This window comes from Carica papaya, chromosome 3 (genome assembly GCF_054855325.1).
Source record: "Carica papaya isolate Zhongbai chromosome 3, ASM5485532v1, whole genome shotgun sequence".
Lineage (NCBI taxonomy): Eukaryota > Viridiplantae > Streptophyta > Magnoliopsida > Brassicales > Caricaceae > Carica > Carica papaya.
This window is the reverse complement of record NC_142311.1, coordinates 28,526,359-29,638,581: the sequence shown is the minus strand read 5'-3', so window position 1 is coordinate 29,638,581 and position 1,112,223 is coordinate 28,526,359. Positions and strand designations below refer to the sequence as shown.

The following is a 1,112,223-nucleotide window of genomic DNA, read 5'->3' as shown; positions in this document are numbered from 1 at the left end:
GATCATCAATCCTAGTAGTACTCTCGCCCAAGCACGCTTAACTTCGGAGTTCAAGTGGGATCTGGTGAACTAATGCTAGTAGGATCGCACCTATTCTAGGTTTCGTTGTGCGTTCACCTTACCTCTGCATCAAATTCTAATATCAAACGAAATACCCCGACGCTTCGACTCATACCCATATGAATGGATCGTGCCGCACCTCATTTTTTGTTATTCTACTATTTAAGATACTCGCAAGGACACTCTTATCAGGTGATAGGATTTAATTGAATACGCAAAAAATATTAAGCAAAATGCCACGGCGCCGTGACTCATATTTGAGAATGAACTGGTGGACCGTCGCTCCGGTCTTGAAAAACATTTAATGCCCCGTCTGTAAAAAAAGGATACAACACGAGAACTTCCAAGGAGGTCACCTATCCTAGTACTACTCTTGCCCAAGCACCCTTCACTGTGGAGTTCTGATGGGATCTGGTGAACTACTACTGGTATGACCTCAACCGATCTAATTTACACTGCAAAGACATATATCCCTTTTCTTTCCCTCTCCCCTCCCATCATTTGTTTCGCTGTGCGCGTACCTCACGTCTTATTCTAGTTTTAATATTAAGCGAAATGCCCCAGTACCTCGACTCATGCTAATATGAATGGATCGCCCGCCGCACCTCATTTTTGGTCGTTCTAATATGTAAGGTGCTCTAAATGACAATCTTATCACGTGATGGGCTTTTTAATGCCCCGTCTGCAAAAAGACGACTGCAACAAGAGGACTTCCCAGGAGGTTACCCATCCTAGTACTGCTCTCACCCAAGCACGCTTAACTACAAGTTCGATGGGATCCGATGCATTAGTGCTGGTATGATCGCACCCCTTTCATTCCACGCTGCAAATACATATACCACTTCTCCTTCCCTCTCCCTTCCTATCATTTATTTTGTTGTGCGCGCACACCTTATCTCTGTTTCTAGTTCTAATATCAAGCAAAATGCCCAGGTATCTCGACTCATGCCCAGATGAACAGACCGCCCGCCATAACTCTATTTTTGTTGTTCTACTATGTAAGATACTCGTAATGACATTTTTATCTCGTGATGGACTATAAATGAATGCATGGAAAATATTAAGCAAAATGTCCCAACGCTGCGACTCACACTAGTGGACTGTGGCTCCGGTCACGTATAATATTTACGCCCCATCCATAAAAAGACGGATGAAACACGAGGACTTTGCAGAAGGTCAGCCATCCTAGTACTGCTTTCACCAGAGCACGCTTAACTACGGAGTTCGACAGGATCCGGTGCATTAGTATTGGTATGATCGCACCCCTTCCATTCCGTGCTGTAAATACATATAGCTCTTCTCCTTCCCTCCCCCCTTCCCGTCATTTATTTCGCTTTGCATGCACACTACACCTCTGTTTCTAGTTCCAATATCAAGCGAAATGTCCAGGCACCTCGACTCACGCCTAGATAAATAGACTGCCTATCGTACCTCGTTTTTTGTTATTCTACTATGTAAAATGCTTGTAATGACACTCTTATCATGTGGTGGACTATAAATGAATGCACGAAAAATATTAAGCAAAATATTCTGGTGCAGCGACTCACACCGGTGGACTATGGCTCCTATCGCGCATAATGTTTAACACCCCATCTGCAAAAAGACGGGCGCAACACGAGGACTTCCCAGAAGGTAACCCATCCTGGTACTACTCTCGCCAAACCACGCTCAACTAAGGAGTTCGATGGGATCCGGTGCATCAGTGCTAGTATAATCACATCTCTTCTATTTTGTGCTATAAATACATATACCCCTTCTCCCTCCCTCCCCCCCGTTATTTGTTTCGCTATGCGCGAGCACCGCACCTCTGTTTATAGTTCTAATATAGAGCAAAATGCTTCGATGCCTCGACTCACGCCTAGATGAACGAACTACCCGCTGCATCTCATTTTTTGTTATTCTACTATGTAAGATACTCGTAATGACACTTTTATCACGTGGCGAACTATAAATGAATACACAAAAAATATTAAGCAAAATGTCTTGGTGTCACAACTCACTCCGGGGGACAATGGCTCTGATCGTGCATAATGTTTAACTGCGAAGTTCTGATGCGATCCAGTGAACTAGAACTGGTATGATCGCACCCGTTCTAGTTTGCACAGCAAAGACATATAACCCTTCTCCTTCCCTGTCCCCTTCCATCGTTTGTTTCGCTATGTACGCACCTCACCTCTGCTTCTAGTTCTAATATCAAGCGAAATGCCCGATGCCTCGACTCATGCCCATATGAATGAAAAGCCCACCGCACCTCATTTTTCGTTGTTCTATTATGTAAGATACTCAAAATGACACTCTTATCACGTGATGGCCTTTAATTAAATGCGCAAAAAATATTAAGCAAAATACCCAGGCGTTGTGACTTACGTTTGGGAAAGAACCAGTGAACCGTCGCTCTGGTCCCGCGTAATGTTTAACGCCCCATCTGCAAAAAGAATGGTGCAACATGAGGACTTCCCAGGAGGTCACCCATCTTAGTACTACTCTCGCCTAAGTACGCTTAACTGCAGAGCTCTGATGGGATCTGAAGAAATAGTTCTAGTATGATCGCACACATTCTAGTTTGCGTCGCAAATACATATTCCCCTTCTACTTTCCTCTCCCCTATCGTCATTTGTTTCGCTCTGCGTGCACCTCACCTCTACTTCTAGTTCTAATATCAAGCGAAATGCCCCAGTACCTCGACTCTTGCCCATATTAACGGATAACCCGTCGCACCTCGTTTTTTATTTTTTTACTATGTAAGATACTCGTAATGATACTCTTATCACATGATAGGCTTTAATTTAATGCACAAAAAATATTAAGCAAAATGCCCTGGTGCCATGACTCATGTTTGTGAATGAACAAGTGGACTGTTGCTTCGGTCCCGCATAACATTTAACGCTCCGTCTGCAAAAAGAAGGGTGCAAAACAAGGACTTCCTAGGAGATCAACCATCCTAGTACTACTCTTGCCCAAGCATGCTTAACTGCGAAGTTCTTATGGGATCCAGTGAACTAGTGCTGTTATGATCGCTCCCATTCGAGTTTGTGCCGCAAAGACATATACCCCTTCTTCTTTCCTCCCCCCTCCCATCATTTGTTTCATTTGAGCGCACCTCACCTCTTTTTCTAGTTATAATATCAAGCGAAATACCCCGCACCTCGACTCATGCCCATATGAACAAATCGCCCGCTGCACCTCATTTTTCCTCGTTCTACTATCTAAGATACTCTTAATAGTAGTCTTATCACGTGATAGGCTTTAATTAAATGCGCAAAAAATATTAAGCAAAATGCTCCGGCGTCGTGACTCACGTTTGCGAATCAACAAGTGGACCGTTGCTCCAATCCCGAATAACGTTTAACGCCCCGTCTATAAAAAGAATGGTAAAACATGAGGACTTCCTAACAAGTCACCAATCCCAGAACTACTCTTACTCGAGCATGCTTAACTGCGTAGTTCTGATGGGAACCAGTGAACTAGTACTGGTATGATCTCACCCGTTCTAGTTTGCGCCGCAAATACATATACCTCTTCTCCTTCCCTCTCCCCTCCCATAATTTGATTCGCTGTGCGCGTACCCCACCTCTGCATCTAATTCTAATATCAATCGAAATGCCCTGGTGCCTCGACTCATGTCCATATGAACGGATCGTGTCGCACCTCCCTTTTCGTTGTTCTACTATGTAAGATGCTCGCAAAGACACTCTTATCACATGATGGGCTTTAATTGAATGCGCAAAAAATATTAAGCAAAATGCCCAGGCGCCGTGACTCATGTTTGCGAATGAACCGGCGAACAGTGGTTCAGGTCCTGAAAAACATTTAATGCCCCATCTGCAAATAGAAGGGTACAACACGGGGACTTTCCAGGAGGTCACCAATCCTAGTACTACTATCGCCCAAACACGCTTAACCGCAGAGTTCTGATGGGATCCGGTGAGTTAGTGCTGGTATGATCGCACCCATTCAATTCGGCATCACAAATACATAGACCCCTTTTCCTTCCCTCATCTCACATTTGCTTGTAGTTCTAATATCGAGCGAAATACCTCGGTGCCTTGACTCATGCCCATATGAACAGATCGCCCACCGCACCTCTGTTTTTATTGTTTCACTATGTAAGATACTCGTAATAACACTCTTACCACGTGATGAGATTTAATTGAATGCACCAAAAATATTAAGAAAAATTCCTCGGCACTGTGACTCATGTTTGTAAATAAACCGGCGGACTGTCGCTCCGGTCCCGCATAACGTTTAGCGACTTGTCTACGAAAAGAAGGGTGCAACACGATAATTTCTTAGGAGCTCATCCATCCTAGTACTACTCTCACCCCAAAAATGCTTAACCGCAGAGTTCTAGTGGGATCTAGTGAATTATTGCTGGTATGATCGCACCCATTCCATTTTGCGCTTCAAATACATATACCCCTTCCTGTCTTTTTTTTTGCTATGCGTGCACCCTGCACCTCTTCTTCAAATTCTAATATCAAACAAAATGTCCCGGCGGCTTGGCTCACGCTCAGATTAACGGTCCACCTGCCGCACCTCGTTTTTTGTTGTTCTACTGTGTAAGATGCTGATAATGAGACTCTTATAATGTTGTGGACTATAAATGAATGCACGAAAATTATTTAAGCAAAATTTTTTGACGTCACGAATCATGTTTGCGAATGAACTGACGGACCGTGGTTCTGGTCGCGCGTAATGTTTATTGCCACGTGTGTAAAAAAATAGGTGCAACACGAGGACTTTCTAAGAGGTCAACCATCTTAGTACTACTCTCACTAAGGGACACTTAACTGCTGAGTTCTTATGGGATTCAGTGCATGAGTGCTGGTCTGATCGCACCCGTCCCATTCTGCGTTATAAATGCATGTGCCCCTTCTCCTTCCCTCCCCTCTCCCGTCATTTGTTTCATTGTACGTGCGGACCTCACCTCTGTTTCTTATTCTAATATCAAGCAAAATACCTCTACGCTTCGACTCATGCCCATATGAACAGATGGCACGCTGCATCTCTATTTTCATTGTTTTACTATGTAAGATACTTGTAATAATACTCTTATCACGTGATGGGCTTTAATTTAAAGCATAAAAAATATTAAACAGAATGCCCCCGCGCCGTGACTCACATTTGCGAAAAACTCTTGCAGACCGTCACTCTGGTCCTATATAATATTTAATGCCCCGTCTGACAAAAGAAGGGTGCAACACGAGAACGTCTCATGAGGTCACCCATCCTAGTACAACTCTCGCCCAAGCACGCTTAACTGGGGAGTTCTGATGGGATATGGTGAATTAGTGCTGGTATGATCGCACCCATTTCATTTCGTGCTGCAAATGCATATACCCTTTCTCCTTCCCTCCCGCTCCCATCATTTATTTCGCTGTGCATGCACACCTTACCTCTGCTTCTAGTTCTAATATCAAACGAAATGCTCTGGCGCCTCGACTCATGCCTGTATGAACAAATCGCTCGCCACACTTTTTTTTTCGTTGTTCTACTATGTAAGATACTCATAATAACACTCTTATCACGTGATGGACTTTAATTGAATGCACGAAAAATATTAAGCAAAATGCCCAGTGTCGTGACTCATATTTGCGAATGAACTGGTGGACCGTCGCTCCAGTCCCGTGTAATGTTTAAGGCCCTGTCTACAAAAAAAAGGTGCAACACGAGGACTTCCCAGGAGGTCACCCGTCCTAGTACTACTCTCGCCCAAAAACACTTAACTGCAGAGTTCTGATGGCATCCGGAATATTAGTGCTGGTATGATCGCACCCACTCCATTTCGCACTGTAAATACATATACCCCTTCTCCTTCGCTCCCCCCTATCGTCATTTTTTTCAATGTGCGTGTACCCCATACCTCTGCTTCTAATTCTTATATCAAGCAAAATGTCCCAGCGGCTCGACTCACGCTCAGATGAACGGTTTGCCTGCTTCCCCTTGTGTTTCGTTGTTCTATTATGTAAGATCTTTGTAATGAGACTCTTATAACGTGGTGGATTATAAATGAATGCACAAAAAATATTAAGCAAAATGCATTGACACTGCGACTCACGTTTGCGAATGAACCGACTGACCATGGTTCCAGTCGTGCGTAATGTTTATTTCTTCGTGTGTAAAAAAATAAGTGCAACACAAGGACTTTCCAAGAGGTTAACCATCTTAGTACTACTCTCACGAAAGGACACTTAACTACAGAGTTCTAATGGGATTCGGTGCATTAGAGCTGGTCTGATCACACCCATCCCATTTCGTGCTACAAATGCATGTACCCCTTCTTCTTCCCTCCCTCATTCCGTCATTTTTTTCGTTGTACGCGTAGACCTCATCTCTACTTCTTTTTCTAATATCAACCAAAATGCCCTGCCACCTAGACTCATGCCCATATGAACGGATCGCTCGCCAAACTTATATTTTCGTTGTTCTACTATATAAGATACTCGTAATAATACTCTTATCACGTGATGGGCTTTAATTGAATGCATGAAAAATATTAAGCAAAATACTTCGACGCCGTGACTCACGTTTAAGAATGAACCGACAGACCGTCGCTCTGGTCCCGCGTAACGTTTAACTCCTCGTCTGCAAAAATAAAGGGTGCAACACGAGGACTTCTAAGGAGGTCACCCATCCTAGTACTGCTCTCGTCCAAGCACGCTTAACTGTGGAGTTCTTATGGGATCCGGTGAATTAGTGCTGGTATGATCGCAACCGTTCCAATTTGCGCTGCAAATACATATACCCCTTCTCCTTCCCTCCCCCCTCCTATCATTTGTTTCGCTATGCGCGCACACCTCACCTCTGTTTATAGTTCTAATATCAAGCAAAATACCTTGACGTCTCGACTCATGCCCGTATGAACAGATCGCCCACCGCACCTCTATTTTCGTTGTTCTACTATATAAGATACTCGTAATAACACTCTTATCATGTGAAGGACTTTAATTAAATGCATAAAAAATATTAAACAAAATGTCTCGGTGCCATGACTCATATTTGTGAATTAATCAGCGAACTGTCGCTCCGGTCCCGTGTATCGTTTAACGTCCCGTCTATAAAAAGAAGGGAGCAACACGAGGACTTCCAAAGAGGTCACCCATCCTAGTACTACTCTCGCCCAAAAATGCTTAACTATAGAGTTTTGATGGGATCCGGTGAATTAGTGCTAGTATGATTGCCTCCGTTCTATTTCGCACTGCAAATACATGTACACCTTCTGCTTCCCTCCCCCTTCCCATCATTTTTTTTGTTGTGCACGAACCCGCACCTCTGCTTCTAATTCTAATATCAAGCGAAATGCCCCAGCAGCTCGACTCCCGCCCAGATGAAATGACTGCCCGCCACACCTTTTTTTTTATTGTTCTACAATGTAAGATGCTCATAATGAGACTCTTATAACGTGGTGGAGTATAAATGAATGCACGAAAAATATTAAGTAAAATAACTTGATGCCGCGACTCACATTTGAGAATGAACTGACAGACCATGGTTCCTGTCGTGCGTAACATTTATTGCATCGTGTGTAAAGAAATAGGTACAACACGAGAAATTTTCAAGAGGTCAACCATCTTAGAACTACTGTCACGAAAGGACACTTAACTACAGAGTTCTTATGGGATTCGATTCATTAATGCTGGTTCGATTGCACCCATCACATTCCCCACTACAAATGCATGTGCCCCTTCTCCTTCCCTCCCCCTCCCGTCATTTATTTTGCTGTACGCACACACCTCACCTCTGCTTCTAGTTCTAATATCAAGCAAAATGGCCCAATGCCTATACTCATGCCCACATGAACGGATCGCCCGCCACACCTCTGTGTTCGTCGTTCTACTATGTGAGATACTCATAATAACACTCCTATCACGTGATGAGCTTTAGTTGAATTCATGAAAAATATTAAGCAAAATGCCATAGCACCGTGACTCATGTTTGTGAATGAACCAGCGGACCATCGCACTGGTCTTGCGTAACGTTTAACGCCCCGTCTGCAAAAAAAAAGAGTGTAAGACGAGAAATTCAAAAGAGGTCACCCATCCTACTACTACTCTCGCCCAAAAATACTTAACTGCGGAGTTCTGATGGGATCGGTGAATTAGTGCTTGTATGATCGCATCAGTTCCATTTCGCACTGCAAATACATATACATCTTCTCCTTCCCCCCTCTTCCGTCTTTTATTTCGTTGTCCGCGCACACCTCACTTTTTCTTCTAGCTCTAATATCAAGTGAAATGCCCCGACGTCTCGACTCATGCCCATATAAATGGATCGCCCGCTGCACCTCTATTTTTGTTGTTCTGCTATGTAAGATACTCGTAATAATACTCTTATCACGTGATGGTCTTTAATAAATATACGAAAAACATTAAGCAAAATGCCCCGGTGTAGTGACTCATGTTTGTGAATGAACCGGCTGACCGTCGCTCCGGTCCCGCGTAACATTTAACGCTCTGTCTGTAAAAAAAAAGGGGTGCAACAGGAGGACTTCCCAGGAGGTCACCCGTCCTTGTACTACTCTCACCCAAAAACACTTAACTGTGGAGTTTTGATGGGATCCGGTGAATTAGTCTTGATATGATCGCACCCGTTCCATTTCACACTACAAATACATGTACTCCTTCTCCTTCCCTCCCCCTCCCGTCATTTTTTTTGCTGTGCGCGCACCCCACACCTCTTCTTTTAATTCTAATTTCAAACGAAATGCCCCGACAGCTCGACTCATGCCCAGATGAAATGACCGCCCATCATACCTTGTTTTTCGTTATTCTACTATGTAAAATGCTCATAACGAGACTCTTATAACGTAGTGGACTATAAATGAATGCCTAAAAAGTATTAAGCAAAATGCCCTAACGATGCGACTCATGTTTGCGAATGAACCGACGGACCGTGGTTCCTTTCGCACTTAATGTTTATTGCCTCATGTGCAATGAAATAGGTGCAACACGAGGACTTTCCAAGAGGTCAACCATCTAAGAACTACTCTCACTAAAGGACACTTTACTGTAGAGTTCTTACAGGATTTTGTGCAATAGTGCTGGTGTGATAGCACCCGTCCCATTCTACACTATAAATACTGTGCCTCTTCTCCTTCCCTCCCTCTTCCCGTCATTTGTTAAGCTGTACGCACACACCTCACCTCTTTTTCTAGTTCTAATATCAAAGGAAATGCCCCCATGCCTCGACTCATACCCATATAAATGGATTGCCCGCCACAAATCTGTTTTCGTTGTTCTACTATATAAGATACTCGTAATAACACTCTTATCATGTGATGGGTTTTAATTGAATGCACAAAATATATTAAGCAAAATACCCCGGCGCCGTGACTCATGTTTGCGAATGAACCGACGGACTGTCGCTCTGGTCCCACGTAATGTTTAACGCCCCGTTTGCAAAAAAAAAGGGTGCAACACAAGGACTTCCCAGGAGGTCACCCATCCTAATACTACTCTCGCCAAAGAAAGCTTAACTGCAGAGTTCTGATGGGATCCGGTGAATTAGTGCTGTGTGATCGTAGCCGTTCCAGTTCATGTCGCAAATACATATACTCCTTCTCATCCCCTCCCCTCTACCATCATTTATTTCGCTGTACGCACATGCCTCACCTCTTCTTCTACTTCTAATATCAAGCAAATTGTTCCGGTGCCTCGATTCATGCCCATATGAGCAGATCACCTGCCGCACCTCATTTTTTGTTATTCTACTATGTAAGATACTCGCAATGACACTCTCACCACGTGATGGGCTTTAGCTCAATGCGCAAAAAATATTAAGTAAAATGTCCTGGCGCCATGACTCACATTTGCAAATGAACTGACGAACTGTCACTCCCGTCTCGCGTAACGTTTAGTGCCTCATCTGCAAAAAGAAGGGTGCAACACGAGGACTTCCCAGGAGGTCACCCATCCTAGTACTACTCTCGCCCAAGCACGCTTTACTGCGGACTTCTGATGGGATCCGGTTAACTAGTGCTGGTATGATTGCACCCTTTCTTATTTGTGCCTCAAATATATATGTCGCTTCTCCTTCTCTCTCCCCTCCCATCATTTGTTTTGTTGTGCGCACACCTCTCCTCTGCTTCTATTTCTAATATCAAGCAAATTACCCCGGTGCCTCGACTCATTCCCATATAAACGGATTGCCCGTCGTACCTCATTTTTCGTTGTTCTACTATTTAAGATGCTCGCAATGACACTCTTTTCACATGGTGGGCTTTAATTGAATGCGCAAAAAATATTAAGAAAAATGCCCCGGTGCTGTGATCACATTTACAAATGAACCGGCAGATCATCGCTTTGGTCCCGTGTAACGTTTAACACCCTGTTTGCAAGAAGAAGGGTGCAATACTAGGACTTCCCAAGAGGTCACCCATCCTATTACTACTCACGCCCAAACACGCTTTTCTGTAAAGTTCTGATGGGATCTGGTGAACTAGTGCTGGTATGATTGCACCCTTTCTTGTTTGTGCCGCAAATACATATGCCCCTTTGTTTCACTGTGCACGCACCTCACCTCTTCTTCTAGTTCTAATATCAAGCGAAATGCCCCCCCCCCTCGACTCATGCCTATATGAAAGGATCGACCGCCGCATCTCAATTTTTGTTATTCTACTATGTAAGATACTCGCAAGGACACTCTTATCATGTAATGGGCTTTAATTAAATGCTTGAAAAATATTGAGCAAAATTCCCCAATGCCATGACTCATGTTTGGGAATGAACCGTCGGACCATCACTCAGGTCCCACGTAATGTTTAATGCCCCATCTACAAAAAAAAAAGGTGCAACACAAGGACTTCCAAGGAGGTCACCCATCCTAGTACTACTCTCACCCAAGCACGCTTGACTGCGGAGTTCTGATGGGATCCAATGAACTAGTGCTGGTATGATCGCACCAATTTTAATTTGTATCGCAAGTACATATACCCCTTCTCCTTCCCTCTCCCCTATCATCATTTGTTCCACTGTCCGTGCACCTCACCTCTACTTCTAGTTCTAATATCAAGTAAAACGCCCCGGTGCCTCGACACACCCATATGAACAGATTGCGTCGCATATAATTTTTCGTTATTCTACTATGTAAGATGCTCACAATGAAACTCTTATCATGCAATGGGCTTTAATTGAATGTACAAAAAATATTAAGCAAAATGCCCGGGAAACATGATTGATAATTGCGAATGAACCGGCAAACCGTTGCTTTGGTCCCACGTAACGTTTAATGCCCCATCTGTAAAAAGAAGGGTTCAACACGAGCACTTCCTAAAAGGTCACCCTTCCTAGAACTATTCTCACACAAGCACGCTTAACTGCGGAGTTCTGATTGGATCCGGTGAACTAATGTTAGTATGATTGTAGCTACTCTAGTTCGTGCCCCAAATACCTATACCCCTTCTCCTTTCATCTCCCCTCCTGCCATTTGTTTCGTTGTGTGCGCACTTCAACTCTGTTTCCAATTCTAATATCAAGCGAAATGCCCTGGCACCTCGACTCATGCCCATATGAATGAAACGCCGGTTTCACCTCATTTTTTGTTGTTCTACTATGTAAGATGCTCACAAAAACACTCTTATCACGTGATGGGCTTTAATCCAATGCGCAAAAAATATTAAAAAAATGTGTCGGCGCCGTGACTCACGTTTGTGAATGAACCGGTGGACTGTCGCTTCGGTCCCACGTAATGTTTAACGCCCCATCTGCAAAACGAAGGGTGCAACACGAGGACTTCCCAGGAGGTCACCCATCCTAGTACTACTCTTTCCGAAGCACGCTAAACTACAAAGTTCTGATGGGATCCGGTGAACTAGTACTGGTATGATCGCACACGTTTTGGTTTGTCCCGCAAATACATATACCTCTTCTCCATCCATCTCCCCTCCTGTCATTTGTTTTCTTGTGCGTGCACGTCACCTCTGCTTTTAGTTCTAATATCAAGCGAAATGTCCCGGCACCTCGACTCATGCCCATATGAACGGAACACTCGCCGCACTTAGTATTTTGTTACTCTACTATTTAAGATACTCGCAACAACACTCTTATCACGTGATGGGCTTTAATTGAATACGCGAAAAATATTAAGCAAAATGCCCCGGCGCTGTGACTCATGTTTACGAATGAGCCAGTGGACCGTCGCTCCGGTCCTGTGTAACATTTAACGCCCTGTCTGCAAAAAGAATGGTTCAACAGGAGGACTTCCAAAGAGATCACCCATCCTAGTACTACTCTCGTCCTAAAATATTTAACTGCGGAGTTCTGATGGGATCCGATGAATTAGTGCTGGTATGATCACATCTATTATATTTTGTACTGCAAATACATATACCCCTTCTCCTTCCCTCCACCCTCCCATCATTTTTTTCACTATGCGTGAATCCTGCACCTCTACTTCTAATTCTAATATCAAGCGAAATGCTCCAACGGCTTGACTCACACCCAGATGAATGGACCACCTGCTACACTTAGTTTTTTATTGTTCTACTATGTAAGATTCTCGTAATGAGACTCTTATAACGTGATGGACTATAAATGAAAGCATGAAAAATATTAAGCAAAATGCCCTGACGCCGCGACACACGTTTGTGAAAGAATCGATGGACCGTTGTTACCATCGGGTGTAATGTTTATTGCCTCGTGTGCAAAAAAATAGGTGCAACAAAAGGACTTTCTAAGAGGTCAACCATCTTAGTACTACTCTCACCAAAGGACACTTAATTGCAGAGTTCTTATGGGATTCGGTACATTAGTGCTGGTCTAATCGCACCAGTCCCAATCCGTGCTACAAATGCATGTGCCCCTTCTCCTTCCCTCCCCCCTCCCGTCATTTTTTTTGTTGTACGCACACACCTCACCTCTGCTTCTAGTTCTAATATCAAGTGAAATACCCCGGCACCTCGACTCATGCCCATATGAATGGATTGCCCGCCATACCTCTACTTTCATTGTTCTACTATGTAAGATACTCTTAATAGTAGTCTTATCACGTTATGAGCGTTAATTGAATGCACGTAAAATATTAAGCAAAATGCTCTGACACCGTGACTCACGTTTGCGAATGAATGGGCGAACCATAGCTCTGGTCCTGTGTAACGTTTAACGCCCCATTTGCAAAAAGAAGGGTACAACACGAGGACTTCCAACGAGGTCATCCATCCTAGTACTACTCTCGCCCAAAAATGCTTAATTGCGGAGTTCTGACGGGATCCAGTGAATTAGTGCTGGTATGATCGCATTTGTTCCATTTTACGCTGTAAATACATATACCCATTCTCCTTCCCTCCCCCCTCCCGTCCTTTTTTTCGCTGTGCGTGAACCTCGCACCTCTGATTCTAATTTTAATATCAAGTGAAATTCTCCGATGGCTCGACTCATGCCCAGATGAACAGACCGCTCGCTGCACCTCATTTTTTATTGTTCTACTATGTAAAATGCTCGTAATGAGACTCTTATAACGTGGTGGACTATAAATGAATGTATGAAAAATATTAACTAAAATGCTCTGACACCGCGACTCAAGTTTGCGAATGAACCGACGGACCGTTGTTACCATCGGGCCTAACGTTTATTACCTCGTGTGCAAAAAAATAAGTGCACCAAGAGGACTTTCCAAGAGGTCAACCATCTTAGTACTACTCTCACCAAATGCATGTGCCCCTTCTCCTTCCCTCCCCCCTCCTGTCATTTATTTCGCTTTACGTGCACACCTCACCTCTGTTTCTAGTTCTAATATCCAGCGAAATGCCCCAGCGCCTCGACTCATGCCCAAATGAATGGATTGCCTACCGCACCTCTGCTTTTGTTGTTCTACTATGTAAGATACTCGTGATAACACTCTTATAACGTGATGGGCTTTAATTGGATGCACAAAAAATATTATGTAAAATGCCCCGGAGCCGTGACTGACCTTTGCGAATGAACCGGCGGACCGTTGCTGCGGTCTTGCGTAACGTTTAACGCCTCGTCTATAAAACTAAGGGTGCAACACGAGGACTTTCTAGGAGGTCACCCATCCTAGTACTACTCTCGCCCAAGCACGCTTAACTACGGAGTTCTGATGGGATCTGGTGAATTATTGCTAGTATAATCGAAACTGTTCTAGTTTGTGCTGCAAATACATATATCCCTTCTCCTTCCCTCTCCCCTCCCGCCATTTGTTTCGCTATGCGCGCACACCTCATCTCTGCTTCTAGTTCTAAAATCAAGCGAAATGCCCAGGCGCATCGACTAATGCCCATTTGAACGGATCACCCGCCGCACCTCATTTTTTGTTGTTCTACTTTTTAAGATGCTCGCAATGATACTCTTATCACGTGATGGGCTTTAATTGAATGCTGAAAAAATATTAAACGAAATGCCCTGGTGCTGTGACTCACGTTTGTAAATGAACCGACAGACCGTCGCTCCGGTCCTGTGTAACATTTAACACCCCTCTGCAAAAAGAATGGTGCAACATGAGGACTTCCCAGGAGGTCACCAGTCCTAGTACTACTCTCACCAAGCACCTTTAACTGCGGAGTTCTGATGGGATTCGGTGAACTAGCGCAGGTATGATCGCAACCGTTCTGGTTTGCACCGCAAATACATATACCCGTTCTCCTTCACTCTCCCCTCCCGTCATTTATTACATTGTACCCGCACCTTACCTCTTCTTCTAGTTCTAATATCAATGCTCCGGCACCTCGACTCATGTCCATATGAATGGATTGCCCGCTGTATCTCATTTTTCGTTGTTCTCCTATTTAAGAAGCTCACAATGACACTCTTATCACGTGATAGGCTTTAACTAAATGCTAGAAAAATATTAAGCAAAATGCCCCAGTGCCGTGACTCACGTTTGCTAACGAATCGGGGGACCATTGCTCCGGTCCCGTTGAATGTTTAACACCTCGTCTGTAAAAAGAAGGGTGCAACACGAGGACTTCTCAAGTGATCACCCATTATAGCACTAAAGTCACCCAAGCACGCTTAACTATGGAGTTCTGATGGGATCCGATGAACTAGTGCTTGTATAATTGCACCCATTCTAGTTTGCATCGTAAATACATATACCCTTTCTCCTTCCCTCTCCCCTCCCATTATTTGTTTCGCTGTGCGCGCACCTCATCTCTGCTTCTAGTTCTAATATCAAGCGAAATGCCCCAACGCCTCAACATATACCCATATGAACGGATCGTCACCGACACTTAGTTTTTGTTGTTATAATATTTAAGATACTTGCAATGACACTCTTATCACATGATGGGCTTTAATTGAATGTAAAAAATATTAAGCAAAATGCTCCGACACCGTGACTCACATTTGTGAATGAACCGGAAGACCATCGCTGCGGCCTTGCGTAATATTTAACGCCTTGTCTGCAAAAAAAAGGGTGCAACACGAGGACTTCGTAGGAGGTCACCCATCTTAGACTACTCTCGCCCAAGCACACTTAACTTCGGAGCTCTGATGGGATCCGCTGAACTAATGCTAGTATGATAAGATCTATTCTAGTATGCGCTGCAAATGCCTATACCCCTTCTCCTTCACACTCCCCTCCTGTCATTTGTTTCTTTGTGCATGCACCTCACCTCTACTTCTAGTTATAATATCAAACGAAATGCCCCGGCACCTCGACTCATGCCTATATAAACGGATTGCCCACTGCACCTAATTTTTTGTTATTCTACTATTTAAACTGCTCACAATGACACTCTCATCATGCAATTGACTTAAACTAAATGCACACAAAATATTAAGCAAAATGCACTGGCGTCGTGACTAACGTTTGCGAATGAACCGATGAACCATCGCTCCGGTCCTGAGTAACATTTAACGCCCCGTCTGTAAAAAGAAGGGTGCAACACGAGAACTTCCCAGGAGGTCACCAATCTTAGTATTACACTCGCTCAAGTGCACTTAACTGCGGAGTTATGATGGGATTCGGTGAACTAGTGCTGGCATGATCGCACCCGTTCTGGTTTGCACCGTAAATACATATACCCCTTCTCCTTCACTCTCCCCTCCTGTCATTTTTTCTCTCTGAGCACATACCTCACCTCTGTTTCAAGTTCTAATATCAATCGAAATGCCCCGGTGCCTCGACCCATGCCCATATGAACGGATCGCCTACCGCACCTCATTGTTTGTTGTTCTACTATTTAAGATGCTCGCAATGACACTCTGATCACGTGATCAGTTTTAATTGAATGAGCAAAAAATATTATTCAAAATGCCCTAGCGCCGTGACTCACATTTGCGATCCCACGTAACGTTTAACGCCCTGTCTGTAAAATGAAGGGTGCAACACGAAGACTTCCTAACAGGTCACCCATCCTAGTACTACACTCACCCAATCACGCTTAACTGCGGAGTTCTAATGGGATCCGGTGAACTAGTACTGGTATAATCGCACCCGTTCTGGTTTGCACTGCAAATACATATACCCCTTCTCCTTCACTCTTCCCTCCCATTATTTTTTTCTCTGAGCGCGCACCTCATCTCTGCTTCTAGTTCTAATATCAACCGGAATGCCCTGGCACCTCGACTTATGCCTATATGAATGGATCGCCAGTTGAGGCTCGTGTTTTGTTGTTCTACTATTTAAAATTCTTGCAATGACACTATCATCACGTTATGGACTTTAATTAAATGTGCAAAAAATATTAAGCAAAATGCCCTGGTACTGTGACTCACATTTGTGAATGAACCGATAGACCATCGCTCTAGTCCCACATAACGTTTAACGCTCCATCTTAAAAAAGAAGGTTGTAAGATGAGAACTTCCCAGGAGGTCACCCATCCTAGTACTACTCTCACCCAAGCACGCTTAGCTGCAGAGTTATAATGGATCCGGTGAAATAGTGCTGGTATGATCGCACCCTTTTCTGTTTGCGCCGCAAATAAATATTCGCCTTCTCCTTCCCATTCCCCTCCCGTCATTTGTTTCACTATGCGTGCACCTCACCTCTCCTTCTAGTTCTAATATCTAGCGAAATGCCCCGGCGCCTCGACTCATGCCCATATAAATGGATCGCCCGTCGCACCTCGTTCTTCATTGTTCTTCTATTTAAGATGCTCGCAATGACACTCTTATCATGAGATGGACTTTAATTGAATGCGCAAAAAATATTAAGCAAAATGCCTCGGCACCGTGACTCACGCTTGCGAATGAACCGGCGGACCGTCGCTCAAGTCCCGCGTAACATTTAATGCCCTGTCTGCAAAAAGAAGGGTTTAACACGAAGACTTCCAGGAAGGTCACCCATCTTAGTACTACTCTCACCCAAGCACGTTTGATTCCGGAGTTCTAATGGGATCCGGTGAACTAGTGCTCGTATGATCACACTAGTTCTCGTTTGCACCACAAATACATATGCCCTTTCTACTTCTCTCTCTCCTCCTGTCATTTGTTTCACTTTGCGCGCACCTCGCCTCTGCTTCTAGTTCTAATATCAAGCAAAATGCCCCGACGCCTCGACTCATGCCCATATGAACGGAACGCCCGCTGGACCTTTGTTTTTGTTGTTCTATTATGTAAGATACTCGTAATAACACTCTTATCACGTGATATGCTTTAATTGAATGCACGAAAAATATTAAGCAAAATGCCCTGGTGCCGTGACTCATGTTTGGGAATGAACCGGCAGATCGTCGATCCGGGTCTGCGTAACGTTTAACGCCCCGTCTGTAAAAAGATGGGTGCAACATGAGAACTTTCCAAGAACTTACCCATCTTAGAACTACTCTCGCCCAAGCATGCTTAACTGCAGAGTTCTGATGGGATCTAGTGAATTAGTGCTAGTATTATAGCACCTGTTCTAGTTTGCGCCAAAAATACATGTAACTCTTCTCCTTCCCTCCCCCCTCCTGTCATTTGTTTCGCTGTATGCTCACACCTCACCTCTGCTTCTAATTCTAATATCAAGTGAAATGCTCCAGCACCTTGACTCATACCCATATGAACGGATCGCCCGTCGCACCTCTGTTTTCGTTGTTCTTTAACGTAAGATACTCGTAATAACACTCTTATCAGGTGATGGGCTTAAATTGAAAGCACAAAACAATTAAGCAAAATGCCCTGGCACCATGACTCACATTTGCGAATGAACCGGCGGACCGTCGCTTCAGTCTCGTGTAACGTTTAACGCCCCTTCTGTTAAAATATGGGCGCAACACGAGAACTTTTTAGGAAGTCACCCATCTTAGTACTACTCTTGCCCAAGCACGCTTAGCTGCAGAGTTCTGATGGGATTCGGTGAATTAATGTTGGTATGATCGCACCTGTTCCAGTTCACGCCGCAAATACATATATCCCTTCTCCTTCCTTCCCCCCTCCTGTCATTTGTTTCACTGTGCGTGCACACCTCACCTCTGCTTGTAGTTCTAATATAAAATGAAATGCCTTGGTGTGTCGACTCATGCCCATATGAACGGATCGCCCGTTGCACCTTTGTTTTTGTTGTTATATCAAGCGAAATGCCCCGGTGGCTCAACTCACGCCCAGATGAACGGACTGCCCGTCGCACCTCATTTTTTGTTGTTCTACTATGTAAGATGCTTGTAATAACATTATTATAACGTGGTGGACTATAAATTAATGCACAAAAAATGTTAAGCAAAATGCCCTGACGCTGCGACTCACGTTTGCGAATGAACTGACAGACCGTGGTTCCGGTCGCGCGTAACGTTTATTGCCTCATGTCGAAAAAGAAGGGTGCAACACGAGGACTTTTCAAGAGGTCAACCATCTTAGTACTACTCTCACCCAAAAATGCTTAACTGCGAAGTTCTAATGGGATCCGAAGAATTAGTGTTGGTATGATCGCGCCCATTTCATTTCGCACTACAAATATATATAGCCCTTCTCTTTCCTTCTCCCCCCCCCCCTTCGTGTTTTTTTTGGTTGTGCGAGCACCCCGCACCTCTGCTTCTAATTCTAATATCAAGTAAAATACCCCAGTGGCTCGACTCACACCCAGATGAAATGAATGCACGAAAAATATTAAGCAAAATGCCCAGATGCCGTGACTCACATTTGCGAATGAACCAACAAACCGTGGTTTTAGTCGTGCATAACATTTATTACCTCGTGTGCAAAAAAATAGGTGTAACACGAGGACTTTCCAAGAGGTCAACAATCCTAGTACTACTCTCACTAAATGACACTTAACCGCAGAGTTTTTATGGGATTCGATGCATTAGTGCTGGTCTGATCGCACCCGTCCCATTCCACGCTACAAATGCATGTGCCCCTTCTCATTCCCTCCCCCCTCCCGTCATTTATTTCGTTGTACACGCACACCTCACATCTGCTTCTAGTTCTAATATCAAATGAAATGCTCTGGCACCTTAACTCATGCCCACGTGAATGGATCGCCCGCTGCATATCACTTTTTGTTGTTCTACTATTTAAGCTGCTTGCAATGACACTCTCATCACATGATTGGCTTTAGTTGAATACGCAAAAAATATTAAGCAAAATACTCTGGCGCCGTGACTCATGTTTGCAAATGAACCGGCAGACCCTCGCTCTAGTGTCGCGTAATGTTTAACACTTCGTATGCAAAAATGAGGGTGCAACACGAGGACTTCAAAGGAACCACCCATCCTAGTTCTACTCTTGCCAAAACACACTTAACTGCGGAGTTCTGATTGGATATGGTGAACTAGTGCTAGTATGATCGCACCAATTCTAGTTTGCTACAAATACATATACCCCTTCTCCTTCCCTCTCCCCTCACCTCTGCTTCTAGTTCTAATATCAGGAAAAATGCTTTGGTGCCTCGACACATGCCCATATGAACGGAACGCCCACCGCACCTCGTTTTTCAATTTTTTATTATGTAAGATGCTCGCAATGACATTATCATCACGTGATGGACTTTAATTGAATGCACAAAAAATATTAAGCAAAATGCCCTGGTGCCTTAACTCACGTTTGCGAATGAACCGACAAATTGTCGCTCCGGTCCCGTGTAATGTTTAATATGCCGTTCGCAAAAAAAAGGGTACAACATGAGAGCTTCCCAGGAGGTCAACCATCCTAGTACTACTCTCGCCCAAGCACGCATAACTGCGGAGTTCTGAATGGATCTAATGAATTATTGCTGGTATGATCACAACCTTTCTTATTTGCCCCGCAAATACATATACACCTTCTCCTTCCCTCTCCCACCCCATCATTTGTTTTGCTGTGCGCGCACCTTACCTCTACTTCTAGTTCTAATATCAAGCGAAATGCCCAAGCGCCTGGTCTCATATCCATATGAACGGATCACCCCCCGCACCTCATTTTTCATTGTTATACTATTTAAGATGCTCGCAATGACATTCTTATCACGTGATGGGCTTTAATTGAATGCTTAAAAAATATTAAGCAAAATGCTCCGGTGCCGTGACTCACGTTTGCGAATGAACTGGTGGACCGTCGCTCCTGTCCCGTGTAATGTTTAACATCCCGTCTGTAAAAAGAAGGGTGCAACACGAGAGCTTCCTAGGAGATCACCCATCCTAGAACTACTCTCACGCAAACACGCTTAACTGCAGAGTTCTGATGGGATCTGGTGAATTATTGCTGGTATGATCTCACCCTTTCTTATTTGCGCCGCACCTCGACTCCTTCCATATGAACGAATCACCCGCCGCACCTCATTTTTTATTGTTATACTATTTAAGATGCTCGTAATGACACTATTATTACGTGATGGGCTTTAACTGAATGCGCAAAAAATATTAAACAAAATGCTCCTGCGCTGTGACTCACATTTGCGAATGAACAGGCGAATCGTCGCTCTAGTCTCATGTAACGTTTAACGCCCTATTTGCAAAAAGACTTGTGTAACACATGGACTTCGCAGGAGGTCACCCATGCTAGTACTACTCCCTCCCAAGTACACTTAACTGTGGAGTTTTGATGGGATCTGATGAACTAGTGCTGGTATGATCGCACCCGTTTTGGTTTGCGCCGCAAATACATATACGCCTTCTCCTTCACTCTCCACTCCCGTTATTTGTTTCTCTTTGCGCGCACCTCACCTCTGCTTCTAGTTCTAATATCAAGCGAAATGCCCCTGCACCTCGACTCATGCCCATATGAACGGATCGCCAGCTGCACCTCGTTTTTTGTAAGAAGGGTGCAACATGAGAACTTCACAAGAGGTCAACCATCCTAGTACTACTCTTTCCCAAGCATGCATAACAGCAGAGTTCTGATGGGATCCGATGAATTATTGCTGGTATGATTGCACCCTTTCTTATTTGCGCCGTAAATACATATGCCCCTTCTCCTTTCCTCTCCCCTACCATCATTTGTTTCGCTGTGCGCACACTTCACCTCTCCTTTTAGTTCTAATATCAACTAAAATGCCCCGATGCCTCAACACATGCCTATACGAACGGATCACCCACTGCACCTCATTTTTCATTGTTCTACTTTTTAAGATGCTCGTAATGATTCAATTATCACGTGATGGGCTTCAATTGAATGTTAAAAACATATTAAGCAAAATGTCCCAGTGCCATGACTCACGTTTGCAAATGAACTAGCGGACCGTTGCTCCAGTCTCGTGTAACGTTTAACGCCTCGTCTGCAAAAAGAAGGGTGCAACACGAGGACTTCCCAAGAGATCACCCATCCTATTACTACTCTCGCCCAAACACGTTTAACTGCGGAGTTCTGATGGGATCTAGTTAACTAGTGCTGGTATGATCGCACCCGTTCTTGTTTGCGCTATAAATACATATACCCCTTCTCTTTCACTCTCCCCTCCCGTCATTTATTATGTTGTGCCCGCACTTCACTTCTTCTTCTAGTTCTAATATCAAGTGAAATGTCCTAGCACCTCAACTCATGCCCAATGAACGGATCGCCCGCTGCCTCTCGTTTTTTGTTGTTCTACTATTTAAGATGCTTGCAATGACACTCTTATCACGTGATGGGCTTTAATTGAATGCTGAAAAAATATTAAGTAAAATGCCCCAGTGCCGTGACTCACGTTTGCATATGAACTAGCGGACCATCGCTCCTGTCTAGTTGAATGTTTAACGCCCCATCTGTAAAAATGAGGGTGCAACACGAGAACTTCCTTGGAGATCACCCATCCTAGTACTACTCTCGCCCAAGCACGCTAAACTGCGGAGTTCTGATGGGATCCGGTGAACTACTGCTGGTATGATCGCACCTGTTCTGGTTTGCCCCACAAATACATATACCTCTTCTCCTTCACTCTCCTATCCCATCATTTATTTCTCTATGCACGCACCTCACTTCTGCTTCTAGTTCTAATATCAAGCGAAATGCCCCAGTGCCTCGACTCATGCCCATATGAACGGATTGCCCACCGCACCTCATTTTTCGTAAGAAGGGTGCAACACGAGGGCTTCCTAGGAGGTCACCCATCCTCGTATTACTCTCGCCCAAGCACGCATAACTGCAGAGTTCTGATGGTATCCAGTGAATTATTGCTTCTATGATTGCACCCTTTCTTATTTGCGCCGCAAATACATATGCCCAATCTCCTTCCCTCTCCCCTACCACCATTTATTTTGCTGTGCGTGCACCTCACCTTTGCTTTTAGTTCTAATAGCAAGCAAAATGCTCCGGCACCTCAACTCCTTCTATATGAACAGATCACCCGCCGTACCTCATTTTTTATTATTCTACTATTTAAGATACTCGCAATGAAACTCTTATTACGTGATGGGCTTTAACTGAATGCGTAAAAAATATTAAACAAAATGCTCCGGCGCTGTGACTCACATTTACGAATGAACCGGCGAACCATCGCTCTAGTCTCACATAACATTTAACGCCCCATTTGAAAAAAGACTTGTGCAATATGAGGACTTCGCCGGAAGTCACCCATCCTTGTACTACTCCCTCCCAAATACGCTTAACTGCAGAGTTTGATGGGATCCGGTGAACTAGTGCTGGTATGATCGCACCCGTTCTGGTTTGCCCTGTAAATACATATACCCTTTCTCCTTCAATCTCCTATCCCGTCATTTATTTCTCTGTGCGCGCACCTCACATTTTCTTCTAGTTCTAATATCAAGCGAAATGTCCCAGTTCCTTGACTCATGCCCATATGAACGGATCGCCCACTGCACCTTGTTTTTCGTAAGAAAGGTGAAACACGAGGACTTCCCAGGAGGTCACCCATACTCATACTACTCTCGCCCAAGCACGCATAACTGCAGAGTTCTGATGGGATCCGGTGAATTATTGCTTGTATGATCGCACCCTTTATTATTTGCGCTGCAAATACATATGCCCCTTCTCCTCCCCTCTACCCTACCGTCATTTTTTTCGCTGTGCGCGCACCTCACCTCTCTTTCTAGTTCTAGTATCAATCGAAATGCCCCGACACCTCGACACATGCCTATACGAACGGATCACCCGCCGCACATCATTTTTCGTTGTTCTACCTTTTAAGATGCTCGCAATGATATAATTATTAGGTGATGGGTTTCAATTAAATGTTAAAAAAATATTAAGCAAAACGCCCCGGTGCCGTGACTCACGTTTGCAAATGAACCGGCAAACCGTCACTTTGGTCTCGTGTAACGTTTAACGCCCTGTCTGCAAAAAGAAGGGTGCAACACAAGAACTTCCCAGGAGATCACCCATCCTAGTACTACTCTCGCCCAAACACGTTTAACTGCGAGGTTCTGATGGGATCTGGTTAACTAGTGCTAGTATGATCGCACCCGTTCTTGTTTGGGCCACAAATATATGTATCCCTTCTCCTTCACTCTCCGTTCTCGTCATTTATTACGCTGTGCGCGCACCTCACCTCTTCTTCTAGTTCTAATATCAAGCGAAATACCCCAGCACCTCGACTCATGCCCATATGAACGGATCACCCGCCACCTCTCGTTTTTCGTTGTTCTACTATTTAAGATGCTCGCAATGACACTCTTATCATGTGATGGGCTTTAATTGAATGCTGGAAAAATATTAAGCAAAATGCCCTAGTGCTGTGACTCACGTTTGCAAATGAACCGGCGGACCATCGCTCTGATTCCGTTGAATGTTCAATGCTCTGTCTGTAAAAAAAAGGGTGCAACACGAGAACTTCCCAGGAGATCATCCATCCTAGTACTAATTTTGCCAAAGGACGCTTAACTGCGGAGTTCTGATGGGATCCGGTGAACTAGTGCTGGTATGATCGCACCCATTCTAGTTTGTGCCGCAAGTACATATACCCCTTCTCCTTCCCTCTCCCCTCCCTTCATTTTTTTGGCTGTGCGCACACATCACCTCTGCATCTAATTCTAATATCAAGCAAAATACCCTGGTGCCTTGACTCATGCCCATATGAACAGATAGCGTCATACCTCATTTTTCGTTGTTCTACTATGTAATATTCTTGCAAAGACACTCTTATCATGTGATGGAATTTAATTGAATGCGTGAAAAATATTAAACAAAATGCCTCGGCGACGTGACTCACGTTTGCTAATGAACCGGCGGACCGTCGCTCCGGTCCCGCGTAACGTTTAACATCTAGTCTGTAAAAAAAAGGATGCAACATGAAGGCTTCCCAGGAGGTCACCCATCTTAGTTCTACTTTCGCCCAAGCACACATAACTGTAGAGTTCTAAGGGGATCCGGGGAACTAGTGCTAGTATGATTGCACCCTTTCTTATTTGCACCACAAATACATATGCCCCTCCTGTCATTTGATTCGCTGTGCGCGCACCTCACGTCTTCTTACAGTCTAATATTAAGCAAAATGTCTGGGCACCTCGACTCATGCCGATATGAACGGATCGCCCATCCCACCTCATTTTTCTATTATGTAAGGTGCTCGCAATGACACTCTTATCACGTGATGGGTTTTGATTGAATGCACAAAAAATATTAAGCAAAATGCCCCGGCACCATGATTCACATTTGCGAATGAACCTGCGGACCGTCACTCTAGTCCTGCGTAACATTTAATGCCCCATCTGCAGAAATAAAAGTGCAACACGAGAACTTCCCAAGAGGTCACGCATTTTAGTACTACTCTCGCCCAAGCACGCTTGACTGCGGAGTTCTGATGAGATTCGGTGAACTAGTGAGGGTATGATCGCAACCGTTTTGGTTTACGCCACACTTACATACCGTTTTGGTTTACGCCACACTTACATATACTCCTTCCCCTTTCCTCTCCCTTCCCATCATTTATTTCGTTATGCGCGTAACTCACCTCTGCTTCTAGTTCTAATATCGAGCGAAATTCCCCAGTGCCTCGACTCATGTCTATATGAATGGAATACCTGCCGCACCTCTTTTTTCATTGTTCTACTATGTAAGATGTTCGCAATGACACTCTCAATACGTGATGGGCTTTAATTGAATGCACAAAAAATATTAAGCAAAATGTCCTGGTGCCATGACTCACGTTTGTGAATGGACCTGCGGACCATCGCTCCGGTCCCGCGTAACATTTAACCCCCCGTCTACAAAAAGAAGGGTGCAACATGAGTACTTCCCAAAAGGTCACCCATCCTATACTACTCTCGCCCAAGCACGCTTGACTACGGAGTTCTGATGGGATCTAGTGAACTAGTGCTGGTATGATCGCACCCCTTCTAATTTATGTTGCAAAGACATATACCACTTCTCCTTCCCTCTCCCTTCCCGTCATTTGTTTCGTTGTGTGCGCAACTCACCTCTACTTCTAGTACTAATATCGAGCAAAAAACCCTAACACCTCGACTCATGGCTCTATGAACATATCACCCACCGCAACTTATTTTTTGTTTTTCTACTATTTAAGATGCTCGCAATGACACTCTCATCATGTGATGGGCTTTAATTGAATGAATGAAAAGTATTAAGAAAAATTCTCCGGCGCCGTGACTCACGTTTGCGAACGAACCGACGGACCGTCGCTCCAGTCCCCCTTAACATATAACGCTCCGTCTGCAAAAAGAAGGGTGCAACACGAGTGCTTCCCAAGAGGTCACCCATCGTATTACTACTCACACCCAAGCATGCTTAACTACAGAGTTCTGATGGATCCAGTGAACTAGTGCTGGTATGATCGCACCCCTTTTAATTTATGTCGCAAAGACATATATCCCTTCTCCTTCCCTCTCCCTTCCTGTAATTTGTTTCGTTGTGCGCACAACTCACCTTTGCTTCTAGTTCTAATATCGAGTGAAATACCCCGGTGCCTCGACTCATGTCTATATGAACGGAACACCCGCCGCACCTCCTTTTTCGTTGTTTCACTATGTAAGATGCTCGTAATAATAATCTTATCACGTGGTGGGCTATAATTGAATGCACGAATAATATTAAACAAAATGTCCCGGCACCATGACTCACGTTTGCGAATGAACTGGCGGATTGTCGCTCTAGTCCCGCGTAACATTTAACCCCACATCTGTAAAAAGAAGGGTGTAACATGAGAACTTCCTTAGAGGTCACCCATCCTAGTACTACTCTCGTCCAAGAACGCTTGACTGCGAAGTTCTGATGGATCCAGTGAATTAGTGCTGGTATGATCGCAACTGTTCTTATTTGCACTGCAAATACATATACCCCTTCCCCTTCCTTCTCCCTTCCCATCATTTAATTCGTTGTGCACACAACTCACCTCTACTTCTAGTTCTAAGATCGAGCAAAATGTCTTGGCGCCTCGACTTATGTCCATATGAATGGATCACTCGCCGCACCTCTTTTTTTATTTTTTTACTATGTAAGATGCTCGTAATAACAATCTTATCACGTGGTGGGCTATAATTGAATGCACGAATAATTTAAGCAAAATGCCCCGGCACCATGACTAACATTTGTGAATGAACTGGTGGACCGTCGCTCTGGTCCCATGTAACATTTAACGCCCTGTCTGCAAAAAAAAGGTGCAACATGAGGACTTCCCCGGAGATCACCCATCCTAGTACTACTCTTGCCCAAGAACACTTAGCTGCGGACTTCTAATTTGATCCGGTGAACTAGTGTTGGTATGATAGTACCCTTTCTTGTTTGCGCCGCAAATACATATGCCCATTATCCTTCCCTCTCCCCTCCTGCCATTTGTTTCGCTGTGCGCACAACTCACCTTTACTTCTAGTTCTAATATTAAGCAAAATTCTTCGTCGCTTCGACTCATGCCCATATGAACGGATCGCCCGCCACACCTCGTTTTTCGTTATTCTGCTATTTAAGATGCCTGTAATAATACTATTATCACGTGATGGGCTTTAATTGAATGCATGAAAAATAAAGTAAAATGCTCCAACGCCGAGCGCAATGTTTAATGCCCCGTCTACAAAAAGAAGGGTACAACACGAGGACTTCACAGGAAGTCACCCATCTTAGTACTACTCTCGTCCAAAAATGCTTAACTGCGGAGTTCTAATGGGATTCGAAGAATTAATGCTGGTATGATTGCACCTGTTCCATTTCGCACTGCAAATACATATACCCCTTCTCCTTCCCTCCCCCTTCCCATCATTTTTTTCGCAAGGTGCGGACCTCGTACCTCTTCTTCTAAATCTAATATCAAGCGAAATGCCCCGACGGCTCGACTCATGCCCACCACACCTATATTTTTGTTGTCTTACTATGTAAGATGTGCTCGACTCACGCCCAGATGAATAGACCGCTTGTTCACCTATGTTTTGGTTGTTCTACTTTGTAAGATACTCGTAAAAAAAATCTTATCACGTGGTGGACTATAAATGAATGCACAAAAAATATTAACAAAGATATCCCGATGCCACGACTCACATTTGCGAATGAACCTGCAGACCATGGATCCGGTCCTGCGTAACATTTACTGCCCCATCTGCCAAAAGAGGGGTACAACACAAGGCCTTTCTAGGAGGTCACCCATCCAAGTACTACTCTCGCCTAAGCACGTTTAACTGCGAAGTTCTGATGGGATCTTGTGAATTAATGCCAGTATGATTGCACCACTTCCATTCCACGCTGCAAATATATATACCCCTTCTCCTTCCCTCACCCATCCCGCCATTTATTTTACTGTGCGCGCACACCACACCTCTGCTTCTAGTTCTACTATATAGCAAAATTTCCCAGCGCCTCGACTAACACCCAAATGAACTTACTGCCCACCGCACCTCTATTTTTATTGTCCTACTAAATATTATACTCTTAATAAATGTCCTTGAGTGAGATTAGTACTAAGATGGTTGCCAGGAGATCACCCATCCTAGTACTACTCTCGTCCAAGCACGCTTTACTGTAGAGTTCTGATGGGATCCGGTGAATTTGTACTGGTATGATCGCACCCTTTCTTGTTTGTACTGCAAATACATATGCCCCTTCTCGTTCTCTCTCCCCTCCCGTCATTTTTTTCGCTGTACACGCACCTCACCTCTGCTTCTAGTTCGAATATCAAGCGAAATACCCCGGCGCCTTGACTCATGCCCATATGAACGGAATGCCCCCCACACCTAGTTTTTTGTTATTCTACTATTTAAGATTCTCGCAATGACACTCTTATTACGTGATGGGCTTTAATTGAATGTGCAAAAAATATTAAGCAAAATGCCCCGGCGTCGTGATTCATATTTACGAATGAACTAGCGGACCGTCGCTCCGGTCAGCAAATTGCCCTGACACTACGAGTCACATTTGCGAATGAATCGACAGACCGTTGTTCCCATCGGGCGTAATGTTTATTGCCTCATGTGCAAAAAAATAAGTGCAACAAGAGGACTTTCCAAGAGGTCAACCATCTTAGCACTACTCTCACCAAAGGACACTTAACTGCAGAGTTCTTATGGGATTCGGTGCATTAGTGCTGGTTTGATCGCACCCGTCCCAATCCGTGCTATAAATGCATGTGCCCCTTTTTCTTCTCTCCCCCCTTCCGTCATTTGTTTCGCTGTACGCACACACCTCACCTCTGCTTCTAGTTCTAATATCAAGTGAAATTCTCCAGTGCCTCGATTGATGCCCATATGAATGGATCACTCGCCGCACCTCTGTTTTCGTTGTTCTACTATGTAAGATACTCGTAATATTACTCTTATCACGTTATGAGCTTTAATTGAATGCACAAAAAATATTAAGCAAAATGCTCTGATGCCTTGACTCACGTTTGCGAACGAACCGCTGAACCATCGCTCCAGTCCTGCATAACGTTTAACAACCTGTCTGAAAAAAGAAGAGTGCAACATGAGGACTTCACAAGAGGTCACCCATCCTAGTACTACTCTCGCCCAAAAATTCTTAACTGCGGAGTTCTGATGGAATCTGGTGAATTAGTGCTGGTATGATTGCATTTGTTCAATTTCCAACTGTAAATACATATACCCCTTCTTCTTCCCTCCCCCCTCCCGTCATTTTTTGGGCTATGCGCGAACCCCGCACCTCTGCTTCTAATTCTAATATTAAGCAAAAGGCCCCGACGGCTCAACTCACCCTAGATAAACATACCACTCGTCGTACCTCACTTTTCATTGTTCTACTATGTAAGATGGTCTTAATGAGACTCTTATAACGTGGTGGACTATAAATAAATGCAAGAAAAATATTAACCAAAATGCCCTGACGCCGCGACTCACATTTGCGAATAAACCGACGGACCTTAGTTTCGGTCGCGCGTAACGTTTATGTTTTTGTGTGCAAAAAAACAGGTGCAACATGAAGACTTTCCAAGAGGTCAACCATCTTAGTACTACTCTCACCATAGGACATTTAACTGTAAAGTTCTTATGGGATTTGGTGCATTAGTGCTGGTCTGATCGTACCCGTCCCAATCCGCAATAGAAATGCATGTGCCCCTTCTCCTTCCCTCTCCCCTCCCGTCATTTATTTCGTTTTACGTGCACATCTCACCTCTGTTTCTAGTTCTAATATCAAGCGAAATGGCCCGGCGTCTCGATTCATGCCCATATGAATGAATCGCTTGCGGCACCTCTGTTTTTGTTGTTCTACTATGTAAGATACTCATAATAACAGTCTTCTCATGTGATGGGCTTTAATTGAATGCACAAAAAATATTAAGCAAAATGCCCCGGTACTGTGACTCGTGTTTACGAATGAACTGGCAGACCGTCGCTACGGTCCTACGTAACGTTTAACACCCTGTCTACAAAAATAAGGGTGCAACACGAGGACTTTCTAGGAGGTCACCCATCCTAGTACAACTCTCGCCCAAGCACGCTTAGCTACGAAGTTCTAATGGGATCTGGTGAATTATTGCTGATATGATCGAAAGCATTCTAGTTCGCACCGTGAATACATATACCCCTTCTCCTTCCCTTTTCCCTTCCGCAATTTGATTCACTGTGCACTCACACCTCACCTCTACTTCTAGTTCTAATATCAAGCGAAATGCCCAAGCGTGTCGACTCATGCCCATTTGAATGGATCACCTGCCGCATCTCTGTTTTTGTTGTTCTACTATATAAGATACTCGTAATAGTACTCGTGTTCATGATGGCTTTAATTGAATGCACGAGAAATATTAAGCAAAATGTCCTGGTGCCGTGACTCACGTTTGCGAATGAACCAGCAGATCGACGCTCCAGTCCGGCGTAACGTTTAATGCCCCATCTGCAAAAGGAAGGGTGCAACACGAGGACTTCCCAAGAGGTTACCCATCCTAGTACTACTCTTGTCTAAAAATGCTTAACTGTGGATTTCTGATGGAATCCGGTGAATTAGTGCTGGTATGATCACAACCATTCAATTTCACGCTGCAAATACATATACCCCTTCTCTTTCCCTCCCCCTCCCGTCATTTTTTTCACTGTGCGCACTCCTCGTTCCTCTGCTTATAATTATAATATCAAGCGAAATGTGCTGGCGGCTCGACTCACGCCCAGATGAAATGACCATCGCCGCACCTCATTTTTCGTTGTTCTACAATGTAAGATGCTCGTAATGAGACTTTTATAACATGGTGGACTTTAAATGAATGCACGAAAAATATTAACCAAAATGCCCTGACACTATGATTCATATTTACGAATGAACCGACGGTTGTTGCGCATAACGTTTATTGCCTCATGTGCAAAAAAACAGGTGCAACACGAGGACTTTCCAAGAGGTCAACCATCTTAGAACTACTCTCACCAAAGGACACTTAACTGCAGAATCCCTATGGGATTCGGTGAATTAGTGTTGGTCTTATCGCACCAGTCCCATTCCCCACTACAAATGCATTTGCCCCTTCTCATTCCCTCTCCCCTCCCGTCATTTGTTTCGCTGTATGCGCACACCTCACCTCTACTTCTAGTTCTAATATCAAGCAAAATAGCCCAGCATCTCGACTCATGCCCATATGAATGGATCGCCCACTGCACCTATGTTTTCATTGTTCTACTATGTAAGATACTCGTAATAATACTCTTATCACGTGATAGGCTTTAATTGAATGCACAAAAAATGTTAAGCAAAATGCCCCGATGTCATGACTCACGTTTGCGAATGGACCGGCTGACCGTCGCCCCGGTCTCGTGTAACATTTAACGCCCTGTCAAAAAAAAGAAGGGTGCAACACGAGGACTTTCTAGGAGGTCACCCATCTTTGTACTACTCTTGCAAAAGCACGCTTCACTACATAGTTCTGATGGGATTCAGTGAATTAGTGCTGGTATGATCGTACCAGTTCCATTTTGTGCTGCAAATACATATATCCCTTCTCCTTCCCTCCCCCCTCCCGTCATTTGTTTCGCTGTGCATGCATACGTCACATCTGCTTCTAGTTCTAATATCAAGTGAAATACCCTGGTGCCTCGACTCATGCCCATATGAACGGATTGCCCACCGCACCTTTGTTTTCATTGTTCTACTATGTAAGATACTCGTAATAACACTCTTATAACGTGATGGGCTTTAATTGAACGTGCAAAAAATATTAAGTAAAATGCTCTGGCGTCGTGACTCACATTTACAAATGAACCGATGGACCGTCGCTCTGGTCCTACGTAATGTTTAATGTCCCGTTTGTAAAAAGAAGAGTGCAACACGAGAACTTCCCAAGAGGTCACCCATCCTAGTACTACTCTCGCCCAAAAAGGCTTAACTGTGGAGTTCTAATGGGATCTGGCGAATTAGTGCTGGTATGATCGCACCTGTTCCATTTCACGCTCCAAGTAGATCTACCCCTTCTCTTTCCCTCCCCCCTCCCGTCTTTTTTTCGTTGTGCGTGCACCCCGCACCTCTACTTTTAATTCTAATATCAAGGGAAATGCCCTGGCAGCTCGACTCACGCCTAGATGAATGGATCGCCTGCCGCACCTTGTTTTTCATTGTTCTACTATGTAAGATTCTCATAAAGACACTCTTATCACGTGGTGGACTATAAATGAATGCACAAAACATATTCAACAAAATGCCCTAACGCTGCGACTAATGCTTGCGAATGAACTGACATACCGTTGTTCTGGTCGCATGTAACGTTTATTTTCTGGTGTGCACAAAAATAGGTTCAACACGAGGACTTTCCAAGAGATCAACCATCTTAGTACTACTCTCACCCAAGGACACTTCACTGCACAGTTCTTATGGGAATCGATGCATTAGTGCTGGTATTATTGAACGTACCATTTTGCACTACAAGTGCATGTGCCCCTTCTCCTTCCCTCCCCCCTCCCATCATTTGTTTCGCTGTGCGCGCACACCTCACCTCTACTTCTAGTTCTAATATCAAGCGAAATGCTCTAGTGTCTCGACTCCTGTCCATATGAATGGATCGCCCACCACACCTCTATTTTTGTTGTTTTACTATGTACGATACTCGTAATAACACTCTTATCATGTGATGAAATTTAATAGAATGCACGAAAAATATCAAGTAAAATGTCCCAACACTGTGACTCACATTTACAAATGAACTAGCGAATCGTCACTCCAGTCCTGCGTAATATTTAATGCCCCGTTTGCAAAAAGAAGGGCGCAACATGAGGACTTCCTAGGAGGTCACCCATTCTAGTACTACTTTCGCCCAAAAATGCTTAACTGCGAAGTTCTGATCGGATCTGGTGAACTAATGCTAATATGATCGCACTCGTTCCATTTCGCCCTATAAACAGAGGTACCCCTTCTCCTTCCCTCCCCCCTCCCGTCATTTGTTTTGTTGTGCGCGCACCTCACATCTGCTTCTAATTCTAATATAAAGCAAAATGCTCTGGTGGCTCGACTCACGCCTAGATGAATGGACCGTCTGCTGCACCTCATTTTTTTATTCTATTATCTAAGCTACTCGTAATGAATGCACGAAAAATATTAAGCAAAATGCCATGGCGCCAAGACTCACGCCGATGAATGACCTGGCGGACCGTTGATTCAGTCCCGCGTAATGTTTAAAGCCTCATCTGCATAAAGAAGAGTGCAACACAAGAACTTCTCAATAGGTCACCCATCCTAGTACTACTCTCGTACAAGCACGATTAACTGCAAAGTTTTTATGGGATCCAAGAAACTATTGCTGGTGTTTTCGCACATGTTCTAGTTTGCGCTGCAAATACATAGAGACCTTCATCTTCCCTCTCTCCTCTTGTTATTTATTTCACTTTGTGCGCACCTCACCTCCGCTTCTAGTTCTAATATCAAGTGAAATGCCCACGCGCCTCGACTCATGCCCATATGAACTGATCACCTGCTGCACCTCATTTTTTGTTGTTCTCCTATCTAAGATACTCGTAATTACACTCTTATTACATGATATGCTTTAATTAAATGCACAAAAAATATTAAGCAAAATGCCACGACGTCGTGTCTCACATTTTTGAATGAATCAGCAGACCCTTGCTTCGATCCTGCATAATGTTTAATGCCACGTCAGCAAAAAGAATGGTGCAACATAAGAACTTCCCAGCAGGTCATCAATCCTAGTACTACTCTCGCCCGAGCACGCTTAACTGCTAAGTTCTGATGGAATTCGGTGAACTAATGCTAGTATGATCGCACCCATTCTAGTTTGCGCTGCAAGTACATATGCCCCTTCTCCTTCCCTCTCCCCTCCCTTCATTTGTTTCGCTGTGCATGCACCTCACCTCTACATCAAATTCTAATATCAAGCAAAATGCCCAGACGCCTCGACTCATGCCCATATGAACGGATCGTGCCGCACCTCATTTTTTGTTGTTCTACTATTTAAGATGCTCGCAAGGACACTCTTATAGGAGATGGACTTTAATTGAATACGCAAAAAATATTAAGCAAAATGCCACGGCGTCGTGACTCATGTTGCAAATGAACCGGCAGACTGTCGCTCCAGTCCTGAAAAATGTTTAACGCCCCATCTGTAAAAAGAAAGGTGCAACACGAGAACTTCCAAGGAGGTCACCCATCCTAGTACTACTCTCGCCCAAGCACGATTAACTGCAGAGTTCTGATAGAAGCCAGTAAACTACTACTGGTATTATCTCAACAAATCTAATTTAAGCTACAAAGACATATATCCCTTCTCCTTCCCTCTCCCCTCCCGTCATTTGTTTTGCTATGCGCGTACCTCACCTCTTATTCTAGTTCTAATATCAAGTGAAATGTGCCGATACCTCGACTCATGCCTATATGAACGGATTGCCCGCGGCACCTCGTTTTTCATTGTTCTATTATGTAAGGTGCTCTAAATGACACTCTTATCACGTGAAGGACTTTAATTGAATGTAAAAGAAATATTAAGCAAAATCTCCCGGCACCATGACTCATGTTTGTGAATGAACCGGCAGACCGTCGCTCCAGTCCCGCATAACGTTTAACGCCTCGTCTGTAAAAAGAATGGTGTGACATGAGAACTTCCCAAGAGGTCACCCATTTTAGTACTACTCTCGCGAAAGCACGCTTAATTGCGGAGTTCTGATGGGATCCGGTGAACTAGCGCTGGTATGATCGCTCCCGTTCTGTTTTGCACGCAAATACATATACCCCTTCTCCTTCACTCTCCCCTCTTGTCATTTGTTTCTTTGTCCGCGCACCTAACCTCTGCTTCTAGTTCTAATATCAAGCGAAACGCCTCAATGCCTCGACTCATGCCCATATGAACGGATCGCTCACTGCACCTCATTTTTTGTTGTTCTACTATTTATGCTGCTCTCAATGACACTCTCATCACATGATTAGATTTAGTTGAAAGCACAAAAAATATTAAGTAAAATGCTTTGGCACCGTGATCACGTTTGCAAATGAACTGGCAGACCGTCACTCTGGTCCAACGTAGCGTTTAACGCTCTGCCTGCAAAAACAAAGGTGCAACATGAGGAAATTTGAGGAACCACCCATCCTAGTTCTACTTTTGCCAAACACACTTAATTGTAGAGTTCTGATGGGATCCGACGAACTAGTGCTGGTATGATCGCACCAATTCTGGTTTGTGCCGCAAATACATATACCCCTTCTCATTCTCTCTCCCCTCACCTCTACTTCTAGTTCTAATATCAAATGAAATGTCCCGACGCCTCGACAAATGCCCATATAAATAGAATGCCCGCCGCACCTCGTTTTTTATTTTTTTACTATGTAAGATGCTCGCAATGACACTCTCATCACGTGATGGACTTTAATTGAATGCGCAAAAAATATTAAGCAAAATGCCCCGGCACCTTAACTCACGTTTGCGAATGAACCGCCGAACCGTTGCTCCGGTCCCGTGTAATGTTTAATGTCGTGTTCGCAAAAAGAAGGGTGCAACATGAGGACTTCCCAAGAGGTCAACTATCCTAGTACTACTCTCACCCAAGCACGCATAACTGCAGAGTTCTGAATGGATCAGGAGAATTATTGCTTGTATGATCGTAACCTTTCTTATTTGCGCTGCAAATACATATGCCCCTTCTCCTTTCCTCTCCCCTCCCATCATTTGTTTAATTGTGCGCGCACCTCACCTCTATTTCTAGTTCTAATATCAAAGAAAATGCTCCGGCGCCTCGTCTCATGCCGATATGAACAGATCGCGTGCCGTACCTCGTTTTTTGTTATTCTACTATTTAAGATGCTCGCAATGACACTCTTATCACGTGATGAGCTTTAATTGAATGCAGAAAAAATATTAAGCAAAATGTCCCGGTCCCGCGTAACATTTAACGCCTTGTCTGCAAAAAGAAGGGTGCAACACGAGGACTTCCCAGGAGGTCACCCATCCTAGACTACTCTTGTCCGAGCACGCTTAACTCCGGAGTTCTGATGGGATCTGGTGAACTAGTGCTGGTATGATCGGATCTTTTCTAGTATGCGCCGAAAATACCTATATCCCTTCTTTTTCACTTTCCTGTCCTGTCATTTGTTTCTTTGCACACGCACCTCACCTCTGCTTCTAGTTATAATATCAAGCGAAATGTCCCAGCGCCTCGACTCATGCCCATATGAATGGATCGCCCGTTGCACCTCGTTTTTCATTATTCTACTATTTAAGCTGCTCACAATGACACTATCATCACGTGATTGACTTTAACTAAATGCTAAAAAAATAATAAGAAAAATGCACCGACGTCGTGACTCACGTTTGCAAATGAACCAGCGAACCATCACTTCGGTCTCGCACAATGTTTAACGCCCCATCTACAAAAAGAAGGGTGCAACACGAGGACTTCCCAGGTGGTCACCCATACTAGTACTAGTCTCGCCCAAGCACGCTTAACTGCGGAGTTCTAATTGGATCCAGTGAATTAATGCTGGTATGATCGCACCTTTTCTAGTTTGCGATGCAAATAGATATACCCCTTCCCCTTCACTCTTCCCCCCGTCATTTGTTTCTCTGTGCGCACACCTCACCTCTGCTTCTAGTTCTAATATCAAGCGAAATGCTCCAGCGCCTCGACTAATGCCTATATGAACGGATTGCCCACCGCACTTCATTTTTCGTTTTTCTATTATTTAAGATGCTCGCAATGACACTCTGATCACGTGATGGGCTTTAATTGAATGTGCAAAAAATATTAAGCAAAATGCCTCGGCCCCGTTTCTCATGTTTGCAATCGAACCGGTGGACCGTCGCTCTTGTCCCGCATAACGTTTAAAGCCCCGTCTGTAAAATGAAGGGTGCAACACGAAGACTTCCTAGGAGGTCACCCATTCTAGTACTACACTCGCCCAAGCATGCTTAACTGCGGAGTTCTGTAGGGATCCGGTGAACTAGTGTTGGTATGATCCCACCCATTTTAGTTTGCACCGCAAATACATATACCCCTTCTCCTTCAGTCTCCCCTCCCGTCATTTATTTCTCTGAACGCGCACCTCACCTCTGCCTCTAGTTCCAATATTAAGAGAAATGCCCCGGTGCCTCGACTCATGCCCATACGGACGGATCGCCCGCCGCACCTTATTTTTCGTTGTTATACTATTTAAGATGCTCGCAATGACACTCTGATTACATGATGGGCTTTAACTGTATGCGCAAAAAATATTATGCAAAATGCCCTGGCGCCGTGACTTACGTTTACGATTGAACCGGTGGACCGTCGCTCAAGTCCCGCGTAACGTTTAACACTCCATCTGCAAAATGAAGGGTGCAACACGAAGACTTCCTAAGAGGTGACCCATCCTAGTACTACACTCGCCTAAGCACACTTAACTGCAGAGTTCTGATGCGATCCGGTGAAATATTACTAGTATTATCGCACTCGTTCTGGTTTGCGCCGCAAATACATATACCCCTTCTCCTTCACTCTCCCCTCCCATCATATTTTTTTCTCTGAGCCCGCACCTAACCCTCTTCTTCTAGTTCTAATGTCAAGCGAAATGCCCTAGCGCCTCAACTCATGCCCATATGAATGGATCTCCAGTTGTGCCTTGTTTTTCATTGTTCTAACTATTTAAAATTCTCACAGTGACACTCTCATCACGTGATGGATTTAATTAATACACAAAAAATATTAAGTAAAATGCTCCGGTGCCATGACTCACGTTTGTGAATGAACCGACGGACCATCGCTCCAGTTGCGCATAACGTTTAACGCTCCGTTTGCAAAAAGAAGGTTGCAAGATCAGAACTTCCCAGGAGGTCACCCATCCTAGTACTACTCTCGCCCAAGCACACTTAAGTGCGGAGTTTTAATGGCATCCGGTGAAGTAGTGCTGGTATGATTGCACCCTTTTCTGTTTGCACCTCAAATAAATATTCGCCTTCTCCTTCCCATTCCCCTCTCGTCATTTGTTTTGCTGTGCGCGCACCTTACCTCTGCTTCTAGTTCTAATATCAAGTGAAATGCCCCAGCGCCTCGACTCATGCCCATATGAACGGATCGCACACCGCACCTCATTTTTTGTTGTTATTCTATTTAAGATGCTCGCAATGAAACTCTTATCACGAGATGGACTTTAATTGAATGCACACAAAAATTAAGCAAAATGCCCCGACGTCGTGACTCACGTTTGTGAATGAACTGGTAGACCGTCGCTCCAGTCCCGCATAATGTTTAATGCCCCTTCTGCAAAAAAAATGGTGCAACGAGACTTCCCATGAGGTCACCCATCCTAGTACTACTCTCGCCCAAGTACGCTTGACTGTGGAGTTCTGATGGGATTCGGTGAACTAGTGCTCATATGATAACACTCGTTCTAGTTTGCATCACAAATACATATACCCCTTCTACTTCTCTCTCCCCTCCTATCATTTGTTTCTCTTTACACGCACCTCACCTCTGCTTCTAGTTCTAATATCAAGTGAAATGTCCCAGCACGTTGATTCATGCCCTTATGAACGAAACACTCGCCGCACCTTTGTTTTTGTTGTTCTATTATGTAAGATACTCATAAAAATACTCTTATCATGTGATGTGTTTTAATTGAATGCATGAAAAACATTAAGCAAAAATGCCCCAACGACGTGACTCACGTTTGCAAATGAACTGGCGGACAGTCGCTCCAGTCCCGTGTGACGTTTAACACCCTGTCTGCAAAAAGATTAGTACAACACTAGGACTTTCCAGGAGGTCACCCATCCTAGTACTACTATCACCCAAGCACGTTAAACTGCGTAGTTCTAATGGGATCTGCTGAACAAGTGCTGGTATGATCGCACAAGATTCTAGTTTGCGCTGCAAATATATATACCCCTTCTCCTTCCCTCCCTCCTCCCGTCATTTGTTTTGCTGTACGCACACACCTCACCTCTGCTTCTAGTTCTAATATCAAAGGAAATGCCCCGACGACCCGACTCATACCTATATAGACGGATTACCCACCGTAACTCTATTTTCGTTGTTCTACTATGTAAGATACTCGTAATAACACTCTTATCACGTGATGGACTTTAATTGAATCCAAAAAAATTTTAAGCAAAAATGCCCCAGCGTCGTGACTTAAGTTTGCGAATGAACCGGCGAACTGTTGGTCTGGTGCCGCATAACGTTTAACGCACCGTCTGCAAAAAGAAGGGTGCAACACAAAGACTTCCTGAGAGGTCACCCATCCTAATGCTACTCGCACCAAAAAATGCTTAACTGTGGAGTTCTGATGGGATCCGATGAATTAGTGCTGGTATGATCGCATCAATTCCATTTCTTGCTGCAAATACATATACCTCTTCCCCTTCCCGTCATTTTTTTCGCTGTGCATGTACCCCGCATCGCTGCTTCTATTTCTAATATTAAGAAAAATGCCCTGGTGGCTCGACTCACGCCCAGATGAAATGACCGCCCCCCGCACCTCGTTTTCGTTGTTATATTATGTAAGATGCACGTAATAAGACTCTTATAACGTGGTGGACAATAAATGAATGCACAAAAAATGTTAAGTAAAATGTCCTGACGCCGTGACTCACGTTTGCGAATGAACTGATGGACCGTGGTTCTTGTCGCACGTAACCTTTAATTCCTCGTGTACAAAGAAACGGGTACAACACAAGGACTTTCCAAGAGGTCAACCATCTTAGTACTACTCTCACCAATACTTAACTGCAGAGTTCTTATGGGATTCGGTACATTAGTGCTTGCCTGATCGCACTCGTCCAAATCCACGCTACAAATACATGTGCCCCTTCTCCTTCCCTCCTCCCTCCCGTCATTCATTTCGTTGTACGTGCACACCTCACCTCTACTTCTAGTTTTAATATCAAACAAAATTCCCCAGCACCTCGACTCATGTCCATATTGACGGATCGCCCGCTGCACTTTTGTTTTTGTTATTCTACTATATAAGATACTCGTAATAAGACTCTTATCACGTGATGAGCTTTAATTGAATGCACGAAAAATATTAAGCAAAATGCCCTGGTGCCGTGACTCACGTTTGCGAATGAACCGGCGGACCATTGATCCGGTCCCGCATAACGTTTAACGCCCCGTCTGTAAAAAGATGGGTGCAACACGAGAACTTCTCAAGAAGTCACCAACCTTAGAAGTACTCTCGCCCAAGCACACTTAACTGTAGAGTTCTTATGGGATCCAGGGAATTAGTGCTGGTATTATCGCACCAGTTCTAATTTGCGCTGGAAATACATATAACTCTTCTCCTTCCCTCCCCCCTTCCGTCATTTGTTTTGCTGTGCGCGCACACCTCACCTCTGTTCCTAGTTCTAATATCAAGCAAAATGCTCCGACACCTCTACTCATGCCCATATGAACTAATCACCCGCAGCACTTCTATTTTCGTTGTTCTATAATGTAAGATACTCGTAATAACACTCTTATCACGTGATGGGCTTTAATTGAAAGTACGAAAAATATTAAGCAAAATGCCTTGGAGCCGTGACTAACGTTTGCGAATGAACTAGTGGACTGTCGCTCTGGTCCCACGTAACGTTTAATGCCTCGTCTATAAAAAAATGGTGCAACACGAGAACTTCCCACGAAGTCACCCATCTTAGTACTACTCTCCCCCAAACACGCTTAGCTTTGGAGTTCTGATGGGATTCAATGAATTAGTGCTGGTATGATCGCACCCGTTCCAGTTCGCGCTACAAATACATATATCCCTTCTCCTTCCTTCCCCCTTCTCGTCATTTATTTCGCTGTGCGCACAAACCTCACCTATCCTTGTAGTTCTAATATCAAACCAAATGCCCCGGCTCGTTGACTTGTGTCCATATGAACGGATCGCCCGGCGCACCTCTGTTTTTGTTGTTCTACTATGTAAGATACTCGTAATAATATTCTTATCACGTGATGGGTTTTAATTGAATGCATAAACAACATTAAGCAAAATACCTCGACGCCGAGTGCAATGTTTAACGTCTATAAAAAGAAGGGTACAACACAAGAACTTCCCAGGAAGTCACCCATCCTAGTGCTACTCTTTCCCAAAAATGCTTAACTGCGGAGTTCTGATGGGATTCGGTGAATTAGTACTGGTATAATCGCACCTATTTCATTTCGCGCTGCAAGTACATATACCCCTTCTCCGTCCCTCCCCCTTGCTATCTTTTTTTTTGTTATGCGCGCACCCCGCACCTCTTCTTATAATTTTAATATCAAACGAAATGCTCCAGCGGCTCGACTCACGCCCATATGAATGGACCGCCTGTCATACCTCGTTTTTCATTGTTCTACTATGTAAGATGCTTGTAATAACACTATTATAATGTGGTCGACTATAAATTAATGCATGAAAAATATTAAGCAAAATGCCCTGACACTACAACTCACATTTGCGAATAAACTGATGAACTGTGGTTCCGGTCACGCATAACCTTTATTGCCTCCTGTGGAAAAAGAAGGGTGCAACACGAGGACTTTCCAAGAGGTCAGCCATCTTAGTACTACTCTTGCCCAAAATGCTTAACTGCGGAGTTCTGATGGGATTCGGTGAATTAGTGTTGGTATGATCACACACGTTCCATTTCGCACTACAAATATATATACCCCTTCTCCTTCCCTCCCCCCCGTTATTTTTTTCATTGTGCGTGCACCCCGCACCTCTGCTTCTAATTCTAATATCAAGCAAAATGCCCTGATGGCTCAACTCACGCTTAGATGAAATGAATGCACGAAAAATATTAAGTAAAATGCCCAGATGCCCCGACTTACGTTTGCAAATGAACCGAAGAACTGTGGTTTTAATCGCACATAACGTTTATTGCCTCGTGTGCAAAAAAAATAGGTGTAACACGAGGACTTTCCAAGAGGTCAACAATCCTAGTACTAATCTCACCAAAAGACATTTAACCTAGAGTTCTTATGGGATTCGGTGCCTTAGTGCTGGTCTGATCGCACTCGTCCCATTCCGTGCTGCAAATGCATGTGCCCCTTCTCCTTCCCTCCCTCCTCCCATCATTTGTTTCGCTGTATGCGCACACCTCATCTCTGCTTCTAGTTCTAATATCAAGCGAAATGTCCCGGTGCCTCGACTCATGCCCATATGAATGGATCGTTCGCCGCACTTCTATTTTTGTTGTTCTACTATGTAAGATGCTCGCAATGACACTCTCATCACATGATGGACTTTAATTGAATGCGCAAAAAATATTAAGCAAACTGCTCTGATGCCGCGACTCACATTTGCGAATGAACTGATAGACTATGGTTCTAGTCGCGTGTAACGTTTATTTCCTCATTTGCACAAAAATAGGTGCAACACGAGGACTTTTCAAGAGGTCGACCATCTTAGTACTACTCTCACCCAAAGACACTTAACTACATAGTTCTTATGGGATTCGGTGCATTAGTGCTGGTATTATCGCACCCGTCCCATTTGTGCTACAAGTGCATGTGCCCCTTCTCTTTCCCTTCCCCTTCCCGTCATTTGTTTCACTGTGCGCACACACCTCACCACTACTTCTAGTTCTAATATCAAGCGAAATGCCCTGGCGCCTCAACTCATGCCCATATGAATGGATCGCCCGTCGCACCTCTGTTTTCATTGTTCTATTATGTAAAATACTCGTGATAACATTCTTATCATGTGATGGGTTTTAATAAAATGCAAGAAAAATATTAAGCAAAATGCCTCGGCGCTGTGACTCACGTTTGTGAATGAACTGGCGAATCATCACTTCGGTCCTGTGTAATGTTTAACACTCCGTCTACAAAAAGAAAGGTGCAACACGAGAACTTCCGAGGAGGTCACCCATCCTAGTATTACTCTCGTCCAAAAAACACTCATGCCCGTGAATGAACCGGTGGACCGCATCTCCGGTCGCGCGTAATGTTTAACGCTCCATCTGAAAAAAGATGGGTGCAATACGAGGATTCTGTGGGATTCCAAGGACACTTAACTGCAGAGTTTGTATGGGATTCAGTGCATTAGTGCTGGACTGATCGCATCCGTCCCATTCCCCACTACAAATGCATGTGCCACTTCGACTTCCCTTCCCCCTTTGATTATTTGTATTACTGTACATGCACACCTCACCTCTGTTTTTAGTTTTAGTATCAAGCAAAATGCCTTGACGCCTTGACTCACGCCCAGATGAACGGATCGCTTATCGCGCCTCTATTTTTGTTGTTCTACTATGTGAGATACTCGTAATAACACTCTTATCATGTGGTGGACTCTAATTGAATACATGAATAATATTAAGCAAAATGTCCCGGTGCCATGACTCACGTTTGCGAACAAATCAGTAGGCTGTCACTCTGGGCCCACGTAACGTTTAACGCCCTGTCTGCGAAAAGAAGGGTGCAACACGAGGACTTCGTAAGAAGTCACCCATCCTAGTACTACTCTTGCCTAAGCATGCTTAACTGTGGAGTTTTGATGCGATCTAGTGAATTAGTGCTGGTATGATCAAACATATTCTAATTCGTGCTTTAAATATATATATCCCTTTTCCTTCCCTCCCTCCCTCTTATCATTTATTTTGTTGTGCACGCACACCGCACTTTTGTTTCTTGTTCTAATATCAAGTGAAATGCACATGCGCCTCGACTCATGCCCGTATAAACAGATCGTCTGCAATACCTCTATTTTTGTTGTTCTATTATGTAAGATACTCGTAATAACACTTTTATTAAGTGATGTATTTTAATTGAATACATGAAAAAACTTAAGCAAAATGCCTCGACGCCGTGACTCACGTTTACGAATGAATAGGCGAACTGTCGCTCCAGTCCTACATAACACTTAACGCCCCGCCTGCAAAAAGATGGATGCAACACGAGAACTTCCCAATAGGTCACCCATCCGAATATTACTCTTGCGCAAGCACGGTTAACTATAGAATTCTGATGGGATCCGGTGGACTAGTGTTGGTATAATTGCACCCATTCTAAATTGAGCCACAAATACATATACCCGTTCTCCTTCTTTTTCCCCTCCCGTCATTTGTTTCACTGTGCACGCAACTCAACTCTGTTTCTAGTTCTAATATCAAGCAAAATGCCACAACGCCTCAACTCATGCCCGTATGAAGGGATCACCCGCAGCACCTCGTTTTTCATTGTTCTACTACGTATGACAGTCGCAATGATACTCTTATCACGTTATGGGCTTTAATTGAATGCACAAAAATATTAAGCAAAATGCCCCGACACCGTGACTCTCATTTGCGAATGAATCGGCAGACCGTCGCTCTGGTCCCTCGAAATGTTTTACGGCCCGTGTTAAAAAAGAAGGGTGCAACACGAGGACTTCTAGGGAGGTCACCCATCTTAGTACTACTATCGTCCAAGCACGCTTAACTGCAAAGTTCTAATGGGTTCGGGTGAAATAGAGCTGGTTTGATCACACCAGTTCTAGTTTGCACTACAAAGACATATATCCCTTCTCCTTCCATCTCCCATCCCATCATTTGTTTCACTGTGCGCACGCCTCACCTGTGCTTCTAGGTCTAATATCAAGTGAAATATCGGTGCCTCGATTCATGCCCATATGAACGGACAGCCCGCCGCACCTCATTTTACATTGTTCTACCATGTAAAATACTCGAAATGACATTTTTATCACGTGATGGGCTTTAATTGAATGCATGAAAAATATTAAGCAAAATAACCCGGCACCGTGACTCACGTTTGCAAATGAACCGGCAGACTGTCGCTTCAGTGCCGCGTAACGTTTAATTTCTCGTCTATAAAAAGAATAGTGCAACACGAAGATTTCCCAGGAGATCACCCATCTTAGTACTAATCTCGATCAAGCACACTTTATTGCAGAGCTCTGACTGGATCCGAGGAAATAGTGCTGGGATGATCGCACACGTTCTAGTTTGCGCTGCAAATACATATTCCCCTCTCCTTCCCTTTCTCCTCCCGTCATTTGTTTCGCTGTACGCGCACCTCACCTCTGCTTCTACTTCCACTATCAAGTGAAATGTCCTAGTTCCTTGACTCATGCCCATATGAATGGATCGCCCGTCGTACCTCGTTTTTTATTTTTCTACTATGTAAGATACTCGTAATGACACTCTTATCACGTGATAGACATTAATTGAATACGCAAAAAATATTAAGCAAAATACCTTGACGTCGTGACTCACATTTGCGAATGAACCGACAGACTGTCACTCCGGTCCCGTGTAACGTTTAACGCCCAGTCTGCAAAAAGAAGGGTGTAACACGAGGACTTCCTAGGAGGTCAACCATCCTAGTACTACTCTCGCCCAAGCACGCTTAACTGAAGTCCTGATGGGATCTTGTGAACTAGTGCTGGTATGATCGCTCCCATTCTAGTTTACGCTGCAAAGACATATATCCCTTCTCCATCCCTCATCCCTCTCATCATTTGTTTTACTGTGTGCGCACCTCACCTCTTCTTCTAGTTCTAATATCAAGTGAAATGCCCCGCGCCTCGACTCATGCGCATATGAATAGATCATGCCGCAGCTCGTTTTTCATTTTTTTACTATGTAAGATGCTCGCGAGGATACTCTCATCACGTTGTGGACTATAAATAATTGCAAAAAAAATATTAAGCAAAATGGCCTGACACCGTGACTAACGTTTGCGAATTAACCAACAGACCGTGATTCCAGTCGCACGTAGCAGTTCATTGCCTCGTGTGCAAAAAAATAGGCACAACACGAGGACTTTCCAAGGGGTCAACCATCTTAGTACTACTCTCACCAAAGGACACTTAACTGCAGAGTTCTTATGGGATTCAGTGCACTAGTGCTTATTTGATCGGACCCGTCCCATTCTTTGCTACAAATGCATGTGCCCCTTCTCATTCCCTCCTCCCTCTTGTCATTTGTTTCGCTGTACGCGCACACCTTACCTCTGCTTCTCTTTCTAATATCAAGTGAAATGCCCCGGCGCCTAGACTCATGCCCATATTAACGGATTGCCTGCCGTACCTGTTCTACTATGTAAGATACTCGCAATAACACTCTTATCATGTGATGGGCACTAACTGAATGCACGAAAAATATTAAGCAAAATGGCCCGGCGCTGTGACTCACGTTTGCGAATAAACCAGCGGGCCGTCGCTCCAGTCCTACGTAACATTTGCCTCATCTTCAAAAAGAATGGTGTAACACGAGAACTTCGGAAGAGATCACCCATCCTAGTACTACTCTCCCCCAAAAATGCTTAACTGCGGAGTTCTGATAGGATTCGGCTACTAGTGCTGGCATGATCACATCCATTCTAGTTTGTGCCGTAAATACATATACCCCTTCTCCTTCCCTCTCCCCTCCCATCATTTGTTTTGCTGTGCGCGCACCTTACCTCTGTTTCTAATTCTAATATCAAGCGAAATGTCCCGGCACCTCGACTCATGCCCATATGAATAGATTGCCCGCCGTACCTCGTTTTTCATTGTTCTATTATTTAAGATACTCACAATGACATTCTTATCACGTGATGGGCTTTAATTGAATGCACAAAAAATATTAAGCAAAATACTCCGGTGATGTGACTCATATTTGCAAATGAACAGGTGAACCGTCGCTCTAGTCCCACGTAATGTTTAACGGCCCGTTTGTAATTCTAATATCAAGCGAAATGTCCCGGCACCTCAACTCATGCCCATATGAATAGATTGCCCGCCGTACCTCGTTTTTCATTGTTCTACTATTTAAGATACTCACAATGACACTCTTATCACGTGATGGGCTTTAATTGAATGCACAAAAAATATTAAGCAAAATACTCCGGTGATGTGACTCATATTTGCAAATGAACAGGCGAACCGTCGCTCTAGTCCCACGTAATGTTTAACACCCTGTTTGTAAAAAGACTTGTGCAACACGAGGACTTCCCAGGAAGTCACCCATCCTAGTACTACTTTCTCCTAAGCACGCTTAACTATGGAGTTCTGATGGGATCTGGTGAACTAGTGCTAGTATGATCGCACCCCTTCTGGTTTGTGCCATAAATACATATATCCCTTCTCTTTCACTCACCACTCTCGTCATTTGTTTCTCTGTGCGCGCACCTTAGCTCTGCTTCTAGTTCTACTATCAAGCGAAATGCTCCAGCGTCTCGACTCATGCCCATATGAACGGATCGCCTATCGCACCTCGTTTTTCTTAAGAAGGGTGCAACACGAGGACTTTTCAGGAGGTCACCCATCTTAGTACTACTCTCGCCCAAGCACGCATAACTGTAAAGTTCTTATGGGAACCAGTGAATTATTGCTGTTATGATCGAATCCTTTCTTATTTGTGCCACAAATACATATGCCCCTTCTCCTTCCCTCTCCCCTACCATCATTTGTTTTGCTGTGTGTGCACCTCATCTCTCCTTCTAGTTCTAATATCAAGAAAAATGCCCCGATGCCTTGACACATGCCTATACGAACGGATTGCCCGCTGCACTTAGATGCTCGCAATGATACAATTATCCCATGATGGGCTTCAATTGAATGTTGAAAAAATATTAAGAAAAAATACCCTGGTGCCGTGACTCACGTTTGCAAATGAACCGGTGGACTGTCACTCCGGTCTCATGTAACGTCTAACGCCCTGTTTATAAAAAGAAGGGTGCAACACGAGGACTTCCCATGAGATCACCATCCTAGTACTACTCTCGCCCAAGCACGTTTAACTGCAGAGTTCTGATGAGATCTGGTTAACTAGTGCTAGTATAATCGCATACGTTATTGTTTGCGTCGGAAATACATATACCCCTTCTCCTTCACTCTCCCCTCCCGTCATTTATTACGCTGTTCGCGTACCTCACCTCTTCTTCTAGTTCTAATATCAAACGAAATGCCCTGGCACCTTGACTCATGCCCATATGAATGGATCACCCACCGCCTCTCGTTTCTCGTTGTTCTACTATTTAAGATGCTCGCAATGACACTCTTATCACGTGATGGACTTTAATTGAATGCTGGAAAAATATTAAGCAAAATGCCCCGGTCCCGTGACTCACGTTTGCAAATGAACTGGCGAACCATCGCTCCGGTCCTGTTGAATGTTTAACGCCCCGTCTGCAAAAAGAAAGGCGCAACACGAGAACTTCCCAGGAGATCACCCATCCTAGTACTACTCTTGCCCAAGCACGCTTAACCGCAAAGTTCTAATGGGATCCGGTGAACAAGTGCTGGTATGATCGCACCCATTCTAATTTATGCAGTAAGTACATATACCCCTTCTCCTTCCCTCTCCCCTCCCCTCATTTGTTTCGCTGTGCGCGCACTTCATCTCTGCATCTAATTCTAGTATCAAGTAAAATACCCCGGCGCCTCGACTCATGCCCATATGAACGGATAACGCCGCACCTCGTTTTTCGTTGTTCTTCTCTGTAATATGCTCGTAAAGAAACTCTTATCACGTGATGGGCTTTAATTGAATGTGCTTGCGCCGCAAATACATATACCCCTTCTCCTTCACTCTCCCCTCCCGTTATTTGTTACTCTGTCGCGCACCTCACCTCTACCTCTAGTTCTACTATCAAGTGAAATGCCCCATTGCCTCGACTCAAATTTATGAATAAACCAGCGGACCATTGTTCGAGTCCCGCGTAACGTCGAACACCCCATCTGCAAAAAAATGGATGCAACACGAGAACTTCCCTAGAGGTCACCCATCCTAGTACTACTCTCACCCAAACACACTTAACTGCAAAGTTTTGATGGTATCCGGTGCATTAGTGCTGGTATGATCGCAACCATTTTATTACGCGCTACAAATACAGACACTCCTTCTCCTTCTCTCCTCTTCTCGTCATTTGTTTCCTTGTGCATGCACACTGCACCTTTGCTACTTGTTCTAATATCAAGTAAAATGCCCCGACATCTTGAGTCACATTTACGAATAAACAAGCGGACCATAATTCCAGTCACGTGTAACATCAAACGCCCTTCTGCAAAAGAATGGATGCAACACGAGGACTTCCCAGGAGGTTACCCATCCTAGTACTACTCTCGCCCAAGCACCCTTAACTGCGGAGTTCTGATGGGATCCAGTGCATTAGTGCTGGTATGATCGCCCTCGTTTCATTCCGCGCTGCAAATACATACACTCCTCCTTCCCTCCCCCCTCCTGTCATTTGTTTTCTTGTGCGTGCACATTGCACCTCTGCTTCTCGTTCTAATAATAGGTAAAATGCCCCGGCGCGTTGACTCATATTTACGAATAAACCAACGGACCATAGTTCCAGTCGTGCGTAACATCGAACGCCCTATTTGCAAAAAAATGGGTGCAACATGAGGAATTCCCAGGAGGTCACCCAATCCCAGTACTACTCTCACCTAAGCACACTTAACTGCGGAGTTATGATGGGATCCGACGCACTTGTGCTGGTATGATCCCACCCATTTCATTTCGCACTGCAAATACATACACTCCTTCTCCTCCCCCCCTCCCGTCATTTGTTTCCTTGTGCGTGCACACTGCACCTCTGCTTCTCATTCTAATAACAAGTAAAATGCCCCGATGCCTTTACCAACATTTGTGAATAAACCAGCGAACCATAGTTTTAGTCGCACGTAATGTCGAACGCCCTATCTGCAAAAAAAATGGATGCAACACGAGGACTTCCCAGGAGATCACCCATTCTAGTACTACTCTCGCCCAAGCACACTTAACTACGAAGTTCTGGTAGGATTCGATGCATTAGTGCTTATATGATCGCACTTGTTTCATTCCGCGCTGTAAATACATACGCTCCTCCTTCCCTCCCCCCTCCCGTCATCTGTTTCCTTGTGCGTGCACACTGCACCTCTGCTTCTCGTTCTAATAATAAGTAAAATGCCCTGGTATCTTGACTCACAATTGCGAATAAACCAGCGGACCATAGTTTCAGTCGCATGTAATGTCGAACGCTCCATCTGTAAAAAAATGGGTTCAACACAAAGACTTCCCAAGAGGTCACCTATCCTAGTACTACTCTCGCCCAAGCACACTTAACTGCAGAGTTTTGATGGAATCCGGTGCATTAGTGCTGGTATGATCGCACCGTTTTATTATGCGCTTCAAATAGATAAACTCCTTCTCCTCTCCCTCGCCCCCTCCCGTCATTTGTTTCTTTATCCGTGCACACTACACCTCTGCTTTTTGTTCTAATAACAAGTAAAATGCCTCAGAACCTTGACTCACATTTGTGAATAAACTAGTGGACCATAATTCCAGTCGCACGTAATGTCGAACGCCCCATCTGCAAAAAAATGGGTGACACACGCGGACTTCCCAGGAGGTCACCCATCCTAGTACAGCTCTCGCCCAAGAACACTTAATTGCGGAGTTCTGATGGGATCCGGTGCATTAGTGTTGGTATGATAGCACCCATTTCATTCTGAGCTTCAAATAAATACACTCCTTCTCCTTCCCTCCCTACTCCCGTCATTTGTTTCCTTGTACATGCACAATGCACCTCTGTTTCTAGTTCTAATAATAAGTAAAATGCCCCGATGCCTTGACTCACATTTGCGAATAAATCAGCAGGCCATAGTTCCAGCCGCGCGTAACGTCGAATGCTCCATCTGTAAAAAAATGGGTCCAACACGAGGACTTCCTAGGAGGTCACCCAATCTTAGTGCTACTCTCGCCCAAGCACACTTAACTGCAGAGTTTTGATGGGATCCGGTGCATTAGTGCTGGTATGATTCCATCCATTTCATTCTGCGCTGCAAATACAAACACTCCTTCTCCTCCCCCCCTCCCGTCATTTGTTTCCTTGTGCGTGCACACTACACCTCTGCTTCTCATTCTAATAAAAAGTAAAATGCCCCGGTGCCTTAACTCACATTTACGAATAAACTAGCAGACCATGGTTCAAGTTGCGCGCAACGTCGAACGCCCAATATGCAAAAAAAATGGGTACAACCCGAGGACTTCCCAGGAGGTCACCCATCCTAGTACTGTTCTCGCCCAAGCACACTTAATTGTGGAGTTCTGATGGGATCCGGTGCATTAGTGCTGGTATGATCGCCCCCAGTTCATTCTGTGCTGCAAATACATACACTACTCATTCCCTCCCACCTCCTATCATTTGTTTCCTTGTGCGTGCACACTGCACCTCTGCTTCTCATTCTAATATCAAGTAAAATGCACCAGAGCCTTAGCTCACATTTGCGAATAAACCAGCGGACCATAATTCTAGTCGGTCGCAACGTCAAACGCCCCATCTGCAAAAAAATAGGTGAACCATTAGGACTTCCTAGGAGGTCACCCATCTTAGTGCTACTCTTGCCCAAACACATTTAACAGTGGAGTTCTGATGAGATTCGGTGTATTAGTGCCGGTATGATCGCACCCACTTCATTCTACGCTGCAAATACATACACTCCTCTTTCCCACCCCCCTCCCGTCATTTGTTTCCTTGTGCGTACACACTGCATCTCTGCTTCTTATTCTAATAAAAAATAAAATGCCCCAGCACCTTGACTCACATTTGCGAATAAACCAGCAGACCATAGTTTTAGTCGCGCGTAACGTCGAACACCCCATCTACAAAAAAATGGGTGCAACACAAGAACTTCCCAAGAGGTCACCCAATCCTAGTATTACTCTCGCCCAAGCACACTTAACTGCGGAATTCTGATGGGATCCAGTGCATTAGTGCTGGTATGATCCCACCCATTTCATTTCACGCTGCAAATACATACACTCCTTCTCCTTCCCCCAGCTTCCGTCATTATTTTCCTTGTGCATGCACACTATACCTCTACTTCTCATTCTAATAATAAGTAAAATGCGTCGGTGCCTTGACTCACATTTGTGAATAAACTAGTGGACCATGGTTCAAGTCGCGCGTAACGTCGAACACTTCATCTGCAAAAAACTGAGTCCAACATGAGCACTTCCCAGGAGGTCACCCATCCTAGTACTGTTCTCGCTCAAGCACACTTTACTGCGGAGTTCTGATGGATCTGGTGAATTAGTGCTGGTATGATCGCACTCATTCCATTTCACGCTGCAAATAGATATACCCCTTCTCTTTCCCTCTTCGCTCCCATCATTTTTTTTCCTGTGCGTACACATTGCACGTCTGCTTCTAATTCTAATTTTAAGAGAAATGCTCCAGCAGCTCGACTCGCGCCCAGATGAATGGACCGTCCGCCGCACCTCATTTTTTATTATTCTACTATATAAGCTGCTCGTAATGACACTCTTATTATGTGATGGAGTATAAATGAATGCACAAAAAATATTAAGTAAAATGCCATGGTGCAAAGACTCACGCCGGCAAATGAACCGGTGGACCACGTCTTCGGTCGTGCGTAGTGTATAACACTCTATCCAAAAAAAGACAAGTTTAACACGAGGATTCAATGGGATTCCAAGGACACTTAACTGCAAAGTTCTTATGGCATTCAGTGCATTAGTTCTGGATTGATCGCGCTCGTCCCATTCCCTACTACAAATGCATGTGCCACTTCGGCTTTCCTCCCCCCTCCGATCATTTGTATCACTGTACACTCACATCTCACCTCTGTTTCTAGTTTTAATATCAAGACAAATGCCTCGATGCCTTGACTCATGCCCAGATAGACGGATCGCCCGTTACACCTCTATTTTCATTGTTCTACTATATAAGATACTCGTAATAACACTATTATCACGTTGTGGGCTATAATTGAATGCACGAATAATATTAAGCAAAATGCTTGGCGTCGTGACTCATGTTTGCGAATGAATCGGCAAACTGTCGCTCCGGTCCCATGTAACATTTAATGCCCTGTCTGCGAAAAAAAGGGTGCAACACGAGGACTTCCCAAGAGTTCACCCATCCTAGTATTACTCCCGCCGAAGCACGTTTAACTGCAGAGTTTTGATGGGATCCAGTGAATTAGTGCTGGTATGATCAAACCTATTCTAATTTGCACTTTAAATATATATATCCCTTCTCCTTCCCTCCCCCCTCCCGTCATTTGTTTCGTTATACGAGCACACTGCACGTTTGCTTCTAGTTCTAATATCAAGCGAAATGCCGACGCCTCGCCTAATGCCCATATGAACGGATTGTCTGTCTCACCTCTGTTTCATTGTTCTATTATATGAAATACTCGTAATAACACTCTTATCACATGATGGATTTTAATTGAATACATACAAAATTTTAAACAAAATGTCCCGATGCCGTGAGTCACGTTCGCAAATGAACCGGCGAACTGTCGCTCTGGTCCCGCATAACATTTAATGCCTCATCTGCAAAAAGAAGCGTGCAACACAAGTACTTCCAGCAGGTCACCGATCTTAGTACTACTCTCGCCCAAACACGCTTAACTACAGAGTTCTTATGGGATCTAGTGAACTAGTGCTGGTATGATCGCACTCGTTCTTATTTGTATCGCAAATACATATATCACTTTTCCTTCCCTCTCCCCTCCCATCATTTTTTTTGCTGTGGATGCACTTAATCTCTGCTTCTAGTTCTAATATAAAACAAAATGCCCATGCACCTCAACTCATGCCAATATGAACGGATCGCCCACCATACCTCGTTTTTTGTTATTTTACTATGTATGATACTCGCAATGATACACTTATCACGTTATGGAATTTAATTGAATGCGCGAAAAATATTAAGCAAAATGCCCCAGTGCCGTGACTCTCGTTTGCGAATGGACCGGCGGACTATTGCTCTGGTCCCGGGTAACATTTAATGCCCCGTCTGCAAAATGAAGGGTGTAATACAAGGACTTCCTCAGAGGTCCCTAATCCTATTACTACTCTCACCCAGGCACGCTTAACTGCGAAGTTCTAATGGGATCCGGTGAACTAGAGCTGGTGCGATCGCACCCGTTCTAGTTTGTGCCGCAAAGACGTATACCCCTTCTTCTTCCCTCTGCCCTCCCATCATTTGTTTCGCTGTGGGTGCATACCTCACCTCTGCTACTAGTTCTAATATCAAGCGAAATGCCCGGCACCTTGACTCATGCCCATATGAACGAACAGCTTGCCGCACCTCATTTTTTGTTGTTCTATTATGTAAGATACTCGAAATGACACTCTTATCACGTGATGGGCTTTAATTAAATTCGTAAAAAATACTCGACTCATGCCCATATGAACGGATCGTCTGCTGCACCTCTGTTTTCATTGTTCTACTATGTAAGATACTCATAATAATACTCTTATCATGTGATGGGCTTTTATTGAATGTACGAAAAATATTAAGCAAAATGCCTTGGCGCTGTGACTCACGTTTGCGAATAAATAGGCTGACTGTTGCTTCTGTCCCGCATAACTTTTAACGGCCCATCTGCAAAAAGAAGGGTGCAACACGACGACTTTCCAGGAGGTCATCCATCCTTGTACTACTCTCACCAAAGCACGCTTAACTATGAAATTATGATGGGATCTAGTGAATTAGTGCTGGTATGATCGAACCAGTTCCATTTTATGATGTAAATACATATATCCCTACTCTTTTCCTCCCCCCTCCCGTCATTTGTTTCGCTGTGCACGCATACCTCACCTCTACTTCTAGTTCTAATATCAAACGAAATGCCCCAGTGCCTTGACTTATGCCCATATGAACGGATCACCCGCCGTACCTTTGTTTACGTTGTTCTACTATATAAGATACTCGTAATAACACCCTTATAACGTGATGGGCTTTAATTGAATGCGCAAAAAATATTAAGCAATATGCTTCAGCATCGTGACTCACATTTGCGAATGAACCGGCGAACCGTCACTCCGGTCCTGCGTAACGTTTAATACCCCGTCTGCAAAAAGAAGGGTGCAACATGAGAACTTTTCAGGAGGTCACCCATCCTAGTACTACTCTCGCCAAAAAATGCTTAACTGTGGAGTTCTGATGGGATCCGGTAGATTAGTGCTGGTATGATAGCACCTGTTCCATTTCGCACTGCAAATAGACATACCACTTCTCTTTCCCTCCCCCCTCCCGTCATTTTTTTCATTGTGCGTGCACCTCGCACCTTTGCTTCTAATTTTTAATATCAAGCGAAATGCCCCAGCGGCTCGACTCACGCTTAGTTGAACAGACCACCTGCCACACCTCGTTTTTCATTGTTCTACTATGTAAGATGCTCATAAAGACACTCTTATCACGTGGTAGACTATAAATGAATGCACAAAAAATATTTAGCAAAATGCTCTGATGCCGCGACTCAGCTTGCGAATGAGCCGACAGACCATGGTTCTAGTCACGTCTAACATTTTTTTTCTCGTGTGCACAAAAATAGGTGACACACGAGGACTTTTCAAGATGTCAACTATCTTAGTACTACTCTCACCCAAGGACACTTAAGTGTAGAGTTCTTATGGGAATCGGTGCATTAGTGCTGGTATTATCACACCCATACATTTTACGCTACAAGTGCATGTGCCCCTTCTCCTTTCCTCCCCCCTCCCATCATTTGTTTCGTTGTGCGTGCACACCTCACCTCTACTTCTAGTTCTAATATCAAGCGAAATGTCTCGATGTCTCAACTCCTACCCATATGAACGGATCGCCCGCACACATCTATTTTTGTTGTTCTACTATGTAAGATACTCTTAATAACACTCTTATCACGTGATGGGATTTAATAGAATGCATAAAAAATATTAAGCAAAATGTCCCGGCGTCATTACTCACGTTTACGAATGAACTGACGGATCATCGCTCTGGTCCCGCGTAACATTTAATACCCCGTCTGCAAAAAGAAGGGTGCAACACGAGGACTTCCAAAATGGTCACCCATCCTAATACTACTCTCGCCCAAAAATTCTTAACTGCGGAGTTCTGATGGGATCTGGTGAATTAGTGCTGGTATGATCGCATTCGTTTCATTTTGTGTTGGAAATAGATATACCCCTTCTCCTTCCCTCCCCCTCCCATGATTTGTTTCGCTGTGCGTGCACCTCACCTCTGTTTCTAGTTCTAATATCAAGAGAAATGCCCCAGCACCTCGACTCATGCCCATATGAACGAATTGCCTGCCACACCTCATTTTTTGTTGTTCTACTATCTAAGATACTCATAATTACACTTTTATTACGTGATAGGCTTCAAAATGCGCAAAAAATATTAAGCAAAATACCTCGGCGCCGTGACTCACATTTTTGAATGACCCGGCAGACTGTCGCTCTGATCACGCATAATGTTTAACACCCCGTCTGCAAAACAAATGGTGCAACACGAGGACTTCTCAGTAGGTCATCAATCCTAGTACTACTCTCGCCCGAGCACACTTAACTGCGGAGTTCTGATGGGATCCGGTGAATTAGAACTGGTATAATCGCACCCATTCTAGTTTTCGCTGCAAATACATATACCCCTTCTCCTTCCCTCTCCCCTCCCGTCATTTGTTTCGCTGTGCGCGCACCTCACCTCTGCATCAAATTCTAATATCAAATGAAATACCCCGACACCTTGACTCATGCCCATATGAACGGATTGTGCCGCACCTCATTTTTCGTTGTTCAACTATTTAAGATGCTTGCAAGGACACTCTTATATGGTGATGGGATTTAATTAAATAAGCAAAAAATATTAAATAAAATGCCATGGCACCGTGACTCACGTTTGCGAATGAACCGGTGGACCATCGCTCTGGTCCTAAAAAATCGTTTAACGCCCTGTCTACAAAAAGAAGGGTGCAACACGAGAACTTCCAAGGAGGTCACCTATCCTAGTACTACTCTCGCCTAAGCAAGCTTAACTGCGGAGTTCTGATGGGATTTGGTGAACTAGTGCTAGTATGATCTCAACCAATCTAGTATATGCCACAAAGACATATACCCTTTCTCCTTCCCTCTCCCCTCCCGTCATTTGTTTCGCTATACGCGTACCTCACCTCTTATTATAGTTCTAATATCAAGCGAAATGCCCCGGCACCTCGACTCATGCCCATATGAATGGATTGCCCGCCGCACCTCATTTTTTGTTGTTCTATTATGTAAGGTGCTCTAAATGACACTCTTATCACGTGATGGGCTTTAATTGAATCCAGAAAAAAATGTAAAGCAAAATGTCCTAGCGCTATGACTCACGTTTGCGAATGAACCGGCAGGCCGTCGCTCCGGTCCTGCATAACGTTTAACGCCCCGTCTGTAAAAAGAATGGTGCAACACGAGGACTTCCCAAGAGGTCACCCATCCTAATACTACTCTTGTCAAAGCACGCTTAATTGCGGAGTTCTGATGGGATTCGGTGAACTAGTGCTGGTATGATCGCACCCGTTCTGGTTTGCACCGCAAATACATATACCCTTTCTTCTTAACTCTCCCCTCCCGTCATTTATTACACTGTGCCCCCACCTCATCTCTTCTTCTAGTTCTAATATCAAGCGAAATGCTCCGGCACCTCGACTCATGCTAATATGAACGGATCGCCCGCCACATCTCATTTTCGTTGTTCTACAATTTAAGATGCTTGCAATGACACTCTTATCACGTGATGGGCTTTAATTGAATGCTAGAAAAATATTAAGCAAAATGCCCCGGTGCCGTGTCTCACATTTGCAAATGAATCAGTGGACCATCGCTACTGTCTCGTTGAATGTCTAATGCCCCGTCTGCAAAAAGAAGGGTGCAACACGAGGGACATATGTATTTACGGCACAAATAAGAGAGGCTGCGATCATAACAACAATAATTCACCGGATCCCATTAGAACTCTGCAGTTATGCGTGCTTGGGCGAGAGTAGTAGTAAGATGGGTGACCTCTTGGGAAGTACTCGTGTTTTATCCTTCTTACGAAAAATGAGGTTCGACAGGCGATCCGTTCATATGGGCATGAGTCGAGGAGTTGAGGCATTTCGCTTGATATTAAAACTAGAAGCAGAGGTGAGGTGCGCGTACAGAGAAACAAATGACGAGAAGGGAGAGTGAAGGAGATGGGGTATATGTATTTACGACGCAAACCAGAAGGGGTGAGATCATACCAGCACTAGTTCACTAGATCCCATCAGAACTCCGCAGTCAAGCGTGCTTGGAAAAGATTAGTACTAGGATGGGTGACCTCCTGGGAAGTCCTCGTGTTGCACAAGTATTTTTGCAAATGGGGAGTTAAACCTTATGTGGGACTAGAGCGACGGTTCGCCGGTTCATTCGCAAATGTGAGTCACAGCGCCGGAGCATTTTTCTTAATATTTTTTGCGCATTCAATTAAATCCCGTCACGTGATATGAGTGTTATTACGAGCATCTTAAATAGTAAAACGATGAAAAATGAGGTGCGGAGGGTGATCCGTTCATATGGGCATGAGTTGAGGTGTTGGGGCATTTCACTTGATATTAGAACTAAAAGCAGAAGTGAGGTGTGCGCACAGCGAAACAAATGATGGGAGGGGAGAGTGAAAAAGAAGGGGTATATGTATTTACGGTGCAAACCAGAACAGGTGCGATAATACCAACACTAATTCACTGGATCCCATCAGAACTTTGCAGTTTAGTGTGCTTGAGCGACCTCCTACAAAGTTCTCGTGTTGCACCCATCTTTTTATAGATGGGGCGTTAAACATTACGCAGGACTGGATCAACGGTCCGCCGGTTTATTTCCAAACGTGAGTCACGGCGCCAGGTAATTTTGCTTAATATTTTTCATGCATTCAATTAAAACCCATCACGTGATAAGAGTGTTACTACAAGTATCTTACATAGTAGAACAATAAAAATAGAGGTGCGGCGGGTGATCCGTTAATATGGACATGAATCGAGGTGCTGGGGTATTTTGCTTGATAGTAGAACTAGAAGAAGAGGTGAGGTGTGCATGTACAACAAAACAAATGACGGGAGGGGGCAGGGAAGGAGAAGGGGCACATGCATTTGTAGCAACAAATTTGGACAAGTGCGATCAGACCAGCACTAATGCACCGAATCCCATAAGAACTCTGCAGTTAAGTTTTCTTTGGTGAGAGTAGTACTAAGATGATTGACCTCTTAAAAAGTCCTCGTGTTGCACCTGTTTCTTTGCACACGAGGAATTAAACGTTACGCGCGACAAGAACCATAGTCCGTAGGTTCATTCACAAACGTGAGCCTCGGCGTCAGGGTATTTTACTTAATATTTTTCGTGCATTCATTTATAGTCAACCACGTTATAAGAGTCTCATTACGAGTATCTTACATAGTATAACAACGAAAAATGAGGTGCGGCAGGTGGTCATTTCATTTGGGCATGGGTCAAGCCGCCAGGGCATTTTACTTGATATTAGAAATAGAAGCATAGATGCGGGGTGCACGCACAATGAAAAAAATGACGAGAAGGGGGAGGGAAGGGGAAGAGGTATATGTATTTGCAGCAAGAAATGGAATAGGTGCGATCATACTAGCACAAATTCACCAGATCCTGTCAGAACTCCACAGTTAAGCATTTTTGGGTGAGAGTAGTACGAGAATGGGTGATCTCTTGGAAAGTCCTCGTGTTGCACCTGTTTCTTTGCACACGAGGCAATAAACGTTACGCGCAACAATCGTCGGTTCATTCGTAAATATGAGTTGCGATGTCAGGCATTTTGGTTAATATTTTTCGTGCATTCATTTAAAGTCCACTACATTATAAGAGTATCATTACAAGTATCTTACATTGTAGAACAATGAAAAACGAGGTGCAGCAGACGATCATTTCATCTGGGCGTGAGTCGAGCTGCTGGCGCATTTCGCTTGATGTTAGAATTATAAGCAGAGGTGCGGGGTACATGCACAATGAAAAAAATGATGGGAGGGTGGAGGGAAAGAGAAGGGGTATGTGTATTGGAAGCGTAAAATGGAACTGGTGCGATCATACCAGCACTAATTCATCGGATTCCATCAGAACTCCGCTATTAAGCATTTTTGGGTAAGAGTGGTACTAGGATGGGTGACCTCTTGGGAAGTCCTCGTGTTGCATCCTACTTTTTGCAGACGGGGCATTAAACGTTACATGGGACCGGAGTGACAGTTCGCCGGTTCATTTACAAATGTGAGTCACGACGCCGTGGCATTTTTTTTAATATTTCTCGTGCATTCAATTAAAACCCATCACGAACACGAGTACTATTACGAGTATCTTACATAGTAAAACAACGAAAATAGAGGTGCGACTAGCAATTCGTTCAAATGGGCATGAGTCGATGCGCCATGGTATTTCACTTGATATTAGAACTAGAAGCAGAGGTGAGGTGTGCACGCACAGCGAAACAAATGGCGGGAGGGGAGAGGGAAGGAGAAGGGGTATATATATTCGCGGTGCGAACTAGAACAATTTTGATCATACCAGCAATAATTCACTGGATCCCATCAAAACTCCATAGTTAAGCGTGCTTTGGCGAGAGTAGTACTAGGATGGGTGACCTCCTAGACAGTCCTCGTGTTGCACCCTTATTTTTGTAGACGGGGCATTAAACATTATGCTAGATTACAGCGATAGTCCGCCGGTTCATTTGCAAACGTGAGTCACGGCACCAGAGCATTTTGCTTAATATTTTTTGTTCATTCAATTAAAGCCTATCACATAGTAAGAGTGTTATTACTAGTATCTTACATAGTAGAACAACGAAAATAGAGGTGCGGCGGGTGATCCATTCATATGGGCATTAGTCGAGGTGCCGAGGCATTTTGCTTGATATTATAACTAAAAACAGAGGTGAGGTTTGTGCCTAAAGCGAAACAAATGACGGGAGAGGGTAGAGAAGGAGAAGGAGCACATGTATTTGTAGCGCAGAATGGGACGGGTGCGATCAGACCAGTACTAATGCACCAAATCCCATAAGAACTTTACAGTTAAGTGTCCTTGGTGAGAATAGTACTAAGATGGTTGACCTCTTGGAAAGTGTTCATGTTGCACCTATTTTTTGCACACAAGGAAATAAACGTTACACGCGACCGGAACTAAGGTCTGTTGGTTCATTCGCAAACGTGAGTCGCGACGTTAGGGCATTTTGGTTAATATTTTTTGTGCATTCATTTATAGTCCACCACTTTATAAGAGTCTCATTAAGAGCATCTTACATAGTAGAACACCAAAAAACAAGGTGCGATGAGTGGTCTATTCATCTGGGCGTGAGTTGAGTCGTCAAGGCATTTCGCTTGATATTAGAATTAGAAGCAGTGGTGTGAGGTTCGCGCACAGCCAAAAAAATGACGGGAGGGGGGAGGGGAGGAGAAGGGGTACATGTATTTGCAGCGTGAAATGGAACAAATGCGATCATACCAGCACTAATTCACCGAATCCCATCAGAACTCCGCAATTAAGCATTTTTGGGTGAGATTAGTACTAGGATGGGTGACCTCTTTGGAAGTCCTCATGTTGCACTCTTCTTTTTACAGACATGGCGTTAAACGTTACGCAGGACCAGAGCAATGGTTCATCGGTTCATTCACAAATGTGAGTCACGACGTTGGAGCATTTTGTTTTATATTTTTCATGCATTCGATTAAAGCTCATAACTTGATAAGAGTACTATTACGAGTATCTTACATACTAGAACAAAAAAAATAGAGGTGCGGTGGGCGATCCATTCATATGAGCATGAGTCGAGGCAATGGGACATTTTGCTTGATATTAGAACTAGAAGCAGAGGTGAGGTGTGTGCGTACAACGAAACAAATGACGGGAGGGGGAAGGAAGGAGAAGGGGCATGTGCATTTATAGCGCGGATTGGGACGAGTGCGATCAGACCAGCACTAATGCACCGAATTCCATAAGAACTCTGCAATTAAGTGTTCTTTGGTGAGAGTAGTACTAAGATGGTTGACCTCTTGAAAAGTTCTCTTGTTGCACCTATTTTTTTGCACACGAGGCAATAAAGTTAACCCTGTTGGGAACAACGGTCCGTTGGTTCATTTGCAAATGTGAGTCGCGGCGTCAATGCATTTTGCTTAATATTTTTCGTGCATTCATTTATAGTCCACCACATTATAAGAGTCTCATTACGAGAATCTTACATTATAGAACAACAAAAAATGAGGTACGGCAGGCGGAACGTTCATCTGGGTGTGATTCGAGCCGCAGGGGCATTTCGCTTGATATTAGAATTAGAAGCAGAGGTGCGGGGTTCGCACACAGTGAAAAAAATGATGGGAGGGGAAAGGGAAAGAGAATGGGTATATGTATTTGCAGTGCGTAATGGAACAGATGTAATCATACCAGCACTAATTTACCAAATCCCATAAGAACTCCGCAGTTAAGCATTTTTGGGCGAGAGTAGTACTAGGATGGGAGATCTCTTTGAAAGTCCTCATGTTGCACCATTATTTTTACAGACGGAGCATTAAACGTTACACGGGACCGGAACGACGGTCCGTCGGTTCATTAGTAAATATGAGTCACGGCGCCGGGGTATTTTGTTTAATATTTTCACACATTCAATTAAAACAAATCATGTGATAAGAGTGTCGTTGCGAGTATCTTCAACAGTAGAATAACGAAAAACTAGGTGCGATGGGCGTTCCGTTCATATGGGCATCAGTCGAGGTGCTGGGGCATTTCGTTTGATATTAGAATTAAAAGCAGAGGTGAGGTGCGCGCACAACGAAATAAATGACTGGAGGAGAGAGGGATAGAGAAGAGGTATATGTATTTGTGACATAAACTAAAACTTGTTCGATCATACCAGTACTAGTTCATTGGATCCCATCAGAACTACGCAGTTTAGTGTGCTTCAGTGAGAGTAGTACTAGGATGGGTGGCCTCTTGGGAAGTCCTCGTGTTGCACCCTTCTTTTTGCAGACAGGGCGTTAAACATTATACGGGACCGAAGTGACGGTCCACCAATTCATTCATAAACGTGAGTCACAGCGCTGAGGCATTTTTCTTAATATTTTTTACGCATTCGATTAAACTCCATCACGTGATAACACTGTCTTTATGAACATCCTATATAGTAGAACAACGAAAAATGAGGTACGACCGGCGTTTCATTCATATGGGCATGAGCCGAGGCATCAAGGCATTTCGCTTGTATTAGAATTAGAAGCAGAGGTGAAGTGTGCACACAGCGAAACAAATGACAGGAGGGAAGAGGGAAGGAGAAGGGGTATAGGTATTTGGGGCACGAAATAGAGTGGCTGCGATCATACTAGCATTAGTTCACCAAATAATATCAGAACTCCACAGTTAAGCGTGCTTGTGTGAGAGTAGTTCTAGGATGGGTGACCTTTTGGGAAGTGCTCGTGTTGAACCCTTCTTTTTGCAGAAGGGGTGTTAAACGTTACGCGGGACCAGAGCAACGGTCTGTCGGTTCACTCGCAAATGTGAGTCACGGTGCCGGGATATTTTACTTAAATTTTTTTGTTCATTCAATTAAAGCCCATCACGTGATAAGAGTGTCATTGTGAGGATCTTACATAGTAGAACAACGAAAAAGGAGATGCGGCGCGATCCATTCATATGGGCGTGAGTCAAGGCATCGGGGCATTTTACTTGATATTAGAACTAGAAACAGATGTGAGGTGCGCGGACAGCGAAACAAATGATGAAAGGGGAGAGGGAAGAAGAAGCGGCATAAGTATTTGAGGTAAAAACAAGAAAGGGTGCTTCGGAGTGAGTAGTAATAGGATGGGTGACCTCCTGGGAAGTCCTCGTGTTGCACCTTTCTTTTTGCAGATGAAGCGTTAAATGTTACGCGAGATCGAAATGACGATCTGTCGGTTCATTCGCAAACGTGATCACAGCACCAGGGCATTTTGCATGATCATTGTGAGCATCTTAAATAGTAAAATAACAAAAAATGAGGTGCGGCGGGCGATCCATTTATACAAGCATGAGTTGAGGTGCTAGGCTAATTCGTTTGATATCAGAAATAGAAGCAGACGAGTGGTGCGCACATAGTGAAACAAATGATGGGAGGGGAGAGAGAAGGAAAAGGGGCATAAGTATTTGAGGTGCAAACAAGAAAGGGTGCAATCATACTAGCATTAATTCACCGAATCCAATCAGAACTCTGCAGTAAAGCATGCTTGGACGAGAGTAGTAGTAGGATGGGTGACCTCCTAGGAAGTCCTCGTGTTGCACCCTTCTTTTTGCAGACGAGGCATTAAACATTACGCAGGACTAGAGCGACGGTCTGCCGGTTCATTAACAAACGTGAGCCACGGCGCCGGGGCATTTTGATTACAATTTTTTGCGTATTCAACTAAAGCCCCTCAAGTGATGAGAGTGTCATTGCGAGCATCTTAAATAGTAAAACAACAAAAAATGAGGTTCGGCAGGCGATCCCTTCATATGGGCATGGGTTGAGGCACTAGGGCATGGATCGAGGCGCTAGGGCATGGGTCGAGGCGCCATAGCATTTTGCTTGATATTGGAACTAGAAGTAGAGGTGAGATGCGCGCACAACGAAACAAACGATGGGAAAAGAGAGGGAAGGAGAAGGGGCATATGTATTTGCTGCGCAAAATAGAAAGGGTGCGATCATACCAGCACTAATTCATCATATCCCGTCAAAACTCTGCAATTATGTGTTCTTCGGCGAGAGTAGTACTAGGATGGGTTACCTCCTGGGAAGTTCTCATGTTGCACCCTTCTTTTTGCAGATGGGGTGTTAAACATTACATGTGACCGGAGTAACGGTCTGCCGGTTCATTCACAAACATGAGTTACGGTGCTAGGGCATTTTGCTTAATATTTTTTACGCATTCAACTAAAGTCCATCACGTGATGAGAGTGTCATTGCGAGCATCTTAAATAGTAGAACTACGAAAAATGAGGTACGATGGGCGATCCATTCATATGGGGATAAGTCGAGGTGCCGGAGTATTTCGTTTGGTATTAGAACTAGAGGCAGAGGTGAGGTGCGCGTACAGCGAAACAAATGACGGGAAGCGAGAGGGAAGGAGAAGCGATATATGTATTTGCAGCATAAACAATAAAGGGTGCGATCATACCAGCACTAGTTCTCTGGATCCCATCAGAACTTCGCAGTTAAGCGTGCTCAAGCGAGAGTAGTACTAGGATTGATGACCTCCTGGGAAATCCTCGTATTACACCATTCTTTTTATAGACGAGGCGTTAAACGTTATGCAGGACCGGAGCAACGGTCTGCTGGTTCATTCGCAAATGTGAGTCACGATGCTAGGGTATTTTGCTTAATATTTTTCATGCATTAAACTAAAGCCTATCACGTGATAAGAGTGTTATTACAAGTATCTTACATAGTAGAACAACGAAAACAGAGGTGCAGCGGGTGCAGGGGGGGTAGGAGCAGGGGTATATGTATTTGCGACATGAACTAGAATGGCTGCGGTCACACCAACACTAATTCACCGGATCCCATCAAAACTCCGTAGTTAAGCGTTCTTTGGCGAGAGTAGTATTAGGATGGGTGACCTCTTGGGAGTCCTCGTGTTGCACCCTTTTTTTTTTGCAGACGTAGCGTTGAGCGTTACGCATGACCAGAGCGACAGTCCGTCGGAGCATTTTACTTAATATTTTTCGTGCAATCAATTAAAGCCCATCACATGATAAAAGTGTTATTACGAGTATCTTACATAGTAGAACAACAAAAACAGAGTTGCGGTGGGCAATTAGTTTATATGGGCATGAGTCGAGGCGTCAGGGCATTTTTCTTGATATTAAAACTAGAAGCAAAGGTTAGGTGTGCGCGTACAGCAAAATAAATGATGGGAGGAGGGAGGGAAGGAGAAGGGACACATGTATTTGTAGTGTAGAATGGGACGGGTGCTATCACACCAGCACTATTTCATTGAATCCCGTAAGAACTCTATAGTTAAGTGTCTTTTGGTGAGAGTAGTTCTTAGATGGTTGACCTCTTGTAAAGTCCTCGTGTTGTACCTGTTTCATTGCACACGAGGTAATAAACGTTATGCGTAAAAGGAACCACGATTCGTCGGTTCATTCGTAGACGTGAGTCGCGGTGTTAGGGCATTTTGCTTAATACTTTTCATTCATTCATTTATAGTCCATTACGTTATAAGAGTCTCGTTACGAGCATTTTACATAGTAGAACAACGAAAAAGGAGGTGCGGTGGGAGATCATTTCTTCTAGGCGTGAGTCGAGCTGCCGGGGCATTTCGCTTGAAATTAGAATTAGAAGAAGAGGTGCGGGGTGCGCGCACAGTGAAACAAATGATGAGAGGGGGGAGGGAAGGTGAAAGGGTACATATATTTGCAATGTAAAATGGAACGGGTCCGATCATACCAGCACTAATTAATCGTATCCCATCAGAACTCCGTTGTTAAGCATGTTTGGGCGAGAATAGTATTAGGATGGGTGACCTCTTGGGAAGTCCTCGTGTTGCACCTTTCTTTTTGCAGATGGGGCATTAAACATTACGTAGGACAAGAGCGACAGTCCACCGGTTCATTTGCAAATGTGAGTCACGGCGCCAGGGCACTTTGCTTAATATTTTTCGTGCATTTAATTAAAGCCCATCACGTGATAAAAGTCTTATTATGAGTATGTTACATAGTAGAACAACAAAAAAATAGGTGCAGCAGGTGATCTGTTTATATGGGCATGAGTCAAGGCGTCGGGACATTTCCCATGATATTAGAACTAGAAGCAGAGATGAGGTGTGCGCGTACAGCAAAACAAATGACGGGAGGGGGGAGGGAAGGAGAAGAGGCACATACCTTTGTAGTGTAGAAAGGGATGAGTGTTATCAGACCAGCACTATTAATCTAAATCCCGTAAGAACTCTACAGTTAAGCGTCCTTTGGTGAGAGTAGTTCTAAGATGGTTGACCTCTTGAAAAGTCCTCGTGTTGCACCTATTTCTTTGCACACAAGGCAATAAACGTTACGCGCGAAAATAACCACAGTCCGTCGGTTCATTCGCAAACGTGAGTCACAGCGTAAGGGCATTTTGTTTAATATTTTTCGTGCATTCATTTAAGTCCACCACATTATAAGAGTCTCATTACGAGCATCTTACATAGTAGAATGACAAAAAATGAGGTGCGGTGGGTGGTTATTTCATCTGGGTGTGAGTCGAGCTGCCGGGGCATTTTGCTTGAAATTAAAATTAGAAGAAGAGGTGCGGGGTGTGCGTACAACGAAAAAATGATGGGAGGGGGGAGGGAAGGAGAAGGAGTACATATATTTACAGCACAAAATGGAACGAGTGCGATCATAATAGCACTAATTCACTAGATCCCATCATAACTCTGTTAAGCGTGCTAGAGCGAGAGCAGTACTAGGATGGGTGTCCTCCTTAGAAGTCCTCGTTTTGCACCCTTCTTTTTTCAGACGGGGCGTTAAACGTTACGGGAGATCAGAGCGATGGTCCAGCGGTTCATTCTTAAACGTGAGTCACGGCACCGGGGCATTTTACTTAATATTTTTCATGCATTTAATTAAAGTCCATCACGTGATAAAAGTGTTATTACGAGTATCTTATATAGTAGAACAACCAAAACATAGGTAGTGATCCGTTCATACGGACATGAGTCTAGGTGCCGGGGCATTTCGTTTGATATTACAACAAGAAGTAGAGGTGAGGTCTGCGTGTATAGCGAAACAAATGACAGAAAGGGGGAGGGAAGGAGAAGGGGTACATGCATTTGTAGTGCGGAATGGGACAGGTGCTATCAAACCAGCTCTAATGCTCCGAATTCGATAAGAACTCTGCTGTTAAGTGTCCTTTAGTGAGAATAGTACAAATATGGTTAAACTCTTATAAAGTCCTCGTGTTGTACCTATTTTTTTGCACACGAGGCAATAAATGTTACGCGCTACTGGAACCATGGTTCGTCGGTTCATTCGCGAACATGAGTCGCAGTGTGAAGGCATTTTGCTTAATATTTTTCGTGCATTCATTTATAATCCACCATATTATAAGAGTCTCATTACAAAGATCTTACATAATAGAACAACGAAAAACAAGGTGCAGTAGGCGGACCTTTCATCTTAGTGTGAGTCGAGCCACCGAGGCATTTTGCTTGATATTAGAATTAGAAGCAGAGGTATGGGGTACACGCACATCGAAAAAATGACAATAGGGGGGAGCGAACGAAAAGGGGTATATGTATTTGTAGCACGAAATGGAATGGGTGCGATTATACCAGCAGTAATTCGTCGGATCCCATCAGAACTCCGCAATTAAGCATTTTTGGGCGAGAGTTGTACTTGGACGGGTGACCTCCTAGGAAGTCCTCGTGTTACACCCTTCTTTTTACAGACAGGGCCTTAAACGTTGCGTGGGACCGGAGCGACTGTCCACCAGTTCATTCGCAAATGTGAGTCATGGCACCAGGGCATTTTACTTAATATTTTTCGTGCATTCAATTAAAACCCATCACATGATAAGAGTGTTATTATGAGTATCTTACATAGTATAACAACAAAAACAGAGGTGCAGCGAGCGATTCGTTCATACGGGCATGAGTCGAGGTGTCAGGGCATTTCATTTGATATTAGAACTAGAAGCAGAGATAAGGTGTGCGCGCACAGCAAAACAAATGACGGGAGGGGGGAGGGAAGGAAAAGGGGTATATGCATTTGCATCATGAAATGAAATGGGTGCAATCATACCAGCACCAATTCACCAGATCCCATCAGAACGTCCCAGTTAAGCGTGCTTGGGCGAGAGTAGTACTATTGAAGATACGCAGGACCGGAGCGACGGTCTGCCAGTTCGTTCGCAAATGTGAGTCACAGCGCCGGGGCATTTTGTTTAATATTTTTTGTTCCTTCAATTAAAGCCCATCACATGATAAGAGTGTTATTACGAGTATCTTACACAGTAAAACAATGAAAACAGAGATGTAGCGGGCGATCGGTTCATATGGGCATGAGTCGAAGCGCTGGGGCATTTGGCTTGATATTAGAACAAGAAATAGAGGTGAGGTCTGCGCGTAAAGCAAAACAAATGACGGGAGGGGGAGGGAAGGAGAAGGGGCACGTGCATTTGTAATGCGAAATTGGACGGGTGCAATCAGACCAGCACTAATGCACCGAATCCCATAAGAACTCCGCAGTTAAGTGTCCCTTGGTGAGAGTAGTACTAAGATGGTTGACCTCTTGGAAAGTCCTCGTGTTGCACCTATTTTTTTTTTCATACGTGGCAATAAACTTTACGCGCGATTGGAACCACGGTCCGTTAGTTCATTCGTAAACGTGAGTCGCGGCGTTAAGAAATTTTGCTTAAATAATTTTTGTGCATTCATTTATAGTCCACCAAGTTATAAGAGTTTCATTATGAGCATCTTACATAGTAGAACAACAAAAAATGAGGTGCGGCAGGCGGATCGTTAATCTGAGCATGAGTCAAACCATCAGGGTATTAAAATTGATATTAAAATTAGAAGAAGAGGTGCGGTGTGCACGCACAGCGAAAAAAATGACAGGAAAGGGAGGGAAGGAGAATGGTTATATGTATTTGCAACGCGAAATGGAATGGGTGCGATCATACCAACACTAATTCACTGGATCCCACAAGAACTCCGCAGTTAAGCATTTTTGGGCAAGAGTAGTACTAGGATGGATGACCTCCTAGGAAATTATCGTGTTTCACCCTTCTTTTTGCAGACAAGACGCTAAATATTATGTCGGACCGGAGCGACGGTTCACCGGTTTATTTACAAATGTAAGCCACGGTGCCGGGGCATTTTTCTTAATATTTTTCATGCATTCAATTAAAGCTCATCACATGATAAGAGTGTTATTACGAGTATCTTACATAGTAAAACAATAAAAACAGAGGTGCGGTGGGCAATCTGTTCATATGGGCATGAGTTGAGGCACCGGAGCATGAGTCTCGATATTAGAACTACAAGCAGAGGTGAGGTGTGCGTGCAAAGCGAAACAAATGGTGGGAGGGAGGAGGGAAGGAAAAAGGGTATATGTATTTGTGGCGTGGAATTGAATGGGTGTGATCATACCAGCACTAATTCACCGGATCCCATCAGAATTCCAAGGTTGAGCGTGTTTGGGCAAGAGTAGTACTAGAATGGGTGACCTCCAAGGAAGTCCCCATGTTGCACCCTTCTTTTTGCAGATGGGGCATTAAATATTTTTCAGGACCAGAGTGACGGTCTATCGGTTCATTCGTAAACATGAGTCACGGCACCTGGGCATTTTGTTTAATATTTTTTGTGCATTCAATTAAAACCCATCATGTTATAAGAGTGTCCTTGTGAGCATCTTACATAGTAGAATAACAAAAAAGGAGGTGCGGCACGATCCGTTCATATGGGCATGAGTCGAGGCACCGGGGCATTTCGCTTGATATTAGAATTAGATGCAGAGGTGAGGTGTGCTCACAGCGAATCAAATGATGGGAGGGCAGAGAGAATGAGAAGAGGTATATGTATTTGCAACGCAAACTATAACGGGTAAGATCATACCAGCACTAACTCACCAGATCCCATCAAAACCTCCCAGTTAAGCATGCTCTGCTGGGATTGGTGAGCTGCTGGGAAGTCCTCATGTTTTGCCATTCTTTTTACAGTTAGGGCATTAAATGTTATGCAGGATCAGAGCAACGGTCCTCCGGTTCATTTACAAACATGAGTCATGGCGCCAGAGCATTTTACTTAATATTTTTCGCGGATTTAATTAAAGCCCATCACGTGATAAGATTGTCATTAAGAATATCTTAGATAGTAAAATAGCGAAAATAGAAGTTCGGTGGGTGATCCGTTCATATGGGCATTAGTCGAGTCGCCAGAGCATTTCGCTTGATATTAGAACAAGAAGCAAAGGTGAAGTGTGCACGTACAACGAAATAAATTACGGGAGGGGGGAGGGAAAGAGAAGTGGCACATGCATTTGTAGCGCTGAATGGGACAGGAGCGATCAGACCAGCACTAATGCCGAATCCCATGAGAACTATGCAGTTAAGTGTCCTTTGGTGAGACTAGTACTAAGATGCCTGACCTCTTAGAAAGTCCTTGTGTTACACCTATTTTTTTTGCACACGAGACAATAAACGTTACACGCGACTGGAACTATAGTCTGTTGGTTTATTCACAAATGTGAACTAAGGCGCTGGGGCATTTTACTTGATATTAGAACGAGAAGCAGAGGTTCAGTGGTATGTAGTAACAACATAATGTAATGGGTGCGATCATACAAGCACTAATGCACCAGATCCTTTTAGAACTCTGTAGTTAAGTGCGTTTGGGTGAGAGTAGTACTCGGATGGGTGAACTCCTAGGAAGTCCTCGTGTTGCACCCATTTTTTTGTAGATTGGACATTCGACGTTACGTGCGACTGGAACTATAGTACGCTAGTTTATTCGAAAATGTGAGTCAAGTCACTGTGGCATTTTAGTTGATATTAGAACGAGAAGTAGAGGTGTAGTGTGCACGCACAAGGAAACAAATGACGGGAGGGGGGGAAGGAGAAGGAGTGTAGGTATTGGTAGCACAAAATTAAAAGGGTGCCATCATACCAGCACTAATGCAACGGATCCCATCAAAACTCCACAGTTAAGTGTACTTGGGTGAGAGTAGTACTAGGATGGGAGACCTCATGGGAAGTCCTCGTGTTGCATCCATTTTTTTGCAAATGGAGCGTTTGACATTACGCACGACTGGAACTTTGGTCTGTTGGTTTATTCGCAAATGTGAGTCAAGGCACCGGGGTATTTTACTTGATATTAGAACGAGAAGGAGAGGTGCAGAATGTACGCACAAGGAAAAATATGACGGGAGGGGGGAGGAAAGTAGGAGTGTATGTATTTACAGCGCATAATGTAATGGGTGCGATCATACCAGCACTAATGCACCAGATCCCATCAGAACTCTGCAGTTAAGTGTGCTTGGGGGAGAGTAGTACTAGGATGGGTGACTTCTTGGGAAGTTCTCGTGTTGCACACATTTTTTTACAGATAGGGCGTTCGACATTACGCGTGACTAGAACTTTGGTCCACTGGTTTATTTAAAAATGTGAATGATGGACCGAGGCTTTTTACTTGATATTAGAACGAGAAGCAGAGGTGCAGTGTGCATGCACAAGGAAACAAATGACGGGAGGGAGGGGAAGGAGAAGGAGTGTATATAGTTGTAGCGCAAAATAAAAGGGGTACGATCATATCAGCACTAATGCACCAAATCCCATCAGAACTCTGCAGTTAAGTGTTCTTGGGCGAGAGTAGTACTAGGATTGGTGATCTCTTGTGAAGTTCTCGTGTTGCACCCATTTTTTTGCAGATGGGGCATTCGACGTTACGCGCAACTGAAACTATGGTCCACTGGTTTATTCATAAATGTGAGTCAAGACACCAGAGTATTTTACTTGATATTAGAACGAGAAGCAGATGTGCAGTGTGCACGCACAAGGAAACAAATGACGGGAGGGCGGAGGAAAGTAAGAGTGTATATATTTACAGCACGGAATGAAATGGGTGCGATCATACCAGCACCTATGCACTTGATCCCATCAGAACTCCGCAGCTAAACGTGCTTGGGCAAGAGCAGTGCAAGGATGGGTGACCTCTTGGGAAGTTCTCGTATTGCACCCATTTTTTTGAAGATGGGACGTTCAACGTTACGCGCGACTGGAAATTTGGTCTGCTGGTTTATTTGCAAATGTGAGTCAAGTTGTAGAGGCATTTTACTTGATATTAGAACGAGAAGCAGAGGTGCAGTGTGCACTCACAAGGAGACAAGTGACAGTAGGAGGAGGGAAGGAGGAGTGTATGTATTTTTAGCACATAATGAAACAGGTGCGATCATACTAGCACTAATCCACCAGATCCCATCAGAACTCTGTAGTTAACTGTGCTTGGGCGAGAGTAGTACTAGGATGGCTGACCTCCTGTGAAGTTCTCGCGTTGCACCCATTTTTTTACAGATTGGGCGTTCGATGTTACACGCGACTGGAACTATGGTCCCCTTATTTATTTGCATATGTAAGTCAAGGCGTAGGGGCATTTTACTTGATATTAAAATGAGAAGCAGAGGTGCAGTGTGCACGCACAAGGAAACAAGTGAAGGGAGGGGGTGGGAAGGAGGAGTGTTTGTATTTGCAGCGCGTAATGAAACGAGTGCGATCATATCAGCACTAATGCACCAGATCCTATCAGAACTCTACAGTTAACTGTGCTTGGGCGAGAGTAGTACTAGGACTAGGGACCTCCTGGGAAGTTCTCGTATTGCACCCATTTTTTTGCAGATGGGGCGTTCGACGTTACGCGCGACTGGAACTTTGGTCCGCTGGTTTATTCGAAAATGTGAGTCAAGGTGCTGGGACATTTTACTTGATATTAGAATGAGAAGCAAAGGTGCAGTGTGCACGCACAAGGAAACAAACGACGGAAGGGGGGAGGGAAGGAGAAGGACTGTATGTATTTGCAGTGCGGAATGAAATGGGTGCGATCATACAAGCACTAATGCACCGGATCCTATCAGAACTTTGCAGTTAACTGTGCTTGGGCGAGAGTAATACTAGGATGGGTGACCTCTTGGGAAGTCCTTGTGTTGCACCCATTTTTTTGAAGATATGGCGTTCGATGTTACGCGCGACTAGAACTATGGTCCGCTTGTTTATTCCCAAATGTGAGTCAAGGCACCGAGGTATTTTACTTGATATTAGAACAAGTAGAGGTGCAGTGTGCACGGGCAAGGAAACAAATGACGGGAACGGGAGGGAAGGAGAAGGATTGTATGTATTTGCAGCACAGAATAGAACGGGTGCGATCATGCCAGCACTAATGCATCAGTTCCCATCAGAACTCCACAGTTAACTGTGTTTGGGCGAGAGTAGTACTTGGATGGATGACCTCCTGGGAAGTCCTCGTGTTGCACCCATTTTTTTAGAGATGGGGCATTCGACGTTACACGGGACTAGAATTATGGTTCACTGGTTTATTCGTAAATGTGAGTCAAGGTGCCGGGGCATTTTACTTGATATTAGAATGAGAAGCAGAGGTGCAATGTGCACGCATAAGGAAACAAATGACGAGAGAAGGGAGGGAAGGAGAAGAAGTGTATGTATTTGTAGCGCAGAATGAAATGGGTGCGATCATACCAGCACTTATGCACCGGATCCCATCAGAACTACGCAGTTAAGTGTGTTTACACTAGAGTAGTACTACAATGGGTGACCTCCTAAGAAGTCCTCGTGCTGCACCCATTTTTTTGCAGATGAAACGTTCGACGTTATGCGTGACTGGAACTATTGTCCGCTGGTTTATTCGCAAATATGAGTCAACACACCGGGACATTTTACTTGATATTAGAACAAGAAATAGAGGTGCAACGTGCATGAACAAGGAAGCGAATGACGGAAGGGGGGAGGGAAGGAGAAGAAGTGTATGTATTTACAACGCGATATGAAACGAGTGTGATCATATTAATATTAATGCGTCAAGACATTTTGCTTAATATTTTTCGTGCATTCATTTATATTTCATTACAAGATAAGAGTATTATTACGAGTATCTTACTTAGTAGAACAACAAAAATAGAGGTATGGCGGGCAGTACGTTCATCTAGGTGTTAGCGAGGCGCTGGGGCATTTCGTTATATATTAGAACTAAAAGTAGAGGTGTGGTGTGCGTGCACAGTAAAACAAATGACGGTAGGGGTGAAGGAAGGAGAAGGGGTATATGTATTTCTAGCGCGGAATGGAAGTGGTGCAATCATACCAGCACTAATTCACAAGATCCCATCAGAAGTTTGCAGTTAAGTGTACTTGGATGGGTGATCTCCTAAAAAGGCCTCGTGTTGTACCCGTATTTTTGCAGACAGGACAATAAACGTTACGCAGGACCGATCCATGGTCTGCAGGTTCATTCGCAAACGTGAGAAGTGGCACTGAGATATCTTTGTTAATATTTTTGTGTATTCATTTATTGTCCACCACGTGATAAGATAATTTTTACGAGTATCTTACAAAGTAGAACAATGAAAACAGAGGTGTAGTGAGTGGTCCATTCATCTGGGCGTGATCGAGCACATCTTACATAGTAAGACAATAAAAATACAAGTGCGACGGACAATTCGTTCATCTAGGCGTCAATCAAGGCACCGGGTCATTTCCGTTGATATTAGAACTAAAAATAGAGGGGTGGTGGGCAACACAGCAAAACAAATGACGGGAGGGAAGAGGGATGGAGAAGGGGTATATGTATTTGAATCGCAGAATAAAACTGGTGCGATCATACTAGCACTAATGCACCAAATCCCATTAGAACTCCACTGTTAGGGGTGCTTGGGCGAGAGTAGTACTAGGATTGGTGACTGCCTTGAAAGTCCTTGTATTGCACCTGTTTTTTTATAGATATAGCGTTAAACATTACGCGCGATAGGGAGCCATGGTTTACCGATTCATTCACCAGCATGAGTCGTGGTGAGAAGGCATTTTGTTTAATATTTTTAGTGCATTCATTTATAGTCCACCACATGATAAGATGATCATTACGAGCATCTTAATTAGTAGAACAACGAAAATAGAGGTATGACGGGCGGTCCATTCATCTGGGCATCTGTCAAGAAATTTCGCTCGATATTAGAACTAGAAGCAGAGGTGCGGTGCGCGCGCAGTGAAATAAATTATGAGAGGGGAGAGGGAAGGAGAAGGGGAATATGTATTTGCGGCACAAAAAAGAAATGATGTGATCATACCAGCATTAGTTCACCGGATCCCATCAGAACTCTGAAGTTATGCGTGCTTGGGCGAGAGTAGTACTAGGATGGGTGACCTCCTAGGAGGTCCTCGTGTTGCATCCTTCTATTTGCAGACGGGCTGTTAAATGTTACACGGAACCAGAGTGACTATCCGGCAGTTCATTTGCAAACATAAGTCACGGTACCAGGACATTTTGTTTAAAATTTTTTGCACATTCAATTAAAGCCCATCACGTGATAAGATTATCATTACGAGTATCTTAAATTGTAGAACAACAAAAAATGAGGTGCCGCGAGCGATCCATTAATATGGGCATGAGTTAAGGCGCGGGGCATTTCACTGGATATTAGAACCAGAAGCAGAGGTGAGGTGCGTGCACAACGAAACAAATAACGGGCGGGGAGAGGGAAGGAGAAGGGGCATATATATTTGCAGTGAAAATAAAAAATGGTGCGATCATACCAACAGTAGTTCACTGGATCCCATCAGAACTCTGCAGTTAAGCGTGCTTGGGAGAGAGTAGTAATAGGATGGGTGACCTTCTTAGAAGTTCTCATGTTGCACCCTTCTTTTTGTAGATAGGGTGTTAAATGTTACAAGGGATCGGAGTGACGATCTGACAGTTCATTCGCAAATGTGAGTCCTGGTGCTAGGGCATTTTGCTTAATATTTTTTACCCATTCAACTAAAGCTCATCATGTGATGAGAGTGTCATTGCGAGCATCTTATATAGTAGAACAATGAAAAACATGGTACGGTGGGCGTTCCGTTCATATGGGCATGAGTCGAGGCGCCAGGACATTTTGCTTGATATTAGAACTAGAAACAGAGGTAAGGTGTGCGCACAGCGAAAAAAATTATAGGAGGGGAGAGTAAAGTAGAAGGGGTATACAAACTAAAATTGGTGTGATCATACCAGCACTAATTCACTGGATCCCATCAAAACTCCATAGTTAAGCGTGCTTGGGCGGGAGTAGTACTAGGATTGGTGACCTCTTGGGAAGTCCTCGTGTTGCATCTTTCTTTTTGCAGACGGGGCGTTAAACGTTACAGCACCAGAGCATTTTGCTTAATATTATTCGTGCATTCAATTATATCCCACCACGTGATAAGAGTGTTATTACAAGTATCTTACATAGTAGAACAATGAAAACAGAGGTGCGGCAGTCGATCCGTTCATCTGGGCATGGCCAGGGCATTTTGCTTGATATTAAAACTAGAAACAGAGATGAGGTATGCATGTATAGTGATACAAATGATCGGAGGGGGGAGGGAAGGCGAAGGGGCACATGCATTTATATCGGGGAATGGGACGAGCGCGATCAGTCCAGCAATAATGCACTAAATACCTTAAGAACTCTACAGTTAAGTGTCCTTTGAATCCCACTGAATCCTTGTGTTGCACCTATCTTTTTTCAAATGGAGCATTAAGCATTACGCACAACCGGAGACGCAGTCCACTGGTTCATTTGCTGGCGTGAGTCTTGGCACAATTCATTTATAGTCCACCACGTGATAAGAATGTCATTACGACTAGGTTACATAGTAGAATAATAAAAAATGAGATGCAGCAGATGGTCTGTTCATTTGGGCATGAGTCGAGCCGCTAGGGCCTTTCGCTTGATATTAAAATTAGAAGCAGAGGTACGAGGTGCGCGCACAGCAAAAAAAATGACGGGAGGGGGGAGGGAAGGAGAAGGGGTATATGTATTTGCAGCACGAAATGGAATAGGTGCGATCATACCAACACTAATTCACCGAATCCCATCAGAACTCCGCAATTAAGCATTTTTGGGTGAGAGTAGTACTAAGATGGTTCACCTCTTGGAAAGTCCTCGTGTTGCACCCCTTTTTTTCACATGAGGCAATAAACGTTACGCGCCACCGGAACCACAGTTCGTCGGTTAATTTACAAACGTAAGTGGCGGTGTTAGGGCATTTTGCTTAATATTTTTTGTGCATTCATTTATAGTCCACCACGTTATAAGAGTCTCATTACAAGCATTTTACATAATAGAACAACGAAAAATGAGGTGCGGTGGGCGGTCCGTTCATCTGGGCATGAGTCGAGCCGTCGGGGAATTTCACTTGATATTAGATTTAGAAGAAGAGGTACAGGGTGCACGCACAGTGAAAAAAATGATGGGAAGGGGGAGGGAAGGAGAAGGGGTATATGTATTTGCAGTGTGAAATGGAACTGGTGAGATCATACCACACTAATTCTCCGAACCCCATCAGAACTCTGTAGTTAAGCTTTTTTGGGTGAGAGTAGCACTAGGATGGGTGACTTCCTGGGAAGTTCTCGTGTTGTACCCTTCTTTTTATAGACGGGGCATTAAACGTTGCACTCGGCGTCAGGGCATTTTTATTAATATTTTTCGTGCATTCAGTTAAAGCCCAGCACGTGATAAGACTATTATTACTAGCATCTTAAATAGTAGAACAACGAAAAACGAGGTGCGACGGGCGATCCGTTCATATGGGCATGAGTCGAGGTACCGGGGCATTTTGCTTGACTTAGAACTAGAAGAAGAGGTGAGGTGCGCGCACAGTATAATAAATGACGGGAGGGGAGAGTGAAGAAGAAGGAGTATATGTATTTGCGGTGCAAACAAGAATGGGTGCGATCATACCAGCACTAGTTAACCAGATCCCATTAGAACTCCGCAGTTAAACATATTTGGGTGAGAGTAGTACTAGGATGGGTGATCTCCTGGGAAGTCCTCGTGTTGCATTCTTCTTTTTGCAGATGAGGTATTAAACGTTATATGAGACCGGAGCAACGGTCCGTCGGTTCATTTGCAAACATGAGTCAGGGCACTGGGGTATTTTGCTTAATATTTTTTCAGCACTCATTTAAAGCCCATCACGTGATAATTGTATCATTACGAGCATCTTTAAAAGTAGAACAACAAAAATAAGGTGTGGTGGGCGATCCATTTGTATGGGCATGTGTCGAGGCATCGGGGCATTTCGATTGATATTAGAACTAGAAGGAGAGGTGAGGTGCGTGCACAGCGAAATAAATGACGGTAGGGGAGAGGGGAGTGAAGGGGCATATGTATTTGCGGCTCAAATAAAAAAGGGTGTGATCATACCAGTAATAATTCACCAGATCCCATCAGAACTCTGCCGTTATGCGTGCTTGGGCGAGAGTAGTACTAGGATGGGTGACCTCCTAGGAAGTCCTTGTGTTGAACCCTTCTTACGAAAAATGAGGTGCGACGGGCGATCCGTTTATATGGGTATGAGTCGAGGTGCCTAGGCATTTCGCTTGATATTAGAACTAAAAGCAGAGGTGAGGTGCGCGCACAGAGAAATAAATGATACGAGGGGAGAGTGAAGGAGAAGGGATATATGTATTTGCGGCGGAAACTAGAATGGGTGCGATCATACCATCACTAGTTCATCAGATCCCATCAGGACTCTGCAATTAAGCGTGCTTCGGAGAGAGTAGTATTAGGATGGGTGACCTCCTCGAAAGTCCTCATGTTGCACAAGTCTTTTTGTAAATGGGGCGTTAAACGTTACATGGGACTAGAGCGATGGTTCACCGGTTCATTCACAAATGTGAGTCACAGCGTCGGAGCATTTTGCTCAATATTTTTTGCGCATTCAATTAAAACCCATCACGTGATAAGAGTTTCATTGCGAGCACCTTACATAATAGAATAACGAAAAACGAGGTGCGGTGGGCGATTCGTTCATATGGGCATGAGTCGAGGTGCCGGAGAATTTCGCTTAATATTAGAACTAGAAGAAGAGGTGAGGTGTGCGCACAGCGAATAAATGACGGGAGGGGAGAGGGAAGGAGAAAGGGCATATGTATTTGTGGCGCAAACGAGAAAGGTGCGATCATACCAGTACTAGTTCACCGAATTCCGTCAGAACTCTACAATTATGCGTGTTTGGGCGAGAGTAGTACTAGGATTGGTGATCTCCTTAGAAGCCCTCGTGTTGCATCCTTCTTTTTGTAGACTGGGCGTTAAACATTACGCGGGACCGGAGCGATGGTCAGCCAGTTCATTCGCAAACGTGAGTCATGACGATGGAACATTTTGTTTAATATTTTTTACGCATTCAATTAAAGTCCATCATGTGATAAGAGTGTCTTTGCGAGCATATTACATAGTACAACAACGAAAAATAAGGTACGGTACTATCCGTTCATATTGGTATGAGTCGAGGCACCGGGATATTTCACTTGATATTAGAATTAGATGCAGAGGTGAGGTGCGCGCATAGCGAAACAAACGACGGGAGAGGAGAGGGAAGGATAAGGGGTATATGTACTTGCAGCGCAAGCTAGAACGGGTGAGATCATAACAACACTAGTTCACCAGATCCTATCAGAACTCTGCAGTTAAGGGTGCTTGGGCGAGAGTAGTACTAGGATGGGTAATCTCCTGGAAAGTTCTCTTGTTCATTCGCAAACGTGAGTCAAGGTGCTAGGGCATTTTGCTTAATATTTTTTATGCATTCAATTAGTGGCCATCACGTGATAAGAGTGTTATTGCCAGTATCTTACATAGTAGAACAACAAAAACAAAGGTGCGGCAAGCGATCCTTTCATATGGGCATGAGTCGAGGCATTGGGGCATTTTGTTTGATATTAAAACTAGAAGCAAAGGTGAGGTGTGCAAGTACAGCGAAACAAATGACGGGAGGGGGGAGGGAAGGAGAAGAGGCACATGTATTTGTAGTGGGGAATGGGACTAGTGCGACAAGACCAGCACTAATGCACCGAATCCCATAGGAACTCTGCAGTTAAATGTCATTTGGTGAGAGTAGTACTAAGATGATTGACCTCTTGAAAATTTCTCGTGTTGTACCTATTTTTTTGCACACGAGGCAATGAACCATTATGCGCGACCGGAACCACGGTCCGTCGGTTCATTCGCAAATGTTAGTCATAGTGTCAGACCATTTTGCTAAATATTTTTTGTACATTCATTTATAGTTCACCACATGATAAGAGTATCCTTGCAAGCATCTTACATAATAGGAAAATGAAAAACGAGCTATGGCACGATCTGTTCATATGGGCATGAGTCGAGGCGCGGGGCATTTTGCTTGATATTAGAACTAGAAGAAGAGGTGAGGTGTGTGCACAGTAAAACCATTGACGGGAGAGGAGAGGGAAGGAGAAGGGGTATATGTCTTTACGGGGTAAACTAAAATGAGAGCGATCATACCAACACTAGTTCACCAGATCCCATCAGAACTCCACAGTTAAGCATGCTTGGGCAAGAGTAGTACTAGGATGGTTGACCTTCTAGGAAGTCCTCATGTTGCACCCTTCTTTTTGCAGACAGGGCGCTAAACGTTACGCGGGACCGGAGCGACAGTCTACCAGTTCATTCACAAACGTGAGTCATGGCGCCAAGGCATTTTGGTTAATATTTTTTGTACATTCAATTAAAGTCGATCACGTGATAAGAGTGTCATTACGAGTATCTTATATAGTAAAAAAATAGAAAATGAGGTACGACGAGCGATCTGTTCATATGGGCATGAGTCGAGGCACTAGGGCATTTCACTTGATAGTAGAACTATAAGCAGAAGTGAGGTGCGCGCCCAGCAAAACAAATGTCAGAAGGGGAAAGGGAAGGAGAAGGGGAATATGTATTTGCAGCGCAAAGTAGAATGGTGCGATCATACCAGCACTATTTCCTCGGATTCCGTCAGAGCTCCGTAGTTAAGCGTGCTTGATCGAGAGTAGTACTAAGATGGGTGACCTCCTGGGAAGTCTTCGTGTTGCACTATTCTTTTTATAGATAGGGCATTAAACGTTACGCGGGACCGGAGCGACAGTCTGTCGGTTCATTCGCAAGTTGAGTCACGGAACCGAAGCATTTTTTCAAATATTTTTCACGCATTCAATTAAAGCCCATCACGTGATAAGAATGTCATTTCGAGTATCTAACGTAGTAGAACAATGAAAAACGAGGTGCAACGGGTTGTCCGTTCATATGGGCATGAGTCAAAGCATTGGCATTTCACTTGATATTAAACCTAGAAGCACAGGTGAGGCGTGCGCACAACGAAGCAGATAATGGGAGGGGAGAGGGAAGGAGAAAAGGTATATGTCTTTGCGGCGTAAACTAGAACGGGTGCGATCATACCAGCTCTAGTTCACCGGATCCCATCAGAACTTCGCAGTTAAGTGTGCTTGGGTGAGAGTAGTACTAAGATGGGTGACCTCCCTGGAAGTCCTCGTGTTGCACCCTTCTTTTTGAACACGGTCCGTTAAATGTTACGCATGACCGGAGCGACGGTCCGCCGGTTCATTCACAAATGAGAGTCACGCCGTCAGGGCATTTTGCTTAATTTTTTTTGCTCATTCAATTAAAGCCCATAACGTGATAAGAGTATCATTGCGAGTATCATACATAGTAGAATAATGAAAAATGAGGTGCTGCGGGCGATCCGTTCATATGGGCATGAGTCAAGGCGCTTGGGCATTTTGCTTGATATTAGAACTAGAAGCAGAGGTGAGTTGCTCGTACAGCGAAGCAAATGACGGGAGGGGAAAGGGAAGGAGAAGGGGTATATGTATTTGCTGTGCAAATTAGAACGGGTGCGATCATACCAGCACTCGTTCACCAGATCCCATCAGAGCTCTATAGTTAAGCATGTTTGGGCGAGAGTAATATTCAAATGAGTGACCTGCTGGGAAGTTTTCGTGTTGCACCCTTCTTTTTGCAGACAGGCCATTAAATGTTATGCAGGACCGAAGCGATGGTTCGCCGATTCATTCGAAAACGTGAGTCACTGCGTCGGGGTATTTTGCTTAAATTTTTATATGTATTCAATTAAAATCCATCATGTAATAAGAGTGTTATTACGATTATCTTACATAATAGAACAACGAAAACAGACGTGCCCCAGATGATCCGTTCATACGGGCATGAGTTGAGGCGGCAGCACGTTTCACTTGATATTAAAACTAGAAACAAATGTGCGGTGTGCGTGCATAGTGAAACAAATGACAAGAGAGGGGAGGGAAGGAGAAGGGATAAATATATTTAAAGCACGAATTAGAATATGTTTGATCATACCAGCACTAATTCACTAGGTCTCATCAAAACTCCGCAGTTAAGAGTGCTTGGGCGGGAGTAGTACTAGGATGGGTGACCTCTGAGGAAGTCCTCGTGTTTCACCCCTCTTTTCGCAGACAGGGCGTTAAACGTTACGTGAGACCAGAGCGATAGTCCACCGGTTCATTCGCAAACGTGAGTCATGGCGTTGGGGCATTTTGCTTAATATTATTTGTGCATTCAATTATAATCCACCATCTGATAAGAGTGTTATTACAAGTATCTCACATAGTAGAACAATGAAAATAGAGGTGCAGCGGGCGATCTGTTCATCTGGGCGTGAGTCAAGGCGCTGGGGCATTTTTCTTGATATTAAAACTAGAAACAGAGGTGAGGTGTGCGTGTACAATAATACAAATAAACGGAGGGGGGAGGGATGCCGAAGTGGCACATGCATTTGTAGCGGGAAATGGGACGAGTGTGATCAGTCCAGCACTAATGCACTGAATCCCATAAGAACTCTACAGTTAAGTGTCCTTGGAATCCCACTCCCGTCTCTTTTCGAATGGAGCGTTAAGCATTACGTGCGACCGGAGACACGATCCACCAATTTATTTGCCGGATTTGAGTCTTAGCACCATGGCATTTTGCTTCATATTTTTTGTGCATTCATTTATAGTGCACCACGTGATAACAGTGTCATTACAAGCAGCTTAGATAGCAGAATAAAATAAAAAATGAGGTGTGGCGGACGGTTTATTTATATAGGCGCGAGTCGAGCCGCTAGAGCATTTCCCTTGATATTAGAATTAGAAGCAAAGGTGGGGGGTGTCCGCACAACGAAAAAAATGACGGGAGGGGAGAGGGAAAGAGAAGGGGTATATCTATTTGCAGCGCGAAATGGAACGATGTGATCATACCAGCACTAATTCACAAGATCTCATCATAACTCCGTAGCTAAGCACTTTTTGGGCGAGAGTAGTACTAGGATGGGTGACCTCCTAGAAAGTCCTCGTGTTGCACCCTTCTTTTTTCAGACAGGGTGTTAAAGGTTACACAGGACCGAAGTGACAATCCGCCAGTTCATTTGCAAACGTGAGTCACGGCACTGGGGCATTTTACTTAATATTTTTCGTGCATTCTATTAAAGCCCATCACATGATAAGAATGTTATCACGAGTATCTTACATAATAGAACAACAAAAATAGAGGTGCGGCAGGCGATCCGTTCATATGGACATGAGTTGAGGTGCCGAGGCATTTCGCTTGATACTAGAACTAGAAGCAGAGGTGAGGTGTGCGCGCACAGTGAAACAAATGACTGGAGGGGGGAGGGAAAGAGAAGGGGCACATGCATTTATAGCGCAAATGGGACGGGAGCAATAATACCAACACTAATGCACCAAATTCCATAAGAACTCTACAGTTAAGTGTCCTTAGGTGAGAGTAGTACTAAGATGGTCGACCTCTTGGAAAGTACTTGTGTTACACCTATTTTTGTGCAAACGAGAAAATAAAAATTACTCGCGACAAGAACCACAGTCTATTAGTTCATTCGCAAATGTGAGTCGCGACATCAGAGCATTTTGCTTAATATTTTTTGTGCATTCAATTAAAGTCCATCACGTGATAAGAGTGTTATTACGAGTAGCTTACATAGTAGAACAACGAAAATAGAAGTGCAGCGAGCGATCCATCCATATGGGCATGAGTCGAGGCCTGGGGGCATTTCGCTTGATATTAGAACTAGAAGCAGAGGTGAGGTGTACACGTACAGCGAAACAAATGACGGGAGGGGGCAGGGAAGGAGAAGGGGCACATGGATTTGTATCGCAGAATGGGATGGGTGCAATCAGATTAGCACTAATGCACCGGGGCATTTTGCTTGATATTAGAATTAGAAGCAAAGGTGTGGGGTGCGCGCACAGTGAAAAAAATGACGGGGGGGAGGGAAGGAGAAAGGGTATATATTTATAGTGTGAAATAGAACGGGTGCGATCATACCAGCACTAATTTACCGGATCCCATCAGAACTCTGCAGTTAAGCGTTTATGGGCCAAAGTAGTACTAAAATGGTTGACTTCTTGGAAAGTCCTCGTGTTGCACCATTCTCTTTCTACACGAGGCAATAAAGGTTACGCGCGATCGGAACCACGGTCCGTCAGTTCATTCACAAACGTGAGTTGCAGTGTCAGGGCATTTTGCTTAACATTTTTCGTGCATTAATTTATAGTCCACCACATTATAAGAGTGTTATTACAAGCATCTTGCATAGTAGAACAACGAAAAATGAGGTGCGACAAGCAGTCCGTTCATCTGGGCATGAGTCGGGTCCCGAGGGCATTTTGCTTGATATTAGAATTAGAAGAAGAGATGCGGGATGCGCGCACAGTGAAAAAAATGATGGCAAGGTGGAGGGAAGGAAAAGGGGTATATGTATTTGCAGTGCAAAATGGAACAGGTGCGATCATACCAGCACTAATTCACCGAATCCCATAAGAACTCCACAGTTAAGTATTTTTGGGCGAGAGTAGCACTAGGATGGGTGACTTCCTAGGAAGTCCTCGTGTTACACCGTTCTTTTTACAGACAGAGCGTTAAACGTTGCGCTCGGCGTCGGGGTATTTTGCTTAATACTTTTTGTGCATTTAATTAAAATCATCACGTGATGAGAATATTATTACGAGTAACTTACATAGTAGAACAACAAAAATAGAGGTGTGGCGGGTAATCCGTTCATATGGGCATGAGTTGACGCGCCATGGCATTTCGTTTGATATTAGAACTAAAAGCAGAGGTGAGGTGTGCGCGCACAGCGAAACAAATGACATGAGGGGGTAAGGAAGGAGAAGGGATATATGTATTTGCGGCGCAAACTGTAACCGGTGCAATCATACCAGCACTAATTCACCGAATCCCATCAGAACTCCGCAATTAAGCGTGCTTGGGCAAGAGTAGTACTAAGATGGGTGACTTTTTGGGAAGTTCTCATATTGCATCAATCTTTTTACAGACGGGGTATTAAACATTATGCGGGACCAGAGCAACAGTCTGCCGGTTCATTAACAAACGTGAGTCACGGCGCCATGGCATTTTGCTTAATATTTTTCATGCTTTCAATTAAAGCCCATCACGTGATAAGAATGTTATTACGAGTATCTTACATTGTAGAACAACAAAAACAGAGGTGTGGCAGGTGATCCATTCATATGGGCATGAGTTGAGGCATCGGAGCATTTCACTTGATATTAGAACTAGAAGTAGAGGTGAGGTGTGTGCGCACAGTGAAATAAATGATGGGAGAGGGGAGGGAAGGAGAAGAGGTATATGTATTTCTGGCACAAACTAGAATAGGTGCGATAATATCAGCACCAATTCATCGGATCCTATCAGAACTCTGCAATTAAGTGTGCTTGGGAGAGAGTAGTTCTAAGATGGGTGACTTCTTGGGAAGTTCTCGTGTTGCACCCATCTTTTTACAGACGGGGCGTTAAACATTACGCGGGACCGGAGCGACGGTCCGCCGGTTCATTTGCAAACATGAGTCACGGCACCAGGACATTTGCTTAATATTTTTCGTGCATTCAATTAAAACCCATCACGTGATAAGAGTATTATTACAAGTATCGTACATAGTAGAACAACGAAAATAGAGGTGCGACGGGCGATTCGTTAATACGGACATGAGTCGAGGCGCTGGGGAATTTTGTTTGATATTAGAACTAGAAGCAGAGGTGAGGTGTGCACGTACAAGGAAACAAAAGATGCGAGGGGGGAGGGAAGGAGAAAGGGCACATGCATTTGTAGAGCAGATTTGGACGGGTGCGATCAGACCATCACTAATGCACCGAATCCCATAAGAACTCTGCAGTTAAGTGTCCTTTGGTGAGAGTAGTACTAAGATGGTTGACCTCTTGGAAAGTCCTCGTGTTGCACCTGTTTTTTTACACACGAGGAATTAAACATTACGCGCGACAGGAACTACGTTTTGTCAGTTCATTCGCAAACATGAGTCTCGGTGTCAGGGCATTTTACTTAATATTTTTCGTGCATTCATTTAAAGTCCACCACGTTATAAGAGTCTCATTGCGAGCATCTTACATAGTATAACAACGAAAAATGAGGTACAGGGGGCGATCATTTTGTCTCGGCGTGAGTCGAGCCGCTTGGGCATTTTGCTTGATATTAGAAATAGAAGCGAAGGTGCGGGGTGCGCACACAGCGAAAAAAATGATAGGAAGATGGAGGGAAGGAAAAGGGGTCTATGTATTTGCAGTAAGAAATGGAACTGGTGCGATCATACCAGCACTAATTCACCGAATCCCATCAAAACTCCACAGTTAAGCGCTTTTGGGCGAGAGTAGTACTAGGATGGGTGACCTCTTAGGAAGTCCTCGTGTTGCATCCTTCTTTTTACAGACAGAGCGTTAAATGTTATGCGGGACTGAAGCAACGGTCCGCCGGTTCATTCGCAAACGTGAGTAACAACACCGGGGCATTTTTGCTAAATATTTTTTGTGCATTCAATTAAAGTCCATCACATTATAAGAGTGTTATTATGAGTATCTTACATAGTAAAACAACGAAAAAGGAAGTACGACGGGCAAACCATTCATACGAGCATGAATCGAGGAGCTGAGGCATTTCGCTTGATATTAGAACTAGAAGCAGAGGTGAGGTGTGCGCACAGCGAAACAGATGATGAGAGGTGAGGGGCAAGGATAAGGGGCATTTATTTTTGCAGCACAAACCAGAACGTGTGCGATCATACCAGCACTAGTTCACTGGATCCTATCAGAACTACGCAGTTTAGCGTGCTTGGGCGAGAGTAGTACTAGGATGGGTGACCTCTTGGGAAGTCCTCGTGTTGCACCAATCTTTTTACAGATAGGGCGTTAAACGTTACAAGGGACCAGAGCAATGGTCCACCGATTCATTCGCAAATGTGGGTCACGGCGCCGAAAAATTTTTGCTTAATATTTTTCGTGCATTCAATTAAAACCCATCACGTGATAAGAGTGTTATTGCGAGTATTTTACATAATAGAACAACGAAAATAAAGGTGCGGCGGGTGTTCCGTTCATATGGGCATGAGTCGAGGCGTCGGGTTATTTCGCTTGATATTAGAGCTAGAAGTAGAAGTGAGGTGCGCACAAAGAGAAACAAATGATAGGAGGGGAGAGAGAAGTAGAAGGGGTATATGTATTTGTGGCGCAAACTAGAATGAGTGTGATCATACGAGCACTAGTTCACCGGATCCAATTAGAGCTCTGCAGTCAAGCGTGCCTGGGCAAGAATAGTAATAGGATGGGTGACCTCTTAGGAAGTGTTCATGTTGTACCCTTCATTTTACAGACGGGGTGTTAAACGTTACGCAGGACCGGAGCGATGGTCCACCGGTTCATTCACAAATGTGAGTCACGGCGCAGGGACATTTTACTTAATATTTTTTGCACATTCAATTAAGATCTATCTGGTGATAAGAGTGTCATTGCGAGCATCTTAAATAAAAGAACATCGAAAAATGAGGTGCTGCAGGCGATCCGTTCATATGGGCATGAGTCAAGGCACCGGGAAATTTTGCTTGACATTAAAACTAGAAGTAGAGGTGAGGTGCGCTCACAGTGAAACAAATGATGTGAGGGGAATGGGAAGGAGAAGGTGAATATTTATTTGCGGCACAAATAGAAAAGGGTGCGATAATACCATCACTACTTCACCAGATTCTATGAGAACTCCGCTACTAAGTGTGCTTGGGCGAGAGTAGTACTAAGATGGGTGACCTCCTAGGAAGTTCTTATCTTGCAACCTTCTTTTTACAGATGGAGCGGTAAACATTACGTGGGACCAGAGCGACGGTATGCCAGTTCATTCACAAACGTGAATCACGGCACTAGAGCATTTTGCTTAATATTTTTCGCGCATTCAATTGAAGTTCATCATGTGATGAGAGTGTCACTGCGGGAATTTTAAATAATAGAACAACGAAAAAATGGGGCGTAGCTGGCGATCTGTTCATATTGCATGAGTCGAGGTGCCGGGGCATTTCGATTGATATTAGAACTAGAAGCAGAGGTGAGGTGCGCGCTCAGAGAAAAAAATGATCGGAGGGGAGAGTGAAGGAGAAGGTGTATATGAATTTATGGCGTGAACCAGAACGGGTGTGATCATTCCAGCACTAGTTCACAGGATCCCATCAAAACTCCACAATTAAGCATGCTTGGGAAAATGTAGTACTAGGATGGGTGACCTCTTAGGAAGTCTTCGTGTTACACCCTTCATTTTACAGATGGGGCATCAAACGTTACGCGGGATCAGAGTGACGATCCACCGGTTCAATCGCAAACGTGAGTCACAGAGCCAGGGCCTTTTACATAATATTTTTTGCGCATTCAATTAAAACCCATCACGTGATCAGAGTGTCATTACGAGCATCTTAAATAGTAGAACAATAAAAAACAAGGTGCGGCGGGTGATCCGCTCATATGGGCATGAGTTGAGACACCGGGAATTTCTCTTAATATTAGAACTAGAAGCAGAGGTGAGGTGCACGGTCAGAGAAACAAATGACGGGAGGGGAGAGTGAAGGAGAAGGGGTATATGTACTTGCAGCGCAAACTAGAATGGGTGCGATCATACCAGCACTAGTTCACCAGATTCCATCAGAACTTCGCAGTTAAGCGTGCTTGGGAGAGTGTAGTACTAGGATGGGTGACCTCCTAGGAAGTCTTCGTGTTGCACCCTTCATTTTTCAGATGGGGCATTAAACGTTATGTGGGATCGGATCAATGGTCCACCTATTCAATCGCAAACGTGAGTAACGGCACCTGGACATTTTGTTTAATATTTTTGCGCATTCAATTAAAACCCATCACGTGATCAGAGTATCATTGGGGTCATCTTAAATAGTAGAACAATGAAAAATGAGGTACGACGGGCGATCCGTTCATATGGGCATGAGTCGAGGTCCCGGGTATTTCACTTGATATTTGAACTAGAAGCAGAGGTGAGGTGTGCACATAGAGAAACAAATGATGGGAGGAGAGAGTGAAGGGGAAGGGGTATATCTATTTGCGGGGCAAACTAGAAAAGGTGTGATCATACCAGTACTAGTTCACTGAATCCAATCAAAACTCCGCAGTTAAGCGTACTTGGACAAGACTAGTACTAGGATTGGTGACCACCTAGAAAGTCCTCGTGTTCCACCATTTTCTTTGCAGATGGGGCATTAAATGTTACGGGGGACCGGAGCGATGTTTCACCGGTTCATTCGCAAATGTGAGTCACGGTGCCGAGGCATTTTGCTTAAATTTTTTTGCACATTCAGCTAAAGTCAATCACGTGATGAGAGTGTCATTGCGAGTAGCTTAAATAGTAGAATAACAAAAAACGAGGTGCGGTAGGCAATCCGTTCATATGGGCATGAGTCAAAGCGCCGGGGCATTTCGTTTGATATTATAACTAGAAGCAGAGGTGAGGTGTGTGCACAAAGAAACAAATGACAGGAGGGGAGAGTGAAGGAGAAGGAGTATAGGTATTTGCGCCGCATACTAGAACAAATCCAATCATACCAGCATTAGTTCATCGGATCCCATCAGGACTCCAGAGTTAAGCGTGCTTGGGCGAGAGCCATCTAGGATGGGTGACCTCCTGGGAAGTCCTCGTGTTGCACCATTCTTTTTGTAGACAAGGCGTTAAATGTTACACAGGGCCGAAGCGATGGTCTGTCAGTTCATTCACAAACGTGAGTCATAGTGCCGGGGCATTTTGCTTAATATTTTTTACGCATTCAATTAAATTCCATCACGTGATAAGAGTGTTATTGTGAGTATCTTAAATAGCAGAACAACAAAAAATGAGTTACGGTGGGCGATCCGTTCATATGGGCATATGTCGAGGTGCTGGGGCATTTCACTTGATATTAGAACTAAAAGCAGAGATAAGGTGCGCACACAGCGAAACAAATAATGGGAGGGGAGAGGGAAGGGGAAGGGGTATATGTATTTGCGACGCAAACTAGAATGAGTGTGATCATACAAGCACTAGTTCACCGGATCCCATCAGAACTCCGCAGTTAAGCGTGCTTGGACGAGTTTAGTACTATAATGGGTGACCTCTTGAGAAGTCCTCGTGTTGCACCGTTCTTTTTGCAGACGAGGTGTTAAATATTATGCGGGACCGGAGTGATGTCTGCTGGTTCATTTGTAAACGTGAGTCACGGTGCCGGGGCATTTTGCTTAATTTTTTTGTGCATTCAATTAAAGCCCCCACGTAATAAGAGTGTCATTGCGAGCATCTTAAATAGTAGAACAACAAAAAGTGAGGTGCGGTGGGCGATCCGTTCATATGGGCATAAGTCAAAACTCTGGGACATTTCACTTGATATTAGAACTAGAAGCAGAGGTGAGGTGCGAGCACAACGAAACAAATGATGGGAGGGGATAGTAAAGGAGAAGGAGTATATGTATTTATGGCACAAACTTGAACGGGTGCGACCATACTAGCACTAGTTCACCGGATCCCATTAGAACTCTACAGTTAAACATGCTTGGGTAAGAGTAGTACTAGGTTAGGTGATCTCCTAGGAAGTTCTCGTGTTGCAGATGGGGCGTTAAACATTCAACGAGATTGGAGCAATGGTCCGTTGGTTCATTTACAAATGTGAGTCATGGCACCGGGGTATTTTGCTTAATATTTTTCTAGCATTTAATTAAAACCCATCACATGATAAGAGTGTCATTGCGAGCATCTTAAATAGTAGAACATTGAAAAATGAGATGTGGCTAGCGATCTGTTCATATGGTTATGAGGCGAGGTACCGGAGCATTTCGCTTCCTAATAAAACTAGAAGAAGAGTTGAGTTGCGGGCACAGCGTAATAAATGACGGTAGGGAAGAGTGAAGGAGAAGGGGTATATGTATTTGCGGCGTAAACCAGAACGGTTGCGATCATACCAACACTAGTTCACCGGATCCCATCAGAACTCTGCAGTTAAATGTGCTTGGACGAGAGTAGTCTAGGATGGGTGACCTCTTGGGAAGTTCTCGTGTTGCACCCTTCTTTTTGCAGATGGGACGTTAAACATTACGCGGGATAGGAGAGAGGGTCCACCTGTTCATTCACAAACGTGAGTCATGCCACCGGGGCACTTTGCTTAATATTTTTTCAGCATTCAATTAAAACCCATAATGTGATAAGAGTATCATTGCGAGCATCTTAAATAGTAGAATAATAAAAAACGAGGTGCGGCGGGCGATCCTTTCATATGGGCATGAGACGATGCACTGGGGCATTTATCTTGATATTAGAACTAGAAGCAGAGGTGAGGTATGCACATAGCGAAACAAATTACTGGAGGGGAGAGGGAAGGAGAAGGGGCATATGTATTTGCGGCGCAAATAAGAAAGGTTGCGATCATACTAGCAATAATCACCGGATCCATTTAGAACTCTGTAGTTATGCGTGCTTGGGCGAGAGTAGTACTAGGATGGTTGACCTCCTGGGAAGTCCTCATGTTGCGCCCTTCTTTTTACGAACGGGGCATTAAACATTACACGGGACTGGAGCGATGGTCCGTCGGTTCATTCGTAAATGTGAGTCAAGGTGCCGGGGCATTTTGCTTAATATTTTTTGCGCATTCAATTAAAGTCCATCACGTGATGAGCATTTCATTACGAGCATCTTACATAGTAAAAAAATGAAAAATGAGGTACGGCGGGCGTTTCATTCATATGGACATGTGTCGAGGCACCGGAATATTTCGCTTGATATTAGAACCAGAAGCAGATGTGAGGGGAGAGGAAAGGAGAAGGGGTACATGTATTTGCAGTGGAAACCAGAATTGGTGCGATCATACTAGCACTAATTCACCGGATCTCTTCAGAACTCCGCAGTTAATCATGTTTGGGCAAGAGTAGAACTAGGATGGGTGGTTCCTCAGAAGTCCTCGTGTTGTACCCTTGTTTTTACAGACGGAGCGTTAAATGTTATGCGGGACTGGAGCGACAGTCCACCAGTTCATTCGCAAACGTGAGTCACAACGCCTGGACATTTTGCTTAATATTTTTTCCGCATTCAATTAAAGCCCATCACGTGATAAAAGTGTTATTTAGAGCACCTTACATAATAAAACAACGAAAAACAAAGTGTGGCTAGCAATCTGTTCATATGGGCATGAGTCAAGGTATGGGGGCATTTCGCTTGTTATTAGAACTATAATAAGAGGTGAGGTATGTGAACATCATAACAAATGACGAGAGGGGAGAAGAAAGGAGAAGGGGTATATGTCTTTGCGGCGTAAATTAGATTGGTTGAGATCATACCAGCAGTAGTTCACCGGATCCCATCAGAACTCCACAGTTAAGCATGCTTGGGTGAGAGTAGTACTAAGATAGGTGACCTCCTTGGAAGTTCTTGTGTTGCACCCTTCTTTTTATAGAACGGGTGTTAAACATTTTTTAGGACCGGAGCGACCGTCTGTCAGTTCATTCGCAAACGTGAGTCACGGCACCGTGGCTGCTTAATATTTTTTTGCGTATTCAACTAAAGTCCATCACCTGATAAGAGTGTCCTTACGAGCATCTTAAATAGTAGAACAACAAAAAATAAGGTGCGGCACGATCCGTTCATGTGGGCATGAGTCGAGGCGTTGGGGCATTTCGCTTGATATTAGAATTTGATGTAGAGGTGAGGTGCGTGCACAGCGAAACAAATGACGGGAGGGGAGAGGGAAGGAGAAGGGGTATATGTATTTGCAGCGCAAACTAGAATGGGTGCAATCATACCAGCACTAGTTCACTGGATCCCATCGGAACTCCAGTCAAGCGTGCTCGGGCAAGAGTAGAAGTAGGATTGATGACCTGCTGGGAAGTCCTCGTGTTGCACCATTCTTTTTACAAACAGGGCGTTAAACATTATGCGGAATCAGAGTGACGGTCTGCTGGTTCATTTGAAAACGTGAGTCACAGCGCCAGGGCATTTTGCTTAATATTTTTGGCATTTTTAATTAAAGTCTATCACGTAATAAGAGTGTAATTATGAGTATCTTAGATAGTAGAACAACGAAAAATGAGGTGCGGCGGGCGATCCGTTCATATGAGTATGAGTTGAGGCGCCGAGGCATTTCGCTTGATATTAGAACTAGAAGAAGAGGTGAGGTGCGCGCACAATGAAACAAATGGCAAGAGGGGAGAGGGAAGGCGAAGGGCTATATGTATTTATGTCACAAACTAGAACATGTGCGATCACACCAGCACTAGTTCTCTGGATCCCATCAGAACTCCGCAGTTAATTGTGCTTATGCGAGAGTAATACTAGGATGGGTAATCTCTTGGGAAATTCTCGTGTTGCACCCTTCTTTTTGTAGACGGGGTGTTAAACGTTACGTGGGACTAGAGCGACGGTCCGCCAGGCCATTCGCCGACATGTGTCTTGGCACCATGGCATTTTGCTTAATATTTTTCTGCATTCATTTACAGTCCACCACGTGAGAAGAGTGTAATTACGAGCAACTTAGATAGTAGAATAAAAAAAATGAGGTGCGGTGGACAGTCCATTCATCTAGGCGCGAGTCGAGCAGCCGGAGCATTTCGCTTGATATTAGAATTAGAAACAAAGGTGAGGTGCGTGCACAGTGAAACAAATGGTGGGAGGGGGGAGGGAAGGAGAAAGAGTATATCTATTTGCAACGTGAAATGAAACGAGTGCAATCATACTAGCACTAATTCACCGGATCCCATCAGAACTCCACAGTTAAGCATTTTTGGGTGAGAGTAGTTCTAGGATGGGTGACCTCCTAGGAAGTCCTCATGTTGCACCCTTCTTTTTACAAACGGGGCATTAAATGCTACGTGGGATCGGAGTGACGATCCGCCAATTCATTCGCAAACATGAGTCACGGTGCTGGGACATTTTGCTTAATATTTTTAATGTATTCTATTAAATCCTATCACGTGATAAGAGTGTTATTACGAGTATCTTACATAGTAAAACAACAAAAACAGAGGTGTGGTGGGTGATCTGTTCATATGGGTAGGAGTCGAGACGCCGGGGCATTTCACTTGATATTAGAACTAGAAGGAGAGGTGAGGTGTGCGTGCACAACGAAACAAATGATGGGAGGGGGGAGGGAAGGAGAAGGGGCACATGCACTTGTAGTGCAAAATGGTACGGGTTTGATAATACCACCACTAATGCACCGATTCCCATAAGAACTCTACAGTTAAGTGTCCTTGGGTTAGAGTAGTACTAAGATGGTTGACCTCTTGAAAAGTCCTCGTGTTGCACCTATTGTTGTGCACACGAGAAAATAGATATTACACACGACCAGAACCACGGTATGTTGGTTGATTCACAAGCGTGAGTCGCGGCGTCAGGACATTTTGTTGAATATTTTTTTACATTCATTTATAATCTACCACGTGATAAGAGTGTCTTTACGAGCATCTTACATAGTAGAACAATGAAAAATGAGGTGCGGTAGGCAGTCCGTTCATCTAGGCGTGAGTTGAGCTGCCGGGAGGGGGGAGGAAAGGAGAAGGGGTAGATCTACTTGCAGCGCGAAATAGAATAGGTGCGATAATACCAGCACTAATTCGCTGGATCCCATCAGAACTCTATAGTTAAGCATTTTTTGGGCGAGAGTAGTACTAAGATGGGTGACCTCCAGGGAAGTTCTCGTGTTACACCCTTCTTTTGTTAGATGGGGCATTAAGCATTACGTAGGACCGGAGCGACAGTCCGCTGGAGCATTTTGCTTAATATTTTTTGCGCGATCAATTAAAGCCCATCACGTTATAAGAGTTTTATTACAAGTATCTTACATAGTAGAACAATGAAAATAAAGGTGCGGCAGGAGATCTGTTCATATGGGCATAAGTCGAGGCACTGGGGCATTTCGCTTGATATTAGAACTAGAAGCAGAGGTGAGGTATGTGCACACAACGAAACAAATGATGGGAGGGGGGAGGAAATGAGAAGGGATATATGTATTTGAATCGCAAAATAGAACTGGTGCGATCATACCAACACTAATTCACTGGATCCCATTAGAACTTCGTAGTTAAGTGTCCTTTAATGAGAGTAGTACAAGGATAATTGACCTATTGGGAAGTCCTCGTGTTACACCCTTCTTTTTGCAGATGGGGCGTTAAATGTTACATGGGACCAAAGCAACGGTCAGCCGGTTCATTTGCAAACATGAGTCACGGTACCGGGGCATTTTGCTTAGTGCTTTTCGTGCATTCAATTAAAGCCCATCACATAATAGGAGTATTATTAAAGTATCTTACATAGTAGAACAACGAAAACAGAGGTGCAGCGGGCGATCCGTTCATATGGGCATGAGTCGAGGCGCCGATGTATTTTGCTTGATATTAGAACTAGAAGCAGAGGTGAGGTGTGCGAGTACAGCGAAATAAATGATGGGAGGGGGGAGGGAAGGAGAAGGGGCACATGTATTTGCAGTAGGGAATGGGACGGGTGCGATAAGACCAGCACTAATGCACCGAATCCCATAGGAACTCTACAGTTAAGTGTCCTTTGGTGAGAGTAGTTCTAAGATGATTGACCTCTTGGAAAGTCCTCGTGTTGCACCAGTTTCTTTGCGCATGAGGCAATAAACGTTACGCGCGACAACTGTCGGTTCATTTGTAAACGTGAGTCGCGGTGTTAGGGCATTTTGGTTAATATTTTTTGTGCATTCATTTAAACTCCACCACGTTATAAAACTCTCATTAGGAGCTTCTTACGTTGTAGAACAACGAAAACTAAGGTGCGACGGATGGTTATTTCATCTGGCCGTGAGTTGAGCCACTGGTGCATTTTGCTTGATATTAAAATTATAAGCAGAGGTGTGGTGTGCGCGCACAGTGAAAAAAATTACGGGAGGGTGGAGGGAAAGAGAAGGGGTATATGTATTTGCAGCGCGAAATTTAACGAGTGCGATCATACCAGCACTAGTTCACCGGATTTCATTAGAACTCCGCAGTTAAGCATTTTTAGGCAAGAGTAGTACTAGGATGGGTGACCTCTTGGGAAGTCCTTGTGTTACACTTTTCTTTTTGCAGGCGGTCCATTAAACGTTATGCGGGACTGGAGCGATGGTCTGCTGGTTCATTCACAAATATGAGTCACAGCACCGAAGCATTTTGCTTAATATTTTTCGTGCATTTAATTAAAGCCCATCACAAACACGAGTACTATTACGAGTATCTTACATAATAGAACAACGAAAACAGAGGTGCGGCAGACGATCTGTTCAAATAGGAATGAGTCGACGCGCCTTGGCATGTTGCTTGATATTAGAACTAGAAGCAGAGGTGAGGTGTGCGCGCATAGCAAAACAAATGGTGGGAGGGGAGAGGGAAGGAGAAGGGGTATATGTATTCGTGGCGCGGACTAGAACGGTTTCGATCATACCAGCAATAATTCACCAGATCCCATCAGAACTCCGTAGTTAAGCGTGTTTGGGCGAGAGTAGTACTAGAATGGGTGACCTCCTAGAAAGTCCTCGTGTTGCACCCTTATTTTTGTAAACGTTAAACATTACGCAGGATTGCAGCGACAGTCTGCCAATTGATTCGTAAACGTGAGTCACAACATCGGGGCATTTTGGTTAATATATTTTATGCATTCAATTAAAATCCATCACGTGATAAGAGTGTTATTACGAATATCTTACATAGTTAAACAACAAAATAGAGGTGCGGCGGGCGATCCATTCATATGAGCATGAGTCGAGGCGTCGGGGCATTTCCCTTGATATTAGAACTAGAAATAGAGGTGAGGTTTATGCGTAAAACAAAATAAATGACGGGAGGGGAGAGGGAAGGAAGTCACATGCATTTGCAGCAGAATGGGACCGGTGCAATCAGACCAGTATTAATGCACCGAATTGTTGCACCTGTCTTTTTATAGACATAGCATTAAATGTTACGAGCAATAGGGAGCCGTGGTCTATCGATTAATTCGCCAGCATGAGTCATGGTACGAAGACATTTTGTTTAATATTTTTAGTGCATTCATTTATAGTCCACCACATGATAAGAGTATCATTACGAGCATCTTAACTAGTAGAACAACAAAAATAGAGGTACGACGGGCGGTCCATTCCTCTGGGCATCTGCCGAGAAATTTTGTTTGATATTAGAACTAGAGGCAGATGTGCAGTGCGTGCTCAGCAAAACAAATGACGGGAGGGGAGAGGGAAGGATAAGGAGCATATGTACTTGCGGCACAAACAAGAAAGGGTGTGATCATACCAGCACCAGTTCACCGGATCCCATCAGAACTCCAAAGTTATGCGTGCTTGGGCGAGAGTAGTACTAGGATGGGTGACCTCCTGGGAGGTCCTAGTGATGCATCATTCTTTTTGTAGACGGGGTGTTAAATGTTATGCGGGACCTAAGCGACGGTCCGACGGTTCATTCGCAAACGTGAGTCAAGGCGCCAGGACATTTTTTTAAAAATTTTTTGCACATTAAATTAAAGCCCATCACGTGATAAGATTGTTATTGCGAGTATCTTAAATTTTAGAACAACAAAAAATGACGTGGAGTGGGCGATCCATTAATATGGCCATGAGTCGAGGCACCAGGGCATTTTGCTGGATATTAGAACCAGAAGTAGAGGTGAGGTGCGTGCACAGCGAAACAAATGATGGAAGGGGAGAGGGAAGAAGATGAGGCATATATATTTGCGGCGAAAATAAAAAATAGTGCGATCATACCAGCACTAGTTCACCGGATCCCATCAAAACTCCGCAGTTAAGCGCGCTTAGGCGAGAGTAGTAATAGGATGGGTGACCTTCTAGGAAGTCCTCGTGTTGCACCATTCTTTCTGTAGATGGGGTGTTAAACATTACGCGAGATTGGAGCGACGGTCTGCCGATTCATTCGCAAACGTGGGTCACGGTGCTGGGGCATTTTGCTTAATATTTTTTGCCCATTCAAGTAAAGGCCATCATGTGATGAGAGTGTCATTGCGAGCATCTTACATAGTAGAACAACAAAAAACATGGTGCGGCGGGAGTTCTGTTCATATGGGCATGAGTCGAAGTGCCGGGGTATTTCGCTTGATATTAGAACTAGAAACAGAGGTGAGGTGCCGGCGCAGCAAAAAAAATAATGGGAGAAGAGAGTAAAGTAGAAAGGGTATCCAAACTAAAAGTAGTGTGATCATACCAGCACTAATTCATTGGATCCCATCAAAACTCCACTGTTAAGGGTGCTTGGGCGAGAGTAGTACTAGGATTGGTGACCTCCTTGGAAGTCCCTGTGTTGCACCTGTCTTTTTATAGACATAGCATTAAATGTTACGAGCAATAGGGAGCCGTGGTCTATCGATTAATTCGCCAGCATGAGTCATGGTACGAAGACATTTTGTTTAATATTTTTAGTGCATTCATTTATAGTCCACCACATGATAAGAGTATCATTACGAGCATCTTAACTAGTAGAACAACAAAAATAGAGGTACGACGGGCGGTCCATTCCTCTGGGCATCTGCCGAGAAATTTTGTTTGATATTAGAACTAGAGGCATATGTGCAGTGCGCGCTCAGCAAAACAAATGACGGGAGGGGAGAGGGAAGGATAAGGAGCATATGTACTTGTGGCACAAACAAGAAAGGGTGTGATCATACCAGCACTAGTTCACTGGATCCCATCAGAACTCCAAAGTTATGCGTGCTTGGGCGAGAGTAGTACTAGGATGGGTGACCTCCTGGGAGGTCCTAGTGATGCATCCTTATTTTTTGCCCATTCAAGTAAAGGCCATCATGTGATGAGAGTGTCATTGCGAGAATCTTACATAATAGAACAACAAAAAACATGGTGCGGCGGGAGTTCTGTTCATATGGGCATGAGTCGAAGTGCCGGGGTATTTCGCTTGATATTAGAACTAGAAACAGAGGTGAGGTGCCGGTGTAGCAAAAAAAATAATGGGAGAAGAGAGTAAAGTATAAAGGGTATCCAAACTAAAAGTAGTGTGATCATACCAGCACTAATTCACTATATCCCATCAAAACTCCACTGTTAAGGGTGCTTGGGTGAAAGTAGTACTAGGATGGGTGACCTCTTCAGAAGTCTTCGTGTTGTATCCTTCTTTTTACAGATGGGTCGTTAAACGTTACACGGGACCAGAGCGACAGTATGCCAATTTGTTTGTAAACGTGAGTCACGGTGCCAGAGCATTTTGCTTAATATTATTCGTGCATTCAATTATATCCCACCACGTGATAAAAGTGTTATTACGAGTATCTTACGTAGTAGAACAATGAAAACAGAGGTGCGGTAGGCGATCCGTTCATCTGGGCATGGCAGTGCATTTTGCTTGATATTAAAACTAAAAACAAAGATGAGGTGTGTATGTACAGTGATACAAATGATCGGAGGGGGAAGGGAAGGCGAAGAGGCACATGCATTTGTAGCGGGGAATGGGACGGACACGATCAGTCTAGCACTAATGCATTGAATCCCATAAGAACTCTACAGTTAAGTGTCCTTTGAATCCCACTAAATCCTCCTGTTGCACCTGTCTTTTGTCAGATGGAGCATTAAGCATTACGCATAACCGAAGACGTAGTCCACTTATTCATTCGCTGGCGTAAGTCTTGGCACCATTCATTTATAGTCCACCATGTGATAAGAATGTCATTATGAGCAGGTTACATAGTAGAATAATAAAAAATGAGGTGTGGCGGACAGTCTATTCATCTGTGCATGAGTTGAGCCACCGGGGTTTTTCGCTTGATATTAGAATTAGAAGAAGAGGTGCAAGGTGTACGCACAGCAAAAAAATGATAGGAGGGGGGAGGGAAGGAGAAGGGGTATATGTATTTACAGCGCGAAATGGAATATGTGCGATCATATCAATACTAATTCACCGAATCCCATCAAAACTCCGCAGTTAAGCATTTTCGGGCGAGAGTAGTACTAGGATGGGTGACTTCCGGGGAAGTCCTCATGTTGCACCATTCTTTTTGCAGACAAGGCATTAAACGTTGCGCGGGACCGGAGCGACGGTCTGCCAGTTCATTCACAAACGTGAGTCATGGCCCTAGTGCATTTTGCCTAATATTTTTTGTGCATTCAATTAAAGCCCATCATGTGATAAGAGTGTTATTACGAGTATCTTATATAGTACAACAACGAAAATAGAAGTGCGGCGGGCGATCTATTTATATGGGCATGAGTCAAGGCACTAGGACATTTCGCTTGATATTAGAACTTGAAGCAGAGGTGACGGGTGCACGTACAGCGAAACAATTGCCGAAAGGGGGGAGGGAAGGAGAAGGGGCACATGCATTTGTAGTGCAGAATGTGACAGGTGCGATCATACCAGCACGAGAAGGGGCACATGCATTTGTAGCGCGGAATGGGACTGGTGCGATCAAACCAGCACTCATGCACCGAATCCCATAAGAACTCTGCAGTTAAATGTCCTTTGGTGAGAGTAGTACTAAGATTGTTGACCTCTTGAAAAGTCCTCGTGTTACACCTGTTTTTTTGCACACAAGGCATTAAACATTACGCGTCATCAGAACCACGGTCAATCGATTCATTCGCAAACGTGAGTCGCGGCGTCATGGCATTTTACTTAATTTTTTGTGTGCATTCATTTCATCTGAGCATGAGTTGAGTCACCGGGGCATTTTGTTTTATATTAGAATTAGAAGAAGAGGTGCGGGGTGCGCGCACAGCGAGAAAAATGGCAGGAGTGGGGAGGGAAGGATAAGGGGTACATATATTTGCAGCGTGACATGGAATGGGTGCGATCATACCAACACTAATTTACCGGATCCAATCAGAACTCCGTAGTTAAGCGTCTTTGAGTGAGAGTAGTATTAAGATGGTTGACTTTTTGGAGAGTCCTCGTGTTGCCACCTTCTTTTTGCACACAAGGCAATAAACGTTATGTGCCACCGGAACCACGGTCCGTCGGTTAATTTGCAAACGTGAGCCGCAGCGTCTGGGCATTTTGCTTAATATTTTTCGTGCATTCATTTATACTCCACCACGTTATAAGAGTCTCATTACGAGCATTTTACATAGTAGAAGAATAAAAAACGAGGTACAGTGGGCAGTCCGTTCATCTGGGCATGAGTCGAGCCGTCAGGGCATTTCACTTGATATTAGATTTAGAAGAAGAGGTGCGGGGTGCACGCAAAGTGAAGAAAATGATGGGAAGGAAGACGGAAGGAGAAGGGTACATGTATTTGTAGCGTGAAATAGAACAGGTGCAATCATACCAGTACTAATTCTCTGAATCCCATCAGAACTCTGTAGTTAAGCATTTTTTGGCGAGAGTAGTACTAGGATGGGTGACTTCCTGGAAAGTCCTTGTGTTGTACCCTTCTTTTTGCAGATGGGGTGTTAAATGTTGCGCTTGGCGTCAGGGCATTTTGCTTAATATTTTTCATGCATTCAATTAAAGACGATCATGTGATAAGAGTATTATGACAAGAATCTTAAATAGTAGAACAATGAAAAATGAGGTGTGGCAGGCGATCCGTTCATATGGGCATGAGTCGAAGCGACGGGGCATTTTGCTTAATATTAGAACTAGAAGCAGAGGTTAAGTGCGCGCACAACAAAACAAATGACGGGAGGGAAGAGGGAAGGAGAATGGGTATATGTATTTGCGACGAAAACAAGAAAGGGTGCTATCATACCAACACTAGTTCACCGGATCAAATCAGAACTCCGCAACTAAGTGTGCTTGGGCGAGAGTAGTACTAGGATGAGTGACATCCTGGGAAGTCCTCGTGTTGCACCTTTTTTTTGCAGACAGGGCGTTAAACGTTATGTGGGACTAGAGCGACGGTCTACCAGTTCATTCGCAAACATGAGTCACAGCGCCGTGGCATTTTGCTTAATATTATTCGTGCATTCAATTATAGCCCACCACGTGATAAGATTGTTATTACGAACATCTTGCATAGTAGGACAATAAAAAAAGAGGTGCGGCGGGTCTTCCGTTCATATGGACATGAGTCGAGGTGCTAAGACATTTCGCTCAATATTAAAACTAGAAACAGAGGTGAGTTGTGCGCATAATGAAATAAATGATGGGAAGGGAGAGGGAAGGGGAAAGGGTATATGTATTTGCTGCGCAAACAAGAACGGTTGCGATCATACCAGCACTAGCTTAACGGATCCCATCAGAATTCCGCAGTCAAGTGTGCTTTGGCGAGAGTAGTACAAGGATGGGTGACCTCTTGGAAAGTTCTCATGTTGTACCCTTCTTTTTTCAAATGGGGCATTAAATGTTACGCGGGAATGGAGTGATATTTTGTTGGTTCATTCACAAACTTGAGTCACGGTGCCAGAAAATTTTGCTTAATATTATTTGTGCATTCAATTATAGCCCACCACGTGATAAGATTATTATTACAAACATCTTACATAGTAGAACAACGAAAAAGGAGGTGCGGCGGGTGTTCCGTTCATCTAGACATGAGTCGAGGCACCGGGGCATTTCACTCGATATTAAAACTAAAAGCATAGGTGAGTTGCGCGCACAATGAAACAAACGACAGGAAGGGAGAGGGAAGGAGAAGGGATATATGTCTTTGCGGCGCAAATTAGAAGGGGTGTGATCATACCAGCACTAGTTCACTGGATCCATAAGGACTCTGCAGTTAAGCGTGCTTGGGCGAGAGCAGTACTACAATGGGTGACCTCTTGGGAAGCACTCGTGTTGCACCCTTCTTTTTGCAGACGAGGCGTTAAATGTTACGCGGAACTGGAGCGACGTACGTCCGTTCATTCGCAAACATGAGTACAGCGCCGGGGCATTTTGTTTAATATTTTTTGTGCATCCAATTAAATCTCATCACGTGATGAGAGTTTCATTGTGAGTATCTTAAATAGTAGAACAACAAAAAATGAGGTGCGGCGGGCGATCCGTTCATATGGGCATGAGTCGAGGTGCTAGGGTATTTCGCTCGATATTAGAACTAGAAGTAGAGGTAAGTTCCACGCACAGCGAAACAAATGATGGGAAGGGAGAGGGAAAGAGAAATTGTATATGTCTTTGCGGCGCAAATTAGAAAGGGTGCGATCATACCAGCACTAGTTCACTAAATCCCATCAGAACTCCGCAGTCGAGCGTGCTTGGGCGAGAGTAGCACTAGGATGGTTGACCTCTTGAGAAGTACTCGTGTTGCACCCTTTTTTTGGTAGAAGGGGCATTAAATGTTACTCGAGATTGGAGCGACGGTTCGTTGGTTCATTCGCAAATGTGACTCACGACGCCGGGACATTTTGCTTAATATTTTTCATGCATTCAATTAAAGCCCATCACGTGTTGAGAGTGTCATTGCGAGCATCTTATATAGTAGAACAACGAAAAAGGAGGTGTGGCTGGTGTTCTATTCATATAAACATGAATCGAGGTGTCGGGGCATTTCGCTCGATATTAGAACTAGAAGCAGAGGTGAGTTACGTGCATAGCGAAATAAATGATGGGAAGGGAGAGGGAAGGGGAAGGGGTATATGTATTTGCAATGCAAACCAGAACGGTTGCGATCATTCCAGCACTAGTTCACCAGATCCCATCAGAACTACGCAGTTAAGCGTGCTTGGGCGAGAGTACTACTAGGATGTGTGACCTCCTGCGAAGTTCTCGTGTTGCACCATTCTTTCTGCAGATGGGGTGTTAAATGTTACGCGGGACCGGAGCGACGGTCCGCCGGTTTATTCGCAAATGTGAGTCTCGACGTCAGGGTATTTTACTTAATATTTTTTGTGCATTCATTTATAATCCACCACATTATAAGAGTCTCATTACGAACATTTTATATAGTATAACAACAAAAAACGAGGTGCGGCGGGCATTTCGTTCATATGGGCATGAGTCAAAGCACCGAGGCATTTCACTTAATATTAAAATTAGAAGTAGAGGCGAGGTGCGTGCAAAGAGAAATAAATGACAGGAGGGGAGAGAGTAGTAGAAGGGGTATATGTATTTGTGGCGCAAACTAGAACGAGTGCAGATAAGCGTTCTTTGGCGAGAGTAGTATTAGGATGGGTGACCTCCTGGGAAGTCCTTGTGTTGCACCCTTTTTTTTGCAGACGGGTCGTTAAACGTTACGCGGGAGCAAAGCGACAGTCTGCCGGTTCATTTGCAAATGCGAGTCATGGTACTGGGGCATTTTGCTTAATATTTTTTGTGCATTTAATTAAAGCCCATCATGTGATAAGAGTGTTATTACGAGTATCTTACATAGTAGAACAACGAAAATAGAGTTGTGGAGGGAAATCCGTTTATATAGGTATGAGTCGAGGCGTCGGGACATTTTCCTTGATATTAGAACTAGAAGCAGAGGTGAGGGGAGAGGGGAGGAGAAGGGGTATATGTATTTGCGGCGTAAACCAGAATTGGTGCCATCATACCATCACTAGTTCACCGGATCCCATCAGAACTCCGTAGTTAAGTGTGTTTGGGCAAGAGTAGAACAAGGATGGGTGGTTCCTTGGAAGTCCTCATGTTGCACCCTTATTTTTGCAGATGGAGCGTTAAACGTTGCGCGGGACTGGAGCGACGGTCTGTCAGTTCATTTGCAAACGTGAGTCACAGAGTCGGAGCATTTTGCTTAATATTTTTTGCGCATTCAACTAAAGCCAATCATGTGATGAGAGTGTCATTGAGATCAGCTTAAATAGTAAAACAAAGAAAAATCAGGTACGGGGGGCAATCCGTTCATATTGGCATGAGTCGAGGCGCCATGGCATTTCGCTCGATATTAGAACTAGAACCAGAGGTAAGGTGCACACACAAAGAAACAAATGATGGAAGGGGAGAGTGAAGGAGAAGGGGTATATGTATTTGCGGCACAAAATAGAAGGGGTGCGATCATACCAACACTAGTTCACTGAATCCCATCAGAACTCCGCAGTTAAGCCTGCTTTGGTGAGAGTAGTACAAGGATGGGTGACCTCTTGAGAAGTCCTCGTGTTGCACCATTCTTTTTGCAGACGGGGCGTTAAACATTACACGGGACCAAAGCGACGGTCCACCGATTCATTCGCAAACGTGAGTCACGGCACCAGGACATTTTGCTTAATATTTTTTTCGCATTCATAAAGCCATCACGTGATAAGAGTGTCATTTAGAGCACCTTCCATAATGGAACAATGAAAAATGAAGTGCGGCAGGCAATCCGTTCGTATAGGCATGAGTTGAGGTGTCGAGGCATTTCTCTTGATATTAGAACAAGAATAAGAGGTGAAGTACGCGCACAACGAAACAAATGACCAGAGGGGAGAGAGAAGGAGAAGGGATGTATGTCTTTGCAGCGTAAATTAGATTGGTTGAGATCATACCAGCAGTAGTTTACCAGATCCCATCAGAACTCTGCATTTAAGCGTGCTTGGGTGAGAGTAGTACTAGGATGGGTGACCTTTTTGAAAGTTCTGGTGTTGCACCCTTCTTTTTGCAGATGGAGTGTTAAACATTTTTTAGGACCAGAGTGATGGTCCGTCAGTTCATTTGCAAACGTGAGTCACGGTGCCATGGCATTTTGCTTAATATCTTTTTCGTATTCAATTAAAGTCCATCACTTGATAAGAGTGTCCTTGCGAGCATCTTAAATAGTAGAACAATAAAAAATGAGGTGCGGCACGATCCATTTATATGAGCATGAGTCAAGGCGTCTTGGCATTTCGCTCGATATTAAAATTTGATGCAGAGGTGAGTTGCGCGCACAACAAAACAAATGACGGGAGGGGAGAGGGAAGGAGAAGGGGCATATGTATTTGCAACGCAAACTAGAATGGGTGCGATCATACTAGCACTAGTTCACTGGATTCCATCAGAACTTCGCAGTTAAGCGTGCTTGGGCGAGAGTAGTACTAGGATTGATGACCTGTTGGGAAGTCCTCGTGTTGCACCATTCTTTTTGCTGATGGGGCGTTAAACATTATGCGAGATCGGAGCGACAGTCTGCTGGTTCATTAAAAAATGTGAGTCACGATAGCGAACATTTTGCTTAATATTTTTTACATATTTAATTAAAGCTTATCACGTATAAGAGTGTAATTACGAGTATCTTAGATAGTAGAACAATAAAAAATGAGGTGCGGCAGGCGATCAGTTCATATGGGCATGAGTCGAGGCACCGGGGCATTTCGCTTGATATTAGAACTAGAAGCAGAGGTGAGGTGCGAGCATAGTGAAATAAATGATAGGAGGGGAGAGGGAAGACGAAGGGCTCTATGTATTTGCGGTGCAAACTAAAACATGTGCGAAAACACTAGCACCAGTTCCTTGGATCCCAACAGAACTCTGCAGTTAATCGTGCTTGTGCGAGAGTAGTACTAGGATGGGTTCCCTCTTGGGAAGTTCTTGTGTTGCACCCTTCTTTGTGCAGATGGGGCATTAAACATTATGTGGGACCAGAGCGACGGTCCACCGGGTCATTCGCCAGCGTGAGTCTTGGCGCCATGGCATTTTGCTTAATATTTTTCGTGCATTCATTTATAGTCCACAACGTGATAAGAGTGTCATTACGAGCAGCTTAGATAATAGAATAAAAAAAATGAGGTGCAGCGAATGGTCCATTCATCTGGGCGTGAGTCAAGCTGCCAGAGCATTTCGCTTGATATTAGAATTAGAAACAGAGGTGAGGTGCGCGCACATCGAAACAAATGACGAGACTGGGGAGGGAATGAGAAGGGGTATCTCTATTTACAACGCGAAATGGAATGAGTGCGATCATACTAGCATTAGTTCACCGGATCCCATCAGAACTCCACAGTTAAGCATTTTTGGGCGAGAGTAGTACTAGGATGGGTGACCTCTTAGGAAGTCCTAATGTTGCACCCTTCTTTTTGCAGACGGGAAATTAAATATTACGCGGGACCGGAGCGACGATCTGCCAGTTCATTCGTAAACGTGAGTCACGGCGCCGGGACATTTTGCTTAATATTTTTCGTGCATTCTATTAAATCTCATCACGTGATAAGTGTGTTTTTATGAGTATCGTACATAATAGAACAACAAAAATAGAGGTGTGATGGGCAATCCGTTCATATGGGCAGGAGTCGAGATGCTAGGGCATTTTGTTTGATATTAGAACTAGAAGTAGAGGTGAGGTGTGCGCTCACAACAAAACAAATGATGGGAGGGTGGAGGAAAGGAGAAGGGGCACATGTACTTGTAGTGCAAAATGGTACGGTTCGATAATACCAGCACCAATGCACCAATTCCCATAAGAACTCTATAGTTAAGTGTCATTGGGTGAGAGTAGTACTAAGATGGTTGACCTCTTGGAAAGTCCTCATGTTGAACCTATTTTTGTGCACACAAGAAAATAAACGTTATACGCGACCAAAACCACGGTCTGTCGGTTCATTCGCAAGTGTGAGTCGCGGTGTCAAGGCATTTGTTGAATAGTGCAGAATGAAACAGGTGCGATCATACCAGCACTAATGCATCGGATCCCATTAGAACTCCGTAGTCAAGTGTTCTTGGGCGATAGTAGTACTAGGATGGGTGACCTCCTGGGAAGTTCTCGTGTTGCACCCACGACGTTACGCGCGACTGGAACTATGGTCCCCTGGTTTATTCGCAAATGTGAATCATGATGCCAATGCATTTTACATGATACTAGAACGAGAAGGAGATGTGCAGTGTGCATGCACAAGAAAACAAATGACGAGATGGGAGAGGGAAGGAGAGGGAGTGTATGTATTTGTAGCGTACAATAAAAAAGGTGCGATCATATCAGCACTAATGCACTGAATCCCTTTAGAACTCCGCAATTAAGTGTGCTTTGGCGAGAGTAGTACTAGGATGGGTGATCTCCTTGGAAGTCCCCGTGTTGCACCCATTTTTTTTGTAGATGGGTCATTCGACGTTACGCGTGACTTGAACTATTGTCTACTGGTTTATTCGCAAATATGAGTCACGGCACCAGGGCATTTTACTTGATATTAGAACGAGAATGAGAGGTGCAGTGTGCACGCACAAGGAAACAAATGACGGGAGGGGGGAGGGAAGGAGAAGGAGTGTATGTATTTGCAGCGCAGAATGAGATTGGTGTGATCATACCAGCACTAATGCACTGAATCCCTTCAGAACTCCGTAGTTAAGTGTGCTTGGGCGAGAGTAGTACTAGGATGGGTGATCTCCTGGGAAGTACTCGTGTTGCACCCTTTTTTTTCAGATGGGTCGTTTGACGTTACGCACGATTGGAACTATAGTCCGCTGATTTATACGCAAATGTTAATCATGGCGTCGAGGCATTTCAATTGATATTAAAATGAAAAGTAGAGGTGCAGTGTGCACGCACAAGGAAACAAATGACGGAAGGGAGGAGGGAAGAAGGAGTGTATATATTTGCAACGCAGAATGAATTAGGTGCGATCATAGCAGCACTAATACACTGGATTTAATCAAAACTCCGTAGTTAAGTGTGCTTGGGTGAGAGTAGTACGCGGATGGGCTACCTCCCAGGAAGTCCTAATGCACTAAATCCCTTCGACGTTACGCGCGACTGGAACTATACTCCGTTGGTTTATTCGTAAATTTGAGTCACGGCGTTGGGTCATTTTACTTGATATTAGAAGTAGAAGGAGAGCTGCAATATGCACGCACAATGAAACAAATGGGGGGGGAGGGAAGGAGAAGAAGTGTATGTATTTACAGTGCGGAAAGAAGCAGGTGCCATTATACCATCACTACTGCACCAGATCCCATTAGAACTCCATAGTTAATTGTGGTTGGGGGAGAGCAGAACTAGGATGGGTGACCTCTTGGGAAGTACTCGTGTTGCACCCATTTTTTGTAGATGGGTCGTTCGACGTTACGCGCGACTGGAACTATGGTCCGCTGGTTTATTCGCAAATGTGAGTCATGGTGCCGAGGCATTTTACTTGATATTAGAATGAGAAGGAGAGGTGCAGTGTGCACGCACAAAGAAACAAATGACGGGAGGGGGAGGGAAGGAGAGGGAGTGTATGTATTTGCAGCGCACAATAAAACAGGTGCGATCATACCAGCACTAATGCACTGAATCCCTTTAGAACTCCGCAGTTAAGTGTGCTTTGGTGAGAGTAGTACTAGGATGGGTGACCTCCTTGGAAGTGGTTGTGTTACACCCATTTTTTTGTAGATGGGTAGTTTGACATTACGCGCGACTGGAACTATAGTCCGTTCGTTTATTCGCAAATGTGAGTAACGCTGCCAATGCATTTTACTTGATATTAGAACGAGAAAGAGAGGTGCAGTGTGCACACATAAGGAAATAAATGACGCGAGGGGGGAGGGAAGGAGGAGTGTATGTGTTTGCAGTGCGGAATGAAAGATGTGTGATCATACCAACACTAATGCACCAGATCCCATCATAACTACGCAGTTATGTTTGTTTGGGCGAGAGTAGTACTAGGATGGGTGACCTCTTAGGAAGTTCTCGTGTTGCACCCATTTTTTTGCAGATGAGTCGTTCGACGTTACGCACGACTGGAACTATGGTCCACTTGTTTATTTGCAAATGTGAGTCACAGTGCCGGGGCATTTTACTTGATATTAGAATGAGAAGGAAAGGTACAATATGCACGTAAAACTAAATAAATGACGGGAGGGGGGAGGGAAGGAGAAAGAGTGTATGTATTTGCATCTCGAAATGAAACAAGTGTGATCATACCAGCACTAATACACCAGATCCCATCAGAACTCCACCATTTAAGTGTGCTTGGGCGAGAGTAGTACTAGGATGGGTGATCTCTTGGGAAGTACTCGTGTTGCACCTATTATTTTGTAGATGGGTTGTTTGACGTTACGTGCGACTGAAACTATGGTCCGCTTGTTTATTCGCAAATGTGAGTCATGGCGCCGGGGCATTTTACTTGATATTAGAACGAGAAGGAAAGGTGCAGTGTGCACGCACAAGAAAACAAATAACGGGAGGGGAGAGGGAAGGAGAAGTAGTGTATGTATTTGCAGCGCGAAATGAAATAGGTACGATCATACCAGCACTAGTGCACCAGATCCCATTAGAGCTCTGCAGTTAAATGTGCTTAGGCGAGAATAGTACTAGGATGTGTGACCTCTTGGGAAGTCTTCATGTTGCACCCATTTTTTTACAGATTTTTCGTTCGACGTTACGTGCGACTTAAACTATGGTCCACTGGTTTATTCGCAAATGTGAGTCACGGCGCCGCGACATTTTACTTGATATTAGAATGAGAAGGAGAGGGGCAGTATGCACGCACAAGGAAACAAATGATGGGAGGGGGGAGGGAAGGAGAAGGAGTGTATGTATTTCTAGCACGGAATGAAATAGGTGCGATCATACCAGCACTAATGCACGGGATCCCATCAGAATCCTCATTTAAGTGTGCTTGGACGAGAGTAGTACTAGGATGGGTGACCTCCTGTGAAGTACTCGTGTTGAACCCGTCTTTTTCTTAATATTTTTTGTTCATCCATTTATAATCCTCCACGTGATAAGAGTGTCATTACAAGCATCGTAAATAATAGAACAAGCAAAAGGGAGGTGTGGCAGGCGGTCTGTTCATTTGGGCATGAGTCTAGGCAATGGGGCATTTTGCTTGATATTAAAACTAGAAGTAGAGGTGCGGTGTCCACACAGAGCGAAACAAATGATGGGACGGGGGAGGGAAAGAAAAGGGGTATATGTATTTAAAGTGGGGAATAGGATGGGTGGGATCATACTAGCACTAATGCATCGTATCCCATCATAATCTTCAGTTAAGTGTGTTTGGCCGAGAGTAGTACTAGGATGAGTGACCTCCTGGGAAGTGCTTGTGTTGCACTCGTCTTTTTACGAACATGGCATCAAATGTTATGCGCGACCGGAGCCATATTCCACTGGTTCATTTGTCGACGTGAGTCGCCACGCCGAGGCATTTTGCTTACTTTTTTTGTGCACTCATTCATAGTCCACCACGTGATAAGAGAGTCATTACGAGCATCTTACATAGTAGAATAATAAAAAAAAGGTGTGGTAGGTGGTCCTTTAATCTGGGCATAGGTCGAGGCGCTGAGGCATTTTGCTTGATATTAGAACTAGAAACAAAGATAGAGTGAACGCGCATAGCGAAAAAAATGATAGGAGAGGGGAGGAAAGGAGAAGGAGTATATGTATTTGCAATATGGAAAGGAAGGGGTGCGATCATACCAGCACTAATGCACCGGATCCCATCGAACTATGCAGTTAAACATGCTTGGGCGAGAGTAGTACTAGGATCGGTAACCTCCTAAGAAGTTCTCATGTTGCACTGTCTTTTTACAAACGGGGCCTAAAATGATACATATGATCGGAGCCACAATCCGCTGGCGTGAGTCGCGTCGCCAAAAAATTTTGCTTACTATTTTTTCGTGCATTCATTTATAGTCTACCATGTGATAAGAGTGTCATTACGAGCATCTTATATAGTAGAATAAAGAAAAATGAGGTACGGCAGGCGGTCCTTTCTTCTGGCGTGAGTCGAGGTGTTGGGGCATTTCACTTGATATTAGAACTATAAACAGAGGTGCGGTGTGCGCGCACAGTGAAAAAAATGATGGGTGGGGGGAGGGAAGGAGAAGGGGTATATGTATTTGCAACGCGAAATGGAAGGGGTGCAATCATACTAGCATTAATACACCGGATATCATCGAACTCCATAGTTAAGTGTGCTTGGGCGAGAGTAGTACCAGGATGGGTGACCTCCTGGGAAGTTCTCTTGTTGCACCCGTCTTTTTGCAGACTGGGTGTCAAACGTTATGCGTGATCGGAGCCACAGTTCGCCGACATGAGTAGCGACGTTGAAACATTTTGCTTAATATTTTACGTGCACTTATTTGTAGTCCACCACGTGATAAGAGTCTCATTACGAGAGTCTTACATAGTAGAACAACGAAAAAAGAGGCGCAACGGGCCTCCGTTCTTCTGGGCGTGAGTCGAAGCGACATGGCATTTTGCTCTATATTAAAACTAGAAGCAGAGATGCGATATGCCCGCACAGCGAAATAAATAATGGGAGGGGGGAGGGAAGGAGAAGGGCTATATGTATTTGCGGTGGGGAATGGGACAGTTGTGATCATACAAACACTAATGCACACGATCCCATCAGAACTCTGTAGTCAAGCGTGCTTGGGCGAGATTAGTTCTAGGATGGGTGACCTCCTGGAAAGTCCTCGTGTTGAATTCATCTTTTTGTAGATGTGATGTTAAATGTTAAGTGCGATCGGAGCCACAGCCTGCCGGTGTGAGTTGCGGGGCCTGAAAATTTTGCTTAATATTTTTCGTGCATTCATTTATAGTCCACCACGTGATAAGAGTGTCATTACGAGTATCTTACATAGTATAACAATGAAAAATGAGGTACGGCAGGTGATCCAATCATCTGGGCGTGAGTCGAGGTGTCGGGCTATTTCACTTGATATTAGAACTAGAAATAAAGGTGTGGTGTGTGCGTACAACGAAACAAATGACGGGAGGGCGGAGGGAAGGAGAAGGGGTATATGTACTTGCAGCGTGGAATGGAAGGGGTGTGCGATCATACCTGCACTAATGCATTGGATCCCATCGAATTTCGTAGTTAAGTGTGCTTGGGCGGAAGTAGTACTAGGATGGGTGACCTCCTGAAAAGTTCTCATGTTCCACTCGTTTTTTTGCTGACGGGACATTAAACATTATGAGCGATCAATGCCATTGTCCCTTGGAGTGAGTCGCAACACCAAGACATTTTTTTAATATTTTTTGTGCATTCATTTATAGTTCGCCACGTGATAAGAGTGTCATTACGAGCATCTTACATAGTAGAATGACGAAAAAGGAGGTGCAGGGGGTAATCCGTTCATCTGGGCATGAGTCGAGGCGCTGGAGCATTTTGCTCTATATTAGAACTATAAGTAGAGGTGCGGTGTTCGTGAATAGCGAAACAAATAATAGGGGGAGAGGGAGGGAGAAGGGGTATATGTATTTGTAGCGCAAAATAGAAGAGGTGCGATCATACTAGCACTAATGCACCGAATCCCATCGAACTCCGTAGTTGAGCATGCTTTTGCGATAGTACTAGGATGGGTGATCTTTTGGGAAGTCCTCGTGTTGCACCCGTCTTTTTACGGATGGGGTGTTAAATGTTATGCGCAATAGGAGCCATAGTCCGTCGACATGAGTCGTGGCACCAAAATATTTTGCTTAATATTTTTCGTGCATTCATTTTTAGTCCACCACATGATAAGAGTGTCATTACGAGCATCTTACATAGTAGAATAATGAAAAATGAGGTACGACAGGCGGTCTATTTATCTAGGCGTGAGTCGAGGTGCCTGGACATTTCACTTGATATTAGAACTAGAAACAGAGGTGTAATGTGTATGCACAACGAAACAAATAATGGGAGGGGGGAGGGAAGGAGAAGGGGTATATGTATTTGCAGCACGAAATGGAAGGGGTGCGATCATACCAACACTAATGCATCGGATCCTGTCGAACTCTGCAGTTAAGTGTGCTCTGGTAAAAGCAATATTAGGATGGGTGACCTCCTGCGAAGTCCTCGTGTTCCATACGTATTTTTATGGACGGGGAATTAAATGTTACGCATGACCGAAGCGACAGGCCGCCAGTGTGAGTCGCGGCATTAGGACATTTTGCTTAATATTTTTCATGCATTCATTTATAGTCCATCATGAGATAAGAATGTCATTACGATTATCTTACAGAGTAAAATAATGAAAATAGAGTTGTGGCCGGCAGTCTGTTCATCTGTGCATGAGTCGAGATGCCTTGGCATTTCGCTTGATATTAGAACTAGAAACAGAGGTGCGGTGTGCGCGCACAACAAAATAAATAACGAGAGGGGAGAGGGAAGAAGAAGTGGTATATGTATTTGCAGTGCTGAATGGAAGGGGTGCGATCATACCAGAACTAATGTCTCAGATCCCATCGAACTACGTACTTAATCGTGCTTGGGCGAGAGTAGTACTAGGATGGTGATCTCTTAGGAAGTTCTCATGTTGCACCCTTCTTTTTGTAGATTGGGCATTAAATGTTACGCGGGACTAGTGCGATAGTCGCCAGTTAATTCGCAAACGTGAGTCACGGCACTGGAGCATTTTATTTAATATTATTCGTGCATTCAATTATAGCCCACCACGTGATAAGATTATTATTACGAGCATCTTACATAGTAGAACAATAAAAAAGGAGGTGCGGCGGGTGTTCCATCCATATAGACATGAGTCGAGGCGCCGGGGCATTTCGCTCGATATTAGAACTAGAAGCAGTGGTGCGTTGCGCGCACAGCGAAACAAATGACGGGAAGGGAGAGAGAAGGAGAAGGGATATATGTCTTTGCGGCGCAAATTAAAAGGGGTGCGATCATACCAGCACTAGTTCACGGGATCCATCAGAACTCTGCAGTTAAGCGTGCTTGGGCGAGAGTAGTTCTACGATGGGTGACCTCTTGGGAAGCACTCGTGTTGCACCCTTTTTTTTTGCAGACCGTTAAATGTTACGCTAGACTAGAGCGATAGTCCGCCTGTTCATTCGCAAACGTGAGTCACGGTGCCAGGGCATTTTGCTTAATATTTTTCGTGCATTCAATTAAAGCCCACCACATGATGAGAGTGTGATTACGAGCATCTTAAATAGTAGAACAACGAAAAATGAGGTGCGGCAGGCGATCCGTTCATATGGGCATGAGTCGAGGTGTCAGAGCATTTCGCTTGATATTAGAACTAGAAGCAGAGGTGAGTTGCAAGCACAATGAAACAAATGATGGGAAGGAAGAGGGAAGGATAAGTGGTATATGTGTTTACGGCGCAAATTAGAAGGGGTGCGATCATACGAGCAATAGTTCACCATATCCCATCAGAACTCCGCAGTCAAGCGTGCTTGGGCGAGAGTAGTACTACAATGGGTGACCTCTTGGGAAGTACTCGTGTTGCACCCTTCTTTTTGTAGGCGGGGCATTAAATGTTATGTGGGATAAGAGCGACAGTCCGACGGTTCATTCACAAACGTGAGTCACGGCGGCGGGACATTTTGCTTAATATTTTTTGTGCATTCAATTAAAGCCCATCACATGTTGAGAGTGTCATTGCGAGCATCTTACATAGTAGAATAATGAAAAAGGAGGTGCGGCGAGTGTTTCATATAGGCATGAGTCGAGGCGCCAGGGCATTTCGCTCGATATTAGAACTAGAAGCAGAGGTGAGTTGCGCGTACAACGAAATAAATGATGGGAAGGGAGAGGGAAGGGGAAGGGGTATATGTATTTACGGCGCAAACCAAAACGATTGTGATCATACCAGGACTAGTTCACCGGATCCCATCAGAACTCCGCAGTCAAGCATTCTTGGGCGAGAGTAGTATTAGGATGTGTGACCTTTTGGGAAGTTCTCGTGTTGCACCCTTCTTTCTATAGATGGGGTGTTAAATTTTACGCGAGACTAGAGCGACGGTCCACTGGGGCATTTTGCTTAATATTTTTTGCACATTCAATTAAAACTAATCACGTGATAAGAGTGTCATTGCGAGCACCTTACATAATATAACAACAAAAAATGAGGTGCGGTGTGCGATCCGTTCATATGGGCATGAGTCGAGGCGCCGGGGCATTTCGCTTAATATTAGAACCAGAAGAAGAGGTGAGGTGCGCGCACAGTGAATCAAATGACGAGAGGGGAAAGGGAAGGAGAAGGGGCACATGTATTTGCGGCGCAAACAAGAAAGGGTGCGATCATACCAACACTAGTTCACCGGATCCCATCAGAACTCTGCAGTTATGCGTGCTTGGGCGAGAGTAGTACTAGGATGGGTTACCTCCTGGGAATCTCTCGGCTCTCGTGTTGCATCCTTCTTTTTTTAGACTTGGCGTTAAACGTTACGTGGGACTGGAGCGACGATCCACCGGTTCATTCGTAAATGTAAGTCACGGTGCCGGGGCATTTTGTTTAATATTTTTCGCGCATTAAATAAAAACCCATCACGTGATAAGAGTGTCTGCGAGCATATTACATAGTAGAACAACAAAAAACGGGGTGCGGTGTTATCCATTCATATAGGCATGAGTTGAGGCCCCGCAGTATTTCGCTTGATATTAGAATTAGATGCAAAGGTGAGGTGCGCACACAGCGAAACAAATGACGGAAGGAGAGAGGGAAGGAGAAGGGATATATGTACTTGCGGCACAAACTAGAACGGGTGCGATCATACCAGCACTAGTTCACTTGATCGCATTTAAACTCATAGTTAAGCGTGCTTGGGCGAGAGTAGTACTAGGATGGATGATCTCCTTAGAAGTTTTCATGTTGCACGCTTCTTTTTGTAGACAAGGCGTTAAACATTCAACTAGACCGGAACGATTATCCATCGGTTCATTTGTAAACGTGAGTCATGGCACCGAAGAATTTTTATTAATATTTTTTTAGCATTCAATTAAAGCCCATCGCGTGATGAGAGTGTTATTTTGAGCATCTTAAATAGTAGAACAACAAAAAATGAGAGGTGGCGGGCGATCGGTTTATATGGGCATATGTCGAGATGGGTCGTTCGATGTTACGCACGACTGAAACTATGATCCGCTGTTTTATTTGCAAATGTGAGTCACGGCGCCAAGGCATTTTACTTGAAACTAGAACGAGAAGGAGAGGTGCATTGTGCACACACAAGGAAATAAATGACGGGAGAGGGGAGGAAAGGAGGAGTGTATGTATACGCAGTGTAAAAAGAAACAGGTGCCATTATACCATCACTAATTCACCAGATCCAATCAGAACTCCGCAGTTAAATATGCTTGGGCGAGTGTAGTACTAGGATGGGTGACCACCTGGGAAGCCCTTTTTTTGTAGATGGGTCGTTCGACGTTACGCGTGACTAGAACTATGGTTCGCTGGTTTATTCACAAATATGAGTCACGGCACCAGGGCATTTTACTTGATATTAGAACTAGAAGAGGAGGTGCAGTGTGCACGCACAAGGAAACAAATGACGGGAGGGGGGAGAGAAGGAGAAGGAGTGTATGTATTTACAATGCAGAATGAAAGAGGTGCGATCATACCAGCACTAATGCACCGGATCACATTAGAACTCCGCAGTTAAGTGTGCTTGGGTGAGAGTAGTACTAGAATGGGTGACCTCTTGTGAAGTCCTCGTGTTGCACCCATTTTTTTGCAGATGGGTCGTTCGACGTTACGTGCGACTGGAACCATGATCCGCTGGTTTATTTACAAATGTGAGTCATGGCACCGAGGCATTTTACTTGATATTAGAATGAGAAGAAGAGGTGCAGTGTGCACGCACAAGGAAACAAATGACGGGAGGGGGGAGGGAAGGAGAAGGAATGTATGTATTTGCTGCGCAAAATTAAATAAGTGCAATCATACCAGCACTAATGCACTGGATCCTATTAGAACTCCGCAGTTATGTATGTTTGGGTGAGAGTAGTACTAGGATGGGTGACCTTCTAGGAACTCTTCGTGTTGCACCCATTTTTTGCAAATGGGTCGTTCGATGTTACACGCGACTGGAACCATGATCTGCTGGTTTATTCGTAAATGTGAGTCACTGTGCCCGGGTATTTTACTTGATATTCGAACGAGAATGAGAGGTACAGTGTGCACGCACAAAGAAACAAATGACGGGAGAGGGAGGCAAGAAGAAGGATTGTATGTATTTGCAGTGCGGAATGAAATAGGTGCCATAATTCCATCACTAATTCACCAGATCCCATCAGAACTCCACAATTAAATGTGCTTGGGCGAGTGTAGTACTAGGAGTGCTGACCTCCTGGGAAGTCCTCGTGTTGCACCCATTTTTTTGCAGTTGGGTCGTTCGACGTTACGCGCGACTGGAACTATGGTCCGCTGGTTTATTCACAAATATGAGTCACGGCACTGAGGCATTTTACTTGATGTCAGAACGAGAAGGAGAGGTGCAGTGTGCACGCATAAGGAAACAAATGACGAGAGGGGGGAGGGAAGGAGAAGGAGTATATGTATTTGCACTGCGGAATGAAAGCGGTGTGATCATACCAGGACTAATGCACCGGATCCCATCAGAACTCCGTAGTTAAGTGTGCTTGGGCGAGAGTAGTACTAGTATGGGTGACCTCCTTGTAAGTACTCATGCTGCACAAATTTTTTTTCAGATGGGTCATTCGACGTTGCGCACGACTGGAACTATGGTCCGCTGGTTTATTCGCAAATGTGAGTCATGGCGCCTAGGCATTTTACTTGATATTAGAACGAGAAGGAGAGGTGCAGTGGGCACGCACAAGGAAACAAATGATGGGAGGGGGGAGAAGGAGAAAGAGTGTATGTATTTACAGCGTAAAATGAAATAGGTGCCATCATACCAGCACTAATGTACTGGATCCTATTAGAACTCTGCAGTTAAGTGTACTTGGGAGAGAGTAGTAGTAGGATGGGTGACCTCCTGGGAAGTCCTCGTGTTGCACCCATTCTTTTGCAGATGGGTCTTTCGACTGGAACCATAGTCCGCTGGTTTATTCGCAAATGTGAGTCACGGCGCCAGGGTATTTTACTTGATATTAGAAGTAGTAGGAGATGTGCAGTGTGCACGCACAAGGAAACAAATGACAGGAGGCAGGAGGGAAGGAGAAGGAGTGTATGTATTTGTAGCGCGGAATGGAATAGGTGACATTATACCATCACTAATTCACTGGATCCCATCAGAACTCCGCAGTTTAATGTGCTTGGGTGAGTGTAGTACTAGGAGTGGTGACCTCCTGGGAAGTCCTCGTGTTGCACCTATTTTTTTCAGATGGGGCGTTCACCGTTACGCGTGACTAGAATTATGATCTGCTTGTTTATTCTCAAATATGAGTCAAGGCCCTGGGGTGTTTTTCTTTATATTAGTTCGAGAAGTAGAGGTGCAGTGTGCACGCGCAAGGAAACAAATGACGGGAGGGGGGAGGGAAGGAGGAGTATATGTATTTGTTGTGTAAAATGAAATGGGTGCGATCATACCAGCACTAATGTACAGGTTCCCATTAGAACTCCGTAGTTAAGTGTGCTTGGGCGAGAGTAGTTTTAGGATGGGTGACCTCTTGGGAATTTCTCGTGTTGCACCCATTTTTTTGAGGATAGGTCGTTCGATGTTACGAGCGACTAGAACTATGGTCCGCTGGTTTATTCGCAAATATGAGTCACGACGTCAGGACATTTTACTTGATATTAGAACGAGAAGGAGAGGTGCACACGCACATGGAAACAAATGACGAGAAGGAGGAGGGAAGGAAAAGGATTATATGTATTTGCATCGCAAAATGAAATTAGTACGATCCTAACAGCACTAATGCACTGGATCCCATCAAAACTCCGTAGTTAAGTGTGTTTGGGCGAGAGTAGTAATAGGATGGGTGACCTCCTGGGAAGTCCTCGTGTTGCACTAATTTTTTTGCAGATGAGTCATTCGACGTTATGCGCGACTAACACTATGGTCCGCTGGTTTATTTGCAAAAGTGAGTCACAGCGCCGGGGCATTTTACTTGATATTAGAACGAGAAGGGGATGTGTAGTGTGCAGGCACAAGGAAACAAATGACGGGAGGGGGGAGGGAAGAAGAAGGAGTGTATGTGTTTGCAGCACGGAATAAAACAGGTGCGATCAAACCATCACTAATGCACCGGATCCCATAAGAACTCCGCATTTAAGTGTGCTTGGGCGAGAGTAGTACTAGGATGGGTGATCGCTTGGGAAGTTCTCATGTTGCACCCTTCTTTTTACAAACGGGGCGTTAAACATTATGCGAGACTGAAGCGACAGTCGGTTAAGTCATTCACTGGCGTGAGTCTTGGCGTCATGGCATTTTGTTTACGTGCATTCATTTATAGTCCACAACGTGATAAGAGTGTCATTACGAGCAGCTTAGATAGTAGAATAAAAAAAAATGAGATGCGGCGGACAGTCTATTCATCTGGGCGCGAATCGAGCCGCTGGAGCATTTTGCTTGATATTAGAATTAGAAACAGAGGTGAGGTGCGCGCACAGCGAAACAAATGACGGGATGGGGGAGGAAAGCATAAGGGGTATCTCTATTTGCAGCACAAAATGGAATGAGTGCGACCATACCAGCACTAATTTACTGGATCCCATCAGAACTCTGCCGTTAAGCATTTTTGGGCGAGAGTAGTACTAGGATGGGTGACCTCCTAGGAAGTCCTCATGTTGCACACTTCTTTTTGCAGACGGGGCATTAAATATTACGCGGGACCGGAGCGACGATCTGCCAGTTCATTCTCAAACGTGAGTCACGCGCCGGGATATTGTTTTAATATTTTTTGTGCATTCTATTAAATCCCATCATGTGATAAGAGTATTATTACGAGTATCTTACATAGTAGAACAAAAAAAATAGAGGTGTGGCGAACAATCTGTTCATATGGGAAGGAGTCAAGACGACGGGACATTTCGCTTGATATCAGAACTAGAAGTAGAGGTGAGGTGTGCGTGCACAGCGAAGCAAATGATGGGAGGGGGGAGGGACAGAGAAGGGCCACATGCCCTTGTAGTGCAAAATGGCACGAGTTTGATAATACCAGCACTAATGCACCGATTCCCATAAGAACCTTGCAATTAAGTGTCCTTGGGTGAGAGTAGTACTAAAATGGTTGACCTCTTGGAAAGTTCTCGTGTCGCACCTATTTTTGTGCACATGAGAAAATAAATGTTACACGCGACCAGAACCACGGTCTGTCAGTTCATCGCAAGCATGAGTCGCGGCGTCAGGGCATTTTGCTTAATATTTTTTGTGCATTCATTTATAGTCCACAACATGATAAAGTGCCATTACGAGCAGCTTAAATAGTAGAATAAAAAAAAAAAGTGGTGCGGCAGACGATCCATTCATCTGGGCGTGAGTCGAGCCGCCATAGTATTTCATTTGATATTAGATTTAAAAGTAGAGGTGAGGTGCACGCATAGCAAAGCCAATGACGGGAGGGGGGAGGGAAGAAGAAGGGGTATCTCTATTTGCAGCGTGAATGGAACGAGTGTGAACATACCACCACTAATTCACCAGATCCCATCAGAACTCCGCAGTTAAGTATTTTTGGGCGAGAGTAGTACTAGGATGGGTGACCTCCTAGGAAGTCCTCATGTTGCACCCTTCTTTTTGCAGATGGGGCATTAAATGTTACATCGGACTGGAGCGACGATCTGCCAGTTCATTCGCAAATATGAGTCACAACACCAGGACATTTTGCTTAATATTTTTCGTGCATTCTATTAAATCCCATCACGTGATAAAAGTGTTATTACGAGTATCGTACATAATAGAACAACAAAAATAGAGGTGAGGTGTGTGCGCACAGCGAAACAAATGATGGGAGGGGGGAGGGAAGAAGAAGGGGCAGCACATGCACTTGTAGTGCAAAATGGTACGGGTGCGATAATACCAGCACTAACGCACCGATTCCCATAAGAACTCTGCAGTTAAGTGTCATTGGGTGAGAGTAGTACTAAGATTGTTGACCTCTTTGAAAGTCCTCGTGTTGCACCTATTTTTGTGCACACGAGAAAATAAATGTTACACACGACTAGAACCATGGTCTGTCGGTTCATTCGCAAGTGTGAGTTGTGGCGTCAGGGCATTTTGTTAAATATTTTTTGTGCATTCATTTATAGTCCACCACGTGATAAGAGTGTCTTTACGAGCATCTTACATAGTAGAATAATAAAAAATGAGGTACGGCAGGTGGTCCATTCATCTAGGCGTGAGTCGAGCCGCCGAGGCATTTCACTTGATATTAGAATTAGAAGCAGAGGTGCGGGATGCACATACAACGAAAAAAATTATGGGATGGGGGAGGGAAAGAGAAGGGGTAGAGCTTTTTGCAGCGCGAAATGGAATAGGTGCGATCATACCAGCACTAATTTGCCAGATCCCATAAGAACTCTGCAGTTAAGTGTCCCTTGGTGAGAGTAGTACTAAGATGGTTGACCTCTTGGAAAGTCCTCGTGTTGCACCTGTTTTTTTGCACACGTGGTAATAAACATTACACATGACCAGAACCATGGTCTGTCAGTTCATTCGCAAATGTGAGTCGTGGTGTCAAGAAATTTTGCTTAAAAAATTTTTGTGCATTCATTTATAGTCCACTGCGTTATAAGAGTCTCATTATGAGCATCTTACATAATAGAATAATGAAAAATGAGGTGCGGTAGGCGGACCATTAATCTGAGCGTGAGTCAAACTGTCAGGGCATTTCACTTGATATTAGAAGTAGAAAAAGAGGTGCGAGGATCACGCACAGCGAAAAAAAATGATGGGAAGGGGGAGGGAAGGAGAAGGGGTATATGTATTTGCAGCGCGAAATTGAATGGGTGCGATCATACCAGCACTAATTCACTGGATCCCACCAAAACTCAACAATTAAGCATTTTTGGGCGAGAGTAGTTCTAGGATAGATGACCTCCTGGAAAATTATCATGTTGCACCCTTCTTTTTCCAGATAAGACGCTAAACGTTATGCGGGACTGGAGCGACGGTTCACTGGTTTATTTGCAAACGTGAGTCACGGTGCCGGGATATTTTTCTTAATATTTTTCAAGCATTCAATTAAAACACATCACGCGATAAGAGTGTTGTTATGAGTATCTTACATAGTAAAATAATGAAAACAGAGGTGCGGTGGGCAATCTGTTCATATGGGCATGAGTCGAGGCGCCGGGGTATTTCGCTCGATATTAGAACTACAAGCAAAGGTGAGGTGTGCGCACAAAGCGAAACAAATGACGGGAAGGGGGAGGGAAGGAAAAGGGGTATATGTATTTACGGCGCGAAATTGAATGGATGCGATCATACCAGCACTAATTCACCGAATCTCATCAAAACTCCGCGGTTAAGCGTGCTTGGGCGAGAGTAGTACTAGGATGGGTGACCTCCTAGGAAGTCCCCATGTTGCACCCTTCTTTTTGCAGATGGGGTGTTAAATGTTTTTCAGGACTAAAGCAACGGTCCGCCGGTTCATTTGCAAACATGAGTCACGGTGCCTGGGCATTTTACTTAATATTTTTCGTGCATTCATTTAAAGCCCATCACATAATAAGGGTGTCCTTGCGAGCATCTTACATAGTAGAACAACGAAAAAATGAGGTGCGGTACGATCTGTTCATATGGGCATAAGTCGTGGTGCCGGGGCATTTCACTTGATATTAGAATTAGATACAGAGGTGAGGTGCACGCACAACAAATCAAATGATAGGAGGGGAGAGGGAAGGAGAAGAGGTATATATATTTACGGCGCAAACTTGAATGGGTGCGATCATACCAGCACTAAGATCCCATCAGAACTTCGCAGTTAAGCGTGCTCGAGCAAGAGTAGTGTTGGGATTGGTGACCTGCTGGGAAGTCCTCGTGTTTCACCATTCTTTTTGTAGACGGGGCGTTAAACTTTATGTGGGATTGGAGCGCGATTGGCCAGTTTATTCGCAAACATGAGTCACGGTGCCAGAGCATTTTGCTTAATATTTTTCGTGCATTTAATTAAAGCCCATCACGTGATAAGACTATCATTAAGTGTATCTTAGATAGTAGAACAACAAAAAATGAGGTATAGTGGGCGATCCATTCATATGGGCATGAGTCGAGGTACGGGACATTTCACTAGATATTAGAACAAGAAGAAGAGGTGAGATGCAAGCACATCGAAACAAATGACGGGAAGGGAGAGGGAAGAAGAAGGGGTATATGTCTTTGCAGCGTAAACTAGAATGGGAGTGATCATAACAGCACTAGTCCACTGGATCTCATAAGAACTCTACAGTTAAGCATGCTTGGGTGAGAGTAGTACTAAGATGGTTGATCTCCTAGGAAGTCCTCATGTTGCACCCTTCTTTTTGCAGATGGAGCGTTAAACATTACGTGGGACCAAAGGTGCGGGGTGCGCGCACAACGAAAAAAATGATGGGAGGGGGGAGGGAAGGAGAAGGGGTACATGTATTTGCAGTGCGAAATAGAACGGGTGCGATCATACCAGCATTAATTCACCAGATCCCATCAGAACTTCGCAGTTAAGTGTTTTTGGGTGAGAGTAGTACTAGGATGGGTGACCTCTTAGGAAGTCCTCATGTTGCACCCTTCTTTTTGCAGATGGGTGTTAAACGTTATGCGAGATCAGAGCGACGGTCCGTCAGTTCATCCGTAAACGTGAGTCACGACGTTGGGCCATTTTACTTTAAAATTTTTTGTGGATTCAATTAAAGCCCATCACATGATAAGAGTACTATTATGAGTATCGTACATAGTACAACAACGAAAATAGAGGTGCAATGGGTGATCCGTTCAGATGGGCATGAGTCGAGGCATCGGGGCATTTCGCTTGATATTAGAACTAGAAGAAGAGGTGACACACAGCGAAACAAATGACGGAAAGGGAGACAGAAGGAGAAAGGAATTAATCTATTTCTATTTTGCACTAACCAATTTTTTTAGGCGTAAAAATTACCATTCCAATCGCAAGCATGCAAGCCGGGGTGACTGAAAGGAGGCGACTAGGAGCTAAGTCCAGGCCAAATCGTCTATGCCAAAAGGTAAAACCGTTATGTTTTTATGTATTGGTGGTGGTTGAGCGGTGATTGGGCAGGGCTAGTGTTGGGTTGTCTATGCGGGCCCGTCGGGCTAATCACCCGTGCAAAAACTAAGGAGGTTTCCTCAGGAATGGGGAAAGCCGACCCATTCAGGAAGCCAACCCATTCCTTCGCAAAGGATCGATAGGCCACGCTTTCACGGTTCGTATTCGTACTGGAAATCAGAATCAAACGAGCTTTTACCCTTTTGTTCCACACTAGATTTCTGTTCTCGTTGAGCTCATCTTAGGACACCTGCATTACCTTTTAACAGATGTGCCGCCCCAGCCAAACTCCCCACCTGACAATGTCTTCCGCCCGGATCGGCCCGCGCAGGCCAAATCGTCTATGCCAAAAGGTAAAACCGTTATGTTTTTGTGTATTGGTGGTGGTTGAGTGATCATACCAGAACTAGTTCTCTATATCCCATTAGAACTTCGCAGCTAAGCATGCTCAGGCGAGAGTAGTACTAAGATTGGTGACCTGCTGAGAAGTCCTCGTGTTGCACCATTCTTTTTATAGTGTTGCACGACGTTAGGGCATTTTGCTTAATATTTTTCGTGCATTTAACTAAAGCCCATCACGTGATAAGAGTGTTATTACGAGTATCTTACATAGTAGAACAGCGAAAACAGAGGTGCGGCGGGTGATCCGTTCGTATGGGCATGAGTCGAGGCACCGAAATAATTCGCTTGATATTAGAAGTAGAAGAAGAGGTGAGGCGTGTGCGTACAGTGAAATAAATGACGGGAGGGGGGAGGGGAGGAGAAAGGGTATATGTATTTGCGACGTGAACTGGAATAGCTGTCATCACACCAGCACTAATTCACCAGATCCCATCAGAACTCTGCAATTAAACATTCTTTGGCGAGAGTAGTATTAAGACGGGTGACCTCCTGGGAAGTCCTCATGTTATACCCTTTTTTTTGCAGATGAGGTGTTAAACGTTGCACGGGACTAGAGCGATAGTCTGTCGGTTCATTCGCAAATGTGAGTCATGGTTCCGGGGCATTTTGCTTAATATTTTTTGTGCATTCAATTAAAGCCCATCACGTTATAAGAGTGTTATTACGAGTATCGTACATAGTAAAACAACAAAAACAGAGGTTCAGTGGGTGATCCGTTCATATGGGCATGAGTCAAGGTGTCTGAGTATTTCACTTGATATTAGAACTAGAAGAAGAGGTGAGGTTTGCGCACACAGCGAAACAAATAATGAGAGGGCGAGGGAAGGAGAAGGGGTATATGTATTTACAGCGCGAAATGGAACTGATGCGATCATACAAGTACTAATTCACTAATCCCATCAGAACTCCACAGTTAAGTATTTTTGGGCATAGGATGGGTGACCTCTTTAGAAGTCCTCGTGCTGCACCCTTCTTTTTGCAGACGGGGCATTAAACATTACGCGGGACCAGAGCGATGGTCCACTGGTTCATTCACAAACGTGAGTGGCCATTTTGCTCAATATTTTTTGTGCATTCAATTAAAGTCGATCACGTGATAGGAGTGTTATTATGAGTATCATATATAGTAGAACAATAAAAACAGAGGTGTGTTTGGGGATCCGTTCATATGGGCATGAGTCGAGGCGCTGGGGCATTTTGCTTGATCTTAGAACTAGAAGTAGAGGTAAAGTGTGTGCGTACAGCGAAACAAATGACGGGAGGTGGGAGGGAAGGAGAAGGAGCACATGCATTTGTAGCAGGGAATGTGACGGGTGCGATCAGACCAGCACTAATGCACCAAATCCCATAAGAACTCTGCAGTTAAGTGTCCTTTAGTGAGAGTAGTACTAAGATGGTTGACATGTTTGAAAGTCCTCTTGTTCCACCTGTTTTTTTGCACATGAGATAATAAATGTTATGCCCGACTGGAACCTCGGTCCATCGGTTCATTCACAAACATGAGTCACGGCGTCAAGATATTTTGCTAAATATTTTTCATGTATTCATTTATAATCCACCACGTTATAAGAGTCTCATTACGAGCATCTTACATTGTAGAACAACGAAAAACATGGTGCGGCGGGCCGTCATTTCATTTGAGCAGGAGTCGAGCTGCCGGGGCATTTCGCTTGATATTAGAATTAGAAGCAGAGGTGCGAGTTAGCGCACAAAAAAAAATGATAGGAGGGGGGAGCAAAGGAGAAGAGGTATATGTATTTACAGTGCAAAATGGAACATATGCGATCATACTAGCACTAATTCACTGGATCCCATCAGAATTCTATAGTTACGCATTTTTGGGCGATAGTAGTACTAGGAGGAGTGACCTCTTTGGAAGTCCTCGTGTTGCACCCTTATTTTACAGACGAGACGTTAAACGATACGCGGGACCGGAGCAACAGTCCGTCGGTTAATTCGCAAATGTGAGTCATGACGTCGGGACATTTGCTTAATGTTTTTTATGCATTTAATTAAAGTCCTTCACATGAAAAGAGTGTTATTATGAGTATCTTATATAATAGAACAACAGAAACAGAGGTGCGGTGAGCGATCTGTTTATACGGGCATGAGTCGAGACGCTGGGGTATTTTGCTTGATATTAGAACTAGAAGACGAGGTGCGGGGTGCGCGCACAATGAAACAAATGATGGGAGGGGGGAGGGAAGTAGAAGGGGTACATGTATTTGACGTGCGAATTGGAACAAGTGCGATCATACCAGCACTAATTCACCAGATCCCATCAAAACTCCGCAGTTATGCGTGCTTGAGCGAGAGGAGTACTAGAATGGGTGACCTCCTTAGAAGTTCTTGTGTTGTACCCTTCTTTTTGCAGATGAGGCATTAAAAGTTACACGGGACCGGAGCAATGATTCGTCGGTTTGTTGGTTCATTCTTAAACGTAAGTCACAGCACTAGAGTATTTTGCTTAATATTTTTTGTGCATTCAATTAAAGCCCATCATGTTATAAGAGTGTTATTACGAGTACCTTATATGGTAGAACAATGAAAACATAGGTGTGTCAGGGGATCCGTTCATATGGGCATGAGTCTAGGTGCCGGGGCATTTCGCTTGATATTAGAACAAGAAATAGAAGTGAGGACTACGCATACAGCGAAACAAATGACAGAAGGGGGGAGAGAAGGAGAAGGGGTACATGCATTTGTAGCGCGAAATGAGACGGGTGCGATCAGACCAGCTCTAATGCACCAAATCCCATAAGAACTCTGTAGTTAAGTGTCCTTTGGTAAGAGTAGTACGAAGATGGTTAACCTTTCAGAAAGTCCTCGTGTTGCACCTATTTTTTTGCACACGAGGTAATAAACATTACGCGCGACCGGAACCATGGTCTGCAGCTCATTCGCAAATGTGAGTTTTGGTGTCAAGGCATTTTGCTTAATATTTTTCATGCATTCATTTATAATCCACCACGTTATAAGAGTCTCATTACAAAGATCTTACATAATAAAACAACGAAAAATAATGTGCGGTAGGCAGACCATTCATCTTAGCATGGGTCAAGCCGTCGGGGCATTTTGCTTGATATTAGATTAAAAGTAGTGGTATGGGGCACATCCATATAAAAAAAAATGACGATAGGGGGGAGCGAAGGAGAAGGGGTATATGTATTTGCAGCGTGAAATAGAATGGGTGCGATCATACCAGCACTAATTCGCTGGATCCCATTAGAACTCCGTAGTTAAGCATTTTTGGGCGAGAGTAGTACTAGGACGGGTGACCTCCTGGGAAGTCTTCGTGTTGCACCCCTCTTTTTGCAGACGGAGCCTTAAATGTTATGTAGAACCGGAGCAACGGTCTGCCGGTTCATTTGCAAACGTGAGTCACGGCACCGGGGCATTTTGCTTAATATTTTTCATGCATTCAATTAAAGCCCATCACGTGATAAGAGTATTATTATGAGTATCTTACATAGTAAAACAATGAAAATAGAGGTGCGGCGAGCTACGGGCATGAGTCAAGACACCAGGGCATTTCTTTTGATATTAGAACTAGAAGCAGAGGTAAGGTGTGCGCGCACAGCGAAACAAATGATAGGAGGGGGGAGGGAAGGAGAAGGGGTATATACATTTGCAGCACGAAATGAAATGGGTGCGATCATACCAGCACTAATTCACCAGATCCCATCAAAACTCCCCAGTTAAGCGTGCTTGGGCGAGAGTAGTACTAGGATGGGTGACCTCATGAGAAGTTCTCGTGTTGCACCCTTCTTTTGTGAGACGGGATGTTAAACATTACGCAGGACCAGAGCGACGGTCTTCCAGCTCGTTCGCAAATTAAGTCACGGCGTCAGGGTATTTTTTTTAATATTTTTGTGCCTTCAATTAAAGCCCATCACATGATAAGAGTGTTATTACGAGTATCTTACATAGTAAAACAATAAAAATAGATATGCGGCGGGTGATCCATTCATATGGGCATGAGTCGAAGCGCTGGGGTATTTCACTTGATATTAGAACAAGAAACAGAGGTGAGGTCTGCGCGTACAGCAAAACGAATGACGGGAAGGGGGAGGGAAGGAGAAGGGGCACATGCATTTATAATACGAAATGGGACGAGTGCGATCAGACGAGCACTAATGCACTGAATCCCATAAGAACTCTGTAGTTAAGTGTCCCTTGGTGAGAGTAGTACTAAGATGGTTGACCTCTTAGAAAGTCCTCGTGTTGCACCTTTTTTTTGCATACGTGACAATAAACATTACATGCAACCAGAACCACGGTCCGTCAGTTCATTCGCAAACATGAGTCGCGGTGTCAAAAAATTTTGCTTAAATAATTTTCATGCATTCATTTATAGTCCACCACGTTATAAGAGTCTCATTATGAGCATCATACATAGTAGAACAATGAAAAACAAGAAGCGGCAGACGGATCATTAATCTGAGCGTGAGTCGAGCCGCCGGGGCATTTCGTTTGATATTAAAATTAGAAGAAGAGGTGCAGGGTGCAGGCACAATGAAAAAAATGACAGGAAAGGGGAGGGAAGGAGATGGGGTATATGTATTTGCAGCGCGAAATGGAATGGGTGCGATCATTCCAGCACTAATTCACTGGATCCCACCAGAACTCCGCAGTTAAGCATTTTTGGGCGAGAGTAGTACTAAGATGGATGACCTCCTGGAAAATTATCGTGTTGCACCCTTCTTTTTACAGAAAAGATGTTAAACACTACGCAGGACCGGAGCGACGGTCCGTTGGTTTATTTGCATACGTGAGTCAAGGTGTCGGGGACTTTTTCTTAATATTTTTCATTCATTCAATTAAAGCTCATCACGTGACAAGAGTGTTATTACGAGTATCTTACATAGTAAAATAATAAAAATAGAGGTGCGGTGTGCGATCAGTTCATATGGGCATGAGTCGAAGCGCTAGGGTATTTCGCTCGATATTAGAACTATAAGCAGAGGTGAAGTGTGCGCACAAAGCGAAACAAATGACGGGAGGGGGGAGGGAAGGAAAAGAGGTATATGTATTTATGGTGCGGAATTGAATGAGTGCGATCATACCAGCACTAATTCACCGGATCTTATCAGAACTGCAAGGTTATGCGTGCTTGGGCGAGAGTAGTACTAGGATGGGTGACCTCCTGGGAGGTCCCTGTGTTGCACCATTCTTTTTACAGATGGGGCATTAAATATTTTTAAGGACCAGAGCGACGGTCCGCTGGTTCATTCACAAACGTGAGTCACGGTGCCTGGGCATTTGGCTTAATATTTATCATGCATTCAATTAAAGTCCATCACGTGATAAGAGTGTCGTTGCGAGCATGTTACATAGTAGAATAACGAAAAAAGAGGTGCGGCACGATCCGTTCATATGGGCATGAGTCGAGGTACTGGGGCATTTCACTTGATATTAGAATTAGATGCAGAGCTGAGGTGCACGCACAGCGAATCAAATGACGGGAGGGGAGAGGGAAGGAGAAGAGGTATATGTATTTATGGCGCAAACTAGAACGAGTGCGATCATACCAGCACTAGTTCACCAGATCCCATCAGAACTCCGTAGTTAAGCGTGCTCGAGCAAGAGTAGTGCTGGGATTGGTGACTTGCTGGGAAGTCCTCATTTTTCACTATTCTTTTTGTAGACGGGGAGTTAAACGTTATGCAGGATTGAAGCGATGGTCTACTGGTTCATTAGCAAATAAGAATCATGGCGCTGGAGCATCTTGCTTAATATTTTTCTAGCATTTAATTAAAGCCCATCATGTGATAAAACTGTCATTAAGAGTATCTTAGATAGTAGAATAACGAAAAATGAGGTGCAGCGAGCGATCCGTTCATATGGGCATGAGTCGAGGTGCAGGGCATTTCACTTGATATTAGAACTAGAAGAAGAGGTGAGGTGCATGCATAGTGAAACAAATGACGGGAGGGGGGAGGGACGAAGAAGGGGTATATGTCTTTGCTGCACAAACTAGAATTGGAGCGATCATAACAGCACTAGCTCACTGGATCCCATAAGAACTCCGCAGTTAAGCGTGCTTGGGTGAGAGTAGTAATAGGATGGTTGATCTCCTAGGAAGTCCTCATATTGCACCATTCTTTTTGTAGACGGGGCGTTAAATGTTACGCGGGACCGGAGCGACAATCCACTGGTTCATTCATAAACATGAGTCACAGCGCTAGGTCATTTTGCTTAATATTTTTTTGCGCATTCAATTAAAGCCTATCACATGATAAGAGTATCATTACGAGTATATTACATAGTAGAAAAATGAAAAATGAGGTGCGGCGAGCAATCTGTTCATATGGGCAAGAGTCGAGGTACCGGGGCATTTTGCTTGATATTAGAACTAGAAGCAGAGGTGAGGTGCGTGCACAGCGAAACAAATAACGGGAAAGGAGAGGGAAGTAGAAGGGGAATATGTATTTGCGGCACAAACTAGAATGTGTGTGATCATACTATTGCTATTTCTCCAGATGCCATCAGAGCTCTGCAGTCAAGCGTGCTTGGGCGAGAGTAGTACTAAGATGGGTGACCTCTTGGGAAGTCCTTGTGTTGCACCAATTTTTTTGTAGATGGGGTGTTAAACGTTACGCAGGACTGGAGCGACGGTCTACTGGTTCATTCGCAAACGTAAGTCACGGCGCCTGGGCATTTTGCTTAATATTTTTTACACATTTAATTAAAGTCCATCACGTGATAAGAGTGTCATTTCTAGTATCTTACATAATAGAACAACAAAAAATGAGGTACAATGGGCCATTCGTTCATATGGGCATGAGTCGAGGCGCCGGCCATTTCGCTTGATATTAGAACTAGAAATAGAGGTCAGGTGTGTGCATAGTGAAACAAATGATGGGAGGGGAGAGGGAAGGAGAAGGGGTATATGTCTTTGCGGCGCAAACTAGAACGGATGCGATCATACCAGCTCTAGTTCATTGGATCCCATTATAACTTTGCTGTTAAGCGTGCTTGGGTGATAGTAGTATTAGGATTGGTGACCTCCTAGGAAGTCCTTGTGTTGCACCCTTCTTTCTGCAGATGGGGTGTTAAGTGTTACGCGAGATCGGAGCGACGGTCTGCCGATCCATTCGCAAATAAGAGTCACGGCGTCAGGACATTTTGCTTAATATTTTTTATGCATTCAATTAAACCCCATAACGTGATAAGAGTATCATTGCGAGTATTATACATAGTAAAATAACAAAAAATAAGGTACGGCGGGCAATCCATTCATATTGGCATAAGTCGAGGCATCGGGGCATTTTCCTTGATATTAGAACTAGAAGCAGAGGTTAAGTGCACGCACAGTGAAATAAATGATGGGAGGGGAGAGGGAAGGAGAAGGGGTATATGTATTTGCAGCACAAATAAGAACGAGTGCGATCATACCAGTAATAGTTTATCATATCCCATCAGAACTCTGTAGTTAAGCGTGCTTGGGCAAGAATAGTACTAAGATTTGTTACCTGCTGTAAGTACTTGTGTTGCACCCTTCTTTTTGCAGATGGGGCGTTAAACGTTATGCAGGACCAGAGCAACGATTCACTGGATCATTCGCAAATGTGAGTCACGGCGTTGGGATATTTTGCTTAAAATTTTTTGTGTATTCAATTAAAATCCATCATGTAATAAGAGTGTTATTACGAGTATCTTACATAATATAACAACGAAAACAGAGGTGAGGCAGACGATTCGTTCATATGGGTATTAGTCGAGGCACTGGCGCATTTTTCTTGATATTAGAAATAAAAGTAAACATGCGGTGAGCGCGCACAATAAAATAAATGACGGGAGTAGGGAGGGAAGGAGAAGGGATATATATATTTAAAGCGCGAATTAGAATAGGTTTGATCATACCAGCACTAATTCATTGGATCCCATCAAAACTCTGCAGTTAATTGTGCTTCGGCAGGAGTAGTACTAGGATGGGTGAACTCTTGGGAAGTCCTCATGTTGCACCCTTTTTTCGCAGACAGGGCGTTAAATGTTATGTGGGACCAGAGTGACAGTCTGCCAGTTCGTTCACAAACATGAATCACTGCGCCAAGTATTTTGCTTAATATTATTTGTGCATTCAATTATAGCCCACCACGTGATAAGAGTGTTATTACAAGTATCTTACATAGTAGAACAACGAAAAGAGAGGTGCGGCGGGTGATCCGTTCATCTAGGTGTGAGTTAAGGTGCCAGGGCATTTGTGTTGATATTAAAACTATAAACATAGGTGAGGTGTGAGTGTACAGTGATACAAATGATCGGAGGGGGGAGGGAAGCCAAAGTGGCACATGCATCTGTAGCGGGGAATGGGATGAGGTCGATAAGTCCAGCACTAATGCACTGAATCCCATAAGAACTCTATAGTTAAGTGTCCTTGGAATCCCACTGAATCCTCGTGTTGCACCCGTCTTTTATTTTATAGAGCATTAAACACTACGTGCGACCGGAGACGCAGTCCACCGGTTCATTCGCCTGCATGAGTCTTGGCGCCATGGCATTTTGCTTAATATTTTTCGTGCATTCATTTATAGTCCACCATGTAATAAGAGTGTCATTACGAGTAGCTTACATAGTAGAATAATAAAAAATGAGGTGCGGCGGACGGTCCATTCATCTAGGCACGAATTGAGCTGCCGGAGTATTTCGCTTGATATTAGAATTAGAAGCAGAGGTACGGGGTGTGCGCACAGCGAAAAAAAATGACAGGAGAGGGGAGGGAAAGAGAAGGGGTATATCTATTTGTAGCGCGAAATGGAACAAGTGCGATCATACCTGCACTAATTCACCTGATCCTATCAGAACTTCGCAGTTAAGTGTTTTTGGGCGAGAGTAGTACTAAGATGGGTGACCTCCTGAGAAGTCCTTGTATTGCACCTTTGTTTTTATAGACGGGGCGTTAAACGTTACGTGGGACCAGAGTGACGATCTGCCAGTTCATTCGCAAACGTGAGCCACGGCGCCAGGGTATTTTGCTTAATATTTTTTTTGCATTCAATTAAAGCCCATCACGTGGTAAGAGTGTTATTACGAGTATCTTACATAATAGAACAACGAAAACAAAGGTGCAGCGGGTGATCCGTTCATATGGTCATGGTTTGAGGCGCCAGGGTATTTCGCTTGATATTAAAACTAGAAGCAGAGGTGAGGTGTGCGTATACAGCGAAACAAATGACGGGAGCGGAGAGGGAAGGAGAAGGGGCATATGCACTTGTAGCACAAAATAGGATGGGTGCGATAATAACAGCATTAATGCACCGAATCCCATAAGAACTCTGCAGTTAAGTGTCCTTGGGTTAAAGTAGTACTAAGAGGGTTGACCTCTTAGAAAGTCCTCGTGTTGCACCTATTTTTGTTCAAACGAGGAAATAAACGTTACGTGCAATCAAAACCACAGTCTGTCGGTTCATTCGCAAACGTGAGTTGCGGTATCAGGGCATTTTGCTTAACATTTTTGTGCATTCATTTATAGTCCACACGTGATAAGAGTGTCATTACGAGCATCTTACATAGTAGAACAACGAAAAATGAGGTACATCGGGCGGTCAGTTCATCTGGACGTGAGTCGAGCTGCCAGGGCATTTTGATTGATATTAGAATTAGAAGCAGAGGTGCAGAGTGTGCACACAGGAAAAAAAATTACAGGAGGGGGGAGGGAAGGAGAAGGAGTATATCTATTTGCAGCGTGAAGTGGAACGGGTGCGATCACACCAGCACTAATTCACCGATCCCATCAGAACTCTGCAGTTAAGCATTTTTAAGCGAGAGTAGTACTAGGACGGGTGACCTCCTGAGAAATTCTCGGGTTGCACCCTTCTTTTTGCAGATCGGGCATTGAACATTACGCGGGACAAGAACGACGGTTTGTCGGTTCGTAAACGTGAGTCACGGCGCCAGGACATTTTACTTAATTTTTTGTGTGCATTCAATTAAAGCCAATCACGTGATAAAAGTGTTATTATGAGTATCCTACATAGTAGAACAACGAAAAAAGAAGTGTGGTGGGCGATCCGTTCATATGAGCATGAGTTGAGGCGTCAGAGCATTTTGCTTGATATTAGAACTAGAAGCAGAGGTGAAGTGTGCGCGTACAACGAAACAAATGATAGGAAGGGGGAGGGAAGGAGAAGGGGCACATGCATTTGTATTGCAGAATGGGACAGGTGCGATAAGACCAGCACTAATGTACCGAATCCCATAAGAACTATGGAGTTAAGTGTCCTTTGGTGAAAGTAGTATTAAGATGGTTGACCTCTTGGAAAGTCCTCATGTTACACCTCTTGTTTTTGCACACGAGACAATAAATGTTACGCGCGACTGGAACTATGGTTCCCTTATTTATTCGCAAATGTGAGTTAAGGCACCGAGGTATTTTACTTGATATTAGAACGCAAAAAAGAGGTGCAGAGTGCACACACAAGGAAACAAATGACAGAAGGGGAGAGGGAAGGAGAAGGAGTGGATCTATTTGCAGTGCAGAATGAAATGGTTACAATCATACCAGCACTAATGCACCGGATCCCATAAGAACTTTGTAGTTAACTCTGCTTGGGCGAGAGTAGTACTAGGATTGGTGACTTCCTGGGAAGTCCTCGTGTTGTACCCATTTTTTTGTAGTTGGGGCGTTCGACATTACGCGGGACTAGAACTATGGTCCGCTGGTTTATTCGCAAATGTGACTCAAGGCGCGGGAAAAGTTTACTTGATATTAGTAGGAGAAGCAGAGGTGCAGTGTACACGCACAAGGAAACAAATGACGGGAGGGAGGAAGGAAGGAGAAGGAGTGTATGTATTTGCAGCGCGGAATGAAACGGGTGCGATCATAGCAGCACTAATGCACCAGATCCAATAAGAACTTTGCAGTTAACTATGCTTGGGCGAGAGTAGTACTAGGGTTGTTGACCTCCTGGGAAGTCCTCATGTTGTACCCATTTTTTTGTAGATGGGGCGTTCGACGTTACACGCGACTGCAACTATAGTCTGCTGATTTATTCGCAAATGAGAGTCAATGCATCGAGGCATTTTACTTGATATTAGAACGAGAAACAGAGGTGCAGTGTGCACGCAAAAAGAAACAAATGACGAGAGGGGGGAGGAAAGGAGAAGGAGTGTATGTATTTGCAGCGCAAAAGGAAATGGGTGCGATCATACCAATACTAATGCACCTGATCTCATCAGAACTCCGCAGTTAAGTGTGCTTGGGTGAGAGTAGTACTAGGATGGGTGACCTCTTAGGAAGTTTTTGTGTTGCATCTATTTTTTTTCAGATGGGGCGTTCGATGTCACGCGTGACTAGAACTATAGCCCGCTGGTTTATTCGCAAATGCAAATCAAGGCGCCGAGCATTTTACTTGATATTAGAACGAGAAGTAGAGGTGCAGTGTGCACGCACAAGGAAACAAATTACGGGAGGGGGAGGGAAGGAGAAGGAGTGTATGTATTTGCAGTGCGAAATGAAATGAGTGCGATCATACCAGCACTAATGCACTTAATCCCATCAGAACTCCGCAGCTAACTGTGCTTGAGCAATAGTAGTACTAGGATGGTTGACCTACGGGGAAGTCCTCGTGTTGAACCAATTTTTTTGCAGATGGGGCATTCGACTCTACGTGCAACTTAAACTATGGTTCACTGGTTTATTTGCAAATGTGAGTTAAGGCATCGAGGGATTTTACTTGATATTAGAACGAGAAGCAAAGGTGTAGTGTGCATGCATAAGGAAATAAATGACGGAAGAGGGGAGAGAAGTAGAAGGAGTGTATGTATTTGCAGCGCGTAATGAAATGGTTGCGATCATACCAGCACTAATGCACCGGATCACATCAGAACTCTGAGGTTAAGTATGTTTGGGCGAGAGTAGTACTAGGATAAGTGACCTTTCGGGAAGTTCTTGTGTTGAATCTATTTTTTACAAATGATGCATTCAACATTACATGCGACTGGAACTATGGTTTGTTGGTTATTCGCAAATGTGAATCAAGGCGCCATGGCCTTTTACTTAATATTAGAATCAGAAGCAGAGGTGCCATGTGCACACAAAAGGAAACAAATGACGCAAGGGGGGAGGGAAGGAGAAGGAGTGTATGTATTTGCAGCACGAAATGAAACGGGTGCGATCATATCAGCACTAATGCATCGGATCCCATCAGAACTCCGCAATTAACTGTGCTTGAGCAAGAGTAGTACTAGGATGGCTGACCTCCGGGAAAGTCCTCATGTTGCGCCTATTTTTTTTACAGATGGAGCGTTCGACGTTACGCGCAACTGCAATTATGGTCCGCTAGTTTATTCGTAGATATGAATAAAGAGGCCAGGGGATTTTACTTGATATTAGAACGAGAAACAGAGGTGTAGTGCACGTATAAGGAAACAAATGATGGGAGGAGGAGGGAAGGAAAAGGAGTGTATGTATTTACAGCGTGGAATAAAACGGTTGCGATCATAGCAGCATTAATGCACCGGATGCCTTCAGAACTCCGCAGTTAAGTATTCTTGGGTGAGAGTAGTACTAGGGTGGGTGAGATCCTGGGAAGTCCTCTTATTGCACCCATTTTTTCTAGATGGAGCGTTCCACGTTACACGCCACTGGAACTATGGTCCGCTGGTTTATTCGCAAATGAAAGTCAAGGCGCTAGGGCATTTTACTTAATATTAGAACGAGAATCATATGTGCAGTGTGCACGCACAAGGAAACAAATGATGGGAGGGGGGAGGGAAGGAGAAGGAGTGTATCTATTTGCAGCGCGTGATGAAACAGGTACGATCATACCAGCACTAATGCACCGGATCCCATCAAAACTCTGCAGTTAAGTGTGCTTTGGCAAAAGTATTACTAGGATGGCTAACCTCCTTGGAAGTCCTCGTGTTGCACCAATTTTTTTACAGATTGGGCATTCGACGTTGTGCACGACTGAAACTATGGTTGGTTATTCACAAATGTGAGTCAAGGCGCCGGAACATTTTACTTGATATTAGAACGAGAAAAAGGGGTGCAGTGTGCACGCATAAGGAAATAAATGATGTAAGGGGGTAGGAAGAAGAAAGAGTGTATGTATTTGAAGCACGAAATAAAACGGGTGCGATCATACCAGCACTAATGCACCGGATCCCATCAGAACTCCGTAGTTAAGTGTGCTCTGGCGAGAGTAGTACTAGGATGGGTTACCTCTAAGGAAGTTCTCGTGTTGTATCAATTTTTTTGCATATAGGGCATTCGACATTATGCGCAACTGGAACTATGGTCCTCTGGTTTATTTGTAAATGTGATTTAAGGCACCTGGGCATTTTACTTGATATTAGAACGAGAAGAAGAGGTGTAGTGTGTACGCACAAGGAAACAAATGACGGGAGGGGGGGAAGGAGAAGGAATGTATGTATTTGCAGTGCAAAATTAAAGAGGTGCGATTATACTAGCACCAATGTACCGAATCCCATCAGAAATCCGTAGTTAAGTATGCTTGGACGAGAGTAGTACCAGAATGCATGACCTCCTGAGAAGTCCTCGTGTTGCACCTATTTTTTTGCAGATGGGGCGTTCGACGTTACGTGTGACTGGAATTATGATCTGCTGGTTTATTCGCAAATGTGCGTCAAGGCGCCGGAGCTTTTTACTTGAATTAGAACGGGAAACAGTGGTGCAATTTGCATGCACAAGGAAACAAATGACGGGAAGGGGGAGTGAAGGAGAAGGAGTGTATGTATTTGTTGCACAAAATGAAACGGGTGCGATCATACCAGTACTAATGCACCGGATCCCATCAAAACTCCACAGTTAAGTGTGATTGGGCGAGAGTAGTACTAGGATGGGTGACCTCCTTGAAAGTCCTCGTGTTGTACCCATTTTTTTGCAGATGGGTCGTTCGACGTTACCCGCGATTGGAACTATGGTCCACTGGTTTATTCATAAATGTAAGTAAAGGCGTCGGAGCATTTTACTTAATATTAGAACGAGAAGCAGAGATGCAGTGTGCACGCACAAGGAAACAAATGACCGGGGGGGGAGGAGAAGGAGTGTATGTATTTGTATTGCGGAATGAAATGGGTGGGATCATACGAGCACTAATGCACTGGATTGCATCATAACTCCGCAGTTAAGTCTGCTTGTGCAAGAGTAGTACTATAATGGGTGACTTCCTGGGAAGTCCTCGTGTTGCACTAATTTTTTTGCAGATGGGGCATTCGACGTTGCGCACGACTAAAACTATGGTAATCTGGTTTATTCCCAAATGTGAGTCAAGGCACTGGAGTATTTTACTTGATATTAAAACGAGAAAGAGAGGTGCAATGTGCATGCACAAGGAAACAAATGACAGAAGGGGGGAGGAAAGGAAAAGGACTGTATATATTTGTAGCGCGGAATGAAACGGGTTCGATCATACCAGCACTAATGCACTGTATCCCATCAGAACTCCGCAGTTAAGTGTGTTTGGGCGAGTGTAGTAATTGGAGTGGTGACCTCTTGGGAAGTCCTCGTGTTGCACTGATATTTTTGCAGATGGGGCGTTCGACGTTACACTCTGCTGGTTTATTCGCGAATGTGAGTTAATGCACCGAGGTATTTTATTTGATATTAGAATGATAAGCAGAGGTGCAGTGTGCATGCACAAGGAAACAAATGACGGGAGGGGGGAGGGAAGGAGAATGAGTAAATTTATTTGCAATGCATGATGAAACGGGTGCGATCATACCAGCACTAATGAAACTGATCCCATCAGAACTCCACAGTTAAGTGTGTTTGGGCGAGAATAGTACTAGGATGTGTGGTCTCCTGGGAAGCCGTCGTGTTACATCAATTTTTTTGCAGATGGGGTGTTCGATGTTACACGCGACTAGAATTATGGTCCGCTGGTTTATTCGCAAATGCAATTCAAGGCGCTTGCGCATTTTACTTGATATTCGAACGAGAAGCAAAGTTGCAATGTGCACGCACAAGGAAACAAATGACGGGAGGGGGGAGGGAAGGAGAAGGAGTGCATCTATTTGCAGTGCAAAATGAAACATTTTCAATCATACCAGCATTAATGCACCGTATTCCATCAGAACTCTCCAGTTAATTGTGCTTGGGAGAGAGTAATACTAGGATGAGTGACCTCCTGGGAAGTCCTCGTGTTGCACCCATATTTTGGCAGATAAGGCGTTTGACGTTACGCGCAACTGGAACTATGGTGGGATGATTTTTTCATAAATGTGAGTCAAGGCACTGGGACATTTTACTTGATATTAGAACAAGAAACGGAGGTGCTGTGTGCATGCACAAGGAAACAAATGACGAGAGGGGGGAGGGAAGGACAAGGAATGTATGTATTTGCATAGCAAAATAAAATAGGTGCGATCATACTAGCACTAATATACCGAATCCCATGAGAAATCTACAATTAAGTGTGCTTGGGCGAGAGTAATACTAGGATGGGTGACCTCTTGGGAAGTCCTAGTGTTGTACCCATTTTTTTTTTGCAAATGGGGCGTTCGACGTTACGCACGACTGGAGTTATGATATGCTGATTTATTCGCAAATGTGAGTCAAGGCGCCAGGGCTTTTTACTTGATATTAGAATGAAAAACCGTGGTGCAGTTTGCACGCACAAGGAAACAAATGATGGGAGGGGTGAGGGAAGGTGAAGGAGTGTATGTATTTACCGTGCAAAATGAAACGAGTGCAATCATACCAACACTAATGAACTGAATCCCATCAAAACTTCGAAGTTAAGTGTGCTTGGGCGAGAGTAGTACTAGGATGGGTGACCTCTTGGGAAATCCTCGTGTTGCACCTATTTTTTTACAAATGAGGTGACGTTACGTGCGATTGGAACTATGGTCCGCTGGGTTATTTACAAATATGAGTCAAGGCATCAGAGAATTTTACTTGATATTAGAACGAAAAACGGAGGTGCAGTGTGCACACAAAAGGAAATAAATGACGGGAGGGGGAGGGAAGGAAAAGGAGTGTATGTATTTGCAGCATGGAATGAAACAGTTGCAATCATATCAGCACTAATGCACCTATTTTTTTACAAATGAGGCATTCGACGTTATGCGAGACTGGAACTATGGTCCGCTGGGTTATTTGTAAATATGAGTGAAGGTGTCGGAGAATTTTACTTGATATTAAAACGAGAAGCAGAGGTGCAGTGTGCACACACAAGGAAATAAATGACAGGAGGGGGAGGGAAGGAGAAGGAGTGTTTGTGTTTGCAGCCCAGAATGAAACAGTTGCAATCATATCAGCATTAATGCACCGGATCCCATCAGAACTCCGTAGTTAAGTGTTCTTGGGCGACAATAGTACTAGGATGGGTGACCTCCTTGGAAGTACTTGTGTTGCACCTATTTTTTCACAAATAGGGCGTTCGATGTTATGCGCGATTGGAACTATAATCCACTGGTTTATTAACAAATGTGAGTCAAGGTGCCGGGTTTACTTGATATTAAAACGAGAAGCAGAGGTGCAGTGTGCACATATAAGGAAACAAATGACGAGAGGGGGGAGGGAAAGAGAAAGAGTGTATTTATTTGCAGCGCGTAATGAAACGGCTGCGATCATACAAGCACTATTGCACCGGATCCCATCAGAACTCTGCAGTTAAGTGTTCTTGGGGGACAATAGTACTAAGATGGGTGTCATCCTTTGAAGTTCTCGTGTTGCATCCATTTCTTTTGCATATGGGACATTCGACGTTACACGCAACTGGAACTATGGTCTGCTGGTTTATTCGCAAATGTGAGTCAAGACGCTAGGGCATTTTACTAGATATTAGAACGATAAGCAGAGGTGCAGTGTTCACGCACAAGGAAACAAATGACGAGAGGGGAGAGGGAAGGAGAAGGAGTATATGTATTTGCAGCGCGAAATGAAACGGATGCGATCATACTAGCACTAATGCACCGGATCCCATTAGAACTCCGCAGTTAAGTGTGTTTGGGTAAGAGTAGTACTAGGATAGGTGACCTCCTGGGTAGTCCTCGTGTTGTACCTATTTTTTTACAAATGAGTCGTTTGTCATTACGCGCGACTGGAACTATAGTCCACTGGGTTATTCGCAAATGTGAGTCAAGACGTTAGAGCATTTTACTTGATATTAGAACGAGAAGCAGAGGTGCAGTGTACGCGCACAATGAAACAAATAATGGGAGGGGGGTGGCAAGAAGAATGAGTGTATGTATTTGAAGCGCAAAATGAAACGGGTGCAATCATACCAGCACTAATGATCGGATCCCATCATAACTCCGTAGTTAAATATGCTTGGCCGAGAGTAGTACTAAGATGGGTGACCTCTAGGGAAGTCCTCGTGTTGTATCTATTTTTTTGCAAATAGGGCGTTCAATATTACGCGGGACTGGAATTATGGTTCGCTGGTTTATTCGCAAGTGTGAGTCGAGGCACCGGAGCATTTCACTTGATAGTTGAACTAGAAACAGAGGTAAGGTGTGTGCACAGAGAAACAAATGACGAGAGGGGAGAGTGAAGGAGAAGGGGTATATGTATTTGTGGCGCAAACCACATGGGGTGTGATCATACTAGCACTAGTTCACTGGATTCCATCATAACTACGCAGTTAAGCATGCTTGGGAGAGAGTAGTACTAGGATGGGAGACCTCCTGGGAAGTTCTCATGTTGCACAAGTCTTTTTACAAACAGGGCGTTAAACATTATGTGGAACTAGAGCGACGGTTCACTGGTTCATTCGCAGATGTGAGTCATAGCGCCATAGCATTTTGCTTAATATTTTTTGCGCATTCAATTAAAACCCATCACGTGATAAGAGTGGCATTTCGCTTGATATTAGAACTAGAAGCAGAGGTGAGGTGCGCGCACAGCGAAACAAACGATGGGAGGGGAGAGGGAAGGAGAATGGGTATATGTATTTGTGGTGCAAACTAGAATAGATGCGATCATACTAGCACTAGTTCACTGGGTTCCATCAGAACTTTGTAGTTAAGCATTGTTGGGGAAGAGTAGCATTAGGATGGGTGACCTCTTGGGAAGTCCTCGTGTTGTATCCTTCTTTTCGAAGATGGGGCAAACGTTACGTAGGACTGGAGCGACGGTCCGCTGGTTCATTCATAAACATGAGTCACAACGCTAGGGCATTTTGCTCAATATTTTTCATGCATTCAATTAAAGCCCATCACGTGATAGGAGTGTTATTATGAGTATCTTACATAGTAGAACAACGAAAACAGAGGTGCGTCTGGGGATCCGTTCATATGGGCATGAGTCAAGGCGCTGCGGTATTTCGCTTGATATTAGAACTAGAAGCAGAGGTAAGGTGTGTGCGTACAGCGAAACAAATGATAGGAGGTGGGAGGGAAGGAGAATGAGCACATGCATTTGTAGCAGGGAATGTGGCGCGTTCGATCAGAACAGCACTAATGCACCAAATCCCATAAGAACTCTACAGTTAAGTATCTTTAGTGGGAGTAGTACTAAGATGGTTGACATGTTCGAAAGTCCTCTTGTTGCACCTGTTTTTTTGCACATGAGGTAATAAACGTTACGCCCGACCAGAACCTCGGTCCATCAGTTCATTCGTAAACGTGAGTCACGGCGTCAAGGTATTTTGCTTAATATTTTTCATGTATTCATTTATAGTCCACCACGTTATAAGAGTCTCATTATGAGCATCTTAAATTGTAGAACAATGAAAAACAAGGTGCGACAGGCCATCATTTCATCTGATCGGGAGTTAAGCCGCCAAGGCATTTCGCTTGATATTAGAATTAGAAGCAGAGGTGCGGGTTCGCGCATAGAAAAAAAAATGATAGGAGGGGGGAGGGAAGCAGAAGAGGTATATGTATTTGCAGTACAAAATGGAACATATGCGATCATACTAGCACTAATTCACCGGATCCCATCAGAACTCTATAGTTAAGAATTTTTGGGCGATAGTAGTACTAAGATGGGTGACCTCTTTAGAAGTTCTTGTGTTGCACCCTTCTTTTTGCAGACAGGACGTTAAATGATACGCGCGATCAGAGCAACAGTCCGTCGGTTAATTTGCAAATGTGAGTCACGATGTCGAGACATTTTGCTTAATATTTTTTATGCATTTAATTAAAGTCCTTCACATGAAAAGAGTGTTATTAGGAGTATCATATATAGTAGAACAACAAAAATAGAGGTGTGGTGGGCGATCTGTTCATACGGGCATGAGTTGAGACGCCGGGGTATTTTACTTGATATTAGAACTAGAAGAAGACATGAGGTGTGCGCACACAATGAAATAAATGATGGGAGGGGAGAGGGAAAGAGAAGGGGTACATGTATTTGAAGCGCGAATTGGAACGGGTGCGATCATACCAGCATTAATTCACTAGATCCCATCAAAACTCCATAGTTAAGCGTGCTTGAGCGAGAGCAGTACTAGGATGGGTGACCTCCTTAGAAGTCCTCGTGTTGCACCCTTCTTTTTGCATACGGGGCATTAAAAGTTACACGGGACTGGAGCGACAGTTTGTCAGTTCATTCTTAAACGTAAGTCATGGCACTGGAGTATTTTGCTTAATATTTTTCGTGCATTAAATTAAAGTCCATCACGTGATAAGAGTATTATTGCGAGTATCTTACATAGTAGAACAACGAAAATAGAGGTGCGGCAGGCGATCCATTCAGATGGGCATGAGTCGAGGCACCCGGGCATTTTGCTTGATATTAAAACTAGAAGCATAAGTGAGGTGTACGCGTACAGCGAAACAAATGATGGGAGGGAGGAGGGAAGGAGAAAGGGTATATGTCTTTACGGCGCAAACTTGAATGGGAGCAATCATACCAGCACTAGTTCACTGGATCCCATCAGAACTCTGCAGTTAAGCGTTCTTGGGCGAGAGTAATACTAGGATTGTTGACCTCCTAGGAAGTCCTCGTGTTGCACCCTTCTTTTTGTAGACGGGGCGTTAAATGATACGTGTGACCAGAGCAACAGTCTACTGGTTCATTCGCAAAAGAGAGTCACGACGCTAGGGCATTTTGCTTAATATTTTGCATGCATTCAATTAAAGTCTATCATGTAATAAGAGTGTCAATACGAGTATCTTACATAGTAGAAAAATAAAAAATAAGACACGGCGGATGATCCGTTCATATGGACATGAGTCGAGGCACCGGGACATTTCACTTGATAGTAAAACTAGAAGTAAATGTGAGGTGCATGCACAGCAAAACAAATGACGGGGGGGGGGGGAAAGGGAAGGAGAAGGGGAATATATATTTACAGCACAAACTAGAACGTGTGCAATCATACAAGCAATATTTTTCTGGATCCCGTCAGAGCTCCGCAATTAAGCGTGCTTGGCTGAGAGTAGTACTAAGATGGGTGACCTCCTAGGAAGTTCTTGTATTGCATCATTCTTTTTATAGACGGGGCATTAAACATTACGTGGGACCGGAGAGATAGTCTGTCGGTTCATTTGCAAGCGTGAGTCACGGCGCCGAGGCATTTTTCTTAATATTTTTCACGCATTCAATTAAAGCTCATCACGTGATAAGAATGTCATTTTGAGTATCTTATATAGTAGAACAACAAAAAATGACGTTTGACGGGCTGTCTGTTCATATGGGCATGAGTTGAGGCACCGGTATTTCGCTTGATATTAGACTTAGAAGCATAGGTGAGGCGTATGCACAGCGAAACAAATGATGGGAGGGATATATGTCTTTGTGGCTCAAACTAGAACGAGTGCGATCATACCAGCTCTAGTTCACCCGATCCCATCAGAACTCGCAGTTAAGCGTGCCTGGGCGAGAGTAGTACTAAGATGGGTGACCTCCCTGAAAGTCCTCGTGTTACACCTTTTTTTTTAACACGGGCCATTAAATGTTACATGGGACCGGAGCAACGGTCCGCTAATTCATTCGCAAATGAGAGTCACGACGCCGGGGTATTTTGCTTAATATTTTTTGCACATTCAATTAGAGCCCATAATGTGATAAGAGTATCATTGCGAGTATCATACATAGTAAAACAACGAAAAGCGAGGTACTACGGGCGATCCGTTCATATGGGCATGGGTGGAGGCATTGGGGCATTTTGCTTGATATTAGAATTAGAAATAGAGGTGAGTTGCGCACACAGTGAAACAAATGACTGGAGGAAAAAGGGAAGGAGAAGGGGTATATGTATTTGTGGCGCAAATTAGAACAGGTTCGATCATACCAGCTCTAGTTCACTTGATTCCATTAGGACTTTATAGTTAACCATGCTTGGCCGAGAGTGATATTCAGATGGGTGACCTGCTGGGAAGTTCTCGTGTTGCACCCTTTTTTTTGCTGACGGGGCATTAAACATTATGCAGGACTGGAGCGACAGTTCACCGATTCATTTGCAAACGAGAGTCACGGCATCGGGGCATTTTGCTTAAATTTTTTTATGTATTCAATTAAAATTCATCACGTAATAAGAGTATTATTACGAGCATCTTACATAATAGAACAACAAAAATAGAGGTGCGGCAGACAATCCATTCATACGGGCATGAGTTGAGGCGCCGGTGCATTTCGCTTGATATTAGAACAAAAAACAAACGTACGGTGTGCGTGCACAGCAAAACAAGTGACAAGAGGGGGGAGGGAAGGAGAATGGATATATATTTAAAGCACAAATTAGAATATGTTTGATCATACCAGCACTAATTCACCGGATCTCATCAAAACTCTGCAGTTAAGCGTGCTTGGGTGGGAGTAGTACTAGGATGGGTGACCTCTTGGAAAGTCCTTGTGTTGCACCCTTCTTTTCATAGACAGAGCATTAAACGTTATGTGGGACCGGAGCGACAGTCTGCCAATTCGTTCGCAAATGTGTGTCACGTCGTCGGGGCATTTTGCTTAATATTATTCGTGCATTCAATTATAGCCCACCACGTAATAAGAGTGTTATTACGATTATCTCACATAGTAGAACAACGAAAACAGAGGTGCAGTGAGCAATCCGTTCATCTTGGCATGAGTCAAGACGCTAGGGCATTTTGTTTGATGTGTGCATGTACAATAATATAAATGATCGGAGGGGGGGAGAGAAGCCGAAGTGGCACATGCATTTGTAGTGGGGAATGGGACGGGCGCGATCAGTCCAACACTAATGCACTGAATTCCATAAGAACTCTCCAATTATGTGTCCTTGGAATCCCACTGAATCCTCATGTTGCACTCGTCTTTTTTCAAATGGAGCGTTAAACATTACGCACGACCGGAGACGCGGTCCACTGGTTCATTCACCGGCGTCAGTCTTGGCGCCATGGCATTTTGCTTCATATTTTTCGTGCATTCATTTATAGTCCACTTTGTGATAAGAGTGTTATTACGAGCAGCTTAGATAGTATAATAAAAAAAAATGAGGTGCGACAGACGATCCATTTATCTGGGTGGGAGTCGAGCCGTCAGAGCATTTCCCTTGATATTAGAATTAGAAGTAAAGGTGCAGGGTGTGCGCACAAAGAAAAAAATGATAAGAAGGGAGAGGGAAAAAGAATGGGTATATCTATTTGCAGTGTGAAATGGAACGAGTGTGATCATACCAGCACTAATTCATAAGATCTCATCAGAACTCCGTAGCTAAGCATTTTTGGACGAGAGTAGTACTAGGATGGGTGACCTCCTGGGAAATCCTTGTGTTGCACCCTTCTTTTTGTAGACGGGGCGTTAAACGTTACGCAGGACCGAAGTGACGATCTGCCAGTTCATTCGCAAATGTTATTCACGGCATCGGGGCATTTTCCTTAATATTTTTCGTGCATTCTATTAAAGCCCATCACATGATAAGAATTTTATCACAAGTATCTTACATAATAGAACAAAAAAATAGAGGTGCGGCGGGTGATTTGTTCATATGGGTATGAGTCGAGGCGTCAGGGCGTTACGGTTGATATTAAAACTAGAAGCAGACGTGAGGTGTGCGCGCACAGCGAAACAAATGACAGGAGGGGGAGGGAAGGAGAAGGGGCACATGCACTTGTAGCACAAATGGGACAGGTGCGATAATACCAGCACTAATGCACCAAATCCCATAAGAACTCTGCAGTTAAGTGTCCTTGGGTGAGAGTAGTACTAAGATGGTCGACCTCTTGGAAAGTCCTCGTGTTGCACCTATTTTTGTGCAAACGAGGAAATAAACATTACGCGCGACCGGAACCATGGTCTGTCGGTTCATTCGCAAATATGAGTCGCGGCTTCAGAGAATTTTGCTTAATATTTTTTGTGCATTCAATTAAAGCCCATCACGTGATAAGAGTGTTATTACGAGTATTTAATATAGTAGAAGAACAAAAATAGAAGTGCGGTGGGCGATCCATTCATATGGGCATAAGTCGAGGCACCGTGGTATTTTGCTTGATATTAAAACTAGAAGCAGAGATGAGGTGTGCACGTACAACAAAACAAATGACGAAAGGGGGAGGGAAGGAGAAGGGGCACATGCATTGTAGCGCGGAATGGGACGGGTGCGATCAGACCAGTAATAATGCACTGAATCCCATAAGAACTCTACGGTTAAGTGTCCTTTGGTGAGAGTAGTGCTAGGATTGTTGACCTCTTGGAAAGTCCTTGTGTTACACCTATTGTTTTGCACACGAGGCAATAAATGTTACGTGCGACTAAAACCATGGTTTGCGGGTTCATTTGCAAACTTGAGTCATGGCATCTAGGCATTTTGCTTAATATTTTTCGTGCATTCATTTGATAGAGCAAATGTGGCATTTTGTTTGATATTAGAATTAGAAGCAGAGGTGCAAGGTGCGCGAACAATGAAAAAAATGACAGGGGGAGGGAAGGAGAAGGGGTATATATATTTGCAGCGCGAAATGGAACGGGTACGATAATACCAGCACTAATTCACTGGATCCCGTCAGAACTTCGCAGTTAAGCATTTTTGGGCGAGAGTAGTACTAAGATGGTTGACCTCTTGGAAAGTCCTCGTGTTGCACCTTTCTTTTTCTACACGAGGCAATAAACGTTACGCTCGACCGGAACCACGGTTCGTCAGTTCATTTTGCTTAACATTTTTCGTGCATTAATTTATAGTCCATCATGTTATAAAAGTGTTATTACGAGCATTTGACATAGTAGAACAACAAAAAATGAGGTGCGGTGGGCGGTCCGTTCATCTAGGTGTGAGTTGAGTCGCTGATGTATTTCGCTTGATATTAGAATTAGAAGAAGAGGTGCGGGGTGCGCGCACAGCGAAAAAAATGATAGCAAGGGGGAGAAAATGATAAGGGGTATTTGTATTTGCAGTGTGAAATGGAATAGGTGCGATCATATCAGCACTAATTCACCGAATCTGATCAAAACTCTGCAGTTAAGCATTTATGGGTGAGAATAGCACTAGGATGGGTGACTTCCTGGGAAGTCCTCGTGTTGTACCCTTTTTTTTACAGACGGGGAGTTAAACGTTGTGCTCGGCATCGGGGTATTTTGCTTAATATTTTCTGTGTGTTCGATTAAAATCTATCACGTGATAAGAATATTATTACGAGTATCTTACACAGTAGAACAACAAAACAGAGGTGCGGTGGGTGATCCGTTCATATGGGCACGAGCCGACGCACTGGGGCATTTCGTTTGATATTAAAACTACAAGCAGAGGTGAGGTATGCACGCACAACAAAATAAATGACGGGAGGGGGGAAGGAAGGAGAAGGGATATATGTATTTGTGGCGCGAACTGGAACCGGTGCGATCATACCAGCACTAATTCACCGAATCCCATCAGAACTCCATAGTCAAGCGTGTTTAGTCGAGAGTAGAACTAAAATGGGTGACTTCTTGGGAAGTTATCGTGTTGCACCATCTTTTTACAGACGGGGTATTAAACGTTACGCGAGACTGGAGAACCGATCCACTGGTTCATTTGCAAACGTGAGTCATGGCGACAGGGCATTTTGCTTAATATTTTTCGTGTATTCAATTAAAGCCCATCACGTTATAAGAGTGTTATTACGAGTATCTTACATAGTAGAACAACAAAAATAGAGGTCCGGAGGGCGATCTATTCATATGGACATGAGTCGAGGCACTGGGGCATTTTACTTGATATTAGAACTAGAAGTAGAGGTGAGGTGTGCACGTACAACGAAATAGATGACAGGAGGGGGAGGAAAGGAGAAGGGGCACATGCATTTGTAGCACGGATTTAGAGGGGTGCGATCAGACCAGCACGAATGCACCGAATCCCATAAGAACTTAGCAATTAAGTTTTCTTTGGTGAGAGTAGTACTAAAATGGTTGACCTCTTGGAAAGTCCTCGTGTTGCACCTGTTTCTTTGGACATGAGGAATTAAACGTTACGAGCGAAAAGAACCATAGTCCATCGATTTATTTCCAAACGTGAGTCTTGGAGTCAAAGCATTTTACTTAATATTTTTTGTGCATTCATTTATAGTGCACCATGTTATAAGAGTCTTATTACAAGCATCTTACATAGTATAACAACGAAAAATGAGGTGCAGCGAGCAATCATTTCATCTGGGTATAAGTCGAGCCGCCAGGACATTTTGCTTGATATTAAAAATAAAAACAGAGGTGCGGGGTGCACGCACAACGAAAAAAATAATGGGAAGGGAGAGGGAAGGGGAAGGGGTATATGTATTTACAGCAAGAAATGGAACTGGTGCGATCATACCAGCACAAATTCATCGGATCCCATCAGAACTCCATAGTTAAGCGTTTTTGGGCGAGAGTAGTACTAGGATCGGTGACCTCTTGAGAAGTCCTCATGTTGCACCCTTCTTTTTGCATATGGAGCATTAAACGGTACTTGGGACCGGCGCGACGGTCCACCGGTTCATTCGCAAATGTGAGTCATGGGACTGGGGAATTTTTGCTTAATATCATTTGTGCATTCAATTAAAGCCCATCATGTAATAAGAGTGTTATTACGAGCATCTTACATAGTAGAACAACAAAAAAAGAAGTGTTGGGGGCAATCTATTCATATGGGCATGAGTCGAGGCGCTGGGGCATTTCGCTTGATATTTGAACTAGATGTAGAGGTGAGGTGCGCGCACAGCGAAACAAATGACGAGAGGGGAGAGGAAATGAGAAGGGGTATATATATTTGCAGCACAAACCAGAACATGTGCGATCATACCAGCACTAGTTCATCGGATCCCATCAGAACTACGTAGTTTAGCGTGTTTGGGTGAGAGTAGTACTAGGATGGGTGAACTCCTAGAAAGTCCTCGTGTTGAACCAATCTTTTTGTAGACAAGGCATTAAACGTTACATGAGATCGGAGCGAGAGTCTATAGGTTTATTTGCAAACGTTAGTCACAGCGCCAGGACATTTTTGCTTAATATTTTTTGTGCATTCAATTAAATCCCATCACGTGGTAAGAGTGTTACTACGAGTATCTTACATAATAGAACAACGAAAACAAAGGTGCGGCAGGTGTTACGTTAATATGGGCATGAGTCGAGGCACCGGGGCATTTCACTTGATATTAGAACTAGAAGCAGAGGCGAGGTGCACGCAAAGAGAAACCAATGAGAGGAGGGGAGAGAGAAGTAGAAGGGGTATATGTATTTGTGGCGCAAACTAGAACGAGTGTTATCATGAACTCCTGGGAAGTCCTCATGTTTCACCCTTCTTTTTGCGAACAAGGCGTTAAACATTACACGGGACTAGAGCGACGGTTCACCGGTTCATTCGCAAATGTGAGTCATGGTGCCGGAGCATTTTGCTTAATATTTTTTATGCATTCAATTAAAGTCCATCACGTGATGAGAGTGTCATTGCGAGCATCTTACATAGTAGAAAAATGAAAAACGAGGTACGGCGGGCGTTCCGTTCATATGGGCATGTGTCAAGGTGCCGGGGCATTTGGCTTGATATTATAACTAGAAGTAGAGGTGAGGGGAGAGGGAAGGGGCAGGGGTATATGTATTTACGGGGTAAACTAGAATTGGTGCGATCATATCAGTACTAGTTCACCAGATCCCATCAGAACTCTGCAGTTAAGAGTGTTTGGGCAAGAGTAGAACTAGGATGGATGGTTCCTTAGAAGTTCTCGTGTTGCACCCTTGTTTTTACAGACGGAGCGTTAAACATTATGCGGGATTAGAGCGACGGTCTTCCGGTTCATTTGCAAACGTGAGTCACGGTGCCAGAGCATTTTGCTTGATATTTTTCACGCATTCAACTAAAGCCAACCATGTGATGAGAGTGTCATTTCAAGAAACTTAAATAGTATAACAACGAAAAATGAGGTGTGTCGTGCGATCCGTTCATATGGGCATGAGTCTAGGCGCCTGGGCATTTCGTTTGATATTAGAACAAGAAGCAGAGATTAAGTGCGCGCACAAAGAAATAAATGACGGGAGGGGAGAGTGAAGGAGAAGGGGTATATGTATTTGCGGCGCAAAACAGAACAAGTGCGATCATACCAGCACTAGTTCACCAGATCCCATCAGAACTCCGTAATTCAGCGTGCTCTTGCGAGAGTAGTACTAGGATGGGTGACCTCTTAGGAAGTCCTCGTGTTGCACCATTCTTTTTGCAGATGGAGCGTTAAACGTTATGCGGGAACAGAGCGACGGTCCGCCGATTCATTCATAAATGTGAGTCACGACGTCAGGACATTTTGCTTAATATTTTTCTGCATTCAATTAAAGTCCATCACGTTATAAAAGTGTCATTTAGAGCACCTTACATAATAGAACAACAAAAAATGAGGTGTGGCAGGCAATCCATTTGTATGGGCATGAGTTGAGGTGTCGGGACATTTCGCTTGATATTAGAACTAGAATAAGAGGTGAGGTATGCACACAGTGAAACAAATGACGGGAGGAGAGAGGGAAGAAAAAGGGATATATGTCTTTGCGGTGCAAATTATAAGGGATGCGATCATACTAGCACTAGTTCACTGGATCCATCAGAACTCTGCAGTTAAGCGTGCTTGGGCGAGAGTAGTACTACGATGGGTGACCTCTTGGGAAGCATTCGTATTGCACCCTTCTTTTTGCAGACGGGGCGTTAAATATTACACGGGACTGGAGCAACGGTTCGCCAGTTCATTCGCAAACGTGAGTCACGGCACCGAGGTATTTTGTTTAATATTTTTCGTGCATTCAATTAAAGCTCATCACGTGATGAGAGTGTCATTGCGAGCATCTTAAATAGTACAACAACAAAAAATGAGGTACAGTGGGCGATCCGTTCATATGGGCATGAGTCGAGGTGCTAGGGCATTTCGCTCGATATTAGAACTGGAAGCAGAGGTGAGTTGCACGCACAATAGAATAAATGATGGGAAGAGAGAGGGAAAGAGAAATGGTATATGTCTTTGCGGCGCAAATTAGAAGGGGTGCGATGATGCTAGCACTAGTTCACTGGATCCCATCGGAACTCTGCAGTTGAGCGTGCTTGGGTGAGAGTAGTACTAGGATAGGTGACCTCTTGGGAAGTAATCATGTTGCACCCTTCTTTTTTTAGAAGAGGCGTTAAATGTTATGTGGGATCGGAGCGTCGGTCTGTCGGTTAATTCGCAAACGTGAGTCACGGTGCCGGGACATTTGGCTTAATATTTTTCGTACATTCAATTAAAGCCCATCGCGTGTTGTGAGTGTCATTGCAAGCACCTTACATAGTAGAACAACAAAAAAGGAGGTGCGGCTGGTGTTTCGTTCATATAGACATGAGTCGAGGCGCAGGAGCATCTCGCTTAATATTAGAACTAAAAACAGAGGTGAGTTGCATGCACAGCAAAATAAATGATGCGAAGGGAGATGGAAGGGGAAGGGGTATATGGATTTGCGGTGCAAACTAAAACGGTTGCGATCATACCAGCACTAGTTCACCGAATTCTATCAGAACTCCGCAATCAAGCGTGCTTGTGCTAGAGTAGTACTAGGATGCGTGACCTCCTGGGAAGTCCTCGTGTTGCACCAATCTTTTTGCAGATAGGACCTTAAACGTTACACAGGACTGGAGCGACGGTCCGTCGGTTCATTTGCAAACGTGAGTCATGGCACCAGAAAATTTTCGCTTAATATTTTTTGTGCATTCAATTAAAACTCATAACGTGATAAGAGTGTTATTATGAATATCTTACATAATAGAACAACAAAAATAAAGGTGCAGCGGGCATTCCGTTCATATGGGCATGTGTCGAGGTGTCGGGGCATTTTACTTAATATTAGAACTAGAAGCAGTGGCGAGGTGCGCACAAAGAGAAACAAATGACAGGATGGGAGAGAGAAGTAGAAGGGGTATATGTATTTGTGGCGCAAACTAGAACAAGTGCGATCATACGAGCAACTAGTTCACCGGATCCCATCAGAACTTCGCAGTTAAGCGTGCTTAGGTGAGAGTAGTTCTAGGATGGGTTACCTCCTGGGAAGTCTTCGTGTTGCACCCTTCTTTTTGTAGACAGGGCGTTAAACATTACGCGGGACTAGAGCGACGATCCGTTAGTTCATTTGCAAATGTGAGTCACGACGCCGGGGCATTTTGCTTAATATTTTTGTGCATTCAATTAAAGTCCATCTCGTGATAAGAGTGTCATTACGAGCATCTTAAATAGAAGAACAATGAAAAATGAGGTGCGGCAGGCGATCCATTCATATGGGCATGAGTCGAGGCGCTGGGGCATTTTTCTTCATATTAGAACTAGAAGCATAAGTGAGGTGCGCGCACAACAAAATAAATGACGGGATGGGGGAGGAAAAAAGAAGGAGACTATGTCTTTGCGGCACAAACTAGAATGGGAGCGATCATAATAGCATTAGTTTACTGGATCCTATAAAAACTTTGCAGTTAAGCATGCTTAGGCGAGAGTAGTACTAGGATGGATGATCTCCTAGGAAGTCCTCGTGTTGCACCCTTCTTTTTGCAAATGGGGTGTTAAACATTACGCAGGACCAGAGCGACAGTCTGCCGGTTCATTCACAAATATGAGTCACGGTGTCAGGGCATTTTGCTTAATATTTTTTGCACATTTAATTAAAGTCTATCACGTGATAAGAGTATCATTACGAGTATCTTACATAGTAGAAAAACAAAAAATGAGGTGCGGTGAACGATCCGTTCATATGAGCAAGAGTCGAGGTACCAGAGCATTTCGCTTGATATTAGAACTAGAAGCAGAGGCGAGGTGCGCGCACAACAAAACAAATGATGGGTGGGGAGAGGGAAGTAGAAGGGGAATATGTATTTGCAGTGCAAACTAGAATGTGTGCGATCATACTAGAACTATTTCTCCAGATACCATCAGAGCTCCACAGTTAAGCGTGCTTGGTAAAGAGTAGTACTAAGATGGGTGACCTCTTAGGAAGTCCTCGTGTTGCACCATTCTTTTTACAGATGGGGCGCTAAACGTTATGTTGGACCAAAGCGACGGTCCGCTGGTTCATTCACAAATGTAAGTCACAGCGCCTAGGCATTTTGCTTAATATTTTTTACACATTTAATTAAATCCCATCACGTGATAAGAGTGTCATTTCGTGTATCTTACATAATAGAACAATAAAAAATGAGGTACGGTAGGCTGTTCGCTCATATGGGCACGAGTCGAGGCGTCAGGCATTTCGTTTGATATTAGAACTAAAAGCAGAGGTGAGGTGCACACACAGCGAAACAAATGATGGGAGGGGAGAGGGAAGGAGAAGGGGTATATGTCTTTGCGGCACAAACTAGAACGGGTGCAATCATACTAGCTCTAGTTCACTGGATCGCATCAGAACTTCGCAGTTAAGCGTGCTTGGGCGATAGTAGTACTAGGATGGGTGACCTCCTAGGAAGTCCTCTTGTTGCATCCTTCTTTTTGTAGCGCTGGTCTATTCGCAAATGTGAGCTAAGGCTCTGGGGCATTTTATTTGATATTAAAACGAGAAGCAAATGTGCAGTGTGCACGCACAAGGAAACAAATGACGGGAGGGGGGAGGGAAGGAGGAGTGTATGTATTTGCAGCGCAGAATGAAACGGGTATGATCATACAAGTATTAATGCACCGGATCCCATTAGATCTTTGCAGTTAAGTGTGCTTGGGGGAGAGCAGTACTAGGATGGGTGATCTCCTGCGAAGTCCTTGTGTTGCATCTATTTTTTTACAAATGGGGCGTTCGACGTTACGCGCGATTGGCACTATGGTCCACTGAGTTATTCACAAATGTGACTCAAGGCGTCGGGGCATTTTACTTGACATTAGAACGAGAAGTAGAGGTGCAGTGTGCACGCACAAGGAAACAAATGATGGGATGGAGGAGGGAAGGAAGAGGAGTTTATGTATTTCCAGTGCGGAATGAAACAGGTGCGATCATACCAGCACTGATGCACCGGATCCCATCAGAACTCCGCAGTTAAGTGTGCTTGGGTGAGAGTAGTACTAGGAGTGGTGACCTCCTGGGAAGTCCTCGTGTTGCACCCATTTTATTTCAGATGGGTTGCTCGACGGTATGCGCGACTGGAACTATAGTTCGCTAGCTTATTCGTAAATGTGAGCCACGGCGCAAGGCCATTTTTCTTGATATTAGAACGAGAAGGAGAGGTGTAGTGTGCACGTACATGAAAACAAATGACGGGAGGGGGGAAGGAAGGAGAAGGAGTGTATGTATTTGCAGCGCGTAATAAAATAGGTGCGATGATACCAGCTGTAATGCACCGGGTCCCATCAAAACTCTGTAATTAAGTGTGCTTGGGCGAAAGTAGTACTAGGATGGGTGACCTCTTGGGAAGTCCTTGTGTTGCACCCATTTTTTTGCAAATCGGGCATTTGACATTACGCACGACTGGAACCATGGTCCGCTGATTTATTCGCAAATATGATTCAAGGCACTGAGGCATTTTACTTTTTATAAGAACGAAAAGAAGAGGTGCAGTGTGCACGCACAAAGAAACAAATGATGGAAGGGGGGGGGGAGGAGAAAGAGTGTATGTATTTGTAGCACGGAATGAAATGGGTGAGATCATACCAGCACTAATGCACCGAATCCCATCAGAACTCCGTAGCTAAGTGTGTTTGGGCGAGAGTAGTACTAGAATTGGTTGACCTCCCAGAAAGTCCTCGTGTTGCACCCATTTTTTGGCATATGGGGCGTTCAACGTTACTCGCGACTAAAACTATGGTCCGCTGGTTTATTGACAAATGTGAGTCAAGGCACTGGAGCATTTTACTTATTATTAGAACGAAAAGTAGAGGTGCAATGTGCACGCACAAGAAAACAAATGACGGGAGGGTGGACAGAAGGAGGAGTGTATGTATTTACAGCCCGGAATGAAATGGGTGCAATCATACCAGCACTAATGCATCGGATCCCATCAGAACTCCGCAGTTTAGTATGCTTGGGCGAGAGTAGTACTAGGATAGAACTATGGTTCGTTGGTTTATTCGCAAATGTGAGTCAAGGTGCCGTGGCATTTTACTTGTTATTAGAACGAGAAAAAGAGCTGCAGTGTGCATGGACAAGGAAACAAATGACGGAAGGGGGGGAGGGAGAGGAGAAGGAGTGTATCTATTTGCAGCGCGTAACGAAATGGGTGCGATCATACCAGCACTAATGCCCCGGATCCCATCAGAACTCTGCAGTTAAGTGTGCTTGGGTGAGAGTAGTACTAGGATAGGTGACCTCTTGGGAATTCCTTGTGTTGAACCCATTTTTTGCAGATGGGGTGTTCGACGTTACACGCGACTAGAACTATGGTCCACTGGTTTATTCGCAAATGTGAGTCAAGGCGCTGGAGCATTTTACTTATTATTAGAACGAGAAGCAAAGGTGCAGTGTGCACACACAAGGAAACAAATGATGGGAAGGGGCAGGAAAAGAGGAGTGTATGTATTTGCAACGCAGAATGAAATGGGTGCGATCATACCAGCACTAATGCACTGGATCCCATCAAATCTCCGCAGTTAAGTGTTCTTGGGCGAGAGTAGTACTAGGATGGGTGACCTCCTAGGAAGTCCTCGTGTTGCATTCATTTTCTTACAGATGGGGCTTTCGACGTTACGTACGACTGGAATTATGGTCCACTTGTCTATTCACAAATGTTATTCAAGGCATTGAGGCATTTTACTTGACATTAGAACAAGAAGTAGAGGTGCATTGTGCATGCACAAGGAAACAAATGACAGGGGGGGGGGGGGAGGGAAGGAGGAGTGTATGTATTTACAGTGTGGAATGAAACGGGTGTGGTCATACCAGCACTAATGCACTGGATCCCATTAGAACTCTGCAGTTTAGTATGCTTGGCCGAGAGTAGTACTAGGATAGGTGACTTCCTAGGAAGTCCTCGTGTTTCACCCAGTTTTTTACAGATTGGAAGTTCGACGTTACATGTGACTAAAACATTATTATGCTGGTTTATTCACAAATGTGAGTCAAGGCGCCGGGGTATTTTACTTGATATTAGAACGAGAAGCAGAGGTGAAGTGTGCACGCACAAGGAAACAATTGACGGGAGGGGGAGGGAAGGAAGAGTCTATATACTTGCAGCGAGAAATGAAATGGGTGCGATCATACCAGCACTGATACACCGGATCCCATCAGAACTCTGCAGTTAAGTGTGCTTGGGCGAGAGTAGTACTAGGATTGGATGGCCTCCCTGGAAGTCCTCATCTTTCACTCATTTTTTATCAAATGTGGCGTTCGACGTTACGCGCGACTGAAACATTGTTCCGCTGGTTTATTCACAAATGTGAGTTAAGGCGTCGGGGCATTTTACCTGATATTAGAACGAAAAGTGGAGGTGAAGTGTGTAAGCACAAGAAAACAACTGACGGGAGGGGGAGGAAAGGAGGAGTGTGTGTACTTGCAGCGAGAAATGAAACGGGTGCGATCATACCAGCACTAATGCACCGAATCCCATCAAAACTCTGTAGTTAAGTGTGCTTGGGCGAGAGTAGTACTAGGATGGGTGACCTCCTAGGAAGTCCTCGTGTTTCACCCAGTTTTTTGCAGATGTGGAGTTCGACGTTACTCGCTAATGGAACTATGGTCCGCTGGTTTATTCGAAAATGTGAGGCAAGGCATCGAGGCATTTTACTTGTTATTAGAACAAAAAGCTGAGGTGTAGTGTGCACGGAGAAGGAAAAAAATGACGGGAGGTGGGGAGGGAGAGGAGAAGGAGTGTATGTATTTGTAGCGCGTAATGAAATTAGTGGGATCATACCAGCACTAATGCACCAGATCCCATCAGAACTCTACAGTTAAGTGTGCTTGGGCGAGAGTAGCACTAGGATTGGGTGACCTCCTGGGAAGTACTCGTCTTTCACCCATTTTTTATCAGATGGGGCGTTTGACATTACGCGCGACTGGAACTATGGTCCACTGGTTTATTCGCAAATGTGAGTTAAGGTGTCGAGATATTTTTCTTATTATTAAAACGAGAAGTAGAGGTGTAGTGTACACGCACAAGGAAACAAATGACGGGGGGGGGGAGGGAGGGAAGGAAGAGAGTATGTATTTGCAGCACAGAATGAAACGAGGACGATCATACAAGCGCTAATGCACCGGATCCCATCAGAACTCCACAGTTAAGTGTGCTTGGGCGAGAGTAATACTAGGATGGGTGACCTCCTAGGAAGTTCTCGTGCTGCATCCAGTTTTTTGCAGATATTGAGTTCGACGTTACTCGCGAATGGAACTATGGTCTGCTGGTTTATTCGCAAATGTGAGTCAAGGCACCGAGACATTTTACTTGTTATTAGAATGAGAAGCAGAGGTGCAGTGTGCACAAAGAAGGAAATAAATGACAAGAGGGGGAGAGGGAGAAGAGAAGGAGTGTATGTATTTGCAGCGCGTAATGAAATTGGTGGGATCATACCAGCACTAATGCACTGGATCCCATCAGAACTCTGCCGTTAAGTGTGCTTGGGCGAGAGTTGTACTAGGATTGGATGACCTCCTGGGAATTCCTCGTGTTTCACCCCTTTTTTTACAGATGGGGCGTTCCACGTTACGTGTGACTGGAACTATGGTCCGCTGGGTTATTTGCAAATGTGAGTTAAGACGTCAGGACATTTTTCTTATTATTAGAACGAGAAGCAGAGATGCAATGTGCACGCACAAGGAAACAAATGACGGGATGGAGGAGGGAAGGAGGAGAGTATGTATTTTCAGCGCGGAATGAAATGGGGACGATCATACCAGCACTAGTTATCCGGATCCCATCAGAACTTCGCAGTCAAGCGTGCTTCAAAGATAGTAGTACTTGGATGGGTGACCTCCTAGGAAGTCCTCGTGTTGCACAAGTCTTTTTGCAAATGGGGCATTAAACGTTACGTGGGATTAGAGCGACGATTCACTAGTTCATTCGCAAATGTGAGTCACAGTGCCAGAGTATTTTGCTTAATATTTTTTGCGCATTCAATTAAAGCCCATCACGTTACAAAAGTGTCATTGCGAGCAGCTAAAATAATAGAACAACGAAAAATGAGGTACGGCGGGCGATCCGTTCATATGGGCATGAGTTGAGGTGCTGAGACATTTCGCTTGATATTAAAACTAGAAGCAGAGGTGAGGTGCGCGCACAGCAAAACAAATGATGGGAGGGGAGAGGGAAGGAGAAGGGGTATATGTATTTGCGGAGAAAACTAGAATGGATGCGATCATACCAGCACTAGTTCACCGGATCCCATTTGAACTTCGCAATTAAGCATTTTTGGGGGAGAGTAGTACTAGGATGGGTGATTTCTTGGGAAGTCCTCGTGTTGGACCCTTCTTTTTGAAGATGGGGTAAACATTATGTGGGACTGGAGTGACGGTCCACTAATTCATTCGCAAACGTGAGTCACGATGCCGGGGCAGTTTACTTAATATTTTTCGTGCATTTAATTAGTACCCATCACGTGATAAGAGTGTTATTACGAGTACTTTACATAGTAGAACAACAAAAACAGAGGTATGGCAGGCGATCTGTTCATATGGACATGAGTCAAGGTGCCGGGACATTTCACTTGATATTAGAACTAGAAGCAGAGGTGAGGTGTGCTCATACAACGAAACAAATGACAGGAGGGAGGAGGGAAGGAGAAGGGGCACATGCATTTATAGCGAGGAATGGGACGGGAGCGATCAGACCAGCACTAATGCACCGAATCCCATAAGAACTCTGTAGTTAAGTGTCCTTCGGTGAGAGTAGTACTAAGATGGTTGACCTCTTGGAAAGTCCTCGTGTTGCACCTGTTTATTTGCACACGAGGCAATAAATTGTTACACGCGACTGGAACCATGATCCGTCAGTTCATTCACGAACGTTAGTCACAGTGTTAGGCCATTTCGCTTAATATTTTTCGAGTATTTATTTATAGTCCACCACGTTATAACAGTATCCTTGCAAGCATCTTACATAGTTAAAAAATGAAAAATGAGCTGTGTCACGATCCGTTCATATGGGCATGAGTCGAGGCGCGGGGCATTTCGCTTAATATTAGAATTAGAAGAAGAGGTGAGGTGCACACACAGTAAAACAAATGACGAAAGGGGGGAGGGGAGGAAAAAGGGTATATGTCTTTACGGTGTAAACTAGAATGGGAGCGATCGTATCAACACTAGTTCACCGAATCCTGTAAGAACTCTACAGTTAAGCGTGCTTGGGCGAGAGTAGTATTAGGATGGTTGACCTCCTAGGTAGTCCTCGTGTTGCACCCTTATTTTTTCAAACAGGGTGTTAAACGTTACGCGGGACCGAAGCAACAATCTGCTTGTTCATTCACAAACGTGAGTCACGGTACCGGGACATTTTGCTTAATGTTTTTTACGCATTCAATTAAAATCTATCACGTGATGAGAGTGTCACTACAAGAATTTTAAATAGTAGAACAACAAAAAAACGAGATGCGGTTGGTGATCCGTTCATATGGGCATGAGTCGAGGCACCGGGGCATTTTGGTTGATATTAGAACAAGAAAAAGAGGTGAGGTGCGCACTCAGAGAAAAAAATGAAGAGAGGGGAGAGTGAAGGAGAAGGGGTATATGTATTTACGGCACAAACCAGAACGGGTGTGATCATACCAGCACTAGTTCGCCAGATCCTATCAGAACTCCGCAGTTAAGCATGCTTGGGTGAGTGTAGTACTAGGATGGGTGACCTCTTAGGAAGTCTTCATGTTACACCCCTTATTTTGTAGACGGGGAGTTAAACATTACGCGGGACCGGAGCGACGGTCCACCGGTTCAATCACAAACGTGAGTCATGGCGTCGGGACATTTTACATAATATTTTTTGCGCATTAAATTAAAGCTTATCACATGATCAAAGTGTCATTGCGAGCATCTTAAATAGTAGAACAATAAAAAATAAGGTGCGACGGGCGATCCGTTCATATGGGCATGAGTCGAGGCGCCGGGGCATTTCTCTTCATATTAGAACTAGAAGCAGAGGTGAGGTGCGCACTCAGAGAAACAAATGACAGGAGGGGAGAGTGAAGGAGAAAGGGTATACGTATTTGTGGTGTAAACTAAAATGGGTAGGATCATACCAGTACTAGTTCACCAGATCCCATCAGAACTCTACAGTTAAAGGTGCTTGGGCGACAATAGTACTAGGACTGGTGACCTCCTGGGAAGTCTTCGTGTTGCACCCTTCATTTTGCAGACAGGGCGTTAAACATTATGGGGGACTGGAGCGACGGGCCACCGGTTCAATCGTAAATGTGAGTAACGGCGCCGGGGCATTTTGCTTAATATTTTCTCAGCACTCAATTAAAGCTCGTCACATGATCAAAGTGTCATTGTGAGCATCTTAAATAGTAGAACAACGAAAAATGAGGTACGACGAGCGATTCGTTTTTATGGACATGAGTCAAGGACTCGGAGCATTTCAATTGATATTAGAACTAAAAGTAGAGGTGAGGTGCGCGCACAATGAAATAAATGATGGTAGGGGAGAGGGAAGGAGAATGGGTATATGTATTTGTGGAGCAAATAAGTAAGGGTGCGATCATACCAGCAATAATTCACCGGATTCCATCAAAACTCCGTAGTTAAGCGTGCTTGGGTGAGAGTAGTTCTAGGATAGGTGATCTTTTGGGAAGTTCTCATGTTGCACCCTTTTTTTTGCAGACGGGGCATTAAACGTTGCGTGGGATAGGAGAGATGATCCGCTTGTTCATTCGCAAATGTGAGTCACGGCACCGGGGCATTTTGCTTAATATTTTGCAGCATTCAATTAAAACCCATCACGTGATAAGAGTGTCATTGCGAGCATCTTAAATAGTAGAATAACAAAAAATGAGGTGCGATGGGCAATCCGTTTATATGGGCATGAGACGAGGCGCCGGGGCATTTCGTTTGATATTATAATAAGAAAAAGAGGTGAGGTGCGCACACAACGAAATAAATGACGAGAGGGGATAGGGAAGGAGAAGGAGCATATGTATTTGCGGCGCAAATAAGAAAGGTTACGATCATACCAACAATAATTCACTAGATCCATTCATAACTCCGTAGTTATGCGTTCTTGGGCGAGAGTAGTATTAGGATGGTTGACCTCCTAGAAAGTCCTCATGTTGCATGCTTCCTTTTGCGAACAGGGTGTTAAACATTACATGGGACCGGAGCGACGGTTCGCCGGTTCATTCGCAAACGTGAGTCAAGGTGGTGGGGCATTTTGCTTAATATTTTTTGCGCATTCAATTAAAGTCCATCACGTGATGAGAGTGTCATTGCGAGCATCTTACATAGTAAAAAAATGAAAATGAGGTGCGGTGGGCGTACTGTTCATATGGGCATGTGTCTAGTCGTCGGGATATTTCCTTGATATTAGAACTAGAAGCAGAGGTGAGGGAAGAGGGAAGGAGAAGGGGTATATGTATTTGCGGCACAAACCAGAATTGGTGCGATCATACCAGCACTAATTCACCGGATCCCATCAGAACTCCACAGTTAAACGTGTTTGGGTAAGAGTATAACTAGGATGGGTGGTTCCTCGGAAGTCCTCGTGTTGCACCCTTCTTTTTACAGACGGGGCATTAAATGTTACATGTGACTGGAGCGACGATCTGCCGGTTCATTCATAAACGTGAGTCACAGTGCCGGGATATTTTGCTTAATATTTTTTGTGCATTCAACTAAAGCTCATCACGTAATGAGAGTGTCATTGTGAGAATCTTACATAGTAGAATAACAAAAAATGAGGTACGGTGGGTGATCTGTTCATACGGGCATGAGTCAAGGTGCTGGGGTATTTCTCTTGATATTAGAACTAGAAGAAGAGGTAAGGTGCACGCACAACGAAATAAATGATGGGAGGGGAGAGAGAAGGAGAAGGGGCATATATATTTGCAGTGCAAACAAGAAAGGGTGAGATTAGACCAGCACTAGTTCACCGGATCCAATCAGAAGTCTGCAGAAAAGCATGTTTAGGCGTGAGTAGTACTAGGATGGGTGACCTCCTGGGAAGTCCTCGTGTTGCACCCTTTTTTTTGCAGACGGGACATTAAACGTTACGCGGGACCAGAGCAACGGTCCGATACTTCATTAACAAATGTGAGCCATGGCGTCAGGGCATTTTGCTTAAGATTTTTTGTGTATTCAACTAAAGCCCCTCAAGTGATGAGAGTGTCATTACAAGCATCTTAAATAGTAGAACAACAAAAAATGAGGTACGGTGGGCGATCCCTTCATATGGGCATAGGTCGAGGCGCCAGGGCATTTCGTTTAATATTAGACTAGAAGCAGAGGTGGGGTGCTCGCATAGCGAAACAAATGATGGTAAGTGAGAGGGAAGGAGAAGGGGCATATGTATTTGCGGCGCAAAATAGAAAAGGTGTGATCATACCAGCACTAGTTCACTAGATCCCATCAGAACTCCGCAATTATGCGTTCTTGGACGAGAGTAGTACTAGGATGGGTTACCTCCTGAGAAGTTCTCGTGTTGCACCCTTCTTTTTGCAGACGGGGTGTTAAACATTACGCGGGACTGGAGCAACGGTCTGCCAGTTCATTTACAAATGTGGGTCACGGTGCTGGGGCATATTGCCTAATATTTTTTGCACATTGAACTAAAGCCCATCATGTGATGAGAGTGTCATTGCGAGCATCTTAAATAGTAGAACAATAAAGAATGAGGTGCAACGGGCGATCCATTCATATGGGCATAAGTCGAGGCGCCGGAGTATTTCACTTAATATTAGAACTAGAAGCAGATATGAGGTGCTCGTACAACGAAACAAATGACGGGAAGGGAGAGGGAAGGAGAAGCAGCATATGTATTTGTAGCGCAAACAATAAAGGGTGCAATCATATAGTTCTCTGGATCCCATCAGAACTTTGCAGTTAAAGGTGCTCAGGTGAGAGTAGTATTAGGATTGGTGATTTGCTGGAACCCTCGTGTTGCACCATTCTTTTTACAGACGAGGCGTTAAACATTATGCAAGACTGGAGCGATGGTCAGCCGATCCATTCACAAACGTGAGTCACAACGCCAGGGTATTTTGCTTAATATTTTTCATGCATTCAACTAAAGCCCATCACGTGATAAGAGTGTTATTACGAATATCCTACATAGTAAAACAACAAAAACAGAGCTGCGGCGGGTGATCCGTTCATATGGGCATGAGTCGAGACGCTAGAACAATTCGTTTGATATTAGAAGTAGAAGAAGAGGTGAGGCATGCACGTACAAAGAAACAAATGACGGGAGGGGTAGGGGAGGAGAAGGGGTACATATATTTGCGACGTGAACTGAAACGGTTTCGATTACACCAGTACTAATTCACCAGATCCCATTAGAACTCTGCAGTTAAGCATTTTTTTGGTGAGAATAGTATTAAGATGGGTGACTTCCTAGGAAGTCCTCGTGTTGCACCCTTTTTTTGCAGACGGGACGTTAAACGTTACACAGGACCAAAGCAACAGTCTGCTGGTTCATTCACAAATGTGAGTCATAGTGCCAGGGCATTTTGCTTAATATTTTTCGTGCATTCAATTAAAGCCCATCACGTGATAAGAATATTGTTACGAGTATCTTACATAGTAGAACAACAAAAACAGAATTGCGGCGGGCAATCCGTTTATATGGGCATGAGTCAAGGCGTCGGGACATTTCTCTTGATATTAAAACTAGAAGCAGAGGTGAGGTGTGCGCGTACAGTAAAATAAATGACGGAAAGAGGGAGGGAAAAAGAAGAGGCACATGTATTTGTAGTGAAGAATGGGACGGGTGCTATCACACTAGCACTATTGCACTGAATCCCGTAAGAACTCTGCAGTTAAGTGTCCTTTGGTGAGAGTAGTTATTAGATGGTTGACCTTTTGTAAAGTCCTCGTGTTGCACCTGTTTTTTTGCACACGAGGCAATAAACGTTACGCGGGAAAGGAACCACTGTCCATCGGTTCATTCGCAATTGTGAGTCGCGGTGTTAGGGCATTTTGCTTAATATTTTTCGTGCATTCATTTATAGTCCACCACATTATAAGAGTCTCATTACGAGCATCTTACATAGCAGAACAACGAAAAATGAGGTGCGGTGGGCAGTCATTTCATCTGGGTGTGAGTCGAGCTACCGGGGCATTTTTCTTGAAATTAGAATTAGAAGAAGAGGTGCGAGGTGCGCACAACAAAAAAAATGATGGGAAGGGGGACGGAAGGAGAAGGGGTACATGTATTCACAGTACGAAATGGAACTAGTGCGATTATACCAGCATTAATTCACCGGATCCCATCAGAACTCCGTAGTTAAGTGTTTTTGGGTGAGAGTAGTATTAGGATGGGTGACCTCTTACAAAGTCCTCATGTTGCACCATTCTTTTTGCAGACGTGGTGTTAAACGTTATGCGAGATCAGAGTGACGGTCCACCAGTTCATTCGTAAATGTGAGTCATGGCGTCGGGGCATTTTGCTTAATATTATTTATGGATTCAATTAAAGCCCATAACGTGATAAGAGTGTTATGACGAGTATTTTACATAATAGAACAACGAAAACAAAGGTGCAGTGGGTGATCTGTTCATATAGGCATGAGTCGAGCCATTGGGACATTTCGCTTGATATTAGAACTAGAAGAAAAGGTGAAGTGTGCACGCACAACGAAATAAATGACGGGAGGGGGGAGGGAAGGAGAAGGGGTATATGTATTTGCAGCACGAAATGGAACTGATGCGATCATACAAACACTAATTCACCAATCTCATCAGAACTCCGCAGTTAAATATTTTTATGCGAGAGTAGTACTAGGATGGGTGATCTCTTTGGAAGTCCTAGTGTTGTACCCTTTTTTTGCAGATGGGGCATTAAACGTTACGTAGGACCAGAGCGATGGTCCGCCAGTTCATTCACAAACATGAGTCACGCTGCTGGGGTATTTTGTTTAATATTTTCGTGCATTCAATTAAAGCCCATCACGTGATAGGAGTGTTATTATGAGTATCTTACAAAGTAGAACAACAAAAATAAAGGTGCAGTGGGGGATCTATTCATATGGGCATGAGTCGAGGCGCTGAGGCATTTCTCTTGATATTAGAACTAGAAGCAGAGGTGAGGTGTGTGCGTACCACAAAACAAATGACGGGAGGTGGGAGGGAAGCAGAAGTAGCTCATGCATTTGTAGTGCAGAATATGATGGGTGCGATCAGACTAGCACTAATGCACCAAATTCGATAAGAACTCTGCAGCTAAGTGTCCTTTAGTGAGAGTAGTACTAAGATGGTTGACCTGTTGGAAAGTCCTCTTATTGCACCTGTTTTTTTGCACGCGAGGTAATAAGAATTATGCCCGATCGGAACCTTGGTCCGTCGGTTCATTCGCAAACGTGAGTCGCAGCGTCAAGGTATTTTGCTTAATATTTTACATGCATTCATTTATAGTCCACCACGTTATAAGAGTTTCATTACGAGCATCTTACATTGTAGAACAACGAAAAATAAAGTGCGGCAGGGGGTTATTTCATCTGGGCGGAAGTCAAGTCGCTGGGGCATTTTGCTTGATATTAGAATTAGAAGCAGAGGCGCGGGTTCGCACAAAGCAAAAGAAATGATGGGAGGGGGGAGGGAAGCAGAAGGGGTATATGTATTTGCAGTGCGAAATGGAATAGATGCGATCATACTAGCACTAATTCATCAGATCCCATCAGAACTCTATAGGTAAGCATTTTTGGGAAAGAGTAGTACTAGGATGGGTGACCTCTTTAGAAGTCCTCGTGTTGCACCCTTCTTTTTGCACATGGAGCGTTAAACGGTACGCGGGACCGGAGTGGCAGTCCGTCGGTTAATTAACAAATGTGACTTAGGCGATGGGGCATTTTGCTTAATATTTTTTATGCATTTAATTAAAGTCCTTCACATGATAAAAGTGTTATTACGAGTATCTTATATAGTAGAACAACGAAAACAGAGGTTCGGTGGGCTATCTGTTCATATGGGCATGAGTCGAGACGCTGGGGTATTTTACTTGATATTAGAACTAGAAACAAAGATGAGGTGTGCACAGTGAAACAAGTGATGGGAGGGGGGAGGGAAAGAGAAGGGGTATATGTATTTGCAACACGAATTGGAACGAACGCGATCATACCAGCACTAATTCATCGGATCCCATCACAACTCCGCAGTTAAGCGTGCTTGGGCAAGAGCAGTACTAGAATGGTTGACCTCCTTAGAAGTTCTTGTGTTGCACCCTTCTTTTTACAGAAGTGGCGTTAAACGTTACGCGGGACCAGAGCGATGGTCTGTCAGTTCATTCTTAAACGTGAGTCACGGCGCTGAGACATTTTGCTTAATATTTTTTGTGCATTCAATTAGAGCCCACCACGTGATAAGAGTGTTATTACGAGTATTTTATATAGTAGAACAACAAAAACATAAGTGTGGCGGGTGATCAGTTCATATGGGCATGAGTCTAGGTACTGGGGCATTTCGCTTGATATTAGAACAAGAAGTAGAGGTGAGGTATGCGCGTACAGCGAAACAAATTACAGAAAGGGGGGAGGGAAGGAAAAGGGGTATATGCATTTGTAGCGCGGAATGGGACAGGTGCGATCAGACCAGCTCTAATGCACCGAATCCCATAAGAACTCTGCAGTTAAGTGTCCTTTGGTGAGAGTAGTACTAAGATAGTTAACCTCTTAGAAATTCGTCGTGTTGCACCTATTGTTTTGCACACGAGGCAATAAACGTTACGCGCGACCAGAACCATGGGTTGTTGGTTCATTCGCGAATGTGAGTCGCAGTGTCAAGGCATTTTGCTTAATATTTTTTCGTGCATTCATTTATAATCCACCACGTTATAAGAGTCTCATTACAAAGATCTTACATAATAGAACAACGAAAAACGAGGTGCGGCAGGCGGACCGTTCATTTGAGCATGAGACGGCCGCCAGGGTATTTTGCTTGATATTAGAATTAGAAGCAGAGATATGGGGTACACCCACATAAAAAAAAATGACGATAGGGGGGAGCGAAGGAGAAGGGGTATATGTATTTGCAACACGAAATAGAATAGGTGCGATCATACCAGCACTATTTTGTCGGATCCCATCAGAACTCCACAGTTAAGCATTTTTGGGCAAGAGTAGTACTAGGACAAGTAACCTCCTGGGAAGTCCTTGTGTTGCACCCTTCTTTTTGCAGACGGGGTCTTAAACGTTACGCGGGACCAGAGCGACGGTCCACCGGTTCATTGGTAAACGTGAGTCAAGGCATTGGGCATTTTGCTTAATATTTTTTGTGTATTCAATTAAAGCCCATCACGTGATAAGAGTGTTATTATGAGTATCTTACATAGTAGAACAACGAAAACAGAGGTGCGGCAAGCGATCCATTTATACGGGCATGAGTCAAGGCGCTAGGGCATTTTGTTTGATATTAGAATTAGAAGCAGAGGTAAGGTATGCGCGCACAACGAAAAAAATGACGGGAGGGGGGAGGAAAAGAGAAGAGGTATATGTATTTGCAGCACGAAATGAAATGGGTGCAATAATACCAGCACTAATTCACCAGATCCCATCAGAACTCCCCAGTTAAACATGCTTGGGTGAGAGTAGTGATAGGATGGGTGATCTCATGAGAAGTTCTCGTGTTGCACCCTTCTTTTGTCAGATGGGGCATTAGACATTACACAAAACTGGAGCGACGGTCTGCCGGTTCGTTCACAAATGTGAGTCACAACGCTGGGGTATTTTGTTTAATATTTTTTGTGCCTTCAGTTAAAGCCCATCACGTGATAAGAGTGTTATTACGAGTATCTTACATAGTAAAATAATGAAAATAGAGATGCGGCGGGCGATCCGTTCATATGGGCATGAGTCAAAGCGCCGGGGCATTTCACTTGATATTAGAACAAGAAACAAACGTGAGGTCTGCGTGTACAGCAAAATAAATGACGGGAGGGGGGAAGGAAGGAGAAGGGGCACATGCATTTGTAATGCAGAATGGGACGGGTGCGATCAAATCAGCATTAATGCACCGAATCCCATAAGAACTCTGCAGTTAAGTGTTCCTTGTTGAGAGTAGTACTAAGATGGTTGACTCTTAGAAAGTCCTCGTGTTGCACCTGTTTTTTTGCACATGTGGTAATAAACATTACGCACGATCGGAACCACGGTCCGTTAGTTCATTTGCAAATATGCATCGCAGCGTCAGGGAATTTTGCTTAAATAATTTTTGTGCATTCATTTATAGTCCACCATGTTATAAGAGTCTCATTATGAGCATCTTACATAGTAGAAGAATGAAAAACAATGTGCGGATCATTAATCTGAGCATGAGTCAAGTCGCAGGGGCATTTTACTTGATATTAGAAGTAGAAGAAGAGGTGCAGGGTACACGCACAGCGAAAAAAATGACGAGAAGAGGGATGGAAGGAGAAGGGGTATATGTATTTGCAGTGCGAAATAGAATGGGTGCGATCATATCAGCACGAATTCACTAGATCCCACCAGAACTCCTAGTAAATTATCGTGTTGCAACCTTCTTTTTGCAGACAAGACGCTAAATGTTATGCGGGGCCAGAGTGACAGTCCGCTGGTTTATTTACAAATATGAGTCACGGTGCGGGGGCATTTTTCTTAATATTTTTTGTGCATTCAATTAAAGCTCATCACGTGATAAGAGTGTCTTTGCAATCATATTATATAGTAGAATTAAAAAAATGAGGTACGGCGGGCGGTCCTTTCTTCTGGGCGTGAGTTAAGGCGTCGGGGCATTTCGCTCGATATTAGAACTATAAATAGAGGTGCGGTATACGTGTACAGTGAAATAAATTACAGGTGGGGGAAGGGAAGGAGAAGGGGTATATGTATTTGCAGTGTGAAATGGATGGGGTGCAATCATACTAACACTAATACACCGGATCCCATCCGACTTAGTAGTTTAGCGTGCTTGGATGAGAGCAGTACTAGAATGGGTGACCTCCTGGGAAGTTCTCATGTTGCACCCGTCCTTTTGCAGATGGGGCATCAAACATTACGCGCGATCAGAGCCACAATCCGCGGGCGTGAGTAGCGACGTTGAAACATTTTGCTTAATATTTTACGTGCATTTATTTATAAGAGTCTCATTACAAGAGTCTTACATAGTAGAACAACGAAAAAAGAGGTGCAGCGGGCCTCCGTTCTTCTGTGCATGAGTCGAAGCGACATGACATTTCGCTCTATATTAGAACTAGAAGAAGACATGAGGTATGCCCGCACAATGAAATAAATGATGGGAGGGGGGAGGGAAGGAAAACAGGTATATGTATTTACAGCGAGGAATGAGACAGTTGCGATCATACAAACACTAATCCAAAGAATCCCATTAAAACTCTGTAGTCAAGCGTGCTTGGGCGAGATTAGTTCTAAGATGGGTGACCTCCTGAAAAGTCCTCGTGTTGAACCCGTCTTTTTGTAGACGGGGTGTTAAACGTGAAGTGCAATCAGAGCCACAGTCTGCCAGTGTGAGTCGCGGGGCTTGAAAATTTTGCTTAATATTTTTCATGCATTCATTTATAGTCCACCACGTGATAAGAGTCAAGGTGTCAGGGTCTTTCGCTTGATATTAGAACTAAAAACAGAGGTGTGGTGTGTGCACAATGAAACAAATGATGGGAGGGGGGAGGGAAGGAGAAGAGGTGTATGTTCTTGCAGCGTGGAATGGAAGGGGTGAGATCATACCTGCACTAATGCACTGGATCCCATCGAATTTCGTAATTAAGTGTGCTTGGGTAGAAGTAGTACTAGGATGGGTGACCTCCTTGAAAGTCCTCGTGTTCCACTAGTCTTTTTGCTGACGGGACGTTAAACATTGTGCGCGATCAAAGCCATTGTCCCCCGGAGTGAGTCGCGACGTCAAGACATTTTATCTTAATATTTTTCGTGCATTCATTCATAGTTCGCCATGTGATAAGAGTGTCATTACGAGCATCTTACATTGTAGAATAATGGAAAATGAGGTGCAGCAGGTAGTCTGTTCATCTGGGCGTGAGTCTAGGTGCTGGAGCATTTTGCTCTATATTAAAACTATAAGCAGAGGTGCGGTGTTCGCGCATAGCAAAACAAATAACAGGGGGGAGGGAGGGAGAAGGGGTATATGTATTTGTAGCGCAAAATAGAAGAGATGCGATCATACTAGCACTAATGCACCGAATTCCATCGAACTCTGTAGTTGAGCGTGCTTTGGCGAGAGTAGTACTAGGATGAGTGACTTTCTGGGAAGTCCTCATGTTGTGCCTGTCTTTTTACGGATGGGATGTCCTCATGTTATGCGCGATAGGAGCCATAGTCCGCTAGTGTGAGTCGCAGCGCCATAATATTTTGCTTAATATTTTTCATGCATTCATTTATAGTTCACCACATGATAAGAGTGTCATTACGAGCATCTTACATAGTAGAACAACAAAAAATGAGGTACGACAGGCGGTCTGTTTATCTAGGCGTGAGTCGAGGTGCTCAGACATTTTGTTTGATATTAGAACTAGAAACAGAGGTATAGTGTCCACGCACAACGAAATAAATGACGAGAGGGGGGATGGAAGGAGAAGGGGTATATTTATTTGCAGCACGTAATGGAAAGGGTGCGATCATACTAACAGTAATGCACCAAATCCTGTCGAACCCTACAATTAAGTGTGCTCTAGTGAAAGCAGTACTAGGATGGGTGCCCTCCTGCGAAGTCCTCATGTTTCACCCGTCTTTTTATGGACGGGGGGTTAGATATTACACGTGACCGGAGCCACAGTCCGCTAGTGGAGTCACAGTGTTGGGACATTTTGCTTAATATTTATTTATAGTCCATCATGAGATAAGAAAGTCATTACGAGTATCTTACATAGTAGAACAACGAAAATAGAGTTGTGATGAGCGGTCTGTTCATATGGGCATGAGTCGAGACGCTTGGGCATTTTGCTTGATATTAGAACTAGAAAAAGAGGTGCAGTGTGCGCGTACAACAAAATAAATGACGGGAGGGAAGAGGGAAGGAGAAGTGGTATATGTATTTGCAGCGTGGAATGGAAGGGGTGTGATCATACCAGCACTAATGCATCGGATCCCATCGAACTTCGTAGTTAATCGTGCTTGGACGAGAGTAGTACTAGGATGGGTGACCTCTTGGGAAGTAATCTTGTTGTAGTCATCCTTTTGCAGACAGGGCGTTAAATATTACGCGCGACGGGAGATACGGTCCACTAGTTCATTCGCCTGCATGATTCGCGGCATCGAGCATTTTGCTTAATATTTTTAATGTATTCATTTATATTCCATTATAAGATAAGAATATTATTACAAGTATCTTACTTAGTAGAACAACAAAAATAGAGGTGCGGCAGGCACTATGTTCATCGGGGTGTTAGTCGAAGCGCTGGGGTATTTTGCTAAATATTAGAACTAGAAGCAGAGGTGTGGTGTGCGCGCACAGTAAAACAAATGACGGGAGGGATGAGGGAAGGAGAAGGGGTATATATATTTGCAGTACAGATTAGAAGTGGTGCAATCATAACAGCACTAATTCACAAGATTCCATCAGAACTTCGCAGTTAAGCATTCTTGGGTGAGAGTAGTACTTGGATGGGTGACCTCTTGGAAAGGCCTTGTGTTGTACCTCTATTTTTGCAGACGGGGCAGTAAACGTTACTATGCGCGGGCGATCTCTTCGTATAGGCATTTTGTTTAATATTTTTTGTGCATTCAATTAAAGCCCATCGCGTGATAAGAGTGTCTTTGCAAGCATATTATATAGTAGAACAATGAAAAATGAGGTGCGGTGCTATCCGTTCATATGGGCATGAGTCGAGGCGCCGTGGTATTTCGCTAGATATTAGAATTAGATGTAGAGGTGAGGTGCGCGCACAGCGAAACAAATGAGGGGAAGGGAGAGGGAAGGACAAGGGGTATATGTACTTGCGGTGCAAACTAGAATGGGTGCGATCATACTAGCACTAGTTCACCAGATCCCATCAGAACTTCGCAGTTAAGTGTACTTGGGTGAGAGTAATACTAGAATGGGTGATCTCTTGGGAAGTTCTCGTGTTGCACCCTTGTTTTTGCAGACTGAGCTTTAAACATTCAACGGGACCAGAGCGATGGTCCGCCGGTTCATTTACAAACGTGAGTCATGGCACCGGGGCATTTTGCTTAATATTTTTTCAGCATTCAATTAAAACCCATCACGTGATAAGAGTGTTATTGCGAGCATCTTAAATAGTATAACAACGAAAAATGAGAGGCGACGGACGATCCGTTCATATGGGCATGAGTCGAGGTGCCGAGACATTTCAGTTGATATTAGAACTAGAAGAAGAGGAGAGGAGCACGCACAGCATAATAAATGACGGGAGGGGAGAGTGAAGGAGAAGGAGTATATGTATTTGCTGCGCAAACAAGAACGAGTGCGATCATACCAGCACTAGTTAACCAGATCCCATTAGAACTCCGCAGTTAAATGTGTTTGGGCAAGAGTAGTACTAGGTTGGGTGATCTCCTGGGAAGTCATTGTGTTGCACCCTTCTTTTTGCAGACGGGGTGTTAAACGTTACACGAGACCGGAGTGACGGTCTGCAAGTTCATTTGCAAATGTGAGTCACGGCACCAGGGCATTTTGCTTAATATTTTTTCAACATTCAATGGAAGCCCATCACGTGATAATTGTATCATTGTGAGCATCTTAAAAAGTAGAACAACAAAAAATGAGGTACAACGGGCGATCTATTTGTATAGGCATGTGTCGAGGCATCGGGGCATTTTGGTTGATATTAAAACTAGAAGGAGAGGTGAGGTGCGCGCACAGCCAAACAAATGACGGTAGGGGAGAGGGAAGGAGGAGGGGCATATGTATTTGCGGCACAAATAAGAAAGAGTGCAATCATACTAGCAATAATTCACCGGATCCCATCAGAACTCCACAGTTAAGCGCGCTTGGGTGGGAGTAGTTCTAGGATGGGTGATCTCTTGGGAAGTTCTCGTGTTGCACTCTTTTTTTTTACAGACGGAGTGTTAAACGTTACGTGGGACAGGAGCGACGGTCCACCTTTTCATTCGTAAACGTGAGTCACGGCACTGGGACATTTTGCTTAATATTTTTTAACCATTCAATTGAAGCCCATCACTTGATAAGAGTGTCACTGCGAGCATCTTAAATAGTAGAACAACGAAAAATGAGGTGCGGTGGGTGATCCGTTCATATGGGCATGAGACCAGGCGCCTGGGCATTTCGCTTGATATTAGAACTAGAAGTAGAGGTGAGGTGCGCGCACAACAAAACAAATGACGGGACGGGAGAGAGAAGGAGAAGGGGCATATGTATTTGTGGCGCAAATAAGAAATGTTGTGATCATACCAGTAATAATTCACCGGATCCATTCAGAACTCCGCAATTATGCGTGCTTGGGTGAGAATAGTACTAGGATGGTTGACCTCCTGGGAAGTCCTCATGTTGCACCCTTCTTTTTGTGAATGGGGCGTTTAACATTACACGGGACCAGAGTGACGGTTTGCCGGTTCATTCACAAACGTGAGTCAAGGCGTCGGAGCATTTTGCTTAATATTTTTTGCGCATTCAATTAAAGTCCATCACGTGATGAGAGTGTCATTGCGAGCATCTTACAACGTAGAAAAATGAAAAATGAGGTGCGACAGACGTTCCGTTCATATGGGCATGTGTTAAGACGTTGAGGCATTTTGCTTGATATTAGAACTGGGAGTAGAGGTGAGGGGAGAGGAAAGGAGAAGGGATATATGTGTTTGCGGCGCAAACCAGAATTGGTGCGATCATACCAGCACTAGTTCACCGGATCCCATCAGAATTCCGCAGTTAAGTGTGTTTGGGCAAGAGTAGAACTAGGATGGGTGGTTCCTCTGAAGTCCTCGTGTTGCACCCTTGTTTTATAGACAGAGCGTTAAACGTTACGTGGGACCGGAGCGATAGTTTGTCGGTTCATTTGTAAACGTGAGTTCATGGCACCGAAGCATTTTGCTTAATATTTTTCACGCATTCAACTAAATTCAATCATGTGATGAGAGTGTCATTGCAAACAGCTTAAATAGTGAAACAACAAAAAATGAGGTGCGACAGACGATCCGTTCATATGGGCATGAGTCAAGATGCTGGAGCATTTCTCTTGATATTAGAACTAGAAGCAGAGGTGAGGAGTGCACGTACAGTGAAATAAATGATGGGAAGGGGAGGGAAGGAGAAGGGGTATATGCATTTGTAGAACGGAATGGGACGAGTGCGATCAGACCAGCACTAATGCACTGAATCCAATAAGAACTCTGCGGTTAAGTGTCCTTTGGTGAGAGTAGTATTAGGATTGTTGACCTCTTGGAAAGTCCTCGTGTTACACCTATTTTTTTGTACACAAGGCAATAAACGTTACGCACGACTAAAACCACGGTTTATCGGTTCATTCGCAAACGTGAGTCGCGACATTTGGGCATTTTGCTTAATATTTTTCGTGCATTCATTTCATCTTGGCACGAGTCAAGCCACTAGGGCATTTTGCTTGATATTAGAATTAGAAGCAGAGGCGTGGGGTGCGCGCACAGTGAAAAAAATGACGGGATGGGGGGGGAGAGGGAAGGAGAAGGGGTATATATATTTGCAGCGGAAAATAGAACAGGTGCGATCATACCAGCACTAGTTCACCAGATCCAATCAGAACTCTGTAGTTAAGTATTTTTGGGCGAGAGTAGTACTAAGATGGTTGACCTCTTGGAAAATCCTTGTGTTGCACCCTTCTTTTTCCACACGAGGCAATAAACGTTACGCGCAACCGGAACCATGGTCCGTCAGTTCATTCGCAAACGTGAGTCGCAGCGTCAGAGCATTTTGCTTAACATTTTTCATGCAATAATTTATAGTCCACCACGTTATAAGAGTGTTATCACAAACACCTTACATAGTAGAACAACCAAAAATAAGGTGCGGCGAGCGGTCCGTTCATCTGGGCATGAGTCGAGCCACCGGGGCATTTCACTTGATATTAGAATTAGAAGAAGAGGTGCGGGGTACGCGTATAGCGAAAAAAATGATAGCAAGGGGGAGGGAAGGAGAAGGGGTATATGTATTTGCAGCGTGAAATGAAACAGGAGCGATCATACCAGCACTAATTCACCGAATCCCATCAGAACTTCGCAGTTAAGCATTTTTGACCGAGAGTAGCACTAGGATGGGTGACTTCTTGGGAAGTCCTTGTGTTGCACCCTTCTTTTTACAGACGGGACGGTAAACGTTGTGCTCGATGTCGGGGTATTTTGCTTAATATTTTTTGTACATTCAATTAAAACCCATCACGTGATAAGAATATTATTACGAGTATCTTAGATAGTAGAACAACAAAAACAGAGGTGCGACGGGTGATCCGTTCATATCGGTATGAGTCGACGCGCCGGAGCATTTCGTTTTATATTAGAATTACAAATACAGGTGAGGTGTGCACGCACAGTGAAACAAATGACGGGAGGGGGCAAGGAAGGAGAAGGGATATATGTATTTGTGGCGCGAACTGGAATGGGTGCGATCATAGCAGCACTAATTCACCGAATCCCATTAGAACTCCGCAGTTAAGTGTGCTTGGGTGAGAGTAATACTAAGATGGGTGACTTTTTGGGAAGTTCTCGTGTTGCACCCATCTTTTTATAGACCGGGTGTTAAATGTTACGCGGGACTGGAGCGACGTTCTGCTGGTTCATTCGCAAACGTGAGTCACGGCGCCAGGGCATTTTGCTTAATGTTTTCGTGCTTTCAATTAAAGTCCATCACGTGATAAGAGTGTTATTACGAGTATCTTACATTATAAAACAACGAAAACAGAAGTGCGACGAGCGATCCATTCATATGGGTATGAGTCGAGGCGCTAGAGCATTTCGCTTGATATTAGAACTAGAAGCAGAGGTGAGATGTGCGCACACAGCGAAGCAAATGACGGGAGGGGGAGGGAAGGAAAAGAGGTATAAGTATTTCCAGTGCAAACTAGAACATGTGTAACAATATCTGCACTAATTCACTAGATCCCATCTGAATTCTGCAATTAAGCGTGCTTAGGTGAGAGTAGTTCTAAGATGGGTGACTTCCTGGGAAGTTCTCGTGTTGCACCCATCTTTTCACTAGATCCCAGATCGACGGTTCACTGGTTCATTCGCAAATGTGAGTCACGGCTCCAGGGCATTTTGCTTAATATTTTTTATGCATTCAATTAAAGCCCATCATGTGATAAGAGTGTTATTACGAGTATTTTACATAATAGAACAACAAAAATAAAGGTACGGCGGGCGTTCCGTTCATATGGGCATGAGTCGAGGCATCGAGGTAATTCGCTTGATACTAGAATTGGAAGTAAAGGCGAGGTGCGCGCAAAGTGAAACGAATGACAGAAAGGGAGAAAGAAGTAGAAGGGGTATATGTATTAGTGGTGCAAACTATAACGAGTGTGATCATACGAGCACTAGTTCATCGGATCCCATCAGAACTCCGCAGTCAAGCGTGCTTGAGTGAGAGTAGTACTAAGATGGTTGACCTCTTGGAAAGTCCTCATATTATACCTATTTTTGTGTACACAAGAAAATAAATGTTACACGCGACTAGAACCACGATCTGTCGTTTAATTCGCAAGCGTGAGTCGCAGTGTCAGGGCATTTTGCTAAATAATTTTTGTGCATTCATTTATAGTTCACCACGTGATAAGAGTGTGTTTACGAGCATCTTACATAGTAGAACAATAAAAAATGAGGTGCGGCAGGCAGTCCGTTCATCTAGGCGTGAGTTGAGCCACCGGGCATTTTGCTTGATATTAGAATTAGAAGCAGAGGTGCAGGGTGGCTGCACAGCGAAAAAAATGACAGGAGGTAGGAAGGAGAAGGGGTAAATGTATTTACAATGCGAACTAGAATAGATGCGATCATACCAGCACTAATTGACCGGATCCCATCAGAACTTCATAGTTAAGCATTTTTGGCCGAGAGTAGTACTAGGATGGGTGACCTCCAGGGAAGTTCTCGTGTTGCACCCTTCTTTTTGCAGACAGGGCATTAAACGTTACGCGAGACCAGAGTGATGGTCCAACGGTTCATTCGTAAAGGTTAATCACGGCGCCGGGGCATTTTGCTTAATATTTCTCGTGCATTCAATTAAAGCCCATCAGGAACACGAGTACTATTACGAGTATCTTACATAGTAGAACAACAAAAACAAATGTGCGGTAGGTGATCCGTTTATATGGGCATGAGTCAAGGCACCGGGCATTTCGCTTGATATTAGAATTAGAAGCAGAGGTGAGGTCTGCGCGCATAGTGAAACAAATGACATGAGGGGGGAGGGAAGGAGAAGGGATATATGTATTTGCAGCGCAAAATGGAATTGGTGCGATCATACCAGCACTAATTCACCGGATCCCATCAGAACTCCGCAGTTAAGCGTGCTTTGGCAAGAGTAGTACAAGGATGGGTAACTTCTTGGGAAGTCCTCGTGTTGCACCCTTTTTTTTACAAACGGGGCATTAAATGCTACACAGGACCAGAGCGATGGTCAGTCGATTCATCTGTAAACGTGAGTCACGGCGTCAGGGCATTTTGCTTAATATTTTACGTGCATTTAATTAAAGCCCATCACGTGATAAGAGTATTATGACGAGTATCTTACATAGTAGAACAACAAAAATAGAGGTGCATCGGGCGATCCGTTCATATGGGCATGAATCGAGGTACCGGGGCATTTTGCTTGATATTAGAACTAGAAGTAGAGGTGAGGTGTGAGCTTACAATGAAAAAAATGACTGGAGGGGAGAGGGAAGGAGAAGGGGTACATGCATTTATAGAGGGGAATGGGACGGGTGTGATAAGACCAGCACTAATGCACCGAATCCCATAGGAACTCTGCACTTAAGTGTCCTTTGGTGAGAGTAATTCTAAGATTGTTGACCTCTTGGAAAGTCCTCATGTTGCACCTGTTTCTTTGCACACGAGGCAATAAATGTCACACACGAGAACCGTCGGTTCATTCGTAAACATGAGTCGCAGTGTCAGGGCATTTTGGTTAATATTTTTCGTGCATTCATTTAAAGTCCACCATGTTATAATAGTCACATTACGAGCATCTTACATTATAGAACAATGAAAAACGAGGTGCAACGTACGGTCATTTCATCTGGGCGTGAGTCGAGCCTCCGGTGCATTTCATTTGATATTAAAATTATAAGCAGAGGTGCGAGGTGTGCGCATAGTGAAAACAATGACGAGAGGGTGGAGGAAAAGAGAAAGGGTATATGTATTTGCAGCGTGAAATAGAACGGGTGTGATCATACTAGCACTAATTCATCAGATTCCATCATAACTCCGTTGTCAAGCATTTTTGGGCAAAAGTAGTACTACGATGAGTGACCTCTTGGGAAGTTCTCGTGTTGCACTCTTCTATTTACAGACAGAGCATTAAACATTACCCAGGACCAGAGCGACGGTCCAATGGTTCATTCGCAAACGTAAGTCACAGTGTCGGAGCATTTTGCTTAATATTTCTCGTGCATTCAATTAAAGCCCATCAGGAACACGAGTACTATTACGAATATCTTACATAGTAGAACATGGAAAACAAAGGTGCAGCGGGCGATCCATTCAAATGGGCATGAGTCGATGCGCCTAGGAATTTCGCTTGATATTAGAACTAGAAGCAGAGGAGAGGTATGCGCGCACAACGAAACAAATGGTGAGAGGGGAGAGGGAACGAGAAGGGGTATATGTATTCGCGGTGTGAACTAGAACAGTTTCGATCATACTAGCAATAATTCATCGGATCCCATCAGAACTCCGTAGTTAAGCATGCTCTGGCGAGAGTAGTACTAGGATGGCTGACCTCATAGAAAGTCCTCGTGTTGTACCCTTATTTTTGTAGATGGGGTGTTAAACGTTACATAGGACCACAAAAATGGTCCGCCGGTTCATTCGCAAAGGTGAGTCACGGCATCAGGGCATTTTACTTAATATTTTTTGTGCATTCAATTAAAGCCCATCACATGATAAGGGTGTTATTACGAGTATCTTATATAATAAAACAATAAAAACAGAGATGAGGTGGATGATCTGTTCATATGGGCATTAGTCGAGGCGCCGGCGCTTTTCACTTGATATTAGAACTAGAAGCAAACATGCGATGTGCTCGCACAATGAAACAAATGACGAGAGGGGGGAGGGAAGGAGAAGGGATATATATATATATTTAAAGCGTGAGTTATAATAGGTTTGATCATACCAACACTAATTCACTGGATCCCATCAAAACTCTACAGTTAAGCATGCTTCGGCGGGAGTAGTACTAGGATGGGTGAACTCTTAGAAAGTTCTCATGTTATACCCTTATTTCTCAAACAGGGTGTTAAACATTACGTGGGACCGGAGTGACAGTCTGCCGGTTCATTCGCAAACATGAGTCATGGTGCCAGGCATTTTGTTTAATATTATTCGTGTATTCAATTATAGCCCACCACGTGGTAAGAGTGTTATTACGAGTATCTTATATAGTAGAAAAACAAAAATAGAGGTGCGGTGGGCAATCCTTTCATTTAGGCGTGAGTCAAGGCGCTGAGGCATTTGTCTTGATATTAAAACTAAAAACAGAGGTGAGGTGTGAGTGTGCAGCGATATAAATTATCAGAGGGGGAAGGGAAGCCGAAGTGGCACATGCATTTGTAGTGGGGAATGGGACGGCCGCGATCAGTCCAACACTAATGCACTGAATCCCATAAGAACTCTGCAGTTAAGTGCCTTTGGGATCCCATTGAATTCTCGTGTTGCACTCGTCTTTTTTCGGATAGAGCGTTAAACACTACGCATGACCGGAGATGCGGTCCACTGATTCATTCGCCGGTGTGAGTCTTGGCGCCATGGCATTTTGCTTCATATTTTTCGTGCATTCATTTATATTCCACCATGTAATAAGAGTGTAATTATGAGCAGCTTACATAGTAGAATAATAAAAAATGAGGTGCGGTGGATGGTCTATTCATTTGGCCGCGAGTCGAGCTGCCGGAGCATTTCGCTTAATATTAGAATTAGAAGAAAAGGTGCAGGGTGTGCGCGCAGTGAAAAAAATGATGGGAGGGGGGAGGAAAAGAGAAGGGGTATATCTATTTATTGCGTGAAATGGAATGAGTGCGCTTATACCAGCACTAATTCACCGAATCACAGCAGAACTCCGCAGTTAAGCATTTTTGGGCGAGAGTAGTACTAGGATGGGTGACCTCCTAGGAAGTCCTCGTGTTGCACCCTTTTTTTTGTAGACGGAGCTTTAACGTTACGTAGGACCGGAGTGACGATCCGCCAGTTCATTTGCAAACGTGAGTCACGGTGCCGGGACATTTTGCTTAATATATTTTTCGCATTCAATTAAAGCCCATCACGTGCAAATAGTGTTATTACGAGTATCTTACATAATAGAACAACGAAAATAGAGGTGCAGCGGGTGATCCGTTCATATGGGCATGGGTCGAGGCGCCAAAGCATTTCGCTTGATATTAGAACTAGGTGCAGAAGCGAGGTGTGCGCGCACAACGAAACAAATGATGGGAGGGGGGAGGGAAAGAGAAGGGACACAACTTGTAGCGCGAAATGGGACGGGTGCGATAATACCAGCATTAATGCACCAAATCCCATAAGAACTCTGTAATTAAGTGTCCTTGGGTGAAAGTAGTACTAACATAGTTGACCTCTTAGAAAGTCCTCGTGTTGCACCTATTTTTGTGCAAACAAGGAAATAAACGTTATGCGCGACCAAAACCACGGTCTGTCGGTTCATTCACAAACATGAGTTGCAACGTCTTTTTGTGCATTCATTTATAATCCACCACGTGATAAGAGTGTCATTACGATCTTACATAGTAAAACAAGGAAAAATGAGGTACGGCAGGTAGTCCGTTGATTTGGGCGTGAGTCGAGCCGCTGGGGCATTTTGCTTGATATTAGAATTAGAAGCAGAGGTGCAAAGTGTGCGCACAACAAAAAAAAATGATGGGAGGGGGGAGGGAAGGAGAAGGGGTATATCTATTTGCAGCGTGAAATGGAACGGGTGCGATCATACTAACACTAATTCACCGGATCCCATCAGAACACTGCAGTTAAGCATTTTTGGGTGATAGTAGTACTAGGATGGGTAACCTCTTTGGAAATTCTTGTGTTGCACCCTTCTTTTTGCAGATGGGGCATTAAACGTTATGCGGGACCAGAACGATATTCTGCCGGTTCGCAAACGTGAGTCACGATGCCGGGGCATTTTGCTTAATTTTTTTCGTGCATTCAATTAAAGCAAATCATGTAATAAAAGTGTTATTATGAGTATCTTACATAGTAGAACAACGAAAACAGAGGTGCGACAGGTGATCCTTTCATATGGGCATGGGTCGAGGCGCTGGTGCATTTCCTTTGATATTAGAATTAGAAGCAGATGTGCGGTATTAATGCACAATGAAATATTTGACGGTAGTGGGGTAAGAAGGAGAAGGAATATATATATTTGCAGCACAAATTAGAATAAGTTTAATCATACCAGCATTAATTCACTAGATCCCATCAAAATTTCACAATTAAGCGTGCTTGGGCAGGGCATTAAATATTACGCGGGACCAGAGTGACAATTTGCTGGTTCATTCGCAAATGTGAGTCACGGCACCGGAGCATTTTTTAAAATATTATTCGTGCATTCAATTATAGCCCACCACGTAATAAGAGTGTTATTACGAGTATCTTACATAGTTGAACAATGAAAAGAGAGGTGCGGCAAGCGATCTGTTCATCTGGGCGTGGCCGGGGCATTTTATTTCATATTAAAGCTAGAAACAGATGTGAGGTGTTCGTGTACAGTGATACAAATGATCGGGGGGAGGGGGGGGGAAGGCGAAAGGGCAAATGCATTTGTAGTGGGGAATGGGATGGGTGCGATCAGTCTAGCACTAATGCACTGAATCCCATAAGAACTCTGCAGTTAAGTATCCTTAGAATCCAACTTAATCCTCGTGTTGCACCCATCTTTTTCTGGATGGAGCGTTAAATATTACACATGATCGAAGATGCGGTCCACAGGTTCATTCGTCAGTGTAAGTCTCGACGCCATGGAATTTTTCTTAATATTTTTCGTGCATTCATTTATAGTCTACCACGTGATAAGAGTGTCATTACGAGCAGCTTACATAGTAGAATAATAAAAAACGAGGTGCGACGGACGGTCTGTTCATCTGGGCGTGAGTCGAGCTGCCGGGGTATTACACTTGATATTAGAATTAGAGGTAAAGGTGCAGGGTGCGCGCACAGCGAAAAAAATGACAATAGGGGGGAGGAAAAGAATAGGGGTATATCTATTTGCAGTGCGAAATAGAATGAGTGCAATCATACCCGCACTAATTCACCGTATCCCATCAGAACTCTGCAGTTAAGCATTTTTGGGCGAGACTAGAACTAGGATGGGTGACCTCCTGAAAAGTCCTTATGTTGCACCCTTCTTTTTTCAGATGGGGCGTTAAACATTACGCGAGACCGGAGCGACAGTCCACCAGTTCATTCGCAAACGTGAGTCACGGCGCCGGGGCATTTTGTTTAATATTTTTCGTGAATTTAATTAAAGCCCATCACAGGATAAGAGTGTTATTACCAGTATCTTATATAGTAGAACAACGAAAATCGTGGTGCAGCGGGCGATCCGTTCATATGGGCATGAGTCGAGGAACTGGGGTATTTCGCTTGATATTTGAACTAGAAGCAGAGATGAGGTATGCACGCACAGTGAAACAAATGGCGGGAGGGGGGAGGGAAGGAGAAGGGGTACATGCACTTGTAGCACGGAACTGGACGGGTGCGATAATACCAGCACTAATGCATCGAATCCCATAAGAACTCTGCAGTTAAGTGTCATTGGGTGAGAGTAATATTAAGATGGTTGACTTCTTGGAAAGTCCTTGTGTTGCACCTGTTTCTGTGCACAAGAGGAAATAAACGTTACGCACGACCGAAACAACAATTCGTGAAGTCATTTGCAAATGTGAGTCGTGGCATCAGGGCATTTTGTTTAATATTTTTTGTGCATTCATTATTATTCTACCACGTGATAAGAGTGTCATTACGACCATCTTTCATAGTAGAACTACGAAAAATGGGGTGCGACAGGCGGTTCGTTCATCTGGGCGTGAGTCGAGCCGTCGGACATTTCACTTGATATTAGAATTAGAAGAAGAGGTGCAGGATGCACGCACAATGAGAAAAATTCCAAAAGGGGGCAGGGAATGAGAAGGGGTATATCTATTTGCAGCGCGAAATGGAATGGGTGTGATCATACTAGAACTAGTTTGTCGGATCCCATCAAAACTCTGCAGTTAAGTATTTTTACGCGAGAGTAGTACTAGGATGGGTGACTTCCTGGGAAGTCCTCGTGTTGCACCTTTCTTTTTACAGATAGGGCAATAAACATTCGCGGGATCAGAGCAATGATCTGCCGATTCATTCCCAAACGTGAGCCACAGCATCGGGGCATTTTGCTTAATATTTTTCATGCATTCAATTAAAGCTCTTCACGTTATAAGAGTATTATTACGAGTATCTTACATAGTAGAACAATAAAAATAGAAGTGCGGCGGGCAATCCGTTCATATGGGCATGAGTCGAGGCGCCGGAGCATTTCGCTTGATATTAGAACTAGAAGCAAAGGTGAAGTGTGCATGTACAACGAAGAAAATGACGGGCAAAGGGAGGAAATGAGAAAGGGCACATGCATTTGTAGCACGGAATGGGACGGGTGAGATCAGATCAGCACTAATGCACCGAATCCCATAAGAACTATGCAGTTAAGTGTCCTTTGGTGAGAGTAGTATTAAGATGGCTGACCTCTTGAAAAGTCCTCGTGTTACACTTGTTTTTTTTGCACACAACACAATAAACGTTATGCGCGACTGAAACTATGGTTCGCTGGTTTATTCGCAAATGTTAGTCACGGCGTCGGGATATTTTACTTGATATTAGAACGAGAAGTAGAGGTGCAGTGTACACGCACCTATTTTTTGCACATAAAGAAATAAACGTTACGCACGACCGAAACTAAGGTCCATCAATTCGTTCGCAAATGTGAGTCGTGGCGTCAGGGCATTACGAGCATAAGACTCTCATTACGAGCATCTTACATAGTAGAACAATGAAACATGAGGTGCGACGAGCGGTTCGTTCATCTGGGCATCAGTCGAGTCGCTGGGGCATTTCGCTTGATATTAGAATTAGAAGCAGAGGTGTGGGGTTCGCACACAGCCAAAAAAATAACTGGAGGGGGGAGGGAAGGAGAAGGGGTATATGTATTTGTAGCGCGAAATGGAACAAATGTGATCATACCGGCACTAATTCACTGGATCCCATCAGAACTCCACAATTAAGCATTTTTGGGCGAGAGTAGTACTAGGATGGGTGACCTCTTTGGAAGTTCTCGTGTTGCACCCTTCTTTTTGCAGATAGGGCATTAAACATTACGCAGGACCAGAGCGATGGTTTGCTTGTTCATTCGCAAACATGAGTCACAGCGTCGGAGCATTTTTCTTAATATTTTTCATGCATTCAATTAAAGCTCATAACGTGATAAGATCACTATTACGAGTATCTTACATAGTAGAACAACGAAAACAAAGGTATGGCAGGTAATCCATTCATATGGGCATGAGTTGAGGAGCAGGGTATTTCGCTTGATATTAGAACTAGAAGTTGAGGTGAGGTGTGTGCGTAGAGTGAAACAAATGACAGAAGGGGGGAGGGAAGGAAAAGGGGCACATGCATTTATAGTGCGGATTGAGACAGGTGCGATTAGACCAACACTAATGCACCGAATCCCATAAGAACTCTGTAGTTAAGTGTCCTTTGGTGAGAGTAGTACTAAGATGGTTGACCTCTTGTAAAGTCCTCTTGCTGCCCCTATTTATTTGCACACGAGGAAATAAATGTTATGCCCGATGGGAACAACGGTCTGTCGGTTCATTTGCAAATGTGAGTTGCGACGTCAGGGCATTTTTCTTAATATTTTTAGTGCATTAATTTGTAGTCCACCACGTTATAAGAGTCTCATTACGAGAATCTTACATAGTATAACAATAAAAAATGAGGTGCGGGGAGCGGTCCGTTCATCTAGGCGTGAGTCGAGCCACTGGATCATTTCACTTGATATTAGAATTAGAAGCAGAGGTGCGAGGTTCGTGCAAAGTGAAAAAAATGATGGGGGGGGAGGGAAGGAGAATGGGTATATGTATTTGCAGTGTGAGATGGAACAGATGCGATCATACCAGCACTAATTCACCAGATCCTATCAGAACTCCGCAGTTAAGCTTTTTTGGGCATGGATAGTACTAGCATGGGTGACCTCTTTAGAAGTCCTTGTGTTGCTCCATTCTTTTTACAGACGAGGCATTAAACGTTACACGGGACCAGAGCGACGGTCCACCGGTTCATTCGTAAATATGAGTCACGGCGCCTGGGCATTTTGCTTAATATTTTTCACACATTCAATTAAAGTCCATCACGTGATAAGAGTGTCGTTGCGAGTATCTTAAATTGTAGAATAACAAAAAACTAGGTGTGGCGGGCATTCTGTTCATATGGGCATGAGTCGAGACGCCGGGGCATTTCACTTGATATTAGAACTAGAAGCAGGGTGAGGTGCGAGCACAGTAAAACAAATGATGGGAGGGGAGAGGGACGGAGAAGAGGTATATGTATTTGTGGCACAAAATAAAACATGTGCAATCATACCAGTACTAGTTCACCGGATCCCATCAGAATTACGCAGTTTAGCATGCTTCGGCGAGAGTAGTACTAGGATGGGTGACCTCCTGGGAAGTCCTCGTGTTTCACCCTTATTTTTGCAAACAGGGCGTTAAATATTATGCGGGACCGAAACGACGGTCCATTGGTTCATTCACAAACGTGAGTCACGCTGCCGATGCATTTTTCTTAATATTTTTTTGCACATTTCATTAAAGCCCACCACATGATAAGAGTGTCTTTGTGAGCATCTTACATAGTAGAATAACGAAAAATAAGGTGCGACCGGCGTTTCATTCATATGGGCATGAGTCAGGGCGGCAGAGCATTTCACTTGATATTAGAATTAGAAGCAGAGGTGAAATGCGCGCATAGCGAAACAAATGACAGGAGGGGAGAGGGAAGGAGAAGGGGTATAGGCATTTGGGGCACGAAATAGAGTGGCTGCGATCATACTAGCATTAGTTTACCGAATCCCATCAGAACTCCACAGTTAAGCGTGTTTGTGTGGGAGTAGTTCTAGGATGGGTGACCTTTTGGGAAGTGCTCGTGGTGAACCCTTCTTTTTGCAGACGGGGCGTTAAATGTTACATGGGATGGGAGCAACGGTCTGCCGATTCATTCGCAAATGTGAGTCATGGCGCCGGGACATTTTGCTTAATATTTTTCGTGCATTCAATTAAAACCTATCACAATATAAGAGTGTCATTGCGAGCATCTTACATAGTAGAACAACGAAAAATGAGATGCGGCGCGATCTGTCCATATGGATGTTAGTCGAGGCGTTGGGACATTTTTCTTGATATTAGGTGCACGGACAGCGAAACAACTGACGAAAGGGGAGAGTGAAGGAGAAGGGATATATGTACTTGCACTGCAAATTAGAATAGGTGCGATCAAACCAACACCATTTCATCGGATCCCATTAGAACTACGCAGTTAAGCGTGCTTGGGTAAGAGTAGCACTAGGATGGGTAACCTCCTTGGAAGTCCTCGTGTTGCACCCTTCTTTTTGCAGACAGGGCATTAAAGTTACGTGGGACTAGAGCGACAGTCCGATGGTTCATTTGCAAATGTGAGTCACGGCGCCAGGGCATTTTGCTCAATATTTTTCGCGCATTCAATTAAAGCCCATTAGATGATAAGAGTGTCATTGTGAGTATCTTACATAGTAGAACAACAAAAATTGAGATGTGGCAGGCGATCCTTTTATATGGGCATGAGTCGAGGCGTGGGGCATTTCGTTTGATATTAAAACTAGAAGCAGAGGTGAGGTGCGCGTACAACAAAACAAGTGATGGGAAGGGAGAGGGAAAGATAAGGGGTATATGTATTTGCGACGCAAAATAAAAAAGGTGTGATCATACCAGCACTAGTTCACCGTATCCATCAGAACTCAGCAGTTATGCATTCTTGGGCGAGAGTAGTACTAGGATGGGTTACCTACTAAGAAGTTCTCGTGTTGCACCCTTCTTTTTGCAGACGGGGCATTAAACATTACTCAGGACCAGAGCGATGGTCTGCTAGTTCATTCGCAAATGCGAGTCACGGTGCCGGAGTATTTTGCTTAATATTTTTTGCGCATTTAACTAAAGCCCATCATGTGATGAGAGTGTCATTGTGAGTATCTTAAATAGTAGAACAATAAAAAACGAGGTGCAACAAGCGATCCATTCATATGGGCATAAGTCGAGGCACTGGAGTATTTCGCTTGATATTAGAACAAGAAGCAGAGGTGAGGTTCGCGTACAGCGAAACAAATGACTGAAAGGGAGAGGAAATGAGAAGCATCATATATATTTGCGGTGCAAACAATAAAGGGTGCGATCATACAAGCACAAGTTCTCTAGATCCCATCAGAAATTCGCAATTAAGCGTGCTCAAGTGAGAGTAGTACTAGGGTTGGTGACTTGCTGGAAAGTCCTCATATTGCATCATTCTTTTTACAGACAAGGCATTAAACTTTATGTGGGATCGAAGTGACGGTCTGCCAGTTCATTCGTAAATGTGAGTCACGACTCCAGGGCATTTTGCTTAATATTTTTCGTGCATTCAACTAAAGCCCATCACGTGATATGAGTGTTCTTACGAGTATCTTACATTGTAGAACAACGAAAACAGAGGTATGGCGGGTGATCCGTTCATATGGGTATTAGTCGAAGCACTGGAATAATTCGCTTGATATTAGAAGTAGAAGACGAAATGAAGTGTGTGCGTACAACGAAACAAATTACGGGTGGGGGGAGGGAAGGAGAAGGGGTATATGTATTTGTGACATGAACTAGAACGACTGCGATCACACCAGCACTAATTCATCGGATCCCATCAGAACTCCGCAGTTAAGTGTTCTTTGGCGAGAGTAGTATTAAGATGGGTGACCTACTGGGAAGTCCTCGTGTTGCCCTTTTTTTTGCAGACGGAGCATTAAACATTACGCAAGACCAAAGCGATAGTCCGTCGGTTCATTCGCAAATGTGAGCCACGGTGTCGGGGCATTTTGCTTAGTATTTTTTGTGCATTCAATTAAAGTCCATTACGTGATAAGAGTGTTATTACGAGTATCTTACATAGTAGAACAACAAAAACAGAGTTACGGTGGGTAATTCGTTTATATGGGCATGAGTCGAGGCATCAGGGCATTTCCCTTGATATTAGAACTAGAAGCAGAGGTGAGGCGTGCACGTACAGCAAAATAAATGATGAGAGGAGGGAAGGAAGGAGAAGGGGCACATGTATTTGTAGTGTAGAATGGGACGGGTGCTATCTCACCAGCACTAGTGCACTGAATCCTGTAAGAACTTTGCAGTTAAGTGTCCTTTAGTGAGAGTAGTTCTTAGATGGTTGATCTCTTCAAAAGTCCTCGTGTTGCACCTGTTTCATTGTACACGATGCAATAAACGTTACGGGCGAAAGGAACCACAGTCTGTCGGTTCATTCACAGACGTGAGTCGCGACGTTAGAGCATTTTGCTTAATACTTTTTGTGCATTCATTTATAGTCCATTACATTATAAGAGTCTCGTTATGAGCATTTTAGATAGTAGAATAATGAAAAGATGAGGTGCAGCGGGCGGTCATTTCATTTGGGCGTGAGTTGAGGTGTCGAGGTATTTCGCTTGAAATTAGAATTAGAAGAAGAGGTGTGGGGTGCGTGCACATCGAAAATAATGACGGGAGGGGGGAGGAAAGGAGAAGGGGTACATGTATTTGCAGCAAAAAATGTAAAGGGTGCGATCATACCAGCACTAATTAATCGTATTCCATCAGAACTCCGCAGTTAAACATGTTTGGGTGAGAGTAGTACTAGGATGGGTGACCTCCTTAGAAGTCCTCGTGTTGCACCCTTCTTTTTGCAGATGGGGCATTAAATGTTACGTGGGACCAGAGCGACAGTCCACCAGTTCATTTGCGAATGTGAGTCATGGTGCAGGGGCATTTTGCTTAATATTTTTCGTGCATTGAATTAAAGCTCATCACGTGGTAAGAGTATTATTATTAGTATCTTACATAGTAAAACAACGAAAACAGAGGTGTGGCAGATGATCCGTTTATATGGGCATGAGTCGAGGCGTCGGGGTATTTTTATTGATATTAGAACTAGAAGCAGAGGTGACGTGTGCGCGTATAGCAAAACAAATGATGGGAGGGGGGAGGGAAGGAGAAGGGGCACATGCATTTATAGTGTAGAATGGGACGAGTGCTATCAGACCAGCACTATTCCTCTGAATCCCATAAGAACTCTGCAGTTAAGTATCCTTTGGTGAGAGTAGTTCTTAGATGGTTAACCTCTTGAAAAGTCCTTGTGTTGCACCTGTTTCTTTGCACATGAGGCAATAAAGGTTACGTGCGAAAGGAACCACGGTTCGTTTGTTCATTCGCAAACGTGAGTCGCGGCATTATGGCATTTTGCTTAATATTTTTTGTGCATTCATTTATAGTCCACCACGTTATAAGTGTCTCATTATGAGCATCTTACATAGTAGAACAACGAAAAATGAGCTGCGGTGGGCGGTCACTTCATCTGGCTGTGAGTCAAGTTGCCAGGGCATTTTGCTTGAAATTAAAATTAGAAGAAGAGGTGCGGGGTGCGCGCACAACAAAAAAAATGACGGGAGGGGGGAGGGAAGGAGAAGGGGTACATGTACTTGCAGCACAAAATAGAACGGGTGCGATCATACCAGCACTAATTCACCGGATCCCATCAGAACTCCGCAGTTAAGTGTTTTTAGGTGAGAATAGTACTAGGATGGGTGACCTCTCAGGAAGTCATCGTGTTGCACCCTTCTTTTTGTAGGCGGGGTGTTAAACGTTATGCGAGATCAGAGGAATAGCTTGCCATTTCATTCGCAAACGTGAGTCACAACGTCGGGGCATTTTGCTTAATATTTTTTGTGGATTCAATTAAAGCCCATCACGTGATAAGAGTGTTATTACGAGTATTGTACATAGTAGAACAACGAAAAGAGAGGTGTAGCGGCCAATCCGTTCATATGGGCATGAGTCGAGGCATCGGGGCATTTTGCTTGATATTAGAACTAGAAGAAGAGGTGGGGTGTGCGCGTACAGTGAAACAAATGACGAGAGGGGGTGGGAAGGAGAAGGGGTATATATATTTGTAGTGCGAAATGGAACTGATGCAATCATACAAGCACTAATTCACCGATCCCATCAGAACTCTGCAGTTAAGTATTTTTGGGCGAGAGTAGTACTAAAATGGGTGACCTCTTTTGAAGTCCTCGTGTTGCACCCTTCTTTTTGCAAATGGGGCGTTAAATGTTACACAGGACTAGAGCGATGGTCCACCAGTTCATTCACAAATGTGAGTCACGGTGCTGGGGCATTTTGCTTAATATTTTTAGTGCATTCAATTATCATCATGTGATAAGAGTGTTATTATGAGTATCTTGCAAAGTAGAACAACAAAAATAGAGGTGCGGCTGGGGATCTGTTCATATGGGCATGAGTCGAGGCACTAGGGCATTTTGCTTGATATTAGAACTAGAAGCAGAGGTGAGGTGTGTGCGTACAGTGAAACAAATGAAGGGAGGTGGGAGGGAAGGAGAAGGAGTACATGTATTTGTAGCGGGGAATGTGACGGGTGTAATTAGACCATCACTAATACATCGAATCCCATAAGAACTCTACAGTTAAGTGTCCTTTAGTGAGAGTAGTACTAAGATGGTTGACATGTTGGAAAGTCCTCTTGTTGCACTTATTTTTTTACACATGAGGTAATAAACGATACACCCGACTGGAACCTCGATCCGTTGGTTCATTCGCAAAAGTGAGTGGCGACGTCAAGGTATTTTGCTTAATATTTTTTGTGCATTCATTTATAGTCCACCATGTTATAAGAGTCTCATTACAAGCATCTTACATTTTAGAACAACGAAAAACAAGGTGCGGCGGGTGGTCATTTCATCTGGGTGGGAGTCGAGCTGCCAGAACATTTCACTTGATATTAGAATTCATAGCAAAAAAAATGATGGGAGGGGGGAGGGAAGCAGAAGGGGTATATGTATTTACAGTGCGAAATGGAACGGATTCGATCATACTAGCACTAATTCACCGGATCCAATTAGAACTCTATAATTAAGCATTTTTGGGCGAGAGTAGTACTAGGATGGGTGACCTCTTTGGAAGTCCTTGTGTTGCACCCTTCGTTTTGTAGACGGGGCATTAAACGATACGTGGGACCGGACCGACAGTCTGCCAGTTAATTCGCAAATGTGAGTAACGGCGTCGGGACATTTTGCTTAATATTTTTTATGCATTTAATTAAAGTCCTTCACATGATAAGAATGTTATTACGAGTATCTTATATAGTATAACAATAAAAACAGAGGTGCGGTGGTTGATCTATTCATACAGGCATGAGTCGAGACACCGAGATATTTTCTTTGATATTAGAACTAGAAGCAGAGGTGAGGTGCGCGCACATAGCGAAACAAATGAAGGGAGGGGGGAGGCAAGGAGAAGGTGTATATGTATTTGTAGCGCGAATTGGAACGAGTGCGATCATACCAGCACTAATTCACCAAATCCCATCAGAACTCCACAGTTAAGCGTGTTTGAGCGATAGTAGTACTAGGATGGGTGACCTCCTTAGAAGTCCTCGTGTTGCACCCTTTTTTTTGCAGACAGGGTGTTAAAAGTTACGCGGGACCGGATCGACAGTCCGTCAGTTCAATCTTAAACGTGAGTCACGGCGTCAGGGCATTTTGCTTAATATTTTTCGTGCATTCAATTAAAACCCATCACGTTATAAGAATGTCATTGTGAGCATCTTACACAATAAAACAATGAAAACATAGGTGTGGCGGGCGATCCGTTCATATGGGCATAAATTGAGGTGCCGAGGCATTTTGCTTGATATTAGAACTAGAAGCAGAGATGACGTGCGCGCATAGTGAAATAAATGATGGGAGGGGAGAGAGAAGGAGAAGGGGTATATGTCTTTGCGGCGCAAACTAGAACGGGTGCGATCATACCAACTCTAGTTCACTGGATCCCATTAGAACTTTGCAGTTAAGCGTGCTTGGGTGAGAGTAGTACTAGGATTGGGGACCTCCTAGGATGTCCTCGTATTACATCCTTCTTTTTGCAGACGGGGCATTACACGTTATGCGGGACTAGAGCGATAGTCCTCCAGTCCATTCATAAACGAGAGTCATGATGATGGGGCATTTTGCTTAATATTTTTCGCACATTCAATTAAATCCCATAACGTGATAAGAGTATCATTGCGAGTATCATACATAGTAAAATAACAAAAAATGAGGTGTGATGGGTGATCCATTCATATCGGCATGAGTCGAGGCACCGGGGCATTTTCTTTGATACTAGAACTAGAAGCAGAGGTTAAGTGCACGCAAAGCAAATCAAATGACAGGAGGGGAGAGGGAAGCAGAAGGGGTATATGTATTTGCGGCGCAAATAAGAATGGGTGCGATCATACCAACACTAGTTCACCAGATCCCATCAGAACTCTGTAGTTAAGCGTGCTTGGGCGAGAGTAGTACTAGGATCGGTGACCTACTGGAAGTACTTGTGTTGCACCCTTCTTTTTGCAAATAGGGCATTAAATGTTATGCGAGACCGGAGCGACGGTTCATCTGTTCATTTACAAACGTGACTCACGGCATCGGGACATTTTGCTTAAAATTTTTTGTGTATTCAATTAAAATCTATCATGTGATAAGAGTGTTATTACGATTATCTTACATAATAGAACAACAAAAATAGAGGTAAGGCAAACGATCCATTCATATGGGCATTAGTCGAGGCGCCGGCGCATTTCACTTGATATTAGAACTAGAAGCAAACGTGAATTAGAATAAGTTTGATCATACCAGCACAAATTCACTGGATCGCATCAAAACTATGCAATTAAGCGTGCTTCGGCGAGAGTAGTACTAGGATGGGTGAACTCTTGGAAAGTCCTCGTGTTGCACCATTTTTTTCGCAAACAAGGCGTTAAACATTATGAGGGACCAGAGTGACAGTCTGCCAGTTCGTTCGCAAACGTGAGACATGGCGCCATGCATTTTTCTTAATTTTATTCGCACATTTAATTATAGCCCACCACATGATAAGAGTGTTATTACGAGTATCTTACATCGTAGAACAACGAAAACAGAAGTGCGGCAGGTGATCTGTTCATCTGGGCATGAGTCAAGACACCGGGGCATTTGTCTTGATATTAAAACAAGAAACAGAGGTGAGGTGTGAGTGTACACTGATACAAATGACTGCAAGGGGGAGGGAAGCCGAAGTGGCACATGCATTTATAGCAGGGAATGGGACGGGCATGACCAGTCCAGCACTAATGCACTGAATGGCATAAGAACTTTGCAGTTAAGTGTCCTTGGAATCCCACTGAATCCTTGTGTTGCACCCCTCTTTTTTCGGATGGAGCGTTAAACACTACGTGCGACCGGAGACGCAATCCATCGGTTCATTCGCTAGTGTGAGTCTTGGCTCCATGGTATTTTGCTTAATATTTTTTGTGCATTCATTTATACTCCACCATGTAATAAGAGTATCATTACGAGCAGCTTACATAGTAGAATAATAAAAAATGATGTGCAGCGGACGGTCCATTCATCTAGGTCCGAGTCGAGAAGCCGGAGCATTTTGCTTGATATTAGAATTAGAATCAGAGGTGCGGGGTGTGCGCACAGCAAAACAAATGACGGGAGGGGGGAGGGAAAGAGAAGGGGTATATCTATTTGCAGTGCGAAATGGAATGAGCGCGATTATACTAGCACTAATTCACCGGATCCCATCAGAACTCCGCAGTTAGTACTACTCTCACCAAAGGACACTTAATTATAAAGTTCTTATGGGATTCGGTGCATTAGTGCTGGTCTGATCTCACCCGTCCCATTTTGCGCTATAAATGCATGTGCCCCTTCTCCTTCTCTCCCCCCTCCTATCATTTGTTTCGCTTTATGTGCACACCTCATCTCTATGTTCTACTATGTAAGATACTCGTAATAACACTCTTATCACGTGATGGGCTTTAATTGAATGCACAAAAAATATTAAGCAAAATGCCCCGATGTCGTGACTCACGTTTGCGAATGAACTGGTGGACCGTCGCTGCAGTCTTGCGTAACATTTAACACCCCGTCTACAAAAATAAGGGTGCAACACAAGAACTTTCTAGGAAGTCACCCATCTTAGTACTACTCTTGCCCAAGCACGCTTAACTACGGAGTTCTGATGGGATTCGGTGAATTATTACTAGTATGATCGAAATGTTCTAGTTCGTGCCGAAAATATATATACCCTTCTCCTTCCCTCTCCCCTCCCGCCATTTATTTCGCTTTGCGCGCACACCTCACCTCTACTTCTAGTTCTAATATCAAGCGAAATGCCCAGATGCGTCGACTCATGCCCATTTGAATGGATCGCTCACCGCACCTCTGTTTTTATTGTTCTGCACGAGAAATATTAAGCAAAACGCCCCAGTGCCGTGACTAACGTTTGCGAATGAACCGGTGGACTGTCGCTCCAGTCCTGCGTAACGTTTAATGCATCGTCTGTAAAAAGAAGGTGCAACACGAGAACTTCCCAGGAGGTCACCCATCCTAGTACTACTCTCGCCCAAAAATGCTTAACTGTGGAGTTCTTATGGGATCCGACGAAGTAGTGCTGGTATGATCGCACTTTCGCGCTGCAAGTAGATCTAGCCCTTCTCCTTCCCTCCCACCTCCCGTCATTTTTTCCTTTGTGCGCGCACCCCGCACATCTTCTTCTAATTCTAATATCAAGCGATATGCCCCAGCGGTTCGACTCACGTCTAGATGAACGGACTGCCTGCCGCACCTCATTTTTCATTGTTCTACTATGTAAGATGCTCGTAAAGATACTCTTATCACGTGGTGAACTAAAAATGAATGCACAAAAAATATTCAACAAAATGCCCTGACGCCGCGACTCACGCTTGCGAATGAAGCACGGTCTTAGTACTACTCTCACCCAAGGACACTTAACTGTAGAGTTCTTATGGAAATCGGTGCATTAGTGCTGGTATTATCGAACCCGTACCATTTTACACTACAAGTGCATGTGTCCCTTCTCTTTCCCTCCCCCCTCCCATCATTTGTTTCACTGTGCGCCCACACCTCACCTCTACTTCTAGTTCTAAAATCAAGCGAAATGCCCCGACATCTCGACTCCTGCCCATTTGAACGGATCACCTGCCACACCTCTATTTTGTTGTTCTACTATGTACGATACTCATAATAACATTCTTATCACGTGATGGGATTTAATAGAATGTACGAAAAATATCAAGTAAAATGTCCCGGCGCCGTGACTCACGTTTACAAATGAACTAGCGGATCGTCGCTCCAGTCCCGCATAACATTTAATGCCCTGTCTGCAAGAAGAAGGGTGCAACATGAGGACTTCCTAGGAGGTCACCCATCCTAATACTACTCTCACCTAAAAATACTTAACTGCGGAGTTCTGATAGGATCCGGTGAACTAGTGCTGGTATGATCGCAATCATTCCATTTTGGGCTGCAAATAGAGATACCCCTTCTCCTTCCCTCTCCCCTCCCGTCATTTGTTTCGTTGTGCGCACACCTCACCTCTACTTCTAATTCTAATATCAATCGATGATCCGGTGTCTCAACTTGCGCCCAAATGAATGGATCGTTCGCCGCACCTCATTTTTTTTTATTCTACTATCTAAGCTGCTCGTAGTGACACTCTTATCACGTTGTGGACTATAAATGAATGCACAGAAAATTTTAAGCAAAATGCCATGGCGCCAAGACTCACGGCGGTGAATGACCCGACGGACTATTGCTCCAATCCCGCGTAACGTTTAATGCCCCATCTGAAAAAAGAAGGGTGCAACAAGAGAACTTCCTAAGAGGTCACCCATCCTAGTACTACTCTCGCACAAGCACGATTAACTACGGAGTTCTAATGGGACTAGGGAACTAGTGCTAGTGTTATCGCACATGTTCTAGTTTGCGTCGCAAATACATACAGCCCTTCATCTTCCCTCTCCGCTCCTGTCATTTATTTCGTTGTGCGCACACCTCACCTCTGCTTCTAGTTCTAATATCAAGCGAAATGCCCCGGTGCCTCGACTCATGCCCATATGAATGGATCGCCTACTGCACCTTATTTTTTGTTGTTCTACTATCTGAGATACTCGTAATGACACTCTTATTGCGTGATATGCTTTAATTAAATACCCAAAAAATATTAAGCAAAATGCCCTGGCGCCATGACTCCATTTTTGAATGAACCAGCAGACCGTCGCTCTGATCTCGCATAATGTTTAATGCCCCATCAGCAAAAAGAATGGTGCAACACTAGAACTTCCCAGCAGGTCATCAATCCTAGTACTACTCTCGCCCGAGCACGCTTAACTGCAGAGTTCTGATGGGATCCGGTGAACTAGTGCTGGTATGATCGCACCCATTTTAATTTGCGCTGCAAATACATATGCTCCTTCTCCGTCCCTCTCCCCTCCCGTCATTTGTTTCGCTATGCGCGCACCTCACCTCTGCATCAAATTCTAATATCAAGTGAAATTCCCCGACGCCTCGACTCATGCCCATATGAATAGATCGTGCCGCACCTCATTTTTCGTTGTGTTACTATTTAAGATACTTGCAAGGACACTCTTATCAGGTGATGGACTTTAATAGAATACGCAAAAGATATTAAGCAAAATGCCACGGCGTCATGACTCATTTTTGCGAATGAACCGGCAGACCGTTACTTCTGTCCTGAAAAATATTTAATGCCCTATCTGCAAAAAGAAGGGTTCAACAAGAGATCTTCCAAGGCGGTCACCTATCCACTACTCTTGCCCAAGCACGCTTAACTGCGGAGTCCTCATTAGATCCTGTGAACTATTGCTGGTATGATATCAACCGATCTAGTTTACGCCGCAAAGACATATATCCCTTCTCCTTCCCTCTCCCCTCCCGTCATTTGTTTCACTGTACGCATACCTCACCTCTTATTCTAGTTCTAATATCAAGCGAAATGTCCTTACACTTCGACTCATGCCCATACAAACAGATTACCCACAGCACCTCATTTTTTGTTGTTCTATTATGTAAGGTGCTCTAAATGACACTCTTATCACGTGATGGACTTTAATTGAATGCAAAAAAAATATTAAGCAAAATGTCCCGGCGCCGTGGCTCACGTTTGCAAATGAATGGGTGGACCGTCGCTCTGGTCCCGTGTAACATTTAACACCCAGTCTGCAAAAAGAATGGTGAAACACAAGAACTTCCCAAGAGGTCACCCATCCTAGTACTACTCTCGCCAAAGCACGCTTAATTGCAGAGTTCTGATGGGATCCGGTGAACTAGTGCTGGTATGATCGCACCCCTTCTGTTTTATGTCGCAAATACATATACCCCTTCTCCTTCACTCTACCCTCCCGTCATTTGTTTCTTTGTGTGCGCACCTAACCTCTGCTTCTAGTTTTAATATCAAACGAAATGCCTCAGTGCCTCGACTCATGCCCATATGTGCAAAACAAAACAAAATAGGTGCAACACAAGGACTTTCCAATAGGTCAACCATCTTAGTACTACTCTCACCAAGGGACACTTAATTGCAGAGTTCTTATGGGATTCGGTGCATTAGTACTGGTCTGATCGCATCCGTCCCATTATGCGTTACAAATGCATGTGCCCCTTCTCCTTTCCTCCCCCATCCCGTCATTTGTCTCGCTCTACGCGCAGACCTCACCTCTGTTTCTTGTTCTAATATCAAGCGAAATATCTCAGCGCTTCAACTCATGCCCATATAAACCGATCACCCACTGTATCTCTGTTTTCATTGTTTTACTGTGTAAGATACTAGTAATAACACTCTTATAACGTGATGGGATTTAATTGAAGGAACAAAAAATATTAAACAAAATGCCCTAGCGCCGTGACTCACATTTGCGAACGAACCGATAGACCGTCGCTCCGGTCCTGTGTAATGTTTAATGCCCCGTCTGACAAAAGAATGGTGCAACACGAGAACTTCTCATAAGGTCACCTATCCTAGTACTACTCTCACCCAAACACGCTAAACTGTGAAGTTCTGATGGGATCTGGTGAATTAGTGCTGGTATGGTCGCACCCATTTTATTTCGTGCTGCAAATGCATATACCCCTTCTCCTTCCCTCCCCTCTCCCATCGTTTGTTTCGCTGTGCAAGCACACCTTACCTCTGCTTCTAGTTCTAATATCAAACAAAATGCCCTGGTGCCTCGACTCATGCCCGTATGAACGGATCGCTCACTGCACCTCTGTTTTCGTTGTTCTACTATGTAAGATACTCATAATAACACTCTTATTACGTGATGAGCTTTAACTGAATACACAAAAAATATGAAGCAAAATACCCTAGTGTCGTGACTCATGTTTTTCGAATGTACTGGCGGACCGTCGCTCTGGTCCCGCGTAACATTTAAGGCTTTATCTGCAAAAAGAAAGGTACAACACGAGGACTTCCTAGGAGGTCACCCGTCCTAGTTCAACTCTCGCCTAAAAATGCTTAACTGTGGAGTTCTAATGGGATCTGACGAATTAATGCTGGTATGATCGCACCCATTCTATTTCGCGCTATAAATACATATACCCCTACTCCTTCGCTCCCCCCTACGTCATTTTTTTCGATGTGCGTGTACCCCATACCTCTACTTCTAATTCTAATATCAAGCAAAATGCCTCAATGGTTCGACTCACACTAAGATGAATGGTCCGCCTGCCGCACCTTGTTTTTCATTGTTCTATTATGTAAGATCTTTGTAATGAGACTCTTATAACATGGTGGATTATAAATGAATGGACGAAAAATATTAAGCAAAATGCCTTGATGTCGCGACTCACGTTTGCGAATGATCCGATAGACCATGGTTCCGGTCGCGCGTAACGTTTATTGCCTCGTGTGCAAAAAAATAGGTGCAACATGAGAACTTTCTAAAAGGTTAACCATCTTAGTACTACTCTCACCAAATGACACTTAACTGCAGAGTTCTTATGGGATTCGGTGCATTAGAGCTGGTCTGATCGCACCAGTCCCATTTCGCGCTACAAATGCATGTATTCCTTCTCTTTTCCTCCCCCCTTCCGTCATTTGTTTTGATGTATGTGCAGACCTCACCTCTACTTCTTGTTCTAATATCAAACGAAATGCCCTGGCACCTAGACTCATGCCCGTATGAACAGATCGCCCGCCATATTTATATTTTCATTGTTCTACTATATAAGATACTCGTAATAACACTATTATCACGTGATCGGCTTTAATTAAATGCACGAAAAATATTAAGCAAAATGCCCCGGTGCCGTGACTCACATTTAAGAATGAACCGATGGACAGTCGCTCCAGTCCTGCGTAACATTTAACGCCCCGTCTGAAAAAAGAAGTGTACAACACGAGGACTTCTAAGGAGGTCACCCATCCTAGTGCTGCTCTCACTCAAGCATGCTTAACTGCGGAGTTTTGATGGGATCCGGTAAATTAGTGCTGGTATGATCGTACCCGTTCCATTTCGCGCTACAAATACATGTACCACTTCTCCTTCCCTCCCCCTTCCTGTCATATTTTTCATTGTGCACATACCCCGCACCTCTTTTTCTAATTTTAATTTCAAGCAAAATGCCCCGGTAACTAGACTCACAGCCAGATGAAATGACCGCCCACTGCAGCTCATTTTTCGTTGTTCTACTCTGTAAGATGCTCCTAATGAGACACTTATAACGTGGTGGACTATAAATGAATGTACGAAAAATATTAAGCAAAATGCCCTAACGCCGCGGCTCATGTTTGTGAATGAACCGATAGACCATGGTTCCTTTCGCGCATAACGTTTATTACCTCGTGTGCAAAGAAACAGGCGCAACACGAGGACTTTCCAAGAGGTCAACCATCTTAGAACTACTCTCACCAAAGGACAATTAACTGTACAGTTCTTTCAAGATTAAGAGCAATAGTGCTGGTCTGGTAGTACCCCTCCCATTCTACACTACAAATGCATGTGCCTCTTCTCCTTCCCTCAACTCCTCCTGTCATTTATTTTGCTGTACGCACATACCTCACCTCTGCTTTTAGTTCTAATATAAAGGGAAATGGCCCGGCGCCTCGACTCATGCCCATATAAACGGATCACCCGCCGCACCTTTGTTTTCGTTGTTCTACTATGTAAGATACTCATAATAACACTCTTATCACGTGATGGGCTTTAATTGAATGCACGAAAAATATTAAGCAAAATGCCCTGGCACTGTGACTCACATTTGTGAATGAATTGGTGGACCGTCGCTTTTGTCCCACGTAACGTTTAACACCCCATCTGCAAAAAGAAGGGTGCAACACGAGGACTTCCAAGGAGGTCACCTATCCATGTACTACTATCGCCCAAGCATGCTTAACTGCAGAGTTCTGATGGGATACGATTAATTAGTGCTGGTATGATCACACCCGTTTCATTTCTCGCTACAAATACATGTACCCCTTCTCCTTCCCTCCCCCCTCCAGTCATTTTTTTCGCTGTGCGTGCATCCCACACTTCTTCTTCTAATTTTAATTTCAAGCAAAATACCCCGGCAGCTCGACTCACGCCTAGATGAAATGACCGCCTGTCGCACCTCATTTTTCGTTGTTCTACTACGTAAAATGCTCGTAACGATACTCTTATAACGTAGTGGACTATAAATGAATACACGAAAAGTATTAAGCAAAATATCCTAACGCCGCAACTCAAGTCTGTGAATGAACCAACAGACCGTGGTTCATTTCGTGTGTAACGTTTATTACCTCGTGTGCAATGAAACAGGTGCAAAATTAGAACTTTACAAGAGGTCCACCATCTAAGAACTACTCTCACTAGAGGACACTTAACTGCAGACTTCTTACGGGATTCAGTGCAATAGTGCTGGTGTGATAGCACCCGTCCCATTTTGCACCACAAATACATGTGCCCCTTCTCCTTCCCTCCCTCCTCCCGTCATTTATTTTGTTATACGCGTACACCTCACCTCTGCTTCTAGTTCTAATATCAAGGAAAAGGCCCCGACGCTTCGACTCATGCCCATATAAACAGATTGCCCACCGCAACTCTATTTTCATTGTTCTACTATGTAAGATAGTCGTAATAACACTCTTATCACGTGATTGACTTTAATTTAATGCACAAAAAATATTAACCAAAATGCCCCAGCGCCATGGCTCACGTTTGCGAATGAACCAGCGGACTGTCGTTCTGGTCCCGCATAATGTTTATGCCCCATCTGTAAAAACAAGGGTGCAACATAAGGACTTCTGAGGAGGTCACCCATCCTAATACTACTCTCGCCAAAGAACGCTTAACTACAGAGTTCTAATGAGATTCGGTGAATCAGTGCTGGTGTGATCGCAACCATTCCAGTTCACGTCACAAATACATATACCGTTTCTCCTCCCCTCCCCCCTCCCCGTTATTTGTTTTGCTGTATGCACACGCCTCACCTCCTCTTCAATTTATGATATCTAGCGAATTGTTCTAGTGCCTCGACTCATGCCCATATGAACGAATCGCCCGCCGTACCTCTGTTTTCGTTGTTCTACTATGTTAGATACTCGTAATAACACTCTTATCACGTGATGGGATTTAGTTGAATGCATGAAAAATATTAAGCAAAATACCCTGGCGTCATGACTTACGTTTGCGAATGAACCGGCGGACCATCACTCCGACCCCACATAACATTTAATGCCTCGTCTATAAAAAGAATGGTGCAAAATAAGGACTTCCCAACAGGTCACCAATCCTAGTACTACTCTCGCCTAAGCATGCTTAACTGCGAAGTTCTGATGGGATCCAGAGAACTAGTGCTAGTATGATCGCACTCTTTATTGTTTGCGCCACAAATACATGTGCCACTTTTCCTTCCCTCTCCCTTCCCGCCATTTGTTTCGTTGTACGCGTACCTCATCTCTGCTTCTAGTTCTAATATCAAGCGAAATACTACGGCGCCTCAACTTATGCCCATATGAATGGATCGCCTGTCGCACCTCGTTTTTCATTGTTTTACTATTTAAGATGCTCGCAATGACACTCTCATCATGTGATGGGCTTTAGTTGAATGTGAGAAAAATATTAAGCAAAATGCCCCAGCGCCGTGACTCACATTTGCGAATGAACTGGTGGACTATCGCTTCGGTCCCACGTAACATTTAATGCCCCGTCTGCAAAAAGAATATTGCAACACGAGAACTTCCCAGGAGGAAACCCATCCTAGTACTATTCTTGCCCAAGAATACATAACTACGGAGTTCTGATGGGATCTGGTGAACTAGTGCTGGTATGATCACACTCTTTCTATTTTGCACTGCAAATAAATATGCCCCTTTTCCTTCCCTCTCCCTTCTCGTCATTTGTTTCGCTGTGCGTGCACCTCACTTCTACTTCTAATTCTAATATCAAGAAAAATGCCCTGGCGCCTCAACCCATGCCCATATGAAGGGATCGCCTGCCACACCTCATTTTTTGTTGTTCTACTGTTTAAGATGCTCGCAATGACACTCTCATCACTTGAGGGGCTTTAGTTGAATATGCAAAAAATCTTAAGCAAAATGCCCCCGCGCTGTGGCTCACGTTTGTTAATGAACCAGCGGACCATTGCTCCAGTCCCACGTAACATTTAATGCCCCGTCTCCAAAAAGAAGGGTACAACACGAGGACTTCCCAGGAGGTCACCCATCCTAGTACTACTCACGCCCAAGCACGCTTTTTTGCAGAGTTCTAATGGGATCCGGTAAACTAGTGCTGGTCTAATTGCACCCTTTCTTGTTTGCACCGCAAATACATATGCCTCTTCTTCTCTCTCCCCTCCCGTCATTTATTTCACTGTGCACGCACCTTACCTTTACTTCTAGTTTTAATATCAAGCGAAATGCCCCAGCGCCTCGACTCATGCCCATACGAACAGATCGCCCGCTGCACCTCATTTTTTATTGTTCTACTATATAAGATGCTCGCAATGACATTCTCATCACGTGATGAGCTTTAGTTGAATGCGCAAAAAATATTAAGCAAAATGCCTTGGCACCGTGACTCACGTTTGCAAATAAACCGACAAACCGTCGCTCCAGTCCCACGTAACGTTTAATGCCTCGTATGCAAAAAAATAGTTGCAACACGAGGACTTCCCAAGAGGTCACCCATCCTAGTACTACTCTCGCCCAAGCATGCTTTACTGCAGAGTTCTGATGGGATCCAATGAACTAGTGCAGGTATGATTGCACCCTTTCTTGTTTGCACCTCAAATACATATGCCCTTCTCCTTCTCTATCCTATCCCATCATTTGTTTCTCTATGCGCGCACATCTCCTCTGCTTCTATCTCTAATATCAAGTGAAATGCCCCAGCGCCTCGACTCATGCCCATATGAACGGATCGCTCACCGCACCTCATTTTTCATTGTTCTAGTATTTAAGATGCTCACAATGTCACTCTTATCACATGGTGGGCTTTAATTGAATGCGTGAAAAATATTAAGCAAAATGCCCCGACACTGTGATCACGTTTGCGAATGAACTGACAGATCGTCGCTCCGGTCCCATGTAACATTTAATGCCCCGTCTGCAAAAAGAAGGGTGCAACACGAGGACTTTATAGGAGGTCACCCATCCTATTACTACTCACGCCCAAGCATGCTTTTCTGCATAATTCTGATGGGATCCAGTGAACTAGTGCTGGTATGATTGCACCCTTTCTTGTTTGCGCTGCAAATACATATGCCCTTTCTCCTTCTCTCTCCCTTCCTGTCATTTGTTTCACTGTGCGCGCACCTTACCTCTTCTTTTAGTTCTAATATCAAGCGAAATGTCCGGTGCCTCGACTTATGCCCATATGAACTGATCGCCCGCTGCACCTTATTGTTTATTGTTTTACTATATAAGATGCTCGCAATAACACTCTCATCACGTGATGGGCTTTAGTTAAATGCACAAAAAATATTAAGCAAAATACCCCGATGCCGTGACTCTTATTTTCGAATGAACCGATGGATCGTCACTCCAGTCCCATGTAACGTTTAATGCCTCTTCTGCAAAAAAAAGGGTGCAACATGAGGAATTCCCAGGAGGTCACCCATCCTAGTACTACTCTCGCCTAAGCCCGCTTAACTGCGGAGTTCTACTGGGATCCGGTGAACTAGTGCTGGTATGATCGCATCTGTTTTGGTTCATGCTGCAAAGACATATACCCCTTCACCTTCCCTCTCCCCTCCCATTATTTGTTTCGTTGTGCGCACACCTTACCTCTGCTTCTAGTTCTAATATCAAGCGAAATTTTTCGGCACCTCGACTCATGCCCATATGAACGGATCGTCCGCCGCACCTCGTTTTTTGTTGTTCTACAATGTAAGATGCTCGCAATGACACTCTCATCATGTGAGCGGCTTTAGTTGAATGCATAAAAAATATTAAGCAAAATGCCCCAGCGCCGTGACTCCCGTTTGCGAATAAACCGACAAACCGTCGCTCCAGTCCCGCGTAACGTTTAATGCCTCGTATGCAAAAAAATAGTTGCAACACGAGGACTTCCCAAGAGGTCACCCATCCTAGTACTACTCTCGCCCAAGCATGCTTTACTGCAGAGTTCTGATGGGATCCGGTGAACTAGTGCTGGTATGATTGCACCCTTTCTTGTTTGCGCCTCAAATACATATGCCCCTTCTCCTTCTCTATCCTATCCCATCATTTGTTTCTCTATGCGCGCACATCTCCTCTGCTTCTATCTCTAATATCAAGTGAAATGCCCCAGCGCCTCGACTCATGCCCATATGAACGGATCGCTCACCGCACCTCATTTTTCATTGTTCTAGTATTTAAGATGCTCACAATGTCACTCTTATCACATGGTGGCCTTTAATTGAATGCGTGAAAAATATTAAGCAAAATGCCCCGACACTGTGATCACATTTGTGAATGAACTGACAGATCGTCGCTCCGGTCCCATGTAACATTTAATGCCCCGTCTGCAAAAAGAAGGGTGCAACACGCGAACTTTATAGGAGGTCACCCATCCTATTACTACTCACGCCCAAGCATGCTTTTCTGCATAATTCTGATGGGATCCAGTGAACTAGTGCTGGTATGATTGCACCCTTTCTTGTTTGCGCTGCAAATACATATGCCCCTTCTCCTTCTCTCTCCCTTCCTGTCATTTGTTTCACTGTGCGCGCACCTTACCTCTTCTTTTAGTTCTAATATCAAGCGAAATGTCCGATGCCTCGACTTATGCCCATATGAACTGATCGCCCACTGCACCTTATTTTTTATTGTTTTACTATATAAGATGCTCGCAATAACACTCTCATCACGTGATGGGCTTTAGTTAAATGCGCAAAAAATATTAAGCAAAATACCCCAATGTCGTGACTCTTATTTTTGAATGAACCGATGGACCGTCACTCCAGTCCCACGTAATGTTTAACGCCTCTTCTGCAAAAAAAAAGGGTGCAACATGAGGAATTCCCAGGAGGTCACCCATCCTAGTACTACTCTCGCCTAAGCCCGCTTAACTGCGGAGTTCTACTGGGATCTGGTGAACTAGTGCTGGTATGATCGCATCTGTTTTGGTTCACGCTGCAAAGACATATACCCCTTCACCTTCCCTCTCCCCTCCCATTATTTGTTTTGTTGTGCGCACACCTTACCTCTGCTTCTAGTTCTAATATCAAGCGAAATTTTCCGGTGCCTCGACTCATGCCCATATGAACTGATCGTCCGCCGCACCTCATTTTTTGTTGTTCTACAATGTAAGATGCTCGCAATGACACTCTCATCACGTGATGGGCTTTAGTTGAATGCGCAAAAAATATTAAGCAAAATGCCCCAGCGCCGTGACTCACGTTTGTGAATAAACCGACAAACCGTCGCTCCAGTCCCGCGTAACGTTTAATGCCTCGTCTGCATAAAGAAGGGTACAACACAAGGACTTCCTATGAGGTCACCCATCCTAGTACTACTCTCGTCCAAGCATGCTTTACTGCAGAGTTTTAAGGGGATCTGGTGAACTAGTGCTGGTATAATTGCACCCTTTCTTGTTTGTGCCTCAAATACATATGCCCCTTCTCCTTCCCTCTCCCCTTTCATCATTTTATTGTCGTGCGCGCACTTCTCCTTTGCTTCTATTTCTAATATCAAGTGAATTACCCCGGCGCCTCGACTCATGCCCATATAAACGGATCGCCCGCCATACCTCATTTTTCGTTATTCTACTATTTAAGATGCTCGCAATGACACTCTTATCACGTGATGGGCTTTAATAGAATACGTAAAAAATATTAAGCAAAATGCCCCAGCGCTGTGATCACGTTTGTGAATGAACCAGCAGATCGTCGCTCCAGTCCCGCGTAATGTTTAACGCCCCGTTTGTGAAAAGAAGGGTGCAACGCGAGGACTTCCCAGGAGGTCACCCATTCTATTACTACTCACGCCCAAGCACGATTTTTTTCAGAGTTCTGATGGGATCCGGTGAACTAGTGCTGGTATGATTGCACCCTTTCTTGTTTGTGCCAGAAATACATATGCCCCTTTTCCTTCCTTGCCCCCTCCCGTCATTTGGTTCGTTGTGCACGCACCTCAACTCTTCTTCTAGTTCTAATATAAGCGAAATGCCCCACGCCTCGACTCATGCCCATATAAAAGGATCGCCTGCCGCATCTCAATTTTTGTTGTTCGACTATGTAAGATACTTGCAATGACACTCTTATCATGTAATAGGCTTTGATTGAATGCGCGAAAAATATTGAGAAAAATGCCCCGGTGCCGTGACTCAAGTTTGCGAATGAATCGTCGAACTATTGCTCCGGTTCCACGTAACGTTTAATGCCCCGTCTTCAAAAAGAAGGGTGCAACATGAGGACTTCTAAGGAGGTCACCCATCCTAGTGCTACTCTTGCCCAAGCACGCTTAACTGCGGAGTTCTGATGGGATCCGATGAAGTAGTGCTGGTATGATCGTACCAATTCTAATTTGCGCCGAAAGTACATATACCCCTTCTCCTTCCTTCTCCCCTTTTGTCATTTGTTTCGTTGTCCACACACCTCACCTCCTCTTCTATTTCTAATATCAAGTAAAATGCCCTAGTGCCTCGATTCTCGCCCATATGAACGGATCGTGCCGCTTCTCATTTTTTGTTGATCTACTAAGTAAGATGCTCACAATGACATTCTTATCATGTGATGGGCTTTAATTTACTGCACAAAAAATATTAAGTAAAATGCCCCAGCATCGTGACTCATATTTGCGAATGAACTGGCGGACCGTTGCTCTAGTCCCACGTAACGTTTAACGTCCCGTCTGCAAAAAGAAGGATTCAACACGAGCACTTCCCAAAAGGTCACCCATCCTAGAACTACTCTCACACAAGCACGCTTAATAGCAGAGTTCTAATGGGATCTGGTGAACTAATGCTAGTATGATTGCAGCCACTCAATTTCGTGCCCCAAATACCTATATCCCTTTTCCTTCCCTCTCCCCTCCTGTCATTTATTTCACTGTGTGCGCAGTTCACCGCTGCTCCAAATTCTAATATCAAACGAAATGTCCCGGTGCCTCAACTCATGCCCATATGAACGAAACATTGGTCGCACCTAATTTTTTGTTGTTATATTATGTAAGATGCTCACAAAGACACTCTTATCACGTTATGGGCTTTAATTGAATGCGAGAAAAATATTAAGAAAAATGCCTCGGCACCGTGACTCATATTTGTGAATGAACCAGTGGACCGTCGCTCCGGTCCAGCGTAACATTTAACGCCCTGTCTGCAAAAAGAAGGGTGCAACATGAGGACTTCCCAGGAGGTCACCCATCCTAGTACTACTCTCGTCGAAGTACGCTAAACTGTATAGTTCTCGGTGAACTAGTACTGGTATGATCGCACACGTTTTGATTTATGTCGTAAATACATATACCTCTTCTCCATCCCTCTCCCCTCCCGTCATTTGTTTCACTGTGCGCGCACGTCACCTCTGCTTCTAGTTCTAATATCAAGCAAAATGCCCCAGCGCCTCGACTCATGCTCAGATGAACGGAATGCCCGCCGCACCTAGTTTTTTGTTATTCTACTATTTAAGATACTCGCAACAATACACTTATCACGTGATTGGATTTAATTGAATGTGTGAAAATATTAAGCAAAATACCCTAGCACCGTGACTCATATTTACGAATGAACTGGCAGATCGTCGCTCTGGTCTCGTGTAACGATTAACGCTCTGTCCGCAAAAAGAATGGTGCAACATGAGGACTTTCAAAGAGGTCACCCATCCTAGTACTACTCTCTCTAAAAAATGCTTAACTACGGAGTTCTGATGGGATCCGGTGAATTAGTGCTGGTATGATCGCATCTGTTCCATTACGCACTACAAATACTTATACCCCTTCTCCTTCCCTCCCCCCTCCCATCATTTTTTTCACTATGCGCAAACCCCACACCTCTGCTTCTAATTCTAATATCAAACGAAATGCCCTGGCGGCTCGACTCATGCCCAGATGAAAGTACTGCCCGCCGCACCTCGTTTTTTGTTGTTCTACTATGTAAGATTCTCGTAATGAGACTCTTATAATGTGGTGGACTATAAATGAATGCATAAAAAATATTAAGTAAAATGCCCTAACGTCGTGACTCATATTTGCGAATGAACCAACGGACCATTGTTCCCATCGGGCGTAACATTTATTTTCTTGTGTGCAAAAAAGTAGGTACAATAAGAGGACTTTCCAAGAGGTCAACCATTTTAGTACTACTCTCACCAAAGGACACTTAACTGCAGAGTTCTGATGGGATTTGGTGCATTAGTGCAGGTCTGATCGCACCCGTCCCAATTCGCTCTATAAATGCATGTGCCCTTTCTCCTTCCCTCCCCCCTTCCGTCATTGTTGCACTGTACGCACACACCTCACCTCTGCTTCTCCTTCCCTCCCCCCTCCCGTCATTGTTTTAGTTGTGCGCGAACTCCACACCTCTGCTTCTAATTCTAATATCAAGCAAAATGCCCCAGCGACTCGACTGATGCTCAGATGAACGGACTGCTCGTCGCACCTCATTTTTCGTTGTTCTACTATGTAAGATTCTCGTAATGAGACTCTTATAACATGGTGGACTATAAATGAATGCACAAAAAATATTAAGCAAAATGTCCTGACGCTGCTACTCACATTTGGGAATGAACTGACGGACCGTTGTTCGCATCAGGCGTAACGTTTATTTCCTCGTATGCAAAAAAATAGGTGCAACAAGAGGACTTTCCAAGAGGTCAACCATTTTAGTACTACTCTCACCAAAGGACACTTAACTGTAGAGTTCTGATTGGATTCGGTACATTAGTGCGAGTCTTATCGCAATCGTCCCAATCCGCGCTATAAATGCATGTGCCCCTTCTCCTTCCCTCCTCCCTCCCTCCCGTCATTTGTTTCGCTATACGCACACACCTCACCTCTGCTTCTAGTTCTAATATCAAGCGAAATACCCCGGTGCCTCGACTCATCCCTATATGAATAGATTGCCTGTCGCACCTCTGTTTTCGTTGTCTACTCTGTAAGATACTCGTAATAGTAATCTTATAACATTATGAGCTTTAATTGAATGCATGAAAAATATTAAAAAAAATGCTTTGACGCCGTGACTCACGTTTGTGAATAAACAGGCGAACTATCGCTCTAGTCCTGCATAACGTTTAATGCCCCGTCTGCAAAAGGAAGGGTGCAACACGTGAACGTCCAAAGAGGTCACCCATCCTAGTATTACTATTGCCCAAAAATGCTTAACTGTGGAGTTCTGATGGGATCCGGTGAATTAGTGTTGGTATGATCGCATTTGTTCTATTTCGCGCTACAAATACATATACTCCTTTTCCTTCCCTCCCCCCCCATGTTTTTTGGCTATGTGCGAACCCCACACCTCTCATTCTAATTCTAATATCAAGTGAAATGCCCCGGCGACTCGACTGACACCGAGATGAACGAATCGCTCGTTACACCTCATTTTTCGTTGTTCTACTATGTAAGATTCTCGTAATGAGACTCTTATAACGTGGTGGACTATAAATGAATGCAAAAAAAATATTAAGTAAAATGCCCTGACGTCGCTACTCACATTTGCGAATGAACTGACATACCGTTGTTCCCATCGGGCGTAACATTTATTGCCTCGTGTGCAAAAAAATAAGTGCAACAAGAGGACTTTCCAAGAGGTCAACCATTTTAGTACTACTCTCACCAAAGGACACTTAACTGCAGAGTTCTGATGGAATTTGGTGCATTAGTACTGGTCTGATCGCACTCGTTCCAATCCGCGCTACAAATGCATGTGCCCCTTCTCCTTTCATCCCCCCTCCCGTCATTTGTTTCGCTGTACGCACACACCTCACCTCTATTTCTAGTTCTAATATCAACCGAAATGCCGAGGTGCCTCGACTCATGCCTATATAATTGGATCGCCCGTCGTACCTCTATTTTCGTTGTCTACTATGTAAGATACTCGTAATAGTAATCTTATCACGTTATGAGCTTTAATTGAATGCATGAAAAATATTAAACAAAATGCTCCGACACCGTGACTCACATTTGCGAATGAACAGGCGAACCATCGCTCCGATCTTGCATAATGTTTAATGCCCCGTCTGTAAAAAGAAGGGTGCAACACGAGAACTTCAAAAGAGGTCACCCATCCTAGTACTACTCTCGCCCAAAAATGCTTAACTATGGTGTTCTGATGGGATCTGGTGAATTAGTGCTGGTATGATCGCATTTGTTCCATTTCGCGCTAAAAATACATATACCCCTTCTATTTCCCTCCCCCCTCCCGTCATTTTTTTGGCTGTGCGCAAACCCTACACCTCTACTTCTAATTCTAATATCAAGCGAAATGGCTTGACAGCTCGACTCATGCCTAGATGAACGGACCGCTCGTCGCACCTCGTTTTTCGTTGTTCTACTATGTAAGATGCTCGTAATGAGACTCTTATAACATGGTGGACTATAAATGAATGCACGAAAAATATTAACCAAAATGCCCTGACGCCACGACTCACGTTTGCGAATGAACTGACAGACCTTAGTTCCGGTCACGCGTAACATTTATTTTCTTGTGTGCAAAAAAGCAGGTACAACACGAAGACTTTCCAAGAGGTCAACTATCTTAGTACTACTCTCACCAAAGGACACTTAACTGTAAAATTCTTATGGGATTCGATGCATTAGTGCTGGTCTGATCGCACCCGTCCCATTCCGTGCTACAAATGCATGTGCCTCTTCTCCTTCCCTCCCCCCTCCTGTCATTTGTTTCACTTTACTCGCACACCTCACCTCTGTTTCTAGTTCTAATATCAAGTAAAATGCCCCAATGATCAATTAATGCCAATATGAATGGATCACCCACCGCACCTCTATTTTCGTTGTTCTACTATGTAAGATACTTGTAATAACACTCTTATGACATGATGGGCTTTAATTGAATGCACAAAAAATATTAAGCAAAATGCCCAGGTGCCGTGACTCACGTTTGCGAATGAACTGGCGAATCGTCGCTGCGGTCATGCGTAACGTTTAACGCCCCATCTGCAAAAATAAGGCTGCAACACGAGGACTTTCTAGGAGGTCACCAATCCTAATACTACTCTCGCCCAAGCACGCTTAACTACGGAGTTCTGATGCGATCCGGTGAATTATTGCTAGTATGATCGAAACTGTTCTAGTTCACGTCGCGAATACATATATCCATTCTCCTTCCCTCTCCCCTCCCACCATTTGTTTCGCTATGCGCGTACAACTCATCTCTGTTTCTAGTTCTAATATCAAGTGAAATGCCAAGTGCATCGACTCATGCCCATTTGAACGGATCACCTGCCGCACCTCTGTTTTAGTTATTCTACTATGTAAGATACTCGTAATAGTACTCGTGTTCGCGATGGGCTTTAATTTAATGCACAAGAAATATTAAGAAAAATGCCCTGGCATTGTGACTAACATTTGCGAATGAACAGGTGGACCATCGCTCTGGTCCTGCGTAACATTTAATACCCTGTTTGCAAAAAGAAGGGTGCAACATGAGTACTTTCCAAGAGGTCACCCATCCTAGTACTACTCTTGCCCAAAAATGCTTAACTGCGGAGTTCTGATAGAATCCGGTGAATTAGTACTGGTATGATCGAACCCGTTCCATTTTACGCTACAAATACATAAGCCCCTTCTCTTTCCCTCCACCCTCCTGTCATTTTTTTTCACTGTCCACGTACCCCGCACATCTTCTTCTAATTCTAATATCAAGTGAAATGCGCCAGCGGCTCGACTCACGCCAAGATAAAATGACCGTCCGCCGCACCTCATTTTTCATTGTTCTATAATGTAAGATGCTCGTAATGAGACTCTTATAATGTGGTGGACTTTAAATGAATGCACGAAAAATATTAGCCAAAATGCCCTGACACCACGACTCACATTTACGAATGAACCGGCGGTTGTCGCGCGTAACGTTTATTGCCTCGTGTGCAAAGAAATAAGTGCAACACGAGGACTTTCCAAGAGGTCAACCATCTTAGAACTACTCTCACCAAAAGACACTTAACTGCAGAGTTCCTATGGAATTTGGTGCATTAGTGCTGGTCTTATCGCACCCGTCCCATTCCCCACTACAAATGCATGTGCCCCTTCTCCTTCCCTCCCCCCTCCCATCATTTGTTTTGCTGTACGCGCATACCTCACCTCTACTTCTAGTTTTAATATCAAGCGAAATGCCCTGGCAACTTGACTCATACCCATATGAACGGATCACCCACTGCACCTTTGTTTTTATTGTTCTACTATGTAAGATACTAGTAATAATACTCTTATCACCTGATGGGGTTTAATTGAATGCACCAAAAACATTAAGCAAAATGCTCTGGTGCTGTGACTCACGTTTGCGAATGAACCGGTTAACCGTCGCTTCGGTGCTGCGTAACATTTAACGCCCCATGTGCAAAAAAAAGGGTGCAACACGAGGACTTCCAAAGAGGTCACCCATCCTAGTACTACTCTCGCAAAAGTACGCTTAACTACGGAGTTCTGATGGGATCCGGTGAATTAGAGCTGGTATGATCGCTTCAGTTCCATTTTGTGCTGCAAATACATATATCCCTTCTCTTTCCCTCCCCCTCCCATTATTTGTTTCGCTGTGCGCGCATACCTCACCTATGCTTCTAGTTCTAGTATCAAGCGAAATGCCCCGGTGCCTCGACTCATGCCCATATGAACGGATCGCCCGTCGCACCTTTGTTTTCGTTGTTCTACTATGTAAGATACTCAGAATAACACTCTTATAACGTGATGGGCTTTAATTGAATGCGCAAAAAATATTAAGTAGAATGCTCCGGTGTCGTGACTCACGTTTACGAATGAACCGGTGGACCGTCGCTCCGGTCCTACGTAACGTTTAATGCCCCATCTGCAAAAAAAATGGTGCAACACAAGAACTTCCTAGGAGGTCACCCATCCTAGTACTACTCTCGCCCAAAAATGCTTAACTGTGGCGTTCTGATGCGATCTGGCGAATTAGTGCTGGTATGATCGGACTTGTTCCATTTCACGGTGTAAGTAGATCAACCCCTTCTCCTTCCCTCCCCCCTCTAGTCATTTTTTTTGTTGCGTGCGCACCCCGCACCTCTGCTTCTAATTCTGATATCAAGCAAAATACCCCGGCAGCTTGACTCACGCCTAGATGAGCGGACCGCCCGCCACACATCATTTTTCATTGTTCTACTATGTAAGATGCTCGTAAAGACACTCTTATCACGTGGTGAACTATAAATGAATGCACAAAAAATATTCAACAAAATGCCCTGACGTTGCAACTCACGGTTGCGAATGAACTGACAGACCGTGGTTCTGGTCGTGTATAACATTTATTTTCTCGTGTGCACAAAAATAGGTGCAACACGATGACTTTCCAAGAGGTCAACAATCTTAGTACTACTCTCACCCAAGGACACTTAACTGCAGAGTTCTAATGGGAATCGGTGTATTAATGATGGTATTATTGAACCCGTATCATTTTGCACTACAAGTGCATGTGTACCTTCTCCTTCCCTCCCCCCTCCCATCATTTGTTTCGCTGTGCGCGCATGCCTCACCTCTACTTCTAATTCTAATATCAAGTGAAATGCCCTGACGTCTTGACTCCTACCCATATGAACGGATCACCCGTCGCGTCATGTTTTTCGTTGTTCTACTATTTAAGATGCTCGCAATGACACTATTATCACATGGGCTTTAATTGAATGCTGAAAAAATATTAAGCAAAATGCCCCGGTGCCGTGACTCACGTTTGCGAATGAACGGGCGGACCGTTGCTCCAATCCTGCGTAACATTTAGTGCCCCGTCTGCAAAAAAAAAGGTGCAACATGAGGACTTCCTAGGAGGTCACCCATCCTAGTACTACTCTCGCCCAAAAATGCTTAACTGTGGAGTTGTGATGGGATCCAATGAATTAGTGCTGGTATGATCGCACTCGTTCTATTCTGCACTGCAAATAAAGATACCCCTTCTCCTTCCCTCCTCCCTCCCGTCATTTGTTTCGTTGTACGTGCACCTCACCACTGTTTCTAATTCAAATATCTAGCTGCTCCAGTGGCTCAACTTGTGCCCAGATGAATGGACCGTCTGCCGCACCTCGTTTTTTTTATTCTACTATCTAAGTTGCTAGTAATGACAATTTTTTCACGTTGTGGCCTATAAATGAATGCGTGAAAAATACTAAGCAAAATTTCCTGATGCCGCGACTCACGCTTTCGAATGAACCGACAGACCGTGGTTCTTGTCGCATGTAACATTTATTTTCTCGTGTGCATAAAAATAGGTGCAACACGAGGACTTTCCAAAAGGTCAACCATCTTAGTACTACTCTTACCCAAGGACACTTAACTGCAGAGTTCTTATGGGAATCGATGCATTAGTGCTGGTATTATCGAACCCGTACCATTTTGCACTACAAGTGCATGTGCCCCTTCTCCTTCCCTCCCCCCTCCCATCATTTGTTTCGCTGTGCGCGCACACCTCACCTCTACTTCTAGTTCTAATATTAAGCAAAATGCCCCGAACTGTAGACTCCTGCCCATATGAATGGATCGCCCGCCGCACCTCGTTTTTCATTTTTCTACTATTTAAGATGCTCGCAATGACAATCTTATCACGTGATGGGCTTTAATTGAATGCTGAAAAAATATTAAGCAAAATGCCCCAGTGCCGTGACTCACGTTTGTGAATGATCAGGCAAACCGTCGCTCTTGTCCCATGTAACGTTTAATGCCCCGTTTACAAAAAGAATGGTGCAATACAAGAACTTCGCAGGAGATCACCCATCCTAGAACTACTCTCACCCAAGCACGCTTAACTGCTGAGTTCTGATGGGATCCGGTGAATTATTGCTGGCATGATCGCACCTTTTCTTATTTGTGCTGCAAATACATATGCCCATTCTCCTTCCCTCTCCCCTACCGCCATTTGTTTCGCTGTGAACGCACCTCACCTCTACTTTTAGTTCTAATATCAACCAAAATACCCCGAGGCCTCGACTCATACCCATACGAATGGATCACCTGCCGCACCTCATTTTTTGTTGTTCTACTTTTTAAGATGCTCGCAATGATACTCTTATCACGTGATGGCCTTTAATTGAATACTGAAAAAATATTAGGCAAAATGCCCTGGTTCCGTGACTCATGTTTGCAAATGAACCGGCAGACCGTCGCTCCAGTCCCATGTAACATTTGACACCCTGTCTGCAAAAAGAATGGTGCAACACGAGGACTTCCCAGGAGATCACCAGTCCTAGTACTACTCTCGCTCAAGCACCTTTAACTGTGGAGTTTTGATGGAATCCGGTGAACTAGTGCTGGTATGATTGCAACCGTTCTTGTTTGCACCGCAAATATATATACCCCTTCTCCTTCACTCTCCCCTCCTGTCATTTATTACGATGTGCCCGCACCTCACCCCTTCTTCTAGTTCTAATATCAAGCAAAATGCTTTGGCACCTCGACTCATGCCTATATGAACAGATCGCCCACTACATCTCATTTTTCGTTATTCTACTATTTAAGATAATCATAATGACGTTCTTATCACGTGATGGGCTTTAATTTAATGCTGAAAAAATATTAAGCAAAATACCCGGGTGCCGTGAGTCACTTTTGCAAATGAAACAGAGGACCATCGCTCTGGTCTCGTTGAATGTTTAACGTCCTGTTTACAAAAAGAAGGCTGCAACATGAAAACTTCCCAGGAGATCACCATCCTAGTACTACTCTTGCCCAAGCACGCTTAACTGTGGAGTTCTGATGGGATCCAGTGAACTAGTACTGATATGATCGCACCCGTTCAAGTTTGTGCCGCAAATACATATACCCCTTCTCCTTCACTTGTTTTGTTGTGCACGCATCTCACCTCTGCTTCTAGTTCTAATATCAAGCAAAATGTCCCGAAGGTTCGACTCATGCTCATATGAACGGATTACCCGCCGCACCTCATTTTTTGTGTTCTACTATTTAAGATGCTCGCAATGACACTCTTATTATGTGGTGGACTTTAATTGAATGCGCAAAAAACTTAAGTAAAATGCCCCGGCATCGTGACTCACATTTGCGAATGTACCGGTGGACCATCGCTACGGTCTCGTAAAATATTTAACACCTCATCTGCAAAAAGATGGGTGCAATATGAGGACTTCTCAAGAGGACACCCATTATAGTACTAAACTCGCCCAAGCACGCTTAACTGCGGAATTCAGATGGGATCCGGTGAACTAGTGCTTGTATGATTGCACCCATTCTAGTTTGCACCGCAAATACATATACTCCTCCTTCCCTATCCCATCCCATTATTTGTTTCACTGTGCGCGCACCTCATCTCTGCTTCTAGTTCTAATATCAAGCAAAATTCTCCAGCGCCTCGACATAGGCCCATATGAATGGATCGCCCGCCGCAACACATTTTTCATTGTTCTACTATTCAAGATACTCGCGATGACACTCTTATCACATGAAGGGCTTTAATTGAATGCACAAAAAATATTAAGCAAAATGCCCCGGCACTGTGACTCACGTTTGCGAATGAACCGGCAGACCATTACTCCGGTCCCGCGTAACATTTAACACCTCGTCTGCAAAAAGAAGGGCGCAACACGAGCACTTCCCAGGAGGTCACCCATTCTAGACTACTCTCGCCCAAGCACACTTAACTCTGGAGTTCTGATGGAATCCAGTGAACTAGTGCTGGTATGATCAGATCTTTTCTAGTATGCGCCGCAAATACCTATACCCCTTCTCCTTCACTCTCCCCTCCCGTCATTTGTTTCTTTGTGCACGCACCTGACCTCTGCTTCTAGTTATAATATCAAGTGAAATGCCCCGGCACCTTGACTCATGCCCATATGAACAGATCGCCCGTCGTATCTCGTTTTTCATTATTCTACTATTTAAGCTGCTCGCAATGACACTCTCATCACGTGATTGAATTTCGCTAAATGCGTAAAAAATAATAAGCAAAATGCACTGGCGCTGTGACTCATGTTTACGAATGAACCAGCGAACCATTACTCCAGTCTTGCGTAATATTTAACGTCTACAAAAAGAAGGGTGCAACATGAGGACTTCCTAGGTGGTCACTAATCCTAGTACTACTCTTGCCCAAGCACGCTTAACTACGGAGTTTTAATTGGATCTAGTGAACTAGTGCTAGTATGATCGCACCTTTTCTAGTTTGCGTCGCAAATAGATATACCCCTTCCCTTTCACTCTCCCCTCCCATCATTTGTTTCTCTTTGCGCGCACCTCACCTCTGCTTCTAGTTCTAATATCAAGCGAAATGCCCCGGTGCCTCGATTAATGCCCATATGAACTGATCGCCCGCCGCACCTCATTTTTTATTGTTCTACTATTTAAGATGGTCGTAATTTTGGGCTTAACTGTGGAGTTCTAATTGGATCCGGCGAATTAATGCTGGTATGATCGCACCTGTTCCATTTCGTGCTGCAAGTAGACATACCCTTTCTCCTTCATTCCCCCCTCCCATCATTTTTTCGTGCACCCCGTACCTCTGTTTCTAATTCTAATATCAAGCGAAATGCCCCAATGGCTCGACTCACGCCTAAATGAACAGACTGCCTGACACACCTCATTTTTCATTGTTTTACTATATAAGATGCTCGTAAAGACACTCTTATCACGTGGTAGGCTATAAATGAATGTACAAAAAATATTCAACAAAATGCCCTGATTTCGCGACTCACGCTTGCGAATGAATCAACAGACCGTGGTTCTAGTCACTTGTAACATTTATTTTCTCGTGTGCATAAAAATAGGTGAAACACGAGCACTTTCTAAGAGGTCAACCATCTTAGTACTACTCTCACCCAATGACACTTAACTGCAGAGTTCTTATAGGAATCGGTGCATTAGTGCTTGTATTATTGCACCCATACCATTTTGCACTACAAATGCATGTGCCCCTTCTCCTTCCCTCCACCCTCCCATCATTTGTTTCGCTATGCGCGGACACCTCACCTCTACTTCTAGTTCTAATATCAAGTGAAATGTCCCGGCATCTCGACTCCTGCCCATATGAACGGATCTTCCGCCACACCTCTATTTTTGTTGTTCTACTATATAAGATACTCGTAATAACACTCTTATCACGTGATGGAATTTAATAGAATGCACGAAAAATATTAAGCAAAATGTCCCGGCACTGTGACTCACGTTTACGAATGAACTGGCAGATCATCACTCCAGCCCCACATAACATTTAATACCCCGTCTACAAAAATAACGGTGCAACACGAGGACTTCCAAAGAGGTCACCCATCCTAGTACTACTCTTGCCCAAAAATGCTTAACTGTAGAGTTATGATGGGATCTGGTGAATTAGTGCTGGTATGATCGCACTCGTTCCATTTCGTGCTGCAAATAGATATACCCCTTCTCCTTTCCTCCCCCCTCCTGTCATTTGTTTCACTGTGCGCGCACCTCCCTCTACTTCTAATTCTAATCAAGAGAAATACCCCGGTGCCTTGACTCATGCCCATATAAATGGATCGCCTGCCGCACCTTGTTTTTCGTTGTTCTACTATCTAAGATACTCGTAATTACACTCTTATTACGTGATAGGCTTTAATTAAATGTGCAAAAAATATTAAGCAAAATGCCCCGGCACCATGACTCATGTTTTTGAATGACCCAGCAGACCGTTTCTCCGATCTCGCATAATGTTTAATGCCCCATCTGCAAAAAGAATGGTGCAACACGAGGACTTTCCAGTAGGTCATCAATCTTAGTACTACTCTCGCCCGACCACGTTTAATTGCGGATCCAGTGAACTAGTGCTGGTATGATCGCACCCATGCTAGTTTGCACTGCAAATACATATGCCCCTTCTTCTTCCCTCTCCCATCCCGTCATTTGTTTCGCTGTGCGTGCACCTCACCTCTGCATCAAATTTTAATATCAAGTGAAATGCCCCGACGCCTCGATTCATGCCCATATGAATGGATCGTGCCACACCTCTTTTTTTTTTTGTTCAACTCTTTAAGATGCTCACAAGGACACTCTTATCTTGTGATGGGCTTTAATTAAATACGCAAAAAAATATTAAACAAAATGCCACGGCACCGTGACTCACATTTGTGAATGAACCGGCGGACCGTCACTCCGGTCTGTCAGTTCATTCGCAGACATGAGTTACGGCGTTAGGGCATTTTGCTTAATATTTTTCGTGCATTCATTTATAATCCACTACGTTATAAGAGTCTCGTTACGAGCATATTATATAGTAGAATAACAAAAAATGAGGTGCGGCGGGCGGTCATTTTATCTGGGCGTGAGTTGAGCTACCGAGGCATTTCGCTTGAAATTAGAATTAAAAGAAGAGGTCGGGGTGCACGCACAGCGAAAAAAATGACAGAAGGGGGGAGGGAAGGAGAATGGGTACATGTATTTACAACGCGAAATGGAACGGGTGCGATCATACTAGCACTAATTAATCGTATCCCATCATAACTCTGTAGTTAAGCGTGCTTGTGCGAGAGTAGTATTAGGATGGGTGACCTCCTAGAAAGTCCTCGTGTTGTATCCTTCTTTTTATAGATGGGGCGTTAAACGTTAAATGGGACCAGAACAACAGTCCATCGGTTCATTTGCAAACGTGAGTCACGGGGCTAGGGCATTTTGCTTATATTTTTTCGGAATTTAATTAAAGTCCATCACGTGATAAGAGTGTTATTACAAGTATCTTACATAGTAGAACAATGAAAATAGAGGTGCGGCGGGCGATCCGTTTATATGGGCATGAGTCGAGGCGTCGAGGCATTTCCTTTGATATTAAAACTAGAAGATGAGGTGAGGTGTGCGCCTACAGCAAAACAAATGACAGGAAGGGGGAGGGAAGGAGAAGGGGCACATGCATTTATAGTGTAGAATGGGACAGGTGCTATCACACCAGCACTATTGCTCTGAATCCCGTAAGAACTCTACAGTTAAGTGTCTTTTGGTGAGAGTAATTCGAAGATGGTTGACCTCTTGGAAAGTCCTCGTGTCGCACCTGTTTCTTTGCACACGAGGCAATAAACGTTACGCGTAAAAGGAACCATGGTCCGTCAATTCATTCGCAATCGTGAGTTGCGATGTTAGAGCATTTTACTTAATATTTTTGGTACATTCATTTAAAGTCCACCACGTTATAAGAGTCTCATTACGAGCATTTTATATAGTAGAACAACAAAAAATGAGGTACGGTGGGCGGTCATTTCATCAAGGTGTGAGTCGAGCTGCCGGGGCATTTCACTTGAAATTAGAATATAAGAAACAGTCGAGGTGCGCGCACAGCCAAAAAAATGAAGGGAGGGGGGAGGGAAGGAGAAGGGGTACATGTATTTGCAGCACGAAATGGAACGGGTGCGATCATACAAGCACTAATTCACCGGATCCCATCAGAACTCCGCAGTTAAGTGTTTTTGGGTGAGAGTAGTACTAGGATGAGTGACCTCTTATGAAGTTCTCGTGTTGCACCCTTCTTTTTGTAGATGTGGTGTTCAACATTATGCGAGATTAGATCGAAGGTCTACCAATTCATTCGCAAACGTGAGTCACAGTGTCGGGGCATTTTGCTTAATATTTTTCGTGGATTATATTAAAGCCCATCACATGATAAGAGTGTTATTACGAGTATCTTACATAGTAGAACAACGAAAACAGAGGTACAGTGGGCGATCTGTTCATATGGGCATGAGTCAAGGCGTCGGGACATTTCACTTAATAATAGAATTAGAAGAAGAGGTGAGGTGTGAGCGCACAGCGAAACAAATGATGGGAGAGGGCAAGGAATGAGAAGGGGTATATCTATTTGCAGTGTGAAATGGAGTTGATGCGATCATACAAGTACTAATTCGCCGATCTCATCAGAACTCCGCAATTAAGTATTTTTGTGCGAGAGTAGTACTAGTATGGGTGACCTCTTTAGAAGTCCTATTGTTGCACCCTTCTTTTTGCAGATGGGGTGTTAAACATTACACAGGACCGGAGCGATGGTCCGCCGATTCATTCACAAACATAAGTCACAACGCTGGGGCATTTTACTTAATATTTTTCGTGCATTCAATTAAAGACCATAACGTGATAGGAGTGTTATTATGAGTATCTTACATAGTAGAACAATGAAAACAGAGGTGCGACAGGGGATCCGTTCATGCTGGTTTGATCGCACATGTTTCATTTCGCGCTACAAATACATACACTCCTTCTCCTTCCCTCCCACCTCCTGTCATTTGTTTCCTTGTGCATGCACACTGCACCTCTACTTCTAGTTCTAATATCAAATAAAATACCTCGACGCCTTGACTCACATTTACGAATAAACCAGTGGAACATAGTTCCAGTCGTGAGTAACATTGAACGACCCATCTGCAAAAAAAATAGGTGCAACATGAGAACTTCCTTGTGTTGCACCCGTCTTTTTCTTAATATTTTTCGTGCATCCATTTATAGTCCACCACGTGATAAGAGTGTCATTACGAACATTGTAAATAATAGAACAAGCAAAACAGAGGTGCGACGGGTGGTCCATTCATCTGGACGTGAGTCGAGGCAATGGGGCATTTTATTTGATATTACAACTAGAAATAAAGGTGCGGTGTCCACACAGAGCGAAACAAATGATGGGAGGGGGAAGGGAAAGAGAATGAGTATATGTATTTGAAGTGAGGAATAGGACAGGTGAGATCATACTAGCACTAATGCATCATATCCCATCATAATCTGCAGTTAAGCGTGTTTGAGCGAGAGTAGTACTAGGATGAGTGACCTCTTGGGAAGTGCTTGTGTTGCACCCGTCTTTTTACGGACAGGGCATCAAACATTATGCGCGACTGGAGCCATAATCCGCTGGTTCATTTGCAGGCGTGAGTCGCTGCGCTGGGGCATTTTGCTTACTTTTTTTTGTGCACTCATTTATAGTCCACCACGTGATAAGAGAGTCATTACGAGCATCTTACATAGTAGAACAACGAAAAAAAAAGGTGTGGCGGGTGGTCCTTTAATCTGGGCATAAGTCGAGGCGTTGGGGCATTTTGCTTGATATTAGAACTAGAAACAGAGATGTAGTGTGCACGCACAACGAAAAAAATGATAGGAGAAGGGGTATATGTATTTGCAATGCAGAATGAAAGGGGTGCGATCATACCAACACTAATTCACCGGATCCCATCGAACTATGCAGTTAAGCATGCTTGGGTGAGAGTAATACTAGGATCGGTAACCTCCTGAGAAGTCCTCATGTTACACTGTCTTTTTGCAAACGGGGCATAAAACAATACATGTGATCGGAGCCACAATCCGCTAGCGTGAGTCGCGTCGCCAGAAAATTTTGCTTACTATTTTTTCGTGCATTTATTTATAGTCTACCACGTGATAAGAGTGTCATTACGAGCATCTTACATATTAGAATAAAGAAAAATGAGGTACGGCAGGCAGTCCTTTCATCTGGCGTGAGTCGAGGTGTCGGGGCATTTCGCTTGATATTAGAACTATAAACAGAAGTGCAGTGTGCGCGTATAGTAAAAAAAATGATGGGTGGGGGGAGGAAAGGAGAAGGAGTATATGTATTTACAACGCAGAATGGAAGGGGTGCAATCATACTAGCATTAATACACCGGATCCCATCGAATTTCGTAGTTAAACGTGCTTGGGCGAGAGTAGTACTAGGATGGGTGACCTCCTGGGAAGTTCTCTTGTTGCACCCATCTTTTTGCAGACGGGGTGTCAAATGTTACGTGCGATCGGAGCCACAGTCCACCAGCATGAGTAGCGACGTTGAAACATTTTGCTTAATATTTTACGTGCACTTATTTATAGTCCACCACGTGATAAGAGTCTCATTACAAGAATTTTACATAGTAAAACAACAAAACAAGAGGTGCAAGGGGCCTTCATTCTTCTGGGCGTGAGTCGAAGCGACATGGCATTTTGTTATATATTAGAACTAGAAGTAGAGATGTGGTATGCCCACATAGCGAAATAAATGATTGGAGGGGGGAGGGAAGGAGAAGGGCTATATGTATTTGCAGTTGGGAATGTGATAGTTGTGATCATACAAACACTAATGCACAGGATCCCATCAGAACTCTGTAGTCAAGCGTGCTTGGGCGAGATTAGTTTTAGGATGGGTGACCTCCTGGAAAGTCCTCGTGTTGAACCTGTCTTTTTGTAGACGGGGTGTTAAACGTTAAGTGCGATCGGAGCCACAGTCTGTCGGTCTGAATCGCAACGTCAAGACATTTTTCTTAATATTGTTCGTGCATTCATTTATAGTTCACCACGTGATAAGAGTGTCATTACGAGCATCTTACATAGTAGAATAACGAAAAATGAGGTACAGGGGATAGTTCGTTCATCTGGGCGTCAGTCGAGGCACCAGAGCATTTTGCTCTATATTAGAACTATAAGCAGAGGTGCGGTGTTCACGCATAGTGAAACAAATAACAAGGTGCGATCATACCAGCAATAATTCACTGGATCCCATCAGAACTCTGCAGTTAAGCGTGCTTGGGTGAGAGTAGTTCTAGGATGGGTGATCTCCTGGAAAGTTCTCATGTTGCACCCTTCTTTTTACAGATGAGGCGTTAAACTTTACGTGGGACAGAAGCGACGATCCACTTGTTTATTTGCAAATGTGAGTCACGGCACTAGGACATTTTATTTAATATTTTTTCAGCATTCAATTAAAGCCCATCACGTGATAAGAGTGTCATTGCGAGCATGTTAAATAGCAGAACAACGAAAAACAAGGTGCATCGGGCAATCCGTTCATATGGGCATGAGACGAGGTGCCTAGGCATTTTGCTTGATATTAGAACTAGAAGCAGAAGTGAGCTGCGCGCACAGCGAAACAAATGACGAGAGAGGAGAGGGAAGGAGAAGGGGTATATGTATTTGGGGGGCAAATAAGAAAGGTTGCAATCATACCAGCAATAATTGACCAGATCCATTAAGAACTCTGAAGTTATACATGCTTGGGTAAGAGTAGTACTAGGATGGTTGACCTCCTAGGAAGTCCTCATGTTGTACCCTTCTTTTTGTGAATGGGGGCGTTAAACATTACACGGGACCGGAGTGATGGTTTGCCGGTTCATTCATAAATGTGAGTCAAGGCACCAGGGCATTTTTCTTGATATTTTTTGCGCATTCAATTAAAGTCCATCACGTGATAAGAGTGTCACTACAAGCATCTTGCATGGTAAAAACATGAAAAACGAGGTGCGGCGGGTGTTCCATTCATATGGGTATGTGTCGAGGCGCCGGGGCATTTCTCTTGATATTAGAATTAGAAGCAGAGGTGAGGGGAGAGGAAAGGAGAAGGGGTATATGTATTTGCTGCGCAAACCAGAATTGGTGCGATCATACAAGCACTAGTTCACCGGATCCCATCAGAACTCCGCAGTTAAGCATGTTTGGGCAAGAGTAGAACTAGGATGGGTGGTTCCTCAGAAGTCCTAGTGTTGAACCCTTATTTTTGCAGACGGAGCGTTAAACGTTACGCTGGACCAGAGCGACGGTCTGCCGGTTCATTTGCAAACACGAGTCACGGTGCCGGAGCATTTTTCTTAATATTTTTTGCGCATTCAACTAAAGCCAATCATGTGATGAGAGTGTCATTGCAAGCAGTTTAAATAGTAGAACAAGGAAAAATGAGGTACGGCATGCGATCCGTTCATATGGCCATGAGTCGAGGCGTCGGGGCATTTCGCTTGATATTAGAACTAGAAGCAGAGGTGAGGTGTGCGCATACAGCGAAACAAAGGACAGAAGGGGGGAGGGAAGGAGAAGAGGCACATGCATTTATAGCGCGGAATGGGACAGATGCGATCAGACCAGCACTAATGCACCAAATCCCATAAGAACTCTGCGGTTAAGTGTCCTTTGGTGAGAGTAATACTAGGATTGTTGACCTCTTAGAAAGTTCTCGTGTTACACCTATTTTTTTGCACACGAGGCAATAAACGTTACGCGCTACTAAAACCACAGTTTGTCAGTTCATTCGCAAAAGTTAGACGTAGCATCTGGGCATTTTGCTTAATATTTTTCGTGCATTCATTTCATCTGGGCATGAGTCAAGCCACTGGGGCATTTTAATTGATATTAGAATTAGAAGTAGATGTGCGGGGTGCGCACACAACGAAAAAAATGACCGGGGGGGAGGGAAGGAGAAGGGGTATATATATTTACAGTGTGAAATAGAATGGGTGCGATCATACCCGCACTAATTCACCGGATCCTGTCAGAACTCCGCAGTTAAACATTTTTGGGCGAGAGTAGTACTAAGATAATTGACCTTTTGGAAAGTCCTCATGTTGCACCCTTCTTTTTCTACACGAGGCAATAAATGTTATGCGCAACTAGAACCACGGTCCGTTTGTTCATTCGCAAACATGAGTTGCAGCGTCAGGGAATTTTGCTTAACATTTTTCGTGTATTAATTTATAGTCCACCACGTTATAAGAGTGTTAATACGAGCATCTTACATAGTAGAACAACTAAAAATGAAGTGCGGCGGGCGGTTCGTTCATCTGGGCGTGAGTCGAGCCGCCAAGGTATTTCGCTTAATATTAGAATTAGAAGAAGAGGTGCGGGGTACACGCATAGAAAAATAAATGATAGCAAGGAGGAAGGAAAGAGAAGGGGTATATGTATTTGCAGCGTGAAATGGAACAAGTGCGATCATACCAGCACTAATTCACCGAATCCCATCAGAACTCCGCAGTTAAGCATTTTTGGGCAAGAGTAGCACTAGGATGGGTAACTTCCTGAGAAGTCCTTGTGTTGCACCCTTCTTTTTATAGACGGGGCATTAAACGTTGCGCTCGGCATTGGGGTATTTTGCTTAAATTTTTTGTGCATTCAATTAAAACCCATTACGTGATAAGAATATTATTACGAGTATCTTACATAGTAGAACAACAAAAACAGAGGTACGGCGGGCGATCCGTTCATATGGGCATGAGTCGACGCACTGGGGCATTTCGTTTGATATTAGAACTACAAGCAGAAGTGAGATGTGCGTGCACAGCGAAACAAATGACGAGAGAGGGGAAGGAAGGAGAAAGGATATATATATTTGCGGTGCGAACAGGAACGGTGTGATCATACCAGCACTAATTCACCGAATCCCATCAGAACTCTGCAGTTAAACATGCTTGAACGAGAGTAGTACTAAGATGGGTGACTTTTTGGGAAGTTCTCGTGTTGCACCCATCTTTTTACAAAGGGGGCGTTAAATGTTATGCAGGACCGGAGCGATAGTCCACCGGTTCATTTGCAAACGTGAGTCATGGCGCCAGGGCATTTTGTTTAATATTTTTCATGCTTTTAATTAAAGCCCATAACGTGATAAGAGTGTTATTACGAGTATCTTACATTGTAGAACAATGAAAACAGAGGTGCGATAGGCGATTCGTTCATATGGGCATGAGTCGAGGCACTGGAGCATTTCACTTGATATTAAAACTAGAAGCAGTGGTGAGGTGTGTGCGCACAGCGAAACAAATGACGGGAGGGGGGAGGGAAGGAGAAGAGGTATATGTATTTCTGTCGCAAACTAGAACAGGTGCGATAATACAAGTATTAATTCACTAGATCCCATCAGAACTCTGCAGTTAAGCATGCTTAGACAGGAATAGTTCTAAGATGGGTGACTTCCTTGGAAGTTCTCGTGTTGCAACCTTGTTTTTGCAAACATAGTGTTAAATGTTACGTTATGCAGGACCGGAGTGACAGTCTACCGGTTCATTTGCAAACGTGAGTCACGGCACCGGAGCATTTTGCTTAATATTTTTTGCGCATTCAACTAAAGCCAATCATGTGATGAGAGTGTCATTGCAAGTAGCTTAAATAGTATAACAACAAAAAATGAGGTGCGGCGGGCGATCCGTTCGTATGGGCATGAGTCGAGGCATCGAGATATTTCTCTTGATATTAGAACTAGAAGCTGAGGTTAGGTGCGCGCACAAAGAAACATATGACAGGAGGGGAGAGTGAAGGAGAAGGGGTACAAAAAAGAATGGGTGCAATCATACCAGCACTAGTTCTCCAGATCCCATCATAACTCAAAAATTAACCGTACATTGGCGAGAGTAGCACTAGGATGGGTGACCTCTTGGGAAGTCCTCCTGTTACACCATTCTTTTTACAGACGGGGCGTTAAACGTTAGGTAAGACCAGAGCAACGGTCTGCCAGTTCATTCGAAAACGTGAGTCACGGCACCTAGATATTTTGCTTAATATTTTTTCTGCATTCAATTAAAGTCCATCACGTGATAAGAGTGTCATTTAGAGCACCTTACATAATAAAATAATGAAAAACGAGGTGTCAGGGCATTTCGCTTGATATTAGAACTAGAATAAGAGGTGAGGTACGCACACAACGAAACAAATGACGAAAGGGGAGAGGGAAGGAGAAGGGGTATATGTCTTTGTGGGGTAAATTAGATTGGTTGAGATCATACCAGTAGTAGCTCATCGGATCCCATCAGAACTCTGCAGTTAAGCATGCTTGGGCGAAAGTAGTACTAGGATAGGTGACCTCCTTGGAAGTTCTCGTGTTGCACCCTTCTTTTTCCAGATGGGGTGTTAAACTTTTTTCAGGACAGGAGTGACGGTCCGCTGGTTCATTCACAAATGTGAGTCACGGCGCTGTGACATTTTGCTTAATATTTTTTGTGTATTCCATTAAAGTCCATCACCTGATAAGAATGTCCTTACGAGCATCTTAAATAGTAGAACAACAAAAAAATGAGGCGCAGCACGATCCGTTCATATGGGCATGAGTCGAGGCGTTTGGGCATTTTGCTTGATATTAGAATTTTATGTAGAGGTGAGGTACGCACACAGTGAAACAAATGACGGGATGAGAGAGGGAAGGAGAAGGGGCATATGTATTTGCAGCGCAAACTAGAATGGGTGCGATCATACCAGCACTAGTTCATCGGATCCCATCGGAACTTTATAGTTAAACGTGTTTGGGCAAGAGTAGTACTAAGATTGATGACCTGCTGGGTAGTCCTCGTGTTGCACCATTCTTTTTGCAGACGAGGTGTTAAACATTATGCAAGATCGGAGTGACGGTCTGCTGGTTCATTCGAAAACGTGAGTCACGGTGCCATAGCATTTTTTTTAATATTTTTTGTGCATTTAATTAAAGCCTATCACATAATAACAGTGTAATTATGAGTATCTTAGATAGTAGAACAATGAAAAATAGGTGCGACAGGCGATCCGTTCATATGGGCATGAGTCCAGACGTCTGGGTATTTCGCTCGATATTAGAACTAGAATAAGAGATGAGGTACGCGCACAGCGAAACAAATGACAGGAGGGGAGAGGGAACACGAAGGACTATATGTGTTTGTGGTGCAAACTAGAACATGTACGATCACACCCGCACTAGTTCCCTGGATCCCATCAGAACTCCGTAATTAATCGTGCTTGTACGAGAGTAGTACTAGGATGGGCGACTTATTAAGAAGTTCTCATGTTGCATCCTTCTTTTTACAGACGTGGTGTTAAATGTTATGCGGGACTGGAGCGACGGTCTGTTAGGTCATTCGCTGGCGTGAGTCTTGGCGCCATGGAATTTTGCTTAATATTTTTTGTGCATTCATTTATAGTCAACTACGTGATAAGAGTGTCATTACGAGCAACTTAGATAATAGAATAAAAAAAACAAGGTGCGGTAGATGGTCCATTCATCTGGGTGCGAGTCGAGCCACTGGAGCATTTCACTTGATATTAGAATTATAAGAAGAGGTGAGGTGGACGCACAATTGACGGGAGGGGGGAAGGAAGGAGAAGGGGTATATCTATTTGCAGCGCAAAATGGGACTAGTGCAATCATACCAGCACTAATTCACCGAATCCCATCACAACTCCACAGTTAAGCATTTTTGGGCAAGAGTAGTACTATAATAGGTGACCTCTTGGAAAGTCCTTGTGTTGCACCCTTCTTTTTGTAGACGGAGCGTTAAACATTATGCGGGACCGGAGCGACGGTTTGCCGATTCATTCGCAAACGAGAGCCACGGTGCGGGACATTTTGCTTAATATTTTTTGCTCATTCAATTAAAGCCCATAATGTGATAAAAGTATCATTGCGAGTATCATTCATAGTAGAACAACGAAAAATGAGGTATTGTGGGTGATCCGTTCATATGGGCATGAGTCGAGGTGCTGGGGCATTTTGTTTGATATTAGAACTAGAAGCAGAGGTGAAGTGCACGCACAGCGAAACAAATGATGAGAGGGGAGAGGGAAGGCGAAGGGTTATATATATTTGCGGCGTAAATCAGAACGTGTGCGATTATATCAGCACTAGTTCACCGGATCCCATCAGAACTACACAATTTAGCGTGCTTGGGCGAGAGTAGTACTAGGATGGGTGACCTCCTGAAAAGTCCTCGCGTTGCACCAATCATTTTGCAGACAGGGCATTAAACGTTATGCGGGACCGGAGTGACGGTCTGCCGGTTCATTTGCAAACGTTAGTCACGATGCCGGGGCATTTTTGCTTAATATTTTTCGTGCATTCAATTAAAATCCATCATGTGATAAGAGTATTATTACGAGTATCTTACATAATAGAACAACAAAAACAAAGGTGCGGCGAGTTTTCTGTTCATATGGGCATGAGTTGAAGCACCGGGGCATTTCACTTGATATTAGAACTAGAAATAGAGGTGAGGTGCATGTAAAGAGAAACAAATGACAGGAAGGGAGAGAGAAGTAGAAAGGGTATATGTATTTGTGGCGCAAACTAGAACGAGTGCTACCATGACCTCTTAGGAAGTCCTCATATTGCACCCTTCTTTCTACGAACGGGGCGTTAAACATTACATGGGAACGAAGTGACGGTTCACCGGTTCATTCGCAAACGTGAGTCATGGCGCCGGGGTATTTTGCTTAATATTTTTTACGTATTCAATTAAAGTCCATCACATGATGAGAGCGTCATTGCGAGTATTTTACATAGTAGAAAAACGAAAAACGAGGTACGGCGGGCGTTCCGTTCATATGGGCATGTGTCGAGGCGCCGGGGCATTTCGCTTGATATTAGAACTAGAAGCAGAGGTTAGGGGAGAGGGAAGGAGAAGGGGTATATATATTTGCGGCACAAACCAAAATTGATGCGATCATACCAGCACTAGTTCACTAGATCCCATCAGAACTCCGCAGTCAAGTGTGTTTGGGCAAGAGTAGAACTAGGATGGGTGGTTCCTCAGAAGTTCTCGTGTTGCACCTTGATTTTTGCAGACGGAGCATTAAACATTACGTGGGACTGGAGCGAGTATCTGCCGGTTCATTTGCATACATATGTCACAGCACCGGAGCATTTCTCTTAATATTTTTCACGCATTCAACTAAAGCCAATCATGTGATGAGAGTGTCATTGCAAGCAGCTTAAATAGTAGAATAATGAAAAATGAGGTACGGCGGATGATCCGTTCATATGGGAATGAGTCAAGGCGCTGTGGTGTTTTACTCTATATTAGAACGAGAAGTAGAGGTGCAGAGTGCACGCGCAAGGAAATAAATGATGGGAGGGGGAAGGGAAGGAGAAGGAGTATATGTATTTGTAGCGCGGAATGAAACGGTTGTGATCATACCGGAACTAATGCAACGGATCCCATCAGAACTCTGCAGTTAAGTGTTCTTGGGTGAGAGTAGTACTAGGATGGGTGAGCTCCTGGGAAGTCCTCTTGTTGCACCAATTTATTTGCATATAGGGCATTCGAAGTTATGCGCGACTAGAACTATAGTCTGCTGATTTATTCACTAATGTGAATCAAGGCGCCAGGGTATTTTACTTGATATTAGAACGAGAAGCAGAGGTACAATGTACACGCACAAGGAAACAAATGACGAAAAGGGGGGGAGGAGAAGGAGTGTATGTATTTGCAGCGCGTGATTAAACGGGTGCAATAATACCAGCACTAATACACCGGATTCCATCAGAACTACGAAGTTAAGTATGCTTGGGCGAGAGTAGTACTAGGATGGGTGACCTCCTGGGAAGTCTTCGTGTTGCATCTATTTTTTTGCAGAAGGGGCGTTCGACGTTACGCGGGACTGGAACTATGCTCCGCTAGTTTATTCGTAAATGTGAGTTAAGGCACCGAGAAATTTTACTTGATATTAGAACGAGAAAGAGAGGTGCAGTGTGCATGCACAAGGAAACAAATGACGGAAGGAGGGAGGGAAGGAGAAGGAGTGTATGTATTTGCAACGCGGAATGAAACAGGTGCGATCATACCAGCACTAATGCACCGAATCCCATTAGAACTCTACAGTTAACAGTGGTTGGGCGAGAGTAGTACTAGGATGGGTGACCTCCTGGGAAGTCCTCGTGTCGCACCAATTTTTTTGCTGATGGGGCGTTCGACATTACGCGCAACTGAAATTATGGTCTGCTGGTTTATTAAAAAATGTGAGTCAAGGCGTCGGGGCATTTTACTTGATATTAGAACGAGAAGCAGAGGTGCAATGTGCATGCATAAGGAAACAAATGACGGAAAGGGGGGGGGGAGGAGAAGGAGTGTATGTATTTGTAGCGCGTGATTAAACGGGTGCGATAATACCAGCACTAATGTACCGGATCCCATCATAACTCCGCAGTTAAGTATACTTGGGCGAGAGTAGTACTAGGGTGGGTGACCTCCTGGGAAGTCTTCGTGTTACATCTATTTTTTTGCAGAAGGGGCATTCAATTTTACTCGGGATTGGAACTATGTTCCCTGGTTTAATCGATGATGTAAGTTAAGGCGCTGAGAAATTTTACTTGATATTAGAACGAGAAGGAGAGGTGTAGTGTGCACACATAAGGAAACCAATGACGGAAAGAGGGAGGGAAGGAGAAGGAGTGTATGTATTTACAACGTGAAATGAAACAGGTGTGATCATACCAGCACTAATGCATCGGATCCCATCAGAACTCCGCAGTTAACAGTGCTTGGGCGAGAGTAGTACTAGGATGGGTGACCTCCTAGGAAGTCCTCGCGTTGCACAAATCTTTTTGCTGATGGGGCATTCGACGTTACATGCGATTGGAATTATGATTTGGTGGTTTATTCGCAAATGTGAGTCAAGATGCCGGGGCATTTTACTTGATATTAGAATGAGAAGTAGAGGTGCAGTGTGCACGCACAAGGAAACAAATGACGGGAGGGGGAAGGGAAATGAGGAGTGTATGTATTTGAAGCACAGAATGAAACAGTTACGAGCATACCAGTACTAATGCACCAGATCCAATTCGAACTTCGCAGTTAAGTGTGCTTCAGCGAGAGTAGTATTAGGATGGGTGACCTCCTGGGAAATGCTCGTGTTGCACCTATTTTTTCGCAGATGGGTCGTTCGGTGTTACGTGCGACTGGAATTATTGTCTGCTAGTTTTTCACAAATATAAGTCAAGGCGCCAGGGCATTTTACTTGATTTTAGAATGAGTAACAGAGGTGCAGTGTACACGCATAATGAAATAGATTACGGGATGAGGGAGGGAAGGAGAAGGAGTGTATGTATTTGCAGCGCAAAATAAAATTGTTGCGATCATACCAGCACTAATGCACCGGATCCCATTAAAACTCTGCAGTTAAGTGTGCTTGGGCGAGAGTAATACTAGGATGAGTGACCTCATGGAAAGTTCTTGTGTTGTACTATTTTTTTGCAGATGGGGCATTTCACGTTACGCGTAACTAGAACTATGATCCACTGGTTTATTTGCAAATTTGAGTCAAGATGTCAGGGCATTTGACTTGATATTAGAACAAGAAGTAGAGGTGTAGTGTGAACGCACAAAAAAACAAATAATGGGTGGGGGGAGGGAAGTAGAAGGAGTGTATGTATTTGCAATACGGAATGAAATGGGTCCCATCATTCCAGCATTAATGCACCAGATCCCATCAGAACTCCGCAGTTAAGTGTGCTTGGGCGAGAGTAGTACTAGGATGTGTGACCTCCTAGGAAGTCTTCGTGTTGCACCCATTTTTTTACATATAGGGCGTTCGACGTTACGTGCAACTGGAACAATGGTCTGCTGGTTTATTAGCAAATGTGAGTCAAGGCGCTTAGGCATTTTACTTAATATTAGAACGAGAAGCAGAGCTGCAGTGTGCATGCACAAGGAAACAAATGACGGGAGCGAGGAGGGAAGGAGAAGGAGTGTATGTATTTGCAGCGCAGAATGAAACAGGTGCTATTAAACCAGCAATAATGCACCGGATCCTATTAGAACTCCGAAGTTAAGTGTGTTTGGGCATGAGTAGTACTAGTACTAATGTATCGGATCCCATCAGAACTCTGCAGTTAAGTGTGCTTTTGGCGAGAGTAGTCGTAGGATGGGTGACCTTCTGGGAAGTCTCCGTGTTGCACCCATTTTTTTGCAGATGGAGCGTTCAACGTTACACGTGATTGGAACTATGGTCCGCTGGTTTATTCACAAATGTGAGTCAAGGCACCAGGGCATTTTACTTGATATTAGATTGAGAAGGAGAGGTGCAGTGTGCACACACATGGAAACGACGGGAGGGGGGAGGGAAGGAGAAGGAGTGTATGTATTTACAGCGCAGAATTAAATGGGTGTGATCATACCGGCACTAATGCATCAGATCCCATCAGAACTCCGCAGTTAAGTGTGCTTGGGTGAGTGACCTCCTGAAAAGTCCTCATATTGAACCCATTTTTTTGCAGATGGGGCGTTCAACGTTACGCGCGACTGAAATTATGGTCCGCTGGTTTATTCACAATGCGAGTCAAGGCACCAGAGCATTTTACTTGATATTAGAACGAGAAGCAGAAGTGCAGTGTGCAACACAAGGAAACAAATAAAGGGAGGGGGAAAGGGAAGGAGAATGAGTGTATGTATTTACAGCATAAAATGGAAAGGGTGCGATCATACCAATACTAATGCATCGGATCCTATCGAACTCTGCAGTTAAGCGTGCTCTGGTGAAAGCAGTACTAGGATGGGTGACCTCCTGCGAAGTCCTCGTGTTTCACCTGTCTTTTTATGAACGGGGCGTTAAATGTTACGCGTGACTGGAGTCACAGTCTGCCAGTGTGAGTCGCAGTGTTGGGACATTTTGCTTAATATTTTTCATGCATTCATTTATATTCCATCACGAGATAAGAATGTCATTATGATTATCTTACGTAGTAGAACAATTAAAATAGAGTTATGGCGGGCGGTCTGTTCATCTGGGCATGAGTCAAGACAGTTGAGCATTTTGCTTGATATTAGAACTAGAAACTGAGGTGCGGTGTGTGCGCATAACAAAATAAATGACGGGAGGGGAGAGGGAAGGAAAAGTGGTATATGTATTTGCAACGTGGAATGGAAGGGATGCGATCATACCAGCTCTAATGCATCGGATCCCATCGAACATCGTAGTTAAGCGTGCTTAAGCTAGAGTAGTACTAGGATGGGTGACCCCCTGGGAAGTCCTCTTGTTGCAGTCGTCTTTTTGCATACGGGACGTTAAACATTGCGCGCGAGGGGAGATACGATCCACTAGTTCATTCGCCTACATGTGTCGCAGCGTCGGGGCATTTTGCTTAATAGTTTTTGTATAATATTTATATTCCATTACAAGATAAGATTATTATTACGAATATCTTACTTAGTAGAACAACAAAAATAGAGGTGCGGCAGGCGATACGTTCATCTGGGTGTTAGTCGAGGCTAGGGCATTTCGCTATATATTAGAACTAGAAGCAGAGGTGCGGTGTGCGCACATAGTAAAATAAATTATGGGAGGGGTGAGGGAAGGAGAAGGGGCATATGTATTTGCAGCAGGGAATGGAAGTGGTGCAATCATACTAGCACTAATTCACAAGATCCCATCAGAACTCCGCAGTTAAGCATGCTTGGGAGAGAGTAGTACTTGTATGGGTGACCGCCTGAAAAGCCCTCAAGTTGTACCCGTCTTTTTGTAGACGGGGCAGTAAACGTTACATAGGACCGGATCTATAGTTTGCAGGTTCGTCGGTTAATTTTCAAACGTGACTCACGGCGTCAGGGCATTTTGTTTAATATTTTTCGTGCATTCATTTATAGTCCACCGGTGGGCAGTCCGTTCATCTGGGCGTGAGTCGAGCCGTCGGGGCATTTTGCTTGATATTAGATTTAGAAGAAGAGGTGCGGGGTGCGCGCACAGCAAAAAAAATTATAAGAAGGGGGAGGGAAGGAGAAGGGGTATATGTATTTGCAACGCAAAATAGAATAGGTGTGATCATACCAGCACTAATTCTCCGAATCCCATCAGAACTCAACAGTTAAGCATGTTTGGGCGAGAGTAGTACTAGGATGGGTGACTTCCTGGGAAGTCCTCGTGTTGTACCCTTCTTTTTACAGACAGGGCGTTAAACATTGCGCTCGGCGTCGGGGCATTTTTCTTAATATTTTTCGTGTATTCAATTAAAGCCCATCACGTGATAAGAGTATTATTACAAGCATCTTAAATAGTAAAGCAATGAAAAACGAGGTGTGGTGGATGATCCGTTCATATGGGCATGAGTCGAAGCGACGAGGCATTTTTCGCTTGATATTAGAACTAGAAACAGAGGTTAGGTGCGCGCACAGTGAAACAAATGACGGGAGGGGAAAAGGAAGGAGAATGGGCATATGTATTTGCAGTGCAAACAAGAAAGGGTGCTATCATACCAGCACTAGTTCACTGAATCCATCAGAACTCTGCAGTTAAGCTTGCTTGGGTGAGAGTAGTACTACGATGGGTGATCTCTTGGGAAGCACTCATGTTGCACCCTTCTTTTTGCAGACGAGGCGTTAAATGTTACATGGGATTGGAGCGACAGTACGCTAGTTCATTCGCAAAGAGTCACAGCGTCGGGGCATTTTGGTTAATATTTTTCATGCATTCAATTAAAGCCCATCACGTGATGAGAATGTCATTGCAAGCATCTTGAATAGTAGAACAACAAAAAATGAGGTGCGTCGGGCGATTCGTTCATATGGATATGAGTCGAGGGAGGGAAGGAAAAGAGGTACATGCATTTGTAGCGCGAAATGGGATAAGTGCGATCAGACCAGCTCTAATGCACCGAATCCCATAAGAACTCTGCAGTTAAGTGTCCTTTAGTGACAGTAGTACTAAGATGGTTAACCTCTTGGAAAGTCGTCGTGTTGCACTGATTTTTTTTCACACGAGGCAATAAATGTTACGTGCGACCGAAACCATGGTCTGTTGGTCCATTCGTAAACGTGAGTCGCGGCGTCAAGGCATTTTGCTTAATATTTTTCATGCATTCATTTATAATCCACCACGTTATAAGAGTCTCATTACAAAAATCTTACATAATAGAACAACGAAAAATAAGGTACGGCAGGCGGACCGTTCATCTGAGCATGAGTCGAGTCGCCGGGGCATTTTGCTTGATATTAGAATTAGGAGCAGAGGTATGGGGTACACGCACATAAAAAAAAAATGATGATAGGGGGGAGTGAAGGAGAAGGGGTATATGTATTTGCAGCGGAAAATAGAATGGGTGCGATCATACCAGCACTATTTTATCAGATCCCATCAGAACTCTGCGGTTAAACATTTTTAGGCAAGAGTAGTACTAGGACGGGTGACCTCCTAGGAAGTCCTCGAGTTGCACCCTTCTTTTTTTAGACAGGGCCTTAAATGTTACCCAGGACCGGAGCAACCGTCTATCGGTTCATTTGCAAATGTGAGTCAAGGCATTGGGGCATTTTTCTTAATATTTTTCATGCATTCAATTAAAGCTCATCACATGATTATTATGAGTATCTTACATAGTAGAATAGTGAAAAAAAAGGTGCGGCGAGCAATCTGTTCATACGGGCATGAATTGAGGTGCTAGGGCATTTCGTTTGATATTAGAACTAGAAGTAGAGGTAAGGTGTGCATGCACAGTGAAACAAATGACAGGAGGGGGGAGGGAAAGAGAAGGGGTATATGCATTTACAGCACGAAATGAAATGGGTGCAATTATACCAGCACTAATTCACCAGATCCCATTAGAACTCCCAAGTTAAGCGTGTTTGGGCGAGAGTAGTACTCGGATGGGTGACCTCATGAGAAGTTCTCGTGTTGCACCCTTCATTTGTCATATGGGGCATTGAACATTATGCATGATTGGAGCAACGGTCTGCCGGTTCGTTCACAAATGTGAGTCCCAATGTCGGGGCATTTTGTTTAATATTTTTTGTGCCTTCAATTAAAGTCCATCACATGATAAGAGTGTTATTACGAGTATCTTACACAATAAAACAATAAAAATAGAGATGCGACGGGCGATCCGTTCATATGGGCATGAGTCAAAGCGTTGGGGCATTTCGCTTGATATTAAAACAAGAAAAATAGGTGAGGTCTGCGCATATAGTGAAACAAATGATGGGAGGGGGGAGGGAAGGAGAAGGGGTACATGCATTTGTAACGCATAATGGGACGGGTGCGATCAGACCAAACTAATGCACGGAATCCCATAAGAACTCTGCAGTTAAGTGTCTCTTGGTGAGAGTAGTACTAAGATGGTTGACCTCTTGGAAAGTTCTCGAGTTGCACCTGTTTTTTTGCACACGTGGTAATACACATTACGCGCGACCAGAACCACGATTCATCAGTTCATTCGTAAATGTGCGTCGCAACGTCAGGATATTTTGCTTAAATAATTTTCGTGCATTCATTTATAGTCCCCCACATTATAAGAGTCTCATTATGAGCATCTTACATAGTAGAACAACGAAAAATGAGGTGCGGCGGACGAACCATTAATCTGAGCGTCAGTGAAGCAGCTGGGGCATTTCGCTTGATATTAGAAGTAGAAGAAGAGGTGTGGGGTGCACGCATAGCGGAAAAAAAATGATGGGAAGGGGGAGGGAAGGAGAAGGGGTATATGTATTTGCAGTGCAAAATGGAATGGGTGCGATCATATCCAGCACTAATTCACTGGATCCCATCAAAATTCCACAGTTAAGCGTTTTTGGGCGAGAGTAGTACTAGGATAGATGACCTCCTGAGAAATTATCGTGTTGCACCCTTCTTTTTGCAGACAAGATGCTAAACGTTACGTGAGACTGGAGCGACAGTCCGCCGGTCTATTTGCAAATGTTAGTTACAGTGCTAGGGCATTTTTCTTAATATTTTTCGTGCATTCAATTAAATCTCATCACGTGATAAGAGTGTTATTATGAGTATCTTACATAGTAAAATAAAAAAATAAAGGTGCGATGGGCGATCTATTCATATGGGCATGAGTCGAGGCACCGGGGTATTTCACTCGATATTAGAACTACAAGCAAAGGTGAGGTGTGCGCACAAACCGAAACAAATGACAGGAGGGGGGAGGGAAGGAAAAGGGGTATATGTATTTGCGGTAAGGAATTGAATGGGTGCGATCATACCAGCACTAATTCACCGGATCCCATCAGAAATCTGCGGTTAAGCGTAGTACTTGGATGGGTGACCTCCTGGGAAGTTCCTGTGTTGCACCATTCCTTTTGCAGACGGGGCATTAAATATTTTTCAGGACAAGAGTGATGGTCCACTGGTTCATTCGCAAACGTGAGTTACGGCGTCTGGGCATTTTGCTTAATATTTTTCCCGCATTTAATTAAAGCCTATCACGTGATAACAGTGTTATAACGAGTATCTTACAAAGTAGAACAACAAAAAAGGAGGTGCGGTACGATCCATTCATATGGGCATGAGTCGAGGCACTGGGGTATTTCGCTTGATACTAGAATTAGATGCAGAGGTGAGGTGCGCGCACAGCAAATCAAATGACGAGGGGGGGAGAGGGAAGGAGAAGAGGTATATGTATTTGCGGTGCAAACTAGAACGGGTATGATCATACCGGCACTAGTTCACCAGATCCCATCAGAACTTGGCAGTTAAGCCTACTCGAGCAAGAGTAGTGTTGCGATTGGTGACCTGCTGGGAAGTCCTCGTGTTTCACCATTCTTTTTGCAGACGGGGCATTAAACATTATGTGGGATTGGAGCGACAGTCTGCCGGTTCATTCGCAAACGTGAGTCATGGCGCCAGAGCATTTTACTTAATACTTTTCGCACATTTAATTAAAGCCCATCTTGTGATAAGACTGTCATTAAGAGTATCGTAGATAGTAGAACAACAAAAAATGAGGTGCAGCAGGCAATCCGTTCATATGGGCATGAGTTGAGGTGTGGGGCATTTTGCTAGATATTAGAACTAGAAGAAGAAGTGAGGTGCGCACATCGGAATAAATGACAGGAGGAGGAAGGTAAGAAGAAGGGGTATATGTCTTTGCAGCGCAACTAGAATGGGGGCGATCATAATAGCATTAGTTCACTGGATCCTATAAGAACTCCGCAGTTAAGCGTGCTTGGACGAGAGTAGCACTAGGATGGTTGATCTCCTAGGAAGTCCTTGTGTTGCACCATTCTTTTTGCAGACATAGCGTTAAACGTTACGCGGGACCAGAGCGATAGTCCGCCGGTTCATTCACAAACATGAGTCATGGCGCCAGGGCGTTTTGTTTAATATTTTTCGCGCATTCAATTAAAGCCTATCATGTGATAAGAGTATCATTACGAGTATTTTACATAGTAGAAAAATAAAAAACGAGGTGCGGCGGGCGATCCGTTCATATGGGTAAGAGTCAAGGTGTCGGGGCATTTTACTTGATATTAGAACTAGAAACAGAGCTGAGGTTCGCACACAGCGAAACAAATGATGGGAAGGGAGAGGAAAGTTGAAGGGAATATGTATTTGCAGCGCAAACTAGAATGTGTGCGATCATACTAGAACTATTTCTCCAGTTCCCATCAAAGCTCAGCAGTTAAGTGTGCTTGGGTGAGAGTAGTACTAAGATGGGTGATCTCCTAGGAAGTCCTCGTGTTGCACCGTTCTTTTTGTAAATGGGGCATTAAACGTTACACAGGACCGGAGCGACAGTCCGCCAGTTCATTCGTAAACGTAAGTCATGGTGCCTTGGCATTTTACTTAGTATTTTTTGCGCAATTAATTAAAGCCCATTTCGTGATAAGAGTGTCATTTTGAGTATCTTACATAATAGAACAACGAAAAACGAGGTGCGGCGGGCTGTTCGTTCATATGGGCATGAGTCGAGGCGCCGAACATTTTGTTTGATATTAGAACTAGAAGCAAAGGTGAGGTGCGCACATAGCGAAATAAATGATGGGAGGGGAGAGGAAAAGAGAAGGGTTATATGTCTTTGCGACGCAAACTAGAATGGGTGCGATCATACCAGCTATAATTCACTGGATCGCATCAGAACTTCGCAGTTAAGCATGGTTGGGCAAGAGTAGTACTAGGATGGGTGACCTCCTAGGAAGTCCCCATGTTACACCCTTCTTTTTACAGACGGGGCCTTAAACGTTACGCGAGACCAGAGCAACAATCCACCAGTTCATTCGCAAATAAGAGTCACGGCGTCAAGGCATTTTACTTAATATTTTTCACACATTCAATTAAAACCCATAACATGATAAGAGTATCATTGCGAGTATCATAGATAGTAGAACAAGAAAAAATGAGGTGCGGCAGGCGATCTGTTCATATGGGCATGAGTTGAGGCGCCGAGACATTTTGCTTGTTATTAAAACTAGAAGCAGAGGTTAGGTGCGCACATAGTGAAACAAATGATGGGAGGAGAGAAGGAAGGAGAAGGGGTATATGTCTTTGCGGCGCAAACTAGAACGGGTGCGATCATACTAGCTCTAGTTCACTGGATCCCATTAGAACTTCGTAATTAAGCATGCTTGGGTGAGAGTAGTACTAGGATTGGTGACCTCCTAGGAAGTCTTTATGTTATACCATTCTTTTTGCAGACGCGGCATTAAACGTTACGCGGACCGGAGTGATGGTCTACTAGTCCATTTGCAAGCGAGAGTCATGGCACCGGGGCATTTTGCTTAATATTTTTTACGCATTCAATTAAAGCCCATAACGTGATAAGAGTATTGTACATAGTAAAATAACGAAAAACGAGGTGCGGCAGGCAATTCGTTCATATTGGCATGAGTCGAGGCGCCGGGGCATTTTACTTGATATTAAAACTAGAAGCAGAGATTAAGTGCACGCGTAGCGAAACAAATGACGGGAGGGGAGAAAGAAGGAGAAGGGGTATATGTATTTGCAGCGCAAATAAAAAGGGGTGCAATCATACCAGCACTAGTTCACTAGATCCTATCAGAACTCTGTAGTTAAGTGTGCTTTGGCGAGAGTAGTACTAGGATCAGTGACCAGCTGAAAGTACTTATGTTGCACCCTTATTTTTGCAGACGGGGCGTAAAACATTATGCAGGACTGGAGCGATGGTTCGCTGATTCATTCGCAAACGTGAGTCACGGCATCGGGACATTTTGCTTTAAATTTTTTGTGTATTCAATTAAAATGCATCATGTGATAAGAGTGTTATTACGAGTATCTTACATAATAGAACAACGAAAACATAGGCGAGGCAGACGATCCGTTCATACGGGCATTAGTCGAGGCGCCAGCGCATTTCGCTTGATATTAGAACTAGACACAGAGGTGAGGTGTGCGCGTACAGCAAAACAAATGATGGGAGGGGGGAGGGAAGGAGAAGGGGCACAGAGTAGCACTAGGATGGGTGACTCCTGAGAAGTCCTTGTGTTGCACCCTTCTTTTTTCCAGACGAGGCATTAAACAATATGTGGGGCAAGAGAGACGGTCCACCAATTCATTCACAAATGTTAGTCACGGTGCCGGGGCATTTTGCTTAATATTTTTCGTGCATTCAATTAAAGCCCATCACGTGATAAGAGTGTCATTAGGAGCATCTTACATAGTAGAACAGCAAAAAATGAGGTGCGGCGGACAGTCCGTTCATCTGGGCGCGAGTCATGTCGCTGGGGCATTTTCCTTAATATCTGAATTAGAAGCAGAGGTGCGAGGTGCGTGCACAACAAAAAAAATGACGGGAGGGGGGGCGGAAAGGAGGAGGGGTATATATTTTTATGGCGCGAACTAGAACAAATGCAATCATGCCAATACTAATTAACCGGATCCCATAAGAACTTCGCAGTTAAGCGTACTTGGGCAAGAGCCGTACTAGGATGGGTAACTTTTTGGGAAGTTGTTGTGTTGCACCCTTCTTTTTTATGACGGGATGTTAAACGTTATGTGGGACAAGAACGACGGTTCGCCGGTTCATTCATAAACGTGAGTCACGGCGATAAATTATTTTACTTAAAATTTTTTGTGTATTTAATTAAAGCCCATCACGTGATAAGAGTATTATTTCGAGTATCTTACATAGTAGAACAACAAAAACATAGGCGCGGCGGGCGATCTTTTTATATAGGCATGGGTCAAGGTGCCGGTGCATTTCTTTTGATATTAGAACTAGAAGCAGACATGCGGTGTGCACGCACAACGAAATAAATGATGGGAGAGGGGTGAAAAGGAGAATAAATATATATATTTGCAGCACAAATTAGAATAGGTTTGATCATACCAGTATTAATTCACTAGATCCCATCAAAATTCCACAGTTAAGCGTGCTTGGGAAGGAGTAATACTAAGATGAGTGACCTCCTGGAAAGTCCTCGTGTTGCACCATTCTTTTCACAGACAGGGTGTTAAATATTATGCGGGACCAAAGCGACAGTTTTCCGGTTCGTTCGCAAACGTGAGTCACGGCACAAGGGCATTTTGCTAAATATTATTCATGCATTCAATTATAGCCCACCTTGTGATAAGAGTGTTATCAAGAATATCTTACATAGTTGAACAATGAAAAGAGAGGTGCGGCAGGCGATCCATTCATCTAGGTGTGGCCAAGGCATTTTTCTTGATATTAAAACTAGAAACAAATGTTAGGTGTGCGTGTACAGTGATACAAATGATCGGGGGGAAGGCAAAGGGGCAAATGCATTTGTAGCAGGGAATGGGAGGGGTGCGATCAGTCCAGTACTAATGCACTGAATCCCATAAAAACTCTACAGTTAAGTGTCCTTAGAATCCCACTGAATCCTTGTGTTGCACCCATCTTTTTTCAAATGGAGCGTTAAATATTATGCACGACCAGAGATGCGGTCCACCGGTTCATTTGCCTGTGTAAGTCTCGACACCATGGCATTTTGCTTAATATTTTTCCTGCATGCATTTATAGTCCACCATGTGATAAGAGTGTCATTACGAGCAGCTTACATAGTAGAATAATGAAAAACAAAGTGCGACAGATGGTCCATTAATTTTTGGCGTGAGTCGAGGTGCCGGAGTATTTTGCTTAATATTAGAATTAGAAGTAGAGGTGCAGGGTGTGCACACAATGAAAAAAATGACCGGAGGGGGGAGGAAAAGAACAGGGGTATATCTATTTACAGCGCGAAATGGAATGAGTACGATCATACCAGCACTAATTCACCGGAGTCCATCAGAACTCTGCAGTTAAGCACATCAGAACTCTGCAGTTAAGCATTTTTGGGTGAGAGTAGAACTATGATGGATGATCTCTTGGGAAGTCCATAGGTTGCACCCTTCTCTTTTCAGATTGGGCATTAAACATTACATGGGACCGGAGCAGCGGTCTGCTAGTTCATTCGCAAACGTGAGTCACGGCGCCGGGGCATTTTGCTTAATATTTTTCTTGCATTTAATTAAAGCCCATCACAGGATAAGAGTGTTATTACGAGTATCTTACATAGTAGAACAATGAAAATAGTGGTGCAGCAGGCAATCTGTTCATATGAGCATGAGTCGAGGTGCCGGGACATTTCGCTTAATATTAGAACTAGAAGCAGAGATGAGGTGTGCACGCACAGCGAAACAAATGATAGGAGGGGGGAAGGAAGGAGAAGGGGCACATGCACTTGTAGCGCAGAACTGGACGGGTGTGATAATACCAGCACTAATGCACCGAATCCCATAAGAACTCTGCAGTTAAGTGTCCTTGGGTGAGATTAGTACTAAGATAGTTGACCTCTTGGAAAGTCCTCGTGTTGCACCTGTTTTCGTGCACATAAGGAACTAAATGCTACACGCGACCGAAACGATAGTCTGTCGGGTCATTCGCAAACGTGAGTCGTGGTGTCAAGGCATTTTGCTTAATATTTTTCGTGCATTCATTTATATTCCACCACGTGTCATTATGAGGATCTTACATAGCAGAACTACGAAAATGAGGTGCGACAGGCGGTTTGTTAATTTGGGCGTGAGTCAAGCCACTGGGGCATTTTGCTTGATATTAGAATTAGAAGCAGAGGTGGAGGGTGCACGCACAACGAGAAAAACGATGAGAGGGGTGAGGGAAGGAGAAGGGGTATATCTATTTGAAGTGCGAAAGAGAACGGGTGCGATCATATTAGCACTAATTTGTCGGATCCCATCAGAACTCTGCAATTAAGCGTTTTTGGGCGAGAGTTGTGCTAGGATGGGTGACCTCTTGGGAAGTCCTCGTGTTGCACTCTTCTTTTTGCAGACGGGGCATTAACCATTATGCGGGATCAGAGCGACGGTCTACCAGTTCATTCATAAACATGAGTCACAGCGCTAGAGTATTTTGCTTAATATTTTTCGTGCATTCAATTAAAGCTCATCACGTGATAAAAGTGTTATTACGAGTATCTTATATAGTAGAACAACGAAAATAGAAGTGCAGCGGGTGATCCATTCATATGGGCATGAGTCGAGGTGCTAGAGCAGAGGTGAAGTGTGCGCGTACAACAAAACAAATGATGGGAGGGGGGAGGGAAGGAGAAGGGGCACATGCATTTGTAGCACGGAATGGGACGGGTGCGATCAGACCAGCACTAATGCACCAAATCCCATAAGAACTATGCAGTTAAGTGTCCTCTGGTGAGAGTAGTACTAAGATGGCTGACCTCTTGGAAATTCCTTGTGTTACACCTGTTTTTGTTTTTGCACACGAGACAATAAACGTTACACGCGATTGGAACTATGGTCCACTGGTTTATTCACAAATGTGAGTTAATGCACCGGAGAATTTTACTTGATATTAGAACGAGAAGCAGAGGTGCAGTGTGCACGCACAAGGAAATAAATGACGGGAAGGGGGAGGGAATGAGAAGGAGTGTATGTATTTGCAGCGCGAAATGAAACGGGTGCGATCATACCAGCACTAATGCACCGGATCTAATCAGAACTCTGCAGTTAAGTGTGCTTGGGCGAGAGTAGTACTAAAATGGGTGACCTCCTAGGAAGTCTTCTTGTTGCATTCATATTTTTGTAGATGGGGCGTTCGACGTTATGCGTGACTGTAACTATGGTCCGCTATTTTATTCACAAATGTGAGTCAAGGTGCTGGAGCATTTTAATTGATATTAGAACGAGAAGGAGAGGTGCAGTGTGCACGCACAAGGAAATAAATGACAGGAGCGGGGAGGGAAGGAGAAGATGTGTATGTATTTGCAACGCAAAATGAAATGTGTGCGATCGTACCAGCGACTGGAATTATGGTCCGTTAGTTTATTCGCAAATATGAGTCAAGGCGCCGAGGCATTTTACTTGATATTAAAACGAGAAGCAAAGGTGTAGTGTGCACGAACAAGGAAACAAGCGACGGGAGGGGGGAGGGAAGGTGAAGGAGTGTATATATTTGCAGTGTTGAATGAAATGGGTGGGATTATAACAGTACTAATGCATCGGATTCCATCTGAACTCCGCAGTGAAGTGTGCTTGGGCGAGAGTAGCACTAAGATGGGTGACCTCTTAGAAAGTCCTCGTGTTGCACCTATTTTTTTGCAGATGGGCCGTTCGACGTTACACTCGATTGGAACTATGGTCCGCTGGTTTATTCGCAAATGTGAGTCAAGGCACCAGAGCATTTTACTTTATATTAGAAAGAGAAGTAGAGGTGCAGTGTGCACGCACAAGGAAACAAATGACGGGAGGGGGAGGGAAGGAGATGGAGTGTATGTATTTGCAACGCGTAATGAAACGGGTGTGATCATACCAGCACTAATGCACTGGATCCCATCAAAACTCCACAGTTAAGTGTTTTTAGGCGATAGTACTAGGATGGGTGACCTCTTGGGAAGTCCTCATGTTGTACCTATTTTTTTGCAGATGGGGCGTTCGATGTTACGCACGACTGGAACTATGGTCTGCTTGTTTATTCGCAGATGTAAGTCAAGGCGCCGGGGCATTTTACTTGATATTAGAACGAGAAGCAATGGTGTAGTTTCCACGGACAAGGAAACAAATGACGGGAAGGGTGGAGGGAAGGAGAAGGAATGTATGTATTTGCAGTGCGGAACGAAACAGGTGTGATCATACCAGCACTAATGCACCGGATCCCATCAGAACTCCGAAATTAAGTGTACTTGGGAGAGAGTAGTACTAGGATGGGTGACCTCTTGGGAAGTCTTTGTGTTGCACCCATTTTTTTACCAATGGGGCATTTGACGTTACACGCGACTGGAACTATGGTCCACTGGTTTATTCGCAAATGTGAGTCAAGGTGCCGGGGCATTTTACTTGATATTAGAATGAGATTGCACCCATTTTTTTGAAAATGGGCCAAACATTGCGTGGGACCAGAGCAACGATCCGCAGGTTCATTCACAAACGTGAGTCACGGTGCTAGGGCATTTTGCTTAATATTTTTCGTGCATTCAATTAGTGCCCATCACGTGATAAGAGTGTTATTGCGAGTATCTTACATAGTAGGACAACGAAAACAGAGGTGCGGCAGGCAATCCGTTCATATGGGCATGAGTCGAGGCGCCGGGGCATTTCACTTGATATTAGAACAAGAAGTGGGGGGAGGTGTGCGCGTACAACGAAACAAATGACAGAAGGGTTGAGGGAAGGAGAAGGGGCACATGCATTTGTAGTGGGAAATAGGACGGGTGCGATCAGACCAGCACTAATGCACCAAATTCCATAAGAACTCTGCAGTTAATTGTCCTTTGGTGAGAGTAGTACTAAGATGGTTGACCTCTTAGAAAGTCCTCGTGTTGCACCTATTTTTTTGCACATTAGGCAATAAACCGTTACACGCGACCGGAACCACGGTCCATCGGTTCATTCGCAAACGTTAGTCACGGTGTCAGGCCATTTTACTTAATATTTTTCATGCATTCATTTATAGTACACCACGTGATAAGACTATCCTTGCGAGCATTTTACATAGTAGAAAAACGAAAAAGGAGCTGCAGCGCGATTCGTTCATATGGGCATGAGTTGAGGCGCGGGGCATTTCGCTTGATATTAGAACTAGAAGAAGAGGTGAGGTGCGCACACAGTAAAACAAATGACGGGAGGAGGGAGGGAATGAGAAGGGGTATATGTCTTTGCGGCGTAAACTAGAATGGGAGCGATCATACCAGCACTAGTTCACCGGATCCCATCAGAACTCCGCAGTCAAGCGTGCTTGGGCGAGAGTAGCACTAGGATGGGTGACCTCCTTGGAAGTCCTCGTGTTGCACCATTGTTTTTGCAGCCGGGGCATTAAATGTTACACGAGACCGGAGCGACAGTCCGCCGGTTCATTCACAAATGTGAGTCACGGCGCTAGGGCATTTTGCTTAATATTTTTTACGCATTCAATTAAAGCCCATCACGTCATAAGAATATCATTTTGAGTATTTTACATAGTAGAACAACGAAAAACGAGGTGCAGGGGGCTGTCCGTTCATATGGGCATGAGTCGAGGCACCGACATTTCGCTTGATATTAGACCTAGAAGAACAGGTGAGGCGCACGCACAATGAAACAAATGATGGGAGGGGAGAGGGAAGGAGAAGGGATATATGTCTTTGCAGCGCAAACTAGAACAGGTGCGATCATACCAGCTCTAGTTAACCCGATTCCATCAGAACTTCGCAGTTAAGCGTGCTTGGGCGAGAGTAGTACTAAGATGGGTGACCTCTTTGGAAGTTCTCGTGTTGCACCCTTCTTTTTGAACACGGGTCGTTAAACGTTACACGAGACCGGAGTGATGGTCCGCCGATTCATTCGCAAACGAGGGTCACACCGCCAGGGCATTTTGCTTAATATTTTTTGTGCGTTCAATTAAAACCCAAAACATGATAACAGTATCATTACGAGTATCATACATAATAGAACAATGAAAAACGAGGTGCTGCGGTCAATCCGTTCATATAGGCATGAGTCGAGGCACTGTGGCGTTTTGCTTGATATTAGAACTAGAAGTAGAGGTGAGTTGCGCGCACAGCGAAACAAATGATGGAAGGGGAAAGGGAAGGTGAAGGGGTATATGTATTTGTAGCGCAAATTATAACGGGTGTGATCATACCAGCACTACACCATATTTCATCAGAACTCTGTAATTAATCGTGTTTGGGCGAGAGTAATATTTGGATGGGTGACCTGCCGGGAAGTTTTCATGTTGCACCCTTCTTTTTGCAGACAAGGCGTTAGACGTTATGCAGGAACGGAGCGACGGTTCACCGGTTCATTTGCAAACATGAGTCACGGCATCGGGGCATTTTGATTAAATTGTTTTGTGTATTCAATTAAAATCCATCACGTAATAAGAGTGTTATTACAAATATCTTACATAATAAAACAACGAAAATAGAGGTGCGGCAGACGATCTGTTCATACGGGCATGAGTCGAGGCGTCGGCGCATTTCACTTGATATTAGAACAAGAAACAAACGTGCAGTGTGCGTGCACAGCAAAACAAATGACAAGAGGGGGGAAGGAAGGAGAAGGGATAGATATATTTAAAGCACAAATTAGAATATGTTTGATCGTACCAGCATTAGGATGGGTGACCTCTTGGGCGGGAGTAGTACTAGGATGGGTGACCTCTTAGGCGGGAGTAGTACTAGGATGGGTGACCTCTTGGGAAGTCCTCGTGTTGCACCCTTCTTTTTGCAGACAAGGTGTTAAACATTACGTGGAACTGGAGCGACAGTCTACCGATTCATTCGTAAACGGGAGTCACAGCGCCAGACCATTTTTCTTAATATTATTCATGCATTCAATTATAGCCCACCACGTGATAAGAGTATTATTACGAGTATCTCACATAGTAGAACAATGAAAACAGGGATGGGACGGATGACCCGTTCATCTGGGCGTGAGTCAAGGGGCTGAGGCATTTTGCTTGATATTAAAACTAGAAACAAAGGTGAGGTCTGCATGTACAGTAATACAAATGATCGGAGGGGGAAGGGAAGCTGAAGTGGCACATGCATTTGTAGCGGGGAATGGGACGAGTGCGATTAGTCCAGCACTAATGCACTGAATCCCATAAGAACTCTACAGTTAAGTGTCCTTGGAATCTCACTGAATCCTCGTGTTGCACTCGTCTTTTTTCAGATGGAGTGTTAATCATTACGCACGACCCAAGATGCGGTCCATCGGTTCATTCGCCGGCGTGAGTCTTGGCGCCATGGCATTTTGTTTCATATTTTTCGTGCATTCATTTATAGTCCATTACGTGATAAGAGTTTCATTACGAGCAGCTTAGATAGTACAATAAAAAAAATGAGGTGCTGCAGACAGTCCATTTATCTGGGCGCGAGTCGAGCTGCTGGAGCATTTCGCTTGATATTAGAATTAGAAATAGAGGTGCGGGGTGTGCGCACAACGAAAAAAATGACAGGAGGGGGGAGGGAAAGATAAGAGGTATGTCTATTTGCAATGTAAAATGGAACGAGTGCAATCATACCAGCACTAATTCACTGGATCCCATCAGAACTCCACAGTTAAGCGTTTTTGGGCGAGAGTAGTACTAGGATGGGTGACCTCCTGGGAAGCCCTCGTGTTGCACCCTTCTTTTTGCAGAGGGGGCGTTAAACGTTACGCAAGACCGAAGTGACGATCCACCAGTTCATTCGCAAACATGAGTCACGGCGCTGGGGCATTTTGCTTAATATTTTTTGTGTATTCTATTAAAGCCCATCACATGATAAAAATATTATCACGAGTATCTTACATAATAGAACAATGAAAATAGAGGTGCAGCAGGTGATTCGTTTGTATGGGCATGAGTTGAGACACCGGGGCATTTCGCTTGATATTAGAACTAGAAGCAGACATAAGGTGTGCGCGCACAGTGAAACAAATGACTGGAGGGGGAGGAAAGGAGAAGGCATGCACTTGTAGCACAAATGAGACGGGTGCGATAATACCAGCATTAACGCATCGAATCTCATAAGAACTTTGCAGTTAAGTGTCCTTGGTGAGAGTAGTACTAAGATGGTTGACCTCTTAAAAAGTCCTCATGTTGCACCTATTTTTGTGCAAACGAGGAAATAAACGTTACGCGCGACCAGAACCACGGTCTGTCGGTTCATTCGCAAACGTGAGTCACAGCATCAGAGCATTTTGCTTAATATTTTTCGTGCACTCAATTAAAGCTCATCACGTGATAAGAGTGTTATTACGAGTATCTTACATAGTAGAGCAACAAAAATAGAAGTGCGGCAGGAAATCTGTTCATATGGGCATGAGTCGAGGCGCCGTGGTATTTCCTTTGATATTAGAACTAGAAGCAGAGGGGAGGTGTGCACGTATAGCGAAACAAATGATGAGAGGGGGGAGGGAAGGAGAAGGGGCACATGCATTTGTAGCGCAGAATGGGACAGGTGCGATCAGACTAGCACTAATGCGTCGAATCCCGTAAGAACTCTGCGGTTAAGTGTCCTTTGGTGAGAGTAGTACTAGGATTGTTGACCTCTTGGAAAGTCCTTCTGTTACACCTATTTTTTTGCACACAAGGCAATAAACATTATTGGCGACTAAAACCACAGTTTTTCGGTTCATTCGCAAACGTGAGTCGCGGCATCTAGGCATTTTGCTTAATATTTTTCGTGCATTCATTTCATCTGGGCGTGAGTCAAGCCACCGGGGCATTTTGCTTGATATTAGAACTACTCTTGCCCAAGCACGCTTAACTATAGAGTTCGATGTGATCCGGTGTATTAGTGCTAGTATGATTGCACCCCTTCCATTCTGCACTGCAAATACATATACTCCTTCTCCTTCCCTCCCCCACCAGTCATTGTTTTTACTGTACACGCACACCGCACCTCTGTTTATAGTTCTAATATCAAGTGAAATGCTTCGACGCCTCGACTCACGCCAAGAAGAAAGGATCACCTACCGTACCTCATTTTTCTTTATTCTACTATGTAAGATGCTCGTAATGACACTCTTATCACGTGGTAGACTATAAATGAATGCATGAAAAAATAGTAAGCAAAATTTTCTGGCGACGCGACTCACGCCAGTGGATTGTGGCTCTGATCACGTGTATTTTTTTACGCCCTGTTTGCAAAAAGACAGTGTGGTGTCCACACGAAGACTTCTCACGAGGTTACTGATCCTAGTACTACTCTCGCCCAAGCATACTTAACTGCATAGTTCAATGGGATCCAGTGCATTAGTGCTGGTATGATCGCACCCCTTCCATTTCGCATTGCAGATACATACACCCCTTCTCCTTTCCTCCCCTCTCCCATCATTTTTTTGTCTGTGCGCGCACACTGCATCTTTGTTTCTAGTTCTAATATCAAGTAAAATGCCCCGGCGCCTTGACTCATGCCTAGATTAAAGGACCACCCGCCACACCTTTTTTTTCGTTGTTCTACTATGTAAGATGCTCGTAATGACTCTCTTATCACATGGTGGACTATAAATGAGTGCACAGAAAAAAGTAAGCAAAATGCCCCAGCGCGGCGATTTTTGCCGGCAAATGAACCAGCGGACTATGGCTCCAGTCGCGCGTAATGTTTAATGTCTTGTCCTCAAAAAGACAGGTGCAACACAAGCACTTCCCAGGAGGTCACTCATCCTAGTACTACTCTCACCCAAACATACTTTACTGCAGAGTTATGATGGGATACGATGCGTTAGTGGTAGTATGATCCCACCCATCCCATTTCGCACTTCAAATACATATACCCCTTCTCTTTTCCTCCCCCCTCCCATCATTTATTTCGCTCTGCGTGGACACCACACCTCTACTTCTAGTTGTAATATCAAGAAAAATGCCCCGTTGCCTCGATTCACGCCCAAATGAACGATCCTCTATTTTGGTTGTTCTATTATTTAAGATGCTCGTAATGACACTCTTATCACGTGGTGGACTATAAATGGATGCACGATAAATATTAAGAAAAATGCTCTAATGCCGTGACTCACGACGTTGAATGAACAGGTGGACCGTGTCTCAGGTTACACATAATATTTAACGCTCCGTCTACAAAAAAGACGGGTACAACACGAGAACTTCCCAAGATGTCACCCATCCTAGTACTACTCTCGCCCAAGCACGCATAACTAAAGAGTTCTGATGGGATCCGGTGCATTAGTGCTGGTATTATCGCACCCGTTTCATTCCGCGCTGTAAATACATACACTAATTCTCCTTCCATCCCCCCTTCCGTCATTTGTTTCCTTGTGCGTGAACACTAAACCTCTGCTTCTCGTTCTAATATCAAATAAAATTTCTTGGCACCTTGACTCACATTTGTGAATAAATCAACAGACTATAATTCCAGTCGCGCGTAACGTCGAACGTCTCATCTGTAAAAAAATTGATGCAACACGAGGACTTCTCAAGAGGTCACCCATCCTTGTACTACTCTCGCCAAAGAACACTTAACTGCAGAGTTCTGATGGGATCTAGTGCATTAATGCTAGTATGATCGCACCCATTTCATTATGCGCTGCAAATAGATACATTCCTTCTCCTCCCCCCTCCCTTCATTTGTTTCATTGTGCATGCACACTGCACCTCTGCTTCTCGTTCTAATATCAAGTAAAATGCCTCGGCACCTTGACTCACATTTACGAATAAATCAATGGACTATAGTTTCAGTCACACGTAACGTCGAATGCCCCACCTGTAAAAAAATAAGTGCAACACGAGGATTTCCCAGGAGGTCACCACTCCTAAAACAACACTAGCCTAAGCACACTTAAGTACGGAGTTCTGATGGGATCCAGTGCATTAGTGCTGGTATTATCGCACCCATTTTGTTCTGCACTGCAAATACATACACTCCTTCTCCTTCCCTCCCCCCTCCAGTCAATTGTTTCCTTGTGCGTCCACACTGCACCTCTACTTCTGGTTTTAATATCAAGTAAAATGCCCCAGCACCTTGACTCACATTTGCGAATAAACCAGCGGACTATAATTCCAGTCGCGCATAACGTCAAATGCCCCATCTGTAAAAAAATTGGTGCAACACGAGGACTTCCCAGGATATCACCCATCCTAGTATTACTCTCGCCCAAGCACACTAAACTATGGAGTTTTGATGGGATCTGGTGCATTAGTGCTGGTATGATCGCACCCCTTTCATTCCGCGCTATAAATACATACATTCTTTCTCCTTTCCTCCCCCCTCCCGTCATTTGTTTCCTTGTGCGTTCATACTGCACCTCTATTTCTCCTTCTAATATCAAGTAAAATATCCCGACTTCTTGACTCACGTTTGCGAATAAACCAGCGAACCATAGTTTCAATCACGTGAAACGTCGAATGCTCCATCTGTAAAAAATTAGGTACAACACGAGGACTTCCCAGGAGGTCACCCATAATAATACTACTCTTACCCAAGCACACTTAACTACAGAGTTTTGATGGGATCCGGTGCATTAATGCTGGCATGATCGTACCCTTTTCATTATGCACTGCAAATACATACACTACTTCTCCTTCCTTCCCCCCTTCCCGTTATTTGTTTCCTTGTGCGTGCACACTGCACCTCTACTTCTCGTTCTAATACCAAGTAAAATGCTCGAGTGTCTTGATGCACATTTGCGAATAAACAATCGGACCATAGTTCTCGTCGCGCGTAACGTCGAACGACCCATCAAAAAAAAAAATTAGTGCAACACAAAGGCTTCCTAAGAGGTCACTAATCCTAGTACTACTCTCGCCCAAGCACACTTAACTACGGAGTTCTAATGGGATCCGGTGCATTAGTGTTGGTATGATCGCACCCCTTAATTTTGCGCTGCAAATACGTACACTCCTTCTCCTTTCCTCCCCCCTCCCGTTATTTATTTTCTTATGCGTGCATGCTGCACCTCTACTTCTCGTTCTAATATCAAGTAAAATGCCCCGACACCTTGACTCACATTTGCGAATAAACTAGCGGACTAAAGTTCTATTCGCGCATAACGTCGAATGCCCCATCTGCAAAAAAATTAGTGCAAAACGAGGACTTCCCAGTATGTCACCCATCCTAGTACTATTCTCGCCCAAGCACAGTTAATTACGGAGTTTTGATGGGATTTGGTGCATTAGTGCTGGTATGATCGCACCACTTTCATTCCGTTCTGCAAATACATACACTCCATCTCCTTCCCTCCCCCATCTCGTCATTTGTTTCCTTGTGTGTGCACACTGCACCTCTACTTCTCGTTCTAATATCAAGTAAAATGCCTCGGCGTCTTCACTCACATTTGTGAATAAACTAGCAGATCATAGTTTAAGTTGCACGTAGCGTCGAATGCCTTATCTACAAAATAATGGGTGCAACAGGAGGACTTCCTAGAAAGTCACCCATCATAGTACTACTTTCGCCCAAGCACACTTAACTGCGAAGTTCTGTTGGGATCCGGTGCATTAGTGCTGGTATGATCATACCATTTTCATTATGCGCTGCAAATACATACACTCCTTCTCCTACCCCCGCCCCCCGTCATTTTTTTCCTTGTCCGTGCACACTGCACCTCGACTTCTAGTTCTAATATCAAGTAAAATGCCCCAGTGCCTTGACTCACATTTACGAATAAACCAGCGGACCATAGTTCCAATCGCGCGTAACATCGAATTTCCATCGGCAAAAAAATCGGTGCAACACGAAGACTTCCCAGGAGGTCATTAATCCTAGTACTACTCTCGCCCAAGCACACTTAACTGTGGAGTTCTAATGAGATCCGGTTCATTAGTGATGGTATGATCGCACCCGCTTAATTTCGAGCTGCAAATACCTCCCCCCTCCCGTAATTTATTTCCTTGTGCGTGCACACTGCACCTCTGCTTCTTGTTCTAATACCAAGTAAAATTCCCCGGTGTCTTGACGCACATTAATGAATAAACCAACGGACCACAGTTCCATTCGTGCGTAACGTCGAACGCCCCATCTGCAAAAAAATTACTGCAACAAGAAGACTTTCTAGGAGGTCACTCTCGCCCAAGTACACTTAACTGCGGAGTTCTAGTAGGATCCGGTGCATTTGTGCTGGTATGATCGCACCCGCCTAATTTCGCGCTGCAAATACGTACACTCCTTCTCCTTCCCTCCCCCCTCCCGTCATTTGTTTCCTTGTGCGTGCACACTGCACCTCTACTTCTCGTTCTAATATCAAGTAAAATGTCTCAACGCCTTGACTCACATTTACGAATAAACTAGCGGACCATAGTTCCAGTCGCGCGTAATGTCGAACGCCTCATCTGCAAAAAAATTTATGCAATACGAGGACTTCCCAGGATGTCACCCATCCTAGTACTACTCTCACCTAAGCACAGTTAACTACAGAGTTCTGATGGGATCTGGTGCATTAGTGCTGGTATGATCGTACCTCTTTCATTATGCGCTACAAATACATACACTCTTTCTCCTCTCCTCCCCCCTCCCGTCATTTGTTTCCTTGTGCGTGCACATTGCACCTTGCGTTCTAGTTCTAATATCAAGTAAAATACCCCGGCGCCTTGACTCACATTTGCGAATAAACCAGCGGACCATAGTTCCAGTCTCGCGTAATGTCGAATACCTCATCTGCAAAAAAATACTTGCAACACGAAAACTTCCCAGGAGGTCACCCATCCTAGTATTACTCTGGTCCAAACACAATTAACTTCAGAGTTCTGATGGGATTTGATGCATTAATGCTGGTATGATCGGACCTGTTTTATTTTGCACTGAAGATACATACACTCCTTCTCCTTCCCTCCCCCCTTCCGTCATTTGTTTCTTTGTGCGTGCACACTACACATCGGTTTCTCGTTCTAATATCAAGCAAAATGCTCCGGCACCGTGACTCATGTTTAAGAATGAACCGATGGACCGTCGATCCGGTCACGCGTAATGTTTAACGCCCTGTCTGCAAAAACAAAGGGTGCAACACGAGGACTTCTAAAGAGGTTACCCATCCTAGTACTGCTCTCACCCAAATGCGTTTAACTGCAGAGTTTTGATGGGATTCGGTGAATTAGTGCTGGTATGATTGCACCTGTTCCAATTCACGCTGCAAATACATATACCCCCTTCTCCTTCTCTCCCCCCTCCTGTCATTTGTTTCGATGTGTGCGCACACCTCACCTTTGCTTCTAGTTCCAATATCAAGCAAAATACCTTGGCGTCTCGACTCATGCCTGTATGAACAGATCGCCCACCGCACCTCTATTTTCATTGTTCTACTATATAAGATACTCATAATAATACTCTTATCATGTGAAGGACTTTAATTAAATGCATAAAAAATATTAAGCAAAATATTCGGCGCTGTGACTGACATTTGCGAATTAACCAGCGCACTGTCGCTCCGGTCCCACGTATCGTTTAACGCCCCGTCTACAAAACAGAGGGAGCAACATGAGGACTTCCAAAGAAGTCACCCATCATAGTACTACTCTCACCCAAAAATGCTTAACTATAGAGTTCTGATGGGATCCGGTGAATTAGTACTAATATGATCGCATCTGTTCCATTTCGCACTATAAATACATATACCCCTTCTGTTTCGCTCCCCCCTCCCATCATTTTTTTTGTTGTGCGCGAACCCGCACCTCTTCTTCTAATTCTAATATCAAGCAAAATTCCCCGGCGGCTCGACTCTCGCCCAAATGAAATGACCGCCCGCTGCACCATTTTTTTATTGTTCTACAATGTAAGATGCTCGTAATGAGACTCTTATAACGTGGTGGACTATAAATGAATGCACAAAAAATATTAAGCAAAATACCCCAGCGTCATGACTCATATTTGTGAATGAACAGACGAAAAATTTCTCAAGTTCTGTGTAACATTTAATGCTCTGTCTACAAAAAGAAGGGTGTAACACGAGGACTTCAAAAGAGGTCACCCATCCTACTACCACTCTCGCCCAAAAATACTTAATTGCGGAGTTCTAATGGGATTAGTGAATTAGTGCTTGTATGATCGCATCAGTTCCATTTCGCGCTGCAAATACATATACATCTTCTCCTTCCCCCCCCTCCCGTCATTTGTTTCGCTGTGCGCGCACACCTCACCTCTTCTTGTACTTCTAATATCAAGCGAAATGCTGTGACGCCTCGACTCATACCCATATGAACGAATCACCCGCTGCACCTTTGTTTTTGTTGTTCTTCTATGTAAGATACTCGTGATAATACTCTTATCATGTGATGGGATTTAATTGAATCTACGCAAAATATTAAGCAAAATACCCCGACGCCGTAACTCACGTTTGCGAATGAACCAGCGGACCATCGCTCTGATCTCGCATAACGTTTAACACCCCGTTTGTAAAAAGAAGGGTGCAACACGAGGACTTCTTAAGAGGTCACCCATCCTAGTACTACTCTCACCCAAAAAAACTTAACTTTAGAGTTCTGATGGGATCTGGTGAACTAATGCTGGTATGACCGCACCAGTTCCATTTCACTGCAAATACATGTACCCCTTCTCCTTCCCTCTCACCTCCCGTCATTTTTTTCATTGTGTGCGTACCCCACACCTCTTCTTTTAATTCTAATTTCAAGCAAAATAACCCGACAGCTCGATTCACACCCAGATGAAATGACTGCCCACCACACCTCATTTTTTGTTATTCTACTATGTAAGATGCTCGTAATGAGACTCTTATAACATGGTGGATTATAATGCAAAAAAAATATTAAGCAAAATGCCCTAATGCTGCGACTCACATTTGCGAATGAACCAACAGACCGTGGTTCCTTTTGCTCATAACGTTTATTGCATTGTGTGCAAAGAAACAGGTGCAACACGAGGACTTTCTAAAAGGTCAACCATCTTAGAACTACTCTCACCAAAGGACACTTAATTGCAGAGTTCTTACGAGATTCAGAGCAATAGTGCTGGTGTGATAGCACCTGTCCCATTCTACACTACAAATGCATGTGCCCCTTCTCCTTCCGTCCCCCCTCCTGTCATTTGTTTTGTTGTACAAGCACACCTCACCTCTACTTCTAGTTCTAATATCAAGAAAAATACCGCGCTGCCTCAACTCATGCCCATATAAAAGAATCACTCGCCACACCTCTGTTTTCGTTGTTCTACTATGTAAGATACTCTTAATAACACTCTTATCACGTGATGGACTTTAATTGAATGCATGAAAAATATTAAGCAAAATGCCCCGGCGCCGTGACTCACGTTTGTGAATGAACCGGTGGACCGTCACTCCGGTCCCACGTAACTTTTAACGCCCCATCTGCAAAAAGAAGGATACAACACGAGGAATTCCTAGGAGGTCACCCATCCTAGTACTACTCTCGCCCAAACACGTTTAACTGTGGAGTTCTTATGTGATACGATTAATTAGTGCTTGTATGATCGCACCAGTTCTATTTCGCGCTGCAAATACATGTACCCCTTCTCCTTCCCTCCCCCCTCCCGTCAGTTTTTTCACTGTGCGCGCACCCCGCACCTCTTTTTCTAATTCTAATTTCAAACGAAATGCCCCGGCAGCTCGACTCACGCCCAGATGAAATGACCACCCACCGCACCTCATTTTTCGTTGTTCTACTATGTAAAATGCTTGTAATAAGACTCTTATAACATAGTGGACTATAAAATGAATGCACGAAAAGTATTAAGCAAAATTCCCTAACACCGCGACTCACGTCTATGAATGAACTGACGAACCGTGGTTCCTTTTGTGCTTAACATTTATCGCCTCGTGTGCAATGAAACAGGTGCAACACGAGGACTTTCCAAGAGGTCAACCATCTAATCTCACCAAAGGACACTTTACTACAGAGTTCTTACAAGATTCAATGCAATAGTGCGGGTGTGATACCACCTGTCCCATTCTACACTATAAATACATGTGCCCCTTCTCCTTCCCTCCCTCCTCCCGTCATTTGTTTTGCAGCACACGCACACCTTACCTCTGCTTCTAGTTCTAATATAAAAAAAAATGCCCCGACACCTCGACTAATACCCATATAAACGAAATGCCCACCGCAACTCTATTTTTGTTGTTTTACTATGTAAGACACTCGTAATAAGACTCTTATCACGTGATGGGTTTTAATTAAATGCACGAAAAATATTAAGCAAAATGCCCCGGCGCTATAACTCACATTTACGAATGAACCGGCGAACTATCGCTCTGGTCCCGCATAACGTTTAACACCCTGTCTGTAAAAAAAAAAGGTGCAACACGAGGACTTCGCAGGTGGTCACCCATCCTAATACTACTCTCGCGAAAGAACGCTTAACTGCGGAGTTCTGATGGGATCCGGTGAATTAGTGCTGGTGTGATCACAGCCGTTCCAGTTCACATCGTAAATACATATATCCCTTCTCCTCCCCTCCCCCCTCCCGTCATTTGTTTCGCTATACGCGCACGCCTCACCTCTTCTTCTACTTCTAATATCAAGCAAATTGTTCCGGTACCTCGACTCATGCCCATATGAACGGATCGCCTGCCTCACATCATTTTTCATTTTTCTATTATGTAAGATGCTCGCAATGACACGTGATGGAATTTAGTTGAATGCGCAAAAAATATTAAGCAAAATGTATCGGTGCCATGACTCACATTTGCAAATGAATTGTCAGACCGTCACTCTGATCCAACGTAACGTTTAACATCTCGTCTGCAAAAAGAAGTGTACAACACGAGAACTGCCCAAGAGGTCACCCATCCTAGTACTACTCTCGCCCAAGCAAACTTTACTGCAGACTTCTGATGGGATCCAATGAACTAGTTCTGGTATGATTGCACCCTTTCTTATTTGTGTCTTAAATACATATGTCGTTTCTCCTTCTCTCTCCCCTCCCATCATTTGTTTTGCTATGTGCGCACCTCTCCTATGCTTCTATTTCTAATATCAAGCGAATTACCCCAGCGCCACGACTCATGCCCATATAAACAGATTGCCTGCCGCTCCTAATTTTTTGTTGTTTTATTATTTAAAATCCTCACAATGACACTCTTATCATGTGGTGGGCTCTAATTGAATGTGCAAAAAATACGAAGCAAAATGCCCCGGTGCTGTGATCACGTTTATTGCCTTGTGTGCAAAGAAACAAGTGCAACACAAGGACTTTCTAAGAGGTCAACCATCTTAGAACTACCCTCACCAAAGGACACTTAACTGCAGAGTTCTTACGGGATTCAGAGCAATAGTGCTGGTCTGATAGCACCCGTCCCATTAGACACTACAAATGCATGTGCCCCTTCTCCTTCCCTCTCTCCTCCCGTCATTTGTTTTGTTGTGCTCACATACCTCACCTCTGCTTCTAGTTCTACTATTAAGCGAAATGCCCCGGTGCTTCGACTCATGTCCATATGAATGGATCGCCTGCTGCACCATTGTTTTAGTTGTTCTACTATGTAAGATATTAAGCAAAATGCCCTATCACCGTGACTCACATTTGCGAATGAACCGACTGACCGTCACTTTGGTCCTGTGTAACATTTAACGCCCCGTCTGTAAAAAGAAGGGTGCAACACGAGAACTTCTCAAGAGGTCACCCATCCTTGTACTACTCTCGCCAAAAGACGCTTAGCTGCAGAGTTCTAATGGGATCCGGTGAATTAGTTCTGGTATGATCGCACCTGTTCCATTTTGTGCTGCAAGTAGATCTACCACTTGTCCTTCCCTCCCCCCTCCCGTCTTTTTTTTATTGTCTGCGCACTCCGCACCTCTGCTTCTAATTCTAATATCAAGCGAAGTGCTCTGGCGGCACGACCCATGCCTAGATGAACGGACCACTTGCCGCTCCTCATTTTTTATTGTTCTACTATGTAAGATGCTCTTAAACATACTCTTATCACTTGGTGGACTATAAATGAATGCACAAAAATTATTCAGCAAAATGCCCTGACACCGCAACTAACGTTTGCAAATGAACCAACAGACCGTGGTTCTGGTCACGTGTAACATTTATTTTCTTGTGTGCACAAAAATATGTGCAACACGAGGACTTTCTGAGAGGTCAACCATCTTAGTACTACTCTTACCCAAGGACACTTAACTACAGAGTTCTTATGGGAATCGGTGCATTAGTGCTGGTATTATCGAACCTGTACTATTTTGCACTACAAGTGCATGTGCCCCTTCTCCTTCCCTCCCCCCTCCCATCATTTGTTTCACTATGCGCACAGACCTCACCTCTACTTCTAGTTCTAATATCAAGCGAAATGCCTTGGTGTCTAGACTCCTGCCCATATGAACGGATTGCCCACCATACCTCTATTTTTATTATTCTACTATGTAAGATACTCGTAATAACACTCTTATCATGTGATGGGATTTGATAGAATGCACGAAAAATATTAAGCAAAATGTTCCGACACCGTGACTCACGTTTGTGAATGAACTGGTGGATCGTCGCTCCAGTCCCGTGTAATATTTAATGCACCGTCTGCAAAAAGAAGGGTGCAACATGAGGACTTCTTAGGAGGTCACCCATCCTAGTACTACTCTCGCCCAAAAATGCTTAACTGCGGAGTTCTAATGGGATCTGGTGAATTAGTTCTGGTATGATCGCACTCGTTCCATTTCGCGCTGCAAATGGACAAACCCCTTCTCGTTCCCTCCCCCCTCCCGTTATTTGTTTCGCTGTGCGCGTACCTCACCTCTGCTTGTAATTTTAATATCAAAAAAAATGCTCTGGTTGCTCGACTCACGCCCAGATGAATGGATCGTCCACCACACCTCATTTTTTTATTCTACTATCTAAGCTGCTCGTAATGACACTCTTATCATGTGGTGGACTATAAATGAATGCACGAAAAATATTAAGCAAAATGCCATGGTGCTAAGACTCACGTCGGTGAATGACCTGATGGACCGTCGCTCCAGTCCCATGTAACGTTTAACGCCCCGTCTGGAAAAAGTAGGGTGCAACACGAGAACTCCCAAGAGGTCACCCATCCTAGTACTACTCTCGTAAAAGCACGATTAACTGTGGAGTTCTGATGGGATCCAGGGAACTAGTGCTGGTGTGATCGCACATGTTCTAGTTTGCGCCGCACATACATATAGCCCTTCATCTTCCCTCTCCCCTCATGTCATTTATCTCGTTGTGCGCACACCTCACCTCTTCTTCTAGTTCTAATATCAAGCGAAATGCCCCGACGCCTCGACTCATTCCCATATGAACGGATCGCCTGCCGCACCTTGTTTTTTGTTGTTCCACTATCTAAGATACTCGTAATTACACTCTCATTACGTGATAGGCTTTAATTAAATACAAAAAAAATATTAAGTAAAATGCTCTGGCACCATAACTCATGTTTTCGAATAAACCAGCATACTGCCTCTCCGATTCTGCATAATATTTAACGCCCTGTCTGCAATAAGAAAGGTGCAACATGAGCACTTCCCAGCAGGTCATCAATCCTAGCACTACTCTCGCCCGAGCACGCTTAACTATGGAGTTCCAATGGGATCTGGTGAACTAGTGCTGATATTATCGCACCTATTCTAGTTTGCGCTGTAAATACATATCCCCCTTCTCCTTCCCTCTCCCCTCCCATCATTTGTTTCGTTGTGCTCGCACCTCACCTCTGTATCAAATTCTAATATCAAGTGAAATGCCCCGATACCTCGACTCATGCCCATATGAACGGATCGTGCTGCACCTCATTTTTCGTTGTTCTACTATTTAAGATGCTCGCAAGGACACTCTTATCAGGTGATAGGCTTTAATTGAATATACAAAATATATTAAGCAAAATGCCACAACGCCGTTACTCACGTTTGTAAATGAACCGGCGGATCGTCGCTCCAGTCCTGAAAAATATTTAATGCCCCGTCTACAAAAAGAAGGGTACAACACGAGAACTTCCAAGGAGGTCACCTATCCTAGTATTACTCTCGCCCAAACACGCTTAACTGCGGAGTTCTGATGGGATCCGGTGAACTATTGCTGGTACGATCTCAACCGATCTAATTTACGCTGCAAAGACATATACCCCTTCTCCTTCCCTCTCCCCTCCCGTCATTTGTTTCGTTGTGCGTGTACCTCACCTCTTATTCTAGTTCTAATATCAAGCGAAATGCCCTGGCGCCTTGAATCATGCCCATATGAATGGATCACCCGCCGCACCTTATTTTTCGTTATTCTATTATATAAGGTACTCTATATGACACTCTTATCACGTGATGGGCTTTAATTGAATGCGAAAAAAATATTAAGCAAAATGTCCCAGCGCTGTGACTCACATTTGGAAATGAACCAGCGGACCGTCGCTCTGGTCCCGCGTAATGTTTAACACCCCGTCTGTAAAAAGAAGGGTACAACACGAGAACTTCCTAAGAGATCACCCATCCTAGTACTACTCTCGCCAAAGCACGCTTAATTGTGGAGTTCTGATGGGATTCGGTGAACTAGTGGTGGTATGATCGCACTCGTTCCGTTTTGCGCCGCAAATACATATACCTTTTCTCCTTCACTCTCAAGTCCCGTCATTTGTTTCTTTGTACGTTCACCTAACCTCTGCTTCTAGTTTTAATATCAAGCGAAATGCCCCGGTGCCTCGACTCATGCCCATATGAACGGATCGCCCCCCGCACCTCATTTTTTGTTGTTCTACTATCTAAGCTACTTGCAATGACACTCTCATCACATGATTGGCTTTAGTTGAATGCACGAAAAATATTAAGCAAAATGCTCCAGCACCGTGACTCACATTCGCAAATGAACCGGCATACTGTCGCTCTGGTCCCGCGTAATGTTTAATGCTCCGTTTGTAAAAAGAAGGGTGCAACAAGAAGACTTCTGAGGAACCACCCATCTTAACTTTAGAGTTCTGATGGGATCCGGTGAACTAGTGCTGGTATGATCGCACTAATTCTTATTTGCGCTACAAATACATATACCCCTTCTCCTTCCCTCTCCCTTCACCTCTTCTTCTAGTTCTAATATCAACCGATGCCCTGGTACCTCGACACATGCCCATATGAACGGAACGCCCGCATCACCTTTTTTTAACTTTTCTACTATGTAAGATGCTCGCAATGACACTCTCTTCACGTGATGGACTTTTCTGCAAAAAGAATTGTGCAACACGAGGACTTTTCACGCGGGCACCAGTCCTAGTACTACTCTCGCCCAAGCACCTTTAATTGCGGAGTTCTGATGGGATCCGGTGAACTAGTGCTGGCATGATCGCAACTGTTCTGGTATGCGCCGCAAATACATATACCCCTTCACCTTCACTCTCTCGTCCCATCATTTATTACGTTGTGCCCACACCTCACCTCTTCTTCAAGTTCTAATATCAAGCGTAATGCTCTGGCACCTCGACTCATGCCCATATGAACGGATCGCCCGTCGCATCTCATTTTTTGTTGTTCTCATATTTAAGATGCTCGCAATGACACTCTTATCACGTGATGGGCTTTAATTGAATGCTGAAAAAATATTAAGCAAAATGCCCCGGTGTCGTGACTCATATTTGCAAATGAACCGGCAGACCATCGCTCCAGTCCTGTTGAATGTTTAACCCCCCGTCTATAAAAAGAAGGGTGCAACACGAGAATTTCTTAAGAGATCACCCATCCTAGTACTATTCTCACCCAAGCACGCTTAACTGTGGAGTTTTGATGGGATCTGGTGAACTAGTGCTAGTATGACCGCACCCGTTCAAGTTTGTGCCACATATGCAAATACCCCTTCTTTTTTGTTGTTCTACTATTTAAGATGCTTGCAATGACACTCTTATTTCGTGGTGGGTTTTAATTGAATTCGTAAAAAAATTAAACAAAATGCCCTGGCACCGTGACTCACGTTTGCTAATGAATCGGAGGACCATCGCTCCGGTCCTGTGTAATATTTAACACCTTGTCTACAAAAAGAAGGGTACAACATGAGGACTTCTCAAGTGGTCACCCATTATAACACTAAACTCGCCCAAGCACGCTTAACTGCGGAGTTCTGATGGGATCCGATGAACTAGTGCTTGTATGATCGCACCCATTCTAGTTTGCACCGCAAATACATATATGCCTTCTCCTTCTCTCTCCCCTCCAATTATTTGTTTCGTTGTGCGTGCACCTCATCTCTACTTCTAGTTCTAATATCAAGCGAAATGCCCCAACACCTTGACATATGCCCATATGAACGGATCGCCCCCCGCAACTCATTTTTCATTGTTCTAATATTTAAGATACTCGTGATGACACTCTTATCACATGATGGACTTTAATTGAATTCGTAAAAAATGTTAAGCAAAATGCCCTGGCACCGTGACTCACGTTTGTGAATGAACCGATAAACTATCGCTCCGGTCCTATGTAACATTTAACGCCTTGTCTGCAAAAAGAAAGGTGCAACACGAGGACTTCCCAGGAGGTCACCCATCCTAAAATACTCTAGCCCAAGCACGCTTAACTTCGGAGTTCTAATGGGATTTGGTGAACTAGTGCTGGTATGATTTGATCTATTCTAGTTTGCGCTGCAAATAGATATAGCCCTCCCCCTTCACTCTCCCCTTCCTCATTTATTTCTCTGTGCATGCACCTCATTTTCTAGTTCTAATATAAAGTAAAATGGCCCGGCACCTCGACTCATACCCATATGAACGGATCGCCCGCCGCACCACGTTTTTTGTTATTCTATTATTTAAGCTACTCGCAATGATACTCTCATCACGTGATTAACTTTAACTAAATGCGCAAAAAATATTTAGCAAAATGTACCGGTGCCGTGACTCACATTTGTGAATGAACCGGCGAACCATCGCTCAGGTCCCGCGTAACATTTAACGCCCTGTCTGCAAAAAGAAGGGTGTAACACGAGGACTTCCTAGGAGCTCACCCATCCTAGTACTTGTCTCGTCCAAGCACGCTTAACTGCGGAGTTCTGATTGGATCTAGTGAACTAGTGCTGGTATAATAGCGTCTTTTCTAGTTTGCACCGTAAATAGATATACCCATTCCCTTTCACTCTCCCCTCCCATCATTTGTGTCTCTGTGCGCGCACCTCATTTTCTAGTTCTAATATAAAGCGAAATGTCCCGGCGCCTCGACTCATGCCCATATGAACGGATCACCCATCACACCTCATTTTTCATTGTTCTACTATTTAAGATGCTCGCAATGACATTCTGATCACATGATGGGCTTTAATTGAATGCATAAAAAATATTATACAAAATGTCTCGGCGCTGTGACTCACGTTTGCGATTGAACCGGTGGACCATCGCTCCGGTCCCACGTAACATTTAACGTCCCATCTACAAAATGAAGGGTGCAACATGAAGACTTCCTAAGAGGTCACCCATCTTAGTATTACACTCGCCCAAGCTCGCTTAACTACAGAGTTCTGATGGGATCCGATGAACTAGTGCTGGTATGATTGCACCCATTCTGGTTTGCGCTGTAAATACATATACCCCTTCTCCTACACTCTCTCCTCCTGTCATTTTTTTCTCTGAGCGCGTACCTCAACTCTGCTTCAAGTTCTAATATCAACCGAAATGTCCCGGCGCCTCGACCCATGCCCATATGAACGGATCACCTGCCACACCTCATTTTTCCTTATTCTACTATTTAAGATGCTCGCAATGACACTCTGATCATGTGATGGGTTTTAATTGAATGCACAAAAAATATTATGCTAAATGCCCCGACACCGTGACTCACATTTACGATTGAACCGGTGGACCGTCACTCCGGTCCCACATAACATTTAATGCCCTGTCAGCAAAATGAAGCATGCAACACAAAGACTTCCTAACAAGTCACCCATCCTAGTACTACACTCCCCCAAGCAAGCTTAACTGGGGAGTTTTGATGGGATTTGGTGAACTAGTGCTAGTATGATCGCACCCGTTCTAGTTTGCGCCGCAAATATATATACCCCTTTTCCTTCATTCCCCCCTCTCGTTATTTTTTTCTCTAAGCACGCACCTCACCTCTGTTTCTAGTTCTAATATCAACCGGAATGCCCCGACGCCTCGACTCATGCCCATATGAACGGATCGCCAGTCGTGCCTCATTTTTCATTGTTCTACTATTTAAAATTCTCGCAATGACACTCTGATCACGTGATGGACTTTAATTGAATGCGTAAAAAATATTAAGCAAAATGCCCCGGTACCATGACTCACGTTTGTGAATGAACCGGTGGATTATCGCTCTGGTCCCACGTAACATTTAACGCTCTGTCTGCAAAAAGAAGGTTGCAAGATGAGAACTTTCCAAGAGGTCACCCATCCTAGCACTACTCTCGCCCAAGCACGCTTAGCTGTAGAGTTCTAATGGGATACGGTGAAGTAGTGCTGGTATGATTTCAACCTTTTCTGTTTGCGCCAGAAATAAATATTTGCCTTCTCCTTTCCATTCTCGTCCCGTCATTTGTTTCGTTGTGCGCGCACCTCACCTCTGCTTCTAGTTCTGATATTAAGCGAGATGCTCCGGCACCTCAACTCATGCCCATATGAATAGATCACCCGCTACAGCTCATTTTTCATTGTTCTTCTATTTAAGATGCTCACAATGAACTTTTATCAAGAGATGGACTTTAATTGAATGCGTAAAAAATATTAAGTGAAATGCCTTAGCGCTGTGACTCACATTTGTGAATGAACTGGTGGATCGTCGCTCTAGTCCCGCATAACATTTAACGCCCCGTCTGTAAAAAGAAGGGTGCAACACGAAGACTTCCCAGGAGGTCACCCATCCTAGTACTACTTTCGCTCAAACATGCTTGACTGCGGAGTTCTGATGGGATCCGGTGAACTATTGCTTGTATGATCACACTCGTTCTAATTTGCGCCACAAATACATATGCCCTTCTATTTTTCTCTCCCCTCCTTTCATTTGTTTAACTTTGTGCGCACCTCGCCTCAACTCTAATATAAAAAAAAATGCCTCAACTCCTCGATTCATGCCCATATAAACGGATTATCCACCGTAACTCTATTTTTGTTGTTCTACTATGTAAGATACTTGTAATAATATTCTTATCACGTGATGAGCTTTAATTAAATGCACGAAAAATATTAAGCAAAATGCCTCGGCGCCGTGACTCACATTTACAAATGAACCGGTGGGCTGTCGCTCTTGTCCCGCATAATGTTTAACGCCCCTTCTGCAAAAAAAAAAAGTGGAACACGAGAACTTCACAGGAAGTCACCCATCTTAGAACTACTCTTGCCCAAGTACGCTTAACTGCAGGGTTCTAATGGGATCTAGTGAATTAGTGATGGTATTATCGCACCTGCTCTAGTTTGCGCTGAAAATACATATACCTCTTCTCCTTCCCTCCCCCCTCTCATCATTTGTTTCACTGTGCGCGCACAACTCACCTCTGCTTCTAGTTCTAATATCAAGTGAAATGTTCTAGCGCCACGACTCATGCCCATATGAACGGATCTCCTGTCGCACCTCTATTTTCGTTGTTCTATAATGTAAGATACTCGTAATAACACTCTTATCATATGATGGGCTTTAATTGAAAGCACGAAAAATATTAAGCAAAATGCCTTGGCTCCGTGACTCACGTTTGCGAATGAACCGACAGACTGTCGCTCCAGTCCCACGTAACATTTAATGCCCCGTCTGTAAAAAGATGGGTGCAACATGAGAACTTCCCAGGAAGTCACCCATTTTAGTACCACTCTTTCCCAAACACGCTTAACTGCAGAATTTTGATGGGATTTGGTGAATTAATGCTGGTATGATCGCACTCGTTCTAGTTCGCACCGCAAATACATATACCCCTTCTCCTTCCTTCCACCCTCCCATCATTTGTTTCGCTGTGCGCGCACACCTCACCTCTGCTTGTAGTTCTAATATAAAATGAAATGTCCCGGTGCATCGACTCATGCCCATATGAACGGATCGCCCGCCGCACCTCTGTTTTTGTTGTTCTACTATGTAAGATACTCGTAATAATATTCTTATCACGTGATGGGTTTTAATTGAACACATAAAAAATATTAAGCAAAATACCCCGACGCCGAGCGCAACGTTTAACGCCCCGTCTGTAAAAAGAATGATGCAACATGAGGACTTCCTAGTGCTACTCTTGCCCAAAAATGCTTAACTGCGGAGTTCTGATAGGATTCGGTGAATTAGTGCTGGTATGATCGCACCTGTTCCATTTCACACTGCAAATACACATAACCCTTCTCCTTCCCTCCCCCTTGCTATCATTTTGTTTGCTGTACGTGCACCCCGCACCTCTTCTTCTAATTCTAATATCAAGCGAAATGCCCTGGTGGCTCGGCTCACGCCCAGATGAACAGACCACCCGCCGCACCTAGTTTTTCGTTGTTTTACTATATAAGATGCTCGTAATAACACTCTTATAACGTGATTGACTATAAATTAATGCACGAAAAGTATTAAGAAAATGCCCTGACACTGTGACTCACGTTTGCAAATGAACTGACGAACCGTGGTTCCAGTCACATGTAACGTTTATTGCCTCGTATGGAAAAAGAAGGGTGCAACACGAGAACTTTCCAAGAGGTCAACAATCTTAGTACTACTCTCACCCAAAAATGCTTAACTACGGAGTTCTGATGGGATCTGGTGAATTAGTGTTGGTATGATTGCACCCGTTCTATTTTGCGCTGTAAATATATATACCCCTTATCCTTCCCTCCCCCGCATCATTTTTTTCACTGTGCGTGCACCCCGCACCTCTGCTTCTAATTCTAATATCAAGTAAATGACCCGGTGGCTCAACTCATGCCCAGATGAAATGAATGCACAAAAAATATTAAGCAAAATACCGAGATGCCGTGACTTACGTTTGCGAATGAACCAACAAACTGTGGTTTTAGTCACGCATAACGTTTATTGCCTTGTGTGAAAAAAATAGGTGTAACACGAGGACTTTCCAAGAGGTCAACAATCCTAGTACTACTCGCACCAAAGGACACTTAACCGTAGAGTTCTTATGGGATTCGCTGTATTAGTGCTGGCCTGATCGCACCCATCCCATTCCATGGTACAAATGCATATGCCCCTTCTCCTTCCCTCCCCCCTCCCATCATTTATTTCGTTGTACGCGCACACCTCACCTCTGCTTCTAGTTCTAATATCAAGCGAAATGCTCTGACACCTTGACTCATGCCCATTTGAACTGATCACCCGTCGCACCTCATTTTTCGTTGTTCTACTATTTAAGCTACTTGTAATGACACTCTCATCACATGATTGGCTTTAGTTGAATGCGCAAAAAATATTAAGCAAAATGCTCCGGCGCTGTGACTCACATTTGTAAATGAACCGGCGACCATCGCTCAAGTCCTACGTAACGTTTAACGCTCCGTCTGCAAAAATAAGTGTGTAACACGAGGACTTCAGAGGAACCACCCATCCTAGTTCTACTCTTGCCCAAACATGCTTAGCTGTGGAGTTATGATGGGATCTGGTGAACTAGTGCTGGTATGATCGCACCAATTCTAGTTTGTGCCGCAAATACATATACTCCTTCTCCTTCCCTCTCCCCTCACCTCTGCTTCTAGTTCTAATATCAAGCGAAATGCCCCGGCGCCTCGACACATGCCCATATGAACGGACGCCTGCCGCACCCCATTTTTCATTTTTTTACTATGTAAGATGCTCACAATAACGCTCTCATCACGTGATGGACTTTAATTGAATACGCAAAAAATGTTAAGCAAAATGCCCCGGTGCCTTGACTCACATTTGCGAATGAAGCGGCAAACTGTCGCTTCGGTCTCGTGTAATGTTTAATGCTCTTTTCGTAAAAAGAAGGGTGCAACATGAGGACTTCCCAAGAGATCAACCATCCTAGTACTACTCTCGCCCAAGCACGCATAACTGCGGAGTTCTAAATGGATCCGGTGAATTATTGTTGGTATGATTGCAACCTTTCTTATTTGCACCGCAAATACATACGCCCATTCTCCTTCCCTCTCCCCTTCCGTCATTTGTTTCGCTGTGCGTGCACCTCACTTCTGCTTCTAGTTCTAATATCAAGCGAAATGCCCCGGCGCCTGGTCTCATGCCTATATGAATGGATCGCCCTCCGCACCTTATTTTTCGTTGTTCTACTATTTAAAATTCTTGCAATAGCACTCTTATCACATGATGGGCTTTAGAGTCAATTTATTAGTGAACAAGGAAAAATATTATCTTGGCGGGTGAATAGATTGACTTTAAAACAAGCTCGTATTTTATCTTCGTTACCTTTTCTTAATAATGAGAAACAATTAGAAAGAAGTGAGTCAACCTGAATGCTTAAAAAATATTAAATGAAATGCCCCGGTGCTGTGACTCACGTTTGCGTATGAACAAGCGGACCGTCGCTCCAGTCTCTCGTAATGTTTAATGCCCCGTCTGCAAAAAGAAGGGTGCAACACGAGATTTTCCCAAGAGATCACCCATCCTAGAACTACTCTCACCTAGCACGCTTAACTGCGGAGTTCTGATGGGATCCGGTGAATTATTGCTGGTATGATCTCACCCTTTCTTATTTGCACCGCAAATACATATTCCCATTCTCCTTCCCTCTTCCCTACCATCATTTGTTTCGCTGTGTGCGCACCTCAACTTTGCTCTTAGTTCTAATGTCAAGTAAAATGCCCCGGTACCTCGACTCATGCCCATATAAACGAATCGCCCGCCGCACCTTGTTTTTTGTTTTTCTATTATTTAAGATGCTCGCAATGACACTAGTATTACGTGATGGGCTTTAATTGAATGCCTAAAAAATATTAAGCAAAATGCTCTAACTCTGTGACTCACATTTGCGAATGAACCGGTGAACCTTTGCTCTAGTCCCATGTAACGTTTAATACCCCATTTGTAAAAAGACTTGTGCAACATGAGGACTTCGCCGGAGGTCACCCATCCTAGTACTACTCTCTCCCAAGTACGCTTAACTTTGAAGTTTTGATGGGATCCAGTGAACTAGTGCTAGTATGATCGCACCCATTCTGGTTTGCGCCGCAAATACATATACCCCTTCTCCTTCACTCACCCTTCCCATCATTTGTTTCTCTGTGCGCGCACCTCACCTCTTCTTTTAGTTCTAATATCTAGCGAAATGCCCTGGCACCTCGACTCATGCCCATATAAACGGATCGCCCGCCGCCTCTCATTTTTCGTTGTTCTACTCTTTAAGATGCTCGCAATGACACTATTATCATGTGATGGATTTTAATTGAATGCTGGAAAGATATTATGCAAAATGCCCCAGTGCTGTGACTCACATTTACAAATGAACTAGCAGACCATCGCTCCAGTCTCGTTGAATGTTCAACGCTCCGTCTACAAAAAGAAGGGTGTAACACAAGAACTTCCCAGGAGATCACCCATCCTAGTACTACTCTCGCCCAAGCACACTTAACTGCAGAGTTCTGATGGGATCCGGTAAATTATTGCTGATATGGTCGTAACCTTTCTTATTTGCGCCATAAATACATATGCCCCTTCTCCTTCTCTCTCCCCTATCGTCATTTTTTTTACTGTGCGCACACCTCACCTCTCCTTCTAGTTCTAATATCAACCGAAATGCCCCGATGCCTCGACACATGCCTATACGAACGGATCACCTGCCGTACCTCATTTTTCGTTGTTATACTTTTTAAGATGCTGGCAATGATATAATTATCATGTGATGGGCTTCAATTGAATGTTGAAAAATATTAAGCAAAATACTTCGGTGCTGTGACTAACGTTTTCATATGAACGGGGGACCGTCGCTCCGGTCTCGTATAACGTTTAACATCCCGTCTGCAAAAAGAATGGTGCAACATGAGGACTTCCTAATAGATCACCCATTCTAATATTACTCTCGCCCAAGAACGTTTAATTGCATAGTTCTTATGGGATCTGGTTAACTAGTGCTGGTATGATTGCACCCGTTCTTGTTTGTGCCGCAAATACATATTCCCCTTTTCGTTCACTCTCCCCTCCCGTCGTTTATTACGTTGTGCCCACACCTCACCTCTTCTTCTAGTTTTAATATGATGCAAAATTCCCCAGCACCTCTACTCATGCCCATATGAACGGATCGGCCATCGCCTCTCATTTTTTGTTGTTTTACTATTTAGGATGCTCGCAATTACACTCTTATCATACGATGGGCTTTAATTGAATGCTGAAAAAATACTAAGCAAAATGCCCCGATGCCATGACTCATGTTTGCAAATAAACCGACGGACCATCGCTCCAATCTTGTTGAATGTTTAACGCCCCGTCCGCAAAAAGAAGGGTGCAACACAAGAACTTCCCAGGAGATCACCCATCTTAGTACTACTCTTGCCAAAGCACGCTTAACTGCGGAGTTCTGATGAGATCTGGTGAACTAGTGCTGGTATGATCACACCCGTTCTAGTTTGTGCCGCAAATACATATACCCCTTCTCCTTCCCTCCCCTCATTTGTTTCGCTGTGTGCGCACCTCACATCTGCATCTAATTCTAATATCAAGCGAAATACCATGGCGCCTCGACTCATGCTCATATGAATGGATAGCGTCGTACCTCAATTTTTGTTGTTTTACTATGTAATATGCTTGCAAAGATACTCTTATCACGTGATGGGCTTTAATTGAATGGGCAAAAAATATTAAACAAAATGCCTCAATGCCTTGACTCACATTTATGAATGAACCAGCGGACCATCGCTCTGGTCCCGCGTAATGTTTAAAGCCCAATCTGCAAAAAGAAGGATGCAACACGAGGGCTTCCTAGGAGGTCACCCATCCTAGTACTACTCTTGCCCAAGCACGCATAACTGTAGAGTTCTGAGGCGATCCGGTGAATTAATGCTGGTGTGATCGCACCCTTTCTTGTTTGCTGCAAAAACATATGCCCTTTCTCCTTCCCTCTCCCCTCCCGTCATTTGATTCGCTGTGCGCACACCTCACCTCTTCTTCTAGTTCTAATATTATGCGAAATGCCCCGGTACCTCGACTCATGCCCATATGAACGGATCGCCCACCGCACCTCGTTTTTCGTTGTTCTATTATATAAGGTGCTTGCAATGACACTTTTATCACGTGATCGGTTTTAGTTGAATGCACAAAAAATATTAAGCAAAATGTCCCAACGCCGTGACTCACGTTTACGAATGAACCAGCGGACTGTAGCTCCGGTCCTGCGTAACATTTAACGCCCCATCTGCAAAAAGAAGGGTGCAACACGATAACTTCACAAGAGGTCACGCATCCTAGTACTACTCTCATCCAAGCATGCTTGACTGTGGAGTTCTGATGGGATCCGGTGAACTAATGCTGGTATAATCGTAACCGTTCTGGTTTGCGCCGCAAATACATATACCCTTTCCCCTTTCCTCTCCCTTCCCATCATTTATTTCACTGTGTGCGCAACTCACCTCTGCTTCTAGTTCTAATATCGAGCGAAATGGCCCGGCACCTCGACTCATGTCTATATGAACGGAACACCTGTTGCACCTCCTTTTTTGTTGTTCTACTATGTAAGATGCTTGTAATGACACTCTTAACACGTGATGGGCTTTAATTGAATGCACGAAAAATATTAAGCAAAATGACCCGGCGCCGTGACTCACGTTTGTGAATTAACTGACAGACTATTGCTCCAGTTTCACGTAACATTTAATGCCCCATCTACAAAAGGAAGGGTGCAACACGAGTACTTCCTAAGAGGTCACCCATCCTAGTACTACTCTCGCCCAAGCACGCTTGACTACGGAGTTCTGATGGGATCCAGTGAACTAGTGCCGGTATGATCGCACCCCTTGTAATTTATGTTACAAAGACATATACCACTTCTCCTTCCCTCTCCCTTCCTGTCATTTGTTTCTCTGTGCACGAAACTCACCTCTTCTTCTAGTTCTAATATCAAGTGAAAGTCGCTAGCACCTCGACTCATGCCCATATGAACGGATCGTCTGTCGCACCTTATTTTTTGTTGTTCTACTTTTTAAGATGCTCGCAATGACAGTCCCATCACGTGATGGACTTTAATTGAATGCACAAAAAGTATTAAGCAAAATACCCCAGAGCTGTGACTCACATTTGTGAATGAATCGGCAGACTGTCACTCCAGTCCCGCGTAATATTTAATGCCCTATCTGCAAAAAGAAGGGTGCAACACGAGTGCTTCCAAAGAGGTCACCCATCGTAGTACTACTCTCACTCAAGCACGCTTGTCAGCAGAGTTCTGATGGATCCAGTGAACTAGTGCTGGTATGATCGCACCCCTTCAAATTTTCACCGCAAAGACATATATCCCTTATCCTTCCCTCTCCCTTTCCATCATTTGTTTCGCTGTGTGTGCAACTCACCTCTGCTTTTAGTTCTAACATCGACAAAGATGTCCTGGTACCTCGACTCATGTCTATATGAAACACCCGTCGCACCTCCTTTTTCATTGTTCTACTATGTAAGATGCTCTCAATGACACTCTCAACATGTGATGGGTTTTAATTGAATGCACAAAAAATATTAAGCAAATTGTCCCGGCGCAGTGACTCATGTTTGTGAATTAACCGGCGGACTGTCGCTCCGGTTCTGCGTAATATTTAATGCCCTGTCTATAAAAAGAAGGGTGCAACACGAGTACTTCCCAAGAGGTCACCCATCCTAGTACTACTCTCGCCCTAGCATGCTTGACTGCAGAGTGCTGATGGGATCTAGTGAATTAGTGCCGGTATGATCGCACCCCTTCTAATTTATGTTGCAAAGACATATACCACTTATCCTTCCCTCTCCCTTCCCCTCATTTGTTTCGCTGTGCGCGAAACTCACCTCTGCTTCTAGTTCTAATATCGAGCGAAATGCCCTAGCACCTCGACTCATGCCCATATGAACGGATTGCCTGCCGCACCTTATTTTTTGTTGTTCTACTTTTTAAGATGCTCGCAATGACAGTCTCATCACGTGATGGGCTTTAATTGAATGCACGAAAAGTATTAAGCAAAATGCCCCGGGGTCGTGACTCACATTTATGAATGAACCAGTGGACTGTCGCTCTAGTCCCGCGTAACATTTAACGCCCCATCTGCAAAAAGAAGGGTGCAACACAAGTGCTTCCAAAGAGATCACCCATCGTAGTACTACTCTCGCTCAAGCACACTTATCAGTGGAATTCTGATGGATCCAGTGAACTAGTGCTGATATGATCGCACCCATCCTAGTACTACTCTTGCCAAAGCACGCTCCACTACGGAGTTCAATGGGATCCGGTGCATTAGTGCTTGTATGATCGCATCTCTTCTATTTTGCACTATAAATACATATACCCCTTCTTCCCCCCTCCACCCCGTTATTTGTTTCGCTATGCGTGAACACCGCATCTCTGCATATAGTTCTAATATAGAGCAAAATGCTCCAGTACCTCGACTCATGCCCAGATGAATGGACTACCCACTGCACCTCGTTTTTTATTATTCTACTATAAAAGATACTCATAATGACACTTTTATCACGTGACGAACTATAAATGAATGCACGAAAAATATTAAGCAAAATGTCTCAGCATCGCGACTCACTCCGGGTGACAATGGCTCTGATTGCGCATAATGTTTAATGTCCCATCAGTAAAAAGACGAGTGGAACACGAGAACTTTCCAAGAGGTCACCCATCCTAGTACTACTTCCGCTCAAGTACACTTAACTATGAAATTCGATGGGATCTAGTGCATTAGTGCAGGTATGATCTCACCCCTTCCATTCCACGCTGTAAGTACATATACCCCTTCTCCTTCCTTCCCCCCTCCCATCATTTGTTTCATTGTGCGCACACACCACACCTCTGTTTCTAGTTCTAATATCAAGCAAAATATCCCATCACCTCGACTCACGCCCAGATGAATGGATCGCCCGTCGCACCTCATTTTTTGTTGTTATACTATGTAAGATACTCATAATGACACTCTTATCACGTGGTGGACTATAAATGAATGCACGAAAAATATTAAGTAAAATTTTTAGGCTCCGCGATTCACACTTGCAAACTGTGGCTCCGATCGCACTTAACGTTTAACACCCCGTCTACATAAAGACGAGTTTAACATGAGGACTTTCCAGGAGGTCACCCATCCTAGAACTAATCTCGCCTAAGCACGCTTGACTACAGAGTTTTGATGGGATCTTGTGCATTAATGTTTGTATGATCGCAACTGTCCCATTCCCCGCTACAAATACATATAGTCGTTCTCCTTCCCTCCCCCCTCCCATCATTTATTTCGCTATGCGGGCATACTGCATCTCTGCTTCTAGTTCTAATATAGAGTGAAATGCCATGTCACTTCGACTCATGCTTAGAAGAACGGAGGCCCGCTGCGCCTCTTTTTTCATTGTTCTACTATGTAAGATTCTCGTAATGAAACTCTTATCACGTGGTGGACTATAAATAAATGCACGTAAAACATTAAGTATAATAATTCAACGTCACTACTCATGCCGGCGGACTGTGGCTCCGATCGCACATAATGTTTGATGCCCCCTCTACAAAAAGACGGGTGCAACACGAAGACTTCCCAAGAGGTCACCCAATCAAGCACGCTTAACTACGAAGTTCTATGGGATCTAGTGTATTAGCACTAGTATGATTGCACCCCTTGCATTCCGCACTTCAAATACATATACCCCTTCTCCTTCTCTCCCCCCACCCGTCATTTGTTTTGTTGTGCGCACACACCGCACCTCTGTTTATTAATATCGAGTGAAATGCCCCGATGCCTCAACTCATGCCCAGAAGAAAGGACCGCCCACCGTACCTCATTTTCTTTATTCTACTATGCAAGATGCTTGTAATCACACTCTTATCACGTGGTAGACTATAAATAGATGCACGAAAAAATAGTAAGCAAACTTTTTTGGCGATGCAACTCCCGGTAGCGGATTGTGGCTTTGATCATGTGTATTGTTTTACGCCCCGTTTGTAAAAAGATAGTGCAACACGAGGACTTCTCAGGAGGTTACCGATCCTAGTACTACTCTCACCTAAGCATGCTTAACTACATAGTTCGATGGGATCCAGTGCATTAGTGCTGGTATGATCGCACCCCTTCCATTCTATATTGTAAATACATATATCTCTTCTCCTTTCCTCCCCTCTCCCGTCATTCTTTTCGTTGTGCGTGTACACTGCATCTCTGTTTCTAGTTCTAATATCAAGTAAAATGCCCTTGCACCTCGACTCATGCCTAGATTAAAGGATTACCCGTCACACATTTTTTTTCCATTGTTCTACTATGTAAGATGCTTGTAATGAGTCTCTTATCATGTGGTGGACTATAAAGGAGTGCACAAAAAAAAGTAAGCAAAATGCCCCGGCGAGGCGACTCACGCCGACAAATGAACCAGCAGACTATGGCTTCGATCGCGCGTAATGTTTAACGCCCTGTCCACAAAAAGACAGGTGAAACATGAACACTTCTCAGGAGGTCATTCATCCTAGTACTACTCTCGCCCAAACACGCTTAACTGCAAAGTTATGATGGGATACGATGCATTAGTGCTAGTATGATCTCACCCGTCCCATTTCGCACTTCAAATACATATACCCCTTCTCTTTCCCTCCCCCCTCCCATAATTTGTTTCACTCTGCGTGGACACCACACCTCTACTTCTAGTTGTAATATCAAGAAAAATACCCTGTTGCCTCGACTCACGCCATTCAAATACATATACGCCCGCCTCACCTTTGTTTTGGTTGTTCTATTATTTAAGATGCATGTAATGACACTCTTATCACGTGGTGGACTATAAATGGATGCACAAAAACTATTAACAAAAATGCTCTAATGCCGCGACTCACGACGGCGAATGAACCGGCAGACTGTGTCTCAAGTTACGCGTAATATTAATGCCTCGTCTGCAAAAAAGACAGGTACACCACAAGGACTTCCCAAGAGGTCACCCGTCCTAGTACTACTCTCGCCAAAGCACACTTAACTACGGAGTTCTGATGGGATCCGGTGCATTAGTGCTAGTCTGATACATACACTTCTTCTCCTTCCCTCCCCCATCCCATCATTTATTTCCTTGTGCGTGCACACTACACCTCTGCTTCTCGTTCTAATATCAAGTAAAATTTCCCGGTGCCTTGACTCACATTTGTGAATAAACCAGCGGACCATAGTTCTAGTCACACGTAACATCGAACGCCCCATCTGTAAAAAAAAATGGGTACAACACGTGGACTTCCTAGGAAGTCACCCATCCTAGTACTACTCTCGCACGAGCAGACTTATCTGCGGAGTTCTAATGGGATATGGTGCATTAATGCTGGTATGATCGCACCCGTATCATTACAGCCCACAAATAGATAAATTCCTTCTCCTTCCACCCCCCCTCCCGTCATTTGTTTCTTTGTGCGTGCACACTACACCTCTGCTTCTCATTCTAATATCAAGTAAAATGCCCCGGTGCCTTGACTCACATTTGCTAATAAACCAGCTGACCATAGTTCCAGTCGTGCGTAACGTCGAACGCCCCTTCTGTAAAAAAATGGGTGCAACACGAGGACCTCCTAGGAAGTCACCCATCCTAGTACTAGTCTCACCCAAGCACACTTAACTGCAAAGTTCTAATGGGATCCGGAGCATTAGTGCTGGTATGATGGTACCCATTTCATTACATGCTGCAAATACATACACTCCTTTTCCTTCCCTCCCCCCTCCTGTTGTTTGTTTCCTTGTGCGTGCACACTGCACCTTTACTTCTTGTTCTAATATCAAGTAAAATGCCCCAGTGCCTTGACTCACATTTGTGAATAAACCAGCAGACCATAATTCTAGTCGCGCGTAACGTTGAACGCCCCATTTGTAAAAAAATGGGTGCAACACGAGGACTTCCTAGGAGGTCACCCATCCTAGTACTACTCTCACCCAAATACACTTTACTGCGGAGTTCTTATGGGATCCGATGTATTAGTGCTGATATGATCACACCCGTTTCATTTCGCACTGCAAATACATACACTCCTTCTCCTTCTCCCCCTCCCATCATTTGTTTCCTTGTGTGTGTACATTACACCTCTGCTTCCCGTTCTAATATCAAGCAAAATACCCCGGCGCCTTGACTCACATTTACGAATAAACCAGTGGACTATAGTTCCAGTCGTGCGTAACGTCGAACGGCCCATCTGTAAAAAAATGAGTGCAACATGAGGACTTCCCAGGAGATCACTAATCCTAGTACTACTTTCGCCTAAGCACACTTAACTGCGAAGTTCTGATGGGTTCTGGTGCATTAGTGCTGGTATGATCGCACCCATTTTATTCTGTGCTACAAATACATACAGTCCTTCTCCTTCCCTCCCCCCTCCCGTCATTTATTTATTTGTGCGTGGACACTGCACCTCTTCTTTTGGTTCTAATATCAAGTAAAATGCCCCGGGGCCTTGACTTAAATTTGCAAATAAACTAGTGGACCATAGTTCCAGTCGCGCGTAACGTCGAATGCCCCATCTGTAAAAAAATAGGTGCAACACGAGCACTTCCCAAGAGATCACCCATCTTAGTACTGCTCTCACCAAAGCACACTTAACTGCGGAGTTCTGATGGGATCCGGTGCATTAATGCTAGTATGATCACACCTGTTTCATTGCGCGCTACAAATACATACACTCCATCTCCTTCCCTCCCCCTCTCATCATTTGTTTCCTTGTGGGTGCACACTGCACCTCTGCTTCTCTTTCTAATATTAAGTAAAATGCCCTGGTTCCTTGACTCACATTTATGAATAAACCAACGGACCATAGTTCCAGTCGCGCGTAACGTCGAATGCCCCATCTGCAAAAAAATAGGCGTAACACGAGAACTTCCCAGGAAGTCACCCATCTTAGTGCTACTCTCTCCAAAGTACACTTAACTATGGAGTTCTGATGGAATCTATTAGTGCTGGTATGATTGCATCCGTTTCATTTTGCGTTGTAAGTACATACACTCCTCCTTCCCCCCTCCCATCATTTGTTTTCTTGTGCGTGCACATTGCACATCTACTTCTCGTTCTAATATCAAGTAAAATGCCTCGGCGCCTTGACTCCTATTTATGAATAAACCTGCAGACCATAGTTTCAGTCGCGCGTAACGTTGAACGCTCCATCTGTTAAAAAATGGGTGCAACACGAAGACTTCCTAGGAGGTCACCCATCCTAGTTCTACTCTCGCCCAAGCACACTTAATTGCGGAGTTCTGATGGGATCTGGTGCATTAATGCTAGTATGATTGCACTTGTTTCATTTTGCGCTGCAAGTGTAACACGAGGACTTTAGTACTACTCTCGCTAAAGGACACTTAATTGCATAGTTCTTATGGGATTCGGTGCATTAGTGCTGGTCTGATCGCACCCGTCCCATTCTGCGCTACAAATGCATGTGGCCCTTCTCCTTCCCTTCCCCCTCCCGCCATTTGTTTCATTGTACGCGCATAGTTCACCTCTGTTTCTAGTTCTAATATCAAGTGAAATGCTCCGGCGCCTCGACTCATGCCCATATGAATGGATTGCTGGCCGCACTTCTATTTTCATTGTTCTACTATATAAGATACTCGTAATAACACTCTTATCATATGATAGATTTTAATTGAATGCACAAAAGGTATTAAGTAAAATGCCCAGGCGCCGTGACTCACGTTTGCTAATGAACCGACATACCGTCACTCATCCCGCGTAATGTTTAATGCCCCGTCTCCAAAAAGAAGTGTGCAACACGAGGACTTCGCAGGAGGTTACCCATCCTAGTACTACTCTCGCCCAAAAAGGCTTAACTGCGGAGTTCTGATGGGATCTGAAGAATTAGTGCTAGTATGATCGCACCCGTTCCATTTCGCGCTACAAATAGATATACCCTTTCTCCTTCCCTCCCTCCTCTTGTCATTTTTCTCATTGTGCGTGCACCCTCCACCTCTGCTTCTAATTCTAATATCAAGCAAAATGCCCCCGCGGCTCGACACGTGCACAGATTAACGGACCTCCTGTCACACCTCATTTTTTATAGTTATGCTATGTAAGATGCTCGTAATGACACTCTTATCACGTGGTGGAATATAAATGAATGCACGAAAAATATTAAGCAAAATACCTTGATACCACGACTCATATTTGCGAATGACCCGACGGACTGTTGTTCCGGTCGTGCGTAACGTTTATTTCCTCATGTGGACAAAAACAGGTGCAACACGAGGGCTTTCCAAGAGGTCAACCATCTTAGTACTAATCTCACCCAAGGCACTTAACTGTAGAGTTCTTATGGGATTCGGTGCATTAGTGCTGGTATTATCGCACCTGTCCAGGTCCGCGCTATAAGTGCATGTGCCCTTCTCCTTCCCTCCCCCCTCCCGTCATTTTTTTCGTTATGATCGCACACCTCAACTCTGCTTCTAGTTCTAATATCAAACGAAATGCCCTGGTACCTCGACTCATGCCCATTTGAACGGATCACCCGCTGCACCACTATTTTTGTTGTTCTACTATGTAAGATACTCGTAATAACACTCTTATCCCGTGATGGGATTTAATTAAATGCACGAAAAATATTAAGCAAAATGCCCTAGCACCATGACTCACGTTTGCGAATGAACTGGTAGACCGTCGCTCCGGTCCCGCGTAACGTTTAACGCCCCGTCTGAAAAAAGAATGGTGCAACATAAGGACTTCCAAGGAGATCACCCATCATAGTTCTACTCTCGCCTAAAAACACTTAACTGCAGAGTTCTGATGGGATCCGGTGAATTAGTGCTGGTATGATCGCACTCATTCCGTTTTCTGCTGCAAATAGATATACCCCTGTTGTTTTCCTCCCCCCTCCTGTCATTTTTTTTGCTGTGCGCGCACCTTGCACCTCTACTTCTAATTATAATATCAAGCGAAATACCTCGGTGGCTCGACTCACGCCCAGATGAACGGACCATCCGCCGCATCTCGTTTTTTATTATTCTACTATGTATGTTGCTCGTAATGACAATTTTAGCATGTGGTGGACTATAAATGAATGCACGAAAAATATTAAGCAAAATGCCATGGCGCCAAAACTTACACCAGCGAATGAACCGGTGGACCGCGTCTCCAGTCGTGCGTAATATTTAACGCTCCATTCGGAAAAAAACGGATGCAACATGAGGATTCAGTGTGATTCTAAGGACACTTAACTGCAGAATAATATTTAGCAAAATACCCCGGTGCCATGACTCACGTTTGTGAACGAACTGGCAAACTGTCGCTCTAGTCTCGCGTAATATTTAACGCCCCGTCTGCGAAAGGAATGGTGCACACGAGTACTTTCCAGGAGGTCACCCATCCTATTACTATTCCCGCCCAAGCACGCTTAACTGTGGAGTTTTGATGGGATCCAGTGAATTAATACTGGTATGATCAAACCTATTCTAATTTGCGCTGCAAATATATATATTCATTCTTCTTCTTGCCCCCCTCCCGTCATTTATTTCGTTGTGCATGCACACTGTATGTCTATTTCTAGTTCTAATATCAAAGAAAATGCACCGGTGCCTCGACCCATGCCCATGAAAGGATTGTTTGCCGTGCCTCTATTTTCGTTGTTCTATTATGCAAGATACTCGTAAGAACACTCTTATCACGTGATGGGCTTTAATTAAATACACGAAAAATTTTAAGCAAAATGCCCCATCGCTGTGACTTACATTTGCGAATAAACCGGCAAACCGTCACTCTGGTCTTGCGTAACGTTTAACGTCCCGTCATAAAAAATAAGGGTGCAACATGACGACTTCCCAAGAAGTTACCCATCCTAGTACGGCTCTCACCCAAGTACGCTTAACTGCGGAGTTCTGATGGGATCTGGTCAATTAGTGCTGGTATGATCGCATCTGTTCTAGTTTGCACAGTAAATACATATACCCTTTCTCTTCCCGCCCCACCCCCCCGGTCATTTTTTTTTGCTGTGCACGCACCCCGCACCTCTACTTCTAATTCTAATATCAAGAAAAATGCCCCGGCAGCATGACTCGCACCCAGATGAATGGACTGCCCAGCGTACCTCATTTTTTGTTGTTCTACTATGTAAGATGATCGTAATGACACTCTTATCGCATGATGGGCTTTAATTGAATGCACGAAAAATATTAAACAAAATGCCCCGGCGCCGTGACTCACAGTTGCGAATGAACTGGCGAACCGTCGCTCTTGCGCCGCATAACGTTTAACGCCCCGTTTGGAAAAAGAAGGGTGTAACATGAGGACTTCTTAGGAGTCACCCATCCTAGTGCTACTCTCACCAAAAAACACTTAAATACGGAGTTCTGATGGGATCCGGTGAATTAGTGCTGGTATGATCGCACCTGTTTCAGTTCGTTCTGCAAATACTTATACCCCTTCTCCTCCCCTCCCCCTCCCATCATTTGTTTCGTTGTGCGCTTACACCTCACATCTGCTTGTAGTTTTAATATCGAGTAAAATACTTCGATGCCTCGACTCATGCCCATATGAACGGATCGCCCGCCGCACATTTATTTTCGTTGTTCTACTATGTAAGATACTCATAATAACATTTTTATCAAGTGATTGGCTTTAATTGAATGCACACAAAAAATTAAGCAAAATTCCCTGGCGCCGTGACTCACGTTTGCGAACCAGCGGACCGTCGTTCTGGTCCTGCCTAACGTTTAATGCCCCATTTGCCAAAAGAAGGGTACAACACAAGACTTTTCCAGGAGGTTACCCATCCTAGTACTACTCTCGCCCAAAAATGCTTAATTGCAGAGTTCTGATGAGATTCGATGAATTAATGCTGGTATGATCGCACCTATTCTATTTCATGCTGCAAATAGATATACCTCTTCTCCTTCCCTCTCCCCTCCCGTCATTTTTTTTTTGTGCGTACACTCTGCACCTCTGCTTCTAATTCTAATATCAAGCAAAATACCTCGGCGGCTCGACTCACGCCCAGATGAACGGACCACCTGCCGCACCTTATTTTTCATTGTTCTACTATGTAAGATACTCGTAATGACACTCTTATCACGTGGTGGATTATAAATGAATGCACAAAAAATGTTAAGCAAAATGTCCTGACGCCGCGACTCATGTTTACAAATGAGCTGACAGACCGTCATTCTGGTTGCGTTTAACGTTTATTTCCTCGTTTGCACAAAAATAGGTGCAACACGAGGACTTTCTAAGAGGTCAACCATCTTAGTACTACTTTCACCCAAAGACACTTAACTGCAGAGTTCTAATAGGATTCGGTGCATTAATGCTGGTATTATCGCACCCATCCCATTTCGTACTATAAATGCATGTGCCCTTTCTCCTTCCCTCCCCCACCCTTCATTTGTTTTGCTGTGCGTGCACACCTCACCTCTGCGTCTAGTTCTAATATCAAGTAAAATACCCTGTTGCCTAGACCCATGCCCATATGAACGGATTGCCCGTTGTACCTTTATTTTCGTTGTTCTATTATGTAAGATACTCGTAATAACACCCTTAGCACGTGATGGGCTTTAATTGAATGTAAAAATAATATTAGGTAAAATGCCCCGGCGATGTGACTCTCGTTTGCGAATGAAATGGCGGATCATTGCTCTGGTCCCACGTAATGTTTAACGCCCCATCTACAAAAAGAAGGGTGCAACACGAGGACTTCCCAGGAGGTCACACATCTTAGTATTACTCTCACCCAAAAATGCTTAACTGTGGAGTTCTGATGGGATCCGGTGAATTAGTGCAGGTATGATCGCACTCATTCCATTACGCATTGCAAATAGATGTACCCCTTCTCTTTCCCTTCCCCCTCCTGTCATTTTTTTCGTTGTGTGCACACCCCACACCTCTGCTTCTAATTCTAATATCAAGCGAAATGCTCCAACAGCTCGACTCGCGCCTAGATGAATGGATAGTTTACCGTACCTCGTTTTTTATTATTCTACTATGTAAGCTGCTCGTAATGACACTCTTATTACTTGGTGTACTATAAATGAATGCATAAAAAATATTAAGCAAAATGCCATTGCGCCAATACTCACGCTGGTGAATGAACCGGTTGACTGCGTCTCTGGTTGCGCGTAGTGTTTAACACTCCATCTGAAAAAAGACAGGTGCAATACGAGGATTCATTGGGATTCCAAGGACACTTAACTATAAAGTTCTTATAGGATTCAGTGCATTAGTGCTGGACTGATCGTACCCATCCCATTCCCCGCTACAATTGCATGTGCCACTTCGGCTTCCCTCTCCCCTCTGATCATTTGTATCATTAATGGTACACTCACACCTCACCTCTGTTTCTAGTTTTAATATCAAGACAAAAGCCTCAGTGCCTTGGCTCATGCCTAGATGAATGGATCATCTGCCACACCTCTCTTTTCATTGTACTACTATGTAAGATACTCGTAATAACACTCTTATCACGTGGTAGGTTATAATTGAATGCAAGAATAATATTAAGCAAAATGCCTGGCGCCATGACTTTCATTTGCAAACGAACTGGCAGACTGTCGCTCCAGTCCCACATAACGTTTAATGCCCTGTCTATGAAAAAAAAGGTGCAACACGAGGACTTTCCAAGAGTTCACCCATCCTAGTACTACTCCTACCGAAGCACGCTTAATTGTAGATTTTTTATGGGATCTAGTGAATTAGTGCTGGGATTATCAAACCAATTCTAATTTGTGCTTTAAATATATATATATCCCATCTCCTTCCCTCCCCCCTCCTGTCATTTGTTTCGCTATGTGCGCACACTGCACGTTTGCTTTTAGTTCTAATATCAAACGAAATGCGTCAGCACCTCAACTAATGCCCATATGAATAGATCGTCCGCCTCACCTCTGTTTTTGTTGTTCTATTATGTAAGACACTAGTAATAACACTCTTATCACATGATGGATTTTAATTGAATACACAAAAAATTTTAAGCAAAATGTCCCGACGCTGTGACTCACATTTGCGAATGAACCAGTAAACTATCGCTCCAGTCACGCATAACGTTTAACGCCCCGTCTGCAAAAAGAATGGTGCAACACAAGTACTTCCAATAGGTCACCGATTTTAGTACTACTCTCACCCAAGCACACTTAACTATAGAGTTCTGATGGGATCTGGTGAACTAGTGCTGGTATGATCGCACCTGTTCTTATTTGCGCTACAAATACATATAGCCCTTCTCCTTCCTTCTCCCCTCCCATCATTTGTTTCGCTGTGCGTGTACATAACCTCTGCTTCTAGTTTTAATATCAAGCAAAATGCCCCGGTGCCTTGACTCATGCCAATATGAACGAATTGCCCGCCGTACCTCGTTTTTCATTATTTTACTATGTATGATACTCGCAATGATACTTTTATCCCGTTATAGACTTTAATTGAATGCGCAAAAAATATTAAGCAAAATGCCTCAGTGCCGTGACTCTTGCTTGCAAATGGACCGGCGGACCGTCGCTCTCGTCCCGCGTAACGTTTAACGCCCCATCTGCAAAAAGAAGGGTGCAACACAAGGACTTACTAGGAGGTCACCAATCCTAGTACTACTCTCATCCATGCACGCTTAACTGCGAAGTTCTAATGGGATCCAGTGAACTAGAGCTGGTATGATCGCACCTGTTCAAGTTTGCACTGCAAAGACATATACCCCTTCTCCTTCCCTCTCTCCTCCTATCATTTGTTTCACTATGCGTGCACCTCACCTCTGCTTCTAGTTCTAATATCAAGCAAAATGCCTCGGGGCGGCCTCAACTCATACCCATATGAACGGATCACCCACCGCACCTCATATTTCCTTGTTCTACTATGTATGATACTCGCAATGATACTCTTATCATGTTATGGGCTATAATTGAATGCGCGAAAAATATTAAGCAATGCCCCGGCGCCGTGACTCTTGTTTGCGAATGAATTGGCGGACCGTTGCTCCGGTCTCGTATAATGTTTAAGGTCCCATCTGTAAAAAGAAGGGTGCAATACGAGGACTTCCTAAGAGGTCACTCATCCTAGTACTACTCTCGCCCAAGCACACTTGACTGTGAAGTTCTAATGCGATCCAGTGAGATAAAGCTAGTATGATCGCACCCGTTCTAGTTTGCTGCAAAGACATATAACCCTTCTCCTTCCCTCTCTCCTCCCATCATTTATTTCCCTGTGTGCGCACCTCACCTCTACTTCAAGTACTAATTTCAAGTGAAATGCCTGACGCCTCGACTCATGCCCATATGAACGAATAGCCCGCCGTACCTTGTTTTTTGTTGTTTCATTATGTAAGATACTCGAAATGACACTCTTATCACGAGATGAGCTTTAATTAAATGCACAAAAAATATTAAGCAAAATGCTAAGGTGCCGTGACTTACATTTGCGAATGAACCGGCAGGCCGTCGCTACAGTCCTGTGTAACATTTAACGCCCCATCTGCAAAAAGAATGGTGCAACACGAGAACTTCCCAGGAGGTCACCCTTCTTAGTACTACTCTCGCCTAAATACGCTTAACTGCAGAACTCTGAGGGGAACTGGACAAATAGTTCTAGTATGATCGCACACATTCTAGTTTGCGCCGCAAATACATATTCCCCTTCTACTTCCCTCTCCCCTCCCGTCATTTGTTTTGCTGTGCGCGCACCTCACCTATGCTTCTAGTTCTAATATCAAGCGAAATGCCCCAATACCTCAACTCTTGCCAATATGAACGGGTCGCCTGCCGCACCTCATTTTTCATTTTTTTGCTATGTAAGATACTCGTAATGATACTCTTATCACATGATAGGCTTTAATTGAATGAGCAAAAAATATTAAGCAAAATACCCTGGCGTCGTGACTTATGTTTATGAATGAACCGGTGGACCGGTCCCGCTTAACATTTAACGCCCCATTTGCAAAAAAAGGGGTGCAACACGAGGACTTCCTAGGAGATCAACCATCCTAGTACTACTTTCGCCCAAGCACGCTTAACTGCGGAGTTCTTATGGGATCCAGTGAACTAGTGTTGTTATGATCACTCCCATTTTAGTTTGCACCGCAAAGACATACACCCCTTCTTCTTCCCTCCCCCCTCCCGTCATTTGTTTCGATGTGTGCGCACCTTACCTCTTCTTCTAGTTCTAATATCTAGCGAAATTCCCCGCACCTCGACTCATGACTATATGAACGGATCTCCCGTTGCACTTCATTTTTTGTTGTTCTACTATCTAAGATATCCTTAATGACAGTCTTATCACGTGATGGGCTTTAATTAAATGCGCAAAAAATATTAAGCAAAATGCTCCGGCGCCGTGACTCATATTTGCGAATGAACCAGCAGACCGTCGCTCCAATCCCGCATAACGTTTAATGCCCCGTCTGCAAAAAAAATAGTGAAACACGAGGACTTTTCAGCATATCACCAATCCCAGCACTACTCTTGCTCGAGCACGTTTAACTGAGGAGTTCTGATGGGATCTGGTGAACTAGTGCTGGTATGATCGCACCCGTTCTAATTTGCGCCACAAATACATATACCTTTTCTCCTTCCCTCTCCCCACCCGTCATTTGATTCGCTGTGCGCAACACCTCACCTCTGCATCTAATTCTAATATCAAGCGAAATGCCCTGGCGCCTCGACTCATGCCCATATGAACAGATTGTACCACACCTCTTTTTTCGTTGTTATACTATGTAAGATGCTCGGAAGGACACTCTTATCACGTGATGGACTTTAATTGAATGCGCAAAAAATATTAAGAAAAATACCCAAGCGCCGTGACTCACATTTGCGAATGAACCGACGGACCATCGCTCTTGTCCTGAAAAACATTTAACACCCTGTTTGCAAAAAGAAGGTTGCAACAAGGGGACTTCCCAGGAGGTCACCCATCCTAGTACTACTCTCGTCCAAGCACGCTTAATCGCGGAGTTCTGATGGGATCCGGTGAATTAGTGCCGGTATGATCGCACCCATTCAATTTTGTGGCGCAAATACATATACTCCTTTTCCTTCCCTCCCCCCTCCTGTCAATTGTTTCGCTTTGTGCACACACCTCACCTTTGCTTGTAGTTCTAATATCGAGCGAAATACCCAGGTGCCTCGACTCATGCCCATATGAACATATCGCCCACTGCACCTCTGTTTTCATTATTTTACTATGTAAGATACTCGTAATAACACTCTCATCACGTGATGAGCTTTAATTGTATACACGAAAAATATTAAGAAAAATTCCCTGGCACCGTTACTCACATTTGTAAATAAATTGACGGACTGTCGCCCCGATCCTGCGTAACGTTTAGCATCTTGTTTGCAAAAAGAAGGGTGCAAGACGATAATTCCCTAGGAGGTCATCTATCTTAGTACTATTCTTGCCCAAAAACGCTTAACTGCGGAGTTCTGGTGGGATCTAGTTAATTAGTGCTGGTATGATTGCACCCATTCCATTTTGCACTGCAAATACATATACCCCTTCTCCTTCCCTCCCCCTCCCGTCATTTTTTTCGCAATGCGTGCACCCTGCACCTCTTCTTCTACTTCTAATATCAAGCAAATTGCCCCAGCGGCTTAACTCACAATCAGATTAATGGTCAGCCTGGCGCAACTCGTTTTTCATTGTTCTACTATGTAAGATGCTCATAATGAGACTCTTATAATGTGGTGGACTATAAATGAATGCATGAAAATTATTTAAGAAAAATTTCTTGACGCTGCGATGCACATTTGTGAATGAATTGACGAACCGTGGTTGTGGTCGCACGTAATGTGTATTGCCACGTGTGCAAAAAAACAGGTGCAACTTGAGGACTTTCCAAGAGGTCAACCATCTTAGTACAACTCTCACCAAGGGACACTTAACTGCAGAGTTCTTATGAGATTCGGTGCATTAGTTCTAGACTGATCGCACCCATCCCATTCCGCGTTATAAATGCATGTGCCCTTTCTCCTTCCCTCCCCCCTCCCGTCATTTATTTCGCTGTACACGCAGACCTCACCTCTTTTTCTTGTTTTAATATCAAGTGAAATGCCCCAGCACTTCAACTCATGCCCATATGAATGGATCGCTCGCCGCATCTCTATCTAACCCTCTTATCATGTGATGGGCTTTAATTGAAGACACAAAAAATATTAAACAAAATGCCCCGGCATCGTGACTCACATTTGCGAATGAACCGGCAGACCACCGCTCCAGTCATGCATAATGTTTAACGCCCCGTCTAACAAAAGAAGGGTGCAATATGAGAATTTCTCATGAGGTCACCCATCCAAGTACTACTCTCGCCTAAGCACGCTTAACTGGGGAGTTCTGATGGGATCTGGTGAATTAGTGCTGGTATGATTGCACCCATTTCATTTTGTGCTGCAAATGCATATACCCCTTCTCCTTCCCTCCCCCTTCCCGTCATTTGTTTCGTTGTGCGCGCACACCTTACCTCTTCTTCTTGTTCTAATATCAAACGAAATGTCCTAGCGCCTCAACTCATGCCCGTATAAACGGATCGCTCGCCGCACCTCTGTTCTCGTTGTTCTATTATGTAAGATACTCATAATAACACTCTTATCACGTGATGGGCTTTAATTGAATGCATGAAAAATATTAAGCAAAATGCCCCAATGCCTTGACTCACGTTTACGAATGAACTGACGGACCGTCACTTCGGTCCCGTGTAACGTTTAAGGCCCCGTCTGCAAAAAGAAGTTTGCAACACGAGGACTTCCCAGGAGGTCACCCGTCCTAGTACTACTCTCGCCCAAAAATGCTTAACTACAGAGTTCTGATGGGATCTGACAAAATAATGCTGGTATGATCGCACCCATTCTATTTCGTGCTACAAATACGTATACCCCTTCTCCTTCACTCCCCCTATTGTCATTTTTTTCGACGTGCGTTTCCCCCATACCTATGCTTCTAATTCTAATATCAAGCAAAATGCCCGAGTGGCTCGACTCATGATCAGATGAACGATCTGTCTGCCGTACCTTATTTTTTGTTGTTCTATTATGTAAGATCTTTGTAATGAGACTCTTATAACGTGGTGGATTATAAATGAATGCACGAAAACTATTAAGTAAAATGCCTTGACGCCGCGACTCACGTTTGCGAATGAACCGACGGACCATGGTTCCGAATGCGCATAACATTTATTGCTTTGTGTGCAAAAAAACTGGTGCAACACGATGACTTTCCAAGATGTTAACCATCTTAGTACTACTCTCACCAAAGGACATTTAACTGCAGAGTTCTTATGCAATTCGGTGCATTAGAGCTGGTCTGATCGCACCCGTCCCATTCCGCACTACAAATGCATGTACCCATTCTCCTTTCCTTCCTCCTTCCATCATTTGTTTTGCTGTACGCGCAGACCTCACCTCTACTTCTTGTTCTAATATCAAGCGAAATGCCCAAGCACCTAGACTCATGCCCATATGAACGGATCACCCATCACACCTATGTTTTCGTTGTTCTACTATAAAAGATACTCGTAATAAGACTCTTATCACGTGATGGGCTTTAATTGAATGCACACAAAAAAATTAAGCAAATTGCTCCGGCGCTGTGACTCACGTTTAAGAATGAACCGACAGACCGTCGTTCTGGTCCCACGTAACGTTTAACACCCCGTCTGAAAAAAGAAGGGTGCAACACGAGGACTTCTAAGGAGGTCACCCATTCTAGTACTACTCTCGCCGAAGCACACTTAACTGCGGAGTTTTGATGGGATCCGGTGAATTAGTGCTGGTATGATCGTACTCGTTCTAATTTGCACTGCAAATATATGTACTCCTTCTCCTTCTCTCCCCCCTCCCGTCATTTGTTTCGCTATGCACGCACACCTCACCTCTACTTCTAGTTCTAATACAAGCAAAGTACCCTGGCTTCTCGACTCATGCCCATATGAACAGATCACCCACCGAACCTCTTTTTTCGTTGTTCTACTAGATAAGATACTCGTAATAACACTCTTATCATTTGAAGGACTTTAATTAAATGCATAAAAAATATTAAGCAAAATGCCTCGTCGCCGTAACTCACATTTGTGAATTAACCAACAGACTGCCGCTCCGGTCCCACGTATCGTTTAATGCTCCATCTACAAAAAGAAGGGTGCAACACGAGGACTTCCAAAGAGGTCACCCATTCTAGTACTACTCTTTCCCAAAAATGCTTACCTATAGAGTTCTGATGGGATCCGGTGAATTAGTGCTAGTATGATCGCATCCGTTCCATTTCGCATTGCAAATACATATACCCCTTCTGCTTCCCTCCCCCCTCCCATCATTTTTTTTGCTTTACGTGAACCTGTACCTCTGCTTCTAATTCTAATATCAAGCAAAATGCCCCAGTGGCTTGACTCCCGCCCAGATGAAATGACTCCCTGCCGCACCTTTTTTTCGTTGTTCTACAATGTAAGATGCTCGTAATGAGACTCTTATAACGTGGTGGACTATAAATGAATGCACGAAAAATATTAAGCGAAATACCTTGACACTGCGACTCACGTTTGCGAATGAACCGACGGGCTAAGGTTCCAGTCGAGCGTAATTCTTATTACCTCATGTGCAAAAAAACAAGTGCAATAAGAGGACTTTCCACCATGTCAACCATCTTAGTACTACTCTCACTAAAGGACACTTAACTGCAGAGTTCTTATCGGATTCGTTGCATTAGTGCTGGTATGATCGCACCCGTCACATTCCGCGCTACAAATGCATGAGCTCCTTCTGCTTCCCTCCCACCTCCCGTCATTTGTTTTGTTGTACGCACACACCTCACCTCTGCTCCTAGTTCTAATATCAAGCAAAATGCCTCAACGCCTCGACTCATGCCCATATGAACGGATCCTCCACTGTACCTTTGTTTTTGTTGTTATACTTTGTAAGATACTCATAATAACACTCCTATCACGTGATGGGCTTTAATTGAATGCACGAAAAATATTAAATAAAATGCCCCAGCGCTGTGACTCATATTTGTGAATGAACTGGCGGACCATCGCTTTGGTTCTACGTAATGTTTAGTGCCCCGTCTGCAAAAAAAAGTGTGCAACACTAGGACTTCCAAAGAGGTCACCCATCCTAGTACTACTCTCGCATAAAAATACTTAACTGCGGAGTTCTGATGAGATTGATGAATTAGTGCTTGTATGATGCATCAATTCCATTTCGTGCTGCAAATACATAAACCCCTTCTTCTTCCCTCCTCCCTCCCATCATTTATTTCGCTGTGCGTGCACACTTCACCTCTTCTTCTAGTTCTAATATCAAGTGAAATGTCCCAATGGCTCAACTCATGCCCATATGAACAGATCGCCCGCTGCACCTCTGTTTTTGTTGTTCTACTGTGTAAGATACTCATCATAACACTCTTATCATGTGATGGGCTTTAATTGAATCCATAAAAATTATTAAGCAAAATACCCTGACGCCGTGACTCACGTTTACGAATGAACCGGCAGACCGTCGCTCTGATCTCGCATAATGTTTAACACCACATCTGCAAAAAGAAGGGTGCAACATGAGAACTTTGTAAGAGGTCACCCATCCTAATGCTACTCTCACCCAAAAATACTTAATTATGGAGTTCTGATGGGATCCGGTGAATTAATGCTGGTATGATCGCACCAGTTCCATTTCGTACTGCGAATACATGTACCTCTTCTCCTTCCGTCCCCTCTCCCGTCATTTTTTTTGTTGTGCGCACCCCGCACCTCTTCTTCTAATTCTAATTTCAAGAAAAATGCTCCGGTAGCTCGACTCACACCCAGATGAAATGACTACCCACCGCACCTCATTTTTCGTTGTTCTGCTATGTAAGATGCTCGTAATGAGACTCTTATAACGTGGTGGACTATAAATGAATGCACAAAAAATATTAAGCAAAATGCCCTAACACCGCGACTCACGATTGCGAATGAACTAATGGACAGTGGTTCCTTTCCCGCGTAACGTTTATTGCCTCGTGTGTAAAGAAACAGGTGCGACACGAGGACTTTTTAAGAGGTCAACCATCTTAGAACTACTCCCACCAAAGGACACTTAACTGCAGAGTTCTTATGGGATTTAGAGCCATAGTGCTAGTGTGATAGCACTCGTCCCATTCTACACTACAAATGCATGTGCCCCTTCTCTTTCACTCTCCCCTCTCCTCATTTGTTTTGTAGTATGTGTACACCTCACCTCTTCTTCTAGTTCTAATATCAAGCGAAATGCCCTTACACCTCGACTCATGCCCATATAAACGGATTGCCTATCGTGCCTCTGTTTTTGTTGTTCTACTGTGTAAGATACTTGTTATAACACTTTTATCACGTGATGCGTTTTAATTAAATGCATGAAAAATATTAAGAAAAATGCCCCGACGCCGTGACTCACATCTGTGAAAGAACCGGTTGACTGTCGTTATGGTCCCACGTAATGTTTAACGCCCCATCTGCAAAATGAATGGTACAATACGAGGACTTCCCAGGAGGTCACCCATCCTAATACTACTCTCGCCCAAACACTCTTAACAGCAGAGTTCTGCTGGTATGATCGCACCCGTTTCATTTTGCACTGTAAATACATGTACCCCTTCTCCTTCCCTCCCCCCTCCCGTCATTTTTTTCGTTGTGTGCGCACTTTGACCTCTTCTTCTAATTTTAATTTCAAGCGAAATGCCCCAGCAGCTCGACTCAAGTCCAGATGAAATGACCGCCCGCCGCACCTCATTTTTTGTTGTTTTACTACATAAAATGCTCGTAACGAGACTCTTATAACGTAGTGGATTATAAATGAATGCATAAAAAGTATTAAGCAAAATGCCCTAATGCCGCGACTCACGTTTGCGAATGAACTGACGGACCGTGGTTCCTTTCGCACGTAACATTTATTACCTCGTGTGTAGTGAAACAGGTGCAACATAAGGACTTTCCAAGAGGTCAACCATCTAAGAACTACACTCACCAAAGGACACTTAACTGCAGAGTTCTTATGGGATTTAGTGCAATAGTGCTGGTGTGATAGCACCCGTCCCATTGTACACTACAAATACATGTGTCCCTTCTCCTTCCCTCCCTCCTCCCGTCATTTGTTTTGCTGTACGCGCACACCTCACCTCTACTTCTAGTTCTAATATCAAGGGAAATGCCCCGATGCCTCGACTCATGCCTATATAAATGGATTGCCCGCCGTAACTCTATTTTCGTGGTTCTACAATTTAAGATACTCATAATAACACTCCTATCATGTGATGGGCTTTAATTGAATCCTCGAAAAATATTAAACAAAATGCCCCAACGCCGTCACTCATGTTTGCGAATGAACCGGCAGACTGTCGCTCTGGTCCTGCGTAACGTTTAACGCCCCGTCTACAAAAAAAAAGGTGCAACACAAGGACTTCCCAGGAGGTCACCTATCCTAATACTACTCTCACCAAAGAACATTTAACTACGGAGTTCTGATGGGATCCGATGAATTAGTGTTGTTGTGATCGCAGCCGTTCTAGTTCAGGTCGTAAATACATATACCCCTTCCCCTCCCCTCCCCCCTCCCGTCATTTGTTTCACTGTACGGGCACGCCTCACCTATTCTTCTACTTCTAATATCATGCGAATTGCCCCGGCGCCTCAACTCAAGCCCATATAAATAGATCGCCCGCCGCACCTCTATTTTTGTTGTTCTACTACATAATATACTCGTAATAATACTCTTATCACGTGATGGGCTTTAGTTGAATGCAGAAAAAATATTAAGCAAAATGCCCTAGCATCGTGACACACGTTTGCGAATGAACCGGCGGACCGTCGCTCCGGTCCTGCATAATGTTTAACACCTCATCTGTAAAAAGAATGGTGCAACATGAGGACTTCCCAGTAGGTCACCAATCCTAGTACTACTCTCGCCTAAGCACACTTAACTGCAAAGTTCTGATGGGATCTAGAGAACTAGTGTTGGTATGATCGCACCCTTTCTTGTTCGCGCCGTAACTACATATATCGCTTCTCCTTCCCTCTCCCTTCCCGTCATTTGTTTCGCTGTACGCGCACCTCACCTCTGTTTCTAGTTCTAATATCAAGTGAAATACTTCGGCACCTCGACTCATGCCCATATGATCAGATCGCCCGCTGTACCTCATTTTTCTTTGTTCTACTATGTAAGATGCTCGCAATAGCACTCTCATCACGTGATGGGCTTTAATTGAATGCCCGAAAAATATTAAGCAAAATGTCCCGCCGCTGTAACTCACATTTGTAAATGAACTAGTGAATAGTCGCTCTGGTCCCGCCTAACATTTAATGCCCCATCTACTTCTAGTTTTAATATCAAGTAAAATCTCCCAGCGCCTTGACTCATATATGCGAATAAACTAGTGGACCATAGTTCCAGTCGCGCGTAACGTCAAATGCCCTATTTACAAAAAAATGGGTGCAACACGAGAACTTCTCAAGAGGTCACCCATCCACTACTATTCTCGCCAAAGCACACTTAACTACGGAGTTCTGATGGGATCCGGTGCATTAGTGCTGGTGTGATCGCAACCGTTGCAATTTGCCCCCTCCTGTCATTTATTTCTTTATGCATGCACACTGCACTTCTGCTTCTCGTTCTAATATCAAGTAAAATTCCCCGGCGCCTTGACTCAAATTTATGAATAAATCAGCGGATCATAGTTCTAGTCACGCGTAACGTCGAACATCCCATCTGCAAAAAAATGGGTGCAACACGAGAACTTCTTAGGAAAACACCCATCCTATTACTACTCTCACCCAAGCACACTTAACTTTAGAGTTCTGATGGGATCCAGCACATTAGTGCTAGCATGATCACAACCATTTCATTCCGTGCTATAAATACATACACTCATTCTCCTTCCCTCTCCCCTCCCATCATTTATTTCCTTGTGCGTGCAAACTGCACCTTTGCTTCTCGTTCTAATATCAAGTAAAATACCCTGGTGCCTTAACTCACATTTGTGAATAAACCAACGGACCATAGTTCCAATTACGCGTAATGTCGAATACCCCATCTGTAAAGAAATGGGTGCATCACGAGATTTTCTCAGGAGGTCACCCATCCTATTACTACTCTCGCCCAAGCACACTTAACTTACAGAGTTCTGATGGGATCCAGTGCATTAGTGCTGGTATGATCGCACCTATTTCATTATCTGCTGCAAATATATACACTCCTTCTACTTCCCTCCCCCCTCCCCTCATTTGTTTCCTTGTGCGTGCACACTGCACCTTTGCTTCTCGTTCTAATATCAAGTAAAATCTCCCGGTGTCTTGACTCAAATTTGCGAATAAACCAGCGGACCATAGTTCCAGTCGCGCGTAACGTCGAACGCCCAATTTTGCAAATAAATGGGTGAAACAAGGGGATTTCCCAAGAGCTCACCCATCCTAGTACAACTCTCGCCCAAGAACACTTAACTGCGGAGTTCTGATTGGATCCGGTGCATTAGTGCTGGTATGATCGCAATCGTTTCATTCTGCACTACAAATATATACAATCCTTCTCTGTCCCTCCTACCTCCTGTCATTTGTTTCCTTACACGTGCACACTGTACCTCTGCTTCACATTCTAATATCAAGTAAAATGCCCTAACGACTTGACTCACATTAGCGAATAAACCAGTAGACCATAGTTCAAGTCGCACGCAACGTCGAATGCCCCATCTTCAAAAAAATGGGTGCAACACGAGGACTTCCCAAGAGGTCACCCATCTTAGTACTACTCTCACCAAAGCATGTTTAACTGCTGGGTTCTGATGCGATCTGGTGTATAAATGCTGGTATGATCACACCAATTTCATTATGTGCTACAAATATATACACTCCTTCTCATCCCCCCCCCTCTCCCGTCATTTGTTTCCTTTTGCGTGAACATTGCACCTCTGCTTCTCGTTCTAATATTAAGTAAAATGCACCAGCGCCTTGATTCACATTTGCGAATAAACCAGCAGACCATAGTTCCTATCGCACTTAACGTCGAATGCCCCATCTGCAAAGAAATGGGAGCATCACGAGGACTTTCTAGGAGATTACCCATCCTAGCACTACTCTCGCCCAAGCACAGTTAACTGTGGAGCTCTGATGGGATCCGGTGCATTAGTGCTGGTATGATCGCACCCATTTCATTATGCTACAAATACATACACTTCTTCTACTTCCCTCTCGTCATTTGTTTCCTTGTGCGTGCACACTGTACCTCTGCTTCTCGTTCTAATATCAAGTAAAATATCCCGGAGTCTTGACTCACATTTGCCAATAAACCAGCGGACCATAGTTCCAGTTGCGCGTAACATCGAACGCCCTATGTACAAAAAAATAGGTGAAACACGAGAACTTCCCAGGAGGCCACCCATCCTAGTACTACTCTCGCCCAAGCATACTTAATTGTGAGTTTTGATGAGATCCGGTGCATTAGTGCTGGTATGATCGCACCTATTTCATTATGCGCTGCAAATATATACACTCCTTCTACTTCCCTCCCCCCTCCCGTCATTTGTTTCCTTGTGCGTGCACACTGCACCTTTGCTTCTCGTTCTAATATCAAGTAAAATGCTCCAGCGCCTTGACTTATATTTGCAAATAAACCAGCGGACCATAGTTCCAGTTGCGCATAACGTTTATTGTCTCGTGTGCAAAACAAAATAGGTGTAACACGAAGACTTTTTAAGAGGTCAACCATCTTAGTACTACTCTCACCAAAGGACAATTAACTGTATAGTTCTTATGGGATTTGGTGCATTAGTGCTGGTCTGATCGTATCCGTCCCATTCTGTGCTACAACTGCATGTGCCCCCTCTCCTTCCCTCCACCCTCCCTCATTTGTTTCGTTGTACGCGCACACTTCACCTCTGCTTCTAGTTCTAATATCAAGCGAAATACTCCAGCACCTCGACTCATGCCCATATGAAAAGATCGCCCACCACACTTTTATTTTCATTCTTCTACTATGTAAGATACTCGTAATAACACTCTTATCACGTGATGGGCTTTAATTGAATGCACAAAAAATATTAAGCAAAATGCCCTGGTGCCGTGACTCACGTTTGCGAATGAACCGGCAGACCGTCGTTCTGATCTCGCATATTATTTAATGCCCCGTCTGCAAAAAGAAGTGTGCAACACGAGGACTTTCTAGGAGGTCACCCATCCTAGTACTACTCTCGCCCAAAAATGCTTAACTATGGAGTTCTAATGGGATCCGACGATTTAGTGCTAGTATGATCGCACCAGTTCCATTTCGCGCTACAAATAGATATACCCTTTCTCCTTCCCTCTCCCCTTTCGTCATTTTTCTCACTGTGTGTGCACCCTGCACCTCTACTTCTAATTCTAATACCAAGCGAAATGCTCCGACGGCTTGACTCACGCCCAAATGAATGGACCGCTTGTCGCACCTCATTTTTCGTAGTTCTGTTATGTAAGATGCTCGTAATGACACTTTTATCACGTGGTGAAATATAAATGAATACACGAAAAATATTAAGTAAAATGCCCTGACGCCACGACTCATTTTTGCGAATGACCTGACGAATTGTTGTTCCAGTCACGCATAACATTTATTTCCTCATGTGCACAAAAATAAGTGCAACACGAGGACTTTCCAAGAGGTCAACCATCTTAGTACTACTCTCACCGAAGGACACTTAATTGCAGAGTTCTTATGGGATTCGTTGCAATAGTGCTGGTATTATCGTACCCGTCCAGTTTTGCGCTACAAGTGCAATTACCACTTCTCCTTCACTCCCCCCTCCCGTCATTTGTTTCGCTGTGCGCGCATGCCTCATCTATGCTTCTAGTTCTAATATCAAGTGAAATGCCCCGACGCCTCGACTCATGCCCATATGAACGGATCGCCTGCTGCACCTCTGTTTTCGTTGTTCTAATATGTAAGATACTTGTAATAACACTCTTATCCCATGATGGGCTTTAATTAAATGCACGAAAAATATTTAAAAAAATGTCCCGGACTCACTTTTGCGAATGAACTGGCAGGCCGTCGCTCCAGTCCCATGTAACGTTTAACGCCCCGTCTAAAAAAAGAAGGGTGCAACACAAGGACTTCCCAGGAGGTCACCCATCCTAGTTTTGCTCTCGCCCAAAAATTCTTAACTGCAGAGTTCTGATTGGATTCGATGAATTAGTGCTGGTATGATCGCACTCATTTAATTTCGCGCTGTAAATAAATATACCCCTGTTCTTTTCCTCCCCCTCCCATCATTTTTTTCGTAGTGTGCGCACCCTGAACCTCTGCTTCTAATTCTAATATCAAGCGAAATAACCCAGCGGCTCTACTCACGCCCAGATGAATAGATCGTCTGTCATACCTCATTTTTTATTATTCTACTATGTAAGCTGTTCGTAATGACACTCTTATCACGTGGTAGACTACAAATGAATGCACAAAAAATATTAAGTAAAATTCCATGGCACCAAGACTTACACCGGCGAATGAACTAGTGGACCGCGTCTCCGATCATGTGTAATATTTAATGCTCCATCCGAAAAAAGATGGGTGCAACACAAGGATTCAGTGGGATTCTAAGGACACTTAACTACAGAGTACTTATGGGATTCAATGCATTAGTGCTAGACTGATCGTGCCCGTCCCATTCCCCGCTACAAATGCATTTGCCCATTCGCCTTCTCCCCCCCGATCATTTGTATCACTGTACACGCACACCTCACATCTGTTTCTAGTTTTAATATCAAGGAAAATGCCCCAGCCATGCCCAGATGAACGGATTGCCCACCGTACCTCTCTTTTCATTGTTCAACTATGTAAAATACTCGTAATAACACTCTTATCACACGGTGGGATATAATTGAATGCACGAATAATATTTAGCAAAATGCCCCGGTGCCATGACTCACATTTGCAAATGAACCGGCAAACTGTTGCTCTGGTCCCACGTAATACTTAACGCCCCATCTGCGAAAAAAATTGTGCAACACAAAGACTTCCCAGGAGGTCACCCATCCTAGTACTACTCTTGCCCAAGCAATCTTAACTGTGAAGTTTTGATGGGATCCAGTGAATTAATACTGGTATGATCAAACCTATTTTAATTTGCGCTGCAAGTATGTATATTCCTTCTCCTTCTCGCCCCCTTCCTGTCATTTATTTCGCGTACGTGCACACCGCAAGTCTGCTTCTAGTTCTAATATAAAAGAAAATGCACCGGCGCCTCGACCCATGCCATATGAAAGGATCGCCCGTCGCGCCTCTGTTTTCATTGTTCTACTATATAAGATACTCATAATAACACTCTTATCACGTGATGGGCTTTAATTAAATGCGCAAAAAATATTAAACAAAATGCCTCGGTGTCATGACTCACGTTTGGGAATGAACTGACGGACCGTCGCTCTTGCCTCGCGTAATGTTTAACACCTCATCTGGAAAAAGAAGGGTGCAACACAATGACTTCTCAGGAGTCACCCATCCTAGTGCTATTCTCACCCAAAAATGCTAATGGGACCTGGTGAATTAGTGCCGGTATGATCACACCCGTTCAAGTTCGTGCTGCAAATACATATACCCCTTATCCTTTCTTCCCCCGTCATTTGTTTCGCTGTGCGCGCACACCTCACCTCTGCTTCTAGTTCTAATATCGAGCGAAATGCTCCGGCGCCTCGACTCATGCCCATATGAACGGATCGCCTGCCGCACCTCTATTTTTGTTGTTCTACTATGTATGATACTCATAATAACACTTTTATCACGTGATTGGATTTAATTAAATGCACAAAAATACTTAACCAAAATGCCCTGGCGTCGTGACTCACGTTTGCAAACCGGAGGACTGTCGTTTTGGTCCCGCATAACGTTTAATGGCCTATCTGCAAAACGAAGGGTGCAACATGAGAATTTCCCAGGAGGTCACCCATCCTAGTATTACTCTCGCCCAAAAATGCTTAATTGCGAAGTTCTGATGGGATCTGGTGAATTAATGTTGGTATGATCGCACCCGTTCCATTTCCCACTGCAAATAGATATACGCCTTCTCCTTCCCACCCTCCTCCTATCATTTTTTTTGTTGTGTGCACACTCTGCACCTCTACTTCTAATTCTAATATCAAGCAAAATGCCCCAGTGGCTCGACTCACGCCAAAATGAACGGACCGCCCACCACACCTCATTTTTCATTATTCTATTATGTAAGATGCTCGTAATGACACTCTTATCACGTGGTGGACTATAAATGAATGCACAAAAAATGTTAAGCAAAATGCCCTAACACTGCGACTCACATTTACGAATGAACCGACAAACCGTGATTCTTGTCACGCGTAACGTTTATTTCCTCATTTGCACAAAAATAGGTGCAACACGAGGCCTTTTTAAGAGGTCAACCATCTTAGTAGTATTTTCACCCAGGGACACTTAACAATAGAGTTCTTATGGGATTCGGTGCATTAATGCTAGTACTATCGCACTTGTCCCATTTCGCGCTATAAGTGCATGTGCCCCTTCTCCTTCCCTCCCCCCTCCCATTATTTATTTCGCTGTGCGCGCACACCTCACCTCTGCGTCTAGTTCTAATATCAAGTGAAATGCCCTGGTGCCTTGACCCATGCCCATATGAACGGATCGCTTGTTGCACCTCTGTTTTTGTTGTTCTATTATGTAAGATATTCGTAATAACACTCTTACCACGTGATAGGCTTTAATTGAATGCAAAAAAAAATATTAAGCAAAATATCCCAGCACCGTGACTCATGTTTGCAAAGGAACTGGCAGATCGTCACTCTAGATCCACGTAACGTTTAACGCCCCGTCTACAAAAACAAGGGTGGAACACGAAGTATGTATTTGCAGCGCAAAATGAAACGGGTGCGATCATACCAGCACTAATGCATCGGATCCCATCAGAACTCCATAGTTAAGTGTGCTTGGGCGAGAGTAGTACTAGCATGGGTGACCTCCTGAAAAGTTCGCGTGTTGCACCAATTTTTTTGCAGTTGGGGTGTTCGACGTTACACGCGACTGGAACTATGGTCCGCTGGTTTATTCGCAAATGTGAGTCAAGGCCCCGAGGCATTTTACTTGATATTAGAAAGAGAAGCAGAGGTGCAATGTGCATGCACAAAGAAACAAATGATGGGAGGGGGAGGGAAGGAGAAGGAGTGTACGTATTTGCAGCGCAAAATTAAGCGAGTGCGATCATACCAGCACTAATGCACCGGATCCCATTAGAACTCAGCAGTTAAGTGTGCTTGGGCAAGAGTAGTACTAGGATTAGTGACCTCCTGGTAAGTCTTTGTGTTGCACCAATTTTTTTGTAGATGAGGCGTTCGACGTTACGTGCGACTAGAACTATTGTCCGCTGGTTAATTGGCAAATGTGAGTCAAGACACTGGGACATTTTACTTGATATTAGAAGGATAAATAGAGGTGCAGTGTGTGCGCACAATAAACAAATGACGGGAGGGGGAGGGAAGGAGAAGGAGTGTATGTATTTACAGCGCGTAATGAAATAGGTGCAATCATATCGGCACTAATGCACCAGATCCCATCAGAACTCCATAGTTAAGTGTGCTTGGGTGAGAGTAGTACTAGGATGGATGACCTCCTAGGAAGTCCTCATGTTGCACTCATTTTTTTACAGATGGGGCGTTCGACGTTACGCTCGACTAGAACTATGGTCCGTTGGTTTATTCACAAATGTGAGTCAAGGCACCGGGGCATTGTACTTGATATTAGAATGAGAAGTAGAGGTGCAGTGTGCATGCACAAGGAAACAAATGAATGGCAGGGAGGGGGGGAGGAGAAGGAATATATCTATTTGAAGCGCGTAATGAAACGGGTACGATCATACCAGCACTAATGCACCAGATTCTATCAGAACTCTGCAGTTAAGTGTGCTTTGGAGAGAGTAGTACAAAGACGGGTGACCTCTTGGGAAGTCCTTGTGTTGCACCCATTTTTTTGCAGATGGAGCGTTCGACGTTACGATCGACTAGAACTATGGTCTGCTGGTTTATTCACAAATGTGAGTCAAGGCACTAGGAAATTTTACTTGATATTAGAACGAGAAGCAGAGGTGTAGTGTTCACGCAAAAGGAAACAAATGACGAGAGGGGGGAGGGAAGAAGAAGGAGTGTATGTATTTGCAGCACAAAATGAAATGGGTGCAATCATACCAGCACTAATTCACCGGATCCCATTAGAACTCCTTAGTTAAGTGTGCTTGGGTGAAGTAGTACTAGGATGGGTGACCTCTTAGGAAGTCCTCGTGTTGCACCCATCTTTTTTGCAGACGGGGCATTAAATATTACATGTAACCTAAGACACTGTCTGTCGGTTCATTCGCGGTCATGAGTCGCGGCACTAGAGCATTTTTCTTAATATTTTTTGTGCATCTTAAATAATGGGTCAACCAAAACAGAGGTGCGACGGGCGGTCTGTTCATTTGGGCATAGTCGAGGTAACGGGGCATTTTTCTTAATATTACAACTAGAAGTAAAGGTGCGGTGTCCACGCAGAGTGAAAAAAATGGTAGGAGGGGGGAGGGAAAGGGAAGGGGTATATGTATTTGAAGTGCAGCATGGGATAGGTGGGATCATACTAGCACTAATGCATCATATTCCATCATAACTCTGTAGTTAAGCTTGTTTGGGCAAGAGTAGTACTAGAATGAGTGACCTCTTAGAAAGTGCTCATGTTGCACCTGTCTTTTTGCGGATAGAGTGTTAAATATTACGTGCGACCGGATCCATAGTCCACTGGTTTATTTGCCGGCGTGAGTCGCCGCACCAGGCAATTTTGCTTACTTTTTTGTGTGCACTCATTTATAGTCCACCACGTGATAATAGAGTCATTACGAGCATCTTACATAGTAGAACAACGAAAAAAAAAGTGTGGGGGGTGGTTCTTTAATCTGGGCATTAGTCGAGGTGCCGGGGTATTTTGCTTGATATTAGAACTAGAAACAGAGATGTAGTGTGCGTGCACAGCGAAAAAAATGATGGGAGAGGGGAGGAAAGGAGAAGGGGTATATGTATTTGCAATGCGGAATGGAAGGGGTGCGATCATACCAGCACTAATGCATCAGATCCCATCTAACTATGCAGTTAAGCATGCTTGGGTGAGAGTAGTACTAGGATCGGTAACCTCCTGAGAAGTCTTCGTATTGCACTGTCTTTTTGCAAATGGGGCGTAAAACGATACACATGATCAGAGCCACAATCCACTGGCGTGAGTCGCGTCGCTAGAAAATTTTGCTTACTATTTTTTCATGCATTCATTTATAGTCTACCACGTGATAAGAGTGTCATTATGAGCATCTTACATAGTAGAATAAAGAAAAATGAGGTACGGTGGGCGGTCCTTTCTTCTGGGCATGAGTCGAGGTGTTGGGGCATTTCGCTTGATATTAGAACTATAAATAGAGGTACGTTGTGCATGCACAACGAAAAAATGACGGGTGGGGGGAGAGAAAGAGAAGGGGTATATGTATTTGCAGCGCGGAATGGAAGGGGTACAATCAAACTTGCACTAATACAGCGGATCCCATCGAACTCCGTAGTTAAGTGTGCTTGGGCGAGAGCAGTACTAAGATGGGTGACCTCCTGGGAAGTTCTCGTGTTGCACCTGTCTTTTTGTAGACTAGGCATCAAACATTACGCGCGATCAGAGCCACAGTCTGCCGGCATGAGTAGCAACGTTGAAACATTTTGCTTAATATTTTACGCGCATTTATTTATTTTCCACCACATGATAAAAGTCTCATCACGAGAGTCTTACATAGTAGAACAACGAAAAAAGAGGCGCAGCGGGCCTCCATTCTTCTGGGCGGAGTCGAAACGACATGGCATTTCGCTCTATATTAGAACTAGAAATAGAGATGCGGTATGCCCGCACAGCGAAATAAATGATTGGAGGGGGGAGGGAAGGAGAACGACTATATGTATTTGCAGCGGGGAATGGGATAGTTGCGATCATACAAACACTAATGCACAGGATCCCATCAGAACTCTTTAGTCAAGCGTGCTTGGGCGAGATTAGTTCTAGGATGAGTGACCTCTTGGAAAGTTCTCATGTTGAATCCATTTTTTTGTAGATGGGGTGTTAAACGTTAAGTACGATCGGAGCCACAGACTGCTGGTGTGAGTCGCGGGGCCTGAAAATTTTGCTTAATATTTTTCGTGCATTCATTTATACTCCACCACGTTATAAGAGTTCTATTATGAGTATCTTACATAGTATAACAACAAAAAATGAGGTGCAACGGGCGATCCGTTCATCTGGGCGTGAGTCGAGGCGTCGGGAATTTTGCTTGATATTAGAACTAGAAACAGAGGTGTGGTGTGTGTGCACAACGAAACAAATGACAGGAGGGGAGAGGGAAGGAGAAGGGGTATATGTACTTGCAGCGTGGAATGGAAGGGGTGAGATCATACCTGCACTAATGCACTGGATCCCATCGAATTTTATAGTTAAATGTGCTTGGGGGAAGTAGTACTAGGATGGGTAACCTCCTCGAAAGTCTTCGTGTTCCACTCGTTTTTTTGCTAACGGGACGTTAAACATTATGCGAGATAAGAGCCATTGTCCCTATAGTGAGTCGCGACGTTGAGACATTTTGCTTAATATTTTTCGTGCATTCATTTATAGTTCGCCACGTGATAAAAATGTCATTACAAACATCTTACATAGTAAAATAACGAAAAATGAGGTACAACGGGTAGTCCGTTCATCTAGGCGTGAGTCGAGGTGTTAGAGCATTTTACTCTATATTAGAACTATAAGCAGAGGTGCGGTGTTCGCGCATAGCAAAACAAATAACAGGGGGGAGGGAGGGAGAAGGGGTATATGTATTTGTAGCGCAAAATAGAAGAGATGCGATAATACTAGCACTAATGCACCGGATTCCATCAAACTCCGTAGTTGAGCGTGCTTTGGCGAGAGTAGTACTAGGATGGGTGACCTCATGGAAAGTCCTCGTGTTCCACTCGTCTTTTTGCTGATGGGACGTTAGACATTATGCGCGATCAAAGCCATTATCCCCCAGAGTGAGTTACGATGCCGAGACATTTTGCTTAATATTTTTTGTGCATTCATTTATAGTTCCCCACGTGATAAAAGTGCCATTATGAGCATCTTACATAGTAGAATAACAAAAAATGAGGTGCAGTGGGTAGTCCGTTCATCTGGGCGTGAGTCGAGGCACCGGAGCATTTTTCTCTATATTAGAACTACAAGCAGATGTGCGGTGTTCATGCATAGCGAAACAAATAACAGGGAGGGAGGGAGGGAGAAGGGGTATATGTATTTGTAGCGCAATATAGAAGAGATGCAATCATACTAGCACTAATGCACTAGATTCCATCGAACTCCGTAGTTGAGCGTGCTTTGGCGAGAGTAGTACTAGGATGAGTGACTTTCTGGGAAGTTCTTGTGTTGCACCTGTCTTTTTGCGGACGGGGTGTTAAACGTTATGCATGATAGGAGCCATAGTCCGCCGGCGTGAGTCGCAGCGCCAGAATATTTTGCTTAATATTTTTCGTGCATTCATTTATAGTCCACCACATGATAAGAGTGTCATTACGAGCATATTACATAGTAGAATAACAAAAAACGAGGTATGATAGGCGATCCATTTATCTAGGCGTGAGTCGATGTGCTCGAACATTTTGCTTGATATTAGAACTAGAAACAGAGGTGTAGTGTGCACACACAATGAAACAAATGATGAGAGGGGAGAGGGAAGGAGAAGGGGTATATGTATTTGCAGCACGAAATGGAAGGGGTGCAATCATACCAACACTAAAACACTGGATCCTATCGAACTCCGCAGTTAAGCGTGCTCTGGTGAAAGTAGTACTAGGATGGGTGATCTTCTGCGAAGTCCTCGTGTTTCACCCGTCTTTTTATGGACGGGGTATTAAATATTACGTGTGACCAGAGCCACAGTCTGCCAGTGTGAGTCACGACATTAGGATATTTTGCTTAATATTTTTCATGCATTCATTTATAGTCTAGAAACAGAGATGAGGCGTGCGTTTATAGTGATACAAATGATCGGAGGGGGGAGGGAAGGCGAAGGGCACATGCATTTGTAGCGGGGAATGGGACGGGCGCGATCAGTCTAGCATTAATGCATTGAATCCCATAAGAACTCTACAGTTAAGTGTCCTTTGAATCCCACTGAATCCTTGTGTTGCACCTGTCTTTTTTTCAGATAGAGCATTACGCATTACGCACGATCGGAGACGTAGTCCACTAGTTCATTCACTGGCGTGAGTCTTGGTGCCATTCATTTATAGTCCACCACATGATAAGAATGTCATTACAAGCAGGTTATATAGTAGAATAATAAAAAATGAGGTACGACAGACGGTCCGCAGATAAGCATTTTTGGGTGAGAGTAGTATTAGGATTGTTGACTTCCTAGGAAGTTCTCGTGTTACACCCTTCTTTTCGCAGACGGGGTGTTAAAAGTTGCGCGGGACTGGAGCGACGGTCTGCCGGTTCATTCACAAACGTGAGTCACGGCGCTGGAGCATTTTGCCTAATATTTTTGTGCATTCAATTAAAGCCCATCACGTGATAAGAGTGTTATTACAAGTATCTTACATAGTATAACAACAAAAATAGAAGTGCAACAGGCGATCTGTTCATATGGGGATGAGTCGAGGAGCTGGGGTATTTCGCTTGATATTAGAACTAGAAGCATAGGTGAGGGGTGCGCGTACAGCGAAATAAATGATGGGAGGGGGGAGGGAAGGAGAAAGGGCACATGCATTTGTAACATAGAATGGGAAGGGTGCGATCAGACGAGCATGAGAAGGGGCACTTGCATTTGTATCACAGAATGGGACGGGTGCGATCAGACCAGCACTAATATACCGAATCCCATAAGAACTCTGTAGTTAAGTGTCCTTTGGTGAGAATAGTACTAAGATTGTTGACCTCTTGAAAAGTTCTCGTGTTACACCCATTTTTTTGCACACGAGGTATTAAACGCTACGCGCGACCAGAACCACAGTCCGTTGGTTCATTCGCAATCGTGAGTCAAGCCACTAGGGCTATTTGTTTGATATTAGAATTAGAAGCAGAGGTGTGGGGTGTGCGCACAATGAGAAAAATGATGGGAGTGGGGAGGGAAGGAGAAAAGATATATGTATTTGCAGCGCGACATGGAACGGGTGCGATCATACCAGCACTAATTCACCGGATCCCATCAGAACTCCGCAGTTAAGCGTTTTTGGGTAAGAGTTGTACTAATATGGTTGACCTTTTGGAAAATCCTCATGTTGCACCCTTTTTTTTGCACATGAGGCAATAAATGTTACACGCCACTAGAACCACGGTCCGTCGGTTAATTTGTAAACTTTAGTCACGGTTTCAGGGCATTTTGCTTAATATTTTTCGTGCATTCATTTATAGTTCACCACATTATAAGAGTCTCATTACGAGCATTTTACATAGTAGAACAACGAAAAATGAGGTGCGGTGGGCAGTCCGTTCATTTGGGCGTGAGTCGAGCCATCGGGGCATTTCACTTGATATTAGATTTAGAAGAAGAGGTGCGAGGTGCGCACATAGCGAAAAAAATGATGGGAAGAGGGAGGGAAGGAGAAGGGGTATATGTATTTTGAGCGCAAAATGGAACAGATGCGATCATACCAGCACTAATTCTCTAAATCCCATCAGAACTCCGCAGTTAAGCATTTTTGGGCGAAAGTAGTACTAGGATGGGTGACTTCCTGGGAAGTCCTCGTGTTGTACCATTCTTTTTGCAGATGGGGCGTTAAACGTTGCGCTCGGCATCAGGGCATTTTGCTTAATATTTTTCGTTTATTCAATTAAAACCCATAACGTGATAAGAGTATTATTACAAGAATCTTAAATAGTAGAACAACGAAAAACAAGGTGTGGCGGGTGATCTGTTCATATGGGCATGAGTCGATGCGATGGGGTATTTCGCTTGATATTAGAACTAGAAGCAGAGGTGAGGTGCGTGCAAAGCCAAACAAATGACGGGAGGGGAGAGGGAAGGATAATGGGCATATGTATTTGCGGTGAAAACAAGAAAGGGTGCTACCATACCAGCACTAGTTCACTGGATAAAATCAGAATTCCGCAACTAAGCGTGCTTGGGCGAGAGTAGTACTAGGATGGGTGACCTCCAAGGAAGTCCTTGTGTTACACTTTTTTTTTTTGCAGACGGGGCGTTAAACATTACACAGGACTGGAGCGACGGTCCGCCAGTTCATTCACAAATGTTAGTCACGGCACAATGGCATTTTGCTTAATATTATTCATGCATTCAATTATAGCCCACCATGTGATAAGATTGTTATTACGAGCATCTTACAATCTTATCACAAAAAAAGAGGTGTGGCGAGTGTTCCATTCATATGGACATGAGTCGAGGCACCAAGACATTTTGCTCGATATTAGAACTAGAAGCAGAGGTGAGTTGCGCGCACAACGAAAAAAATGATGGGAAGGGAGAGGGAAGGGAGAGGGAAGGGGAAGGGGTATATGTATTTGCGGCGCAAACAAGAACGGTTGTGATCATACCAGCACTAGTTCACCGAATCCCATCAGAACTCCGCAGTCAAGCGTGTTTGGGCGAGAGTAGTACTAGGATGGGTGACCTCCTGGGAAGTACTCATGTTGCACCCTTCTTTTTGTAGTCTGCCAGTTCATTCGAAAACGTGAGTCACGGTGCCAGGGCATTTTGCTTAATATTATTCGTGTATTCAATTATAGTCCAACACGTGATAAAATTATTATTACGAGTATCTTATATAGTAGAATAATGAAAAAAGAGGTGCGGCCAGTGTTCCGTTCATATAGACATGATTCGAGGCGCCGGGGCATTTCGCTTGATATTAGAACTAGAAGCAGAGGTGAGGTGCGCGCACAGCAAAACAAATGATGGGAAGGGAAAAGGAAGGAGAATGGATATATGTCTTTGCGGCACAAGTTAGAAGGGGTGCGATCATACTAGCACTAGTTCACTGGATCCATCAGAGAGTTAAGCGTGCTTGGGCAAGAGTAGTACTACGATGGGTGACCTCTTGGGAAGCACTCGTGTTGCACCCTTCTTTTTGCAGACGGGGCGTTAAGTGTTATGTGGGACTGAAGCGACGGTCTGCCAGTTCATTCGCAAACGTGAGTCACGGCGCCGGGGCATTTTGCTTAATACTTTTCGTGCATTCAATTATAGCCCATCATGTGATAAGAGTGTTATTGCGAGCATCTTAAATAGTAGAACAACAAAAATTGAGGTGCGGCAGGTGATCCGTTCATATGGGCATGAATCGAGGTGCTAGGCATTTCGCTAGATATTAGAACTAGAAGCATAGGTGAGTTGCGCGCACAGCGAAACAAATGACGGGAAAGGAGAGGGAGGAGAAGTGGTATATGTCTTTGCAACATAAATTAGAAGGGGTGCGATCATACCGGCACTAGTTCATTGGATCCCATCAGAACTCCACAATCAAGCATGCTTGGGTGAGAGTAGTACTAGGATACGTGACCTCTTGGGAAGTTCTCGTATTGCACCCTTCTTTCTGCAGATGGGGCGTTAAATGTTACACAGGACCGGAACAACTGTCCACTGGTTCATTCATAAACGTGAGTCACGGCGCTTGGATATTTTGCTTAATATTTTTCGCGCATTCAATTAAAATCCATTACGTGATAATAGTGTATTACAAGCACCTTACATAATGAGGTGCAGTGGGCGATCCGTTCACATCGGCATGAGTCGAGGCGCTGGGGCATTTCGCTTAATATTAGAATTAGAAAAAGAGGTAAGGTGCGCCATAGCGAATCAAATGATGGGAGGGGAGAGGGAAGGAAAAAGGTCATATGTATTTGCGGTGCAAACAAGAAAGGGTGCGATCATACCAGCACTAGTTCACTGGATCCCATTAGAACTCTGCAGGTATGCATGCTTGACGAAAGTAGTACTAGGATGGGTGACCTCCTAGGAAGCCCTCATATTGTATCCTTCATTTTGCAGACTGGGCGTTAAACGTTACGCAGGATCGGAGCAATGGTCCACCGGTTCATTTGCAAAAGTGAGTCATGGCACCAGGGTATTTTGCTTAATATGTTTCGCGCATTCAATTAAAGCCCATAACGTGATAAAAGTGCCATTTCGAATATCTTAAATAGTAGAATAACAAAAAACTAAGTGCAGCGGGTGTTCCGTTCATATGGGTACAAGTCAAGGCGCCGGGGCATTTTGCTTGATATTAGAACTAGAAGCAGAGGTGAGGTGCGCGCACAGCGAAACAAATGATGGAAGGGGAGACAGACGAAGAAGAGATGTATGTATTTGCGGCACAAACAAAAACGTGTGCGATCATACTAGTGCTAGTCCATCGGATCCCATCGGAACTACGCAGTTTAGCGTGCTTTGGCGAGAGTAGTACTAGGATCGGTGACCTCTTAGGAAGTCCTCGTGTTGCACCCTTGTTTTTGCAGACGGGGCATTAAACGTTATGCAGGACCGAAACGATGGTCCACCAGTTCATTCACAAACGTGAGTCACGGCGTCGACACATTTTTCTTAATATTTTTTGCGCATTCGATTAAAGCCCATCACGTGATAAGAGTGTCTTTGTGAGCATCTTACATAGTAGAATAACGAAAAATGAAGTGCGACTTGCATTTCATTCATATGGGCATGAGTCGAGGCGCCGGGGCATTTCGCTTGATATTAAAATTAAAAGCAGAGGTGAAATGCGCGCACAGCGAAACAAATGGCAGGAGGGAAGAGGGAAAGAGAAAGGGTATAGGTATTTGGGGCATGAACTAGAGCGGTTGCAATTATACTAGCATTAGTTCACCGGATCCCATCAGAACTCCCCAGTTAAGCATGTTTGTGTGAGAATAGTTCTATGATGGGTGACCTTTAGGGAAATGCTCATGTTGAACCCTTCTTTTTACAGACGGGGCATTAAACGTTATGCGGGACCGGAGCAACAGTTTGCTGGTTCATTTGCAAATGTGAGTCACGGCGTCAGGGCATTTTGCTTAATATTTTTCGTGCATTCAATTAAAGCCATCACATGATAAGAGTGCCATTATGAGCATCTTACATAGTAGAACAACGAAAAATGAGATACGGCGCGATCCGTTCATATGGGCGTGAGTTGAGGTACTGAGGCATTTTACTTGATATTAGAACTAGAAACAGATGTGAGGTACGTGGACAGTGAAACAAATGATGAAAGGGGAGAGGGAAGGAAAAGGGGAATATGTACTTGCGGCGCAAATTAAAATTGGTGCTATCATGCCAGCACTAGTTCATCGGATCCCATCAGAACTCCGTAGTTAAGCGTGTGTGAGCGAGAGTAGCACTAGGATGGGTGACCTCCTTGGAAGTCCTCGTGTTGCACCCTTCTTTTTGTAGACGGGGCATTAAATGTTACGTGGGACCGGAGTGACAATCCGATGATTCTTTTGCAAATGTGAGTCACGACGTCGGGGCATTTTCCTCAATATTTTTTGCGCATTCAATTAAAGCCTATTACATTATAAGAGTGTCATTACGAGTATCTTACATAGTAGAACAACAAAAATTGACATGCGGCGGGTGATCTTTTCATATGGGTATGAGTCAAGGGGTGGGGCATTTCGCTTGATATTAGAACTAGAAGAAGAGGTGAGGTGCGTGCACAGCGAAACAAATGACGGGAGGGAGGAGGGAAGGAGAAGGGGCATATGTATTTGCAGCACAAACAAGAAAGGGTGCGATCATGCCAGCACTAGTTCACCGGATCCCATCAGAACTCTGCAAAAAAGCATGCTTGGGTGTGAGTAGTAATAGGATGGGTGACCTCCTGGGAAGTCCTCATGTTGAACCCTTCTTTTTACAGACGGGACGTTAAAAGTTATGCGGGACCAGAGCGACAATCTGCCGGTTCATTCGCAAATGTGATCACAGCGCCAGGGTATTTTGCTTAATATTTTTTGTGCATTCAATTACAGCCCACCACGTGATAAGAGTTTCATTGCGAGCATCTTAAATAGTAGAACAACGAAAAATGAGGTACAGCGGACAATCCGTTTATATGGGCATGAGTCGAGGCACTAGGGTAATTCGCTTGATATTGGAAATAGAAACAGACGAGAGGTGCGCGCACAGCGAAACAAATGATGGGAGGGAAGAGAGAAGGAGAACCGACATATGTATTTGAGGCACAAACAAGAAAGGGTGCAATCATACTAGCACTAGTTCACCGGATCCCATCAAAACTCTGCAGTAAAGCGTGTTAGGGTGAGAGTAGTACTAGGATGGGTGACCTCCTTGGAAGTCCTCATGTTGCACCCTTCTTTTTGCAGATGATGCGTTAAACATTATGCAGGACCGGAGTGATGGTCTGCCGGTTCATTTGCAAACATGAGTCATGGCGCCGGGGCATTTTGCTTAATATTTTTTGCGCATTCAACTAAAACCCATCACGTGATGAGAGTGTCATTGCGAGCATCTTACATAGTAGAATAACAAAAAATGAGGTGCGGTGGGCGATCTGTTCATATGGGCATAAGTCGAGGTGCTAGAACAATTCGCTTGATATTAGAAGTAGAAGAAGAGGTGAGGTGTACGCATATAACAAAACAAATGATGGGAGGGGGGAGGGGAGGAGAAGAGGTATATGAATTTGCAATGTGAACTAGAACGGCTGCGATCACACCAGCACTAATTTACCGAATCCCATCAGAACTTTGCAGTTAAGCGTTCTATAGCGAGAGTAATATTAAGATGGGTGACCTCATGGGAAGTCCTCATGTTGTAACCTTTTTTTTGCAGACCGGGCGTTAAACGTTACGCGAGACCAGAGTGACAGTCCGCCGGTTCATTTGTAAACGTGAGTCACGGCGTCGGGGCATTTTGATTAATAATTTTTGTGTATTCAATTAAAACTCATTACGTGATAAGAGTGTTATTACAAGTATCTTACATAGTATAGCAATGAAAACAGAGTTGCGGCGGGCAATCCATTTATATGAGTATGAGTCGAGGCATCGGGGCATTTCCTTTGATATTAGAACTAGAAGCAGAGGTGAGGTGTGTGCGTACAGCAAACCAAATGATGGGATGAGGGAGGGAAGGAGAAGGGGCATATGAATTTGTAGTGTAGAATGAGACGGGTGTTATCACACCAACACTATTGCACTGAATCCCGTAAGAACTCTGTAGTAAAGTGTCCTTTGGTGAGAGTAGTTCTTAGATGGTTGACCTCTTGGAAAGTCCTCATGTTGCGCCTGTTTCATTGCACATGAGGCAATAAACGTTAAGCCCAAAAGGAACCACGGTCCGTCGGTTCATTCGCAAACATGAGTCGTGACGTTAGGGCATTTTGCTTAATACTTTTCGTGCATTCATTTATAGTCCACTACATTATAAGAGTCTCGTTACGAGTATTTTACATAGTAGAAAAATAAAAAACGAGGTGCGGCGGGCGGTCATTTTATCTGGGTGTGAGTTGAGCTGCCGGGGCATTTCACTTGAAATTAGAATTAGAAGAAGAGGTGCGGGGTGCGCGCATGACAAAAAAAATAATATGATGGGGGAGGGAAGGAGAAGAGGTACATGTATTTGCAGCGTGAAATGGAACTGGTGCGATCATACTAGCACTAATTAATTGCAGACGGGGCGTTAAACATTATGTAGGACCAGAGCGACAGTCCGCTGGTTCATTCGCAAACGTGAGTCACGGCGCTGGGACATTTTGCTTAATAATTTTCATGTATTCAATTAAAATCCATCACGTGATAAGAGTGTTATTACGAGTATCTTACATAGTAAAACAATGAAAATAGAGTTACGAGAGGCAATCCGTTTATATGAGTATGAGTCGAGGCGTCGGGGCATTTCCTTTGATATTAGAACTAGAAGCAGAGGTGAGGTGTGTGCGTACAGCAAAACAAATGATGGGATGAGGGAGGGAAGGAGAAGGGGCACATGTATTTGTAGTGTAGAATGAGACGGGTGTTATCACACCAACACTATTGCACTGAATCCTGTAAGAATTCTGCAGTAAAGTGTCCTTTGGTGAGAGTAGTTCTTAGATGGTTGACCTCTTGAAAAGTCCTCGTGTTGCCCCTGTTTCATTGCACATGAGGCAATAAACGTTAAACGCAAAAGAAACCACGGTCCGTCGGTTCATTCGCAAACATGAGTTGCGACGTGGGGGCATTTTACTTAATACTTTTCGTGCATTCATTTATAGTCCACTACATTATAAGAGTCTCGTTATGAGTATTTTACATAGTAGAAAAACATAAAATGAGGTGCGGTGGGCGGTCATTTTATCTGGGCGTGAGTTGAGCTGCCGGGTCATTTTGCTTGAAATTAGAATTAGAAGAAGAGGTACGAGGTGCGCGCACGGCGAAAAAAATAGCAGGATGGGGGAGGGAAGGAGAAGGGATACATGTATTTGCAGTGCGAAATGGAACTGGTGCGATCATACCAGCACTAATTAATTGCAGATGGGGCATTAAACGTTATGCAGGAACAGAGCGACAGTCCACCGGTTCATTCTCAAATGTGAGTTACGGCGCCGGGACATTTTGTTTAATAATTTTCATGTATTCAATTAAAACCCATCACGTGATAAGAGTGTTATTACGAGTATCTTACATAGTAGAACAATGAAAATAGAGTTGCAGCAGCCAATCCGTTTATATGAGTATGAGTCAAGTAGTCAGGGCATTTTCTTTGATATTAGAAGTAGAAGCATAGGTGAGATGTGTGCGTACAGCAAAACAATTGACGAGAGGAGGGAGAAAAGGAGAAAGGGCACATGTATTTGTAGTGTAGAATGGGATGAGTGTTATCACAGCAACACTATTGCACTAAATCCCGTAAGAACTCTGCAATAAAGTGTCCTTTGGTGAGAGTAGTTCTTAGATGGTTGACCTCTTGGAAAGTCCTCGTGTTGCACCTGTTTCATTGCACATGAGGCAATAAACATTAAGCGCGAAAGGAACCACAGTCTGGTTCATTCGCAAACATAAGTTGCGGTGCTAAGGCCTTTTGCTTAATACTTTTCGTGCATTCATTTATAGTCCACTACGTTATAAGAGTCTTGTTACGAGTATTTTACATAGCAGAAAAATGAAAAATGAGTTGCGGCAGGCAGTCATTTCATCTGGGCGTGAGTCGAGCTGCCGGGGCATTTCTCTTGAAATTAGAATTAGAAGAAAAGGTGCGAGGTGCGCTCACAGAAAGAAAAAATGACGGGAGGGGGGAGGGAAGGAGAAGGGGTGCATATATTTACAGTGCAAAATGGAACTAGTGCGATCATACCAGCACTAATTAATCGTATCCCATCATAACTTCACAGTTAAGCGCGTTTGGATGAGAGTAGTATTAAGATGGTGACCTCTTGGGAAGTTCTCGTGTTGCATCCTTCTTTTTGCAAATGGGGTGTTAAACATTACACGTGACCAGAGCGACAGTCCATCGGTTCATTCACAAACGTGAGTCACAGCGCCGGAGCATTTCGCTTAATATTTTTGTGCATTCAATTAAAGCCCCATCACGTGATAAGAGTGTTATAAATAGTATCTTACATAGTAGAACAACGAAAATAGAGGTGCAGCGGGCGGTCCGTTTATATGGGCATGAGTCGAGGCGTTGGGACATTTTTCTTGTTATTAGAACTCGAAGCAGAGGTGAGGTGCACGCGTACAACAAAATAAATGACGGGAGGGGAGAGGGAAGGAGAAGGAGCACATGAATTTGTAGTGTAGAATGGGACGGGTGCTATCAGACTAGCACTATTGCTATGAATCCTGTAAGAACTCTGCAGTTAAGTGTCCTTTAGTGAGAGTAGTTTTAAGATGGTTGACCTCTTGGAAAGTCCTCGTGTTGTACCTGTTTCTTTGCACACGAGGCAATAAACTTTACGAGCGAAAGGAACCACGGCCTGTTGGTTCATTTGCAAACGTAAGTCGCAGCATTAGAGCATTTTGCTTAATATTTTTTGTGCACCCCCCTCTCCAGTCATTTGTTTCCTTGTGCGTGCACACTGCACCTCTGCTTCTCATTCTAATATCAAGTAAAATGCCCCGTGGCCTTGACTTACATTTGTGAATAAACTAGTGGACCATAGTTCAAGTCACACGTAACGCCCTATTTGCAAAAACATGGGTGCAACATGAGGACTTCTCAGGAGGTCACCCATCCCAGTACCACTCTCGTCCAAGCACATTTAACTACGGAGTTTTGATGGGATCTTGTGCATTAGTGCTGGTATGATCGCACCACTTTCATTCTTCGCTGAAAATACATGCACTCCTTCTCCTTCCCTCCCCGTCCCGTCATTTGTTTCCTTATGCGTGTGCACTGCACCTCTACTTCTCATTCTAATATCAAGTCAAATGTCCTGGTGTCTTGACTCACATTAGCGAATAAACCAACGGACCATAGTTTCAGTCGCGTGTAACGTCGAATGCCCCATCTGTAGAAAAATGAGTGCAACACGAGTACTTCCCAAGAGGTCACCCATAATAGTACTACTCTTGCCCAAGCACACTTAACTGTGGAGTTCTGATGGGATCTGGTGCATTAATGCTGGTATGATCGTACCCTTTTCTTTCTGCGCCGTAAATACATCCACTCCTTATCATTTCGCCCCTTTCCATCATTTGTTTCTTTGTGCATGCACACTACACCTCTTCTTTTCGTTCTAATATCAAGTAAAATGTCCTAGCACTTTGACTCATATTTACGAATAAACCAACGGACCATAGTTCAAGTCTTGCATAAGGTCGAACGCCCCATCTGTAAAAAAAGGGGTGCAACACGAGGACTTCCCAAAAAGTCACCCATAATAGTATTACTCTCGCCCAAGCACACTTAACTGCAGAGTTCTAATGGGATCTGGTGCATTAGTGCTGGTATGATTGCACCTGTTTCATTACGGGCTGCAAATAGATACATTCCTTCTCCTTCCCCCCCGCCTCCCCCATCATTTGTTTCTTTGTGCATGCACACTGCACCTCTGCTTCTCGTTATAATATCAAGTAAAATGCCCCTGTGCTTTTACTCACATTTGTGAATAAACCAACGGACCATAGTTCCAGTCGCACGTAATGTCGAATGCCCCATCTGCAAAATAATAGGTGCAACACAAAGACTTCACAAGAGGTCACCACTCCTAAAACAACACTCGCCCAAGCACACTTAACTACTAAGTTATGATGGGATCCGGTGCATTAGTGCTGGTATGATCGCACCCGTTTAATTATGTGCTGCAAATACATACACTCCTTCTCCTTCCCTCCCCCCTTCCGTCATTTATTTTCTTGTGCGTGCACACTGCACCTCTATTTTTCATTCTAATATAGAGTAAAATGCCTCTGCGCCTTGAGTCACATTTGGAAATAAACCAGCGGACCATAGTTCCAGTCGAGCGTAACGTCGAACGCCCCATCTGTAAAAAATGGGTGCAAGACGAGGAGTTTCCATGAGGTCACCCATTCTAGTACTACTCTCGCCCAAGCACACTTAACTATGGAGTTCTGATGGGATTCAGTGCATTAGTGCTGGTATGATCGCACCCCTTTCATTCTGCGCTGCAAATACATACACTCCTTCTCCTTCCCTCCCCCTCCCGTCATTTGTTTCCTTATGTGTGCGCACTGCACCTCTACTATTCATTCTAATGTTAACTTACATTTGCGAATAAACCATCAGACCATTGTTCCAGTCGCGCATAATGTTTATTGTGTCGTGTGCAAAAAAAATAGGTGTAACACAAGGACTTTCTAACAGGTCAGCCATCTTAGTACTACTCTCACCAAAGAACACTTAACTGCATAGTTCTTATGGGATTCGGTGCATTAGTGCTGGTCTAATCGCACCCGTCCCATTTTGCGCTTCAAATGCATGTGCCCGTTCACCTTTCCTCCCGCCTCCCGTCATTTATTTCATTGTACACGCACACTTCACCTCTACTTCTAGTTCTAATATCAAGCGAAATGCTCCGACGCCTCAACTCATGCCCATATGAACGAATCACCCACTGCACTTCTATTTTCATTATTCTACTATGTAAGATACTCGTAATAACACTCTTATCACATGATGGGTTTTAATTGAATGCATGAAAAATATTAAGCAAAATGCCCCAGTGCTGTGACTCACGTTTGCGAATGAACTGGCTGATTGTCGCTCTGATCCCGTGTAATGTTTAATGCCCCGTCTGCAAAAAGAAGGGTGCAACACGAGGACTTCTTAGGAGGTCACCCATCTTAGTACTATGCTTGCCAAAAAATGCTTAACTACGGAGTTCTGATTGGATCCAATGAATTAGTGCTAGTATGATCGCACCTGTTCCATTTCACGCTAAAAATATATATATATCCCTTCTCATTCCCTCCCCCCTTTCATCATTTTCTCGTTGTGCGTGCACCCTGCACCTTTGTTTCTAATTCTAATATCAAGCGAAATGCCTCAACGGCTCGACTCAGGCCCAGATGAATTGACTGCCTATCGCACCTCATTTTTCGTAGTTCTTCTATGGAAGATGCTCGTAATGACACTCTTATCACGTGGTGAAATATAAATGAATGCACGAAAAATATTAAGCAAAATACCCTGACGCCACGACTCACATTTACGAATGACTTGACGGACTGTTGTTCCGGTCGCGTGTAATGTTTATTTCCTCATGTGCATAGAAACAGGTGCAACACGAGCACTTTCCAAGAGGTCAACCATCTTAGTACTACTCTCACCCAAGGACACTTAACTGCAGAGTTCTTATGGGATTCGGTGCATTAGTGCTGGTATTATCGCACCCGTCCAATTTTGTACTACAAGTGCATGTGCCCCTTCTCCTTCCCTCCCCCCTCCGGTCATTTGTTTTACTGTGCGCGCACACCTCATCTTTGCTTCTAGTTTTAATATCAAGTGAAATGCTCTGCCGCCTCTACTCATGCCCATATGAACGGATCGCCCGCTGCACCATTATTTTCGTTGTTCTACTATGTAAGATACTCATAATAACACTCTTATCTGTGATGGACTTTCATTAAATGCACGAAAAATATTAAGTAAAATGTCCCGGCGCCGTGACTCACGTTTGCAAATGAACTGGCGGACCGTTGCTCCGGTCCCGCATAACGTTTAACGCCCTGTCTGAAAAAAGAAGGGTGCAACACAAGGACTTCTTAGGAGGTCACCAATCCTTGTTCTACTCTCGCCAAAAAATGCTTAACTGCGGAGTTCTGATGAGATCCGATGAATAAGTGCTGGTATGATTGAACTCATTCCAAATCGCGCTATAAATAGATATACCCCTGTTCTTTTCCTCCCCCCTCTCATCATTTTTTTTCGCTTTGCGCGCACCCTGCACCTCTGCTTTTAATTCTAATATCAAGCGAAATACCCTGGCAGTTAGACTCACGCCTAGATAAACGGACCATCCGCCACACCTTGTTTTTTATTATTCTACTATGTAAGCTGCTTGTAATGACACTCTTATCACGTGGTGGACTATAAATGAATGCATAAAAAATATTAAGAAAAATACCATGGCGCCGAGACTTACACCGGCGAATGAACCTGTGGATCGTTTCTCCGATCATGCGTAATATTTAACTCTCCATCCAAAAAAAGACGAGTGCAACACAAGGATTTAGTGGGATTCTAAGGACACTTAACTGTAGAGTTCTTATGGGATTCAGTTCATTAGTGCTGGACTGATCGTGCCCGTCCCATTCCCTGCTACAAATGCATTTACCCCTTCACCTTACCCCCCTCTCCAATCATTTGTATCACTGTACACGCACACCTCACATCTGTTTCTAGTTTTAATATCAAGCAAAATGCCTCGACAATGCACAGATGAACAAATCGCCCCTCGCACCTCTTTTTTTGTTGTTCAACTATGTTAGATACTCGTAATAACACTCTTATGACATGGTGGGCTATAATTGAATGCACAAATAATATTTAGCAAAATGTCCTGGTGCCATGACTCATGTTTGCGAACGAACCGGCGAACTGTCACTCTGGTCCCGCGTAATATTTAACGCCCCGTCTGCGAAAAGAATGGTTCAACATGAGGACTTCCTAGGAGATCACCCATCCTATTAGTACTCCCACCCAAGCACGCTTAATTGTGAAATTTTGATGGGATCCAATCAATTATTGCTGGTATGATCAAACCTATTCTAATTTGCACTGCATATATATATATTCCCTCTCCTTCTCGCCCCCCTCCGGTCATTTATTTCGCTGTGCATGCACACCACAAGTCCACTTTTAGTTCTAATATCAAAGGAAATTCATCGGCGCTCCAGTCCCACATAACGTTTAACTCCCCGTCTATAAAAAGAAGGGTGCAACACGAGAACTTCCCAGGAGGTCACCCATCCTAGTACTACTCTCGCCCAAGCACGTTTAACTACAAAGTTCTGATGGGATCTGGTGAACTAGTGCTGGTATGATCGCACCTGTTCTTATTTACGCCGCAAATACATATATCCCTTCTCCTTCCCTCTCCCATCCCGTCATTTGTTTCACTATGCGGGCACTTAACCTCTGTTTCTAGTTCTAATATCAAGCAAAATGTCCCGGTGCCTCGACTCATGCCAACAGGAATGGATCGCCCGCCGCATCTCGTTTTTCGTTATTTTACTATGTATGATACTCTCAATGATACTATTATCATGTTATGGGCTTTAATTGAATGTGCAAAAAATATTAAGCAAAATGCCCTGACGCTGTGACTCTTGTTTGTGAATGGACCGGCAGACCATCGCTCTGGTCCTGCGTAACGTTTAACGCCCCGCCTGCAAAAAGAAGGGTGCAACACGAGGACTTCTTAGGAGATCAACCATCCTAGTACTACTCTCGCCCAAGCACGATTAACTGCAGAGTTCTTATGGATCCCATCAGAACTCCGCAGTTAAGTGTGCTTGGACAAAAGTAGTATTATTGTGGGTGACCTCCTAGGAAGTTCTCGTATTACACCCATTTTTTTACAGATGGGGCGTTCGACGTTACACACGACTGGAACTATGGTCTGCTGGTTTATTCTCAAATATTAGTCAAGACACTGGGACATTTTACTTAATATTAGAAGGAGAAGTAAAGGTGCAGTGTGCACGCACGAGGAAACAAATGACAGGAGGCGGAGGGAAGGATAAGGAGTATATGTATTTGCAATGCAGAATTAAAGGAGTGCGATCATACCAGCACTAATGCACCAGATCCAATCAGAACTCTGTAATTAAGTGTGCTTTAGCGATAGTAATACTAGGATGGGTGACCTCCTGGGATGTCGTCATGTTGCACCCATTTTTTTACAGATGGGGCATTCGACGTTACGCGCGACTGGAACTATAGTCCGCTGGTTTATTCACAAATGTGACTCAAGACGCCAGGGTATTTTACTTGATATTAGAACGAGAAGTAGAGGTGCATTGTGCACGAACAAGGAAATAAATGACGGGAAGGGGGAGGGAAGGAGAAGGAGTGTATGCATTTGCAGCGCGGAATGAAACAGGTGCGATCATACCAGCACTAATGCACCGGATCCCATAAGAACTCCGTTGTTAAGTTTACTTGGGCAAGTGTTGTTCTAGGAGTGGTGACCTCTTGGGAAGTCCTCGTGTTGCACCTAGTTTTTTACAGATGGGGTGTTCAACGTAACGTGCGACTAGAACTATTGTCCGCTAGTTTATTCGCAAATTTGAGTAAAGGCGCAGGAGAATTTTATTTGATATTAGAACAAGAAGCAGAGGCGCAGTGTGCGTGGATAAGGAAATAAATGATGGGAGAGGGAGGGGGAAGGAGAAGGAATGTATCTATTTGCAGCGCATAATGTAACGGGTGCGATCATACCAGCACTAATGCACCAGATCCCATCAGAACTCCGCAGTTAAGTGTGCTTAGGCGAGAGTAGTACTATTATGGGTGACTTCTAAGGAAGTTCTCGTGTTGCACCCATTTTTTTACAGACAGGGCATTCGACGTTACGCGCAACTTTAACTATGGTCCGCTGGTTTATTCGTAAATGTGAGGTAAGGCACCGGGGTATTTTACTTGATATTAGAACGAGAAGCAGAGATGCAGTGTGCACGTACAAGGAAACAAATGACTGGAGGCAGGGGGCGAAGGATAAGGAGTGTATGTATTTACAGCACATAATGAAAATGGTACGATCATACCAGCATTATTGGGATCCCATCAGAACTCCACAGTTAAGTGTGCTTGGGCGAGAGTAATACTATTATGGGTGACCTCCTGGGAAGTTCTCGTGTTGCACCCATTTTTTTATAGATGGAGCGTTCAACTTTACACGCGACTGAAACTAAGGTCCGCTAGTTTATTCACTAATGTGAGTCAAGACACCGGGACATTTTACTTGATATTAGAAGGAGAAGTAGAGGTGCAGTGTGCACGCACAAGGAAACATGTGACGGGATGGGGAGGGAAGGAGAATGAGTGTATGTATTTGCAGCGCAGAATGAAAGGAGTGTGATCATACCGGCACTATTGCACCGGATCCCATCAGAACTTCGTTGTTAAGTGTGCTTGAGCGAGAGTAGTATTAGGATGGGTGACCTCCTTGGAAGTTCTCGTGTTACACCCATTTTTTTACAGATGGGGCGTTCGACATTATACGCGGCTAGAACTATGGTCTGCTCGTTTATTCACAAATACGAATCAAGTCGCTTGGGCATTTTACTTGATATTAGAACGAGAAGTAGAGGTGCAGTGTGCACACGTACAGCAAAACAAATGATGGGAGGGGGGAGGGAAGGAGAAGGAGCACATGCATTTGTAATGTAGAATGGGACAGGTGCTATCAGACCAGCACTATTGCTCTGAATCCTGTAATAACTCTGCAGTTAAGTGTCCTTTGGTGAGAGTAGTTCTAAGATTGTTGACCTCTTGAAAAGTCCTCGTGTTGTACCTGTTTCTTTGCACTCGAGGCAATAAACGTTACAAGCGAAAGGAACCACGGCCCGTTGGTTCTTTTGCAAACGTAAGTCGCAGCATTAGAGCATTTTGCTTAATATTTTTTGTGCATTCATTTATAGTCCACCATGTTATAAGAGTCTCATTACGAGCATCTTACATAGTAGAACAACGAAAAATGAGGTGCGGTGGGCAGTCATTTCATCTGGGTGTGAGTCGAGTTGCCGGAGCATTTTGCTTGAAATTAGAATTAGAAGAAGAGGTGTGGGGTGTGCGCACAACAAAAAAAATGACAGGAGGTGGGAGGGAAGGAGAAGGGGTACATGTATTTGCAACGCGAAATGGAACGGGTGAGATCATACCAGCACTGATTCACCAGATCCCATTAGAACTCCACAGTTAAGTTTTTTGAGTGAAAGTAGTATTAGGATGGGTGACCTCTTAGGAAGTCCTTGTGTTGCACCCTTCTTTTTGCAGACGGGGTATTAAACGTTATGCGAGATCAGAGCGATGGTCCGCCAGTTCATTCGCAAACGTGAGTCACGGCATCGGGGCATTTTGCTTAATATTTTTGTAGATTCAATTAAAGCCCATCACATGATAAAAGTATTATTATGAGTATCTTATATAGCAGAACAAAAAAAACAGAGGTACAACGGGCGATCCGTTCATATGGGCATGAGTCAAGGCATCGGAGCATTTCGTTTGATATTAGAACTAGAAGAAGAGGTGAAGCGTGCGCGCATAGCAAAACAAATAACGGGAGGTAGGGGGAAGGGATATATGTATTTACAGCACGAAATGGAACTGATGCGATCATACAAGCACTAATTCACCGATCCCATCAGAACTCTGTAGTTAAGTATTTTTTGGCGAGAGTTTTAGTAGGATGGGTGACCTCTTTGGAAGTCCTCGTGTTGCACCATTCGTTTTGCAGACAGGGTGTTAAACATTACACAAGATCATAGCAATGGTCCGCTGGTTCATTTAAAAATGTGAGTCATAGCGCTGGGGCATTTTGCTTAATATTTTTTTATGCATTCAATTAAAGCTCATCACGTGATAGGACTGTCATTATGAGTATCTTTCATAGTAGAACAACAAAAACAGAGATGCGGTCGGGGGATCCATTCATATGGGCATGAGTCGAGGCGCCAGGGCATTTCGCTTGATATTAGAACTAGAAGATGAGGTGAGGTGTGTGCGTACAGCGAAACAAATGATGGGAGGTGGGAGGGAAGGAGAAGGAGCACATGCATTTATAGCGGGGAATGTGACGGGTGTGATCAGACCAGCACTAATGCACTAAATCCCATAAGAACTCTGCAGTTAAGTGTCCTTTAGTGATAGTAGTACTAATATGGTTGGCCTGTTGGAAAGTCCTCTTGTTGCATATGTTTTTTTGCACATGAGCTAATAAATGTTACGCCCGACCGGAACCTTGGTCCGTCGGTTCATTCGCAAATGTGAGTCGCAGCGTCAAGGTATTTTGCTTAATATTTTTTGCACATTCAATTAAAGCCCATAACATAATAATAGTATCATTGAGAGTATCATACATAGTAAAATAACGAAAAATGAGATGCGGCGGGCGATCCGTTCCTGTTGGCATGAGTCGAGGCACCGGGACATTTTGCTTGATATTAGAACTAAAAACAGAGGTTAAGTGCACGCATAGTGAAACAAATGACGGGATGGGAGAGGGAAGGAGAAGGGATATATGTATTTGCGGCGTAAATAAGAACGGGTGCGATCATACCAGCACTAGTTCACCAGATCCCATCAGAACTCTGTAGTTAAACGTGTTTGGGCGAGAGTAGTACTAGGATGGGTGACCTCCTGGGAAGTGCTCCTCTTGCACCATTCTTTTTCCAGATGGGGTGTTAAACATTGTGTGGGACCAGAGCGATGGTCCGTCGGTTCATTCGCAAACGTAAGTCACGGTGCCTGGGCATTTTGTTTAATACATTTTGCGCATTTAATTAAAGCTCATCATGCGATAAGAGTGTCATTTGAGTATCTTACATAATAGAACAACGAAAAATGAGGTGCGGCGGGCTGTTCATTCATATGGGCATGAGTCGAGGCGCCGGGTATTTCGCTTGATATTGGAACTGGAAGTATAGGTGAGGTGCGCACACAGCGAAACAAATGATGGGAGGGGAAAGGGAAGGAGAAGGGTTATATGTCTTTGCGGCGCAAACTAGAACAGGTGCGATAGTACCAGCTCTTGTTCACTGGATCGCATCAGAACTTCGTAGTTAAGCATGCTTGGGTGAGAGTAGTACTAGGATTGGTGACCTCTTAGGAAGTCCTTATGTTGCACCATTCTTTTTGCAGACGGGGCATTAAACGTTACGCATGACCGTAGCGATGGTCCGCTGGTCCATTCGCAAACAAGAGTCACGGCGTCGGGGCATTTTGCTTAATATTTTTCGCTCATTCAATTAAAGCCCATAACATGATAGTAGTATCATTGAGAGTATCATACATAGTAAAAAAAAAAAAACGAGGTGCAGTGGGCGATCCGTTCATATTGGCATGAGTCGAGGCGCCGGGGTAATTTGCTTAATATTAAAACTAGAAGTAGAGATTAAGTGCACGCACAACGAAACAAATGGCGGGAGGGGAGAGGGAAGGATAAGGGGTATATGTATTTGTGGCGCAAATAAGAACAGTTGCGATCATACCAACACTAGTTCACCAGATCCCATCAGAACTCTGTAGTTAAGCGTGCTTGGGCGAGAGTAGTACTAAGATCGGTGACTTGCTGGAAGTACTTGTGTTGTACCCTTCTTTTTGCAGACGAGGCGTTAAACGTTATGCGGGACTGGAGCGACGGTTCGTCGGTTCATTCGCAAACGTGAGTCACAGCGTCAGGACATTTTGCTTAAAAATTTTTTTTGTATTCAATTGAAATCCATTATGTGATAAGAGTGTTATTATGAATATCTTACATAATAGAACAACGAAAACACAGGTGAGGCAGACGATCCATTCATATGGGCATTAGTCGAGGCACCGGCGCATTTCGTTTGATATTAGAACTAGAAGCAAACGTGCGGTGTGCGTGCACAACGAAATAAATGATGGGAGGGGGGAGGAAAGGAAAAGGGATATATATATATATATATTTAAAGCGCGAATTAGAATAGGTTTAATCATACTAGCACTAATTCACTGGATCCCATATAAACTCTGTAGTTAAGCATGTTTTGGCGGGAGTAGTACTAGGATGGGTGAACTCTTGGGAGGTCCTCGTTTTGTACATTTTTTTTGCAGACAAGGCATTAAACGTTACGTGGGACCGGAGCGACAGTCTGCCGGTTCGTTCGCAAACGTGAGTCACAGCACTAGACATTTTGCTTAATATTATTCGTGCATTCAATTATAACCCACCACATGATAATAGTGTTATTACGAGTATCTTACATAGTAAAAAAATGAATATAGAGATGCGGGGGGCGATCCGTTCATCTAGGCGTGAGTCAAGGTGCCAGGGCGTTTGTCTTGATATTAAAACTAGAAACAGAGGTGAGGTGTGAGTGTACAGTGATACAAATGATCGGTGGGGGAGGAAAGCCGAAGTGGCAGATGCATTTGAAGTAGGGAATGGGACAGGCGCGATCAGTCCAACATTAATGCACTGAATCCCATAAGAATGCCGCAGTTAAGTGTCCTTAGAATCCCACTGAATCCTCGTGTTGCACTCGTCTTTTTTCGGATGGAGTGTTAACACTACGCGCGACTGCAGACGCGGTCCACCGGTTTATTCGCCGTCGTGAGTCTTGGCGCCATGATATTTTACTTCATATTTTTTGTGCATTCATTTATAGTCCACCACGTAATAAGAGTGTCATTACGAGCAGCTTATATAGTAGAATAATAAAAAACGAGGTGCGACAGAAAATCCATTCATCTAGCCACGAGTCGAGTTATCGGATCCCATCAGAACTCCGTAGTTAAGCGTTTTTGGGCGAGTAGTACTAGGATGAGTGACCTCCTGGGAAGTCCTCGTGTTGCACCCTTCTTTTTGTAGACGGGGCGTTAAACGTTATGTGGGATTGGAGCGATGATCCTCCAGTTCATTCGCAAACGTGAGTCACGACACGGGGGCATTTTGCTTAATATATTTTTTGCATTCAATTAAAACCCATCACGTGCTAAAAGTGTTATTACGAGTATCTTACATAATAGAACAATAAAAATAGAGGTGCAGCGGGCGTTCCGTTTATATGGGCATGGGTCGAGGCGCCAGGGCATTTCACTTGATATTAGAACTAGACGCAGAGGTGAGGTGTGCGCGTAAAGCGAAACAAATGACGGGAGGGGGGAAGAAAGGAGAAGGGGCACATGCACTTGTAGCGCGAAATGGGACGGGTGCGATAATACCATCATTAATGTACCAAATCCCATAAGAACTCTGTAGTTAATTGTCCTTGGGTGAAAATAGTACTAAGATGGTTGACCTCTTAGAAAGTCCTGGTGTTGCACTTATTTTTTTGCAAACGAGGAAATAAACATTACGCGCAACCAGAATCACGGTCTGTCGGTTCATTCACAAATGTGAGTCACGGCGTCAGGGGTATTTTGCTTAACATTTTTTGTGCATTCATTTATAGTCCACCACGTGATAAGAGTGTCATTACGAGCATCTTACATAGTAGAAAAATGAAAAACGAAGTACGGTAGGTGGTCCGTTCATCTGGGCGTGAGTCGAGCCGTCGGGGCATTTTGCTTGATATTAGAATTAGAAGCAGAGGTGCAGAGTGTGCGCACAACAAAAAAAATGATGGGAGGGGGGAGGGAAGGAGAAGGAGTATATCTATTTACAGCGTGAAATGGAATGGGTGCGATCATGCCAACACTAATTCACTGGATCCCATCATAACTCTGCAGGTAAGCATTTTTGGGCGAAAGTAGTACTAGGATGGGTAACCTCCTCCAAAATTCTCGTGTTGCAACATTCTTTTTGCAGATGGGGCATTAAACGTTACGCGGACTAGAATGAAGTTCCGTCGGTTTACAAACATGAGTCACGACCCCAGGGCATTTTGCTTAATTTTTTTCGTGCATTCAATTAAAGCCAATCACGTGATAAAAGTGTTATTATGAGTATCTTACATAGTAGAACAATGAAAACAGAGGCGCGGCAGGCGATCCTTTCATATGGGGATGGGTCGAGGCGCTGGTGCATTTTCTTTGATATTAGAACTAGAAATAGACGTGCGGTGTGCACGCACAACAAAATAAATGAAAGGAGGGGTGCGAGAAGGAGAAGGAATATATATATTTGTAGCACAAATTAGAATAGGTTTGATCATACCAGCATTAATTCATTGGATACCATCAAAATTTCACAATTAAGCATGCTTGGGCGGAGTAGTAATAGGATGGGTGACCTCCTAAGAAGTCATCATGTTACACCATTCTTTTCACAGACCGGGTGTTAAATATTACGCGAGACCAGAGCGACAGTTCGTCGGTTCGTTCGCAAACATGAGTCACGGCACCGGGGCATTTGCTAAATTTTAAACGTGCATTCAATTATAGCCCACCACGTGGTAAGAGTGTTATTACAAGTATCTTACATAGTTGAACAATGAAAAGAGAGGTGTCGGGGGTGATCTGTTCATCTGGGCGTGGCTGGGGCATTTTGCTTGATATTAAAACTAGAAACAGATGTGAGGTGTGTGTGTACAATGATACAAATGATCGGAAAGGGGGTAAGGCGAAGGGGCAAATGCATTTGTAGCAGGGAATGGGACGAGCGCGATCAGTCCAACACTAGTGCACTGAATCCCATAAGAACTCTACAGTTAAGTGTCCTTAGAATCCCACTGAATCCTCGTGTTACACCCGTCTTTTTTTTTATGGAGCATTAACTATTATGCACGATCGGAGACGCGATCCACAGATTCATTTGCCGGTGTAAGTCTCGGCGCCATGGCATTTTTTAAAATATTTTTTGTTCATTCATTTATAGTCCACCACGTGATAAGAGTGTCATTACGAGCAGCTTACATAATAGAATAATAAAAAATGAGGTGCGACAGACAGTCCATTCATCTGGGCGTGAGTTGAACCGTCGGGGTATTTCGCTTGATATTAGAATTAGAAGCAGAGGTGCAGGGTGCGCACACAGCAACAAAAATGATGAGAGGGGGGAGGAAAAGAATAAGGGTATATCTATTTACAGTGTGAAATGGAATGAGTGCGATCATAACAGCACTAATTCACCGGATCCCATTAGAACTCTACAATTAAGCATTTTTAAGCGAGAATAGAACAAGGATGAGTGACCTCCTAAGAAGTCCTTGTGTTGCACCCTTCTTTTTTTAGACGGGGTGTTAAACATTACGTGGGATCGGAGCAACAGTCCACCAGTTCATTCGCAAATGTGAGTCACAGCGTCGGAAATTTTGCTTAATATTTTTTGTGCATTTAACTAAAGCCCATCACGAGATAAGAGTGTTATTATGATTATCTTACATAATAGAACAACAAAAATAATGGTGCAACGGGTGATCCATTCATATGGGCATGAGTCGAGGCACTGGGACATTTCACTTGATATAAGAACTAGAAGTAGAGATGAGGTGTACGCCCACAGCAAAACAAATGACGAGAGGGGGGAGGGAAGGAGGAGGGGTACATGCACTTGTAGAGTGAAACTAGACGAGTGCGATAATACCAGTACTAATGGACCGAATCCCATAAGAACTTTGCAGTTAAGTGTCCTCAGGTGAGAGTAGTACTAAGATGGTTGACCTCTTGGAAAGTCCTCGTGTTGCACCTGTTTCTGTGCACATGAGGAAATAAACATTACGCGCAATCGGAACAACAGTCTGTCAGGTCATTCGTAAAAATGAGTCGCGGTGTCAGGCATTTTGCTTAATATTTTTCGTGCATTCATTTATATTCCACCACGTGATAAAAGTGTTATTACGAGCATCTTCCATGGCAGAACTACAAAAAATAAGGTGTGACAGGCAGTCAGTTCATCTGAGCATGAGTCGAGCCGCCGGGGCATTTGGCTTGATATTAGAATTAGAAGCAGAGATGCAGGGTGCGGGTACAATGAGAAAAATGACGAAAGGGGGGAGGGAATGAGAAGGGGTATTTGCAGCGCGAAATAGAACAGGCGCGATCATACTAGCACTAATTCGTCGGATCCTATCAGAACTCCGTAGTTAAGCGTACTTGAGCGAGAGTAGTACTAGGATGGGTGACCTCTTGGAAAATCCTCGTGTTGCACCCTTCTTTTTGTAAACATGGAATTAAAAATTACGCGGGATCAGAGCGACGATCAGCCGGTTCATGCACAAACGTGAGTCATAATGCCGGAGTATTTTGCTTATTATTTTTCATGCATTCAATTAAAGCCCATCATATGATAAGAGTGTTATTATGAGTATCTTACATAGTATAATAATGAAAATAGAAGTGCAGTGGGTGATCTGTTCATATGGGCATGAGTTGAGGCGCCGGAGCATTTCGCTTGATATTAGAACTAGAAGCAAAGGTGAACTGTGCGCGTGTAACGAAATAAATGACAGGAGGCAGGAGGAAAGGAGAAAGGGCACATGCATTTTGTAGTGCGAAATGGGACGGGTGCGATCAGACAAGTACTAATGCATCGAATCCCATAAGAGCTATGCAGTTAAGTGTCCTTTGGTGAGAGTATTACTAAGATGGTTGACCTCTTGGAAAGTCCTTGTGTTACACCTATTTTTTTTTTTTTGCACACGACACAATAAACGTTACGCGCGACTAGAACTATGGTCTGATGGTTTATTCGCAAATGTAAGTCAAAGCACCGAAAAATTTTACTTGATATTAGAACGAGAAGTAGAGGTGCAGTGCGCACGCACAAAGAAACAAATGACGGGAGGGGGAGGGAAGGAGGAGTGTATGTATTTGCAGCGCAGAATGAAAGGGATGCGATCATACCAACACTAATGCACCGGATCCCATCAAAACTCCGTAGTTAAGTGTGCTTGGGCGAGAGTAGTACTAGGATGGGTGACCTCATAGAAACTCCTCGTGTTGCACCCATTTTTTTACAGATGGGCCGTTCGACGTTACGCACGACTGGAACTATGGTCCGTTGGTTTATTCGCAAATATGACTCAAGGCGCAGGGCATTTTACTTGATATTAGAACGAGAAGTAGAGGTGTAGTGTGCACGCACAAGGAAATAAATGACGAGAGGGGGGAGGGAAGGAGAAGGAGTGTATGTATTTACAGTGCAGAATGAAATGGGTGCGATCATACCAGCACTAATGTATTAGATCCCATCAGAACTCGGTAGTTAAGTGTGCTTGGGCGAGTGTTGTTCTAGGAGTGGTGACCTCTTGGGAAGTCCTCGTGTTGCACCTATTATTTTGCAGATGGGGCATTTGACGTTACGTACAACTAAAACTATGGTCCGCTAGTTTATTCACAAATGTGTGTAAAGGCGCAGGGGCATTTTACTTGATATTATAACTAGAAGGAGAGGTGCAGTGTGCATGCACAACAAAACAAATGATGGGGGTGGGGGAGGAGAAGGAATGTATCTATTTGCAGCGCGTAATGAAACGGGTGCCATCATACCAGCACTAATGCACCAGATCCCATCATAACTCCGCAGTTAAGTGTGTTTGGACGAGAGTAGTACTATTATGGGTGACTTCTTGGGAAGTCCTCTTGTTGCACCCCTTTTTTTTTGCAGATGGGGTGTTCGACGTTATGTGCAACTTAAACGATGGTCTGTGGGTTTATTCGTAAATGTGAGTGAATGTGCTAGGGCATTTTACTTGATATTAGAATGAAAAGTAAAGGTGCAGTGTGCACACACAAAGAAACAAATGATGGGGGGGGGAGGATAAGGAGTGTATGTATTTGCAGTGCAGAATGAAAAGAGTACTATCATACCAGTATTAATGCACTGGATCCCATCAGAACTCCATAGTTAAGTGTTCTTGGGTGAGAGTAGTATTATTATGGGTGACCTCCAGGAACTCCTCGTGTTGCACTCATTTTTTTACAGATGGGGCGTTTGACGTTACACACTACTGAAACTATGATCCACTGGTTTATTCGCTAATGTGAGTCAAGAAGCCGGGACATTTTACTTGATATTAGAAGGAGAAGTAGACGTACAGTGCCCACGCACAAGGAAACAAATGACGGGAGGGGAAGGGAAGGAGAAGGAGTGCATGTATTTTCAGCGCATAATGAAAGGGGTTCGATCATACCAGCACTAATGCACCGGATCCAATCAGAACTCCGTAGTTAAGTGTGCTTGGGGGAGAGTAGTACTGGGATGGGTGACCTCTTGGGAAGTCCTCGTGTTGTACCCATTTTTTACAGATGGGGCGTTATGCGCGACTTGAACTATGGTCCGCTAGTTTATTCACAAATGTGAGTCAAGGCACCGGGGTATTTTACTTGATATTAGAACGAGAAAAAGAGGTGAAGTGTGCACGCACAAGGAAACAAATGATAGGAGGGGGGAAGGATAAAGAGTGTATCTATTTGCAGCGCAGAATGAAAATGCTACAATCATACCAACATTAATGCACTGGATTCCATCAGAACTCTGCAGTTAAGTGTGCTCGGGCAAGAGTAGTATTATTGTGGGTGACCTCCTGGGAAGTCCTTGTGTTGCACCCATTTTTTTTATAAATAGGACGTTCGACGTTACACGCGACTGGAACTATGGTCCACTTGTTTATTCTCAAATGTGAGTCAAGACACTGGGATATTTTACTTGATATTTTAAGGAAAAATAGAGGTGTAGTGTGCACGCACAAGGAAACAAATGACGGGAGGTGGAGGGAAGGAGAAGGAATGTATGTATTTGCAGCACAAAATTAAAGTGGTGCGATCATGGTAGCATTAATGCATCGGATCCTATCAGAACTTCGTAATTAAGTGTGCTTGGGCGAGAGTAGTACTAGGATGGGTGACTTCTTGGAAGTCCTCATGTTGCACTCATTCTTTTGCAGATCGGGCATTCGACGTTATGCGCGACTAGAACTATAGTCCACTAATTTATTCGTAAATGTGACTCAAGGCATCGGGGCATTTTACTTGATATTAGAACGAGAAGTAGAGGTGCAGTGTACACGCATAAGGAAACAAATGACGAGAGGGGGAGGGAAGGAGAATGAGTGTATGTATTTGCAGCGCGGCATGAAACGGGTGCGATTATACCAGCATTAATGCACCAGATCCCATCAGAACTCTGTTGTTAAGTTTGCTTGGGCGAGTGTTATTCTAGGAGTGGTGACCTCTTAGGAAGTCCTCGTGTTGCACCTATTTTTTTGCAGATGGGACATTCGACGTTACGTGCGATTGAAACTCTGGTCTGCTGGTTTATTCGCAAATGTGAGTAAAGGCGCAGGGGCATTTTACTTGATATTAGAATCAGAAGTAGAGGTGCAGTGTGCGTGCACAAGGAAACAAATGACGGGAGGGGGGGATGGAGAAGGAATGAATCTATTTGCAGTGCATAATGAAACGGGTGCGATCATACCAGCACTAAAGCACAAGATCCCATCAGAACTCCATAGTTTAGTGTGCTTGGGCGAGAGTAGTACTAGGATGGGTGACCTCCTAGGAAGTCCTCGTGTTGCACTCTTTTTTTTTGCAGATGGGGCGTTTGACGTGACGCGCAACTAGAACTATGGTCCGCTGGTTTATTTGCAAATGTGAGTCAAGGCGCCGGGACATTTTACTTGATATTAAAACGAGAAGTAGAGGTGCAGTGTGCACGCATAAGGAAACAAATGATGGGAGGGGGAGGGAAGGAGAATGAGTGTATGTATTTGCAGCGCGGCATGAAACGGGTGCAATTATACCAGCATTAATGCACCAGATCCCATCAGAACTCTGTTGTTAAGTTTGCTTGGGCGAGTGTTGTTCTAGGAGTGGTGACCTCTTGAGAAGTCCTCGTGTTGGACCTACTTTTTTTGCAGATGGGGCGTTCGACGTTACGTGCGACCGGAACTATGGTCCGCTGGTTTATTCGCAAATGTGAGTCAAGGCATTTTACTTAATATTATAACGAGAAGCAGAGGTGCAGTGTGTACGCACAAGCAAACAAATAACGGGAGGTGGGGGGGAAGGAGAAGGAGTGTATGTATTTGCAGCGCAAAATGAAAATGGTGTGATCATACCTGCATTAATGGACTGGATCCCATCAAAACTTCGCAGTTAAGTGTGCTTAAGCGAGAGTAGTACTAGGATTGGTGACCTCCTGGGAAGTCCTCGTGTTGCACCCATTTTTTTGTGGATAGGGCGTTCGACGTTACGCGCAACTTGAACTATGGCCCACTAGTTTACTCCCAAATGTGAGTCAAGGCACCGGGACATTTTACTTGATATTAGAACGAGAAGAAGAGGTGCAGTGTGTATGCACAAGGAAACAAATGATGGGAGAGGGGGGAAGGATAAGGAGTGTATGTATTTGAAGCGCAGAATGAAAAGGGTACGATCATACCAGCATTAATACACTAGATCCCATCAGAACACCGTAGTTAAGTGTGCTTGGGCGAGAGTAGTACTATTATGGGTGACCTCTTGGGAAGTCCTCGTGTTGCACTCATTTTTTACAGATGGGGCATTCGACGTTACACACCACTAGAACTATGGTCCTCTGGTTTATTCTCAAATGTTAGTCAAGACACCGGGACTTTTTACTTGATATTAGAACGAGAAGTAGAGGTGCAGTGTGCACGCACAAGGGAACAAATGACGGGAGGGGCAGGGAAGGAGAAGGAGTGTATGTATTTGCAGCGCAAAATAAAAGGGGTGCGATCATACTAGCACTAATGCATTAGATCCCATCAGAACTCCGTAGTTATGTATGCTTGGGTGAGAAAAGTACTAGGTTGGGTGACCTCCTGGTAAGTTCTCATATTGCACCCATTTTTTTACAGATAGAGCGTTCGATGTTACACGCGACTGGAACTATGGTCTGCTGGTTTATTCACAAATATGAGTCAAGGCACCGGAGCATTTTACTTGATATTAGAACTAGAAGTAGAGGTGCAGTGTGCACGCACAAGGAAATAAATGAGGGAGCGGGGAGGGAACGAGAAGGAGTGTATGTATTTGCAGCGTAGAATGAAAGGGGTGCGATCATACTGGCACTAACGCACCAGATCCCATCAGAACTCCGTAGTCAAGTGTGTTTGGGCGAGAGTAGTACTAGGATGGGTAACCTCCTCGGAAGTCCTCATGTTGCACCCATTTTTTTACAGATGGGGCATTCGATGTTACGCACGACTGAAACTATGGTCCGCTGGTTTATTTGCAAATATGACTCAAGGTGCCGGGGCATTTTACTTAATATTAGAGCGAGAAGTAGAGGTGCAGTGTGCACGCACATGGAAAGAAATGATAGGAGGGGGGAGGGAAGGAGAAGGAGTGTATGTATTTGCAGCGCGAAATGAAACAGGTGCGATCATACCAGCAATAATGCACCGGATCCCATCAAAACTCCGTAGTTAAGTGTGCTTGGGCGAGTGTTGTTCTAAGAGTGGTGACCTCTTGGGAAGTCCTCGTGTTGCACCTATTTTTTTGTATATGGGGCGTTCAATGTTACGTGTGACTGGAACTATGGTCCTGTGGTTTATTCGTAAATGTGAGTCAAGACGCATGGGCATTTTACTTGATATTAAAATGAGAAGTAGAGGTGTAGTTTGCATGCACAAGGAAACAAATGACTTGGGGGGGGGGGAAAAGAGAAGAAATGTATCTATTTGCAGCGTGTAATGATATGGGTGCGATCATACCAGCATTAATATATCAGATCCAATCATAACTCCGCAGTTAAGTGTGCTTTGGCGAGAGTAGTACAAGGATGGGTGACCACCTTGGAAGTCCTCGTGTTGCACCCATTTTTTGCAGATGGGGCGTTCGATGTTACGCGTGATTGGAACTATGGTCCACTAGTTTATTCATAAATGTGAGTTCCCACGCCGGGGCATTTTGTTTACTTTTTTTTGTGCACTCATTTATAGTCCACCACGTTATAAGAGAGTCATTACAAGCATCTTACATAGTAGAACAACGAAAAAAAAAGGTGTGGCAGGTGGTCCTTTAATCCTTGCATGAGTCGAGATGTCAGGTATTTTGCTTGATATTAGAACTAGAAATAGAGATGCAGTGTGCGCGCACAGTGAAAAAAATGACGGGAGAGGGGAGGAAAGAAGATGGGGTATATGTATTTACAATGCGAAAAGGAAGGGGTGCGATCATACCAATACTAATGCACCGGATCCCATCTAACTGTGCAGTTAAGCATGCTTGGGCGAGAGTGGTACTAGGATCGGTAACCTCTCGAGAAGTCCTCGTGTTGCACTGTCTTTTTACAAACGGGGGCGTAAAATGATACACGTGATCGGAGCCACCATCCGCTGGCGTGAGTCGGGTCACCATAAAATTTTGCTTACTATTTTTTCGTGCATTCATTTATAGTCTACCACGTGATAAGAGTGTCATTACAAGCATCTTACATAGTAGAATAAAGAAAAATGAGGTATGGTGGGCGATCCTTTCTTCTGGACGTGAGTCGAGGCGTCGGGACATTTTGCTTGATATTAGAACTATAAACAGAGGTGCAGTGTGCGCGCACAGCGAAAAAAAAGATGGGTGGGGGAGGGAAGGAGAAGGGGTATATGTATTTGCAGCGCAGAATGGAAGGGGTGCAATCATACTAGCACTAATACACCAGATCCCATCGAACTTCGTAGTTAAGTGTGCTTGGGCGAGAGCAGTACTAGGATGGGTGACCTCTTGGGAAATCCTCGTGTTGCACCCATCTTTTTGCGAATGCGGCGTCAAATGTTACACGATATCGGAGCGACAGTCCATCGGCATGAGTAGCGACATTGAAATATTTTGCTTAATATTTTACGTGCATTTATTTATAGTCCACCACGTTATAAGAGTCTCATTACGAGAGTCTTACATAGTAGAACAACGAAAAAAGAGGTGCAACGGGCCTCTGTTCTTCTAGGCGTGAGTCGAAGCGACATGGCATTTCACTCTATATTAGAACTAGAAGCAAAGATGCGGTATGCCCACACAGTGAAATAAATGATGGGAGGGGGGAGGGAAGGAGAAGGGCTATATGTATTTGCTGGGGGGAATAGGACAGTTGCGATCATACAAACACTAATGCACAGGATCCTATCAGAACTCTGTAGTCAAACGTGCTTGGGCGAGATTTGTTCTAGGATGGGTGACCTCCTGGAAAGTCTCGCGTTGAACCCGTCTTTTTGTAGACGGGGTGTTAAACGTTAAGCGCGATTGAAGCTACAGTCTACCGGTATGAGTCACGGGGCCTGAAAATTTTACTTTCGTGCATTCATTTATAGTCCACCACGTGATAAGAGTGTCATTACGAGTATCTTACATAGTATAACAATGAAAAAGGAAGTGCAACGGGCGATTCGTTCATCCGGGCATGAGTCGAGGCACCGAATTATTTTGCTTGATATTAGAATTAGAAACAAATGTGTGGTGTGTGCATACAATGAAACAAATGACGGGAGGGGGGAGGGAAGGAGAAGGGGTATATATACTTGTAGCACGGAATGGAAGGGGTGCGATTATACCAACACTAACGCATCGGATCCTGTCGAACTCCGCAGTTAAGCATGCTCTGATGAAAGCAGTACTATGATGGGTGACCTCCTGGAAAGTCCTCGTGTTCCACTCGTCTTTTTACTAATGGGACATTAAACATTATGCACGATCAGAGCCATTTTCCCCGGAGTGAGTTGCGACGCCTAGACATTTTGCTTAATATTTTTCGTGCATTCATTTATAGTTTGCCATATGATAAGAGTGTTATTACGAGCATCTTACATAGTAGGATAACAAAAATCGAGGTGCAGCGGGTAGTCCATTCATCTGGGTATGAGTCGAGGCACTAGAAAATTTTGCTCGATATTAGAACTATAAGTAAAGGTACAGTGTTCGCGCATAGCGAAACAAGTAACAGTGGAGAAAGGGAGGGAGAAGGGGTATATGTATTTACAGCGCAAAATAGAAGATGTGTGATCATACTAGAACTAATGCACCGGATCCCATCGAACTCCGTAGTGAGCTTGCTTTGGCGAGAATAGTACTAGAATGGGTGACCTTCTGGGAAGTCCTCGTGTTGCGCCCGTCTTTTTGCGGATGGGGTGTTAAACATTATGTGTGATAGGATCCATAGTCCGCCGACGTTAGTTGCGACGCTAGAATATTTTGCTTAATATTTTTTGTGCATTCATTTATAATCCACTACATGATAAGAGTGTCATTATGAGCATCTTACATAGTATAACAATGAAAAATGAGGTACAACAAGCGATCCGTTTATCTAGCCGTGAGTCGAGGTGCTCGGACATTTCACTTGATATTAGAACTAGAAACAGAGGTGTAGTGTGCACGCACAGTGAAACAAATGACGGGAGGGGGGAGGGAAGGAGAATGGGTATATGTATTTGCAGCATGGAATGCAAGGGGTGCAATCATACCAACACTAATGCACCGGATCCTGTCGAACTCCGCAGTTAAGCATGCTCTGGTGAAAGCAGTACCAGGATGGGTGACCTCCTGCAAAGTCCTCGTGTTCCACCCGTCTTTTAATGTACGAAGCGTTAAATGTTACACATGACCGGAGCCACAGTCTGCCAGTGTGAGTCGCAGCGTTGAGAGATTTTGCTTAATATTTTTCATGCATTCATTTATAGTCCATCACGAGATAAGAATGTCATTACGAGTATCTTACATAGTAGAACAACAAAAACAAAGTTGTGGCAGGCAGTCTGTTCATCTGGGCATGAGTCGAGACGCCTGGGCATTTCCCTTGATATTAGAACTAGAAACAGAGGTGCAGTGTGCGCGCACAATAAAAAAATGACGGGAGGGGAGAGGGAATGAGAAATGGTATATGTATTTGCAGCACAGAATGAAAGGGGTGCAATCATACGAGCACTAATGCATCGGATCCCATCGAACTTCGTAGTTAAATGTTCTTGGGCGAGAGTCATACTAGGATGGGTGACCTCCTGGGAAGTCCTCTTGTTGCAGTTGTCTTTTTGCAGACGATGCGTTAAACATTACGCACGACGGGAGATACGGTCCACTAGTTCATTCGCCTATATGAGTCATGGCGTCGGGGTATTTTGCTTAATATTTTTCATGTATTCATTTATATTTCATTACAAGATAAGAGTATTATTACGAGTAATAGTAGAACAACAAAACTAGAGGTGCGGCGGGCGGTACGTTCATCTGGGTGTTGTCGAGGCGCTGGGTCATTTCGCTATATATTAGAACTAGAAGTAGAGGTGTGGTGTGCGCGTACAGTAAAACAAATTATAAGAGGGGTGAGGGAAGGAGAAGGGGTATATGTATTTGCAACGCGGAATGGAAGTGGTGCAATCATACTAGCACTAATTCACAAGATCCCATCAGAACTCCGCAGTTAAGCATGCTTGGGCGAGAGTAGTACTTGGATGGGTGACCACCTGGAAAGGCCTCGTGTTGTATCCGTCTTTTTACAGACGGGGCAGTAAATGTTACACTGGACTGGATCCATGGTCTGTAGGTTCATTCGCAAACGTGAGTCGCAGCACCAGGATATCTTTGTTAATATTCTTGCATTCATTTATAGTCCACTACGTGATAAGATTGTTCTTATGAGTATCTTATAAAGTAGAACAATAAAAACAGAGGTGTAGCGAGTGGTCCATTCATCTGGGCGTGAGTCGAGTGCATCTTACATAGTAAGACAACAAAACTACAAGTACGGCGAGCAATTCGTTCATATAGGCATCAGTCAAGGCACCGGGGTATTTTTGTTGATATTAGAACTAGAAATAGAGGTGTGGTGGGCATGCACAGCAAAACAAATGATGGGAGGGAAGAGGGAAGGAGAAGGGATATATGTATTTGAAGGGCAGAATGAAACTGGTGCGATCATACCAGCACTAATGCACCAGATCCCATTAGAACTCCACTGTTAGGGGTGCTTGGGCCAGAGTAGTACTAGGATTGGTGACCTCATTGGAAGTCCCTATGTTGCACCTGTCTTTTTACAGACATAACGTTAAACGTTACAAGCGATAAGGAGCCGTGGTCTACCAGTTCATTCGCCAGCATGAGTCGTGATGCGAAGGCATTTTGTTTAATATTTTTAATGCATTCATTTATAGTCCACCACATGATAAGAGTATCATTACAAGCATCTTAATTAGTAGAACAACGAAAACAGAGGCACGGCGGGCGGTCCGTTCATCTGAGCATCTGCCAAGAAATTTCGCTTGATATTAGAACTAGAAGCAGAGGTGCGGCGTGTGCGCAGCGAAACAAATGATGGGAGGGGATGCTCAGATTATAAGAGTCCACCACATTATAAGAGTCTCTTTATGAGCATTTTACATGGTAGAAAAACAAAAAATGAGGTATGGTGGGCGGTCCGTTCATCTGGGCGTGAGTCGAACCGTCGGGACATTTTGGTTGATATTAGATTTAGAATAAGAGGTGCGGGGTATGCACACAACGAAAAAAATGATGGGAAGGGGGAGGGAAGGAGAAGGCTATATGTATTTGCAGTAGTAAATTGAATAAGTACGATCATACCAGCAGTAATTCTCCGAATCCCATCAGAACTCCGTAGTTAAGCATTTTTGGGCAAGAATAGTACTAGGATGGATAACTTCCTGGGAAGTCCTTGTGTTGTACCTTTCTTTTTGGAGATGGAGCGTTAAACGTTGCGTTCAGCATCGGGGCATTTTGCTTAATATTTTCGTGCATTCAATTAAAGCCATCACGTGATAAGAGTATTATTATAAGCATCTTAAATAGTAGAACAATGAAAAACAAGGTGTAGTGGGCGATCCGTTCATATGGGCATGAGTCGAAGCGACGGGGCATTTTGCTTTATATTAGAACTAGAAGCAGAGGTTAGATGCGCACACAGCGAAACAAATGATGGGAGGGGAGAGGGAAGGAGAATGGGCATATATATTTGTGGCGCAGACAAGAAACGGTGCTATCATACCAGCACTAGTTCACCGGATCAAATCAGAACTCTGTAGCTAAGTGTGCTTGGGTGAGAGCAGTACTAGGATGGGTCACCTCCTGAGAAGTTCTCGTGTTGAACATTTTTTTTACAGACAGGGCGTTAAACGTTACGCGGGACCGGAGCGACAGTCCACCAGTTCATTCGTAAACGTGAGTCACGTCGCTGGGGCATTTTGCTTAATATTATTCGTGCATTCAATTATAGCCCACCATGTGATAAGATTGTTATTACGAGCATCTTACATAGTAGAACAACAAAAAAAGAGGTGTGGCGGGTGTTCTGTTCATATGGACATGAGTCGAGGCACCAAGAAATTTTGCTCGATATTAGAACTAGAAGTAGAGGTGAGTTGTGCGCACAGCGAAACAAATGATGGGAAGGGAGAGGGAAGGGGAAGGGGTATATGTATTTGCGGTACAAACAAGAACGGTTGCGATCATGCCAGTACTAGTTTACTGGATCCCATTAGAACTCCACAGTTAAGCATGTTTGGCCAAGAGTAGAACTAGGATGGGTGGTTCCTCGGAAGTCCTCGTGTTGCACCCTTGTTTTTATAGATGGAGCATTACACATTACGCGAGACCAGAGCGACGATCTGCTTGTTCATTTACAAATGTAAGTCACGGCACCGAAGTATTTTGCTTAATATTTTTTGAGCATTCAACTAAAGCCAATCATTTAATGAAACTGTCATCACAAGCAGCTTAAATAGTAGAATAATGAAAAATGAGGTGCGGTGGGCGATCTGTTCATATGGACATAAGTCGAGGCGCTGGGGGCATTTCGCTTGATATTAGAACTAGAAGCAGAAGTTAGGTGCACGCATAAAGAAACAAATGATAAGAGGGGAGAGGGAAGGAGAAGGGTATATGTATTTGCAGCGCAAAACAGAATGGGTGCGATCATACCAGTACTAGTTCACCGAATCCCATCAGAACTCCGCATTTAAGCGTGATTTGGTAAGAGTAGTACTAGGATGGGTGACCTCTTGGGAAGTCCTCGTGTTGCACCATTCTTTTTGCAGACGGGGCGTTAAACGTTATGCAGGACTAGAGCGACGGTCTGCCAGTTCATTCGCAAACGTGAGTCACGGCACTGGGACATTTTGTTTAATATTTTTTCTGCATTCAATTAAAGCCCATCACATGATAAGAGTATCATTTAGAGCACCTTACATAATAGAACAACAAAAAATGAGGTGCGGCAGGCAATCCATTCATATGTGCATCAGTCGAGGTGTTAGAGCATTTTGCTTGATATTATAACTAGAATAAAAGGTGAGGTACGTGCACAGCAAAACAAATGATGGGAGGGGAGAGGGAAGGAGAAGGGGTATATGTCTTTGCGGTGTAAATTAGATCGGTTGAGATCATACGAGTAGTAGTTCACCAGATCCCATCAGAACTTCGCAGTTATGCGTGCTTGGACAAGAGTAGTACTAGGATAGGTGACCTCCTTGGAAGTTCTTGTGTTGCACCCTTATTTTTACAGATGGGGCATTAAACGTTTTTCAGAACTTGAGTGACGGTTCACCGGTTCATTCACAAAAGTGAGTCACGGCGCCGTGACATTTTTCTTAATATTTTTTGCGTATTCAATTAAAGCCCATCACCTGATAAGAGTGCCCTTGTGAGCATCTTAAATTGTAGAACAACAAAATTGAGGTGCGGCACGATCCGTTCATATGGGCATGAGTTGAGGCGTCGAGGCTGATATTAGAATTTGATGCAGAGGTGAGGTGCGCGCACAGCAAAACAAATGACGGGAGGAGAGAGGGAAGGAGAAGAGGCATATGTATTTGCAGCACAAACTAGAATGGGTGTAATCATACCAGCACTAGTTCACTGGATCCAATCGGAACTCCACAGTTAAGCGTGCTGGGGCGAGAGTAGTACTAAGATTAATGACCTACTTGGAAGTCCTCGTGTTGCACCATTCTTTTTGCAGACGGGGCGTTAAATATTATGCGGGATTGGAGCGATGGTTTTCTAGTTCATTCGAAAATGTGAGTCATAATGCTAGGGTATTTTGCTTAATATTTTTCGCACATTTAATTAAATCCTATCACATAATAAGAGTGTAATTACGAGTATCTTAGATAGCAAAATAACGAAAAATGAGGTATGGCAGGTGATCCGTTCATATGGCCATGAGTCGAGGCACCAGGGCATTTCACTTGATATTAGAACTAGAAGCAGAGGTGAGGTGCAAGCACAGCGAAACAAATGACAGGAGGGGAGAGGGAAGACGAAGGGCTATATGTATTTGCAGCGCAAACTAGAACATGTGCGATCACACCAGCACTAGTTCCTTGGATCCCATCAGAACTCCACAGTTAATCGTGCCTGTGCGAGAGTAGTACTAGGATGGGTGACCTCTTGGAAAATTCTCGTGTTGCACCCGTCTTTTTGTAGACGGGGCGTTAAACATTACGTGGGACTGGAGCGACGGTCTGCCGGGTGATTCGCCGGCGTGAGTCTTGGCGCCATGGAATTTTGCTTAATATTTTTCATGCATTCATTTATAGTCCACAACGTGATAAGAGTGTCATTATTAGCAGCTTAGATAGTAGAATTAAAAAAAATGAGGTGCGGCGAACAGTCCATTCATTTGGGCACGAGTCAAGCCGTTGGAGCATTTCACTTGATATTAGAATTAGAAGCAGAGATGAGGTGCTCACACAGTGAAACAAATGACGGGAGGGGGGAGGGAAGGAAAAGGGGTATCTCTATTTGCGGTGCGAAATGGAACGAGTGCGATCATACTACCACTAATTCACCGAATCCCATCAGAACTCTGCAGTTAAGCATTTTTAGGCAAGAGTAATACTAGGATGGGTGACCTCCTAGGAAGTCCTCATGTTTTACCCTTCTTTTTACAGACGGCGCAATAAATATTACGCGGGACCGGAGCGACGATTCGCCAGTTCATTCGCAAACGTGAGTCATGGTGCCGGGACATTTCACTTAATATTTTTTGTGCATTCTATTAAATCCCATCACGTGATAAGAGTGTTATTACGAGTATCTTATATAGTAGAACAACAAAAACAGAGGTGTGGCAGGCAATCTGTTCATATGGGCAGGAGTCGAGACACTGGGGCATTTTGCTTGATACTAGAACTAGAAGTAGAGGTGAGGTGTGTGCGCACAGCGAAATAAATGATGGGAGGAGGGAGGGAAGGAGAAGGGGCACATGCACTTGTAGTGCAAAATGGTACGGGTTCGATAATACTAGCATTAATGCACCGATTCCCATAAGAACTCTGCAGTTAAGTGTCCTCGGGTGAGAGTAGTACTAAGATGGTTGACCTCTTGGAAAGTCCTCGTGTTGCACCTATTTTCGTGCACACGAGAAAATAAATGTTACACGCGACCAGAACCACGATCTGTCGGTTCATTTGCAAGCGTGAGTCGTGGCGTCATGGCATTTTGTTAAATATTTTTTGTGCATTCATTTGTAGTCCACCAAGTGATAAGAGTGTCTTTATGAGTATCTTACATAGTAGAACAATGAAAAATGAGGTGCGGCAGGCGGTCTATTCATCTAAGCGTGAGTCGAGCCGCCGAAGCATTTCGCTTGATATTAGAATTAGAAACAGAGGTGCGGGGTGCGCGTACAACAAAAAAAATGACGGGAGAAGCGAGGGAAGGAGAAGGGGCAAATCTACTTGCAGCGCGAAATTGAACAGGTGCGATCATACCAGTACTAATTCGTGCATTTATTTATAGTCCACCACGTTATAAGAGTCTCATTATGAGCATCTTACATAGTAGAACAATAAAAAATGAGGTGCGACAGGCAGATCGTTAATCTGAGCGTGAGTCAAGCTGCCGGGGCACTTTACTTGATATTAGAATTAGAAGAAGAGGTGTGGGGTGCACGTACAGCGAAAAAAATGATGGGAAAAGGGAGAGAAGGAGAAGGAGTATATGTATTTGTAGTGCAAAATGGAATGGGTGCGATCATACCAGTACTACTTCATTGGATCCCACCAGAACTCCGCAATTAAGCATTTTTGGGCGAGAGTAGTACTAGGATGGATGACCTCCTGGGAAATTATCGTGTTGCACCCTTCTTTTTGCAGACAAGACACTAAACGTTACACGGGACCGGAGCGATGGTCCGCGGGTTTATTTGTAAACGTGAGTCACGATGCCGGGGCATTTTTTTTAATATTTTTCGTGCATTCAATTAAAGCTCATCACGTGATAAGAGTGTTATTACAAGTAGCTTACATAGTAAAACAATGAAAAAAAAGGTGCAGTGGGCAATCTATTGATATGGGCATGAATCGAGGCGCCGATGTATTTCGCTCGATATTAGAACTACAAGCTGAGGTGAGGTGTGTGCACAAAGCAAAACAAATGATGGGAGGGGGGAGGGAAGGAAAAAGGGTATATGTATTTGCGGCCCAAACTTGAATGGGTGCGATCATACCAGCACTAATTCACCGGATTCCATCAGCACTCCGCGGTTAAGCGTGCTTGGGCGAGAGTAGTACTAGGATGGGTAACCTCTTTGGAAGTACTCATGTTGCACCATTCTTTTTGCAGACGACGTAAACCAAAAGGGGTGCGATCATACCAGCACTAGTCCACTGGATCCTATCAGAACTTCATAGTTAAGCGTGCTTGGGAGAGAGTAGTACTAGGATGGGTGACCTCCTGGGAAGTTCCCATGTTGCATAAGTCTTTTTACAAACGGGACACTAAACATTACGTGGGACTAGAGCGACGGTCCATCGGTTCATTCGCAACTCTGAGGCTCAGTGCCAGAGCATTTTGCTTAATATTTTTTGCTCATTGAATTAAAGCCCATTACGTGATAAGAGTGTCATTGCGAGCATATTAAATAGTAGAACAATGAAAAAGAGGTGTGACGGGCGTTCCGTTCATATGGGCATGAGTCGAGGTACCGAGATATTGCGCTTGATATTTGAACTAGAAGCAGAGGTGAGGTTCACACACAGTGAAACAAATGATGGGAAGGGAGAGGGAAGGAGAAGGGGTATATGTATTTGCGGCGCAAACTAGAATGGATTCGATCATACCAGCACTAATCATCGGATCCCATCAGAACTCCGCAGTTAAGCATTTTTAGGGGAGAGTAGTACTAGGATGGGTGAACTCTTGGGAAGTCCTCGTGTTGCACCCCTTTTTTTTTAAGATGGGGAAAATGTTACGTGGGACTTGAGTGACGGTCTGCTGGTTCATTCACAAACGTGAGTCACGGCACCAGGGCATTTTGCTTAATATTTTTCGTGGATTTAATTAGTGCCCATCATGTGATAAGAGTGTTATTGCAAGTATCTTATATAGTAGAACAACGAAAACAGAGGTACGGCAGGCAATTCGTTCATATGGGCATGAGTCAAGGCGCCGGGGCATTTCGCTAGATATTAGAAATAGAAGCAGAGGTGAGGTGTGCGCGTACAGTGAAACAAATGACGGGAGGGATGAGGGATGGAGAAGGGGCACATGCATTTGTAGCGAGGAATGGGACAGGTGCGATCAAACCAGCACTAATGCACCGAATCCCATAAGAACTCTGCAATTAAGTGTCCTTTGGTAAGAGTAGTACTAAGATGGTTGACCTCTTAGAAAGTCCTCATGTTGCACCTGTTTTTTTGAACACGAGGCAATAAACTGTTACGTGCGACCGGAACCATGGTCCGTCGGTTCATTCACAAACGTTAATCACAGTGTCAGACCATGTTGCTTAATATTTTTCGTGCATTCATTAATAGTCAACCACGTGATAATAGTATCCTTGCGAGCATCTTAGATAGTAAAAAAACAAAAAACGAGCTGCAGCACGATCCATTCATATGTGCATGAGTCGAGGCGCAGGGCATTTCGCTTGATATTAGAACTAGAAGAAGAGGTGAGGTGCGCACACAGTAAAACAAATGACGGGAGGGGAGAGGGAAGGAGAAGGGGTATATGCCTTTGCGGCGTAAAATAAAATGGAAGTGATCATACTAGCATTTGTTCACCTGATCCCATCAGAACTCCGCAATTAAGCGTGCTTGGGCGAGAGTAGTACTAGGATGGTTGACCTCCTAGGAAGTCCTCGTGTTGCACCATTCTTTTTGGAGATGAGGTGTTAAACGTTACGTGGGATCAGAGCGACAGTCTGCTGGTTCATTCACAAATGTGAGTCACGACGTCAGGGCATTTTGCTTAATATTTTTTACGTATTCAATTAAAGTCTATCACGTGATAAGAGTGTCATTACAAGTATCTTACATAGTAGAAAAATGAAAAACGAGGTGTGGCGGGCGATCCGTTTATATAGGCATGAGTCGAGGCGTCGAGGTAATTCGCTTGATATTAGAAATAGAAGCAGAGAAGAGATGCACACACAGCGAAACAAATGATGGGAAGGAAGAGGGAAGGAGAAGGGGTATATATGTTTGCGGCACAAACTAGAATGGGTTCGATCATACAAGCACTAGTTCACCAGATCCCATCAGAACTCCGCAGTTAAGCGTGCTTGGGTGAGTTTAATACTATAATGGGTGACCTCTTGAGAAGTCCTCGTGTTACACCATTCAATTTGTAGATGAGGGGTTAAATATTATGCGGGACTTGAGCGATGGTCCACCGGTTCATTCGCAAACATGAGTCACAGTGCCATGCTATTTTGCTTTATTTTTTGCGTATTTAATTAAAGCCCACCAAGTATAAGAGTGTCATGTGAGCATCTTAAATAGTAGAACAACAAAAAACGAGGTGCGGCGGGCTATCTGTTCATATGGGCATGAGTTAAAACTCCGAGGCATTTCGCTTGATATTAAAACTAGAAGCAGAGGGGAGGTGCGTGCAAAACGAAACAAATGATGGGAGGGGAGAGTGAAAGAGAAGGGGTATATGTATTTGCAGCACAAACTTAAATGGGTGCGATCATATCAGCACTAGTTCACCGGATCCCATCAGAACTCCATATTTAAGCGTGCTTGGGCGAGAGTAGTACTAGGATGGGTGACCTCCTGGGAAGTCCTCATGTTGCACCCTTCTTTTTATAGATGAGGCGTTGAATGTTATGCGGGACTGGAGCGACGGTCCGCCAGTTCATTTACAAACATGAGTCATGGCACTAGGGCATTTTGCTTAATATTTTTTGCACATTCAACTAAAGTCCATCACGTAATGAGAGTGTCATTGCGAACATCTTACATAGTAGAATAACGAAAAATGAGGTGCGGCGGGTGATCCGTTCATATGGGCATGAGTCAAAGCGTCAGGACATTTCGCGTGATATTAGAACTAGAAGTAGAGGTAAGGTGTGCCCACAGTGAAACAAATGACGGTAGGTGAGAGGGAAGGAGAAGAGGTATATGTATTTACGGCGCAAACCAAAGTAGATGCGACCATACCAGCACTAGTTCACCGGATTCCATCAGAACTCCGCAGTTAAGGGAGCTTGGGCGAGAGTAGTACTAGGATGGGTGACCTCCTGGGAATTCCTCATGTTGCACCATTCTTATTACAAGGGAGGCCTTAAACGTTACGCAGGGCCAAAGCGACGGTCCGCCGGTTCATTTGCAAATAAGAGTCACAGCGCTGGGACATTTTGCTTAATATTTTTTTGCACATTCATCTAAAGCCCATCACGTGATGAGAGTATCATTGCGAGTATCTTACATAGTAGAACAACAAAAAATGAGGTGCGGCAGGCGATCTATTCATATGGCCATGAGTCGAGGCGCCAGGGTATTTCACTTGATATTAGAACTAGAAGCAGAGGTAAGGTGCGTACATAGCAAAACAAATGACGAAAGGGGAGAGAGAAGGAGAAGAGCATATATATTTGCGTCATAAACAAGAAAGGGTGCGATCGTGCCAGCACTAGTTCACCAGATCCCATCAGAACTCTGTAGAAAAACGTACTTGGGTGTGAGTAGTAATAGGATGGATGACCTCCTGGAATTTCTCGTGTTGTACCCTTCTTTTTTCAGACGAGGTATTAAATGTTACGTGGGACCAGAACGACGATTTGCCGGTTCATTCGCAAATGTGATCACAGCACCAGGGCATTTTGCTTAATATTTTTTGCGTATTCAATTAAACCCCACCATGTGGTAAGAGTGTCATTATAAGCATCTTAAATAGTAGAACAATGAAAAATGAGGTGTGAATCCGTTTATATGGGCATGAGTTGAGGCGCCGGGGCATTTCGCTTGATATTAGAAATAGAAGCATAGGTGAGGTGTGCGCACAGAGAAACAAATGACGGGAGGGGAGAGTGACGGAGAAGGGATATATGTATTTGCGGCGCAAACCAGAACAAGTGCGATCATACCAGCACTAGTTCACTGGGTCCCATAAGAACTCCACAGTTAAGTGTGCTTGGGCGAGTGTAGTACTAGAATTGGTGACCTTCTAGGACGAAAAATATTAAGCAAAATATTCTAGCGCCGCGACTCACGAAAGCGGACTTTGGCTCCTATCGCGCATAATGTTTAACACCCCATCCGCAAAAAGACGGGCGCAACATGAGGACTTCCCAGAAGGTCACCCATCCTAGTACTACTCATGCCAAAGCACGCTCAACTACGAAGTTCGATGAGATCCGATGCATTAGTGCTAGAATGATCGCACCCATTTCACCCACGCTGCAAATACATAAAATCCTCCTTCCCCCCCTCCCGTGATTTGTTTCCTTGTGCACGCACACTGCACCTCTGCTACTAGTTCTAATATCAAGAAAATGTCTCGGTGCCTTGACTCACATTTGCGAATAAACCAGCGGATCATAGTTCCAGTCGCGCGTAACATTGAACACCCCATCTGTAAAAAAAATTAGTGTAACACGAGGACTTCCCAGGAGGTCACCCATCCTAGTACTACTCTCGCCCAAACACACTTAACTACGGAGTTCTTATAGGATCCGGTGCATTAGTGCTGGTATGATCGCACCTGTTTCACTCATGCTGCAAATACATAGAATCCTCCTTTCCCCCTCCCTCCCGTCATTTGTTTCCTTTTGCGTGCACACTGCACCTTTGCTTCTCGTTCTAATATCAAGTAAAATGCCCCAGAGCCTTAACTCACATTTGCGAATAAATCAGCGGGCCATAGATTCAGTTGCGCGTAACATCTACAAAAAAATTAGTGCAACATAAGGACTTCCAAGGAGGTCACCAATCCTAGTACAATTCTCGTCCAAGTACATTGAACTATGGAGTTCTGATGGGATCAAGTGCATTAGTGCAGGTATGATCATACCCGTTTCATTACGCGCTGCAAATACAAACATTCATTCTCTTTTCCCCACCATCGTAATTTTATTCCTTGTGCCTGCACACTACACCTCTGCTTCTCGTTCTAATTTCAAGTAAAATGTTCCGGAGCATTGACTCACATTTGCAAATAAACCAACGAACAATAGTTCCAGTCGCGCATAATGTCGAACGTCCCATCTGCAAAAAAATAGGTAAAACACGAGGACTTCCTGAGAGGTCACCCATCCAAGTACTATTCTTGCCCAAGCATACTTAACTGCAGAGTTCTGATGGGATCCGAACCATAAGTGCTGATACGATTGCACTCGTTTTATTCCGCGTTGCAAATACATACACTCCCTCTCCTTCTCTCCCCCTCCCGTCATTTGATTCCTTGTGCATGCACACTGCACCTCTGCTTCTCATTCTAATATCAAGTAAAATACCCTGACGCCTTGACTCACATTTTTAAATAAACCAGCGGACCATAATTCCACTCGCGCGTAACGTCTGTCGCCAAATCTGCAAAAAAATGAGTGCAACATGAGAACTTCCCAGGAGCTCACCCATCTTAGTACTACTCTCGCCCAAGTACACTTAGATGCGGAGTTCTTATGGTATTTGGTGAATTAGTGCTGGTATGATCGTACCCATTTCATTTCACGCTGCAAATACATACACTCCCTCTCCATCCCTTCCCCCTCCCATCATTTGTTTCCTTGTGCGTGCACACTACACCTCTACTTCTCGTACTAATATCAAGTAAAATATTCTGGTGCCTTGACTCACAATAACGAATAAACTAGGGGACCATAGTTCTAATCGTGCATAACGTCGAATGCCCCATCTGCAAAAAAAATAAGTGCAAGACGAGGACTTCCCAGGAGATCACCCATCCTAATACTACTCTCGCCCAAGCACACTTAACTGCAAAGTTTTGATGGGATCTGCAGCATTGGTGGTGGTATGATCGTACCGATTTCATTATACGCTGCAAATACATACACTCCTTCTCATTCCGTCCCCCCTCCTGTATTTGTTTCCTCGTGTGTGCACACTGCACCTCTACTTCTCGTTCTAGTATCAAGTAAAATGCCCTGGCGTATTGACTCACATTTGCGAATAAACCAGCGGACTATAGTTCCAGTCGTGCATAACATCGAACACCTCATCTGCAAAAAAAGGGGTGTAACACGAGAACTTCCTAGGAGGTCAACCAATCGTAGTACTACTCTCGCCCAAGCACACTTAAGTGCGGAGTTTTGATGGGATCCAGTGCATAAGTGCTGATATGATCGCACCCGTCTCATTCTGCGCTGCAAATACATACACACCCTCTACTTTCCTCTCGCTCCCGTCATTTGTTTCTTTGTGCGTGCACATTGCACATCTGCTTCTCGTTCTAATATCAAGTAAAAACTCCGACACCTTGATTAACATTTGTGAATAAACAAGCGGACCATAATTCCAGTGGCGCATAATGTCGGTCGCCCAATCTGCAAAAAAATAGGTGCAACATAAGAACTTCCCAGGAGGTCACCCATCTTAGTACTACTCTCGCCCAAGTACACTTAAATACAGAATTCTGATGAGATCCGGTAAATTATTGCTTGTATGATCGCACCTATTTCATTCCGCTACAAATACATAAACTCCTTCTCCTTCCCTCCCCCTCCCGTCATTTGTTTCCTTGTGCGTGCACACTGCTCCTCTACTTCTCGTTCTAATATCAAGTAAAATACCCCGGTGACTTGACTCACATTTGCAAATAAACAAGCGGACCATAGTTCCAGTTGCGCGTAACGTTGAACGCCTCATCTGCAAAAAAGTAGGTGCAACACGAGAACTTTCTAAGAGGTCCACCATCCTAGTACTCCTCTCACCCTAGCAAACTTCACTACGGAGTTCTAATTGAAATCGGTGTATTAGTGCTGGTATGATCGTACCCATTTCATTATACGCTGCAAACACATACACTCCTTCTCCTTCCCCCCCTCCCGTCATTTGTTTCCTTGTGTGCACACTGCACATTTGCTTCTCATTCTAATATCAAGTAAAATGCTCCGGTGCCATGACTCACATTTGCGAATAAACTAGCGGACTATAATTTTAGACGCGCGTAACGTCGAACACCCCATCTGCAAAAAAATGGGTGCAACACGAGGACTTCCTAGGAGGTCACCCATCCTAGTACTACTCTCGCTCAAGCACACTAAACTACGGAGTTCTGATGGGATTCGATGCATTAGTGCTGGTATGATTGCACACGTTTCACCTGCACTACAAATACATACACTCCCTCTCATTCTCTTCCCCCTCCTGTCATTTGTTTCATTGTGCGTGGACACTACACCTCTCCTTCTCGTTTTAATATCAAGTAAAATGCCCCAACGCCTTGACTTACATTTGCGAATAAACCAGCAGACCATAGTTCAAGTCGCGCGTAACGTCGAACGCCCCATCTGTAAAACAATTGGTGCAAGACGAGGAGTTCCTAGGAGGTCACCCATCCTAGTACTAGTCTCACCCAAGCACACTTAATTGCGGAGTTCTTATGGGATCCGGTGCATTAGTACTGGTATGATCACACCCATTTTATTGCGCGCTACAAATACATAGACTCCTTCTCCTTCCCTCCCCCTTCCTGTCATTTGTTTCTTTGTGCATGCACACTGCACGGTTACTTATCATTTTAATATCAAGTAAAATGCCCCGATGCCTTGACTCACATTTGCGAATAAACCAGCAGACCATAGTTTCAGTTGCGCGTAACGTCGAACGTCCCATCTGTAAAAAATAGGTGCAACACAAGGACTTCCCAGGAGGTCACCCATCCTAGTACTACTCTCGCTCAAGCACACTTAACTACAAAGTTTTGATCGGATCCGGAGCATTAGTGCTGGTATGATCGTACCCATTTCATTACGCACTGCAAATACATACACTCCTTCTCCTTCGCCCTTCTGTCATTTCTTTCCTTGTGCATGCACACTACACCTCTGCTTCTCGTTCTAATATCAAGCAAAATACCCTGGTGCCTTGACTCACATTTGCGAATAAACAAGCTTACCATAGTTCCAGTCGCGCGTAACATCGAACGCCCAATCTGCAAAAAAATGAGTTCAACACGAGGACTTCCCAGGAGGTCACCAATCCTAGTACTACTCTCGCCCAACCACACTTAACTACGGAGTTCTGATGGGATCTGGTGCATTAGTACTGGTATGATCGCATCCATTTCATTCCGCACTGCAAATACATACACTCCCTCTCCTTTCCTCCCCGCTCCTGTCATTTGTTTGTTTGTACATGGACACTCTACCTCTCCTTCTCGTTCTAATATCAAGTAAAATGCCTAAGAGCCTTGACTTACATTTGCAAATAAACAAGCGGACCATAGTTCTAGTCACGTGTAACATCGAATGTCCCATCTGTAAAAAAATAGGTGCAACACGAGAACTTCCCAAGAGGTCACCCATCCTAGTACTACTCTCGCCCAACCACACTTAACTGCGGAGTTCTGATGGGATCCGGTGCATTAGTGCTGCTATGATCACACCCATTTCATTACGCGCTGCAAATACATACACTCCATCTCCTTCCCTCTCCCTCCCGTCATTTGTTTTCTTGTACGTGCACACTGCACCTCTGCTTCTCGTTCTAATATTAAGTAAAATGCACCAGTGTCTTGACTCACATTTGTGAATAAACAAGCGGACCAAAGTTCTAGTCGTGCGTAACGTCGAATGCCCAATCTGTAAAAAAATGAGTTCAACACGAGGACTTCCCAGGAGATCACCAATCCTAGTACTACTCTCGCCCAACCACACTTAGCGACGGAGTTCTGATGGGTTCTGGTGCATTAGGGCTGGTATGATCGCACCAATTTCATTCTGCACTGCAAATACATACACTCTTTTGCCTTTCCTTCCCCCTCCCGTTATTTGTTTGTTTGTGCGTGGACACTACACCTCTCCTTCTAGTTCTAATATCAAGTAAAATGCCTCGACACCTTGACTTACATTTACAAATAAACAAGGGGACCATAGTTCCAATTGCGCGTAACATCAAACGTCCCATCTGCAAAAAAATAGGTGCAACACGAGGATTTTCTAAGAGGACACCCATCCTAGTACTACTCTCTCCCAAGGACGCTTAGCTGTGAAGTTCTGATGGGATCCGGTGCATTAGTGTTGGTATGATTGCACCAATTTTATTTTGCGCTGCAAATACATACACTCCTTCTCCTTCCCTCCTACCTCCCGTCATTTGTTTCCTTGTGCATGCACACTGAACCTCTACTTCTCGTTCTAATATCAAGTAAAATTCTTCGGTGCCTCGACTCATATTTGTGAATAAACCAGCAGACCATAGTTTCAGTCGCGCGTAACGTTTAATGTCTCCTGTGGAAAAAAAATAGGTGTAACACGAAAACTTTCCAAGAGGTCAACCATCTTAGTACTACTCAAATCAAAGGACACTTAACTGCATAGTTCTTATGGGATTCGATGCATTAGTGCTGGTCTGATCGCACCCGTCCCATTCCATGCTACAAATGCATGTGCCCCTTCTCCTTCCCTCCCCCCTCCCGTCATTTGTTTCATTGTACGCGCACACTTCACCTCTGCTTCTTGCTCTAATATCAAGCGAAATTCTCCGGTGCCTCGACTCATGCCCATACGAACAGATCGCCCACCGCACTTCTATTTTCATTGTTATACTATATAAGGTACTCGTAATAACACTCTTATCACGTGATGGGCTTTAATTGAATGCACAAAAAATATTAAGCAAAATACCCTGGCTCTGTGACTCACGTTTGCGAATGAACTGGCAGACCGTCGCTCTAATCCCACGTAATGTTTAATGCTTTGTCTGCAAAAAGAAGGGTACAACACGAGGACTTCCCAGGAGGTCACCCATCCTAGTACAACATTCGCCCAAAAACGCTTAACTGCAGAGTTCTGATGGGATTTGACGAATTAGTGCTTGTCTGAACGCACCCATCCCATTCCACGCTACAAATGCATGTGCCCCTTCTCCTTCCCTCCCCCCTTCCGTCATTTGTTTCGTTGTACATGCACACCTCACCTCTGCTTCTAGTTCTAATATCAAGAAAAATGCCCCAGTGGTTCTACTCACGCCCAAATTAACAGAACGCCTGTCGCACCTTATTTTTCGTAGTTCTGCTATGTAAGATGCTCGTAATAACACTCTTATCACGTGGTGGAATATAAATAAATGCACAAAAAATATTAAGCAAAATGCCCTGACACTACGACTCACGTTTGTGAATGACCTGACGGACTGTTGTTCCGATCGCGCGTAACGTTTATTTCCTCATGTTTACAAAAATAGGTTCAACATGAGGACTTTCCAAGAGGTCAACCATCTTAGTATTAATCTCACCCAAGGACACTTAACTGCAGAGTTCTTATGGGATTTGGTGCATTAGTGCTGGTATTATCGCACCCATCCAGTTCCGTGCTACAACTGCATGTGCCCCTTCTCCTTCCCTACCTCCTCCCGTCATTTGTTTCGCTGTGCGCGCACACCTCATCTCTGCTTCTAGTTCTAATATCAAACGAAATGCCCTGGCGTGTCGACTCATGCCTATATGAATGGATCGCCCGCCGCACCTCTGTTTTTGTTGTTCTACTATGTAAGATACTCATAATAATATTCTTATCACGTGATGGGTTTTAATTGAACGCACAAAAAATATTAAGCAAAATGCCCCGACGCCAAGCGCAACGTTTAACGCCCCGTCTGTAAAAAGAAGGGTGCAACACGAGGACTTCCCAGGAAGTCACCTATCCTAGTGCTACTCTCGCCCAAAAATGCTTAACTGCGGAGTTCTGATGGGATTCAGTGAATTAGTGCTGAAATGATCGCATCTGTTCCATTTTGCGCTGCAAATACATATACCCCTTCTCCTTCCCTCCCCTCGCTATCATTTTTTTCGCTATGCGTGCACCCCGTACCTCTTCTTTTAATTCTAGTATCAAGTGAAATACCCCAGCGGCTCGACTCATGCCCAAATGAACGGACCGCCCGCCGGACCTCATTTTTCATTGTTCTACTATGTAAGATGCTCGTAATAACACTCTTATAACGTGGTGGACTATAAATTAATGTACAAAAACTATTAAACAAAATGCCTTGATGTTGCGACTCATGTTTGTGAATGTCCGTGGTTTTTGTCGCACGTAACATTTATTGCCTCGTGTGGAAAAAGAAGGGTGCAACACGAGGACTTTCCAAGAGGTCAACCATCTTAGTACTACTCTCGCTAAAAAATGCTTAACTGCAGAGTTCTGATGGGATCCGGTGAATTAGTGCTTGTATGATCGCACTTGTTCCATTTTGTGCTACAAATACATATACCCCTTCTCCTTCCCTCCCCCCATCATTTTTCGCTGTGCGCGCACCCTGCACCTCTGCTTCTAATTCTAATATCAAGCAAAATGTCACGGTGGCTCAACTCACGCCTAGATGAAATGAATGCATGAAAAATATTAAGCAAAATGCCCAGATACTGCGACTCACGTTTGCGAATGAACCGACAAAACCGTGATTTTAGTCATGCATAACATTTATTTCCTCGTGTACAAAAAAATAGGTGTAACATGAGGACTTTCCAAGAGGTCAACAATCCTAGTACTACTCTCACCAAAGGACACTTAACTGCAGAGTTCTTATGGGATTCAGCGCATTAGTGCTTGTCTGAACGCACCCATCCCATTCCGCGCTACAAATGCATGTGCCCCTTCTCCTTCCCTCCCCCTTCCCGTCATATATTTTGCTGTACACGCACACCTCACCTTTGCTTCTAGTTCTAATATCAAGTGAAATGTCTCGGTACCTCGACTCATGCCCATATGAATGGATCGCCTACCGCACTTCTATTTTTGTTGTTCTACTATGTAAGATACTCGTAATAACACTCTTATCACGTGATGGGCTTTAATTGAATGCACGAAAAATATTAAGCAAAATGCTCTGATGCCGTGACTCACGTTTGCGAATTAACCGACAGACCGTGGTTCTGGTCGCACGTAATGTTTATTTCCTTATTTACACAAAAATAGGTGTGACACATGGACTTTCCAAAAGGTCGACCATCTTAGTATTTCTCTCACCCAAGGACACTTAACTGCAGAGTTCTTATGGGATTCGGTGCATTAGTGCTGGTATTATGGCACCCGTCCCATTTACGCTACAAGTGCATGTGCCCCTTCTCCTTCCCTCCCCCCTTCCGTCATTTGTTTCACTGTGCGTGTACACCTCGCCCCTACTTCTAGTTCTAATATAAAGCAAAATACCTCGGCGCCTCGACTCATGCCCATATGAACGAATCACCTGCCGCACCTCTATTTTCGTTGTTCTATTATGTAAGATACTTATGATAACATTCTTATCATGTGATGGGATTTAATAGAATGCACGAAAAATATTAAGCAAAATGCCCTGGCGCCGTGACTCACCGTTGCGAATGAACTAGCAGATCGTCATTTCTGTCCTGCGTAACGTTTAACACCCTGTCTGCAAAAAGAATGGTGCAACACGGGACTTCCTAGGAGGTAACCCATCCTAGTACTACTCTCGCCCAAAAATGCTTAGTTGCGGAGTTCTGATGAGATCTGTTGAATTAGTGCTGGTATGATCACATTCGTTCCATTTCGTGCTGTAAATAGATATATCCCTTCTCTTTCCCTCTCCCCTCGCGTCATTTTTTTCGCTGTGCGCACACCCCGCACCTTTGCTTCTAATTCTAATATTAAGGGAAATGCTCCGGCGGCTCAGCTCGTGCCCAGATAAATGGACCGTTCGCTGCACCTCATTTTTTTTATTCTGCTATCTAAACTGCTCGTAATGACACTCTTATCACGTGGTGGAGTATAAATGAATGCACGAAAAATATGAAGTAAAATGCCATGGCGCTAAGACTTACGCCAGCGAATGAACCGATGGACCGTATCTCCGGTCGGGCGTAATGTTTAATGCTCTATCCGAAAAAAAACGGGTGCAACATGAGGATTTAGTGGGATTCCAAGGACACTTAACTGCAGAGTTCTTATGGAATTCAGTGCATTAGTGCTGGACTGATCGTGCCCATCCCATTCCCCGATACAAATGCATGTGCCACTTTGGCTTCCCTCCCCCCTCCAATCATTTGTATTACTGTACACGCACACCTCACCTTTGTTTTTAGTTTTAATATCAAGCAAAATACCCCGGCGGCTTGACTCACGCCCAGATGAATGGATCGCCCACCGCACCTCTATTTTCGTTGTTCTACTATGTGAGATACTCGTAATAACACTTTATCACATGGTGAGCTATAATTGAATGCATGAATAATATTAAGCAAAATCCCCCGGCACCGTGACTCACGTTTACAAACGAACCGACGAACTGTCGCTCCGGTCCTGCGTAACGTTTAATGCCCTATCTGTGAAAAGAATGGTGCAACACGAGAACTTCCCAAGAGGTCACCCATCTTCGTACTACTCCCACTCAAGCACACTTAACTGTGGAGTTTTGATGAGATCCAATGAATTAGTGCTGGTATGATCAAACATATTCTAATTCGTGCTTTAAATATATATATCCCTTCTTCTTCCCTCCCCCCTCTTGTCATTTGTTTCGCTTTGTGCGCGCCTCACCTGTGCTTCTAGGTCTAATATCAAGCGAAATACCAGTGCCTAGACTCATGCCCATATGAATGGACAGCCTGCCGCACCTTGTTTTTTGTTGTTCTACTATGTAAGATACTCGAAATGACATCCTTATCACGTGATGGGCTTTAATTGAATGCGTGAAAAATATTAAGCAAAATACCCCAGCACAATGACTCACGCTTGCGAATGAACCGGCAAACTATCGCTCCGATCCCGTGTAACGTTTAATACCCCGTCTGTAAAAAGAATGGTGCAACACGAGGATTTCCTAGGAGGTCACCCATCCTAGTACTACTCTCCCCCCAAAAATGTTTAACTACGGAGTTCTGATGGGATCCGATGAACTAGTGCTGGTATGATCGCATCCATTCTAATTTGCGCCGTAAATACATGTACCCCTTCTCCTTCCCTTTCCCCTCCCGTCATTTTTTTCACTGTGCGCGCACCTCACCTCTGCTTCTAATTCTACTATCAAGTGAAATGCCCCAGTGCCTCGACTCATGCCCATATGAATGGATCGCCTGCCGTACTTCATTTTTTATTTTTCTAATATGTAAGATACTCATAATGACACTCTTATCACGTAATGGGCTTTAATTGAATGCAGAAAAAATATCAAGCAAAATGCCTTGGCACCATGACTCACGTTTGTGAATGGACCGGGGGACTGTCGCTCCGGTCTAGCGTAACGTTTAAGTCTACAAAAAGAAGGGTGCAACATGAGGACTTCCTAGGAGGTCAACCATCCTAGTATTACTCTCGTCTAAGCATGCTTAACTGCAAAATTCTGATGGGATTCGGTGAACTAGTACTGGTATGATCGCACTTATTCTAGTTTACGCCGCAAAATATATACCCCTTCTCCTTCCCTCCCCCCTCCCATCATTTGTTTTATTGTGTATGCACCTCACCTCATCTTCTAGTTCTAATATCAAGCAAAATGCCCCGCGCCTCGATAAATGCCCATATGAACGGATCGCGCCAAAACTCGTTTTTCATTTTTCTACTATGTAAGATGCTCACAAGGATACTCTTATCACGTGGTGGACCATAAATGAATGCACGAAAAATATTAAACAAAATAGCCTGACAACGTGACTAATGTTTACGAATGAACTGACGGACCGTGGTTCCGGTCGCGTGTAACGGTTTATCGTCTCATGTGCAAAAAAATAGGTGCAACACGAGTACTTCCCAAGAGGTCACCCATCCTAATACTACTCTCTCTCAAGCATGCTTAACTATAAAGTTCTGATGGGATCTGGTGAACTAGTGCTGGTATGATTGCACCCGTTCTGGTTTATACCGTAAATAACTATATCCCTTCTCCGTCACTCTCCCCTTCTAATATCAAGTGAAATGCCCGGCGCCTCGACTCATGCCCATATGAATGGATCACCTGCCGCACCTCTGTTTTTGTTTTTTTACTATGTAAGATACTTGCAATAACACTCTTATCACGTGATGGGCACTAATTGAATGCATGAAAAATAATAAGCAAAATGCCCCATCACTTTGGTCCCACGTAACATTTGCCCCATCTGAAAAAAAGGGTGCAACACGAAGACTTCCCAAGAGGTCACCCATCCTAGTACTACTCTCCCCCCAAAAATGTTTAACTACGGAGTTCTGATGGGATCCGATGAACTAGTGCTGGTATGATCGCATCCATTCTAATTTGCGCCGTAAATACATGTACCCCTTCTCCTTCCCTCTCCCCTCCCATCATTTGTTTCGCTGTGCGCGCACCTCACCTCTGCTCCTAATTCTAATATCAAGCGAAATACCCCGGTACCTCAACTCATGCCCATATGAACGGATCCCCGCCGCACCTCATTTTTCATTGTTCTATTATTTAAGATGCTCGCAATGACACTTTTATCACGTAATGGGCTTTAATTGAATACGCAAAAAATATTAAACAAAGTGCTCCAGCGTTGTGACTCACATTTGTGAATGAACCGGAGAACCGTCGCTCTAGTCCCACATAATGTTTAATGCCCCATTTGCAAAAAGACTTGTGCAACACAAGGACTTCCTAGGAGATCACCCATCCTAATACTACTCTCTCCCAAGCACGCTTAACTGTGGAATTCTGATGGGATCCGGTGAACTAGTGCTGGTATGATCGCACTTATTCTAGTTTGCGCTGCAAATACATATATCCCTTCTCCTTCACTCTCCCCTCCTTTCTTTTGTTTCTTTGTGTGTGCACCTCACCTCTGCTTCTAGTTCTAATTTCAAGCGAAATGCCCCAGCGCCTCGACTCATGCACATATAAATGGATCACTTGTCACACCTCATTTTTTGTAAGAAGGGTGCAACACGAGTACTTCCCAAGAGGTCACCCATCCTAATACTACTCTCTCTCAAGCATGCTTAACTATAAAGTTCTGATGGGATCTGGTGAACTAGTGCTGGTATGATTGCACCCGTTCTGGTTTATACCGTAAATAACTATATCCCTTCTCCGTCACTCTCCCCTTCCGTCATTTGTTTCTCTATGCGCACACCTCACCTCTGCTTTTAGTTCTAATATCAAGCAAAATGCCCCGATGTCTCGACTCATGCACATATGAATGGATCACCCGTCGTACCTCATTTTTCATAAGATGGTGCAACACAAAAACTTCCCAGGAGGTCACCCATCCTAGTACTACTCTCGCCCAAGCACGCATAACTTTAGAGTTCTGATGGGATCCGGTGAATTATTGCTGGTATGATCGCACCCTTCCTTATTTGTGTCATAAATTCATATGCCCCTTCTCCTTCCCCTAATGTCATTTATTTCCCTGTGCGCGCACCTCGCTTCTCCCCTACTATCAGAACTCCGTAGGTAAGGGTGCTTGGGCGAGAGTAGTACTAGCATGGGTTATCTCCTGCGAAGTCCTTATATTTCACCCATTTTCTTGTGAAGTCCTTGTGTTGCACCCATTTTCTTATTTTCAGATGTGCCGTTCGATGTTACGCGCGATTTTAATTATGGTCTGCAGATTTATTCGCAAATGTGAGTCACGGCGCCGTGGCATTTTACTTGATATTTGAACGAGAACGAGAGGTGCAATGCGCACGCACAAGGAAACAAATGACGGGAGGGGGAAGAAAGGAGAAGGAGTTTATGTATTTGCAGCGCAAAATTAAACCGGTGCGATCATACCAGCACTAATGCACCGGATCCCATCAGAACTCCGCAGTTAAGTGTGCTTGGGCGAGGGTAGTACTCGGATGGTTGACCTCCTGGGAAGTCCTCATGTCGCACTAATTTTTTTTTTCAGACAGGTCGTTCGACGTTACGCGCGTCTGTAACCAGGGTCCGCTGGTTTATACGCAAATGTGAGTCAAGAAGCAGGGGCATTTTAATCGATATTAGAACGAGAATGAGAGGTGAAGTGTGAACGCACAAGGAAACAAATGACAGGAGGGGGAAGAAAGGAGAAGGAGTGTATATATTTGCAGCGCAAAATTAAACAGGTGCGATCATACCAACACTAAAGCTCCGGATCCCATCAGAACTCCGCAGTTAAGTGCGCTTGGGTGAGAGTAGTACTCGGATGGGTGACCAGTTGGGAAGCCTTCGTGTTGCACCTATTTTTTTTCGGATGAGTTGTTCGACGTTACGCGGGAATGGAATTATCAACCGCTGGTTCATTTGCAAAGGTGAGTCACGGTGCCGTTGCATTTTACTTGATATTAGAACGAGAACGAGAGGTGCAGTGCGCACGCAAAAGGAAACAAATAACGGGAGGGGGAAGAAAGGAGAAGGAGTTTATGTATTTGCAGCGTGAAATTAAACAGGTGCGATCATACCAGCCCTAATGCACCGGATCCCATCAGAACTCCGCAGTTAAGTGTGCTTGGGCGAGAGTAGTACTCGGATGGGTGACCTCCTGCGAAGTCCTTATATTTCACCCATTTTCTTAGGAAGTCCTCGTGTTGCACCCATTTTTTTGCAGATGATTTTTTCGACGATACGCGCGACTTGAATTATGGTTCTCAGGTTTATTCACAAATGTGAGTCACGGCACCGTAGCATTTTATTTGATATTAGAACGAGCACGGTTGGTGCAGTGCGCACGCACAAGGAAACAAATGACGGGAGGGGGAAGAAAGGAGAAGGAGTTTATGTATTTGCAGCGCAAAATTGAACCGGTGCGATCATACCAGCACTAATGCACCGGATCCCATCAGAACTCCGCAGTTAAGTGTGTTTGGGCGAGAGTAGTACTCGGATGGGTGACCTCCTGGGAAGTTCTCGTGTCGCACAAATTTTTTTTCAGACAGGTCGTTCGACGTTACGCGCGACTGGAACTAGGGTCCGCTGGTTTATACGCAAATGTGAGTTAAGAAGCAGGGGCATTTTAATCGATATTAGAACGAGAAGGAAAGATGCAATGTGAACCCACAAGGAAACAATTGATGGGAGGGGGAGGGAAGGAAAAGGAGTGTATGTATTTTCAACACGAAATAAAACAGGTGCGATCATACCAGCACTAATGCAACGGATTCTATTAGAACTCCGTAGGTAAGGGTGCTTGGGCGAGAGTAGTACTATCATGGGTTACCTCCTGCGAAGTCCTTATATTTCACCCATTTTCTTGTGAAGTCCTCGTGTTGCATCCATTTTTTTGCAGATGATTCTTTCGACATTACGCGCGACTTGAATTATGGTCCTCAGGTTTATTCGCAAATGTGAGTCACGGCACCGTAGCATTTTACTTGATATTAGAACAAGCACGGGAGGTGCAGTGCGCACGCACAAGGAAACAAATGACGGGAGGGGGAAGAAAGGGGAATGAGTTTATCTATTTGCAGCGCTGAATTAAACGGGTGCGATTATACCAGCACTAATGCACCGGATTCAATCAAAACTCCGCAGTTAAGTGTGCTTGGACGAGGGTAGTACTCGGATGGGTGACCTCCTGGGAAGTCGTCGTGTCGCACCAATAGTTTTTCAGACAGGTCGTTCAACGTTACGCGCGACTGGAACTAGGGTCTGCTGGTTTATACGCAATTATGAATCAAGAAGCAGGGGCATTTTAATCGATATTAGTAGAACGAGAATGAGAGGTGCAGTGTGAATGCACAAGGAAACAATTGATGGGAGGGAGAGGGAGGGAGAAGGAGTGTATGTATTTTCAGCACAAAATGAAACAGGTGCGATCATACCAGCACTAATGCAACGGATTCTATCAGAACTCCGTAGGTAAGGGTGCTTGGGCGAGAGTAGTACTAGCATGGGTTACCTCCTGCAAAGTCCTTATATTTCACCAATTTTCTTGTGAAGTCCTCGTGTTGCACCAATTTTTTTGCAAATGATTTTTTCGACGTTACGCGCGACTTGAATTATGGTCCTCAGGTTTATTCGCAAATGTGAGTCACGGCGTCGTAGCATTTTACTTGATATTAAAACGAGCATGGGAGGTGCAGTGCGCACGCACAAGGAAACAAATGACGGGCGGAGGAAGAAAAGAGAAGGAGTGTATCTATTTGGAGCGCAAAATTAAACAAGTTGCATCATACCAGCACTAATGCACTGGATCCCATCAGAACTCTGCAGTTAAGTGTGCTTGGGCGAGAGTAGTTCTCGGATGGGTGACCTCTTGGGAAGTCCTCGTATCGCAATAATTTTTTTTCAGATGGGTCGTTCGACGTTACGCGCGACTGGAACTATGGTCCGCTAGTTTATACGCAAATGTGAGTCAAGAATCAGGGGCATTTTAATCGATATTAGAACGAGAAGGAGAGGTGCAGTGTGAACGCACAATGAAACAAATGATGGGAGGGGGGGAGGGAAGAAGGAGTGTATGTATTTTCAGCACAAAATTAAACAGGTGCGGTCACACCAGCACAAATGCACCGGATCCCATCAGAACTCCGCAGTTAAGTGTGCTTTGGCGAAAGTAGTACAATGATGGGTTACCTCCTGGGAAGTTCTCGTGTTGCACCCTTTTTTTTTTCAGATGTGCCGTTCGACGTTACGCACGACTTTAATTATGGTCCGCAGATTTATTCGCAAATGTGAGTCACGGCGCCGTGGCATTTTACTTGATATTTGAACGAGAACGAGATGTGCAGTGCGCACGCACAAGGAAACAAATGACGGGAGGGGGGAGAAAAGAGAAGGAGTTTATGTATTTGCAGCGCAAAATTAAACAGGTGCAATCATACCAGCACTAATGCACCAGATCCCATCAGAACTCCGCAGTTAAGTGTGCTTGGGCGAGAGTAGTACTCGGATGGGTGACCTCCTGCGAAGTCCTTATATTTCACCCATTTTCTTAGGAAGTTCTCGTGTCGCACCAATTTTTTTTCAGACGGGTTGTTCGACGTTACGCACATCTGGAACTAGGGTCCATTGGTTTATACGCAAATGTGAGTCAAGAAGCAGGGGCATTTTAATCTATATTAGAACGAAAATGAGAGGTGAAGTGTGAACGCACAAGGAAACAAATGACGGGAGGGGGAAGAAAGGAGAAGGAGTGTATGTATTTGCAGCGCGAAATTAAACAGGTGCCATCATACCAGCACTAAAGCTCCGGATCCCATCAGAACTCCGTAGTTAAGTTTGCTTGGGCGAGGGTAGTACTCGGATGGGTGACCACTTGGGAAGCCCTCGTGTTGCACCTATTTTTTTTCGGATGGGTTGTTCGACGTTACGCGCGAATGGAATTATAAACCGCTGGTTCATTTGCAAAGGTGAGTCACGGTGCCGGGGCATATTACTTGATATTAGAACGAGAAAGAGAGATGCAGAGTGCACGCATAAGGAAACAAATGACGGGAGGGGGGATGGAAGGAGAAAGAGTGTATGTATTTGCAGTGCAGAAAGAAACATGAGGGATCATACTAGCACTAATGCAACAGATTCTATCAGAACTCTGCAGTTAAGGGTGCTTGGGCGAGAGTAGTACTCGGATGGGTGACAACTTCGGAAGTCCTCGTGTTGCACCCATTTTCTTGGGAGGTCCGCGTGTTGCACCCATCTTTTTGCAGATGATTCTTTCGACGTTACGCGCGACTTGATTTTTGGTCCGCAGGTTTATTCGCAAATGTGAGTCACGGCGCCGTGGCATTTTACTTGATATTAGAACGAGTACGGGAGGTGCAGTGTGCATGCACAAGGAAACAAATGACGGGAGGAAGAACAAAAGAGAAGGAGTGTATGTATTTGAAGCGCAAAATTAAACAAGTGGCATCATACCATAACTAATGCACGGGATCCCATCAGAACTCTGTAGTTAAGTGTGCTTGGGCGAGAGTAGTACTCGGATGGGTGACCTCTTTTGAAGTCCTCGTATCGCAACAATTTTTTTTTAGATGGGTCGTTCGACGTTACGCGCGACTGGAACTATGGTCCTCTGGTTTATACGCAAATGTGATTCAAGAATCAGGGGCATTTTAATCGATACTAAAACGAGAATGAGAGGTGCAGTGTGAACGCACAAGGAAACAAATGATGGGAGGGGGGGAAGGAAGAAGGAGTGTATGTATTTTCAGCACGAAATTAACAGGTGCGGTCACACCAGCACAAATGCACAGGATCCCATCAGAACTCCGCAGTTAAGTGTGCTTTGGCGAAAGTAGTACAATGATGGGTTACCTCCTGGGAAGTTCTCGTGTTGCACCCATTTTCTTTTTTTCAGATGTGCCGTTCGACGTTACGCGCAACTTTAATTATGGTCCGCAGATTTATTCGCAAATGTGAGTCACGGCGCCGTTGCATTTTACTTGATATTAGAACGAGAACGAGAGGTGCAGTGCGCACGCACAAGGAAACAAATGACGAGAGGAGGAAGAAAGGAGAAGGAGTTTATGTATTTGCAGCGCGAAATTAAACAGGTGCGATCATACCAGCACTAATGCACCGGATCCCATCAGAACTCCGCAGTGAAGTGTGCTTGGGCGAGATTAGTACTCGGATGGGTGACCTCCTGGGAAGTCCTCGTGTCGCACCAATTATTTTTCAGACGGGTCGTTCGACGTTACGCGCGTCTGGAACTAGGGTCCGCTGGTTTATACGCAAATGTGAATCAAGAAGCAAGGGCATTTTAATCGATACTAGAACGAGAATGAGAGGTGAAGTGTGAACGCACAAGGAAACAAATGACGGGAGGAGGAAGAAATGAGAAGGAGTTTATGTATTTACAGCGCAAAATTAAACAGGTACGATCATACCAGCACTAAAGCTCCGGATCCCATCAGAACTATGCAATTAAGTGTGCTTGGGCGAGGGTAGTACTCGGATGGGTGACCACTAGGGAAGCCCTCGTGTTGCACATATTTTTTTCGGATGGTTTGTTCGATGTTAGGCGCGAATGGAATTATAAACCGCTGGTTCATTTGCAAAGGTGAGTCACGGTGCCGGGGCATATTACTTGATATTAGAACGAGAAAGAGAGATGCAGAGTGCACACACAAGGAAACAAATGACGGGAGGGGGGATGGAAGGAGAAAGAGTGTATGTATTTGCAGTGCAGAATAAAACATGAGGGATCATACCAGCACTAATGCAACAGATTCTATCAGAACGCCGCAGTTAAGGGTTCTTGGGCGAGAGTAGTACTCGGATGGGTAATCACTTCGGAAGTCCTCGTGTTGCACCCATTTTCTTGGGAGGTCCTCGTGTTGCACCCATCTTTTTGCAGATGATTCTTTCGACGTTACGCGCGACTTGATTTATGGTCCGCAGGTTTATTCGCAAATGTGAGTCACGGCGCCGTGGCATTTTACTTGATATTAGATCTAGTACGGGAGGTGCAGTGCGCACGCACAAGGAAACAAATGACGGGAGGTGGGATGGAAGGAGAAAGAGTGTATGTATTTACAGTGCAGAATGAAACATGAGGGATCATACCAGCACTAATGCAACAGATTCTATCAGAACGCCGCAGTTAAGGGTTCTTGGGCGAGAGTAGTACTCGGATGGGTAATCACTTCGGAAGTCCTCGTGTTGCACCCATTTTCTTGGGAGGTCCTCGTGTTGCACCCATCTTTTTGCAGATGATTCTTTCGACGTTACGCGCAACTTGATTTATGGTCCGCAGGTTTATTCGCAAATGTGAGTTACGGCACCGTGGCATTTTACTTGATATTAGAACGAATACGGGAGGTGCAGTGCGCACGAACAAGGAAACAAATGACGGGAGGAGGAAGAAAAGAGAAGGAGTGTATGTAGTTGAAGCGCAAAATTAAACAAGTGGCATCATACCAGCACTAATGCACTAGATCCCATCAGAACTCTACAGTTAAGTGCGCTTCGGCGAGAGTAGTACTCGGATGGGTGACCTCTTGGGAAGTTCTCGTCTCGCAATAATTTTTTTCAGATGGGTCGTTCGACGTTACGCGCGACTTGAACTATGGTCTGCTGGTTTATACGCAAATGTGAGTCAAGAATCAGGGGCATTTTAATCGATATTAGAACGAGAATGAGAGGTGAAGTGTGAACGCACAAGGAAACAAATGATGGTAGGGGGGAGGGAAGAAGGAGTGTATGTATTTTCAGCACGAAATTAAACAGGTGCGGTCATACCAGCACAAATGCACAGGATCCCATCTGAACTCCGCAGTTAAGTGTGCTTTGGCAAAAGTAGTACAATGATGGGTTACCTCCTGGGAAGTTCTCGTGTTGCACCCATTTTTTTTTTTTCAGATGTGCCGTTCGACGTTACGCGCGACTTTAATTATGGTCCGCAGATTTATTCGCAAATATGAGTCACGGCGCCGTGGTATTTTACTTGATATTTGAACGAGAACGAGAGGTGCAGTGCGCATGCACAAGGAAACAAATGACGGGAGGGGGAAGAAAGGAAAAAGAGTTTATGTATTTGCAGCGCGAAATTAAACATGTCTGATCATACCAGCACTAATGCATCGGATCCCATCAGAACTCTGCAGTTAAGTGTGCTTGGTACCGAGTAGTACTCAGATGGGTGACCTCCTGGGAAGTCCTCGTGTCGCACTAATTTTTTTTTCAGACGGGTCGTTCGACGTTACGCGCGACTGGAAGTAGGGTCCACTGGTTTATACACAAATGTGAGTCAAGAAGCAAGGGCATTTTAATCGATATTATAACGAGAAGGAGAGATGCAGAGTGCACGCACAAGGAAACAAATGACGGGAGGGGGGATGGAGGGAGAAAAAGTGTATGTATTTCCAGCGCAGAATGAAACATGAGCAATCATACCAGCACCAATGCAACGGATTCTATCAGAACTCCACAAGTTAAGGGTGCTTGGGCGAGAGTAGCTCTAGGATGGGTGACCTCCTGCGAATTCCTTATATTTTACCCATTTTCTTAGGAAGTCCTCGTGTTGCACCCATTTTTTTGCAGATGATTCTTTCGACGATACGCGCGACTTGAATTATGGTCCTCAGGTTTATTAGCAAATGTGAGTCACGGCACCGTAGCATTTTACTTGATATTAGAACGAGCACGGGAGGTGCCGTGCGCACGCACAAGGAAAAAAATGATGGGATGGGGAAGAAAGGGGAAGGAGTTTATCTATTTGCAGCGCTGAATTAAACGGGTGCGATCATACCAGCACTAATGCACCGGATCCCATCAGAACTCCGAAGTTAAGTGTGCTTGGACGAGAGTAGTACTCGGATTGGTGACCTCTTGGGAAGTCCTCGTGTCGCACCAATTTTTTTTCAGACAGGTCGTTCGACGTTACGCGCGACTAGAACTGGGGTCCGCTGGTTTATACGCAATTGTGAGTCAAGAAGCAGGGGCATTTTAATCGATATTAGAACGAGAAGGAGAGGTGCAGTGTGAACGCACAATGAAACAATTGATGGGAGGGGGAGGGAGGGAGAAGTAGTGTATGTATTTTCAGCACGAAATGAAACAGGTGCGATCATACCAGCACTAATGGAACGGATTCTATCAGAACTCCGTAGGTAAGGGTGCTTGGGCGAGAGTAGTACTAGCATGGGTTACCTCCTGCGAAGTCCATATATTTCACCCATTTTCTTGTGAAGTCCTCGTGTTGCACCCATTTTTTTGCAGATGATTCTTTCGACGTTACGCGCGACTTGAATTATGGTTCTCAGGTTTATTCGCAAATGTGAGTCACGGCGCTGTAGCATTTTTCTTGATATTAGAACGAGAACGGGAGGTGCAGTGCGCACGCACAAGGAAACAAATGACGGGAGGGGGAAGAAAGGGGAATGAGTTTATGTATTTGCAGCGCGAAATTAAACAGGTGCGATCATACCAACACTAATGCACCGGATCCCATCAGAACTTCGCAGTGAAGTGTGCTTGGGCGAGATTAGTACTCGGATGGGTGACCTCCTAGGAAGTCCTCGTATCGCACAATTTTTTTTCAGACGGGTCGTTCGACGTTACGCGCGTCTGGAACTAGGGTCCGCTGGTTTATACGCAAATGTGAGTCAAGAAGCAGGGGCATTTTAATCGATATTAGAACGAGAATGAGAGGTGAAGTGTGAACGCACAAGGAAACAAATGACGGGAGGGGGAAGAAAGGAGAAGGAGTGTATGTATTTGCAGCGCGAATTTAAACAGGTGCGATCATACCAGCCCTAAAGCCCCGGATCCCATCAGAACTTCGCAGTTAAGTGTGCTTGGGCAAGAGTAGTACTTGGATGGGTGACCACTTTGGAAGCCCTCGTGTTGCACCTATTTTTTTTCGGATGGGTGGTTCGACGTTACGCGCGAATGGAATTATAAACCGCTGGTTCATTTGCAAAGGTGAGTCATGGGACCGTGGCATTTTACTTGATATTTGAACGAGAACGAGAGGTGTAGTGCGCACGCACAAGGAAACAAATGACGGGAGGGGGGATGGAAGGAGAAAGAGTGTATGTATTTACAGTGCATTTTGAAACATGAGGGATCATACCAGCACTAATGCAACAGATTCTATCAGAACTCTGCAGTTAAGGGTGCTTGGGCAAGAAAAGTACTTGGATGGGTGACCTCCTGCGAAGTCCTTATATTTCACCAATTTTCTTGGGAGGTCCTCATGTTGCACCCATCTTTTTGCACATGATTATTTCGATGTTACGCGGGACTTGATTTATGGTCCGCAGGTTTATTCACAAATGTGAGTCACGGCGCCGTGGCATTTTACTTGATATTAGAACGAGTACGGGAGGTGCAGTGCGCACGCACAAGGAAACAAATGACGGGAGGAGGAAGAAAAGAGAAGGAGTGTATGTATTTGAAGCGCAAAATTAAACAAGTGGCATCATACCAGCATTAATGCATTGGATCCCATCAGAATTCTGCAGTTAAGTGTGCTTGGTCAAGAGTAGTACTCGGATGGGTGACCTCTTGGGAAGTTCTCGTATCGCAACAATTTTTTTTCAGATGGGTCGTTCGACGTTACGCGCGACTGGAACTATGGTCCGCTGGTTTATACGCAAATGTGAATCAAGAATCATGGGCATTTTAATTGCTATTAGAACGAGAAGGAGAGGTGCAGTTTGAACGCACAAGGAAACAAATGATGGGAGGGGGGGGAGGGAAGAAGGAGTGTATGTATTTTCAGCACGAAATTAAACAGGTGCGGTCACACCAGCACAAATGCACCGGATCCCATCAGAACTCCGCAGTTAAGTGTGCTTTGGCGAAAGTAGTACAATGATGGGTTACCTCCTCGGAAGTTCTCGTGTTGCACCCATTTTCTTTTTTTCAGATGTGCCGTTCGATGTTACGCGCGACTTTAATTATGGTCCGCAGATTTATTCGCAAATGTGAGTCACGGCGCCGTAACATTTTACTTGATATTTGAGCGAGAACGTGAGGTGCAGTGCGCACGCACAAGGAAACAAATGACGGGAGGGGGAAGAAAGGAGAAGGAGTTTATATATTTGCAGCGCGAAATTAAACAAGTGCTATCATACCAGCACTAATGCACCGGATTTTATCAGAACTCCGCAATTATGTGTGCTTGGGTGAGAGTAGTACTCGGATGGGTGACCTCCTAGGAATTCCTCGTGTCGCACTAATTTTTTTTCAGACGGGTCGTTCGACGTTACGCGCGACTGAAACTTGGGTCTGCTGGTTTATACGCAAATGTGAGTCAAGAAGCAGGGGCATTTTAATCGATATTAGAACGAGAAGGAGAGATGCAGTGTGAACGCACAAGGAAACAATTGATGGGAGGGGGAGGGAATGAGAAGGAGTGTATGTATTTTCAGCATGAAATGAAATAGGTGCGATTATACCAGCACTAATGCAACAGATTCTATCAGAACTCCGTAGGTAAGGGTGCTTGGGCGAGAGTAGTACTAGCATGGGTTACCTCCTGCGAAGTCCTTATATTTCACCCATTTTCTTGGGAGGTCCTCGTGTTGCATCCATCTTTTTACAGATGATTCTTTCGACGTTACGAGCGACTTGATTTATGGTCCGCAGGTTTATTCGCAAATGTGAGTCACGGCGCCGTGGCATTTTACTTGATATTAGATCTAGTACGGGAGGTGCAGTGCGCACGCACAAGGAAACAAATGACGGGAGGTGGGATGGAAGGAGAAAGAGTGTATGTATTTACAGTGCAGAATGAAACATGAGGGATCATACCAGCACTAATGCAACAGATTCTATCAGAACGCCGCAGTTAAGGGTTCTTGCGCGAGAGTAGTACTCGGATGGGTAATCACTTCGGAAGTCCTCGTGTTGCACCCATTTTCTTGGGAGGTCCTCGTGTTGCACCCATCTTTTTGCAGATGATTCTTTCGACGTTACGCGCGACTTGATTTATGGTCCGCAGGTTTATTCGCAAATGTGAGTCACGGCGCCGTGGCATTTTACTTGATATTAGATCTAGTACGGGAGGTGCAGTGCGCATGCACAAGGAAACAAATGACGGGAGGTGGGATGGAAGGAGAAAGAGTGTATGTATTTACAGTGCAGAATGAAACATGAGGGATCATACCAGCACTAATGCAACAGATTCTATTAGAACTCCGCAGTTAAAGGTGTTTGGGCGAGAAAAGTACTCGGATGGGTGACCTCCTGCGAAGTCCTTATATTTCACCCATTTTCTTGGGAGGTCCTCGTGTTGCACCCATCTTTTTGCACATGATTCTTTCGACGTTACGCGCGATTTGATTTATGGTCCGCAGGTTTATTCGTAAATGTGAGTCACGGCGCCATGACATTTTACTTGATATTAGAACGAGTACGGGAGGTGCAGTGCGCACGCACAAGGAAACAAATGACGGAAGGAGGAAGAAAAGAGAAGGAGTGTATGTATTTGAAGCGCAAAATTAAACAAGTGGCATCATACCAGCACTAATGCACAGGATCCCATCAGAACTCTGCAGTTAAGTGTGCTTGGGCGAGAGTAGTACTCGGATGGGTAACCTCTTGGGAAGTTCTCGTATCGCAACAATTTTTTTTCAGATGGGTCGTTCGACGTTACGCGCGACTGGAACTATGGTCCGCTGGTTTATACGCAAATGTGAGTCAAGAATCATGGGCATTTTAATCGATATTAAAACGAGAAGGATAGGTGCAGTTTGAACGCACAAGGAAACAAATGGTGGGAAGGGGGGAGGGAAGAAGGAGTGTATGTATTTTCAGCACGAAATTAAACAGGTACGGTCACACCAGCACAAATGCACCGGATCCCATCAGAACTCCGCAGTTAAGTGTGCTTTGGCGAAAGTAGTACAATTATGGGTTACCTCCTGGGAAGTTCTCGTGTTGCACCCATTTTCTTTTTTTCAGATGTGCCGTTCAACGTTACGCGCGACTTTAATTATGGTCCGCAGATTTATTCGCAAATGTGAGTCACGACGCCGTGGCATTTTACTTGATATTTGAATGAGAACGGGAGGTGCAGTGCGCACGCACAAGGAAACAAATGACCGGAGGGGGAAGAAAGAAGAAGGAGTTTATGTATTTGCAGTGCGAAATTAAACAAATGCGATCATACCAGCACTAATGCACTGGATCCTATCAGAACTCCGCAGTTATGTGTGCTTGGGCGAGAGTAGTACTCGAATGGGTGACCTCCTGGGAAGTTCGCGTGTCGCACCAATTTTTTTTCAGATGGGTCGTTCGACGTTACGCGCAACTAGAACTAGGATCCGCTGGTTTATACGCAAATGTGAGTCAAGAAGCAGGGGCATTTTAATCGAAATTAGAACAAGAAGGAGAGGTGCAGTGTGAACGCACAAGGAAACAATTGATGGGAGGGGGAGGGAATGAGAAGGAGTGTATGTATTTTCAGCATGAAATGAAATAGGTGCGATTATACCAGCACTAATGCAACAGATTCTATCAGAACTCCGTAGGTAAGGGTGCTTGGGCGAGAGTAGTACTAGCATGGGTTACCTCCTGCGAAGTCCTTATATTTCACCCATTTTCTTGGGAGGTCCTCGTGTTGCATCCATCTTTTTACAGATGATTCTTTCGACGTTACGAGCGACTTGATTTATGGTCCGCAGGTTTATTCGCAAATGTGAGTCACGGCGCCGTGGCATTTTACTTGATATTAGATCTAGTACGGGAGGTGCAGTGCGCACGCACAAGGAAACAAATGACGGGAGGTGGGATGGAAGGAGAAAGAGTGTATGTATTTACAGTGCAGAATGAAACATGAGGGATCATACCAGCACTAATGCAACAGATTCTATCAGAACGCCGCAGTTAAGGGTTCTTGCGCGAGAGTAGTACTCGGATGGGTAATCACTTCGGAAGTCCTCGTGTTGCACCCATTTTCTTGGGAGGTCCTCGTGTTGCACCCATCTTTTTGCAGATGATTCTTTCGACGTTACGCGCGACTTGATTTATGGTCCGCAGGTTTATTCGCAAATGTGAGTCACGGCGCCGTGGCATTTTACTTGATATTAGATCTAGTACGGGAGGTGCAGTGCGCATGCACAAGGAAACAAATGACGGGAGGTGGGATGGAAGGAGAAAGAGTGTATGTATTTACAGTGCAGAATGAAACATGAGGGATCATACCAGCACTAATGCAACAGATTCTATTAGAACTCCGCAGTTAAGGGTGTTTGGGCGAGAAAAGTACTCGGATGGGTGACCTCCTGCGAAGTCCTTATATTTCACCCATTTTCTTGGGAGGTCCTCGTGTTGCACCCATCTTTTTGCACATGATTCTTTCGACGTTACGCGCGATTTGATTTATGGTCCGCAGGTTTATTCGTAAATGTGAGTCACGGCGCCATGACATTTTACTTGATATTAGAACGAGTACGGGAGGTGCAGTGCGCACGCACAAGGAAACAAATGACGGAAGGAGGAAGAAAAGAGAAGGAGTGTATGTATTTGAAGCGCAAAATTAAACAAGTGGCATCATACCAGCACTAATGCACAGGATCCCATCAGAACTCTGCAGTTAAGTGTGCTTGGGCGAGAGTAGTACTCGGATGGGTAACCTCTTGGGAAGTTCTCGTATCGCAACAATTTTTTTTCAGATGGGTCGTTCGACGTTACGCGCGACTGGAACTATGGTCCGCTGGTTTATACGCAAATGTGAGTCAAGAATCATGGGCATTTTAATCGATATTAAAACGAGAAGGATAGGTGCAGTTTGAACGCACAAGGAAACAAATGGTGGGAAGGGGGGAGGGAAGAAGGAGTGTATGTATTTTCAGCACGAAATTAAACAGGTACAGTCACACCAGCACAAATGCACCGGATCCCATCAGAACTCCGCAGTTAAGTGTGCTTTGGCGAAAGTAGTACAATTATGGGTTACCTCCTGGGAAGTTCTCGTGTTGCACCCATTTTCTTTTTTTCAGATGTGCCGTTCAACGTTACGCGCGACTTTAATTATGGTCCGCAGATTTATTCGCAAATGTGAGTCACGACGCCGTGGCATTTTACTTGATATTTGAATGAGAACGGGAGGTGCAGTGCGCACGCACAAGGAAACAAATGACCGGAGGGGGAAGAAAGAAGAAGGAGTTTATGTATTTGCAGTGCGAAATTAAACAAATGCGATCATACCAGCACTAATGCACTGGATCCTATCAGAACTCCGCAGTTATGTGTGCTTGGGCGAGAGTAGTACTCGAATGGGTGACCTCCTGGGAAGTTCGCGTGTCGCACCAATTTTTTTTCAGATGGGTCGTTCGACGTTACGCGCAACTAGAACTAGGATCCGCTGGTTTATACGCAAATGTGAGTCAAGAAGCAGGGGCATTTTAATCGAAATTAGAACAAGAAGGAGAGGTGCAGTGTGAACGCACAAGGAAACAATTGATGGGAGGGGGAGGGAATGAGAAGGAGTGTATGTATTTTCAGCATGAAATGAAATAGGTGCGATTATACCAGCACTAATGCAACAGATTCTATCAGAACTCCGTAGGTAAGGGTGCTTGGGCGAGAGTAGTACTAGCATGGGTTACCTCCTGCGAAGTCCTTATATTTCACCCATTTTCTTGGGAGGTCCTCGTGTTGCATCCATCTTTTTACAGATGATTCTTTCGATGTTACGAGCGACTTGATTTATGGTCCGCAGGTTTATTCGCAAATGTGAGTCACGGCGCCGTGGCATTTTACTTGATATTAGATCTAGTACGGGAGGTGCAGTGCGCACGCACAAGGAAACAAAATAACGGGATGAGGAAGAAAAGAGAATGAGTGTATGTATTTGAAGCGCAAAATTAAAAAAATGGCATCATACCAGCACTAATGCACTGGATCCTATCAGAACTCTTCAGTTAAGTATGCTTTGGCGAGAGTAGTACTCGGATGGGTGACCTCTTGGAAAGTCCACGTATCGCAACAATTTTTTTCAGATGGGTCGTTCGACGTTAGCGCGACTGGAACTTTGGTCCGCTGGTTTATACGCAAATGTGAGTCAAGAATCAGGGGCATTTTAATCGATATTAGAACGAGAAGGAGAGGTGCAGTGTGAACGCACAAGGAAACAAATGATGGGAGGGGGGATGGGAGGAGAAAGAGTGTATGTATTTGCTGTGCAGAATGAAACATGAGTGATCATACCAGCACTAATGCAACGGATTCTATCAGAACTCCGCAGTTAAGGGTGTTTGGGCGAGAAAAGTACTCGGATGGATGACCTCCTACGAAGTCCTTATATTTCACCCATTTTCTTGGGAGATCCTCTTGTCGCACCCATCTTTTTACAGATGATTCTTTCGACGTTACGCACGACTTGATTTATGGTCCGTAGGTTTATTCGCAAATGTGAGTCACGGCGCCGTGGCATTTTACTTGATATTAGAATGAGTACGGAAGATGCAGTGCGCACGCACAAGGAAACAAATGACGGGAAGAGGAAGAAAAGAGAAGGAGTGTATGTATTTGAAGCGCCAAATTAAACAAGTGGCATCATACCAGCACTAATGCACTGGATCCCATCAGAACTCTGCAGTTAAGTGTGCTTGGGCGAGAGTAGTAGTACTTGGATGGGTGACCTCTTCGTAAGTCCTCGTATCGCAACAAGTTTTTTTTCAGATGGGTTGTTCGACGTTACGCAAGACTGGAACTATGGTGCGCTGGTTTATACGCAAGTGTGAATCAAGAATCAGGGGCATTTTAATCGATATTAGAACGAGAAGGAGAGGTGCAGTGTGAACGCACAAGGAAACAAATGATGGGAGGGGGGATGGGAGGAGAAAGAGTGTATGTATTTGCTGTGCAGAATGAAACATGAGTGATCATACCAGCACTAATGCAACGGATTCTATCAGAACTCCGCAGTTAAGGGTGTTTGGGCGAGAAAAGTACTCGGATGGATGACCTCCTACGAAGTCCCTATATTTCACCCATTTTCTTGGGAGATCCTCTTGTTGCACCCATCTTTTTGCAGATGATTCTTTCGATGTTACGCACGACTTGATTTATGGTCCGTAGGTTTAATCACAAATGTGAGTCACGGCGCCGTGGCATTTTACTTGATATTAGAACGAGTATGGAAGGTGCAGTGCGCACGCACAAGGAAACAAATGACGGGAGGAGGAAGAAAAGAGAAGGAGTGTATCTATTTGAAGCGCAAAATTAAACAAGTGGCATCATACCAGCACTAATGCACTGGATCCCATCAGAACTCTGCAGTTAAGTATGCTTGGGCAAGAGTAGTAGTACTTGGATGGGTGACCTCTTCGGAAGTCCTCGTATCGGAACAATTTTTTTTTCAGATGGGTTGTTCGACGTTACGCGCGACTGGAACTATGGTGCGCTGGTTTATACGCAAGTGTGAGTCAAGAATCAAGGGCATTTTAATCGATATTAGAACGAGAAGGAGAGGTGCTGTGTGAACGCACAAGGAAACAAATGATGGGAGGGGGGGAGGGAAGAAGGAGTGTATGAATTTTCAACACAAAATTAAACAGGTGCGGTCACACCAGCACAAATTCACCGGATCCCATCAGAACTCCAAAGTTAAGTGTGCTTTGGTGAAAGTAGTACAATGATGGGTTACCTCCTGGGAAGTTCTCGTGTTGCACCCATTTTCTTTTTTTCAGATGTGTCGTTCGACGTTATGCGCGACTTTAATTATGGTCCGCAGATTTATTCGCAAATGTGAGTCACGGCGTCGTGATATTTTACATGATATTTAAACGAGAACGAGAGGTGCAGTGCGCACGCACAAGGAAACAAATGACGAGAGGGGGAAGAAAGGAGAAGGAGTGTATATTTTTGCAGCGCGAAATGAAACAGGTGCGATCATACCAGCAACAATGCAACGAATTCTATCAGAACTCCGTAGGTAAGGGTGCTTGGGCGAGAGTAGTACTAGCATGGGTTACCTCCTGCGAAGTCCTTATATTTCACCCATTTTCTTGTGAAGTCCTCGTGTTGCACCTATTTTTTTGCAGATGATTCTTTCGACGTTACACGTGACTTGAATTATGGTCCTCAGGTTTATTCGCAAATGTGAGTCACGGCGCTGTAGCATTTTACTTGATATTAGAATGAGAACGGGAGGTGCAGTGCGTACGCACAAGGAAACAAATGACGGGAGGGGGAAGAAAGGGGAATGAGTTTATGTATTTGCAGCACAAAATTAAACAGGTGCGATCATACCAGCACTAATGCACCGGATCCCATCAGAACTCCGCAGTGAAGTGTGCTTGGGCGAGATTAGTAATTGGATGGGTGACCTCCTGGGAAGTCCTCGTGTCGCACCAATTTTTTTTCAGACGGGTCGTTCGACGTTACGCGCGTATGGAACTAGGGTCCGCTGGTTTATACGCAAATGTGAGTCAAGAAACAGGGGCATTTTAATCGATATTAGAACGAGAATGAGAGGTGAAGTGTGAACGCACAAGGAAACAAATGACGGGAGGGGGAAGAAAGGAGAAGGAGTGTATGTATTTGCAGCGCGAAATTAAACAGGTGCGATCATACCAGCACTAAAGCTCCGGATCCCATCAGAACTCCGCAGTTAAGTGTGCTTAGGCGAGAGTAGTACTCGGATGGGTGATCACTTGGGAAGCCCTCGTGTTGCACCTATTTTTTTTCGGATGGGTTGTTCGACGTTACGCACTAATGGAATTATAAACCGTTGGTTCATTTGCAAAGGTGAGTCACGGTGCCGGGGCATATTACTTGATATTAGAACGAGAAAGAGAGATGCAGAGTACACACACAAGGAAAAAAATGACGGGAGGGGGGATGGAAGGAGAAAGAGTGTATGTATTTGCAGTACAGAATGAAACATGAGGGATCATACCAGCAGTAATGCAACGGATTCTATCAGAACTACGCAGTTAAGGGTGTTTGGGCGAGAAAAATACTCGAATGGGTGACCTCCTGCGAAGTCCTTATATTTCACCCATTCTCTTGGGAGGTCCTCGTGTTGCACCCATCTTTTTGCACATGATTCTTTCGACGTTACGCGCGACTTGATTTATGGTACGCAGGTTTATTCGCAAATGTGAGTCACGGCGCCGTGGCATTTTACTTGATATTAGAACGAGTACGAAAGGTGCAGTGCGCACGCACAAGGAAACAAATGACGGGAGGAGGAAGAAAAGAGAAGGAGTGTATGTATTTGAAGCGCAAAATTAAACAAGTGGCATCATACCAGCACTACTGCACTAGATCCCATCAGAACTCTGCAGTTAAGTGTGATTGGGCGAGAGTAGTACTCGGATGGGTGACCTCTTCAGAAGTCCTCGTATCGCAACAATTTTTTTTCAGATGGGTCGTTCGACGTTACGCGCGACTGGAACTATGGTCCGCTGGTTTATACACAAATGTGAATCAAAAATCATGGGCATTTTAATCGATATTAGAACGAGAAGGAGAGGTGCAGTGTGAATGCACAGGGAAACAAATGATGGGAGGGGGAGGGAAGAAGGAGTGTATGTATTTTCAGCACGAAATTAAATAGGTGCGGTCACACCAGCACAAATGCACCGGATCCCATCAGAACTTCGCAGTTAAATGTGCTTTGGCGAAAGTAATACAATGATGGGTTACCTCCTGGGAAGTTCTCGTGTTGCACCCATTTTCTTTTTTTTTAGATGTGCCGTTAGACGTCACGAGCGACTTTAATTATGGTCCGCAGATTTATTCGCAAATATGAGTCACGGCGCCGTGACATTTTACTTCATATTTGAACGAGAACGAGAGGTACAGTGCGCACGCACAAGGAAACAAATGACGGGAGGGGGAGAAAGGAGGAGTTTATGTATTTGCAGCGCAAAATTAAACAGTGCGATCATACCAGCTCTGATGCACCGAATCCCATCAGAACGTCGTAGGTAAGTGTGCTCAGGCGAGAGTAGTACTCGGATGGGTGACCTCCTGGGAAGTCCTCGTGTCGCACTAATATTTTTTTTAGACGGGTCGTTCGACGTTACGCACGACTGGAACTAGGGTCCACTGGTTTATACGCAAATGTGAGTCAAGAAACAGGGGCATTTTAATCGATATTAGAACGAGAAGGAGAGATGCAGAGTGCACGCAAAAGGAAATAAATGACGGGAGGGGGGATGGAGGGAGAAAAAGTGTATGTATTTGCAGCGCAGAATGAAACATGAGCAATCATACCAGCACCAATGCAACGGATTCTATCAGAACTCCGCAAGTTAAGGGTGCTTGGGCGAGAGTAGCTCTAGGATGGGTGACCTCCTGCGAATTCCTTATATTTTACCCATTTTCTTAGGAAGTCCTCGTGTTGCACCCATTTTTTTGCAGATGATTCTTTCGACGATACGCGCGACTTGAATTATGGTCCTCAGGTTTATTCGCAAATGTGACTCACGGCGTCGTAGCATTTTACTTGATATTAGAACGAGCACAGGAGGTGCAGTGAGCACGCACAAGGAAACAAATGACGGGAGGGGGAAGAAAAGAGAAGGAGTTTATGTATTTACAGCGCGGAATTAAAAGGGAGCGATCATACCAGCACAAATGCACCGGATCCCATTAGAACTCCGCAGTTAAGTTTGCTTGGGCGAGAGTAGTACTCGGATGGGTGACCTCCTGGGAAGTCCTCGTGTCGCACTAATTTATTTTCAGACGGGTCGTTCGACATTACGCGCGACTAGAACTAGGGTCTGCTGGTTTATACGCAAATGTGAGTCAAGAAGCAGGGGCATTTTAATCGATATAACAACGAGATGGAGAGGTGCAGTGTGAACGCACAAGGAAACAATTGATGGGAGGGGGAGGGAAGGAGAAGGAGTGTATGTATTTTCAGCACGAAATGAAACAGGTGCGATCATACCAGCACTAATGGAACGGATTCTATCAGAACTCCGTAGGTAAGGGTGCTTGGGCGAGAGTAGTACTAGCATGGGTTACCTCCTGTGAAGTCCTTATATTTCACCCATTTTCTTGTGAAGTTCTCGTGTTGCACCCATTTTCTTTTCTTCAGATGTGTTGTTCGACGTTACGCGCGACTTTAATTATGGTCCGCTGATTTATTCGCAAATGTGAGTCACGGCGCCATGGCATTTTACTTGATATTTGAACGAGAACGAGAGGTGCAGTGCGTACGCACATGGAAACAAATGACGGGAGGGGGAAGAAAGGAGAATGAGTTTATGTATTTGCAGCGTGAAATTAAACAGGTGCGATCATACCATCACTAATGCACCGGATCCCATCAGAACTCTGCAGTTAAGTGTGCTTGGGCGGGAGTAGTTCTCGGATGGGTGACCTCCTGCGAAGTCCTCGAGTCGCACTAATTTTTTTTTTCAGACGGGTTGTTCGACATTACGCGCGACTGGAACTAGGGTCCACTGATTTATACGCAAATGTGAGTCAAGAAGCAGGGGCATTTTAATCGATATTAGAACGAGAAGGAGAGATGCAGAGTGCACGCACAAGGAAACAAATGATGGGAGGGGGGATAGAGGGAGAAAAAATGTATGTATTTGAAGCACAGAATGAAACATGAGCAATCATACCAGCACCAATGCAACGGATTCTATCAGAACTCCGTAAGTTAAGGGTGCTTGGGCGAGAGTAGCACTAGGATGGGTGGCCTCCTGCGAAGTCCTTATATTTCACCCATTTTCTTAGGAAGTTCTCGTGTTGCACCAATTTTTTTGGAGATGATTCTTTCGACGATACGCGCGACTTGAATTATGGTCCGCAGGTTTATTCGCAAATGTGAGTCACGGCGTCGTGGCATTTTACTTGATATTAGAACGAGTACGGGAGGTGCAGTGCGCACGCACAAGGAAACAAATGACGGGATGAGGAAGAAAAGAGAAGGAGTGTATGTATTTGAAGTGCAAAATTAAACAAGTGGCATCATACCAGAACTAATGCACTGGATCCCAATAGAACTCTGTAGTTAAGTGTTCTTGGGAGAGAATAGTACTCGGATGGGTGACCTCTTGGGAAGTCCTCGTATCGCAACAATTTTTTTTAGATGGGTCGTTCGACCTTACGCGCGACTGGAGCTATGGTCCGCTTGTTTATACGCAAATGTGAGTCAAGAATCTGAGGCATTTTAATCGATATTAGAACGAGAATGAAAGGTGCAGTGTGAACGCACAAGGAAACAAATGATGGGAGGGGGGGAGGGAAGAAGGAGTGTATGTATTTTCAGCACGAAATTAAACAGGTGCGGTCACACCAGCACAAATGCACCAGATCCCATCAGAACTCCGCAGTTAAGTGTGCTTTGGCGAAAGTAGTACAATGATGGGTTACCTCCTGGGAGGTTCTCGTGTTGCACCCATTTTCTTTTTTTTAGATGTGCCGTTCGACGTTACGCGCGACTTTAATTATGGTCCGCAGATTTATTCGCAAATGTGAGTCACGGAGCCGTGGCATTTTACTTGATATTTGAACGAGAACGAGAGGTGCAGTGCGCACGCACAAGGAAACAAATGACGGGAGGGGGAAGAAAGGAGAAGGAGTTTATGTATTTGCAGCGCAAAATTAAACATGTACGATCATACCAGCACTAATGCACCGAATCCCATCAAAACTTCGCAGTTAAGTGTGCTTGGGCGAGAGTAGTACTCGGATGGGTGACATCCTAGGAAGTCCTCGTGTCGCACTAATTTTTTTTTCAGACGGGTCGTTCGACGTTACGCACGACTGGAAATATGGTCCGCTGGTTTATACGCAAATGTGAGTCAGGAAGCAGGGGCATTTTAATCGATATTAGAACGAGAAGGAGAGATGCAGAGTGCACGCACAAGGAAACAATTGATGGGAGGGGAGGGAAGGAGAAGGAGTGCATGTATTTTCAGTACCAAATAAAACAGGTGCGATCATACCAGCACTAATGCAACGGATTCTATCAGAACTCCGTAGGTAAGGGTGCTTAGGCGAGAGTAGTACTAGCATGGGTTACCTCCTGCGAAGTCCTTATATTTCACCCATTTTCTTGTGAAGTCCCCGTGTTGCACCCATTTTTTTGTAGATGATTCTTTCGACGTTACGCGCGACTTGAATTATCGTCCTCAGGTATATTCGCAAATGTGAGTCACGGCGCTGTAGCATTTTACATGATATTAGAACGAGAACGGGAGGTGCAGTGCGCACACACAAGGAAACAAATGACGGGTGGGGGAAGAAAGGGGAATGAGTTTATGTATTTGCAACGCGAAATTAAACAGGTGCGATCATACCAGCACCGGATCCCATTAGAACTCCGCAGTTATGTGTGCTCGGGCGAGATTAGTACTCGGATGGGTGACCTCCTGGGAAGTCCTCGTGTCGCACCAATTTTTTTTCAGACGGGTCGTTCGACGTTACGCGCATCTGGAACTAGGGTCCGCTGTTTATACGCAAATGTGAGTCAAGAAGCAGGGGCATTTTAATCGATATTAGAACGAGAATGAGAGGTGAAGTGTGAACGCACAAGGAAACAAATGACGGGAGGGGGAAGAAAGGAGAAGGAATGTATGTATTTGCAGCGCGAAATTAAACAGGTGCGATCATACCAGCACTAAAGCTCCAGAAGCCATCAGAATTCCGCAGTTAAGTGTGCTTGGGCAAGAGTAGTACTCGGATGGGTGACCACTTTGGAAGCCCTCGTGTTGCACCTATTTTTTTTCGGATGGGTGGTTCGACGTTACGCGCGAATGGAATTATAAACGCTGGTTCATTTGCAAAGGTGAGTCACGGTGCCGGGGCATATTACTTGATATTAGAACGAGAAAGAGAGATGTAGACTGCACGCACAAGGAAACAAATGACAGGAGGGGGGATGGAAGGAGAAAGAGTGTATGTATTTGGAGTGTAGAATGAAACGTGAGGGATCATACCAGCACTAATGCAACAGATTCTATCAGAACTCCGCAGTTAAGGGTGCTTGGGCGAGAAAAGTACTCGGATGGGTGACCTCCTGCGAAGTCCCTATATTTCACCCATTTTCTTGGGAGGTCCTTGTGTTGCTCCCATCTTTTTGCAGATGATTCTTTCGACGTTATGCGTGACTTGATTTATGGTCCGCAGGTTTATTCGCAAATGTGAGTCACGGCGCCGTGGCATTTTACTTGATATTAGAACGAGTACGAGAGGTGCAGTGCGCACAAGGAAACAAATGACGGGAGGAGGAATAAAAGAGAAGGAGTGTATGTATTTGAAGCGCAAAATTAAACAAGTGGCATCATACCAGCACTAATGCACTGCATCCCATCAGAACTCTGCAGTTAAGTTTGTTTGGGCGAGAGTAGAACTCGAATGGGTGACCTCTTAGGAAGTCCTCGTATAGCAACAATTTTTTTTCAGATGGGTCGTTCGACGTTACGCGTGACTGGAACTATGGTCCGCTGGTTTATACGCAAATGTGAGTCAAGAATCAGGGGCATTTTAATCGATATTAAAACGAGAAGGAGAGGTGCAATGTGAACGCACAAGGAAACAAATGATGGGAGGGGGGGAGGGACGAAGGAGTGTATGTATTTTCAGCACGAAATTAAACAGGTGCGGTCACACCAGCACAAATGCACCGTATCCCATCAGAACTCCGCAGTTAAGTGTGCTTTGGCGAAAGTAGTACAATGATGGGTTACCTCCTGGGAAGTTCTCGTGTTGCACTCATTTTCTTTTTTTCAGATGTGCCGTTCGACGTTACGCGCGACTTTAATTATGGCTCGCAGATTTATTCGCAAATGTGAGTCACGGCGCCGTGGCATTTTACTTGATATTTGAACGAGAATGAGAGGTGCAGTGCGCACGCACAAGGAAACAAATGATGGGAGGGGGAAGAAATGAGAAGGAGTGTATGTATTTGCAGCGCGAAATGAAACAGGTGCGATCATACCAGCACTAATGCAATGGATTCTATCAAAACTCTGTAGGTTAGGGTGCTTGGGCGAGAGTAGTACTAGGATGGGTGACCTCATGAGAAGTTCTTGTGTTGCACCATTCTTTTGTCAGATAGGGCGTTAAACATTACGCAAGACCGGAATGACAGTCTGTCAATTCGTTTGCAAATGTGAATCACGGCGCCGGAGCATTTTGTTTAATATTTTTTGTGCCTTCAATTAAAGTCCATCACGTGATAAGAGTGTTATTACGGTTCATATGGGCATGAGTCGAAGCGCCGGGGCATTTCGCTTAATATTAGAACAAGAAACAGAGGTGAGGTCTGCGCGTATAACAAAACAAATGACGGGAGGGGGGAGGGAAGGAGAACGGGCACATGCATTTGTATCGCGGAATGGGACGAGTGCGATCAGACCAGCACTAATGCACCGAATCCCATAAGAACTATGCAGTTAAGTGTCCTTTGGTGAGAGTAGTACTAAGATGGCTAACCTCTTGGAAAGTTATTGTGTTACACCTGTTTTTTTTTGCACATGAGACAATAAATGTTATGCGCGACTGGAACTATGGTCCGCTGGTTTATTCGCAAATGTGAATCAAGGCACCGGGGCATTTTACTTGATATTAGAACGAGAAGCACGGTGCAGTGTGCACGCACAAGGAAACAAATGACGGGAGGGGGGAGGGAAGGACAAGGAGTGTATGTATTTGCAGAGCAAAATGAAACGGGTGTGATCATACCAACACCTATGCATCGGATCCCATCAAAACTTTGCAATTAAGCGTGCTTGGGCGAGAGCAGTGTTAGGATGGGTGACCTCTTGGGAACTCCTTGTGTTGCACCCATTTTTTTGCAGATGAGGCATTCGACGTTATGCGCGACTGGAACTATGATCTGCTGGTTTATTTGCAAATGTTAATCAATGCGCCGGGGCATTTTACCTGATATTAGAATGAGAAGAAGAGGGGCAGTGTGCACGCACAAGGAAACAAATGACGGGAAGGGGGAGGGAAGTAGAAGGAGTGTATATATTTGCAGCACTAATGAAATGACTGCGATCATACCAATACTAATGCACCAGATCCATTTAGAACTCCGATGTTAACTGTGCTTGGGCGAGAGTAGTACTTGGATGGGTGACCTCCTGGGAAGTCCTCATGTTGCACCCCTTTTTTTGTAGATGGAGTGTACGACGTTACATGAAACTGAAACTATGGTCCATTGGTTTATTCGTAAATGTGAGTCAAGGCGTCGGGGCATTTTAATTGATATTAAAACGAGAAGCAGAGGTGCAGTGTGCACGCACAAAGAAACAAATGGCGAGAGGGGGGAGGGAAGTAGAAGGAGTGTATGTATTTGCAGTGCGTAATGAAATGGGTGCGATCATACCAGCACTAATGCACCATATCCTGTTAGAACCCCACAGTTATGTGTGTGCTTGGGTGAGAGAAGTACTAGGATGGGTGACCTCCTAGGAAGTTCTCGTGTTGCACCCATTTTTTTGCAGATGGGACGTTTGATGTTACGCGCGACTGGAACTATGGTCCGCTGGTTTATTCGCAATTGTGAGTCAAGGTGTTGGGGCATTTTACTTGATATTAGAATGCAGTGTGCATGCACAAGGAAACAAATAATGGGAGACAGGAGGGAAGTAGATGGACTGTATATATTTGTAGTATAGAATGAAATGGGTGCCATCATACCAGCACTAATGCATCGAATCCCATCAGAACTCTACATTTAAACATGCTTGAGCGAGAGCAGTACTAGAATGGGTGACCTCTTGGGAATTCCATGTGTTGCATCCATTTTTTTGTAGATAGGGCGTTCGACGTTACGCGCCACTTGAACTATGGTCCGTTGGTTTATTTGCAAATGTGAGTCAAGGTGCCAGGGCATTTTACTTGATATTAGAACAAGAAGCAAAGGTGTAGTGTGCACGTGCAAGGAAACAAATGACGGAAGGGGGGAGGGAAGGAGAAGGAGTGCATGTATTTGCAGAAGGGAATGACATGGTTGCGATTAAGTGTTCTTGGGCGAGAGTAGTACTAGGATGGGTGAGCTCCTGGGAAGTTCTCTTATTGAACCTATTTTTTTACAGATTGGATGTTCGACGTTACGCGCGACTAGAACTATGATCCGCTAGTTTATTCATAAATCTTAGTCAAGACACCGGGGCATTTTACTTGATATTAGAATGAGAAGCAGAGGTGCAATGTGCACACACATGAAAATAAATGACGGAAGGGGGAGGGGGGAGGAGAAGGAGTTTAGCTATTTGTAGCGCGTGATGAAATGAGTGTGATAATACCAGCACTAATGCACCGAATCCCATCAGAACTCCGCAGTTAAGTGTGCTTAGGCGTGAGTAGTACTAGGATGGATGACCTCCTGAGAAGTCCTCATGTTGCACCCATTTTTGTGCAGAAGAGGCGTTTAACGTTACGCGCGACTGGAACTATTGTCCGTTAGTTTATTCGCAAATATGAGTCAAGGCATCAGAGAATTTTACTTGATATTAGAACGAGAAATAGATGTGCTGTGAGCACGCACAATGATACAAATGACGGAAGGGGGGAGGGAAGGAGTAGGAGTGTTTGTACTTGCAGCGTGCAATGAAATGAGTGTGATCATACGAGTACTAATGCACCGGATCCCATCAGAACCCCGCAGTTTAGTGTGCTCGGCTGAGACTAGTACTAGGATGGGTGACCTCCTAGGAAGTCCTCGTGTTGCACTAATTTTTTTATAGATGGGGCGTTTGACGTTATGCGCGATTGGAATTATGGTCCGCTGGTTTATTCACAAATGTGAGTCAAGGCGTCGGGGCATTTTACTTGATATTAAAATGAGAAGTAGAGGTGCAGTGTGCACGCAAAAGAAAACAAATGACGGGAGGGGGGAGGGAAGGAGATGGAGTGTATGTATTTGCAGCGCGTAATGAAACGGGTGCGATCATACTAGCACTAATGCACCAGATCCCATCAGAACTCCGCAGTTAAGTGTGCTTGTGCGAGAGTAGTACTAGGATGGGTGCAGTGTGTACGCACAAGGAAACAAATGACGGGAGGGGGGAGGGAAGGAAAAAGAGTGTATGTATTTTTAGTGCGAAATGAAACAGGTGTGATCATACCAGCACTAATGCACCAGATTCCATCAGAACCCGGTAGTTAAGTGTGTTTGGGCGAGAGTAGTACTAGGATGGTGACCTCTCAGGAAGTACTTGTGTTACAACTGTCTTTTTTGCAGATGGGGCGTTAAATATTACGCTTAACCTGAGACACGGTCGGTGGGTTCATTTGTCACCGTGAGTCGCGGCACTAGAGCATTTTTTTTAATATTTTTCATGCATCCATTTATAGTCCACCATGTGAACAACCAAAACAGAGGTGCGACAGGCGGTCCATTCATTTGGGCGTAAGTCGAGGCAATGAGGTATTTTGCTTGATATTACAACTAGAAGTAGAGGTGCGGTGTCCACGCAGAGCAAAACAAATGATCGAAGGGGGGAGGGAAAGAGAAGGGGTATATGTATTTGAAGTGCGGAATGGGACGGGTGGGATCAGACTAGCACTAATGCATCGTATCCCATCATAACTCTACAGTTAAGCGTGTTTGGGTGAGAGTAGTACTAGGATGAGTGACCTCCTAGGAAGTGCTCGTGTTACACCCGTCTTTTTGCGGACAGAGTGTTAAACATTACGCACGACCGGAGCCATAGTCTGCTGGTTCATTTATCAGTGTGAGTCGCCGCACCGAGGTATTTTGCTTACTTTTTTTGGGCACTCATTTATAGTCCACCACATGATAAGAGAGTCATTACGAACATCTTACATATTATAACAACAAAAAAAAAGGTGTTGCGGGTGGTCCTTTAATCTGGGCATGAGTCGAGGCGTCAGGGCATTTTGCTTGATATTAGAACTAGAAACATAGATGCAGTGCGCACGCACAGCAAAAAAAATGACGGGAGAGGAAAGAAAAGGAGAAGGGGTATATGTATTTGCAATGCGAAATAGAAGGGGTGCGATCATACCAGCACTAATGTATCGGATCCCATCAAACTATACAGTTAAGCATGCTTGGGTGAGACTAGTACTAGGATTGGTAACCTCCTGAGAAGTCCTCGTGTTGCACTGTCGTTTTGCAAACGGTGTGTAAAACGATACACGTGATCGGAGCCACAATCCGCTGGCATGAGTCGCGTCGCCAGAAAAATTTTGCTTACTATGTTTTCATGCATTCATTTACAGTCTACCACATAATAAGAGTATCATTACGAGCATTTTACATATTAGAATAGAGAAAAATGAGGTACAGCAAGCGGTCCTTTCCTCTGGGCATTAGTCAAGGCGTCGGGGCATTTTGCTTGATATTAGAACTATAAATATAGGTGCGGTGTGCGCGCATAGTGAAAAAAATGGTTGGTGGTGGGAGGGAAGGAGAAGGAGTATAGGTATTTGCAGCGCGGAATGGAAGGGTGCAACCATACTAGCACTAATACACCGGATCCCATCGAACTCCGTAGTTAAGTGTGCTTGGGCGAGAGCAGTACTAGGATGGGTGACCTTCTGGGAAGTCCTCGTGTTGCACCCGTCTTTTTACAGACGGGGCATCAAATGTTACGTGCAATCAGAGCCACAGTTCGCTGGCATGAGTAGCGATGTTAAAACATTTTGCTTAATATTTTACGTGCATTTATTTATAATCCACCACGTGATAAGAGTCTCATTACGAGAGTCTTACATAGTAGAATAACAAAAAAAGAGGCGCAACGGGCCTCCGTTCTTCTGGGCGTGAGTCGAAGCGACATAGTATTTCGCTCTATATTAGAAATAGAAGCAGAGATACGGTATGCCTGCACAACGAAATAAATGATAGGAGGGGGGAGGGAAGGAGAAGGACTATATGTATTTGCAGCGGGGAATGGGACAGTTGCGATCATACAAACACTAATGCATAGGATCCCATCAGAACTCTGTAGTTAAGCGTGCTTGGGCGAGATTAGTTTTAGGATGGATGACCTCTTGGAAAGTCCTCGTGTTGAACCCATCTTTTTGTAGACGGGCTGTTAAATGTTAAGCGCGATTGGAGCCACAGTCTACCGGTGTGAGTCGCGGGGCCTGAAAATTTGCTTAATATTTTTTGTGCGTTTATTTATAGTCCACTACATGATAAGAGTGTCATTACGAGTATCGTACATAATATAACAATGAAAAACAAGGTGCAGTAGGTGATCCGTTCATCTGGGCGTGAGTCGAGGCGCCGGGGTATTTCGCTTGATATTAGAACTAGAAATAGAGGTGTGGTGTGTGCACACAATGAAACAAATGATAGGAGGGGGGAGGGAAGGAGAAAGGGTATATGTAGTTGCAGCGTGGAATGGAAGGGGTGCGATCATACCTGCACTAATGCACTAGATCCCATCGAATTTCGTAGTTAAGTGTGCTTGGGCGGAAGTAGTACTAGGATGGGTGACCTCCTAGAAAGTCCTCGTGTTCCACTCGTCTTTTTGCTGAGGGGACGTTAAACATTATGCGCGATCAGAACCATTGTCCCCCGGAGTGAGTTACGATGCTGAGACATTTTACTTAATATTTTTCGTGCATTCATTTATAATTCGCCACGTAATAAGAGTGTCATTACGAGTATCTTACATAGTAGAATAACAAAAAATGAGGCATAGCAGGTAGTCCGTCAATCTGGGCGTGAGTCTAGGCGCCAGAGCATTTTGCTCTATATTAAAACTATAAGCAGAGGTGCAGTGTTCGCGCATAGCGAAACAATTAACAGGGGGGAGAGAGGGGGAAAGGGTATATGTATTTGTAGCACAAAATAGAAGAGGTGCGATCATACTAGCACTAATGCACCGGATCCCATCAAACTTCGTAGTTGAGCGTGCTTTAGCGAGATTAGTAATAGGATGGGTGACCTTCTAGGAAGTACTCGTGTTGCGCTCGTCTTTTTGTGGATGGGGTGTTAAATGTTATGCGCGGTAGGAGCCATAGTCCGCCGGCGTGAGTCGCGGTGCCAAAATATTTTGCTTAATATTTTTTGTGAATTCATTTATAGTCCACCACATGATAAGAGTATCATTACGAGCATTTTACATAGTAGGACAACGAAAAAAGAAGTACGATAGGTGGTCCATTTATTTAGGCGTGAGTCGAGGTGCTCGGACATTTCGCTTGATATTTGAACTAGAAACAGAGGTGTAGTGTGCACGCATAGCAAAACAAATGACGGGCGGGGGGGAGGGAAGGAAAGGGGTATATGTATTTGCAGCACAGAATGGAAGGGGTGCGATATTAGCAACACTAATGCACCGGATCCTGTCGAACTCCGCAGTTAAGCGTGCTCTGGTGAAAGCAGTACTAGGATGGGTGACCTCCTACGAAGTCCTCGTGTTCCACCCGTCTTTTTATGGACAGGGCGTTAAATGTTACACGTGACCGGAGCCACAGTCCACCAGTGTGAGTCACGACATTGGGACATTTTTCTTAATATTTTTCATGCATTCATTTGTCATCCATCATGAGATAAGAATGTCATTACGAGTATCTTACATAAGAGAACAATAAAAATAGAGTTGTGGCAGGTGATCTATTCATGTTGGCATGAGTCGAGACACCTGGGCATTTCACTTAATATTATAAACAGATGTGCAGTGTACGCGCACAACAAAATAAATGACTGTAGGGGAGAGGGAAGGAGCATTGGTATATGTAGTTGCAGCATGGAATAGAAAGGGTGCAATCATACCAGCACTAATGCATCGGATCCCATCGAACTTTGTAGTTAAGCGTGCTTGGGCGAGAGTAGTACTAGGATGGGTGACCTCCTAGGAAGTCCTCTTATTGCAGTCATCTTTTTGCAGACAGGACGTTAAACATTACGCGCGATGGGAGATACGGTCCACTAGTTCCTTCGCCTGCATGAGTCGTGGCATTGCGACATTTTGCTTAATATTTTTTGTATATTCATTTATATTCTATTACAAGATAAGAGTATTATTACGAGTATCTTACTTAGTAGAACAACAAAAATAGAGGTGCGGTTGGTGGTATGTTCATCTGGGTGTTAGTCGAGGCGCTAAGGCATTTCGCTATATATTAGAACTAGAAGCAGAGGTGTGGTGTGCGCGCACAGTAAAATAAATGACGGGAGGGGTGAGAGAAGGAGAAGGGGTATATGTATTTGCAGCACGAAATGGAAGTGGTGCAATTATACCAACACTAATTCACAAGATCCCATCAGAACGTCGCAGTTAAGCGTGCTTGGGCGAGTTCTTGGGAAGTCCTCGTGTTGCACCGTTCTCTTTGTAGACGGGGCATTAAATGTTGTGCGGGATCGGAGCGACGGTCTGTCAGATCATTAAAAAACGTGAGTCACGGCGCTGGGGTATTTTGCCTAATATTTTTTGTGCATTCAATTAAAGCCTATCACGTTATTACAAGTATCTTTCATAGTATCTTACATAGTAGAACAACGAAAATAGAAGTGCAACGGGTGATCTATTCATATAGGCATGAGTCGAGGCGCTGGGCATTTCGATTGATATTAGAACTAGAAGCTGAGGTAAGGGGTGCGCGTACAGTGAAACAAATGACAGGAAGGGGGAGGGAAGGAGAAGGGGCACATGCATTTGTAGCACAGAATGGGACGGGTGCGATCAGATCAGCACGAGAATGGGCACATGTATTTGTAGAACGAAATGGGATGGGTGGGATCAGACCAGCACTAATGCACCAAATCCCATAAGAACTATGCTGTTAAGTGTCCTTTGGTGAGAGTAGTACTAAGAATTGTTGACCTCTTGAAAAGTCCTCGTGTTACACCTTTTTTTTGCACATGAGGCATTAAACGTTACGCGTGACCAGAACCACGGTCCGTCGGTTCATTTGTAAACGTGAGTCGCGGCGTCAGAGCATTTTGTTTAATTTCTTTCGTGCATTCATTTCATCTGGGTGTGAGTCGAGCCACCATGGTATTTTGTTTGATATTAGAATTAGAAGAGAGGTGCGAGGTGCACGCACAGCGAGAAAAATGATGAGAATGGGGAGGGAAAGAGAAGGGGTATATGTATTTGTAGCGCGACATGGAACGGGTGCGATCATACCAGCATTAATTCATTGGATCCCATCAGACCTCCGCAGTTAAGCATTTTTGGGTGAGAGTGGTACTAAAATGGTTGACCTCTTGGAAGTCCTCGTGTTGCACTCTTATTTTTGCACGCGAGGCAATAAACGTTATGTGCCACCGAAACCACGGTCCGTCGGTTAATTTACGAATGTGAGTAGCGGCGTCAGGGCATTTTGCTTAATATTTTTCGTGCATTCATTTATAGTCCACCACTATAAGAGTCTCATTATGAGCATTTTACATAGCAGAACAACGAAAAATGAGGTGCGGTGGGCGGTTCGTTCATCTGGGCGTGAGTCGATCCGTCAGGGCATTTTGCTTGATATTAGATTTAGAAGAAGAGGTGCAGGGTGCGCGCACAGCGAAAAAAATGATGGGAAGGGGGAGGGAAGGAGAAGGGGTATATGTTTTTGAAGTGTGAAATGGAACTGGTGTGTTCATACCAGCACTAATCTCTGAATCCCATTAGAACTCCGAAGTTAAGCATTTTTGGGCAAGTGTAGCACTAGGATGGGTGACCTCTTGGGAAGTCTTCGTGTTGTACCCTTCTTTTTATAGACAGGATGTTAAACGTTGCGCTCGGCATCAGGTCATTTTGTTTAATATTTTTTATGCATTCAATTAAAGTTGATCACGTGATAAGAGTATTATTACAAGCATCTTAAATAGTAGAACAACAAAAAACGAGGTGTGGTGGGCGATCCGTTCATATGGCCATGAGTCGAAGCAGAGGTGAGGTGCGAGCACAGCGAAATAAATGATGGGAGGGGAGAGGGAAGGAGAATGGGCATATATATTTGCGGCGCAAACAAGAAAGGGTGCTATCATACCAGCACTAGCTCACCTGATCAAATCAGAACTTCGCAGCTAAGCGTACTTGGGCAAGAGTAGTACTAGGATGGGTGACCTCCGGGGAAGTCCTCTTGTTGCACCTTTTTGTTTTTACAGACGGGGAGTTAAATGTTGCACGGGACCAGAGCGACGGTCCACCAGTTCATTCACAAACGTGAGTCACGGCGTCGGGGCATTTTGCTTAGTATTATTCGTGCATTCAATTTTAGCCCACCACGTGATAAGATTTTTATCACGAGCATCTTACATAGTAGAACAACAAAAAAAGAGGTGCGGCGAGCCCATCATGTGATAAGAGTGTATTTGCGAGCATATTACATAGTAGAACAACAAAAATTGAGGTGCGACGCTATTCGTTCATATGGGCATGAGACGAGGCGCCGGGGTATTTCATTTGATATTAGAATTAGATGCAAAGGTGAGGTGCGCGCATAGTGAAACAAATGACGGGAGGGGAGAGGGAAGGAGAAGGGGTATATGTAGTTGCAATGCAAACTAGAACGGGTGCGATCATACCAGCACTAGTTCACTAGATCCCATCAGAACTCTGCAGTTAAGTGTGCTTAGGTGAGAGTAGTACTAAGATGGGTGATCTCCTAGGAAGTTCTCGTGTCGCATCCTTCTTTTTGCAGACGGGGCGTTAAACATTCAACGGGACGAAGCCATGGTCCGTCGGTTCATTTGCAAACATGAGTCACGGCACTGGGGCATTTTTCTTAATATTTTTTTAGCATTTAATTAAACCCCATCATGTGATAAGAGTGCCACTGCGAACATCTTAAATACTAGAACAACGAAAAATGAGAGGCAACGGGCGATCCGTTCATAGGGGCATGAGTCGAGGTGCCGGGGCATTTTGCTTGATTTAAAACTAGAAGAAGAGATGAGGTGCACGCACAGCGTAATAAATCACGAGAGGGGAGAGTGAAAGAGAAGGGGTATATGTATTTGCGGCACAAACAAGAACAGGTGTGATTATACCAGCACTAGTTAACCAGATCCCATCAGAACTCTGCAATTAAACATGCTTGGGCGAGAGTAGTACTAGGAATGATGATCTCCTAGGAAGTCCTCGTGTTGCACCCTTTATTTTACAGATGGAGCGTTAAACGTTACATGAGACTGGAGTGACAGTCCACCGGTTCATTTGCAAATGTAAGTCACGGCACCGAGGCATTTTGCTTAACATTTCTTCAACATTCAATTAAAGCCCATCACGTGATAATTGTATCATTGCGAGTATCTTAAAAAGTAGAATAACAAAAAATGAGGCTCGGCGGGTGATCCGTTCATTTGAGCATGTGTCGAGGCATTTGGGCATTTCGGTTGATATTAGAACTAAAAGGAGAGGTGAGGTGCGCGCACAGCGAAACAAATGATGGTAGGGGAGAGGGAAGGAGAAGGGGCATATGTATTTGCGGTGCAAATAAGAAAGGGTGCAATCATACCAGCAATAATTCACCGGATCCCATCAGAACTCTGCAGTTATGCGTTCTTGGGCGAGAGTAATACTAGGATGGGTGACCTCCTAGGAAGTCCTAGTATTGCACCTTTTTTACAAAAAACGAGGTACAGTGGGTAATCCGTTCATATGGGCATGAGTCGAGGTGCCTGGGCATTTCTCTTGATATTAGAACTAAAAGTAGAGGTGAGGTGCGCGCACAGAGAAACATATGATGAGAGGGGAGAGTAAAGGAGAAGGGGTATATGTATTTGCAGCACAAATCAGAACAGGTGCGATCATACCAGCACTAGTTCATCGGATCCCATCAGAACTCCGCAGTTAACCGTACTTGGGAGAGAGTAGTACTAGGATGGGTGACCTCTTGGGAAGTCCTCGTGTTGCACAAGTCTTTTTGCAAACGGGGCGTTAAACATTACGTGGGACTAGAACGACGATTCGCTGGTTCATTCGCAAATGTGAGTTACAGCTGTGGAGCATTTTGCTTAATATTTTTTGCATATTCAATAAAATCCATCACATGATAAGAGTGTCATTGCGAGCACCTTACATAATAGAATAACGAAAAACGAGGTACGGTGGGCGATCCATTCATATGGGCATGAGTCGAGGCACCCGGACATTTCACTTGATATTAAAAATAGAAGCAGAGGTGAGGTGTGTGCACAACAAAATAAATGATTAGAGAGGAGAGGGAACGAGAAGGGGTATGTGTATTTGCAGCGCAAACTAGAATGGATGCGATCATACCAGCACCAGTTTGCTGGATCCCATCAGAACTTCGCAGTTAAGCCTTTTTGGGGGAGAGTAGTACTAGGATGGGTGACCTCTTGGGAAGTCCTTGTGTTGCACACTTCTTTTTGACGATGGCGCAAACGTTACGTTGGACTGGAGCGACGGTCCACTGGTTCATTTGCAAACGTGAGTCACGGCACTGGGGCATTTTGCTTAATAATTTTCGTGCATTTAACTAGTGCCCATCACGTGATAAGAGTGTTATTGCGAGTATCATACATAGTAGAACAACGAAAACAGAGGTGCAGTAGGCGACCTGTTCATATGGGCATGAATCGAGGCGTCGGGGCATTTCACTTGATATTAGAAGTAGAAGCAGAGGTGAGGTGTGCGCGTACAGCAAAACAAATGACGGGAGGGAGGAGGGAATGAGAAGGGGCACATGCATTTGTAGCGCGGAATGGGACGGGTGCGATCAGACCAGCACTAATGCACCGAATCCCATAAGAACTCTATAATTAAGTGTCCTTTGGTGAGAGTAGTGCTAAGATGGTTGACATCTTAAAAAGTCCTCGTGTTACACCTGTTTTTTTACACACGAGGCAATAAACTGTTACGCGCGACCGAAACCACAGTCAGTCGATTCATTCACAAACGTTAATCACGGTGTTAGGCCATTTTCCTTAATATTTTTCTTGCATTGATATATAGTCCACCAAGTGATAAGAGTATCCTTGCAAGCATCTTACATAGTAGAAAAATAAAAAATGAGCTGCGGCGCGATCCGTTCATATAGGCATAAGTCGAGTCGCAGGGCATTTCGCTTGATATTATAACTAGAAGAAGAGGTGAGGTGCGCGCACAGTAAAACAAATGACGGGAGAGGGGAGGGAAGGAGTAGGGGTATATGTCTTTGCGGCGTAAACTAGAATGGGAGGGATCATACCAGCACTAGTTCACTAGATCCCATCAGAACTCCACAGTTAAGCGTGCTTGGGTGAGAGTAGTACTAGGATGGTTGACCTCCTAGGAAGTTCTCATGTTGCACCCTTCTTTTTGTAGACGGGGTGCTAAACGTTACACGGGACCGGAGTGACAGTCCACCAGTTAATTCGAAAACGTGAGTCATAGCGCCAGGGCATTTTGCTTAATATTTTTCGTGCATTCAATTAAAGCCTATCATGTGATAAGAGTGTCATTACGTGTATTTTATATAGTAGAAAAAAAAAACGAGGTATGGCGGGCAATCCATTAATATGGGCATGAGTCAAGGCATCGGGGCATTTCACTTGATAGTAGAACTAGAAGCAGAGGTGAGGTGCGCACACAGCGAAATAAATGATGGGAGGGGAAAGGAAAGAGAGGGGGAATATGTATTTGTAGCGTAAACTAGAACGTGTGCGATCATACCAGCACTATTTCCCCGGATCTCATCAGAGCTTCGCAATTAAGCGTGCTTCACCGAGAGTAGTACTAAGATGGGTGATCTCTTGGGAAGTTCTCGTGTTACACCATTCTTTTACAGATGGGGCATTAAACGTTACACGGGACCAGAGCGATAGTTTTTCGGTTCATTCACAAGCGCGAGTCACGGCGCCAGGACATTTTGCTTAATATTTTTCATGCATTCAATTAAAACCTATCACGTGATAAGAATGTCATTTCGAGTATCTTACATAGTAGAACAACAAAAAACGAGGTACGATGGGCTGACCATTCATATGGGCATGAGTCGTGGCTCTGGCATTTCGCTTGATATTAGACCTAGAAGCACAGGTGAGGTGCGCGCACAGCGATACAAATGATGGGAGAGAGAGGGAAGGAGAAGGGGTATATGTCTTTGCAGCGCAAACTAGAACGGGTGCGATCATACCAGCTCTAGTTCATCGGATCCCATCAGAACATCGTAGTTAAGCGTGCTTGGGCAAGAGTAGTACTAAGATGGGTGACCTCCCTGGAAGTCCTCGTGTTGCACCCTTCTTTTTGAACACAGGCCGTTAAACGTTACGCGGGACCGGAGCAACGGTCAGTTGGTTCATTCGCAAACGAGAGTCACGGCGTTGGGGCATTTTGTTTAATATTTTTTGTGCATTCAATTAAAGCCCATAACGTGATAAGAGTATCATTGCGAGTATCATACATAGTAGAACAACGAAAAACAAGGTGTTGCGGGCGATCCGTTCATATATGCATGAGTCAAGGCGCTGGAGCATTTTGCTTGATATTAGAACTAGAAGTAGAGGTGAGTTGCGAGCACAACGAAATAAATGATGGGAGGGGAAAGGGAAGGAGAAGGGGTATATGTATTTGCTGCGCAAATTAAAACGGGTGCGATCATACCAGCACTAGTTCACTAGATCCCATTAGAACTCTGTAGTAAGCATGCTTGGGCGAGAGTAATATTCGGATAGGTGACCTGCTGGGAAGTTCTCGTGTTGCACCCTTCTTTTTGCAGATGGGGCGTTAAATGTTATGCAGAACCGAAGCGACGGATTGCCGGTTCATTCACGGCGTCGGGGCATTTTGCTTAAATTTTTTTGTGTATTCTATTAAAACCCATCACGTAATAAGAATGTTATTACAAATATCTTACATAATAGAACATTGAAAACAGAGGTTGGGCAGACGATCCGTTCATACAAGCATGAGTCGAGGCACCGGCGTATTTCGTTTGATATTAAAACTAGAAACAAACGTGCTGTGTGCGTGCACAGCAAAACAAATGACAAGAAGGGGGAGGGAAAGAGAAGGGTGTATATATTTAAAGCACAAATTAGAATATATTTGATCATACCAGCACTAATTCACTAGATCTCATCAAAACTCTATAGTTAAGCATTCTTGGGTAGGAGCAGTACTAGGATGGATGACCTCTTGGAAAGTTCTCGTGTTGCACCCTTCTTTTCGCAGACAGGGAGTTAAATGTTATGCGGGACCGGAGCGACAGTTCGCCAGTTCGTTTGCGAACGTGAGTCATGGTGTTGAGGCATTTTGCTTAATATTATTTGTGCATTCAATTATAACCCACCACATGATAAGAGTGTTATTACGAGTATCTCACATAGTAAAACAGTGAAAACAGAGGTGCGGCAGGCAATCCGTTCATCTGGGTGTGAGTCAAGGCGCCGGAGCATTTTGCTTGATATTAAAACTAAAAACAGAGGTGAGGTGTGCGTGTACGTAATACAAATGATCGGAGGGGGGAGGGAAGCTGAAGTGGCACATGCATTTGTAGCGGGGAATGGGACGGGTGCGATAAGTCCAGCACTAATGCACTAAATCCCATAAGAACTCTACAGTTAAGTGTCCTTGGAATCCCATTGAATCCTCGTGTTGTACCCATCTTTTTTTGGATAGAGCGTTAAACATTACGTGCAATCGGAGATGCGGTCCACAGTTCATTCGCCAACTTAAGTCTTGGTGCCATGGCATTTTGCTTCATATTTTTCGTGCATTCATTTATAGTCCACCACGTGATAAGAGTGTTGTTACGAGTTCTTAGATATCAGAATAAAAAAAAATGAGGTGTGGCGGACAATCCATTTATCTAAGCACGAGTCGAGCCGCCAGAGCATTTCCCTTGATATTAGAATTAGAAGCAAAGGTGGGGGGTGTGCGCACAGTGAAAAAAATGACGGGAGGGGAGAGGGAAAGAGAAGGAGTATATCTATTTGCAGCGCAAAATAAAACGAGTTTGATCATACCAGCACTAATTCACAAGATCTCATCAGAACTCCGCAGCTAAGCATTTTTGGGTGAGAGTAGTACTAGAATGGGTGACCTCCTGGGAAGTCCTCGTGTTGCACCCTTCTTTTTGCAGACGGGGGATTAAACGTTACGCAGGACCGAAGTGACAATCCGCTAGTTCATTTGCAACTGTGAGTCACGGCGCCGTGGCATTTTGCTTAATATTTTTCATGCATTCTATTAAAGCCCATCACATGATAAGAATGTTATCACAAGTATCTTACATAATAGAACAACCAACATAAAAGTGCGGTGGGCGATCCGCTTATATGGGCATGAGTCGAGGCACCGGGGCATTTTGCTTGATATTAGAACTAGAAGCAGAGTTGAGGTGTGTGCGCACGCGAAATAAATGACAGGAGGGGGGAGGGAAGGAGAAGAGCACATGCACTTGTAGCGCAAATCGAACGGGTACAATAATACCAGCACTAATGCACCGAATCCCATAAGAACTCTGCAGTTAAGTGTCCTTGGGTGAGAGTAGTACTAAGATGGTCGACCTCTTGAAAAGTTCTCGTGTTGCACCTATTTTTGTACAAACAAGGAAATAAACGTTACGCGTGACAAGAACCACGGTCTGTCGGTTCATTCGCAAACGTGAGTCACGACATCAGAGCATTTTGCTTAATATTTTTTGTGCATTCAATTAAAGCCCATCACGTAATAAGAATGTTATTACGAGTATCTTACATCGTAGAACAACGAAAATAGAAGTGCGACGGGCGATCCATTCATATGGGCATGAGTCGAGGCGCTAGGGCATTTCACTTGATATTAGAACTAGAAACAGAGGTGAGGTGTGTGCGTAAAATGAAACAAATGACGGGAGAGGGGAGTGAACAAGAAGGGGCACATGCATTTGTAGCGCGAAATGGGACGGTTGCGATCAGACCAGCACTAATGCACCGAATCCTTTAAGAACTCTGTGGTTAAGTGTCTTTTAGTGAGAGTAGTACTAGGATTGTTGACCTCTTGGAAAGTCCTCGTGTTACACCTATTTTTTTGCACACGAGGCAATAAAAGTTACCCGTGATTAAAATCACAGTTTGTTAGTTCATTCGCAAATGTGAGTCGCGGCATTTGGGCATTTTACTTAATATTTTTTATGCATTCATTTCATCTAGGCATGAGTCGAGCCACCAGGGAATTTTACTTGATAGTAGAATTAGAAGTAGAGGTACTGGGTGCACGCATAGTGAAAAAAATGATGGGGGGAGGGGGGAGGGGGGAGAAGGAGAAGGGGTATATATATTTGCCGCGCGAAATGGAACGGGTGTGATCATACCACCACTAATTTACTGGATCCAATCAGAACTCCGCAGTTAAGCTTTTTTGGGTGAGAGTAGTACTAAGATGGTTGACCTCTTGGAAAGTCCTCGTGTTGCACCCTTCTTTTTCCACACGAGACAATAAACGTTACGCGCGACCGGAACCACAGTTCGTCACTTCATTTGCAAACGTGAGTAACAACGTCAGGGCATTTTGCTTAACATTTTTCGTGCATTAATTTATTGTCCACCACGTTATAAGATTTTTATTACGAGCATCTTACTTAATAAAACAACGAAAAATGAGGTACGGTGGGCAGACCCCATCTGGGCATGAGTCGAGCCACTGGGGCATTTCGCTTGATATTAGAATTAAAAGAAGAGGTGCGAGGTGTGCGCACAGCGAAAAAAATGATAGCAAGGGGGAGGGAAGGAGAAGGGGTATATGTATTTGCAGCGCGAAATGGAACAGGTGCGATCATACCAGCACTAATTCACTAAATCCCATCAGAACTCCACAGTTAAGCATTTTTGGGCGAGAGTAGCACTAGGATGGGTGACTTCCTGGGAAGTCCTCGTGTTGCACCATTCTTTTTACATACAGGGTGTTAAACGTTGCGCTCGACATCGGGGTATTTTGCTTAATATTTTTTGTGCATTTAATTAAAATCCATCATGTGATAAGAATATTATTACGAGTATCTTACTTAGTAGAACAACAAAAACAGAGGTGCGGCGGACGATCCATTCATATGGGCATGATTTGACGCGCCGGGGCATTTCGTTTTATATTAGAACTACAAGAAGAGGTGAAGTATGCACGCACAGCGAAATAATTGATAGGAGGGAGAAGGAAGGAGAAGGGATATATGTATTTGTGGCGCGAACTGGAATGGGTGCGATAATACCAGCACTAATTCACCGAATCCCATCAGAACTTCGGAGTTAAGCGTGCTTGGGCGAGAGTAGTACTAAGTTGGGTGACTTGCTGGAAAATTCTCGTGTTGCACCCGTCGTTTTACAAATGGGACGTTAAATGTTACGCGGGACTGGAGCGACGGTCCGCTGGTTCATTCCCAAACGTGAGTCACGGTACTAGGGCATTTTGCTTAATATTTTTTGTGCTTTCAATTAAAGTCCATCACATGATAAGAGTGTTATTACGAGAATCTTACATTGTAGAACAACAAAAATAGAGGTGCGGTAGGCGATCTGTTCATATGGGCATGAGTCGAGACGCCGGAGCATTTTGCTTTATATTAGAACTAGAAGCAGAGGTGAGGTGTGCGCGCACAGTGAAACAAATGACAGGAGGGGGGAGGGAAGGAGAAGAGGTATTTGTATTTCTGGCGCAAACTAGAACAAGTGCGATAATACCGGCACTAATTCACTAGATCCCATCAAAATTCTGCAGTTAAGTGTGCTTGGGCGAGAGTAGTTCTAAGATGGGTGATTTCCTTGGAAGTTCTCATGTTGCACCCATCTTTTTACAGACGGGGTGTTAAACGTTACGCGGGACTGGATCGACAGTCTACCGATTCGTTCGTAAACGTGAGTCATGGCGCCAGGGCATTTTGCTTAATATTTTTCGTGCATTCAGTTAAAGCCCATCACGTGATAAAAGTGTTATTACGAGTATCTTACATATTAAAAAAATGAAAACAAAGGTGCGGCAGGTGATCCGTTAATATGGACATGAGTCGAGGCACTGGGGCATTTTGCTTGAATTGGAACTAGAAGCAGAGGTGAGGTGTGCACGTACAATGAAACAAACATGCAACTGGAACTATGTTGGTTTATTCGTGAATGTGAGTCAAGGTGCTGGAGAATTTTACTTGATATTAGAACAAGAACCAGATGTGCAGTGTGCACGCACAAGGAAACAAATGACGAGAGGGGGTAGGGAAATGAGAAGGAGTGTATGTATTTACAGCGCAGAATGAAACAGTTGCGAGCATAGCAGTACTAATGCACTGGATCCCATCAGAACTCCTCATTTAATTGTACTTGGGCTAGAGTAGTACTAGGATGGGTGACCTTCTGGGAAGTTCTCGTGTTGCACCCATTTTTTTGCAGATGGGGCGTTCGATGTTACGCGCGACTGGAATTATGGTCCCCTGGCTCATTCACAATTGTAAGTCAAGGTGCCGGGGCATTTTACGTGATATTAGAATGAGAAGCAGAGGTGCAGTGTGCTCGCACAAGGAAACAAATGACGAGAAGAGGGAGGGAAGGAGAAGGAGTGTATGTATTTGCAGAGCAAAATGAAACGGGTGCAATCATACCAGCACTATTGTACCGGATACGATTAGAACTCCGCAGTTAAGTGTGCTTGGGCGAGAGTAGTACTAGGATTGGTGACCTCCTAGGAATTGTTCATGTTGCACCTATTTTTTTGCATATGGGGCGTTCGACGTTACATACGACTGGAACTATGCTTTGCTGGTTTATTCGCAAATGTGAGTCAAGGCGCCGGGGTATTTTACTTGATATTAGAACGAGAAACATAGGTACAGTGTGCACGCACAAGGAAATAAATGATGGGAGGGGGGAGAGAAGGAGAAGGAGTGTATGTATTTGCAGCAAAGAAAGAAACGGTTGCGATCATACCAGCACTAATGCACCGGATCCCATCAGAACTCCACAGTTAAGTGTACTTGAGCTGGAGTAGTACAAGGATAGGTGACCTCCTGGGAGGTCCTCTTGTTGCACCCATCTTTTTGCAGAAGGGGCGACATTATGCGCGACTAGAAATATGGTCCGCTGGTTTATTCACAAATATGAGTAAAGCTTTCGAGGCATTTTACTTGATATTAAAATAAAAAGGAGAGGTGCAGTGTGCACGCACAAGGAAACAAATGATGGGAGAGGGGAAGGGAGAATGATTGTATATATTTACAGTGCAAAATGAAACTTTTGCGATCATACCAGTACTAATGCACCAGATCCCATCAGAACTCCGCAGTTAAGTGTGCTTGGGGGAGAGTAGTACTAGGATCGGTGACTCCTGGGAAGTCCTCTTGTTCCACCCATTATTTTACAGATGGGGCATTAAACGTTACGCGCGACTTGAACTATTGTCCGCCGGTTTATTCACAAATGTGAGTCAAGGCGTCGGGGCATTTTACTTGATATTAGAACGAGACGCAAAGGTGCGTGTGCACGCACAAAGAAACAAATGACGGGAGGGGGAGGGAAGGAAAAAGAGTGTATGTATTTGCAGCGCATAATGAAACCAGTGCAATCATACTAGCACTAATGCATCAAATCCACCAAAACTCCGCTGTTAAGTGTGTTTGGGAGAGAGTAGTACTAGGATGGGTGACCTCCTGGGAAGTCCTCTTGTTGTACCTACTTTTTTTCTGATGGGGCATTCGACGTTACGCGCGATTGGAACTATAGTCCACTTGTTTATTCGCAAATGTAAGTAAAGGCAGTGAAGAATTTTACTTGATATTAGAATGAGAAACAGAGGTGTAGTGTGCACGCACAAGGAAATAAATGATGGGAGGGGGGAAAGAAAGAGAAGGAGTGTATGTATTTGCAGCGAAGAATGAAACGGTTGCGATCATACCAACACTAATGCATCGGATCCCATCAGAACTCCATAGTTAAGTGTACTTGAGCCGGAGTAGTACAAGGATGGGTGACCTCCTGGTAGGTCCTCTTGTTGCACCCATCTTTTTGCAAAAGGGGCAACGTTATGCGCGACTGAAAATATGGCCCGCTGGTTTATTCACAAATATGAGTAAAACTACTGGGGTATTTTACTTGATATTAGAACGAGAAGGAGTGGTACAGTGTGGACGCACAAGGAAACAAATAACGGGAGAGGGGAGGGGAGAAGGACTGTATGTATTTGTAGCGTAAAATGAAACTGTTGCAGTCATACCAGTACTAATGCATCAAATCCCATCAGAACTCCGCAGTTAAGTGTGTTTGGGCGAGAGTAGTACTAGGATGGGTGACTCTTGGGAAGTCCTCTTATTCCACCCATTTTTTTGCAGATGGGACGTTCGACGTTATGCGGACTTGAACTATTGTCCGCTAGTTTATTCACAAATGTGAGTCAAGGCGCCGAGGCATTTTACTTGATATTAGAACGAGAAGCAGAGTTGCGTGTGCACGCACAGAGAAACAAATGACGGGAGGGGGAGGGAAGGAGAAGGAGTGTATGTATTTGTAGCGCATAATAAAACCAGTGCGATCATACTAGCACTAATGCACCGGATCCCATCAGGACTCCGTAGTTAATTATGCTTGGGTGAGACTAGTATTAGGATGGGTGACCTCCTTGAAAGTTTTCGTGTTGCACACATTTTTTTGCAGATAGGGCATTCGACGTTACGCGTGACTAGAACTATGATCTGCTTGTCTTCGCAAATGTGAGTCAAGGCACCGGGGTATTTTATTTGATATTAGAACTAGAAGCAGAGGTGGAGTGTGCGCGCACAACGAAACAAATGATGGGAGGGGAGAGGGAAGGAGAAGGGGTATATATATATGGAGTGTAGAATGGGACAGGTTAGATCATACCAGCATTAATGCACCGGATCCCATCAGAATTATGCAGTTAAGCGTTTTTGGGTGAAAGTAGTACTAGGGTGGGTGACCTCCTCGGAAATTCTCGTGTTGCACCCTTATTTTTGTGGATGGGGCGTTAAATGTTACGCGCAACCAGAGCCATGGTCCTCTGGTTCATTCGCAAATGTGAGTCGCAACACTGGGCCATTTTTTATAGTATTTTTCATGCATTTATTTATAGCCCACCACATGATAAGAGTGTCATTACGAGCATCTTACATAGTAAAAAAATAAATAAATGTGTGTCGGGTGGTCTGTTCAACTGGGCGTGAGTCGAGGTATAGGGATATTTTGCTTGATATTAGAACTAGAAGGAGAGGTACGGTGTACGTGCACAGCGAAACAAATAATGGGAGGGGGGAGGGAAGGAAAAGGGGTATATATGTATTTACAGCGCAGAATGGGACAGGTGGGATCATACCTGCACAAATGCACCGTATCCCATCAGAACTCCGCAGTTAAGTGTTCTTTGGTGAAAATAGTACTAGGTTGGTTGACCTCCTGGGAAGTCCTCATGTTGCACCCTTCTTTTTGCAGACGGGGTGTTAAATATTAGTGGTACCAGAGCCACAGTCTGCCAGTTCATCCACAAACGTGAGTCGTAGCATCAGAGTGTCATTATGAGTATCTTACATAGTAGAACAACAAAAACAGAGGTACTACGAGTGGTCCGTTCATCTGGGCGTGAGTCGAGGCACCGGGGCATTTCATTTAATATTAGAAGTATAATCAGAGGTGCGGTGTGCGAACACAGCAAAACAAATGATGGGAGGGGGGAGGGAAAGACAAGGGCTATATGTATCTCCAGTGTAGAATTAGATGGGTGTGATCACACAAGCACTAATGCACCGTATCCCACCAGAACTCTGTTGTTATTCGTACTTGTGCGAAAGTAGTACTAGGATGGGCGACATCCTGGGAAGTCTTCGTGTTGCACCTATCTTTTTGCATACGGGGTATTAAATGTTATGCGCAACTAGAGACATGGTTTGCTGGTTCAGTTGCTGACATGAGTCATGGAGCAAGGAAATTTTTCTTAATATTTTTCATGCATTCATTTATAGTCCATCATGAGATAAAAGTCATTACGATTATCTTACATAGTAGAATAATGAAAACAGAGGTGCAGCGGGTGGTCCGTTCATCTAGGCATGAGTCGAGATGCTGGGGCATTTTGCTTTATATTAGAACTAGAAGCAGAGGTACGGTGTGCGCGCACAACGAAATAAATGAAGAGAGGGCAGGAAAGGAGAAGGGGTATATATATTTGCAGCACGGAATGGAAGAGGTGCAATCATACCAGCACTAACACACCGGATTCTATCAGAACTCTGCAGTTATGCGTGCTTGAGCGAGTGTAGTACTAGAATTGGTGACCTCCTGGGAGGTTCTTGTGTTGCACCCATCTTTTTGCAGAAGGGATGTTAAACATTACGTGCAACCAGATCCATTGTCCACCAGTTAATTCTTTGGTGCGAGTCGTGGCACCGGGGCATTTTGCTTATTATTTTTTGTGCATTCATTTATAATCCATCATGTGATAAAAGTGTCATTATAAGTATCTTACATACTAGAACAACGAAAACAGAGGTGCTGCAGGCAGTTCGTTTATTTGAGGACGAGTTGAGACTTTGGGGCATTTCGTTTGATATTAGAACTAAAAACAGAAGTGCGGTGTGTGCGCACAACAAAACAAATGATGGGAGGGGGGAGGGAAGGAGAAGGAGTATATGTATTTGCAGTGCGAAATAGGATGTGTGCGATCATACCAGCACTAATGCATCGGATCCCACCAGAACTCCACAGCTAAGCGTGCTTCAAGGAGAGTATTATTAGGATTGATTCCCTCCTGGGTAGTCCTCCTGTTGTACCCGTCTTTTTGTGAATGGAGTGTTAAACATTACACACGACCAGAGACACAGTCTACTGGTTCAACCGTCTTAGTACTACTCTCATCCAAAGACATTTAACTGCAGAGTTCTTATGGGATTCGGTGCATTAGTGCTGGTCTGATTGCACTTGTCCCATTCCGCACTACAAATGCATGTTCCCTTCTCCTTCCCTCCCCCCTTCCATCATTTGTTTCACTGTACACTCACACATCACCTTTACTTCTATTTTTAATATCAAGCAAAATGCCCCGGCGCCTCAACTCACGCCCATATTAACGAATTGCCCGCTGTAACTCTATTTTTGTTGTTATACTATCTAAGATACTCATAATGAACTCTTATAACGTGGTGGACTATAATTTAATGCACAAAAAATATTAAGCAAAGTACCCCAGTGTCGTGACTCACATTCGCAAATGAACTGGCAGACCGTCGCTCTAATCCCACGTAACATTTAATACCCCGTTTGCAATCAGAAGGGTGCAACACGAGGACTTCCCAAGAGATCACCAATTCTAGTACTACTTTCGCCCAAGCACGCTTTACTATGGAGTTCCGATGGGATCTAGTAAATTAGTGCTGGTATTATCCCACCAGTTCTATTTCGCGCTGCAAATACATATACCCCTTCTGCTTCCAACCCCCATCCCGTCATTTGTTTTCTTGTGCGCACACACTGCACCTCTGCTTCTAATTTTAATATTAAATAAAATAGAATGGGTGCCATCATACCAGCACTAATGCACTAGATCCTATAAGAACTCTACAATTAATCATGCTTGGGCGAGAGTAGTACTAGGATGGGTGATCCTAGGAATTCCTCGTGTTGCACTCGCCATTTTGTGGATGGGACGTTAGATGTTACACATGACCACAGACGCGGTCCGTTAGTTCATTCGCAAACATGAGTCACAGTAAAACAAATGATGGGAGGGGCGAGGGAAAGAGAAGGGTACGTGCATTTGCAGCGCGATATGGGAGAGGTGCAATCATACCAGTACTAATGCACCATATATCCCATCAGAACTCCGTAGTTAAGCGTGTTTGGGTGAGGGTAGTACTAGGATGGGTGACCACCTTAGAAGTCCTCATGTTGCTCCCGTCTTTTAGTGGACAGGGGGTTACTTGTTACGCGCGACAGAACCACTGTCTGCCGGTTCATTTACCGGTCGAGTTGCGACGCTGGGGCATTTTGCAGCACGGAATGGTACGAGTGCGATCATACTGACACTAATGCACTGGACCCCATCATAACTACACAGTTAAGCATGCTTGGGTGATAGTAGTACTAGGATGGGTGACATCCTGGGAAGTCCTCGTGTTGCACCTATCTTTTTGGGGATGGGGTGTTAAACGTTACGAGCGACTGGAGACACAGCCCATCGGTTCATTCATTGGTGTGAGTCATAGCACCAGGTCATTTTGCATAATATTTTTTATGCATTCATGTATAGTACATCACGTGATAAGAGTGTCATTATGAGTATCTTACATAGTGTAATAAAGAAAATAGAAGTATGGCGGGCAGTCTGTTCATCTTGGTGTGAGTTGAGGCATCGGAGCATTTCGCTTGATATAGAACTAGAAACAGAGGTGCAGTGTGCACGCACAACGAAACAAATGATGGGAAGGGGGAGTGAAGGGGGAGTGAAGGAGAAGGGGTATATGTATATTCAACACAAAATAGGACAAGCATGACCATACTAGCACTAATGCACAGGATCCCATCAGAACTCCGCAGTTAAGCATGCTTGAGCGAGAGTAGTACAAGGATGGGTGACCTCCTGAGAGGTTCTCGTGTTGCACCCTTCTTTTTGCAGATGGAGCATTAAACATTACGTGCAATCAGAGCCACGGTCCACCGGTTTATTCGTAAAAGTGAGTCGCGGTGTCGGGGCATTTTGGTTTATCTTTTTCGTGCATTTATTTATAGTTGACCATGTGATAAGTGTGCCATAATGAGAATCTTACATAGTAGAACAACGAAAAAAGAGGTACGAAATACGATCTGTTCATTTGGGCATGAGCTGAGGCACTAGGGCATTTCGCTTAATATTAGAACTAGAAGCAGAGATGTGATTTGCACGAACATCGAAACAAATGACATAAGGGGGGAGGGAATAAGTAGGGGTACATGCATTTGAGCATGAAATGCGAAGGGTGCGATTATACCAACACAAATGCACCGGATCCAATCAGAACTCCACAATTAAGCGTGCTTGGGCAGGAGTAGTGCATAGATGCGTGACCACCTATAAAGTGCTCGTGTTACATCCGTATTTTTACGGACGGAGCATTAAACATTATACGCAACAAGAGCCATAGTCTGTCAGTTCATTCACCGGTGTGAGTCGCTGTGCCAAGACGTTTATCCTGATACTTTTTATGCATTCATTTATAGTCCACGTGATAAGAGTATCATTACGAGCATCTTACATAGTATAAAAATGAAAAAATAGATACAATGGGCCGTCTGTTCATCTGGGTGTGAGTCGAGGCGTTGGGACATTTTGCTTGATATCAAAACTAGAAGCAGAGGTGCAGTGTGCGCACATAGCGAAACAAATGATGAGAGGGGGGTAGGGAAGGAGAAGGGATATATGTATTTACTACAAAAAATAGTATGGGTGCGATCATACCCGCACTAATATCTGTATCCCATCAGAACACCACAGTTAAGTGTGCTTGGGCAAGAGAGGTACTAGGATGGGTTTCCTCCTGGGAAGTCTTCATTTTTCACCTATCTTTTTGCAGATGGGGCATTAAACGTTATGCGCGAACAGAGCCACGTTTTGTCGGTTCATTCGTCGATGTGAGTCGCGACATCAGGGCATTTTGCTTAACAATTTTCATGCATTCATTTATAGTCCATCACGGGATAAGAGTGTTATTACAAGTATCTTACATAGTAGAACAACAAAAAAAGAGGTGTGGCGGGTGGTCTGTTCATCTCAGCGTTAGTCGAGTCATCGGGGTATTCGTTTGTTATTAGAACTAGAAGCAAAAATGTGGTGTGCGTGCACAGCGAATCAAATGACGGGATGGGGAAGGGAAGGAGAAAAGGTATATCAGCACTAATGTAATGGATCCCATCAAAACTCTACAGCTAAACGTGCTTGGCGAGAGTAGTACTAAGATTTGCGACCACTTGGAAAGTCCTCGTGTTGCACCCATCTTTTTACGGATAGGGCGTTAAACATTACGCGCAACTAGAGGCACTATCTGTCGATTCATTCGCCAGTGTGAGTCACGGCGGGTGGTCCATTTATCTGGGCATGAGTCGAGGCACTCGAACATTTTGCTTAATATTAGAACAAGAAGTAAAGGTGTTGTGTACATGTACAATCAAATAAATGATGGGAGAGGGGAGGGAAGGAGAAGGGATATATGTATTTGCAGTGTAGAATGGTATGGGTGCGATCATACCAGCACTAATCACCGTATCCCATTAAAACTCTGCAGTTAGTGTGCTTGGACGAGAGTAGTACTAGGATGGGTGTCTTCCTAGGAAGTCCTCGTGTTGCACCTGTCTTTGTGGACGGGGCGTCAAACATTAGGTGTGACCGGAGCCAATTTTTTCTAATTCATTCGCCAGCGTGACTCACGACACTGAGTTACTTTATATTTTTCGTGCATTTATTTATAGTCCACCATGTGATAAGAGTGTTATTATGAGTATTTTAAATAGTAGAACAATGAAAATAAAGGTGCAGCGGGCGGTCTATTTTACTTAGCATGAGTCGAGGTGCTGGAGCATTTTGCTTGATATTAGAACTTGAAGCAGAGGTGCAGTGTGCGTGCACAATGAAACAAATGATGGAGGGGGCAGAAAAGGAGAAGGGTTATATGTATTTGTAGCACATAATGGGATGGGTTTGATCATACAAACACTAATGCACCAGATCCCATCACAACACGCTTTCGGTTCATTCACCAGCGTGAGTTGCGGCGCTGGGCATTTTACTTAATATTTTGCATGCATTCATTTATAGTCCATCACGAGATAAGAGTGTCATTACTAGTACTTTATATAGTAGAACATTAAAAACAGAGGTGCAGCGGGCAGTTCGTTCATCTGGGTTCATCAAGATGCCGGGGCATTTTGCTCTATATTAGAACTAGAAGCATTGGTGAGGTGTGCATACACAGTGAAACAAATGATGGGAAGGGGAAGGGAAGGAGAAGGGGCACATGCATTTGCAGCACAAAATGGAATTATTGTGATCATACCAACACTAATGCACAAGATCCCATCAGAACTTTGTAGTTAAGTGTGCTTGGGCGAGAGTAGTACTAGGATGGGTGACCTCCTCAGAAGTCCTCATGTTATACCTGTCTTTTTGAGGATGGGGTGTTAAACATTACGCATAACAGGAGCCATGGTCCGCCAGTTCATTCCCCAGCGTGAGTTGCAGCGCCAGGGCATTTTGCTTTATCTTTTTCGTTCATTCATTTATAGTTCACCACGTGATAAGAGTGTCGTTATGAGTGTCTTACATAGTGGAACAACAAAAATAGAGGTGCGGCAGGAGGTCCGATCATCTAGGCGTGAGTTGATGCACCAGGAAGTTTCATTCTATATTATAACTAGAAGTAGAGGTGTGATGTGCGCGCACAGCAAGACAAATGACAGGAGGGGAGAGAGAAGGAGAAGGGGTAGATGTATTTACAGCACGATATGGGACGGGTGCGATCATACCAGCACTAATGCATTGGATCCTATCAGAACTCTGTAGTTAATTGTGCTAGGTAGAGAGTAGTACTAGGATGGGTGATCTTGGGAATTCTTCATGTTACACTGGTCTGTTTGCGAACGGGGCATTAAACGTTATGCGCGACTGGAGATACGATCTGCTAATTCATTTGCCAACGTGAGTCGCAGTGCTGAGGAATTTTTCTTAATATATTTCGTGCATTTATTTATAGTCCATCATTAGCTAAGAGTGTGATTACCAGTATCTTACATAGTAGAACAATGAAGAAAGAGGTGCGGCAGACAATCTGTTCATCAGGGCATGAGTTGAGGCATCGTGGCATTTTACTTAATATTAGAATAAAAAGCAGAGGTGTGGTGTGCACGCATATTGAAATAAATGATGGGAGGGTGGAGGGAATGAGTAGGGGTACATGCATTTGGCGCGAAATGGGGAGGGCGGTCATACCAACACTAATGCACTAGATCCCATAAGAACTCCACAATTAAGCGTGCTTGGGCGAGATTTGTACTTAGATGGGTGACCTCCTGACAAGTCCTCATGTGGCACCCGTCTTTTTACGGATAGGGCGTTAAACGTTATGCTCGACCGGAGCCACGATCCGCTAGTTCATTCGCAAACGTGAGTTGTGACACTAGGGTATTTTGCTTTATCTTTTTTGTGCATTCATTTATAAAAGTGTCATTACAAGCATCTTACATAGTAGAACAATGAAAAAAAAGGTGTGACGGGTGATCTGTTCATCTAGGCGAGATTTGTACTTAGATGGGTAACCTCCTAGCAAGTCCTCATATTGCACCTGTCTTTTTACAGACAGGGTGTTAAACGTTATGCTCGACCAGAGCCACGATCCACCAATTCATTCGCAAATGTGAGTCGTGACACTGGGGCATTTTGCTTTATCTTTTTCGTGCATTTATTTATAAGAGTGTCATTACAAGCATCTTACATAGTAGAACTATGAAATAAAAGGTGTGACGGGCAATCCATTCATCTGGGCATGAGTTGAGGCATCGGGGCATTTCACTTAATATTAGAACTAGAAGAAGAAGTGAGGTGTACACGCACAGTGAAACAAATGGCGGGAGGGGTGAGGGAATGAGTTGGGGTATATGTATTTCAGCGTGAAATAGGAAGGGTGCGATCATACCAACACTAATGCACCGGATCCTATCATAACTCCACAGTTAAACGTGCTTGGATGAGAGTAGTGCTTAGATGGGTGACCTCCTGGAAAATTCTCGTAATGCACCCGTTGTTTTGCAAACAAGACGCTAAAAATTACGCTCGACTGAAACCATGATTAGCCGGTTCATTCGCTTGCGCGAATCGTGTCGCTAGGGCATTTTGCTTAATATTTTTTGTGCATTCATGATTAGTCCATCACAAGATAAGAGTGTCATTACGAGTATCTTACAAAATAGAATAACAAAAATAGAGGTGTGGCTGGCAGTCTGTTCATCTAAGCGTTAGTCGAGGCACTAGGGCATTTCACTCTATATTAGAACTAGAAGCAGAGGTGCGGTGTGCATGCACAGTAAAAGAAATGACGGGAGGGGGGAGGGAAGCAGAAGGGGCACATGCATTTGCAGTGCGAAAATGGTAAGAGTGCGATCATACCAGTACTAATGCACTAGATCCCGTTAGAACTTCACAGTTAAGCATACTTGGGCGAGAGTAGTACTAAGATGGTGATCTCCTAGGAATTTCTTGTGTTGTACCTGTCTTTTTGCAGACAGGGCGTTAAATGTTACTCACGGCTGAAGCCACAGTCTGCCGGCATGAGGTGCGGTGCTGGGGCATTTTACTTAATACTTTTTGTACATTTATTTATAGTTCTCAACATGATAAGAGCTTCATTATGAGTATCTTACATATTAGAATAATGAAAAATAAGGTACGGCAAACAGTCCATTCATCTGGGCATGAGTCGAGGTGTTTGGGCATTTCGCTTGATATTAGAACTTGAAGTAGAGGTGCGATGTGTGTGTACAGCGAAACAAATAACAGAAGGGGGAAGGGAAGGAGAAGGGAAATATGTGTTTGTAGTACAGAATGGAAAAATTACAATCATACCAGTACTAATGCACTGGATCCCATCAGAACTTCATAGTTAAGCGTGCTTGGGTGAGAGTACTACTAGGATGTGTGACCTCCTCGGAAGTTCTCGTGTTGTACCCTTCTTTTGCATACAGGGACGTTAAACATTACATGCGAACGGAGCCAAGTTCTGCCGGTTCATTCGTAAAAGTGAGTCACGGTGCAGGAGAATTTTACTTACTATTTTTCGTGCAATCATTTATAGTCCATCACGTGATAAGAGTGTTATTATGAATATCTTACATAGTAGAACAATGAAAATAGAGGTACGGCGGGTAGTCCGTTCATCTGGGCGTGAGTTGAGGCACTGAGGCATTTTGCTTGATATTAGAACTAGAAGTAGAGGTGCAGTGTGCACGTATAGTGAAATAAATGTTAGGAGTAAGGAGGGAAGGAGAAGGGATATATATATTTACAGTGCAAAATGGAACGAATGCGATCATACTAGCACTAATGCATTGGACATTAGAACTCCGCAGTTAATCGTGCTCGGGCAAGAGTAGTACTAGGATGTGTTACCTCCTGGGAAGTCCTCGTGTTGTCCTCGTGTTGCATATTGAACTTTATATGTGACCGGAGACACGATCCATCAGCTCATTCACCAGCGTGAGTCGCGGTGCTAGGGCATTGTGGTTATTATTTTTTGTGCATTTATTTATAATTTATCAGGAGATAATAGTGTCATTATGAGTGTCTTATATAGCAGAATAACGAAAGCAGAGGTGCAGCGGGCAGTCTGTTAATCTAGGCTGAGTCAAGGCACCGGGGCATTTCGCTCTACATTAGAACTAGAAGCATAGATGTGGCATGTGCGCACAACGAAACAAATGATGGGAGGGGGGGAAGGAGAACGGGTATATGTATGTACAGCGCGAAATGGTACGAGTGCGATTGTACAAGCATTAATGAACCAGATCCCATCAGAACTCCACAGTGGAGCATGCTAGGGCGAGAGTAGTTTAGGATGGGTGACCTTTTGGGAAATCATCCTGTTGAACTCTTTTTCTTTCTGATGGGGCATTAAACATTACATACGACGAGAACCACAGTCTGCCGTCGTGAGTTGCGATGCCGAAGTACGAGGGGTGATCCGTTCATCTGGGCATGAGTCGTGCCACCGAGGCATTTCGCTTGATATTAGAGCTAGAAGAAGAGGAGCGATGTGCACCAGGGCATTTTGCTTAATATTTTTTGAGCATTCATTTATAGTCCACCACATGATAAGAGTGTCATTACGAGCATCTTAAATAGTAAAACAACCAAAAGAGAGGTATGGTAGGCGGTTCGTTCATCTGGGCATGAGTCGAGGTGCCAGGACATTTTGCTTCATATTAAAACTATAAGCAAAGGTGTGATGTGCACGCATAGCGAAATAAATGATGGGAGGGGGGAGGGAACGAGAAGGGGTACATGTATTTTGCAATGCGAAATGGGATGGGCGCGATCATATTAGCACTAATGCACCGGATCCCATCAGAACTCTGTAGTTAAGCATGCTTGGGTGAAAGTAATACTAGGATGGGGTGACCTCCTGGGAAATGCTCATGTTGCACCCATCTTTTTACAGATAGGGCGTGAAACGTTACGCGTGATGGGAGCCATGGTCTACCGATTCATTCGCCAGCGTGAGTCGCGACGCTGGGGCATTTTACTTTACCTTTTTTATGCATTCATTTATAGTCCACCACGTGATAAGAGTGTCATTTCGAGTATCTTATAAAGTAGAACAATGAAAAATGAGATGCAGCGGGCGGTTCTTTAATCTGGGCGTGAATCGAGGTGCCGAGCCATTGTGCTTGATTTTAGAACTAGAAACAAAGGTGCAGTTTGCACGCACAATGAAAACAATGACGGGAGAAGGGAGGGAAGGAGAAGGGATATATGTATTTGTTGCATGGAATGGAAGGGGTGCGATCATACTAGCACTAATGCATGGGATTCTATCGAACTTCGCAGTTAAGCGTTCTTGGGTGAGAGTAATACTAGGATGGGTGACATCCTGGGAAGTCCTCGTGTTGCACAAGTTTTTTTGTGGATGGGGCATTAAACGTTACGTGCGACCGGAGCTATGATCTGCTAGTTCATTCACAAACGTGAATTGCAGTGCCGAGATATTTTGCTTTATCTTTTTCGTGCATTCATTTAAAGTCCACCACGTGATAAGAGTGCCATTACAAGCATCTTATAAAGGTGCGGCGACCGGTTCGTTCATCTGGGCGTGAGTCAAGGCGTCGAGGCATTTCAATTGATATTAGAACTAAAACCAGAGGTGCAGTGTGCACACAAAGCGAAACAAATGATGGGAGAGGGGGAGAGAAGCAGAAAGGGTATATGTATATGTAGTATGGAATGGAACAGGTGCCATCATATAAGAACTAATGCTCCGGCTCCAATCAAAATTCCACAGTTAAGCATGCTTGGGCGAGAGTAGTATTAGGATGGGCGACCTCCTGGGAAGTCCTCGTGTTGCACCCTTTTTTATGTAGATTGGGCATTATACATTACGCGCTATCGTAATCATGGTCCACTGGTTCATTCACAAACATGAGTCGCGGCGTCGGTGCATTTTGCCTAATATTTTTTGTGCATTCATTTATAACCCACCACGTGATAAGAGTGTCATTACGAGTATTTTACATAGTAGAATAATGATAATAGAGGTACGGCGGGCGATCTGCTCATCTGGGCTTGTGTCGAGGCATCAGAACATAAAACAGAGGCGCGATGTGCGGGCACAGGAAAACAATGATGGGAGGGGGGAGGGAAGGAGAAGGGGTACATGTATTGGCAGAACAAAATTAGATAGGCGTGATCATACGAGCACTAATGCACCAGATTCTATTAAAACTCCGCAGTTAAGCGGGCTTGAGCGAGAGTAGTACTAGAATTGGTGACCTCATAGGAATTTCTCATGTTACACCCTTTTTTTTCAAACGGAAAGTTAAACATTACTCGCGACCAGAGCCACTGTCTGTCAGTTCATTCACCGACATGAGTCGCAGTGCCAGGGCATTTTTTTTAATATTTTTTATGCATTCATCTATACTCCACCGCACGATAAGAGTGTCACTGCAAGCATATTAATCAGTACAACAACAAAAACAGAGGTGAAGCAGGCAGTCCGTTCATATGGGCGTGAGTCGAGGTGCTGGGACATTTTGTTTTATATTTGAACTAAAAGTAGAGGTGAGGAGTGCGTGTATAATGATACAAATGATGATAGGGGTAGGGAAGGAGAAGGGGCACATGCATTTGCAGCGCGAAATGGGACGGGTGTGACTAGACCAGCACTAATGCATCGAATCCCATAAGAACTCTGCAGTTAAGTGTGCTAGGGCAAGAGTAGTACTAAGATGGTTGACCTCCTTGAAAGTTCTCATGTTGCACCCGTCTTTCTTCGGATTGGGCGTTAAATATTACGTGCGACTGGAGACACGGTCCACCAGTTCATTTGCGGAAGTGAGTTGTGGTGCAGGGGCATTTTGTTTAATATTTTTCGTTCATTCATTTATAGTCCATCACAAAATGAGAGTTTCATTATGAGTATCTTACATTGTAGAACAACAAAAATAGATGTGCGGCAGGCGATCCATTCATATGGGCGTGAGTCGTGGCGCCGAGGTATTTTGCTTTATATTAGAACTAGAAATAGTGGTGCGCTATGCGCGCACAGCGAAACAAATGACGGGAGGGGGGAGGGAAGGAGAAGGGGTATATGTATTTGCAGTGCAGAATAGAACGAGTCTGATCATACTAGCACTAATTTATCGGATCCCATCAGAACTCTACATTAAGCATGCTTGGGTGAGAGTAGTACTAGAATGGGTGACCTCCTGAAAAGTCTTCGTGTTGCACCCTTTTTTTTGTTGACTAGGTGTTAAATGTTATGCAGGACTGAAACGACGGTTCGTTAATTCATTCGCAAACATGAGTCACGGGGCCGGGGCATTTCGCTTAATATTTTTTGTGCATTCAATTACAACCCACTACGTGATAAGAGTGTCATTACGAGTATCTTACATAGTAGAACAATAAAAGTAGAGCTACGACGGGCGGTTCGTTCATCTGGGCGTGAGTCGAGGTGTCGGGGCATTTCACTTGATATTAGAACTAGAAGGAGAGGTGCAGTGTGCGCGCATAACGAGACAAATGATGGGGGGAGGGGCACATGCATTTGCAGCATAAAATAGAACAAGTGCGATCTTACAACCATTAATGCATTGGATCCCGTTCGAACTTGCAGCTAAGCGTGCTTGGGCGAGAGTAGCACTAAGATGGGTAACCTCCTGGGAAGTCCTTGTGTTGATTCCATCTTGTTGTGGATGCAGTGTTAAATGTTACGCGCGACCAGAGTCATGGTTCGCCGGTTCATTCGCAAATCTGAATCGTGGAGCTGAAATATTTTGCTTACTATTTTTCGTGCATTCATTTATAGTCCACCACATGATAAGAGTGTCATTACGAGAATCATAAATTGTGGAACAATGAAAATAGAAGTGCAGCGGGCGGTTCGTTCATCTACACTTCACTCGAGACATTGGGGCATTTCACTTGATATTAGAACTAGAAGCAAAGGTGAGGTGTGCGCGTATAGTGAAACAAATGATGGGAGATGGGAGTGAAAGAGAAGGGGCACATGCATTTGTAGCGCGAAATGGGACGGATGCGATCTTACCAGCACTAATGCCCCAGATCCCACCAGAACTCCGTCATGTAGTGTGCTTGGGCAAAAGTAGTACTATGATGGGTGACTCCTAGGAAGTCCTCATGTTGTACCTATCTTTTTACGGATAGGACATTAAACATTATGCGCGACCAAAGACACGATCCGCAGGTTCATTCGCCGACGTGAGTCGTGGCACTGGGATATTTTGCTTAATATATTTCGTGTATTAATTTATACTCCATCACTAGATAAGAGTGTCATTTCGAGTATCTTAGATAATAGAACAATGAAAACAAAGGTGCAGAGGGCAGTCCGTTCATCTGGGCGTGAGTCGAGGCGCTGTGGCATTTCGCTTGATATTTGAACTAGAAGCAGAGGTGCGGTGTGTGCGCACAACAAAAAAAATGATGGGAGGGGGTTGGGAAGGAGAAGGGGCACATGTATTAGCAACGCGTAATGGAAGGGGTGCGATTATACCAGCACTAATCCACCGGAACCTATTAGAATTCCGCAGTTATGCGTGCCTAGTTGAGAGTAGTACTAGGATGGGTTATCTCTTTGAAAGTCCTCATGTTGCACCTATTTTTTTGCACATGAAGCATTAAATGTTACCCGCGCCCAAAACAACAATCCGCAATTTCATTCTCAAATGTGAGTTGCAGCACCAAGGCATTTTGCTTAATATTTTGTGTGTATTCATTTATAGTCCACCACGTGATAAGAGTATCATTACGAGCATCTTACATAGTTGAATAATGAAAAACTAGGCGCGGCAGGTGGTCTGTTCACCTGGGCATTTGTCAAGCTGTCGAGGCATTTTGTTTAATATTAGAATTAAAAGCAGAGGTGCGGTGTACGCGCACAGCGAGACAAATGATGGGAGGGGGGAGGGAAGGAGAAGGGCTATATGTATTTGCAATGCAAAATAGAACAGGTACGATCATACCAGCACTAATTCATTGGATCCCATCAGAACTCTGAAGTTAAGCGTGCTTGGGCGAGAGTAGTAATAAGATGGGTGATCTCCTAAAAAATTCTTGTGTTGTACCCATCTTTTTGGGGAAAGAGCGTTAAATGAGGCACTGATGCATTTCACTTGATATTAGAACTAGAAGTAGAGGTACGATGAGCGGTCTGTTCATCTGTGCGTGAGTCGAGGTGCTAGGGCATTTTATTTAATATTAAAACTAGAATAAAAGGTACGGTGTGCGCGCACAGCAAAACAAATGACGGAAGGAGGAGGAAAGGAGAAGGGATATACGTATTTGCAGCGTAGAATTGACCGGGTACGTTCGTACCAGCTCTAATTCACCAGATCTCATAAGAACTTCGAAGTGAAGCGTGCTTGGGGCGAGAGTTGTACTAGTATGGGTGATCTCCTGAGAAGTCCTCGTGTTGTGCCCGTCTTTCTGTAAATGGGGCGTTAAACGTTACTTGCGACTGAAGCCATGGTCCACCGGCTCTTTCGCAAACGTGAGTCAGATGCTGAGGTATTTTGCTCTGTATTTTTCATGCATTCATTTATAGTCAACCATATGATAAGAGTCTCATTATGAGTATCTTACATAGTAGAACAATGAAAACAGAGGTGCGGCGAGTGATCCATTAATCTAGGCGTAAGTCGAGGTGCCAGGGTATTTTGGTTGATATTAGAACTAGAAGTAGACATGTGATTTGCATGCACAATGAAACAAATGACGAGAAGGGGAAGGGAAGGAGAAGGGGTATATGCATTTACAGCGCGAAATGGGACGAGTGCGATCATACTAGCACTAATGCAACGGATCTCATCAGAACTCCACAACTAAGCATGCTTGTATGAGAGTAGTACTAAGATGGGTGACCACTTAGGAAGTTCTCTAGAAGTAGAGGTGAAGTGTGCACGTACAGTGAAATAAATGATTGGAAGGGGGAGGAAACGAGAAGGGGTATATGTATTTGCAGTGCAGAATAGGATGGGTGCGATCATATCAGCAGTAATGCACCAGATCCCATCAAAACTCAACAGTTAAGCGTGCTTGGGCGAGAGTAGTACTAGGATGGGTGACCTCCTTGGAGGTCCTCGTTTTGCATCCATCTTTTTACAGATGGGGCATTAAGTGTTACTCATGACTAGAGCCATGGTCTACCGATTCATTCGCAAATGTGAGTCACGGCGCTAGAGCATTTTACTTAATATTTTTCGTGCATTCATTTATAATTCATTATGTGATAAGAGTGTTATTACGAGCATCTTACATAGTAGAACAACGAAAAATGAGGCGTGGCAGATGGTCTATTCAACTAGGCATGAGTCGAGCCACCGGAGCATTTCGCTTGATATTAGAAATAGAAGCAGAGGTGCGGTGTATGCACATAGCAAAATAAGTGATGGGAGGGGGGAGGAAGGAGAATAGGTAGATGTATTTATAGCGCAAAATAGGGTGGGTGCGATCCCATCAACACTAATGCACCGGATCCCATCTGAACTCTGTAGTTAAGCATGCTTGGGCAAAAGTAGTACTAGGTGGGTGACCTCCAGGGAAGACCTCGTGTTGCATCCATTTTTTTGCAGACAGGGCGTTAAACGTTATGCGCGACCAGAGCCACAATTTACCAGCATCAATAACAGCTCAGGGGCCTTTTGCTTAATATTTTTTGTGCATTCATTTATAATCCACCACGTGATAAGAGTGTAATTATGATTATTTTACATAGTAAAACAATGAAAAACGAGTTTTGGCGGGTGGTTCGTTCATCTTGGCATGAGTTGAGTCACTGAGGCATTTCCCTTGATATTATAACCAGAAGTAGAGGTGCGGTATTCGCGCACAACGAAACAAATGACGGGAGGGGGGGAGGGAAAGAGAAGGGGTATAGGTATTTGCAGCGCATAATGGAACAGGTACAATCATACCAACACTAATGCATCGGATCCAATCATAACCCCACAATTAAGCGTGCTTGGGCGAGAGTACTACTAGCATGGGTGTGACCTCCTGGAAAGTCCTCATTTTGTACCCATCTTTTTGCGAACAAGGAGTTAAATGTCACGTGCGACTGGAACCACAGTCCACTGGCATGAGTCGCCACGCTGGGGTATTTTGCTTGATATTTTTCGTGAATTCATTTATAGTCCACCACGTGAAAAGAGTGTCATTACTAGTATCTTACTTAGTAGAACAACAAAAATAGAGTTGGAGCGGACGATCCGTTCATCTAGGCATGTGTCGAGGCATCGGGGCATTTCACTCTATATTAGAACTAGAAGTAGAGATGCGGTGTGGGCACACCGGGAAACAAATGATGGGAGTAGGAAGGGAAGGAGAAGGGGTATATGTATTTGGTGCGCGAAATGGAATGGGTGCCATAATACCAGCACTAATGCACTGGATCTTATCAGAATTGTGTAGTTAATCATGTTTGGGCGAGAGTAGTACTAGGATGTGTGATCCTGGGGATTCCTCATGTTGCATTCGTCATTTTGCTGATGGGGTGTTAAACATTACGCACAACTAGAGACACGGTCCGCCGGTTCATTTACCGGCGTGAGTCGCGACACCTGGTCATTTTGCTTAATATTTTTTATGCATATATTTATAATCTATCACGGGATAAGAGTGTCATTACGAGCATCTTACATAGTAGAACAATAAAAACAGAGGTGCGGCGGGTGGTCTATTAATCTAGGCATGAGTCGACACAACGGGGTAATTTGCTCTATACTAAAATTAGAAGTAGAAGTGTAGTTTTTGCACATAGCAAAACAAATGATGGGAGAATGAGGGAAAGAGAAGCGGTATATGTATTTACAGCGCGGAATGGGAGTGGGGTGATCATACTAGCACTAATGCACCAGATGAAATTAGAAGTCCAAAATTAATCGTGTTTCTGCAAGATTAGTAATAGGATAGGTGACCTCCTGGGAAGTTCTCGTGTTGCACCTGTCTTTTCACACACAGGGCTTTAAACATTACGTAATGAGCCATGGTCTGTCGGTTCATTCAAAAATGTGAGTACTGGCACCAGATAATTTTGCTTAATATTATTTGTGCATTAATTTATAGTCCATCACGTGATTAGAGTATCATTACTAGCATCTTATATAGTAGAATAACAAAAAATGAGGTGCAGCGGGCAGTTCATTCATCTGGGCATGAGTCGAGCTATCAGGGTGTTCACTTAATATTAGAATTAGAAGTAGAGGTGCTGCGTGAGTCGTAGTACTGGGGCATTTTTCTTTCTTGCATGCATTTATAGTCCATCACATGATAAGAGTGTCATTATGAGCATCTTAATTAGTAAAACAACGAAAAAAGAGGTGCGGCGAGTAGTCCGTTCATCTGAGCATGAGTTGAGGCGTCGGATCATTTTGCTTGATATTAGAACTAGAAGCAGAGGTGAGGTGTGCACGCAAAGAGAAATAAATTATGGGAGGAGGGATGGAAAAAGAAGGGGCACATGCATTTGCACCGCAAAATGGGAAAGGTGCAATCATACCAGCACTAATGTACCGTATCCCATCAGAACTCTGCATCTAAGCGTGCTTTGGCGAGTGTAGTACAAGGATGGGTGACCTCCTGAAAAGTACTCGTGTTGCACCTTTCTTTTTATGGATGGAACATTAAACATTATGCGCGACTGTAGTCACGGTCCGTCGGTTCATTTGCAAACGTGAGTCGTAGCAACAGGGCAGTTTGTTTAATATTTTTTGTGAAATATTTTATACTCCACTACGTGATAAGACTGTCATTACGAGCATCTTACATAGTAGAACAATGAAAACAGAGATACAGCGGGCGGTCTGTTCATCTGAGCATGAGTCGAGGCACTGAAGCATTTCACTTGATAATAGAAATAGAAGTAGAGGTGCACTGTGCGCTCATAGCGAAACAAATAACAGGAGGAGGAAGGGAAGGAGAAGGAGTATATTTATTTACAGCATAAAATGGGACGGGTGCGATTATACTAGCACTAATGCCTTGGATCCCATCAGAACTCTACAATTAAGCTTGCTGGGGCGAGAGTAGTACTAGGATGGGTGACCTTTTGGGAAGTCATCAAGTTATACCCGTATTTTTACAGACGGGGCGTTAAACATTATGCTTGACAAGAGTCATAGTCCACCGGCATGAGTAGCAGTACCAGGACTTTTTGTTTAATACTTTTCGTGCATTCATTTATAGTTCTCCACGTGATAAGAGTGTCGTCACAAGCATCTTATATAGTAGAACAACAAAAAATAAGGTACGGCGGGCAGTCTGTTCATCTAGGCATGAATCAAGCTGTCAGGCCCTTTCACTTGATATTAAAACCAGAAATAGAGGTACGATGTGCACGCACAACAAAACAAATGATGAGAGGGGGGAGGAAAGAAGAAGGGGTACATATATTTATAGCGCAGAACGGGACGGGTGCGATCATACCAGCACTAATGCCCCGATCGGTTCAAAACTTTACAGTTAAGCGTCTTTGTGCGAGAGTAGTACTAGGATGGGTGACCTTTTGGGAAGTCTTCTTGTTGCACCCGTCTTTTTACGAATGAGACATTAAACGTTATTCATGATGGGAGATACTATCTGCTGGTTCATTTGTTGGCATGAGTCGTAGCGTCGGGGTATTTTGCTTAATATTTTTCGTGCATTCATTTATATTCCATCACGTCATAAGAGTGTTATTATGAGTATGTTACATAGTAGAACAATGAAAATAGATGTGTGGTGAGCAATCTGTTCATCTGGGTGTGAGTCGAGGCGTTGTGGCATTTCGCTTGATATCAGAACTAGAAGTAGAGGCTAGTTGTGCGTGCACAGTGAAATAAATGATGGGAGGGGGGAAGGAAGGAGAAGGAGCACATGCATTTGCAGCACGGAATGAGACGCGTGCGATCATACCAACACTAATGCACCGAATCCCACCAGAACTCCACAGTGAAGCATGCTTGGGCGAGACTAGTACTAGGATGGGTGAGCTCCTAGGAAGTCCTCGTGTTGCACCTATCTTTTTGTGGAAGAGGTGTTAAACATTATGTGCGATCGAAGACACGATCCGCCGGTGTAAGTCGCAGTGCTGAGACATTTTGCTTAGTATTTTTCGTATATTAATTTATAGTCAATTACGAGATAAGAGTGTTATTACGAGTATCTTACTTAGTAGAACAACAAAAATAGAGGTGCGGCGGGCGGTCCATTTATCTTAGCATGAGTCAAGGCATTGGGGCATTTTGCTCTATATTAGAACTAAAAATAGAAGTGTGGTGTGCGCGCACAGTGAAACAAAATGATTGGAGAAGGGAGAGAAGGAGAAGAGGTATATGTATTTTAGCGCAAAATTGAACGAGAACTATCATACCATGACAAATTCATTGGATCCCATCAGGACTCCGCAGTTAAGTGTGCTTGGGCAAGAGTAGTATTAGGTTGGGTGATCTCTTGGGAAGTCTTTGTGTTGGATCTTTCTTCTTACAGACGGGGCGTTAAACGTTTTGCGCGACCGGAGACAAAGTCTGTCGGTTCATTCACCAGCATGAGTTGTAGTGTCAGAATTTTTTGCTTAATATTTTTCATGCATTTATTTATAGTCTACCACATGATATGAATGTCATTACGAGCATCTTACATAGTAGAACAACGAAAAACAAGGTGCAGCAGGCGGTCTGTTCTTTTGGGTGTGAGTCGAGGCACTAGGGCAATTCGTTTGATATTAGAATTAGATGCATAGGTGAGGTGTGCGCGCATAGTGAAACAAATGATGGGAGGGGAGAGGGAAGGAGAAGGGGCACATGCATTTGCAGCATAGAATGGGACGGGTGCGATCATATTAGCACTAATGCATTGGATTCCATCAGAACTCTGTAGTTAAGCGTGCTTCGGCTTGGTAGTACTAAGATGAGTGACCTTCTGTGCAGTCCTCATTTTGTACCCCTATTTTTGCGGACAGAGTGTTAAATGGTACGCGTGATCTAAGACACGTTTTGTCGGTTCATTTGCTGGCGAGAGTCGCAGCGCAGGGGCATTTTATTTAATATTTTTTGTGAATTCATTTATAATCCATCACGATATAAGAATATCATTACGAGTATCTTACATAGTAGAACAACGCAAACAGAGGTGCGACGAGTGGTCCGTTTATATTGGCATAAGTCGAGGGTCGAGGACATTTTGCTCTATATTAGAACTAATATCAAAGGCGAAATGTGTGCCCTCAGCGAAACAAATGACGGGAGGGGGGAGGGAAGGATAAGGGGTATATGTATTTGCGGTGCGAACTGGAACAACTGTGATCATACTAGCATTAATTCACCGGATCCCATCAGAACTCTACTGTTAAGCGTGCTTGGGCGAGAGTAGTACTATGATGGGTGACCTCTTAGGAAGTCTTCATGTTGCACCCGTCTTTTTACGTACAGGGTGTTAAACGTTATATGCGATCAGAGTCACGATCCACCAGTTCATTCGCAAACGTGAGACATGGCGTCGAAGAATTTTTTTATCTTTTTTGTGCATACATTTATAGTCCACCATGTGATAAGAGTGTTATTATGAGCATCTTACATAGTAAAAAAAATAAAAAAAGAGGTGTGGTGAGCAATCCGTTCATCTGGGTGTGAGTTGGGCGACTGGGGCATTTCGCTTAATATAACAAATAGAAACTGAGGTGTGTTGTGTGGGTAAATCAAAACAAATAATGGGAGAGGGGATGGAATGATTAGGCGTACATGCATTTGAGCGTGAAATGTGAATGTTGTGATCATACCAATACTAATTCACCAGATTCAATTAGAACTCCACAATTAAGCGTGCTTGACCAAGAGTAGTACTTAGATGGGTTACCTACTTGGAAGTCCTCGTGTTACACCCGTCTTTTTACAGACGGGGCGTTAAATGTTATGCACCACCAGAGCCACAGTCCGCCAGTTTATTTGCCGAATGAGTCATGGCACGGGATATTTTGCTCATTATTTTTTGTGCCTTCATTTATAACCCATCATGTGATAAGATTGTCATTATGAGCATCTTAATTAGTAGAACAACGAAAAAAGAGGTGCGACGGGCAGTCTGTATATTCGTTGGCGTGAGTGGCAGTGCAGGGGCATTTTGTTTAATATTTTTTGTGAATTCATTTATAATTCATCATGAGATAAGAATGTCATTACTAGTATCTTATATATTAGAACAATGAAAATAGAGATCTGACAAGCGGTCCGTTCATATGGGCAAGAGTCGAGGTGTCGGGGCATTTTGCTTTGTATTAGAACTAATATCAGAGGTGCGGTGTGCGTGCACAGTGAAACAAATGACGGGAGGAGGTAAGGAAGGAGAAGGGGTATATGTATTTACAACGGGAAATGGGACTGGTGCGATCATTCCAGCACTAATGCACTGGATCCCATCAGAACTCCACAGTTCTCGTGTTGCACACATTTTTTTTCATACAGGGCGTCATACGTTACGCGTGACCGGAGCCACAGTCCACCAGTTCATTTACAAATGTGAGTTGTGGTGCCAGAGCATTTTGATTTTATCTTTTTTTTGCATATATTTATAGTCCACCACGTGATAAGAGTGTCATTACGAGCATATTATATAGTAGAAAAATGAAAAAAGAGGTGCGGCGGGCGATCTGTTCATCTAGGCGTGAGTTGGGGCGCTGGGGCAGTTCGCTTAATATAAGAACTAGAAGCTGAGGTGCGGTGTGCACGCACATTGAAACAAATGATGGGAGGGGGGATGGAATGATTAGGGGTACATGCATTTTAGTGCGAAATGGCAAGGTTGCGATCATATAAACACTAATTCATCACATCCAATCAAAACTCCACAGTTAAGCGTGCTTGGGCGAGATTAGTACCTAGATGGGTGACCTACTTAGAAGTCCTCATGTTGCACTTGTCTTTTTGCAGACCGAGTGTTAACGGTTATGCACGACCAGAGCCACAGTTCGCTAGTTTATTCACCCGTATGAGTTGCGTCGCTGGGGTATTTTGCTTTTTTCGTGCATTTATTTATAGGCCACCACGTGATAAGAGTGTCATTACGAGTATCTTAATTAGTATAACAACGAAAACAGAGGTGCGGCGGACGGTTCATTCATTTTTAATCCATCACGAGATAAGAGTGTCATTACGTGTATCTTACATAGTAGAACAATAAAAACAAAAGTGAGACGTATGGTTCGTTCAACTGGGTGTGAGTCAAGGCATCAGGGTATTTTGCTTTATATTAGAACTAGAAGCAGAGGTGCGGTGTGTGTGCATAACAAAGCAAATGGCAGAAGGGGGGGGGGAGGGAGGCAAAAGGGTGTATGTATTTGTAGCACAAAATGGTACTGGTGCGATCGTACCAGCACTTATGCACCAGATCCCATTAGAACTTCACAGTTAAGCGTGTTTGGACAAGAGTAGTAATAGGATGGGTGACTTTTTAAGAAGTCTTAATGTTGCACCTCATCTTTTTGCAGACAAAGCGTTAAATATTACATGCGACCGGAGCCACGATATGCTGGTTCATTCGCTGGCGTGAGTCGCAGTGCCACAGAATTTTGCTTAATAATTTTTGTGCATTAATTTATATTCCACCACATGATAAGAGTGCCATTACGAGCATTTTAAATAGTAGAACAACAAAAAATAAGGTACGGGAGATGATCCTTTAATCCAAGCATGAATCGATGCACCGGGCCAATTCACTTGATATTAGTACTAGAAACGAAGGTGCGGTGTGCGCACATAACGAAAAAATGACAGGAGAGGGGAAGGAAGGAGAAGGGGTGCGATCATACCAGCACTAATGCACTGGATCCCATTGAACTCTATAGTCAAGCGTGCTTATGCGAGAGTAGTACTAGGATCGGTGATCTCCGGGGAAGTTCTTGTGTTGCACTCATCTTTTTATCGACGGGGGCGTTAAACATTACCCGTGACTAGAGCCACAGTCCGCCAGTTTATTTGCAAACGTGAGTCGTAACACCGTAGCATTTTTCTATATCTTTTTTGTGCATTGATTTATAGTCCACCACATGATAAGAGTGCCGTTAGAAGAATCTTACATAGTATAACAACGAAAACAGAGGTACAACGGCTGGTCCGTTCATCTGGGCGTGAGTCAAGGTGCCGAGGCATTTTGCTTGATATTAGAACTAGAAAGATGCGGTGTGCGCTCAAAGCGAAACAAATTATGGGAGAGGGGAGGCAACGAGAAGTTGTATATGTATTTGCAGCATAAAATAGAATTTGTGCAATTATACCAGCTCTAACGCACCAAATCCTATTAGAACTCCACAGTTAAGCGTGCTTGGGTGAGAGTAGTACTAGGATAGGTGACCTCTTGAAAAGTCCTCATGTTGCACCCATCTTTTTTACAAATGGGGTGGTAAACGTTATGCGCGATCGGAGCCACGATTTCCTAGTTCATTCACAAACGTGTGTCGTAGCACTAGAGCATTTTGCTTTATCTTTTTCATGCATTCATTTATAGTCCACCACGTGATAAGAGTGTCATTACGAGCATCTTACATAGTAGAACAATGAAAAATAAGGTGCGGTAGGTGGTCCATTAATCTGGGAATGAGTCAAGGCGCTAGGACATTTTGCTTGATATTAGAACTAGAAACAGAGCTGCTGTGTGTGCGCACAGCGAAAACATTGACAGGATGGGGGAGGGAAGGAGAAGGTGTATATGTATTTGCGGCACAAAATAGAACTTTTGCAATCATACCAACACTAACGCACCAGATCCCATCAGAACTCTGAAGTCAAGTGTGCATGGGTTAGAGTAGTATTAGGATGGGTGACCTCCTTGGAAGTCCTCATGTTGCACCATTCTTTTTCTGGACAGGGCATTAAAACGTTATGTGCAACTGGAGACACAGTCCGACAGTTCATTCGTCAGTGTGAGTCGCGACGCAGGGGCATTTTGCTTAATATTTTTCGTGCATTTATTTATAGTGCATTACAAGATAAGAGTGTCATTACGAGTATCTTACCTTGTAGAACAATGAGAATAGAGATGCGGTGGGCGGTCCCTTTATCTGGGTGTGAGTCGAGGTGCCAGGACATTTTGCTATAAATTAGAACTACAAAATAAAGGTAGTGTGTATGCACAATGAAATAAATGACGAAAGGGGGGAGGGAAGGAGAAGGGGTAGATGTATTTATATCGCGGTATGGGATGGGTGCGATCATACTAGCATTAATGCATCGGATCCCATCAAAACTCAACAGTTATGTATGCTTGGGCGAGAGTAGTACTAAGATGGTGACCTCCTAGGAAGCCCTCTTATTGAACTTGTCTTTTATCGGATAGCATTAAACATTACGTGTGACAAGATCTACAATCTGTCGGCGTGAGTCACGGCGCCAAGGCATTTTTCTTAATATTTTTCGTGAATTCATTTATAGTCCACGTCGTGATAAGAGTGTCATTACGAGTATTTTACATAGTAGAACAATGTAAAATGAGGTGCGGCGGGTGGTCCATTCATCTAGACGTGAGTAAGGCACTAGGACATTTTGCTTGATATTAGTGCTAGAAGCAGAGGTACGGTGTGCGCGCATAGCAAAACAAATGACGAGAGGGTTGAGGGAAAGAGGAGTATATGTAGTTGCAACGCATAATGTTATGGGAGCGGTCATACCAGCACTAATGCATTGGATCCCATCAGAACCCCGCTGTTAAGTTTGCTTGGGTGAGAGTAGTACTAGGATGAGTGATCTCTTAGAAAGTTCTCATTTTGCACTAGTCTTTTTGCGGATGGGGCATTACATGTTACGCGCAATCGGAGCAAAAGTTTGCAGGCATGAGTCGTGGTGCCGGGACATTTTAGTTAATATTTTTTGTGCATCCATTTATAGTTCATCACAAGAAAAGAGTATCATTACAAGTATCTTACATAGTAGAACAATGAAAATAGAGGTGCGGCAGGTGGTCTGTTCATCTAGGCATGAGTCAAGGCACTGAGACATTTTGCACTATATTAGAACTAGAAGTAGAGGTGCAGTGTGCGTGAACAGCAAAACAAATTGTTGGAAAGGGGAGGGAAGGAGAAGGGGTATATGTATTGGCAATGCAAAATGGACTGGTGCGATCATACCAGCTATAATGCACTGGATCCCATCAGAACTTCGCAGTTAGGTGTGCTTGGGCGAGAGTACTACTAGTAAGGGTGACCTCTTGGGAAGTACTTTTGCTACACCCATTATTTTGCAGATAGAATGTTAAACATTACGTGTGATCGGAGCCACTGTCTGCTGGTTTATTCGCTGACATGAGTCACGGCACTAGGCATTTTGCTTAATATTTTTTGTGTATTCATTTATGTTTCACCACGTAATAAAAGTGTCATTACGAGCATCATACATTATAGAATAACAAAAATGAGGTGCAGGGGGCAGTCTGTTCATCTAGGCGTGAGTCGAGGTGTCAGGTCATTTCGCTTAATATTAGAATTAGAAGGAAAGGTACGGTGAGCGCGCACAGCAAAACAAATGATGGGAGGGGGGAGGGAGGGAAAGAAAAGGGTATATGTATTTGCAGCGCAAAATAGAACGGGTGCGATCATACCAGCACTATCACACCAGATTCTATCATAACTCCGCAATTAAGGATGTTTGGGCGAGAGTAATACTAGGATTGGTGACCTCTTGGGATGTCCTCGTGTCACACCTGCCTTTTTGCAGACTGGGGGTTAAACATTATGTGCTACTGGAGCCACGGTCTGCCGATGAATTCACTAGCGTGAGTCGCGGCGCCGAAGCATTTATTTTAATATTTTTCTTACATTCATTTATAATCCACCACATGATAAGAGTGTCATTATGAGCAGCTTACATACTATAATAATGAAAAAAAAGGTGCAACGGGCGGTTCGTTCATCTCGGCGTGAGTCAAAGCGCTGAAAAATGTTGTTTGATATTAAAACTATAAGTAGAGGTGCAGTGTGCGCGCACAACAAAACAAATGATGGGAGTGGGGAGGGAACGAGAAAGGATATATGTATTTGTAGCGCAGAATGGTATGGGTGCGATCATAACGGCACTAATCACCGTATCCCATCAAAACTCTGTAGTTAAGTGTGCTTGGGCGAGAGTAGTAATAGGATGGGTGTCATCTTGAGAAGTTTTTTGTGTTGCACCTGTCTTTTTGCAGACGGGGCGCTAAACATTACACGCGATCGGAGCCACATTCTGTCAGTTTATTCACTGTCGTGAGTCGCAGCGCCGAATCGCTTAATATTTTTTGTGCATTCATTTACAGTCCACTGCGTGCTAAGAGTGTTATTACCAGTATCTTACATAATAGAACAACGAAAACAAAGGTGCGGCAGGCGGTCTGTTTATCTGGACATGAGTCGAGGCGTCGGGACATTTTGCTTGACATTACAACTAGAAGCTGAGGTGAGATATATGCATAGTGAAACAAATGATTGGAGGGGGGAGGGAAGGAGAAGATGCACATGAATTTGCAGCGCAGATTAGTACGGGTGCGATCTTATTAGCACTAATGCACTAGCCACAATCCACCGGTTCAATCGCAAACGTGAGTCACGGCACTGGAGAATTTTTTTTAATCTTTTTCGTGCATTAATTTATACTTCACCACGTGATAAGAGTGTTATTACGAGCATCTTACATAGTAGAACAACAAAAATAGAGGTGCGGCAGGCAATCCATTCATCTGGGCGTGAGTCGACGCGCTGGTGCATTTTGCTTCATATTAGAACTAGAAGGAGAGAGGCGGTGTGCGCGCACAGCGAAATAAATTATGGGAGGGGGGAGGGAAGGAAAAGAGGTTTATGTATTTGCAGCGCAAAATGGAACGGGTGCGATCATACCAGAACTAACACATTGGATCTCATCAGTACTCCGCAATTAAGCATGCTTGGGTGACAGTAGTACTAGGAAGGGTGACCTCTTACGAAATCCTCGTGCAGCACCCGTCTTTTTATAGACGGGGTGATAAATGTTATGTGAAAATGAAGCCATAGTACTTCAGGCTTGAGGAACAGTACCGGGGCATTTTACTTAATATTTTTCATGAATTCATTTATACCTCCACCACGTGATAAGATTATAAGTGTCTTACATAGTAAAACAACGAAAAATGAGGTGCGGTGGGCGATCCGTTCATCTGGGCATAAGTCGAGGCACTGGGGAATTTTGTTTGATATTAGAACCAGAAGCAGAGGTGCAATGTGTGCACACAACGAAATAAATGACGGGAAGCAGGAGAGAAGGAGAAAGGGTATATGTATTTGTAGCGTGGATTGGGTGAGGTGGGTCAACACTAATGCACCGGATCCCATCAGAACTCCATAGTTAAGTGTGCTTGGGCAATTGTAGTACTAGGATGGATGACCTCCTAGGAAGTCCTCATGTTTCACCCATCTTTTTACGAATGGGGAGGTAAACGTCATGCGCGATCGGAGCCATAGTCCCTCAGTGTGAGTCACGATGCTGGATCATTTTGCTTAATATTTTTTATGCATTCATTTATATTCCACCACATGATAAGAGTGTCATTGCAAGCATCTTAATTAGTAGAACAACGAAAATAGAGGTGCAGTGTGTGATCCGTTCATCTAGGCATGAGTTGAGGCGTCGGGGCATTTCGCTTAATATTAGAACTAGAAGCAGAGGTGAGGTGCGCGCGCAAAGTGAAACAAATGATGGGAGCAGGGAAGGAAGGAGAAGGGGTACATGCATTCACAGCGCACAATGGGACGTGTGCAATCATACTAGCACTAATGCACCGGATCCCATCAGAACTTTGAAGTCAAGCGTGCTTGGATGATAGTAGTACTAGGTAGGGTGACCTCTTGGGAAGTTCTTGTGTTGCACCAATCATTTTGCGAACGGGATGTTAAACATTACACGCAACCAGAGACACGGTCCGCCAATTCGTTCACCGACGTGAATCGCAGTGTTGGAAAATTTTGCTTGATATTTTTTATGCATTCATTTATAGTCTACCACGAGATAAGAGTGTCATTACGAGCATCTTAATTAGTAAAAAAAGAAAAACAAAGATGCAGTGGGCAGTCTGTTCATCTTGGCGTGAGTCGAGGCGTCAAGTCATTTTGCTTAATATTAGAATTAGAAGTAGAGTTGAGGTGTGTGCACATAATAAATCAAATTATGGGAGGGGGGGAGGGAAGGAGAAGAAGTATATGTATATGTAGCGCAGAATGGGACAAGTGCGATCATTCCAGTACTAATGCACTGGATCCCATCAGAACTCTGTAGGTAAGCATGATTGGGCGAGAGTAGTACTAAGGTGGGTGACCTTTGAAAAATTTTCATGTTGCACCCGTCTTTTTTTGGATGAGGTGTTAAACAGTATGCGCGACTGGAGCCACAGTCCGCCAGCATGAGTCCTGGTGCTGGAGAATTTTGCTTAATATTTTTTGTGCATTCATTTATAGTCTGTTACGTAATAAGAGTGTCATTACGAGCATCTTACAGAATAAAACAACAAAAAATGAGTTGCGGTAGGCAGTCCATTCATCTGGGTGTGAGTCGAGGTGCCGGGGCATTTCACTTGATATTAGAACTAGAAGCAGAGGTGCAGTGAGCGCGCACAGCGAAAAAAATTATGGGAGGGGGGAGGGAAGGAGAAGGGGTATATGTATATGCTGCGCGAAATTGGACATTTACGATCATACCAGCATTAATGCACCGAATGCCATCAAAACTTCGTAGTTAAACATGTTTGGCTGAGAGTAGTACGAGGATGGGTGACCTCCTGAGAAGTTCTCATGTTGCACCTTTCTTTTTTGAACGAGGAGTTAAACATTATGCGCGACTAGATCCACGGTCCATCGGTTCATTCGCAAATGTTAATCGCGACGGTGGGGCATTTTACTTTATCTTTTTTGTGCGTTCATTTATTGTCCACAACATGATAAGAGTGTCATTATGGGCATCTTACAAAGTAGAACAATGAAAACAAAGGTGTGGTGGGCGGTCCGTTCATATAGGCATAAGTCGAGGTGCCGGGGCATTTTGCTTGATATTAGAACTAGAAGTAGAGATGCAGTGTGTGCGCATAGCAAAACAAATGATTAGAGGGGGGAGGGAAGGAGAAGGGATATATGTATATGCAGCGCAGAATGGGATGGGTGCGATCATACCAGAACTAATGCGCCAAATCCCATCAGAATTCGAAACTAAGCGTGCTTGGGCGAGAGTAGTACTAAGATGGGTGACCTTTTGGGAAGTTCTCGTGTTGAACCTATCTTTTTTTGGATGGGGAGTTAAATGTTATGTGCAACCGAATCCATGGTTAGCCAATTCATTCGTCAACGTGAGTTGCGGTGCTGGGGCATTTTGCTTTATCTCTTTCGTGCATTCATTTATAGTCCACCACGTGATAAGAGTGTCATTATGCTTACATAGTATAAAAATAAAAAAAGAGGTGCGGTGGGCGATCCGTTCATCTGGGCATGAGTTGAGGCACTGGGGCATTTTGCTTACTATTAGAACTAGAAGCAGAGATACGGTGTGCACTTACAATGAAACAAATGGTGGGAGGCGGGAGGGAATGAGTAGAGGTAGATGCATTTGAGCACGAAATGAGAAGGGTGCGATCATACTAACACTAATACACCGGATCCCATGAAAACTCCACAGTTAAGCATGCTTGGGTGAGATTAGTACTTAGATGGATGATCTACGGGGAAGTCCTCGTGTTGTACCCGTCTTTTTGAGGACGGGGCGTTAAATGTTACGTGCGATCGAAGCCATGTTTTGTCAGTTCACTCGCCTGTGTGAGTCGCGGTGCCAGGGCATTTTGCTTAATATTTCTCTAGCATTTATTTATAGTTCGCCATGTGATAAATATGCCACTTCGAGCATCTTATATAGTAAAAAAAACAAAAACAAGAGATGCAGCGGGTGATCCATTCATCTGGGGGTGAGTTGAGGGGTCGGGACATTTCGCTTTATATTAGAACTAGAAGTAGAGGAGTGGTGTGCACGCACAACGAAATAAATGATGGGAAGGGGGAGGGAATGAGTAGGAGTACATGCATTTGAGCACCAAATGGGAAATGTACCATCATATTAACACTAATGCACTGCATCCAATTAGAATTCCACAATTAAGCGTGCTTGGAGAAGAGTAGTTCTTAGATGGGGCACCTGCTGGGAAGTCCTCATGTTGCACCCGTCTTTTTGCTGAGGGGGCATTAAATGTTACACATGACCGGAGCCACGGTCAGCTGGTTCATTCACTCGCGTGAGTCGCGGCACTGGGGCATTTTGCTTAATATTTTTTGTGCATTCATTTATTGTCCAGCACGTGATAAGAGTGTCATTGCGAGCATCTTAATTAGCAGAACAACAAAAATAGAGGTGCGGCGAGCGATCTGTTCATTTGGGCATGAGTCGAGGCGCCTTGACATTTCGCTTGATATTAAAACTAGAAGTAAACGTGAGGTGTGCGCTCAGTGAAACAAATGATGGGATGGGGGAGAGAAAGAGAAGGGGCACATGCATTTGCAGCGCGGAATAGGATGGGTGCGATTATTCCAGCACTAATGCATCGGATCTCATCAGAACTCTTCAATTAAACGTGCTTTGGCAAGAGTAATACTATGATGGGTGACCTCCTAAGAAGTCCTCGTGTTGTACCCGCATTTAACGTTACGTACAACTAGAGATACGGTCGGCTGGTTCATTAGCCAGTGTGAGTTTCGACGCAAAGACATTGTGTTTAATATTTTTCATGCATTAATTTATAGTCCATCATGGGATAAGAGTGTAATTACGAGTATCTTCATAGTAGAACAATGAAGACAGAGGTGTGGCAGGAGGTTCGTTCATATTGGCATGAGTCGAGGTGCAGGATATTTTGCTCTATATTAGAACTAGAAGCAGAGATGCGGTGTGCGCACAAAGCGAAACAAATGACGGGAGGCGGGTGGGAAGGAGAAGGGGTATATGTACTTGCAGCGTGGACTAGAAGGGGTGTGATCATACTAGTGCTAATGCATCAGATCCTATTGAACTCTGTAGTTAAGCGTATTTGGGTGGAAATAGTACTCGGATGGATGATCTCCTACGAAGTCCTCGTGTTCCACTTGTCTTTTCGCTAACAAGACATTAAAGTTACACGCGATCGGAGCCACAGTCAACCAGCGTGAGTCGCGGCATTGAGGCATTTTGCTTAATATTTTTCGTGCATTAATTTATAGTCCATCACGAGATAAGAGTGTCATTATGAGTATCTTACATAGTAGAATTACCAAAATAGAGTTGCGGTGGGCGGTCTGTTCATCTACGCATGAGTCGAGACGCTTGGGCATTTCGCTTGATATTAAAACTAGAAACAGAGGTGTGGTGTGCGCGCACAACAAACAAATGACGGGAGGGGGGAGGGAAGGAGAAGGGGTATATGTAATTGCAGCGCAAAATGGAAGGGGTGCGATCATACTAGCACTAATGCATCGGATCCCATCGAACTTTGTAGTTAAGCGTGCTTGGATGAAAGTAGTACTCAGATGGGTGACCTCCTGGGAAGTCCTCGTGTTCCACTCGTCTTTTTGCTGATAAGACGTTAAACATTATGCGCAATCGGAGCCACAGTCCCCCAGAGTGTGTCACGATGCTCGAACATTTTGCTTAATACTTTTTGTGCATTCATTTATAGTCCACCATGTGATAAGAGTGTGATTACGAGAAACTTACATACTACAACAATGAAAAACGAGGTACAACGGGCGGTCCGTTCATTTGGGCGTGAGTCGAGGCATCAGAGCATTTTGCTTTATATTAGAACTAGAAGCAGAGATGGGGTGTTCACGCACTACGAAACAAATGAAAGGAGGGAGAGAGAATGAGAAGGGGTATATTTATTTGCAGTGCAGAATGCAAGAGGTGCAATCATACTAGCACTAAGGCACCAGATTCCATCGAACTCCGTAGTAAAGCGTATTTGGCGAGAGTAGTACTAGGATGGGTGACTTTTTGGGAAGTCTTCATGTTACGCCCATCTTTTTACAAACGGGGTGTTAAACGTTACACGCAATCGGAGCCACAGTCCTCTGGCATGAGTTGAGGCGCCAGAATATTTTGCTTAATATTTTTTGTGCATTCATTTAGTGTCCACCACGTGATAAGAGTGTCATTACGAGCATCTTACATAGTAGAACAACAAAAAATGAGGTGCGACAGGTAGTCCATTCATCTGCGCATGAGTCAAGGTGCCCAGACATTTTGCTTGATATTAAAACTAGAAACAGAGGTGCAGTATACGCGCACAGGGAAACAAATGAGGGGAGAGGGGAGAGAAGGAGAAATGGTATATGTATTTGCAGCGTGGAATGGAAGGGGTGCGATCATACCAACACTAGTGCACCGGATCCAATCGAACTCTATAGTTAAGTGTGTTTGGGCAAAAGTAGTACTAGGATGGGGGACCTCTTTAGAAGTTCTCATGTTCCACCCATCTTTTTGGGGATGGGGTGTTAAACGCTACGCGTGACTGGAGCCATAGTTCGCCAGCGTGAGTCGCGGTGTTGGGGCATTTTGCTTAATATTTTTTGTGTATTAATTTATAGTCCATCACGAGATAAGAGTGTCATTATGAGTATCTTACCTAGTAGAACAAAAAAAATAGAGTTGCGGTGGGTGGTTCGTTCATCTACGCATGAGTCGAGATGCTTGGGCATTTCGTTTAATAAGAAAACTAGAAACAGAGGTGCAATGTGCGCACATAGCAAAACAAATGACGGGAGGGGGGAGGGAAGGAGAAGTGGTATATGTATTTTCATCGCGAAATAGAAGGGATGCGATAAAATCAGTACTAATGCATCAGATCCCATCAAACTCTATAGTTAAGTGTGCTTAGGCGAGAGTAGTACTAGCACTAATGCATCAGACCTCCTGGAAAGTTCTCGTGTTGCACTCTTTTTTTTTTACAGACAGGGTGTTAAATGTTACGGACGATCGAAGGCACGGTTTGCCAGTTCATGCACAAATGTGAGTCGCGGCGCAAGGGCATTTTGCTTAATATTTTTTGTGCATTCATTTATAGTCAACCACGTGATTAAAGTATTATTACGAGAACCGTAAATAGTAGAATAATGAAAACAGGGTGCGGTGGGCAGTCTGTTCATCTAGGCGTGAGTCGAGCTGCCGGGGCATTTCGCTTGATAATAGAACTAGAAGCAAAGGTGCAGTCTGCATGCATAACGAAACAAATGGTGGGAGGGGATAGGGAAGGAGAAGGGGTATATGCATTTGCATCATCAAATGGGAAGGGTGCGATCATACCAGCACTAATGCACCGGATCCCATCAGAACTCCCCTTTTAGGGGTGCCTGGGCGAGGGTAGTACTAGGATTGGTGACCTTCTTGGAAGTCCCTATGTGCACTTGTGTTTTTACGGACGTGGCGTTAAATGTTACGCATGATAGGGAGCCGTGGTCCGCCGGTTCATTCGCTGGCATGAATTGCGGCACCAGGGCATCTTGCTTAATATTTTTCGTGCATTCATTTATAGTCCACCATGTGATAAGAGTGTCATTATGAGCATCTTAATTAGTAGAATAACAAAAATAGAGGTGTGATAGGCGATCCGTTAATTTGGGTGTCCGCCAGGGCATTTCCCTTGATATTAAAACTAGAATTAGAGGTGTGGTGTGCGCGCAAAATAAAACAAATGATGGTAGGGGGGAGGGAAGGAAAAGGGGCACATGTATTTGCAGCGCGGAATGGGACGGGTGCGATCATAGCAACACTAATGCACCGGATCCCATCAGAACTCAACAGCTAAACGTACTTGGGCGAGAGTGGTACTAGGATGGGTAACCTCCTCGGAAGTCCTCGTGTTGCACCCCTCTTTTTATAGACGGAATAGTAAACATCACGTGCGATCGGATCCACAGTTCGCCAGTTCATTCTCTGACATGAGTCGCGTCGCTGGGGTATTTTTCTTAATATTTTTTGTGCATTCATTTATAGTCCATCATGTGATAAGAGTGTCATTATGTGTATCTTACATAGTAGAACAACAAAAATAGAGGCGCGACAGGTAGTTCGTTTATTTGAGAGTGAGTCAAGGTGCTGAGGCATTTCGCTTGATATTAGAACTAAAAGTAGATGTGCTGTGTGCGCGTATAGCAAAACAAATGATTGGACGGGAGAGGGAAAGAGAATATACAACGTGGAATGGGATGGGTGCGATCATACTAGCACTAATTCATCGAATCCCATCAGAACTCTACAATTAAGCATGTTTGGGCGAAAGTAGTACTAGGATGGGTGACCTCTTAGGAAGTTCTTGTGTTGCACCTGTCTTTTTTGGAGGAGGCATTAAATGTTACACGGGATCGAAGCCACAGTCTGCCGGTTCATTCACCGACATGAGTTACGGCACTGGGGCATTTTGCTCTATCTTTTTTGTGCATTCACTTATAGTCCACCACGTGATAAGAGTGTTATTACAAACATCTTATATAATACAAGAATAAAAAAAGAGGTATGGCGGGCGATCCGTTCATTTAGGCGTGAGTTGAGGCATCGAGACATTTCACTTAATATTAGAACGAGAAGCAGAGTGTGGTGTGCACGCACAACGAAACAAATACTGGGAGGGGGAGGAAAAAAGAAGGGGTATATATAGTTGCAGTGCAGCATGGAACGACTGCAATCATACAAGTACTAAAGCACTGGATCCCATCAGAACCTCGCAGTTAAGCGTGCTTGAGCGAGAGTAGTACTGGGATTGGTGACTTGCTTAATAGTCCACATTTTGCACCAGTCTTTTTGCAGACGAGGCATTAAACTTTACGCGTGACCGAAGCCACAGTCCACCAGTGTAAGTCGCGGCGCCAGTGCATTTTGCTTAATATTTTTTGTACATTCATTTATAATTCATCACTAGATAAAAGTATCATTATGAGTATCTTGCATAGTAGAACAACAATAACAGAGGTGCGGCGGGCGATACATTCATCTGGACGTGAGTCATGGCACCGGGGCATTTTGTTCTATATTAGAACTAGAAGCAAAGATTCAGTGTGAGCGCATAGCGAAACAAATGACGGGAGGGGGGAGGGAAGGAGAAGGGGCACATGCATTTACAGCGCAAAATGTTACGGGTTCGATCATACCAGAACTAATGTACCAGATCCTATAAGAACTTTACAGGTAAGCATGTTTGGACGAGGGTAGTACTAGGTTGGGTGACCTCTGAGGAAGTCCTCATGTTAAACCCGTCGTTTTGCAGATGGAGAATTAAACATTATGCGCCACCGAAGACATGATCTGCCGGTTCATTTGCCGACTTTAGTCACGTCGTATGGGATTTTGTTTAATATTTTCTGTGCTTTAATTTATAGTCTATCACGATATAAGAGTGTCATTACAAGTATCTTGCATAGTAGAATAACGAAATAAAGGTACAGTGGGCGGTCCATTCATATAGGTGTGAGTCGAGGCGGCAGGGCATTTTGCTCTATATTAGAACTAAAAACAGAGGTGTGATGTGCACGCACAGTGACATAAATAACGGGATGGGGGAGGGCAGGAGAAGGGGAATATGAATTTGCAGTGCAAAATTCAATGGGTACGATCATACCAGCACTAATTCACCGAATCCCATCAGAACTCCTCAATCCTACGTGCTTGTACAAGAGTAGTACTAGGATGGGTGACCTCCTGGAAAGTCCTCCTGTTACACCCATTTTTTTGCAGATGGAAAGTTAAGCATTACGCATGTCCATAGCCACGGTCTACTGGTCCATTCGCCAGCGTGAGTCGCGAGGCTTGGGCAAATTACTTAATATTTTTCCTGCATTCATTTATATTTCACCATATGATAAGATTGTCATTACGAGCATCTTAATTAATAGAATAATGAAAACAGAGGTGCGGCCGACAGTTTGTTAATCTGGATACGAGTCGAGGCACCAAGGCATTTTTCTTGATATTAAAACTAGAAATAGAGGTGTGGTGTGCGTGTACAGTGAAATAAATGATGGGAGGGGGGAGGGAAGGAGAAGGGGTATATGCATTTGCAGCGTTGAATGGGATGGGTGCGATCATACCAGCACTAACACACCAGATCCCATCAGAACTCCACAATTATGCGTGCTTGAGCGATAGTAGTACTAGGATGGGTGGCCTCTTGAAAATTCTTTGTGCTGCACCCGTCTTTTTGCGGACGGGGCGTCAAACATTACACATAACTGGAATCAAGGTCCGCCAGTTCATTCGTCAGTGTGAGTCGCGTCGTCAGGACATTTTGCTTAATATTTTTGGTGCATTCATTTATAATACACCACGTGATAAGAGTGTCATTGTGAGCATCTCACATAGTAAAACAATGAAAATAGAGGTGCAGCTGGCAGTCCATTTATCTAGGCGTGAGTTGAGGCGCCGAGACATTTTACTTGATATTTGAGCTAGAAGGAGAAGTGTAGTGTGCACACACAACGAAATAAATAACGGGAGGGAGGGGAAAGAGAAGGGGTTTATGTATTTGCAGCACAAAATGGAACATGTGCGATCATACCAATACTAATACATCTGATCTCATCAGAACTGTGCAGTTAAGCGTGCTTGGGTGAGAGTAGCACTAGGATTGGTGACCTCTTGAGAAGTCCTCGTGTTGCACCTGTCTTTTTGCTGATGGGGCGTTAAACATTATACACAACCTGAGCCACGGTCCGATGATTAATTTATCTGCATGAGTCCAGTGTCAAGACATTTTTCTTAATATTTTTTTTCAATTCATTTATAGTCCACAATGTGATAAGAGTATCATTACAAGCATCTTAAATAGTAGAAAAGTTAAAATAGAGGTGTGGCAAGTGGTCTAATCGTCTGGGCATGAGTCGAGGCATTGGGGCATTTCACTTGATATTAGAACTAGAAGTAGAGGTACGGTGTGCGCGCACAGCGAAACAAATGACGGGAGGGGGGAGGGAAGGAGAAGGGGTATATGTATTTACAGCGTGGATTGGGAGAGGTGCGATCATACCAGCACTAATGCACCAAATCCCATCAGAACCCTGCAGTAAGCGTGCTTGGGTAAGAGTAGTACTAAGATGGGTGACCTTATAGGAAGTTTTCATGTTACACTCGTCTTTTTACGGATGGGGCATTAAATGTTACGCAGGATCGGAGCCACAGTCATTTGGGCATGAGTTGAGGTACCGAAACATTTCGCTTGATATTTAAACTAGAAGGAAAGATGCGGTGTGCACGTACAACGAAACAAATGACGAAAAAGGGGAGGGAAGGAGAAGGGGTATATGTATTTGCAACGAGAAAAGGGAAGGGTTACGATTATACTAGCACTAATGCACTAGATCGAACTCCGTACTTAAGCGTGCTTGGGCGAGAATAATACTAGGATGGGTGACCTCCTAGAAAGTCCTCGTGTTGCACCTGTCTATTTGTGGAAGGGGTGTTAAAAATTACTCACGACCAAGTACACGGTTCGCCGGTTCATTTTCCAACGTGAGTCATGGCATAGGAAAATTTTGCTTAATATTTTTCGTGCAGTCATTTATAGTCTATAACGAGATAAAAGTGTCATTACGAGTATCTTATATAGTAGAACAACGAAAATAGAGGCGCGGCGGGCAGTTCGTTTATTTAAGCGTGAGTCGAGGGGCCAAGGCATTTCACTTGATATTAAAACTAGAAGCAGAGGTGCGGTGTGCGCGCACAACGAAACAAATGATGGAAGTAGGGAGAGAAGGAGAACAGGTATATGTATTTGTAGCGCATAAATAGGCGGATCGATCATATTAGCACTAACATACCAGATCCCATCATAACTCCACAGTTAAGCGTGCTTGGGTGAGAGTAGTACTAGTGTGGGTGATCTACTGGGAAGTCCTCGTGTTGTACCAGTCTTTTTGCAGACAGGGCGATAAACGTTACGTGTAACCAGAGCCATAGTCCGCCAGTGTTAGTTGCGACACCGGTGCATTTTGCTTAATATTTTTCATGAATTCATTTATAATCCACCACGTGATAAGAGTGTCATTACGAGCATCTTACATAGTAGAAGAACGAAAAATAAGGTATAGCGGGCGGTCCATTCATCTAGACATGAATTAAGGTGCTGGGCCATTTCGCTTGATATTAGAACTAGAAGCAGAGGTGCAGTGTGCATGCACAACGAAACAAATGACGGGAGGGGGCAGGGAACGAGAAGGGGTATATGTATTTGCAGTGTAGATTGGGAGAGGTGTGATCATACTAGCACTAATACACCAGATCCAATCAGAAACCCACAATTAAGCGTGTTTGGGCGAGAGTAGTACAAGGATGGGTGATCTTGTGGGAAGTTCTCATGTTACACCTGTCTTTTTATGAACGGGATGTAAAATTTTACGCACGACTGGAGACACAGGCCGCCGATGTGAGTCGTGGCGGTGGGGTATTTTTGCTTAATATTTTCTGTGCATTCATTTATAGTCCTTCACATGTTAAGAGTGTCATTACGAGCATCTTAATTAGTAGAATAATGAAAACAGAGGTGCAGCGAGCGGTCTGTTCATCTGGGCGTGAGTCGAGGAGTCGGGGCATTTTGCTTGATATTAAAACTAGAAGCAGAAGTGAGGTGTGCGCGTACAGTGAAACAAATTACGGGAGGGGGCAGGGAAGGAGAAGGGGTATATGTATATGCAGCATGGAATTGGACAGGTGCGATCATACCAGACTAATGCACAGGATCCCATAAGAACATTGCAGTTAATCATGCTTGGGCGAGAGTAGTACTTGGATGGGTGACCCCCTGGGAAGTCCTCGAGTTGTGCCCTTTTTTTACGGATGGAGCATTAAACACTACTCGTGACTGTACCAATGGTCCGCTAGTTAATTCACAAACGTTAGTCGCGGCACTGGAGCATTTTGCTTCATTTTTTTTTGTTCATTCATTTATAGCCAACCACATGATAAGAGTATCATTACGAGTATCTTATATAGTAAAACACTGAAAAAAGAGGTGTGTGCGCACAACGAAACAAATGACGGGAAGGGAGAGGGAACGAAAAGGGGTATATGTATTTGCAGTGAAAAATGAAAAGGGTGCGATCATACTAGCACTGATAAATCGGATCCCATCATAACTCAGTAGTTAAGCGTGCTTGGATGAGAGTCCTAAGATTGGTGACCTCCTGGGAAGTTTTCATGTTATACCCATCTTTTTGTAGACAAGGCATTAACCGTTACACCCAACTGGAGCAACGGTCTGCCGGTTCATTCGCAAACGTGAGTCGTGGCGTCGGAGCATTTTTGCTTAATATTTTTCGTGCATTCATTTATAGTCCACCACATGATAAGAGTGTTATTAAGAGCATATTACGTAGTAAAACAACAAAAATAGAGCTTCGGCAGGCGATCCGTTCATCTGGGTGTGAGTCGAGGCGCTGTGGCATTTTGCTTGATATTAAAACTAGAAGAAGAGGTGCGGTGTGCGCGCACATTGAAACAAATAATGGGAGGGGTGAGGGAAGGAAGGGTACATGCATTTGAGCACGAAATTAGAAAGGTGTGATCATATCAACACTAATGCACCGGATCTGATCAGAACTTCACAGTTAAGCACGCTTAGTCGAGAGTGGTACTAAGATGGGTGACCTCTTGGGAAGTTCTCGTGTTGCACTAGTCTTTTTGGGGTCAGAACATTAAACATTACGTGCGGTCAGAGCAATAGTCTGCCGGTTCATTCACAAATGTGAGTCACAGCGCTTGGGCATTTTGTTTAATATTTTTCACGCATTCATTTATAATCCACCACGTTATAAAAGTGTCATTATGAGCATCTTACATAATTGAACAATGAAAATAGAGATGTGATGGGCAGTCTGTTCATCTTGGTGTAAGTCGAGGCACCGGGGCATCTCGCTTAATATTAGAACTAGAAGTAGAGGTGTGGTGTGCGCGCACAGCGAAACAAATGATGGGAAGGGGAGGGAATGAGCAGGGGTATACGTATTTACAGCGCATAATGGAATAGGTGCGATCATACCAGCACTAATTCATCAGATCCCATCAGAACTCCGCAGTCAAGCGTGCTTGAGGGAGAGTAGTACTAACAAGAATGACCTCCTGGGAAGTTCTCGTGTTGCACCCGTATTTTTGCAGACAGAGCGTTAAACATTACGCCCAACTGGACCCATAGTCTGCTAGTTCATTGGCAAATGTGAGTCACGGCGCCGAGGCATTTTTTTTTATCTTTTTCGTGCATTCATTTATTGTCCACCATGTGATAAGAGTGTGATTACGAGCATCTTGAATAGTAAAACAACAAAAATAGACGTATGACAAGTGGTCTATTCATCTGGGCGTGAGTTGAGACGCCAGAACATTTCGCTTGATATTATAACTAAAAATGAGTGTGGCTCCAGTAGTGCATAACAATTAATGCCCCGTCTAAAAAAAGACAGGTGCAACACAAAGACTTCCCAAGAGGTCACCCATTCTAGTACATCTCTCGCCCAAACACGTTTAACTACAGAGTTCTTGTGGGATCTGGTTCATTAGTGCTGGTATGATCACAATTATCCCATTTTGCGTTGCAAATGCATATACCCCTTCTCCTTCCCTCTCCCTCCCATCATTTGCTTCACTGTGCATGCACACCGCACCTCTGCTTCTAGTTCTAATACCAAGCGAAATGTTCTGGCAGCTCGACTCACGCCAAGATGAATGAACCACTAGCCGCACCTCTATTTCTATTTTACTATGAAAGATCCTCGTAATTACCCTCTTATCACGTGGTGGACTATAAATGAATGCATGAAAAATATTATACAAAATGTTCCAGCGCCGCGACTCACATTTGCGAATAAACTGGTGAACTGTGGCTCCGGTAGTGCGTAATGTTTAATGCCTTATCTGCAAAAAGACGGGTGTAACACGAGGACTTCCCAGGAGATCACCCATCCTAGTACTATTCTCACTGAGGCACTCTTAACTACAGTGTTCTGATGGGATCTTGTGGATAAATTCTGGTATGATCGTATTGATCCCATTTTGCCTTGCAAATACATGTGCCCCTTCTCCTTCCCTCCCACCTCCCATCATTTATTTCACTCTGTGCACACACCGCACGTCTGTTTCTAGTTCTAATATTAAACTAAATGCTCTGGTGGCTCGACTCACGCCCAGATGAACCATCCACCGTATCTCATTTTTTGTTATTCTATTATGTAAGATGCTCGTAATCACACTCTTATCACATGGTGGACTATAAGTAAATGCACAAAAAATATTAAGCCAAATGCCTCGGCGCTGCGACTCACGTTTGCCAATGCACCAGCAGACTGTGGTCCCAGTCACGCGTAACTTTTAACACCCCGTGCGCAAAAAAATAGGTACAACACGAGAACTTCCCATGGGGTCACTCATCTTAGCAGTATTATCGCCCAAGCACACTTGACTGCGGAGTTCTGATGGGATCCGGTGCATTAGTGCTGATATGATCGCACCTGTCTCATTCCACGCTGCAAATGCATGTGCCCCTTCTCCTTCCCTCCCCTCTCCCATCATTTGTTTCACTGTGCGCGCACAACTCACCTGTGGTTCTAGTTTTAATATCAAGCAAAATACCACGGCGCCTCGACTCGTGCCGAGATGAACGAATCACTCGCCGCACCTCTTTTTTTGTGGTTATACTAATTAAGATGCTTATAATGACACTCTTATAATGTACTATAGCCCATCCCATTCCACGCTACAAATGCATGTGCCCTTTCTCCTTCCCTTACCCCTCCCATCATTTATTTCACTGTGCTCGCACACCTCACCTCTGCTTCTAGTTCTAATATAAAGGGAAATGCCCCTGTGCCTCGACTAAGGCCCACATGAATGGACCGCCTGCCACACCTATATTTTCTTTGTTCTTCTATGTAAGATACTCGTAATGATACTTTTATCATGTAGTGGACTATAAATGATTGCACAAAAAATATTAAGCAACATGCCCCACCGCTGCGATTCACGTTTACCAATGAACTGGTAGACCGTGACTCCACTCATTGGTAATGTTTAACGCCATGTCTATAAAAAGACGGGCCCAGCATAAAGACTTCCCAAGAGATCACCCATTCGAGTACAACTCTCGCCGAAGCGTGCTTAACTGCGGAGTTCAGATGGGATCTGGTGCATTAATACTGGTATGATCGCACCCGTTCCATTCTGCGTTGCAAATACATATACCCCTTCTTTTTCCCTCCCCCCTCCCGTCATTTGTTTCATTATGCGTGCAAACCTCACCTCTGCTTCTAGTTCTAATATAGAGCAAAATGGCCTAGCGCCTCGACTAACGTCCAGATGAACGAACCACTCACCGCACCTCTATTTTCATTATTCTACTATATAAAATGCTCGTAATAACACTCTTATCACGTGGTGGAATATAAATGAATGCACAAAAGAGATAAAGCAAAATGCCTTGGCGCCGCGACTCACGTTTGCAAATGAATTGGCGGATAGTGGGTCCAGTCGCGCGTAACGTTTAACGTCGTATCTGCAAAAAGATGGGTACAACATGAGGACTTCCTAGGAGGTCAGCCATTCTAGTACTACTCTCGTTCAAGCATGCTTGACTGTGGAGTTCTAATGGGATTCGGTGCATTAGTGCTTATATGGTTAGACTAGTCCCATTTTGCGTTGTAAATACATGTACCCCTTCTACTTCCCTCCTCCCTCCCATCATTTGTTTCATTGTGCGTGCACATTGCACATCTACTTCTAGTTTTAATATCAAGCGAAATTCCTTGGTGCCTCGACTCATGCCCAGATAAACGGACACGGACCACCTAACGCACCTCTATTTTCATTGTTCTACTATGTAAGATACTTGTAATGACACTTTTATCATGTGATGGACTATAAATGAATGTATGAAAAATATTAAGCAAAATGCCCTGGCGCTGCGACTCACATCGGGAAATGAACCAGTGGACCGTGTCTCCAGTCGCGCGTAACGTTTAATGCCCCGTCTGAAAAAAGACACGTGTAACACGATGACTTCCTAAGAGGTCACCCATCTTAGTACTACTCGTGCCCAAATGAACGGACCATAGGCCATACCTTTATTTTCATTGTTCTACTATCTAAGATGCTCGTAATGACACTCTTATGACGTGGTGGACTATAAATGAATGCACGAAAAAGATAAAGCAAAAAGCCCCAGCGCCGCAATTCATGCCAGTGAATAAACTGGCAGATCGTTGCTCCGGTTGCACATAATGTTTAATGCCCCGTCCGTTAAAAGACGAGTGCAACACGAGTACTTTCCAGGAGGTCACCCATCCTAATATTACTCTCGTCCAAGCACGCTAACTGTGGAGTTCTGATCAGATTTGGTGCATTAATGGTGGTATCATCGCACCCGTCCCATTTCACACTATAAATGTAAATAACACTTCTAGTTCCCTCCCCCCTCTCGTCAGTTTTTTCGCTGTGCACACACACCGCACCTCTGCTTCTAGTTTTAATATCAAACAAAATGCTCCGGCGCTTCAACTCATGCCCAGATGAACAGAGTTAAGGCTGCACATTTGTTTTCATTGTTTTACTATGTAAGATGCTCGTAATGACACTTTTATCACGCGGTGGACTATAAATGAATGTACGAAAAATATTAGGCAAAATGTCCTGATGCCCCAACTCATGCCGGCGGATTGTGGCTCTGGTCGTGCGTAAATTTTAATGTCCGGTCCCAAAAAATACGGGTGCAACACAAGGACTTCGCAGGAGGTCAGCCATCCTAGTACTACTCTAGCCCAAGCACCTTGACTGCGGAGTTCTAATGGGATCCAGTGTATTAGTCCTGGTATGATCACACCCGTCCCATTTCGAACTACAAATGTATATACCCGTTCTCCTTCTCCCCTCCCATTATTTGTTTCCCTGTGCGCACACACCGCACCTCTACTTCTAGTTTTAATATCAAGCGAAATGCCTCGCTGCCTTGACTCACACCTAGATGAACGGACGGCCCACCGCACCTTTATTTTTGTTGTTTTACTATGTAATATACTCGTAATAGCACTCTTATCATGTGATGAACTATAAATGAATACACAAAAAATATTTAGAAAAATGTCTCAGTGCTACGACTCATACCGAGGAATGAACCGACGGACGGTGTCTCCGATTGCACGTAACGTTTAACGCCCCATCCACAAAAAGATGGGTGCAACACGAGGACTTCCTAGGAGGTCACCCATCCTAGTACTACTCTCGCCCAAGCATACTTAACTACGGAGTTCTGATGAGATCCAGTGCATTAGTGCTGGTATGATCGCACGAGTCAAATTTTGCGCTGCAAAGATATGTACCCCTTCTCCTTCCCTCCCCCCTCCCATCATTTGTTTCACTATATGCGCAGACCGCACCTCTACTTCTAGTTCTAATATCAAACAAAATACCCTGATGGCTCGACTCACGCTCAGATGAACGGACCATTAGCCATACCTCATATTTTATTATTCTACTATATAAAATGCTCCTAATAATACTCTTATCACGTGGAAGATTATAAATGAATGCACAAAAAATATTAAACAAAATGCCCCGGTGCTGCAACTCACATTTGTAAAAGAACCAGCAGACTGTGGCTCAGGTTGCACGTAACGTTTAACGCCCTGTTTGCAAAAAGAGAGGTGTAGCACGAGGACTTCTCAGGAGATCACACATCCTAGTACTATTCTCGCCAAAGCACGTTTCACTGCGGAGTTCTGATGGAATCCAGTGCATTAGAGCTGCTATGATCGCACCCGTTCCATTCTGCACTGTAAATACTTATACCCCTTTCTCCTTCCATCCCCCCTTCTATCATTTGTATTAGTGTGCGCGCACACTGCACCTTTTATTCTAGTTCTAATATCAAGTGAAATAACCTAACGCCTCGACTTATGCACAGATGAACGGACCACCACCCACACCTCATTTTTTGTTATTTTACTATGTAAGATGCTCGTAATAACACTCTTATCACGTGATGGACTATAAATGAATGCACAAAAAATATTAAGTAAAATGCCCTGGCATCGCGGCTCACAACAGCGAACTATGGCTCTAGTCGTGCATAACTTTTAACGTCCAATTTGCAAAAAGATGATTAGCCATCCTAGAAGATCAACCATCCTAGTACTACTCTCGTCAAAGCACGCTTAATATTTTTTTTTGCGTCGAATCCCATAAGAACTCGTAGCTAAACGTGCTTAGGCGAGAGTAGTACTAATATGGATGACCTTTTGGGAAGTCCTTGTGTTGCATCTGTCTTGTTGTGGATGGGGCGTTAAACTTTATGTGCGACCGGAGCCATGATCCGCTAGTTCATTCGCTGGAGTGAGTTGTGGCGCCGGGACATTTTGCTTAATATTTTTTATGCATTCATTTATAGTCCAACACATGATAAGAGTGTCATTACGAGAATGTTAAATAATAGAAAAATAAAAAAAGAGGTGCAGTGGGAGGTCCGCTCATCTGGGCGTGAGTCGAGACGCAGGGCATTTTACCTGATATTAGAACTAGAAGCACATGTGAGATGCACACGCAAAGTGAAACAAATGATGGGACAGGGGAGGGAAGGAGAACGGGCACATGTATTCGCAACGTAAAATGGCACAGGTGCGATTATAATAGAACTACTATGCCAGATCCCATCAGAACTCTGTAGTTAAGCGTGCTTGGATGAGAGTAGTATTAGGATGGGTGACCTCCTGGGAAGTTCTCATGTTGCACCTGTCTTTTTGCAGACCGGGCGTTAAATGTTACATGCGATCGGAGACACAGTCTGCTAGTTCATTCGCCAACGTGAGTCGCGACACCAGGGCATTTTGCTTAATATTTTTCGTACAATCATTTATATTCCATCACATGATAAGAGTGTTATTACGAGTATCTTAAATAGTAGAGCAACAAAAACAGAGGTACGGTGGGTAGTCTGTTCATCTGGGCATGAGTCGACGTGCTAGAGAATTTTTCTTGATATTAGAACTAGAAGCAGAGGTGTGGTCTGCACCTACAGCTAAACAAATGACAGGAGTGGGGAGGGAAGTAGAACAAATATATGCATTTATAGCATGGAGACGGGTGTGATAAAACTAGCACTAATATACCGAATTCCATCAGAACTCCACAATTAAGCATACTTTGTCGAGAGTAGTACTAGGATGGGTGACCTCTTGAAGAGTACTCGTGTTGCACCCATCTTTTTACAGATGGAGCTTTAAACGTTACGCGTGACTGGAGCCATAGTCTGCCAGTTCATTCATAAAAATGAGTCGCAGCACCGGGGCACTTTGTTTAATATTTTTTGTGCATTCTTTTATAGTCCACTATGTAATAAGAGTATCATTACAAGTATTTTACATAGTAGAACAACAGAAACAAAGGTGCGGCGGGTAGTTCATTCATCTGGGTGTGAGTCGAGCCGCGCGGGGCATTTTTCTTGATATTGGAAGTATAAGTAGAGGTGCGTTGTGCGCGCACAATGAAACAAATTAATAGAGGGGTATATATATTTGTAGTGTGGAATAGAATGGGTGCGATCATACCAGCACTAATTCACCAGATCCAAACAGAACTCCACAGTTAAGCGTGCTTGGGCGAGAATAGTACTAAGATGGGTGACCTCCTTCGAAGTTCTCGTTTTGCACCAATCTTTTTACAGAAGGAGTGTTAGACGTTACGTACGACCATAGCCACGGTCCACCGATTCATTCACAAATGTGAGTCGCGGCACCGGATCATTTTGCTTAATATTTTTTGTGTATTTATTTATAATCCACCATATGATAAGAGTGTTATTACAAGCATCTTACATAGTAGAACAATAAAAAATGAGGTGCGACGAACAGTCCATTCATCTGGGTGTGAGTCAAGCCACAGGAGCATTTCGCTTGATATTAGAAATATATGCGGAGGTGCAGTGTGCATGCAAAGCAAAACAAATGATGGGAGGGGGGAGGGAAGGAGAATGGGTAGATGTATTTGCAGCGCAAAATAGGGTGGGTGCGATCACACCAGCACTAATGCACCGAATTCCATCTGAACTCTATAGTTAAGCATGCTTGGGTGAGAGTAATACTAGGATTGGCGACCTCCTGGGAAGATCTCGTGTTGCACCCATCTTTTTGTGAAGGGGGCATTAAAGGTTATGCGCGACCAGAGCCACAGTTTACCAGCGTGAGTAACGGCACTGGGGTATTTTGTTTAATATTTTTTGTGCAATCATTTATAGTCAACCATGTGATAAGAGTGTAATTACGATTATTTTACATAGTAGAACAATAAAAAATGAGGTTCGGCGGGTGGTTCGTTCATCTGGGTGTGAGTAGAGTCACTGGGGCATTTCACTTGGTATTAGAACAAGAAGCATAAGTGCGGTGTTCGCGCATCATGAAACAAATGACGTGAGGGGGGAGGGAAAGAGAAGGGGTATATGTATTAACAACATAGAATGGAACCAGTGCGATCATACTAACACTAATGCACTGGATCCCATCAGAACTCCACAGTTAAGTGTGCTTGGGCGAGAGTAGTACTAGCATGGGTGTGACCTACTAGAAAGTCCTCATTTTGCACCCGTCTTTTTAAGAACGGGGTATTAAACGTTACACGCAACTGGAGCCATAGTCCACCAACGTGAGTCACAGCGCTAGGGTATTTTGCTTAATATTTTTTATGCATTCATTTATAGTCCAGCACGTGATAAGAGTGTCATTACGAGTATCTTACATAATAGAATAATGAAAAAAGAGGTACGGCGGGTGGTCTGTTCATCTTGGTGTGAGTTGAGGTGTCGGGGCATTTTGCTCTATATTAGAACTAGAAGCACAGGTACGGTGTACGCACACAGCAAAACAAATGATGGGAGTGGGGAGAGAAAGAGGAGTATATGTATTTGATGCGCGAAATGGAACGGGTGCCATCATACCAGCACTAATGCACCGAATCCTATCAAAACTCCGCAGTTAATCATGCTTGGGCAATAGTAGTACTAGGATGGGCGATCCTTGGATTCATTGTGTTGCACTCGTCATTTTGCAGACAAGAAATTAAACGTTACACGTGACCGGAGACATGGTCTGTCGGTTCATTCGTTGACGTGAGTCGCAGCGTAGGGACATTTTTCTTAACATTTTTTGTGCATTTATTTATAATCCATAATGAGATAAGAGTGTCATTACGAGTATTTTACATAGTAGAACAACGAAAACAGAGATGCGGTGGGCGGTCAGTTAATCTGGGCGTGAGCCGAGGCACCGGGGCATTTTGCTCTATATCAGAACTCGAAGCAAAGGTGCGGTGTGCACGAACAGCGAAATAAATGACAGGAGGGGGGAGGGATAGAAAAGGGGTATATGTATTTACTGCGCAGAGTGGAACGGGAGTGATCATATTAGCATTAGTGTATCGGATCACATAAAAACTCTGTAATTAAGTGTACTTAGGTGAGAGTAGTAATAGGATGGGTGACCTTTTGGGAAGTCCTCGTATTGCACCCTTTTTTCTACGGACAGAGCATTAGTGTGTCAGAGTATTTTGCTTGATATTAGAACTAGAAGCAGAGGTACGGTGTGCGTGCATAGCAAAACAAATGACTGGAGAGACGAGGGAAGGAGAAGGGGTATATGTATTTGCAGCGCAAAATGGAAAGGGTGCGAATATATTAGCACTAATTTACTAGATCTTATCAGAACTCTTTAGTTAAGCGTGCTTGGGCGAGAGTAGTACTAGGATGGGTGACCTCCTGGGAAATCCTTGTGTTGCACCCTTCTTTTTGCAGACAGCGAGTTAAACGTTACGTGGGACAGGAGCGATGGTCTGCCGATTCATTCACAAATGTGAGTTACGGGGCCGAGGCATTTTGTTTAATATTTTTCGTTTATTAAATTATAGTCCACCACGTGATAAGAGTGTCATTACAAGTATCTTATATAGTAGAACAACAAAAGTAGAGGTGCGGCGACAGTCCGTTCATCTGGGTGTGAGTCGAGGCATAAGGGCATTTCACTTGATATTAGAACTAGAAGCAGAGGTGCGGTGTGCGTGCACAGCAAAACAAATTATGAGAGGGAGGAGGGAAGGAGAAGGGGTATATGTATTTGCAACGCAGAATGGGACGGTTGCAGTCATACCAACACTAATGCACTGGATCCCATCAGAACTCCGTAGTAAAGTGTGTTTGGGCGAGAGTAGTACTAAGATGGGTTACCTCCTGGGAAGTTCTTATATTGCACTTGTCTTTTTGTGGAGGCGGCGTTAAATGTTACTCGCGACCGGAGCCACAGTCCGTTTGTGTGAGTCGCAGTACCGGGGCATTTTGCTTAATATTTTTTGTGAATTTATTTATAGTCCACCACGTGATAAGAGTATCATTACGAGCATCTTACATAGTAGCAAATCAAAAAATGAGGTTCGACGGGCAGCCTGTTCATCTTGGCGTGAGTCGAGGCACTGGGGCATTTCACTTGATATTAGAACTAGAAGTAGAGGTGCGTTGTGCACGACGGCGAAACAAATGACAAGATGGGGGAGGAAGAAGAAAGGGAATATGTATTTGCAGCGCAGGCTAGGAGGAGTGCGATAATACCAACACTAATGCACCGAATCACATCAGAACTCTGCCAGTCAAGCATGCTTAGGAGAGAGTAGTACTAGGATGGGTGACATCTTGGGAAGTCCTCATTTTGCACCCATCTTTTTTTAGACGAAGCGTTAAACGTTACGCGCGGCCAGAGCCAAAGTCTGCCATCGTGAGTTGCAGCGTCATGGAATTTTACTTAATATTTTTTGTGCATTCATTTATAGTTCACCACATGATAAGAGTGTCATTACGAGCATCTTAATTAGTAGAACAACAAAAACAGAGGTGCGGTGGGCGATCCGTTCATCTGAGCATGAGTCGAGGCACCGGGTCATTTTCCTTAATATTAGAACTAGAAGCAAAGGTGAGGTGTGCGTGCACAGAGAAATAAATGATTGGAGGGGGGAGGGAAAGAGAAGGGACACATGCAATTGCACCGCAAAATAGGCACATGTATTCATTTATAGTCCACTACATGATTAGAGTGTTATTACGAGTATTTTACATAGTAGAACAACGAAAACAGAGGTGCGACGGTCGATCCGTTAATCTAGGTGTAAGTCGAGGCGCTAGGGTATTTCGCTTGATATTAGAACTAGAAGTAGAGGTGCGATGTGCACACACAGCGAAATAAATAACGGGAAGGGGAGGGAAGGAGAACGAGTGTGTGCATTTATAGTGCGGAATAAGAAAGGTGCGATTAAACTAGCACTAATATACTGGATCCCGTCATAACACCACAGTTAAGCGTGCTTTATTGAGAGTAGTACTAGGATGGGTGACCTCCAGAAAAGTACTCATGTTGCACCCATCTTTTTACAGACGAAGCATAAAAAGTTACGTGCAACTAAAGCCATGGTCCTCCAGTTCATTTGCAAACGTGAGTCGCGGTGCCAGGGCATTTCACTTAATATTTTTTGGGCATTCTTTTATAGTCCACCACGTGATAAGAGTATCACTACGAGTATCTTACATAGTAGAATAATATAAACAAAGGTACGGTGGGCAGTTCGTTCATCCGGGCGTGAGTCAAGCCGCACGGAGCATTTTCTTGATATTAGAACTAGAAGTAGAGGTGCGGTGCGTGTGCACAGCACAATAAATGATTAGAGGGGGGAGGAAATGAGAAGGGGTATATATATTTACAGCGCAGAATATGATGGGTGTGATAATACCAGCACTAATGCACCGGATCCCATCAGAACTCTATAGTTAAACGTGCTTGGGAGAGAGTAGAACTAGGATGGGTGACCTACTTAGAAGTCCTTGTGTTGCACCCGTCTTTTGGTAGACGGGGTGTTAGACGTTACACACGACCAGAGCCACGGTCTGCTGGTTCATTCACAAATGTGAGTTGCAGCGCCGGAGCATTTTGCTTAATATTTTTTATTCATTCATTTATAGTCCTCAATGTGATAAGAGTGTTATTACAAGCATCTTATATAGTAGAACAATGAAAAATGAGATGCGGCAGATGGTCTATTCATCTTGGCGTGAGTCGAGCTGACAGAGCATTTTGCTTGATATTAGAAATAGAAGTAGAGGTGCGGTGTGCGCGCACAACGAAACAAATTACGGGAGTGGGAGGGAAGGAGAACATGCAGATGTATTTACAATGCTAAATAGGGTGGGTGCAATCACACCAACACTAATGCACTGGATCCTATTTGAACTCTATAGTTAAGCATGCTTCGGCGAGAGTAATACTAGGATGGGTGACCTCCTAGGAAGACCTCGTGTTGCACCTGTCTTTTTGTGGACGAGGCTTTAAATGTTATGCGCGACCGGAGCCACAGTCTACCAATGTGAGTAATGGTGCCAGGGCATTTTTCTTAATATTTTTCGTGCATTCATTTATAGTCCACCACGTGATAAGAGTGTAATTACGATTATTTTACATAGTAGAACAATAAAAAATGAGGTTCGGTGGGTGGTCCGTTCATCTGGGCATGAGTCGAGTCACCGGGGCATTTCACTTGATATTAGAACAAGAAATAGAGGTTTGGTGTTTTCACACAGCAAAACAAATGACGGAGGTGGAGTGGAGGGTAAGGAAAGGGAAATATGTATTTGCAATGCAGAATGGAACATGTGCGATCATACCAGCACTAATGCACCAAATCCCATAAGAACCCCACAATTAAGTGTGCTTGGGCGAGAGTAGTACTAGCATGGGTGTGACCTCCTGAAAAGTCCTTGTTTTGCACCCATCTTTTTAGGAATGGGGCATTAAACATTACACGCGACTCGAGCTACAGTCCACTAGCGTGAGTCACAGCGCCGGGGTATTTTTCTTAATATTTTTAGTGCATTTATTTATAGTCCATTACAGGATAAGAGTGTTATTATAAGTATCTTATATAGTAGAACAACGAAAACAGAGGTTTGACGGGCAGTCCATTAATCTAGGCGTGAGTCGAGGCGCCAAGGTATTTCGCTCTATATTAGAACTATAAGTAGAGGAGCGGTGTGCACGCACAGCGAAAAAAATAAGGGGAGGGGGAAGGGATAGAAAAAGGGTATATGTATTTGCAGCGCCCAGACCGTGGCTCTGCTTGCATGTAATGTTTAACGAGACTGTGGCTCTGTTCGCATATAACATTTAACGCTCCCTCCGAAAAAGACGGGTGTAATACAAGAACTTCCTAAGAGGTCACCCATCCTAGTACTACTCTCATTTAAGCATGCTTAAATGTAGACTTTTAATGGGATTCAGTGCATTAGTGCTGGTATGATCACACCCATTCAATTTTGCGCTGTAAATATATATACTTGTTTTCCTTCCTTCCCCCCTCTAATCATTTGTTTCGCTATACGCCCGCATTGCACTTCTGCTTCTATTTCTAATATCAAGCGAAATGCCTCAGCACCTTAACTCACTCCTAGATGAACGGACCACCCGTCGCACCTCTGTTTTTGTTGTTCTACTATGTAAGATGCTCGTAATGACACTCTTATCATGTGATGGACTATAAATGATTGTATAAAAATTTCCTGGCGCCGTGACTCGCTTTTTCGAATGAACTGGCAGATCGTGGCTCCGTTTGCATGTAATGTCTAACGCTCTGTCTGCAAAAAGAATGGTGCAACACGAAAACTTCCCAAGAGGTCACTCATCTTAGTAGTACTCTTGCCCAAGCACACTTAATTACGAAGGTCTTATGAGAGCTAGTGCATTAGTACTGGTATGATTGAACTTGTTCCATTTTGTGCTGCAAATACATATACCCCTTCTCCTTTCCTCCACTCTCCCATTATTTGTTTCACTGTGCACGCACACTGCACATCTTCTTCAAGTTCTAATATCAAGCAAAATGCCCCACCAGTTCGATTCACGCCCAGATGAACGGACCGCCTACCACACCTTGTTTTTCATTATTCTAGTATGTAAAATACCTGTGATAAAACTCTTATCACGTTGAGGACTATAAATAAATATACGAAAAATATAAGCAAAATGCATCGACACTGCGTCTCATGCCGGCGGACTATGGCTCCGGTCATGCGTAACGTTTAACACTCCGTCTACAAAAAGACAGGTGCAACATAAGGACTTCCTTGGAGGTCACCCATCCTAGTACTACTCTCACCCAAGCACGCTTAACTGCAAAGTTCTGATAGGATCTAGTGCATTAGTGCTAGTATGATCGCACTCTTACAATTTCACGCTACAAATGCATGTGCCCCATCTCCTTCCCTCCCCCTTCCCGTCATTTCTTTTGCTATGCGCGCACACTGCACCTCTTCGTTTAGTTCTAATATCAAGCAAAATGTCCCAATGCCTTGACTCACCCCAGATGAATGGCGTGCATCCACGCATAGTGCCCAGCACCCGCGCGGGCAAACCCTTTTCTCACAGGATTTTTCCTGTGAGCTGGTTTTCTCCCGTTTTATCGTTTTCTAATTTTTTTTTCTAAATTTTCCTTTTGAACTAAAATAAAATAATGTAAAATAAACTAAAATAAAATGATACAAAATAATAGTAAAATTAATAAAATAAAAGTAAAAATAAAAATAGATTAAAATTACGGATCTCGAGAATGGCATAAGTTAATTTAAATTTATGGCAGCCAAAGGCTCGAATAAAGAGTTTTCAACTCATTTTAGCACAGTGATGGGTGGGGTGTTACATTGATCACCACTTTTAATTTGAATGTGGATGCACGTTGCCATCTTTGATCGTATATTACATAAATCCCTTCAGTACTAGTGGCAACATCTGCAGAGGCTTTAGGAGAGGAGGCGGTGGACGATAAGGCTCTCTAACTAGTCATCGTTTGTTCAGGTTCTGTGGTGGCCATGCATTGGATGCTCTTATCAATAGTGCTTGTTGTAGTATGATGGCTGATGATTAAACTTAAAAATTTGTGTTTGGAATTTGGGTTTTAGAGAAGAGAAAGAGAACTCTTTGGAATTAATGAGAGAAGAACTAAAAGACAATAGAGGATATATATATGTATATATGTATATTTTTTTTCTATAAAAAAAATTCTCTAACAATAATGCTACATATTGTTTAAGTAGGCAAATTTATATTTGTAAAATATGTGCATATAAAGTATAGTTAAAATAAGTGTGAGGTATCCTTGAATTTATTTTTTGATTTATCATAATCCTATTATTTAAGAGAATTTTACTAAAATCCTTAACTAAAATAAAGAATCTGATTTAGTAAAAACTAGTGATATGTTACTAGGTTTTTTTTTGAAAATATATACATATATTATTTCTTGAAAAATAATTGTTTATTAAAGAATTGGATGCTTTTCCTAATACTCAAAATTCTTGGGTTCTAGAAAAATGAGATCATTAAATTTTTTTAAGAGATAAAAATTAAATGATTAAATAGATTGGTAGTGTGACATCCTAAATACTAATTAAGATATAAGGGTGTCAGATATAGAAACAGATTGCGAGTGCATAATAGTTAAATGTATGCAGTGGAGTAATTTATTACAAATCCCTTACAAAATATATCAGTTCCCAATTACATATATAATTGAGGCTATAAGTGGCAATAAAATATAAAATATCAAAACACAAAATGGTCATTTCGATCATTATGTAAAAAGACTCATCAGAGTGCGAGATAAGTCATGCACTCAAAAAGGTTTATGGATCCACAAGATCCTCAAAGACTTCAAATGGTAGGTCAGTGATTGGTTCCTCACTATCTTCCTCATCTGGAGGGTGTGGAAAGGGGTGAGTTTCATATATTTAGTAAATAGTATTTAAATAACATTATAAGATTTTAAAGGTAATTTAAAGTAGCATCATTACTTACCATCAAGAGTCTTGTCAGAGTCCTTAATTAGATTATAAAAATAATTTAAATAAATCATTAAACCCATTATATCATAGTCATATCATATCAATCAAATATATCATGTTAAAAATAGAAAAAATCAAATAAATCATGATATGCACTATTTTTTGTGTCATTCTTCGCAAAGTTGTTCCAACTTCAATCTACTGAAGGCAATACGGATTCCCGATTCCCCTTGTAGAATGACCAATTCATTTCATTTCTAACAACAATTTGTGGCTTGCCAAACTAACAACACATTTATAGCTTGCCACACCAAGACACAATCTATGACCACGATCGTGCCCATCACAGTGGTCCTACATGTTAACTATAGCTACAGTCGTACTTTGTCAACAGTGACCACTACAATCATATTGTGTCACCACTATCGTTAGGGGTTACGCTGTCATCCACAGGGAGTGGTCCTCTCACATATTTTCAAACCAAATTGGGGAGAAACAGAAACTCCTCAAAGATAAAAAGCCTAACAAAGCACTTTATGAATTATGCATGCTAATACCAATACATATTTCTCATGTCTATACATCAGTTCATATTAATCTTTTTTTTTTCATCATCAATACCATCACTTCTCAACATTTATTTCGAGCATCAAATCATATAAATTACACATACAATTTAATAAGTTCATATATGATTATAAAGCATGCATTATCACATAAAATTACTTCGTTCAAGCATAAAATTTAACCATGCAAATCATAAATTTAAACTTCATTATTTTTATTTTAGAAATGCTCCTTAGGATGTTTAAAAGTAAATACTAAATTCTTTACCAAAATCTCAATGTTTCCTACACCTTTTCTTCTTCTTCTCATCTCCTTCTCTCTCTCTAAGCTCTTGGAGGATGGAAGAATGGAATGGAAGTGATGAGGAAATGGTAAACAAAAGGATCCCTATTTATAGAAAAAGGGACTGTCGGATTTATGCCAAGTGGTAAAATCTGGTGAGGAGAGAGAAAGCCAATGGGAAAGATGTGATGTGACAACTGATGGATGGACGACGTGACACGACGACGGTGCAAAAAACATAGGCACATCACCCAACCAATGGCGGTACGCCACCCAAGTGACAATGACACGACGACAGTGCAAAAAACATAAGCACATCACCCAACCAATGGCGGTACGCCACCCAAGTGACAATGACACGCCGCCCAACCTGCGGTGCACGTCACCCAAAAATGGGGCATGGCGCCCAAGGGGGTGGCTCGCATTGCCTGAGGCAATCATATGCTACACTAGCTAGCCATACGCTATAGACCTAGCCTACAGTGCGCGCCGGCCTAGCCCGCTGTGTGCTGGCCTAGTCTACTATAAGCAGGACTATAGTGGGCAGGCCTATCGCGTGCAAGCCCTACACAAAGGCCTACTGCGTAGGCCTATCGTGCAGACAACACACGCACAGGGTGCACGGAGCTGCACCCATCTGTGCAGAATGGGATGCGCGAGCAAACTGCACTTGTGTGCAAGTTATGGGATGCATGCACAAACCATGCCTTGCACCCCACGCAGATGGGACATGCTCATAGTGTGCAGGTCCTACGCTGGTCGCGCGTGCGCACACGGTCTACTGGCATGCAGAGCCCATGCGGGCGGGATCCTTCCCGTAGGATGTTTTAGCCTTTTTCACTATTTTTCTTGAAATTTATTTTAAATAACAATATAATATATTTTTCTTATGATAAAACAAAATAATAAATTTTAATAATTATTTAATTAAATAAAATAAAAATTTTAAAATATGAAATACGATATTCATCTAAAAAATTATAATTACTAAATATTAAGGAGTTTTAAATGGCCTGAGGGCCCCAATAAATAGGGGTTCACATTACAATTTAAGTGCAGAGGTTTTTGTGGTGTTACGAGTAGTAAGCCACCACCAAAGAATGATACATGACTAAAGATCATCTCAGCCTAAAAAATTAGTATATCCTATATAAATGGTAAAACAAGCGGAAGAAATTTTCTCAAAGTTCTATTGAGAGTCTTAGCTATCACTACAAACTATCTCTATTATATAACATCTTATCACTCTTTAAAACAAAATATTTCTTTTGATCGGATAACTAATATTGAAATAATATATCTCATTAGTAATTCGTATTGGATTCATTTATCGTAGTTCATAAACAAAAATAGTAAATTGATATATATATCAAATTTAAATCAATAGATTATCAGTATTGTTGAAAGACTCATAACAGATATTCGAGCTTGTCTCGATGCTCTCGAGGAATAGAAAAGCTTGCAATAATAATATGCAACATTACAATCAATTTTAAGAGCATTTTTCTTAGGAGTTATAGGAACCAAATTTTCAAGTTGATTTTTTTCCTTAAAAATAACTTCACTAGCTCTATTTCATCCTAATCAAACTTGTAACCTGATATCTTGTTAAACTTAATCTTATATGGATTAGGAACAAACATATCAAGTTCGTTCTTCTAGCGAAGCTCCCAGTGAGATGTGTGAAGGAAATTAAAGCCATTCAGTTATATTAATAATTTTAAATTTATCCATATAATTAGTAATTTATTATAAAGAAAATCATTCAAGAAAAGCACATCTACAATGGAGAAGGGTGTTGGTATGGATGGCCCAAGGGAAGCCTTACAGAGTGGAAACGAGTGCAACATGGTCTTGGGACCCATAAGATTTTGCTGGTATAGATCTTCTCCGAAGCTTTATCCTTTAAACCTTTGACTTTAGATTTAAACTGTATAAAATATTAACATCGAATATTTAGATTTTATATTTGTTTATAAAGATTAAGAAGAACGGAAAGAAACTTATTTGTTTTTTTCTTTCTTCGAATGAATGGAGATTAAGTGTGTATGTAACACCCACCAAAACCTTTTTTTTCATTTTTTATTAATAAATATAATTATTTATTTATTTAATTTTATTCATTATATTTTAATTTAATGAAAAAAGGGGTAAAATTTATTAAGGATTAAATTGAAAATAATTTTGGGAAAAAGGGGTGAAAAATTGGGTTGGGGGAGTATTTTTGAAAAAAAAATCAAAAACCGGGGTAAAAATATAATTTAGAAAATTTTTACCACATCAGACGCTCGGTCAGCAGCCCCGACCAATCAGGACGCGCCAAATGGTAGAGGTGCTGATGCGGGAGGCCATGTAGGGGGAGCCATGTGGGCGATCCGTGTGCACGCGATCGAATGGCCCAAAGTGAATCGTGCCGGACGGCCTAGATTGGATCGCGATGAACAACCCAAATTCACTCCCTATTTAATCGGAATCGGATAATCTAGATCAAACGCAGTGGACAGCCCAAATCAAAAGTTGATGGGTATAAATAACCCTATCCGCACCCAAACCCTAACCCTAGCTGCCAGAACCCCTCGCCAGAGAAGACAACCCAGCCGTCTGAGAATCGATCGCCGCCGCACCGGAACCCTTTTCGACGGCCAAAAAAGGTCAAAAAAATTTTTTTTGCACGAAATTCAATTTTAAACTTACCCATGGCCAAATCAGAGTGAAAGAACAAGCTAATTGGCCGGAAAACACCGACGAAGCTTAGTGGTGCCGCCGCAGGGAATTTTATAAACCACCTCCGATGAGGCCCTTCCCGATTCCTATTTTGCATAATTTTTCTACCGTTGTGATTACCGTTTTCTTCTCTATAGGTTGACCGAAGTGAAACACCTAACTGTAATGTGAGTCGGAGGAGTCGCGGCACCGGAGATCCCCGCTGCCGGTGAGTTTCAATTTCTCGTATTTATTCAGCCCACTGAGGCCCTTTAGCGTGTGTACTTGTAGGAATTGATGCAAAATCGACCGAATTCGGCCAAAAATAGCCAAAAATGGCCGATCAGAGGCGGACCGCCGCCGTGAGGGGCGGTGCCGTCGCCAGAGCATGACGGAGCTGCCGTGCCAAATTTTTGAAATTGGGCGAACGGGCCCTAGGACTGATTTTGGGTTTATTTGGAACATTTATAGGTACTACAAGTACATTTCAGTTCCCGGAGAAAAATTCAGGGAACCTAGGGACCACCCGTGGGCACAGTAAACCGTTTAGCTTTTCAGTGTCAAATCGAGTAAGGATCCCTCACCTTATTCCTTATCATAGAATTGAAGTTTAAATAAATAATAATACAATATTGTGTACAAATTAAATAGATGTGCATAACTAATTATGGATTACTAATGGAGCCCGAATCAGATATTGTTCTCTGTTGATTTATTTTATAGTCTAAAAGCATGATAGTATTTGATTTATCTATTTTATGGTTTAAATGCGTGTATTACTGCTTTACCTGACTTTTGTTTGATTTGGGATTTGAGACATGATTGCATTACCTGGTGCATGTTTATTTATTTATGTGATTATGTTTGATTTGATAATGGAGACTAAAGGAAAACAGGAAAGGGGTGTGATGAAATAAACAAATGGAATGACAGTCTTACTAGATATCCTGGGAGATGGTGGACAGACTGGGTACATAGGGAACCCCACCGTGAATGTTGTCTTATACCGGACGAGGTATGGAGACTTGGTAATTTGGTGCTCATACCAGACAGGATATGGGGACGACCCGTTTCACCCTCATACCGGACGGGGTATGGGGACGGCCCTGTAATTGAGATTTTTAAAGAAAAGGGTTCATGTGTAGCGGGGACATCCCTATGAACCCCCATAGATACTAGTAGGCTGGTGAAATGAGAAACGGTTATGATTTGGTTTATTGTTAATGGATATGAATCTATTATATGTTTTATGTTGCTTATTGTTCATAAAGTTATGATCTGTATGGTATTATTGTCTCTATAGGTTATTTTCATAAATTCCACTATGGTAAGTGAATGGTAAATAATTTTTATGATTGATAAACGAATTTGTTAAATTTAGTGCTCCATTAGTTATTTTGATTTTATACCAACCTTTACTTCTGTACGGGTGATATAGTGTGATATCCTTACTGGGCTAGTGTAACTCATCCTTTATTTAACTATTTCAGATTAAGAGAACCTGGTTCTAGAGCCCGATTCGCAGGAAGATTGAGAGTAGATATTAAATACTTTCTATTTTCCATTACTTTTCTTATTTCTCGTGTTTCTTTCAAAGAATTCATTCCGTAATTTTTTTTAGTACTTTTAAGTTTTGTGTCAGGGATGTAAATCTTAACCTTTTATTTTGTTTCCGCACTTAAATTATTATATATTTCCTTTTGGATTTCCGGGGCCGTTACAGTGTAACCCTAGGTTTAATCTATAATAAATTACTTGAGAGGTTATGTTGGATTTGGAAAACCAACTTTTTGCTATACTTCTTTGTTACACCAGTTAAGAAGACTAAGTTTAATTGAAGAACAATTGAATTGTGATGGGAGGATAAATGACATACGATTGAATATTTTATATATACTATGGAAAATGTAGATTTTATCATACTATAACTTATAAAATCTTTGAACTTAAAGAAAGAATCTATGGCTATTTAGAAAGTGGTTTCATTTTTTGAAATCTTGAACTTAAATGATGAATCCATCGCAATCTGAGACGCAATTTTATTATATTTATATGATACCTTACTTAATGTATATAAAATAATTAAAAATATTAATTTGATTAATTCTATGGTCGTCAACTATTTTAAAATTAATTTTTGAATTTAAATGCATGCGTTAAAGAACTTATTCATCATCTATTTTTTGAAAAATTAAAAAAGACAATTCTATTGAGATAATTATAGAAGTTTATGACCACGCATAAGGTAAAAAGCCACATTACACAAAAATACCAATTGTATTTTATAATAATGTGATTAGTTATTTTAATGCAATATCTCTACTTTAAATCATGTATTTATTTGCCAATATACAAGATTGATTAGTAATTAACCTTAGAAACATGATCTAATTGTTAATAAAAATTTTGAAAAATCCTTTAACATCCTACTCAAAGTATAATGTAATATAAAAACATAAATCGATAATGATAATAATATAAAATACATAGAGAAGGTAACCAACTTTCCATGATACTTCCTCTTCACATCAATGAAGAGGACTAACTAATTATTGAAGAACAATTACAATGTAAAAAGAGAATAAGTGTATAGGATTGATTATTTTGTGCAGGCTATGAAAAATGTAACTCTTATTTTATATTATAATTTATGAAATCTTTGAACTGAAATAAAAAATCATAAACTATTTAAATTAAATAAAGAATTATGACTATTTTAAAATGTGATTTCTTAAGTAAAGAATCCTTAGCTATTTGAGACGTGATTTTATTATACTTAATTGATATTTTACTTAATTTATATAAAATACTTATGAACTTTGATTTTTATTAGTTTTATTACTGATCTTATAAGTTTAATTGATGTGATACATTTGTAGGTTTTTTGAGTTTGCTTTAACTTATGACTTACCTTGTACCAAATTTTAAAAGATAATTATACATAAAAAATTATTCCACCACATGATCTATTAGAGCTTAAAAATAAAAATTTCATCCTCCCTGAAAGTTTTTCTATTCGAATAATCAATTTGTTTTCTCTTACTCTTAGCCTACAATTAACATTTTTTTCCTCACATTATGCTGTCTCTTCATTTTCACCTTATTTTTTAGCCTTAAAACTAATTTTTAGCATCAATTTTTCCTAAAACTATGTATAAATGATGTATATAAATATTTATATATATAAAAAGATGGAATGATCTATTAATATTAAGTAAGTGGGATTGGTGGCATAGAGCTGCAATTATCAATTCAATGTGTACTATTCCAAAATGTTAAGTCTTGTGATAAAAAAACTACTATTAAGATACTGATTATTTTTATAAAATTGTCACTTACTTTGCTTGTTTAAGTATCTCTCATTTGTTGCACGAATTTTATAGGTACAAGAAATTCATATAAGATATCCTATTTGTATAGAAGTAATAAATCATTCAATTTTGTATTTGTCCCATGACTTTTATGGGGAGAAGGAGTACCTAAAAGATCTCTTATTTATATAGAAGTACAAAATCAAATACTACAAGCTTGTTGTAAACCTTAACAACAGATCAAGGCCCATTGGTGGAAAGCGGTAGTTCCATCGGGACAAGTTCATTACCTGCACAAGGTGTAAAAAAGACTGGCGATTCTACCTTGATGCTACTAGTGATTACAGGCTCTACCATGATGTTTTGGCTAATAAAAGATGGAGGTGCCCTGATTGGCATTATGAGAGGTAAATCTCTATCATTATTTTTGTTGCATATGTATATATTTATGTGCAAATTCACTACATGTTATGCAAAGTAATGTGTATATATGTGTTTCTAAAAAATAAACTATGATACTGATTGAGAAAGGGTAAGTCACAAAACTTGCAGAGGGTGTACAATAGATCCAAACTATAGAATGCACCTTTTGTGTCTCCTTTGGTTCTTACAAGTGTTGCTATAGGGACTGTCAGTACCATACCTGCATTTATTATATGTAGAATACGCAACCCTAGTCTCCCATAATCATCACTTTGGCTTAATGATTTTGCAGATTAGAAGTTACATCTTTTAGATTTTATGTCGATTATACGTAAACTCCAGACTGCGTGATCATGTTTTTTGATTAACGGCTCGAGGTTGATCACCACTTTTAATTGAAATATGGATGCACGTGCTATCTTCGACCACATAGTACATAAATTCCTACAGTACTAACAGCATCATCTGTAGAGGCTCTGGCGTGGAGGTGGTGGATGCTAGATACTTTATATTTTCCTTTACTTTTCTCATTTCTCGTGTTTCTTTCAGAAAATTTATTCTGTGATGTTTGTTTAGTACTTTTAAATTATTGTGTAAGGGATGTAAACCTTAACTTTTTATTTCGCTTCTGCACTTAAATTATTATATATTTCATTTTGGATTTCTGGGGTCATTACAGTCTCAGGCTAAAAAATTAATGTATCCTATATAAATGGTAAAACAAGCATAAGAAATTTTCTCAAAATTCTATTGAAGTGACTCTAAAGTCTTATTTATCACTAAAAACTATCTTTGTTGTATAACATCTTATCACTCTTTAAAAAAAAATTCTTTTGATGGGACGACTAATATTGAACTAATACATCTTCTTAGTAATTCAATCTAATATGCTTAAACTAAGCTTATTGAATTTATTTATCAAAGTTCATTAAAAAAGTAGTAAATAAACAATTATATGTCAAATTTAAATAAACAGATGATTCGTATTGTTGGAGGCTCATAAATAGATATTCAAGCTTGTCTAGAACCCCTTGAGGAATTGAAAAGCTTACAATAATAATATGCAACATTATGATCAATTTTAAGAGCATTTTTCGTAGGAGTTACAAGAACCAAATTTCCAAGTTGATTGTTTTCCTCAAAAAAAAACTTCACCAGCTATATTTCATGTTCATCAAACTTGTAACCTAATATCTTGTTAAACTTATTCTTGTATGGATCAGGAACAAACATATCAAGTTCGTTCTTTTAGTGAAGCTCTTAGTGAGGTGTGTGAAGGAAATTGAAGCCATTCAGCTGTAGTAAGAATTATAAATTTATCAATATAATTAGTATATCATAAAAAAGTCATCCAAGAAAAACACATCTACAATGGAAAAGAATGTTGGTATGGATGGCACAAAGGAAGCCTTACAAAGTGGAAACGAGTGCAACATGGTCTTGGAACCTGTAAGATTTTGCTGGTACAGATCTTCTCCAAAGCTTCGTCCTTTAAACCTAATGAATTGAGATTTAGACTATAGAAAATATTAATATGAAACATTTAGATTTTATATTTTTGCTTGAAGATTAAGAAGAATGGAAAAAAACTTTTTTTTTTCTTTCTTTAAATGAATGAAGGTTAAGTGCATATCTTTGAGCTTAATCTACAATAAATAACTTGAGAGATTATGTAAGCTTTGGAAAACAAAATTTTCACTATACTTCTTTGTGGCGTCAATCAAAAAGACTGAGTTTTATTAAAGAATAATTGAATTTTGATGGGAGGATAAATGACATATGGTTGAGTATTTTATATAGATAATGGAATATGTAGATTTTATTATACTATAACTTATAAAATATTTCAATTTAAATAAAGAATCTATGACTATTTGAAAAATAGTTTCATTTTTTGAAATCTTGAACTTAAATGAAGAATCCATCACTATTTTTGATGTGATTTTATTATATTTATGTGATATCTTACTTAATATAAATAAAATAATCAAAAACATTGATTTAATTAATTCTATGCCCGCCAACTGTATTAAAATTAACGTTTGAATTTTAATCCATGCACTTAAAAACTTATTCATCACTTATTTTTTAAAAAGTTAAAACAAGCAATCCTATTGACATAATGATAGAAGTTTATCATCACATCTAAGGTAAAAAGCCATGTTACACAAACATGTTGATTGTATTTTACAATAATGTAATTAATTATTTTAATGTAATATCTCTATTTTAAATCATGTATTTATATACCAATATATAAAGATTAGTTAGTAATTAACCTTAGAAACATGATCTAATTGTTAATAAATATTTTGAAATATTCCTTAACATCATTCTCAAAGTATAGTGTAATATAAAAACATAAGTCGATATCGATAACAATATAAAATACATAGAGAAGGTAATTTCCACGATACTTCTTCTTTGCATTAATTAAGAGGACTAATTAATTATTAAAGAACGATTATAATATGAGAAGGGAATGAATATGCAAGGTTGATTATTTTGTGCAGGCTGTGAAAAACATAACTCTTATTTTATACTATAATTATAAAATCTTGAACTCAAATATAAAATCATAAACTATTTAAAGTAAATGAAGAATTATGGCTATTTAAAATGTGATTTCTTAAATGAAGATACATGAATATTTGGGATGTTTTTTTATTATACTTATTAGATATTTTATTTAATTTATATAAAATGCTTAGGAACATTGATTTTATTAGTTCTCTGGCTGCATTATAGTACAAAATGAGTCACTCTAAAAAAAATTACTTTTGATTTTAATCTTTGTGTAGAAGAACTTATTAACCATTTACTTTGAAAAATAAGAAATAATTTTCTTGAGATATGTTAAAAGTTTATCATGCTGCAATATATATATTTAAATTATAAGCAACAAAAACTCGACCTTCTGATTTTTTAATCTAAAAATTCCTCTAACAATTTATATAGTTTTACAACATTTTTTTTTCAATTATTAGAAGATGAGTTTTATGGGAATTGAGAATTTTTGATGAAGATGGTGAGTGCTATTTGAACAATGAAACTCAAAAAATAAAGTAAAAGAAGGAAAATGAGATAGATGGAATAACTTTGAATATTTTCTGCTAACTATTTTTTAATTTCATAATTTTTATCTTTAGGAGAGCAATTTAATGATAACGGTTAACCAAATCTACCCTCTTCATATTTTTTTACCATGTAGTACATACTTATATATGTAGAGTTATTACCTTAATAATTGATTAAAATTAAATAATTAAGTGTTAAGTGCTTCATATTATAAATAAATTTATTGACCATAAAAGTATGAGAACATAAATTTTTGTTAAAAAATTATAAAAACAAAACTTAGAGGATCACAATCACTTAATAATGTTTTATTTCAAATTAGTGATTTAAGAAGAAAAAATGCGTAATAAAAATTAGCTAATTTTTCTAAATTCAAAGCTACAAATGTTTCACATTCTTTATATATACACATATGGTGTACATAAAAAAGTGTGTTGCAAAGTTGAATTTTTTTTTTTGATTTTGTCATAATATTATTGTATACAAGAATTTCATCGAAATGTTTACAAGATATCAAGATACAATCATTTGGTAGAAAGTTTTGATATGAAACTGGATTTTTTTTTGTCTTCAAATGCATTTGTTATTTTCTAAGAAGCAGTAATTTATTAAACAAATTTTCCTAGTACTCAAAAGTCTTGGATTAATGAAAAATGTAATCATTAATTTTTTTTTGTTAAGTATGAATAATTGATCAACATGCTAAATTTTTTATTTCATTCTTAAATTCTCATTGTTTCTTTTCATTGATTGCATGGTTTTTATTAATTAATGTGATACATTTGTTTGTTTTTTAAAAAAATTTATTATACTTTACAATAATGTGATTAATTATTTTAGCACAAGATTTTAGTTTAAATCATATATTTATATACAGAGATATAAAAAATTGATTAAAATTTAACATGAGAAATATGACCTAATTGTTAATGAAAGTTCTAAAATACCTTATAACATTCTTCATAATGTAATATAAAAAATATAAGTCGATAATGGTAACATTTTAAATTATAAACTAAAGGTTTATATGATCACAACATTTAGCACATTGTGAGTTTTTTAAATGATTGTATACTCCTACAAACTTTACTTTGTAATGTTAACTTAACTCATTACTGATCTTGTAAGTTTAATTAATGTGATACATTTGTAAGTTTTTTGAGTTATCTTTAACTTTTTACTGACCTAGTACGAAATTTTAAAAGATGATTATATATAAAAAAATTATTCCACCACATTATCTACTAGAGCTTAAAAATAAAAAATTCATCCTCGCTGGAAGTTTTTTTATTCAAGTAGTCAATTTGTTCTCTCTTTCTCTTGGCTCACAATCAACTTTCTTTTTCCTCACATTATATTGTCTCTTCATTTTTACCTCAACTTTTAGCCTTAAAACTAATTATTAGCCTCAATTTTTTATTCATATTATGTATAAATGGATACATATAAATATAAATATTTAAAAGATGGAATTATCAATTAATATTAAGTTGGTGAATTGGTGGCATAGAGATGCAATTCGCAATTCAATGTGTATTATTCCAAAATGTCAAATCTTGTGATAAAATAAACTGTTATTAAGATACTGATAACTTTTATAACTTTGTAACTTAATTTACTTATTTATGTATCTATCATTTGTTAGATGACTTTTATAGGTACAAGGAATATCTACAAGATCTCCTATTTATATACAACTAAAAAATCATTCAAGTTTTTATTTGTCCCATGACTTTTATGGGCAGAAAGAATACCTTCAAGATCTTCTATTGTATAGAAATACAAAATCAAATACTACAACTTGCTATAGACCTAAACAACATATCAAGGCTCATTGGCAAAGTAGCAGTTCGATTGAGACGAGTTCATTACCTGCGCAAGATGTAAAAAGGACTGACGCTTCTGCTTTCATAAAATAAGGGATTACAGACTCTACCAGAACACTTTGGCTAATAAAAGGTGGAGGTGCCCTGACTGGCCTTATAAGAGGTAAACCTTTATCATTATTTTTATTATATATGTATATATTATGTGCAAATCCACTACATGTTATGCTGAATAATGTATATATATATGTGTTTTTAAAAGATAAACTTTGATCCTAATGAAAAAAAGGGCAAGTCGTAAAATTTGTAGAGGGTGTATAAGAGCTTCAAAATGCAAAATGCACCTTTTGTGTCTGTTTTGGTTGCTACAAGTGTCCCTTTATGGACTGTCAGTGTTGCACCTACATTTATTATATATATAATGCACAATCCTAATCTCCCCTACTCATCATTCTAGCTTAATGATTATATAGATTAAAAGTTTCATCTTTCAGACTTTATGTCGACTATATATAAAATATAGACAATATGATCATATTTTTTATTAGTGGCTTGAGCTCGATCACCACTTTTGATAGCAATCTGGATGCACGTGCCATCTTCGACCGTATAGTACACGAATTGTAATAACTGAAAAAGAGGAAAAAAAAAAAAAGAAAATTTGTTTGAAGAAACGACGCCGTTTTGAAGAGGGGAAAACGACCTCGTTTTGGGAGGGGGAGAACGATGTCGTTTTGGGAAGGGGAAAATGACGTCATTTTGGGTAAGCTGGTAGGATATGAATGGGGGTTGGGAAGGAAAGGGAAGAGAGGAAAAAAAAAAGAAAAGAGAAAAACAGGGAAGGAAGAGAGTGGGAAGGAGGAAGGAAAAGAGGGAAGAAGGTTCCAGAAGAGAGAGAGGGGAGTTAGAGCAGAGAGGAGCGAGAAGGGAGAGAGAAGAGAGTTGCGGATGACAAACGGTGCGATCGGCAAGAGGAAGGAAAGTGGAAATGGAAGGTATGGTAAAAACTTTAGTTGTGTAGGTTTTGGGTGAGTTGTGATGCTATTTACAGGTTACCGAGGCTAGGGAGTCTGTAGGTAGCTAGGCGAAGTTGAGAAGTGGAGTAGAGGACAGAATGGCGGAGACGTTCGCGGAGGAGGCCCTGAGAAGGAGAGGATGGCGTCGTTGGGGCGTATGGGAGATCTATGAAAGAGAGAGAGAAGGTTGTGTGCGGTGAGTGTGAACCGAGGGAAGGTCACTGAGAGGAAGAGGGAGTGAGCAGTTTGGCATGTGTGGGGAAATCCGAGATGATGAAGGGAGTCGTGTGCAGGAGCGGGGGTGCGACCTAATCTCTTGTGCCATAAAGAAGTAGAATCCTGCTTAGTTAATTTTCTCTTTATACCTCTTGTACTAACATGTAAAGATTCATTATAAGAAGCAATTGTATTAACCAAATAAAGATTATCATGTACTGATAAAGAACCAGAACTAACCATATTTGAATTAAGAAAAATACTAAATTTTCTATTTTCAAACGAACATGAATAACCAAGTTTATGCAATAGAGAAATAGAAATCACATTCTGTCTAAATGACAGTACAATAAAAGTCTCTTCTAAATCCAAATAAAATCCAATCCTTAACAATAATCTAAATTTGGCAATTGCTTCCACCTCGACTGGTTTGCCAACGCCCACATAAATGAATCTAGCACCATCACTTGATTTACGACATTAGAGGCAACCTTGCATAGACACACTAATATGAGTTGTGGCACTATAATCTATCCACCAGGGGTGTGTAGGTACTGAAGTTAAATTAACCTCAGAACAAATAAAATTAAGAAGCATACCTTTCTTTGTGCGCCATGCATGATAGTTAGCGCATTTCTTCTTCTGGTGTCCTTAAGCTTTACAGAAGAAACAAACATTTTCCATTTGAGCCTTTTGTTGCTTCTTCTATTGTATTGGAACCGCAACAGATTTACCTATTTTCTTTTTCTTGTTCTTCTTATTCTTTGAGATCATTGCTAATTGAGCACTCTCTATCCTCTCATACTTGAGCCTTTCCTCCTCTTGAACACAATATGAAACGAGTTCATTCATATTTTAGGATTCTTTCTGACAATTGTATGTCACCTTAAAATGATTAAATTGTGATGGAGGAGAAATCAAAATAAAGTACACAATTACTTCTTCTAATAATTCCACTCCAACTGTTTTCAGCTTTGCATGCACATGATGTTTTCATCCCTTATACCTCATGGAAACAAGAGTTGATAGAAGTGTACATGTCTCAGCTTTATCACTTCTGGCGAAATGTTATTCTATAGAATGAAGGAAATCTCTAACTATTGTGATCTCATTGGACATAGTGCCCCAAAAAATCTCTGGAATGGCCTGTTCCATAACCAATATACTCATACGGTTTGACTGATCCTTTTCAAACTCATTCTTTTTCTCAGCTGTGATGTTAGGAGTAATCAGATCAGGTTGATCAACCTGTAAAGCCCAATCCAGATCTATAACTCCAAGCACAAATCGAACACTATTCTTCCATTGCTTGAAATTTGTGTTATTCAACATTGGGATGAAATTAACATTTGCGATGATAAGTGGTACCCTGTAACAGTAATTAAATACAGACAGTAGAAACACATCAAACAATAAAACCTTTCTTTGGGCTGATTTAAAGTTCACATGTCATACTGAATAACTGTCACATATTCATTATATCAAAAATGGAATGCAATAATGTTAAATGTTAACATTCCTTTGGGCCAATTAATATTCACGTAAATTACACCCATACAACTATTTACATTACAAAATAAATAAATTATCCACAAGAGAGGTCATTTTAGTGACGTGTAATTTAAGTTATTTCAATATGTATATGCACATACCAATATTAAAATTCAAAATTAAAACCAAATTTAAACTGAATTAGGAAGAAAATCAACTATGAAATGACCAAAAATACCATTTAAATTTTTTTTGTCAAAAGTTGGCTGTTGACAAGTCAAAGTCAGCATTGGCCGTTGACAAGTCAAAGTTAGCATTGGCCGTTGACCGGGTTTGGTTAACATCTGTCGGGTCCTGGGCCGGGTTGGGTCCAGACCGGGTTAGATCTAGACCAAACGGGCCTGGGTTTTGGGCCAGCCAATTTGACCTTTTCTTTTTCCTTATTTTCTTCCTTTTCTTCTCTTCTTGTGGACCAAGCCCATATAATTCTAATTTTTAAAACTTAAACTTAAATAATCCATCAAGCCCAAAACCCTTACCCTTTTAATTTTAAATAGCAAAATTAGACAATAAATTAAATTCATACAGTCTGTAATGGTTGCCTTTAAATGTTTTTAAACTGAATTAATTTCTACAGTATGAACTAAATTTAGCAACCGTTTCGGCCGCCAAACGGTTATAAACTGTCGAATTTTCTGCCTCATGCAATGGCAGTTGGCCCCTGCTCTATATGTATATATTTATTTTTGCTTCACATATATATACATACATGCTTAAAATATATATATACATATACAATACTTAACTTCTTAATACATATATATTTCTTAATTTTTTGCATATATATATATTTAACTAAGCAAAAAAATGAATTCAAACTCTAAAATTTTGAATCTAAAATCCAAAATTATATAATAAAAAACAAAAAACTTTCTCAAAAATTCAATACGAGAAATGGTTCTGATACCAATTGTTAGAATAAAATTTATTTTCAAATCTGTAAATCTGTAAATCTGTAAAAAAACTAAACATACATTCTCGTACTGAATTAAAGAAAAATATAATCGAGTATCTAAATCCATCGCATAAGATTTATTCACGTCCGGTAGTAGAATCTTCTGAATCAATACGGTGCCTTGAAACTAGTTTTTTCTTGTAATGGGATTTCAGAAAAATAAAATGACAACCTTTTGATTTAGGGACTATAACCACCTTTTATATCGACTAAATTTTGTAATTCTTATTTCACCCATCATAAAATGTGAATATTACAAAAATAATATCCGCATATTACAGGCCCATACTTAAATCTGATGCATTAGGCCCAATATTATTTAACCATATTTGATCACTTTTAAACAAACCCATTAAATTGATAGCCTGATATGCATACTAAGGTCCACATTAAGCCCACACATCAGAAAAAATCCAACAATAAATTGTTGGTACAAGTCCCATAACTCAGAACAGTAGCTGTTGCACCTGAACGACCACTCTATTTAGGTAGGCGTCTATTTTCTATTCCAATTCTTTTTCTGTTTCATTTTTCTTTTACAAATTTGTAATCAATCATTACGAAAATGTGTTAGGAATGTTAGAATTAATTTTCAAGTAGTAAAACCAATCACAAATCCAAATCTAACCAAAAAATATCACTCAACTTTGCATGCACAGTCACACTGAGTTACAGAGAAGAATCTTCAAACTTTCAACAATTCTTTCATGTGATTTAGCTTTTATCTTGTGCATTTATCAGGTAAGATGGTTGACATTTTAGATTATACAAAAATGGCCTTCATATATTAATTTACATATGGTAAACTCTTTCAAAATTCAAAACTAAGTGGTATTTTAGATGGTCAGAGTGAGTGAGTGTCATTTGCATTTTTGTACTGATTTTTATTTACAAATTTTGTAATTTTTAACATTTAATTATTATATTAATTTAGTAAAAATTAAATGATGAATATTTATTAACAAAACTGAGAAGAAATGACAAAAAATAGAAGCTCATTTGTTTCTGTTCAGAATGTCAGGCACCAAAGTGCCCTGTGATTATGCAGCGCTGTTCTATAGTACTAGTTTGGAGAAGAGACATTTTTTCGAGCACCCAGAATGGCCTGGGATGTATCTAGCATGGTGAAGAAATCATATGCCAAGCTGGAGGGTGCAGAGATGACCCAAGCATCCATCAATGCCAAAGACGGAAAGTTGGAAGTGTGCCACTGCACAATCTGCTTTCCTTGGGGCAGTTGCTTATGCAACAGGCCAAAGGGCCATGCTGGCCCAATAGGCACGAAATCATGCCAAGAGGCCTTCATGGAAGCTCACTAGGCCACGAGCCCAATATGGGGACTTTCCCATGGGCTGGACAGTTGGAGAGGTTGGAGTCTTTGGGAAGAACCAAAAAAGAAAAATTATTAAAAATTAGAAAAAAATGGAAATTTGTAAAAGTTAAATTGGAAAATGGTTAGGTGTAATATGAGATAGAAATTGGGTAAGGTAATTGTGATAATGGCATTAAAATAAAAATAAAAATAAAGTAAACTTTAAATTTAGATAAAATAAATATTTAAATTGATAAAAAAGGAATAGAATTAAAAATCTAAGTAAACAAAATAACATAATTAACTATAATAAAAGTCTAAGTAAAACAAATAATCTAAATAATCATTGAAGTAATTAAATTATAATAATTTTACATATTAGTAAAATAAATAAGGAATAAAAAAGCATATTAAATTTAAGAAATTATTAAAGGGTTTAAAACACAAATAATACAGTATCTAGTTAAATTTGGTTCACTGATTTCATCGCAGGGATATTGAACTTAATAAGGGAGCCACTAGGCTTTGGTGTGATATCGGGTTCCAATTTAAACTGAATGGTCTGAGGACTTTGAACTGATTGCTATTCATGGTCCTCGAGGTCAAGGACATGGACTATGGTAATTGGAGTGATAACTGATTGAGGACAACCAGAGAGTATTGAGTGAATTGTATGTATTTATATACATTTTTATTGATAAATTAACAATAAAGATGTGTATAAATACATACAATTCACTCACTACTCTCCGATCGTCGTCAATCAATTATCACTCTGATCGCCATAGTCCATGTCCTTGAGGCTAAGGACCATGAATAGCAATCAGTTCAGAGTCCTCAAACCACTGAACCCCGTTTCAAACTAGAACCCAATATCACACTTAAAGCCTAATGGCTCCCTTATTAATATCAATATCTCTCTAAGAGCATCAGTAAATCGTATTTAACTATACACTGTGTTATTTATATTTTTTATTCCTATTTATTTTACTAATATGTAAAATTATTATAGTTTAATTACTTCAATTATCATTTCGATTATTTGTTTTACTTAAACTTTTATTATAGTTAATTATATTATTTTGTTTACTTAGATTTTTAATTCTATTCTTTTTTTATTAATTTAAATATTTATTTTATCTAAATTTAAATTTTACTTAAGTTTTATTTTTATTTTAATGCCACCATCACAATTACCTTACCCAATTTTCATCTCATAATACACTTAATGATTTTCCAATTTAACTTTTAGAAATTTCTATTTTTTCCCCATTTTTATTAATTTTTATTTCTTGGTTCTTCCCAAAGATCCCAACCTCTCCAACTATCTAGCCAATGGGAAAGTCCCCATGCTGGGTCGCTAGCCCAATTGGCTTCCATGAAGGCTCCTTGCCATGATTTCATGCTAGTCGAGCCAGCATGGCCTGCTAGCCTATTGCACAAGCAACTGGCCCAAAGGAAATAGACTTTGTGTAGTGGCACACTGTCAGCTTTCCATCTTTTGGCATTCACACTACATAAAATAATGTAATTAACTATAATAAAAGTTCAAGTAAAAGAAATAATTTAAATAACAATTGAAATAATTAAATTATAATAATTTTACATATTAGTAAAATAAAAAAAAAATATGCATATTAAATTTAAGAAATTATTAAAGGGTCTAAAACACAAATAAAATAATGTCTAGTTAAATCCGGTTTACTAATTTCCTTAGATGGATATTGAGTTTAATAAGGGAGTCACTAGGTTTTGGTTGTGATATTGGGTTCCAGTTTGGAACTAGGTTCAATGGTCTGAGGACTCTGAACTGATTGCTCTTTATGGTCCTAGCTCAAGGACATGGATGATGGCAACCAGAGTGATAACTGATTGATGATGACCGGAGAGTACTAAGTGAATTGTATGTATTTATTCATGTCTTTATTGTTACTAATTGATTGTGATTCTACCTTTAACTAATTGGTAACTTGTACCCTCTATGGAAATAGTGTAAGCGGCTCTGTGCAGATTTATTAAAATATCACTCATCTTACCTAATAAATGCACGAGACAAAAGCTAAATCGCAAGAAGGAATTATTGAAATTTTGAAGATTCTTCTCTCTAACTCAATGTGATTGTGCATGCAGAGTTGAGTGATGTTTTTCGGTTACATTTAGATTTGTGATTTATTTTACTGTTGGAAAATAAATTTTGACATTCTTAACACGTTGTCCTATTGATTAAGTACGAATTTGTAAAATAAAAATGAAACAGAAAAGGATTTAGAACAGAAAACACACACCTACCTGAATAGAATCGTTGTTCAGGTGCAGCAGCTACTATTCTTAGTTGTGGGACTTGCAGCAACAATTTAAGAACTAATCTTCCAAATAGAAATGGTTGTAGCATAGCAAAGAACTAGAAGGAACAAATCAGAAGAGGAAGAAATGACTCACCTCATCAAGAAGAAACTATTTCTCTTCTGATACGCACACAAAACACGCATTCTATTCTTGTGCGTCACTCTCTCCCTCTTTTTCTACTGTTTTCTCCTCTAAACTTCCCCACTCACTCACTTGTTTAACTTGAATTTTGGGTTTAAAGAAGATGAAGACAAAGTCATGAAGAGAAAGAAGCTTTTAACTAAATTTAACTCATCATCCGACTATCCAAACACATGCAGGACATCACAGCAATTGATATGTTGGAAGGCCAACCACAATTGGCAAAGATTGCTAGTTTTCATGACACCTAGTAGGTCATCACAGCAGCTCACCATGTGGTTCGATCCTGGTGAGTTGTGTCAAATCAAAGGCAACCAATCTGCCCTTGAGTGCCAATCATTTCCAGCGGCAAACTATTCAAATTAATTTCTTTTATTTGTATTTTATTTTTTAAAAATTTATTTTATTTACATACACATACATATAATATAACTATATATATATGCATACAACAATTGAATATAAATGTTTATATGTACATTTTATCTAGATATCATTCTATTTCTTAGTGATATATGTACACACACAAACACATATATATGCGTTTATTTTCTTTTTACATATACATATCTATATGTATCTAAATATATATATACACATAAATACATATATATGTTTATTTTCTTATTATATATACATATCTATATGTATCTATATAAATATTCCTATATATTTGTATAATACTTTCATATATTTTTAATTATTTATACACACATTTTTGTTCATTTATTTATACTTAATGTTTACTTATACATGCTATATAAACTAAGAAAATTTATATCTAGCTTTAATTATTCATATTTATAATCTAATTTTTGTTCACCTATATAAATGTTTAGTTCTTATTATTATTTAATTTATTTAAAGTAATAACAATTTTAGGAAGTTATAATTTCATTCAAAATACCTTTAAGAATATTCCTTTCTTTGAAATTGTATAGGCTTATTCTCCTATTTTAGAACAATTGTATTTAAATTGTTAATTCGTTTTTATTTCTCCTTATTTAAATTAGAGAATGTGTATATATTTAATTTACATTAGTAAAAAATCACATGATTAAAAGATTTTATTAAACAAAGTGTACGGTAGCATAAAGCTGACTGTTACAAAAGATATTTTTGAATTTTTATTAATAATTAGATCATGTTTCCGATATTAAAATTTAACTGATTTTTATAAATTGTTATATAAATACATGATTTAAACTAAAATATTACATTAAAATAACTAATCAAATTATTTTTAAGTATAGTAAATTTTTTGAAAGAAACAAACAAAAATGTCACATTAATTAATAAAAACTACACAACCAATGGAAAGAAACAATGAAAATTTCCAACAAGAATATACATATATATATATCCACTCTTGTCCTTTAGTTTTTCTCTCGTTAATTCCAAAGAGATTTCTATCTCTTTTCCAAAACCCAAATTCCAAACACAAATTTTCAAGTCTAATCATCATCCATCATATAGAAACAAGCATTTTTGATAAGAGCATCCAATGCATGGCCACCACAAAACCTGAACAAACGACAGCTAGTTAGAGAGTCTTGTCATCCACCACCTCCACACCCAGAGCCGTTACAGATGCTGCTGCCAGCACTGTAGGGATTTGTGTACTATGCGGTGGATGATGGCACGTGCATCTAGATTCCAATTGAAAGTGATGATCACGCTCAGGCCATTAATTAAAAAACATGACCATGCATTCTGGAGTTTACATGTAATCGATATAAAGTCTGAAAGATGAAACTTTAAATATACGTAATAATTAAGCCAGAGTGATGATTAGGGGAGATTAGGGATATGTATTCTGCATATAATAAATGTAGGTGCGACATTGAGAGTCCCTAAAGCGATACTTATAGCAACCAAAGTAGACACAAAAGGTTCCTTCCGCATTTTTAATCTCGTGTACACTTTCAGCAAGTTTTGCAACTTTCCCTTTCTTCATCAACGTCACTGTTTACCTCTTATAAATACATATAAACACATTACTCATCATAACATATAGTTGATTTGCACATAAATATATACATATATAACTAAAATAATGATAAAGATTTATCTCTCATAAGGCCAGTCGGGGCACCTCCATCTTTTATTAGCCAAAAAATCATGGTAGAGCCCATAATCCCTAATAGTGCGGTGGCAAAAATGTCAGTCCTTTTTACACCTTGTGTAGGTAATGAACTCACCCCGATGGAACTGCTGCTTTCCACAAATAAGCCTTGATTGTTGTATAGGTTTACACCAAGCTTGTAGTATTTGATTTTGTATTTCTATACAATTAGGAGATAATGTAGTTTTAAGGCTAAAACTTGAGTTGAAATTTAATAGACAACATAATGTGAGGAAACAAAAGTTGATTTTGAGTAAAGAGGAAGAGAGAACATATTATTACTTGAATAGAAAAATTTTCAAGGAGGATGAATTTTTCATTTTTAAGCTTTAATAGACCATACAGTGGAATAATTTTTTTATGTATAATTATCTTTTAAAATTTCATACAAGGTCAGTAATAAGTTAAAGCTAACTGAAAAAACTTATAAATATAGAATGTTAATTAAACTTACAAGATCATTAATAAGTTAAGTTAATACTATAAAATAAAGTTTGTACGAGTTTACAATTATTTTAAAGGCTCACAAGGTGCTAAATATTATGACCATATAAATCTTTAGTTTACAGTTTAAAACATTGTCATTATCATCTTATATTTTTTATTTTACACTATGTAGGATGTTAAAAGATATTTTAGAATTTTTATTAATAATAAGATCATATTTTTGATATTAGATTTTAACTAATTTTTATATATTGGTTTATAAATATATGATTTAAACTAAAATATTGCATTAAAATAACTAATCATATTATTGTAAAGTATATGAAAAATTTCAAATGAAACAAATAAATATATCACACTAATTAATAAAAACCATGCAATCAATGAAAGAAAATAATGAGAATTTAGGATTGAAATAAAAAATTTATCATGTTGATCAAGCATTCATACTTAACGAAAAAAAAGAATTAATAATCACATTTTTCATGAAGGCAAGACTTTTGAATATTAGGAAAAATATTCAATTGTTTAATAAACTATTATTTCTCTAAAAATAACAAATATATTTTAAGAAAAAAAAAATTCAGTTACATATCACATATTTCTACCAGATTATAATTTTGATATCTTGTAAGAATTTTGATGAAGTTCTCTTATGTAATAGCATTATGACAAAATGAAAATAAATAAATACAAATTTACCACATGCTTTTTTTATGTATGCCATATGTGTACATAAAAAATGTGAAACATCTGTAGCTTTGAATTTAAAAAATTAGCTAATTTTTGCAATATATTTTTTATTTTTAAATCACTAATTTGAAATAAAAAATTATTAAGTGATTGTAATCCTTTAAATTTTGTTTCTATAATTTTTTAACAAAAATTTATGGTGTCATACTTATATGGTCGACAAGTTATTTATATTCTAAAGCACTTAGTACTTAACTATCTAATTTTGATCAATTATCAAGGTAAAAACTTTACTTACATATGTATTTATAGTATGGTAAAGAAATGCGAAGAGGGTAGAGTTGGTTAATTATTATCATTAAATTGGTCTTCAAAAGACAAAAATTACGAAAATTAAAATTAGTTAGCAAAAATATTCAAAGCTATTTCCATCTATCTCATTTTCCTTCTTTCACTTTTCTTTTTAAGCTTCATTTTTCCAATAGGACTCATCATCTTCATCCATAATTCTTAATTCCTATAAAACTCATCTTCTAAAAAATTGAAAAAAACATTGTAAAACTATATAAATTGTTAGATGATTTTTTAGATTAAAAGGACCAGAAGGTCAATTTTTTGTTGCTTATAATTCAAAAAAATATATTGCAGCGTGATAAACTTTTAACATTATCTCAACAAAATTGTTTCTTACTTTTCAAAGTAAATGGCTAATAAGTTCTTCCATGCAAAGATTAAATTCGAAAATAAATTTTATTTGAAGTGACTAATTTTGTGCTATAATGGCAGCCATATAACTAATAAAATCAATGTTAATAAGCATTCTATATAAAGTAAGTAAAATATACACCAAGTATAATAAAATTACATTCCAAATAGTCATGGATTCTTTATTGAAGAAAGCACATTTTAAATAGCCACAATTCTTTATTTACTTTAAATAGTTTATGATTTTTTATTTCAATTCAAAGATTTCATAAGTTATAGTATAAAATAAGACTTACATATTTAACAGCTTGCACAAAATAATCAACCCTATAAATTTATTTTATTCTCACATTGGAATTATTCTTCAATAATTAGTTAGCCCTCTTAATTGACACAAAGAAAAAGTCTAGAGGAAAGTTGGTTACCTTCTCTATGTATTTTATATTGTTATCATTATCGACTTATGTTTTTATATTACACTATACTTTAAGTAGGATGTTAAAGGGTATTTCAAAATTTTTATTAACAATTAGATCATGTTTTTAAGGTTAATTACTAACTAATCTTTATATATTACTATTTAAATACATGATTTAAAGTAGAGATATTACATTAAAATAACTAATCACAGTATTGTAAAGTATAATCAACGTTTTTGTGTGACGTGACTTTTTACCTTATGGGTGATGATAAAATTCTATCATTTTCTCAATAGAATTACCTTTTTGAACCTTTAAAAAAAATGACGAATAAGCTCTTTAGCTCATGGAGTAAAATTTAAATGTTAATTTTAACACAGTTGGCGACCAAAAAATTAATCAAATCAATATTTTTAATTATTTTATATATATATTAGGTAAAATATCACATAAATATAATAAAATTACGTCTGAAATTGTGATGGATTCTTCATTAAAGTTAAAGATTTCAAAAAATAAAACCACTTTCCAAATATCCATAGATTCTTCATTTAAGTTCAAAGATTTTATAAGTTATAATATAATAAAATCTACATTTTTCACAGCTTATATAAAATACTCAATTGTATGTCATTTATCCTCCCATCATAATTCAATTGTTCTTCAATTCAATTTAGTTGTCTTGATTGGTGCAACAAAGGACTATAGCGAAAAGTGTGTTTTTCAAAGCCTACATGACCTCTTAGGTTGTTTATTATATACTAAACTCAACGTTATGCTCCTAACCTCCATTCATTTGAAGAAAGGAAAAAAAAATTCTTCCCATTCTTCTTAATCTTCAGGCACAAATATAAAATCTAAATGTTTGATGTTAATATTTTTTACAATCTAAATCTCGGATCATAAGGTTTAAAGGAGGAAGCTTTGGAGAAGATCTGTACCAGTAAAATATTACGGGACCCAAGACTATGTTGCATTCATTTCCACTTAATAAGGCTTCCCTTGTGCCATCCATACCATCATCCTTTTCCATTGTAGATGTGTTTTTCTTAGATGACTTTATTTATAATAAATTACTTACTATATAGATAAAACTAAAATTATTACTGCAGCTGAATGGCTTTAATTTCCTTCACACATCTCACTAGGAGCTTTACTAGAAGAACGAACTTAATATGTTTGTTCCTGATCCATACAAGATTAAGTTTAACAAGATATCATATTACAAGTTTGATGAGCATGAAATAAAGCTGGTGAAGTTTTATCTAAGGAAAACAATCAACTTGGGAATTTGGTTATTGTAACTCCTAAGAAAAATGCTCTTAAAATTTATCGTAATGTTGCATATTATTATTGCAAGCTTTTCTATTCCTCGAGATCATCAAGACAAGCTCAAATATCTGTTTATGAGCCTTCGAACAATACTGATCATCTCTTGATTTAAATTTAACATATAATAGTCCATTTAATATTTTTTTAATGAACTATGTAAATGAATCTAATATGCTTACTTTAAGCATATTAGATTGAATTACTAATGATATATATTACTATAATATTAGTCGTCCCATCAGAAGAAAGATTTTCTTTAAAGAGTGATAAGATGTTATATAATAGAGAAAGTTTTTAGCAATAGCTAAGACTTTATAGTCACTTCAATAGAATTTTGAGAAAATTTCTTTTGCTTGTTTTACCATTTATATAGAATGTACTAATTTTTTAGGTTGAGACGATCTTTGAACATGTACCATTTTTTTGTTTGTGGCTTACTACCAATCTATTTAATCATTTTATCTTTTATCTCTCAAAAAAATTTAATGATCTCATTTTTCTAGAATCCAAGAATTTTAAGTATTAAGAAACACATCCAATTCATTAATAAGCCATTATCGTTCAGGAAATAATATCTGCATATATTTAAAAGTAAGCCAATAACATATTCCTAGTTTCTTCTAAATTATATTCTTTATTTTATTTAATAATTGTAATAAAATTCTCTTAAATAATAGGAATAACGAAACCCTCTTGTGGATCGGGCTCTGGATCTTGGTCCTTTTGATATGAAATGGTTAATGAAAGAGTAAGCTACACTAGCCGAGTAAGAATGTCACACTACTCACCGACAAAGAAATAAAGGTTGGTAGAAATCATAAAAACAACTAATGAAGCTCTTAATTTAAGTAAATTCAATAATCATGAATAAAATCATTTACTGTATACTTACCATAGCGAGATTTCCAAAACCGACCTATAGAGGCAATGACATAAACAATATCATAATCTCATATTCAATTAGTCGGAACAATAACTTTATCTTTTATAAGCCTACTAGTATCTATGGAGGTCCATAGGGATGTCTTTACTACGCGTGAACTTTTATTCAACATTTTCAAACTAACAGGCCGTCCCCATACCCCGTCCGGTATCAGCACCAAAAGATACCATCCCTCAATACCCCGTCTGGTACGAGGGTGAAACGGGCCATCCCCATACCCCGTCCGGTATGAAGGTAAAACGGGTCGTCCCCATACCCCATCCAATATGAACGCCAAAATACAAATCCTCGATACCCCGTCCAGTATGAGACAACAGTCACGGTAGAGTTCTTTATGTACTCGGTTTGTCCACCATCTCCCAGGATATCCAGTAAGGCTACATTCATCCATTCACTCAATTTAAGCAATTTTCTACTTATATTTAATTTTCCAGTTTTTCAATTTAATCGTGAACCGTGCAAAACTGGCAATACATGTATCAAGGGACACAAACGAATCATCATAACAATTCTAGTATATTATCATGCATTTGAAATTTTAAAATTAATCAATCAATTAAAATATGACAAATAGCAATAAATAACCAGTTCAGGCTCCATTAGTAACCTTTAATTATCGATATTTCTAAATCATGCAAAATACCATATTATTTATAATTAGACTTTCATTCCATAACAGGGAATAAGGTGAGGGATTCTTACTCAAATTGATATCCGAAATGCTAAGCTTTTAACTGCGCCTACTAACGGTCTCCAGGTTCCCTGAATTTTTTTTTAGGGAGTAAAACACGCTCCAAGTACCTAAAAATACCCCAAAAACTCAAAATTGGTGTTAGAAACCCCTTTTGGCCAATTTTGGGATTCTGGCACAGCGGCTTCGCTTGCTCCGGCGATGGTACCATTGCCCGCAGTGGCAATTTGCCTCAAGTTGGTCGTTTTTGCTAGTTTTGGCCAATTTTGGCCGATTTTGTACCCATCTCTGTGAGAAAACATGTTAAGGGGCCTCGGTTGGTCGAAAAAAGTCAAAAAATCAAAGCTTAGCAGCGGTAGGGTTTTTCGATGTGGTGGCTCCGCCGGCTCACCTTCGCAGTTGGGTGTTTTGCTTCAGTCAACCTGTATAAAAAGAAATGGTGATTAGAATGGTGGAAAAATAACACGAAACGGGAATAAAAAAGGGCCTCATCAGAGGTAGCTTTTCCTTTTTCCAGTAGCGGCACCGTCAAGTTTTACCCGCAGTTTCTGGCTCATCTGCCAATCCTTTTGCTCCGATTTGGCCATGGGGGTGTTCAAAATTGAATTTTGAGTGAATAGGGAAAATTTTACCTCTTTTAGCAATCGGAAGTGGCTTCGACGCGACGGCGGGCAGCGGTCGGCTCCTTTTCCGACGACTGGCTCTTCTTCTCCAGCAGGGGGGTCTCGCAGTTAGGGTTAGGGTTTGGTGTGAAGAGGGGTATTTAAATTCGTCTCCTTTTAATTTGGACCATCCACCGTATTTAATCTGGACCGTCCGATCGCGTTTAAATAAAAAGTGAATCTGGACCATTCATCGCAATTTGATCTGGGTTATCCGATCGCGTTTAAATAGGAAGTGGATCTGGGCTATTTCATCGCATTTAATTGTGACTGTCCAATTGCGTCTGAGGAGAGAACGGATCCTAACCGTCCATGCGTGCAGGAACAAATCTGGACCGTCTGATCGCGGGCACGCGGATCTCCAACGTGGCCTTCCGTGTGGCACCGTGTCAAGGTGCCTTGCCACGCAACGTGCTCTAGTTTGTTGGGGCTGCTGACTGAGCATCCTACATGGAATATTTTTCTTAAATTATATTTTGACCCCCAGTTTCTGATTTTTCTTTCAAAAACACCCCCATAACCAAAATTTTAACCCCTTTATCCTAAAATTATTTTCAATTTCATCATTCACCTATTTTTTCCTAATTTTACATTAAAAAATAATTTATAAAATTAAAAATTACATTTTGTACATAAATTTTGAATATTACAAATTAATTTTGGGTATTACAACTCTCTTCCCTTAAAAGAAATTTGGTCCCTCAAATTTGCCTCTCTCCTATTCAATCAAACAGTTGGGGATCCTGGGCTATGAAGTCTTCTTCTAGCTCCCATGTGGCCTCTCCTTGTGTATGATTCTGCCATAGGACCTTAACAAAGGGGATTTTCGAGTTATGGAGTACTCTGTTTTTTTTGTCCACAATACCCACTGGTATCTCCTCATAGGACAGATCCTCTTGGAGCAAGAAGGGCTCGTGGGCCAGGACATGAGAGGCGTTCGAGTTATACTTACATAGCATGGACACATGGAATACATTATGGACCCTGGATAGTTCTAGAGGCAGTGCCAGTCTGTAGGCAGCGGTGCCAATTCTGTCTAAGATTTCAAATGGCCCAATAAACCAGGGATTTAGTTTCCCTCTATGGCCAAATCTACTATTCCTTTGAAAGGAGTGACATTAAGAAATACCCTATCACCTTTCTCAAATTCCAAATCCCTCTTCCGGGCATCTGCATAACTCTTCTGCCTGCTCTGAGCTGTCTAAATGTTCTTCCTGATCTTAACTATTTTGGCTGTAGTCTCCTCTACAAGATCTAGGCCGAACAATTTTCTATCACTCATTTCTTTCCAACACGGAGCCATGCCAATACTTGCTTGGTACCTGTTATTGTAGGCGAACTCTATTAGGGGTAAATGATCATCCCAATGGTCCCGAAGTCAAAAACACAAGCTCAGAGCATATCGTCTAGTGTGCAGATTGTCTTTTCTAATTGTCCATCAGTCTGAGGGTGGAATGCAGTACTAAGGGACAGTTTTGTTCCCATGGCTTGCTGAAAACTATAACAGAACTGAAAAGTGAACCTGGGGTCCCTGTCGGACACTACTATCACTAGCACTCCATGTAACCTGACTATCTCCTGGATATACATTCTTGCTAGCTTGTCCAAGGGGTTGGTCATCCTGATGGCCAAGAAGTGGAAAGACTTGGTGAGCCGGTCAACAATTACCCAAACAGCATCATGTCCTGAGCGTGCCCTAGGCAGTCTTGTCATGAAATCCATTGTGATATATTCCCACTTCCACTCCGAAATTGGTAATGGCTGAAGTAACCAGCTTGGGCATTGATGCTCTACCTTGACTTGCTGACGTACCAAACACTTGGAAACAAAGTCGGCCACATCTCTTTTTATACCGTTCCACCAAAATTAGGGTAAGATACTTTGATACATCTTAGTGTTTCCGGGATGCATGGCAAACTTTGAGATATGGGCCTCTTCATGATGTCTCTTTTTAGATCACTGTCACATAGAACACACAACCTATCTTAAAATCTAAGCAATCCATCAGCAAAGACTCGAAATTTTGAATTAACTCCCTGTTCTGCATCCTTCTTGAGGGCTGCTAGAGTAGAATCGGCGGATTGGGCTTCCTTTATTCTCTGGATCAACTCAGGTTGAACAGAGTGGGCCAAACGTTTGACTCTCTTCAGGTCCTGAAGTTGTACCTATTGTGTTGCCCCTATTTTCCTACATTTTAAAATCATTAGGTGAGCTAATATACCTACACTTTTTCTGCTGACTGCGTCGGTTACCACATTGCCCTTACCTGGGTGATACAAGATGTTGCAATCGTAGTTCATGAGGAGTTATATCCATCTTCTTTGATGCATGTTGAGATCTTTTTAAGTGAATATATGTTTCAAGCTCTTATGATTGGTATAGATCTAAAAGGTCTCCCCATACAAGTAATGGGGCCAAGTCTTCAAGGCGTGGATAATCACAGCAAGTTCTAAGTCATGGGTGGGGTAGTTTTTCTCATGACTCTTCAACTACCTGGACCCATAGGTTATGACTTTTTCATGCTGCATCAGAACACAACCCAACCCCAGGTAAGAGGCATCACTATAAATTGTATATCCACCTGTCCCGCTCGGCAAGGCCAACACAGGTACGGTCGTCAACCGCTTCTTTAATTCTGAAAAACTCCTTTGACAGTCCTCGTTTCACTCAAACTTAATGTTTTTCTTTGTGAGTCGAGTCAAAGGAGTAGTTAGACTAGAAAATTCCTCCACAAACCTGCGGTAATAACCTGGCATTCCCAAAAAGCTAAGAATCTCTTTAACTGAGGTTAATTTTTCTAAGTTGAGCACTACCTTAACCTTTTCGGGGTTCACTAACACTCTATCACTTGATATAATGTGCCCTTGGAAGGTAGTATGCTTGAGCCTAAATCCACACTTGCTCAACTTTGAATATAACTTCTTTTCTTTGAGAACCTGCAAAACCTGAGTCAGATGGTGAGCGTGCTCCTTTCTGCTTTTTAAATAGACCAGGATATCATCGGTAAATACAATGATGAACGAATCAAGGAATTGTCTAAGAACCTTGTTCATTAGATCCATGAAGATGGTTGGTGCATTGGTTAGACTAAGTGGCATGACCAAAAATTCATAATGTCCGTACCTGGTCCAAAAAGCTGTTTTGGGAATGTCTTCTGCCTTAATCTTTACCTGATGGTAACTTGAATGCATATTTATCTTGGAGAAGACCTGGGCACCCTACAACTGATCAAAAAGGTCATCGATCCTGGGGATGGGGTACTTGTTCTTGATCGTGACCTTGTTCAGACATCTGTAGTCGATACATAACCTCAACGTCCCATCTCTCTTTCTTGTAAATGTGACTCCATAACCCCAAGAGGACATACTATGTCGGATAAATCCACTATCCTGTAATTCATTGATCTATTTTCTCAGCTCCTCCATCTCAACACTGCTCATGTGTTAAGGGGCAACTGAAATAGGCTGGGTGCCTGGCTGAAGGTTTATGGTAAATTCAACTTCTCTGTCCACTGGCAGTCCGAGCAGTTCATCCAAAAACACATATGGAAAGTTTCGAACTATCAGAATCTCCTGAATATAAATTTTTTTCTTGGGTTTACATAGTTAGAGAAAACAGCCGAGTTAAAGCACTTGTTAATAGGAAAAATTACCATGAGGGAACAAATGTTAAAAAATTTTATTAATTTATAAATTACTCCTCATTAGGAGGGTTGAATACAAACTTCTTATAAAAACAATCCATGGTGGCGTGATACACTGCTAGCCAGTTCATTCCTAGGATTAAATCAAAGTCTCCCGTGTCAATTTCTATTAGGTCCACACTCAATTTCCTATCTGCTACATCTATGACACAAGCTCTGTATATATCCTCCCCCAGTAGTGTTCTACTCCCAAGAGTAGACACAAACAACATAGAATCAAGTCTTTCAAGTAATACATTCAAGTTTGATGCAAAAGCATGTGAAACAAATAAATTTGAGACACCAGTATCAATCAAAACATGTTCAAGAAGACTATAGATAGTGTACATACCTTGTATCATGTTTGGGTTGGCCTCTGCATCCTGCTAAGTGAGGTTGTAAGCCCTGCCCTAGATAGGAGGTCTGGTCTGGTTCTGATTCCTCGGGCACTCCCTTGCGTAATGCTGGATAATCCCGCATATGCGACAGGTATTGTTGAGGCAATAGCAGGGTCGGTCCTCACAATCCTTACCACAGTGTTGGCAAGTCCTGCCGCATCCCGTTGTTGGAATTTAAGGAGGAGCCTGAGTCATTGGCTTGGGTCTCTTGTTCTGCTGAGCAGGTGCAGTAAGTGCTAGTGTACAGTGTGAAACTGGGGGCCTGAGGTTCTCTACTACTAGAGGGAAAATGTGAAGGTTCCTCTCCATTAGCTGTGCTTTGGCCAGAATAGCCGAGTAAGTACTGAGTTCCAATACATGCAGCTGTTGTCTGATCTCAGGACGGAGGCCCCACTCGAACCTCCTTGCCTTTCTACCTTCATCTATCATGCTCTTAGGGGAATACCAGCCCAACTCTAGGAACTTTCGGGCATATTCTGATACAGTCATGTCACCTTGGACTAGGTGTGCAAACTCCATTTCCTTCAGATATCAAAGATGGTCTGCGATGTACTCTGCATTAAATTCTACCAAAAATTGTTCCCAAGCGACTAGAATAGGCAAGGTGGCCTACTTGAGTTGCCACCAGCAGTCTGTTTCTCCCACTAGCATGTAGGTGGAAAGTATGACTCTCTATTCGAGAATCACCCCTAGAGTCGTGAAGGCCTTCTCCATCTTAGCTAACCAGTACTCGACCTCTTCAAAGGAAGATCCCCTTGTAAAAGTAGATGAATTTAGTCTTTTATACCTCTCAATGTAGCCTGGGTCCATCATGGGAGCAACTGGGTCCCGTGGGAGAGGGACTGGATTGTGCTGAGGATGGATTGGATGGCCCTGTGGTGGTACTAGATGATACAGTGGAGGCACTGGATTGAACTGTGGTGGTGCTGGGTGATGCGGTTAAGTGATAATTCATTCTTTGGGGTTTCCTAGGGTTTTTATGTAAGGAATGGTTTTGAGTAACGCGACTTTGATATTAACTGTAACAGTCTATAACTTGAAAGGAAGTAAATTATAAATTAAGTGTGGAAGCGAAATAATAGTGTTAAGGTTTACATTCCTTACACAATAATTCAGATTACCCAATAGGGCTACTGGAATGACCCTTTTAAAATAAATAACGAAAAATCAAAGAAATAACTGGAAAGTAAACAACTGGGCATCCTATCCGCAACTCTCTTATGGATCGGGCTCTAGATCTTGATCCTCTTGATCTAAAATGGTTAATGAAAGAGTGAGCTACACTAGCCCAGTAAGAATGTCACACTACTCATCGGCACAGAAATGAAAGTTGGTAGAAATCATAAAAACAACTAATGGAGATCTTAATTTAAGTAAATTCTTTTATCATGAATAAAATCATTTACTGCATACTTATTGTAGCGGGATTTCTAAAACTAACTTATAGAAGCAATAATATAAACAATATCATAATCTCCTATTCAATCAGTCGAAATAACAACTTTCTCTTTTATCAGCATACTAATATCCATAGGGGTCTATAGGGATATCTCTACTACACGTAAACCTTTATTCAACATTTTTAAACTAACGGGCCATTCCCATATCCCGTCCAGTATGAGCACCAACAGATATTATCCCTCACTACCCCATCCGGTATGAGGCTGAAACGGGTTGTCCCCATACCCCATCTGGTATGAGGGCCAAAATACAAATCCTCAATACCCCGTCTGGTATGATGCAACATTCACAGTAGGGTTCCCTATGTACCTGATCCGTCCACAATCTCCAAGGATATCCAGTAAGGCTATCATTCATCCATTCACTCAATCAAGCAATTTTTCGTTTACATTTAATTCTCTAGTTTCCCAATTTAATTGTGAACCATGCAAACCTGGCAATACATGTATCAAGGGACACAAACGAATCATCATACCAATTATAGTATGTTATCATATATTCTAAACTGTAAAATCAATCAATCAATCAATTAAAACATGACAAATAGCAATAAATAACGGGTTCAGGCTCCATTAGTAACTTTTAATTATTGATATTTCTAAATTATGCAAAATATCGTATTATTCATAATTAGACTTCAATTGCATAACAGGGAATAAAGTGAGAGATTCTTGCTCAAATTGATGTCCGAAATGCTAAACTTTCAACCGCGCCTACTGGCAGTCCTGGGGTTCCCTAAATTTTCCTTCGAGGATTAAAACACGCTCCAAGTACCTAGAAATATCTCAAAAATTCAAAATCGGTGTTAGAAACCCTTTTTGGCCAATTTCGAGATTCTGGCACGGCAGTACCGCCACTGCAAGGGGTGGTTTACCTCAATTCGACCGTTTTCAGCCATTTTTGGTCAATTTTGCTTGGTTTTATACCCATCCCTACGAGAAAACACGTTAAGGGGCCTCGATTGGCCAAAAAAAGTTGAAAAACCAAAGCTTACCGGTGGCGGGGTTTTCTTATCCGGCGGCTCTGCTGGCTCACCTCGTGGTTGTGTTTTGCTTTGGTCAATCTGTAAAAAAAGGAATGGTGATTATAATGATAAAAAATTTACACGAAATGGGAATCAGGAAGGGCCTCATCAGAGGGGATTTTGGCTTTTTCTCGCGGTGACAACGCCGTGCTTTACCTACGGTTTCTAGCTCATCTGCTGTTCCTTTTGTTCTGATTTGGCCATGGGGGTGTTCAAAATTGAATTTCGAGCGATTGAAATTTTTTTTACCTCTTTTGGCGGTCAGAAGTGGCTTTGACGTGGCGGCGGGAGGCGGTCGACTCTTTTCCCAACGACTGGCTCTTCTTCTCCGACGAGGGGGGTCTTGCAACTAAGTTTAAGGTTTGGTGTGAAGAGGGGTATTTATATTCGTCCCCTTTTAATCTGGACCGTCCATCGCGTTTGATTTGGATCGTCCAATCGTATTTAAATAGGAAGTGAATATGGACCGTTCATCGTGATTTGATCTGGACCGTTCAATCGCGTTTAATCGTGACCATCCAATCACGTCTGAGGAGGGAACAGATTTGGACCGTCCATGCGTGCGGGAACAAATCAGGACCATTCGATCTGGGGCACGCAGATTGCCAGTGGGCCTCCCATGTGGCACCGTGTTAGTGTGCCTTACCACGCGGCGCGCTCCAGTTCGTCCGGGCTGCTGACTTGGCATCCTACGTGGCACATTTTTTTAAATTATATTTTGACCCTAAGTTTCTTATTTTTCTTTCAAAAACACCCCCGAACCTAAATTTTCACCCATTTCTCCCAAAATTAGTTTCAATTTCATCCTCCACCAATTTTTTCTTAATTTCACATTAAATAATAATTTATAAATTTAAAATTACATTTTATACATAATTTTGAATGTTACACCAACTTTCCATGATACTTTTTCTTTACATCAATTAAGATGACTAACTAACTATTGAAGAACAATTACAATGTGAGAATAGAATAATTGTGTATGGTTGATTATTTTTTACAGGAACTGAAAAATGTAAGTCTTATTTTATACTATAACTTATGAAATTTTTTAACTCAAATAAAGAATCATAAACTATTTAAAGTAAATAAAGAATTGTTGCTATTTAAAATGTGATTTCTTAAATAAAGAATCCATGCCTATTTGGGACTTAATTTTATTATACTTATTAGATATTTTACTTAATTTATAAAAAATTCTTATGAACATTAGTTTTGTTTGTTCTATGGTTCCACCATAGTACAAAATAAGTCATTTTAAATAAAATTTACTTTTGAATTTAATTTTTTGAGTGGAAGAACTTATTAGTCATTTACTTTGAAAAGTAAGAAATAATTTTTTTGAGATAATGTTAAAAATTTTGATAAGTGTTGAATCCACAAAAATTAAAGTCCTAATTAACTAATAAAACAATATTGTAGTAGTGGTAAGAAGGATCGAATCCACAGGAAATTAGAAACCAATTTTTTTTTTTGACCAATGAGTAAAAACCAAACAAGAGAGAAGTGTTTTGTAGAATCTAATACACAAAATATAAAATAAACAAGTAACATAATAATATTAAAAAAAAATTTGGCTACAAATTATAAACTAAAACAATTGTAAGAAGAATTTCTAGTCGACGAAATAACTAGCTCTAGTAGTGTAATTGATCATAGATGCAAGGGTTCATTTTACCCAAAATATGGCAAATCAGTTATAGTTTTCGGAAACGTTCTACGAACCAATCCTTCCTTATTCCTAAACCAATCAATAAACATTTGTTAGTTGGTTCTCGCTGCAAAGCAATCTTGGGAACATCCAAAGGATTTAACTTGTCAATGGCCTAGAGAGCTAAAAAGACCTGGTTAAAGTTGCCGGATTCATCCACGTGAACTGGTCAACTAGATTACTTACCTCCTCAATAGGGCATTGATCGCTACTTGGTACTGGAACCACTCAAATAATTATGGATTTGAGGGGTTCGTCTAGCTACTTGCAGTTTCTCTTCTTGTATGACGGGCCCTATTCAAACATATTCAAAACAACAAAAATATATAGGTGCAGGAAGTAGATAAATACTAGCTTTGAAACAAAACTGAAATTAGTTCGATAAGATCTCACAAATACACTGTTAGAGTTTGCTAGATCTATCGACTAGGAAAAGGAAAATAAATTAGCTACTCATGGTGGGTTTTTAACACAAATGAGTTCCTGGAGAGTAGAAAAAAAAAGATGAAGAAAAAATTGCAGGAGTAACAGAAGCTACTGTATGCGACGTCGAAAAGAAAAGAGATGATGATTCTGCTTTGACAGCCGCCCTCTTTATAGAAATGGAACTATTGTTTTCTTCTTTTGTTGATTAGGATCATTTTCTTTGATTTTTGGCTTATCCCAAGCCTTATAGAATATTTTCCCTTGATGTTAGGCCCTATATCTTGGCTTGAGTAATATCTTTTTTACATATTTGAAAAGCACACGTTTTAATTAAAATCTGCTACCGTGTGCGACTCTTATCCTTGCCCAAGGCTAAGTTGTTTGGGACAGGACCCAAGCTTCGCCCAAGGCTTATTTCTGGGCTGACGACTCTTTTCACGAACTCTTCTTCTTTTCATGTTGTTTTTGCTCGTTTCGTCCTTATATCCTTTACTGCAACAAAAAATAAAAAATTAATTGGATTAGATAACAAACCATCAAGTTTAATAACCTAAAAGTGGGTGATAATGATGTTGTTTTTAGGTACTATCAAACTCCCCCACACTTATCTTGTTCTTGCCCTCCAGTACTACACAATATACTCCATCAATCCCCATCTCTTCACCTTCAACTCACTTACTCCCAATCATTTCATCACAACTCCTATGTTACACCTCAACCCTCAAGTTGCAAGAATAACCATCCACTAGTAATTTGTGGGATTGAGTTTCATGGAACCACACCAATAAATAACCACTTTGATAAATCCAAATACGACATGAGAGAGTTTTACAAATTTAGCACACAAAAATTTCATTGAGGGGAATAGCCAATACCTAGTAGAACAGCCACCAAACTTATCTAGATATAAGGATTCATGTAATCGGTTCATGTCAAAAATAGAAAAGCTTGAGCACCTTTACTTGCTTGAAATGTCACCAACCTTTTGACATAAGGAAAACATTTGTGGTGAATGCACCCGGTTACTCAGTTGGTCACTAGTTTCTAGTGGCTATTAGTGCTACTAGAAATCATTTAACTAGAGGAGTAGATTATTATTCATGCTCTCTTCTTGTTTTCCCTTTCATTATGAGTGCATTTTACACTTCATCTCACACTTTTACTCCAATAGTTTTTAAAATTGAGTGTATTTTACATCCTACTCATGACATGATAGATAATTTGATTTATTAATTTAAAGCACCCAATTTTGGACAAGTTTTAGAGGAGTTCTTTTGAGTATTAATATTCACCCAAAAATAAGAGAAAATTAATTAACTTTTTTAATAGGCAACTCTCAAACAAGCCATGTCAATATGTAATCAAAGATAACCATCTATAGTGTGAAAAGATGAAAAATAATCTACAGCTCCTAGGAGATGTTTATAAGTGCAAATTGACTTTTGAAATGCCCCATTAGAGTTGGTTAAAAATAATGGAGATAATTGTGAAGATTGGGGTAAAAACATTATTGAAGGTGTATGTGTGGTGTGGCAAAAATTAGGCAAGGTCTAAATACCAAGAATGAGATGCTAAAAAGAAAAACTAGCTACCTAAGATGCATAATGTAGAATGCCTCTCCCCCATACTTAAACTACACATTGTCCCCAATGTGATGCAAATAATGAAAAATAAAAATGAAGTGACAAATTAACTCCCTGGGTTTCTTGACTTGGAGGTGAGATACATTGGGAAACATCACATTTTGAGAACCAACAAATGTATTGCCAGGCAATATAAGTCTTAGGGCAAGGCTTATGTGGGGAATGACACACGACCATATTTTTCTTAGGATTCTATTGATTTCCTTGTTGTAGACACATCACGATCGTGTTTACCAAGCACACGGTCATGTCTCCCTCACAAAAACGCTTTTGTGGTAGCACACGGTCATGTCTTAAGAGTCTAGCATAAGCCTTGGGTAAGGCTTATGTGTAGATTGACACATGGCCATGTTGGGCAAACACATGACTGTGTTTCCCTCATAGAAATGCTTTGGTGGTAACACACGGTCGTGTCTCCCAAACACACGGCCCTGTCTTATGGGCCTGAAACAAGCCTTGGGAAAAGACTTGTTTGGTTGTTCCAAAGTTTGGCTTTTTTTTTTACTTCAGCACTTGAATTTCCTATCCCTACATTCTAATTACCATAGAACTCATGTTAACTCAGAGAAAAATATTGTAAATAAATTGAAATCACTAATGCAATTAATGAAAATTGAAAAATAGTGAAAAAAATGGATGAGTTGCCTCCCATCAAACGCCCTTGTTTAATGTCCTAGGCTAGACATTATCAATTATTAAGCACTTAAATCAGTTTGTCTTCTTATAGCCTGCTTAGCTCATTAAAACTTATCACTAGAAGGGTCTCTTATCCTCCCAAGAATACATATTTTAAATGTTCAGGTAGCAGTTTGAGCTCCGGTTTTGGTGCCTGCAAAATAGAAGGTAAACATTCTGTGTCAAAAATAGAAAGGTCAACACACGATGCATTGCTCCTTTGAGGTTTAAGTAACTCCAATTCAAACACGATATCATGTGAAGTCTTCTCATCAACAAGATCCTCTTCTAAAATTTTTAAGCTGTCCACATCAAAATCATTAGAAAACACAATGTTCAACTTATCATCATGGCTTGAATAAAAATATTTTTAACTTAGAGGATCTGCAGTATCAACACCATAAACATAAGACACATCATTAGGATACTTCATATCATCATAAACATTAAATTTTACAATTTCTCCATCAAATTCCATAATGAGTGTACCATCTTGCACATCTATCTTCGTTTTGGTCGTACTAAAGAAAGGTCTTCTTAGCAAAATATCAGAGAGATTAGATAATTTATCATCTTCCACGTATAACACATAAAAATTAGTAGGAAAAATGAGACTATTTACTTTGACAAGCACATCCTCTAGAACTCTTTCAGGATAAACTACTCCTCTATTAGCTAGTTGAAGTACAACATATGTTTCTTTTAATGGACCAGCATTTAACCTTGAATAAATAAACAAAGGCATGACATTTATTAATGCTCTTAAATCATACATGGGTTTCTTTATTTCTAAAGTGCCTATCTTGTAATAAATAGAAAACATACCTTGGTCCTTGCATTTGGGAGGTAGTTTACTCTGAATTATAGCTGAATCATTTTCCCCCACGCTTACTCTTTCATTACAGCTCAGACTTTTTCTTGTTGGTGCACAACTCTTTTAAAAACTTGGTATATCGAGGTACCTATTTAATTATATTGAGTAAAGGAATGTTTACCTCGACTTTGTGAAAAGTTTATAGGATCTCTTTGTCTTCTCTTTTTTTCCTTAATTGTGTAAATCTTTGTGGAAATGGTGGAGGGATTGTGAATAATGTTGCCTGGTTAGAGTCTGGCTTTGTTGGATCTATCTTGCCATCAACTGCAGCTTCTGATTCTGTGTCTTTTCATAAGCCTTACCCAAGACTGGAATTTTCTAATAGTTCCTTACAACTTCTCAATATGATAGCACTAATATTTTGGCTTGGATTAACCTCAATTTTATATGGTAATTAGTCTTCCAATTCCAACCGACTCATAGATGCTGTTAATTGGCTCATTTAGATCTCCAAAAGAGAAAATTGTATTGAGATAATGATAAAAGTTTATCACCACGCATAAGGTAAAAAGTCATGTTACAAAAAAACATTGACTGTACTTTACAATAATGTGATTAGTTATTTTAATTTAATATCTCTGCTTTAAATCATGTATTTATATACCAATATATAAAGATTAGTTAGTAATTAACCTTGAAAACTTGATCTAATTGCTAATGAAAATTTTGAAATACCCTTTAACATCCTACTCAAAGTATAGTGTAATATAAAATCATAGGTCCATAGAGAAGGTAACTAACTTTTCACGATACTTCTTATTTGCATCAATCAAGGGGATTAACTAATTATTGAAGAACAATTACAATGTAAGAAGAGAATAATATATAGGGTTGATTATTTTGTGCAAGCTGTGAAAAATGTAGGCCTTATTTTATACTATAAGTTATGAAATCTTTGAACTCAAATAAAGAATCATAAACTATTTAAAGTAAATAAAGAATTGCGACTATTTAAAATATTATTTCTTAAATAAAGAATCCATGGCTATTTGGGACTTAATATTATTATACTTATTAGATATTTTATTATACTTATAAATATTGATTTTATTAATTCTATGGTGGCTATTATAGTACAAAATGAGTCACTTCAAATAACATTTACATTTGAATTTAATCTTTATGCGGAAGAAACTTGTAAGTTTAATTAATGTGATACATTTATAAATTTTTTCAGTTAGCTTTAACTTATTACTGATCTGGTATAAAATTTTAAAATATAATTATACAAAAAAAAATTATTCCACCCTCCTTGGAAGCTTTTCTATTCAAGTAGTCAATTTGTTCTCACTTCTTCTTAGCTCACAATTAATTTTTTTTCCCTCACATTATGTTGTCTCTTCATTTCCACCTCAATTTTTAGCCTTAAAAAAAATTTTTAGTCTCAATTTTTCCTCGCATTATGTATAAATTGATGCATATAAATAAATAAATATATATAAAATATGAAATTATCAATTACTATTAAGTAGGTGGGATTGGTGGCATAAAGATGCAATTAGCAATTCAATGTGTACTATTCTGAAATGTCAAGTCTTGTGTAGACATAAATAAAAGATCAAGGCTCATTGGCAAAAAGCAGCAATTCCATCAGGGCAACTCATTAATTGTATAAGGAGTAAAAATGACTGATGCTTTTGCATTCGCACAATTAGGGATTACAGCCTCTACCGTGATGCTTTGGCTAATAAAAGGTGGAGGTGCCCTGACTGGCCTCATGAGAGGTAAACCTTTATCATTTTTTTGGTTATATATGCACATATTTATATGCAAATCCACTACATGTTATGCATAGTAATGTGTATATATTTGTTTCTAAAAGATACACTATGATGCTGATTAAGAAAGGGCAAGTCGCAAAACTTGCAGATGGTGTAGAAGAGATCCAAAATGCATAATGCATCTCTTACGTCTCCTTTGGTTCCTACAAGTGTCTCTTTAGAGACTGTCAGTGCCCCACCTGCATTTATTATATGCAAAATGCACAATCCTAATCTCCTCATCATCACTCTTGCTTAATGATTATGTAAATTGGAAGTTTCATCTTTCAAACTTTATGTCAACTATACGTAAAATCTAGACTGCATGATCATGTTTTTTTATTAATGACTCAAGCTTGATCATCACTTTTAATTAGTATCTGGATGCACGTGCCATCTTCCACTGCGTTGTACACAAATATCTATGGTGCCAGCGACAGCATCTCCAGAGGCTATGTGCATAGAGGTGGTGGACAACAAGGCTCTATAACTAGTCATCATTTGTTTATGTTCTATGGTGGCCATGCATTGGAAGCTCTTATCAAAAGTCCTTGTTTTTGTATGATGGGTGATGATTAGACTTGAAAATTTATGTTTGGAATTTGAGTTTTTGAGAAGAGAAAGAAAACCCTTTGGAATTAATGAGAGAAGAGCTAAAGGACAATAGATTATACATATATATGTATATTCCTTTTCTATCTAAAAAATTCTCTAAAAATAATGCTATATATTGTTTAAGTAGACATATTTATATTTGTAAATATGTACATATAAAGTATACTTAAAAGAAGTGTGAGGTATCCCTGAATTTATTTTCTAATTTATCATAATCTTATTATTTAAGAGAATTTTACTAAAATACCTAAATGAATTAAAGAATCTGATTTAGTAAGAACTAGTGATATGATAATAGGTTTCTTTTAAATATATGCAGATATTATATCCTGAACAATAATAATTTATAAAAGAATTGGATATTTTTCTTAATACTCAAAATTCTTGGGTTCTATTAAAATGAGATACTTAAATTCTTTTTGAAAGATAAAATATAAAATTATTAAATAGATTAGGAGTAAGCCACCACCATGAATGGTGCATGGTCAAAGATCGTCTCAGCTTAAAAAATTAGTATATCTTATATAAATGGTAAAACAAGAATAAAACCTTTTCTCAAATTTATATTGAAGTGACTATAAGGTCATAACCATCACTAAAGCCTACATCTGTTATATAACATCTTATCATTCTTTAAAAAAAAATATTTCTTTTGATGGAACGACTAATATTAGAGTAATATATCTCATTAGTACTTCAATCCATATACTTAAAATAAGCATATTGGATTCATTTATCATAGTTTGTTAAAAAAATAGTAAATAGACATTTATATGTAAAATTTAAATCAATAGATTATTAGTATTGTTGGAAGGCTCATTAATAGATATTTGAGCTTGTATCGATGCTCTCGAGGAATAGAAAAGCTTGCAGTAACAATATGCAACATTACGACCAATTTTAAGAGCATTTTTCTTAGGAGTTAAAAGAACTAAATTCCCAAATTGATTATTTTCCCCCGAAAAAACTTCACCAGCTCTATTTCACGCTACTCAAACTTGTAACTTGATATATTGTTAAACTTAATCTTGTATGGATTAGGAACAAGCATATCAAGTTCGTTCTTCTACTAAAACTCCTAGTGAGATGTGTAATAGAAAATGAAGCCATTCAGCTGCAGTGACAATTTTAATTTTATCTATATTGTTAGTTATTTATCATAAAGAAAACTCTCCATGAAAAACACATCTACAATAAAATTAATGAAAAAGGATTTTTGTATGGATGGCACAAATGAAGCCTTACCGAGTTGAAACGAGTGCAACATAGTCTTGGGTCCCGTAAGATTTTTCTGGTACAGGTCTTCTCCAAAGTTTCCTCCTTTAAACATTCTAACCTGAGATTTAAACTGCAGAAAATATTAACGTCGAACATCTAGATTTTATATTTGGGCTTGAAGATTAAGAAGAATGGAAATAAACTTTTTTCTTCTTTCTTCAAATGAATGGAGGTTAAGTGCGTACCCTTGACTATTTTCTATAATATATAACTTGAGAGATTATGTAGGCTTTGGAAAACAACCTTTTCACTATCCTTCTTTGTTTCACCAGTCAAGAAGACTACATTTAATTAAAGAACAATTGAATTGTGATGGAAGGATAAATGACATACAGTTGAGTATTTTAAATAGGCAATGAAAAAAGTAGATCTTATTATACTATAAGTTATAAAATTTTTGAACTTAAATAAATAATCTATGGATATTTGGAAAGTGATTTAGAGTAACAACCAAGTATTTTAATTTTTATTCTTATTATTATTAATTTTTATTTTTTTTTCTTTTTTTTTTATTTGAATTTTTTAGATTTTTTATTTATTTAATTTGATTTAATTTAATTTAATTTAATGAAAATAAAAATAATAATAATGATAAAATTGGGTAAAAATATTATTTGGATTTAATTGAAATTGATTTTAGGAAAAAGGGGTGAAAATTTAGATTCTGGGGGTATTTTTAAAAAGAAAATCAGAAATCGGGGGTCAAAATGCAATTTAGAAAAGTTGTGCCACGTCAGCACCCATGTCAGCGGCCCGGTCAGCAGCCCCGGCCAACCAGGACACGCCGCGTGGTAAGGAAACGCTAACCAGGGGACGAGCCACGTGGGCGATCTGCATGCGCACGATCGGACAGCCGAGATCTGTTCCCGCACGCACAGACGGCCCATATCAAATGAGCGCACGGACGGCCCAGATCTCACTCGTACGGACGGCCCAGATTTAATCCCAAATAAATCGCGATCGGACGGTCCAGATTAAAACTTGATGGACGGTTGAGATTAAAAGGGGAAGGGTATAAATAACCACACCCACACCCAACCACAAAACCCTAGCCGGCAGTGCCTCGCCAGAGAAGAAGAACCAGATGCCGGAGGAGCCGACCGCCGCCACCCGCCGCAGCACCGGAGAATTTTTTGACCGCCAATCGAGGTAAATTTTCTTCCCCTGACTCGTTTTTCGATGCTGAATCTGCCTATGGCCAAACTGGAGCAAAACCACCGGCTGATCGACCGGAAAGCCCCACCGAAGTCCAGCGGTGCTGCCGCGGCCCCCCCTCTATTATTGCCTCCGATGAGGCCCTTCTCGACCCCGATCGATGCAAATTTTATACCACTGTGGTCACCGTTCTTTTCTCTACAGGTTGATCAGAGCCAAACATCAAAACGCGACTCACGCCAGAGGAGCTGCTGCACCCGAGAGCACCACTACCAGTAAGTTTCAGTTTTTCGTGATTTTTTGGCCCACTGAGGGCCCTAGGGTTGTTTTATCGCAGGGACCGATGCAAGTGTGGCCGAATTCGGCCGAAAATGGCTAAAAATGGCCAACCTGAGGCGAATCGTTGCTGCAAGCGGCGACGCCATCGCCGGAGCACGGCGGAGCTGCCATGCCAGAATTTTGATATTGGTCGAAAGGGGCCCTAGGTCTGATTTGGGATTTTTTGGGGCACGTGCAAGTACCGGTAGTGCATTTCAGTTTTCTGAAAAAAAAAATTAAGGAAAATTAGGGACAGCCTGTAGGCACACTGTAGAGTCGAATTCAGACCCCGAAACAAGTAAGGACCCCTTACCCTATTTCCTATCACGGTATTAAAGCTAAATAAATAATTAAACTATACTGTGTGACTTTATAGATGTATAATTGATTAAGGTTGCCAGTGGAGCCCGAGTCTGATACAGTGTCGGTCTGTTATTGTTTGATCTAATTTTCAGTATTAAACGTAGCATGATGTTTGATGTAATTATGTTATGGTCTCGTATGCATGAATCATGATTTTTTTTATTATGGTTTGTATTATGGTGAACCCAGTACTGTATTGTCTTATTTGGTGTCAATTACTGGTTTACATGTTGTGTATGATTGGATGATTGAGATTAAGGAAAAAGGCAAAAAGGTTACGTGAATTGATAAGTGGAAAATGTGGACAACCTAACTAGATGTCCTGGGAGATGGTGGACGGACCGGGTCCGTAGGGAACCCTACCGAGAACGTGGTCTCTCATACCGGACGGGGTATGGAGACCTTATGTGCTTTGGCGCCCATACTAGACAGCGTATTGAGGTTCATGGTTTTGGCACCCATACCGGACGGGGTATAAGGACAGCCCTGGAATCAGGTTGTAAATGTTAATGGTTCACGTGTAGCGGGGACCCCTATGGATCCCCAGTGATACTAGTAGGCTGGTAAAAGGGGAAATTTGTTTTCTGATGATTGAAATGTAAAGGTATGATATGCGTTTTGTTATAAAGTGTGTATGATTTCATGATATTATAAGGTTATTATTTTCATATGTTGTTTTCATAGATCTCACCGAGGTAAGTGGATAGTAAAGGTTTTTATGTTAATAAACGAGTTCATTATAAATTATGCTCCATTGGTCATTTTTGTTTTCTACCCACCTTTACTTCTGTAGCGGTGAGATAGTGTGATGTCTTTACTAGGCTGGTGTAGCTCATCCCTTATTTAACCATTTCAGATCAGGAAGACATTGTTCCCAAGCCCGTTCCGCAGGAAGACGGCGAAGGGGATGCCTAAAGAATTTATAGTTATATTTATAGTTTTTATTTCGAGTATCTCTTTTAGTTAGTTTGTTCCTTCATGTTTTGAGTATGTTTTGGTTATTGTGTAAGGGATGTTAATCAAAATTTTTATTACGCTTCCGCATTTGAGATTTTTAATACATATATTTCATTTAAATTTCCGGGGCCGTTACAATTGGTACCAGAGCAGCGTTCCTCGGAGCCATCCCTTACACAATAATGCTTAGAGAAATATTCACCGATAAACCGTTACTCAACCATTCCTTATGAAATGCAGGTGCAGAGAGATGAGGAGAGGAAGACCCCCACTAAACCGAGCAGCCTGGGATAATTCACTTCGGGAGGATGTAGACAGGTTATTTGAGAGGATGGAAGGATTCATAGCTACCCAGCAAGGGCGAGAGGAGAGAAGGGAGTTACCCGACCCTCCTCCACTACTGCAAGTTGAGCCTCCGCTATAGCAGGCTGATCCCGAGCCACCCCGGCACGAGCCTGCTCTTCCACAGTACCACCCGGCACCACTACCGCAGTACAACCTGGTGCCCCACCCACGGTACTACCCGGCACCACCACAGCACGACCCAGTGCCCCCAGCACGACCCAGTGCCCCCAGCATATCAGCAGGTGCCACCACAGGACCCCCCAATCTATCCCCAGTCGGGTCCAGTCCCTCCTCCACGGGACCTTGTTCCTTCTTTGATCGACCCGGGTTACATAGAGAGGTACAGGAGACTGAACCCCTCCACCTTTACAGGGGGATCCTTTTTTGAAGAGGCCCAGTACTGGCTGGCGGAGACTGAGAGAGCTTTTAGGACCTTGGGAGTAATTCCTGAGCAGAGAGCTGCCCTTGCTTCCTACATGCTGGTAGGGGAAGCAGGACGTTGGTGGGAGCTCAAGCAAACCACCCTGCCTACACCAGTCATTTGGGAGCAGTTCTTAGCGGCCTTCCATGCGGAGTATCTCCTTGAGCACATCCGACACCTAAAGGAAACGGAGTTTGTTCAACTTGTTCAGGGAAACATGACAGTATTAGAATATTCTCGTAAGTTCCTAGAGCTGGGCTGATACTCACCGGAGACATTGATGGATGAGGGCCGAAAGGCCAGGAGATTCCAGTGGGGTCTCCGCCCAGAGATCAGGCAACACTTGTTAGTACTGGAGCTCAAGACATATTCAGCAGTCCTAGCAAAGGCACAGATCATGGAAAGAAGCTTCAGCACCCGTCCTATGCCAGGAGGGAGTTCCCGACCCTCAGCTCCGTTCCGCAGGCCAGCACCTACTGCGCCTGCCCAACCAAATAAGAGGCCCAGACTAGCCATCCAGGCCCCTCCTCAGGCTCCAAGGGCAGCACGTGGGAAGATCTGTCAGCACTGCGGTAGAGATCACGGGGACCGACCCTGCTACAGCCTCAACAACACTTGTTGCATTTGTGGCAGTGCCCAGCATTATGCAAGAGAATGCCCGAGGAACCAGAATCAAGGGAGGCCTCCTATCTAGGGCAGAGCATACAACCTTACCCAGCAAGATGCCGACGCTGACCCGGATGTAGTACAGGGTATGTATACTATCTATGACCATATTGCTCATGTTTTATTTGACACTGGTGCATCGCACTCTTCTGTTTCACATGCTTTTGCTTCCAAAATTAATGTATCACCTGAAAAATTTGATTCATTGTTGTTTGTGTCTACTGCCAGGGGTGAAACACTACTAGGGAAAGTTATCTACAGGGCTTGTGCCGTGGAGATAGCAAATAGGAAACTGAGTGTAGATCTGATAGGGTTAGACACGGGGGATTTTGATGTAATCTTAGGAATGGATTGGCTAGCGGCGTATCACGCCACCATAGATTGCTTTAACAAGAAAGTTGTATTTAATCCTCCTAACGAGGAGCCATTTACAAATTAATAAAATTATTCAGTACTTATTCCTTGATGGCAAGTTTTCTTAACTTCTAGTGCCTTAATCTTGCTGTTTTCTCTTACTAGGCAAGCCAAGAAGGAAATTTTAATTCAAGAGATTCCAGTAGTCCGAGACTTCCCATATGTGTTTTTGGACGAACTGCCCGGTCTGCCAGTGGACAGAGAAGTCAAGTTCACTATAGACCTACAGCCAGGTACCTAGCCCATTTCGGTTGCTCCTTACCGCATGAGCCACATTGAGATGGAAGAGCTGAAGAAACAGATCACTGAATTGCAAGACAGTGGTTTTATTAGACATGGTATGTCCCCTTGGGGTGCTGGAGTCACTTTTCCAAGGAAGGGAGATGGAACATTGAGACTGTGCATTGACTACAGAGGATTGAACAAGGTTACGGTCAAAAACAAGTATCCCCTTCCCCAGATTGATGGCCTCTTTGATCAGCTGCAGGATGCACAGGTCTTCTCTAAAATAGACCTACAATCAGGTTACCATCAGGTGAAGATAAGAACAGAAGACATCCCCAAGATGGCCTTCTGAACCAGGTACGGACACTATGAGTTTCTGGTCATGCCATTTGGGCAAACCAATGCCCCGGTAATCTTTATGGATCTGATGAACAGGGTCTTCAGAGAGTTCTTGGATCAATTTGTCATCGTGTTCATCGATGATATCTTAGTCTACTCAAAAAGCAGAGAAGAACATGCTCACCATCTTGCCCAAGTTTTGCAGGTCCTTAGAAACAAGAGGTTATATGCGAAGTTGAGTAAGTGTGGATTCTAGCTTGAGCAGACCACCTTCCTAGAACACATCATATCGAAGGAAGGGGTATCAGTGAATCCTGAAAAGGTTGAAGTGGTACTTAGCTGGGAGAAGCTGACATCAGTTAAAGAAATCCGTAGCTTCCTGGGAATGACATGTTATTACCGCAGGTTCGTTGAAGGATTCTCCAGTCTAGCAGCTCCTCTAACCTGACTCACAAAGAAGAATGCCAAGTTTGAGAGGAATGAAGACTGCGAAAGAAGTTTTTCAGAATTAAAGAAGCGGCTGACCATTGCACCTGTGCTGGCTTTACCGAGTGGATCGGGAGGATATACAGTTTATAGTGATGCCTCCTATCTGGGCCTGGGTTGTGTCCTAATGCAGCATGGAAAGGTTATAGCATACGGGTCCAGACAGTTAAAGAATCATGAGAAGAACTATCCCACCCATGACTTGGAGCTTGCCGCAATCATTCACGCCTTGAAAACCTAGGCCATTATTTGTACGGAGAGACCTTTCAGATCTATACCGATCATAAGAGTTTGAAACACATATTCACTCAGAAGGATCTCAACATGCGTCAGAGAAGAAGGATGGAACTCCTTAAGGACTATGATTGTGATATCTTATACCATCCTGGTAAGGGCAACGTGGTAACAGATGCCCTCAGTAGGAAAAGTGTAGGTATTTTAGCCCATTTGATGGTTTCAGAATGCAGACCAATTGGGGCCACGCAACAGGTTTAATTTCATGATCTGAAGAGAGTCACATGTTTGGGCTGCCTGACAGTCCAACCTGAATTAATCCAGAGAATAAGAGAAGCTCAAACAGTTGACCCCGCCCTGGTAGCCCGCAAAAAGGATGGAGAACAGGGAGGGAGCTCAGAATTCTGAATCTCTGCCGATGGATTACTTCATTTCCAAGACAGGGTGTGTGTCCCAGATGACAGTGAGTTAAAAAGAGACATCATAACGGAGTCCCATAGCTCGAAGTTTGCCATGCATCCAGGAAGCACTAAAATGTACCAAAGCATGCGACCCCGGTTTTGGTGGCATGGGATGAAGAGAGACATAGTCGACTTTGTATCTAAATGCTTGGTATGTCAGCAGGTCAAGGCAAAGCATCAGCGCCCAGGTGGGTTACTTCAGCCTTTACCGATCCCGGAGTGGAAGTGGGAACATATCACCATCGACTTCGTATCAGGGCTACCCAAGGCACGTTCAGGACATGATGCCATATGGGTAATCGTTGACCGACTTATCAAGTCTTCCCACTTCCTAGCCATCAGGATGACCGATTCATTGGACAATTTGGCAAGGATGTATATTTGGGAGATAGTCAGGTTGCATGGGGTTCCAGTGACAGTAGTATCCGACAGGGATCCCAGGTTCACTTCTCGATTTTGGAGTAGCTTCCAGCAAGCTATGGGAACAAAACTGTCTCTTAGTACTTCCTTCCATCCCCAAACTGATAGACAATTCATACGCTTGAGGATATGCTCCGAGCTTGTGTCCTGGACTCTGGGGGCCATTGAGACGACCATCTACCCCTGATAGAGTTTGCCTACAACAATAGCTACCAAGTAAGCATCGGTATGGCTCCATATAAGGCGTTATATGGGCGCCCGTGCAGGTCACCGATTTGTTGGGAGGAAGTGGGCGATAGAAGATTGTTCAGCCCAGAGTTGGTAGAAGAGACCACGTCCAAAATAGTTAAAATCAGAAAGAACATTCAGACATCTCAGAGTAGGCAGAAGAGTTATTCAGATACCCGGAGGAGAGACCTAGCATTTGAGAAAGGCGACCGGGTGTTTCTTAAGGTCACTCCTTTCAAGGGAATTAGTAGGTTCGGCAGGAGGGAAAAATTAAACCCCTGATATATTGGACCCTTTGAAATCTTAGACAGGATTGGTACTGCTGCATTCAGACTAGCACTGCCTCCAGAGCTCTCCAGAGTCCACAACGTGTTCCACGTATCCATGCTACGTAAGTACAACCCGGACCCTTCTCATGTCTTGGCTCATGAACCGTTTCCACTCCAAGAGGACTTGTTTTATGAAGAAGTACCAGTCAGTATCACGGACCGAAAGAGCAGAATACTCCGTAACCGGGAAATATCATTTGTAAAGGTCGTGTGGCAGAACCACACGCCCAAGGAGGCTACCTGGGAGCTAGAATCAGAATTTAGAGCCCAGTATCCCCATTTGTTCGACCAAGAGTAAGAGGCAAATTTAGGGGACCAAATTTCTTTAAAGGGGGGAGAGTTGTAACACCCAAGTATTTTAATTTTTATTCTTATTATTATTATTTTTATTTTATTTTCCTTTCTTTGTATTTGAATTTTTTAGATTTTTTATTTATTTAATTTGATTTAATTTAATTTAATTTAATGAAAATAAAAATAATAATAATGATAAAATTGGGTAAAAATATTATTTAGATTTAATTGAAATTGATTTTAGGAAAAAAGGGTGAAAATTTGGATTCTAGGGGTGTTTTTGAAAAGAAAATCAGAAATCGGGGGTCAAAATGCAATTTTAAAAAGTTGTGCCACATCAGCACCCACGTCAGCGGCCCGGTAAGCAGCCCCGGCCAACCAGGACACGCCGCGTGGCAAGGAAATGCTGACCAGGGGACAGGCCACGTGGGCGATTTGCGTGCGCGCGATCGGACGGTCCAGATCCGTTCCCGCGCGCACAGACGGCCCAGATCTCATGCGTATGGACGGCCCAGATTCAATAAGGCACGGACGGTCCAGATCGCATCGTGATGGACGGCCCAGATTTAATCCTAAATAAATCACGATCGGATGGTCTAGATTAAAACTTGATGGACGGTTGAGATTAAAAGGGGAAGTGTATAAATAACCCCACCCACACCCGACCACAAAACCCTAGCCGCCAGTGCCTCGCCGGAGAAGAAGAACCAGACGCCGGAGGAGCCGGCCGCCGCACCGGAGAATTTTTTGACCGCTAATCGAGGTAAATTTTCTCCCCATGGCTCGTTTTTCGATGTTGAATCCGCCTATGGCCAAACTGGAGCCAAACCACCGGCCAATCGACCGAAAAGCCCCGCCGAAGTCCAACGGCGCCGCCGCGGCCCCCCCTCTGTTTTTGCCTCCGATGAGGCCCTTCCCGACCTCCGTTCGATGTAAATTTTATACCACTGTGATCACCGTTTTTTTTTCTACAGGTTGATTAGAGCCAAACATCAAAACGCCACTCACGCAGGAGGAGCCGCCGCACTCGAGAGCACCACCGCTGGTAAGTTTAAGTTTTTCATGATTTTTTGGCCAACCGAGGGCCCTAGGGTTGTTTTATCGCATGGACCGATGCAAGTGTGGCCGAATTCAGCCGAATTCAGTGGAGCTGCCGTGTCAAAATTTCGATATTGGCCGAAAGGGGCCCTAGGTTTGATTTGGAATTTTTTGGGGCACATGCAGGTACCGGTAGTGCGTTTCAATTTTCTGAAAAAAAAATTCAGAAAAATTAGGGACAGCCTGTAGGCACACTGTAGAGTCGAATTCAGACCTCGAAACAAATTAGAATCCCTCACCCTATTTTCTATCACGGTATTAAAGCTAAATAAATAATTAAACTGTATTGTGTGACTTTATAGATGTATAATTGATTAAGGTTGCCAGTGGAGTCCGAGTCTGATACAGTGTCGATCTGTTATTGTTTGATCTAATTTTCAGTATTAAATATAACATGATGTCTGATGAAATTATGTTATGGTCTAGTATGCATGAATCATGGTTTCTTTTATTATGGTTTGTATTATAGTGAACCCGGTACTGCATTGTCTTATTTGGTGTCAATTACTGGTTTACATGTTGTGTATGATTGGATGATTGAGATTAAGGAAAAAGGCAAAAAGGTTACGTGAATTGATAAGTGGAAAATGTGGACAGTCTGACTAGATATCCTGGGAGATGGTGGACGGACCGGGTCCGTAGGGAACCCTACTAGGAACGTGGTCTCTCATATCGGACGGGGTATGGGGACGGCCCGTTTCACCCTCATACCGGACGAGGTATTGAGGTTCATGGTTTTGGCGCCCATACCGGACGAGGTATGGGGACGACCCTGGAATCAGGTTGTAAATGTTAATGGTTCACGTGTAGCGGGGACCCCCTATGGATCCCCAGGGATACTAGTAGCCTGGCAAAAGGGGAAATGTGTTTTTTGATGATTGAAATGTAAAGGTATGATATGCGTTTTGTTATAAAGTGTGTATGATTTCATGATGTTATACGGTTATTATTTTCATATGTTATTTTTATGGATCTCACCGAGGTAAGTAGACAGTAAAAGATTTTATGTTAATAAACAGTTCATTATAAATTATGCTCCATTGGTCATTTTTGTTTTCTACCCACCTTTACTTCCGTAGCGGTGAGATAGTGTGATGGCTTTACTGGGCTGGTATAGCTCATCCCTTATTTAACCATTTCAGATCAGGAAGACGGCGAAGGGGACGCCTAAAGACTTTATAGTTATATTTATAGGTTTTATTTCTAGTATCTCTTTTAGTTAGTTTGTTCCTTCATGTTTTGAGTACGTTTTGGTTATTGTGTAAGGAATGTTAATCAAAATTTTTATTACGCTTCCGCATTTGAGATTTTAATATATATATTTCATTTAAATTTCTGGGGCCGTTACATTTAGTTCTATGAAATCTTTAACTTAAATGAAGCATCCATCATAATTTGAGATGCAATTTTATTATATTTATGTGATATCTTACTTAATATATATAAAATAATTAAAAACATTGATTTGATTAATTCTATAGTTGCAAGTTGTATTAAAATTAACTTTTGAATTTTAATCCATATGCTAAAGAACTTATTCATCATTTAATTTTTTAAAAGTTAAAAAATGCCATTTTATTGAGATAACGATAGAAGTTTATCAACACATATATGGTAAAAAGCCATGTTACACAAAAAAGTTGATTGTACTTTACAATAATGTGATTAGTTATTTTAATCCAATATCTATACTTTAAATCATGTATATATATACCATTATATAAAGATTGGCTAGTAATTAACCTTCAAAACTTGATCTAGTCGTTAATGAAAAGTTTGAAATATCGTTTAATGTCCTACTCAAGGTATAGTGTAATATAAAATCAATAGTAAAAAACGATAACAATGTAAAATACATAGAGAAGGTAATCAACTTTGCACGATACTTTTTCTTTGCATTAATAAAGGGGATTAACTAATTATTAAATAATAATTACAATGTGAGAAGAGAATAATTGTATAAGGTTGATTATTTTGTGCAGGCTGTGAAAAATGTGAGTTTTATTTTGTACTATAACTTATGAAATCTTTGAACTCAAATAAAGAATCATAAACTATTTAAAGTAAATAAAGAATTGTGGCTATTTAAAATGTTATTTCTTAAATACAAAATGCATGGCAATTTGGGACTTAATATTATTATACTTATTAGATATTTTATTTAATTTATATAAAATTCTTATGAACATTTATTTTATTAGTTCCATGGCTTCCATTATAGTACAAAATAAGTTACTTCAAATAAAATTTACTTTTGAATTTAATATTTGTGGGGAAGAACTTATATTACTTTGAAAAGTAAGAAATAATTTTCTTGAGATAATGTTAAAAATTTATATAGTTTTACAATTTTTTTTCAATTTTTAGAAGATGAGTTTGATATGAATTCAGAATTCTAGATGAAGATTTTGAGTTCTATTGGAACAATGAAGCTTAAAAGGAAAAGTGAAGGGTAAGGAAAATGAGATAAATGAAAAAAGCTTTGAATATTTTCTGCTAGCTATTTTTTAATTTCGTAATTTTTATCTTTAGAAAACTAATTTAATGATAATAGTTAACTAAGTCTACCCTCTTCATATTTCTTTATCATACTGTACATAAATATGTATGTACAATTATTACCTTATTAAAATTAGATAATTAAGTGTTAAATGATTTATAATATAAAAAAATTTGTCGATCATGCAAGTATGAGACTATATGTTTTTGTTAAAAAATTATAGAAATAAAACTTAAAGAATCACAATCACTTAATAATTTTTTATTTTAAATTACTGATTTAAGAATAAAAAATATGTAACAAAAACAAAGATCTAATTTTTTAAATTTAAAGGTACAAATGTTTCACTTTTTTTAATGTACACGTATGGCAAAATTGAATTTATTTTTTGTTATTTTGATATAACACTATTATATAAGAGAACTTCATCAAAATCTTTACAAGATATCAAGATTTTGATTAGATAGAAATTTGTGATAAGCAACTTGATTTTTTTTATCTTCAAATGCATTTGTTATTTTCTGAGAAATAAAATTTTATTAAACAATTAGATATTTTTACTAATACATAAAAGTCTTGCCTTCATGAAAAAGGTGATCATTAACTCTTTTTGTTTAAGTATAAATGCTTGACCAACATGCTAAAATTTTCATTTCATCCCTAAATTCTCTTTGTTTCTTTCTATTGATTGCATGATTTTTGTTAATTAATTTGATACGTTTGTTTGTTTCTTTTGAAAAATTTACTATACTTTACAATAATGTCATTATTATTTTAGTTTAAATCATATATTTATACCAAATATATAAAAATAGGTTAAAATTTAATATTAAAAACGTGATAAAATTGTTAATGAAAATTCTGAAATACCTTTTAACATCCTACACAGTGTAATATAAAAAATATAAGTCGATAATGATAACATTTTAAACTCTAAACTAAAGGTTTATATGCTCACAATATTTAGCACCTTATGAGCCTTTTAAATGATTGTATAATTGTACGAACTGTACTTTTTAACATTAACTTAACTTATTACTGATCTTGTAAGTTTAATTAATGTGATATATTTGTAAGTTTTTTTAGTTAGTTTTAACTTATTACTGACTTCGTATGAAATTTTAAAAGAAATTATACATAAAAAAATTATTCTACCACATAGTTTATTAAAGATTAAAAGTGAAAAATTCATCCTTCTTGGAAGCTTTTCTATTCAAGTAATCAATTTGTTCTCTCTTTTTTTTAGCTCAAAGTAAACTTTTTTTTTTCCTCACATTATGTTGTCTCTTCATTTTCACCTCAATTTTTAGTCTTAAAACTTATTTTTAGCATCAAAATTTTCCTCACATTATGAATAAATGGATGTATATATATAATTGAATTATCAATTAATATTAAGCAGGGGGAATTGGTGGGATAAAGATGCAATTATCAATTCAATGTGTACTATTCAAAAATGTTTAAGTCTTGTGATAAAATAAACTACTATTAAGATGCTGATTACTTTTATAATTTTATGACTTAGTTTATATGTTTTAGTATCTATCATTTGTCACACGATTTTTATAAGTAGAAGGAATACGTACAAGATCTCCTATTTATATAAAAGTAAAAAATTATTAAATTTTTTATTTATTCCAAGACTTTTATGGGACACACCAAGGGAGGCCACATGGAAGTTAGAATCAGACTTTAGAGTCCAGTACCCCCAGCTGTTCGATCAAGAGTAAAAGACAAATTTTAAGGACTAAATTTCTTTTAAGGGGGAGAGAGTTGTAACACCCAACATTTAATTATTTTTATTTTTATTTAATTATTTTTTATATAAATATAATTATTATTTATATGATTTTAATTTATTTTATTTTATTTTAATTTGAGAAAATTGAAACAATAATAATAAAAAGGGTAAAAAAATTGGTTAGGGATTTAATTAAAAATAATTTTAAGGAAAATGGGTGAAAATTTGGGTTCTGGAGGTATTTTTGAAAGAAAAATCAGAAATCGGAGGTCAAAACACAATTTAAAAAAGTTACACCACGTCTGTAACACCCAAAAATTTATTATTTGTATTTTTTAATTTATTTTAATTTTTATTAGATATTTTGTTTAATTTTATTCTATTTTAATATTTAATTTATAAAGTTTTAATTTAATTTATAAAGTTTTAATTTAATTTTTGGGATTTAATTGAAATTGATTTTGGAAAAAATGGGTGAAAATTTAGATTCTGGGGGTGTTTTTGAAAAGAAAATCGAAAACCGAAGGTCAAAAAGTGTTTTAAAAAAGTTGTGCCACGTCAGCAGCCATGTCAGTAGCCCAGTCAGCAGGCCCGACCAACCAGAACACGCAGCGTGGCAAGGACGCTGACGCGGGACGGAGCCTCGTGGGCGATCTGCGTGCACGCGATCGAACGGTCCAAATCTCATGCGTATGGATGGCCCAGATCTCACGTGCACGGACGGCTTAGATCTCACGCGTGCGAACGGCCCAGATCGCATCGCGATGGATGGCCCAAATTTATTCCCATTTTAATCGCGATCGGACGGTTCAGATTAAATCGTGATGGACGGCTGAGATTAAAAGGAGAAGGTTATAAATAACCTCACCCACACTCAACCCTAAACCCTAGCCGCTAGTACCCTCGCCGGAGAAGAAGAACCAGTCACCAGAGGAGCCCGCCGCCGCCACCCGCCGCCGCACCGGAGGATTTTTCGACCGCCAAACGAGGTAAATTTTCTCCCATTGGCTCGTTTTTTGATGCTGAATCCGTCTATGGCCAAATCAGAGCCAAAAAACTGGCCAATAGGCCGAAAAACACCGCTGAAGTCCAGCGGCACCACCGCGGCTTCCCTCGATTTTTGCCTCCGATGAGGCCCTTCCCAGTACCCGTTCAATGCAATTTTTACACCACTGTGATCACTGTCCTTTTCTCTACACCAGAGCAAAACATAAAATCGCAACTCGCACCGAAGAAGCCGCCGCACCCGAGAGCTCTACCGCCAGTAAGTCTCTTTATTTCGTGATTTTTTGGCCCACCGAGGGCCCTAGGGTTGTTTTATCATAGGAACCAATACAAGTTTGGCAGAATTCGGTCAAAAATGGCCAACACTAGGCAGATTGCCGCTGTGGGCGGCGGTGCCATTTCCAAAGCATAGCGGAGCTGCCATGCCAGAATTACGATATTTGCCAAAAAGGGCCCTGGGTCTGATTTAGGGTTTCTTGGGACACGTGCAGGTACCGGTAGTGTGTTTCAGTTTCCCAGGAAAAATTCAGGGAATTTAGGGACAGCCCGTAGGCGCAGCGAGAACCCGATTTCAGACCTCGAAATAAGTAAGGATTTCTCACCCTATTTCCTATCACGGTATTAAAGTTCAATAAATGATAAACGGTAGTTTATGAATTAATAGATGTGTATAATTAATTAAGATTGCTAATGGAGCCCGAATCTGATGTGTTTTTCGGTCAGTTGTTGTTTGATCTATTTTACAGTTTTAAATGCAGTATGGTATCTGATGTGTTTATTTTATAGTTTCGTATACATGAATTATGATTTCATTTATTATGGTTTGAGTTATTGTGAACTCGATGTTGTGTCGTCTTGCTTGGTGTTCATTATTGGTTTACGTGTTTCTGTTTCAATGGATAATTGAGACCAAGAAAAATGAAAAAAATGTATGTAGATTGATAAATGGATAATGGCTACAGCCTTACTAGATATCCTGAGAGATAATGGATAGACCGAGTCCATAGGGAACCCTACCAGGAATGTGGTCTCTCATATCGGACGAGGTATGGAGACATTATGTGTTAGTGCGATAGCCCGTTTCACCCTTATACCAGACGGGGTATTGAGGTTTATGGCTTTGGTGCCCATACCGGACGGGATATGGGGACGACCCGTTTCACCCTCATACCGGACGGGGTATTGAGGTTTATGATTTTGGCACCCATACCGGACGGGGTATGGGGACGGCCCTGGAATCAGGTTATTAGTGTTAATGGTTCACGTGTAGCGGGGACCCCCTATGGATCCCTATGGATACTAGTAGGCTGGTAAAAGAGGAGAATTGTTGTATGATTATTGAAGTACAAAAATATAACATGTGTTATGTTACAAAGTGTATATGATTTTATGATGGTTATAATGTTATTATTTTCATATGTTATTTTCATAAAACTCACCGAGGTAAGTGGACAGTGAAGGTTTTTATTATTAATAAATGAGTTTGTTATAAATTATGCTCCATTGGTCATTTTTGTTTTCTACCAACCTTTACTTCTGTGACAGTGAGATAGTGTGATGTCCTTACTTGGTTAGTGTAGCTCATTCCTTATTTAACCATTTCAGATAAGGAGGATTTGGTTCCTGAGCCTGTCCCGTAGGAAGACGGCGAGTAGACGTCTAAAGATTTCATAGTTTTATTTATAGCATTCATTACTAGTATTTACCACAGTTAGTTTATTCTTTCATACGTTGAATACGTTTTTAGTTATTGTGTAAGAGATGTTAATCAGAATTTTTATTTTGCTTCCGCACTTAGAACTTTTAATACACAAAATTTTCCTTTAAATTTTCGGGGCCACTACAGTTGGTATTAAAGCCGCGTTCCTCGGACTCATCCCTTACACAATAATGCTTAGAGAAATACCCACTAATAAATCGTTACTCAACTCTTCCTTGTGAAATGTAGGTGTAAGGAAATGAGGAGAGGAAGACCCCCACTAAATCGAGCAGCCCGGGATGATTCACTTCGAAAAGATGTGGACAGAATATATGAGATGTTGGAAACGATCATGGTCGCCCAGGAAGGTCGAGAGGAGAGAAGAAAGTTACCCGAACCTCCCCCACTACCACAAGTTGAGCCACCGCTACAGCAAGCAGATCCCCAGCCACCCCGGCATGAGCCTGCTCCACCTCAGTACCACCCGACACCACCGCCGTAGTGTGAACCGGTGCCCCAGCCAACGTACTACCTGGCACCGCCACAGTACAATCCGGTGCCACCACAAGGCCCCCCAATCTATCCCCAGTTGGGTCCAGTCCCTCTTCCACGAGACCCAGCTCCTTCCTTGATTGACCCAGGCTACATAGAGAGGTACAGGAGACTGAACCCTTCCACTTTTGTAGGGGGATCCTCTTTCAAAGATGTCCAGTACTGGTTGGCGGAGACTAAGAGAGCTTTCAAGACCTTGGGAGTGGTTCCTTAGCAAAGAGCTGCCCTTGCTTCCTACATACTGGTAGGGGAAGTAGGTCGTTGGTGGGAGCTCAAACAGACCACCCTGCCTACACCAGCCACTTGGGAGCAGTTCTTAGCGGCCTTCCATGCAGAGATCTCCCTGAGTACATCCGACACCTGAAGGAGATGGAGTTTGTTCAGCTGGTCTAGGGAAACATGACGGTATCAGAATATGCTCGTAAGTTCCTAGAGCTGGGTCGATACTCCCCGGAGACATTGATGGATGAGGGCAGAAAGGCTAGGAGATTCCAATGGGGCCTCCGCCCACATATCAAGCAACACTTATTGGTACTGGAGCTCAAGACATACTCAGCCATTCTAGCAAAGGCACAGATTGTGGAGAGGAGTTTCAACACCCGTCCTCAGTCAGCAGGGAGTCACCGATCCTCAGCTCCACCCCGCAGACCAGCACCTACTGCGTCGGTCCAACCAAATAAGAGGCCCAGACCAGTGATCCAAACCCTTCTCAGGCTCCAGGGGCAACATGTGGAAAGATCTGCCAGCACTGTGGCAGGGATCACAGGGATCGACCATGCTACCGCCTCAACAACACCTGTCGCATATGTGGTAGTGCTCAGCACTATACGAGAGAATGCTTGAGGAACCAGAACCAAGGAAGACCTCCTTTTCAGGGCAGGGTTTACAACCTCACCCAGCAAGATGCCGACGCTGACCTGGACGTGGTACAGGGTATATACACTATCTGTGACCATATTGCTCATGTTTTATTTGACACTGGTGCATCGCATTCATTTGTTTCACATGTTTTTGCTTCCAAACTTAATGTATCACCTGATAAACTTGATTCAATATTGTTTGTGTCTACTACTGGGGGTGAAACACTATTAGGGAAAGTTATCTACATGGCTTGTGCCGTGGAGATAGCAAATAGGAAACTGAGTGTAGACCTGATAGGGTTAGACATGGGGATTCTGATGTAATCTTAGGAATGGATTGGCTAGCGGCGCATCACGCTACCATAAATTGCTTTAACAAGAAGGTTGTATTTAATCCTCCCAATGAGGAGCCATTTACAAATTAATAAAATCATTTAGTACTTATTCCTTGATGGCAAGTTTCCTTAATTTTCTAGTACCTTAATCTTGCTGTTTTCTCTAACTAGGCAAGCCCAAAAAGGAAATTTGTATCCAAGAGATTTCGATAGTCCGAGACTTTCCAGATGTGTTTCTGGATGAACTACTCGGACTGCGAGTGGACAGGGAAGTCAAGTTCACTATAGACCTACAGCTAGGCACCCAGCCCATTTCGGTTGCTTTTTACCGCATGAGCCGCATTGAGATGGAAGAGCTGAGGAAACAGATCACTGAATTGCAAGACAGTTATTTTATTAGACACAGTGTGTCCCCTTGGGTTGCCGGAGTTACTTTTGCCAGGAAGGGAGATGGAACATTGAGACTGTGTATTGATTACAGAGGATTGAACAAGGTTACAATTAAGAACAAATATCCCCTTCCCAGGATTGACGACCTCTTCGATCAGCTGCAGGGTGCACAGATCTTCTCTAAAATAGACCTGCAATCAGGTTACCATCAGGTGAAGATAAGAACAGAAGACATCCCCAAGACAACCTTTCGAACCAGGTACGGACACTATGAGTTCCTGGTCATGCCATTTGGGCTAACCAACGCCCCGGCAATCTTTATGGATCTGATGAATAGGGTCTTCAGAGAGTTCTTGGATCAATTTGTTATCGTGTTCATCGACGACATCTTAGTCTACTCAAAAAGTAGAGAAGAACATGCTCACTATCTTGCCCAAGTTTTGCAGGTCCTCAGAAAGAAGAAGTTATATGCAAAGTTGAGTAAGTGTGGATTCTAGCTTGAGCAGACCGCCTTCTTAGGTCACATCATATAGAAGGAAAGAGTATCAGTGAATCCCAAAAAGGTTGAAGTGGTACTTGGCTGGGAGAAGTTGACATCAGTTAAGAAAATTCAAAGCTTCTTGGGGATGACAGGTTATTACCGCAGCTTCGTTGAAGGATTCTCTAGTCTAGCAGCTCCTCTAACCCGACTCACAAAGAAGAACGCCAAGTTTGAGTGGAATGAGGACTGCGAAATAAGTTTTTCAGAATTAAAGAAGCGGTTGACTACTGCACCCGTGCTGGCCTTACTGAGTGGATCGGGGGGATATACAGTTTATAGTGATGCCTCCTATCTAGGCCTGGGTTGTGTCCTAATGCAGCATGGGAAAGTCATAGCATATGGGTCCAGATAGTTAAAGAATCATGAGAAGAATTATCCCACCCATGACTTGGAGCTTGCCGCAATCATACACGCCTTGAAAACCTGGCGCCACTACTTATACGGAGAGACCTTTCAGATCTATACCGATCATAAGAGTTTGAAACACATATTCACTCATAAGGATCTCAACATGCGTCAGAGAAGGTGGATGGAACTCCTTAAAGACTATGATTGTGATATTTTATACCATCCGGGTAAGGGCAACATGGTAGCAGACGCTCTCAGCAAGAAAAGTGCAGGTATCTTATCCCATTTGATGGTTTCAGAATGTAGGCAATTTGGGGCCACACAACAGGTTCAACTTCAGGACTTGAGGAGAGTCACATGTTTGGGCCACCTGACAGTCTAGCCCAAGTTAATTTAGAGAGTAAGGGAAGCTTAGTCAGTCGACCCTGCCCTGGTAGCCCGCAAGAATGATGCAGATTAGGGATTGAGCTCAGAATTTTGAATCTCTGCCGATGGGTTATTCCATTTCCAAGATAGGGTGTGTGTCCCAAACGACAGTGAGTTAAAGAGAGACATCATGACAGAGTCCCATAGCTCGAAGTTTGCCATGCATCCCGAAAGCACCAAAATGTACCAAAGCATGCGACCCCAGTTTTGGTGGAATGGGATGAAGAGAGACATAGCCGACTTTGTATCCAAATGCTTGGTATGTCAGCAGGTTAAGGCAGAGCATCAGCGCCCAGGTGGGATACTTCATCCTTTACCGATTCTGGAGTGGAAGTGGGAACATATCACCATGGACTTCGTGACGGGATTACCCAAGGCACGTTCAGGACATGACGCCATCTGGGTAATTGTTGATTGGCTTACCAAATCTTCCCACTTCTTGGCCATCAAGATGACTGACCCCTTAGACAAGTTAGCAAGAATGTATATCCGGAAAATAGTCAGATTGCATGGAGTTCCAGTGACAGTAGTATCCGACAGGGACCTCAGGTTCACTTCTCGGTTTTTGAGTAGCTTTCAGCAAGTCATGGGAACAAAGCTGTCTCTCAGTACTGCCTTCCATCCTCAGACTGATGGACAATCAGAAAGGACAATTCGTACACTTGAGGATATGCTCCGAGCATGTGTCCTTGACTCTGGGGACCATTGGGACGACCATCTACCCCTGATAGAGTTTGCCTACAACAACAGCTACCAAGAGAGTATCGACATGGCTCCGTATGAGGCATTATATGGGCATCCATGCAGATTGCCGATTTGTTAGGAAGAAGTGGATGATAGAAGATTGTTCGGCCCGGAGTTGGTAGAGGAGACCACGTCTAAAATAGTTAAAATCAAAAAGAACATTCAGACGGCTCAGAGTAGGCAGAAGAGTTATTCGGACACCTGGAGGAGAGATCTAGCGTTTGAGAAAGGCGACCGGGTGTTCCTTAAGTGTGTTCATTATTGGTTTACGTGTCTCTTTTTGATTGGATAATTGAGACCAAGAAAAATGGAAAAAGGTATGTGAATTGATAATGGCTACAACCTTACTAGATATCCTGAGAGATGGTGGACGGACCGAGTCCATAGGGAACCCTACCAGGAACGTAGTCTCTCATATCGGATGGGGTATGGAGACATTATGTGTTAGTGTGATGGCCCGTTTCACCCTCATACCGGACGTGATATGGGGACGGCCCGTTTCACCCTCATTCTGGACGGGGTATTGAGGTTTATGGTTTTGGCGCCCATATTGGATGGGGTATGGGGACGGCCCTGGAATCAGGTTATTAATGTTAATGGTTCACGTGTAGCGGGAACCCCCTATGGATCCCCATGGATACTAGTAGGCGGGTAAAAGAGGAGAATTGTTGTATGATTATTGAAGTGCAAAAGTATAACATGTGTTATGTTACAAAGTATATATAATTTTATGATGGTTATAATGTTATTGTTTTCATATATATTTTCATCAATCTCACCGAGGTAAGTGGACAGTAAAGGTTTTTATTATTAATAAATGAGTTTGTTATAAATTATGCTCCATTGGTCGTTTTTGTTTTCTACCAACCTTTACTTCTGTGACAGTGAGATAGTGTGATGTCCTTACTGGGCTAGTGTAGCTCATTCCTTATTTAACCATGTCAGATAAGGAGGATTTGGTTCCCGAGCCCGTCCCGCAGGAAGACAGCGAGTAGACGTCTAAGGATTTTATAGTTTTATTTATAGCATTCATTACTAGTATTTACCACAGTTAGTTTATTCTTTCATACGTTGAATACGTTTTTAGTTATTGTGTAAGGGATGTTAATAAGAATTTTTATTTCACTTCCGCACTTAGAACTTTTAATACATACAATTTCCCTTTAAATTTTCGGGGCTGTTACAACGTTAGCTGCCCGATCAGTAGCCCTGACCAACCAAGACGCACCAGGTGACAGAGACGCTGACGCGGGGGGAGCCATGTGGGCGATCTGCATGCACGCGATCGAACGGTTTTGATCCCTTCCCGCATGAACGGATGGCCCAGATCAAAAAAGCGCACGGATGGCCCATACTACATCGCGTACAGACGGCCTAGATTAAATCGCGCACGGACGAAGCAAATTGAATCGCGATGAATGGCCCAGATTCACTCACTATGTAATCGCAATCGAACGGTCCAGATTAAAAGAAATGGACGACCCAGATAAAAAGTGGATGGGTATAAATAACCCCATCCACACCCAAACCCTAACCCTAGCCACTAGAGCCCCTCGCCTTAGAAGATAGCCCAGCTGTCGGGGAGTCGACCACCACTACCTACCGCCGTACCGGAGCAATTTTCGACCGCCAAACGAGGTAAAAATTTCCCCTCTTGCATGAAATTAAATTTTAAACCCACCCATGGCCAAATTGGAGTGAAAGAACTGGTCGATTGGCTGAAAAATGCCATCGTGGGATGTTTCAAAAAATACCTCTGATGAGGCCCTTCCCGATTCTCGTTCGATGTGATTTTTCCACCGTTGTGACCACTGTTTCCTTCTCTACAGGTTGTCCAAAGTAAAACACCCAACCATAACGTGAGATAAAGAGCTCCACCGTCGGTGAATTTTGGTTTTCTGCATATTTTTGGCCCACCGAGGGCCCTAAGTGTGTTTTCTCGTAGGAACCGGTGCAAGTTCGGCTGAATTTGGCCAAAAACGGTCGAAAATAGCCAACCCGAGCTGGATCACTGCCGTGGGCAGCGGCTCCATCACCAGAGCACGGCGGAGCCGCCGTGCTGAAATTTTGAAATTCGCTGAGTAGGCCCTGGGTCTGATTTTTGAGTTTATTTGGGACACTTGTAGGTATCGTAAGCGCATTTCAGTTCTCGAAGAAAAATTCAAGGAACCCAGGGACCGTCCGTAGGCGCAGTAACCATTTAGTATTCAGTGTCGAATCAAGTAAGGACCCCTCACCCTATTTTCTATCATAGATGTGAAGTTTGAATAAATAATAATACGGTCCTTCATACAAATTAGATGAATATGCATAATTAATTACAAATTGCTAATGGAGTCCGAAATTGGACATTATTTTCTGTTGATTCCTGTTGATTTATTTTACAGTTTAAACGCATGATGGTATCTAGTTTATCTATTTTATGGTTTTAAATGCATGTATTACTGTATTACTTGACCACTGTGTGATTTTTGAATTTAAGATATGATTGTATTACCGGGTGCATGTTCATTGTTTATGTAATTGTGTTTAATTTGGTAACGAAGATTAAGGATAAACAGGAAGGGATGTGATCTAATAAACAGATAAGGTGACAGCCTCACTAGATATCCTAGGAGATGGTGGACAGACCGGATTCATAGGGAACCCTACCGTGAACGTTGTCTCATACCAGACGGGGTATGGGGATGGCCCGCTTCACCCTCATACTGGGCGGGGTATTGAGGTTTAATGTCTTGGCGCTCATACCAGACAGGGAATGGGGACGGCCTGGAATTAAGATTTTTAAGGAAAAGGGTTCACGTGTAGCGGGGACACCCCTATGGATCCCCATGGATACTAATAGACTGGTGAAACGAGAAACGGTGATGATTAATTATTGTTAATGAATACGAATTTATGATATGTTCTATGTTACTGATTGTGGATGAAATTGTGATCTGTATGATATTATTGCTTCTATAAATTGTTTCTATAAATTCCCCAATGGTACGATAGAGGGTAAATAATTTTATTTTAAATAAATGTATTGGTTTAAATCTACTGCTCCATTGGTTGTTTTGATTTTCTACCAACCTTTGCTTCTGTGACGACGATATAGTGTGATGTCCTTACTGGGCTAGTGTAGTTCACCCCTTATTTAACTATTTCAGATCAAGAGGACCCGGTTCCCGAGCCTGATCCACAAGAAGGCTACGAGTATATGTTAGATACTTTATAGTTTTCTTTATTTTTTCCATTTTTTGTATTTATTTCAGAGAATTTGTTCCGTGATGTTTGTTAGTACTTTTGAGTTATCGTGTAAGGGATGTTAACCTTAACCTTTATTTCGCTTCCGTACTCAAATTTCTTTTTAAATTTCCGAGGTCGTTACATAAACTGTGATGTTGATGAAGAAAGGGCAAGTTGCAAAATTTGCAGAGGGTATACAAGAGATCCAAAATACATAATACACCTCTTGTGTCTGTTTTGGTTGCGACAAGTGTCGCTTTAGGGACTGCCACACCTGCACTTATAATATGCAGAATAGACAGCCCTAATCTCCCCTAATCATTACTGTGGCTTAATTGTTAGGTAGATTGGAAGTTTTATCCCTCAAATTTTATGTCTACTATAAGTAAAATTCAGATTGCATGATCATACTTTTTTATTAATGACCCGAGCTTAATCACTACTTTCAATTAGAATCTAGATGCACGTGCCATCTTCCACCGCATAGTATAAAAATCCTTACAGTGCTGGCGACAACATCTGAAGAGGCTCTGGGTGTGAAGGCGATGAGCGACAAGGCTCTCTAACTAATCATTGTTTGTTCAGGTTTTGTGGTGGTCATGCATTGGATGCTCTTATCAAAAGTGTTTGTTGTTGTATGATGGGTGATGATTAAACTTAAAAATTTGTGTTTGGAATTTGGGTTTTTGAGAAGAGAAAAAAAACTCTTTGGAATTAATGAGAGAAGAACTAAAGGACAATAGAAGATATACATATGTATATACGTATTTTTTAATTTATCATCATCCTATTATTTAAGAGAATTTAACTAAAATCTCTAATAAAATAAAGAATCTAATTTAGTATAAACTAGTGATATGCTATTGGCTTTTTTTTAAATATATGCATATATTATTTCTTAAAAAATAATAGTTTATTAAAGAATTTGATGTTTTTCAGAAATAATAGTTTATTAAAGAATTTGATGTTTTTCCCAATACTCAAAATTCTTGAGTTCTAGAAAAATTAGATTATTAAATTTTTTTTTGAGATAAAAAATAAAATTGTTAAATAGATTGATAGTAAGAAACCACTGAAGAATGGAGCATGGTCTTGGGTCTCATAAGATTTTATTGGTACAGATCTTCTCCAAAGCTTCAACCTTTAAACCTTATGACTTGAGATTTAGACTGTATAAAATATTAACATCGAAAATCTAGATTTTATATTTGTGCCTAGAGATTAAGAAGAATAGAAAAAAACTTTTTTTTTTTTTGAATGAATGGAGGTTAAGTACGTATCCTTGACTTTAATCTATAACATATAACTTGAGAGGTTATGTAGGCCTTGGAAACCAACTTTTTGCTATACTTCTTTGTTGAACCAGTCAAGAATTCTAAGTTTAATTGAAGAACAATTGAATTGTGATGGGAGGATAAATGGCATACAGTTAAGTATTTTATATAGGCCGTGAAAAATATAGATTTTATTATAATATAACTTATAAAATCTTTGAACTTAAATAAATAATCTATGGATATTTGGAAAGTTGTTTTATTTTTTGAAATCTTTAACTTAAATGAAGAATCCATCGCTATTTGAGACACAATTATATTATATTTATGTGATATCTTACTTAATATATGTAAAATAATTAAAAATATTTATTTTGTAACACCCAAATATTTTTTTTTTAATTTTTATTTTTATTTTTATATTTGAATTTTTAGTTTAATTTTTTTATATATTTAATTTATAAGATTTTAATTTAATTTAATTTAATAAAAATAAAAATAATAATAATGATAAAATTAGGTAAAAATATTATTTGGATTTAATTGAAATTGATTTTGAGAAAAAGGGGCGAAAATTTGGAATCTGTGGGTGTTTTTGAAAAGAAAATCGGAAACCAGGGGTCAAAATGCAATTTAAAAAAGTTGTGTCATGTCAGCAGCCACGTCGGCAGCCCGGTCAGTAGCCCCGGCCAACCAGGACACACCGTGTGGCAAGGAAATGCTGACACGGGACGGGTCACGTGGGCGATTCGCGTGCGCGCGATTGGACGGCCCAGATCCGTTCCCGTGCGCACGGACGGCCCAGATAAAACGTGCGCACGGACGGCCCAGATTTCACGCATACAGATGGCCCAGATTGCATCGCGATGGACGACCAAGATTTAATCCCAATTAATTCGCGATCGGACGGTCCATATTTAATCTTGATGGACGGTTGAGATTAAAAGGCAAAGGGTATAAATAACCCCACCCACACCTGACCACAAAACCCTAGCGAAAAGCTTCTCTATCTGTAGGATCCAGGTTCAGCTACGAAGGGGTCAAGGCCACCATCAAAATATGGTGGATTAAGCTTCCTAAACTCTGTTATGTTTTACGAGATGGACTTCTTAGTTGTTCAGTATTTGGGGGTAGGAGGTGGACAGAGGTTGGCTTGATTTTGTCCTAAGGCTGCAGTCAATCCTTGGATGGCTTAATAGAGTTCAATAAATTTAGCCCTGGTCGGGTGATCCGGGGCTTCAGGTCACTCAGTACGCTCTACAGATGCTCTTCCTCGTGTCATTCCTATAAAAGAAAGGAAGGCATGAGTTGGTGATATAATTTTTTGATAAGATGACTTATTATTCCTAGGTACTAAGGGTCTTTCTACCTAAGCCTCAGTGTAAGGGATTTGATCTGCGTAATTCTGTTCTGATACCATATGTGACATCCCAAATGCTAATTAAGGCAAATGGGTGTCAGATACAGAAACGTAATAACGAGTACATGATAAAATTTTATGCAGGAGAACAAATTAGTACAAATCTCTTAAAAATATATATGAGTTCTAATTACATACATATAACTGAGGCCAGAAATGGCTACAAAATGCAAGGTCAAAATACAAAAGAAGGCCACTTCTTTCACTATGCTATTGGACTCATCAGAGTGTGAGAACAATCATGCACTCAAGTTTTATGGATCCACGGGATCCTCATAGACTTCAATGGGTAGGTCAGCTTGCGGTTCTCATTTTCTTCCTCATCTGGGGGAGGGGCATGGAAAGAGTGAGTTCCATATGCTCAGTAAGAAAAACAATAATTAAATAAAATTATAAGGTTTTAAAGGTGAATTATTATAATATAAATACTTACTATTTGGCTATTTCGCAGGCCTAACTTACACTATGAAAACAATACGTTAATATAATCAAATAAACATACATCATGCCAGATAATAGAGAAAATCGAAAAATCATGAAACATTTGGATTTTTGAGTCATGGTTCGCTAATTCGTTACAACTTCCATCTCTGAAGGCAGATACAGATTTCCAACTACCCATGTGGAATAACCAGATCAGATACAGATAACGACAATTTTCTCATGCACAATTTTGGCTGGCCAAACCATGGTACGATCTACGACCACGGCTGTACCAACCATAGTGGTTCTATTAGATATTTATAATCATAACAGTACTTAGTTAAAGGTGACCCCTAGTAGATATTCGCGTCACCACTCTCGTTAGAGGGTACACCGTCATCCACAGGGAGCGGTCCTCTTATATCTTTTCAGACCAAATGGGGGAGGGGGAAATAGATGTCCCAGATGGGTTTAGGGGAACACATACCCCTCAGAGATAAAAAGTCTAACGAGACACTTGATGCATTATGCATGTCAATACAGATACACACTTTGGACCATTCATGCTTCATTCCACTTTTCTCTTTCTCTTTTTCTTTTTTTTTATTTCTTTTATTTTTTTAGGTAACAATACTGATATTATTTTTATTATATGCAAAACATCAAGTGTTTATAAATCACATAGCATGCTTGAAAATAAGAACAATTCAGCTTATAAGACCTACAAACACAAAAGTATGCATAACAGGCAAAATCACAATTATCATATTTAATAATTTTTTTTATGTACAAATACTCCTTAAGATGTCTAAAGAAATACTAAATTCCTCACCGAAATCTTAATATTTTCTCCTTAATTGTTTTCCATTTCTTTCTCTCATTCTCTCTCTAGATCACTCTCTCTCTAGATCACTCTATCTCTCTTTCTTTCTCTCTAATTCTTGAAAAATGGAAGAATAGAAGTGTGGGGAAGAATATAGAAATTAAGAACCGTTAGATTCACGCCAAGCGTCAAAATCTGGTGAAGAGAGAGAGGAAAAGATGCTCAACATGAAAAACAAGGGAGGAAAGTCTTCTCTATCGGCGGTGGCAGGGTATTGCCCGAGGCAGCAGTGGCCCACTCAGTGCGTTGCAGCTAGCTTGTAGGCGCACAAGCCACCTGTCGTGCCCGCAGGGGCTAGCCTGCGCGCTGGGTGCCGCGTACGCAGGCCCCACGCACATAGGGTCTAACCCCACGCCACGCGTGGGGATGATAAATGCGTGCACACACAGTGCGGGATTTTTCAAAGGGATTTTTTTAGTTTCGTCGTTTTTTTGAAATTTCATTTTTTTGTAAAAATAAATAAAATTATTGCAATTAAATTAGAATTAAATAAAAATACTTAAAATTAAATAAAATTAAAGAAAATCAAAATAATTAAAAATCATTAAAATTCATGAATTACGATAAATAATATGCGGAATAAATTAAAAGAGTTCAATGCGATTAAAGACTCGAATAAATAGAGTTTTCCAAATTAATTGAGAACAGTGATGGGCAGAGTGTTACATTACAAATAAAATAAAGCAAATGGAGTTAAAATTATTCAAGAAAAACTCAAACAAAACCTTTTGGAACTTTTTTCGGTGGTTTGAACTGCCTAGATAGGTTCCTATATGGGTTTTAAACCCAGTTCACCAACCCTTATTTGTAAGCTTGTAAATTCTTATTCGGTTAACGCAATTCGATAAAAGCTGATGCTATGAAGGCTTCGTGTTACCAATTAATTATACTTATAATTTAGAAGTCCCTAGAAAATTATTTGAGCTCTAAAAATGTCCCGAAAATTGAAAAAAAAACTACAGGGAGAAATTTCTTCTTGGGTTAGTGATAAACCCAAAACTTGCATGCGATTTTTCATCCATGCATGCATGGCTTGATTTTTGTTTAATTTGAACTTCAAACATGTTCTATTACATGCAGGCTATCTTTAGGGCATTTTGTTTAATTAAAATGATAAATGGAGCTACAGAAAAATGCTCACCAAAGTGCCTATAACACCCTAAAAACCTTCGCGCTTAATTTTAATGTGAACCCCTATTTATTCAGACCCTAAGAACATTTAAAACTCATTAATATTTTGTAATTTTAATTTTTCTAGATGAATATCGTATTTTATATTTTAATTTCATATTTATTCAGTTAAATAATTCTTGAAAATAATTATTTTATTTTATCATAGGAAAATTTTATTTTATTTATTATTCAAAAAGATTTCAGGGAAAAAATGGAGAAAAAGAAAGAAAATCCCGCGGGAAGGATAAGCCTGCGTGAGATTCACATGCCGCATGGCCAGTGTAGGACTTGCGCACTGTGCGCACGTCCTATCCGCGCGGGGCGAGAAGCGCAGTCTGCACACACTTCCCATCGCACACAGATGGGCGCAGCTCCGTGCACCCTATGCGGGCGTCGTCGGCAAAGTAGGCCTACACAGTAGGTTAAAATCATATGTTTATATACCAATGTGATTAATTATTTTAATGCAATATTCTAGTTTAAATCATATGTTTACATACCAACATAAAAAAGTAGGTTAAAATTTAATATAAAAAATATGATTTAATTGTTAATGAAAATTCTAAAATATATTTTAACATCCAACATAGTGTAATATAAAAAATATAAGTCAATAATGGTAACATTTTGAATTGTAAACAAAAGGTTTATATGGTCGCAACATTTAGCACCTTGTGAGCTTTTTAAATGATTGTATACTCGTACAAACTTTACTTTGTAATATTAACTTAACTTATTAGTGATCTTTTAAGTTTAATTAATGTGATATATTTGTAAGCTTTTTAGGTTAGCTTTAACTTATTACTGACCTGATACGAAAATTTAAAATATAATTATACATAAAACAAATATTCCACCACATGGTCTATTAGAATTTAAATATGAAAAATTCATCCTCCTTGGAAGCTTTTCTATTGAAGTAATCAACTTCTTCTCTCTTCCTCTTAGCTCACAGTTAACTTTTTTTTTCCTCACATTATGTTATCTATTCATTTTCAACTCAATTTTTAGCCTTAAAATTAATTTTCAACCTCAATGTTTTCCTCACATTATGAATAAATTGATGTGTATGTACATATAAAAGATGGAATTATTAATTAATATTAAGTAGGTGGGATTGGTGGCAGAGAGATGTAATCAGTAATTCAATGTGTACTATTTCGAAACATTAAGTCTTGTGATAAAATAAACTACTATTAAGATACTGATTACTTATATAACTTTATGACGTAGTTTACTTTTTTAAGTATCTATCATTTGTCACACGACTTTTATGGGTAGAAGAAATATGTACCAGATCTAATATTTTTATAGAAGTAAGAAATCATTCAATTTTTCATTTCTCCCATGACTTTTATGGGTAGAAGGAAAACCTATAAGATCTCTTGTTTGTTTAGAAGTATAAAATGAAATACAACAAGCTTTCTATAAACCTAAACAACATATGAAGGCTCACTGGTGGAAAGCAGCAATTCCATCGGGGGGAGTTCATTACCTGCACAAGGTATAAAAAGGACTGACTCTTCCACCTCCACACTACTAGGGATTATAGGCTCTACCATGATGCTTTGGCTAATAAAAGGTGGAGGTGCCCCGATTGGCCTTATGAGAGGTAAATCTTTATCATTATTTTTGATATTCATGTGTAAATCTATTACATGCTATGCTGAGTAATGTGTATATATGTGTTTCTAAAAGATAAACTGTGATGCTGATGAAGAAAGGGGAAGTCGCAAAACTTGAGAGGGTGTACAAGAGATCCAAAATGCAGAATGAACCTCTTGTGTCTGCTTTGATTGCTATAAGTGCTGCTTTAGGGACTATCAGTCCCCCACCTGTATTAGTTATATGTAGAATGCACAACCCTAATCTCTCCTAATCATCACTTCATCTTAATGACTATACAGATTGAAAGTTTCATCTTTCAGACTTTATGTCAACTATACGTAAAATCCAGACTGCATGATCATGCTTTTGATTAACAGCCCGATCTTGATTTCAATTGGAATTTGGATGTACATGCCATCTTTCACCTCATAGTACATAAATTCCTACAGTGCTGGCAGCAGCATCTATAGAGGCTCTAGGTGTGGAGGTGGTGGATGACAAGACTCTCTAATATCATTTTCCCAAGTTCTGTGGTGGCCATGCATTGGATGCTCTGATCAAAAGTATTTATTGTTGTATGATGGGTGATGATTAGACTTGAAAATTTGTGTTTGGAATTTGAGATTTAGAGAAGAGAAAGAAAACTTTTTGGAATTAATGAGAGAAGAACTAAAGGACAATAGAGGATATATATGTGTGTGTGTGTGTGTGTGTGTGTGTGTGTGTGTGTGTGTGTGTGTGTGTGTGTGTATGTATATTCTTTTTCTATCTTAAAAGTTCTCTAACAATAATGCTACATATTATTAGTCATTTACTTTGAAAAGTAAGAAATGATTTTGTTGAGATAATGTTAGAAATTTTGATAAGTGCCGAATCCACCGAAAATAAAGTCCTAATTAACTAATAAAATAATATTGTAGTAGTGGTAAGAAAGGAATCCAGAGGGAATTAAAAACCATTTTTTTTTTACCAACAAGTAAAAAACAAACAAAGGGAAAGGGTTTTGTAGAATCCAATATGCAAAATATAAAATATACAATAAGCGTAAAAATATTAAACAAACTTTAAGATGCAAATTAGAAACTAAAACAATTGTAAGAAGAATTTCTAGTTGACGAAATAGTTAACTCCGGTAACATAATTGATCATAGATGCAAGAGTTTGTTTTACCCAAAATATGGCAAATCAGTTATAGTTGTCGAAAATGTTCTAAGAACCAATCCTTCCTTATTCCTAAACCAACTACAAAACATTTGTTAGTTGGTTCTTCGCTGTCAAACAATCCTGGAAACATCCACAGGATTTAACTTGCCAACAGCCTTGAGAGCAAGAAGGTCTTGGTTTAAGTTGTCGAATTCATCTGCGTTAACCAGTCAATTAGACTACTTACCTCCTTAATGGGGCATTGATTGCTACTTGGTGTCTGAACCACTCAAACAATTATAGATTTGAGGCCTTTGGCTAGCTGCTTACGGTTTCTCTTCATGTATGACAAGCCCTATCCAAATAGATTCAAAATAACAATTACATTTAGGTGCATGAAGTAAATAAATACTAACTTTAAAACAAAATTTAAATTAGTTCGATTAGATCTCACAAATACATTGTTAGAATTTGATAGATCTATCAACAAGTAAAAGGAAAATAAATTAGCCACTCATGGTGTGTTTTTAACACAAATGAGTTCTTGAAGAGTAGAAGAAAGATGAAAAAAAATTGCAAAAGTAGCAGAAGCTACTGTATATGGTGTCAGGAAGAAGAGAGGTGATGATTCTATTTTGATAACCACCTTCTTTATAGAAAAAGAACTAGGATTTTCTTCTTTTTTTTATTAGGATAATTTTCTTTGATTTTTGGCATATCGCAAGCCTTTCAAAATATTTTTCCCTTTAGAGTTGTTTAAAAATAAAAGAGATAGTTGTAAAGATTTGAGCAAAAAAATTATTAGAGGTGTATGTGTGGTGTGGCAAAAATTAGGCAAGGTCTAAATACCTAAAATGAGATGCTAAAAAGAACAATTAACTACCTAAGATATAGAATGCAGAATGCCTCTCCCCCACACTTAAACTACACATTGTCCCCATTGTGATGCAAATAATATAAAATAAAAATGAAGTTACATATTAACTCCCTGGGTTACTTGACTTGGAGGTGGGATACATTGGGAAACATCACGTTTTGAGAACCAACAAATGTGTTGCCAAGTGATATAAGTCTTGGGGCAAGGCTTTATGGGTAATGACACATGGCCGTGTCGGGCATGCACACGACTGTATTTTTCTTTGGATTTCGTTGATTTCCTTGTTGTAGACACGACATGACCGTGTTTGGCAAGCACACGGTCATGTTTCCCTTACAAAAATGCTTTTGTAGTAACACACAATCGTGTCTTAAGAGTTTGGCACAAGCCTTGGGCAAGGCTTATTCGTAGATTGACACATGGCCATGTTAGGCAAAAACATGGCCGTGTTTCCCTCACAGAAATGCTTTGGTGGTAACACACGACTGTGTCATATGGATAAGGCATGTCACACGACCATGTCTCCCGAACACACAGCCGTGTCTTATGGGCCTGACACTAGCCTTGGGTAAGGCTTGTTCGGCTATTCCAGAGTTTGGTTTTTTTTTTCAACTCCAGCACCTGAATTTCCTATCCTTGCATTCTAATCACCATAGAACTCATGTTAACTTAAAGAAAAATATTGTAAATAACTTAAAATTAGTAATGCAAATAACAAAAATTAGAAAAAAATGAAGAAAAATGGATCAGTTGCCTACCATCAAGTGCACTTGTTTAATGTCCTAGGCTCGACATTGTCAATTTTTAAGCACTGAAATTAGTTTGTCTTCTTATACCCTGCTTAGAAGTTCAATGTGTACAATTCTAAAATGTTAAGTCTTGTGATAAAATAAACTATTATTAAGATGCTCATTACTTTTATAACTTTGTGGCTTACTTTATTTGTTTGAGTATTTGTCATTTGTCACACAACTTTTATAGGTAGAAAGAATACGTACAGGATCTCCTATTTGTATAAAAGTAAAAATTATTAAATTTTTCATTTGTTCCAATACTTTTGTGGGAAGAAGGAATATCTACAAGATCTCCTATTTATCTAGAAGTATAATATCAAATACTACAAGCTTACTATATACCTAAACATGATATTAAAGCTCATTGGCGGAAAGAAGTAGTTCTGTTCCGAGGAGTTCATTACCTGCATGAGGTGTAAAAAGGACCGACACTTTCGCCTCTACACTACTAGGGATTACAGGCTCTACCATAATGCTTTGGCTAATAAAAGGTGGAGGTGCCCCAACTGGACTTATGTGAGGTAAATATTAACCATTATTTTGGTTGTATATGTATATATTCATGTGCAAATCCACTACACATTATGCTAAGTAATGTTTATATATATGTTTCTAAAAGATAAACTATGATGCTTATGAAGAAAGGGTGAGTTGCAAAATTTACAAAGGGTATACAAGAGATCCAAAATGAAGAATGCACCTCTTATGTTTGCTTTGGTTGCTACAAGTGTTGCTTTCTGGACTGTCAATGCCACACCTGCATTTATAATATGCATAATAGACAGCCCTAATCTTCCTTAATGATCACTCTAGCTTAATCATTACGTAGATTGGAATTTTTATCTTTCAGATTTTATGTCTACTATATGTAAAATTCAGGCTGCACGATCATGTTTTTTGATTAATGACCCGAGCTTAATCACCACTTTCAATTGGAATCTAGATGCACGTGCCATTTTCCACCGCATAGTACACAAATCCCTACAGTGCTGGCAGCAACATTTAAAGAGGCTCTAGGCGTCAAGTGGAAACGAGGGCAACATGGTCTTAGGTCTCGTAAAATTTTGTTAGTACAGATCTTCTCCAAAGCTTCCACCTTTAAACCTTATGACTTGAGATTTAAACTATATAAATTATTAACATCGAATATCTAGATTTTATATTTGTGCCTAAAGATTAAAAAGAATGGAAAGAAACTTTTTTGTTTCTTTTTTTGAATGAATGGAGGTTAAGTACATATCCTTGACTTTAATCTATAATATATAACTTGAGAGGTTATATAGGCCTTGGAAAACAAACCTTTCACTATATTTCTTTGTTGCACTAGTCAAGAATTCTAAGTTTAACTGAAGAATAATTTAATTGTGATAGGAGGATAAATGACATACAATTGAGTCTTTTATGTAGACCGTAGAAAATGTAGATTTTATTATACTATAACTTATAAAATCTTTGAACTTAAATAAATAATTTATGGATATTTGGATAGTTGTTTAATTTTTTTGAAATTTTTAACTTAAATGATGAATCCATCGCTTTTTAAGACACAATTTTATAATATTTATGTGATATCTTACTTAATATATATAAAATAATTAAAAATATTTATTTGATTAATTCTACGGTCGCCAACTGTATTAAAGTTGCCTTTTTAATTTTAATCAATGCACTAAAGAAGTTGTTCATCATTAATTTTTTTAAAAGTTAAAAAAGACAATTTTATTGAGATAATGATAAAAGTTTATCAACACGCATAAGGTAAAAAACCACGTTACAAAAAAATATTAACTTTACTTTACAATAATGTGATTAGTTTTTTTAATAATCTATCTCTAATTTAGAAATGTATTTATATACCAATATATAAAGTTTTGTTAGTAATTAACCTTAGAAATAAGATCTAATTGTTAAATAAATTTTTAAATACCCTTTAACATCATACTCAAAGTATAGTGTAATATAAAAAAATAAGTCAATAACAATAAAAATATAAACTAAATAGAGAAGGTAACCGTGATACTTCTTCCTTGCATCAATTAAGAGGGCTAACTAATTATTGAAGAACAATTATAATATGAGAAGAGAATAAATGTGTAGAGTTCATTATTTTATACAAGCTGTGAAAAATGTAAGCCTTATTTTATACTATAACTTATGAAATCTTTGAACTCAAAAAAAGAATCATAAAATATTAAAAGTAAATGGAGAATTGTGGCTATTTAAAATGTGATTTCTTAAATAAAGAATCCATTTCTATTTGGGATGTGATTGGAAATTTTTATTATACTTATTGGATATTTTATTAATTTATATAAAATGCTTATTAATATTGATTTTATCAATTTTATGGCTGCCATTATGGTACAAAATGAGTTATTTCAAATAAAATTTTCTATGGAATTCAATTTTTACGTGGAAGAACTCGTTAGCCATTTACTTTAAAATGTAAGAAATAATTTTGTTAAGATAATGTTAAAAGTTTATCACATTGTAATATATTTTTTTGAATTATAAGCAACAACAACTCGATCTATGGTCTTTTTAATCTAAAAAACCTATAACAATTTATATAATTTTATAACTTTTTTTCAATTTTTAGAAGATAAGTTTTATGGGAGTTCAAAATTCTAGATGAAGATGGTCAGTGCTATTGGAACAATAAAGCTCAAAAGAAAAAGTGAATTGAGGAAAATGAGATAGATAGAAATAGTTTTGAATATTTTTTGCTAACTGCTTTTTAATTTCCTAATTTTTGTCTTTAAAACACCAATTTAATTATAATAGTTAACTAGGTCTATCCTCTTCACATTTCTTTATTGTACTGTACATACATATGTATGTAGAGTTATTACCTTGATAATTGATTAAAATTACATAATTAAGTGTTAAGTGCTTCAAAATATAAATAAATTTGTCGACCATACAAGTACGACACCATAATTTTTTTTAAAAAAATTATATAAACAAAACTTACAGAATCACAATCACTTAATAATTTTTTATTTTAAATTAGTAATTTAAGAATAAAAAATACATAACAAAAATTAGCTAATTTTCTAAATTCAAAGCTACAGATGTTTCACATTTTCTATGTACACATATGGTATATATAAAAAAAGAATGCAGTAAAGTTTAATTTATTTTATTGATTTTTTCATAATACTATTATATAAGAGAACTTCATCAAAATCCTTACAAGATATCAAAATTCTTATTCGGTAGAAATTTATGATATGCAACTGGATTTTTTTATCTTCAAGTGTGTTTGTTATTTTTTGAGAAATAATAGTTTATTAAACAATTGGATATTTTTCCTAGTATTCAAAAGTCTTCGATTCATGAAAAATTGATCATTAATTCTTTTTTTTTTGGTTAAGTATGAATGCTTGATCAACATGCTAAATTATTTATTTCATCCCTAAATTCTCATTGTTTCTTATTATTGATTTGGTGGCTTTTATTAATTAATGTGATACATTTGTTTGTTTCTTTTAAAAAATTTACTATACTTTACAATAATGTGATTAGTTAATTTAATGCAATATTTTAGTTTAAATCATATATTTATATACCAATATATAAAAATCGATTAAAATTTAACATAAAAAACATTATGTAATTATTAATTAAAATTTTAAAATAACATTTAACATCCTGCATACTGTAATATAAAAAATATTAGCCGATAATGATAACATCTCAAATTGTAAACTAAAGGTTTATATAGTTACAACACTTAGCACCTTGTGAACCTTTTAAATGATTGTATACTCACACAAACTTTACTTTCTAATATTAACTTAACTTATTGCTAATTATTTTAAGTTTAATTAATGTGATACATTTGTAAGTTTTTTGAGTTATCTTTAACTTATTATTGAACTCATACGAAATTTTAAAAGATAATTATACATAAAAAAATTATTCCACTACATGATCTATTAGAGTTTCAAAATGAAAAATTCATCCTCCCTAAAACCTTTTCTATTCAAGTAATCAATTTGTTCTCTCTTCTTCTTAGCTCGCAATCAACTTTTTTTCCCTCACATTATGTTGTCTCTTTATTTTCATCTCAATTTTTAGCCTTAAAACTAATTTTTATCCTCAATGTTTTCCTCATATTATGTATAAACTGATGTTTATGTACATATAAAAGATGGAATTAATATTGACTAGGTGAGATTGGTGGCAGAGAAATGCAATAAGTAATTCAATGTTTACTATTTTAAAACATTAAGTCTTGTGATAAAATAAACTGCTATTAAGATACTAAATACTTATATAACTTTGTGACATAGTTTACTTTTTTGAGTATCTATCATTTGTCACGCGACTTTTATGGGTAGAAGGAATACGTACAAGATCTCCTATTTGTATAGAAGTAAAAAATCATTCAATTTTTCATTCGTCCCATGACTTTTATGGGTAAAAGGAATATTTATAAGATCTCTTGTTTGTTAGAGGTATAAAATCAAATACTACAAGCTTGCTATAACCTAAACAACATATGAAGGCTCATTGGTGGAAAGTAACAGTTCCATCAGGGGGAGTTCATTACCTGCACAAGGTATAAAAAGGACTGACTCTTCCACCTCCACATTACTAGGGAATATAGACTCTATCATGATGCTTTGGCTAATAAAAGGAGGAGGTTTCCCGATTGGCCTTATGAGAGGTAAATCTTTATCATTATTTTTGTTGTATATGTATATATTGATGTGTAATATTATGCTGAGTAATGTGTATATATGTGTTTCTAAAAGATAAACTGTAATGCTGATGAAGAAAGGGGAAGTCGTAAAACTTGCAGAGGGTGAACAAGAGATCCAAAATTCAGAATGAACCTCTTGTGTCTTTTTTGATTGCTACATGCCGCTTTAGGGACTGTCAGTTCTACACTTGTATTAATTATATGTAGAATGCACAACCCTAATCTCTCCTAATCATCACCCTGTCTTAATGATTACATATATTTGAAATTTCATCTTTTAGACTTTATGTCAACTATAAGTAAAATCCAGACCACATGATCATGTTTTTTATTAACGGCCCAATCTTGATCATTACTTTAAATTGGAATCTGGATGCATGTGCCATCTTTCATCGCATAGTACATAAATTTCTACAGTGCTGGCGGCAGCATCTATAGAGGCTCTAGGTGTGGAGGTGGTGGATGATAAGACTCTCTAATATCATTTGCTCAGGTTCTGTGGTGGCCATGCATTGGATGCTCTTATTGAAAGAGTTTGTTGTTGTATGATGGGTGATGATTAGACTTGAAAATTTGTGTTTGGAATTTGAGATTTGGAGAAGAGAAAGAAAACTTTTTGGAATTAGTGAGAGAAGAACTATAGGACAATAGAGGATATATATGTGTGTGTGTGTGTATATATGTATATTCTTTTTCTATCTTAAAAATTCTCTGACAATAATGCTACATATTACTTAAATAGGTATATTTATATTTATAAAATATGTACATATAAAGAATACTTAAAAGAATTATGAGGTATCCATAAATTTATCTTTTGATTTATCATAATCCTATTATTTAATAGAATTTTACTAAAATCTTTAAATGAAATAAAGAATCTAATTTAATAAAACTAGTGATATATTATTGGCTTTTTTTTAAATATATGCAGATATTATTTCTCGTAAAATAGTGGATATCCTCTATTGTCCTTTATTTCCTCTTTTATTAATTCCAAATAATTTTCTTTTTCCTCTTAAAAACCAAATTCAAAACACAAATTTTCAAGTCTAATAATCAACCATCACACAACAAGGACTTTTGATAAGAGCATCCAATGCATGGCCACCACAGAACCTAAACAAACAATGACTAGTTAGAGAGACTTGTCACTCACCGCCTTCACGCCCAGAGCCTCTTCCGATGCTGCGCCAACACTGTAGGGATCTGTGTACTTTGCAGTGGAAGATGGCACGTGCATCTAGATTCCAATTAAAAGTGGCGATTAAGCTCAGGTCATTAATCAAAAAACATGATCATGCAGCTTGAATTTTACATATAGTAGACATAAAATCTGAAAGATAAAAATTCCAATCTACATAATGATTAAGCTAGAGTTATCATTAGGAGAGATTAGGGTTATCTATTCTACATATTATAAATACAGGTGTGGCACTGACAGTCCCTAAAGCGACTCTTGTAGCAACCAAAGCAGACATAAGAGGTGCATTCTTCATTTTGGATCTCTTGTATACCCTTTGTAAATTTTGTGACTTGCCCTTTCTTCATCAGCATCATAGTTTATCTTTGTAGAAATATATATAGAAACATTACTTAGCATAATGTGTAGTGGATTTGCACATGAATATATACATATACAACCAAAATAATGATAAAGATTTACCTTACATAAGGCTAGTTGGCGCACCTCCACCTTTTATTAGCCAAAGCATTATGGTAGAGCCTGTAATCCCAAGTAATACAGAGGCGGAAGTGTCAATCCTTTTTACACCTCGTGCAGGTAATGAACTCCCCCCAACGGAACTGCTTCTTTCCACCAATGAGCTTTAATATGTTGTTTAGGTTTACAGTAAGCTTGTAGTATTTGATATTGTACTTCTAGATAAATATGAAATCTTGTAGATATTTCTTCTTCCCATAAAAGTATTGGAACAAATAAAAAATTTAATAATTTTTTACTTTTATACAAATAGGAGATCTTGTACGTATTTTTTCTACCTATAAAAGTCATGTGACAAATGACAGATACTCAAACAAATAAACTAAATCACAAAGTTATAAAAGTAATCAGCATCTTAATAGCAGTTTATTTTATCACAAGACTTAACATTTTAGAATTGTACACATTGAATTGTTAATTGCGTCTTTATGCCACATATTCCCCCTACTTAATTATATATATATTTCTATACATCCATTTATACATAATGTGAGAAAAACTTTGATGCTAAAAATAAGTTTGAAGGCTAAAAATTGAGGTGAAAATAAAGATATAACAAAATGTGAGGAAAGAAAAAGTTTACTGTGAGCTAAGAGGAAGAGAGAACAAATTGATTACTTGAATAGAAAAGCTTCCAAGGAGGATGAATTTTTCAATTTTAAGCTTTAATAAACTATGTGGTGGAATAATTTTTTTATGTATAGTTATCTTTTCAAATTTTGTACGAGGTCAGTAATGAGTTGAAGTTAACTCAAAAAACTTACAAATATATCACATTAATTAAACTTACGAGATCAGTAATAAGTTAAATTAATATTAAAAAGTAAAGTTTGTATGAGTATACAATCATTTAAAAGGATCACAATGTGCTAAATGTTGTGAATATACAAACCTTTTGTTTAGAGTTTAAAATATTATCATTATCGACTTATATTTTTTATATTACACTGCGTAAGATGTTAAAAGGTATTTTAGAATTTTTATTAACAATTAGATCATTTTTTAATATTAAATTTTAACTTATTTTTATATATTGGTATATAAATATATGATTAAACTAAAATATTGAATTAAAATAATAATGACATTATTGTAAAGTATATTAAATCTTTCAAAAGAAATAAACAAATGCAGTAAATTAATTAATAAAAACCACGCAATCAATGAAAAAAAAAAAGAGAAATTAGGGATGAAATAAAAAATTTAGCATGTTGGTCAAACATTCAGACTTAAAAAAATTAAGGAAATTTACGGTTGAACTTAGGGTGGATTCTGAAAGATTAACAATTATTATATCTCAATTATTAATCAATTTTAATCCATTACTTTCTTAGTTAAGCATTATTTTATGTTCATTCTCTTAATCATTAGCTAAATAATATAAATTATTTGAGATTCTAGTATTTGTTACATTAGTCTTTGTGGAATGATATCCAAATTCACCGCTATAGTACGTGTTCGAACTAGTGCACTTACTAAGTGAGTTCAAAACTCACAACAGAAGCTCTTGGCATTGTTGCCGGGGACTAATACTAGCAATATTAGAATAGGCTGATTATTATTAATTTTGTATTTTTACTTTATTTGTTTCGTTTTGCTAGATATTTGCAGTTAAATCTATAGTGCATGAAGGCAAGACTTTTATGTATTAGGAAAAGCATCTAATTCTTTAAAAACTATTATTTCTAAGAAAATAACGAATGCATTTGAAGACAAAAAAATCAAGCCGCTTATCACAAATTTCTATCTAATCATAATCTTGATATCTTGTAAGTATTTTGATGAAGTTCTATTATATAATAGTGTTATCTCAAAATCAAAAAAGTAAATTCAACTTTACCACACTTTTTTATACTATATGAGTACATAAAAAAAGTGAAATATTTGTACCTTTAAATTTAAAAAATTAGATCATTTTTGTTACGTAATTTTTCTTCTTAAATCTCTAATTTGAAATTAAAAATTATTACATGATTATGATTCTTTAAGTTTTGTTTCTATAATTTTTTGACAAAAACTTATAGTGTCATACTTGTATGATCGACAAATTTATTTATATTTTAAAGCGGTCAACACTTAATTATCTAATTTTAATAAGGCAATAACTATACATACATATTTATGTACAATACGATTAAGAAATGTGAAGAGAGTAGACTTAGTTAATCGTTATCATTAAATTAGTCTTCTAAAGATAAAAATTACGAAATTAAAAAATAGTTAGTAGAAAATTTTCAAAGTTATTTTCATCTATCTCATTTTCCTTCCTTCACTTTTCCTTTTGAGCTTCATTGTTCCAATAGAACTCACCATCTTCATCCAGAATTCTGAATTCCTATAAATCTCATCTTCTAAAAATTAAAAGAAAAAGTTTAAAATTATATAAATTTTTAACATTATCTCAACAAAATTATTTCCTACTTTTCAAAGTAAATGACTTATAAGTTCTTCCGTACAAAGATTAAATTCAAAAGTAAATTTTATTTGAAGCGACTTATTTTGTACTATAATGGCAGACATAGAACTAATAAAATAAATATTCATAAGAATTTCATATAAATTAAATAAAATATCTAGTAAGTATAATAATATTAAGTCCCAAATAGCCATGCATTCTATATATAAGAAATAATATTTTAAATAGCCACAATTCTTTATTTAGTTTAAATAATTTATGATTCTTTATTTGAGTTCAAACATTTTATAAGTTATAGTATAAAATAAGATTTATATTTTTCACAGCCTACACAAAATAATCAACCCTACACAATTATTCTTTTCTCACATTGTAATTGTAACGGCCCCAGAAATTTAGAATGGAATATGTGTATTAAAAATGTCAAATGCGGAAGCGTAATAAAAATTTTGATTAACATCCCTTACACAAAAATCAAAAACGTGCTCAAAATATAAAAGAAAAAACTAACTAAAAGAGATACTCGAAAATAAGAACTATAAATATAACAACGGAGTCTTTAGGCGTCCCCTTCGCCGTCTTCCTGCAGAACGGGCTCGGGAACAATGTCTTCTTGATCTAAAATGGTTAAATAAGGAATGAGCTACATCAGCCCAGTAAAGACATCACACTATCTCACCGCCACGGAGGTAAAGGTGGGTAGAAAATACAAAAAAGACCAATGGAGCATAATTTATAATAAACTCGTTTATTAACATAAAAACCTTTACTATCCACTTACCCCAGTGAGATCCATAAAACAACATATGAAAGCAATAACATTATCATCATCATGAAATCATATGAACTGTATAACATAATACTTACCACACCTTTGCATTTCAATCATTAAACAACACATTTTCCTCATTTACCAGCCTATTAGTATCCATGGGGATCCATAGGGGTCCCGCTAATCGTGAACCCTTAACATTTATAACCTGATTCCAGAGCCGTCCCCATACCTCGTCCGGTATGGGCACTAAAATCATGAACCTCAATACCCCGTTCGGTATGAGGGTGAAACGGGCCGTCCCCATACCCCGTCCGGTATGGGCGCCAAAACGCAGAAGGTCTCCATATCCCGTTCGGTATGAGAGACCACGTTCCCGGTAGGGTTCCCTACGGACCCGGTCCGTCCACCATCTCCCAGGATATCTAGTCAGGCTGTCCACATCATCCATTTATCAATTCACGTAACCTTTTATTCCTTTTTTCCTTAGTTACCATCATCAAATCACACACAAACATGCAAACTAGTAGTTTATGCCAAATAAGACAACACACAACATCAGGTTCTCAGTCATTCAACTCATAATCAATAAAATAGTGATATATGCATACGAAACTATGAAATGAAAACATCAGACATCATACTGCATTTAAAACTGTAAAATAGAACAAATAACAACTGACCGACAAATACACCAGACTCGGGCTCCATTAGCGACCTTAAACAATTTCACACATCTATTGATTCATGAAATACCGTGATAGAAAATAGGGTGAGGGGTCCTTACTTGTTTCGGGGTCTGAATACGGCTCTACAATGCACCTACAGGCTGTCCCTAATTTTCCCTGAATTTTTCTTGGAAAACTGAAACGCACTACTGGTACCTGCACGTGTCCAAAAAAAATCCCAAATTAGACCTAGGGCCCCTTTCGGCCAATATCGCAATTCCGGCACGGCGGCTCCGCCGTGCTCCGGCGTTGCCGCCGCCGCTTGCGGCGGTGATTCGCCTCGAGTTGGCTGTTTTCGGTCGAATTCAGCCACGCTTGCATCGGTCCCTGTGATAGAACAACCCTAGGGCCCTCGGTGGGTAGAAAAATCACGAAAAATTAAAATTTATCGGCGGGGATGCTCTCGAGTGCGGCGGCTTCTCCAGCGTGAGTCGCGTTTTGATGTTTGGCTATGATCAACCTGTAGAGAAAAGAACGGTGATCATAGTGGTATAAAATTTGCATCAAACGGAGGCCGGGAAGGGCCTTATCGGAGGCAAAAACCTAGGAGGGACGTGACAGCGCCATTGGGTTTCGGCTAGGTTTTTCGGCCGTTTGACCGGTGGTTTGGCTCCGGTTTGGCCATAGGCGGACTTAGCATCAAAAAACGAGTAGGGAGAAGAAAATTTACCTCGATCGGCGGTCGAAAACTTCCCCGGTGCGGCGGCGGGTGGCAGGGGCTGGCTCCTTCGGTGTCTGGTTCTTCTTCTCCGGCGAACGCTGGCGGCTAGGGTTTCTTTGGTCAGGTGTGGGTGGGAGTTTTTATACCCTTTGCCTTTTAATCTCAACCGTTCATCAAGATTAATTCTGGACCGTTCGATCGCGATTTAATTGGGATTAAATCTGGGTTGTCCATCGTGATGCAATCTGGGCCGTCCGTGCCTGATTGAATCTAGGCCGTCCGTGCACGTGAATCTGGGCCGTCCGTGCGCACGTTTGATCTGGGCCGTCCATGCGCGGGGGAACGGATCTGGGCCGTCCGATCGCGCGCACGCGGATCGCCCGCGTGGCCCGTCCCCTGGTCAGCGTTTCCTTGCCACGCGGCGCGTCCTGGTTGGTCGGGGCTGCTGACCGGGCTGCTGACATGGCTGCTGACGTGGTGCTGACGTGGCACAACTTTTCTAAATTGTGCTTTGGCCCCCGGTTTCCGATTTTCTTTTCAAAAACACCCCCAGAATTCAAATTTTCACCCCTTTTTCTCAAAATCAATTTCAATTAAATCCAAATAATATTTTTACCCAATTTTGTCATTATTATTATTTTTATTTTTATTAAATTAAATCAAATTAAATTAAATTAAATAAAAAATCAAATAAAATTCTAATAATTAAAAAATAAAATAAATAAAATAAATTGAACAAAAATAATAATAATAATAATACACTTGGGGTGTTATAATAATTGTTCTTTAATAATTAGTTAATCCCCTTTATTAATAAAAAGAAGAAGTATCGTGCAAAGTTGGTTGCCTTCTCTTTGTATTTTACATCGTTATCGTTATCGACTTATGATTTTATATTACATTATACATTGAGTAGGATGTTAAAGAATATTTCAAAATTTTCATTAACAATTAGATTAAGTCTTTAAAAAGTTAATTTTAATACAGTTGACGACCATAGAATTAATCAAATCAATATTTTTAATTATTTTATTTATATTAAGTAAGATATCACATAAATATAATAAAATCATGTCTCAAAAGCGATGGATGCTTCATTTAAGTTAAAGATTTAAAAAAACTAAACCACTTTCAAAATATCCATAGATTATTTATTTAAGTTCAAAAATTTTATAAGTTATAGTATAATAAGATCTACTTTTTCCATTGCCTATATAAATTACTCAACTGTATGTCATTTATCCTCCCATCACAATTCAATTGTTCTTTAATTAAAGTTAGTCTTCTTGACTAATGCTACAAAGAAGTATAGTGAAAAGTTCGTTTTCCAAAACTCACATAACCTCTCAAGTTATATATTATAGATAATAGTCAAGGGTATGCACTTAACCTCCATTCATTTGAAGAAAGAAAAAAAAAAAAGTTTCTTTATATTCTTCTTAATCTTCAGGCTGAAATATAAAATCTAGATGTTCGATGTTAATATTTTCTATAGTCTAAATCTCACATCAAAAGGTTAAAAGGAGGAAGCTTTGGGGAAGATCTGTACCAACAAAATCTTAAGAGATCCAAGACCATGTTGCACTCGTTCCCCACTCGATAAGGCTTCAATTGTGCCATCCATACCAAAATCCTTTTCCATTAATTTTATTGTAGATGTGTTTTTCATGGATGGTTTTATTTATGATAGATAACTAAACACATACATATATTATTTCCTAGAAAAATAATTTATTAAAGAATTGGATGTTTTCCTAATACTCAAAATTCTTCGGTTGTAGAAAAAAGAGATCATTAAATTTTTTTTAGAGATAGTTATTTAATAGATTGGTAGTAAGCCACCACCAAAGAATGGCATATGGTTAGAGATTGTCTCAGCCTAAAAAATTAGTTATGCTATATAAGTGGTAAAACAAGCAGAAGAAATTTTTTCAAAGTTCTATTGAAGTGACTATAAAGTCTTAACTATCATTAAAAAACAATCTCTGTATATAATATCTTATCACTCTTTAAAAAAAATTTTCTTTTGATGGGACAAAAAATATTAAAGTAATATATCTCATTAGTAATTCAATCTAATACGTGTAAACTAAACATGTTAGATTCATTTATCACAGTTCGTTAAAGAAATAATAGATGGATAATTATGTATATAATTTAAATCAACAGATGATCAATATTGTTGGGAGGCTAATAAATAGATATTTGACCTTGTTTCGATCGTTTCAAGGAATAGAAAAGCTTGAAATAATAATATAAAACATTACCATAAATTTTAAGAGTATTTTCTTAGAAGTTACAAGAACCAAATTCCCAAGTTAATTTTTTTCCCAAGAAAAATCTTCACCATCTCTATTTCATGCTCATTAAACTTGTAGCCTGATATCTTGTATGGATCAGGAACAAACATATCAAGTTTGTTCTTCTAGTGAAGCTCTTAATGAGATGTGTGAAGGAAATTAAAGCCATTTAGCTGTAGTAATAATTTTAATTATATCCATATAGTTAGTTATTTATCATAAAGAAAATTATCCAAGAAAAACACATATACAATGGAAAATGGTGTTGGTATGGATGGCACAAGGGAAGCCTCACCGAGTGGAAACAAGTGCAACGTGGTCCTGGGTCCCATAAGATTTTGCTAGTACAGATCTTCTCTAAAGCTTTCTCCTTTAAACCTTATGACCTGAGATTTAAACTGTAGAAAATATTAACATCAAACATCTAGATTTTATTTTTGTGCCTGAAGATTAAGAAGAATGGAAAGAAACTCTTTTTTTTCTTTATTCAAATGAATGGAGGTTAAGTGTCTACCCTTGAATTTAATCTATAATAAATAACTTGAGAGGTTATGCAGGCTTTAAAAAACTAAATTTTTCCTATATTTCTTTGTCGGGCTAGTCAAGAAGATTAAGTTTAATTGAAGAACAATTGAATTGTGGTGGGAGGATAAATGACATACAGTTGAGTATTTTATATAGGTCATTAAAAATGTAGATTTTATTATACTATAACTTAGAGAATCTTTGAACTTAAGTGAAGAATCTATGGCTATTTGGAATGTGGTTTCATTTTTTGAAACCTTTAATTTAAATGAAGAACCAATCGGTATTTGAGACGCGATTTTATTATATTTATGTGATACGTAACTTAATATATATAAAATAATTAAAAATATTGATTTGATTAATTTTATGGTGGCCAACTATATTAAAGCTAAATTTTCAATTTTAATCCATGCGTTAAAGAACTTATTCGTCATTTAGTTTTTAAAAGTTAAAAAAGCCAATTTTATGAAGATAATGATAGAAGTTTTATAACCACGAATAAGGTAAAAAGCCACATTACCCAAAAACATTGACTGTACTTTACAATAATGTGATTAGTTATTTTAATGCAATATCTCTACTTTAAATTGTGTATTTATATACTAGTATAAAAAGATTCGTTAGTAATTAACCTTAGAAACATGGTTTAATTGTTAACTAAAATTTTGAGATACCCTTTAACGTCCTACTCAAAGTATAGTGTAATATATCATAAGTCGATAATGATAACAATGTAAAATACATAGAGAAAGTAACCAACTTTTCACGATACTTCTTTACATCAATCAAGAGAAGAAACTAATTATTTAAGAACAATTAAAATGTGAGAAGAGAATAAATGTGTAGAGTTGATTATTTTGTGCAGGCTGTGAAAAACGTAAGTTTGTTTTATATTATAACTTATGAAATATTTGGACTCAAATAAAGAATCATAAACTAATTAAAGTAAATAAACAATTATGGTTATTTAAAATGTTATTTCTTATATAAACATATATATGTGTGGCGGTCTGGTGGCTGTGCGTGTGGAGGCATGAAGAATTCCAGTGGTTGCGCGTAGTTAGTCCTAAGAGGCCAATTCGGGTAGGTGAGTTGAAAAATAAAAAAAACTCCGATGGTTTACCGTTTTAGATTTAGGATTAATTAATCATATTTAATTTTAATAAATTATTTATCCGGTTTAGAATTAGGAATAAATCTAGACACGGGTGTTTGAAATTAGAGAATAACCAAGTGATTACTAACCTGATATAGATATCACTGTAACAGGTTGATCTTGTACATCAGAGATAATTTCAAAACAAGATTTAGATAGAAATCAGGTAAGTGTGTAAGCGCTTACAAATGTAGTTTAATCTTTTTAAGATATTAAAACTATGATATTTAATAACTGGTAATTAAGCACATGATTCCTACGAAATTTTACTACTGATTATTGTGTTCTTATTTGTGTTTACTACTGAAATTGCTGATGAATTCGCATATATACTGGTTGCTATGTAATTGGGAGTATATTAAGGATATGTAGAAGAGTTTAGGGTGATGAATAGTTATAGTATGCATGTTATAGGTATAGAATATATTAAATAATAAAAATTAAGAAATTTATTAGTGAGTTGAAATAAATAAATAGACATTAAAATATTTGGGAAACCCATTTAACTGGTTGCAGTTAAGTTTGCTTGGGCAAGAGTAGTACTAGGATGGGTGACCTCCTAGGAAGTCTTCGTGTTGCACCAATTTTTTTGTAGATGGGTCTTTCGAAGTTATGGGCGACTAGAACTATTGTCCGCTAGTTTATTCGCAAATGTGAGTCACGGCACCGAATCATTTTACTTGATATTAGAAGGAGAAGGATAGGTGCAGTGTGCAAGCACAAGGAAATAAATGACGGGAGGGGGGAGGGAAGAAGAAGAAGTGTATGTATTTGCAGCACATAATGAAATAGATGCCATTAAACCATCATTAATTCACCGGATCCCATCAGAACTCAGCAGTTAAATGTGCTTGGGCGAGTGTAGTACTAGGAGTTGTGACCTCCTGAGAAGTCCTCGTGTTGCACCTATTTTTTTCAGATGGGGCGTTCGATGTTACGCGCGACTAGAACTATGGTCCCATCGAACTCCGTAGTTAAGCGTGCTTGGGCAAGAGTAGTACTAGGATGGGTGACCTCCTGGGAAGTTCTCTTGTTACACCCATCTTTTTGCAGACGGGGCGTCAAACGTTACACACGATCGGAGCCACAGTCCGCTGGCATGAGTAACGACGTTGAAACATTTTGCTTAATATTTTACGTGCACTTATTTGTAGTCCACCACGTGATAAGAGTCTCATTACGAGAGTCTTACATAGTAGAACAACGAAAAAAGTGGCACAGCGGGCCTCCGTTCTCCTGGGCGTGAGTCCAAGCAACATGACATTTCGCTCTATATTAGAACTAGAAGCAGAGATACGGTATGCCCGCACAGTGAAATAAATGATGGGAGGGGGGAGGGAAGGAGAAGGGCTATATGTATTTGCAGTGGGGAATGAGACAGTTGCGATCATACAAACACTAATGCACAGGATCCCATCAGAACTCTGTTGTCAAGCATGCTTGGGCAAGATTAGTTGTAGGATGGGTGACCTCCTGGAAAGTCCTCGTGTTGAACCCGTCTTTTTTATAGACGAGGTGTTAAACGTTAAATGTGATCGGAGCCACAATCTGCCGGTGTGAGCTGCAGGGCCTGAAAATTTTACTTAATATTTTTTGTGCATTCATTTATAGTTCACCACGTGATAAGAGTGTCAATACGAGTATCTTACATAGCATAACAATGAAAAACGAGGTACGGCGGGCGATCCATTCATCTGGGCATGAGTTGAGGTGCCAGGGTATTTCGCTTGATATTAGAACTAGAAAAAAAGGTGTGGTGTGTGCGCACAACGAAATAAATGACGGGAGGGGGGAGGGAAGGAGAAGGGGCATATGTACTTGCATCATGGAATTGAAGGGGTGTGCTAGATCCCATCGAATTTCGTAGTTAAGTGTGTTTGGGCAGAAGTAGTATTAGGATGGGTGACCTCCTAGAAAGTTCTCATGTTCCACTTGTTTTTTTGCTGACGGGATGTTAAACATTATGTGTGATCAAAGCCATTATCCATCGGAGTGAGTCGCAATGCCAAGACATTTTTCTTAATATTTTTTATGCATTCATTTATAGTTTACCACGTAATAAGAGTGTCATTACGAGTATCTTACATAGTAGAATAACGAAAAACGAGGTGCATGGGGTAGTCCATTAATCTTGGCGTGAGTCGAGGCGCCGGACATTTTGCTCTATATTAGAACTATAAGCAGAGTTGCGGTGTTTGCGCATAGCGAAACAAATAACGGGGGGGGGGGGGGGAAGGGAAGGAGAAGGGATATATGTATTTGTAGCGTAAAATAGAAGAGGTGCGATCATACTAGCACTAATGCACTAGATCCCATCAAACTTCATAGTTGAGCGTGTTTTGGCGAGAGTAATGCTAGGATAGGTGATCTTTTGGGAAGTCCTCGTGTTGCGCCTGTCTTTTTATGGATGGGGTGTTAAACGTTATGCGCAATAGGAGCCATAGTCCACCGGCATGAGTCGTGGTCCAGAATATTTATTTTAATATTTTTCGCACATTCATTTATAGTCCACCACATATAAGAGTGTCATTACGAACATCTTACATAGTAGAACAATGAAAATTGAGATACGATAGGCGGTCCATTTATCTAGGCGTGAGTCGACATGCCCGGATAGTTCGCTTGATATTAGAACTACAAGCAAAGGTGTAGTGTGCATGCACAACGAAACAAATGATGGGAGGGGGGAGGGAAGGAGAAGGGGTAGATGTATTTGCAGCACGAAATGGAAGGGGTGCAATCATACCAACACTAAGGCATTGGATCTTATCGAACTCCGCAGTTAAGCGTGCTCTGGTGAAAGCAGTATTAGGATGGGTGACCTCCTGCAAAGTCCTTGTGTTCCACCCGTCTTTTTATGGATGGGGCGTTAAATGTTACGCGTGACCGGAGCGACAGTCCGCCAGTGTGAGTCGCGGCATTTGGACATTTGCCTTAATATTTTTCATGTATTCATTTATAGTCCATCACAAGATAAGAATGTCATTACGATTATCTTACATAGTAGAACAATGAAAAAAGAGTTGTGGCGGGTGGTCTGTTCATTTAGGCATGAGTGGAGATGCCTTGGCATTTCGCTTGATATTAGAACTAGAAACAGAGGTGAGGTGTGCGCGCACAACAAAATAAATGATGAGAGGAGATAGGGAAGGAGAAGTGGTATATGTATTTGCAGCACAAAATGGAAGGTGTGCGATCATACCAGCATTAATGCATCAGATCCCATCGAACTTCGTAGTTAATCGTGCTTGGGCGAGAGTAGTACTAGGATGGGTGATCTCCTAAGAAGTTCTCATGTTGCACCCTTATTTTTGCAGATGGGGTGTTAAATGTTACGCGGGACTAGAGCGAGAGTCGCCAGTTAATTCGCAAACGTGAGTTACGGCGGTGGAGCATTTTGCTTAATATTATTCGTGCATTCAATTATAGCCCACCACGTGATAAGATTATTATTACGAGCACTTACATAGTAGAACAACAAAAAAAGAGGTACGGGTGTTTCGTTCATATAGACATGAGTCGAGGCACTAGGGCATTTCGCTCGATACTAGAACTAGAAGTAGAGTTGCGTTGCACGCACAGTGAAACAAATGACAGGAAGGGAGAGTGAAGGAGAAGGGATATATGTCTTTACAGCACAAATTAAAAGGGGTGCGATCATACCAGCAATATTTCACGGGATGCATCAGAACTCTGCAGTTAAACGTGCTTGGGCGAGAATAGTTCTACGTTGGGTGACCTCCTGGGAAGCACTCGTGTTGCACCCTTTTTGTTGCAGACAGGGCGTTAAACATTACGCGGGACTGGAGCGACGGTCCGCCTGTTCATTCGCAAACATGAGTCACGGTGCCGGGGCATTTTGCTTAATACTTTTTGTGCATTCAATTAAAGTCCATCACGTGATGAGAGTGTCATTACGAGCATCTTAAATAGTAGAACAATGAAAAATGAGGTGTGGCGGGGGATCCGTTCATATGGGCATAAGTCGAGGTGCCAGGGCATTTAGCTCGATATTAGAACTAGAAGCAGAGGTGAGTTGCGCGCACAGGGAAACAAATGACGGGAAGGGAGAGGGAAGGAGAACTGGTATATGTTTTTGCGGCACAAATTACAAGGGGTACGATCATACCAGCACTAGTTCACCGGATCCCATCAGAACTCCGCAGTCAAGCGTGCTTGGGCGAGAGTAGTACTAGGAGGGGTGACCTCTTGGGAAGTACTCGTGTTGCACCCTTCTTTTTGTAGATGGGGCATTAAATGTTACGTGGGACTAGAGGGACGGTCCGATGGTTCATTCACAAACGTGAGTCACGGCGCCGAGACATTTTGCTTAATATTTTTCGTGCATTCAATTAAAGCCCATCACGTGTTGAAAGTGTCATTGCGAGAATCTTACATAGTAGAACAATGAAAAAGGAGGTGCGCCGGGTGTTTCATATAGACATGAGTCAAAGCGCTGGGGCATTTCGCTCAATATTAGAACTAGAAGCAGAGGAGAGTTGCGCCCACAGCAAAATAAATGATGGGAAGGGAGAGGGAAGGGGAAAGGGTATATGTATTTGCGGTGCAAACCAAAACTATTGCGATCATACCAGCAGTAGTTCACTGGATCCCATCAGAACTCTGCAGTCAAGCGTTCTTGGGCAAGAGTAGTACTAGAATACGTGACCTTTTGGGAAGTGCTCGTGTTGCACTCTTCTTTCTACAGATGGGGCGTTAAATGTTACGCGGGACCGGAGCGACAGTCCTCCAGGGCATTTTGCTTAATATTTTTTGCACATTCAGTTAAAACTAATCACGTGATAAGAGTGTCATTGCGAGCACCTTACATAATATAACAACAAAAAATGAGGTGCAGTGGCCGATCCGTTCATATGATCATGAGCCGAGGCGCCGGGGTATTTGGCTTAATATTAGAATTAGAAAAAGAGGTGAGGTGCACGCACAGCGAATCAAATGAGGGGAGGGGAATGGGAAGGAAAAGGGGCATTTGTATTTCTTGTGCAAACAAGAAAGCGTGCGATCATACCAGCACTATTTCACCGAATCCCATCAGAACTCTGCAGTTATGCGTGCTTGGGCGAGAGTAGTACTAGGATGGGTGATCTCCTAGGAAGTTCTCGTGTTGCACCCTTCTTTTTGCAGAGGAGTGCTAAACATTTAACTAGACCGGAGCGATGGTCTGCCGGTTCATTTGCAAACGTGAGTCACGGCACCGGAGCATTTTTCTTAATATTTTTCCAGCATTCAATTAAAGCCCATCACGTTATGAGATTGTCATTGCGAGCATCTTAAATAGTATAACAACAAGAAACGAGAGGCGGCGGGCAATCCGTTCATATGGGCATGAGTCGAGATGGGTCGTTCAACATTACGCGTGATTGGAACTATGGTCCGCTGGTTTATTCGCAAATGTGAGTCACGGCACTGGGGCATTTTACTTGATATTAGAACGAGAAGGAGAGGTGCAGTGTGCACGCACAAGGAAACAAATGACGGGAGTGGAGAGGGAAGGAGAAGGAGTGTATGTATTTGCAATGCGGAATGAAAAATGTGCGATCATACCAGCACTAATACATTGGATCCCATCAGAACTCCGCAATTAAGTGTCCTTGGGAGACAGAAGTAATAGGATGGTTACCCTCCTGGAAAGACCTCGTGTTGCACCTATTTTTTTGTAGATGAGTCATTCAACATTGCGCGCGACTATAACTGTGGTCTGCTGGTTTATTCACAAATATGAGTCACGGTGCTGGGGTATTTTACTTGATATTAGAACGAGAAGCAGATGTGCAGTGTGCACGCACAAAGAAATAAATGAGGAAAGGGGGGAGGAAAGGAGAAGGAGTGTACGTATTTGCAGTGGGGAATGAAACAGGTGCGATCATACTAGCACTAATGCACTAGATCCCATCAGAACTCCGCATTTAAGTGTGTTTGGGCGAGAGTAGTACTAGATGGGTGACCTCTTGGGAAGTCCTCATGTTGCACCCATTTTATTGCAGATGGGTGATTCGACGTCACGCGCGACTAGAACTATGATCCGTTGGTTTATTCGTAAATGTGAGTCAGGTGCTGAGACGTTTTACTTGATATTAGAACAATAAAGAGAGTGGCAGTGTGCATGCAGATGGAAATAAATGACGGGAGGGGGGAGTTAAGGAGAAGGAGTGTATGTATTTGCAACTCGGAATGAAAAAGGTGCAATCATACCAGCACTAATGAATCAGATACCATCCGAACTCCGCAGTTAAGTGTGTTTGGGCGAGAGTAGAACTAGAATGGGTGACCTCCTTGGAAGTACTCGTGTTGCACCCGTCTTTTTCTTAATATTTTTTGTGCATCCATTTATAGTCCACCATGTGATAAGAGTGTCATTACGAGCATCGCAAATAATAGAACAAGCAAAATAGTGGTGCGGCAGGCGGTCTGTTCATCTGGGCGTGAGTCGAGGCAACGAGAAGGAGAAATGCAGTGTGCACGCACAAGGAAACAAATAACGGGAGGGGGGAGGGAAGGAGAAGGAGTGTATGTATTTGCAGAGCGGAATGAAACAGGTGCGATCATACCAGCATTAATGCACCGGATCCCATCATAACTCCGCAGTTAAGTTTGCTTGGGCAAGAGTAGTACTAGGATGTTTGACCTCCTAAGAAGTCCTCGTGTTGCGCTAATTTTTTAACAGATAAGTAGCTCGACGTTACGCACGACTCAACCTATGGTCCGCTGGCTTATTCAAAAATATGAGTCACGATGCCAGGGCATTTTACTTGATACTAGAACGAGAAGCAGAGGTGCAGTGTGCACGCACATGGAAACAAATGAGGGGAGGGGGGAGGAAAGGAGAAGGAGTGTATGTATTTGCAGCGCAAAATAAAACAGGTGCGATCATACCAGCACTAATGCACCGGTTCCCATCAGAACTCCGCAGTTAAGTATGCTTGTGCGAGAGTAGTACTCAGATGGGTGACCTCTTGAGAAGTACTCGTGTTGTACCCATTTTTTTACCGATGGGTCGTTTGACGTTACACGCGACTGGAACTATGGTCTGCTAATTTATTCGCAAATGTGAGTCACGACGCCGAGACATTTTAGTTGATATTAGAACAAGAAGGAGAGGTGCAGTGTGCACGCATAAGGAAACAAATGACGGGCTGGGGGATGGAAGGAGAAAGAGTGTATGTATTTGCAGCGCGGAATGAAACAAGTGCGATCATACCAGTGCTAATGCTTTGGATCCCATTAGAACTCCACAGTTAGGTGTGCTTTGGCAAGAGTAGTACTAGAATGGGTGACCTCCTGGGAAGTACTCGTGTTGCACCCATTTTTTTACAGATGGGTCGATCGTCGTCACGCGCAACTGGAACTATGGTCCGCTGGTTTATTCGCTAATGTGAGTCACGGTGCTGGGGCATTTTACTTGATATTAGAACGAGAATGAGAGGTGCAGTGTCCACTCAAAAGGAAACAAATGAGGGGAGGGGGAGGGAAGGAGAAGGATTGTATGTATTTGCAGCGCAAAATGAAACAGGTGCGATCATACCAGCACTAATGCATTCGATCCCATCAGAACTCCACAGTTAAGTTTGTTTGGGCGAGAGTAGTACTAGGATGGGTGATCTCCTGGGAAGTCCTCGTGTTGCACCCATTGTTTTGCAGATGGGTCGTTCGACGTTACGCGTGACTGAAATTATGGTCCGCTGGTTTATTCGCAAATGTGAGTCACAGCACCGAGGCGTTTTACTTGATATTAGAACGAGAAGCAGATGTACACTGTGCATGCACAAGGAAACAAATGACGGGAGGGGGGAGGGAAGGAGAAGGAGTGCATGTATTTGTAGTGCAGAATGAAACAGGTGCGATCATACCAGCACTAATGCATCGAATCCCATCAGAACTCTGCAATTAAGTGTGCTTGGATGAGAGTAGCACAAGAATGGTGAGCTACTTGGAAGTCCTCATGTTCTACCTGTCTTTTTCTTAATATTTTTCGTGCATCCATTTATAGTTCACCACGTGATAAGTGTGTCATTATGAGCATCGTAGGTAATAGAACAAGCAAAACAGAGGTACAGAGGGCAGTCTGTTCATCTGGGCATGAGTCGAGGCAATGAGAAGGAGAGGTGCAGTGTGCATGCACAAGGAAACAAATGACGAGAGCGTGGAGGGAAGGAGAATGACTGTATATATTTGTAGCGCGGAATGAAACATGTGCGGTCATACCAGCAGTAATGCATCGGATCCCATTAGAACTCCACAGTTAATTTAACTTGGTCGAGAGTAGTACTAGGATGGGTGACCTACTCGAAAGTTCTCGTGTTGTATTTATTTTTTTGCAGATGGGTCGTTCGACATTACGCGCGACTGGAACTATAGTCTACTGGTTTATTTGCTAATGTGAGTCACGGCGCCGTAACAGTTTACTTGATATTCGAACGAGAATGAGAGGTGCAATGTGCATGCACATGGAAACAAATGCCGGGAGGGGGGAGGAAAAAAGAAAGAGTGTATGTATTTGCAGTGCGGAATAAAACAGGTGCGATAATACCAGCACTAATGCACTAGATTTCATCGTAACTCCGTAGTTAAGTGTGCTTGGGGGAGAGTAGTACTTAGATGGGTGACCTCTTGGGAAGTCCTCGTGTTGCACCCATTTTTTTGCATATGGGTCGTTCGACATTGCGTACGACTGCAACTATGGTCCGCTGGTTTATTCGCAAATGTGAGTCACGGCACCGGAGAATTTTAACTAGATATTAGAACGAGAAGGAGAGGTGTAGTGTGCATGCACAAGGAAACAAATGATGGGAAGGGGGAGAGAAAGAGAATGAGTGTATGTATTTACAACGCAGAATGAAACAAGTGCCATAATACCATCACTAATTCACTAGATCCCATCAAAACTCCACAATTAAATGTGTTTGGGCGAGTGTAGTACTAGGACTGATGACCTCTTGGGAAGTCCTAGTGTTGCACCTATTTTTTTCAGATGGGGCGTTCGATGTTACGCGCGACTTGAACTATGTTCCACTGGTTTATTCCCAAATGTGAGTCAAGGCGCTGGGGTATTTTACTTGATATTAGAACGAGAAGCAGAGGTCCAATATGCACGCACAAGTAAACAAATGACGGGAGGGGGGAGGAAAGGAGAATGAGTGTATGTATTTGCAGCGCAGAATGAAATAGGTGCCATTATACTATCACTAATTCACCAGATCCCATCAAAACTCCGCAGTTAAGTGTGCTTGGGCGAGAGTAGTACTAGGATGGGTGACCTCCTAAGAAGTCCTCGTGTTTCATCCATTTTTTTTGTAGATGGGTCGTTCGACGTTACGCGCGACTGGAACTATGGTCCGCTGGTTTATTCATAAATGTGAGTCATGGCGCCGAGGCATTTTACTTGATATTAGAACGAGAAGGATTGGTGCATTGTGCACGCATAAGGAAACAAATGACTGGAGGGGGAAGGGAAGGAGAAGGAGTGTATGTATTTGCAGCACGGAATGAAACAGGTGCCATTATACCATCACTAATTCACCGGATCCCATTAGAACTCCGCAGTTAAATGTGCTTTGGTGAGTTTAGTACTAAGAGTGGTGGCCTCCTGCGAAGTCCTCGTGTTGCACAATTTTTTTAACAGATGGGTCGTTCGACATTACACGCGACTGGAACTTTGGTCTGCTGGTTTATTCGCAAATGTGAGTGACGACACTGGAGCGTTTTACTTGATATTAGAACGAGAAAGAAAGGTGCAGTGTGCACGTACAAGAAAATAAATGACGGAAAGGGGGATGAAAAGAGAAGGAGTGTATATATTCTCAGTGTAGAATCATACAGGTGCGATCATACCAACACTAATGCACCGGATCTCATCAGAACTCAGCAATTAAGTATGCTTGGGAGAGAGTAGTACTAGGATGGGTGACCTTCTAGGAAGTACACGTGTTGCACCTATTTTTTTCAGATGGGGCATTCGACGTTAAGCGCGACTGGAACTATGTTCTGCTGGTTTATTCGCAAATGTGAGTAAAGGCATCGGGGTATTTTACTTGATATTAGAACAAGAATATAACCAAATCAAATGCAGTGCGGAATAAAACATTTGCGATCATACTATAACTAATTCACCGGATCAAATCAGAACTCCGGAGTTAAGTGTGCTTGGGAGAGAGTAGTACTAGGATGGGTGACCTCCTGGAAAGTCCTTGTGTTTTACCCATTTTTTTCAGACGGGTCCTTCGATGTTACGCGTGACTGAAACTATGATCCGCTGGTTTATTCGCAAATGTGAGTCACGGTGCCGGGACATTTTACTTGATATTAGAACAAGAAGCAGAGGTGCAGTGTGCACGCACAAGGAAACAAATGACGGAAGGGGGGAGGGAAGGAGAAGTAGTGTATATATTTGCAGCGCGAAATTAAATGTTGTGATCATACCAGCACTAATACATCGGATCCCATCAGAACTCCACAGTTAAGTATGCTTGGGCAAGAGTAGTATTAAGATGGGTGACCTCTTAGGAAGTACTCGTGTTGCACCAACATTTTTTGTAGATGGGTCGTTCGACGTTACACGTGACTTGAACTATGGTCCGCTGGTTTATTCGCAAATGTGAGTCACTGCGACAGGGCATTTTACTTGATATTACAACGAGAAGGAGAGGTGCAGTGTGCACGCACAAGGAAACAAATGACGGAAGGGGGAAAGGAAGGAGAAGGAGTGTATGTATTTGCAGTGCGGAATGAAACAGTTGCGATCATACCAACACTAATGCATCGGATCCCATCAGAACTCCGCAGTCAAGTGTGCTTGGGCAAGAGTAGTACTAGAATGGGTGACCTCCTGGGAAGTACTCGTGTTGTATCCATTATTTTGTAGATGGGTCGCTCGACGTTTTCCGCGACTAGAACTATGGTCCGCTGGTTTATTTGCAAATGTGAGTTAAGGCGCCGGGGCATTTTACTTGATAGTAGAACGAGAAGGAGAGGTGCAGTGTGCACGCACAAGGAAACAAATGACGGGAGGGGGGATGGAAGGAGAAGGGGTGTTTGTGTTTGTAACATGGAATAAAACAGGTGCGACCATACAAGCACTAATGTAATGGATCCCATCAAAACTTTGTAGTTTAGTGTGCTTAGGAGAGAGTAGTACTAGGATGGGTGACCTCTTGGGAAGTACTCGTGTTGCACCCATTTTTTTGCAAATGGGTCGTTCGACGTTACATGCGACTGGAACTATGGTCCGCTGGTTTATTCGCAAATGTGAGTCAAGGCGCCAGGGCATTTTACTTGATATTAGAACGAGAAGTAGAGGTGCAGTGTGCACGCACAAGGAAACAAATGACGGAAGAAGGGAGGGAAGGAGAAGGAGAGTATGTATTTGCAGCGCGAAATGAAAGATGTGCGATCATAGCAACACTAATGCACCGGATCCCATCAGAACTCCGCAGTCAAGTGTGCTTGGGCGAGAGTAGTACTAGGATGGATGACCTCCTGGGAAGTACTGGTTTTGCACCCATTTTTTTGCAGATAGATCGTTCGACGTTATGCGGGACTGGAACTATAGTCCGCTGGTTTATACACAAATGTGAGTCACTGCGCAGAAGCATTTTACTTGATATTAGAACGAGAATGAGAGGTGCAGTGTGCATGCACAAGGAAACAAATGACGGGAAGGGGGAGAAAAGGAGAAATAGTGTATGTATTTGCAACGCAGAATAAAACAATTGCGACCATACCAGCACTAATGCATCGAATCCCATTAGAACTCTGCAGTCAAGTGTGTTTAGCCGAGAGTAGTACTAGAATGGGTGACCTCCTCGGAAGTACTCGTGTTGCACCCATTTTTTTGCAGATGGGTAGCTCGACGTTACGCGTGACTAGAATTATGGTCCACTAGTTTATTCGCAAATGTGAGTTAAGGCGCCGGGGCATTTTACTTGATAGTAAAACGAGAAGGAGAGGTGCAGTGTGCACGCACAAGGAAACAAATGATGGGGAGGTAGAGGGAAGGAGAATGAGTGTATGTCTTTGTAGCGCAGAATAAAATAGGTGCGATTATACAAGCACTAATGGAACGAATCCTATCAGAACTCTGCAGTTAAGTGTGCTTGGACGAGAACAGTAGTAGGATGGGTGACCTCTTGGGAAGTACTCGTGTTTTGACCCATTTTTTGGCAGATGGGTCATTCGACGTTACTCATGATTAGAACTATAGTCTGCTGGTTTATTCGCAAATGTGAGTCACGGCACCGGGGCATTTTAGTTGATATTAAAACGAGATGGAGAAGTGCAGTGTGCACGCACAAGGAAACAAATGACGGGAGGGGGGAGGGAAGGAGAAGGAGTGTATGTATTTACAGCGCGAAATCAAATAGGTTCGATTATACTAGCACTAATGCACCAGATCCCATCAGAACTCCGCAGTTAAGTGTGTTTGGGGGAGAGTAGTACTAAGATGGTGACCTCCTGGGAGGTCCTCGTATTACACCCATTTTTTCGCAGATGGGTCGTTTGACATTACGCGCGACTGGAACAATGGTCCGCTGGTTTATTCGCAAATGTGACTAATGGTGTCGGGGTATTTTACTTGATATTAGAACGAGAAAGAGAGGTGCAGTGTGCACGACCAAGGAAACAAATGACGGGAGGGGGGAGGGAAGGAGAAGGAGTGTATGTATTTGCAGTGAGAAATGAAGCAGGTGCGATCATACCAGCACTAATGCACCGGATCCCATCAGAACTTCGCAGTTAAGTTTTCTTGGGTGAGAGTAGTACCATGATGGTTGACCTCTTCGGAAGTGCTCGTGTTGCACCAATTTTTTTTCAGATGGGTTGTTCGACGCTACGCGCGACTAGAACTATTGTCCCTTGTTTATTCGTAAATGTGAGTCACGGCACCGGGGCATTTTACTTAATATTATAATGATAAAAAGAGGTGCAGTGTACACGCACAAGGAAACAAATGACGGGAGGGGAGAGGAAAGCAGAAGGAGTATATGTATTTGCAACGCGGAAGCAAAGAGGTGCGATCATACCAGCACTAATACACCGGATCCCATCAGAACTCCGAACTTAAGTGTATTTGGGCGAGAGTAGTACTAGGATGGGTGACCTCCTGGGAAGTCCTCGTGTTGCACCCTTTTTTTTTTAGCAGGATCGGAGCGATGGTCCGCCGGGTCATTCGAAAACGTAAGTCACGGTGCCAGGGCATTTTGCTTAATATTTTTCGCACATTTAATTAAAGCCTATCATGTAATAAGAGTGTAATTATGAGTATCTTAGATAGTAGAACAACAAAAAATGAGCTACGGCAGGCGATCCGTTCATATGGGCATGAGTCGAGGTGCCGGGGCATTTCGCTTGATATTAGAACTAAAAGAAGAGGTGAGGTGCGCGCATAGCAAAACAAATGAAGGGAGGGGGAGAGAAGGAGAAGGGGTATATCTATTTGCAGCGCGAAATAAAACGAGTGCGATCATACCAGCACTAATTCACTAGATCCCATCAGAACTCCGCAGTTAAGCATTTTTTGGCGAGAGTAGTACTAGGATGGGTGACCTCCTAGGAAGTCCTCATGTTGTACCCTTCTTTTTGTAGACGGGGCATTAAATGTTACACGGGACTGGAGCGATGATCCGCCAATTCATTCGCAAACGTGAGTCACGATGCTAGGACATATTGCTTAATATTTTTCATGCATTCTATTAAATCCCATCACCTGATAAGAGTGTTATTACTAGTATCTTACATAGTAGAACAACAAAAACAGAGATGTGGCGAGCAATCCGTTCATATGGACAGGAGTCGAGACGTCGGGGCATTTTGCTTGATATTATACTAGAAGTAGAGGTGAGGTGTGCGCGCACAGCGAAACAAATGATGGGAGGGGGGAGGGAAGGACAAGGGGCACATGCATTTGTAGTGTATAATGATACGGGTGCGATAATACCAAGGCGACAGTCCACCGATTCATTCGCAAACGTGAGTCACGATGCCGGAGCATTTTGCTTAATATTTTTTGCACGTTCAATTAAAGGCCATCACGTTATAAGAGTTTTATTACGAGTATCTTACTTAGTAGAACAACGAAAATAAAGGTGCGACAGGCGATCAGTTCATATGGGCGTGAGTCAAGGCACCGGGGCATTTTGCTTGATATTAGAATTAGAAGTAGAGGTGAAGTGCGTGCACAACGAAACAAATGACAGGAGGGGAAAGGGAAGGAGAAGGGGTAGTATAGGTATTTGGGGCACGAACTAGAGTGGTTGCAATCATACTAGCATTTGTTCACCAAATCCCATCAGAACTCTGCAATTAAGCGTGCTTGTGTGAAAGTAGTTCTAAGATGGGTGACCTTTTGGGAAGTGCTTGTGTTGAACCCTTCTTTTTGCAGACGGGGCATTAAACGTTACGCAAGACCGGAACAATGATTTGCCGGTTCATTCGCAAATATGAATCACGGCGCCGGTTCATTTTACTTAATATTTTTCGTGCATTCAATTAAAGCCCATCACGTGATAAAAGTGTCATTAGAGCATCTTACATAGTAGAACAACAAAAAACGAGATGCAGTGCGATCTATTCATATGGGCGTGAGTCGAGATGCCGAGGCATTTTATTTGATATTAGAATTAGAAGCAGAGGTGAGGTGTGTGAACAGCGAAACAAATGATGAAAGGGGAGAGGGAAGGAGAATAGGTGTATATACTTGCGATGCAAATTAGAATTGGTGCAATCATACCAGCACTAGTTCCTCGGATCCCATCAAAACTCCGTAGTTAAGCGTGCTTGGGTGAAAGTAGCACTAAGATGGGTACCTCCTTGAAAGTCCTCGTGTTGCACCATTCTTTTTGTAGACGGGCATTAAACTTTACGTGGGACTGGAGCGATGGTCCGATGGTTCATTCGCAAACGTGAGTCACAGCACCGGGGCACTTTGCTCAATATTTTTTGCGCATTCAATTAAAGCCCATTATATGATAAAGGTGTTATTGCGAGTATCTTACATAGTATAACAACAAAAATTGTGATGCGGCGGGCGATCCTTTCATATGGGTATGAGTCGATGTGTGGGGCATTTCGCATGATATTAGAACTAGAAGAAGAGGTGAGGTGCGTGTACAGTGAAACAAATGACGAGAAGGGGGAGGGAAGGAGAAGAGGTATATGTCTTTGTAGTGCAAATTAGAATGGGAGCGATCATACCAGCTCTAGTTCACCAGATCCCATCAGAACTTTGCAGTTAAGTGTGCTTGGGCGAGAGTAGTACTAGGATGGTTGACCTCCTAGGAAGTTATCGTGTTGCACCCTTCTTTTTGCAGGCGAGGCATTAGACATTACGTGTGACTGGAGGGACAGTCCGAGTGTTCTTTCGCAAACGTGAGTCACAGCGCCTGGACATTTTGCTTAATATTTTTCGTGCATTCAATTAAAGCCCATCACATTATAAGATTTTTGTTACAAGTATCTTACACAGTAGAAAAATAAAAAATGAGGTACGGTGGGTGATCCGTTCCTACAGGCATGAGTCGAGGCACCGAAGAATTTTGCTGGATATTAGAACTAAAAGCCGAGGTGAGGTGTGCGCGCATAGTGAAACAAATGAGGGGAGGGGGAGGGAAGGAGAAGGGGTATATGTACTTGCAGTGCAAACAAGAACAAGTGCGATCATACCAACACTAGTTCACCGGATCCCATCAGAACTCCGCAGTTCTGCGTGCTTGGGCGAGAGTAGTACTAGGATGGGTGATCTCCTTGGATGATCTCATGTTCCACCATTATTTTTGCAGATGGAGGGTTAAATGTTACGCAGGACAAAAGCGACGGTCTACCGATTCATTCGCAAATGTGAGTCATGGCGATGGAGCATTTTGCTTAAAATTTTTTGCACATTCAATTAAAGCCTATTACGTGAAAGAGAGTGTCATTGTGAGCATGTTACATAGTAAAACAATGAAAAACAAGGTGTGGCAGGCGTTCCGTTCATATGGCCATGAGTCGAGGCGCTGGGGCATTTTGCTAGATATTAGAACTAGAAGCAGAGGTGAGGTGCCCACACAGCGAACCAACTGATGGGAAGGGAGAGGGAAGGAGAAGGGGTATATGTCTTTGCGAAGCAAACTAGAAGTGGTGCGATCATACCAGCACTAGTTCACCAGATCCCATCAGAACTTTGCAGTTAAACGTGATTGGACTAGAGTAGTACTAGGATGGGTGACGTCTTTGAAAGTACTCGTGTTGTACCCTTCATTTTGTCGATGGAGTGTTAAATGTTTTTCGAGACTTGACCGACGATCCGTCGGATCATTCGCAAATGTGAGTCACGGCAACCTGGAATTTTGCTTAATATTTTTTGCGCATTCAATTAAAGTCGATCACATGATAAGAGTGTTATTGCGAGTATCTTACATAGTAGAACAATGAAAAATGAGATGCGGCGCGATCCGTTCATATGGACATGAGTCAAGGCACCGGGGCATTTCACTTGATATTAGAACAAGAAAGAGAGGTAAGGTGCCCGCACAGCGAAACAAATGATGGGAGGGGAGAGGGAAGGAGGAGTATATGTACTTATGACACAAACAAGAATGAGTGTGATCATACTAGCAAAAATTTACCGGATCCCATCAGAGCTCTGCAATTAAGCGTGTTTGGGCGAGAGTAGTACTAGGATGGGTGACCTCTTGGGTAGTCCTTGTGTTTCACCCTTCTTTTTACAGACGGGGCCTTAAACGTTACGCGAGACCGTAGCGACAGTCCACCGGTTCATTCGCAAATGTGAGTTACGACGTCGGGGCAGTTTGCTTAATATTTTTCGTGCATTCAGTTAAAACCCATCACGTCATAAGAGTGTCATTGCGAGCATCTTACATAGTAGAACAACAAAAAATGAGGCGCGGCGGAAGTTCCGTTCATATGGGCATGAGTCGAGGGGCCGGGGTATTTCGCTCGATATTAGAAATAGAAACAGAGGTAAGGTGCGTGCACAGCGAAACAAATGATGGGAGGTGGGAGGGAAGGAGAAGGGCTATATGTATTTCCGGCGTAAACCAAAGCGGGTGCGATCATACCATCACTAGTTCACCGGATCCCATCAGAACTCCGCAGTTAAGTGGGCTTGGGCGAGAGTAGTACTAGGATGGGTGACCTCCTAGAAATTTGTCGTGTTGACCCCTTCTTTTTGCAAACGAGACGTTAAATGTTACGTTGGACTGGAGCAACGATCTGTCGATTCATTCGCAAACGTGATCACAGCATCGGGGCATTTTACTTAATATTTTTTATGCATTCAATTAAAGCTCACCACGTGATAAGAGTGTCATTGCGAGCATCTTAAATAGTAGAATAACAAAAAATGAGGCACAGCAAGCGATCCGTTCATACGGGCATGAGTTGAGGTGCTGGGGCAATTCACTTGATATTAGAAATAAAAGTAGAGAAGAGGTGCGCGCACAGCGAAACAAATAATGGGAGGGGAGAGAGAAGGAAAAGGGGCATATGTTTTTGAGGCGTAAACAAGAAAGGGTGCAATCATACCGCACTAATTCACTGGATCCCATCAGAACTCCACAGTAAAGTGTGCTTGGGCGAGAGTAGTACTAGGATGGGTGACCTCCTAGGAAGTCCTCATGTTGCACCCTTCTTTTTGCAGACGAGGTATTAAACATTATGCGGGACTGGAGCGATGGTCCGTCAGTTCATTCACAAATGTGAGTCACGGCGCCGAGGCATTTTTCTTAATATTTTTCGCACATTCGATTGAAGCCCATCACATGATAAGAGTGTCTTTGTGAGCATCTTACATAGTATAAACACAAAAAATGAGGTGCGACTGGCGTTTTGTTCATATGAGCATAAGTTGAGGCGCCGAGGCATTTTGCTTGATATTAGAACTAGAAGTAGAGGTAAGGTGTGCGCACAGCGAAACAAAAGATGGGAGGGGAGAGAGAAAAAGAAGGGGCATATGTATTTGCGGCGCAAACAAGAAAGGGTGTGATCATACTAGCACTAGTTTACCGGATCCCATCAGAACTCTACAAAAAAGCATTCTTGGGCGTGAGTAGTACTAGAATGGGTGACCTCCTGGGAAGTCCTCTTGTTGCACCCTTCTTTTTGCAGACGGGGCATTAAACGTTACGTGGGATCGGAGTGATGGTCCACTGGTTCATTAACAAATGTGAGCCACGGCGCCAGGGCCTTTTGCTTAAGATTTTTTGCATATTCAACTAAAGCCCCTCACGTGATGAGAGTGTCATTACGAGCATCTTAAATAGTATAACAACAAAAAATAAGGTGTGACGGGCGATGCCTTCATATGGGCATGGGTCGAGGCGCCAGGGCATTTTGCTTGATATTAGAATTCAAAGCAGAGGTGAGGTGCATGCACAACGAAACAAATGACGGGAAGGGAGAGGGAAGCATAAGGGGCATATGTATTTGCGATGCAAAATAGAAAGGTTATGATCATACCAGCACTAGTTCACCGGATCCCATCAGAACTCCACAGTTATGTGTTCTTGGGCGAGAGTAGTACTAGGATGGGTTACCACTTGGGAAGTTCTCGTGTTGCACCTTTTGTTTTGTAGACGGGGCATTAAACGTTACACAGGATCGGAGCGATGGTCCGCCGGTTCATTTACAAACGTGAGTCACAGTGCTGGGGCATTTTGCTTAAGATTTTTTGCGTATTCAACTAAAGCCCCTCACGTGATGGGAGTGTCATTGCGAGCATCTTAAATAATAGAACAACAAAAAATAAGGTGCGGCGGGCAATCCCTTCATATGGGCATGGGTCGAGGCACTAGGGCATATCGCTTGATATTAGAACTCGAAGCAGAGGTGAGGTGCTCGCACAGCGAAACAAATGACGGAAGGGAGAGGAAAGGAGAAGGGGCATATATATTTGCAGCACAAAATAGAAAGGGTGTGATCATACTAGCACTAGTTCACCGGATCCCAATAGAACTCTGCAATTATGCGTTCTTGAGCGAGAGTAGTACTAGGATGGGTTACATCCTTAGAAGTTCTCGTGTTGCAACCTTCTTTTTGCAGTGGGGGCACTAAACGTTACGCGGGACCGAAGTGACAGTCCGTTGGTTCATTCATAAACGTGAGTCACACTGCTGGGGCATTTTGCTTAATATTTTTTGCGCATTCAACTACAGCTCATCACGTGATGAGAATGTCATTGTGAGCGTCTTAAATAGTAGAACCACAAAAAACAAGGTCCGACGGGCGATCCATTCATATGGGCATAAGTCGAGGCGCTTGAATATTTCGCTTGATATTAGAACTAGAAGCAGAGATGAGGTTCGCATACAGCAAAACAACTGACGAGAAGGGAGAGGGAAGGAGAAGCAATATATATATTTGCGGCGCAAATAAGAAAGGATGCGATCATACCAGCATTAGTTCTCTGGATCCCATCAGAACTTCATAGTTAAGTGTGCTCAGGCGAGAGTAGTACTAGGATTGGTGACCTACTAGGAAGTCCTCGTGTTGCACCATTCTTTTTACAGATGAGGCATTAAACGTTACGCGGGACTGGAGCGACAGTTTGCCTGTTCATTCATAAACGTAAGTCACGGTGCCTGGGCATTTTGCTTAATATTTCTTACACATTTAATTAAAGCTCATCACGTGATAAGAGTATCATTTTGAGTATCTTCCATAATATAACAACGAAAAATGAGGTACGGCAGACTGTTCGTCCATATGGGCATGAGTCGAGGTGCTGGGCATTTTGCTTGATATTAGAACTAGAAGCAGAGGTGAGGTGCGCACACAGCGAAACAAATGATGGGAGGGGAGAGGGAAGGAGAAGGGGTATATGTCTTTGTGGCACAAACTAGAACGGGTGCGATCATACCAGCTTCAGTTCACTATATCGCATCAGAACTTCACAATTAAGTGTGCTTAGACGAGAGTTGTACTAGGATGGTTGACCTCCTAGGAAGTCCTCGTGTTGCACCCTTCTTTTTACAGATGGGGCCTTAAACGTTACGCGAGACCGGAGCGACGGTCCATCGGTTCATTTGTAAACAAGAGTCATGGCGCCGGGGCATTTTGCTTAATATTTTTTAAGCATTCAATTAAAGCCCATAACATGATAAGAGTATCAATGCGAGTATCATACATAGTAGAATAAAGAAAAATGAGGTGCGATGGGCGATCCATTCATATGGGCATGAGTTGAGGCGCCGAGGCATTTTGCTTGATATTAGAACTAGAAGCAAAAGTGAGGTGCGCGCATAGTGAAACAAATGATGGGAGGGGAGAGGGAAGTTAAGGAGGTATATGTCTTTGTGGCGCAAACTAGAACGGGTGCGATCATACCAGCACTAGTTCACTCGATCCCATTAGAACTTTGCAGTTAAGCGTGCTTGGATGAGAGTAGTACTATAGTTGGTGACCTTCTAGGAAGTCCTTGTGTTGCACCTTTCTTTTTGCAGATGGGGCGTTAAACATTACTCAGGATCAGAATGACGGTCCGCCGGTCCATTTACAAACGAGAGTCACCGCGCCGGGGCATTTTGCTTAATATTTTTTTGCGCATTCAATTAAAGCCCATAACATGATAAGAGTATCATTGTGAGTATCATACATAGTAAAATAACAAAAACGAGGTGCGACGGGCGATCCGTTCATATTGGCATCAGTTAAGGCACAGAGGCATTTTGCTTGATATTAAAACTAGAAGCAGAGGTTAAGTGCACACATAAACAAATGATCGGAGGGGAGAGGAAAGGAGAAGGGGTATATGTATTTGCAGCGCAAATAAGAACGTGTGCGATTATACCAGCACTAGTTCACTAGATCCCATCAGAACTCTGTAGTTAAGTGTGTTTGGGTGAGAGTAGTGCTAGAATCGGTGACCTACTAGAAGTACATGTGTTGCACCCTTCTTTTTGTAGATGGGGCGTTAAACGTTATGCGAGACCGAAGCGACGGTTCACTGGTTCATTCGCAAACGTGAGTCACGACGTCGGGACATTTTGTTTAATAGAACAACAAAAACAGAGGTGAGGTGGATGATCCGTTATATGGGTATTAGTCGAGGCACCGGCGCATTTTGCTTGATATTAGAACTAGAAGCAAACATGCGGTGTGCGTGCATAGTGAAATAAATGACGGGAGGGGGGAGGGAAGGAGAAGGGATATATATATTTAAAGCGTGAATTAGAATAGGTTTGATCATACCAACACTAATTCACTAGATTCCATCAAAACTCTACAGTTAAGCGTGCTTTGGCGGGAGTAGTACTCGGATGGGTGAACTCTTGGGAAGTCCACGTGCTACATATTTTTTTCGCAGATAGGGCGTTAAACGTTACATGCGATCGGAGCGACAGTCTGTTGGTTCATTTGCAAACGTGAGTCACGGTGCCAGGAATTTTGCTTAATATTATTCGTGCATTCAATTATAGCCCATCACGTAATAAGAGTGTTATTACTAGTATCTTACATAGTAGAACAATGAAAACAGAGGTGCGGCAGGCGATTCATTCATCTAGGCGTGCGTTAAGGCGCCGGGGCATTTGTCTTGATATTAAACTAGAAACAGAGGTGAGATGTAGTATATAGTGATACAAATCATCGGAGGGGGGAGGGAAGCCAAAGTGGCACATGCATTTGTAGCGGGGAATGGGACGGGTGCGATCAATCCAGCATTAATGCATTGAATTCCATAAGAACTCTGCAATTAGGTGTCCTTGGAATCCCACTGAATCCTCGTGTTGCATCCGTCTTTTTTCGCATAAAGCGTTAAACACTACGCACGACCAGAGACGCGGTCGTGCGTAGTGTTTTTGGGAGAGAGTAGCACTAGGACGGGTGACACCTGAGAAGTCCTCGTGTTGCATACTTCTTTTTCTAGACGGGGCATCAAATGTTATGCAGGGCAAGAACAACGGTCCGCCAGTTCATTCACAAACGTGAGTCACGGCGCTAGGGCAAATATTTTTCATGCATTCAATTAAAGCTCATCACATGATAAGAGTGTCATTACGAGTATCTTACATAGTAGAACAACGAAAAACAAGGTGCGGCGGGTAGTCCATTCATCTGGGTGCGAGTCATATTGCCTGGGCATTTCCCTTGATATTAAAATTAGAAGCAGAGGTGCGGGGTGCGTGCACAGTGAAAAAAATGACGGGAGGGGGACAGGAAGGAGAAGGGGTATATGTATTTACTGTGCAAACTAGAACCGATGCGATCATATCAGCACTAATTGATCGAATCCCATCAGAACTCCGCAGTTAAGCGTACTTGGGCGAGAGCCGTACTAGGATGGGTAACTTCTTGGCAAGTCATCATGTTGCAGCCTTCTTTTTTATGACGAGGCATTAAACGTTACGTGGGACTAGAGTGACGGTTCGCCAGTTCATTCGCAAACATGAGTCACGGCGACGGGGCATTTTGCTTAAAATTTTTTGTGTATTTAATTAAAGCCCATCACGTGATAAGAGTGTTATTACGAGTATCTTACATAGTAGAATAACGAAAATAGAGGCGCTGCAGGCGATCCTTTCATATGGGCATGGGTCGAGGCACCAGTGCATTTCCTTTGATATTAGAACTAGAAGCAGACGTTCGGTGTGCACACACAACGAAAAAAATGACAGGAGGGGGGCGAGAAGGATAATGAATATATATTTGCACCGCAAATTAGAATAGGTTTGATCATACCATCATTGATTTACTGGATCCCATCAAAACTCCACAGTTAAGCGTGCTTGGGCGGGAGTAATACTAGGATGGGTGACCTCTTGGGAAGTCCTCGTGTTACACCATTCTTTTAGCAGACGGGGTATTAAATATTACGCGGGATCAGAGTGACAGTTTGTCATTTCATTCGTAAATGTGAGTCACAGCACCGGGACATTTTGCTAAATATTATCCATGCATTCAATTATAGCCCACCACGTGATAAGAGTGTTTTTACGAGTATCTTACATATTTGAACAATGAAAAGAGAGGTGCGACAGGCGATCCGTTCATTTGGGCGTGGCCGAGGCATTTAACTTGATATTAAAACTAGAAATAAATGTGAGGTGTGCGTGTATAGTAATACTAATGATCGAAGAGGGGAGGCGAAGGGGCAAATACATTTTTAGCGGGGAATGGGACGGGCGCGATTAGACCAGCACTAATGCACTGAATCCCATAAGAATTTTGCAGTTAAGTGTCCTTAGAATCCCACTGAATCCTCGTGTTGCCGCCTTTTTGCATATTACGCACGACCGGAGATGTGGGCCACCGGTTCATTCGTCGGTGTAAGTCTCAGCGCCATGGCATTTTGCTTAATATTTTTTGTGCATTCATTTATAGTCCACCATGTGATAAGAGTCTTATTAGGAGCAGCATACATAGTAGAATAATAAAAAATGAGGTGCGGCGGATGGTCCATTCATTTGGGTGTGGCCGAGGCATTGTACTTGATATTAAAATTAGAGATAGATGTGAGGTGTGCGTGTACAATAATACAAATGATCGGAGGGGGGAGGCGAAGGGGCAAATACATTTGTAGTGGGGAATGGGACAGGCGCGATTAGACCAGCACTAATGCACTGAATCCCATAAGAATTCTGTAGTTAAGTGTCCTTAGAATCCCACTGAATCCTCGTGTTGTACCCGCCTTTTTTCATATTATGCACGATCGGAGATGCGGTCCATCGGTTCATTCGTCGGTGTAAGTATCGGCGCCATGGCATTTTGCTTAATATTTTTCGTGCATTCATTTATAGTCCACCATGTGATAAGAGTCTTATTACGAGCAGCATACATAGTAGAATAATAAAAAACGAGGTGCGGCGGACGGTCTGTTCATCATGGCGTGAGTCAAGCTGCCGAGGTATTTCGCTTGATATTAGAATTAGAAGCAAAGGTGCAGGGTGCGCACACAGCGAAAAAAATGATTGGAGGGGGGAGGAAAAAAACAGGGGTATATCTATTTACAGTGCAAAATGGAATGAGTGCGATCATACCAGCACTAATACACCAGATCCATCAGAACTCCGCAGTTAAGCATTTTTGGGCAAGAGTAGAACTAGGATGGGTGACCTCCTGGGAAGTCCTTGTGTTGCACCCTTCTTTTTTTAGACGGGGCGTTAAACATTGCGCAGGACCGGAGCAACAGTCCGCCAGTTCATTCGCAAACGTGAGTCACAGCGCTGGGGTATTTTGCTTAATATTTATCATGCATTTAATTAAATCCCATCACGGGATAAGAGTGTTATTACAAGTATCTTGCATACTAGAACAATGAAAATAGTGGTGCAGCGGGCGATCCGTTCATATGGGCATGAGTCGAGGCGCCTGGGCATTTCGTTTGATATTAGAACTAGGAGCAGAGGTGAGGTGTGCGCACACAGCGAAACAAATGATGGGAGGGGGGAGGGAAGGAGAAGGGGCACATGTACTTATAGCGCGGAACTAGACGGGTGCAATAATACCAACACTAATGCAAAAAATCCCATAAAAACTCTGCAGTTAAGTGTCCTTGAGTGAGAGTAGTACTAAGATAGTTGGCCTCTTGGAAAGTTCTCGTGTTGCACCTATTTTTGTGCACATGAGGAAATCAATGTTATGTGCGACCGGAACAACAGTCTGTCAGGTCCTTCGCAAACGTGAGTCGTGGCATCAGGACATTTTGCTTAATATTTTTCGTGCATTCATTTATATTCCATGATGTGATAAAAGTGTCATTACGAGCATCTTACATAGCAGAACAATGAAAAATGAGGTGCGACAGGCAATCCGTTAATCTGGGCGTGAGTCGAGTTGCCGGGGCATTTCGCTTGATATTAAATTTAAAAGAAGAGGTGCAGGGTGCGCGCACAGCAAGAAAAATGACAAGAGGGAGAGGGAAAGAGATGGGGTATATCTATTTGAAGTGCAAATAGGAATGGCTGTGCTCATACTAGCACTAATTCGTTGGATCCCATCAGAATTCTGCAGTTAAGCATTTTTGGGCAAGAGTAGTACTAGGATTGGTGACCTCCTGAGAAGTCCTCATGTTGCACCCTTCTTTTTAAGATGGGGCATTGAACATTACGTGGGATCAGAGCGATGGTTTGCCGGTTCATTCGCAAATGTGAGTCATGGCGCCGGGGCATTTTGCTGAATATTTTTTGTGCATTCAATTAAAGCCCATCACGTGATAAGAGTGTTATTACGAGTATCTTATATAGTAAAACAACAAAAAGAGATGTGCGACGGGCGATCCGTTTATATGGGCATGAGTCGAGGCACCGGGGTATTTCGCTTGATATTAGAACTAGAAGCAAAGATGAGGTGTGTGCGTAAAATGAAACAAATGACGGGAAGGGGGAGGAAAGGAGAAGGGGCACATACATTTTTAGCGGGGAATGGGATGGGTGCAATCAGACCTACACTAATACACCGAATCCCATAAGAACTCTGCAGTTAAGTGTCCTTTGGTGAGAGTAGTACTAAGATGGTTGACCTCTTAGAATGTCCTCGTGTTGCACTTATTTTTTTACACATGAAGCAATAAGCGTTACGCGCAACCGGAACCACAGTCTGTCGGTTCATTCACAAACGTGAGTCGCGGTGTCAGGCATTTTTTTTAATATTTTTTTGTGCATTCATTTATAGTCCACTACGTTATAAGCGTCTCATTACGAGCATCTTACATAGTAGAACAATGAAAAATGAGGTGTGAAGGGTGATCCGTTCATCATGGCGTGAGTCAAGCTGCCGGAGCATTTCGCTTGATATTAGAATTAGAAGTAGAGGTACGGGGTGCGTGCACAGCAAAAAAATGACGGGATGGGGGGACGGAAAGAGAAGTGGTATATGTATTTACAGCGCAAAATGGAATAGGTGCGATCATACCTGCATTAATTCACCGGATCCAATCAGAACTCTGCAGTTAAGCATTTTTGGGTGAGAGTAGTACTAGGATGGGTGACTTCCTAGGAAGTCCTCGTGTTGTACCCTTGTTTTTATAGACGAGACGTTAAACATTTTGCGGGACTAGAGCGACGGTCTACTGGTTTATTCACAAATGTGAGTCACGGTGCCGAAGTATTTTGCTTAATATTTTTTGTACATCTAATTAAAGCCCATCATGTGATAAGAGTGTTATTACGAGGATCTTATATAGTAGAACAATAAAAATAGAAGTGCGGTGGGCGATTCGTTCATATGGGCATGAGTCGAAGTGCCGGGGCATTTCGCTTGATTTTAGAACTAGAAGCAGAGGTGAAGTGTACACTTACAATGAAACAAATTACGGGAAGGGGAAGGGAATGAGAAGGGGCACATGCATTTGTAGCATGGAATGGGACGGGTGCGATCAGACCAGTACTAATGCACTGAATCCCATAAGAACTATGCAGTTAAGTGTCCTTTAGTGAGAGTAGTACTAAGATGGCTAACCTCTTGGAAAGTCCTCGTGTTACACCTGTTTTTTTTTTCACATGAGACAATAAACGTTACGCGTGACTGGAACTATGGTCCGCTGGTTTATTCGCAAATGTGAATCAAGGTGCCGGGACATTTTACCTAATATTAGAATGAGAAGCAGAGGTGCAGTGTGCACGCATAAGAAAATAAATGACGAGAGGGGGGGGCGGGAAGGAAAACGAGTATATCTATTTGCAGTGCGTAATGGAAAGGGTGTGATCATACCACATTAATGCACCAGATCCCATCAGAACTCCACAGTTAAATGTGTTTGGGTGAGAGTAGTACTAGGATGGCTGACCTCCTGGAAAGTCCTCGAGTTGCAGATGGGGCGTTTGATGTTATGAGTGACTGGAACTATAGTCTGCTAGTTTATTCATAAATGTGAGTCAAGGCACCGGGGTATTTTACTTGATATTAGAATGAGAAGCAGAGGTGCAGTGTGCAAGTACAAGGAAACAAATGACGTGAAGGGGGCGAGAAGGAGGAGTATATCTATTTGGAGTGAGTAATGGAAAGGGTGTGATCATACTAGCACTAATGCATCATATCCCATCATAACACTGCAGTTAAGCGTGTTTAGGCGAGATTAGTATTAGGATGAGTGACCTCCTGGGAAGTGCTCGTGTTGCACCTGTCTTTTTGTGGACAGGGCGTTAAATGTTATGCGCGACTGGAGCCATAGTCCGCTGATTCATTTGCCGGCGTGAGTCGTCGCGCTAGGCAATTTTTCTTACTTTCTTTTGTGCACTCATTTATAGTCCACCACGTGATAAAAGAGTCATTGCGAACATCTTACAATATAGAACAACGAAAAAAAAAGGTGTCGTGGGTGGTCCTTTAATCTAGGCATGAGTCAAGGCGCCGGAGCATTTTGCTTGATATTAGAACTAAAAACAGAGATGTAGTGTGCGCGCACAGCAAAAAAAATGACAAGAGAGGGAAGAAAATGAGAAAGGGTATATGTATTTGCAATGCGGAATGGAAGGGGTGCAATCATACCAGCACTAATGCACTAGATCCCATCGAACTTTGCAGTTAAGCATGCTTGGGCGAGAGTAGTACTACGATCGGTAACCTTATGAGAAGTCCTTGTGTTGCACTATCTTTTTGCAAATGGGGCGTAAAACAATACACGTGATCGGAGCCACAATCTGCTGGCGTGAGTCACGTTGCCAAAAAATTTTGCTTACTATTTTTTCGTGCATTCATTTACAGTCTACCAGATAAAAAAAGTGTCATTACAAGCATCTTACATAGTAGAATAAAGAAAAATGAGGTACGGTTGGCGATCCTTTCTTCTGGGCATGGGTCGAGGCGTCGGGGCATTTCATTTGATATTAGAACTATAAACAGAGGTGCGGTGTGCGCAGACAGCGAAAAAAATGACGAGTGGGGGGAGGGAAGGAGAAGGGGCATATGTATTTGCAGCGCGAAATGGAAGGGGTGCAATCATACTAGCACTAATACACCGAATCCCATCGAACTCCGTAGTTAAGCGTGCTTGGGTGAGAGCAGTACTAGGACGGGTGACCTCCTAAGAAGTCCTTGTGTTACACCCGTCTTTTTACAGACGAGGCGTTAAACGTTACGCGCGATCGAAGCCACAGTCCGCCGGCATGAGTAGCGACGTTGAAACATTTTGCTTAATATTTTACGTGCATTTATTTATAGTCCACCACGTGATAAGAGTCTCATTACAAGAGTCTTACATAGTAGAACAACGAAAAAAGAGGCACAGCAGGCCTCCATTCTTCTGGGCGTGAGTCGTAGCGACATTGCATTTCGTTATATATTAGAACTAGAAGCAGAGATGCGGTATGCCTGCACAGCGAAATAAATGATGGGAGGGGGGAGGGAAGGAGAAGGGCTATATGTATTTACAGCGGGGAATGGGACAGTTACGATCATACAAACACTAATGCACAAGATCCCATCACAACTCTGTAGTCAAACGTGCTTGGGCGAGATTAGTTCTAGGATGGGTGACCTCCTGAAAAGTTCTCGTGTTGAACCCGTCATTTTGTAGACAGGGTGTTAAACGTTAAGCGCGATTGGAGCCACAGTCTACCGATGTGAGTCGCGGGGCCTGAAAATTTTGCTGAATATTTTTCATGCATTCATTTATAGTCCACCACGTGATAAGAGTGTCATTATGAGTATCTTACATAGTATAATAACAAAAAATGAGGTGCGGTGGGCGATCTGTTCATCTAGGCATGAGTCGAGGCACCGGAACATTTTCCTTGATATTAGAACTAGAAACGGAGGTGTGGTGTGTTCGCACAACAAAACAAATGACGGGAGGGGGGAGGGAAGGAGAAGGGGTATATGTACTTACAGTGTAGAATGGAAGGGGTGCGATAATACCTGCACTAATGCACTAGATCCCATCGAATTTCGTAGTTAAGTGTGCTTGGGCGAAAGTAGTACTAGGATGGATGACCTCCTGAAAAGTCCTCGTGTTCCACTTGTCTTTTTGCTGATGGAACGTTAAACATTATGAGCGATCAGAGCCATTGTCCCCCGAGTGAGTCGCGACGCCAAGATATTTTACTTAATATTTTTTGTGCATTCATTTATAGTTCGCCACATAATAAGATTTTCATTATGAGCATCTTACATAGTAGAATAATGAAAAATGAGGTGCAGCAGGTAGTTCGTTCATCTGGGCGTTAGTCGAGGTACTAGAGCATTTTGCTCTATATTAGAACTATAAGCAGAGGTGTGGTGTTCACGCATAGCGAAACAAATAATAAGGGGGGAGGGAGGGAGGGAGAAGAGGTGTGATCATACTAGCACTAATGGACCGGATCCCATCGAACTCGATAGTTGAGCATGCTTTGACGAGAGTAGTATTAGGATGGGTGACCTTTTGGAAAATTCTCGTGTTACACCCGTCTTTTTATGGATGGAGTGTTAAACGTTATGCGCGATAGAAGCCATAGTCCGCCAACGTGAGTAGCGGCGCAAGAATATTTTACTTAATATTTTCTGTGCATTCATTTATAGTCCACACATTATAAGAGTGTCATTATGAGCATCTTACATAGTAGAACAATGAAAAATGAGGTATGATAGTCTGCCACTTCATTCGCAAACGTGAGTCACGGCACCGGGGCATTTTGTTTAATATTTTTCGTGCATTTAATTGAAACCCATCATGTGATAAGAGTGTCTTTGTGAGCATATTACATAATAGAACAACAATAAATGAGGTGCGGCGCTATCCGTTCATATGGGCATGAGTCGAGGCACCGAGGTATTTCGCTTGATATTAGAGTTAGATGCAGATGTAAGGTGCACGCACAGCAAAACAAATGACGGGAGGAGAGAGGGAAGGAGAAGGGGTATATGTACTTGGGGCGCAAATTAGAACGGGTGCGATCATACCAGCACTAGTTCACCGGATCCCATCAGAACTCCGCAGTTAAGCGTTCTTGGGCGAGAGGTGTACTACAATGGGTGATCTCCTGGGAAGTTCTCGTGTTGCACACTTCTTTTTGCAGAGGGGGCGTTAAACATTCAATGGGACCGGAGCGATGGTCCATCGGTACATTTGCAAACGTGAGTCATAGCACAAGAGAATTTTGCTTAATATTTTCCCAACATTCAATTAAAGCCCATCACGTGATAAGAGTGTCATTGCAAGCATCTCAAATAGTAGAATAAAAAAAAAAGAGGCGGTAGGCGATTCGTTCATATGGGCATGAGTAGAGGTGCCGGGGCATTTCGCTTGATATTAGAACTAGAAGAAGAGGTGAGGTTCGCGCACATCGTAATAAATGACAGGAGGGAAGAGTGAAGGAGAAGGGGTATATGTATTTGCATCACAAACACGAACGGGTGCGATCATACCAACACTAGTTAACCAGATTCCATCAGAACCCTGAAGTTAAACGTGCTTGGGCGAGAGTCCTACTAGGATCGGTGATCTCCTGGGAAATCCTCGTGTTACACCCTTCTTCTTGCAGACGGGGCGTTAAACGTTACACTAGACTAAAGCGACGGTCTGTCGGTTCATTTGCAAACATGAGTCACGGCACCAGGTCATTTTACTTAATATTTTTTCAACATTCAATTGAAGCCCATCACGTGATAATTGTATCATTGTGAGCATCTTAAAAGTAGAATAACAAAAAATGAGGTACGGTGGGTGATCCGTTCGTATGGGCATGTGTCGAGGTGTCGGGGTATTTCAGTTGATATTAGAACTAGAAGGAGAGGTGAGGTGCACGCACAGCGAAACAAATGATGGTAGGGGAGAGGGAAGGAGAAGGGGCATATGTATTTGCGGTGCAAATAAGAAAAGGTGCGATCATACCAACAATAATTCACCGGATTCCATCAGAACTCTGAAGTATGCATGCTTGGGCGAGAGTAGTACTAGGATGGGTGACCTCCTAGGAAGTCCTTGTGTTGCACCCTTCTTATGAAAAACGAGGTACGACAGGCGATCCGTTCATATGTGCATGAGTCGAGGTGCCGGGACATTTTGCTTGATATTAGAACTAGAAGCAGAGGTGAGGTTTACGCACAGAGAAACAAATGACAAAAGTGGAGAGTGAAGCAGAAGGTATATATGTATTTGCGGCGCAAACCATAACAGGTGCGATCATACCAGCACTAGTTCATCGGATCCCATCAAAACTTCACAGTTAAGTGTGCTTGGGAGAGAGTAGTATTAGGATGGGTGACCTTCTAGGAAGTCCTCATATTGCAAGCTTCTTACGAAAAATGACGTGCGACGGGCGATCCATTCATATGTGCATGAGTTAAGGTGCCGGGACATTTCACTTGATATTAGAACTAGAAGCAGATATGAGGTGCGCGCGCAGAAAAACAAAAGACGGGAGGGGAGAGTGAAGGAGAAGGGATATATGTATTTGCGGCGCAAACCAAAATTCACTTGTAGCGCAAATGGGACGGGTGCGATAATACCAGCACGAATGCACCGAATCCTATAAGAACTCTGCAGTTAGAGATCCTTGGGTGAGAGAAGTACTAAGATGATCGACCTCTTGGAAAGTTCTCGTGTTGTATCTATTTTTGTGTAAATGAGGAAATAAACATTACATGTGACCAGAACCACGGTTTGTCGGTTCATTCGCAAACGTTAGTTGCGACATCATAGCATTTTGCTTAATATTTTTCGTGCATTCAATTAAAGGCCATCACGTGATAAGAGTGTTATTACGAGTATCTTACATAGTAGAACAACGAAAATAGAAGTGCGGCGGGTGATCCATTCATATGGGCATGAGTCAAGGCGCCGGTTCATTTCACTAGATATTAGAACTAGAAGCAGAGGTGAGGTGTGCGCGTAAAACGAAATAAATGACGGGAGGGGGAGGGAAGGAGAAGGGGCACATGTATTTGTAGTGCCGAATGGGACGGGTGCGTTCAGACCAGAACTAATGCATCGAATCCCATAAGAACTCTGCAGTTAAGTGTCCTTTGGTGAGAGTAGTACTAGGATTGTTGACCTCTTGGAAAGTCCTCGTGTTACACCTATTTTTTTGCACATGAGGAAATAAATGTTACGCGCGACTAAAATCACGGTTTTTCGGTTCATTCACAAATGTGAGTCGCAGTATCTGGGCATTTTGCTTAATATTTTTCGTGCATTCATTTCATCTGGGTGTGAGTCGAGCCACCGTGACATTTTGCTTGATATTAGAATTAGAAGCAGAGGTGCGGGGTACATGCACAGCGAAAAAAATAATGGGAGGGAGGGGAGGAGAAGGGGCATATGTATTTGTAGCGCAAAATGGAACTGGTGTGATCATACAAGCACTAATTCATCGGATCCCATAAGAACTCCACAGTTAAGCATTTTTGGGCGAGAGTAGTACTAAGATGATTGAACTCTTGAAAAGTCCTCGTGTTACAACCTTTCTTTTTCACATGAGTCAATAAATGTTACACGCGATCGAAACCACGGACATTCGCAAACGTGAGTCGCAACGTTAGGGCATTTTGATTAATATTTTTCATGCATTAATTTATAGTCCACCACATTATAAGAGTGTTATTATGAGCATCTTACATAGTAGAACAATGAAAAATGAGGTACGGCGGGCAGTCCGTTCATCTGGGCGTTAGTCAAGCTGCCGGGGTATTTCACTAGATACTAGAATTAAAAGAAGAGGTGTGGGGTGCACGCACAGCGAAAAAAATGATAGTGAGGGGGAGGGAAGGAGAAGGGGTATATGTATTTGTAGTGCGAAATAGAATAAGTGCGATCATTCCAGCACTAATTCACTGAATCCCATCAGAACTCCGTAGTTAAGCATTTTTGGGCGAGAGTAGCACTAGGATAGGTGACTTCCTAGGAAGTCTTCATGTCGCACCATTCTTTTTACAGAGGGGGCGTTAAACGTTGCGCTTGGCATCGAGGTATTTTGCTTAATATTTTTTGTGCATTCAATTAAAACCCATTACGTGATAAGAATATTATTATGAGTATCTTACAAAGTAGAACAACAAAAACAGAGGTGCGGCGGACGATCCGTTCATACGGGCATGAGTCGACGTGCCGGGGCATTTCATTTGATATTAGAACTAGAAGCAGAGATGAGGTGTGCGTGAACAGTGAAACAAATGACGGGAGGGGGGAGGGAAGGAGAAGGGGCACATGTACTTGTAGCGCGGAACTGGACGGGTGCGATAATACCAGCACTAATGCACCAAATCCCAAAAGAACTCTGCAGTTAAGAGTCATTGGGTGTGATTAGTACTAAGATGGTTGACCTCTTGGAATGTTCCCGTGTTACACCTATTTTTGTGCACATGAGGAAATAAATGTTACGCGCAACCAGAACAACAATCCGTCGGGTCATTCACAAACGTGAGTCGTGGCGTTAGGGCATTTTGCTTAATATTTTTCATGCATTTATTTATATTCCACCACGTGATAAGAGTGTCATTACGAGCATCTTACATGGCAGAGCTACAAAAAATGAGGTCCGACAAGCTGTCCGTTAATCTGGGCGTGAGTCGACCCGCCGTGGCATTTCGCTTGATATTAGAACTAGAAGCAGAGTTGAGGTGTGCGCGTACAACGAAACAAATGACGGGAGGGGGGAGGGAAGGAGAAGGGGAATATGCATTTGTAGCGCGGAATGGGACGGGTGCGATCAAACTAGCACTAATTTGTTAGATCCCATCAGAACTCTGCAGTTAAGCATTTGTGGGCGAAAGTAGTACTAGGATGGGTGACCTCCTGGGAAGTCCTCGTGTTGCACCCTTCTTTTTACAGACGGAGCATTAAACATTACGCGGGATCAGAGCGATGGTCTGCCGGTTCATTCGCAAACGTGAGTCACAGCACCAAGGCATTTTCTTAATATTTTTTATGCATTCAATTAAAGCCCATCACGTGATAAGAGTGTTATTACGAGTATCTTACATAGTATAATAATGAAAATAGAAGTGCTGAGGGCGATCCATTCATATGGGCATGAGTTGAGGCACCGGAGAATTTCGCTTGATATTAGAACTAGAAGGAGAGGTGAAGTGTGCACGTACAACGAAACAAATGATGGGAGGGGAGAGGGAAGGAGAAGGGGCACATGCATTTGTAGCGTGGAATGGGAGGGGTGCCATCAGACCAGCACACCGAACCCCATAAGAACTATGCAGTTAAGTGTCCTTTAGTTAGAGTAGTACTAAGATGGCTGACCTCTTCGAAAGTCCTCGTGTTACACCTATTTGTTTTGCACACGAGACAGTAAACGTTACGTGCGACTGGAACTATGGTCCGCTGGTTTATTCGCAAATGTGAGTCAAGGCACCAGAGAATTTTACTTGATATTAGAACGAGAAGCAGAGGTGCAGTGTGCATGCACAATGAAACAAATGACGGGAGGTAGGAGGGAAGGAGAATGAGTGTATGTATTTGCAGCGCAAAATTAAATGGGTGCAATCATACCAGCACTAATGCACCGGATCCCATCAGAACTCCGCAGTTAAGCGTGCATGGGCAAGAGTAGTACTAGGATGGTTGACCTCTTGGGAAGTCCTCGTGTTGTACTTATTTTTTTGTAGATAGGACGTTCAATGTTACGCGCAACTGGATCTATGGTCCCCTTGTTTATTCACAAATGTAAGTCAAGGTGTCGGGGCATTTTACTTGATATTAGAATGAGAAGGAGAGGTGCAGTGTCCATGCACAAACAAACAAATGACGGGAGGGGGGAGGGAAGGAGAAGGAGTGTATGTATTTACAGTGCGGAATGAAATTGGTGCGGTCATACCAGCACTAATGCACCAGAATCCATCAGAACTCCGTAGTTAAGTGTGGTTGGGCGAGAGTAGTACTAGGATTTGTGACCTCCTGGGAAGTCCTCGTGTTGAACTCATTTTTTTGCAGATTGGGCGTTCGATGTTACACGCGACTGGAACTATGGTAAGCTGGTTTATTCGCAAATTTGAGTCAAGGCACCAGGGTATGTTGCTTGATATTAGAACGGGAAGTAGAGGTGTAGTGTGCACGCACAAAGAAACAAATAATGGAAGGGGGGGAAGGAGAAGAAGTTTATGTATTTGCAGCACGTAATGAAATAGGTACGATCATACTAGCACTAATGCTCTGGATCCCATCAGAACTTTGTTGTTAAGTGTGCTTGAGTGAGAGTAGTACTAGGATGGGTGACCTATCAAAAAATCCTCGTGTTGCACCCATTTTTTTGCAGATGGGACGTTCGACGTTACGCGTGACTGAAACTATGGTCCGCTGGTTTATTCGTAAATGTGAGTCAAGGCGCTAGGGCATTTTATTTGATATTAAAACGATAAGTAAATGTGCAGTGTGCACACAAAAGGAAATAAATGGCGGGAGGGGGGAGGGAAGGAGAAGGAGTGTATGTATTTGTAGCGTGTAATAAAATGGGTGTGATCATACCAGTACTAATGCACCGGATCTCATAAGAACTCTGCAGATAAGTGTGCTTGGGTGAGACTAGTACTAGGATGGGTGACCTCCTAGGAAGTCCTCGTCTTGCACCCATTTTTTTGCAGATGAGGCGTTCAACATTACGCGTGACTTGAACTATGGTCCACTGGTTTATTCACAAATGTGAGTAAAGGCACAAGGGCATTTTACTTGATATTAGAACGAGAAGCAGAGGTGCAGTGTTCACGCACAAGGAAACAAATGACGGGAGGGGGAAGGGAATGAGAGGGAGTGTATGTATTTTCAGCGCGGGTGAAACGGGTGCGATCATACCAACATTAATGCATCGAATCCCATCAGAACTCCGTAGTTTCGTGTGCTTGGGCAAGAGTAGTACTTGGATGGTGACCTCCTGGGAAGTCCTCGTGTTGCACCCATGTTTTTGCAGATGGGGTGTTCGATGTTACGTGCGACTAGAATTATGGTCCGCTGGTTTATTCACAAATGTGAGTCGTGGTGAAAGGGAATTTTACTTGATATTAGAACGAGAAGCAAATGTGCAGTCTGCACGCACAAGGAAACAAATGACGGAAGGGGGGAGGAGGAGAAGGAGTGTTTGTGTTTGCAGCGCATAATGAAATGGGTGCGATCATACCAGTACTAGTACACCAGATTCTATTAGAACTCCGTAGTGAAGTTTGCTAGGGCGAGAGGAGTACTAGGATGGGTGACCTCCTGGAAAGTCCTCGTGTTGCACCCATTTTTTTGCAGATGAGGCGTTCGACGTTACGCGCGACTGGAACTATGGTCCGCTTGTTTATTCGCAAATGTGAGTCAAGGCGCCGGGGTATTTTGCTTGATATTAGAACGAGAAGCAGAGGAGCAGTATGCACGCACAAGGAAACAAATGACGGGAGGAGAGGGAAGGAGAAGGAGTATATGTATTTGCAGAGGAATGAAATTGGTGCGATCATACCAGCACTAATTTACCGGATCCCATCAGAACTTCGCATTTAAGTGTACTTGGGGCGAGAATAGTACTAAGATGGGTGACCTCCTGGGAAGTTCTCATGTTGCACCCATTTTTTTGCAGATTGGGCGACCGACATTACGCGCGACTGGAATTATTGTCCGCTTGTTTATTCACAAATGTGAGTCAAGGTGCCGGGGTTTTTTACTTGATATTAGAACGAGAAGCAGAGGTGCAATGTGCACGCAAAAGGAAACAAATGACGGGAATGGGAGGGAAAGAGAGGGTGTGTATGTATTTGCAGCGTGGAATGAGATGGGTGCGATCATACCAGCACTTATGTACCGGATCCAATCAGAACTCCGCAGTTAAGTGTGCTTGGGCAAGAGTAGTACTAGGATTGGGTGACCTCCTTGGAAGTTCTCGTGTTACACCCTTTTTTTGCAGATGAGGCGTTCGATGTTACGTGCAACTGGAACTATAGTTCGCTGGTTATTCGCAAATGTGAGTCAAGGCGCCGAGGTATTTTACTTGATATTAGAACGAGAAGTAGAGGTGCAGTGTGCACACACAAGGAAACAAATAACAGGAGGGGGGAGAGAAGGAAAAGGAGTGTATGTATTTGCAGTGCATAATGAAATCGGTACGATCATACCAGCAGTAATGCTCCGGATCCCATCAAACTTTGCAGTTAAGTGTGCTTGGGCGAGAGTAGTACTAGGATGGGTGACCTCTTGGAAAGTCCTCGTCTTGCACCCATTTTTTTTGCAGATGAGGCGTTCCACATTACGTGCAACTGGAACTATGGTCCCCCAGTTTATTCGCAATTGTTAGTCAAGGCGCTAGAATATTTTACTTATATTAGAACGAGAAGCAGAGGTGCAGTGTGCACGCACAAGGAAACAAATGATGGGAGGGGGGAGGAATGGAGAAGAAGTGTATATATTTGTAGCGCGAAAGGAAATGGGTGCGATCATACTAGCACTAATTCGTTGTTCTACTATGTAAGATGCTCGCAATGACACTCTCATAACGTGATGGGCTTTAGTTGAATGCGTGAAAAATTTTAAGCAAAATGCCCCAGCACCATGACTCACATTTGCAAATGAACCAGCAGACCATCGCTCCGGTCCCGCTTAACGTTTAAAGCCTCCCCTGCAAAAAGAAAGGTGCAACATGAGGAATTCCCAACATGTCACCCATTTTAGTACTACTCTCGCCTAAGCCCACTTAACTGCAGAGTTCTGATGGGATCTGGTGAACTAATGTTGTTATGATCCCATCCGCTTTGGTTCGCACCATAAATACATATACCTCTTCTCCTTCCCTCTCCCCTCACATCATTTGTGTCGCTATGGACGCACCTTACCTCTGCTTCTAGTTTTAATATTAACCAAAATGCCCTAACGTCGTGATTCACATTTGCGAACTACCCCCTGTACCTCGTTTTTCGTTATTCTACTATGTAAGATGCTCGTAATGACACTCTTATCACATGGTGAACTATAAATGAATGCACGGAAAACATTAAAAAAAATGTCTTGGCGTTGCGACTCACTCCGAGAGACAATGGCTTTGATCGCGCATAATGTTTAACGTCCCGTCAGCAAAAAAATGAGTGGAACATGAGAACTTTCCAGGAGGTCACCCATCCTAGTACTACTTCGGCCCAAGCACACTTAACTATGAAATTCGATGGGATCCAGTGCATTAGTGCAGGTACGATCGCACCCCTTCCATTTCACGCTGAAAGTACATATACCCCTTCTCCTTCCCTCCCCCCTCCCGTCATTTGTTTCGTTGTGCACACACACCACACCTCTGTTTCTAGTTCTAATATCAAGCAAAATACCCCAGCACCTCGACTCACGCCTAGAAGAATGGATCGCCCGCCGTACCTCACTTTTCATTGTTATATTATGTAAGATACTCGTAATAATACTCTTATCACGTGGTGGACTATAAATGAATGCATGAAAAATATTAAGCAAAATTTTCAGGCCCTGCGACTCACACCGGCAGACTGTGGCTCCGATCGCACTTAACAATTCACACTCCGTCTATAAAAAGACGGGTTCAACATGAGGACTTTCCAGGAGATCACCCATCCTAGAACTAATCTCGCCAAAGCACAGTTGACTACAGAGTTCTGATGGGATACTGTGTATTAGTGTTTGTATGATCACAACTGTCCCATTCCCCACTGTATATAGATATAGCCCTTCTCCTCCCCTCCCCCCTCCCATCATTTATTTCGCTGTGCGGGCATACCGCATCTCTGCTTGTAATTCTAATATAGAGCGAAATGCCATGTCACTTCAACTACGCCCAGAAGAACGGAGGCTCGCTCGCTGCGCCTCTTTTTTTGTTATTATACTATGTAAGACTCTCGTAATGAGACTTTTATCACGTGGTGGACTACAAATAAGTGCACGTAAAATATTAAGCAAAATGTTTCAACGTCGCTACTCATGCCAGCGGACTGTGGCTCCGATTGCACATAACGTTTGACGCCCCGTCTGCAAAAGGACGGGTGCAACAAGAGAACTTCCCAAGAGGTCACCCATCCTAGTACTACTCTCGCCCAAGCATGCTTAACTACGGAGTTCCATGGGATCTAGTGTATTAATGCTTGTATGATTGCACCCCTTCCATTTCGCACTGCAAATACATATACCCCTTCTCCTTTCCTCATCCCACCCGTCATTTTTGTCGCTGGGCGTGCACACAATACCTCTGTTTATAGTTCTAATATCAAGCGAAATGCCCTTACACCTCGACTCATGCCAAAAGAAAAGACCGCCCGCCATACCTCATTTTTCTTAATTTTACTATGTAATATGCTCGTAATGACACTCTTATCACGTGGTAGACTATAAATGAATGCACAAAAAAATAATAAGAAAAATTTTCTGGCAAAGCAACTCACACCAGTGGATTGTGGCTCTCATCACATTTATCATTTTATGCCCCGTTTGCAAAAGATAGTGCAATACGAGGATTTCTCAGGAGGTTACCGATCCTAGTACTAGTCTCGCCCAAGCATGCTTAACTGCATAGTTCGATGGGATCCGGTGCATTAGTGCTGTTATGATCGCACCCCTTCCATTCCGCATTGCAAATATATATACCCCTTCTCCTTTCCTCCCCTCTCCCGTCATTTTTTTTGCTGTACACGCACACTGCATCTCTGTTTCTAGTTCTAATATCAAGCAAAATGCCCCAGTGCCTCAACTTATGCCCAGATTAAAGGACCACCTGCCACACCATTTTCTTTTCGTTGTTCTACTATGTAAGATGCTCATAATGACTCTCTTATCACGTTATTGACTATAAATGAGTGCACACACAAAACTAAGCAAAATGCCTCGGCGAGGTGACTCATGCTAGCAAATGAACCAGCAAACTATGGCTCCGGTCACACGTAACGTTTGGTGCCCTGTCCGCAAAAAGGCGGGTGAAACACAAGCACTTCCCAGGAGGTCACTCATCCTAGTACTACTCTCGCCCAAACACGCTTAACTACAGATTATGATTGGATACAATGCATTAGTGCTAGTATGATCCCACCCGTCCTATTCCTCACTTCAAATACAAACACTCCTTCTCTTTCCCTCCCCCCTCCCATCATTTGTTTCGCTCTGTGTGGACACCGCACCTCTACTTCTAGTTGTAGTATCAAGCAAAATGCCCTGTTGCCTCGACTCACGTCCAGATGAATGGACCACCTGCCGCACCTCTGTTTTGCTTGTTCTATTATTTACGATGCTCGTAATGACACTCTTATCACGTGGTGGACTATAAATTGATGCAACACGAGGACTTCCCAGGAGGTCACCCATCCTAGTACTACTCTCACCCAAAATACTTAAATGCGGAGTTCTGATGGGATCCGGTGCATTAATGTTGGTATGATCGCACCATTTTCATTCCACACTGCAAATACATATACTCTTTCTCCTTCTTTCCCCCCTACCATCATTTGTTTCCTTGTGCGTGCACACTGCAGCTCTCTTTCTCATTCTAATATCAAGTAAAATGCCTCGGTGCTGTGACTCACATTTTAGAATAAACTAGTGGACCATAGTTTCTGTCGTGCGTAATGTTGAACGACCCATCTGCAAAAAAATAGTTGCAACATGAGGACTTCCCAGGAGGTCACCACTCCTAGTACTAGACTCGCCCAAGCACATTTAACTGTGGAGTTTTGATGGGATCCGGTGAATTAGTGATTGTACAATGGCACCTGTTTCATTCCGTGCTGCAAATACATACATTCCTTCTCCTTCCCTCCCCCCTCCCATCATTTGTTTCCTTGTGCGTGCACACTGCACCTCTCATTCTAGTTCTAATATCAAGTAAAATGCCCTGGTGTCGTGACTCACATTTACGAATAAACTAGCAGACCATAGTTCCAGTCGCGCGTAACGTCGAACGACCCATCTGCAAAAAAATGGTTGCAACACGAGGACTTCCCAGGAGGTCACCCATCCTAGTACTACTCTCGCCCAAGCATACTTAACTGCGGAGTTTTGATGGGTTCCGATGCATTAGTGCTGGTATGATTGCACCTGTTTCATTCTGCGCTGCAAATACATATACTCCTTTGCCTTCCCTCCCTCCTCCCGTCATTTGTTTTCTTGTGCGTGCACACTGCACCTCTCCTTCTCATTCTAATATTAAGCAAAATATCCCAACGTCGTGATTCACGTTTGTGAATGAACAGTCAGACCGTCGCTCTGGTCCCATGTAAAATTTAATGCCCCGTCTACAAAAAGAAGGGTGCAACACAAGTACTTCCCAAGAGGTCACCCAACCTACTACTACTTTCGCCCAAGCACGCTTGACTACGGAGTTCTGATGGGATCCGGTGAACTAGTGCTGGTATGATTGCACCCCTTCTAATTTGCGCCACAAATACATATACCACTTCTCCATCCCTCTCCCTTCATGTCATTTATTTCGCTGTGTGCGCAACTCACCTCTGCTTCCAGTTCTAATATCGAGCGAAATGCCCTAGCACCTCGACTCATGCCCATATGAATGGATCGCCCGCCGCACCTCAGTTTTTGTTGGTCTACTATTTAAGATGCTCGCAATGACACTCTCATCACGTGATGGATTTTAATTGAATGCACGAAAAGTATTAAGCAAAATGCCCCGGCACCATGACTCACATTTGCGAATGAACAAGTAGACTGTCGCTCCTGTCCCCCGTAACATTTAACGGTCTATAAAAAAAAGGTGCAACACGAGTGCTTCCCAAGAGGTCACCCATCGTAGAACTGCTCTCGCCCAAGCACGCTTAACTGCAGAGTTCTGATGGATCCCATGAATTAGTGCTAGTATGATCGTACCCCTTCTAATTTGCGTTGCAAAGACATATATCCCTTCTCCTTCCCTCTCCTTTCCCGTCATTTGTTTTGTTGTGCGCGCAACGCACCTGTGCTTCTAGTTCTAATATCGAGCGAAATGCTCCGACGCCTCGACTCATGTCTATATGAGTGGAACACCCGCCGCAACTCCTTTTTTGTTGTTCTACTATGTACTATGCTTGTAATAATAATCTTATCACGTGGTGAGCTATAATTGAATGCACGAATAATATTAAGCAAAATGCTCTGGCACCGTTACTCATGTTTGCAAATTAACCGGCGACTGTCGCTCTAGTCCCGCGTAACATTTAACGCCCCATCTACAAAAAGAAGGGTCCAACATGAGAACTTCCTAGGAGATCACCCATCCTAGTATTACTCTCGCCCAACCATGATTAACTACAAAGTTTGATGGGATCCGATGCATTAGTGCTGGTATGATCGCACACCTTCCATTCTACGCTGCAAATACATATACCACTTCTCTTTTCCTCTCCCCTCTCATCATTTATTTTGTTGTGCGCGCACACCGCACCTCTGTTTCTAGTTCGAATATCAAGCGAAATGCCAAGGCATCTCGACTCAAGCCCAAATGAACAGACCACCCACCACAACTCTATTTTCATCGTTCTACTATGTAAGATAATCGTAGTGACATTCTTATCTCGTGATGGACTATAAATGAATGCATGAAAAATATTAAGCAAAATGTCCAAATGCTGCGACTCACACTGGTTGATTGGCACTACGGTCACACGTAACATTTAACGCCTCGTCCATAAAAAGACTGGTGGAACACGAGGACTTTGAAAGAGGTCACCCATCCTAATACTGCTTTCATCAGAGCACGCTCAACTGCAGAGTTCGACAGGATCCAATGCATTAGTGTTGGTATGATCGCACCCCTTCCATTTCGTGAGTTAAATACATATACCCCTTCTCCTTCCCTCTCCCCTCCCGTCATTTGTTTCGCTGTGCATACACACTACACCTATGTTTCTAGTTCTAATATCAAGCGAAATGTCTGGGCACCTCGACTCACGCCTTGATAAACGGACCACCTGTCGTACCTCATTTTTTATTGTTATACTATGTGAGATGCTCGTAATGACATTCTTATCACATGGTGGACTATAAATGAATGTACGAAAAATATTAAGCAAAATATTCTGGCGCCACGACTCATGCGGGCGGACTATGGCTCCTATTGTGCATAACGTTTAACACCCCATCCATAAAAAAACGGGCTCAACATGAGGACTTCCCAAAAGATCACCCATCCTAGTACTACTCTCGCCAAAACACGCTCAACTACGGAGTTCGATGGGATCTGGTGCATTAGTGCTAGTATGATTGCACCTCTTCTATTTTGCGCTATAAATACATATACCCCTTCTCCTTCCCTCCCACCCCTGTTATTTGTTTCGCTATACGCGAACACCGCACCTCTGCTTATAGTTCTAATATAGAGCAAAATTCTTCGGCGCCTTGACTCACGCCCAGATGAACGGACTACCCCTGCACCTCATTTTTTGTTATTCTACTATGTAAGATGCTCGTAATGACACTCTTATCACGTGGTGAACTATAAATGAATGCACGAAAAATATTAAAAAAAATGTCTTGGCGTAGCGACTCACTCCGATGGATAATGGCTTTGATCGTGCATAATGTTTAACGTCCAATCAGCAAAAAACCGAGTGGAACATGAGAACTTTCCAGGAGGTCACCCATCCTAGTACTACTTCCGCCCAAACTAATTTAATTACAAAATTCGATGGGATCCAGTGCATTAGTGTAGGTATGATCGCACCCCTTCAATTCCACGCTGCAAGTACATATTGCCCCCCTCCTTCCCTCCCCCCTCCCGTCATTTGTTTCGTTCTGCGCACACACCACACCTCTGTTTCTAATTCTAATATCAAGCGACTCACGCCTAGATGAATGGATCGCCCGCCATACCTCGTTTTTCATTGTTATACTATGTGAGATACTCGTAATGACACTCTTATCACGTGGTGGACTATAAATGAATGCACGAAAAATATTAAGCAAAATTTTCAGGCCTCGCGACTCACACCAGCAGACCATGGCTCCGATCGCACTTAACGTTTAACACCCCGTCTATAAAAAGACGGGTTCAACACGAGGACTTTTCAGGAGGTCACCCATCCTAGAACTAATCTCGCCCAAGCACGGTTGACTACAGAGTTCTGATGGGATACTGTGAATTAGTGTTTGTATGATCACAACTGTCCCATTCCCCACTGCAAATACATATAGCCCTTTTCCTTCCCTCCCCCCTCCCATCATTTATTTCGTTATGCGGGCATACCGCATCTCTGCTTCTAGTTCTAATATAGAGCGAAATGCCATGTCGCTTTGACTCACGCCCAGAAGAACGGAGGCCCCTTGCGCCTCTTTTTTCGTTGTTCTACTATGTAAGACTCTCCTAATGAGACTCTTATCACGTGGTGGACTACAAATAAGTGCACGTAAAATATTAAGCAAAATGTTTCAACGTCGCTACTCATGCCAGCAGAGCTCCGATCGCGCGTAACGTTTGACGCCCCGTCTACAAAAAGATGAGTGAAACAAAAGAACTTCCCAGGAGGTCACTCATCCTACAACTACTCTTGCCCAAGCACGCTTAACTACAGAGTTTCATGGGATCCGGTGTATTAATGCTAGTATGATTGCATCCCTTCCATTCCCCGCTGCAAATACATATACCCCTTCTTTTTGCCTCCCCCCACCCATCATTTTTTTTGCTGTGCACGCACACCGCACCTCTATTTATAGCTCTAATATCAAGCGAAATGCCCCGACATCTCGACTCACGCCAGAAGAAAAGACCACCCGCCGTACCTCATTTTTCTTTATTCTACTATGTAAGATGCTCATAATGACACTCTTATCATGTAGTAGACTATAAATGAATGCACGAAAAAATAGTAAGTAAAATTTTTTGGCGATGAGACTCACGCCAGCGAATTGTGACTCCAATCACATGTATCGTTTTACGCCCCATTTGCAAAAAGAAAATGCAACACGAGGACTTCTCAGGAGGTTATCGATCCTAGTACTACTCTCGCCTAAGCATGCTTAACTGCATAGTTCGATGGGATCCAGTGCATTAGTGCTAGTATGATCGCACCCCTTCCATTTCGCATTGCAAATACATATACCCCTTCTCCTTTCCTCCCCCTCTCCTGTAAATTTTTTTCGCTGTGCGCGGGCACTGCATCTCTGTTTTTAGTTCTAATATCAAGCAAAATGCCCCAGCGCCTCGACTTATGCCCAGATTAAAGGACCACCTGCCACACCTTTTTTTTTTGTTGTTCTACTATATAAGATGCTCGTAATGACTCTCTTATCACATGGTGGACTATAAATGAGTGCACAAAAACAAGTAAGCAAAATGCCCCGACGCGGCAACTCACGCCGGCAAATGAACCAGCGGACTATGGCTTCGATCGCGCGTAACTTTTGATGCCCTGTCCGCAAAAAGATGGGTGCAGCACAAGCACTTCCCAGGAGGTCACTCATCCTAGTACTACTCTCGCCCAAACACGCTAAACTACAGATTATGATGGGATACGATGCATTAGTGCTAGTATGATCCCACCCATCCTATTCCTCACTTCAAATACATATACCCCTTCTCTTTCAGTCCCCCCTCCCATATGTTGTTTCGCTCTGTGTGGACACCGCACCTCTACTTCTAGTTGTAATATCAAGCAAAATGTTCCATTGCCTCGACTCACACCCAAATGAACGGACCACCCACCGCACCTCTGTGTTACTTGTTCAATTATTTACGATGCTCGTAATGACACTCTTATCACGTGGTGGACTATAAATGGATGCACGAAAAATATTAAAAAAAAGATGGGTGCAACACGAGAACTTCCCAGGAGGTCACCCATCCTAGTATTACTCTCGCCCAAGAACACTTGACTGCGGAGTTCTGATGGGATCCGGTGAATTAGTGCTGGTATGATCGCACCAGTTTCATTCCGCGCTGCAAATACATACACTTCTTCTCCTTCCCTCCCCCCTCCCGTCATTTGTTTACTTGTGCGTGCATACTGCACCTCTCATTCTCGTTCTAATATCAAGTAAAATGCCTCGGTGCCATGACTCATATTTGTTAATAAACCAACAGACCATAGTTTCAGTCGCGCGTAACGTGGAACGACCCATCTGCAAAAAAATTGGGTGTAACACGAGGACTTCCTAGTAGGTCACCCATCCTAGTACTACTCTCGCCCAAGCATACTTAACTGCGGAGTTATGATGGGATCCGGTGCATTAGTGTTGCTATGATCACACTTGTTTTATTCTGTGCTTCAAATACATACACTCTTTCTCTTTCTCTCCCCCCTCCCGTAATTTGTTTCTATGTGCGTGCACACTGTACCTCTCCTTCTCCTTCTAATATCAAATAAAATGTCCCGCCGCCGTGACTCATATTTGCGACTAAACTAGTGGATCATAGCTCCAGTCGTGCACAGTATCGAACGATCCATCTGTAAAAAAATAGGTTCAACACGAGTGTTTCCCAGGAGGTCACCCATCCTAGTACTACTCTTGCACATGCACATTTAACTGCGGAGTTCTAATGGGATCTGGTGCATTAGTGCTGTTATGATCGCACCTATTTGATTTCGTGCTGCAAATACATACACTCATTATCCTTCCCTCCGCCCTTCTGTCATTTGTTTCCTTGTGCTTGTACACTGCACCTCTCATTCTCATTCTAATATCAAGTAAAATGCATCGGGGCCGTGACCACATTAGTGAATAAACCAGCAGACCATAGTTCCAGTCACGCGTCTAATATCGAGCGAAATGCCCCGGTACCTCAACTCATGTCTATATGAACGGAACACTCGCTGCACCTTCTTTTTTGTTGTTCTACTAAGTAAGATGCTCGTAATAATAATCTTTTCACGTGGTGGGCTATAATTGAATGCACGAATAATATTAAGCAAAATGCTCCGGCGCCGTGACTCACGTTTGCGAATTAACCGGCGACTGTTGCTCTAGTCCCGCGTAACATTTAACGTCCCATCTGCAAAAAGAATGGTGCAACATGAGAACTTCCTAGGAGAGCACCCATCCTAGTACTACTCTCGCCCAAGCACGATTAACTAGGAAGTTCGATGGGATCCGATGCATTAGTGCTGGTATGATCGCACACCTTCCATTCTACGCTGCAAATAAATATACCACTTTTCTATTCCTCTCCCCTCTCATCATTTATTTTGTTGTGCGCGCACACCGCACCTCTGTTTCTAGTTCGAATATCAAGCGAAATGCCAAGGCATCTCGACTCATGCCCAGATGAACAGACTGCCTACCACAACTCTATTTTCATTATTCTACTATGTAAGATAATTGTAATGACATTTTTATCTCGTGATGGACTATAAATGAATGCATGAAAAATATTAAGCAAAATGTTCAAATGTCACGACTCACACTGGAGGACTGTCGCTCCGGTCATGCGTAACATTTAACGCCCTGTCCATAAAAAGACGGGTGGAACACGAGGACTTCCTAGGAGGTCACCCATCCTAATACTGCTTTCACCAGAGCAAGCTTAACTGCGGAGTTTGACAGGATCCGATGCATTAGTGTCGGTATGATCGCACCCCTTCCATTTCGTGCTGCAAATACATATACCCCTTCTCCTTCCCTCCCCTCTTTCGTCATTTGTTTCGTTGTGCATGCACACTACACCTCTGTTTCTAGTTTTAATATCAAGCGAAATATCCAGGCACCTCAACTCAAGCCTAGATAAACGGACCGCCTGTCGTACCTCATTTTTCATTGTTCTACTATGTAAGATGCTCATAATGACACTCTTATCATGTGGTGGACTATAAATGAATGCACAAAAAATATTAAGCAAAATATTCTGGCGCCACGACTTATGCCGGCGGATTATGGCTCCTATTGCACATAACGTTTAACACCCATCCGTTAAAAGATGGCCGCAACACAAGGACTTCCTAAAAGATCACCCATCCTAGTACTACTCTCGCCAAAACACACTCAATAATTCGATGGGATCCGGTGCATTAGTGTTAGTATGATCACACGCCGTACCTTGATTTTCATCGTTATACTATGTAAGATACTCGTAATGACACTCTTATCACGTGGTGAACTATAAATGAATGCACGAAAAATATTAAGCAAAATTTTCAAGCCCTGCGACTCACACCGGCAGACTGTGGCTCCGATCGCACTTAACGTTTAACACCCCTTCTTCAAAAAGACGGGTTCAACACGAGGACTTTCAAGGAGATCATCCATCCTAGAACTAATCTCGCCCAAGCACGCTTGACTACAGAGTTCTGACGGGATCCTGTGTATTAGTGTTTGTATGATCACGACTGTCTCATTCCCCACTGCAAATACATATAGCCCTTCTCCTTCCCTCCCCCCTCCCATAATTTATTTCGCTGTGCGGGCATACCGCATCTCTGCTTCTAGTTCTAAAATAGAGCGAAATGCCATGTCGCTTCGACTCACGCCCAGAAGAACGGAGGTCCGCTGCACCTCTTTTTTTGTTGTTCTACTATGTAAGACTCTCGTGATAAGACTCTTATCACGTGGTGGACTACAAATAAGTGCACGTAAAATATTATGCAAAATGTTTCAACGTCGCTACTCATGTCGGCGGACTGTGGCTCCTATCGCATGTAACGTTTGACGCCCCGTCTGCAAAAAGACATGTGCAACAAGAGAACTTCTCAGGAGGTTACCCATTCTAGTACTACTCTTGCCCAAGCACGCTTAACTATGGAGTTCGATGGGATTCGGTGTATTAATGCTAGTATGATTGCACCCCATTCTCCTTCCCTCCCCTGACTCGTCATTTTTTTCGCTGTGCGCGCACACCGCACCTTTGTTTATAGTTCTAATATCAAGCGAAATGCCCCAACACCTCGACTCACGCCAGAAGAAAGGAACGCCTGCCGTACCTCATTTTTCTTTATTCTACTATGTAAGATACTCGTAATGACACTCTTATCACGTGGTAGATTATAAATGAATGCACGATAAAATAGTAAGCAAAATTTTTTGGCAACGCAACTCATGCTAGCGGATTGTGGCTCCGATCACATGTATCATTTTACCCCCCGTTTGCAAAAAGACAGTGCAACATGAGGACTTCTCAGGAGGTTACTGATCCTAGTACTACTCTCGTCCAAGCATGCTTAACTGCATAGTTTGATGGGATCCGGTGCATTAGTGCTGCTATGATCGCACCCCTTCCATTCCGCATTGCAAATACATATACCTCTTCTCCTTTCCTCCCCTCTCCAGTCATTTTTTTCGTTGTGCGCACACACTGCATCTCTATTTCTAGTTTTAATATCAATCAAAATGCCTCAACGCCTTGACTTATGCCCATATTAAAGGACCGTCCGCCACACCTTTTTTTTCGTTATTCTACTACATAAGATGCTCGTAATGACTCTCTTATCACGTGGTGGACTATAAATGAGTGCACAAAAAAAAATTAAGAAAAATGCCCTGGTGCGGCACTCACGCCGGCAAATAAACCAGCAGACTATGGCTCCGGTCGCGCGTAACATTTGATGCCCTGTCTGCAAAAAGACGGGTGCAACACAAGCACTTCCCAACAGGTCACTCATCCTAGTACAACTCTCGCCCAAACACGCTTAACTGCAGATTATTATGGGATATGATGCATTAGTGCTAGTACGATCCCACCGGTCCTATTCCTCACTTCAAATACATATACCCCTTCTCTTGCCCTCCCCCCCCCATCATTTGTTTCGCTCTGTGTGGACACCGCACCTCTACTTCTAGTTGCAATATTAAACAAAATGCTCTGTTGTCTCGACTCACGCTCAGATGAACGGACCGCCCCCCGCACCTCTGTTTAGCTTGTTCTATTATTTACGATGCTCGTAATGACACTCTTATCACGTGGTGGACTACAAATGGATGCACAAAAAAATGAAGAAAAAGACGAGTGCAACAAGAGTACTTCCCAAGAGGTCACCCATCTTAATACTACTCTCGCCCAAGCACACTTAACTGCAGAGTTCTAATGGGTCCTGTGAATTAGTGTTGGCATGACCAGAGCTGTTTCATTCCGCACTGCAAATACATACACTCCTTCTCCTTCCCTCCCCCCTCCTGTCATTTGTTTCCTTATGCGTGCACACTGCACCTCTGCTTCTCTTTCTAATATCAAGTAAAATATGTCGGTGCCTTGACTCATATTTGTGAATAAATCAGCGGACCATAGTTTCAGTCGCGTGTAACATCGAACGCCCCATCTGAAAAAACTAGGATCAACACGAGGACTTCCTAGGAGTTCACCACTCCTAGTACTACACTCTCCCAAGCACATTTAACTGCTAAGTTCTGATGGGATCCGGTGAATTAGTAATGGTATAATGGCACCTGTTTCATTCTGCGCTGCAAATACATACACTCCTTCTCCTTCCCTCCCCCCTCCCGTCATTTGTTTCCTTGTGCGTGCACACTGCACCTCTCCTTCTCGTTTTAATCTCAAGTAAAATGCGTCAACACCGTGACTCACATTTGCGAATAAACTAGCGAACCATAGTTCTAGTCGTGCGTAACGTCGAACGACCCATCTGCAAAAAAAATGGTGCAACACGAGTACTTCCTAGGAGGTCACCCATCTTACTACTACTCTCGCCCAAGCACACATAACTGCAAAGTTCTGATGAGATCCGGTGCATTAGTGCTGGTATGATCGCACCTGTTTCATTCCGTGCTGCAAATACATACACACCTTTTCCTCCCCTCCACCCTCCCGTTATTTGTTTCCTTGTGCGTGCACACTGTACCTCTTCTTCTCGTTCTAATATCAAGTAAAATGTCTCGGTGCCGTGACTCATATTTGTTAATAAACCAACAGACATAGTTCTAGTCGCGCGTAACATCGAACGACCCATTTGTAAAAAAATAAGTGCAATACAAGGACTTCCCACGAGGTCACCCATCCTAGTACTACTCTCGCCCAAGCACACTTAACTGCAGAGTACTAATGGGATCCGGTTCATTAATGATGGAATATTGGCACCTGTTTCATTTTGCGCTCCAAATACATACACTCCTTATCCTTCCCTCCTCCCTCCCGTCTTTTGTTTCCTTGTACGTGCACACTGCACCTCTCCTTCTCATTCTAATATCAAGTAAAATGCCTCGACGTCGTTACTCACATTTGTGAATAAACCAGCGAACCATAGTTTCAGTCGTGCGTAACGTCGAACGACCCATCTCAACTCATGCCCATATGAACGGATCGCCCGCCACCTCTCATTTTTTGTTGTTCTACTATTTAAGATGCTCGCAATGACACTCTCATCACGTGATGGTCTTTAATTGAATGCTGGAAAAATATTAAGAAAAATGCTCCGGTGCCATGACTCAAATTTGCAAATGAACCGGCATACCATCGCTCCGGTCCAGTTGAATGTTTCATGCCCCATTTACAAAAAGAAGGGTGCAACGTGAGAACTTCCCAGGAGATCACCCATCCTAGTACTACTCTTGCCCAAGCACACTTAACTGTGGAGTTCTAATGGGATCTGGTGCATTAGTGCTAGTATGATTGTACCTTTTTGATTCGGCACTGTAAATACATACACTCCTTCTCCTTTCCTCCCACCTCCTGTCATTTGTTTCCTTGTGCGTGCAAACTGCACATCTCCTTCTCGTTCTAATATCAATTAAAATGCTCCGACGCCGTGACTAACATTTGCGTATAAACCAGCGGACCATAGTTCCATTTGTGCGTAACGTCGAATGACCCACCTGAGTACTACTATCGCCCAAGCACACTTAACTGCGGAGTTTTGATGGGATCTGGTGCATTAGTGCTGGTATGAACGCACATGTTTCATTCTGCGTAACAAATAGATAAACACTTTCTCCTTCCCACCCCCCTCCTGTCATTTGTTTCCTTGTGCGTGCACACTACACCTCTGTTTCTGGTTCTAATATCAAGTAAAATGTCCCGGTGCCGTGACTCATATTTGTGAATAAACCAGCGAGCCATAGTTTCAGTCACGCGTAACGTCGAACGACCAATCTGTAAAAAAATAGGTGCAACATGAGGACTTCCCAAAAGGTCACCACTCCTAGTACTACACTCGCCCAAGCACATTTAACTACGGAGTTGTGATGGGATCCGATTCATTAGTGATAGTATACTAGCACCTGTTTCATTCTGCGCTCCAAATACATACACTCCTTCTCCTTCCCTCCCCCCTCTCGTCTTTTGTTTCCTTGTGCGTGCACACTGCACCTCTCATTCTCATTCTAATATCAAGTAAAATGCCTCGATGTCGTGACTCACATTTGCGAATAAACCAGCGACCATAGTTCCAATCGTGCGTAACGTCAAACGACCCATCTCGACTCATGCCCATATGAACGGATCGCTCGCCACCTCTCGTTTTTTGTTGTTCTACTATTTAAGATGCTCACAATGACACTCTCATCACATGATGGGCTTTAATTGAATGCTGAAAAAATATTAAGAAAAATGCTCTGGTTCTGTGACTCATGTTAGCAAATGAACTGGCGGACCATCGCTCCGGTCCAGTTGAATGTTTGACGCCCCGTCTGTAAAAAGAAGGGTGCAACACGAGGACTTCCCTAGAGGTCACCACTCCTCGTACTACATTCGCCTAAGCATATTTAACTGCGGAGTTCTAATGGGATCTGGTGCATTAGTGCTGGTATGATCGCACCTCTTTCATTCTGCGTTGCAAATACATACACTCCTTCTCCTTCCCTCCCCCCTCCCGTCATTTGTTTCCTTGTGCGTGCACACTACACCTCTCCTTCTCGTTATAATATCAAGTAAAATGCCCTGGTGTCGTGACTCAAATTTGCGAATAAACCAGCGGACTATAGTTCCACTCATGCATAACGTCGAACGACCCATCTCGACTCATGCCCATATGAACGGATCGACCGCCGCCTTTTTTTTTGTTGTTTTACTATTTAAGATGCTCGCAATGACACTCTCATCACGTGATGGGCTTTAATTGAATGCTGGAAAAATATTAAAAAAAATGCTCGGGTGCCGTGACTAAGGTTTGCAAGTGAACCAGCGGACCATCGCTCCGGTCCAGTTGAATGTTTGACGCCCGGTCTGCCAAAAAAAGAGTGCAACACGAGGACTTCCCTGGGGGTCACCACTCCTAGTACTACACTCACCCAAGCTCATTTAACTGCGGAGTTCTTTTGGGATCCTGTGAATTAGTGATAGTATTATGGCACCTGTTTTATTCTGCACTGCAAATACATATACTCCTTCTCCTTCTCTCTCCCCACCCGTCATTTGTTTCCTTGTGCGTGCATATTGCACCTCTCCTTCTAATATCAAGTAAAATGCCTTGGTGTCGTGACTCACATTTGCTAATAAACTAGCGGACCATAGTTCCAGTCGTGTGTAACATCGAATAACCCATCTGCAAAAAAATGGGTGCAACACGAGTACTTCCGAGGAGGTCACCCATCCTAATACTACTCTCGCCCAAGCACACTTAAATGCAGAGTTCTGATGGAATCTGGTGTATTAGTGCTAGTATAATCGCACCTGTTTCATTCCGCGCTGCAAATACATACACTCCTTCACATTCCTTCCCCCCTCCCGTCATTAATTTCATTGTGCGTGCACACTGCACCTCTCATTCTCCTTCTAATATCAAGTAAAATGCCCCGACGCCGTGACTCACATTTGCGAATAAACCAGCGGAGCATAGTTCTACCCGCGCATAACGTCGAATGCCCCATCTAAAAAAAATAGGTGCAACACAAGGACTTACCAGGAGGTCACCCATCATCATACTACTCTTGCCCAAGAACACTTAACTGCAGAGTTCTGATGGGATTCGGTGCATTAGTGCTGGTATTATCGCACATGTTTCATTCCGCTATGCAAATATATACACTCCTTCACCTTCCCTCCCCCCTCCCGTCATTTGTTTCCTTGTGCGTGCACACTGCACCTCTCTTTCTCGCTCTAATATCAAGTAAAATGCCCTGGCACCGTGACTCACATTTACGAATAAACCAGCAGACCAAAGTTTCAATCGCGCGTAATGTCGAACGACCCATCTCGACTCATGCCCATAGGAACTGATCGCCCGCCGCCTCTCTTTTTTTGTTGTTCTACTATTTAAGATGCTCGCAATTACAATTTCGTCATGTGATGGGCGTTAATTGAATGCTAAAAAAATATTAAGAAAATGCTCTGGTGCCGTGACTCACGTTTGCAAATGAACTGGCGGACCATCGCTGCGGTCTAGTTGAATGTTTAACGCCCCGTCTGCAAAAAGAATGGTCCAACACGAGAACTTCCCATGAGATCACCCATCCTAGTACTACTCTCACCCAAGCACGCTTAACTACGGAGTTCAGATGGGATCCGGTGAACTAGTGCTGGTATGATCGCACCCGTTCTAGTTTGCACCATAAGTACATATACCCCTTCTCATTCCCTCTCCCCTCCCGTCATTTGTTTCGTTGTGCACACACCTCACCTCTGTATCTAATTCTAATATCAAGCGAAATACCCCGGTGCCTCGACCTGTGCCCATATGAACGGATAGCGCCGTACCTCGTTTTTTGTTCTTCTACTATGTAATATGCTCGCAGACACTCTTATCACGTGATGGGCTTTAATTGAATACGCGAAATATATTAAACAAAATGCCCCGGCGCCGTGAGTCACGTTTGTGAATGAACAGGTGGACCGTCGCTCCGGTCCCGTATAATGTTTAACGCCCAGTCTAAAAAAAGAAGGATGCAACACGAGAGCCGAGAGCTTCCCAGGAGGTAACCCATCCTAGTACCACTTTCGCCCAAGCACACATAACTGTAGAGTTCTGATGGGATTCGGTGAACTAATGCTGGTGTGATCGCACCCTTTTTTGTTTGTGCCGCAAATACATATGCCCCTTCTCCTTCCCTCTCCCCTCCCGTCATTTGATTCGTTGTGCGCGCAGCTCACTTCTTTTTCTAGTTCTAATGTTAAGCAAAATGCCCAGGCACTTCGACTAATGCCTATATGAACGGATCGCTTACCACACCTTGTCTTTTGTTGTTATATTATGTAAGGTACTCGCAATGACACTTTTATCACGTGATTCGTTTTAATTGAATGTGCAAAAAATATTAAGTAAAATGCCCTGGCGGATCATCGCTTCAGTCCCGCGTAACATTTAACGCCCCATCTATAGAAAGAAGGGTGCAACACGAGAACTTCCTAGAAGGTCACGCATCCTAGTACTACTATTGCCCAAGAACGTTTGACTGCGGAGTTCTGATGGGATCCGGTGAACTAGTGCTGGTATGATCGCAATCGTTTTGGTTTGTGCCGCAAACCAATATGCCCCTTCCCCCTCCCTCTCCCTTCCCATCATTTATTTCGCTATGGGCGCAACTCACCTTTGCTTCTAGTTCTAATATCGAGCGAAATGCCCTGGTGCCTCGACTCATATCTATATGAAACACCCGTCGCACCTCCTTTTTCATTGTTCTACTATGTAAGATGCTCGCAATGACACTCTCAATACGTGATGGGCTTTAATTGAATGCACAAAAAATATTAAGCGAAATTTTTCAGCACTGTGACTCATGTTTGTGAATGAACCATCGGACCATCGCTCTGGTTCCGCGCAACATTTAATGCCCCATCTACAAAAATAAGGGTGCAACACGAGTACTTTCCAAAAGGTCACCCATCCTAGTACTACTCTCGCCCAAGCACGCTTGACTGCGTAGTTCTGATGGGATCCGGTGAACTAGTGCTGGTATGATCGCACCCCTTGTAATTTGTGCCGCAAAAACTTATACCACTTCTCCTTCCCTCTCCCTTCCCGTCATTTGTTTCGCTGTGCGCGCAACTCACCTCTGCTTCTAGTTCTAATATCGAGCAAAATGCCCCGGCACCTCGACTTATGCCCATATGAACGGATCCCCCGCCGCACCTCATTTTTCGTTATTCTACTATTTAAGATGCTCGCAATGACACTCTCATAACGTGATGGGCTTTAATTGAATGCACGAAAAGTATTAAGAAAAATGCCCCGGCACTGTGACTCACATTTCCGAATGAACAGGCAGACCGTTGCTCCAGTCCCGCGTGACATTTAGTGCCCCGTCTGCAAAAAAAAGGGTGGAACACGAGTGCTTCCCAAGAGGTCACCCATTGTAGAACTGCTCTCGCCCAAGCATGCTTAACTGCAGAGTTCTGATGGATCCCGTGAACTAGTGCTGGTACGATCGCACCCCTTCTAATTTGCGCCGCAAAGACATATATCCCTTCTCCTTCCCTCTCCCTTCCCCTATTTTGTTTCACTGTGTGCGCAACACACCTCTGCTTCTAGCTCTAATATCGATCGAAATGCCCCGGCACCTCGACTCATATCTATATGAACGGAACACCCGCCACACCTCCTTTTTTGTTGTTCTACTATGTAAAATGCTTGTAATAATAATCTTATCACGTGGTGGACTATAATTGAATGCACGAATAATATTAAGCAAAATGCTCCGGCGCCATGACTCACGTTTGCAAATTAACCGGCGACTGTCGCTCTAGTCTCGCATAACATTTAACGCCCCACCTGGAAAAAGAAGGGTGCAACATTAGAACTTCCTAGGAGATCACCCATCCTAGTACTATTCTCGCCCAAACACGATTAACTATAAAGTTTGATGTGATCCGATGCATTAGTGCTGGTATGATCGCACCCTTTCCATTTCACGCTGCAAATACATATACCACTTCTCCTTCCCTCTCCTATCTCATCATTTATTTTGTTGTGCGCGCACACCGCACCTCTGTTTCTAGTTCTAATTTCAAGCGAAATGCCAAGGCATCTCAAATCTATTTTCATTGTTCTACTATGTAAGATAATCATAATGACATTCTTATCTCGTGATGGACTATAAATGAATGCATGAAAAATCAGGCGCCACGACTCATGCCGGCGGACTATGGCTTCTATTGCTCATAACGTTTAACACCCCATCCGTAAAAAGACGGGCGCAACATAAAGACTTCCCAAAAGATCACCCATCCTAGTACTACTCTCGCCAAGCATGCTCAACTACGGAGTTCGATGGGATCCGGTGCATTAGTGCTAGTATGATCGCACCTCTTATATTTTGTGATATAAATACATATACCCCTTCTCCCTCCCTCTCTCCCCCCCCCCCCCGCTATTTGTTTCGCTATGCACGAACACTGCACCTCTGCTTATAGTTCTAATATAAAGCAAAATGCTCCGCCGCCTCGACTCACACCCAGATGAACGGACTACACCCTACACCTCGTTTTTTGTTATTCTACTATGTAAGATGCTCGTAATGACACTCTTATCACGTGGCGAACTATAAATGAATGCACGAAAAATATTAAGCAAAATTTTCAGGCCCTGCGACTCATACCGGCAGACTCTGGCTCCGATCGCACTTAACGTTTAACACCCCGTCTAAAAAAAAGCAGGTTCAACACGAGGACTCACTCCGAGGGACAATGGCTTTGATCGGACATAATGTTTAACGGACGTCAGCAAAAAAAGAGTGGAACATGAGAACTTTCTAAGAGGTCACCCATCCTAGTACTACTTCCACCCAAGCACACTTAACTACGAAATTCGATGGAATCCGGTGCATTAGTGCAGGTATGATCGGACACCTTCCATTCCACGCTGCAATTATATATACCCCTTCTCCTTCCCTCCCCCCTCCCGTCATTTGTTTCGTTGTGCGCACACACCACACCTCTGTTTCTAGTTCTAATAACAAGCAAAATACCCCGGTACCTCGACTCACACACAGATGAATGGATCGCCCACCGTACATCATTTTTCATTGTTATACTATGTAAGATACTCGTAATGACACTCTTATCACGTGGTGGACTATAAATGAATGCACGAAAAATATTAAGAAAAATTTTTAGGCCCCACGACTCACACCGGCAGACTGTGGCTCCGATCGTACTTAACGTTTAACTCCCCATCTACAAAAAGAGGAGTTCAACACGAGGACTTTCCAGGAGGTCACCCATCCTAGAACTAATCTTGCCCAAGCACGCTTAACTACAGAGTTCTGATGGGATCCTTTGCATTAGTGTTTGTATGATTGCAACTATCCCATTCCCCACTGCAAATACATATAGCCCTTCTCCTTCCCTCCCCCCTCCCATCATTTATTTCGTTGTGCGGGCATACTGCATCTCTGTTTCTAGTTCTAATATAAAGCAAAATTCCATGTCGCTTTGACTCATGCCCAGAAGAACGGAGGCCCGCTGCGCCTCTTTTTTGTTGTTTTACTATCTAAGACTCTCGTAATGAGACTCTTATCACGTAGTGAACTACAAATAAGTGCACGTAAAATATTAATCAAAATGTTTCAACGTCGCTACTCATGCTGGTGGACTGTGGCTCTGATCGCGCGTAACGTTTGATGCCCCGTCCACAAAAAGACAGGTGCAACAAGAGAACTTCCCAGGAGATCACCCATCCTAGTACTACTCTCACCCAAGCACGCTTAGCTATGGAGTTCGATGGGATCCGGTGTATTAATGCTAGTATGATTATACTCCTTCTATTTTAGGCTGCAAATACATATACCCCTTCTCCTTCCCTCCCCCCACCCGTCATTTTTTTCGCTGTGCGCGCACACCACACCTCTGTTTATTGTTCTAATATCAAACGAAATGCCCTAGCACCTCGACTCATGCCAGAAGAAAGGACCGCCCGCCATACCTCATTTTTCTTTATTCTACTAGGTAAGATCTTGTAATGACACTCTTATCACGTGGTAGACTATAAATGAATGTATGAAAAAATAATAAGCAAAATTTTCTAGCGACGCGACTCACACCAATGGATTGTGGCTCCGATCACATGTATCGTTTTACGCCCCGTTTGTAAAAAGACAGTGCAACACGAGAACTTCTTAGGAGGTTACCGATCCTAGTACTACTCTCGCCCAAGCATGCTTAACTGCATAGTTAGATGGGATCTGGTGCATTAATGCTGGTATGATCGCACCCCTTCCATTCTGCATTGCAAATACATATACTCCTTCTCCTTTCCTCCCCTCTTCCGTCATTTTTTTTGCTGTGCGCGCACACTGCATCTTTGTTTCCAGTTCTTATATCAAGCAAAATTCCCCAGCCTAGATTAAAGGACTACCCGCCACACCTTTTTTTGTCGTTGTTCTACTACGTAAGATGCTCGTAATGACTCTTTTATCACGTGGTGGATTATAAATAAGTGCACAAAAAAAAGTAAGTAAAATGTCCCAACGCGGTGACTCATGCCAGCAAATGAACCAGCGGACTATGGCTCCAGTCGTGCGTAACGTTTGGTGCCCTGTCCGCAAAAAGACAGGAGCAACACAAGCGCTTCCCAGGAGGTCACTCATCCTAGTACTACTCTCGCCCAAACATGCTTAACTGTAGATTATGATGGGATACGATGCATAAGTGATAGTATGATCCCACCCATCTTATTCCTCACTTCAAATACATATACCCCTTCTCTTTCCCTCCCCTCTCCGATCATTTGTTTCACTTTGTGTGGACACCGCACCTCTACTTCTGGTTGTAATATCAAGCAAAATGCCCCGTTGCCTCGATTCATGCCCAGATGAACAGACCGCCCATCGCACCTCTGTTTTGCTTATTCAATTATTTACGATACTCATAATGACACTCTCATCACGTGGTAGACTATAAATGGATGCATGAAAAATATTAAGAAAAAGACGGCTGCAACACGAGGACTTCTCAGGAAGTCACCCATCCTAGTACTACTCTCGCCCAAGAACACTTAACTGCGGAGTACAGATGGGATCTGACGCATTAGTGGTGGTATGATCGTACCAGTTTCATTTCGCGCTGCAAATACATACGCTCCTTCTCCTTCCCTCCTCCTCTCATCATTTGTTTCCTTGTGCGTGCACATAGCACCTCTCCTACTCGTTCTAATATCAAGTAAAATGCCTTGGTGATAAGACTCACATTTGCGAATAAACCAACGGACTATAGTTCCAGTCGCGCGTAACGTCGAACGACCCATCTACAAAAAAATAGGTGCAAGATGAGAACTTCGAAGGAGGTCACCCATCTTAGTACTACTATCGCCCAAGCACACGTAACTGCGGAGTTCTAATGGGATCCAATGCATTAGTGCTGGTATTATAGCACCTGTTTCATTCTACACTGCAAATACATACACTACTTCTCCTTTCCTCCCCCCTTCCGTCATCTGTTTCCTTGTGCGTGCACACTGCACCTCTCTTTCTCGTTCTAATATCAAGTAGATGCCGCGGCGCCGTGACTCACATTTGCGAATAAACCAGCGTACCATAGTTCCAATTGCGCGTAACGTCGAAAGACCTATCTGCAAAAAAAATGGGTACAACACGAGGACTTTCCAGGAGGTCACCCATCCTAGTGCTACTCTCGCCCAAGCACACAAAACTGCGAAGTTCTGATGGGATCCGGTGCAGTAGTGCTGGTATGATCACAACTGTTTCATTCTGCACTGCAAATATATACACTCCTTCTCCTTCCCTCCCTCTTCCCATCATTTGTTTTCTTGTGAGTGCAAACTGCACCTTTCCTTCTCGTTCTAATATCAATTTAAATTCCTCGGCACCGTGACTAACATTTACGAATAAACAAATGGAACATAATTCCAGTCGCGCGTAACGTCGGACGACCCATCTACAAAAAAAAGTGTGCAACACGAGTACTTCTTAAGAGGTCACCCATCAGAGTACTACTCTCGCCCAAACACACTAAACTGCAGAGTTCTGATGGGATCCAGTGTATTAGTCCTGCTATGATCGCACCTGTCTAAATCTGCGCTGCAAATACATACACTCCTTCTCCTTCCCTCATCCTCCTGTTATTTGTTTCCTTGTGCGTGCACACTGCACTTCTGCTTTTCGTTCTAATATTAAGTAAAATGTCCCGGCACCGTGATTTACATTTGCGAATAAACCAACGGATCATAGTTCCAGTCGCGCGTAATGTCGAACGATCTGTCTGTAAAAAAATAGTTGCAACACGAGGACTTCCTAGGAGGTCACCCATCCTAGTACTACTTCGCTCAAGCACACTTAACTACGAGGTTGTGATGGGATTTGGTGCATTAGTGCTGGTATGATCGCATATGTTCATTTTGCACTGCAAATACCTACACTCCTTCTCCTTCCCTCCCCCCTCCCGTCATTTGTTTTCTTCTGCGTGCACACTACACCTCTCATTCTCATTAATATCAAGTAAAATGTCTCAGTGTCGGGACTTATATTTGCGAATAAACTAGCAGACTATAGTTCCAGTCGCGCGTAATGTCACACGACCCATCTGCAAAAAAATAGGTGCAACACAAAGACTTCTCAGGAGGTCACTCATCCTAGTACTACTCTCGTCCAAGCACACTTGAGTGCAGAGTTCTGATGGAATCCGGTGCATTAGTGCTGGTATGATCGCACCTGTTTCATTCCGCGCTGCAAATACATACACTCCATCTCCTTCACTCCCCTTCCCATTATTTGTTTCCTTGTGAGTGCACACTGCACCTCTCCTTCTCGTTCTAATATCAAGTAAAATTCCCCGGCGCCATGACTCACATTTGTGAATAAACCAGCGGACAATAATTCTACTCGTGCGTAATGTCGAACGATCCATCTGAAAAAAATGGGTGCAACACGAGAACTTCCCAAGAGGTAACCATGCACCGTGACTCACGTTTGCGGATTAACCCGCGATTGTTGCTCAAGTCCTGCGTAGCATTTAACGCCCCATCTGCAAAAAGAATGGTGCAACATGAGAACTTCCTAGGATATCACCCATCCTAGTACTACTCTCGCCCAAGCACGATTAACTACGAAGTTCGATGGGATCCGATGCATTAGTGCTAGTATGATCACACACCTTAGATTTCACGCTGCAAATACATATACCACTTCTCCTTCCCTCTCCCCTCTCATCATTTATTTTGTTGTGCGCGCACACCGCACCTCTGTTTCTAGTTTTAATATCAAGTGAAATGCCAAGGCATTTCGACTCATGCCCAGATGAACAGACCACCTGCCACAACTCTATTTTCATTGTTCTACTATGTAGGATAATCGTAATGACATTCTTATCTCGTGATGGACTATAAATGAATGTAAGAAAAATACTAAGCCAAATGTCCAAATGCCGGGACTCACACTGGCGAACTGTCACTCCGGTCACGCATAACATTTAACGCCCCATCCATAAAAAGATGGGTGGAACACGAGGACTTCGCAGGAGGTCCCCATCCTAATACTACTTTCACCAGAGCACGCTTAACTGTGGAGTTCGACAGGTTCCGATGCATTAGTGTTGGTATGATCGAACCCCTTCCATTTTGTACTGCAAATACATATACCCCTTCTCCTTCCCTCCCCCCTCCTGTCATTTGTTTCGCTGTGCATGCACACTACACCTCTATTTCTAGTTCTAATATCAAGCGAAATGTCTGAGCACTTCGACTCACGCCTAGATAAATGGACCACCTGTCGTACCTCATTTTTCATTGTTCTACTATGTAAGATGCTCTAATGACACTTTTATCATGTGGTGGACTATAAATGAATGCACGAAAAATATTAAGCAAAATATTCTGGCGCCACGACTCATGCCGGCAGACTATGGCTCCTATTGCGCATGACATTTAACACCCCATCCATAAAAAGACAGGCGCAACACAAGGACTTTCCAAAAGATCACCCATCCTAGTACTACTCTCACCAAAACATGCTCAACTACGGAGTTCGATAGGATCCGGTGCATTAGTTCTAGTATGATCGCACCTATTCTATTTTGCGCTACAAATACATATACCCCTTCTCCCTCTCTCCCCCATGTTATTTGTTTCGCTATGCGCGAACACTACACCTTTGCTTATAGTTTTAATATAGAGCAAAATGCTCCGTCGCCTCGACTCACACCCAGATTAACGGACTACCCCCTGCACCTTATTTTTTGTTATTCTACTATGTAAGATGCTCGTAATGACACTCTTATCACGTAGCAAACTATAAATGAATGCACGAAAAATATTAAGAAAAATGTCTTGGCGTTGCGACTCACTCCAAGGGACAATGGCTTTGATCGCACATAATGTTTAACATCCCGTCAGCAAAAAAAAAATGTGGGTGATCCGCATGCGCGCGATCGAACGACTGAGGTCCATTCCTGCGTGCACGGATGACCTGGATGCGCTCCCTCCCGAACGAAATCGAACGGCCAGATTCAAAAGTGATCAGACAGTCCAGAGTGAATCGCGATGGACGGTCCAAATTGGATCGCGATGAACGGTCCATATTCATTCCCTATTTAATTGCGATTGGACGATCCAGATCAAACGTGATGGACGACCCAGATTAAAAGTTGATAGATATAAATAACCCCCATCCGCACCAAACTCTAACCCTAGTTGCCAGAACCCCTCGTCGGAGAAGATGACCCAGTTGCCACCGCACTGGAACCCTTTAATTTGTTTCATTGTGCGCACACACCACACCTCTGTTTCTAGTTCTAATATCAAGCAAAATACCCCGGCACCTCCACTCACTTCCAGATGAATGGATCGCCTGCCAAACCTCAATTTTTATTGTTATACTATGTAAGATACTCGTAATGACACTCTTATCATGTGGTGGACTATAAATGAATGCACGAAAAATATTAAGCAAAATTTTCAGGCCTTGCGACTCACACCGGCAGAATGTGGCTCCGATCGCACTTAACGTTTAACACCCCGTCCACAAAAAGACGGTTTCAACACAAGGACTTTCCAGGAGGTCACCCACCCAAGTACTACTCTCGCCCAAACACGCTTAATTGCAAATTATGATGGGATATGATGCATTAAATCTTGTATGATCCCACCCGTCTTATTCCTCACTTCAAATACATATACCCCTTCTCTTTCCCTCCCCCCTCCCATCATTTATTTCGCTCTGTATGGACACCGGACCTCTACTTATAGTTGTAATATCAAACAAAATGCCTTATTGCCTCGACTCACGCCCAGATGAATGGACCGCCCATCGCACCTCTGTTTTGCTGTTCTATTATTTACGATGCTTGTAATGACACTCTTATCACGTGGTGGACTATAAATATATGCACGAAAAATATTAAAAAAACGATAGGTGCAACACGAATACTTCCTAGGAGGTCACCCATCCTAGTACTACTCTCACCCAAGCACACATAACTGCAGAGTTTTGATGTGATCTGTTGCATTAGTGCTGGTATGATCGCACCTATTTCATTATGCACTGCAAATACATACACTCATTCTCCTTCCCTCCCTCCTCCCGTCATTTGTTTCCTTGTGCGTGCACACCGCACCTCTCCTTCTCGTTCTAATATCAAGTAAAATGCCTCGGCGCCGTGACTAATATTTGTCAATAAACCAGCGGAACATAATTCCAAGCGCGCGTAATGTCGAATGACCCATCTACAAAAAAAATGTGTGCAACACGAGTACTTCTCAAAAGGTCACCCATCAGAGTACTACTCTCGCCCAAGCACACTTAGCTTTAGAGTTCTGATGGGATTAGGTGCATTTGTCCTGCTATGATCGAACATGTTTAAATCTGCGCTGCAAATACATAAACTCCTTCTCCTTTCCTCCCCCTCCTGTCATTTGTTTCCTTATGCGTGCACACTACACTTCTGCTTCTCGTTCTAATATCAAGTAAAATGTCCCAGCACCGTGATTTACATTTGCGAATAAACTAGCGGACCATAGTTCCAGTCACGCGTAACATCGAACGATCCATCTGAAAAAAAATGGTTGCAACACGAGGAAGTTCTAGGAGGTCACCCATCCTAGTACTACTCTCGCCCAAGCATACTTAACTGCAGAGTTTTGATGGGATCCGGTGCATTAGTGTTGCTATGACGGCATATCTTTCATTCCGCGCTACAAATACATACACTCCTTCTCCTTCCCTCCCCCCTCCCGGCATTTGTTTCTTTGTGCGTGCACACTGCACCTCTCCTTCTCCTTCTAATATCAAGTAAAATTCTCCGATGTCGTGACTCACATTTGTGAATAAACCAGCGGACCATAGTTTCAGTCGCGCGCAACGTCGAGCGACCCATCTGCAAAAAAATTAGTGCAACACGAGTACTTCCGAGGAGGTCACCCATCCTAATACTACTCTTGCCCAAGAAAACATAAATGCGGAGTTCTAATGGGATCCGATGCATTAGTGCTGGTATGATTGCACCTGTTTCATTCCGCACTGCAAATAAATACACTCCTTCTCATTCCCTCCCCCCTCTCGTCATTTGTTTCCTTGTGCGTGCACGTTTCACCTTTTATTCTCGTTTTAATATCAAGTAAAATGCATCAGCGCCGTGACTCATATTTGCGAATAAACCAGCAGTCCATCGTTCCAGTCGCGCGTAACGTCGAACGACCCATCTGCAAAAAAATGGGTGCAACACGAGTACTTCCTAGGAATTCACCCATCCTAGTACAACTCTCGCCCAAGAACACTTAACTGCAGAGTTCAGAAGGGATCATATGCATTAGTGCTGGTATGATCGCACCTGTTTTTTTCTGTGCTGCAAATACATACACTCCTTCTCCTGCCCTCCCCCCTTCCGTAATTTTTTTCCTTGTGCGAGCACACTGCACCCCTCCTTCGCGTTCTAATATCAACTAAAATTCTCCGGCGCCATTACTCACTTTTGCGAATAAACCAACAGACCATAGTTCTAGTCGCGCGTAACGTCGAATGACTCATCTACAAAAAAATGGGTGCAACACGAGAACTTTCTAGGAGGTCACCCATCCTAGTACTACTCTCGCCCAAGAACACTTAACTACAGAGTTCTGATGGGATCCATTGCATTAGTACTGGAATGATCGCACCTGTTTCATTCTTCGCTGCAAGTACATACACTCCTTCTCGTTCCCTCCCCCCTCCCGTCATTTGTTTCCTTGTGCGTGCACATTGCACCTCTCTTTCTCCTTCTAATATCAACTAAAATGGTTCGGTGCCGTGACTCACTTTTGCGAATAAACCAGCGGATCATAGTTCTAGTTGCGCGTAACATCGACGACCCATCTGCAAAAATATAAGTGCAATACGAGTACTTCCCAGGAGGTCACCCATCCTAATACTTCTCTCGTCCAGGCACACTTAAGTGCGGAGTTCTGATGGGATCCGTTACATTAGTGCTAGAATGATCGCACCTTTTTCATTTTGCGCTGCAAATACATACACTCCTTCTCCTTCCTTCCCCCCTTTCGTAATTTGTTTCCTTATGCATGCACACTGCACCTCTCCATCTCATTCTAATATCAATTAAAATGCTCCGGGGCCGTGACTCACTTTTGCGAATAAACCAGCGGACTATAGTTCTAGTCGCGCGTAACGTTGAACGACCCATGTGAAAAAAATAAGTGCAACACGAGGACTTCCCAATAGGTCACCACTTCTAGTACTACACTCGTCCAAGCACATTTAACTGCGGAGTTCTGATGGGATCTGGTGAATTAGTGATGGTATAATGGCACCTGTTTCATTCCGCGCTGTAAATACATCCACTCCTTCTCCTTCCCTCTCCCCTCCCGTCATTTGTTTCATTGTGCGTGCACACTGCACTTCTCCTTCTCATTCTAATATCAAGTAAAATACCCCGGTGCTGTGACTCACTTTTGCGAATAAACCAGCAGACCATAGTTCCAGTCGCGCGTAATGTCGAACACCCCATTTAAAAAAAATAAGTGCAACACGAGACTTCCCAGGAGGTCACCACTTCTAGTACTACACTCGTCCAAGCACATTTAACTGCGGAGTTCTAATGGGATCCGGTGAATTAGTGATGGTATAATGGCACCTGTTTCATTTCGTGCTGCAAATACATCCTCTCCGTTTCCTTCCCTCCCCTCTCCTGTCATTTATATCATTGTGCGTGCACACTCCACTTCTCCTTCTCATTCTACTATCAAGTAAAATACCCTGGTGCCGTGACTCACTTTTGCGAATAAACCAGTGGACCATAGTTCTAGTTGCGGGTAACGTCGAATGACCCAACTGCAAAAAATAGGTGCAACACGAGGACTTCCCAGGAGGTCACCCATTCTAGTACTACTCTCACCCAAGAATACTTAACTGCGGAGTTTTGATGGGATCCGGTGCATTAGTGCTGCTATGATCGCAAATCTTTCATTCCGCACTGTAAATAGATACACTCCTTCTCCTTCCCTCCCCCCTCCCATCATTTGTTTCCCTGTGCGTGCACACTGCACTTCTCCTTCTTGTTGCCTCAACTCACGCCCAGATGAACAGACCGCCCATCGCACCTCTCTTTTGCTTGTTCTATTATTTACGATGCTCGTAATGACACTCTTATCACGTGGTGGACTATAAATGGATGCACGAAAAATATTAAGAAAAAGACGGGTGCAACATGACGACTTCTAAGGAGGTCCCCCATCTTAGTACTACTATCGCCCAAGCACACTTAACTGCGGAGTTTTGATGGGATCCGGTGCATTAGTGTTGGTATGATCTCACCTGTTTCATTCCACGCTGCAAATACATACACTCCTTCTCCTTCCCTCCCCCCTCCCATCATTTGTTTCCTTATGCGTGCACACTGCACCTCTCTTTGTCGTTCTAATATCAAGTAAAATGCATCGGCGCCGTGACTCACATTTGCGAATAAACCAACGAACCATAGTTCCAGTCTTGCGTGGCATCGAACTACCCATCTGCAAAAAAATGAGTGCAACACGAGTACTTCCCAAGAGGTCACCCATCCTAATACTAGTCTTGCCCAAGCACACTTAACTGCAGAGTTTTAATGGGATCCAGGACATTAGTGCTGGTATGATCGCACCTCTTTCATTCTGCACTGCAAATACATACACTCCTTCTCCTTCCCTCCCTCCTCCCGTCATTTATTTCCTTGTGCATGCACACTGCACCTCTCCTTCTTGTTCTAATATCAAGTAAAATATCTTGGCGCAGTGAGTCACATTTACGAATAAACCAGAGGACCATCGCGCGTAACGTCGAACGCCCCATCTAAAATAAATAGGTGCAACACGAGGACTTCCCAGGAGGTCACAACTCTTAGTACTACACTCGCCCAAGCACTTTTAACTGCAGAGTTCTGATGAGATCCGGTGAATTAGTGATGGTATAATGGCACCTGTTTCATTATGCGCTGCAGATACATACACTTCTTCTCCTTCCCTCCCCACTCCAGTCATTTGTTTCCTTGTGCATGCACACTGTACTTTTCCTTGTCGTTTTAATATAAAGTGAAATGCTCTGGCACCATGACTCACATTTGCGAATAAATCAGCGGACCATAATTTCAGTCGCGCGTAACGTCGATCGACCCATCTCGACTCAGGCCCATATGAACGGATCGCCCGCCGCCTCTCGTTTTTTGTTGTTATACTATTTAAGATGCTCACAATGACACTCTCATCACGTGATGGACTTTAATTGAATGCTGAAAAATATTAAGAAAAATTCTCCGGTGCCGTGACTCACATTTGTAAATGAACCGGCGGACCATCACTCTGGTCCAGTTGAATATTTAATGCCCTGTCTGTAAAAAGAATGGTGCAAAACGAGAACTTCCTAGGAGATCACCCATCCTAGTACTACTCTCACCCAAGCACACTCAACTGCGGAGTTCTGATGGGATCCTGTGCATTAGTGCTGGTATGATCGCACCTTTTTGATTCTGCACTGTAAATAAATACACTCCTTCTCCTTCTCTCCCTGCTCCCGTCATTTATTTTCTCTTGCGTGCATACTGCACCTCTCATTCTCGTTCTAATATCAAGTAAAATGCCCCAGCGCCGTGACTCATATTTACGAATAAATCAACGGACCATAGTTTCAGTCGTGCGTAACGTCGAAGGACCAATCTGCAAAAAAATGGGTGAAACACGAGAACTTCCTAAGAGGCCACCCATCCTAATACTACTCTCGCCCAAGCATAGTTAACTGCGGAATTCTGATTGGATCCGGTGCATTAGTGGTGGTATGATCGCACCTTTTTGATTCTGCGCTGTAAAGACATACACTCCTCCTTACCTCCCCCCTCCCGTCATTTGTTTCCTTTTGCGAGCACCTTGCACCTCTCATTCTCGTTCTAATATCAAGTAAATTACCCCGGCGCCGTGACTAGCATTTGCAAATAAACCAGCGGACCATAGTTCCAATCGCGCGTAACGTCAAAGGACCCATCTGCAAAAAAATGGGTGCAACACGAGGACTTCCCAGGAGGTCACCCATCCTAGTGTTATTCTCGCGCAAGCACACTCAACTGCAGAGTTCTGATGGGATTCGGTGTATTAGTGCTGGTATGATCGCACCTGTTTTAGGTCGCGCTGCAAATACATACACTTCTTCTCCTTCCCTTCCCCCTCCCGTCATTTGTTTCCTTGTGCGTACACACTGTACCTCTACTTCTCATTCTAATATCAAGTTAAATGCCCCGGCGCCGTGACTCACATTTGTGAATAAACCAACGGACCTTAATTCCATTCGTGCGTAACATTGGATGACCCATCTGCAAAAAAATGGGTGCAACACGAGGACTTCCCAGGAGGTCACCCAACCTAGTACTACTCTCACCCAAGCACACTTAACTACGGAGTTCTGATGGGATCCGGTGAATTAGTTTTGGTATGATCGTGCCTATTTTATTCCACGCTGCAAATACATACAATCTTTCTCCTTCCATCTCCCCTCTCATCATTTGTTTCCTTGTGCGTGCACACTATACCTCTTCTTCTCGTTCTAATATCAAGTAAAATGTTTCGGTACCATGACTCACATTTACGAATAAACCAGCAGACCATAGTTCCAACTGCGCGTAACGTCGAACGCTCCATCTGAAAAAAATAAGTGCAACACAAGAAGTTCACAAGAGGTCACTACTTCTAGTACTACACTCGTCCAAGCACATTTAACTGCGGAGTTCTGATGGGATCCGGTGAATTAGTGATGGTATAATGGCACCTGTTTCATTCCGCACTGCAAATACATACAGTCCTTCTCCTTCCCTGCCCCCTCCCATCATTTGTTTCCTTGTTCGTGCACATTGCACCTCCCCTTCTCGTTCTAATATCAAGTAAAATGCCCCGACGCCGTGACTCTCATTTGCAAATAAACCAGCGGACCATAGTTCCAGTCGCGCGTAACGTCGAACGACCCATCTGCAAAAAAATGGTTGCAACACGCGGACTTCCCAGGAGGTCACCACTTCTAGTACTACACTCGCCCAAGCACATTTAACTGCGGAGTTCTGATGGGATCTGATGAATTAGTGATGGTATAATGGCACCAAATTCATTCTATGCTGCAAATACATACACTCCTTTTCCTTCTCTCCCTCCTCCCGTCATTTGTTTCCTTGTGCGTGCACACTGCACCTCTCATTCTCGTTCTAATATCAAGTAAAATGCCTCGGCGCCGTGACTCACATTTGCGAATAAACCAGTGGACCATAGTTCCAGTCACGCGTAACGTCGAACGACCCATCTCGACTCATGCCCATATGAACGGATCGCCCACCGCCTTTCGTTTTTTATTGTTCTACTATTTAAGATGCTCGCAATGACTCTCTCATCACGTGATGGGCTTTAATTTAATGTTGAAAAAATATTAAGAAAAAATACTACGGTGCCGTGACTCACGTTTGCAAATGAACCAGTGGACCATTTCTTCGGTCTAGTTGAATGTTTAATGCCCCGTCTGCAAAAAAAAGAGTGCAATACGAGAACTTCCCAGGAGATCACCTATCCTAGTACTACTCGCGCCCAAGCACGCTTAACTACGGAGTTCAGATGGGATCCGGTGAACTAGTGCTGGTATGATCGCACCCGTTCTAGTTTGCGCCACAAGTACATATACCCCTTCTCCTTCCCTCTCCCCTCCCGTCATTTGTTTCATTGTGTGCGCACCTCACCTCTATATCTAATTCTAATATCAAGCAAAATACCCCGGCGCCTCGACTCGTGCCCATATGAACAGATAGTGCTGCACCTCTTTTTTGTTGTTTTACTATGTAATATGCTCGCAGACACTTTTATTACGTGATGGGCTTTAATTGAATGCGCGAAAAATATTAAACAAAATGCCCCGGCGTCATTACTCACGTTTACGAATGAACTGGTGAACCGTCGCTCCGGTCCTGCGTAACGTTTAACACCCGGTCTGAAAAATGAAGGATGCAACACGAGAGCCGAGAGCTTCCCAGGAGGGAACCAATCCTAGTACTACTCTCGCCAAAGCACGCATAACTGCAGAGTTCTGATGGGATCTGTGGAACTAGTGCTGGTATGATCGCACCCTATCTTGTTTGCGCCGCAAATACATATGCCCCTTCTCCTTCCCTCTCCCATCCCGTCATTTGATTCGCTGTGTGCTCACCCCACCTCTTCTTCTAGTTCTAATAGTAAGCGAAATGCCCCAGTGCCTCAACTCATGCCCATATGAATGGATCACCCACCGCATCTCATTTTTTGTTGTTATATTATGTAAGGTGCTCGCAATGACACTCTTATCACATGATTGGTTTTAATTGAATGTGCAAAAAATATTAAGTAAAATGTCCCGGCGGACTGTCGCTCTGGTCTCACGTAACAGTTAACACCCCATCTGTAGAAAGAAGGGTGCAACACGAGAACTTCCCAGAAGGTCACGCATCCTAGTACTACTCTTGCCCAAGAACGCTTGACTGCGGAGTTCTAATGGGATCTGGTGAACTAGTGCTGGTATGATCGCAATCTTTTGGTTTATGCCGCAAATACATATACCCATTCCCCTTCCCTCTCTCTTCCCATCATTTATTTCACTGTGCGTGCAACTCACCTCTGCTTCTAGTTCTAATATCGAGCGAAATGCCCTGGTGCCTCGACTCATGTCTATATGAAACACCCACCGCACCTCCTTTTTCATTGTTCAACTATGTAAGATGCTCGCAATGACACTTTCAATAGGTGATGGGCTTTAATTGAATGCACAAAAAATATTAAGAAAAATATCTCGGCGCCGCGACTCACATTTGTGAATGAACCGCCGGACTGTCGCTCTGGTCCCGCGTAACATTTAATGCCCCGTCTACAAAAAGAAGGGTGCAACACGAGTACTTCCCAAGAGGTCACCCATCCTAATACTACTCTCACTCAAGCACGCTTGACTGCGGAGTTCTGATGGGATCCGGTGAACTAGTGCTGGAATGATCGCACCCCTTCTAATTTGCGCCGCAAAGACATATACCACTTCTCCTTCCCTCTCCCTTCCCATCATTTATTTCGTTGTGCGTGCAACTCACCTCTGCTTCTAGTTCTAATATCGAGCGAAATGCCCTAGCACCTCGACTGATGCCCATATGAACGGATCGCCCGCCGCACCTCATTTTTCGTTGTTCTACTATTTAAGATGCTCGCAATGACACTCTCATCACGTGATGGGCTTTAATTGAATGCACGAAAAGTATTTAGCAAAATGCTCCGGCACCGTGACTCACATTTGCGAATGAACTAGCAGACCGTCGCTCCAGTCCCGCGTAACATTTAACATCCCGTTTGCAAAAAAAGGGTGCAACATGAGTGCTTTCCAAGAGGTCACCCATCGTAGAACTACTCTCGCCCAAGCATGCTTGAATGCAGAGTTCTGATTGATCCTGTGAACTAGTGCTGGTATGATCGCACCCCTTCTAATTTACATCGCAAAGACATATATCCCTTCTCCTTCCCTCTCCTTCCCGTCATTTGTTTTGTTGTGTGCGCAACGCACCTCTGCTTCTACTTCTAATATCGAGCGAAATGTCCTAACACCTCGACTCATGTCTATATGAACGGAACACCCGTCGCACCTCCTTTTTTGTTGTTCTACTATGTAAGATGCTCGTAATAATAATCTTATCACGTGGTGGGCTATAATTGAATGCACGAATAATATTAAACAAAATGCTCCGGCGCCGTGACTCACGTTTGTGAATTAATCGGCGACTGTTGCTCTAGTCCCGCGTAACATTTAACACCCCATCTGCAAAAATAAGGGTACAACATGAGAACTTCCTAGGAAGTAACCCATCCTAGTACTACTCTCACCCAAGCATGCATAACTGCAGAGTTCTGATGGGATCTGCTGAACTAGTGCTGGTATGATCGCACCCTATCTTGTTTGCGCTGCAAATACATATCCCCCTTCGCTTTCCCTCTCCCCTCCCGTCATTTGATTCGCTGTACGCACACATCACCTCTTCTTCTAGTTCTAATATTAAGTCAAATGCCCCAGCGCCTCAACTCGTGCCCATATGAACGGATCGCCTACCACACCTCATTTATTGTTGTTATATTATGTAAGGTGCTCCCAATGACACTCTTATCATGTGATTGGTTTTAATTGAATGTGCAAAAAATATTAAGCAAAATGCCCTGGCGGACCGTCGCTCCGGTTTCACATAACATTTAACACCCCATCTGTAGAAAGAAGGGTGCAACACGAGAACTTCTCAAAAGGTCACGCATCCTTGTACTACTCTCGCCCAAGAATGCTTGATTGCGGAGTTCTGATGGGATCCGGTGAACTTGTGCTGGTATGATTGCAATTGTTTTAGTTTGCGCTGAAAATACATATGCCCCTTCCCCTTCCCTCTCCCTTCCCATCATTTATTTCACTGTGCGCGCAACTCACCTCTGCTTCTAGTTCTAATATCGAGCAAAATGCCCCAGTACCTTGACGCATCTCTATATGAAACACCTGCCGCACCTCCTTTTTCATTGTTCTACTATGTAAGATACTCGCAATGACACTCTCAACACGTGATGGGCTTTAATTGAATGCACATAAAATATTAAGTAAAATGTCTCGGCACCGTGACTTACGTTTGTGAATGAACCGCCAGACCGTCGCTCTGGTCCTGCGTAACATTTAATGCCCCGTCTACAAAAAAAAAAGGTGCAACACGAGTACTTCCTAAGAGGTCACCCATCCTAGTACTACTCTCACCTAAGCACGCTTGACTGCGGAGTTCTGATGGGATCTAGTGAACTAGTGCTGGTATGATTGCACCCCTTTTAATTTGCGTCGCAAAGACATATACCAATTCTCCTTCCCTCTCCCTTCTCGTCATTTATTTCGTTGTTCGCGCAACTCACCTCTGCTTCTAGTTCTAATATCGAGCGAAATGCCCTAGAACCTCAACTGATTCCCATATGAACTGATCGCCCGTCGCACCTCATTTTTTGTTGTTCTACTATTTAAGATGCTCGCAATGACACTCTCATCACGTGATGGGCTTTAATTTAATGCACGAAAAGTATTAAGCAAAATGCCCCGGCACCGTGACTCACGTTTGTGAATGAACAGGGAGACCATCGCTCCAGTCCCGCATAACATTTAACGCCCCGCCCCGTCAGCAAAAAAAAGGGTTTAACACGAGTGCTTTCCAAGAGGTCACCCATCGTAGAACTACTCTCGCCCAAGCACGCTTAACTGCAGAGTTTTGATTGATCCTGTGAACTAGTGCTGGTATTATCACACCCCTTGTAATTTGCACCGCAAAGACATATAGCCCTTCTCCTTCCCTCTCTCTTCCCGTCATTTGTTTCGCTGTGTACGCAACGCACCTCTGCTTTTAGTTCTAATATTAAGCGAAATATCCTGACGCCTCGACTCATGTCTATATGAATAGAACGCCCGCCGCACCTCCTTTTTTGTTGTTCTACTATATAAGATGCTCGTAATGATAATCTCATCACGTGGTGGGATATAATTGAATGCACGAATAATATTAAGCAAAATGCTCCAGCGTCGTGACTCACGTTTGCGAATTAACCGACGACTGTTGCTCTAGTCCCGCATAACATTTAACTCCCCATCTGCAAAAAGAAGGGTGCAACATGAGAACTTCCTAGAAGATCACCCATCCTAGTACTACTCTCGCCCAAGCACGATTAACTACGAAGTTCGATGGGATCCGATGCATTAGTGCTGGTATGATCGCACCCCTTTCATTTTGTGCTGCAAATACATATGCCACTTCTCCTTCCCTCTCCCCTCTCATCATTTATTTTGTTGTGCGCACACACCGCACCTCTGTTTCTAGTTCAAATATCAAGCAAAATGCCATACCATCTCGACTCATGCCCAGATGAACAGACCGCCCGCCACAACTCTATTTTCATTGTTATACTATGTAAGATAATAGTAATGACATTCTTTTCTCGTGATGGACTATAAATGAATGCATGAAAAATATTAAGCAAAATGTCCAAATGCCGCGATTCACACAGGTGGACTATTGCTCCGGTCACGCGTCCATAAAAAAACAGGTGGAACATGAGGACTTCGCAGGAGGTCACCCATCCTAATACTGCTTTCACTATAGCATACTTAACTGCGGAGTTCGATAGTATCTAATGCATTAGTGTTGGTATGATCGCACCCCTTCCATTTCATGCTGCAAATACATATACCCCTTCTCCTTCTCTCCCCCCTCCTGTCATTTGTTTCGTTGTGCATGCACACTACACCTCTGTTTCTAGTTCTAATATCAAGCAAAATGTCTGGGCACCTCGACTCATGCCTAGATAAATGGACCGGCTGTCGTACCTCATTTTTCATTGTTCTACTATGTAAGATGCTCGTAATGACACTGTTATCATGTGGTGGACTATAAATGAATGCACGAAAAATATTAAGCAAAATATTCTGGCGCCATGACTCATGCCGGCAGACTATGGCTCCTATTGCTCATAATGTTTAACACCCCATCCGTAAAAAGATGGGCGCAACACGAGGACTTCCTAAAAGATTACCCATCCTAAACTACTCTCGCCAAAGCACGCTCAACTACAGAGTTCGATGGGATCCGGTGCATTAGTGCTAGTATGATCGCGCCTCTTCTATTTTGCGCTACAAATACATATACCCCTTCTCCCTCCCTCCCACCCTGTTATTTGTTTCGCTATGCGCGAACATCGTACCTCTGCTTATAGTTCTAATATAGAGCAAAATGCCCCGGCGCCTCGACTCACGCCCAGATGAACGGACAACCCCCTGCACCTAATTTTTCGTTATTCTACTATGTAAGATGCTCGTAATGATACTCTTATCACGTGGTGAACTATAAATGAATGCACAAAAAATATTAAGAAAAATGTCTTGGCGTTGCAACTCACTTCGAGGGACAATGGCTTTGATCGCGCATAATGTTTAACGTCCCGCAGTAAAAAAACGAGTGGAACATGAGAACTTTCCAGGAGGTCACCCATCCTAGTACTACTTTCGCTCAAGAACACTTAACTATGAAATTCGATGGGATCTAGTACATTAGTGCAGGTATGATCGCACCCCTTCCATTCCATGCTGCAAGTACATATAGCCCTTCTCCTTTCCACCCCCCTCTCGTCATTTATTTCGTTGTGCGCACACACCACACCTCTGTTTCTAGTTCTAATATCAAGTGAAATACCCCGGCACCTCGACTCTCGCCCAGATGAATCAATCGCTCACCGTACCTCATTTTTCATTGTTATACTATGTAAGTTACTCGTAATGACACTCTTATCACGTGGTGAACTATAAATGAATGCATGAAAAATATTAAGCAAAATTTTCAGGCCCCGCGACTCACACCGACAGATTGTGGCTCCGATCGCACTTAACGTTTAACACCCCATCTACAAAAAGAGGGGATCAACACAAGGACTTTCCAGGAGGCCACCCATCCTAGAACTAATCTCGCCCAAGCATGTTTGACTACAGAGTTCTGATGGGATCCTGTGCATTAGTGTTTGTATGATGGTAACTGTCCCATTCCCCACTGCAAATACATATAGCCCTTCTCCTTCCCTCCCCCCTCCCATCATTTATTTTGCTGTGCGGGCATACCGCATCTCTTCTTTTAGTACTAATATAGAGTGAAATGCCATGTCGTTTCGACTCACGCCCAGAAGAACAGAGGCCCGTTGCGCCTTTTTTTTGTTGTTCTACTACGTAAGACTCTCGTAATGAGACTCTTATCATGTGGTGGGCTACAAATAAATGCACGTAAAATATTAAACAAAATGTTTCAACGTCGCTACTCATGCCGGTTGCCTATGGCTTCAATCGCACGTAAATTTGACACAACGTCTGCAAAAAAAAGGGTACAACAAGAAAACTTCCCAAGAGGTCACCCATCCTAATACTACTCTCGCCCAAGCAAGCTTAACTACGGAGTTCGATGGGATCCGGTGTATTAATGCTAGTATGATTGCACCCCTTCCATTCTGCACTGCAAATACGTATACCCCTTCTCCTTCCCTCCCCCCACCTGTCATTTTTTTCACTGTGCGCGCACACCGCACCTCTGTTTATAGTTCTAATATCATGCGAAATGCCCCGACACCTCGACTCACGCCAGAAGAAAGGACCGCCCACCGTGCCTCATTTTTCTTTATTCTACTATGTAAGATGCTCGTAATGACACTCTTATCACGCTGTAGACTATAAATGAATGCACGAAAAAATAGTAAGCAAAATTTTCTGGCGACGCGACTCACACCAGCAGATTGTGGCTCCGATAACATGTATCGTTTTACGCCCCATTTGTAAAAAGACAATTCAACACGAGGACTTCTCAGGAGGTTACCAATCCTACTACTACTCTCGCCCAAGCATACTTAACTGCATAGTTCGATTGGATCTGGTGCATTAGTGCTGGTATGATCGCACCCCTTCCATTTTACATTACAAATACATATACCCCTTCTCCTTTCCTCCCCTCTCCAATAATTTTTTTCGCTGTGCGCGCACACTGCATCTCTGTTTCTAGTTCTAATATCAAGCAAAATGCCCCAGCAACATGAGAAATTCCCAAGAGGTCAACCATCCTAGTTCCACTCTCGCCAAAGCATTCTTAACTGTGGAGTTCTGATGGCATCCGGTACATTAATGCTGGTATGATCCCACATGTTTCATTCGGTGCTGCAAATACATACACTCATTCTCCTTCACTCCCCCCTCCTGTCATTTGTTTCCTTGTGCGTGCACACTACACTTCTCCTTCCAGTTCTAATATCAAGTAAAATACCTCGGTGCCGTGACTCACATTTGCAAATAAACCAGCGAACCATAGTTCCAATCGCGCGTAACGTCGAACGACCCATCTGCAAAAAATTGGGTGAAGCACGAGGACTTCCCAGGAGGTCACCCATCCTAGTACTCCTCTCATCCAAGCACACTTAACTGCGAGGTTCTGATGGGATCTGATTCATTAGTGCTGGTATGATCGCACCTATTTTATTACGCGCTGCAATTACATACACTGATTCTCCTTCCCTCCCCCCTCCCGCCATTTGTTTCCTTGTGCGTACACACTGCCCCTCTCCTTCTCGTTCTACCATCAAGTAAAATGTCTCGGCGCCGTGACTCACATGTTCGAATAAACCAATGGACTATAGTTCCAGTCGCGGGTAACGTCGAATGACCCATCTGTAAAACATTGGGTGAAGCATGAGGACATCCTAGGAGGTCACTAATCCTAGTACTACTCTTACCCAAGCATACTTAACTGCGGAGTTCTGATGGGATCCGGTGCATTAGTGCTGGTATGATTGCACCTGTTTTATTACGCGCTGTAATTACATACACTCATTCTCCTTTCGTCCCCCATCCCGTCATTTGTTTCCTTGTGCGTGCACACAACACATCTCCTTCTCATTCTACTATCAAGTAAAATGCATCGGCGCCATGACTCACATTTGCGAATAAACTAATAGACCATAGTTCCAGTCGCGCGTAACGTCGAACGACCCATCTGAAAAAAATAAGTGCAACACAAGGACTTCCCAAGAGGTCACCACTCCGAGTACTACACTCGCCCAAGCACATTTAACTACGGAGTTCTGATGTGATCTGGTGAATTAGTGATGGTATGATCGCACCTGTTTCATTCCGCGCTGCAAATACATACACTCCTTCTCCTTCCCTCCCCCCTCCCGTCATTTGTTTCCTTGTGCGTGCACACTGCACCTCTACTTCTCATTCTAATATCAAGTAAAATGCCCCGGCGACGTGACTCACATTTGAGAATAAAGAAGCAGACAATAATTTCAGTCGCGCATAACGTCGAACGACCCCTTTGCAAAAAAATGAGTGTAACACGAGGACCTCCAAGGAGGTCAACCATCCTAGTACTACTCTCGCCCAACTATACTTAACTACGGAGTTCTGATGGAGTCCGGTGCATTAATGCTGCTATGATCCCACCTGCTTCATTCGGTGCTGCAAATACATACACTCCTCCTTCCCTCCTCCCTCCCGTCATTTGTTTCCTTGTGCATGCACACTGCACCTCTCCTTCTCGTTTTAATATCAAGTAAAATACCACGGTGCCGTGACTCACATTTGTGAATAAATAAGCGAACTATAGTTCCAGTCGTGCCTAACGTTGAACGATTCATGTACAAAATATTAGGTGAAGCATGAGAACTTTCCAGGAGGTCACCCATCTTAGTACTACTCTCGCCAAAGCACATTTAGCTGCAAAATTCTAATGGGATCCGGTGCATTAATGCTGGTATGATCGAACCTATTTTATTATGCGCTGCAATTACATACACTGATTCTCCTTCCCTCCTCCCTCTCGTCATTTGTTTCCTTGTGCGTGCACACTGCACCTCTTCTTCTCGTTCTACTATCAAGTAAAATGTCTCGACACTGTGACTCACATTTGGGAATAAACCAGCGGACCATAATTCTGGTCGCACATAACGTCGAACAACAAATTTGTAAAAATTTGGGTGAAGCACAAGGACTTCCCAAAAGGTCACCCATCCTAGTACTACTCTCACCCAAGCACACTTAACTGCGGAGTTCTGATAGAATCTGGTGCATTAGTGCTTGTATGATCGCATGTGTATGTATATGCAGCGCAAAATAAAAGATGTGCCATCATACCAGCACTAATGCGCCGGATCCAATTAGAACTCCGCAGTTAAGTGTGCTTGGGCGAGAGTACTACTAGGATGGGTGACCTCTTGGGAAGTTCTCGTGTTGCACCTATTTTTTTGCAGATGGGTCGTTCGATGTTACACGCGGATAGAACTATGGTTTGCGGGTTTATTTGGAAATGTTAGTCACGGTGCCCGGGCAATTCACTTGATATTAGAACGAGAAGGAGAGGTGCAGTGTGCACGCACAAAGAAACAAATGACGGGAGGGGGTGGGAAGGAGAAGGAGTGTATGTATTTGTAATGCGAAATGAAACAGGTGCGATCATACCAGCACTAATGCACCGGATCCCATAAGTACTCCGTATTTAAATGTGCTTGGGCGAAAGTAGTACTAGGATGGGTGACCTCTTGGGAAGTCATCGTGTTGCACCCATTGTTTTGCAGATAGGTCGTTCGACGTTACGCGCGACTAAAATTATGTTCCACTAGTTTATTCACAAATGTGAGTCACGGGGCCGAGGCATGTTACTTGATATTAGAACGTGAAGGAGAGGTGCAGTGTTCACGAACAAGGAAACAAATGACGGGAGGAGGGAGGGAAGAAGAAGGAGTGTATGTATCTACAGCGCGGAATAAAACAGGTGCGATCATATCAGCACTAATGCACCAGATCCCATTCGAATTCCGCAGTTAAGTGTGCTTGTGCGAGAGTTGTACTTGGATGGGTGACATCTTGGGAAGTACTCATGTTGCACCCATTTTTTTGCAGATGAATCATTCGACGTTACGCCCGACTAGATCTATGGTCCGTTGGTTTTTTCGCAAATGTGAATCACGACGCCGGGGCATTTTAGTCAATATTAGAACGAGAAAGAGAGGTGCAGTGTGCACGCATAAGGAAACAAATGACGGGAGGGGAACGGAAGGAGAAGGAGTGTATGTATTTGCAGCTCAAAATAAAACAGGTGAGATCATACTAGGAGTAATGCACCGGATCCCATCAAAACTCCGTAGTTAAGTGTGTTTGGGCGAGACTAGTAATAGGATGGGTGACCTCCTGTGAAGTACTCGTGTTGCACCTATTTTTTTGGAGATAGGTCGTTCGACGTTATGCGCAACTGAAACTATGGTCCGCTGGTTTATTCGCATAAGTGAGTCACGGTGTCAGGGCATTTTACTTAATATTAGAACGAGAATGCGAGGTGTAGTGCGTACGCATAAGGAAACAAATGACGGGAGGGGGGAGGGAAAGAGAAGGAGTATATGTATTTGCAACGCAGAATGAAAGATGTGCGATCATAGCAGCAATAATGCACCGGATCCTATTAGAACTCCGCAGTTAAGTATACTTGAGCGATAGTAGTACTAGGATGGGTGACCTCCTGGAAGTCGTCGTGTTGTGACTTTTTTACAAATGGGTCGTTCGACATTATGCGCGACTGGAACTATTATCCGCTGGTTTATTTGCAAATGTGAGTCACGGCGCTGGGGCATTTTAGTCAATATTAGAACGAGAAGGAGAGGTGCAATGTGCATGCACAAGGAAACAAATGACAGGAGGGGGGAGGGAAGGAGAAGGAGTGTATATATTTGCAGCGCATAATAAAACAGGTGAGATCATGCTGGGACTAATGCATCCTATCCCATCCGAACTCTACAGTTAAGTGTGTTTGGACGAGAGTAGTACTAGGATGGGTGACCTCTTAGGAAGTACTCGTGTTGCACCTATTTTCTTACAGATAGGTCGTTCGATGTTATGCGGGACTGGAGCTTTAGTCCGCTAGTTTATTTGCAAATGTGAGTCACGGTGCTGGGGCATTTTTCTTGATATTAGTACGAGAATGAGAGGTGGAATGTGCACACACAAGGAAACAAAGGGCGGAGGGAAGGAGAACGAGTGTATGTATTTGCAACGCAGAATGAAAGATGTGCGATCATAGCAGCACTAATGCACCGGATCCCATCAGAACTTAGCAGTTTAGTATGCTTGGGCGTAAGTAGTACTAGGATGGGTGACCTCCTAGGAAGTCCTCGTGTTAAGTGTGCTTGGGCGAGAGTAGTTCTCAGATGGGTGACCTCCTGGGAAGTTCTTGTGTTGCACTCATTTTTTTTCAGATGGGTCGTTCCACATTTCGCGCGACTGGAACTATGGTCCTCTGGTTTATACGCGAATGTAATTCACGGCGGGGGGGCATTTTAAGTGATATTAGAACAAGAAAGAAAAGTGCAGTGTGCACGCACAAGGAAACAAATGACGGGAGGGGGGAGGGAAGGAGAATGAGTGTATGTATTTGCCGCGTGGAAGCAAACAGGTGCGATCATATCAACACTAATGCACCGGATCCCATCAGAACTCCGCAGTTAAGTATGCTTGTGCGAGAGTAGTACTAGGATGGGTGACCTCTTAGAAGTCCTCGTGTTGCACCCATTTTTGTGCAGATAGGTCGTTCAATGTTACGCGCGACTGGAACTATGGTCCGCTGGTTTATTCACAAATATAAGTCACGGCGTCGGGGCATTTTACTTAATATTTGAAGGAGAAGGTGAGGTGAAGTGTGCACGCACAAGGAAACAAATGACAGGAGGGATGAGGGAAGAGAAGGAGTATATGTATTTGGAGCGCGGAATAAAACAGGTGCGATCATACCAGCACTAATGCACCAGATCTCATTATAACTCTGCAGTTAAGTTTGCTTGGGCGAGAGTAGTACTAGGATGGGTGACCTCCTGGGTCCTCGTGTTGCACCCATTTTTGTGCAGATGGCTCGTTCGACGTTATGTGCGACTGGAACTATGGTCTGCTGGTTTATTCGCAAGTATGATCACGGCACTGGGGTTTTTTAGTTGATATTAGAACGAGAATGAAAGGTGCAGTGTGCACGCACAGGGAAACAAATGACAGGAGGGGGGAGGGAAGTAGAAGGACTGTATGTATTTGCAGCGCGGAATAAAACAGGTGCGATCATACCATAACTAATGCACAGGATCTCATTATAACTCCGCAGTTAAGTGTGCTTGGGCAAGAGTAGTACTAGGATGGGTGGTCTCCTGGGAATTCCTTATGTTGCACTCATTTTTTTACAGATGGGTCATTCGACGGTACGCGCAACTGGAACTATAGTCCGCTGGTTTATTCCCAAATGTGATCATGGCGCCGGGGCATTTTAGTTGATATTGGAATGAGAATGAGAGGTGTAGTGTGCACGCACAAGGAAACAAATGACGAGAGGGGGGAGGGAAGGAGATCGAGTGTATGTATTTGCAGCGCAGAATAAAACAAGTGCGATCATACTAGGACTAATAAACCGGATCCCATCAGAACTCCGCAGTTATGTGTGTTTAGGCAAGAGTTGTACTCGGATGGGTGGCCTCTTGGGAAGTACTTGCGTTGCACCCATTTTTTTACAGATGGGTCATCCGACATCATGCGCGACTAGAACTATGATCCATTAGTTTATTCGCAAATGTGAGCCACTACGCCGAGATATTTTAGTTGATATTAGAACGAGAAGGAGAGGTGGATTGTGCATGCACAAGGAAACAAATGACAGAAGGGGGGAGGGAAGGAGAAGGAGTGTATGTATTTACAGCGTAGAATAAAATAGGTGTGATCATACTAAGACTAATGCACCGGATCCCATCAGAACTCCGCAGTTAGTGTGTTTGGGCGAGGGTAGTACTAGGATGGGTGACCTCTTGGGAAGTACTCGTATTGCACCCATTGTTTTGCAGATAGGTCGTTCGACGTTATACGCGACTGGAACTATAGTCCGCTAGTATATTCACAAATGTGAGTCACGGTGCCGAGGCATTTTATTTGATATTAGAAGGAGAATGAGAGGTGCAGTGTGCACGCACAAGAAAATAAATGAAGGGAGGGGGGAGAGAAGAAGAAGGAATGTATGTATTTGTAGCGCGAAATGAAACAGGTGCCATCAAACCATCACTAATGCACTAGATCCCATCAGAACTCCGTAGTTAAGTGTGCTTGGGCAAGAGTAGTACCTGAGTTGGTGACCTCTTGGGAAGTACTCATGTTACACCTAATTTTTTCAGATGGGGCATTTGACGTTCCGCGTGACTGGAACTATGATCTGTTGGTTTATTTGTAAATGTGAGTCATGGAACTGGGGCATTTTACTTGATATTATAATGAGAAGGAGAGGTGCAGTGTGCACGCACAAGGAAATAAATGACGGGAGGGGGGAGGGAGGGAGAAGGAGTGTATGTATTTGCATCGCTAAATGAAACTAGTGCGATCATACTAGCACTAATGCACTAGATCCCATCAGAACTCCCCAGTTAAGTATGCTTGGGCGAGAGTAGTACTAGGGTGTGTGACCTCCTGGGAAGTCCTCGTGTTCCACTCATATTTTTTCAGATGGATCATTCGATGTTACGCGCGACTGGAACTATGGTCCGCTAGTTTATTCGCAAATGTGAGTCACGTGGCAGGGCATTTTACTTGATATTAGAGTGAGAATGAGAGGTGCAGTTTGCATGCCCATGGAAACAAATTACGGGAGGGGGGAGGGAAGGAGAAGGAGTGTATGTATTTACAGCGCGGAGGCAAACATATGCGATCATACCAGCACTAATGCACCGGATCCCATCAGAACTCCAGAGTTAAATGTGCTCGGGTGAGTGTAGTACTAGGAGTGGTTACCTCTTGGGAAGTCCTTGTGTTGCATAAATTTTTTTTCAGATGGGGCGTTCGATGTTTCGCTAGACTTGAACTATGGTTCACTGGTTTATTGACAAATGTGAGTCACGGCGCCGAGGAATTTTACTTGATATTTGAACAAAAAGCAGAGGTGCAGTGTGCACGCATAAGGAAACAAATGACGGGAGGGGGGAGGGAAAGAGAAGGAGTGTATTTAATTGCAGGGCAGAATGAAACAGGTGCGATCATATCAGGACTAATGCACCGGATCCCATCAGAACTCCGCAGTTAACTATGCTTGGGCGAGTGTAGTACTAGGATGGGTGTCCTCCTGGGAAGTTCTCGTGTTGCACCCATTTTTTTGCAAATGGGTTGTTCGATGTTACGCGCGACTGGAACTATGATCCCCTGGTTTATTCCCACATGTGAATCACTGCACCAGGGCAATTTACTTGATATTAGAACGAGAAGGAGAGTTGCAATGTGCATGCACAAGGAAAAAAATGACAGGAAGAGGGAGGGAAGGAGAAGGAGTGTATGTATTTGCAGCGTGGAATGAAACAGGTGCAATCGTACAAGCACTAACGCACCGGATCCCATTAGAACTCCGCAGTTAAATGTGCTAGGGCGAGTGTAGTACTAGGAGTGGTGACCTCTTGGGAAGTCCTCGTGTTGCAACAATAGTTTGGCAGATGGGTCATTCAATGTTATGCGTGAGAACGACGCCGGGGCATTTTACTTGATATTAGAACGAGAAGGAGAGGTACAGTGTACACGCACAAGGAAACATATGACGGGAGGGGGGAGGGAAGGAGGAGTGTATTTATTTGCAGCGCGAAATAAAAGATGTGTGATCATAACAGCACAAATGCACTGGATCCCATCATAATTCCGTAGTTAAGTATGCTTGGGCGAGAGTAGTACTAGGATGGGTGACCTCTTGGGAAGTCCTCGTGTTGCAACAATTTTTTTGCAGATGGGTCGTTCGATGTTACGCGCGACTGGTACTATGCTCCGCTGGTTTATTTGCAAATGTGAGTCACGGCGCTGGGGCATTTTACTTAATATTAGAATGAGAAGAAGAGGTGTAGTGTGTACGCACAAGGAAACAAATGACAGGAAAAGGGGGGGGGGATGGAGAAGGAGTGTATGTATTAGCAGCGTGGAATGAAACAGGTGCCATTATACCATCACTAATTCACCGGATCCCATCAGAACTCCGCACTTAAATGTGCTTGGGCGAGTGTAGTACTAGGAATGGTGACCTCCTGGGAAGTCCCAGTGTTGCACCCATTTTTTTACAGATGGGTCATTCGACGTTACGCGCGATTGAATCTATGGTCCGCTGGTTTATTTACAAATATGAGTCACGGCGCCGAGGCATTTTACTTGGTATTAGAAGGAGAAGGAGATTTGCAGTGTGCACGCACAAAGAAACAAATGACGAGAGGGGGGAGGAAAGGAGAAGGAGTGTATGTATTTGCAGCGCGGAATGAAACAGGTGCGATCATACCAGTACTAATGCACCGGATCCCAATAGAACTACGCATTAAAGTGTGCTTGGGCAAAAGTAGTACTAGGATGGGTGACCTCCTCGAAAGTACTCGTGTTGCACCTATTTTTTTACAGATAGGTCGCTCGATGTTACGCGTAACTGGAACTATGGTCTGCTGGTTTATTCGCAAATGTGAGTCACGGCACCGGAGCATTTTATTTGATATTATAAAGAGAATGAGAGGTGCAGTGTGCACGCACAAGGAAACAAATGACGGGAGGGGGGAAGGAAGGAGAAGGAGTGTATGTATTTACAGCGCAAAATAAAAAAGGTGCCATTATACCATCACTAATTCACCGGATCCCATCAGAATTTCGAAGTAAAATTTGCTTGGGCGAGTGAAGTACTAGGAGTGGTGATCTACTGGGAAGTCCTTGTGTTGCACCTATTTTTTTCAGATGGGGCGTTCGATGTTACGCGCCACTGGAACTATGGTCCGCTTGTTTATTCGCAAATGTGTGTCACGGCGCCGGAGCATTTTACTTGATACTAGAACGAGAAGGAGAGGTGCAGTGTGCAGGCACAATGAAACAAATGACCGGAGGGGGGAGGGAAGGGAAGGAGTGTATGTATTTGCAGCGCGGAATGAAACAAGTGCCATCTTACCAACACTAATGCACTGGATCCCATTAGAACTCTGTAGTTAAGTGTGCTTGGGTGAGAGTTGTACTAGGATGGGTGACCACCTGGGAAGTCCTCGTGTTAGACCAATTTTTTTGCTGATGGGTCGTTCGATGTTTTGGGCGACTGGAACTATGGTCCGCTGGTTTATTCGCAAATGTGAGTCACTGCGCCGGGGTATATTACTTGATATTAGAACGAGAAGGAGAGGTGCAGTGTACACGCACAAGGAAACAAATGACGGGAAGGGGGAGGGAAGGAGAAGGAGTGTATGTATTTGCACCGCAGAATGAAATAGGTGGCATTATACCATCACTAATTCATCAGATCCCATCAGAATTCCGTAGTTAAATTTGCTTGGGCGAGTGTAGTACTAGGATTGGTGACCTACTGGGAAGTCTTTGTGTTGCACCTATTTCTTTCAGATGGGGCGTTTGATGTTACGCACGACTGGAACTATGGTCCACTTGTTTATTCGCAAATGTGAGTCACGGCGCCGGAGCATTTTACTTGATATTAGAACGAGAAGGAGAGGTGCAGTGTGCACACACAATGAAACAAATGATGGGAGGGGGGAGGGAAGGAGAAGGAGTGTATATATTTGCATCGCAGAATGAAACAGGTGGCATTATACTAGCACTAATGCACCGGATTCCATCAGAACTCCGCAGTTAAGTGTGCTCTGGCGAGAGTAGTACTCGAATGGGTGACCTCCTGGGATGTCCTCGTGTTGAAACTATTTTTTTGCAGATGGGTCGTTCGACATTATGTGTGACTTGAACTATGGTCCGCTTGTTTATTCGCAAATGTGAGTCACGGCGCCGGGGCAATTAACTTAATATTACAATGAGAAGGTGAGGTGCAGTGTGCACGCACAAGGAAACAAATGACGGGAGGGGGAAGGGAAGGAGATGGAGTGTATGTATTTGCAGCGCAGAATAAAGTAGGTGCGATCATGCCAGCACTAATGCACCAGATCCCATTAGAACTCCATAGTTAATTGTTCTTGGGCAAGAGTAGTACTAGGATGGGTGACCTCTTGGGAAGTTCTCGTGTTGCACCCGTATTTTTCTTAATATTTTTTGTGCATCCATTTATACTCCACTACATGATAAAAGTGTCAGTACGAGCATCGTAAATAATAGAATAAGCAAAACAGAGGTGCAGCGGGCGGTCCATTCATCTGGGAGTAAGTCGAGGCAACGAGGCATTTTGCTTGATATTACAACTAGAAGTAGATGTGCGGCGTCTACAAAGTGCGAAACAAATGATGGGAGGGGGGAGGGAAAAAGAAGGGGTGTATGCATTTCAAGGGAGGAATAGGACGAGTGGGATCATACTAGCACTAATGCATCGTATCCCATCATAATCTGCAGTTAAGCATGTTTGGGCGAGAGTAGTACTAGGATTGGTGGCCTTCTTTGAAGTCCTCGTGTTGCACACATTTCTTTGCAGATGGGTCGTTAGACGTTACACGTGATTGGAACTATGGTCTGCTGGTTTATTCATAAATGTGAGTCACGGTGTCGGGGTATTTCACTTGATATTAGAACGATAAGGAGATGTGCAGTTTGTACGCACAAGGAAACAAATGACGGACGGGGGGAGGGAAGGAGATGGAGTATGTATTTGTAGCGCGAAATAAAACAAGTGCGGTTATACCAGCACTAATGCACCGGATCCCATCAGAACTCTGCAGTTAAGTGTGCTTGGGTAAGAGTTATACTCGGATGGGTGACCTCCTGGGAAATAGTCGTGTTGCACCCATTTTTTTGTAGATGGGTCGTTCGACGTTACGTGCGACTAGAACTATGGTCTGCTGGTTTATTCGCAAATGTGAGTCACAGTGCCGGGACATTTTAGTTGATATTACAACGAGAAGGAGAGGTGCACTATGCACGCACAAGGAAACAAATGACGAGAGGCGGGAGGGAAGGAAAAAGAGTGTATGTATTTGCAGCACAGAATAAAACAGGTGCGATCATGCTAGGACTAATGCACCGGATCCCATCAGAACTCCGCAATTAAGTGTGTTTAGCCGAGAGTAGTACTAGGATGGGTGTCCTCTTGTGAAGTACTCGTGTTGCACCCATTTTTTTGCAGATAGGTTGTTCGATGTTACACGCAACTACAACTATGGTCCACTAGTATATTCACAAATGTGAGTCACGAGACCGAGGCATTTTACTTGGAGAGGTGCAGTGTGCACGCACAAGGAAACAAATGACGAAAGGTGGGGATGTATTTGCAGCGCGGAATGAAACAGGTGCTATCATACCAGCACTAATGCACCGGATCCAATCAGAACTTCGCATTTAAGTGAGCTTGGGCGAGAGTAGTATTAGGATGGGTGACCTCCTCGGAAGTACTCGTGTTGCACCCTTTTTTTTGCAGATGGGTGGCTCGACATTATGTGCGACTGGAACTTTGGTCCACTAGTTTATTCACAAATGTGGGTCATGGTGCCGGGGCATTTTACTTGATATTAGAAGGAGAAAGAGAGGTACATTATGCACGCATAAGGAAACAAATGACAGGATGGTGGAAAGAAGGAGAAAGAGTGTATGTAATTGCAGTGCACAATGAAACAGGTGCCATTATACCATCACTAATTAACCGGATTCAATCAAAACTCTGCAGTTAAATGTGCTTGAGCGAGTGTAGTACTAGGTGTGGTGACCTCCTAGGAAGTTCTCATGTTGTACCCATTTTTTTGTAGATTGGTCGTTCGACGTTACGTGCGACTGGAACTATGGTCGTGGTTTATTCGCAAATGTGAGTCACGGTGCCGAGACATTTTACTTGATATTAGAACGAGAATGAAAGGTGCAATCTGCACGCAGAAGGAAACAAATGACGGGAGGGGGAGGGAAGGAGAAGGAGTGTATGTATTTGCAGTGGGGAATGAAACAAGTGCGATCATAACAACGCTAATGCATTGGATCCCATCAGAACTTTGCAGTCAAGTTTGCTTTGGCGAGAGTAGTACTAGGATGGATGACTTCCTCAGAAATCCTCGTATTGCACCCATTTTTTTACAGATTGGTCATTCGACGTTACGCACGACTGGAACTATGGTCCGCTGGTTTATTCACTAATGTGAGTCACAGCGCTGGGGCATTTTACTTGATATTAGAATGAGAAGTAGAGGTGTAGTGCACACAAGGAAACAAATGACAGGAGTGGGGAGGGAAGGAGAAGGAGTGTATGTATTTGCAGTGCGGAATAAAACAGGTGCCATTATACCATCACTATTTCACCGGATCCCATTAGAACTCCACAGTTAAATGTGCTTGGGCGAGTGTAGTACTAGGAGTGGTGACCTCCTGGGAAGTCCTCATGTTGCAGCCTTTTTTTGCACATGGGTTGTTCGATGTTACGCGCGACTGGAACTATGGTCCATTTGTATATTCGCATATTGTGAGTCACAGCACTGGGGCATTTTGTTTGATATTAGAAGGAGAAGGAGAGGTGCAGTGTGCATGCACAAGGAAACAAATGATGAGAGGGGGGAGGGAAGGAGAAGGAGTGTATGTATTTGCAGTGCAGAATAAAATAGGTGTCATCATACCATCACTAATTCGCCAGATCCCATCAGAACTCCGCAATTAAATGTGCTTGGGAAGTCCTTATATTTCAACTATTTTTTTCAGATGGAGCGTTCAACGTTATGCGCGACTGGAACTATGGTTCGCTAGTTTATTCGCAAATGTGAGTCACGGTGCCGAGTCATTTCACTTGATATTAGAACAAGGATGAGAGGTGCAGTGTGCACGCACAAGGAAACAAATGACGGGAGGGTGGAAGGAAGGAGAAGGAGTGTATGTATTTGCAGCGCGGAATAAAACAGGTGTGATCATGCAAGCACTAATGCACCGGATCCCATCAGAACTCCGCAGTTAATTGTGTTTAGGCGAGAGTAGTACTAGGATGGGTGACCTTTTGGGAAGTACTTGTGTTGTACCCATTTTTTTGCAGATTGGTCGTTCGACGTTACGCGCGACTAGAACTATGGTCCGCTAGTTTATTCGCAAATAAGAGTCACGGTGCTGAGGTATTTTACTAGTTATTAGAACGATAAGAGAGTTGCAGTATGCACGCACAAGGAAAGAAATGATGGGAGGGGGGAGAGAAGGAGGAGTGTATGTATTTATAGCGCAGAATGAAACAGGTGCTATCATACTAGCACTAATGCATCAGATCCCATCAGAACTCCGTATTTAAGTGTGCTTTGGCGAAAGTAGTACTAGGATGGGTGACCTCCTGGGAAGCACTCGTGTTGTACCCTTTTTTTTTGCAGATGGGTCGTTCGACATCACGAGTGACTAGAACTATAGTCCACTGGTTTATTCGCAAATGTGAGTCACGGTGCCGGAGTATTTTACTTGATATTAGAAGGAGAATGAGAGGTGTAGTGTGCACACACAAGGAAACAAATGACGGGAAGGGGGAGGGAAAGAGAAAGAGTGTATGTATTTGGAGCGCAAAATGAAACAGGTGCGACCATACCAGCACTAATGCACCTGATGCCATTAGAACTCCGCAGTTAGGTGTGCTTGGGTGAGAGTAGTATTAGAATAGGTGACCTCCTAGGAAGTCCTCGTGTCTCACCCGTCTTTTTTTTAATATTTTTAGTGCATCCATTTATAGTTCACCACGTGATAAGTGTGTCACTAAGAGAATCGTAAATAAGAGAACAAGCAAAACAGAGGTGCGGCGGGCGGTCCGTTCATCTAGGTGTGAGTCAAGGCAATAGGGCATTTTGCTTGCTATTACAACTAGAAGTAGAGGTGCGGTGTCCACATAGAGCAAAATAAATGAAGGGAGGGGGGAGGGAAAGTGGTTCATTTACCGGCATGAGTCACCGTGCTGGGGCATTTTACTTACTTTTTTGTGTGGACTCATTTATAGTCCACCACGTGATAAAAGAGTCATTACAAGCATCTTATATAGTAGAACAACGAAAAAAAAGGTGTGGCGGGTTGTCCTTTAATCTGGGCATAAGTCAAGGCGCTGGGGCATTTTACTTTATATTAGAACTAGAAACAGAGATGCAGTGTGCGCGCACAGCTAAAAAAATGAAGGGAGAGGGGAGGAAGGGAGAAGGGGTATATGTATTTGCAATGTGGAATGGAAGGGGTGCGATCATACCAGCACTAATGCACCGAAGCCCATCGAACTATGCAGTTAAGCATTCTTAGGATATAGTAGTACTAGGATCGGTAACCTCCTCAGAAGTTCTCGTGTTGAACTGTCTTTTTGCAAACGGGACGTAAAAAGATACATGTGATCGGAGCCACAATCCGCTGGCGTGAGTCGCGTCGCCAGAAAATTTTGCTTACTATTTTTTCGTGCATTCATTTATAGTCTACCACATGATAAGAGTGTCATTACGAGCATCTTACATAGTAGAATAAAGAAAAATGAGGTACAGTGGGCAGTCCTTTCTTCTGACGTGAGTCGAGGTGTCGGGACATTTTGCTTGATATTAGAACTATAAATAGAGGTGCGGTGTGCGGGTACAGTGAAAAAAATGACGGGTGGGGGAGGGAAAGAGTATATATATTTGCATCGCAGAATGGAAGGGGTGCAATCATACTAGCATTAATACACTGGATCCCATCGAACTTCGTAGTTAAGCATACTTAGACTAGGGTAGTACTAGGATGGGTGACCTCCTGGGAAGTTCTCTTGTTGCACCCTTCTTTTTGCAGATGGGGCGTCAAACATTACGCACGATCAGAGCCACAGTCCGCCAGCATGAGTAGCGACGTTGAAACATTTTGCTTAATATTTTACGTGCATTTATTTGTAGTCCACCACGTGATAAGAGTCTCATTATGAGAGTCTTACATAGTAAAACAACAAAAAAAGAGGTGCAGTGGGCCTACGTTCTTCTGGGCGTGAGTCGAAGCAACATGGCATTTCTCTCTTTATTAGAACTAGAAGCAGAGAGGCGGTATGCCCGCATAACGAAATAAATGATGGGAGGGGCGAGGGAATGAGAAGGGCTATATGTATTTGCAGTAGGGAATGGGACAGTTGTGATCATACAAACACTAATCATAGGATTCCATCATAACTCTGTAGTCAAGCGTGCTTGGGCGAGATTAGTTCTAGGATGGGTGACCTCTTGAAAAAGTCCTCGAGTTGAACCCATCTTATTGTAGACGGGGTGTCAAATGCTAAGTGTGATTAGAGCCACAATCTGCCAGTGTGAGTCGTGGGGCCTGAAAATTTTGCTTAATATTTTTCGTGCATTCATTTATAGTCCACCACATGATAAGAGTGTCATTACGAGTATCTTACATAGTATAACAATGAAAAATGAGGTACAGCAGGCGATCCATTCATCTGGGCGTGAGTCGAGGTGCTCGAACATTTCGCTTGATATTAGAACTAGAAACAGAGGTGTAGTGTGCATGCACAACGAAACAGATGACGGGAGAGGGGAGGGAAGGAGAAGGGGTATATGTATTTGCAGAACGAAATGGAAGGGGTGCGATCATACCATCACTAATGCATCGGATCCTGTCGAACACCGTAGTTAAGCATGCTCTTGTGAAACCAGTATTAGGATAGGTGACCTCCTGCGAAGTACTCATGTTCCACCTGTCTTTTTAGGGATGGGGCATTAAATGTTATGCGTGACCGGAGCAACAGTCCACCAGTGTGAGTCGCGGCATTGGGACATTTTGCTTAATATTTTTCATGCATTCATTTATAGTCCATCACGAGATAAGAATATCATTACGATTATCTTACATAGTAGAACAATGAAAATAGAGTTATGGCGGGCGGTCTGTTCATCTGGGCATGAGTCGAGAAGCCTTAGCATTTCACTTGATATTAGAACTAGAAACAGAGGTGCAGTGTGCGCGCACAACAAAATAAATGATGAGAGGGGAGAGGGAAGGAGAAGTGGTATATGTATTTGCAGAGCGGAATGGAAGGGGTGCGATCATACCAGCACTAATGCATTGGATCCCATTGAACTTCGTAGTTAATCATCATTGGGCGAGAGTAGTACTAGGATGGGTGATCTCCTAGGAAGTTCTCATGTTGTACCCTTCTTTTTGCAGATCAGACGTTAAATGTTACGCAGGACTAGAGCGACAATCGTCGGTTAATTCGCAAACGTGAGTCACGGCGCTGGAGCATTTTGCTTAATATTATTCGTGCATTCAATTATAGCCCACCACATGATAAGATTATTATTACGAGCATCTTACATAGTAGAACAATAAAAAAGGAGGTGCGGCAGGTGTTCCGTTCATATAGACATGAGTCGAGGCGCTGAGGCATTTCACTTGATATTAGAACTAGAAGCAGAGGTGTGTTGCGCGAACAGCAAAACAAATGACGGGAAGGGAGAGGGAAGGAGAAGGGATATATGTCTTTGCGGCACAAATTAGAAGGGTTGCGATCATATCAGCACTAGTTCACGGAATCCATCAGAACTCTACAGTTAAGCGTGCTTGGGCGAGAGTAGTTCTACGATGGGTGACCTTTTGGGAAGCACTCGTGTTGCACCCTTTTTTTTCCAAACGAGGCATTAAATGTTACGTAGGACTGGAGTGACAATCTGCCTGTTCATTCGCAAACGTGAGTCACGGTGCTAGGGCATTTTGCTTAATACTTTTTGTGCATTCAATTAAAGCCCATCAAGTGATGAGAGTGTCATTGCGAGCATCTTAAATAGTAGAACAACAAAAAATGTGGTGCGGCGGGGGATCCATTCATATAGGCATCAGTCGAGGTGGCAAGGCATTTCGCTCGATATTAGAACTAGAAGCAAAGGTGAGTTGTGCGCACAGCGAAACAAATGACGAGAAGGGAGAGGGAGGGAGAAGTGGTATATGTCTTTGCGGTGCAAATTAGAAGGGGTGCGATCATAACAGTACTAGTTCACTGGATCCCATCAGAACTCCGCAGTCAAGCGTGCTTGGGCGAGAGTAGTACTAGGATGGGTGACCTCTTGGGAAGTACTCGTGTTGCACCCCTTTTTTTGTAGACGGGGCATTAAATATTACGCGGGACCAGAGCGACAGTACGGCAGTTCAGTCACAAATGTGAGTCACGGTGCCAAGACATTTTGCTTTTTTGTGCATTCAATTAAAGCCCATCACGTGTTGAGAGTGTCATTGCGAGCATCTTACATAGTAGAATAATGAAAAAGGAGGTGCGGCGGGTGTTTCATATAGACATGAGTCGAGGCGCTGGGGCATTTCACTCGATATTAGAACTACAAGCAGAGGTGAGTTGCGCGCACAGCGAAATAAATGATGGGAAGGGATAGGGAAGGGGAAGGGGTATATGTATTTGCGACGCAAACCAAAACGATTGCAATCATACCAACACTAGTTCACCGGATCACATCAGAACTCCGCAGTCAAGCGTTCTTGTGCGAGAGTAGTACTAGGATGTGTGACCTTCTGGGAAGTTCTCATATTGCACCCTTCTTTCTACAGATGGGGCATTAAATGTTACGCGAGACCAGAGCGACGGTCTACCAAGGCATTTTGCTTAATATTTTTTGCACATTCAATCAAAACTAATAACGTGATAAGAATGTCATTGCGAGCACCTTACATAATATAACAACAAAAAACGAGGTGCGGTGGGGCGATCCATTCATATGGGCATGAGTTGAGGCACCAGGGTATTTCGCTTCATATTATAACTAGAAGAAGAGGTGAGGTGCGCGCACAGCGAATCAAATGACGGAAGGGGAAAGGGAAGGAGAAGGGGCATATGTATTTGCAGCGCAAACAAGAAAGGGTGTGATCATACCAGCACTAGTTCACCAGATCCCATCAGAACTCTGCAGTTATGCGTGCTTGGGCGAGAGTAGTACTAGGATGGGTTACCTCCTGGGAAGCTCTCGACTCTCGTGTTGCATTCTTCTTTTTTCAGACTGGGCATTAAACATTACGCGGGAGCGGAGCGACGGTCCAACGGTTTATTCACAAATGTGAGTCACGGCGCCGGGGCATTTTGTTTAATATTTTTTGCACATTCAATTAAAGCCCATCACGTGATAAGAGTGTCTGCGAGCATATTACATAGTAGAACAACAAAAAATGAGGTGCGGCGCTATCCGTTCATATGAGCATGAGTCGAGGAGCTGGGGTATTTCACTTGATATTAGAATTAGATGGAAAGGTGAGGTGCACGCACAACGAAACAAATGACAGGAGGGGAGAGGGAAGGAGAATGGGTATATGTACTTGTGGCGCAAACTAGAACGTGTGCGATCATACCAGCACTAGTTCAGCGGATCCATCCTGAACTCCGTAGTTAAGCGTGCTTGGGCGAGAGTAGTACTAGGATGGGTGATCTCTTGGGAAGTTCTCGTGTTGCTCCCTTCTTTCTGTAGATGGGACGTTAAACATTAAATTGGACCGTAGCGATGGTCCGTCGGTTCATTTGTAAATGTGAGCAGTACCAGAGCATTTTTCTTAATATTTTTTAACATTCAATTAAAGCCCATCACGTGATGAGAGAGTCATTACGAGCATCTTAAATAGTACAACAAAAAAAAAGGAGAAGCGGCGGGCGATCCATTCATGTTAGAAGGAGAATGAGAGATGCAGTGTGCACGCACAAGGAAACAAATGACGGGAAGGGGGAGGGAAGGAGAAGGAGTGTATGTATTTGCAGCGCATAATGAAACAAGTGCTATTATACCATCACTAATTCACCAAATCCCATCAGAACTCCGCAGTTAAATGTGCTTGGGCGAGTGTAGTACTAGGAGTGGTGACCTCTTGGGAAGTCTTCGTGTTGCACCTATTTTTTCAGATGGAGCATTCGATGTTACGCGCAACTAGAATTATGGTCCGCTGGTTTATTCGCAAATGTGAGTTAAGGCGCCGGGGTATTTTACTTGATATTAGAAAGAAAAGCAGAGGTGCAGTGTGCACCCACAAGGAAACAAATGACGGGAGGGGGGAGGGAAGGAGAAGGAGCATCTGTATTTGCAACGTGGAATGAAACAGGTCCGATCATTCGAGCACTAATTCACCGGATCCCATCAGAACTCCGCAGTTAAGTGTGCTTGGGAGAGAGTAGTACTAGGATGGTTGACCTTCTGGGAAGTACTCGTGTTGCACCCATTTTTTGCAGATGGGTCATTCAACGTTTTGCGTGACTTGAACTATGGTTCGCTTGTTTATTCGCAAATGTGAGTCACGACACTGGGGTATTTTACTTGATATTAGAAAGGGAAGCAGAGGTGCAGTGTGCACGCCTAAGGAAACAAATGATAGGAGGGAGGAGAGAAGGAGAAGGAATGTATTTATTTGCAGCGCGGCATGAAATAAGTCCGATCATACAACCACTAATTCACCGGATGCCATCAAAACTCTGCAGTTAAGCGTGCTTGGGCGAGAGTAGTACTAGGATGGGTGACCTATTAGGAAGTACTCGTGTTGCACCCATTTTTTTACAGATGGGTCGTTCGACGTTACACGCGATTGGAACTCTAGTCCGCTGATTTATTCGTAAATGTGAGTCACGGCTCTGAGACATTTTACTTGATATTAGAACGAGAAGGAGAAGTGCAGTGTGCACGCACAAGGAAATAAATGACGGGAGGGGGGAGGGAAGGAGAAGGAGTGTATGTATTTGCAGCGCGGAATGAAATAGGTGCAATTATAACAGCACTAATGCACCGGATCCCATCAGAACTCCGGAGTTAAGTGTGCTTGGGCGAGAGTAGTACTAGGATGGGTGACCTCCTAGGAAGTCCTCGTGTTTCACCAATTTTTTTGCAGATGGGTCGTTTAATGTTACGCGCGACTGGAACTATGTCTGCTAGTTTATTCACAAATGTGAGTCACAGCCCCGAGGCATTTTAATTGATATTAGAACGAGACTGAGAGATGTAGTGTCCATGCAAAAAGAAACAAATGACAGGAGGGGAAAGGAAGGAGTGTCTGTATTTACAGCGCAGAATAAAACAAGTGCGATCATACTAGGATTAATAGACCGAATCCCATCAGAACTCCGCAGTTAAGTGTGTTTACGCGAGAGTAATACTAGGATGGGTGACCTCCTGGGAAGTACTCGTGTTGCACTCATTTTTTTGTAGATAGGTCTTTCAACGTTACGCGCGACTGGAACTATGGTCTGTTGGTTTATTTGTAAATGTGAGTCACGGCACCGAGACATTTTACTTGATATTAGAACGAGAAGGAGAAGTGCAGTGTGCACGCACAAGGAAATAAATGACGGGAGAGGGGAGGGAAGGAGAAGGAGTGTATGTAGTTGCAGCGCGGAATGAAACAGGTGCAATTATACCAGCACTAATGCACCGGATCCCATCAGAACTCTGGAGTTAAGTGTGCTTGGGCGAGAGTAGTACTAGGATGGGTGACCTCCTAGGAAGTCCTCGTGTTGCACCAATTTTTTTGCAGATGAGTTGTTTAACGTTACGCGCGACTGGAACTATGGTCTGCTAGTTTATTCACAAATGTGAGTCACAGCCCCGAGGCATTTTACTTGATATTAGAACGAGAATGAGAGATGTAGTGTCCACACAGAAGGAAATAAATGACAGGAGGGGGGAGGGAAGGAGTGTATGTATTTACAGCGCAGAATAAAATAGGTGCGATCATACTAGGAATAATACACCGGATCCCATCAGAACTCTGCAGTTAAGTATTTTATGCGAGAGTAATACTAGGATGGGTGACCTCCTGGGAAGTACTTGTGTTGCACCCATTTTTTTATAGATAGGTCGTTCAACATTATGCGCGACTGGAACTATGGTCCTCTGGTTTATTTGTAAATGTGAGTCACGGCGCCAAGGCATTTTACTTGATATTAGAACGAGAAGGAGAGGTGCAGTGTGCATGCACAAGCAAACAAATGACGGGAGGGGGGAGGGAAGGAGAAGGAGCGTATGTATTTGCTGTGCAGAATGAAACAGGTGTGAACATACTAGCACTAATGCACCGGATCCCATCAGAACTCCGTATTTAAGTGTGTTTGGGTGAGAGTAGTACTAGGATGGGTGACCTCCTGGGAAGTCCTCATGTTACACCAATTTTTTTGCAGATGGGTCGTTCGACATTACGCGCGACTTGAATTATGGTCCGCTGGTTTATTCGCAAATGTGAGTCACGGCGTCGGGGCTGTTTACTTGATATTAGAATGAGAATGAGAGGTGCAGTATGCATGCACATGGAAACAAATGACGGGAGGGGGGAGAGAAGGAAAAGGATTGTATGCATTTGCAGCGCGGAATAAAACAAGTGCGATCATGCCAGCACTAACGCACCGGATCCCATTAGAATTCCGTAGTTAACTGTTCTTGGGCGAGAGTAGTACTAGGATGGGTGACTCCTGCGAAGTTCTCATGTTGCACCCGTCTTTTTTTTAATATTTTTCGTGCATCTATTTATAGTCTACCACGTGATAAGAGTGTCATTACGAGCATCATAAATAATAGAACAAGTAAAACAGAGGTACGGTAGGCGGTCCATTCATCTGGGCGTGAGTCGAGGAAACGACGCATTTTGTTTAATATTACAACTAGAAGTAGAGGTGTGGTGTCCACATAGAGCGAAATAAATGATGGGAGGGGGGAGGAAAAGAGAAGGGGTATATGTATTTGAAGTGAGGAATAGGACGTGTGGGATCATACTAGCATTAATGCATCGTATCCCATCATAATTTGTAGTTAAGCGTGTTTTGGCGAGAATAGTACTAGGATGAGTGACCTCCTAGGAAGTGCTTGTGTTGCACCCGTCTTTTTGCGGACAAGGCATCAAACATTATGCGCGACCGGAGCCATAGTTCGCTGGTTCATTTGTCGGCGTGAGTCACCGCGCTGGGGCATTTTGCTTACTTTTTTGTGTGTAGTCATTTATAGTCCACCACGTGATAAGAGAGTCATTACGAGCATCTTACATAGTAAAACAAGAAAAAAAAAGGTGTGGCGGGTGGTCCTCTAATCTGGGCATAAGTCGAGGCGCTGGGGCATTTTACTTGATATTAGAACTAGTAACAAAGATGCAGTGTGCTCGCACAACGAAAAAAATGATGGGAGAGGGGAGGAAAGGAGAAGGGGTATATGTATTTGCAATGCAGAATGGAAGGGGTGCGATCATACCAGCACTAATTCACCGGATCCCATCGAACTATGCAGTTAAGCATGCTTGGGCAAGAGTACTACTAGGATTGGTAACCTCTTGAGAAGTCCTTGTGTTGCACTGTCCTTTTGCAAATGGGGCGTAAAATGATACATGTGATCAGAGCCACAATCCGCTGGCGTGAGTTGTGTCGCCGAAAAATTTTGCTTACAAATTTTTTGTGCATTCATTTATAGTCTACCACGTGATAAAAGTGTCATTACAAGCATCTTACATAGTAGAATAAAGGAAAATAAGGTACGACGGGTGGTCCTTTCTTTTGGCATGAGTCGAGGTGTCGGGGTATTTCGCTTGATATTAGAACTATAAACAGAGGTGCGTTGTGCACGCACAGTGAAAAAAATGACGGGTGGGGGGAGGGAAGGATAAGGGGTATATGTATTTGCAGCGCGAAATGGAAGGGGTGCAATCATACTAGCATTAATACACTGGATCCCATCTAACTCCATAGTTAAGCGTGCTTGGACGAGAGTAGTACTAGGATGGGTTACCACTTGGGAAGTCCTCTTGTTTCACCCGTCTTTTTGCAGACGGGGCGTCAAACGTTACGTTCGATCGGAGCCACAGTCCGCCGGCATGAGTAGCGACGTTGAAACATTTTGCTTAATATTTTACGTGCATTTATTTGTAGTCCACCACGTGATAAGAGTCTTATTACGAGAGTCTTACATAGTAGAACAACGAAAAAAGAGGCATAGTGGGCCTCTGTTCTTCTGGGCGTGAGTCGAAGCGACATGGCATTTTGCTCTATATTAGAACTAGAAGTAGAGATGCGATATGCCCGCACAGCAAAATAAATGATGGGAGGGGGGAGGGAAGTATAAGGGCTCTATGTATTTGTAGTGGGGAATTGGATAGTTGCGATCATACAAACACTAATACACAGGATCCCATTAGAACTTTGTAGTCAAGCGTGCTTGGGCGAGATTAGTTCTAGGATGGGTGACCTCCTGGAAAGTCCTCGTGTTGAACCCGTCTTTTTGTAGACGGTGTGTTAAACGTTAAGTGCGATCGGAGCCATAGTCTGCCGGTGTGAGTCCCGGGGCCTAAAAATTTTACTTAATATTTTCCGTGCATTCATTTATAGTCCATCACGTGATAAGAGTGTCATTACGAGTATCTTACATAGTATAACAATGAAAAACAAGGTACGGTGAGTGATCCATTCATCTGGGCGAGAGTCGAGGTGCTGGTATTTCGCTTGATATTAGAACGAAAAGAGAGTGCAGTGTGCACGCAAAAAGAAACAAATGACGGGAGGGGGAGGAAAAGAGAAGGAGTGTATGCATTTGTAGTGCAGAATAAAACAGGTGCGGTCATACCAGCACTAATCCACCGGATCCCATCAGAACTCCGCAGTTAAGTGTGCTTGGGTGAGAGTTGTACTCAGATGGGTGACCTCCTGGGAAGTACTCGTGTTGCACCCATTTTTTTGCAGATGGGTCATTCGACGTTACACGCGACTAGAACTTTAGTCCGCTGGTTTATTCGCAAATGTGAGTCACGGCGTCGGGGCATTTTAGTTGATATTACAACGAGAATGAGAGATACAGTGTGCACGCACAAGGAAACAAATGACGGGAGGGGGCAAAGAAAGAGAAGCAATGTATGTATTTGCATCGCGGAATGAAACAGGTACGATCATGCCAGCACTAATGCACCAGATCCCATTAGAACTCTATAATTAAATGTTCTTGGGCGAGAGTAGTACTAGGATGGGTGACCTCTTGGAAAGTCCTCTCGTTGCACCCATATTTTTTTTAATATTTTTCGTGCATCCATTTATACTCCACTACGTGATAAAAGTGTCATTAAGAGCATCGTAAATAATAGAACAAGCAAAATAGAGGTGCGGCAGGTGGTCCGTTCATCTGGGAGTAAGTCGAGGCAACGAGGCATTTTTCTTAATATTACAACTAGAAGTAGATGTGCGGTGTCTACAAAGTGCAAAACAAATGATGGGAGGGGGGAGGGAAAGAGATGGGGTATATGTATTTCAAGTGAGGAATAAGACAGGTGGGATCATACTAGCACTAATGCATCGTATCCCATCATAATCTACAGTTAAGCATGTTTGGGCGAGAGTAGTACTAGGATGGGTGACCTCCTTGGAAGTCCTTGTGTTGCACACATTTTTTTTGCAGATGGATCGTTCGACGTTACACGTGACTGGAACTATGGTCTGCTGGTTTATTCGTAAATGTGAGTCACGGTGTCGGGGCATTTTACTTGATATTAGAACGAGAATGAGAGGTGCAATGTGCACGCACAAGGAAATAAATAACAGGAGGGGGACGGAAGGAGAAAGAGTCTATGTATTTGTAGAGCGAAATAAAATAGGTGTTGTCATACCAGCACTAATGCACTAGATCCCATCAGAACTCCGCAATTAAGTGTGCTTGGGTGAGAGTTGTACTCGGATGGGTGACCTCCTGGGAAGTACTTGTGTTGCACCCATTTTTTTGTAGATAGGTCGTTCGACGTTACGTACGACTGGAACTATGATCCGCTGGTTTATTCGTAAATGTGAGTCACGGCGCCGGTGCATTTTAGTTGATATTACAACGAGAAGAAGAGGTGCAGTGTACACGCATAAGGAAACAAATGACGGGAGGGGGGAAGGAAGGAGAAGGAGTGTATGTATTTGCAGCACAGAATAAAACAGGTGCGATCATACTAGGACTAATGCACCGGATCCAATCAAAACTTTGCAGTTAAGTGTGTTTTGGCGAGAGTTGTACTAGGATGGGTGACCTCTTGGGAAGTACTCGTGTTGTAGTCATTGTTTTGCAGATAGGTTGTTCGACGTTACGTGGGACTGGAACTATGGTCCTTAGGTACATACACAAATGTTAGTCACGAGGCGATGCATTTTACTTGATATTAGAACAAGAAGGAGAGGTGCAGTGTGCACGCATAAGGAAATAAATGACGGGAGGGGGGAAGGAATGAGAAGGAGTGTATGTATTTGCAGCACGAAATGAAACAGGTGCTATCATACCAACACTAATGCACCGGATCCAATCAGAACTCCGCATTTAAGTGAGCTTGGGTGAGAGTAGTATTAGGGTGGGTGACCTCCTAGGAAGTACTCGTGTTGCACCCTTTTTTTTGCAGATGGGTGGCTCGACATTATGTACGACTGGAACTTTGGTCCACTAGTTTATTCGCAAATGTGAGTCACGGCGCAAGGGCATTTTACTTGATATTAGAAGGAGAATGAGAGGTGCATTGTGCACGCACAAGGAAACAAATGACAGGATGATGGAAGGAAGGAGAAGGAGTGTATGTATTTGCAACGCAGAATGAAACAGGTGCCATTATACCATTACTAATTAACCGGATTCAAACAGAACTCCGCAGTTAAATGTGCTTGGGCGAGTGTAGTACTAGGTGTGGTGACCTCTTGGGAAGTTCTCGTGTTGCACCCATTTTTTTACAGATTGGTCGTTCGACATCACATGGGACTGGAACTATGGTCTTGGTTTATTCGCAAATGTGAGTCACGGTGCCGAGACATTTTACTTGATATTAGAACGAGAAGGAAAGGTGCAATCTGCATGCACAAGGAAAAAAATGACGGGAGGGGGGAAGGAAGGAGAAGGAGTGTATGTATTTACAGTGCGGAATAAAACAGGTGCGATCATACCAGTATTAATGCACCGCACCCATCAGAAATACGCATTTAAGTAAGCTTGGCCAAGAGTTCTACTAGGATGGGTGACCTCTTGGGAAGTACTCGTGTTACACCCATTTTCTTGCAGATGGGTCGTTCAACGTTACGCGCGACTGGAACTATGGTCCGCTGGTTTATTCGCAAATGTGAGTCATGGCCACGGGACATTTTACTTGATATTAGAACGAGAAAAAGAGGAATAGTGTGCACGCACAAGGAAAGAAATTATGGGAGTAGGGAGGGAAGGAGAAGGAGTGTATGTATTTGCAATGTGAAAGCAAACAGTTGCGATCATACCAGCACTAATGCACCGGATCCCATCAGAACTCCGCAGTTAAGTGTGCTTTGGCGAGAGTAGTACTAAGATGGTTGACCTCCTGGGAAGTCCTCGTGTTGCACCCATTTTTTTGTAGATGGGTCTTTCGACGTTACGCGCGACTGAAACTATGGTCCGCTGGTTTATTCACAAATGTAATTCACGACACCGGGGTATTTTACTTGATATTAGAATGAGAAGCAGACGTGCAGTGTGCACGCACAGGGAAACAAATGAGGTGAGGAGGTGGAAAGAAGAAGAAGTGTATATATTTACAGCGCGGGATAAAACAGGTGCGATCATACCAGTACTAATGCACCGGATCCTATCATAACTCCGTACTTATGTGTGCTTCGGCGAGAGTATTACTAGGATGGGTGACCTCCTGAGAAGAACTCGTGTTGCACTCATTTTTTTACAGATGGGTAGTTCTATGTCACGCGCGACTAGAACTATGGTCCGCTAGTTTATTTGCAAATGTGAGTCATGGCGCCAAGGCATTTTACTTGATATTTGAACGACAAGGAGAGGTGCATTGTGCACGCACAAGGAAACAAATGAGGGGAGGGGGGAGGGAAGGAGAAGGAGTGTATGTATTTGCAGCGTGAAATGAAACAAGTGCGATCATACCAGCACTAATGCACCGGATCCCATCAGAACTCTACAGTTAAGTGTTTTTGGGCAAGAATAGTACTAGTATGGGTGACCTCCTTGGAAGTCCTCGTGTTGCACCCGTCTCTTTCTTAATATTTTTCGTGCATCCATTTATAGTCCACCACATGATAAGAGTGTCATTACGAGCATCGTAAATAATAGAACAAGCAAAATGGAGGTGTGGTAGGCGGTCCATTCATCTGGGCGTGAGTCAAGGCAACGAGAAGGAGAGGTGCAGTGTGCGCGCACAAGTAAACAAATAACGAGAGAGGGTAGGGAAGGATAAGGAGTGTATGTATTTGCAGCGCGAAATGAAACAAGTGTGATCATACTAGCACTAATGCACCGGGTACCATTAGAACTCCGCAGTTAAGTGTGTTTGGGCGGGAGTAGTACTAGGATGGGTGACATCTTGGGAAGTCTTTATGTTGCACCCATTTTTTTACAGATGAGTCATTCGACATTATGCGCCAATGGAACTATGGTCCGCTGGTTTATTCACAAATGCGAGTCACGATCCCAGGGCATTTACTTGATAATAGAATGAGAAAGAGAGGTGCAGTGTGCACGCACAAGGAAACAAATGACGGAAGGGGGGAGGGAAGGAGAAGGAGTGTATGAATTTGCAGCGTAGAAGCAAACGGGTGCTATCAAACCAGCACTAATGCCCCGAATCCCATCAGAACTCCATAGTTAAGTGTTCTTGGGCGAGAGTAGTACTAAGATGGGTGATCTCCTAGGAAGTCCTCGTGTTGCACCTATTTTTTTGCAGATGGGTCGTTCGATGTTACACGCGACTGGAACTATGCTCTGCTGGTTTATTCGTGAATGTGAGTCACAGTGCTGGGGTATTTTACTTGATATTAGAACGAGAAGCAGAGGTGCAGTGTGCACGTATAAGGAAACAAATGACAAGAGGGGGGAGGGAAGGAGAAGGAGTGTATGTATTTGTAGCGCAGAATAAAACAGGTGCCACTATACCATCACTAATTCATCGGATCCCATCAGAACTCCACAGTTAAATGTGCTTGGGCGAGTGTAGTACTAGGAGTTATGACCTCCTGAGAAGTCCTCGTGTTGTAGCCATTTTTTTACACATGGGTTGTTCGATGTTACCCGCGACTGTAACTATGGTCCACTTGTTTATTCGCATATTGTGAGTCACGGCACTGGGGCATTTTACTTGATATTAGAAGGAGAAGAAGATGTGCAGTGTGCACGCACAAGAAAACAAATGACGGGAGGGGGGAGGGAAGGAGAAGGAGTGTATGTATTTGCAGTGCGGAATGAAACAGATGCCATTAACCATCACTAATTCACCGGATCCCATCATAACTTCGTAGTTAAATGTGCTTGGGCGAGTGTAGTACTTAGAGTGGTGACCTCTTGGGAAGTCTTTGTGTTTCACCTATTTTTTTTAGATGGGGCGTTTGACGTTACGCACGACTGGAACTATTGTTCGCTGGTTTATTCGCAAATGTGAGTCACGGTGCCGAGTCATTTTACTTGATATTAGAACGAGAAAGAGAGGTGCAGTGTGCACGCACAAAGAATCAAATGACGGGAGGGTGGAAGGAAGGAGAAGGAGTGTATGTATTTACAGCGCGGAATGAAACAGGTGATGCAAGCACTAATGTACCGGATCCCATCAGAACTCCACAGTTAAGTGTGTTTGGGCGAGGGTAGTACTAGGATGGGTGACCTCTTAGGAAGTACTTGTGTTGCACCCATTTTTTTGCAGATTTATCGTCGGACGTTACGCGCGACTGGAACTATGGTCCGCTAGTTTATTCGCAAATAAGAGTCACGGCATCGAGGCATTTTACTTAATATTAGAAGGAGAATGAGAGGTGTAGTATGCACACACAAGGAAACAAATGGGGGGCGGGGGGAGGGAAGGAGAAGGAGTGTATGTATTTGCAGCGCGAAATGAAACAGGTGCGATCATATCATCACTAATGCATCTGATGCCATTAGAACTCCGCAGTTAAGTGTGCTCGGGCGAGAGTCATACAAGAATAGGTGACCTCCTAGGAAGTCTTCGTGTTGCACCCGTCTTTTTCTTAATATTTTTCGTGCATCCATTTATAGTTCACCACATGATAAGAGTGTCATTACGAGCATTATAAATAATAGAACAAGCAAAATAGAGGTGCAGCAGCGGTCCGTTCATCTAGGCGTGAGTCAAGGCAACAAGGCATTTTGCTTGATATTTCAACTATAAGTAGAGGTGTGGTTTCCACATAGAGCGAAACAAATGAAGGGAGGGGGGAGGGAAAGAGAAGGGGTATATGTATTTTGCTTATTATTTTTTCGTGCATTCATTTATAGTCTACCACGAGTGTCATTACAAGCATCTTACATAGTAGAATAAAGAAAAATGAGGTACGGTGGGTGGTCCTTTCTTCTAGCGTGAGTCGAGGTGTCGGGGCATTTCTCTTGATATTAAAACTATAAACAGAGGTGCGGTGTGCGCGCATAGCGAAAAAAATGACAGGTGGGGGGAGGGAAGGAGAAGGGGTATATGTATTTGCATCGCAGAATGGAAGGGGTGCAATCATACTAGCATTAATACACCGGATCTCATCGAACTCCGTAGTTAAGCGTGCTTGGACGAGAGTAGTACTAGGATGGGTGACCTCCTGGAAAGTTTTCTTGTTGCACCCGTCTTTTTACAGACGGGGCGTCAAACGTTACGCGCGATCGGAACCACAATCCGCCGGCATGAGTAGCGACGCTGAAACATTTTGTTTAATATTTTACGTGAATTTATTTGTAGCCACCACGTGATAAGAGTCTCATTACGAGAGTCTTACATAGTAGAACAACAAAAAAAGAGTCGCAGCGGGCCTTCATTCTTCTGGGTGTGAGTCAAAGCGACATGGCATTTCGCTCTATATTAGAACTAGAAGCAGAGATGCGATATGCCCGCACAGCGAAATAAATGATGGGAGGGTAGAGGGAAGGAGAAGGGCTATATATATTTGCAGTGGGGAATGGGATAGTTGCGATCATACAAACACTAATGTACAGGATCCCATCAGAACTCTATAGTCAAGCGTGCTTGGGCAAGATTAGTTCTAGGATGGATGACCTCTTGGAAAGTCCTCGAGTTGAACCCATCTTTTTGTAGATGGGGTGTTAAATGTTAAGTGCGATCGGAGCCACAGTTTGCCAGTGTGAGTCGTGGGGCCTGAAAATTTTGCTTAATATTTTTCGTGCATTCATTTATAGTCCACCATGTGATAAGAGTGTCATTACGAGTATCTTACATAGTATAACAATGAAAAATGAGGTACAGCGGGCGATCCATTCATCTGGGCGTGAGTCGAGGTGCCAGGGTATTTCACTTGATATTAGAACTAGAAATAGAGGTGGGGTGTGTGCGCACAACGAAACAAATGACGGGAAGGGGGAGGGAAGGAGAAGGGCTATACGTACTTGCAACGTGGAATGGAAGGGGTGCGATCATACCTGCACTAATGCACTGGATCCCATCGAATTTCGTAGTTAAGTGTGCTTGGGCGGAAGTAGTACTAGGATGGCTGACCTCCTGGAAAGTTCTCATGTTCCACTCTTTTTTTTGCTGACGGTACGTTAAACATTATGCAAGATCAAAGCCGTTGTCCCTCGGAGTGAGTCGCAACACCAAGACATTTTTCTTAATATTTTTCGTGCATTCATTTATAGTTCGCCACGTGATAAGAGTGTCATTATGAGCATCTTACATAGTAAAATAATGAAAAATGAGGTGCAGGGGGTTGTCCGTTCATCTGGGCGTGAGTTGAGGCACTAGAGCATTTTGTTATATATTAGAACTATAGACAGAGGTACAGTGTTCGCGCATAGCGAAACAAATAATAGGGAGAAGGGAAGGAGAAGGGGTATATGTATTTGTAGCGCAAAATAGAAGAGGTGCGATCATACTAGCACTAATGCACCAGATCCCATCGAACTCCATAGTTGAGCGTGCTTTGGCGAGAGCAGTACTAAGATGGGTGATCTTTTGGGAAGTCCTCGTGTTACGCCCATCTTTTTAGTGATGGGTTGTTAAACGTTTTGTGCAATAAGAGCCAGAATCCGCCGGCATGAGTCGTGGCACTAGGATATTTTTTTTAATTTTTTCGTGCATTCATTTATAGTCCACCACATGATAAGAGTGTCATTATGAGCATTTTACATAGTAGAACAATGAAAAACGAGGTACGACAGGCGGTCCGTTTATCTAGGCTGAGTCGAGGTGTCCGGACATTTCGCTTGATATTAGAACTAGAAATAGAGGTGTAGTGTGCATGCACAACGAAATAAATGATGGGAGATGAGAGGGAAGGATAAGGGGTATATGTATTTGCAGCATGAAATAGAAGGGATGCGATCATACCAACATTAATGCATTGGATCCTGTCAAACACCGCAGTTAAGCATGCTTTTGTGAAAGTAGTATTAGGATAGGTGACCTCCTGTGAAGTCCTCGTGTTCCACCCGTCTTTTTAGGGATGGGGCATTAAATGTTATGCGTGACCAGAGCGACAGTCCACCAGTGTGAGTCGCGGCATTGGGACATTTTACTTAATATTTTTCATGCATTCATTTATAGTCCATCACGAGATAAGAATGTCATTACAATTATCTTACATGGTAGAACAATGAAAATAGAGTTTTGGCGGGCGGTCTGTTCATCTGGGAATGAGTCGAGATGCCTTGGCATTTCGCTTGATATTAGAACTAGAAACAGAGATGCGGTGTGCGCGGACAACAAAATAAATGATGAGAGGGGAGAGGGAAGGAGAAGTGGTATATGTATTTGCAGAGCGGAATGAAAGGGGTGCGATCATACCAGCACGAATGCATCATATCCCATCGAACTTTGTAGTTAATCGTCATTGGGCGAGAGTAATACTAAGATGGGTGATGTCCTAGGAAGTTCTTATGTTGCACCCTTCTTTTTGCAGATCGGACGTTAAATGTTACGCAGGACTAGAGCGACAGTCGTCGGTTAATTCGCAAACATGAGTTACGGCACCGGAGCATTTTGTTTAATATTATTCGTGCATTCAATTATATCCCACCACGTGATAATATTATTATAAAGAGCATCTTATATAGTAGAACAACAAAGAGGAGGTGTGGCAGGTGTTCCTTTCATATAGACATGAGTCGAGGCGCTGAGACATTTCGCTCGATATTAGAACTAGAAGCAGAGGTGCGTTGCGTGCACAAGGGAGAGAGAAGGAGAAGGGATATATGTCTTTGCGGCGCAAATTAGAAGGGTTGCGATCATACCAGCACTAGTTCACAGGATCCATCAGAACTCTGCAGTTAAGCGTGTTTGGGCAAGAGTAGTTCTACGATGGGTGACCTCTTGGGAAGCATTCGTGTTGCACCCTTTTCTTTTCAGACGAGGTGTTAAATGTTACGCTGGACTGGAGCGACGGTCTACCTGTTCATTCGCAAACGTGAGTCACGGTGCCGGAGCATTTTGCTTAATACTTTTCGTGCATTCAATTAAAGCTCATCACGTGATGAGAGTGTCATTGCGAGCATCTTAAATAGTAGAACAACGAAAAATGTGGTGTGGCGGTAGATCCGTTCATATGGGCATCAGTCGAGGTGGTAGGGCATTTTGCTCAATATTAGAACTAGAAGCAGAGGTGAGTTGCGCGCACAGTGAAACAAATGATGAGAAGGGAGAGGGAAGGAGAAGTGGTATATGTCTGTGCGGCGCAAATTAGAAGGGGTGCGATCATAACAGCACTAGTTCACCGGATCCCATCAAAACTCAACAGTCAAGCGTGCTGGGGCGAGAGTAGTACTAGTATGGGTGACCTCTTGGGAAATATTCGTGTTGCAACCCTTTTTTTGTATACGGGGCATTAAATATTACGCGAGACCAGAGCGACGGTCCGGTAGTTCATTCACAAACGTGAGTCACGGTGCTAGGACATTTTGCTTAATATTTTTTGTGCATTCAATTAAAGCCCATCATGTGTTAAGAGTGTCATTGCGAGCATCTTATATTGTAGAACAATGAAAAAGGAAGTGCGATGGGTGTTTCATTTAGACATGAGTCGAGGCGCCGGGGCATATCACTTGATATTAGAACTAGAAGCAGAGGTGAGTTGCACGCACAGCGAAATAAATGATGGGAAGGGAGATGGAAGGAGAAGGGGTATATGTATTTGCAGTGCAAACCAAAACTATTGCGATCATACCAACACTAGTTCACCGGATCCCATCAGAACTCCGCAGTCAAGCGTTCTTGTGCGAGAGTAGTACTAGATGCGTGACCTTCTAGGAAGTTCTTGAATTGCACCCTTCTTTCTATAGATGGGGCGTTAAATGTTACGCGATACCGGAGCGACGTTCTGCCAGGGCATTTTGCTTAATATTTTTTGCACATTCAATTAAAACCAATCACATGATAAGAGTGTCATTGCGAGCACCTTACATACTCTATCAACAAAAAATGAGGTGCGGTGGGGCGATCCGTTCATATGGGCATAAGTTGAGGCACCAGGATTTTGCTTAATATTAAAACTAGAAAAAGAGGTGAGGTCCGCGCACAGCGAATCAAATGACAGGAGGGGAGAGGGAAGGAGAAGGGGCATATGTATTTTCGGCGCAAACAAGAAAGGGTGCGATCATACCAGCACTAGTTCACTGGATCCCATCAGAACTCTGCAGTTATGCATGTTTGGGTGAGAGTAGTACTAGGATGGGTTACCTCCTGGGAAGCTCTCGGCTCTCGTGTTGTATCCTTCTTTTTTCAAACAGGGCATTAAACATTGCCCGGAACCAGAGCGACAGTCCACCTGTTCATTCACAAACATGAGTCACGACGCTGGCGCATTTTGATTAATGTTTTTTGCACATTTAATTAAAGCCCATCACGTGATAAGAGTGTCTACGAGCATATTACATAGTAGAATAACAAAAAATGAGGAGCGGCGCTATCTGTTCATATGGGCATGAGTCGAGACGTTGAGGTATTTCGCTTGATATTAGAATTAGATGCAGAGGTGACATGCGTGCACAGCGAAACAAATGATGAGAGGGGAGTGAGAAGGAGAAGGGGTATATGTACTTGTGGCGCAAACTAGAACGGGTACGATCATACCAGCACTAGTTCAGCGGATCCCATCTGAATTTCGTAGTTAAGCGTGCTTAGGCGAGAGTAGTACTAGGATGGGTGATCTCCTGGAAAGTTCTTGTGTTGCTCCCTTTTTTTGCAGTACGCACGATTTTAATTATGGTCCGCTGGTTTATTCGCAAATGTGAGTCACGGCGCCGAGACATTTTACTTGATATTAAAACGAGAAGAGGAGGTGCAGTGTACACGCACAAGGAAACAAATAACAGGAAGGGGGAGGGAAGGAGAAGGAGTGTATGTATTTCCAGTGCGGAAGGAAACAGGTGCGATCATTCCAGCACTAATGCACCGGATCCCATCAGAACTCTGCATTTAAGTGTGCTTGGGCGAGAGTAATACTAGGATGGGTGACCTCCTGGGAAGTCCTCATGTTGCACCCATTTTTTTGCAGACGGGTCGCTCTTCGTTACATACGACTGAAACTATGGTCCGCTAGTTTATTTGCAAATGTGAGTCAAGGCACCGAGGTATTTTACCTGATATTAGAACAAGGAGAGGTCTAGTGTGCACGCACAAGGAAACATATTATGGAAGGGTGGAGGGAAGGAGAAGGTGTGTATGTATTTGCAGCGCGGAATGAAACAGGTGTGATCATACCAGCACTAATGCACCAGATCCCATCAGAACTCCGTAGTTATGTGTGCTTGCGCGAGAGTAGTACTAGGAAGGGTGACCTCTTGGGAAGTACTCGTGTTGCACCCATTTTTTTACAGATGGGTCGATCGATGTTACGCGCAACTTGAACTATCTTCTGCTGGTTTATTCACAAATATGAGTCACTGCACTGAGACATTTTACTTGATATTAGAACAAGAAGGAGAGGTGCAGTGTGCACTCATAAGGAAACAAATGGCGAGAGGGGGGAGGGAAGTGGAAGGAGTGTATGTATTTGAAGCGCAGAATGAAATATGTGCGATCATACCAGCACTAATGCACCGGATCCCATCAAAACTCCGCAATTAACTGTGCATGGGCGAGTGTAGTACTAGGAGTGGTGACCTCCTTGGAAGTCCTCGTGTTGCACCTATTTTTTTCAAATGGGGCATTCGACGTTACGCGCGACTGGAACTATGTTATGCTTGTTTATTCGCAAATGTGAGTCAAGGCGCCGGGGTATTTTACTTGATATTAGAAAGAGAAGTAGAGCTGCAGTGTGCACGCACAAGGAAATAAATGACGGGATGGAGGAGGGAAAGAGAAGGAATGTATTTATTTGCAGTGCAGAATTAAATAGGTCCGATCATGCAAGCACTAATTCATCAGATTCCATCAGAACTCCGCAGTTAAGTGTGCTTGGGAGAGAGTAGTACTAGGATGGGTGACCTACTTGGAAGTACTCGTGTTGCACCCATTTTTTTGTAGATGGGTATTTCGACATTTTACGCGACTTGAACTATGGTCTGCTGGTTTATTCGCAAATGTGAGTCACGGTGCTAAGGCATTTTACTCGATATTAGAACGAGAAGGAGAGGTGCAGTGTGCAAGCACAATGAAATAAATGACGGGAAGGGGGAGGGAAGGAGAAAGAGTGTATGTATTTATAGCGCGGAAGGAAACAGGTGCAATCATACTAGCACTAATGCACCGAATCCCATCAGAACTCCGAAGTCAAGTGTGCTTGGACGAGAGTAGTACTAGGATGGGTGACCTCCTAGGAAGTCCTCGTGTTGCAGCAATTTTTTTGCAAATGAGTCGTTCGACGTTACGCGCGACTGGATCTATGGTCCGCTGGTTTATTCACAAATGTGAGTTACGGCATCGAGGCATTTTACTTGATATTAGAACAAGAATTAGAGATGCAGTGTGCACGCAAAAGGAAATAAATGATGGGAGGGGGGAGGGAAGGAGGAGCAGTGTATGTATTTACAGCGCAGAATAAAACAGGTGCGATCATACTAAGAATAATACACCGGATCCCATCAGAACTCCGCAGTTAAGTGTGTTTAGGCTAGACTAGTAATAGAATGGGTGACCTCCTGGGAATTACTGGTATTGAACATATTTTTTCACAGATAGGTCGTTCAACGTTACGCGCGACTGGAACTATGGTCCGCTGGTTTATTCATAAATGTGAGTCATGGTACCGAGGCATTTTACTTGATATTAGAACGAGAAAGAGAGGTGCAGTGTGCACGCACAAGGAAACAAATGACGGGAGGGGGGAGGGAAGGAGAAGGAGCGTATGTATTTGCTGTGCGGAATGAAATAGGTGCGATCATACCAGCACTAATGCACCGGATCCCATCAAAACTCCGCATTTAAGTGTGTTTGGGCGAGAGTAGTACTAGGATGGGTGACCTCCTGGGAAGTCATCATGTTGCACCCATTTTTTTGCAGATGGGTCGCTCGACGTTACGCGCGACTAGAACTACGGTCCGCAGGTTTATTCGCAAATCTGAGTCAAGATACTGGAAAATTTTACTTGATATTAGAAGAAGGAGAGGTGCAGTGTGCCTGCACAAGAAAACAAATGACGGGAGGGGGGAGGGAAGGAGAAGGAGTGTATGTATTTGCTGCGCGGAATAAAATAGGTCCGATCATTCCAGCACTAATTCACCAGATCCCATCAGAACTCCAAGTTACATGTGCATGGTCGAGAGTGGTACTAGGATTGGTGACCTTCTGGGAAGTACTCGTGTTGCACCCATTTTTTTGCAGATGGGTCGTTGGACATTACGCGCGACTTTAATTATAAACTGCTGGTTTATTCGCAAATGTGAGTCATAGCGCAGAGGCATTTTACTTGATATTAGAATGAGAAGGAGAGGTGCAGTGTGCACGCACAAGGAAATAAATGACGGGAAGGGAGAGGGAAGGAGAAGGAGTGTATGTATTTGCAGCGCGGAATGAAACCAGTGCAATCATACCAGCGCTAATGCGCTGGATCCCATATGAACTCCGAAGTTAAGTGTGTTTGGGCGAGAGTAGTACTATGATGGGTGACCTCCTGGGAAGTCCTCGTGTTGCACTTATTTGTTTTAGATGGGCTATTCGAAGTTACGCGCGACTGGAACTATGTTCCGCTGGTTTATTCACAAATGTTAGTTAAGGCACCGGGGTATTTTACTTGATATTAGAACGAAAAGCAGATGTGCAGTGTGCACGCGCAAGGAAACAAATGACGGGAGGGGGGAGGGAAGGAAAAGGAGTGTCTGTATTTGCATCGCGGAATAAAACAGGTGCGATCATACCAGCACTAATGCATCAGATCCCATTAGAACTCCGCATTTAAGTGTGCTTAGGTGAGAGTAGTACTAGGATGGGTGACCTCTTGGGAAGTACTGGAGTTGCACCAATTTTTTTTGTAGATAGGTTGTTCGACGTTACGCGTGACTGGAACTATGATCTGCTGGCTTATTTGCAAATGTGAGTCACGGTGTTGGGACATTTTACTTGATATTAAAAGGAGAATGAGAGGTGCAGTGCGCTTGCAAAAGGAAATAAATGACGGGAGGGGGAGGGAAGGAGAAGGATTTTTTTGCAGATGGGTCGTTTGTTGTTACGTGCGACTGGAACTATGGTCCGCTGGTTTATTCGCAAATGTGAGTCACGACGCTGAGACATTTTACTTGATATTAGAACAAGAAGGAGAGGTGCAGTGTGCACGCACAAGGAAACAAATGACGGGATGGGGGAGGGAAAGAGAAGCAATGTATGTATTTGCATCGCAAAATGAAACAGTTGCGATCATGCCAGCAATGATGTACTGGATCCCATTAGAACTCCGTAGTTAAATGTTCTTGGGTGAAAGTAGTCCTAGGATGGGTGACCTCCTGGGAAGTCCGCTTGTTGCACCCGTATTTTTCTTAATATCTATCGTGCATCCATTTGAAGTCCACTACGTGATAAAAGTGTCATTACGAGCATCGTAAATAATGGAACAATCAAAACAGATGTGCGGAGGGTGGTCCGTTCATCTAGGCATGAGTCGAGGCAACGGGGCATTTTACTTGATATTACAATTAGAAGTAGATGTCCGATGTCAACACAGCGCGAAACAAAGGATGGGAGGGGGGAGGGAAAGAGAGAGGGTATATGTATTTGAAGTGAGGAATAGGACGGGTGGGATCATATTAGCATTAATGCATCGTATCCCATCAAAATCTACAGTTCAGCTTGTTTGGGCGAGAGTAGTACTAGGATGGGTGACCTCCTAGGAAGTATTCGTGTTGCACCAATTTTTTTGCAGATGGGTTGTTCGACGTTACACGTGACTGGAACAATGGTCTGCTGGTCTATAGGTAAATGTGAGTCACAGCGCTGGGGCATTTTTCTTGATATTAGAACGAGAAGTAGAGGTGCATTGTGCACTCACAAGAAAAAAAATGACATGAGGAGGCAGGGAAGGAGAAGGAGTGTATGTATTTGCAGCATGGAATAAAAGATGTGCGATCATAGCAGCACTAATGCACCCGATCCCATCAGAACTCCGCAGTTAAGTATACTCGAGCGAGAGTAGTACTAGGATGGGTGACCTCTTTGGAAGTCCTCGTGTTGCAACCATTTTTTTGTAGATTGGTCGTTCGACGTTACGCGCGACTGCATATATGGTCCACTGGTTTATTCGCAAATGTGAGTCACGGTGCCGGGGCATTTTACTTGATATTAGAACGAGAAGGAGAGGTGCAGTGTGCACACACAAGGAAACAAATGACGGGAGGGGGGGAGGGAAGGAGAAAGAGTGTATGTATTTGCAGCGCGGAATGAAACAGGCGCGATCATACAAGCACTATTGCATTGGATCCAATCAGAACTCCGCAGTTATGTGTGCTTGGGCGAGAGTAGTACTAGGATGTGTGACCTCCTGTGAAGTACTCGTGTTGCACCCATTTTTTTACAAATGGGTCGTTCAACGTTATGTGCGACTAGAATTATGGTCCGCTGGTATATTCGTAAATGTGAGTCACGGTGCCAAGGCATTTTACTTGATATTAGAACGAGAAGGAGAGGTGCAGCGTGCACGCACAAGGAAACAAATGACGAGAGGGGGGAGGGAAGGAGAAGGAGTGTATGTATTCGGAGCGTAGAATGAAACAGATGCAGATATACCATCACTAATTCACCGGATCCCATCACAACTCCACGGTTAAATGTGCTTGGGCGAGTTTAGTACTAGAAGTGGTGACCTCCTGGGAAGTCCCCATGTTACACCCATTTTTTGCAGGATTTTATGTATTCGCAGTGCTGAATGAAACAGGTGCGATCATACCAGCACTAATGCACCGGATCCCATCAGAACTTCGTATTTATGTGTGCTTGGGAGCGAGTAGTACTTGGATGGGTGACCTCCTGGGAAGTACTCGTGTTGCACCCATTTTTTTGCAGATGGATCGTTCAACATCACGCGCGACTGGAACTATGGTCCGCTGGTTTATTCGCAAATGTGAGTTACGGCACCGAGGCATTTTACTTGATATTAGAACGACAAGGAGAGGTGCAGTGTGCATGCACAAGGAAACAAATGACGGGAGGGGGGAGGGAAGGAGAAGGAGTGTATGTATTAGTAGCGCATAATGAAACAGGTACGATCATACTAGCACTAATGCACCAGATCCCATCAGAACTCTACAGTTAAGGGTGTTTGGGCGATAATAGTACCAGGATGGGTGACCTCTTTGGAAGTTCTCGTGTTGCACCCATCTTTTTCTTAATATTTTTTGTGCATCCATAAATAGTCCACCACGTGATAAGAGTGTCATTACTAGCATCGTAAATTATAAAACAAGCAAAACAGAGGTGCGGCAGGCGGTCCGTTCATCTGGGGTGAGTCGAGGCAACGAGAAGGAGAGGTGCAGTGTGCACGCACAAAGAAACAAATAACGGGAGGGGGGAGGGATGAAGATGGAGTGTATGTATTTACAGTGTAGAATAAAACAGGTGCGATCATACAAGGACTAATAAACCGGATCCCATAAGAACTTTGTAGTTATGTGTGTTTAGGCGAGAGTAGTACTAGCGTGGATGACCTCTTGGGAAGTACTCGTGTTGCACCTATTTTTTTTAGATCGGTCGCTCAATGTTACGCGCGACTGGAACTATGGTCTGTTGGTTTATTCGTAAATGTGAGTCACGGCGCTGAGGCATTTTACTTGATATTAGAATGAAAAAGAGAGGTGCAGTGTGCACGCACAAGGAAATAAATGACAGAAGGGGGAGGGAAGGAGAAGAAGTGTATGTATTTGTAGCATGGAATGAAATAGGTGGGATCATACCAGCACTAATGCACCGGATCCCTTCAGAACTCCACATTTAAGTGTGCTTGGCTGAGAGTAGTACTAGGATGGGTGACCTCTTGGGAAGTCCTCGTGTTGCACCCATTTTTTTGCAGATGGTTCGCTCGACGTTATGCACTACTGGAACTATGGTCCGCTAGTTTATTCGCAAATGTGAGTCAAGCACCAGGGTATTTCACTTGATATTAGAAGGAGAATGAGAGGTGAAGTGTGCACGTACAAGGAAACAAATGATGGGATGGGGGGAGGAAAGGAGATGGAGTGTATGTATTTGCAACGCGGAATGAAACAGGTGCCATCATACCATCACTAAAGCAGTGGATCCCATCAGAACTCCGCAGTTAAATGTGCTTGGGCGAGAGTAGTACTAGGATTGGTGACCTATTGGGAAGTCCTCGTGTTGCCCCTATTTTTTTCAGATGGGGTGTTTGACGTTACACGTGACTAGAACTATGGTCTGCTGGTTTTTTTGTAAATGTGAGTCACGGCAGCGGGGTATTTTACTTGATATTAGAACGAAAAACAGAGGTGCAGTGTGCACGCACAAGGAAATAAATGACGGAAGGGGGAGGGAAGGAGAAGGAGTGTATGTATTTGCAGCGCGAAATGAAACTAGTGTGATCATACCAGCACTAATGCACCGGATCTCATCAAAACTCCGCAGTTAAGTGTGCTTAGGCTAGAGTAGTAATAGGATTGGTGACCTCCTGGGAAGTCCTCCTGTTGTAACAATTTTTTTGTAGATGGATTGTTCGATGTTATTCGCGACTGGAACTTTGATCCGCTAGTTTATTCGCAACTGTGAGTCACGGTAGCGAGGTGTTTTACTCGATATTAGAACGAGAAGGATAGGTACAGTGTGCACGCACAAGGAAACAAATGACGGGAGGAGGAGGGAAAGAGAAGGAGTGTATGTATTTGTAGCGCGTAATGAAACTGGTGCGATCATACCAGCATTAATCCATCGGATCCCATCAGAACTTCGCAGTTCAGTGTGCTTGGGCGAGAGTAGTACTAGGATGGCTGACCTCCTAGGAAGTCCTCGTGTTGCACCCATTTTTTTGCAGATGGATCGTTCGACGTTACACGCGGCTGAAAATATGTTCTGTTTGTTTATTCGCAAATGTGAGTCACGACACTGAGATATTTTACTTGATATTAGAACGAGAAGGAGAGGTGCAGTGTGCACGCAAAAGGAAACAAATGATGGGAGGGGGCAGAGAAGAAGGAGTGTATTCATTTGCAGTGCGGAATAAAACATGTGCGATCATACCAGCACTAATGCACCGGATCCCATCAAAACTCCGCAGTTAAGTGTGCTTGGGCGAGAGTTGTACTCGGATGGGTGACCTCCTTGGAAGTACTCGTGTTGCACCCATTTTTTTGCAGATTGGTCGTTCGAGGTTACGTGCGACTGGAACTATGGTCCATTGGTTTATTCGCAAATGTGAGTCATGGTGCCGAGGCATTTTACTTGATATCAGAACGAGAAGTAGAGGGGCAGTGTGCACGGATAGGGAAACAAGTGACAGGAGGGGGGAGGGAAGGAGAAGGAGTGTGTGTATTTGCAGCACGGAATGAAACAGGTGCTATCATACCATCATTAATACACTAGGTCCCATCAGAACTCCGTAGTTAAGTATGCTTGGGCGAGTACTAGGATTGGTGACCTCTTGGGAAGTCCTCGTATTGGACCTATTTTTTTTAGATGGGGCGTTTGATGTTATGCGTGATTGGAACTATAGTCTGCTGGTTTATTCGCAAATGTTAGCCACGGCGCCGGGGTATTTTTCTTTATATTAGAACGAGCTATAGAGGTGCAGTGTGCACGCCCAAGAAAACAAATGAGGGGAGGGGGGAGGGACGGAAAATGAGTGTATGTATTTGCAGCGCAAAATGAAACATGTGCCATTATACCATTACTAATGCACCGAATCCCATCAGAACTATGCAGTCGAATGTGCTTGGACGAGTGTAGTACTAGGAGTGGTGACCTCTTGGGAAGTCCTCGTGTTGCACCTATTTTTTTCAGATGGGTCGTTCGAAGTTACGTGCAACTGGAACTATGTTTTGCTAGTTTATTCGCAAATGTGAGTTAAGGCGCCGATGTATTTTTCTTGATATTAGAATGAGAAGCAGAGGTGCAGTGTGCACGCATAAGGAAACAAATGACGGGAGGGGGGAGGGAAGCAGAAGGAGTGTATGTATTTGCAGCGCGGAATGAAACATGTGCGATCATACCAGCACTAATGCACCGGATCCCATAAGAACTTCGCAGTTATGTGTGCTTCGGCAAGAGTACTACTAGGATGGGTGACCTCCTCAGAAGTACTCGTGTTGCACCAATTTTTTTGTAGATGGGTCGCTCAACGTTATGCACGACTGGAACTATGGTCTGCTGGTTTATTTGCAAATGTTAGTCACAGTGCCGAGGCATTTTACTTGATATTAAAAGAAGAATGAGAGGTCCAGTGTGCACGCACAAGTAAAAAAAATGACGGGAGGGGGGAGGGTAGGAAAAGGAGTGCATGTATTCGCAGCGGATAATGAAATAGGTGTCATTATACCATCACTAATTCACTGGATCCCGTCAGAACTCCGCAGTTAAATGTACTTGGGCGAGTGTAATACTACGAGTGGTGACCTCCTAGGAAGTCCCTGTGTTGCACCTATTTTTTTTAGATGGGGCGTTCGAAGTTACACGCGACTGGAATTATGTTCTGCTTGTTTATTCGTAAATGTGAGTTAAGGTGTTAGGATATTTTACTTGATATTAGAACGAGAAGCAGAGGTGCAGTGTGCACGCACAAGGAAACAAATGATGGGAGGGGGGATGGAGGGAAAAGGAGTATATGTATTTGCAGCGCGGAATGAAACAAGTGCGATCATACCAGCATTAATGCACCGGATCCCATCAGAACTCTACAATTACGTGTGCTTGGACGAGAGTCGTACTACGATGGGTGACCTCCTAGGAAGTACACGTGTTGCACCAATTTTTTTGAAGATGGGTCGTTCGGCATTACGCGTGACTGGAACTATGGTCCGTTGGTTTATTCGCAACTGTGAGTCATGGTGCCGAGACATTATACTTAATGTTAGAACGAGAAAGAGAGGTGCAGCGTGTACGCACAAGGAAAACAATGATAGAATGGGGAGGGGAGGAGAAGGAGTTTATGTATTTGAAGTGCGGAATCATACAGGTGCGATCATACCAGCAGTAATGCACTGGATCCCATCAGAACTCCGCAGTTATGTGTGCTTGGGCGAGAGTAGTACTAGGATGGGTGACATTTTGGAAGTACTCGTGTTGCACCCATTTTTTTGCAGATGGGTCATTCGACGTTACACGCAACTGGAACTATGGTCCGCTGGTTTATTCGCAAATGTGAGTCACGGCGTCGGGGCATTTTACTTGACATTAGAACAAGAAAGAGAGGTGCAGTATGAAAGCATAAGGGAACATATGACGGGAGGGGGGAGGGAAGGAGAATGAGCGTATGTATTTGCAGCGCGGAATGAAATAGGTGTGATCATACAAGCACTAATGCATCTGATCCCATTAGAACTCCGCATTTAAGTGTGTTTGGGCGAGAGTAGTACTAGGATGGGTGACCTCCTGGGAAGTGCTCGTGTTACACCCATTTTTTTACAGATGGGTCATTCGATATTATGCGCGATTGGAATTATGATCCGCTAGTTTATTCGCAACTGTGAGTCATGGCGCCGTGGCATTTTACTTGATATTAGAACGAGAAGGAGAGGTACAATGTGCACGCACAAGGAAAGAAATGACAAGAGGGGGAGGGAAGGAGAAGGAGTGTATGTAGTTACAGCGCGTATGAAATAAGTGCGATCATACCAGCACTTATGCACCAGATCCCATCAGAACTTCGCAGTTTAGTGTGCTTGGGCGAGAGTAGTACTAGGATGGTTGACCTCCTGGGAAGTCCTCGTGTTGCACCTGTCTTTTTCTTAATATTTTTCGTGCATCCATTTATAGTCCGCCACGTGATAATAGTGTCATTACGAGCATCGTAAATAATAGAACAAGCAAAAGAGAGGTGCGGCAGGCAGTCCGTTCATCTGGGCGTGAGTTGGGGCAACTGGGCATTTTGTTTGATATTACAACTAGAAGTAGAGGTGCGGTGTCCACACAGAGCAAAAAAAATGATGGGAGGGGGAGGGAAAGAGAAGGGGTGTATGTATTTGGAGTGAGGAATAGGACGGGTGGGATCATACTATTACTAACGCATCATATCCCATTATAATCTGCAGTTAAGCGTGTTTGGGCGAGAGTAGTACTAGGATGAGTGACCTCCTGAGAAGTGCTTGTGTTGCACCTGTCTTTTTGCGGACAGGGCATCAAACATTACGCGCGACCAGAGCCATAGTCCGCTGGTTCATTTACCGGTGTGAGTCGCTGTGCCGGAGCATTTTGCTTACTTTTTTTTGTGCACTCATTTATAGTCCACCACGTGATAAGAGAGTCATTACGAGCATCTTACATAGTAGAATAACGAAAAAAAAAAAGGTGTGGCTGGTGGTCCTTTAATCTGGGCATAACTCGAGGCGCTGGGGCATTTTGCTTGATATTAGAACTAGAAACAGAGATACAGTGTGCGCGCACAGCGAAAAAAATGACGGGAGAAGGGAGGAAAGGAAAAGGGGTATATGTATTTACAATGCAGAATAAAAGGGGTGCGATCATACCAGCACTAATGCACCGGATCCCATCGAACTATGCAGTTAAGCATGCTTGGGCAAGGGTAGTACTAGGATCAGTAACCTCTTGAGAAGTCTTCGTGTTGCACTGTCTTTTTGCAAATGGGGCATAAAACAATACATGTGATCGGAGCAACAATCCACTGGCGTGAGTCGCGTCACCAGAAAATTTTGCTTACTATTTTTTCATGTATCTATTTATAGTCTACCACATGATAAGAGTGTCATTATGAGCATCTTACATACTAGAATAAAGAAAAATCAGGTACGGCAGGAGGTCCTTTCTTCTGGCATGAGTCGAGGTATCGGGGCATTTCACTTGATATTAGAACTATAAACAGAGGTGCAGTGTGCACGCACAGCGAAAAAAATGACAAGTAGGGGGAGGAAAGGAGAAGGGGTATATGTATTTGCAGCGCGGAATGGAAGGGGTGTAATCATACTAGCATTAATACACCAGATCCCATCGAATTTCGTACATAAACGTGCTTGTGCGAGAGTAGTACTAGGATGGGTGACCTCCTGGGAAGTTTTCTTATTGCACCTGTCTTTTTGCAGATGGGGCGTCAAATGTTACGCGCGATCAGAGCCACAGTCCGCCGGCATGAGTAGCGACATTGAAACATTTTGTTTAATATTTTACGTGCACTTATTTGTAGTCCACCATGTGATAAGAGTCTCATTACGAGAGTCTTACATAGTAGAACAATGAAAAAAGAGGCGACACAAGGGGCCTTCGTTCTTCCGGGCGTGAGTCGAGGCGACATGGCATTTCGCTCTATATTAGAACTAGAAGCAGAGATGCGGTATGCCCGCACAGCGAAATAAATGATGGAAGGGGGGAGGGAAGGAGAAGTGCTATATGTATTTGTAGTGGGGGAATGGGACAATTGCATCATACAAACACTAATGCACAGGATCCCATCAGAACTCTGTAGTCAAGCGTGCTTGGGCGAGATTAGTTCTAGGATGGGTGACCTCCTAGAAAGTCCTCGTGCTGAACCCGTCTTTTTTGTAGACGGGGTGTTAAACGTTAAGTGCAATCGGAGCCACAAATGACAGGAGGGGGGAGGGGAGGAGAAGGGGCATATGTGCTTGCAGTGTGGAATGGAAGGGGTGCGATCATACCTACACTAATGCACTAGATCCCATCGAATTTCGTAGTTAAGTGTGCTTGGGCGGAAGTAGTACTAGGATGGCTGACCTCCTGGAAAGTTCTCATGTTCCACTCATTTTTTTGCTGACGGGACGTTAAACATTATGCGGGATCAAAGCTATTGTCCCTTAGAGTGAGTCGCAACGCCAAGACATTTTTCTTAATATTTTTCATGGATTCATTTATAGTTCGCCACGTGATAAGAGTGTCATTATGAGCAACTTACATAGTAGAATAACAAAAAACAAGGTGCAGGGGTAGTCCATTCATCTGGGTGTAAGTCAGGGCACTGGAGCATTTTGCTCTATATTAGATCTATAAGCAGAGGTGCGGTGTTCGTTCATAGCGAAACAAATAATAGGGGGGAGGGAGGGAGAAGGGGTATATGTATTTGTAGGGCAAAATAGAAAAGGTGCGATCATACTAGCACTAATGCACCGGATCCCATTGAACTCCGTAGTTGAGGATGCTTTCGCGAGAGTAGTACTAGGATGGGTGATCTTTTGGGAAGTCCTCGTATTGCGCCCCTCTTTTTACAGATGGGGTGTTAAATGTTATGCATAATAGGAGCCATAGTCCGTCGACATGAGTCGTGGCGCCAGAATATTTTGCTTAATATTTTTCGTGCATTCATTTATAGTCCACCACATGATAAGAGTGTCATTACGAGAATCTTACATAGTAGAACAATAAAAAACGAGGTACGACAGGCTGTCTGTTTATCTAGGCGTGAGTCGAGGTGCCCGGACATTTCGCTTGATATTAGAACTAAAAACAGAGGTATAGTGTGCATGCACAGCGAAACAAATGACGGGAGGTTGGAGGGAAGGAGAAGGGGTATATTTATTTACAGCACGAAATGGAAAGAGTGCGATCATACAAACACTAATGCAACGGATCCTGTCAAACTCAGCAGTTAAGCGTGCTCTGGTGGAAGCAGTATTAGGATGGGTGACCTCCTGCGAAGTCTTCGTGTTCCACCCATCTTTTTATGGATGGGGTGTTAAATGTTATGCGTGACCGGAGCGACAGTTCGCCAGTGTGAGTCGCGGCATTTGGATATTTTTCTTAATATTTTTCATGCATTCATTTATAGTCCATCACGAGATAATAATGTCATTACGATTATCTTACATAGTAGAACAATGAAAAAAGAGTTATGGCAGGCGGTTTGTTCATCTGGGCAAGAGTCGAGATGCCTTGGCATTTCGCTTGATATTAGAACTAGAAACAGAGGTGCGGTGTGCGCGCACAACAAAATAAATGATGAGAGGGGAGAGGTAAGAAGAAGTGGTATATGTATTTGCAGCGCAGAATGGAAGGGGTACGATTATACCAGCACTAATGCATCGGATCCCATCGAACTTCGTAGTTAATCATGTTTGGGCGAGAATAGTACTAGGATGGGTGATCTCCTAGGAAGTTCTCATGTTGCACCCTTCTTTTCGCAGATTGGGTGTTAAATGTTATGCGGGACTAGAGTGACAGTCGCTGGTTAATTCGCAAACATGAGTCACGGTGCCAGAGCATTTTGGTTAATAGTATTCATTCATTCAATTATAGCCCACCATGTGATAAGATTATTATTATGAGCATCTTACATAGTAAAACAACAAAAAAGGAGGTGCGGGGGGTATTCCGTTCATATAGACATGAGTCGAGGCGTCGGGGCATTTCGCTCGATATTAGAACTAGAAGCAGACGTGCGTTACGCGCACAGCGAAACAAATGACGGGAAGGGAGAGGGAAGGAGAAGGGATATATGTCTTTGCGGAGCAAATTAGAAGGGGTGCAATCATACCAGCACTAGTTCACGGGATCCATCAGAATGCTGCAGTTAAGCGTGCTTGGGCGAGAGTAGTTCTACGATGGGTGACCTCTTGGGAAGCACTCATGTTGCACCCTTTTTTTTACAGACGCCCTTTTTGTTACGGGGGAATAGAGCGACCGTCCGCCTGTTCATTCATAAATGTGAGTCATGGTACCGGGGCATTTTACCTAATACTTTTTGTGCATTCAATTAAAGCCCATCACGTGATGAGAGTGTCATTGCGAGCATCTTAAATAGTAGAACAACAAAAAATGAGGTACGACGGGCGATTCGTTCATATGAGCATGAGTCGAGGTGCCAGGGCAGTTCGCTCAATATTAGAAATAGAAGTAGAGGTGAGTTGCGCACAAAGCGAAACAAATGACGGGAAGGGAGAGGAAAGGAGAAGTGGTATATGTCTTTGCGGTGCAAATTAAAAGGGGTGCGATCATACCAGCACTACTTCATCGGATCCCATCAGAACTCCGCAGTCAAGCGTGCTTGGGTGAGAGTAGTACTATGATGGATGACCTCTTAGGAAGTACTCGTGTTGCACCCTTTTTTTTGTAGACGGGGCATTAAATGTTACGCGGGACTAAAGCGACGGTCTTATGGTTCATTCACAAACGTGAGTCATGGCGCCAGGACATTTTGCTTAATATTTTTTGTGCATTCAATTAAAGCCCATCACGTGTTGAGAGTGTCATTGCGAGCATCTTACATAGTAGAACAATGAAAAAGGAGGTGCAGCGGGTGTTTCATATAGACATGAGTAGAGGCGCTGGGGCATTTCACTCGATATTAGAACTAGAAGCAGAGGTGAGTTGCGCGCACAGTGAAATAAATGATGGGAAGGGAGAGGGAAGGGGAAGGGGTATATGTATTTGTGGCGCAAACCAAAACGATTGCGATCATACCAGCACTAGTTCACCGAATCCCATCAGAACTCCGCAGTCAAGTGTTCTTGGGTGAGAGTAGTACTAGGATGCGTGACCTTCTGGGAAGTTCTCGTGTTGCACCCTTCTTTCTACAGATGGGGCATTAAATGTTACACGAGACCAGAGAGACGGTCCGCCGGGGCATTTTGCTTAATATTTTTTCGTGCATTCAATTAAAACCAATCACGTGATAAGAGTGTCATTGCGAGCACCTTACATAATATAACAACAAAAAACGAGGTGAGGTGGGCGATCCGTTCATATAGGCATGAGTTGAGGCATCGGGGCATTTCGCTTAATATTAGAACTAGAAGAAGAGGTGAGGTGTGCGCACAGCGAATCAAATGATGGGAGGGGAGAGGGAAGGAGAAGGGGCATATGTATTTATGGCACAAACAAGAAAGGGTGCGATCATACCAGCACTAGTTCACCTGATCCCATCAGAACTCTGCAGTTATGCGTGCTTGGGCGAGAGTAGTACTAGGATGGGTTACTTCCTGGGAAGCTCTCGGCTCTCGTGCTGCATCCTTCTTTTTTCAGACTGGGCGTTAAATGTTACGCGGGACTGGAGCAACAGTTCACCGGTTCATTCACAAACGTGAGTCACGACACTGGGACATTTTGTTTAATATTTTTTGCGCATTCAATTAAAGTCCATCATGTGATAAGAGTGTCTGCGAGCATATTACATAGTAGAACAACAAAAAACGAGGTGCGGTGCTATCCGTTCATATGGGCATGAGTCGAGGCACTGGGGTATTTCGCTTGATATTAGAATTAGATGCAGAGGTAAGGTGCGCACACAGGGAAACAAATGACGAGAGGGGATAGGGAAGGAGAAGGGGTATACGTACTTGTGGAACAAATTAGAATGGGTGCGATCATACCAGCACTAGTTCACCGGATCTCATCTGAACTCCATAGTTAAGCATGTTTGGGCGAGAGTAGTACTAGGATGGGTGATCTCCTGGGAAGTTCTCGTGTTGCACCCTTCTTTTTGCAGACGGGGCGTTAAAAATTCAACTGGACCAGAGCGATGGTTTGCCAGTTCATTTGCAAACGTGAGTCATAGCAACAAAGAATTTTTCTTAATATTTTTTCAGCATTCAATTAAAGCCCATCACATGATGAGAGTGTCATTGCAAGCATCTTAAATAGTAGAACAACAAAAAACGAGGGGCGGCGGGCGATCCGTTCATATGGGCATGAGTCGAGATGGGTCATTCTACGTTACGCGCGACTGGAACTATGGTCTGCTGGTTTATTCACAAATGTGAGTCACAACGCTGGGGCATTTTACTTGATATTAGAACGAGAAGTAGAGGTGCAGTGTGCACGCACAAGGAAACAAATGACGGGAGGGGGGAGGGAAGGAGAAGAAGAGCATGTATTTACAGTGCGGGGTAAAAGATGTGTGATCATACTAGCACTAATACACCGGATCACATTAGAACTCTACATTTAAGTGTGCTTGGGCGCGAGTAGTACTAGGATGGGTGACCTCCTGGGAAGTTCTCGTGTTGCACCTATTTTTTTTTTACAGATGGGTCGTACGACGTTACGCGCGACTGGAACAATGTTCCGCAGGTTTATTCACAAATGTGAGTCATGGCACCGGGGCATTTTACTTGGTATTAGAACGAGAAGGAGAGGTGCAGTGTGCACGCATAAGGAAACAAATGACAGGAGGGGGGAAGGAAGGAGAAAGAGTCTTTGTATTTGCAACGTGGATTGAAAGATGTGTGATCATATCATCACTAATTCACTGGATCCCATCAGAACCCCGCAGTTAAGTGTGCTTGGGCGAGAGTAGTACTAGGATGGGTGATCTCCTGGGAAGTTCTCGTGTTGCACCTATACTTTTGCAGATGGGTCGTTCGACGTTACGGGTGACTGGAACTATGGTCCGCTGGTTTATTCGCAAACGTGAGATACAGCACTGAAACCTTTTACTTGATATTAGAAGGAGAATGAGAGGTGTAGTGTGCACGAATAAAGAAACATATGACAGAAGGGGGGAGGGAAGGAGAAGGAATGTATGTATTTGCAGCGCAGAATGAAACAGGTGCGATCATACCAGCACTAATGCACCGGATCCCATCAGAACTCCGTAGTTAAGTGTGCTTAGGCGAGAGTAGTACTAGGATGGGTGACCTCCTGAGAAGTCCTCGTGTTGCACCCATTTGTTTGCAGATGGGTCCTTCAACATTACGCGCGACTGGAACTATGGTCGGCTGGTTTATTAGCAAATGTGAGTCACGGTGTTGGGGCATTTTACTTGATATTAGAATGAGAAAGAGAGGTGCAATGTGCATGCAAAAGAAACAAATGACGGGAGGGGGGACAGAAGGAGAAGGAGTGTATGTATTTGCAGTGCGGAATGAAAGATATGCAATTATAGCAGCACTAATGCACTGGATCCGATCAGAACTTCGCAGTTAAGTATGCTTGGGTGAGAGTAGTAATGGATGGGTGACCTCCTGGGAACTCCTCGTGTTGCAACCATGTTTTTGCATATGGGTCGTTCGACGTTACGCGCGACTTGAACTACTGTCTGCTGGTTTATTTGTAAATTTGAGTCACGGCGCCAGGGCATTTTACTTTATATTAGAACGAGAAGGAGATGTGCAGTGTGCACGCACAAGGAAACAAATGACGAGAGGGGGGAGAGAAGGAGAAGGAGTGTATGTATTTACAGCGCGAAATGAAACAGATGCGATCACAGTAGCAGTAATGCACCAGATCCCATTAGATCTCCGCAGTTAAGTGTGCTTTGTTGAGAGTAGTACTAGGATTGGTGGCCTCTTGGGAAGTCCTCGTGTTGCATTTATTTTTTTGGCAGATGGGTCGTTTGATGTTACGAGCGACTGGAACTATAGTCCGCTGGTTTATTCGCAAATGTGAGTCTTGGCGTCGGGGCATTTTACTTGATTTTAAAACGAGAAGAAGAGGTGCAGTGTGCACGCTCAAAGAAATAAATGACTGGAGGGGGCAGGGAAGGAGAAGGAGTGTGTGTATTTGCAACGCAGAAACAAATAGGTGCGATCATACTAGCATTAATGCACCGTATCCCTTCAGAACTACGCAGTTAAGTGTGCTTTGGTGAGAGTAGTACTAAGATGGGCGACCTCCTAGGAAGTCCTCGTGTTGCACCCATTTTTTTCAGATGGATCATTCGACGTTACGCGCGAGTAGAACTATTATCCGTAGGTTTATTTACAAATGTGGGTCACATCGCCGGGGAATTTTACTTGATATTTGAACGAGAATGAAAGGTACAGTGTGCACGCATAAGGAAACAAATGACGGAAGGGGAGGGGGAAGGAGAAGGAGTGTATGTATTTGCATCGCAGAATGAAACAGCTGTGATTATACCAGCACTAATACACCGAATCCTGTCAAAACTCTACAGTTAAGTGTTTTTGGGGGAGAGTAGTACTAGAATTGGTGACCTCCTTGAAAGTCCTAGTGTTGCACCCATTTTTTTTCATATGGGTCGTTCGACGTTACACGCGACTAGAACTATGATCCGTTGGTTTATACGCAAATGTGAGCAATTTAATGGATATTAGAATGAGAAAGAGAGGTACAATGTGCACGCACAAGGAAACAAATGATGGAAGAGAGGAGAAAAGGAGATGGAGTGTATGTATTTGCAGCACGGAAGCAAAAATGTTCGATCATACCAGCACTAATGCACCGGATCCCTTTAGAATTCTGAAGTTAAGTGTGCTTGGGCGAGAGTAGTATTAGGACGGGTGACCTCCTAGGAAGTCCAAGTGTTGAACTCATTTTTTTGCAGATGGGTCGTTCGACGTTACGCGCGACTTGAACTATGGTCTGCTGGTTTATACGCAAATGTTAGTCAAGGTGCCGGGGCATTTTAATTGATATTAGAACGTGAAGGAGAGGTGCAGTGTGCACGCACAATGAAAGAAATGACGGGAGGGGGGAGGGAAGGAGAAGGAGTGTATGTATTTGCAGCGGGGAATGAAACAGGTGCGATCATACCAGTACAAGTGCACCGATCCCATCAGAACTCCGCAGTTAAGTTTGCTTGGGGGAGAGTAGTACTACAATGGGTGACCTATTGGGATGTCCTCGTTTTGCACTAATTTTTTTGAAGATGGGTCATTCAACATTATGCGCAACTAGAACTATGGTTCGTTGGTTTATACGCAAATGAGAGTCGCGACGCCGGGCCATTTTACTTGATATTAGAACGAGAATGAGAGGTGCAGTGTGCACGCACAAAGAAACAAATGACGGGATGGAGGAGGGAAGGAGAAAGAGTGTATGTATTTGCAGCGCGGAAGCAAACATGTGTGATCAGACCAGCACTAATGCATCAAATCCCAAAAGAACTCCGAAATTAAGTGTGCTTGGGCGAAAGTACTACTAGGATGGTTGACCTCCTGGGAAGTCTTCGTGTTGCACCCTTTTTTTTTCAGATGGATCGTTCGACATTACAAGCAACCGGAACTCTGGTCTGGTGGTTTATTCGCAAATGTGAGTCATGGCGCTAGGATATTTTAATTGATATTAGAACGATAAGGAGAGGTGCAGTGTGCACGCACAAGGAAGCAAATGATGGGAGGGGGAGGGAAGAAGAAGGAGTATGTATTTGCAGCGCATAATAAAAAAGGTGCGATCATACCAGCACTAATGCATCGGATCCGATCAGAGCTCCGCAGTTAAGTGTGCTTTGACGAGAGTAGTACTAGAATGGTTGACCTCTTGAGAAGTCCTCTTATTGCACCCATTTTTTTCAGATGGATTGTTCGACGTTACGTGCGATTGAAACTATGATCCACTAGTATATACGCAAATGTGAGTCACGGTACCGGAGCATTTTAATTGATATGAGAACAAGAAGGAGAGGTGCAGCGTGCGAGCACAAGGAAACAAATGACGGGAAGGGGGAGGGAAGGAGAAGGAGTGTATGTATTTGCAACGTAAAAGCAAACAGGTCCAATCATACCAGCAGTAATGCATGGATCCCATCAAAATTTCGAAGTTAAGTGTGTTTGGGGGAAAGTAGTACTAGGATGGGTGACCTCCTGGGAAGTCCTCATGTTGCACCCATTTTTTTCAGATGGATCGTTCGACGTTACGCGCGACTAGAACTATGGTCTGCTTGTTTATTCGCAAATATGAGTCAAGGCGTCGGGGCATTTTACTTGATATTAGAACGAGAAGGAGAGGTGTAGTGTGCGCGCACAAGGAAACAAAAGATAGGAGGGGGGACAGAAGGAGTATGTATTTGCAGCGCGGAAAGAAACAGGTGCCATATCACTGATTCTTAGGAAGTCCTTGTGTTGTACCTATTTCTTTCAGATGGGGCGTTCGACATTACGCGCGACTGGAACTATGGTCCGCTAGTTTATTCGCAAATGTGAATCACGGTGCCGAGACATTTTACTTGATATTAGAACGAGAAGCAGAGGTGCAGTGTGCACGCACAAGGAAACAAATGACGGGAGGGGGGTGGGAAGGAGAATGAGTGTATATTTTTGCAGCGCAGAATAAATAAGGTGCGATCATACCATCACTAATGCACCGGATCCCATCAGAACTCCGCAGTTAAGTGTGCTTTCGCGAGAGTAGTACTAGGATGTGTGACCTCTTTGGAAGTCCTCTTGTTGCACCCATTTTATTTCAGATGGATCGTTCGACGTTACGCGCGACTAGAATTATGGTCCACTAGTTTATTCGTAAATGTGAGTAACGACACCGGGACATTTTAATTGATATTAGAACGAGAAGGAGAGGTGCAGTGTGCACGCACAAGGAAACAAATGACGGGAGGGGGGAGAAAAGGAGAAGGAGTGTATGTATTTGCACCGCGGAATAAAACAGGTTCGATTATACCAGCACTAATGCACCGGATCCCATCAAAACTCTGTAGTTAAGTGTGCTTGGGCGATAGTAGTACTCAGATGGGTGACCTCCTGTGAAGTCCTCGTGTAGAACCCATTTTTTTGCAGATGGGTCTTTCGATGTTACGCGCGACTTAAACTATTATCCGCTGGTTTATTCGCAAATGTGAGTCACGGGGCCGGGGCATTTTACTTGATATTAGAACGAGAAGGAGATGTGCAATGTACATGCACAAGGAAACAAATGACGAGAGAGGGGAGGGAAGGAGGAGTGTATGTATTTGCAGTGCGAAATGAAACAGGTGGGATCATGCTAGCACTAATGCACCGGATCCCATCAGTACTCCGCAGTTAAGTTTTCTTGGGCGAGAGTAGTACAAGGATGGGTGACCTCCTGGAAAATCCTCGTGTTGCACCAATTTTTTTGTAGATGGGTCGTTCAACGTTACGCGCGACTAGAACTATTATCTGCTAGTTTATTCGTAAATTTGGGTCACGGCACAGGGGCATTTTACTTCATATTAGAACGAGAAGGAGAGGTGCAGTGTGCACGCACAAGGAAACAAATGACTAAATGGGGGGGGGGGAGGAGAAGGAGTGTATGTATTTGCAGTGCAGAATGAAACAGATGTGATCATACCAGCACTAATGCACCGGATCCCATCAGAACTCCGCAGTTAAATATGCTTGGGCGAGAGTAGTACTCGGATGGGTGACCTCCTGGGAAGTCCTCGTGTTGTACCCATTTTTTTTCAGATGGGTCGTTCGACGTTACGCGCGACTGGAATTATGTTCTGCTGGTTTATACGAAAATGTTAGTCACGGCGCTGGGGAATTTTAATTGGTATTAGAACGAGAATGAGAGGTGCAGAGTGCACGCACAAGGAAACAAATGACTGGAGGGAGGAGGGAAGGGGAAGGAGTGTATGTATTTGCAGCGCGGAAGCAAACAGGTGTGATCATACTAGTACTAATGCATCGAATCCCATTAAAACTCTGCAGTTAAGTATTTTTGGGCGAGAGTAGTACTAGGATCGGTGACCTCTTTGGAAGTCCTAGTGTTGCATGCATTTTTTTTCATATGGGTAGTTCGACGTTACGCGCGACTAGAACTATGGTCCGCTGGTTTATACGCAAATATGAGTCACCACGCCGAGGCATTTTAATTGATATTAGAACGATAAGGAGAGATAAAGTGTGCACGCACAAGGAAACAAATGACGGGAGAGGGAGGAAAGGAGATGGAGTGTATATATTTGCAGTGCAGAAGTAAAAAGGTTCGATCATACCAGCACTAATGCACCGGATCCAACTAGAACTCTGAAGTTAAGTGTGCTGGGTCAAGAGTAGTATTAGAATGGTTGACCTCCTGGGATGTCCAACTGTTGAACTCATTTTTTTGCAGATGGGTCGTTCGACGTTACGCGCGACTTGAACTATGGTCCGCTGGTTTATACGCAAATGTTAGTCATGGCGCTGGGGCATTTTAATTGGTATTAGAACGAGAAGGAGAGGTGCAGTGTGCAGGCACAAGGAAAGAAATGACGGGAGGGGGGAGGGAAGGAGAAGGAGTGTATGTATTTACAGTGCAGAATGAAACAGGTGCGATCATACCAGTACTAGTGCACCGGATCCCATTAGAACTCCGCGGTTAAGTTTGCTTGGCCAAGAGTAGTACTACGATGGGTGACCTCTTGGGATGTGCTCGTGTTGCACCAATTTTTTTGAAGATGGGTCGTTCGACGTTAGGCGCAACAAGAACTATGGTCCGCTGGTTTATACGCAAATGTGACTTACGGCGTCGGAACATTTTACTTGATATTAGAAAGAGAAGGAGAGGTGTAGTGTGCACTCACAAGGAAACAAATGATGGGAAGGGGGAGGGAATGAGAAGGAGTTTATGTATTTGTAGCGCGGAAGCAAACAGGTGTGATCATACCAGCACTAATGCATCGTATCCCGTCAGAACTCCGAAGTTAAGTATGCTTGGGCGAGAGTAGTACTAGGATGGTTGACCTCCTGGGAAGTTCTCGTGTTGCACCCATTTTTTTCTGATGGATTGTTCGACATTACGCGCGACTGGAACATTGGCCTGCTGGCTTATTCGTAAATGTGAGTCACGGCGCCTGGATATTTTAATTGATATTAGAACGAGAAGGAGAGGTGCAGTGTGTACGCACAAGGAAACAAATGACGGGCGAGGGGAGGGAAAGAGAAGGAGTGTATGTATTTGCAGTGCAGAATGAAAAAGGTGCAATCATACCAGTACTAATGCATCGATCCCTTCAGAGCTCCGCAGTTAAGTGTGCTTTGGCAAGAGTAGTACTAGGATGGTAGACCTCCTGGGAAGTCCGTTGGTTTATACGCGGACTGCACCTTTTTCAGATGGATTGTTCGACATTACGCGTGACTGGAACTATGATCCACTGGTTTATACGCTAATGTGAGTCACGGTGCCGGAGCATTTTAATTGATGTTAGAACAAGAAGGAGAGGTGCAGTGTGCACGCACAAGGAAAGAAATGACGGGAGGGAGGATGAAAGGAGAATGAGTGTATGTATTTGCAGCACGGAAAGAAACAGGTGTCATTATACCATCACTAATTCACTGGATCCCATCAGAAATCTGCAGTTAAATGTGCTTGGGCGAGTGTAGTACGAGGAATGGTGACCTCTTGGGAAGTCCTTGTGTTGTACCTATTTTTTTCAGATGGGGCATTCGACGTTACACGCGACTGGAACTATGGTCCGCTGGTTTATTCGCAAATATGAGTCACGGCGCTGAGGTATTTTACTTAATATTAGAACAAGAAGGAGAGGTGCAGTGTGCACGCACAATGAAACAAATGACGGGAGGTGGAGGGAAGGGGAAGGAATGCATGTATTTGCAGCGCAAAATGAAACAGGTGCGATCATACCAGCCTTAATGCACTGGATCCCATTAGAACTCTGCAGTTAAGTGTGCTTGGTCGAGAGTAGTACTAAGATGGGTTACCTCCTGGGAAGTTCTCGTGTTGCACTCATTTTTTTGCAGATGGGTCGTTCGACATTACACGCGACTAGAACTATGGTTTGCTGATTTATTCACAATTATGAGTCATGGCGCTGGGGCATTTTACTTGATATTAGAACGAGAAGGAGAGGTGCAGTGTGCACGCACAAGGAAACAAATGACGGGAGGGGGGAGGGAAGGAGAAGGAGTGTATGTATTTGCAGCGCGAAATAAAACAGTTGCGATTGTACCAGCACTAATGCACCGGATCCCATCAGAACTCTGCAGTTAAGTGTATTTGGGCGAGAGTAGTACTAGGATGGGTGACCTCCTGGGAAGTCCTCGTGTTGCACTCGTCTTTTTTTTAATATTTTTCATGCATCCATATATAGTCTACCACGTTATAAGAGTGTCATTACAAGCATCGTAAATAATAGAATAAGCAAAACAGAGCTGCAGCGGGCGGTCCGTTCATCTGTGCGTGAGTCAAGGCAACGGGGCATTTTGCTTGATATTACAACTAGAAATAGATGTGCGATGCCCACATAGCATAAAACAAATGATGGGAGGGGGGAGGGAAAGCGAAGGGGTATATGTATTTGAAGTGAGGAATAGGACGGGTGGGATCATACTAGCACGAATGCATCGTATCCACTCATAATCTGCTGTTAAGCGTGTTTGGACGAGAGTAGTACTAGGATGGGTGACCTCTTGGGAAGTCCTCGTGTTGCACCTATTTTTTTGCAGATGGGTCATTCGACGTTACACGCAACTGCAACAATGGTCTGCTAGTTTATTCATAAATCTAAGTCTCGGCGCCGGGGTATTTTACTTGATATTAGAAAGAGAATGAGAGGTGCATTGTGCACGCACAATGAAACAAATGATGGGAGGGGGAAGGAAAGGAGAAGAAGTGTATGTATTTGCAGCGCAGAATCAAACAGGTGCGATCATACCAGCACTAATACACCGGATCCCATCAGAACTCCTCAGTTAAGTGCGCCTGGGCGAGAGTAGTACTAGGATGGGTGACCTCTTGGGAAGTCCTTGTGTTGCACCCGTTTTTTTGAAGATGGGTCGTTCGACGTTACGCACGACTAGAACTATGGTCCGCTGGTTTATTCGCAAATGTTAGTCACGGTACTGAGACATTTTACTTGATATTAGAAAGAGAAAGAGAGATTCATTGTGCACGCACAAGGAAACAAATGACAGGAGGGGGAGGGAAGGAGAAGGAGTATATGTATTTGCAGCGCGGAATCAAACAGGTGCGATCATACTAGTAATAATACACCAGTTCCCATCAGAACTCCTCAATTAAGCATGCTTGGGCGAGAGTAGTACTAGGATGGGTGACCTCCTGTGAAGTTCTTGTGTTGCACCCATTTTTTTGCAGATGGGTCGTTCAATGTTACGAGCGACTAGAACTATTCTCTGCTGGTTTATTCGCAAATGTGAGTCACGACGCCGGAGCATTTAACTTGATATTAGAACGAGAAGGAGATATGCAGTGTGCACACACAAGAAATGACGGAAGGGGGCAGGGAAGGAGAAAAAGTGTCTATATTTGCAGCGCGGAATGAAACAGGTGTCATTATACCATCACCAATTCACCGGATCCCATTAGAACTCCGCAGTTAAATGTGCTTGGGCGAGTGTAGTACTAGGAGTGATGACCTCCTGGGAAGTCCTCATGTTGCACCCATTTTTTAGAGATGGGTCGTTCGACGTTTCGCGCGATTGGAACTATGGTGCGCTGGTTTATTCGCAAATATGAGTCACGGCACTGGGTTATTTTATTTGATATTAGAATGAGCAAGAGAGGTGCAGTCTGCATACACAAGGAAACAAATAACGGGCGGGGGGAGGGAAGGAGAAAGAGTGTATGTATTTATATCGCGGAATGAAACAGGTGCGATCATACCAGTAATAATGTACCGTATTCAATCAGAACTCCGCAGTTAAGTGTGCTTGGGCGAGAGTAGTACTAGGATTGGTGACCTCCTGGGAAGTACTCGTGTTGCACCAATTTTTTTACAGATGGGTCGTTCGACGTTACGCACGACTGGAACTATAGTCCGCTGATTTATTCGCAAATGTGAGTCACGACACTGGGGTATTTTTCTTAATATTAGAACGAGAAGGAGAGGTGCAGTGTGCACGCACAAAGAAACAAATGATGGAAGGGGGGGAGAGAAGGAGAAGGAGTGTATGTATTTACAGCACATAATAAAACAGGTGCGATCATAGCAGCATTAATGCACCAGATCTCATTAGAACTCTTCAGTTAAGTGTGCTTGGGCGAGAGTAGTACTAGCATGGGTGACTTCTTGGGAAGTACTCGTGTTGCACCCCTTTTTTTGTAAATGGGTCGTTCGACATTACGCGCGACTTGAACTATGGTCTGCTAGTTTATTCGCAAATGTGAGTCAAGGCGCTGAGGCCTTTTACTTGATATTAGAACGAGAAGAAAAGGTGCAGTGTGCAGGCACAAGGAAACAAATGACGGGAGGGGGGAGGGAAGGAGAAGGAGTGTATGTATTTGCAGCGCGGAATGAAATAGGTGTGATCATGCCAGCACTAATGCACCAGATCCCATTAGAACTGCACATTAAAGTGTGCTTGGGCAAGAGTAGTACTAGGATGGGTGACCTCCTCGGAAGTACTCGTGTTGCACCTATTTTTTTAAAGATTGGTCGCTCGACGTTACGCGCGACTGAAACTATGGTCCGCTGGTTTATTCACAAATGTGAGTTATGGCACCTGGGCATTTTACTTGATATTAGAAGGAGGAGGAGAGGTGCAGTGTGCATGCACAAGAAAACAAATGATGGGAGGGGGGAGGGAAGGAGAAGGAGTGTGTGTATTTGCATCACAGAATGAAATAGGTGTCATTATACCATCACTAATTCACCAGATCCCATCAGAACTTCGTAGTTAAATGTGTTTGGGCGAGTCTAGTACTAGGCGTGTTGACCTCCTGGGAAGTCCTCGTGTTGCACCTATTTTTTCAGATGGGGCTTTCGACGTTAGGCGCGACTGGAACTATAGTCTGCTGATTTATTCGCAAATGTGAGTCAAGGCGCCGGGGTATTTTACTTGATATTAGAAAGAGAAGCAGAGGTGCAATGTGCACGCACAAGGAAACAAATGACGGGAGGGGGGAGGGAAGGAGAAGGAGTGTATGTATTTGCAGTGCGGAATAAAATAGGTCCAATCATGGTAGCACTAATTAACCGGATCCCATCTGAACTCTGCAGTTAAGTGTGCTTGGGCGAGAGTAGTATTAGGATGGGTGACCTCTCGGGAAGTACTCGTGTTGCACTTATTTTTTTGCAGATGGGTTGTTCGACGTTACGTGCAACTTGAACTATGATCCGCTGGTTTATTCGCAAATGTGAGTCACGACAGTGAAGTATTTTACTCAATATTAGAACGAGAATGAGAGGTGCAGTGTGGACGCACAAAGAAACAAATGACGGGAGGGGGGAAGGAATGAGAATGAGTGTATGTATTTGCAGCGCAGAATGAAACATGTGCGATCATACCAGCACTAATGCACCGGATCCCATCAGAACTCCGCATTTAAGTTTGCTTGGGCGAGAGTAGTACTAGGATGGGTGACCTCCTCGGAAGTACTCATGTTGCAACCACTTTTTTGAAGATGGGTCGCTCGATGTTATGCACGACTAGAACTATGGTCCGCTCGTTTATTCACAAATTTGAGTCACAGCGCCGAGGCATTTTACTTGATATTAGAAGGAGGAAAAGAGGTGCAGTGTGCACGCATAAGGAAATAAATGATGGGAGGGGGGAGGGAAGGAGAAGGAGTGTATGTATTTGCAACGTAGAATGAAACAGGTGCCATTATACCATCACTAATTCACCAGATCCCATCAGAATTCCGCAGTTAAATGTGCTTGGGCGAGTGTAGTACTAGGAGTGGTGACCTCCTAAGAAGTTCTTGTGTTGCATCTATTTGTTTCAGATGGGGCATTCGAAGTTACGCGCGAATGGAACTATGTTCCACTGGTTTATTCGTAAATTTGAGTTAAGGTACCAGGATATTTTACTTGATATTAAAACGAGAAGGAGAGGAGCTGTGTGCACGCACAAAGAAACAAATGACGAGAGGGGGAAGGGAAGGAGAAGGAGTATGTATATTTGCATCGCAGAATGAAACAGGTGCGATCATACGAGTACTAATGCATCAGATTCCATAAGAACTCCGCAGTTAAGTTTGCTTGGGCGAGAGTAGTGCTAGGATGGGTGACCTACTGGGAAGTCCTCGTGTTGCACTCATTTTTTTGAAGATGGGTCGCTTGACATTACGCGCGAGTGGGACTATGGTCCGCTGGTTTATTCTCAAATGTGAGTCACAGCGCCGAGGCATTTTACTTGATATTAGAACTAGAAGAAGAGGTGCAGTGTGCAAGCACAAGGAAACAAATGACGGGAGAGGGAGGGAAGGATAAGAAGTGTATATATTTGCAGCGCAGAATAAATCAGGTGCGATCATACCAGCACTAATGCACCGGATCCCATCAGAACTCCGCAGTTAAATGTGCTTGGGTGAGAGTAGTACTAAGATGGGTGACCTCCTAGGAAGTACTCGTGTTGCACCCATTTTTTTACAGCTGGGTCATTCGACGTTACGCGCAACTGGAATTATAGTCCGCTGGTTTATTCACAAATGTGAGTCACGGTGCCACGACATTTTACTTGATATTAGATCGAGAAAGAGAGGTGCAGTGTGCTCGCACAAGGAAACAAATGATGGGAGAGGGGAGGGAATGATAATGAGTGTGTGCATTTACAGCGCGGAATCAAATAGGTGCGATCATACCAGCACTAATACACCGGATCCCATCAGAACTCCGCAGTTAAATGTGCTTGGGCGAGGTAGTACTAAGATGGGTGACCTCCTTGGAAGTACTCGTGTTGCACCCATTTTTTTGCAGATGGGTCGTTCGACGTTACCTGTTACTGGAATTATAGTCCGCTCGTTTATTCGTAAATATGAGTCATGGCGCCAGGGCATTTTAATTGATATTAGAACGAGAAAGAGAGGTGCAGTGTGCACGCACAATGAAACAAAAGACGGGAGGCAGGAGGGAATGAGAAGGAGTGCATGTATTTGCAACGCGAAATGAAACAAGTGCGATCATACCAACACTAATGCACCGGATCTCATCAGAACTCCGCATTTAAGTGTGCTTGGGTGAGAGTAGTACTAGGATTGGTGACCTCCTCGAAAGTACTCGTGTTGAACCCATTTTTTTACAGATGGGTCACTCAAGGTTATGCGCGACTGGAACTATGGTCTGCTTGTTTATTCGCAAATGTGAGTCACGGCGTCGAGGCATTTTACTTGATATTAGAAAAAGAAGAAGAGGTGCATTGTGCACGCAGAAGGAAACAAATGATGGAAGGGGGGAGGGAAGGAGAGGAAGCGTGCGTACTTGCAGCACAGAATGAAACAGGTGCTATTATACCATCACTAATTCACCGGATCCTATCATATCTCCGCAGTTAAATGTGTTTTGGTGAGTGTAGTACTAGGAGTGGCGACCTCCTGGGAAGTCCTCGTGTTGCACCTATTTTTTTTAGATGGCACGTTTGATGTTACACGCGACTGGAATTATGTTTCGCTAGTTTATTCGTAAATGTGAGTCAAGGCGCCGATGTATTTTACTTGATATTAGAACGAGAAGCAGAGATGCATTGTCCACGCACATGAATACAAATGACGGGAGGTGGGAGGGAAGGAGAAGGAGTGTATGTATTTGCAACACATAATGAAATAGGTGTGATCATACAAGCACTGTTGCATCGGATCCCATCAGAACTCTATAGGTAAGTGTGCTTAGATGAGAGTAGTACTAGGATGGGTGACCTACTGGGAAGTTCTCTTGTTGCACCCATTTTTTTACAGATGGGTCGTACGACATTACGCGTGACTGAAACTATGCTTCGCTGGTTTATTCACAAATGTAAGTCATGGTGCCGGGGCATTTTACTTGATATTAGAACGAGAAAGAGAGGTGCAGTGTGCACGCACAAGGAAACAAATGACGGGAGGGGGGAGGGAATGAGAAGGAGTATATTTATTTCTAGCGCGGAAGGAAATAAGTGCGATCATACGAACACTAATGCACCGGATCCCATCAGAACTCCGTAGTTAATTGTGCTTGGGTGAAAGTAGTACTAGGATGGGAAACCTCTTGGGAAGTACTCGTATTGCACCCATTTTTTTACAGATGGATTGTTCGATGTTACGCGTGACTGGAACTATGACCCGCTGGTTTATTCGCAAATGTGAGTCATGGCGCCGGGACATTTTACTTAATATTAGAACGAGAAGGAGAGGTGCAGTGTGCACGCGCACAAGGAAACAAATGACGGAAGGGGGGAGGGAAAGAGAGGAGTGTGTGTATTTACAGCGCAAAATCAAACAGGTGCGGTCATACTAAAACTAATGCACAGGATACCATCAGAACTCCGCAGTTAAATATGCTTGGGCGAGAGTAGTACTAAGATGGGTGACCTCTTTGGAAGTACTCGTGTTACACCCACTTTTTTGCAGATGGGTCGTTCGACGTTACGCGTGATCGAAACTATGATCCTCTAGTTTATTCGCAAATGTGAGTCACGGCACCGCGACATTTTACTTGATATTAGAACGAGAAGGAGAGGTGCAGTGTGCACACACAAGGAAACAAATGATGGGAGGGGGGAGGGAAGGAGAAGGTGTGTATGCATTTCCAGTGCAGAATGAAACAGGTGCCTTTATACCATCATTATTTCATCGGATCCCTCTAAACTCTGCAGTTAAATGTGCTTGGGCGAGTGTAATACTTGAAGTGGTGACCTCCTAGGAAGTCCTTGTGTTGTACCTATTTTTTTCAGATGGGGTGTTCGACGTTACGCGCGACTGAAACTATGGTCCGCCAGTTTATTCGTAAATGTGAATCACGGCGCCGAGTCATTTTAGTTGATATTAGAACGAGAAGTAGAGGTGCAGTGTGCACGCACAAGGAAACAAATGACGTGAGGGGGGAGGGAAAGAGAATGAGTGTATGTATTTGTAACGCAGAATAAAACTGGTGCGATCATACCAGCACTAGTGCATCGGATTCCATCAGAACTCCGCAGTTAAGTGTTCTTGGGCGAGAGTAGTACTAGGATAGGTGACCTCCTTGGAAGTCCTCGTGTTTCACCCGTCTATTTCTTAATATTTTTCGTGTATCCATTTATAATCTATCACGTGATAAGAGTGTCATTACAAGTATCGTAAATAATAGAACAAGCAAAACAGCGGTTGCAGCGGGCAGTCCGTTTATTTGGGCGTGAGTCGAGTCAACGGGGCATTTTGCTTGATATTACAACTAGAAGTAGAGGTGCGGTGTCCACACAGAGCGAAACAACTGATGGGAGGGGGGATGGAAAGAGAAGGGGTATATGTATTTGAAGTGAGGAATAGGACGGATGGGATCATACTATAACTAATGCATCGTATCCCATCATAATCTGCAGTTAAGTGTGTTTGGGCGAGAGTAGTACTAGGATGAGCGACCTCCTAGGAAGTTCTTGTGTTGCACCCGTCTTTTCGCGGACAAGGCATCAAATGTTACGCGCGACTGGAGCCATAGTCCACTGGTTCATTTGTCGGCGTGAGTCGTCGCACCAGGGCATTTTGCTTACTTCTTTTTGTGCACTCATTTATAGTCCACCACGTGATAAGAGAGTCATTACGAGCATGTTACTTAGTAGAACAATGAAGAAAAAAGTGTGGCAGGTGGTCCTTTAATTTGGGCATAAGTTGAGGCACTGGGGTATTTTGCTTGATATTAGAACTAGAAACAGAGATGCAGTGTGTGCGCACAGCGAAAAAAATGACAGAAGAGGGGAGGAAAGGAGAAGGGGTATATGTATTTGCAATGCGGAATGGAAGGGGTGCGATCAAACCAGCACTAATACACCGGATCCCATCAAACTATACAATTAAGCATGCTTGGGTGAGAGTAGTACTAGGATCGGTAACCTCCTGATAAGTTCTCGTGTTGCACTGTCTTTTTGCAAACAGAGCGTAAAATGATGCATGTGATCGTAGCCACAATCCGCTGGCGTGAGTCGCCTCGCCAAAAAAGTTTGCTTACTATTTTTTCGTGCATTCATTTATGGTCTACCACGTGATAAGATTATCATTACGAGCATTTTACATAGTAGAATAAAGAAAAATGAGGTACGGTGGGCGGTCCGTTCTTCTGGCGTGAGTCGAGGTGTCGAGGCATTTCACTTGATATTAGAACTATAAACAGAGGTGCGGTGTGCGCGCACAGCGAAAAAAATGACTGGTGGGGGGAGGGAATGAGAAGGGGTATATGTATTTACAGCGCGGAATGGAAGGGGTGCAATCATACTAGCATTAATACACCGGATCCCATCGAACTCTGTAGTTAAGCGTGCTTGGGCGAGAGTAGTACTAGGATGGGTGACCACTTGGGAAGTTCTCTTGTTGCACCCATCTTTTTGAAAACAGGGCATCAAATGTTACGCGCGATCGGAGCCACATTCCGCCGGCATGAGTAGCGACATTGAAACATTTTGCTTAATATTTTACGTGCACTTATTTGTAGTCCACCACGTGATAAGAGTCTCATTACGAGAGTCTTACATAATAGATCAACGAAAAAAGAGGTGCAAGGGGCCTCCGTTCTTCTGGGCGTGAGTCGAAGCAACATGACATTTCACTCTATATTAGAACTAGAAGCAGATATGCAGTATGCCTGCACAGTGAAATAAATGATGGGAGGGGGGAGAGAAGGAGAAAGGCTATATGTATTTGCAATGGGGAATGGGACAGTTGCGATCATACAAACACTAATGTATAAGATCCTATCAGAACTCTGTAGTCAAGCGTGCTTGGGCGAGATTAGTTCTAGGATGGGTGACCTCCTGAAAAGTCCTCGTGTTGAACCCATCTTTTTGTAGACGGGGTGTTAATAAATGTTAATTGCGATCGGAGCCACAGTCTGCCGGTGTGAGTCGCGGGGCCTAAAAATTTTGCTTAATATTTTTCGTGCATTCATTTATAGTCCACCACATGATAAGAGTGTCATTACGAGTATCTTACATAGTATAACAATGAAAAAATGAGGTACGGCGGGCGATCCATTCATTTGGGCATGAGTCGAGTTGCCGGGATATTTCGCTTGATATTAAAACTAGAAACAGAGGTGTGCTGTGTGCGCACAACGAAATAAATGACAGGAGGGGGGAGGGAAGGAGAAGGGGTATATGTACTTGCAACGTGGAATTGAAGGGGTGCGATCATACCTGCACTAATGCACTGGATCCCATCGAATTTCGTAGTTAAGTGTGTTTGGGCGAAAGTAGTACTAGGATGGGTGACCTCCTGGAAAGTTCTCATATTCCACTCGTTTTTTTGCTGACGGGACGTTAAACATTATGCACGATCAAAGCCATTGTCCCTCGGAGTGGGTTGCAACGCCAAGACATTTTTCTTAATATTTTTCATGCATTCATTTATAGTTCGGCACGTGATAAGAGTGTCATTACGAGCATCTTGCATAGTAGAATAACGAAAAACGAGGTGCAGGGCTTAGTCCGTTCATCTGGGCGTGAGTGGAGGCGCCAGAGCATTTTGCTCTATATTAAAACTATAAGCAGAGGTGCTGTGTTAGCGCATAGTGAAACAAATAACAGGGGGGAGGGAGGGAAAAGAGGTATATGTATTTGTAGCACACAATAGAAGAGGTTCGATCATACTAGCACTAATGAACTGGATCCCATCGTACTTCGTAGTTGAGTGTGCTTTGGCGAGAGTAGTACTAGGATGGGTGATCTTTTGGGAAGTCCTTGTGTTGCGCCCATCTTTTTACGGATGGGGTGTTAAATGTTATGCGCAATAGGAGCCATAATCCGCCGGCATGAGTCGTGGCACTAGAATATTTTGCTTAATATTTTTTGTGCATTCATTTGTAGTCCACCACATGATAAGAGTGTCATTACGAGCATCTTACATAGTAGAACAATAAAAAACGAGGTACGACAGGCAGTTTGTTTATCTAGGTGTGAGTCGAGGTGCCCAGACATTTTGTTTGATATTAGAACTAGAAAAAGAGGTGTAGTGTACATGCACAGCGAAACAAATGACGGGAGATGGGAGGAAAAGAGAAGGGGTATATGTATTTGCAGCACGAAATGGAAGGGGTGCGATCAAAAAAACACTAATGCATCGGATCCTGTCGAACTCTGCAATTAAGCATGCTCTGGTGAAAGCAGTATTAGGATGGGTGACCTCCTACGAAGTCCTTGTGTTCCACCTGTCTTTTTATGGACGAGGCGTTAAATGTTACACGTGACCGGAGCGATAGTCTACCAGTGTGAGTCTTGGCATTGGGACATTTTGCTTAATATTTTTCATGCATTCATTTATAGTTCATCACGAGATAAGAATGTCATTACGATTATCTTACATAGTAGAACAATAAAAATAGAGTTGTGACGGGCGGTCTGTTTATCTGGGCATGAGTCGAGATGCCTTGGCATTTCGCTTGATATTAGAACTAGAAACAGAGGTGCGGTGTGTACGCACAACAAAATAAATGATGAGAGGGGAGAGGGAAGGAGAAGTGGTACATGTATTTGCAGCGTGGAATGGAAGGGGTGCGATTATACCAGCACTAATGCATCGGATACCATCGAACTTCATAGTTAATCGTGCTTAGAAGAGAGTAGTACTAGGATGGGTGATCTCCTAGGAAGTTCTCATATTGCACCCTTTTATTTGCAGATTGGGCGTTAAATGTTTCGCAGGACTAGAGCGACAGTCGCTGGTTAATTCAAAAAACGTGAGTCACGGCGCCGAAGCATTTTGCTTAATATTATTCGTGCATTCAATTATAGCCCACCACATGATAAGATTATTATTACGAGCATCTTACATAGTAGAACAACAAAAAAGGAGGTGCGGCGGGTGTTTTGTTCATATAGACATGAGACGAGGCACCGGGGCATTTCGCTCAATATTAGAACTAGAAGAAGAGGTGCGTTGCGCGCACAGCAAAATAAATGACGAGTTGGGAGAGGGAAGGAGAAGGGATATATGTCTTTGCAACATAAATTAGAAGGGGTGTGATCATACGAGCATTAGTTCACGGGATCCATCAAAACTCTGCAGTTAAGCGTGCTTGGGTGAGAGTAGTTCTACGATGGGTGACCTCTTGGGAAGCACTCGTGATGCACGTTTTTTTTTAAAGATGGGGCATTAAATGTTACGTGGGACTGGAGCGACGGTCTGCCTATTCATTCGCAAACGTGAGTCACAGTGCCGAGGCATTTTGCTTAATACTTTTCGTGCATTCAATTAAAGCCCATCACGTGATGAGAGCATCATTGTGAGCATCTTAAATAGTAGAACAATGAAAAATGAGGTGCGGCGGGCGATCTTTTCATATGGGCATGAGTCGAGGTGCTAGGGCATTTTGCTCAATATTAGAACGAGAGCAGAGGTGAGTTGCACGCACAACGAAACAAATGACGGGACAGAAGAGGGAAGGAGAAGTGGTATATGTCTTTGCGATGCAAATTTGAAGGGGCGCGATCATACCAGCACTAGTTCACCGGATCCCATCAGAACTCCGCAGTCAAGCGTGCTTGGGTGAGAGTAGTAGTAGGATGGGTGACCTCTTGGGAAGTACTCGTGTTGCACCCTTCTTTTTGTAGACGGGGCACTAAATGTTACGCGGGACAAGAACGACGGTCCGGCAGTTCATTCACAAAGGTGAGTCACGGTGCCGGGATATTTTGCTTAATATTTTTCATACATTCAATTAAAGCCCATCACGTGTTGAGAGTGTCATTACGAGCATCTTACATAGTAGAACAATGAAAAAGGAGGTGCGGTGGGTGTTTCATATATACATGAGTCGAGGCGTCGGGGCATTTCGCTCGATATTAGAACTAGAAGCAGAGGTGAGTTGCGCCCACAGCGAAATAAATGATGGGAAGGGAGAGGGAAGGGGAAGGGGTATATGTATTTACAGCGCAAACCAAAACGATTGCGATCATACCAGCACTAGTTCACCAGATCCCATCAGAACTCCGCAGTCAAGCGTTTTTGGGCGAGAGTAGTACTAGGATGGGTGACCTCTTGGGAAGTCCTTGTGTTGCACCCATCTTTTTTTTAATATTTTTCGTGCATCCATTTATAGTCCACCACGTGATAATAGTGTCATTACGAGCATCGTATATAATAGAACAAGCAAAATAGAGGTGCAGCGGGTGGTCCGTTCATCTGGGCGTGAGTCGAGGCAACGGGGCATTTTGTTTGATATTACAACTAGAAGTAGAGGTGCGGTGTCCACACGGAGCGAAACAAATGATGGGAGGGGGGAGGGAAAGAGAAGGGGTATATGTATTTGAAGTGAGGAATAGGATGGGTGGGATCATACTAGCACTAATGCATCGTATCCCATCATAATCTACAGTTAAGGGTGTTTGGGCGAGAGTAGTACTAAGATTAATGACCCCCTAGGAAGTGCTTGTGTTGTACCCGTCTTTTTGCGGACAGGGCATTAAACGTTACGCACGATCGGAGCAATAGTTCGCTGGTTCATTTACCGGCGTGAGTCGCCGCGCCGGGGCATTTTTCTTACTTTCTTTTGTGCACTCATTTATAGTCCACCACGTGATAAGAGAGTCATTATGAGCATCTTACATAGTAGAAAAACGAAAAAGAAAGGTGTGGCAGGTGGTCCTTTAATCTGGGCATAATTCGAGGCACTGGGGCATTTTGCTTGATATTAGAACTAGAAACAAAGATGCAGTGTGCGTGCACAACGAAAAAAAAAGACGGGAGAGGGAAGGAAAGGAGAAGGGGTATATGTATTTGCAATGCGGAATGTAAACGGTTCGATCATACCAGCACTAATGCATTGGATCCCATCGAACTATGCAGTTAAGCATGCTTGGGCAAGACTAGTACTATGATTAGTAAGCTCGTGAGATTTCCTTGTGTTGCACTGTCTTTTTGCAAACGGGGCATAAAACGATAAATGTGATCAGAGCCACAATCCGCTGGCGTGAGTTGCGTTGCGAGAAAATTTTTCTTACTATTTTTGTGTGCATTCATTTATAGTCTACCACGTGATATAAGAGTGTCATTACGAGCATCTTACTTAGTAGAATAAAGAAAAATGAGGTACGGCGGGCGGTCCTTTCTTCTGGCGTGAGTTGAGGTGTCGGGACATTTAGCTTGATATTTGAACTATAAATAGAGGAGCGGTGTGCGCGCACAATGAAAAGAATGACGGGTGGGGGGAGGGATGGAGAAGGGGTATATGTATTTGCAGCGCAAAATGGAAGGGCTGCAATCATACTAGCATTAATACACCATATCCCATCGAACTTCGTAGTTAAGTGAGCTTGGGCGAGAGTAGTACTAGGATGGGTGACCTCCTAGAAAGTTCTCTTGTTTCACCTGTCTTTTTGCAGACGGGGCGTCAAACGTTACGCGCGATCGGAGCCACAGTCCGCCAGCATGAGTAGCGACGTTGAAACATTTTGCTTAATATTTTACGTGCATTTATTTGTATTCCACCACGTGATAAGAGTCTCATTACGATAGTCTTACATAGTAGAACAACAAAAAAAAAGGCGCAGCGGGCCTCCGTTCTTCTGGGCGTGAGTCGAAGCGACATGACATTTCGCTCTATATTAGAACTAGAAGCTGAGATGCGGTATGCCCGCACAACGAAATAAATGATGGGAGGGGGGAGGGAAGGATAAAGGCTATATGTATTTGCAGTGGGGATTAAGACAGTTGCGATCATACAAACACTAATGCACAGGATCCCATCAAAACTCTGTAGTCAAGCGTGCTTGGGCGAGATTAGTTCTAGGATGGGTGACCTCCTGGAAAGTCCTCGTATTGAACCCGTCTTTTTGTAGACGGGGTGTTAAACGTTAAGTGCGATCGGAGCCATAGTCTGCCGGTGTGAGTCGCGGGGCCTAAAAATTTTACTTAATATTTTTCGTGCATTCATTTATAGTGCACCATGTGATAAGAGTGTCATTACGAGTATCTTAAATAGTATAATAATAAAAAATGAGGTACTGGGGGCGATCCATTCATCTGGGCGTGAGTCGAGGTGTCGGGGTATTTTGCTTGATATTAGAATTAGAAACAAAGGTGTGGTGTGTGCGCAGAACAAAACAAATGACGGGAGGGGGGAAGGAAGGAGAAGGGGTATATGTACTTGCAGCGTGGAATGGAAGGGGTGCAATCATACCTGCACTAATGCACTGGATCCCATCGAATTTCATAGTTAAGTGTGCTTGGGTAGAAGTAGTACTAAGATGGGTGACCTCTTGAAAAGTTCTCATTTTCCAATTGTTTTTTTGCTGACAGGATGTTAAATATTATGCGCGATCAAAGCCATTGTCCCTCGGAGTGAGTCGCAACGCCAAGACATTTTTCTTAATATTTTTCGTGCATTCATTTATAATTTGCCACGTGATAAGAGTGTCATTATACGTATCTTACATAGTAGAATAATAAAAAATGAGGTGCAAGGGGTACTCCGTTCATCTGGTTGTGAGTCAAGGCGCTGGAGCATTTTGCTTTATATTAGAACTATAAGCAGAGGTGCGGTGTTCACGCATAGAGAAACAAATAACAAGGGGGGATGGAGGGAGAAGGGGTATATGTATTTGTAGCGCAAAATAGAAGAGGTGCAATCATACTAGCACTAATGCACCGGATCCCATCGAACTCCGTAGTTGAGCGTGCTTTGGCAAGAGTAGTACTAGGATGGGTGATCTTTTGGGAAGTTCTCGTGTTGTGCCCGTCTTTTTACGGATGAGGTGTTAAACGTTATGCGCAATAAGAGCCATAGTCTGCCAGCTTGAGTCGTGGCGGCAGAATATTTTGCTTAATATTTTTTCGTGCATTCATTTATAGTCCACCACATGATAAGAGTGTCATTACGAACATCTTACATAGTAGAACATTGAAAAACGAGGTACGATAGGCGGTCCGTTTATCTAGGCGTGAGTCTAGGTGCCCGGAAATTTCACTTGATATTAGAACTAGAAACAGATGTGTAGTGTGCATGAGGGGAGGGGGGAGGGAAGGAGAAGGGGTATAAGTATTTGCAGCACGAAATGGAAAGGGTGCGATCATACCAACACTAATGCAGGTATGCCCGCACAACGAAATAAATGATGGGAGGGGGGAGGGAAGGATAAGGGCTATATGTATTTGCAGTGGGGATTAGGACAGTTGCGATCATACAAACACTAATGCACAGGATCCCATCAAAACTCTGTAGTCAAGCGTGCTTGGGCAAGATTAGTTCTAGGATGGGTGACCTCTTGGAAAGTCCTCGTATTGAACCCGTGTTTTTGTAGACGGGGTGTTAAACGTTAAGTGCGATTGGAGCCATAGTCTGCCGGTGTGAGTCGCGGGGCCTAAAAATTTTACTTAATATTTTTCGTGCATTCATTTATAGTGCACCATGTGATAAGAGTGTCATTACGAGTATCTTAAATAGTATAATAATAAAAAATGAGGTACTGGGGGCGATCCATTCATCTGGGCGTGAGTCGAGGTGTCGGGGTATTTTGCTTGATATTAGAATTAGAAACAAAGGTGTGGTGTGTGCGCAGAACAAAACAAATGACGGGAGGGGGGAAGGAAGGAGAAGGGGTATATGTACTTGCAGCGTGGAATGGAAGGGGTGCAATCATACCTGCACTAATGCACTGGATCCCATCGAATTTCATAGTTAAGTGTGCTTGGGTAGAAGTAGTACTAAGATGGGTGACCTCCTGGAAAGTTCTCATTTTCCACTTGTTTTTTTGCTGACAGGATGTTAAATATTATGCGCGATCAAAGCCATTGTCCCTCGGAGTGAATTGCAACGCCAAGACATTTTTCTTAATATTTTTCGTGCATTCATTTATAGTTTGCCACGTGATAAGAGTGTCATTATACGTATCTTACATAGTAGAATAACAAAAAATGAGGTGCAAGGGGTAGTCCGTTCATCTGGTCGTGAGTCAAGGCGCTGGAGCATTTTGCTCTATATTAGAACTATAAGCAGAGGTGCGGTGTTCACGCATAGAGAAACAAATAACAAGGGGGGATGGAGGGAGAAGGGGTATATGTATTTGTAGCGCAAAATAGAAGAGGTACAATCATACTAGCACTAATGCACCGGATCCCATCGAACTCCGTAGTTGAGCGTGCTTTGGCAAGAGTAGTACTAGGATGGGTGATCTTTTGGGAAGTTCTCGTGTTGTGCCCGTCTTTTTACGGATGGGGTGTTAAACGTTATGCGCAATAAGAGCCATAGTCTGCCAGCTTGAGTCGTGGCGGCAGAATATTTTGCTTAATATTTTTTCGTGCATTCATTATAGTCCACCACATGATAAGAGTGTCATTACGAACATCTTACATAGTAGAACATTGAAAAACGAGGTACGATAGGTGGTCCGTTTATCTAGGCGTGAGTCTAGGTGCTCGGAAAATTCACTTGATATTAGAACTAGAAACAGATGTGTAGTGTGCATGAGGGGAGGGGGGAGGGAAGGAGAAGGGGTATAGGTATTTGCAGCACGAAATGGAAAGGGTGCGATCATACCAACACTAATGCATCGGATCCTGTCGAACTCTGCAGTTAAGTGTGCTCTGGTGAAAGCAGTATTAGGATGGGTGACCTCCTGTAAAGTCCTCGTGTTCCACCCATCTTTTTATGGATGAGGCGTTAAATATTACGCGTGACCGGAGCGACTGTCCACCAGTGTGAGTCTTGGCATTGGGACATTTTGCTTAATATTTTTCATGCATTCATTTATAGTCTATCACGAGATAAGAATGTCATTACAATAATCTTACATAGTAGAACAATGAAAATAGAGTTATGGCAGGCGGTCTATTCATTTGGGCATCAATCGAGATGCCTTGGCATTTCGCTTGATATTAGAACTAGAAACAGAGGTGCGATATGCGCGCACAACAAAATAAATGATGAGAGGGGACAGGGAAGGAGAAGTGGTATATGTATTTGAAGTGCGAAATGGAAGGGGTGCGATCATACTATCACTAATGCATCGGATCCCATTGAACTTCGTAGTTAATCATGCTTGGGCGGTAATCTCCTAGGAAGTTCTCATGTTGCACCATTCTTTTTACAGATGGGGCGTTAAATGTTACGCGGGACTAGAGCGACAGTCGCCGGTTAATTCGCAAACGTGAGTCACGGTGCTGAAGTATTTTGCTTAATATTATTCGTGCATTCAATTATAGCCCACCACGTGATAAGATTATTATTACGAGCATATTACATAGTAGAACAACAAAAAAGGAGGTGCGGCGGGTGTTCCATTCATATAGACATGAGTCGAGGCACCGGAGCATTTCGCTCGATATTAGAACTAACGAAATAAATGATGGGAAGGGAGAGGGAAGGATAAGGGATATATGTCTTTGCGGCACAAATTAAAAGGGGTGCGATCATACCAGCACTAGTTCACAGGATCCATCAGAACTCTATAGTTAAGCGTCCTTGGGCGAGAGTAGTTCTACGATGGGTGACCTCTTAGAAAGTACTCGTGTTGCACCCTTTTTCTTGCAGACGGGTCGTTAAATGTTATACAGGACTGGAGCGATGGTCCACCTGTTCATTTGCAAATGTGAGTCACAGTGCTGGGGCATTTTGCTTAATACTTTTCGTGCATTCAATTAAAGCCCATCACGTGATGAGAGTGTCATTGCGAGCATCTTAAATAGTGGAACAACGAAAAATGAGGTGCAGTGGGCGATCTGTTTATATGGGCATGAGTCGAGGTGCCAGGGCATTTCAGTCGATATCAGAACTAGAAGCAGAGGTGAGTTGCGCGCACAGTGAAACAAATGACGGGAAGGGAGAGGGAATGAGAAGTGGTATATGTCTTTGCGGCGCAAATTAGAAGGGCTGCGATCATACCAACACTAGTTCACCAGATCCCATCAGAACTCCGCAGTCAAGCGTGCTTGGGCGAGAGTAGTAGTAGGATGGGTGACCTCTGGGGAAGTACTCGTGTTGCACCATTTTTTTTATAGACGAGGCATTAAATGTTATGCGGGACCAGAGCGACGGTCCGACGATTCATTCACAAACGTGAGTCATGGCACCGAGACATTTTGCTTAATATTTTTCGTGCATTCAATTAAAGCCCATCATGTATTGAGAGTGTCATTGCGAGTATCTTACATAGTAGAACAATGAAAAAGGAGGTGCGACGGTGTTTCATATAGACATGAGTCGAGACGCCGGGGCATTTCGCTCGAAATTAGAACTAGAAGCAGAGGTGAGTTGCGCCCACAGCGAAATAAATGATGGGAAGGGAGAGGGAAGGGGATGGGTGACCTCTGGGGAAGTGCTTGTGTTGCACCATTCTTTTTGTAGACGAGGCATTAAATGTTATGCGGGACCAGAGCGACGGTCCGACAATTCATTCACAAACGTGAGTCACGGCGCCGAGACATTTTGCTTAATATTTTTCGTGCATTTAATTAAAGCCCATCACGTGTTGAGAGTGTCATTGCGAGCATCTTACATAGTAGAACAATGAAAAAGGAGGTGCGGCGGGTGTTTCATATAGACATGAGTCGAGACACCGAGGCATTTTGCTCAAAATTAGAACTAGAAGCAGAGGTGAGTTGCGCCCACAGCGAAATAAATGATGGGAAGGGAGAGGGAAGGGGAAGGGGAAGGGGTATATGTATTTATGGTGCAAACCAAAACGATTGCGATCATACCAGGACAAGTTCACCGGATCCCATCAAAACTCCGCAGTCAAGCGTTCTTGGGCAAGAGTAGTACTAGGATGTGTGACCTTCTGGGAAGTGCTCATGTTGTACCCTTTTTTCTACAGATGGGGCGTTAAGTGTTACGCGGGACTGGAGCGATGGTCTGCCGGGGTATTTTGCTTAATATTTTTTGCACATTCCATTAAAACCAATCACGTGATAAGAGTGTCATTGCGAGCACCTTACATAATATAACAATAAAAAACAAGGTGCGGTGGGCGATCCGTTCATATGGGCATGAGTCGAGGTGCCGGGGTATTTCACTTAATATTAGAACTAGAAGAAGAGGTGAGGTGCGCGCACAGCGAATCAAATGACGGGAGGGGAGAGGGAAAGAGAAGGGACATATGTATTTTCGGCGCAAACAAGAAAGGGTGCGATCATACCAGCACTAGTTCACCGGATCCAATCAGAAATCTGCAGTTATGCATGCTTGGATGAGAGCAGTACTAGGATGAGTTACCTCCTGGGAAGTTCTCGGCTCTCGTGTTGCATCCTTCTTTTTTCAGATTGGGCGTTAAATGTTACGCGGGACCGGAGCGATGGTCCACCGATTCATTCGCAAACATGAATAACGGTGCCGAGACATTTTGTTTAATATTTTTTGCGCATTCAATTAAATCCCATCGCGTGATAAGAGTGTCTGCGAGCATATTACATAGTAGAACAACAAAAAATGAGGTAAAACGCTATCCGTTCATATGGGCATGAGTGGAGGCGCAGGGGTATTTCGCTTGATATTAGAATTAGATGTAGAGGTGAGGTGCGCGCACAGCGAAACAAATGACGGGAGGGGAGAGGGAAGGAGAAGGGGTATATGTACTTGCGGCGCAAACTAGAATGGGTGCGATCATACCAGCACTAGTTCACCGTATCCCATCTAAACTCTGTAGTTAAGCGTGCTTGGGTGAGAGTAGTACTAGGATGGCTGATCTCCTGGGAAGTTCTCGTGTTGCACCCTTCTTTTTACAAACGGGGCGTTAAACATTCAACTGGACCGGAGTGATGGTCCGCTGGTTCATTTACAAATGTGAGACACGGCACAGGAGCATTTTTCTTAATATTTTTCCAGCATTCAATTAAAGCCCATCACGTGATGAGAGTGTCATTATAAGCATCTTAAATAATATAACAACAAAAAATGAGAGATGACAGGCGATCCATTCATATGGGCATGAGTCGAGATGGCTATGGTTCGCTGGTTAATTCGCAAATGTGAGTCACGGCGTCGGGGCATTTTACTTGAAAATAAAACGAGAAGGAGAGTTGCAGTGTGCACACACAAGGAAACAAATGACGGGAGGGGGGAGGGAAGGAGAAGGAGTGTATGTATTTAGAGCACAGAATGAAACAGGTGCCATTATACCATCATTAATTCATCGAATCCCACCACAACTCTGTAGTTAAATGTGCTTGGGCGAGTGTAGTACTAGAAGTGGTGACCTCTTGGAAAGTCCTTGTGTTGCACTTATTTTTTTCAGATGGGTCGTTCGACGTTACGCGCGGTTGGAACTATGGTCCGCTGGTTTATTTGCAAATATCAGTCACGGCACCAAAACATTTTACTTGATATTAGAATGAGAATGAGAGGTGCAGTGTGCACGTACAAGGAAACAAATGACGGGAAGAGGGAAGGGAGGAGAAGGAGTGTATGTATTTGCAGCGCGAAATGAAACAGGTGCGATCATACAAGCACTAATGCACCGAATCCCATCAGAACTCTGCAGTTAAGTGTGCTTGGGTAAGAGTAGTACTAGGATGGGTAACCTCCTAAGAAGTCCTCGTGTTGCACCCATTTTTTTGCAGATGGGTCATTCGACGTTACGCACAACTGGAACTAAGGTCCGCTGGTTTATTCACAAATGTGAGTCTCGGCACCAAGGGATTTTACTTGATATTAGAACAAGAAACAGAGGTGCAGTGTACACGCACAAGGAAACAAATGACAGGAGAGGGGAGGGAAGGAGAAGGAGTGTATGTATTTGCTGCACGAAATTAAACAGGGGCTATCATACCAGCACTAATACACCGGATCCCATCAGAACTTCGCAGCTAAGTGTGCTTGGACGAGAGTAATACTAGGATGGGTGATCTCTTGGGAAGTCCTCGTGTGCACCCATTTTACTTGATATTAGAATGAGAAGGAGAGGTGCAGTGTGAATGCACAAGGAAACAAATTTCAGGAGGGGGAGGGAAGGAGGAGGAGTGTATGTATTTGCAGCACGGAATGAAACAGGTGTCATCATACTAGGACTAATGCACCGGATCCCATCAAAACATCGCAGTTAAGTGTGTTTGGGTGAGAGTAGTACCAGGATGGGTGACCTCCTGGGAAGTACTCGTGTTGCACCCGTTTTTTTGCAGATAGGTCGTTCGACGTTACGTGCGACTGGAACTATGGTCCGCTGGTATATTCACAAATGTGAGTCACGGGACCAAGGCTTTTTACTTGATATTAGAACGAGAAGGAAAGGTGCAGTGTTCACGCGCAAGGAAATAAATGATGGGAAGGTGGAGGGAAGGAGGAGTGTATGTATTTATAGCGCGGAATGAAACAGTAACCATTATACCATCACTAATTCACCAGATCCCATCAGAACTCCGCAGTTAAATGTGTTTGGACGAGTGTAGTACTAGAAGTGGTGACCTCCTTGGAAGTCCTCGTGTTGCACCCATTATTTTTCAGATGGGTCGTTCGACGTTACGCGCGACTGAAACTATTGTCCGTTGTTTTATTCGCAAATCTGAGTCACGGCGCCGGGACATTTTACCTCACTTCTACTTCTAGTTCTAATATTAAGCGAAATGTCCCGGTGTCTCAAATCCTGCCCATATGAACGGATCGCCCGCCACACTTCTATTTTTGTTGTTCTACTATGTAAGATACTCGTAATAACACTCTTATCACGTTATGGAATTTAATAGAATGCACGAAAAATATTAAGCAAAATGTCTCGGCGTCGTGACTAATGTTGGCGAATGAACAGGCAGATCATCGCTCAGGTCCCGCATAACATTTAATGCCCCGTCTGCAAAAAGAAGGGTGCAACATGCAAACTTCCAAAGAGGTCACCCATCCTAGTACTACTCTCGCCTAAAAATGCTTAACTACAGAGTTCTGATGGGATCCAGTGAATTAGTGCTGGTGTTGTCGCACTCGTTCCATTTCGCACTGCAAATAGATATACCCCTTCTCCTTCCCTTCCCCCTCCCGTCATTTGTTTTGTTGTGCGCGTACCTCACCTCTGCTTCTAGTTCTAATATCAAGCGAAATGCCCCAACGCCTCGACTTATGACCATATGAACGGATCAACTGCCACACCTCATTTTTCGTTGTTATACTATCAAAGATACTCATAATTACACTCTTATTACGTTATAGACTTTAATTAAATGCACAAAAAATATTAAGCAAAATGCCCCGGCGCCATGACTCACGTTTTCGAATGACCCAGCAGACCGTCGCTCCGATCCTGCATAATGTTTAATGCCCTGTCTGTAAAAAGAATGGTGTAACACGAGGACTTCCCAGCAGGTCATCAATCCTAGTACTACTCTCGCACGAGCACGCTTAACTGCAGAGTTCCGATGGGATCCGGTAAACTAGTGCTGATATGATCGCACCCGTTCTAGTTTATGCTGCAAATACATATGCCCTTTCTCCTTCCCTTCCCCTCCCGTCATTTGTTTCGCTGTGCGTGCACCTCACCTCTGCATCAAATTCTAATATCAAGCGAAATTCCCCGACGCCTCGACTCATGCCCATATGAACGGATTGTGCCGTACCTCATTTTTCGTTGTTCAACTATTTAAGATGCTCGCAAGGACACTCTTATCTGGTGATGGGCTTTAATTGAATACGCAAAAAATATTAAGCAAAATGCCATGCCGTCGTGACTCACGTTTGCAAATGAACCAGCAGACCGTCGCTCCGGTCCTAAAAAACATTTAACACCTCGTCTGCAAAAAGAAGGGTGCAACACGAAAACTTCTAAGGAGGTCACCTATCCTAGTACTACTCTCGCCCAAGCATGCTTAACTGCGAAGTTCTGATGGGATCCGATGAACTAAGGGTACAACACGAGGACTTCCTAAGAGGTCACCCATCCTAGTACTACTCTCGCCGAAGCACGCTGAACTGCGTAGTTATGATGGGATCTAGTGAACTAGTGCTGGTATGATCGCACATGTTTTGGTTTGTACCACAAATACATCTACCTCTTCTCCGTCCCTCTCCCCTCCCATCATTTGTTTCGTTGTGCGCGTACCTCACCTCTGCTTCTAGTTCTAATATCAAGAGAAATGCCTTGGTGCCTCAACTAATGCCCATATGAACTGAATGCCCGCCGCACCTAGTTTTTCATTATTCTACTATTTAAGATACTCGCAATGACACTCTTATCATGTGATGGGCTTGAATTGAATGTGGAAAAAATATTAAGCAAAAATGCCCAGGTGTCGTGACTCATATTTACGAATGAACCGGTGGATCGTCGCTTCGGTCCTGTGTAACGTTTAACGCCCCGTCTGCAAAAAGAATGGTGCAACACGAGGACTTCTAAAGAGGTCACCCATCCTAGTACTACCCTCGCCCAAAAATACTTAACTGCGGAGTTCTGATGGGATCCGGTGAATTAGTGCTGGTATGATCGCATCTGTTCCATTTCGCACAACAAATACATATACCCCTTCTCCTTCCCTCTCCCCTCCCATAATTTTTTTCACTGTACGCGAACCCCACACCTTTGCTTCTAATTCTAATATCAAGCGAAATGTCCCAGCGGCTCGACTCATGCCCAGATGAACGGACCCCCTGCCACACCTTGTTTTTTGTTGTTCTACTATGTAACATTCTCATAATGAGACTCCTATAATATGGTGGACTATAAATGAATGCATGAAAAATATTAAGCAAAATGCCCTGGCGCCGCGAGTCACGTTTGCGAATGAACCTATGGATCGTTGTTCCCATCGGGTGTAACGTTTATTGCGTCGTGTGCAAAAAAATAGTTGCAACAAGAGGACTTTCCAAGAGATCAACCATCTTAGTACTACTCTCACCAAAGGACACTTAACTACAGAGTTCTTATGGGATTTGGTGCATTAGTGCTGGTCTGATCACACCCGTCCCAATCCGCGCAACAAATGCATGTGCCCCTTCTCCTTCCCTCCCCCCTTCCGTCATTTGTTTCGCTGTAGACACACACCTCACATCTGCTTCTAGTTCTAACATCAAACGAGTTGCCCCGGTGCCTCGACTCATGCCTATATGAATGGATCGCCCACCGCACCTCTGTTTTTATTGTTCTACTATTTAAGGTACTCATAATGACACTCTTATCACGTGATGGGCTTTAATTGAATGTGCAAAAAATATTAAACAAAATACTCTGGCACCGTGACTCACATTTGCGAATGAACCAGTAAACCATTGCTCCAGTTCTGCGTAACTTTTAACGCCTTGTCTGCAAAAAGAAGGGTATAACACGAGGACTTCCCAGGACGTCACCCATCCTAGACTACTCTTGCCCAAGCACGCTTAACTCTGGAGTTCTGATGGGATCCGGTGAATTATTGCTGGTATGATCGATACAGTTCTAGTTTGCATCGTAAATACATGTACCCCTTCTTCTTCCCTCTCCCCTCCTACCATTTGCTTCGCTGTGCGGGCACACCTCACCTCTACTTCAAGTTATAATATCAAGTGAAATACTCAGGCGCGTCGACTCATGCCCATTTGAGCGGATCGCCCGCCGCACCTCTGTTTTCATTATTTTACTATGTAAGATACTCATAATAGTACTCGTGTTTGTGATGGGCTTTAATTGAATACACGAGAAATATTAAGTAAAATGTCCTGGCGCCATGACTCATGTTTCCGAATAAATCGGCAGATCGTCGCTCCGGTCTCGCGTAACGTTTAATGCCCCGTCTATAAAAATAAGGGTGCAACATGAGGACTTCCCAAGAGGTCACCTATCCTAGTACTACTCTTGCCCAAAAATGCTTAATTGCGGAGTTCTGATGGAATCTGGTGAATTAGTGCTGGTATGATCGCACCCGTTCTATTTCGCTTTGCAAATACATATACCCCTTCTCTTTTCCTCCACCCTCTCGTCATTTTTTTCACTGTGCGCGCACCCTGCACCTCTGCTTATAATTCTAATATTAAGTGAAATACACCAGCGGCTCGACTCACGCCCATATGAAATGACCGTCCGCCACACCTCATTTTTCATTGTTCTACAATGTAAGATGCTCGTAATGAGACTCTTATAACATGGTGGACTTTAAATGAATGCACAAAAAATATTAACCAAAATGCCCTGACACCGCGACTCACATTTACGAATGAACCGACGGCTATCGTGCGTAATGTTTATTGCCTCGTGTGTAAAGAAATAGGTGCAACACGAGGACTTTCCAAGAGTTCAACCATCTTAGAACTACTCTCACCAAAGGACATTTAACTGCAGAGTTCCTACAGGATTCGGTGTATTAGTGTTGTTCCCTCCCCCCTCCCGTCATTTGTTTCCTTGTGCGTGCACACTAAATCTCTGCTTCTCATTTTAATATCAAATAAAATGCCCCGACAGCTTGATTCACATTTGCGAATAAACCAGCGGACTATAGTTCCAGTGCGCGTAATGTCGAACGCCCCATCTGCAAAAAAATAAGTGCAACACGAAAAATTCCCAAGAGGTCACCCATCGAAGTACTACTATCGCCCAAGCACACTTAACTACAGAGTTCTAATGGGATCTGGTGCATTAGTGCTGGTATGATCGAACCCGTTTCATTCCGCGCTGCAGATACATACACTCATCCTTCCTTCCTGCCTCCCGTCATTTGTTTCCTTGTACGTGCACACTGCACCTCTAATTATTGTTCTAATATCAAGTAAAATGCCCTAGTGCCTTGACTCACATTTGTAAATAAACCAGCGGACCATAATTCCAGTCGCATGTAATGTCGAACACCCCATCTGCAAAAAAATGAGTACAACACGCGGACTTCTCAGGAGGTCACCCATTCTAGTACTACTCTCGCCCAAGAACACTTAACTGTGGAGTTTTGATTTGATCTGGTGCATTAGTGCTGGTATGATCGCATCCATTTTATTCCGCACTGCAAATAGATACACTCCTCCTTCCCTCCCACCTCCTGTCATTTGTTTCCTTGTGCATGTACACTGCACCTTTGCTTTTTGTTCTAATATCAAGTAAAATGCCCTAGAGCCTTAGCTCACATTTGTGAATAAACCAGCGGATCATAGTTCCAGTCGCGCGTAACATCAAACGCCCCATCTGCAAAATAATGGATACAACACGAGGACTTCCCAAGAGGTCACCCATCCTAGTACTCATCTCTCCCAAGCATACTTAATTACGGAGTTCTGATGGAATCAAGTATATTAATGCTGGTATGATCGTACCTGTTTCATTATACGCTGCAAATACATACACTTCTTCTCTTTCCCCCCTTCCCGTAATTTGTTTCCTTGTGCGTGCACATTATATCTCTGCTTCTTGTTCTAATATCAAGTAAAATGCTTTGGCACATTGTCTCACATTTGTGAATAAACCAGCAGACAATAGTTCCAATTGTGCGTAACGTCGAATGCCCCATCTGCAAAAAACTGGGTGCAACACGAGGACTTCTCAGGAGGTCACCCATCCTAAGCACACTTAATTGTGGAGTTCTAATGGAATCCGGTGCATTAGTGCTGGTATGATCACAATAGTTTCATTTAGCACTGCAAATACATATAATCCTTCTCCTTACCCCCCTCTCGTCATTTGTTTCCTTGTGCTTCATTGTTTTACTATGTAAGATACTCGTAATAACACTCTTATCACGTGATGAGCTTTAATTAAATGCACAAAAAATATTAAGAAAAATGCCCCGACACTGTGACTGACGTTTGCAAATAAACCGGTGGATCATCGTTCTGGTCCCGCGTAACGTTTAGCTTCTTGTTTACAAAAAGAAGGGTGCACACGATAATTTCCTAGCAGGTCATCCATCCCAGTACTACTCTCGCCCAAAAACACTTAATTGCAGAATTCTTGTGGGATCCAATGAATTAGTGCTGGTATGATCACACCCATTCCATTTCGTGCTGAAAATACATATGCCCCTTCTCCTTCCCTCCCCCTTATCGTCATTTTTTTCGCTGTACGTGCACCCCACACCTGTTCTTCTAATTCTAATATCAAGTGAAATGTCGCGGCGGCTTGACTCACGCTCAGATTAATGGTCTGCCCATTGCACCTCATTTTTCGTTTTTCTACTATGTAAGATGCTCATAATGAGACTCTTATAATGTGGTGAACTATAAATGAATGCACGAAAATTATTTAAGCAAAATTTATTGATGCCGCGACTCACGTTTGCGAATGAATTGATGGATCGTGGTTCTGGTCGCACATAATGTTTATTGCCATGTGTGCAAGAAAACAGGTGCAACACGAGGACTTTCCAAGAGGTCAACCATCTTAGTACTACTCTTACCAAGGGACAGTTAACTACAGAGTTCTTATGGGATTCGGTGCATTAGTGCCTGTCTGATCGCACCCGTCCCATTTTGCGTTATAAATAAATGTGCCCCTTCTCCTTCCCTCCCCCTCCCGCTATTTGTTTCACTATACGCACACACCTCACCTATGCTTCTAGTTCTAATATCAAGCAAAATGCTCCGGCGCCTCGACTCATGCCCATATGAATGGATCGCCAGCTGCACCTCTGTTTTCGTTGTTCTGCTATGTAATATACTCGTAATAGAACTCTTATAACGTTATGAGCTTTAATAGAATGAACAAAAAATATTAAGTAAAATGATCTGACGCCGTGACTCACGTTTGCGACTGAACCGGAAAATTATCGCTCCGATCCTACGTAATGTTTAACGCCCCGTCTGGAAAAAGAAGGGTGCAACACAAGGATTTCCAAAGAGGTTACCCATCCTAGTACTACTCTCACCCAAAAATGCTTAACTGCGGAGTTCTTATGGGATCTAGTGAATTAGTGCTGGTATGATCGTATTTGTTCCATTTTGCGCTGCAAATACATATACCCGTTCTCCTCCCCTCCCCCCTCCCGTCACTTTTTTGGCTGTGCGTGAACCCTGCCCCTCTGCTTCTAATTCTAATATCAAGCGAAATGCCCCGACGGCTTGACTCACGCCCAGAAGAATGGACCGCTCGTCGCACCTCATTTTTCGTTGTTATACTATTTAAGATGCTCGTAATGAGACTCTTATAACATGGTGGACTATAATTGAATGCACGAAAAATATTAACAAAAATGCCCTGACGCTGTGACTCACGTTTATGAATGAACCGACGAACCTTAGTTCTGGTCGCGCGTAACGTTTATTTCCTTGTGTGCAAAAAAACAAGTGCAACACGAAGACTTTCCAAGAGGTCAACCATCTTAGTACTACTCTCACTAAAGGACAGTTAACTGGAAAGTTCTTATGGGATTCGGTGCATTAGTGCTGGTCTGATCCCACCTGTCCCATTTCACACTACAAATGCATATGCCCCTTCTCCTTCCCTCCCCACTCCCATCATTTGTTTCACTTAATGGGCACACCTCACCTCTGCTTCTAGTTCTAATATCAAATGAAATGCCCATTCTAGTACTACTTTCGCTCAAGCACACTTAACTGCAGAGTTCTAATTGGATCCAGCGCATTAGTGATGGTATGATCGCACCCCTTTAATTTTGCGCTGCGAATAGATACACTCCTTCTCCTCCCCCCCCTCCTCATTTGTTTCCTATTGCGTTCACACTGCACCTCTACTTCTCGTTCCCATATCAAGTAAAATACCTTCGCGCCTTGACTCATATTTACGAATAAACCAACGGACCATAAATCCTATCGCGCGTAACGTCGAACGCCCCATCTACAAAAAAAATTGTGCAACACGAGGACTTCTCAGGAGGTCACCCATCCTACTACTAGATTTTAAAATTAGAAGTAGAGGTGAGGTGCGCGCACAGCGAAACAAATGACGAGAGGGGGGAGGAAAGGAGAAGGGTATCTTTATTTATAGCGCGAAATGAAACGAGTGCGATCATACCAGTACTAATTCACCGGATCCCATCAGAACTCCGCCGTTAAGCATTTTTAGACGAGAGTAGTACTAGGATGGGTGACCTCCTAGGAAGTCCTCATGTTGCACCTTTCTTTTTGCATACGGGGCATTAAATGTTACGCGAGACCGGAGCGACAATTCGCTAGTTCATTCGCAAACGTGAGTCACAGCACTGGGACATTTTGCTTAATATTTTTCATTTATTCTATTAAATTCCATCACGTGATAAGAGTGTTATTACGAGTATCGTACATAGTAGAACAACAAAAACAGAGTTGTGGCAGATGATCAATTCATATAAGAAGGAGTCGAGACGCCGGGGTATTTTGCTTGATATTAAAACAAGAAGTAGAGGTGAGGTGTGCCCGCACAGCGAAACAAATGATGAGAGGGGGGAGGGACGGAGAAGGGGCATATGCCCTTGTAGTGCAAAATGGTATGGGCTCGATAATACCAGCACTAATGCACCAATTCCCATAAAAATTCTGCAGTTAAGTATCCTTGGGTGAGAGTAGTACTAAGATGGTTGACCTCTTGGAAAGTCCTCGTGTTGCACTTATTTTTGTGCACACAAGAAAATAAATGTTACACACGACCAGAACCACGGTCTGTTGGTTCATTCACAAGCGTGAGTCGCGACGTTAGGGCATTTTGCTTAATATTTTTTGTGCATTCATTTATAGTCCACAACGTGATAAAGTGTCATTACGAGTAGCTTAGATAGTAGAATAAAAAAAACAAGGTGCGACGGACGGTCCATTCATTTGGGCACGAGTCGAGCCGCCAGAGCATTTCGTTTGATATTAGAATTAGAAGCAGATAGGTGAGGTGCGCGCACAGCGAAACCAATGACGGGAGGGAGGAGGGAAGGAGAAGGGGTATCTCTATTTGCAGTGCGAAATAGAATAGGTGCAATCATACCAGCACTAATTTGTCGGATCCCATCAGAACTCCGCAGTTAAGCATTTTTAGGCGAGAGTAGCACTGGGACGGGTGAACTCCTTGAAATTTCTCATGTTGCACCGTTCTTTTTGTAGATGGGGTGCTAAATGTTACACGGCACTAGAGTGACTGTTAGTTGGTTCATTCGCAAACGTGAGTCACGGTGCCAGGGCATTTTGCTTAATATTTTTTATGCATTCAATTAAAGCCCATCACATGATAAAAGTATTATTATGAGCATCGTACATAGTAGAATAACAAAAATAGAGGTGCAACAGACAATCCGTTCACATGGGCATGAGTCGAGGCGCCGGGGCACTTCGCTTGATATTAGAACTAGAAGCAAAGGTGAGGTGTGCGCGTACAGCGAAACAAATAACGGGTGGGAAGGAGAAGGGGCACATGCATTTGTAGTGGGGAATGGGAAAGGTGCGATAAGACCAGCACTAATGCACCGAATCCCATAGGAACTTTGCAGTTAAGTGTCCTTTGGTGAGAGTAGTTCTAAGATGGTTGATCTCTTGGAAAGTGCTTGTGTTGTACCTATTTCTTTGCACATGAGGTAATAAACGTTACACGCGATAACCATAGGTTTATTCGTAAATGTGAGTCACGGTATCAAGGCATTCATTTAAAGTCCACCACGTTATAAGAGTCTCATTACGAGCATCTTATCATGTACAACAATAAAAAATGAGGCGCGGCGAATGGTCATTTCATCTGGGTGCGAGTCGAGCTGCTAACGCATTTTGCTCGATATTAGAATTATAAGCAGAGGTGTGGGGTGCCTGCATAGTTAAAAAAATGACGGGAGGGTAGAGGGAAAGAGAAGGGGTATATGTATTTGCAACGTGAAATGGAACGGGTGCGATCATACCAGCACTAATTCACCGGATTCCATCAGAACTTCATAGTTAAGCATTTTTGGGCAAGAGTAGTACTAGGATGGGTGACCTCTTGGGAAGTCTTTGTGTTGCACCCTTCTTTTTGCATACAGGAGATTAAACCTTACGTGAGACCGGAGCGACGGTCTGTCGGTTCATTTGCAAATGTGAGTCACAGCGCGAGGGCTTTTTTCTTAATATTTCTCGTGCATTCAATTAAAGTCCGTCACGAGCACAAGTACTATTACGAGTATCTTACATAGTAGAACAACGAAAACAGTGGTCCGGCAGGGGATCCGTTCAAATCGGCATGAGTCGATGTGCTTGGGCATTTCTTTGATACTAGAACTAGAAGTAGAGGTGAGGTGTGCGCGCACAGCGAAATAAATGGCGGGATGAGAGGGGGAAGGAGAAGGGGTGTATTTATTCGCAGTGCGAACTAGAACGATTTTGATCATACCATAAATAATTCACCGGATCCCATCAGAACTCTGTAGTTAAGCGTGCTTAGGCGAGAGTAGTACTAGTATGGGTGAGATCCTAGAAAGTCCTCGTGTTGCACCCTTTTTTTTGCAAACGGGGCGTTAAACGTTACGTCGGACCGCAGCGATGGTTTGCTGGTTCATTCGCAAACGTGAGTCACGGCACTGTGGCATTTTGCTTAATATTTTTTGTGCATTTAATTAAAGCCCATCACGTGATAAGAGCATTATTACGAGTATCTTACATAGTATAACAACGAAAACAGAGGTGTGGCAGGCGATCCATTCATATTGGCATTAGTCGAGGCGCTGGGGTATTTTGCTTAATATTAGAACTAGAAATAGAGGTGAGGTATGAGCGTAAAGCGAAATAAATGACTGGAGGGGGAGGGAATGAAAAGGGGCACATGCATTTGTAGCGCGGAATGGGATGGGTGCGATCAGACCAACACTAATGCACTGAATCCCATAAGAACTTTACAGTTAAGTGTCCTTTGGTAAGAGTAGTATTAAAATGGTTGACCTCTTGGAAAGTCTTCGTGTTGCACCTGTTTTTTTGCACACAAAGAAATAAATGTTACACACGACCGAAAGTAAGGTTCGTTGGTTCATTCGCAAACGTATCTCACGGCATCAGGGCATTTTGGTTAATATTTTTTGTGCATTCATTTATAGTCCACCATGCTATAAGAGTCTCATTACGAGCATCTTACATAGTAGAACAACGAAACGAGGTGCGACGAGTAGTCCATTCATCTAGGCGTGAGTCGAGCCATCAGGGAATTTCGCTTGATATTAGAATTAGAAGCAAAGATGCGGGGTTCCCGCACAGCCAAAAAAATGACGGGAGTGGGGAGGGAATGAGAAGGGGTATATGTATTTATAGCGCGAAATGGAACATATGCGATCATACCGGCACTAATTCACTGGATCCCATCATAACTCCGCAATTAAGCATCTTTGGGCGAGAGTAGTACTAGGATGGGTGACCTCTTTGGAAGTTCTAGTGTTATACCCTTCTTTTTGCAGACGGGGCGTTAAACATTACACAGGATCGGAGCAATGGTTCCCTGGTTCATTCGCAAACATGAGTCACGACCTCGGACCATTTTGCTTAGTATTTTTCATGCATTCAATTAAAGCTCATAACGTAATAAAGAATACTATTACGAGTATCTTACATAGAAGAACAAAAAAAATAGAGGTGCAGCGGGTGATCCATTCATATGGGCATGAGTCGAGGCACCGGGGCATTTCGCTTGATATTAGAACTAGAAGGAGAGGTAAAGTGTGTGCGTACAGCGAAACAAATGACGGGAGGGGGGAGGGAAAGAGAAGGGGCACATCATTTGTAGCGTGGATTGGGATGGGTGCGATCAGACCAGCACTAATGCACTGAATCCCATAAGAACTTTGCAGTTAAGTTTCCTTTGGTGAGAGTAGTACTAAGATAGTTAACCTCTTGGAAAGTCCTCATGTTGCACCTATTTTTTTCCACACGAGGCAATAAACGTTACGCCCAATAGGAACAACGGTCTATCGGTTCATTTGTAAACGTGAGTCATGGCGTCGGGGCATTTTGTTTAATATTTTTCATGCATTAATTTATAGTCCACGACGTTATAAGAGTCTCACTACAAGAATCTTACTTAGTAGAACAACAAAAATGAGGTGCGACGTGCAGTCCATTCATCTGGGCATGAGTCGAGCCGCTGGGGCATTTTGCTTGATAGTAGAATTAGAAGCAGATCTGCGAGGTTCGTACACAGTGAAAAAAATGATAGGAGGAGGGAGGGAAGAAGAAGAGGTATATGTATTTGCAGTGCAAAATAGAACATATGCGATCATATCAGCATTAATTCATCGGATCCCATCAGAACTCCATAATTAAGCATTTTTGGGCGAGAGTAGTACTAGGATGGGTGACCTCTTTGGAAGTCCTCGTGTTGCACCATTCTTTTTGCAGATGGAGCGTTAAACGTTACACGAGACTAGAGCGATGGTCTGTCGGTTCATTCATAAATATGACTCACGGCACCGGAGTATTTTGCTTAATATTTTTGCACATTCAATTAAAGCCCATCACGTGATAAGAGTGTCGTTGCGAGTATCTTAAATAGTAGAATAACGAAAAACTAGGTTCGGTAGGCGTTCCAATCATATGGGCATGAGTCGAGGCACCGAGGCATTTCATTTGATATTAGAACTAGAAGCAGAGGTGAGATGTGCGAACAGCGAAACAAATGACGGGAGGGGAGAGGGACGGAGAAGAGGTATATGTATTTTTGGCACAAACCAAAACGTGTGCAATCATACCAGTACTAGTTCACCGAATCCTATCAGAACTATGCAGTTTAGGTGCAGAATGAAAGGGGTGCGATCATACAAGCACTAATGCACCAGATCCCATCAGAACTTCGTAGTTAAGTGTGTTTGGGCGAGAGTAGTACTGGGATGGGTGACCTCTTGGGAAGTCCTCGTGTTGCACTCATTTGTTTGCAGATGGGGCATTACGCGCGATTTGAACTATAGTCCACTGGTTTATTCGTAAATGTGAGTCAAGGCGCCAGGGCATTTTACTTGATATTAGAACGAGAAGCAAAGGTGCAGTGTGCACGCACAAGGAAACAAATGACGGGAGTGGGGGAAAAGGATAAGGAGTGTATGTATTTGCAGCGCAGAATGAAAAGGGTACGATCATACCAATATTAATGCACCGAATCCCATCAGAACTCTGCAGTTAAGTGTGCTCGAGCAAGAGTAGTACTATTGTGGGTGACCTCCTGGTAAGTCCTCGTATTGCACCCATTTTTTTTACAAATGGGGCATTTGACGTTACACGCGACTAGAACTATGGTCCGCTGGTTTATTCTCAAATGTGAGTCAAGACACCAGGACATTTTACTTAATATTAGAAGGAGAAGTAAAGGTGCAGTGTGCACGCACAAGGAAACAAATGACGGGAGGTGGAGGGAAGGAGAAGGAGTGTATGTATTTGCAGCGCATAATGAAAGGGGTTCGATCATACCAGCACTAATGCACCGGATCCCATCAGAACTCCGTAATTAAGTGTGCTTAGGCGAGAGTAGTACTAGGATGGGTGGCCTCCTGGGAAGTCCTCGTGTTGCAGCCATTTTTTTGCAGATGGGGCATTCGACATTATGCGTGACTGGAACTATGATCCGCTGGTTTATTCCCAAATATGACTCAAGACGCCGAGGCATTTTACTTGATATTAGAACGAGAAGTGGAGGTACAGTGTGCAGGCACAAGGAAATAAATGACGGGAGGGGTGAGGGAACAAGGAGTGTATGTATTTACAGTGCAAAATTAAACGGGTGCGATCATACCAGTACTAATGCACCGGATCCCATCAGATCTCCGATGTTAAGTTTGCTTGGGCGAGTTCTAGGAGTGGTAACCTATTAGGATGTCCTCATGTTGCACCTATTTTTTTATAGATGGGGCGTTTGACGTTACGTGCGACGGAAATTATGGTCCGCTGATCTATTCACAAATATGAGTCAAGGCACCGAGGTATTTTACTTAATATTAGAACAAAAAGCAGAGGTGCAGTGTGCACGGACAAGGAAACAAATGACGGGAAGTGGGGAGAAGGAGGAGTGTATGTATTTGCAACGCAAAATGAAAATGGTGCGATCATACCAGCACTAATGCTCCGGATCCCATCAGAACTTCGCAGTTAAGTGTGCTTGGGCGAGAGTAGTACTAGGATTGGTGACTCTTTGGAAGTCCTCATGTTGCACCTATTTTTTTGCAGATGGGGCATTCGACGTTACGCGCAACTTGAATTATGGTCCGCTGTTTAATCGCCAATATGAGTCAAGGCGTCGGGGCATTTTACTTGATATTAGAATGAGAAGCAGAGGTGCAATGTGCACACACAAGGAAATAGATGACAGGAGAGGGGGAAGGATAAGGAGTGTATGTATTTGTAGTGCAGAATGAAAAGGGTACGATTATACCTGCATTAATGCACCGTATCCCATCACAACTCTGTAATTAAGTGTGCTCGGGCGAGAGTAGTACTATTGTGGGTGACCTCCTAGGAAGTCCTCGTGTTGTACCCATATTTTTACAGATGGGGCGTTTGACGTTACACGCGACTGGAACTATGGTCAGCTAGTTTATTCTCAAATGTGAGTCAAGACGCTGGGACATTTTACTTGATATTAGAAGGAGAAGTAGAGGTGCAGTGTGCACGCACAAGGAAACAAATGACGGGAGGGGCAGGGAAGGAAAAGGAGTGTATGTATTTGCAGCGCAGAATGAAAGGGGTACGATGATACCAGCACTAACGCACCGGATCCTATCAGAACTCTGTAATTAAGTGTGCTTGGGCGAGAGTAGTACTAGGATGAGTGACCTCCTTAGAAGTTCTCGTGTTGCACCCATTTTTTTTCATATGGGATGTTCGACGTTACGCGCGACTGGAACTATGGTGCGCTGGTTTATTCCCAAATATGACTCAAGGCGCCAGGGCATTGTACTTGATATTAGAACGAGAAGTAGAGGTGCACTATGCACGCACAAGGAAATAAATGACAGAAGAGGGGAGGGAAGGAGAAGGAGTGTATGTATTTGCAGCGCAGAATGAAACGGGTGCGATTATACCAGCACTACTGCACCAGATCCCATCAGAACTCTGTTGTTAAGTTTGCTTGGGCGAGTGTTGTTCTAGGAGTGGTGACCTCTTAGGAAGTCCTCGTGTTGCACCTATTAATTTGAAGATGGGGCGTTCGATGTTACATGCGACGAGAACTATGGTCCGCTATTTTATTTGTAAATATTAGTCAAAGTACCAGGATATTTTACTTAATATTAGAACGAGAAACAGAGGTGTAGTGTGCACGCACAAGAAAACAAACAACGGGAAGTGGGGGTGAGGAGAAGGAGTGTATGTATTTGCAATGCAAAATAAAAATGGTGCGATCATACCAGTATTAATGCACCGAATCCCATCAGAACTTCGCAGTTAAGTGTACTTGGGCGAGAGTAGTACTAGGATTGGTGACCTCCTAGGAAGTCCTCGTGTTGCACCCATTTTTTTGTAGATAGGGCGTTCGATGTTACACGCAACTTGAACCATGGTCCGCTGGTTTATTCACAAATGTGAGTCAAGGCACTAGGACATTTTACTTGATATTAGAACGAGAAGCAGAGGTGCAGTGTGCACGCACAAGGAAAGAAATGACGAGAGGGGGAGGGAAGGATAAGGAGTGTATGTATTTGAAGCGTAGAATGAAAAGGTTATGATCATACTAATTTTAATGCACTGGATCCCATCAGAACTCCACAGTTAAGTGTTCTTCGGCAACAGTAGTACTATTATGGGTGACCTCTTGGGAAGTCCTCGTGTTGCACCCATTTTTTTTTACAGATAGGGCATTCGACGTTACACGCGACTGGAACTATGGTCCTCTGGTTTATTCTCGAATGTTAGTCAAGACGTTGGGACATTTTACTTGATTTTAAAAGGAGAAGTAGAGGTGCAGTGTGCACGCACAAGGAAACAAATGACGAGAGGGGGAGAGAAGGAGGAATGTACGTATTTACAGCGCAAAATGAAAGGGCTGCGATCATACCAGCACTAATGCATCGGATCCCATCAGAAATCCTTATTTAAGTGCGCTTGGGCGAGAGTAGTATTAGGATGGGTGACCTCCTAGGAAGTTCTCGTGTTACACCTATTTTTTTGCAAATGGGGTGTTCGACGTTACACACTACTGGAACTATGGTCCGCTGGTTTATTCGCAAATATGAGTCAAGGCGCCAAAGCATTTTACTTGATATTAGAACTAAAAGCAGCGGTGCAGTGTGCACGCTCAAGGAAACAAATGATGGGAGCGGGGAGGTAAGGAGGAGTGTATATATTTGCAGTGCATAATGAAAGGGATGTGATCATACCAGCACTAACGCACCGGATCCCATCAGAACTCCGTAGATAAGTGTGCTTGGGCGAGAGTAGCATTAGGATGGGTGACCCCCTAGGAAGTCCTCGTTTTGCACCTATTTTTTTGTAGACAGGGCGTTCGACGTTACGCGCGACTGAAGCTACTGTCAACTGGTTTATTCGCAAATGTTACTCAAGGCGTTGGGACATTTTACTTGATATTAGAACGAGAAGTAGAGGTGCAGTATGCACGCATATAGAAATAAATAATGGGAGGGGGAGGGAAGGAGAAGGAGTGTATGTATTTGCAGCCCGGAATGAAACGGGTGCGATTATACCAGCAATAATGCACCGGATCCCATCAGAACTCCTTAGTTAAGTGTGTTTGGGCGAGTGTTGTTCTAGGAGTGGTGACCTTTTGGGAAGTGCTCGTGTTGCACATATTTTTTTGCATATGGGGCGTTCGACGTTACGTGCGACTGAAACTATGGTCTTGTGGTTTATTCGTAAATGTGAGTCAAGGCGCATGGGCATTTTACTTGATATTAGAATGAGAAGCAGAGGTTCAGTATGCATACACAAGGAAACAAATGACGGGAGGGGAGGAAGGGGAAGGAATCTATCTATTTACAGCGCGAAATGAAACGGGTGCGATCATACCAGCACTAATGCACCAGATCCCCTCAGAACTCCGTAGTTAAGTGTACTTTGGCGAGAGTAGTACAAGAATGGGTGACTTCCTTGGAAGTCCTCATGTTGCACCCATTTTTTACAGTTGGGGCGTTCGACATTACGCGCGATTGGAACTATGGTCTGCTGGTTTATTCACAAATGTGAGTCGCCGTGCTGGGGAATTTTGCTTACTTTTTTGTGTGCACTCATTTATAGTCCACCATGTTATAAGAGAGTCATTACGAGCATCTTATATAGTAGAACAACAAAAAAGAAAGGTGTGGCAGGTGGTCCTTGAATCTGGGCATGAGTTTAGGTGCCGGGGTATTTTGCTTGATATTAGAACTTGAAACAGAGATGCAGTGTGCGCGTACAGCGAAAAAAATGACGGGAGAGGGGAGGAAGGGAGAAGGGGTATATGTATTTACAATGTGGAAAGGAATAGGTGTGATCATACCAACACTTATGCACCGGATCCCACCGAACTGTGCAGTTATGCATGCTTGGGTGAGAGCAGTACTAGGATCGGTTAACTCCTGAGAAGTCCTCGTCTTGCACTGTCTTTTTGCAAATGGGGCATAAAATGATACACGTGATCGGAGCCACAATCTGCTGGCGTGAGTTGGGTCGCCATAAAATTTTACTTACTATTTTTTCGTGCATTCATTTACAGTCTACCACGTGATATGAGTGTCATTACGAGCATCTTACATAGTAGAATAAAGAAAAATGAGGTACAGTGGGCGGTCCTTTCTTCTGAGCATGAGTCGAGACGTCGGGGCATTTCACTTGATATTAGAACTATAAACAGAGGTAAGGTGTGCGTGCACAGCGAAAAAAATGATGGGTGGGGGGAGAGAAGGAGAAGGGGTATATGTATTTGCAGCATGGAATGGAAGGGGTGCAATCATACTAGCACTAATACACCGAATCCCATCGAACTTTGTAGTTAAGCGTGCTTGGACGATAGCAGTACTAGGATGGGTGACCTCTTGGGAAGTCCTTGTGTTGCACCTGTCTTTTTGCGGACGCAGCGTCAAATGTTACTCGCGATCGGAGCGACAGTCCACTGGCATGAGTAGTGACATTGAAAAATTTTGCTTAATATTTTACGTGCATTTATTATAGTCCACCACGTGATAAGAATCTCATTACGAGAGTCTTACATAGTAGAACAACAAAAAAAGAGGCGCAGCGGGCCTCCGTTCTTCTAGGCGTGAGCTGAAGCGACATGGAATTTCGCTCTATATTAGAACTAGAAGTAGAGATGCGGTATGCCCACCCAGCGAAATAAATGATGGGAGGGGGAGGGAAGGAGAACGACTATATGTATTTGCAGCGGGGAATGGGACAGTTGCGATCATACAAACACTAATGCACAGGATCCCTTCAGAACTCTGTAGTCAAGCATGCTTGGGCGAGATTAGTTATAGGATGGGTGACCTCCTGAAAAGTCCTCATGCTGAACCTGTCTTTTTGTAGACGGGGTGTTAAACGTTAAGCGCGATCGGAGCCACAGTCTGCCGGTGTGAGTTGCGGGGCCTGAAAATTTTGCTTAATATTTTTTGTGCATTCATTTATAGTCCACCACGTGATAAGAGTGCATTACGAGTATCTTACATAGTATAACAATGAAAAAAGAGGTGCAGCAGGTGATCTGTTTATCCGGGCATGAGTCGAGGAACCGGGTTATTTCGCTTGATATTAGAACTAGAAACAGAGGTGTGGTGTGTGCGTACAATCAAACAAATGACGGGAGAGGGGAGGGAAGTAGAAGGGGTATATGTACTTGCAGCGTGGAATGGAAGGGGTACGTCATACCTGCACTAATGCACTCGATCCCATCGAATTTCGTAGTTAAGTGTGCTTGGGAGAAAGTAGTACTAGGATGGGTGACCTCCTGAAAATTCGTTGTGTTTCACTCGTCTTTTTGCTGACGGGACGTTAAATATTATGTGAGATCAGAGCCATTATCCCCGGAGTGAGTTGCGACGCCGAGATATTTTGCTTAATATTTGTCATGCATTCATTTATAATTCGCCACATGATAAGAGTGTCATTACGAGCATCTTACATAGTAGAATAACGAAAAACAAGGTGCAGCGGGTAGTCCGTTCATCTGGGCGTGAGTCGAGGCACCGGAGCATTTTTTTCTATATTAGAACTATAAGCAGAGGTGCGGTGTTCGCGGATAGGAAAACAAGTAACAGTGGGGGAAGGGAGGGAGAAGGGGTATATGTATTTATATAGCAAAATAAAAGATGTGCGATCATACTAGAACTAATGCACCAGATCCCATCGAACTCGGTAGTTGATCGTGCTTTGGCGAGAGTAGTACTAGGATGGGTGAACTTCTGGAAAGTTCTCGTGTTGCGCCCATCTTTTTGCGAATGGGGTGTTAAACGTTATGCGCGATAGGAGCCATAGTCCGCCAGTGTGAGTTGCGGTGCTAGAATATTTTGCTTAATATTTTTTGTGCATTCATTTATAGTCCACCACATGATAAGAGTGTCATTACGATCATCTTACATAGTAGAACAACGAAAAACGAGGTATGGCAGGTGGTCCATTTATGTAGCCGTGAGTCTAGGTGCCTGGACATTTCGCTTGATATTAGAACTAGAAATAGAGGTGTAGTGTGCACGCACAGAGAAATAAATAACGAGAGGGGGGAGGGAAGGAGAAGGGGTATATGTATTTGCAGCACGGAATGGAAGGGGTGCGATCATACCAACACTAATGCACCGGATCTTGTCGAACTCTGCAGTTAAGCGTGCTCTGGTGAAAGCAGTACTAGGATGGGTGACCTCCTGCGAAGTCCTCGTGTTCCACCTGTCCTTTTATAGATGGGGCATTAAATGTTACGCTTGACCGGAGCCACAGTCCGCCAGTGCGAGTCGCGGCATTGAGAGATTTTGCTAAATATTTTTCATGCATTCATTTATAGCCCATCACGAGATGAGAATGTCATTACGAGTATCTTATATACTAGAACAACCAAAATAGAGTTGTGGCAAGCAGTCTGTTCATCTAGGCATTTCACTTGATATTAGAACTAGAAATAGAGGTGCAGTGTGCGTGCACAACAAAATAAATGGCAGGAACGGAGAGGGAATGAGAAGTGGTATATGTATTTGCAGGGCGGAATGAAAGGGGTGCAATCATACAAGCACTAATGCATCGGATCCCATCGAACTTCGTAGTTAAACGTTCTTGGGTGAGAATAGTACTAGGATGGGTGACCTCCTGGGAAGTTCTCTTGTTGCACCGGAGCATTTTTTTCTATTTTAGAACTATAAGCAGAGGTGCGGTGTTCGCGCATAGCGAAACAAGTAACAGTGGGGGAAGGGAGGGAGAAGGGGTATATGTATTTATAGAGCAAAATAAAAGATGTGCGATCATACTAGAACTAATGCACCAGATCCCATCGAACTCGGTAGTTGAACGTGCTTTGGCGAGAGTAGTACTAGGATGGGTGACCTTCTGGGATGTTCTCGTGTTGCGCCCATCTTTTTGCGGATGGGGTGTTAAACGTTATGCACGATAAGAGCCATAGTCAGCCAGTGTGAGTTGCGGTGCCAGAATATTTTGCTTAATATTTTTTGTGCATTCATTTATAGTCCACCACATGGTAAGAGTGTCATTACGAGCATCTTACATAGTAGAACAGCGAAAAACGAGGTATGGCAGGTGGTTCGTTTATGTAGCCGTGAGTCTAGGTGCCCGGACATTTCACTTGATATTAGAACTAGAAATAGAGGTGTAGTGTGCACACACAGAGAAATAAATCACGAGAGAGGGGAGGGAAGGAGAAGGTGTATATGTATTTGCAACACAGAATGGAAGGGGTGCGATCATACCAACAATAATGCACCGGATCTTGTCGAACTCTGCAGTTAAGCGTGCTCTGGTGAAAGCAGTACTGGGATGGGTGACCTCCTCCGAAGTCCTCGTGTTCCACCTGTCCTTTTATAAATGGGGCATTAAATGTTACGCTTGAGCGGGAGCCACAGTTCGCTAGTGTGAGTCGCGGCATTGAGAGATTTTGCTAAATATTTTTCATGCATTCATTTATAGTCCATCACGAGATAAGAATGTCATTACGAGTATCTTATAGACTAGAACAACCAAAATAGAGTTGTGGCAAGCAGTCTGTTCATCTAGGCATTTCACTTGATATTAAAACTAGAAACAGAGGTGCAGTGTGCGTGCACAATAAAATAAATGGCAGGAACGGAGAGGGAATGAGAAGTGGTATATGTATTTGCAGGGCGGAATGAAAGGGGTGCAATCATACCAGCACTAATGCATCGGATCCCATCGAACTTCGTAGTTAAGCGTTCTTGGGTGAGAATAATACTAGGATGGGTGACCTCCTAGGAAGTCCTCTTGTTGCAATCGTCTTTTTACAGACGGGCGTTAAACATTATGCGGAACAGGAGATACGGTCCACTAGTTCATTTGCCTGCATGAGTCGTGGCGTCGGGGCATTTTGCTTAATATTTTTTCATGTATTAATTTATATTCCATTACAAGATAGAGTATTATTACGAGTATCTTGCTTAGTAGAACAATAAAAATAGAGGTGCGGCGGGCTATACGTTCATCTTGGTGTTAGTCGAGGCGCTGGGGCATTTCGCTAATTAGAACTAGAAGCAGAGGTGTAGTGTGCGCGCACAGTAAAACAAATGACGAGAGGGGTGAGGGAAGGAGAAGGGGTATATGTATTTGCAGTGTGGAATAGAAGTGGTGCAATCATACCAGCACTAATTCACAAGATCCCATCAGAACTCTGCAGTTAAGTGTGCTTGGGCGAGAGTAGTACTTGGATGGGTGACCACCTAGAAAGGCCTCGTGTTGTACCCATTCTTTTGCAGACGGGCCAGTAAATGTTACGTAAGACCGATCCATGGTTTGCAGGTTCATTCGCAAACGTGAGTCGCGGTACCAGGATATCTTTATTAATATTTTTTGTGCATTCATTTATAGTCCACTACGTGATAAGATTGTTCTTACGAGTATCTTACAAAGTAGGACAACAAAAACAGAGGTGTAGCGAGTGGTCCGTTCATCTGGGCATGAGTCGAGCGCATCTTAGATAGTAAGACAACAAAAATACAGGTGTGGCGGGTAGTTCGTTCATTTAGGCATCAGTCGAGGCACCGGGGCATTTCGGTTGATATTAGAACTAGAAATAGAGGTACGGTGGGCACGCACAGTGAAACAAATGACAGGAGAGAAGAAGGAAGGAGAAGGGGTGTATTTGAAGCGTAGAATAAAACTGGTGCGATCATACCAGCACTAATGCACCAGATCCCATTAGAACTCCACTGTTAGGGGTGCTTGGGCGAGAGTAGTACTAGGATTGGTGACCTCCTTAGAAGTCCTTGTGTTGCACCTGTCTTTTTACAGACATAATGTTAAACGTTACGCATGATAAGGAGCTGTGGTCTACCAGTTCATTCGCCAGCATGAGTCATGGTGCGAAGGCATTTTGTTTAATATTTTTAGTGCATTCATTTATAGTCCACCACATGATAAGAGTATCATTACGAGCATCTTAATTAGTAGAATAACGAAAACAGAGGCACGATGGGCGGTCCGTTCATCTGGGACTCTACCAAGAAATTTCGCTTGATATTAGAACTAGAAGCAGAGGTGCGACGTGCGCGTAGTGAAACAAATGACGGGAGGGGAGAGGGAAGGAAAAGGAGCATATGTATTTGAGGCGCAAACAAGAAAGGGTGTGATCATACCAGCACTAGTTCACCAGATCCCATTAGAACTCCGAAGTTATGTGTGCTTGGGTGAGAGTAGTACTAGGATGGGTGACCTCCTGGGAGGTCCTCGTGTTGCATCCTTCTTTTTGCAGACGTGGCAATAAATGTTACGCGGGACGGGAGCGACGGTCCGACGGTTCGTTCGCAAACATGAGTCAGTGCGTCGGGACATTTTGCTTAAAATTTTTTCGCATTCAATTAAAGCCCATCACATGATAAGATTGTTATTGCGAGTATTTTAAATTGTAGAACAACAAAAAATGAGGTATGGCAGGCGATCCATTAATATGGGCATGAGTCGAGGCACCGGGGCATTTCGCTGGATATTAGAACCAGAAGCAGAGGTGAGGTGCGTGCACAATGAAAAAAATGACGGGAGGGGAGAGGGAAGGAGAATTGGCATATGTATTTATGGCGAAAAAAAAATAGTGCGATCATACTAGCACTAGCTCACCGGATCCCATCAGAACTCTGCAGTTAAACGTACTTGGGCGAGAGTACTAATAGGATGGGTGACCTTATGGGAAGTCCTCGTGTTGCACCCTTTTTTCTATAGATGGGGCATTAAACGTTACGCGGGACAAGAGAAACAGTCGCCGGTTCATTCGCAAACATGAGTCACGGTGCTGGGACATTTTGCTTAATATTTTTTTCCCATTCAACGAAAGCCCACCATGTGATGAGAGTATCATTGCGAGTATCTTACATAGTAGAACAACGAAAAACAAGTGCAGTAGGTGTTATGTTTATATGGGTATGAGTTGAGGCGCCGGGGCATTTCGCTTGATATTAGAACTAAAAACAGAGGTGAGGCATGCGCACAGCGAAACAAATGACGGGAGGGGAGAATAAAGTAGAAGGGGTATACAAACCAAAATTAGTGTGATCATACCAGCACTAATTCACTAGATCCCATCAAAACTCCACAATTAAGCTTGCTTGGGCAGGAATAGTACTTGTATGGATGACCTCTTGGGAAATTCTCGTGTTGCATCCTTCTTTTCGCAGACGAGACGTTAAATGTTATGCAAGACCGGAGCGACAGTCCACCGGTTCATTTGTAAATGTGAATCACGGTGCCGGAGCATTTTGCTTAATATTATTCATGCATTCAATTGTATCCTACTACGTGATAAGAGTGTTATTACGAGTATCTTACATAGTAGAATAATGAAAACAGATGTGCGGCGGGTGATCTATTCATTTGGGCATGGCGGGGACATTTTGCTTGATATTAAAACTAGAAACAGAGATGAGGTGTGTGTGTGTACAGTGATACAAATGATCGGAAGGGGGAGGGAAGGCGAAGGGGAACATGCATTTGTAGCGGGGAATGGGACGGGCATGATCAGTCCAACATTAATTCACTGAATCCCATAAGAAATCTACAGTTAAGTGTCCTTTGAATTCCACTGAATCCTCTTGTTGCAGCTGTCTTTCTTCAAATGGAGCATTAAGCATTACGCACGACCAGAGATGCATTCCACTGGGTCATTCGCTGGCATGAGTCTTGGCGCCATTCATTTATAGTCCATCATGTGATAAGAATGTCATTACGAGCAGATTACATAGTAGAATAATAAAAAATGAGGTGCGGCGGACGGTCTGTTCATCTGTGCGTGAGTCGAGATGCGGGGGCATTTCCCTTGATATTAGAATTAGAAGCAGAGGTGTGGGGTACGTGCGCAGTAAAAAAAATGACGGGAGGGGGGAGGGAAGGAGAAGGGGTATATGTATTTGTAGCGCGAAATGGAATAAGTGCGATCATACCAACACTAATTCACTGAATCCCATCAGAACTCCATAGTTAAGCATTTTTGGGTAAGAGTAGTACTATGATGGGTGACTTCCTGGGAAGTCCTCATGTTGCACCCTTCTTTTTGCAGACGGGGCGTTAAACGTTGCAAAGGACTGGAGCGACGGTCTGCCGGTTCATTCACAAACGTGTGTCACAGCGCTGGGGTATTTTGCCTAATATTTTTTGTGCATTCAGTTAAAGCCCATCATGTGATAAGAGTGTATTACGAGTATCTTACATAGTAGAACAACAAAATAGAAGTGCGACAGCAATCTGTTCATATGGGCATGGGTCGAGGTGCTAGGGCATTTCGCTTGATATTAGAACTAGAAGCAGAGGTGAGGGGTGCGCGTACAGTGAAACAAATGATGGGAGGGGGGAGGGAAGGAGAAGGGGCACATGCATTTGTAGAGCAGAAAGGGACGGGTGCGATCAGACTAACACTCATGCACTGAATCCCATAGGAACTTTGCAGTTAAGTGTCCTTTGGTTAGAGTAGTACTAAGATTGTTGACCTCTTGAAAAGTTCTTGTGTTACACCTGTTTTTTTGCACACGAGGCATTAAACGTTACACACGACTAGAACCACGGTCCGTCGGTTTATTCGCAAACATGAGTCACGGCGTCAGCGCATTTTGCTTAATTTTTTTCGTGCATTCATTTCATGTTGGCGTGAGTCGAGCCGCCGAGGCATTTTTTTATATATTAAAATTAGAAGCAGAGGTGCAGGGTGCGCTCACAGAGAGAAAAATGACGGGAGTGGGGAGGGAAGGAGAAGGGGTATATGTATTTACAGCACGACATGAAACGGGTGCGATTATACCAGCACTAATTCACCGGATCCCATCATAACTCCGCAGTTAAGTGTTTTTGGGTGAGAGTAGTACTAAGATGGTTGACCTCTTAGAAAGTCCTCATGTTGCACCCTTCTTTTTGCACACGAGGCAATAAACATTACGCGCCACCGGAACCACGGTCCGTCGGTTAATTTGCAAATGTGAGTCGCGGCGTCAAAGCATTTTGCTTAATATTTTTCGTCCATTCATTTATAGTCCACCACGTTATAAGAGTCTCATTACAAGCATTTTACATCGTAGAACAACAAAAAATGAGGTACGGTGGCGGTCCATTCATCTGGGCATGAGTCGAGCCGTCGGGGCATTTCACTTGATATTAGGTTTAGAGTAAGAGGTGCGGGGTGCGCGCACAGCGAAAAAAATGATGGGAAGGGGGAGGGAAAGAAAAGGGGCATATGTATTTGCAGCAGTAAATTGAACAAGTGCGATCATACCAGCACTAATTCTCTGAATTCCATCAGAACTCCGTAGTTAAGCATTTTTGGGTGAGAGTAGTACTAGGATGGGTGACTTCCTAGAAAGTACTTGTTTTGTACCTTTCTTTTTGCAGAAGGGGCATTAAACGTTGCGCTCAGCGTTGGGGTATTTTGCTTAATATTTTTCATGCATTCAACTAAAGTTCATCACGTGATAAGATTATTATTACAAGCATCTTAAATAGTAAAATAATGAAAAATGAGGTGCGGCGGGCGATCCGTTGATATTGGCATGAGTCGAGGCGTGGGGGCATTTTGCTTGATATTAGAACTAGAAGCAGAGGTTAAGTGCATGCACAGTGAAACAAATGATGGGAGGGGAGAGGGAAGGAGAAGTATTTGCGACGCAAATAGGTAGGGGTGCAATCATACCAGCACTAGTTCACCAGATCCCATCAGAACTTTGTAGTTGAGTGTGCTTGGGCGAGAGTAGTACTAGGATCGGTGACCTGTTGGAAGTACTTGTGTTGCACCCTTCTTTTTGCAGATGGGGTGTTAAACGGTATGCGGGACCAGAGCGACAGTTCGCCGGTTCATTCGCAAACGTGAGTCACGGCATCAGGACATTTTGCTTAAAATTTTTTATGCATTCAATTAAAATCCATAATGTGATAAGAGTGTTATTACGAGTATCTTACATAATAGAACAATGAAAATAGAGGTGAGGGGGACGATCCATTCATATGGGCATTAGACGAGGCGCCGGTGCATTTCTCTTGATATTAGAACTAAAAGCAAACGTGCGGTGTGCGCGCACAACGAAACAAATGATGGGAGGGGGGAGGGAAGGAAATGGGATATATATATATTTAAAGCGCGAATTAGAATAGGTTTGATCATACCAGGACTAATTCACTGGATCCCATCAAAACTCTGCAGTTAAGTGTGCTTCGGCGGGAGTAGTACTAGGATGGGTGAACTCTTGGGAAGTCCTCGTGTTACACCTTTTTTTTCGTAGACAGGGCGTTAAACATCACGTGGGACCAGAGCGACAGTTTGCCAGTTCCTTTGCAAACGTGAGTCACGGCGTCAGGTATTTTGCATTCAATTATAGCCCACCACGTGATAAGAGTGTTATTACGAGTATCTTACATAGTAGAACAACGAAAATAGAGGTGCAGCAGGTGATCCGTTCATCTGGGCATGAGTCAAGGCACCGAGGCATTTGTCTTGATATTAAAACTAGAAACAGAGGTGAGGTGTGAGTGTACAGTGATAAAATGATCGAAAGGGGGAGGGAAGCTGAAGTGGCACCTGTATTTATAGCGGGGAATGGGATGGGCATGATCAGTCCAGCACTAATGCACTGAATCCCGTAAGAACTCTACTGTTAAGTGTCCTTGGAATCCCACTGAATCCTCGTGTTGCACCCGTCATTTTTCGGATAGAGCGTTAAACACTAATTCGATCGGAGACGCAGTCCACCGGTTCATTCGCCTGCGTGAGTCTTGCCTCCATGGCATTTTGCTTAATATTTTTTGTGCATTCATTTATAGTCCACCACGTAATAAGAGTGTCATTACGAGCAGCTTACATAGTAGAATAATCAAAAACGAGGTGTGGCGGATGGTCCATTCATCTGGGCGCGAGTCGAGCTGCCAGAGCATTTTGCTTGATATTAGAATTAGAAACAGAGGTGCGGGGTGTGCACACAGCGAAAAAAATGACGGGAGGGGGGAGGTAAGGGGAAGGGGTATATCTATTTGCAGCGCAAAATGGAACGAGTGCGATCATACTAGCACTAATTCACCAGATCCCATCAGAACTCCGCAGTTAAGCATTTTTGGGCGAGAGTAGTACTAGGATGGGTGACCTCCTGGGAAATCCTCGTGTTGCACCCTTATTTTTGTAGACGAGGCGTTAAACGTTACGTGGGACCAGAGCGACGATCTGCCAGTTCATTCGCAAACATGAGTCACGACGCCGGGGCATTTTGCTTAATATTTTTTTTGCATTCAATTAAAGCTTATCACGTGCTAAGAGTGTTATTACGAGTATCTCACATAATAAAAAAATGGAAACAGAGGTGCAGCGGGTGATCCGTTCATATGGTCATGGGTCGAGGCACCAAGGCATTTCGCTTGATATTAGAACAAGACATAGAGGTGAGGTGTGCGTGCACAATGAAATAAATGACGAGAGGGGGGAGGGAAGGAGAAGGGGCACATGCACTTGTAGCGCAAAATTTGACAGGTGCGATAATACCAGCATTAATGCACTGAATCCCATAAGAACTCTGCAATTAAGTTTCCTTGGGTGAAAGTAGTACTAAGACGGTTGACCTCTTAGAAAGTTCTCGTGTTGCACCTATTTTTGTGCAAACGATGAGCAGAGGCGCAGTGTGCACGCACAAGGAAACAAATGATGAGAGGGAGGAGGGAAAGAGGAGTGTATGTATTTGCAGTGCGGAATGAAATGGGTGCAATAATACCAGCACTAATGCACCGGATCCTATCAAAACTCTGCAGTTAAGTGTGTTTGGGCAAGAGTAGCACTAGGATGGGTGACCTCCTGGGAAGTCCTCTTGTTGCACCTATTGGTTTGCAGATGGGGCATTCGACGTTTCGCGCGACTGGAACTATGGTCTGCTGGTTTATTCGCAAATGTGAGCTAAAGCTCTGGGGCATTTTACTTGATATTAGAACGAGAAGTAGAGGTGCAGTGTGCACACACAAGGAAACAAATGACTGGAGGTGGGAGGGAAGGAGGAGTGTATGTATTTGCAGTGTAGAACGAAATGGATGTGATCATACTAGCACTAATACACCGGATCCGATCAGAACTTCGTAGTTAAGTGTGTTTGGGCGAGAGTAGTACTAGGATGGGTGACCTCCTGGGAAATCCTCGTATTACACCCATTTTTTTGCAGATGGGACATTCGATGTTACGTGCGACTGGAACTATGGTCTGCTGGTTTATTCGCAAATGTGAGTCAAGGCGCCGGGGCATTTTACTTATTATTAGAACGAGAAGCAGAGGTGTAGTGTGAACGCACAAGGAAACTAATGACGGGAGGGGGGGGGAAGGAGAAGGAGTAAATGTATTTCCAGCGCGTGATGAAACGGGTGCGATTATACCAGCGCTAATGAAGCTGATCCCATAAGAACTCTGAAGTTAAGTATGCTTGGATGAGAGTAGTACTAGGATATGTGACCTCCTGGCAAGCCGTCGTGTTTCATCAGTGTTATTGTAGATTGGGAGTTCGATGTTACGCGCGACTGAAACTATGGTTCGCTGGTTTATTCGCAAATGTGAGTCAAAGCGCCGAGGCATTTTACTTGATATTAGAACGAGAAGCAGAGGTGTAGTGTTCACGCACAAGGAAACAAATGACGAGAAGGGGGAGGGAAGAAGAAGAAATGTATGTATTTACAGCGTAAAATTAAATAGGTGCGATCATGTCAGCACTAATGCACCAAATCCTATCAGAACTCCACAGTTAAGTGTGCTTGGGCAAGAGTAGTGCTAACATGGGTGACCTCCTTAGAAGTCCTCGTGTTGCACCCTTCTTTTTGCAGACGGGGTGTTAAAAGTTACGCGGGACCGGAGCGACGGTTCGTCGGTTCACTCTTAAACGTGAGTCACGGCACCTAGGCATTTGGCTTAATATTTTTCGTGCATTCAATTAAAGCCCATCACGTGATAAGAGTGTTATTACGAGTATCTTATATAGCAGAACAACGAAAATATAGGTGTGGCGGGTGATCCATTCATATGGGCATGAATCTAGGTGCCGGGGCATTTTGCTTGATATTAAAACAAGAAGTAGAGTGAGGTCTGCCTGTACAGCGAAATAAATGACAGAAGGAGGGACGAAAGGAGAAGGGCTACATGCATTTGTAGCGCGGAACGGGATGGGTGCGATCAGACCAGCTCTAATGCACCGAATACCATAAGAACTATGCAGTTAAGTGTCCTTTGGTGAGAGTAGTACTAAGATGGTTAACCTCTTAGAAAGTTCTCGTGTTGCACCTATTTTTTTTCACACGAGGCAATAAACGTTACGCGTGACCGGAACCATGTTCTGTCGGTTCATTCGCAAACGTGAGTCACGATGTCAGAGCATTTTGCTTAATATTTTTCATGCATTCATTTACAATCCACCACGTTATAAGAGTCTCATTACAAAGATCTTACATAATAGAACAACGAAAAACAAGGTCCGGCAGGCAGACCGTTCATCTTAGCGTGAGTCGAGCCGTCAGGGCATTTTGCTTGATATTAGAATTAGAAGCAAAGGTATGGGGTATACGCACATAAAAAAAAATGACGATAAGGGGGAGCGAAGGAGAAGGGGTATATGTATTTGCTGCGCGAAATGGAATGTGTGCGATCATACTAGCACTAATTCGCCGGATCCCATCAGAACTCCCCAGTTAAGCATGCTTGGGTAAGAGTAGTACTAGGATGGGTGACCTCATGAGAAGTTCTCGTGTTGCACCCTTCTTTTGTCAAACAGGGCGTTAAACATTACGCAGGACTGGAGCGACGGTCTGCCGGTTCGTTCGCAAATGTGAGTCATGGCGCCTGAGCATTTTGTTTAATATTTTTTGTGCCTTGAATTAAAGCCCATCACGTGATAAGAGTGTTATTACGAGTATCTTACACAGTAAAATAATGAAAACAGAGATGCGGGAAGCGATTCGTTCATATGGGCATGAGTCGAAGCGCCGGGCATTTCGCTTGATATTAAAACAAAAAACGGAGGTGAGGTCTGCGCGTACAGCGAAACAAATGACGGGAGGAGGGAGGGAAGGAGAAGGGCGCATGCATTTGTAACGCGGAATGGGACGGGTGCGATCAGACCAGCACTAATGCATCGAATCCCCTAAGAACTCTACAGTTAAGTGTCCCTTGGTGAGAGTAGTACTAAGATGGTTGATCTCTTGGAAAGTCCTCGTGTTGCACCTTTTTTTTTTACACACATGGCAATAAACATTACACGCGACCGGAACCACGGTCTGTCAGTTCATTTGCAAACATGAGGCATGGCGTCAAGAAATTTTGCTTAAATAATTTTCGTGCATTAATTTATAGTCCACCACATTATAAGAGTCTCATTATGAGGGTCTTACATAGTAGAATAATGAGAAATGAGGTACGGCGGGTGGATCGTTAATATGAGCATGAGTCATGTTGCCAGGGCATTTTGCTTGATATTAGAATTAGAAGAAGAGGTGCGGGGTGCACACACAGCGAAAAAATTGACAGGAAAGGGGAGGGAAGGAGAAGGGGTATATGTATTTGCAGCGTGAAATGGAATTGGTGCGATCATACCAGAACTAATTCACTAGATCCCACCAGAATTCCGCAGTTAACCATTTTTGGGCAAGAGTAGTACTAGGATTGATGACCTCCTGGGAAATTATCATGTCGCACCCTGCTTTTTGCAGACAAGACACTAAACAATACGCGGGACCGGAGCAACGGTCTGCTGGTTTATTTGTAAACATGAGTCACGCTGCCGGGGTATTTTTCTTAATATTTTTCATGCATTCAATTAAAGCTCATCACGTGATAAGAGTGTTATTACAAGTATCTTACATAGTAAAACAATGAAAACAGAGGTGCGGTGTGCGATCTGTTCATATGGGCATGAGTCGAGGCGCCGGGGTATTTCGCTCGATATTAGAACTACAAGCAGAGGTGATGTGTGCGCGCAAAGCGAAATAAATGACGGGAGGGGGGAGGGAAGGAAAATGGGTACATGAATTTGTGGCCCAAAATTGAATTGGTGCGATCATACCAGCACTAATTCACTGGATCCCATCAGCACTCCGCGGTTAAACGTGCTTGGGCGAGAGTAGTACTAGGATGGGTGACCTCCTGGGAAGTCCCTGTGTTACACCCTTCTTTTTGCAGACGGGGCATTAAATGTTTTTCAAGACCAGAGCGACGGTCCGCCGGTTCATTCGCAAACGTTAGTCACGGCGCCTGGGCATCTTGCTTAATATTTTTTGTGCATTCAATTAAATCCCATCACGTGATAAGAGTGTCCTTGCGAACATCTTACATAGTAGAACAACAAAAAATGAGGTGCGGCACGATCTGTTCATATGGACATGAGTCAAGGCGCCGGGGCATTTCACTTGATATTAAAATTAGATGCAAAGGTGAGGTGCGCGCACAACAAATCAAATGACGGGAGGGGAGAGGGAAGGAGAAGAGGTATATGTATTTGCGGCACAAACTAGAATGGGTGCAATCATAGCACCACTAGTTCAACAGATCCCATCAGAACTCCGTAGTTAAGTGTGTTCGAGCAAGAGTAGTGCTGGGATTAGTGACCTACTGAGAAATCCTCGTGTTTCACCATTCTTTTTGCAGACGAGGTGTTAAACGTTATGCGGGAAGACGATTCGCCGGTTCATTCGCAAACGTGAGTCACAGCACTGGAGAATTTTGCTTAATATTTTTCACGCAGTTAATTAAAGCCCATCATGTGATAAGACTGTCATTAAGAGTATCTTAGATAGTAAAACAACAAAAAATGAGGTGCAGCAGGCGATCCGTTCATATGGGCATGAGTCGAGGTGCGGGGTATTTCGGTTGATATTAGAACTAGAAGAAGAGGTGAGGTGTGCGCACAGTGAAATAAATGATGGGAGAGGGGAAGGAAGAAGAAGGGGTATATGTCTTTGCGGCGAAAACTAGAATGGAAGTGATCATAACAACACTAGTTCACTAGATCCCATAAGAACTCTACAGTTAAGCGTGCTTGGGCGATAGTAGTACTAGGATGGTTGATCTCCTAGGAAGTTCTCGTGATGCATCCTTCTTTTTGCAGACGGGGCGTTAAACATTACGCGGGATTGGAGCGACAGTCTGTCGGTTCATTCACAAACATGAGTCACGGTGCAAGGGCATTTTGCTTAATATTTTTCGTGCATTCAATTAAAGCCTATCACATGATAAGAGTATCATTAGGAGTATCTTATATAGTAAAAAAATAAAAAAGAGGTACGACAGGCAATCCGTTCATATAGGCAAGAGTCGAGGTACCAGGGCATTTTGTTTGATATTAGAACTAGAAACAGAGGTGAGGTCTGCGCACAGTGAAACAAATGACGAGAGGGGAGAGGGAAGTAGAAAGGGAATATGTATTTACGGCGCAAACTAGAATGTGTGCGATCATACTAGAACTATTTCTCCAGATCCGATCAGAGCTCCACAGTTAAGCGTGCTTGGGCGAGAGTAGTACTAAGATGAGTGACCTCTTGGGAAGTCCTCATGTTGCACAATTTTTTTTGCAGATGGGGTGTTAAACGTTACGCAGGACCAGAACAACAGTCCGCCGGTTCATTCACAGACGCAAGTAACGGCGCCTGGGCATTTTGCTTAATATTTTTTGCGCATTTAATTAAAGCCCATCACATGATAAGAATGTCATTTTGAGTATCTTACATAATAGAACAACGAAAAATGAGGTGCGGCAGGCTGTTCATTCATATGGGCATGAGTCGAGGCGCCGGGCATTTCGCTCGATATTAGAACTAGAAGCATAGGTGAGGTGTGCACACAACGAAACAAATGATGGAAGGGGAGAGGGAAGGAGAAGGGTTATATGTCTTTGCGGCGCAAACTATAATGGATGCGATCATACCAGCTCTAGTTCACTAGATCGCATCAGAACTTCACAGTTAAGCGTACTTAGGTGAGAGTAGTACTAGGATGGGTGACCTCCTAGGAAGTTCTCGTGTTGCACCCTTCTTTTTACAGACGGGGCCTTAAACGTTACGTGAGACTAGAGCGACGGTCCACCAGTTCATTCGCAAACAAGAGTCATGGCGCTAGGGCATTTTGCTTAATATTTTTCAAGCATTCAATTAAAGCCCATAACATGATAAGAGTATCATTGCGAGTATCATACATAGTACAACAAGGAAAAATGAGGTGCGGCGGGCGATCCGTTCATATGGGCATGAGTTGAGGCGCCAAAGCATTTCGCTTGATATTAGAACTAAAAGCATAGGTGAGGTGCGGGCATAGTGAAACAAATGATGGGAGTAGAGAGGGAAGGAGAAGCGGTATATGTCTTTGTGGCACAAACTAGAACGGGTGCGATCATACCAGCTCTAGTTCACTGGATCCCATTATAACTTTGCAGTTAAGCGTGCTTGGGTGAGAGTAGTATTAGGATTGGTGACCTCTTAGGAAGTCCTTATGTTGCGCCCTTCTTTTTGCAGACGGGGCATTAAACGTTAAGCGGAACCAGAGCGACAGTCTGTTGATCCATTCGCAAACGAGAGTCACGATGTCGGGACATTTTGCTTAATATTTTTTGCGCATTCAAATAAAGCCCATAACATGATAATAGTATCATTGCGAGTATCATACATAGTAAAATAACAAAAAATGAGGTGCGGCGGGCGATCCGTTCATATTGGCATGAGTCAAGGCGTCGGGGCATTTTACTTGATATTAGAACTAGAAGCAGAGGTTAAGTGCACACACAGCCAAACAAATGATAGGAGGGGAGAGGGAAAGAGAAGGGGTATATGTATTTGTGGCGCAAATAAGAACGGGTGCGATCATACCAGCACTAGTTCACCAGATCCTATCAGAACTCTATAGTTAAGCGTGGTTGGGTGAGAGTAGTACTAGGATTGGTGACCTGCTGGAAGTACTTGTGTTGCACCCTTCTTTTTGTAGACGGGGTGTTAAACATTATGCGGGACCGGAGCGATGGTTTGCCGGTTCATTCGCAAACGTGAGTCACAGCGTCGGGAGATTTTACTTAATTTTTATGTGTATTCAATTAAAATCCATCATGTGATAAGAGTGTTATTACGAGTATCTTACATAATAAAGCAACAAAAATAGAGGTGAGGTAGACGATCCGTTCATATGGGCATTAGTCGAGGCACCGGCGCATTTTGCTTGATATTAGAATTAGAAGCAAACGTGCTGTGTACGCGCACAACGAAACAAATGATGAGAGGGGGGAGGGAAGGAAAAGAGAGAGATATATATATATATATTTAAAGCACAATTAGAGTAGGTTTGATCATACCAGCACTAATTCACTAGATCCCATCAAAACTTTGAAGTTAAGTGTGCTTCGACGGGAGTAGTACTAGGATGGGTTAACTTTTGGGAAATTTTCGTGTTACACCCTTTTTTTCGTAGACAAGAAATTAGATGTTACGTGGGCCAAAGCGAAAGTCTACCGGTTCGTTCGCAAACGTGAGTCATGGTGCCAGAAATTTTGCTTAATATTATTTCTGCATTCAATTATAGCCCACCACGTGATAAGAGTGTTATTACAAGTATACTACATAGTAGAACAACGAAAACAGAGGTGCGGCAGGCAATCCGTTCATCTGGGTGTGAGTCAAGGCGTCGGGACATTTGTGTTGATATTAAAACTAGAAATAGAGGTGAGGTGTGAGTGTACAGTGATACAAATGATCGGAGGGGGGAGGGAAGCTGAAGTGGCACGTGCATTTGTAGCGGGGAATGGGATGGGCACGATCAGTTCGGCATTAATGCACTGAATCACGTAAGAACTCTATAGTTAAGTGTCCTTGGAATCTCACATAATCCTCGTGTTGCACCCGTCTTTTTTCAGATAGAGCATTAAACACTACGTGCGATTGGAGACACAGTCCACCGATTCATTCCCCTGCGTGAGTCTTGGCGCCATGGCATTTTGCTTAATATTTTTCGTGCATTCATTTATAGTCCACCGTAATAAGAATGTCATTACGAGCAGCTTACATAATAGAATAATAAAAAATGAGGTGCGGCGGACAGTCCATTCATCTCGGCGCGAGTCGAGCTGCCAGAGCATTTTGCTTGATATTAGAATTAGAAGTAGAGGTGAGGGGTGTGCGCACAGCCAAAAAAATGACGGGAGGGGGGAGAGAAAGAGAAGGGGTATATCTATTTGCAGCGCAAAATGGAATGAGTGCGATCATACCAGCACTAATTCACCGGATCCCATCAGAATTCTGCAGTTAAGCATTTTTAGGCGAGAGTAGTACTAGGATGGGTGACCTCCTGAGAAGTACTCGTGTTGCACCCTTATTTTTGTAGACGGGGCATTAAACGTTACATGGGACTGGAGTGACGATCCACCAGTTCATTCGTAAACGTGAGTCACGGCGCCAGGGTATTTTGCTTAATATTTTTTTTGCATTCAATTAAAGCTCATCATGTGATATTAGAACTAGAAGTAGAGGTGCAATGTGCACGCACAAGGAAACAAATGACAGGACAGGGGAGGGAAGGAGAAAGAGTGTATGTATTTGCAGCGCGGAATGAAACAGGTGTGATCATACCAGCACTAATGCACCGGATTCCATCAGAACTCCACAGTTAACTGTGCTTGGGTGAGAGTAGTACTAGGATTGTTGACCTCCTGGGAAGTCCTTGTGTTGCACCTATTTTTTTGTAGATGGGGCACTCGACGTTACGCGCGACTAGAACTATGGTCCACTGGTTTATTCGCAAATGAGAGTCAAGGCGTCAGGATATTTTACTTGATATTAGAACGAAAGGCAGAGGTGCAGTGTGCACGCACAAGGGAACAAATTATGGGAGGGGGGAGGGAAGGAGAAGGAATGTATGTATTTGAAGAGCAGAATTAAACAGGTGCGATTATACTAGCAGTAATGCACCGTATCCCATCAGAACTCCGAAGTTAAGTGTGCTTGGGCAAGAGTAGTACTAGGATGGGTGACCTCCTAGGAAGTCTTCGTGTTGTTTGCAAATGGGGCATTCGACGTTACGCGAGACTGAAACTATGATCCGCTGGTTTATTCACAAATATGGGTCAAGAAGCCAGAGAAATTTTACTTGATATTAGAACGAGAAGCAGAGGTGCAGTGTGCACGCACAAGGAAACAAATGACGGGAGGGGGGAGGGAAAGAGAAGGAGTGTATGTATTTGCAGCGCGGAATGAAACGGGTTCAATCATACCAGCACTAATGCACCGAATCCCATCAGAACTCCGCAGTTAACTGTGCTTGAGCGAGAGTAGTGCTAGGATGGCTGACCTTCGGGGATGTCCTCGTGTTGCATCCATTTTTTTACAGATTGAACATTTGACGTTACGTGCGATTGGAACTATGGTCCGCTGGTTTATTCAAAAATATTAGTTAATGAACCGAGAGATTTTACTTGATATTAGAACAAGAAGTAGAGGTGCAGTGGACAAGCATAAGAAAACAAAAGATGAGAAGGGGGAGGAAAGTAGAAGGAGTGTATGTATTTGCAGCACGTAATGAAATTGGTGCGATCATACCAGCACTAATACACCGGATCTCATCAGAACTTCGCAGTTAAGTGTGCTTGGGCGAGAGCAGTAATAGGATGGGTGACCTCTTGGGAAGTCCTCGTGTTGCATTAATTTTTTTACAGATAGGGCATTTGACGTTACGCGCGATTGGAATTATGGTTCGTTGGTTTTTTCGCAAATGTGAGTCAAGCCATCGGGGCATTATATTTGATATTAGAACGAGAAGTAGAGGTGTAGTGTGCACACACAAGGAAACAAATGACGGGAGGGGGGGAAGAGAAGGAGTGTCACATCTATTTGCAGGGCGTGATGAAATGGTTGCGATCATACCAGCGCCAATGCACAGGATCCCATCTTAGCTCCACAGTGAAGTGTGCTTGGGCGAGAGTAGTACTAGGATGGGTGACCTCATAGGAAGTCCTCGTGTTGCATCCATTTTTTTGCAGATGGGGCGTTCGACATTACACACAATTGGAACTATGGTCTGCTGGTTCATTCGCAAATATGAGTTAAGGCGCCAGGGGATTTAACTTGATATTAGAACAAGGTGCATTTGCGAGTTAAGGCACCGGGGGATTTGATTTAATATTAGAATGAGAAGTAGAGGTGTAGTGTGCATGCACAAGGAAACAAATGACGGGAGGGGGAAGGGAAGTAAGAGTGTATGTATTTGCAGCGCCTAATGAAATGGTTGTGATTATACCAGCACTAATGCACCGAATCCCATCAGAACTCCGCAGTTAAGTGTGCTTCGGCAATAGTGGTACTAGGATGGATGACCTCCTGAAAAGTCCTCTTGTTGCACCCATTGTTTTGCAGATTAGGGGTTTGACGTTACGCGTGACTGGAACTATGATCCATTGGTTTATTCGAAAATGTGAGCCAAGGCGTCAGAAAATTTTATTTGATATTAGATCGAGAAGAAGAGGAGCAATGTGCACACGCAAGAAAACAAATGACGGGAGGGGGGAGGGAAGGAGAAGGAGTGTATCTATTTGCAGCGCGTGATGAAATGGGTGCGATCATACCAGCACTAATGCACAAGATCTCATCAGAACTCCGCAATTAAATGTACTTGGGCGAGAGTAGTACTAGGATTGGTGACCTCCTAGGAAGTCCTTGTGTTGCATCCATATTTTTGCAGATGGGGTTTTCGACGTTACGCACGAAAGAAATTATGGTCATTTTTTTATTCGCAAACGTGAGTCAAGGTGTCGGGGCATTTTACTTAATATTAGAACGAGAAGCAGTGATGTAGTGTGCACGCACAAGGAAATAAATGACGGGAGGGGGAGGGAAGGAGAATTGTATGTATTTGCAGCGCGTAATGAAACGGGTGCGATCATACTAGCAAGAAAAATATTACTCTTATCACGTGATGGGATTTAATTGAATGCATGAAAAATATTAAGCAAAATGCCTCGATCCCGTGACTCATATTTGCGAATGAATCAGCGGATCGTCACTTTGATCTCCCGTCTGCAAAAAAAAGGGTGTAACACGAGGACTTCCTAAGAGGTCACCCATCCTAGTACTACTCTCACCAAAAAACACTTAACTATGGAGTTCTAATGGGATCCGATGAATTAATGCTGGTATGATCGCACCCATTCCATTTTGTGCTACAAATACATGTATCCCTTCTCCTTCCCTCCCACCTCCGGTCATTTTTTTCATTGTGCGCGCACCCTGCATAGCTTCTTTTAATTTTAATTTTAAACAAAATACCTCGGTAGCTCGACTCACGCCTAGATGAAATGACTGCTTGTCGCACCTCGTTTTTTTATTGTTCTATTATGTAAAGTGTCTGTAACGAGACACTTATAACATAGTGAATTATAAATGAATGCATGAAAAGTATTAAGCAAAATGACCTAACGCCGCAACTCACGTTTGCGAATGAACTGACGGACCATGGTTCCTTTCGCACTTGACATTTATTGCCTCGTGTGTAATGAAACAGGTATAACACGAGGACTTTCCAAGAGGTCAATCATCTAAGAACTACTCTAACCAAAGGACACTTTACTACAGAGTTCTTACGAAATTTAGTGCAATAGTGCTGGTGTGATAGCACCCGTCCCATTCTACACTACAAATACATGTGCCACTTCTCCTTCCCTCCCTTCTCCCATCATTTGTTTTGCTGCACGCGTACACCTTACCTCTGTTTCTAGTTTTAATATCAAAGGAAATGCTCTGACCCCTCGACTGATACACATATAAACGGATTGCCCGCTGCAACTCTATTTTTGTTGTTCTACTATGTAAGAAACTCGTAATAACACTCTTATCACGTGATGAGTTTTAATTGAATGCATGAAAAATATTAAGCAAAATGCCCCGGCACCTGACTCACATTCGTGAATGAACCGGCGGACTGTCGCTCTAGTCCCGTGTAATGTTTAACGCCCTGTCTGCAAAAAAAAAGGTACAACACGAGGACTTCCCAGGAGGTCACCCATCCTAATACTACTCTCGCAAAAGAACGCTTAACTAAGGAGTTCTGATGGGATCCGGTGAATTAGTGCTGGTGTTATCGCAGCCGTTACAATTCATGTCGCAAATCCCCTTTTCCTCCCCTCCCCCTCCCATCATTTGTTTCGCTGTACACGCACGCCTCACCGCTTCTTCTATTTCTAATATCAAGCAAATTATTCCAGTGCCTCGACTCATGCTCATATGAACGGATTGCCTGTCGCACCTCTTTTTGGTTATTCTACTATATAAGATGCTTGTAATGACACTCTCATCATGTGATGGGCTTTAGTTGAATGAGCAAAAAATATTAAGCAAAAATGCCCCGGCTCCATGACTCACATTTGTAAATGAACTGGCGGACCGTCACTCCGGTCCCGTATAACGTTTAACGCCTCGTCTGCAAAAAGAAGGATGCAACACGAGGACTTCCCAAGAGGTCAGCCATCCTAGTACTAAACTTGCCTAAGCACGTTTTACTGCGGACTTCTGATGGGATCTGGTGAATTAGTGCTGGTATTATTGCACCCTTTCTTGTTTGCACCTCAAATACATATGTCACTTCTCCTTTTCAATCCCCTCCCACCATTTGTTTTGTTGTGCGCACACCTCTCCTTTGCTTCTATTTCTAATATCAAGTGAATTACCTCGGCGCCACAACTCATGCCCATATAAATTGATCGCCTGCTGCACCTCATTTTTCGTGCAATGACACTCTTATCACGTGGTGGGCTTTAATTGAATGCGCAAAAAATATTATGTAAAATAGCCCGGTGCTGTGATCACATTTGCAAATGAACCGGCAGATTGTCGCTCTGGTCCCGCGTAACGTTTAACACCCCATTTGCAAAAAGAAGGGTGTAACACGAGGACTTCCCAGAAGGTCACCCATCCTATTACTACTCATGCCCAAGCACGCTTTTCTACGGAGTTCTGATGGGATCTGGTGAACTAGTGCTGGTATGATCGCACCCTTTCTTGTTTGTGTCGTAAATACATATGCCCCTTCTTCTTCCCTCCACCCTCCCATCATTTGTTTCGTTGTGCACGCACCTCACCTCTTTTTCTAGTTCTAATATCAAGCGAAATGCCCTACGCCTCGACTCATTCCCATATGAAAGGATTGCCCGCTGCATCTCAATTTTTGTTGTTCTACTATGTAAGATACTCCTGACACTCTTATCATGTAATGGGTTTTAATTGAATGCACGAGAAATATTGAGCAAAATGCCCCGGTGCCGTGACTAATATTTGCGAATGAACCGGCGGACCGTCGCTCCGGTCCCAAGTAATGTTTAATGCCCTGTCTATAAAAAAAAGGGTGCAACACGAAGACTTCTAAGGAGGTCACCCATCCTAGTGCTACTCTCGTCCAAGCACGCTTAACTGCAGAGTTCTGATGGGATCTGATGAACTAATACTGGTATGATCGCACCAATTTTAATTTATGCCGCAAGTACATATACCCCTTCTCCTTCTATCTCCCCTATCGTCATTTGTTTCGCTGTCCGCGCACCTCACCTCTGCTTTTAGTTCTAATGTCAAGTAAAATGCCTCGGCGCCTCAACTCACGCCCATATGAACGGATCGCTCCACATCTCATTTTTTGTTGTTCTAGTATATAAGATGCTCGCAATGACACTCTTATCACGTGATGGGCTGTATTGAATATGCACGAAAAATATTAAGCAAAATGCCCTGGCGCTGTGACTCACATTTGTGAATGAACCAGCGAACCGTTGCTCCGGTCCCACGTAACGTTTAATGCCCCATCTGCAAAAAGACGGGTTCAATGCGAGCACTTCCCAAAAGATCACCCATCCTAGAACTATTCTCACACAAACATGCTTAACTTCGGAGTTCTTATTGGATTTGGTGAACTAATGCTAGTATGATCGCAACTACTCTAGTTCACGCCCCAAATACCTATACCCCTTCTCCTTCCCTCTCCCCTCCTGCCATTTGTTTCGTTGTGCGCACACTTCACCTCTACTTCTAATTCTAATATCAAATGAAATGCCCGACCCCTCAACTCATGCCCATATGAACGAAACGCTGGTCGCACCTCATTTTTCGTTGTTCTATTATGTAAGATGCCCACAAAGATACTCTTATAACGTGATGGGCTTTAAACGAATGCGCAAAAAATATTAAGAAAAATACGTCGGCGCCGTGACTCACATTTGTTAATGAACCGGTGGACCATCGCTCCGGACCTACATAATGTTTAACGTCTCGTCTGCAAAAAGAAGGGTGCAACATGAGGACTTCTCAGGAGGTCACCTATCCTAGTACTAGTCTTGTCGAAGCACACTAAACTGCGTAGTTCTGATGGGATCCGGTGAACTAGTACTGGTATGATCGCACACGTTTTGGTTTGTGCTGCAAATAGATATACCTCTTCTCCGTCCATCTCCCCTCCCATCATTTGTTTTGCTGTGCGTGCACCTCACCTCTGCTTCTAGTTCTAATATCAAGCGAAATGCCCCGGCACCTCAACTCATGCCCATATGAACGGAACGTCCACCGCACTTAGTTTTTCGTTATTATACTATTTAAAATACTCGTAACGACACTCTTATCACGTGATGAGCTTTAATTAAATGCGTCAAAAATATTAAGCAAAATGTTCTAGCGCCGTGACTCATGTTTACGAATGAACCGACGGACCGTCGCTCTGGTCCTGTGTAATGTTTAGCACCCTGTCTGCAAAAAGAATGGTGCAACACGAGGATTTCCAAAGAGGTCACCCATCCTAGTACTAATCTCGTCCAAAAATGCTTAACTGCGGAGTTCTAATGGGATCCGGTGAATTAGTGTTGGTATGGTCACATCTGTTACATTTCACACTGCAAACACATATACCCTTCTCCTTCCCTCCCCCCTCCCATCATTTTTTTCACTGTGCGCGAACCTCGCACCTCTGCTTCTAATTCTAATATCAAATGAAATGCTTTGGCGGCTCGACTCACACCCAGATGAACAGACCGCCTGCTGCACCTTGTTTGTTATTGTTTTACTATGTAAGATTCTCGTAATGAGACTCTAATAACATGGTGGACTATAAATGAATGCACAAAAAATATTAAGCAAAATGCTCTTACGCCGCGACTCACATTTGCGAATGAACCGATGACCGTTGTTGCCATCGAGTGTAACATTTATTGCCTCGTGTGCGAAAAAGTAAGTGCAACAAGAGGACTTTCTAAGAGGTCAACCATCTTAGTACTACTCTCACTAAAAGACACCTAACTGCAGAGTTCTTATGGCATTCGGTACATTAGTGCTGGTCTGATCGCACTCATCCCAATCCATGCCACAAATGCATGTGCCCCTTCTCCTTCCCTCCCCCCTCACATCATTTATTTCGTTGTACGCACACACCTCACCTCTGCTTTTAGTTCTAATATCAAGCGAAATGCCCCAGCGCCTGGACTCATGCCCATATGAATGGATCACCCGCTGCACCTCTGTTTTCATTATTCTACTATGTAAGATACTCGTAATAGTCTCTTATCACGTTATGAGCTTTAATTGAATGCACGAAAAATATTAAGCAAAATGTTCCGACGCCGTGACTCATGTTTGCGAATGAACTAGCGAACCATTGCTTCGGTCTTGCGTAATGTTTAACGCCCTGTCTTCAAAAGAAGGGTGTAACACGAGGACTTCCAAAGAGGTCACCCATCCTAGTACTACTCTCGACCAAAAATGCTTAACTGTGGAGTTCTGATGGGATCCGGTGAATTAGTGCTGGTATGATCACACTCGTTCCATTTCGCGCTGCAAATAGACATACCCTTTCTCCTTCCCTCCCCCTCCCGTCATTTGTTTCGCTGTGCACACACCTCACCTCTGCTTCTAATTCTAATATCAAGCGAAATGCTCCGGCGGCTCGACTCGTGCCCAGATGAATGGACTGTCCACCGCACCTCATTTTTTTTTATTCTACTATCTAAACTACTAGTAATGACACTCTTATCACGTGGTGGACTATAAATGAATGCACAAAAAATATTAAGCAAAATGCCATAGCGCCAAGACTCACGCTGGCGAATAACCCGGTGAACTGTCGTTCAGGTCCCGCATAACGTTTGACATCCCGTCTGCAAAAAAAAGGATGCAACACGAGAACTTCCCAAGCAGTCATCCATCCAAGTACTACTCTCACAAAAGCACGATTAACTATGGAGTTCTGATGGGATCCAAGGAACTAGTGCTAGTGTGATCGCACATGTTCTAGTTTGCACCGCACATACATATAGCCCTTCGTCTTCCCTCTCCCCTCCTGTCATTTGTTTCGCTGTTCGCGCACCTCACCTCTTCTTCTAGTTCTAATATCAAGCGAAATGCCCTGGTGCCTCGACTCATCCCCATATGAATGGATCGCCCGCCGCACCTTATTTTTCGTTGTTTTAATATTTAAGGTACTCGCAATGACACTCTTATCATGTGATGGGTTTTAATTGAATGCGCAAAAAATATTAAGCAAAATGCCCAGACACCATGACTCACGTTTGTTAATGAACCGACAGACCATAGCTCCGGTCCCACGTAACATTTAACTCCTTGTTTACAAAAGGAAGGGTGCAACACGAGGACTTCCCAAAAGGTCACCCATCCTAGACTACTCTCGCCCAAACACGGTTAACTTCAAAGTTCTAATGGGATCCAGTGAACTAGTGCTGGTATGATCAGATCTGTTCTAGTATGCACCGCAAATACCTATACCCCTTCTCCTTCACACACCCCTCCCGTCATTTGTTTCTTTGTGCACGCACCTCACCTCTGCTTCTAGTTATAATATTAAGCGAAATGCCCTGGCACCTCGACTCATGCCCATATGAACAGATTGCCCGCCGCACCTCATTTTTTGTTATTCTACTATTTAAGCAGCTTGCAATGACACTCTCATCACGTGATTAACTTTAACTAAATGCGCAAAAAACATTAAGCAAAATGCTCCAGCACCGTGACTCATATTTGCAAATGAACTAGCAGACCGTCGCTCTGGTCCCGCGTAACGTTTAACGCTCCGTTTGTAAAAACAAGGGTGCAACATGAGGACTTCTGAAGAACCACCCATCCTAGTTCTACTCTTGCCCAAACACACTTAACTGCGGAGTTCTGATGGGATCCGGTGAATTAGTGCTGGTATGATCGCACCAATTCTTGTTTGCGCCGCAAATACATATACCCCTTCTCCTTCCTTGTCCCCTCACCTCTTCTTCTAGTTGTAATATCATGCGAAATGCTCCAGTGCCTCGACACATGCCTATATGAATGGAATGCCTGCTGCACTTTATTTTTCATTTTTCTACTATATAAGATGCTCGCAATGACACTCTCATCACGTTATGGACTTTAATTGAATGCGCAAAATATATTAAGCAAAATGCCCCAGTGCCTTGACTCACATTTGCGAATGAACCAAGGGACTATAGCTCCGGTCCCGTGTAATGTTTAACGCCCCATTCACAAAAAAAAAGGTACAACATGAGGACTTCTCAGGAGGTCAACCATCCTAGTACTACTCTCGCCAAAGCACGCATAACTGCAGAGTTCTGAATGGATCCGATAAATTATTGCTGGTATGATTGCAACCTTTCTTATTTCTGCCACAAATACATATGCCCCTTCTCCTTCCCTCTCCCCTCCCGTCATTTGTTTCACTGTGCGCGCACCTCACCTCTACTTCTAGTTCTAATATCAAGTGAAATGTCTCGGCGCCTCGTCTCATGCCCATATGAACGAATCACTCGCTGCACTTCGTTTTTCGTTGTTCTACTATTTAAGATGCTCGTAATGACACTCTTATCACGTGATGGGCTTTAATTGAATGCTAAAAAAATATTAAACAAAATGCCCCGGTGCCGTGACTCACGTTTGCGAATGAACAGGCGGACTGTTGCTCTTGTTCCGCATAATGTTTAACACCCCATTTGAAAAAAAAGGGTGCAACACGAGAACTTCCCAGGAGATCACCCATCCTAGAACTACTTTCACCCAAGCACGATTAACTGCAAAGTTCTGATGGGATCCGATGAATTATTACTGGTATGATCGCACCCTTTCTTATTTGCACTGCAAATACATATGAACAGACCGCCCGTCGTACCTCTGTTTTTATTTTTTTACTAATTAAGATGCTCGTAATGATACTCTTATCATGTGGTGGACTATAAATAATTGCACTAAAAATATTAAATAAAATGCCTTCGCACCACAACTCATGCTAGTGAATGAACCGGTAGACTACGGCTCTGTATCGCGTGTAATGTTTAATGCTGTCTCTGTAAAAAGAGAGGTGCCACACAAGGACTTCCAAGGAGGTCACCAATCCTAGTACTACTCTCGCCCAAGCACCCCTAACAGTGGAGTTCTAATGGGATCTGATGCATTAGTGCTGGTATGATCGCACCAGTTTCATTCTGCACTTCAAATACATATACCCCTTCTGCTTCCCTCTTCCCTCTCGTCATTTGTTTCGTTGCACGTGCCCACCGCACCTCTATTTCTAGTTCTAATATCAACTAAAATGCCCTGGTGCCTTGACTGACACCTAGATGAACGAACTGCCCGCCGCACCTATATTTTTGTTGTCTTACCATGTAAGATGCGCTCGACTCACGCCCAGATGAACGGACCGCTCGCTACACCTGTTTTCGTTGTTCTACTTTGTAAGACTTCGTAAGAACAATCTTATCACGTGGTGGACTATAAATGAATGCACAAAAAATCTTAACAAAGATATCCCGATGCCGCGACTCATGTTTACGAATGAACCTGCAGACCATGGATTCGATCCTGCATAACGTTTACTGCCTTGTCTGCAAAAGGACGGGTACAACACGAGGCCTTTCCAAGAGATCACCCATCCAAGTACTACTCTCGCCCAAGCAAGCTTAACTGCGAAGTTCTGATGGGATCTTGTGAATTAGTGCTGGTATGATTGCACCACTTTCATTCCACGCTACAAATACATATGCCCCTTCTCTTTCCCTCACCCCTCCCGTCATTTGTTTTACTGTGCACGCACACCACACCTCTGCTTCTAGTTCTAATACATAGTGAAATGCCCCAGCACCTCGACTAACACCCAGATGAACGTACCGCCTGCCACACCTCTATTTTTGTTGTTCTACTAAGTAAGATACTCGTAATAATACTCTTATCTTGTAATGGAGTATAAATGAATACACAAAAAATATTAAGAAAAATGCCTCGACACCGCGAATCATGCAGACGAATGAACTAGTGGACCGTATTTCCCGTCGCGCGTAATGTTTAACGCCCCATCTGCGAAAAGATGACTGCAACAAAAGGACTTCCCAAGAGGTCACCCATCCTAGTACTACTCTCACCCAAGCAGGCTTAACTACGAAGTTCAATGGGATCCGATGCATTAGTGCTGGTATGATCGCACCCCTTCCATTCCACACTACAAATACATATACCACTTCTCCTTCCCTCTCCCCTCCCGTCATTTATTTTGTTATGCGCGCACACCGCACCTCATTTTCTAGTTCTAATATCAAGTAAGATGCCCAAGCGTCTCGACTCATGCCCAGATGAACAGACCGCCTGCCACAACTCTATTTTCGTTGTTCTACTATGTAAGATGCTTGTAATGACTTTCTTATCTCGTGATGGACTATAAATGAATGCATGAAAAATATTAAGCAAAATATCCCAACGCCGTGACTCACACTGGCGGACTGTGGCTCCGATCACGCGTAATATTTAACGCCCTGTCCATAAAAAGACGGGTGAAACATGAGGACTTCGCTAGGAGTTCGACAGGATCTGGTGCGTTACTGTTAGTATGATCGCACCCCTTCCATTCCGTGTTGTAAATAAATATACCCCTTCTCATTCTCTCCCCCTCCTATCATTTATTTCGCTATGCGTGCACAATACACCTCTGTTTCTAGTTCTAATATCAAACAAAATGTCCAAGCACCTCGACTCATGCCTAGATAAACAGACCACCTATCGTACCTCGTTTTTCGTTATTCTACTATGTAAGATGCTCGTAATGACATTCTTATCATGTGGTGGACTATAAATGAATGCATGAAAAATATTAAGCAAAATATTCTGGTGTCGCAACTCACACTGGTGGACTATGGCTCCTATCGCGCATAATGTTTAACACCCCATCCGTAAAAAGACGGGCACAACATGAAGACTTCCCAGAAAGTCACCCATCCTAGTACTACTCTCGCCAAAGCACGCTCAACTACGGAGTTCGATGAAATCCGGTGCATTAGTGCTAGTATGATCGCATCTCTTCTATTTTGTGCTACAAATACATATACCCCTTCTCCCTCCCTCCCCCCTATTATTTGTTTCGCTATGCACGAACACCACACCTCTGCTTATAGTTCAATATAGAGCAAAATGCTCCGACGCCTCAGCTCACGCCCAGATGAATGGACTATCCGCTGCACCTCATTTTTTGTTATTCTACTATGTAAGATGCTCGTAATGACACTCTTATCATGTGGCGAACTATAAATGAATGCATAAAAAATATTAAGAAAAATGTCTCGGCGTCGCGACTCACTCCGGGGGATAATGGCTTTGATCGTGCATAATGTTTAACGTCCCATCAGCAAAAAGACTAGTGGAATACGAGGACTTTCCAAGAGGTCACCCATCTTAGTGCTACTTCCGCCCAAGCACACTTAACTACAAAATTCGATGGGATCCAGTGTATTAGTGCAGGTACGATCTCACCCTTTCCATTCCATGGTGCAAGTACATATACCTCTTCTCCTTCCCTCTCCCCTCCCGTCATTTTTTTCATTGTGCGCACACACCACACCTCTGTTTTTAGTTCTAATATCAAGCGACAAACCTCGGTGCCTCGACTCACGCCCAGATGAACGGATTGCCTGCCGCACCTGGTTTTTTGTTGTTATACTATGTGAGATACTCGTAATGGCACTCTTATCACGTGGTTGACTATAAATGAATACACGAAAAATAATAAGCAAAATTTTGAGGACTCGCGACTCACACCGGCAGACTGTGGCTTCGATCGCACTTCACGTTTAACACCCCGTCTACAAAAAGATGGGTTCATCACGAGGACTTTCCAGGAGGTCACCCATCCTAGAACTATTCTCGACCAAGCACGCTTGACTATAGAGTTCTGATGGGATCCTTTGCATTAGTGTTTGTATGATCACAACTGTTCCATTCCTCGTTATAAATACATATACTCGTTCTCCTTCCCTCCCCCTCCCATCATTTATTTCGTTGTGCGAGCATAACTCATCTCTGCTTCTAGTTCTAATATAGAGTGAAATGCCATGTCGCTTTGACTCACGCACAGAAGAATGAAGGCCCACTGCACCTTTTTTTTCGTTGTTCTACTATGTAAAACTCTCGTAATGAGACTCTTATCATGTGGTGGACGATAAATAAATGCACGTAATATATTAAGCAAAATGTTTCAACGTCGCTACTCATGCCGATTGACTGTGGCTCCGATCGCGCATAACGTTTAACGCCCCGTCTGCAAAAAGATAAGTGCAACATGAGGACTTCCCAAGAAGTCACCTATCCTAGTACTGATCTCACCCAAGCACGCTTAACTACGGAGTTCGATGAGATACGGTGTATTAGTGCTAGTATGATTGCACCCCTTCCATTTCGCACTGCAAATACATATACCCATTCTCCTTCCCTCCCCCCACCTGTCATTTTTTTCACTATGTGCGCACCTCTGTTTATAGTTCTAATATCAAGGAAATGCCCTGACGCCTTGACTAACGCCTAGAAGAAAGGACCGCCCGCCGTGCCTCAATTTTCTTTATTCTACTATGTAAGATGCTCGTAATGACACTCTTATCACGTGGTAGACTATAAATGAATGCACGAAAAAATAGTAAGCAAAATTTTCTGGCGACGCGACTCACACCAGCTGATTGTGGCTCCGATCAAGCGTATCGTTTTACTCATCGTTTGCAAAAAAACAGTGCAGCACGAGGACTTCTCAGGAGGTTACCGATCCTAGTACTACTCTCGCCCAAGCATGCTTAACTGCATAGTTCGATGGGATCCGGTGTATTAGTGCTGGTATGATCGCACCCCTTCCATTCCGCATTGCAAATACATATACTCCTCCTTTCCTCCCTCTCCCATCATTTTTTTCGCTGTACGTGCACACTGCATCCCTGTTTCTAGTTTTAATATCAAGTAAAATGCCCTAGCACCTCGACTCATGCCCAAATTAAAGGACCACCCGCCACAGCTTTTTTTTCGTTATTCTATTATGTAAGATGCTCGTAATGACTCTCTTATCATGTGGTGGACTATAAATGAGTGCATAAAAAAAAGTAAGCAAGATGCCCTGGCACGGCGACTCATGCCAGCAAACGAACAAGCAGACTATGGCTCCGGTTACGCGTAACGTTTAATGTCCTGTCTGTAAAAAGACAGGTGCAACACGAGTACTTCCCAAGAGGTCACTCATCTTAGTATTGCTCTCGCCCAAACACGCTTACCTGCAGAGTTATGATGGGATACGATGCATTAGTGCTAGTATGATCCCACCCGTCCCATTCCGCACTACAAATACATATACCCCTTCTCTTTCCCTTCCCCCTCCAATCATTGGTTTCACTCTGCATGGACACTACACCTCTACTTCTAGTTGTAATATCAAGAAAAATGCCCCGTTGCCTCGACTCACGCCCAGATTAACGGACCCCCAGCCGTACCTATATTTTGGTTGTTCTATTATTTAAGACGCTCGTAATGACATTCTTATCACGTGGTGGACTATAAATGGACGCACGAAAAATACTAAGAAAAATGATCTAGTGCTGTGACTCATGGCGAATGAACCGGCGGACCGTGTCTCAGGTTACGCGTAATATTTAACGCCCCATCTATAAAAAAAACGGGGGCAACATGAGGATTTCCCAAAAGGTCACCCATCCTAGTACTACTTTCTCCCAAGCAAATCTACCTGCGAAGTTCTGATGGGATCCGGTGCATTACTGCTGGTATGATTGCACCCGTTTCATTTCGTGCTGTAAATATATACACTCCTTCTCCTTCCCTCCCCCCTCCCATCATTTGTTTCCTTATATGTGGACATTGCACATCTGCTTCTCATTCTAATATCAAGTAAAATGCCCTGGTGCCTTGACTCACATTTGCGAATAAACAAGCGGACCATAGTTCCAGTCACGTATAACGTCAAATGCTCTATCTGCAAAAAAAATGGGTGCAACACGAAAAATTTCCAGGAGGTCACCCATCCTAGTACTATTCTCGCCCAAGCACAACTAACAGCTGAGTTCTGATGGAATCCGCTGCATTCGTGCTGGTATGATCGCACTCATTTCATTCTGCGTTGCAAATACTTACATTCCTTTTCCTTCCCTCCCCCCTCCCGTCATTTGTTTCCTTGTGCATGCACATTGCACCTCTGCTTCTCCTTCTAATATTAAGTAAAATGCTCCGGCGCCTTGAATCACATTTGTGAATAAAAAAGCAGACCATAGTTCTAGTCGCGCGTAACGTTAAACGCCCCATCTACAAAAAAAATGGGTGCAACACGAAAAATTCCCAGAAGGTCACCCATCCGAGTACTACTCTCGCCCAAGCACAAAAAACTGCTGAGTTCTGATGGGATCCGGTGCATTAGCGATGGTATGATCGAACCCATTTTATTTCGCGAAGTAAATACAAACACTCCTTCTCCTTCCCCCCTCCCGTCATTTGTTTCCTTGTGCGTGCACACTGCACCTCTGCTTCTCATTTTAATATCAAGTAAAATGCCCCGGTGCCTTGGCTCACATTTGCAAATAAACCAGCGGACCATAGTTCCAGTCACGCGTAACATTGAACGCCCTATCTATAAAAAAATGGGTGCAACACGAAGACTTCCCAAGAGGTCACCCATCCTAGTACTACTCTTGACCAAGCACACTTAACTGTGGAGTTCTGATGGGATCCGGTGCATAAGTGCTGGTATGATCACATCCGTTTCACTCGTGCTGCAAATATATACACTCTTTCTTCCCTCCCCACCCCTCCCGTCATTTGTTTCCTTGTGCGTGCACACTGCACCTCTACTTCTCGTTCTAATATCTAGTAAAATGCCCTAGAGCCTCAACTCATATTTGTGAATAAACCAGCGGACCATAGTTCCAGTCACACGTCACGTTGAACGCCCCATCTGTAAAAAAATTGGTGCAACACGAGGACTTCCCAAGAGGTCACCCATCCTATTACTACTCTCGCCCAAGCATGCTTAACTATGGAGTTCTAATGGGATCAAGTGCATTAGTGCAGGTATGATCATACCAATTTCATTATGCATTGTAAATACATACACTCCTTCTCCTTCCCCCCCTCCCGTAATTTTTTTCCTTGTGTGTGCAAACTGCACCTCTGCTTCTCGTTCTAATATCAAGTAAAATGCTACGGAGCCTTGACTCACATTTGCGAATAAACCAACGAACCATAGTTCCAATCGCGCGTAACCTGTTCTTTTCCTCTCCCCTCCCATCATTTTTTTCGTTGTGCGCGCACCCTGTACCCTTGCTTCTAATTTTAATATCAAGCGAAATACCCTGGTGGCTCAACTCACGCCCAGATGAACGGACTATCCGCCGCACCTCTTTTCTTATTATTCTACTATATAAGTTGTTCGTAATGACACTCTTATCACGTGGTGGACTATAAATGAATGCACAACAATATTAAGTAAAATGCGATGGCACCAAGACTTACACCAGTGAATGAACCGGTTGACCGCGTCTCTGGTCATGCGTAATACTTAATGCTCCATCTGAAAAAAGACGGGTGCAACACGAGAATTCAGTGGGATTCTATGGACACTTAACTGTAGAGTTCTTATGGGATTCAGTGCATTAGTACTTGACTGATCGCACCCCTCCCATTCCCCGCTACAAATGCATTTGTCCCTTCGCTTTCCCCTTGGTCATTTGTATCACTGTGCACGCACACCTCACATCTGTTTCTAGTTTTAATATCAAGCAAAATGCCTCAGCCACGCCCAGATGAACGGATCGCCCGCTGCACCTCTCTTTTCATTGTTAAACTATGTAAGATACTCGTAATAACACTCTTATCACGTGGTGGGCTATAATTGAATGCATAAATATTATTTAGCAAAATGCTCCGGTGTCGTGACTCACGTTCGCGAACGAACCGGTGAACTATCACTCTGGTCCTGCGTAATATTTAACGCCCTGTCAGCGAAAAGAATGATGCAACACGAGGACTTTCCAGGAGGTCACCCATCTTAGTACTACTCCCACCCAAGCACACTTAACTGTGAAGTTTTGATGGGATCCAGTGAATTCATAATGGTATGATTAAACCTATTCTAATTTGTGCTTCAAAAATATATACTCATTCTCCTTCTCGCCCCCCTCCTGTCATTTATTTCACTGTGCGTGCACACCGCATATTTGCTTCTATTTTTAATATCAAAGAAAATGCACTGGCGCCTCGACCCATGCCCATATGAAAGGATCGCCCTCTGCACCTCTGTTTTTGTTGTTCTACTATGTAAGTTATTCGTAATAATACTCTTATCACGTGATGGGCTTTAATTAAATGCATAAAAAAATTTAAGCAAAATGCCCCACCGCTGTGACTCACGTTTGCGAATGAATCGGCAAATCGTCGCTCTCGTCCCGCATAACGTTTAACGTCCCGTCATAAAAAAGAAAGGTGCAACACGACGACTTCCCAAGAAGTTACCCATCCTAGTACGACTCTTGCCCAGGCACACTTAACTATGGAGTTTTTATGGGATCCAGTCAATTAGTGCTGGTATGATTGCATCTATTCTAGTTTGCGTCGTAAATACATATACTTCTTCTCCTTCCCGCCCCCATCCCAAACTTTTTTTTTTCTGTGCACGCACTCCCCACCTCTACTTCTAGTCTAATATCAAGGGAAATGCCCCAGCAGCATGACTCGCGCCCAGATGAATGGACTGTCCGCCGCACCTCATTTTTCATTGTTCGACTATGTAAGATGCTCGTAATGACATTTTTATCACGTGATGGGCTTTAATTGAATGCACAAAAAATATTAAGCAAAATCCTCGACGTCGTGACTCACGTTTGCGAATGAACTGGCAGACCGTCGCTCTTGCCCCGCATAACGTTTAACGCCCCTTCTGGAAAAAGAAGGGTGCAACACGAGGACTTCTCAGGAGTCATCCATCCTAGTGCTACTCTCACTCAAAAAATGCTTAAATGCGGAGTTCTGATGGGACACGGTGAATTAGTCCTGGTATGATCGCACCTGTTCCAGTTCATGCTGCAAATACTTATGCCCCTTCTCCTTCCCCTCCCCCTCTCGTCATTTGTTTCGCTGTGCGCGCACACTCACCTCTGCTTCTAGTTCTAATATCAAGCGAAATGCTTCGGCGCCTCGACTCATGCCCATATGAATGGATCGCCGGCTACACATTTGTTTTCGTGGTTCTACTATGTAAGATACTCATAATGAAACTCTTATCACGTGATGAGTTTTAATTGAATGCACGAAAAATATTAAGAAAAATACCCCGGCACCGTGACTCATGTTTGTAAATAAACCAGTAGACCGTCGCTCTGGTCCCACGTAACGTTTAGTGTCTTGTCTACAAAAAGAAGGTTACAACACGATAATTTTCCAGGAGGTCATCTATCCTAGTACTACTCTCGCCCAAAAATGCTTAACTGCGGAGTTCTGGTGGGATCCAAGGAATTGCTGCTGATATGATCGCAGCCATTCCATTTTGCGCTGCAAATACATATACCCGTTCTCGTCATTTTTTTCGCTTTGCGTGTACCCCACACCTCGTCTTCTACTTTTAATATCAAGGGAAATGTCCCTGCGGCTTGACTCATGCTTAGATTAATGATCAGTCCGCCACACTTCATTTTTCGTTGTTCTAGTATGTAAGATGCTCATAATGAGACTCTTATAACGTGGTGGACTATAAATGAATCCATGAAAATTATTTAAACAAAATTTCCTGACGCCGCGATGCACATTTGCAAATGAACTAACGGACTGTGGTTCCGGTCGTGCGTAATGTTCATTGCCACATGTGTAAAAAAATAGGTGCAACACGAGGACTTTCTAAAAGGTCAACCATCTTAGTACTACTCTCACCAAGGGACACTTAACTGCAGAGTTCTTATAGGATTCGGTGCATTAGTGCTGGTTTGATCGCACCTGTCCCATTCTGCATTACAAATGCATGTGCCTCTTCTCCTTTCCTCCCCCTTCCCGTCATTTGTTTCGCTGTATGTGCAGACCTCACCTCCACCCATTTCATTCCACGCTGCAAATACATACACTTCTGCTCTTTCCCCCTCCCTCTCGTCATTTATTTCCTTGTACGTGTACACTACACCTCTGCTTTTCATTCTAATAATAAGTAAAATGCCTCGGTGCCTTTACTAATATTTGTGAATAAACCAGTGGACCATAGTTCCAGTTGCGCGTAACGTCGAATGCCCTATCTGCAAAGAAATGGATGCAACACGAGGACTTCCCAGGAGGTTACCCATCCTAATACTACTCTTGTCCAAGCACACTTAACTGCGGAGTTCTGATGGGAACCAGTGCATTAGTGCTTGTATGATCGCACCTGTTTAATTCTGCACTGCAAATACATACACTCCTCCTTCCCTCACCTCTCCCGTCATTTGTTTCCTTGTGCGTGCACACTGCACCTCTGCTTCTCATTCTAATAATAAGTAAAAGGCCCCAGTGCCTTTACTCACATTCATGAATAAACCAGCGGACCATAGTTCCAGTCGCGCGTAACGTCGAACACTCTATCTACAAAGAAATGGATGTAACACAAGGACTTCCCAGGAGGTTATCCTAATACTACACTCCTCCAAGCACACTTAACTGCGGAGTTCTGATGGAATCTGGTGCATTAGCGCTTGTATGATCGCACCTGTTTTATTTCGCGCTGCAAATATATACACTCCTCATTCCTTCTCCCGTCTCGTTATTTGTTTCCTAGTGCGTGCACACTGCACCTTTGCTTCTCGTTTTAATATCAAGTAAAATGCTTTGACACTTTGACTCATATTTGCGTATAAACCAGTGGACCATAGTTCAAGTCGCGCGTAACGTCGAATGCCCCATCTGCAAAAATATAGGTGCAACACGAAAACTTCCCAGAAGATCACCCATCCTAGTACTACTCTCGCTCAAGTACACTTAACTGTGAAGTTCTGCTGAGATCCGATGCATTAGTGTTAGTATGATCGCACCATTTTCATTCTGCGCTGTAAATACATATACTCCTCCTTCCACCCCCCTCCGGTCATTTGTTTCCTTGTGTGTGCACACTGCACCTCTGCTTCTAGTTCTAATATCAAGAAAAATGCCCTGGCGCCTTGACTCACATTTGCGAATAAACCAGCGGACCATAGTTCCAGTCGCGCGTAACGTCGAACGCCCCATCTGTAAAAAAATGGATTCCACACGAGGACTTCCCAGGAGGTCACCTATCCTAGTACTACTCTCGCCCAAGCACAGTTAATTGCAGAGTTCTGATGGGATCTGGTGCATTAGTGCTGGTATGATTGCACCCGTTTCGTTACATGCTTCAAATAAATACGCTCCATCTCCTCTCCCTTCCCCCATCCCGTCATTTGTTTCCTTGTCCGTGCACACTGCACCTTTGCTTCTCGTTCTAATAACAAGTAAAATTTCTCGGTCCCTTGACTCACATACGAATAAACTAGCGGACCATAGTTCCAGTCGCGCGTAACGTCGAATGTCCTATCTGCAAAAAAATAGGTGAAACACGAGGACTTCCTAGGAGGTCACCCATCCTAGTATAGCTTTCACCTAAGCATACTTAACTGCGGAGTTCTGATGAGATCCGGTGCATTAGTTCTTGTATGATCACGCCCATTTCATTCTGAGCTGCAAATAAATACACTCATTCTCCTTCCCTCCCCCTCTCGTCATTTGTTTCCTCGTGTGTGAATACTACACCTCTGCTTCTCGTTCTAATAATAAGTAAAATACCCCGGCACCTTGACTCACATTTACGAATAAACTAACGAACCATAGTTCCAGTCGTGCGTAACGTCGAACGCTCCATCTGTAAAAAAAATGGGTGCAACACGAGGACTTCCCGGGAGTTCACCCAATCCTAGCACTACTCTCGCCCAAGCATACTTAATTGCGAAGTTCTAATGGGATCCGTTGCATTAGTGCTGGTATGATCCCACCAATTTCATTCTACGCTGCAAATATATACACTCCTTCTCCTTCCCCCCCTTCCGTCATTTGTTTCCTTGTGCATGCACATTGCACTTCTACTTCTCGTTCTAATAAAAAGTAAAATGCCCCGGCGCCTTGACTCGCATTTGTGAATAAACTAGCGAATAATGGTTCTAGTCGCGCGTAATGTTGTATGCCCAATCTACAAAAAAAATAAGTGCAACACGAGGACTTCCAAGAAGGTCACCCATCCTAGTATTGCTCTCGCCCAAGCACATTTAATTACATAGTTTTTATGGGATCCGATACATTAGTGCTGGTATGATCGCACCCATTTTATTCTGAGCTGCAAACAGATACGCTCAGTCTCCCCCCCCCCCCCCCCTCATTTGTTTCCTTGTGTGCACATACTGCTCCTCTACTTCTCGTTTTAATAACAAGTAAAATGTCCCAGCGCTTTGACTCACATTTGCAAATAAACCAGTGGACCACAGTTCCAGTCACGTGTAACGTCGAATGCCTCATTTGCAAAAAAATAGGTGTTACCTGAGAACTTCCCAAGAGGTCACCCATCCTAGTACTACTCTCGCCTAAGCACACTTAACTGCGGAGTTCTGATCGGATTCGGTACATTAGTGCTGGTATGATCGCATCCATTTCATTCCGCCCTGCAAATACATACACTCCTCCTTCCTTCCCACCTCCCGTCATTTGTTTCCTTGTGCGTGCACACTGCACCTCTGCTTCTCGTTATAATATCAAGTAAAATGCCCCAAAGCCTTAGCTCACATTTGCAAATAAACCAAGGGACCATAATTCTAGTCGCGCATAACGTCAAACGCCCTATCCGCAAAAAAATGGGTGCAACATGAGGACTTCCTAGGAGGTCACCCATCCCAGTACTACTCTTGCCCATGCACACTTAACTATGGAGTTCCGATGGGATCCGGTGAATTAGTGTTAGTATGATCGCATCTGTTTTATTCTGCGCTACAAATACATACACTCCTTCTTCCCTCCCCCCTCCCGTCATTTGTTTCCTTATGCGCGCATACTACACCTCTGCGTCTCGTTCTAATAAAAAGTAAAATGCACTGATGCCTTGACTCATATTTGTGAATAAACCAGCAGACCATAGTTCCAGTCGTGTGTAACGTCGAACGCCCCATCTTCAAAAAAATGGGTGAAACACGAGCACTTCCCAAGAGGTCACCCAATCCTAGTACTACTCTCGCCCAAGCACACTTAACTGCGAAATTCTGATGGGATCCGGTGCATTAATGCTGGTATGATCCCGCCCATTTCATTCCATGCTGCAAATACATATGCTCCTTCTCCTTCCCCCCCGCTCCCGTAATTTGTTTCTTTGTGCATCCACATTGCACCTCTGCTTCTCGTTCTAATAATAAGTAAAATGCTCCAGTGCCTTGACTCACATTTACAAATAAACCAGCGGACCATGGTTTGAGTTGCGTGTAACGTCAAACGCCCCATCTAAAAAAAATGGTTGCAAAAGGAGAACTTCCTAGGAGGTCACACATTCTAGTACTGCTCTCGCCCAAGCACACTTTACTACAGAGTTCTGATGGGATCCAGTGAATTAGTGCTGGTATGATCGCACTCGTTCCATTTCGCATTGCAAATAGATATGCCCCTTCTCTTTCCCTCTCCCCTCCTATAATTTTTTTCGTTGTGCTCACACCTCGCACGTTTTTTTTCTAATTCTAATATCAAGCGAAATTCTCTGGCAGCTCGACTCGTGCCCAGATGAATGGACCGTTCACCGCACCTCGTGTTTTATTATTCTACTATGTAAGTTGCTTATAATCTTATTACATGATGGATTATAAATGAATGCATGAAAAATATTAAACAAAATTCCATGGCGCCAAGACTCACACCGGCGAATGAACCGGTGGACCGCATCTCCGGTCGCGCGTAGTGTCTAATTCGCACTTTAAATATATACATCCCTTCTTCTTCCCTCCCCTCTCTCGTCATTTGTTTCGCTGTGCGTGCACATTGCATGTTTGCTTCTAGTTCTAATATCAAGCAAAATGCGCCAGCGGCTCGCCTTATGCCCATATGAACGGATCGTCCGCCTCACCTCTGTTTTCGTTGTTCTATTATGTAAGATACTCGTAATAACACTCTTCTCACATTATGGATTTTAATTGAATACACAAAAAATTTTAAGCAAAATGTCCTGACATCGTGACTAATGTTTGTGAATGAACTAGTGAATTGTCGCTCCGGTCCTGCATAACGTTTAACACCCCGTCTGCAAAAATAATGGTGTGACACAAGTACTTCCAGCAGGTCACCAATCCTAGTACTACTCTCGCCCAAACACGCTTATCTACAAAGTTCTGATGGGATCTGGTGAACTATTGCTGGTATGATCGCACCCGTTCTTATTTGCGCTGCAAATACATATACTCTTTCTCCTTCCCGCTCCCCTCCCGTCATTTATTTCGTTGTGCATGCACTTAACCTCTGCTTCTAGTTCTAATATCAAGTAAAATGCCCTGGCGCCTCAACTCATGCTAATATGAACGGATCGCCCACCGCACCTCGTTTTTCATTATTTTACTATGTATGATACTCGCAATGATACTCTTATTACGTTATGGGCTTCAATTGAATGCGCGAAAAATATTAAGAAAAATGCCCCGGTGCTGTGACTCTCGTTTGCGAATGGATCGGTGGACTGTTGCTCCAGTCCTGGGTAACATTTAACGCCCCGTCTGCAAAATGAAGGGTGCAACACAAGGACTTCCTAAGAGGTCACCAATCCTAGTACTACTCTCACCCAAGCACGCTTAACTGCAAAGTTCTAATGGGATCCAGTGAACTAGAGCTGGTATGATCACACCCGTTCTAGTTTGTGCCGCAAAGACATATACCCCTTCTCCTTCCCTCTCCCCTCCCATAATTTGTTTCACTATGCGCGCCTCTCACCTCTACTTCTAGTTCTAATATCAAGCAAAATGCATCGGTGCCTCAACTCATGCCCATATGAACGGATCGCCCGCTGCACCTCGTTTTTCCTTGTTCTACTATGTATGATACTCGCTATGATACTCGTATCATGTTATGGGCTTTAATTGAATGCGCAAAAAATATTAAACAAAATGCCCCGCTGTCGTGACTTTTGTTTGCAAATGAATTTGTGGACCGTCGCTCCGGTCTCGCATAACATTTAAGGCCCCATCTACAAAAAGAAGGATGCAACACGGGGATTTCCTAAGAGGTCATCCATCCTAGTACTACTCTCGCTCAAACACGCTTAACTGCGACGTTCTAATGCGATCCAATGAACTAGAGCTGGTATGATCGCACCCGTTCTAGTTTGTGCCGCAAAGACATATACCCCTTCTCCTTCCCTCTCCCTTCCCATCATTTGTTTCGCTGTGTGCGCACCTCATCTCTACTTCTAGTTTTAATATCAAGCGAAATGCCCGATGCCTCGACTCATGCCCATATGAACGAACAACCTACTACACCTCATTTTTTGTTGTTCTATTATGTATGATACTCAAAATGACTCTTATCATGTGATGGGCTTTAATTAAATGCGTAAAAAATATTAAGAAAAATGCTTAGGCACCGTGACTTACGTTTGCGAATGAATCGGCGGACCGTCGCTTCGGTCTCGCGTAACATTTAATGCCTCATCTGAAAAAAGAATAGTGCAACACGAGGACTTCCCAGGAGGTCACCCATCTTAGTACTACTCTCGCCCAAGCACACTTAACTGCGGAGCTCTGATGGGATCTGGAGAAATAGTTCTAGTATGATCGCACATATTCTAGTTTGCACCGCAAATGCATATTCCCCTTCTATTTTCCTCTCCCCTCCCATCATTTGTTGCGTTGTGCGTGCACCTTACCTCTGCTTCTAGTTCTAATATCAAGCGAAATGCTCTGGTACCTCGACTCTTGCCCATATGAATGGATCGCCCGTCGCACCCCGTTTTTCACTTTTTATTTTTCTACTATGTAAGATACTCGTAATGATATTTTTATCAAGTGATAGACTTTAATTGAATGCGTGAAAAATATTAAACAAAAGACCCTTGCATTGTGACTCATGTTTTTGAATAAACTGGCGGACTGTTGCTCCGGTCCCGCGAAACGTTTAACGTCCCATCTGCAAAATGAAGGGTGCAACATGAGGACTTCCTAGGAGATCAACCATCCTAGTACTACTCTCGCTCACGCACACTTAACTATAGAGTTCTTACGGGATCCAGTGAGTTAGTGTTGTTATGATCACTCCCATTCTAGTTTGCACCGCAAAAACATATACCCCTTCTTCTTCCCTCCCCCCTCCCGTCATTTATTTCGCTGTGCGCGCACCTCACCTCTTCTTCTAATTTTAATATGAACCAAAATACCTCGCACCTTGACTCATGCCCATATGAACAGATCTCTCGCTGCACCTCATTTTTCGTTGTTCTACTATCTAAGATACTTTTAGTGACAATCTTATCACGTGATGGGTTTTAATAAATGCACGAAAAATATTAACCAAAATGCTCCAGTGCTGTGACTCACGTTTGCGAATGAATCGGTGGACCGTCGCTCCAATCCTGCATAATGTTTAACGCTCTGTCTGCAAAAAAAATAGTGAAACACAAGGACTTCCCAGTAGGTCACCAATCCCAGCACTACTCTTGCTCGAGCACGCTTAATTGCAGAGTTCTGATGGGATTTGGTGAACTAGTGCTGGTATGATCGCACCCGTTCTAGTTTGCACCGCAAATATATATACATCTTCTCCTTCCCTCTCCCCTCCGGTCATTTGATTCACTGTGTGTGCACCTCACCTCTGCATCTAATTCTAATATCAAGAGAAATGCCTCGGCACCTCGACTCATGGCCATATGAACGGATCATGCCGCACCTCGACTCATGGCCATATGAACGGATCATGCCGCACCTCGTTTTTGGTTGTTCTACTATGAAGATGCTCGCAAGGACATTCTTATCACGTGATGGGCTTTAATTGAATGCGCAAAAAATATTAAGCAAAATGCCTAGGCACTATGACTCATGTTTGCGAATGAACCGGCGAACCGTCGCTCTGGTCCTGAAAAACATTTAACGCTCCGTCTGTAAAAAGAAGGGTGCAACACAGGGACTTCCCAGGAGGTCACCCATCATAGTACTACTCTCGCCCAAACACGCTTAACTGTAGAGTGCTGATGGGATCTAGTGAATTAGTGCTGGTATGATCGCACCCATTTAATTCCGCGCCATAAATACATATACCCCTTTTCCTTCCCTCCCCCATCCCGTCATTTGTTTTGCTTTGTGCATACACTCACCTCTGCTTGTAGTTCTAATATCGAGCGAAACACCCTAGCGCCTCGACTCATGCTCATATGAACAGATCGCCCACCGCACCTTTATTTTCATTATTTTACTATGTAAGATACTCGTAGTAACACTCTTATCACGTGATGAACTTTAATTGAATGCACGAAAATTATTAAGAAAAATGTCTCGGCACCGTGACTCACGTTTGCAAATAAACTGGCAGACCGTCGCTCCAGTCCTGCGTAATGTTTAGCGCCTTATCTACAAAAAGAAGGGTGCAACACGTTAATTTCCCAGGAGGTCATCCATCCTAGTACTACTCTTGTCCCAAAAATTCTTAACTGCTGAGTTCTGGTGGGATCCAGTGAATTAGTGCTGGTATGATCGCACCCATTCTATTTCGCGCTGCAAATATATATGCCCCTTCTCCTCCCTTCCCCCTTCCCATCATTTTTTTCGCTGTGCATGCACCCTGCACCTCTTCTTCTAATTCTAATATCAAGCGAAATATTGCGGCGGCTTGACTCACACTCAGATTAACAATCCATCAGCAGCACCTCATTTTTCATTGTTTTATTATATAAGATGCTCATAATGAGACTCTTATATCGTAGTGGACTATAAATGAATGCACGAAGATTATTTAAGAAAAATTTTCTGACGCCGCGACTCACATTTGCAAATGAACTGACAGACCGTGGTTTCGGTCGCACATAATGTTTATTGCCACGTGTGTAAAACAATAGGTGCAACCGAGGACTTTTTAAGAGGTCAACCATCTTAGTACTACTCTCACCAAGGGACACTTAACTGCAGAATTCTTATGGGATTCGGTGTATTAGTGCTGGTCTTATCGCACCTATCCCATTTTGCATTACAAATGCATGTGCCGGTTCTCCTTCCCTCCCTCCTCCCGTCATTTGTTTTGTTGTACGCACCCACCTCACCTCTGCTTCTAGTTCTAATATCAATTAAAATGCCTTGATGCCTCGACTCATGCCATATGAATGGATTGCCCGCCGCACCTCTATTTTTATTGTTTTACTATGTAAGATACTCGTAATAGTACTCTTATCACGTTATGAGCTTTAATTGAATGCACGAAAAATATTAAGCAAAATGCTCCGACGACGTGGCTCACATTTGCGAATGAACTGCCGAACCATCGCTCCGGTCTTGCGTAAAGTTTAACACCCCGTCTGCAAAAGGAAGAGTGCAACACGAGGACTTCCAAAGAGGTTACCCATCCTAGTACTACTCTCGCCCAAAAATGCTTAACTGTGGAGTTCTGATGGGATTCGGTGAATTAGTGCTGGTATGATCGCATTTGTTTCCTTTCGTACAGCAAATACATATACCCCTTCTCCTTCCCTCCCCCCTCCCACCATTTTTTTGGTTGTGCACGAACCTCGCATCTCTGCTTCTAATTCTAATATCAAGCGAAATGCTCTGACGGCTTAACTCATGCCCAAATGAATGGACCGCTCGTCGCACCTTATTTTTCATTGTTCTACTATGTAAGATGCTCGTAATTAGACTTTATAGTACGGTGGACTATAAATGAATACACAAAAAATATTAACCAAAATGCCCTGACGCTGCGACTCACATTTGCGAATGAACCGATGGACCTTAGTTCCAGTCGCGCATAACGTTTATTTCCTTGTGTGCAAAAAAACAGGTGCAACACGAAAACTTTCCAAGAGGTCAACCATCTTAGTACTACTCTCACCAAAGGACACTTAACTTGAAAGTTCGTATGGGATTCGGTGCATTAGTGCTGGTCTGATCGCACCCGTCTCATTCTGCGCTACAAATGCATGTGCCCCTTTCCTTCCCTCCCCCCTCCCGTCATTTGTTTCGCTTTATGCGCACACCTCACCTCTGTTTTTAGTTCTTATATCAAGCGAAATGCCCCGGAGGCTTGACTTATGCCCATATGAATGGATCATGCGACGCACCTTTGTTTTTGTTGTTCTACTTTGTAAGATACTCGAAATAATACTCTTCTCACATGATGGGCTTTAATTAAAAGCACAAAAAATATTAAGCGAAATGCCTCGGTGCCGTGACTCATGTTTGCAAATGAATCAGCGGACCGTCGCTACGGTCCTGCGTAATGTTTAACGTCTTGTCTACAAAAATAAGGGTGCAACACGAGGATTTTCTAGGAGGTCACCCATCCTAGTACTACTCTCGCCCAAGCATGCTTAATTACAGAGTTCTGATGGGATCTGGTAAAGTATTGCTGGTATGATTGAAACCGTTTTAGATCGTGACGCGAATACATATACCCCTTCTCCTTCCCTCTCCCCTCCCGTCATTTGTTTAACTGTGCGCACATATCTCACCTCTACTTCTAGTTCTAATATCAAGCGAAATGCTCAGGCGCGTCGACTCATGCCCATTTAAACGGATCGCCCGCCGCACCTCTATTTTCATTATTCTACGATGTAAGATACTCGTAATAGTACTCGTTTTGTGATGGGCTTTAATTGAATGCACGAAAAATATTAAGCAAAATGCCCTGGCGCCATGACTCACGTTTGCGAATGAACCGGCGGACCGTCGCTCCAGTCCTGCATAACGTTTAATGCCTCGTCTGCAAAAAGAAAGGTGCAACATGAGAACTTCCCAAGAGGTCACCCATCCTAATAATACTCTTGCCCAAAAATGCTTAACTACGGAGTTCTTATGGAGTCCGGTGAATTAGTACTGCTATGATTTCACCCGTTCCATTTCGCACTGCAAATACATATACCCCTTCTCTTTCCCTCCACCCTCCCATCATTTTCTCACTGTGCGCACACCCCGCACCTCTGCCTATAATTCTAATATCAAGCGAAATGTGCCGGTAGCTTGACTCATGCCCAAGTGAAATGATCGTCCGTCGCATCTCATTTTTCGTTGTTCTATAATGTAAGATGCTCGTAATGAGACTCTTATAACGTGGTGGACTATAAATGAATGTAAGAAAAATATTAACCAAAATGCTCTGACACTGCAACTCACATTTACGAATGAACCGATGGTTTTTGCACGTAACATTTATTGCCTCGTGTGCAAAGAAACAGGTGCAACACGAGAATTTTCCAAGAGGTCAACCATCTTAGAACTACTCTCACCAAAGGACACTTAACTGCAGAGTTCTTATGGGATTCAGTGCATTAGTGCTGGTCATATCGCACCCGTGCCATTCCCCACTACAAATGCATGTGCCCCTTCTCCTTTCCTCCCCCCTCCCGTCATTTGTTTCGCTGTACGCGCACACCTCACCTCTGCTTCTAGTTCTAATATCAAGCAAAATGCCATGGCACCTCAACTCATGCCCATATGAACGGATCACCTGCTGCACCTCTGTTTTCATTGTTCTACTATGTAAGATACTCATAATAATACTCTTATCACGTGATGGGATTTTATTGAATGCAAGAAAAATATTAAGCAAAATGCCCCGGTGCTGTGACTCGCGTTTACAAATGAATCGGTTGACCGTCGTTCCAGTCCCGCGTAACATTTAACGGCCCATCTGCAAAAAGAAGGGTGTAATACGAGAACTTCCCAAGAGGTCACCCATCCTTGTACTACTCTCGCCAAAGCACGCTTAACTACGAAATTCTGATGGGATCCAGTGAATTAGTACTAGTATGATCGCACCAATTCCATTTTGCGCTGCAAACACATATATCCCTACTTTTTCCCTCCCCCTCCAATCATTTGTTTCGTTGTGCATGCATACCTCACCTCTGCTTCTAGTTCTAATATCAAGCAAAATGCCCATGTGCCTCGACTCATGCCCATATGAATGGATCGCCCACCACACCTTTGTTTTCGTTGTTCTACTATGTAAGATACTCGTAGTAACACTCTTAAAACATGATGAGTTTTAATTGAACGCATAAAAAATTTTAAGCAAAATACTCTAGCGTCGTGACTCACGTGTGCGAATGAACCGGCAAATCGTCACTCCGGTCCTGCGTAACGTTTAATACGCCCTCTGTAAAAAGAAGGGTGCAACACGAGAACTTTCCAGGAGGTCACCCATCCTAGTACTACTCTCGCCCAAAAATACTTAACTGTGGAGTTCAGATGGGATCCGGCGAATTAGAGCTAGTATGATCGCACCTGTTCCATTTCGCACTACAAGTAGACATACCCTTTCTCCTTCCCTCCCCCCTCCCATCATTTTTTTCGTTGTGGGTGCACCCCACACCTCTGCTTCTAATTCTAATATCAAGTGAAATGCCCCGATGGCTCGACTCACACCTAGATAAACAGACCGCCTGCCGCACCTCGTTTTTCATTGTTTTACTATATAAGATGCTCGTAAAGACACTCTTATCACGTGGTAGACTATAAATAAAAGCACAAAAAATATTCAGCAAAATGCCCTGACGCCGCGACTCACGCTTGCAAATGAACCGACAGACCGTGGTTCTAGTCGCGTGTAATATTTATTTTCTCGTGTGCACAAAAATAGGTGAAACACGAGCACTTTCCAAGAGGTTAACTATTTTAGTACTACTCTCACCCAATGACACTTAACTGCAGAGTTCTTATGGGAATCGGTGCATTAGTGCTGGTATTATCGCACCCATACCATTTTGCACTACAACTGCATGTGCCTCTTCTCCTTCCCTCCCCCCTCCCATCATTTGTTTCGCTGTGCGCGCACACCTCACCTCTACTTCTAGTTCTAATATTAAGCGAAATGTCCCGGTGTCTCGACTCCTGCCCATATGAATGGATCGCCCACCACACCTCTATTTTTATTGTTCTACTATGTAAGAAACTTGTAACAACACTCTTATCACATGATGGAATTTAATAGAATGCACAAAAAAATATTAAGCAAAATGTCCTGGCACCATGACTCACGTTTGCGAATGAACTGGCGGATCATCGCTCTGGTCCCACATAACATTTAATGCCCCGTCTACAAAAAGAAGGGTGCAACACGAGGACTTCCAAACAGGTCACCCATCCTAGTACTACTCTCGCCCAAAAATGCTTAACTGCGGAGTTCTGATGGGATCCGGTGAATTAGTGCTGGTATGATCGCACTCGTTCCATTTCATGTTGCAAATAAATATACCCCTTCTCCTTCCCTCTCCCCTCTTGTCATTTGTTTCATTATGGGCACACCTCACCTCTCCTTCTAGTTTTAATATCAAGAAAAATGCCTGGTGCCTCGACTCATGCCCATATGAACGGATCACCTGCCGCACCTCATTTTTTCTAGTTTTACTATCTAAGATACTCGTAATTACACTCTTATTACGTGATAAGCTTTAATTAAATGTGCAAAAAATATTATGCAAAATGCCCCGGCACTATGACTCATGTTTTCGAATGACCCGGTAGACCGTCGCTCCGATCTAGCATAATGTTTAACGCCTCGTCTGCAAAAAGAATTATGCAACATAAGGAATTCTTAGTAGGTCATCAATCCTAGTACTACTCTCGCCTGAGCATGCTTAACTGCAGAGTTCCGATGGGATCTGGTGAACTAGTGCTGGTATGATCGCACCTATTCTACTTTGCGCTGCAAATACATATGCCCCTTCTCCTTCCCTCTCCCCTCCCATGATTTGTTTCCCTGTGCGTGCACCTCACCTCTACATCAAATTCTAATATCAAGCGAAATGTCCTGACGCCTCGACTCATTCCCATATGAACAGATCGTGCCGCACCTTATTTTTTGTTGTTCAACTCTTTAATATGCTTGAAAGGACACTCTTATATGGTGATGGGCTTTAATTGAATACGCAAAAAATATTAAACAAAATGCCACGGCACCATGACTCACGTTTATGAATGAACCGACAGACTGTCGCTCCGGTCCTAAAAAATGTTTAAAGCCCCGTTTGCAAAAAAAAGGGTGCAACATGAGAACTTCCAAGGAGGTCACCTATTCTAGTACTACTCTCGCCCAAGCACGCTTGACTGTGGAGTTCTAGTGAGATCCGGTGAACTAGTGCTGGTATGATCTCAACGGATCTAATTTACACTGCAAAAAATATACCCCTTCTCCTTCCCTCTCCCCTCCTATCATTTGTTTCGCTGTGCGCCCACCTCACCTTTACTTCTAGTTCTAATATCAAGAGAAATGCCCCAGTGCCTCGACTCATGCCCATATGAACGGATTGCCTGCCGCACCTCATTTTTTGTTGTTCTATTATGTAAGGTGCTCTAAATCACACTCTTATCACGTGATGGGCTCTAATTGAATGCAGAAAAAATAGTAAGCAAAATGTCTTGGCGCCGTGACTCACGTTTGCGAATGAACTGGCAAACTGTCGCTCCGGTCTTGTGTAACGTTTAATGCCCCGTCTGCAAAAAGAATGGTGCAACACGAGAACTTCCCAAGAGGTAACCCATCTTAGTACTACTCTCGTCAAAGCACGTTTAATTATGGAGTTGTGATGAGATCCGATGAACTAGTGCTGGTATGATCGCACCTGTTCTGGTTTGCGCCGCAAATACATACACCCCTTCTCCTTCACTCTCCACTCCTATCATTTATTGCGTTATGCCCGCACCTCATCTCTTCTTCTAGTTCTAATATCAAGCGAAATGCTCTAGCACCTCAACTCATGCCAATATGAATGGATCACCCGCCGCATCTCGTTTTTCGTTGTTCTACTATTTAAGATGCTTGCAATGACACTCTTATCACATGATGGGCTTTAATTGAATGCTGAAAAAATATTAAGCAAAATGCCTCGGTGCTATGTCTCACATTTGTAAACGACTCATGCCAATAGTATTACTCTCGCCCAAGCACGCATAACTTTGGAGTTCTAATGGGATCTGGTGAACTAGTGCTGGTATGATCACACACTTTCTTGTTTACGCTCGCTGCAAGTACATATGCCCCTTCTCCTTCCCTCTCCCTTCCCATCATTTGTTTCACTGCGCGCATACAGCACCTCTACTTCTAATATCAAGCGAAATTTCTCGGCAGATGCCTAGATGAACGGACCGCCTGTTGTACCTCTATTTTCGTTGTTCTACTAATTTAGATGCTCGTAATGTTACTCTTATCATGTGGTGGACTATAAATGAATGCACTAAAATATTAAACAAAAAGCCTTCGCACCACGACTTATGCTGGTGAATTAACTGGTAGACCACTACTCTCGCCCAAGCACCCCTAACAGTGGAGTTCTAATGGGATCTAGTGCATTAGTGCTGGTATGATCGCACCAGTTTCATTCTGCGCTTCAAATACATATACCCCTTCTCCTTCCCTCTTCCCTCCCGTCATTTGTTTCGGTGTGTGTGCCCATCGTACCTCTATTTCTAGTTCTAATATCAACCGAAATGCCCCGGTGCCTCGACTCACGCCCAGATGATTGAACTGCTTGCTATACCTCTATTTTCGTTGTTCTACTTTGTAAGATACTCGTAAGAACAATCTTATCACGGGGTGGACTATAAATGAATGCACAAAAAATATTAGCAAAGATATCCCAGTGCCGCAACTCATGTTTGTGAATGAACTTGCAGACTATGGATCCAATCCTGCGCAACGTTTACTGCCCCATCTGCAAAAAGACGAGTACAACACAAGGCCTTTCTAAGAGGTCACCCATCCAAGTACTACTCTCGCCCAAACACGCTTAACTGTGAAGTTCTGATGGGATCTTGTGAATTAGTGCTGGTATGATTGCACCACTTCTATTTCGCGCTGCAAATACATATATCCCTTCTCCTTTCCTCATCCCAACTGTCATTTGTTTTACTGTGCACGCACACCACACCTCTGCTTCTAGTTCTAATATATAGAGAAATGCCCCAGCGCCTCGACTAACACCCAGATGAATGTACTGCCCGCCGCACCTCTATTTTTGTTGTTACACTAAGTAAGATACTCGTAATAATACTCTTATCTTGTAATGGAATATAAATGAATACACTAAAAATATTAAGCAAAATGCCCTGATGCCGCGAATCATGCAGGCGAATGAACTAGTGGACCGAATCTCCCGTCGCGTGTAATGTTTAACGCCATGTCTGCAAAAAGAAGACTGCAACAAGAGGACTTCCCAAGAGGTCACCCATCCTAGTACTACTCTCGCCGAAGCACACTTAACTATGAAGTTCGATGGGATCCGACGCATTGGTGCCGGTATGATCGCACCCCTTCCATTCCACGCTGCAAATACATATACCACTTCTCCTTCCCTCTCTCCTCCCGTCATTTATTCTGTTGTGCGCGCACACCGTACCTCTGTTTCTAATTCTAATATCAAGCGAAATGCCCAAGCGTCTTGACTCATTCCCAGATGAACAGACCGCCCACCACAACTCTATTTTCATTGTTCTACTATGTAAGATACTCGTAATGATATTCTTATCTCGTGATGGACTATAAATGAATGCATGAAAAATATTAAGCAAAATGTCCCAACGCCGTGACTCACACTGGCGGACTGTGGCTCCAGTCACGCGTAACATTTAACGCCCCGTCCATAAAAAGACGGGTAGAAAACGAGGACTTCGCAGGAGGTCACCCATCCTAGTACTGGTTTCTCTAGAGCATGCTTAACTGCAGAGTTCGACAGGATCCGATGCATTAGTGTTGGTATGATCGCACCCCTTCCATTCCGTGCTGCAAATACATATACCTATTTTCCTTCCCTCCCCCCTCCGTTCATTTGTTTCGCTGTGCGTGCACACTACACCTCTGTTTTTAGTTCTAATATCAAGCGAAATGTCCGGGCACCTCGACTCATGCCTGGATAAACGGACCGCCTGTCGTACCTCATTTTTCGTTGTTCTACTATATAAGATGCTCGTAATGACACTCTTATCATGTGGTGGATTATAAATGAATGCATGAAAAATATTAAGCAAAATATTCTGCCACCGCGACTCATGCCGGAGGACTATGGCTCCTATCGCGCATAACGTTTAACACCCCATCCCCAAAAAGACAGGCGCAACACGAGAACTTCCCAGAAGGTCACCCATCCTAGTACTACTCTCGCCAAAGCACGCTCAACTATGGAGTTCAATGGGATCTAGTGCATTAGTACTAGTATAATCGTACCTCTGCTATTTTGTGCTACAAATACATATACCCCTTTTCCCTCCCTCCTCCCCTGTTTTTTGTTTCGCTATGCACAAACACCGCACCTCTGCTTATAGTTTTAATATAGAGCAAAATGCTTCGGTGCCTCGACTCATGCCCAGATGAACGGACTACCTGCTGTACCTTATTTTTCGTTATTCTACTATTTAAGATGCTCGTAATGACACTCTTATCACGTGGCGAACTATAAATGAATGCACAAAAAATATTAAGCAAAATTTTCAGGCCCCGCGACTCACACTGACAGACTGTGGCTCCGATCGCACTTAACGTTTAACACTCCGTCTACAAAAAAATAGGTTCAACACGAGGACTTTCAAGGAGGTCACCCATTCTAGAACTAATCTCGCCCAAGCACGCTTGACTATAGAGTTCTGATGGGATCCTGTGCATTAGTGTTTGTATGATCGCAACTGTCCCATTCCCCACTGCATATACATATAATCGTTCTCCTCCCCCCCGCGATCATTTATTTCTCTGTGCGGGCATACCGCATCTCTATTTCTAGTTCTAATATAGAGCCAAATGCCATGTCGCTTCGACTCACGCCCAGAAGAACGGAGGCCCGTTGTGCCTCTTTTTTCATTGTTCTACTATGTAAGACTATCGTAATGAGACTCTTATCACATGGTGGACTATAAATAAATGCACATAAAATATTAAGCAAAATGTTTCAACGTCGCTACTCATGCCGGGGGACTGTGGCTCCAATCGGGCATAACGTTTGACACCTCGTCTGTAAAAAAACAGGTGAAACACAAGGACTTCCCAGGAAGTCACCCATCCTAGTACTGCTCTCGCCCAAGCACGCTTAACTACAAAGTTCGATGGGATATGGTGTATTAGTGCTAGTATGATTGCACCCCTTCCATTCCGCCTTGCAAATACATATACCCCTTTTCCTTCCCTCCCGCCACCCATCATTGTTTTCATTGTGTGTGCACACCGCATCTCTATTTATAGTTCTAATATCAAGCTAAATGTCCCGACGCCTCGACTCACGCCCAGAAGAAAGGACCGCCCGTTGTACCTCATTTTTCTTTATTCTACTATTTTTCTTTATTCTACTATGTAAGATGCTCGTAATGACACTCTTATCACGTGGTAGACTATAAATGAATGCACAGAAAAATAGTAAGCAAAATTTTATGGCGATGCAACTCACACCAGCGGATTGTGGTTCTGATCATGTGTATCGTTTTACGCCCCGTGTACAAAAAGACAGTGCAACACGAGGACTTCTTAGGAGGTTACCGATCCTAGTACTACTCTCCCCCAAGCATGTTTAACTGAATAGTTTGATGGGATCTAGTGCATTAGTACTGGTATGATCGCACCCCTTCTATTTCGCATTGTAAATACATATACCCCTTCTCCTTTTCTCCCCTCTCCCGTCATTTTTTTTGCTGTGCGCGTACACTGCATCTCTGTTTCTAGTTTTAATATCAAGTAAAATGCCTTGGTTCCTCGACTCATGCCCAGATTAAAGGACCACCCGCCACACCTTTTTTGTTCGAAGCACTGGGGTATTTCACTTGATATTAGAATAAGAAACAGAAGTGAGGTCTGTGTGTACAACGAAATAAATGACGGGAGGGGGGAGGGTGTATCGTTTAATGCCCCGTCTGTAAAAATAAGAAATAGAGGTGAGGTCTGTGCGCACATCAAACATCTGTTTCTAGTTCTAATATCAAGCAAAATACCCCACTGTCTCGGCTCATGTACCTCTTTTTCGTTGTTTTACTATATAAGATACTCGTAATAACACTCTTATCATGTGAAGGACTTTAATTAAATGCATAAAAAATATTAAGCAAAAAATCCCGACGTTGTGACATACATTTGCGAATTAACAAGCGGACTGTCGCTCCGGTCCCATGTATCGTTTAATGCCCCGTCTGTAAAAAGAATGGTGCAACACGAGGACTTCTAAAGAGGTCACCCATCCTAAAACTACTCTCACACAAAAATGCTTAACTATAGAGTTCTGATGGGATTCGGTGAATTAATGCTAGTATGATCGCATTCATTCCATTTCACACTGCAAATACATATACCCCTTCTACTTCCCTCCCCCCTCCCATCATTTTTTTTGCTATGTGCAAACCCGCACCTCTGCTTCTAATTCTAATATCAAGCAAATGCCTTGGTGGCTCGACCCCCGCTCAGATGAAATGACCGCCCGCCGCACCTTGTTTTTCGTTGTTCTACAATGTAAGATGCTCGTAATGAGACTCTCATAACATGGTGGACTATAAATGAATGCACAAAAAATATTAGCAAAATAACTTAACGCCGCAACTCACACTTGTGAATGAACTGACGGACTAAGGTTCCAGTCGGGCGTAATGTTTATTACCTCATGAGCAAAAAAATAGGTGCAATAAGAGGAATTTCCAACAGGTCAACCATCTTAGCACTTCTCTCACTTAAGGACACTTAAATATAGAGTTCTTATGGGATTCAATGCATTATTACTGGTCTGATCGCACCCGTCACATTCCCCGCTACAAATGCATGTGCTCCTTCCCTTTCCCTCCCACCTCCCGTCATTTGTTTTGCTGTACGCACACACCTCACCTCTACTTTTAGTTCTAATATCAAGTGAAATGCCCTAGCACATCGTCTCATGCCCATATGAACGGATCCCTCGCCACACCTCTGTTTTCGTTGTTCTACTATGTAAGATACTCATAATAACACTCTTATCATGTGATGGGCTTTAATTTAATGCACGAAAAATATTAAGAAAAATGCCCCAGCGCCGTGACTCACGTTTGTGAATGAACCAGCGGACCATCGCTCCAATTCTACATAATGTTTAATGCCCCGTCTGCAAAAAGAAGGGTGCAACACGAGAATTTCCAAAGAGGTCACCCATCCTTGTACTACTCTCGCCTAAAAATACTTAAATACGAAGTTCTGATGGGATCGGTGAATTAGTGCTTGCATGATTGCATCAGTTCCATTTCACGCTGCAAATACATATACCCCTTCTCTTTCTCTCCCCCCTCCCATCATTTGTTTCGCTGTGCGCACACACCTCACATCTTCTTCTAGGTCTAATATCAAGCAAAATGCCCCAATGCCTCAACTCATGCCCATATGAACAGATCGCCCACTGCACCTCTGTTTTTGTTGTTCTACTGTGTAAGATACTCGTAATAACACTCTTATTACGTGATGGGCTTTAATTGAATCCATAAAAAATATTAAGCAAAATGCCCCGACGCCATGACTCACATTTGCGAATGAAACAGCAGACCGTTGCTCTGATCTCACATAATGTTTACCACCCCATCTAAAAATAGAAGGGTGCAACACGAGAACTTCCTAAGAGGTCACCCATCCTAGTACTACTCTCACCCCAAAAATACTTAACTGCGAAGTTCTGATGGGATCCGATGAATTAGTGCTGGTATGATCGCACTCATTCCATTTCAGGCTGTAAATACATGTACCCCTTCTCCTTCCCTCCCCCCCGTCATTTTTTTCGTTGTGCGTGCACCCCTAACCTCTTCTTCTAATTTTAATTTCAAGCAAAATGTCCCGACAGCTCGACTCACACCTAGATGAAATGACCACCCACCGCACCTAATTTTTTGTTGTTCTACTATGTAAGATGCTCGTAATGAGACTCTTATAACGTGGTGGACTATAAATGATTACATGAAAAATATTAAGCAAAATGCCATAACCCCGTGACTCACATTTGTGAATGAATCGATGGACCGTGGTTCTTTTCGCGCGTAACATTTATTGCCTCGTGTGTAAAGAAATAGGTGCAACACGAGGACTTTCCAAGAGGTCAACCATCTTAGAACTACTCTCACCAAAGGACACTTAAATACAGAGTTCTTACGGGATTCAGAGAAATAGTGTTGGTCTGATAGCACCCGTCCCATTCTACACTACAAATACATGTGCCCCTTCTCCTTCCCTCCCCCCTCCCGTCATTTGTTTTGTTGTACGCGCACACCTGACCTCTGATTCTAGTTCTAATATCAAGAAAAATACCCCGACAGCTTAACTCATGCCCATATAAACGGATCGCCCACCGCACCTTTGTTTTTGTTGTTCTACTATGTAAGATACTTGTAATAACACTTTTATCACGTGATGGGCTTTAATTGAATGCACAAAAAATATTAAGCAAAATGCCCCAGCGCCGTGACTCACGTTTGTGAATGAACTGGTGGACCATCGCTCTAGTCCTCCGTAACGTTTAACGCCCCATTTGCAAAAAGAAGGGTGCAACACGAGAACTTCCTAGGAGGTCACCCATCTTAATACTACTCGCGTCCAAATGCGCTTGACTATAGAGTTCTGATGGGATACAATTAATTAGTGTTGGTATGATCGCACCCATTCCATTACGTGCTACATGTACCTCTTCTCCTTCCCTTCCACCTCCTGTTATTTTTTTCGTTGTACGTGCACCCCGCATCTCTTCTTCTAATTCTAATTTCAAGTGAAATGCCTTGGCAGCTTGACTCACGCCCAGATGAAATGACCGCCCGTCGTACCTCGTTTTTCATTGTTCTACTATGTAAGATGCTCGTAACGAGACTCTTATAACGTAGTGGACTATAAATGAATGCACGATTAGCAAAATGCCCTAACATCGCGACTCACGTCTGCGAATGAACCGATGGACCGTGGTTCCTTTCGCGAGTAATGTTTATTGCCCCGTGTGCAATGAAACAGGTGCAACACAAGGACTTTCCAAGAGGTCAACCATCTAAGAAGTACTCTCACCAAAGAACACTTAACTGTAAAGTTTTTACGGGATTTAGTGTAGTAGTGCTGGTGCCATTTTACACTACAAATACATGTGCCCCTTCTCCTTCCCTCCCTCCTCCCATCATTTGTTTTGCTGTACGCGCACACCTCACCTCTGCTTCTAGTTCTAATATCAAAAGAAATTCCCCGACGCCTCGACTCATGCCCATATAAACGAATTGTCTGCCGTAACTCTATTTTCATTATTCTACTATGTAAGATACTCGTAATAACACTTTTATCACGTGATGGGCTTTAGTTGAATGCACAAAAAATATTAAGCAAAATGCCTTGGCACCATGGCTCACATTTGCGAATGAACCAACGGACTGTTGCTCTGGTCCCGCATAACGTTTAATGCCTCGTCTGAGGACTTCCTAAGAGGTCACCCATCCTAATACTACTCTCGCCAAAAAATGCTTAACTGCGGAGTTCTGATGGGATCCGATGAATTAGTGCTAGTGTGATCGCAGCCGTTTCAGTTCACATAGCAAATATATAGACCCTTTCTCCTCCCCTCCCCTCTCTTGTCATTTGTTTTGCTTTATGCGCACGCCTCACCTCTTCTTTTAGTTCTAATATCAAGTGAATTGTTTCGGTGCCTCGACTCATGCCCATATGAATGGATCGCCCACCGTACCTCTATTTTTGTTATTCTATTATGTAAGATACTCGTAATAACACTCTTATCACGTGATGGGCTTTAGTTGAATGCACGAAAAATATTAAGCAAAATGCGCTGACATCGTGACTCATATTTACGAATAAACCGGTGCACCGTCACTCTAGTGCCGCATAATGTTTAACGTCTCATCTATAAAAAGAATGGTGCAGCACGAAGACTTTCAGTAGGTCACCAATATTAGTACTACTCTCGCTAAGCACGCTTAATTGCAAAGTTCTGATGGGATCCAGAGAACTAGTGCTAGTATGATCGCACCCTTTTTATTTGCACCGCGAATGCATATGCTGTTTCTCCTTATCCAGTGAACTAGTGCTGGTATGATTACACCCTTTCTATTTTGTGCCGCAAATACATATGCCCCTTCTCCTTCCCTATCCCTTCCCGTCATTTGTTTCCCTATGCGCGCACCTCACCTCTGCTTCTAGTTCTAATATCAAACGAAATGCCCTAGCGCCTTGACCCATGCCTATATGAAGGGATTGCCTGCCGCACCTCATTTTTTGTTGTTATACTATTTAAGATGCTCACAATGACACTCTCATCACGTGAGGGGCTTTAGTTGAATACGTGAAAAATCTTAAGCAAAATGCCCTGACGCTGTGGCTCACATTTGTTAATGAACTAGCAGATCGTAGCTTCGGTCCTGCGTAACATTTAATGCCCTGTCTGCAAAAAGAAGAGTGCAACACGAAGACCTCCCAAGAGGTCACCCATCCTAGCACTACTCACGCCCAAGCACATTTTTCTGTAGAGTTCTGATGGGACTCGGTGAATTAGTATTGGTCTGATCGCACCCTTTCTTTATTGCACCACAAATACATATGCCCCTTCTCCGTCTCTCTCCCCTCCCGTCATTTATTTCGCTGTGCGCGCACCTTACCTCTGCTTCTAGTTTTAATATTAAGCGAAAAGCCCTGGCGCCTCGACTCATGCCCATATGAACAGATCACCCACCGTACCTCATTTTTTGTTGTTCTACTATGTAAGATGATGGAAATGACACTCTCATCACGTGATGGGCTTTAGTTGAATGCGCGAAAAATATTAAGCAAAATGTTCCAGTGCCATGACTCACGTTTGTGAATGAACTGACAGACCGTCGCTCCAGACCCGCATAACGTTTAACGCCTTGTCTGTAAAAAGAAGGGTGCAACATGAGGACTTCCCAGGAGGTCACCCATCCTAGTACTAGTCTCGCCCAAACACACTTTACCGCGGAGTTCTGGTGGGATCTGGTGAACTAGTGCTGGTATGATTTCACCTTTTCTTGTTTGTGCCTCAAATACATATGCCCTTTCTCCTTCTCTCTCCCCTTCCATCATTTATTTCGCTTTGCGCGCACCTCTCCTCTGCTTCTATTTCTAATATCAAGTGAAATGTTTTGCTGCCTCGACTCATGCTCATATGGACGGATTGCCCGCCACACCTCATTTTTCGTTGTTCTACTATTTAAGATGCTCGCAGTGACACTTTTACCATGTGGGGGGCTTTAATTGAATGTGTGAAATATATTAAGCAAAATGCCTCGGTGCTGTGATCACGTTTGCGAATGAAATGGCAGATCATCGCTCCGGTTCTGCGTAACGTTTAATGCCCCGTCTGTAAAAAGAAGGGTGCAACACGAGGACTTCTTAGGAGGTCACCAATCCTATTAGTACTCACGCCCAAGAATAATTTTCTACAGATTTCTGATGGGATTCGATGAACTAGTGCTGGTACAATCGCACCTTTTCTTATTTGCACCGCAAATACATATGCCCCTTCTCCTTCTCTCTCTCCTCCCGTCATTTGTTTGGCTGTGCACACACCTTACCTCTGCTTCTAGTTCTAATATCAAGCAAAATGCCCTAGCGCCCCGACTCTTGCCCATATGAACGGATCGACCGCACCTTATTTTTTATTATTCTACTATGTAAGATGCTCGTAATGACACTCTCATCACGTGATGGGCTTTAGTTGAATGCGCGAAAAATATTAAGCAAAATGCGCCAGCGCCGTGACTCTTGTTTGCAAATAAATCGGTGGACCGCCGCTCCGGTCCCGCATAACGTTTAATGCCTCCTTCGTAAAAAGAAGGGTGCAACACAAGAAATTCTCGAGAGGTCACCCATCCTAGTACTACTCTTGCCCAAGCTTGCTTAACTGCGGAGTTCTGATGGGATCCGTTGAACTAGTGCTGGTGTGATCGCATCCGCTTTGGTTCGCGCCACAAATACATATACCCTGTCTCCTTCTCTCTGCCCTCCTGTCATTTGTTTTGCTGTGCGCGCACCTTACCTCTGCTTTTAGTTCTAATATCAAGCGAAATATCCCGTTGCCTCGACTCATGCCCATATGAACAGATCGCCTACCGCACCTTATTTTTCATTCTTTTACTTTGTAAGATGCTCGCAATGACACTCTCATCACGTGATGGGCTTTAGTTGAATTTATGAAAAATATTAACCAAAATGCTCTGGTGCCATGACTCATGTTTGCAAATGAACCAGCGGACCATCGCTCTGATCCCGCGTAACGTTTAACGCCTCGTCTACAAAATGAAGGGTGCAACACGAGGTCCTTCCAGGAGGTCACCAATCCTAGTACTACTCTCGCCCAAGCACTCTTTACTGCAGAGTTCTGATAGGATCCGGTAAACTAGTGCTGGTATGATTGCACCCTTTCTTGTTTGCGCCTCAAATACATATGCCACTTCTCCTTCTCTCTCCTCTCCCATCATTTGTTTCGCTGTGTGTGCACCTCTCCACTGCTTCTATTTCTAATATCAAGCAAATTATCCCAGTTCCTCGACTTATGCCCATATAAATGGATTGCCCGTCGCACCTCGTTTTTCATTTTTCTACTATTTAGGATGCTCGCAATGACACTCTTATCACGTGGTGGGATTTAATTGAATGCACAAAAAATATTAAGCAAAATGCCCCGACACTGTGATCACGTTTGCGAATGAACCGGTAGATCGTCGCTCTGGTCCTGCGTAACGTTTAATGTTCCGTCTGTAAAAAGAAGAGGGCAACACGAGGACTTCCCAGGAGGTCACCCATCCTATTACTACTCACGCCCAAGCATGCTTTTCTATAGAGTTCTCATGGGATCCGGTGAACTAGTGAACGTATGATTGCACCCTTTCTTATTTGTGCCACAAATACATTTGTCCTTTTTCCTTCCCTCCCCCCTCCCGTCATTTGTTTCGCTGTGCACGCACCTTACTTCTTCTTTTAGTTCTAATATCAAGTGAAATGCCCCACGCCTTGACTCATGCCCATATGAAAGGATACCCACCGCATCTCAATTTTTGTTGTTCTACTATGTAACATACTCGCAGTGACACTCTTATCATGCAATGGGCTTTAATTGAATGCGTAGAAAATATTGAGCAAAATGCCCCAGCGCCGTGACTCACATTTGTGAATGAATCGTCAGACTGTCGCTCTGATCCCACGTAACGTTTTAATGCCCCCTCTGCAAAAAGAAGGGTGTAACACAAGGACTTCCAAGGAGGTTACCCATCATAGTGCTACTCTGGCCCAAGCACGCTTAACTGCGAAGTTTTGATGGGATCCGATGAACTAGTGCTGGTATGATCGCACTAATTTTAATTTGCACCGTAAGTGCATATATCCCTTCTCCTTCCCTCTCCCCTTTTGTCATTTGTTTCGCTGTCGACGCACATCACCTTAGTTTGTAGTTCTAATATCAAGTAAAATGCCCAACGCCTCGACTCATGCCCATATGAACGGATCGTGCTACATCTTATTTTTCATTGTTCTACTATGTAAGATGCTCGCAATGACACTCTTATCACGTGATGGGCTTTAATTGAATGCACAAAAAATATTAAGCAAAATGCCCCAGCGTCGTGACATACATTTGCGAATGAGCTGGCAAATTGTTGCTTCGGTCCTGCGTAACATTTAATGCCCAATCTGCAAAAAGAAGGGTTCAACATGAGCACTTTCCAAAAGGTCACCCATCTTAGAGCTACTCTTACACAAGCACGCTTAACTGCAGAGTTCTGATGGGATCCGGTGAACTAATGCTAGTATGATCGCAGCCACTCTAGTTCGTGCCCCAAATACCTATACCCCTTCTCCTTCCCTCTCCTCTCCTATCATTTGTTTTGCTATGCATGCACTTCACCTCTGCTTCTAATTATAATATCAAGCAAAATGTCCCGGCGCCTCGACTCATGCCCATATGAACGAAACATCAGTCACACCTCATTTTTCGTTGTTCTACTATGTAAGATGCTCACAAAGACACTCTTATCACGTGATGGGCTTTAATTTAATACGCAAAAAATATTAAGAAAAATGCCTCGGTACCATGACTCACGTTTGTGAATGAACCGGTGGACTGTCGCTCCAATCCTACGTAATGTTTAATGCCCCGTCTGTAAAAAGAAGGGTACAACACGAGAACTTTCTAGGAGGTCACCCATCCTAGTACTACTCTTTCCGAAGCATGCTAAACTGCGTAGTTCTGATGGGATCCGGTGAACTAGTACTGGTATGATCGCACACGTTTTGGTTTGTGCCGCAAATACATATACCACTTCTCCGTCCGTCCCCCCTCCCGTTATTTATTTCACTGTGCGCGCACCTCACCTCTGCTTCTTATTCTAATATTAAACAAAATGCTCTGACGCCTCGACTCAAGCCCATATGAACAGAACGCCCGCCGCACCTAGTTTTTCGTTATTCTACTATTTAAGATACTCGCAACGACACTAATATCACCTGATGGGCTTTAAATGAATGCGCGAAAATGGTAAGCAAAATGCCCTAGCGTCGTGACTCATGTTTACGAATGGACCGGCGGACCGTCGCTCCATTCCGTGTAATGTTTAACGCCCCATCTGCAAAAAGAATGATGGAACACGAGGACTTCCAAAGAGGTCACCCATCTTAGTACTACTCTTGCCCAAAAGTACTTAATTGTGGAGTTCTGATGGGATCCGGTGAATTAGTGCTGGTATGATCGGATCTGGTCCATTTCGCACTGTAAATACATATACCCATTCTCCTTCCCTCCCCCCTCCCATCATTTTTTTACTGTGCGTGAATCCCGCACCTTTGCTTCTAATTCTAATATCAAGCGAAATGCTCCGGTGGCTCGACTCACGCACAGATGAACGGACTGCCCACGACACCTCTTTTTTTGTTGTTCTACTAAGTAAGATTCTCGTAATGAGACTCTTATAATGTGGTGGACTATAAATGAATGCATGAAAAATATTAAGCAAAATGCCCTGACGCCGTGACTCACGTTTGCGAATGAACCAACGGACCGTTGTTCCCATCGGACGTAACGTTTATTGCCTCGTGTGTAAAAAAATAGGTGCAACAAGAGGACTTTCCAAAAGGTCAACCATCTTAGTGGTCAACCATCTTAGTACTACTCACACCAAAGGACACTTAACTGCAGAGTTCTTATGGGATTTGGTGCATTAGTGCTGGTATGATCGCACCCGTCCCAATTTGTGCTACAAATGCATGTGCCCCTTCTCCTTACCTCCCCCCTCCCATCATTCGCTGTACGCACACACCTCACCTCTGCTTCTTGTTCTAATATCAAGCGAAATGTCCCAGTGCGTCGACTCATGCCCATATGAATGGATCACCCACCGTACCTCTGTTTTCATTGTTCTACTATCTAAGATACTCGTAATAGTACTCTTATCACGTTATAAGCTTTAATTGAATGCACAAAAAATATTAAGCAAAATGCTCCGACGCCGTGACTCATGTTTACGAATGAATCAGCGAACCATCACTTTGGTCTTGCGTAACGTTTAACGTCCCGTCTGCAAAAAGAAGGGTTCAACAAGAGAACATCCTAGGCGGTCACCCATCCTAGTACTACTCTTGCCCAAAAATGCTTAACTGCGGAGTTCTGATGGAATCCGGTGAATTAGTGCTGGTATGATCGCATTTATTCCATTTTGCACAGCAAATACATATACCCCTTCTCCTTCCCTCCCCCCTCCCGTCATTTTTTTCGTTATGCGCGAACCCTACACCTCTACTTCTAATTCTAATATCAAGCAAAATGTCCCGACGGCTCGATTCACTCCAGAAGAACGGACCGCTCGTTGCACCTTTTTTTCGTTGTTCTACTATATAAGATGCTCTTAATGAGACTCTTATAATGTGCTGGACTATAAATGAATGCACGAAAAATATTAACCAAAATGACCTAACGTCGCGACTCACGTTTGTGAATGAACCGATGGACCTTAGTTCCGGTCGCGCGTAACATTTTTTTCCTTGTGTGCAAAAAAATAGGTGCAACACGAAGACTTTCTAAGAGGTCAACCATCTTAGTACTACTCTCACCAAAGGACACTTAACTATAAAGTTCTTATGGGATTCGGTGCATTAGTTCTGGTCTGATCGCACCCGTCCCATTCTGCGTTACCAATGCATGTGCCCCTTCTCCTTCCCTCCCCCCTCCCGTCATTTGTTTCACTTTACATGCACACCTTACCTCTGTTTGTTCTTGGAAAGTCCTCGTGTTGCACCTATTTCTTTGCACACGAGGTAATAAACGTTATGCGCTACAACCGTCAGTTCATTCGTAAATATGAGTCACAGTGTCAGGGAATTTTGGTTAATATTTTTTGTGTACTCATTTGAAGTCCACCATGTTATAAGAGTCTCATTACGAGCATCTTACATTGTAGAATAATAAAAAACGAGGTGAGGCGGACGGTCAATTCATCTGGGCATGAGTCAAGCCGCCGGCACATTTCGCTTAATATTAAAATTATAAGTAGAGGTGCAGGGTGCACGCACAGTGAAAAAAATAATGGGAGGGTGGCGGGAAAGAGAAGGGGTATTTGTATTTGCAGCACAAAATTGAACGGGTGCGATCATACTAGCATTAATTCATCGGATTCCATCAGAACTCTGCAGTTAAGGATTTTTGGGCAAGAATAGTACTAGGATGGGTGTCCTCTTGGGAAGTCCTCATGTTGCACCCTTCTTTTTGCAGACGGGACATTAAACGTTACGCGAGACCGGAGCGACAGTTTGCCGGTTCATTCACAAATGTGAGTCATGGCGCCGGGGTATTTTGCTTAATATTTTTCGTGCATTTAATTAAATCCATCACGAACACGAGTACTATTACGAGTATCTTACATAGTAGAACAACGAAAATAGAGGTGCGGCAGACGATCCGTTCAAATAGGTATGAGTCGACGCGCTTGGACATTTCGCTTGATATTAGAACTAGAAGCAGAGGTGAGGTGTGCGTGCGTAACGAAACAAATGGTAGAACGGGAGAGGGAAGGAGAAGGGGTATACGTATTCGTGGTGCGAACTAGAACAGTTTCGATCATACCAGCAATAATTCACCAGATCCCATTAGAACTCCGTAGTTAAGCGTGCTTGGGCGAGAGTAGTACTAGGATGGGTGACCTCCTAGAAAGTCCTCGTGTTGTACCCTTATTTTTTTAGACGACTCCGTTAAAGGTTACGCAGGACAGCAGCGACGGTCTGTCTGTTCATTCAAAAACGTGAGTCACGGCACTAGGGCATTTTGCTTAATATTTTTTATGCATTAAATTAAAGCCTATCGCGTGATAAGAGTGTTATTACGAGTATCTTACATAGTAGAACAACGAAAATAGTGGTGCGGCGAGCGATCCATTCATATGGGCATGAGTTGAGGCGCTGGGGCACTTCCTTTGATATTAGAACTAGAAACATAAGTGAGGTGTGCGCGTAAAGCAAAACAAATGGCGGGAGAGGGAAGGGAAGAAAAAGGGGTACATGCATTTATACTGCGGAATTGGACGGGTGCGATCAAACCAGCACTAATACACCGAATCCCATAAGAACTTTACAGTTAAGTTTCCTTTGGTGAGAGTAGTACTAAGATGGTTGACCTTTTGAAAAGTCTTCGTGTTGCAACTATTTTTTTGCACACAAAGAAATAAATGTTACGCGCGACCAGAACTAAGGTCCCTCGGTTCATTCGCAAACGTGAGTCACTGTGTCAGGGCATTTTGGTTAATATTTTTCGTGCATTCATTTATAATCCACCACGTTATAAGAGTCTCATTATGAGCATCTTACATAGTAAAACAACGAAAAATGAGATACGACGAGCGGTCCGTTCATCTGGGCGTGAGTCGAGCCGTCGGGGCATTTCGCTTGATATTAGAATTAGAAGCTGAGGTGCGGGGTTCGCGCACAGTGAAAAAAATTACGGGAAGGGGGAGGGAAAGAGAAGGGGTATATGTATTCGCAGCGCGAAATGGAACAAATGCGATCATAACAGCACTAATTCACCGGATCCCACAGAACTCCGCAGTTAAGCATTTTTGGGAGAGAGTAGTACTAGGATGGGTGACTTCTTTGGAAGTCCTCGTGTTGCACCCTTCTTTTTGTAGACAGGGCATTAAACGCTACGCAGGACCAGAACGATGGTTCGCTGGTTCATTTGCAAATGTGAGTCATTGTGTCAAAGCATTTTTGCTTAATATTTTTCGTGCATTCAATATAAGCTCATAACTTGATAAGAGTATTATTACGAGTATTTTACATAGTAGAACAACGAAAACAGAGGTGCAGCGGATGATCCATTCATATGGGCATGAGTCGAGGCGTCGGGGCATTCCCTTGATATTAGAACTAGAAGTAGAGGTGAGGTGTGTGCATACAGCGAAACAAATAATGGAAGGGGGGAGGGAAGGAGAAGGGGCACATGCATTTGTAGCATGGATTGGGACGGGTGTGATCAGACCAGCACTAATGCATCGAATCCCATAAGAACTCTACAATTAAGTGTCCTTTGGAGAGAGTAGTACTAAGATGGTTGACCTCTGGAACGTCCTCTTGTTGTACCTATTTTTTTACACATGAGGCAATAAACATTACGCACGATGGGAACAATGGTCCGTAAGTTCATTCGCAAACATAAGTCGCGGTGTCAGGGCATTTTGCTTAATATTTTTCGTGCATCATTTATAGTCCACCACGTTATAAGAGTCTCATTACAAGAATCTTACATAGTAGAACAATAAAAAACGAGGTGCAGCGGGCGGTCTGTTCATCTGGGCGTGAATCGAGCCACCGAGGCATTTTGCTTGATATTAGAATTAGAAGCAGAGCTGCGAGGTTCGCGCACAGTGAAAAAAATGATGGGAGGGGGGAGGGAAGGAGAAGGGGTATATGTATTTGCAGTGTGAAATGGAACATATGCGATCATACCAGCACTAATTCACCATATCCCATCAAAATTGCGCAGTTAAGCATTTTTGGGCGAGAGTAGTACTAGGATGGGTGACCACTTTGGAAGTCCTCGTGTTGCACCATTCTTATTACAAACGGGGCGTTAAACGTTACACGGGACTAAAGCGATGGTCTACCAGTTCATTCGTAAATATGAGTCATGGTGTCGGGGCATTTTGCTTAATATTATTTACGCATTCAATTAAAGCCCATCACGTGATAAGAGTGTTATTGCGAGTATCTTAAATAGTAGAATAACGAAAAACTAGGTGCAGCGGGCATTCCGTTCATATTTGCATGAGTCGAGGAGCCGGGGCATTTCGCTTGATATTAAAACTAGAAGCAGAGGTGAGGTATGCGCACAGTGAAACAAATGATGGAAGGGGAGAGGGACAGAGAAGAGGTATATGTATTTGCGGCACAAACCAAAATGTGTGCGATCATACCCGTACTAGTTCACCGGATCCCATCAGAACTATGCATTTTAGCGTGCTTCGACGAGAGTAGTACTAGGATGGGTGACCTCCTGGGAAGTCCTCGTGTTGCACCCTTCTTTTTGTAGATGGGGTGTTAAACGTTACGTGGGACCGGAGCGACGGTGTAGCGCCCGGACCGAGAAGGAGGAGAAAAAAAAAAAAAAAAAAAAAAAAAAAAAAGGGGGGGCCACGTCGGCAGCCACGTCAGCAGGCCCGGTCAGCAGTCCCGGCCAACCGGGGCCTGCCACGTGGCAAGACCACGTCGCTCCGAAAGGGGACCACGTTGGCGATCCGCGTGGGTGCGATCGGATGACCCAGATCAATCGCGCGATCGGACGGCCCAGATGCAATCGCACGGACGGCCTAGATTCAATCAAAAACGAACGGCCCAGATTAAAACAAAATGAACAGTTGAGATCAAAAGGCAAGGGGTTATAAATAGAACCCCCACACCAGACCACAAACCCTAGCCGCCTGTCGCTCGCCGGATAAGACAAACCAGAAGCCGGCCGCCGCCACCCGCTGCCGCGCCAGGGAAATTTTCGACCGCCGATCGAGGTAAATTTCATACTCCCGACTCGTTTTTCCACGCTGATTCCTCTTGTGGCCAAATCGGAGCCAAAATCTGGGCCAAACAGCCGGAATACACGGTCGAAGGCCAGCGGCACCGCCGCGCCCCCTCTCGGTTTTTGCCTCCGATGAGGCCTTTCCCGGCCTCCGTTTGATGCAATTTTTATATTACCGTGATCACCATTCTTTTCTCTACAGGTTGACCGGAGCCGAATCACCAAAACACAAACCTCGCCGGAGAGCCGCCGCACCCGAGAGCGCCGCCGCCGGTAAGCTCCGTTTTTCCGTTATTTATTGGCCCCCCGAGGGCCCTAGGGTTGTTTTCTCACAGGGACCGATGCGAGTGTGGCCGAATTCGGCCGGAAACGGCCGAAAACAGCCAACCCGAGGCTACTCGCCGCCGCCAGCGGCGGCGCCGTCGCCGGAGCACGGCGGAGCCGCCGTGCCAGAGTTGCGATTTGGGCCGAAAGGGGCCCTGGGCCTAATTTGGGATTTTTTTTGGAACACGTGCAGGTACCAGTAGTGCGTTTCAGTTCCCCGAGGAAAATTCAGAGAAAATTAGGGATAGCCTGCAAGCGCACTGCAAAGCCGTGTTCGGACCCCGAAAACGAGTAAGGACCCCTCACCCTATTTCCTATCACGGTATTAAAGTTCAAAATGATAAAACGGTATTTCTTGAATTAACGAATGTGTGAAATTGCTTAAGGTGGCTAATGGAGCCCAAGTCTAGTGTGATTGATGATTTACTGTTATTTGGCCTGTTTTACAGCTTTAAATGCATTATGAGGTTTGATTTGTTCATTTTATAGTTTCGAGTGCATATATTACTGTTTTATTAATTATGGGTTGAAAGACTGAAGAACTGATACTGTATGTTGTCTGTTTGGCATGAATTACGATTTGCTTGTTTAAATATGAATTGATGATGCTTATTGAGGAAAAGGAAAATGAAAGATTGTGTAGACTGATAATTGTATGATGGAGTCAGCCTGACGAGATATCCTGGGAGATGGTGGACGGACCGGGTCCGTAGGGAACCCTACCGGGATTGTGGTCTCACATACCGGACGGGGTATTGAGGTTTATGGTTTTGGCGCCCATACCGGACGGGGTATGGGGACGGCCCGTTTCACCCTCATACCGGACGGGGTATTGAGGTTTATGGTTTTGGCGCCCATACCGGACGGGGTATGGGGACGGCCCTGGAAACTGATTATGAATGTTAAAGGTTAACGGGTAGCGGGACCCCTATGGACCCCCATGGATACTAGTAGGCTGGTAAATGAGAAAAGGATATGTGGTATAATGATTGAATTACAAAAGGCGTGATAAGTGCTATGTTTTACAACTTATATTATTCCATGATTGTGATAATGTTATTGTTTTTCTTATATTGTTTCATGAATTCCACCGAGGTAAGTGGATGGTAAAGGTTTTATCATAAATAAAAGGATTTGTTGTAAATCATGCTCCATTGGTCTTTTGTGTTTTTCTACCCACCTTTACCTCCGTGACGGTGAGATATCGTGATGTTCTTACTGGGCTAGTGTAGCTCACTCCTTATTTAACCATTTCAGATCAGGAAGACATGGTTCCCGAGCCCGTTCCGCAGGAGGACGACGAAGGGGATGCTTAGAGATTCTGTAGTCATACTCATAGTTTTATTTTCGAGTTTCTCTTTTAGTTAGTTTAATCTTTTATATTTTAAGTACGTTTTTGGTTTTCGTGTAAGGGATGTTAACTGAAATTTTGATCTCGCTTCCGTATTTTATGTGTTTAAATACTCATTTCATTTTCACATTTCCGGGGTCGTTACAGACGGTCCACCGGTTCATTGATAAAAGTGAGTCATTGGATCCCATCAAGCGAAATGCCCCAGTGCCTCAACTCATAGTAGAATAAAAAAATAAGGTGCGACTAGCGTTTCATTCATATGGGCATGAGTCGAGGCGCTGGGGCATTTTGCTTGATATTAGAATTAGAAGTAGAGGTGCAGTGCACGCACAACGAAATAAATGACAGGAGGGGAGAGGGATGGAGAAGGGGTGTAGGTATTTGGGGCACGAACTAGAGTGGCTACGATCATACTAGCATTAGTTCACCGGATCCCATAAGAACTCCGCAGTTAAGCATGCTTGTGTGAGAGTAGTTCTAGGATGGGTGACCTTTTAGGAAGTGCTCATGTTGAACCCTTCTTTTTATAGACGAGGCATTAAACATTACACGGGAGTGGAGAAACGGTTTGTCGATTCATTCGCAAATGTGAGTCACGGTGCCGTGGCATTTTGCTTAATATTTTTCACGCATTCAATTAAAGCCCACCATGTGATAAGAGTGTCATTGCGAGCATCTTAAATAGTAGAACAATGAAAAATGAGGTTCGGTGGGCGATCTGTTTATATGGGCCTGAGTCGAGGCACTGGGGTAATTCGTTTGATATTAGAACTAGAATCAGAGGTGAGGTGCGCAGATAGCGAAACAAATAAAGAAAGGGGAGAGGGAAGGAGAAGGGGTATATGTTCTTGTGGCGCAAATTAGATTTGGTGCGATCATACCAACACTAGTTCATCGGATCCCATCAGAACTCCGTAGTTAAGCGTGCTTGGGCGAGAGTAGTACTAGGATGGGTGACCTCTTTGGAAGTCCTCGTGTTGCATCCTTTTTTTTGCAGACGGGGCATTAAACATTACGTGGGACTGGAGCAATGATCTGACAGTTCATTCGCAAACGTGAGTCACAACACCAAGGCATTTTGCTCAATATTTTTTACGCATTCAATTAAAGTCCATTACATGATAAGAGTGTTATTGCGAGTATCTTACATAATAGAACAAAAAAAATTGAGATGTAGTGAGCGATCCTTTCATATTGGCATGAGTCGAGGTGTGGGGCATTTCGCTTGATATTAGAACTAAAAGAAGAGGTGAGGTGCGTGCACAGCGAAACAAATGACAGAAGGGGGTAGGGAAGGAGAAGGGGCATATGTATTTGCGGCGCAAACAAGAAAGGGTGCGATCATACCAGCACTAGTTCACCAGATCCCATCAGGACTCTACAGAAAGGCGTGGTTGGGTGTGAGTAGTAATAGGATGGGTGACCTCCAAGGAAGTCCTCGTGTTGTATAATTCTTTTTGCAGATGGGGCATTAACGTTATGCGGGACTGGAGCGACAATCTTTCGGTTCATTCGCAAACGTGATTACAGCCCCGGGGCATTTTACTTAATATTTTTCGCGCATTCAATTAAAGCTCACCACGTGATAAGAGTGTCATTGCGAGCATCTTAAATAGTAGAACAATGAAAAACAAGGTACAGCAGGTGATTTGTTTTATGGGCATAAGTCGAGGCACTGGGGTAATTCGCTTGATATTAGAAATAGAAGTAGAGGAGAGGTGCCCGCACAACTAAACAAATGATGGGAGGGGAGAGAGAAGGATTAGGGGCATATGTATTTGAGGCGCAAACAAGAAAGGGTGTAATCATACCAGAACTTGTTCATCGAATCCCATAAGAACTCTGTTGTAAAGCGTGCTTGGGCGAGAGTAGTGCTAGGATGGGTGACCTTCTGGAAAGTCCTCGTGTTGCACCCTTCTTTTTGTAGACGAGGCGTTAAACGTTACGCAGGACCAAAGCGACGGTCTGCCAGTTCATTTGCAAACGCGAGTCACGGCGCCAAGGTATTTTGCTTAATATTTTTCGCGCATTCAACTAAATCCCATCACGTGAGGAGAGTGGCATTACGAGTATCTTACATAGTAGAACAATGAAAAATGAGGTGCGGCGGGCGATCCATTCATATGGGCATGAGTCGAGGTGCCGACGCATTTCGCTTGATATTAGAACCAGAAGCAGAGGTAAAGTGGGCGCACAGCGAAACAAATGATGGGAGGGGAGAGGGAAGGAGAAGGGATATATGTATTTACGGCGCAAACCAAAGCGGATGCGATCATACTGGCACTAGTTCACCGGATCCCATTAGAACTCTGCAGTAAAACGTGCTTGGGCGAGAGTAGTACTAGGATGAGTGACCTCTTGGGAAGTACTTTTGTTGCACCCTTCTTTTTACAGACGAGGCGTTAAACATTACGCGGGACCAGAGTGACGGTCCGTTGATTCATTCGTAAAACGTGAGTCACGGCACCGGGGCATTTTTCTTAATATTTACTGCGCATTTAAGTAAAGTCCATCATGTGGCGAGAGCGTCGTTGCGAGCATCTTACATAGTAGAACAATAAAAAATGAGGTGCGGCGGGCTATCCGTTCATATGGGCATGAGTCGAGACGCCGAAGTATTTCACTTGATATTAGTATTAGAAGCAGAGGTGAGGTGCGCATAGAGCGAAACAAATGACGGGAAGGGAGAGGGAAGGAGTAGCGACATATGTATTTGCAGCGCAAACAAGAAAGGGTACGATCATACCAATACTAGTTTTCTAGATCCCATCAAAACTTCGCAGTTAAGCGTGCTTAGGCAAGAGTAGTACTAAGATTGTTGACCTGCTGGAAAGTCCTCGTGTTGCACCATTCTTTTTACAGATAAGGCGTTAAACGTTATGCGGGACCAAAGCGACAGTCCACCGGTTCATTTGCAAATGTGTGTCATGACGCTAGGGCATTTTGCTTAATATTTTTTGTGCATTCAACTAAAGCCCATCACGTGATAAGAGTGTTATTACAAGTATCTTACATAGTAGAACAACGATAATAGAAGTGTGGGGGGCGATCCGTTTATATGGGCATGAGTCGAGGCACCGGAACATTCGCTTGATATTAGAAGTAGAAGAAGAGGTAAGGCGTGTGCGTACAACGAAGTAAATGACGGGAAGGGGGAGGGGAGGAGAAGGAGTATATGTATTTGCGACATGAACTAGAACGACTGTGATCACAGTAGCACTAATTCACCGGATCCCATCAGAACTCTACAGTTAAGCGTTCTTTGGTGAGAGTAGTATTAGGATAGGTGACCTCCTGGGAAGTCCTCGTGTTGTACCCATTTTTTTGTAGACGGGGCGTTAAACGTTACGCAGGACCAGAGTGACAGTCCGCCGTTCATTCGCAAACGTGAGTCACAGCACTCGGGCATTTTGCTTAATATTTTTTATGCATTCAATTAAAGCCCATCACGTGATAAGAGTGTTATTACGAGTATCTTACATTATAGAACAATGAAAAGAAAGTTGTGGCGGGCAATCCGTTTATATGGGCATGAGTCGAGGCATCGGGACATTTCCCTTAACATTAGAACTAAATGCAGAGGTGAGGTGTGCGTGTACAGTAAAATAAATGACGGGAGGAGGGAAGGAAGGAGAAGGGGCACATGTATTTGTAGTGTAGAATGGGACGAGTGCTATCACATAGCCACTATTGCACTGAATCCCGTAAGAACTCTGCAGTTAAGTGTCCTTTGGTGAGAGTAGTTCTTAGAAGGTTGACCTCTTAGAAAGTCCTCCTATTGCACCTGTTTCATTGTACAGGAGGCAATAAATGTTACGTGCGAAAGGAACCACAGTCCGTCAGTTCATTCGCAGACGTGAGTCGCGGCGTTAAGGCATTTTGCTTAATACTTTTTGTGCATTCATTTATAATCCACTACGTTATAAGAGTCTCGTTACGAGCATTTTACATTGTAGAAAAATGAAAAATGAGGCACGCGGTCATTTTATCTGGGCGTGAGTTGAGCTGTCGGGGCATTTCGCTTGAAATTAGAATTAGAAGAAGAGGTCGGAGTGCGCGCACAGCGAAAAAATGATGGGAGGGGGGAGGGAAGGAGAAGGGGTACATGTATTTCCAGCGCGAAATGGAATGGGTGTGATCATACCAGCATTATTTTATCGTATCCCTTCAAAACTCTGCAGTTAAGCATGCTTGGGCGAGATTAGTATTAGGATGGATGACCTCCTGGGAAGTCCTCGTGTTGTACCCTTCTTTTTACAGATGGGACATTAAACATGAGTCACGGTGTCAGGAAATTTTGCTTAATATTTTTTGTGTATTCAATTAAAGCCCATTACGTGATAAGAGTGTTATTACGAATCTTACATAGTAGAACAACGAAAACACAGGTGCGGCAAGCGATCCTTTTATATAGGCATGAGTCGAGGCGTCGAGGCATTTCTCTTGATATTAGAACTAGAAGCAGAGGTGAGGTGTGCGCGTACAGTAAAACAAATGACGAGGGGGGGAGGGAAGGAGAAGGGGCACATGCATTTGTAGTGTAGAATGGGATGGGTGCTATCAGACCATGTAGAATGGGACGGGTGCTATCGGACCAGCACTATTGCTCTGAATCCCGTAAGAACTTTGTAGTTAAGTGTCCTTCGATGAGAGTGATTCTAAGATGGTTAACCTCTTGGAAGGTCCTCGTGTCGCACCTGTTTCTTTGCACACGAGGTAATAAACGTTACGCCCGAAAGGAACCACAGTCCGTCGATTCATTCGCAATCGTGAGTCATGGTGTTAGGGCATTTTGCTTAATATTTTTTGTGCATTCATTTATAATCCACCACGTTATAAGAGTCTCATTACGAGCATCTTACATAGTAGAACAATTAAAAATGAGGTACGGTGGGCGGTCATTTCATCTGGGTGTCAGTCGAGTTGCCAGGGCATTTTGCTTGAAATTAGAATTAGAAGAACAGGTGCGGGGTGCACGCACAACGAGAAAAATGACAGGAGGGTGGAGGGAGAACTCCGCATTTAAGTGTTTTTGGGTAAGAATAGTACTAAGATGGGTGACCTCTTACGAAGTCCTCGTGTTGCACCCTTCTTTATGCAGACGTGGTGTTAAATGTTATGCGAGATCAGATCGGTAGTCTACCGGTTCATTCGTAAATGTGAGTCACGGCATCGGGGCATTTTGCTTAATATTTTTTGTGGATTCAATTAAAGCCCATCACGTGATAAGAGTGTTAGTATCTTACATAGTAAAACAACGAAAACAGAGGTGTAGCGGGCGATCCGTTCATATGGGCAAGGCGTCGAGACATTTTGCTTGATATTAGAACTAGAAGAAAAGGTGAGGTGTGCGCGCACAGCGAAACAAATGACGGGAAGGGGGGGGAGGAGAAGGGGTATATGTATTTGCAGTGCGAAATGGAACTGATGCAATCATACAAGCACTAATTCATCGATCTCATCAGAACTCCGCAATTAAGTTTTTTATGCAAAGGTAGTACTAGGATGGGTGACTTCTTTGGAAGTCCTAGTGTTGCACCCTTCTTTTTGCAGACGGGGCATTAAACGTTACGCATGACCGGAGCGATGGTCCGCCAGTTCATTCACAAACGTGAGTCACAGCGCTGGGACATTTTGTTTAATATTTTTTGTGCATTCAATTAAAGTCCATCACGTGATAGAAGTGTTATTATGAGTATCTTACATAGTAGAACAACGAAAACAGAGGTGCGGCGGGGGATCCATTCATATGGGTATGAGTCGAGGCGTTAGGGCATTTCACTTGATATTAGAACTAGAAGCAGAGGTGAGGTGTGTGCGTACAGCAAAACAAATGACGGGAGGTGGGAGGGAAGCAGAAAGAGCACATGCGTTTGTAGCGTGGAATGTGACGGGTGCAATCAGACCAGCACTAATGCACCGAATCCCATAAGAACTCTGCAGTTAAGTGTCCTTTAGTGATAGTAGTACTAAGATGGTTGACCTGTTGGAAGGTCCTCTTGTTGAACCTGTTTTTTTACACATGAGGTAATAACTGTTACGCCCGACCGAAACCTTTATCCGTTGATTCATTCGGAAACGTGAGTCGCGGCATCAAGGTATTTTGCTTAATATTTTTCATGCATTTATTTATAGTCCACCACGTTATAAGAGTCTCATTACAAGCATCTTATATTGTAGAACAACAAAAAACAAGGTGCAGCGGGTGGTCATTTCATTTAGGCGAGAGTCAAGTCGTCGGGACATTTCGCTTGATATTAGAATTAGAAGAAGAGGTGCGAGTTCACGCGCAACAAAACAAATGATGGCAGGGGGGAGGGAAGCAGAATGGGTATATGTATTTATAGTGCGAAATAGAACGGATGCGATCATACTAGCACTAATTCACTGGATCCCATTAGAACTTTATAGTTAAGCATTTTTGGGCAAGAGTAGTACTAGGATGGGTGACCTCTTTGGAAGTTCTCATGTAACACACTTCTTTTTGGAGATGGGGCATTAAACAATACGTGGGACTGGAGCGACAATCTGCCGGTTAATTTGCAAATGTGAGTCACGGTGCTGAGGCATTTTGCTTAATATTTTTTATGCATTTAATTAAAGTCCTTCACATGATAAGAGTGTTATTACGAGTATCTTATATAGTAGAACAAGGAAAACAAAGGTTCGGTGGGCGATCTGTTCATATGGGCATGAGTCGAGACGCTGGGGTATTTTGCTTGATATTAGAACTAGAAGTAGAGGTGAGGTTTGCGCGCATAGTGAAACAAATGACGGGAGGGAGGAGGGGAGGAGAAGGAGTATATGTATTTGCAGCGCGAATTAGAACGGGTGCGATCATACCAGCACTAATTCACCAGATCCCATCAGAACTCCGCAGTTAAGCGTGCTTGGGAGAGAGTAGTACTAGAATGGGCGACCTCTTTAGAAGTCCTCCTGTTGCACCCTTTTTTTTACAGACGGGGTGTTAAACGCTACGCGGGACCGGAGCGACGGTCTGTCGGTTCATTCTTAAACATGAGTCATGGTGCCGGGGTATTTTACTTAATATTTTTTGTGCATTTAATTAAAGGCCATCACATGATAAGAGTGTTGTTATGAATATCTTATATAGTAGAAGAATGAAAACATTGGTATTGCGGGTGGTCCGTTCATATGGGCATGAGTCTAGGTATCGGGGCATTTCGCTTGATATTAGAACAAGAAGTAGAGGTGAGGTCTGCGCGTACAGCAAAACAAATGACAGAGCCTGGGTATTTCGCTTGATATTAGAACTAAAATCAGAGGTGAGTTACGTGCACAGCGAAACAAATGACAGGAAAAGAGAGGGAAGGAGAAATGGTATATGTCTTTACGGCGCAAATTAGAAGGGGTGCGATCATACCAGCACTAGTAAACTGGATCCCATCGGAACTCCGTAGTCGAGCATGCTTGGACGAGAGAGTACTAGGATGGGTGACCTCTTGGGAAGTACTCGTGTTGCACCCTTCGTAAACGTTAAATGTTACGCGGGATCAGAGCAACAGTCCGTTGGTCCATTCGCAAACGTGAGTCATAGCGCCGGGACATTTGGCTTAATATTTTTCATGCATTTAATTAAATCCCATCACGTGTTGAGAGTATCATTGCGAGCATCTTACATAGTAGAATAATGAAAAAGGAGGTGCGACGGGTGTTTCGTTCATATAGACATGAGTCAAGGTGTCGGGGTATTTCGCTCGATATTAGAACTAGAATCAGAGGTGAGTTGCGTGCACAGCGAAATAAATGATGGGAAGGGAGAGGGAAGGAGAAGGGGTATATGTATTTATGACGAAAACCAGAACGGGTGCGATCATACCAACACTAATTCACCAGATCCCATCAGAACTCCACAGTCAAGTGTACCTGGGCGAGAGTAGTACTAGGATACGTGACCTCCTGGGAAGTTCTCGTGTTGCACCATTCTTTCTGTAGAGGGGGGTTTAATGTTATGCGGGACCGCAGCGACGGTCCGCCGATTCATTCACAAACGTGAGTCTCGGCGTCAGGGCATTTTACTTAATATTTTTCATGCATTCATTTATAGTTCACCATGTTATAAGAGTCTCATTACGATAGCACCTGTCCCATTCTACACTACAAATAGTGTTGGTGTGATTTAGTGCAATAGTGCTGGTGTGATAGCACCTGTCCCATTCTACACTACAAATACATGTGCCCCTTCTCCTTCCCCCCCTCCTCTTGTCATTTGTATTGCTGTACGCGCACACCTCACCTCAGCTTCAAGTTCTAATATCAAAGGAAATGCCCCGATGCCTCGACTTATACCTATATAAACGGATTGCCCGCCGCAACTCTGTTTTTGTTGTTCTACTATGTAAGATACTCCTAATAACACTATTATCACTGCGGAGTTCTGATGGGATCCGGTGAATTAGTGCTGGTGTGATCGCAGCCGTTCCAGTTCACATCGCAAACACATATACCCCTTCTCCTCCCCTCCCCCCTCCCGTCATTTGCTTCGTTGTATGCGCACGCCTCACCTCTTCTTCTACTTCTAATATCAAGCTAATTGTTTCGGCGCCTCGACTCATGCCCATATGAACGGATCGCCCGCCGCACCTCGTTTTTTGTTAGTCTACTATAAGATGCTCACAATGACACTTTCATCACATGATGGGCTTTAGTTGAATGCGCGAAAAATATTAAGCAAAATGCCTCAGTGCCATGACTCACATTTGCAAATGAATCGGCGGACCGTCACTCCGGTCCCGCGTAACGTCTAACACTTCGTCTGCAAAAAGAAGTGTGCAACACGAGGACTTCCCAAGAGGTCACCCATCCTAGTACTACTCTCGCCCAAGCAAGCTTTACTGCGGACTTCTGATGGGATCCGAAGAACTAGTGCTGGTATGATTGCACCCTTTCTTATTTGCATCTCAAATACATATGTCGCTTCTCCTTCTCTCTCCCCTCCCATCATTTGTTTTGCTATGTGCGCACCTCTCCTCTGCTTCTATTTCTAATATCAAGCAAATTACCCTGGTGCCTCGACTCATGCCCATATAAATGGATCGCCTCCCACACTTTGTTTTTCGTTGTTTTACTATTTTAGATGCTCGCAATGACACTATTATCACGGGGTGGGTTTTAATTGAATGCGCAATAAATATTAAGTAAAATACCCCAGCGCTGTGATCATGTTTGGGAATGAACCGATAGATCGTCGCTCTGGTCTCGTGTAACGTTTAACACCTTGTCTGCAAAAAGAAGGGTGAAACACGAGGACTTCCCAGGAGGTCACCCATTCTATTACTACTCATACCCAAACACGCTTTTCTGTAGAGTTCTGATGGGATCCGGTAAACTAGTGCTGGTATGATCGCACCCTTACTTGTTTGTGCCGCAAATACATATGCCCTTTCTCTTTCCCTCCCCCCTCTGGTCATTTTTTTCGCTGTGCACGCAGCACCTCACCTCTTCTTATTGTTCTAATATCAAGCGAAATGCCCCACGCCTCGACTCATGCCCATATGAAAGGATCCCTTGCCACATCTCAATTTTTGTTGTTCTACTATGTAAAATACTCCCAATGACACTCTTATCATGTAATGGGCTTTAATTGAATGCACGAAAAATATTGAGCAAAATGCCCCGGCGCCGTGACTAACGTTTGCGAATGAACCAGAAGACCGTTGCTCTGGTCCCATGTAATGTTTAATGCCCCGTTTGCAAAAAAATAAAAAAGCGTGCAACACGAGAACTTCCAAGGAGGTCACCCATCCTAGTGCTACTCTCGCCCAAAAACGCTTAACTGCAGAGTTTTGATGGGATCGGATGAATTAGTGCTGGTATGATCGCACCAATTTTAATTTGCGCCCTAAGTACATATACCCCTTCTCCTTTCCTCTCCCCCATCGTCATTTGTTTCGCTGTCCGCGCACCTCACCTCTGCTTCTAGTTCTAATATCAAGTAAAATACCCCGACACCTCGACTCACGCCCATATGAACGAATAGCGCCACATCTCATTTTTCGTTGTTCAACTATGTAAGATGCTCGCAATGACACTCTTATCACATGATGGGGTTTAATTGAATGCATGAAAAATATTAAGCAAAATGCCCTGGCGCCGTGACTCACATTTGCGAATGAACCAGCAAACCATTGCTTCGGTCCCGCATAACATTTAACGTCCCGTCTGAAAAAAGAAGGGTTTAACACGAGCACTTTCTAAAAGGTTACCCATCCTAGAACTATTCTCACACAAGCATGCTTAACTGTGGAGTTCTGATTGGATTCGGTGAACTAATGCTAGTATGATCGCAGCCACTCTAGTTCGTGCCCCAAATATCTATACCCCTTCTCCTTCCCTCTCCCCTCCTGCAATTTATTTCATTGTGCGTGCACTTCACCTTTGCTTCTAATTCTAATATCAAGTGAAATGCCCCGGTGCCTCATCTCATGCCCATATGAACGAAACACCGGTCGCACCTCATTTTTCATTGTTCTACTATGTAAGATGCCAACAAAGACACTCTTATCACATGATGGGCTTTAATAGAATGCGCGAAAAATATTAAGAAAAATGCGTCGGTGCCGTGACTCACGTTTGTTAATGAACCGGTGGACCGTAGCTCCGGTCCCGCGTAACTTTAATGCCTCGTCTGCAAAAAGAAAGGTGTAAAACAAGGACTTCCCAGGAGGTCACCCATCCTATTACTACTCTTACTGAAGCAAGCTAAACTGTGTAGTTCTGATGGGATCCGGTGAACTAGTACTGGTATGATCGCACACGTTTTGGTTTGTGCTGCAAATATATATACCTCTTCTCCGTCCGTCTCCCCTTCCGTCATTTGTTTCGCTGTGCGCGCACCTCACCTTTGCTTTTAGTTCTAATATCAAGCAAAATGCCCTAGCACCTCGGCTCATGCCCATATGAACGGAACGCCCGCCACACTTAGTTTTTTATTATTCTACTATTTAAGATACTCGCAGCGACACTCTTATCACGTGATGGGCATTAATTGAATGTATGAAAAATATTAAACAAAATGCCTCAGCGCCGCGACTCATGTTTAGGAATGAACTGGCGGTCCTTCGCTCCGATCCCATGTAACGTTTAATGCCCCGTCTGCAAAATGAATAGTGCAAGACGAGGACTTCCAAAGAGGTCACTGATCCTAGTACTACTCTCGTCCAAAAATGCTTAACTGCGGAGTTCTGATAGGATATGGTGAATTAGTGCTGGTATGATCACATCTGTTACATTTTACACTGCAAATACATATACCCCTTCTCCTTCCCTCCGCCCTCCCATCATTTTTTTACTGTGCGCGAACCCCGCACCTCTGCTTCTAATTTTAATATCAAGCGAAATGCCCCAGCGGCTTGACTTACACCCAAATGAACAGATCGCCTGCTGCACCTGGTTTTTTCTTGTTCTACTATGTAAGATTCTCATAATGAGACTCTTATAACGTGGTGGACTATAAATGAATGCAGGAAAAATATTAAGCAAAATGCCCTGACACCACGACTCACGTTTGCGAATGAACCGACGGACCGTTGTTGCCATCAGTGTAACGTTTATTGCCTCGTGGGCAAAAAAATAGGTGCAACAAGAGAACTTTCCAAGAGGTCAACCATCTTAGTACTACTCTCACCAAAGGACACTTAACTGCAGAGTTCTTATGGGATTCAGTGCATTAGTGCTGGTCTGATCGCACTCGTCCCAATCTGTGCTACAAATACATGTGCCCCTTCTCCTTCCCTCCCCCTTCACGTCATTTTTTTCGTTGTACGCATATACGTCACCTCTGCTTCTAGTTCTAATATCAAGCAAAATGCCCCAACGCCTCGAATCATGCCCATATGAATGGATCGCCTGTCGTACCTCTGTTTTCGTTATTCTACTATGTAAGATACTCGTAATAGTACTCTTATCACGTTATGAGCTTTATTTGAATGCACGAAAAATATTAAGCAAAATGCTCCGACGCCGTGACTCACGTTTGCAAATGAACCAGCAGACCATCGCTCCGGTCCCGCGTAACATTTAACGCCTTGTCTGCAAAAAAAGGGTGCAACAAGAGAACTTCCCAAGAGGTCATCCATCCTAGACTACTCTAGCTCAAGCACGCTTAACTTCGGAGTTCTAAAAGGATTCGGTGAACTAGTGTTGGTATGATTGGATCTGTTCTAGTATGCGCCGCAAATACCTATACCCCTTCTCCTTCACACTCCCCTCCCATCATTTGTTTCTTTGTGCACGCACTTCACCTCTGCTTCTAGTTATAATATCAAGCGAAATAGCCCAGCACCTTGACTTATGCCCATATGAACGGATCGCCCACCGCACCTCATTTTTTGTTATTCTATTATTTAAGCTACTCACAATGACACTCTCATCACGTGATTAATTTTAACTAAATGCGCAAAAATTATTAAGCAAAATGCACTGGTGCCGTGACTTACGTTTGTGAATGAATTGACGAACCGTCGCTCAGGTCCTATGTAACATTTAACGCCTTGTCTGTAAAAAGAAGGGTGCAACACGAGGACTTCCCAAGAGGTCACCTACTAATACTAGTCTTGTCCAAGCACGCTTAACTGCAGAGTTCTGATTGGATCTAGTGAACTACTGCTAGTATAATTGCACCTTTTCTAGTTTGCACCGCAAATAGATATACCCCTTCCCCTTCACTCTCCCCTCCCGTCATTTGTTTCTTTGTGCGCGCACCTCATTTCTGCTTCTAGTTCTATTATAAAGCGAAATGCCCCGGCGCCTCGACTCATTCCCACATGAACGGATTGTCCATCACACCTGATTTTTCGTTGTTCTACTATTTAAGATGCTCGTAATGACACTCTGATCACGTGATGGGCTTTAATTGAATGCGCAAAAAATATTATGCAAAATGTCCCGGCACTGTGACTCACGTTTGCGATTGAACCGGTGGACTGTCGCTCCGGTCCCACGTAACATTTAACGTCTCGTCTACAAAATGAAGGGTGCAACACGAAGACTTCCTAAGAGGTCACCCATCTTAGCATTACACTTGCCAAAGCACGCTTAACTATGGAGTTTTGATGGGATCCGGTGAACTAGTGTTGGTATGATTGCACCCGTTCTGGTTTGCGTTGTAAATACATATATCCCTTCTCCTACACTCTCCCCTCCTATCATTTTTTTCTCTGAGCGCGTCCCTCACCTCTACTTCAAGTTCTAATATTAACTGAAATGCTCCTGCCTCCTCGACTCATGCCCATATGAACGGATCGCCAGCCACGCCTTATTTTTTATTGTTCTACTATTTAAAACTCGCAATGGCACTCTGATCACGTGATGGACTTTAATTGAATGCGTGAAAAATATTAAGCAAAATGCTCTGGTACCATGGCTCACGTTTGTGAATGAACCAACGGACCGTTGCTCCGGTCTCGCGTAACGTTTAACACTTTGTCTACAAAAAGAAGGTTGCAAGATGAGAACTTCCCAGGAGGTCACCCATCCTAGTAACACTCTCGCCCAAGCATGCTTAACTGCAGAGTTCTGATGAGATCTGGTGAACTAGTGCTGATATAATTGCACCCGTTCTAGTTTGCGCCGCAAATACATATATCCCTTCTCCTTCCCTCTCCCCTCCAATCATTTTTTTCTTTGAGCATGTACCTCACCTCTGCTTCTAGTTCTAATATCAACCAGAATGCCCCGGTGCCTCGACTCATACCATATGAACGGATCGCTAGCCACGCCTTATTTTTCATTGCTCTACTATTTAAAATTCTCGCAATGACACTCTGATCACGTGATAGACTTTAATTAAATGTGCGAAAAATATTAAGGAAAATGCCCCGGTACTGTGACTCACGTTTGTGAATGAACCAGCGGACCGTTGCTTCGGTCCCGCGTAACGTTTAAGGCTCTGTCTGCAAAAAAAAGGTTGCAAGATGAGAACTTCCTAGGAGGTCACCCATCCTAGTACTACTCTCGCCCAAGCATGCTTAGCTGTAGAGTTCTAATGGGATACAATGAAGTAGTGCTGGTATGATCGCACCCTTTTCTGTTTGCGTCAGAAATAAATATTTGCCTTCTCCTTCCCATTCTCCTCCCATCATTTGTTTCGCTATGCGCACACCTCACCTCTGCTTCTAGTTCTAATATCAAGCGAGATGCTCCGATACCTCGACTCATGCCTATATGAACAGATTGCCCACCGCACCTCGTTCTTCGTTGTTCTTCTATTTAAGATGCTCGCAACGACACTCTTATCAAGAGATGGACTTTAATTGAATGCGAAAAAATATTAAGTGAAATGCCTTGGCGCCGTGACTCACGTTTGCGAATGAACTAGCGGACCGTCACTCCAGTCCCACATAACGTTTAACGCCCCGTCTGTAAAAAGAAGGGTGCAACACGAAGACTTCCTAGGAGGTCATCCATCCTAGTACTTCTCTTGCTCAAGCACGCTTGACTACAGAGTTCTGATGGGATCCGGTGAACTATTGCTCGTATGATCACACTCGTTCTAATTTGCGCCACAAATACATATGCCCTTCTACTTCTCTCTCCCCTCCTTTCATTTGTTTTACTTTACGCGCACCTCGCCTCTGCTTCTAGTTCTAAAATAAAAAAGAATGCCCCAACGCCTCGACTCATGCCCATATAAACGAATAGTCCTCCACAACTCTGTTTTTGTTGTTCTACTATGTAAGATACTCGTAATAACACTCTTATCACGTGATGGGATTTAATTGAATGCACAAAAAATATTGAGCAAAATGCCCCGGCGCCGTGACTCACATTTGTGAATGAACCGGCGGACTATCGCTTTGGTCGGGCGTAACGTTTAACGCCCCTTCTGCAAAAAAAAAGGGTACAACATGAGAACTTCATAGGAAGTCACCCATCTTAGAACTACTCTCGCCCAAGCACGCTTAACTGCAGGGTTCTAATGGGATCTAGTGAATTAGTGCTGGTATTATCGCACCTGTTCTAGTTTGTGCCGAAAATACATATACCTCTTCTCCTTCCCTCCCCCATCTCATCATTTGTTTCACTGTGCACGCACATCTCACCTCTGCTTCTAGTTCTAATATCAAGCGAAATGCTCTAGTGCCTCGACTCATGCCCATATGAACGGATCGCTCGTCGCACCTCTGTTTTCGTTGTTCTATAATGTAAGATACTCATAATAACACTCTTATCATGTGATAAGCTTTAATTTAAAGCACGAAAAATATTAAGCAAAATGTCCTGGCGCCATGACTCACGTTTGCGAATGAACTGACGGACTGTCACTCCAGTCGCGGTACGTTTAACACCCCGTCTATAAAAAGATGGGTGCAACACGAGAACTTCCAAGGAAGTCACCCACTTTAGTACTACTCTTGCCCTAGCACGCTTAACTGCAGAGTTCTGATGGGATTCTGTGAATTAATGCTGGTATGATCGCACTCGTTCTAGTTAACACCGCAAATACATATATCCCTTCTCTTTCCTTCCCCCGTCCCGTCATTTGTCTCGCTGTGCGCGCACACCTCACCTCTGCTTGTAGTTTTAATATAAAACAAAATGCCCCGGCGTATTGAATCATGCCCATATGAACGGATCGATCGCTGCACCTCTGTTTTTGTTGTTCTACTATGTAAGATACTCATAATAATATTCTTATCACGTGATGGGTTTTAATTGAATGCACAAAAAATATTAAGCAAAATACCCTGATGCCGAGCGCAACGTTTAACGCCCCGTCTATAAAAAGAAGGGTGCAACATGAGGACTTCCCAGGAAGTCACCCATCCTAGTGCTACTCTTGCCCAAAAATGCTTAACTACGGAGTTCTGATGGGATTCGGTGAATTAGTACTAGTATGATCGCACCTGTTCCATTTCGCGCTGCAAATACATATACCCCTTCTCCTTCCCTCTCCCTTGCTATCATTTTTTTTGTTGTGCGCGCACCTTGCACCTCTTCTTCTAATTCTAATATCAAGTGAAATGTTATGGCGGCTCGGCTCACGACTAGATGAAGAGACCGCCCGCCGCATCTCATTTTTCATTGTTTTACTATGTAAGATACTCGTAATAACACTCTTATAACGTGGTGGATTATAAATTAATGCATGAAAAATGTTAAGAAAATCCCCTGACACTGCGACTCATGTTTGCAAATGAACTGACGGGCCGTGGTTCTGGTCATGCATAATGTTTATTGCCTCGTGTGGAAAAAGAAGGGTGCAACACGAGGAATTTTCAAGAGATCAACCATCTTAGTACTACTCTCGCCCAAAAAATGCTTAACTGCGGAGTTTTGATGTGATCCGGTGAATTAGTGCTGGTATGATCGCACCCGTTCCATTTCACGTTACAAATATATATACCATTTCTCTGTCCCTCCCCCCGTCATTTTTTTCGTTGTGCGTGCACCTCACACCTCTGCTTCTAATTCTAATATCAAGTAAAATATCCCGGTGGCTCGACTCATGCTCAAATGAAATGAATACACGAAAAATATTAAGAAAAATACCCAGATGTCACGACTCACATTTGGGAATGAACCGAAAAATCGTGGTTTTAGTCGCGCGTAACATTTATTGCCTCGTATGAAAAAATAGGTGTAACACGAGGACTTTCCAAGAGGTCAATAGTCCTAGTACTACTCTCACCAAAGGACACTTAACCACAGAGTTCTTATGGGATTCGGTGCATTAGTGCTAGTCTGATCGCACCCGTCCCATTCCACGCTACAAATGCATATGCCCCTTCTCCTTCCCTCCCCCCTCCCGTCATTTATTTCGTTGTACGCACACACCTCACCTCTTTTTCTAGTTCTCATATCAAGCAAAATGCTCTGGTGCCTTGACTCATGCCCATATGAACGGATTGCCTGCCGCACCTTATTTTTCATTGTTCTACTATTTAAGCCACTTGTAATGACACTCTCATCACATGATTGGCTTTCGTTGAATGCGTGAAAAATATTAAGCAAAATGCTCTGGCGCTGTGACTCACGTTTGCAAATGAATCGGCAGACCGTCGCTCCAGTCCCACGTAATGTTTAACACTCCATCTGAAAAACAAGGGTGTAACACGAGGACTTCAGAGGAACCACCCATCCTAGTTCTACTCTTGCCCAAACACGCTTAACTTCGGAATTCTGATGGGATCCGATGAACTAGTGCTCGTATGATCGCACCAATTCTTGTTTGCGCTGCAAATACATATACTCCTTCTCTTTCCCTCTCCTCTCAACTATGCTTCTAGTTCTAATAACAAGTGAAATGCCCTAACACCTCGACACATGCCCATATGAACGGATGCTCGCCGCACCCCGTTTTTCATTTTTTTATTATGTAAAATGCTCGCAATGACACTCTCATCACATGATGGACTTTAATTGAATGTGCAAAAAATATTAAGCAAAATGCCCCGATGCCTTGACTCACGTTTATGAATGAACCGGCAAATCGTTGCTCTGGTCCCATGTAATGTTTAACGCCCCGTTCGCAAAAAGAAGGGTGCAACATGAGGACTTCCCAGGAGATAAACCATCCTAGTACTATTCTCGCCCAAGCACGCATAACTGCGGAGTTCTAAATGGATCCGATTAATTATTGCAGGTATGATCGCAATCTTTCTTATTTACGCCGCAAATACATATGCCCATTCTCTTTCCCTCTTCCCTCCCGTCATTTCTTTTGCTATGCACATACCTCACCCCTGCTTCTAGTTCTAATATCAAGCGAAATGCCCCGTCGCCTGGTCTCATGCCCATATGAACGGATCGCCCGCTGCACCTCGTTTTTCGTTGTTCTACTATTTAAGATTCTTGCAATGACACTCTTATCATGTGATGGGCTTTAATTGAATGCTTAAAAAATATTAATCAAAATGCTCCAGTGCCGTGATTCACGTTTGCGAATGAACAGGCGGACCATCGCTCCTGTCCCGCGTAATGTTTAATGCCCCGTCTGCAAAAAGAATGGTGCAACACGAGAACTTCCCAGGAGATCACCCATACTAGAACTACTCTCACCAAGCACACTTAACTTCGGAGTTCTGATTGGATCCGGTGAATTATTGCTAGTATGATCGCACCCTTTCTTATTTGCGCCGCAAATACATATTCCCATTCTCTTTCCCTCTCCCTTAGTGTCATTTGTTTCACTGTGCGTGCACCTCACATCTACTTTTAGTTATAATATCAAGAAAATGCCCTGGTACCTCGAATCATGCCTATATGAACGAATCGCCCGCCGCACCTCATTTTTTGTTGTTCTACTATTTAAGATGATCGCAATGACACTCTTATTACGTGATGGGCTTTAATTGAATGCGTAAAAAATATTAAGCAAAATGCTCTGGTGCTATGACTCAATTTTTGCGAATGAATTGGCAAACCTTCGCTCTAGTCCCATGTAATGTTTAACACAACGTTTGCCAAAAGACTTGTGCAACACAAGGAATTCGCAGGAGGTCACCCATCCTACTACTACTCTCTCCCAAGGACGCTTAACTTTGGAGTTTTGATGGGATCCGGTGAACTAGTGCTGGTATGATCGCACCCGTTCTGGTTTGTGCCACAAATACATATACCCCTTCTCCTTCTCTCGCCCCTCCCCTTATTTTTTTCTCTGTGCACACACCTCACCTCTTCTTCTAGTTCTAATATCAAGCGAAATGCCCCGACACCTTGACTCATGCCCATTTGAACGGATCGTCTGCCGCCTCTCATTTTTCGTTGTTCTACTATTTAAGATGCTCGCAATGACACTCTTATCATGTGATGGGCTTTAATTGAATGCTAGAAAAATATTATGCAAAATGCCCCAATAGCGTGACTCATGTTTGTAAATGAACTGTCAGACCATCGCTTTGGTCCCGTTGAATATTCAACGCTCCGCCTACAAAAAGAAGGGGGCAACATGAGAACTTCCCAGCAGATCACCTATCCTAGTACTACTCTCGCCCAAGCACGCTTAACTGCAGAGTTCTGATGGGATCTGGTAAATTATTGCTGGTATGATCGCACCCTTTCTTATTTGCGCCGCAAATACATATGCCCCTTCTCCTTTTCTCTCCCCTATCGTCATTTGTTTCGCTGTGCGCGCACCTCACTTCTCCTTCTAGTTCTAATATCAATCAAAATGCCTCGATGCCTCGACACATGCCTATTCGAATGGATCACCCGTTGTACCTCGTTTTTTATTGTTATACTTTTTAAGATGCTCGCAATGATACAATTATCATGTGATGGGATTCAATTGAATGTTGAAAAGTATTAAGTAAAATACTCTGGTGCCGTGACTAACCTTTGCAAATGAACTGGCGGATCGTCGCTTTAGTCTCATATAACGTTTAACGCCCCGTCTGAAAAAAGAAGGGTGCAATATGAGGACTTCCCAGGAGATCACCCATCCTAGTACTACTCTCGCCCAAGCACGTTTAACTATGGAGTTCTGATGGGATCTGGTTAACTAGTGCTGGTATGATCGCACCCGTTCTTGTTTTCGCTGCAAATACATATTCCCCTTTTCGTTCACTCTCTCCTCCCGTCATTTATTACGTTGTGCCCGCACCTCACCTCTTCTTCTAGTTCTAATATAACATAAAATGCCCCGGTACCTCGACTAATGCCCATATGAACGGATCGCCCACCGCCTCTCGTTTTTGGTTGTTTTACTATTTAGGATGTTCACAATGACACTCTTATCACATGATGGGTTTTAATTGAATGTTGAAAAAATATTAAGCAAAATGGCCTGGTGCCGTGACTCACGTTTACAAATGAACCAGCGGACCATCGCTCCGGTCTCGTTGAATGTTTAACACCCCGTCCGTAAAAAGAAGGGTGCAACACGAGAACTTCCCAGGAGATCACCCATCCTAGTACTACTCTCGCCCAAGCACACTTAACTGTGGAGTTCTGATGGGATCCAGTGAACTAGTGTAGGTATGATCGCACCCTTTCTAGTTTGCGCCGCAAATACATATACCCCTTCTCCTTCCCTCTCCCCTCCCATCATTTGTTTTGTTGTGTGCACACCTCACCTCTGCATCTAATTCTAATATCAAGCGAAATACCCCGGTTCCTCAACTCATGCCCATAAGAACGGATAGTTTCGTACCTTTTTTTTCGTTGTTCTACCATGTAATATGCTTGTAAAGACACTCTTATCACGTGATGGGATTTAATTGAATGCGCGAAAAATATTAAACAAAAAATCTCCAGCACCGTGACTCACGTTTGCGAATGAACCAGCGGACCGTCGCTCTAGCCTTGAGTAACGTTTAACGCCTAGTGCTGGTATGATCTCAACCTTTCTTATTTGCACTAGAAATACATATGCCCCTTCTCCTTCCCTCTCCCCTCTCGTCATTTGATTAGTTGTACGCGCACCTCACCTCTTCTTCTAGTTCTAATATTAACCGAAATGACCCAGCGCCTCGACTCATGCCCATATGAATGGATCGCCCACTACACCTCATTTTTTGTTGTTCTATTATGTAAGGTGCTCGCAATGATACTCTTATCACGTGATGGGCTTTAATTGAATGCGCAAAAAATATTAAGCAAAATGCTCCGGCGCTGTGACTCACATTTGTGAATGAACCGACGAACCGTCACTCTAGTCCCACGTAACGTTTAAAGCCTCGTTTGCAAAAAGACTTATGCAACACGAGGACTTCCCAGGAGGTCACCCATCCTAGTACTACTCTCTCCCAAGTACGCTTAACTGCGGAGTTTGATGGGATCCGGTGAACTAATACTGGCATGATCGCAATCGTTCTGGTTTGTGCTGCAAATACATATCCCCCTTCTCCTTCACTCTCCCCTCCTATCATTTGTTTCTCTGTTCGCGCACCTCACCTCTGCTTCTAGTTCTAATATCAAGCGAAATACCCCAGTGCCTCGACTTATGCCCATATGAACGGATCATCGGTCGTACCTCGTTTTTCGTAAGAAGGGTGCAACACGAGGACTTCCCAGGAGGTCACCAATTTTAGTACTACTCTCGCCGAAGCACGCATAACTGTAGAGTTCTGAGGGGATCCGGTGAATTATTGCTTGTATGATCACACCCTTTCTTATCTGTGCCCAAATACATATGCCCCTTATCCTTCCTTCTCCCCTGCCGTCACTTGTTTCATTGTGCGCGCACCTCACCTCTCCTTTTAATTCTAATATCAACCAAAATGCCCCGATGCCTCGACACATGCCTATACGAACGGATCGCCCGCCGTACCTCATTTTTTGTTATTCTACTTTTTAAGATGCTCGCAATGATACAATTATCACGTGATGGGCTTTAGTTAAATGTTGAAAGCAAAATGCCCTGGTGCCGTGACTCACATTTGGAAATGAACCGGCGGACCGTCGCTCCTATCTCGTGAAACATTTAATGCCCCATCTGCAAAAAGAAGGGTGCAACACAAGAACTTCCCAGGAGATCACCCATCCTAGTACTGCTCTCGCCCAAGCACATTTAATTATGGAGTTCTGATGGGATCTAGTTAACTAGTGCTATGATCACACCCATTCTTGTTTGCGCCTCAAATACATATAGCCCTTCTCCTTCACTCTCCCCTCCCGTCATTCATTACATTGTGCGCGCACCTCACATCTTCTTCTAGTTCTAATATCAAGTGAAATGTCCGGGGACCTCGACTCATGCCCATATGAACGGATCACCTGCTGCCTCTCATTCTTCGTTGTTATACTATTTAAGATGCTCGCAATAATACTCTTATCATGTGATGGGCTTTAATTGAATGCTGAAAAAATATTAAGTAAAATGCTCCGGTGCCGTGACTCATGTTTGCAAATGAACTGGCGGACCATCACTCCGATCTCGTTGAATGTTCAACGCTTCATCTGCAAAAAGAAGGGTGCAACACAATAACTTCCCAGGAGATCACCCATCCTAGTACTACTCTCGCCTAAGCACGCTTACCTACAGAGTTCTGATGGGATCCGGTGAACTAGTGCTGGTATGATCGCACCCGTTCTAGTTTGCGCCACAAGTACATATACCCCTTCTCCTTCCCTCTCCTCTCCCCTCATTTGTTTCGCTGTGTGCGCACCTCACATCTGCATCTAATTCTCATATCAAGCGAAATACCACGGTGCCTCGACTCATGCCCATATGAACGGATAGCGCTGCACCTCATTTTTCGTTGTTCTACTATGTAATATGCTTGCAAAGACACTCTTATCACGTGATGGGCTTTAATTGAATGCGCAAAAAATATTAAACAAAATGGCTCTACACCGTGACTCATGTTTGCGAATGAACCAGTGGACCATCGCTACGGTCCCGCGTAACGTTTAACGCCCAGTCTGCAAAAAGAAGGATGCAACACGAGGGCTTCCCAGGAGGTCACCCATCCTAGTACTACTCTCGTCTAAGCACGCATAACTGCAGAGTTCTGAGGGAATCCCGTGAACTAGTGCTGGTATGATCACACCCTTTCTTGTTTGCGTTGCAAAAATATATGCCCTTTCTCCTTCCCTCTCCCCTCCTGTCATTTGATTCGCTGTGCATGCACCTCACCTCTTCTTCTAGTTCTAATATTAAGCTAAATACCCCGGTGCCTTGACTCATGCCCATACGAACGGATCGCCCACCGCACCTCATTTTTCGTTGTTCTATTATGTAAGGTGCTTGCAATGATACTTTTATCACGTGATCAATTTTAATTGAATGTGCAAAAAATATTAAGCAAAATACCCCGGCGCTGTGACTCACGTTTACGAATGAACCGGTGGACCGTAGCTCTGGTCCCGCGTAACATTTAACACCCCATCTGCAGAAAGAAGGGTCCAACACGAGAACTTCACAGGAGGTCACACATCTTAGTACTACTCTCGTCCAAGCACGCTTGACTGCGGAGTTCTGATGGGATCTGGTTAACTAGTGCTGGTATGATCGCAACCGTTCTGGTTTGTGCCGCAAATACATATACCCTTTCCTTTTTCTTCTCCCTTCCCATCATTTATTTCACTGTGCACGCAACTCACCTCTGCTTTTAGTTCTAATATCAAGCCAAATGCCCTGGTGCCTCGACTCATGTCTATATGAACGGAACACCTGCTGCACCTCCTTTTTCGTTGTTCTACTATGTACGATGCTCGCAATGACACTCTCAATACATGATGGGCTTTAATTGAATGCACAAAAAATATTAAGCAAAATGTCCTGGCACCGTGACTCACGTTTGTGAATGAATCGGCGGACTGTCGTTCCAGACCCGCATAACATTTAATGCCTCGTCTACAAAAATAAGGGTACAACACGAGTACTTCCCAAGAAGTCACCCATCCTAGTACTACGCTCGCCCAAGCAAGCTTGACTGTAGAGTTCTGATGGGATTCAGTGAACTAGTGCTAGTATGATCGCACCCCTTCTGATTTATGTTGCAAAGACATATACCACTTCTCCTTCCCTCTCCCTTCCCGTCATTTGTTTTGTTGTGCGTGAAACTCACCTCTGCTTCTAGGTAGACTATAAATGAATGCACAAAAAAATAGTAAGCAAAATTTTCTGGCGATGCGACTCACGCCAGCGTATTGTGGCTCCGATCACATGTATCGTTTTACGCCCCGTTTGTAAAAAGACAGTGCAACACGAGGACTTCTCAGGAAGTTACTGATCCTAGTACTACTATCGCCCAAGCATGCTTAACTGCATAGTTCGATGGAATCCGGTGCATTAGGGCTGGTATGATCGCACCCCTTCCATTCTGTATTGCAAATACATATATCCCTTCTCCTTTCCTCCCCTATCCTGTCATTTTTTTCACTGTGCGCGTACACTGCATCTCTGTTTCTAGTTCTAATATCAAGAAAATGCCCCGGCACCTCGACTCATGCCCAGATTAAAGGACCACCCGTCACACTTTTTTTTTCGTTGTTCAACTATGTAAGATGCTCGTAATGAGTCTCTTATCATGTGGTGGACTATAAAGGAGTGCATAAAAAAAAGTAAGCAAAATGCCCCGGCGCGGTGACTCACACGGCAAATAAATCAGTGGACTATGGCTCCGGTCGCGCGTAACATTTAACGTCCTGTCCATAAAAAGACAGGTGCAATACGAGCACTTCCAAGGAGGTCACTCATCCTAGTACTACTCTCGCTCAAACACGCTTAACTGTAGAGTTATGATGAGATATGATGCATTAGTGCTAGTATGATCCCACCCGTCCCATTCCGCACTTCAAATACACATACCCCTTCTCTTTCCCTCCCCCCCTCCCATCATTTTTTTCACTCTGCGTGGACACCGCAACTCTACTTCTAGTTGTAATTTCAAGAAAAATGTCTCGTTGCCTCGACTCACGCCCAGATGAACTGACCGCCCGTCGCACCTCTATTTTGGTTGTTCTATTATTTTAGATGCTCGTAATGACACTTTTATCACGTATTCTATTAATGGATGCACGAAAAATATTAAGAAAAATGCTCTAGTGCCGCGACTCACGACGGTGAATGAATTGGTGGACCGTGTCTCAGGTTACGAGTAATATTAACGCTCGGTTTACAAAAAAGATGAGTTCAACACGAGGACTTCCTAAAAGGTCACCCATCGTAGTACTACTCTCGCCAAAGCACACTTAACTACGGAGTTCTGATGGGATCCCATGCATTAGTGCTGGTATGATCGAACCTGTTTCATTTCGTGCTGTAAATACATACACTTTTTCTCCTTCCCTCCCCCCTCCCATCATTTGTTTCCTTGTGCGTGCACACTGCACCTCTGCTTCTCGTTCTAATATAAAGTAAAATGCCCCAGCACCTTGACTCACATTTGTAAATAAACCAGTGGACCATAGTTCCAGTCGCACGTAACGTCGAACACCCCATCTGCAAAAAAAATGGGTACAACACGAGGACTTCCCAGGAGGCCACCCATCCTAGTACTACTCTCACACAAGCAGACTTAACTATGTAGTTCTAATGGGATATGGTGCATTAATGCTGGTATGATCGCACCTGTATCATTATGGACCGCAAATAGATAAATTTCTTCTCCTTTCACACCCCTCCAGTCATTTGTTTCCTTGTGCATGCACACTGCACCTCATCTTCTCGTTCTAATATCAAGTAAAATGCCCCAGCGCCTTGACTCACATTTGCTAATAAATAAGCAAACCATAGTTCAAGTCGCACGTAATGTCGAACGCCCCATCTGCAAAAAAATGGGTGCAAAGTGAGGACTTCCCAGGAGGTCTCCACTCCTAGTACTACAATCGCCCAAGCACACTTAACTACGAAGTTCTGATGGGATCTGGTGCATTAGCGCTGGTATGATCGCACATGTGTCATTACGCGCTGTAAATAAATACATTCCTTCTCCTTCCCCCCCCCCCGCTGTCATTTGTTTCCTTGTACGTGCACACTGCATCTCTGCTTCTCGTTCTAATACCGGCACCTTGACTCACATTTGCGAATAAACCAGCGGACCATAGTTCAAGTCGCTCGTAACGTCGAACACCCGATCTGTAAAAAAATGTCTACAACACAAGGACTTCCCAGGAGGTCACCAATTCCAGTACTAGTCTCGCCCAATCAGACTGAACTACAAAGTTATGATGGGATCCAGAGCATTAGTGCTGGCATGATCGTACCCATTCCATTACGCGCTGCAAATACATACACTCCTTTTCCTTCCCTCTCCCTACCATCGTTTGTTTCCTTGTGCGTGCACACTACACCTCTCATTCTTGTTCTAATATCAAGTAAAATGCCCCGGCGCCTTGACTCACATTTGTGAATAAACCAGCGGACCATAGTTCTAGTCGCGCGTAACGTTGAACGCCCCATCTGCAAAAAAATGGGTGCAACATGAGTACTTCCAAGGAGGTCACCCATCCTAGTACTACTCTCGCACAAACACGTTGAACTGCGGAGTTCTGATGGGATATGATTAATTAGTGCTGGTATGATCACACCCGTTTCATTTCACGCTACAAATACATACACTCCTTCTCCTTCCCCCCCTCCCGTCATTTATTTCCTTATGCGTGCACATTACACCTCTGCTTCCCGTTCTAATATCAAGCAAAATGCCCCGGCGCCTTGACTCACATTTGCAAATAAACCAGCGGACCATAGTTTCAGTCGCGCATAACGTTGAACGCTCTATCTGTAAAAAAATTGGTGAAACATGAGGACTTCCCAAGAGGTCAACCATCCTAGTACTACTCTCGCCCAAGCACACTTAACTGCAGAGTTCTAATGGGATCTGGTGCATTAGCGCTGGTATGATTGCACTCGTTTCAATTCGCGCTGCAAATACATACACTCCTTCTCCTTCCCTCCCCCCTCCCATCATTTGTCTCTTTGTGCGTGCACACTACACCTCTACTTCTCGTTCTAATATCAAGTAAAATTTTCCGGTGCCTTGACTCACATTTGCGAATAAACTAGTAGACCATAGTTCCAGTCGCATTTAACCTTTATTGTCTTGTGTGCAAAAAAAATAGGTGTAACACGAGGACTTTCCAAGAGATCAGCCATCTTATTACTACCCTCGCCAAAGGACACTTAACTGCATAGTTCTTATGGGATTTAGTGCATTAGTGCTGGTCTAATCGCACTCGTCCCATTCCGCGCTACAAATGCATGTGCCCCTTCTCCTTCCCTCCCCTCTCCCGCCATTTGTTTTGTTGTACGCGTACACTTCACCTCTGTTTGTAGTTCTAATATCAAGTGAAATGCTCTGGCACCTTGACTCATGCCCATATGAATGGATCGCCCGCCGTACTTCTATTTTCATTGTTCTACTATGTAAGATACTCGTAATAAAACTCTTATCACATGATGGGCTTTAATTTAATGCACAAAAAATATTAAGCAAAATGCCCTGGTGTTGTGACTCACATTTGCGAATGAACTGACAGACCGTCGCTCTGATCCAACGTAATGTTTAATGCCCCGTCTGCAAAAAGAAGGGTGCAACACGAGGACTTCCCAGGAGGTTACCCATCCTAGTACTACTCTCGCCCAAAAATGCTTAACTGCAGAATTCTGATGGGATCCGACGAATTAGTGCTAGTATGATCGCACCTGTTCCATTTCGCGCTATAAATAGATATACCCCTTCTCCTTCCCTCCCTCATCTCATCATTTTTCTCGTTGTGTGCGCACCCTCCACCTCTTCTTCTAATTCTAATATCAAACGAAATGCCCTGGCAGCTCGATTCACGCCCAGATTAACGAACCGCCTGTCATACCTCATTTTTCGTAGTTCTGCTATGTAAGACGCTCGTAATGACACTCTTATCACGTGGTGGAATATAAATAAATGCACGAAAAATATTAAGCAAAATACCTTGACGCCATGACTCACATTTGCGAATGACCCGATGGACTGTTGTTTCAGTCGCACATAATGTTTATTTCCTCATATGCACAAAAACAGGTGCAACACGAGGACTTTCCAAGAGGTCAACCATCTTAGTACTAATCTCACCCAAGGACACTTAACTGCAGAGTTCTTATGGGATTCGGTGCACTAGTGCTGGTATTATCGCACCCGTCCAGTTTCGTGCTACAAGTGCATGTGTCCCTTCTCCTTCCCTCCCCCTCCCGCCATTTGTTTTGCTGTACGCGTACACTTCACCTCTGTTTCTAGTTCTAATATCAAGTGAAATGCTCCGGCACCTTGACTCATGCCCATATGAATGGATCGCCCGCCGTACTTCTATTTTCATTGTTCTACTATGTAAGATACTCGTAATAAAACTCTTATCACATGATGAGCTTTAATTTAATGCACAAAAAATATTAAGCAAAATGCCCTGGTCTCGTGACTCACATTTGCGAATGAACTGACAGACCGTCGCTCTGATCCAACGTAATGTTTAATGCCCTGTCTGCAAAAAGAAGGGTGCAACACGAGGACTTCCCAGGAGGTTACCCATCCTAGTACTACTCTCGCCCAAAAATGCTTAACTGCGGAATTCTGATGGGATCCGACGAATTAGTGCTAGTATGATCGCACCTGTTCCATTTCGCACTATAAATAGATATACCCCTTCTCCTTCCCTCCCTCATCTCATCATTTTTCTCGTTGTGTGCGCACCCTCCACCTCTTCTTCTAATTCTAATATCAAACGAAATGCCCTGGCAGCTCGATTCACGCCCAGATTAACGAACCGCCTGTCATACCTCATTTTTTGTAGTTCTGCTATGTAAGATGCTCGTAATGACACTCTTATCACGTGGTGGAATATAAATAAATGCACGAAAAATATTAAGCAAAATACCTTGACGCCATGACTCACATTTGCGAATGACCCGATGGACTGTTGTTTCAGTCGCACATAATGTTTATTTCCTCATATGCACAAAAACAGGTGCAACACGAGGACTTTCTAAGAGGTCAACCATCTTAGTACTAATCTCACCCAAGGACACTTAACTGCAGAGTTCTTATGGGATTCGGTGCACTAGTGCTGGTATTATCGCACCCGTCCAGTTTCGTGCTACAAGTGCATGTGTCCCTTCTCCTTCCCTCCCCCTCCCGTCATTTGTTTCGCTGTGCGTGCACACCACAACTCTGCTTCTAGTTTTAATATCAAACAAAATGCCCCGGCACCTCGACTCATGCTCATATGAATGGATCGCCCGCTGAACCACTATTTTTGTTGTTCTTCTATGTAAGATACTCGTAATAACACTCTTATCCCGTGATGGGCTTTAATTAAATGCACGAAAAATATTAAGCAAAATGCCCCGGCACTGTGACTCACATTTGCGAATGAACTGGCGGACCGTCGCTCCAGTCCCGCGTAACGTTTAATGCCTCGTCTGAAAAAAGAAGGGTGCAACATAAGGACTTTCAAGGAGATCACCCATCATAGTTCTACTCTCGTCCAAGCATGCTTGACTACGGAGTTCTGATGGGATCCGGTTAACTAGTGCTGGTATGATCGCACTCATTCCATTTCGCACTGCAAATAGATATACCCCTATTGTTTTCCTCCCCCCTCCTGCCATTTTTTTGTTGTGCGTCCATCCTGTACCTCTACTTCTAATTCTAATATCAAGCGAAATACCCCGGTGACTTGACTCACGCCTAGATGAATGGACCGTCTGTCGCACCTCGTTTTTTATTATTATACTATGTAAGCTACTCGTAATGACACTCTTATCATGTGGTGGAACATAAACGAATGCACAAAAAATATTAAGCAAAATGCCATGGCACCGAGACTTACAACAGCGAATAAACTGGTGGATCACGTCTCCGGTCGTGCGTAATATTTAACGCTCCATCTGAAAAAAGACGGGTGCAACACGAGGATTCAGTGTGATTATAAGGACACTTAACTGTAGCATAATATCTAGCAAAATACCCCGATACCGTGACTCATGTTTGTGAACGAACCGGAAAACTGTCACTATGGTCCCGCGTAATATTTAACGCTCCGTCTGCGAAAGGAATGGTGCAACACGAGTACTTTTCAGGAGGTCACCCGTCCTACTACTACTCCCGCCCAAGCACGCTTAACTGTGGAGTTTTGATGGGATCCAGTGAATTAATACTAGTATGATCAAACCTATTCTAATTTGCACTAAAAATATATATATTCATTCTCCTTCTTGTCCCCTCCCGTCATTTATTTCGCTGTGCGTCATACCACATGTCTTCTTCTAGTTCTAATATCAAAGAAAATGTACCGGTACCTCAACCCATGCCCATATGAAAGGATCGCCCACCGCACCTCTGTTTTCGTTGTTCTACTATGTAAGATACTCGTAAGAACACTCTTATCACATGATGGGCTTTAACTAAATACACGAAAAATTTTAAGCAAAATGCCCCATCGCTGTGACTCACGTTTGCGAACCAGCGGACCGTTGTTCTGGTCTCGCGTAACATTTAATGCCCCATTTGCCAAGAGAAGGGTACAACACGAGAATGTTCCAGGAGGTCACCCATCCTAGTACTACTCTCGCCCAAAAATACTTAATTGCAGAGTTTTGATGGGATTCGATGAATTAGTGCTGGTATTATCGCACCCGTTCTATTTCACGCTGCAAATAGATATACCCCTTCTCCTTCCCTCCCCCCTCCCATCATTTTTTTTGTTGTGCATACACTCTGCACCTTTGCTTCTAATTCTAATATCAAGGAAAATGCCCCGGCAGCATGACTCGCGCCTAGATGAACGGACTGCCCACCATACCTCATTTTTTATTGTTCTACTATGTAAGATGCTTGTAATGACACTCTTATCACGTGATGGGCTTTAATTGAGTGCACAAAAAATATTAAGCAAAATGCTCTGACGCCACGACTCACGTTTGCGAATGAATTGACAGATAGTGGTTCTGGTCACGCGTAACGTTTATTTCCTCCTTTGCATAAAAATAGATGCAACACAAGGACTTTCTAAGAGGTCAACCATCTTAATACTATTTTCACCCAAAGACACTTAACTGCAGAGTTCTTATGGGATTTGGTGCATTAAAGCTGGTATTATCGCACCCGTCCCATTTCGCACTACAAGTGCATGTGCCCCTTCTCCTTCCCTCCCCCCTCCCCTCATTTATTTTGCTGTGTGCGCAGACCTCACCTCTTTTTCTTGTTTTAATATCAAGCAAAATGCCCCAACGCTTCAACTCATGCCCATATGAACGGATCGCCCGCCGCATCTCTGTTTCATTGTTTTACTGTGTAAAATACTCGTAATAACACTCTTATCACGTGATGGGCTTTAATTGAAGGCACAAAAAATATTAAACAAAATGCCCCGACGTCGTGACTCACATTTGCGAACGAACCGGTAGACGTCACTCTAGTCATGCATAATGTTTAACGCCCCGTCTGAGAAAAGAAGGGTGCAACACGAGAACTTCTCATGAGGTCACCCATAACAGTATAAATCTTGGCCAAACATGCTTAACTGGGGAGTTCTGATGGGATCTGGTGAATTAGTGCTGGTATGATTGCACCCTTTTCATTTCATGCTGCAAATGCATATACCCCTTCTCCTTTCCTCCCCCCTCCCGTCATTTGTTTCGTTGTGCATGCACACCTTACCTCTGCTTCTAGTTCTAATATCAAACGAAATGCCCTAGCACCTCGACTCATGCCCGTATGAATAGATTGCTCGCCACACCTCTGTTTTCATTATTCTACTATGTAAGATACTCATAATAACACTCTTACGTGATGGGCTTTAATTGAATGCACGAAAAATATTAAGTAAAATGCCCCAGTGCCTTGACTCACGTTTGCGAATGAACCAACGAACCGTCGCTCCGGTCCTGTATAATGTTTAGGCCCCGTCTGCAAAAAGAAGGGTGCAACACGAGGACTTTCCAGGAGGTCACCCATCCTAGTACTACTATCGCCCAAAAATGCTTAACTGCGGAGTTCTGATGGGATCCGATAAAATAATGCTGGTATGATCACACCCATTCTATTTCGCGCTGCAAATACATATACCCCTTCTCTTTCACTCCCCCCTATCATCATTTTTTTTATGTGCGTGTCCCCCATACGTCTGCTTCTAATTCTACTATCATACAAAATGCCCCGGTGGCTCGACTCATGCTCAGATGAATGGTCCGCCTGCCGCACCTTATTTTTCATTGTTCTGTTATGTAAGATCTTTGTAATGAGACTCTTATAACGTGGTGGATTATCAATGAATGCACAAAAAATATTAAGCAAAATGCCTTGACGCGGCGACTCACGTTTGCAAATGAACCGACGGACCATAGTTCCGATCGTGCGTAACGTTTATTGCCTCGTGTACAAAAAAATAGGTGCAACACGACGACTTTCCAAAAGGTTAACCATCTTAGTACTACTCTCACCAAAAGACACTTAACTACAGAATTTTTATGGGATTCAGTGCATTAGAGCTGGTCTAATTGCACCTGTCCCATTCCGCGCTACAAATGCATGTGCACCTTCTTCTTCCTTCCCTCTTTTCGTCGTTTGTTTTGTTGTACGCGCAGACCTCACCTCTACTTCTTGTTCTAATATCAAGCGAAATGCTCCAGCACCTAGACTCATGCCCATATGAACGGATCGCCCACCGCACCTATGTTTTCATTGTTCTACTATATAAGATACTCGTAATAACACTCTTATCACGTGATGGGCTTTAATTGAATGCACAAAAACTATTAAGCAAAATGCCCCGGCGCTGTGACTCACATTTAAGAATGAACCGACAGACCGTCGCTTCAGTCCCGCATAACGTTTAACGCCCCGTCTGCAAAAAGAAGGGTGCAACACGAGGACTTCTAAGGAGGTCACCCATTCTAGTACTGCTCTCACCAAAACACGCTTAACTGCGGAGTTCTGATGAGATCCGGTGAATTAGTGCTGGTATGATTGCACCCGTTCCAATTCGCGCTGCAAATACATATACCCCTTCTCCTTCCCTCCCCCCTCCCGTCATTTGTTTTGCTATGCGCGCACACCGCACCTCTTCTTCTAGTTCTAATATCAAGTAAAGTACCCTGACGTCTCGACTCTTGCCCATATGAAAAGATCACCCATCGAACCTCTTTTTTCGTTGTTCTATTATATAAGATACTAGTAATAACACTCTTATCATGTGAAGGACTTTAATTAAATGCATAAAAAATATTAAGCAAAATGTCCCGTCGCCATAACTCATATTTGTGAATTAACCGGCAGACTGCCGCTCTGGTCCCGCTTATCGTTTAACGCCCAATGTGCAAAAAGAAGGGTGCAACATGAGGACTTCCAAATAAATCACCCATCCTAGTACTACTCTTGCCCAAAAATGCTTAACTATAGAGTTCTAATGGGATCCGGTGAATTAGTGCTAGTAAGATTGCATCCGTTCCATTTCGCACTGCAAATACATATACCTCTTCTGCTTCCCTCCTCCCTCCCATCATTTTTTTTGCTTTGCGCGAACCCGTACCTCTAATTCTAATATAAAGTGAAATGCCCCGGTAACTTGACTCCTGCCCAGATGAAATGACCGCTTGTCGCACCTTGTTTTTCATTGTTCTACAATGTAAGATGCTCGTAATGAGACTCTTATAACGTGGTGGACTATAAATGAATGCACGAAAAATATTAAGCAAAATACCTTGACGCCGCCACTCATGTTTGCCAATGAATCGACGGACCAAGGTTTCGGTTTGGCGTAATGCTTATTACCTCGTGTGCAAAAAAATAGGTGCAACAAGAGGACTTTCCAATAGGTCAACCATCTTAGTACTACTCTCACTAAATGACACTTAACTGTAGAGTTCTTATGGGATTCAGTGCATTAGTGCTGGTCTGATTGCACCCGTCACATTCCGCGCTACAAATGCATGTACTCTTTCTGCTTCCCTCTCACCTCCTGTCATTTGTTTTGCTGTACGCACACACCTCACCTCTGCTTCTAGTTCTAATATCAAGCGAAATGCCCCAGCGCCTTGACTCATGCCCATATGAACGAATCCCCCGCCGTACCTCTATTTTCGTTATTCTACTTTGTAAGATACTCATAATAACACTCCTATCACGTGATGGACTTTAATTGAATCCACAAAAAATATTAAGCAAAATGCCCTAGCACCGTGACTCACGTTTGTGAATGAACCGGTGGACCATCGCTCTGGTCCTACGTAACGTTTAATGCCCTGTCTGCAAAAAGAAGGGTACAACACTAGGACTTCCAAAGAGGTCACCCATCCTAGTACTACTCTCGCATAAAAATACTTAACTGCGTAGTTCTGATGAGATTGGTGAATTAGTGCTTGTATGATCACATCAGTTCCATTTCGTGCTGCAAATACATATATCCCTTCTCCTTCCTCCTCCCTCCCGTCATTTGTTTCGTTGTGCGTGCACACCTCACCTCTTCTTCTAGTTCTAATATTAAGTGAAATGTCCCAACGCCTCGACTCATGCCCATATGAACGGATCACTTACTGCACCTCTATTTTCTTTGTTCTACTATGTAAGATACTCGTAATAACACTCTTATCATATGATGGGCTTTAATTGAATCCAGAAAAATATTAAGCAAGATGCCCCGACGCTGTGACTCACGTTTGCGAATGAACCGATCGACCTTCGCTTTGATCTCACATAACGTTTAACACCACGTCTGCAAAAAGAAGGGTGCAACACGAGGACTTTGTAAGAGGTCACCAATCCTAATACTCTCACCCAAAAACACTTAACTACGAAATTTTGATGGGATCCGATGAATTAATGCTGGTATAATCGCACCCGTTCCATTTTGTGCTACAAATATATGTACCCCTTCTCCTTCCGTCCCCCCTCTCATCATTTTTTTCGTTGTGCGCGTACCCCGTACCTCTTCTTCTAATTCTAATTTCAAGCAAAATGCCCTGACAGCTCGACTCACACCCAGATGAAATGACTGCCCACCGCACCTCATTTTTTGTTGTTCTACTATGTAAGATGCTCGTAATGAGACTCTTATAACGTGGTGGACTATAAATGAATGCACAAAAAATATTAAGCAAAATGCCCTAACACTGCGACTAACGATTGCGAATGAACCGACGGACAGTGGTTCCTTTCGCGCATAAAGTTTATTGCCTTGTGTGTAAAGAAATAAGTGCGACACGAGGTCTTTCCAAGAGGTCAACCATCTTAGAACTACTCTCACCAAATAACACTTAACTACAAAGTTCTTACGGGATTCAAAGCAATAGTGTTGGTCTGATAGCACACGTCCCACTCTACACTACAAATGCATGTGCCCCTTCTCCTTCCCTCTCCCCTCCCGTTATTTGTTTTGCTGTACGCGCACACCTCACCTCTGCTTCTAGTTCTAATATCAAGAAAAATGCCCCGACGCCTCGACTCATGCCCATATAAACGGATTACTCGTTATAAAACTCTTATCACGTGATGGATTTTAATTGAATGCATGAAAAATATTAAACAAAATGCCCTGGCGCCGTGATTCACATTTGCAAATGAACCGGTTGATTGTCGCTCTGGTCCCGCGTAACATTTAACGCCTCATTTGCAAAAAGAAGGGTACAATATGAGGACTTCCCAGGAGGTCACCCATCCTAATACTACTCTCACCCAAGCACGCTTAACTGCAGAGTTCTGATGGGATACGATTAATTAATGCTGGTATGATCGCACCCATTTCATTTCGCTGCAAAAACATGTACCCCTTCTCCTTCCATCCCCCCCTCCCATCATTTTTTTCATTGTGCACACACCCCGTACCTCTTCTTCTAATTCTAATTTCAAGCGAAATGCCCCAGCAGCTCGACTCATGCCCAGATGAAATGACTGCCCGCTGCACCTCATTTTTCGTTGTTCTACTATGTAAAATGCTCGTAACGAGACTCTTATAACATAGTGGATTATAAATGAATGCACGAAAAGTGTTAAACAAAATGGCCTAACACTGTGACTCACATCTGCGAATGAACTGACAGACTATTGTTCCTTTCGCACGTAATGTTTATTGCCTCGTGTGCAATGAGACAAGTGCAACATGAAGACTTTTCAAGAGGTTAACCATCTAAGAACTACTCTCACCAAAGGACACTTAACTGCAGAGTTCTTACGGGATTCAGTGCAATAGTGCTAGTTTGATAGCACCCGTCCCATTCTACACTACAAATACATGTGCCCCTTCTCCTTCCCTCACTCCTCCCGTCATTTGTTTTGTTGTACGCACACACCTCACCTCTGCTTCTAGTTTTAATATCAAGAAAAATGCCCCGATGCCTCGACTCGTGCCCATATAAACGGATTGCTCACCGCAACTCTGTTTTCATTGTTTTAGAATGTAAGATACTTGTAAAAACACTCTTATCATGTGATGGGCTTTAATTGAATCCACAAAAAATATTAAGAAAAATGCCCCAACGCCGTGACTTATGTTTGCGAATGAACCGGCAGACTGTCACTCTGGTCCCGCGTAACATTTAACGCCCCTTCTGTAAAAAAAAGGGTGCAACATGAGGACTTCCCAGGAGGTCAGCTATCCTAATACTACTCTCACCAAAGAACGTTTAACTGCGGAGTTCTGATGGGATCCGGTGAATTAGTGCTGTTGTGATCACAGCTGTTCTAGTTCACGTCACAAATACATCTACCCCTCCCCCCTCCCCTCATTTGTTTCACTGTATGGGCACGCCTCACCTATTCTTCTACTTCTAATATCAAGCAAATTGTTCCGGTGCCTCGACTCATGGCTATATAGACGGATCGCCCGCCGCACCTCTATTTTCATTATTCTACTACGTAAGATACTTATAATAACACTCTTATCACGGGATGGGCTTTAGTTGAATGCACAAAAAATATTAAGCAAAATGCCCTGGCGTCGTGACACACATTTGCGAATGAACCGGCAGACCATCGCTCCGGTCCCGCATAACGTTTGACGCCTCATCTGTAAAAAGAATAGTGCAACACGAGAACTTCCCAGTAGATCACCAATCCTAATACTACTCTCGCCTGAGCACGCATAACTGCGAAGTTCTGATGGGATCCAAAGAACTAATGTTGGTATGATCGCACCCTTTCTTGTTTGTGCTGCAACTACATATGTTGCTTCTTCTTCCCTCTCCCTTCCCGTCATTTGTTTTGCTGTATGTACACCTCACGTCTGCTTCTAGTTCTAATATCAAGTGAAATACTTCGGCACCTCAACTCATGCCCATATGAACAGATCGTCCGTCACACCTTATTTCTCGTTGTTCTACTATGTAAGATACTCCCAATGCCATTCTCATCACGTGATGGGCTTTAGTTGAATGTGCAAAAAATATTAAGCAAAATGTCCTACCACCGTGACTCACATTTACGAATGAACTGGTGAATAGTTGCTCTGGTCCCGCCTAACATTTAATGCCCCGTCTACAAAAAGAATGGTGCAACATGAGGTCTTTCTAGGAGGTCACCCGTGCTAGTACTACTCTCGCCCAAAAATGCTTAACTGCGGAGTTTTGATGAGATCTGATGAATTAGTGTTGGTATGATTGCACTTGTTCCATTTTGCACTGCAAATAGATATACCCCTTCTCCTTCTTGTCATCTATTTCGTTGTGTGTGCATCTCACCTCTGCTTCTAATTCTAATATCAAGCGAAATGCTCCGGTGGCTCAACTCGCGTCCAGATGAATGGACCATCCGCCGTACCTCATTTTTTTTATTCTACTATCTAAGCTGCTCGTAATGACACTCTTATCATGTGGTAGACTATAAATGAATGCACGAAAAATATTAAGCAAAATACCATGGCGCCAAGACTCACGCCGGCGAATGACCTGGTGGACCGTCCCTTCAGTCCTGCGTAATGTTAAACGCCCCGTCTGCAAAAAGAAGGGTGCAACATGAGAACTTCCCAAGAGGTTACCCATCTTAGTACTACTCTCACACAAACACAATTAACTGCGGAATTCTGATTGGATCCAAGGAACTAGTGTTGGTGTGATTGCACATGTTCTAGTTTGCGCCGCAAATACATATAGCTCTTCGTCTTTCCTCTCCCCTCGTGTCATTTGTTTCACTGTACGCATACCTCACCTCTACTTCTAGTTTTAATATCGAGCGAAATGCCCCGGTGCCTCGACTCATGCCCATATGAACAGATCGTCTGTCACACCTCATTTTTCGTTGTTCTATTATTTAAGATACTCGTAATTACACTCTTATTATGTGAGACACTTTAATTAAATGCGTAAAAAAATATTAAGCAAAATGCCCCGGCACTGTGACTCACGTTTTTGAATGAACCAGCAGACCGTCGCACCGATCTTGCATAATGTTTAATGCCCTATCTGTAAAAATAATAGTACAACACGAGGACTTCCCAGCATGTCATCAATTCTAGTACTACTCTCGCCCGAGCATGCTTAACTGCGGAGTTCCGATGGGATCCGGTGAACTAGTGCTGGTATGATCGCACCCATTCTAGTTTGCACTACAAATACATATGCCCCTTCTCCTTCACTCTCCCCTCCCATCATTTGTTACGCTGTGCGTGCACCTCACCTCTGTATCAAATTCTAATTTCAAGCGAAATGTCTTGACGCCTTGACTCATGCCTATATGAACGGATTGTGCGGTACCTCATTTTTTGTTGTTTTACTATTTAAGATGCTCGTAAGAACACTCTTATCAGGTGATGGGTTTTAATTGAATATGCAAAAAATATTAAGCAAAATGCCATGACGCTGTGACTCATGTTTGCAAATGAACTGGTAGACCATCGATTCGGTCCTAAAAAATGTTTAATGCCCCGTTTGTAAAAAAAAGGGTGCAACACGAGAACTTCCAAGGAGGTCACTTATCCTAGTACTACTCTTGCCCAAGCACGCTTAACTGTGGAGTTCTAATGGGATCCAGTGAACGAGTGCTGGTATGATCTCAACTGATCTAATTTACACCACAAAGACATATACCCCTTCTCCTTCCCTCTCCCCTTCCGTCATTTGTTTCGTTGTGCGCGTACCTCACCTCTTATTCTAGTTATAATATCAAATTAAATAGTGCCAAAGTACGTGTAATTACGGAGTTCTAATGGGATCAAGTGAAATAGTGCTTGTATGATCGCACCCTTTTCTGTTTGCGGCGAAAATAAATATTCACCTTCTTCTTCCCATCCCCCTCCCGTCATTTGTTTTGTTGTGCGCGCACCTCACCTCTGATTCTAGTTCTAATATCAAACGGAATGCCCCGGCACTTCGACTCATACCCATATGAACGGATCTCCCGCCGCACCTCATTTTTCATTGTTCTACTATTTAAGCTACTTGCAATGACACTCTCATCACGTGATTGACTTTAGTTAAATGCACGAAAAATATTAAGCAAAATGGTCCGGTGCCATGACTCACGTTTGCAAATGAACCGGTAGACCATCGCTCCGGTCCCGCGTAATGTTTAACGCTCCGTCTGTAAAAATAAGAGTGCAACATGAGGACTTTTGAGGAACCACACATCCTAGTTCTACTTTTGCCTAAACACACTTAACTGCGGAGTTCTGATGGGATTCGGTGAACTAGTGCTGGTATGATCGCACCAATTCTGGTTTGCACCGCAAATACATATACCCCTTCTCCTTTCCTCTCCCATCACCTCTCTTTTTAGTTCTAATATCAAATGAAATGCCCTGGCAGCTCGACACATGCCCATATGAACAGAACACTCATTGTACCTCATTTTTTATTTTTTTACTATGTAAGATGCTCGTAATGACACTCTCATCACATGATGGACTTTAAATGAATGAGCAAAAAATATTAAGCAAAATGCCCCAGCACCTTGACTCATATTTGCGAATGAACTGGCAGACCGTCACTCCGGTCCCATGTAATGTTTAATGCAACGTTCGCAAAAAGAAGGGTGCGACATGAGGACTTCCTAAGAGGTCAACCATCCTAATACTACTCTCGCCCAAGCACGCATAACTGCGGAGTTCTGAATAGATCCGATAAATTATTGTTGGTATGATCGCAACCTTTCTTATTTGCACCTCAAATACATATGCCCCTTCTCCTTCCCTCTCCCCTCTAGTCATTTGTTTTGTTATGCGTGCACCTCACCTCTGCTTCTAGTTCTAATATCAAGCGAAACGCCCCAGCGCCTAATCTCATGCCCATATGAACGGATAGCCCTCCGCACCTTATTTTTTGTTGTTCTACTATTAAGATGCTCACAATGACACTCTTATTACGTAATGGACTTTAATTGAATGCTGAAAAAGTATTAAGCAAAATTTCCCGGTGTCGTGACTCACGTTTGCAAATGAATAGGTGGACCTTCGCTCTTGTCCCGTGTAACGTTTAATGCCCCGTCTGCAAAAAGAAGGGTGCAACACGAGAACTTCCCAAGAGATCACCCATCCTAGAACTACTTTCACCCAAGCACGCTTAACTGTGGAGTTCTGATGGGATCCGGTGAATTATTGCTAGTATGATCGCAACTTTTGTTATTTGCGCCGCAAATACATATGCCCATTCTCCTTTCCTTTCCCCTACCGCCATTTATTTTGCAATGCGCGCACCTCACTTCTATTTTTAGTTCTAAGATCAACCGAAATGCCCTGATGCCTCGACTCATGCCTATACAAATGGATCGCCCGCTGTACCTCGTTTTTTATTGTTATACTTTTTAAGGTATTCGCAAGGATACTCTTATCACGTGATGGGCTTTAATTGAATGTTGAAAAAATATTAAGCAAAATGCCCTGGTGCCGTAACTTACGTTTACAAATGAACCGGCGAACCTTCGCTCCGGTCACATATAACGTTTAAGGCCTCGTCTGCAAAAAGAAGGGTGCAACACGAGGACTTCCCAGGAGGTCACCAGTCATAGTACTACTCTTGCCCAAGCACCTTTAACTGTGGAGTTTTGATGGGATCCGGTAAACTAGTGCTAGTATGATCGCAACCGTTTTTATTTGTGCCGCAAATACATATGCCCCTTCTCCTTCACTCTCCCCTCTCGTTATTTATTATGCTGTGCCAGCACCTCACCTCTTCTACTAGTTATAATATCAAGCGAAATGCTCTGACACCTCGACTCATGCCCATATGAACGGATCTCCCGCCACATCTCATTTTTCGTTGTTCTGCTACTTAAGATGCTCGCAATGATACTCTTATCATGTGATGGGCTTTAATTGAATACTGGAAAAATATTAAGCAAAATACCCCGGTGCCGTGACTCACATTTACAAATGAAATGGTAGACCATCGCTCCGGTCCCGTTGAATGTTTAACTCCCCGTCTGGAAAAAAAAGGGTGCAACACAAGAACTTCCCAGAAGATCACCCATCCTTGTACAACTCTCACCCAAACACGCATAATTGTGGAGTTCTGATGGGATCCGGTGAACTAATGCTGGTATGATCGCACCCATTCAAGTTTGTGCCACAAATACATATATCCCTTCTCCTTCACTCTCCCATCCCATCATTTGTTTCATTGTGCGCGCACCTCACCTCTGCTTATAGTTCTAATACCAAGCGAAATGCCCCAGAGTTTTGACTCATGCCCATATGAACGGATTGCCCGCCGCACCTCATTTTTTGTTGTTCTACTATTTAAGATGCTCGCAATTATACTCTTATTACGTGGTGGGCTTTAATTGAATGTGTAAAACAATTAAGCAAAATGCCCCGACGCTATGACTAACGTTTTCGAATGAACCAGCAGACTGTCGCACCAATCCCGTATAATGTTTAACGCCTCGTCTGTAAAAATAATGGTACAACACAAGGACTTCCCAGCAGGTCATCAATCCTAGTACTACTTTTGCTCGAGCATGCTTAATTGCGGAGTTCCGATGGGATCTGGTGAACTAGTGCTGGTATGATTGCACCCATTCTAGTTTGTGCTGCAAATACATATGCTCCTTCTCCTTCCCTCTCCCCACCCATTATTTGTTTCGCTATGCGCGCACCTCATCTCTACTTCTAGTTCTAATATCAAGTGAAATGCCCTAGTGCCTCGTCATATGCCCATATGAATAGATCGTCTGCCGCAACTCGTTTTTCATTGTTCTACTATTTAAGATACTCGTAATGATACTCTTATCATGTGATGGGCTTTAATTGAATGCGCAAAAAATATTAAGTAAAATACTCCGGCACCGTGACTCACATTTGTGAATGACTAGCAGACCATTGCTCGTGTCCTGCGTAACGTTTAACGCCTTGTCTGCAAAAAGAAGGGTACAACACGAGTACTTCCCAAGAGGTTACCTATCTTAGACTACTCTCACCCAAGCACACTTAACTCCGGAGTTCTGATGGGATCAGGTGAACTAGTGCTGGTATCATCGGATCTGTTCTAGTATGTGCCACAAATACCTATACCCCTTCTCCTTCACTCTCCCCTCCCGTCATTTGTTTCTTTGTGCACGCACCTCACCTATACTTCTAGTTATAACATCAAGTGAAATGCCTCAGCGCCTCGACTCATTCCCATATGAAGGGGATCGCCCGCCACACCTCATTTTTTATTATTAGACTATTTAAGCTACTCGCAATGACACTCTCATTACGTGATTGACTTTAGCTGAATGCGTAAAAAATATTAAGCAAAAGGCACCAATATCGTGACTCACGTTTGCGAATGAACTGGCAAACCATCGCTCTGGTCCCGCGTAACGTTTAACACCCCGTCTACAAAAAGAAGGGTGCAACACGAAGACTTCCTAGGAGGTCACCCATCCTAGTACTAGTCTCGCTTAAGCACGCTTAACTGCAGAGTTCTGATTGGATCCAGTGAACTAGTGCTGGTATGATAGCACCTTTTCTAGTTTGTGCCTCAAATAGATATACCCCTTCCCCTTCACTCTCCCCTTCTGTCATTTGTTTCTCTTTGCGCGTACCTCACCTCTGATTCTAGTTCCAATATCAAGCGAAATGGCCTTGTGCCTTGACTCATGCCCATATGAACGGATCACCCACCGCACCTCATTTTTCATTGTTATGCTATTTAAGATGCTTGTAATGACACTCAGATCATGTGATGGGCTTTAATTGGATGCGTAAAAAATATTAAGCAAAATGCTCCGGTTCCGTTACTCACGTTTACGATTGAACCGGTGGACCGTCGCTCTGGTCCCGTATAACGTTTAATGCCCCGTCTGCAAAATGAAAGGTGCAACACGAAGACTTCCTAGGAGGTCACCCATCCTAGTACTACACTCGCCCAAGCACACTTAACTGCGGAGTTTTGAAAGGATCCGGTGAACTAGTACTGGTATGATCTCACCCATTTTAGTTTGCATCGCAAATACATATACCCCTTCTTCTTCACTCTCCCCTCTCGTCATTTGTTTCTCTGAGCGCGCACCTCACCTCTGCTTCTAGTTCTAATATTAAGAGAAATACCCAGTGCCTCGATTCATGCCCATATGAATGCATCACCCGTCGCACCTTGTTTTTCGTTGTTCTACTATTTAAGATACTCGAAATGTCACTCTGATCACATGATGGGCTTTAATTGGATGCGCAAAAAATATTATGCAAAATGCCCCGGCTCCATGACTCACGTTTGCAATTAAACTGGTGGACCGTTGCACTGGTCCCGTGTAACATTTAACGGCCCATTTGTAAAATGAAGGGTGCAACACGAAGACTTTCGAAGAGGTCACCCATCCTAGTACTACACTCGCTTAAGCACGCTTAACTGAGTTTTGATGGGATTCGGTGAACTAGTGCTGGTATGATCACACCCATTCTAGTTTGCGCCGCAAATACATATACCCCTTCTCCTTCACTGTCCCCTCCCATCATTTTTTTCTCTGAGCACGCACCTCACCTCTGCTTCTAGTTCTAATATCAACCGAAATGCCCCAGCGCCTCGACTCATGCTCATATGAACAAATCGCCAGCCGCGCCTCATTTTTCGTTGTTCTACTATTTAAAATTCTCGTAGTGACACTCTCATCACGTTATCGATTTTAATTGAATGCACAAAAAATATTAAGCAAAATGCCCCGGTGCCGTGACTTCGTTTGTGAATGAACTTGCTGACCGTCGCTCTGGTCCTGCGTAACGTTTAACACTCTGTCTGCAAAAAGAAGGTTTCAAGACGAGAACTTCCTAGGAGGTCACCCATCCTAGTATTACTCTCGCCCAAGCACCCTTAGCTGCGGAGTTCTAATGGGATCTGGTGAAGTAGTGCTGGTATGATTGTACCATTTTCTATTTGCACTGCACATAAATATTTGCCTTCTCCTTCCCATTCCCCTCCCATCATTTGTTTCACTATGCAAGTACCTCGCCTTTGCTTCTAGTTCTAATATCAAGAGAAATGCATCGGTGCCTCGACTCATGCCCATATGAATGGATTGCTTGTCGCACCTTATTTTTCGTTGTTCTATTTAAGATGCTCACTATGACATTCTTATCACGAGATGGATTTTAATTGAATGCACAAAAAATATTAAGTAAAATGTCTCGACGCCGTGACTCATGTTTGCGAATGAACCAACGGACCGTCGCTCCAGTCCCACGTAACATTTAACGCCCCATCTGTAAAAAGAAGGGTGCAACACGAAGACTTCCTAGGAGGTCACCCATCCAGTACTACTCTCACCCAAGCACGCTTGACTGCGGAGTTCTAATCGGATCCGATGAACTAGTGCTCGTATGATCACACTCGTTCGAGTTTGCGCTACAAATACATATACCCCTTCTATTTCTCTCTCCCCTCCTGTCATTTATTTCTCTTTGCGCGCACATCGCCTCTGCTTTTATTTCTAATATCAAGGAAAATGCCCCGGTGCCTTGATTCATGCCCATATGAACGAAATGCCCGCTGCACCTTTTATTTCGTTGTTTTATTATGTAAGATACTCGTAATAACACTCTTATCACGTGATGGGCTTTAATTGAATGCACGAAAAATATTAAGCAAAAATGCCCCGGCGCTATGACTCACGTTTGCGAATGAACCAGTGGACCGTTGCTCCGGTCCCGCACAACATTTAACACTCCGTCTGTAAAAAGAAGGGTGCAAAATGAGGAATTCCCAGGAAATCACCCATTCTAGTACTACTCTCGCCCAAAAATGCTTTACTGCAGATTTCTGATGCAATTTGGTGAATTAGTGTTGGTATGATCGCACCTATTCCATTTTGCACTGCAAATACATATACCCCTTCTCCTTCCCTCCCCCCTTCCGTCATTTTTTTTACTATGTGCACACCCCGTACCTCTGCTTCTAATTCTAATATCAAGCGAAATGCCCCGGTAGCTCGACTCAAGCCCAGATGAATGGATCGTCCGCCGTACCTTGTTTTTTATTATTCTACTATGCAACCTGCTCGTGATGACATTCTTATCACGTGGTGGACTATAAATGAATGGCGCTAAGACTCACGCAAGCGAATGAACCAGTGGACTGCGTCTCCGGTCGTGCATAATGCTTAATGCTCCATTTGAAAAAAGATAGGTTCAATACAAGGATTCAGTGGGATTCAAAGGACACTTAACTGTAGAGTTCTTATGGGATTCTGTGCATTAGTGTTGGACTTATCGTGCCCGTCCCATTCCCTACTACAAATGCATGTGCCCCTTCGCCTTCCCTCCCCCCTCCGATCATTTATATCACTGTATACGCACACCTCATCTCTGTTTCTACTTTTAATATCAAGAAAAATGCCTCGGCCATGCCCAGATGAACGGATCGCCCACCGCACCTCTGTTTTCATTGTTCTACTATGTAAGATACTCGTAATAACACTCTTATCACGTGGTGGGATATAATTGAATGCACGAATAATTAAGCAAAATGCTTTGGTGCCGTGATTATTATTTGCTAATGAACTGGCGGACTGTTGCTCCGATACCCCGTAGCGTTTAATGCCCCGTTTGCAAAAAGAAGGATGCAACACGAGGACTTCCCAAGAGGTCACCCATCCTAGTACTACTCCTGCCCAAGCACGCTTAACTGTGGAGTTTTAATGGGATCCAATGAATTAGTTATGGTATGATCACACCAATTTTAGTTTGTATACCCCTTCTACTTTACTCCCCCCTCCTGTCATTTATTTCGCTATGCGCGCACCTCACCTTTGTTTCTAGTTCTAATATCAAGCGAAATGTCCCGGTGCCTCGACTCATGCCCATATGAACGGAATGCCCACTACACCATGTTTTTTGTTATTTAACTATGTAAGATGCTCGCAATGACACTCTCATCACATGATGGACTTTCGTTAAATGGGCAAAAAATATTAAGCAAAATGCCTCGGCACCATGACTCATGTTTGCGAATGAACTGGCGGACCGTCGCTCCGATCCCGCATAATGTTTAATGCCCCATCTACAAAAAGAAGGGTGCAACACGAGGACTTCGCAGAAGGTCACCCATCCTATTACTACTCTCGCTCAAGCACGCTTAACTTTGGAGTTTTGATGGGATCCGGTGAACTAGTGCTGGTATGATCACACCATTTTTTATTTTTGCCACAAATACATATGCCCCTTCTCCTTCCCTCTCCCCTCCCGTCATTTGTTTCGCTGTGCACGCACCTCACCTCTGCTTATGGTTCTAATATCCAGCGAAATTTCTCGGCAGATGCTCAGATGAACGGACTGCCTGTCGTACCTCTATTTTCGTTGTTCTACTAATTAAGATGCTTGTAATGGTACTCTTATCATGTGGTGGACTATAAATGAATGCACTAAAAATATTAAATAAAATGCCTTCGCACCACGACTCATGCTGGTGAATGAACCGGTAGACCACGGATCCCAATCGCGCGTAACGTTTAACGCTATGTTTGTAAAAAGACAGGTGCAATACAAGGACTTCCAAGGAGGTCACAAATACTATTACTACTCTCACCCAAGCACCCCTAACAGTGGAGTTCTAATGGGATCTGGTGTATTAGTGCTGGTATGGTCGCACCAGTTTCATTATGCACTTCAAATACATATACCCCTTCTCCATCCCTCTTCCCTCCTGTCATTTGTTTCCCTGTGCGTGCCCACCGCACCTCTATTTCTAGTTATAATATCAGCTGAAATACCCTGGTGCCTCGACTGATGCCTAGATGAATGAACTACCTGCCGCACCTGTATTTTAGTTGTCTTACTATGTAAGATGCGCTAGACTCACGCCCAGATGAACGGATCACTCGCTACACCTCTGTTTTCGTTGTTCTACTTTGTACGATACTCGTAAGAATAATCTTATCACGTGGTGGACTATAAATGAATGCACAAAAAATATTAACTAATATATCCTAGTGCCACGACTCACGTTTGCTAATGAACCTGTAGACCATGGATCCGGTCCTGCATAACGTTTATTGCCTCGTCTGCAAAAAGACAGGTACAACAAGAGGCCTTTCTAGGAGGTCACCCATCCAAGTACTACTTTCGCCCAAGCACACTTAACTGCAAAGTTCTGATGGGATCTTGTGAATTAGTGCTGGTATAATTGCACCACTTCCATTATGCGTTGCAAATACATATACCCCTTCTCCTTCCCTCACCCCTCCCATCATTTGTTTTACTATGCATGCACACCACACCTCTGCTTCTAGTTTTAATATATAGCAAAATGCCCTAGGGCCTCGACTAACACCCATATGAACGTACCACCCGCCGCACCTCTATTTTTGTTATTCTACTAAGTAAGATACTCGTAATAATACTATTATCTTGTAATGGAATATAAATGAATACACGAAAAATACTAAGCAAAATGCCTTGATGCTGCAACTCATGTAGGCAAATGAACTAGTGGACCGTATCTCCCGTGGCGCATAATGTTTAACGCCCCGTCTGCAAAAAGACGATTGCAATAAAAGGACTTTCCAAGAGGTCTCCCATCCTAGTACTACTCTCGCCCAAACACGCTTAACTACAAAATTCGATGGGATCCGATGCATTAGTGCTGGTATGATCGCACCCCTTCTATTCCACGCTGCAAATACATATACCACTTCTCCTTCCCTCTCTCCTCCCATCATTTATTTTATTGTGCGCGCACACTGCACCTATGTTTCTAGTTCTAATATCAAGCAAAATGTCCAAGTATCTCGGCTCATGCCCAGATGAATAGACCGCCCGCCACAACTCTATTTTCGTTGTTCTACTATGTAAGATACTCGTAATGACATTCTTATCTCGTGATGGACTATAAATAAATGCATGAAAAATATTAAGCAAAATGTCCCAACGCCGTGACTCACACTAGCGAACTGTGGCTCTGGTCGCGCGTAACATTTAACGCCCCGTCCATAAAAAGACGGGTGGAACACGAGGACTTCGTAAGAGGTCACCCATTCTAGTACTGCTTTCACCATAACATGCTTAACTGCGGAGTTCGATAGGATCCGGTGCATTAGTGTTGGTATGATCGCACCCCTTCCATTTCGTGCTACAAATACGTATACCCGTTCTCCTTCCCTCCCCTCTCCTGTCATTTGTTTCGCTGTGCGTGCACACTACACCTCTGTTTCTAGTTCTAATATCAAGTGAAATGTCTCGACTCATGCCTAAATAAATGGAATGCCTGTCGTACCTCATTTTTTGTTGTTCTACTATATAAGATGCTCGTAATGATACTCTTATCTTGTGGTGGACTATAAATGAATGCACGAAAAATATTAACCAAAATATTATGGTGCCACGACTCACGCCGGTTGACTATGCCTCCTATTGCGCATAACGTTTAACACCCCATCCACAAAAAGACAAGCGCAACACGAGGACTTCCCAGAAGGTCACCCATCCTAGTACTACTCTCACCAAAGCATGCTCAACTACGGAGTTTGATGGGATCTGGTGCATTAGTGCTAGCATGATCGCACCTCTTCTATTTTGCGCTACAAATACATATACCCCTTCTCCCTCCCTCCTCCTCTGTTATTTGTTTCGTTATGCGCGAACACCACACCTCGGCTTATAGTTCTAATATAGAGCAAAATGCTCAGCACCTCGACTCAAGCCCAGATGAACGGACTACCCGCTGCACCTCGTTTTCCATTATTCTACTATGTAAGATGCTCGTAATGATACTCTTATCACGTGGTGAACTATAAATGAATGCACAAAAAATATGAAGCAAAATGTCTCGATGTCGCGACTCACTCTGGGGGACAATGGCTCTAATGGAGCATAATGTTTAACGTCCTGTTAGCAAAAAGACAAGTGGAACACGAGGACTTTCTTGGAGGTCACCCATCTTAGTACTACTTCCGCCCAAGCACACTCAACTACGAAATTCGATGGGATCCAGTGCATTAGTGCAGGTATGATCGCACCCATTCCATTCCATGCTACAAGTACATATACCCCTTCTCCTTCCCTCCCTCTTCCTCCCCCCATCATTTATTTTGTTGTGCGCACACACCACACCTCTGTTTCTAGTTATAATATCAAGCGAAATACCCCGACGCCTCGACTTACGCCCAGATAAACAGATCACCTGCCACACCTCATTTTTCATTTTTATACTATGTAAAATACTCATAATGACACTCTTATCACGTGGTAGACTATAAATGAATGCACGAAAAATATTAAGCAAAATTTTCAAGACTCTCGACTCACACCAGCAGACTGTGGCTCCGATCGCAATTAACGTTTAACATCACGTCTACAAAAAGACGTGTTCAACATGAGGACTTTCTAGGAGGTCACCCATCGTAGAACTAATCTCACCCAAGCACAGAGTTCTGATGGGATCTTGTGCATTAGTGTTTGTATGATTGCAACTGTCCCATTCTCTTCTACAAATACATATAGCTCTTCTCCTTACCTCCCCCCTCCCATCATTTATTTCGCTGTGCGGTCATACCGCATCTCTGCTTCTAGTTCTAATATAGAGCGAAATGCCATGTTGCTTCGACTCACGCCCAGAAGAACGGAGGCCCATTGTGCCTCTTTTTTCATTGTTCTACTATGTAAGACTCTCGTAATGAGACTCTTATCACGTGGTGTACTATAAATAAATGCACATAAAATATTAAGTAAAATGTTTCAACATTGCTACTCATGCCGGCAGACTGTGGCTCCAATCGTGCGTAATGTTTGACGCCTCGTCTGTAAAAAGATGGGTCCAACATGAGGACTTCCTAGGAGGTCACCCATCCTAGTACTACTGTCACCCAAGCACGCTTAACTACAAAGTTCGATGGGATCTGGTGTATTAGTGCTAGTATGATTGATCCCCTTCTATTCTGCGCTGCAAATACATATATCCCTTCTCCTTCCCTCCCACCACCCGTCATTTTTTTCGCTGTGCGCACACACCACTCCTCTGTTTATAGTTCCAATATCAAGCAAAATGCCCCGATGCCTCGACTCACGCCCAAAAGAAAGGACCGTCTGCCGTACCTCATTTTTTTTTATTTTAATATGTAAGATGCCCGTAATGACACTCTTATCACGTGGTAGACTGCAAATAAATGCACGAAAAAATAGTAAGCAAAATTTTCTAGTGACGTGACTCACACCAGTGGATTGTGGCTCCGATCATGTGTATTGTTTTACACCCCATTTGCAAAAAGATAGTGCAACACGAGGACTTCTTAGGAGGTTACCATCCTAGTACTACTCTCGCCCAAGCGTGCTTAACTACATAGTTCGATGGGATCCGGTGCATTAGTGCTGGTATGATCGCACCCTTTCTATTCCACATTGCAAATACATATACCCCCTTCTCTTTTCCTCTCCTCTCCCATCATTATTTTCGTTGTGCGCGCACACTGCATCTCTGTTTCTAGTTCTAATATCAAGTAAAATGCCCCGGTGCCTCGACTCATGCCCAGATTAAAGGACCACCCGCCATACCTTTTTTTGTTCATTGTTCTACTATGTAAGATGCTCATAATGACTCTCTTATCACGTGGTGGATTATAAATGAGCGCGCAGAAAAAAGTAAGCAAAATGCTCCGATGCGACAACTCACGCCGACCAATGAACAAGCGAACTATAACTCCGGTCGCACGTAACGTTTAACGCCCTGTTCGTAAAAAGATGGGTGCAACACGAGAATTTCTAAAGAGGTCACCCATCCTAGTACTACGCTCGCCCAAGCACACTTAACTACGGGGTTCTGATGGGATCCGGTACATTAGTGCTAGTATGATCGCACCCGTTTCATTTCACGCTACAAATACATACACTCCTTCTCCTTTCCTCCCCCCTCCCGTCATTTGTTTCCTTGTGCCTGCATACTGCACCTCTGCTTCTCGTTCTAATATCAAGTAAAATGCCCCAGTGCCTTGACTCACATTTGTGAATAAACTAGCGGACCATAGTTTTGGTTGCGCGTAACGTCTAACGCCCCATCTGCAAAAAAATGGGTGCAACACGAGGATTTCCTAGGAGGTCACCACTCTTAGTACTGCTCTCACCCAAACACAATTAACTGCGGAGTTCTGATAGGATCTGGTGCATTAGTGCTGGTATGATCACACCCATTTCATTCTGCATTGTAAATACATACACTCCTTCTCCTTCCCTCCCACCTCCCGTCATTTGTTTCTTTGTGCGTGCATACTGCACCTTTATTTATCGTTCTAATATCAAGTAAAATTTCTCGACGCCTTGACTCATATTTGCGAATAAACCAACGGACCATAATTCCAGTCGCTCATAATGTCGAATGCCCCATCTACAAAGAAATGGGTGCAACACAAGAACTTCCAAGGAGGTCACCTATCCTAGTACTACTCTAGCTGAAGCACACTTAACTACGATGTTCTCTTAGGATCCGGTGCATAAGCGCTGATATGATCACACCAATTTCATTCTGCGCTACAAATATATACACTCATTCTCCTTCCCTCCATTATCCCGTCATTTGTTTTCTTGTGCGTGTACACTGCACCTTTGCTTCTCCTTCTAATATCAAGTAAAATGCCCCAGAACTTGACTCACATTTACGACCAGCGGACCATAGTTCCAATCGCGCGTAACGTTGAATGCCCCATCTGCAAAAAAATGGGAGCAACACAAGGACTTCCCAAGAGGTCACCCATCCTAGTACTACTCTCGCCCAAGCACACTTAACTGTGTAGTTCTGATGGGATCAGGTGCATTAGTGCAGGTATGATCGCACCCATTTCATTTTGCGCTGCAAATAGAAACACTTCTTTTCCTTCCCTCCCCCTTTGCGTTATTTATTTCCTTGTGCGTGCATACTGCACCTCTGCTTCGCGTTCTAATATCAAGTAAAATGCCCCGGTGCCTTGAGTCACATTTGCGAATAAATCAGCAGATCATAGTTCCAGTCGCGCGTAACATCGAACGCCACATATGTAAAAAAATGGGTGCAACAGGAGGACTTCCCAAGAGGTCACCGATCCTAGTACTACTCTCACCCAAACACACTTAACTGTGGAGTTCTGATGGGATTCGGTGCATTAACGCTGCTATGATTGCACTAGTTTCATCACGCACTGCATATAGATACAATCCTTCTCCTCCCTCCCCTTCCCGTCATTTGTTTCCTTGTGCGTGCATACTGCACCTCTGTTTCTCCTTCTAATATCAAGTAAAATGCCCTAGCGCCTTAACTTACATTTGCGAATAAACCAGCGGACCATAGTTCCAGTCACGCACAACGTCGAATGCCCTATCTGTAAATAAATTGGTGCAACAAGGGGATTTCCCAGGAGCTCACCCATCCTAGTACTACTCTCACTCATGAACTCTTAATTGCAGAGTTCTGATCGGATCCGATGCATTAGTGTTGGTATGATCGCAACTGTTTCATTCTGGGTTATAAATACATACACTCCTCCTTCCCTCCTCCCTCTCATCATTTGTTTCCTTGCACGTGCACACTGCACCTCTGCTTCTCATTCTAATATCAAGTAAAATGCCCTGATGCCTTGATTCGTATTTGCGAATAAACCAGTAGACTATAGTTCTAGTCGCGCATAACGTCGAATGCTCCATCTACAAAAAAACAGGTGTGACACAAGGACTTCCTAGGAGGTCACCCATCCTAGTACTACTCTCGCTCAAGCACAGTTAACTGCGGAGTTTTGATCAAATCTGGTGCATTAGTGCTTGTATGATCGCACCCATTTCATTCCACGATGCAATTACATCCTTCTTCTTCCCTCCCCCATCTTGTTATTTGTTTCCTTCTGCATGCACATTGCACCTGTACTTCTCGTTCTAATATCAAGTAAAATGTCCCGACGCCTTTATTCAAATTTATGAATAAAACAGCGGATCATAGTTCCAGTCGCGTAAAACCTCAAATGGGACATCTGCAAAAAAATACGTGCAACACGAGAACTCCTAGGTGGTCACCCATCCTAGTACTGCTCTCGCCCAAGCACTCTTAACTGCGTAGTTTTGATGGGATCCAGTGCATAGGTGTTGGTATGATCGCACCCGTTTCATTACCCACTGTAAATACTTACACTCCTTCTCTTTCCCCCCCCCTCCCGTCATTGTTTTCCTTGTGCGTGCACACTGCACCTCTGCTTCTCATTCTAATATCAAGTAAAATGCCCCGGTGCTTTGATTAACATTTGTGAATAAACCAGCGGACCATAGTTCCAGTTGCGCGTAACATCGAACACCTCATCTGCAAAAAAATAGGTGAAACACGAGAACTTCTCAGGAGGCCACCCAACCTAGTACTACTCTCGCCCAAACACACTTAACTGTGGAGTTCTAATGAGATCCGGTGCATTAGTGCTAGTACGATCGCAGCCATTTCATTACGCGTTGCAAATACATACACTCCTTCTACTTCCCTCCCTCTCTGGTCATTTGTTTCCTTGTGCGTGTACACTGCACCTCTTTTTCTCGTTTTAATATCAAGTAAAATGCCCCAGTGCCTTGACTCACATGTGCGAATAAACCAGCGGACCATAGTTCAAGTCGCGCGTAGCGTCGAACGCCCCATCTGCAAAAAAATGGGTGAAACACGAGAACTTCCCAGGTGGCCACCCATCCTATTACTACTCTCACCCAAACACACTTAACTGTGGAGTTCTGATGAGATCCGGTGCATTAGTATTGGTACGATTGCACCAATTTTATTACGCGTTGCAAATACATACACTCCTTCTACTTCCCTCCCCCTCCTGTCATTTGTTTCCTTGTGCGTACTGCACCTCTACTTCTCGTTCTAATATCAAGTAAAATACTCCGGTGCCTTGACTCACATTTGCAAATAAACCAGCGGACCATAGTTCCAGTCGCGCGTAACGTTTATTATCTCGTGTGCAAAAAAGAAAAAGGTGTAACACGAGGACTTTCCAAGAGATCAGCCATGTTAGTACTACTCTCACCAAAGGACAATTAACTGCATAGTTCTTATGGAATTCAGTGTATTAGTGTTGGTCTAATCGCACCCATCCCATTTCGGCGCTACAACTGCATGTGCCCCTTCTCCTTCCCCCCCCCCCCTTTCCCATCATTTGTTTCACCGATTCATTCGCAAACGTGAGTCATGGCGTCAGGGCATTTTGATTAAATTTTTTTGTGTATTCAATTAAAACCCATCACGTAATAAGAGTGTTGTTATGAATATCTTACATAATAGAACAACGAAAACAAAGATGCGGTGGACGATTCGTTCATACGGGCATGAGTCGAGGCACCGGCACATTTTGCTTGATATTAGAACTAGAAACAAATGTGCAGTGTGTGTGCACAGCGAAATAAATGACAAGAGGGGGGAGGGAAGGAGAAGGGATATATATATTTAAAGCACGAATTAGAATATGTTTGATCATACCAGCACTAATTCACTGGATCTCATCAAAACTCTGCAGTTAAGCGTGCTTGAGCAGGAGTAGTACTAGGATGGGTGACCTCTTGGAAAGTCCTCGTGTTGCACCCTTCTTTTCGCAGAAAGGGCGTTAAATGTTACGCGGGACCGGAGCGACAGTCCGTCGATTCGTTTGCAAACGTGAGTCACGACGCCAGAGCATTTTGCTTAATATTATTCGTGCATTCAATTATAACCCACCACATGATAAGAGTGTTATTACGAGTATCTCACAGAGTAGAACAATGAAAATAGATGTGCGGCGGGCAACCCATTCATCTGGGCGTGAGTCAAGGCGCTAGGGCATTTTGTTTGATATTAAAACTAGAAATAGAGGTGAGATGTGCGTGTACAGTAATACAAATGATCAAAGGGGGGCAGGAAGTCGAAATGGCACATGCATTTGTAGCGGGGAATGCGACGGGCACGATCAGTCCAGCACTAATGCACTAAATCCCATAAGAACTCTGCAGTTAAGTGTCCTTGGAATCCCATTAAATCCTCGTGTTGTACCCATCTTCTTTCGGATAGAGCGTTAAACATTACGCGCCACTGGAGATGCGGTCTACCGGTTCATTTGCCGACGTGAGTCTTGGTGCCATGGCATTTTGATTCATATTTTTCGTGCATTCATTTATGGTCCACCACGTGATAAGAGTGTCATTACGAGCAGCTTAGATAGCAAAATAGAAAAAAACAAGGTGTCGCAGACAATCTATTTATCTAGGCGCGAGTCGAGCTACTTGAGCATTTTTCTTGATATTAGAATTAGAAACAAAGGTGGGGTTGTCCGTATAGTGAGAAAAATGACGAGAGGAGAGAGGGAAAAAGAAGGGGTATATTTATTTGCAGTGCGAAATGGAACGAGTATGATCATACCAGCACTAATTCACAAGATCTCATCAAAACTCCGCAGCTAAGTGTTTTTGGGCGAGAGTAGTACTAGGATGGGTGACTTCCTGGGAAGTTCTCGTGTTGCACCCTTTTTTTTATAGACGGGGCGTTAAATTTTTCACAAGCCCGAAGCGACGATCCGCTAGTTCATTTGCAAACGTGAGTCACGGCGCCGGGGTATTTTGCTTAATATTTTTTGTGCATTCTATTAAAGCCCATCACATGATAAGAATGTTATCACGAGTATCTTACATAATAGAACAACCAAAACAGAGGTGCGGTGGGCGATCCATTTATATGGGCATGAGTCGAGGTGCTAGGGCATTTTGCTTGATATTAGAACTAGAAGTAGAGGTGAGGTGTGCGCGCACAGCAAAATAAATGACGGAGGGGGGAGGGAAGGAGAAGGGGCACATGCACTTTTAGTGCAAATGGGACGGCTGTGATAATACCAGCACTAATGCACCGAATCCCATAAGAATTCTGCAATTAAGTGTCCTTGGGTGAGAGTAGTACTAAAATGGTCGACCTCTTGGAAAGTCCTTGTGTTGCACCTATTTTTGTGCAAACAAGGAAATAAACGTTACGCGCGATAAGAACCACGGTCTGTTGGTTCATTCGTAAATGTGAGTCGCGACATCAAAGCATTTTGCTTAATATTTTTCATGCATTCAATTAAATCCCATCACGTGATAAGAGTGTTATTACGAGTATCTTACATAGTAGAACAACGAAAATAGAAGTGCGGCGGGCGATCAATTTATATGGGCATGAGTCGAGGCGCCGGGGCATTTTACTTGATATTAGAACTAGAAGCAGAGGTGAGGTGTGCGCGTACAGTGAAACAAATAATGGGAGGGGGAAGGGAAGGAGAAGGGGCACATGCATTTGTAGCGCAGAATGGGACGGGTGCGATCAGACCAGCACTAATGCACCGAATCCAATAAGAACTCTACGATTAAGTGTCCTTTGCTGAGAGTAGTACTAGGATTGTTGACCTCTTAGAAAGTCCTCATGTTACACCTATTCTTTTGCACAGAGGCAATAAGTTGACCTCTTGGAAAGTCATCGTGTTGCACCCTTCTTTTTCCATACGAGGCAATAAACGTTACGCGCGACCAGAACCACAGTCCGTTAGTTCATTTGCAAACATGAGTCACAGTGTGAGGGCATTTTGCTTAACATTTTTCGTGCATTAATTTACAGTCCACCACGTTATAAGATTGTTATTACGAGCATCTTATTTAATAGAACAACTAAAAATGAGGTACGGTGGGTAGTCCGTTCATCTGGGCATGAGACGAGCTGCCGGGGCATTTCGCTTGATATTAAAATTAGAAGAAGAGGTGCGAGGTGCGCGCACAGCAAAAAAAATGATAGCAAGGGGAAGGGAAGGAGAAGGGGTATATGTATTTGCAGCGCGAAACGGAATAGGTGCGATCATATCGGCACTAATTCACCGAATTCCATCAGAACTCCACAGTTAAGCATTTTTGGGCGAGAGTAGCACTACGATGAGTGACTTCCTGGGAAGTCCTCGTGTTGCACCATTTTTTTTACATATAGGGTGTTAAACGTTGCACTTGGCATCGGGATATTTTGCTTAATATTTTTTGTGCATTCAATTAAAACCCATCACGTGATAAGAATATTATTACGAGTATCTTACATAGTAGAACAACAAAAATAGAGGTGCGACGGGCGATCCGTTCATATGGGCATGAGTCGACACCTCGGGGAATTTCTTTTGATATTAGAACTACAAGCAGAGGTGAGGTGTGCGCGCACAACGAAACAAATGACAATATGGGGAAGGAAGGAGAAGGGATATATGTATTTGCTGCGCGAACTGGAACATGTGCAATAATACCAACACTAATTCAACGAATCCCATCAGAACTTCGCAGTTAAGCGTGCTTGGGTGAGAGTAGTACTAATATGGGTGACTTCCTGGGAAGTTCTCGCATTGCACCTATCGTTTTACGGATGGGAAATTAAATGTTACGTGAGACCGGAGCGACGGTCCGCTGATTCATTCGCAAACGTGAGTCACGGCGCCAGGGCATTTTGCTTAATAATTTTTGTGCTTTCAATTAAAGCCCATCACGTGATAAGAATGTTATTATGAGTATCTTACATTGTAGAACAGCGAAAACAGAGGTGCGGCAGGCGATCTGTTCATATGGGCATGACTTGAGACGCTAGAGCATTTCGCTTGATATTAGAACTAGAAGCAGAGGTGAGGTGTGCGCGTACAGCGAAACAAATGATGGGAGGGGGGAGGCAAGGAGAAGAGGTATATGTATTTCTTGCATAAATTAGAACCGATGCGATAATACCAGCACTAATTCACTGAATCCCATCAGAATTCTGCAGTTAAGTGTGCTTGGGCGAGAGTAGTTCTAAGATGGGTGACTTCTTAGGAAGTTCTCGTATTGCACCCATCTTTTTACAGACGGGGCATTAAACATTACGCGAGACCGGATCGATGGTCTGCCGGTTCATTCGCAAACGTGAGTCACGGCATCAGGGCATTTTGCTTAATATTTTTCATGCATTCAATTAAAGCCGATCACGTGATAAGAGTATTATTACGAGTATCTTACATAGTAGAACAACGAAAACAGAGATGCGGTGGGCGATCCGTTCATATGTACATGAGTCGAGGCACTGGGGCAGTTTGCTTGATATTAGAACTAGAAGCAGAGGTGAGGTGTGCACGTACAACGAAATAAATGATGGGAGGAGGGAGGGAACGAGAAGGGGCACATGCATTTGTAGCACAGATTTTGATGGGTGCGATCAGACCAGCACTGATGCACCGAATCCCATAAGAACTCTGCAGTTAAGTGTCATTTGGTGAGAGTAGTACTAAGATGGTTGACCTCTTGAAAATTCCTCGTGTTGCACCTATTTCTTTGCACACGAAGAATTAAACATTACACGCGACAGGAACCATGGTCCGTCGGTTCATTCGCAAACGTGAGTCTCGGTGTCAGGGCATTTTACTTAATATTTTGTGTGCATTCATTTATAGTCCACCACGTTATAAGAGTCTCATTACGAGCATCTTACATTGTATAACAACGAAAAATGAGGTGCAGTGGGCAATCATTTCATCTGTGCATGAGTCGAGCTGCCAGGGCATTTTGCTTGATATTAAAAATAGAAGCAGAGGTGTGGGGTGCGCGCACAGCAAAAAAAATAACGGGAAGGAGGAGGAAAGGGGAAGGGGTATATGTATTTACAGCAACAAATGGAACTGATGCGATCATACCAGCACTAATTCACCAGATCCCATCAGAACTCCACAGTTAAGCATTTTTTAGCGAGAGTAGTACTAGGATGGGTGATCTCTTGGGAAGTTCTCATGTTGCACCCTTCTTTTTGTAGACGGAGTGTTAAACGTTATGCGGGACCAGAGCGACGGTCAGCCAGTTCATTCGCAAACGTGAGTCACAGCGCTAGGGCATTTTGCTTAATATTTTTTATGCATTCAATTAAAACCCATCACGTGATAAGAGTGTTATTACGAGTATCTTACATAGTAAAATAACGAAAAGAGAAGTGCGGCAGGCAATCCATTCATATGGGCATGAGTGAAGGCACTGGGGTATTTTTCTTGATATTAGAACTAAAAGCAGAGGTGAGGTGCGCGCACAGCGAAACAAATGACAAGAGGGGAGAGGGAAGGAAAAAAGGTATATATATTTGCGACACAAACTAAAATGTTTGTGATCGTACCAGCACTAGTTCACTGGATCTCATCAGAACTACACAGTTTAGCGTGCTTGGACGAGAGTAGTACTAGGATGGGTAACCTCCTGGGAAGTCCTCATGTTGTACCAATCTTTTTACAGACAGGGTGTTAAACGTTACGCGGGACCGGAGCGACGATCCGCTGATTCATTCACAAACGTGAGTCACGGCGCTAGAGCATTTTTGCTTAATATTTTTTGTGCATTCAATTAAAACCCATCACGTGATAAAAGTGTTATTACAAGTATCTTACATAATAGAACAACGAAAACAAAGGTGCGGCGGGCGTTTCATTCATATGGGCATGAGTCGAGGCACCGGGGAATTTTGTTTGATATTAAAACTAGAAGCAGAGGTGAGGTACGTGCACAGCGAAACAAATGACGGCAGGGGAATAGGAAGGAGAAGGAGAATATTTATTTACGGCGCAAACAGAAAAGGGTGCGATCATACCGTCACTACTTCACCGATCCCATGAGAACTCCGTAGCTAAATGTGCTTGGGCGAGAGTAGTACTATGATGGGTGACCTTTGAAGAAGTTCTCGTTTTGCAACCTTCTTTTTACAAACAGAACGTTAAATGTTACGCGGGACCGGGCGATGGTCCGCTGGTTCATTAACAAATGTGAGTCACGGCATCAGGGCATGTTGCTTAATATTTTTCGCGCATTCAATTAAAGTCCATCACGTGATGAGAGTGTCACTGTGAGAATTTTAAATAATATAACAACAAAAAATGAGGCGCGGCTGGCGATCTATTCATATGGGCATGAGTCGAGGCGCCGGGGCATTTCGGTTGATATTAGAATTAGAAGCAGAGGTGAGGTGCGCGCTCAGAGAAAAAAATGACGGGAGGGGAGAGTGAAGGAGAAGGGGTATATGTATTTGCGGCGCAAACCAGAACGGGTGCGTTCATACCAGCACTAGTTCCTGGATCCCATCAGAACTCCGCAGTTAAGCGCACTTGGGCGAGTGTAGTACTAGGATGGGTGACCTCTTAGGAAATCTTTATGTTACACCCTTCATTTTACAGACGGGGCATTAAACGTTACACGGGACTTGAGCGACAGTCCATCGGTTCAATCGCAAATGTGAGTCGAGGCGCCGGGGCATTTTGCATAATATTTTTTGCGCATTCAATTAAAGTCCATCTCGTGATAAGAGTGTCACTATGAGCATCTTAAATAAAATAACAATGAAAAATGAGTTGCGACAGGCTATCCATTCATATGGGCATATGTCAAGGCGTTGGGGCATTTCACTTAATATTAGAACTAAAAACAGAGATGAGGTGCGAGCACAGTGAAACAAATAATGGGAGGGGAGAGGGAAGGAGAAGGGATATATGTATTCATGGTGCAAACTAGAATGGGTGCGATCATACAAGCACTAGTTCATTGGATCCCATCAGAACTCCGTAGTTAAGCATGCTTGGGCTAGTTTAGTACTATAATGGGTGACCTCTTAAGAAGTCCTTGTGTTGCACCCTTCTTTTTGCAGACGAGGTGTTAAATATTATGTGGGACCGGAGTGATGGTATGTCGGTTCATTTACAAATGTGAGTCACAGTGCCAAGGCATTTTGCTTAATTGTTTTGCATATATAATTAAAGTCGACCACGTAATAAGAGTGTCATTGCGAGCATCTTAAATAGTAGAAAAAAAAAAATGAGGTGCGACGGGCAATCTGTTCATATAGGCATAAGTCGAAACTCTGGGGCACTTCTCTTGATATTAGAACTAAAAGAAAAGGTGAGGTGCGTGCACAACAAAATAAATGATGAGAGGGGAGAGTGAAGGAGAAGGGCTATATGTATTTGCGGCACAAACTTGAACGGGTGCGATCATACCAGCACGGGTGCGATCATACCAGCACTTATTCACCGGATCCCATCAGAACTCCGCAATTAAGGGTGTTTGGGCGAGAGTAGTACTAAGTTGGGTGATCTCCTGAAAAGTTCTTGTGTTGCACCCTTCTTTTTGCAGATGGGGCATTAAACATTCAACAAGACCGAAGCGATAGTCCGTTGGTTCATTTGCAAATGTGAGTCACAGCACCGGGGTATTTTGCTTAATATTTTTTCAGCATTCAATTAAAGCCCATCACGTGATAAGAGTGTCATTGCGAGCATCTTAAATAGTAGAATAATGAAAAACGAGGTACAGTGAGCGATCCGTTCATATGGGCAAGAGTCGAGGTGCTGGGGCATTTTGTTTGATATTAGAACTAGAAGAAGAGGTGAGGTGCGCGCACAGCAAAACAAATGACAGGAGGAGAGAGGGAAGACGAAGGGCTATATGTATTTGTAGCGCAAACTGGAACATGTCCCATCACAACAGCACTAGTTTTCTAGATCCCATTAGAACTCCGCAGTTAATAGTGCCTGTGCGAGAGTAGTACTAGGATGGGTGACCTCTTTGGAAGGAGAAGGAGTGTATATATTTGGGTGTGAGTCGAGCTGCCCGGGGCATTTTTCCTGAAATTAGAATTAGAAGAAGAGGTCTGAGGTGTGCGCACAACAAAAAAAGCGACGAGAGGGGGGAGGGAAGGAAAATGGGTACATGTATTTGTAGTGCGAAATAGAACGGGTGCGATCATACCAGCACTAATTCACCAGATCCCATCAGAACTCCGTAGTTTAGTGTTTTTGGGTGATAGTAGTATAAGAATGGGTGACCTCCTAGGAAGTCCTCATATTGCACCTATTTTTTTACAGATGGGGCGTTGGACGTTACGCGCAATTGGAACTATGGTCTGCTGGTTTATTCAAAAATGTGAGTCAAGGTATCAGGGCATTTTACTTGATATTAGAACGAGAAGCAGAGGTGCAGTGTACACGCACAAGGAAGCAAATGACGGGAGGGGGGAGGGAAATGAGAAGGAGTGTATATATTTGCAGCGTGCAATAAAATGATTGTGAGCATAGCAATACTAACAAACTAAATCCCATCAGAACTCCGCATGTAAGTGTACTTGGACTAGAGTAATACTAGGATGGGTGACCTCCTGGGAAGTTCTCGTGTTGCGCCTATTTTTTTACAGATAGGGCGTTCGATGTTACGCGCGACTGGAATTATGGTCCGCTAATTTATTCGCAAATGTGAGTCAAGGTAATGGGGCATTTTACTTTATATTAGAATGAGAAGCAGAGGTGCAGTGTGCACGCATAAGGAAACAAATGACGGGGGGGGGGGGCGAGGAGAAGGAGTGTATGTATTTGCAGCGCATAATGAAAAGGGTGCGATCATACCAGCACTAATGCACCGGATCCCATTAGAACTCTATAGTTAAGTGTGTTTGGACAAGAGTAATACTAGGATGGGTGATCTCTTGGAAAGTACTCGTGTTGCACCCTTCATTTTGTAGATGGGGCGTTAAATGTTACGCGGGATCAAAGCAACGGTCCACTAGTTCATTTGCAAATGTGAGTCACGATGCTAGGACATTTTGCTTAATATTTTTTGTGCATTCAATTAAAGTACATCACGTGTTGAGAGTGTCATTACGAGTATCTTACATAGTAGAATAAATAAAAAGGAGGTGCGGCAGGTGTTCTGTTCATATAGACATGAGTCGAGGCACCGGGGCATTTCGCTCGATATTAGAATTAGAAGCAGATGTGAGTTATGCACACAGCGAAATAAATGATGGGAAACGTGAGTTACAGCACCAAGGCATTTTACTTAATATTTTTTCAGTATTCAATTAAAGCTCATCATGTGATAAGAGTGTCATTGCGAGCATCTTAAAAAGTAGAACAACAAAAAACGAGAGGCGGCGAGCGATCTATTCATATGGGCATGAATTGAGGTATCGGGGCATTTCACTTGATATTAGAACTACAAGAAGAGGTGAGGTGCATGAACAATGTAATAAATGACGGGAAGGGAGAGTGAAGGAGAAGGGGTATATGTATTTGCAGCGCAAATAAGAACTTGTGCGATGATACCAGCACTAGTTAACCAGATCCCATCAGAACTCCGCAGTTAAACGTGCTTGGGCAAGAGTAGTACTAGGAGGGTGATCTCCTGGGAAGTCCTCGTGTTGCATCCTTCTTTTTGCAGAGGGAGCGTTAAACGTTACACGAGACTAGAGCAGCAGTCCGCCGATTCATTTGGAAACATGAGTCATGGCACAGGGGTATTTTGCTTAATATTTTTTTAACACTCAATTGAAGCCCATCATATGATAGTTATATCATTACGAGCATCTTAAAATGTAGAACAACAAAAAATGAGGTGCGGGGGGTGATCCATTTGTATGGGGATGTGTCGAAGCGTCGGGGCATTTTGGTTGATATTCGAACTAAAAGGAGAGATGAGGTGCGCACATAGTGAAACAAATGATGGCAGGGGAGAGGAATAGAGAAGGGGCATATGTATTTGCGGCGCAAATAAAAAAGGGTGCGATCATACCAGTAATAATTCACTGGATCCCATCAGAACTCTGCAGTTATGCGTGCTTGGGCGAGAGTAGTACTAGGATTGGTGACCTCCTGATAAGTCCTTGTGTTGCACCCTTCTTATAAAAAATGAGGTACGGTGGGCGATCCATTCATATGGGCACGAGTCGAGGAACCGAGGCATTTTGCTTGATATTAGAACTGAAGCAGATGTGAAGTGCGTGCACAGAGAAACAAATGACGGGATGGGAGAGTGAAGGAGAAGGGGTATATGTATTTGCCGCGTAAACTAAAACGGGTGCAATCATACCAACACAAGTTCACCGGATCCCATCAAACTCCGCAGTTAAGTGTGCATGGGAGAGAGTAGTACTAGGATGGAAGACCTCCTAGGAAGACCTCGTGTTGCACAAGTCTTTTTGCAAACGGGGTGTTAAAAATTATGTGGGACTAGAGCGACGGTTAGCAGGTTCATTCGCAAATGTGAGTCACAGCGCCGGAGCATTTTGCTTAATATTTTTTGCGCATTCAATTAAAACCCATCACCTGATAAGAGTGTCATTGCGAGCACCTTACATAATAGAACAACAAAAAATGAGGTGTGGTGGGCTATCCGTTCATATGGGCATGAGTCAAGGAACTGGGTTATTTTGCTTAATATTAGAACTAGAAGAAGAGGTGAGGTGCATGCACAGCGAATCAAATGACGGGAGGGGAGAGGGAAGGAGAAGGGGCATATGTATTTGCGGCGCAAACAAGAAAGGGTGGGATCATACCAATGCTAGTTCACTGGATCCCATCAGAACTCTGCAGTTATGTGTGCTTGGGCGAGAGTAGTACTAGGATGGGTGACCTCCTAGGAAGCCCTTGTGTTGCATCCTTCTTTTTACAGACTGAGCATTAAATGTTATGCGGGATTGGAGCGACGGTCCGCTAGTTCATTCGCAAATGTGAGTAACCGAGCTGGGGCATTTTGTTTAATATTTTTTACGCATTAAATTAGAGCCCATCACATGATATGAGTGTCTTTGAGAGCATATTACATAGTAGAACAACGAAAAACAAGGTATAGAGCTATCCATTCATATGGACATGAGTCGAGGTGTTGGGGTATTTCGCTTGATATTAGAATTAGATGCAGATGTGAGGTGCGCGCATAGCGAAACATATGATGGGAGGGGAGAGGGAAGGAGAAGGGGTATATGTACTTACGGTGCAAACTAGAATGGGTGTGATCATACCAGCACTAGTTCACCAGATCCCATTAGATCTCTGCAGTTAAGCGTGCTTGGGGGAGAGTAGTACTAGGATGGGTGATCTCCTGCGAAGTTCTTGTGTTGCACCCTTCTTTTTGTAGACGGAGGGTTAAACGTTATACGAGACTGGAGTGACGGTCCGCCGATTCATTTGAAAATGTGAGCCACGGCACCGGGGCATTTTGCTTAATATTTTTCCAGCATTCAATTAAAGCCCATCACGTGGTAATAGTATCATTGCGAGCATCTTAAATAGTAGAACAACAAAAAATGAGAGGCAGCGGGTGATCCGTTCATATGGGCGTTAGTCGAGGTGCTGGGGCATTTCGCTTGATATTAGAACTAGAAGAAGAGGTGAGGTGCACGCACGCAGTAATAAATGACGGGAGGGGAGAGTGAAGGATAAGGGGTATATGTATTTGTAGCACAAACAAGAACAAGTGTGATCATACCAACACTAGTTAACCAGATCCCATCAGAACTCTATAGTTAAACGTGCTTGGGTGAGAGTAGTACTAGGATGGGTGATCTCCTAGGAAGTCCTTGTGTTGCATCCTTATTTTTCCAGACGGATCGTTAAACGTTACACGAGACCGGAGCGACGGTCCGCCGGTTCTCTTGTAAACATGAGTAACGGCATCGGGGTATTTTGCTTAATATTTTTTCAACATTCAACTGAAGCCCATCATGTGATAATTGTATCATTACGAGCATCTTAAAAAGTAGAACAACGAAAAATAAGGTGCGGCGGGAGATCCATTCATATGGGCATGTGTCGAGGCGTCGGGGCATTTCGGTTGATATTAGAACTAGAAGGAGAGGTGAGGTGCGCGCACAACGAAACAAATGATGGTAGGGGAGAGGAAAAGAGAAGGGGCATATGTATTTGTGGCGCAAATAAGAAAGGGTGCGATCATACCAGCAATAATTCACTAGATCCCATTAGAACTCTACAGTTATGCGTGCTTGGGCGATAGTAGTACTAGGATGGGTGACCTCCATGGAAGTTCTCGTGTTGCACCCTTTTTACAAAAAAATGAGATGTGGGGGGCAATCCGTTCATATGGGCATAAGTTGAGGCACCGGAGTATTTCGCTTGATATTAGAACTAGAAGCAGATGTGAGGTTCACGCATAGAGAAACAAATGACGGGAGGGGACAAACTAGAACGGGTGTGATCATACCAGCACTAGTTCACTGGATCCCATCAGAACTCCGCAGTTAAGTGTGTTTACGAGAGAGTAGTATTAGGATGAGTGACCTCTTGGAAAGTCCTTGTGTTGCACAAGTCTTTTTACAAACGGGGCGTTAAATGTTATGTAGGACTAGAGCGACGGTTTGCTGGTTCATTCGCAAATGTGAGTCACAGCACCGGAGAATTTTACTTAATCTTTTTTGCGCATTCAATTATTACTTAATGTAATAAGAGTGTTATTGCAAGCATCTTAAATAGTAAAACAACAAAAAATGAGGTGCGGTGGGCGATCCGTTCATATATGCATGAGCCGAGGTGCCGGGGCATTTCACTTGATATTAGAAGTAAAAGTAGAGGTGAGGTGCGCGCACAGCGAAACAAATGACGGTAGGGGAGAGCGAAGGAGAATGGGCATATGTATTTGCGGTGTAAATAAGAAAGGGTGCGATCATACCAGCAATAATTCACCGGTTCCCATCAGAACTCTGCAATTAAGCGTGCTTGGGTGAGAGTAGTTCTAGGATGGGTGATCTCCTGGGATGTTTTCATGTTGCACCCTTATTTTTGCAGACGGAGCGTTAAACGTTACGCAGGACTGGAGCAATGGTCTGCCGGATCATTTGCAAATGTGAGTCACGGTGCCGGAGTATTTTGCTTAATATTTTTTACGCAATAAACTAAACCCAATCTTGTGATGAGAGTGTCATTGCAAGCAGCTTAAATAGTATAACAATGAAAAATGAGGTGCAGGGGGCGATATGTTCATATGGGCATGAATCGAGGCGCCAGGGCATTTTGCTTGATATTAGAACTAGAAGCAAAGGTTAGGTGCGCGCATAAAGAAACAAATGACGGAAGGGGAGAGTGAAGGAGAAGGGGTATATGTATTTACGGCACAAAACAAAACGGGTGCGATCATGCCAGCACTAGTTCACCAGATCCCATCAGAACTCTGCAACTAAGCGTGCGTTGGTGAAAGTAGTACTAGGATGAGTGACCTCTTGGGAAGTCCTCGTGTTGCACCATTCTTTTTGCAAACGGGGCATTAAACATTATGCTGGATCAGAGCGACGGTCCACCGGTTCATTCGTAAATGTGAATCACAGCGCCGGGACATTTTTCTTAATATTTTTCCCGCATTCAATTAGAGCCCATCATGTGATAAGAGTTTCATTTAGAGCACCTTACATAATAGAACAACAAAAAATGAGGTACAGCGGGTAATCCAGTCATATGGGCATGAGTTGAGGTGTCGGGGCATTTCGCTTGATATTAGAACTAGAATAAGAGGTGAGGTACGCACATAGCGAAACAAATGACGAGAGGGGAGAGGAAAGGAGAAAGGGTATATCTTTGTTGTGTAAATTAGATCGGTTGAGATCATACCAGCAGTAGTTCACCAGATCCCATCAGAACTCCACAGTTAAGTGTGATTGGGCGAGAGTAGTAATAGAATAGATGACCTCCTTGGAAGTTCTCGTGTTGCACCCTTCTTTTTGCAGACGGGGCGTAAAACATTTTTCAGGACTGGAGCGACGGTCTGCCGGTTCATTCGCAAACGTGAGTCACGGTGCTAAGGCATTTTGCTTAATATTTTTTCAACATTCAATTAAAGCTCATCATGTGATTATTGTATCATTGCGAGCATCTTAAAAAGTAGAACAACGAAAAATGAGGTGCAGAAGGCGATCCATTCGTATGGGCATGTGTCGAGGCATCGGGGCATTTTAGTTGATATTAGAACTAGAAGGAGAGGTGAGGTGCGCGTACAGTGAAATAAATGATAGTAGGGGAGAGGGAAGGAGAAGGGGCATATGTATTTGTGGTGTAAATAAGAAAATGTGCGATCATACCAACAATAATTCACCGGATCCCATCAGAATCTACAGTCATGCGTGCTTGGGTGAGAGTAGTACTAGGATGGGTGACCTCCTAGGAAGTCCTCATGTTGCACCTTTTTTATAAAAAATGAGGTACGACGGGCGATCCGTGCATATGGGCATGAGTCAAGGCACCGGGGCATTTCGCTTGATATTAGAACTAGAAGTAGAGGTGAGGTGCGCGCACAAAGAAACGAATGACGGGATGGGAGAGTAAAGGAAAAGGGATGTATCTATTTACAGCGCAGACCAGAATGGGTGTGATCAAACCAGCACTAGTTCATTGGATCCTATCAGAACTTTGCAATTAAGCGTACTTGAGAGAGAGTAGCACTAGGATGGGTGACCTCCTAGGAAGTCTTCGTATTGCACAAGTCTTTTTGTAAACAGGTCCTTAAATGTTACGTGGGACTAGAGCGATGGTTCGCTAGTTCATTCACAAATGTGAGTCACAGCGCCGGAGCATTTTACTTAATATTTTTTGCATATTAATTTAAGCCCATCACATAATAAGAGTGTCATTGCGAGCATCTTAAATAGTAAAACAACAAAAAATGAGGTGCAGCGGGTGATCCATTCATATAAGTATGAGTCTAGGTACCAGCGCATTTCGCTTGATATTAGAACTAAAAGCAAAGGTGAGGTGCACGCATAGCGAAATAAATGACAGTAGGGGAAAGGGAAGGAGAATGGGCATATGTATTTGCGGTGCAAATAAGAAAGGGTGCGATCATACCAGCAATAATTCACCGGATCCCATTAGAACTCTGCAGTTAAGCGTGCTTGGGTGAGAGTAGTTCTAGGATGGGTGATTTCCTGGGAAGTTCTCGTGTTGCACCCTTATTTTTCTAGACAGACCGTTAAACACTATGCGAGATAGGAGCGACGGTCCACCTATTCAATCGCAAACGTGAGTCATGGCACCGGGGCATTTTGCTTAATATTTTTTCAGCATTCAATTAAAGCCCAACAAGTTATCAGATTGTCATTGCGAGCATCTTAAATAGTAAAACAATGAAAAACGAGGTGCAACGGGTGATCTGTTTATATGGGCATGAGACGAGGCACCGGGTCATTTCGCTTGATATTAGAATTAGAAGCAGTGGTGAGGTGTTGGCACAGCGAAACAAATGACAAGAGGGGAGAAGGAAGGAGAAGGGGCATATGTATTTGCCACGCAAATAAGAAAGGTTGCGATCATACAAGCTATAATTCACCGGATCCATTCAGAACTCTGCAGTTATGCATGCTCGGGCGAGAGTAGTACTAGGACAGTTCGTCGGTTCATTCGCAAACGTGAGTCACGGCGCCAAGGCATTTTGTTTAATATTTTTCGTGCTTTTAATTAAAGCACATTACGTGATAAGAGTGTTATTACGAGTATCTTACATTGTAGAACAACAAAAATAGAGGTGCGGCGGGCGATCTGTTCATATGGGCATGAGTCGAGGCGCTGGAGTATTTCACTTGATATTAGAACTAAAACCATAGGTGAGGTGTGCGCGTACAGCGAAACAAATGACAGGATGGGGGAGGGAAGGAGAAGAGGTACATGCATTTCTGGCGCAAACTAGAACAGGTGTGACAGCACTAATTTACTAGATCCTATCAGAACTTTGCAGTTAAGCGTGCTTGGGCAAAAGTAGTTCTAAGATGGGTGACTTCCTGGGAAGTTCTCGGGTTGCAACCTTGTTTTGCAGACAGAGTGTTAAACATTACATAGGACCAGAGCGACGGTCTGCCAATTCATTTGCAAACGTGAGTCACGGTACCAGAGCATTTTGCTTAATATTTTTCGCGCATTCAACTAAAGCCAATCATGTGATGAGAGTGTCATTGCAAGTAGCTTAAATAGTAGAACAACAAAAAATGAGATGCGGTGGGCGATCAATTCATATGGGCATGAGTCGAGGCGCTGGGTCATTTCGCTTGATATTAGAACTAGAAGTAGAGGTTAGGAGCGTGCACAAAGAAACAAATGACAGGAGGGGAGAGTGAAGGAGAAGGGGTATATGTATTTGCGGCGCAAAAAAGAACAGGTGCGATCATACCAGCACTAGTTCACCGAGTCCCACCAGAACTCCGCAATTAAGCATGCTTTGGCGAGAGTAGTACTAGGATGGGTGACCTCTATGGAAATCCTCGTGTTGCACCCTTCTTTTTTCAGACGGGGCTTTAAACGTTATGCGGGACCGGAGCGACGGTCCACCCGTTCATTTGTAAACGTGAGTCACAGTGCCGGGACTTTTTGCTTAATATGTTTTCTATATTCAATTAAAGCCCATCACGTGATAAGAGTGTCATTTAGAGCACCTTACATAATAGAACAATAAAAAATAAGGTGCAATGGGCAATTCGTTCATATGGGCATGAGTCGAGCTGTCAGAGAATTTCGCTTGATATTAGAATTAGAATAAGAGGTGAGGTACGCACACAGCGACACAGATGACTGGAGGGGAGAGGGAAGGAGAAGGGGTATATGTCTTTACAGCATAAATTAGATCGGTTGAGATCATACCAACAGTAGCTCACCGGATCCCATCAAACTCTTTAGTTAAGCGTGCTTGGGCGAGAGTAGTACTAGGATAGGTGCAGTTAATTAGAGGCCATCACATGATAAGAGTGTCTTTGCGAGTATATTACATAGTAGAACAACGAAAAATAAGGTGTGGCGTTATCCGTTCATATGGGCATGAGTCGAGGCGCCGGGTATTTCGCGTGATATTAGAATTAGATGCAAAAGTGAGGTGAGCGCACCGCGAAACAAATGACGGGAGGAGAGAGGGAAGGAGAAAGGGTATATGTACTTGCGGCACAAACTAGAACGGGTGCGATCATACCAGCACTAGTTAACCGGATCCATCAGAACTTCGTAGTTAAGCGTACTTGGGCGAGAGTAGTACTACGATGGGTCATCTCCTGGGAAGTTCTCGTGTTGCATAATTCCTTTTGCAGACAGGGCGTTAAACATTCAACTGGAATGGAGCGATGGTTCGCCAGTTCATTTGCAAACGTGAGTCACGACACCGAGGCATTTTGCTTAATATTTTTTCAACATTCAATTAAAATCCATCACGTGATAAGAGTGTCATTGTGAGCACCTTAAATAGTAGAACAACAAAAAACGAGAGGCGGTTGGTGATCCGTTCATATGAGCATGAGTCGAGGTGCCGGGGCATTTTGCTTGATATTAAAATTAGAAGAAGAGGTGAGTTGTGGGCACAACGTAATAAATGACATGAGGGGAGAGTGAAGGAGAAGGGGTATATGTATTTGCAGCGCAAACAAGAACGGGTGAGATCATACCAGCACTAGTTAACCAGATCCCATCAGAACTCTGCAGTTAAACGTGCTTGGACGAAAGTAGTACTACGATGGGTGATCTCCTGGGAAGTCCTCATGTTGCACCCTTTTTTTTTGCAGACGGAACGTTAAACATTACACGAAACTGAAGCGACGGTCTGCCGATTCATTTTCAAACGTGAGTCACGGTACCGGAGCATTTTGCTTAATATTTTTTTAACATTCAATTGAAGCCCATCACGTGATAATTGTATCATTGCGAGCATCTGAAAAAGTAGAGCAACGAAAAATGAGGTGCGGCGGGTGATCCATTCGTATGGGCATGTCTCGAGGCGTTGGGGTATTTCGGTTGATATTAGAACTAGAAAGAGAGGTGAGCTTCATGCACAGCGAAATAAATGACGGTAGTGGACAGGGAAGGAGAAGGGGCATTGTATTTGCGGCACACATAAGAAAGGGTGCGATCATACCAGCAATAATTCACTAGATCCCATCAGAACTCTGAAGTTATACGTGCTTGGGCGAGAGTAGTACTAAGAAGGGTGTCCTCCTGGGAAGTTGTACCCTTCTTATAAAAAATGAGGTACGACGGGCGATCCGTTCATATGGGCATGAGTTGAGGCCCTGAAGCATTTCGTTTGATTTTAGAACTAGAAGTAGAAGTGAGGTGTGCACACAGAGAAACAAATGACGGGAGTGGAGAGTGAAGGAGAAGGGGTATATGTATTTGCGGCACAAACCAAAACAGGTGCGATTATATCAGCACTAGTTCACTGGAACCCCTCAGAACTCCGAAGTTAAGCGTGTTTGCGAGAGAGTAGTACTAGGATGGGTGACCTCCTGGGAAGTTCTTATGTCGCATAAGTCTTTTTGCAATCGGGGTGTTAAATGTTATGTGGGACTAGAGCGACGGTTCGCCAGTTCATTCGCAAATATGAGTCACAACGCCGAAGTATTATACTTAATTTTTTTTGCGCATTCAATTGAAGCCCATCACGTGATAAGAGTGTCATTGCGAGCATCTTAAATAGTAGAACAATGAAAAACGAGGTGCGGCAGACGATCCGCTCATATGGGCATGAATCGAGGTGCCGGAGCATTTCACTTGATATTGAACTAGAAGCAGAGGTGAGGTGTGCATACAACGAAACAAATGATTGGAGGGGAAAGGGAATGAGAAGAGGTATATGTATTTACGGCGCAAACTAAAATAGATGTGATCATACCAGCACTAGTTAGCTGGATCCCATCAGAACTCCGTAGTTAAGCATTTTTAGGCGAGAGTAATACTAGAATGGGTGACCTCTTGGGAAGTCCTCATGTTGCACCCTTCTTTTTGAAGATGAGGCAAATGTTACATGGGACCGGAGCGATGATCTACTGGTTTATTTACAAACGTGAGTCACGGCGTTGGGGCATTTTGCTTAATATTTTTTGTGCATTCAATTAGTACCCATCACATGATAAGAGTGTTATTGCGAGTATCTTACATATTAGAACAACGAAAATAGAGGTGTGGCAAGAGATCCGTTCATATAGGGATGAGTCGAGGCACTGGGGCATTTTGCTTGATATTAGATCTAGAAGCAAAGGTGAGGTGTGCACGTACAGCGAAACAAATGACGGAAGGGAGGAGAGAAGGAGAAGGGGCAGATGCATTTGTAGCGGGGAATGGGACTGGTGCGATCAGACCAGCACTAATGCACTAAATCCCATAAGAACTCTGCAGTTAAGTGTCCTTTGGTGAGAGTAGTACTAAGATTGTTGACCTTTAGGAAAGTCCTCGTATTGCACCTATTTTTTTGCACACGAGACAATAAACCGTTACATGCGACTGGAACCACGGTTCGTCGGTTCACTCGCAAACATTAGTCACGGTGTCAGGCTATTCTGCTTAATATTTTTTGTGCATTCATTTATATTCCACCACGTGATAAAAGTATACTTGTGAGAATCTTACATTGTAGAAAAAAGAAAAACAAGTTGCAGCGTGATTCCTTTATATGGGCATGAGTCGAGGCACGGGGCATTTCGCTTGATATTAGAACTAGAAGAAGAGGTGAGGTGCACGCACAGTAAAACAAATGACAGGAGGGGGAGGAAAGGAGAAGGGGTATATGTCTTTACGGCGTAAACTAGAATGGGAGCGATCATACCAGTACTAGCTCACCGAATCCAATCAGAACTCCAAAGTTAAGAGTGTTTGGGCAAGAGTAGTACGAGGATAGTTGACCTCCTAGGAAGTCCTCATGTTGCACCCTTCTTTTTGCAGATGGGGCGTTAAATATTACCCGGGAACAGAGCGACAGTCCGCCGGTTTACTCGCAAACGTGAGTCAGGGCGCAAGGGCATTTTGCTTAATATTTTTCGCGCATTCAATTAAAGCCTATCACGTGATAAGAGTGTCATTGTAAGTATCTTACATAGTAGAAATATAAAAAACAAGGTATGGCGGGCGATCCGTTCATATAGGCATGAGTCGAGGCACTAAGGCATTTCACTTGATAGTGGAACTAGAAGCAGAAGTGAGTTGCGCGCACAGTGAAACAAATGATGGGAGGGGAAAAGGGAAGGAGAAGGAGAATATTTATTTGCAGCGCAAACTAGAACGTGTACGATCATACGAGTACTATTTTCCCAGATCCTGTCAGAGCTCCGCAGTTAAGCGTGCTTGGCCGAGAGTAGTACTAACGTGGGTGACCTCCTGGGAAGTCCTCGTGTTGCACCATTCTTTTTACAGATGGGGCATTAAACATTACGCAGGACCGGAACGATAGTCTACTGGTTAGTTCACAAGTGTGAGTCACGGCGCCGGAGCATTTTACTTAATATTTTTCACGCATTCAATTAAAGCCAATCACGTGATAAGAATGTCATTTCGAGTATCTTACATAGTAGAACAACGAAAAACGAGGTACGGCGGGCTGTCCGTTTATATGGGCATGAGTCAAGGCACCGGCATTTCACTTGATATTAGACTTAAAAGCACAGATGAGGCGCGCGCAAAGCAAAACAAATGATGGGAGGGGAGAGGGAAGGAGAAGGGGTATATGTCTTTGCGGCACAAACTAGAACGGGTGCGATCATACCAGCTCTAGTTCACCGGATCCCATCAGAATTTCGCAACTAAGCGTGCTTTGGCGAGAATAGTACTAAGATGGGTGACCTCCCTGGAAGTCCTCGTGTTGCACCCTTCTTTTTGAACACGGGCCATTAAACGTTACGCGAGATTAGAGCGACAGTCCACCGGTTCATTCGCAAACGAGAGTCACGGCGCCGAGACATTTTGCTTAATATTTTTTACGCATTCAATTAAAGCCCATAACGTGATAAGAATATCATTGTGAGTATCATACATAGTAGAACAACGAAAAACGAGGTGCTGCGAGCGATCCGTTTATATGGGCATGAGTCGAGGTGCTAGGTAATTTTGCTTGATATTAGAATTAGAAGCAGAGGTGAGTTGCGCGCATAGAAAAACAAATGACGGGAGGGAAAAGGGAAGGAGAACGGATATATGTATTTGCGGCGCAAATTAGAACGGGTGTGATCATACCAACACTAATTCACCGGATCCCATCAGAACTCTGTAGTTAAGCGTGCTTGGGCAAGAGTAATATTCAGATGGGTGACCTGCTGAGAAGTTCTCGTGTTGTACCCTTCTTTTTACAGATGGGGCATTAACCGATTTATTCGCAAACGTGAGTCACGGCGTTGGGACATTTTGCTAAAATTTTTTTGTGTATTCAATTAAAATCCATCAGGTAATAAGAGTGTTATTACGAGTATCTTATATAATAAAACAACGAAAACAAAGGTGCGGCAGACGATCTATTCATACGGGCATGAGTCGAGGCGCCAGTGCATTTCGCTTGATATTAGAACTAGAAGCAAGTGTGCGGTGTGCGTGCACAGCGAAACAAATGACAAGAGGGGGGAGGGAAGGAGAAGGGATATATATATATTTAAAGCACAAATTCGAATTTGTTTGATCATACCAGCACTAATTCACTAGATCTCATCAAACTTCCGTAGTTAAGTGTGCTTGGGCGGGAGTAGTATGAGGATGGGTGACCTCTTGGGAAGTCCTTGTGTTGCACCCTTCTTTTCGCAAACAGGGCGTTAAACGTTACGCAGGACCGAAGTGACAGTCTGCCAATTCGTTCGTAAATGTGAGTCACGGTGCTGGGCATTTTGCTTAATATTATTCGTGCATTCAATTATACCCCACCATGTGATAAGAGTGCTATTACGAGTATCTCACATAATAGAACAACAAAAAAAGAGGTGCAGTGGACGATCCGTTCATCTGGGTGTGAGTCAAGGTGCCGAGGCATTTTCCTTGATATTAAAACTAAAAAAAGAGGTGAGGTGTGCGTATGCAGTAATATAAATGATCAGAGGGGGGAGGGAAGTCGAAGTGGCACATGCATTTGTAGCAGGGAATGGGACGAGTGCGATCAGTCCAACACTAATGCACTGAATCCCATAAGAACTCTGCAGTTAAGTGTCTTTGGAATCCCACTGAATCCTCGTGTTTCACTCCTCTTTTTTCGGATGGAGCGTTAAACATTACGCGCGACCGGAGATGCGGTCCACTGGTTCATTCGTCGGTGTGAGTCATGGCGCCATGGCATTTGCTTCATATTTTTCGTGCATTCATTTATAGTCCACCCATGATAAGAGTGTCATTACAAGCAGCTTAAATAGTAGAATAAAAAAAAATGAGGTGCGGTGGACAGTCCATTTATCTAGGCACGAGTCGAGCCACCAGAGCATTTCCCTTGATATTAGAATTAGAAGCAAAGGTGCGAGGTGTTCACGCATAAAAATAAATGACAGAAGGTGAGAGGGAAAGAGAAGGGGTATATCTATTTATAGCACGAAATGGGACGAGTGTGATCATACCAACACTAATTCACAAGATCTCATCAGAACTCCGCAGCTAAGAATTTTTGGGCGAGAGTAGTACTAGGATGGGTGACCTCCTTGGAAGTCTTCATGTTGCACTATTCTTTTTGCAGACGGGAAGTAAATGTTATGCAGGACCGAAGCAATGATCCGCTAGTTCATTCACAAAGGTGAGTCACGACATCGGGGCATTTTGCTTAATATTTTTCGTGCATTCTATTAAAGCCCATCACATGATAAGAATATTATCACGAGTATCTTACATAATAGAACAACGAAAACAGAGGTGCGGCAAGCAATCCGTTCATATGGGAATGAGTCGAGGTGCCAGAACATTTCGCTTGATATTAGAACTTGAAGTAGAGGTGAGGTGCGCACACAACGAAACAAATGACAAGAGGGGAGAGGGAAGGAGAACGGGTATATATATTTGCGACGCAAACCAGAACATGTGCGATCATACCAGCACTAGTTCACCAGATCCCATCAGAACTACGTAGTTTAGCATGCTTGGGTGAGAGTAGTACTAGGATTGGTGACCTCCTGGGAAGTCCTCGTGTTGCACCAATCTTTTTGCAGATAGGGCGTTAAACGTTACACAGGATCGGAGCGACGGTCCGCTGGTTCATTCATAAACGTGAGTCACGATGCCGGAGAATTTTTGTTTAATATTTTTCATGCATTCAATTAAAGCCCATCACGTGATAAGAGTGTTATTACGAGCATTTTACATAATAAAAAAACTAAAACAGAGGTGTGGCGGGCGTTCCATTTATATGGGCATGAGTCGAGGCGCCAGGGCATTTCGCTTGATATTAGAACTAGAAGCAGAGGCAAGGTGCCCGCAAAGAGAAACAAATGACAGGAGGGGAGAGAGAAGTATAAGGGGTATATGTATTTATGGCGCAAACTAGAACGAGTGTGATCGTACCACTAGTTCCCCGAATCCTATCAGAACTTCGCAGTCAAGCGTGCTTGGGCGAGAGTAGTACTAGGATGGGTGACCTCATGGGAAGTCTTTGTGTTGCACACTTCTTTTTACAAATGGGGTGTTAAACGTTACGCGGGGCTAGAGCAACGTTACGCGGGGCTGGAGCGACGGTCCACCAGTTCATTCGCAAACGTAAGTCAAGGCGCTAGGGCATTTTGCTTAATATTTTTTGCGCATTCAATTAAAGTCCATCTTGTGATAATAATGTCATTGCAAGCATCTTAAATAGAAAAAAAATGTAAAATGAGGTGCGGCGGGCGATCCGTTCATATGGGCATGGGTCGAGGCACCGAGGCATTTCGGTTGATATTAGAACTAGAAGCAGAGGTGAGGTGCGCGCACAGCAAAACAAATGTTGGGAGGGGAATGGGAAGGAGAAGGCGAATATTTATTTGCGGCACAAATAGAAAAGGGTGCAATCATACTAGCACTACTTCACCGGATCCCATTAAAACTCCGCAGCTAAGCGTGCTTGGGCAAAAGTAGTACTAGGATGGGTGACCTCCTGGGAAGTTCTCGTCTTGCAACCTTCTTTTTGCAGACAGAGCGTTAAACGTTACGTAATACCAGAACGATGGTCTGCTGGTTCATTCATAAACGTGAGTCACGGCACCGGGGCATCTTGCTTAATATTTTTTGCGCATTCAATTAAAGTCCATCACGTGATGAGAGTATCACTGTGAGAATTTTAAGTAGTAGAACAACGAAAAATGAGGCGGGCTGGTGATCCGTTCATATGGGCATGAGTCGAGGCGCCGGGACATTTAGGTTGATAATAGAACTAGAAGCAAAGGTGAGGTGCGCACTCAGAGAAAAAAATGACAGGAGGGGAGAGTGAAGGAGAAGGGGTATATGTATTTGCAGTGCAAACCAGAACGGGTGCGATCATACCAGCACTAGTTCACCGAATCCCATCAAAACTCCGCAGTTAACTGTGCTTAGGCGAGTGTAGTACTAGAATGGGTGACCTGTTAGGAAGTCTTCGTGTTGCACCCTTCATTTTAAGATGGTGTGTTAAACATTACGCGGACCGGATTGACGATCCACCAGTTCAATCGCAAACATGAGTCATGGAGCCGGAGCATTTTGTGCATTCAATTAAAGTCCATCACGTGATTAGAGTGTCATTGCTAGCATCTTAAATAGTAGAACAACAAAAAACGAGGTTCGACGGGCGATCCATTCATATGGGCATGAGTCGAGGCGCCGGGGCATTTCTCTTAATATTAGAACTAGAAGTAGAGGTGAGGTGCGCGCTCAGAGAAACAAATGACGGGATGGGAGAGTGAAGGAGAAGTGGTATATGTATTTACGGCGCAAACTAAAACGGGTGGGATCATACCAGCACTAGTTCACCGGATCCCTTCAGAACTCCACAGTTAAACGTGTTTGGGCGAGTGTAGTACTAGGATGGGTTACCTCCTAGGAAGTCTTCGTGTTGCACCCTTCATTTTACAAACGGGATGTTAAACATTATGCGGAACCGGAGCAACAGTCCTCTTATTCAATTGTAAACATGAGTAACGACGCCATGGCATTTTGCTTAATATTTTTTGCTCATTCAATTAAAGCCCATCAAGTGATCAGAGTGTCATTGCGAGCGTGTTAAATTGTAGAACAACGAAAAATGAGGTGCGGCGGACGATCCGTTCATATGGGCATGAGTTGAGGCACAGGGGCATTTCGCTTGATATTAGAACTAGAAGCAGATGTGAGGTGCACGCAAAAAGAAATAAATGACGGGAGGGGAGAGTGAAGGGAAAAAAATATATCTATTTGCAGTACAAACTAGAAAAGGTGCGATCATACTAGCACTAGTTCACTGGATCCAATCAGAACTCTGCAGTTAAGCATTCTTGGGCGAGACTAGTACTAGAATGGGTGACCTCCTAGGAAGTTTTTGTGTTGCATCCTTTTTTTGCAGACGGAGCGATGGTTAGTCGGTTCATTCGCAAATGTGAGTCACGGCGCTGATGCATTCTACTTAATACTTTTTGCACATTCAGCTAAAGTCAATCACATAATGAGAGTCTCATTGCGAGCAACTTAAATAGTAGAATAATGAAAAACGAGGTGTGATGGGCATTCCGTTCATATGGGCATAAGTTGAGGCACCCGGGCATTTCACTTGATATTATAACTAGAAGCAGAGGTGATGTGCATGCACAAACAAACAAATGACGGGAGGGGAAAGTGAAGGATAAGGGGTATAGGTATTTGCGGTGCATGCTTGAACAGATCCGATCATACCAGCACTAGTTCACTGGATCCCATCAGAACTCCAGAGTTAAGCATGCTTGGGCGAGAGTAGTCTAGGATGGGTAACCTCCTGGGAAGTACTCGTGTCGTACCCCTCTTTTTGCAGACAACGCATTAAATGTTATGTGGGACCGGAGCGATGGTCTATCGGTTCATTCGCAAACGTGAGTAACGGTGCCGGGGCATTTTGTTTAATATTTTTTACACATTCAATTAAAGTCCATCACGTGATAAGAGTGTCATTGCGAATATCTTAAATGGTAGAATAACAAAAAATGAGTTGTAGCGGGCTATCCGTTCATATGGGCATATGTCGAGGCACTGGGGCATTTCGCTTGATATTAGAATTAGAAGCAGAGATGAGGTGCGCGCACAGCGAAACAAATAATGGGAGGGCAGAGGGAAGGAGAAGGGGTATATGTATTTGTGGCGCAAACTAGAATGGGTGCGATCATACCAGTACTAGTTCACTGGATCCCATCAAAACTCCACAGTTAAGCGTTCTTGGGTGAGTTTACTACTATAATTGGTGACCTCTTGAGAAGTCCTCATGTTGCACCCTTCTTTTTGCAGTAGAGGTGTTAAATATTACGCGGGACTGGAGCGATGGTCCGCTGGTTAATTCGCAAACGTGAGTCACAGTACCGGGGCATTTTGCTTAAGTTTTTTGCGCATTCAATTAAAGCCCACCATGTAATAAGAGTATCATTGCGAGCATCTTAAATAATAGAACAACAAAAAACGAGGTGCGACAGGCGATCCATTCATATGGGCATGAGTTGAAACTCTGGGGCATTTTGCTTAATATTAGAACTAGAAACAAAGGTGAGGTGAGCGCACAACGAAACAAATGATGGGAGGGAAGACTGAAGGAGAAGGGATATATGTATTTGCAGCACAAACTTGAACGGGTGCGATCATACCAGTACTAGTTCACCAGATCCCATCAGAACTCCGCAGTTAAGTGTGTTTGAGTGAGAGTAGTACTAGGATGGGTGATCTCCTAGGAAGTTCTCATGTTGCACCTTTCTTTTTGCAGACGAGGTGTTAAACATTCAACGGGACAGGAGCGATGGTCCACTGGTTCATTTGCAAATGTGAGTCACGGCACCAGGACATTTTGCTTAATATTTTTTCAGCATTCAATTAAAGCCCATCACGTGATAAGAGTGTCATTGCGAGCATCTTAAATAGCAGAACAATGAAAAATGAGATACAACGGACGATCCGTTCATATGGGCATGAGTCGAGGTGCCGGAGCATTTCACTTGATATTAGAACTAGAAGAAGAGGTTAGGGGCAGGCACAGTGTAATAAATGACGGGAGAGGAGAGTGAAGGAGAAGGAGTATATGTATTTGCAGCATAAACAAGAACGGTTGCAATCATACCAGCAGTAGTTCACTGGATCCCGTCAGAACTCTGCATTTTAAGGTGCTTAGGGGAGAGTTGTACTAGGACTGGGGACCTCTTGGGAAGTCCTCATGTTGCACCCTTCTTTTAGCAGATGAGGAGTTAAACGTTACACGGGACCAGAGTGACGGTCCGCCGGTTCATTTGCAAACATGAGTCACGGCACCAGGGCATTTTGCTTAATATTTTTTCAGCATTCAATTAAAGCCCATCACATGATAAGAGTATCATTGGAGCATCTTAAAAAATAGAATAATAAAAAATGAGGTGCGGTGGGTGATCCGTTCGTATTGGCATGAGTCGGGGCATCGAGGCATTTCGGTTGATATTAGAACTAAAAGTAGAGGTGAGGTGCGCGCACAACGAAACAAATGACGGGAAGGAAGAGGGAAGGAGAAGGGGTATATGTATTTGGGGGGCAAATAAGAAAGGTTGCAATCATACCAGCAATAATTCACCGGATCCATTCAGAACTCCGCACTTATGCGTGCTTGGGCAAGAGTAGTACTAGGACGGTTGACCTCCTAGGAAGTCCTTGTTTTGCACCATTCTTTTTACGAATGGAGCATTAAACATTACACAGGACCAGAGCGACAGTCCCCCGGTTCATTCGCAAACGTGAGTCAAAGCGCCATGGAATTTTGCTTAATATTTTTTACGCATTCAATTAAAGTACATCACGTGATGAGAGTGTCATTGTGAGCATCTTACATAGTAAAAAAATGAAAAACAAGGTGCAGCGGGTGTTCCGTTGATATGGGCATGTGTTGAGGCACCGGGGCATTTCGCTTGATATTAGAACTATAAGTAGAGGTGAGGGGAGAGGAAACTAGAAGAGGTATATGTATTTGCGGCGCAAACCAGAATTAGTGCGATCATACAAGCAGTAGTTCACCGGATCCCATCAGAACTCCGCAGTTAAGCGTGTTTGGGCAAGAGTAGAACTAGGATGGGTGGTTCTTCGGAAGTCCTCGTGTTGTACCCTTGTTTTTGCAGACAGAGCGTTAAATGTTACACGAGACCGGAGTGACGGTCTGTTGGTTCATTTGCAAATATAAGTCATGGTGCCTGAGCATTTTTCTTAATATTTTTTGAGCATTCAACTAAAGCCAATCACGTAATGAGAGTGTCATTGCAAGCAGCTTAAATAGTAAAAAAATGAAAAATGAGGTGGGGTGGGCGATCCGTTCATAGGGGCATGAGTCGAGGCGTCGCGGAATTTCACTTGATATTAGAACTAGAAGCAGAGGTTAGGTGCGCGCACAAAGAAACAAATGACGTGAGGGGAGAGTGAAGGAGAAAGGGTGTATGCATTTGCAGCATAAAACAGAACGGGTACGATCATACCAGCACTAGTTCACTGGATCCCATCAGACCTCCGCAATTAAGCAGGCTTTGGCGAGAGTAGCACTAGGATGGGCGACCTCTTGGGAAGTCCTCGTGTTGCACAATTCTTTTTGCAGACAGGGCGTTAAATGTTACACGGGACCGGAGAGACGGTCTACCCATTCATTTAGAAACATGAGTCACGGCGCTGGGACATTTTACTTAATATTTTTTTCACATTCAATTAAAGCCCATCACGTGATAAGAGTGTCAGTCAGAGCACCTTGCATAATAGACCAATGAAAAATGATGTGCGGCAGGCAATCCATTCATATGGGCATGAGTCGAGGTGTTGGGGCATTTCACTTGATATTAGAACTAGAATAAGAGGTGAGGTACGCGCACAGCGAAACAAATAACAGGAGAGGAGAGGGAAGGAGAAGGGGTATATGTCTTTGCGGCGTAAATTAGATCGGTTGAGATCATACCAGCACTAGTTCACCAGATCCCATCAGAACTCCGCAGTTAAGCATGCTTGGGCGAGAGTAGTACTAGGATAGGTGACCTCCTTGGAAGTTCTCATGCTGCACCCTTCTTTTTGCAGACGGGGCGTTAAACATTAAGCATGACTAGAGTGACGGTCCGTAGGGTCATTCGCCAGCGTGAGTCTTAGCGTTATGGCATTTTGCTTAATAGTTTTCGTGCATTCATTTATAATCTACCACGTGATAAGAGTGTCATTAGGAGTAGCTTAGATATTAAAATAAAACAAATGAGGTGTGGTGGACGGTCTATTCATCTGGGCACAAGTCGAGCCGCTGGAGAATTTCGCTTAATATTAGAATTAGAAGCAGAGGTGAGATGCACGCACAATGAAATAAATGACAGGAAGAGGAAGGGAAAGAGAAGGGGTATATCTATTTGCAGCATGAAATGGAACGAGTGCGATCATACCAGCATTAATTCACCAGATCCCATCAGAACTCTGCAATTAAGCATTTTTAGGTGAGAGTAGTACTAGGATGGGTGACCTCCTAGGAAGTCCTCATGTTGCACTATTCTTTTTATAGACGGTGCATTAAATGTTACGCAGGATCGGAGCAATGATTTGCCGGTTCATTCGCAAATGTGAGTCACGGTGCTGGGACATTTTGCTTAATATTTTTCGTGCATTCTATTAAATTCCATCATGTGATAAGAGTGTTATTACGAGTATTTTACATAGTAGAACAACAAAAATAAAGGTGCGGTGGGCAATCCGTTTATATGGGCATGAGTCGAGGCGTCGCGGCATTTTTCTTGATATTAGAACTAGAAGCAGAGGTGAGGTGTGCACGTACAGCAAAACAAATGACGGGAGGGGGGACAGAAGGAGAAGGGGCACATGCATTTGTAGTGTAGAATGGGATGGGTGCTATCAGACCAGCACCATTGCTCTGAATCCCGTAAGAACTCTGTTGTTAAGTGTCCTTTGGTGAGAGTAGTTCTAAGATTGTTGACCTCTTGGAGAGTTCTCGTGTCGCACCTATTTCTTTGCACACGAGGTAATAAACGTTACACGCGAAAAGAACCACAGTCCGTCAGTTAATTCGCAATCATGAGTCATAATGTTAGGGCATTTTGCTTAATATTTTTCGTGCATTCATTTATAGTCCACCACATTATAAGAGTCTCATTACGAGCATCTTACATAGTAGAACAACAAAAAATAAGGTCCGGTGGGCGGTCATTTCATCTGGCTGTGACTCGAGTTGCTGGGGTATTTTGCTTGAAATTAGAATTAGAAGAAGAGGTGCGGGGGTGCGCACACAATCAAAAAATGTTGGGAGGGGGGAGGGAAGGAGAAGGGGTACATGTATTTACAGTGCGTAATAGAACGGGTACGATCATACCAACACTAATTCACCGGATCCCATCAGAACTCTGCAGTTAAGTATTTTCAGGTGAGAGTAGTACTAGGATAGGTGATCTCTTATGAAGTCCTTGTATTGCACCCTTCTTTTTGCAGACATGGTGTTAAACATTATGCGAGATCAGAGAGACGGTTTGCTGGTTCATTCGCAAACATGATTCAAGGCATCGAGGCATTTTGCTTTATATTTTTTGTGGATTCAATTAAAGCCCATCACGTGATAAGAGTGTTATTACGAGTATCGTACAAAGTAGAACAACGAAAACAGAGGTACAGCGAGTGATCCGTTCATATGGGTATGAGTCGAGGCATTGGGACATTTCGTTTGATGCTAGAACTAGAAGAAGAGGTGAGGTGTGCGCGCACAGTGAAATAAATGACGAGAGGGAGGAGGGAAGGAGAAGGGGTATATTTATTTGCAGTGCGAAATGGAACTAATGCGATCATATAAGCACTAATTCACCAATCTCATTAAAACTTCGCAGCTAAGTATTTTGTGCGAAAGTAGTACTAGGATGGGTGACCTCTTTGGAAGTCCTAGTGTTGTACCCTTCTTTTTACAGACGGAGCGTTAAACGTTACGCAGGACCAGAGTGATGGTCCACCGGTTCATTCACAAACGTGAGTCACGGCGCTGCGGTATTTTGCTTTATATTTTTTGTGCATTCAATTAAAGCCCATCATGTGATAGGAGTGTTATTATGAGTATCTTACATAGTAGAACAGCAAAAATAGAGGTGTGGCAGGGGATTCGTTCATATGGGAATGAGTCGAGGCGCTAGGGCATTTCGCTTGATATTAGAACTAGAAGCAGAGGTGAGGTGTGTGCATACAACGAAACAAATGATGGGAAGTGGGAGGGAAGCAAAATGAGCACATGCATTTGTAGTGCGGAATGTGACGGGTGCGATCAGAGTAGCACGAATGCACCGAATCCCATAAGAACTCTGCAGTTAAGTGTCCTTTAGTGAGAGTAATACTAAGATGGTTGACCTGTTAGAAAGTCCTGTTGTTGCACCTTTTTTTTTTACACACGAGGTAATAAACGTTACGCCTGACCGGAATCTTGTTCCGTCGGTTCATTCGCAAACGTGAGTCGCAGCATCAAGGTATTTTGCTTAATATTTTTTGTGCATTCATTTATACTCCACCATGTTATAAGAGTCTCATTATGAGCATCTTACATTGTAAAACAACGAAAAATAAGGTGCGGCAGGCACTCGTTTCATCTGGGTGAGAGTCAAGCCACCGGGGCATTTCACTTTATATTAGAATTAGAAGCAGAGGTGTGGGTTCACGCACAACAAAATAAATAGTGGGAAGGGGGAGGGAAGCAGAAGGTGTATATGTATTTGCAGTGCGAAATGGAATAGATGCGATCATACTTGTACTAATTCACCGGATCCCATCAGAACTCTACAATTAAGCATTTTTGGGCAAGACTAGTACTAGGATGGGTGACCTCTTTGGAAGTCCTCGTGTTGCACCCTTCTTTTTGCAGACGGGGCATTAAACGATACGCGGGATCGGAGCAACAGTCCGCAGGTTAATTCGCAAATGTGAGTCACGGCGCTGGGGCATTTTGCTTAATATTTTTTCTGCATTTAACTAAAGTCCTTCACATGATAAGAGTGTTATTATGACTATCTTATATAGTAGAACAACGAAAACAGAGGTTCGGTGGGCGATCTATTCATATGGGCGTGAGTCGAGACGCTACGGTAGTTTGCTTGATATTAGAACTAGAAGTAGGAGTGAGGTGTGCGCGCACAGCGAAACAAATGACAGGAGGGGGGAGGGAAGGAGAATGGATATATGTATTTGCAGCGCAAATTGGAACGGGTGTGATCATACCAGCACTAATTCACTGGATCCCATCAGAACTCCGCAGTTAAGCATGCTTGGGCGAGAGCAGTACTAGGATGGGTGACCTCCTTAGAAGTCCTCCTGTTGCACCCTTCTTTTTGCAGACGGGGCATTAAACATTACGCGGGACCAGAGTGACAGTCTGTCGGTTCATTCTTAAATGTGAGTAACAGCGCCAGGGCATTTCGCTTAATATTTTTCGTGCATTCAATTAAAACCGTCAAGTGATAAGAGTGTTATTACGAGTATCTTATATAGTAGAATAACAAAAACATAGGTGTGGCGAGCAATCCGTTCATACGGGCATGAGTCTAGGTGCTGGGGCATTTCGCTTGATATTAGAACAAGAAGTAGAGGTGAGGTCTACGCGTATAGCGAAATAAATGACGGAAGGGGGGAGGGAAGGAGAAGGAGCACATGCATTTGTAGCGCGGAATTGGACGGGTGCAATCAGACCAGCTCTAATGTACCGAATCCCATAAGGACTCTACAGTTAAGTGTCCTTTGGTGAGAATAGTACTAAGATGGTTAACCTCTTGGAAAGTCGTCGTGTTGCACCTATTTTTTTGCACACGAGGTAATAAACGTTATGCACGGCCGAAACCATGGTCTGTCGGTTCATTCGCAAACATGAGTCGCAGCGTCAAGGCATTTTGCTTAATATTTTTTATGTATTCATTTATAATCCACCACGTTATAAGAGTCTCATTATGAGTATCTTATATAATAGAACAACAAAAAACAAGGTACGGTGGGCGGACCGTTCATCTGAGCATGAGTTGAGCTGCAGGGGCATTTCGCTTGATATTAGAAGTAGAAGAAGAGGTGCGGGGTGCACGCACAGCGAAAAAAATGACAGGAAGGGGGAGGGAAGGAGAAGGTGTATATGTATTTGCAGCGCGAAGTGGAATGAGTGCGATCATATCAGCACTAATTCACTGGATCCTACCAAAACTCCGCAGTTAAGCAATTTTGGGCGAGAATAGTACTAGGATAAATGATCTCCTAGGAAATTATCGTGTTGCACCCTTCTTTTTGCAGATAAGACGCTAAATGTTACGCGGGACTGTAGCGACGGTCCGCCGGTTTATTTACAAACGTGACTCACGGTGCCGGGGCATTTTTCTTAATATTTTTCGTGCATTCAATTAAAGCTCATCACGTGATAAGAGTGTTATTACGAGTATCTTGCATAGTAAAACAATGAAAACAGAGGTGCGGTGGGTGATTTGTTCATATGGGCACGAGTCGAGGCGTTGGGGTATTTCACTCGATATTAGAACTACAAGTAAAGGTGAGGTGCGCATGCAAACCGAAACAAATGACGGGAGGGGGGAAGGAAAGAGAAGGGATATATGTATTTGTAGCGCGAATTAGAATGGGTGTGATCATACTAGCACTAATTCATCGAATCCCATTAGAACTCTGCAGTTAAGCGTGCTTGGGCGAGAGTAGAACTAAGATGGATGACTTTCTGGAAAGTTCTCGTGTTGCACCCATCCTTTTACAGACGGGATGTTAAATGTTACGCTGGACCAGAGCAACGGTCCACCGGTTCATTCACAAATGTGAGTCACAACGCTAGGGCATTTTGCTTAACATTTTTCGCGCTGTCAATTAAAGCCCATCACGTGATAAGAGTGTTATTATGAGTCTCTTACATTATAGAACAACGAAAAGAGAGGTGCAACGGGCGATCTGTTCATATGGGCATGAGTCGAGGCGATGGAGCATTTCGCTTGATATTAGAACTAGAAGCAGAGGTGAGGTGTGCGCGCACAACGAAACAAATGATGGGAGGGGGGAGGGAAGGAGAAGAGGTATATGTATTTCCGGCACAAACTAGAACAGGTGCGATAATACCAGCACTAATTCACTATATCTCATCAGAACTCTGCAATTAAGCGTGCTTGGGCGAGAGTAGTTCTAAGATGGGTGACTTCCTGGGAAGTTCTCGTGTTGCACCCATCTTTTTACAAACGAGGCGTTAAACATTACACGAGGCCGGATCGACGGTTCATTGGTTCATTCACAAACGTCAGTCACAACACTAGGGGATTTTGCGTAATATTTTTTGTGCATTCAATTAAATTCCATCACGTGATAAGAGTGTTATTATGAGTATCTTACATAATAGAACAATGAAAACAAATGTACGGTGAGTGTTACGTTCATATGGGCATGAGTCGAGCCGCCGGGGCATTTCGCTTGATATTAGAACTAGAAACAGAGGCGAGGTACGCACAAAGAGAAAAAAATGACAAGAAGGGAGAGAAAAGTAGAAGGGGTATATGTATTTGTGGCGCAAATTAGAATGAATGTGATCATACGAGCACTAGTTCACCAGATCCCATCAGAACTCCGTAGTCAAGTGTGCTTGGGCGAGAGTAGTACGAGGATGGGTGATCTCTTGGGAAGTCTTCGTGTTGCACCCTTCTTTTTGCAGACGAGGCGTTAAACGTTATGCGGGATTTGAGTGACAGTTCGCCGGTTCATTCGCAAACGTGAGTCACGGTGCTGAGGCATTTTGCTTAATATTTTTTGTGCATTCAATTAAAGTCCATCTCGTGATAAGAGTGTCATTGTGAGCATCTTAAAAAGAAGAAGAATGAAAAATGAGGTGTGGTGGGCGATCCATTCATATGGGCATGAGTCAAGGCACCGAGGCATTTCTCTTGATATTAGAATTAGAAGCAGAGGTGAGGTGCGCGCATAGCGAAACAAATGACGAGAGGGGAATGGGAAGGGGAATGCAAATATTCGTTTGTGGCACAAACAGAAAAGGGTGCAATCATTCCAGCACTACTTCACCGGATCCCATTAAAACTCCGCAGCTAAGCATGCTCGGGTGAGACTAGTACCAGGATGGGTGACCTCTTGGGAAGTTCTCGTCTTAAAACCTTCTTTTTGTAGACGGAGTGTTAAACATTACGTGGGACCAGAGCGACGGTCCGCTGGTTCATTCACAAATGTGAGTCACAGTACTAGGCATTTTTCTTAATATTTTTTGCACATTTAATTAAAGTCCATCACGTGATGATAGTGTCACTGCGAGAATCTTAAATAGTAGAACAACGAAAAATGAGTTGCAACGGGCGATCTGTTCATATGGGCATGAGTTGAGGTACTGTGGCATTTAAGTTGATATTAGACTAGAAGCAGAGGTGAGGTGCACGCTCAGAGAAAAAAATGATGGGATGGGAGAGTGAAGGAGAAGGGGTATATGTATTTGCGGCACAAACCAGAACGGGTGCAATCATACTAGCACTAGTTCATCGGATCCCATCAGAACTCTGCAGTTAAGCGTGCTTGGGTGAGTGTAATACTAGGATGGGTGACCTCTTAGGAAGTCTTCGTGTTGCACCCTTCATTTTGCAAATGGAGCGTTAAACATTATGTGGGACCAGAGCGACAATCCACTTGTTCAATCATAAACGTGAGTCACGGCGCCAGGGCATTTTACATAATATTTTTTGCACATTCAATTAAAGTCCATCACGTGATCAGAGTGTCATTGTGAGCATCTTAAATAATAGAACAACGAAAAACGAGGAGCGGTGAGCGATCCATTCATATGGGCATGAGTCGAGGCGCTGGGCATTTCGTTTGATATTAGAACTAGACACAGAGGTGAGGTGCGCGCACAAAGAAACAAATGACGGGAGGGGAGAGTGAAGGGGAAGGGGTATATCTATTTACAGTGTAAAGTAGAAAATGTGCGATAATACCAGCAATAATTTGCTGGATCCACTTAGAACTCCGCAGTTATGCGTGCTTGGGCGAGAGTAGTACTAGGATGGTTGACCTTCTGGGAAGGCCTCATGTTGCACCCTTCTTTCTTCGAACGGGACGTTAAACCTTACACAAGACTAGAGCGATGGTTCTCCGGTTCATTCGCAAACATGAGTCAAGGCGCCGGGGCATTTCGTTTGATATTAGAACTAGAAGCAGAGGTGAGGGGAGAGGGAAGGAGAAGGGGTATATGTATTTACGGCGCAAACAAGAATTGGTGCAATCATAACAGCACTAGTTCACCAGATCCCATCAGAACTGCGCAGTTAAGCGTGTTTGGGCAAGAGTAGAACTAGGATGGGTTGTTCCTCGGAAGTCCTCATGTTGCACCCTTATTTTTGTAGACGGAGTGTTAAACGTTACGTAGGACCAGTGTGACAGTCTGCTAGTTCATTTACAAACGTGAGTCATTGTGCTGGCATTTTGCTTAATATTTTTCGTGCATTCAACGAAAGCTAATCATGTGATGAGAGTGTCATTGCAAGTAGCTTAAATAGTATAACAACGAAAAATAAGGTGCGGCAGGCGATTCGTTCATATGGGCATGAGTTGAGTCACTGCGATATTTCGCTTGATATTAGAACTAGAAGTAGAGGTTAGGTGCGCGCACAAAGAAACAAACAACGGGAGGGGAGAGTGAAGGAGAAGGGGTATACGTATTTGTAGCGCAAAACAGAACGGGTGCAATCATACAAGCAATAGTTCACCGGATCCCATTAGAACTCCACAATTAAGCGTGCTTTGGAGAGAATAGTACTAGGATAGGTGATCTCTTGGGAAGTTCTCGTGTTGCACCCTTCTTTTTGCAGATGGGGCGTTAAACGTTACGCGAGAATAGAGCTAGAAGTAGAGGTGAGGTGCGCGCACAGCGAAACAAATGACAGGAGGGGAATGGGAAGGAGAACGCGAATATTTATTTGCACCGCAAACAGAAAAGGGTGTGATCAAACTAGCACTACTTCATCGAATCCCATTAGAACTCCGCAGCTAAGCATGCTTGGGGGAGAGTAGTACTAAGATGGGTGAGCTCCTGGGAAGTTCTCGTCTTGCACCCTTCTTTTTGCAGACAGAGCGTTAAACGTTACGCGGGACCGGAGTGACGATCCACCTGTTCATTCACAAACGTGAGTCACGGCACCGGGACATTTTGCTTAATATATTTTGCGCATTCAATTAAAGTCCATCACGTGATGAGAGTGTCACTGCGAGAATTTTAAATAGTAAAATAATGAAAAACGAGGCGTAGCTGGCGATCCATTCATATGGGCATGAGTCGAGGCGCTAGAGCATTTTGGTTGATATTAGAACTAGAAATAGAGGTGAGATGCGCGCTCAGAGAAAAAAATGACGGGACGAGAGAGTGAAGGAGAATGGGTATATGTATTTGCGGCGCAAATCAGAACGGGTGCGATCATACCAGCACTAGTTCACCGGATCCTATCAGAATTCCGCAGTTAAGCGTGCTTGGGCGAGTGTAGTACTAGAATGGGTGAACTCCTAGAAAGTCTTCATGTTGCACCCTTTATTTTGTAGACGGGACGTTAAACATTACGCGAGACTGGAACAACAGTCCATTGGTTACGTGAGTCACGGCACCGAGGCATTTTGCATAATATTTTTTGCGCATTCAATTAAAGCCCACCATGTGATCAGAATGTCATTGCGAGCATCTTAAATAGTAAAACAACGAAAAATGAAGTGCGGCAGGTAATCCGTTCATATGGGCATGAGTCGATGTGCTAGGGCATTTCTCTTAATATTAGAACTAGAAGCAGAGGTGAGGTGCACGCTCAAAGAAACAAATGACAGGAGGGGAGATTGAAGGAGAAGGAGTATATGTATTTGCATCGAAAACTAAAATGGGTGGGATCATACTAGCACTAGTTCATCATATCCCTTCAGAACTCCATAGTTAAGCGTGCTTGGGCAAGTTTAGTACAAGGATGGGTGACCTCCAAGGAAGTCTTCATGTTGCACCCTTTATTTTGTAGACGGGGCATTAAAAGTTATGCGAGACTAGAGCGACGGTCCACCAGTTCAATCGCAAATGTGAGTAACGACGCTGGGACATTTTGCTTAATATTTTTTGTGCATTCAATTAAAGTCCATCACGTGATCAGAATGTCATTACGAGCATATTACATAGTATAACGATAAAAAATTTGGTGCGGCGGGCGTTCTGTACATATGGGCATGAGTCGAGGCGCTGTGACATTTCTCTTACTATTAGAACTAGAAGACGAGGTGAGGTGCGTGCTCAGAGAAACAAATGATGGGAGGGGAGAGTGAAGGGGAAGGGGTATATCTATTTGCGGTGCAAACTAGAAAAGGTGCGATCATACCAGCACTAGTTCACTGGATCTAATCAGAACTTCGTAGTTAAGCGTGCTTGGACGAGATTAGTACAAGGATGGGTGACCTCCAGGAAAGTCCTCGTGTTGCACCCTTTCTTTTACAGACAGGTCGTTAAACATTACGTGGGACCATAGTGATGGTTTGCCGGTTCATTCGCAAACGTGAGTGATGGCGCTGGTGCAATTTGCTTAATATTTTTTGCTCATTCATCTAAAGTCAATCATGTGATGAAAGTGTCATTGCGAGCAGCTTAAATAGTAGAATAATGAAAAATAAGGTGCGGTGGGTGATCTGTTCATATGGGCATGAGTCGAGGCAGGGGGAATTTCGCTTGATATTATAACTAGAAGCAGAGGTGAGGTACGTGCACAAAGAAACAAATGGCAGGAGGGGAGAGTGAAGGAGAAAGGGTATAGGTATTTGTGGCGCATACTAAAACAAATCTAATCATACCAACACTAGTTCATCGGATCCCATCAGAACTTCGGAGTTAAACGTGCTTGGGCGAGAGTAGTCTAGGATGGGTGACCTCTTAGGAAGTTCTCGTGTTGCACCCTTCTTTTTATAGACAAGGTGTTAAATATTATGTGGGACCGGAGTGATAGTCTGCTGGTTCATTCACAAACGTGAGTCACGGTGCCGAGGCATTTTGCTTAATATTTTTTGAGCATTCAATTAAAGCCCATAAAGTGATAAGAGTGTCATTGCGAGTATCTTAAATAAGAGAACAACAAAAAATGAGTTGCGATGGGCAATCCATTCATATGGGCATATGTCGAGGCGCTGGGGCATTTCGTTTGATATTATAACTAGAAGCAGAGATGAGGTGCACGCACAACGAAACAAATAATGGGAGGGGAGAGGAAAGGAGAAAGAGTACATGTATTTGCGGCGCAAACTAGAATGGGTGCGATCATACAAGCACTAGTTCACCGGATCCCATCAAAGCTCCGCAGTTAAGCGTGCTTGGGCAAGTTTAGTACTCGAAGCAGAGGTGAGGTGCCCGTACAACGAAACAAATGACAGGAAGGGAGAGCAAAGGAGAAGGGGCATATGTATTTGCACTGCAAAATAGAAAGGGTGTGATTATACCAGCACTAGTTCACCAGATCCCATCATAACTCCGCAGTTATGCGTTCTTGGGCGAGAGTAGTACTAGGATGGGTTACCTCTTGGGAAGTTCTCGTGTTGCACCATTCTTTTTGTAGAGGGGGCGTTAAACGTTACACGGGATCAGAGTGACAGTCCGCTGGTTCATTCACAAACGTGAGCCATGGTGTTGGGGTATTTTGCTTAATATTTTTTGCGCATTCAATTAAAGCCCATGACGTGATGAGAGTGTCATTGCGAGCATCTTAAAGAGTAGAACAATGAAAAACAAGGTGCAATGGGCGATCCATTCATATGGGCATAAGTCGAGGTGCTGGAATATTTCGCTTGATATTAGAACTAGAAGTAGAGGTGAGGTTCGCGTACAGTGAAACAACTGTCAGGAAGGGAGAGGGAAGGAGAAGCGATATATATATTTGTGGCGCAAACAAGAAAGGGTGCTATCATACTAGCACTAGTTCTCTGTATCTTATAAGAACTTCGTAGTTAAGTGTGCTTAGGCGAGAGTAGTACTAGGATTGGTGACCTGCTGGGAAGTCCTTGTGTTGCACAATTCTTTTTACAGACGAGGCATTAAACATTATGCGAGACCAGAGCGACAGTCTGCCGGTTCATTTCCAAACATGAGTCACGACGCCAGGGCATTTTGCTTAATATTTTTCGTACATTCAACAAAAGCCCATCACGTGATAAGAGTGTTATTACGAGTATCTTACATAGTAGAACAACAAAAACAGAGTTGCGGTAGGCGATCTGTTCATATGGGCATGAGTCGAGGTGCCAAAATAATTCGTTTCATATTAGAAGTAAAAGAAGAGGTGAGGTGTGTGCGTACAGCAAAACAAAAGACAGGAGGAGGGAGGGGAGGAGAAGAGAAGCGATATATGTATTTGCGACGTGAATTGGAACGGCTGCGATCACACCAACACTAATTCACCTAATCCCATCAGAACTCCACAGTTAAGCGTTCTCTAGTGAGAGTAGTATTAGGATGGGTGACCTCCTGGGAAGTCCTTTTGTTGTACCCCTTCTTTTGCAGACGGGGCATTAATGTTACGCGAGACAAGACCGACAGTCCATCGGTTCATTTACAAATGTTACTCACAGCGCCGGGGCATTTTGCTTAATATTTTTTGTGCATTCAATTAAAGCCCATCACGTGATAAGAGTGTTATTACGAGTTTCTTACATAGTAGAACAACGAAAATAGAGTTACGGCGGGAAATCCATTTATATGGGCTTGAGTCGAGGCGTCGGGGCATTTCCTTTGATATTAGAACTACAAGCAGAGGTGAGGTGTGCACGTACAGCAAAACAAATGATGGGGGGGGGGGAAGGAGAAGGGGCACATGTATTTGTAGTGTAGAATGGGACGGGTGCTATCACACCAGCACTATTGCACTAAATCCCGTAAGAACTTTGTAGTTAATTGTCCTTTGGTGAGAGTAGTTCTTAGATGGTTGACCTCTTGGAAAGTCCTCGTGTTGAACATATTTCATTGCACACGAGGAAATAAACGTTACGCGCGAAAGGAATCACGGTCTGTCGGTTCGTTTGCAAACGTGAGTCGTGATATTAGGGCATTTTTCTTAATACTTTTTCGTGCATTCATTTATAGTCCACTATATTATAAGAGTCTCGTTATGAGAATTTTACATAGTAGAACAATGAAAAACGAGGTGCGGCGGGCGGTCATTTCATCTTGGAGTGAGTCGAGCTATCGAGGTATTTCACTTGAACCTAGAATTAGAAGAAGAGGTGCGGGGTGCGTGCACGATGAAAAAAATGATGGGAGGGAGGAGGGAAGGATAAGAGGTACATGTATTTGATGTGGGAAATGAAACGGGTGCGATCATACCAGCACTAATTAATCGTATCCCATCAGAACTCTGTAGTTAAACGTGCTTGAGCGAAAGTAGTACTAGGATGGGTGACCTTCTAGCAAGTTCTCATGTTGCACCATTCTTTTTGCAGATGGGGCATTAAACATTACGCGGGACCAGAACGACAGTCCACCAGTTCATTCGCAAACGTGAGTCACGGCGCCGGGGCATTTTGCCTAATATTTATCGTGCATTCAATTAAAGTCCATCACGTGATAAGAGTGTTATTACGAGTATCTTACATAGTAGAACAACGAAAACAGATGTGTCGTAGGAGATCCGTTTATATGGGAATTAGTTGAGGCGTCGGGGCATTTTCTTGATATTAGAACTAGAAGCAGAGGTGAGATGTGCGCGTACAATAAAACAAATTACGAGAGGGTGGAGGGAAGGAGAAGGGCCACATGCATTTGTAGTATAGAATGGGACGGGTGCTATCAGACAAGCACTATTGCTCTGAATCTTGTAAGAACTCTACAGTTAAGTGTCCTTTGGTGAGAGTAGTTCTAAGATGGTTGACTTCTTGGAAAGTCCTCGTGTTGCACCTGTTTCTTTGCACACGAGACGATAAATGTTACGCGTGAAAGGAACCATGGTCTGTCGATTCATTTGCAAACGTGAGTCACGGCGTTAGGAAATTTTACTTAAATAATTTTTGTGCATTCATTTATAGTCCACCACGTTATAAGAGTCTCATTATGACCATCTTACATAGTAAAACAATGAAAAACGAGGTACGGCGGGTGGATTGTTAATCTGAGCGTGAGTCAAGCCGCCACGGCATTTCGCTTGATATTAGAATTAGAAGAAGAAATGCGGAGTGAACGCACAATAAAAAAAATAACTGGAAGGGGAGGGAAGGAGAAGGGGTATATGTATTTGTAGCGCAAAATGGAATGGGTGCGATCATACTAGCACTAATTCACTGGATCCCACCAAAACTCCACAGTTAAGTGTTTTTGGGTGAGAATAGTACTAGGATGGATGACCTCTTGGGAAATTATCGTGTTGCACCCTTTTTTTTGCAGACAAGACGGTAAACGTTGCACAGGACCAGAGCGACGGTCCGCTAGTTTATTTACAAACGTGAGTCATGGTGCAGGGGCATTTTTCTTAATATTTTTCGTGCATTCAATTAAAGCTCATCACGTGATAAGAGTGTTATTACAAGTATCTTACTTAGTAAAACAATGAAAACAGAGATGCGGTGGTCGATTTGTTTATATGGGCATGAATTGAGGCGCCGGGGTATTTTGCTCGATATTAGAACTACAAGCAGAGGTGAGGTGTGTGCACAAATTGAAACAAATGACGGGAGGGGGGAGGGAAGTAAAAGGGGTATATGTATTTGTGGCACGGAATTGAATGGGTGCGATCATACCAGCACTAATTCACCATATCCAATCAGCACTCCGCGGTTAAGCGTGCTTGGATGAGAGTAGTACTAGGATGGGTGACCTCTTGGGAGGTCCCCGTGTTACACCCTTCTTTTTGCAGAGGGGGCATTAAATGTTTTTCAGGACCAGAGCGACGGTCTGCCGGTTCATTCGCAAACATGAGTCATGGTGCCTGAGCATTTTACTTAATATTTTTTATGCATTCAATTAAAGCCCATCACGTGATAAGAGTGTCCTTGTGAGCATCTTACATAGTAGAACAATGAAAAACGAGGTACAGCACGATCCGTTCATATGGGCAAGAGTCGAGGTGCTGGGATATTTCGTTTGATATTAGAATTAGATGCAGAGATGAGGTGGCGCACAACGAATCAAATGACGGGAGGGGAGCGGGAACTAGAACGGGTGCGATCATACCAGCACTAGTTCACCAAATCCCATCAGAACTCCGCAGTTAAGTGTGCTCGAGCAAGAGTAGTGCTGGGATTGGTGACCTGCTGGGAAGTCCTTGTGTTTTACCAATCTTTTTGCAGATGGGGCGTTAAACATTATGCGGGATTGGAGTGATGGTCTGGCAGTTCATTCGCAAACGTGAGTCATGGTGCTGGAGCATTTTAATAATATTTTTTTCCCATTTAATTAAAGCCTATCATGTGATAAGACTGTCATTAAGAGTATCTTAGATAGTAAAACAACAAAAAATGAGGTGCAGCGAGCGATCCGTTCATATGGGCATGAGTCGAGGTGCGGGGTATTTCACTTGATATTAGAACTAGAAGAAGAGGTGAGGTGCGCGCACAGCAAAACAAATGATGGGAGGGGGGAGGGAAAAAGAAAGGGTACATGTCTTTGCGGCGCAAACTAGAATGGGAGCAATCATAACAGCACTAGTTCACTGAATCCCATAAGAACTCCGCAGTTAAGCGTGTTTGGGTGAGAGTACTACTAGGATGGTTGATCTCCTAGGAAGTCCTCGTGTTGTATCCTTCTTTATGCAGACCGGGTATTAAACGTTACGCGAGACCAGAGCGACAGTCCGTCGATTCATTCACAAACATGAGTCACGGCGCCAAGGCATTTTGCTTAATATTTTTTGCGCATTCAATTAAAGCATATCACGTGATAAGAGTATCATTACGAGTATCTTATATAGTAAAAAAATGAAAAACGAGGTGCGGCGAGCGATCCGTTCATATGGGCAAGAGTCGAGGTACTGGGGCATTTCATTTGATATTAGAATTACAAGCAGAGGTGAGGTGCGTGCACAGCAAAACAAATGACGGGACGGACGAGGGAAGTAGAAGGGCACTATGTATTTGCGGCACAAACTAGAATGTGTCCGATCATACTAGAACTATTTCTCCAGATCCCATCAGAGCTCTGCAGTTAAGCGTGCTTAGGCGAGAGTAGTACTAAGATGGGTGAAACCTCCTAGAAAGTCCTTGTGTTGAACCATTCTTTTTTCAGATGGGACGTTAGACGTTATGCGGGACCGAAGTGACGGTCCACCGATTCATTCACAAACATAAGTCACAGTGCCTGGGAATTTTGCTTAATATTTTTTACGTATTTAATTAAAGCCCATCAAGTGATAAGAGTGTCATTTCGAGTATCTTCCATAATAGAGCAACGAAAAATAAGGTGTGGCAGGCTGTTCGATCATATGGGCATGAGTCGAGGCGCCGGGCGTTTCGCTTGATATTAGAACTAGAAACAGAGGTAAAGTGCGTACACAGTGAAACAAATAATGGGAGGGTAGAGGGAAGGAGAAGGGGTATATATCTTTGCGGCGCAAACTAGAACGGGTGTGATCATACTAGCTCTAGTTCACTAGATCACATAAGAACTTCGCAGTTAAATGTGCTTGGACGAGAGTAGTACTAGGATGGGTGACCTCCTAGGAAGTTCTCGTGTTACGCCCTTCTTTTTGCAGACGGGGCCTTAAACGTTATGCGAGACTGGAGCGACGGTCCATCAGTTCATTCGCAAACAAGAGTCATAAAGCCGAGGCATTTTGCTTAATATTTTTCGAGCATTCAATTAAAGCCCATAACATGATAAGAGTATCATTACGAGTATCATACATAGTAGAACAAGGAAAAATGAGGTGCGACGGGCAATCCGTTCATATAGGCATGAGTTGAGGTGCCGAGGCATTTTGCTTGATATTAGAACTAGAAGCAGAGGTGAGAAGCGCATAGTGAAACAAATGATGGGAGGGAAGAGGGAAGGAGAAGAGGTATATGTCTTTACAGAGCAAACTAGAACGGGTGCGATCATACCAGCTCTAGTTCACTAGATCCCATTAGAACTTCGCAGTTAAGTGTGCTTGGGTGAGAGTAGAACTAGGATTGGTGACCTCCTAGGAAGTCCTTGTGTTGCACCCTTCTTTTTGCAGACAGGGCGTTAAACGTTACTCAGGACCATAGTGACGGTCCGCCGGTCCATTAGCAAACGAGAGTCACGGCGTCGGGGTATTTTGCTTAATATTTTTTGCGCATTCAATTAAAGCCCATAATGTGATAAGAGTATCATTGCGAGTATCATACATAGTAAAATAACAAAAATGAGGTGCAACGGGCGATCCATTCATATTGGCATGAGTCGAGGCACCAGAGCATTTTGCTTGATATTAGAACTGGAAGCAGAGGTTAAGTGCACGCATAGCGAAATAAATGACGGGAGGGGAGAGGGAAGGAGAAGGGGTATATGTATTTACGGCGCAAATAAGAATGGGTGCGATCATACCAGCACTAGTTCACCAGATCCCATTAGAACTCTGTAGTTAAGCGTACTTGGGTGAGAGTAGTACTAGAATTGGTGACCTGCTGGAAGTACTTGTGTTGCACCCTTCTTTTTACAGACGGGGCATTAAACGTTATGCGACACTGAAGCGATGGTTCGCCGGTTCATTTACAAATGTGAGTCACGGCGTCGGGACATTTTGTTTAAATTTTTTTGTGTATTTAATTAAACTCCATCATTTGATAAGAGTGTTATTACGAGTATCTTACATAATAGACCAATAAAAATAGAGGTGATGCGGACGATCCGTTCATATGGGCATTAGTCGAGTTGCCGGTGCATTTCACTTGATATTAAAACTAGAAGCAAATGTGCGGTGTGCGCGCACAGTGAAATAAATGATGGGAGGGGGGAGGGAAGGAGGAGGGATATATATATTTAAAGCGCGAATTAGAATAGGTTTGATCATACCAGCACTAATTCACTGAATCCCACCAGAACTCTTGGGAAGCCCTCGTGTTGCACCTTTTTTTTTGCAGACAGGATGTTAAACGTTACGTGGGACCGGAGCGACAGTCTGTCAGTTTGTTCGCAAACGTGAGTCATGGCGCCAGGCATTTTGCTTAATATTATTCGTGCATTCAATTATAGCCCATCATGTGATAAGAGTGTTATTACGAGTATCTTACATAGTAAAACAACGAAAACAGAGGTGCGGCTGGTGATTCGTTCATCTGGGCGTGAGTCAAGGTGCCGGGGCATTTGTCTTGATATTAAAACTAGAAACAGAGGTGAGGTGTAGTGTAGAGTGATACAAATGATCGGAGGGGGGAGGGAAGCCGAAGTGGCACATGCATTTGTAGCGGGGAATGGGACGGGTGCGATCAGTCCAGCACTAATGCACTGAATTCCATAAGAACTCTGCAGTTAAGTGTCCTTGGAATCCCACTGAATCCTCGTGTTGCACTCGTCTTTTTTCGGATAGAGCATTAAACACTACACGTGACCAGAGACGCGGTCCATCGGTTCATTCGCCGGCGTGAGTCTTGACACCATGGCATTTTGCTTAATATTATTTATGCATTCGTTTATAGTTCACCACGTAATAAGAGTGTCATTACGAGCAGCTTATATAATAGAATAATAAAAAATGAGGTGCGACGGATGGTCCATTCATCTGGATGTGAGTCAAGCTGGCGGAGCATTTTGCTTGATATTAGAATTAGAAGCAAAGGTGCAGGGTGTGCGCATAGTGAAAAAAATGACGAGAGGGGGGGAGGGAAAGAGAAGGGATATATCTACTTGCAGCGTGAAACGCAACGAGTGCGATCATACTAGCACTAATTCACTAGATCCCATCAGAACTCCGCAGTTAAGCATTTTTGGGCAAGATTAGTACTAAGATGGGTGTCCTCCTGGGAAGTCCTCGTGTTGCACTTTTCTTTTCGTAGACGGGACGTTAAACGTTACGTGGGACCGGAGCAACGATCTGCCAGTTCATTCCCAAACGTGAGTCACGATGCCGAGGCATTTTGCTTAATATTTTTTGTGCATTCAATTAAAGCCCATCACGTGGTAAGAGTGTTATTACGACTATCTTACATAATAGAACAACGAAAACAGAGATGCAACAGGCGATCCATTCATATGGGCATAGGACCAGTCGCCAGGGCATTTCTCTTGATATTAGAACTAGACGCAGAGGTGAGGTGTGTGCGCACAATGAAATAAATGACAAGAGGGGGGAGGGAAGGAGAAGGGGCACATGCACTTGTAACGCAAAATGGGACGGGTGTGATGATACCAGCATTAATGCATCGAATCCCATAAGAACTCTACAGCTAAGTGTCCTTGGGTGAAAGTAGTACTAAGATGGTTGACCTCTTAGAAAGTCCTCGTGTTGCACCTATTTTTGTGCTAACGAGGAAATAAATGTTATGTGCGACCAGAACCATGGTCTGTCGGTTCATTCACAAACGTGAGTCGCAGCATCAAGGTATTTTTCTTAACATTTTTTGTGCATTCATTTATAGTCCACCACGTGATAAGAGTGTCATTATGAGCATCTTACATAGTAAAAAAATGAAAAATGAGGTACGGGGGGCCGGTTCGTTCATCTGGGCGTGAGTCGAGCCGCTGGGGCATTTTACTTGATATTAGAATTAGAAGCAGAGGTGTAGAGTGTGCGCACAACAAAAAAAAATGACGGGAAGGGGGAGGGAAGGATAAGGGGTATATCTATTTGCAGCGTGAAATAGAACGAGTGCGATCATACTAGCACTAATTCACCGGATCCCATCAGAACTCCACAGTTAATCATTTTTCAGTGAGAGTAGTACTAGACTCCTGGGAAATTCTCGTGTTGCACTTTTCTTTTTGCAGATGGGGCATTAAATGTTACGCGGGACCAGAACGACGGTCTACTGGTTTGCGAACGTTAGTCGCGGCGCCGGGGCATTTTGCTTAATTTTTTTTTGTGCGTTCAATTAAAGCCAATCACATGATAAAAGTGTTATTATGAGTATCTTACATAGTAGAACAACGAAAACAAAGGTGCGGCGGGCAATCCGTTCATATGGGCTTGAGTCGAGGCATTGGAGCATTTCGCTTGATATTATAACTAGAAGTAGCGGTAAGGTGTGCACACACAACGAAACAAATGACAGGAGGGGGAAGGAAGGAGAAGGGGTATAGTATTTGCAGCACGAACAAGAACGAGTGCGATCATACCAGCACTAATTGACCGAGTCCTGTCAGAACTCCGCATTTAAGTGTTTTTGGGTGAGAGTAGCACTAGGATGGGTGACACCTGAGAAGTCCTCGTGTTGCACCCTTCTTTTTCCAGACGGGGCATTGAACATTATGCAAAACAAGAGCGACGGTCTGCCTACTCATTCGCAAACGTGAGTCATGGCACCGGGGCATTTTCTTTAATATTTTTTATGCATTCAATTAAAGCCCATCACATGATAAGAGTATCATTACGAGCATCTTACATAGTAGAACAACGAAAAATGAGGTGCGGCGGGCTTTCCGTTCATCTGGGCGCGAGTCATGCTGCCGAGGCATTTTCCTTGATATTAGAATTAGAAGCAGATGTGTGGGGTGTGTGCACAGCGAAAAAAATGACGGGAGGGGGGCGGGAAGGAGAATGGGTATATGTATTTACGGCGCGAAGTAGAACCGATGCAATCATACCAGCACTAATTGACCGGATCCCATCAGAACTCTGCAGTTAAGCGTACCTGGGCGAGAGCCGTACTAGGATGGGTAACTTCTTGGCAAGTCGTCGTGTTGCACCCTTCTTTTTTATGACGCGGCACTAGACATTACGCGGGACCAGAGCGACGGTTCGTCAGTTCATTCGTAAATGTGAGTCATGGCGACGGGGCATTTTGCTTAAAATATTTTGTGTATTTAATTAAAGCCCATCACGTGATAAGAGAGTTATTACGAGTATCTTACATAGTAGAACAACGAAAACAGAGGCACGGCAGGCGATCCTTTCATAAGGGCATGGGTCAAGGCACCGGTGCATTTCCTTTGATATTAGAACTAGAAGCAGACGTGCGGTGTGCACGCACAGCGAAATAAATTATGGGAGGGGGGCGAAGAGGAGAAGGAATATATGTATTTGCAGCGCCAATTATAATAGGTTTGATCATACCAGCATTTTGATAAACGGACCGCCCACCGCACCTCATTTTTCGTTGTTCTACTATGTAAAATGCTCGTAATGAGACTCTTATAACGTGGTGGACTATAAATGAATGCACGAAAAATATTAAGCAAAATGCCCTGACGCCGTGACTCACGTTTGCAAATTAACCGATGGATCGTGGTTCCGATGGCGCGTAATGTTCATTGCCTCATGTGCAAAAAGAAGGGTGCAATACGTGGGCTTTCCAAGAGGTCAACCATCTTAGTACTACTCTCACCCAAAAACGCTTAACTACGGAGTTCTAATGGGATCTGGTGAATTAGTGCTGGTATGATCGCACCCGTTCTATGTCGCGCTGCAAATAAATATACCCCTTCTCTTTCCCTCCCCACTCCCATCATTTTTCTTGCTGTACGCGTACCCCGCACCTCTGCTTCTAATTCTAATATCAAACAAAATGCCTCGACGGCTCGACTCACGCCCAAATGAAATGAATGCACGAAAAAAATTAAGCAAAATGCATTGACATTGCAACTCACGTTTGCGAATGAACCAACGGACCGTGGTTCTGGTCGCGTGTAACGTTTAATGTCTCATGTGCAAAAAAATAGGTGTAATATGAAGACTTTTTAAGAGGTCAACAATCTTAGTACTACTCTCATCAAAAAACACTTAACTGCAGAGTTTTTATGGGATTTGGTGCATGAGTGCTGGTCTAATCGCACCCATCCCATTCTGTGCTACATATGGATGTGCCCCTTCTCGTGCTGGTCTGATTGCACTCGTCCCATTCCACGCTACAAATGCATGTGCCCCTTCTCCTTCCCTCCCTCCTCTTGTCATTTGTTTCTTTGTATGCGCACCCCTCACCTCTGTTTCTAGTTCTAATATTAAGAAAAATGTTCCGGCGCCTCAACTCATGCCCATATGAACAGATTGCCTGCCACACTTCTATTTTCATTATTCTACTATGTAAGATACTCGTAATAACACTCTTATCACATGATGAGCTTTAATTGAATGCACAAAAAATATTAGGCAAAATGCCCCAGCACCGTGACTCACATTTGTGAATGAACCGGCAGAACGTCGCTCCGGTCCCGTGCAACGTTTAAAGCCCCATCTGCAAAAAGAAGGGTGTAACACGAGGACTTCCCAGGAAGTCACCCATCCTAGTACTATCCTCGCCCAAAAATGCTTAACAATGGAGTTTTGATGGGATTCGGTGAATTAGTATTGGTATGATTGCACCTATTCCATTTCATGCTGCAAATACATATACCTCTTCTCATTCCCTCCCCCCTCCAGTCATTTTTATTATTGTACGCGCACCCCGCACCTCTGCTTCTAATTCTAATATCAAGCAAAATGCCCCGGTGGCTCGACTCATGCCCAGATGAACGGACCGTCTGCCGCACCTCATTTTTTATTATTCTACTATATAACCTGCTCGTAATGACATTGTTATCACGTGGTGGACTATAAATAATGGCGCCAAGACTCACGCTAGCGAATGAACTAGTGGACTGCGTCTCCGGTTGTGCGTAATGCTAAATGCTCCATCTGAAAAAAGACAGGTGCAACACGAGGATTCAGCGGGATTCAAAGGATACTTAACTGTAGAGTTCTTATGGGATTCAGTGCATTAGTGTGGGATTGATCGCGCTCGTCCCATTCCCCGCTACAAATGCATGTGTCCCTTCACCTTCCCTCCCCCTTCCGATCATTTGTATCACTGTACACGCACACCTCATCTCTATTTCTAGTTTTAATATCAAGCAAAATGCCCCAGCCATGCCCAGATGAACAAATCACCTTCCGCACCTCTGTTTTCATTGTTCTACTATGTAAGATACTTGTAATAACACTCTATCACGTGGTGGGATATAATTGAATACACGAATAATATTAAGCACCACTTCCATTCCACGCTGCAAATACATATACCACTTCTCCTTCCCTCTCCTCTCTTGTCATTTATTTTGTTGTGCGTGCACACCGCACCTCTGTTTCTAGTTCTAATATCAAGCAAAATGCCCAGGTGTCTCGACTCATACTTAGATAAACAGACCACCCACCACAACTCTATTTTTGTTGTTCTACTATGTAAGATACTTGTAATGATATTCTTATCTCGTGATGGACTATAAATGAATGCATGAAAAATATTAAGTAAAATGTCCCAGCGCCGTGACTCACACTGGCAAATTGTGGCTCCCGTCACGCATAACATTTAACGCCCTGTCTATAAAAAGACGGGTGGAACACGAGGACTTCGCAGGAGGTCACCCATCCTAGTACTTCTTTCACCAGAGCATGCTTAATAGAGGAGTTCAACAAGATGCGGTGCATTAGTGTTGGTATGATCGAACCCCTTCCATTTCGTGCTGCAAATACATATACCCCTTCTCCTTCTCTCCCCCCTTCCATCATTTGTTTCGCTGTGCGAGCACACTACACGGTCCGTTCATCTAGGCATGAGTCGAGCCACCGGGGTATTTCGCTTGATATTAAAATTAGAAGCAGAGGTGCAGGGTACGTGCATACCAAAAAAAATGACGCGAGGGGGGAGGAAAGGAGAAGGGGTATATGTATTTGCAGTGCAAAATGGAATAGGTGCGATCATACCAACACTAATTGACTGAATCCCATCAGAACTCCACAGTTAAGCATTTTTGGGTGATCGTAGTACTAGTATGGGTGACTTCCTGAGAAGTCCTCATGTTGCACCCTTATTTTTGCAGACGGGGGCGTTAAACGTTGCGCGGGACCGGAGCGACGGTTTACCAGTTCATTCACAAATGTGAGTCATGGCGCTGGGGCATTTTGTCTAATATTTTTTGTGCATTCAATTAAAGCCCATCACGTGATAAGAGTGTTATTAGGAGTATCTTACATAGTAGAACAATAAAAATAGAAGTGTAGTAGGCGATCTGTTCATATGGGCATGAGTCGTGGCACCGGGGCATTTCGCTTGATATTAGAATTAGAAGCAGAGGTGAGGGATGCGCGTACAGTGAAATAAATGACGGGAGGGGGGAGGGAAGGAGAAGAGGCACATGCATTTATAGGGCGGAATGGGATGGGTGCGATCAGACCAGCACGAGAAGGGGCAGATGCATTTGTAGCGCGGAATGGGACGAGTGCGATCAGACCAGCACTAATGCACCGAATCCCATAAGAACTCTGCAGTTAAGTATCCTTTGGTGAGAGCAGTACTAAGATTGTTGACCTCTTGAAAAGTCCTCGTGTTACACCTGGTTTTCTGCACACGAGACATTAACATTATGCGCGACCAGAACCATTGTCCGTCGGTTTATTCGTAAATGTGAGTCGTGGTGTCAGGGAATTTTACTTAATTTTTTTTGTGCATTCATTTCATCTGGGCATGAGTCGAGCCCCTGTGGCATTTCGCTTGATATTCATTTCATCTGAACTCCGCAGTTAAGCTTTTTTGGGCAAGAGTAATACTAGGATGGGTGACTTCCTGAGAAGTACTCGTGTTGTAATTTTCTTTTTGTAGATGGGGCGTTAAATGTTGCGCTTGGTGTCAGGGCGGGACTAGAGCGATAATCCGTCGGTTCATTCGCAAACGTGAGTCACAGTGCCGGGGCATTTTGCTTAATATTATTCGTGCATTCAATTATAGCCCACCACGTGAAAAGATTATTATTACGAGCATCTTACATAGTAGAATAACAAAAAAAAGGTGCAGCGGGTGTTCCGTTCATATAGACATGAGTCGAGGCGCTGGGGCATTTCGCTTGATATTAGAACTAGAAGTAGAGGTGAGTTGCGCGCACAGCGAAACAAATGACGGGAAGGGAGAGGGAAGGAGAAGGGATATATGTCTTTGCGGTCCAAATTAGAAGGGATGCAATCATACCAGCACTAGTTCACTGGATCCATCAGAACTTTGCAGTTAAGCGTGCTTGGGCGAGAGCAGTACTATGATGGGTGACCTCTTGGGAAGCACTTGTGTTGCACCCTTCTTTTTGCAGATGGGGCATTAAATGTTACATGGGACTGAAGTGACGATCTACCGGTTCATTCACAAACTTGAGTCACGATGCCGGGGCATTTTGCTTAATACTTTTCATGCATTCAATTAAAGCCCATCACGTGATGAGAGTGTCATTGTGAGCATCTTAAATAGTAGAAAAATAAAAAATGAGGTGCGGCGGGCGATCCATTCATATGGGCATGAGTCAAGGTGTTAGGATATTTCACTCTATATTAGAACTAGAAATAGAGGTGAGTTGCGCACACAGCGAAACAAATAACAGGAAGGGAGAGGGAAGGAGAAGTGGTATATGTATTTGCGGCGCAAACAAGATAGGGTGCGATCATACCTGCACTAATTCACCGGATCCCATCAAAACTCTACAGTTATGCGTGTTTGGGTGAGAGTAGTACTAGGATGGGTGATCTCCTAGGAAGCCCTCATGTTGCACCCTTCTTTTTGCAGACGGGGCATTAAATGTTACGCGGGACTGGAGCGACGGTCCGCCTGTTCATTCGCAAACGTGAGTCATGGTGCCAGGGCATTTTGCTTAATAATTTTTACGCATTCAATTAAAATCCATCACGTGATAAGAGTGTCATTGCGAGCACCTTACATAATAGAACAACGAAAAATGAGGTGCGGTGGGCAATCCATTCATATAGGCGTGAGTCGAGGCACTAGAGCATTTCGCTTGATATTAGAACTAGAAGTAAATGTGAGGTGTACGCGCACAGTGAAACAAATGATGGGACGGGGGAGGGAAGGAGAAGAGGTATATGTATTTTTTGCGCAAGCTAGAACAGGTGTGATAATACCAGCATTAATTCACTAGATCCCATTAGAACTTTGTAGGCAAGCGTGCTTGGGCAAGAGTAGTTCTAAGATGGGTGACTTCCTAGGAAGTTCTCGTGTTGCACCCATCTTTTTAAAGACGGGGTGTTAAATATTACGCGGGGTAAGATCGATGGTCCGCCGTTTCATTCGCAAACGTGAATCATGATGCCAGGGCATTTTGCTTAATATTTTTCGTGCATTCAATTAAAGCCTATCACGTGATAAGAGTTTTATTATGAGTATCTTACATAATAGAACAACAAAAACAAAGGTACGACGTGCGTTCCGTTCATATAGGCATGAGTCAAGACGTTAGCATTTCGCTTGATATTAGAACTAGAAGCAGAGGCGAGGTGTGCGCAAAGTGAAACAAATGACAGGAGGGGAGACAGAAGTAGAAGGGGTATATGTATTTGTGGCGCAAACTAGAACGAGTGTGATCATACGAGCACTAGTTCACCGAATCCCATTAGAACTCCGCAGTCAAGCGTGTTTGGGCGAGAGTAGTACTAGGATGGATGACCTCCTGGGAAATCTTCGTGTTGCACTCTTCTTTTTGCAGACAGGCATTAAACGTTACGCAGGACTTAAGCGACGGTCGACCAGTTCATTCGCAAACGTGAGTCACAACGCTGGGGCATTTTGCTTAATATTTTTTACGTATTGAATTAAAGTCCATCTCGTGATAAGAGTGTCATTGTGAGTATCTTAAATAAAAAACAATGAAAAACGAGGTGCGGCGGGCGATCCGTTCATATGGGCATGAGTCGAGGTGCTGGGGCATTTCACTTGATATTAGAACTAGTAGCAAAGGTGAGGTGTGCGCACAGTGAAACAAATGATGGGAGGGGAATGGGAAGGAGAAGGCGAATATTTATTTGCAGCACAAATAGAAAAGGGTGCGATCATACCAGCACTACTTCATCGGATCCCATTAGAACTTTGCAGCTAAGCGTGCTTGGGCGCGAGTAGTATTAGGATGGGTGACCTCCTAGGAAGTTCTCGTTTTGCAACCTTCTTTTTGCAGATGGAGCGTTAACATTACGCAGGACAGGAGCAACGGTCCACCGATTCATACACAAACGTGAGTCATAGTACCGAGGCATTTTGCTTAATGTTTTTCATGCATTCAATTAAAGTCCATCACGTGATGAGAGTGTCATTGCGAGAATTTTAAATAGTAGAACAACGAAAAATAAGGCACGGTGGGCCATCCGTTCATATGGGCATGAGTCGAGGCGCTGGGGCATTCCGGTTGATATTAGAACTAGAAGTAGAGGTGAGGTGCGCGCTCATAGAAAAAAATGACGGGAGGGGAGAGTGAAGGAGAAGGGGTATATGTATTTGCAGTGCAAACCAGAATGGGTGCAATCATACCAGCACTAGTTTACTGGATCCCATCATAACTCCACAGTTAAGCATGGTTGAGCGAGTGTAGTACTAGGATGGGTGACCTCTGAGGAAGTCTTCGTGTTGCACCCTTCATTTTACAGATGGGGCAAAACGTTACATGGGACCGGAGCGATAGTCCACCAGTTCAATCACAAACGTGAGCCACGGTGTCGGGGCATTTTACATAATATTTTTTGCGTATTCAATTAAAACCCATCACGTGATCAAAGTGTCGTTGCGAGCATCTTAAAAAGTATAACAGCAAAAAATGAGGTGCAACGGGTGATCCGTTTATATGGGCATGAGTCGAGGCACCGGGGCATTTCGGTTGACATTAAAACTACAAGTAGAGGTGAGGTGCACGCTCAGAGAAAAAAATGACGAAGGAGGAGAGTGAAAGAGAAGTGGTATATCTATTTACGGTAGAAACCAGAACGAGTGCGAGCATACTAGCACTAGTTCATCGGATCCCACCAAAACTCCGCAGTTAAGCGTGCTTGGGTGAGTGTAGTACTAGGATGGGTGACCTCTTAGGAAGTTTTCATGTTGCACCCTTCATTTTGCAGAAAGGGCATTAAATGTTACGTGGGACTGGAGTGACGGTCCACCGGTTCAATTGCAAACGTGAGTCACGGCGCTGGGGCATTTTGAATAATATTTTTTGTACATTCAATTAAAGCCCATCACGTGATCATAGTGTCATTGCAAGCATCTTAAATAGTAGAACAACAAAAAATGAGGTGCAGGGGGCGATTCGTTCATATGGGTATGAGTCGAGGTGCTGGGGAATTTCGCTTTATATTAGAACTAGAAGCAGAGGTGAGGTGCGCGTACAGAGAAACAAATGAGGGGAGGGGAGAGTGAAGGGAAAAGGGTATATCTATTTACGGCGCAAACTAGAAAAGGTGTGATTATACCAGTACTAGTTCACTCGATTCAATCAGAACTCCGAAGTTAAGCGTGCTTGGACGAGACTAGTACTAGGATGGGTGACCTCTTAGGAAGTCCTTGTGTTGCACCCTTCTTTTTGCAGACGGGGAGTTAAACATTACGCGGGACCGGAGCGATGGTTCGCCAGTTCATTCATAAATGTGAGTCACGGGTTGGTGCATTTTGCTTAATATTTTTTTGCGCATTTAGTTAAAGCCAATCACGTGATAAGAGTGTCATTGTGATCAGCTTAAATAGTAGAATAACAAAAAATGAGGTACGGCGGGCGATCTGTTCATATGGGCATGATTCGAGGCACTGGAGCATTTCGCTTGATATTATAACTAGAAATAGAGGTGAGGTGCGTGTACAAAGAACCAAATGATAGGAGGGGAGTGTGAAGGAGAAGGGGTATAGGTATTTACAACGCATACTAGAACAGATCCGATCATACCAACACTAGTTCACCGGATCCCTTTAGAACTCCGAAGTTAAGCGTGCTTGGGCGAGAGTTGGATGGGTGACCTCTTAGGAAGTCCTAGTGTTGCACCCTTCTTTTTGCAGACAATGCATTAAATGTTATGCGGGACCGGAGCGATGGTCTGCCGGTTCATTCGCAAACATGAGTCACGGTACCGGGACATTTTGCTTAATATTTTTTGCGCATTCAATTAAAGCCCATCACATGATAAGAGTTTCATTGCAAGTATCTCAAATAGTATAATAATGAAAAACGAGTTGCGGCGGGCGATTCGTTCATATGGGCATATGTCAAGGCGTTGGGGCATTTCGCTTGATATTAGAATTAGAAGCAGAGATAAGGTGCGCGCACAGTGAAACAAATAATGGGAGGGGAGAGGGAGGGAGAAGGGGTATATGTATTTGCGGCGCAAACTAGAATGGGTGCGATCATACAAGAACTAGTTCACCGAATCCCATCAGAACTCCGCAGTTAAGACTGTTTGGGCGAGTTTAGTGCTATAATGGGTGACCACTTGAGAAGTCCTCGTGTTGCACCCTTCTTTTTGCAGAAGAGGTGTTAAATATTACACGGGACCAGAGCGATGGTCTGCCGGTTCATTAGCAAAAGTGAGTCACAGTGCCACGGAATTTTGCTTAATTTTTTTGTGAATTCAATTAAAGCCTACCACGTAATAAGAGTGTCATTGTGAGTATCTTAAATAGTAGAACAACAAAAAATGAGGTGAGGTGAGGTGCGCGCACAACAAAATAAATGATGGTAAGGGAGAGGGAAGAGCATGGGCATATGTATTTGCGGTGTAAATAAGAAAGGGTGCGATCATACCAGCAATAATTCACCAGATCTCATCTGAACTCTGCAGTTAAACGTGCTTGGGTGAGAGTAGTTCTAGGATGGGTGATCTCCTAGGATGTTCCCGTGTTGCACCCTTCTTTTTACAGACGGGGTGTTAAACGTTACGCGGGACAAGAGCGACAGTCCACCTGTTCATTCGCAAACGTGAGTCACGGCACTGGGGCATTTTGCTTAATATTTTTTCAACATTCAATTAAAGCCCATCACATGATAAGAGTGTCATTGTGAACATCTTAAATAATAGCACAATAAAAAACGAGGTGCGGCGGGCGATCCATTCATATGGGCATGAGACGAGGCGTCGAGGCATTTCGCTTGATATTAGAACTAGAAGTAGAGGTGAGGTGCACGCACAGTAAAACAAATGACGGGATGGAAGAGGGAAGGAGAAGGGGCATATGTATTTGCGGCGCAAATAAGAAAGGTTGCGATCATACTAGCAATAATTCACCGGATCCATTCAGAACTCCACAGTTATGCGTGTTTGGGCGAGAGTAGTACTAGGATGGTTGACCTCCTGGGAATTCCTCATGTTGCACCCTTCTTTTTACGAATGGGGCATTAAACATCACACAGGACTAGAGTGATGGTCCGCCAGTTCATTCACAAACATGAGTCAAGACGCTATGGCATTTCACTTAATATTTTTTGCGCATTCAATTAAAGTCTATCACGTGATGCGAGTGTCATTGCAAGCATCTTACATAGTAGAAAAATGAAAAATGAGGTGCAGCAGGCATTCGGTTCATATGGGCATGTGTCGAGGTGCTGGGGCATTTCACTTGATACTAAAACTAGAAGCAAAGGTGAAGGGAGAGGGAAGGGGAAGGGGTATATGTATTTGCGGCGCAAACAAGAATTTGTGCGATCATAGCAGCACCAGTTCACCAGATCCCATTAGAACTCCGCTGTTAAGTGTGTTTGGGCAAAAGTAGAACGAGGATGGGTGGTTCCTTGGAAGTCCTCATGTTACACCCTTATTTTTTGCACACGGAGTGTTAAACGCTACGCGGGACCAGAGCGACGGTTTGTCGGTTCATTTGCAAACGTGAGTCACGGCACTGGAGCATTTTGCTTAATATTTTTCACGCATTCAACTAAAGCCAATCATGTCATGAGAGTGTCATTGCAAGCAACTTAAATAGTAGAACAATAAAAAATGAGGTGGGGCGGGCGATCTGTTCATATGGGCGTGAGTCAAGGCACCGGGCATTTCGCTTGATATTATAACTAGAAGTAGAGCTTAGGTGCGTGCACAAAGAAACAAATGACGGGAGGGGAGAGTGAAGGAGAAGGGGTATATGTATTTGTGGCGTAAAATAGAATGGGTGCGATCATACCAGCACTAGTTCACCGAATCCCATCAGAACTCCACAATTAAGCGTGCTTTGGCAAGAGTAGTACTAGGATGGGTGACCTCTTGGGAAGTCCTTATGCTGCACCCTTCTTTTTGCAGACGGAGCGATAACGTTACGCGGGACCAGAGCAACGGTCCACCGATTCATTCACTAACGTGAGTCACAGCGTCGGGACATTTTGCTTAATATTTTTTTCGCGTTCAATTAAAGCCCATCACGTGATAAGAGTGTCATTTAGAGCATCTTACATAATAGAATAATGAAAAACGAGATGGAGAGGGCAATCCATTCATATGGGCATTAGTCGAGGCGTCGGGGCATTTCGCTTGATATTTGAACTATAATAAGAGGTGAGGTATGCACATAGCGAAACAAATGATGGGAGGGGAGAAGGAAGGAGAAGGGGTATATGTCTTTGCGGCGTAAATTAGATCGGTTGAGATCATACCAGTAATAGTTCACCAGATCCCATCAGAACTCTGCAGTTAAGTGTGCTTGGGCGAGAGTAGTACTAGGATAGGTGTCCTCCTTTGAAGTTCTCGTGTTGTACCCTTCTTTTTGAAGACGGGGTGTTAAACATTTTTCAGGACCGGAGTGATGGTCAGCCGGTTCATTCACAAATGTGAGTCATGGCGCCGTTGCATTTTGCTTAATATTTTTTGCGTATTCAATTAAAGCCTATCACCTTATAAGAGTGTCCTTGTGAGCATCTTAAATAGTAGAACGACGAAAAATGAGGTGCAGCACGATCCGTTCATATGGGCATGAGTCGAGGCGTCGAGTCATTTCGCTTAATATTAGAATTTGATGTAGAGGTGAGGTGCACGCACAGCGAAACAAATGACGGGAGGGGAGAAGGAAGGAGAAGGGGCATATGTATTTGCAGTGCAAACTACAATGGGTGCGATCATACCAGCACTAGTTCACCGGATCCCATTGGAACTCCGCAATTAAGCGTGCTTGGGTGAGAGTAGTACTAGGATTGATGATCTGCTGGGAAGTTCTCGTGGTGCACCATTCTTTTTGCATAAGGGGCGTTAAACATTATGCGGGATCAAAGTGACGGTCTGCTGGTTCATTCAAAAACGTTAGTCACAGCGTGAGAGCATTTTGCTTAATATTTTTCGCATATTTAATTAAAGCCTATCACGTAATAAGAATGTAATTACGAGTATCTTAGATAGTGGAACAATGAAAAGTGAGGTGCAACAGGCGATCCGTTCATATAGACATGAGTCGAGGCAGCGGGGCATTTTGCTTGATATTAGAACTAGAAGAAGAAGTGAGGTGCGCGCACAGTGAAACAAATGACAGGAAGGGAGAGGGAAGAAGAAGGGCTGTATGTATATGCGGCGCAAACTAAAACATGTGCGATAACACTCATGCTTGTGCGAGAGTAGTACTAGGATGGGTGATCTCTTGGGAAGTTCTCATGTTGCACCCTTCTTTTTGCAGACGGGGCATTAAACATTACGCAGGACTGGAGCGACGGTCTGCGGGATCATTCGCCGGTGTGAGTCTTAGCGCCATGGCATTTTGCTTAATATTTTTTGTGCATTCATTTATAGTCCACCATGTGATAAGAGTGTCATTATGAGCATCTTAGATAGTAGAATAAAAAAAATGAGGTGCGGCGGACGGTTCATTCATCTGAGCGCAAGTTGAGCTGCCAGAGCATTTCGCTTAATATTAGAGTTAAAAGCAGAGGCGAGGTATGCGCACAGCGAAACAAATGATGGGAGGGGGGAGGAAAAGAGGAATTTGCAGCACGAAATGGAACGAGTGCTATCATACCAGTACTAATCTACCGGATCCCATCAGAACTCTGTAGTTAAACATTTTTGGGTGAGAAAAGTACTAGGATGGGTGACCTCCTAAGAAGTCCTCATGTTGCACCCTTCTTTTTCCAGACGGGGCATTAAATTTTACACGGGACCAGAGCGATGATCCTCGTGTTCATTCGTAAACATGAGTCACGGCGTTGGGACATTTTGCTTAATATTTTTCATGCATACTATTAAATCCCATCACGTGATAAGAGTGTTATTACAAGTATCTTACATAGTAGAACAACAAAAACAGAGGTGTGGCTAGCGATTCGTTAATATGGGTAGGAGTCGAGATGCCAGGGCATTTTACTTGATATTAGAATTAGAAGTAGAGGTTAGGTGTGCACGCACAGCAAAATAAATGATGGGAGGGGGGAGGGAAGGAGAAGGGGCACATGCACTTGTAGTACAAAATGGTACGGGTTCGATAATACCAGCACTAATGCACCAATTCCCATAAGAACTCTGCAGTTAAGTGTCCTTGGGTGAGAGTAGTACTAAGATAGTTGACCTCTTGGAAAGTTCTTGTGTTGCACCTATTTGTGTGCACATGAGAAAATAAACGTTACACGCGGCGTCAAGGCATTTTGCTAAATAATTTTTGTGCATTCATTTATACTCCACCACATTATAAGAGTGTCTTTATGAGTATCTTACATAGTAGAACAATAAAAAAATGAGGTGCGGTAGGTGGTTCGTTCATCTAGGCATGAGTCAAGTCGTCGAGACATTTCGCTTGATATTAGAATTAGAAGCAGAGGTGTGGGGTGCGCGCACAACCAAAAAAATGATGGGAGGGGGAGGGAAGGGCAAGGGGTAGATCTACTTGCAGCGCGAAATGGAACAAGTGCAATCATACCAGAACTAATTCACCAGATCCCATTGGAACTCCACTGTTAAGTGTTTTTGGGTGAGAGTAGTACTAGGATGAGTGACCTCCTGGGAAGTTCTCGTGTTGCACCATTCTTTTCGCAGACGAGGCATTAAACGTTACGCAGGACCGGGGCGACAGTCTACGGTTCATTCGCAAACATGAGTTACGACGCCAGAGCATTTTGCTTAATATTTTTTGCACATTCAATTAAATCCCATCACGTTATAAGAGTGTTATTGCAAGTATCTTATATAGTAGAACAATGAAAACAAAAGTGCGGCGGGTGATCCTTTCATCTAAGCATGAGTTGAGGCACCGGGGCATTTTGCTTGATATTAGAACTAGAAGCAGTGGTGAGGTCTGCGCGCACAGCGAAGCAAATGACGGGAGGGGGGAGGGAAGGAGAAGGGATATATATTTGCAGCGCAAAATGGAACTGGTGCGATCATACTAGCACTAATTCACCGGATCCCATCAGAACTCCGTAGTTAAGCATGTTTTGGTGAGAGTAGTACAAGGATGGGTGACCTCCTAGGAAGTCCTCGTGTTGCACCCTTCTTTTTGCAGATGGGGCGTTAAATGTTACGCGGGACTGGAGCGACGGTCAGCCGGTTCATTTACAAACATGTGTCACGGTGCCGGGGCATTTTGTTTAATGTTTTTCATGCATTCAATTAAAGTCCATCACGTGATAAGAGTATTATTATGAGTATCTTACATAGTAAAACAACAAAAATAGAGGTGCATCGGGTGATCCGTTCCTATGGGCATGAGTCGAGGCACCGGAGCATTTCTCTTGAATTAGAACTAGAAGCAGAGGTGAGGTGTACGCGTACAATGAAAAAAATGACTAGAGGGGGCAGGGAAGGAGAAAGAGCACATGCATTTGTAGTGGGGAATGGGACGAGTGTGGGACCAGAACGACATTCTGCTGGCTCGCAAACATGAGTCATGACGCCAGGGCATTTTGCTTAATTTTTTTCGTGCATTCAATTAAAGCCAATCACGTGATAAAAGTGTTATTATGAGTATCTTACATAGTAGAACAATGAAAACAGAGGCGTGGCGGGCGATCCTTTTATATGGGCATGGGTCGAGGTGTCAGTGCATTTTTTTTTTAATATTAGAACTAGAAGCAGAAGTGCAGTGTGCACGCACAATGAAATAAATGACGGGAGGGGGGCGAGAAGGAGAAAGAATATATATATTTGCAGCGTAAATTAGAATAGGTTTGATCATACCAACATTAATTCACTGGATCCCATCCCAATTTCACAGTTAAGCGTGCTTGGGCGAGAGTAGTAATAGGATGGGTGACCTCTTAGGAAGTCCTCGTGTTGCACCATTCTTTTCACATACGAGACTTTACATATTACGCAGGACCAGAGCGAAAGTTCACCGGTTTGTTCGCAAATGTGAGTCACGGCACCGTTGCATTTTGCTAAATATTATTCGTGTATTCAATTATAGCCCACCACGTGATAAGAGTGTTATTACGAGTATCTTACATAGTTGAACAATGAAAAGAGAGGTGCGACGAGCAATCTATTCATTTGGGAGTGGCCAGGGCATTTTGCAGGATATTAAAACTAGAAACAGATGTGAGGTGTGCGTGTTCAGTGATACAAATGATCGGAGGGGGGGGGGGAAGGCGAAGGGGTAAATGCATTTATAACGGGGAATGGGACGGGTGCGATCAGTCTAGCACTAATGCACTGAATCCCATAAGAACTCTGCAGTTAAGTGTCATTAGAATCCCACTGAATCCTCATGTTGCACCCATCCTTTTTCGAATGGAGTGTTAAGTATTACGCACGATCAGAGACGCAGTCCACAGGTTCATTCGCTAGTGTAAGTCTCGGTGCCATGGCATTTTTATTAATATTTTTTGTGCATTCATTTATAGTCCACCACGTGATAAGAGTGTCATTACGAGTAGCTTACAAAGTAGAATAATAAAAAACGAGGTGTGGCAGACGGTCCGTTCATCTGGGCGTGAGTCGAGCTGCCGGGGTATTTCGTTTGATATTAGAATTGGAAGCAGAGGTGCAAGGTGTGCGCACAGCAAAAAAAATGATGGAAGGGGGGAGGAAAAGAACAGGGGTATATCTATTTGCAGCGCGAAATTGAATGAGTGTGATCATACCAGCACTAATTCACCGGATCCCATCAGAACTCCGCAGTTAAGCATTTTTGGGCAAGAGTAGAAATAGGATGGGTGACCTCTTGAGAAGTCCTTGTGTTGCACCCTTTTTTTTTCAGATGGGGCGTTAAACGTTACGCAGGACCGGAGCGACGGTCCGCCAGTTCATTCGCAAACGTGTCGGGGCATTTTGCTTAAAATTTTTCGTGCATTTAATTAAAGCCCATCATGGGATAAGAGTGTTATTACGAGTATCTTACATAGTAGAATAATGAAAATAGTGGTGTAGCAAGCGATCCGTTCATATGGGCATGAGTCGAGGTACCAAAGCATTTCACTTGATATTAGAACTAGAAGCAGAGATAAAGTATGCGCGCACAGCGAAACAAATGACGAGAGAGGGGAGGGAAAGAGATGGGGCATATGCACTTGTAGCGCGGAACTGGACGGGTGCGATAATACCAGCACTAATGCACTGAATCCCATAAGAACTCTGCAGTTAAGTGTCCTTGGGTGAGAGTAGTACTAAGATGGTTGACCTCTTGGAAAGTCCTCGTGTTGCACCTGTTTCTGTGCACATGAGGAAATAAACATTACGCACGACCGGAACAACAGTCTGTCAGGTCATTTCCAAACGTGAGTTGTGGTGCTAGGGCATTTTGTTTAATATTTTTCGTGCATTCATTTATATTCCACCACGTGATAAGAGTGTCCTTACAAGAATCTTCCATAGCAGAACTACAAATAATGAGGGGCAACAGGTGGTCCGTTCATCTGGGCGTGAATCGAGCAACCGGGGCATTTCGCTTGATATTAGAATTAGAAGAAGAGGTGCAGGGGCGCACAGCGAGAAAAATGACAAAGGGGGGGAGGAAAGGAGAAGGGGTATATCTATTTGTAGCACGAAATGGAACAAGTGCAATCATACTAGCACTAATTCGTCGGATCCCATCAAAACTCCGTAGTTAAGCATTTTTGGGAGAGAGTAGTACTTGGATGGGTGACCTCCTGGGAAGTCCTCGTGTTGCATCCTTCTTTTTACAGACGGGGCATTAAACATTATGTGGGATCAGAGCGACGATCTGCTGGTTCATTCGTAAATGTGAGTCATGGCGCCGGGGCATTTTGCTTAATATTTTTCGTGCATTCAATTAAAGCCCATCACGTGATAAGAGTGTTATTACGAGTATCTTACATAGTATAACAATGAAAATAGAAGTGTGGCGGGCGATCCATTTATATGGGCAAGAGTCGAGGCATCGGAGCATTTTGCTTGATATTAGAACTAGAAGCAAAGGTGAAGTGTGCGCGTACAACGAAACAAATGACAGGAGGAGGGAGGAAAGGAGAAAGGGCACATGAATTTGTAGCATGAAATGGGACGGGTGCGATTAGACCAGCACTAATGCACCGAATCCCATAAGAACTATGCAGTTAATCCTTTGGTGAGAGTAGTACTAAGATGGCTAACTTCTTGGAAAGTCTTCGTGTTACACTTGTTTTTTTTCACACGACACAATAAACATTGCGTGCGACTGGAGCTTTGGTCCGCTGGTTTATTCGCAAATGTGAGTCAAGGCGCCGGGACCTTTTACTTGATATTAAAACGAGAAGCAAAGGTGCAGTGTGCACGCACAAGGAAACAAATGATGGGAGGGGGGAGGGAAGGAGAATGAGTGTATGTATTTCTAGCGCGGAATGAAACGAGTGCGATCATACCAGCACTAATGCACCGAATCCCATTAGAACTCCATAGTGAAGTGTGCTTGGGTGAGAGTAGTACTAAGATGGGTGACCTCCTGGGAAGTTTTCGTGTTGCACCTATTTTTTTTGCAGATGGGGCGTTCGACGTTGCACGTGACTGGAACTACGGTCTACTGGTTTATTCGCAAATGTGAGTCAAGACACCTGGGCATTTTACTTGATATTAGAACAAAAAGCAGAGGTATAGTGTGCACGCACAAGGAAACAAATGACGGGAAAAGGGAGGGAAGGAGAAATAGTGTATGTATTTGCAGCACGGAATGAAACAGGTGCAATTATACCAGCACTAATGCATCGGATCCCATCAGAACTCCATAGTTAAGTGTGTTTGGGAGAGAGTAGTACTAGGATGGGTTACCTCATGGGAAGTCCTCGTGTTGACCCATTTTTTTGCAGATGGGGCGTTCGACGTTTCGCGCGACTGGAACTATGGTATGTTGGTTTATTCCCAAATGTGAGTTAAGGCACTGGAGAATTTTACTTGATATTAGAACAAGAAGCAGAGGTGCAGTGTGCACGCACAAGGAAACAAAATGACAGGAGGGGGAGGAAAAGAGAAGGAGTGTATATATTTGCAGCGCAGAATGAAACGGGTGCGATCATACTAGCACTAATGCACTGGATCCAAATAGAACTTTGTAGTTAAGTGTGTTTGGGCGAGAGTAGTACTAGGATGGGTGACCTCCTGAGAAGTCCTTGTGTTGCACCAATTTTTTTGTAGATAAGGCGTTCGATGTTACGCGTGATAGGAACTATGGTCCATTGGTTTATTCGCATATATGAGTCAAGGCACCAGGACATTTTACTTGATATGGGAACAAGAAGAAGAGGTGCAGTGTGCACACAAAGGAAACTAATGAGGGCGGGGGGGAGGAGAAGCAGTGTATGTATTTGCAGCAAAATTAAAGGGGTGCGATCATACCATCACTAATGCACTAGATCCAATCAAAACTCCACAGTTAAGTGTGCTTGGGCGAGAGTAGTACTTGAATGGGTGACCTCCTTGGAAGTTCGCGTGTTACACTCATTTTTTTACAGATGGGGCATTCAACGTTACGCGCGACTAGAACTATGGTCCACTTGTTTATTTGTAAATGTGAGTCAAGGCACCGGGGTATTTTACTTGATATTAGACTGAGAAGTAGAGATGCAATGTGCACACACAAGGAAATAAATGACGAGAGGGGGGAGGGAAGGAGAAGGAGTATATGTATTTGCCGCACGAAATTAAGTGAGTGCGATCATACCATCACTAATGCACCGGATCCCATTAAAACTCTGCAGTTTAGTGTGCTTGGGCGAGAGTAGTACTAGGATTAATGACCTCCTGGGAAGTCTTCCTGGTGCACTGATTTTTTTGTAGATGGGGCGTTCAATGTTACGCGCGACTAGAACTATGGTCCACTGGTTTACTCGCAAATGTTAGTCAAGGTGCCAGGGTATTTTACCTGATGTGGGAACGAGAAGGAGAGGTAAAGTGTGCATGCACAAAGAAATAAATGACGGGAGGGGACGGGGGAAAGAGAAGGAGTGTATCTATTTGCAGCGCAAAATTAAAGGGGTGCAATCATACCAGCACTAATGCACTGGATCAAATCAGAACTCCGTAGTTAAGTGTGCTTGGGCGAGTATCACGTGATGGGCTTTAATTGAATGCGAAAAAAATATTAAGCAAAATGTCCTAGTGCCGTGATTCATGTTTGCGAATTAACTGGCGGACCGTTGCTTCAGTCCCGCATAATGTTTAATGCCCTGTTTGCAAAAAGAATGGTACAACACGAGGCCTTCCCAAGAGGTCACCCATCCTAGCACTACTCTCGCCAAAGTACGTTTAATTGTAGAGTTCTGATGGGATCCAGTGAACTAGTGCTGGTATAATCGCACTCGTTCTAGTTCGCGCCATAAATACATATACCCCTTCTCCTTCACTCTCCCCTCTCGTCATTTGTTACACTGTGCCCGCACCTCACATCTTCATCTAGCTCTTATATCAAGCGAAATGCTCCAGCACCTCGACTCATGCAAATATGAACGGATCACCCGCCGCATCTCGTTTTTTGTTGTTCTACTATTTATGATGCTCACAATGACACTCTTATCACGTGATGGGCTTTAATTGAATGCTGGAAAAATATTAAGCAAAATACCGTAATGTCGTGCCTCACATTTGCAAATGAATCGGCATACCATCGCTACAGTCCCGTTGAATGTTTAATGCGCCGTTTGCAAAAAGAAAGGTGTAACACGAGAACTTCCCAGGAGATCACCCATCCTAGTACTACTCTCACCCAAGCATGCTTAACTGCGAAGTTCTGATGGGTTCCAGTGAACTAGTGCTGCTATGATCGCACCCATTCAAGTTTGTGCCGCAAATACATATATCCCTTCTCCTTCCCTCTCCCCTCCCATCATTTGTTTCACTGTAAGCGCACCTCACCTCTCCTTCTAGTTCTAATATCAAGCAAAATGCCCCAAAGTTTCGACTCATGTATGAACGGATCGCCCACCACACCTCGTTTTTTGTTGTTATACTATTTACAAAGCTCGCAATGACACTCTTATTACGTGGTGGGCATTAATTAAATGCACAAAAAAATTAAGGAAAATGGCCCGGCACTGTGACTCACGTTTGTGAATGAACCGACAGACCATCACTCCAGTCCCGTGTAATATTTAACACCTCGTCTACAAAAAGAAGGGTGCAACACGAGGACTTATCAAGAGATCACCCATTATAGTACTAAACTCGCACAAGCACGCTTAACTGCAGAGTTCTGATGGGATCCGGCGAACTAGTGGTTGTATGATCACACCCATTTTAGTTTGCACCATAAGTACATATACCCTTTCTCCTTCCCTCTCCCCTCCCATTATTTGTTTCGCAGTGCGTGCATCTCATCTCTGCTTCTAATTATAATATCAAGAGAAATGCCCCGGCACCTCGACTCATGCCCATATGAACGAATCGCCTGCTGCACCCTATTTTTTGTTGTTCTACTATTTAAGATGCTCGCAATGATACTCTTATCACGTGATGGGCTTTAATTGAATGCACAAAAAATATTAAGCAAAATGCCCCGACGCCGTTACTCACGTTTGCGATTGAACAGGTGGACCATCACTCCGGTTCTGCATAACGTTTAACGCCCCGTCTGAAAAATAAAGAGTGCAACACGAAGACTTCCTAGGAGGTCACCCATCCTAGTACTAAACTCGCACAAGCACGTTTAACTGCGAAGTTCTGAAGGGATCCAGTGAACTATTGCTGGTATGATCCCAGCCGTTTTAGTTTCCGCCACAAATACATATACCCCTTCTCCTTCACTCTCCCCTCCCGTCATTTGTTTCTCTGAGCGCGTACCTCACTTCTACTTCTAGTTCTAATAAGAGAACTGCCCCAAAGTTTTGACTCATGCCCAAATTAACGGATCGCCCGCCGCACCTCATTTTTTATTGTTATACTATTTAGGATGCTCGCAATGCCACTCTTATTACGTGATGGGCTTTAATTGAATGCACAAAAAATATTATGTAAAAGGCCCCGGTGCCATGACTCACGTTTGCGATTGAACCGGTGGACCGTCGCTCCGGTCCTGCGTAACGTTTAACGTCTCATCTGCAAAATAAAGGGTGCGACACGAAAACTTCATAGGAGGTCACCCATCCTACTACTACACTCGCCCAAGCACGCTTGACTGCGGAGTTCTGATGGGATTCGGTGAAATAGTGCTGGTATGATCGCACCTGTTCTGGTTTACGCTGCAAATACATATACTCATTTTCCTTTATTCTCCCCTCTCGTCATTTTTCTCTGAGCTTGCACCTTACCTCTGCTTCTAGTTCTAATATCAACCGAAATGCTCCGACGCCTCAACTCATGCCCATATGAACGGATCGCCAGCTGCGCCTCCTTTTTCGTTGTTTTACTATTTAAAATTCTCGCAGTGACACTCTCATCACGTGATGGACTTTAATTGAATGCACAAAAAATATTAAGTAAAATGTCCTAGTGTCGTGACTCACGTTTGTGAATGAACCGGTAGACCGTCGCTCTAGTCCCGCGTAACGTTTAACGCTCCGTCTGCAAAAAGAAGGGTGCAAGACGAGAACTTCCCTAGAGATCACCCATCCTAGTACTACTCTCACCCAAGCATGCTTAGCTGCGGAGTTCTAATGGGATCCGGTGAAGTAGTGCTGGTATGATCGCACCCTTTTCTGTTTGCGGTGAAAATAAATATTCGCCTTCTCTTTCTCATTCCCCTTTCGTCATTTGTTTCGCTGTGCACACACCTCATCTCTGCTTCTAGTTCTAATATTAAGTGAAATGCCCCGGTGCTTTGACTCATGTCCATGTGAACAGATCACCTGCCACACCTCATTTTTTGAGGTTATTCTATTTAAGATGCTCGCAATGACACTCTTATCACGAGATGGACTTTAATTGAATGCATAAAAAATATTAAGCAAAATGCCCCGGTGGACCATCGCTCCAGTCCCGTGTAATGTTTAATGCCCTGTCTACAAAAAGTAGGGTACGACACGAAGACTACCCAGGAGGTCACCCATCATAGTACTACTCTCGCCCAAGCACGCTTGACCCCGAAGTTCTGATGGGATATGGTAAATTAGTGCTCGTATGATCGCACTCATTCTAGTTTATGCCACAAATACATATACCCCTTCTACTTCTCTCTCCCCTCCTATCATTTGTTTCTTTTTGCGCGCACCTCGCCTCTGCTTCTAGTTTTAATATTAAGCGAAATGCCCCGGTGCCTCGACTCATGCCCATATGAACGGAACGCCCGCCGCACCTCATTTTTTGTTGTTATACTATGTAAGATGCTCGTAATGAGACTTTTATAACATTGTGGACTATAAATGAATGCACAAAAAATATGAAGTAAAATGCCGTGATGCCGAGACTCATGTTTGCGAATGAACCAGGAGAAAGAGTGTATGTATTTTCAGTGTAGAATGAAACGTGTGCGATCGTACCAGCACTAATACACCAGATCCCATCGAAACTCTGCAATTAAGTGTGTTTGGGCGAGAGTAGTACTAGGATGGGTGACCTCCTAGGAAGTCCTCGTGTTGCACCTTTTTTTTTACAAATGGAGCATTCGACATTGCGCGAGATTGAAACTATCGTCCGCTGGTTTATTCGCAAATGTGAGTCAAGGCACCGAGGTATTTAATTGATATTAGAACGAAAAGCGGAGGTGCATTGTGCACGCACAAGGAAACAAATGACATGAGGGGGGAGGGAAGGAGAAAGAGTGTATGTATTTGCAGCGTGAAATAAAATGGGTGCGATCATACCAGTACTAATGCACCGGATCCCATCAGAACTTCACGGTTAAGTGTGCTTGGGCGAGAGTAGTACTAGGAGGGTTGACCTCCTAGGAAGTTCTCGTGTTGCATCTATTTTTTTACAGATGAGGCGTTCGACTTTACGCACGACTTGAACTATGATCCGTTAGTTTATTCACAAATGTTAGTCAAGGCTTCGAGGCATTTTACTTGATATTAGAACGAGAAGTAGAGGTGCAGTGTGCACGCATAAGGAAACAAATGACGGGAGAGGGTGGAAGGAGAAGGAGTGTATGTATTTGTAGTGCGAAATTAAGCAGGTGCAATCATACCAGCACTAATGCACCAGATCCCATTAGAACTCCGTAGTTAAGTTTGCTTGGGCGATAGTAGTACTAGGATTAGTGACCTCTTGGGAAGTCTTCATGTTGCACCAATTGTTTTGTAGATGGGGGGGCGTTCGACGTTACGAGCGACTAGAACTATGGTCTACTGGTTTATTCGCAAATGTGAGTTAAGACGTTAGGGCATTTTTGTTGATATTAGAACAAAAAGCAGAGGTGCAGTGTGCACGCATAAAGAAACAAATAACGGGAGGGGAGGGAGGAAGGAGAAGGAGTGTATGCAGTTGCAGCGCATAATGTAATGGGTGCGATCATACCAGCACTAATGCATTGGATCCCATCAGAACTCCATAGGTAAGTGCGTTTAGGCGAGAGTAGTACTAGGATGGGTGACCTCTTGGGAAATCCTTGTGTTGCACCCATTTTTTTGTAGATTGGACTTTCGACATTACGCGCGACTGAAACTATGGTATGCTGGTTTATTCAAAAATGTGAGTCAAGGCACCGGGGCATTATAGTTGATATTAGAACGAGAAGAAGATGTGCAGTGTGCACGCACAAGGAAACAAATTATGGGAGGGGGAGGGAAGGAGAAGGAGTGTGTGTATTTGCAGCACGAAATCAAATTGGTGCCATCATACCAGCACCTATGCACTGGATCCCATCAGAACTTCGCAGTTAAGCGTTTTTGGGCGAGAGCAATACTAGGATGGGTGACCTTCTGGGAAGTTCTCGTATTGCACCCATATTTTTTCAAATGGGGCGTTCAATGTTACGCGGGACTAGAACTATGATCCGCTTGTTTATTCGCAAATGTTAGTCAAGGTGCTGGGGCATTTTACTTAATATTATAATGAGAAGCAGAGGGGTAGTTTGCACGCACAAGGAAACAAATGACTGGATGGGGGAGGGAAGGTGAAGGAGTGTATGTATTTGCAGCGCATAATGAAACGGGTGCGATCATACCAGTACTAATGCACCAGATCCCATTAGAACTCCGCAGTTAACTGTGCTTGGGCGAGAGTAGTACTAGGATGGGTGATCTCCTGCGAAGTCTTCGTGTTGCACCCATTTTTTTACAGATGGGGCGTTTGACGTTACACATGAATGGAACTATGGCCTGCTAGTTTATTCGCAAATGTGAGTCAAGGCACCGGGGTATTTTACTTGATATTAGAACGAGAAGCAGAGGTGCAGTATGCACGCACAAGGAAATAAATGATGGGAGTGGGGAGGAAAGTAGAAAGAGTATATATATTTGCAGCACGGAGTGAAATGTGTGCGATCATACCAACACCTATTCACTGGATCCCATTAGAACTCCGAAGTTAAGCATGCTTAGGTGAGAGCAATACTAGGATGGGTGACCTCCTGGGAAGTCCTTGTGTTGCTCCCATATTTTTGCAAATGGGGCGTTCAACTAGAACTATGATCCGCTTGTTTATTCACAAATGTTAGTTAAGGCACCAGGGAATTTTACTTGATATTAGAACGAGAAGTAGAGGGGCAGTGTGTATGCACAAGGAAACAAATTACGGGATGGGGGAGGGAAGGAGAACGAGTGTATGTATTCGCAACGCATAATGAAATGGGTGCGATCATACCAGTACTAATGCACCAGATCCCATCAGAACTCCGCAATTAACTGTACTTAGGCGAGTGAAATACAAGGATGGGTGACCTCTTGTGAAGTTCTCGTGTTGCACCTTTTTTTTGTAGATGGGGCGTTCGATGTTACGCGCGACTAGAACTATGGTCCGCTAGTTTATTCGCAAATGTGAGTCAATGCACTGGGGTATTTTACTTGATATTAGAACGAGAAACAGAGATTCAGTGTGCACGCACAAGGAAGCAAATGACAGGAGGGGGCAGGAAAGTAGAGGGAGTTTATATATTTGAAGCGCATAATGAAACGGGTGCGATCATACCAGTACCTATGCACTGGATCCCATCAGAACTTCGCATTTAAGCGTGCTTGGGTGAGAGCAGTACAAGAATTCTCGTGTTGCACCCATATTTTCGTAGATGGGGCTTTTAACGTTACGCGGGACTGGAACTATGATCCACTTATTTATTCGTAAATGTTAGTAAAGGCACTGAGGCATTTTACTTAATGGAGAAGCAGAGGGGCATTGTGCATGCACAAGGAAACAAATGACGGGAAGGGGGAAGGGAAGGAGAAGGAGTGTATGTATTTGCAACGCGGAATGAAACAGGTGCGATCATACCAGCACTAATGCACCGGATCCCATCAGAACTACGCAGTTAACTATGCATGGACGAGAGTAGTACTAGGATGGGTGACTTCTTGGGAAGTCCTCGTATTGCACCTATTTTTTTGCAGATGGGGTGTTCGACGTTACGTGTGACTGGAACTATGGTCTGCTGGTTTATTCGCAAATGTGCTTAAAGGCATCGGGGTATTTTACTTGATATTAGAACGAGAAACAGAGGTGCAGTGTGCACGCACAAGGAAACAAATGACGTGCTGGGGGGGGAGGAGAAGGAGTGTACGTATTTGCAGCGCAGAATGAAACGGGTGCGATCATACTAGAAATAATGCACCAGATCCCATTAAAACTCCACAGTGAAGTGTGCCTGGGGGAGAGTAGCACTAGGATTTGGTGACCTCCTGGGAAGTCCTCGTGTTGTATCCATTTTTTTACAGATAAGGTGTTCGACATTATGCGGGACTAGAACTATGATCTACTTGTTTATTCGCAAATGTTAGTCAAGGTGCTGGGGTATTTTACTTAATATTAGAACGAAAAGCAGAGGAGCATTGTGGACGCACAAGGAAACAAATGACAGGAGGGGTGAGGGAATGAAAAGGAGTGTATGTATTTGTAGCACGGAATGAGACGTGTGCGATCATACCAACATTAATTCACTGAATCCCATCAAAATTTCGTAGTTAACTGTGCTTGGGCAGAGTAGTACTAGGATGGGGGACCTCCTGGGAAATCCTTGTATTGCACCTATTTTTTTTGCAGATGGGGTGTTCGACGTTACGTGCAACTGGAACTATGGTCCGCTAGTTTATTCGCAAATGTGAGTCAAGGCACTAGGGTATTTTACTTGATATTAGAACGAGAAGCTCACACACAAGGAAATAAATGACGGGAGGGGGGAGGAAAGTAGAAGGAGTATATATATTTGTAGCGTGAAATGAAACGGGTGCGATCATACCAGCACCTGTGCACTAGATCCCATCAGAACTATGCAGTTAAGCGTGCTTGGGCGAGAGTAGTACTCGGATGGGTTACCTCCTGGAGAGTCCTCGTGTTGTACCCCATATTTTTGTAGATGGGGCGTTCCACGTTATGTAGGACTGGAATTATGATCCGCTTGTTTTTTCGAAAATATTAGTCAAAGCGCCGGAGGATTTTACTTGATATTAGAATGAGAAACAGGGTGGCAGTGCGCACGAACAAGGAAACAAATGACGAAAGGGGGAGGGAAGGAGAAGGAGTGTATGTAATTGCAGCGCAGAATGAAATAGGTGCGATCATACCAGCAGTAATGCAACGGATCTCATCAAAACTCTGCAGTTAACTGTGCTTGGGCGAGAGTAGTACTAGGATGGGTGACCTCCTGGGAAGTTCTCGTGTTGCACCCATTTTTTTGTAGATGGGGCATTCAACGTTACGCACAACTTCAACTATGGTCCGTTGGTTTATTCAAAAGTTTTAGTTAAGGCGCCGGAGAATTTTACTTAATATTAGAATGAGAAGTAGAGGTGCAGTGTGCACACGCAAAGAAACAAATGGCGGGAGGGGGAGGGAAGGAGAATGAGTGTATGTATTTGCAGCACGGAATGAAACAGTTACGATCATACTAGCACAAATGCACCAGATCCCATAAGAATTCCGGAGTTAAGTTTGCTTGGGCGAGAGTAGTACTAGGATGGCTGACTTCCTTGGAAGTTCTCGTGTTCCATCCATTCTTTTGCAGATGGGGCATTCGACATTATGCGCGACTGGAACTCTGGTTTGCTAGTTTATTTATAAATGTGAGTCAAGGCGTCGGAGCATTTTACTTGATATTATAATAAGAAGCAGAGGTGCAGTGTGCACGCACAAGGAAACAAATGTTGGAAGGGGGAGGGAAGTAGAAGAAGTGTATGTATTTGAAACACGTAATGAAATGGGTGCAATCATACCAGCACTAATGCATCGAATCCCATCAGAACTCTGTAGTTAAGTGTGCTTGGGCAAGAGTAGTACTAAGATGGCTGACCTCCTGTGACGTTATCGTGTTGCACCTATTTTTTTCCAAATGGGGCGTTCGACGTTACGCACGACTAGAATTATGGTCCGCTGGTTTATTCGTGAATGTGAGTCAAGGTGTAGGGGCATTTTACTTGATTGTAGAACGAGAAGAAGAGGTGCAGTGTGCACGCACAAGGAAACAAGTGACGGGAGGGGGAGGGAAGGAGGAGTGTATGTATTTGTAGCGCGTAATGAAATGAGCGCGATCATACCAGCACTAATGCACTGGATCCCATCAGAACTCCGCACTTAAGTGTGCTTGGGCAAGAGTAGTACTAGGATGGGTGACCTCCTCGAAAGTCCTCGTGTTGCACCAATTTTTTACAGATGGAGCGTTCGACGTTACGAGAGACTGGAACTATAGTCTGCTACTTTATTCGCAAATGTGAGTCAAGGCGCTGGGGCATTTTACTTTATATTAGAACGAGAAGCAGAGGTGCAGTATGCACGTGCAAGGAAACAAATGACGGGATTGGGAAGGGAATGAGAAGGAGTGTATGTATTTGCAGCGCGACTTATAATAGGTGCGATCATACCAGCACTAATGCACCGGATCCCATTAGAACTCCGCAGTTAAGTGTGCCTAGGCGAGAGCAGTACTAGGATGGGTGACCTCCTGGGAAGTTCTCGTGTTGCAGTAATTGTTTTGCGAATGGGGAATTCGATGTTATGCACGACTGGAATTATGGTCCACTTGTTTATTCATAAATGTGAGTCAAGACACCGGGGCATTTTACTTGATATTAGAATGAGAAGTAGAGGTGCAGTGTGCACGGGCAAGGAAATAAATGATGGGAGGTGGGAGGGAAGGAGAAGGATTGTATGTATTTGCAACGCGGAATGAAACGGGTGTGATCATATCAGCACTAATGCATCAGATCCCATCAAAACTCCGCAGTTAAATGTGCTTGGGTGAGAGTAGTACTTGGATGGGTGACCTCCTACGAAGTTCTCATGTCGCACCCATTTATTTGGAGATGGGGCATTTGATGTTACACGCGACTAGGACTATGGTCCGCTGGCTTATTCGCAAATGTAAGTCAAGGCGCCGGGACATTTTACTTGATATTAGAACGAGAAGCGGAGGTGCATTGTGCACGCACAAGGAAACAAATGACGAGAGTAAGGAGGAAAGGAGAAGGAGTGTATGTATTTGCAGCACAAAATGAAATGGGTGCGATCATACCAGCACTTATGCACCGGATCCCATCAGAACTACACAATTAAGTGTTTTTATGCTAGAGTAGAACTAGGATGGGTGACCTCTTGGGAAGTCCTCGTGTTGTACCCATTTTTTTACAGATGAGGCGTTCGACATTATACGCGGCTGGAACTATTATCCGCTGGTTTATTCGCAAATGTGAGTCAAGGTACCGGGACATTTTACTTGATATTAGAACGAGAAATAGAGGTGCAGTGTGCACGCACAAGGAAACAAATGACGGAAGGGGGGAGGGAAGGACAAGGAGTGTATGTATTTATAGCACGCAATGAAATGTGTGTGATCATACTAGTACTAATGCACCGAATCCCATCTGAACTCCGCAATTAAGTTTGCTTGGGCGAGACTAGTACTAGGATAGGTGACCTCCTAGGATGTCCTCGTGTTGCACCTATTTTTTTGCAGATAGGGTATTTGATGTTACGCGCGACTGGAACTATGATCCGCTAGTTTATTCGTAAATGTGAGTCAAGGTATTAGAGCATTTTACTTGATATTAGAACAAGAAGCAGAGGTGCAGTGTGCACACACAAGGAATCAAATGAATGGAGGGGGGAAGAAGATGGAATGTATCTATTTGCAGCGCATAATGAAATAGGTGCGATCATACAAGCACTAATGCACCAGATCCTATCAGAAATCCGCAGTTAAGCGTTCTTGTGCGAGAGTAGTACTAGGATGGGTGACCTCCTAGGAAGTCCTCGTGTTGCACCCATTGTTTTATAGAAGGGAGGGGAGAGGGAAGGAGAAGTGGTATATGTATTGGTAGCGCAGAATGGAAGGGGTGCGATCATACCAGCACTAATGCATCGAATCCCATCGAACTTCGTAGTTAAGCGTGCTTGGGTAAGAGTAGTACTAGGATGGGTGACCTCCTGGGAAGTCCTCTTATTGTAGTCGTCTTTTTGCAGATAGGGCATTAAACATTACGCGCAACAAGAGATGCGGTCCACTAGTTCATTCGCTTGCATGATTCGCAGCGTCGGGGCATTTTACTTAATATTTTTTGTGTATTCATTTATATTTCATTAGAAGATAAGAATATTATTACGAGTATCTTACTTAGTAGAACAACAAAAATAGAGGTGCGGCGGGCAATATGTTCATCTGAGTGTTAGTCGAGGTGCTGGGGCATTTCGCTATATATTAGAACTAAAAGCAGAGGTGTGGTGTGCGCGCACAGTAAAACAAATGACGGGATTGGTGAGGGAAGGAGAAGGAGTATATGTATTTGCAGTGTGGAATGGAAGTGGTGCAATCATACCAGCACTAATTCACAAGATCCCATCAGAACTTCGCAGTTAAGCGTTCTTGGGCGAGAGTAGTACTTGGATGGGTGACCTCCTGGAAAGGCCTCGCGTTGTACCCGTCTTTTTGCAGATGGGGCAGTAAACATTATGCAGGACCGGATCCATGGTCTACAGGTTCATTCGCAAACGTGAGTAGTGGCACCCAGATATCTTTGTTAATATTTTTGTGCATTCATTTATAGTCCACCACGTGATAAGATTGTTCTTACGAGAAGGAGTATATGTTCATCTGAGTGTTAGTCGAGGTGCTGAGGCATTTCGCTATATATTAGAACTAAAAGCAGAGGTGTGGTGTGCGCGGACAGTAAAACAAATGACGGGATTGGTGAGGGAAGGAGAAGGAGTATATGTATTTGCAGTGTGGAATGGAAGTGGTGCAATCATACCAGCACTAATTCACAAGATCCCATCAGAACTTCGCAGTTAAGCGTTCTTGGGCGAGAGTAGTACTTGGATGGGTGACCTCCTGGAAAGGCCTCGCGTTGTACCCGTCTTTTTGCAGATGGGGCAGTAAACATTATGCAGGACCGGATCCATGGTCTACAAGTTCATTTGCAAATGTGAGTAGCGGCACTCGGATATCGTTGTTAATATTTTTGCGCATTCATTTATAGTCCACCATGTGATAAGATTGTTCTTACGAGTATCTTACAAAATATAACAACGAAAACAGAAGTGTAGCGAGTGGTCCGTTCATCTGGGCGTGAGTCGAGCGTATCTTACATAGTAAGACAACAAAAATACAGGTGTGACGGGCAGTTCATTCATATAGGTGTCAGTTGAGGCACCAGGTCATTTTGATTGATATTAGAACTAGAAATAGAGGTGCGGTGGGCACGCACAACGAAACAAATGACGGGAGGGAAGAGGGATGGAGAAGGGATATATGTATTTGAATCACAGAATGAAACTGGTGCGATCATATCAGCACTAATACACCAAATCCCATTAGAACTCCACTGATAGGGGTGTTTGGGCGAGAGTAGTACTAGGATTGGTGACCTCCTTAGAAGTCCCAGTATTGCACCTGTCTTTTTATAGATATAGCGTTAAATGTTACGTGCGATAGGGAGCTGTGGTGTACCGGTTCATTTGCCAGCATGAGTCATGGTGTAAAGGCATTTTTGTTTAATATTTTTAGTGCATTCATTTATAGTCCACCGCATGATAAGACGATCATTACGAGCATCTTAATTAGTAGAACAACAAAAATAGAGGTACGACGGGCGGTCCATTCATTTGGGCATCTGTCGAGAAATTCTACTTGATATTAGAACTAGAAGCAGAGGTGCGGTGTGTGCGCAGCAAAACAAATGACGGGAGGGGAGAGAGCAGGAAAAGAGGCATATGTATTTGCGGCGCAAACAAGAAAGGGTGTGATCATACCAACACTAGTTCACGGGATCCCATCAGAACTCCAAAGTTATGCGTGTTTGGGCGAGAGTAGTACTAGGATGGGTGACCTCCTAGGAGGTCCTCGTGTTGCATCCTTCTATTTACAGAAGGGGCGTTAAATGTTACGCGAGACCGGAGCAACGGCCTGGCGGTTCATTCGCAAATGTGAGTCACGGCGCCAGGACATTTTGTTTAAATTTTTTTACACATTTAATTAAAGCCCATCACGTGATAAGATTGTCATTACGAGTATCTTAAATTGTAGAACAACAAAAAATGAGGTGCCACGAGCGATCCATTAATATGGGCATGAGTCGAAGCGCCGGGGCATTCCACTAGATGTTAGAACCAAAAGCAGAGGTGAGGTGCGTGCACAGCGAGACAAATAATGGGAGGGGAGAGGGAAGGAGAAGGGACATATGTATTTACAGCGAAAACAAAAAATGGTGCGATCATACCAGCATTAGTTCACCGGATCCCATCAGAACTCCGCAATTAAGCATGCTTGGGCGAGAGTAGTAATAGGATGGGTGACCTTCTTGGAAGTTCTCGTGTTGCACCCTTCTTTTTGTAGACAGGACATTAAACGTTACGTGGGACCGGAGTGACGTCTGCCGGTTCATTCGCAAACGTGAGTCACAGTGCTGGGGCATTTTACTTAATATCTTTTGCCCATTCAACTCAAGCCCATCAAGTGATGAGAGTGTCATTGTGAGCATCTTATATAATAGAACAACGAAAAACATGGTGCGGCGGGTGTTCCGTTCATATGGGCATGAGTCGAGGCGTCGGGGTATTTCACTTGATATTAGAACTAGAAACAAAGGTGAAGTGCGTGAACATCGAAATAAATGACAGGAGAGGAGAGTAAAGTAGAAGGGGTATACAAACTAAAATTGGTGTGATCATACCAGCACTAATTCACTAGATCCCATCAAAACTCCATAGTTAAGCGTACTTGGGCGGGAGTAGTACTTGGATTGGTGACCTCTTGGGATGTCCTTGTATTGTATCCTTCTTTTCGCAGACGGGGCGTTAAACCTTATGGCGCCGGAGCATTTTGCTTAATATTATTCATGCATTCAATTATATCCCACCACGTGATAAGAGTATTATTACGAGTATCTTACATAGTAGAACAATGAAAACAGAGGTGCGGCGAGCGATCCGTTCATCTGGGCATGGCCGAGGCATTTTGCTTGATATTAAAACTAGAAACAGAGATGAGGTGTGCGTGTATAGTGATACAAATGATCGGAGGGGGGGAGGGAAGGCGAAGGGGCACATGCATTTGTAGCAGGGAATGGGACGAGCACGATTAGTCCAGTACTAATGCACTGAATCCCATAAGAACTCTACAGTTAAGTGTCCTTTGAATCCCACTGAATCCTTGTGTTGCACCTGTCTTTTTTCAGATGGAGCATTAAGCATTACGCACGACCAGAGACACAGTCCATTGGTTCATTCGCTGGCGTGAGTCTTGGCACAATTAATTTATAGTCCACCACGTGATAAGAATGTCATTACGACCAGGTTACATAGTAGAATAATAAAAAATGAGGTGCGGTGGATGGTCTGTTCATCTATGCGTGAGTCGAGCCGCTGGGGCATTTCGCTTGATATTAGAATTAGAAGCAGAGGTGCGAGGTGCCCGCACAGCAAAAAAAATGATGGGAGGGGGTGGGGGGGAAGGAGAAGAGGTATATGTATTTGCAGCGCAAAATGGAATAGGTGCGATCATACCAACACTAATTCACTGAATCCCATCAGAACTCCGTAGTTAAGCATTTTTGGGCGAGAGTAGTACTAGGATGGGTGACTTCCCGGGAAGTCCTCGGAGCGACGGTCTATCGGTTCATTCACAAACATGAGTCACGACACTGGGGCATTTTGCCTAATATTTTTGTGCATTCAATTGAAGCCCATCACGTGATAAGAGTATTATTACAAGTATCTTACATAGTAGAACAATGAAAATATAAGTGCGGCAGACGATCTATTCATATGGGCGTGAGTCGAGGCGCTGGGGCATTTCGCTTGATATTAGAACTAGAAGTAGAGGTGAGGGATCTGCGTACACCGAAACAAATGACGAGAGGGGGGAGCGAAGGAGAAGGGGCACATGCATTTGTAGCACGGAATGGGATTGATGCGATCAGACCAACACTAATGCATCGAATCCCATAAGAACTCTACAGTTAAGTGCCCTTTGGTGAGAGTAGTACTAAGATTGTTGACCTCTTGAAAAGTCCTCGTGTTACACCCGTTTTTTTGCACATGAGGCATTAAACGTTATGTGTGACAAGAATCGCGGTCCGTCGGTTCATTCTCAAACGTGAGTCGTGATGTTAGGGCATTTTACTTAATTTCTTTCGTGCATTCATTTCATCTGAGCGTGAGTCGAGCCACTGGGCATTTTGTTTGATATTAGAATTAGAAGCAAAGGTGCAAGGTGCACGCATAGTGAGAAAAATGATGGGAGTGGGGAGGGAATGAGAAGGGGTATATGTATTTGCAGCACGACATGGAACGGGTGCGATCATAACAGCACTAATTAACCAGATCCTATCAGAACTTTGCAGTTAAGTGTATTTGGGCGAGAGTAGTACTAAGATGGTTGACCTCTTGAAAAGTCCTCGTGTTGCACCTTTTATTTTTGCACACGAGGCACTAAACGTTACGCGCCACCGGAACCACGGTTCGTCAGTTAATTTGCAAACGTGAGTCGCGGTGTCAAGGCATTTTGCTTAATATTTTTCGTGTATTCATTTATAGTCCACCACGTTATAAGAGTCTCATTACGAGCATTTTACATAGTAGAACAACGAAAAATGAGGTGCGGTGGGCAGTCTATTCATCTAGGTGTGAGTCGAGCCATCGGGGCATTTCACTTGATATTAGATTTAGAAGAAGAGGTGCGGGGTGCGCGCACAACAAATAAATGATGGGAAGGGGGAGGGAAGGAGAAAGGGTATATGTATTTGCAGCGTGAAATAGAACACGTGCGATCATACTAGCACTAATTCTTCGAATCCCATCAGAAGTTCGCAGTTAAGCTTTTTTGGGCAAAAGTAGCTCTAGGATGGGTGACTTCCTGGGAAGTCCTTGTGTTGTACCCTTCTTTTTACAGACAGGGGTTAAACGTTGCGCTCGGCGTCGGGGCATTTTTCTTAATATTTTTTGTGCATTCAATTAAAGCCCATCACGTGATAAGACTATTATTACAAGCATCTTAAATAGTAGGACTACGAAAAATGAGGTGTGGCAGGTGATCCGTTCATATGGGCATGAGTCGAGGTGCTGGGGCATTTTGCTTGATTTAGAAGAAGAAGAGGTGAGGTGCGCGCATAGCGTAATAAATTATGGGAAGAGAGAGTGAAGGAGAAGGGGTATATGTATTTGCGGCACAAACAAGAACGGGTGCGATCATACCAGCACTAGTTAACCAGATTCTATTAGAACTTCGCAGTTAAACATGTTTGGGCGAGAGTAGTACTAGGATGGGTGATCTCCTGGGAAGTCCTCGTGTTGCACTCTTCTTTTTGCAAACAGGGCATTAAACATTCCATGAGACCGGAGCGACGGTCTGCCGATTCATTTACAAACGTGAGTCAGGGCACTGGGGTATTTTGCTTACTATTTTTTCAACACTCAATCGAAGCCCATCACGTGATAATTGTATCATTGTGAGCATCTTAAAAAGTAGAACAAGAAAAAATGAGGTGAGGCGGGCGATCCATTCATTTGGGCATGTGTCGAGGCATCGGGGCATTTCGATTAATATTAAAACTAGAAGGAGAGGTGAGGTGCGCGCACACCGAAACAAATGACAGTAAGGGAGAGGGAAGGAGAAGGGGCATATGTATTTGCGGCACAAATAAAAAAGGGTGCGATCATACCAGCAATAATTCACCGGATCCCATTAGAACTCTGCAGTTATGCGTGTTTGGGCGAGAGTAGTACAAGGATGGGTGACCTCCTAGAAAGTCCTTGTGTTGCACCCTTACGAAGAACAAGGTGCGGTGGGCGATCCGTTCATATGGGCATGAGTCGAGGTGCCTGGGCATTTCGCTTGATATTAGAAATAAAAGCTGAGGTGAGGTGTGCGCACAGAGAAACAAATGACGGGAGGGGAGAGTGAAGGATAAGGGGTATATGTATTTGCGGCGCAAACTAGAACGGGTGCGATCATACCAGCACTAGTTAACCAGATTCTATTAGAACTTCGCAGTTAAACATGTTTGGGCGAGAGTAGTACTAGAATGGGTGACCTCCTCGGAAGTCCTCGTGTTGCACAAGTCTTTGTGCAAATGGGGCGTTAAACGTTACGTGGGACTAGAGTGACGGTTCACTGGTTCATTTGCAAATGTGAGTCACAGGGCCAGAGCATTTTGCTCAATATTTTTTGCGCATTCAATTAAAACCCATCATGTGATAAGAGTTTCATTGCGAGCACCTTACATAATAGAATAACAAAAAACGAGGTGCGGTGGGCGATCCGTTCATATAGATATGAGTCGAGGCACCAGGCCTTTTCAGTTAATATTAGAACTAGAAGAAGAGGTGAGGTGCGCGCATAGCGAATCAAATGACGGGATGGGAGAGGGAAGTAGAAGGGGCATATGTATTTGCGGCGGAAATGAGAAAGGGTGCGATCATACCAGCACTAGTTCACCGGATCCCATAAAAAATCTACAGTAATGCGTGCTTGGGCGAGAGTAGTACTAGGATTGGTGATCTCCTAGGAAGCCCTCATGTTGCATCCTTCTTTTTGCAGACTGAGCGTTAAACGTTACGCGGGACTAGAGCGATGGTCTGCTAGTTCATTCGCAAATGTTAGTCACGACGACGGGACATTTTGTTTAATATTTTTTATGTATTCAATTAAAGCCCATCACGTGATAAGAGTGTCTTTGCGAGCATATTGCATAGTACAACAACGAAAAATGAGGTACGACACTATCCATTCATATTGGCATGAGTCGAGGCACCGGGATATTTCACTTGATATTAAAATTAGATGTAGAGGTGAGGTGTGCGCACAGCGAAACAAATGACGGGAGGGGAGAAGGAAGGATAAGGGGTATATGTACTTATAGCTCAAACTAGAACAGGTGTGATCATACTAGCACTAGTTCACCAGATCCCATCAGAACTCCGCAGTTTAGCATGCTTGGGTGAGAGTTGTACTAAGATCGATGATCTGCTGGGAAGTTCTTGTGTTGCACCCTTCTTTTTAAAGATGGGGCAAATGTTACGTGGGACCGGAGCGACGGTCTACTTATTCATTCACAAACGTGAGTCACGGTGCTGGGGCATTTTGCTTAATATTTTTTGCGCATTCAATTAGTGGTCATCACGTGATAAGAGTGTTATTGCGAGTATCTTACATAGTAGAACAACAAAAACAGAAGCGCGGCAGACGATCCTTTCATATGGGCATGAGTCGAGGCACCGGGCATTTTGTTTGATATTAGAACTAGAAGCAGAGGTGAGGTGTGCAAGTACAGCGAAACAAATGAAGGGAGGGGGGAGGGAAGGAGAAAGGGCACATGGATTTGTAGTGGGGAATGGGACGAGTGTGACAAGACCAGCACTAATGCACCGAATCCCATAGGAACTCTGTAGTTAAATGTCCTTTGGTGAGAGTAGTACTAAGATGGTTGACCTCTTGGAAAGTCCTCGTGTTGCACCTGTTTTTTTGCACACGAGGCAATGGACCGTTACACGCGATCGGAACCACGGTCAATCAGTTCATTTTGAAATGTTAGTCACGGTGTCAGGCCATTTTGCTTAATATTTTTTGTACATTCATTTATAGTTCACCACGTGATAAGAGTATCCTTACAAGTATCTTACATAGTAGAAAAATGAAAATTGAGCTGCTGTGCGATCCGTTTATATGGGCATGAGTCGAGACACGGGGCATTTCGCTTGATATTAGAACTAGAAGAAGAGATGAGGTGCACGCACAGTAAAACAAAAAACGGGAGGGGGGAGGGAAGGAGAAGGGGTATACGTCTTTGCGGCGTAAACTAGAATGGGAGTGATTATACCAGCACTAGTTCACTAGATCCCATCAGAACTCCGCAGTTAAGTATGCTTGGGCGAGAGTAGTACTAGGATGGTTGACCTACTAAGAAGTCCTCATGTTGCACCCTTTTTTTTACAGACAGGGCACTAAACGTTACATGTGACCGGAGCGACAGTCCGCCAGTTCATTCTCAAACGTGAGTCACAGTGCCAGGGCATTTTGCTTAATATTTTTTGCAAATTCAATTAAAACCTATCACGTGATAAGAGTATCATTATAAGTATCGTATATAGTAAAAAAAATGAAAAACGAGGTACAGCGGGCGATCCGTTCATATGGACATGAGTCGAGGCACCGAGGCATTTCACTTGATAGTAGAACTAGAAGTAGAGGTGAGGTGCGTGCCCAGCGAAACAAATGACAGGAGGGGAAAGGGAAGGAGAAGGGGAATATGTATTTGCAGCACAAACTAGAACGTGTGCGATCATGCCAGCACTATTTCCCCGAATTCCGTTAGAGCTCCACAGTTAAGCGTGCTTGATCGATAGTAGTACTAAGATGGGTGACCCCCTGGGAAGTCCTCGTGTTGCGCTATTCGTTTTACAGACAGGGCATTAAACGTTACGCAGGATTGGAGCGACAGTCTGCCGGTTCATTAGCAAGCTGAGTCACAGCGCTGGGGCATTTTGCTTAATATTTTTCACGCATTCAATTAAAGCCCATCACGTAATAAGAATGTCATTTCGAGTATCTTACGTAGTAGAACAACGAAAAATGAAGTACGGCGGGCTGTCCGTTCATATGGGCATGAGTCAAGGTACCAGCATTTCGCTTGATATCAGACCTAGAAGCACAGGTGAGGCGCGCGCACAACGAAATAAATGATGGGAGGGGAGAGGGAAGGAGATGCGATCATACCACCTCTAGTTCACTGGATCCCATCAGAACTTCTCAGTTAAGCGTGCTTGAGCGAGAGAGTACTAAGATGGGTGACCTCCCTGGAAGTCCTCGTGTTACACCCTTCTTTTTGAACACGGTCTGTTAAACGTTACGTGGGACCAGAGCTATGGTCCACGGGTTCATTCGTAAAAGAGAGTCACGACACCGGGGAATTTCGCTTAATATTTTTTGCGCATTCAATTAAATCCCATATCGTGATAAGAGTATCATTGCGAGTATCATACATAATAGAACAACGAAAAATGAGGTGCTGCAGGCGATCCGTCCATATGGGCATGAGTCGATGTGCTGGGACATTTTGCTTGATATTAGAACTAGAAGCAGAGGTGAGTTGCGCACACAACGAAACAAATGACGGGAGGGGAAAGGGAAGGAGAAGGGGTATATGTATTTGCTGCGCAAATTAGTACGAGTGCGATCATACCAGCACTAGTTCGCCAGATCCCATCATAACTCTGTAGTTAAGCGTGCTTGGGCGAGAGTAGTACTAGGATGGGTGATCTCCTGGGAAGTTCTCGTGTTGCACCCTTCTTTTTGCAGACGGGGCGTTAAATTTTATGCAGGACCAAAGCGACGGTTCGTTGGTTCATTCGCAAACGTGAGTCACGGCGTCGAGGCATTTTGCTTAAATTTTTGCATGTATTCAATTAAAACCTATCACGTAATAAGAGTGTTATTACGAATATCTTACATAATAGAACAACAAAAACAGAGGTGCCACGGACGATCCGTTCATATGGGCATGAGTCGAGGCACCGGTGCATTTCGCTTGATATTAGAACTAGAAAAAAACGTGCGGTGTGCGTGCATAGTGAAATAAATGACAAGAGGGGGGAGGGAAGGAGAAGGGATATATATATTTAGAGCACAAATTAGAATATGTTTGATCATACCATCACTAATTCACTGGATCTCATTAAAACTTCACGGTTAAGAGTGTTTGGGCGGGAATAGTACTAGGATGGGTGAACTCTAAGGAAGTCCTCATGTTGCACCCTTCTTTTTGCAGACAGGGCGTTAAACATTATGCGGGACCAGAGCAACAGTCTGCAGGTTTATTCGCAAACGTGAGTCATGGCGCCGGGGCATTTTGCTTAATATTATTCATCCATTCAATTATAACCCACCACGTGATAAGAGTGTTATTACGAGTATCTCACATAGTAGAACAATGAAAATAGAGGTGCAGCGGGCGATCCATTCATTTAGGCATAAGTCAAGGCGTCAGGGCATTTTGCTTGATATTAAAACTAGAACAGAGGTGAGGTGTTTGTGTACAGTAATATAAATGATCGGAGCGGGGAGGGATACCGAAGTGGCACATGCATTTATAGCGGGGAATGGGACGGGCACGATCAATCCAACACTAATGCACTGAATTTCATAAGAACTCTATAGTTAAGTGTCCTTGGAATCCCACTGAATCCTCGTGTTGTACCCGTATTTTTTTGGATGGAGCATTAAAAATTAGGCGTGACCGGAGATGCGATCCACCGGTTCATTCGCTGGTATGAGTCTTGGCACCATGGCTTTTTGCTTCATATTTTTCGTGCATTCATTTATAGTCCACCACATGATAAGAGTGTCATTACGAGTAGCTTAGATAACATAATAAAAAAAAATGAGGTATGGCGGACGGTCCATTTATCTAGGCACGAGTCGAGTCACCAGAGCATTTCCCTTAATATTAGAATTAGAAACAATGGTGGGAGTGTCCGAACAATGAAAAAAATGACGGGAGGGGAGAGGGAAAGAGAAGGGGTATATCTATTTACAGCGCGAAATGGAACGAGTGTGATCATACCAGCACTAATTCACAAGATCTCATCAGAAATCTGCAATCAACATTTTTGGGTGAGAGTAGTACTAGGATGGGTGACCTCATGGGAAGTCCTCGTGTTGCACCCTTCTTTTTGCAAACAAGGCGTTAAACGTTACACAGGACCGAAGCGACGATCCGCCAGTTCATTTGCAAACGTGAGTCACGGTGCCGGGGCATTTTGCTTTATATTTTTCGTGCATTCAATTAAAGCCCATCCCATGATAAGAATGTTATCACGAGTATCTTACATAATAGAACAACAAAAACAGAGGTGCGGTAGGCGATCTGTTCATATGGACATGAGTTGAGGCGCCGAGGCATTTCGCTTTATATTAGAACTAAAAGCAGAGGTGAGGTGTGCGCACACAGCAAAATAAATGACGGGAGGGGGGGGGAAGGAGAAGGGGCACATGCATTTGTAGTGCAAATGGAATGGGTGCAATAATACCAGCACTAATGCATCGAATCTCATAAGAACTCTGCAGTTAGGTGTCCTTGGGTGAGAGTAGTACTAAGATGGTCGACCTCTTGGAAAGTCCTCGTGTTAGACCTATTTTTGTTCAAAAAAGGAAATAAATGTTACACGCGACAAGTACCACAGTTTATCGGTTCATTCGTAAATGTGAGTCACGGCATCAGAGCATTTTGCTTAATATTTTTTGTGCATTCAATTAAAGCCTATCACATGATAAGAGTGTTATTACGAGTATCTTAAATAGTAGAATAATGAAAATAGAAGTGCGGCGAGTGATCCATTCATATGGGCATGAGTCTAGGCCCTGGAGCATTTCGCTTGATATTAGAACTAGAAGCAGAGGTGAGGTGTACGCGCACAGCGAAACAAATGATGGGAGGGGGGAGGGAAGGAGAAGGGGCACATGCATTTGTAGCGCAAATGGGACAGGTACGATAATACCAGCACTAATGCACCGAATCCCATAAGAACTCTGCAGTTAAGTGTCCTTGGGTGAGAGTAGTACTAAGATGGTTGACCTCTTGGAATGTCCTCGTGTTATACCTATTTTTTTGCACACGAGGCAATAAACATTACGCGCGACTAAAACCACGGTTTGTCGGTTCATTCGCAAAAGTGAGTCGCGGCATCTAGGCATTTTGCTTGATATTAGAATTAGAAGCGGAGGTGTGGGGTGCGCGAATAGTGAAAAAAATAATGGGGGGAGGGAAAGAGAAGGGGTATATATATTTGCAATGCGAAGTGAAATGGGTGCGATCATACCAGCACTAATTCATCGAATCCCATCAGAACTCCACAGTTAAGCATTTTTGGGCGAGAGCAGCACTAGGATGGGTGACTTCCTGGGAAGTCCTCATGTTGTACCGTTCTTTTTACTGATAGAGCATTAAACGTTGTGCTCGGCGTTGGGGTATTTTGTTTAATAATTTTTGTGCATTCAATTAAAACCCATCACGTGATAAGAATATTATTACGAGTATCTTACATAGCAGAAGAACAAAAACAGAGGTGCGGCAGGCGATCCGTTCATATAGGCATGAGTCGACTTACCAGGGCATTTCGTTTGATATTAGAACTACAAGCAGAGGTGAGGTGTGCATGCACAGCTAAACAAATGACAGGAGGGGGGAAGGAAGGAGAAGGGATATATGTATTTGCGGCGTTAACTGGAACCGGTGCGATCATACCAGCACTAATTCACCTAATCCCATCATAACTCCGCAGTTAAGCGTACTTGGGCGAGTGTAGTACTAAGATGGGTGACTTCTTAGGAAGTTCTCATGTTGCATCCATCTTTTTATAGACGGGGCGTTAAACGTTATGCGGGACCGGAGCGACAATCTATCGGTTCACTCGCAAATGTGAGTCACGGTGCCATGGCATTTTGCTTAATATTTTTCATGCTTTTAATTAAAGCCCATCACGTGATAAGAGTGTTATTACGAGTATCTTACATTGTAGAACAACTAAAACAAAGGTGCGGCCGATGATCCGTTCATATGGGCACGAGTTGAGGCGTCGGAGTATTTTGCTTGATATTAGAACTAGAAGCAGAGGTGAGGTGTGTGCGCATAGCGAAAGAAATGATGGGAGGGGGGAGGAAAGGAGAAGAGGTATATGTATTTCCAGCGCAAACTAGAACAGGTGCGATAATATCAGCACTAATTCCCTGGATCCCATCAGAATTTTGCAGTTAAGTGTGCTTGGGCGAGAGCAATTCTAAGGTGGGTGACTTCCTGGGAAGTTCTCGTGTTGCACCCATATTTTTACATACAGGGCGTTAAACGTTACGCAGGACCTGATCGACAGTTCGCCGGTTCATTCGCAGACGTGAGTCATGGCACCAGGGCATTTGCTTAATATTTTTTGTGCATTCAATTAAACCCCATCACGTGATAAGAGTGTTATTACGAGTATCTTACGTAGTAGAACAACGAAAACAGAGGTACGGCGGGTGATCCGCTCATATGGACATGAGTCGAGGTACTGGGGTATTTTTCTTGATATTATAACTAGAAGCAGAGGTGAGCTGTGCACGTAGAGTGGATTTAGACGGGTGCGATCAGACTAGCACTAATGCACTGAATCCCATAAGAACTCTGCAGTTAACTGTCCTTTAGTGAGAGTAGTACTAAGATGGTTGACCTCTTGGAAAGTCCTCGTGTTGCACTTGTTTCTTTACACACAAGGAATTAAACGTTACACGCGACAGGAACCACGGTCCGTCGGTTCATTCGCAAACATAATTATCGGTGTCAGGGCATTTTACTTAATATTTTTTGTACATTTATTTAAAGTCCACCACGTTATAAGAGTCTCATTACGAGCATCTTACATAGTGTGACAACGAAAAATGAGGCGCGGCGGGCGGTCATTTCGTCTGGGTGAGTTGAGCCGCGAAGGCATTTTGCTTGATATTAGAAATAGAAGCAGAGGTACGGGGTGCGGGGTGCGCACACAGCAAAACAAATGACAGGAAGGTGGAGGGAAGGAAAAGGGATATATGTATTTATAGCAAGAAATGGAACTGGTGCGATCATACCAGTACTAATTCACCGAATCCTATCAGAACTCTACAGTTAAGCATCTTTAGCCGAGAGTAGTACTAGGATGGGTGACCTCTTGGGAAGTCCTCGTGTTGCACCCTTCTTTTTACGAACGAAGTGTTAAATGTTATGCAGGACCAGAGCGACAGTTCGCCGGTTCATTCGCAAACATGAGTCACGGCTCCAGGGCATTTTTGCTTAATATTTTGTGTGCATTCAATTAAATTCCATCACGTGATAAGAGTGTTATTACGAGTATCTTACATAATAGAACAATGAAAAAAGAAGTGCGGCAGGTAATCGATTCATATGGGCATGAGTCGAGGCGCCGAGGCATTTTGCTTGATATTAGAACTAGAAGCAGAGGTGAAGTGTGCGCATAACGAAATAAATGATGAGAGGGGAGAGGCAAGGAGAAGGGGTATATATATTTGCAGCACAAACTAGAACATGTGCGATCATACCAGCACTAGTTCACCGGATCCCATCAGAACTACGCAGTTTAGCGTGCTTGAGCGAGAGTAGTACTAGGATGGGTGACCTCCTGGAAGTCCTCGTGTTGCACCAATATTTTTATAAACAGTGCGTTAAATGTTATACAGGACCAGAGCGATGGTCAATCGATTCATTCGCAAACGTGAGTCACAACGCCGGGGAATTTTTGGTTAATATTTTTTGTGCATTCAATTAAAACCCAGCACGTGATAAGAGTGTTATTGCGAGTATCTTACATAATAGAACAATGAAAATAAAGGTGCGGCGGGTGTTCCGTTCATATGGGCATGAGTCGCGGTGTCGGGAGCATTTCGCTTGATATTAGAACTAGAAGCAGAGGCGAGGTGCGCGCAAAGAAAAATAAATGGCAGAAGGAGAGAGAGAAGTAGAAGGTGTATATGTATTTGTGGCGCAAAAGTAGAATGAGTGTGATCATACGAGCACTTGTTCATCAGATCCCATCAGAACTCTGCAGTCAAGCGTGCTTGGACAAGAATAGTACTAGGATGGTTGACCTCTTAAGAAGTGTTCGTGTTTACGCGGGACTGGAGCGACGGTCTGCCAGTTCATTCGCAAACGTGAGTCACGGCGCTGAGGCATTTTGCTTAATATTTTTTGTGCATTCAATTAAAGTCCATCTCGTGATAAGAGTGTCATTGCGAGCATCTTAAACAAAAGAACAACAAAAAACGAGGTGCGGCAGGCGATCCGTTCATATGGGCATGAGTTAAGGCGCCGAGGCATTTCGCTTGATATTAAAACTAGAAGCAGATGTGAGGTGCATGCACAGTGAAACAAATGACGGGAAGGGAATGGGAAGGAGAAGGTGAATATTTATTTGCAGTGTAAACAGAAAAGGGTGCAATCATACCATCACTGCTTCACCAGATCCTATGAGAACTCTGCAGCTAAGTGTGCTTGGGCAAGAGTAGTACTAAGATGGGTGACCTTATGAAAAGTTCTCGTCTTGCAACCTTATTTTTGCAGACGGAGTGGTAAACATTATGTGGGACCAGAGCGACGGTCTGCCAGTTCATTCAAAAACGTGAGTCACAGCATCGGGGCATTTTGTTTAATATTTTTCGCGCATTCAATTAAAGTCCATCACGTGATGAGAGTGTCACTGCAAGAATTTTAAATAGTAGAATAACGAAAAATGAGGCGCAGCTGGCGATCTGTTCATATTGCATGAGTCGAGGCGCTGGGGCATTTCGGTTGATATTAGAATTAGAAGCAGAGGTGAGGTGCGCACTCAGAGAAAAAAATGATGGGAGGGGAGAGTGAAGGAGAAGGGGTATATGTATTTACGTCGTAAACCAGAACAGATGGGATCATACAAACATTAGTTCATCAGATCCCATCAGAACTCCATAATTAAGCGTGCTTGGACGAGTGTAGTACTAGGATGGGTGACCTCTTAGGAAGTCATCATGTTGCACCCTTCATTTTGATGACGGGGCGTTAAACGTTATGCTAGACTGGAGCGACGGTCCACCGGTTCAATCGCAAACGTGAGTCACACCACCGGGGTATTTTGCATAATATTTTTTGCACATTCAATTAAAGCCCATCACGTGATCAAAGTGTCATTGCGAGCATCTTAAATAGTAGAACAATGAAAAACGAGGTGTGGTGGGCGATCCACTCATATGGGCATGAGTCGGGACACGGGGGTATTTCTCTTAATATTAGAATTAGAAGCAAAGGTGAGGTGCGCGCTCAGAGAAACAAATGACAATAGGGGAGAGTGAAGGAGAAAGGGTATATGTATTTGTGGCACAAACTAAAACAAGTGGTATCATACCAACACTAGTTCACTGGATCCCTTCAGAACTCCGCAGTTAAGGGTGCTTGGGTGAGTGTAGTACTAGGATGGGTGACCTCCTAGGAAGTCTTCGTGTTGCACCCTTCATTTTTCAGACGGGGCATTAAATGTTATGCAGAACCGGAGCGACGGTCCACCTGTTCAATCATAAACGTGAGTAACGGCGCTGGGAAATTTTGCTTAATATTTTTTACACATTCAATTAAAGCCCATCACGTGATTAGAGTGTCATTGCCAGCATCTTAAATAGTAGAATAATGAAAAACAAAGTGCGACGGGCAATCCATTTATATGGGCATGAGTCAAGGCGCCGGGGTATTTCATGTGATATTAGAACTAGAAGCAGATGTGACTTGTGCACATAGAGAAACAAATGACGGGAGGGGAGAGTGAAGGGGAAGGGGTATATCTATTTGCGGTGCAAACTAGAAAAGGTGCAATCATACCAGTATTAGTTCACTGAATCTAATCAAAACTCCGCAGTTAAGCGTGCTTGACGAGACTAGTACTAGGATTGATGACCTCCTGGGAAGTTCTCGTGTTCCACCATTCTCTTTGCAGATGGGGCATTAAACGTTATAGGCGACCAGAGCGATGGTTCACCGGTTCATTTGCAAATGTGAGTCACTGCACCGGTGCATTTTGCTTAATTTTTTTTACGCATTCAGCTAAAGTCAATCACGTGATGAGAGTGTCATTGCAAGCAGCTTAAATAGTAGAATAATGAAAAATGAGGTACGGCGGGCAATCCGTTCATATGGGCATGAGTCAAGGCGTCGGGGCATTTCGCTTGATATTATAACTAGAAGCAGAGGTGAGGTGCGTGCACAAAGAAACAAATGACGGGAGGGGAGAGTGAAGGAGAAGGGGTATAGGTATTTGTCGCGCATACTAGAACAGATCTGATCATATTAGCACTAGTTCACCAGATCCTATTAGAACTCCAGAGTTAAGCGTGCTTGAGCGAGAGCAGTCTAGGATGGGTGACCTCCTAGGAAGTTTTCGTGTTGCACCATGCTTTTTGCAGACAAGGTGTTAAATGTTACGCGAGACCATAGCGATGGTCTGCCGGTTCATTCACAAACATGAGTCACAGTGCCGGGGCATTTTGCTTAATATTTTTTGCGCATTCAATTAAATCCCATCACGTGATAAGAGTATCATTGTGAGTATTTTAAATAGTAGAACAATAAAAAATGAGTTATGGCGGGCGATCCATTCATATGGGCATATGTCGAGGCACTAGGGCATTTCACTTGATATTAGAACTAAAAGCAGAGATGAGGTGCGCGCACAGCGAAACAAATAATGGGATGGGAGAGGGAAAGAGAAGGGGTATATGTATCTGTGACACAAACTAGAATGGGTGTGATCATACAAGCATTAGTTCACCGGATCCCATCAGAACTCCACAGTTAAGCATGCTTGGGCGAGTTTAGTACTATAATGGGTGACCTCTTGAGAAGTCCTCGTGTTGCACCATTTTTTTTTGCAGACGAGGTGTTAAATATTACACGGGACCGAAGTGATGATCTGCTGGTTCATTCACAAACGTGAGTCACGGTGTCGGGGCATTTTGTTTATTTTTTTGTGCATTCAATTAAAGCCCCTACGTAATAAGAGTGTCATTGCGAGCATCTTAAATAGTAGAACAACAAAAAACGAGGTGCGGTGGGCAATCCGTTCATATGGACATAAGTCAAAACTCTGGGACATTTCGTTTGATATTAGAACTAGAAGCAGAGGTTAGGTGCGCACACAACGAAACAAATGATGGGAGGGGAGAGTGAAGAAGAAGGAGTATATGTATTTGTGGCACAAACTTGAACTGGTGCGATCATACCAGCACTAGTTCACTGGATCCCATTAGAACTCTGCAGTTAAGCATGCTTAGGCAAGAGTAGTACTAGGTTGGGTGATCTCTTAAGAAATTCTCGTGTTGCACCCTTCTTATTGCAAACGGGGCGTTAAACATTCAACGGGACCGAAGTGATGGTCTGCCAGTTCATTTGCAAATGTGAGTCATGGCACCGGGGCATTTTGCTTAATATTTTTCCAGCATTCAATTAAAACCCATCATGTGATAAGAGTGTCATTGCGAGCATCTTAAATAGTAGAACAATGAAAAACGAGATGCGGCTAGCGATCCATTCATATGGGCATGAGTCGAGGTACCAGAGTATTTCGCTTGATATTAGAACTAGAAGAAGAGGTAAGTTGTGGGCACAACGTAATAAATGACGGGATGGGAGAGTGAAGGAGAAGGGGTATATGTATTTACGACGCAAACCAGAACGATTGCGATCATACTAGCACTAGTTCATCAGATCCCATCATAACTCCGCAGTTAAAGGTGTTTGGGCGAGAGTAGTCTATGATGGGTGACCTCTTGGGAAGTTCTCATGTTGCACCCTTCTTTTTGCAGACGGGACGTTAAACGTTACGCAGGACAGGAGCGACGGTCCGCCTGTTCATTCGCAAATGTGAGTCATGGCACTGGGACATTTTGCTTAATATTTTTTCAACATTCAATTAAAGCCCATAACGTGATAAGAGTGTCATTGCGAGCATCTTAAATAGTAGAACAATGAAAAATGAGGTGCAGCTGGCGATCCGTTCATATGGGCATGAGACGGTGCGCTGGGGCATTTCTCTTGATATTAGAACTAGAAGTAGAGGTGAGGTATGCGCACAACAAAACAAATGACGGGAGGGGAGAGGGAAGGAGAAGGGGGCATATGTATTTACGGCGTAAATAAGAAAGTTTGCGATCATACCAATAATAAATCACCGAATCCATTCAGAACTCCATAGTTATTCGTGCTTGGGCGAGAGTAGTACTAGGATGGTTGACCTCCTAGGAAGTCCTCATGTTGCACCCTTCTTTTTGCGAACGGGGCATTAAACATTACACGGGACCAAAGCGACGGTCCACCGGTTCATTCACAAATGTGAGCCAAGGCACCGGGACATTTTGCTTAATATTTTTTATGCATTCAATTAAAGTCCATCACGTGATGAGCATGTCATTACGAGCATCTTACATAGTAAAAAAAATGAAAAACAAGGTGCAGCGGGCGTTCCGTTCATATGGACATGTGTCGAGGCACTGGGGCATTTCGCTTAATATTAGAACCAGAAGCATATGTGAGGGGAGAGGGAAGGAGAAGGGGTATATGTATTTGTGGCGCAAACCAGAATTGATACGATCATACCAGCACTAATTCACCGAATCTCATCAGAACTTCGCAGTTAAGCATGTTTGGGCAAGAGTAGAACTAGGATGGCTGGTTCCTTGGAAGTCCTCATGTTGCACCCTTGTTTTTGCAGATGGAGCGTTAAAGATTATGCGGGACCAGAGCGACGGTCCACCAATTCATTTGCAAACGTGAGTCACTGCGATGGGACATTTTGCTTAATATTTTTTTCACATTTAATTAAAGCCCATCATGTGATAAGAGTGTCATTTAGAGCACCTTACATAATAGAACAACGAAAAACAAGGTGCGGCTGGCAATCCGTTCATATAGGCATGAGTCAAGGTGTCGGGGCATTTCGTTCGATATTAGAACTATAATAAGAGGTGAGGTATGCGTACAACGAAACAAATGACGAGAGGGGAGAATGAAGGAGATGGGGTATATGTCTTTGCTGCGTAGATTAGATCGGTTGAGATCATACCAGCAGTAGTTCACCGGATCCCATCAGAACTCCGCAGTTAAGCGTGCTTGGGCGAGAGTAGTACTAAGATAGGTGCCCTCCTTAAAAGTTCTCGTCTTGCACCATTCTTTTTGCAAACGGGGTGTTAAACATTTTTCAGGACCGGAGCGAATGCCTCTGTGCCTCGACTCATACTCATATGAATGGATCGCCCACCGCACCTCATTTTTCGTTGTTCTACTATCTAAGATACTCGTAATTACACTCTTATTACGTGATAGGCTTTAATTAAAAGCGCAAAAAATATTAAGCAAAATGCGTCGGCGTCGTGACTCACGTTTTCAAATGAACCAGCAGACCGTCACTCCGATTCTGCATAATATTTAATGCCCCCTCTGCAAAAAGAATGGTGCAACACGAGGATTTCCTAGTAGGTCATCAATCCTAGTACTACTCTCCCCCGAGCATGCTTAACTGGAGTTCTGATGGGATCCAGTGAACTAGTGCTGATATGATCGCAACCATTCTAGTTTGCGCGGCAAATACATATGCCCTTTCTCCTTCCCTCTCCCCTCCCATCATTTGTTTCACTGCGGACGCACCTCACCTATGCATCAAATTCTAATATCAAGCGAAATACCCTGACGTCTCAACTCACGCCCACATGAACGGATCATGCTGCACCTTATTTTTTGTTGTTCTACTATTTAAGATGCTCGTAAGGACACTCTTATCAGGTGATGGGCTGTAGTTGAGTACGTAAAAAATATTAAGCAAAATACCACGGCATCGTGACTCACATTTGCGAATGAACTGGCAGACCTCTCGCCCAAGCATGCTTAACTACGGAGTTCTGATGGGATCTAGTTAATTAGTGTTGGTATAATCGCACCCGTTCCAATTCACGCTGCAAATACATATACCCCTTCTTCTTCCCTCCCCCCTACTGTCATTTGTTTCGCTGTGCGCACACACCTCACCTCTGCTTCTAGTTCTAATATCAAGCAAAATACCCTGTTGTCTCGACTTATGCCCGTATGAACAGATCGCCTACCGTACCTCTGTTTTCGTTTTTCTACTATATAAGATACTTGTAATAACACTCTTATCATGTGAAGGACTTTAATTAAATGCATAAAAAATATTAAGCAAAATGACTTGGCACCATGACTCACATTTATGAATTAACCAGCGGATTGTCGCTCTAGTCCCACGTATCGTTTAATGTCCCGTATGCAAAAAAAAGGGTGTAGCACAAGAACTTCCAAAGAGGTCACCCATCCCAGTACTACTCTCGCCCAAAAATGTTTAACTATAGAGTTCTAATAGGATCCGGTGAATTAGTGCTAGTATGATCACATTTGTTCCATTTCGCACTGTAAATACATATACCCCTTCTGTTTCTCTCCTCCCTCCCATCATTTTTTTTGCTGTTCGCGAACCTGCACCTCTGTTTCTAATTCTAATATTAAGCGAAATGCCCCGGTGATTCGACTCCCACCCAAATGAATGACCGCCCCCCACACCTTGTTTTTTGTTGTTCTACAATGTAAAATGCTCGTAATGAGACTCTTATAACGTGATGGACTATAAATGAATGCACGAAAAATATTAAGCAAAATACCTTAACGCTGCGACTCATGTTTGCGAATGAACCAATGGACCGAGGTTTCAGTCGGGTGTAACGTTTATTACCTCGTGTGTAAAAAAATAAGTGCAACAAGAGGACTTTCCAACATGTCAACTATCTTAGTACTACTCTTACTAAAGGACACTTAACTGCAGAGTTCTTATGGTATTCGGTGCACTAGTGCTGGTCTGATCACACCCATCACATTTCCCGCTACGAATGCATATGCTCCTTTTCCTTCCCTCCCACCTTCCGTCATTTGTTTCACTGTACGCACACACCTCACCTCTGCTTCTACTTCTAATATCAAGCAAAATGCCCCAGCACCTCGACTCATGCCCATATGAACGGGTCCCCCCACTGCACCTCTGTTTTTGTTGTTCTACTATGTAAGATACTCATAATAACACTCCTATCACGTGATGGAATTTAATTAAATGCACGAAAAATATTAAGTAAAATGCCCCAACGCTGTGACTCACGTTTGTGAATGAACCGGCAGACAATCGCTTCGGTCCTGCGTAGTGTTTAATGCCCCATCTGCAAAAAAGAAGGGTGCAACACGAGGACTTCCAAAGAGGTCACCCATCCTAGTACTACTCTCACCCAAAAATACTTAACTGCAGAGTTTTGATGAGATTGGTGAATTAGTGCTTATATGATTGCATCAGTTCCATTTCGCGCTGCAAATACATATACCCCTTCTCCTCCCCCCCCCCCTCCCTCCTGTCATTTATTTCACTGTGTACGTATACCTCACCTCTTCTTCTAGTTCTAATATCAAGTGAAATGCCCCAACGCCTCGACTCATGCCCATATGAATGGATCGCCTGCTGAAAAAAATATTAAGCAAAATGCCCCGACGCCGTGACTCACGTTTGCGAATGAACCGATGGAGCGTCGCTATGATCTCGCATAACGTTTAACACCCTGTCTGCAAAAAGAAGGGTACAACATGAGGACTTCCCAAGAGGTTACCCATCCTAGTACTACTGTCACCCAAAATCACTTAACTGCGGAGTTCTTATGGGATCCGGTGAATTAATGTTGGTATGATCGCACCCATTCCATTTCGCGCTGTAAATACATGTGCCCCTTCTCCTTCCCTCCCCCCTTCCGTCATTTTTTTTGTTGTGTGCGCACCCCGCACCTCTTCTTCTAATTTTAATTTCAAGCAAAATACCCTGGAAGCTCAACTCACACCTAGATAACATGATCGCCCACTGCAACTCATTTTCCATTGTTGTACTATGTAAGATGCTTGTAATGAGACTCTTACAATGTAGTGGACTATAAATGAATGCACGAAAAATAATAAGCAAAATGCCTTAATGCTGCGACTCACGTTTACGAATGAACTGACAGACCGTGGTTCCTTTCGCGCGTAACATTTATTACCTCGTGTGCAAAGAAATAGGTGCAACACGAGGACTTTCTAAGAGGTCAACCATCTTAGAAATACTCTCACCAAAGGACACTTAACTGTAGAGTTCTTACGGGATTCAGAGCAATAGTGCTGGTCTGATAGCACCCGTCCCATTCTACACTACAAATGCATGTGCCCCTTCTCCTTCCCTCCCTCCTCCCATCATTTGTTTTGCTGTACGCGCACACCTCACCTCTGCTTCTAGTTCTAATATCAAGCGAAATGCCCCGATGCCTCGACTCATGCCCATATAAACGGATTGCCCGCTGCAACTCTGTTTTGGTTGTTCTATTATGTAAGATGCTCGTAATAACACTCTTATCACGTGATGGACTTTAATTGAATGCACGAAAAATATTATGCAAAATGCCCCGGCGCCGTGACTCACATTTACGAATGAACTGGTGGACTGTCACTTTGGTCCCGTATAACGTTTAACGCCCCGTCTGTAAAAAAAAGGGTACAACACGAGGACTTCCCAGGAGGTCACCCATCCTAATACTACGCTGGCCAAAAAACGCTTAACTACGGAGTTCTGATGGGATTCGGTGAATTAGTGCTGGTGTGATCGCACAAGTTCCATTATGCGCTGCAAATACATATATCCCTTCTCTTTCCCTCCACCCTCCCATCATTTGTTTTGCTGTGCGCGTATACCTCACCTCTGCTTCTAGTTCTAATATCAAGCGAAATGCCCCGGTACCTCGACTCATGCCCATATGAATGGATCGCCTGCCACACCTTTGTTTTCATTGTTCTACTATGTAAGATACTTGTAATAACACTCTTATAATGTGATGGGCTTTAATTTGACGCTAAAAAAATATTAAGCAAAATGCTCTGGTTTCGTGACTCATGTTTGCGAAAGAACCAGCAGACCGTCGCTCTGGTCCTGTGTAACGTTTAATGCCCCGTCTGCAAAAAGAAGGGTGCAACATGAGAACTTCCCAAGAGGTCACCCATCCTAGTACTACTCTCACCCAAAAATGCTTAACTGTAGAGTTCTAATGGGATCCGGCAAATCAGTGCTGGTATGTCGCACCTATTCTATTTCGCGCTGCGAGTAGATCTACCCCTTTTCCTCCCTCCCCCTTCACGTCATTGTTTTTGTTGTGCCCGCACCCCACACCTCGTTTTTAATTTTTTACTATGTAAGATGCTCGCAATGACACTTTCATAATGTGATGGACTTTAATTGAATGCGCAAAAAATATTAAGCAAAATGCCCCAGCGCCTTGACTCACGTTTACAAATGAACTAGCGGATCGTTGCTCCGGTCCCGTGTAATGTTTAACGCCCCGTTCACAAAAAGAATGGTGCAACATGAGGACTTTCCAGAAGGTCAACCATCCTAGTACTACTCTCGCCCAAGCACGCATAATTGTAGAGTTCTGAATGGATCCGGTGAATTATTGCTGGTATGATCACAACATTTCTTATTTGTGTCATAAATACATATGTCCCTTCTCCTTCCCTCTCCCCTCCCGTCATTTGTTTCACTATGCGCACACCTCACCTCTGCTTCTAGTTCTAATATCAAGCGAAATGCCCCGGCACCTCATCTCATGCTCATATGAACAGATCACCCGCCGCACCTCGTTTTTCATTCTTTTACTATTTAAGATGCTCGCAATGACACTCTTATCACGTGATGGACTTTAATTGAATGCTGAAGCAAAATGCCCTAGTGCTCTGACTCACATTTGCGAATGAAGAGGCAGAATGTCATTCCTATCCCGCACAATGTTTAACGCCCCGTCTGCAAAAAGAAGGGTGCAACACAAGAACTTCCTAGGAGATCACCCATCCTAGATCTACTCTCACCCAAGCACACTTAACTGCGGAGTTCTGATGGGATCTGGTGAATTATTGTTGGTATGATCGCACCCTTTCTCATTTGCGCCGCAAATACATATGCCCATTCTCCTTCCCTCTCCCCTACCATCATTTGTTTCGCTGTGCGTGCACCTCACCTCTCCTTTTAATTCTAATATCAACCAAAATGCCCTGAGGCCTCGACTCATGCCCATATGAACGGATCCCCCACCGCACCTCATTTTTCATTGTTCTACTTTTTAAGATGCTCACAATGATACTCTTATCACGTGATGGGCTTTAATTGAATGCTAAAAAAATATTAAGCAAAATGCCCTGGTGCCGTGACTCGCGTTTGCAAATGAACCGACAGACTGTCGCTCTGGTCCCGTGTAACGTTTAATGCCCTGTCTACAAAAAGAATGGTACAACACGAGGACTTCCCAGGAGGTCACCAGTCCTAGTACTATTCTCGCCCAAACACCTTTAACTACGGAGTTCTGATGGGATCCGGTGAACTAATGCTGGTATGATCACAACCGTTCTGGTTTACGCCGCAAATACATATACTCCTTCTCCTTCACTCTCCCCTCCCATCATTTATTATGTTGTGCCCGTACCTCACCTCTTCTTCTAATTCTAATATCAAGTGAAATGCTCAAGCACCTCGACTCATGCCCATATGAACGGATAGCCAGCTGTATCTCGTTTTTTGTTGTTCTACTATTTAAGATGCTCGCAATGACACTCTTAGCACGTGATGGGATTTAATTAAATGCTAGGAAAATATTAAGCAAAATGCCTGGGTGCCATGACTCACATTTGCAAATGAACCGGTGGACCATCGCTCTGGTCCTGTTGAATGTTTAACGCCCCGTCTGCAAAAAGAAGGGTACAACACGAGAACTTCCCAGGAGATCACCCATCCTAGTACTACTCTCGCCCAAGCATGCTTAACTGTGAAGTTCTGATGGGATCTGGTGAACTAGTGTTGATATGATCGCACCCATTCAAGTTTGCGCTGCAAATACATATACCCCTTCTCCTTCACTCTCCCCTCCCATCATTTGTTTCGTTGTGCGCGCACCTCATCTCTAGTTCCAGTTCTAATATCAAGCGAAATGCCATGGAGTTCTGACTCATGCTCATATGAACGGATCACCCACCGTACCTCGTTTTTTGTTGTTCTATTATTTAAGATGCTCACAATGAAACTCTTATTATGTGGTGAACTAGTACTTGTATGATCGCACCCATTCTAGTTTGCGCCACAAATACAAGTGCCCCTTCTCCTTTCCTCTCCCCTCCCATTATTTGTTTTGCTATTCACGCACCTCATCTCTGCTTCTAGTTCTAATATTAAGAGAAATGCCCCAGTGCCTCGACATATGCCCATATGAACGGATCACCCGCCGTAACTCATTTTTCGTTGTTCTACTATTTAAAGTACTTGCAATGATACTCTTAACGCCCCCTCTACAAAAAGACGACTGCAACAAGAGGACTTCCTAGGAGGTCACCCTTCCTTGTACTACTCTCGCCCAAGCACGCTTAACTACAAAGTTCGATGTGCGCACACTGCATCTCTGTTTCTAGTTCTAATATCAAGCAAAATGCCCATGTGTCTCGACTCATGCCCAGATTAAAGGACCACCTGCCACACCTTTTCTTTTCGTTGTTCTACTATATAAGATGCTCGTAATGACTCTCTTATCACATGGTGGAGTATAAATGAGTGCACAAAACAAAGTAAGCAAAATCCCCGACGCGGTGACTCACACCAACAAATGAACCAGCGGACTATGGCTCCAATCGCGCGTAACATTTAATGCCCTGTTTTTAAAAAGGTGGCTACAACACGAACACTTCCCAGGAGGTCACTTATCCTAGTACTACTCTCGCCCAAACACGTTTAACTGTAAAGTTATGATGGGATACGATGCATTAGTGCTAGTATGAACCCACCAGTCCCATTCCGCACTCCAAATACATATACCCCTTCTCTTTCCCTCCCCCCTCCCATCATTTGTTTCGCTCTGCATGGACATCGATCCTCTACTTCTCGTTGTAATATTAGGCAAAATGCCCTGTTGCCTCGACTCACACTCAGATGAACGGACCGCCCGCCGCACCACTGTTTTGGTTGTTCTATTATTTAAGATGCTTGTAATAACACTCTTATCACGTGGATGCACGAAAAATATTAAGAAAAATGCTCTAGCACTGCGACTCATGAGGACAAATGAATTGGCAGACTGTGTCTCAGGTTACGCATAATATTTAATGCCCCGTCTGCAAAAAAGATGGGTGCAACACGGGAACTTCCCAAGAGGTCACCCATCCTAGTATTACTCTCGCCCAAACACACTTAACTACAGGGTTCTGATGGGATACGGAGAATTAGTGATGGTATAATCGCACCCATTTCTTTTCGCGCTACAAATACGTACACTCCTTCTCCTTCCCTCCCCCCCCCGATCATTTGTTTCCTTGTGCGTGCACACTACACCTCTGCTTCTCGTTCTAATATCAAGTAAAATGCCCCAGCACCTTGACTCACATTTGCGAATAAACCAGTGGACCATAGTTCTAGTAACGCGTAACATCGAATGCCCATCTGTAAAAAAATGGGTGCAACAAGAGGACTTCCCAGGAGCTCACCCATCCTAGTATTACTCTCGCCCAAGAACACTTAACTGCGGAGTTCTGATGGGATCTAGTATATTAGTGCTGGTATGATCGCAACTCTTTCCTTTTACACTACAAATACATACACTCATTCTCCTTCCCACCCCCCTCCCGTCATTTGTTTCCTTGCGCGTGCACACTACACCTCTGCTTCTCGTTCTATTATAAAGTAAAATGCCCCAGTGCCTTGACTCACATTTGCGAATAAACCAGCAGACCATAGTTCTAGTCGCACATAACGTCGAACACCCCGTCTGAAAAAAAAAAATAGGTGCAACAAGAGTACTTCCCAAGAGGTCACCCATCCTAGTACTACTATCGACCAAGCACGCTTAACTATAAAATTTTGATGGGATTCGGTGCATTAGTGCTGGTATGATCCGACCCATTTCATTACGCACTGCAAATACATACACTCCTCCTTTCCTCCCCCTCCCGTCCTTTGTTTCCTTGTGCGTGCACACTACACCTCTGCTTCTCGTTCTAATATCAAGTAAAATTGCCCAGTGCCTTGACTCACATTTGAGAATAAACCAGCGGACCATAGTTCTAGTCGCGCGTAATGTCGAATGCTTCATCTGCAAAAAAATGCGTGCAACACGAGGTCTTCCAAGGTGGTCATCGATCCTAGTACTACTCTTTCCCAAGAACACTTAATTGCAGAGTTTTGATAGGATCCGGTGCATTAGTGTTTGTATGATCGCACCCATTTCATTACGCGCTGTAAATACATACACTCCTCTTTCCCTCCCCCTCCTGTTATTTATTTTCTTGTGCGTGCACACTGCACCTCTGCTTCTCGTTCTAATATCAAGTAAAATTCCCCCAACGCCTTGACTCACATTTACGAATAAACTAGCGGACCATAGATCCAGTCACGCGTAATGTTGAACGCCCACTCTGTAAAAAAATGGGTGCAACACGAGGATTTCCCCGAAGGTCACCCAATCCTAGTACTACTCTCGCCCAAGCACACTTAACTGCAGAGTTCTGATGGTTTCCAGTGTATTAGTGCTGGTATGATCGTACTTATTTTATTCCACGCTGCAAATACAAAAACTCCTCCTTCCCTCCCCCTCCCGTCATTTATTTCCTTGTGCGTGCAAACTGCACCTCTACTTCTCGTTCTAATATCAAGTAAAATTCCCCAGTGTCTTGACTCACATTTAGGAATAAACCAGCGGACCATAGTTCCAGTCGCACGTAACGTTGAACGCCTTATCTGCAAAAAAATGGGTGCAACACAAGAACTTTCCAGGAGTTCACCCATCCTAGTACTACTCTCGCCCAAGCACACTTAACTGCGGAGTTCTGATGGGATCCGGTGCATTAGTCCTGGTATGAGCGCAACCATTACATTTTGCGCTGCAAATACATACACTCCGTCTCCTTTCCTCCCCTTTCTCGTCATTTGTTTCCTTATGCATGCACACTGCACCTCAACTTCTTGTTCTAATATCAAGTAAAATGCCCTAGTGACATGATTCACATTTGCGAATAAACCAGCGAACTGTAGTTCCAGTCGCACATAACGTTGAAGGCCCCATCTGCAAAAAAATGGGTGCAACATGAGGACTTCCCAGGAGCTCACCCATCCTAGTACTACTCTCGCTCAAAAACACTTAACTGCGGAGTTCTGATGGGATCCGGTGCATTAGTACTGGTATGATCACAACAGTTTTATTCTGCGCTATAAATACATACACTCCTTCTCTTTCCCTCCCCCCTCCCGTCATTTATTTCCTTGCGCGTGCACACTGCACCTCTGCTTCTCGTTCTAATATCAAGTAAAATGCCCCAGTGCCTTGACTCACATTTGTGAATAAACCAGCGGACCGTAGTTCCAGTTGCGTATAACGTCGAACGCCCCATCTGAAAAAAAATTGGTTCAACAGGAGGACTTCCCAGGAGGTTACCCATCCTAATACTACTCTAGCCCAAGCACACTTAACTACGGAGTTTTAATGGGATCTGGTGCATAAGCACTGATATGATCGCACCCCTTTCATTCTACGCTTCAAATACAAACACTCCTTCTCCTTTCCTCTCCCCTCCCTTCATTTGTTTCCTAGTGCATGCACTCTGCACCTCTACTTCTCGTTCTAATATCAAATAAAATACCCTGGCACCTTGACTCACATTTGTGAATAAACCAGCGGACCATAGTTCTAGTTGTGCGTAATGTTTATTGTCTCGTGTGCAAAAAAATAGGTGTAACACGAGAATTTTCCAAAAGGTCAACCATCTTAGTACTACTCTCACGAAAGGACACTTAACTGCATAGTTCTTATGGGATTCATTGCATTAGTGCTAGTCTGATCGCACCCGTCACATTCCTCACTACAAATACATGTGCGCCTTCTCCTTCCCTCCACCTTCCCGTCATTTGTTTCGTTCTACGCACACACCTCACCTCTGTTTCTAGTTCTAATATCAAGCGAAATGCACCGCCTTGACTCATGCCCATATGAACGGATCACCTGCCGCACTTCTATTTTTATTGTTTTACTATGTAAGATACTCGTAATAACACTCTTATCACGTGATGGGCTTTAATTGGATGCACGAAAAATATTAAGCAAAATGCCCCAGTGCCGTGACTCACGTTTGCGAATGAACTGGCGAACCGTCGCTCTGGTCCTTCGTAATGTTTGATGCCCCGTCTGAAAAAAGAAGGGTGCAACACAAGGACTTCCTAGGAGGTCACCCATTCTAGTTCTACTCTCGCCCAAAAACACTTAAATGCGGAGTTCTAATAGGATCCGGTGAATTAGTGCTGGTATGATCACACTCATTCCATTTCCCGCTTCAAATAAAAACACCCCTGTTCTTTTCCTCCCCCCTCCCGTCATATTTTTCGCTGTGTGCGAACCCTGCACCTTTACTTCTATTTCTAATATCAAGCGAAATACCCCGGCGGCTTGACTCATGCCAAGATGAACAGACCGTCCGCCGTACCTTATTTTTTATTATTCTACTATATAACCTGCTCGTAGTGACACTCTTATCACGTGGTGGACTATAAATGAATGCACAAAAAATATTAAGCAAAATACCATGGCGCCGAACTTACATCGGGGAATGAACCGGTGTACCGCGTCTCCGGTCATGCGTAGTATTTAATGCTCCATCCGAAAAAAGATGGGTGCAAGACGAGGATTCAGTCCATTAGTGCTGGACTAATCGTGCCCATCCCATTCCCAACTACAAATGCATTTGCCCCTTCGCCTCCCCCCCCCCACTTCGATCATTTGTATCACTGTACACGCACACCTCACATTTGTTTCTAGTTTTAATATCAATCAAAATGCCCCGACAACGCCCAGATGAATGGATCACCCGCCGCACCTCTCTTTTTATTGTTCAACTATGTAAGACACTTCTAATAAAACTCTTATCACATGGTGGGCTATAATTGAATGCACAAATAATATTTAGCAAAATGCCCGGGTGCCGTGACTCATGTTTGTGAACAAATCGGCAAACTGTCACTCTAATCCCGTGTAATATTTAATGCACCATCTACAAAAAGGATGGTGCAACTTGAGGACTTCCCAGGAGGTCACCCATCCTATTACTACTCCTGGTCAAGCATGCTTAACTGTGGAGTTTTGATAGGATCCAATGAATTAATGCTAGTATGATCAAACCTATTTTAATTTGCACTGCAAATATATATATATTCCTTCTCTTTCTTGTCCCCCTCCCGTCATTTATTTCATTGTGCGTGCACACCGCACGTCTACTTCTAGTTCTAATATAAAAAAAAATGCACCGACGCCTCAACCCATGCCCATATGAAAGGATTGCCTGCCTCGCCTCTATTTTTGTTATTCTACTATGTAAGATATTCGCAATAACACTCGTATCACGTGTTGAAATTTAATTATATACATGAAAAATTTTGAGCAAAATGCCCCATCGCCGTGACTCATGTTTGCGAATGAACGGGCGAACTGTTGCTCTAGTCTCGCGTAACATTTAACGCCCCGTCATTAAAAAGAAGGATGCAAAACGATGACTTCCCAAGAAGTTACCCACCCTAGTATGGCTCTCGCCCAAGTACGCTTAACTGCAAAGTTCTAATGGGATCCTGTTAATTAGTGCTGGTATGATCGCATCAGTTCTAGTTCGCAACATAACTACATATACCCCTTCTCCTTCCCGCTCCCCTCCCGTCTTTTTTTTCACTATGCACGCACCCCGTACCTCTGCTTCTAATTCTAATATGAAGGGAAATGCCTCGGCGGCATGACTCGCACCCAGATGAACGGACTGCCCACCAAACCTCATTTTTCGTTGTCTTACTATGTAAGATGCTTGTAATGACACTCTTATAACGTGATGGGCTTTAATTGAATGCACGAAAAATATTAAGCAAAATGTCCCGACGTCGTGACTCACGTTTGTGAATGAACTGGTGGACCGTCACTCTTGCCTCGTGTAACGTTTAATGCCTCATCTAAAAAAAGAAGGGTGCAACACAAAGACTTCTAAGGAGTCAACCATCCTAGTGCTACACTTACCCAAAAACGCTTAAATGTGGAGTTTTGATGGGACCCGGTGAATTAGTTCTGGTATAATCGCACCCGTTCCAGTTAGTGCTGCAAATACATATACCCCTTCTCCTTCCCTCCCCTTCCTGACATTTGTTTCGCTGTGCGCGCACACCTCACCTCTGCTTTTAGTTTTAATATCGAGCAAAATGCTCTGGCGCCTCGACTCATACCCATATGAATAGATCGCCAGCCGCACCTTTGTTTTTGCTGTTCTACTATGTAAGATACTCATAATAAAAGTTTTATCACGTGATTTGCTTTAATTGAATGCACGAAAAAAATTAAGTAAAATGCCCTAACGCCGTGACTCACGTTTGCGAACTAGTGGACCGTCATTCTGGTTCTGCTTAATGTTTAATGCCCCATTTGAAAAAAGAAGGGTGCAACACAAAAATTTCTCAGGAGGTCAGCCATTCTAGTACTACTCTCGCCCAAAAATGCTTAACTACGGAGTTCTGATGAGATCTGGTAAATTAGTGCTGGTATGATCGCACCCGTTCCATTTCATGCTGCAAATAGATATACCCCTTCTCCTTCCCTCCCCCCTCCCGTCATTTTTTTTGTTGTGCGCACACTTTGTGCCTCTATTTCTAATTCTAATATCAAGCAAAATGCCCCGGCGGCTTGACTCACGCCCAGATGAACGGACTGCCCGCTGTACCTTATTTTTCGTTGTTCTACTATGTAAAATGCTCGTAATGACACTCTTATCATGTGGTGGACTGTAAATGAATGCACAAAAAATGTTAAGTAAAATGCCCTGACGACGCGACTCACGTTTGTGGAAGAATTGATAGGTTGTGGTTCTGATCGAACCGTAACTTTTATTTCCTCGTTTGCACAAAAATAGGTGCAACATGAGGACTTCCTAAAAGGTCAATCATCTTAGTACTACTTTCACCCAAGGACACTTAACTGCAGAGTTCTTATGGGATTCGGTGCATTAATGCTGGTATTATCGCACCCATCCCATTTTGCACTACAAGTGCATGTACCCGTTCTCCTTCACTCCCCCCTCCCGTCATTTGTTTCGCTGTGCGAGCACACCTCACCTCTGCGTCTAGTTCTAATATCAAGTGAAATGCCCTGGCGCTCGACCATGCCCATATGAACAGATTGCCCGTTGCACATCTATTTTCGTTGTTTTATTATGCAAGATACTCGTAATAACACTCTTAGCACGTGATATACTTTAATTGAATGCAAAAAAAATATTAAACAAAATTCCCCAATGCAGTGACTCACGTTTGCGAATGAATTGACGGATCGTCGCTCCGGTCTCACGTAACGTTTAATGCCCCGTCTACAAAGAGAAGGGTGCAACACGAGCATTTCCCAGGAGGTCACCTATCCTAGTACTACTCTTGCCCAAAAAATGCTTAATTGCGAAGTTCTGATGGGATCCGCTGAATTAGTGCTGGTATGATCGCACTCGTTCTATTTCACGCTGCAAATAGATATACCCCTTCTCTTTCTCTCTCCCCTCCTGTTACTTTTTTGCTATGCGCATACCCTGCACCTCTGCTTCTAATTCTAATATCAAGCGAAATGCTCTAGCAGCTTGACTCGCGCCCAGATGAATGGACCGTCTGCCGCACCTCATTTTTTATTATCCTACTATGTAAGCTGCTCGTAATATTACGTGGTGGACAATAAATGAATGCACGAAAAATATTAAACAAAATGTCATGGCGCCAAGAGTCACACCGGCGAATGAATCGGTGGACCGAGTCTCTGGTCCCGCATAGTGTTTAGCACTTCATCCGAAAAAAGACAGGTGCAACACGAGGATTCAATGGGATTCCAAGGGCACTTAACTGCAGAGTTCTTATGGGATTCAATGTATTAGTACTAGACTAATCGCACCCATCCCATTCCCCGCTACAAATGCATGTGCCACTTCAGCTTTCCTCCCCCCTCCGATCATTTGTATCACTGTACACTCACACCTCACCTCTATTTCTAGTTTTAATATCAAGACAAATGCCCCAGCACCTTGACTCACGCCCAGATGAACAGATTGCCGGCTGCACCTATATTTTCGTTGTTCTAGTATGTAAGATACTCGTAATAACACTCTTATCACGTGGTGGGCTATAATTGAATGCACGAATAATATTAAGTAAAATGCCTGGCATCGTGACTCACATTTACGAACAAACCGGTAGACTGTCACTCCGGTCCCATGTAATGTTTAACACCTTGTCTACAAAAAAAAGGGTGCAACATGAGGACTTCCCAAGAGTTCACCCATCCTAGTACTACTCCTGCCGAAGAACGCTTAACTACAGAGTTTTGATGGGATCCAGTAAATTAGTGCTGGTATGATCAAACCTATTCTAATTTGCGCTTTAAATATATATATATATCCCTTCTCCTTCCCTCCTCCCTCCTGTCATTTGTATCGCTATGCGTGCACACTGCACGTTTGCTTCTAGTTCTAATATAAAGCTAAATGCGCCGACGCCGCGACTAATGCCCATACGAACGGATCATCCACCTCACCTCTATTTTCGTTGTTCTATTATGTAAGATACCCGTAATAACACTCTTATCACATGATGGATTTTAATTGAATACATAAAAAATTTTAAGCAAAATGTCCCAATGCTGTCACTCACGTTTGCGAATGAACCAGCGAACAGTCGCTCCACTCGTGCATAACGTTTAACATCCTGTCTGCAAAAAGAAGGGTGTAACACAAGTACTTCCAGGAGGTCACCGATCCTATTACTACTATCGCTCAAGCACGCTTAACTACAGAGTTCTGATGGGATATGGTGAACTAGTACTGGTATGATTGCACCCGTTCTTATTTTTGCCGTAAATACATATACCCCTTCTCCTTCCCTCTCCCCTCCCGTCATTTATTTCGCTGTGCGTGAATTTAACCTCCACTTTTAGTTCTAATATCAAGCAAAATATCCCAGCGCTTCGACTCATGCCAATATGAACAGATCGCCTGCTGCACCTCATTTTTCGTTATTTTACTATGTATGATCTTGCAATGATACTCTTATCACGTTATAGGCTTTAATTGAATGCACGAAAAATATTAAGCAAAATGCCCCGGCCCCATGACTCTCGCTTGCGAATGGACCGGTGGACAGGTTGCTTCAGTCTTGCGTAACGTTTAACGCCCTGTATGCAAAAAGAAGGGTGCAACACAAAGACTTCCTAAGAGGTCACCCATCCTACTACTACTCTCACCAAAGCACGCTTAACTGCCAAGTTGTAATGGGATCCAGTGAACTAGAGCTGGTATGATCGCACCCGTTCTAGTTTACGCCGCAAAGACATATAACCCTTCTCCTTCCCTCTCCCCTCCCATCATTTGTTTCGCTGTGTGCGCACCTCACCTCTACTTCTAGTTCTAATATCAAGTGAAATGCACGATGCACCTCGTTTTTCGTTGTTCTATTATGTAAGATACTCAAAATGACACTCTTATCACGTGATGGGTTTTAATTAAATGCGCATAAAATATTAAGCAAAATGCCCAGGTGCCGTGACTTACATTTGCGAATGAACTGGCAGACCGTCCCTCCGGTCCCGCGTAATGTTTAATGCCCCATCTGTCAAAAGAATGGTGCAACACGAGGACTTCCCAGGAGGTCACCCATCTTAGTACTACTCTCGTCCAAGCACGTTTAACTACGGAGCTCTGATGGGATATGGAGAAATAGTTCTAGTATGATCACACACATTCAAGTTTGCGCTGCAAATACATATTCCCCTTTTACTTCCCTCTCCCCTCCCGTCATTTGTTTTGTTGTGCGCGCACCTCATCTTTGCTTCTAGTTCTGATATCAAGCGAAATGCCCCGATACCTCAACTCTTGCCCATATGAACGAATCACCCACCGTACCTCATTTTTCATTTTTCTACTATGTGAGATACTCGTAATAACACTCTTCTCACGTGTTGGGCTTTAATTGAAAGCACGAAAAATATTAAGCAAAATCCCTCAGTGCCGTGACTCACATTTGTGAATGAACCAGTGGACCGTCACTGCGGTCCTACGTAACGTTTAACGCCCCATCTACCAAAATAAGGGTGCGACATGAGGACTTTCTAGGAGGTCACCCATCCTAGTACTACTTTCGCCCAAGCACGTGTAACTATTGAGTTCTGATGGGATCCGGTGAATTATTGCTGGTATGATCAAAACCGTTCTAGTTTGCGTCACGAATAAATATATCCCTTCTCCTTCCCTCTCCCCTCTCGCCATTTGTTTCGCTATGCGCGCACACCTCACCTCTGCTTATAGTTCTAATATCAACCAAAATGCCCATGCGCGTCGACTCATGCCCATTTGAACGGATCGCCCGCTGCACCTCTTTTTTCATTGTTCTACTATGAAAGATACTTGTAATAGTACTCGTGTTCGTGATGGGCTTTAATTGAATGCATGAGAAATATTAAGCAAAATGCCCTGGCACCATGGCTCACATTTGCAAATGAACCGGCGGACAGTCGCTCCAGTCTCGCGTAACGTTTAATGCCCTGTCTGCAAAAAGAAGGGTGCAACACGAGAACTTCCCAAGAGGTCACCCATCCTAGTACTACTCTTTGCCCAAATATGTTTAACTATGGAATTCTTATGGAATCCGGTGAATTAGTGCTCGTATGATTGCACCCATTCCATTTCGCGCTGCAAATACATATACCCCTTCTCTTTCCCTCCACCCTCCCGTCATTTTTTTCACTATGCACGCACCCCGCACCTCTGCCTATAATTCTTATATCAAGTGAAATCCGCAGGCGGCTTGACTCATGCCCAGATGAAATGATTATCTGCCGCACCTCGTTTTTCATTGTTCTACAATGTAAGATGCTCGTATTGAGACTCTTATAATGTGCTGGACTATAAATGAATGCAAAAAAAATATTACCCAAAATGCCCTGACACTGCGACTCACATTTACGAATGAACCGACGGTTGTCGCACGTAACGTTTGTTGCCTCGTATGCAAAGAAACAAGTGCAACACACGAATTTTTCAAGAGGTCATCCATCTTAGAACTACTCTCACCAAACGACACTTAACCGCAGAGTTCTTATGGGTTCGGTGCATTAGTGCTGGTCTTATCGCACCCGTCCCATTCCCCACTACAAATGCATGTGCCCCTTTTCCTTCCCTCCCCCCTCCCGTCATTTGTTTCACTGTACGCACACACCTCACCTCTGCTTCTAGTTCTAATATCAAAGAAAATGCCCTAGCGCCTCGACTCATTCCCATATGAACGGATCGCCTGCTACACCTCTGTTTTTTTTGTTTTACTATGTAAGATACTCGTAATAATACTCTTATCACGTGATGAGCTTTAATTGAATACACGAAAAATATTAAGTAAAATGCCTCGGCATCGTGACTCACGTTTGCGAAGGAACCGACAGACCGTCACTCTGGTCCCGCGTAACATTTAACGGCCCATCTGCAAAAGGAAGGGTGCAACAAGAGGACTTCCTAAGTGGTCACCCATCCTTGTACTACTGTCACCAAAGCACGCTTGACTGCAAAGTTCTGATGGGATCCGATGAATTAGTGCTGGTATGATCGCACCAGTTCCATTTTGCGTTGCAAAAACATAAACCCCTACTCCTTCCCTCCCCCTTCCCGTCATTTGTTTTGCTATGCATGCATACCTCACCTCTGCTTCTAGCTTTAATATCAAGCAAAAAGCCCCGGTGCCTCGACTCATGCCTATATGAACGGATCACTCGCCGCACCTTTGTTTTCGTTATTCTACTATGTAAGATACTCGTAATAACACTCTTATAACGTGATGCGCTTTAATTGAATGCGCAAAAAATATTAAGCAAAATGCTTCAGGCATCATGACTCACGTTTGCGAATGAACCAAGGAACCATCGCTTCGGTCCTACGTAATGTTTAATTCTTTGTTTGCAAAAAGAAGGGTGCAACACGAGAACTTTCTAGGAGGTCACCCATCCTAGTACTACTCTCGCCCAAAAACGCTTAACTATGGAGTTATGATGGGATCTGGCAAATTAGTGCTGGTATGATCACACCTGTTCCATTTCGTGCTGCAAGTAAACATACCCCTTCTCCTTTCCTCCCCCCTCCTGTCATTTTTTTCATTGTGCGCGCACCCCGCACCTCTGCTTCTAATTCTAATATCAAGCGAAATGTCCCAGCCGCCCCTCGTTTTTCATTATTCTACTATATAAGATGCTCGTAAAGACACTCTTATCACGTGGTAGACTATAAATGAATGCACAAAAAATATTCAACAAAATGCCCTGATGCCGCGACTCACGCTTGCGACTGTATCGACAGATCGTGGTTTTGGTCGCGTGTAATATTTATTTTCTCGTGTGCACAAAAATGGGTGACACACAAGGACTTTCCAAGAGGTCAACTATCTTAGTACTACTCTCACCCAAGGATACTTAACTGCAGAGTTCTTATGGGAATCGGTGCATTGGTGCTGGTATTATCGCACCCGTACCTTTTGCACTACAAGTGAATGTGCCCCTTCTCCTTCCCTCCCCCTTCCCATCATTTGATTCGCTGTGCGAGCACACCTCACCTCTACTTATAGTTCTAATATCAAGCAGAATCCCCCGACGTCTCGACTCCTGTCCATATGAACGAATCACCTGCCACACCTCTATTTTTTTGTTCTATTATATAAGATACTCGTAATAACACTCTTATTACGTGATAGGATTTAATAGAATGAAAGAAAAATATTAAGCAAAATATCCTAGCACCGTGACTCACGTTTACGAATGAACTGGTGGATCGTCGCTTCGGTCCCGCGTAACATTTAATGCCCCGTCTGCAAATTCCAAAGAGGGCACCCATTCTAGTACTACTCTCGCCCAAAAATGCTTAACTGCGGAGTTCTGATGGGATCCGAGAAATTAGTGCTAGCATGATCGCACTCATTCCATTTCGCGCTGCAAATAGATATACCCCTTTTCCTTCCCTCCCCCCTCCTGTCATTTGTTTCGCTGTGCACGCACCTCACCTCTGCTTCTAGTTCTAATATCAAGCAAAATGCCACAGCGACTCGACTCATGCCCATATGAATGGATCGCCCGCCACACCTCATTTTTTATTGTTCTACTATCTAAGATACTCATAATTCCACTCTTATTATATGATAGGCTTTAATTAAATGCGCGAAATATATTAAGCAAAATGCCCCGGCGCTGTGACTCACGTTTTCGAATGACCCGGCAGACTATCGCTCTAATCCTGCATAATGTTTAACAGCCCATCTGCAAAAAGAATGGTGCAACACGAGGACTTCCTAGTAGGTCATCAATCCTAGTACTACTCTCGCCTGAGCATGCTTAACTGCAGAGTTTCAATGGGATCCGGTGAACTAGTGCTGGTATGATCGCACCCATTCTAGTTTGCGCAACAAATACATATGCCCCTTCTCCTTTCCTCTCCCCTCCCATCATTTGTTTTGCTATGCATGCACCTCACCTCTTGATCAAATTCTAATATCAAGCGAAATGCCTCGACGCTTTGGCTCATGCCCATATGAACGGATCGTGTCGTACCTCATTTTTCGTTGTTCAACTATTTAAGATGCTCGTAAGGACACTCTTATCTGGTGATGGGCTTTAATTGAATACGCAAAAAATATTAAGTAAAATGCCATAGTGCCATGACTTATGTTTTCGAATGAACTGGAGGACTGTCGTTCCGGTCCTGAAAAATGTTTAACGCCTCGTCCGTAAAACGAAGGGTACAACATGAGAACTTCCAAGGAGGTCACCTATCCTAGTACTACTCTCGCCTAAGCACGCTTAACTGTGGAGTTCTTATGGGATCCGGTGAACTAGTGCTGGTATGATCTCAACCGATCTAATTTACACCGCAAAGACATATACCCCTTCTCCTTCCCTCTCCCTTCCCGTCATTTGTTTCACTGTGCGCGTACTTCACCTCTTATTTTAGTTCTAATATCAAGCGAAATGTCCCAGCACCTCGACTCATGCCCATATGAACGGATTGCCTGCCGTACCTCATTTTTCGTTGTTCTATTATGTAAGGTGCTCTAAATTACACTCTTATCACGTGATGGACTTTAATTGAATGCGGAAAAAATTTTAAGCAAAATGTCCTGGCACCGTGACTCACGTTTGAAAATGAACTGGCAGACTGTCGCTCCCGTCCCGCGTAACGTTTAACCACACATCTGCAAAAAGAATGGTGCAACACGAGGACTTCCCAAGAGGTCACCCATCCTAGTACTACTCTCGCCAAAACACGCTTAATTACAGAGTTCTGATGGGATCCGATGAACTAGTGCTGATATGATCGCACCCATTCTAGTTTGCGCCGCAAATACATATACCCCTTCTCCTTCACTCTCCCCTCCCATCATTTGGTTCATTGTGCGCGCACCTCACCTCTGCTTCTAGTTCTAATACCAAGTGAAATGCCCCGAAGTTTCGACTCATGCCCATATGAACGGATTGCCCGCCACACCTCATTTTTTGTTGTTATACTATTTAAGATGCTCGCAATGACACTCTTATTATATGGTGGGCTATATTTGAATGTGCAAAAAAATTAAGCAAAATGCTCTGGCACCGTGACTCACGTTTGTGAATGAACCGGCAGACCATCACTCCAGTCCCGCATAATATTTAACACCTCGTCTACAAAAAGAAGGGTGCAACACGAGGACTTATCAAAAGATCACCCATTATAGTACTAAACTCGCCCAAGCACGCTTAACTGCGGAGTTCTGATGGGATCCTATAAACTAGTGCTCGTATGATCACACCCTTTTTAGTTTGCACCGCAAATATATATACCCTTTCTCCTTCCCTCTCCCCTCCTATTATTTGTTTTGCTGTGCACACACCTCATCTCTACTTCGAGTTTTAATATCAAGAGAAATACCTCAGCACCTCAACATATGCCCAGATGAATGGATCGCTCGCCGCAACTCGTTTTTTGTCGTTCTACTATTTAAGATACTCGCAATGACACTCTTATCACGTGATGGGCTTTAATTGAATATGTAAAAAATATTAAGCAAAATGCCCTGGCATTGTAACTCATGTTTGCGAATGAACAGGCATACCATCGTTCTGGTCCCGCGTAACATTTAACGCCTTATCTGCAAAAAGAAGGGTGCAATACAAGGACTTTACAGGAGGTCACCCATCCTAGACTACTCTCGCCCAAGCACGTTTAACTCTGGAGTTCTGATGGGATCTGGTGAACTAGTGCTGGTATGATTGGATATGTTCTAGTATGCACTGCAAATACCTATATCCCTTCTCCTTCACTCTCCCCTCCCGTCATTTGTTTCTTTGTGCATGCACCTCACCTCTGCTTCTAGTAATAATATCAAGCGAAATGCCCTGTCGCCTCGACTCATGCCCATATGAACGGATCGCCTGTCGCACCTCATTTTTTGTTATTCTACTATTTAAACTGCTCGCAATGACACTCTCATCAAGTGATTGAATTTAGCTGAATGCACAAAAAATATTAAGTAAAATGCATCGGCACCGTGACTCACATTTGTGAATGAATCGGTGAACCATCGCTCCTGTCCCGCGTAACATTTAATGCCCCGTCTGCAAAAAGAATGGTGCAACATGAAGACTTCTTAGGAGGTCACCCATCCTAGTACTTAACTCGCCCAAGCACGCTTAACTACGGAGTTCTGAGGGGATCCGGTGAACTAGTGCTGGTATTATCCCACCTGTTTTAGTTTGCACCGCAAATACATATACCCCTTCTCCTTCACTCTCCCCTTCCATCATTTGTTTCTCTGAGCGCGCACCTCACCTCTACTTCTAGTTCTAATATTAAGAGAAATGCCCTGGCGCCTCAACTCATGCCTATACGAACGGATCGCCCGCCGTACCTCATTTTCGTTATTCTACTATTTAAGATGCTTGCAATGACACTCTAATCACGTGATGAGCTTTAATTGAATGTGCAAAAAATATTATGCAAAAGACCCTGGCGCCGTGACTCACGTTTGCGATTGAATCGGCAGACCGTCACTCCGATCCCACGTAACGTTTGATGCCCCATCTAAAAATAAAGGGTGCAACATGAAGACTTCCTAAGAGGTCACCCATCCTAGTACTACACTCACCCAAGTACGCTTAACTGTGGAGTTCTGAAGGGATCCGGTGAAATAGTATTGGTATGATCGCACCCGTTTTAGTTTGCACCGCAAATACATATACCCCTTCTCCTTCACTCTCCCCTTTTGTCATTTGTTTCTCTGAGCGCGCACCTCACCTCTACTTCTAGTTCTAATATTAAGAGAAATGCCCCAGTGCCTCGACTCATGCCTATACGAACGGATCACCCGCCGCACCTCATTTTTGTTGTTCTACTATTTAAGATGTTTGCAATGACACTCTAATCACGTGATGAGCTTTAATTGATTGCGCAAGAAATACTATGCAAAAGGCCCTAGCACCGTGACTCACGTTTGCGATTGAATTGGCGGACCATCGCTCCAGTCCCATGTAACGTTTGATGCCCCATCTGAAAAATAAAGGGTGCAACACGAAGACTTCCTAAGAGGTCACCCATCCTAGTACTACATTCACCCAAGCACGCTTGACTGCGGAGTTCTGATGGGATCCTGTGAAATAGTGTTGGTATGATTGTACCCGTTCTGGTTTGCACCGCAAATACATATACCCCTTCTCCTTCACTCTCCCCTCCCGTCATTTTTTTCTTTGGGCACGCACCGTACCTCTGCTTCTAGTTCTAATATCAACTGAAATGCCCCGGCACCTCGACTCATGCCCATATGAACGGATCGCCAGTCGCGCCTCATTTTTCATTGTTCTACTATTTAAAATTCTCATAGTGACATTCTCATCACGTGATGGACTTTAATTGAATGCACAAAAAATATTAAGCAAAATGCCCCGGTGCCGTGACTCACGTTTGTGAATGAACCAGAGGACCGTCGCTCCGGTCCCGCATAACATTTAATGCTCCGTCTACAAAAAGAAGGGTGCAAGACGAGAACTTCTCAGGAGGTCACCCATCCTAGTACTACTCTCACCTAACCAAGCTTAGCTCCGGAGCTCTAATGGGATCCGGTGAAGTAGTGCTAGTATGATCGCACCCTTTTCTGTTTGCAGCCAAAATAAATATTTGCCCTCTCCTTCCCATTCCCCTCCCATCATTTGTTTCGCTGTGCGCGCACCTCACCTCTGCTTCTAGTTCTAATATCAAGCAAAATGCTCCAGCGCCTCGACTCATGCCCATATGAACGGATGGCCCGCCGCACCTCATTTTATGTTGTTCTTCTATTTAAGATGCTCGCAATGACTCTCTTATCACGAGATGGACTTTAATTGAATGCACAAAAAATATTATGCAAAATGTCCTGGTGCCATGACTCACGTTTGTGAATGAACTGGCAGACCATTGCTCCAGTCCCGCGTAACGTTTAATGCCTTGTCTACCAAAAGAAGGGTGCAACACGAAGACTTCCTAGGAGGTCACCCATCCTAGTACTACTCTCGCCCAAGCACGATTGAGTGTAGAATTCTGATGGGATCCGGTGAACAATAACTCGTATGATCGCACTCGTTCTAGTTTGTGCCACAAATACATACACCCCTTCTACTTCTCTCTCCCCTCCTGTCATTTGTTTCTCTTTGCGTGCACCTCGCCTCTATTTCTAGTTCTAATATTAAGCGAAATGCCTCGGCGCCTCGACTCATGCCCATATGAACGGAATGCCCGCCGCACCTTGTTTTTTGTTGTTATACTATGTAAGATGCTTGTAATGAGACTTTTATAACGTGGTGGACTATAAATGATTGCACAAAAAATATTAAGTAAAATACTCTGACGCCGAGACTCACCTTTGCGAATGAACCGGCAGACTGTTGCTTCGGTCCCGCGTAACATTTAATGCGCCATCTGCAGAAAGAATGGTGTAACACGAGAACTTCTCAAGAGGTCATGCATCCTAGTACTACTCTCGCCCAAGCACGCTTGACTAAGGAGTTCTGATGGGATTCGATGAACTAGTGCTGGTATGATCGCGACCGTTCTGGTTTGCACCGCAAATACATATACCCTTTCCCCTTCCCTCTCCCTTCTGATCATTTATTTCACTGTGCGCGCAACTCACCTCTGTTTCTAGTTCTAATATCGAGAGAAATGTCCTGACACCTCGACTCATGTCTATATGAACGAAACACCCGCTGCACCTCCTTTTTCGTTATTCTACTATATAAATGCTTGCAATTATACTCTCATCACGTGATGGACTTTAATTGAATGCACAAAAAATATTAAACAAAATGACCCAGTGCCGTGACTCACGTTTGTGAATGAACCGGCGGACCGTCGCTCAGGTCCCGCATAATGTTTAACGCTCCATATGCAAAAAGAAGGGTGCAAGACAAGAACTTCCTAGGAGGTCACCCATCCTAGTACTACTCTCGCCCAAGCATGCTTAGCTGCAGAGTTCTAATGGGATCCGGTGAAGTAGTGCTGGCATGATCGCACCCTTTTCTGTTTGCGGCAAAAATAAATATTTGCCCTCTCTTCCCATTACCCTCCTATCATTTGTTTCGATGTGCGCATACCTCACCTATACTTCTAGTTCTAATATCAAGCGAAATTCCCCGGCGTCTCGACTCATGCCTATATGAATGGATCGCCTGCCGCACCTTATTTTTCGTTGCTATTCTATTTAAGATGCTCATAATGACACTCTTATCACGAGATGGACTTTAATTGAATGTGCAAAAAATATTAAGCAAAATGCCCCGGCGCCATGACTCACGTTTGCGAATGAACAGATGGACTATCGCTCTAGTCCTGCGTAACGTTTAACCCCTTGTCTGCAAAAAGAAGGGTGCAACACGAAGATTCCCAGGAGGTCAGCCATCCTAGTACTACTCTCGCCCAGACACGGTTGAGTGCAAAATTCTAATGGGATCTGGTGAACTAGTGCTCGTATGATCGCACTCGTTCTAGTTTGTGCCACAAATACATATACCCCTTCTACATCTCTCTCCCCTCCTATCATTTGTTTTACTTTGCGTGCACCTCGCCTCTGTTTCTAGTTCTAATATTAAGCGAAATGCCCCGACGCCTCGACTCATGCCCATATCAACAGAACGCCTGCCGCACCTTATTTTTTGTTGTTATACTATGTAAGATGCTCTTAATGAGACTCTTATAATGTGGTGGACTATAAATAAATGCACAAAAAATATTAAGTAAAATACCCTGATGCCGAGACTCACCTTTGCGAATGAACCGATGGACTGTCGCTTCGATCTCGCGTAACATTTAATGGCCCATCTGCAGAAAGAATGGTGCAACACGAGAACTTCCTAGGGGGTCACGCATCCTAGTACTACTCTCACCCAAGCACGCTTGATGCGGAGTTCTGATGGGATCCGGTGAAGTAGAGCTGATATGATCGCAACCATTCTAGTTTGCGCCGCAAATACATATACCCCTTCCCCTTCCCTCTCCCTTCCGATCATTTATTTCGCTGTGCGAGTAACTCACCTCTACTTCTAGTTCTAATATCGAGTGAAATGTCCCGACGCCTCGACTCATGTCTATATGAACGGAACACCTGCCGGCACCTCCTTTTTCATTGTTCTACTATGTAAAATGCTCGCAATGACACTCTTAACAAGTGATGGGCTTTAATTGAATGCATGAAAAATATTAAGCCAAATGTCTCGGTGCCGTCACTCACGTTTGCAAATGAACCAGCGGACCTTCGCTCTGATCCCGCGTAACATTTAACACCCCGACTACAAAAAAAAGAGTGCAACATGAGTACTTCCCAAGAGATCACCCATCCTAGTACTACTCTTGCAAGCACACTCGACTGCGGAGTTTTGATGGGATCCAGTGAACTAGTGCTGGTATGATCACACTCTTTCTAATTTGCGCTGCATAGATATATACCATTTCTCTTTCCCTTTCTCTTCCTGTCATTTGTTTCGCTGTGCGCGCAACTCACCTCTGCTTCTAGTTCTAATATTGAGTGAAATGCCCTAGCACCTTGACTCATGCCCATATGAACGGATCGCCCACCGCACCTCATTTTTCATTGTTCTACTATTTAAGATGCTCGCAATGACACTCTCATCACATGATGGACTTTAATTGAATGCACGAAAAATATTAAACAAAATGCCCCAGTACTGTGACTCACATTTGCGAATGAACTGGCGTACCGTCGCTCCAATCCCGGGTAACATTTAATGCCCCGTCTGCAAAAAGAAAGGTGCAACATGAGTGCTTCCTAAGAGGTCACCCATCGTAGTACTACTCTCGCCCAAGCACGGTTAACTGTAGAGTTCTGATGGATCCAATGAACTAGTGCTGGTATGATCGCACCCCTTCTAATTTGTGCTGCAAAGACATATATCCCTTTTCCTTCCCTCTCCCTTCCCATCATTTATTTCCCTGTGCACGCAACTCAGCTCTACTTCTAGTTCTAATATCGAACGAAATGCCCTGGTGCCTCGACTCATGTCTATATGAACGGAACACCCGCCGTATCTCCATTTTCATTGTTCTACTATGTAAGATTCTAGTAATAATAATCTTATCACATGGTGGGCTATAATTGAATGTACGAATAATATTAAACAAAATGCCCCGACGCCGTCACTCACGTTTGTGAATAAACCGACGGAATGTCGCTCTAGTCCTGCGTAACATTTAATACCCCATTTGCAAAAAGAAGGTGCAACATGAGAACTTCCCAGGAGGTCACCCATCCTAGCACTACTCTCGCCCAAACACACTTGACTGCGGAGTTCTGATGGGATCCGGTGAACTAGTGCTGGTATGATCGCAACCATTCTTGTTTGCACCGCAAATACATATACCCCTTCCCTTTCCCTCTCCCTTCCCATCATTTGTTTTGCTGTGCGCGCAACTCACCTCTGCTTCTAGTTCTAATATCGAGTGAAATTTCTTGGCACCTCGACTCATATGAACGGAACACCCACCGCACCTCTTTTTTTGTTGTTCTACTATGTAAGATGCTCATAATAACAATTTTATCACGTGGTGGGCGACAATTGAATGCACGAATAATATTAAGTAAAATGCCCCGACGTTGTGACTCACGTTTGTGAATGAACTTGTGGACCGTCGCTCTAGTCCCACGTAACATTTAACGCCCCGTCTGAAGAAAAAAAGGTTCAACACGAGGACTTCCCAAGAGGTCACCCATCCTGGTACTACTCTCACCCAAGCACACTTAGTTGCGGAGTTCTGATTTGATCCAGTGAACTAGTGCTAGTATGATAGTACCCTTTCTTGTTTGCGCCGCAAATATATGTGCCCATTCTCCTGTCCTCTCCCCTCCAGTCATTTGTTTCGCTGTGCGCGCACCTAACCTCTGCTTCTAGTTCTAATATCAAGCGAAATGTCCCATCACTTCGATTCATGCCCATATGAACGGATCGCCCGCCACACCTCGTTTTTCATTGTTCTACTATTTAAGATGCTTGTAATAATACTCTTATCACGTAATGGGCTTTAATTGAATGTATGAAAAATATTAAGCAAAATGCCCCGACGCCGAGCGCAACGTTTAATGCCCCATCTGCAAAAGGAAAGGTACAAGACGAGGACTTTTCAGGAAGTCACCTCTATTTCTAATTCTAATAACAAGCAAAATGCCCCGATGGCTCGACTCACGCCCAAATGAAAGGACCGTCCGCCGCACCTCATTTTTTATTATTCTACTATGTAACCTGCTCGTAATGACATTCTTATCACGCGATGGATGATAAATGAATGGCGCCAAGACTCACGCCACCGAATGAACCAGTGGACTGTGTCTTCAGTCGTGCGTAATGCTTAATGCTCCATCTGAAAAAAGACAGGTGCAACATGAGGTTTCAGTGGGATTCAAAGGACACTTAACTGTAGAGTTCTTATGGGATTCAGTGCATTAGTGCTGGACTGATCGCACCCATCCCATTCCCTGCTACAAATGCATGTGCCCCTTCGCCTTCCTTCCCCCCTCTGATCATTTGTATCACTGTACACGCACATCTCATCTTTGTTTCTAGTTTTAATATCAAGCAAAATGCCCCTGCCATGCCCAGATGAACGAATTGCCCGCCGCACATCTGTTTTCATTGTTTTACTATGTAAGATACTCGTAATAACACTTTTACCACGTGGTGGGATATAATTGAATGCACGAATAATATTAAGCAAAATGCTTTAGCGCCGTGACTCACGTTTTCGAACGAACCAGCAGACTGTCGCTCCGATCCTGCGTAACGTATAATGCCCCGTCTGCGAAAAAAAGGATGCAACAGGAGGACTTCCCAAGAGGTCACCCATCCTAGTACTACTCCCGCCAAAGCACGCTTAACTGTGGAGTTTTGATGGGATCAAGTGAATTAGTGCTGGTTTGATTACACCAATTTTAGTTTGTATACCCCTTCTACTTTACTCTCCCCTCTCGTTATTTGTTTCGTTGTGTGTGCACCTCACCTCTGTTTCTAGTTCTAATATCAAACGAAAAGCCTCGGTGCCTCGACTCATGCCCATATGAACAAAAAACTCGCTGCACCATATTTTTTTGTTGTTCTACTATGTAAGATGCTCGCAATGACACTTTTATCACATGATGGGCTTTAGTTGAATGGGCAAAAAATATTAAGCAAAATGCCCCAGTACCGTAACTCATGTTTGCGAATGAACCGGCGGACTGTCGCTCTGGTCCAGTGTAACATTTAACGCTGCATCTATAAAAAGAAGGGTGCGACACGAGAACTTCCCAGAAGGTCACCCATCCTATTACTACTCTCGCCCAAGGACGCTTAACTACGGAGTTCTGATGGGATCTGGTGATTGGTATGATCGCACCATTTTTTGTTTTCACTGCAAATACATATGCCCCTTCTTTTCCCTCTCCCCTTCCATCATTTGTTTCCCTGTGCACGCACCTCACCTTTCCTTCTGGTTCTAATATCCAGCAAAATGCCCCGGTGCCCCGACTCATGCCCATAATACTGGATCACCCACCGCACCTTGTTTTTTTTTGTTCTACAATTTAAGATACTCGCAATAACAATCTTATCACGTGATGGGCTTTAATTGAATGCGCGAAAAATTTTAAGCAAAATGTCCTGGCGCCATGACTCACGTTTGCGAATGAATCGCAGGACCGTCGCTCCGGTCCCGCGTAACATTTAACACCCCGTCTGCAAAAAGAAGGATGCAACACGAGGACCTCCCAGGAGGTCACCCATCCTAGTACCTAAACACGCATAACTTCGGAGTCCTAATGGGATCTGGTGAACTAGTGCTGGTATGATCACACCTTTTCTTGTTTGTGCCGCAAGCCCCTTCTCCTTCCCTCTCCCCTCCCGTCATTTGTTTTGCTATGCGCACATGCACCTCTGTTTCTAGTTCTAATATCAAGCGAAATTTCTTGGCAGATGCCCAGATGAGCGGACCGCCCATCGTACCGCTGTTTTCATTGTTATGCTAATTAAGATGCTCGTAATGATACTCTTATCATGTGGTGGACTATAAATGCATGCACTAAAAATATTAAACAAAATGCCTTCGCACCATGACTCATGCTGGCGAATGAACCGGTAGACCATGACTCCCTGTCGCGCTTAACATTTAACGCAATGTCTGTAAAAGAAAATGTGCAATATAGGGACTTCCAAGGAGGTCACCAATCCTAGTATTACTCTCGCCCAAGCACTCCTAACAGTGGAGTTCTAATGGGATCTGGTGCATTATTACTGGTATGATCGCACCAGTTTTATTCTGCTTCAAACATATACCCCTTCTCCTTCCCTCTTCCCTCCCGTCATTTGTTTCATTGTACGTGCCCACTGCACCTCTATTTCTAGTTCTAATATCAACCGAAATGCCCCAGTGCCTCGACTGACGTCTAGATGAACGAACTGCCCGCCGCACCTGTATTTTTGTTGTCTTACTATGTAAGATGCGCTCGACTCACACCCAGATGAACGGACCGCTCGCTACACCTCTGTTTTTGTTGTTCTACTTTGTAAGATACTCGTAAGAACAATCTTATCACGTGGTAGACTATAAATGAATCAACAAAAATATTAACAAAGATATCCCAGTGCCGCGTCTCACATTTGCGAATGAACCTACAGACCATGGATCTGGTCCTATGTAACGTTTACTGCCCCGTCTACAAAAGGACAGGTACAACTCGAGGCTTTTCCAGGTGGTCACCCATCCAAGTACTATTCTTGCCGAAGCACACTTAACTGCGGAGTTCTGATGGGATCTTTTGAATTAGTGCTGGTATGATTGCATCACTTCCATTCCGCACTGCAAATACATATACCCCTTCTCCTTCCCTCACCCCACCCGTCATTTGTTTTACTATGCGCGTACACCACACCTCTGTTTCTAGTTTTAATATATAGCAAAATGCCCCAACGCCTCGACTTACACCCAGATGAACGTACCGCCCGCTTCACCTCTTTTTTTTGTTGTTCTACTAAGTAAGATACTCGTAATAATACTCTTATCTTGTAATGAAATATAAATGAATACACAAAAAATATTAAGCAAAATGCCCAGACGCTGCGACTCATGTAGGTGAATGAACTAGTGGACTGTATCTCTCGTCGCACGTAATGTTTAACGCCTTGTATGCAAAAAGACGACTACAAAAAGAGGACTTCCCAGGAGGTCACCCATCCTAGTACTATTTTCGCCCAAGAACGCTTAACTACAAAGTTCGATGGGATCCGATGCATTAGTGCTGGTATGATCGCACCCCTTCCATTCCACGCTGTAAATACATATACCACTTCTCTTTCCCTCTCCCCTCCTGTCATTTATTTTGTTGTGCGCGCACACCGTACCTCTATTTCTAGTTCTAATATCAAGCGAAATGCCCAGGCATCTCGACTCATGCCTAGATGAACAGACCGCCCGCCACAACTCTATTTTCGTTGTTCTACTATGTAAGATACTCGTAATGACATTCTTATCTCGTGATGGACTATAAACGAATGCATGAAAAATATTAAGCAAAATGTCCCAACACCACGACTCACACTGGCGGACTGTGGCTCCGGTCATGCCTAACATTTAACGCCCCGTCCATAAAAAGACGAGTGGAACAAGAGGACTTTGCAGGAGGTCACCCATCCTAGTACTACTTTCACCAGAGCACACTTAACTACGGTGTTCGACAGGATCTGGTGTATTAGTGCTGGTATGATCGCACCCGTTTCATCACGCGCTGTAAATACATTTACTCCTTCTCCTTTCCTCCCCTCTCCCGTCATTTGTTTCATTGTGTGTGCAAACTACACCTCGACTCACGCCTAGATAAATGGACCACCTGTCGTACCTCGTTTTTCATTGTTCTACTATGTAAGATGCTCGTAATGACACTCTTATCATGTGGTGGACTATAAATGAATGCACAAAAAATATTAAGCAAAATATTCTAGCGCCGCGACTCACGCCGGCAGACTATGGCTCCTATTGCGCATAACGTTTAACACCCCATCCGCAAAAAGACAGGCGCAACACGAGGACTTCCCAAAAGGTCACCCATCCTAGTACTACTCTCGCCAAAGCACACTCAACTACGGAGTTCGATGGGATCCGGTGCATTAATGCCAGTATGATGGCACCTCTTCTATTTTGCGCTACAAATACGTATACCCCTTTTCTTTCCATCCCCTCATGTTATTTGTTTCGCTATGCGCGAATATCGCACCTCTGCTTATAGTTTTAATATAGAGCAAAATGTTCCGGCGCCTCAACTCACGCCCAGATGAACGGACTACCCCCTGCACATCGTTTTTTGTTATTCTACTATGTAAGATGCTCGTAATGACACTCTTATCACGTGGCGAACTATAAATGAATGCACGAACAATATTAAGAAAAATGTCTCGGTGTCGAGACTCACTCTAGGGGACAATGGCTCTGATCGCACATAATGTTTAACGTCCCATCAGTAAAAAGACGAGTGGAACACGAGGACTTTTCAGGAGGTCACCCATCCTAGTACTACTTCCGCCCAAGCACACTTAACTACAAACTTCGATGGGATCCAGTGCATTACTGCTGGTATGATCGTACCCCTTCCATTCCGCGCTGCAAGTACATATACCCCTTCTCCTTCCCTCCCCCCTCCCATCATTTGTTTCGTTGTACACACACATCACACCTCTATTTCTAGTTCTAATATTAAGTGAAATACTTCGGCGCCTCGACTCACAACCAGATGAATGAATCACCCGCCGCACCTCGTTTTTCGTTGTTATACTACATATTATACTCGTAATGACACTCTTATCACGTGGTGGACTATAAATGAATGCACGAAAAATATTAAACAAAATTTTCAGGCCTCGCGACTCACACCATCAGACTATGACTCTGATCGTCCTTAACATTTAATACCCAATCTATAAAAAGATGGGTTTAACACGAGGACTTTCCAGGAGGTCACCCATCCTAAGACTAATCTTGCCCAAGCATGCTTGACTATAGAGTTCTAATGGAATCCTGTGCATTAGTGTTTGTATGATCGCAACTGTCTCATTCCCCGCTACAAATACATATAGCCCTTCCCTTTCCCTCCCCCCTCCCATCATTTATTTCACTGTGCGGGTATACCACATCTCTGCTTCTAGTTCTAATATAGAGCGAAATACTATGTCACTTCGACCACGCCTAGAAGAACGGAGGCCCCCTGCGCCTCTTTTTTCGTTGTTCTACTATGTAAGACTCTCGTAATGAGACTCTTATCACGTGGTGGACTATAAATAAATGCACGTAAAACATTAAGCAAAATGTTTCAACGTCGCTACTCATGCCGGCGGACTGTGGCTCTGATCGCGCATCACGTTTGACGTCCCGTCAGTAAAAAGACGGTTGCAACACGAGAACTTTCCAGGCGGTCACCCATCCTAGTACTGCTCTCACCCAAGCACACTTAAATACGGAGTTCGATGGGATCTGGTGTATTAGTGGTAGTATGATTGCACCCCTTCCATTCCACGCTGCAAATATATATACCCCTTCTCCTTCCCTCCCCCCACCCACGAAGAAATAGTAAGCAAAATTTTCTGGCAACGCGACTCACGCCAGCAGATTGTGGCTCCGATCACGTGTATTGTTTTACTCCCCATTTGCAAAAAGATAGTGCAACATGAGGACTTCTCAGGAGGTTACCAATCCTAGTACTACTCTCGCCCAAGCATGCTTAACTGCAAAGTTCCATGGGATCCGGTGCATTAGCGCTGGTAAGATCGCGCCCTTCCATTCTGCATTGCAAATACATATGCCCCTTCTCTTTTCCTCCCCTCTCCTGTCATTTTTTTTGTTGTGTGTGCACACTGCATCTCTGTTTCAAGTTCTAATATCAGGCAAAATGCCCCAGTGCCTCGACTCATGCCCAAATTAAAGGACCACCCACCACACTTTTTTTTTCGTTGTTCTACTATGTAAGATGCTCGTAATGACTCTTTTATCACGTGGTGGCTATAAATGAGTGCACAAAAAAAGTAAGCAAAATGCCCCGGTGCGGCGACTCATGTCGGCAAATGAACCAGCAGACTATGGCTCCTGTCGCACGTAATGTTTAATGCCCTGTCTGAAAAAAGACGGGTGCAACACAAGCACTTCCCAGGAGGCCACTCATCCTAGTACTACTCTCGCCCAAACACGCTTAACTGCAGAGTTATGATGGGATACGATGCATTAGTGATAGTATGATCCCACTCGTCTCATTCCGCACTTCAAATACATATACCCATTCTCTTTCCCTCCCCCCTCCCATCATTTGTTTCGCTCTGTGTGGACACCGCACCTCTATTTCTAGTTGTAATATCGAGCAAAATGCCCTATTGCCTCGATTCACGCCCGGATGAATGGACCACTCACCATATCTCTGTTTTGGTTGTTCTATTATTTAAGATTCTCGTAATGACACTCTTATCACGTGGTGGAATATAAATGGATTCACAAAATATATTAAGAAAAATGTTGTAGTGCCACGACTCACGACGAAGAATGAACCGGTGGACCATATCTCAGGTTACGCGTAATATTTAGTGTCCCGTCTGCAAAAAAGATGGGTGCAGCACGAGAACTTCCCAAGTGGAGTTCTGATGGGATCCGGGGCATTAGTGCTGGTATAATCGCACCTGTTTCATCCTGCACTGCAAATACATACACTCCTTCTCCTTCCCTCCTCCCTCCCGTTATTTGTTTCCTTGTGCATGCATACTACACCTCTGCTTCTCGTTCTAATATCAAGTAAAATGCCACAGCACCTTAACTCACATTTACGAATAAACCAACATATCATAGTTCCAGTCGCACATAACGTCGAACGCTCCATCTACAAAAAAATGGATGCATCATGAAAACTTCCCAGGAGGTCACCCATCTTAGTACTGCTCTTGCTCAAGCACACTTAACTACGGAGTTCTGATGAGATTCGGTCCATTAGTGCTGGTGTGATCAAACTAATTTTATCATGCGCTGCAAATAGATACACTCCTTCTCCTCCTCCCCCTTCCCATCATTTGTTTCCTTGTGCGTTCACACTACACCTCTACTTTTCGTTTTAATATTAAGTAAAATGCTCCGGTGTCTTGACTCACATTTGTGAATAAACTAATGGACAAAAATTCCAGTCGCGCGTAACGTCGAACGACCAATTTGTAAAAAAATGGGTGCGACAAGATGACTTCTCATGAGCTCACCCATCCTAGTACGACTCTTGCCCAAGAACACTTAACTGTGGAGTTCTGATAGGATCCGTTGCATTAGTACTGGTATGATCGCAACTGTTTAATTCCGTGCTGTAAATACATACACTCATTCTCCTTCCCTCCCCTCTCCCATCATTTGTTTTCTTGTGCGTGCACACTGCACTCTTCTTCTCGTTCTAATATCAAGTAAAATGCCTCGGCGCCTTGACTCACATTTGTGAATAAACCAACGGACCATAGTTCTAGTCGCTTGTAACGTCGAATGCCCCATCTGTTAAAAAATAGGTGCAACACAAGAACTTCCCAGGAGGTCACCCAATCCTAGTACTACTCTCGCCCAACACACTTAACTGCAGAGTTCTGATGGAATTCGGTGCATTAGTGCTGGTATGATTACAACTCTTTCATTCTGCGCTGTAAATTCATACACTTCTTCTCCTTCCCTCCCCCCTCCCGTAATTTGTTTCCTTGCGCGTGTACACTGCACCTCTGCCTCTCGTTCTAATATCAAGTAAAATGCCTCGGTGCCTTGATTCACATTTGTGAATAAACCAGCGGACCATAGTTCTAGTCGCGCGTAACGTCGAACTCTCAATCTGTAAAAAAATGGGTACAACAAGAGGACTTCCCAGGAGGTCATCCATCCTAGTACTATTCTTGCCGAAGCACACTTAACTACAGAGTTCTGATGGGATCCGATGCGTTACTGCTGGTATGATCACACCCGTTTCATTACGTGCTATAAATACATACTCTTCTTCTCCTTCCCTGCCCCACTATCGTCATTTGTTTCCTTGCGCATGCACATTGCACCTCTGCTTCTTGTTCTAATATCATGTAAAATGCCACGGCGCCTTGACTCACATTTATAAATAAACGAGCAAACTATAATTCCAGTCGCGTGTATTGTCGAACGCCCCATCTGCAAAAAAATGAATGCAATAAGAGGACTTCTCAGGAGGTCACCCATCCTAGTACTACTCTCTCCCAAACACACTTAACTGCAGAGTTCTTATGGGATTCAGTGCATTAATGCTGGTATTATCGCCCCCGTCCCATTTCACGCTACAAGTGCATGTGCCCCTTCTCCTTCCCTCCCCCCTCTCGTTATTTATTTCGTTGTGTGTGCAAACCTCACTCTATGTCTAATTCTAGTATCCTCGACCCATGATCATATGAACGGATCACCCACTGCACCTCTGTTTTCATTGTTCTATTATGTAAGATACTCGTACTAACACTTTTATCACGTGAAGAGCTTTAATTGAATGCAAAAAAAGTATTAAGCAAAATGCCCTGGCGCCTTGACTCACATTTGCGAATGAACTGGCGGATCGTCGCTCTGGTCCCACATAACGTTTAACACCCCGTCTACAAAAACAAGGGTGCAACACGAGGACTTCCTAGGAGGTCACCCATCCTAGCACTACTCTCACCCAAAAATGCTTAACTGCGGAGTTCTGATGGGATCCGGTGAATTAGTGCTGGTATGATCGCGCTCGTTCCATTTCGTGCTGCAAATAGATATACCCCTTCTCTTTCCCTCCCCCCTCCCGTCATTTTTTTCGCTTTGTGCACACCCTGCACCTCTGCTTCTAATTCTAATATCAAGCAAAATGCTCCAATAGCTCGACTCGTGCCCAGATGAATGGACCGTCCGCCGCACCTCGTTTTTTTTATTATTCTACTATGTAAGCTGCTCGTAATGATACTCTTATTACGTGGTGGACTATAAATAAATGCACGAAAAATATTAAGCAAAATGCCTCGGTGCCAAGACTCATGTAGGCGAATGAACCGGTGGACCGCATCTTCGGTCGCACGTAGTGTTTAACACTCTATCCGAAAAAAGACGGGTGCAACACGAGGATTCAGTGGGATTCCAAGGACACTTAACTACAGAGTTCTTATGGAATTCAGTGCATTAGTGCTGGACTGATCGTGCCCATCCCATTCCCCGCTACAAATATATGTGGCACTTCAGCTTCTTTCCCCCCTCTGATCATTTGTATCACTGTATACTCACACCTCATCTCTGTTTCTAGTTTTAATGTCAAGACAAATGCCCCGGTGCCTTGACTCACCCTAGATGATCGGATCGCCTGCCGCACCTCTATTTTCATTGATGTAATATGTAAGATACTTGTAATAACACTCTTATCAAGTGGTGGGCTATAATTGAATGCACGAATAATATTAAGAAAAATGCCAAGTGCCGTGACTCACGTTTGCGAACAAACCGGTAGACTATTGCTCCGGTCTCACGTAATGTTTAACGCCCTATCTACAAAAAAAAGGGCGCAACCCGAGAACTTCCCAAAAGTTCATCCATCCTAGTACTACTCCCGCCGAAGCACACTTAATTGCAAAGTCTTGATGGGATCTAGTGAATTAGTGCTGCTATGATCAAACCTATTCTAATTTGTGTTTTAAATATATATATATCCCTTTTCCTTCCCTCCCCCCACCCATCATTTGTTTCACTGTGCGCGCACAACGCACATTTGCTTCTAGTTCTAATATCAAGTGAAATACGCTGGTGCCTCGACTAATGACCGTATGAACGGATCGTCTGCCTCACCTCTATTTTTGTTGTTCTATTATGTAAAATACTCGTAATAACACTCTTATCACATGATGGATTTTAATTAAATACACAAAACATTTTAAGCAAAATGTCCCAACGCTGTGACTCACATTTAGGAATGAACTGACGAACCGTTGCTCCGGTCCCGCATAATGTTTAACACCCTGTATGCAAAAAGAAGGGTGCAACACAAGTACTTCCAGCAGGTCACTGATCCTAGTACTACTCTCGCCCAAACACGCTTAACTACAGAGTTCTAATGGGATCCAGTGAATTAGAGCTGGTATGATCACACCCGTTCTAGTTTGTGCCACAAAGACATATACCCCTTCTCCTTCCCTCTCCCCTCCCATCATTTATTTCACTGTGCGCGCACAACGCACATTTGCTTCTAGTTCTAATATCAAGTGAAATACGCTGGTGCCTCGACTAATGCCCGTATGAACGAATCATCTGCCTCACTTCTATTTTTGTTGTTCTATTATGTATGATACTCGCAATGATACTCTTGTCATGTTATGGGCTTTAATTGAATGCATGAAAAATATTAAGCAAAATGCCCCGGCACCGTGACTCTTGTTTGCGAATGAACCAACGGACTGTCGCTCCAGTCACCCATCTTAGCACTACTCTTGCTCGAGCATGCTTAATTGCGAAGTTCTGATGCGATCCAGTGAACTAGAGCTGGTATTATCGCACCCGTTCTAGTTTGTGCCGCAAATACATATACCTCTTCTCCTTCCCTCTCCCATCCCGTCAAATGATTCGTTGTGTGCGCACCTCACCTCTGCATCTAATTCTAATATCAAGCGAAATGCCCTGGCACCTCGACTCATGCCCCGGCGCCTCAACTCATGCCCATATCAACGGATCGTGCCGCACCTCATTTTTTGTTTTTCTACTATATAAGATGCTTGTAAGGACACTCTTATCATGTGATGGGCTTTAATTGAATGCGTGAAAAATATTAAGCAAAATGCCCAAGCACCGTGACTCACGTTTGCGAATGAACCGGCGAACTGTCGCTCTGGTCCTAAAAAACATTTAACGCCCCGTCTACAAAAAGAAGGGTGCAACACAGGGACTTCCCAGGAGGTCACCCATCCTAGTACTACTCTCACCCAAGCACGCTTAACTGCAGAGTGTTGATGGGATCTGGTGAATTAGTGCTGGTATGATCGCACCCATTCAATTCCGAGCCGCAAATACATATACCCCTTTCCTTCCCTCCCCCTCTCGTCATTTATTTCGCTTTGCGCGCACACCTCACCTCTGTTTGTAGTTCTAATATTGAGCGAAATACCCGACACCTCGACTCATGCCCATATGAACAGATCGCCCACCACACCTCTGTTTTCGTTGTTTTAGTATGTAAGATATTTGTAATAACACTCTTATCACGTGATGAACTTTAATTGAATGCACGAAAAATATTAAGAAAAATACCCCGGCACCGTGACTCACGTTTGTAAATAAACCGGCAGACCGTCGCTCCAGTCTCGCGTAACATTTAACGTCTTGTCTGCAAAAAGAAGGGTGCAACACGATAATTTCCCTGGAAGTCATCCATCCTAGTACTACTCTAGCCCCAAAAACGCTTAACTGCAGATTTCTGGTGGGATCTAGTAAATTAGTGCTGATATGATCGCACCCATTCCATTTCGCACTGCAAATACATATACCCCTTCTCCTTCCCTCCCCTTTCCCGTCATTTTTTACCTCACACCTCTTCTTCTAATTCTAATATCAAGCGAAATGTCCCAGCGGCTTGACTCACGCTCAGATTAACAATCCACCCACCACACCTCATTTTTTGTTGTTCTATTATGTAAGATCTTTGTAATGAGACTCTCGTAACGTGGTGGATTGTAAATGAATGCACAAAAATTATTAAGCAAAATGCCTTGACGCCGCGACTCACGTTTGTGAATGAACCGATGGACTATGGTTCCAGTCGCGCGTAATGTTTATTGTCTCGTGTGAAAAAAAATAGATGCAACACGAGGACTTTCTAAGAGGTTAACCATCTTAGTACTACTCTCACCAAAGGACACTTAACTGCAGAGTTCTTATGGGATTCGGTGCATTAGAGCTGGTCTGATCGCACCCATCCCACTCTGCGCTACAAATGCATGCACCCCTTCTCCTTCCGTCCCCACTTCCGTCATTTGTTTTGCTGTATGCGCAGACCTCACTTCTACTTCTTGTTCTGCTATTAAGCAAAATGACTCAGCACCTAGACTCATGCCCATATGAACGGATCACCCGCCATACCTATGTTTTCATTGTTCTACTATATAAGATACTCGTAATAACACTCTTATCACGTGATGGACATTAATTGAATGCACGCAAAATATTAAGCAAAATGCCCCGATGCTGTGACTCACATTTAAGAATGAACCGACGAACCATCGCTCCGGTCCCGCGTAACTTTTAATGCCTTGTCTGCAAAAAGAAGGGTACAGCACGAGGACTTCTAAGGTGGTCACCCATCCTAGTACTGCTCTCGCTCAAGCACGCTTAACTGCAGATTTCTGATGGGATTCGGTGAATTAGTGCTGGTATGATCGCACCCGTTCTAATTGGCGCTGCAAATACATGTACCCCTTCTCTTTCTCTCCCCATCCCGTCATTTGTTTCGCTGTGCGCGCACACCTCACCTCTACTTCTAGTTCTAATATCAAGCAAAATACCCTAGCATCTTGACTCAGGCCTATATGTATAGATCGCCCACCGTACCCCTGTTTTTGTTGTTATACTATATAAGACACTCATAATAACACTCTTATTATGTGAACGACTTTAATTAAATGCATAAAAAATATTAAGCAAAATGTCCCGATGCCGTGACTTAAATTTACAAATTAATCAGCGGACTGTCGCTCTGGTCCTACGTATCGTTTAGTGTTCCATCTACAAAAAAAAGGGTGCAACACGAGGACTTCGAAAGAGGTCACCCATCCTAGTACTACTCTCGCCTAAAAGTGCTTAACTATAGAGTTCTGATAGGATCCGGTGAATTAGTGCTAGTATGATCGCATCCGTTCCATTTCGCACTACAAATACATATACCTCTTCTGCTTCCCTCCCCCCTCCCATCATTTTTTTTGTTGTGCGCGAACCTGCACCTCTACTTCTAATTCTAATATCAAGCGAAATGCCCCAGCAGCTCGACTCCTGCCCAGATGTAATGACCACCCGCCGCACCTTTTTTTTGTTATTCTACAACGTAAAATGCTCGTAATGAGACTCTTATAATGTGGTGGACTATAAATGAATGCACGAAAAATATTAAGCAAAATAAGTTGACACCGCGACTCATGTTTGCGAATGAACCGATGGACCAAGGTTCCGGTCGGGTGTAACGTTTAATACCTCGAGTACAAAAAAATAGGTGCAACAAGAGGACTTTCCAACATGTCAACCATCTTAGTACTACTCGCACTAAAGGACAATTAACTGTAGAGTTCTTATGGGATTCAATGCATAAGTGTTGGTCAGATCGCACCCGTCACATTCCCTTCTACAAATGCATGAGCTCCTTCTCATTCCCTCCCACCTCCTGTCATTTATTTCATTGTACACACACACCTCACCTCTGCTTCTAGTTCTAATATCAAGTGAGATGCCCCAGCGCCTTGACTCATGCCCATATGAACGGATCCCCCCCGCACCTCTGTTTTCATTGTTCTACTATGTAAAATACTCATAATAACACTCCTATCGCGTGATGGACTTTAATTGAATGCATGAAAAATATTAAGCAAAATGCCCCAGCACCGTGACTCATATTTGTGAATGAACCGGCGGACCATCATTCCGGTCCTGCGTAACGTTTAACGCCCCGTCTGCAAAAAGAAGGGTGCAACACGAGGACTTCCAAAGAGGTCACCCATCCTAGTACTACTCTCGCTCAAAAATACTTAACTGCGGAGTTCTGATGGGATTTGCGAATTAGTGCTTATATGATCGCATCAGTTCCATTTCGCACTGTAAATACATATATCGCTCTCCTTCCCTCGCCCCTCCTGTCATTTGTTTCGCTGTGGGTGCACACCTCACCTCTTATTCTAGTTCTAATATCAAGCGAAATGCCCTGGCGCCTCGACTCATGCCCATATGAACGGATCGCCCGCTATACCTCTGTTTTCGTTGTTCTACTATGTACGATACTCGTAATAGTACTCTTATCACGTGATAGACTTTAATTGAATCCACGAAAAATACTAAGCAAAATGCCCAGACGCCGTGACTCACGGTTGCTAATGAACCAGGGGACCGTCGCTCCAATCTCGCATAACGTTTAACACCCTGTCTGCAAAAAGAATGGTGCAACATGAGGACTTCCTAAGAGGTCACCCATCCTAGTACTTCTCTCATCAAAAAACACTTAACTGTGGAGTTCTGATGGGATCCGGTGAATTAATGTTGGTATGATCGCACCTGTTCCATTTCCAGGTGCAAATACATATACCCCTTTTCCTTCCCTCCCACCTGCCGTCATTTTTTTCGTTGTGCGCGCACCACGCACCTCTTCTTCTAATTCTAATTTCAAGCAAAATGCCCCGACAACTCGACTCACACCCAAACGAAATGACCGCCCACTGCACCTCATTTTTTGTTGTTCTACTATGTAAGATGCTCGTAATGAGACTCTTATAACATGGTGGACTATAAATGAATGCACGAAAAATATTAAGCAAAATTCCTTAACACTGTGACTCACATTTGCGAATGTACCGACGGATCGTGGTTCCTTTCACATATAACATTTATTGCCTCATGTGCAAAGAAACAGGTGCAACACAAGGACTTTCCAAGAGGTCAACCATCTTAGAACTACTCTCACCAAAGGACATTTAATTGCAGAGTTCTTACGGGATTCAGAGAAATAGTGCTGGTCTGATAGCACCCGTCCCATTCTACACTACAAATACATGTGCCCCTTCTCCTTCCCTCCCCCCTCCCATCATTTGTTTTGCTGTACGCGCACACCTCACCTCTGCTTTTAGTTCTAATATCAAGTGAAATGCCCTGACACCTCAACTCATGCCCATATAAACGGATCGCCCGCCGCACCTCTGTTTTCATTGTTCTACTATGTAAGATACTCGTAATAACACTCTTATCATGTGATGGGCTTTAATTGAATGTACGAAAAATATTAAGCAAAATGTCCCGGCACCTTGACTCACGTTTGCGAATGAATCGGTGGACTTTCACTCTGGTCCCGCGCAATGTTTAATGCCCCATCTACAAAAAGAAGGGTGCAACACGAGGACTTCCCAGGAGGTCACTCATCCTAGTACTACTCTCGCTCAAGCACACTTAACTGAGGAGTTCTGATGGGATACAATTAATTAGTATTGGTATGATTCTACCCGCTCTATTTTGCGCTGCAAATACATATACCACTTCTCCTTCCCTCCTCCCTCCCCTCTTTTTTTTTGGCTGTGCGCGCACCCTGCACCTCTTCTTCTAATTCTAATTTCAAGCAAAATGCCCTGGCAGCTCGACTCATGCCCAGATGAAATGACTGCCCACCGCACCTCATTTTTCATTGTTCTACTATGTAAAATGCTCGTAACAAGACTCTCATAACATAGTGGACTATAAATGAATGCACGAAAAGTATTAAGAAAATGCCCTAATGCCACGACTCACGTCTGCGAATGAATCGATGGACCGTGGTTCCTTTCGCGCGTAATGTTTATTGCCTCGTGTGCAATGAAACAGGAGCAACACGAGGACTTTCCAAGAGGTCAACCATCTAAGAACTACTCTCACCAATGAACACTTAATTGCAGAGTTCTTACGAGATTCAGTGCAATAGTGCTGGTGTGATAGCACCCGTTTAATTTTGCACGATAAATACATACACTCCTCTTTCCTTCCCCCCTCCCATCATTTGTTTCCTTGTTCGTGCAAACTGCACTACTATTTCTCGTTCTAATATCAAGTAAAATGCCTCAGTGCCTTGACTCACATTTGTGAATAAACCAATGGACATAGTTCTAATCGTGCGTAATGTAAAACGCCCCATCTACAAAACAATTGATGCAACACGACGACTTCCCAGGAGGTCACATATCCAAGTACTACTCTCACCCAAGTACACTTAACTTCAGAGTTCTTATGGGATCAGTTTCATTAGTGCTGGTATGATTGCACCCATTTCATCACGCGTTACAAATACGTACACTCTTTCTCCCTCCCTCCCCCCTCCCATCATTTGTTTCCTTGTGCTTGCACACTGCACCTCTGCTTCTCGTTCTAATATCAAGTAAAATGCCCCGGCGCCTTGACTCACATTTGCGAATAAACTAGCGGACCATAGTTCTAGTCGAGTGTAATGTCGAACGCCCCATCTACAAAAAAATTGATGCAACACGACGGCTTCCCAAGGGGTCACATATCCTAGTACTACTCTCACCCAAGCACACTTAAGTTCAGAGTTCTTATGGGATCAATTTTATTAGTGCTGGTATGATCGCACCTGTTTCATCATGCACTGCAAATACATACACTTCTTCTCCTTCCCTCCCCCTTCCTATCATTTGTTTCCTTGTGCGTGCACACTGCACTTCTGCTTCTCGTTCTAATATCAAATAAAATGCCCCGGCGCCTTGACTCACATTTACAAATAAACTAGCAGACCATAGTTCCAGTTGAGCGTAATGTCGAATGCCCCATCTACAAAAAAATTGATGCAACACGACGGCTTCCTAGGAGGTCATATATCCTAGTACTACTCTCTCCCAAGAACACTTAACTTCAGAGTTCTTATGGGATTAGTTTTATTAGTGCTGGTATGATCGCACCCATTTCATCACGTGCTGCAAATACATACACTTCTTCTCCTTCCCTCCCCCTCCTATCATTTGTTTCCTTGTATGTGCACACTGCACCTCTGCTTCTCGTTCTAATATCAAGTAAAATGCCCCGGTGCCTTGACTCACATTTGCGAATAAACCAGCGGACCATAGTTTCAGTCGCGCATAATGTCGAATGCCCCATCTGCAAAAAAATGGTGCAACACGAGGACTTCCCAGGAAGTCACCCATCCTAGTACTGCTCTTGCCCAAGAACACTTAACTACGGAGTTCTGATAGGATCCAGTGAAGTAGAGTTGGTATGATTGCACCTGTTCTAGTTTGCGTTGCAAAGACATTTACCCCTTTTCCTCCCCTCTCCCCTCCCATCATTTGTTTCATTATGCGCGCACCTAACCTCTGCTTCTAGTTCTAATATCAAGCAAAATGCCTTGGCGCCTCAACTTATGCCCATATTAACGGATCACCCACCGTACCTCATTTTTCCTTATTTTACTATTTAAGATGCTCGCAAGGGCACTCTTATCAGGTGATGGGCTTTAATTGAATACGCAAAACATATTAAGCAAAATGCCACGGCCCCATGACTCACATTTGCGAATGAACCGGCAGACCGTCGCTCCAGTCCTGAAAAAAATTTAATGCCCCGTCTGTAAAAAGAAGGGTACAACAGGAGAACTTCCAAGGAGGTCACCTATCCTAGTAATACTCTCATCCAAGCACGCTTAACTGTGGAGTTCTGATGGGATCCAGTGAACTACTACTGGAATGATCTCAACCGATCTAATTTATGCTGCAAAGACATATACCCCTTCTCCTTCCCTCTTCCCTCCCATCATCTGTTTCGCTGTGCGCGTACCTTACCTCTTATTCTAGTTCTAATATCAAGTGAAATGCCCCGACACCTCGACTCATGCCCATATGAACAGATTGCCCGCCACACATCGTTTTTTGTTGTTCTATTGTGTAAGGTGATTTAAATGATATTATTATCACGTGGTGGGCTTTAATTGAACGCGGGAAAAATATTAAGTAAAATGTCCCGATGCTGTGACTCACATTTGCAAATGAACCGGCAGACTGTCGCTCTGGTCCCGCGTAACGTTTAACATCCCGTCTGCAAAAAGAATGGTGCAACACGAGGGCTTCCCAAGAGGTCACCCATCTTAATACTACTCTCGCCAAATCACGCTTCAATGCAGATTTCTGATGGGATCCGGTGAACTAGTGCTGGTATGATCGCACCCGTTCTATTTTGTGCTGCAAATACATATACCCCTTCTCCTTCCCTCTCCCCTCCCGTCATTTGTTTCTTTGTGCGTGCACCTAACCTCTACTTCTAGTTCTAATATCAAGCGAAATGCCCCAGCACCTCGACTCATGCCCATATGAATGGATTGCCCGACGCACCTCATTTTTTGTTATTCTACTATTTAAACTGCTTTCAATGACACTCTCATCAAATGATTGGCTTTAATTGAATGTTTGAAAAATATTAAGCAAAATACTCCGGCACCGTGACTCACATTTGCAAATGAACCGGTAGACCATTGCTCTTGTCTCGCATAATGTTTAACGCTCCATCTATAAAAACAAGGGTGCAACATGAGGACTTCTGAAGAACCACCCATCCTAGTTATGCTATTTCCCAAACATGTTTAACTGCGGAGTTCTGATGGGATCCGATGAACTAGTGCTGGCATGATCGCACCAATTCTGGTTTGTATCGCAAATACATATACCCCTTCTCTTTCCCTCTCCCCTCACCTCTGCTTCTAGTTCTAATATCATGCGAAATGCCCCGGCATCTCGATACATGCCCATATGAATGGGACGCCTGCCGTACCTCATTTTTTAATTTGGTACTATATAAGATGCTCGCAATGATACTCTTATCACGTGATGGACTTTAATTGAATGCGTAAAAAAATATTAAGCAAAATGTCCTGGTGCCTTGACTCACATTTGCGAATGAACTGGCGAACAATCGCTCCGGTCCTGTGTAATGTTTAACACACCGTTCGCAAAAAGAAGGGTGCAACATTAGGACTTCCCAGGAAGTCAACCATCTTAGTTCTACTCTCGCCCAAGCACGCATAACTGCGGAGTTCTAAATGGATCCGGTGAATTATTGCTACTATGATTGCAACCTTTCTTATTTGCGCCGCAAATATATATTCCCCTTCTCCTTCCCTCTTCCCTCCCGTCATTTGTTTCACTGTGCGTGCAGCTATCCTTTGCTTCTAGTTCTAATATCAAGCAAAATGCCCCGGTGCCTCGACTCATGCCCATATGAACGGATCGTCCGCCGCACCTCATTTTTTGTTGTTCTTCTATTTAAGATGCTTGCAATGACACTCTTATCACGAGATGGACTTTAATTGAATGCACAAAAAATATTAAGCAAAATGCTCCGGCGCCGTGACTCACGTTTACGAATGAATTGGCGGACTGTTGCTCCAGTCCGCCAATTCATTCGTAAACGTGAGTCACGGCGCCGGAAGTCCGGCGTAATGTTTAACGCCCTGTCTGCAAAAAGAAGGGTGCAACACGAAGACTTCCTAGGAGGTCACCCATCCTAGTACTACTCTTGCCCAAACACGCTTAATTGTGGAGTTCTGATGGGATCCAGTGAACTAGCACTCGTATGATCGCACTCATTCTAGTTTGTGCCACAAATACATATACCCCTTCTACTTCTCTCTCCCTTCTTGTTATTTGTTTCTCTTTGCACGCACCTTGCATGTTCTTCTAGTTCTAATATTAAGTGAAATGCTCCGGCGCCTCGACTCATGCCCATATGAATGGAACGCCTGCCACACCTCATTTTTTATTGTTATACTATGTAAGATGCTCGTAATGAGACTCTTATAACGCGGTGGACTATAAATGAATGCACGAAAAATATAAGTAAAATGCCTTGATGCTGAGACTCACGTTTGCGAATGAATCGGCGGACCGTTGCTGCGGTCCTGCAGAACATTTAATGCCCCATCTGTAGAAAGAAAGGTGCAACATGAGAACTTCCCAGGAGGTCACGCATCCTAGTACTACTCTCGCCCAAGTACGCTTGACTGCGGAGTTCTAATGGGATCCGGTGAACTAATGCTGGTATGATCGCAACCGTTCTGGTTTGCACCGCAAATAGATATACCCCTTCCCCTTTCCTCTCCCTTCCCATCATTTATTTCGCTGTGCGCGTAACTCACCTCTGCTTCTAGTTCTAATATCAAGCAAAATTCTCCGGCACCTCGACTCATGTCTATATGAACGAAACACCCACCGCACCTCCTTTTTCGTTGTTCTACTATGTAAGATGCTGCCAATGACACTCTCAACACGTGATGGGCTTTAATTGAATGCATGAAAAATATTAAGTAAAATGTCCCGGCGCCGTGACTCACGTTTGCGAATGAACCAGTGGTCTATCACTTCGGTCACACGTAACATTTAACACCCCGTCTACAAAAAGAATGGTGCAACATGAGTACTTCCCAAGAGGTCACCCATCCTAGTACTACTCTTCCCCAAGCACGCTTGACTGCAGAGTTCTAATGGGATCCAGTGAACTAGTGCCGGTATGATCGCACTTGCAGAGTTCTGATGGATCTAGTGAACTAGTTCTGGTATGATCGCACCCCTTCTATTTTGCATCGCAAAGATATATATCCCTTCTCCTTCCCTTTCCCTTCCCATCATTTATTTCGCTACCTCTGCTTCTAGTTCTAACATCAAGCGAAATGCCCTGGCACCTCGACTCATGTCTATATGAACGGAACACCCACCACACCTCCTTTTTCGTTGTTCTACTATGTAAGATGCTCGTAATAATAATCTTATCACGTGGTGGGCTATATGCACAAATAATATTAAGAAAAATACCCTAGCACCGTGACTCACATTTGCGAGTAAACTAGCAAAATGTTGCTCCAATCTCGCGTAACATTTAACTCCCCATTTGAGAAAAGAAGAGTACAACATGAGAACTTCCCAGGAGGTCACCCATCCTAGTACTACTCTCACCCAAGCACACTTGACTGTGGAGTTCTGATAGGATCCGGTGAACTAGTGTTGGTATGATCGCAACCGTTCTTGTTTGCACCACAAATACATATACCCCTTCTCCTTCCCTCTCCCTTCCCATCATTTGTTTTGCTGTGCGCGCAACTCACCTTTGCTTCTAGTTCTAATATCAAGTGAAATTTCTTGGCACCTCGACTCATGTCCATATGAACGGAACACCCGTCGCATCTCTTTTTTTGTTGTTCTACTATATAAGATGCTCATAATAACAATTTTATCACGTGGTGGGCTATAATTGAATGCACGAATAATATTAAGGAAAATGCCTCGACGCTGTGACTCACGTTTGTGAATGAACTGGAGGACCGTCGCTCTAGTCTCGCGTAACGTTTAACGCCCCGTCTGAAAAAAAAGGTTCAACACGAGGACTTCCCAAGAGGTCACCCATCCTGGTACTACTCTCGCCCAAGCACACTTAGTTGCGGAGTTCTGATTTGATCCAGTGAACTAGTGCTGGTATGATAGTACCCTTTCTTGTTTGCGCCGCAAATACATATGCCCATTCTCCTTTCCTCTCCCCTCCCGTCATTTGTTTTGCTGTGCGCGCACCTAACCTCTGCTTCTAGTTCTAATATCAAGCGAAATGTCCCATCGCTTCGACTCATGCCCATATGAACGGATTGCCCGCCACACCTCATTTTTCATTGTTCTACTATTTAAGATGCTTGTAATAATACTCTTATCACGTGATGGGCTTTAATTGAATGCACGAAAAAATATTAAGCAAAATGCCCCGACGCTGAGCGCAACGTTTAACGCCCCATCTGCAAAAAGAAAGGTACAACACGAGGACTTCTCAGGAAGTCACCCATCCTTGTACTACTCTCGCCCAAAAATGCTTAACTAAGGAGTTCTGATGGGATTCAGAGAATTAGTGCAGGTATGATCGCACTTGTTTAATTTACTACTGCAAATACATATACCCCTTCTCCTTCCCTCCCCTTTCCCATCATTTTTTTCACTGTGCGCGCACCCCGCACCTCTTCATCTAAATCTAATATCAAGTAAAATGCTCCGATAGCTCGACTCATGCCCAGATGAACGGACCGCCCACCGCACCTCGTTTTTCGTTGTTCTACTATGTAAAATACTCGTAATGAGACTCTTCAGCGTGGTGGACTATAAATGAATGCACGAAAAATATTAAGCAAAATGCCCTGACACGATCGTTTGTAAATTAACCGATGAACCGTGGTTCCGGTGGCGCGTAACATTTATTGCCTTGCGTGCAAAAAGAAGGATGCAACACAAGGACTTTCCAAGAGGTCAACCATATTAGTACTACTCTCACAAAAAACTGCTTAACTACGGAGTTCTGATGGGATCCGATGAATTAGTGCTGGTATGATCACACCCGTTCCATGTTGCACTGTAAATACATATACCCCTTCTCCTTCCCTTCGCACTCCTGTCATTTTTCTTGTTATGCGCGTACCCTGCACCTCTGCTTCTAATTATAATATCAAACAAAATACCCCGGCGGCTTGACTCACGCCCAGATGAAATGAATGCACACAAAAAATTAAGCAAAATGCCCTGACGCCATGACTCACATTTGCGAATGAACCAAGGGACCGTGGTTCTTGTCGCGCGTAACGTTTAATGGCTCGTCTGTAAAAAAATAGGTGTGACATGAGGACTTTTCAAGATGTCAACAATCTTAGTACTACTCTCATCAAAGGACACTTAACTGCAGAGTTCTTATGGGATTCGGTGCATGAGTGCTGGTCTCATCGCACCCGTCCCATTCCGCGCTACAAATGCATGTGCCCCTTCTCCTTCTCTCCCCCCTCTCATCATTTGTTTCACTGTACGTTCACCCCTCATCTCTGCTTCTAGTTCTAATATCAAGTGAAATGCCCCAACGCCTCGACTCATGCCCATATCAACAGATCGCCCTTCGCACTTCTATTTTTGTTGTTCTGCTATGTAAGATACTCGTAATACACTCTTATCATGTAATAAGCTTCAATTGAATACACAAAAAATATTAGGTAAAATGCCCCAGTGCCATGACTCACGTTTGTGAATGAACCGGCAGACCGTCGTTCCAGTCCTGTGCAATGTTTAACGCCCCGTCTGCAAAAAGAAGGGTACAACACGAGGACTTCCCAAGAAGTCACCCATCCTAGTACTACTCTCGGCCAAAATCACTTAACTGCGGAGTTATAATGGATTCGGTGAATTAGTGTTGGTATGATCGCACTTATTCCATTTCGCGTTGCAAAAACATGTACCTCTTCTCCTTCCCTTCCCCCTCCCGTCATTTGTTTTGCTATGCGCGCACCCCACACCTCTGCTTCTAATTCTAATATCAAGCGAAATGCACTGGCGTCTCGACCAATGCCAAGATGAATGGACTATCCACCGCACCTCATTTTTCATTATTCTACTATGTAACTTGCTCGTAATGATATTTTTATCACGTGGTGGACTATAAATGAATGGTGCCAAGACTCATGCAAGCGAATGAACAAGTGGACTGCGTCTCCGGTCGTGCATAATGCTTAATGCTCCATTTGAAAAAAGACATGTGCAACACGAGGATTCAGTAGGATTCAAAGGACACTTAACTATAGAGTTCTTATGGGATTCAGTGCATTAGTGCTGGACTGATCACGCCCGTCCCATTCCCAGTTATAAATGCATGTGCCCCTTCACCTTCCCTCCCCCCTCCGATCATTTGTATCACTGTACACACATACCTCATCTTTGTTTCTAGTTTAATATCAAGTAAAATGCCCCGGCCATGCCCAGATGAACGGATCGCCTGCCGTACCTCTATTTTCATTGTTCAACTATGTAAGATACTTGTAATAACACTCTTATCACGTGGTGGGATATAATTGAATGCACGAATTATATTAAGCAAAATGCTCCGGCACTGTGACTCACATTTGCGAACGAACCAGCGGATAGTCACTCCAGTCCCGTGTAACATTTAACGCCCCGTCTGCGAAAAGAAGGATGCAACACGAGAACTTCCCAAGAGGTCACCCATCCTAGTACTACTCCCGCCCAAGCACGCTAAACTATGGAGTTTTGATGGGATCCAGTGAATTAGTGCTGGTATGATCACACCTATTTTAGTTTGTATACCCCCTTTTACTTTACTCTCCCCTCTCGTCATTTATTTTGCTGTGCGCACACCTCACCTCTGTTTCTAGTTCTAATACCAAGCGAAATGCCGCGGTGCCTCGACTTATGCCTATACCCGCCAAACTATGTTTTTCGTTGTTCTACTATGTAAGATACTCGCAATGGCACTCTCATCACATGATTGGCTTTTGTTGAATGGGCAAAAAATAATAAGCAAAATGTCTTGGCACTGTGACTCATGTTTGTGAATGAACCGGTGAATCGTCGCTCCTGTCTCGCGTAACGTTTAATGCCCCGTCTACAAAAAGAAGGGCACAACACAAGGACTTCCCAAAAGATCACCCATCCTATTACTACTCTCACCCAAGCACGCTTAATTGCGGAGTTCTGATTGGATCCAGTGAACTAGTGCTGGTATGATCGCACTATTTTTTATTTTTGCCGCAAATACATATGCCCCTTCTCCTTCCCTCTCCCCTCCCGTCATTATTTTCATTGTGCACGCACCTCACCTCTACTTCTGGTTCTAATATCCAGCAAAATGCCCCGGCGCCTCGACTCATGGCCATATTAATGGATCACCCACTGTACCTCGTTTTTTGTTGTTCTATAATTTAAGATACTCGCAATAAAAATTTTATCATGTGATGGGTCTTAATTGAATGTGTGAAAAATTTTAAGCAAAATGTCCCGGCGCTGTGACTCACGTTTGCGAATGAACCATCAGACTGTCGCTCCGGTCCCACATAATATTTAACTCTCCGTCTGTAAAAAGAAGGATGTAACACGAGGACCTCCAAGGAGGTCACCTATTCTAGTACTACTCTCGCCTAAGCACGCATAACTTTAGAGTTCTGATGGGATCTGATGAACTAGTCCTGGTATGATCACACCCTTTATTGTTTGCGCCGCAAATACACATGCCCCTTCTCCTTCCCTCTCCCCTACCGTCATTTATTTCACTGCACGCTCGCCAAACCTCTACTTTTAGTTCTAATATCAAGCAAAATTTCTTGACAGATGCCCAGATGAACGAACCGCCCGTCATACCTCTGTTTTCGTTGTTCTACTAATTAAGATGCTCGTAATGATACTCTTATCATGTGGTGGACTATAAATGAATGCACTAAAAATATTAAGCAAAATTCCTTTGCACCACGACTCATGCTGGAGAATGAACTGGTAGACCATGGCTCCTTATCGCACGTATCGTTTAATGTTATGTCTGTAAAAAGACAGGTGAAACACAGGGACTTCCAAGGAGGTCACTAATCCTAGTACTACTCTCGCCCAAGCACCCCTAAAAGTGGAGTTCTAATGGGATTTGGTGCATTAGTGCTGATATGATCGCACCAATTTCATTCTACGCTTCAAATACATATACCCCTTCTCCTTCCCTCTTCCCTCCCATTATTTATTTCGCTATGCGTGCCACCGCACCTCTATTTCTAGTTCTAATATCAACCGAAATGTCCAGGTGCCTCGACTGACGCCTAGATGAACAAACTGCTCGCCGCACCTATATTTTTGTTGTCTTACTATGTAAGATGTGCTCGACTCACGCCCAGATAAACGGACCACTCGCTACACCTATGTTTTTGTTATTCTACTTTGTAGGATACTCGTAAGAACAATCTTATCACATGGTGGACTATAAATGAATGCACAAAATATATTAACAAAGATATCCCGTTACTGCGACTCATGTTTGCGAATGAACCTGTAGACCATGGATCTGGTCCTGTGTAATGTTTACTCCCCCGTCTGCAAAAAGATGGGTACAACACGAGGCCTTTCTTGGTGGTCACCCATCCAAGTATTACTCTCGCCCAAGCACGCTTAACTGCGGAGTTCTGATGGGATCTTGTGAATTAGTGCTGGTATGATTGTACCACTTCTATTCCGTACTGTAAATATATATACCCCTTTTCCTTCCCTCACCCCTCTTGTCATTTGTTTTACTGTGCGCGCACACCACACTTTTGCTTCTAGTTCTAATATATAGCAAAATGCCCTAGCGCCTCAACTGACGCTTAGATGAACATACCGCCCGCCGCACCTATATTTTTGTTGTTATACTAAGTAAGATACTCGTAATAATACTCTTATCTTGTAATGGAATATAAATGAATACATGAAAAATATTAAGCAAAATGCCCCGACACCGCGACTCATGCAGGCGAATGAACTAGTGGACCGTATCTCCCATCACGCGTAATATTTAACGCCCCATCTGCAGAAAGACGACTGCAACAAGAGGACTTCTCAGGAGGTCACCCATCCTAGTTCTACTCTTTCCCAAGAACGATTAACTACAAAGTTCGATGTGATCTGATACATTAGTGCTAGTATGATTGCAGCCCTTTCATTCAGTGCTGCAAATACATATACCACTTCTCCTTCCCTCTCCCCTCCCGTCATTTATTTTGTTGTGCGCGCACACTGCACCTCTGTTTCTAGTTTTAATATCAAGTGAAATGCCCAGGCGTCTCGACTTATGCCAAGATGAACAGACCACCTGCCATAACTCTATTTTCATTATTCTACTATGTAAGATACTCGTAATGACATTCTTATCTCGTGATGGACTATAAATGAATGCATGAAAAATATTAAGTAAAATGTCCCAATAGTGCAACTCACACTGGCGGACTGTGGCTCCGGTCATGCATAACATTTAATGCCCTATCCATAAAAAGACGGGTGGAACACGAGGACTTCGCAGGAGGTCACCCATCCTAGTACTGCTTTCACCAGTGCAAGCTTAACTGCGGAGTTCGACAGGATCCGGTGCATTAGTGTTGGTATGATCGACCCAATCCATTCCGTGCTACAAATACATATACCCCTTCTCCATCCCTCCCCCCTCCCGTCATTTGTTTCACTATGTGTGCACATTACACCTCTGTTTCTAGTTTTAATATCAAGCAAAATGTTCGGGCACCTCGACTCATAGCTGGATAAACGTACCGCCTGTCGTACCTCATTTTTTGTTGTTCTACTATGTAAGATACTCGTAATGACACTCTTATCATGTAGTGGACTATAAATGAATGCACAAAAAATATTAAGAAAAATATTCTGGCGCTGCAACTCATGTCGGCGAACTATGGCTCCTATTGCATAACGTTTAACACCCCATCCACAGAAAGATGGACGCAACAAGAGGACTTCCTAGAAGGTCACCCATCCTAGTACTACTCTCGCCAATGCATGCTCAACTACGGAGTTCGATGGGATCCGGTGCACTAGTTCTAGTACGATCACACATCTTCTATTTTCCACTATAAATACATATACCCCTTCTCCCTCCCTCCCCCCTGTTATTTGTCTTGCTATGCGCAAACACTGCACCTCTGCTTATAGTTCTAATATAGAGCAATATGCTCTGGCGCCTTGACTCACGCCCAGATGAACGGACTACCTGTTGCACCTCATTTTTCTTTCTGATGGGATCCGGCACATTAGTGCTGGTATGATCGCATACATTTTATTTTGTGTTGCAAATACATACACTCCTTCTCCTTCCCTCCCACCCTCCCGTCATTTCTTTCCTTGTGCGTGCACACTACACCTCTATTTTTCGTTCTAATATCAAGTAAAATGACCCGACTCCTTGACTCACATTTGCGAATAAACCAGTGAACCATAGTTCCAGTCGTGCGTAACGTGGAACACTCCATCTGTAAAAAAATGGGTACAACAAGAGGACTTCCCAGGAGCTCACCCATCTAGGTAATACTCTCGCTCAAGAACACTTAACTGTGGAGTTCTAACAGGATCCAGTGCATTAGTGCTGGTATGATCGCAACCATTTCATTCCATGCTGTAAATACATTTACTCCTTCTGCTTCCCTCCCCCTTCCGTCATTTATTTCCTTGTGTGTGCACACTACACCTCTGGTTCTCGTTCTAATATCAAGTAAAATGCTCGGTACCTTGATTCACATTTACAAATAAACAAGCGTACCATAGTTTCAGTTGCGCGTAACGTCGAACACCCCATCTACAAAAAAATGGTTGCAACATGAGAACTTCTCAAGAGGTCACACATCCTAGAACTATTCTCGCCCAAGCACGTTTAACGTATGGAGTTCTAATGGGATCAACTGCATTAGTGCTAGTATGATCTCATACTTTTTATTTTATGCTGTAAATACATACACTTCTTCTCCTTCCCTCCCCCTCTCGTCATTTGTTTCCTTGTGCGTGCACACTGCACCTCTGCTTCTCGTTCTAATATCAAGAAAAATGCCCCGACACCTTGATTCACACTTGCGAATAAACAAGCGGACCATAGTTCCAATCATGCGTAATGTTGAATGCCCTGTCTGTAAGAAAATGGGTGCAACACGAGGACTTCCCAGGAGATCACCCATCCTAGTACTACTCTTGCCCAAGCACACTTAACTGCGGAGTTCTGATGGGATCCGATCATTAGTGCTGGTATGATTGCACCCATTTTATTTCACTCTTCAAATACATACACTCCTTCTTCTTTCCTTCCCCCTCCCATCGTTTGTTTTGTTTTGCATGCAAATTGTACCTCTACTTCTCATTCTAATATCAAGTAAAATGCCCCAGCGCCTTAACTCATATTTGTAAATAAAAATGCAGACCATAGTTCGAGTCGCGAGTAACGTCGAACGCCCGATCTACAAAAAAATGGGTGCAACACAAAAACTTCCAAGGAGGTCACCTATCCCGGTACTACTCTCGGCCAAGCACACTTAACTGCGGAGTTCTGATGGGATCCAATGCCTTGGTGTTGGTATGGTCGTACCCGTTTCATTCCGCGCTGTAAATACATACACTCATTCTCCTTCCCTCCCCATCTCGTCATTTGTTTTCTTGTGCGTGCATACTGCACCGCTGCTTCTCGTTCTAATATCAAGTAAAATGCCCTGGTGCCATTACTCACATTTGCGAATAAACCAGCGGACCATAGTTTTAGTCGTGTGTAATGTCGAACGCCCCTTCTGTAAAATAATAGATGCAACACGAGAACTTCCCAAGAGGTCACCCATCCTAGTACTACCCTCGCCCAAGCAAACTTAACTATGGAGTTCTAATGGGATCCGGTGCATTAGTGCTAGTATGATTGCACACATTTCATTTTGCGCTGTAAATACATACACTCCTTCTCCTTCCCTCCCCCTCCCGTCATTTGTTTCCTTGTGCATGTACACTGCACCTCTGCTTCTCGTTCTAATATCAAGTAAAATGCCCCAGCGCCTTGACTCACATTTGTGAATAAACCAGCGGACTATAGTTCTATTTCTCACGTAACGTCGAACGCCTCATCTGCTAAAAAATGCGTGAAACACGAGGACCTCCAAGGAGGTCACTCATCGTAGTACTACTCTTGCCCAAACAGACTTAACTGCGGAGTTCTGATGGGATCCAGTGCATTAGTGCTGGTATGATTGCACACATTTCATTTTACGCTGTAAATACATACACTCCTTCTCCTTCCCTCCCCCTTCCCGTCATTTGTTTCCTTGTGCGTGCACACTGTACCTCTGCTTCTCATTCTAATAATAAGTAAAATGTCCTGTCGCCTTAACTCACATTTGTAAATAAACAGCGGACCATAGTCCAAGTCGCATGTAACGTCGAATGCCCCATCTGCCAAAAAATGGGTGCAACACGAGGACTTCCCAGGAGGACACCCATCGTAGTGCTACTCTTGCCCAAGCACACTTCACTGCGGAGTTCTGATGGGATCCGGTGTATTAGTGCTAGTATGATCACACCTGTTTAATTCTGCGCTGCAAATACATATACTCCTTCTCCTTCCCCCCCTTCTGTTATTTGTTTCCTTATGCGTGCACACTTCACCTCCGCTTCTCATTTTAATATCAAATAAAATACCCCTGCGCCTTAACTCACTTTTGCGAATAAACTAGTAGACCATAGTTTTAGTCGCGCGTAACGTCGAACGCCTCATCTGCAAAAAAATAGGTGTAACACGAGAACCTCCCAGGAGGTACCCATCCTAGTACTACTCTCGCCCAAGTAGGCTTAACTGCAGAGTTCTAATGGGATCCGGTTCATTAGTGCTGGTATGATCGCACCCATTTTATTTCGCGTTGCAAATACATACATTACTTCTCCTTCCCTCCCCCTTTCCGCCATTTATTTCCTTGTACATGCACACTGCGTCTCTGATTCTCATTCTGATATCAAGTAAAATTCCCCAACGCCTTGAGTCACATTTGTGAATAAAGCAGCGGACCATAATTCTAGTCGCGCGTAACGTCGAACGCCCCATCTGCCAAAAAATAGATGCAACACGAGGACTTCCCAGGAGGTCGCCCATCATAGTACTACTCTCACCCACGCACACTTAATTGCAGAGTTCTGATGGGATCCAGTGCATTAGTGCTGGTATGATCGCCCCTATTTCATTGTCTGCTGCAAATGCATACACTCCTCCTTCCCTCCCCCCTCCCGTCATTTGTTTCCTTGTGTGTGCACAGTGCACCTCTGCTTCTCGTTCTAATATAAAGCAAAATGCTCCGGTGCCTTGTCTCAAATTTGGGAATAAACGAACGGACGATAGTTCTATTCGCGCCTAACGTCGAACGCCCCATCTGCAAAAAAATAGGTGAAACACGAGGACTTCCTAGGTGGTCACCCATCCTAGTACTACTCTCGCCCAAGTACCCTTAACTGCGTAGTTCTGATGGGATTCGGGGCATTAGTGCTCGTATGATCGCACCCATTTCTTTCCATACTGCAAATACATACACTCCTCCTTCCCTCCCCCTTCTGTCCTTTATTTACTTTTGCGTGCACACTGCACCTCTGCTTCTCGTTCTAATATCAAGTAAAATGCACGGCCCCTTGACTCACATTTATAAATAAACCAGCGGACCATAGTTCTAATCGCGCGTAACGTCGAACTTCCCATCTGCAAAAAAAAGGAGCAACACGAGGACTTCCCAAGAGGTCACCCATCCTAGTACTACTCTCGCCCAAGCATACTAAACTGCGGAGTTTTAATGGGATCCGGTGCATTAGTGCTGGTATGATCGAACCCATTTTATTCCGTACGATAAATACATAGACTCCTTCTCCTTCCCTCCCCCCTCCCATATTTGTTTCCTTGTGCGTGCACACTGCACCTTTGCTTCTCGTTCTAATATCAAGTAAAATACCCCAATGCCTTGAGTCACATTTGCGAATAAACCAGCGGACCATAGTTCTAGTCGCGCGGAATGTTGAACGCCCAATCTGTAAAAAAATGGATGTAACACAAGGACTTCCAAGGAGGTCACCAATCCTACTACTACTCTCGCCCAAGAACACTTAACTACGGAGTTCTGATGCGATCCAGTGCATTAGTACTGGTATGATCACACTTGTTTCCTTTCGCGCTACAAATACATACACTCCTCCTTCCCTCCCCCTCCCGTCATTTGTTTCCTTGTGCATGCACACTGTACCTCTGCTTCTCGTTCTAATAATAAGTAAAATACCCCAACACCTTGACTCACATTTACAAATAAAATAGTGGACCATAGTTCCAGTCGTGCGTAACGTGGAACGCCCCATCTGCAAAAAAATGGATGCAACACGAGAACTTCCCAGGAGGTCACCCAGTCCTAGTACTACTCTCGCCCAAGCACACTTAACTGTGGAATTCTGATGGGATCCAGTGCATTAGTGCTGGTATGATCACACTCATTTCATTTCATGCTGCAAATACATACATTCTTTCTCCTTCCCTCCCCCTCCCATCATTTGTTTCCTTGTGCGTGCACACTCCACCTCTGCTTCTCGTTCTAATAAAATGTAAAATGCCTCGGCACCTTGACCTACATTTGTCAATAAACCAGCGGACCATAGTTCTAGTCGCACGTAAGGTAGAACGCCCCATCTGCAAAAAAATAGGTGCAACACGAGAACTTCCCAGGAGGTCACACATCCTAGAACTACTCTCGCCCAAGCACGTTTAGCGTTCGGAGTTCTGATGGGATCTGGTGCATTAGTGCTGATATGATCGCATACATTTTATTTTGCGCTGCAAATACATACACTCCTTCTCCTTCCCTCCCCCCTCCCGTCATTTGTTTTTATGTACGTACACACTGCACCTCTGCTTCTCGTTTTAATTATAAGTAAAATGCCCCGGTACTTTGACTCACATTTACGAATAAATCAGCAGACCATGGTTCGAGTCGTGCATAATGTCGAACACCCCATCTGCAAGAAAATGGGTGCAACACAAGCACTTCCTAGGAGGTCACCAATCCTAGTACTGCTCTCGCCCAAGCACACTTAACTACGGAGTTCTGATGGGATCCGGTTAATTAGTGCTTGTATGATCGCACTTATTCCATTTCGCGCTGCAAATACATATACCCCTTCTCTTTCCCTCCCCACTCCCATCATTTTTTTCACTATGAGCACACCCCACACGTCTGTTTCTAATTCTAATATCAAGTGAAATGCTCCGGCAGCTCGACTCACGCCCAAATGAATGGACCGTCAGCTACACCTCATTTTTTTATTATTCTACTATTTAAGCTGCTCGTAATGATAGTTTTATTACTTGGTGGAATATAAATGAATGCACGAAGAATATTAAGAAAAATGCCATGGTGCCAAGACTCACACCGGCGAATGAACCGGTGGACCGCATCTCCGGTCGCGCGTAGTGTTTAACGCTCCATCCGAAAAAAGATGGGTTCAACACAAGGATTTAATGGGATTCCAAGGACACTTAACTGTAGAGTTCTTATAGCACTTAGTGCATTAGTGCTGGACTTATCGCGCCCGTCCCATTCCCTGCTACAAATGCATGTGCCACTTTGGCTTCCCTCCCCCCTCCGATCATTTGTATCACTGTACACTCACAACTCACCTCTATATCTATTTTTAATATCAAGACAAATGCCCCAGCACCTTGACTCACGCCCAGATGAACAGATCACTCGTCGCACCTCTGTTTTTGTTGTTCTACTATGTAAGATACTTGCTATAACACTCTTATCACGTGGTAGGCTATAATTGAATGCACAAATAATATTAAGCAAAATGCCTAGCGTCGTGACTCATGTTTCTGAAAGAACTTGTAGATTGTCGCTCCGGTCCCATGTAACGTTTAACACCTTGTCTGTAAAAAAAAAAGGAGCAACACGAGGACTTCCCAAGAGTTCACCCATCATAGTATTACTCTCGTCGAAGCACGCTTAACTGCAGCGTTTTAATTGGATCCAGTGAATTAGTGCTTGTATGATCAAACCTATTCTAATTCGTGCTTTAAATATATATATATATCCCTTCTCCTTCCCTCCTTCCTCCTGTCATTTGTTTCACTATGCGCACACACTGCACGTTTGCTTCTAGTTCTAATATCAAGCTTAATGCATCGGCGCCTCACCTAATGCCCATATGAACGGATCGTCTGCTTCACCTCTATTTTCGTTGTTCTATTATGTAAGATACTCGTAATAACACTCTTATCACATGATGAATTTTAATTGAATACACAAAAAAATTTAAGCAAAATGTCTCGACATTGTGACTCACGTTTGCAAATGAACCAGTGAACCGTCGCTCTGGTCCCGCATAACGTTTAACACCTTGTCTACAAAAAGAAGGGTGCAACACAAGTACTTCCAACAGGTCTCTGATCCTAGTACGACTCTCGCCAAAGCACGCTTAACTACAGAGTTCTGATGGGATCTAGTGAACTAGTGTTGGTATGATTGCACCCATTCTTATTTGCGCCACAAATACTTATACCCCTTCTCCTTCCCTCTCCCCTCCCGTCATTTGTTTCGCTGTGCGTGCACTTAACTTCTGCTTCTAGTTCTAATATCAAGCAAAATGCCCTGGTGCCTCGACTCATGCCAATATGAACGGATCATCCACCGCACCTCATTATTCGTTATTTTACTATGTATGATACTCGCAATGATACTTTTATCACGTTATGGACTTTAATTGAATGCGTAAAAAATATTAAGCAAAATGCCCCGGTGCCGTGACTCTCGTTTACGAATTGACTGACGCACCGTCACTCTGGTCCCAGATAACGTTTAACGCCTCGTCTGCAAAAAGAAGGGTGCAACACAAGGACTTCCTAGGAGGTCACCAATCCTAGTACTACTCTCACCCAAGCACGCTTAACTGCAAAGTTCTAATGGGATCCAATGAACTAGAGCTGGTATGATCGCACCCGTTCTAGTTTGTGCCGCAAAGACATATACACCTTCTCCTTCCCTCTCCCCTCTCATCATTTATTTCACTATGCGCCCACCTCACCTCTGCTTCTAGTTCTAATATCAAGAAAAATACCTGGGCGCCTCAAATCATGCCCATCTTAACGGATCGCCCGCCGCACATCGTTTTTCCTTGTTCTACTAGGTATGATACTCGCAATCATACTCTTATCATGTTATGGGCTTTACTTGAATGTGTGAAAATATCAAGCAAAATGTCCCGGCGCTGTGACTCTTGTTTGCAAATGAACCGACAGACCGTCCTCCGGTCTCGCGTAACATTTAAGGCCCCATCTACAAAAAGAAGGGTGCAACACGAAGACATCCTAGGAGGTCACCCATCCTAGTACTACTCTCGCCCAAGCACGCTTAATTGTGAAGTTCTGATGCGATCCAGTGAACTAGAGCTGGTATGATCGCACCTGTTCTAGTTTGTGCTGCAAAGACATATACCCTTCTCCTTCCCTCTCCCATCCCATCATTTGTTTCACTGTGTGCGACTTCACCTCTGCTTCTAGTTTTAATATCAAGTGAAATGCCCGGTGCCTCGACTCATAACCATATGAACGAACAGCCTGTCACACCTCGTTTTTTGTTGTTCTATTATGTAAGATACTCGAAATGACAATCTTATCACGTGATGGACTTTAATTAAATGTGCAAAAAATATTAAGGAAAATGCCCAGGCGCCGTGACTTACATTTGCAAATGAACCAGCGGACCGTCACTTCGGTCCTGCGTAACGTTTAACACCCCATTTGCAAAAAGAATGGTGCAACACGAGGACTTCCCAGCAGGTCACCCACCTTAGTACTACTCTCGCCTAAGCACGCTTAACTTCAGAGCTCTGATGGGATCTGGAGAAATAGTTCTACTATGATCGCACACATTCTAGTTTGCACTGCAAATACATATTCCCCTTCTACTTCCCTCTCCCCTCCCATCATTTATTTCGTTGTGCGCGCAGCTCACCTCTGCTTCTGGTTCTAATATCAAGCGAAATGCCCAGGTGCTATACTCACGTTTGTGAATGAACTGGCGAACCATCACTCTAGTCCTGAAAAACATTTAACACCCATCTATAAAAAGAATGGTGCAACACAGGGACTTTCCAGGAGGTCACCCATCCTAGTACTACTCTCATCCAAGCATGCTTAACCGCGGAGTGCTGATGGGATCCGGTGAATTAGTGCTGGTATGATCGCACCCATTCACTTCGGCGCCATAAATACATATACCCCTTTTCCTTCCCTCCCCCCTCCCGTCATTTGTTTCGCTTTGCATGCACACCTCACCTCTATTTGTAGTTCTAATATCGAGGGAAATACCCCGTCGCCTCGACTCATGCCCATATGAACAGATCGCCCACCGCACCTCTATTTTCATTGTTTTACTATGTAAGATACTCATAATAACACTCTTATCACGTGATGAGTTTTAATTGAATGCACAAAAAATATTAAGAAAAATGCCCTGGCACCGTGACTCATGTCTGTAGATAAACCGATGGACCGTCGCTCCAGTCCTGGGTAATGTTTAGCGTCTTGTCTGCAAAAAGAAGAGTGCAACACGATAATTTCCTAGGAGGTCATCCTTCCTAGTATTACTCTCGCCCAAAAACGCTTAACTGCGGAGTTCTGGTGGGATCCAGTGAAAATGTGATTGTATGATCGCACCCATTCCATTTCGCTCTGCAAAGACATAGCCTCTTCTCCTTCCCTCCCACTTCCCGTCATTTTTTTTTGTTGTGCGTGCACCCCGCACCTCTTCTTCTAATTCTAATATCAATTGAAATACCATGGCGGCTTGACTCACGCTCAGATTAACGGTCTACTCACCGCACCTCGTTTTTCGTTGTTCTACTATGTAAAATGCTCATAATGAGACTCTTATAACGTGGTGGATTATAAATGAATGCACAAAAATTATTTAAGCAAAATTTCCTGACGCCGCGACTCACGTTTATAAATGAACTGATGGACCATGGTTCCGGTCGCGCATAATGTTTATTGCCACGTGTGCAAAAAAATAGATGCAACACGAGTACTTTCCAAGAGGTCAACCATCTTAGTACTACTCTCACCAAGGGACACTTAACTATAAAGTTCTTATGGGATTTGGTGCATTAGTGTTGGGATGATCGTACTCGTCTCATTCTGCGTTACAAATGCATGTGCCCCTTGTCCTTCCCTCCCCCATCCTGTCATTTGTTTCGCTGTACGCACACACCTCACCTCTGCTTCTAGTTCTAATATCAGCGAAATTCCTCAGTGCCTTGACTCATGCCCATATGAATGGATCACCCGCCGCACCTCTGGTTTTGTTGTTCTACTATGTCATATACTCGTAATAGTACTTTTATCATGTTATGAGCTTTAATTGAATGCACGAAAATATTAAGCAAAATGCTCTGACGTCGTGACTCACATTTGCGAATGAACCGGCAAACCATCACTCCGATCCTACGTAATGTTTAACACCTCGTCTGCAAAAAGAAGTGTACAACACGAGGACTTCTAAAGATGTCACCCATCCTCGTACTAATCTCGCCAAAAAATGCTTAATTGTGGAGTTCTGATGGGATCCGGTGAATTAGTGCTGGAATGATCGCATTTGTTCCATTTCGCACTGCAAATATATATACCCCTTCTCCTTCCCTCCCCCCTCCCATCATTGTTTTGGCTGTGGGTGAACCTCGCACCTCTGCTTCTAATTTTAATATCAAGCAAAATGCCCCGAGGACTCGACTCACGCCCATATGAACGGACCACTTGTCACACCTCGTTTTTCCTTGTTCTACTATGTAAGATGCTCATAATTAGACTCTTATAACGTGGTAGAATATAAGTGAATGCACAAAAAATATTAACCAAAATACCCTGACACCGCGACTCACATTTGCGAATGAACTGACGGACCTTAGTTCTGGTCGCGCGTAATGTTTATTTCCTTGTATGCAAAAAAATAGGTGCAACACGAAGACTCTCCAAGAGGTCAACCATCTTAGTACTATTCTCACTGAAGGACACTTAACTGTAAAGTTCTTATGGGATTCGGTGCATTAGTGCTGGTCTAATTGCGCCCGTCCCATTCCACGCTACAAATGCATGTGCCCGTTTTCTTCCCTCACCCCTCCCGTCATTTGTTTCGCTTTACATGCACACCTCATCTCTGTTTCTAGTTCTAATATCAAGAAAATGCTCCGGGGCCTCGACTCATACCCATATGAATGGGTCGCCCACCGCACCTCTGTTTTCGTTATACTACTATGTAAGATACTCGTAATAACACTCTTCTCATGTGATGGACTTTAATTGAAAGCACAAAAAATATTAAGCAAAATGCCCTGGTGCCTTGCCTTACGTTTGCGAATGAAACAGCAGACCATTGCTGTGGTTCTGCGTAACGTTTAACGCCCCGTCTACAAAAATAAGGGTGCAACATCATTAGGACTTTCTAGGAGGTCACCCATCCTAGTACTACTCTCGCCCAAGCATGCTTAACTATGGAGTTCTGATGGGATCTGGTGAATTATTGATGGTATGATCGAAACCGTTCTAGTTCGCACTACGAATACATATACCCCTTCTCCTTCCCTCTCCCCTCCTGCCATTTATTTCACTGTGCGCGCACACTTCACCTCAGCTTCTAGTTCTAATATCAGGCAAAATGCTCTGGTGCCTCGATCCATGCCCATATGAACGGATCGCCTGCTGCATCTTATTTTTTGTTGTTCTACTATCTAAGATACTAGTAATTACACTCTTATTACGTGATAGGCATTAATTAAATACGTGAAAAATATTAAGCAAAATGCTCCGACGCCATGACTCACATTTTCGAATGACCCGGCAGACCGTCGCTCCGATCCCACATAATGTTTAACGCCTCGTCTGTAAATAGAATGGTGCAACACGAGGACTTCCGAGCAAGTCATCAATCCTAGTACTACTCTCACCCGAGCACACTTAACTGCGGAGTTCCGATGGGATCTGGTGAACTAGTGTTGGTATGATTGCACCCATTCTAGTTTGTGCTGCAAATACATATGCCCTTTCTCCTTCCCTCTCCCCTCCCGTCATTTGTTTGGCTGTGCGTGCACCTCACCTCTACATTAAATTCTAGTATCTAGCGAAATGCCCTGACGCCTGGATTCATGCCCATATGAATGGATCGTGCCGCACCTCATTTTTTGTTGTTCAACTATTTAAGATGCTCACAAGGACACTCTTATCTGGTGATGGACTTTAATTGAATACACAAAAAATATTAAGCAAAATGCCACGATGCCGTGACTAACGTTTGCGAATGAACCAGCGGACCGTCACTCTAGTCCTAAAAAATGTTTAACACCCCGTCTGTAAAAAGAATGGTACAACACAAAAACTTCTAAGGAGGTCACCTATCCTAGTACTACTCTCGCCCAAGCACGCTTAACTGCAGAGTTCTGATGGGATCAGGTGAACTAGTTCTGGTATGATCTCAGTCGATCTAATTTACGCCCCAAAGACATATACCCCTTCTCCTTCCCTCTCCCTTCACATCATTTGTTTCGTTGTACGCGTACCTCATCTCTTATTCTAGTTCTAATATCAAGCGAAATGCCCTGGCACATCGACTCATGCCCATATGAACGGATTGCCCGCCGCACCTCATTTTTTGTTGTTCTATCATGTAAGATGCTCTAAATGACACTCTTATCATGTGATGGGCTTTAATTGAATGCAAAAAAAATATTAAGCAAAATGTCCTGGCGTCGTGACTCAAGATTGCAAATGAATTGGTGGACTATCGCTCCGGTCTTGCGTAACGTTTAACACTCCATCTATAAAAAAAAATGGTGAGCCACGAGGACTTCCTAAGAGGTCACTCATCCTAGTACTACTCTCGCCAAAGCACGCTTAATTGCAGAGTTCTGATGAGATCCAGTGAACTAGTGTTGGTATGATCGTACCTGTTCTGGTTTGCACCGTAAATACATATACCCCTTCTCCTTCACTCTCCCCTCCCATCATTTATTACTTTGTGCCCTCACCTCACCTCTTCTTCTAGTTTTAATATCAAGCGAAATGCTCTGGTACCTCGACTCATGCCAATATGAATGGGTCACCGGCCGCATCTCACTTTTCATTGTTCTACTATTTAAGATGCTCTCAATGACACTATTATCATGTGATGGGCTTTAATTGAATGCTAGAAAAATATTAAGCAAAATGCGCCGGTGCCATATCTCACATTTGCAAATGAATCAGTGGACCATCACTATGGTCCCGTTGAATGTTTAACACCCCGTCTGCAAAAAGAAGGGCGCAACACGAAAACTTCCTAGGAGATCACTCATCCTAGTACTACTCTTGCCCAAGCACACTTAACTGCGGAGTTCTGATGGAATTCGGTGAACTAGTGCTGGTATGATTGCACCCATTCAAGTTTGTGGTGCAAATACATATACCCCTTCTCCTCCACTCTCCCCTCCCATCATTTGTTTCACTGTGCGCTCACCTCACCTCTTCTTCTACTACTAATATCCAGCAAAATGCCCCAAAGTTTTGACTCATGCCCATATGAACGGATCGCCCGCCGCACCTCATTTTTTGTTGTTATACTATTTATGATGCTCACAATGACATTCTTATTAGGTGGTGGACTTTAATTGAATGTGAAAAAAAATGCCCCGACACCGTGACTCAAGTTTGCGAATGAACTGGCAGACCATCGCTCTAATCTTGCGTAATATTTAACACCTCGTCTGTAAAAAGAAGGGTGCAACACGAGGACTTATCAAGAGATCATCCACTATAGTACTAAACTCGCCCAAGCACGCTTAACTGCGGAGTTCTGATGGGATCCAGCAAACTAGTGCTTGTATGATCGCACCCATTCTAGTTTGCACTACAAATAAAAATACCCTTTCTCCTTCCCTCTCCACTCCCATTATTTGTTTCACAGTGCGCGCACCTCATCTCTTCTTCTAGTTCAAATATTAAGCGAAATGCCCTAGGGCTTCGACATATGTCCATATGAACGGATCACCCATCGCAACTCGTTTTTCGTTATTCTACTATTTAAGATACTCACAATGACACTCTTATCACGTGATGGGCTTTAATTAAATACGCAAAAAATATTAAGCAAAATGCCCCGGCACCGTAACTCACGTTTCTGAATGAACTGGCAAACCATCGCTCTGGTCCTGCGTAACATTTAACACATTGTCTGTAAAAAAAAGGGTGCAACACGAGGACTTCCCAGGAAGTCACCCACCCTAGACTACTCTCGCCTAAGCACGCTTAACTCTGGAATTTTGATGGGATCTGGTGAACTAGTGTTGGTATGATCGGATATGTTCTAGTATGCACCGCAAATACCTATACCCCTTCTCCTTCACTCTCCCCTCCCGTCATTTGTTTCTTTTTGCACGCACCTCACCTCTGCTTCTAGTTATAATATCAAGCAAAATGCCCCGATGCCTCGACTGATGCCTATATTAACGGATCACCCACTGCACCTCGTTTTTCGTTATTCTAGTATTTAAGCTGCTTGCAATGACACTCTCATCACGTGATTGACTTTAAATGAATGCGCAAACAATATTAAGAAAAATGCACCAGTGCCGTGACTCACATTTGCCAATGAACCGCGAACCATCGCTCCTGTCCCGCATAACATTTAACACCCCATCTGCAAAAAGAATTGTGCACCACGAGGACTTCCCAGGAGGTCACCCATTCTAGTACTAGTCTTGTCCAAGCACTCTTAACTGCGAAGTTTTAATTAGATCTAGTGAACTAGTGCTGGTATGATCGCACCTTTTCTAGTTTGCACTGCAAATAGATATACCCCTTCCCCTTCACTCTACCCTCCCGTCATTTGTTTCTTTGTGCGCGAACCTCACCTCTGCTTCTAGTTCTAATATCAAGCGAAATGCCCCGGTGCCTCGACTCATGCCCATATGAATGGATCACCTGCCGCACCTCATTTTTCTTTGTTCTACAATTTAAGATGCTCGCAATGACACTCTTATCACGTAATGGACTTTAATTGAATGCACAAAAAATATTAAACAAAATGCCCCGGTGCCGTCACTCACATTTGCGATTGAATTGGTGGACCATCGCTCTGGTCCTGCATAACGTCTAACACCCCGTCTACAAAATAAAGGGTGCAACACAAAGACTTCTTAGGAGGTCACCCATCCTAGTACTAAAATCGCCCAAGCATGCATAACTGCGGAGTTCTGAAGGGATCCGATGAACTAATGCTGGTATGATCCAACCCGTTTTAGTTTGCGCCGCAAATACATATACCTCTTCTCCTTCACTCTCCCCTCCCGTCATTTGTTTCTTTGAGTGCGCACCTCACCTCTACTTCTAGTTCTAATATTAAGAGAAATGCCCTAGTGCCTCGATCCATGCCCATATGAACGGATCACCCACCGCACCTCATTTTTCGTTGTTCTACTATTTAAGATGCTCATAATGACACTCTGATCTCGTGATGGGTTTTAATTGAATGCGCAAAAAATATCATGCAAAAGGCCCCGGCGCCGTGACTCACGTTTGCGATTGAACCGGTGGACCATCACTCCGGTCCTGCATAACGTTTAACCCCCCGTCTGCAAAATGAAGGGTACAACACGAAGACTTCCTAGGAGGTCACCCATCTTAGTACTACACTTGCCCAAGCACATTTAACTGCAGAGTTCTGATGGGATCCGGTGAAATAATGCTAGTATGATCGCACCCGTTCTGATTTACGCTGCAAATACATATACCCTTTCTCCTTCATTCTCTCCTCCTGTCGTTTTTTTGTCTGAGTGCGCACCTCACCTCTGCTTCTAGTTCTAATATCAACTGAAATGGCCCAACACCTCGACTCATGCCCATATAAACGGATTGCCAGCCACGCCTCATTTTTCGTTGTTCTACTATTTAAAATTCTCGCAGTGACACTCTCATCACGTGTTGGACTTTAATTGAATGCACACAAAAATATTAAGCAAATTGCCCCGGTGCCGTGACTCACGTTTATGAATAAATCGGGGGACCATCGCTCTAGTCCCGCATAACGTTTAACGCTCTGTCTGTAAATAGAAGGGTGCAAGACGAGAACTTCCCAAGAGGTCACCCATCCTAGTACTACTCTCGCCCAAGCATGCTTAGTTGCAGAGTTCTAATGGGATCTGGTGAAGTAGTACTAGTATGATCGCACCCTTTTCTGTTTGTGGCGAAAACAAATATTCACCTTCTCCTTCCCATTCCCCTCCTGTCATTTTTTTTGCTGTGCGCGCACCTCACCTCTCTTCTAGTTCTAATATCAAGCGAAATGTCCCGGTGCCTCGACTCATGCCCATATGAACGGATCGCCCGCCTTACCTCGATTTTCGTTATTCTTCTAATTAAGATGCTCGCAATGACACTCTTATCATGAGATGGACTTTAATTAAGTGCACAAAAAATATTAAGCAAAATGCCCCGGTGCCGTGACTCACATTTGCGAATGAACCGGCAGACCGTCACTCCAGTCCTGCGTAACGTTTAACACCCTGTCTGCAAAAAGAAGGGTGCAACATGAAGACTTCCCAGGAGGTCGCCCATCCTAGTACTACTCTCGCCCAAGCACACTTGACTGCAGAGTTCTGATGGGATCCGGTGAACTAGTGCTCGTATGATCGCACTCGTTCTAGTTTGCGCAATAAATACATATACCCCTTCTACTTATTTCTCCCCTCCTGTCATTTATTTCTCTTTGCGTGCACCTCGTCTCTACTTCTAGTTCTAATATTAAGCAAAATGCCCCGGTGCCTCGACTCATGCTCATATGAACGGAATGCCCGCCGTACCTTGTTTTTTGTTATTATGCTATATAAGATGCTCGTAATGAGACTCTTATAACGTGGTGGACTATAAATGAATGCACGAGAAATATTAAGTAAAATGTCCTGACACCAAGACTCACTTTTTTGAATGAACCGGTGGACCGTCTCTCCGGTCCCGCATAACGTTTAACGCCCCATCTGCAGAAAGAATGTGCAACACGAGAACTTCCCAGGAGGTCACGTATCCTAGTACTACTCTCGCCCAAAAAACACTTGACTACGGAGTTCTGATGGGATCCAGTGAACTAGTGTTGGTAGGATCGCAACCGTTCTGGTTTGTGCCGCAAATACATATACCCCTTTCCCTTCCCTCTCCCTTCCCATAATTTATTTTGCTGTGCGCGCAACTCACCTCTGATTCTAGTTCTAATATCGAGCGAAATACTCCGGCACCTCGACTATTGTTTATATGAACGGAACACCCGCCACACCTTTTTATTTATTATTTTACTATGTAAGATGCTCGCAATAACACTCTCAACACGTGATAGGCTTTAATTGAATGCACGAAAAATATTAAACCAAATGTTCCGGCTCCGTGACTCAGGTTTGCAAATGAACCGGCGGATCGTCGCTCCGATCACGGGTAACATTTAACGCTGCATCGACAAAAAGAAGGGTGCAACACGAGTACTTCCCAAGAGGTCACCCATCTTAGTAATACTCTCGCCCAAGCACGCTCGACTGCGGAGTTCTAATGGGATCCAGTGAACTAATGCTGGTATGATCGCACCCCTTCTAATTTGCGCCGCAAAGACATATACCATTTCTCCTTCCCTCTCCCTTCCCGTCATTTGTTTTGTTGTGTGCGCAACTCACCTTTACTTCTAGTTCTAATATCGAGCAAAATGTCTTGACACCTTGACTCATGCCCATATGAACGGATTGCCCGCCGCACCTCATTTTTTGTTGTTCTACTATTTAAGATGCTTGCATTGACACTCTCATCACGAGATGGGCTTTAATTGAATGCACGAAAAATATTAAACAAAATGCCCCGACACTGTGACTCATGCTTGCGAATTAACCGGCGTACCGTCGCTCCAGTCCCAGGTAACATTAGCGCCCCGTCTACAAAAAGAAGGGTACAACACGAGTGCTTCCCAAGAGGTTACCCATTGTAATACTACTCTCTCCCAAGCACGCTTAATTGCAGAGTTCTAATGGATCCAGTGAACTAGTACTGGTATGATAACACCCTTTCTTGTTTGCGCCGCAAATACATATGCCCATTCTCCTTCCCTCTCCCCTCCCGTCATTTATTTCATTATGCGCGCACCTAACCTCTACTTCTAGTTCTAATATCAAGCGAAATGCTCCGTCGCTTCTACTCATACCCATATGAACGGATCGTCTGCCACACCTCGTTTTTTGTTATTCTACTATTTAAGATGCTTGTAATAATACTCCTATCACGTGATGGGCTTTAATTGAATGTACGAAAAATATTAAGCAAAATGCCCCGACGCCGAGAGCAATGTTTAACGCCCTGTTTGTAAAAAGAAGGGTACAACACGAGGACTTCCCAGGAAGTCTCCCATCCTAATACTACTCTCGCCCAAAATGCTTAACTGTGGAGTTCTGATGGGATTCAGAGAATTAGTGCTGGTATGATTGAACCTATTCTATTTTGCGTTGTAAATACATATACCCCTTCTCCTTCCCTCCCCCTTCCCATCATTTTCTTCACTGTGCGCACAACCTGCACCTCTTCTTCTAAATATAATATCAAGCAAAATGCCCCGACGGCTCGACTCATGCCCAGAGGAACGGACCGCCCACTGCACCTCGTTTTTCGTTGTTCTACTATGTAAAATACTTGTAATGAGATTTTTATAACGTGGTGGACTATAAATGAATGCACAAAAAATATTAAGTAAAATGCCCTGACGTCGTGACTCACGTTTGCAAATAAACCAACGGACCATGGTTTTGGTGGCGCGTAAGGTTTATTGCCTCGTGCGCAAAAAGAAGGGTGCAACACGAGGACTTTCTAAGAGGTCAACCATCTTAGTACGACTCTCACCCAAAAACGCTTAACTGTGGAGTTTGATTGGATCCCATGAATTAGTGCTAGTATGATCGCACCCATTCCATGTCGCGCTACAAATACATATACCCCTTCTCCTTCCCTCCCCACTCCCATCATTTTTCTCACTGTGCGCGCACCCCGCACCTCTGCTTCTAGTTCTAATATCAAACAAAATGTCCTGGCGGCTTGACTCACGCCCAGATGAAATGAATGCATGAAAAAATTTAAGCAAAATGCACTGACACCACGACTCACGTTTGCGAATGAACCGACGAACTGTGGTTCTGGTCGCGCGTAATGTTTAATGCGTCATGTGCAAAAAAGCAGGTGTAACACGAGGACTTTTCAAGAGGTCAACAATCTTAGTACTACTCTCACCAGAGGACACTTAACTGCAGAGTTCTTATGGGATTCGGTGCATGAGTGCTGGTCTGATCACACCCGTCCCATTCCCTGCTACAAATCCATGTGCCCCTTCTCGTGCTGGTCTGATCACACCCGTCCTATTATGTGCTACAAATACATGTGCCCCTTCTCCTTCCCTCCCCCCTCCCATTATTTATTTTGCTATACGCGCACCCCTCACCTCTACTTCTAGTTCTAATATCAAGCGAAATGCTCCGGTGCCTCGACTCATGCCCATATGAATAGATCGCTTGCCACACTTCTATTTTCGTTGTTCTACTATATAAGATATTTGTAATAACAATCTTATCACGTGATGGGGTTTAATTGAATGCACAAAAAATATAAGGCAAAATACCCCAGCGCCGTGACTCATGTTTGTGAATGAACCGACAAACAGTTGCTCCGATCTCGTGCAACGTTTAACGCCCCGTCTGCAAAAAGAAGGGTACAACACGAGGACTTCCCAGGAAGTCACCCATCCTAGTACTACTCTCGCCCAAAAATGCTTAACTACAGAGTTTTGATGGGATTCAGTGAATTAATGTCGGTATGATCGCACGTATTCTATTTCGCACTGCAAATACATATACCCCTTCTCCTTCCCTCCCCCTCCTATCATTTTTTTAATTGTGCGTGCACCCTGCACCTCTGCTTCTAATTCTAATATCAAGCGAAATGCCCTGGCAGCTCGACTCATGCCCAGATGAACAGACCGTCCGCCGCACCTCGTTTTTTATTATTCTACTATGTAACATGCTCGTAATGACATTCTTATCACGTGGTGGACTATAAATGAATGGCACCAAGACTCACGCCAACGAATGAACAAGTGGATTGCGTCTCTGGTCATGCGTAATGCTTAATGCTCCATCTGAAAAAAGATAGGTGCAACACAAGGATTTAATGGGATTCAAAGGACACTTACCTATAGAGTTCTTATGAGATTCAGTGCATTAGTGCTGGACTGATCGTGCCCGTTCCATTCCCCGCTATAAATACATGTGCCCCTTCGTCTTCCTTCCCCCCTCCGATCATTTGTATCACTATACACGCACACCTCATCTCTGTTTCTAGTTTAAATATCAAGCAAAATGCCCCGGCCATGCCCAGATGGACGGATCGCCTGTCGCACCTCTGATTTCATTGTTCTACTATGTAAGATACTCGTAATAACACTTTATCACATGGTGGTATATAATTGAATGCATGAATAATATTAAGCAAAATGCTCCGGCCCTGTGACTCACGTTTGCGAACGAACCAGTGGACTGTCGCTCTAGTCCCGCGTAACGTTTAACACCCCGTTTGTAAAAATAAGGATGCAACACGAGGACTTCCTAAGAGGTCACCCATCCTAGTACTATTCCCGCCCAAGCACACTTAACTGTGGAATTTTGATCGGATCGAGTGAATTAGTGCTGGTATGATCACACCAATTTTAGTTTGTATACCCCTTCTACTTTACTCTCTCTTCCCGTCATTTGTTTCACTGTGCGCGTACCTCACCTCTGTTTCTAGTTCTAATATCAACCAAAATGCCCCAGTGCCTTGACTCATGCCTATATGAACTGAATGCCCGCTACACCTGTATTTTTGTTGTCTTACTATGTAAGATGCGCTTGACTCACGTCCAGATGAATGGATCGCTAGCTACACCTCTGTTTTCGTTGTTCTACTTTGTAAGATACTCGTAAGAATAATTTTATTATGTGGTGGATTATAAATGAATGCACAAAAAATATTAACAAAGATATCCCAGTGCTGCGACTCACATTTGCGAATGAACCTGTAGACTATGGATCCAGTCCTACATAACATTTACTGCCCCGTCTGCAAAAAGATGGGTACAACACGAGGCCTTTCAAGGTGGTCACCCATCCAAGTACTACTATTGTCCAAGCATGCTTAACTACGAAGTTCTGATGGGTTTTTATTAATTAGTGCTTGTATGGTTGCATCACTTTCATTCCGCACTGCAAATACATATACCCCTTCTCCTTCCCTCACCCCTCCCGTCATTTGTTTTACTGTGCGCGCACACCACATCTCTGTTTCTAGTTCTAACATATAATGAAATGCCCCAGCGCCTCAACTAATACCGAGATGAACGTACTGCCCGCCGCACCTCCGCACCTCTATTTTTGTTGTTCTAGTAAGTAAGATACTTGTAATAATACTCTTATCTTGTAATGTAATATAAATGAATACAAGAAAAATATTAAGGAAAATACCCCGACGCCGCGACTCATGAAAGCGAATGAACTAGTGGACTGTATCTCCCGTCGCGCATAATGTTTAACTCACAGTTTGCAAAAAGACGACTGCAACAAGAGGACTTTCCAGGAGGTCACCCATCCTAGTACTACTCTCACCCAAGCACGCTTAACTACGAAATTCGATGGGATCTGATGCATTAGTGCTGGTATGATCACACCTATTCCATTCCACGCTACAAATACATATACCACTTCTCCTTCCCTCTCCCCTCCCGTCATTTATTTTGTTGTGCGAGCACACTGCACCTCTGTTTCCAGTTCTAATATCAAGTGAAATGCCCAAGTGTCTCGACTCATGCCCAGATGAACAGACTGCCCGCCACAACTCTATTTTCGTTATTCTACTATGTAAGATACTCGTAATGACATTTTTATCTCGTGATGGACTATAAATGAATGCATGAAAAATATTAAGTAAAATGTCCCAGCACCGCGACTCACACTAGCGGACTGAGGCTCCGGTCACGCGTAACATTTAACGCCTCGTCAATAAAAAGATGGGTGGAACACGAGGACTTCGCAAGGGGTCACACATCCTAGTACTGCCTTCACCAGAACACGCTTAACTGTGAAGTTCGATAGGATCCAGTGCATTAGTGTTGGTATGATCGCACCCCTTCCATTCTGTGCTGCAAATATATATACCCCTTCTCCTTCCCTCCCCCCTCCCGTCCTTTGTTTCGTGGTGCGTGCACACTACACCTCTGTTTTTAATTCTAATTTCAAGTGAAATATTCAGGTACCTCGACTCACGCCTAGATAAATGGGCACCCATGCAAGTACTACTCTCGCCAAAGCACCCTCAACTACGGAGTTCGATGGGATCCAGTGCATTAGTGCTAGTATGATCGCATCTCTTCTATTTTGTGCTACAAATACATATACCCCTTCTCCCTCCCTCCCTCCCTGTTATTTGTTTCACTATGCGCGAACACCGCACCTCTGTTTATAGTTCTAATATAGAGCAAAATGCTTTGGCGCCTCGACCCATGCCCAGATGAACGGACTACCCGCTACTCCTCGTTTTTTGTTATTCTACTATGTAAGATGCTCGTAATGACACTATTATCACGTGGTGAACTATAAATGAATGCACGAAAAATATTAAGAAAAATGTCTCGGCGTTGCGACTCATTCCGGGGGATAATTGCTCTGATCGCGCATAATTTTTAACGTCCCGTCACCAAAAAGACTAGGGGAGCACGAGGACTTTCTAGGAGGCCACCTATCCTAGTACTACTTCCGCCCAAGCACACTTAACTATGAAATTCGATGGGATCAAGTACATTAGTGCAGGTATGATCGCACCCCTTCCATTCCACGCTGCAAGTATATATACCCCTTCTCCTTCCCTCCCTTATCCCGTAATTTGTTTCGTTGTGCGCACACACCACACCTCTGTTTATAGTTCTAATATCAAGCAAAATACCCCAGCACCTCGACTCATGCCCAGATGAACGGATCGCCCGCCGCACCTCATTTTTCATTGTTATACTATTTAAGATACTTGTAATGACACTCTTATCACGTGGTGGAATATAAATGAATACACAAAAAATATTAACAAAGATATCCCGGTGCCACGACTCACGTTTGCGAATGAACCTACAGACCATGGATCCGGTCCTATGTAACGTTTATTGCCTCATCTGCAAAAAGACGGGTACAACACGAGGCCTTTTCAGGAGGTCACCCATCAAAGTACTACTCTCGCCCAAGCACGCTTAACTGCAGAGTTCTGATGGGATCTTGTGAATTAGTACTAGTATGATTGCACCACTTCCATTCCGCGCTGCAAATACATATACCCCTTCTCCTTCCCTCACCCCTCCCCTCATTTATTTTACTGTTCTCATACACCACACCTTTGCTTCTAATTCTAATATATAGCGAAATGCCCCAGTGCTTCAACTAACACCCAGATGAACGTATCGCTTGCTGCACCTCTATTTTTGTTGTTATACTAAGTAAGATACTCCTAATAATACTCTTATCTTTTAATGGAATATAAATGAATACACGAAAAATATTAAGCAAAATGCTCCGACGCCGCGACTCATGCAGGCGAATGAACTAGTTTACCGTATCTCCCATTGTGCATAATGTTTAAGACCCCATCTGCAAAAAAGACGACTGCAACAAGAGGAATTCCTAGGACATCACCTATCCTAGTACTACTCTCGCCCAAGCATGCTTAACTACGAAGTTCGATGGGATCCGATGCATTAGTGCTAGTATGATCGCACCCCTTCTATTCTGTGCTGCAAATACATATACCACTTCTCCTTCCCTCTCCCCTCCCCTCATTTATTTTGTTGTGCGCGCACACCGCACCTCTGTTTCTAGTTCTAATATCAAGGGAAATGCCCAAACGTCTTGACTCATGCCCAGATGAATAGACCTTCCGCCACAACTCTATTTTCGTTGTTTTACTATGTAAGATACTCGTAATGACATTCTTATCTCGTGATGGACTATAAATGAATGCATAAAAAATATTAAGCAAAATGTCCCAACGCCGCGACTCACACTAGCAGACTGTGACTCCGATCACGCGTAACATTTAACGCCCCATCCATAAAAAGACGAGTGGAACACGAGGACTTCGCAGGAGGTCACCCATCCTAGTACTGCTTTCACCAGAGCACGCTTAACTATTGAGTTCGACAGGATCGGGTGCATTAGTGTTGGTATGATCGCACCCCTTCCATTCCATGCTGCAAATACATATACCCCTTCTCCTTCCCTCCCCCCTCCCGTCATTTGTTTCGCTGTGCATGCACACTACACCCCTATTTCTAATTCTAATATCAAGCGAAATGTCGGGGCACCTCGGCTCACGACTAGATAAACGGACCGCCTACCTTACCTCATTTTTTATTGTTCTACTATGTGAGATGCTCGTAATGACACTCTTATCATGCGGTGGACTATAAATGAATGCATAAAAAATATTAAGCAAAATATTCTGGCGCCGCAACTCACGTCGACGGACTATGGCTCCTATCGTGCATAACATTTAACACCCCATCCGCAAAAAGACGGGCGCAACATGAGGACTTCCCAGAAGGTCACCCATCCTATTATTACTCTAGCCAAAGCACGTTCAACTACGGAGTTCAATGGGATCCGGTGCATTGGTGCTAGTATGATCGCACCTCTTCTATTTTGCGTTGCAAATACATATACCCCTTCTCCCTCCCTCCCCCACTGTTATTTGTCTCGTTATGCACAAACACTACACATCTACTTATAGTTCTAATATAAAGCAAAATGCTCTGGTGCCTCGACTCACGCCCAGATGAACGAACTACCCGCTGCACCTCATTTTTCATTATTCTACTATGTAAGATGCTCGTAATGACACTCTTATCACGTGGCGAACTATAAATAAATGCACAAAAAATATTAAGCAAAATATCTCAGCGTCGCGACTTACTCCGGGGGGCAATGGCTCTAATCGCCTATAATATTTAACGTCCCGTCAGTAAAAAGACGAGTGGAACAAGAGGACTTTTCAAGAGGTCACCCATCCTAGTACTACTTCCACCCAAGCACACTTAACTACGAAATTCGATGCGATCCAGTGCATTAGTGCAGGTATGATCGCACCCCTTTCATTTCACGCTTCAACTACATATACCCCTTCTTCTTCCCTCCCCCCTCCCGTTATTTGTTTCGTTGTGCGCACACACAATACCTCTGTTTCTAGTTCTAATATCAAGCAAAATACTCCGGTGCCTCGACTCACGCCTAAATGAACGGATCGCTCGCCGCACCTCATTTTTCGTTGTTATACTATGTAAGATACTCGTAATGACACTCTTATCATGTGGTGGACTATAAATGAATGCATGAAAAATATTAAGTAAAATTTTCAGGCCCCGCAACTCACACCGGCAGACTGTGGCTATGATCGCGCTTAACATTTAACACTCCGTCTACAAAAAGACAGGTTCAACACGAGAACTTTTCAGGAGCACACCCAGCCTAGAACTAATCTCGCCCATGCACGCTTGACTACAAAGTTCTGATGGGATTTTGTGCATTACTGTTTGTATGATCGCAACTGTCCCATTCCCCACTGCAAATACATATAGTCGTTCTCCTTCCCTCCCCCCTCCCATCATTTATTTCCCTGTGCGAGCATACCGCATCTCTCCTTCTAGTTCTAATATAGAGCGAAATGCCAAGTCGCTTCGACTCACGCCCAGAAGAACGGAGGCTTGCTGTGCCTCTTTTTTCGTTGTTCAACTGTGTAAGACTCTGGTAATGAGACTCTTATCACGTGGTGGACAATAAATAAATGTACGTAAAATATTAAGCAAAATATTTCAATGTCGCTACTCATGCCGGCGGACTGTGGCTCTAATCACGCGTAACGTTTGACGCCCCGTCTGCAAAAAGATGGGTACAACACGAGAACTTTCCAAGAGGTCACCCATCCTAGTACTGCTCTCGCACAAGCACGCTTAATTATGGAGTTCGATGGGATCCGGTGTATTAGTGATAGCATGATTGCACCCCTTCCATTCCGCACTGCAAATACATATACTCCTTCTCCTTCCCTCCCCCCACCCATCATTTTTTTTGCTGTGCGCGCACACCGCACCTCTATTTATAGTTATAATATCAAGCAAAATGTCCCAACGCCTCGACTCACGCCCAGAAGAAAGGACTACCTGTCATACCTCATTTTTCTTTATTCTAATATGTAAGATGCTCGTAATGACACTCTTATCACGTGGTTGACTATAAATGAATGCTCGAAAAAATAGTAAGCAAAATTTTCTGGCGACGTGACTCACGCTAGAGAATTGTGGCTTCAATCACGTGTATCATTTTACACACCGTTTACAAAAAGATAGTGCAACACGAAGACTTCTCAGGAGGTTATCGATCCTAGTACTACTCTAACCCAAGCATGCTTAACTGCATAGTTCGATGGGATCTGATGCATTAGTGTTGGTATGATCGCACCCCTTCCATTCTGCATTGCAAATACATATACCCCTTCTCCTTTCCTCCTATCTTCTGTCATTTTTTTTGCTGTGTGCGCACACTGCATCTCTGTTTCTAGTTCTAATATCAAGAAAAATGCCCCAATGCCTCGACTCATGCCCAGATTAAAGGACCACCCGCCACACCTTTTTTTTTCGTTGTTCTACTATGTAAGGTGCTCGTAATGACTCTCTTATTACATGGTGGACTATAAATTAGTGCACACAAAAAAATAAGCAAAATGCCCGGGCGAGGTGACTCACATCGGCAAATGAACCAGCAGACTATGGCTCCGGATGCGCATAACGTTTAACGCTCTGTCAGCAAAAACACGGGTGCAACACGAGCACTTCTCAGGAGGTCACTCATCCTAGTACTACTCTCGCCCAAACACACTTAATTGTAGAGTTATGATGGCATATGATGCATTAGTGCTAGTATGATCCCACCCGTCCTATTCTGCACTTCAAATACATATACCCCTTCTCTTTCCCTCCGCCCTCCCATCATTTGTTTTACTCTGCGTAGACACCGCACCTCTACTTCTAGTCGTAATATCAAGCAAAATGCCTCGTTGCCTCGACTCACGCTTAGATGAACGGACTGCCCGCCGCACCTCTGTCTTGGTTGTTCTATTATTTAAGATACTTGTAATGAGACTTTTATCACGTGGTGGACTACAAATGAATGCATGAAAAATATTAAGAAAAATGCTCTAGTGCTGCGACTCATGACGGCGAATGAACCGGCGTACCATGTCTCGGGTTACATGTAATATTTAACACCTCGCCCACAAAAAAGACAAGTGCAACATGAGGACTTCCCAAGAGGTCACCCATCCTAGTACTATTCTCACCCAAGCATAATTAACTACGGAGTTCTGATGGGATCCGGTGCATTAGTGCTGGTATGATCGCACCCGTTTTATTTTACACTGCAAATACATAGACTCCTCCTTCCCTCCCCCCTCCCGTCATTTGTTTCCTTGTGCGTGCACCTCTACTTCTCGTTCTAATATCAAGTAAAATGCGCTAGTGCTTTGACTCACATTTGCGAATAAACCAGCGGATCATAGTTCCAGTCGAAGCGTAACGTCGAACGACCCATCCGAAAAAAAAATAGTTGCAACACAAGGACTTCCCAAGAGGTCACCACTCCTAGTACTACACTCCCCCAACCACACTTAAGTCGCAGTTCTGATAGGATCTGGCACATTAATGCTGGTATAATCGCACCCGTTTCATTTCGTGTTACAAATACATACACTCCTTCTCCTTCCCTCCCCCCTCCCGTCATTTGTTTCCATGTGCGTGCATACTCAACCTCTCCTTCTCGTTCTAATATCAAGTAAAATGTCCCGACGCCTTGACTCACATTTGCGAATAAACCAACAGATCATATTTATAGTCGCATAACGTCGAATGCCCCATCTGCAAAAAAATGGGCCCAACACGAGGACATCCCAAGAGGTCACCCATCCTAGTACTACTCTCACCCAAGCACACTGAAATGCAGAGTTTTGATGGGATACGGTGCATTAGTGCTGTATGATCCCACCCGTTTCACTCCGCGCTACAAATACATACACTTCCTCTCCTTCCCTCCCCCTTCCGTCATTTGTTTCCTTGTGCGTGCACGCTCCACCTCTACTTCTCATTCGAATATCAAGTAAAATACTTTGGTGCCTTCACTTACATTTGCGAATAAACCAGCGGACCATAGTTCCAGCCGCGCGTAACGGAGATCGCCCAATCTGCAAAAAAATCAGTGCAACATGAGAACTTCCCAGAAGGTCACCCATCCTAGTACTACTCTCGCCCAAGCACACTTAACTACGGAGTTCATATGGGATCCGGTGCATAGGTGCTGGTATAATTGTATGATCGAACCCGTTCCATATTGCGCTGCAAATACATACACTCCCTCTCTTTTCCCCTCACCTCTCGTAATTTGTTTCCCTGTCCGTACACACTGCACCTCTGCTTATCGTTCTAGTGTCAAGTAAAATACCCAGGCACCTTGACTCAAATTTGCGAATAAACCAGTGGACCATAGTTTTAGTCGCGCGTAACATCGATCACCCAATCTGTAAGAAAATCGGTGCAACAGGAGAACTTCCATGGAGGTCGCCCATCCTAGTACTACACTCTCCCAAGTGCACTTAACTGCGAAGTTCTGATGGGATCCAGTGCATTAGTGCTAGTATGATCGTACCTATTTCATTTCGCGCCAAACACACTTAACTGAGAAGTTCTAATGGGATCCGGTGCATTAGTGCTGGTATGATTGCACCCGTTTCATATTGCGTTGCAAATACATATACTCCTTCCCCTTCCCTTCCCCTCCCGTCATTTATTTTCTTGTGTGTGCACACTGCACCTCTGCTTCTCGTTTTAATATCAAGTAAAATATCCCGACACCTTGACTCACATTTGCGAATAAATCAATGGACCATAGTTCCAATCGCGCGTTACGTCGATCATCCAATCTGCAAAAAAATTGGTGCAACAGGAGAACTTCCTTGGAAGTCGCCCATCATCGTACTACTCTCTCCCAAGCACACTTAACTACGAAGTTCTGACAGGATCCGGTGCATTAGCGCTGGTATGATCGCACCCATTTCATACAGGGCTACGAATACATACACTCTTTCTCCTTCCCTCCCCTCTCCTGTCATTTGTTTCTTTGTGCGTGTACATTGCACCACTACTTCTCGTTCTAATATAAAGTAAAATGCCCCGGCATCTTGACTCACATTTGCGAATAAACAAGCAGACCATAGTTCCAATCGCGCGTAATGTCAAATGCCCCATCTGCAAAAAAAGGGTACAACACAAGGACTTCCCAGGAGGTCACCGATCTTAGTACTGCTCTCGCTCAAGCACACTTAACTGCGGAGTTCTGATGGGATCCGGGGCATTAGTGCTGGTATGATTGCACCCATTTCATCCCGCGCTGTAAATACATAAACTCCTTCTCCTTCCCAACCCCCTCCCGTCATTTGTTTCCTTATGCGTGCACACTTCACCTCTGCTTCTCATTTTAATATCAATTAAAATACCCCAGCACCTTTACTCACGTTTGCGAATAAACCAGCAGACCATAGTTGCAGTTGCGCATAAAGTCAAATGCCTCATCTGTAAAAAAATGAGTGCAACACGAAAACTTCCCTAGAGGTCACCCAACTTAGTACTACTCTCGCCCAAGTACACTTAACTGCGGAGTTCTAATGGGATCCGGTGCATTAGTGCTGGAATGATCGCACTCCATTCATTTCGCGCTGCAAATACATACACTCCCTCACTTTCCCTCCCCCTCCCATCATTTGTTTCCTTGTGCGTGCACACTGCACCTTTGCTTCTTGTTCTAATATCAAGTAAAATACCCCGACACCTTGACTCACATTTGCAAATAAACCAGCAGACCATACTTCCAGTCGAGCGTAACGTCGAATGCCCCATCTGCAAAAAAATGGGTGCAACATGAGGACTTCCCAAGAGGTCACCCATCCTAGTACTACTCTCGCACAAGTACACTTAACTGCGGAGTTATGATGGAAAAGTGCATTAGTGCTGGTACGATCACACCCATTTCATTTCACGCTGTAAATACATACACTCCTTTTCCTTCCCTCCCCCCTCCCGTCATTTATTTCCTTGTGCGTGTACACTGCACCTCTACTTCTCATTCTAATATCAAGTAAAATGCCCTAGGGCTTTGACTCACATTTGCGAATAAACCAAGGGACCATAGTTACAGTCGCGCATAAAGTTGAATGCCCCATAAAGTTGATCGCACTCCTTTCATTCCGCACTACAAATACATACACTCCCTCTTCTTCTCTCCCCCTCCCGTCATTTGTTTCCTTGTGCGTGCACACTGCACCTCTGCTTCTCGTTCTAATATTAAGTAAAATACCCCGAAATCTTGACTCAAATTTACAAATAAACCAGTGGACCATACTTTCGGTCGAGTGTAACGTCGAATGCCCGATCTGTAAAAAAATGGGTGCAACACGAGGACTTCCTAGGAGGTCACTCATCCTAGTACTACTCCGCACAAATACACTTAACTGTGAAGTTATGATGGAAAAGTGCATTAGTGCTGGTATGATCACACTCATTTCATTTCACGCTGTAAATACATACACTCCTTTTCCTTCCCTCCCCCCTCCCGCCATTTGTTTCCTTGTGCGTGTACACTGCACCTCTGCTTCTCATTCTAATATCAAGTAAAATACCCCAGGGCCTTGACTCACATTTGCGAATAAACCAGCAGACCATAGTTACAGTCGTGCATAAAGTTGAATGCCCCATAAAGTTTATCGCACTTCTTTCATTCCGGTCTACAATTACATACACTCCCTCTCCTTCCCTCCCCCTCCCGTCATTTGTTTCCTTGTGTGTGCATACTGTACCTTTGCTTCTCGTTCTAATATCAAGTAAAATACCCTGACACCTTGACTCACATTTGCAAATAAACTAGCGGACCATACTTTCGGTCGAGCGTAACGTCGAATGCCCCATCTGTAAAAAAATGGGTGCAACATGAGGACTTCCTAGGAGGTTACTCATCCTAGTACTACTCCCGCACAAGTACACTTAACTGCGGAGTTATGATGGAAAAGTGTATTACTGCTGGTATGATCACACCCATTTCATTTCACGCTGTAAATACATACACTCCTTCTCCTCCCCTCCCCCCTCCCGTCATTTATTTCCATGTGCGTGCACACTGTACCTCTGCTTCTCATTCTAATATCAAGAATATTTTGCTTTGATGTTCGGCCCCATATCTTGGCTTGAATAATATTGTTTTTACATATTTGAAAAGCATCAAAATTTGCTACTGTGCGTGACTCTTATCCTTGCCCAAGGCTAAGTTGTTTGGGGTAGGACCCAAGCTTCGCCCAAGGCTTATTTCTGGGTTGACGACTCTTTTCACAAACTCTTCTTCTTTTCATGTTGTTTTTGCTCATTTCATCCTTATATCCTTTACTACAACAAAACATAAAAAATTATTTGGATTAGATAACGCACCATCAAGTTTAATAACCTAAAAGTGGGTGATAATGATGTTGTTTTTAGGTACTATCAAACTCCCCCACATTTATCTTATTCTCGCCCACCAGTACTACACAATACACTCCATCAATCCCCATCTCTTCACCTTTAACTCATTTACTCTCAATCATTTCATCACACCTCGTATGTTACACCTCAACCCTCAAGTTGCAAGAATAACCATCAACTAGTAATTTATGGGATTGAGTTTCATGGAACCACACAAATAAGTAACCACTTTGACAACATCCAAACATGACATGAGAGAGTTTTGCAAATTTAGCACACAAAAATTTCATTGAGGGGAATTGCCAATACCTAGTAGAACAACCACCAAACCTATCTAGATATAAGGATTTATGTAATTGGTTCATGCTAAAAATAGAAAAGCTTGAGCACCTTTGCTTGCTTGAAATGTCACCAACCTTATGACATAAGGGCAAACATTTATGGTGAATGCACCCGGTTACTCAGTTGGTCACTAGTTTGTAGTGGCTATTAGTGCTACTCGTAATCATTTAACTAGAGAAGTAGATTATTATTTGTTCTCTCTTCTTGTTTTTCCTTTGATTATGAGTGCATTTTATGCTTTATCTCACACTTTTACCCCAATAGTTTTTAAAATTGAGTGTATTTTACATCCTACTCATGACATGATAGGTAGTTTGATTTATTAATTTAAAGCACACAATTTTGGACAAGTTTTAGAGGAGTTCTTTTGAGTATTGATATTCACCTAAAAATAAAGAAAATTAATTAATTTTTTTTAATAGGCAACTCTCAAACAAGCCATGTTCAATATATAATCAAAGATAACCATCTATAGTGTGAAAAGATAAAAAATAAGCTACAGCTCCTAGGAGATGTTTATAAGTGCAAATCAACTTTTGAATGCCTCATTAGAGTTGTTTAAAAATAATGGAGATAGTTGTGAAGATTGGAGTAGAAAAAAAATTATTGGAGGTGCATGTGTGGTGTGGCAAAAATTAAGCAAGGTCTAAATACCAAGAATGTGATGCTAAAAAGAAAAACTAGCTACCTAAGATGCAAAATGTAGAATGCCTCTCCCCCATACTTAAACTACACATTATCCCTAATGTGATGCAAATAATGAAAAATAAAAATAAATTGACAGATTAACTCCTTGGGTTTCTTGACTTGGAGGTGGGATACATTGGGAAACATCACATTTTGAGAACCAACAAATGTGTTGCCAGGTGATATAAGTCTTAGGGCAAGGCTTATGTGGGGAATGACACACAGCCATGTTAGGCATGCACACGACCGTATTTTTCTTGGGATTCTACTGATTTCCTTGTTGTAGACACATCACAATCGTGTTTAGCAAGCACACAATCATGTCTCCCTCATAAAAAACGCTTTTGTGGTAGCACACGGTCATGTCCACCTTGGAGATTCCGAAGCACTTGCAACATTGGGGAGCGAATGATGTAGTACGTAACCACAAAAGGAAATGGAATAGGTAGAGAGTTTAATCATTTTTAGCTAGGCCATTATATGACCCTTCTATCAAATACTTTTTTCTGAGGAAAACAATCAACTTGAAAATTTATTTCTTGTAACTCCTAAGAAAAATGTTCTTAAAATTGATCATAATGTTGCATATTATTATTGCAAGCTTTTCAATTCCTCGAGGGGTTCTAGACAAGCTTGAATATCTATTTATGAGCCTCCAACAATACGGATCATCTGTTTGTTTAAATTTGACATATAATTGTTTATTTACTATTTTTTTAATAAAATTTGATAAATAAATTCAATAAGCTTAGTTTAAGAATATTAGATTGAATTATTAAGAAGATGTAAGAGTTCAATATTAGTCGTCCGATCAAAAGAAATTTTTTTTTAAAGAGTGATAAGATGTTACACAACAAAGATAGTTTTTAGTGATAGATAAGACTTTAGAGTCACTTCAAAAGAATTTTGAGAAAATTTCTTCTTCTTGTTTTACCATTTATATAGGATACACTAATTTTTTAGGCTGAGACGATCTTTAACCATGTACCATTCTTTGGTAGCGGCTTACTACCAATCTATTTTATCATTTTATTTTTTTTCTCTCAAAAAAATGTAATGATCTCATTTTTGTAGTACTTAAGAATTATGTGTATTACGAAAAACATCCAATTCTTTAATAAACCATTATTTTTTAGGAAATAATATCTATATATATTTAAAAGAAAGTTAATAGTATATCACTAGTTTTTACTAAATCATTTTCTTTATTTCATTTAAGGATTTTAGTAAAATTCTCTTAAATAATAGGATTGTGATAAACAAAAAATAAATTCAAGGATACCTTACACTTCTTTTAAATATACTTTATAAATATAAATATGCGTACTTAAACAACATGTAACATTATTGTTAGAGAATTTTTGAAATAGAAAAAAGAATATACATATATACATATATATATATATCCTTTATTGTCCTTTAGTTCTTCTCTCATTAATTCTAAAGAGTTGTCTTTCTCTTCTCTTAAACCTAAATTTCAAACACAAATTTTCAAGTCTAATCATGATCCATCATACAGCAACAAGCACTTTTGATAAGAGCATCTAATGCATGGCCACCACAAAACTTGAACAAACGACAACTAATTAGAGAGTCTTGTAATCCACTACCTCCACGCCAGAGCCTCGCCAGATGATGCCACTAGTATTGTAGGGATTTATGTATTATGTGGTCGAAGATAGCACGTGCATCCAGATTTTAATTAAAAGTGGTGATCAAGCTCGGGCCGTTAATCAAAAAACATGATCATGCAGTCTGGAGTTTACGTATAATTGACATAAAGTCTAAAAGATGTAACTTTTAATATGCATAATCATTAAGCCAAAGTGATAATTATGGGAGACTAGGGCTGTGTATTCTACATATAATAAATGCATGTGTGAAACTTACAGTCCCTATAGCGACACTTGTAGTAACCAAAGGAGACACAAAAGGTGCATTCTATAGTTTGGATCTATTGTACACCCTCTGCAAGTTTTGTGACTTACCCTTTCTCAATCAACATCACAGTTTATCTTTTAGAAACATATATATACACATTATTTTGCATAACATGTAGTGAATTTACACATAAATATATACATATGCAACAAAAATAATGATAGAGATTTACCTCTCATAATGCCAATTAGGGCACCCTCCATCTTTTATTAGCCAAAACATCATGGTAGAGCCTGTAATCACTAGTATCGTTGAGGTAAAATCGCCGGTCTTTTTTACACCTTGTGCAGGTAATGAACTTGTCCCAATGGAACAACTGCTTTCCACTAATGAGTCTTGATCTGTTGTTAAGGTTTACAACAAGCTTGTAGTATTTGATTTTGTACTTTTATACAAATAGGAGATCTTTTAGGTATTCCTTCTCTCCATAAAAGTCACGGGACAAATATAAAATTGAATGATTTATTGCTTCTATACAAATAGGATATCTTATACGAATTTCTTGTACATATAAAAGTCGTGCAACAAATGAGAGATACTTAAACAAGCAAAGTAAGTGACACTGTTATAAAAATAATCAGTATCTTAATAGTAGTTTTTTTATCACAAGACTTAACATTTTGGAATAGTACACATTGAATTGATAATTGCAGTGCCACCAATCCGACCTACTTAATATTAATAGATAATTCCATCTTTTTTTTATATATAAATATTTATATACATCATTTATACATAATTTAAGGAAAACTTGATGCTAAAAATTAGTTTTAAGGCTTAAAAATAAGGTGAAAATGAAGAGACAGCATAATGTGAGAAAAAACATGTTAACTATGAGCTAAGAGAAAGAGAAAACAAATTGATTATTTGAATAGAAAAAACTTTCAAGAAAGATGAAATTTTCATTTTTAAGCTCTAATAGACCATGTGGTGGAATAATTTTTTATGTATAATTATCTTTTAAAATTTGGTACAAGGTAAGTAATAAGTTAAAGCAAACTCAAAAAACCTACAAATGTATCACATTAATTAAACTTACAAGATCAGTAATAGAACTAATAAAACTAATAAAATCAAAATTCATAAGCATTTTATATAAATTAAGTAAAATATCAATTAAGTATAATAAAATCACATCTCAAATAGACAAGGATTCTTTATTTAAGAAATCACATTTTAAAATAGTCATAATTCTTTATTTAATTTAAATAGTTTATGATTTTTTATTTCAGTTCAAAGATTTTATAAATTATAGTATAAAATAAGAGTTACATTTTTCATAGCCTATATAAAATAATCAATCCTATACAATTATTCTCTTTTTACATTGTAATTATTCTTCAATAATTACTTAGTCCCTTCATTGATGTGAAGAGGAAGTATCATGGAAAGTTGGTTACCTTCTCTATATATTTTATATTATTATCGTTATCGACTTATATTTTTATATTACACTATACTTTGAGTAGGATGTTAAATGACATTTCAAAATTTTCATTAACAATTAGATCATGTTTTTAAGGTTAATTACTAACCAATCTTTATATATTGGTAAATAAATACATGATTTAAAGTAGAGATATTGCATTAAAATAACTAATCACATTATTGTAAAGTACAATTGATGTTTTTGTGTATGTGACTTTTTACCTTATGCGTGGTTATAAACTTCTATAATTATCTCAATAGAATTGTCTTTTTTAACTTTTTAAAAAATAGATGACGAATAAGTTCTTTAACGCATGCATTTAAATTCAAAAATTAATTTTAAAATAGTTGACAACCATAGAATTAATCAAATTAATGTTTCTAATTATTTTATATATATTAAGTAAAGTATCACATAAATATAATAAAATAGCATCTCAAATTGTGATGGATTTGTCATTTAAGTTCAAGATTTCAAAAAATGAAACCACTTTCTAAATAGCCATAGATTCTTTCTTTAAGTTCAAAGATTTTATAAGTTATAGTATGATAAAATCTACATTTTTCATAGTATATATAAAATATTCAATCGTATGTCATTTATCCTCCCATCACAATTCAATTGTTCGTCAATTAAACTTACTCTTCTTAACTGGTGTAACAAAGAAGTATAGCAAGAAGTTGGTTTTACAAATCCAACATAACCTCTCAAGTAATTTATTATAGATTAAACCTAAGGTTACGCACTTAATCTCCATTCATTTGAAGAAAGAAAAAACAAACAAGTTTCTTTCAGTTCTTCTTAATCTTTAAAAACACATAAAAAATTTAAATGTTTGATGTTAATATTTTCTACAGTCTAAATCTCTAGTCATAAGGTTTAAAGGATGAAGCTTTGGAGAAGATCTGTACCAGCAAAATCTTACGGGTCCCAAGACCATGTTGCACTCGTTTCCACTCTGTAAGGCTTCCCTTAGGCCATCCATACCAACACCATTCTCCATTGTAGATGTGCTTTTCTTGAATGATTTTCTTTATAATAAATTATTAATTATATGGATAAATTTAAAATTATTACTGCAGTTGAATGGCTTCAATTTCCTTCACACATCTCATTGGAAGCTTCATTAGAAGAACGAACTTGATATGTTTCTTCCTAATCCATATAACATTAAGTTTAACAAGATATCAGGCTATAAGTTTGATTAGGATGAAATAGAGCTGGTGAAGTTTTTTAAAGGAAAACAATCAACTTGGAAATTTGGTTCTTATAACTCCTAAGAAAAATGCTCTTAAAATTGATCATAATGTTGCATATTATTATTTCAAGCTTTTCTATTCCTCGAGAGCATCAAGACAAGCTCCAATATCTATTATAAGTCTTCCAACAATACTGATAATCTATTAATTTAAATTTGACATATATATATCTATTTATTATTTTTGTTAATGAACTACAATAAATGAATCCAATACGTGTAGTTTAAGCATATTAGATTGAATTACTAATGAAATATATTATTTCACTATTATTTATCCCATCAAAAGAAATATTTTGTTTTAAAGAGTGATAAGATGTTATATAACAGAGATAGTTTGTAGTGATAGCTAAGACTCTCAATAGAACTTTGAAAAAATTTCTTCTGCTTGTTTTACCATTTATATAGGATATACTATTTTTTAGGTTGAGATGATCTTTGATCATGTACCATTCTTTGGTGGTGGCTTACTACTCATAACGCCACAAAAACCTTCGCACTTAAATTGTAATGTGAACCCCTATTTATTAGTGCCCTCAGGCCATTTAAAACTCCTTAATATTTAGTAATTATAATTTTTTAGATGAATATCCTATTTTGTATTTTAAATGTTGTATTTTATTTAATTAAATAATTATTAAAATGTATTATTTTGTTTTATCGTAAGAAAAATTATATTATATTGTTATTTAAAATAAATTTCAAGAAAAACAGAGAAAATGGCTTAAACATCCCACAGGAAGGATCCCACCCCCACGGGCTCTACACACCATTGAGTGTGTGTGCATATGCAACCAGCGTAGGAGCTGCACACTATGAGCACATCCTGTCTGCGCGGGGTACAAAGCATGGTTTGTGCACGCATCCCATCGTGTGCAGACAAGTGCAATCTGCTCGCACATCCCATCGGGCACAAATGGGTGCAGCTCCGTGCACCTTATGCACGTGTTGTCCGCACGATAGGCCTACATGGTAGGCCTACGTGCACTGGCTTGTGCACAATAGGCCTGCCCACTGTAGGCTTGCTCGTAGTAGATTAGGCCAGCGTGTGCTATAGGCTAGGTCTACAGCGTACGACTGACTGGTGTAGCATACAATTGCCTCGGCCAATACGAGCCACCCCCTTGGGAATCATGCCCCATCTTTAGGCGACGTGCACCACAAGTTGGGTGGCGTGCCACTGTTGCTTGAGTGGAATACCGCTATTGCTTGGGTGGTGTGCCTATGTTTTTTGCACCGTCGTCGCGTCACATCATCCATCCATCAATCATCACATCACATCTTTCCCATTGACTTTCTCTCTCCTCACCAGATTTTTTCACTTGGCATAAATCCGATAGTCCCTTTTTTTATAAATAGGGACCCTTTTGTTTACCATTTCCTCATCACTTCCATTCCATTCTTCCATCCTCCAAGAGCTTAGAGAGAGAGAGGGAGATGAGAAGAAGAAAAAAAGGTGTAGAAAATATCGAGGTTTTGGTAAAGAATTTAGTATTTACTTTTAAACATTCTAAGGAGCATTTCTAAAATAAAAATTAATGAAGTTTAAATTTATGATTTGCATGGTTAAATTTTATGCCTAAACAAAGTAATTTAATGTGATAATGCATGCTTTATGATTATATATAAACTTATTAAATTATATGTGTAATTTATATGATTTGATACTCGAAATAAATGTTGATAAATGATGGTATTTATGATAAAAAAAAAATTAAGTATGAAATGATGTATAGACGTGAGAAATATGTATTGGTATCGGCATGCATAATTCATAAAGTGTTTTGTTAGGCTTTTTATCTTTGAGGAGTTTCTGTTTCTCCCCCATTTGGTTTGAAAAGACATGAGAGGATCGCTCCATGTGGATGACAGTGTACCCCCTAACGAGAGTGGTGACACAATATGATTGTAATGGTCACTATTGGTAAAGTACGACTGTGGTTATAGTTAACATGTAGGACCACTATGATGGGCACAATCGTGCTCATAGATTGTGTCTTGGTGTGGCAAGCTATAAATATGTTGTTAGTTTGGCAACTCACAAATTGTTGTTATAAATGAAATGAAATGGTCATTCCACATGGGTAGTCGGAAATCTGTATTGCCTTCAGTAGACCGAAGTCGAAATGACTCCGCGAAGAATGACATAAAAAATAGTCCATATCATGATTTGTTTGATTTTCTCTATTTTTAACATGATATATTTGATTGATATGATATGACTATGATATGATGGGTTTAACGATTTCTTTAAATTATTTTTATAATTTAATAAAGGACTGACAAGACTCTTGATGGTAAGTAGTGATGCTACTTTAAATTGCCTTTAAAATCTTATGATGTTATTTAAATACTATTTACTAAGTATATGGAACTCACCCCTTTCCACGCCCTCAAGATAAGGAAGATTGTGAAGAACTGATCACTGACCTACCCTTTGAAGTCTTTGAGGATCTTATGGATCCATAAACCTTTTTGAGTGCATGACTTATCGCACACTCTGATGAGTCCTTTTATATAATAATCGAAGTGGCCCTTTTGTATTTTGATATTTTGTATTTTGTTGCCACTTATAGCCTCAGTTATATATGTAATTGGGAACTCATATATTTTGTAAGGGATTTGTAATAAATTACTCCACTGTATACATTTAACTATTATGCACTCGTAATCTGTTTCTATATTGGCACCTTTATACCTTAATTAGCATTTGCGATGTCACACTACCAATTTATTTAATCATTTTATCTTTTATGTCTTAAAAAAATTTAATGATCTCATTTTTCAAGAACCCAAGAATTTTGAGTATTAGGAAAGCATCTAATTCTTTAATAAACAATTATTTTTCAAGAAACAATATATGCATATATTTAAAAAAAACTAATAACAAATCATTAGTTTCTACTAAATCAGATTCTTTATTTCATTTAAGGATTTTAGTAAAATTCTCTTAAATAATAGGATTATAATAAATCAAAAAATAAATTCAAGGATACCTCACACTTATTTTAACTATACTTTATATGCATATATTTTACAAATATAAATTTTCCTACTTAAACAATATGTAGTATTATTGTTAGAGAATTTTTTATATAAAAAAATACATATATACATATATACATCCTCTATTGTCTTTTAGTTCTTCTCTCTTATCACGTAGTGGACTATAAATGATTGCACAAAAAATATTAAGTAAAATGCCTCAGCATCCGCGACTCACGTTTGCGAATGAACCGATGGACAGTGGCAACAATCGTGCAGAATGTTTAACGCTCCATCTGCAAAAAGATGGGTGCTACACGAGGACTTCTCAGGAGCTCACCCATCCTAGTACTACACTCGCTAAAACACGTTTAACTGTGGAGGTTTGATGGTATATGGTGCATTAGTGCTGGTATGATCGCACCAGTCCCATTCTGCGGTACAAATACATGTGCCCCTTCTCTTTCCCTCCCCCCTCCAATTATTTGTTTCTCTGTGTATGCACACCTCACCTCTGCTTCTAGTTCTAATATCAAGAAGAAAGACCTGTGCCTCGATTCATGCCCAGATGAACGGACCGCCCGCTCTACCTCTGTTTTCATTGTTCTATTAATTAAGATGCTCATAATGACACTCTTATCATGTGGTGGACTATAAATGAAAGCACATAAAATATTAAGCAAAATGCCCTGACGCCGCGACTCACACCGGTGGACTTTGGCTTCGGTTGCACGTAACGTTTAACACTTCGTCCAAAAAAAGACGGTTGCGAAATGATGACTTCCCGAGAGGTCACCCATCCTACTACTACTCTCACCTAAGCATGCTTGACTGCGGAGTTCAAATGGGATTTGATGCATTAGTGTTTGTATTATCGCACCCCTCCAAATCCGCACTGCAAATACATATTCCCTTTCTCCTTCCATCCCCCCTCTCATCATTTGTTTCGCCATGCACACACACACCGCACCTCTGCTTCTAGTTCTAATATCAAGCGAAATGTCATGGTGCCTTGACCACGCCCAAATGAATGGACCACCTGTCGAACCTCATTTTTTAATTTTTTACTATGTAAGATGCTCGTAATGACACTCTTATCACGTGGTGGACTATAAATAAATTCACAAAAAATATTAAGCAAAATGCCCCAGCACCACGACTCACGCGAACGCACTGTAGCTCTGGTCACAGATAACATTTAACACCGCTCTCACAAAAAGACAAGTGTAACACGAGAACTTCCTAAGAGGTCACCAATCTTAGTACTACTCTCGCCCAAACACGCTTTACTGCGGAGTTCTGATGGCATCCGGTGTATTAATGTTGGTATGACTGCAACTATCCCATTTTGCGTTGCAAATACATATACTCCTTCTCCTTCCCTCCCCCCACCCCATAATTTGTTTCGCTCTACACGCACACCGCACTTTTGCTTCTAGTTCTAATATCAAGTGAAATGCCCCAACGCCTCGACTCACGCCCAAATGAAGGGACCGCCGCCACACCTCTACTTTCGTTGTTCTCTATGTAAGATACTCGTAATGACACTCTTATCACATGGTGGGCTATAATTTAATAAACAAAAAATATTAAACAAAATGCCCCGACCTCGTAACTCACGTTTGTGAATGAACCAGTAGACCATTGCTCCAATCCCACGTAACGTTTAACGCCCTGTCTACAAAAAGAAGGTTGCAACACGAGGACTTCCTAGGAGGTCATCCATCCTAGTACTACTCTCGCCCAAGCATGCTTAACTATAGAGTTCTGATAAGATCAGGTGAATTAGTGCTAGTATGCTCGCACCCTTCCATTTTGTGCTACAAATACATATACCCCTTCACCTTCCCTCCTCCCTCGCATCATTTGTTTTACTGTGTGCGAACATCACACCTCTGCTTCTAGTTCTAATATCAAGCGAAATACCCCGACGCATTAATCCTTCGTCCGTAAAAAGAAGGGTGCAACACGAGGACTTTCTAAAAGGTCACCCATCCTATTACTACTCTCGCCTAAGCACACTTAACTACAGAGTTCTTATGTGATCCGATACACTAAGGCTAATATGATCACAGCCGTTCCACTCTACGCAGAAAATACATATACCCCTTTCCTATCCCTTCCCCCTCCCATCATTGGTTTCACTGTGCACACACACCGTACATCTACTTCGAGTTCTGATATAAAGTGAAACCCCCAGGCACCTCAGCTCATGCCCAGAGTAACTGATCGCCCACCACATTTATTTTTTTTTATCTTTCTACTATATAAAATACTCATAATGACACTCTTATACCACATTTGATGGGATGTGGTGCATAAAAAATATTAAGCGTGCTTCGGCGAGAGTAGTATTAGGATGGCTGATCTCCTGGGAAGTTCTCATGTTGCACCCATCTTTTTGCGGACCGGACGTTAAACATTATACGCGACCAGAGCCACAGTTCACCGTTGTGAGTTGCGATGCAAGGGCATTTTACTTAATATTTTTTTGCATTCATTTATAGTCCACCACATGATAAGAGTGTTATTACGAGCATCTTACATAGTAAAACAACAAAAAATTAGATGTCGCGGGTGGTCCGTTCATCTGTGCATAAGTCGAGGCGCTAGGGTGTTTTGCTTGATATTAAAACTAGAATAAAAGGTGCAGTGTGCGCGCACACCAATACAAATGATGTAAGAGGGGAGGGAAGGATAAGGGGTATAAGTATTTACAACATATAATAGAACGGGTGCGATCATACCAGCTCTAATGCACTGGATCCCATTAGAACTCCGCAGTGAAGCATGCTTGGACGAAAGTAGTATTAGGATGGGTGATCTCTTGAGAAGTCCTCATGTTGCACCCATCTTTTTATAGATACGGCGTTAACATTATGCGTGACCGGAGCCATGGTCCGTCGGTTCTTTCGCAAACGTGAGTTGCAGCGTTGGGGCATTTTGTTTAATATTTTTCGTGCATTCATTTATAATCCTCCACATGATAAGGGTGTCATTACGAGTATTTTATATAGTAGAACAACAAAAAATGAGGTGTGGCTTGCAGTCCGTTCATCTAGGCGTGAGTCGAGCCATTGGGGTATTTCACTTGATATTAGAACTAAAATAAAAGGTGCGGTCTACACGCACAGTGAAACAAATGATGGGAGGGGGGGAAGGAGAAGGGGTACATGTCTTTGCAGTGCAAAATTGTACTTGTGCGATCATACCAGCACTAATGCACTGGATCCCATCAGAACTCTACAGTTATGTATTTTTGGACGAGAGTAGTACAAGGATGGGTGACCTCCTAGGAAGTTCTCGTGTTGCACCCGTCTTTTTGCGAATGGCCATCCATTCATCTGGGCGTGAGTTGCGGCGGTGGTCCGTTTATCTATTTATGAGTTGAGGCACTAGGCATTTTGCTTGATATTAGAACTAGAAGCAAAGGTGTGGTGTGCACGCACAATGCAACAAATGACGAGAGAGGGGAGGGAACTAGAAGTGTTATTTGTATTTATAGCGCAAAATGAGACGGGTGCAATGATACAACCATTAATGCACTAGATTTGATAAGAACTCTGCAGTTAAGCGTGCTTGGACGAGAGTAGTATTAGGATGGGTGACCTCCTAGAAAGTACTCGTGTTGCACCCATCTTTTTGCAGACGGGGCATTAAACATTATGTGCAACCGGAGCCACAATCTGCCAGTTTATTTGCCGACATGAGTTGCAGCGCTGGAGCATTTTGCTTTATCTTTTTCGTGCATTTATTTATAGTCCACCACGTGATAAGAGTATCATTTCAAGCATCTTAGATAGTAGAACAATGAAAATAAAGGTGCAGCCTATGGTCCGTTCATCTGGGCATGAGTAGTACTGATATGGGTGACCTCTTGGAAAGTCATCGTGTTGCACATGTCTTTTTGCAGATGGGGCATTAAATGTTACGCGCGACTAGAGACACGGTCTGCCAGTTCATTTGCCGATGTGAGTCGCAGTGCTAGGGCATTTTGCTTAATATTTTTTGTCTATTTATTTATAGTCCATCACGTGATAAGAGTGTTATTACAAGTATCTTACATGGTAGAACAATGAAAATAGAGGTGCGGCGGGCAGTCCTCGTGTTGCACCCATCTTTTTACAGACAGGACATTAAACATTACACGCCACTAGAGCCACGGTCTACCAGTTTATTCGTAAATATGAGTCGTGGCATTGGGGCATTTTGCTTAATATTTTTCACGCATTTATTTATAGTCCACTACATGATAAGAGGGTAATTACGAGGATCTTTCATTGTAGAAACGGAAACAGAAGTACGGCGGGCGGTCTGTTCATCTTGGCGTGAGTCGAGCTACCAAGGCATTTTGCTTGGTATTAGAACTAGAAACATATGTGTGGTGTGCATGCACAACAAAACAAATGATGGGAGGGGGAGGGAAGGAGAAGGGGTATATGCATTTGCAGCACAAAATGGGATGGTTGTGATCATACCAGCACTAATGCACCAGATCCCATAAGAACTATGTAGTTAAGCGTGCTTGGGCGAGAGATGTACTAGGATGGGTGACTTCTTGGGAAGTCGTTGTGTTGCACCCGTCTTTTTGTAGACGGGGCATTAAATGTTATGTGCCACCGGAGCCACGGTCTTCCAGTTTATTCGCAAATGTGAGTGACTACGCTGGGGCATTTTACTTAATATTTTTTGTGTATTCATTTATAGTTCACCACGTGATAAGAGTGTCATTACGAGTATCTTAAAAAGTATAACAACAAAAAAAGAGGTGCAGCATACAGTCCATTCATTTAGGCATCAATTGAGGTGTTGAGACATTTCGTTTGATATTAGAACTAGAAGTAGAGGTGCAGTGTGCGCGCACAACGAAACAAATGATGGAAAGGAGAGGGAATGAGAAAGTGTATATGCATTTGCACTGCAAAATGGGACGGTTGTGATCATACTAGCACTAATGCACCAGATCCCATGAGAACTCTACAGTTAAGCGTGCTTGGGTGAGAGATGTACTAGGATTGGTGACCTCTTAGGACGTCCTCATGTTGCACCCTCTTTTTGTGAATAGGGGTAACACGCGACCAGAGCCACAGTCCGCCGGTTCATTGGCTGGCTTGAGTTGTAGCGCCGGGGTATTTTGCTTCATATTTTTTGTACATTCATTTATAGTTCACCACGTGATAAGAGTGTCATTACAAGCATCTTAAAAAGTAGAACAATAAAAATAGAGGTGTGGCGCACAAACCGTTCATTTCGGCGTTAGTCCAGGAGCATATGCATTTCGCTTGATATTAGAACTAGAAGTAGAGGTGCAGTGTGTGCACATAGGGAAACAAATTATGGGAGGGGGAGGGAAGGAGAAGGGGTACATACGTTTGTAGCGCGATATGGGACAGGTGCGATCATACCAGTGCTAATGCACCAGATCCCATCAGAACTTCGTAGTTAAGCGTGCTTGGGCGAAAGTAGTACTAGAATGGGTGACCTTCTTGAAAGTCCTCATGTTGCTCCCGTCTTTTAGCAGGTAATCGTTACACGTGATGAAACCACTGTACACTGGCTCATTTATTAGCCGAGTTGCGGCACCGGGATATTTTGCTTAATATTTTTTGTACACTCATTTATAGTCCACCACGTGATAAGAATGTCATTATGAGCATTTTACATAGTAGAACAACAAAAATAAAGGTGCAGCGGGCGATCCATTCATCTCAATGTGAGTTGAGGCACCAGGGCATTTCGCTTGATATTAGAACTAGAAGCTGAGGTGAAGTGTGCGCGCACAGTGAAACATATGATGGAAAGGGGGAAAGATAGAGAAGGGGCATATGCATTTGCAACATGGAATGGGACAGGTATGATCATACCAGCACTAATGCACAGGATCCCATTAGAATTCACAACTAAGGGTGCTTGGATGAGAGTAGTATTGAGATGGGTGACCTCCTAGGAAGTCATAGTGTTGCACCCCTCTTTTTGCGGACGGGGTGTTTAACGTTACGCGCGACCGGAGCAACGGTCCACCGGTTCATTCGCTTGTATGAGTTGCAGCGCCGGGGCATTTTGCATAATATTTTTTATGCATTCATTTATAGTCCACCACATAATAAGAGTGTCATTGCGAGCATCTTAAATAGTAAAACAACAAAAACTGAGGTGCAGCGGGCAGTCCATTCATCTGAGCGTGAGTCAAGGCACTGGGGCATTTCGCTTGATATTAGAACTAGAAATGAAGGTGAGGTGTGTGCGTATAGCAAAACAAATGATGGGATGGCAGAGGGAAGAAGAAGTGACACATGCATTTACAGTGTGGAATAGTGCAGGTGCGATCATACCAGCACTAATGCTGATCTCATCATAACAACACAGTTAAGCATGCTTGGGCAAGAGTAGTACTAGGATCGGTGATGTCCTGGGAAGTCCCCGTGTAGCACCTGCCTTTTTGCGGACAGGGTGTTAAACGTTACGCACGATTGGAGACATAGCCCGTCGGTTCATTCACTAGCGTGAGTCACGGTGCCGGGTCACTTTGTTTAATATTTTTTTTGTATTCATTTATAGTACATCACGTGATAAGAGTGTCATTATAAGTATCTTATATAGTAAAACAAAGAAAACAGAGGTACGGCGGGTGATCTGTTCATCTTGGCGTGAGTCGAGGCACCGGGATATTTCGCTTAATATTAGAACTAGAAGCAGAGGTGTGGTGTGTGCGTACAACAAAACAAATTATTGGAGGGCATAGGGAAGGAGAATAGGGTATATGTGTATGCAGCGCATAATGGGACAGGTGGGATCACACCAGCACTAATGCACGGGATCCCATCATAACTCCGCAGTTAAGCATGCTTGGACGAGAATAGTACTAGGATGGGTGAGCTCTTAGGAGGTCCTCGTGTTACGCCATTATTTTTTATGATGGAGCGTTAAATGTTACACGCAACTGGAGCACGGTTCGTCGGTTCATTCGCAAAAGTGAGTCGCAGCGCTAGGGCATTTTATTTTATCTTTTTCATGCATTCATTTATAGTCGACCACGTGATAAGTATATCATTACGAGCATCTTACATAGTAGAACAACAAAAAAAGAGGTCAACATGTGATCCGTTCATCTGGGTGTGAGTTGAGGCACTAAGACATTTCGCTTAATATTAAAACTAGAAGTAGAGGTACAATTTGCGCACACATCGAAGCAAATGATGGGAGGGGGGAGGGAATGAGTAGGGGTAAATGCATTTGAGCACGAAATGGGAAAGGTTCAATTATACCAATATAAATGCACCGGATCCCATCAGAACTCCACAATTAAGCATGCTTGGGTAGGAGTAGTACATAGATGGGGACTTCCTGCGAAGTCCTCGTGTTGCACCTGTCTTTTTGCGAACGGGGCGTTAAACGTTACGTGCGAAAGGAACCACGGTCTGCCGGTTCATTCACCGATGTGAGTCATGGTGCCAAGACATTTATTCTAATATTTTTTGTGTATTCATTTATAGTCCACTACATGACAAGAGTGTCATTACGAGCATCTTACATAGTATAGCAACGAAAAAAGAGATGCGGTGGACGGTGTGTCAATCTGGGCGTGAGTCAAGGTGCTGGGAAATTTTCCTTTATATTAGAACTAGAAGCAGAGGTGCGGTGTGTGCGCACAGCGAAATAAATTATGGGGGGGGGGAAGGAATGAGAAGGGATATATGTATTGCTACATGGAATGGTATTGGTGCGATCATACCCGCACTAATCACCGTATCCCATCAGAACACCACAGTTAAGTATGCTTGGGCAAGAGAAATACTAGGATGGTTGTCCTCTGGGGAAGTCCTCGTGTTGCACCCGTCTTTTTACAGATAAGGCATTAAATGTTTCACACGAACATAGCCACATTTTTCCAGTTCATTCGCCAACGTGACTCGCGACGTCGGGGCATTTTGCTTAATATTTTTCATGTATTCATTTATAGTCCATCATGAGGTAAGAGTGTAATTATGAATATCTTATATAGTAGAACAACAAAAAAAGAGGTGTGATGGGTGGTCCGTTCATCTAGGCTTGAGTCGAGACACTAGGGCATTTCGGTTGATATTAGAACTAGAAGCAGAATGTAGTGTGCGCATACAACAAATCAAATGATGGAATGGGGGAGGGAAAGAGAAGGGGTATACCAGCACTAATGCAACAGATCCCATAAGAACTCCACAACTAAGCGTGCTTGGACGAGAGTAGTACTACCTCATTTGTTTCGTTGTGCGCACACATGACACCTCTGCTTCTAGTTCTAATATAGAGTAAAATGCCCCGGCACCTCAACTCATGCCCAAATGAATGGACCACCTACCGCACTTTGTTTTTTGCTGTTCTACTATGTAGGATGCTTGTAATGACACTCTTATCACGTGGTGGACTATAAATGAATGCAGGAAAAAGATTAAGCAAAATGTTCTGGTGACATGACTGACGTTAGGGGACTGTGCCTCATGTCTCGCGTATTGTTTAATGCCCCGTCCGCAAAAAGATAGGTGCAACAAGAGGACTTCCCAAAAGGTCACCTATCCTAGTACTACTCTCGTCTAAGCACGCTCAACTACAGAGTTCTAATGGGATTCGGTGCATTAGTGCTGGTATGATCGTAACCTTCCCATTTTGTGCTGTAAATATATATCCCTCTTTTCCTTCCCTCCCCCTCCCATCATTTGTTTCGCGGTAAGCATACACCACAACTATCCTTCTAGTTATAATATCAAGTGAAATGCCCTGGCACCTCGATTCACGCCCAGATGAACGGACCGCCTACCGTACCTTAATTTTTGTTGTTCTACTATGTAAAATACTCATAATGACACTCTTATCACGTGATGGACTATAAATGAATGCACAAAAAATATTAAGCAAAATGTCCTGATGCCGATGGACTGTGGCTCTTGTTGCGCATAACATGTAACGCTCCAACCGCCAAAAGATGGGTGCAACATGAGGACTTCCCAAAAAGTAATAAAACCTAGTACTATCTCTCACCCAATCATGCTTAACTTAAGAGTTCTTATGGGATCCGGAGCATTAGTGCTGGTATGATGCACTCATCCTATTTTATGCTGCAAATACATATATCCCTTCTCCTTCCTTCCCCCCTCCTACCATTTATTTCGTTGTGCGCGCACACTGTACCTCTGTTTCTAGTTCTAATATAGAGCGAAATGCCTTGGTGCATCGACTAATGCCCAGATGAATGGACTGCCAACTACACCTCTTTTTTCATTGTTCTACTATGTAAGATACTCGTAATGACACTCTTATGTCATGATGGACTATAAATAAATGCACAAAAAATATTAAGTAAAATACCCCGGCGCTGCGGCTCACACCAGTGAATGAACTGGCAGACCTTGACTTCAATCGCGCGTAATGTTTAATGCCCTGTCCACAAAAAGACGGGTGCAACACGAGGACTTCCCAAAAGGTTATCAATCCTAGTATTACTCTTGCCTAAGTACACTTAACTTTGGAATTCTTATGGGATCCAGTGCACTAGTGTTGGTATGATTGCACCCATCTTATTATACGCTGCAAATACATATGTCCCTTCTTCTTCCCTCCCCCCTCCCGCCATTTTTTTTAGTTGTGCACGCATACCGTACCTTTGCTTTTAGTTTTAATATAGAACAAAATATCCTGGTGCCTCGACTAGTGCCTAGATGAAGGGATCACTCGTTGTACCTCTGTTTTCGTTGTTCTACTATGTAAGATACTCATAATGACACTCTTATCTTGTGATGGACTATAAATAAGTGCACGAAAAATATTAAAGAAAATGCCCCAGCACCACGGCGCATGCTTGCGAACTGTGGCTCTAGTTGCGTGTAACATTTAATGCTCTGTCCGTAAAAAGAAGGGTGCACCACGAGGTCTTCCCAGGAGGTCATCCATCATTGTACTACTCTCACCCAAGCACGCTTAACTGTAGAGTTCTGATGGAATCTAGTGCATTAATGCTGGTATGATCACGAAATCCCATTTTGCACTATAAATACATATACTCCTTCTGCTTCCCTCCTCCCTCCCATCATTTATTTCGTTGTGCGTACACACTGCACATCTACTTCTAGTTCTAATATCAAGCAAAATGTCCTAGCGTCTCGACTCACACCCAGATAAATAGATCGCCCCTTGTACGTCTGTTTTCATTATTCTACTATGCAAGATGCTTGTGATTACACTCTTATCACGTGGTGGACTATAAATGAATGCACGAAAAAGAAAAAGCAAAATACCTGGGTGCGACGACTCACGTTTGCCAATGAACCAGCATACCGTGGGTCCAGTCAAGTGTAATGTTTAATGCCCCATCTGTAAAAAGGCGGGTACAACATAAGAACTTCCAAGGAGGTCATCTTTTTTAGTACTACTCTCGTTCAAGCACGCTTGACTGTGGAGTTCTAATGGGATCCGATGAATTAGTGCTGGTATGATCACACCTATTCCATTACACCCTGTAAATACGTATACCCCTGCTCATTCCCTCCCTTTCTTGTCATTTGTTTTGCTGTGCGCATACATCGCACCTCTGCTTCTAGTTCTAATATTAAGCGAAATGTCCCAGCGCCTTGACTCACACCAAGATTAATGGACTGCCTGACGCATCTCTGTTTTCATTGTTCTAGTATGTATGATGCCTATAATGATACTTTATAATGTGGTGGATTATAAATGAATGCATAAAAAATATTAAGCAAAATACCCAAGTGCCGCGACTCACATTTGCGAATGAACTGGCAAACCGTTTCTATGGTCGCACGTAATGTTTAATGTCTCGACCCCAAAAGGACTAGTGCAACACGAGGACTTCTCATGAGGTCACCCATCTTAGTACTATTCTCGACCAAGTATGCTTAACTGCAGAGTTCTGATTGGATATGGTGCATTAGTGTTGATATGATCACACTTTTCAAATTTCTCACTCAAATGCATGTACTCCTACTCCTTCCCTCATCCCTCCCATTATTTATTTCGATGTACGTGCACATCGTACCTCTTCTTCTAGTTCTAATATCAAGTGAAATATCACGGTGCCTCGACTCACACCCAGATGAACAGATCGCCTGCCGCAGCTCTATTTTTGTTGTTTTACTATATAATATGCTCTTAATGACACTCTTATCACGTGGTGCACTATAAATGAATGAACAACAAATATTAAGCAAAATGCTCCGACGTCGCGACTCACGTTTGTGAATGAACTGGCGGACCATGGCTCTAGTCGTGCATAACGATTAGCACTCTGTCTGCAAAAAGATTGGTAGAATACAAAAACTTCCCATGAGGTCACCAATCCTAGGACTGTCTCGCCCAAGCACGCTTAACTACTGAGTTATGATGGGATCTAATTTATTAGTGTTGGTATGATCGCACCCTTTCTATTTTTCACTGCAAATACATATATCCCTTCTTATTCCCTCCCCTTTCCCGTCATTTGTTTCGTTGTGCACGCACACTGCACCTCTGCTTCTAGTTCTAATATTAAGCAAAATACCATGACAAACTCAACTTACGGCTAGATGATCGATTGCCTTCCGTACCTCTTTTTTCATTGTTTTACTATGTAAGATGCTTGTAATGATACTCTTATCATGTGATTGGCTATAAATACATGAAAGAAAAAAGATAAAGCAAAATGCTTCGTTGCCGCGACTAACCTTTGTGAATTAACTGGCAGACCGGTGGTCCGGTCGCGAGTAATGTTTAACGCCCCCATCCACAAAAAAAAGGGAGCAACTCGAGGACTTCCTAGGAGGTCACCAATCCAAGTACTGCTCTCACCCAAACATGATTAACTATGAAGTTCTGATGGGATCTTGTGCATTAGTCTGGTATGATCGCACCTGTCCCATTTCGCGCTGCATATACATATACCCCTTCTCCTTCCCTCCCCCCTCCCATAATTTTTTTCATTGTACGCGCACACGTCACCTTTGCTTCTAGTTTTATTATCAAGCGAAATGCCCCGACTCCTCCACTCATGCCCAGATGAACAGACCATTCGCCACACCTCTGTTTTAATTATTCTACTAATTAAGATGCTCGTAATGACACTCTTATAATGTGAAGCAAAAAATATTAAGCAAAAATTCCCCACTGTCTTGACTCATGTCGGCGGCCTGTGTCTCCAGTCGCGCGTAACATTTAATGTCTCATCCGTAAAAAGACGGGTGTAACACGAGAATGTCCCATGAGATCACCCATCATAGTACTACTCTCACCCAAGCACGCTTAACTGTGGGGTTCTGATTAGATCTAGTGTATTAGTGATGGTATGATCACACCTCTCCTAATCGACACTGCAAATACATATACCCCTTCTCCTTCCCTGCTCCCCTCCCGTCATTTGTTTCGATATACATGCAAACCGCACCTTTGCTTCTAGTTCTAATATTAAGCGAAATGGCCCAGTGCCTCAACTCACGTCCAGATGAATGGGCTGCCCGCTGTACCTTCTTTTTCATTATTCTACTATGTAAGATGCTTGTAATGACACTCTTATCCTGTGTTGGATTATAAATAAATTTATGGAAAATATTAAGTAAAATGCCCCGGTGCCATGACTCACGCCAGTGGACTATGGCTCCAGTTACATGTAACGTTTATCACCCCGTCTGCAAAAGGACTAGTACAACACGAGGACTTCCTAATAGATCACCCACGCTAGTACTACTCTCACCCAAGCACACTTAATTGTGGAGTTCTGATGGGATTCGATGCGTTAGTGCTAGTATGATCGCACCCGCCTTTTTATGTGCTACAAATACATATACTTGTTCTCCTTCCCCCCCGCTCCCATCATTTGTTTCGCTGTGCACACATATCGCACCTCTGCTTCTAGTTTTAATATCAAGTGAAATGCCTTGCCACCTCGACTCATGCCTAGATAAACGAACTGCCCACCGCACCTTTGTTTTTGTTGTTCTACTATGTAAGATACTTATAATGACACTCTTATCTCGTGATAGACTATAAATGAATGCATAAAAAATATTAAGTAAAATTCTCCTACGCCACGACTCATGCTGGTGAATGAACCAGTGGACCATATCTCTTGTCGCATGTAACGTTTAATGTCCCATCCACAGAAAGATAGGTGTAACACGAGGACTTCCCAAGAGGTCACCCATCCTAGTACTATTCTTGCCCAAGCATGGTTAACTACGGAGTTTGATCTGGTGCATTAGTTCTAGTATGATCGTAACCCTTCCTTGTTGCGCGAAATATCCTGGCGCCTCGACTCACACCAAGTTGAATGGACCACCCGCCGCACCTCTTTTTTCGTTCTTCTACTAATTAAGATGCTCCTAATGACAATCTTATCATGTGGTAGACTATAAATCAATACCTGATAAATATTAAGCAAATTGCTGCCATGCGACGGCTCACGCATCTTTGTTTTTGTTGTTCAACTATCTAAGATACTTGTAATTACACTCTTATCTCGTGATGGACTATAAATGAATGCACAAAAAATATTAGACAAAAATAACTCGATGCTGCAACTCACACTTGTAGACTGTGGCTCCGGTCGAGTGTAACGTTTAACGCCCTGTTTGCAAAAAAAGGGGTACAACACAAGAACTTCCCAAGAGGTCATACATCTTAGTACCACCCTCGTCCAAGCACTCTTAACTGCAATGCTCTGATGGGATTTGGTGCATTAGTACTAGTATGCTCGAACTCGTACCATTCTGCGCTGCAAATATATGTGCCCCTTCTCCTTCTCTCCCCCCTCCCGTCAATTTTTTCAATCTGCGTGCACACCGCACCTGTACTTCTAGTTCTAATATCAAGTAAAATACCCAGGTGCATCAACTCATGCCCAGATGAACGGACCGCCCACCGCACCCCATTTTTTATTGTTCTAGTATGTAAGATGCTCGTAATAACACTCTTATTACGTGGTGAAATATAAATGAATGCATGAAAAATATTAAGAAAAATGTCCCAGAACCGCGACTCACGTCAGTAAATAAACCAGCGGAGTATGGCTCCAATCGCACATTACGTTTAACACCCAATCCGCAAAGTGATAAGTACAACACGAGAACTTCCCAAGAGATCACCCATCCTAGTACTATTCTTGCCCAAGCACGCTTAATTGCAAAGTTCTGATGGGATCCAATGCATTAGTGCTAGTATGATCACACCCATCAATTTTGCACTGCAAATACATATACTCCTTCTCCTTCCCTCCCCCTCCCATCATTTGTTTCTTTATGCGTGCACACCGTACCTCTACTTCTAGTTCTGATATAGAGCGAAATGCCTCGATGCTTCGACTAATGGCTAGATGAATGAACCACCCGTTGCACCTTTGTTTTCATTGTTCTACCATTTAAGAAACTCATAATGACACTCTCATCTCGTGATGGACTGTAAATGAATGCACAAAAAATATTAAGCAAAATGACTCGGCACCGTGACTCACGCTGGAGGACTATGGCTCCAGTCGTGCATAACATTTAATGCCCCATCTGTAAAAAGAAGGGTACAACACAAGGACTTCCCAAGAGGTCACCCATCCTAGTACTACCCTCGTCCAAGCATGCTTACCTGCAAAGTTCTTACAGGATTTAGTGCATTAGTTCTGGTATGATCGGACCCGTACCATTTTGGGTTATAAATGCATGTGCCCCTTCTCCTTCCCTCCCCCTCCCGCCATTTGTTTTGTTGTGCGCGCACATTGAACCTCTGCTTCTAGTTCTAATATAGAGCAAAATGCCCCGGCACCACGACTCACATCCAGATGAATGTATCGCCCGTCGCACCTCTTATATCATTATTCTACTATGTAAGATACTCGTAATGATATTCTTATCTAGTGATGAATTATAAATGAATGTACAAAAAATATTAAGCAAAAGGACCCGATGCTGCGACTTATGCTGGTGAATTGTGGCTTCGGTCGTGCGTAACATTTAACACCTTGTCTGCAAAAAGACTGGTGCAAAATGTGGACTTTCAAGGAGGTCACCCATCCCAGTACTACTCTCGCCCAAGCACGATTAACTACAGGGTTTTGATGGGATCTGGTGCTTTAGTGCTTGTATGATCGCAACTATTCCATTCTGCACTGCAACTACATATACCCTTTCTTTTTCCCTTCCCCCTCCCATCATTTGTCTCGTTGTGCGCGCACACCACACTCTCCTTCTAGTTCTAATATTACGTGTAATGTCTTGATGCCTCAACTCACGCCTAGATGAACTGATCGCTCACCGAACCTCTTTTTTCATTGTTCTACTATGTAAGATGCTTGTATTAATACTTTTATCATGTGGTAGACTATAAGTGAATGCACAAAAAAGATAGAGCAAAATGCCCCGATGCCACAACTCATGCCGGTGAATAAACCAGTGGACTGTCGCTCTAGTCTCGTGTAATGTTTAACACCTCGTTTAAAAACAATGGGTACAACACGAGAACTTCCCAAGAGGTCACCCATTCTAGTACTACTCTCGCCTAGACATGCTTAATTGTAGAGTTCTGATGGGATCCAGTGAATTAGTGCTGGTATGATCGCACCCGTCCTATTCCACGCTGTATATACATATACCCCTTCTCCTTCCCTCCCCCCTCCAATAATTTGTTTCACTATACGCGCACACAACACATCTGCTTCTAGTTTTAATATCAAGCAAAATGTCCTAGCACCTCGACTCACGATCAACTAAACAAACTGCCCCTGCACCTCTATTTTTGTTGTTCTACTATGTAAGATACTCGTAATGACACTCTTATCACATGATGGACTATAAATGAATGCACAAAAAATATCAAGAAAAATACCCTAGCACCGCGACTCACACCGGAGAATGAACTGGCGGACCGTGGATCTAATCGCACATAATGTTTATTCTTTTGTCTGTAAAAAGAAGAGTGCAACACAAGGACTTCCCAGGAGGTCACCCATCCTAGTATCACTCTCGCCCAAGTACGTTTAGCTCTGAAGTTTTGATGGGATCCGGTGCATTAGTGCTGGTATGATCGCACCCGTCCCATTTCGCACTGCAAATACATGTGGCCTTTCTCTTTTCCTCCCCCATGCCATCATTTGTTTCACTGTGCGTACACACCGTACCTCTGCTTCTAGTTTTAATATTAAGCAAAATGCCTCGGCGGAAATCTAGATGAATGGACCACCCGTCGCACCTTTGTTTTTGTTGTTTTACTAATTAAGATGCTCGTAATGACACTCTTATTACGTGGTGGACAATAAATGAATGCACGAAAAATAAGCAAAATGTCCTGGCACCGCGACTCATGCCAACGAATGAACTGGCGAACCATGGCTGTTTGTCGTGCGTAACATTTAACGCCACATTTTTAAAAAGACAGGTGCAACACGGGGACTTCCAAGGAGGTCACCAGTCCTAGTACTACTCTCGCTCAAGCACCTCTAAAAGTGGAGTTCTGATGGGATCCGATATATTAGTGCTGGTATGATCGCACCCTTCCCATTTGATGTTGCAAATGCATGTACACCTTCTCCTTTCCTCTCGCCTCCCATCATTTGTTTTGTCGTGCACAAACACCGCACCCCTACTTCTAGTTCTAATATCAAGTAAAATGCCCCGGTGTCTCGACTCATGCCTAGATGAACGGACTGCCTGCCGCACCTCTATTTTCATTGTTCTACTATGTAAGATGCTTGTAATGATACTCTTATCATGTGGTTGACTATAAATGAATGCACGAAAAGTGTTAAGCAAAATGCCCCTGTGCTGTGAATCACGTTTGTGCATGAATTGGTAGACTGTGGCTCCGATCATCCATAACATTTAACACTCCCTCTGCAAAAAGAAGGGTGCTACACGAGAACTTTTCAGGAGGTCATCCATCCTAGTACTACTCTTGCCCAAGCACGCTTAACTACGGAGTTTGATGGGATCTGATGCATTAGTGCTCGTTTTATCACACCCCTTCTATTCCGCGCTGCAAATATATATACCACTTATCCTTCACTCCCCCCCTCCTATTATTTATTTCGCTGTGTGCGCACACTGCACCTCTGTTTCTAGTTTTAATATCAAGCGAAATGCCCAAGCGTCTTGACTCATGTGTAAATGAACGGACCACTCACCGTAACTCTATTTTTGTTGTTCTACTATGTAAGATACTCATAATGACACTCTTATCTCGTGGTGGACTATAAATGAATGCACAAAAAATATTAAGAAAAATGTCTCAACGTTGCTACTCATGCCGGCAGACTGTGGCTCTAGTTGCACATAACGTTTAACTCCCTCTCCCATCATTTGTTTCAATTTGCACGCACACCGCACCTCAGTTTTTATTTGTTATATTAAGCAAAATGCCCCAGTCACCCAACTCACACCCAGATGAACGGATCGCTCACTGCACCTCTTTTTTTATTTTATACTATGTAAGATGCTCGTAATAACACTCTTATCATGTGGTGGACTAGAAATATACAAATGAAAAAGATAAAAAAATGCTCCAGTGCCGCGTCTCACATATGTGAATGAACTGGCAGACCGTGACTCCGATTGCGCGTAATGTTTAATGCCCTATACAGAAAAAGATGGGTGCAACATGAAAACTTCCAAGGAGGTCACCAATCCTATTACTACTCTTGTCCAAGCGCGCTTAGCTGTAGAGTTCTGATGGAATCCGGTGAATTAATGCTGGTATGATCGCAGTCGTTCCAGTTCGCTCCGCAAATACATACGCCCCTTCCTCCTCCCTCCCTCCTCCTGTCATTGTTTCGCTGAGCGCACACACCGCATCTTTGATATTAGTTCTAACATAGAGCAAAATGTCCTGGCCCCTCGACTCATGCCCATATTAACGGACCTCCGGCTGCACCTCTGTTTGCGTTTTTTTTACTATGTAAGATACTCGTAATGACATTCTTATATCGTGATGGATTATAAATGAATTCACAAAAAATATTAAACAAAATGCCTCTACGTTGTGACTCTCGCCGGTGAATGAACCAGTGAGCTGTGTCTCTGATCACGCGTAATGTTTAACACCTTGTACGCAAAAATGCAGGTGCAAAACAAGGACTGTAGAGGAGGTCACCCATCTTCATAGTACTTAAGTTGAAGCACACTTAACTACAGAGTTTTGATGGAATCCAATGCATTAGTGTTAGTATGATCACACCCATCCCATTCTACGCTGTAAATGCATGTGCCCCTTCTCCTTCCCTCCCCCTCCCATCATTTATTTCACTGTGCCCGCACACCTCACCTCTGCATCTAATTCTAATATCAAGTGAATTTCCCCAGTGCCTTGACTCACGCTCAGAAGAACGGACCGCCCGATGTACCTTGTTTCTCGTTGTTCTACTATGTAAGATGCTCGTAATGACACTCTTATCACGTGGTAGACTATAAATGAATGCACGAAAAATATTAAAAAAATATCTCGGCGCTACGACTCACGCCGGTGAATGAACTGGCAGACCTTATTTTCGATTGCACAAAACATTTAACGCCCCGTATGCAAAAAGAAGGGTCTAACACAAGGACTTCGCAGGAGATCACCCAACCTAGTACTACTCTCACCCAAGCACGCTTAACTATGGAGTCCTTATGTGATCCAATGAATTTGTGCTGGTATGATTGGTTCCATTCAATTTCGTGCTGAAATACATATACCTCCTTCCCTCCCCCCTCCAATCATTTGTTTCTCTGTGCGTGCACACTGCACCTCTGCTTTTAGTTCTAATATAGAGAAAAATACCCCGACGCCTGGACTCACGCTAAGATAAACAAACCGCCCATTGCACTTCTGTTTTTGTTGTTCTACTATGTAAGGTACTCGTAATAACACTCTTATCCCATGATTGACTATAAATGGATGTACGAAAATACTAAGCAAAATATCCCGGTGCCGCGACTTACACCAGCGGACTGTGTATTCGATCGCACATAATGTTCAACACCTCGTCCATAAAAAGATGGGTGCAACACGAAGACTTCCTAAGAGATCACCCATCCTAGTACTACTCTCGCCCAAGCATGCTTCACTATGGAGTTCTGGTGGGATCTGGTGCGTTAGGGTTGGTATGATCGCACGCTTCTCATTCTGTGTTGCAAATGCATGTGCTCTTTCTCCTTCCCTCCCCCTCCCATCATTTATTTCACTATGCGCTAGTTCTAATATCAAGTGAAATGCCCCAATGCCTCGACTCATGCCTAGATGAACAGACTGCTCGCCGCACATCTATTTTTGTTGTTCTACTATGTAACATACTCGTAATGACACTCTTATGACGTGATGGACTATAAATAAATGCACGAAAAATATTAAGCCAAATGACCCGGCATTACAACTCATGCCAGTAAATGAACCGGTGGACCGTGTCTCCAGTCGCGAGTAACGTTTAATGTCCCGCTCGTAAAAAAACTGGTGCATCACGAGGGGACTTCCAAAAAGGTCACCTATCCTTGCACTACTCTCACACAAACACACTTAACTGCAAAGTTTTGAAGCGATCGGGTGCATTAGTGCTGGTATGATCACACCCATCCCATTCTACGCTGTAAATATCTGTACCCCTTCTCCTTCCCTCTCCCTCTGATAATTCGTTTTGCTGTGCGCGCACACCGCACCTCTACTTCTAGTTTTAATATCAAGCAAAATGGCCTAGCAGCTTGACTCATGCCCAGATGAATAGACCGCCCGCCGCACCTCATTTTTTGTTATTGTCCTATGTAAGATGCTTGTAATGATACTCTTATCATGTGGAGGACTATAAATGAATGCACGAAAAATATTAAACAAAATGTCCTGGTACTGCAACTCACGCTGGCGGACTATGACTCTAGTCACGCATAACGTTTAATGCCCCGTCTGCAAAAAGACGGGTATAACTCGACGACCAAAAAGTTACCCATCTTAGAACTACTCTCGCCCAAGCAAGCTTAATTGTAGAGTTCTAATGGGATCCAAGGCATTAGTGCTAGTATGATCGCACTCATCCCATTTTGTGCTGCAAATAAATATACTCCTTCTCTTTCCCTTCCCCCTCTCGTTATTTGTTTCGCTGTGTGCGCACAGTGCACCTCTACTTCTATTTCTAATATCAAGTGAAATGCTTCAGCGCCTCGACTCATGCCCAGATGAACGGACCATACGCTGCATCTCTATTTTCGTTGTTCTACTATGTATGATGCTTGTAATGACAGTCTTATCACATAGTAGACTATAAATGATTGCACAAAAAATATTAAGTAAAATTGTCTGGCGCCACTACTCACGTTTGCGAATGAACCAGCAGACCATGGCTATGGTCGCGCATAATTTTTAATGCTCCATCTGTAAAAAGAAGGGTGCAACATGATTACTTTTCAGGAGGTCACCCATTCTAGTACTACACTCGCCAAAGCACGCTTAACTGCAAAGTTTTGATGGGATACGGTACATTAGTGCTTGTATGGTTGCACCCTTCCCATTCTGTGGTGCAAACACATGTGCCCCTCCTATTTCCCTCCCCTCTCCCATAATTTGTTTCTCTGTTCGCGCACACCTCACCTCTGCTTCTAGTTCTAATATCATGCGAAATGACCCGGCACCTCGATTCATGCCCAAATGAACAGACTACTCGCCACACCTCTTTTTTTGTTGTTTTACTAAATAAGATGCTCATAATGACACTCTTATCACGTGGTGGACTATAAATAAATGCACGAAAGAAAAATGCCCCAGTGTTGCGACTCTTGCCACACCTCTGCTTCTAATTTTAATATCAAGCGAATCGCCCCGATGGCTCAACTCATGCCCAGATGAACGGACTACCCGCTGCACCTCATTTTTTGTTATTTTACTATGTAAGATGCTCGTAATGACACTCTAATCATATGATGGACTATAAATTAATACACAAAAAATATTAAGCAAAATTCTCTAGTGCCAGTACTCACATTTTTGAATGAACTGACAAACCATGGCTCAGTGCGTAACATTTAAAGCCCCGTGTGCAAAAAGACAGGTGCAACACGAGGACTTCCCAGGAGGTCACCTATCCTATTACTAATCTTGCAGAAACATGCTTAATTTCGGACTTCTAATGTCATCTGGTGTATCAGTGCTAGTATGATCACCCCCCTCCCATTCTGCACTATAAATACATATACCCCTTCTTCTTCCCTCACCCATCCTGTCATTTATTTCGCTGTGCACGAACACCGTACCTCTGCTTGTAGTTCTAATATAGAGCGAATTGCCCTAGTGCTTCGACTCACGCCAAGATGAACCGACCACCCGCCGTACCTCTCTTTTCGTTGTTCTACTATGTAAGATACTCGTAATGACACTCTTATCCCATGATGTACTATAAATAAATGCATAAAAGATATTAAGCAAAATGCCCTGGCGCGCGACTCACGCCAGCGAATGAACTGGCGAACTGTGTCTCCAGTCGCACATAACGTTTAACGCCCTGTCAATAAAATGACGGGTGTAACATGAGGAATTTCCAAGATCACTCATCCTAGTACTACTCTCGCCCAAGTACGATTAACTATGCAATTCTGATAGGATCCGGTGCATTAGTGCTGGTATTATGGCACCCGTTCCATTTCGCGCATCAAATACATATACCCCTTCTCATATCCTCCCCACTCCCGTCATTTATTTTGTTGTGCGTGCACACCACACCTCTACTTCTAGTTCTAATATAGATCGAAATTACTCGACACCTCAACTCACGCTCAGATGAACAGATCACCCGTTGCACCTCTATTTTTGTTGTTCTACTATATAAGATACTCGTAATGACACTCTTATCACGTGGTGGACTATAAATAAATTCATGAAAAATATTAAATAAAATACACCAGTGCCGCGACTCACGTCGGTGAACTGTGGCTCCAATCGCACGTGACGTTTAACACCCTGTTCGCAAAAAGACGGGTGCAAAATGAGGACTTTTAAGGAGGTCACACCCATGCTAGCACTACTCTCGCCCAAGCACGCTTAATTGTGGGGTTCTGATTGGATCCGATGCATTAATGTTGGTGTGATCACACCTGTTCCATTCTGCACTGCAAATACCTATACACCTTCTCTTTCCCTCCTCCCTCCCGTCATTTATTTCTCTGTGCGCGAATATCACACCTCTGCTTCTTGTTATAATATCAAGCGAAATACCCCGACGACTTAACTCACGCCGAGATGAATGGACCACCCGCCGAACTTCGTTTTTCATTGTTCTGCTATGTAAAATAATTGTAATTACACTCTTATCACGTGGTGGACTATCAATGAATTCATAAAAAATATTAAGCAAAATGCCCCAGAGCCGTTACTCACAATGGTAGACTGTGGCTCTGGTCACGCATAACGTTTAACCATCTATAAATAGACAGGTACAACACGAGGACTTCCTAGAAGGTCACCCATCTTAGTACTACTCTCACCCAAGCATGCTTAACTGCAGAGTTCAGATGGGATCTGGTGCATTAGTGCTGATGTGATCGCACCCACTCTATTTTGCGCTGTAAATACATCTGCCTGTTCTCCTTCCCTCCCCCTCCCGTCATTTGTTTCGTTGTGCACACACACCGCACCTCTGCTTCTATTTCTAATATCAAGCGAAATACCCCGACAGCTCGACTCATGCCTAGATGAATGGACCATCTGCCACGCCTCATTTTTCATTGTTCTACTATGTAAGATACTCATAATAACACTCTTATCACATGGTGAATTATAAATGAATGCATGAAAAATATTAAGCAAAATGCCCTAGCGTCGTGACTCACATTTGTGAATGAACCGGCAGACCATGGCTCCGGTCATGAGTAACGCCTAATGCCTCGTCTGTAAAAAGATGGGTGCAAAACGAGGACTTCCAGGGAGGTCACCCATCCTAGTACTACTCTCGCCCAAGCACACTTAACTGCTGAGTTTTGATGGGATCCAGTGCATTACTGCTGGTATGATCACACCCATTCTATTCTGCGCTGCAAATACATATACCCTTTCTCGTTTCCTCCTCCCTCCAATCATTTGTTTCGCTGTGCGCGCACACCTCACCTCTACTTCCAGTTCTAATATCAAGGAAAATGCCCTGTGCGGCTCGATTCATGCCCAGATAAACGAACCGCCCACCGCACCTTTATTTATGTTGCACTACTATGTAAGATAATCATAATGATACTCTTATCACATGGTGGACTATAAAAGAATGCATAAAAAAATTAAGCAAAATGCCCCAGCACCGCGACTCACATTTGCTAATGAACGGCAGACGGTGACTCCGGTCGCACGTAATGTTTAATGCTCTGTCCGTAAAAAGATGGGTACAACACGAGTACTTTTCAAGAGGTCACCCATCCTAATACTACTCTCAACAAAGCACGTTTAACTGTCAGTTCTGATGGGATTCGATATATTAGTGCTAGTTTGATCGCACTCGTCTCATTCCGCGCTACAAATGCATATACTCATTCTCCTTCCCTCCCCTTTCCCGTCAGTTGTTTAGCAGATGGCGCACACTGCACCTTTACTTCTAGTTCTAATATCAAGAGAAATACCCCGACACCTCGACTCATGCCTAGATGAACAGACTTCCCGCTGCATCTCTATTTTCATTGTTCTATTATGTAAAATGCTTGTAATAATACTCTTATCATGTGGTGGACTATAAACGAAAGCACAAAAAATATTAAGCAACGCGGCGCCGCGAGTTACGCTGGCAAATGAATCAGCATAACTTTGCTCCAGTCGCAAGTAACGTTTACCACCCCGTGTTTAAAAAGATAGGTGCAACACAAGGACTTCCCGAGAGGACACCCATCCTAGTACTACTCTCGCTCAAGCACACTTAACTGTGAGGTTCTGATGGGATACGATAATTAGTGCTGGTATGATTGCACCCATACCATTCCGCTATAAAAATACATATATCCTTTCTCCTTCCCCCCACCCTCCCATAATTTGTTTTGTTGTGCTAGCACACCGCACCTCTACTTCTAGTTCTAATATCAAGCAAAATGTCCTAGCACCTCGACTCACGCCCAGATGAACGGACCGCCCACTGCATCTCTTTTTTTATTGTTCTACTATGTAAGATGGATGTAATGATACTCTTATCACGTGGTGGATTATAAATAAATGTACAAAGAATATTAAGATAAATGCCCTGGCACTATGACTCATGCTGGTGAATGAACCGATCGACCGTGTCTCCAATCGTGCGTGACATTTAAGGCCTCGTCTGCAAAACGATGGGTGCAACACGAGAACTTCCTAGGTGGTCACCCATCTTAGTACAACTCTCATACAAGAATACTTAACTGTGGAGTTCTGATGAGATCCGTTGCATTAGTGCTGGTATGATCGCACTAGTCCCATTTCACGCTGTAAATGCATATACCCCTGCTCCTTCCTTTCCCCCTCCCATCATTTGTTTCGCTGTGCACGCAAACCACACATCTATTTCTAGTTATAATATCAAGTGAAATGCCCCAGTGCGTCGGCTTACGCCCAAATTAACAGATCGCCCGCCGAACCTCTGTTTTCATTGTTCTACTATGTAAGATACTCATAATGAGACTCTTATCATGTAGTTGACTATAAATAAATGCAAGAAAATTATTAAGCCAAATACCCTGATGTCGCGACTCATGTTTGCGAAAGAACTGGCGAATTGTAGCTCCAGTCAGGTGTAATGTTTAATGCCCCATTTGCAAAAAGACAGGTGCAACATGAGAACTTCCCAGGAGATCACCCATCCTAGTACTACTCTCACCTAAGCACGCTTCACTGCAAAGTTCTTATGGGATCTGGTGCATTAGAGCTGGTATGATCGCACCCATTCCATTCTACGCTGCAAATACATATACCCCTTCTCCTTCCCTCCCCCCTTCCATCATTTGTTTCACTGTGCGCGCACACTGCACCTTTGATTCTACTTCTAATATCAAACAAAATGTCCCAGCGCCTCAACTCATGTATTGATGAATGGACCGCCCGCCGCACCTCATTTTTCGTTATTCTACTATATAAAATGCTCGTAATGACACTCTTATCACGTGGTGAACTATAAATGAAAGCACAAAAAATATTAAGCAAAAAGCCCCAACCCTGCGACTCAAGTCGGCACCTGTGGCTTTGGTCGCGCGTAACCTTTAACGCCCGGTCCGTAGAAAGACAGGTGCAACACAGGAACTTCCCAGGAGGTCAGCCATCCTAGTACTACTCTAGCTCAAGTACGCTTAACTCTGAAGTTCTGATGGAATCCAGTGCAATAGTGCTGGTATGATCGCACCCATCCAATTTTGCTGCAAATGCATATACCCGTTCTCCTTCATTCCCCCCTCCTGTCATTTATTTCGTTGTGTGTGCACACCGCACCTCTACTTTTAGTTGTAATATCAAGCAAAATGCACAGGTGCCTTGTTTAAGGTCCCTTCCCCAAAAAGATGGGTGCAACACAAGAATTTTCTAGGAGGTCACCCATCTTATTACTACTCTCGCCCAAGCATGCTTAACCACAGAGTTCTAATGGGATCCAGTGAATTAGTGCTGGTATAATGGTACCTGTTCCATTTTGCGCTGCAAATACATATAATCCTTCTTCTTCCCTCCCCCCTCCCATCATTTGTTTCGCTGTTTGCATACACCGCACCTCTGCTTCTAATTTTAATATCAAGCAAAATGCCCCGGCGGCTTGACTAACGCCCAGGTGAGCGAACCACCTGCCACACCTAGTTTCTCGTTGTTCTACTATGTAAGATGCTCGTAATGACACTCTTATCACGTGGTCGACTATAAATGAATGAACAAAAAATATTAAGCAAAATGTCCTGGTGCTACGACTTACGTTTGTGAATGAACTAGCAGACTGTGGTTCTGGTCACGAGTAACGTTTAATGCTTTATGTGCAAAAAAATAGGTGCAACAGGAGGACTTTTAAAGAGATCACCCATCTTAGTACTACTCTCAACTAGGCACGCATAACTGCAGAATTCTGATAGGTTCTAGTACATTAGTGCTGGTATAATCGCACCCCTTCCATTACGCATTGCAAATACATGTGCCCCTTCTCCATCTCTCCCTCCTCCCATCATTTGTTTTGTTGTGCGTGCACACCTCACCTCTGCTTCTACTTCTAAAATCAAGCAAAATGCCCTAGGGCCTTGATTCATGCCTAGATGAATGGACAACCTGCTGTACATCTATTTTTGTTGTTCTACTATTTAAGATGCTAGTAAGGACACTCTTATTGCGGTGAATGAAATGGCAGACCATGGCTCTGATTACGCGTAATGTTTAACGCCCCATTCCCAAAAAGATGGGTGCAACACGAGGATTTCCCAAGAGGTCACCCTTCTTAGTACTATTCTCGCCCAAGCACGCTTAACTGGAGAGTTCTGATGTGATCTGGTGCATTAGTGTTGGTATGATTGCATCTTTTCAATTTTGTGCTCACATGCATGTACCCCTACTCCTTCCCTCCCCCTCCCATAATTTGTTTCAATGTGTGCGCACACCGCACCTCTGCTTCTAGTTCAAATATCAAGTGAAATGCCACAGCGCCTCGACTCACACCCAGATGAACGGACTGCCCTCTGCCCTCTGTTTTTGTTGTTCTATTATATAAGATACTTATAATGACAATCTTATCTAGTGACAGAGTATAAATTAATGTGCGAAAAATATTAAGCTAAACATCTCGGCGCCGCGACTCACGTCGATGAATGAACTGGTGGACCGTGTCTTTGGTCGCGCATAATGTTTAATGTCCTATCCACAAAAAGAAGGGTACAACATGAGGACTTCCTAGGAGGTCACCCATTATAGTACTAATCTCGCCCAAGTACGCTACACGATAGAGTTCTGGTGGGATCCGGTGCATTATTGCTGGTATGATCGCATCCATCCCATTTCGTGCTGCAAATGCATGTGCCCCTTCTCCTTTGCTTCCTTCTCCCAACCTTTGTTTCACTGTGCGCGCAAACCTCACCTCTGCTTCTAGTTTTAATATCAAGTGAAATACCCCGATGCCTCGACTGAAGCATAGATGAGCGGACCGCCCACTCACCTCTGTTTTCGTTGTTTTACTATTAATGATTCTTATAATGACACTCTTATCATGTGGTGGACTATAAATGAATGCATGAAAAATATTAAGCAAAATATTTCGACTCCATGATTCACATTTGCAAATGAACCAGTGAACCATGGCTCTGGTCGCGCTTAATGTTTAACTCTGCGTCCACAATAAGATGGAATCGACACAAGGACTTCCAAGGAGGTCACCCATCTTAGTACTACTCTTACCCAAGCATGCTTAGCTGCAAGTTTGAATGGGATCCGGTGCATTAATGCTGGTATGATTGCATCTGTCCCAAAATGGGATGTAAATGCATATATCCCTTCTCCTTCCCTTCCCCCTCCCATTTTTTGTTTCACTGTGCGTGCATACCGCACCTCTGCTTCAAGTTCTAATATCAAGCGAAATGCCCTAGCACCTCGACTTAAGCCCAGATGAACGGACCGCCCACGGCTCCTCTGTTTTCATTGTTCTACTATTGAAGATAATCATAATGATACTCTTATCACATGGTGGACTATAAATGACTGCATGAAAAATATTAAGCAAAATGCTCTGGCACCACGACTCACGCCAACGAATGAACCGGAGGATCGTGGCTCCAGTTGTGCATAACGTTTAACACTCCGTATACAAAAGGACAGGTGTAACAAGAGAACTTCCCAAGAGGTCACCTATCCTAGTACTACTCTCGCCCAAACACATTTAACTGCAAAGTTTTGATGGGATCTGGTGCATTAGTTATGGTATGATTGCACCCGTACTATTCCATGCTGCAAATGTATGTGTCAATTCTCCTTCCCTCCCCCGTCCCATCATTTGTTTGACTGTGCGCGCGCATCTCACCTTTGCTTCTAGTTTAAATATTAAGCAAATAACCCAGTTCCTCGACTCACACCCAGATGAACTAACCGCCTGCCACAATTCTATTTTCATTATTCTACTATTTAAGATGCTCGTAATGACACTCTTATCATATGGTAGACTATAAATGAATACACAAAAAATAAAGAGCAAAATGCCCCGTTGCCACAACTCACGCCAACGAATGAACCAACGGACTGTGGCTTTGGTTGCGCATAATGTTTAATGCCCCATATACAACAAGACAGATGCAATAGAAGGACTTCTCAGGAGGTCACCATTCTTAGTACTACTCTTGCCCAAGCAAGCTTAGCTGCAAGTTGTGATGCGATCCGGTGCATTGCTGGTATGATTACACCCGTCCCATTTTGCGCTGCAAATGCATATGCCCCTTCTCCTTCCCTCCCCCCTCCTATTCTTTATTTCACTATTCGCGCACACCTCACCTCTACTTCTAGTTCTAATATCAAGTGAAATGCCCCAGCGCCTCTACTCAAGCCAAGATGAACAGACTGCCCACAACACCTCTGTTTTCTTTGTTCTACTAACTAAGATAATCATAATAACACTCCTATCACGTGGTGGACTATAAATGAATGCACAAAAAATATTAAGCAAATGTCCTGGTGCCGTGACTCATGATGGTGAATGAACCGGCAGACTGTGGCTCTAGTCGCGCATAACATTTAACCCCCCGTCTGTAAAAAGATGTGTGCAACACGAGAACTTCCCAAGAGGTCACCCATTTTAGTACTACTCTTACCCAAACATGCTTAACTATGATTTTTGATGGGATTCGGTGCATTAATACTGGTATGATTGCACCTGTCCCATTCCGCGCTCAAATGCATATACCCTTACTCCTTCCCTCTCCCCTCCCATCATTTGTTTCGATGTGAATGCACACCGCACCTCTACTTCTAGTTCTAATATCAAGCGAAATGCTCCGACACCTCAACTCATGTCCAGATGAAAGAATCATCCATCGTACCTCTTTTTTCATTGTTTTACTATGTAAGATGCTAGTGATGACACTCTAATCATGTAGTGGACTATAAATAAATGCATGAAAAATATTAAGCAAAATGCCCCAGCATTACGACTCACGTTGGCGAATGAACAGGCAGACCGTGTCTCCGATTCTGCGTAACATTTAATGCCACATCTGTGAAAAGACGGGTGCAATACAAGGACTTCCGAGAAGGACACCCATACTAGAACAACTCTCGCCCAAGCATGTTAAATAGCGGGGTTCTAATTGGATCCAATGCATTAGTGCCCGTGTGATCGCACCCATTCGATTTTGCACTGCAAATACATATTCCACTTCTCTTTCACTCCCCCCTCCCATCATTTATTTCACTGTGCATGCACACTGTTCCACTGCTTCTAGTTCTAATATCAAACGAAATGCCCTAGTGCCTCGACTCATGCCCAGATGAACGGACCACCCGCCACACCTCATTTTTTATTATTCTACTATGTAAAATAATTGTAATGACACTCTTATCATGTGATAGACTATAAATGAATGCACGAAAAATATTAAGCAAAATGCCCTGGTGCCATGACTCATGCCGATGAACTGTGGCTCTGGTCGTACGTAATGTTTAACACCCCGTCTGTAAAAATACATGTGCAACAAGAGGATTTCTTAGGAGGTCACCCATTCTAGTACTACTCTATTCCAAACATGCTTAACTGTAGAGTTCTGATGGGATCAGGTGTATAAGTGCTGGTATGATCGCACACGTCCCATACGGCATTGCAAATACATCTACCCCTCTTCCTTCCCTCTCCCCTTCCTTTATTTATTTTGTTGTGCGCACATACCACACCTCTACTTTTAGTAAAAACTAGTGATATGTTATTATCTTTCTTTTAAATATATGTAAATAATATTTCTTGAAAAATAATGGTTTATTAAAGAATTTATTTTTCCTAATACAAATCCTTGGGTTCTATAAAAATGAGTTCATTAAATTTTTTTGAGAGATAAAAGATATAATGATTAAAAAGATTGGTGGTAAGCCACCATCATAGAATGGTACATGGTCAAAATTGTCTCAGTCTATAAAATTAGTATATCCTATATAAATGGTAAAATAAGCATAAGAAATTTTCTGAAACTTCTATTGATGTGATTATAAAGTCTTAGCTATCACTAAAAACTATCTCTGTTATATTGTATCTTATCACTCTTTAAAACAAAATCTTTCGTTTGATGGGACAACTAATATTGAAGTAATATATCTGATTAGTAATTCAATCTAATATGATTAAACTAAACGTATTGAATTTATTATCATAATTTATTAAAAATAGTAAATAGACAATTATGTATTAAATTTAAATCAACAGATGATCAGTATTGTTGGAAGGCCCATAAATAGATATTTGAACTTGTCTCGATGCTCTCTAGAAATAGAAACGCTTGCAATAATAATATGCAATATTAAAATCAATTTTAAGAGCATTTTTCTTAGGAGATGCAAGAATCAAACTCCCAAGTTGATTGTTTTCCTTAGAGAATCAATTTTAAAAGCATTCCACTTTGTAATATTAATTTAACTTATTACTGATCTTGTAAGTTTAATTAATGTGATACATTTATAAGTTCTTTGAGATAGCTTTTACTTATTACTGAAATCATACGAAATTTTAAAACATAATTATACATAAAAAAATTATTCTACCACATGGTCTATTAGAGCTAAAAAATGAAAATTTCATCAGCCTTGGAAGTTTTTCTATTAAAGTAATCAATTTGTTCTCTCTCCTCTTAGCTCACAGTCAACATTTATTTTCCTCATATTATGTTGTCTCTTCATTTTTACCTCACTTTTTAGCCTTAAAACTATTTTTAGTCTCAATTTTCTCCTCATATTATGTATAAATGGATGTATATATATATATAAAAGATGGAATTATCAATTAATATTAAGTGGGATTGGTGGCATAGAGCTACAATTATCAATTCAATGTATACTATTCCAAAATGTTAAGTCTTGTAATAAAGTAAACAGTTATTAAGATACTGATTACTTTTATAACATTCTGACTTACTTTGTTTGTTTGAGTATCTGTCATTTGTCACACGACTTTTATAGGTACAAGGAATATGTATAAGATATCCTATTTGTATAGAAGTAAAAAATTAATAAATTTTTCATTTGTCTCATGACTTTTATGGGCAGAAGGAATACCTACAAGATCTTCTATTTGTATAGAAGTGCAAAATCAAATACCACAAGCTTGTTGTAAACCTAAACAACAGATCAATGCTCATTGATGGAAAGCAGCTGTTCCATTGGGGTGAGTTCATTACCTGCAGAAGGAGTAAAAAGGACTAACGATTCTACCTCTGCACTACTAGAGATTATAGGCTCTACTGTGATGCTTTAGCTAATAAAAGGTTGAGGTGCCCCGACTGGCATTATGAGAGGTAAATCGTTATCATTATTTTAGTTATATATATATATTTATGTGCAAATTGACTACATGTTATGCTGAGTAATGTGTATATATGTATTTCTAAAAGTTAAATTGTGATGCTAATTAAGAAAGGGCAAGTCACAAAACTTGCAGAGGGTGTACTACAGATCCAAATGCAGAATGCACCTCTTGTGTCTCCTTTGGTTGCTACAAGTGTCGCTTTAGGGACTGTCAGTGTCGTACCTGCATTTATTATATGCAGAATGCACAACCCTAATCTCCCCTAATCATTACTCTGGCTTAATTATTATGCAAATTGAAAGTTTCATATTTCAGATTTTATGTCAACTATACGTAAAATCTAGACTCCATGATCATGTTTTTGAGTAACAGTTCGAGCTTGATCACCACCTTCGATTGGAATCTTGATGCACGTGTCATATTTGATCACATAGTACACAAATCCCTATAGTGCTGGTAGTAGCATCTATAGAGGTTCTGGGCGCGGTGGTGGTGGATGACAAGGCTCTCTAACAAGTAATCATTTGTTCAGGTTCTATGGTGGTAATGCATTGGATGCTCTTATCAAAAGTGCTTGTTGCTGCATAATGGATGATGATTAGACTTAAAAATTTGTGTCTAGAACTTGGGTTTTGGAGAAGAGAAAGAAAACTCTTAGAAATTAATGAGAGAAAAAATAAAGGACAATAGAGGATCTATACATATATATGTATATTTGTATATTCTTTTTCTATCTCAGAAATTCTATAACAATAATGCTACATATTGTTTAAGTAGACATATCTATATATGTAAAATATATACAGATAAAGTATATTTAAAACAAGCATGAGATATTCTTGAATTTATTTTTTGATTTATCATAATCCTATTATTTAAGAGAATTTTACTAAAATCCCTAAATAATTCAAAGAATAAGATTTAGTAGAAACTAGTGATATGCTATTGAACTTCTTTTAAATATATGCAGTATTATTCCCTAAAAAATAATGGCTTATTAAAGAATTGGGTAATATTTTTAATACTCAAAATTATTTAGTTATATAAAAATGAGATCTTTAAAAATTTTTGAGAGATAAAAGATAAAATTATTAAATAGATTGGTAGTAAGGCACCAACAAAGAATGGTGCATGGTCAAAGATTGTCTCAGCTTAAGATATTAGTGTATCCTATATAAATGGTAAAAAAGTAGAAGAAATTTTCTCAAAGATCTATTGAAGTGACTATAAAGTCTTAACTATCACTATAAACTATCTCTGTTATATAACATCTTATCACTCTTTAAAAATAAATCTTTTTTTGATGGGATAACTAATATTATAGTAATATATCTCATTGGTAATTCAATATAATATACTTAAACTAAGCGTATTGGATTCATTTATCATATTTCATTAAAAAAATAGTAAGTGCACAATTATATGCCAAATTTAAATCAAGAGATGATCAATATTGTTGGAAGACTCATAAATTGATATTCGCGCTTGTCTAGATGCTCTCGAGGAATAGAAAAGATTGCTATACTAATATGCAACATTATGATAAATTTTAAGAGCATTTTTCTTAGGATTTACAAGAACCAAATTCTCAATTTGATTGTTTTTCTCAGAAAAAAACTTCACCAGCTCTATGTCATGCTCATCAAACTTATAACTTGATATCTTGTTAAACTTAACCTTTTACGGACCAGGAACAAACATGTCAAGTTTATTCTTCTAGTGAAGCTCCTAGTGAAATGTGTGAACAAAATTGAAGTCATTTAGCTGCAATATTAATCTTAATTTTATCCAAATAATTAGTAATTTATCATAAAGAAAACCATCCAAGAAAAACTCATCTACAGTGGAAAAGGATGATGGTATGGATGGCACAAGGGAAGCCTTACCGAGTGAAAATGAGTACAACATGGTCTTGGGTCCCGTAAGAGTTTGCTAGTACAAATCTTCTCTAAAGCTTCCTCCTTATAACCTTATGACCTAAGATTTAGACTGCAGAAAATATTAACATCAAACAACTAGATTTTGTATTTCTGCCTGAAGATTAAGAAGAATGAAAAGAAACTTGTTTTTTTCTTCCTAAAATGAATGAAGGTTGAGTGTGTACCTTTGAGTTTAATTTATAATAAATAACTTTAGAAGTTATATAGGCTTTGAAAAACTAACTTTTTGCTATACCTCTTTATTGCACCAGTTAAGAAGACTGATTTTAATTGAAGAAGAATTGAATTGTGATGGGAGGATAAATGACGTACGGTTGAGAATTTTATATAGGTTGTAAAAACTGTAGATTTTATTATACTAAAATTTATAAAATTGTGACATTCCCAATGCTAATTAAAGCATAAGAGTGCATGACAAAAACTGTATGTAGCATAGCAAATTATTACAAATCCCTTACCAAAATATATAAGTTCCAATTACAAATATATAACTGAGGCCAAAAGTGGCAACAAAATACAAGATATCAAGATACAAAAAGGGCCACTTCTTTCACTATGTGAATAGACTCATCAGAGTGCGAGACAAACCATGTACTCAAGGTTGGTGGATCCACAAGATCCTCATAGACTTCAAAGAGTAGGTCAGCGATCGATTTCTCCCTATCTTCCTCATTTGGGGGCAGATCCATCATATCATAATCATATCAATAAAATCAAATCATACTGATAATAGAGAAAATAAAATAAATCATGAAATGCTCAAACTTTTATGTCATGCTTTGCGAATTCGTTATGACTTCCATTTACTGAGGGCAGATATGGATTTCTGACTGCCCATGTGGAATGACCAGATCAAATAGATAACGGTAATTTGTTCACAACACATTTATGGCTTGCCAAACCATGGTACAATCTATTACCATGGCTATACCAACCACAGTGGTCTTATTAGATATTCTATAGCTACGACAGTACTTAGCCAAACGTGACCCCTAACAGATATTCGCGTAGCCACTCTTGTTAGAGGGTATGCCATCATCCACAGAGAGCGGTCCTCTCATGTCTTTTCAGACCAGATTGGGGAGAGGAAAATAGAAATCCCTTAAATATAAAAAGCCTAACAAGACACTTGATGCATTATGCATGTCAATACAGGTACATTTATTTTTCAGACTATTACAAGCTCATTCCCCTTTTTTTTTATATTTCATAAAATTATGACTAGATTCATGTTATTTAATTTATATGTAAATCATTAAATGCTTATAAAATCACATAGCATGCTTAATCAAGAACAAATTATTTTATTATAACTATTAAACATAAACGTGCAAAACATAAAACTCAAATTTCATAATTTTGATTTCTATAAATTCTAATTAAGATGTTTAAGGAAATACCAAATTTTTTATCGAAACCTTGAACTTTTACTACACCTTTCTTCTTCTTCTCGTCTCTCTAGATCACTCATTCCCTCTCTAAGCTCTTGGAGGATGGAAGAATGAAATAGAAGCGATAAGGAAAATGAAAGAAAGGGGTCCCAATTTACAGAAAATGGGGACTGTTGGATTTCTACTAAGTGGCAAAATCTGGTGAACAGAGAGAAAGTTGAGTGGAAGATGAGTGATATGATGTGACGTAATGGTGATGCAAAAAAGGAAGGAGGAATACTCCAACTAGTAGTGGCTCTCCACCTAAAGTGGCAGCGGCACATTGCCCAAGGAGGCACACAACTCTCAAGGGGAAGTAGTTCACCTCCCTAAGCCGACCACACGTTGTAGACCTAGCCTATAGGCACCGACCCATCCTGCTGGGTGTAAGGCCTATAGCGCATAGGCCCATGCACGCTACGCAAGCCTACTGGGCAAATGGCGCGCGCACAGGGCGCATGACACTAGCCCTGGCCGCGAGTGATGTGACACAAATAGACTGGCCTATCTACGCGCGATGGGATGCGCACACAGACTGGCCTTGTGCCTCGCACAGACAGGATATGTGCAAGTGCGCACATCCAGCACTGGCCGCGTGCGCACAGTGTGCGATGCCCACATAGGCGGGCCTTTTCTGCGGGCATTTTCCTAGAGCATTTTCCCCTTTTTTTAGTTTTTCTCCGAAAAATTATTTTAATAGAAACATAACAAATAATAATAATATTAACAAATAAAATAAAATAAAATAATAAAATTAGTATAAATAGATATTCGAGTTTGTTTTGATGCTCTCGATGAATAGAAAAGCTTGCAGTAATAATATACAACATTACGATAAATTTTAAGAGTATTTTTCTTTGGAGTTACAAGAATTAAATTTTAAAGTTAATTATTTTCCTTAGAAAAAACATCACTAGCTCTATTTCGTGCTCTTCAAACTTGTAACCTAATTTATTGTTAAACCTAATCTTGTATGGCTCATGAAGAAACATATCAAGTTCTTTCTTCTAGTGAAGCTCCTAGTGAGATGTGTGAAAGAAACTGAAGCCATTCAACTACAATAATAATTTTAATTGTATCTATATAGTTAGTAATTTATCATAAAAAAAATCATCTAAGAGCCTTGGGTCCTGTAAGATTTTGCTAGTACAAATCTTCTCCAAAGCTTCCTCCTTTAAACCTTATGACTTGATATATAAACTGTAGAAAATATTAACATCCAACATCTAAATTTTGTATTTGTGCTTGAAGATTAATGAGAATGTAAAGAAACTTGTTATATGTATATATATATATATATATAAAAATATATGTATATATTTGTATATTATTTTTCTATCTCAAAAATTCTCTAACAATAATGCTACATATTGTTTAATAGGCATATTTATATTTGTAAACTATATACATATAAAGTATATTTAAAAGAAGTGGGAGGTATCCTTGAATTTATTTTTTGATTTATCATAATCCTATTATTTAAGAGAACTTTACTAAAATCCTTAAATGAAATAAAGAATCCAATTTAGTAGAAACTAGTGATATCCTATTGGCTTTCTTTTAAATACATACATATACTATTTCTTGAAAAGTAATAGTTTATTAAAAAATTGGATGTTTTTTATAATATTAAAAATTCTTAGTTTCTAGAAAAATGAGATCATTAAATTTTTTTGGGAGATGAAAGATAAAATTATTAAATAGATTGGTAGTAAGCAACCACCAAAGAATGGTACATCATCAAAGATCGTCTCAGCCTAAGAAATTAGTATATTCTATATAAATGGTAAAACAAGCAGAAGAAATTTTCTCAAAATTCTATTGAAATGACTGTAAAGTCTTAACTATCACCATAAACTATGTCTGTTATATAATATCTTATCACTCTTTTAAAAAATCTTTCTTTAAATGGGATGACTGATATTGAAGTAATATATCTCATTAGTACTTTAATCTAATGTTCTTAAACTAAGCATATTAGATTCATTTATCATAGTTCACAAAAAAAATAGTAAATGAACAATTATATGTCAAATTTAAATCAAGAGATGATCAGTATTATTGGAAGGCTCATAAATAGAAATTTGAGCTTATCTCGATGCTCTTGAGGAATAAAAAAGCTTGCAATAATAAAATGCTTCATTACGATAAATTTTTAAGAGTATTTTTCTTAGGAGTTATGAGAACAAAATTCCGAAGTTGATTGTTTTCCTCAGATAAAACTTCACCCACTCTTTTTTATGCTCATCATACTTATATGGATTAGGAACAAACATATCAAGTTTGTTCTTCTACTGAAGCTCCCAATGAGATGCGTGAAGGAAATTGAAACCATTCAACTGTAGTAATAATTTTAATTTTATCCATATAGTTAGTAATTTATCATAAAGAAAACCGAAAAGAAAAAAAATTCTATAATGGAAATGGACATTGGTATGGATGGCACAAGGAAGCCTTATTGAGTGGAAACGAGTGCAACATGATCTTGGGACCCATAAGATTTTACTGGTGCAGATCTTCTCCAAAGCTTCCTCATCTAAACCTTATGCCCTGAGATTTAGACTATAGAAAATATTAACATTGAACATCTAGATTCTATATTTGTGCCTAAAGATTAAGAAGAATGGAAAGAAACTTGTTTTTTTTTCTTCCTTCGAATGGATGGCGGTTAAGTGCATTCCTTTGAGCTTAATCTATAATAAATAACTTGAGATGTTATATAGTTTTTGGAAAACCAACTTTTCATTATACTTCTTTGTTGCACCAATCAAGAAGATTGAGCTAAATTAAAGAACAATTGAATTATTATGGGAGGATAAATGACATATAATTGAGTATCTTATATAGGTCGTGGAAAATATAGATTTTATTATACTATAACTTATAAAATCTTTGAACTTAGATGAAGAGTCTATGGCTATTTGGAAAATAGTTTTATTTTTTGAAATCTTGAACTTAAATGAAGAATCTATTGCTATTTGAGATACAATTTTGTCATATTTATATTATATCTATCTTAATAAATATAAAATAATTAAAAACATTGATTTGATTAATTTATGGTCGACAACTGTATTAAAATTAACTTTTGAATTTTAATCCATGTGCTAAAGAACTTATTCATTATTTATTTTTTTAAAAGTTAAAACAAAATTCTATTGAGATAATGATAGAAGTTTATCACTAGGCATAAGATAAAAAGCCACATAAAAATGTCGACTGTACTTTACAATAATGTGATTAGTTAGTTTAATGTAATATTTCTACTTTAAATCATGTATTTATATTCCAATATATTGGTTAGTAATTAACCTTACAAACATGATCTAATTGTTAATGAAAATTTTGAAATACCTTTTAACATCCTACTCAAAGTATAGTGTAATATAAAAACATAAGTTAATAATGATAACAATATAAAATACATAGAGAAGGTAACTAACTTTTCACGATACTTTTGATTTAATTGTCACCAACGTTTTGAGGCAAGGGCAAACATTTGTGAAGAATGCACCCAGTTACTCAGTTGGTCACTAGTTTTAAGTGGCTACTAGTGTTACTCGTAGTAATTTGACTAGATGAGTAGATTATTATTTGCGCTCTCTTCTTTTTTTTTCCTTTCATTATGAGTGCATTTTACGATCCATCTCACACTTTTACTCTAACTGTTTTTTAAAGCAAGTGTGTTTTACGCTCCATCTCACTCATCACATGATAGATAATTTGATTTATTCTTTTAAAGCACACAATTCTAGATATGTTTTAGAGGAGTTATTTTTTAGTATTGATATTCACCCAATAAGAGAAAATTAATTAATTTTTTTGAATAGATAACTCTCAAACAAGTCATGTTCAATATGTAATCAAAGATAACCATTTATAGTGTGGAAAGATGAAAAATAAGCTACAATTCCTAGGAGATGGTTATAAGTGCGAATCAACATTTGAAAAGCCCCATTAGAGTTGTTTAAAAATAACAAAGATAGTTGAATATAGCAAAAGAAGTTATTGGAGGTATATGTGTGGTGTGGCAAAATTTAGGTAATGTCTTAATACCTAGAATGAGATGCTAAAAAGAAAAACTAGCTACCTAAGATACAAGTCTGGCTACATCTTTTGGTCATTGGGGGCAGTCTTTTATGAGATATTCGGTGCTTCCGCACTGATAGCAAACATGATTGATACGCCGATAGGGCAGGTCACCATGCAAGCGACCACAATGCTGACAGGGTTGGTTAGGTTGGGCAGGTCGAACTGTAGGTAGAGGCAAAGCAGGGGGAAGAGCAACTCTAGTTCATTTATCGAGGTGGCTACTTACTGGATCAGGCAATCTCCTCCTATGTTGTTGGGGATGTTATTGGGTACAGACTCAGGAAATGCGTTGGAGCTTGGCCGAGATGCGGTCTTCGGCCAACTAGACATGTTCTAGCACCTTCGTATATGAGATAGGTCTCAGCATCGCGACCTAATCATAGATATTGGCACAAAGGCCTTTTAGAAACTTCCTACCTTTTCAGCTTTCGGTGGGTAACCATTAGAGGAGCAAACATAGATAGTTGGACAAAACGGGTTGCATACTGGGCAACTGTCGGATTTTCTCAGCAGAGTTCCTGAAATTCCTCCTCCTTTTTTTCTTGGACATAGGCAAGAAAAAAGTTATCAAAGAATGCATCCATGAAAACTTTCCAGGTGGTAGGGATAGGTGGGACTTCCTTCTTGGGTTGTCAGCACTGTTCAGCTTCACCATTGAGGATAAAAGCTGGTAGGGGAACCTTCTATTCCTCAGTGAGGCCTAGGACAGAGAAAAGCTTCTCTATCTGTAGGATCCAGACTTCGGCTACTAAGGGGTCAAGGCCACCTTTAAAATGTGGTGGATTAAGCTTCCTAAACTCTACTATGTTTTAGTAGATGGACCTCTTAGTTATTCGATATTTGGGGGCAGGCAGGAGGTGGATAGAGGTTGGCTTGATTTTGTCCTAAGGCTGCAATTAATCCTTGGATGGCTCGAATGAGTTCGACAAATTCATCCCTGGTCAGGTGATCCGGGCCTTTAGGTCGCTCAGTACGCTCTACGGATTGTCTTCCTCGTATCATTCCTACAAAAGAAAGGAAGACACGAGTTGGTGATATAATTTTTTGATAAGAGGACTTATTCTTCCTAGGTACTAAGGGTCATTATACCTAAGCCTCTGTGTAAGGGATTTGATCCGTGTAATTCTGTTCTGATATTATCTGTGACATCCTAAATGCTAATTAAGGCAAATGGGTGTCAGATACAAAAATAGAATAACGAGTGCATGATGAAATTTTATGCAGCGGAACAAATTAATACAAATCCCTTAAAAATATATATGAGTTCTAATTACATACATATAACTGAGGCCAGAAGTAGCCACAAAATACAAGGTCAAAATACAAAAGAAGGCCACTTCTTTCACTATGCTATTGGACTCATCAGAGTACAAGGACAATCATGCACTCAAGTTATGTGGATCCACGAGATCCTCATAGACTTCAATGGGTAGGTCAGCTTACGGTTCCTCATTTTCTTCCTCATCTTGGGGGAGGCATGGAAAAAGTGAGTTCCATATGCTCAGTCAGAAAAATAATAATTAAATAACATCATAAGATTTTAAAGGTGAATTATTCTAACATAAATACTTACTATTTTGTAACTTTGTAGGCCTATCTTACACTATGAAAACAATTTATTTATTAGAAAAACAATACGTTAATATAATCAAATAAACATACATCATGCCAAATAATAGAGAAAATCAAATAAATCATGAAATACTCAGATTTTTGTGTCATGCTTTGCAAAGTCGTTATGACTTCCATCTCTGAAGGCAGATACAATTTTTAAACTATCCATGTGGAATGACCAGATCAGATATAGATAACGACAATTTGCTCAGGCACAATTCCGGCTGGCCAAACTATGGTACGATCTACGACCACGATTGTACCAACCATAGTGGTCTTATTAGATATCTACAGTCACAACAGTACTTAGTCAAAGGTGACCCCTAGTAGATATTCGCATCACCACTCTTGTTAGAGGGTACACCATCATTCACAAGGAGCATTCCTCTTACATCTTTTCAAACCAGATGGGGTTAAGGAACACATACCCCTCAGAGATAAAAAGCCTAACGAGATATTTGATGCATTATGCATGTCAATACAGATACATACTTCAGACCATTTATGCTTCATTCCACTTTTCTCTTTCTTTTTTTCTTTTTTTTTGTTTCTTTTATTTTTCTCGATTATTTTTATTATTTGCAAATGATCAAGTAGCTATAAATCTCATAGCATGCTTGAAAATAAGAACAATTAAGCTTATAATACCTACAAACACAAAAGCATGCATAATAAGCAAAATCACAATTATCATATTTAATAATTTTTTATATCTACAAATACTCCTTAAGATGTCTAAAGAAATACTAAATTCTTTACCGAAACCTTAATATTTTCTCCTTCATCGTTATCTAATTCTTTCTCTCATTCTCTCTCTAGATCACTCTTTCCCTTTTTATTTCTCTCTAATTCTTGGAAAATGGAAGAGTAAAAGTGTGAGAAAGAATCGAAAGGGAAGACCTATTTATAGAAATTAAAAACCATCAAATTCACACCAAGTGGCAAAATCTGGTTAAGAGAGAGAGGAAAAAGATGCTCAGCATGAAAAAAGAGGGAGAAAAGTCTCCTCTGTCGACGGCAGCAGGGTATTGCCCGAGGTAGCAGTGGCCCATTCAGTGCGTTGCAGGCTAGGCTGCAGGTGCACAGGCCACCTGTCATACAGGGGCTAGCCTGCACACTGGGCGTCGTGTGTGCAGGCCCCATGCGCATAGGGTCTGACCCCGCACCACGTACAGTGATGGGACATGCGCGCACGCATAGTGTGCAAACATCCTGTGTGGGTAGCTCCCCTTCAGCGTGGGATTTTTCTACCGGATTTTTTCAGTTTTGCCGTTTTTTAGAAATTTCATTTTTTTGTACTCAAATAAAATAAATAAAATTATTGCAATTAAATTAGAATTAAATAGAAATAATTATAATTAAATAAAATTAAAGAAAATCAAAATAATTAAAAATCAATAAAATTCACAAATTATGATAAGTAATATACGAAATAAATTAAATGAGTTCAATGCGGCCTAAAGGCCCAAATAAATAGGATTTTCTAAATTAACTAGGCAAAGTGATGGATGGGGTGTTATATGTACAAAAAAAATAAAGTAAATGGAGTTAAAATTATTCAAGAAAAACTCAAACAAAACCTTTTTGAACCTTTTTCGGTGGTTTGAACTACCTAGATAGGTTCCTAGATGGGTTTTAAACCCAGTTCACCAACTCCTCTTTGCATGCTTGTAAATTCTTATCCGGTTAATGCAATTCGATAAAAACTGATGCTATGAAGGCTTCTTGTTACCAATTAATTATACTTACAATTATGAAGTCCCTACGAAATTATTTGAGCTCCAAAAATGTCCCCAAAGTTGAGAAAAAAACTACAAGGAAATATTCCTTCTCGAGTTAGTGATAAACCCAAAACTTGCATGCAATTTTTCATGCATCCATGCATGGCTTGATTTTGGTTTAATTTTAACTTCAAACATGTTCTATTACATACAGGCTATCTTTAGCGCATTTTGTTTAATTAAAATGATAAATGGAGCTATAGAAAAATGCTCACCAAAGTGCCTGTAACACCCCAAAAACCTTCGCACTTAATTTGTAATGTGAAACCCTATTTATTCAGACCCTAAGAACATTTAAAACTCCTTAATATTTTGTAATTTTAATTTTCCAGATGAATATCTTATTTCGTATTTTAATTTCGTATTTATTCAGTTAAATAATTCTTGAAATTAGTTATTTTATTTTATCGTAGCAAAATTTCATTTTATTTATTATTCAAAAAGATTTCAAGGAAAAAACAGAGAAAAAAGTAGAAAATCCCGCAGGAAGGATCAAGCCTGCGCGAGTGTCACATGCCGCATGGCCAGTGCAGGACATGTGTACTGTGCGCACGTCCCGCACGCAAAGGGCAGGAGGTGCAATCTGTGCACATTTCCCATCGCACATAGATGGCCGCAACTTCGTGTGCCCTATGCGGGTGTCGTCGGCAAAGTAGGCCTACGCAGTAGGTTAAAATCATATGTTTGTATACCAATGTGATTAATTATTTTAATGCAATATTTTACTTTAAATCATATGTTTATATACCAACATAAAAAAATAGGTTAAAATTTAATATTAAAAATATGATTTAATTGTTAATGAAAATTCTAAAATACTTTTTAACATCCAACATAGTGTAATATAAAAAATTTAAGTCGATAATGGTAACATTTTGAATTGTAAACAAAAGGTTTATATGGTTACAACATTTAGCACCTTGTGAGCTTTTTAAATGATTGTATACTCGTACAAACTTTACTTTGTAATATTAACTTAACTTATTAGTGATCTTTTAAGTTTAATTAATGTGATATATTTGTAAGCTTTTTAGGTTAGCTTTAACTTATTACTGACCTGATACGAAAATTTAAAATATAATTATACATAAAACAAATATTCCACCACATGGTCTATTAGAATTTAAATATGAAAAATTCATCCTCCTTGGAAGCTTTTCTATTGAAGTAATCAACTTCTTCTCTCTTCCTCTTAGCTCACAGTTAACTTTTTTTTTCCTCACATTATGTTATCTATTCATTTTCAACTCAATTTTTAGCCTTAAAATTAATTTTCAGCCTCAATGTTTTCCTCACATTATGAATAAATTGATGTGTATATACATATAAAAGATGGAATTATTAATTAATATTGAGTAGGTGGGATTGGTGGCAGAGAGAAGTAATCAGTAATTCAATGTGTACTATTTCGAAACATTAAGTCTTGTGATAAAATAAACTACTATTAAGATACTGATTACTTATATAACTTTATGACGTAGTTTACTTTTTTAAGTATCTATCATTTGTCACACGACTTTTATGGGTAGAAGAAATATGTACCAGATCTAATATTTTTATGGAAGTAAGAAATCATTCAATTTTTCATTTCTCCCATGACTTTTATGGGTAGAAGGAAAACCTATAAGATCTCTTGTTTGTTTAGAAGTATAAAATGAAATACAACAAGCTTTCTATAAACCTAAACAACATATGAGGGCTCACTGGTGGAAAATAGCATTCCATCGGGGGGGAGTTCATTACCTGCACAAGGTATAAAAAGGACTGACTCTTCCACCTCCACACTGTAAGGGATTATAGGCTCTACCATGATGCTTTGGCTAATAAAAGGTGGAGGTGCCCCGATTAGCCTTATGAGAGGTAAATCTTTATCATTATTTTTGTTGTATACGTATATATTCATGTGTAAATCCATTACATGTTATGCTGAGTAATGCGTATATATGTGTTTGTAAAAGATAAACTGTGATGCTGATGAAGAAAGGGGAAGTGGCAAAACTTGCAAAGGTTGTATGAGAGATCCAAAATACTGAATTAACCTCTTGTGTCTTCTTTGGTTGCTACAAGTGTCGCTTTAGGGACTGTCAGTTCCGCACCTGTATTAGTTATATGTAGAATGCACAACCCTAATATATCCTAATCATCACTCAGTCTTAATGATTATACAGATTGGAAGTTTCATATTTCAGAATTTATGTCAACTATACGTAAAATCCAAACTGCATGATCTTGTTTTTGAATAACAGCCCGATCTTGATTTCAATTGGAATCTGGATGTGCGTGCCATCTTTCACCTCATAGTACATAAATTCCTACAATGCTGGCAGTAGCATTTATCGAGGCTCTAAGTGTGGAGGTGGTGGATGACAAGACTCTCTAATATCATTTTCCTAGGTTCTGTGGTGGCCATGCATTGGATGCTCTTATAAAAAATGTTTATTGTTCTATGATGGCTGATGATTGGACTTGAAAATTTGTGTTTGTAATTTGAGATTTGGAGAAGAGAAAGAAAACTCTTTAGAATTAATGAGAGAAGAACTAAAGGACAATAGAGGATATATATATTTTTGTGTGTGTATATGTATATTCTTTTTCTATCTTAAAAGTTCTCTAACAACAATGCTATATATTATTAGTCATTTACTTTGAAAAGTAAGAAATGATTTTGTTGAGATAATGTTAAAAATTTTGATAATTGTCGAATCCACCAAAAATAAAGTCCTAATTAACTAATAAAACAATATTGTAGTAGTGGTAAGAAGGGTCAAACCCACAGGGAATTAGAAACTAATTTTTTTTTTTACCAACGAGCAAAAAACAAACAAGGGGAAAGGGTTTTTTTTACCCAATTTTCTTTTGGATGCAAATTAGAAACTAAAACAGTTGTAAGAAGAATTTCTAGTTGACGAAATAACTAGCTCCAATAACGTAATTAATCATAGATGCAAGGGTTTGTTTTACCCAAAATATGGCAAATTAGTTATAGTTGTCGGAAATGTTCTAAGAACCAATCCTTCCTTATTCCTAAATCAACTAAGAAACATTTGTTAGTTGGTTCTTCGTTGTCAAACAATCTTGGAAACATTCACAGGATTTAACTTGTCAATAGCCTTGAGAGCTAGAAGGACCTGGTTCAAGTTGTAGAATTCATCTGCGTGAACTAGTCAATTAGACTACTTACCTCCTCAATGGGGCATTGATCGCTACTTGGTACTGGAACCACTCAAATAATTATAGATTTGAGGCCTTTAGCTAGCTGTTTACGGTATCTCTTCTTGTATGACGAGCCTTGTCCAAATGAAATCAAAATAACAATTACATTTAGGTGCATGAAGTAAATAAATACTAGCTTTGAAACAAAACGTAAATTAGTTCGATTAGATCTCACAAATACATTGCTGGAGTTTGATAGATCTATCAACTAGGAAAAGGAAAATAAATTAGCCACTCATGGTGTGTTTTTAACATAAATGAGTTCTTGAAGACTAGAAGAAAGATGAAGAAAAAATTGCAAAAGTAGTAGAAGCTGCTGTATACGGTGTCAAGAAGAAAAGAGGTGATGATTTTATTTTGATAACCACCCTCTTTATAGAAAAAGAACTAGGATTTTCTTCTTTTGTTGATTATGATAATTTTCTTTGATTTTTGGCATATCGCAAGCCTTCTAGAATGTTTTGCCCTTTATTTTTGGCCCCATATCTTTGCTTGAATAATATCTGTTTTATAGATTTGAAAAGCACACGTTTTAATTTATATCTGCTGTTGTGCACGACTCTTTTCATTACCCAAGGCTAAGTTGTTTGGGGCAGGGCTCAAGCTTTGCCCAAGGCTTGTTTCTGGGCTAACGACTCTTTTCACAAACTCTTCCTCTATTTATGTTATTTTTTCTCGTTTCTTCCTTATATCTCGTATTGCAATAAAGCATAGAAAATTACTCATATTAGATAATGCTCCATCAAGTTTAATAACATAAAAGTGGGTGATAATGATGTTGTTTTTAAGTACTATCAAACTCCCCCACACTTATCTTGTTCTTGCCCTCAAGCAATGCATAATACACTCCATCAATCCCCATTTCTTAACCTTCAACTCACTTACTCCTAATCATTTCATCACAACCCGCATGTTACACCTAAACCCTCAAATTGCAAGAATAACCATCAACTAGTAATTTTTAGGATTGAGTTTCATATAACCACACCAATAAATAACCACTTTGACAACATCCAAACACGACATGAGAGAGTTTTACAAATTTAGCACACAAAAATTTCATTGAGGGGAATAGCCAATACATAATAGAATAGCCACCAAACCTATCTAGATATAAGGATTATTGCAATTAGTTCATGCTAAAAATAAAAAAGCTTGAGCACCTTTGCTTGCTTGAAAATTCACCAACCTTTTGACACAAGGGAAAACATTTATCATGAATGCACCTAGTTACTCAATTGGTCACTAGTTTCAAGTGGCTTCTAGAGCTACTCGTAATCAATTGACTAAAGGAGTAGATTATTATTCGTGCTCTCTTGTTTTTTTTCCTTCCATTATGTGTGCATTTTATGCTTTATCTCACACTTTTACTCCAACCATTTTTTAAAGTGAGTGTGTTTTACGCTCCATCCTACTCATCACATGATAGATAATTTGATTTATTCATTTAAAGCACACAATTCTGGACAAGTTTTAGAGGAGTTCTTTCAAGTATTGTTTTTCACCCAAAAATAAGAGAAAATTAATTAATTTTTTTTTAATAAGCAACTCTCAAACAAGTCATGTTCAATATGTAATCAAAGATAACCATCTATAGTGTGAAAAGATGAAAAATAAGCTACACTTCCTAGGAGATGGTTATAAGTGCAAATCAACTTTTGAAATGCCCCATTAGAGTTGTTTAAAAATAATAGAGATAGTTATAAAGATTGGAGCAAAAAAATTATTGGAGGTGTATGTGTGGCGTGGCAAAAATTAGGCAAGGTCTAAATACCTAAAATGAGATGCTAAAAAGAAAAATTAGATACCTAAGATACAGAATGTAGAATGTAGAATGCCTCTCCCCCACACTTAAACTACACATTGTCCCCAATATGATGCAAATAATATAAAATAAAAATGAAGTGACATATTAACTCCTTGTGTTACTTGACTTGGAGGTGGGATACATTGGGAAACATCACCTTTTGAGAACCAACATATGTGTTGCCAGGTGATATAAGTCTTGGGGCAAGGCTTTGTGGGGAATGACACATGGCCATGTCGGGCATGCATATGATTTATTTTTCTTGGGATTTCGTTGATTTCCTTATTGTAGACATGACATGACCGTGTTTGGTAAGCACACGACCGTGTTTTCCTTACAAAAATGCTTTTGTGGTAACACACAGTCGTGTCTTAAGAGTTTGGCACAAGCCTTGGGCAAGGCTTATTTGTAGATTGACACACGACCATGTTGGGCAAACATATGGCCGTGTTTCCCTCACAGAAATGCTTTGGTGGTAACACACAGCCGTGTCATATGGATAAGGCATATCACATGGCCATGTCTCCCGAGCACACAGTCGTGTCTTATGGGCCTCACACTAGCCTTGGGCATGGCTTATACGGTTATTCCAGAGTTTAGTTTTTTTTTCGACTCCAGCACCTGAATTCCCTATCCTTACATTCTAATCCCCATAGAACTCATGTTAACTCAGAGAAAAATATTTTAAATAACTTGAAATTAGTAATGCAAATAACAAAAATTAAAAAAGAATGAAGAAAAAGGGATGGGCTGCTTCCCATCAAGTGCCTTTGTTAATGTCCTAGGCTCGATGTTGTCAATTTTTAAGCACTCAAATCAGTTTGTCTTCTTATAGCCTGCTTAGCAATTCAATGTGTACAATTCTAAAATGCTAAGTCTTGTGATAAAATAAATTGTTATTAAGATGCTGATTACTTTTATAACTTTGTGACTTAGTTTATTAGTTTGAGTGTCTGTCATTTGTCACACAACTTTTATAGGTAGAAAGAATAGATACAAGATCTTCTATTTGTATAAAAGTAAAAAAAATTTAAATTTTTCATTTGTTCTAATACTTTTATGGGAAGAAGGAATATCTACAAGATCTCCTATTTGTCTAGAAGTACAATATTAAATACTACAAGCTTACTGTAAACCTAAACAACATATTAAAGCTCATTAGTGGAAAGAAGCAGTTCCGTTGGGGAGAGTTCGTTACCTAAAAAAGGTATAAAAAGGACTGACACTTTCTCCTCCGCACTACTAGGGATTACAGGCTCTACCATAATGCTTTGGCTAATTAAAGGTGGAGGTGCCCCAACTGGCCTTATGTGAGGTAAATATTAACCATTATTTTGGTTGTATATGTATACATTCATGTGTAAATCTACTACATATTATGCTAAGTAGTGTTTATATATGTGTTTTTAAAAGATAAACCATGATGCTAATGAAGAAAGGGTAAGTCACAAAATTTACAAAGGGTATACAAGAGATCCAAAATGCAGCATGCACCTCTTATGTCTGCTTTGGTTGCTACAAGTGTTGCTTTTGGGACTGTCAATGCCAAACCTGCATTTATAATATGCAGAATAGACAGCCCTAATCTCCCCTAATGATCACTCTTGGTTAATCATTACATAGATTGGAGTTTTTATCTTTTAGATTTTACGTCTACTATATGTAAAATTCATACTGATTATTTTTTTTTATTAATGACCCGAGCTTAATCACCACTTTCAATTGGAATCTAGATGCACGTGCCATCTTCCACTGCATAGTACACAAATCCCTATAGTGCTGGCAGTAGCATCTAAAGAGGCTCTGGGCGTCAAGTGGAAACGAGGGCAACATGGTCTTGGTTCTCGTAAAATTTTATTAGGACAGATCTTCTCTAAAGCTTCAACCTTTAAACCTTATGACTTGAGATTTAGACTATATAAATTATTAACATCGACTATCTAGATTTTATATTTGTGCCTAAAGATTAAAAAGAATGGAAAGAAACTTTTCTGTTTCTTTTTTCGAATGAATGGAGATTAAGTACGTATCTTTGACTTTAATCTATAATATATAACTTGAGAGGTTATATAGGCTTTGGAAAACAAACCTTCAACTATACTGCTTTGTTGCACCAGTCAAGAATTCTAAGTTTAACTGAAGAACAATTTAATTGTGATGGGAGGATAAATGACATACAATTGAGTATTTTATATAGGTCGTGGAAAATATAGATTTTATTATACTATAACTTATAAAATCTTTGAATTTAAATAAATAATCTATAGATATTTGGAAAGTTGTTTAATTTTTTTGAAATCTTTAACTTAAATGAAGAATCCATTGCTATTTGAAACACAATTTTATAGTATTTATGTGATATCATACTTAATATATATAAAATAATTAAAAATATTTATTTGATTAATTCTATGGTCGCCAATTGTATTAAAGCTACCTTTTTAATTTTAATCAATGCACTAAAGAAGTTGTTCGTCATTTAATTTTTTTAAAGTTAAAATAGACAATTTTATTGAGATAACGATAGAAGTTATCAACACACATAAGGTAAAAAGCCACATTACAAAAAAACATTAATTTTACTTTACAATAATGTGACTAGTTTTTTTTAATAATATATCTCTAATTTAGAAATGTATTTATATACCAATATATAAAGTTTTGTTAGTAATTAACCTTAGAAACAAGATCTAATTGTCAATAAAAATTTTTAAATAACCTTTAACATCATACTCAAAGTATAGTGTAATATAAAATAAATAGAGAAGGTAACCATGATACTACTTCTTTGCATCAATTAAGAGGGTTAACTAATTATTAAAGAATAATTATAATATGAGAAGAGAATAAATGTGTAGGGTTGATTATTTTATACAAGCTGTGAAAAATATAAGCCTTATTTTATACTATAACTTATGAAATCTTTGAACTCAAAAAAAGAATCATAAAATATTCAAAGTAAATAGAGAATTATGGTTATTTAAAATGTAATTTCTTAAATAAAGAATCCATTTCTAATTGGGATGTGATTTTATTATACTTATTAGATATTTTACTTAATTTATATAAAATGCTTATTAATATTGATTTTATTAGTTTTATGGCTGCCATTATGGTACAAAATGAGTTATTTCAAATAAATTTTTTTTTTAAATTTAATTTTTATGTGGAAGAACTCGTTAGCCATTTACTTTAAAATATAAGAAATAATTTTGTTGAGATAATGTTAAAAGTTTATCACGTCGTAATATATTTTTTTGAATTATAAGCAACAACAGCACGATCTTATGGTCTTTTTAATCTAAAAAACCTATAACAATTTATATAGTTTTACAATTTTTTTTCAATTTTTAGAAGATAAGTTTGGGAGTTCAAAATTCTAAATGAAGATGGTGAGTCTATTGGAACAATAAAGCTCAAAAGGAAAGGTGAATTAAGGAAAATGAGATAGATGGAAATAGCTGTGAATATTTTCTGCTAACTACTTTTTAATTTCCTATTTTTTGTCTTTAAAACACCAATTTAATAATAATAGTTAACTAAGTCTATCCTCTTCACATTTCTTTACTGTACTATACATATATATGTATGTATGACACCATAAATTTTTTTTTTAAATTATATAAACAAAATTTAGAGAATCACAATCACTAAATAATTTTCTATTTCATATTAGTAATTTAAGAATAAAAATATATAATAAAAATTAGCTAATTTTCTAAATTCAAAGCTACAGATGTTTCACATTTTCTATATATACATATGGTACATATAAAAAAATTATGTGGTAAAGTTTAATTTATTTTATTGATTTTTGCATAGTACTATCATATAATAGAACTTCATCAAAATCCTTATAAGATATCAAAATTCTTATTCGGTAGAAATTTATGATATGCAACTGGATTTTTTTATCTTCAAATGCGTTTGTTATTTTTTGAGAAACAATAGTTTATTAAACAATTGGATATTTTTTCTATTATTCAAAAGTCTTGGATTCATGAAAAAATTGATCATGAATTCTTTTTTTTTTGTTAAGTACGAATGCTTAATCAGTATGCTAAATTTTTTATTTCATCCCTAAATTCTTATTGTTTCTTTTTATTGATTTCGTAGTTTTTATTAATTAATGTGATACACTTGTTTGTTTCTTTTGAAAAATTTACTATACTTTACAATAATGTGATTAGTTATTTTAATGCAATATTTTATTTTAAATCATATATTTATATACCAATATATAAAAATCGGTTAAAATTTAACATCAAAAACATTATCTAATTGTTAATTAAAATTCCAAAATAACATTTAACATCCTACATACTATAATATAAAAAATATTAGCTGATAATGATAATATCTCAAATTGTAAACTAAAGGTTTATATAGTTACAACACTTAGCACCTTGTGAACCTTTTAAATGATTGTGTACTTGCACAAACTTTACTTTTTAATATTAACTTAACTTATTGCTAATTATTTTAAGTTCAATTAATGTGATATATTTGTATGTTTTTTGAGTTACTTTTAACTTATTACTGAACTCATAAAAAATTTTAAAAGATAATTATACATAAAAAAATTATTCTACCACATGATCTATTAGAGCTTCAAAATGAAAAATTCATCCTCCTTAAAAGCTTTTCTATTCAACTAATCAATTTGTTCTCTCTTCCTCTTAACTCACTGTCAACTTTTTTTTTCCTCACATTATGTTGTCTCTTTATTTTCATCTCAATTTTTAGCCTTAAAGCTAATTTTTATCCTCAATGTTTTCCCCACATTATGTATAAATTGATGTGTATGTACATATAAAAGATGGAATTATCAATTAATATTCACTAGGTGAGATTGGTGGTAGAGAGATGCAATAAGTAATTCAATGTGTACTATTTCAAAATATTAAGTCTTGTGGTAAATTAATCTACTATTAAGATACTGAATACTTCTATAACTTTGTGGCACAGTTTACTTTTTTGAGTATCTATCATTTGTCATGCGACTTTTATGATTATAAGGAATACGTACAAGATCTCCTATTTGTATAGAAGTAAAAAATCATTCAATTTTTCATTCGTCCCATGACTTTTATGGGTAGAAGGAATACCTATAAGATCTCTTATTTGTTTAGAAGTACAAAATCAAATACTACAAACTTGCTATAAACCTAAACAACATATGAAGGCTCATTGGTGAAAAGTAGAAGTTCCATCGGGGGGAGTTCATTACCTGCACAAGGTATAAAAAAGACTGGCTCTTTCACCTCCACACTACTAGGGAATATAGGCTCTACCATGATGCTTTGGCTAATAAAAGGTGGAGGTTTCCCGATTGGCTTTATGAGAGGTAAATCTTTATCATTATTTTTGTTGTATATGTATATATTCATGTGTAAATCTATTACATATTATGCTGAGTAATGTGTATATATGTGTTTTTAAAAGATAAACTGTAATGCTGATGAAGAAAGGGAAAGTCATAAGACTTGCAGAGGGTGTACAAGAGATCCAAAATACAGAATGAACCCTTGTGTCTGCTTTGGTTGCTACAAATGCCGCTTTAGGGATTGTTAGTCCTGCACTTGTATTAATTATATGTAGAATGCACAACCCTAATCTCTCCTAATCATCAATCCGTCTTAATTATTACGCAGATTCGAAGTTTCATTTTTCAGACTTTATGTCAACTATATGTAAAATTCAGACTACATGATCATGTTTTTTATTAACGGCCCGATCTTGATCATTACTTTCAATTGGAATCTGGATGCATGTGCCATCTTCCACCGCATAGTACATAAATTTCTACAGTGCCGGCGGCAGTATCTATAGAGGCTCTAGGTGTGAAGGTTGTGGATGACAAGACTCTCTAATGTCATTTGCTCAGGTTCTGTGGCAGCCATGCATTGGATGCTCTTATCGAAAGTGTTTGTTGTTGTATGACGGGTGATGATTAGACTTGAAAATTTGTGTTTGGAATTTGAGATTTGGAGAAGAGAAAGAAAACTTTTTGGAATTAATGAGAGAAGAAATAAAGGACAATAGAGGATATATGTGTGTGTGTGTGTGTGTGTGTATATGTATATTCTTTTTCTATCTTAAAAATTCTTTGACAATAATGCTACATATTACTTAAATAATTATATTTATATTTGTAAAATATGTACATATAAAGAATACTTAAAAGAATTATGAGGTATCCTTAAATTTATCTTTTGATTTATCATAATCCTATTATTTAAGAGAATTTTACCAAAATTCTTAAATACAATAAATAATCTAATTTAACAAAACTAGTGATATGTTATTGGCTTTTTTTTAAATATATGCAGATATTATTTTCTGTAAAATAGTGGTTTATTAAAGAATTTGATGTTTTTCCAACACTCAAAATTCTTGGATTCTAGAAAAAATGAGATCATTAAATTTTTTTGAGAGATAAAAGATAAAAATTTTAAATAGAACGGTAGAAAGTCACCACCAAAGAATGGCACATGGTTAAAGATCATCTCAGCCTAGAAAATTAGTATATCTTATATAAATGTTAAAACAAGCATAAAAAGTTTTCTCATAATTCTAATGAAGTGACTATAAAGTCTTAACTATCACTAAAAACTATCACTAAAAACTATCTTTGTTATATAACATCTTATCACTCACTAAAAAAAAAATCATTCTTTTAATGAAATGAATAATATTGAAATAATATATTTCATTAGTAATCCAATCTAATATGCTTAAAATAAGTATATTAGATTCATTTATCATAGTTCATTAAAAAAATAATAAACAAACAATTAGATATATAATTTAAATCAATAGATGATTAATATTGTTAGAAGGCTCGTGTAACGACCCTGGAATTCCAAAGAAAATAAATCATAAATTAAATGCGGAAGAAAAATAATTAGTTAGGGTTTACATTCCTTACACAATAACTTAAAGTACCAAATAGTGCTACGAGAATTACCCTTTTAAAGGAAATACAAAAAAAAAAGGAAATAAATGAAAAATAAATAAAACTAGTATCCTACTTGCAACCCTCTTGTGGATCGGGCACTGGATTCTGGTCCTCTTGATCTGAAATGATTAAATAAGGAATGAGCTATACTAGTCCAGTAAGAATATCACGTAACTCACCGACACAGAAATGAAGGTTGGAAGAAAAATAAAAAAGAACTAATGGAGCTCTTAATTAAATAAATTCATTTATCATAAATAAAATCTTTTATCATCTACTTATCGTAGTGAAATTTACAAAATAGCTTATAAAGACAATAATATAACACAGATCATGATTTTATATGTAATCGATTTGAACAACGATTTTATCCATTTATCAGCCTACGGGTATCCATGGGGGTTCATAGGGATGTCCCCACAACGCATGAACCATTTCCTTTAACATTTTAAATTAACAGGCCGTCCCCATACCCCGTCCGGTATGAGCTCCAAACTACTAAACCTCAATACCCCGTCCAGTATGAGGCTGAAACAGGTCATCCCCATACCCTGTTCGGTATGAGTGCAAAATTACCAAACCTCGATACCCCATCCGGTATGAGACAACGTTCACAGTTGGGTTCTCGATGTACACGGATCAACCATCTCCCAAGATATCCAGTAAGACTGCTGTTTCATCCATACACTTAATCACGCAATTTTCTATTTTGCTTTAATCTCCATTATTTCCCAATTCAACCGTAAATACATTAAACAACCAATACATGCATTCAAAGCTATGAAATCGATCAATCAGATACTATCATGCATTCAAACGGTAAAAATAATCAACAGTAGATAATTTCCAATTCTAGCTCCATTAGTATCCTATAATTAATTATTGATATTTTCTAAATTGTACAAAACACCGTATTATTGTTAATTTGACTTCAACTCCATAACAGAGAATAGGGTGAGGGATTCTTACTCTATTCGATGCCCGAAAAATGAAACTTGTTGACTGCACTTATCGGCTGTCCCCGAATTCTCTGAATTTTTCTTCGAGGATTAAAACGAGCTACAAGTACCTACAGATATCCCACAAAACCCAAAAACAGTGTCAGGACCCCTTTTTGGCCAATTCCAAATTTTCCAGCACGGTGGCTCCACCGTGCTCCGGCGACGGTGCCTCCGCCCGCGGCGGTGGTCACCTCGGGTTGGCTAATTTTTGCCGTTTTAGGCTAAATTTGGTCAATTTTGCATCAATTCCTATGAAACGCACGTTAAAGGGCCTCGGTTGGCCAAAAATAAATCAAAAAACTAAAACTCACCAGCGATGGGGCTCTCTGGTGCGGCATCTCTGCTAGCTTACTTTTTGCGGTTGAGTGTTTTGCTTCTGTCAACCTGTAGAAAAGGAAATAATGATTACAACGGTGGAAAAATTTTGCAAAATAGGAATCGGGAAGGGCTTAATCGGAGGCAGTTTTTTAAATTTTATGCGGCGGCGGCGCTGGGCTTTACCCGCGATTTCTTGCAATCTGCCAGTCTTTTCACTCCAATTTTGCTATGGGGGTGTTCAAATTTTAATTCCAAGCAAAGGGGAAATTTTTTACTTCTTTTGGCGATTGAAAATGGCTCCGGCATGGCGGCGAGTGGCGGCAACTCTGTTTCCCGGTGACTGGGTCTTTTTCTTCAGCGAGGGTGTCTGGCAGCTAAGGTTAGGGTTTGGTGTGAAAAGGGTTATTTATACCAATCCTCTTTTAATTTAGACTGTCCATCGTATTTGATATGGACCATCCAATCGTAATTAAATAGGAAAGGGGAAATTTTTTACTTCTTTTGGCGGTTGAAAATGGCTCCGGCGTGGCGGTGAGTGGCGGCAGCTGTGTTTCCCGGTGACTGGGTCTTCTTCTTCAGCGAGGGTGTCTAGCAGCTAGGGTTAGGGTTTGGTGTGAAGAGGGTTATTTATACCAATCCTCTTTTAATCTGGACTGTCCATCGCATTTGATATGGACCATCCAATCGTAATTAAATAGGAAGTATATCTGGACCTTTGATCGCGTTTAAATCTGACCGTCCGATCGCGCATGGGGAGTGCACACATCGGGGTCGTCCATGCGCGCAGGAGCAGATCTGGGTAGTCTGATCGCGGGCACGTGGATCACCTGCGTGGCACCGTTGCCACGTGGCATGTTCTGGTTTGTCAGAGCTACTGACCGAGCATCCTACGTGGTACAACTCTCTTAAATTATATTTTGACCCCCAGTTTCTGATTTTTCTTTCAAAAATACTTCCATAACCCAAATTTTCACCCCTTTTTCCCAAAATTGATTTCAATTTCATCCTCCTTCAAATTTCTTTCATTTTTACACTAAATTAAAATTTAAAAAATTATATTTACAAATTTATTTAAATTACATAAAAATTTAATTTTGGCATTACAGCTCATAAATAGTTATTCGAGCTTGTTTCGATGCTCTTGAGGAATAAAAAACCTTGCAATAATAATATGCAACATTACGATAAATTTTAAGATCATTTTTCTTAGGAGTTACAAGAACCAAATTCCAAGTTGATTGTTTTCCTCAAAAAAAACTTCACCAACTCTATCTAGTTACAAGTGTGGCTTTAGAGACTGTCTGTACCGCACCTGCATTTATTAGATGCAAAATGCACAACCCTAATCTCCCTGTCATCACTCTTGCTTAATGATTATGCAGATTGGAAGTTTCATCTTTTAAACTTTATGTCGACTATACATAAAATCTAGACTACATGATCATGTTTTTTGATTAATGGCTCGAGGTTGATCACACTTTCAATTGGATTCTGGATGCACGTGCCATCTTCGGCTGCGTAGTACACAAATCTCTACAGTCCTAGCAGCAGCATTTGCCAAGGCTCTGGGCATAGAAGTGATAGAAAACAAGGCTTTATAACTAGTTGTTTGTTCAGGTTCTATGGTGGCCATGCATTAGAAGCTCCTATCAAAAGTGTTTGTTGCTGTATGATGGGTGATAATTAAACTTGAAATTTGTGTTTGGAATTTAGGTTTTGGAGAACAAAAAGAAAACTCTTTGGAATTAATGAGAGAACTAAAGGACAATAGATTATATACATGTATATATATATTCTTTTTCTATCTAACAAGTTCTCTAACAATAATGCTACATATTATTTAAGTAGGCATATTTATATTTAAAAATATATACATATAAAGTATAATTAAAAGAAGTGTGAGGTATCCTTGAATTTATTTTCTGATTTATCATAATCCTATTATTTAAGCGAATTTTAGTAAAATCCCTAAATGAAATAAAGAATCTGACTTAGTAGGAACTAGTGATATGATATTAGCTTTCTTTTAAATATATTTAGATATTTTATCCTGACAAATAATAATTTATTAAAGAATTGGATGTTTTTTCTAATACTCGAAATTCGTGGGTTCTAGAAAAATGAGATACTTCAATTCTTTTTGAGAGATAAAATATAAAATTATTAAATAAATTGGTAGTAAGCCACCACCAATGAATGGTGCATGGTCAAAGATCATGTTAGCCTAAAATATTACCATATCGTGTATAAATGATAAAACAAGCAAAAAAAATATTCTCAAATTTCTATTGAAGTGACTATAAAGCCTTAACTATTAATAAAGCCTATCTCTGTTATATAACATCTTATCACTATTTTTTTTAAAAATTTCTTCTGATGGGATAACTAATATTGAAGTAATATATCTCATTAGTAATTCAATCTAATATGCTTAAAATAAGTATATTGGATTCATTTATCATAGTTCGTTAAAAAAATAGTAAATGGACAATTATTTATAAAATTTAAATTAATAGATTATCAATATTTTTGAAAGACTCATAAATAGATATTCAAGCTTGTATCGATGCTCTCGAGGAATAAAAAGCTTGAATAATAATATGCAACATTACGACCAATTTTTAAGATCATTTTTCTTAGGAGTTATAAGAACCCAATTCCCAAGTTGATTGTTTTGCTCCGAAAAAACTTCACCAGCTCTATTTCATGCTACTCAAACTTATAATCTAATATCTTGTTAAACTTAATCTTGTATGGATCAAGAACAAACATGTCAAGTTCGTTTTTCTAGCAAAGCTCCTAGTGGGATGTCTGAAGAAAATTAAATCCATTTAGCTGTAGTAATAATTTTAATTTTATCCATATATTTAGTTATTTATCATAAAGAAAACCATCCATGAAAAATACATCTACAATAAAATTAATGGAAAAGGATTTTGGTAATTTAGTCTAATATGGTTAAACTAATCGTATTGCATTCATTTGTCATAGTTTGTAAAAAAATATAGTAAATGGACAATTATATATCAAATTTAAATCAACAGATGATCAATATGAATATATATATAATTAAATGAAAGAAAAAAAAGAAAATTAAAGAAAGAAAGAAAAGAAGAACCTATAGTGTGTTTTGGGAGCAGAAGAAGAAAACATGTGATGGGAGGATAAATGACATACAATTGAGTATTTTATATAGGCCGTGAAAAATGTATATTTTACTATACCATAACTCATAAAATCTTTGAACTTAAATAAAGAATCTATGGATATTTGGAAAGTGATTTCATTTTTTTGAAATCTTTAACTTAAATGAAGAATCCAGTGCTATTTGAGACACAATTTTATAATATTTATGTGATATCTTATTTAATATATATAAAAGAATTAAAAATATTTATTTAATTAATTCTATGGTCGCCAACTGTTTTAAAATTACCTTTTAAATTTTAATCCATGCGCTAAAGAAGTTATTTGTCATTTATTTTTTTAAAAGTTAAAAAGACAATTTTATGGAGATAATGATAGAAGTTTATTAACACCCATAAGGTAAAAAGCAACGTTACACAAAAATATTAACCTTACTTTACAATAATGTGATTAATTTTTTAAATAATATATCTCTACTTTAGATAATGTATTTATATACCAATATATAAAGTTTTACTAGTAATTAATCTTAGAAACAAGATCTAATTGTTAATGAAAACTTTTAAATACCCTTTAACATCATACTCAAAGTATAGTGTAATATAAAAAAATAAGTCGATGACTGTAACACCCAATATTTAATTATTTTTATTTTTATTTAATTATTAATATTTTTTAAATATAATTATCATTTATATGATTTTAATTTAATTTATTTTATTTTAATTTGAGTTAATGAAAATAATAATAATAATAATAAAAAGGGTAAAAAATTGGTTAGAGATTTAATTGAAAATAATTTTGGGGAAAAGGGGTGAAGATTTGGGTTATGGGTGTATTTTTAAAAGAAAAAATCAGAAACCAGGGGTTGAAATGTAATTTAAAAAAGTTACACTACATCAGTTGCCCGGTCAGCAGCCCCGATCAACTAGGATGCACCAGGTGGCAGAGGCGCTAACGCGGGAGGCCACGTGGGGGGGAAGCCACGTGGGCGATCCGCATGCGCGCAATCGAATGGCTGAGATCCGTTCCCGCGTGCATGGACGACCCAGATCGAAAATGCGTACGAACGGCCTTGATTCCATCATGCACGGATGTCCCAGACTGAATCGCGCACGGATGGTCCAGATTGAATCGCGACGAACGGTCCAGATTCACTCACTATTTTATTGCGATCGGACAGTCCAGATTAAAAGCGATGGACGGCCCAGATCAAAAGCGGATGGGTATAAATAACTCCATCTGCACCCAAACCCTAACCCTACCCACCAGAGCCCCTCGCCGCAGAAGACAGCCCAGCCGCCAAAGAGCCGACCACTGCCACCCGCTGCCGTATCGGAGCAATTTACGACCACCAAACGAGGTAAAAATTTCCTCTCTTGCATGAAATTAAATTTTAAACCCACCCATGGCCAAATCAGAGTGAAAGAACTGGCTGATTGGCCGAAAAATGCCGTCGAAGCTAGCGCCGCCACCGCGGGGTGTCTTGAAAAATGCCTCCGATGAGGCCCTTCCGGATTCTTGTTCGATGTGATTTTTTCACCGTTGTGACCACCATTTCCTTCTCTACAGGTTGACCGAAGCAAAACACGCAACTGCAACGTGAGCCGGAGGAGCCACTGCACTGGAGAGCCCCATCGCCAGTGAGTTTCAGTTTTTTTGCATTTTTTCAGCCCACCGAGGGCCCTAAGTGTGTTTTCTCGTAGGAACCAGTGCAAGTTTGGCTGAATTTGGCCAAAAACGGCATAAAATAGCCAACCTGAGGCAAATCGCCGCCGCGAGCAGCGGCACCGTTGCCAAAGTATGGCAGAGCCGCCGTGCCAAAATTTTGAAATTGGCCGACTAGGCCTTGGGTCTTATTTTTGGGTTTATTTGGGACACTTGTAGGTACCGTAAGCGCATTTCAGTTCCCGTAAAAAAATTCAGGGAACCCATGGACCTCCCGTAGGCGTGGTAACCATCTAGTTTTCAATGTCGAATCAAGTAAAGACCCCTCATCCTATTTCCTATCATAGATGTGAAGTTTGAATAAATAATAATACGGTCCTTTGTACAAGTTAGATGAATAAGCATAATTAATTACAGATTGCTAATGGAGCCCGAAATCAGACATTATTTTCTGTTGATTCCTGTTGATTTATTTTACAGTTTAAATGCATGATGGTATCTGGTTTATCTATTCTATGGTTTTAGATGCATGTATTACTGTATTACATGACCACTGTTTGATTTTTGAATTTAAGATATAATTGTAGTACCGGGTATATGTTCATTGTTTATGTGATTGTGTTTAATTTGGTAACGGAGATTAAGGATAAATAGGAAAGGGATGTGATCTAATAAACAGATAAGGTGACAGCCTCACTAGATATTCTGGGAGATGGTGGACGGATCGAGTTCATAGAGAACCCTATCGTGAGCGTTGTCTCATACCAAACGGAGTACGGAGACTTAGTCATTTGGCGCTCATACCGGACAGGGTATGGAGACGGCCCGCTTCACCCTCATACCGGACGGGGTATGGGGTCGGCTATGTAAATAAGACTGTTAAGGGAAAGGGTTCACGTGTAGCGGCGACACCCCTATGGATCTCCATGAATAATAGTAGGCTAGTGAAACGAGAAACGGTGATGATTAGTTATTGTTAATAAATATGAATTTATGATATGTTCTATATTACTGATTGTGCATGAAGTTATGATCTGTATGATGTTATTGTCTTTATAGGTTGCTTTCACAGGTTCTCCAATGGTAAGAAAAAGGGAAAATGGTTTTATTTTTAATGAATGTATTGGTTTAAAATTTGTGCTCCATTGGTTGTTTTTGGTTTTCTACCAACCTTTGCTTATGTGACGGCGATATAGTGTGATTTTCTTACTATGCTAGTGTAGCTCACCCCTTATTTAACCATTTCAAATCAGGAGGATCCAGTTGCCGAGCTCGATCCGTAAGAAGGCTATGAGTAGATGCTAGATACTTATTAGTTTCCTTTATTTTTTCCTTTTTTCGTATTTCTTTCAGAGAATTTGTTTTGTGATGTTTGTTAGTACTTTTCAGTTATCGTCTAAGGGATGTTAACCTTAACCTTTATTTTACTTATGCACTCAAATTATTATATGCGTTTCTTTTTAAATTTCTGGGGTCGTTACAGTTGGATCAGAGCCACGTTCCTCGGATCCGTCCTTTACACAATAATACTTAGAGAAACACCAAATAATGAATTATCATTCAACCCTTCCGTGTAAAATACAAGTACAGAGAGATGAGAATAGGAAGACCCCCACTAAACCGAGCAACCCGGGAGGGTTCGCTCAAGGAAGACATGGACAGGATATTTGAGATGTTAGAAAGACTCATTGCGGCCCCGCAGAGTCGAGATGAGAGGAGGGAGTTACCTGACCCTCCCCCACTGCCATAGGTTTAGCCACCACTGTAGTGATAGGATCCTGAGCCACCCGGGTACGACCCTGCTTCTCCACCTTACCACCCGGTACCACCGCCACAGTATAATCCGGTGCCCCTGCTGTATCAACAAGTACCACCATAGGGGCCCCCAGTCTACTATCAGTATGGCCAAGTCCCTTTTCCACGGGACCTAGTTCCTCCCACGATTGACCCGAGCTATAAAGAGAGGTACAAGAGACTAAACCCATCCACTTTTGCAGGAGGATCCTCTTTTGACTATAAATGAATGGATGGAAAATATTAAGCCAAATACCCTGATGTTGCGACTCACGTTTGTGAAAGAATTGGCGGACCGTGGCTCTAGTTAGGTGTAATGTTTAACGCCCCATTTGCAAAAAGACGGGTGCAACACGAGGACTTCCCAGGAGATCACCCATCCTAGTACTACCCTCGCCCAAGCACGCTTCACTGCGAAGTTCTTATGGGATCCGGTGCATTAGAGCTGGTATGATCGCACCCATTCTATTCTACGCTGCAAAAACATATACCCCTTCTCCTTCCCTCCCCCTTTCCATCATTTGTTTCGCTGTGCGTGCACACTGCACCTTTGATTCTAGTTCAAATATCAAACACAATGTCCCGGCGCCTCGATTCATGTATTGATGAACAGACCGCCCGCCGCACCTTATTTTTTGTTATTTTACTATATAAAATGCTCATAATGACACTCTTATCACGTGGTGAACTATAAATGAAAGCACAAAAAATATTAAGCAAAATGCCCCGACACTGCGACTCAAGTCGGCGACTGTGGCTCTTTTCACGCATAACTTTTAACGCCCGGTCCGCAAAAAGACAGGTGTAACATAGGAACTTCCCAGGAGATCAGCCATCCTAGTACTACTCTAGTTCAAGTACGCTTAACTCCGAAGTTTTGATGGAATCCGGTGCAATAGTGCTGGTATGATCGCACCCATCCAATTTTGCACTGCAAATGCATATACCAGTTCTCCTTCGTTCCCCCCTCCTGTCATTTATTTCATTGTGTGTGCACACCGCACCTCTACTTCTAGTTCTAATATCAAGCAAAATGCATCGGTGCCTCATTTAAGGTCCCTTCACCAAAAAGATGGGTATAACACAAGAATTTTCTAAGAGGTCACCCATCTTATTACTACTCTCGGCCAAGCATGCTTAACCGCAGAGTTCTAACGGGATCCGGTGAATTAGTGCTGGTATAATCGTACCTG

The 1,112,223-nt window shown here is 43.0% G+C and overlaps 1 long non-coding RNA gene, 12 other non-coding genes and 886 pseudogenes across 13 annotated transcripts; 529 read left to right on the top strand and 370 right to left on the bottom strand.

Moving 5' to 3' along the window:
* Positions 1-753: 753 nt before the first annotated feature.
* On the bottom strand, positions 754-870 carry LOC148268510 (5S ribosomal RNA; annotated as a pseudogene).
* Positions 871-2,496: 1,626 nt separating this feature from the next.
* On the bottom strand, positions 2,497-2,615 carry LOC148268509 (5S ribosomal RNA; annotated as a pseudogene).
* Positions 2,616-2,963: 348 nt separating this feature from the next.
* Positions 2,964-3,082, bottom strand: LOC148268508 (5S ribosomal RNA; annotated as a pseudogene).
* Positions 3,083-3,893: 811 nt separating this feature from the next.
* LOC148268507 (5S ribosomal RNA) lies at positions 3,894-4,012 on the bottom strand (annotated as a pseudogene).
* A 1,240-nt stretch (positions 4,013-5,252) lies between these two features.
* LOC148268506 (5S ribosomal RNA) lies at positions 5,253-5,371 on the bottom strand (annotated as a pseudogene).
* Positions 5,372-5,718: 347 nt separating this feature from the next.
* Positions 5,719-5,837, bottom strand: LOC148268505 (5S ribosomal RNA; annotated as a pseudogene).
* An 820-nt stretch (positions 5,838-6,657) lies between these two features.
* LOC148268504 (5S ribosomal RNA) lies at positions 6,658-6,776 on the bottom strand (annotated as a pseudogene).
* Positions 6,777-8,530: 1,754 nt separating this feature from the next.
* On the bottom strand, positions 8,531-8,649 carry LOC148268503 (5S ribosomal RNA; annotated as a pseudogene).
* Positions 8,650-9,935: 1,286 nt separating this feature from the next.
* On the bottom strand, positions 9,936-10,054 carry LOC148268502 (5S ribosomal RNA; annotated as a pseudogene).
* A 347-nt stretch (positions 10,055-10,401) lies between these two features.
* On the bottom strand, positions 10,402-10,520 carry LOC148268501 (5S ribosomal RNA; annotated as a pseudogene).
* Positions 10,521-10,843: 323 nt separating this feature from the next.
* Positions 10,844-10,962, bottom strand: LOC148268500 (5S ribosomal RNA; annotated as a pseudogene).
* Positions 10,963-11,772: 810 nt separating this feature from the next.
* LOC148268499 (5S ribosomal RNA) lies at positions 11,773-11,891 on the bottom strand (annotated as a pseudogene).
* A 2,143-nt stretch (positions 11,892-14,034) lies between these two features.
* LOC148268498 (5S ribosomal RNA) lies at positions 14,035-14,153 on the bottom strand (annotated as a pseudogene).
* Positions 14,154-16,335: 2,182 nt separating this feature from the next.
* LOC148268497 (5S ribosomal RNA) lies at positions 16,336-16,454 on the bottom strand (annotated as a pseudogene).
* Positions 16,455-16,802: 348 nt separating this feature from the next.
* Positions 16,803-16,920, bottom strand: LOC148268496 (5S ribosomal RNA; annotated as a pseudogene).
* Positions 16,921-18,203: 1,283 nt separating this feature from the next.
* On the bottom strand, positions 18,204-18,322 carry LOC148268495 (5S ribosomal RNA; annotated as a pseudogene).
* Positions 18,323-18,750: 428 nt separating this feature from the next.
* Positions 18,751-18,869, bottom strand: LOC148268494 (5S ribosomal RNA; annotated as a pseudogene).
* Positions 18,870-20,511: 1,642 nt separating this feature from the next.
* On the bottom strand, positions 20,512-20,630 carry LOC148268493 (5S ribosomal RNA; annotated as a pseudogene).
* Positions 20,631-21,169: 539 nt separating this feature from the next.
* On the bottom strand, positions 21,170-21,288 carry LOC148268492 (5S ribosomal RNA; annotated as a pseudogene).
* A 348-nt stretch (positions 21,289-21,636) lies between these two features.
* On the bottom strand, positions 21,637-21,755 carry LOC148268491 (5S ribosomal RNA; annotated as a pseudogene).
* A 347-nt stretch (positions 21,756-22,102) lies between these two features.
* On the bottom strand, positions 22,103-22,221 carry LOC148268490 (5S ribosomal RNA; annotated as a pseudogene).
* Positions 22,222-23,163: 942 nt separating this feature from the next.
* LOC148268489 (5S ribosomal RNA) lies at positions 23,164-23,282 on the bottom strand (annotated as a pseudogene).
* A 348-nt stretch (positions 23,283-23,630) lies between these two features.
* On the bottom strand, positions 23,631-23,749 carry LOC148268488 (5S ribosomal RNA; annotated as a pseudogene).
* A 348-nt stretch (positions 23,750-24,097) lies between these two features.
* LOC148268487 (5S ribosomal RNA) lies at positions 24,098-24,216 on the bottom strand (annotated as a pseudogene).
* A 787-nt stretch (positions 24,217-25,003) lies between these two features.
* On the bottom strand, positions 25,004-25,122 carry LOC148268486 (5S ribosomal RNA; annotated as a pseudogene).
* A 376-nt stretch (positions 25,123-25,498) lies between these two features.
* Positions 25,499-25,616, bottom strand: LOC148268485 (5S ribosomal RNA; annotated as a pseudogene).
* Positions 25,617-25,964: 348 nt separating this feature from the next.
* LOC148268484 (5S ribosomal RNA) lies at positions 25,965-26,082 on the bottom strand (annotated as a pseudogene).
* Positions 26,083-27,315: 1,233 nt separating this feature from the next.
* Positions 27,316-27,434, bottom strand: LOC148268483 (5S ribosomal RNA; annotated as a pseudogene).
* A 403-nt stretch (positions 27,435-27,837) lies between these two features.
* Positions 27,838-27,956, bottom strand: LOC148268482 (5S ribosomal RNA; annotated as a pseudogene).
* Positions 27,957-29,174: 1,218 nt separating this feature from the next.
* LOC148268481 (5S ribosomal RNA) lies at positions 29,175-29,293 on the bottom strand (annotated as a pseudogene).
* Positions 29,294-31,973: 2,680 nt separating this feature from the next.
* LOC148268480 (5S ribosomal RNA) lies at positions 31,974-32,092 on the bottom strand (annotated as a pseudogene).
* A 4,435-nt stretch (positions 32,093-36,527) lies between these two features.
* On the bottom strand, positions 36,528-36,646 carry LOC148268479 (5S ribosomal RNA; annotated as a pseudogene).
* A 347-nt stretch (positions 36,647-36,993) lies between these two features.
* LOC148268478 (5S ribosomal RNA) lies at positions 36,994-37,112 on the bottom strand (annotated as a pseudogene).
* Positions 37,113-37,460: 348 nt separating this feature from the next.
* LOC148268477 (5S ribosomal RNA) lies at positions 37,461-37,579 on the bottom strand (annotated as a pseudogene).
* A 350-nt stretch (positions 37,580-37,929) lies between these two features.
* On the bottom strand, positions 37,930-38,048 carry LOC148268476 (5S ribosomal RNA; annotated as a pseudogene).
* Positions 38,049-40,252: 2,204 nt separating this feature from the next.
* On the bottom strand, positions 40,253-40,371 carry LOC148268475 (5S ribosomal RNA; annotated as a pseudogene).
* A 349-nt stretch (positions 40,372-40,720) lies between these two features.
* On the bottom strand, positions 40,721-40,839 carry LOC148268474 (5S ribosomal RNA; annotated as a pseudogene).
* Positions 40,840-45,376: 4,537 nt separating this feature from the next.
* Positions 45,377-45,493, bottom strand: LOC148268473 (5S ribosomal RNA; annotated as a pseudogene).
* A 1,514-nt stretch (positions 45,494-47,007) lies between these two features.
* LOC148268472 (5S ribosomal RNA) lies at positions 47,008-47,126 on the bottom strand (annotated as a pseudogene).
* Positions 47,127-47,749: 623 nt separating this feature from the next.
* On the bottom strand, positions 47,750-47,867 carry LOC148268471 (5S ribosomal RNA; annotated as a pseudogene).
* Positions 47,868-48,215: 348 nt separating this feature from the next.
* On the bottom strand, positions 48,216-48,334 carry LOC148268470 (5S ribosomal RNA; annotated as a pseudogene).
* A 433-nt stretch (positions 48,335-48,767) lies between these two features.
* Positions 48,768-48,886, bottom strand: LOC148268469 (5S ribosomal RNA; annotated as a pseudogene).
* A 204-nt stretch (positions 48,887-49,090) lies between these two features.
* On the bottom strand, positions 49,091-49,209 carry LOC148268468 (5S ribosomal RNA; annotated as a pseudogene).
* A 203-nt stretch (positions 49,210-49,412) lies between these two features.
* LOC148268467 (5S ribosomal RNA) lies at positions 49,413-49,532 on the bottom strand (annotated as a pseudogene).
* Positions 49,533-49,735: 203 nt separating this feature from the next.
* On the bottom strand, positions 49,736-49,854 carry LOC148268466 (5S ribosomal RNA; annotated as a pseudogene).
* Positions 49,855-50,057: 203 nt separating this feature from the next.
* On the bottom strand, positions 50,058-50,176 carry LOC148268465 (5S ribosomal RNA; annotated as a pseudogene).
* Positions 50,177-50,383: 207 nt separating this feature from the next.
* Positions 50,384-50,502, bottom strand: LOC148268464 (5S ribosomal RNA; annotated as a pseudogene).
* A 529-nt stretch (positions 50,503-51,031) lies between these two features.
* On the bottom strand, positions 51,032-51,150 carry LOC148268463 (5S ribosomal RNA; annotated as a pseudogene).
* Positions 51,151-51,675: 525 nt separating this feature from the next.
* Positions 51,676-51,795, bottom strand: LOC148268462 (5S ribosomal RNA; annotated as a pseudogene).
* A 1,581-nt stretch (positions 51,796-53,376) lies between these two features.
* LOC148268461 (5S ribosomal RNA) lies at positions 53,377-53,494 on the bottom strand (annotated as a pseudogene).
* A 2,344-nt stretch (positions 53,495-55,838) lies between these two features.
* Positions 55,839-55,957, bottom strand: LOC148268460 (5S ribosomal RNA; annotated as a pseudogene).
* A 344-nt stretch (positions 55,958-56,301) lies between these two features.
* LOC148268459 (5S ribosomal RNA) lies at positions 56,302-56,420 on the bottom strand (annotated as a pseudogene).
* Positions 56,421-56,767: 347 nt separating this feature from the next.
* On the bottom strand, positions 56,768-56,886 carry LOC148268458 (5S ribosomal RNA; annotated as a pseudogene).
* A 349-nt stretch (positions 56,887-57,235) lies between these two features.
* LOC148268457 (5S ribosomal RNA) lies at positions 57,236-57,354 on the bottom strand (annotated as a pseudogene).
* Positions 57,355-61,292: 3,938 nt separating this feature from the next.
* On the top strand, positions 61,293-61,411 carry LOC148268456 (5S ribosomal RNA; annotated as a pseudogene).
* A 2,581-nt stretch (positions 61,412-63,992) lies between these two features.
* Positions 63,993-64,111, top strand: LOC148268455 (5S ribosomal RNA; annotated as a pseudogene).
* Positions 64,112-65,331: 1,220 nt separating this feature from the next.
* Positions 65,332-65,449, top strand: LOC148268454 (5S ribosomal RNA; annotated as a pseudogene).
* Positions 65,450-68,104: 2,655 nt separating this feature from the next.
* On the top strand, positions 68,105-68,223 carry LOC148268453 (5S ribosomal RNA; annotated as a pseudogene).
* Positions 68,224-69,453: 1,230 nt separating this feature from the next.
* LOC148268452 (5S ribosomal RNA) lies at positions 69,454-69,572 on the top strand (annotated as a pseudogene).
* A 350-nt stretch (positions 69,573-69,922) lies between these two features.
* Positions 69,923-70,041, top strand: LOC148268451 (5S ribosomal RNA; annotated as a pseudogene).
* Positions 70,042-71,115: 1,074 nt separating this feature from the next.
* LOC148268450 (5S ribosomal RNA) lies at positions 71,116-71,234 on the top strand (annotated as a pseudogene).
* Positions 71,235-71,437: 203 nt separating this feature from the next.
* LOC148268449 (5S ribosomal RNA) lies at positions 71,438-71,556 on the top strand (annotated as a pseudogene).
* A 203-nt stretch (positions 71,557-71,759) lies between these two features.
* LOC148268448 (5S ribosomal RNA) lies at positions 71,760-71,878 on the top strand (annotated as a pseudogene).
* Positions 71,879-72,081: 203 nt separating this feature from the next.
* LOC148268447 (5S ribosomal RNA) lies at positions 72,082-72,200 on the top strand (annotated as a pseudogene).
* Positions 72,201-72,403: 203 nt separating this feature from the next.
* On the top strand, positions 72,404-72,522 carry LOC148268446 (5S ribosomal RNA; annotated as a pseudogene).
* Positions 72,523-72,724: 202 nt separating this feature from the next.
* LOC148268445 (5S ribosomal RNA) lies at positions 72,725-72,843 on the top strand (annotated as a pseudogene).
* Positions 72,844-73,045: 202 nt separating this feature from the next.
* Positions 73,046-73,164, top strand: LOC148268444 (5S ribosomal RNA; annotated as a pseudogene).
* Positions 73,165-73,370: 206 nt separating this feature from the next.
* On the top strand, positions 73,371-73,489 carry LOC148268443 (5S ribosomal RNA; annotated as a pseudogene).
* A 202-nt stretch (positions 73,490-73,691) lies between these two features.
* Positions 73,692-73,810, top strand: LOC148268442 (5S ribosomal RNA; annotated as a pseudogene).
* A 1,804-nt stretch (positions 73,811-75,614) lies between these two features.
* LOC148268441 (5S ribosomal RNA) lies at positions 75,615-75,733 on the top strand (annotated as a pseudogene).
* Positions 75,734-76,080: 347 nt separating this feature from the next.
* Positions 76,081-76,199, top strand: LOC148268440 (5S ribosomal RNA; annotated as a pseudogene).
* Positions 76,200-76,534: 335 nt separating this feature from the next.
* On the top strand, positions 76,535-76,653 carry LOC148268439 (5S ribosomal RNA; annotated as a pseudogene).
* A 709-nt stretch (positions 76,654-77,362) lies between these two features.
* On the top strand, positions 77,363-77,481 carry LOC148268438 (5S ribosomal RNA; annotated as a pseudogene).
* Positions 77,482-78,251: 770 nt separating this feature from the next.
* LOC148268437 (5S ribosomal RNA) lies at positions 78,252-78,370 on the top strand (annotated as a pseudogene).
* Positions 78,371-78,716: 346 nt separating this feature from the next.
* On the top strand, positions 78,717-78,835 carry LOC148268436 (5S ribosomal RNA; annotated as a pseudogene).
* A 2,444-nt stretch (positions 78,836-81,279) lies between these two features.
* Positions 81,280-81,398, top strand: LOC148268435 (5S ribosomal RNA; annotated as a pseudogene).
* Positions 81,399-81,743: 345 nt separating this feature from the next.
* LOC148268434 (5S ribosomal RNA) lies at positions 81,744-81,862 on the top strand (annotated as a pseudogene).
* A 3,693-nt stretch (positions 81,863-85,555) lies between these two features.
* LOC148268433 (5S ribosomal RNA) lies at positions 85,556-85,674 on the top strand (annotated as a pseudogene).
* A 1,287-nt stretch (positions 85,675-86,961) lies between these two features.
* Positions 86,962-87,080, top strand: LOC148268432 (5S ribosomal RNA; annotated as a pseudogene).
* Positions 87,081-87,429: 349 nt separating this feature from the next.
* On the top strand, positions 87,430-87,548 carry LOC148268431 (5S ribosomal RNA; annotated as a pseudogene).
* Positions 87,549-89,297: 1,749 nt separating this feature from the next.
* On the top strand, positions 89,298-89,416 carry LOC148268430 (5S ribosomal RNA; annotated as a pseudogene).
* Positions 89,417-90,695: 1,279 nt separating this feature from the next.
* Positions 90,696-90,814, top strand: LOC148268429 (5S ribosomal RNA; annotated as a pseudogene).
* A 798-nt stretch (positions 90,815-91,612) lies between these two features.
* On the top strand, positions 91,613-91,730 carry LOC148268428 (5S ribosomal RNA; annotated as a pseudogene).
* A 1,250-nt stretch (positions 91,731-92,980) lies between these two features.
* LOC148268427 (5S ribosomal RNA) lies at positions 92,981-93,099 on the top strand (annotated as a pseudogene).
* A 1,273-nt stretch (positions 93,100-94,372) lies between these two features.
* On the top strand, positions 94,373-94,491 carry LOC148268426 (5S ribosomal RNA; annotated as a pseudogene).
* Positions 94,492-95,241: 750 nt separating this feature from the next.
* Positions 95,242-95,361, top strand: LOC148268425 (5S ribosomal RNA; annotated as a pseudogene).
* A 1,247-nt stretch (positions 95,362-96,608) lies between these two features.
* LOC148268424 (5S ribosomal RNA) lies at positions 96,609-96,727 on the top strand (annotated as a pseudogene).
* A 349-nt stretch (positions 96,728-97,076) lies between these two features.
* LOC148268423 (5S ribosomal RNA) lies at positions 97,077-97,195 on the top strand (annotated as a pseudogene).
* Positions 97,196-97,918: 723 nt separating this feature from the next.
* On the top strand, positions 97,919-98,037 carry LOC148268422 (5S ribosomal RNA; annotated as a pseudogene).
* Positions 98,038-98,385: 348 nt separating this feature from the next.
* Positions 98,386-98,504, top strand: LOC148268421 (5S ribosomal RNA; annotated as a pseudogene).
* A 335-nt stretch (positions 98,505-98,839) lies between these two features.
* On the top strand, positions 98,840-98,958 carry LOC148268420 (5S ribosomal RNA; annotated as a pseudogene).
* Positions 98,959-99,299: 341 nt separating this feature from the next.
* LOC148268419 (5S ribosomal RNA) lies at positions 99,300-99,418 on the top strand (annotated as a pseudogene).
* Positions 99,419-103,262: 3,844 nt separating this feature from the next.
* Positions 103,263-103,380, top strand: LOC148268418 (5S ribosomal RNA; annotated as a pseudogene).
* Positions 103,381-103,726: 346 nt separating this feature from the next.
* On the top strand, positions 103,727-103,845 carry LOC148268417 (5S ribosomal RNA; annotated as a pseudogene).
* Positions 103,846-104,193: 348 nt separating this feature from the next.
* LOC148268416 (5S ribosomal RNA) lies at positions 104,194-104,312 on the top strand (annotated as a pseudogene).
* A 2,137-nt stretch (positions 104,313-106,449) lies between these two features.
* On the top strand, positions 106,450-106,568 carry LOC148268415 (5S ribosomal RNA; annotated as a pseudogene).
* Positions 106,569-107,380: 812 nt separating this feature from the next.
* On the top strand, positions 107,381-107,499 carry LOC148268414 (5S ribosomal RNA; annotated as a pseudogene).
* Positions 107,500-108,082: 583 nt separating this feature from the next.
* LOC148268413 (5S ribosomal RNA) lies at positions 108,083-108,201 on the top strand (annotated as a pseudogene).
* Positions 108,202-108,712: 511 nt separating this feature from the next.
* LOC148268412 (5S ribosomal RNA) lies at positions 108,713-108,831 on the top strand (annotated as a pseudogene).
* A 1,475-nt stretch (positions 108,832-110,306) lies between these two features.
* On the top strand, positions 110,307-110,426 carry LOC148268411 (5S ribosomal RNA; annotated as a pseudogene).
* Positions 110,427-110,957: 531 nt separating this feature from the next.
* LOC148268410 (5S ribosomal RNA) lies at positions 110,958-111,075 on the top strand (annotated as a pseudogene).
* A 1,183-nt stretch (positions 111,076-112,258) lies between these two features.
* LOC148268409 (5S ribosomal RNA) lies at positions 112,259-112,376 on the top strand (annotated as a pseudogene).
* A 2,622-nt stretch (positions 112,377-114,998) lies between these two features.
* LOC148268408 (5S ribosomal RNA) lies at positions 114,999-115,116 on the top strand (annotated as a pseudogene).
* A 345-nt stretch (positions 115,117-115,461) lies between these two features.
* On the top strand, positions 115,462-115,580 carry LOC148268407 (5S ribosomal RNA; annotated as a pseudogene).
* Positions 115,581-115,924: 344 nt separating this feature from the next.
* Positions 115,925-116,043, top strand: LOC148268406 (5S ribosomal RNA; annotated as a pseudogene).
* A 318-nt stretch (positions 116,044-116,361) lies between these two features.
* LOC148268405 (5S ribosomal RNA) lies at positions 116,362-116,487 on the top strand (annotated as a pseudogene).
* Positions 116,488-117,675: 1,188 nt separating this feature from the next.
* LOC148268404 (5S ribosomal RNA) lies at positions 117,676-117,794 on the top strand (annotated as a pseudogene).
* Positions 117,795-118,648: 854 nt separating this feature from the next.
* LOC148268403 (5S ribosomal RNA) lies at positions 118,649-118,767 on the top strand (annotated as a pseudogene).
* A 204-nt stretch (positions 118,768-118,971) lies between these two features.
* On the top strand, positions 118,972-119,090 carry LOC148268402 (5S ribosomal RNA; annotated as a pseudogene).
* Positions 119,091-119,605: 515 nt separating this feature from the next.
* LOC148268401 (5S ribosomal RNA) lies at positions 119,606-119,724 on the top strand (annotated as a pseudogene).
* Positions 119,725-119,925: 201 nt separating this feature from the next.
* LOC148268400 (5S ribosomal RNA) lies at positions 119,926-120,044 on the top strand (annotated as a pseudogene).
* A 206-nt stretch (positions 120,045-120,250) lies between these two features.
* LOC148268399 (5S ribosomal RNA) lies at positions 120,251-120,369 on the top strand (annotated as a pseudogene).
* Positions 120,370-120,709: 340 nt separating this feature from the next.
* On the top strand, positions 120,710-120,828 carry LOC148268398 (5S ribosomal RNA; annotated as a pseudogene).
* An 813-nt stretch (positions 120,829-121,641) lies between these two features.
* On the top strand, positions 121,642-121,760 carry LOC148268397 (5S ribosomal RNA; annotated as a pseudogene).
* A 743-nt stretch (positions 121,761-122,503) lies between these two features.
* On the top strand, positions 122,504-122,622 carry LOC148268396 (5S ribosomal RNA; annotated as a pseudogene).
* An 821-nt stretch (positions 122,623-123,443) lies between these two features.
* LOC148268395 (5S ribosomal RNA) lies at positions 123,444-123,562 on the top strand (annotated as a pseudogene).
* Positions 123,563-124,367: 805 nt separating this feature from the next.
* On the top strand, positions 124,368-124,486 carry LOC148268394 (5S ribosomal RNA; annotated as a pseudogene).
* Positions 124,487-124,614: 128 nt separating this feature from the next.
* Positions 124,615-124,733, top strand: LOC148268393 (5S ribosomal RNA; annotated as a pseudogene).
* A 4,082-nt stretch (positions 124,734-128,815) lies between these two features.
* On the top strand, positions 128,816-128,934 carry LOC148268392 (5S ribosomal RNA; annotated as a pseudogene).
* Positions 128,935-129,274: 340 nt separating this feature from the next.
* Positions 129,275-129,393, top strand: LOC148268391 (5S ribosomal RNA; annotated as a pseudogene).
* Positions 129,394-130,210: 817 nt separating this feature from the next.
* On the top strand, positions 130,211-130,329 carry LOC148268390 (5S ribosomal RNA; annotated as a pseudogene).
* A 350-nt stretch (positions 130,330-130,679) lies between these two features.
* Positions 130,680-130,798, top strand: LOC148268389 (5S ribosomal RNA; annotated as a pseudogene).
* An 812-nt stretch (positions 130,799-131,610) lies between these two features.
* LOC148268388 (5S ribosomal RNA) lies at positions 131,611-131,729 on the top strand (annotated as a pseudogene).
* Positions 131,730-134,391: 2,662 nt separating this feature from the next.
* LOC148268387 (5S ribosomal RNA) lies at positions 134,392-134,510 on the top strand (annotated as a pseudogene).
* Positions 134,511-136,117: 1,607 nt separating this feature from the next.
* LOC148268386 (5S ribosomal RNA) lies at positions 136,118-136,236 on the top strand (annotated as a pseudogene).
* A 531-nt stretch (positions 136,237-136,767) lies between these two features.
* Positions 136,768-136,886, top strand: LOC148268385 (5S ribosomal RNA; annotated as a pseudogene).
* An 852-nt stretch (positions 136,887-137,738) lies between these two features.
* On the top strand, positions 137,739-137,857 carry LOC148268384 (5S ribosomal RNA; annotated as a pseudogene).
* An 847-nt stretch (positions 137,858-138,704) lies between these two features.
* On the top strand, positions 138,705-138,823 carry LOC148268383 (5S ribosomal RNA; annotated as a pseudogene).
* Positions 138,824-139,350: 527 nt separating this feature from the next.
* On the top strand, positions 139,351-139,469 carry LOC148268382 (5S ribosomal RNA; annotated as a pseudogene).
* A 1,812-nt stretch (positions 139,470-141,281) lies between these two features.
* LOC148268381 (5S ribosomal RNA) lies at positions 141,282-141,400 on the top strand (annotated as a pseudogene).
* Positions 141,401-141,837: 437 nt separating this feature from the next.
* On the top strand, positions 141,838-141,956 carry LOC148268380 (5S ribosomal RNA; annotated as a pseudogene).
* Positions 141,957-142,484: 528 nt separating this feature from the next.
* On the top strand, positions 142,485-142,603 carry LOC148268379 (5S ribosomal RNA; annotated as a pseudogene).
* Positions 142,604-144,913: 2,310 nt separating this feature from the next.
* Positions 144,914-145,032, top strand: LOC148268378 (5S ribosomal RNA; annotated as a pseudogene).
* A 350-nt stretch (positions 145,033-145,382) lies between these two features.
* LOC148268377 (5S ribosomal RNA) lies at positions 145,383-145,501 on the top strand (annotated as a pseudogene).
* A 799-nt stretch (positions 145,502-146,300) lies between these two features.
* LOC148268376 (5S ribosomal RNA) lies at positions 146,301-146,418 on the top strand (annotated as a pseudogene).
* An 814-nt stretch (positions 146,419-147,232) lies between these two features.
* LOC148268375 (5S ribosomal RNA) lies at positions 147,233-147,351 on the top strand (annotated as a pseudogene).
* A 771-nt stretch (positions 147,352-148,122) lies between these two features.
* LOC148268374 (5S ribosomal RNA) lies at positions 148,123-148,241 on the top strand (annotated as a pseudogene).
* Positions 148,242-148,588: 347 nt separating this feature from the next.
* On the top strand, positions 148,589-148,707 carry LOC148268373 (5S ribosomal RNA; annotated as a pseudogene).
* Positions 148,708-149,424: 717 nt separating this feature from the next.
* Positions 149,425-149,543, top strand: LOC148268372 (5S ribosomal RNA; annotated as a pseudogene).
* A 1,680-nt stretch (positions 149,544-151,223) lies between these two features.
* Positions 151,224-151,342, top strand: LOC148268371 (5S ribosomal RNA; annotated as a pseudogene).
* A 2,110-nt stretch (positions 151,343-153,452) lies between these two features.
* LOC148268370 (5S ribosomal RNA) lies at positions 153,453-153,570 on the top strand (annotated as a pseudogene).
* Positions 153,571-153,918: 348 nt separating this feature from the next.
* On the top strand, positions 153,919-154,037 carry LOC148268369 (5S ribosomal RNA; annotated as a pseudogene).
* Positions 154,038-156,253: 2,216 nt separating this feature from the next.
* LOC148268368 (5S ribosomal RNA) lies at positions 156,254-156,372 on the top strand (annotated as a pseudogene).
* Positions 156,373-156,861: 489 nt separating this feature from the next.
* On the top strand, positions 156,862-156,980 carry LOC148268367 (5S ribosomal RNA; annotated as a pseudogene).
* A 530-nt stretch (positions 156,981-157,510) lies between these two features.
* LOC148268366 (5S ribosomal RNA) lies at positions 157,511-157,630 on the top strand (annotated as a pseudogene).
* A 457-nt stretch (positions 157,631-158,087) lies between these two features.
* On the top strand, positions 158,088-158,206 carry LOC148268365 (5S ribosomal RNA; annotated as a pseudogene).
* A 202-nt stretch (positions 158,207-158,408) lies between these two features.
* Positions 158,409-158,527, top strand: LOC148268364 (5S ribosomal RNA; annotated as a pseudogene).
* A 207-nt stretch (positions 158,528-158,734) lies between these two features.
* LOC148268363 (5S ribosomal RNA) lies at positions 158,735-158,853 on the top strand (annotated as a pseudogene).
* A 202-nt stretch (positions 158,854-159,055) lies between these two features.
* Positions 159,056-159,175, top strand: LOC148268362 (5S ribosomal RNA; annotated as a pseudogene).
* Positions 159,176-159,377: 202 nt separating this feature from the next.
* LOC148268361 (5S ribosomal RNA) lies at positions 159,378-159,496 on the top strand (annotated as a pseudogene).
* A 208-nt stretch (positions 159,497-159,704) lies between these two features.
* Positions 159,705-159,824, top strand: LOC148268360 (5S ribosomal RNA; annotated as a pseudogene).
* A 207-nt stretch (positions 159,825-160,031) lies between these two features.
* Positions 160,032-160,149, top strand: LOC148268359 (5S ribosomal RNA; annotated as a pseudogene).
* A 209-nt stretch (positions 160,150-160,358) lies between these two features.
* Positions 160,359-160,478, top strand: LOC148268358 (5S ribosomal RNA; annotated as a pseudogene).
* Positions 160,479-162,547: 2,069 nt separating this feature from the next.
* On the top strand, positions 162,548-162,666 carry LOC148268357 (5S ribosomal RNA; annotated as a pseudogene).
* An 815-nt stretch (positions 162,667-163,481) lies between these two features.
* On the top strand, positions 163,482-163,600 carry LOC148268356 (5S ribosomal RNA; annotated as a pseudogene).
* A 1,714-nt stretch (positions 163,601-165,314) lies between these two features.
* On the top strand, positions 165,315-165,433 carry LOC148268355 (5S ribosomal RNA; annotated as a pseudogene).
* Positions 165,434-167,176: 1,743 nt separating this feature from the next.
* LOC148268354 (5S ribosomal RNA) lies at positions 167,177-167,295 on the top strand (annotated as a pseudogene).
* A 1,748-nt stretch (positions 167,296-169,043) lies between these two features.
* LOC148268353 (5S ribosomal RNA) lies at positions 169,044-169,162 on the top strand (annotated as a pseudogene).
* Positions 169,163-170,450: 1,288 nt separating this feature from the next.
* On the top strand, positions 170,451-170,569 carry LOC148268352 (5S ribosomal RNA; annotated as a pseudogene).
* A 1,232-nt stretch (positions 170,570-171,801) lies between these two features.
* Positions 171,802-171,919, top strand: LOC148268351 (5S ribosomal RNA; annotated as a pseudogene).
* Positions 171,920-173,975: 2,056 nt separating this feature from the next.
* On the top strand, positions 173,976-174,093 carry LOC148268350 (5S ribosomal RNA; annotated as a pseudogene).
* Positions 174,094-174,876: 783 nt separating this feature from the next.
* LOC148268349 (5S ribosomal RNA) lies at positions 174,877-174,995 on the top strand (annotated as a pseudogene).
* Positions 174,996-175,343: 348 nt separating this feature from the next.
* Positions 175,344-175,462, top strand: LOC148268348 (5S ribosomal RNA; annotated as a pseudogene).
* Positions 175,463-175,810: 348 nt separating this feature from the next.
* On the top strand, positions 175,811-175,929 carry LOC148268347 (5S ribosomal RNA; annotated as a pseudogene).
* Positions 175,930-177,572: 1,643 nt separating this feature from the next.
* On the top strand, positions 177,573-177,691 carry LOC148268346 (5S ribosomal RNA; annotated as a pseudogene).
* A 775-nt stretch (positions 177,692-178,466) lies between these two features.
* LOC148268345 (5S ribosomal RNA) lies at positions 178,467-178,585 on the top strand (annotated as a pseudogene).
* A 1,258-nt stretch (positions 178,586-179,843) lies between these two features.
* On the top strand, positions 179,844-179,962 carry LOC148268344 (5S ribosomal RNA; annotated as a pseudogene).
* A 348-nt stretch (positions 179,963-180,310) lies between these two features.
* LOC148268343 (5S ribosomal RNA) lies at positions 180,311-180,429 on the top strand (annotated as a pseudogene).
* Positions 180,430-184,003: 3,574 nt separating this feature from the next.
* Positions 184,004-184,122, top strand: LOC148268342 (5S ribosomal RNA; annotated as a pseudogene).
* A 3,165-nt stretch (positions 184,123-187,287) lies between these two features.
* On the top strand, positions 187,288-187,406 carry LOC148268341 (5S ribosomal RNA; annotated as a pseudogene).
* A 3,596-nt stretch (positions 187,407-191,002) lies between these two features.
* LOC148268340 (5S ribosomal RNA) lies at positions 191,003-191,121 on the top strand (annotated as a pseudogene).
* An 818-nt stretch (positions 191,122-191,939) lies between these two features.
* Positions 191,940-192,058, top strand: LOC148268339 (5S ribosomal RNA; annotated as a pseudogene).
* An 819-nt stretch (positions 192,059-192,877) lies between these two features.
* LOC148268338 (5S ribosomal RNA) lies at positions 192,878-192,996 on the top strand (annotated as a pseudogene).
* Positions 192,997-194,723: 1,727 nt separating this feature from the next.
* LOC148268337 (5S ribosomal RNA) lies at positions 194,724-194,842 on the top strand (annotated as a pseudogene).
* An 815-nt stretch (positions 194,843-195,657) lies between these two features.
* LOC148268336 (5S ribosomal RNA) lies at positions 195,658-195,775 on the top strand (annotated as a pseudogene).
* A 1,995-nt stretch (positions 195,776-197,770) lies between these two features.
* LOC148268335 (5S ribosomal RNA) lies at positions 197,771-197,889 on the bottom strand (annotated as a pseudogene).
* A 1,654-nt stretch (positions 197,890-199,543) lies between these two features.
* Positions 199,544-199,662, bottom strand: LOC148268334 (5S ribosomal RNA; annotated as a pseudogene).
* Positions 199,663-200,471: 809 nt separating this feature from the next.
* LOC148268333 (5S ribosomal RNA) lies at positions 200,472-200,590 on the bottom strand (annotated as a pseudogene).
* A 630-nt stretch (positions 200,591-201,220) lies between these two features.
* Positions 201,221-201,339, bottom strand: LOC148268332 (5S ribosomal RNA; annotated as a pseudogene).
* Positions 201,340-202,627: 1,288 nt separating this feature from the next.
* LOC148268331 (5S ribosomal RNA) lies at positions 202,628-202,746 on the bottom strand (annotated as a pseudogene).
* Positions 202,747-205,907: 3,161 nt separating this feature from the next.
* LOC148268330 (5S ribosomal RNA) lies at positions 205,908-206,026 on the bottom strand (annotated as a pseudogene).
* A 345-nt stretch (positions 206,027-206,371) lies between these two features.
* LOC148268329 (5S ribosomal RNA) lies at positions 206,372-206,490 on the bottom strand (annotated as a pseudogene).
* A 346-nt stretch (positions 206,491-206,836) lies between these two features.
* On the bottom strand, positions 206,837-206,955 carry LOC148268328 (5S ribosomal RNA; annotated as a pseudogene).
* Positions 206,956-207,302: 347 nt separating this feature from the next.
* LOC148268327 (5S ribosomal RNA) lies at positions 207,303-207,421 on the bottom strand (annotated as a pseudogene).
* Positions 207,422-207,769: 348 nt separating this feature from the next.
* LOC148268326 (5S ribosomal RNA) lies at positions 207,770-207,888 on the bottom strand (annotated as a pseudogene).
* Positions 207,889-208,235: 347 nt separating this feature from the next.
* On the bottom strand, positions 208,236-208,354 carry LOC148268325 (5S ribosomal RNA; annotated as a pseudogene).
* Positions 208,355-208,702: 348 nt separating this feature from the next.
* Positions 208,703-208,821, bottom strand: LOC148268324 (5S ribosomal RNA; annotated as a pseudogene).
* A 348-nt stretch (positions 208,822-209,169) lies between these two features.
* LOC148268323 (5S ribosomal RNA) lies at positions 209,170-209,288 on the bottom strand (annotated as a pseudogene).
* Positions 209,289-209,634: 346 nt separating this feature from the next.
* Positions 209,635-209,753, bottom strand: LOC148268322 (5S ribosomal RNA; annotated as a pseudogene).
* A 346-nt stretch (positions 209,754-210,099) lies between these two features.
* Positions 210,100-210,218, bottom strand: LOC148268321 (5S ribosomal RNA; annotated as a pseudogene).
* A 4,609-nt stretch (positions 210,219-214,827) lies between these two features.
* Positions 214,828-214,946, bottom strand: LOC148268320 (5S ribosomal RNA; annotated as a pseudogene).
* A 1,277-nt stretch (positions 214,947-216,223) lies between these two features.
* On the bottom strand, positions 216,224-216,342 carry LOC148268319 (5S ribosomal RNA; annotated as a pseudogene).
* Positions 216,343-218,557: 2,215 nt separating this feature from the next.
* On the bottom strand, positions 218,558-218,676 carry LOC148268318 (5S ribosomal RNA; annotated as a pseudogene).
* Positions 218,677-219,491: 815 nt separating this feature from the next.
* On the bottom strand, positions 219,492-219,609 carry LOC148268317 (5S ribosomal RNA; annotated as a pseudogene).
* A 330-nt stretch (positions 219,610-219,939) lies between these two features.
* Positions 219,940-220,058, bottom strand: LOC148268316 (5S ribosomal RNA; annotated as a pseudogene).
* A 4,119-nt stretch (positions 220,059-224,177) lies between these two features.
* On the top strand, positions 224,178-224,296 carry LOC148268315 (5S ribosomal RNA; annotated as a pseudogene).
* A 2,107-nt stretch (positions 224,297-226,403) lies between these two features.
* Positions 226,404-226,521, top strand: LOC148268314 (5S ribosomal RNA; annotated as a pseudogene).
* A 741-nt stretch (positions 226,522-227,262) lies between these two features.
* Positions 227,263-227,381, top strand: LOC148268313 (5S ribosomal RNA; annotated as a pseudogene).
* A 2,106-nt stretch (positions 227,382-229,487) lies between these two features.
* LOC148268312 (5S ribosomal RNA) lies at positions 229,488-229,606 on the top strand (annotated as a pseudogene).
* A 304-nt stretch (positions 229,607-229,910) lies between these two features.
* Positions 229,911-230,029, top strand: LOC148268311 (5S ribosomal RNA; annotated as a pseudogene).
* Positions 230,030-231,265: 1,236 nt separating this feature from the next.
* On the top strand, positions 231,266-231,384 carry LOC148268310 (5S ribosomal RNA; annotated as a pseudogene).
* Positions 231,385-234,418: 3,034 nt separating this feature from the next.
* Positions 234,419-234,537, top strand: LOC148268309 (5S ribosomal RNA; annotated as a pseudogene).
* Positions 234,538-234,740: 203 nt separating this feature from the next.
* Positions 234,741-234,859, top strand: LOC148268308 (5S ribosomal RNA; annotated as a pseudogene).
* Positions 234,860-235,065: 206 nt separating this feature from the next.
* On the top strand, positions 235,066-235,184 carry LOC148268307 (5S ribosomal RNA; annotated as a pseudogene).
* Positions 235,185-235,390: 206 nt separating this feature from the next.
* On the top strand, positions 235,391-235,509 carry LOC148268306 (5S ribosomal RNA; annotated as a pseudogene).
* A 205-nt stretch (positions 235,510-235,714) lies between these two features.
* Positions 235,715-235,833, top strand: LOC148268305 (5S ribosomal RNA; annotated as a pseudogene).
* Positions 235,834-236,361: 528 nt separating this feature from the next.
* On the top strand, positions 236,362-236,480 carry LOC148268304 (5S ribosomal RNA; annotated as a pseudogene).
* A 205-nt stretch (positions 236,481-236,685) lies between these two features.
* On the top strand, positions 236,686-236,804 carry LOC148268303 (5S ribosomal RNA; annotated as a pseudogene).
* A 2,238-nt stretch (positions 236,805-239,042) lies between these two features.
* LOC148268302 (5S ribosomal RNA) lies at positions 239,043-239,161 on the top strand (annotated as a pseudogene).
* Positions 239,162-239,467: 306 nt separating this feature from the next.
* Positions 239,468-239,585, top strand: LOC148268301 (5S ribosomal RNA; annotated as a pseudogene).
* Positions 239,586-240,782: 1,197 nt separating this feature from the next.
* Positions 240,783-240,901, top strand: LOC148268300 (5S ribosomal RNA; annotated as a pseudogene).
* A 7,221-nt stretch (positions 240,902-248,122) lies between these two features.
* LOC148268299 (5S ribosomal RNA) lies at positions 248,123-248,241 on the top strand (annotated as a pseudogene).
* Positions 248,242-248,893: 652 nt separating this feature from the next.
* LOC148268298 (5S ribosomal RNA) lies at positions 248,894-249,012 on the top strand (annotated as a pseudogene).
* A 1,043-nt stretch (positions 249,013-250,055) lies between these two features.
* On the top strand, positions 250,056-250,174 carry LOC148268297 (5S ribosomal RNA; annotated as a pseudogene).
* A 933-nt stretch (positions 250,175-251,107) lies between these two features.
* LOC148268296 (5S ribosomal RNA) lies at positions 251,108-251,226 on the top strand (annotated as a pseudogene).
* Positions 251,227-251,572: 346 nt separating this feature from the next.
* Positions 251,573-251,691, top strand: LOC148268295 (5S ribosomal RNA; annotated as a pseudogene).
* Positions 251,692-253,425: 1,734 nt separating this feature from the next.
* On the top strand, positions 253,426-253,544 carry LOC148268294 (5S ribosomal RNA; annotated as a pseudogene).
* A 2,442-nt stretch (positions 253,545-255,986) lies between these two features.
* Positions 255,987-256,105, bottom strand: LOC148268293 (5S ribosomal RNA; annotated as a pseudogene).
* A 206-nt stretch (positions 256,106-256,311) lies between these two features.
* Positions 256,312-256,430, bottom strand: LOC148268292 (5S ribosomal RNA; annotated as a pseudogene).
* An 851-nt stretch (positions 256,431-257,281) lies between these two features.
* LOC148268291 (5S ribosomal RNA) lies at positions 257,282-257,400 on the bottom strand (annotated as a pseudogene).
* A 208-nt stretch (positions 257,401-257,608) lies between these two features.
* On the bottom strand, positions 257,609-257,727 carry LOC148268290 (5S ribosomal RNA; annotated as a pseudogene).
* A 530-nt stretch (positions 257,728-258,257) lies between these two features.
* LOC148268289 (5S ribosomal RNA) lies at positions 258,258-258,376 on the bottom strand (annotated as a pseudogene).
* A 203-nt stretch (positions 258,377-258,579) lies between these two features.
* Positions 258,580-258,698, bottom strand: LOC148268288 (5S ribosomal RNA; annotated as a pseudogene).
* A 497-nt stretch (positions 258,699-259,195) lies between these two features.
* Positions 259,196-259,314, bottom strand: LOC148268287 (5S ribosomal RNA; annotated as a pseudogene).
* Positions 259,315-261,248: 1,934 nt separating this feature from the next.
* Positions 261,249-261,367, bottom strand: LOC148268286 (5S ribosomal RNA; annotated as a pseudogene).
* A 1,745-nt stretch (positions 261,368-263,112) lies between these two features.
* Positions 263,113-263,231, bottom strand: LOC148268285 (5S ribosomal RNA; annotated as a pseudogene).
* Positions 263,232-264,409: 1,178 nt separating this feature from the next.
* Positions 264,410-264,528, bottom strand: LOC148268284 (5S ribosomal RNA; annotated as a pseudogene).
* Positions 264,529-265,346: 818 nt separating this feature from the next.
* On the bottom strand, positions 265,347-265,465 carry LOC148268283 (5S ribosomal RNA; annotated as a pseudogene).
* A 346-nt stretch (positions 265,466-265,811) lies between these two features.
* Positions 265,812-265,929, bottom strand: LOC148268282 (5S ribosomal RNA; annotated as a pseudogene).
* Positions 265,930-268,442: 2,513 nt separating this feature from the next.
* Positions 268,443-268,561, bottom strand: LOC148268281 (5S ribosomal RNA; annotated as a pseudogene).
* Positions 268,562-268,776: 215 nt separating this feature from the next.
* Positions 268,777-268,895, bottom strand: LOC148268280 (5S ribosomal RNA; annotated as a pseudogene).
* A 1,270-nt stretch (positions 268,896-270,165) lies between these two features.
* On the bottom strand, positions 270,166-270,284 carry LOC148268279 (5S ribosomal RNA; annotated as a pseudogene).
* Positions 270,285-271,565: 1,281 nt separating this feature from the next.
* Positions 271,566-271,684, bottom strand: LOC148268278 (5S ribosomal RNA; annotated as a pseudogene).
* A 1,686-nt stretch (positions 271,685-273,370) lies between these two features.
* Positions 273,371-273,489, bottom strand: LOC148268277 (5S ribosomal RNA; annotated as a pseudogene).
* A 1,762-nt stretch (positions 273,490-275,251) lies between these two features.
* Positions 275,252-275,369, bottom strand: LOC148268276 (5S ribosomal RNA; annotated as a pseudogene).
* An 815-nt stretch (positions 275,370-276,184) lies between these two features.
* Positions 276,185-276,303, bottom strand: LOC148268275 (5S ribosomal RNA; annotated as a pseudogene).
* Positions 276,304-277,116: 813 nt separating this feature from the next.
* On the bottom strand, positions 277,117-277,235 carry LOC148268274 (5S ribosomal RNA; annotated as a pseudogene).
* Positions 277,236-277,574: 339 nt separating this feature from the next.
* On the bottom strand, positions 277,575-277,693 carry LOC148268273 (5S ribosomal RNA; annotated as a pseudogene).
* Positions 277,694-278,506: 813 nt separating this feature from the next.
* LOC148268272 (5S ribosomal RNA) lies at positions 278,507-278,625 on the bottom strand (annotated as a pseudogene).
* A 348-nt stretch (positions 278,626-278,973) lies between these two features.
* LOC148268271 (5S ribosomal RNA) lies at positions 278,974-279,091 on the bottom strand (annotated as a pseudogene).
* Positions 279,092-279,435: 344 nt separating this feature from the next.
* Positions 279,436-279,554, bottom strand: LOC148268270 (5S ribosomal RNA; annotated as a pseudogene).
* A 348-nt stretch (positions 279,555-279,902) lies between these two features.
* On the bottom strand, positions 279,903-280,020 carry LOC148268269 (5S ribosomal RNA; annotated as a pseudogene).
* Positions 280,021-282,723: 2,703 nt separating this feature from the next.
* Positions 282,724-282,843, bottom strand: LOC148268268 (5S ribosomal RNA; annotated as a pseudogene).
* Positions 282,844-283,022: 179 nt separating this feature from the next.
* LOC148268267 (5S ribosomal RNA) lies at positions 283,023-283,141 on the bottom strand (annotated as a pseudogene).
* Positions 283,142-283,347: 206 nt separating this feature from the next.
* Positions 283,348-283,466, bottom strand: LOC148268266 (5S ribosomal RNA; annotated as a pseudogene).
* A 206-nt stretch (positions 283,467-283,672) lies between these two features.
* Positions 283,673-283,791, bottom strand: LOC148268265 (5S ribosomal RNA; annotated as a pseudogene).
* Positions 283,792-283,994: 203 nt separating this feature from the next.
* On the bottom strand, positions 283,995-284,113 carry LOC148268264 (5S ribosomal RNA; annotated as a pseudogene).
* A 206-nt stretch (positions 284,114-284,319) lies between these two features.
* LOC148268263 (5S ribosomal RNA) lies at positions 284,320-284,438 on the bottom strand (annotated as a pseudogene).
* Positions 284,439-284,956: 518 nt separating this feature from the next.
* LOC148268262 (5S ribosomal RNA) lies at positions 284,957-285,075 on the bottom strand (annotated as a pseudogene).
* A 464-nt stretch (positions 285,076-285,539) lies between these two features.
* LOC148268261 (5S ribosomal RNA) lies at positions 285,540-285,658 on the bottom strand (annotated as a pseudogene).
* A 1,908-nt stretch (positions 285,659-287,566) lies between these two features.
* On the bottom strand, positions 287,567-287,685 carry LOC148268260 (5S ribosomal RNA; annotated as a pseudogene).
* Positions 287,686-289,437: 1,752 nt separating this feature from the next.
* Positions 289,438-289,556, bottom strand: LOC148268259 (5S ribosomal RNA; annotated as a pseudogene).
* A 1,268-nt stretch (positions 289,557-290,824) lies between these two features.
* LOC148268258 (5S ribosomal RNA) lies at positions 290,825-290,942 on the bottom strand (annotated as a pseudogene).
* An 816-nt stretch (positions 290,943-291,758) lies between these two features.
* On the bottom strand, positions 291,759-291,877 carry LOC148268257 (5S ribosomal RNA; annotated as a pseudogene).
* An 804-nt stretch (positions 291,878-292,681) lies between these two features.
* Positions 292,682-292,800, bottom strand: LOC148268256 (5S ribosomal RNA; annotated as a pseudogene).
* An 813-nt stretch (positions 292,801-293,613) lies between these two features.
* Positions 293,614-293,732, bottom strand: LOC148268255 (5S ribosomal RNA; annotated as a pseudogene).
* A 1,257-nt stretch (positions 293,733-294,989) lies between these two features.
* Positions 294,990-295,108, bottom strand: LOC148268254 (5S ribosomal RNA; annotated as a pseudogene).
* Positions 295,109-295,458: 350 nt separating this feature from the next.
* Positions 295,459-295,577, bottom strand: LOC148268253 (5S ribosomal RNA; annotated as a pseudogene).
* An 819-nt stretch (positions 295,578-296,396) lies between these two features.
* LOC148268252 (5S ribosomal RNA) lies at positions 296,397-296,515 on the bottom strand (annotated as a pseudogene).
* A 1,752-nt stretch (positions 296,516-298,267) lies between these two features.
* LOC148268251 (5S ribosomal RNA) lies at positions 298,268-298,386 on the bottom strand (annotated as a pseudogene).
* Positions 298,387-301,162: 2,776 nt separating this feature from the next.
* LOC148268250 (5S ribosomal RNA) lies at positions 301,163-301,280 on the bottom strand (annotated as a pseudogene).
* A 172-nt stretch (positions 301,281-301,452) lies between these two features.
* On the bottom strand, positions 301,453-301,571 carry LOC148268249 (5S ribosomal RNA; annotated as a pseudogene).
* A 206-nt stretch (positions 301,572-301,777) lies between these two features.
* Positions 301,778-301,897, bottom strand: LOC148268248 (5S ribosomal RNA; annotated as a pseudogene).
* A 207-nt stretch (positions 301,898-302,104) lies between these two features.
* LOC148268247 (5S ribosomal RNA) lies at positions 302,105-302,223 on the bottom strand (annotated as a pseudogene).
* A 206-nt stretch (positions 302,224-302,429) lies between these two features.
* Positions 302,430-302,548, bottom strand: LOC148268246 (5S ribosomal RNA; annotated as a pseudogene).
* Positions 302,549-302,754: 206 nt separating this feature from the next.
* LOC148268245 (5S ribosomal RNA) lies at positions 302,755-302,873 on the bottom strand (annotated as a pseudogene).
* Positions 302,874-305,694: 2,821 nt separating this feature from the next.
* LOC148268244 (5S ribosomal RNA) lies at positions 305,695-305,813 on the bottom strand (annotated as a pseudogene).
* A 792-nt stretch (positions 305,814-306,605) lies between these two features.
* LOC148268243 (5S ribosomal RNA) lies at positions 306,606-306,724 on the bottom strand (annotated as a pseudogene).
* Positions 306,725-307,586: 862 nt separating this feature from the next.
* Positions 307,587-307,705, top strand: LOC148268242 (5S ribosomal RNA; annotated as a pseudogene).
* Positions 307,706-307,910: 205 nt separating this feature from the next.
* Positions 307,911-308,029, top strand: LOC148268241 (5S ribosomal RNA; annotated as a pseudogene).
* A 204-nt stretch (positions 308,030-308,233) lies between these two features.
* LOC148268240 (5S ribosomal RNA) lies at positions 308,234-308,352 on the top strand (annotated as a pseudogene).
* A 207-nt stretch (positions 308,353-308,559) lies between these two features.
* On the top strand, positions 308,560-308,678 carry LOC148268239 (5S ribosomal RNA; annotated as a pseudogene).
* Positions 308,679-308,884: 206 nt separating this feature from the next.
* On the top strand, positions 308,885-309,002 carry LOC148268238 (5S ribosomal RNA; annotated as a pseudogene).
* A 1,231-nt stretch (positions 309,003-310,233) lies between these two features.
* LOC148268237 (5S ribosomal RNA) lies at positions 310,234-310,351 on the top strand (annotated as a pseudogene).
* Positions 310,352-313,903: 3,552 nt separating this feature from the next.
* LOC148268236 (5S ribosomal RNA) lies at positions 313,904-314,022 on the top strand (annotated as a pseudogene).
* Positions 314,023-315,272: 1,250 nt separating this feature from the next.
* Positions 315,273-315,391, top strand: LOC148268235 (5S ribosomal RNA; annotated as a pseudogene).
* A 769-nt stretch (positions 315,392-316,160) lies between these two features.
* LOC148268234 (5S ribosomal RNA) lies at positions 316,161-316,279 on the top strand (annotated as a pseudogene).
* A 1,728-nt stretch (positions 316,280-318,007) lies between these two features.
* On the top strand, positions 318,008-318,126 carry LOC148268233 (5S ribosomal RNA; annotated as a pseudogene).
* Positions 318,127-318,473: 347 nt separating this feature from the next.
* LOC148268232 (5S ribosomal RNA) lies at positions 318,474-318,592 on the top strand (annotated as a pseudogene).
* Positions 318,593-318,939: 347 nt separating this feature from the next.
* Positions 318,940-319,058, top strand: LOC148268231 (5S ribosomal RNA; annotated as a pseudogene).
* Positions 319,059-322,883: 3,825 nt separating this feature from the next.
* LOC148268230 (5S ribosomal RNA) lies at positions 322,884-323,002 on the bottom strand (annotated as a pseudogene).
* A 205-nt stretch (positions 323,003-323,207) lies between these two features.
* On the bottom strand, positions 323,208-323,326 carry LOC148268229 (5S ribosomal RNA; annotated as a pseudogene).
* Positions 323,327-323,530: 204 nt separating this feature from the next.
* LOC148268228 (5S ribosomal RNA) lies at positions 323,531-323,649 on the bottom strand (annotated as a pseudogene).
* Positions 323,650-324,181: 532 nt separating this feature from the next.
* On the bottom strand, positions 324,182-324,300 carry LOC148268227 (5S ribosomal RNA; annotated as a pseudogene).
* A 1,123-nt stretch (positions 324,301-325,423) lies between these two features.
* On the bottom strand, positions 325,424-325,542 carry LOC148268226 (5S ribosomal RNA; annotated as a pseudogene).
* Positions 325,543-327,082: 1,540 nt separating this feature from the next.
* On the bottom strand, positions 327,083-327,201 carry LOC148268225 (5S ribosomal RNA). The gene has a single exon (XR_015818154.1). It is a non-coding gene; the product is annotated as a 5S ribosomal RNA (ribosomal RNA).
* A 1,377-nt stretch (positions 327,202-328,578) lies between these two features.
* Positions 328,579-328,697, top strand: LOC148268224 (5S ribosomal RNA; annotated as a pseudogene).
* Positions 328,698-329,224: 527 nt separating this feature from the next.
* Positions 329,225-329,343, top strand: LOC148268223 (5S ribosomal RNA; annotated as a pseudogene).
* A 2,074-nt stretch (positions 329,344-331,417) lies between these two features.
* On the top strand, positions 331,418-331,536 carry LOC148268222 (5S ribosomal RNA; annotated as a pseudogene).
* An 812-nt stretch (positions 331,537-332,348) lies between these two features.
* Positions 332,349-332,466, top strand: LOC148268221 (5S ribosomal RNA; annotated as a pseudogene).
* Positions 332,467-336,814: 4,348 nt separating this feature from the next.
* Positions 336,815-336,933, top strand: LOC148268220 (5S ribosomal RNA; annotated as a pseudogene).
* A 678-nt stretch (positions 336,934-337,611) lies between these two features.
* Positions 337,612-337,730, top strand: LOC148268219 (5S ribosomal RNA; annotated as a pseudogene).
* A 205-nt stretch (positions 337,731-337,935) lies between these two features.
* On the top strand, positions 337,936-338,054 carry LOC148268218 (5S ribosomal RNA; annotated as a pseudogene).
* Positions 338,055-338,256: 202 nt separating this feature from the next.
* Positions 338,257-338,375, top strand: LOC148268217 (5S ribosomal RNA; annotated as a pseudogene).
* A 202-nt stretch (positions 338,376-338,577) lies between these two features.
* LOC148268216 (5S ribosomal RNA) lies at positions 338,578-338,695 on the top strand (annotated as a pseudogene).
* A 205-nt stretch (positions 338,696-338,900) lies between these two features.
* On the top strand, positions 338,901-339,019 carry LOC148268215 (5S ribosomal RNA; annotated as a pseudogene).
* Positions 339,020-339,213: 194 nt separating this feature from the next.
* Positions 339,214-339,332, top strand: LOC148268214 (5S ribosomal RNA; annotated as a pseudogene).
* An 851-nt stretch (positions 339,333-340,183) lies between these two features.
* On the top strand, positions 340,184-340,302 carry LOC148268213 (5S ribosomal RNA; annotated as a pseudogene).
* An 847-nt stretch (positions 340,303-341,149) lies between these two features.
* LOC148268212 (5S ribosomal RNA) lies at positions 341,150-341,268 on the top strand (annotated as a pseudogene).
* Positions 341,269-341,472: 204 nt separating this feature from the next.
* Positions 341,473-341,591, top strand: LOC148268211 (5S ribosomal RNA; annotated as a pseudogene).
* A 205-nt stretch (positions 341,592-341,796) lies between these two features.
* On the top strand, positions 341,797-341,915 carry LOC148268210 (5S ribosomal RNA; annotated as a pseudogene).
* A 206-nt stretch (positions 341,916-342,121) lies between these two features.
* On the top strand, positions 342,122-342,240 carry LOC148268209 (5S ribosomal RNA; annotated as a pseudogene).
* A 1,130-nt stretch (positions 342,241-343,370) lies between these two features.
* LOC148268208 (5S ribosomal RNA) lies at positions 343,371-343,488 on the top strand (annotated as a pseudogene).
* A 2,610-nt stretch (positions 343,489-346,098) lies between these two features.
* LOC148268207 (5S ribosomal RNA) lies at positions 346,099-346,217 on the top strand (annotated as a pseudogene).
* Positions 346,218-347,292: 1,075 nt separating this feature from the next.
* On the top strand, positions 347,293-347,411 carry LOC148268206 (5S ribosomal RNA; annotated as a pseudogene).
* A 1,234-nt stretch (positions 347,412-348,645) lies between these two features.
* LOC148268205 (5S ribosomal RNA) lies at positions 348,646-348,764 on the top strand (annotated as a pseudogene).
* Positions 348,765-350,035: 1,271 nt separating this feature from the next.
* Positions 350,036-350,154, top strand: LOC148268204 (5S ribosomal RNA; annotated as a pseudogene).
* Positions 350,155-351,708: 1,554 nt separating this feature from the next.
* On the top strand, positions 351,709-351,827 carry LOC148268203 (5S ribosomal RNA; annotated as a pseudogene).
* A 350-nt stretch (positions 351,828-352,177) lies between these two features.
* Positions 352,178-352,296, top strand: LOC148268202 (5S ribosomal RNA; annotated as a pseudogene).
* Positions 352,297-352,324: 28 nt separating this feature from the next.
* On the top strand, positions 352,325-352,443 carry LOC148268201 (5S ribosomal RNA; annotated as a pseudogene).
* Positions 352,444-353,721: 1,278 nt separating this feature from the next.
* Positions 353,722-353,840, top strand: LOC148268200 (5S ribosomal RNA; annotated as a pseudogene).
* An 811-nt stretch (positions 353,841-354,651) lies between these two features.
* LOC148268199 (5S ribosomal RNA) lies at positions 354,652-354,770 on the top strand (annotated as a pseudogene).
* A 348-nt stretch (positions 354,771-355,118) lies between these two features.
* Positions 355,119-355,237, top strand: LOC148268198 (5S ribosomal RNA; annotated as a pseudogene).
* A 348-nt stretch (positions 355,238-355,585) lies between these two features.
* LOC148268197 (5S ribosomal RNA) lies at positions 355,586-355,703 on the top strand (annotated as a pseudogene).
* Positions 355,704-356,558: 855 nt separating this feature from the next.
* Positions 356,559-356,677, bottom strand: LOC148268196 (5S ribosomal RNA; annotated as a pseudogene).
* Positions 356,678-358,163: 1,486 nt separating this feature from the next.
* LOC148268195 (5S ribosomal RNA) lies at positions 358,164-358,283 on the bottom strand (annotated as a pseudogene).
* Positions 358,284-358,487: 204 nt separating this feature from the next.
* On the bottom strand, positions 358,488-358,606 carry LOC148268194 (5S ribosomal RNA; annotated as a pseudogene).
* A 523-nt stretch (positions 358,607-359,129) lies between these two features.
* Positions 359,130-359,248, bottom strand: LOC148268193 (5S ribosomal RNA; annotated as a pseudogene).
* A 205-nt stretch (positions 359,249-359,453) lies between these two features.
* On the bottom strand, positions 359,454-359,572 carry LOC148268192 (5S ribosomal RNA; annotated as a pseudogene).
* Positions 359,573-359,777: 205 nt separating this feature from the next.
* On the bottom strand, positions 359,778-359,896 carry LOC148268191 (5S ribosomal RNA; annotated as a pseudogene).
* Positions 359,897-360,097: 201 nt separating this feature from the next.
* Positions 360,098-360,216, bottom strand: LOC148268190 (5S ribosomal RNA; annotated as a pseudogene).
* Positions 360,217-360,422: 206 nt separating this feature from the next.
* Positions 360,423-360,541, bottom strand: LOC148268189 (5S ribosomal RNA; annotated as a pseudogene).
* Positions 360,542-361,071: 530 nt separating this feature from the next.
* Positions 361,072-361,190, bottom strand: LOC148268188 (5S ribosomal RNA; annotated as a pseudogene).
* Positions 361,191-363,219: 2,029 nt separating this feature from the next.
* Positions 363,220-363,338, bottom strand: LOC148268187 (5S ribosomal RNA; annotated as a pseudogene).
* A 2,573-nt stretch (positions 363,339-365,911) lies between these two features.
* Positions 365,912-366,031, bottom strand: LOC148268186 (5S ribosomal RNA; annotated as a pseudogene).
* Positions 366,032-366,837: 806 nt separating this feature from the next.
* LOC148268185 (5S ribosomal RNA) lies at positions 366,838-366,956 on the bottom strand (annotated as a pseudogene).
* A 258-nt stretch (positions 366,957-367,214) lies between these two features.
* LOC148268184 (5S ribosomal RNA) lies at positions 367,215-367,334 on the bottom strand (annotated as a pseudogene).
* A 347-nt stretch (positions 367,335-367,681) lies between these two features.
* LOC148268183 (5S ribosomal RNA) lies at positions 367,682-367,800 on the bottom strand (annotated as a pseudogene).
* A 179-nt stretch (positions 367,801-367,979) lies between these two features.
* LOC148268182 (5S ribosomal RNA) lies at positions 367,980-368,098 on the bottom strand (annotated as a pseudogene).
* A 178-nt stretch (positions 368,099-368,276) lies between these two features.
* Positions 368,277-368,395, bottom strand: LOC148268181 (5S ribosomal RNA; annotated as a pseudogene).
* Positions 368,396-368,807: 412 nt separating this feature from the next.
* On the top strand, positions 368,808-368,926 carry LOC148268180 (5S ribosomal RNA). Its single transcript, XR_015818170.1, has one exon. It is a non-coding gene; the product is annotated as a 5S ribosomal RNA (ribosomal RNA).
* Positions 368,927-369,133: 207 nt separating this feature from the next.
* LOC148268179 (5S ribosomal RNA) lies at positions 369,134-369,252 on the top strand (annotated as a pseudogene).
* A 205-nt stretch (positions 369,253-369,457) lies between these two features.
* On the top strand, positions 369,458-369,576 carry LOC148268178 (5S ribosomal RNA; annotated as a pseudogene).
* A 235-nt stretch (positions 369,577-369,811) lies between these two features.
* On the top strand, positions 369,812-369,930 carry LOC148268177 (5S ribosomal RNA). Its single transcript, XR_015818143.1, has one exon. It is a non-coding gene; the product is annotated as a 5S ribosomal RNA (ribosomal RNA).
* Positions 369,931-370,489: 559 nt separating this feature from the next.
* LOC148268176 (5S ribosomal RNA) lies at positions 370,490-370,608 on the top strand (annotated as a pseudogene).
* A 563-nt stretch (positions 370,609-371,171) lies between these two features.
* On the top strand, positions 371,172-371,289 carry LOC148268175 (5S ribosomal RNA; annotated as a pseudogene).
* A 204-nt stretch (positions 371,290-371,493) lies between these two features.
* Positions 371,494-371,612, top strand: LOC148268174 (5S ribosomal RNA; annotated as a pseudogene).
* A 206-nt stretch (positions 371,613-371,818) lies between these two features.
* On the top strand, positions 371,819-371,937 carry LOC148268173 (5S ribosomal RNA; annotated as a pseudogene).
* A 235-nt stretch (positions 371,938-372,172) lies between these two features.
* On the top strand, positions 372,173-372,291 carry LOC148268172 (5S ribosomal RNA; annotated as a pseudogene).
* An 882-nt stretch (positions 372,292-373,173) lies between these two features.
* LOC148268171 (5S ribosomal RNA) lies at positions 373,174-373,292 on the top strand (annotated as a pseudogene).
* Positions 373,293-373,501: 209 nt separating this feature from the next.
* Positions 373,502-373,620, top strand: LOC148268170 (5S ribosomal RNA). The gene has a single exon (XR_015818141.1). It is a non-coding gene; the product is annotated as a 5S ribosomal RNA (ribosomal RNA).
* Positions 373,621-373,825: 205 nt separating this feature from the next.
* Positions 373,826-373,944, top strand: LOC148268169 (5S ribosomal RNA; annotated as a pseudogene).
* A 915-nt stretch (positions 373,945-374,859) lies between these two features.
* Positions 374,860-374,977, top strand: LOC148268168 (5S ribosomal RNA; annotated as a pseudogene).
* Positions 374,978-375,179: 202 nt separating this feature from the next.
* On the top strand, positions 375,180-375,298 carry LOC148268167 (5S ribosomal RNA; annotated as a pseudogene).
* A 209-nt stretch (positions 375,299-375,507) lies between these two features.
* On the top strand, positions 375,508-375,626 carry LOC148268166 (5S ribosomal RNA; annotated as a pseudogene).
* A 562-nt stretch (positions 375,627-376,188) lies between these two features.
* On the top strand, positions 376,189-376,307 carry LOC148268165 (5S ribosomal RNA; annotated as a pseudogene).
* Positions 376,308-376,866: 559 nt separating this feature from the next.
* Positions 376,867-376,985, top strand: LOC148268164 (5S ribosomal RNA; annotated as a pseudogene).
* Positions 376,986-377,189: 204 nt separating this feature from the next.
* On the top strand, positions 377,190-377,308 carry LOC148268163 (5S ribosomal RNA; annotated as a pseudogene).
* Positions 377,309-378,192: 884 nt separating this feature from the next.
* LOC148268162 (5S ribosomal RNA) lies at positions 378,193-378,311 on the top strand (annotated as a pseudogene).
* Positions 378,312-378,520: 209 nt separating this feature from the next.
* LOC148268161 (5S ribosomal RNA) lies at positions 378,521-378,639 on the top strand (annotated as a pseudogene).
* Positions 378,640-379,909: 1,270 nt separating this feature from the next.
* LOC148268160 (5S ribosomal RNA) lies at positions 379,910-380,027 on the top strand (annotated as a pseudogene).
* Positions 380,028-380,231: 204 nt separating this feature from the next.
* Positions 380,232-380,350, top strand: LOC148268159 (5S ribosomal RNA; annotated as a pseudogene).
* A 209-nt stretch (positions 380,351-380,559) lies between these two features.
* On the top strand, positions 380,560-380,678 carry LOC148268158 (5S ribosomal RNA; annotated as a pseudogene).
* A 1,270-nt stretch (positions 380,679-381,948) lies between these two features.
* On the top strand, positions 381,949-382,066 carry LOC148268157 (5S ribosomal RNA; annotated as a pseudogene).
* Positions 382,067-382,270: 204 nt separating this feature from the next.
* Positions 382,271-382,389, top strand: LOC148268156 (5S ribosomal RNA; annotated as a pseudogene).
* Positions 382,390-382,598: 209 nt separating this feature from the next.
* Positions 382,599-382,717, top strand: LOC148268155 (5S ribosomal RNA; annotated as a pseudogene).
* Positions 382,718-384,964: 2,247 nt separating this feature from the next.
* Positions 384,965-385,083, top strand: LOC148268154 (5S ribosomal RNA; annotated as a pseudogene).
* A 563-nt stretch (positions 385,084-385,646) lies between these two features.
* Positions 385,647-385,765, top strand: LOC148268153 (5S ribosomal RNA). Its single transcript, XR_015818156.1, has one exon. It is a non-coding gene; the product is annotated as a 5S ribosomal RNA (ribosomal RNA).
* A 205-nt stretch (positions 385,766-385,970) lies between these two features.
* Positions 385,971-386,089, top strand: LOC148268152 (5S ribosomal RNA). The gene has a single exon (XR_015818169.1). It is a non-coding gene; the product is annotated as a 5S ribosomal RNA (ribosomal RNA).
* Positions 386,090-386,650: 561 nt separating this feature from the next.
* LOC148268151 (5S ribosomal RNA) lies at positions 386,651-386,768 on the top strand (annotated as a pseudogene).
* Positions 386,769-386,970: 202 nt separating this feature from the next.
* On the top strand, positions 386,971-387,089 carry LOC148268150 (5S ribosomal RNA; annotated as a pseudogene).
* Positions 387,090-387,294: 205 nt separating this feature from the next.
* Positions 387,295-387,413, top strand: LOC148268149 (5S ribosomal RNA; annotated as a pseudogene).
* A 562-nt stretch (positions 387,414-387,975) lies between these two features.
* Positions 387,976-388,094, top strand: LOC148268148 (5S ribosomal RNA). Its single transcript, XR_015818168.1, has one exon. It is a non-coding gene; the product is annotated as a 5S ribosomal RNA (ribosomal RNA).
* Positions 388,095-388,657: 563 nt separating this feature from the next.
* Positions 388,658-388,776, top strand: LOC148268147 (5S ribosomal RNA; annotated as a pseudogene).
* An 885-nt stretch (positions 388,777-389,661) lies between these two features.
* LOC148268146 (5S ribosomal RNA) lies at positions 389,662-389,780 on the top strand (annotated as a pseudogene).
* Positions 389,781-389,989: 209 nt separating this feature from the next.
* On the top strand, positions 389,990-390,108 carry LOC148268145 (5S ribosomal RNA; annotated as a pseudogene).
* A 559-nt stretch (positions 390,109-390,667) lies between these two features.
* LOC148268144 (5S ribosomal RNA) lies at positions 390,668-390,778 on the top strand (annotated as a pseudogene).
* A 204-nt stretch (positions 390,779-390,982) lies between these two features.
* On the top strand, positions 390,983-391,101 carry LOC148268143 (5S ribosomal RNA; annotated as a pseudogene).
* An 878-nt stretch (positions 391,102-391,979) lies between these two features.
* LOC148268142 (5S ribosomal RNA) lies at positions 391,980-392,098 on the top strand (annotated as a pseudogene).
* A 209-nt stretch (positions 392,099-392,307) lies between these two features.
* Positions 392,308-392,426, top strand: LOC148268141 (5S ribosomal RNA; annotated as a pseudogene).
* Positions 392,427-393,377: 951 nt separating this feature from the next.
* LOC148268140 (5S ribosomal RNA) lies at positions 393,378-393,496 on the top strand (annotated as a pseudogene).
* Positions 393,497-394,624: 1,128 nt separating this feature from the next.
* Positions 394,625-394,743, top strand: LOC148268139 (5S ribosomal RNA; annotated as a pseudogene).
* A 2,062-nt stretch (positions 394,744-396,805) lies between these two features.
* Positions 396,806-396,923, top strand: LOC148268138 (5S ribosomal RNA). The gene has a single exon (XR_015818158.1). It is a non-coding gene; the product is annotated as a 5S ribosomal RNA (ribosomal RNA).
* A 2,152-nt stretch (positions 396,924-399,075) lies between these two features.
* On the top strand, positions 399,076-399,193 carry LOC148268137 (5S ribosomal RNA; annotated as a pseudogene).
* Positions 399,194-400,432: 1,239 nt separating this feature from the next.
* On the top strand, positions 400,433-400,550 carry LOC148268136 (5S ribosomal RNA; annotated as a pseudogene).
* Positions 400,551-401,823: 1,273 nt separating this feature from the next.
* On the top strand, positions 401,824-401,942 carry LOC148268135 (5S ribosomal RNA; annotated as a pseudogene).
* An 813-nt stretch (positions 401,943-402,755) lies between these two features.
* On the top strand, positions 402,756-402,874 carry LOC148268134 (5S ribosomal RNA; annotated as a pseudogene).
* Positions 402,875-403,053: 179 nt separating this feature from the next.
* LOC148268133 (5S ribosomal RNA) lies at positions 403,054-403,172 on the top strand (annotated as a pseudogene).
* A 1,278-nt stretch (positions 403,173-404,450) lies between these two features.
* LOC148268132 (5S ribosomal RNA) lies at positions 404,451-404,569 on the top strand (annotated as a pseudogene).
* Positions 404,570-405,377: 808 nt separating this feature from the next.
* Positions 405,378-405,496, top strand: LOC148268131 (5S ribosomal RNA; annotated as a pseudogene).
* Positions 405,497-405,844: 348 nt separating this feature from the next.
* LOC148268130 (5S ribosomal RNA) lies at positions 405,845-405,962 on the top strand (annotated as a pseudogene).
* A 2,574-nt stretch (positions 405,963-408,536) lies between these two features.
* On the top strand, positions 408,537-408,655 carry LOC148268129 (5S ribosomal RNA; annotated as a pseudogene).
* Positions 408,656-409,003: 348 nt separating this feature from the next.
* Positions 409,004-409,122, top strand: LOC148268128 (5S ribosomal RNA; annotated as a pseudogene).
* Positions 409,123-409,427: 305 nt separating this feature from the next.
* On the top strand, positions 409,428-409,546 carry LOC148268127 (5S ribosomal RNA; annotated as a pseudogene).
* A 933-nt stretch (positions 409,547-410,479) lies between these two features.
* On the top strand, positions 410,480-410,598 carry LOC148268126 (5S ribosomal RNA; annotated as a pseudogene).
* Positions 410,599-411,129: 531 nt separating this feature from the next.
* LOC148268125 (5S ribosomal RNA) lies at positions 411,130-411,248 on the top strand (annotated as a pseudogene).
* A 199-nt stretch (positions 411,249-411,447) lies between these two features.
* LOC148268124 (5S ribosomal RNA) lies at positions 411,448-411,565 on the top strand (annotated as a pseudogene).
* A 1,167-nt stretch (positions 411,566-412,732) lies between these two features.
* Positions 412,733-412,851, top strand: LOC148268123 (5S ribosomal RNA; annotated as a pseudogene).
* A 1,552-nt stretch (positions 412,852-414,403) lies between these two features.
* LOC148268122 (5S ribosomal RNA) lies at positions 414,404-414,522 on the top strand (annotated as a pseudogene).
* Positions 414,523-415,990: 1,468 nt separating this feature from the next.
* Positions 415,991-416,111, top strand: LOC148268121 (5S ribosomal RNA; annotated as a pseudogene).
* A 588-nt stretch (positions 416,112-416,699) lies between these two features.
* Positions 416,700-416,818, top strand: LOC148268120 (5S ribosomal RNA; annotated as a pseudogene).
* Positions 416,819-421,786: 4,968 nt separating this feature from the next.
* Positions 421,787-421,905, top strand: LOC148268119 (5S ribosomal RNA; annotated as a pseudogene).
* Positions 421,906-423,260: 1,355 nt separating this feature from the next.
* On the top strand, positions 423,261-423,380 carry LOC148268118 (5S ribosomal RNA; annotated as a pseudogene).
* A 4,042-nt stretch (positions 423,381-427,422) lies between these two features.
* LOC148268117 (5S ribosomal RNA) lies at positions 427,423-427,541 on the top strand (annotated as a pseudogene).
* Positions 427,542-428,447: 906 nt separating this feature from the next.
* Positions 428,448-428,566, top strand: LOC148268116 (5S ribosomal RNA; annotated as a pseudogene).
* A 349-nt stretch (positions 428,567-428,915) lies between these two features.
* On the top strand, positions 428,916-429,033 carry LOC148268115 (5S ribosomal RNA; annotated as a pseudogene).
* Positions 429,034-430,955: 1,922 nt separating this feature from the next.
* Positions 430,956-431,074, top strand: LOC148268114 (5S ribosomal RNA; annotated as a pseudogene).
* A 5,161-nt stretch (positions 431,075-436,235) lies between these two features.
* Positions 436,236-436,353, top strand: LOC148268113 (5S ribosomal RNA; annotated as a pseudogene).
* Positions 436,354-437,170: 817 nt separating this feature from the next.
* Positions 437,171-437,289, top strand: LOC148268112 (5S ribosomal RNA; annotated as a pseudogene).
* A 3,900-nt stretch (positions 437,290-441,189) lies between these two features.
* LOC148268111 (5S ribosomal RNA) lies at positions 441,190-441,308 on the top strand (annotated as a pseudogene).
* Positions 441,309-442,115: 807 nt separating this feature from the next.
* Positions 442,116-442,234, top strand: LOC148268110 (5S ribosomal RNA; annotated as a pseudogene).
* A 349-nt stretch (positions 442,235-442,583) lies between these two features.
* On the top strand, positions 442,584-442,701 carry LOC148268109 (5S ribosomal RNA; annotated as a pseudogene).
* Positions 442,702-447,188: 4,487 nt separating this feature from the next.
* LOC148268108 (5S ribosomal RNA) lies at positions 447,189-447,307 on the top strand (annotated as a pseudogene).
* A 6,567-nt stretch (positions 447,308-453,874) lies between these two features.
* LOC148268107 (5S ribosomal RNA) lies at positions 453,875-453,993 on the bottom strand (annotated as a pseudogene).
* Positions 453,994-454,804: 811 nt separating this feature from the next.
* LOC148268106 (5S ribosomal RNA) lies at positions 454,805-454,923 on the bottom strand (annotated as a pseudogene).
* A 2,245-nt stretch (positions 454,924-457,168) lies between these two features.
* Positions 457,169-457,286, bottom strand: LOC148268105 (5S ribosomal RNA; annotated as a pseudogene).
* Positions 457,287-457,632: 346 nt separating this feature from the next.
* On the bottom strand, positions 457,633-457,751 carry LOC148268104 (5S ribosomal RNA; annotated as a pseudogene).
* A 1,321-nt stretch (positions 457,752-459,072) lies between these two features.
* On the top strand, positions 459,073-459,191 carry LOC148268103 (5S ribosomal RNA; annotated as a pseudogene).
* Positions 459,192-459,989: 798 nt separating this feature from the next.
* LOC148268102 (5S ribosomal RNA) lies at positions 459,990-460,108 on the top strand (annotated as a pseudogene).
* A 350-nt stretch (positions 460,109-460,458) lies between these two features.
* LOC148268101 (5S ribosomal RNA) lies at positions 460,459-460,577 on the top strand (annotated as a pseudogene).
* Positions 460,578-462,107: 1,530 nt separating this feature from the next.
* On the top strand, positions 462,108-462,226 carry LOC148268100 (5S ribosomal RNA; annotated as a pseudogene).
* A 349-nt stretch (positions 462,227-462,575) lies between these two features.
* On the top strand, positions 462,576-462,694 carry LOC148268099 (5S ribosomal RNA; annotated as a pseudogene).
* Positions 462,695-464,199: 1,505 nt separating this feature from the next.
* LOC148268098 (5S ribosomal RNA) lies at positions 464,200-464,318 on the top strand (annotated as a pseudogene).
* Positions 464,319-464,667: 349 nt separating this feature from the next.
* On the top strand, positions 464,668-464,786 carry LOC148268097 (5S ribosomal RNA; annotated as a pseudogene).
* Positions 464,787-466,574: 1,788 nt separating this feature from the next.
* Positions 466,575-466,693, bottom strand: LOC148268096 (5S ribosomal RNA; annotated as a pseudogene).
* Positions 466,694-562,503: 95,810 nt separating this feature from the next.
* On the top strand, positions 562,504-562,621 carry LOC148268095 (5S ribosomal RNA; annotated as a pseudogene).
* An 809-nt stretch (positions 562,622-563,430) lies between these two features.
* Positions 563,431-563,549, top strand: LOC148268094 (5S ribosomal RNA; annotated as a pseudogene).
* Positions 563,550-564,330: 781 nt separating this feature from the next.
* Positions 564,331-564,449, top strand: LOC148268093 (5S ribosomal RNA; annotated as a pseudogene).
* Positions 564,450-565,191: 742 nt separating this feature from the next.
* On the top strand, positions 565,192-565,309 carry LOC148268092 (5S ribosomal RNA; annotated as a pseudogene).
* Positions 565,310-565,870: 561 nt separating this feature from the next.
* LOC148268091 (5S ribosomal RNA) lies at positions 565,871-565,989 on the top strand (annotated as a pseudogene).
* Positions 565,990-566,195: 206 nt separating this feature from the next.
* Positions 566,196-566,314, top strand: LOC148268090 (5S ribosomal RNA; annotated as a pseudogene).
* A 530-nt stretch (positions 566,315-566,844) lies between these two features.
* On the top strand, positions 566,845-566,963 carry LOC148268089 (5S ribosomal RNA; annotated as a pseudogene).
* Positions 566,964-567,849: 886 nt separating this feature from the next.
* LOC148268088 (5S ribosomal RNA) lies at positions 567,850-567,968 on the top strand (annotated as a pseudogene).
* Positions 567,969-569,150: 1,182 nt separating this feature from the next.
* LOC148268087 (5S ribosomal RNA) lies at positions 569,151-569,269 on the top strand (annotated as a pseudogene).
* Positions 569,270-569,738: 469 nt separating this feature from the next.
* On the top strand, positions 569,739-569,857 carry LOC148268086 (5S ribosomal RNA; annotated as a pseudogene).
* Positions 569,858-570,064: 207 nt separating this feature from the next.
* On the top strand, positions 570,065-570,183 carry LOC148268085 (5S ribosomal RNA; annotated as a pseudogene).
* Positions 570,184-570,714: 531 nt separating this feature from the next.
* On the top strand, positions 570,715-570,833 carry LOC148268084 (5S ribosomal RNA; annotated as a pseudogene).
* A 1,181-nt stretch (positions 570,834-572,014) lies between these two features.
* Positions 572,015-572,133, top strand: LOC148268083 (5S ribosomal RNA; annotated as a pseudogene).
* Positions 572,134-572,338: 205 nt separating this feature from the next.
* Positions 572,339-572,457, top strand: LOC148268082 (5S ribosomal RNA; annotated as a pseudogene).
* A 2,051-nt stretch (positions 572,458-574,508) lies between these two features.
* Positions 574,509-574,627, top strand: LOC148268081 (5S ribosomal RNA; annotated as a pseudogene).
* A 1,279-nt stretch (positions 574,628-575,906) lies between these two features.
* LOC148268080 (5S ribosomal RNA) lies at positions 575,907-576,025 on the top strand (annotated as a pseudogene).
* Positions 576,026-576,373: 348 nt separating this feature from the next.
* On the top strand, positions 576,374-576,492 carry LOC148268079 (5S ribosomal RNA; annotated as a pseudogene).
* Positions 576,493-576,839: 347 nt separating this feature from the next.
* LOC148268078 (5S ribosomal RNA) lies at positions 576,840-576,957 on the top strand (annotated as a pseudogene).
* A 348-nt stretch (positions 576,958-577,305) lies between these two features.
* Positions 577,306-577,424, top strand: LOC148268077 (5S ribosomal RNA; annotated as a pseudogene).
* A 348-nt stretch (positions 577,425-577,772) lies between these two features.
* On the top strand, positions 577,773-577,891 carry LOC148268076 (5S ribosomal RNA; annotated as a pseudogene).
* A 1,747-nt stretch (positions 577,892-579,638) lies between these two features.
* LOC148268075 (5S ribosomal RNA) lies at positions 579,639-579,757 on the top strand (annotated as a pseudogene).
* A 2,233-nt stretch (positions 579,758-581,990) lies between these two features.
* Positions 581,991-582,109, top strand: LOC148268074 (5S ribosomal RNA; annotated as a pseudogene).
* Positions 582,110-583,288: 1,179 nt separating this feature from the next.
* On the top strand, positions 583,289-583,406 carry LOC148268073 (5S ribosomal RNA; annotated as a pseudogene).
* A 1,755-nt stretch (positions 583,407-585,161) lies between these two features.
* Positions 585,162-585,280, top strand: LOC148268072 (5S ribosomal RNA; annotated as a pseudogene).
* Positions 585,281-586,736: 1,456 nt separating this feature from the next.
* Positions 586,737-586,854, top strand: LOC148268071 (5S ribosomal RNA; annotated as a pseudogene).
* A 338-nt stretch (positions 586,855-587,192) lies between these two features.
* Positions 587,193-587,310, top strand: LOC148268070 (5S ribosomal RNA; annotated as a pseudogene).
* Positions 587,311-589,127: 1,817 nt separating this feature from the next.
* Positions 589,128-589,246, top strand: LOC148268069 (5S ribosomal RNA; annotated as a pseudogene).
* Positions 589,247-590,058: 812 nt separating this feature from the next.
* On the top strand, positions 590,059-590,176 carry LOC148268068 (5S ribosomal RNA; annotated as a pseudogene).
* Positions 590,177-592,879: 2,703 nt separating this feature from the next.
* Positions 592,880-592,998, top strand: LOC148268067 (5S ribosomal RNA; annotated as a pseudogene).
* A 669-nt stretch (positions 592,999-593,667) lies between these two features.
* Positions 593,668-593,786, top strand: LOC148268066 (5S ribosomal RNA; annotated as a pseudogene).
* Positions 593,787-594,639: 853 nt separating this feature from the next.
* On the top strand, positions 594,640-594,758 carry LOC148268065 (5S ribosomal RNA; annotated as a pseudogene).
* Positions 594,759-595,285: 527 nt separating this feature from the next.
* On the top strand, positions 595,286-595,404 carry LOC148268064 (5S ribosomal RNA; annotated as a pseudogene).
* Positions 595,405-595,606: 202 nt separating this feature from the next.
* Positions 595,607-595,726, top strand: LOC148268063 (5S ribosomal RNA; annotated as a pseudogene).
* A 205-nt stretch (positions 595,727-595,931) lies between these two features.
* Positions 595,932-596,051, top strand: LOC148268062 (5S ribosomal RNA; annotated as a pseudogene).
* Positions 596,052-598,144: 2,093 nt separating this feature from the next.
* LOC148268061 (5S ribosomal RNA) lies at positions 598,145-598,262 on the bottom strand (annotated as a pseudogene).
* A 336-nt stretch (positions 598,263-598,598) lies between these two features.
* On the bottom strand, positions 598,599-598,716 carry LOC148268060 (5S ribosomal RNA; annotated as a pseudogene).
* A 703-nt stretch (positions 598,717-599,419) lies between these two features.
* On the bottom strand, positions 599,420-599,537 carry LOC148268059 (5S ribosomal RNA; annotated as a pseudogene).
* Positions 599,538-600,068: 531 nt separating this feature from the next.
* Positions 600,069-600,187, bottom strand: LOC148268058 (5S ribosomal RNA; annotated as a pseudogene).
* Positions 600,188-600,393: 206 nt separating this feature from the next.
* On the bottom strand, positions 600,394-600,512 carry LOC148268057 (5S ribosomal RNA; annotated as a pseudogene).
* A 4,369-nt stretch (positions 600,513-604,881) lies between these two features.
* On the bottom strand, positions 604,882-605,000 carry LOC148268056 (5S ribosomal RNA; annotated as a pseudogene).
* Positions 605,001-605,207: 207 nt separating this feature from the next.
* LOC148268055 (5S ribosomal RNA) lies at positions 605,208-605,326 on the bottom strand (annotated as a pseudogene).
* Positions 605,327-605,532: 206 nt separating this feature from the next.
* LOC148268054 (5S ribosomal RNA) lies at positions 605,533-605,651 on the bottom strand (annotated as a pseudogene).
* A 2,084-nt stretch (positions 605,652-607,735) lies between these two features.
* Positions 607,736-607,853, bottom strand: LOC148268053 (5S ribosomal RNA; annotated as a pseudogene).
* Positions 607,854-609,654: 1,801 nt separating this feature from the next.
* On the bottom strand, positions 609,655-609,773 carry LOC148268052 (5S ribosomal RNA; annotated as a pseudogene).
* A 205-nt stretch (positions 609,774-609,978) lies between these two features.
* On the bottom strand, positions 609,979-610,097 carry LOC148268051 (5S ribosomal RNA; annotated as a pseudogene).
* A 418-nt stretch (positions 610,098-610,515) lies between these two features.
* On the bottom strand, positions 610,516-610,634 carry LOC148268050 (5S ribosomal RNA; annotated as a pseudogene).
* Positions 610,635-612,507: 1,873 nt separating this feature from the next.
* On the bottom strand, positions 612,508-612,626 carry LOC148268049 (5S ribosomal RNA; annotated as a pseudogene).
* A 205-nt stretch (positions 612,627-612,831) lies between these two features.
* On the bottom strand, positions 612,832-612,950 carry LOC148268048 (5S ribosomal RNA; annotated as a pseudogene).
* Positions 612,951-613,367: 417 nt separating this feature from the next.
* On the bottom strand, positions 613,368-613,486 carry LOC148268047 (5S ribosomal RNA; annotated as a pseudogene).
* A 788-nt stretch (positions 613,487-614,274) lies between these two features.
* Positions 614,275-614,393, bottom strand: LOC148268046 (5S ribosomal RNA; annotated as a pseudogene).
* A 344-nt stretch (positions 614,394-614,737) lies between these two features.
* On the bottom strand, positions 614,738-614,856 carry LOC148268045 (5S ribosomal RNA; annotated as a pseudogene).
* Positions 614,857-617,527: 2,671 nt separating this feature from the next.
* Positions 617,528-617,645, bottom strand: LOC148268044 (5S ribosomal RNA; annotated as a pseudogene).
* Positions 617,646-617,981: 336 nt separating this feature from the next.
* On the bottom strand, positions 617,982-618,099 carry LOC148268043 (5S ribosomal RNA; annotated as a pseudogene).
* A 1,691-nt stretch (positions 618,100-619,790) lies between these two features.
* LOC148268042 (5S ribosomal RNA) lies at positions 619,791-619,909 on the bottom strand (annotated as a pseudogene).
* Positions 619,910-620,435: 526 nt separating this feature from the next.
* On the bottom strand, positions 620,436-620,554 carry LOC148268041 (5S ribosomal RNA; annotated as a pseudogene).
* A 2,692-nt stretch (positions 620,555-623,246) lies between these two features.
* Positions 623,247-623,365, bottom strand: LOC148268040 (5S ribosomal RNA; annotated as a pseudogene).
* Positions 623,366-623,572: 207 nt separating this feature from the next.
* On the bottom strand, positions 623,573-623,691 carry LOC148268039 (5S ribosomal RNA; annotated as a pseudogene).
* A 1,180-nt stretch (positions 623,692-624,871) lies between these two features.
* On the bottom strand, positions 624,872-624,990 carry LOC148268038 (5S ribosomal RNA; annotated as a pseudogene).
* A 205-nt stretch (positions 624,991-625,195) lies between these two features.
* On the bottom strand, positions 625,196-625,314 carry LOC148268037 (5S ribosomal RNA; annotated as a pseudogene).
* A 529-nt stretch (positions 625,315-625,843) lies between these two features.
* Positions 625,844-625,961, bottom strand: LOC148268036 (5S ribosomal RNA; annotated as a pseudogene).
* Positions 625,962-626,166: 205 nt separating this feature from the next.
* Positions 626,167-626,285, bottom strand: LOC148268035 (5S ribosomal RNA; annotated as a pseudogene).
* A 562-nt stretch (positions 626,286-626,847) lies between these two features.
* On the bottom strand, positions 626,848-626,966 carry LOC148268034 (5S ribosomal RNA; annotated as a pseudogene).
* A 196-nt stretch (positions 626,967-627,162) lies between these two features.
* LOC148268033 (5S ribosomal RNA) lies at positions 627,163-627,281 on the bottom strand (annotated as a pseudogene).
* Positions 627,282-627,698: 417 nt separating this feature from the next.
* On the bottom strand, positions 627,699-627,817 carry LOC148268032 (5S ribosomal RNA; annotated as a pseudogene).
* A 528-nt stretch (positions 627,818-628,345) lies between these two features.
* LOC148268031 (5S ribosomal RNA) lies at positions 628,346-628,464 on the bottom strand (annotated as a pseudogene).
* Positions 628,465-628,670: 206 nt separating this feature from the next.
* LOC148268030 (5S ribosomal RNA) lies at positions 628,671-628,789 on the bottom strand (annotated as a pseudogene).
* A 1,068-nt stretch (positions 628,790-629,857) lies between these two features.
* On the bottom strand, positions 629,858-629,976 carry LOC148268029 (5S ribosomal RNA). The gene has a single exon (XR_015818153.1). It is a non-coding gene; the product is annotated as a 5S ribosomal RNA (ribosomal RNA).
* Positions 629,977-630,763: 787 nt separating this feature from the next.
* On the bottom strand, positions 630,764-630,882 carry LOC148268028 (5S ribosomal RNA; annotated as a pseudogene).
* Positions 630,883-631,225: 343 nt separating this feature from the next.
* LOC148268027 (5S ribosomal RNA) lies at positions 631,226-631,344 on the bottom strand (annotated as a pseudogene).
* Positions 631,345-632,155: 811 nt separating this feature from the next.
* LOC148268026 (5S ribosomal RNA) lies at positions 632,156-632,274 on the bottom strand (annotated as a pseudogene).
* Positions 632,275-633,056: 782 nt separating this feature from the next.
* On the bottom strand, positions 633,057-633,175 carry LOC148268025 (5S ribosomal RNA; annotated as a pseudogene).
* An 818-nt stretch (positions 633,176-633,993) lies between these two features.
* On the bottom strand, positions 633,994-634,111 carry LOC148268024 (5S ribosomal RNA; annotated as a pseudogene).
* Positions 634,112-636,250: 2,139 nt separating this feature from the next.
* LOC148268023 (5S ribosomal RNA) lies at positions 636,251-636,368 on the bottom strand (annotated as a pseudogene).
* Positions 636,369-637,915: 1,547 nt separating this feature from the next.
* Positions 637,916-638,034, bottom strand: LOC148268022 (5S ribosomal RNA; annotated as a pseudogene).
* Positions 638,035-639,033: 999 nt separating this feature from the next.
* LOC148268021 (5S ribosomal RNA) lies at positions 639,034-639,152 on the top strand (annotated as a pseudogene).
* Positions 639,153-639,357: 205 nt separating this feature from the next.
* On the top strand, positions 639,358-639,476 carry LOC148268020 (5S ribosomal RNA; annotated as a pseudogene).
* Positions 639,477-639,682: 206 nt separating this feature from the next.
* Positions 639,683-639,801, top strand: LOC148268019 (5S ribosomal RNA; annotated as a pseudogene).
* A 205-nt stretch (positions 639,802-640,006) lies between these two features.
* LOC148268018 (5S ribosomal RNA) lies at positions 640,007-640,125 on the top strand (annotated as a pseudogene).
* Positions 640,126-641,353: 1,228 nt separating this feature from the next.
* Positions 641,354-641,471, top strand: LOC148268017 (5S ribosomal RNA; annotated as a pseudogene).
* Positions 641,472-641,676: 205 nt separating this feature from the next.
* LOC148268016 (5S ribosomal RNA) lies at positions 641,677-641,792 on the top strand (annotated as a pseudogene).
* Positions 641,793-642,321: 529 nt separating this feature from the next.
* On the top strand, positions 642,322-642,440 carry LOC148268015 (5S ribosomal RNA; annotated as a pseudogene).
* A 206-nt stretch (positions 642,441-642,646) lies between these two features.
* On the top strand, positions 642,647-642,764 carry LOC148268014 (5S ribosomal RNA; annotated as a pseudogene).
* A 530-nt stretch (positions 642,765-643,294) lies between these two features.
* LOC148268013 (5S ribosomal RNA) lies at positions 643,295-643,413 on the top strand (annotated as a pseudogene).
* A 205-nt stretch (positions 643,414-643,618) lies between these two features.
* LOC148268012 (5S ribosomal RNA) lies at positions 643,619-643,737 on the top strand (annotated as a pseudogene).
* Positions 643,738-643,943: 206 nt separating this feature from the next.
* Positions 643,944-644,062, top strand: LOC148268011 (5S ribosomal RNA; annotated as a pseudogene).
* Positions 644,063-644,268: 206 nt separating this feature from the next.
* Positions 644,269-644,387, top strand: LOC148268010 (5S ribosomal RNA; annotated as a pseudogene).
* A 166-nt stretch (positions 644,388-644,553) lies between these two features.
* On the top strand, positions 644,554-644,671 carry LOC148268009 (5S ribosomal RNA; annotated as a pseudogene).
* Positions 644,672-646,827: 2,156 nt separating this feature from the next.
* LOC148268008 (5S ribosomal RNA) lies at positions 646,828-646,946 on the top strand (annotated as a pseudogene).
* A 584-nt stretch (positions 646,947-647,530) lies between these two features.
* Positions 647,531-647,649, top strand: LOC148268007 (5S ribosomal RNA; annotated as a pseudogene).
* Positions 647,650-647,855: 206 nt separating this feature from the next.
* On the top strand, positions 647,856-647,974 carry LOC148268006 (5S ribosomal RNA; annotated as a pseudogene).
* A 172-nt stretch (positions 647,975-648,146) lies between these two features.
* Positions 648,147-648,265, top strand: LOC148268005 (5S ribosomal RNA; annotated as a pseudogene).
* A 1,465-nt stretch (positions 648,266-649,730) lies between these two features.
* LOC148268004 (5S ribosomal RNA) lies at positions 649,731-649,849 on the top strand (annotated as a pseudogene).
* Positions 649,850-650,051: 202 nt separating this feature from the next.
* Positions 650,052-650,170, top strand: LOC148268003 (5S ribosomal RNA; annotated as a pseudogene).
* Positions 650,171-651,467: 1,297 nt separating this feature from the next.
* On the top strand, positions 651,468-651,585 carry LOC148268002 (5S ribosomal RNA; annotated as a pseudogene).
* A 1,715-nt stretch (positions 651,586-653,300) lies between these two features.
* On the top strand, positions 653,301-653,418 carry LOC148268001 (5S ribosomal RNA; annotated as a pseudogene).
* A 348-nt stretch (positions 653,419-653,766) lies between these two features.
* LOC148268000 (5S ribosomal RNA) lies at positions 653,767-653,885 on the top strand (annotated as a pseudogene).
* A 776-nt stretch (positions 653,886-654,661) lies between these two features.
* On the top strand, positions 654,662-654,787 carry LOC148267999 (5S ribosomal RNA; annotated as a pseudogene).
* A 344-nt stretch (positions 654,788-655,131) lies between these two features.
* Positions 655,132-655,250, top strand: LOC148267998 (5S ribosomal RNA; annotated as a pseudogene).
* A 631-nt stretch (positions 655,251-655,881) lies between these two features.
* On the top strand, positions 655,882-656,000 carry LOC148267997 (5S ribosomal RNA; annotated as a pseudogene).
* Positions 656,001-656,530: 530 nt separating this feature from the next.
* Positions 656,531-656,649, top strand: LOC148267996 (5S ribosomal RNA; annotated as a pseudogene).
* A 198-nt stretch (positions 656,650-656,847) lies between these two features.
* Positions 656,848-656,966, top strand: LOC148267995 (5S ribosomal RNA; annotated as a pseudogene).
* A 206-nt stretch (positions 656,967-657,172) lies between these two features.
* On the top strand, positions 657,173-657,291 carry LOC148267994 (5S ribosomal RNA; annotated as a pseudogene).
* Positions 657,292-657,491: 200 nt separating this feature from the next.
* Positions 657,492-657,609, top strand: LOC148267993 (5S ribosomal RNA; annotated as a pseudogene).
* Positions 657,610-657,815: 206 nt separating this feature from the next.
* LOC148267992 (5S ribosomal RNA) lies at positions 657,816-657,934 on the top strand (annotated as a pseudogene).
* Positions 657,935-659,443: 1,509 nt separating this feature from the next.
* On the top strand, positions 659,444-659,561 carry LOC148267991 (5S ribosomal RNA; annotated as a pseudogene).
* Positions 659,562-660,350: 789 nt separating this feature from the next.
* On the top strand, positions 660,351-660,469 carry LOC148267990 (5S ribosomal RNA; annotated as a pseudogene).
* Positions 660,470-661,380: 911 nt separating this feature from the next.
* Positions 661,381-661,499, top strand: LOC148267989 (5S ribosomal RNA; annotated as a pseudogene).
* Positions 661,500-662,029: 530 nt separating this feature from the next.
* Positions 662,030-662,148, top strand: LOC148267988 (5S ribosomal RNA; annotated as a pseudogene).
* An 853-nt stretch (positions 662,149-663,001) lies between these two features.
* Positions 663,002-663,120, top strand: LOC148267987 (5S ribosomal RNA; annotated as a pseudogene).
* A 530-nt stretch (positions 663,121-663,650) lies between these two features.
* On the top strand, positions 663,651-663,769 carry LOC148267986 (5S ribosomal RNA; annotated as a pseudogene).
* A 561-nt stretch (positions 663,770-664,330) lies between these two features.
* Positions 664,331-664,449, top strand: LOC148267985 (5S ribosomal RNA; annotated as a pseudogene).
* Positions 664,450-666,237: 1,788 nt separating this feature from the next.
* On the top strand, positions 666,238-666,355 carry LOC148267984 (5S ribosomal RNA; annotated as a pseudogene).
* A 3,068-nt stretch (positions 666,356-669,423) lies between these two features.
* On the top strand, positions 669,424-669,542 carry LOC148267983 (5S ribosomal RNA; annotated as a pseudogene).
* A 1,249-nt stretch (positions 669,543-670,791) lies between these two features.
* LOC148267982 (5S ribosomal RNA) lies at positions 670,792-670,910 on the top strand (annotated as a pseudogene).
* A 189-nt stretch (positions 670,911-671,099) lies between these two features.
* LOC148267981 (5S ribosomal RNA) lies at positions 671,100-671,218 on the top strand (annotated as a pseudogene).
* Positions 671,219-671,421: 203 nt separating this feature from the next.
* Positions 671,422-671,540, top strand: LOC148267980 (5S ribosomal RNA; annotated as a pseudogene).
* A 206-nt stretch (positions 671,541-671,746) lies between these two features.
* Positions 671,747-671,865, top strand: LOC148267979 (5S ribosomal RNA; annotated as a pseudogene).
* A 530-nt stretch (positions 671,866-672,395) lies between these two features.
* On the top strand, positions 672,396-672,514 carry LOC148267978 (5S ribosomal RNA; annotated as a pseudogene).
* A 206-nt stretch (positions 672,515-672,720) lies between these two features.
* On the top strand, positions 672,721-672,839 carry LOC148267977 (5S ribosomal RNA; annotated as a pseudogene).
* A 206-nt stretch (positions 672,840-673,045) lies between these two features.
* On the top strand, positions 673,046-673,164 carry LOC148267976 (5S ribosomal RNA; annotated as a pseudogene).
* A 527-nt stretch (positions 673,165-673,691) lies between these two features.
* On the top strand, positions 673,692-673,810 carry LOC148267975 (5S ribosomal RNA; annotated as a pseudogene).
* A 205-nt stretch (positions 673,811-674,015) lies between these two features.
* Positions 674,016-674,134, top strand: LOC148267974 (5S ribosomal RNA; annotated as a pseudogene).
* Positions 674,135-675,222: 1,088 nt separating this feature from the next.
* LOC148267973 (5S ribosomal RNA) lies at positions 675,223-675,341 on the top strand (annotated as a pseudogene).
* Positions 675,342-676,033: 692 nt separating this feature from the next.
* Positions 676,034-676,152, top strand: LOC148267972 (5S ribosomal RNA; annotated as a pseudogene).
* Positions 676,153-676,358: 206 nt separating this feature from the next.
* Positions 676,359-676,477, top strand: LOC148267971 (5S ribosomal RNA; annotated as a pseudogene).
* Positions 676,478-677,036: 559 nt separating this feature from the next.
* On the top strand, positions 677,037-677,155 carry LOC148267970 (5S ribosomal RNA; annotated as a pseudogene).
* A 206-nt stretch (positions 677,156-677,361) lies between these two features.
* LOC148267969 (5S ribosomal RNA) lies at positions 677,362-677,480 on the top strand (annotated as a pseudogene).
* A 528-nt stretch (positions 677,481-678,008) lies between these two features.
* On the top strand, positions 678,009-678,127 carry LOC148267968 (5S ribosomal RNA; annotated as a pseudogene).
* A 203-nt stretch (positions 678,128-678,330) lies between these two features.
* Positions 678,331-678,449, top strand: LOC148267967 (5S ribosomal RNA; annotated as a pseudogene).
* Positions 678,450-679,948: 1,499 nt separating this feature from the next.
* Positions 679,949-680,067, top strand: LOC148267966 (5S ribosomal RNA; annotated as a pseudogene).
* A 205-nt stretch (positions 680,068-680,272) lies between these two features.
* Positions 680,273-680,390, top strand: LOC148267965 (5S ribosomal RNA; annotated as a pseudogene).
* Positions 680,391-680,596: 206 nt separating this feature from the next.
* LOC148267964 (5S ribosomal RNA) lies at positions 680,597-680,715 on the top strand (annotated as a pseudogene).
* A 204-nt stretch (positions 680,716-680,919) lies between these two features.
* LOC148267963 (5S ribosomal RNA) lies at positions 680,920-681,038 on the top strand (annotated as a pseudogene).
* Positions 681,039-683,362: 2,324 nt separating this feature from the next.
* LOC148267962 (5S ribosomal RNA) lies at positions 683,363-683,480 on the top strand (annotated as a pseudogene).
* A 1,722-nt stretch (positions 683,481-685,202) lies between these two features.
* On the top strand, positions 685,203-685,321 carry LOC148267961 (5S ribosomal RNA; annotated as a pseudogene).
* Positions 685,322-685,665: 344 nt separating this feature from the next.
* On the top strand, positions 685,666-685,784 carry LOC148267960 (5S ribosomal RNA; annotated as a pseudogene).
* Positions 685,785-686,103: 319 nt separating this feature from the next.
* On the top strand, positions 686,104-686,229 carry LOC148267959 (5S ribosomal RNA; annotated as a pseudogene).
* Positions 686,230-686,573: 344 nt separating this feature from the next.
* On the top strand, positions 686,574-686,692 carry LOC148267958 (5S ribosomal RNA; annotated as a pseudogene).
* Positions 686,693-687,110: 418 nt separating this feature from the next.
* LOC148267957 (5S ribosomal RNA) lies at positions 687,111-687,229 on the top strand (annotated as a pseudogene).
* A 209-nt stretch (positions 687,230-687,438) lies between these two features.
* Positions 687,439-687,557, top strand: LOC148267956 (5S ribosomal RNA; annotated as a pseudogene).
* Positions 687,558-687,763: 206 nt separating this feature from the next.
* On the top strand, positions 687,764-687,882 carry LOC148267955 (5S ribosomal RNA). Its single transcript, XR_015818146.1, has one exon. It is a non-coding gene; the product is annotated as a 5S ribosomal RNA (ribosomal RNA).
* Positions 687,883-688,737: 855 nt separating this feature from the next.
* On the top strand, positions 688,738-688,856 carry LOC148267954 (5S ribosomal RNA; annotated as a pseudogene).
* A 516-nt stretch (positions 688,857-689,372) lies between these two features.
* LOC148267953 (5S ribosomal RNA) lies at positions 689,373-689,491 on the top strand (annotated as a pseudogene).
* Positions 689,492-690,343: 852 nt separating this feature from the next.
* Positions 690,344-690,462, top strand: LOC148267952 (5S ribosomal RNA; annotated as a pseudogene).
* A 770-nt stretch (positions 690,463-691,232) lies between these two features.
* Positions 691,233-691,351, top strand: LOC148267951 (5S ribosomal RNA; annotated as a pseudogene).
* A 206-nt stretch (positions 691,352-691,557) lies between these two features.
* LOC148267950 (5S ribosomal RNA) lies at positions 691,558-691,676 on the top strand (annotated as a pseudogene).
* Positions 691,677-691,879: 203 nt separating this feature from the next.
* Positions 691,880-691,998, top strand: LOC148267949 (5S ribosomal RNA; annotated as a pseudogene).
* Positions 691,999-692,205: 207 nt separating this feature from the next.
* On the top strand, positions 692,206-692,324 carry LOC148267948 (5S ribosomal RNA; annotated as a pseudogene).
* Positions 692,325-693,179: 855 nt separating this feature from the next.
* On the top strand, positions 693,180-693,298 carry LOC148267947 (5S ribosomal RNA; annotated as a pseudogene).
* A 206-nt stretch (positions 693,299-693,504) lies between these two features.
* Positions 693,505-693,623, top strand: LOC148267946 (5S ribosomal RNA; annotated as a pseudogene).
* An 859-nt stretch (positions 693,624-694,482) lies between these two features.
* LOC148267945 (5S ribosomal RNA) lies at positions 694,483-694,601 on the top strand (annotated as a pseudogene).
* Positions 694,602-694,807: 206 nt separating this feature from the next.
* Positions 694,808-694,926, top strand: LOC148267944 (5S ribosomal RNA; annotated as a pseudogene).
* A 586-nt stretch (positions 694,927-695,512) lies between these two features.
* LOC148267943 (5S ribosomal RNA) lies at positions 695,513-695,631 on the top strand (annotated as a pseudogene).
* Positions 695,632-695,836: 205 nt separating this feature from the next.
* LOC148267942 (5S ribosomal RNA) lies at positions 695,837-695,955 on the top strand (annotated as a pseudogene).
* Positions 695,956-696,480: 525 nt separating this feature from the next.
* On the top strand, positions 696,481-696,599 carry LOC148267941 (5S ribosomal RNA; annotated as a pseudogene).
* A 207-nt stretch (positions 696,600-696,806) lies between these two features.
* On the top strand, positions 696,807-696,925 carry LOC148267940 (5S ribosomal RNA; annotated as a pseudogene).
* An 854-nt stretch (positions 696,926-697,779) lies between these two features.
* LOC148267939 (5S ribosomal RNA) lies at positions 697,780-697,898 on the top strand (annotated as a pseudogene).
* A 206-nt stretch (positions 697,899-698,104) lies between these two features.
* On the top strand, positions 698,105-698,223 carry LOC148267938 (5S ribosomal RNA; annotated as a pseudogene).
* Positions 698,224-699,077: 854 nt separating this feature from the next.
* LOC148267937 (5S ribosomal RNA) lies at positions 699,078-699,196 on the top strand (annotated as a pseudogene).
* Positions 699,197-699,402: 206 nt separating this feature from the next.
* On the top strand, positions 699,403-699,520 carry LOC148267936 (5S ribosomal RNA; annotated as a pseudogene).
* Positions 699,521-700,375: 855 nt separating this feature from the next.
* LOC148267935 (5S ribosomal RNA) lies at positions 700,376-700,494 on the top strand (annotated as a pseudogene).
* A 206-nt stretch (positions 700,495-700,700) lies between these two features.
* Positions 700,701-700,819, top strand: LOC148267934 (5S ribosomal RNA; annotated as a pseudogene).
* An 855-nt stretch (positions 700,820-701,674) lies between these two features.
* LOC148267933 (5S ribosomal RNA) lies at positions 701,675-701,793 on the top strand (annotated as a pseudogene).
* A 1,186-nt stretch (positions 701,794-702,979) lies between these two features.
* LOC148267932 (5S ribosomal RNA) lies at positions 702,980-703,097 on the top strand (annotated as a pseudogene).
* Positions 703,098-706,191: 3,094 nt separating this feature from the next.
* LOC148267931 (5S ribosomal RNA) lies at positions 706,192-706,310 on the top strand (annotated as a pseudogene).
* Positions 706,311-706,654: 344 nt separating this feature from the next.
* LOC148267930 (5S ribosomal RNA) lies at positions 706,655-706,773 on the top strand (annotated as a pseudogene).
* A 2,555-nt stretch (positions 706,774-709,328) lies between these two features.
* On the top strand, positions 709,329-709,446 carry LOC148267929 (5S ribosomal RNA; annotated as a pseudogene).
* Positions 709,447-710,789: 1,343 nt separating this feature from the next.
* On the top strand, positions 710,790-710,907 carry LOC148267928 (5S ribosomal RNA; annotated as a pseudogene).
* Positions 710,908-712,573: 1,666 nt separating this feature from the next.
* LOC148267927 (5S ribosomal RNA) lies at positions 712,574-712,692 on the top strand (annotated as a pseudogene).
* Positions 712,693-714,295: 1,603 nt separating this feature from the next.
* On the top strand, positions 714,296-714,414 carry LOC148267926 (5S ribosomal RNA; annotated as a pseudogene).
* Positions 714,415-715,129: 715 nt separating this feature from the next.
* Positions 715,130-715,248, top strand: LOC148267925 (5S ribosomal RNA; annotated as a pseudogene).
* Positions 715,249-715,454: 206 nt separating this feature from the next.
* LOC148267924 (5S ribosomal RNA) lies at positions 715,455-715,572 on the top strand (annotated as a pseudogene).
* Positions 715,573-716,960: 1,388 nt separating this feature from the next.
* Positions 716,961-717,079, bottom strand: LOC148267923 (5S ribosomal RNA; annotated as a pseudogene).
* A 912-nt stretch (positions 717,080-717,991) lies between these two features.
* Positions 717,992-718,110, bottom strand: LOC148267922 (5S ribosomal RNA; annotated as a pseudogene).
* Positions 718,111-719,396: 1,286 nt separating this feature from the next.
* On the bottom strand, positions 719,397-719,515 carry LOC148267921 (5S ribosomal RNA; annotated as a pseudogene).
* A 612-nt stretch (positions 719,516-720,127) lies between these two features.
* On the bottom strand, positions 720,128-720,246 carry LOC148267920 (5S ribosomal RNA; annotated as a pseudogene).
* A 525-nt stretch (positions 720,247-720,771) lies between these two features.
* On the bottom strand, positions 720,772-720,890 carry LOC148267919 (5S ribosomal RNA; annotated as a pseudogene).
* Positions 720,891-723,527: 2,637 nt separating this feature from the next.
* LOC148267918 (5S ribosomal RNA) lies at positions 723,528-723,646 on the top strand (annotated as a pseudogene).
* Positions 723,647-725,361: 1,715 nt separating this feature from the next.
* LOC148267917 (5S ribosomal RNA) lies at positions 725,362-725,480 on the top strand (annotated as a pseudogene).
* A 2,220-nt stretch (positions 725,481-727,700) lies between these two features.
* On the top strand, positions 727,701-727,819 carry LOC148267916 (5S ribosomal RNA; annotated as a pseudogene).
* A 417-nt stretch (positions 727,820-728,236) lies between these two features.
* On the top strand, positions 728,237-728,355 carry LOC148267915 (5S ribosomal RNA; annotated as a pseudogene).
* A 523-nt stretch (positions 728,356-728,878) lies between these two features.
* On the top strand, positions 728,879-728,997 carry LOC148267914 (5S ribosomal RNA; annotated as a pseudogene).
* Positions 728,998-729,516: 519 nt separating this feature from the next.
* Positions 729,517-729,634, top strand: LOC148267913 (5S ribosomal RNA; annotated as a pseudogene).
* A 202-nt stretch (positions 729,635-729,836) lies between these two features.
* LOC148267912 (5S ribosomal RNA) lies at positions 729,837-729,955 on the top strand (annotated as a pseudogene).
* A 205-nt stretch (positions 729,956-730,160) lies between these two features.
* Positions 730,161-730,279, top strand: LOC148267911 (5S ribosomal RNA; annotated as a pseudogene).
* A 530-nt stretch (positions 730,280-730,809) lies between these two features.
* LOC148267910 (5S ribosomal RNA) lies at positions 730,810-730,928 on the top strand (annotated as a pseudogene).
* An 850-nt stretch (positions 730,929-731,778) lies between these two features.
* LOC148267909 (5S ribosomal RNA) lies at positions 731,779-731,897 on the top strand (annotated as a pseudogene).
* Positions 731,898-732,102: 205 nt separating this feature from the next.
* On the top strand, positions 732,103-732,221 carry LOC148267908 (5S ribosomal RNA; annotated as a pseudogene).
* Positions 732,222-732,424: 203 nt separating this feature from the next.
* Positions 732,425-732,543, top strand: LOC148267907 (5S ribosomal RNA; annotated as a pseudogene).
* Positions 732,544-733,349: 806 nt separating this feature from the next.
* Positions 733,350-733,467, top strand: LOC148267906 (5S ribosomal RNA; annotated as a pseudogene).
* A 2,136-nt stretch (positions 733,468-735,603) lies between these two features.
* LOC148267905 (5S ribosomal RNA) lies at positions 735,604-735,721 on the top strand (annotated as a pseudogene).
* Positions 735,722-736,733: 1,012 nt separating this feature from the next.
* On the top strand, positions 736,734-736,851 carry LOC148267904 (5S ribosomal RNA; annotated as a pseudogene).
* Positions 736,852-737,197: 346 nt separating this feature from the next.
* On the top strand, positions 737,198-737,316 carry LOC148267903 (5S ribosomal RNA; annotated as a pseudogene).
* Positions 737,317-737,732: 416 nt separating this feature from the next.
* LOC148267902 (5S ribosomal RNA) lies at positions 737,733-737,851 on the top strand (annotated as a pseudogene).
* A 341-nt stretch (positions 737,852-738,192) lies between these two features.
* LOC148267901 (5S ribosomal RNA) lies at positions 738,193-738,311 on the top strand (annotated as a pseudogene).
* Positions 738,312-738,656: 345 nt separating this feature from the next.
* On the top strand, positions 738,657-738,775 carry LOC148267900 (5S ribosomal RNA; annotated as a pseudogene).
* A 1,211-nt stretch (positions 738,776-739,986) lies between these two features.
* LOC148267899 (5S ribosomal RNA) lies at positions 739,987-740,105 on the top strand (annotated as a pseudogene).
* Positions 740,106-740,837: 732 nt separating this feature from the next.
* Positions 740,838-740,956, top strand: LOC148267898 (5S ribosomal RNA; annotated as a pseudogene).
* Positions 740,957-741,719: 763 nt separating this feature from the next.
* LOC148267897 (5S ribosomal RNA) lies at positions 741,720-741,837 on the top strand (annotated as a pseudogene).
* Positions 741,838-743,083: 1,246 nt separating this feature from the next.
* Positions 743,084-743,202, top strand: LOC148267896 (5S ribosomal RNA; annotated as a pseudogene).
* A 576-nt stretch (positions 743,203-743,778) lies between these two features.
* On the top strand, positions 743,779-743,897 carry LOC148267895 (5S ribosomal RNA; annotated as a pseudogene).
* Positions 743,898-744,100: 203 nt separating this feature from the next.
* LOC148267894 (5S ribosomal RNA) lies at positions 744,101-744,219 on the top strand (annotated as a pseudogene).
* Positions 744,220-745,686: 1,467 nt separating this feature from the next.
* Positions 745,687-745,805, top strand: LOC148267893 (5S ribosomal RNA; annotated as a pseudogene).
* A 1,288-nt stretch (positions 745,806-747,093) lies between these two features.
* On the top strand, positions 747,094-747,212 carry LOC148267892 (5S ribosomal RNA; annotated as a pseudogene).
* A 1,738-nt stretch (positions 747,213-748,950) lies between these two features.
* On the top strand, positions 748,951-749,069 carry LOC148267891 (5S ribosomal RNA; annotated as a pseudogene).
* Positions 749,070-749,884: 815 nt separating this feature from the next.
* LOC148267890 (5S ribosomal RNA) lies at positions 749,885-750,002 on the top strand (annotated as a pseudogene).
* A 1,267-nt stretch (positions 750,003-751,269) lies between these two features.
* On the top strand, positions 751,270-751,388 carry LOC148267889 (5S ribosomal RNA; annotated as a pseudogene).
* A 242-nt stretch (positions 751,389-751,630) lies between these two features.
* On the top strand, positions 751,631-751,749 carry LOC148267888 (5S ribosomal RNA; annotated as a pseudogene).
* An 847-nt stretch (positions 751,750-752,596) lies between these two features.
* On the top strand, positions 752,597-752,715 carry LOC148267887 (5S ribosomal RNA; annotated as a pseudogene).
* A 205-nt stretch (positions 752,716-752,920) lies between these two features.
* Positions 752,921-753,039, top strand: LOC148267886 (5S ribosomal RNA; annotated as a pseudogene).
* A 579-nt stretch (positions 753,040-753,618) lies between these two features.
* LOC148267885 (5S ribosomal RNA) lies at positions 753,619-753,737 on the top strand (annotated as a pseudogene).
* A 357-nt stretch (positions 753,738-754,094) lies between these two features.
* LOC148267884 (5S ribosomal RNA) lies at positions 754,095-754,213 on the bottom strand (annotated as a pseudogene).
* Positions 754,214-755,493: 1,280 nt separating this feature from the next.
* Positions 755,494-755,612, bottom strand: LOC148267883 (5S ribosomal RNA; annotated as a pseudogene).
* Positions 755,613-755,937: 325 nt separating this feature from the next.
* LOC148267882 (5S ribosomal RNA) lies at positions 755,938-756,056 on the bottom strand (annotated as a pseudogene).
* Positions 756,057-756,400: 344 nt separating this feature from the next.
* Positions 756,401-756,519, bottom strand: LOC148267881 (5S ribosomal RNA; annotated as a pseudogene).
* Positions 756,520-757,799: 1,280 nt separating this feature from the next.
* On the bottom strand, positions 757,800-757,918 carry LOC148267880 (5S ribosomal RNA; annotated as a pseudogene).
* An 815-nt stretch (positions 757,919-758,733) lies between these two features.
* On the bottom strand, positions 758,734-758,852 carry LOC148267879 (5S ribosomal RNA; annotated as a pseudogene).
* A 2,182-nt stretch (positions 758,853-761,034) lies between these two features.
* LOC148267878 (5S ribosomal RNA) lies at positions 761,035-761,153 on the bottom strand (annotated as a pseudogene).
* A 770-nt stretch (positions 761,154-761,923) lies between these two features.
* LOC148267877 (5S ribosomal RNA) lies at positions 761,924-762,042 on the bottom strand (annotated as a pseudogene).
* Positions 762,043-762,392: 350 nt separating this feature from the next.
* LOC148267876 (5S ribosomal RNA) lies at positions 762,393-762,510 on the bottom strand (annotated as a pseudogene).
* A 2,109-nt stretch (positions 762,511-764,619) lies between these two features.
* On the bottom strand, positions 764,620-764,737 carry LOC148267875 (5S ribosomal RNA; annotated as a pseudogene).
* Positions 764,738-765,067: 330 nt separating this feature from the next.
* LOC148267874 (5S ribosomal RNA) lies at positions 765,068-765,185 on the bottom strand (annotated as a pseudogene).
* Positions 765,186-765,998: 813 nt separating this feature from the next.
* Positions 765,999-766,117, bottom strand: LOC148267873 (5S ribosomal RNA; annotated as a pseudogene).
* Positions 766,118-766,324: 207 nt separating this feature from the next.
* LOC148267872 (5S ribosomal RNA) lies at positions 766,325-766,443 on the bottom strand (annotated as a pseudogene).
* A 207-nt stretch (positions 766,444-766,650) lies between these two features.
* Positions 766,651-766,769, bottom strand: LOC148267871 (5S ribosomal RNA; annotated as a pseudogene).
* Positions 766,770-766,971: 202 nt separating this feature from the next.
* On the bottom strand, positions 766,972-767,090 carry LOC148267870 (5S ribosomal RNA; annotated as a pseudogene).
* A 205-nt stretch (positions 767,091-767,295) lies between these two features.
* LOC148267869 (5S ribosomal RNA) lies at positions 767,296-767,414 on the bottom strand (annotated as a pseudogene).
* Positions 767,415-770,614: 3,200 nt separating this feature from the next.
* Positions 770,615-770,733, bottom strand: LOC148267868 (5S ribosomal RNA; annotated as a pseudogene).
* Positions 770,734-771,575: 842 nt separating this feature from the next.
* LOC148267867 (5S ribosomal RNA) lies at positions 771,576-771,694 on the bottom strand (annotated as a pseudogene).
* Positions 771,695-773,193: 1,499 nt separating this feature from the next.
* LOC148267866 (5S ribosomal RNA) lies at positions 773,194-773,312 on the bottom strand (annotated as a pseudogene).
* Positions 773,313-773,515: 203 nt separating this feature from the next.
* On the bottom strand, positions 773,516-773,635 carry LOC148267865 (5S ribosomal RNA; annotated as a pseudogene).
* Positions 773,636-774,627: 992 nt separating this feature from the next.
* LOC148267864 (5S ribosomal RNA) lies at positions 774,628-774,745 on the bottom strand (annotated as a pseudogene).
* A 348-nt stretch (positions 774,746-775,093) lies between these two features.
* On the bottom strand, positions 775,094-775,212 carry LOC148267863 (5S ribosomal RNA; annotated as a pseudogene).
* An 812-nt stretch (positions 775,213-776,024) lies between these two features.
* LOC148267862 (5S ribosomal RNA) lies at positions 776,025-776,143 on the bottom strand (annotated as a pseudogene).
* A 1,320-nt stretch (positions 776,144-777,463) lies between these two features.
* On the bottom strand, positions 777,464-777,582 carry LOC148267861 (5S ribosomal RNA). The gene has a single exon (XR_015818167.1). It is a non-coding gene; the product is annotated as a 5S ribosomal RNA (ribosomal RNA).
* Positions 777,583-778,869: 1,287 nt separating this feature from the next.
* On the bottom strand, positions 778,870-778,988 carry LOC148267860 (5S ribosomal RNA; annotated as a pseudogene).
* An 817-nt stretch (positions 778,989-779,805) lies between these two features.
* On the bottom strand, positions 779,806-779,924 carry LOC148267859 (5S ribosomal RNA; annotated as a pseudogene).
* Positions 779,925-781,199: 1,275 nt separating this feature from the next.
* LOC148267858 (5S ribosomal RNA) lies at positions 781,200-781,318 on the bottom strand (annotated as a pseudogene).
* Positions 781,319-781,667: 349 nt separating this feature from the next.
* LOC148267857 (5S ribosomal RNA) lies at positions 781,668-781,786 on the bottom strand (annotated as a pseudogene).
* An 820-nt stretch (positions 781,787-782,606) lies between these two features.
* On the bottom strand, positions 782,607-782,725 carry LOC148267856 (5S ribosomal RNA; annotated as a pseudogene).
* Positions 782,726-785,220: 2,495 nt separating this feature from the next.
* On the bottom strand, positions 785,221-785,339 carry LOC148267855 (5S ribosomal RNA; annotated as a pseudogene).
* Positions 785,340-785,689: 350 nt separating this feature from the next.
* Positions 785,690-785,807, bottom strand: LOC148267854 (5S ribosomal RNA; annotated as a pseudogene).
* A 794-nt stretch (positions 785,808-786,601) lies between these two features.
* On the bottom strand, positions 786,602-786,719 carry LOC148267853 (5S ribosomal RNA; annotated as a pseudogene).
* A 787-nt stretch (positions 786,720-787,506) lies between these two features.
* LOC148267852 (5S ribosomal RNA) lies at positions 787,507-787,624 on the bottom strand (annotated as a pseudogene).
* A 2,447-nt stretch (positions 787,625-790,071) lies between these two features.
* LOC148267851 (5S ribosomal RNA) lies at positions 790,072-790,191 on the bottom strand (annotated as a pseudogene).
* A 4,109-nt stretch (positions 790,192-794,300) lies between these two features.
* Positions 794,301-794,419, bottom strand: LOC148267850 (5S ribosomal RNA; annotated as a pseudogene).
* A 348-nt stretch (positions 794,420-794,767) lies between these two features.
* Positions 794,768-794,886, bottom strand: LOC148267849 (5S ribosomal RNA; annotated as a pseudogene).
* A 4,206-nt stretch (positions 794,887-799,092) lies between these two features.
* On the top strand, positions 799,093-799,211 carry LOC148267848 (5S ribosomal RNA; annotated as a pseudogene).
* A 348-nt stretch (positions 799,212-799,559) lies between these two features.
* LOC148267847 (5S ribosomal RNA) lies at positions 799,560-799,678 on the top strand (annotated as a pseudogene).
* Positions 799,679-802,749: 3,071 nt separating this feature from the next.
* Positions 802,750-804,323, top strand: LOC148267846 (uncharacterized). Its single transcript, XR_015817500.1, has 3 exons — positions 802,750-802,783; positions 803,028-803,125; positions 804,092-804,323. It is a non-coding gene; the product is annotated as an uncharacterized LOC148267846 (long non-coding RNA).
* Positions 804,324-804,588: 265 nt separating this feature from the next.
* LOC148267845 (5S ribosomal RNA) lies at positions 804,589-804,707 on the top strand (annotated as a pseudogene).
* A 348-nt stretch (positions 804,708-805,055) lies between these two features.
* On the top strand, positions 805,056-805,174 carry LOC148267844 (5S ribosomal RNA; annotated as a pseudogene).
* Positions 805,175-806,452: 1,278 nt separating this feature from the next.
* Positions 806,453-806,571, top strand: LOC148267843 (5S ribosomal RNA; annotated as a pseudogene).
* Positions 806,572-811,017: 4,446 nt separating this feature from the next.
* LOC148267842 (5S ribosomal RNA) lies at positions 811,018-811,136 on the top strand (annotated as a pseudogene).
* A 422-nt stretch (positions 811,137-811,558) lies between these two features.
* On the top strand, positions 811,559-811,676 carry LOC148267841 (5S ribosomal RNA; annotated as a pseudogene).
* A 338-nt stretch (positions 811,677-812,014) lies between these two features.
* Positions 812,015-812,133, top strand: LOC148267840 (5S ribosomal RNA; annotated as a pseudogene).
* Positions 812,134-812,975: 842 nt separating this feature from the next.
* LOC148267839 (5S ribosomal RNA) lies at positions 812,976-813,094 on the bottom strand (annotated as a pseudogene).
* A 347-nt stretch (positions 813,095-813,441) lies between these two features.
* On the bottom strand, positions 813,442-813,560 carry LOC148267838 (5S ribosomal RNA; annotated as a pseudogene).
* Positions 813,561-813,916: 356 nt separating this feature from the next.
* LOC148267837 (5S ribosomal RNA) lies at positions 813,917-814,035 on the bottom strand (annotated as a pseudogene).
* Positions 814,036-817,646: 3,611 nt separating this feature from the next.
* On the bottom strand, positions 817,647-817,765 carry LOC148267836 (5S ribosomal RNA; annotated as a pseudogene).
* A 347-nt stretch (positions 817,766-818,112) lies between these two features.
* LOC148267835 (5S ribosomal RNA) lies at positions 818,113-818,231 on the bottom strand (annotated as a pseudogene).
* Positions 818,232-819,512: 1,281 nt separating this feature from the next.
* LOC148267834 (5S ribosomal RNA) lies at positions 819,513-819,631 on the bottom strand (annotated as a pseudogene).
* A 2,524-nt stretch (positions 819,632-822,155) lies between these two features.
* Positions 822,156-822,273, bottom strand: LOC148267833 (5S ribosomal RNA; annotated as a pseudogene).
* Positions 822,274-822,621: 348 nt separating this feature from the next.
* On the bottom strand, positions 822,622-822,740 carry LOC148267832 (5S ribosomal RNA; annotated as a pseudogene).
* A 348-nt stretch (positions 822,741-823,088) lies between these two features.
* On the bottom strand, positions 823,089-823,207 carry LOC148267831 (5S ribosomal RNA; annotated as a pseudogene).
* Positions 823,208-823,554: 347 nt separating this feature from the next.
* LOC148267830 (5S ribosomal RNA) lies at positions 823,555-823,673 on the bottom strand (annotated as a pseudogene).
* Positions 823,674-824,021: 348 nt separating this feature from the next.
* On the bottom strand, positions 824,022-824,140 carry LOC148267829 (5S ribosomal RNA; annotated as a pseudogene).
* Positions 824,141-824,842: 702 nt separating this feature from the next.
* On the bottom strand, positions 824,843-824,960 carry LOC148267828 (5S ribosomal RNA; annotated as a pseudogene).
* A 179-nt stretch (positions 824,961-825,139) lies between these two features.
* LOC148267827 (5S ribosomal RNA) lies at positions 825,140-825,258 on the bottom strand (annotated as a pseudogene).
* Positions 825,259-826,060: 802 nt separating this feature from the next.
* Positions 826,061-826,179, bottom strand: LOC148267826 (5S ribosomal RNA; annotated as a pseudogene).
* A 346-nt stretch (positions 826,180-826,525) lies between these two features.
* LOC148267825 (5S ribosomal RNA) lies at positions 826,526-826,644 on the bottom strand (annotated as a pseudogene).
* A 348-nt stretch (positions 826,645-826,992) lies between these two features.
* LOC148267824 (5S ribosomal RNA) lies at positions 826,993-827,111 on the bottom strand (annotated as a pseudogene).
* A 348-nt stretch (positions 827,112-827,459) lies between these two features.
* LOC148267823 (5S ribosomal RNA) lies at positions 827,460-827,578 on the bottom strand (annotated as a pseudogene).
* Positions 827,579-828,724: 1,146 nt separating this feature from the next.
* On the bottom strand, positions 828,725-828,843 carry LOC148267822 (5S ribosomal RNA; annotated as a pseudogene).
* Positions 828,844-829,050: 207 nt separating this feature from the next.
* LOC148267821 (5S ribosomal RNA) lies at positions 829,051-829,169 on the bottom strand (annotated as a pseudogene).
* Positions 829,170-830,331: 1,162 nt separating this feature from the next.
* LOC148267820 (5S ribosomal RNA) lies at positions 830,332-830,450 on the bottom strand (annotated as a pseudogene).
* Positions 830,451-831,126: 676 nt separating this feature from the next.
* On the bottom strand, positions 831,127-831,245 carry LOC148267819 (5S ribosomal RNA; annotated as a pseudogene).
* A 350-nt stretch (positions 831,246-831,595) lies between these two features.
* LOC148267818 (5S ribosomal RNA) lies at positions 831,596-831,714 on the bottom strand (annotated as a pseudogene).
* Positions 831,715-832,063: 349 nt separating this feature from the next.
* LOC148267817 (5S ribosomal RNA) lies at positions 832,064-832,182 on the bottom strand (annotated as a pseudogene).
* Positions 832,183-833,624: 1,442 nt separating this feature from the next.
* Positions 833,625-833,743, bottom strand: LOC148267816 (5S ribosomal RNA; annotated as a pseudogene).
* Positions 833,744-835,023: 1,280 nt separating this feature from the next.
* LOC148267815 (5S ribosomal RNA) lies at positions 835,024-835,142 on the bottom strand (annotated as a pseudogene).
* A 346-nt stretch (positions 835,143-835,488) lies between these two features.
* Positions 835,489-835,607, bottom strand: LOC148267814 (5S ribosomal RNA; annotated as a pseudogene).
* An 818-nt stretch (positions 835,608-836,425) lies between these two features.
* On the bottom strand, positions 836,426-836,544 carry LOC148267813 (5S ribosomal RNA; annotated as a pseudogene).
* Positions 836,545-839,185: 2,641 nt separating this feature from the next.
* On the bottom strand, positions 839,186-839,304 carry LOC148267812 (5S ribosomal RNA; annotated as a pseudogene).
* Positions 839,305-841,970: 2,666 nt separating this feature from the next.
* LOC148267811 (5S ribosomal RNA) lies at positions 841,971-842,089 on the bottom strand (annotated as a pseudogene).
* A 1,900-nt stretch (positions 842,090-843,989) lies between these two features.
* Positions 843,990-844,108, bottom strand: LOC148267810 (5S ribosomal RNA; annotated as a pseudogene).
* An 815-nt stretch (positions 844,109-844,923) lies between these two features.
* On the bottom strand, positions 844,924-845,042 carry LOC148267809 (5S ribosomal RNA; annotated as a pseudogene).
* Positions 845,043-846,789: 1,747 nt separating this feature from the next.
* LOC148267808 (5S ribosomal RNA) lies at positions 846,790-846,908 on the bottom strand (annotated as a pseudogene).
* An 810-nt stretch (positions 846,909-847,718) lies between these two features.
* Positions 847,719-847,837, bottom strand: LOC148267807 (5S ribosomal RNA; annotated as a pseudogene).
* Positions 847,838-849,523: 1,686 nt separating this feature from the next.
* LOC148267806 (5S ribosomal RNA) lies at positions 849,524-849,642 on the bottom strand (annotated as a pseudogene).
* A 335-nt stretch (positions 849,643-849,977) lies between these two features.
* Positions 849,978-850,096, bottom strand: LOC148267805 (5S ribosomal RNA; annotated as a pseudogene).
* Positions 850,097-851,446: 1,350 nt separating this feature from the next.
* On the bottom strand, positions 851,447-851,564 carry LOC148267804 (5S ribosomal RNA; annotated as a pseudogene).
* A 2,147-nt stretch (positions 851,565-853,711) lies between these two features.
* LOC148267803 (5S ribosomal RNA) lies at positions 853,712-853,829 on the bottom strand (annotated as a pseudogene).
* Positions 853,830-854,167: 338 nt separating this feature from the next.
* On the bottom strand, positions 854,168-854,284 carry LOC148267802 (5S ribosomal RNA; annotated as a pseudogene).
* A 353-nt stretch (positions 854,285-854,637) lies between these two features.
* LOC148267801 (5S ribosomal RNA) lies at positions 854,638-854,756 on the bottom strand (annotated as a pseudogene).
* A 206-nt stretch (positions 854,757-854,962) lies between these two features.
* On the bottom strand, positions 854,963-855,081 carry LOC148267800 (5S ribosomal RNA; annotated as a pseudogene).
* A 525-nt stretch (positions 855,082-855,606) lies between these two features.
* On the bottom strand, positions 855,607-855,725 carry LOC148267799 (5S ribosomal RNA; annotated as a pseudogene).
* Positions 855,726-856,896: 1,171 nt separating this feature from the next.
* LOC148267798 (5S ribosomal RNA) lies at positions 856,897-857,014 on the bottom strand (annotated as a pseudogene).
* Positions 857,015-857,219: 205 nt separating this feature from the next.
* Positions 857,220-857,338, bottom strand: LOC148267797 (5S ribosomal RNA; annotated as a pseudogene).
* Positions 857,339-857,543: 205 nt separating this feature from the next.
* On the bottom strand, positions 857,544-857,662 carry LOC148267796 (5S ribosomal RNA; annotated as a pseudogene).
* A 3,490-nt stretch (positions 857,663-861,152) lies between these two features.
* LOC148267795 (5S ribosomal RNA) lies at positions 861,153-861,271 on the top strand (annotated as a pseudogene).
* Positions 861,272-864,425: 3,154 nt separating this feature from the next.
* On the top strand, positions 864,426-864,544 carry LOC148267794 (5S ribosomal RNA; annotated as a pseudogene).
* Positions 864,545-864,910: 366 nt separating this feature from the next.
* On the top strand, positions 864,911-865,029 carry LOC148267793 (5S ribosomal RNA; annotated as a pseudogene).
* Positions 865,030-866,291: 1,262 nt separating this feature from the next.
* On the top strand, positions 866,292-866,410 carry LOC148267792 (5S ribosomal RNA; annotated as a pseudogene).
* A 580-nt stretch (positions 866,411-866,990) lies between these two features.
* LOC148267791 (5S ribosomal RNA) lies at positions 866,991-867,108 on the top strand (annotated as a pseudogene).
* Positions 867,109-867,456: 348 nt separating this feature from the next.
* LOC148267790 (5S ribosomal RNA) lies at positions 867,457-867,575 on the top strand (annotated as a pseudogene).
* Positions 867,576-868,684: 1,109 nt separating this feature from the next.
* LOC148267789 (5S ribosomal RNA) lies at positions 868,685-868,803 on the top strand (annotated as a pseudogene).
* An 815-nt stretch (positions 868,804-869,618) lies between these two features.
* Positions 869,619-869,737, top strand: LOC148267788 (5S ribosomal RNA; annotated as a pseudogene).
* A 611-nt stretch (positions 869,738-870,348) lies between these two features.
* On the top strand, positions 870,349-870,467 carry LOC148267787 (5S ribosomal RNA; annotated as a pseudogene).
* Positions 870,468-872,510: 2,043 nt separating this feature from the next.
* On the top strand, positions 872,511-872,629 carry LOC148267786 (5S ribosomal RNA; annotated as a pseudogene).
* Positions 872,630-874,614: 1,985 nt separating this feature from the next.
* On the top strand, positions 874,615-874,732 carry LOC148267785 (5S ribosomal RNA; annotated as a pseudogene).
* Positions 874,733-875,080: 348 nt separating this feature from the next.
* LOC148267784 (5S ribosomal RNA) lies at positions 875,081-875,199 on the top strand (annotated as a pseudogene).
* Positions 875,200-875,837: 638 nt separating this feature from the next.
* Positions 875,838-875,956, top strand: LOC148267783 (5S ribosomal RNA; annotated as a pseudogene).
* Positions 875,957-878,166: 2,210 nt separating this feature from the next.
* On the top strand, positions 878,167-878,285 carry LOC148267782 (5S ribosomal RNA; annotated as a pseudogene).
* A 348-nt stretch (positions 878,286-878,633) lies between these two features.
* Positions 878,634-878,752, top strand: LOC148267781 (5S ribosomal RNA; annotated as a pseudogene).
* A 1,233-nt stretch (positions 878,753-879,985) lies between these two features.
* Positions 879,986-880,104, top strand: LOC148267780 (5S ribosomal RNA; annotated as a pseudogene).
* Positions 880,105-881,404: 1,300 nt separating this feature from the next.
* LOC148267779 (5S ribosomal RNA) lies at positions 881,405-881,523 on the top strand (annotated as a pseudogene).
* A 347-nt stretch (positions 881,524-881,870) lies between these two features.
* On the top strand, positions 881,871-881,989 carry LOC148267778 (5S ribosomal RNA; annotated as a pseudogene).
* A 332-nt stretch (positions 881,990-882,321) lies between these two features.
* On the top strand, positions 882,322-882,440 carry LOC148267777 (5S ribosomal RNA; annotated as a pseudogene).
* A 789-nt stretch (positions 882,441-883,229) lies between these two features.
* LOC148267776 (5S ribosomal RNA) lies at positions 883,230-883,347 on the top strand (annotated as a pseudogene).
* A 348-nt stretch (positions 883,348-883,695) lies between these two features.
* Positions 883,696-883,814, top strand: LOC148267775 (5S ribosomal RNA; annotated as a pseudogene).
* Positions 883,815-884,161: 347 nt separating this feature from the next.
* On the top strand, positions 884,162-884,280 carry LOC148267774 (5S ribosomal RNA; annotated as a pseudogene).
* Positions 884,281-886,464: 2,184 nt separating this feature from the next.
* On the top strand, positions 886,465-886,583 carry LOC148267773 (5S ribosomal RNA; annotated as a pseudogene).
* A 347-nt stretch (positions 886,584-886,930) lies between these two features.
* Positions 886,931-887,049, top strand: LOC148267772 (5S ribosomal RNA; annotated as a pseudogene).
* Positions 887,050-889,742: 2,693 nt separating this feature from the next.
* LOC148267771 (5S ribosomal RNA) lies at positions 889,743-889,861 on the top strand (annotated as a pseudogene).
* Positions 889,862-891,148: 1,287 nt separating this feature from the next.
* On the top strand, positions 891,149-891,267 carry LOC148267770 (5S ribosomal RNA; annotated as a pseudogene).
* Positions 891,268-891,617: 350 nt separating this feature from the next.
* On the top strand, positions 891,618-891,736 carry LOC148267769 (5S ribosomal RNA; annotated as a pseudogene).
* Positions 891,737-892,084: 348 nt separating this feature from the next.
* On the top strand, positions 892,085-892,203 carry LOC148267768 (5S ribosomal RNA; annotated as a pseudogene).
* An 813-nt stretch (positions 892,204-893,016) lies between these two features.
* LOC148267767 (5S ribosomal RNA) lies at positions 893,017-893,135 on the top strand (annotated as a pseudogene).
* A 1,104-nt stretch (positions 893,136-894,239) lies between these two features.
* On the top strand, positions 894,240-894,358 carry LOC148267766 (5S ribosomal RNA; annotated as a pseudogene).
* Positions 894,359-894,963: 605 nt separating this feature from the next.
* Positions 894,964-895,082, top strand: LOC148267765 (5S ribosomal RNA; annotated as a pseudogene).
* Positions 895,083-895,888: 806 nt separating this feature from the next.
* On the top strand, positions 895,889-896,007 carry LOC148267764 (5S ribosomal RNA; annotated as a pseudogene).
* Positions 896,008-896,993: 986 nt separating this feature from the next.
* Positions 896,994-897,112, top strand: LOC148267763 (5S ribosomal RNA; annotated as a pseudogene).
* A 2,694-nt stretch (positions 897,113-899,806) lies between these two features.
* LOC148267762 (5S ribosomal RNA) lies at positions 899,807-899,925 on the top strand (annotated as a pseudogene).
* A 350-nt stretch (positions 899,926-900,275) lies between these two features.
* On the top strand, positions 900,276-900,394 carry LOC148267761 (5S ribosomal RNA; annotated as a pseudogene).
* Positions 900,395-902,108: 1,714 nt separating this feature from the next.
* Positions 902,109-902,227, top strand: LOC148267760 (5S ribosomal RNA; annotated as a pseudogene).
* An 812-nt stretch (positions 902,228-903,039) lies between these two features.
* On the top strand, positions 903,040-903,157 carry LOC148267759 (5S ribosomal RNA; annotated as a pseudogene).
* Positions 903,158-904,371: 1,214 nt separating this feature from the next.
* Positions 904,372-904,490, top strand: LOC148267758 (5S ribosomal RNA; annotated as a pseudogene).
* A 2,444-nt stretch (positions 904,491-906,934) lies between these two features.
* On the bottom strand, positions 906,935-907,053 carry LOC148267757 (5S ribosomal RNA; annotated as a pseudogene).
* A 3,530-nt stretch (positions 907,054-910,583) lies between these two features.
* LOC148267756 (5S ribosomal RNA) lies at positions 910,584-910,701 on the top strand (annotated as a pseudogene).
* Positions 910,702-911,049: 348 nt separating this feature from the next.
* Positions 911,050-911,168, top strand: LOC148267755 (5S ribosomal RNA; annotated as a pseudogene).
* Positions 911,169-911,518: 350 nt separating this feature from the next.
* LOC148267754 (5S ribosomal RNA) lies at positions 911,519-911,637 on the top strand (annotated as a pseudogene).
* Positions 911,638-911,983: 346 nt separating this feature from the next.
* Positions 911,984-912,102, top strand: LOC148267753 (5S ribosomal RNA; annotated as a pseudogene).
* Positions 912,103-912,448: 346 nt separating this feature from the next.
* Positions 912,449-912,567, top strand: LOC148267752 (5S ribosomal RNA; annotated as a pseudogene).
* An 812-nt stretch (positions 912,568-913,379) lies between these two features.
* LOC148267751 (5S ribosomal RNA) lies at positions 913,380-913,498 on the top strand (annotated as a pseudogene).
* A 348-nt stretch (positions 913,499-913,846) lies between these two features.
* On the top strand, positions 913,847-913,965 carry LOC148267750 (5S ribosomal RNA; annotated as a pseudogene).
* An 809-nt stretch (positions 913,966-914,774) lies between these two features.
* LOC148267749 (5S ribosomal RNA) lies at positions 914,775-914,893 on the top strand (annotated as a pseudogene).
* A 272-nt stretch (positions 914,894-915,165) lies between these two features.
* LOC148267748 (5S ribosomal RNA) lies at positions 915,166-915,284 on the top strand (annotated as a pseudogene).
* Positions 915,285-916,535: 1,251 nt separating this feature from the next.
* On the top strand, positions 916,536-916,654 carry LOC148267747 (5S ribosomal RNA; annotated as a pseudogene).
* A 347-nt stretch (positions 916,655-917,001) lies between these two features.
* LOC148267746 (5S ribosomal RNA) lies at positions 917,002-917,120 on the top strand (annotated as a pseudogene).
* A 346-nt stretch (positions 917,121-917,466) lies between these two features.
* Positions 917,467-917,585, top strand: LOC148267745 (5S ribosomal RNA; annotated as a pseudogene).
* Positions 917,586-918,347: 762 nt separating this feature from the next.
* On the top strand, positions 918,348-918,466 carry LOC148267744 (5S ribosomal RNA; annotated as a pseudogene).
* A 775-nt stretch (positions 918,467-919,241) lies between these two features.
* On the top strand, positions 919,242-919,360 carry LOC148267743 (5S ribosomal RNA; annotated as a pseudogene).
* A 347-nt stretch (positions 919,361-919,707) lies between these two features.
* On the top strand, positions 919,708-919,826 carry LOC148267742 (5S ribosomal RNA; annotated as a pseudogene).
* A 1,576-nt stretch (positions 919,827-921,402) lies between these two features.
* Positions 921,403-921,521, top strand: LOC148267741 (5S ribosomal RNA; annotated as a pseudogene).
* A 340-nt stretch (positions 921,522-921,861) lies between these two features.
* Positions 921,862-921,980, top strand: LOC148267740 (5S ribosomal RNA; annotated as a pseudogene).
* A 1,138-nt stretch (positions 921,981-923,118) lies between these two features.
* Positions 923,119-923,237, top strand: LOC148267739 (5S ribosomal RNA; annotated as a pseudogene).
* A 207-nt stretch (positions 923,238-923,444) lies between these two features.
* Positions 923,445-923,563, top strand: LOC148267738 (5S ribosomal RNA; annotated as a pseudogene).
* A 205-nt stretch (positions 923,564-923,768) lies between these two features.
* On the top strand, positions 923,769-923,887 carry LOC148267737 (5S ribosomal RNA; annotated as a pseudogene).
* A 198-nt stretch (positions 923,888-924,085) lies between these two features.
* LOC148267736 (5S ribosomal RNA) lies at positions 924,086-924,204 on the top strand (annotated as a pseudogene).
* Positions 924,205-925,411: 1,207 nt separating this feature from the next.
* Positions 925,412-925,530, bottom strand: LOC148267735 (5S ribosomal RNA; annotated as a pseudogene).
* A 1,274-nt stretch (positions 925,531-926,804) lies between these two features.
* On the bottom strand, positions 926,805-926,923 carry LOC148267734 (5S ribosomal RNA; annotated as a pseudogene).
* Positions 926,924-927,269: 346 nt separating this feature from the next.
* LOC148267733 (5S ribosomal RNA) lies at positions 927,270-927,388 on the bottom strand (annotated as a pseudogene).
* Positions 927,389-928,158: 770 nt separating this feature from the next.
* On the top strand, positions 928,159-928,277 carry LOC148267732 (5S ribosomal RNA; annotated as a pseudogene).
* A 205-nt stretch (positions 928,278-928,482) lies between these two features.
* On the top strand, positions 928,483-928,601 carry LOC148267731 (5S ribosomal RNA; annotated as a pseudogene).
* Positions 928,602-928,805: 204 nt separating this feature from the next.
* On the top strand, positions 928,806-928,924 carry LOC148267730 (5S ribosomal RNA; annotated as a pseudogene).
* A 210-nt stretch (positions 928,925-929,134) lies between these two features.
* Positions 929,135-929,253, top strand: LOC148267729 (5S ribosomal RNA; annotated as a pseudogene).
* Positions 929,254-929,458: 205 nt separating this feature from the next.
* LOC148267728 (5S ribosomal RNA) lies at positions 929,459-929,577 on the top strand (annotated as a pseudogene).
* A 206-nt stretch (positions 929,578-929,783) lies between these two features.
* LOC148267727 (5S ribosomal RNA) lies at positions 929,784-929,902 on the top strand (annotated as a pseudogene).
* Positions 929,903-930,421: 519 nt separating this feature from the next.
* Positions 930,422-930,540, top strand: LOC148267726 (5S ribosomal RNA; annotated as a pseudogene).
* Positions 930,541-931,045: 505 nt separating this feature from the next.
* On the top strand, positions 931,046-931,164 carry LOC148267725 (5S ribosomal RNA; annotated as a pseudogene).
* Positions 931,165-932,006: 842 nt separating this feature from the next.
* On the top strand, positions 932,007-932,125 carry LOC148267724 (5S ribosomal RNA; annotated as a pseudogene).
* A 206-nt stretch (positions 932,126-932,331) lies between these two features.
* Positions 932,332-932,450, top strand: LOC148267723 (5S ribosomal RNA; annotated as a pseudogene).
* A 529-nt stretch (positions 932,451-932,979) lies between these two features.
* On the top strand, positions 932,980-933,098 carry LOC148267722 (5S ribosomal RNA; annotated as a pseudogene).
* Positions 933,099-933,300: 202 nt separating this feature from the next.
* LOC148267721 (5S ribosomal RNA) lies at positions 933,301-933,419 on the top strand (annotated as a pseudogene).
* Positions 933,420-933,624: 205 nt separating this feature from the next.
* Positions 933,625-933,743, top strand: LOC148267720 (5S ribosomal RNA; annotated as a pseudogene).
* A 206-nt stretch (positions 933,744-933,949) lies between these two features.
* On the top strand, positions 933,950-934,068 carry LOC148267719 (5S ribosomal RNA; annotated as a pseudogene).
* An 852-nt stretch (positions 934,069-934,920) lies between these two features.
* Positions 934,921-935,039, top strand: LOC148267718 (5S ribosomal RNA; annotated as a pseudogene).
* A 67-nt stretch (positions 935,040-935,106) lies between these two features.
* On the top strand, positions 935,107-935,224 carry LOC148267717 (5S ribosomal RNA; annotated as a pseudogene).
* Positions 935,225-935,574: 350 nt separating this feature from the next.
* On the top strand, positions 935,575-935,693 carry LOC148267716 (5S ribosomal RNA; annotated as a pseudogene).
* Positions 935,694-936,006: 313 nt separating this feature from the next.
* LOC148267715 (5S ribosomal RNA) lies at positions 936,007-936,125 on the top strand (annotated as a pseudogene).
* An 881-nt stretch (positions 936,126-937,006) lies between these two features.
* LOC148267714 (5S ribosomal RNA) lies at positions 937,007-937,125 on the top strand (annotated as a pseudogene).
* A 348-nt stretch (positions 937,126-937,473) lies between these two features.
* LOC148267713 (5S ribosomal RNA) lies at positions 937,474-937,592 on the top strand (annotated as a pseudogene).
* Positions 937,593-940,447: 2,855 nt separating this feature from the next.
* LOC148267712 (5S ribosomal RNA) lies at positions 940,448-940,566 on the top strand (annotated as a pseudogene).
* Positions 940,567-940,914: 348 nt separating this feature from the next.
* LOC148267711 (5S ribosomal RNA) lies at positions 940,915-941,033 on the top strand (annotated as a pseudogene).
* A 2,038-nt stretch (positions 941,034-943,071) lies between these two features.
* Positions 943,072-943,190, top strand: LOC148267710 (5S ribosomal RNA; annotated as a pseudogene).
* Positions 943,191-944,433: 1,243 nt separating this feature from the next.
* LOC148267709 (5S ribosomal RNA) lies at positions 944,434-944,552 on the top strand (annotated as a pseudogene).
* Positions 944,553-949,316: 4,764 nt separating this feature from the next.
* LOC148267708 (5S ribosomal RNA) lies at positions 949,317-949,434 on the top strand (annotated as a pseudogene).
* Positions 949,435-950,218: 784 nt separating this feature from the next.
* LOC148267707 (5S ribosomal RNA) lies at positions 950,219-950,337 on the top strand (annotated as a pseudogene).
* A 2,213-nt stretch (positions 950,338-952,550) lies between these two features.
* LOC148267706 (5S ribosomal RNA) lies at positions 952,551-952,669 on the top strand (annotated as a pseudogene).
* A 346-nt stretch (positions 952,670-953,015) lies between these two features.
* Positions 953,016-953,134, top strand: LOC148267705 (5S ribosomal RNA; annotated as a pseudogene).
* Positions 953,135-957,421: 4,287 nt separating this feature from the next.
* On the bottom strand, positions 957,422-957,540 carry LOC148267704 (5S ribosomal RNA; annotated as a pseudogene).
* A 1,288-nt stretch (positions 957,541-958,828) lies between these two features.
* LOC148267703 (5S ribosomal RNA) lies at positions 958,829-958,946 on the bottom strand (annotated as a pseudogene).
* Positions 958,947-959,672: 726 nt separating this feature from the next.
* Positions 959,673-959,791, bottom strand: LOC148267702 (5S ribosomal RNA; annotated as a pseudogene).
* A 348-nt stretch (positions 959,792-960,139) lies between these two features.
* On the bottom strand, positions 960,140-960,258 carry LOC148267701 (5S ribosomal RNA; annotated as a pseudogene).
* Positions 960,259-960,606: 348 nt separating this feature from the next.
* LOC148267700 (5S ribosomal RNA) lies at positions 960,607-960,725 on the bottom strand (annotated as a pseudogene).
* Positions 960,726-962,021: 1,296 nt separating this feature from the next.
* Positions 962,022-962,140, bottom strand: LOC148267699 (5S ribosomal RNA; annotated as a pseudogene).
* A 205-nt stretch (positions 962,141-962,345) lies between these two features.
* Positions 962,346-962,464, bottom strand: LOC148267698 (5S ribosomal RNA; annotated as a pseudogene).
* Positions 962,465-963,638: 1,174 nt separating this feature from the next.
* Positions 963,639-963,757, bottom strand: LOC148267697 (5S ribosomal RNA; annotated as a pseudogene).
* A 206-nt stretch (positions 963,758-963,963) lies between these two features.
* LOC148267696 (5S ribosomal RNA) lies at positions 963,964-964,082 on the bottom strand (annotated as a pseudogene).
* A 3,259-nt stretch (positions 964,083-967,341) lies between these two features.
* Positions 967,342-967,460, bottom strand: LOC148267695 (5S ribosomal RNA; annotated as a pseudogene).
* A 3,090-nt stretch (positions 967,461-970,550) lies between these two features.
* Positions 970,551-970,669, bottom strand: LOC148267694 (5S ribosomal RNA; annotated as a pseudogene).
* A 4,492-nt stretch (positions 970,670-975,161) lies between these two features.
* On the bottom strand, positions 975,162-975,280 carry LOC148267693 (5S ribosomal RNA; annotated as a pseudogene).
* A 347-nt stretch (positions 975,281-975,627) lies between these two features.
* LOC148267692 (5S ribosomal RNA) lies at positions 975,628-975,746 on the bottom strand (annotated as a pseudogene).
* Positions 975,747-976,560: 814 nt separating this feature from the next.
* LOC148267691 (5S ribosomal RNA) lies at positions 976,561-976,679 on the bottom strand (annotated as a pseudogene).
* Positions 976,680-977,025: 346 nt separating this feature from the next.
* On the bottom strand, positions 977,026-977,144 carry LOC148267690 (5S ribosomal RNA; annotated as a pseudogene).
* Positions 977,145-977,491: 347 nt separating this feature from the next.
* LOC148267689 (5S ribosomal RNA) lies at positions 977,492-977,610 on the bottom strand (annotated as a pseudogene).
* Positions 977,611-977,958: 348 nt separating this feature from the next.
* LOC148267688 (5S ribosomal RNA) lies at positions 977,959-978,077 on the bottom strand (annotated as a pseudogene).
* Positions 978,078-979,358: 1,281 nt separating this feature from the next.
* On the bottom strand, positions 979,359-979,477 carry LOC148267687 (5S ribosomal RNA; annotated as a pseudogene).
* A 1,745-nt stretch (positions 979,478-981,222) lies between these two features.
* Positions 981,223-981,340, bottom strand: LOC148267686 (5S ribosomal RNA; annotated as a pseudogene).
* Positions 981,341-981,687: 347 nt separating this feature from the next.
* On the bottom strand, positions 981,688-981,806 carry LOC148267685 (5S ribosomal RNA; annotated as a pseudogene).
* Positions 981,807-983,275: 1,469 nt separating this feature from the next.
* On the bottom strand, positions 983,276-983,394 carry LOC148267684 (5S ribosomal RNA; annotated as a pseudogene).
* A 336-nt stretch (positions 983,395-983,730) lies between these two features.
* LOC148267683 (5S ribosomal RNA) lies at positions 983,731-983,842 on the bottom strand (annotated as a pseudogene).
* A 2,665-nt stretch (positions 983,843-986,507) lies between these two features.
* Positions 986,508-986,625, bottom strand: LOC148267682 (5S ribosomal RNA; annotated as a pseudogene).
* Positions 986,626-987,872: 1,247 nt separating this feature from the next.
* On the bottom strand, positions 987,873-987,990 carry LOC148267681 (5S ribosomal RNA; annotated as a pseudogene).
* A 2,014-nt stretch (positions 987,991-990,004) lies between these two features.
* On the bottom strand, positions 990,005-990,123 carry LOC148267680 (5S ribosomal RNA; annotated as a pseudogene).
* A 206-nt stretch (positions 990,124-990,329) lies between these two features.
* Positions 990,330-990,448, bottom strand: LOC148267679 (5S ribosomal RNA; annotated as a pseudogene).
* A 207-nt stretch (positions 990,449-990,655) lies between these two features.
* On the bottom strand, positions 990,656-990,774 carry LOC148267678 (5S ribosomal RNA; annotated as a pseudogene).
* A 330-nt stretch (positions 990,775-991,104) lies between these two features.
* Positions 991,105-991,223, bottom strand: LOC148267677 (5S ribosomal RNA; annotated as a pseudogene).
* A 1,265-nt stretch (positions 991,224-992,488) lies between these two features.
* LOC148267676 (5S ribosomal RNA) lies at positions 992,489-992,606 on the bottom strand (annotated as a pseudogene).
* Positions 992,607-993,376: 770 nt separating this feature from the next.
* LOC148267675 (5S ribosomal RNA) lies at positions 993,377-993,495 on the bottom strand (annotated as a pseudogene).
* A 1,273-nt stretch (positions 993,496-994,768) lies between these two features.
* On the bottom strand, positions 994,769-994,887 carry LOC148267674 (5S ribosomal RNA; annotated as a pseudogene).
* Positions 994,888-995,236: 349 nt separating this feature from the next.
* Positions 995,237-995,355, bottom strand: LOC148267673 (5S ribosomal RNA; annotated as a pseudogene).
* Positions 995,356-996,638: 1,283 nt separating this feature from the next.
* Positions 996,639-996,757, bottom strand: LOC148267672 (5S ribosomal RNA; annotated as a pseudogene).
* A 2,582-nt stretch (positions 996,758-999,339) lies between these two features.
* Positions 999,340-999,458, bottom strand: LOC148267671 (5S ribosomal RNA; annotated as a pseudogene).
* An 815-nt stretch (positions 999,459-1,000,273) lies between these two features.
* LOC148267670 (5S ribosomal RNA) lies at positions 1,000,274-1,000,392 on the bottom strand (annotated as a pseudogene).
* Positions 1,000,393-1,001,685: 1,293 nt separating this feature from the next.
* LOC148267669 (5S ribosomal RNA) lies at positions 1,001,686-1,001,804 on the bottom strand (annotated as a pseudogene).
* A 347-nt stretch (positions 1,001,805-1,002,151) lies between these two features.
* LOC148267668 (5S ribosomal RNA) lies at positions 1,002,152-1,002,270 on the bottom strand (annotated as a pseudogene).
* A 348-nt stretch (positions 1,002,271-1,002,618) lies between these two features.
* Positions 1,002,619-1,002,737, bottom strand: LOC148267667 (5S ribosomal RNA; annotated as a pseudogene).
* Positions 1,002,738-1,003,114: 377 nt separating this feature from the next.
* On the bottom strand, positions 1,003,115-1,003,233 carry LOC148267666 (5S ribosomal RNA; annotated as a pseudogene).
* A 346-nt stretch (positions 1,003,234-1,003,579) lies between these two features.
* Positions 1,003,580-1,003,698, bottom strand: LOC148267665 (5S ribosomal RNA; annotated as a pseudogene).
* A 2,494-nt stretch (positions 1,003,699-1,006,192) lies between these two features.
* On the bottom strand, positions 1,006,193-1,006,311 carry LOC148267664 (5S ribosomal RNA; annotated as a pseudogene).
* A 1,791-nt stretch (positions 1,006,312-1,008,102) lies between these two features.
* LOC148267663 (5S ribosomal RNA) lies at positions 1,008,103-1,008,221 on the bottom strand (annotated as a pseudogene).
* A 2,448-nt stretch (positions 1,008,222-1,010,669) lies between these two features.
* Positions 1,010,670-1,010,787, bottom strand: LOC148267662 (5S ribosomal RNA; annotated as a pseudogene).
* A 206-nt stretch (positions 1,010,788-1,010,993) lies between these two features.
* Positions 1,010,994-1,011,112, bottom strand: LOC148267661 (5S ribosomal RNA; annotated as a pseudogene).
* Positions 1,011,113-1,011,317: 205 nt separating this feature from the next.
* On the bottom strand, positions 1,011,318-1,011,436 carry LOC148267660 (5S ribosomal RNA; annotated as a pseudogene).
* Positions 1,011,437-1,011,642: 206 nt separating this feature from the next.
* LOC148267659 (5S ribosomal RNA) lies at positions 1,011,643-1,011,761 on the bottom strand (annotated as a pseudogene).
* Positions 1,011,762-1,011,966: 205 nt separating this feature from the next.
* Positions 1,011,967-1,012,085, bottom strand: LOC148267658 (5S ribosomal RNA; annotated as a pseudogene).
* Positions 1,012,086-1,012,288: 203 nt separating this feature from the next.
* Positions 1,012,289-1,012,406, bottom strand: LOC148267657 (5S ribosomal RNA; annotated as a pseudogene).
* Positions 1,012,407-1,012,612: 206 nt separating this feature from the next.
* LOC148267656 (5S ribosomal RNA) lies at positions 1,012,613-1,012,731 on the bottom strand (annotated as a pseudogene).
* A 203-nt stretch (positions 1,012,732-1,012,934) lies between these two features.
* LOC148267655 (5S ribosomal RNA) lies at positions 1,012,935-1,013,053 on the bottom strand (annotated as a pseudogene).
* Positions 1,013,054-1,013,253: 200 nt separating this feature from the next.
* LOC148267654 (5S ribosomal RNA) lies at positions 1,013,254-1,013,372 on the bottom strand (annotated as a pseudogene).
* Positions 1,013,373-1,013,577: 205 nt separating this feature from the next.
* LOC148267653 (5S ribosomal RNA) lies at positions 1,013,578-1,013,696 on the bottom strand (annotated as a pseudogene).
* A 202-nt stretch (positions 1,013,697-1,013,898) lies between these two features.
* On the bottom strand, positions 1,013,899-1,014,018 carry LOC148267652 (5S ribosomal RNA; annotated as a pseudogene).
* Positions 1,014,019-1,014,223: 205 nt separating this feature from the next.
* LOC148267651 (5S ribosomal RNA) lies at positions 1,014,224-1,014,343 on the bottom strand (annotated as a pseudogene).
* Positions 1,014,344-1,014,549: 206 nt separating this feature from the next.
* Positions 1,014,550-1,014,668, bottom strand: LOC148267650 (5S ribosomal RNA; annotated as a pseudogene).
* Positions 1,014,669-1,016,402: 1,734 nt separating this feature from the next.
* LOC148267649 (5S ribosomal RNA) lies at positions 1,016,403-1,016,521 on the bottom strand (annotated as a pseudogene).
* Positions 1,016,522-1,016,867: 346 nt separating this feature from the next.
* Positions 1,016,868-1,016,986, bottom strand: LOC148267648 (5S ribosomal RNA; annotated as a pseudogene).
* Positions 1,016,987-1,017,331: 345 nt separating this feature from the next.
* LOC148267647 (5S ribosomal RNA) lies at positions 1,017,332-1,017,450 on the bottom strand (annotated as a pseudogene).
* A 202-nt stretch (positions 1,017,451-1,017,652) lies between these two features.
* LOC148267646 (5S ribosomal RNA) lies at positions 1,017,653-1,017,771 on the bottom strand (annotated as a pseudogene).
* A 4,095-nt stretch (positions 1,017,772-1,021,866) lies between these two features.
* Positions 1,021,867-1,021,985, bottom strand: LOC148267645 (5S ribosomal RNA; annotated as a pseudogene).
* A 337-nt stretch (positions 1,021,986-1,022,322) lies between these two features.
* LOC148267644 (5S ribosomal RNA) lies at positions 1,022,323-1,022,441 on the bottom strand (annotated as a pseudogene).
* A 1,747-nt stretch (positions 1,022,442-1,024,188) lies between these two features.
* Positions 1,024,189-1,024,307, bottom strand: LOC148267643 (5S ribosomal RNA; annotated as a pseudogene).
* A 349-nt stretch (positions 1,024,308-1,024,656) lies between these two features.
* LOC148267642 (5S ribosomal RNA) lies at positions 1,024,657-1,024,775 on the bottom strand (annotated as a pseudogene).
* Positions 1,024,776-1,025,122: 347 nt separating this feature from the next.
* Positions 1,025,123-1,025,241, bottom strand: LOC148267641 (5S ribosomal RNA; annotated as a pseudogene).
* Positions 1,025,242-1,026,056: 815 nt separating this feature from the next.
* Positions 1,026,057-1,026,175, bottom strand: LOC148267640 (5S ribosomal RNA; annotated as a pseudogene).
* Positions 1,026,176-1,028,322: 2,147 nt separating this feature from the next.
* Positions 1,028,323-1,028,441, bottom strand: LOC148267639 (5S ribosomal RNA; annotated as a pseudogene).
* Positions 1,028,442-1,029,196: 755 nt separating this feature from the next.
* LOC148267638 (5S ribosomal RNA) lies at positions 1,029,197-1,029,315 on the bottom strand (annotated as a pseudogene).
* A 2,501-nt stretch (positions 1,029,316-1,031,816) lies between these two features.
* Positions 1,031,817-1,031,935, bottom strand: LOC148267637 (5S ribosomal RNA; annotated as a pseudogene).
* Positions 1,031,936-1,034,564: 2,629 nt separating this feature from the next.
* On the bottom strand, positions 1,034,565-1,034,682 carry LOC148267636 (5S ribosomal RNA; annotated as a pseudogene).
* Positions 1,034,683-1,035,959: 1,277 nt separating this feature from the next.
* Positions 1,035,960-1,036,078, bottom strand: LOC148267635 (5S ribosomal RNA; annotated as a pseudogene).
* An 843-nt stretch (positions 1,036,079-1,036,921) lies between these two features.
* LOC148267634 (5S ribosomal RNA) lies at positions 1,036,922-1,037,040 on the bottom strand (annotated as a pseudogene).
* Positions 1,037,041-1,037,656: 616 nt separating this feature from the next.
* On the bottom strand, positions 1,037,657-1,037,775 carry LOC148267633 (5S ribosomal RNA; annotated as a pseudogene).
* A 205-nt stretch (positions 1,037,776-1,037,980) lies between these two features.
* Positions 1,037,981-1,038,099, bottom strand: LOC148267632 (5S ribosomal RNA; annotated as a pseudogene).
* A 206-nt stretch (positions 1,038,100-1,038,305) lies between these two features.
* On the bottom strand, positions 1,038,306-1,038,424 carry LOC148267631 (5S ribosomal RNA; annotated as a pseudogene).
* Positions 1,038,425-1,050,092: 11,668 nt separating this feature from the next.
* LOC148267630 (5S ribosomal RNA) lies at positions 1,050,093-1,050,211 on the bottom strand (annotated as a pseudogene).
* Positions 1,050,212-1,050,560: 349 nt separating this feature from the next.
* LOC148267629 (5S ribosomal RNA) lies at positions 1,050,561-1,050,679 on the bottom strand (annotated as a pseudogene).
* Positions 1,050,680-1,051,604: 925 nt separating this feature from the next.
* On the top strand, positions 1,051,605-1,051,723 carry LOC148267628 (5S ribosomal RNA; annotated as a pseudogene).
* Positions 1,051,724-1,052,069: 346 nt separating this feature from the next.
* Positions 1,052,070-1,052,188, top strand: LOC148267627 (5S ribosomal RNA; annotated as a pseudogene).
* Positions 1,052,189-1,053,335: 1,147 nt separating this feature from the next.
* On the top strand, positions 1,053,336-1,053,454 carry LOC148267626 (5S ribosomal RNA; annotated as a pseudogene).
* Positions 1,053,455-1,053,803: 349 nt separating this feature from the next.
* On the top strand, positions 1,053,804-1,053,922 carry LOC148267625 (5S ribosomal RNA; annotated as a pseudogene).
* Positions 1,053,923-1,058,755: 4,833 nt separating this feature from the next.
* Positions 1,058,756-1,058,874, bottom strand: LOC148267624 (5S ribosomal RNA; annotated as a pseudogene).
* A 4,063-nt stretch (positions 1,058,875-1,062,937) lies between these two features.
* LOC148267623 (5S ribosomal RNA) lies at positions 1,062,938-1,063,056 on the bottom strand (annotated as a pseudogene).
* Positions 1,063,057-1,063,392: 336 nt separating this feature from the next.
* On the bottom strand, positions 1,063,393-1,063,511 carry LOC148267622 (5S ribosomal RNA; annotated as a pseudogene).
* An 804-nt stretch (positions 1,063,512-1,064,315) lies between these two features.
* Positions 1,064,316-1,064,434, bottom strand: LOC148267621 (5S ribosomal RNA; annotated as a pseudogene).
* Positions 1,064,435-1,064,783: 349 nt separating this feature from the next.
* On the bottom strand, positions 1,064,784-1,064,902 carry LOC148267620 (5S ribosomal RNA; annotated as a pseudogene).
* A 4,308-nt stretch (positions 1,064,903-1,069,210) lies between these two features.
* Positions 1,069,211-1,069,329, bottom strand: LOC148267619 (5S ribosomal RNA; annotated as a pseudogene).
* Positions 1,069,330-1,071,247: 1,918 nt separating this feature from the next.
* On the bottom strand, positions 1,071,248-1,071,366 carry LOC148267618 (5S ribosomal RNA; annotated as a pseudogene).
* A 349-nt stretch (positions 1,071,367-1,071,715) lies between these two features.
* LOC148267617 (5S ribosomal RNA) lies at positions 1,071,716-1,071,834 on the bottom strand (annotated as a pseudogene).
* Positions 1,071,835-1,073,583: 1,749 nt separating this feature from the next.
* Positions 1,073,584-1,073,702, bottom strand: LOC148267616 (5S ribosomal RNA; annotated as a pseudogene).
* Positions 1,073,703-1,074,039: 337 nt separating this feature from the next.
* On the bottom strand, positions 1,074,040-1,074,158 carry LOC148267615 (5S ribosomal RNA; annotated as a pseudogene).
* Positions 1,074,159-1,075,183: 1,025 nt separating this feature from the next.
* On the bottom strand, positions 1,075,184-1,075,302 carry LOC148267614 (5S ribosomal RNA; annotated as a pseudogene).
* A 3,139-nt stretch (positions 1,075,303-1,078,441) lies between these two features.
* On the bottom strand, positions 1,078,442-1,078,560 carry LOC148267613 (5S ribosomal RNA; annotated as a pseudogene).
* A 32,813-nt stretch (positions 1,078,561-1,111,373) lies between these two features.
* Positions 1,111,374-1,111,492, bottom strand: LOC148267612 (5S ribosomal RNA). Its single transcript, XR_015818172.1, has one exon. It is a non-coding gene; the product is annotated as a 5S ribosomal RNA (ribosomal RNA).
* Positions 1,111,493-1,112,223: the final 731 nt, after the last annotated feature.